At 48.2% G+C, this 1,153,433-nt stretch overlaps 3 protein-coding genes across 7 annotated transcripts; all 3 read right to left on the reverse strand.

Moving 5' to 3' along the window:
• Nucleotides 1–341,235: 341,235 nt before the first annotated feature.
• Nucleotides 341,236–915,456, reverse strand: LOC138468296 (beta-1,3-galactosyltransferase 2-like). Of its 5 annotated transcripts, XM_069608783.1 has the most exons (4): nucleotides 612,873–613,107; nucleotides 599,301–599,413; nucleotides 462,914–463,061; nucleotides 341,236–351,051 (listed from the first exon to the last, which is right to left on the reverse strand). In XM_069608783.1, exon 4 carries the CDS (start codon nucleotides 351,002–351,004, stop codon nucleotides 349,943–349,945), a length of 1,062 nt encoding a protein of 353 aa, XP_069464884.1. In that variant the 5' UTR covers nucleotides 351,005–351,051; nucleotides 462,914–463,061; nucleotides 599,301–599,413; nucleotides 612,873–613,107; the 3' UTR covers nucleotides 341,236–349,942. The 5 variants fall into 5 exon arrangements, with proteins under 5 accessions (XP_069464884.1, XP_069464885.1, XP_069464883.1 ...); XM_069608784.1 differs by lacking the exons at nucleotides 599,301–599,413; nucleotides 612,873–613,107 and adding an exon at nucleotides 915,232–915,456; XM_069608782.1 differs by lacking the exon at nucleotides 599,301–599,413.
• On the reverse strand, nucleotides 457,134–458,786 carry LOC138467352 (caldesmon-like). Its single transcript, XM_069607318.1, has one exon. The coding sequence runs from the start codon at nucleotides 458,784–458,786 to the stop codon at nucleotides 457,134–457,136; it is 1,653 nt and encodes a 550-aa protein (XP_069463419.1).
• LOC138468295 (nuclear apoptosis-inducing factor 1-like) lies at nucleotides 661,840–663,641 on the reverse strand. Its single transcript, XM_069608781.1, has 2 exons — nucleotides 663,040–663,641; nucleotides 661,840–662,725 (listed from the first exon to the last, which is right to left on the reverse strand). Exons 1-2 carry the CDS (start codon nucleotides 663,458–663,460, stop codon nucleotides 661,884–661,886), a joined length of 1,263 nt encoding a protein of 420 aa, XP_069464882.1. The 5' UTR covers nucleotides 663,461–663,641; the 3' UTR covers nucleotides 661,840–661,883.
• Nucleotides 915,457–1,153,433: the final 237,977 nt, after the last annotated feature.

Genomic DNA, 1,153,433 nt, shown 5'->3' on the forward strand with positions numbered 1-1,153,433 from the left:
TAATTGAGAGGTAATAATTAGTGATCAGCCATCCACAAATTCAATTCTCCAAGAAGCACTCAGGCAATTATTTTGCGGGTGCATCAATCATGGCTAAATATTTGGATGCCTCTGTTTGTGTACACGATGCAGTGTTGATGATAATGACTCTGCATACCATATGTAGTCGAGACCACCACATATCCCATAAAAGTATCATTAGGGAATCAGAAAAGCCATGAGGGCCAGGAACTCTCAAATGTTGTGATTGTTATTGATTGCTATTATGCCACTTGATCTGGTTTTGTAACGCCAAGTAGTGTGTCTGTACTATTGTAATTGTAGTTGTCATTTGCTAGCACCTTTTACCATTATTATATTCTCAATGCGCTTGTGGTGGGAACGCCCTTGGGGGCCGCGGTCCAGAGTATGGGAAATTCTCAGAGGTTTAAATGAGTGTGTGCATTTTGGCCAAGGTACGGAATTAGGTGGGCTGGCCGGGTTCCTGTAGGCAGCCCAAAAGGTCAGGCCTGTGGGAGGGTGTGGGGGGTGGTTACGAGTGTGTGCGAGTACAAGAGACTTGTTATGTGTCCAGCTAGACCAAATTTTGTTGCAGGTCGTAGCTGCATTCTAATGTGTGTGAATGGATAGCTGTGCCTGCGGCAGGTGTCCACCGAAGTGGTGCGTTTATACATACCTAAAGCTCAGATGGAGCTTATCATTGATGTTGCTGTGCCATTAGATCATCTGTGGGGGAAAAACAGCTACACTCATAGACTTTGAGGCACTATGGAGAGGCTACCCTCAGGTCTTCTAGGGGCAAAAGTCTGGCTCTGCTAGCACGTCTATAGGCATGAGAGGCACGCTACCAAGATCTAGAATGTTGGTATACTTTAAGCGCGATAGAAGGGCTAGCTTTATAGACCTACAAACTAAGTGTTCAATAAAAACATCCATCTACTATCTGCTATATCAGGATACCTGCATATAGCTTCTGTGTGCTAGAATGGCTAACCTAGGATCCTGAAGTGCAATGAAAGGGTTACCAGCATATATCTTCGAGCATGATGGGCGGGCTAACATTATAAGACAATGCACAAGATGTCCACTCCCAGATCCATCGAAGATCAGTACATTGCCTACTCTCAGACCCGTCTAAATAATACAGTTTCTACGCGCAGAACAAGTGTTTTCACAGTCCTCCAAGTGAAATACGTCTGCTGAGACCAAACCGTTACAAAATCCTTTTGAGTGAGACACCTTCCCTATCCCCAATGGTCCATCTGAGTGTGACGCTATTTCCACCCAACAAATCCATCTCGGTGCAATACGTTTTCTGCCCCCAAACTCCATTTAAGTGAGACTAATTTCCAACCCCCACAAGTCCATCTATGTGTAATAAATTTCAAAACCTTTACCCCCAACAATTAAATTAAGATCTCTGCTTTAATGTCAGTAAGGCTGAGATCCTTCTCATTTGGACCCCAGCTTCCTCCTTCCCTACTACCCTCTGGCTGCCCTCTATGGGTCCCCTCCCATCACCCTCTTGTGAGGCAAAAAATCTTGGTTTCATCTTTGACTCCTCTCTCTCCTCTCCTCACATCGCAGACCTTGCCAAGAAGGCCCACTATCAGCTGCACCTCCTCAGAGGCATTCTCCCTTTCCTCCCCTTCCCCCAGAAACGCAATGTCTCCAGAGCTCTGGTCTTCTCTAGGTTTGCCTGCTGCAACAGCCTCTTCATCAATCTTTCTTTATCCTCCCTCCACCCTCTTCAACTAATCCAGAATAGGATTGCAAGGCTTGCCCTTAGCCTCTAGCTCAGGGACTGCATTTCTCCAGCCCTAAAATCTCTCCACTGGCCCCCAGTTGCTGCAAGGATCAAGGCTAGAATCAAGTTGAATACCTTCTGCATCATCCACAAGGCTTTCTGGGGCCTGGGACCCTGCTACATCCAACTGTCTCTCACAAAATACCTCCCTGCTAGAGACCTTCAGAGAACTCTCTGCAGAGCAGATGCTTCGCTAAGCAGGCCTTGGGGGGTATATCTCTGCAGGAGCCTCCCTCTAGAATGGTCTCCCTGCCCCTCTCAGGCTTGAGCTAGATCTCCTCAGGTTCCAGAAGCTCCTCAAGACCCTCCCTTTCTCTTCTTCCTTCCTTCCTTCCTTCCTTCCTATTCTATTCTATACCATTTTATTATTGCGCCAACTCGCCCATAGTGCTCACAGAGACATACAACAGAAAACAAAGATTAAGAGGAATTAAGAGCGAAACACAGATAGTCAGTCAGCTCCTTTGTCAAAGAGAAATGTTTTTAGACAATTTTTTTATTGTGCCATTGATGGAACAGACCTAAGCAGACACGACAAGACATTCCGAATGCTGGGTGCCCATGAATTGAAACTGGACCCTCCAATTCGCTTTAGAAAGGAACAGGTTTGAGCCAAGAGTGCGTCTTTATTTGAGCCCAAAGTGCGCCTAATCGATGCTCTCCTAATTGGAGGACAGAGATGTGGGGGACCAGCTCGAGTCAAACATTTATATACTAAACAAGCTGCCTTAAATTGAATTCTCTGATTAACAGGGAGCCAGTTCAGATTCCGGCGGGACGTAGAAATATGAGCCTGTCGCTCCAACCCCACAAACTGGGTTTCCCTCTCCCCCTTCCCCTCCCCTGCTGACAACCCATTCTGCCATTGTGACTGGCTGCCTGGGTCCGTCTGAGTTCTACAAGGCACCAGGTCCCCCGCCGACCAGTCCATCCCCCCTCGTTGCACTTAGCATGTGGACCCTCCTCCCCGACACCCTATGCAATCCCTTGCACTTGCCCTCCCCTTAGCACTCGCCTAGTCTCTGGGATCTTTCTCCCCTTTACCCTTCCTTTTCACTTGCACTCTCTCCTCTTACCCTGGACTTCCCTTCCCACCCTAGCACATCGCATTTGCGCAGATTGCCACTCCCTCCCTCTCCTTCGCACTTCTTGTTACTGCAATTGCACAATCTGAATGTCACTAGTCATTAGGCCTAGTAGGACCGTTAAGACGGTTATTGTTATCTTCTCCCTTGCTACCCCACCTCCTTTTTTATCTTGGGACACCTTAAAACATAATTTGTTGTACATGAGCCTTACAAATGTCCAATAAATAATAAATAAAAATGGGGTGCAATACCTTTCCTACCCCCACAGGTCCACCCAAGTGCCTCACATTTCCTACCTCCAACAATTCAACTAAGTGCAATACCTTGCCTACCCCCACAGGTCCATCCAAGTGCGCCACATTTCCTACGCCTAACAATTCAACTAAGTGCAATACCTTTCCTAACCACACAGGTCCATCCAAGAGCGCCCCATTTCCTAGCCCCAACAATTAAACTAAGTGCATTACCTTGCCTACCCCCACAGGTCCATCCAAGTGCGCCACATTTCCTACGCCTAACAATTCAACTAAGTGCAATACCTTTCCTAACCGCACAGGTCCATCCAAGAGCGCCCCATTTCCTAGCCCCAACAATTAAACTAAGTGCAATACCTTGCCTACCCCCACAGGTCCAATCAAGTGCGCCACAATTCCTACGCCCAACAATTAAACTAAGTGCAATACCTTTCCTAACCGCACAGGTCCATCCAAGAGCGCCCCATTTCCTAGCCCCAACAATTGTAATTGCTTATTTATAACACGCTTAATAACCACAGGTTTCTAAGCACAAACCCAGGGATCGAACCTGTGTTGCACTGTGTTGTCTGCTTCCAAGGTTAGCACGTTGCCTCTGAGCTATTCTCCCGAGATGATTCAACTAAGTGCAATACATTTCCTACCCCCAACAATTCAATTAAGTGCAATACCTTTCCTACCCAGAGAGGTCCGTCCAAATGAACCCCATTTCCTAGCCCCAAAAATTCAGCTAAGTGCAATATCTTTCCTACCCCCACAGGTCAACCCAAGTGCATCACATTTCCTACCTCCAACAAGTCAACTAAGTGCAATACCTTTCCTACCCCCACAGGTCCATCCAAGAGCGACACATTTCCTACCCCCAAAAATTCAACTAAGTGCAATACATTTCCTACCCCCAACAATTCAACTAAGCGCAATACCTTTTCTACCCGCACAGGCCAGCCAAGTGTGCCACATTTCCTAGCCCCAAAAATTCAGCTAAGTGCAATATCTTTCCTACCCCCACAGGTCCACCCAAGTGCATCACATTTCCTACCTCCAACAAGTCAACTAAGTGCAATACCTTTCCTACCCCCACAGGTCCATCCAAGAGCGACACATTTCCTACCCCCAACAATTCAACTAAGTGCAATACATTTCCTACACCCAACAATTCAACTAAGTGCAATACCTTTCCTACGAGTACAGGCCAGCCAAGTGCGCCACATTTCCTAGCCCCAACAATTCAACTAAGTGCAATATATTTCCTACCTCCACAAGTTTGCACTTTTAATGTACTGTTTGAGCATAAGGTTTGTGATACTCCTTTGGAGATCAATCACAAGTATTAAGTACAAAAGATGAAAATAATCAATTTGTCGTCTCATAGTTGCCTACATGATACATTCCAATCGGTAGGTGCTTATCCAGTCCAGGATTTTTCTTTGAATTCTTGTAGCCTGAGTTTCATAATGGGAAAATAAGAACTACAAGTCCCAGAATGCTAAGAAAAAATCCAGACTGGATAAGCAGGTACCGATTGGAATGGATCATGTTGGCAACTATGAGACGGGCTTTGTGCCCAACAAAAGTGTGTTCTTAAATCAACTTGAAACAATTTTAGTTATCATTACAGAAAAAAGTCAAAAGGGATACATTTGTGTTAATATTGCCCCTAAAAGGGTTTTTTGTCAACTATCTGCCATCTTTACTAAGGTACATACGAGTCCCCTCCACGTACACATCCGACTTCAAGAGGGAGGTGTAAAGTGAAGGCGACATCGCCGCCATGCCTCCCTTTTGCACTCTGAAGTACAAGCTGAGTAAATGCCGGCTGCATGCAGGCAGCGTTTCCATTGGATGCCTGGCTGCAGGGCAGGTAGCGTTTCCATTGGTGCAAAAAGCCGGGTGGATTAATTTATGCCAGCTGGAAAATGCCATGCTGGCATAAATGCTGGAGCATTTGTATAGTAGCGGGGAAGAGGGAGGGTGAATTGCAAAAGATGATCCGCCCCGTCTGACAAATGAGGGGTAATGGCAAATAAATGGTCAAACGTTTTAACCATGTTTATTATATATTTATTTTAAGTTACTCCCAATTAAACATGAGCACCAGATATCGGCAATGACGTCAACTGGGAAGTGGGAAGTTTGATGTATTTGGACTATGGGGTAGTGATGACGTTGTGCCACGTTTTGTTCATCTTTCCAGACACCCTTGGGGGATACCCCTGTAGAGGAGGTGCCAAGCTGGATTCTGACTCCAACCACCCATTTTGAAGTACCAGGAATGTTCACGCCGAAATATGTGACGTATGATGACCAAATAAACCAGCAGAGGGCTGCAGTTGGGCTCTGTTCAGTACCCATCAGAAGAACAGTACCTGTTGAAGTACTGACACCTAAGAAAACCTGGACAGTAAGGTGTTAGGCAGAAACCTGTGCAGTTCCCTCTGGGACCACTGTAAAAGATTTAAGACTACAGGTGTTTGGCAGTAAACCCACTTGGTAGCAGTCTGTACCACACAGATTCACTTGGTAGCTGTGGCTGAGCAGTCAGACTTCCCTCAAGAAGAGTTAGGCAGTATACAGAGTATTCACAATAGGTCAAAAGAACATAGTAGAACAAGTAAACACTGACCAGAGATTGGTGTAAAAGAGATATAATTATTTATTTAGAACCACATCTAGTAAATCACACAGGCACTAATATTAAGCAGTTCAAAAACACGGTCACTAAAAGATATACACTCCCTTAAAAGAATATTAGACAATTCTGTAGTAAAGCCCCACTTATTTCCAGACAGCGGTGAGCGCTTAACACAGATGGCGCTCTAATAATTCATTTTAAAAAGGGAGAGAATAGCAGACATAAATTGAAACAGATCCCAACACTTTCACAAGAACACAACAAGAGGGGTAGGCAAAGTAAAACCGTGAAGTTAGAGTTCAGAGGGCCGGATCCACTTTAAGAGGATAAGAACGAAATGTGTCCAAGGTCACACGGTTGCAGTGCACAAAAGTCTTGAAAAGGCTCAAAAAGAGTTGGACCAAAGAAAGGGACCAGTTAGAGGGTCAAGGCGGCCAGCCCAGTCCAGAAGGTTAAGGAATTATTATTACCTTGTAGCAATCTTTAGAAAGGGAGGCCTGGCGGACACGATACCTTAAAGTGGTGAGAATACTCCAGCGGGGGCAGTTGTTCCTGGCAGCGGATGCAAGTCGGTGCTTCGTCCGGGGGAAGAGAGGATCTCGTCGGGGAGGAAGACAGGAGTCCGTTGCGCTGCCAGGGAAGAAACCAGCCGCGGAGTTCTCAGGTAAAAGGAGCGGTCCTTTGATTCACGGTCCGGTGGTAAGTGGCTATCCGGTTGCCGGGGTGCTTGGTACGGGCAATTCGACCACAAGAGGTCCTGGGATGCGAGGAAAAGAAGATAAACTGGTTTTACCCACCAGTCAGGGGAAGAATCCTCTCCAGTCGGGAGATCTTCTCTGTCGTCGGGAAGTGGTGAGTCGGTTCCGCAAGGCTCCACCGGTGGTGTCGTCGTAGTAGGTTGGCTCAGCTTCTCCCTCGTCGGATTCTCAGGTCCTGTGGCGACTTCTGAAGTTACAGTCCCCAAAGCCCTGCTTTTATGCAGCACACCCCCATTCACTCAGCCTATCTGTCACTCAAACATGCTAAATGGTGAGCCGGCCGGCTCACCACTTGGGCCAATCACACAAGAGTGCGACTTGAGTTACCAAGGTAACTCAGTCCAGGGTGCCCAAACCCCCTCCCACACCCCCTGTGGTACCAGGACAGCGTGGCACCACTTTTGGAGGCTTCTGTGGAGAAGCCCCCTAAAAAGTGGAACAAAGGGCTTGACTTGGGTTGGAGTCACAGAGGAGAACACAAACGCCATTTTAGAATCGAGTCCTGGCAAAAAATACCAACCGGCGAATTAATATTAAATAAATAAACCGGCGGTATGTTCGAGGCTATGAGAATTAAATAATTAAAGTTGGTAGCCTTGAACAATGGGATATATTCGCGGTTGAATATAAAAAGTAGTATCCACTGCCACCAGCCAAAACTCGATCAGAGGGGACGGAGATGTGCCCCCTCGACTAACAGACCCCGGGGCAATCGAATTGCCCCGACCAGTACGTCCACAATATGATGGTTTGTACCGGTTTCTGTTAATAATTTGGACTAGTAAAGCCAATGGTGACTTTACATGCCCTGGGAGACAGTAGTCAGTCCCAGGGTATGGAGTCTATGGTGGGGTGTCACTATGACACCCCTGTGTCACTGCACGGAGGGGGCTGTGTGACACACATAGTAAAAACACATGAGACCCTATGGGGTAAAGGACCCCATAGCCCATAAAACACATAAACAGTCAAAGGAACACCATAAATCATGTCCAAGAAAAAAAGAGTCTCACTCTTGGCAGGAGAAAAAAACAAACTCCAGAAATCCAGCAAAGCTGCTGGGGGACTCACTAGGTTAGGAAATTCAGCCTAAAGAGAGAATTCTCCCTAACATAAGGTACCCATTGAGAAAACCATATCGACAAATGAGACATAATGAAGATTGGCAGAATGTAATACCCAACGAAGCTAAGAAGATACTGAAGGAAGACGAATGGTGACGTCACAAGAACCCGGACTGACTTGCATATAGAAGATATGAAGACCTATGAATAATGAAAAGAGACGAAACAACATAGAAAAGTGACATCCTGAGCCTAAAGTGAAATAATCGATGTCAAGATAAATGATGTCATATGCACGATGAAGATATTCAGTTAGTTTAAACGTACACATAAGCAAGGTACCGCAAGAGGCAAGAAATCGTGAAGCTTGCTTATGCTTAGTAGTAAAATAGATTGCGGTAAGCGCCACCTATACATATCTACCTCAAAAGGAGCACTGTATATAAGTATACTTCTACTATGTACAAGAGCAGAATCAAGAAAAGGTTACTAAAGGTCTTAAGAGGAGAGCTTTGCAGCAAACAAATCAAGAATTAAAGACAGAGAGAAATTCAGACGAAGGTAAATTGTGCCAAGAAGGCATGGTCGTATCGGCTGAAATAGACCAACAGTGGGTACAATTAATGAGAAGAAGAACAGAGTATCCTGTTCAGAAAGGTCAAGATAAGCCACAGATGGCAGATGGTTGGCAGAATTGAATCAAATACACGAAATTGCATGGAGAATAAGACAATTTCACGGTGTTGAAATAACGTGACCAGACGAGCAAGAAGGGATGAAACTTTCACACCTACGCATGGACCTGTGCCATGCACAGATGCCTTAACTTTTTTAGACCAAGATGCAGTCTCGAGGCCAACCACAAAGTAATAATTGACACATGACCACTGAGGTGATGATTGATTGTAGCAATAATTGGAGGGAAGCTCGGGGTGCAGACAAACTCCCTGCACCTGGCCGGCTATTCTGCACGCTGCTAAGCACGTGGAAAAGTATGAGTGAGGTCGATGCCAACCCAATCATAGAGGACCAAGTAATCTAGGGTCCTATAGTTTGTAGAACCAATGAGACGTTATACTTTTTATGACGTCTACAGTAGCCATTTTGAAGGAAGGGCTTAGATGCCCCACCTGACAGTGTTTATCCAATCCCCACTCCCTGTTACCATATACATATATAATGCCTATATTAAAGTTACCTTCCTAGAACCAATCAAATTGCATGCTAAGATTTGAGAGTTACACGTCAGTGATGATGAGTTTTTGTCATAAATACTATGTTTTTTCCAAAATTAATTGTAGTTGAAGCGAGAAGGAAGATCGAGCGATTGCTGATATTCATGAACTCCCCGTTTTTTGTACGTGTCATTAAACGGACTTCCTTTGCCAAACTATCGAGTTGTCATTATTGATTTGATGCGAAAGTATTAATCTGTATCCCCATCCATCTCAAGGGTGCTGCTGCTCATCTTAAAGTGCTGTTGGGAAACCCCCCGTCCTATGGGCCAGCTGGGGTCCTACTGCACACTTGGTAGCAGAGATTGATGGTTATTGATTAGATAAGACACCCATTGGCCGTCGACATAAGTAACTCTAGGTCCTCAGCAATATCACAAGTCCTTTGCCATCTGGCTAAGTAGACCGAAAGGCTCCCCGTGGATAGTGGTTAGTCTAGGTAAAAACCCTGCAGGTTAAGGTCTGAAGGAACCTTTGCTTTCACCCACAAACTCTTTCCCACTTCTACGAGCAGCTGATCAGACGAACAACAAGGAGAGGCTGTAACGAAGGTGGTGACCCTGAGCATCCAGAGAGGAATAAAATGCAAATGGTGAGTGAAAAAGACTAAATACTTTGGCAAAAAGTTGCATGCCTTAGAACAAGTAAGGGAAGGTAACAGAGGGAGGTGGGACAAAAATAACATCAGAGTAAGAGTATAATGTATAAATAAGGGGAAAGAAATATTGACTTGAGGGTGACCGTGCAATAGAGAAAGATACCGGGAGGATACCGGATCTAGAGAAAGATACCAGGAGGATACCCGAGCTAGAGGATACACCCAGATACCTAGGTTTTAATATAGCGCTAGAAGAAGCCTGCATTTAAAGTCCTGAAAAAATAGGACGCTATAGGAGACCAAAACGATTAAAGACATTTTTGAAAGAAATGGGCTTATATTCCATGTCGGAATAGTGATAGGAGCATGAGATTTATGTAGCCGGCCGGAGTCTGTGTAGTATGTCACAATTGTTTTGTGTTTTTCTTTTTTCTCTGATGTCACGAGGTAAGAACATTTTTGGGGGAAATAGCATGAAAATTGTGCGATTGTATAGCCAGAATGTTGTATGACATGTATTGATGGACGGTTGTTTGAAAAGATACAAAGAACATTTTTTGTGAAAAAAAATGGGATTGGAGCTTGCAACAATTGGTCCTTGCTCATATTGTTGATTTTGTTTGATAAACGTAAAACATAATAAAGTGTTATATGAGTAGAAGATAAATTTAAGCATGGAAGACATTACATCGTTAGTACACTTGTGCAAACAGTTGCCAAAACATGCACCTAAGCTGAAAAAGTACAGTGCAGAATGGGTTAAAGGAACCGCCCACAAAATATTTATGCCATGGCCCCAAGGCGGATCGCTATCTAAAACGGTCCTGCAACACATGACGACATATTTGCACACCACGTACAAAGGCAAAAAGTTAGACAAATGCCTAGCTAGTTTAGAACTTTGGAAGATGTACAAAGAGGAAAAGGAGGAGGAGCCACCGTTAGATTGGATACTTAACATATGCACAGAGGGGGGTGAAACGCCTTCTGCGCCACCCACCCCATCTGATGCAAAAAGTGAAGCCAGTAAAGACGAAGGATTATACCCATTTAGGGAGCTTAAAGCAGCCACGGGATATAGCAACCCAGCATATGAGTCACCTACGCAAAGTAGTGATAAAAACCCAGAGAAGGATAGAGACAGAGATATCACCTCCAACGTCCCGAGGGGCAAGGAGTGATGCAAGAAAGAAAAAGGAGACCAGGCACAGGCAAATACATCTCTAGATACAGATAGAGAAGGAACGAGATGGAAAGGAGATCAGGACAGAACTGATGAGATGACATTCACACAGAACAAATGGATGGGAGGTCAGATTCTATTAAAACTTGATGGTAAAGGCATTGAGAACATGAGACAAAAGGGAGAGCCAGATGATTCAAAAAGGAAAGAGAAGGAAAAAGAAAAAGGATTGAGAGACGAAAGAATCAGAAAAAAGATAGACAGAGACGAGAGCAGTTGTATCGCGAAGAGCAAGAAAGGAAATGCGATCATAAGCAGAGAGCAGCTAATGATCAGGACAGGCAAGAACAAAGGAGAATAGAAGAAGAAGAAGAAGAAGAAGAAGAAGAAGAAGAAGAAGAAGAAGAAGAAGAACAGAAAATACAGGAAAAGAGAATAAAGAGATGAAGGGATGAATAAATACAAAGGGCAAATGAACATAGAGAAGCGAAGAAACAAAAAGAAGATAGGGTCAGAGAGGAAGCGAGGAAGCGTAGAGAGTTCGATGATGACATAGAACATAAGCAAAGACAGAGAGCACGAGATCTTGAATATCTGGAAAGAGAGGTTAAAAAACCTGATCCATTAGAAGGCTGGGAAGACATAGAAGAATTCTTTCATGAGTACAATTCAGTACCAGGCACATCTAGGGCTAATATGGAAGATGACTTTGACACCAGAAGCATCGGAGAGACGATCGATAGAACAAGTACCCCAAGGGAAAAGAGATGACTGGAGAACACTCAGTTGTACGACACTGATGCTGTCTCTGTCATGAACCGTCGTCTACGTCTTTTCTGGACTTCCTGGTCCCTGACTCGCAGGGGATTGCATGCAGTTATCCTTCCAACATGGCCACCCGGAACAGAATGCTCCGGATCAGTTTATGCGTTTCACGCTGCTCATCCTACAAAAGAGACACGTCCCCACATCTCTGCCATCTCAACGCTACTGCTACCTGTAGTCGGACATGCTTAGCCGGAGTTCGATAGGGGCTCTCGCTTGATTCCTTGTTCCCAGTCCCTTGAATTCCCTCCTGCTCCCTTTCCTCCCCAATCTCCTGGAAAACCTTCCGCGCTCGATTCATGGTCCCCCGTGCCTCCGAGCGTACCTTAATTACTTCCTGGAATTACCCTGGATCTTTGGAACGCTCCTGGAAACTGAACCGCTACTCTCACGCTGGACGCCGAAGATCGGCGCTTGGGTCTATACAAATCCCGGACCGTAAAGAAGAAGAAATCCCAGAAGGTCGCAAGTACACAACAGAAACAGGTGAGAAGGGGAGAGGCTTGTGACAGTCTCCCTGTCACAACCGCGGGCGACTGGCGTGTGCGGAGGAGGTGGAAACAAGGACACCATTAGACTGTGCCACCACGTTTCCTTGTCAACGTGGTTGACGGTCTAGTTTTTCTTCCAACATGGCCGCGCCGAGTGTATTTACCATTCGGCACTCGGCGGCTTGGCGCGTTGCAACTGTGATTTTTCTTTGTTGCGTGCGCTCCGTTTTGTACTCCTCCCGGTGGTGTTTTCTTCCGCCCGCTTATTCCAGCTCGCTCTCTCTCTCCCTCTGCTTACTGGCTTCGCCCCCTTCCAACCTTCGCATCAGCTTTCTCTCACTTGCCTGTTGCATTCTTTTTTCTTTCTCTTGCCCCGTTAACATCCCTCCTGGATTTCTCACCTGCCCTTGTTTTTTGGACGACTTATGTGGTCTCTTCCGCCTGACTTCCTCCAGGAGAGATGTTTTCAGTGCCGCTTCATCCTGAGGACCTTCCATCCTGCATTTGGTACTTTCATTCACCAGTTCTACATCTTCAGCCGTGTTTACTCCTGCCATCCCAGCCAATTCATCAACAGCTATTCCGGCTATCTTCAGTTCTCTCCAACGAACTGAGGGTTTTTTTGTGCCCAAAGGCTTTTTCCCCTTGCAACATTACTGGCTGTCACGGAGGGGAGCCACTGTGGATTTCTAGACCTAGAGTCACGGTGGCTTCCTTTCGAGGCAGACCGTATCTGCTCAAGAAAAAGAAGCCCAATGCTCGACATACCCGAAGGAAGAAGTTGGACTATTCAACTTTATCAGGTGAGGAGGAGGAGGGGGAATCGGGAGATCTCCGTTATTTAAGTGAAGAGGAAGGTATTGCTGACCCATTAGCCAATCCTATTGATCAGCCTGATAGTCCTGATAGTTTGCAACGCCAAGGTGAAGATATGGCAACGCCACAACAACTGCAAGAGTTGGTGGCAGCGGTCCAGAACCTCAATGCGGAAGTTCAGGCACTCAAAACCGACAACGTGGCCCTCCAGCAAAGAGTAGCCGCCAGGGAACAACAGGCGTTAGATTTACCCCATTTACCCCTGGTGTTAGGGAAGTTCGACGGCTCAGAAAGGAAGGTGAAGGAATTTTTGGAAGCCTATAATATACACTTCACATTCAGACAAAACGCCTTTTCCACTGATCATGCTAAGGTGGGTTTTATGATAACCCATATGACGGGGTATGCCTTGGCATGGGCAACTCCATTGGTATCCCTGTTCGACCCTGTTCTACAAGACTACACTGCATTTAAGGATCTCCTAAACAAACCTTTCTTCGGACAGAATGCGCACATTTAGCCAGCGAGGACTTAATAAATGTGCACCAAGGAAGCTCTGACCTACTTTCCTACATTTCCACCTTCAAGAAACTGACCGCAGAGTTTGCATACAATAATGCAGTGCATACAACCATTGATATTAGCCCTTTTTATTGTACCTACGGGTTGCATCCTCAATCCATCCTACATACCTTTTGGGGAGAAACAAACATCCCGTCATTAGAGACTACACTCGAGCAGTTCAAGGAAGCCCATGGCACTGCCAGACAGAGTCTACAAGAGGCAAACAGACGCTACAAGGACCAATCAGATAAACATTGGAAACAAGTACCTGCTTGGGATAAGGGCACTAAGGTCATGCTGTCCACAAAGTTTTTGCCTCGTTGGGTCCGTCCATCCAAACTATCTCCCCGGTACATCGGACCTTTTGAAATACTGTCAGGGATCAATCCCATTGCCTATCGTCTAAAAATGCCAAAGACTCTTAGGCGGGTTCATACAGTATTTCATTCCTCACTCCTACGCCCTTTCGTACCAGATACCCGGAAGCAAGTTACTCCCAAACTATGGATCTTGCCCGCTCCGGCCTCTGATGAATATGAAGTCTCCCAAATCCTAGACTCCCTGTACCACAGAGGCCGCCTTGAGTATCTCATTCACTGGAAAGGATACCCTTCATCAGAGGATACCTGGGAACCTCAGACTCACATTTGTGCATCCCGTTTGTTACTCAAGTGCCACAGACTTCTTCCAGGAAAGCCGGGAGGAAAAGGCCTTCGGAGGGGGCATACTGTCACAACCGCGGGCGACTGGCGTGTGTGGAGGAGGTGGCAACAAGGACGCCATTAGACTGTGCCGCCACGTTTCCTTGTCAACGTGGTTGACGGTCTAGTTTTTCTTCCAACATGGCCGCTGCCGAGTGTATTTACCATTCGGCACTCGGCGGCTTGGCGCGTTGCAACTGTGATTTTTCTTCGTTGCGTGCGCTCCATTTTGTACTCCTCCCGGCGGTGTTTTTTTCCGCCCACTTATTCCAGCTCGCTCTCTCTCTCTCCCTCTGCTTACTGGCTTTGCCCCTTCCAACCTTCGCATCAACCTTCTCTCGCTTGCCTGTTGCATTCTTTTTTCTTTCTCTTCCCCCGTTACCATCACTCCTGGATTTCTCATCTGTCCTTGTTTTTTAGATGACTTATGTGGTCTCTTCCGCCCGACTTCCTCCAGGAGAGACATTTTCAGTGCTGCTTCATCCTGAGGACCTTCCATCCTGCATTTGGTACTTTCATCCGCCAGTTCTACATCTTCAGCCGTGTTTACTCCTGCCATCCCAGCCAATTCATCAACAGCTATTCCGGCTATCTTCAGTTCTCTCCAACGAACCGAGGGGTTTTTTGTGCCCAAAGGCTTTTTCCCCTTGCAACATTACTGGCTGTCAGAGAGGGGAGCCACTGTGGATTTCTGGACCTAGAGTCACGGTGGCTTCCTTTCGAGGCAGACCCTATCTGCTCAAGAAAAAGAAGCCCAACGCTCGACACACCCGAAGGAAGAAGTTGGACTATTCAACCTCATCAGGTGAGGAGGGGGAGGGGGAATCGGGAGATCTCCGTTATTTAAGTGAAGAGGAAGATATTGCTGATAGTCCTGATACTCCCTAAGTAGCAGAAATAGAGAGCTGTCCCTGGATAGGTTGATGCTAAATAGGAACGAGGAAGATGAGAGCAGTTGCACGAGTTGGGCACAGACAATATCAGACGCGGAAAGAGAGGAATATGAGGAAAAAGAAGATGAGACAAGACGCGAAAAACGCTTCCCTGGAGGAAAGGGAATATGATGGTCAGATTCTAGCGGATCTGCAGCTAAGGCATCAGAGTGTCACGCTCACCTGGACTCCACGGGGGCGCCAAACGAAGCTGGACTGCTGCAGTCTCCACCAGAGTGACTCGTAGCGAAGTGATGATCGACTGCACTTGCCCACTCAGTTTCGTCTGCCTGGCCCGCAAGAGGATTTTCCTAGAAGCAGTAAAGGGAATTAGCCACCCGTGGTAGAGGGGTTAACACTAACACTATCTTCCCAAAAACTTCTAGTATTCCCCTTTGTAAAGTCTCACCTTATAGTTAGGAAGGATGAACTCTCTATCCTGCGTTTGGAGTGCAGGGGTGCGTAGAACTTCAGTTACTTCACTGATCCGAAGGTATTTGGCAGAGTTCCAGACAAATAATGACTCCGAGGTAAGTTGCGTGTAGACCAAATGTATAGTTCTTTTAGAGTTCAAATGTCTGTTTTTCACTCATGCTCCTTTCATACCTTTCCCCATGCAGCGTGGTCCGAGGAGCGAGTTCGCCTCGATGGATGAAGGTAGCGCCTTGGTAAGAGTCAGTTTGCACCAAGCACTGTTTAGCAAGTAATATTGTCCCAAGTGTGATTAACCAATAGTTCTCTATCTTCGTTGCAGGTGCGGCGCCTTTGCGAAAATGTCGAGCGTAGAATGGTGACCAGCGCTACCTCGAGCGGTAATATGCCAAGTAAGTATCTTGCGGTAAGTAAGTGAATGCCTTTGGCGGAACCCAGCTCACCTTTTGTTTGTTCTGGTTTTTTCAGATGCTGATGTTGCGAGCGGCAATTCAACAGGCACCGCACTGGGTTGTGAAGATGCTCTAATGATAGGTGAGTATGGCGCGGCGCTGCAGCTGGCAATGCGACACGTTTTAAAAAAATGTTTTTTCCCTTTCTCATAGGTGAGGCTGCTCCAGGAGAAGATGATGACCAAATGGGAATCTTCCTGTTCTAACCTTCTCTTCTTCTTTCCTTTTCTCTAGGATCGGCTCCGGACACAAGAAGGGTGTGGCTGTAGACTGGATGCTGGACTGCAGACACGGTGAGCGTTACGCTGCTGAGATGCAGAATAACTCTTCGGTCGTGGTTTAAATAGCATCAAAAAAGTAGTTACCAGGTAAAGAGTTCCAGTACCACACCCAAGTAGTAAAATAGTTCCTAAAGGAAAGTAGTCCCTTCATGGCCTCATGATGGCCTGTATGTGAGTTCTTTGGAGGATGACCTGCACAATTTAAAGATGGCAATATGAGCCTTGCGCCTACGGTGCCAGGACTGAACCCATATAGCCCCTAGACGGGGTTCATAGATGCCTGTTCCCTGGATAGATGGACATGTTCCGGGTGTCTGGGGGCAGGCATCGTGACACAGAGTCAGCCACACAATCAGACCGACACGAAGGAGTATCTTACGGTCAGAGGGGGGTGTCGCCACCACCCTATGTGAGCAGACTAAGGACATTGCCAGGTAGACAGCGATGCAGGAATATTACCCCTGCAGTGGATAGGAAAATTATGAGAGAGGAAAAGGAGTGCCATGTGTTACAGTTCCCGTTGCTTGAAAAAGGAGGAACAAGGCCACAGTACATACCTTGGCCACACATGGATAGAGGATATTTGAAAAATAAGCTTCCAATGTTGACATCGGGAGCCCAAAAATGGATACATGAGCAAGAAAAAATGACGGAGGGAACACGTTAGCTATTGGGGATATTAAGGGTCTTTTAATCGCCATACTTGGTGATAGAGCTGATGATGTGTGGACACGTGCAGGTTACCCTGGCGTGACTACAGTTAATACTGCGCATGATGGAGCGCCGTTTAACAATTGCAGAGTCGCGGTATGGAAAACATTACGATTGCTATACCCGGACACTTCAGACATGGGAGCTATAATGACATGTAAAATGAAGGAGTCAGAGGATGATTTGCTTTACATTCAGAATTTCCAAGACGCATGGGTGCTGGAAACTCACGAATCCTGGGGGAAATCCATACCCGTGTTTTACCATATATTATGCCACGGGCTGCCAGATCAGGTACAGAAGCAGCTCAAGAAATTGGTAGGAATTGAAGCCAAACCGTGGTCTGAAATACAGTTGACCATAGCGCACTATTGCAGGCTGCTGCAAGAGAAAAATCGCAAAAAAGAGGCTGCCCGAAAAGTTGAAGAGGCAAAATGAGTGCAGAAAAAATTGGCAAAATATGCCATTGAAGGGGCAATGATAACTAACACAGACGGATCAAACATGCAGCAGGCCAATAATCAAGGGCAGGGTGATCAAGGCAATAACGGGTTTTACCCAAGGGAGAGAGGCTTTCGAGGAAGAGGATGGCAGAGTAATCAGGGAGGATTCCAGAGTAATCAGGGAGGTTTTCAAAACATGCAAAACGGCCATCAAGATATGTCAAATGGGCAAATAATCATACCACCACCAATATGTTTGACATGTGGGATGACAGGGCATCTAGCATGCACATGCAGAAGTCAAGGCATGGTGGAAAACGACCAAGGAACAAGAGTAGGGATGGTGAATCCACCTGTGTTTTTACAGCAGGGTGGAAACGGAGTTTCACAAAATCACAAGCTGCAACTGCAAGCACCGGGAGCACAACAAAGCTTGCAACCTCAGAATATGACAAATTTATCACAAGGACAGTCAACAGTCGCTGATGAAACTGTCACAGACAACAAGTACAGGACAGGTACTGAATTCTGAAATGAGAAATAACACTGTTGATGGAGGAAGTCCATTCACTCAGCATGGGACAAAGTTATATATGGATTAGGACAGCTCACTGGGAAACCTGATGTGTTCTATCCTATCAGTGACACCAAACCCTCACGAGGAACCAAGGGTGGATGTCGTTATAGGGGCTAAAGAATATTCCTTCTTAGTTGATACAGGTGCAACACGCTCGTGTATACGTGAAGGTAATTTTTCCTTGTCTGGCGATGCCATAAATACTCAGGGCTTCACAGGAGAAACAAGTTGTGTTCCTTTTACAAACAAACTTCAAGGGTCTATAGGAGAATGTGACATGAACGTGCCATTACTGTATTCACGGCAGTCACCAGTAAATATATTGGGGCAAGACCTAATGATGAAGTTAAACATGACAATCTCGTTCACGGAGACGGGCATAATATGTTCAACTCCAGGAATGCATTATTTGAACATATGCAAAATGATTAGAGTATACGCAGGACAAACGGCTATGAGAGCTGTTCCATTGGAACCAGAAATATTCGCATATGGAGCTTGTATACTAATTGCGGGGCTACCAGGCCTGGCAGACAAACCCATGAGAACCCCCGATGAGTTTCTATTCAGACCACAGAGCAGAAACCTCTCTCCCTGCCTTTCGAAGAAACCTCAATACTACTCTTTTTAATTAACCTGCCTCTTCTTCACATGCAAAGTCTACATCAGCTATGCCTGTATGTCTATGATATGTAACTAAGTGATGTTCATTCTCTGTAACAAGCACCACAATGCCTCTGGGCTGCTGTGTGCTCTACAAATAGGAATAAATAAATAAATAAATAAATAAATAAATAAATAAATAAGAATACCTATGCATGAAGAAAAGGGACAAGTGTTTTCCTTGGCAATACACACAGCTATAGTACAAGGAAAAGTAGCTTTGATCGATGGTTGTGATTACAAAGGTAGACGATGGTGTGCAGTGATCGCCATCGAGGAAGGATACAGATTGACTGACATCACTGAAGACGATCTGTTTGAAGAGCAAACAGGTTCAGATGAAACACCAGTTGAAGTTGATCTCATTTATTGGGTGAAAATTATCAAAAGAGAGATGCCCCAGAGAGTGATGCTGGCACAAAAACGTCCTGTATATTTTGGTGACGACATGGCAGAGGTGCCTGTCTCAGTGTGGAGTACAGGCCCTTATGACATAGGCTTGTTGAAAGGAGTCGGAGAAGTAAAGATTAAATTGAAACCAGGAGCAATTTTACCAAAAGCACAACATTATCCCATGTCTAGGGAAGCAGATGAAGGGATTTTCAAGACAATTTCTGTTAAGATGGAGCAGGGCATTTTAGTGACGTTAGAGTCGTCATGCAATACCGCAGTGTACCCTATCAAAAAAATCAAAGGGAGGGTCTTGGCATTTAATCCAAGATCGAAGTCCAATAAATGATATTGTAGAGGCCGAGTTCCCACTAGTCCCTAACCCTTCCACAATCCTATGTAATAGACCCATTGAGGCTAAATATTTCACGGTGATTGACTTGAAAAATGCATTTTTCTCAATCCCATTGCACAAAGACTCACAAGATTTGACATCATTCACGTTCAGGCAAATGCGTCTGAAAAGCACAAGGTTACCTCAGGGGTACTGTGAGTCTTAAGCAATATTGTGTTGTTTTGCAATATGTGGACGACATTTTAATTTGCAGCACGACAGAGGAAACGTGCAGACTCGATTCTATTCAGCTATTGACTATATTGGTTGAGAAAGGATATAAAGTTGACAAAGAGAAGTTACAATATTGTCAACAAGAAGTGCTTTACATAGGACAACTAATCTCACATGAGGGGAAAAGGGTTACCCCCGAAAGGGCTGAAGCCATACTAAACACAGCCAAGCCACACACGATGAAACAGATACAGAGTTTTCTAGGATTATGCAATTATTTCAGGGCATGGTTTTTTGACTACAGCTCTTATACCAAGCCCTTGTTACAAGCCCTAAAAAAAGCACAGATGACGAAAGGAAAAATAGAATGGAACGAGACCATGGAAGAAGGGTTTGTTGAACTCAAAAAGGCTATTTACACAGCACCAGTTCTAGGAATTCCCAATTATGCAGAGGAATTCTACCTCTTTTCACACATGAATGGTAGTGTTATGACGGCAGTACTCACGCACAGAACCACGTTGGGATACAAGCCCCTGGCATACTACAGTGGGAATCTAAATCCAGTGATGAGGGGTCACTTCCCGTGCTTACAAGTTTAGCTGCCGTAGCATTTGCCATAGAAAAGGCTACAACCATTTTGATGGGATGCTCAATGACGTTGTTCGTCGAGCATGCATTATTTGACATTATAGAGAAACTGAATGGCGCAGAGAGCTTCTGCTTATGAAGTGATCTTATCAAATCCATTGATTAAGATAATTCGATGTAAGATAGTGAAGCCAGCTATGTTTATTGTAGAGCCAGTCACTGATGGAGAGCAATCCATGATTGCGCGAACTATGAAGAATTCTATGATGAGATTCCAAGAGTGAAAGAAAATGCATTGGCAGAAGGAGAAATTGTCTTCGTTGACGGTTCTTCGAGAATCGATCAAAATGATGGGCAGAGACATACAGGCACCGCTGTGATGAAGCACAGAGCAAATGGAGAATTTCGAGTACTCATTAGTGCATGAGTACCATCTCATTATTCAGCGCAAGCTGCAGAATTATTGGTGTTGATCCTCGCTATCGAGAATCACGCAGACCAGGAAGTGACTGCGTACAGTGACTCCACCTATGTGACATCGACAGTCCATGCAGGCCTAGCACGCTGGAAAAGTAGGGGCTACCTACAAGCGGACGGCATGCCAATGCAGCATGCAACCTTATTGGATAGGCTCATTAAGGCACTACAACTCCCAGTGTGCATAGCGGTCGAGAAATGTGCCGCCCACACGAAAGGGACAGATTTTATCTCACGTGGAAATCAAGCAGCAGACACGGAAGCCAAGCATGTGGCAACCAAGGACGAAATAATAATGAATGTGGAAATAACTGATGTGCATGAGAGAATGATTGTTGCACGAAGTGAACCTGAAGGTTATAGTAGCATGTGGCAAACCCAGTTAATGGAACTCCAAGGGGAGGCACCACAGGAAGAAAAAACTCTTTGGAAGAGGAGAGGGTGATCTTTAAACCCCTCCGAGAGCTTGTGGTGACAAGATAGCACTGGTAAACCAGTGATGCCAATAGCCCTATTGAAAATAGAATTGAAACAGTTGCATTATCCAGCACATATGACAAAAGAGAATCTAGCAGTGATGATTGCTGAAGACTGGTTTATACCGAACTTCGCAGAGCATGTTGCATTTTTTATGGTGAACTGTATAATCTGCCAACAGTTCACGGCTGGGTATACACTACATTTAATGAGAGGAGTCATCCCAAGGCCCAATGGACCTTTTCAGCACTTGTATATCGATTATGTCGATATGATTCAAGTATGTAACGGGTACAGGTATCTAATTGTTGTGGAGTCCATTCTCTAAATAGATAGAAGCAGGTCCATGTACACACCCAGACTCTAACTGTGCAGCCAAATTTCTGGTGAGGAAGGTATTTCCCAGATGGGGAGTATGTGAGGTCATGAGGTCAGATAATGGTCCTCACTTTGTTAATGCCGTATTTGAACAGATTAGCTTCCTGCTTGGAATAAAGCACAAGTTTTCTTCGGCGTATCATCCTCAAGGTAATGGGATATGCGAGAAGCTCTCCGGCTTGTTAAAGGAAAGGATAGCCAAGTTGAAGCTTACTCTAAAGAAGGGATGGCTGCACTGCCTTCCACTGGCACTGTATGCGCTCAGAAACCAGCCTGGTCTGACCACCATTTTACGCCGCATGAAATCGATACAGGCAGAAGGATGCACACACCATTGACACCCCGAGATAGAGCTAGATGTGATGGTCAGCCGACAGGGGAAGTTTTAGGATCAGAAAGGCAAAATGACTTGAATTGCATGACATCTTGTCTTACTGTAATTTCAGCACAGCTGCTGCGACGACAAAAAAGGTGCAGGACAGCACAGAACACAGAAGGAGATACTTAAACAGACCAAATTCAAGGTTTACGTCTATCACAACTGTTCCCTGGGGACACAGTCCTGGTGAGAAACCACACAAGAAAAAAAGGGGGACAAGCCAAAGTTCAACGGACCATTCAGAGTGGAGGATGGCACTCCCTCTGCAGTCAAGCTACAGGGAAGAAGAGCTTGGATATTCCTGGGTGACATCAAGCCATACAACGGAGAAAGCCCTATGCCCGCACCCCAACATGTAGAGACTACAGACGACGGGGAAGAAGCACATTACGTGCAGACGAGATCCATGACAAGGAAGAAAGACGCATGTCCAGCAAATCAAAGGCAAAGAACTTTTGTGCAAAGTTGTGGCTTCATTTTGGACAGTTACTCTGAGCAGAATAAGGGCATAAGGACACAAACACGGACATTCAGTGCATTGTAGTTGCAGGGTGAAGAAGAAAAATTGCACGTATAAGCCACAACATAGTCTGGTGACTTTGAACTTTGGAATGAGGCACGCTGAAACCGTGATGAGAAAAGGATATGCCAAATTCTGATCCAGGACACATACATTGGAAGAAAATACAGTATCGATATCATACCCATCATTAGTGGGAAGGCTCACTAACATCACTGAATTTCTTCAAGACCCTGAAAACGAAAAGACAATAAAATGGCTGCTCATTTTGATTGCCGAGCAGTTCCTTCTGCTTCTGGAATACAGGGAGGACAAGACAAATGTCCCTGTCATCAGAAGATAGCAGACTGGCAAGCAACATCTTCTTTCGCCTAATTGAGGACTTTCCAGAGCTTGTGGGGAGGTCTGCCGGTGTTGACGTCCTCACTTTCATCAGAGACCCAGCACACTCTACACAGATGAGCATGCTCCTGCATGGTATTGTAATGCAGGTAGAACTTTCTAATCATCATCAGAATTTCCGGAGAAGACTGTAAGACTTTCCGCCGAGAGACAGATCGAGAAAGCATTGCCAGAAGCTTCACTCCTGTTTATGCTGACAAGGACACAACATGTCTTCTGGAGTGGAACAGATAAGAGGCATTGACTGAGAGCTTGTTTATTTTGAACACGCAAACTAGAGACTTGCTGAACTCATGACCTTATTTTTACATTTTCGTATACAGAAAAGAGAAATGTTTCCAGTGACAAGAGACAATCTATTATTCAGGCAAAGAAGGACAATTGTTCCAGTACCTGCAACCTATGAGCAGAGACAGCAGAATCCAGAGATAATATTACCTAGAATGTATTAAAGAGTTAGTTTCCTTTCCTTAAATGATTGAGATGGGCAACCAAAGTAGTAATGTTGTCATCCCTCAGGAGGAGAGATGCTTGTGTTGTCCCGGAACTAAGTGTTGTAGGTTAACCTATAGAGGAATCATGTACCTATGCATGGTATTCATCATTGTTTTACTGTCACTGACGATTCAAACTGCATTTTGTATTGGTGCACAAAGTGTTCCGATTCCAGTGCACCCACCTAATGATGTACGCATGAAATCCACGAAGGCCCCCTGACCTTACATAGTCATTCCAGTCCCTAGAAGGTCTGACAGAGGAGTGGGTGAACTTGAAATGGATGTGATTAGCAATGACACAAACACATTTGGTAACAAGCAAGTTGAAAAGCTGGAGACAGGGTCGGCAGAGTAAGCATGAGAAAAAAAGAATGAAAGACACACACATGCAAACGATAAGTGCACTTATACCAGGTCTAGTGTCAATAACGGCAGAACCACAATCCAAAGAATGGGAGAAGGTTGTACAACCAACGATGCGAAGTTCTGCTATAAGTGAAGTGTAACGCTCACCTGATTCCCACGGAGGCGCGGGTCTTGGCAGGAGGGTGTCTGTGACTCGAAAAGTGATGTGCAGGACTCGATTGGCTTCTGGGGTCGAACCTCTTCGCACTGTGTGTCGAACTCGAAGAGTGAGGTTTCTGCAGGTGAAAGAATATGGGGGTTAATGGCCTGGGTTGTTGAATGTCCCTCTCTCTCTCTCTCTCTCTTCCCAGCTTTTCTGTAGAGCCCCCCCAGGTCAACGTGCTCACCTTAGATAGGTGAATGCTGGGCTCTCCATCTGCGTCTGGTGCAGGGTGCCGTTGCCAGTTCCTTCACTGGTGAAACATTGGCCTCTTGAATTCAGAGGATGGTTACCGTCGTTATCTGCACGAGCGGTGAGTTTCTGGACACCTTTTGTCTTTATAGTCTTTAAATGCGTGGCACGTTAATATTGAAGACTCTGTATAATGGTTGTCCCTTATGTATTGCAGGGCTCTTGGGATGGAAGATGGAGTGAAGCGCCTGGAAATTCGTAAGTATGGCAAGCGCTCTAACTGTCTCTTTCCTTGCAGCTTAGTTCGTGTTAAAGAGACGCCGGAGTATTCGCAGGCGTTTTATTGCGACGAGCGCGATGGGCGTGAGTAAATACCTGCTTAATGTCTTTTTTTTTTGTCTTTCAGATGTTGGATTGCAGCGCCGGAGTCAGCGGAATGCTAACTAAACTTTGTCTTCACAGGCGGCGATGCAGAATGAAGAGATCCGGAATTCACGGCGTGCCGGTAAGTATAACAATGCTTTTGTCTTTGCAGGCGAAGGTGCAGCGTGAAGACACGGCCGCTGCTGATGGATCAGGTGAGAAATCACTGTGTGTAGAGTTCGTCTTGCTAACCTGTTGTTTCTTGTCTTTTGCAGGTGCTGATGTTGACTGGATACAGGAATGGTAAGTATAATTCTTGCAGGTTCAGGATCGAAAGAGGAAAGGCTGGAACAGACTCGGTGAGCGTTCTGCTGCAGATGCAGAATAACGCGAAGCACGTTTCATCTATCGGGTGTGGTTTAAATAGCCTTGGAGTGATGAGGCGTCTTCTTCCACGGCCCCGCCTAGGTAAGAAAAGAGTTCCAGTTTCCAGAAGAGTTCCAGTGCTGTATCCAGGGAGTGGAGCTGCCCCACCCAGGTAAGAAAGTAGTTCCTGTTCACAGAGGGCTTCTAAGTGGCTGGTAAGTAAGCAGCATGGTCTGCCGCAGGTAAGTCCACCCAAGCACTTTCACACCAATTATGAGCCCGGCGCTTCCAGTGCCGGGACCGATGGTTTTGATGAGCCTGGTGCCACCGGCGCCAGGACAGGGTCCAAAAGGTTCCAGTAGGGACCGGCTGGTGCCTAGGATTAGGGTTAGGGGTCTGCTTCCAAGGACGTTGGGCTGGTCCTGGCTCCTTGGAAACAGTGATCATGACAGCACCCCCCCTCAAGGCCCCTCCTAAACGTGTCTTCTCCGGGGGTTTTGGCTTGTTGGGGTGATTCAGATGGAATTTCTTGATCAGACGAGGTGCGTGGACATATTCTGAGGGTTCCCAAGACCTCTCCTGGGGGCCGTATCCTTTCCAATCAACCAGATAATATAACTTAGATTTGGAGATTTTGGAGTCTAGGATGTTCTTCACTTCGAATTCAAGTTCTCCATCTACTAAAACCGGTTCTGGAAGTTCAGTCAAGCGGGTTTCTGGTTGTACTGGTTTTAATAAGGAGACATGGAATACTGGATGTATTTTCATATGCGTAGGTAATTCCAATTTGACAGCCACCGGATTAATTATGGCAGATATGAGATAGGGTCCCAGGTATCTCGGGATGAAGGTGCGGGGTCCTTTTAGAGGCAGGTGCTTAGTGGATAACCAGACCTGATTTCCTACAGCGTAGTGAGGGGCCTCTTTACGGTGTCGATCTGCTCCTTTTTTGAATTGAGCTTTAGCTCTTTGCAGATGGGCAGTGGCTTCCTTAAAAGCACGGGTGATCTCCGAGTGCAAGTGATCCACAGCAGGTGCTTCAAATTCTTGGGGAGGATCCAGGTTGGAGGTTCTAGGATGGTGTCTGTATAATAGGAAAAAAGGAGTCTTCCCGGTTCCAGAATGAGTCGAATTGTTGTAAGCGTATTCAGCGATCCAAAGAATGTCCTTCCAGGGGTTTTCAGTTTGTTGGAGCATGCAACATAGATATTGTTCTAGTGTCTGATTTGTCCTTTCGGTTTGTCCGTCAGTTTGGGGATGGTGACTGGTCGAAAGTCTTACATCAATTTGGGCTAGACGACAGCAACTGCGCCAGAAGTGGGAGAAGAATTGACTTCCCCTATCGGAGACTAAAACCGAGGGAAAACCGTGTAAGCGAACAATGTTTTCCAAGAATTCTCGGGCCAATACTGAGGCTTGGTAGACCCTTCAGGGGAATGAAGTGAGCCATCTTGGAGAACAGATCCACGACTACTAAGATGGTAGTATACCCCGAGCATGGAGGTAAGTCCGTGATAAAATCCATGGACAAGGTATGCCATGGACAGGGAGGGATGTCTAGTGGCTGTAATAGGCCGGCTGGTTTCTGCTTCTGACTTTTATTCTGGGCACACACACCGCAGGAGATTACAAAGTCTCTAATATCCTTTTTCCATGATGGCCACCAGAAATGTCTTTTAATCTTTTCCATGGTTTTGGTAATGCCAGGGTGACCCTCCATTAGAGAGTCGTGATAACAGGAGATTACTTGTTTTTGTATTTTCTCACAGGGCAAGTGCAATCGTCCTCGGAAATATGGTAGGTCTTGATCCACTGAGAATTCTTTTCCCTTTAATTGCCAGTCCTGCAAATCGGCCGGAGTTAGGAGTGATTTAACCGTGGTCTTGATGTCTTCAAAAGATTGAGTGCTGACAAAACCCAAAATCCTTTGTTCTGGGATTATGGGTATCGGTTCTGGAGTGGTCAAATGTTCATCTACTCCCATCCGGGAGAGGGCATCTGCTTTTCCGTTCTTACTGCCTGGTCGATAAGTAATTATAAAGTCAAATTCAGCCAGAAACAGAGCCCAGCGAAGCTGTCTGGAAGACTGAGCTTTGGCCGTCTTTAGATATTGTAAATTGCGGTGATCAGTCATTACGGTGACTGTGTGTCTGGCTCCTAAAAGATAATGCCGCCATGCTTTAAAGGCCGATCTGATAGCTAAAAGTTCCTTGTCTGTAATTGAATAGTTGATCTCGGGAGCCGAAAACTTGCGGGACCAAAAGGCTACAGGGTGTAACTGGTGTGTGACCGGATCTCTTTGTGATAAAACTGCCCCCATAGCAAGACTAGAAGCATCCGTTTCCATGATGTAGGGGAGTTCTGGGCGAGGATGTTTTAGAACAGGTGCAGAAATGAATTTAGCTTTTAAGTCCTGAAAAGCTTGTTCTGCTTCAGAAGACCACTCAAAACGTTTGTTCTTTTTTAACAGAGCGGTGATGGGCTGGACTATCCGAGAAAATTCAGGAATAAATCTGCGGTAAAAGCTAGCGAAGCCTAACATGCTTTGAACTCCTTTTACAGAGGTTGGTGATGGCCACTTGATGATTGCATCGACTTTCTTTGAATCCATATGGACTCCGTTAGGTGACAATATGAATCCCAGGAACTCGACTTCAGTTACGTTGAAAACGCATTTTTCAAGCTTAGCAAAAAGATTATGTTGACGCAATCTCTCGAGAACCTTTTTAACGTGTCTCTGGTGTTCCTCTTCGGATGATGAATAGACAAGGATGTCATCAATGTAGACAACAACACACAAGTCTATGAGTTCTCTAAGGACATCGTTCATAAAATATTGGAAGGCGGCAGGAGCGTTACAAAGTCCAAAGGGCATCACTTGATATTCGAATAGCCCGTACTTGGTGCGGAAGGCCGTTTTCCATTCATCGCCCTCTTTTATCCGTACCAAGTGGTAGGCTCCTCTGAGATCCAATTTTGTATATATACATGCGTCTTTGACTTGGTCCAGGAGTTCAGGGATCAAAGGTAACGGGTATCTGTTTTTAACGGTGATTTGATTCAGGGCGCGATAATCTATGCAAGTCCTAAGGTCTCCTTCCTTTTTCGGAACGAAGAACAAAGCCGATGAAGCTGGAGATTTTGAAGGACGGATAAACCCGTTAGCTAGGTATTGGTCCAAATATTGTCTGAGGTGAAGATTCTCAGGCTCGGTGAGGGCATAAATCCTGCTGCAAGGAGGAGTTGTTCCGGGTATCAAATCTATTTGACAGTCGTAAGACCTATGAGGAGGCAGGGTGTTAGCTTGATCCTTCCGGAAGACGTCTTGGAATTCCTGGTATTCGGGAGGTAATTTGGGAACCTCCTCCGAAGAGATTGCCGCCAGTGAAACATCAGGCCTAGGATAACAAGTGGTAAAACATTCTGGAAACTGAACCGTCTTTGCTCGCCAATCGATCTGAGGATTGTGCTTCTCTAACCAAGGGATTCCCAGAATGATCTGGAACTGAGGAGCCTTGATCACATCAAACACGATTCTCTCCCGGTGTCCATCTTGACTCACTAGCGTCACTTCTTGGGTGGCATGCGTTACTGGTCCGGAGGCTATCTCCGTGCCATCCACAGTAGTAATGACGTCTTTTACAGCCTTAGGGACAAGGGGTAGATTCATCCTTAATACCATTTCACGGTCCACATAATTACCGATTGCTCCACTGTCGATGTAAGCTTCAATTGCATGCAAACGATCCGGACGTTCAGGACTAATGAGGACCATGGGTACCACGAAATGCGAGGTCACGGGACAAATCTTAACGCTCGGCAAGAGGACCTCTATTCTTGTCGGGCTAGGTCGTTTCCCTGCTCAGAATTTGCGGTACAGGTATCCGCGGCTCCTACAGCCTTCTTAGCTGGTTTCACTGGACAGTCCCGAAGAAAGTGTCCTGAGTTTCCGCAATAGAGGCATAATTGCAGCTGCCTTCTTCTTTCCCGCTCTTTCTGGGTTAAAGTTCCTTTCATGCCCCCTATTTGCATGGGTTCCACCGTGTCAGCTCCCCTAGTAGAGGTTTGTGGTTTAGAAAACACTCGGGTATCAAATTTGGAACGATCTGCCTTCCTGTTCTGTAGTCTGTGGTCCAATTGGACAACTAAGTCAATATATTCTGAGCAATCTTGTGGAGGATTCACAACTTGAGCTAACACATCCTTGAGCTCTCCACGCAGGCCTCTGTAGAAAAGTGTTATTCTCTAATCCTCGGGCCATTGAGTTTCCACTATAAGTCTGTTGAATGAGGCTATATAAGTCAAGAGGTCTTGATTACCCTGTCGTAATGAAAGAAGTTCATTGTCCAAGGCCTGCCTTTGTGCATGTCTTGCGAACAGTTTCTCCATGCTGGACTGGAAGGCCTGGAAATCATGTAAAACCGGATAATCCCGGGTGACTAAAGGGATCGACCAATCTGCGGCGCTGCCACTGAGATAAGAAAACACGAAAGCCACCTTGGTCTGGTCTGTTGGGAAAGCAGCTGGTCGACATAAGTAGTGCAAGCGGCACTGGTTGATGAACACCACGAATTTCTTTGGATCACCAGAAAAGCGTTCGGGCGGAGCCAAGGGCACATTACCGGGCAGATTGATTTGCACAGGATTTAAAGATGATGCAGAAGGATAACTTCCTCCTGGAGCGGGCAAAAGTGTCTGTCCTGCCTGCGTTTGTACCAACTGCCTAGCGAGGTCCTCAGTTCGCTCCTTGGAAATTATCAGTTCTCTTCTTAGAGAGTTCGTTTCCTGACGAGCTGCATGTACTTCTGCTCTTAATTCTCCGAGCAACTGGGCTAGTTGATCAGTGTCTGAGGTTTCCATTGCGCCTGGGTAGGAGTTTTGTGGTGGGCTTCGCGTTCTGTAACGCTCACCTGATTCCCACGGAGGCGCGGGTCTTGGCAGGAGGGTGTCTGTGACTGGAAAAGTGATGTGCAGGACTCGATTGGCTTCTGGGGTCGAACCTCTTCGCACTGTGTGTCGAACTCGAAGAGTGAGGTTTCTGCAGGTGAAAGAATATGGGGGTTAATGGCCTGGGTTGTTGAATGTCCCTCTCTCTCTCTCTCTCTCTTCCCAGCTTTTCTGTAGAGCCCCCCCAGGTCAACGTGCTCACCTTAGATAGGTGAATGCTGGGCTCTCCATCTGCGTCTGGTGCAGGGTGCCGTTGCCAGTTCCTTCACTGGTGAAACATTGGCCTCTTGAATTCAGAGGATGGTTACCGTCGTTATCTGCTCGAGCGGTGAGTTTCTGGACACCTTTTGTCTTTATAGTCTTTAAATGCGTGGCACGTTAATATTGAAGACTCTGTATAATGCTTGTCCCTTATGTATTGCAGGGCTCTTGGGATGGAAGATGGAGTGAAGCGCCTGGAAATTCGTAAGTATGGCAAGCGCTCTAACTGTCTCTTTCCTTGCAGCTTAGTTCGTGTTAAAGAGACGCCGGAGTATTCGCAGGCGTTTTATTGCGACGAGCGCGATGGGCGTGAGTAAATACCTGCTTAATGTCTTTTTCTTTTGTCTTTCAGATGTTGGATTGCAGCGCCGGAGTCAGCGGAATGCTAACTAAACTTTGTCTTCACAGGCGGCGATGCAGAATGAAGAAATCCGGAATTCACGGCGTGCCGGTAAGTATAACAATGCTTTTGTCTTTGCAGGCGAAGGTGCAGCGTGAAGACACGGCCGCTGCTGATGGATCAGGTGAGAAAACACTGTGTGTAGAGTTCGTCTTGCTAACCTGTTGTTTCTTGTCTTTTGCAGGTGCTGATGTTGACTGGATACAGGAATGGTAAGTATAATTCTTGCAGGTTCAGGATCGAAAGAGGAAAGGCTGGAACAGACTCGGTGAGCGTTCTGCTGCAGATGCAGAATAACGCGAAGCACGTTTCATCTATCGGGTGTGGTTTAAATAGCCTTGGAGTGATGAGGCGTCTTCTTCCACGGCCCCGCCTAGGTAAGAAAAGAGTTCCAGTTTCCAGAAGAGTTCCAGTGCTGTATCCAGGGAGTGGAGCTGCCCCACCCAGGTAAGAAAGTAGTTCCTGTTCACAGAGGGCTTCTAAGTGGCTGGTAAGTAAGCAGCATGGTCTGCCGCAGGTAAGTCCACCCAAGCACTTTCACACCAATTATGAGCCCGGCGCTTCCAGTGCCGGGACCGATGGTTTTGATGAGCCTGGTGCCACCGGCGCCAGGACAGGGTCCAAAAGGTCCCAGTAGGGACCGGCTGGTGCCTAGGATTAGGGTTAGGGGTCTGCTTCCAAGGACGTTGGGCTGGTCCTGGCTCCTTGGAAACAGTGATCATGACATGAAGTCAAAGGACAAATGGAAAAGGCTGAACTTTTAAAGGGACAAAAGGAGTTGGAGAATAAACCAACACAGACAGTATTGATAAGCACCCCTGATCCAGCGATGAAAGGGGCAAGTGCAAGTCCAGAAAAACTATGACGTGCAGAGATGATAGCAGAATCAATATGGCCGTTTATAGCCAGAGCCAGGAAAAGACAAGAGGACAAGGAAAGAATTACCAGCCTTTCTCCTACTCAAATGGTACAGATGAAAATGCCTGGAACTTGAATGGATATACCTGAGAATCCTCCAGTGAGATGAAGCTGCATGGATGCTATTAAGGATGTGATGATAGCAAACTACATGAAAACCTTGAGGATCAGAAGAAGCACACAAGAAGACAATAACGAACTAAAAGACTACCTTGACAGCACAGCACACTTGGTACCAACATATGAAAGAAGTTGGATGACGAAATTCTGAGGAAGAATGCTTTGTTTGTGCACTCCTACCTTACAGCATGGGGAAGTCAAAGATCTTTGTAGCTGTTGAAATCGATGTGCAGACGGCACACTGTCTATCACACGTACCAATGTGCAAGACCAGAGGCCAGTTCATGGGAAGTCATGCTTCACTGAAATGGGCAACTCAAGCAACAGATCCAAATGAAGACGATTATGTCCAGGACATACAGACAAGAAGCAATGGAAAAACAAAGAACGCTGTGATCAGATATGAGAAGCCTGGAGTTAAAGGAGTAGAGATCAGAAGAGAGACAAACCAAAAACTGAACGTTCAAGGAAAAACTCCAGAAGAAGGTCGGAGTTGGAAGAACAGTGGCCAAATGCAAATCTGGGGAACAGTGTTTTCACTGGACAGATGGGAGAAAGGAGTAGTGATTTCCAGAGCGTGGATTGTCATAGGTCATTGCCAGGGTACCAATGACATAGTACAAAATGGATGCAAGTCATTATGGCCAAAACTTGCTAAACTATTGACATGGGTTGATGACAGAGGAGGACCCTTGCAGATAGTGCCATTGGAGAGTCGGCTTCAGGAATAATGGCACAAGGAAGATGGGAGAGCATCAGAATTGTGGACGAGTTTTTGACGCTCCAGGAATGATACATGGAACAGCAGTAATCATGGATCATTATTGGGCATGTGGATCCAAAGCATACATCAGACTACCGAATAATTGTGGAGGTATATGCACACTGTTGAATGTCCATGTTCCAGCATTGGTGATTATTGAAAAGTAATCTGAATATTGACAGTTTCCCGAAAGCAGATGCTCACCTGAGAAAAAAGAGATCTGTGGAACTGATGAGCCGAATGAAGAGAGAAAATTACTTTTCTGCCAAATCAGAAGAAGCTTTTCATGCGATCCTGTATGAACACAGGCTGTTCAGCCTCACCTCATCAGTGTTTGTTACGCTCACCTGGCTCCCACAGGGGCATCGGTTGGACCAGGGCTGCTGCGGCCTCCACCCACGTGATGCGTAGTGCAGCGATGACTGACTGGATCTGCCCTCCTAATCTTGTCTGCTTGACCCGTAGAAATATTCTCCTACAAGTGGAGAGATGGATTTAGCCACTTGTGGATTCAAGTGATAGCTTCCCCCATTGTCCTCCCCACTAATCACCTCTGTGCCCTCTCAGGAATCTCACCTTATATTCTTGAATAATGAGCCCTTCATCCTGCGAAGCATGCAGGGGTGCATTGATGACCAGTTACTTCACTGGCCTGAAGATATTGGAAGAGTTGTAGACGAATCTTTACTCCAAAAGGTCCTGGTGAAGAGCCGTAAGTGTATAGTTCGTAAGAGTTCAAAATGTCTGGAATTCACTCCTGCCCAATTCCTCTTTTATCTTGCAACTTTGACCCAATAAGAAGATTGACAGCTGAAAGCGCTCCGGTAAAAGTCTTTGTTACCCAACACTATCCGGTTAATAATGCCAAGGGTTAAACTTGCTGCTTTTTCCTTTTCTTACAGGTGCGGCATAAGAAGATGTGGCGTGCTGATGAATAATACCTCCGGCGGTAAAATCAGGTAAGCATATGGCGGCTAAAGAGGTTGTCTCTGTCTGTTCTCTCTGCTCACCTTGTTGTTTCTTGTCCCCCTTAGGTACCGGGATTCGGCGATGTAAAGATGGAGACAGCGCCGGATCGAAGAAATGCTGCGTGGAACGGTGTGTATGGCGCGGCTCTGCTGCTGCGATGCGAAGCATTTAAAACAAGGTCTTTCCTCTGGTTTGAAGATGCAATGAATCTGGAATCAGGTAAGAAATCAGGTAATACTCTTGTTCTAACTTTTGCTTATTTCCTTCTTTTAAGGTGCTCCAGGTTCGAGGCGGGCGTGGCAGAAGGCTGGATGCTGCTGCTGGCACGGTGAACGTTACGCTGCTGGATGCAGAATAACGCGACTTCGGGCGTGGTTTAAATAGCCTCCAAAGTAGTCCCAGGTAGGTATTCCTCCCTGACCACACCCGAGTAACAAAATAGTCCCTAAGGTAAAGTAGTCCCTTCTAGGCCTCACATGGGTTTGGATTTTCTTGCAGCATGGTCTGCATCAGGTAAGTGTGCACCTAAGAGCCTGGCGCCTATGGCGCCAGGACTGATGTCCCATATGAGCCTGGCGCCATAGGCGCCAGGACTGAACCCAGACAGCCCCTAGCAGGGGTTGCTGGGTTTTCTCAAGGCAACATGATGCCTGCTCCCGGGGCTGATGGACGTGGTCTGGATGTCCGGGGGTATGCATCATGACAGTGTTCACGACAATTCTGATGCCAAGAGTTCAGGTTGGAGCAAATACTAAATGGTTGCGGATAACCAGATGGGAGTTACTCCAGACCATCAACACGACAATAAAAGTATTCAATGCAATCAAGTAAGAATTAAGGGTGATTCGACTAATGACTCTCCAGAACAAATATGTCCTTGATCACAGCTACGGAAGGAGGTGTTTGTGCAAAAATCGGATAATCATGTTGGACATTTATACCATCTCACAATGACGAAAATGGAACTTTAACAGTTGAATAAACTACAGAATCAGATGATTGATGAAGATGACGAAGTGGACGACGACAGTTGGTTTGGATCACTATTTTCATGGGTTCCACAGTGGATGGCAGATCCATTCAACTTCCTAGAAGCCCTGCTAGTGATGATATTGCTCGGATTCTGTGTTATCAAGATAATAATCTCTCAGTGCCAAAAAACTGCGAAAAAAGCCATAGGAACGAAGATCATGAGTGATGTCGAGTCAGACTGGAAGCCCAAGGACCTGACTGATGAAGAAAAAAGAAACTTTGTGAAAACCAGCATTTGTGCACCAGAAGGAACAAAGTTTCGATATCCAAGGAAACATAGAAATTATGTTGGAAAATGGATCTATTGTAATCCAAGTGGACAATGTCAACTAATGATTTGGAACAAAGATGAGCATGTGATAACAGCAGGAAGCTTGAAGCGAGTCATAAAGATATGGACCCCACAGATATATTTCTTCAAACCTCTATGTGTGGACCCAGAGGATGAAGTAAAAGTGGCCACCAAGGAAGAAGTGAAAGTGGTTGATGAATCGCCCAGAGGGGGGAGTGTAGACGAAGTGCCAAGCTCGATTCACACTCCAACCGCCCATTTTGAAGTCCCAGGAACGTTCACACCGAAATATGTGACGTATGATGACCAAATAAACCAGCAGACTCAATACATTTTATAGGAAATTGCTAACATTCAGCTCTATGGCTGGCAGAAAAACGAGACACTTCCAGACATACAATTTCCTGCCAAAACACTTTTGGCTGTTATCCCAGACATTGCGGTGAGAAATACAAAGGCTGGATTCCTAAAGGCTATTAATTCATATTACTTATCAGAGTAAGTCATAACATGTGCAGGATGCATATGCGGCCTTGGCCTGCATAAACGTGCAAAACAAGCATCTCATTGATACAGTGGGGAATTTTGCAAAACAATGCATATCTTGCTGAGGCAACGATAATAATTTCCTTTTATGGACTTTTGAACAAAAGCAGGACATACAATTTACAGGGTAACGCACGAGCGTCGGAAAAAACTCCCTCTCACACATATTCCAAGAAATGACAATGCCAAATATAGACAGGTTTATGCTTATGTTTTCGGAAAAGAGCGCGGATGTTGAACAATCATTATTCATGAAGGGGTCTCAAAGGTTGGTGGACACATGCTGACTCGGAGGTCGTATTGTGTGGGAAGGGAGGCAAAGAAACCTAACAGATGTTATTATGCATGCATTTACAGGAAAGTCAAGCAGAGGGACATTCCTAAATCTATGAGTAATATGAGTACTTGTATTTTGTATTTTTTTTATTTGTAGTGCGCACCCTGCCCTGGGGTATCTGGGCACATGTTTAGATAGGCTGTTACAGGTTACAGTAATAGGTATGTTTTACATTTTATACATATTTACAATATGGATAAGAACATTGCAAGGAAGAGCAGATCGGACCTACGTATACAGTATATACAATGTGCAGCCAGTTAGCGGATAACAGTTGCATGGATTACAGTGAGGTGGCCAGGGCATCCTGTTCATGAAGTCACAGTTTGGTTTTATTTTTGAAGGATTGGATGGATGGAACATTTCTGAAAGCATTGGGTAGAGAGTTCCAGAGTTTAGCGGCAAGGACTGGGAAGCTAGAGCCTCTGGCTGTCTGAAGCTTGCAACTGGGAATAGTTAGTGTGTGAGCCTGTGCAGATCTCAAGGGTCTGGTTGCTGTATGTTGTGTGAAGCGTGTGGACAAGTCGGCAGGTGCTGCATTGTTCCGGGCCTTGTGAGTTAGGACAAGTGCTTTGAGGTATATGCGATGTGTGATGGGTAGCCAATGCAAGTTGCATCTGGTGGAGGAGATGTGGGAGCGCCTGGGAACGTTGAGAGCTGCCCTTATGGCATTGTTCTGAGTGACCTGAAGTTTATTAAGATTTCTTTGAATGTGCTCAAGGGTAAACCCTTGGCCTTTTGTGTGGACACAAAAAGGCAATCGGTTTAACACGAAAATAATGCTATGACAATGTTTAGACTTGCTGGGGCAAACCAATATGGAGAAATGCTTTCTGTATTTACAAACAACCTTTTTGCGTCAGCAGGACTATATCAGTAATAAACTTGGTATGTCTAGTATTTATTCATTCTTTTAACAGGTGTTATTTTCCTGATAGGCGCTGGCTGCGGCTCTTTGTCAGGCACTGGACAGAGCCCAACTGCAGCTCTCTGTTGGTTCAGTTGTTCAGTATATGTCAAATATTTTGGCTTGAAAGTTCCACTCTTTTCATTTTCATTGTCTGAAACGTCAATCTTTTGTAACTCTTCTATTGCCTCTTCCAATTTTATCATTTCATTAGTCGCCATCAAATTAGTGGGTTTGGGTGCGAGTGCACCCACCATTTTCCTGCAACAATCTCCTATGACAGATGCACATAAGGGAAAGCACTGAATGCAACAGCAGCAAGCAGCTATCAATCCTCCTATGACAAGTAGAGGGGTAAGAAGCTTCCAGCCCCAGTTCCGTAATAGATCCCAGAACCAGGATGTCCCATCCTCGGGCCCAAATTCAGAATGTAGTTGAGCTGCCATTTTATGCATTTCATCAATCCCTTTAAAGATGTCGGTGCTATAATTAGGTGAGAAGGTACAACAGGAAGTTCCAATAATTTTACAAGCTCCTCCTACCTCTGCCAACATTGTATCCAATACCATGCAATTTTGTAATGCGACCATCCGAACTGCCTGTTCTTCTTTAGTAATATTGGTGAGTACTTCGCTGGTCACATTGAGTTCCTTTTCCACTAATCTAGCCAAATGTCTAATACTCCGGGAATTCATAACTATTCCCATCAGCATCACTATACCCTTTAGGAAATCAAAAAATGTGTCCCAAGTAGTATCTTCATCATCAAAGACACCTCTTTTCCTCCGCCCATAGTTACCCATATTCATCTTTGTTCTCCTCGTTTCTTGTTTTAAGTTTACTGCCTCCAAAGGTTTATAATGCAAACCTAACAATATATAACCAATGGTGCATCTACCTTCCCAATGGTGGGGCAACCAAAGAAAAGTGTTTTGTCCAGAAATAACCATTGCGCCTTTTGGAGGTCTGAAGGGGTTGGGCACATCATTCATATCTATGGTAATCTGACAGTTGTGTAAACCCATACATTTTGCTCTGTCACGCGTTGGTTTAAAAGTCCATTTATGCGTTTTGTTTTGTTGATAACAGAAGGGAGCCTTTTGTTCTATATTATGTACAGGGATTGGGAGGGGCAATTTCTCTCGTGTCACTTTGTCTCCTTGTTGTACTGTAAAAAGGCTAGTGTACCCTATTTCTATGTCTTTGTTTGGGCAAGGAGTGGATTTCTTTAGAAACCGGGTTGCGCTAGGTGTTAGGGCAATGTGGGTTATTTCTCGTTCATTTTGTGCGTTAAGAGGTTGGGTAAAGTTATTGGAGGAACGCAAGATAAAATCTCGTAGGGGCACACATGTATCATTTGTAGCGGGAGTTGCGTACCAGTCGGGTCCACTTTGGTGGCTATGAGGGACATACGTGCAGATGTAACAGTTGGTCTTATTTAGGATCTGGTTTGTATCGTTCATCCATGTCAGTATGCTATTCCTGGGGTGCTTCTTCCGATACTCCTGATCTGTGTGGGGAATAGTTACCAGTTCTGGTGTTGGAGGCTGCGGTGTGGTGGGTAACAGGTTACATGCAACATAAATATCATGGTGTTCAAGGTACCAAAAGAATATAGCGGACCCTACTGCTATAAGAACACAAACTATGGATATAATGAGTTTCTCTTTTGGGGTGCATGCATACCTATCAACTCGTGGACGCCTGTGTCCTGCATCCTCGTTATCCATTGTAACAACCTACTTGGTTCCCTTGCACAGGGCTGATCCCAGACGGCTGAGTTCCGGAACTTGGCTGTCAAATGTCATATGTTACATACAGTATATATTTACACTAAGGGTTTAAAATCCCTAACAATTACCCTAACGGTGCCGTCTGTTTATGCGCTAGATCGCAAGGGTTGCACAGTATAACCCATTCTGCTGTCACCGCTTCTGGCACCTACCTTGACACATCTCGGTGAGGCCACTTCCTTACCCTTGAGGGGCTGGTGAGGCCATTTCATCTGTGTGTCTCGGTGGGGCTATTTCCTTACCCAGGAAGGGCTGTTGAGGCCACTTCGTCTGTGTGTTCAATTGTCCTTGCTTGTTCCAACCCTTTACCAAGTCCTTTTCTCAGCCAGGTGTCAGAGTTCAAACATAGGCAATCAATGCTACTTCCAAGGGCGCAGATTATACCTTGGAGTGTCCTCCGTTGGTTCGGCTGCAAAATGGTCCGTATCCTTAGTTGGGGAGTGAAATATCTGAGGTGGCGCCCTTTTCAGATGGTTGGCGTGGATCCATGTTTTATGGCCAGCAATCTTCACTGCAGTCTGTGTCGCCAATAGGACCAAGTAAGGCCCTTTCCACCGGGCCTGCAAGCAATTGGCCCGATCAAAACCTCTCACAAGGACATACTCCTCAGGTTTGATAGAGTGGCCCTCTCCTTCTAGGGCCGACGGAGCTGCTTCTTTCACCTGTTGATGGATAATAGACAGTTTATGGGTGAGTTCAGCACAGTATTCCCTCAACAATGGTTGCTCCATATCACCAATAGCTTTGTGTTTAGGGATGGACCAGTCACTTGGAGGACGGCCCAATAACGATTTCAAACGGGGACAATTTGTGTGCCCCCTTTAGAGTGGTACGCATGCTAAGCAATGCCAAAGGAAGGGCATCTGGCCACTTTAGATTTGTGGAGTTACAGATCTTTTCCAGCTTATTCTTCACCGCGGAATCGGCACGTTCAATAATTCCGGCTGACTTTGGGTGATATATTGAATGGAATCTCTGATCGATTCCTAAAGCAGTACAGACATACTTCACAACTTGGCCAGTAAAATGCACTCCATTGTCAGAATACAAAAGGCTGGGCACCGTGTACTGAGGCATCCAGTATTTCAAAATACACTTTGCTGTGGAAATAGCAGTGTTATCTCTCAGGGGGTAGGCATCTGTCCAGCCGAAAAACCCACACCTCATCACAAGACAATATTTCAATTTAGCAACTGGTTCCATTTGTATAAAGTCCATATACACCACCTCGAAGAGTTGCGTTGGGAGCCTGCTATGACCTGCTGGCACTTTCACAGATTTACCCACATTATGCTGGAGGCAGATGGCACACTGTGCTGCCCACCTCCTGCAATATGATCCAATTTTCCGGTTCTTCCATACCTTGCTCAGAATGTCCTCCATTACGCTTGCATTAACATGGGCATTCCCATGTGCCATGTCAACTACCATGGGTAAATAACTGTCAGGGAGCGGCCACCTCATTTTAATTTTATCCAACCACACACCCTTGGAGGTTTGTTCATTGTTACTGTCCTTAGTCCATGCTTTAACTTCACAATCTGCTGCTTCTCTTTGAATGTCTCTTACTACTTCCCTTTGTATCATGTTACACTCTGGAAGGGGTAATTCACAGTGTTCTGCGGCACATTTAGCCACCTGGTCTGCCAAATCATTTCCCTGACCCACAAAATCTACTATCTTTCTATGGGCGGAGCACTTCACTGTAGCCACCTGAGCGGGTTAAGCCAATGCTGCTAATAATTTGCTTATCAAATTACCATGTTTTATTTTGGTTCCATGTGAGGTGAGAAACCCTCTTTCTTTCCATAGCAGGCCAAAATTAAAGGCAACACCATGTGCATAGGCTGAATCCGTATAGATGGTTACAGCTAAGTCTTTTCTTAGTTCCAGAGCCTTTGTTAATGCCCTTAATTCTGCAGCTTGCGCTGATAACTCGGGTATGCATTCCATATGGACAAATTCATTTTCAGTTGTTATCGCATACCCAGCCACTGTCTCCCCACTTTCCAATTTGTAACATGAGCCATCACAAAATAGAACCCCATCACCTCCCTCCAAGGGAAGGACACTCAGATCGACCCTAGCTCGGGTCTGTTCATCAGTGCGTATTAGAAAATCATGCATGTCTTGATCTCCCTCCTCACTCGGCAAGGGCAAAAGGAAAGCTGGGTTCAAAGTGTTGCACCTAATGATGGTTATATTTGGTGCAAACAATGTCAGTTCATACTGGGTTCGGCGGGCTGCCATTAGATGCTCAGTCTGAGTTCTTTTGAGCAACACATCCATGGCATGGGGGACTCTTACAATTATGGTAGTTCCCAACACTAAACCAGCGCTTTGTTTAAGAGCTACCGCTGGTGCAGCAACTGATCGCATACATGGGGGAAGTGCTGCAGCCACACTGTCCAAAGTGCCAGAGAAATAAGCACAAGGCCTTTGCCTTCCATTTTGTTCCTGCATTAATACAGATAGGGCACAGCCTTTCTGTTCATGTACAAAAAGGGTAAATGGTTTGCCGTAATTGGGTGTCCCGAGCCCTAGGGCACTGCACAAGGCGCTTTCCAGAGCATTGCAGGCCTCTCTCATTTCTTGTGTGCAAATGAAGGGTATTTGATCCTTTTCCGTTTTTGTCATGACCCTTGCCCAAAACCCCCTCTGGCAAACCCATTGGCTAGGTGGAGTCAGGACTTGGGCCTCTAGAGTCTGGCATCTTCTTCAAAAGCCCTCATGGGGCCAGTCCTGGTGCCTATGGCGCCAGGCTCATACACCATGAACAACAATGTGCTTGGGAACTACTTTATTGTATTGTCAGCCAACATGGAGGCATCCACATAGCTTGGTTCCTAAGAACCAAGCTATGCGGTCTAGTGTTTTGGGTTTTGGCAGGCCTGGAACTACTTTCCCTGGTACTACTTTACCTGGGCTATATAAACCACACTCTGACTGCAGAACATGCTTCGTGTTAATTTGCAGCTTGCAACGTGACGCTCACCGTGTCCAGCTATTCCCACGAACATCGGAGAAGCAGAACCTGCAAGGAGACAAAAGGAATATCATTAGCAGCAGCATCTTACCTGCAGTCTTCATCTTTAGACACTCACAGCTACTGAGAACAGCTTCCTCGAATCTGCACGCCTCCCGGACAGAGCGACCTGAAAGAGGAAGATAGAGGCAAGAGACATTTACAAATCACGAACTGCTCAAAAGGCTTACCTGGCTGGTTGCCTCTCGGCTGGCACCACTCCGGACATTCCACTCGCGCTGAAGAACACCGCAACCTACAAAGAAGGAAAACACAGGTTAGCAAAGGCAAGACTTCGCAGCGCTGCACATTGCGCTTACTTACCGTATCATAGTGCTCTTAATGCGCCATCATTTACCAGCAGGGCTCAACCAAGCTAGTTCGCCACGCTGAAGCTCTGCATACCTAAGGGAGAAAAAAGAGACGTTTTAAACAAAGAAAGGCATGCAGGATAGCAACAAAACTAAAGAACAGCAATAAGACCTACCTGAACAATATCAAACGGGCCGGTGTCAGTGAAGTAACTGGACCGCACTCGCCCATGAAAGACAACGCACCCCTGCAAAGAAGGCAGGACGGAGAGCACGCCTAATTCTACCACAAGGTGAGGAGAGGGCACCAGAGGGACTGAAAGCATACGGGGGTGGAGGGAGGATACTTACCCCAGTCGGTCAGTCTTGAACACAGTCCTCCTGTATTTTCAGGCAGAACCTTCTGTTAGGGAGAATTCTCTGTTTAGGCTGAATTTCCTAACCTAGTGAGTCCCCCAGCAGCTTTGCTGGATTTCTGGAGTTTTTTTTTCCATCCTGCCAAGAGTGTGACCCTTTTCCTCTCACTCTTGGACATGTATGTGTGTAATTCCTTTGAGATGTCAATGTGTTCGATGGGCTATGGGGTCTTTTACTCCATAGGGTCTCATAAGTTTTTCTATGTGTGTCACTCTGCACCCTACGTGTCGTGACACGGGGGCGCCCTAGCAGGTCCCCCCACCATAGACTCCATACCCGGGGACTGACTACTGTCTCCCCGGGCATGTAAAGTCACCATTGGCTTTACTAGACCTAAATTTGCTAACAGAACTAGTACCAACCATCTTATTGTGGACGTGCTAGTAGGGGTAATACGATTACTCCTGGATCTGTTACTCGAGGGGGCACTGTCCCGTCCCTCCTCGTCGAGTTTTGGCTGGTGGCAGTGGAAACTACTTGTTATGTTCGGCCCCGAGCATAACCCTATGGGATCCGTCCCATTGTTGAAGATTGATACTGTTTTTCGTTAATCTCCAACGTACCACCGATCTACTTATCTTAAATAGGTTTATCGAGTGGTATTTTCTGCCAGAACTCGGGTTGTAAAATGGCGTCTGTGTTTTTCTCTGTGACTCCTAAACCAAAGGTTGAGCCCTTTGTTCCACTTTTGGCGGGCCTCTGGACAGAGACCCTCGAGGGTGGCGCCATTCTGTCTGGGTTACCTCAGGGGTGTGGGAGGGGGTTTAGACACCCTGGACCGAGTTGCCTTGCCAACTCAGGTCGCACTCTGAAGTGATTGGCCCAGGTGGTGAGCCTTCCCGCTCACCACTTAGCATGTGTTGATTGACAAGCTAGGCTGAATGAATGGGGGACGTCTGCATAAAAGCAGGGCCTTTGGGACTGGATCTTCAGGAAGTCGCCACTGGACCTAAAGAATCCGACGAGGGTAACGCTGAGTCGACCTGCACGACGACACCTCCGGTGGAGCCCTGCGGAATCGTCTCACAATCTCCCGACGACAGAAGAGATCTCCCTGCCGGAGAGGCTCTTTCCCTGGCTGGTGGGAACAACCAGTCTTCTTCTTCTTTGTGCTTTTTGGTCGCCCAGGACGCAGTGGTCGAATTGCCCGTGCAGAGCACCCGGCAACCGGATAGCCACTACTCCTGCACCGTGATCGAAAGGTGGTGCCTTGTGACGGAGCACTCCGCGGCTGGTTTCTTCCCTGGTGGTGCACCGGACATCTTCTCTTCGACGACGAGAGAATCTCTTCTCTTGGCCAAGACCCGTCGTGCATCCACCACCAGGAACAACTGCCCCGGTCGGAGCTGTCTTCCACAACAAGGTACCGTAACCGCCTGGCTTCCCTTTTCGATCGGTTCGTGTGAGGTATCTGATTCCTCTCCGTTCCGTTGGGTTGCCTCCAAGCTTTATTCACTCTTTGTTCTGAACTGGTTCAACCTGACGCTAACCAATTTGCTAAACAAGACTTGAATGCATCATCCGTAGAGACTTTCCAGGACATCGTGCCTTGCCTCTCACCGAGTGGGCCTGGCCGCCGAACTGTATGATCTAGTGTGATTAATGCCTTCTTGCCTTGCATTTTTACCCGCTTCAGTACGAACCGTGTTGACTTCATTACCTGCCTTTCTCTTCTCTCCCTTCCTCACTAAATATTCGAGTGTCATCTGGGTTGAGGTATACACCTCTGTCTGAAAATAAGTGGTGCCGTAGAACCTAGAGTTGTCGATATTGTGTTTCGGGGGATTGAGCTTTATTCCATTCTGCAGAGTAATTGTATTTTGAGTTGTTTACCGTGATTCGCTTTAGTATTTTTCATAGACGTTCTGTTATCAATAAATAACTTACTATCTTTATACTAAAGCCTGGTTGCGTGTTTACTCGTTTTGCTGCGAAGAATTACCCTATATTGTATACTCCCTATACTGACCAACTTTTCTTGAGAGAAGTCTGACTGCTCAGCCACAGCTAACAATTGAATCTGTGTGGTACAGACTGCTACCAAGTGGGTTCATCGCAACACCTGTAGTCCTAAATCTTTTGCAGTGGTCCCAGAGGGAACTGCACAGGTTTCCGCCTAACACTGGTGTACAGCGGTGGGATTAGTATCGAGTATACAGTTTAGAGTGTTTTTCGACGCTGTAGGACGACTAACCACAAAACGTTACAAAAGCAACTTTCAAAAAACATGTCTACAATGGAAATTTACAGCCAAGAGTCTTTGTCGGATAAAAATACTGAGAGTCTGCGAGCTCTCTGTAGACAAGAGAATCTTCCTGTAAAAGGCAAGAAGTTAGAACTGATAGAGAGATTGCTGGCGAACCAAAGTCTGGGTACTGGTTCAGAGGAACCAAACTCTCCAGCAACTGTAGATAACAGTAATGGTGTTGATCTGAATCGTAATTCTGATGATAGCGATGAAGAGGCTGACGAGGACGGCGAGGCTAGCGAAACTGTCTCCCCCGCTCCTCTACCTGCCTTACCAACTGTGCCTACGGGGCCCATACCAGGTCCCACAAGTAACCCTGCTTATTTTGAACTTGAAAAAATGAAGCTCGAATTAGAATATAAACGGTTCTTGGCTCAATCTGCACGAAACCAAGAGCTCGAGTTCAGACGAATGAATGCCCAGGCTGAGCAGAAACAAGCTGAGTTAAGACTCAGGGAAATAGAGCTTAATCATGAGTTACAAATGAAAAAGTTGTCTATGGAAAATGCTTCTCTCTCCTCTGGTTCCTCTAGGAGCTCCAGTCCCAAAAGACCCCGGATGCCGAAGGAATTAGTGGGTATGTACGAACCGAGATTGGATGTGTTGGATTGGTTGAAACTGTTTGAATACAATCATGGGCTCCAGGACATCACCGGGAACGCGTTGCTTCCCTGGTTGTTCTCTAGGCTTCCTCCTGTTGCGACTGATGTGGTAATGGAATTGGGGGAGGTGGATAAGACGGATTACGAAAGTGTGAAACTAGCTTTGATAGCTAGATTCGGGAAGACCCCTTCCCAGTATCTTAAGAGGTTTAGAACCCTCAAAAAGCATGATGGTACCCCTTGGGCTACCTGGGTGAGTGAAGGGTTGAAAAACTTAGAGGGATGGATTAAGGGTTACAAAGTTGACACTTACGAGGGTATGCGAAATCTTTTTATGTTGGAGTCGATTTATGATGCGTGTTCTCCTGAGCTCAGACAGCACTTGGCTGATTCCAAGGAATTAGATTCCAGGGCTCTAGCTAAGGCTGCTGACTTGTGGGTTGCCAACAGGGCTACTCACAAGGATTCTGGGGCAACTCAGAAAAAGGACGAGGGAAAACAGCCTAAAAAAGACTCAAAGGAGAATTCGAATAACTCACATTCCAAAGAGGGCCCCAAACAAAACCAGAAGGGTAAGCCACCGGGAAAACCACAGCAGAATAGTGTGTCTTCTGGTGCCAAACCGGAAGGAGGTCAGAACAAGCCACCATTCCAGAAAGCATTCGGGAAATGCTTTGTTTGTGGCTCGACTGATCAAGTGAAAGGAGATCCCAGATGTAAGGGTAAACCTTCAGGGGTCCAGCTTGTCTCCTTAGCCTTCGCTCCAGAGGAGGAAGTCCAAATGGCAAGTGGAAACTTTCTACTGCTCGCTGACGAACCCATTGGAGTCTCAGCCAGCGTTTCTTTAGTATCTCTGGGGTTGTGGGAACAACAGAATTTAGATGTCTATAATTCTATCCCCGATAATACTAAAGAGTATTATAAGGACAGTGTCCAGGTGAATGGTCAGGAGACGCCTGCCATTAGGGACACTGGGGCCAGCATAACTGTGGTGGATAAATCGTTTTTTCAGGCTGAGGATGTTGCTAAGGCACCCAAACGCCTCACCAAGTTAGCTGGAGGGCCTGTGCAGATGCTTCCCCAATTACCAGTTCTCATCCAGTGTAACGACATGACTGTAAAGATACCTGTCAGCATACAGAGTGAGGTACCAGGACGCGTACTGTTGGGTAACGATTTGAAAACTCTCGGAGTTGTATCGCATACTCCCAGACCTCCTAGTAAACGGTTACAAGAGCTAACCAGACCTGCAAGAGAGAGGACCCTGCGCGGTACTCTCGGGGAGATGATGAAGAAAGAAATCACTCCTACTCCATTGGAAATGGCGGCCGCTGTCTCTAGGAACACAGAAGTAAAAGGGAAACCTAAAACTTCTAAACCGAAATCAACAGCCCACATTCCGATGCAGCCGACACGGACTTCCCCGCGGTTGTCCAACGTCACACCCGTAACTCCACCTCCAGCTGAGGCTGAGGGGGAAGTACAACCCTGTATGGTAGAATTAGACTCTGAAGAAGAGCTAATGGAAGGCCAGGAACTCATTGGAGATCTGGATCCTGTTGACCATCCTGAGCTGCAGTCGTTACTGGCAGAAGGTGGACCCAGCAGGGCAGACTTCAGTAAGGGACAGAGAGAATGTCCAACTCTGGAAGGTCTTCGCCGTCAGGCAGAAACTCAGGCTGAAGGGCAAGAGCCTGGGAAACATAGGTTGCACTGGGAAGATGGCCTCTTCTATAGTGAACCGACCGAGTCTGCACCTGGAGACTACAAACGCCTTGTAGTACCCCAAGAGAACAGACCACAGTTCTTGCAGTTAGCCCACGAGATTCCTTTGGCTGGTCACTTGAGTTTCAAAAAGACTAAGGAAAGGCTCTCACTCTACTTCTATTGGCCAAAAATGGGGGCCGAAGTAGAAAAACACTGCAGAAGCTGCCATACCTGCCAGATCTCTGGTAAGGTTGGGTCCAAGAATGTGGCACCATTAGTGCCTCTTCCCGTTGTGGGAGTCCCATTTGAGAGAGTAGGGATTGATATCGTTGGTCCCCTTGATCCTCCAACCTCCTCAGGCAACAGGTTTATACTTGTTGTAGTAGACCATGCTACTAGGTATCCTGAGGCAATTCCTATGAGGACTGTTACAGCTCCGGCTGTGGCTAAGGCCCTCCTTGGTATTTTTACTAGGGTCGGATTTCCTAAGGAAGTTATCTCTGACAGGGGGTCAAATTTTATGTCCCACTACATGAAAGCCATGTGGAAAACCTGCGGGGTAACTTACAAGTTCTCAACGGCCTACCACCCACAAACAAATGGGTTGGTAGAATGGTTCAACCGAACCATGAAGAGCATGATAGGTGCTCTAGAAGAACCCCTTAAGCGTAAGTGGGACCTTCTATTGCCATGCCTTCTTTTTGCTTATAGAGAAGTCCCTCAGGAGGGAGTAGGCTACTCTCCCTTCGAACTGCTCTATGGTCATCCCGTCAGAGGTCCATTGGCCCTGATTAAGGAGGGGTTGGAGAGTGCTCCTTCCCCCAAGCCAGTCAGAGTGACTGACTACGTGATAGGTCTCCGGAGGAGAATGTCGCACCTGATGACAGAAGCAAGCGATAACTTGAAAGCTGGACAAGCATTGGTCAAGCACTGGCACGATCAAAAGGCTAACATGGTTGAGTTCGCTCAAAACCAGCTTGTTCTTGTTATGATCCCCACAAGGCAGAGGGCCTTGCAAGATAAATGGATGGGACCCTATCGTGTAGTGGGTAAGCTCGGTGAGGTTAACTATCTGGTGGACTTGGGCAACCCCAAGGAGGCTCCGACAGTCTTTCACACCAACCGACTTAAAGCGTATGTCTCACGACCGGATGTAGGAGCGTTGCTTCTAGCATCGGCCGAGGAAGAAGAAGAGAGTGAAGCTCTTCCGGATCTCCTCAGAGGCTTACCTTTAGATGAAAACATTGAAGGAGTAAATCTCTCCTCCAATCTGACACCCGAGCAACAAGAAGAGTGCAAGTCTATGTTGAATCAGTTTGCCTCTCTGTTCTCGCTCTCACCAGGCTTGACCCCTTGGGGCCAGCACGAGATACTCACTGGTGACTGTCTGCCTGTCAAAAGCAGAGGATATCGCATGTCAGAAAACGTAAGAACCCACATCAAAGGTGAGGTCAGCAAGATGCTTGATCTCGGGGTAATAGAGCCCTCTACTAGTCCATGGTCTAGCCCAGTTGTGTTAGTACCAAAGGCCGGATCTAAAGAACTTAGATTCTGCGTGGATTATAGAGCTCTTTACGCAGTCACCACGACTGATGCCCACCCTTTGCCAAGAACAGATGAGTTGGTGGATAAACTTGGCGCCGCCAAGTTCCTCAGCACATTTGACTTGACGTCAGGCTATTGGCAAATAGCCCTGACCGACCATGCCAAGGAGAAAACTGCATTTTCTACCCCCGTTGGTTTATACCAGTTTACGGTAATGCCTTTTGGACTAAAAAATGCACCTGCTACGTTTCAACGGATGGTAAACCAGGTTCTAACCGGGATGGAGGACTTCTGCATGGCATACTTGGATGACATAGCAGTGTTCAGCAATTCCTGGGACGAACATGTAACCCACCTGAGAGATGTTTTGCAGGCTCTTGGACGAGCCAATCTGACCATAAAGGCGAGTAAATGCCAACTTGGACAGAGTAAGGTAGTCTACCTTGGGCATGAGGTAGGCGGTGGAGAAATAAGGCCTTTGCTCAGTAAGATTGAAGCTGTGCAAAATTGGACAACACCGACTACTCAGACTCAGGTGAGAGCCTTCCTAGGCCTCACCGGGTATTACAGGAATTTCATAGAGAACTATGGGACCATAGCTTCTCCACTGAATGTCATCTCCTCGCCCAAATTCCCTAAAAAGGTTAAATGGAACGAGGAGTGCAATCAGGCTTTTGAAAACCTGAAAAAGGCTCTTTGCCAAGCCCCAGTACTCAGAGCTCCTGATTACCGCCAACACTTCATTGTGCAGACAGACGCTTCCAATGTAGGGATAGGTGCCGTACTCAGTCAACTGGATGAGAAAGGTAGGGAGCACCCCGTTTGCTACATCAGCCGCAAGCTGAAGGATCCTGAAACAAGGTGGGCAACAATCGAAAGAGAATGCTTTGCTATCGTGTGGGCTCTGAAGAAGTTTAGACCGTACTTGTATGGTTCTACTTTTATTATTCAGACTGACCACCAACCCTTGAGATGGTTAATGCAAATGAAAGGGGAAAACCCAAAACTACTGAGATGGTCGATCTGCCTGCAAGGGTTCGATTTCACCATTGAGCACAGGTCAGGGTGTCACCACCAAAATGCTGATGGTCTCTCTAGGATGTATATCATCGACTAGAGGTATGAGATTCATCCAGGAGTGGATTAAATCCTCCTGTCCCTTAGTCTGGGGGGGGGCGAGTGTTAGGGAGAATTCTCTGTTTAGGCTGAATTTCCTAACCTAGTGAGTCCCCCAGCAGCTTTGCTGGATTTCTGGAGTTTGTTTTTTCCATCCTGCCAAGAGTGTGACCCTTTTCCTCTCACTCTTGGACATGTATGTGTGTAATTCCTTTGAGATGTCAATGTGTTCGATGGGCTATGGGGTCTTTTACTCCATAGGGTCTCATAAGTTTTTCTATGTGTGTCACTCTGCACCCTACGTGTCGTGACACGGGGGCGCCCTAGCAGGTCCCCCCACCATAGACTCCATACCCGGGGACTGACTACTGTCTCCCCGGGCATGTAAAGTCACCATTGGCTTTACTAGACCTAAATTTGCTAACAGAACTAGTACCAACCATCTTATTGTGGACGTGCTAGTAGGGGTAATACGATTACTCCTGGATCTGTTACTCGAGGGCGCACTGTCCGTCCCTCCTCGTCGAGTTTTGGCTGGTGGCAGTGGAAACTACTTGTTATGTTCGGCCCCGAGCATAACCCTATGGGATCCGTCCCATTGTTGAAGATTGATACTGTTTTTCGTTAATCTCCAATGTACCACCGATCTACTTATCTTAAATAGGTTTATCGAGTGGTATTTTCTGCCAGAACTCGGGTTGTAAAATGGCGTCTGTGGTTTTCTCTGTGACTCCTAAACCAAAGGTTGAGCCCTTTGTTCCACTTTTGGCGGGCCTCTGGACAGAGACCCTCGAGGGTGGCGCCATTCTGTCTGGGATACCTCAGGGGTGTGGGAGGGGGTTTAGACACCCTGGACCGAGTTGCCTTGCCAACTCAGGTCGCACTCTGAAGTGATTGGCCCAGGTGGTGAGCCTTCCCGCTCACCACTTAGCATGTGTTGATTGACCAGCTAGGCTGAATGAATGGGGGACGTCTGCATAAAAGCAGGGCCTTTGGGACTGGATCTTCAGGAAGTCGCCACTGGACCTAAAGAATCCGACGAGGGTAACGCTGAGTCGACCTGCACGACGACACCTCCGGTGGAGCCCTGCGGAATCGTCTCACAATCTCCCGACGACAGAAGAGATCTCCCTGCCGGAGAGGCTCTTTCCCTGGCTGGTGGGAACAACCAGTCTTCTTCTTCTTTGTGCTTTTTGGTCGCCCAGGACGCAGTGGTCGAATTGCCCGTGCAGAGCACCCGGCAACCGGATAGCCACTACTCCTGCACCGTGATCGAAAGGTGGTGCCTTGTGACGGAGCACTCCGCGGCTGGTTTCTTCCCTGGTGGTGCACCGGACATCTTCTCTTCGACGACGAGAGCATCTCTTCTCTTGGCCAAGACCCGTCGTGCATCCACCACCAGGAACAACTGCCCCCGTCGGAGCTGTCTTCCACAACAAGGTACCGTAACCGCCTGGATTCCCTTTTCGATCGGTTCGTGTGAGGTATCTGATTCCTCTCCGTTCCGTTGGGTTGCCTCCAAGCTTTATTCACTCTTTGTTCTGAACTGGTTCAACCTGACGCTAACCAATTTGCTAAACAAGACTTGAATGCATCATCCGTAGAGACTTTCCAGGACATCGTGCCTTGCCTCTCACCGAGTGGGCCTGGCCGCCGAACTGTATGATCTAGTGTGATTAATGCCTTCTTGCCTTGCATTTTTACCCGCTTCAGTACGAACCGTGTTGACTTCATTACCTGCCTTTCTCTTCTCTCCCTTCCTCACTAAATATTCGAGTGTCATCTGGGTTGAGGTATACACCTCTGTCTGAAAATAAGTGGTGCCGTAGAACCTAGAGTTGTCGATATTGTGTTTCGGAGGATTGAGCTTTATTCCATTCTGCAGAGTAATTGTATTTTGAGTTGTTTGCCGTGATTCGCTTTAGTATTTTTCATAGACATTCTGTTATCAATAAATAACTTACTATCTTTATACTAAAGCCTGGTTGCGTGTTTACTCGTTTTGCTGCGAAGAATTACCCTATATTGTATACTCCCTATACTGACCAACTTTTCTTGAGAGAAGTCTGACTGCTCAGCCACAGCTACCAATTGAATCTGTGTGGTACAGACTGCTACCAAGTGGGTTCATCGCAACACCTGTAGTCCTAAATCTTTTGCAGTGGTCCCAGAGGGAACTGCACAGGTTTCCGCCTAACACTGGTGTACAGCGGTGGGATTAGTATCGAGTATACAGTTTAGAGTGTTTTTCGACGCTGTAGGACGACTAACCACAAAACGTTACAAAAGCAACTTTCAAAAAACATGTCTACAATGGAAATTTACAGCCAAGAGTCTTTGTCGGATAAAAATACTGAGAGTCTGCGAGCTCTCTGTAGACAAGAGAATCTTCCTGTAAAAGGCAAGAAGTTAGAACTGATAGAGAGATTGCTGGCGAACCAAAGTCTGGGTACTGGTTCAGAGGAACCAAACTCTCCAGCAACTGTAGATAACAGTAATGGTGTTGATCTGAATCGTAATTCTGATGATAGCGATGAAGAGGCTGACGAGGACGGCGAGGCTAGCGAAACTGTCTCCCCCGCTCCTCTACCTGCCTTACCAACTGTGCCTACGGGGCCCATACCAGGTCCCACAAGTAACCCTGCTTATTTTGAACTTGAAAAAATGAAGCTCGAATTAGAATATAAACGGTTCTTGGCTCAATCTGAACGAAACCAAGAGCTCGAGTTCAGACGAATGAATGCCCAGGCTGAGCAGAAACAAGCTGAGTTAAGACTCAGGGAAATAGAGCTTAATCATGAGTTACAAATGAAAAAGTTGTCTATGGAAAATGCTTCTCTCTCCTCTGGTTCCTCTAGGAGCTCCAGTCCCAAAAGACCCCGGATGCCGAAGGAATTAGTGGGTATGTACGAACCGAGATTGGATGTGTTGGATTGGTTGAAACTGTTTGAATACAATCATGGGCTCCAGGACATCACCGGGAACGCGTTGCTTCCCTGGTTGTTCTCTAGGCTTCCTCCTGTTGCGACTGATGTGGTAATGGAATTGGGGGAGGTGGATAAGACGGATTACGAAAGTGTGAAACTAGCTTTGATAGCTAGATTCGGGAAGACCCCTTCCCAGTATCTTAAGAGGTTTAGAACCCTCAAAAAGCATGATGGTACCCCTTGGGCTACCTGGGTGAGTGAAGGGTTGAAAAACTTAGAGGGATGGATTAAGGGTTACAAAGTTGACACTTACGAGGGTATGCGAAATCTTTTTATGTTGGAGTCGATTTATGATGCGTGTTCTCCTGAGCTCAGACAGCACTTGGCTGATTCCAAGGAATTAGATTCCAGGGCTCTAGCTAAGGCTGCTGACTTGTGGGTTGCCAACAGGGCTACTCACAAGGATTCTGGGGCAACTCAGAAAAAGGACGAGGGAAAACAGCCTAAAAAAGACTCAAAGGAGAATTCGAATAACTCACATTCCAAAGAGGGCCCCAAACAAAACCAGAAGGGTAAGCCACCGGGAAAACCACAGCAGAATAGTGTGTCTTCTGGTGCCAAACCGGAAGGAGGTCAGAACAAGCCACCATTCCAGAAAGCATTCGGGAAATGCTTTGTTTGTGGCTCGACTGATCACGTGAAAGGAGATCCCAGATGTAAGGGTAAACCTTCAGGGGTCCAGCTTGTCTCCTTAGCCTTCGCTCCAGAGGAGGAAGTCCAAATGGCAAGTGGAAACTTTCTACTGCTCGCTGACGAACCCATTGGAGTCTCAGCCAGCGTTTCTTTAGTATCTCTGGGGTTGTGGGAACAACAGAATTTAGATGTCTATAATTCTATCCCCGATAATACTAAAGAGTATTATAAGGACAGTGTCCAGGTGAATGGTCAGGAGACGCCTGCCATTAGGGACACTGGGGCCAGCATAACTGTGGTGGATAAATCGTTTTTTCAGGCTGAGGATGTTGCTAAGGCACCCAAACGCCTCACCAAGTTAGCTGGAGGGCCTGTGCAGATGCTTCCCCAATTACCAGTTCTCATCCAGTGTAACGACATGACTGTAAAGATACCTGTCAGCATACAGAGTGAGGTACCAGGACGCGTACTGTTGGGTAACGATTTGAAAACTCTCGGAGTTGTATCGCATACTCCCAGACCTCCTAGTAAACGGTTACAAGAGCTAACCAGACCTGCAAGAGAGAGGACCCTGCGCGGTACTCTCGGGGAGATGATGAAGAAAGAAATCACTCCTACTCCATTGGAAATGGCGGCCGCTGTCTCTAGGAACACAGAAGTAAAAGGGAAACCTAAAACTTCTAAACCGAAATCAACAGCCCACATTCCGATGCAGCCGACACGGACTTCCCCGCGGTTGTCCAACGTCACACCCGTAACTCCACCTCCAGCTGAGGCTGAGGGGGAAGTACAACCCTGTATGGTAGAATTAGACTCTGAAGAAGAGCTAATGGAAGGCCAGGAACTCATTGGAGATCTGGATCCTGTTGACCATCCTGAGCTGCAGTCGTTACTGGCAGAAGGTGGACCCAGCAGGGCAGACTTCAGTAAGGGACAGAGAGAATGTCCAACTCTGGAAGGTCTTCGCCGTCAGGCAGAAACTCAGGCTGAAGGGCAAGAGCCTGGGAAACATAGGTTGCACTGGGAAGATGGCCTCTTCTATAGTGAACCGACCGAGTCTGCATCTGGAGACTACCAACGCCTTGTAGTACCCCAAGAGAACAGACCACAGTTCTTGCAGTTAGCCCACGAGATTCCTTTGGCTGGTCACTTGAGTTTCAAAAAGACTAAGGAAAGGCTCTCACTCTACTTCTATTGGCCAAAAATGGGGGCCGAAGTAGAAAAACACTGCAGAAGCTGCCATACCTGCCAGATCTCTGGTAAGGTTGGGTCCAAGAATGTGGCACCATTAGTGCCTCTTCCCGTTGTGGGAGTCCCATTTGAGAGAGTAGGGATTGATATCGTTGGTCCCCTTGATCCTCCAACCTCCTCAGGCAACAGGTTTATACTTGTTGTAGTAGACCATGCTACTAGGTATCCTGAGGCAATTCCTATGAGGACTGTTACAGCTCCGGCTGTGGCTAAGGCCCTCCTTGGTATTTTTACTAGAGTCGGATTTCCTAAGGAAGTTATCTCTGACAGGGGGTCAAATTTTATGTCCCACTACATGAAAGCCATGTGGAAAACCTGCGGGGTAACTTACAAGTTCTCAACGGCCTACCACCCACAAACAAATGGGTTGGTAGAACGGTTCAACCGAACCATGAAGAGCATGATAGGTGCTCTAGAAGAACCCCTTAAGCGTAAGTGTGACCTTCTATTGCCATGCCTTCTTTTTGCTTATAGAGAAGTCCCTCAGGAGGGAGTAGGCTACTCTCCCTTCGAACTGCTCTATGGTCATCCCGTCAGAGGTCCATTGGCCCTGATTAAGGAGGGGTTGGAGAGTGCTCCTTCCCCCAAGCCAGTCAGAGTGACTGACTACATGATAGGTCTCCGGAGGAGAATGTCGCACCTGATGACAGAAGCAAGCGATAACTTGAAAGCTGGACAAGCATTGGTCAAGCACTGGCACGATCAAAAGGCTAACATGGTTGAGTTCGCTCAAAACCAGCTTGTTCTTGTTATGATCCCCACAAGGCAGAGGGCCTTGCAAGATAAATGGATGGGACCCTACCGAGTAGTGGGTAAGCTCGGTGAGGTTAACTATCTGGTGGACTTGGGCAACCCCAAGGAGGCTCTGACAGTCTTTCACACCAACCGACTTAAAGCGTATGTCTCACGACCGGATGTAGGAGCGTTGCTTCTAGCATCGGCCGAGGAAGAAGAAGAGAGTGAAGCTCTTCCGGATCTCCTCAGAGGCTTACCTTTAGATGAAAACATTGAAGGAGTAAATCTCTCCTCCAATCTGACACCCGAGCAACAAGAAGAGTGCAAGTCTATGTTGAATCAGTTTGCCTCTCTGTTCTCGCTCTCACCAGGCTTGACCCCTTGGGGCCAGCACGAGATACTCACTGGTGACTGTCTGCCTGTCAAAAGCAGAGGATATCGCATGTCAGAAAACGTAAGAACCCACATCAAAGGTGAGGTCAGCAAGATGCTTGATCTCGGGGTAATAGAGCCCTCTACTAGTCCATGGTCTAGCCCAGTTGTGTTAGTACCAAAGGCCGGATCTAAAGAACTTAGATTCTGCGTGGATTATAGAGCTCTTAACGCAGTCACCACGACTGATGCCCACCCTTTGCCAAGAACAGATGAGTTGGTGGATAAACTTGGCGCCGCCAAGTTCCTCAGCACATTTGACTTGACGTCAGGCTATTGGCAAATAGCCCTGACCGACCATGCCAAGTAGAAAACTGCATTTTCTACCCCCGTTGGTTTATACCAGTTTACGGTAATGCCTTTTGGACTAAAAAATGCACCTGCTACGTTTCAACGGATGGTAAACCAGGTTCTAACCGGGATGGAGGACTTCTGCATGGCATACTTGGATGACATAGCAGTGTTCAGCAATTCCTGGGACGAACATGTAACCCACCTGAGAGATGTTTTGCAGGCTCTTGGACGAGCCAATCTGACCATAAAGGCGAGTAAATGCCAACTTGGACAGAGTAAGGTAGTCTACCTTGGGCATGAGGTAGGCGGTGGAGAAATAAGGCCTTTGCTCAGTAAGATTGAAGCTGTGCAAAATTGGACAACACCGACTACTCAGACTCAGGTGAGAGCCTTCCTAGGCCTCACCGGGTATTACAGGAATTTCATAGAGAACTATGGGACCATAGCTTCTCCACTGAATGTCATCTCCTCGCCCAAATTCCCTAAAAAGGTTAAATGGAACGAGGAGTGCAATCAGGCTTTTGAAAACCTGAAAAAGGCTCTTTGCCAAGCCCCAGTACTCAGAGCTCCTGATTACCGCCAACACTTCATTGTGCAGACAGATGCTTCCAATGTAGGGATAGGTGCCGTACTCAGTCAACTGGATGAGAAAGGTAGGGAGCACCCCGTTTGCTACATCAGCCGCAAGCTGAAGGATCCTGAAACAAGGTGGGCAACAATCGAAAGAGAATGCTTTGCTATCGTGTGGGCTCTGAAGAAGTTTAGACCGTACTTGTATGGTTCTACTTTTATTATTCAGACTGACCACCAACCCTTGAGATGGTTAATGCAAATGAAAGGGGAAAACCCAAAACTACTGAGATGGTCGATCTGCCTGCAAGGGTTCGATTTCACCATTGAGCACAGGTCAGGGTGTCACCACCAAAATGGTGATGGTCTCTCTAGGATGTATATCATCGACTAGAGGTATGAGATTCATCCAGGAGTGGATTAAATCCTCCTGTCCCTTAGTCTGGGGGGGGCGAGTGTTAGGGAGAATTCTCTGTTTAGGCTGAATTTCCTAACCTAGTGAGTCCCCCAGCAGCTTTGCTGGATTTCTGTAGTTTGTTTTTTCCATCCTGCCAAGAGTGTGACCCTTTTCCTCTCACTCTTGGACATGTATGTGTGTAATTCCTTTGAGATGTCAATGTGTTCGATGGGCTATGGGGTCTTTTACTCCATAGGGTCTCATAAGTTTTTCTATGTGTGTCACTCTGCACCCTACGTGTCGTGACACGGGGGCGCCCTAGCAGGTCCCCCCACCATAGACTCCATACCCGGGGACTGACTACTGTCTCCCCGGGCATGTAAAGTCACCATTGGCTTTACTAGACCTAAATTTGCTAACAGAACTAGTACCAACCATCTTATTGTGGACGTGCTAGTAGGGGTAATACGATTACTCCTGGATCTGTTACTCGAGGGGGCACTGTCCGTCCTTCCTCGTCGAGTTTTGGCTGGTGGCAGTGGAAACTACTTGTTATGTTCGGCCCCGAGCATAACCCTATGGGATCCGTCCCATTGTTGAAGATTGATACTGTTTTTCGTTAATCTCCAACGTACCACCGATCTACTTATCTTAAATAGGTTTATCGAGTGGTATTTTCTGCCAGAACTCGGGTTGTAAAATGGCGTCTGTGTTTTTCTCTGTGACTCCTAAACCAAAGGTTGAGCCCTTTGTTCCACTTTTGGCGGGCCTCTGGACAGAGACCCTCGAGGGTGGCGCCATTCTGTCTGGGTTACCTCAGGGGTGTGGGAGGGGGTTTAGACACCCTGGACCGAGTTGCCTTGCCAACTCAGGTCGCACTCTGAAGTGATTGGCCCAGGTGGTGAGCCTTCCCGCTCACCACTTAGCATGTGTTGATTGACAAGCTAGGCTGAATGAATGGGGGACGTCTGCATAAAAGCAGGGCCTTTGGGACTGGATCTTCAGGAAGTCGCCACTGGACCTAAAGAATCCGACGAGGGTAACGCTGAGTCGACCTGCACGACGACACCTCCGGTGGAGCCCTGCGGAATCGTCTCACAATCTCCCGACGACAGAAGAGATCTCCCTGCCGGAGAGGCTCTTTCCCTGGCTGGTGGGAACAACCAGTCTTCTTCTTCTTTGTGCTTTTTGGTCGCCCAGGACGCAGTGGTCGAATTGCCCGTGCAGAGCACCCGGCAACCGGATAGCCACTACTCCTGCACCGTGATCGAAAGGTGGTGCCTTGTGACGGAGCACTCCGCGGCTGGTTTCTTCCCTGGTGGTGCACCGGACATCTTCTCTTCGACGACGAGAGCATCTCTTCTCTTGGCCAAGACCCGTCGTGCATCCACCACCAGGAACAACTGCCCCCGTCGGAGCTGTCTTCCACAACAAGGTACCGTAACCGCCTGGCTTCCCTTTTCGATCGGTTCGTGTGAGGTATCTGATTCCTCTCCGTTCCGTTGGGTTGCCTCCAAGCTTTATTCACTCTTTGTTCTGAACTGGTTCAACCTGACACTAACCAATTTGCTAAACAAGACTTGAATGCATCATCCGTAGAGACTTTCCAGGACATTGTGCCTTGCCTCTCACTGAGTGGGCCTGGCCGCCGAACTGTATGATCTAGTGTGATTAATGCCTTCTTGCCTTGCATTTTTACCCGCTTCAGTACGAACCGTGTTGACTTCATTACCTGCCTTTCTCTTCTCTCCCTTCCTCACTAAATATTCGAGTGTCATCTGGGTTGAGGTATACACCTCTGTCTGAAAATAAGTGGTGCCGTAGAACCTAGAGTTGTCGATATTGTGTTTCGGGGGATTGAGCTTTATTCCATTCTGCAGAGTAATTGTATTTTGAGTTGTTTGCCGTGATTCGCTTTAGTATTTTTCATAGACGTTCTGTTATCAATAAATAACTTACTATCTTTATACTAAAGCCTGGTTGCGTGTTTACTCGTTTTGCTGCGAAGAATTACCCTATATTGTATACTCCCTATACTGACCAACTTTTCTTGAGAGAAGTCTGACTGCTCAGCCACAGCTACCAATTGAATCTGTGTGGTACAGACTGCTACCAAGTGGGTTCATCGCAACACCTGTAGTCCTAAATCTTTTGCAGTGGTCCCAGAGGGAACTGCACAGGTTTCCGCCTAACACCTTCCCTGCAGACCACATCAGGGCAAAGCTGAGAAGCATACCAGCGAGTAACCCAGCTGGGTGGTGTCCCTGTGGATACCAGGTGAGTGTAACAGAACACGAAGCCTACCATAACAAATCCACCTGGGTGCCATGGAGACATCAGAAATGGGCGAATTGTCCCAATTACTAGGAGGGCTTCGTGCTGAGGTTCATTCTGCCCGACAAGAGACTAATGCCCTCTGGAGAGACCTAATAGTGACCAAAGAACGCACTGAAGAGATTAGCAGGCAATACTTGCAATCACAGGCAGGACAGACGCCTCTACCTGGAAGCAATCCAACGATGCAAAACCCCGCCATACCACCGTCTCCGGTACAGATCACGTTACCTGGAACAGTGCCCCTGGCACCACCAGAAAGTTTCTCAGGTGACCCACGGAAGTATGCAGCATTCATCAATCAGTGCCGCCTTCATTTTCTTTGTAGGCCTGGCGCATTTCCAAACGACCAAGCTCGGGTAGCTTTTGCCTTATCATACCTGAGTGGTAGTGCAGCAGATTGGTCGGTGCCGTTGGTAACCCATGACGTTCCTCTATTACATGACTTTGGGGGGTTCCAGAGAGAAATGGAAAAACAATTTGCTCGCCATACCCAGGAACAAGCAGTAGACAATGAACTCTTGTCCCTCCGAAAGGGGAATCAGGACTTGTTAACGTACATTGCTACTTTCAACAGACTGGTTGCCGAAGCTAGGTGGCCAGAAAACAAAAGAACCACGTTATTCCATCAAGGTTTACGAGGCAAATTAAAGGACATCTTAGCCCAGGTGGTTGATCCACCCAGAGACTGTGCAGAATTCATAAATCTGGTCATGCAGCTAGACCACCGGTTGCAGGACCGAAAGGCAGATCGGTCTAAGACGGACCCTCGGACCGTGTATGTTCGACCAAGGGAAAACACACCCTGTGTACCTGAAAATGCCGTAGAACCCATGCAGATTGGAGGGATACAGCCTCCATTAACAAAACAAGAGCAGGACAAAAGAAGACAACAACAGCTTCGTTTGTATTGTGGGAAACCAGGACATTTCCTGTAGGACTGTCCAGTAAAACCCCCAAGAAGAACAGTTAAGGCCACAGAGAAGGATGAAGCTAAGGAATCGGGAAACTACCAAGCTCGACAAACGTAGAGGTCAGTTTGTCGAGTCAGAAGAAAGAGTTGCTGACCTCGCATTTTGCAATACCAGTGATCTTAATTAACCACCAACAGTCGTCAAGAATGCATGCCGTTGAAGCATACATCGATAGCGGAGCAGTTGGAAATTATATTGATCATGAACTGGCAGCAGAGATGGGGCTTCCTTTGTGTTCTAAGCCAACTATGGACAAGGTAACCACCGTGGATGGGACAGAAATTGCTTCCGGACCAGTAACCCAGTACACAGCCAGGGTAACCTTGCTGTGTCAGGACGGACATCGGGAGTCTATTTCATTCGATCTCATCAAGGCACTTCAGTTCAGGCTAATACTAGGGATGCCATGGTTGGTTGCTCATAACCCTTTGATAGACTGGCAGGCACAAAAACTAACCTTCCCCAGTGACGGCTCCCCTGCCTGCTATTATCAAGAGGAGAAACCCGACGTCTGTATCCCCATGACTCCCGGAGCGACAGTATCAACCCTGGGAGCAACTAATACCTTGCCAAGTGAATACCATGATTTCCAGGATGTTTTCCGAAAGGACCAAGCCAATACATTGCCGCCGCACAGGCCCTATGACTGTCAGATCGACCTTGTTCCTGGTGAAGAAATCCCTTGCGGCAGGATCTACGCTCTCACAGAACCAGAAAACCTTCATTTGAAATCCTATTTATACCAGTACCTTGCAAATGGATTTATCCGTCCTTCGAGGTCCCCCGCAGCCAGTCCTTTGTTCTTCGTACCGAAAAAGGAAGGAGACTTGAGAACCTGTATTGACTACCACGCATTGAACCAGATCACTGTGAAGAACCGCTACCCCTTGCCACTTATCCCTGAGATGCTAGACCAAGTTAAAGATGCCCAGATTTATACCAAATTGGACCTTCGAGGAGCGCACCACCTGGTCCGAGTCAGAAAAGGAGATGAATGGAAAACCGCCTTCCGTACTAAGTACGGCTTGTTTGAATATCAAGTCATGTCCTTCGGGTTATGCAACGCTCCTGCGGCATTCCAATATTTCATGAATTACGTCTTAAGGGAGTTAATTGATGTGTGCGCCTTAGTGTACATAGACGACATCTTAGTATACTCAGCCTCGGAACAAGATCATGTCAGGCACATTCGTTCAGTCCTCACCAAGCTTCGTCAACATCACTTGTTTGCAAAGCTTGAAAAATGCTTTTTTCACATCACCAAAGTAGAATTTCTTGGTTTTATCCTTACTCCAGGAGGCATCAGAATGGACGTGCACAAGGTAGATGCCATGCCATTCTGAAATGGCCTTCACCAACATCTCTGAAAGGGGTACAAAGCATGCTGGGCTTTGCGAACTTCTACCGCCGGTTCATCCCAGACTTCTCTCAGATTGTGCACCCAATCACAGTACTATTTACGGAAAAACAATAAAAAGTTTGCTTGGAACGAAGAAGCAGAAGAAGCCTTTCAGGAACTGAAACAAAGGTTTACCTCCACTCCAATCCTGTGACATCCTCGTCCAGACCTCCCTTATGTCTTTGAAACTGATGCGTCCAGTCTCGCAATGGGGGCTGTTCTTTCACGGAGAGACCCGGAAACCGGCCAGCTACATCCTGTGGCCTTCTGGTCGAAAAAGTTCTCACCTCAAGAGATTAATTATGCCATCACGGACAAGGAACTCCTGGCTATCAAATCCGCCTTTAAAGTCTGGAGGCACTACCTTCTGGGGGCCAGACACACCATTACAGTCATCACAGACCACCGAAACCTGCAATATCTCAAAACAGCCAATGCCCAGTCCTCGCGCCAATTACGGTGGGCCCTTTTCTTCAGCGAATATGATTATGTAATCACATTTCGACCAGGAGTCAGAAACAGAAAGGTGGATCCCTTATCTCGCATGGGCATAGATGAAATAGTATATACAACTCCAGACCCAGTACCTATTACACCTGAAGACAACCTCTTGGGTATCATAACAGCCTTAACACAAGCAAAACTACGAAAAGAAATCCAACGGACAATGAATCCTGATGCCTACCTCGCATGGCAAACTCAAGGAGAACAATATACCATCAAGGACCACCTACCCTTTTTTAGGGATCGCCTATATGTACCCAAGAAGGAATTACAACAGCATATTATTTCAAACTATCACGATTCACTGATCGAAGGGCATTCTGGGATCGCCAAAACCATAGCTAAGGTGAAAGAGAACTTTTGGTGGCCTACCTGGCGACATCATTCAGTATATTCAGTCCTGCGGTGTCTGCGCACAAAATAAATCACAGAAACAAAAACCATCTGGTCTCCTACCACCATTGGACATTCCTCCCATTCCATGACACACTCTTTCCCTTGACTTCATCACTGATCTACCTCCAAGCCAAGGGTTCAACATCATCCTTGTAGTTGTGGACTTATTCTCGAAGATGGCCCATTTTATTCCTCTCAAAGGCCTCCCAGACGCAGCCACTTTAGCAAAAGTGTTCCTGAAGGGCGTGTTAAGCTACATGGCTTCCCTTTGGTTCTGGTCTCTGATCGAGGCAGCCAGTTTGTTTCAAACATCTGGAAAAAATGCTGTGCAATGGCGCAGATCGACGTTCGGCTATCTACCAGTCACCATCCCCAAACGGACAGCCAAACCGACAGAACCAATAAGACACTCGAGCAATATTTACGGTGCATGCTGCACCACGAACAAAGGAATTGGAAAGACCTACTATGGATAGCCGAAAATGCATATAACAATTCTTTGCATTCAAGCACGGGACAAACGCCCTTCTATACCCTTCATGGCAGACATCCACGTACCTCTGAACTAGACCTTCCAGCCAGCTTGGAAATGCCAGCGGTAAAGACTCAACACACAACCATTACTCAGGCTTTCAAAAGGGCAAAGGAACACCTCCTTCATGCCAAAGAAAAACAAAAGAGATTCGCCTACCAACACCGGAAAAGGGCCCCTGATTATCAAGTAGGAGACAAAGTTTGGTTAGCCGCTAAATTCGTACCCATCAAGGGAACCCGGACTTTTCATCCCAGATTCTTAGGACCTTATACCATTAAGGCCATTACCAACCCAGCAGCCGTGAAACTTGATTTACCACCTAATCTAAACATCCACCCGGTATTCCATGTGTCCCTCCTGAAACCAATGCAACCCGGCAGACGGATTGGGACACCACCTAAACCCATACTTGTTGACGGAGAACCAGAATTCGAAGTCAAAGATATCTTGGACTCTAAATACTCTAGGACCAAGCTATATTATCTCGTCAATTAGAAAGGATTTGGACCACAAGATAGATCCTGGGAGCCCAGTGAGAATATACGCACACCACGTCTAATCGGGAAATTCCATCGGAACTTCCCAACCAAACCTGGGCCAGACAGAAGGAATACCATGGGAGGGGCCTTAGGGGGGAGTGCTATCATGACCCTCGCCCAAAACCCCCTCTGGCAAACCCTTTGGCCAGGTGGAGTCAGGACTCGGGCCTCTAGAGCCTGGCATCCTCTTCAAAAGCCCTCATGGGGCCAGGCTCATACACCATGAACAAAAACGTGCTTGGGAACTACTTTATTGTATTGTCAGCCAACATGGAGGAATCCACATTGCTTGGTTAATAAGAACCAAGCTATGCGGTATAGTGTTTTGGGTGTGGCAGGCCTGGAACTACTTTCCCTGGTACTACTTTACCTGGGCTATAGAAACCACTCCCTGACTGCAGAACATGCTTTGTGTTACTTTGCAGCTTGCAACATGACGCTCACCATGTCCAGCTATTCCCTCGAACCTCGGAGAAGCAGAACCTGCAAGGAGACAAAAGGAACATCATTAGCAGCAGCATCTTACCTGCAGTCTTCATCTTTAAACACTCGTAGCTACTGAGAACAGCTTCCTCGAATCTGCATGCCTCCCGGACAGAACGACCTGAAAGAGGAAGATAGAGGCAAGAGACATTTACAAATTACGAACTGCTCAAAAGGCTTACCTGGCTGGTCGCCTCTCGGCTGGCACAACTTTGGACATTCCACTCGTGCTGAAGAACACTGCAACCTACAAGGAAAGAAAACACAGGTTAGCAAAGGCAAGACTTCGCAGCGCTGCGCATAGCGCTTACTTACCGCATCATAGCGCACTTAATGCGCCATCATTAACCAGCGGGGCTCAACCAAGCCAGTTCACCGCGCTGAAGCTCTGCATACCTAAGGGACGAAAAAGAGACATTTTAAACAAAGAAAGGCATGCAGGATAGCAACAAAACTAAAGAACAGCAATAAGACCTACCTGAACAATATCAAACGGGCCGGTGTCAGTGAAGTAACTGGACCGCACTCGCCCATGAAAGACAACGCGCCCCCGCAAAGAAGGCAGGACGGAGAGCACGCCTAATTCTACTACAAGGTGAGGAGAGGGCGCCAGAGGGACTGAAAGCATACGGGGGTGGAGGGAGGATCCTCCTGTATTTTCAGGCAGAACCTTCCCCGCAGATCACATCAGGGCAAAGCTGAGAAGCATACCAGCGAGTAACCCAGCTGGGTGGCGTCCCTGTGAATGCCAGGTGAGCGCAACAGTTTTTACACATTGTAGCAGGGGCTCAGCTAGCAGGGAGAACTCAGGGACCCAATGACGGCAATATGAGGTGATACCTTACAGGCGTCTCAATTCTTGGATTACCCGTACTCTTTCAGGTGACAGTGATAGACCCTCTGCAGTGAGAACATATCCCAAATAATCAACCTTTAGTTGTACATATTGCATTTTCTTACGTGACACTTTGTGACCATGGTATGCCAAATGCTGTAACACAATCAAGGTACCTTCCTTACAACTCAATTCAGTATCCCCACAAATGAGGATGTCATCCACGTACTGGATGAGCATTACTCCAGGGGGTAACAAAATCTCATCCAACTGTTGCTTTAGTGCTTGACTAAAAATGGCCGGGCTTTCTGTGTAACCTTGGGTTGCTCAACAAAATCTGTATTCTCACTAAAATAAGTGGCCGTGGGGGGGGGGCCATAGTGAGAATACTGGTCACACTGGGGACAACTGGATACCTGATGTCCACAACCTTGTTAATCCTTCTAAGGTTAATAATAATTCTGTACAGGGTCACTTCATCTCCTTTCTTATGAACAGGGAGCACCGGAGAATTACATGGGATGTCATCAAACTCCTCAACATCCCCAAGCCGTATCAAGTCTCTGGGACACCGGAGTACATCTGGACTCCCCACCAAACCCTACAGAAACCTTATTTTCACCCGATAGTGGAACTGAGGGGATGGTTTTGACATCAACCGAGCTGTTACCTGCTGCGGTGTCAATCAAGCATTTAACGGTGTGGTGCTGTCCTATTTGCAATTTAACATAAGGTCCTTTCTGGCCTATAGGAACAGACACTGCCTCCCCAGGTTCACTAGGGGTGTTTCAACTAATTGCTGCTGTATTATCAAAAAACATCATTCCACTCAATTCATCTTCCATAAGCCCATTGCCATTCACTCCAACCATTTGTCGCTGCACAGCGCCAGCTGAGAATACATTCTTCAGGGTTTATAAACCTTCCTCGTCCTTGGGGTGGCCCCGCAGGGGGTCCACCTCGACCACTTCCTCTCCCACCTGCCGGTTGACTGCCCTGTGCTATTAATGTGGGACAATTGTTTTTCCAATGTCCCGTCTGCCTACAAAATTAGCACTGATCTATTCTTGGGGGGGTCCATTGTGGAGCGTTACCTGTGAGATTTCTTACCTGGGGTCTCTGGTCCTTTGGTTTATTATAAGGTGCCTGTACCAATTGTTGCATTAAAACTTTGTGCTTAAGAGCCTTTTCAGTTTGTTTCTTTCCCTCCACTCCTTCTGCCTCCTGTCTCTCATAATATTTCGCCATTTCCAGAATTTGGTGAGGAGTACAAGCCTGCCATGTACTCTCCCCCAACTTCAAGGGGCCTTTAATTCCTTTCCTTTACCCTTTCACAAGCCCCATAGTGAAGTATCTCTGGTCTGTAACGTTACTGGTTGTTTGCCAACTGTGTGCTTGAAAGGCTCCTTCGAATCTCAGAAAATATTCCCCTACACCTTCACTGGGCCCTTGTACTATAGAATCTAGTTTCTCAACATTGACATCTGTTTCAGGTAAGACTGTGGTAAGAGTTGTCAAAATGCGCAAACCTAGGTTTTTTTTATATCTTTGGGGAGAGGTTCGGTTGGGAGACGCGCGTCACTGGCTGTCTGTAATGGAGCCCAATTCAGAGTGTCATGGTCTCTGCCTCTAAAAGGGTCCCAAATTTCACTAGGGGTTACCATAGCCATAACGGTGTTCACATCTTCAAAGGTCCCTGCTTTAAACACGGTTCTTAATTCTTTGTAAAAACCCTGCTGCATTTGTTCTGGGGTCAGGGGTGCTTTTGGCAATTCTCATTAATTCAGATTGGGTCAGAGGGACATACACATAGATTTTGGTGAGTACTAGATCACCCAGGTTATTATTTATCATTGTTGGGGCGCATTCCCAAAGGGGCATGGAAATGATTGCTAGAATCATGGACTCTATAAAGTCCTGGAATAGCTTACATATTCTCTTTCTTCTTCTTTCCCAATCTTGACCTATCCTCTCCATCTCTCTTTCACATTCTCGTGCTGTTCTACAGATCCCTTTGTCACTTGTCTCATCACATCATATTTCTACCAAGTTTATTAAACTCATCAACCATCTGACCTGTATCGCCGCATCCTGGCTCTCGTATATACCCATCTATTCTCTTGCTGCCCTCCCTTTGTCTTTGTCCATCACTTGTTTGGCAAACTGTTCCCCTTTTTCCCTGGCCTGGTTCAACAGCGCCTCCTTTCTCTCTTGGTCCCTCCGTTCCCCCTCTAGTACTTCGTCATAACTCTCTCTCAATTTCTCTACCTGCATGTGGATCTGTGTATATTGATCCCATAAATGTAGTCGCTCAGTCTCGGTAGTGAGGCGGTCATAAAGATAAGTCAATGAACGAGGCTATTTATATGGGGTTTTTCTTTCAACCATTCATTAACTAAACCGCCATGCAATCCTATCACCTGCCTAAATTCCCCTTTTGTGCATCCCTTGATTTCTGCCAATAACTCGGGGTCATTAACCTCTTTGTCAAAAATGTGTTGTGCTATGTGTTTTGATTCCTGCAATCTCTGTGGGGTGAATCTCTCATTCCTACTTACTCGTATTTCCTTCTATTCTAGACTGTCCGCATCCATCGTCCCTTTTTCTACTGCCCCTTAATAAGGTGGCGGGGCTGTTGCCGGGGTCACTAATCCCAGAACGATCTCATTCATTTTCTTGTTCTCTTGATCACTGCTATTACCCACCCTATGGTCTTTTTTTGTTTGATCTGGCAGGAGGGGTACATCCCTTTGCTGTTTTTTATTAACGCAGCCCTATCCTCCACATCTAATTGGTGCTCAAACTCTTTGTTATCTAATTCACTGGCCTTCTCCTGTATGGTTTGTTTTTGTTTCTTCCTATCCTCTTTGTTTTGGGCCATTTTCTGTTTTATCACTTCTGTTCGCCACTGGCGAACAGCATCATGTTGAGCGGGGTGAACCTTTTTTCTTAGCAATACCAATTCTAAGTGTTCAATCATTTTCACATCAAAAGTGTCTGCTTTAGGCCATTTGAACTGAATGGACTATTTGGTATAATCCTCCCAATTTTTACAAAACTGCAGGGCCCCCAGCCCATAATTTGTTAACATGGTATAACACGGGATGCCTTCAGCAGGTGCATACATAGATTCCTCATTCTTATTTCTGTCACACAAATTTCCCATTATTAATAATATTTCCTTACCAATATTAAATAATACGTACCATAAAACTGATACCAATTGTGGCTTACCATACACCAATACAAATTCTGCAGATCCAATTCACTCACCGCACCAAGGAGACCTCCTTCCTCTGTCTCATTTCTATAGTCCTCGGCAGAGCAGCCTTCTATCCTTCTTCCAGATCCCCGTTTTAAGACAAGGACAGCGGTATTTGTGCATCAAAGGTGCGATAGATGTTGGGCCCAGATGTCATTGTCGGAAGACGGAGTTCCCTGGAAGGCATCAAAGCGAAGGGCTGCAAGCTGTGAGGCCCACAAGGCAGAGACGCGGATTTTGTAAATGCTAATTTACCAGGCGGAGGTCTCCGTCAAATAAACGCACCAGTAAGTGAGTTTAACAATCATTTATTGCAAAGTAGACAAAAAGCTTCCGTGGAAGGGCCGACTGCAGGACCTCATCATAGGGATGCTGTCTTGAGTGAGCTGTTAACATTACAGAGTCGATACATTTTATAGGAAATTGCTAACATTCAGCTCTATGGCTGGCAGAAAAACGAGACCCTTCCAGACATACAATTTCCTGCCAAAACACTTTTGGCTGTTATCCCAGACATTGCGGTGAGAAATACAAAGGCCGGATTCCTAAAGGCTATTAATTCATATTACTTATCAGAGTAAGTCATAACATGTGCAGGATGCAGATGCGGCCTTGGCCTGCATAAACGTGCGAAACAAGCGTCTCATTAAACTTGATACAGTGGGGAATTTTGCAAAACAACACATATCTTGCTGAGGCAACGATAATAATTTCCTTTTATGGACTTTTGAACAAAAGCAGGACATACATTTTACAGGGTGACACACGAGCGTCCGAAAAACCTCCCTCTCACACATATTCCAAGAAATGACAGTGCCAAATATAGACGGGTTTATTCTTATGTTTACGGAAAAGAGCGCGGATGTTGAGCAATCATTATTCATGAAAGGGTCTCAAAGGTCGATGGATATATGCTCACTTGGAGGTCGTATTCTGTGGGAAGGGAGGCAAAGAAACCTGACAGATGTTGTTATGCATGCATTTACAGGAAAGGCAAGCAGAGGGATATTCCTAAATCTATGAGTAGTATGTGCTCAAGGCAAAACCCTGGGCCTCGTGTGTAGACACAAAAAGGCAATCGGTTTAACACGAACATAATGCTATGACAATGTTTAGTCTTGCTGGGGCAAACCAATATGGAGAAATGCTTTCTGTATTTACACTATCACATGGCTCACCTAAATACATCCTCTCCCTACTCCCCAAGGACCCTCCACCCAGGTGATCCTCCCTCGCATCTCAACCCCCAGGGTCAAGATCCAAAAGCAATGGCCTTTCCCTGGCCACCTGAGAAGGGGAGCCAAGGGGAGTAGGTGTGAAGATGTATTCATGATTTTCACATCACCAACAACACTGAACACCCAGACATACATACCTGGCTACCAACCATTAACTCTGAGGGCTTCACACCCGAGCTCACATCCTGCGCCAATACCCTCAGGTTCCACATCGACAACCACCTTACCTTCAAGACACACATAGCTAAGAAAACTCAGACAGCTTGGTATCAGCTCTCCCTCCTGCAGAAAGTGAAGCCCTTCCTCTCTCTGGATAGCTTTAGATCCACCGTTCAAGCACTGGTCCTATCCCACCTGGATGTGGGCAATGAACTCCTCGAAGGCCTCCCGTCGTCCTCCCTTGCGCCCCTGAGAAGTCTCCTATACGGTGTTGCATACCTCATCAAGGGTCTACACAGACACGATCACATCAGCCCGTCCCACATTGACCATTTACTGGCTCCCACTGCATGCACGAATCACCTTCAAGTCTTGCGGCCTCATCTATAAGACAGTCTCGCTGAAGTCCCCCAGCTACCTCGCAGAGAAACGCAGCATCTCCGGCGCACAGCGCACCACCAGAAGCCAGGACACGTGTAGACTTGAAATCCGCTGCTGCAAAAAGGAAAGGACCAGAAAACAAGCCTTCTGTGCCTATGCCGCAAGACTATGGAACCCCCTCCCGGTCAGCATCGACTCGCCCCCACGCTCCTACAATTCAGAAAATAACTGAAGACTCACCTCTTCAAGGAGTTACTCCTCCTCAACACCAAGACCATCATGTTGCCCCTCGAGCCACCTGATTTGCTAGACGCCGCTAGCCCCTCTTCTCCCCGCCACCTGGTATAGCTGTACCCCTCCTCTGTGCCCCTCTGTATCCTACCCCCGCTGTATATCTGTTCTGTTGTTACCTCTGCTGAATAATGCTGCATTGTGCATCAGTACTGTTGTATACCTCTGTAAGTGCTCTGTTATGTATCTGTATTGTTGTATACCTCTGTAAAGCGCTCTGTTGCTTCTCGAAACTCAATACATACCATAATAATAATAGGTTGCTTACTGGATATGCAGACTGTTCTGTAGCCCTGTTGAAGGTAAACTGAATGCCAGTCTGATTGACACCTTGCTGTGCAGGGTGATCCAAGGCCCTGTTGATGGTAAATTGAATATTTTGTGCCACGTAAAGTGCTGAGATTGCTGCTTTTATGTGCTCTGGAGCAGGACTAGCTCTGGTGAAAACCCTGATAAGCCTCCTACTGTGGAAAAAGCATTCTCCATGTATGGATCCCTGACAGCCTTCACTTTTTTCTCCCATGTATGTCACATGTTGTTTACTGTGGGCTTTCTGTATTTTTCATTTTTCTTTTTTTAATTTAAAAATGTTTATAGTACACAAAGTACTTTTATGTTATAGTTCAACGAAATCAAATCAAATTGTCCAACATTACAAGAAAGCAAATTGCAATATACAACATAAAACTCTGATTGTTCTAACATTAATACAGTAGTCGACAGGCCCCCTCAGATTAATATAGAGTTTAATTTCCAAAGCCCGCTCTTGCTCTCAAAGTTGTAAAGAAAGAAAAAAAATAGAGCAGAAGCATGCAAATACTAAGATATTCATATGTTCAATGTGTCAGGTAAGAACCAAATTAAACTTGCATTGGTACCAAACATAAATAAAAGTAGATTCTGCCAGCTTAACAACATTTGTCGATCATTGCTTACGCAGAGCTTGCCTATAAAAGCGGTGACCTCTAGAGTATTGCCCTTCTCAAGTTCCGTCTGAGCCTCCATCATCAGTTCTACGTGTCACAAGTCTCTCCCCTTCTCACCTGTTTCTCTTTACTTGCGACCTTCTTGGATGTGACTTCCTTCGTTCACACGATCTGGGATTTATAGAGGCCCGTGTGCAGGTCTTTGGATTCCAGTGTGAGGATTGCAAGTCCTACGCCAAGTAGCGTTCAAATATCCAGGACCGGGAACCAGGAAGGGAACAGCATCCTGACTCGGAGGTATGGAACGCTGTGGAACCGAGCGTAGGAGAAATCCTGGAAGATGAGCACGGAAGTAGGTAGGACAAGGAAAGGGGACGGAAAGGGAGTATAATCAGGAAAATGGGAAACGGGACTCAGAAGGAAGGACCGAGCGAACTCTGGCAACACACGTCTAACTACTCCAACCGGTAGCGTTGAGACGCGCAGAGCCGCGGGGGCGTGACTGTTTTGCAGGAAGTTGAACATGGCGCGTAAAGGCTGGTACACTGCGTTTCATATTCAATGGCCATGTTGGAAGGATCATGGAATTCAGTCCTCTATGGGCCAGGGACCACAAAGTCCAGAATGGACGTAATCGGCGGTTCATGACAGTATGCTTCCTCCGAAGCCCCGCACCTCCGGGTTTGCCTGGGTGGATAAGATGATATTTTTGTATCAGCCGGGGCCATTCATGTTTGAGACGGGTTCCAAGGTGCGGTCACTGGGAGGATATCCCTTCCATTTGACCAAATACTGTAGTTGACCTCGTCGGTACCTGGAGTCACAAATCCTAGAGCCCTCGTATTCAAGTTGGTTATCGACAATCACTAGAGTAGATCTTGGAGCAGTTCGAGTGGACTGTACATATGGTTTTAACAGAGAAGTGTGGAAGACTGGATGAATCTTTTTCCATGACTCTGGAACTCGGAGTCGAAAGGCCACTGGATTAACAATTTCCTTTATGGAAAAAGGTCCGTAATACCTGGGAGCCAAATTATTTGGTCGTAGGTGACGAGGAAGGAGTTTTGAAGACAGCCAAACCTTATCTCCTATTGTATAAGAAGGACTAGGCCTGCTTTTGGTGTCTGCATATTGTTTAACATCTTTTCGGGCCTTTTCCAGGTGTTCCTTTGCTTCTTTGTGTACATTGATCAGTGTTTCAATCCAGGAATTGACCGCAGGAACTGGGGTAGGATGTGGGAGAACGGATGGTAGAACTGAAGGGTGAAATCCTTGGCTACAAAAGAAAGGGCTGGTCTTGATAGCTGAATGATCTGAATTGTTGTAAGCGAATTCGGCCACAGGAATCAAGAGTGACCAATCATCTTGGACTTTGGTGGCGAAGCAGCGAAGACACTGTTCCAAGGTTTGGTTTACTCGTTCTGTTGCTCCATTGGTCTGTGGGGGATAGCCCGAGGACAAGGCACGCTGGATCCCCAATATCCGACAGAGTTGTTTCCAAAACTGGGATATGTACTGGGGCCCTCTGTAGGAAATGATTTTGGAAGGTAGTCCATGAAGCCAGAATATGTGTTCCAGAAAAATCCCAGCTAGTTCAGATGAGGATGGTAGTTTGTATAAAGGTGTAAAATGAGCCATATGTGTGAACAAATCAATGGGAACCATTATGGTCGTGTATCCTCTGGAAGAAGGTAATTCCACGATAAAATCTGTGGCAATGATTTCCCAGGGTTTTGTTGGTATTGCTGGTAGGTGTAGGAGACCTGCTGGTTTTCTGTTATCATGCTTATTCTGATTACACACTGCACAGGTTTGGACATAGGTTCTTATGTCATCTTTCATCCTTGGCCACCAAAACTGTCTCTGTAAAAGATGGAGGGTGTTGGAGATTCCACAGTGTCCTGAATGGAGGTTATCGTGGCATAGGTTTGTGATCTTATGTCTCAGCCCTGGTGTGGGAATGGCTAGCCGTGTATCCTTGAATAGGTATCCGTCCTTTATCTTGAGATTCCATCGATTGTCTCCTTTAAACTCCTTCCAAAGTTTGGAAGACTGTGTTTTGGCTCGAATATCCTCCAGGAGACTAACGGCTTGAGCTACAAATACTGCGTTGGGAAACATCTTGGGAAAGGTCTGGTCCTCAAGGGGTTCATAATCAGGACGTCTGGATAAGGTATCGGCTATGATATTATGTGCTCCAGGAAAATGATGGATTTGAAATTGATATTGGGCAAAAAAGAAGGCCCATTGGGCCTGACGGCTGTTTCTGCACTCCAGGGATTGTAAGACTTGTAGATTCCGATGGTCCGTACAGACTTGTATTGGTTGTTTGGCTCCCAGAAGGTGATGGCCCAAGTCAGTGAAGGCTTGTCGGATGGCTAGCAACTCCTTCTCCAGGACGGAATAATGGGTTTCACTGGGAGTCAAGGTACGGGAGAGATAGGCAATGGGGTGTTCCATCTTGTCATGAAGTTCTTGTTTCAGAACTGCTCCGATGGCGTAGTCGGATGCATCAGTCTCACCAAGGAAGGGACAGTCTGTGTCGGGTTGAGCCAGGATGGGGGCTTGTGTGAACTCCGACTTCAACCTTTGAAACGCTAAGTCTTGAGCTGAGGACCACTGATAGGGGGTGTCTTTCTTTAATAGTTTGACAATAGGGTGTACAATATCAGAAAATGCAGGTATGAGTTTCCTGTAAAAGTTAGCGAGCCCTAGGAAGGATTGAATTTGTTTCCCAGTGGTTGGAACAGGCCAAGATAAGATGAAATCAACCTTGGAAGAATCCATTCCAATACCCTTGGGGCTAAGAACGAATCCAAGATAGTGAACAGTTGATACATGGAAAAGGCATTTTTCAGGTTTGGCCAGGAGCTTATGTTCTCGTAAATGTTGTAAGACTGCCTTAACGTGTTCTTCGTGTTTCCGAGGTTCCTTGGAGTAAATCATTATGTCGTCTAGGTATAGAATAATGAAAAGGAACAACATGTCAGAAAAAACCTGATCCATGAAATGTTGGAATATTGCGGGGGCATTAGCAAGTCCAAAGGGCATAACCAGATACTCAAAGTGGCCCAAGGGTGTTCCGAAGGCTATTTTCCACTCATCACCTTCTTTTATACGAATGAGATGGTAGGCACCCCTGAGATCCAGTTTTGTGAAGATGACTGCACCCCTCACAACTTCCAGGATGTCTGAAATCAGAAGTAATGGGTAACGGCCTTTGAGGGTGCATTGGTTAAGGCAATAGTAATCCAAACTTGGTCTGAGCTCCTTGGAATCTTTCTTAGCAACGAAGAAGAGGGAGGCTCCCGCTGGGGACTTGGAATCACTGCTGAAGGTTCGGTATCTAAGGCACGATCCTCAGGTCTGTGGGGTGGGAGAGATTGAACAATTGCTGTTGAGAACACATCTGAGTATGTCTGGTAAGCTTGGGGAATCTGGATAATGTTGGAGACAGTTACTGGGAATTGCTGGGTTTCTTGGATGTCTTCTGAGGCGCTTGGCAAGGTGGTAGGAGATAAACAATGGGACATACAATGTTCTGAACCAAGAAACAAGGAGCCTGCTGCCCAATTGATGTAGGGATTGTGTTCCTGCAGCCAGGGCATGCCTAAAACCATGGGATAGTGGGCAGATCTTATGATATCAAATCTAATCCTCTCTTGGTGGTTGTTTATCGAAAGAAGAATCTCTTTGGTTTGGTGGGTTATGGGTCCAGAAGACAAGGGTCTCCCATCAATGGCTTCAACAGGTTGCATTGTCTCTTTTGGTTCGCGGGGAACGTGATGGCTGACGGCCCAATCATGATCTATGAATATGCACATGGCTCCGCAATCCACTAAAGCCAGGATGGGGTAGGATTCCTTCTTGGAAGGTGACAAGAGTGCCTGTAGAGTCACAAGATTGTTCTGTCCTGGGGAGTTCAAGGAAGGAATTGATGAGGAGCAGACATCTTTCTTCCGAAACTGTGCTCCACTTAGGATTGGGAGCTGGCGTTTCCCGAACGCCGAGGTGGCGCAATAGGGCACTCTCTTACAAGATGTTTATCAGAGGCACAATACCTGCACAGTCCGGTATTAATCCGATGCATCCTTTCTTGAGGGGTAATGGGTCCTTGGAAGGCACCTAGTTGCATGGGTTCTGGGTCCGAGACTAGTGATGCAGCGGTTACTTTTTTGTATGGGCAGTCAGTAGCTGCCTTTGGAGATGTTGGCTTAGATTTCCTTTTCTCTGCCTTTCTTTCCTGGATCCGGAAATCAATCTGTAGGGAGAGGTCCATGAGAGCTTGGAAGGAGCTTGGGCGGGCTACAATGGCTAATTCAACCTTTATCTCATCATTTAGGCCTCTTCGAAAGAGGGTGAAGCTGTTTTCTTGGGACCAATCAGCCTCTTTTACTAATTGTTTAAAGCGGGTCACATACGTGAGCATATCCTGGGACCCTTGTTGGAATTCAAGCAGTCTTTCTTGAGCACAGTAAACGAGTTCTGGGCGATCAAACATGGCTTTAAGGGCTTCGACAAACCCATTGTAATCATCCAGGAGTATGTCGCCCGCATTGACTAGGGGGGTTGCCCGGGTCAGGGCTTTGTTCGTGAGGTGTGATATCATAAATCCCACCTTTGCTCTTGGGGTGGAAAAGTAGTATGGCTTGAAGGTAAAATGTACCAAACAGGTATCAAGGAAGGCACAGAGGGTTTTTGGGAGCCATCATATTTGTCCACTACTCCTTCCAACAAGACACTTTCTTTGGCTGCAGAGTCCCAAGAGAAGACTAACTGCTTTAATGCAGCGTTCTCTGCCTTAAGGTTCTGGACTTCAGTGGTTAACTCGCGCATACCTCGCATGAGGTCTTTAACCGCAGCTTCCATCTTTGTCTTTGTATCAGGTTTAAGGCGCATCTCAATCTGTCACAAGTCTCTCCCCTTCTCACCTGTTTCTCTTTACTTGCGACCTTCTTGGATGTAACTTCCTTCTTTCGCACTGTCCGTGCTTTATACAGGCCCGTGTGCAGGTCTTCGGATTCCAGCGTGAGGATTGCAAGTCCTACGCCAAGTAATGTTCAAATATCCAGGACCGGGAACCAGGAAGGGAACAGTATCCTGACTCGGAGGTACGGAACGCTGTGGAACCGAGCGCAGGAGAAATCCAGGAAGATGAGCACGGAAGTAGGTAGGACAAGGAAAGGGGACAGAAAGGGAGTATAATAAGGAAAATGGGAAACGGGACTCAGAAGGAAGCACCGAGCGAACTCCGGCAACACACGTCTGACTACTCCAAGCGGTAGCATTGAGACGTGCAGAGCCGCGGGGGCGTGACTGTTTTATAGGAAGTTGAACGTAGCGCGTAAAGGTTGGTACGCTGCGTTTCGTATTCAACGGCTATGTTGGAAGGGTCATGGAATTCAGTCCTCTATGGGTCAGGGACCACGAAGTCCAGAATGGACGTAATCGGCGGTTCATGACACTACGAGGATGTCAAAAATAGTCGGCACCAATTTCACAGGGGCCAGTGTCAATGACAATTGGGCAGTCGTCATAAGGCGATGTCAGAAATCGCCAGACATGACGGCACTCAATAAATTGATGAAGGGTTTGAAAGAAGCAATCCTACAGTTCATCCACCTATGGCAAAAGAGGACCAGATGCCTCAACGTCTCTGTTTCTACTCCACAGAATCTGCAGAGATGCAGCTCTGCGGGTCTTAGGGAGAATTCTCAGAAATGTGCCAATTCCTCTCTAGTTTACAGTCCTCCAGCACTTTTGCTGGACTCTAGGACTTTTTCATTTTTAACCTGGAGAAGGTAAGACCTTTTTCCTAGTCTCTCGTATATTTTACTGTGATCTAAACTCTGTGTTTCTTTTGGTTTTTGGAGTCTGACATACTCCATAAGCATCATCTTTTTACGTTGTGACACATAGCACCTTCAGTGCAGTGACACAGGGAACTCTTTCAGATTTCCCAAAGGATTAACTACCTTCTCTTGGATAAACTACTGTTTCCAAGAGCAGTGAAGTGAAATTGACTTTACTTAAATTAGTAACTTTCCAGACCCAGCACACACTATCTTACAACAGGGTGCTGGAGGAGTAACTTAATATCCCCTCTGTCTAGTTTCTCATGTAACAATTTTATGTTACACTTTCTACAATAAATGGCTGGTGGCAGTGGTTTACCTTTAATAACCATTGGGAGTTTTTACAGAGGGCTGCGTCCGCAGCTTCAGTAAAGCACCCAGGGGTGCCCATTTTGTCAAAATGGCCCTGGTCTTTTTTTTTCACCATTTCTTGCGGGGAAGGTCCTTCTTGAGATTTACTCTGTGTGCCAAACCAGGTTTGGCCCCTTTGTTCATTCATTTTGTCTTTGGCGGGATTCACAAGTGAAGCCCGCCTCTGGCTCCAGTATGTCTGGCACAGGCAGGAAGTGAGGGAGGTGCTCGAAACTGATTGGCCGGCAAGGACAGCCATCCTGCTGTGTGATTGACAGCTAGGCTGGAATAAATGGGAGAAACCTGCATAAAAGGTGAGGCTTTTTGGCTTGGAAGGCAGAGTCGACCACCGGACGAAGGAATCCGAAGAAGAACTTGGAAGAGACGCTTGCTGCAAATCCTGGACCGTTGGTTTGCCCGGTGAAGCCCTGCTACTGTGCTGAAGCTCCTAATTTGCCTTGACTAGAGAAGCCCTGCAAGGACGACTCCTCCCCTTGAGTTGGTATTATATGATATGATATGATATGGCATTTATAAAGTGCCTATACACAAGTGTTTCAATGCGCAATTAGGCAAGGGAGGGGGAACAGAGGGAATACAGAGACAACGATCTTACTAGGCCAAGTGACATTTAGATCGCGCAAATGCAGGGGAAGGGCAAAGGGGAAAAGTGTTGGGGGGAAGGGAGAGGGGTCAGTGCAGTAAATGAGATCAACAGCAAGCAGAAAATATTGAATAAATAGAAAGCCATTAGTAAAAGGTGCGGCCAGCTGGTGGCAAGTGCAAGGGTGAGTGCAGACATCAGGTGTCAAGTGCAGATAGTGGACTGTAGGGATAAAGAAACAGTCCACAAGTGTGGGGGATGCCAGGGAGGCAGTGCAGGTGTGCAACTGGCGAAGGATGGGACCTGGGTTCGAGATCAGAGTGTGGCCAGATGACCAGTGCAGTTTCAGTTTCAGCCAGGAGTTCAGCAGGGGAGAGGAGGAGAGAAAGCAGAATCAAAGAGGAAGGTTTTGAGGTGCTTTCGGAACTGGAGATGGTTCTCCTCAAGTTTCAGGGGGCAGGGAGGCTGTTCCAGAGGGAGGCCCCAGCTGAAGATAGAGATCTACACCAACTCGTTGCTTGGAGAAGCGACTGACCCTGAGGGAGTTGGAGGCGGATGAGCGAAGAGCTCGAGAAGGAAGATATTTTGGAAGAGAGAGTTGAAGGCATTGAGGCCCCAGACCCCAGTAGGCCTTGTGTACAATGCTCAGGTCTTGAACTTAATCTTCACAGCCACTGGGAGGCAATGCAGAGATTTCAGTCCCGGAGAGATACGTTCCCTGGGCTTGAGGCCAAGGACAAGTCTCGTAGTCCTGTTCTGGTGGCACCAATCAACTCCAATGTGTACTCATTTGGACATCCTCTCAAAGCTGGCTGTACGTCCACTGCTGCTGCTGCTGGAACCGAAGTACCAGGGAGAGGAACACTAAACAGAGTGCATCACTTTTAAGCCGGCCCGAGCGCTAGGAAGATCCTGCGGACGTCCCTGATGCAGGACTGACCAAGCCTGGGCCACCTCAACAGAGTGCTGGAACCCAGAAGCAAGGAAAGTCTGAAGTGGTATCCAAGAACTGCAGTGTTGCTATTTTCTGTCAGACGCGAGGAGCTGAAACGCTGAAGTGCCACTGAATTGAGCTTTGCCCATTGCTACCGCTGACCATCCCATTGCAGTGCAGGAGTCCCCAGACGTCCTCCCTCTTGTCCCCACGACTGAGACAAAGGAACAACAGGATCTGCAGAGCTGCACAGGAACAGAAGACAGCTAGAACGATATCTTCTTACCAAAGGTACTGTACAGTCTAAGAGAATTTACCTTCTGTCTTGGAACCTTACTTGTTCTCAGTTGAGACTGGTCTTGGTTGCTCCTGTAGAGTTGCTTGCACCTTCTACTTTTCACAAGCCTCCCAGCTTGTGGCCCTACATTGATTCTACTTTTTCTACAAAGACTTCTAAAACATTGTGCAAGACTTTTACTTACCTGCAAGAAGCACTTCAGTTCACCTAGACGTTTGTCCAATTGACATTGGCTGGCCTGGCTCCCTGAATGACTCTCCTCTCCTCTGATTGTGTGTCTTTACCTTCCTTCCAGGAAAGGGTTAACTAACTTTGCATTGGGGGTTCAAAAGTACATACCTGCTTCAGAATATTTGTGTAATCTCTTGTCTTATTCTGAAATCTCTTTTTTCTTTGACACCAACTTTAGTATTGCTCTAAATGTACCAGTGATGTATTAATGTACACAGTGTCCTAGCTATTTGAGTCAACTGGGGTGTAGAAAGTGTCTGTGTGCCATCCCAAATGGGTACTTGCTGATTTAGAGAAACTAAGAGTGTGTATTTGCGTGTTACTATTATATTGCCCCTTCTGAAGAAGGCTTATTCTAACTGACTGTTAAATAAATTAATAATTGTTTAACCAAGAAACCTTGTGTGTAAGTGTTTATTTGGATACTTGTCACTGTGAATCTCTGTGTAACTCCCCTATTGCTCACATTGACCTCTCTTGAGATAAGCCTGGCTGCTCAGCCACACTACCAACCTGTTTAGTACATACTTATACCAAAGGTTAGGTTCCTATTGCCAGGAGATCAAAGGGTACTGCTCCAAATCTTGCCTAACAGCTGGAATCCCCAATTTGGGCCCGATGATGTCTCAAGTAGGCATGCAGTTAAGTCTAATCCTGAGATATAAATCTCTCAGTTTAACCGATGGGAATTTTTTAAGATACAATCTGGTTTCCCTCATAGGTAGATACAGGAGTTCTTGTCTGCTATATCTTTTTAGTTGCCCTAGGTCTTGCTGGTCTGCTGAGTTATCCCAACTTTTAACCTTGATTTTTATAATTGCCTCTGATACGGGGTCCTGCAGGCCCAATTGGTCCATATGTTATATTCTAATAACTCTACCAAAGTGAGACTTAATACCATGGGAGATTTGTCCAGACTTAGCCAGGTTACAAGAGGGGTCCGGCAGGGCTGCGTGGTCGCGCCCACTCTTTTAAACCTGTACATGGCAGACCTTTGATAGAAGGCCAAGAAATGGGGGTGGTTTTACCTCTAGATGGTTGGACTTGCAAGTGGGATGCATCACATACGCTGACGATGTTATCCTGGTGGATTACACTCCGGCAGGGTTGCAGCGATGTTTGACAGGGTTAACAAACTATCTGGCTGAGAACCATCTTACAGTAAATCCGGCCAAATCATGCCATGTCGTGTACCAAGAGAAAAGAATTAAAGAGCTACACTTGGGAAATTAATCACACCTTCATTCAGAAAGTTGAATGTATCTGATATTTGAGGAGAGATGGCGTTTGACCAGGTGGCAGTGTCTTTTAAATTGCCATTTCCCAATAAGTTGGATTGGCTAAATCCCCATCTTGACAAAAAAAGCGACCATTCTCTCCCAATGTTGGCCCTTTTCGTAGAAATGGCACTCACACAATTTGTTCCCCTCCCTCCAACTGTGCAAATTGCCCTGGTGTAACCAAACACTTGCAGTTAAAGCCCTCCCACCCCCAAAAAAATGATGCCCCTATCTTATTCCCAATCATAGAGGGCATTTTCGATTTCACATATAAAGCCCTCAAGCAGTGCCTCATTGAGGGGATTATAATATATGTTTATCAGAAGTGTCTGGACCTTTGTGCCATTGATATCTAACACCTTTGTCATCTACAGGCCACCGATGTTTACTTTGGAAGAAAATAGGGCCTTCTGGGTCCTGTTTTTGCCCGCCAACAATAGCACACCCGTTGGACGCCCTGTCTCACCCTTCTTTGCAAGAGTGCTGAGAGAAATATACCCATCAAAGGTTGGGGGATTCTCTTAGCCAAGTTTGATGTAGGAAAATAAATTTGGCTCCTCTGAACATATCGTTAAACTCCACATTAAGAAGTTAGTTATAGCCTATGGAGATTCAGGAGCCAATTATGTAGTTAGATATATTAGAAGCCTGGGCACATTCTTGTGGAAAATGGGAGGGAGCTGGAGAGCAATTCCCAACTTGAAGAGGCACTGTCTTGACTGACAAGCCTCGGTTGATCTTCTTCGAAAAAAAGGACTTGATGGTAAAGTTCTCCCACACTCTGTCTTGATCCCGTTACCCCCTACCTTTGGGGTAATAAGTCTCAGAGCAGCTCAGGAGGAGATCTTCCTGGCAGACGCTACCTAATAGTTCAATCAGCCTCGAATGGAAATGTACCGCACATTCCCCCAGATGGTGTCCATCAAAGAAGTGGACACATTTTATGTCCGCAGATGAAATAGCCTTTACGGCAGGAATCGAGGCCAACTCAACTAATATCCTTCACTGATTGAGTGGCATACTCCTCTCTTACCTGAAGACCGATTCAAAGATAATAGGCCTCTGGTGGTCCAGATCCTGCCAAGTGTCGACTCTTGGCTTTTGTCGACCAGCGTCTCAAGCTTCTGATTTGTTTGATGCTAATTGCTCTTGAGCTGCAGTTTTCTCTACACAACTGTGAGCCTGAGCTTAGGGCTTCGGCCCCACTTGCTTATGTTTCGCAGCATGGGAGACATCCGGGATAATGAGCTGCTGTGGCAGCTGGCGCACACCTCCCCTCTTCTGCTCCATACCTGTCCGTGGATTGGACTGCGGCATCTTAGGTGTCCATGGAATGGACTTCGGCATCTTAGCTAATATCTTAGCGGCTTTTAAGTTTTATTCTGCTGGCCAGGTGCTTTTTCCTCATTGTTGGAGGCTGTGAACTGATCCCCAGACGGGTGATCGTCCGTTTCAGCCTCTGAACTTCCTTTGGCAAATGAAACACGTAAGTTAGAGTTTTTCATCAATGTATTGTGTGACTTTTCATTTTCCCAAATGTATTTTCCATCTTGCACTGTATGTGACGGTATATTGTGAGGGTTTTGGAACTTCAGCCATGCTCCAGCCCAGGAAGAGGGACTCCATTTCCTCAGTGTAATCTGTAGCCTGGGGCTGGCCCTTTCATAATGTCATTCCCTCCCCAGAAACTGCATCTGTTGTCTCTGCCTATGTTTGCCCACTTTTATTACACCCTGTGATTTCTCACTCCCCTTCTGTCACCTAGCCTCCTTGTACCAAGGGAGCTGGAGTGTTCAGCATGGGGATGGGCTCGGAAGGAGAGTAAGCAACAGCTGTGGAGAGAGGACCTGTCCCTTTCTATGTTTTTCCACTTGGCCTACGCCCTGGGATTTCCCTTTCCCTTCCTGTCACCAATCCTCCTTGTGCCCTGGTGTCAGCGTTAACACACTCTCCTTTGGTTTGCAATAGATTCCCCTCCTCCTCACCTGGATCAGGGTCTTCCTGTAGAGGTCTTTGTAGTCTCCTTTCCCATAAACTCTTTTTTTTGTAAGTGAATATGGCCTGCCATGAAATGAAGCCACCGTGGAAGCTGAACTCAACCACCAGGTGACCCCTTTCCAGAACAGCCGGTACAGGGGAAAAAGCCAGAAGGCATAAAAAACCCCTTGGAAGATTTAGATGTGAAGTGTGGTGTGACTCATTGAACAGTAGTCGTTTTGATAAGATAGTTGGTTGCAGGAGAAACTGGAACCCAAGGTGCCGCGTAAGGAGTGACGGCGGTGAGTATACTGAAAGGAGGCAGGAGGGAGGAGTTGGACAAAAAAGGCAAAGGTAAGTATACAGGAGGGGAGTAGAGGGTTGTACCGAAAGGAAGACACAGAAAAAAAAGCCAGGAAGAGAGGGAAGCGAAAACACGAAGGAGGCAACTCTGCTCGAACGGATACAGGCAGAAAGCAGAAGAAAAGGAAAGCCGCCGAAGCGGAGGAACAAAAAGGCAAAGCAGCGTACCGTATGTACGAGTAGCGGAAAACTCCAGCAAAGCAGCCCGACAGTGGAAAAGTGAAAAGGCCAAGCCAGGGGTTGCAACGCACTGTCCGCCGGGAGGAGGGGACACAAGTACTTTCCGGCAGACAGTCCCGCAACAACTAGACCGCTGCAGCGCGCTGTCAGAATACGTGACGGTGTGAGCAATGGCCGCTTAGCCACCAACGATCCCACATGCGTCTGCCCATATGAGGCATGACAGTATGCCCCCTGCCAGTACGGGCTCCCCCGGCTTACCCGGGTGAGCATGATGAAACATACGGACAAGTCGTGGGGCATGGACATACGACCAAGGTTCCCAGGAATCCTCTGACGAGGGGAAACCCTTCCAACACACCAGGTATTCTAACCGTCCTATTCTATTCCGGGAATCACAAATAGAAGATACCTTGTATTCCTCAGGATCAGCAATAGGGGGGATTGTGTAGTGTGCTATGTCGCTGGAATCTGGCACATGGTTCCACCGTACGTAGAAGAGATGAGTGGAACACCGGATGTATATGTGACAGGCTCTTGGTCAATCTAAGGCGATAAGCAACCGGATTAATCTTGGCTACAATTTCAAAGAGACCAATATACCTTGGAGAGAGCTTGGTAGGGTGTACCCAATGTGGAAGGTAATTCGTGGAAAGCCAGACTTTGTATCCCACGTCCCAATCAGGACAAGGGGCTCAATGTTGGTCGGCTTGTTGTTTATGACGGTTCTCAGCGTCGAGTAAGCTTTGTCTTGCAGTTCTGTGGGCAATGGCGATGTCAGCTAATGTGTATTCAATGGTAGGGTTATTGCTTGTTGGTAAAATGGTGGGAAACAAACCATGGGGATGCAGTCTATACGTATGAAAAAAGGACTTAAACTGGTAGAAGAATGAACCGTGTTATTATAGGCAAACTCTGCGGTAGGGAGAAGAGAGACCTAGTTGTCCTGATGCTGATTGATACAACATCGTATGTATTGTTCGAGCAAATCATTAAACCGCTCTGTTTGTCCATTTGTTTGAGGGTGAAAGCCCGAGGACAAAGCTCTTTCAATTCCAAGGGAGTGCCTAAATAGATTTGGCGGGGCATCAGCAGAGAAGGTAGTAGCTTCTTTGATGTCCTTGAGAAACGTAGACACGTTTCCAATAATACAGTCTTGCCGGAACATAAGTTTAGTGGATGGTTCTTGTGTAGGATCGCGAGAGAATCTACGGGAGAGTGTGTCCGCCAAAATATTTTGACTTCCGGGTATGTAGGTTATGGTGAAATCGTAATGGCTGTAGAAATGGGCCCACCTGGCCTGATGACAGTTGACGCATTCCATTCCAAATTCCATAAAACCTGTAAATGTTTGTGATCAGTATGGATAGTAAATGGAAAGGCCCCACCCTGAAGAAGGTGTCTCCATTCTTCACAGGCGGTTTTGATGGCAAGCAATACTTTTTCAATCAAAGAATAATTTTGTTGACTACAGGTAAGTGTCTTGGACATGTAGGCAATTGGGTGTTCCTTTCCGTCTTCTTCTTGAAGTAGTGCGGCTCCTACGGCCCCCGTCGAGGCATCAGCCTCTACTATGAACGGTTTCAACTGGTTGGGTTGCCTGAGAATGGGTGGCGAGCAAAATAGAGCTTTAAGGTGTATGAAGGCCTCTTCTGCTTGGTAGGTCCACATAAACGGCATTGCCTCCTTTTTAAGAAGCGCAGTTATAGGGAGTACCACCTTGGAAAAACTTGCAATGAATTTGCGGTAAAAATTGGCTGGTCCCAGAAACATCTGTACTTCTTTAATGTTTGTAGGAGAGGGCCAGGCTGATATGGCATTCACTTTACCTGGGTCGATCTTGACTCCCTGTTCAGAAAGGATGAAACCCAAATAAAGGTACAGTGGAAACGGCAAACAAACACTTGTCTGGTTTTATCAGGAGTTTGTTATCCCTAAATTGTTGAAAAACTGACTGCAGATGTCTGGTATGTTCCTGTAGGTTGCTAGAAAAAACAAGAATATCATCCAAGTAGACAATGGTATAGATGTATAGACAATCGGAGAATACCCGGTCCATAAACCGCTGAAAGACGACCGGTGCGTTCACTAAACCAAAAGGCATGACCTTATATTCATAAAGGACGTAGGGTAAACGGAAAGCTGTTTTCCACTCGTCCCCTCTGCGGATGCAGAGCAGGTGATAGGCACTACGTAGATCTAACTTGGTAAAGACAGAGCACCCCTGAACAGCCTCTAATATGTTCGAAATTAATGGCATTGGGTACCTATCCCTGATTGTGACCTTTTTCAGTCCCCTGAAATCTATACATGGTCTGAGTTCATTGGAATCCCATTTGGAAACAAAAAATAGTGGGGCACCTGCTGGAGACTTAGATGGTTGAATAAGTCCATTTTCTAGGTGGGCGTCCAGGTATTTCCTTAGGGCCTTCTTCTCAGTCAAGGACAGGGCAAACATGCGTCCAAAGGGTACCAGGGCATTGGGAACAAGGTCTATGGCACAATCCTCGGGACGGTGAGTAGGTAAGTCCAAGACTTCTTTGTGTATAAAGACATCTTTATACTGACGGAGTTCGGGTGGGACAAAACAAAGTTTGCTGATGGTAGTAGGTTCAGGAGGGAGTATTTGCATGGTTTTCTGTGGTATACCTGAAAGACAATTATGACGACAGTAGGAAGAATGGAAAGCCAGGGTATTCTTGACCCAATCAATGGTGGGATTATGTTTCCTTAACCAGGTAATGCCTAAAATAACAGGAAAATGGGCTGCTCGGATTATGTCAAAGGAGAGTTCTTCGGTGTGACATAATACTTGGACCTGAAGGAGTTCCGTAGAGTGGGTGATTAGGCCGGAACTGAGGGGTGAGCCTTCCACTCCTTCCACCTTCTGATCTTCTCCTCGGCGAAGACGGTGCAATCCTGTCTTCTCAGCCCATAGAGTGTCAATGAAATTTCCAGCTGCGCTTCCATCAATAAGCACCAAGGTGTCAAACACCTGTTTTTTCGCTGTTATTCGTATGGACACTACCATAAGGCGAGAATCTTCTTCGCTCTGTGAAGGAGTAACAGAGAGGGAAACGTAGGGACCCTTTGAAGACCCTCGGATACCTGTCCCTAGTAGGTCTGAGGGTAGTCGTTTCCCAAACGCCGAGGTGGTACATCCGGACAGGCCCTGAGGAGATGTCCATCAGAGCCACAATACATGCACAGACTGGAGTCTCTTCGGTGTTTCCTCTCTTCTGGAGTCAGTGGGGCTCTTGCAGCTCCAATTTGCATAGGCTCATCTTTGAGTGGTCTCGCGATAGGAGGTAAAGGTGAGGAGGTGGCAGGAATGGAAGGTTGTGGCAGTCTGACCTTCCTTCGTCCTGTTTGGGCAAACCGGCTTCGACTGCAAGATGTTTAAATGTGGATATATATGATAACAAATCAGAGGATCCTTGGCGTACATCCAACAAGTCTTCACAAGCTATGAATGTAATTTCAGGGTGTTCGAAGGCTTCTTTTAATCTTTGAAGAAACCGTCATAGTTCTGCAGGACGGGATCATTGTTGGTAACTAGTGGAGTTACCCAGGACAAAGCATTACCCACCATGTTAGAAACCATGAATCCCACACGGGAGAGGACAGACTCATAATTGTGGGGTTGAAACGTAAAGTACAACTGACAGGCATCAATAAACTCCTTTAACTTTTTGGGTGTACCATCGTATTTTCCTGAAGAAAGCGCCATGGGAGGTAGGTTCGTTGTCTGAGCCTCCCGTGCCGTAACCACTTGTTTCAAGACCGTATTTTCAGTCTTTAGATTCGGGACCTCTATGTTGAGGCTCTGTACAGCTGCTACTAGCTCCTGTATCTGTTCGGAAGTTGCCATTTGTGGGATTGGGCGTTGCAAACTGTCAGCGTTAACACACTCTCCTTTGGTTTGCAATAGATTCCCCTCCTCCTCACCTGGATCAGGGTCTTCCTGTAGAGGTCTTTGTAGTCTCCTTTCCCATAAATTCTTTTTTTTTTGTAAGTGAATATGGCCTGCCACGAAATGAAGCCACCGTGGAAGCTGTACTCAACCACCAGGTGGCCCCTTGTGTGGGGTGACTCGGTGAACAGTAGTCATTTATATAAGATAGTTGGTTGCAGGAGAAACTGGAGCCCAAGGTGCCGCATAAGGAGTGACGGCGGTGAGTATACTGGAAGGAGGCAGAAGGGAGGAGTCAGCCAAAAAAAAGAAAGGTAAGTATACAGGAGGGGAGTAGAGGGTTGTACCGAAAGGAAGACACGGAAAAGAAACCAGGAAGAGAGGGAAGCGAAAACACAGAGGAGGTAGCTCTGCTCGAACAGAGACAGGCAGAAAGCAGAAGAAAAGGAAACCCGCCAAAGTGGAGGAAGAAAAAGGCAAAGCGGCGTACCGTATGTACGAGTAGCGGAAAACTCCAGCGAAGTAGCCCGACAGAGGAAAAGCGAAAACGCCAAGCCAGGGGTTGCAACGCACTGTCCGCCGGGAGGAGGGGACACGAGTACCTTCCGGGGGACAGTCCCGCAACAACTAGACCGCTGCAGCGCGCTGTCAGAATACGGGACGGTGCGAGCAATGGCCGCTTAGCCGCCAACGATCCCACAGGCGTCTGCCCATATGAGGCATGACACCTGGGAATAGTCAAAACCAGTTCCACCTGTTTTGTTCATCATGGGGGTGGGTGGAATTGGGAGGGGGTGACAGCCTTATAGGTGTGTGGAGAGAGGACCTGGGTCTCTTTTCTAGGTTGCCTGCCGTGGTGTGCTGAATGTGTGGGTGAGGGCAGAGAAGCTGAGGAGGCCCTTTAACAGGTACCCTTTTCCCTGTCTTTTCTGCACCCTCACCTCCTTTCCCTCCTCTTGTTCCTTTCTTTCTCCCCCAACCGGCTCTATTTTCTACCAGTCATCCTCATAACTGTCTCTTCCCCTTCTCTTCTCTTCTCTCTCTCTCTCTCTCTCTCTCTCTCTCTCTCTCTCTCTCTCTCTCTTATGCTGTCTCCCTTTCCCTCTTCCCTCTCTCTCTCCACCTTCTTCTTCTTACCCTTTCCTATTCGTTCTTTGTCTCTCTTTCTCTGCCTCTCTCTTTTTTCTCCCTCCCTTTCTCTTTCTCTCTCCATTTATCTTTCTCCATTCTTCTCTCTCTTTCTCCCCTTGTCTCCTCCACCCTCTTTCTCGCTTTCTCTCTTTCTTCCTTTCTCTCCCTTTCTCCATCTGCTTCTCTTGCTCTCTCTTTCTCTCTCTGTCTCTCTTTATCTCCCTCTCCCTTCTCTCTGTCTCTTTCTCTCTCTTAATTTCTTTCTTTTTCTCTTACTTTCCCCTTCTCCCATCCCTGATCCCTCACTACTAGCCCCTTCACATCCCTCCCCCACGACCTCCCCACCCACTACCTCTTTCCTTCTTGCTCCCCACTCTCTCTCATCGTTCCTCAGCTGCCCATCCTTTCTTCTCTCTATCCCCTCTCCAGTCTCTCTCTTGCCCTCACTCCTCCTCAGTAGCATCCCCACTTGGCTTTACCCTCTGCAACCCTTCCCTTCCCTTCTTCCCTTGGTGTCCCTCCCACCCCCAACATCCAAGGGCACTCCACAGGCCCGGGTCCCATGAACGTGTGCCTAGCCTGTATGCTTGCCGTGGATTCTCCGCCTCGTGCCCACAGCAGTGTGCCTAAGGTATTCTGCCGGCAATAAGTTGGCTTCTCTGCCAGTAATACATCTGTTCCTGATTTCTGCCCTGAACAAAGACTTTGGTGTAGTCATTTGGTGTTCACACTCTTCGGTGTAGCCTGCCTGTTATGGCCAGAGGGAGGACCCAGTCCGCCTGCAAACACAACGCACCTTCACCAGGTCTGTTATCCCTGGCTCAAAACTGTGATTCTGCCTGGGGTCTCACCATGTGGTCTTCACATTTTGGCCTGCCTCCCAAGTCTCAGTTTTCTGGTGATGTGACTCCGCTCTAGAACCAAGTCTAGGTCCCTGATCAATTGAAGAGCACCTCAATGTCTTCACCTTCTCTGACTGAACTCACCCCTGTTCTGCGGCCTGCACTCCCCTCCTCTGTCCATGTTCTGACTTCAGCAACAGCTATTTCTATTCACGTAGATTCTAACTTTCCCCCTTTTCAGAATCTATGTACCAGAACCTACCTAACACTACCAGTCCCAAAGAAGCGGTGTACCTGCCCTCCAAGCTGCCTGCTGTCTGTATGTTGGATCAAGTAGTAAGGTAAGAACTAGTCACACATACACTGACATTGCCATGCTTGTAGCTAGTGCAAAGGGCTCTTATTATCTGAGAGGATGGTAACACTGAGGGTAGATCAGTGTACCCATCCTGTCAAACCAGGTCCCACTCCCATAGTGGTGAGGTGCTAGTGCATTGACACTGTCAGAGGAGGACCTGCACACTCATACAACCTCACACAATTTTACGGGCAAATTGTAGGGTGTACCCATCCGGATAATCTACCTACATAGTCATAGCCTTCAGATCTCAACCCCTAATTTTATCCGGTGTTCAGTTTTGACCCTGAGTGTTCCTCAGGAGAGCGAAGTCACCTACACTGTAACCAATTCACCTTCTAGGCCCATACAGAAGGGTGAACAAGGGGAGCCGTGGCTCATTGCTCAACTTAAGGACCAGTCCGCCTGGAGTCTCCTTTTAGAGCACACTAATTGGCGTTTAATTCAGTTTACTAGTATGAGGGCCACCTAATCTGTACCAACTTTGTCTCTTAGACACTCACTAGGAGTGAACAAGGTTTGTAGAGGGCCCAACCTCACTCACTTACCCAGTTTGATTTTGTCCATATCCTGGTTGATTGAGCAGTATATTTCTTTAGGGACACAAGAGTGGGCCTCTAGAGATCGTCTTTGCCTGGAACTCTCTTGTGCTTGAGTGCCTGACTTGCCTTCCTGAATTGGAATAGTTTTCCGGGGACGCCTAGGAATTGTACCAGCACTGTTTTCAGAAGTTGACAAGTATCTTGGCAATTACTGCACCACCTGTCCTGCAACAGTTTATCCCCCAACCCCTTCACTAGTTGACCGCCTATGAGAGTACATCTTTGAGTGTCTGTGAGCGATTTTGAGTCCACTAGATCCACCCTAGTTTAAAGACTATAATAGTAGGGACTCAGTGGTGCCGACCTGCGACCTGTAGTGATCTAGTATTTATCCTGAGAAACTTGTCAGAGAAATGTTTATTGGTGTACAACATCTTTTTGTCTGTCTGTAGAGGAAATTCTGCAAGCCAGGGAGTGAGCCATTCCCCTGATCCCCTGTGGCCCTCATGGCCACAGTGCATTGGCAGGATATTGTCAGATGGATGCCAGTAAGAGGTAAACAGTCCAAGCACTGAAGCCAACTGGTCTGGCCCCTAGAAGACTCCTTTGATGAGACTCACCTATGTATGAGGCTCTTAAAAAGGAGAACGGGAGCTCAGCAGTTAGACAGGGGGGGTTCATTATACATTTTGTGGTTCCAGCAAAGGGTGCCCGTGGCGAGGAAGAAGTGGCTGAAAAAAACAAGTGACCCTAGAGAAAAAGGTACAACAGCATAATCCAGGTGTGACCCCGTCTGTTCGCAGTGTTAGCCCCATTAACCCCTTCTGCTGCAGAGCATGTCCTAGATTTCTTTTCCCTTGCTCCTATACCCAGTTATTCTGCTCCCTTCCCAGTCCCGGCCCCTTGTGCATATGTCCTTGCTGCATCAGCTCCTGTCTGACCCTGCTGCACCTGCACCCCCTGTAGTATCCTCCACTCATGAAGCCCTTGCACTGGCCAGCCAGACCATGGCTTCCAGGTCTACTGACCAGATCCCTGCTTCCACGGTCCCTGCGTTACCCCTAGTGCCAACCTCTAAACAGGCGCTAGCCCATCAGCGCTTACAGGCGCATATGTCAGAACCCTTTCTCCCTTGCGTAGAGACTAGGAGGTTCAGAGCAACAGTCAAAAATTATGGGGTGGAATACCATGCCATTAAGCACTACCCCAAGAGGGCAGGGGATCTAAGGTTAGCCAAGGATTTCCTGGCTCAATCCCTGTCTTGCCCCAAAGTAAGGGAGACCAATGTAATTAATTACCTGTTTGACAAGGTCAGGGATTCTGACTCTGACTCTTCATCCTCTTCAGAAGAGGAGGAGGAGGAGTAGAGGGGGGTGATAGCACTCATGAGGACTGTGGCTGCCCCTCAGGCATTCACCTTAGCCACGGTCCACAAGCCCTGGTCCCCAGTGGAGATGCTTAGCTAAAGGGACAGTTCACCAACTGTCATGATTCCTGCCCCTCATGTCCCCAGCCCTGCAAGATGTCAGGCTGGAGCCAGGCCATGATCACCTACATGGCCCTCAAGGGCCTCTCCATCCCTCCAAAAACCTGCTTGGAGTCAGACTTGGCGCTTGTGGCATCAGACTCACTCACTCCCATAGGGTAACATTGGGGATTGGACTTGTAGTGATGGGGACAAGATGGATGCCCCCACATATTTCGGTTCCCAGAACTGCATGTGCAGTCTAGTCTTTTTGGTGTGGTTCATCCCAGAGACACCTGGGATATCCAGAGACTATTTAAGCCACGCCCAGGCTGAGAAACATGCTTTGTGTTTTCTGCACCTGCAGCATGACACTCACCGTGTTTGGATCGGTCTCCAGTAGGCCTGCATCTTTCTTCTGTGCTCAGCTCCTGCAAGAACAAGAACGTCGTTAGGAACAGCCTTACCTTGCGGCGCTTCTGCCCATCTTCATCGCTTCTTCTGTTCTGCGGTCATCTTCGGCGGTGTCATTCCCATTCTGGCACGCCGCTTCCTAAGGAAAAGTGAAAAGAACAGAAAAAAGGCATTAGTAAGCATTCAGCAAATCTTCGCTTATTTTTAAAGACTGTACGAGCTTCAAACGCTTACCTGAATCCCAGCCGCTCTGGGGGAACTCTGTCTCCGGAACTTCTTATCCATCTGCAAGAAGGAAAAGACACTCCAGGTTAGCGTGGAAATATCTAGAGGTGCCGCATACCGCGCTTACTTACCACATTTCTTCTTCATAACTGGCATCCACGCTGAAAACGTTGCAGCACCTAAAAGACACAGAAAAAGAACTCAGTTCAATACAAATACGAAAGGGTCGCATTGCGCATCGCGCTCTCACTCACCTTCAGCGCTACTCATCTCAGCAGCACGTCACCATCCCCGGACACCGGCCATCATCTAAAGAAGATAAGGAACAAAGTTAGAGAACTGTTCAAAAGACTCATAATTACCTGTTGGACTCTTGCCAGTGAAGTAACTAGGCAGCAACAAGCCTGCATCAATCAACGCGCCCCTGCGCTGAAAGCAGGACGGAGAGCACACTTTCCAAGAAAACAAGGTGAGGTGTGGATCAAAGTGAAGGGTTGGACCCCGGGAAAGAAGGGGTTCAAGCACACAGAGACAATAGGGAGTTAAACTCTACCAATCCTGTGTTTCAGGCCCAGTTTCCAGTCGAGTAGACTCCAGGGAAGGGTTGAGGTCATAAGAGGTCAGAACAGGCTGAGTGACGTCACTGTGGATATATGTGAGCGTTACAGAACACAAAGCCTCACATCAAAATCCACCTGGGCGTCATGGAAACGTCAGAAACCGACCAGTTAGCCCACATGTTGGGGCAGCTATGTTCCGAAGTACATGCAGCCAGGCAGGAGACCAAAACCCTGAGGAGAGAGCTGATAGTAGCCAAAGAACGCACTGATTATTTAAGCCGGCAACTTCTCCAGTCACAAGCAGGGCATGCACCATTGCCGGGAAGCGTGCCCTCGATGCAAGCACCATCAGCCAATCCCGTTCAGATAACCCTTCCTGGGGCACTTCCCTTGGCCCCGCCCGAACGATTTACGGGGGATCCCAAGAGGTTTGCAACGTTCATGAACCAGTGCCTCCAGGGAAGGGTTTGAGGTCATAAGAGGTCAGAACAGGCTGAATGACGTCCCCGTCGATACCAGGTGAGCGTTACACCAACATTAGGAAGAGCTCTCGGGAATGTGTGGTGTTCCTAAGGGATGTGATAGCAACCTATGTCATTCTCTGACTGACATGCACTCTCCTGTCTTCAGACCAGTCAGCCACCATTATGACCAAGGCTAACAGGACCATAGAAATTGACCTTCAAAATCTGCCCAAGAAGACAGAAGGAGACAGAGTGTTTCCAGCTAATCCTGCCCTGTCCTTGTGCCTTGTTAAAACAGGACATCCTGGCTGTGGCATGGTCCCCTGCTAATACTACCATCATGGCAGTGCAGAAGCACAATTCTAAACCTAACACCAGGACCTAACCCATCAACCTTATTGTGGAACCCCTGACGGCGATTACCCCAAATCCTGCCACACTCTGAACTGCCATCCCTGTAACTGCTTCCCACTTCAGTATCATCCATCTTTGCAGTGCCTTCTTCAGTGTTTCTCTGCATCCTAACTCCTGACTTCTGTTCGCCTTTTCCTTTAAGGAAATGCAGATGATTTGAAAATAATGGCAATGGGATATTTCCATGCCCCTACGGTGTCCCCCAAATTCTGGATGATCTGCTTAGGACAAAGGAACTGTGTACTCTTGACATGGTTCATCTGCTCACTGAGCTGACTAGCAGGGGCCATAAGGTCTCAAGGTGAAGCTGCAGTTCTGCAAAACTGAGGTGAAGTATTTGGGGTATATCATCAGCAAGGGTTGTAGGTCCCCGAATCCAGAGAGAGTGAAGTCTTTTCAGCCATACTTCCCCGAGTGACTCAGGGCGACCTTCACTCCTTCCTAGGACTGGTAGAATACTGCCGTCAGTGGATCTGTGATTATGCCATCTTAATCAGATCACTGTAGGAGGACATTGTGTCGGGTCAGTTAGACCCTGTTCCTTAGACTCCTGAACAGAGGAAAGCTTTGAACAAGTAAAAGCAGTCCTGTGCAGTGCACCTGCATTGGGCATGTATCACTATGACAAATGCGTCATCCTCTACTGTCATGAGAATAAAGGAATAGCTTTGGGGGTACTGCTTGAAGATCATTGTGGTGTGCAGTGTCCTGTGGTCTACTACAGCCCTCCGCTGTCACTACTGCCCCACTCCCTGGTCTGAATGCTGTTACGAGCTCTGTGTCCCTGGTTCTGAAGAGTATGAATATTGTCCTGGATAGTGAGCTTCTCGTTAGGGTACCCCACTCAGTGCATGCTCTCTTGATGCATAGCAGGACCCAACATCTCTCTCCAGCCCACAAACTGAGAAATGAAGAGGCACTTTTCAACAGTAACAAAATCATTGCAGAGAGGGATCCTGATTTCAACATCACCTCTCTAGTGCCAGCATGTGATGAGTACCTGGAAGGTTACAGTCTGCTCTGACCTGTCCGACACTCCAATCCCTGGGGTCCATACACTATTTGCGGATTCGTCCACCGAATGTTGAATATCTGATGGGGCTCTCATATCCGGTTATCCCATTGTGACCTGGGAGGAAGTGAACAACACCTTCACTGTCCTAGAAGCAGAGCACATATCTCCCCCTTGGTCTGCCCAAGTCGCAGAGCCCTCCCCAGAGCCTGCAAACTGTTGTCAGAGAAGCAGTTTAATATCTTGACAGACAGGAGGTATGCACTAGGCGTGTGCCTAGACTTTGGTATGATCTGGCGGGAAAGGGGACATCTCACTTTGGCTGGGACCCAAATCAGGAATGATTTCCATGTAGCTGCTCTTTTAGATGCTTTGCTCCTACCTGACAAGATCTCAATCATGCACTGTAAAGTGCACTAGACCTGAAAATCCTGGCAGGCAACAGATGACAACTTGGCAGATCAGACAGCTAAACAGGCTGCCCAACGCACTCCTGAGGAGACACAAGACACAGCTCTCATACTCCCCAATTTACCAGTATAAGATCCTGTAGCAGAACTGACAACATTGCTACACACACTAAAGGCTACCCTAGGGACACTAGAGCCAGAGGAATGTAGGAGGCTAGGGTGCACCCTGGATGAATCAGGTGTCTGGAGCTGTTTGGAAGTGAAACCAGTTGCTCCAACATTTGCCCAGGAATACCTGATTCGCCTGGCAGACAACACTGCACATGTGGGTAGCAATGCCATCACTAGCAATATAAGGAGTACCTGGTACGCCCTGGGGTGGGAGAGAGAGCATAATGCTTTGTCCAGCAGTGTCACATATGCCAACTTCATAACATTGGTAAGTCAGTGATGGTTGCCCCTGGCGCTAGTCAACAGCCCCCTGTTGGGCCATGGTATGAGATCCAAATGGATTTCATAACACTGCCACCAGTGGGTAAGTACTGGTATGTTCAGTTCTATGTTAATTTTCCAACTGATAGCGTCTTTTGTATACATGGAAAGGTCTCCATGAATCTACTAAACATTTCAACAAGGACCAGAACATAAGTATTGTGTGCATTTTCCGACAGAATTCTTTTTAAAATACTTTCCGATGTCAACATTACTTAGAAAAAAAACACTGGGCCTCATTACACGGTAGGCGGTAACCATGGCGCTATCAGCGCCATGGCTATCCCCTTACTGCATTCCGGGTCAGTATTCCCGGGATAGGTACTTACCGGGTCATTCCCCAGTAAGGCTTAATAGGAATGGGGATGGAGCTAATAACGGTATCGCAAATTGCAGTACCATTATTAGCTCTGAAGTCCCTTAGCGGGTCCCGTCCTTAGCACCTGGTAAAAACAGGCATTAAGGAAGGGACGCGCTAAGGGATCTCGTAGTAGGGCGGTAAGCGATTACCGGCTCCGGTGCCCTTACCGGTGCCGGTAATCCCTTATCGTCTACCGTGTAATGAGGCCCATTGATATTTTTACAGGGCTCCCCCTCAAGCCCCACTTTCTCTGTTGTTTGACTCCCTTCCCCAAGCCCCTCGCCACCCAGTATCCCTCGCCCTCTGCCCCATATATTTTGATGCGTTTTTTTCAAAGTAATGCTGATGTCGGAAAGTACTTCGAAAAAAAGTCAGTCAGAAAATACACACAATACTTGTGTTCTGGTCCTTGTTGACATGTTTAGTGGATTTAGGAAGACCTTCCCATGTATACATAATGACGCTATCACAGTGGCCTGAAGATTACTTAGGGAAATATGTCCAAAGTGGGGAGTGGCCTCTGACAGAGGCCCACATTTTTGCCAACCAGGTGATGACTTACTTGTGTGAAGCCCTGAGGATCTACCAGAAGTTGCATGTACCATACAGACTACAAAGTTCAGGGAAAACAGAAAGGAAGAATGGGGAGTACAAGAACAAGCTTGCAAAAGTGTACTCAGGATTAGGTTGGTTGCCCCTTGCCCTCATGTACATGAAAGGGATGCCCAGCCACTTTGCTGGATTCTCTCCATTTGAGATCCTCACGGCAAGACCAATGCCCCTGCAGCTCCTCCCTCTTTGAACAGGTTGCCTTTGGCACTGACTGATGATTCAGTTCTGGCATATTTCACACACCTTACTTTAGTCATGAGACAAATATACTGCCAGATCAGTGAGACACAACCTGTGCAGCAAAACGACATTCAGTGCAGGATGTAGACTTAGTGATGCTCAAGGACTTTGCCCGTGAAAATAGTCTACAGCCTAGGTGGAAGGGAGAATATAGTGTCCTTATGACCACGGATACAGCTCTGAAGCTGCAAGCTGTAATGACCTGGGTTCTTTGAGGAATCTGAGGGTGTCCTCATTCTTTCCCCAACATATTCTCCTCCCAGTTGGATAGGGAAAGGCCATCGCTACAGGATCCTGACCCTGGGGGTGGATATGCGAGGGAGGATCACCTGAGCAGAGGAGACTTAGGGAGTGTGGATGAGACACCTGTGAGAAACCTGGCTGCATTCTCCCATTCACTCCCTTGGGATCTTCCATTCAGGTGGCCAGGGAAGGGCTATCACTTTTGGATACCGACCCTGGGGGTGGACAAGCAAGGGAGGATCACCTCAGTGGAGGGTCACAAGGGATTGGGAGGAGGTATTCCACCAGTCCCAAAAATACCTCAACCTACTCTCCCTCAGCCTTTATGGGGTATCTTCAATCTCACCCCATATCCACCTCCACATTTTCAACAAATACTAAGACGAGATCAGAAAAGATTACCCATAAGAATAACATGGGGAAAATAAGGGCAACCTACCCTAGAAATGAATCAAGTTGTCCCACTAATAGAGTCAGGCAGGGTCAGGCATTTAATAGTAACCATTCATACCTTTCTCCACTTGAGTGGTCTTTTCACTATAAAAGTTGTGGTTTTACACAAATGGATGAGCGACTAGTAGAGCAATCAGAAGTGCGAGATGGGAGGAGAACTAAGGTGCCCAGGACCAGAGGCCAGAGACAGGGATGCAGAGACGCTGAGAAGCGGCAGTTTGAAAGAGCCAAAGCATGGTGAGGGTGACGTGTCTCCAGGGAGCCAAGAAGGGTCTGTGTATGGTAGCCGAGAGGCATGCTGGTCCTCTGCAGAACCTGTGATGCGAATGCTCATTCCCCTGGGCTGGTGAGAGAGCCCAGGAATGTCCGAGCGGCAGGTGGTGAGACCCTGACCTCGGAACAAAGAGCCATTGTGGAGCTGAAGCGCAGAATCAGTCCATTGAGTCTGAAAGCATTGCAGAGTTGGGTTGCGAAGAGCGTGATACAAAGTAACACTAGAAATGCATGAGAAAGAGGACTGCATTTGTGTGAATGTTCGATTGAAGCTAACGGGAAGATTAAACAAGGCAACGATGCAAGTAATAATGTAAGCTCGAAACTAGGGAAATGCGCATGAATTAAATAATAAATGGAAGGAAGTCAGATAAAGGAAAAAGTGCAAGAGGCACAAAAGGAAACGACAGTGTAAAATGGCTGCGAGTGGCCCGGAAAGAAAGAAGCAAGTGCAGGAGTGCACAACAATGGGAAAAGTAAGAAACAAAGCGAAGGGCAAACAGGGTCAGAGAGATCGTGCTGAGGAAAAGCAGAGAGACTGGCATTTTAGAAAGCCTCTTATTCTACCCCATGAGAGGATGGCATGTAAGACAGAAGACATATAAGGAAAAGGTACATCCTGACTAGATGAATTGATGCTTACAACTCGAGTGGCCTAAGCTTGAGGAAGGGTGCCCTGAGAAACTAAAAAGGAACTGTGACATATTTTGTTTCTGTGGTTTGACAGCTGGAAGAGGCCTGAGCTTTGGGAAGGGAAGCCTGAGAGGCCAGGTGAGAAAAGCAGACTTTGTGTTGAAAGTGGGAAGAGGCCTGAGCTTGGGGAAGAGAACCCTGAAGGGCCTATTGAGGAAAGAAAAGTGAACACGTTGAAGCTTGGGGAAGGAAACCCCAAGGAACTCACGATACTGAAGGCATTTGAAATCACAGTAAAGGCCCTGTGAAGAAGGTATTACGACAAGCCCCGTTGAGTGATCTCGTCTCTGTGACACTGACCATATTACACCTAGTGAGACGACCACTTGAAACCAACTTTGGTTTTGACATTTTTGTTGAATCACTATTTTTCCTTTTCAAAAGACTTCCTATCACATTTTTGTAAAGCATGAGGGCAAGCATAGGTTTAGACACAGACAGACTTTTATTTTGGACTATTAGACAATGATGGCCATTAGAAACATCAGTTAAGGGAGGCATTCCTTCAACCCAGGAACTTTAGTAAATAAAGGTTTTAGAATGAATACCTTTGAATCTGTGTCTCTCTTCATACCATGCCTGTCTCACATATGTCAGATGTTGGATGCAACCCAAATGAAACAAGTTGAAGGACCCTGTACTATGAAAAGTTACGTGATAGAGCTTCCAACCCCACAGTGGCCACTAAAAGATCTGTTGGGTTTGATATTTGTAGTAGCTGAGCAGAACCATCCCTACTGATCTTGTTCTTATTGCACCTCCCGGAATATATATCAGGTTGGCACCCAAGTCAAGACTTTCATGGAAGTTTGACATCAATGTCCTGGCCAGGGTAACTGACCCTGATTTTAGAGGGGATGTGTAGGTACTACACCAAATCCATGGGGAGGCCTTAAAGATCCAGGCAGGAGACCAAATAGCCCAGGGAATACTTGAAAGAGTGGTGTTGCCTATCCCTAGACAAGGGACCGAAAAAGATGTTACTGAAAGAGTGGCTTTAGCTTTTGGGAAGCTGATGCTCAACCTAGTTTTACCCAAACCCCAGCCATCCATGGTGAAAACTCTGACATGCTTGCCGACTTGGCCTTTGCTCAGTGGAACAATCCTTTACTTGCTGAAGCCTTCCTATAGGTTGTATCCGAGTCTGAAGGTCGGAAGCGAGGAGGGATATTTTTATTTTTAAAGAAAGGACTCCTGTATAGAGCAGATGTTACTTCTGAAGGAATGCCAAGAGTACAACTAGTGGTTCCCCAAAATCACAAACACATAGTGCTAGAGATTGTACAGTCACATCTCACAGGAGGGCATTTAGGTCAAGCCTAGACAGGCGCACTTGGCCAACAAGTTCTATTGACAAGGGTACATGTCGATACCAAATGTTTAATTCAAACGTGTGAAATATGTCAGCATACCAGTACTCATTTAACACCACAACCCCCCCTTAAATCCTTTACCCATCATCGAAGTGACATTCTCGAGGATTAGAATGGACATCATTGGCCCCCTCATAAAATCTAAAATTTAGGGACAAATATGTGTTGGTGTTACTTGACTATGCCACCAGATATCCGGAGGTGTTTCCCCTGCATAATAACCCCACCCAGCAGATACTCAAGCATTTACTTCCCTTCTTTTCTCGAGTGCGCTTCCCTAAGGACATTTTAACAGACCAAGGTACCACCTTCATGAGTAAGCTCATGGGGGAAGTAAAAGAGCTACTTCATATAACTACCTTGAGGACATCTGTTTACCACCCCCAAACGGACGGGTTAGTTAAATAGTTTAATAAGTCCCTTAAGACTATTCTTAAAAGGCTAGTTGACAAGGATGGAACCTATTGCGACCGGATGATTCTGTGGACTCTGTTTGCCAAAAGAAAAAACACTGCAAGCCTCCACTGGTTTCTCACCCTTTGAATTATTGTATGAGCAAGAAGCTAGGGATGATTTAGATATACTTCGAGAAACATGGAGGAAAGGGAAGAAGCTCCAATTCAACTGTCCCAGACAGCCGCCTTGTTAAAAGAACATATGCCCACAGTACAATCGCTGGTTCAAGACCATCTTGGCAAAGCCCAAAGTCAGCACAAAGCGTCTTGTGATAAGACAGCGTCACTTAGGTCTTTTTCCATCAGGAAAAAAGTCCTTGTGCTTCTCCTTACCTCAGATAACAATCTTATTTCTAAATGGCATGGGCCATATGAAGTATTGGACAAGACATGACTTTGTAAATATAAGATCGCCCAACCAGACCGTTGCCAACAGACACAAATCTACCATCTAAACTTTTTTTTATAACTCTGTTTATTGAATTTAAACAGCACAACATAAAAATAAAAACAAACATGAATCATAGGCATACAGCAGATGAAGTCAACAAGGCAGTATCAAAGGCGAAAGGGGACCCGCGGGGCCAAGGGCCGTAAGACAGTTGTAAGACAAGGCAGGTAAATAATGTTAACAGTGGTACTGGCCTACTTCCACCGGCAGATTTCAGTGAGCATCGAGCCATTTGCCCCATATTTTTTCGAATTTGCGGGGGCAACCCGTGCGTTATAGATCCGGCGTTCTGAAGCAGCGCATCTGTCCAGCTCATTACTCCAGCGGTTCAGGCAAGTGGGTCAGCAGAGCCCCATTTAGCCACAATTAGTCTTTTGCCAGCCCCCAACGCAATCGCCAGAAACATTTTTTTGTATTTTGACAGGTCTACTTGTCCCCAGATGCCTAAAAGTACCATTTTGGGATCCCTAGGAATTGGTGCCGCCAGGGCAGGAGAGCTTGTGTTATTACAATTCTCCCAGAAGACTTGTAACACCTGGCAGTCCCATATCATATGGAAGAAGGTGGCAGGCTCAGTTTTGCATCTAATGCATGTCCCGTCTTCTAATCCCCCCTTCTGGCCATTGCAGTACGTGAATGATATGAGCGGTGAATGATTCTTAATTGTATTAGTCTGAGTTTAGATTCCATCCCAATTTCCCTGGGGGACATTAATGCATCAACCCAGTCTTTTGATTCCAGTTGACCTACATCTCTTTCCCACTTTGTTTTGAGCCCGTCAAGCTGTGTAGCCCTGAAGGAGTTGAGGGCCTGAAAGAGAGTGGAGGTGACCTTAGAGGAGATGCGTTGCGAGAGGATATTGGTCTCAATGGGAGAGCAGGAGGGTATGTTTGTCGTGTCAGGGAATTGGGTGTGGATGGCGTGGGCCAGCTGCGCATGTCGAAACTGGTCCATGGGTATCAGGTTAAATTGCTCTTAGATGGTCTCGAAGTCCAGGAGGTAACCCCCTTGTATCACATGTGCTAGTGTGTGTATCTCCTTTGCGCGCCAGTGACCGAAAGAGCCCATTTTCACTATTTTCGGGTGGAACGCATCATGCCATATGGGTTGGGATAGTGTTGGTTTTCCTTTCCAGCTGATTAGTTTGTGTGCATCCCGCCAGGCACGGCGGATGTGGTGCGTCGTTTTGTTGGGCAACGTCGGGAGCTGGTGTGGGTGGCATAAAGGATCTGCAGCGGGGTTAAAGGGGCCATGGTCTCTAGTTCAATACGGATGTGTTGTAGTGTGGGGTCTGCTTGTATCCAGTCGTTTACTACCCCGATCTGTGTCACAAGGTAATATGTGCATATACAGGGTAAGCCGATGCCTCCCTCCCATACTGATCTCTGGAGCGTGTCAAGGGCGATTCTGGATTGTTTCCCTCCCCATAACAGCGTGCAAAGGTTTCTGTCAATAAGTGTAAAGGTTTCTCAGGGGATGATGAATGGGGCGTTTTGAAGAACGTACAAAAGTCTGGGGAGGGTCATCATATTGAATAGCGTGGCTCTACCCATTAGCGACAGGGGGAGTGATTGTTAGTGGGAGGTATCTCTGTTAAACCGCTCTATCACTGGTTGTAGGTTAAGTTGGAGGAACCCTTCAAGTGTCGGATCAAGCCGCATGCCCAGATATTTAAATTCCCTAATAGAGATATGGTATGGGCAGGTCTCAGGGATCGCGGACTCGCCACCCTGGATCGGGAAGTAAATGGTTTTGGTTTCATTCACCTTTAGGCCCGCAACGTTCTGATACTCCCTAAGGATGAGGGAGACAGTCAGGCTTGAAGTGCTCGGGTTACTAAGGTATATGAGGAGGTCATCCGCGTAGAGCGAGAGGTGATCTTCTCCCCCTCCCGGCCAAACGAATCTGGTCCAGTTGTGTTAGCGCTGAGCTCAATTGCCAGTGGTTCGATGGCCAGGAGGAAGAGAAGCGGGGACAGCGGGCATCCCTGCCTCGTACCTCGACCCAAGGGAAATGGTTTAGAGGACCTGCCGTTCACCCTTACCGTGGCCTCCAGGGATGCATAGAGAAGCTTAACCCATGATATAAATGATTGCTCCGGGATCAGCCGAGCCATGATTGCCCACAAAGCATCCCACCCCACAGAGTCAAATGCCTTTTTAAAGTTCACCACCAGGAGGGCTAGTGGGGTCGGTATTTCTTTGGCTCTGCTCAATGCCAGTTGGATTCTCCGTAGGTTTATGCAAGTGGATTTATTGGGCATGAATCCACATTGGTCTGGGTTGACGAGGGTCTCAATCACCTGCAGTAGTCTGTTAGCCAGTGTTCTGGCGAGGACCTTGGCCTCGCCATTGATCAGGGATATGGGGCGATAGGAGGCACATTCCTCTGGGGGTTTCCCTGGTTTATGTATGACTACTATGCATGCCTTCCTGAGGTCCAGGGGAAGTGACCCTAGCTCTTTGCTGCGTAGGAACATTTGGTGCATATGGGTGGATATTGTGCCACCGAGGCATTTCCATGTTTCTGTAGGGAAACCGTTGGGACCTGAAGTTTTCCCGGGTTGGAGCTGTGCAAGCGCCTCTTGTACCTCGGCCTCTGTGATTTCAACGTTCAGGAGATCTGATTGGTGCTGTGGGAGTTTCGGGATCTCAATCCAATCAAGGTAGCATGAGGGTCCGAATGGCGAGCTCCCGGTGGGTGGGGTATAAAGATTCTTATAGTAGGCGGCGAATGCCTCAACAATGTCGGAGTCATCTGTCAGCAAGGTTCCATCTGGGATTTAATGGCACGTACATGTCCCCTGCTTTGTTCATGTCTCTCCAACCAGGCCAGGGGCTTATTTGCTTTGTCGCCTCGTTCATAAATTTGGCTCCGGACTAGCTGATGGGCTGTTCGTGCATTGTCTAGAGCCACGTTGCTGAGGGTATCTTGTGCCGTGAACAAAGCCTCTTTTGCCTCTTGGTTGCTGTGTTCTAGGATTTGCCGTTCACACTCCAAGACCTGTGCTTCTGCTTCTCTGATCATTTGGGCTTGGCGCTTTTTGTGGGCGGAAACCGCCGAGATAGCTTCCCCGCGGAGGACAGTCTTGTACGCCTCCCAGATCGAGATTGTGCAGTCCACTGAGCCGTCGTTGATTTCAAAGTATTCCGTTGTCTTTTTTTCCAGTTCTTCCGCAATTTCTGTGAGTCGTAGGTGGTATGTGTTCAAGCGCCAGTTACGATCCGAACATCGGCAGGAATTCTTCATAGTTAGAAGGAGCAGAGAGTGGTCCTAAATCCCCCTTGCGAGGAATTCAGCATCTAGGAGTCTGTGAGTTATGCTGCGGGGGATGAAGGCATAATCAATCCTGGAAAGTGACTTGTGGACGCCGGAAAGAAAGGAAAAGCCAGCCTCGTCGTTGTGGAGTGAATGCCATGTGTCTGACAACCCCAGGGCTTCGGCGAACATGGCGAGTGGTGTGGGAGCGGGGCAGCTTCCGGATCTCCTATGAGATCTATCGGCTGTGGTGGCCATCACTTTGTTGAAGTTCCCAGCTATCACCCATAAATCGGCCTCTTCTTCCAGGAGCAAGTTCCGTAGTTCGGAGAGCAGTTCTTTCGTAAGCATGGGGGAGGGGGCATAAATTGCTGCAAGGCCCCATTTCTCGCCCCAGATGTCAGCAAGTATCATTACTTAGCATCCCCGGGGGTCAGTTCTGACCTTCCTTACCTGTAGGGGGACTCGCTTGTGGACGAGTATCATCGTGTCTCTGGTGCCTTTCGTGAATGGTAGGTATGCGATTAGTTGGATCTTTTGAAAAGGTTGGAGCTCGTACCGATCAAATGTGTTTCATTTAGGAGAGCTATGTCCGGCGAGTAACGGTTGAGGTACTGGAGCACTAATCTCGGCTTTATCCTGGAGCCGAGGCCGTTAACGTTCCAGGACAGTAAGGATACCTTGTTGGAGTTCATTCTATCTGCGTGGGTCTCTTGTCGGGGCATCTGGAAGGATCAATGGTGTTTGCATATTTTCGGGAGGTATGTAGAGATGTTCCTTCGGGGGAGACGTCTGGGGGTCACCCCGTAGTGGTGTGCCTGATGACTGGATGATTTTAGTGTCAACGGTCTTGCCCATAGACAGTGCTTGATTGTCTTGCCAGCGTTTGTCGGTATCATGTCTTCTCGTCCCGTGATTCTGTTTCCTTACATTCCTAAAACTCCCCCTACCCTGTACTACCCCCCAACTGGGAGAACCTGTCGCCCAAACATTAAACTTATAACTTGGTAAACTTCCTCGGGATAACCCAGACTGCGAAAGTGCCCGCGCCGGACTAGGAGCGGCAGCCGCTAAATGAGCGTTCCCATGTTATTGTGTTGCAGATTAGTCCCCATATTGCATGGGCCTTATCCCTTTTCCGTAGGGGTCCCAGCCGTGTCGGCGTCTGCATTGGTCAGAGATCGAGGGGGCGAGGACCGCCCAGACCAGGGCCTCTGCGTCGGCGGGCCCGGCAGTGTGCGTCTCACTCTGGAATCCGTGAGAACTTGGGTTTCAAGCCAGTCCCATGCATCTTTGGAGTTGTAAAACAAATGAGTAGTGCCCACATAGTGGACTTTAAGCAATGCCGGGAAGAATAGGGCATATTTGATAGACAGCGACTGGAGTTTCTTCTTGACAGAGTGAAATGACTGGCAGGCTTTTTGGACTTCTTTAGTGTAATCGGGATAGAAACCGACCCTGTAGCCGTTGTATGTGATCGGGCCAGAGGCCCTTGCCATTTGTAAGATCGCATCCCGGTCCCGATAGTTCAGCAAGCGTGCAAATATTGTTCTAGGCGGGGCTCCCGGGGTAAGTTGGCCCTTGGGGACTCTGTGTGCCCTCTCTATGGAAAAGAATTTGGATAGTTTTTTAGGGGCAAAGACATGGGCGAGGCAATCTTCTAGGAAAAGTTCCGCGCTACGGCCTTCCTTTTTCTCTGGTATTCCGAGGGTCCTGAGATTATTGCGCCGCGTCCTCCCCTCACTGTCTTCAGCACGATATTCCAGTTGGGCCACTTTTTGGGTGATCACGGTGAGTTACTGCTCCAGCCGGTGGACCGTGTCTTCTGTGGCAGAGACTCTCTGTTCTGCCTCTCCAACCCTGGACAACAGGTTGCGAAGGTCCTGGCATATGAGGGACACCTCAGAGGATAGGCCGCCTATTTTGAGTTCCAATGACGTCCTTGAGTCCCCAATCGCCTTCATGAGGTCTGACAAAGAGACAGGGGGGTCATGGGGCTCTTCGGAGGCCCCTTCCTCATCTGGAGGCTGAGACCCGCGGTGGAGAGGAGCCCCCACAGGGTAGAGGTCCATTTTACTTTGTAGAGTTTGCCGCTTGGATTTTTCTTTACCCATGTCGTGGTAAAGCGGTCCTGCGTGGCCAGGATCCGGGTGCCTCTCGTTGTCACACTAGGGGTGAATGTGGGATTGGTAGAGGTCCTGTATGAATCAGGCGACCATTTTAAGGCTGCCCAAGGTGCTCACCGCAAATCCATGCAAGAGCTGCATCAGGGACAGCAAAACGCGGTCGCTGCAAGTATTAATCTCTCCTCCAGAGTTGCAGGGCACAAGTGAGGGGCGCAGCCTGCGGGGGGAAATTCGTCACACTGGTAGTAGTAGGGTCGTTCTGGTGTGTTTCCACTGGGTTGCGGTCGCTGCTTAGCAGGGGGGGTGAGAATCCGGGGGTCCCACGTAGACCAGGAGTGTCCCAATTAGTTTCGGGGAGAGGTACTTTCCGCCCCCCCCCGCTCGTAGTTCCGGTCCACCACACAGAAGCCTCGTGGGGAGGGCCGTGTCCTCGCTCCACACACTGGTATGGTGCTGGCCAGGGTCTATCTCCGACGCACAAAGTGGCCCAGGTGGTTCCCATGGTCTTTACAGTAGGTTAAAATTATACAGGAGGCCTTGGGGGGGAGATAGGGCAATCCTCCACTACACACACACTCATACCTTGTCATGGATGTGTTCATTTGCTGCGTATCATGCATCAGCAGGGGAGCACAGCACACGGCTCTCCTTGTCGTACTGCAGCTCGACCCTGGGCGTTGTAGTCTCGCTGATGGGGGGAGGGAGGGTTCCCCAGGGGGAGAGGCTGATAGTGTTGGCCCGAGCCGCAGGCGAATAGGCTTCGGGGTTCCGCGTATTCTTGGCGCCGTCGATGTCAAGAGGGGTGCCGCTTGTATGTCACCGGCTGCGGCCGTTTCTTGTCCCGCTCTCCTTGCGATCTTCGGGGCAAGCCGATGAGGGAGACTGCAGTCGGGTCGCCGGCAGCATGGGCAGGGTGCCGCCGGGGTTTACAGGCAGCACGGCGGTGAGATCCGGCGTGTCCCCCCGCGTAGGATCCTCTGCGTTCGCTGCGCCTTGGAGGGGAATGGGGTGGGCAGCGGCCACGCCAGCGTCACAATGGCCACGGCCCGCCAGGTGGAAGATTCAGCTGAATCTCGCGTCCCCCACTCCGATTTCGTCTGGGGCTGCAGCCAGTGTTTCCCCAGCACATCCACCACCTCCCGTGTGCCGCTGGGGTGGGAGTATGTGGTGAGAAGGGATTTTTTTGCAGGATAATTGTAGCGGCTGCCGCGAGCCGTTACGCCTAGCTCCGCATCCGCCGCGCGCGCATGGCAGTCCTATAAACTTCTTAAAAGAAGGGAAGGAGAGCACCTCTGAGTCTAATGTCACTGTGTTAGCTTGTCTAATACCAGAAGAGGTGACCAACAATACTCTAATTGTCTCTGATATCACTGAAAGACAACAAAAATATCTTATTGAATTGCTAGAGCAATATCCCAATGTGTTCAGTGAAGAGCCGGCAGGGTCAAAGGAATATACCATTACATCTGCACCCCTGCAGGCAAGGTAGTGCATCTCAAACCGTATCGACTACCTGAGGCCTGTACAAATATTGTCATCTGTGAAAAACCAGAGAGAGTTTCACAACCTAGTCCCCTGGGATCCTGTACTCATGTGGCCAGGAAAAGGCCATCGCTTTTGGACCCCAACCCTGGTAGTGGACAAGCGAGGAAGCATCACAAGGGTAGTGGGTGTTTGGGGAGTGAGGGAGAAGCACCTGATGGTAAGTCATGGTATCTCCCTTTTCCCACAACCCATATAACCCCTGTCCCTACCTATTTTATGGGGAACTACAGCTCCAATAATTCCTCCTCACTTCGCACTGACTACACTAGTAAGCAGAGGAAGATGAGGAATTAGGCCACGAAGATTACCTTTAACGACTTGCAATGGATTTGTCCCTTTAATCAGATCAGGCAGAGTCAGGCACGTAATCCTAACTATACACACCTGCCACTTGTTAACACTCCCTGTCAGGAGAAAAGGTGGTGCACACAGGCACACTCTGAGCGAGGCAGGTTACAAGCAGTAGCAGCTCTTCTGGGGCTGATGCGAACCAGGGAATCAAAGTTGAAAGGCCAAGGGGCTGATCGGCACTTGTGGAGAACAAGAGAGAGCTAGGCGAGAATTCCATACTTTCGGAAAGCCGTAAGCATTCCAAGAGTGAAACCGATTGAGAAGGTAGGATATACCTTCAAAGTGTTTTGAGGCGGCCCGCTCCACTCACGGGTTAGCAACTAAGTCGTGGAGGAGCAGAGGAGGTATTGGTAACGGCCTTGACTGCTACATGAAGGTGTTGAAGAAAGAAACCCAATTAACACGACCAGTGAGTTATCGAAGGCAACAAAGGCCTGGTTTGTGTTAAAGGCAAATGAAACTGTAACAAGAGGTGAAGGTTGCGAGTGTGCCAATAAATGCATAATAGAAAAGACAATTGCTGAACTGTGATAAGAGTACACAGAGTAACAGAGTGGTCTAGCAAGGTGGTATCGCACATTCAAAAGTCTCTGTAAAGTGTTTGTAGTTGTGATAAAGCAGGAAACGAAGGCGAGAAAGTAACCACGATTCTGAATGAAAGTTGATTGAGTGGAAAACCGAAGTATATGAACATTACGGAAAGAGGGCAAAGTATGAACTTAAAGCATCCCACGGGGGCAAAGTAAAGAAATTATAATTCTAAGGAATTACAAGAACCAAGAACCACTGGTGTTGAGAGTTGATGAAGATTGTAAAATTGTTTAAAGAGAGGTCAAAGTGGTCATACAGAGGTTTACGTAAAATCCTTCGACAGTAAAAGTAAAGTAAGAGAAAGTTATATGGAACAAAACTTTGGGAATGTAACCCCACAAAGAGAAAAGAGGGTTTGAGCCCGGCAGAAGGAGACCCATGTAAAAAGTAAAATTACAAAAGTGTGAAAAGGAAGACAGGCTCAAGCCGGGCGGAGGGAAGTCTGTGTTGAACTGTGGTACATTAAAATTCAAGTGTGAAAAGAAAGGCAGGCTCGAGCCCGGCAGAGAGAAGCCTGTGCTGAATTGTGGAAAAGTACAAGTTAAGAGTTGAACTGTGCATTTGCGGCAAGGTGGACGAAGAAGAACCTGTTGAACTGTCAAAAGCTTGTAGCCCAAGCCTGAATTGTTGAATTGTACCAGGAAGCCAAAGTGTGCCCGAATGATAGAATTGTGCTAACCACCTATATCCCTGAGACCCAGTGCTTCTAAAAAGGGGGAAGGTAGTTGTTACCCAAGACATTCTGCCATTTCTTTTGAGACACTATTTTCCCTTTTTATATCCCCTTTCCACATTTGTCCTTTGAGAACGAGGGCAAGGTTACCTTTGTTTAGTATAGGCCTTTTTATTTTTACTAGACTGTCTTGGACCTGTTTGTTTTTTGTTTAATGGTCGAGGCTACTCCCATTCTAGAGTTAGGGCCATTTAGGAATTCTCCCAACCTTAATTACAAAATAAAGGTTTTTGAAACTTGCATCTATTGCGTCTGTGTCTGCTGTTGATACCATGCTATCCTTACACATCAATGAAGTAGAAGAAATGCTCCAGGCCAACACAATTAAGCCATCTACCAGTGCCTGGTCCTCCTCCATTGTGTTAGTGGAGAAGCCAGACAAAAATTGGAGGTTCTGTATAGGCTTCCAAAAGTTGAATAACATTTCAGCCTTCAACGCCTACCCAATGCCTCATATTGAGGATCTTATTGACAAATTGGGTAGTGCTGTCTCTTTGTCCACCCTTGACTTAACCAAAGAGTACTGGCAAGTTCCCCTTCATGGGCCAGGTATAGGAAAGACTGCTTTTGCCACCCCGCTAGGTCTATATCAGTTTAAAGTCTTACCCTTTTGGTCGCATGTTGCCCCAGGAACTTTCCAACTGCTGATGGACAAGATTCTCCAAACTTATTCGGAATTTTGCGGGGCATACATCAATAACATTGTAATCCACAGTCCAACATGGGAGGACCACTTATACCACCAATACACTGTAATAAGAGCCTTACGAAAAGCTGGGTTAACAGCCAACCTGAGGAAATGCAAGCTAGCTCTACCTGCCATAACATATCTAGGGTTCTTGTCAGAAATGGCATTATACAACCTCAAGAGGAAAAAGTTAAAGCCTTTTTAGAATCACCAACGCCCAAGACTAAAAAGGATTAAAGATCTTTCCTAGGGTTGATTGGGTAATACCAAAGGTTCATACCAAATTTTTCCAACAAAACAGCCGGGTTGACAGACAAACTACAAAACGCAGAACCCCAGAAACTTACATGGGATAAGGAGGATGAAATATGTTATCAGGTCCTCAAACAAACCTTGTGTCAATGCCCTATTTTCAAGGTAGCAGACTTTCCTAAGGACATGTAATTACAAACTGATGCTTCTTTGACTGGTTTAGGTGCAGTATCGTCCCAGATCCATGACGGGCTAGAACATCTTATTCTATACATGTTACGCTCACCTGGTATCCACGGGGACGCCACCCAGCCAGTTGGGCTTTGGTGCCCTTTTCAATGATTCTCTGGTGCGGTTCTTGGTGGAATTCCACCTGGAAATGAAGACTATGTTTAGGACTGGACAGCCAAGTTAAGCCTTCCCACCTCCCTGTAATCTCAGCCCCTCCGGGTTCTCTTCTCACCTTGTTATTGAAGTTGGTGGGCTCTCTGTCCTGCTTTCTGGGCAGGGGCGTGTTGTCTTTTGTGGGCACGTGCAGTCCAGTTACTTCACTGATAGTGGCCCAACTAATGTCTTTCAGGTAGATTTATGGAGTTTTTATTCTTTCATGCCTTTTCTCTGTTTGATAATGTCTCTTTTTATCTCCCTTAGGTGCGCGGGGCATCCGCTTGGCGAACTGGGTAGGCTGGTTCTCGCCGGTAAATGATGGCGCACAATAGCGCTGTGATGCAGTAAGTAGGCGCTTTGGGCAGCGTGGCGAAGTCTTGTCTTCACTGACCTGTGTTTTCTCTTTTTCGTAGGTCTTGGTGTGCTCCCAGCGCGGATGGAGTTCCGGAGCTATACCGGTCGAACAGCCACCAGCCAGGTAAATCTCTAAGCAATTTGTGGTTGAAATGTCTCTACTACCTTCTGTAATGATGTCTTTCTTCTTTTCTCAGGTCCTCCGATCTGGTTGGCGAACCATCCACACGAAGCTGCCCAGGAGCTGTGAACAGTGAAGGATGGAGATTGCAGGTAAGATACTACTGCTAACGATGTTCTTTATTGTTTTCTGCAGGTCCGGATCTTGCCAGGCTTTTGAGAATCTGGGCACGGTGAGCGTCACGTTGCTAGAAGAAAAGTAACGCAAAGCGTGTTGTCTTGTTGTCTTGTTCGGGTGTGGTTTAAATAGTGGTTTAAATAGTCTCTGGAAAGTAGTCCAGGTAAAGTAGTCCAGGTAAAGTAGTCCCTAGGCCACCACACCCAAAACACTATACTGCAAAGCTTGATTCTAGGAATCAAGCTATGTGGATGCCTCCATGTTGACTGAAAGCCTGAATAAATTAGTTCCCTTAACTGATGTCTTTCCCTATTTATGAACCTGGTGTCAAAGGCACCAGGACTGGCCCCAAGAGGGCCTGTGAAGCGGATGCCAGGGCTTATTTGCGATCCGATGTCTGATTCCAACTGGCCAATGGGCGTGCCAGTAGGGATCAGGGCTGAGGGTCGTGACAATACACTACCCGAAAACCAGTCCCCAGGGAAAATAACTATTCAGTGATTGAACTTGAAGCCTCAGCAATTAAGTGGGCCATTGTACATCTTAAATATTACTTATTGGGCAGAAAGTTTAGAATGATCACTGATCACTCCCCCCTAATATGGCTCAATCAAAGGAAAGAGTCCAACCCAAGGATTATATGTGGTTCTTGGACTTACAACCTTATTGTTTCTCAGTGGAACATCGAAAGGATAAAGAACAAGGCAATGTAGATTTCCTTTCGAAGTTCCCCTGTGAAGCAATTCAATCCAAACCGCATAGGATAAGGGTATGTGAGAAACCTGATGGTATTCTCCCACCCACTCCCTCCGGATCTTCCATTTAGGTTGCCAGGGAAGGGCCATCACTTTTGGACCCCGAAGTGAGGGAGGATTGCCTCAGATGAATGGGCCTTGTTCCCCAGCTCCAGGTCACATGTTTAGGGACCGTAAAAAGTGATTTTCTCTGCCTGCATTTATCAGGTATTTCGGCCTGTTCTTGTAGGTGCTGTATCTTTTCTGCTGACTGGAACTCTCTCCCTCAGGGACTTGGCAAGGTTGGACATGATGACTGGTCTGCCAGATCTGCTTTGCATTTCTCAAGAGAACCAGTGTGTCAGGCCTCAGCCCTGTGTTTTAAGCCTTCCCAACTCATTTCAATGCAGCTTTGGCTTCCATTTTGTCTTCATGGCTGTCCATGGCAATTACTTTTCGGTGTAAGAAAGCAGTTCATGTTATTTTCTTTTTTAAAAAAAAAAATATTTTAAACAAACAGCACACCAAACATTACAACCTTTTTTTTAGGACGTTCGTAATCAATATAAAAACATCATATTATACAGTGTTATTCTCTGTTTACCCCCTCCCTCCCCACAAACTCGAGCCGTCTTATCCGTGCCATCTGCATTAGCATTTTCCGGAATCTCAGTGCTTGTCGACTCATCTGAGTCTTCTGTTTCGTGATTGACCTGGTGGGGATTCCCCATTGAGGTCACCAGTTGCCTCCAGGCTATCAGAGGGCCACTTCCGCCTCTGCCCTCCTAGTGACAGCTTCAAACCATACCGCAGTTTCTGCTTCTGCCCATCTCAAGAGGTCCACCCACCATATCTCCACTCTAGGCCTATGCGCCGCTTTCCAACACATTGCAATTCTACGCTTGGCTTATAGGCCAGGTCCTTCATCTTGCTGATATACTTTGAATTACATGGCCTGGGAAAAATCCCAAGCATGCATGCCCAAGCAGACCTCACGTTAAGCAGCACTCCCCCGCTAGCAATCCTCATCTTTATTTCTTCCCAGAATCTCTGCACCTCAGGCAGGCACAGAACATGTGCAGCAACCCTGCCTCTTCCCCCCGCACCTGGGGCATTTCTGAATAGCCGAGCCTCCAAACCTGGCTATTCTTCTGGGGGTCAAGTAGGCTCTGTGGGTGACATACAACTGGATCTGCTGGAGTCTCGCATTCCGGGACACCTTTTTGTGGTACCTTTGAGCTCTATCCCACTGTCCTTCTGTCATGGGTACTCCTACCTCCTCCTCCCAGTCATTCCTCAGTTGGAGCAGCTCCTTCCCTGCCTTCACCCTCAGGAGCTCATATATCCTGGATATTTCGTGCCCACCCTCCGAGACATCATACATCGTTTCCAGGGCGGCATCAGGTTCTTCCGCTAGTACCGTCTCAGGCCACGTCTCCCTCACCCGTTTCATGAGCCTGGTATAAGTAATGTATTGGCCTCTATGCAGCCCAGTCTCCTCCTGCAGCCTCTGGAATTCCAGTGCCTCCCCTTCCTGCCAAATATCTCCGAGGTTAGCTAGGCCCACCGGTTCCCAGTGTCTGCGGACCCCTTTGAACAGTTGGGAGTCTTCCCCGCATAACACTACCAGCGGGACCTGTTGAGAAAGCGGATCTGGGTCGGCCACGGTTCTCCACAGCTCTGTGCCAAATTTCCCAGCCCACCTCCAATAGTCTCCCCATCCCCGCCATTTTAGTTTTATGCAGCCACACTGTCTCTCTCAGAAAATATGGGGCTGTATCACCTTGCAAAAGCCTAGCTTCTGCCGAGTCCTCTGCGGACAACCACCTAGCCACATACAACAGCTGTCCCGCCAAGTAATACAATTAAAAATTCGGCAGGTTTATGCCCCCCTTATCACATGTGTTCTGTAGTTTCCACAGGGCTACCCTATTCCTGGGGTTGCCCCATATGAAGCCCCTGCACACGCCTTGAAGTCTCACAAAAAAGCGTCTGGGTATCAGATACGGGACATTCACAAAAAAATGCAAGAGTCTGGTCAGAACCACCATTTTGACCAAAGCTGCTCTTCCCATCATGGCTAGGGGTAATCTAGACCAGAACACCATGCTATTCTAAATTCCCTCAATCGCTTTCTCTGTATTGTTTTTGTGCTCTGTCTCTATCCTATGGTAAATGTTTACGCCCAGGTACCTGAATGTCACGGGCTGCCAGGGTATTTTCAGGATGGGTAGTCTCTCCAATGGGGTGCTCTTATACCTTCCCAAGGGGAACAAGCTGGACTTCCCGGGGTTCACCGATATGCCCGAGAGGGTGGCATAACGATCCATCACCTCCAGCACATATTGCAGGTTCTCCTCCGGGTACCACAAATAGAGGAGTATATCATCTGCATACAGTGATATCAGGTGTGTGCCTCCTGTCGTACGGATCCCCACCTCCCCGTATTGTTGCCGGAGGCAAATTGCCAGCGGCTCTAATGCCAAGATATATAACATGGGCGACCAGGGACATCCCTGTCTGGTCCCCCTGCTGAGCTGCCATTTATCTGAAATTATGGTTCCCATTTTAACTCTCGCAATCGGGGAGCTATATAACATCTTTACCCATCTGATATATCCAGGCCCCACCCCGTATCCCTTCAGGGTCGCCTTCAACCATGGCCACCGCACTGAATCAAAGGCTTTAACCGCGTCCAACGACACAATAGTTAGCTCGCCCGAGTCTACCTCGACTTGGTCAATGATATGGTACAGCCTCCTATGGTTGTCTGTAATATTTCTACCGGGGACATAGCCTGTTTGATCCGGGTGAATCAACTTGCCGATTACCCTCTTTGGTCTGTTGGCCAGCACTGCCGTGAGTATTTTGCTGCCTGATTAAGCATAGACAAGGGCCTATAAGACCCACACTCCATGTCTGGCTTGCCTGGTTTCAGGAGCGGGATGATCACCGCCTCACGAAGAGACGCCGGCAGTTCCCCCTGCTCATAAGCTTCATTATACATGGCAAGCAGTGACTGGAGTAGCTCCTGCTTATACGTTTTATAAAACTCACTGGGTAACCCATCCGACCCCGGCGCTTTACATGTGGGTAGGTGTTGGATCACCACCTCCAGTTCATCCGCGGTGATGGGGGCGTCTAGATCTGCGCATTCTAGGTCATCTAGGGTGGGCAGCCCTATGTCCTCTATTGTTTCCTGAATTTCATGACTCATTTCTTCTCTTGTGTCCTCATATAGTCGTCTGTAATACTTGAGGAACTCCTCGTTTACCCCCTCCTGGGTGTTATAGATTTGACCTTCCGCGTCCCGGACCTCTCTCATCACCGGGCGAGGGGTCTCATTTTTGTATAACCAGGCCAGTAATCTACCCGTCTTATCCCCCCCTGCATGTAGCCTCTCTGTGTGTTTCTTATAATTTAGTCTGCATAATCTGTCCCAGAGTTCCCCACAAGCCATCTGTAAGTCCTTTATCTTGTATTGTATTGTATTGTATTTTGTTTTTGTATAGCGCCGGTAGCCCGAGGGCATCAGGGCGCTTGTACATAAAACACCGGTACTACAAGACGAACAGAACATATGAGACAGACGATGGGAACAAGTACTAACCAAGATCTCATGTAAAAAGGTGTGTCTTCAACATCTTCCTAAAAGCAAAGTGATTAACTTTGGACCTAAGGATTTCGGGGACGCTGTTCCACAGTTTAGGAGCTAGCACAAGAAAGGATCTGCCCAGCCCTGTTTTTAGCTTGAACCTGGGCACATACAGGAGGCATTTGCCGCCCAAGCGTAGGTTTCTGCTGGGGTTGTAGGGCACTATGTGTGTTTTCAAGTAAGCAGGCGCTGTGCCATAAAGGCACTTGTGTACCAGGCAGAGAGTTTTGAACTTGATACGTTCTTCTACTCTAAGCCAGTGCAGAGCACGCCACTCTTCGGTAACATGGTCTTTTCTTTTCAAATGTTTTACTAATCTAACCGCGTTGTTCTGGATCACTTGACAACTGGATAGATCCCTAGTTGCGGCCCCCAGCAACAGGGCGTTACCATAGTCGAGCCGTGAAAGAATGATGGCTCTGGCTATCGTTGCCCTGTTTACTTCATTAAGTAGTGGTGTGATTGCTTTCATAAGCCTGAGATAGTAAGCTGAGTTTTTTTGGAGAAAGTTAGTCTGGGCGTGAGAGTCAACAACTGAATCGACCATCTTCACCTTGGGAACCACCTGGATAATGGCGTTTTTTATTTGAAAAGAGCTGTACTCTGCCCCTAGATTTTCCAACTGACGACTGGAGACAAACAACATCAATTCGGTTTTCGAGTCGTTCAGGCACATGCAATTTGCCTGCATCCAGTCGTCTATTAACTTGTAAACCTTGGAGAGCACTTCACTATCCGTGGCATGATCCCTACCCCCCAACTCCAATATGAGTTGGGTGTCATCTGCATAATTGGTAAATGACACTCCGGCTTTCACCAGAAGGCTGCACAAAGTGCACATATAAATATTGAAAAGCATTGGGGATAAGCTGGCCCCTTGAGGCACTCCGAATATGATGTCACATGGGACGGAGAAACTGCTACCCCAATGTACTCTTGCTTGACGGTTGGAGAGAAAGGATAGGAGCCAATCGATGGCTCTCTCCGAGCAGCCAACATTCTCCCCTAACACCTTGATGAGAAGGTGGTGATCCACCAAGTCAAACGCTGCACTAAGGTCTAAGAGCATAAGCATCCCCAATTTGTTATCGTCCAGCATAGTCAGCATCTGATTCTGCAAGTCTAGCATAGCGGTTTCAGTGCTGTGGGATGCTCTAAAGCTGGATTGTTGCTGGTGCAGAAGCCCCTGGTTCTCAACAAAGTGTTGGAGTTGCTGTGTGGCTACCTTGTCCAACAATTTGAGAACAAAATTCGAGTTAGTTATGGGACGAAGGTTAGCGGGATCCTTGGGATCTAGTCCCGCTTTTTTAACAAGTGGGGTGATGGTGACTCTCTTCAGGTCTTTAGGCACCGAGCCCTTGTGAAATGAGGCGTTCACTATTCTCCGGAGGATGGGGGCAAATATATCCTTGTGTTTAAGAATGATGCCAGGGGGCAGAATATTTTCTGCGCAAGTAGAGGGTTTCATATTGTTCATCACCTCAAGCATATCTGCTTCGGAAATAGGGTCAAATTTAAAGAGTTGTTCTCTGACAGGTGTGTTTCCTTCGGTGAGGCAGATCTCCTGATTAGAAGAAGTTCTGGCCTTAATAATATTTTCTCTCGCCTTTTCCGTTTTGGCTTGGAATGCGTTAAGCACCATATTACAGTCCTCCTCAGATGGCGTAAACGGGGGAGTTAGAGATGTAGGTTTTTCTATACTCTTCAAAATATTGAAGAGTTTGCTTGTATTGTTATCGGCATACTCAATTTCCTTGTTGAAGAAATTGGCCTTGGCTGACTTAATTTTCTCTTTATATATCCTATCCTTCCTTTTCCAACTCTCTTTACTATCCGCCGATTTATCTATGATCTTGGCGCTGTCCTCTCGGGTGGTCCCCTCACTTTGTATCAAGCCCTCTAGCTCTCTCTCTGTTTCCTGCAGTTCCCGTTCAGTACCCCCTTGGAGCCCCTTGGATTTTGATATAGCTACCCCACGCACCACCACCTTAAATGCCTCCCATACTGTTCCCACGGAGTGTACACTGCCTGTGTTGATTTCAAAATATTCCTCAATGACCTCAATGATTCCTCAAATATTCCTCAATGACCTCACTAAAATCCTCCCGAAATCCTGCATCCTGCATCCTGTAGAGCCTCAGTTCTGAGCCTCCATGTCGGGATTCACGCTCTGGGGGGTTGATGTCGTCACTCTACGACCAAAGGCGAATGGTTGGATAGCACCCGGGCCTTGTATTCCACGCCCACCATTTCTCCCACTATCTCGGCAGCAGCAAACACATAATCCAGCCTCGTATGCAGGTCATGTGGCGCCGCGTAATGCGAGTATTGCCTATCCACTGGGTGCAATCGTCTCCACACACCCTCTAGACTGAGGTCTGTCAGCAGTGTCCTCAGCGCTTTGGCTGCTGGCGCCGGCTTTTCTGATTCGTCACCTGACCTGTCTATCCTGGTGTTCAGGGTGCAATTGAAGTCCCCTCCCCACACCATTGCTCCACCCACCAGGGGGCTAATTTTACTATATAAGGACCTAAAATATGTCACTGTATCATGGTTAGGGGTGTACAAATTTATGATGCTCACTTCTCTGTTCTCCAGGAGTCCCGCCACCACCACCACCACCATTCTACCTTCTGGGTCTGTCGTCGAATTGAGCATCTGAAATGGCACATGCGGTGCCACCCATGTAATCACCCCCCTTGCTTATGCCAAGAATGTGGCCCCTATGACATTACCCCTCCATTTTCTCCTGACCACCTCCAACTTCTCCTTGGTGAGATGGGTCTCCTGTAGCAGAGCTATGTCAATCCGCATCCTCTTTAGGTACATCATCACCTTATTACGTTTTAGATAATTATTGAGGCCCCGCACATTCCAGGTCACAACTCTGAGATTACCCGATGCCATTGACTTGATGTTCTCCCCCTCTCCACTCCCTCTGATGTCTGCCTCGATGGCCCGTTTTACGACTCTTAACCTTCCCAACCTCAACAACACCTTCCTCTTCCCAACCTTACCCCACTGCACACAACCCCCCCTCCCAACCCCTCTACCCAACCCCAACAAATGCCCAGTTTAGCAGTTCATGTTAGTTCTTTTGCACCTGACTCATGTCTCTGCGGGTGTGTTCAGTTATATCGCCTCTTCATGATTACTTTGGCGATGTCATCCGGTTGGATCTATGTGATTTTTCTGTCGCGAAAAAGTCTGCGACGGAAATGTTTGCATGGGAAACGTACGTACTACAAATGTTCTTACATTTCCCATGTGAACATCCAACAGAAAACCATCCATAAATACACCCCCACCCAAAACACACCCACAACACCCCCCCACCCACACCCCCAACATACCCCCACCACCCTACTGACCTTTCCTTCCTTCACACTGTCACTGTTCTCCTTCTAGGGCTAATTTCCCTCACCTAGTGAGTCCCCCAGCTGCTTTGCTGGATTTCTGGAGTTTATTTTTTTCCACCAGGTAAGAGTGTACATCCTTTTTTCACTCTTACGTGTGTTTTGGCCTATGTGTTGTTACTCATTGTGTGATCTTGGGCACTGGAGCCCACCACTCCAATTGCCCCTGTTCTTGTATGGGTTACACAGCACCTTTAGTGTAGTAACCCAGGGTTGTCTTTTAGACTTCCCTCTGACTCCATTTTGCTGGGGCTGACTCTTGTCCCCCAGATAAAGGTAAAGTTGCCATTTACTTTACATAGTCATTTTACCACAGACCAAGTACACCCCATCTTACATGGAGTACTGGAAAGGGCTAATCTGTACCTCTTTTCTGTCTGTACCTCCCTGAGCATTGTTTTGCTCTTTTAACATTTAGACTTGGCTGGTGGCAGTGGTATCTACCCTAACATTTCTACCGCAATTATATTAGATAAACGTGGTACTGTTCTTGGCTATTATATTAGCCTCGAAATCGTCTTTCTTTTGGCTCCGGTTGGGGTTTATTCGCAATTTCTTTTTGTTAAAGTCCTTCTGGTGTTTTACTTTGTGCGTCAAACTAGGTTCGCCTTCTTTGTTCACCGTCTTTTGGCAGGCTTCTGCAGAGAAGCCCTCCTCTTGGCGCCTGGGTGTCTAGGTAGACTGAATGTGTGGAAGGGGTGTAGTCACCCCCTGCACAAGGTATCCTAGGAAACCCAAGTCGCACTTTGCCATGATTGGCTGAGGTGGTGGTCCCGGTTGGACAGCCCCCCTGCTGCGTGATTGACAGCCAGGCTGTGTGAATGGGGGTTTTTGTGCATAAAAGGCAGGTCTCTTGGGCTAGAAGTCAGAGTCGCCTCTGGAACTACAAGGAACCAAAGAGAAGTGACGAGAACGACGGCTGCTGCAACTACCCCATCCCGGTGAAGCCCTGCTGCAGTCCTGAGCTATCTTCCCTTCGAAGGCTAAGAGAAGATCCAGCCCGGAGTCTTCTTCCCTTGAGCCTGGTGGGGATAACCAGCTCATCTTCTTCAGCCAGAGATCTTCGCCGTGGTCGAAATCGCTGCACACTGCTGTAGTGGTCCGGGTAGCCACCTGCTGAGCCTCTCCTGTTTTTAAGGAGCACACCTTTGCGTTGTTGCTGCTGTCGGCTTCATCCCTGTGTGGTGCAGACCCCCTTCAGACGTCCTCCTTCACAACGAAGCTCCAAGAATCGTTGGTCTGCGGGAAACCAACAGACACAACTGCCAGGGCACCTGCTGCATCGTGGGAATAAGGTACTGTGTTCTACTCGAGGAAACTGGGTGAATCCCTTTTCTTCATCCTCAAGGCTCGTCCTTATCTTCCCTCCTTCTTATAACTTTTGCTTTCGAACATTGACAATATTCAAGTACTTTTTGGCTACACGGAATCGTGAACTGTCTAACGGTGTGATCTTCGACACAGGCCTCCGGTGTCACCTAAACCTGGCTCCGACCCTTTGATCTTTGAACTCCTGTTTCTGAGTGTTTCTCGATACTGTCTGCCTAACCTAAATATTGCCTGTGTTTTTTGCCCCCAACTCCCTCTGGGTATCTCAGGTGCTAAGTGTGTTTTTGCCCCGGTAGCATTTCATGTCACGGATACGCGTTTATTTAGTACACCGAACTGTCAAAAAGTGATTGCAACCGTATCCCCGGTATCGTGTTTTGTTCATAACACTGGTTCATTCAAACACAGGGTATTTACCTTGAGACTTACTGTACAAAGTGAATTGGTTAGTTGTAGTATATTTAACATGTGGTTTTGTTTGAAGTTCAATAGAGGTGTTGTGTTTATAACTGATGGTTTAAAAATAAATGTACTTATATTTTTTACCTGAAACCTTGAGTCAGTGTTTGCTTGGGTCAAAGTAATTGTGGCCCCTTTGTGTAATCTCTGCTACTGCTCATATACTCTTGAGATAAGCCTGGCTGCTCTGCTACTGCTACCACTCTGACATAGTAGTACAGGCTTGTACCAAAGGTAAAACATGTATTGCCACCTGTGGTCTTAATTAGGTGTAGTGGTCCCTAAGGGCACTGCACAGGATTCTGCCTAACACACGCTGTGTCCCTGCAGCGCTGGTTCCCTTTTACTTCTGTGATCGGGAACCATCACCGCAGGGTCCTTTTCTTTTTTTTTGGGCAGCTGCAGGGGTGTCCCCTGCAACCCCTGCTAACTATACTGTACAGTATAGTGAGCGGGGTGTTGCGAGGGACACCCCCACAGCCTCCGGCATTTTTTATTTTTCTTTTGCCGGGGTGGTCGGGGTGGCCTCCACAACCCCCTTATCCCCCGCTTACTGTAGTGAGCGGGGTGTTGCAGGGGACACCCCACAGCCTCATACAGACCCCACCGAAACACCTAAACACATACCACGAAAAGTTCGAACTTTTGGTAGTTCAAACTTTTTGTGATGTGTGTTTTAGGTCTTTTTGTGGGGTCGGTAATTTGTATTCAGGCATTTTGTCCGAAACCCATCTGGTTATGGTCTGTGGGGCTGCTTCAGTGTGTGGCATCCGTCATCTTGAGGGTAATCTGGGGGGTTTGAGACCCCCTCAACAGACCCCCCATCTGGTCCAGCCCACCAGCCTGGACCACAGACTCAAAGCCCCTCCCTACCGATGGGTTTCTTGTTTATTCACACCTTCACCACCCTCCTCTGGTCGCTTGAGCCTCTTCTAGGTTGGTTCGTGTTTCAGGTGATTTCCTCCTCTTCACCCTGCTCAGCTTCAGCAACCTCTTCTTCCTCTGCTCTGCATCCAGTTCGGTGCATCCATTCACTTCTGGGTCTTTCTGGAGGTATGACGTCCTTTCGTTGCGGGATGTTTTTTCGCTGGGTTTTTTACAGCAAATTTTTTTTCAAAAAAACCCATCTAATTTTTTCGAAAATGGGAGGGGGCTTGGGGGAGGAGAACTCCCCCCTCAAACAAAAAATTCGATGGTTTTTTGCGGGAAAAGAAATTGCGGTAAAAAACCCAGCGAAAAAACATCCCGCGATGAAATGACATGGAACCTTTCTGAGGCACCATCAATGGTGGAGTGCTCAATGGCACCATGGTACATGTTCTTCTCCATTTGGGTGGCACCTGCATGTGAGCTTCAGGCCCAGTGTTGGTCTGCGAATATTGTTGCCTTCTCTCATGCCATATACCCTCGAAATACATCTGCAGTCTCTTTTTTCTTCACTCTTTACTGAATCTTCATTCTGGCAACATGATGTTGTTATTCTTGTTGGTATTCTGGACAGAGGCCTGCCTTGTATTCTACCTAGCTAAGTAGCTTGAACTTCTTGCCACTACTTGATGTACTCATCCTTTTCTCTCTGCACCATCTCCACTGGAATTGCCAGGAGCACTTGTGCTATGCCTCCCTGCAGCCTTCAACATTTTCTTCTCTTGTAAACTCTTGTCCAAATACATGTGGCTGGTGTTTCTTGCACATTCAGGGAGTCCTCCCACTTCTCTTCTTCTGCTCTTGAGGCATTTCAGCTCCCCTTGTGTTATATTTCCTTTGTCTGTGCCTTTCAGTATGTATGTTCATATGTTCACCTTCATTCGAGCAATCCTCTATCATTGTCCTTGTTTTCATGTAACTGTCCACATGGGGTAAATTCTCCTGAGTCTTTCATCGTTATGTAGCCTGATTTCTCTGGAACTGCCATAGAAATCTTGTAATTGCTCATGTCCTGGGAAGGGGGACAGTTTGGGGGGCAGCCCTTCCATGACGCCTCCCTCCCCACATTGGTCACGTGCTGGTACTATATATCGTTCGTGTGTGGGCCAAATTGGTCACACAAGCGCTCACATATATATAATAATAATTTCCTGTTACAGTCCTAAGAGGGCACATAAGTAGAGACTGTAGAGTACAAAACAATCAGAGCCACAATTTTCCCAGCGGTGCAATTCCACAGTTTGCAAATGTGTAATTTCCTAGATACCCATAACTGTACCTACCCCATGCACACGGGTGACCCTTGCCACCACAAGCAGGGGAGGTCACTTAAGTGACGCTCCAGTATTCCTAGTGGGTCCCCAAATGTACCTTATTTCCCCCAGGACTTCTTTCTCTTGTTGTGTACGACAACCTGCTTCATTTTCAGAAACCTTCCGTTCCAATACCAGGTAGTGAGACAGTCACTCCATGGGGACCAAGTTAAGATTAAGAAGGAACTCAGTGGTTGGGGAGCACACAATCAGAGGGCTTTTCGTATGCCCCAGCTTGTGACATCTAGGCATTACGCTGGGTCCCACAGGCCCTCCAGGCTATAGGCCTTCTTTCTCTGCTCATGGGCTCGGGTGCTTTGGTCATCCGTTGTGCACTCCTTGTACCTGAAACACAGAGAAAGCCGAGTGAGTTTATTACATCCTGTCACTGCCTAATTCCTCACAACTACTTCCTTTTAATTATGTAATCCTTTCATCTCTTACACCCTTTACATGCTTGCTACGTGCCCTACTTTTACTACAAATGTCATTTATAATATTGGTGCTCTCCTAATTTCTCTGAAGCATTTACTATCGCATTTTTTCCGTCTTGACCACAAGAGAGGGAGAGACAAAACGCAAAACAAAAAGATAATAACGTAGTCCTTTTCCACCCATTGGCACTTCTGTTCTTCTTCTTTTAGGCACATCTTTGAGTTCAATTAAACTGTCCTGTAGAAACCAAATGAGGACAAAAAGACATAGGGCCTCATCACGAGTCTGGAGGTAACCCTTAAATGCAGTGGTAGCGCTATTACCGCCGCATTTAATGGTCTGCTAGATCATGGTCTTGGAGGATTTGCCCCCAGCTCTGAGCTGGGGCGCAAATCTGCTGCAAATTTGCCGATTTTTGGTGCTATTACCACCGGCAGGAAAGCCGCTGGCGGTAATAGCGCAGAAATTCCCCATTGAGCCCAATGGGGAATGGGGAATTCCCGAATGGGCTAAATGGGGAATGGGAACCAACCGTTCCACCAAACCTGTGATCTGGCGCTAATAGCGCTGGGAGTTTGGCAGTAGCGCTAATAGCCCCAGTGCTAATAGCGCCGGGGTTACCGCCCAACTCGTGATGAGGCCCATAATAAAGTAATGTACAGAACAGTACTCCCCTTTTGATAAACTCTCCCTTTTCTCCTTCGTGTGGTGCTTTGACCTTGCTGCTGTGTGATTCCTTCATGTGATTAGTTGCCAATTTCTCTGCGTTGGGCCAATGTGATGGTGATTTCCTTCCCGCAATGTCCAAGATGCTTTCCTGTTTCCATTAACGCTGGGCCTGTCTTTGGGATTGCTGTTTGTTGGCAGGCCTGCATGAGCTGTCTCTTTCTTGGCATTTTTCCCCTTGACCATCTTCTTTGTGCTGTGGAGTTCCTGAAAACCCTTGCTGCTATCTCCCTAACCTTTCTTGACGCTGAAACAAGCACGGGTGATGGGTGAGTGTATGCGGGTGTAAGGTATGTGTGCACAAGTTTGCCTACCATCTCTTGCACATGCATTTATGCTTCCTTTCAATATAAGGTTACACATCTCATATGAACATTACATTTCAAATCATAAAGAACAGGCCATATAAACATTACATTTAAAATTATAGAAAACATTGGGCCTCATTCCGAGTATGGCGGTAAGGGATAGCGGCCACCGGTAACGAGACCGGTGGCGGTAATCCCTTACCCCCATACTCCGAGTTCCCTTTGCGCCCTCGCCCTTAACGCCTGCTTTGAGCAGGTGTTAAAGTCGAGGGTGCAAAGGGGCCCCCAAGCCAATAACGGTGACCGTAATGAACGGTCACCGTTATTTGCATCTTCCCCATTCCCATTGAGCCCTATGGGGGCTCATTTGGGAATGGGGAAGAGCCTTGGTGAATGGGGAATTACCGCCCCGCCAACCTTGGAATGGGGCGGTAATTCCGCCATCCACCAAGGCGCTGCCGGTCCGGGTACGGCGTCAACCAAGGCGTTAATAGCGCCATTGGTTAGCGCCGTACTCGGAATGAGGCCCATTATCCCTTATACACCTTTATTCATTTACATTGTGTACACCTCATACAAAGTTTACTTTTCTTCTTGTTGAAGGCCACATTCCAAGTGCCATGCTTCACCTGTGCCTTTTGCTTTTTACAAAAAGATGATTTCCACTGAAAACCTTTCTACATCTCCCTCACCTTATACCTGTTACTTGCCTGTGCCTCCTTCTCCTCCACTAGAGATTAATATGGGACCTCTCACATTCCTTTCACCTCCCCAGTACTTACCTGCAATCTCTATCTACTTACTCTTCCCTTTCTCAAGTACCTACCTCAAGCATTGCTTCTTCTCTTTACATTGCTACTTTGCCCCAATCATTTCATCCCTAAACCCATTAAAGCATGGAAAATTCATGAATAATATACACAATGTGGTACTTACCGTAATACGGTCATCCCTTGCTTGCTGGGCATTCCTAATTTGCACATTGCGCTTCCCTTTGTATCCCTTCCTTCCTGGCCTTTATCTTGTGTCCAGTTAAACACATTTTTTCCTTTACTTGATCTGTTGTTATGCTCTTGTTGCACTAATATTGTCTGACATGGTCGCCCCCTTTACCTCTCTGCCAAAAAGAAAACTTGGCAGGGAAAATAAATAAAACATGAAACGCTGCGTTAGTCTCTTTTAACAGTGCACTATGCCTCCAAACTGGTTCCCTTTAATGTGTAACTATCGTGGTCGCTGTCAGCTCGGAACGTAATTCATTTGAATGTCAAATCCTCCCCTTGTCTAGTTTTGTTTTTATATTAATACTCATTTCCCTGGTATAAACATGCCACCAGCTATCTCATTGGTTCCCCTGCCCCTTCATCAAGAGCTGTCTCTGTTCTCCACTTCACCCCCTCATCCTTATCTTGTGTGAGTGAAGTCACTCTGCCCCCCCTCATCATCGCACCTCTGAAGCTCGCTTGTAGCTGTTTGTCTATTTCTCCCTCTCTGTATTCGCCCTTCCTTTGAACAAAACTGCTGTTAGTATCGTGCCAATGTGCCCTTTATTTCTGCCAATCATATTTGCTGTGTGTGTGCTTCGCGTGGAGCCACTTCCCATTGTAATGGCGTGCTTGTGTTTATTTTAGCTATACAAGGCTTACATAAATAATGTAAATAAAAATGACCATGCTCCCCTATAATGCCCCCCCTCAACGTGATATGCCCCCCTGTTCTATGTGTGTGTATCTGCATTGCCTTTAGCCCGCAATGGCCGTATTTGTCTGCAGTGTGTGAAATTTACGGTGCATGCGCAGGACACTGTGATCTTGGGCCTACTGTTCATGTGGTTATGCACTGTACTGTGAAGGGTGTGCCCCCCATCCCAAGCCTTGCCAACCTCCCTTTGTCTTTTGTGTTTTTTTCTTTCTTGCATGCCTGACAAATGTGTCATAATCGTCCTCCCACATTTCCCTCCTGTGCGCAGCTAAAGTAGGTCCCTTTTATATCTGTGGCTTCCTAGTTCCCATAATTATGCCTGTCTGTGTCATCGCAGCCTTATCTTGCCCCTTGAAAGATCTTGCCTCGCTACGTGTGTGTGGAACCTTACCTTTGTCAGCCCATGGACGCGAAATGCATTTGAAACTTCCAGTATTATCCCTCCCTATAAACAGTGCTTTAAGTGGGGTAAGAAATTGAGGGGGGGCCCTCGTTTGGAGGCGTGGCCTCCATTGTGGGCGTGGCCTAAACGTGCACAAATCATAGTAAGGTGCGCAAACAAATATATAAATGTATTTGAGCATTTATATATTTGTTTGCGTACTACTATGGTTTGTGTATTTTTCAAGCCTTCTTTTATATTCATAGCAATGTTACATATTTCTATGTTTATAAAAGGTGGCTTGAAAGTGCACACACCATAGTAAGTTACGCACACTTGTGTGCTTACCTTACTATGGTTTGTGTACTATTCAAGCTGCCTTTTATAAACATAGACATTTGTAACATATGTCTATGTTTATAAAAGACGTCTTGAAACGTAGGCATCTTTTATAAAGCGTTGAGGACGGACAAAACCCAAGGTGGCTTTGTCCGTCGACAAAGCTTTATAAAAGTTGCTTTGAATTGTGTACGATTCAAGCCATCTGTTATAAACATAGAAATATTTCTACGTGTATAAAAGATGGCTTAAACGTACACAGTTGAAGGCATCTTTTATAAAGCCTTGCCAAAGGAAAAAGGCGCCTCGGGCTCAGTGATCTCTGCTCAGAGCACTGACCCCGAGGCGTCTTTCACTCTCTGCGAACCCGTGGGCTCCGTGATCTAATCTACATATTAGATCATGGAGCCCGCGGGTTCGCTGAGGGTCAGTGACCTGGCGAGGGGAACTAAGGGACTGTAGCTTCCTCTGATGGCCCCTCAGATGAGGGGTCATCAGAGAAAGTTACAGAGACTGACGGAAGTGCCAGCCAGTCACAGCGACGCTGTGGCTGGCTGGCACTTCTGTCAGCTTGCCTGACGTTTAACTGGCGGGCGCATCTCCCGTTGCGGCTGCGGCCGCGGCGGGATAATGCGTCCTGCCATGGCGTGGTGGGGCTGGGGGGCCCCGGCAGGGCCCCGGCTCAGCCTCACTTTTTGGAGACTGCCGGGGCCCGGCCCCGGCAGGCCCCGGCCCACTTAAAGCACTGCCTATAAATCACAAAGCTTTATTCCATTTCACTTTGTGTGCCTGCTTTATATACCTTAAAGTATTCTACTTATTGCTAATTAAAAGCACCTGCAAGAAGTAAATAATGTATACACAAAATATCCCCCTACCGTGTTTCTATGCAGTGCCTGAAAAAATGCTTTAAAACCTCAGGGACAGCGTCAACCTTAGAGCCGCAGAGTTGCTCAGGTTACCAAAATAAATTGTTTGTTAAACCCCAATAAATAACTAAATAAATAAATAAGTCTTTGCACCCATGCACATCAGTTTACACTAGCCCCTTAACACATTGTACCTTCACTCCTCCCTCATTAAAAGCCTCACTGTTAAATTCCTTCTAGTAAAATATCCACGCTTATCTCTCTCAAGAAACCACTCCCAATGTCAAAACTACATTCTCACCCACATTTTAGAGCACTTTTTTGGGTGGTTTATAACTTCGCTCTCCCTGGACGAATCCTCACCAAACTTTACAAAAAAAAGTATATGGCGCACTCTGAATTATATTGCAAAGTTTGGTGATGTTTGGTCCAGGGGGCGGCAAAGTTATAGGGGTGGTCCCAAAACGTCTTTTTTTCCCATAGACTGAATGGGGGAAAAACTTTGCCCACGGCTACAGGCCAAACCGCTGGACGGATTTTCACCAAACTTGCGGCAGGGGCTTGGTCCCGAAAGCGTGCTTTTGCAAATTTGGTGACAATCCGTGCAGTACTTTTCTTTAAAATGACTAAAAAGTAGGTCTAAAAAAATTAGTGATATCTATGTCCACTTCGCGGTCACACTTCCCTGTTCGCTCCGCAGACAAGATACCGATTGGCTAAGGGGCTGGCGTCATGACTGCGGACACACAACGTCTCTGCCAATTGGCTGTAGTGAGCCGTGTTCTGCGTCAGATTGTTTGGATGCGCCCGCCATCTTGGATCCGCCGACAGCGCAGCGGCAACCAGTAGCAAAATGCTATTTCAAAAACTGTTTTGCTGTGTCAGAGTGCCTGGGGAGGTTCAGACAGTAAGAGATGGGTGAAAAACTGTATTTGTTCAGGTGGTAGGTGTTAATGTATTCCCTATGCCCGCCTTGTTCAGGATGTTTATAAGTACAGAAAATGAGGGGTCTCATAAGGGTAGTATTTCAGTCCGTGCAGGCAACTTGAAACTGTTCTAAGGACACGCGTGGTGTTAGCGAACATTGAAATTGAGTATATGCCGAAATTAAATAATTTTCTTCTATGGGTGTGCTATTGATTTGTACGCCGCCATGGGTGTGACATGCTACGGTGGTTGTGGCTAGGGCCTAGAGTCTTGGATGCATGGCCGTACAAACTTATAAGCTCTAAAGTTATAAGCCAACATGGGTTTTATATAGTGCGGTGGTTGTGGGCAGGATGTAGACTTTTGGGTGCATGGCTGCAGGCTGTATGCCATACACCCAAGCGTGTAGACCCTGCCCACAACCACTGCAGCATATCACATTCATACATCACACCCATACAATCGATTATGTATCTGGTAGGTGTGGGTAGGGCCTAGAGTCCTCGGTACAAATTGAGTACATGCTACAGTTACAATGTTTCATTCTATGGGTGTGCTACTGATTTATAAGCGACCATGGGTGTAATATGCTGCGGTGGTTGTGGCAAGGGCCTAGAGTCTTGAGTGCATGGTCGTAGGCCGTAGGCCATAAGCCATACTTCCAAAACTGTAGGCCCTGGCCACAACCACCGCAGCATGTCACAGCAATGGATACACCTGTAGTATTCATTATCGATCAGATGGTTGTGGGGAGTGTGTAGAGTCTTGGCTGCATGGCCGAAGGCCATGCACCCAAGAAAAAAGTTATAAGCACTGGAGTTATAAGCCACTTCACACCCATATATTGAAATATGTACGGACATACACCTAAGACTTTAGGCTCTGGCCACAACCACTGCAGAATATCACAGCTATAGATACACCCATAATATTGAACATCACTTAGGTGGCTGTGGGGAGGGCCTGCAGTCATGGGTGCATGGCTGAAGGCCATGCACCCAACAGCACATTTATACGTAGTGTAGTTACAAGTCACAATGGGTGTGATATGGTGTGGTAGTTGTGGCCAGGACGTAGAGTCTTTGGTGCATTGCCGAAGACCAAGCACCCAAGAACAAAGTTATAAGCACTGCAGTCATAAGCCAGTCATAAGCCACTATGGATTTGATATACTGCATAACCATACATTGAAAAATATATGGCCTTACACCCAAGACTGTAGCCTGTGCCCACAACTACTGCAGCATATTACAGGTATAGGTACACTCGTACTATCAAACATCATTCAGGTGGTTGTGGGGAGGGCGTGTCGTTTTGGGGGCATGGCCAAAGGCCATGCTCCCAAAACCATCTTTATATGTACTGAAATTAGAAGCCACAATGGGTGCGATACGCTGTGGTGGTTCTGGCCAGGACCCAGAGTCTTAGCCTTTGGCCATGCACCCAAGACAGAAGTCATAAGCAGTGAGGTTATAAGTGAACATGGGTGTTCTGTGGTGCGGTGGTTGTGTGCACGACCTAGCGTCTTGGGTGCATGGCTGCAGATCATGCACCCAAGAGTAAACTTATAAGTAGTGAAATTACAAGCCCCATGGTTTTGATATGCTGCGATGATTGTGGGTAGGACCTAGAGTCTTGGTTGCTTGGCTGTAGGGTGTAGGTGGTAGGTTACATATCGAAGATGCTAGGCCCGCCACTGCACCATATTACTGCCATAGATTAGACGTGTAGATTCGAATATGTATGACATGATTGTAATTATACTTACTTTTTATTTTGTTCAGAATCCATTTATGTCTTGCATGACTTTAGTACTTTGCGGAAATATCCTTTTTTAATTTCTGTGATAAAAGAAAAAAGCATGTTAGTGTTTGCATTTTATGAAGACTTATTACATTGTATAATAGACAGTTTAGCTTTTTTTTTGGCCCTCATATTTAGTTTACAAACCAGTGTACTGTGCATTTTGCTCAGTTTCTGTGTTTGTTTCTCAAATCCTTGGGTCTGGGGGAACAAAAATCCTTGTCGGATTAAAAAAACCTTTATTTGCTATGTGTAACGCGCACCTGGTATCCACGGGGACGTCACTCAGCCAGTCCTGGCCTCTTACGACCTTGAACCCTTCCCTGGAGGCTATTCGACTGGCGACTGGGCCTGAAACACAGGATTGGTAGAGTTTAACTCCCTATTGTCTCTGTGTGCTTGAACCCCTTCCTCCCCGGGGTCCAACCCTTCCCTTTGATCCATAGCTCACCTTGTTTTCTTGGATGGTGTGCTCTCCATCCTGCTTTCAGCGCAGGGGCGCGTTGATTGAAGCGGGCTCGTTGGTGCCTAGTTACTTCACTGGCGAGAGTCCGACTGGTAAGTATAATGAGTCTTTCAACAGTTCTCTAACTTCGTTCCTTTCCTTCTTAGATGATGGCCAGCGTCCGGGGAGGGCGGTGTGCTGCTGAGATGAGTGGCACTGAAGGTGAGTGAGAGCGCGATGCGTGATGCACCCTTTTCGTATTTGAATTGAACTGAGTTATTTTTCTGTGTCTTTTAGGTGGCGCGACGTTGTCAGCGTGGATGGCGGTTATGAAGAACAAATGCGGTGAGTAAGCGCGGTATGCAGCGCCTCTAGATGTTTCCACGCTAACCTGGAGTGTCTTTTACCCCTCGCAGATGGATGAGAAGTTCCGGAGACACAGTTCCCCCAGAGTGGCATGGGATTCCGATAAGCGTTTGAAGCTCGTACTGTATTTAAAAAATAATAAGCGAAGAGCTGTAGAATGCTTACTAATGCCTTTTCTCTGTTCTTTTCCTCTTCTTTAGGAAGCGGCGTGCCGGGATGGGAATGACACCGCCGAAGATGCCCGCAGAACAGAAGGAGCGTTGAATGATGGGCAGAAGGGCTGCAAGGTAAGGCTGTTCCTAACGGTGTTCTTGTTCTTACAGGAGCTGAGCTCAGAAGAAAGATGCAGACCCACTGGAGGCCGATCCGAACACGGTGAGTGTCACGCTGCAGGTGCAGAAAACGCAAAGCATGCTTCTCAGCCTGGGTGTGGCTTAAATAGTCTCTGGGTACCCCAGGTGCCTCTGGGCGGAACCACACCCAAAAGACTAGACCGCACATGCAGTTCTGGGAACCGAAAATATGTGGGGGCATCCATCTTGTCCCCATCAATGCATTACAAGTCCAATCCCCAATGTTATCCTTTGGGAGTGAATGAGTCTGGTGCCACAAGCGCCAAGTCTGACTCCAAGTGAGTCTTTGGAGGGATGGAGAGGCCCTTGAGGGCCATGTAGGTGATCGTGGCCTGGCTCCAGCCTGACATCTTGGAGGGCTGGGGACTAGAGGGGCAGGAATCATGACACTATGCTACAAACTATTTCTTTATTTTCTTTGAGTGTTTCCTTGTTCTTTCTGATTAATGTTATGTCTGTTGCGTTGTTGCAGATTTTTAACAACAGTTAGATACCTGTTAGCGTATTCTAACTGTGTATTTGTTGTTATGGATCTGTGGTATTCATTTATCTGTGTCGTTGTTATACACTCTTGGGCAGTTAGATACCTGTTGGAGTATTCTAACTGTTTATAGTCTTTTACTTGATTTTTTGGTAATGTTGAAGTACACACTAGTTATTACATTTTGGCTTTAAGAAGATTAAATACGCATTTGTAAGATTAGGTGGCAATCTCTGCTTTAGAGTAATGGTGCTATCATTACATTCCAACCATACGCATTTCTTTTTAATGTATGCAGTGTAGTGACCTGCATTGGTTGTAGCTCCTGCGTGGTAGATTATACCTATTGTTGTAAAGGTTTTCTTTCCAAGTGACACTTGACCGTGTGTGAATCCAGTCAGCTTGCAGTTGTTTTTGGTACCATCTGCATTGTAACGTAGAAGCATAAGTATTATGTAGTTATTATGTGTTTGTATCAGTAAGGTGGAGCGATTGTCTGAATTGCACACAGTACATAATCTGCCATGGTTTGCATTCTGTACAAGTTGCTGAAATGGAATGGATTCACAATTAGGTATGGATAGATACACACATTGCTCATTTGGGATTTGTTCCTGTATCACATTGTTACAGAGAGTGCATGTATGTTTCCACATGTATGAAATCTGGAAGATTTCATTTATAGGTATGCTTTTGTTTTCCAGTACTTGTAGTAAGTACTTTAGAAATTATTGTGGATCTTCTTGTGAGTTTATAGTGAATCTCACCATTCCAGCACAGTAGTCCAATTCTTGTCTTATTCCGTGAACACTGTACGTGTTGTCAGGATTGTTTGTTGCTTTTCTATGAAAGACTAACATTTGCAAACACAATTGGTCTGTACTGTGTAAGTAAATATTGTTAACAATTGGTGGCAATTGAAATAGAATATTCATTGGTACATTTGCATAGCAACTTACACCAGTTTCATTAGAAAATTTGAATGGACCAGCTAGTTCTGTATCTGAGTGCTTTTTTCAGAGTTTCTGTTCCTTCCTTGAAGAAGGACCTGGTTTACTTTCCCTAATAGGTTCTTCTTTGCTTGTGGTAATTGATGAAGTTTTAGCTTCTATTGTTTTCTTTGAAGGATTTGCTGTCAGATTCTGTTGCATTTCTGTTTGAATTAGTTTTCTCTTACCACTTTTTCTGGAACAGGATATTGTTTCAGATGGGGGGTGTACAGTGAACGCAGTCTATTATATTCGAAAATGCAAAGAATATCAGTGTTCAGTTTACTTGCATCAGACCGTCAAGTGTACATAAGCGTGATAGTGCTACGTAGCTCATGCCTTCTTTAAAGACTGTATTTCTTATATCTATCAATGCTTTGTCTAGGGTAAGACCTTGGAATTTATGAATGGTGACTGCATATGCAAGAGTTAGAGAAAATTGTTCTCTACATACATACATGTCTTTGAAGAGAAGGAATCGAACAGTTGAGCGCCCTATCCTTTTCGCTTCTGAAAGTTTGTCATAGCGAATATTGTTGTTACGTGGGTATGTTTGAAAGCCAACAACTGTACCCAGTGTCCTATTAACTAGCCCTTGCTCCACGTCAAGGTTACGTTTAAGCATTACTCTACAATTTAAGGATAATTTTAATATTTTTTCCGACCCAGCTGTGTTGGAGATTGAATTTTCTAAGCTATTTAGTCTTGTTGTGGCTTGCTCACACATGGGTAGTGTCATACCATGTACCTCTAGTTTGTCTGTGGCGCAAATTTCCATTATTGGTTGCATTTCTTTATTTAACATTGTTTCATTGAATTTGAAACAGCTTGCAAGAGTTGGCATTTAGGCCATACAATTGACATTTGTGTGCGCTAATTGTTCCATAACATCAGTAGCACATGCATTATCGCCATAACGTGCATGAATGTGCCGGGTTTTCAATATTGCTTGTGCTTCTTGAGATAGTACACCAACTTTAATACATTTTAATATGTTGGCATAAGTGAGATCTGCAGATTGCCGCATGTTTTCTGTTAATTAATTCTCTGTATTGGAAATGTTGCCAAAGGTTGACATTTCCTATGCTGGCAACAGTTTTATGGCAGAGTTTGTATCCTAAGGTTTTAAAAATAGGTTCACCTTTCACTGGTGTCAATTTTAGAAGATCTCTGAAAACGATAATGTGTTTCCCTGCAAATAGTTCTTCGTAGTTTGTTTTAAGTACTTCTTGCAATCTGAGGTGAATCAAAGCCAACATTAGGTTGGAGACCATGCTCACTTCATCTATTCGTGGCATTTTCATTTGTTTTAATACTCTGCGTAGTTCCATTGCAGCTTCTGCAGAAAGTTTGTAATAGTCTAATTTGTTTTGGTGTTCTACTGGAAGGAGTAGTAATCAGTGTAAAGTGACACAGCCTATGTTGTGGAGGCAGTTACAACAGCTGACAGTTTGTTGTTTGTCAATTGTTGAAGGAACTTGCTGATGATTTTGATTAAGAATGTTTTTCCTGACCCAGCTTCACCACTGACGTACAGCAGTATAGGTTTATAATTTTGGCAGGTACATTCTTTATTTTCGTGTTGTACACCATGTGCAATTTGTTTTGTAACGTCTTCAAAAATGGTGCACTGATCTTTGTTAAGTTTTACTTGTTGTACAGTTAAGTCTTCTATATCTTCTTGATACTGACACATGGTGTTTTTCACTTCTGTCTTAGCTAATTCTGCCTCATTTGCTATTAGTGGCTGTCCTAGTGGTTCTTGGCTTCCTGTTACAGAAGGTTAACTACTATCAAGAAGAGTCCTTATCTAGATGGGCCTGAAGTTCTTCTTCGTGTTGTTGTTCATTGTGCAACATTGTTTTGTACTGGATAGCGCTTTCATTTGCTTTGAAAGCATCTTCATAGTAGTCATAGTTATCTAGTAGCTCTTCCTCTTTTCTCCATGGTTTAAAAAGTTATACCAGAGACATGTAATATAGTTCTTTCTTTTGAGGAGTTTTTAGTGACAGTTTGACATGATTAATTAAGCTTTGTTTGGTAAGTTTCACTAAGCTGCCTTCACAATCTGTCACTCTATATCTACCTTTGCTTTCATCGGGTTTTATATTATTTTTGTATGCAATGTTTTGAGCTATGTGGTATAGACACATGCTTTCCAAAGTGCTACTCCTGTTTGGATACTATGTGTCCAGTAAATTGTTTTTTAAAATGTCCTGGCTGTTGGGATCATTTCTGGCAATTGTTTCTATGTCCTCATATGATTTCAGAACTCTTTTTCTAGATTTAGCAGGACTAAGACTTAGCCATACTATGTTGTCTGATTTTCCATACAAAGCAGTACCGGTTAAACGATCTGCCACTTCATAGGCACCACATTCTCTATGAGAGAGCATTTTTATGCCTAGGCTGTACAATTTCTGAGATAGTTTTTTGTCTGATGATAGGTCATCTCAGAGGTCTTGAAGCTCTGTTTTTTCTGCTATTGTTAAGTAGGCTGTAACATATCGTGCAACATCAGTGGAATTGTCTGCAATGTACTGCACATCTATGTTGCATTCCATGAGAGGGCAATGATTGCATTGTAAACATTGACATATTTTGATTCTTCTGTTCTTTTTATGTAATACGTGTTCTTAGGTGATTTACCTTTAACACTATGTCGAACTGAAGACATGAAGTTGTTCACTTCACCTGTTTCTGTAACTGGTCTAGGGAAACCAAAGCAGCATTTAGTGTAGTATTTCCCTTTTGTTTTTGTATTTGCAACGACAATATTTGCCACAGTTGTGTCTTTGAAATTGTAAAATCTGCCCATGCAGGTCACTATGTGTCCGTTGTGAAGGGATTTCACAAGTGACATATTTTTGGATGAATTGCAAAACAGTGGCATCACTGTCGAGACAAAATTTAGGTGCACCTTTGATCCATAAAAGCATGTGAATATGTGGTGCTCCTCTCGCTTGGTATTCTTTTCTCCAAAAGAAGTGTTGCACTTCTCCAAGGGCAGGAACAGTTTTATTGCAAATAAAGTGTAGCATAACAATGAAACAATGATGGAAACATCTTGACACATTAACTGGATCTAGAGAGCAAAGTTCTCCAGGTGTTAATATATCTATGTTGGTTTTGTTGTTGTTTGATATGCGTAGGAACTCATGTAAATCTTCCGATGCATATTCTGCACAACTTAGTGTAACAAACCAAGTCGGTGGTCCAAGGTTTCTGATCATACAACGTATGTCTCTGTGCTGTCGGAACCAGTATTCTTTTGTACCACGCATGTTTGCAAACAGATTTGTTATACTTGATTGTGAAACCTCATCTTTTTCTTGTACTTTTTGTATTAATTGCATAGCTGACATATTTTGAAAGTGGGTTCCAGATTTCAAAATGTGTGCAACTCCGTAACATAGGGTTGCTAGTTCACTTTCAAAGAGTAGGTGGAATATGTATTCCACATTTTGTCTAAATCTGGGATCTTGCGAATACATTCGTAATGAGCGGTATTCTGATGCTGTAATCTGAGTGGGTCTATCATCGTATATTCCACCTTTGCCAGTAGGAAATAGCAGTGGAAAAGCATGTGCTTCTATACTTTTTTTCCATATGCTCATTGGGGATCCTTTGGTTTGTTGCATTTGGTAAGTTTCTAGTGCATCATCTATGCCTTCATTGAAATGCAATGGATGCATTGGATAATGGTCCAAAAGAGTGGATAGTGCAGCAGGATCCAGAAGTTCAAATTGTCCACTCTCTGATGACTCTTGAATTATTTCAGTTGTTTCCCTTAAGATTTCTTCAATATTTATTTCCTTGTAGTATTCGTTATTGTCTTTTAGATATTGCAAGGCTTGTCTAACTTTATGTAAGTCCACCAGTTGTTGCCAAATTGTTTTGTCTTTTGTTGGTACACCATTTACCAAGACAATTAATGAATGCTCTATTGAAAGTTGCACTCCTAGAGTGTGTACATTTTCTGTTAGATCTAATGGCAAATAAACTACTTTGCCATGAATGCCTTTCACCAATTCAGAGAGAGGAAATTTTGCTGTTTCTGGTTCAAGGCGTATAATTGCTTGAAATGGGTGAACTGTTTGAATTATGATGCTCTCATACAAATTGAGTTGTTGCAGGGTGTTTGGTAGTGGGAACAATTCCAAATTATTTGTGATAGCACGTGAAGGAGTTTGGTTGTTGTCCAGTTTTGTAGTGCAGTAACTGCAACATATTAGGGGTTCACTTATTTGGTATTTGTTTTCTGCTAAAAGGTAGAGAGCTAATTCAAACCATTTGGAATCTTCATTGTCTTCTATTTTGTATGCTATGTCTATATTTTTTGTGTATCTTTTGTAAAACGTTCTGCGGCAACACACACACACATGGTTTGGTACATCAGCCGATGCACTATTCAATTTTAGTATTTCTTTTTTTGCATGTGTGCAATAGAAGGTTGCTATGCGCACAATTGTTGCTAGTCTGTTCTAAAACTATTGCATTTTGTAAGTGGCTTTCACTTCCAATATATTTTCTCTGGATACGGTCGATTTCTTCTTGTAGGTATTTGGGTGTACCATGCAGAAGAGTGTTATTTAAATTGGCTAATTCTGAAGCTGGACTTTTAGCATAGTATATTTTATACACTAGATTTCTTACATTTGAATGATGTATTGATATCCTTTTGATATCATGGAAGGTGCTTTTGCAAATAGGTCCTGAAATACTGGCTAATGAATGTCCTTGTAGTCCTGTGTATTTGCACACTGGACAGATATCCATATTTTGCAGCACTTTCATTTTAATTTTGTCTTTACCTTTCACATACTGATTGAGGAACTGACATAAAGATTTGAAAGGTTTGTTAGGAATGGCACACATTGACGTGCACGGCATTTGTATACTGGACGGTCTGGTTCAGTCGAATCGAGAGGTAATTCAGGGGATACTTTTCTAAGCAGTGTTTCTTGTTCCATGATGGTATTATTGATTTTTTCATACCCTCATCCACTGCTATGGATGGCAATTATGTTTGTTTAATTTTGTTTGTATGCTTCTTCATTAAAATATGGTTTTGTGGTTGTTGTGTGACTCCATTTAACTCCACAAATATGTAAAAAGTTTTTTTTGTTGACATTCCGTGTATTGATAACTTTCTTTTGTACTTTGGTACTTAGTTTTGTTAGTGGTTTCATCCTATTTAACACTAATATAAACAACTTCCTTTTGAGAAGGATTGCACTGTTAACGAGAGCTTGTAGGATTAATTTTCTATGGTAGGTTTTAAGGGTTGAGGATGATTTCGGTCCTCTTCTTATTAGATTGTGAAGGACTCTGTGGTGAAACATTTTTGCTAAAATACTTTTTTTACTATGGGTTCTTGTTTTACTATGGGTTCTTGTTACTATATCAGGACTAATAGGAGCATTGTTAGCAGTACTGGTAGCCGATTTTTTGTGAAGAGTTTTGTGTTTCATGCCACATTTTGATGGAGGAGGTAAAGTTTCGGTTGAAGCTTCCTTTGTTTCGCTAAACGACTGTATTAGCTGTTTTGTTCCAACGTTCTCTACAAACTCTGCTACAGATGGATGCTTAGTTTGGACACTTTTATTTTGATTTGCTCTATTTCCGCGTTCCTTTCTACGAACTTGATTTTTGATAGGCATTCTTTGGGGTCTGTTGAAAAAAAAGGCATGGTTTGGTCTGTTGTACAATGTATTTGTACTGTGTGCATGCGTGCATGAGTTTGATGGGGAAGCTCTTTGTGGTGGTGTGTGAATGTGCATTAGTCTGTTACAATGGGCCTCATTATGAGGTTGGAGGTAGCCATGGTGCTATTAGCACCAGGGCTGCCTCCAAACTCTTTCCGAATCTGCCCTGGTGAATGGAGCAATTACCAGTCCATTCCAAGTTTGGCGGGACCAGTAATTCCTCATTCACCAGGGCCATTCCCCATTCCCATTTCAGCCCCCATAGGATACCGTTATTAGCTCCAGAGTCCCTTTGTGGTTCCCATCCTGAACGGCCTGGAAATCCCTTACCGCCCACCTCGTAATGAGGCCCAATGATTTGGGAAGGCTATTTTTCTGTTTGTATACTACTTCAATGTGCTTCAGATGAGAATACAAAGTGAGCTAGTGGTGAGGAGAAGCATTAATAGTAAACGTAATGGTATAAAATTGAAACAGCTATTTGTTTTCTAGTACTAACATTCTGAGGTTTCTGTATGTTATTTGAGTTCCAAAAACATAGGGATTTGTGAGCCATTCTGCCTGTTATTCTTTGTTTAATAAATGGGAATTTGTGGGTAGAATGGTTCAGAAATCAATGTTTGTTTTGGTGCGCAAATTAAATAATTAACCCACACAGTCTCTTTGAGGAATAGTTAGAATATAAAGGTAGTACTGTACTTACTTTTTTTTGCAGAATGACCAGGTTTCTTCGGATATGTTGTTTGCAGTGTAGATGCTGTTGATTTTCAGGAGAGTAGTCTTCACTGTGATTGTAAAAAGAAGTTAGTAACTTTGTGTGTTTAAAGCAGTGGTGTTACTGTACACGTTAATTTTGCATCTTTCGTCGGAGTATTCTCCTTTGATATCTTAACACAGTGCATGTGTGCATTTCACTTCACTATGTGCTGCCTTTGTATGTTATTTGCAGTATGTTAGTTGCACATGATTCAGAAATGAGTACAATTTTTAGGTCATGAAAATGTCTTGTTTTTTTAAGCTGTCTGATCCATAGCAGAGAGGTTTGTAAGTGATAGGTCATTATAATAGATGGAAAACATTTCACTACTTTCATATTATAAGTACCAATCCGAAAAATCGGGAGAACCTCAGAGGGAGATGTCAGCACGCTAATCGGGGGCGTTTATTTTTCTCATACGATCGCATTGGAAGTAGCATTAATGTAGGCGGTACACAGTAAAAAATTGTGTCATTTTTTAATGGAAAATCGAGTTTTGCGCTAAATGAACAAGTTACTTTCTTACCTGGTAACTTTCTTTCGATGGGATGGTCCGACGACATATTCCATATCTATGACAGGTAATGTCCACAGCTGTGCTGCTTTGGAAAATCTTTGGCGTCTGCGTCCTGCTTCGATGATGTCGATGCGCCGTCCCCGAGGACCTCCTCCGACGGCCGACGTCACCCGATGTGATAAGTAGGACGCACGACGCCCACGGCCTCAGTTATAGTTTTTTCCCAGAACGTGTGCCACCAGTTTTCTGCCAGTCAGACACACAAGGCCTTGCGGAACGCAAGCTGCAATCGCAAAAGAAATTCTGCAGCGGGGAAGGCAGGGAGGGAGCGATAGGAATACGTCGTCGGACCATCCCATCGAAAAACCGTTACCAGGTAAGAAAGTAACTTGTTCTTCGAGGGGATTGGGTCCTCCAACGTATTCCATATCTATGACAGACTCCCAAAGCAGTACCAAGCAAGGAGGTGGGAAAGAATTTAGAATACAAATTTAGCATGCCCAATCAAATTGCGGAATAGAGAACTGCCTTTCCAAAGGCCAGATCTTGCCCTCTGATGGAATCGATGGAATAGTGACGTACAAAAGTATGTACTGAAGCCCAGGTGGCTGCATCACAGATGTGACAAATAGGAACTCCCCTCTGCAGGGCAGTAGACGCAGCCACTCCTCTGGTAGAATGGGCCCGCAAGCCAGTCGGAGGGTCCTTACCCGCCAAGCGGTAACACTCGGAGATAGCTAAAATAATCCAAGGAGACAAAGTCTGTTTCGTCACAGCTTGTCCAAAACGCTTTCCAGCGTAACCAATGAAAAGTTGATCATCCACTCTGACCCGGGACACGCGCGAAATATAAAAGCTCAACGCTCTCCGAGGATCAAGCCTATGGAGCCTCTCCTCTTCCTTACCAGGATGTGGTGGAGGATAGAAAGCCGGAAGAACAACCTTCTGGCTCAAATGAAATTCCGAAACCACCTTCGGAAGAAAAGAAGGACGAACTCTAAGGACAACCCTGTCCTTGTGAAACACAGTGAAGGGTGGCTTAACTGAAAGTGCCGGCAACTCACTCACTCTGCGAGCGGAAGTAACCGCAACCAAAAACACAGTTTTCAGAGTTAAGAGCCTCAAAGGGCAAGAATGTAAAGGCTCAAACGGAGCACCCATAAGAAACTTAAGAACAAGGTTCAAATCCCAACCTGGCACCAGAAAAGCTGACAGAGGGAACACATTAGTGAGCCTTTTCAAAAACTGCTAAATTAAAGGAATTTTAAAATAGGAACACTCTTCAGACAAGCGCTTAAATATGGACAGCGCCACCAGGTAACCTTTAATGGTCCCCACTTGCAAGCCCCTGTGGGCCAAAGAAAGCAAAAAAGACAGAACCCTGGGAATGTCACATTCAAAAAGATCCACATTCTGAACTCTGCACCAGTCGCAGAACTTTCTCCAACGGCAACGGTACAGAGACTTAGTTGCCGGCTGCCTGGCCGAGAGCAACACCTCCATCACGTCTTCAGGGAGGTCCCAATCCTTATACCTCAACCTTTCAGATTCCAAGCGTGAAGATTGAGGGATCTGACCTCTGGTTGGAGAACCTGACCCCCCTCCCGTGAGAGCAGATCGTCTCGGTAGGGAAGACGACGTGGAGGGCAGATGGACAAGTCTAGAAGGTCCGGGTACCACGTCCTCCGGGCCCACGCCGGAGCAATGAGGATCATCCGGGAACCGAACCTCCGTAACCTCCGCAGCACTTGCGGAAGACGGGGACTGGAGGAAACGCGTACAGCAGTGGGAATGACCACTCCACCACGAACGCGTCTCCTAAGGCTCCTTTTGGAGGAAATTCCCGCGAGCAAAACCTTTCGCACTTCCGGGTTTGCACTCGAGGCAAAGAGATCCACTTGAGGGGTCCCCCAAAGGGAGAAGATCTCCAGGAGAATCTCCTGAGCTAGCTCCCACTCGTGAGAGATCGAACTCCGCCTGCTCAGAGCGTCCGCCGTCTCGTTGTCATCTCCGGCCAGATGAACAGCCGAGATCGAAACTTCCTGCTGGATGGCCCAGAATTCGAGCTGCATCGCCTCCCTACACTGCGGAAGTGAGCCTGCCCCCACCCCCTTTTTGTTGAGGTAGTGCATGGCCACCGTGTTGTCCGTTAGAATCAGGACACTCTTTCCGCACACAGTCGGCAGAAAAGCCTTCAGGGCTAGCCTGACGGCCCTCAGCTCCAACAGATTGATATGGAGTCTGGACTCCGACGGAGACCAACGACCGCTGACTGTCAACTCGTTGGCATGAGCTCCCCAACCCGTGAGGGAGGCGTCCGCCACGATCATCACCTCCGGCCAGGGCAGCCAAAATGGGGCCCCCTTCATCAGATTGCCCTCGACGGCCCACCACAGAAGGTCCCGGGCCACCGAGGGCGGCACCTGAACAGGGTCCGACAGCCTGCCGGAGGACTGAGACCACTGGAGCTTGAGTGCCCACTGCAAAGATCTCATCCGCAGACGAGCCTCTGGCACCAGAAGAATGCAGGATGCCATGAGGCCGAGCAGTCTCAAGAACTCGGACGCTGGGAGATGCTGGGCAAACTGAAACTTGTGCACCATCTGCTGAATGTGAAGAGCCCTCACCTGAGGAGGAAAACACTGCCCCAGGGACGTGTCGAGCACTGCTCCGATGTACTGGAGCCGCTGCGTTGGTGTCAAATGGGACTTCTTTAAATTGAGGGAGAAGCCCAGCCTGTGAAGGGAGTGGCAGGTGACGGACAGATGATCCAGGACTTGCTCGGGAGAGCTCCCCCTGATCAACCAATCGTCCAGGTAGGGGTAGACGTGAATCCCCCCTTTCCTGAGATGCGCTGCCACCACCACCATGAGCTTGGTGAAAACCCTCGGGGCGGAGGTCAATCCGAACGGCAGGACCCTAAACTGAAAGTGCGAGTCGCCAACCGCGAACCTCAGGTACTTCTTGTGCTTGGGATGGATCGGCACATGGAAGTAAGCATCCTTGAGGTCGAGAGACACCAGCCAGTCCTGAAGTTGAAGGGCCTGGAGGACTTGAGAAAGAGTCACCATCTTGAACTTGTCCTTCCTGAGGAGTTTGTTCAAACCGTGCAAGTCCATGATGGGTCTCAATCCCCCGTCTTTCTTCGATATCAAAAAATAAGGGGAATACCTTCCCTTGTTCCTCTCCGCTACAGGCACCAGTTCTATGGCACCTTTCTCCAGCAGGGCTTGAATTTCCTGCGCAAGGAGCGGATCCGGGCTCTTCAAAGAGAGGCTCCCTGGTGGATTGTCGTGAGGCCTCTGCCGAAAAGGAAGACAGTAGCCGTGGGTTATGATCTCCAGAACCCACACATCTGAAGTAATGGCTTGCCACTCTACAAGATGCTGCGCCAGCCTTCCCCCAACCGGCGAACCATGGGACTTGGCCTCATGACTGAGTGGTAGCGGCTGCGGCGTTGCCTGAGGGCAAAGAGGCAACTGCCCGAGCGGCCTTGGCACCTCGAGTACCTTTGTTTCCACCTCTGGCACTCTTACGATGGCCTCTTTGACTGCTAGCTCCCCTCGCTTTACTGAAGGACGAGTAATAGCTAAAGGAACCTCCCCTCCATTGCTGTCCCCTAGGACGAAAAGGCGGAGGTTGGCGAACTGCAACGCCCAACGACTTTGCTGCAGCTTTGGAGGTCTGCAACCTCTCAAGGCTCTCGTCAGCCTTGCTGCCAAAAAGGTGTTCACCGTCAAAAGGCATGTTGAGGAGCCGGGACTGCACATCAGGAGCGAACTCAGACTTCCGCAACCACCAAACCTGCGCATTACGGTGCTTGCCGCCATGGACCGGCTGACACAATCCGCCAAGTCCAAACCCGACTGAACGGCCTCACACATAGCCTCCTTGCCATCCTGAACCATAGCAAGGAAACCATCCTGTTCGTCCCCTTCGGGAATATGATCAGCCGCTAATGCAACAGTTCCACAGAGTGTGTGTGAAACGAGACAAGGCACATATGGAGTTGGCCGCCTGAAGCGCCATACCCCCCGAAGAAAACACTTTCTTCGCCCAGCCGTCAAAACATTTGTCGTCCCTATCCGGAGGGATGGTAGGATACGACGCCTGCTTTGCCGGGGCCGTAGCCGCCTGCACCACCAAACTCTCCGGGGTGGGGTGCCTAGACAAGTAGCAGGGGTCGCTACTGGCTGGACGGTATTTTCGCGGCAAAGACTTGCCCACTGCCGGGAGACTCTCTGGAGCAGTCCAAGCCGCCGCCACCCTTCTCTGCAGAGCCATATGAAAAGGTCAGTGGGTGGACCAAGATCAAGGATGTCCGTGAGATCATCCTGAACGAACTCCCCTGGGGGAGCTGACCAACCCAAGTACTCGGTAACCCGAGACATAAGGCGCCGATATGAAGAATCGGCATGAGAGCCAGGCTCTGGCCGACAAAACTCCACCTCCGGAGAGGTGTCCAGTCCACTGGCATCATGCAGTGACTGCCTCAGGTCATCAAACTGGCTATGGCCCGAGATAAGGTCATCTGGAACCGTAACCGGAACCAGGCCGCCATCAGAGCCTTCATCACCCTCCGAAATGTACTCCAGGCGGGGAGAGGAAGACCTCTGTGGACCAAAGCAGTGCTGGACCTTAGCCATAGCCTTTCTAGGGGCAAACCCTGTGCCACGGGGCCCCTCCGACACCACCGTCTCGAAAGGCGTCGAGGGCGCCGAATGAGTCGGCGCCGGTGTGGACAGAAAAGGCGTTGAGGGCACCGAAAGAGTCGGCGCCAGCGTGGACAGAAAAGGCATCGAAGTCAAGCGAATTGGCGTCGACGTCAGCTGCAGTGCCGCCAGCATCGGCGGCGTCGACACAGTCCTCGAAGCTGGAGCTCCGAGCGTGTCTCTCGACAACCTAGGTGCCGACGGCGTCGACGACCCCCTCGGAGGCAGAGCCTCGAGAGAAATCGTCGACGACCTCGGCGCCACAGACGGCACAGGATCACACGGTCTCGAGCGTGTCGAGGGCCGGGATCTGGCACGGGCATGGCGAGAACAGCTACCCTTGTCCGAGCGGGACCTCTCCCGCGAGCCGTGCCGACCACCCGAGACTGAAGGCGTACGAGCGGTGTCTCTCGACCGGTGCCGACCGTCCCCACTCGAAGGCGCGGACGGACCGGTGCCCTGCGATTCAAGAATCGCTAGCATCTGCTTCCCGAAGAAAGCCCATTCCTCCGGTGTCGCTTGCATGGTGGGATAAGCGACCTGCTGACGTGTGGAGTCCTCGGAAGAGGACGGGGAAGGCGACCTATGCCGGCACTTCCGGGAATGCCTCGAAGAGGCGTAGGAGTGGCGAGACCGACTCTTGGAAGGAGACCCACTGGACTTCCGACGATGACGCGGAGAGTCGCCCCTCGAGTTATCCGTCGAAAGCCCCGCAGACCTCGACTTCCGGGGCTTAGACACCCGGCCTACCGTCAGCTTCTTCTTGCGTTCCCGCAAGGCCTTTGCCGTGAGCGACTGGCAGTCGACACAGTCGTCCGTATCGTGGGCCTCCCCGAGGCACCAGAGGCAGGCGTCGTGCGAGTCCGTGACCAACATCTTGGACCCACAGTCCCCGCAGTTCTTGAAGCCCGGACGCGGGGTTGAAGATGAGAAAGACATCACCACGAGCAGGTCTTCACAACAAACCGAACAGGTTCAACGAACCAAGAATAGAAAACAGCAAACTCCAACGAGTCGAGGCGTACCGAGATTCACGAAGCGAACACGTTCGCGGAAAAAACGGAACTGAGGCTATGGGCGTCGTGCATCCTACTTATCACATCGGGTGACGTCGGCCGTCGGAGGAGGTCCTCGGGGACGGCGCATCGACGTCATCGACGCAGGACGCAGACGCCAAAGATTTTCCGAAGCAGCACAGCTGTGGACATTACCTGTCATAGATATGGAATACGTCGGAGGACCCAATCCCCTCGAAAGTGAGGGTTGTAACGTATGTATAGGTTATGCGGGAGACAGTAAGAAGTAGTGTGGTTTGTCAATGAAAAATCAGACATCTTGCACTTAAAGGGGGAGCGTTGGTATGTATTGGCTATGCAGATTTAGTGGCATTAATTTGTTTAAATGAAAACATAAGGGTTGCATTTGTTCTCTGATTAAAATATGCATACCTGTACTTAGACAAAGCTTGTCCGCAGGTAGGGCGTGCCACATACGGGGTTCTACAGCAAATCCAGCATGGAAAGGGGACTGTAAGCATCAGCCAATCAGATGTTCACATTGCTCTTTTGTGTCGAAAGACGGTGAGTATAGTGAAGATGGCAGAGGTGGAGAGGGTCAGGGTTTTGGTCCTTGGGGATATTTTTGTCCATGGTATACAGCACTATGCCAAAAGTAGGCATGTGGCACACAATTTCGATGTGAGAGGAGTGGAGGTGGTGTGGAGCGCTGAGACTGATCGCAATGTTGCGGCAATTCTCCAAGTTTGCAGAGACATGCGCAGGATGACCCCGCCTCATGTGGTACTTTCATGTGGTGGAGGGGGCATGTGCGTGGAGGGGACGAGTGCGTGGAGGGTACGAGTGGGTGGAGGGGACGAGTGTGTGGAGGGGATGAGTGCGTAGAGGGGGTGAGTACGTAAAAGAGCGGACCGGAGTGTATGGAGCAGACCGGGGTGCATGGAATGGATAGGAGTGCATGGAACGGACCGGAGCGCATAGAATTGCGTGACGTGTATAATATGGTTTGGAATGCAGAGAACGTTGAAAGAGCATATAACCCATCATACCCCACCACCCTGCTTACTCTCTCCTGTACATCACCACTCAACTAGAACACAGAGATACTATGAGCCCATTCGGTATAACTGTTCTCATACCAACATCTGCCGCTCACTCCACATCACTCTAAGTAAACACTGCTGGTTACACCCTCCCCAGCCAGGCGTCCTCCTCCGGCCTAACGCAGCCACATCCGGTCTGGATAATTCCTGTCAGAAGGAACACATACTCCTGATCTCTCAACCACCACACCTACCGCTAAGAAGCAGTTACTACACGAATACCGCACGAGCTGCACACATACCCGGTGCTCACACGCACCTTTTGACTCCCTCTACTCTCTCTACTGATCTGAACTTCGGTTCCCAAGGGCGTTCAACCTACCAGCGTCTTCAGACCATACCAATGGTATATAAGGCGCTATATAAATGCAAAATAACATAACTAAACATAACTAAGGTGCTTGCCATTTGAGCTACGTAAGTTCACATACTTTGTTGGAAGATTTGGAACAGTTGGTTCAAGCTGTCATGAACATCTTTCCAACTGCGAAATTAATTTTTTCTGGGTTACTCGCTAGAGGAAAATGGGACAACAGTTCTGTTTTCTGTCCTGATGAAAGTATTGGGAGGTGTAACATCAATCGCGGCATGCGTGTTTTCATGTTACGAGCTGGTATGTTTTTCTGCAGTCATGAGAACATTGTTCCCATTAATGCGGCTTATTTTGAAGCAGATGGTGTTGCATTATCTCATTTGGGAAATGCCATGTTCTTTTGGAATGTAAGGCTTGCTTTGGAGAAGGTTCTGTAATGGGTGTAAGAGTAAAGTAAGAAGAAAAAATATTTTAAAAAAACAAAATAACAGGTGTCTGTAAGGCATCTGCCCAAAAAAAAATAAAACGGCTCTTTTCAAAGCCCACATTAAAGGGGAAAAGGGGAATAATATTTAAATGTACAGTCGTCACGCTCTGATCCTCTACGTGTCCGCGGAAATGGCAGTAGTTCGCAGGCAGCGCGTATTACCAACGGGGATTCTGGGGTGGAGACGCATGCAAATGAGAATGTGCGAAGGTAGGGATTGGTCAGTAAAGTTCAGTGGGTGTGTTCGGAACAGAGAAATTTAGTGAGGAGGTCTTTTCCCTGACAGGAGACCAGACAGCCATGGCTCTGGGTGCTCAAAAACAGATTATCTGGATTTTGGGAGACTCATGGATACATTGGTTGACGGTGCATGCAGAAAGTTGCGGTCTATGTGCAGATCTTGGATTTCCTCATGTGGAAGTGCACTGGCATGGCGTGCGTGGAATGAGGTGGCTGGACTTGGTACCGCTCTGTGCTACTTTACAGACAGAGCGTCATCCTGATATACTTCTCATTCATTGCGGAGGAAACAGTTTAGGCCATGTCTCTGGAATTTCTTTGCAATTTGCAATGAAGGAAGGGCTTGCGAAGGTCATGGACATGTTTCCAAATTGCCAAATAGTTTTTTCCCGTATTGCACAAAGACAAATATGGCTGCGTTCTTCTGCATTTGGTCCACAAATGGAGAAAGCGAGGCACAATGTCAATAAGGCTGTTTGTCCCTTTCTACGAGATGTTGGCATGTCCTCATTCCACAATGAAAACATTTTGTTTCGCAGCACTTTCATTTTTCGCAGAGATGGAGTCCATCTCACATATGCTGGCAATCAGATTTTTATTCGCAATGTACAAAATGCATTTCAACCTTTTTTGGATTCATAGTCACCTATTTGGCAATCTGTTTTTTCCAATCTACAGTTTTTGAAACACACAAAACATCACCAAAAGGCTCTTTTCAGAGACACCACTTACTCCCAGCAAAAATTGCATTGGTTTTGCTCCACTTGCACCCTCCATTTTTGTGCGTCCTACGACTGTCCGTGGACTTTTTGAAAAATGCACGGGGGCCTCCAATGGTCACTTGATAGTTCCATTGTTAAACTGAGAAAGGCGGCTCTGAAAGAGCCTTTTTTGTCATTTTTGTTGTTTTCTAGTTTACTGCTTTTGAGCACACGACACACTAGGAGAGGAGGGCAAAGGAGGGTAAGGAAGGGACACCAACCATAGGGATAAGAAAGGGCAGGTGGAGAGAGAAAGATGTAGGGTGGGCCTTACTTAGGTAGGGAGCAGTTCTTCTGGTGTTCGTGACCGTAGCCTCAAAAGCACTTCAAAGACTCTCACCCTGTAGAGTACTGAGTCGCAGTACATGCACAATATTGTGACCCTCGAAAGGTAAGGATCAACAGTATCGCAAATGGCTTGTGAGGCAGATGGAGGGATGTGCTCCCCCACAGGAGTGTCTCTTGTGGTGAGAGGATCTGACACGGAGGATGCTGTGGAGGAACTCATTCTACTACATTCTTCACATGGCACCACCTTGCGAATGTCTGCACTGTGGAACGAAGTTAGGTGTCACTTCATGGTTGTCATACCAAAGCTGTACGCACCAGGTCTCCCCTGACTCAGCACCAACTGGCACTGGTTATACCTGACCAGGTTTGCACGTGCTTTTGGTACGTTCCCAAAAATGGAAAACAACGGCCACACCCATGACTCCCGGTGAGTGCTTGTAGTGCGGAGTTCCTCCACCTCATTCTCTTCTTCCTCTTCTTCCTCGATCTCTACATCCTCACCCGTATTTCCCTCTGCAGGCCCTTGGGGAGGTGGAGGTGGAGGGTTTGGGGGTGGTGCTGAGGCTAATGAAGCAACAGTAGCCATGGATGACACAAGGATTAGTTGGCTAATGGTTGCTATAGCAGTAAAGGCAGCACAACACAATCTGCTATAGCCAGAAGCACAATGAAGATGAGCTCGCGGGTGTGGCCATTTATTGGGGTGGAGGGGTGCGGCTTGTGACCATATTGATCACTCAAAAGCGTTGCAAAAATTCTAAAGAATACGTTCAAAGGTAGAGCCATTGTATGGGACATGTGAAATGGTGATTTTATATTGTAAAATAATTTCCCATGTTTGTATAAGTTCTTTTGCAATGTTTCGGAAGCAGACAAACGGTACGGACAGGTATAGTGTCCTTAGGACACTCCCATTTTGCTCATTCACAGACATCCCAGACACCTGGTGTGTTCTAAGAACATGTTTCATCTCGTTTGTGAGTGGTACGGAGAGGAATCATGTCCTTAGGACGCCCCATTCTGTTCATTTACGCACAACATGAACAGATGGTGCGTTCTAAGATCAGTTCCATCTTGTTTGCCATTGGTACGTGTAGGTGTATTGCCGTTAGAACATCCATATTCTATTGATTACGGCTAGCTCAAACAGGCGCCCTGTATGCAGAGATTTTAACTCTTTTTTAAAAAAAATGTTTGCCTCAAACCCTAACAACTAACATAAAAAAACTTTCAATACACACACAAACATCAATCAACAGAAATACTGGGGGAAGCAGATATTGAAACGAATATAGGGGAATTATTGTTTAACACGGGCTGGTTGTGAGGGGATGATTTGTGAGGGGATGAAGGGTTGGATGTTTTATCAAGACGTTTATTTTCTTCAAGGTTTGGGGATGGTTCACTAGCAAATGGAGAAGGGGGGGCAGGTACAGGTGGGACAGTAATATCGTATTTTTCCTCTCACAAATTCCTCTACAAATTGCATTAAACTGTTAAAATTGCCATTTAGTGTGTCCATTTTCACTTCTATCCTTTTCAGCCTGTCTTCCTCTGTGTCGTTTGTTGGCCTTTCTTCTTTTTTTACCTGGTCTGTTAAAAATAAATATATATATGTTAAATGCCCATAAAATACTAACCATTACTTTGCTTATGCAGAGAAGTGTGTGCCATTATTATCGCTATCTTCAGACATTTCGCCATGCGGAAATTTCTCCTCCAGGCACTCCAAAGTACTGCACATTTCTGTGTCAAAACAACAGAAATACATTACTTTTTCTGCTCCTCATACAAAAAAAGTACACACACATATAAGAAAAATGAAGTTCACTTACTATTTTGTTGTAATTTATCTTGGTTGTACTGTGTGCGTCTACTGTCGCTCCTGGCTGCACAGTTTCTGTGAAGTAATTACGTTGGAGGCATACTTTTTTTTGTTATGGTATAATCCATTTCATTCTACATGGTCATTAAATGCATGGTTATTGTTTCAGACGTTTAGGTTTACCTATTTTTTTATTAGTACTTATAATGTCTTTATGTGTCCTTTTTCAAAGTTGTGCATTTTTCCTATAACACAATAATACAATTTCAGATACCCCCTGACTGTTTGGGTACTGTTGACCTCCTCCGCGCCCGTCCGCAGACAGGCGCTGAGTCGGTGCCTTTCAAATATCAATAGCGAGGGGGTTCAGTATGTTCTATGTTACATGTATATAAAGTAAGGAAATGATACTACATATCTCCCAAAATCACATGATGAAAGTGTATATTCAGCAAAAAAACTTTATTAACGGGACGTTATGGTTAAGTTACCCTACTAAAAACCCATAAAATTAACTAAAAAAAAACTTTGTTAAGGGGATGTCATCTTTGATGTCCTGGGTGTTAGTCTTAGCAATGCATGTAGGTGGCGCGAGTTATGGTTGCTTATCTTACCATAATTAGCGAATGTCAAGTGTTTTTTGGTTTTACTGTGAACCATAACGTCCCTTTAACAAAGTTTTTTTTACTGAATATACATATATATATATATATTTAAAAAAAGAAGAAGTTATCGCACTTCTTCCAGAGTGAGACTGCACTCGTCAAGTTACAGCCATATGCCAGTTCGTAGAATTCCTTCAAATCAGCCCATCACACAACAACATGTGTATTTCTTATGTCCAGTTTTATTTAGGCATCAGTAGAAACAGATTTGCCTCGTACAACGCGGTTCGCAACAGTCACGTATATATATATATAGCAGTGAACAAAAACAAAGGGGCTACCCATGTGATATCATCAGTGATGTCATCAATGACATTTGAGATGCCATCTTTCATGTCCTGGGTGTTAGTGTTATCAGTGCACAGTGGTGGGGGCCGGTATGGTTGCTTAGCCTACCATAACTGGCGAATTTCAGGGGTTTTATTTGGTTTTACTTTGAACCATAATGGCACGTTTGTAACGTTTTTTTAGTGAATTGCATAGGTTTTTATTAGGACAACTTAACCATAACGTCCCCTTAACAACGTTTTTTTAGTGATATATATATATATTTATGTATATTTGTGTATATATATATATATATATATTCAATGAAAAACTTTGTTAAAGGGACGTTATGGTTAAGTTGCCCTAATAAAAACCTATGAAATTCAATGAAAAAACATTGTTAAAGGGACGTTATGGTTAAAAGTGAAACCGAAAAATGTCTGTGCATTCTGTGAGGGTGCAGAAGTATGATGCAAAAGGGGCATGTTGTTAGGCAAGACTTTTATTCAAGTGCACAAAGGAAAAAGAAACCTATCTTACCCTGGTTCTAAGAGGGGTGTCCCTGCCTCAACTAAAATACTAGAGTCAGGATATCCAAAATAAAGAGTCACCATCCTGAATCAGAAACCTGCTTCCTTCCCTTACACTTACAACTAAACTAGAGTTGTGGTAAATCTCTTTGGTCCGGAAGAATTATTCCCTCCTTCTGGATAGCGGATGAGAGTTCCAAAGTGAGATTGCACACTGAGAACATTTCTCTCTTCCCCAGACCACAATCTCATTCACAGGCTAAACCCAAAGTTCCAGGTTTTAAAAGTTCCCTTAATTATCTTCACTATTGGGCTCTTCTTTGGCTAATGTTGAGGGAGATTGGCTTCTCTCCCGTTTAATACACCATTCACAATGTTTGTTCCTCCCCTAACCTTTCTCATGTTATCACAACACTTGCGGCAGGATTTGCCTCCCTTCTCCTAGCCTTTTTCTGGCCTCTTCAACAACAGACAGTTCAACAAATGATGGGGGAATTTCTCACTGCCCCTGGCCTTTCTCAGGCTTCTTAGATAGTTGAGGGTGGGTTGTGGGTCCCTGATCCGATGTTCTCTCTTTTACTTTTACTTCCTTCTGTTACCCGGTTTGCTGTCTGCCCAGGTAAGGATTAAGGGTGGTCGGGCCCATGCTCCTTTTAACAACAATATATTTTAACCCTTCAAGACCCTGACAGCCCTGGTACCTTCTTGGCTCTCGCAGGTGCTTCTCTGCCAATCTCTGGGCTCTAGAGGGCTCTGTAGCTTCCCAGCACCACTCCTTGTCTTCCACTGTCATGCTGCGGCTCCGCAATGTTCTCCCCAGAGATTCCGGTACTACCCCTTCACAGCCTGTGGCTTGCGGTTTTGTCGCTGTTGCTTCTGCTTCTCCTGCTCGGTTCTGTCTGCATTGCCATGACAGACCGGACACGGAAGCCTGAACCTTCCTGTTCGCGTCCCAGCTACAGTGTTTTCCCTCTGCACGGCTCGAGTCTCCACTTCCTCACGGTGCCTCCAGGGAGGGTTTCTTCTCTTTCTGGGTAGTCCTTCAGTCTTTATACCTAGACGATCACATTGGCTAGTACGCTGACTGTGACTTTCTAGATTACTTCTCAGAGTTCTGTACATCCTTCTTGTCACAGTACATTCAGACGTTACTTTTTTAACTCATCCCTGCTCTTCCTCGTCACTGTACAATGTGTAGGGGTGGCCCTGCCAAAATATATAACAGATGAAAGGAAGGAGGGCGGGATGGATATGAAGGTAAGGTGGAGGTGTGGTGTACCATAGGTGTGGGTGGCAGAGAGGTAATTGGGAGGGGGTCATACCACATTCTCCCTAAATGTCTGTCCCTGCTTCCAGAGGTGGAGTGTCTCCCCATGAGATCCTCCCACTGTGTATCACCCCCAGGTGGACTATCAGGTAGTGACCTCACCTCCCTGGCCTCATGGGAAGGGGAGCTACGGATTCATCACAATTCTCATGGTGGAGTAATGGATAGGAGCGACCCTAAACATTCATGGGTGGGAAACAACAACATTCCTTGTAGCTGCGCTGTGCAGGAAGCTTTAACAACAAATTAAATATTACATACACTTTACATCATGGCTGTTTGTGCCATTGTCTAAAATACTGTGACAGGGCCAGCAATGAGAGCCCTGACCCCAACCTGACCCCAGTGCCCGAGTGCGGGAAAGCCACCTACCCACCCCACCTTACCTACATTAATGATGGCAGCGCCACAAGGAGACACTGCTACAGCACATTGTGTGGAGCAGCGATCCACAAAAACCAGGGGGTGCCATGTGCCATGAACGTGGGAATGCCAGCTGTTGGAGGACGCAGCATAGTTGTACGCGGCACCTAGGGGTGCTGCGACAACTACAGCACCTTCACAGCTCCAGCAGACCGTGTCTGCTGCAGCCTGTGCAAATAGGAAGACCACTAGCCCACCAGGGCCTTATTAACTATTAAATAAAGGCCTCCTGACAGGCCTTACTACCCTAAACCACCAGGGATATAGTTGTTGTATTGGGATGGCCCATGGAGGCCTTCCATCCGGCATCGCTAGACCCCAACAGGGTGCATGTTGGAAAGGCGCCGGGCTTACAAGCCCTCTTAAGCCCTCTCATGGCCTTCCTATGAGACACCCCTGGAGACAGGTAAGTCTATTTTATAGGGTTAGTATCCAATGCTGAGAGGGAGTGGGCTATTTAAGTAGATGTATGTGAATTAGTTGGGTGAGGACAGGAGGTGCAGGAGGATGTCTGACAGACCAGAGGAGGCAAGAGCGAAAGGAGGCTGTTATGAGGAGTGGGTCTGTGGAGGGTTTGTGTGTGAGAGTGGAGAGTGTGAGGGGTAGAGGAAGAGTAAGAGTAGCGGAGTGGTAGTGGTAGTAGGTGCAGAGGTAATAGTAGTAGTTGGGACTAGAGATGGATAGTAGGAGCAGCAGAGTAGCGAGTGAGAGAAACCAGGCAGGAAAGTGGTAGTTGGTAGTAAGGGCGATAGTGTGCACTAGTGAGTAGAAAGATAATAGATTGGCAGTAGTAGTAGGAGGAGGTAAAGGAAGTAAAGGAATAGTGTTAGTAACATAGTAAGAATAGCAGTAGGGGAAGAGTAGTATGAGTGACAGTGAGTGTGAGAACAAGAGTAGCTATTGGTAAGAGTAGAGAGAGTGAGAGAGAGAAAATATCAGAAGAATACAAAGCAAGGAAGTAGAGTGGGGGGAAATGAGCAGCAGTGGTAGCAGGAGCTAGCAACAGTAAAACGTGATAGAATTGGGAAGTGAAAGAAGTATTGTGTTTTATTGTATTGTATCATTTGTATAGCGCCTTTCCCCATTGGTATGGGCCTAACGCGCTGGACAGAAATCCATGTACGGAAAAATTCAAGAAGTGCAAGTATGCGTGTGTGCATAACGGCCAGTATGAAGATATGAAGGTGCAAGGAAGGCATGGTATCAAACAGTAAGACAGACACAAGTGATCACAGTTCAATGGTCTTTATTAAACCTCAATTGCGTTTGAAAAATGCCTATCTAAGCCTAAATCTAAAGATGGGAGCAAGCTACCACCATCAAATAATAATAAAGCAGTCCTAATCGTGACTGTCAACATAAAAGGGCTGATACTAATAAACCTATTGCCAATCCTTACTTCTAGGTACAAATAGTGTTATGCAAAAGAAATGTGTTCAAGAAATGATATTCAAGCCGTTGGCTTCCCTTCCCCATGTTTTTAGCAAGGGACAAGGGGGCACATTCGAGCTTAGCACACCCACTGTCTTTTCTAGCACGAGAATTCAGTTCAAAACTTCCACTTCAAGGCCTTCTGTGCCAAAGTCTCTTTGCCATTCAAAGGGCCTCATTACATGGATGGCGGAGAACCATGGCGGTATTAGCGCCATGGTTCATGCCGGTAAAATACCGGCATCGCCTTGGCGGAAAGGGGAATTACTGCCCCATTCCAAGCTTGGCAGGGCGGTAATTCCCCCTTCCACCATTGCCCTTCCCCATTCCCATTTTTGCCCCATAGGGCTCAATGGGAATGGGGAAGGCGCTAATTACGGTACCGCAAATTGCGGTACCGTAATTAGCTCCCTGGGTCCCTTTGCGGGTTGGTTTTTAACACCTGAAAAAAGCAGGCGTTAAATCCCCCAACCCGCAAAGGGACCTCGTAGTAAGGTGGTAAGGATTTGCCGGTACCAGTATTTTACCGGTACCGGTAAATCCTTACCACCATCCGTGTAATGAGGCCCAAAGTCTCTTATTTCAGAGGGCCTGATACAACACGACAAACATTAAAGTTCCTTTCTTCTTACGATTCCACACATACAACTTCTCAGTTTTTTTACTGACTGTTCACCCCGGGTCCCCCTCCAACGGGCTCAGACCACTTTGACACAAAATCTTCAATTGGTCTCCCTCTGCCGGGCTCGGACCAAACTTCTCTACTTCATCAAAATCGAAGACTTTTGACTGTGCGCATGGTTTTGCTTGACCACTTCAATTCACAATTACTAATTCTCTTCTTGATATAACCTTTTTCCACTTCTCAGCTGGACACCTTACAGAGACCTTCGATTGAGCACCCACGTGGCACCGGACTACTCTGTCAAAGGTATTGTATCTTGCTTTTAAAGTTCAGCCACTCATCAGCAGTTCAACTTTACTTGTGTCTCTTATCACATACGTTTTAACATTGTTCATTCCAGCGCTCACCGACAAAGTTGCTGCTTGCAACCTTGGCTTCAACACAAACCAGTCTTGTATCGGTCCCCCCAGCTCACCAGCTCTGTTGATTTCACTGATGCTGGTTTGTTCTTGGAGCCAACAATGGTACCACATGGCTGGTGATTCTCCCCGCCTTGATTAGTGACGCAGGAGGACTCCGGGTATCTCCGAGTCACAATGCAGGATTCTTCAGCATGGTTTCCTGGTCTTATACTTTCTATCCTCGAGGTTTCTGGAAAATAATGGTTCCTTGTTGAAAAAACGTAAAGGGAACTTCCCTCCTTGTGATCCCTTCTGTTTTGCTGTCTTTTCTCTCTCGTTCAGCTACCGTCTCAAAACTGCTGTTTACTCGTGTGCTTTGCCTCGCCCAGAGCGTGCTCTCGTGCTCTGCCTTTTATCCGTGTGGGGAAGCTTAACGGAAGTCAGGTGTGTGTGATGGTCAGTAATTGCCTGACCTCACCTGACCAATCTATTGGCACACATCAGGTTTTCTGCTCGGGTGTTAGTCTGGTTTCTCTCATAGCGGCCTGTCCATGAGAAAGTGTTTGTGTTGTAAAAGGGGGATGGGTTTGGAGTTCCTAAATATCCTACCTGGTAAGATGGGGAAAAGGTGTCAAAGGGAAAGGAATATCGCGTCTCACCATCCGGTTTGCCCCACTCCCACTCCCTGAAGACCCCGCACCCAGGTGATCCTCTCGCACTGGTCCACCCTCAGGAACTGGATCCAAAAGCAATGGCCGTGTCCTGACTACCGGGATGACAGCTCTGCGGGAACTAGTGGGTGAGACACCTTCTGGTTTCTCACAGAAGGGGAGGACAAGTCCCTGCTAGCTACCCATGTCGACTCAGCATGTTGATGGGTGATGAGCGGCAGTCTAGAGGGTGTGTGCGAGAGCGGGATAGTTATTATGTGTGCAGCTATATATTCAATTTGTGTCGTGAACAATAGCTGCATTCTTATGGCAGTGGTGTTGTGCAAAGTGTTTTTGAGTGGTGTAGGAAGGCAAATGTGTACAGGTCTGTGGCCGTGCCTTCGGCTAAAGTTCCATAAACATGGAGTGCGGCAGGTTTAAAACATTGGCTGTGATCTCTAGCTACAATCAACGTTAACCTAGAATCTTTGATCTAGCTAATTATACCTTCACCTAGATACCATGCACTGGATAGATTGTATATTCATCAAAATACATCTAAGTGCAACACAATGGGCCTCATTACGAGGCTTGCGCTCCCGTAATGAAGGGTGCCGGTACGGGACCGGCACCGTTCTTTACGGGATGCATGATTACGAGGTCCCCTAGCGGGACCTGGAACAGACGTCTGGTAAAAGGGACCAAGGAGCTAATAACGGCCTTGTTATTAATGAGCCCGTTATTAGCTCCATTCCTATTCCCATTGAGCCCTATAGGGGCTCAAATGGGAATGGGGAATGGTTTTGTGCATGAGGAATTACCGGGTCCTCCAAGGTCCGAATGACCCGGTAATTCCTCATTCACAGAACCCGGTACTGGAACTCAGTATGGAGGCAGCCATGCCCTCATTAAGGGCATGGCTGCCTCCATACTTGTAATGAGGCCCAATGCCTGCTCCCAAAATACATCTAAGTGAAACATATTGCCCGCCTCCAAAATACTCCTAAGTCCAACACACTGCTTGCCCACAAAAATACATCTAAGTGCAACACATTGCCTGCTCCCAAAATACACCTAAGTGCAACACATTACACAGAAGTCATAATAAAAGGTAGAGGTGGAAAGGCGGAGTGAGAGATTGGAGGGATAGTAGTACGGTGTGAGGAGAGTATTTTGGGACATAGTGCAGGAAGGGTCAGGCAAGATCGTGTGTGCAACACGAGAAAGTGGATGTTGGTGGAAGGAAGCACCATCCCATAACACCCCTAGAATACTAAGCAGGACTACGAGAGGGAGAGTTAGAAGATTCCTAGGGTGTCACATAGCCAACCTCTTAGGGAAGCCACACTTAGGGCCTCATCATGAGTTTGGTGGTAACCCTTAAATGCAGTGGTAACGGTATTACCACCGCATTTAAGGGTCTGCCAAATTACAGGCTTGGCGGATTTATCCCCAGCTCTCAGCTGGGGGTAAATCTGCTCCGATTTTGGCGAGTTTCATTTCTGTTACTGCCGGCGGTAATAGCGCCGGCAGTAATAGCGCCGAACAATCTCCATTGGGCCCAATGGGGAATGGGAAATTCCCGAATGGGCCCCATGGGGAATGGGGATTTACCATTCCGCCAAACCCGTGAACCGGCGCTAATAGCACCGGGGGGTTTGGCAGTAGGGCTAATAGCCCCGGTGGTAATACCGCTGGGGTTAGCTCCCAACTCGTGATGAGGCCCTTAGTCTCAAAAAGAACAAGAGACAGCAGGGGCCACTGGGCGCTAGCTACTAACATCTCATTATGGACGGCTGGGTTAGGGAGGTGAAGCAGATCGGAGAAGCAAAGAGAGAGAGGGACGGCCGTATCGACAAACTTCCCCGAAACCTGGTAGGCCCAGAAAGATCCCAAAGCCCTTCTGACTACCTATAATTTTAATAAACACCCTTGGAACATGTTCAGTCTCCAGAGTGGTTATTTGGCAGGCTGCCCCGTCACAATACACAACACTCCATGAGTAAAACTGAGTGATGGGTCAGGGGTTCCAGCACAACATTACCTTTGTAGGTGTGTTTTAGGCTCTGGGTCTTGATAGGTTTCGTTTATGGTAATTTAAAATGTTTGTTAACTCCTTAGAGTTGTTTGGCCTGTAAATTATATGGGATTTGTGGGTTATAGATATACATTTCATACTGTCGTTTGGGGTACAGTTTCACACTAAAAGTCCAACTGCCCTATCTTGAATTACCCAGATTGTTTGTGGATCATCCCTCAGCCATTCCCTGAGCACCCTCAACTGTGCAGCGTGGAAATATTTTTGGAAGTGGGGGAGAGACATCCCCCCCATTCGTGTAGGTGCTGTGAGAACCGCTCTGGCGACCCTCGGGGATTTCTTTTTCCAAATAAAGGCTGATATAGCCTTCGCAAGTGCCCTGAAGAATGAACTGGGGACCCCAATTGGGAGCGCTTGAAAGTAGTATAATAGCCTCGGGAGGATGTTAATTTTTACCGATTGAATTCTGCCCCACTATGAAACCGTTAGGGGATTCCATCTCTCCAGATCCCTTCTTATATGAGCAAGGAGAGGGGGGTAGTGCCGCTCATACAGGAGCTCGACCCTCGGTGTTAGGGTTACTCCCAGATACTTAATCCCTTTGTCTGCAATTTTAAGGCCGAGTGCGGTTTCTTCCCGTTCCACCTCCCCCCTCTCTCCGGCCAGGATCATAATTTCAGATTTGTTCTTGTTGATTTTAAGGCCGGAAATTCCCCCAAATTCCCCCAAACATATCTAGTTCCTTAACTATGGCCCCTTAAGTCTTACACAGATCTGCTAGAGCAATCATCATGTCATCAGCATACGCTATCACTTTTTGCTGTCTGCCTGCCATCTCAATTCCCTTATAGTTACAGATTCTCTAATTTTCCAGAAAAATGGCATATCGTATGGGGGAAAGTGGCCAACCCTGTTTCGTGCCCCTGGAAATCTCAACCCTATCAGAAACCTCCCCGTTAATGGCTATCCTAATTGTTGGGCTGTTATAGTTGGCCCTAATCATGTCAATGAAGCATTCACCGAACCCCATGCACTTTAAAGTTTTGAATAACAACGACCACTCCACCCGGTCAAATGCCTTCTCGGCATCTAATGAGAGAAGAATAGCCGTGGTGAGTGTGATGCCCGTCTTTTCAATAAAATGAGCGATATGTCTAAGGTTGTTTTGTGTTTGTGGGCCCCAAATAAAGCCTGATTGGTCTGGGTTAATCAGCTTTGGAAAAAAAGGGGACAGTCTAGCTGCCAATATTTTGGTGTATATTTTCGAGTCCAGATTGATCAGGGCGATGGGGCGGCACGAGCCGGGAAGTGCGGGATCTTTGCCTGATTTATGAAAAACAAGGACCTTGGCTTCATTCATTGTTGGGGTCACATTCCCGCTCTCCTTGAAGCTATTTAAGAGTTTGGTTAGGAATGGTCTTATAACAGCGGCGTATTTTTTATAGAATGGGGCAATGAACCCATCTGGGCCTGGAGCCCTATTATTTGGGAGGTCTGATATGGTTTTTTTCACCTCTTCCTCCCTTATCGGGCCCTCTAATGCTAGTCTATCTTCTTCTCCAATTCGGGGGACGGGGAGGGTCTGCAAATATGCGTCTTGGGCACTGTTACTCAGATATTCCGTGGTGTACAATTTTTGATAGAATTCTCTGAATTCCCTTGCTATATCGTGGGTGCGTGTCACGGCCTCCCCGTGTGTGTTTCTGATGATCTTTATTGTCATTGCCTTCTGTTTATCATGGAGTTGTCTGGCCAAATATCTATCCGCCTTGTTAGCTTTGATGTAATAACGTTGTTTGAGGTATAGGAGTGTTTTCTCCACTTTTTTGGTGCAAAGTATCTCCAATTGGCCCTGGGAATGTCTCAGAGCTTTCTGCAGGCTACGGGATGGGTGGGTTAGAAGTTTATTTTGTATGTCTGCAATTTCATGTTCCAGATCCCTTTCCCACATGTGCCTCTGTCTATCCCTGGAGGTCTTCAATTCTATGAGCTTGCCGCGCATCACCGCCTTGAATGCCTCCCAGACCGTCCCCAGAGGGACATCCCCTGTATCGTCCTGGGCAAAGTACTCTATCACCATATCTTTTATCGAGTCACCCATTACGGGATCTTGAAGCAGCTCCTGTGGGAACCGCCAACGCCAGAGCCTGCGTCTTTTCCCCAGGATGTTCACCTCCAGCCAAAGCGGGGCATGGTCTGACAGTGAGATTGACCCAATGTTTATACCCTGGACTTTCTCCAGCAGACCTACTGATACCCAGAAATAATCCATTCAGGACATATAGTTGTGCACATGTGAGAACTACGTATATCCCCTCTGATCGCCCTTGAGCTCCCGCCATACATCACACATCTCCAGGTGTTCCATCTTTTGTCTGAGGCGCTTAGATGGAGCCACCTGCCCCTGCGTACCCCCCAAGCTCCTATCCGTTTGTGGACACCATGCCAGATTTAAGTCTCCCCCCAAAATCACCTCCCCTTTAGCAAAGGCCTTTAGCTTGCCCAATGTGTCCCTCAGGAAACCATCCTGCCCCGAGTTGGGAGCATAAATTGATGCCAGGCAAAGACTTAGTCCATCAATCATGAGATTTACAAAAGCAAACCTTCCACTGTTATCTATTAGCTTGTCTACAATTGAGGAGTCACCATTTTTTTCCCCGCAATCACCACCGCCGCTCTTTTATCAGGTGCATTGGACTGGGCCCAAATCTTATATCCCCTAAGGCGTGTTTTCAGTTTATCCTGGGCTTTTATGTGTGTTTCTTGGAGAAGAAGAATGTCCGCCTTCTCCCTCTTTAGCAAGCTCTCCAACTTTTTCCTTTTCACCAGAGAATTCAGGCCCCTCACTTTATATGTTAGAATTTTAAGTTTCCCCATGGTGACTTAGCCCACTTGCAATGACACCCGCTCTTCCTTGCAGCATTACCTTCCGTCTTCTGGACCACTCCTCCCTCCCCCCAACCGCCCTTAACTCCCCCCCAACATTAACCTTTAAGTCAAACTTTGTCCCGAGTGGGGGCCGGGAAGGCGTTATGCTGGCCGCCCCCTGCCCTCCATAAACTCAGGATAACCTTTGCAGGGAGTCCTACACCCTGCATCGTCTATTGTCCTTACTGGCTTCCTATACCGGGGGCATATCCCAGGCCGCCCTTGCCACTTTTCTCTGGATGCTCCTTAGTGTTCCCACCTCACGTTCCACCTGCTGTGGTAGACCTGCCGCCCATGCCTGAACATGCCTTTCATTTCCCTTTTTACTCGTCCGGGGCTGATCCTTGAGCCCTTTGCCCCCTGGACGTCTTCCTTTGTCGAACCATTTCCCATCCCATAGGTTTTCTCTGCTGCTCTGCCCTTGGATCTCGGCACCTTTCGGCCTCTTCGTCTGCTTGTAATCCCATCGTGCTGAGTCCTTCTTCCCAGGTGGTCACTCTCCGCTGCCTGCCCTCCCACATGAACAACAGTCCAAAAGGGAACAATCACTTGTAGCAAATATGTCTTGCCATTAGTTCCTTGACCAGCGGGGCCATCGCTCTTCTTTTTTGCAGAGTCACTTGAGCTAGATCCTGAAACAGTTGGATGTCCTGGCAGTTCATTCTAATATGATCCACCCCCCTGGCCCTCCTCAGAATGTGCTCTTTTTGGGGGTATGAGGAGAGGGCAAGTATTACATCTCGTGGTCTCTCCCCCGGCGCCCCCACACTCCTCGGGCCCACCCTGTGAACCCTGTCAATGCCGATCAAATCTGCCTCTTGAGCCTCCAGAATGTCTCCGAACACCTCTTGTACCGCCAATTTGAGGTCCTTGTTGAGCACCGATTCCGCCATATTTTTGATACGAATGTTGGCTCTTCGTGAGCAGTTTTCAAGATCCTCGAATTGCAACTCCAGGTTATGTGTCAATCTCACCAACTGTTCCTGTGTCTCACTGCTCTGCTGTGCTTCTTCTTCCACATTTTGGAGGATCCTCTCAAGCGTGTCAGTGCGTTTCTCCAGTTTGGCCATGTCCTGCTTTAGATCATGCACTACCTGCTTTATGTCGTCCCTAATCGAGGCAAACTGCTCCTGTACTGTTGACATGAATTTCTCCTGCAGCTCCATGAACCACATATGCATGTCGTCTCTAGTAGGCAGATTATGTAGTGGGAAGGGAGGATTACCATTCCCCAAGGGGTCCTCCTGGGTCCTGACTCGGGTTTGCACTGGAGTGTCCGTATTCCACAGTTGCAGTATGCTGGCGTCCTGCTTGGTGGCCGTTTGGGAGGTCGTTAGAGCCGTGGCCCCCTTCCCCTTTGCTTTTGACATATTCTCTTCGAGAAGCGGGGTGCCTTTAGGAGAGCCGATGGAGTCTTATTGCGTTAAGATCCACCATTTGTTACGCACCAATTGAGGGACTGAGGGAAGTTGAGGGGGGGAGGCTCCAGGAGCGGGGGCGGAGTGAAATGTGCGTGTCCCCCCTTCAGCAGGGGGACCGAATAGTCCACTGAGTTAGCCTCCGCTCTTGTGTGGGCGAGCGCAATGCTATGTCCCCCGTTGAGGTGTCCCAATGCTAAGTGGAGGGCGAGACCGTGCCCCCCAGATGTCCCACCGGCAGGGGGAGAGAGATTGTATGCACGAGGGAAGTGCTTGTACCTTTTTAGCGGAGGGGGTGCGCGGTCCTCTCCCTCCACACCTCCCCGCGTCCTGATCGCTGGCTGGATTGCACCCCGGCTAGGCAGTTACATATGGCACAGAGTCTGCTGAATTGCGGAGCATGACTTCCGGAGTTGCCCCGATCTTCTCCGCCCATCCGCCCGGGCTCCCCTCTCCTCCTTCACGGCCGCGCTCACCACCGCTCTCCGGTGGGGGAGGGTAGACCCGCCGGACTCCTCTGCCGTGCCGAGCTGTAAACTGATGCTTCGCCCGGAAGGTCCGACACGTCCTGCAGTCCCGGCCAGGGATCTCAAGGGCGGGGTGGGTCTTGGATCCTAATTTGCTGTATCTAGATGCTTAATTAAGTTCTTCTCTGTGGCGGCCCGGGAGGAGAGCGCCTCACCTGTGTCTCACAGCCCCGGCAGCCATCTTGGGAGTCTCCTCTTCACCATTTTAACTTCTGTACAATCTCTTATTCTTGCACCATTTTGGGTGGTGTGAAAAACCTGAGGGTGTTTCACTACTCAATCCCCAGGGAGCCCTTAGTCATGTGGCCAGGGAAGGGCCATCGCTATTGGATCCCGAGCCTGGGGGTGGACAAGCGAGGGAGGATCACCTGGCTAGGGGGTTCTTGGGGAGTGGGGAAGAAACACTGGAAGGTGAGACATGGTATCCCCCATTTCCTGACATTTGTTTACCCCACATTCCCTCTACCTTTATGGGATACTAAAACTCCCATAATTCCCCTTCTGTGTACTCGGCCCAACTACTTAGACAAGGAAGAGGGAGACTGAGACTAGGAAAATTACCACAAGTGATATGCAATGGCCCTGTCCCACTAATGATGCCAGGCAGTGTCAGGCACTTAGTCACAATTACAGACACCTGAAACTCATTGACAGCTACCCAAAGTGTAAGAGGTGGAGCGGTGAAAGACAAAGTGAGCAAGATGGGTACGAGAAGGAGCAGCCGAGCAAGGGCTGTTGAGCACCAGGCTGCGGAGAATGGAAGACCGAGACGCTGACATGTTGCAAGCAAGAGAAAGCAAGGCGAGTGAGTCATATCTCCAAGAAGCCAAAGAGGTGTAGAAAGGAAAGCCGAGCAGCTGGAGAAATCCTTTCTCTAATGTGCCTGAGGGTTACTTGTTTTTCCCAGAGCACAAGAGTGACTGGAAGGTCTGAGAAGGAAAGGGGAGAGACCCTGACCTCAGACGCGATAGCAGAGAAGAGCCAGTTACAGTGTATACAGTCTATCACAGCCGTTGAGTAGTTGAATGAAGGGAGAGCTCATTTTGTGAAGACACAAAAGTTAACAATGTTGCGGGCAAACCAACACGTCTGATAGCAGGCGAGAAAGAGAAAGATACGATTGTTGATTTTGGAAATACTAAGTAGCAGAGTAGTCCTGCTGAGAAAGAAAGATGCATTATCGAAAGTCTCTTTGAACTGTAATCACCCTCAGAAAAGAGAACGGAAAACTGTTAAAAATTGATGTTTGAAGCAAGTTGAACAGGGAGGGTGACAAGAAAATAAGCTTTGATCCCAAAATGGCTTGTTGATGAATAAAGTGAATGTTTACAGTATGAAGGAATCGAGACTTCCAGAAAGTGCCAAGAGGACGAACGACTATGAAAATAAGGCACTAAGAAGAGCATTTACATGTGATTTCTGCGAATAAAAAACAACGAATGAAATTTCAACTAATAAGAAACAACTAAAATCAAAATAACAAATTTCTTTTTCATTGTTTTTGGGGGGGTTCACTCTCAAAGAACCCACCCCCTGTTTTTTTTATTAATACTTTTCCCCCACCCCCAAAACCAATATTCTCACTCCCAACCCCATTTTTAGTTTTTCCAAAATTAGTTGTGACTGTTTTCGTTGTTTTTTTCATTCGTTAAAATGTAATTTGTTGTTTTCTATTCAATATAACCACTGCATACCCGAGGGATGCATGAGAAGAAATGTGTTTTGTGAAACAGGCGAGGGAAGCCTGATGAGAACTGTGATACATATTGAACTAATGTTGAGTCAGGCGAGGGACGCTTGAAAGACTTATGTGAATTCTTTGAACTGTGCCTACTACCTACCTTGAAGGAACTCTTAAAGCGTGCCATTGACTACCTGGGGAAGGGAGTTGTGAACCAACTCTGTTGCCATTCTGACTTTCTTTTGATACACTTTTATTTTTCATACATTTTCCCACACTTAGTTATTGTAAAGCGTGAGGACAAGGATAGGTTTCTGACACAGACTTTTTCTTTGTTTGACTGACTGATATGGACTACGTTATCCTACTTTGATGGTCGAGACTACTCCCATTATAGAATTAGGGCCAGCTAGGAAGTCTCCAACTTTCGTTCAAAACTTAATAAAGGTGTTCAAACTTGTATCTTTGTATCTGTGTCTAACTTGTGATACCATGCCTACCTCACAGTGGCCACACACCTCCGAAATGTGGGGCAGAGGAGGGAAAGTAGTACTTGCTTTTGGAACATCATTTTAGTACCCACCTTTGGAAAACCTGTGCTTGACTTAAACATAGGAATGCATTTAATATTGTACAATGATGCATCATTTTTAACTTTTTTACTTTTCTGGAGGGAAACCCCTAATTTTTGCAATTGTTTATAAAAAAAATGCATGCGATGGGTATTTGAACATAAAAGTGATTTCCTAACACAGTGTATATGTGTGTCTTGATTTGAAAGAACGCCAATGATAATGGGGATTTGCACCAATAAATCCAATGAGGTTCTGGCTGTTTTGCATATTAAAGAGCATCCTGGGAACATAAGCATGAGAAAAAAGCTGTATATCTGTGGGGGAAAATTTGAAATTGAAAATGTTATTTATTCCCCTATGTAAGGAACACATGGTGGCACCAGTAAAGACAGACACAAGTGATCACAGTTCAAGGGTGTTTATTAAACTGTAAATCCAGGGTGGAAAAACGCCTAACCTACACCTAAATCTAAGATGGGAGCAAGCGTTGACCATCAAATGAAAATAAAGCAGTCCTTGTGGCGTTGTGTCAAAATATAAGGTCCTAAGAAAAACCTATTGCCAATCCCTACTCTAAATACAAAAAGAAGTGTGGGATAATGTTTCAATAAAGAAAGAAGTGTTCCAAATAATAAGTCAGGATGTGATTGCCAGGGGTCTCCCTTCCCCATGTTTTGAGCACAGGAGAAGGTGGATTTCCTGAGCACAGCGCACATGCTAGCCTTCTCAGCACGAGTCGACAGTTCCATATCAACTATCAGGTTCTTCGATGGTTAAGTCTCTTTTCAATAAAAGTCTCTTGCCTTCAAGGGCCTGATGCATTCAACAAACAAACACAAAGTTTTCTTCCATATATACTTTGGATGACGACTTCACCCCTGGGTCCCCCTCTTCCAGGCACAGACCCCTCAACAGTCGTTGGTTCAACAAAACAACTAAACAGTTCCTTTCCTCAATGAACGTTGGGTGATGACTTTTCACCACTGGATCTCCCTCGGCCGGGCTCAGGGCCCAACTGATAAGGGGGAACATTCACTTCCCCTGGTCTTCTCATACTTCTTACATTCACAATTCTTAATGTCTTGTTAAACAGTTCTTCAGGAATTGTCCCTGGTTGTCTGCTTCTCTCTGCCGATTTTACTCTCACCAACTTTTACAGACAGTTCACGGAGGACACCCCTTGATCGGGTTTACTTTGATCCACACACTATTCCGGTTGTCAGCTTCCCTCTGCTGGGTTCACTATCGCCAACTTTTCAACACACTGTTCATGTACTCATTTTCACCATGTGAGATTCATTTCCCTTAGCTTTCACAATCATCAGTCGGTCAAAGACTTTCAATGGTACAGCAGATTTTACAAGACCCCTGTATGACCACTTTTACCTCTCTTTGCCTCGTCCCATGGCCTTCTCATTACAGTAGTCTCTACCATCGGGTAATCACCCAGAGTTTCCTACGTGAGCACCCATGTGGTGCCGGAAGCCTCTGTTGCTGGTTTTCCCCCTCTTTTATCAACAGTTCCTTTAAGCCTTTCTAAATTCAAATGAGCTGCTTGCTGCTTTTTGTTCAACACAGTTTGGTTTCTTATCGACTCTCCCCTCGACTCACCGACTGCAATGACCACTTTCTTCTCCTTCGAGTCAAGGTTGGTACCACGGAAACCACCATCCTTCCCCGGCTTGGTTATCAGCGTAGGAGGGTCTTGTGTACCGTAGACATCTGTTGTAATACACACTGGCCTTTGTTTGCAGTCTTATGTTTCCATCTGCAGAGGTTTCACAGGCCTTAATTGGAAAGGGCAAGGTCACATCCCTCCTTGTCACCCTCTCTGTATTCGTCGTCTTTTGCCTTCTCTTGAACTGCCATGTTGAGCTAGCTCTCATGTCGTGCGGTCTGCCTTGCTCACCCTGTGCTCTCGTACTCCACCTTTTATCCCTCTGAGGAAGGGAAAGGGCCATCAGGTTTGCGTGATTCTGGTCAATTGCCTGACCATGCTTGACCCTTGGTTTGGGACATGTCAGTTAAACAGTTTTATCATTAGTCCATTGTCTTTCAGGGAGTACAAAAGTGTTTGTGTCAAAAGGAGGGGTTTTATCCTGAGAAATGATATTCTTCGTTCTAGAGGAGTTGGTAAATTCAGAAAGGTGAGATGGGTAGGGTGTGTGAAGCAAACGGGAATGACCGGGAATATTATCATGAAATAAGCAAGGGTGATTGTGGGGACAGTAGTGTTTTATCTGAACAGGTCGGGAATGCTGTAAATAATAATCAGAGGGACAGGAAAAGGAATGACCGGGAGTATTCGGGTAGGTAACAGAAACCAAGGATTCTGTGAATTGTGGTTTTTGATGGTAACAGGGTTTTGGCTCCTAATTGGTTTACCAGAGCTGTAGGGGTGGTTGGATATTATTAATGGAGCTTCTTCAGTTGGAAGGGAGGCAGATGTGGAATACCCAAAGAAAATCTCAGGGACTTCGCCCACCTCTCCTTCTTCCGCGATGTCGTACTGTGCCTTGCATTTCCACGAGCACCGGGTTCCGCTACCCAGGTAATCCTCCCCCGCTCGACAACCCCAAGGGTTGGGATCTGAGGGTGCCAGCCCTCCACTGGCCACCTGAATAAGGGATACCCGAGGTTTACTTGGGAGAATACCCTCAGGTTTCTCACACCTAGCATACTGCTGCATTATAATATTGAATAGATATCGCTACTGCCATGTTAAAATAACTGTTACTTGCTTGTGCAAGGTGCGGCTTTAGGCTTTACTGCACACGTCCTTGAAATGAAGACTCTTCACCTAGTGTACAGCTATGCTCACCTTCACACCTCTCACTTATGACATGTTTCCCCATTGGCATATGTAAGCATATTTTAGGCTCCCGCTTTCTTAGGAAAAGCGGTTATAGCAGACAGACGTCATCATACTGTAAGTGTACTGGCCTTCCTCAGACCGTGTGTGAACCTTTGAGGAGTATATTCGGCTTTACTAAATGTATCACTTTATGCCGTCCTTCCTGATAACACAATGTAAGAACGCAGCTGGTATCAAAGACTTGGATAAAGGGGCTTTGTTCCCTGCTTGAAACATTGTTTCAGTATGATTCCTTGTCCTATCTGGACCTCCGCTTCCATTGAAATGCATGTGTTCCTTTGGGTGTAAAATAAAGGTGCTTGGAGGGAGCGGGGCTCTCAATTGTGTCGAAGTATCCTATTGTTGGTTTGTTTTTGTCCTGTTGCTGGCTTTTTACTAATATATTGTTCACTAAACCAATGGAATAGTCATTGGTCATTTTCTATGACAAGTTTGGTGCCAGAGACTTCGGATTCCTCCTGCCCTGCAGCCAAGCCCAAAGGTTACCATGTGCACCTCCCGGTGATCCCCGTGGACCCAGGAGAGACGATTTCACTGCTGGGGAAAACTGGCCAGAGCGCTCAGAGACTCAGGAGCTGATGCAGACAAAAAGACGACTGAAAATCGGGGTTTGCTCAACACAGGTAATTGCATCAGTATATTGTCATGGCTTGGATAGTATTGTTTGAAATGGGTTGGGATAAATGTTTGTCTCTGGCTAAAGAAATCTGAAAACTCTTATGAATATCCAGGGATGCAGGAGGGAAAGTACCCTGCCTACAGAACTGTTTATCTGAATAAGAAAAAGTAAAAGTGGTGCCACTGCAGATTAGAATAAACAATGTAAAAAGTGGCGCATCTATTCCCCCTACTGATTTAATTGGCCATGAGACTGCTGGACTGGTCAGAGTAGTGTAGTATGGATCAGGGATTAGGATGGATGTGGTCTGTGGGAAAACGTTATTTGGATGATATCCCTGTGATTGTCTTGTCTAAACTCATACCTTGACACTTGAAACTCTTAGAGGGTAATTCATAGAATTTAGCGCACTAGGGGCGCACGCTGCTGGCGCACAGTGTGCGCGTGCAAATATCTGCGCCAGCCGCGTGCGCTAAAACCATTTCCGCACACAGCGTATTCATGGATTTTAGTTACCAAAACCAGCTGTGGCACACAGTGGCGCAGCGACCCTGCAGCAGTGTGATTCGGGGGTGCGCAGGAAGTTTCACACGCGATAGGCCCTGTGCGAGTGGGGTACGTGTATTCCTGGGGTGCGCAGGAGGTTTCACACGCAATCGGAGCGGGGTACGTGTAAATCGGGGGTGCGCGGGAAGTTTCACATGCGATTGGCCCTGTGCGAGTGGGGTACGTGTATTCCTGGGGTGCGCAGGAGGTTTCACATGCAATCAAAGCGGGGTAAGTGTAAATCGGGGGTGCGCGGGAAGTTTCACATGCGATTGGCCCTGTGCGAGTGGGGTACGTGTATAACTGGGGTGTGCGGGAAGTTACACACGCAATTGGCTCTGTGCGAGTGGGGTACGTGTATTCCAGGGGTGCGCGGGAAGTTTCACACGCGATTGGCCCTGTGCGAGTGGGGTACGTGTATTACTGGGGTTCGCGGGAAGTTTCACACGCGATTGGCCCTGTGCGAGTGGGGTACATGTATTCCTGGGGTGTGCGGAAAGTTTCACACGCAATTGGCCCTGTGCGAGTGGGGTACGTGTATTCCTGGGGTGTGCAGGAGGTTTCACACGCGATCGGAGCGGGGTACGTGTAATTCGGAGGAGCACGGGAAGTTTCACACGAGATAGGCCCTGTGCGAGTGGAGTCCGTGTATAACTGGGGTTCGCAGGAAGATTCACATGCGATAGGCCCTGTGCGAGTGGGGTACATGTATTCCTGGGGTTTGCAGGAAGTTTCACACACGATTGGAGCAGGGTACGTGTATTTCAGGGGTGCATGAGAAGTTTCACACGTGATAGGCCCTGTGCGAGTGGGGTCCATGTATTCCTGGGGGTCGCGGGAAGTTTCACACGTGATTGTCCCTGTGCGAGTGGGGTACGTGTATAACTGGGGTTCACGGGAAGTTTCACACGCGATTGTCCCTGTGCGAGTGGAGTATGGGTATTCCTGGTGTGTGCGGGAAGTTTCACACACAATTTTGCTGTCAGAGCGGGGTACGTGAATTTCGGGGGTGCGCGGGGAGTCCTACACGTGAATTGGCAGTGTGGGTCCTCCCAGGTGTTCCCTCTACACCCTCCACGGCCCCTGCAGGCAGCCCACACCACAGGGGACTACCCTGCACCCCTGGTCATGTCCCACAGGCAGCCCATCCACCATGGGCATGCCCCCCAGCCAAGCCACATGTCACCTTGCACTACTGATCACCAACTCATGTCCCACAGCACTGAGGGGCACCTGCCAGCAGGCCCCCACTCATGTCCCACACATGTCCCCCAGCACCCCCAACCCCCAGCAGTCAGGGGCACCTGCCAGCAGGCCCCCATTCATGTCCCACACACGTCCCCCAGCACCCCCAACCCCCAGCAGTCAGGGGCACCTGCCAGCAGGCCCCCATTCATGTCCCACACACGTCCCCCAGCATCCCCACCCCCCAGCAGTCAGGGGCACCTGCCATCAGGCCCCCACCCATGTCCCACACATGTCCCTCAGCACCCCCACCCCCCAGCAGTCAGGGGCACCTGCCAGCAGGCACCCACTCATGTCCCACTCATGTCCCCAGCACCCCCATCCCCCAGCAGTCAGGGGCACCTGCCAGCAGGCCCCCACTCATGTCCCCCAGCACCCCCACACCACAGCAGTCAGGGGCACCTGCCAGCAGGCCCCCACACATGTCCCCCAGCACCCCCATCCCCCATCAGTCAGGGGCACCTGCCAGCAGGCCCCACTCATGTCCCCCTGCCCCCACGTCATGACGCTCCTCAATCATGGGCCTAATGGCCAGCCACATCACACCCCATGCCACCCCAGCCCAAAGACCCAACCAAGTATTGCATCCACCCACATAGAAATGCCCATTACATGATACAACCTGAATGACAAGTATGTAAATGAACACATATCCGTCACACACACACAATGGGTGCAAGTGAATGTGAAAACCCACATCATGACATGCATGAAATCAATGAGAGAATACCACACATTGAAGTATGAAACAAAAATGTATTGAATCCAAAATGAATGTAATGAAAAGAAAACACACAATAATGTGAAGAAGAAATAAAACGCAGCATGTCCAGAAAATAAACAAAAATATGAAATCAGAATCCAAAGAAATCCAAATGAAAATGTGTCCAAAGTCTCAGTCCAACAAAGCAAATCCAAGGGAAAAAAATAAGTGAAATCCATTGCTCCATGGTGAAATGAAAAAAAAAAAATCTACTGTTCAACTATATACAAATCACCAATTCAAGGTCCATGAGCCCAACAAATGAAATGAAACCTACAAAAAAGACTACATAATAAAGAACTATATACAAAAACGTGGTGCATTGTCCAATCGCCCCAAAATAAACAAAAACAGAAAGGAAACCTAACACTATCTAACTATTTACAATGGCAGCGGGCTAGTCCGACGGCTCACTTATTGATGTCCCGGGCCAGGACATCATCGAACTCCCGCTCAATGTCCTGGAGGCGGTCCTCTTCCATGGTCCCGAGGGTTCGCAGGGACGACGACATGTTCACCTCCAACTCGCTGCGAATTGCCTCGAGGCACTAGGCCCGCCTCAGGGCCCTCTGCATGGAGTTCTCCGCCCTGACCATTGTGAGCCGTGCCTCTTCCGCCCGCTGCAGGTCCGCATCTATGGCGTGGCCAACCCGCTGCCACACGGAAGACACTTGAAATCCAGGGTCCTCCTGCCCTAATGCTGATGCCTGCCCCTCCGATGTTGAAGGCCCCGAGCCATCATTGCTCCCACCATGTTGCTGCTGCTGTGCCTGTGCCTGCGCCCTAGCTCTTGCTGCCTGCACGTCCTCCTCCGGCTGGGGTGCAGTTGTCGTGGTGACCACCCCTGCTGGACGTCCGACTCCCGACTGTGGCAGGGATGTGTCCTCCACCAGCCTGGCCGCTGGGTCAGGGGCAGCTCCACAGGGTACCCAGGTAACACATGGGTGGGAAGATGGCATGGAGGACGACTGGCGCGTAGAGGGTTCAGGTGAGGACACCAACACACGGAGGAATCCAGAACAGGTGACCCGTCCCAGTAGGTCAACGTGGTCAAAGAGGCATGCAAGACGACGTGCAGTCTCTCCACAAAAAGACTGCAGGTCACCTCGCATGCGCCGTTGATGCAACGCTATCCCACTCAGGACAGGCTCAACACGGTCCCGGATAGCCACGTCTGCAGGGAGAGGAAGGCCAGTTGTTGTGCGCTCATCCCCTCCCTGAAAACGGGTCTGGACGTAGGCATCCCTGCTGGTGCCAGATGATGCAGTGACAGGATCAGGGACAGGATTACACACAGGCACCTCCGTGGCGGCCTGTGCTGCCTCCTGTCCCTGCCCCTGCACTGCACCACTAGCACCAGTGGAATCCCTACCTCCAGACCCCGTGTGTGTCCCTTCCGCAGCCTCCTCCTCCACCAAACCCCCCACCAACCTGGATGACTCAGTGCCATCTTCCTCCGTTGGACCCTGTGGGGTCTCAGCTGCCCCTTCTGCTGCCGAGGAGTCCACCTCCGACCTCTGCCTCTTGGTCCTACCCTCGGCAGCTGCGGCCTGGGACGTGGCACCAGACTCCTCACTCCCCGACGAGATGACAATCTGGGAGGGGAGCCAGGCCTTGCGTCTCCGGCTGGTGGTGCGATCCCTGCCGCTGTGCTCCACAGCAACCTCTACGCCCTCTTCATCAGTTGACGCTGCAGACAGGGAGAGATAAAACACAGACATCAGGGCACTGTACAATGGACTGATACACACATGACAGTTGCACATGAGTGGCAGTGTCAAACTTCAGACATGGCATCACACTCCGCGACACACATGTAATTTCAACTCACACACATGAGCATTTCCACAGCAATATTGCACCAGGCAGCAACATCCATACACATACAACAGCATGAACAGCCGAAGGTGAGCCTGACATCACATGAAACACAGGGAGTGCACTAGACACGCACACACGCCACCACACTTACATGCATGCCTACATCTCATCCAACTGTCGCAGTGATGCGATCGCCATACATGTCACATATGGCATTCAGCCTTCTACATATCAGTGTCACGTGCATCCATGTAGCATCACAGTTGCACACTTGTCAAATACACACACATGCACATGTACACAGTGCCGATACATGCAGCAGGAACCACCATCCATGTGTGACACCACAACCATGCCAACGTACATACACAGTAATTCAAACATGTGTGCTACCACACCTGCATTTGCACAGCATGCTTACCAACACATACACCATCGATGTGTCTCACACCGAAGAGGACTCACATGTGGCAGCCTCACGCCCCTGTTCATACACATCCCAACATGGCCCTACGAAAACACATGTGCAACCTGCACACTACTGGCACACCACCACACACACAGCGTCCAATCAGTATACATGTACACTTACCGCTCGACCCAGACGGGTCTGCCTCTCAAGGACCTGGACGTGGAGTGCTGGGCATATGTGTTCTAGGACCCTCATCTGGTGGTCGGACAAGGGGCCCCGGCGCCCCTTGGCATCCGCAGCCTTCAAGAGGCGCCGGGCCTTGTTGAGGGTCCTGGACCTGAAGTCCTCCCAGCGCTTCTTGACATGGTGTAAGTCGCAGACTGCCACCCCCTCCGCGTTGATGGCAGTCTCGATGTCCATCCAGATCCTGGTCCGTCCTTCATTGTCGGCGCGCGAACTTCCAAAGAGGGCATCATACTGCCCCAGGACTTGCTCCACCAGGACACCAACTTCCCTGGCACTGAAGCTGGTGGCCCTCTGCCTCTCTGGCTGGGGGCTGCCAGTGGTGCCAGATGGTGTTGTGCCCAAAATGGCAACACCAGAGGCAGGAGTGGGTGGGCAACTGGGTCCTGGGGCTGGGCTGTGGAGCGATGGTATCCCAGTCGGGAGTCTTCGGTTCCAGCAGGGGTGGTCACAGCAACTGCACCCCTGGCTGACGTGCAGGCAGCAAATAGCAGGGCACGTGGGCAGCAGGCAGTCAGGAAGCAGCAGATGGCAGGTGGGAGCATGCTCGGGGCTCTGGGGGGCAGTAATTCGGCCTTTGGGGCAGGAGTGTGGTCTTCCGTGTGTTGTTGCGTGGCCAGCTTGATACAGAGTGATTTGGCACGTGAAAATCTTGCACGTCAGCGTGTAATTCGAGGAAAGGCCCTTTGCGCGTAAGCACGTCAGCACACGTACGCGGTTTCATTGGACCAAAGGCCCTTAGCGCGTAAGCGCTTCTGTGATGTGACTCGCGCGGGCATTGTGGCAGCGCACGTGGAAAAACTGCACGTTCGCGTGTGGATGCGTGTAATCCGAGGAAAGGGCCTACGCTCGTAAGTGACATGATGCGCGCGGGCGTTTCCATCAACACGCGTGCATGTTCATCGTACATGTCCAAAAACTGCACGTCCAAGTGTTAGCTCGTGTAATTGGAGGAAAGGGCCTTAGCGTGTACACAAGTAAGTGACGCTGTACGTGTGGGCCGCTTTAAAAGGTATGTATAGGACCCCATTCCTTTGTACGTGCTTTTCGTGGAGAGCGAGTGGGTGAATTCTGTACTTCTTGTCGGTTCACACGCGATTACTTTACAGCATTTCAAGTTCGTACTCCCTGTTACTTCTGACAGCGTTCTTTATTCTTTTTGGGCCTGTTTCCTCAAACAGCGTTCACTTCTTCTTTTGTCCTGTCTCCTCAGACAGCGTACAATTCTTCTTTTGGCGGGGGTGTTGCGAACGCGCACACGCACGTCTTTTTCACGTTCTTTTTCCAGGCAGATGGTGAGTCACGCACGTATTTATAAACTGTGCTTGCCCCGTGTGTCGCGTACCCCTTCAGAGGTCATTGCAGGCTGTGTGTATTACGCGTACACTTATTTTTGTGTTTCTGGGTGCCACAGCGTAGTGTGGGTTAATTTTTTCATGCACGTGGTCTACGAGGGGTTGCGTGCACGTTATTTTTTGATTTTGGGCTGCCTGTGCGTTGCGTGACCTGTCATCTTCCCCCAGGGGTCACAGATAGCCTTGTTAGAGCACTAGGTTAGGAATTCCATCTAGTACCCTACCCCTTTCACCCCCAATTGCTCAGGACAATAGTTTACTGCTACTCCCATACGCACAACAACATCAGTGCCATGGTTGGGAGGCGACCAAGTGGTAAGGGAGGCAAAGGTGGCCGACCTTCAAAAGGTAGGCGTGGTGGGCACGGTAGAGGACGTGGCCGGGATTTGCAGGGTCCCCCTAGATCCCCATGTGTGGAGGACCAATCAGGGACACCCATGCCCCCCCGTGGTTGAGGGAAACGTGGCTGACACCATCCCAGATCAGCCCTTGTTGGACCAGCCCATTGTGGCACCTGACCTGGCACAGGATGACGCCCAGGCTGACTTCCAGGTCAGCAAGTCTAGGCCACGTGTGGCGGTGCAAGTTGGTGTCACCAAGTCATGTGGATCTGGGGCAGCTATGTCATCTGCTGCCCTAAGTAGGCAGGGTGGGGAGGCTGCAGGGGCAGCTGCAGCTCCATCCACCCCAGCTCTGAGTCTCCCAGCCAGGACAGTGTCGGTCCAGGTCCATCAAAGTGACGTTCCCCCCTGCCAACATCACACTTCTGCCAATGCCTGCACCAAGGCCCATGGTCATTGTGCATTCGCACACTCCTACTACCCAGTCCACCGGTGCTTCTGCCCCTACTGACCAGAGCGGCGTAAGCCACTCAGGCTCCGCTCCACCTTTGAAAAAGAGGAAGAAGGGTGCTCTGGCACAACAGGCTGAGACCCCAGACACGGCTACACACTCCGGCACGTCAAGGAAGCCCAGCTTTAATGACCCGGAACTTGATGCACTTGTGAGCTATGTGTCGGCACATAGCCATGAAATGTTGGTGACTGCAGGGTGCAAGACCACACCTGGTCAACGTAGGGCACACTGGCAGACCATCGCGGACTGCATAAGTGCCCTTGGATTTGTGAGGCGCACAGCTGATGATTGCTACAAGCGGTGGAATGATCTGAAACGCAGAGCAAAGAACAAGCTGGCCTCAAATCATGCCGCTACTCTGGTGACTGGCGGTGGGTCTCCACAAGAGGACACCAAACTCACTGAACATGAGTCTGTTGCTGGGACCTTCATCACAGAGGAACAGATCCAAGGTGTGGGAGAACTACCTGATTACGACGCATTGTCTGGTGAGTGCCCATGCGTGTGTGTGTAATCCATGTGTATGTTGTTTGGGTGACGGGTTCTGATTGAGTGCCAGGTGAGGGTGTGTACTCCTGAGTGTTATGGGTCACCCATTTGCTTCCTCCCATTCATTCACGTGCCTTGGATTTGGGTATGAATGTATCCCTTCTGCCCACAGTTGCCAATTACGCCCAGATTAGTGCACTTTACCTTGAACTGTCATCTTGCAACTACATTGGTCAGATTTTGTAAGTGTTCATTCAGGCTGATTGTTTCCACTCTCCCATTTTTAGTATGCATTATTCTGCCCTATTGCAACATATGTGATATGCTTTGGTCATTGTTTACAGCCCACACTGGGCCACTACTTTTACCTGGTTATGTTAATGATTACACCACTCAGGCCGATGGAGTATTGGGCTGCAGAAATTTTTTATTAGGGCCTGTTTGCATGTGGAAGATGACAGATGTTTCCTGTAATGTTAAAGTGACCAACCATTGATCATCCCACAATGACTGTGTTAATGGACACTGGATGTGTTTCAGTGTGTGGCACATGATTATTTTGCAACACTATTCAGCATCAATCTTCGCATCATGTCGATGTGACATGGATGTGTGACAGTACTCATTCACTGACATATTGCTGTAGTTTTGTAATTTACCGTGGCTATGCTACATGACATCTGTGTGGTGTCATGTGTCATGTATGTGTATTGGACATGCCACTCACAGCCTGATGTGTGATGCCAGTGCTATCCAACATGCTGCAAATGTGTTGCATTTCCATCTTGCTCTCCCCAGTGTCTGCCTTTTTGAATCCACTTCCAACTCTTTGACAGTGCATGCATGGCAGGGTTATAGTCATGTGGGACATGTGTAAATCATGTACTGGATCTCTGGCTTGTCACTACCTACGTGTGTGCTATGGTGCTCATGCCTGTTTCCATTTGTGCTCTTTCATGTTTTTGCAGGTGATGACGCACTTGGTGCTGTTGAGGTTGAGGAGATGGTGCAGACCCAGGAGGAATCTCAGGCATGACCGGGCACCAGTGGGGGAAGTGGTGTGGTGGTGGGTGAAAACCCAATGCTACTGCAGACCATACTGTCCAGGGGTGCCTCTGGGTGCACCTACCCAGACCTCTATTCAGGTGCTGAGTCGGATGATGAGACATATGTGCCGTCGAAGGTAAGTGTTTCTTGCAGGGAGTCTGTTCTGTCCAACCCACCTGCACCAGGGGTAGAACCCTCTATGGGGATGTCAGTGTTGGTAAGTCCGCCTTTGGCGGTTACGGATGCAGGGTCACACTCCACAGCATCTGATCTTGTTCCTGGGCCAGCAGATCAGAGGGGGAATGCAGTCCTGCAGCCTCAGGCCGTGCCAGCACAGCAAGGTGCAGATCGCCTTGCCACAAACAGGTTGTGGTGCCCGTCGACGCGGTGGCCGTGCGTCACCAGGCAATACTGTATGGGAAAACTCCATGTACGGTATGGCAACCCAACAGGCAGCATCAGTAGAAATGATGGCTCAGGCAATGGAGAGGGTGGCCACTTCCATTATCCCCCCTGAAAGGCAGATGGAGCAACAACAGCAGGCAACAGACTCCATTTGCCAATCACACAGGGAAGACATGTTGGTGTCCAACAGGGACAGACGGGCGGCACTGGAGACTCTGCTCGAATCCATATCAATAGAGTCCCAGGGCCACAGGGAAGCCCTGAGGGTAAAACTCCATAACCTCAGGCAGAGTCTGCTTGAACTTGAGGCTTCCCGAAATGTTAGGGCAGAACACCAGCTGGAGCAGCTCACACGTTCGCTCTCAGCTGAGCTGCATGCAACACGTGAGGAGATCCAGGCATCACACGAGGCCATGCGTGCAGAAATGCAGGCAACCCGTGATGTGCTGCATGGGGATCTCCGCACTTGAATCCTCCAGAATCAGACCTTCCAGACCTGCATGCTTGCTGCCATGGAGGACCATACCAGGGCTTTGCGTGGGCTGCCTCCCATAGTGCCACCACCTCTTGATGCAGCAGCAGAGGATGAGCAGAGCGACAGCAGTTCTCCCACAATGGCATAGCCGTGCAGGCCATGAGCCCAAGGATGGGTTAGATGCTTGGGTTCGTGAGACACACACCCCTCCTGCTTCCCGTTTCCATGGGCTTGCAAAGGGTGTGACCAAGTGACAGTGAATTACACAGTGACGTTGGGCTCCCATGAGCTTCGTGGGCAGTCTGTAGTCAATACTGTGTAGACATCCCTAGTGGATATTGTTGTTGTATTGTACACTGCATGGTGTATTGATATGTGCTTGTGCATCCATGTCTTCCTCCTAATCTGCAGTTTCCTTCTTCATGTCTTCACAAGGCCGTCTACTTTGCAGATGCAGTTCATGTTGTATGCAGTACACTGAGACATTTGCTGGAGTATTCAGGTTGTAAGACTACCACTACTTGAACTTAGTACTGTCATGTTTTTGCATTATTCCATGGTGCGTTGCAGCATTGTGTTGGTGGTAAGTATTTGGTAATGTGTGATGTTATTTATACATTACTGGGAGCATATTGTGTGTGGGCAGTTTCCATTAGGGACAGTGTACTTTGTGACACTTGTGTCAGGTCTTGTGCATTGCTTTGTTTGCTTTCACATTGCATGACATGCCATGGTGTGTTTGGTGGTGGAGCTGGGGAGGGGTTGGGTGTCATGGCGCTGTTCTCATGTTGTATTTAGCAAGGGGGTAATGAATTTCGCAGCATAGATGTATGTCTTTTGATGACACAGCATTGGTGGTGTTTGGGTAGGTAGGGATGCACACAATGTAACACTTCCAGGTGACCAATCTCAGGATGGTATGGTTGTGACAGTTGAGTGTCCCTTATGTCATCATCATTGATTGTCAGCTGGTATGTGCCAGGGCTGTGTGCACTCCACAGGGGTGTGATTTTAGGTGAAGTAATTAGCCACCAGCTGCGTACGGGCTGCCTCACCACGTGCCCTTTCCCCTCCCATGCGCAGCAGGCGTGCATGTGGTTGGGGATGTGGGGGCACCACCATGTCCACCGGCAGGCCCCGGCGTGTTGCAACGTTGTGCAGGACACATGCTGCCACTATGATCCTGCACACTACTGGGGGAGCATATAACAGCTGCCCACCAGAGCGGTCAAGGGAGCGAAAGCGTGACTTGAGCACTCCGAATGTGCGCTCCACTAAGCCCCGGGTTGCAATATGGGCTGGGTTGTATCTTACCTCGGGGGGCGTGGTGGGGTTCCGAATTGGCGTCATCATGTGGGTGCTCAGAGGGTAGGCACTGTCCCCTGGGGAGGTGGTGATGGGTATCATTAGTGGGGTTGTGACATTACTCAGTATCTGACATGCATGCATGTGCAGTGGGATTTATACTCACCAAGCAGCCATGTATCGCCATGCCGCCCAGCTTCTAGGTCCCGGTTTAGGGTTGAAATTCTGTAAATGAAACTGTCGTGGGTGGACCCTGGATAGTTGGCATATACTGAGGTGATGATTCCCTTGGCATCACATACTACCTGCACGTTGATGGAATGCCAGTGCTTGCAGTTTCTATAGATGTGCTCAGATGCCCTGGGGGGACGTAGAGCCACATGGGTGCAATCAATGGCACATAGCACTTTGGGGAATTGTGCCACCCCATAGAAATCCTGGACGGCAGCCTGCCTTTCTGCAGGTGTTCTGGGCAGGTATATGTGCTTGCGGACTGATGGGCTTGCAGTCATGATGGCCAACACCTGGTGTAGGCAGCGTGATTGCGTGGCCTGTGACATCTCTCCCACTCCTTCTCCAGGGGGCTGAGTGCTTAGGAGCAGAGGGTGGGTGATGTGAGGTCATCCTCCCACTCACTCACCAGGTCGAGTATTATATGAGGTGGAAACCTGTACCTCCCATACACCTGGTCATCAGGCATCCCAAAAAGGCTGGTTCTGGGTGTAAAAATTCTGTGCCTGACTATCCTCCTCCTCCTGCGTTATCCCACGACCACTGCTGCTAGGAATGGTATATTCATCTTGGCGTCTGAGCTTGTATGTTGTTTGCGTGCACTTTTATGCTGCGCGGGTCCACGTACGCCTGCTGGCGTACGTGTTTCCGGATTAGCGCGTCTTTTTTGGCGCACGCATTAGCCCCGTTGGATTCCATGAATACGTGTTGTAGACGCGCATGTGGGCGTTCCGCGCATTTGCCTCCTGTACTTCCCCCGTGACGCCCACATTTTCATGCGTTGTTCACCATTCTGCGTGTTACGCCCCCTGTTCCGCCTACTTTTGTTGTGTGCGCTGCGCTATGTGCGCTTTCGCTGTGCGCTTAGCGCACACTGTATGGAGTCATGTGCGCCAACGTGCGCCACGCAGAAGTTTAGTGCACATCCAGGGATTTACACGCACACAGACTTCCATGAATCGCTGTGCGCGGGTTTCGCTGCGATTTTCGCACTTGCACTGCGATTCGCACGCTTTCGCACACTTGCGCCGAAAATTTCAGCGCACATTAATTCCATGAATCGGCCTCTAAATGTGCAACTACATTGCAACCCTGCTTTATTTCACAATCTCCTCTATCCTAGTATGGGAGCTGTAACAGGCTTTGTTCCTACCGATTATGTGTCTTGTTTTTGACTCTCACCTACTAAAACAAGCTGAATTATATCTCTGCAATGTGGGTAGCATAACCAGGGATATAGGTTGTGAACCAGCAGTCCTCTGAAATCTGACCCACACTGGCAGGTATCACTGAAATTTCTGTACAGGGGGAGGAACAGAAATCAGCTAGTGATAACAGAGCCTCCGAATAGATGTGAGAGAGCGGTCAGCTATGAACCGTACCAACTCTTCCAGCCACAGGACACAGTAGTAGCTTGATACAGACGAGGCTAGGAACAGACCTGGATCTGTAATAAGTCATACCTTGTCTTACCCCTTTGAGAATGGGTTCAGGGCAGTCTAGCCAAGTGCCACAACCTCCTAAAGGAAGTCCAGCACACTTCATGTTTATTTACTACTTGCCCAAAGCATGTAAGTACCTGGATAAATGGCAGGAATATACACAGAGTGAGTAGGGACGTCATTTCACCAAAATGCCTGGGGTAGCGGTAGGGACATCACACGACCCAGAGGAAGTGATGTCATTTGACCCCACCCCAAAGTGCTATCGTGGGAAGCAATGGAACACGACATTTCACCTGTTGACAAAACAGAAATTGGCATCACATAGCATTGTACACTTACAAAAATATAGTTACGATATCACTATAATGTGATGGACATTCCATACAAGAATGGATCGTCATATGTATCGTTAAGATCAGTGTGTATAGGACCATATTACCAAATTACTGTGAATGCAAGCAGACGTCCATGACCAAATGCTAATGATGTGTTATTATATAGCACTTACGCTTAAGCGCTTTATATAGAAAAAATATACACCCAATATCACCCACATGTGTTGGTACTCATTTATCAACCTCAGAAGGATGAAAGATGAAAGATGAAAAAAAAAGGCTGAGTTGAGGCGTTTAAGAAAAGACTAAATCAGTGACTACCCCCTGAAGTATGCCTGAAATAAACCTTTAATGATTCTAGCAATTATCGTATAGAATTCCAGAAAGACACATTATTTGGTATTCCTATTCTTTCTTATTTAGGGCCAGTGCTGAAAGTGTTAGACTTGTAGCACTCCTGTTCTTTTTTTTCTTCTTTTTTTTAAGGTGCCTGAACAAGAAAGCCAGTCACTCTAGAAGGAAAGAGCCACATGTTGCTGGCCACAGCCCAGGAGCTTGTATTACAAAAAAGAAAAAGAAAAAAACTTGTTTTTCTTTAGAGGTCGCAAGGGAGACCTCAAAGGTCACATGGGAAACCTCAGAGGTGGCAGTTGCGACCTCTGGCGACCCCTTAATGACATCCCCGAGAGTGAGTCACCTAGACACTTCTGCCAGGAAGGCACATTTGAGTTAAACAGGATAATGATTCTATGGAAGGTGTTAGAAAAGAAAGGCGCATGTGTACCCCAACGGAACTGGGATAGCTATCTAGACGGGTATACTAAAGCTACTAACAGACAGACTGAGTCAAAGACCCTGAAAGACGCTCAAGAAAAGCTCCAGGAGCAAGTAAAATCACAAAAAACAGTACTCTATACTGCAGGTATGGCCCATAAAGCCGGGTACAAATATTTATATCCTGTAATCCAAGGGGAGGCCCTGCCAAAGGAAACTAACGAAGATATTCTGGACACTTACAACTCTGCCATTTTGAATGTTGAACCCGACCATCAACCAGCTAGCCCAGACTCCACCCAACTGCCAACCTATTATCAGTACGCCCCAATAAACTCTATGGTTGGCTGGTTCACCCCTGAAATACGAGCTCTGATTTCTAAAACATTTTTTCCTTCCTTCGCCACATTTGAAGGGTTTGATTGCTAATACCAGTACTGGTGCATTCCCGTTCAGACAACTCCTGGGAGGAAGCAATACTTTAGTCACTGTAAATGCCCCGTGCTACTGATTTGTCTAATATTGTTCAGAGGTTTCCAAAGATATTAATAGATATTAAGTTCCCAGAAGAACTTCAGGTTATAGTAGACTGCTATCACCCCACGTGTGTCGATTTGATTCAGTTGTTGCAGACACTGCTGCCCACAGATACATTTACCCAGCTGAAAGTGCATGCCAATTGGCCAGCTGAAGAACCTGCCAATGCTGGGGACATGAACACTTTTACTGATAGGCTGGTACAAACTATCACTGAAATTTGTCTGAAAGACAGATTAGTCTAAAGTGAATCCATTCAAGGAAGCCAAGGGTGAAAATCCTGTGGAATATCTTGAACGTTTGAAATTATGTTTTGAACAATACTCTGGGATCGTCAGTTTGCATGGGCTTGCAACCAAAGGTATCGAAATTAATTAAGGCAGTGCTAATAGGGTGGGAAGGAAAAGGTTTGGGAGATGTTTTATTAGCCGCACAACGCTTCCATGAAAAGGTTGAAAGACAGAAAGAAACTACTGAAGCCAAACTTACGGCGTTGCAGGTACAGAGTTTAAAACCTCCACACAGAAGTGGAGGGCCCTGCTTGCTGCCTGCCAGGTGGGCAAGGACGAGAATAGGGAAGAGGGAAGAGGAGCACCCCAATCATATGAACCAGGGCAAACTGGTGAGAGGTATTACACAAACACGTACAGTGATCAATGCCATATGACGATCTAGGTGGACAGCCAACCACGCCGAGTGGGATGAATAGGTCCCCGCCTCCAATGCCATCACTTCAGACTGATGGTTAGGATTGCCAAGGGATCTCTGAACTTGTTGCACCACTCATATCAATTGATCTTGCTGCCCCGTATGTTCATTGTGTTATTGCTGGTCAAAAGATTTCATGTTTGGTTGACACTGGAGCATCACTCTCCACACTAAAAGCCTCTGAGTTTCCACAAGAGATGAATTCAGATGATGTTGTACATTCTGGAGGTATAGGGGGTACTCCAATAACTCATCCTGTGTCTACTCCGCATATGGTCGTGATAGGTTCAATTTCGGAACAACGTGCATTCTTACTGAGTCAGAGTCCCTGTTCTCCTGTGAACTTGTTTGGATTAGATTTATGGTGTAAGCTAAGTTGTTCTGTTTGCTGTTCCCCTGATGGTGTACACCTTGACATCCCTGCTCACAGAGAGCATGAGGTACTGGCAGAATTACAGGAAAATACCCATTTGAACCCTGGAGACCGGGCAGGCACGCTGTACTCGCGACCGGAACTGTAGGACCAGTTCCAGTCAAATGATACCCATGCAAATGACGCAGGTTCTATGGTCAATGCCGAGCAGGTTAAAATTACTTTAAATCCTGCCAAGCCCTGGCCATGGGTACCTCAGTATCCTATTTCCTGTCAGGCTGTAGAAGGCATTTTGCCTGTAATAGAATCCCTTCTTCAGCAAGGTGTTATGGTTCCAACTCATAGCCCTTGCAATACTCTGATTTTGCAAACAAAGAAGCCAGGTAAAAAGGTTTATCATTTTATTCAGGACCTGCTTGCAGTTAATGTAGCCTTGCTACCAGCTTTTCCTGTTGTACCTAGTCCAGCGACCATTCTGTCATGCATTCCCTATTCAGCCAAGTACTTTACTCTTGTAGCTCTGTGTTCAGCATTTTTCTCCATACCTTTACATCCTGACAGTCAGAATATGTTCACATTTAGCCTTAAATCCACACAATATACGTTCATTCAGCTTCCAATGGGATATGTAGAAAGCCCTACCCGGTTCTCACACATTTTAAAGAAAGATCTTGACTCAGTTCGGATCTCAGGAGGGTCGACGCTGGTGCATTTCGTCGATGTACTGCTCCTAGCCTACCCCTATCAGGAAGCATATGAGGAAGATTCTCTCATTCTGACAGTGCGTGATAAAAAGTGTCACAAGGCATCTAAAGACAAGTTACAGTTGTGTCTACCTAGTGTGCGATACCTGGGGTATGGGATTTCAGCTGGGGAAAGGCATTTGTTCCAAGATCGGATTACAGTGATCCAGAAAGTCCCAAAGCCCTGGACCAGAAAGCAGATAAGAGGGTTTCTCGGGATGGTCAGTTACTGTACAAAGTAGGACCCGGAATATGTATCCATAGTTAAGCCCCTTCAAAACCTCACTCATTATTCAACCCCCGAGCTACTACCCTGGCCTCAGGAAGCTGAAGATGCCTTTGTCACCATTAAGCAAGCACTCAAAAGGGCACTGGCATTAGGATTTCTGGATTATAGTAAGCCTTTTGTTCTACTCTGCGATGAGCACAATTGGTTTTCTCAAGGTGAGTTGACTCATGGTGATAAGCATCGGCCAGTATCCTACCACTGTATACCTTTAGATTCAGTAGCCGTGGGACTCCCAGCTTGTCTACGAGCAGTTGGGCTGCCACTCTGTTGACAAAAAACCTTGATTCACTAGTGCAAGGTCATCCTGTCACGATTGTAGTTCCCTGTGCGTCTCATTCCCATCTCACCCAATATGAAAAGTCACTTATTTCGTCCACTAATGTAACTTTGAATCAATGTTGAGCTCTGAACCCTGCTTCTTTGCTACCAACCCTGGACGATGGAGAACCGCATGACTTTCAGGTTGTCTTGGAAACACTCATGTCTCCCCATGTCTAATTCAGCTGCGTGTGTTCTTGTGTTGCTGTGTCACCTGCTCCCATTCCGCTTCTTCCCCCTCCTTTCCCGCCCGCCTCCCGGCCCTCCCACCCACCTGATTGGCTTCCTTCCTCCGTGCCTGTGTGGATCAAGCCGCTGGTCACCACGCTCGCCATTAATTCCATCTACGCTGCGCGGGTGACTGCAGCGCCGGTAACTTCGCTGGTGAGAGCCCTCTTGGGCATTTTACATTTAATTCTGTTGCATGTGTTCTTCTGTTGTCCATGTCCCCTGTTCCCTGCTCCCCTTCTGCTTCTTCCCCCTCCATTCCGCCCGCCTCCCGGCCCTCCCACCCCCCTGATTGACTTCTGTCCTCCGTGCCTGTGCGGATCAAGCCACTGGTTACCACGCTCGCCATTAATTCCATCTATGCTGAGCGGGTGATTGCAGCGCCGGTAACTTCGTTGGTGAGAGCCCTCTTGGGAATTTTACATTTTTAATTCTGCTGCGTGTGTTCTTCTGTTGCCCGTGTCCCCTGTTCCCTGCTCCCCTTCTGCTTCTTCCCCCTCCTTTCCTGCCCGCCTCCCGGCCCTTCTACCCCCCTGATTGGCGTTTCCTTCTTTTTCACTGACTTCCCTGGGCAGCCCCTGCCCAGCAGCCCCCATGGCTAAGGGCCCCTAGGCAAAGGGCGGCCTCCTTTTAGGCGTCTCCTGGTTGTGTCTGCAGGTGTCCGCAGGGGACGCCAGTTGCCAGTCAACATCCTGGTTAGTCCCGCGGGCTTCCCTGCTTACCCCTGTCCACCTTGCAGACTTCTAACCTTGGTGTTTTCCTTCCTGTTTTAAAAAATGTGCATTGTTTCATTACCCAGAATTGCATTGTGAAACCTAGGCCTTTCTCCCACTATTCAGGATTCTCCAATTTAGGTGTGTTTTTGTCCTCCTTTTTTCAAAATGTGCATTGTTTCATTACCCAAAATTGCATTATGAAACCTTGGCCTTTCTCCCACCATTCAGGATTCTCAAACTTAGGTGTGTTTTGTCCTCCTGTTTTCAAAATTTCAATTGTTTCATTACCCAAAATTGCATTGTGAAGCCTAGGCCTTTCTCCCACTATTCAGGATTCTCAAACTTAGGTGTGTTTTGTCCTCCTACTTTTGAAATTTGCATTGTGATAGTTCTTGAACAAGGAGTGTCTTCGTCTTGTCCAGCTGCTCAACCATCTCGCTTCTCGCTGTCTTGTCTGCCTGAAGCCTGATCTGTGTCCTTCCCTAGTGCTCTCCCCTTCCCTCTCCCTTTCCCCCGTCTCCTCTCCCCTTCTACTCTATGATGCTCTCTGTCTCTCCTATTTTTTCCAACTGCTTCTCTATCGACTATCCTGCCCTCCTCAATAAATCTGGAAGGAAGAAGTTTAAAAAGGACATCCTGGTTTCCAACCCAGGCCTCCATATCGCTGACACCTATACCAGTGCCTCCTCCAGGCAAACATTCACCTACATCCTCTTTTTCGTTCCCTCGCCAGACTTATGGACCCTACTTATGGTCTCTGTGCTCTCTCCTTTCTCTTCTTCTCCCATTAATGGTGGCACCCGGTGGGATGCCCTCCTGGCCTCCTTCCAGTCCTCTATGGTCATCATTAATGTTTATGTGAATGGCACCGTCCTGGTCCAAAGCCCTCAGGCCAACCTTCTCCTCTTCGATAGAAACTACCCGTGCCTCATCAATTTCCTTTCTTCTTCTGATGTCACCCTTCTTCCCCCCACAGCTTCATTGCCTCCCCCTGCTGCCTCCTCCTCGGCTACCTTGCCCTCTCCTTCCCTCTCTGCCCCCCCCTCGGGCTCCTTCTACACCACCGCAGGGCATACCTCTGATTTGTACCCCTCCCCGGAAGTCCTTCAAGGACGGCAACCTTCTCCATATTGCCACTCTTAACTCTCGCTCAGCTGTCAAACATTCCTCCGACATCTGCCGCCTCCTGGAGGAACTTGACCTCAATGTCCTCGGTCTAACCGAGACATGGTTCACAGCCAGCTCTGTCACAAGCGTTGACACTCTTCTCCCTGACGGCTACAAGATCCTCTCTGCACCCAGGTCCAACCGCTCCAGAGGGGATGTAGCCCTGATCTTCCCAGAGTGGATTCCTGCCTCTGTCATTCCTACCAGGCCTACTTCTCTTTCAAATGCCTTGTCTGCAGGCTCTCTCTCTCCCCTAGCCATTCCCTTATTGTGACTACTATCTATCGCCCACCTGGTCAGATCTCCTCCTTCCTCTCTGAGTGGGCTGACCTCTCCTCTTCACTGCTGGTCTCAACCACTCAACTCCTCCTTCTTGGAGACTTCAGCATCCACTTAGATGCCACTTGTTCTCCCTCTCGACTCTTTTGCAACCTCTGCGACTCTCTCTCACTCTCCATTCTCCTCTCTGGCCCGACTCACTTTGCAGGGCACACTGTGGATGTTTCGATCTCCTCAGACCTTCCCCTTTCTGTCCCTCTCACCACTCCTCTCTCCTGGAGTGATCACTTTCTCCTTTCCTCCCATCTCACCCTCTCTAACCCCCAGTCCAAGCCACCTCCATCACTGCCACCCACCTTCTCGGTCATCCGAACCATGAAGCGCGTGTCAGTCGAGGCTTTTGCCGCCACTTTCTCTTCCCCTCCTCCCCCTTTGGCTGACTCTCACCTTTACACAACCCTTTGCATGCGCCACTCTGCTATATCTGATACGCTTGATGTTCTTGCCCCTTTCATGAGAATCTGTATGAAGCCGAAAGCCAAGTGCAACTCCTGGTACGACTCAGACCTCGTCACCCTTAAATGCAAGTGCAGGGTGGCCGAGAGGAAATGGCGCGCTTCCTGTACGACAAACTGCCCTGTCGCCTGCCCCAAAGACAATACCGGATCTCTGTCCTCACCAAGAAGAGAGCACATATCCAAGCCTGCATCTCTGCGGCATCTAACAGCTCGGCTGAACTTTTTAAAATCTGCAAGGAACTGGCCAATCCTGCCGCAGCCTCTACCTCTCCTGTCCCTTCCCCGTCCCTCTGCACGGCACTGGCTTCTCACTGCATCTCTAAAACTCAGGACATCCCATCCTCACTCTCCTCCTCTCCCCTCCCTCCCTCTACTCCCTGCTCTTTCTCTGGCCCTGCTGCAGCTACCTCTCATCCGTCCATCTTTGCCTTTCCCCTGTTCTCCGCTGACAAGGTTTCTAGACAAGTCTGATCTATGAAAGTCTCATCCAAACAGGTTCACCCCTGTTCCTCCAAACCATCACGGACCACATCGACTCCCTGGCTCCTGCCCTGGCTGACTTCTGCAACCACTCATTCACCATTGGCGTCTTCCCATCCCCCCTGAAGCACTCCCTTGTGCACCCTCTTTTTAAGAAACCCTCTGCCGACCCCTCCTGCATCGCTATCTATCATCCAATCTCCACCACTACCTTTCTGGGCAAACTCCTAGAAAAGCTGGCCATCTCCCAGATCAATCTCCACACTGAATCTGTTGGTTGCCTTCATGAAGACGTGCTCTCCAACCTTGATTCTAACACCTCCTGTTTCCTTATCTTGCTTGATCCCTCTTCCGCCTTTGACGCCGTCAACCATGCCATCCTACTCAAATGTCTCTGTGATAACCTGGGTATCACCGGTCAGGCCCTGGCGTGGCTGACTTCTTTCCTCTCTGTCCGACCCTCCGAGGTCCAACTTGGGTCCTTCCTCTCCGCTATCTTTTTCTATACCTGTGGTGTCCCCAGGGGTCTAACCTCTCTTCCTGGCTGTTCAACCAATACCTGGCACTTCTTGCACACTGCATTGCTGCTCTCTGCCCCAACTTTGAGTGCTATGCGGATGACACTGAGCTCATTTTTCAGGCTACCCTCGGCCACCTCCTCTCCGTCTCTCATCACTGACTGTCTGTCCGCTATCCAGGAGTGGTGTGCCGCCAATGACTTCTGCCTTAATGCCAGTAAGACTGAGATTCCTGTCTCTCTCTGGCTGGCCTCTCTTGGCCCTCTTCCTGCTCCCACCTGTGAGGCTAAAAACCTTGGGGTAATCTTCGACTCCACTCTCTCCTTCTCTCCTCACATCTCTGATGTCTCTTAAGAAGTCACACTACCAGCTGCACTTCCTCAGAGGTATTCCTCCTTTCCTCTCCTTCCCCCAGAAGCTCACTGTCTCCAGAGCTCTGGTTCTCTCTAGGCTGGACTACTGCAACAGCCTCTTTCTAAATCTGCCTGCTTCTACACTCCGCCCTCTGCAGCTCATCCAGAACAGGACTGAGAGACTTGTCCTTGGCCTCAAGCCCAGGGATCGTATTGTGAGACTGTGATACAAATCAGACAAAATCAACCATTGGCCTACCCCTAATTGGGCGACCATACATCAGTCTTAGACAATCTCCTAGCGGGGTGTGGATCACTATGCCCCCCCTGCTCTTGTATCTCAGGGCCTTTGTGCACTGTGTTACTCCTAGGTTACTCCTATCTTACTCCAATGGACACATTAACATAAGAAACCAAGAAAACACATGAATCGATTCAACAATAGAAACACTTTTATTCATACATACCAATGCATGATGCAAAAACTACTATAATGCAAATATCGAATTCACACCTTTTATGCTTTTGGTGCAAATCTACCATGCAATGTGATCTAATAACCCCACCATTCCTCACCATTTCACACCATACTTCACATTCTCGCTCTAAGACATACCCTGTCTTATTACTCCATCTATAGCTCTGTGTGAGTGTCTGTTCTCATTCCCAAGCACGTGTCTCATACAGCAATACTCCTCTTTTCTCTATGTTTTGCTCTGTCTCTACTCTCCCGCTAACTTCTGCAACCTGTCAGTCAGTGTCAGGGCCAGGTCTTTCTCTGCCAGATCTCATCAGCTTTGCTCAGAATGCTTCCCCAATGCTCCCTCGATCTCAGCTCAATCTCTCAGAGAGCAGCTCCCTCCAAAACTCCATCTCCAACAAATAGAAACTTCCAAAAGCCTCACCTCTCATTATACTGTTCAATGACGTACACATATTCATGGTTACACTCATTCTCTCTAAACTAAAATGCCTCTCTTTCTGTCTGTCAGCAATTCTAAATATGAGCAGTGCCTAAATGTCTGTGATCCATGTACTTGTACTTTTTCCAATCACTGCGTGTTCTGTCATTGTGAAATTTGCCATCATATCTATGGCTTATTGTAACGCTCACCTGATTCCCGCAGAGGCGCCGGTCTTGACTGTGTGAATGCTGTATCTTCAAAGGTGATGTGTAACACACGGTTGGCTCTTTGGGCTGGACCTCTGTGCACTGTATGTCTGACTCGAAGAGTAAGATGTCTGCAGATAGAAAATATGGGATTAATGAACTGGGGTTATTGGGTGCCTCTCTCCTCTTCCCTTTCTCTTCTCCTGTAGAACCCCAAAGGTTAACGCCCTCACCTTAGGTAAGTGAACGCCAAGCTCTCCATCTGCCTCGGGGCAGGGTGCCGTAACCAGTTTCTTCACTGGATAAGGGTGCAGGCCTCTTGACCTCAGAGGACTGCTGTCCATCGTTAACTGCACGAACGGTAAGTTCTGGGCACTTCAAATGTCTTAAAAGTCTTTTGTAATGATATCTCTTGTTTTGCAGGGTTCCGGCGATGGCGGATGGTGGGCTGATGAGAGTTGAGGATCGAACCCGCGTGAGGAATAGAAGCGCCTGGAAGCACGTAAGTAAGCGCTTGTAGCCTGCTTCACGATGCGCACTAACTGTCCCTTTTATCTTGCAGGTACAAGTTCGGAGCTTTAGAGAAGCTGAAGGGTGCTGGAATACCCACTGGATTCGGCGTGGGAAGGAGTAATGGCACGTGAGTAATAAAGTTGCCCAATGTCTTTAAACGCACCTTCTTTTGTCTTTCAGATGCGGGATGCAGCGCCGAAGGCCTCCGGAGCGTGCGAAGAGCTGGTAAGCTTTTGTCTTTCAGATGCCGGAATGCAGTGCGAAGACCTCCGGAGCATGCGAAGAGTAGGTAAGCCTTTGTCTTTCAGATGCCGGAATGCAGCGCGAGGCGTTGGTGACAGCCGATGGACCAGGTAAGAGATGCGCTGCCACTGAAGACCGTAGTGCTAACCTGTTCTTTCTTTGTCTTTACAGGTGCTGCTGAAGACTGGATTCCAGGATGGTAAGCCTTTGTTCCCTTAGGCCCAGGATCAGAAGCAGAAGACACGATGAGCGTTCTGCTGCAGAGAATGCAGAATAACGCAAAGCAAGATTCATCCATCGGGTGTGGTTTAAATAGCCTCCTGTAGTGCTTAGGTGTCTCCTTCCACAGCCACGCCTAGGTAAGAAAAGAATTCCTGCTTTCCAGAAGAGTTCCAGTGTTCTGAACCTAGGGAGTGGCTCCTGCCCCACCCAACAGGAAAAGTAGTCCCAAACAGAAGAGGATCAGGGGTTCAACTGGCAGGTAAGTAAGCAGCATGGTCTGCTGCAGGTAAGTCCACCCAAGCATTATGAGCCCGGCGCTTCCAACGCTGGGACTGGGCATCTTTATGAGCCTGGTGCCACTGGCGCCAGGACAGGGTCCAAAAGGTCCCAATTGGGACTGGCTGGCACTCGGAACCGGGGTTATGGGTCTGCTTCCAAGGGAGTCGGGCAAGTCCTGATCTTTTGGAAGCAGAGATCATGACAGCACCCCTCCTCAAGGCCCCTCCCAAACCGGGCTTCTCCGGGGGTTTGGGCTTGTTAGGAAATGTTCGATTAAATCTTTTGATTAGACGAGGCGCATGGACATATTCTGCAGGTTCCCAGGATCTTTCTTGGGGACCGTAGCCTTTCCAGGATGCTTTTGACTTCAAACTCGAGTTCTCCATCAACTAGAATAGGTTTTGGAGATGTAGTTAGTCGGGTTTGAGGTTGTACGGGTTTTAATAGAGAGACGTGGAAGACCGGATGTATCTTCATGTGAGGGGGCAAGTCCAACTTGACCGCTACTGGATTTACTATGGTAGTGATGGAATAGGGACCAAGGTATCTTGGGTTGAATGTGCGTGGTCCTTTTAGAGGTAGATATTTGGTGGATAACCAGACTTGATCTCCTGCTTGATATTGGGGGGCTTCCTTCCGATGTTGGTCTGCTCCTTTCTTGTATTGTTCTTTAGCCCTTTGAAGGTGAGAAACGGCTTCCTTAAAGGCTTGGGTGATTGTAGAATACAGGTGGTCTACTGCTAGTGTTCCAAGATCTTGGAGTGGATCCAACTCCGAGGTTCGAGGGTGACTACCGTATAAAAGAAAAAACGGGGTCTTCCCAGTTCCCGAGTGGACAGAGTTATTGTAGGCATATTCGGCTATCCAAAGGATATCTTTCCAAGTTTTTTCAGTTTGTTGTAGCATGCAGCGCAAATACTGTTCCAGAGTTTGATTGGTCCTCTCAGTTTGTCCGTCGGTTTGAGGGTGGTGGCTGGTCGAAAGTCTCACATCAATTTGAGCCGACCGACAGCAACTTCGCCAAAAATGAGAAATAAATTGACTACCTCGATCCAAAATTAGAACTTAAGGAAAACCGTGCAGTCGGACGATGTTTTCGAGAAATTCTCGGGCCAGAGTTGCTGCTGTTGGTAAGCCTTTGAGTGGAATGAAATGCGCCATCTTGGAGAATAGGTCCACGATTACTAGGATCGTATTGTATCCGGAGCATGGAGGTAGATCGGTGATGAAGTCCATAGAAAGCGTATGCCAAGGGCGAGGCGGGATGTCAATAGGGCGTAAGAGGCCGGCTGGTTTTTCCTTTTGACTCTTGTTTTGGGCGCATACTCCACAGGACATTATAAAGTCTCTGATATCTTTTTTCCAAGACGGCCACCAGAAGTAGCGCTTGATCTTTTCCGAGGTCTTGGTCATACCGGGATGTCCTTCCATTAAAGAATCGTGATAACAAGAGATTACCGTTTTCTGTAAATCTGTGCTGGGCAGGTATAACCGTTCTTGGAAATATAATAGGTTGTCCTTCACCGTAAAGTCCTTTCCCTGCAGATGCCAATTCTGTATGTCTGCTGGAGTTACCAGTAGCCTGGCTTTATCCTTAACTTCCTCTATGGATTGTGTGGCGATAACACCTAGAATTCTTTGTTCGGGAATGATAGGTACAGGTTTAGGATTGATCAAATGTTCTTCCACTCCCATCCGAGAAAGGGCATCAGCTTTACCGTTTTTTGTACCAGGTCGATAGGTCATTATGAAGTCAAACTCGGCAAAGAATATTACCCAACGGAGTTGCCTAGAGGATTGAGCTTTTGCGGTTTTCAAATATTGCAGGTTTCGGTGATCTGTAATCACAGTAACGGTGTGTCGGGCCCCCAGAAGATAATGCCGCCAAGCCTTAAAGGCGGACTTGATAGCTAGAGGTTCCTTATCAGTAATAGTGTAATTGATTTCAGGAGGCGAGAATTTGCAGGACCAAAATGCCACGGGATGCAACTGATTGGTTACTGGGTCCTTTTGTGATAGAACTGCCCCCATGGCAAGGCTCGAAGCATCAGTTTCAACGATGTAGGGGAGTTCTGGGCGAGGATGTTTTAAGATCGGTGCAGAGATAAATCTAGTCTTCAAATTCTGGAAAGCTTGTTCCGCCTCGGTAGACCATTCAAAATGTTTGTTTTTCTTTAACAAGGCGGTGATGGGCTGGACTATTCGAGAGAATTTGGGGATAAACCTGCGGTAATAGTTAGCGAAGCCTAACATGCTTTGAACACCTTTTACGGAGGATGGCGATGGCCATTTGAGAATTGCATCGACCTTCTTTGAATCCATACGCACTCCGCTAGGTGATAATATGAATCCCAAGAATTCAACTTCAGTCACGTTGAAAACACATTTTTCCAACTTAGCGAAAAGTTTGTGTTGACGCAATCTCTCGAGGACCATTTTCACGTGTTTCGAATGTTCAGTTTCCGATGAAGAATAAACGAGGATGTCGTCAATGTAAACAACAACACACACATCTATGAGCTCTCTGAGGACATCGTTCATAAAATATTGAAAGGCGGCCGGGGCATTGCAAAGTCCGAAGGGCATGACCTGATATTCAAATTGCCCATACTTGGTGCGGAAGGCCGTCTTCCATTCATCGCCCTCTTTTACTCGTACCAAGTGGTAGGCTCCTCTAAGATCCAGCTTTGTATATATGCATGCTTTTCTGACTTGGTCCAGGAGTTCAGGGATCAAAGGTAACGGATATCTATTCTTAACAGTGATCTGGTTCAGGGCGCGATAATCTATACAAGTTCTAAGGTCCCCTTCTTTTTTTGGAACGAAGAACAAAGCTGAGGAAGCAGGGGACTTGGAAGGACGAATAAACCCATTCGCTAGGTATTGATCCAGGTATTGTCGGAGGTGAAGATTCTCAGGCTCGGTGAGGGCATAAATTCTACTACAAGGAGGAGTAGATCCAGGTATCAGGTCTATCTGGCAGTCATAAGACCTATGAGGAGGTAGAGAGTTAGCCTGATCCTTCCGGAAAACATCTTGGAATTCTAGGTATTCAGGAGGTAACTGGGGAGCCTCCGAGGAAATTGCTGCCAGTGCAACTCCAGGCCGAGGGTGACAAGTAGAGACACATTTTGGAAACTGAACCGCTCTTGCTCGCCAATCGATCTGAGGATTGTGCTTCTCTAACCAAGGAATTCCTAGAATAATCTGGAACTGAGGGGCCTTGATCACATCGAACACGATCTTCTCATGGTGTCCATCTTGACTTACTAGCGTCACTTCTTGGGTGGTATGCGTTACTGGTCCGGAGGCTATCTCCGTACCATCCACCGTAGTAATGACGTCCTTTACAGCCTTTGGACAAAGAGTCAGATTCATCCTCAAAACCATTTCATGATCCACATAATTGCCGATGGCACCGCTGTCGACGTAAGCTTCAATCGCATGTAATCGATCCGGATGTTCAGGGCTAATGAGGACCATAGGTATCACGAAATGCGAGGTCACGGAACTGGTTTTAACGCTCGGCAAGAGGACCTCTATTCTTGTCGGGCGAGGTCGTTTCCCTGCTCAGAGTTTGTGACCCTGGTAACTGCAGCTCCTACTGCCTTCTTGGCTGGTTTCACCGGACAGTCTCGTGAAAGTGCCCCGAGTTTCCGCAATAGAGGCATAATTGCAGCTGTTTTCTCCTTTCCCGCTCCTTTTGTGTTAGTGGTCCTTTCAGGCCCCCTATTTGCATGGGTTCCCCGGAGTCTACTCCTTTGGTAGGAGTTGGTGGTTTGGAAAATACTCGAGCATCAAACTTGGAACGATCAGCCTTCCTGTTCTGCAGTCTGTGGTCAATTTGAACGACTAAGTCAATATAGTCCGAACAGTCTTGCGGGGGATTCACTACTTGGGCTAACACATCTTTGAGCTCTCCACGTAGACCTCTATAAAACAGCGTAATCCTTTTGTCCTCAGGCCATCGAGTTTCCACTATCAGTCTGTTGAAAGACGCAATATAAGCCAAAAGGTCTTGATTACCCTGTCGCAATGAAAGGAGCTCATTGTCCAAGGCCTGCCCCTGTGAATGTCTTGCAAACAGTTTTTCCATACTGAGCTGAAAAGCTTGAAAATCATGGAGAACCGGATCATCTTGATTAACTAGAGGGATCGACCAGTCTGCCGCATTGCCACTAAGGTACGAAAGCACGAAAGCTACCTTAGCTTGATCAGTTGGAAAGGCTGCTGGCCGGCATAAGAAGTGCAACCGGCACTGATTAATAAATACTGCAAACCTCTTTGGGTCACCAGAAAATCGTTCGGGCGGAGCCAGAGGTACATTTCCAGGTAGGTTGATCTGCACTGGGTTCGTAGAGGATGTTGAAGGAAGATTTGCCCCTGATGCGGGTAACGGAGTTTGTCCGGCTTGTGACTGTAGCAATTGTCTAGCGAGATCGTCTGTTCGCTCCTGGGAAATAATCAGTTCCCTTCTTAGAGCATTCGTTTCCTGACGGGCTGCATGCACTTCTGCTCTTAGTTCCCCAAGTAACTGGGCTAGCTGGTCGGTATCCGAGGTTTCCATAGCGCCTGGGTGGGAGTTTTGCGGTAGGCTTTGCGTTCTGTAACGCTCACCTGATTCCCACAGAGGCGCCGGTCTTGACTGGGTGAATGCTGTATCGTCAAAGGTGATGTGTAACACACGGTTGGCTCTTTGGGCTGGACCTCTGTGCACTGTATGTCTGACTCGAAGAGTAAGATGTCTGCAGATAGAAAATATGGGATTAATGAACTGGGGTTATTGGGTGCCTCTCTCCTCTTCCCTTTCTCTTCTCCTGTAGAACCCCAAAGGTTAACGCCCTCACCTTAGGTAAGTGAACGCCGAGATCTCCATCTGCCTCGGGGCAGGGTGCCGTATCCAGTTTCTTCACTGGATAAGGGTGCAGGCCTCTTGACCTCAGAGGACTGCTGTCCGTCGTTAACTGCACGAACGGTAAGTTCTGGGCACTTCAAATGTCTTAAAAGTCTTTTGTAATGATATCTCTTGTTTTGCAGGGTTCCGGCGATGGCGGATGGCGGGCTGATGAGAGTTGAGGATCGAACCCGCGTGAGGAATAGAAGCGCCTGGAAGCACGTAAGTAAGCGCTTGTAGCCTGCTTCACGATGCGCACTAACTGTCCCTTTTATCTTGCAGGTACAAGTTCGGAGCTTTAGAGAAGCTGAAGGGTGCTGGAATACCCACTGGATTCAGCGTGGGAAGGAGTAATGGCACGTGAGTAATAAAGTTGCCCAATGTCTTTAAACGCACCTTCTTTTGTCTTTCAGATGCGGGATGCAGCGCCGAAGGCCTCCGGAGCGTGCGAAGAGCTGGTAAGCTTTTGTCTTTCAGATGCCGGAATGCAGTGCGAAGACCTCCGGAGCATGCGAAGAGTAGGTAAGCCTTTGTCTTTCAGATGCCGGAATGCAGCGCGAGGCGTTGGTGACAGCCGATGGACCAGGTAAGAGATGCGCTGCCACTGAAGACCGTAGTGCTAACCTGTTCTTTCTTTGTCTTTACAGGTGCTGCTGAAGATTGGATTCCAGGATGGTAAGCCTTTGTTCCCTTAGGCCCAGGATCAGAAGCAGAAGACACGATGAGCGTTCTGCTGCAGAGAATGCAGAATAACGCAAAGCAAGATTCATCCATCGGGTGTGGTTTAAATAGCCTCCTGTAGTGCTTAGGTGTCTCCTTCCACAGCCACGCCTAGGTAAGAAAAGAGTTCCTGCTTTCCAGAAGAGTTCCAGTGTTCTGAACCTAGGGAGTGGCTCCTGCCCCACCCAACAGAAAAAGTAGTCCCAAACAGAAGAGGATCAGGGGTTCAACTGGCAGGTAAGTAAGCAGCATGGTCTGCTGCAGGTAAGTCCACCCAAGCATTATGAGCCCGGCGCTTCCAGCGCTGGGACTGGGCATCTTTATGAGCCTGGTGCCACTGGCGCCAGGACAGGGTCCAAAAGGTCCCAATTGGGACTGGTTGGCACTCGGAACCGGGGTTATGGGTCTGCTTCCAAGGGAGTCGGGCAAGTCCTGATCTTTTGGAAGCAGAGATCATGACACTTATCTCCTTCTGTCTGCCTGCACCATCTCCTCATATTTATCCATTCAAATCCCTCTATCCTCCTTCTGCATGTCTCTACCTACACAGCTCTCCTCCCTCTCCATGGCGCTGCTTACCCCCACCTTCTCTCTCTGCGAGGCACCAGCCATGCTGATAAGGGCAGCATCCCTCTCCTCTCGGACAAAGCCATGTTATCTCTGTCTGCCAAGCAAACTGTTTACGAATACTTTGCACACTGTAACTCATAACAATCTCTCTGCGCTCCGCGGAACGAACAGCTTCTGTTTGTCTCAATGGAATGGCTTCATAATGCCAGCTAAATGCTGTGTCTAGCCTTTATTCTTTCTCTCGCAAACCCAAGCACTATCTATTATGCAAACCTCATGTATATTCTAAGTGCACACTCAATGCGTGTCTCTCTACATGCATATATAATACATAACAACATTTCTCTACATGTGCACAACGTGTCTCTACATGGCACTTCAAATATAACAGGTTTCATTCTATATTCAATTGCAAAAGCATACAAAGTGTCAGAATAATGTGGATAGTCTAATGTTACTATTTCATGTCACTACTAATCAGTACTAATCAGAATGTATGATGGATAACTAAACAGGATGCAATGATGGATAACTGATCCCTAAATGGGTAATGATTCTCTGTTGATAACAAACCAGGTTTCTCCATACTATCAGGTTTCACAGTATCTCTCCAGGACTGAAATCTCTGCACTGGCTCCCAATGGCTGGAAGGATTAAGTTCAAAACCCTCCGCATTGTCCACAAGGCCTTCTGGGGTCTGGGGCCTCAAGACCCTCAACTCTCTCTTCCTAAATATCTTCCTTCTCGAGCTCTGCGCTCATCCGCCTCCAACTCCCTCATGGTCAGTCGCTTCTCCAAGCAACGAGTTGGTGGTAGATCTCTTTCCTCGGCTGGGGCCTCCCTCTGGAACAGCCTCCCTGAAACTTGAGGAGAACCATCTCCGGTTCCGGAAGCACCTCAAAACCTTTCTCTTTGCTTCTGCTTTTCTCCGCCTCTCTCCTGCTGACCTCCTGGCTGAAACTTGACTGGTTACCTGGCCACCCTCTGATCTCGGGTCCAGGTCCCTTCCCCGCCAGTCACACACACCTGCACTGCCTGCCTGGCAACCCCCACACTTGGGACTGTTCTTGTATCCCTACAGTCCCACCACCAGCACTTGACACCTGATTTCTGCAATTACCTTTGCCCTTGCCACCTGCTGGCCGTTACTTACTTTTGGGTTACTTATTCCCTTGTACTGCGCTGTCCCTTCCCCTCCCCCCTGCACTTTTCTCTTCCCCATCCCATGCACTTGTGTGATCTGAATGACACCTGGCCTAGTAGGATCATTGTCTGTCCTCCCTTTGTTCCCCCCGTGCCTCGTCGCGCCTTGAAACACTAGTGTATAGGCACGTTATAAATGCCATATCATATCATATCATGCTGATTTATCAGATGCGTCTTGCTTGAATATTGACCTGATTCTCTTGTTGATGGGACTTGTATCAGTTTCCCAGAAACGGAGGACTTGGTCTCTGGTAATTCTGTATACACCCCACATGTTGTCCTAGAAGCATATCGATTACCTTTGGCAAAATAAGAACAGGTTGCAGAACTCGTGTCTCTCATCGTGCCATTGCCTTGGCACAGGATAAATCAGGTACAATATACACTGACTACAGGTATGCCTCCAGGGTGGTCCACGACTTCAGGGTTCTTTGGAAGCAGCGTGGGCATTTAACATCCACGGCACCCCAATACTGAATAGAAAATATGTGTCAGCCTTATTTAATGCATTGTTACTTCCTGCAACTGTAGCTATTGTTAAATGTAAAGGACAAGATCCCTCTCAGTCATTCACAGCCCAAGGAAATACACTAGCAGATGGTGCAGCTCACTCAGTGGCCTTGTATTGCCCCCTGGCTCCTATTGAATTTCTTATTTGTGTTGGAGTTCTACGGTCACCAATCATTTCCCTTTCCAGTCTGGCAATCTTCCAAGATCAAGCCCCAGAAGCTGAGAAGCTGACCTGGAAACTACACAATTGCAAACTGGGAGTGGATTCCCTCTGGCGTTCCCCTGATGGGTGCCTGGTGGCACCCGAGGTACTCTTCCCCAACTTGGTCTGTAAAAATGCTGTGATCAGTTAATTTCATCGAGACTGGATGGCTCCTGGTTTAGCCTCTGTGGCTCAAGGTTATTGTAAGAATTGTGTTATGTGTTTGAGAAAATAATGTTGGGAGAGCGGTACCCACAAGTCTGTCTGCACGTCCTGTATCGGAAGGTCTATTCCTGTATGCGCAGACAGACTTCCTGCAAGTGCAGATGCAGCTCCCCACCTGTATGAATTTTGCATATTGGTTGGTTATGGTTGACATATTCTCTGGGTGGATAGAAAATCAGACACTGTCACTGTCCCCAGGATAGGGATCGACCAGGCAATAGGGGTACCCTGGCTATAGTGAATCAGCCCTGCTGTACTGCCTGTTGGAGTAGAGAGACTGGGGTAGGGAGGTGGTAGCCCCTTCAAATGATGAGGGAAAGCTGCACAGGAACCCCACACACCACCTTCCTGTGTTTGCAACACCAGTTTTGTAATAAACCTCTAGATTTATTGGTTTTGCCTTATAACCGCTACACTTGAAAGGTCAAGATCATGGTAACGTGGCAAAAGAAACAGTAGCTTTAGTTCCCAGTAGAATGAACAGGCAAACATTTATTCACAGCGCTTTCCTGCAAGAAAACGGACAGCATCCCATCCTAACCCCGACATCCAACTAACCTGCTCCACCCCCAAGCTCTGCTCCCATTATACCTCTTAAGAGGCTCAACCCCATATCTTCAAAATGGCCCGCTTAGGCCTTCTGTCATGCAATTCCCGCCTCCTAGATAACAAAATATTTAATTGGGCCAGATTTTCAAAAATGAGCATAAATGATGCCTTTTGTGAATTGGGCTGTTGCTTTTTTGTGTGCAAGCGAGGCGATGCGCCAAAAAGATTTTGAGAATCAGGCCCATTGTATTGTCACAAAAGTCTGTCCTCTTTTTCCATGGCTCTCCAGTAGTGGCAATCTATTTTCAGGCCATGACGACAACAAATTGGATGCTTTACTGTTTTATCCTCCTCAGGCAATGGGCATAGGTCCTCCGCTCCTTAGGCACAATGTAGAAGTCCTATCCCCAATGTAGGAGTCATTTGGGGTCATTACGAGGTTGGAGGTAATGGAAAAACGATGCCGGTAAAGGATTACCAGCACTGCATACCGCTCTGGGCTATTCTGACCCAAGAACCCGGTATTAGAGGCGCCGCAAATAACGTTGCCGCTAATAGCGACATGGGCACGGGCAAGCGGGCCTTCAGGCCAGCAATTCCCAGGATGCCGCTAACAGGAGAACATCACAAGTCAGGCGGACATGCAAATACCGGCATCATGAAGGCGCTAATAAGGGATACCGGCATGCCGGCAATACCCGCATCGCGAAGCACCGTAAACTGCTATGTGCAGTGTTCCCAACTCCCACAGGTGCACACAATCAGAACAGGTGGAGGCAATGGAGTCTGGGCCAGCACAAAAGGAGCACACCCACATACCACACCCCTTCCCACACCAAAATGATTCCACTAGTAGGAGCAATACTAGGGCTGGAGGACATGCTTGCATTGCTACACCAGCCACAACAACAACAACAACAACAGCAGGCACCACAGAGGAGACGCAGGAGGAGAAGGAGGGTGAGACAGGCCCAGCATGCCCCACCTGTACAGCCAGTGGTACCACGCAGGCAGCCCCCAATCCCTCACATCAGAGCCAGTCCATTCAACCTAACCCCTGTGCAGATCCACACCCTGTACCGGATGGACCGGGACACCATCACCACCATAGTGGACATGATACACAACGACATCGTCAGCTTCATTGAAATACCCACCGCCATCCCACCTCTACTGAAGGTAGTGTCGGTGCTCCACATCCTTGCCACAGACACCTACCAGCACACAGTGGGGCACATGCATGGCATATCACAACCCTTATTTTCTTGCATACTGAACCAAGTGCTGGATGCCCTCCTGAAGCACACAAGGGACTACATATCCCTACCACGGACTCCCCAGGTGATTTTTAATACAAAAGTTGGCTTCCATGCATGGCAGGCATGCCAAATTGTATTGGGGCCCTCGACTGCACCTACGTGTAGTTGGTGGTCCCGCATGCCATGGAGGTGGTGTACCACAATCGCAAGCAATACCACTCCATCAATGTGCAGATGGTATGTGACGCTAGCAAGATCATCACACATTGTTGTGCCCGATTTCCCGGATCAACTCATGACTCAATGGTCCTGCGGAACTCCACGCTACCACGCTACATGGAGCAACATGCAGAACGGCGTGCCTGGCTGCTTGGTAAGTTGCATGACGGGCACATGGCAGTGAAATGGGGGGTTAGATGCACACATCCACCATGGTGTCATTGTTGTTGTGACAGTACGATGTGCACATCACAAAACACTGTGCCCCAATGCATCCAAAAGTGAACATGACAACCAAATCCCATAGCAATGAAGTAAGCTGCACACCTATCACAACATGCAAAACTGAAAACCACCTCACATCCCACAACACGTGCACCACCCATCATCGTACCTCACCCTCCGTAACACAATCCAGCAACATGCTGTGAATATTCACTATGTAAATGCCTGCAGCAAATCACCACACAGGACAAACATCCATGGGAGTGCACTGAACAAAACCACCAAAGGAATCCACTGCAGGACGGCCACCACCACAGAAGTGCAGCATGTCACCATGGGAATACTCAGCGCTGAATGGCAAATAATGCAGAGACTACTGCCAATGCTGCCAGTTAGAAAATCATACAGAACACTACACATCACATATTTAACACAAACACACCATCCACAATGCATGAGCAATATCAAGGCAGTGTACAATGTGTATCATCTTGAAGATGCAACCCACACCATAGGTCCATGGCACAGAACACATTGAGGGCATGAGAAATGTGTGCATACAACCAGGGACATGTGCATGTGACCAACAATTATCTGCAGGCATCTGTGACAAGTACAGCTGTCCATCATGAATCGACTAACATATACCTTTTATTTCCTCTCATGCAGGTGATAATGTCTATCCCTTGAAGCCATGGCTCCTCACCCCTGTCCAAAACCCGCAGAACAGGCACAAGGAGGACTACAATCATTCCCATACCCGTACCCGTGTGGTCATTGAGCAGACCTTTGGCCTGTTGAAGGCACAGTTTCGCTGCCTTAGCCGGTCGGGTGGGGAACTCCTCTACAGGCATGAAAAGGTGGCCAAGATCATCATGGCATGTGTGCTGCTGCACAACATGTGTATCCGACGGAACGTGCCCCTGCCCCCTGACATTGAACTGCAACCCCCTGGTGATGACGAAGGGGATGAAGAACATGTGGGCGCACATCATCGCAGTGCTTATGCACAGGAGGGACGTGCTGAGCGTCAGTCAGTGATTGCACAATATCTCTAACACACATGGGTGCAAAGGGTGACATGAAAGTGGGATAGAGGGCACTGGGTGTGTAAGTACATGTACACTATGCACTGTATATCAATAAATGACACATATGCAATAAGGAATGTCCACTCAAGATTTTCTTTTTACACAGCGGGTGTATTAAACTGTCCAATGGAATTAAGTGCTCAAACCCTACACCTCACTCACCCTCTCCCCCTCCCCCACAAACCCCCCACAAACCCTCTCCCCCTCCCCCAACAACTCCCCCACCCACCCTCTCCCCCTCCCCCCACAACTCCCCCACACATGGTGTCCAAGCAAATGCTTCATGTGTCTGCGTCTATTGCATTAATCAGGCTGCCCCATCTACATTCTTCTACATCCTGCACCTGGTGGCGGCATGTCCGATCGGCGCAAGGTGCGCGCTGACCTGCGTAGGGGGCTGGTTTGTGTGGAGCTGGAAGAAGAAGGGGTGGTCGCTTGCTCCAGTCTGGGGGCCGGACACTCAGCCTCCAAGGAATCCGCTATGCGGGAGAGGACCTTCCTCAGAGCAGACACCTCCTCGCATATTCTTGTAGTGCTTGCCTCAATGGCCTGCCTCAGGGACGCAGTGTTGTCATTCCCCTCCTGCCTTGCCTTGGCACCCTCTGCAACAAACCGCCTCACTAGGGCTATGAGCTCCTCCTGGCGCTGCACTGCATGTCCTATCTGCTGCACCCCGCCTGTACACCAGTGGAGGTGGAGGGTGCATGCGTAACATCCCCAAATCCATGTGGGTCCTCTTTGGGACTCATGCTTCCTTGTACGGCCTCCCCTCCAGACTGCTCCGGTGTGGTGCCATGGTCTGAGTACACAGGTGTGACCTAGGGTGATGGTGCGGGACTGGGTATTGTAGGAAGATCCAAGGAGTCGTCCTCGACAGGAACACACAGCTTTCCCTGCGCATCATTGTCTGTGTCGGTGCCGTAGCTGCCGCCTCCCCAACAGAGCTGTTCTCTGCTGAATGTGCCCCATCACCCACTGTCTCCTGTGCAGGTGACACAGGTTTTGTGGGGACTGTAGCAATGGGCCTTTGCGGCACCAGTGTCGTGGCATCCTGTGCTGTTTGCCCCTTCAGTGGCTGTCGTGGCTTGGCTGGGCCTTTCGATGTGGAAGGCCTGTTGCCTTCTTCCCTGGCCCTCGTCCGGGGAGTTGTTGCCTGTGGGGGTGAGTCCCGGGCCTCGTTGTCAGGATCTGAGCCTGTCGGGGACCAAGAGAGGGACGGCATAAGTAATGGTTTGACTAGCATCATGCATACATTGGTATTATTGCTCTTCTACACATTAGAGGGGATTAGACAGTGGAGTTTTGATGATCACGTTGCTTGCTATATGGGTGGAGCATGCAGGCATCCGTCAGGGTCACTCATGTTGGAGCTGGCGTATGCTATGTGAAATGCATTTCTGTTGTGGACTGGGTGCAGTGTGACTTATGCCATTTTCATATTTGTGTGGTGTGTGTCAGTTATGGCATTGCCATGCTGCATGCATGTGCATTTGTCTGTGCTGCGGACGGCTTCTAGGCAGGGATGTGTCAATGTGTATGTATTGGGCCATGCATTGCCTCTTTGGATGGACAAATTGGTGGACTAACATCATACTTAGCATTACAGTGTTTTCTTAGGACACTCACCTCCATCTACCGATGAGGTGGCGCCACTTTCCATCTCGCCCACACCTTCTATGGCCTCAATGCCAATTGTGCTGGCGCAGATCTCCTCCCAGTGGCTTAACTTGATGGGTGAGCTAGGACCACTGCCAGTAGCCATGGCCTGGCTCTGGTTTGCAGACAGAATGTTCCTGACTCTCAGGCGCAGGTCGTCCCATCGATTGCGAACCTCCTTGATTGTGCGGGGGGTGTTGCCTACGGCATTGACTTTTTGGGCAACAAGTTGTCAGATTTCTTTCTTCTTTATCTGTGCCTCTCTCTTGAGGCTGTTGGCAAAAACAACCTCTGCATTGTCTGCCAGTGTCTCTGCCAGCATAGTCAGTTCGTCCTCATTGAAGCGCTCGTTGTACAGCCGGGATGCGCCTTTTTTTACAGCCTTGGGCATGATGCTGATGGTGAAGGTTGATATCTGTAGTCAGAAATATACTTCAGGTCCTGTGTGGTGAGGATGGCAATGGATTGTTTTTTTCAAGATGGCCGCCGTGCACTTTTCCATTCCTGTGCGATGACGCTTCTTCCGGATCCGCTTATTAGTGGACACCGCTAAAAGCGGTGCCCGCTAATGCCGTATCCATTGATGCCGGTAGTGCTGTCTGTGCTTTCCATGATGCCGCTAAGGGCCATTTTTGTTACTTTATGGGCATCCCGGTAATGTCGTTACCGGCATGGCGCTAAACTTGTGCACACAAACTCGTAATAGCCCTCTACTAGCGGGATCTTTACTGTACGGACACGGTATTTGCTCCATGCCGGTAAGGACTGTTACTTACCTCCAACCTCGTTACGACCCCCATTGTCTTTCCTAGTTTAAACTGGTTCAGTCCACAAAATGCAGGCCAATGGCCTTCACCCACTAACTATAAGCCCGTCAAAAAGCCCTGAGCTCAGCAGCTCCGATGGCACACATGCCTAGTACTTGTTACCACTTTCGAGCATTGCCTTTAGTAAATGGGATGGGAAAACCCTCAACAAAAATTGCTGTGATTTAAAGAAAAATAACAAACACTCGAGCTAGTGGCATGTTGGTGTGGCAAAGACATCAAAAAGGGTGGAGAAAGTTTTATATGAGGAAAACCTTTGTATGCCATTCCCATTATTTTCATTACCTGCCCCACAGCCGATCGTTTCCTGCCCTGATGTCACGCTACCCTTGTTATAACTTCTACAGTGGGGGTACACACTTTCTCAGACCCTTTTGTGTGCCTCTTGCACAACTAACAAAGTATAGCAAAAGAATCATCATTTTCATCTCCTTTTTATTTTATACAGGGAATCGTATATCCTTCTGAAAGGGCCATTAACTTTTCAGCCTTTATTTTCTACTTCTACACTGCAATAGAATGCAATCTTAATTAATAACCACTACTTTTCTTTCTAACAGGCTAATGCTGAGACAATTGCGAGAGCGATTGTGGGAGCTAAGATTGATTACTGCTCTAGCCTACTTGTGGGCATTAATAAATCCACATGCAATAGATTGCAGGTCACCCAGAACGGAACTGTGAGGGGGGTTATGGGTCTCTCTCGTAGAGACCACGTCTCTTCCGCTACACGGGCTCTTCAGTCAAGAGCATCAAGAGGGCACCGAGAGGCAGGGGCTGGGACAGGCGGTAGTTTGCCTCGCTACAGACCGCCAGCTCGATCCCAAGATCCAACTATGGGTTTTTTAACTGCAGCAACTTTAATATACGCTATTGGAGCTGGAATTACTACGGTTGCTGACACCAGAATTGCCCTCCGATGGATCCTGCTTAAAGGATTTGAAGTGTACTCATTCCAATTACAGGACCTAGAAAGAGTCCTGTATTGTTATTTTTTGTCACTACCTCCATGAGTCTGGAGTGGGGACAGGGCCAACTGCTGCCTTCCTTGGTTGTGGTAGCTGTTTCTTAGGCTCCATCTCCGGAATCAAACCCTGATTCCCTCTTACCTGTGTTCACCATGGTAGGCACAGAAAGTTGATAGGGCAGATATCCATATGTATTGTCGCTGTCGGAGAGACGTGCAATCTGTCTGAGGTTATCTAGAGTCACTAAAGCGGCCAGTCGAGTCTGGTTTGTTCTTGGTCTGATAAATGCATGCCTCCCAGGAGGTCAGCGCTCCGCTGCATATGTTATCTTCATATTGACCACAGTTAACCAAGTAATAGATGGAGCATTCAAAGTAACCATAACTGATTTTCTGAGCCATTCGCAGTATCATTCTACCAGCCGTGTGGACATCAATGTGCATGGCTTAATCTTTCAGACAAGCATTTGCTAATGGCAGGACCAACCAGGTAGCCGCTACTGCTGGAGGGTGGCAATGGGTTGAGTTGCGTGCCTGTCGCAGGCCAGCCTTCACAAACTCGGTGCTCTGCGCGAACCATGAATGAGAGCGTGCCCCAACACTTGGGAGGTGGGTGGACAGGTCAACCACATGGGCACTTGTGGCCAAGTTTTCTTTTCCACAGCGGCAGGGTGGAAGGGGAGAGGCTGGGCCCAGGTACAGCTTCAAGCGGGTGGGGATTTGCCACACGCCACCACCGGTTTGGTGACAGGGGGGTTGGCACCCCACGGAATGGTTGTTCCAAACTGATGGAAAAGGTGCTCGGTGGAGAAGTGGAAACAGTATGACTTACAGTGCTCATCGGGGCTAGCACCACCAGACCCTGTACACTCTGATCTGTCTAACAGGGAGCTACCGGGCTGCTCGGCCTTCACTCTGCTTGAGGGGAGGGACACCCACATAACAAAGTCCTCCCTGAGGTGGCATACCCATGAGTCGACACCGTCCAAAGGCGGGTGGAAGCTAATTGCTTGAAACCAAGGCCCAAGCCGGCTAATGTGAGAAACCTGAGAGTATTCCCACTCCTACTCCCTTGGGATCCTCTGCACAGGTGGCCATGAAAAGGCCATCACTCTTAGATTTCGACCCTGGAGGTGGAGAAGCGAGGGAGGATCACCTGATTTGATGGTCCTTGGGGATTGGGAGCGGGATATACTCAGGCGAGATGCAGATTTTCCATTTCAAGTCCAAGAAGAACCCTCCATTCCAAGAGCAGTAATGGGATATTGTTATCCATGTCCCATTGGCCAAGAAAAGGGTATGAGATATCATCAGTCCAGATGTACCAGAAGGAGGGCAAAAAGGGTTAAATGTAAAATGGAGCCAGACATTGTATCCCCATTTTCTTATTGACAACCAACCTAACCCTCCCCCAACCTTTATGGGCTATTATTAGCCAACTCCCTTCATTTTTCCACATGTGACACTTGACAGGACTGTGGCGAAGAAGAGGCAACTGAGAGTGATGAAGATCACCCCTTTTCACCATTTTGGTACTGGGACAAGGAAGATGCCTGCAAGGATCTGTCCCTTTAATTATGGTCAGGCAGGGCTAATGAAGCATGCACACGTGCAGCTTGTCAAGGGGCTGTATGTGTATAAAAAGAGACCAGCTCAGCAAGTGAGAGAAAGGCAGGGGAAGCAACAGGGTCACCTCTGTCTGGGAGAGCAGTGGGAGATACCTTTGAGGAGGCATCTGTGGTGGGACCGAAGACAGAGCCAGGATGCCGTCAATCATCCCGGAGGACGTGTGGAATCCAAAACGAGTGGGCTATATGTTTTCCCCAGGTCTGGGAGCCTCCATCTCCAAGTATGAGCAGCAGGAGCTGCTGAGGAGAAGCCTGGTGCAGAGAAGATGCTGTCTGCGTCAAGGAAGCAGCCTTGGAGCCGGCGTGCAGAGAGAGAAGCACATGGCAGTGGAGCAAGGCTCACAGTGGATTTCCCAACTTCAGGAGTCAAGAGGAAGTCGCGGGAACTGCCAGGAAGACGCCTAAAAGGCTGGTGAGTGTCGGGAGAGTATTTAAGCACCAGGGCACTCCTAGAGGGCCGCAAGTGAACAGCGGTACATGTATTGAATACCAAACAAAAGAGAAACTCAACTTTAAAGCTAATACATGCATATCGAATACTGAGCTAAATGGAAAATGAACCTTGAAGCAAATAAGTGCATATTAAATACCAAACTGACTGAGATCTTACACTTAAGCAACACAAGTGCACATTGAACACAGAATGGAAATTAAAGCTTACTAAATGTATGTTGCACAAGGATTTAACCTAAACACGGAAGTTAAGTACATCAAAGGCTAAAGGAAACCCAACAGTGAACCTTGATGAGTAACTGCAGTGCGGCAAGGCCACAGATTGGCAAGTGGTGTGTGACACATGGTGGCGGAGCCACACGGCTAATAAAGAGAAGCCAGCAAAGTGCAAGACTACACATACAACCAAGAGGCCGACCAAAAGGACTAAGTGAAGGTGACTTGGTGCACACAAACAAGTGCCAAGGAATCTGTATGGGCTGAGGAGTACAGGGATCCTGGTTGTGTGACCTGTGAAGGGTGGACTGTGCAGTCTAAAAACTGTGCCTAGACCAGTGAGCCCTGAATGGTGGAAAATAAAGACACTGTGAAGCAGCCCACTGAGACCACTGCAAATTAACTGGCGAGGAAAGCCAGAAGGAGGGTCAGGTTGACCTGGAGTTTTGTTAAGATGTTTATTTGGAGAAGATTAAAACACATATAAGTGGCAAAGTTGAAGTCTTGGGGAAGGAGACCCTGAGACTTAAAGGGACCACACGTGTTGTCTTGAGAATAGAGCTTCAAGATCCCTTTTGTTTTGGATTGTGTTACTTGAAACTTGGGAAAGGGAACCCCAAGGATTGGTTCTGAACTATATCACCTTGAACTGGAAAAAGGTCAACTTTGAGACTTTTTCTTGTGGCACTTTCTTATACTTGTGGAAGGGGAGCTGAAAGAAAGCTGCGCGCTGGAAGAAGGCCAGAACTTTGAGTTGAACACTGTTTATTTGACCTTTGACATCCCCACACATGTGTTAGCTTTAATTATGAGGGCCAGGATAGGCTTTGGACACAGACAGACTTTTAAGTTGAACTCTTTGACTCAAACTCTCCTAAGTTTCATTCTGGCAGGGAAATCCTACCTTAGCATAGGGAAAGTTAGGCCTTCAACCATCCTGTTCAGTCGGGGTTCCCAAACAACCACAACGCCCGAGCACAAATCCAAGGGGGAAAAGAAGAAGAGAAAGTCTCAGGCCTAGACGTGCACTGAGACCATCTGGGGGGGTGACATGCTATTAGCCCAAATCACTGTACAAATGTACATAATATTAATTGGCTGCCTAACCAAATAGCAAAGCTGGCCCAAGTACTACTTTGGGCAACGTACAACCATTCACAGCAGCTAGAAAGACATGCTATAGATTACTATGGAAGAGCTGCTGCAAATTAAAACTTGCTGCAATTACCTAATAGCAATCAACAGCTATCCACTAGAGACACAGTGGTCCCAGTTTCTGGGATCCCATGGCCAACTACTCGACCATGGCTTAGACATGGGAAACAAAAGCTGATGTAAACCGAAAAATCACAGGTTAGCATGGATTTTTATCCCATAGATTGTGAATGTCAGCCCCTCACTGGCTACCAGTAGTGTCTATCCGGGATGACCGCTTACTGTATTGTGCGTGCGTCTCCTGCACAGGCTTCTCATCGGGCACGGCAGCAATGGAGCCTCTCGTTAAACGTAACCAAGAGGTTTGGCCATCTAATGTCAATACGACGTGCATTTCCGTGAGCTCCGTTGTGTCCTTTCCTTTATTTTATGGCGGCCAATCCAGTCGCACGTCGGCCCGTCCCACAGGCAAAGAAGTCACCTGATGTCATACGTCTGGGATCGTGGAACGCACTATTACACTGCCCCCTAGCTTCCAAACTAGTCACATGATGCTGTACGAAAAATCTCGGATTATTAACTCTCCGTGGATCCGACCTTTCACAGTGGCCACGGCTTTGTGGTGCATCCACATGCAGTCACGACCGCAGACACCACGGACCAGGCTAGAAAAGCCGCAACCCAAAGGTAGCAACAATTGGGAAACCAATATTTTCAATTGATTTTGAATTAATTAAACTTATGTCACTCCCTGTTGGTAATGGAAGCTAAAGAAAGTTTATGGTATGTATAAGGCCAGAGAACTCCAATATTTTACAGTATTTTCAAAAATGAAAGTCCACAGGGGGCTTATTATTGGACATGAAAAATGTATTTGTTTTGAAAAATTAAGTTTAAATTTAAGCCAGAGCAACATATGCTGTGCCCAAACTCTTAACATATGCCTAATAGGCACCGTCAAAAGTAGAAAGTGAACTGGGCTGGATGTGATAAGATCATAGTATGACCAGGCATGGAGAACACCCCTAAAAATGTTGGTTCCAAGGTTCTAATGTATTGAGACCCTTAGTGAGTGTTTTGAGGTTAAAGGTCCATAACTGTTCCTTATAGGCCAGTTTATTTACCATTTTTACGGCATTGGGGGCCCTTACTTTTTCTATGCAAAACCATTCTAGTTGGTCTGCACTGGAGCCCTTCTCTACAAAATGAATCACCATAGGGGCATTCAGATTGCGTGTTCTTATTTTTAAGCGATGTTCGTTAATGCGTAAATTAACTTCTCTTGTAGTCTTCCCAATGTACATTTTACATGGACATTGGATTGCATAGATTACATTTTTACTATTACATGTAAAAGTCCGTAGGTCCAAGATTTTTCCTTCTGCAACAAAAGAAGTAGTCTTTTTGGAATACTTACATGCCATACATGAAGTACATGGGTAGTGTCCCACTACCGGATCAAAGTTAGTATCCCTAATAGTTGTAAATTCTTGAGGGGTTCTACTAGCTCTGGTCATTTTCTGCTTGAGATTTTAGCTCTTCTTAAATGCAAACAATGGTTTTTGCATTTTGGTCTCAGATGAATTTAGGATCCTCCAGTTCCTGAGGATAATGGCTTTAATAGCATTGCCATGTTGGGAAAATGTCGACACACATACCAACTGTTCCTGTTTGTCATTTGTTTTTGGAGATAATAATGACTTGCGGTTTGCATACCGCGCCCTTTTCCTAGAGTGTTTAATAGGTTTTTTTGGGTAATACCGCTCCAGGAGTCTGGTTTCCATAATGTCTACATGTTTATTGTAGTTGGTAATATTGGTACAATTACGGCGAAGCCGTAAAAGCACGGCAAAAGGTAAATTGCGGAGCAGACTAGTGGGGTGTTGGCTGTGAAATTTAAGTGTGGTATTTCTTTTGGTCGGCTTCCTGTATAGCTCAGTTTGAAGAAGGCCAGAATGGTTAAAAATGGACAAGTCTAGAAATGAAATTCTTGAAGTTGAGTAGTCAAATGTGAAATGTATATTAGAATCAACTTAATTCAGCCATTCGACAAACAATAGTAGAGATACAACATTGCCTTCCCATATTAAAAGAATGTCGTCAATGTATCAACGGTAAAAATTAATCTGCTCTATGAACGGATTAGTGTCTACCAAAATGTTCAATTCCTCCAGCAGAGCCTTAAAAATGATAGCCAAATTAGGGGCAAAAGTACAGCCCATCGCAGTGCCCTTACTTTGTAGGAAATATTCTTCTTTGAATTTGAAGAAACTATTGGCTAGGACTAGTTCAGCACATTTACATAGGAAATCCGTGGGGACATTGTGTGGAAAGAGGCCGTCAATCGAATATAGTTCTTAGACTATTGACTGCTCTATCCTGCGGTATATTAGTATAGAGGGCCTCAATATCAAATGTCACTAGAAGTTGTTTGTTGGGGTCATAGACTCGGCCTTCTATGAGATTAATGACATCTCTAGAATCCAAGAGAAAAGTGGGTGTAGCCATGGATAGTGGTTTGATGAAGAAGTCAATATACTTCGACAGGGGTTCGAGTATTGACCCACACCCAGATACAATTGGGCGACCTGGAGGGCTTCTAATATCTTTATGCACTTTGGGCATCATATAAAGGAGAGGAATACGCTCTTCTGAATAGTTGATAAATTCAGATTCTTTACTTGAAAGAAATCCTCCTTGGCTGGCTTCTTCTGTAAGCTGGAATATCTTTTGCTTAATGTCACTAGATGGATCATTGGCTATTTTTGGTATAGTGACCTGGGATGTGTAAGAGTGTTAGTACTTTTTGATTGTAATTATTCGCATCCCATACCACTGTCCTCCCCCTTTATCGGCAGCCTTAATAATTATAGATGGATCTTGAGCAAGAGTTTATGGCTTGAAATTCTGATAATTTCAGATTGGGCCCAGACAAATTTCTAGGGTGTTGAATCAAATCTTCTATTTCTTTAAGCACCAGTTTTTAAAAATCACAACCTCTGGGGGAATGGTAGCCGAATAGGGGGTAAAGGAAGATGGTTTAGAGAAACCAGAGATGTTCAGTTCAGTAGACGTGGAGTGATCCAAAAAATAGAATCGCAACCTAAGTTTTCTCAAGAAGCCTTTCATTTAGCTTATCAGAGACATCACATTTGGATTTTGAGACGGGACGAATGAAAGACCCCATTTTAGGACCGATGTTTCAATAGTAGACAGAACTCTGGAAGAGAGATTAAAGATGGGCAATGTTGCATCTACCATCTGTAGGCCCGATTGCGAGTCTGGAAGTCCCAATGCATCAGCCCCTGTGGAGGGGCATTCTGCATGGACATATTTCGAGCTTCTCGACCTTGGGGAGCATTTCTGCAGCCTCTGCGGCCGCCCCTTCCTCAAAAAGGGTCTCCCAATTTTTGGTTAGTCGGGTCTTCATTTCCTGAATTGCTAGATGATGTATCAGAGAATGTGACCCATCTTTTTCTGTTCATCCCTATATTGGGGCCCCCATTATTCTTCCAAACTGCTTGAAGGCTAAAATCTTCTGCAAGGTAAGGGTAAACTTGCTCTTTTTTGAAGAAAGAGATATCTTTTTTAAGTTTATTGGTCTTTTTTTCAATCATTATACTTTTAAATTCTTGAAAGGATTTCTCTATTTGTTCCAGTTTCTGTTTTGCCTCCGAAATAACTGCATTAGTCAAAAATGCTTTTCCTTGTTCTGAAACGGCTTCCATAATTTTACCACTCACCCGTTGAGCCGTAGTTATAGTTAGCACTAAGCGGTCACGGCTGCATTTGGTAGAAACAAACATGGGATGATCTTTACTTGTAACCCCTGTGTAATAATACTAGATTTCAAATATTCTTTAAGCACAGGTCTGTGCATTTCTGTGCGGAATTGTTTCTTTTTTAACCTTAGTAAGGCTTCGCCTGAGGTGCCTTGAGCTTGTGTGGGTAATTGCAAGTTCTCAAAAAATGAGGGGCCTTCAATGAAGTCTGCTATTTGAGCCTCCGTAAAGGAAATGGTATCTGATTCGGTCATGGTCCTATAACACTCCACCCATCGTAGGTACACCAGTAGACACATAAAGAAACAACAAATGTAAAAATAATGTTCCTCAATAGGATAAAAACAAAGTTAACAATAAAATTAACCTGCACAGCCAAGGTCTGAATTCTATGTATTTCTGAAAGACGCAGGAAACTCCCCACTCTGGGCTAGGGTATTAGTGTAACTAATTTGCTCAGAATAAAGAGTCCAGAGGAGTTTAATTTATAAATAAAGTATCAAAAGGATTTATTGTGCCTGATACATTATTTACACAAACTGATTATTCATGATTTAATCAGCACTTTAGCATGTTATTTAAATTGCAGGAAAGTTAAGAAGACAGTAATCCATACAGTTCATATAATCGACAGTAAATCATTTGCTCATTCGTCCACATACAGCCATCATGCATCCACATTCCATACAATTTAGATACCCAACAACAATAAATATATGGTAAAGCCTATTAAAAAATCATGGCTAGCAGCTTCATGATACCTACACACTAAGCAGTCCAACCATAGATGGACCAAGTGCACCAAATCGATCCCATGGATAGCGTGGAGGCACATGGACAGGCCACCCTGCCGTCCATGTGCAAATCAGCCAAGTGTCTCTTGTCAGACAGGTGGCCTGCCGCCTGGAAAAAAGTTGGCCTCACGGAGGAGCACCTAAGGTGCTTTTTTTTCCCCGCCGAGCGCCGGAAAGGTGCTCCCAGATTGCAAAGCTCTCCTGGGACATCACGTGCGGCACAGTCCTTGGGCGGCATTGGGAGTGCGTGGAGGTTCCACCACAGTGCTCGGGTGGAGCAGCGAGGACCAAGTGGGGCGCAGACAGGACCCATACACATTGTCCATAATCCAGGGGAAGGAGAACTACGCTTTCTTGTAATCTGTGTACCCTGGGTCACAGAGGTGGAGGTCTGGGCAAAAGTGTCCAGGACAGCTGGGGGTGCTGCCCCTCCCTTGGGCGCCTGCCTCGCATGTGGTTTGACCATGCCCCTGCCCAGTGGAAGTCACTGCGCTTCCTGGGGGGCTGCCATTCCTTTGCCAAGGTGCCAGGGGCCCTTCCAGCCCAGGCCCATTGAAATGCATTGCACTAGCAGATGGCCATGCTCCGACCCCTGTCATCTGATAGTTGGCCATAGGAATGAATGGCAGGACCAGATGGCCGGCTTGCTTTGGAGGTCTGAATGGGCACCAATTTCACAGTTTTCTCCAGTTTGGTCTATAAGGAGGCTGGACGCTTCAGGGAGGTACAGGGACCCTGACGGGGTGTCCTGGGACCACCACTGGCCAGTGGGGCATTGAACCACGTGCAAGGCCAGTGCCCAAGGGAGGGGTAGCATTCCTGGCTGTCCTGGAGCTCCGGCTGGGGTGCGTTTGAGCTTTTCCCTCCAGGGAGGGACAGGGACCCAGTGGGCCATGGCCCTTCGCCAGCTTGAGGGGTAGGGTTTGGTAGTTTCCCCACAGAGTCCAGGTTGGGCAGCAAGAACAGTTCCATGTAATTGTCATGCCTGCGCCATGAGCGCACACATTGGCAACCATCATGGACTATTTGTTATTCATTTATCTTCAGAATACTCTTGGAACAACCCCTATTCCCACTTTGGTACTTAATTCCCATTTGTGCGACTTTGGTGCCTTCTTATATAACTCAACTAACTACATGTACCACAATGCACCTTGCTACAGCTATCAATTCCTGGCCATTCCCATTCATCAGCATTGGAACTATAATCCTCAGAAGCCCTAGGGATCAGTGTTGCTTCCACCATCTCAGGACCAGAGAGGGAGGAGGCAGATTGTATTCAGGTGTGCTGCTCCAGGTGCTGCCAATTAGCCTGCCTCAGTACAGGGCAGGGCAGTATTTAAGCAGCTGCCTGCAGGAGCTCAGTCTCTTGCATCAAGAGTCCTCCCAGCCCCTTTTTGCCTTTTGTCTCGAAATTGTATGCTGTTCCTGCTGCTGCATTTTCCTGCTTTTGTTCCAGTGCTCTTTCTGGGCTTCCTGCCTTGCAGCCTGCCACACCCTGCTGCCTACAGCCCTAGCCTTTTGGGCTTCCTGCCTCACAGCCCTGCTCCTCTGGGCTTCCTGCCTTGCAGCCTGCTACACCGTGCTGCCTACAGCCCTAGTCTTGTGGTCTCCCTGCCTCACAGCCCTGCTCCTCTGGGCTTCCTGCCTTGCAGCCTGCTACACCCTGCTGCCTACAGCCCTAGTCTTGTGGGCTCCCTGCCTCACAGCCCTGCTCCACTGGGCTTCCTGCCTTGCAGCCTGCTATACCCTGCTGCCTACAGCCCTAGCCTTTTGGGCTCCCTGCCTCACAGCCCTGCTCCTCTGGGCTACCTGCCTTGCAGCCTGTTACACTCCGCTGCCTACAGCCATAGCCTTCCGGGCTCCCTGCCTCGCTGCTCTGCTCCTCTGAGCTTGCCCCTCTCTACTCTGCTCCGCTGGGCTCCCTGCCTTGCAGCCTGCTACTCTCTTCTGCTTTCAGCCCTGACCCTCTGGTCTCTCTGCCTCTTAGCCCTGTTCCTTTGGGTTTGCTCCTTGCTGCCCTACTCCTCTGGGCTCTCTGTCTGCCGCCTACTACAGCTCTCAGTCCTGCTCCTCTGGACTCTCTGCCTTGCAGCCTACTACAGTCCTCTGCAATCCACTACAGTTTTTCTGTACCTCGTACCATTCGGTACTGCAGCCCTGCTTCCTTGTTTGCAGCCCCCCTCTTTCCTGGCTGCTGCTCCCTTGCTCTCTTCCTTATTTGCAACCCCTTGTTCTTGATCCCTGTCCTTCTTGTCCTTGACTCCTCTGTCCTACCCTTTAGTTTACCCATTTCTATCGGATTGTTTCTTCCTTCATTCCTTCTGCTAGATTTCTCTTAGACTGTTACGCTCACCTGACTCCCACGGAGGCGCAGGCCTGGTTTGGAGTGCTGTTGCCTCTTCTATGGTGAAGCGCAGGACTCGGAAGATGGACAGGACCGGACCCTCAAATCTGGCTTGTCTGGCTCGCAGAATTATCCTTCTGTGTGTGAAAAGGGAGTATTAACAATCTGCGGGATAATGTGTAAGCCTCCCACTTCCTTCTCACCCTCCACGAAACCCTTCTGCGATTCCCCGTGAAGTCTCACCTTAGGGTCTGAAAGGACAAGCTCTCCATCCTGCTTCTGATGCAGGGGCGCGTTGTAATCCAGTTACTTCACTGGATCTTGGATTGTGGAGAGTTCAAGTTTGCTTGACCTTCCTGGTAAAATACTGTGAGAATTCTGTTTATAAGTATGTGCCCGAAATAATAATTGTCCGTTGTCTCTATTTCAGGTGCAGAACAAAGATTCCGAGATGAGCAATGGAACCGACGAAGGAAACTCAGGTGAGTTGTTTGATGAGAGGTTCCTTTAGTGTCCTTGCATTAATGCACTAATCCTTGTGTCTTTTTTCCCCATAGGGGCCGGGGTTCGGAAATGCCGGAGATATGGCACCGACCCGAAGTGAGAGGTGCAGTTCCAGTAGATATCAGGTAAGTCTTTAATGAGCGTTCAGGTAATGTCTCAGCATTCGCTCACTAACGCTGATGTCTCTTTTTTCCCCTTAAGGGCCGGGGTCCGGAAATGCCAGGATGCGGCACCGACCCGAAATGAAGTGGGAATGACCCAACAGGTAAGTCTTATGATGGAAAATTAAGGTTTTCTTATTCTCTTCCCTAGCTCACCTTTGTTCTTGTCTTTTTCTCCCTAGGCGCTGAAATGTGGCTGCTTATCCAAATGGTCGCTGATGAACATGGAGGCGCCCAGTAAAGGTAAGTGGAATGCGGTGTTGCAGCGATCGATGCAATGTGCTTTTAAAATGAATGTCTTCCTTTTCAGGATCGTCGGTGAAATGTCTCCGGGATGCGGTTTTTAGCAGGTAAGGACTCTTCTTTCTTCTATTCTCTTCTCTTCTCCCTTTGCAGGTGTTCCAGGATGCTGGCGGGCGTGGCAGAAGTCAGGATGCAGGAGCAGACACGGTGAGCGTCCAGCTGCTAGATGCAGAACAACGCGAAGCGTGAGTTGCTGCTTGGCGTGGCTTAAATAGCCTTCAAAGTAGTTCCAGGTATGTATCCTTCCTCTCAGGTATGTATTCTTCCTCCGGCCACACCCGTGTGGTTAAGTAGTCCCCAAAGATAAAGTAGTCCCATCAGGCCTCTAGATGGCCTGGATGTTGCAGCATGGTCTGCATCAGGTAAGTTTACACCAAGAACCTTTCTACACAAAGTCATCTTTTATGAGCCTGGCGCCTATGGCGCCAGAACTGTTGTCCAATATGAGCCTGGCGCCAAAGGCGCCAGGACTGAGTCCAAAGGTTACTGGTGACTGGTGGATAGTCGTACATCAAGTTGTGCCAGTTGACAACATTTCCTCAAAAAATGGGAAATAAACTGGCTTCCTCGATCTGAGACTAATATGGATGGAAAACCATGCATACGAACTATGTTCTCCAGAAATTCCTTGGCCAAGATGGAGGCTGAGGGTAGCCCTTTTAAAGGGATAAAATGGGCCATTTTGGAGAAGAGATCCACAATCACCAAGATAGTGTTGTTTCCATAGCAAGGAGGCAGGTCGGTAATAAAGTCCATCGACAAGGTGTGCCAAGGTGCCGGTGGAATATCCAAAGGTTGTAGAAGACCGGCTGGTCTTTTCTTTTGACCTTTATTTTGGGCGCAAATTCCGCAAGACATCACAAAAGATTTTATGTCTTTTCTCCAGGATGGCCACCAGAATTGTCGTTTGATCTTTTCCTCAGTTTTAGCGATACCAGGATGTCCTTCCATTAATGTATCATGATGATGGGCAATAACAAGTTCTTGCAGTTCTTTGTTAGGCAGAAATAATCGCCCCTGGAAGTACAGTAAATCGTTATTAACGGAAAAGTGTGACCCCTTTTGGCTCCATTCTTGTAAGGCTGTGGAGACTAATAGTTGTTTAACTCGAGTTTGAACGTCCTCAATAGTTTGTAAAGAGGTCAAACCCAAAATTCTCTGTTCAGGTATAATTGGTACTGGTTCTAAGCTCAAATTTGTTTCTTCCATCCCAATCCGAGATAAAGCGTCCGCTTTGCCATTCTTGCAACCAGGGCGATATGTGATTACAAAATCAAATTCCGCATAGAATAAGGCCCACCGGAGTTGACGTGATGATTGGGCTTTGGCTGTCTTTAAATATCGCAAATTTCTGTGATCTGTAATCACTGTGATGGTGTGTCTTGCGCCGAGGAGGTAATGACGCCAAGCTTTGAAGGTGGACTTAATAGCTAGTAGCTCCTTGTCCGTGATTGCGTAATTCATTTCAGGAGTCGAGAATTTTCTGGACCAAAAGGCTACAGGGTGTAGTTGGTTAGTTATTGGATCCCTTTGAGACAGGACAGCTCCCATGGCTAAGCTGGATGCGTCGGTTTCAACAATGTAAGGGAGATCTGGGCGTGGATGCTTCAACAAAGGCGCGGAGGTGAATTTAGTCTTTAGGTCTTGAAAGGCCTGTTCTGCCTCATGAGTCCATTCGAAGCGTTTATTCTTCCGTAAGAGAGCTGTGGTGGGTTGGACCACTCGAGAAAATTCCGGGATGAATCTTCGATAAAAATTGGCAAAACCAAGCATGCTCTGAACCCCCTTCACAGAGCTAGGAGATGGCCATTTGAGGATGGCGTCCACCTTTCGCGAGTCCATTCGGACTCCTTTAGGTGTCAGGATGAATCCGAGAAACTCAACTTCTGTGGTATGAAAAACGCATTTTTCGAGATTTGCAAACAGTTTGTGCTGGCGCAATTTTTCAAGAACTGCCCTGACATGTTTTCTTTGATCGGATTCCGAAGAGGAGTACACCAGAATGTCGTCGATATATACGATGACACAAACATCGATAAGTTCCCGAAGAACATCATTCATAAAGTATTGAAAGGCGGCAGGTGCGTTGCACAATCCGAAGGGCATCACCTGATATTCAAAGAGCCCATATTTGGTGCGGAATGCAGTCTTCCATTCATTGCCTTCTTTTATACGCACCAGGTGATAAGCTCCCCGGAGATCTAACTTGGTGTACATACAAGCATCTTTTACCTGGTCGAGAAGTTCAGGGATCAGAGGTAGAGGATAACGATTCTTAATCGTTATTTGATTTAGGGCGCAGTAGTCAATACATGTTCTAAGGTCGCCTTCTTTTTTCAGCACGAAGAACAGAGCTGAGGAAACAGGAGACTTTGACGGGCGAATAAAACTATTGGCAAGGTACTGATCTAAATACTGACGCAAGTGAAGGTTCTCAGGTTCAGTAAGAGCATAAATCCTACTACAAGGCGGTTGAGCATTGGATACCAGATCGATTTGACAATCGTACGACCGGTGGGGAGGTAACGTGTTGGCCTGTTCTTTTTGGAAAACGTCTTGGAATTCTTGGTACTCAGCCGGTAGTTGTATAGTGGCGGAAGTTACTGAGGCCAGGCCCATATTTGGATTTCTTGGATAACAAGTTTGTTCACAATCAGGAAAGGTTATTCTCTTTGCTCGCCAGTCTATTCGAGGATTATGTGTTTCTAACCAAGGAATTCCTATAATTACTTGAAACTGCGGGGCCTTGATTACGTCAAACACAAGGGCTTCCCGATGTCCATCCTGACCCACGAGTGTCACTTCTGTAGTGGAATGAGTTACCGGCCCTGAGGCTATTTCGGTTCCATCAACTGTAGTAATGACATCCTTGTTAGTTTTCGGACGGAGAGGGAGATTAATCCTGGAGGCCAATTCACGATCTACATAGTTTCCAATAGCTCCACTGTCGATGTATGCATTTACAGCATGCAACCGCCGAGGCTGTTTCGGATCCACGAGGACCATTGGCATGATGAAATGCGCCCCTATTTGGGGCTGCTGAGACTTCCCTCGGGGACATGATGTCTGCCTCTGGGGTAGCTGGGCCTGGTCTGGCTCCTTGGAGGTAGGCATCATGACATAGACTTCCTTGTCCCTGGTTATTTCTGTTCTTGTCTCTCTTGTGTTTTATGTTGATCCTTTGTACAGAGCTTGACTGTTGGTTTCCGGCAGGCAACCTCTGACCTTTCCCTTGTCGTGTTTTCTGTTTAACAGACACCCACAGCTGTTGTTCCCAGACATGAGCAGACAGAGTGGGCCTCTGTAATAGTAATCCGTGCAGAAGGCTGAAGTTTCCAAAGGTCCGTGGAACACTCTTTTTCCATATCTGCATACACCCCAAGAGGGAATCCAGTTTGCTTGTATCTTTGTATTTCCTGCCCCTTTCTGTTCACAACTACAGTTACCTACTTTTCTTTCTTGTTGAGTTTCCTGCTGTGTGTGTTCTTATCTGTCACCTTACATCAGCACAGCCACCCAAACCCTACCTGGGAGCCCTGTGCCACTCTTGACAGAGTGCCATCCTTGACAGTAATAATGTCCCCGCAAAAATGTCTCCTGACAAAAAGTCGACATTTTCTGTGGAGACATTATTACATTGAACGTGCGGGAGACACCCCATCAATCCCTGAATTTCTTTTCTTTTTATTACAAGAGAAGCAGGGGGCATCTCTGCAACCCGTCCCCGTGAATAATGTCACCATACATAATGTTGTCAATGGCTTTTTCTGGCGACATTATGTATGGGGACATTATTACCGGATACCGCAAGAACCAAGCAGAGCTCAGGCAGGACCCATAAACATTGTCTACAGTAATCCAGGTGAAGGTGACTAAGCTTTCTTGTAATCAGTCTACCCTGGGTGACAGAGGGAGAGGCCTGGGCAAAAGTGTCCAGCCTCCTTATAGACCCAACTGGAGAAACATTTGAAGTTGGAGCCCATCTGGACTTCAAGAGCAGGCCAGCCATCTGATTCTTCTATTCACTCCTATGGCCAACTACCAGATGGCCGGGCTCAGGGCACGACCATTTGGTAGTGCAATACATTCCAAGGGGCCCAGGCGGGAAGGGCTCATGGCAAAGGAAGGGCAGGCCCCCAGGGACTTCAGATGGGCAGGGGGACAGTCAACCCACATGAAAGGCAGGCGCACAAGGGAGGCGGCTGCACCCCCAGCCGGGCAAGCTGGGGTGGCTGCTGGGCAGGGCCATACATGCTGCCATGTTTCCCAGTTCAAATGCAGAATCTTTGAGCTAGTCATGATTTATTTTTGAGTATTCGTACACACTCAGAATTCAAGAAATGCGCCAGATTTTTAAGACATTGAATTTTAATGCTTTGCCCTTAGTGATGACACGTGTTTCGGCCAATGAAGGCCTTTCTCAATCAGGGCTGTTTGTGCTTCGCAGTATTGTGACATTTATAATCCTTGTTGCTTTGTTTGAGTTCATTTTTATAGGTTCCAATCCCTCAGCTTCCAGCCCTCTGGCGTTCCTCGCGTTGGCACTGCTGACCAAATGTCATAATACTGCGAAGCACAACAGCCCAACACGTGCCATCACTAAGGGCAAAGCATTAAAATTCAAGTCTATGTCTTAAAAATCTGGGGCATTTCTTGAATTCTGAGTGTGTACGAATACTCTATTAATTCTAAGGTGGTTCTATAGACCTCTTACCACCTAACTCAGATAAGACGCGACAGACTAACAACATTAATATTTCCAAATATTAAAAAAATCTTCAAATCATGAAAAGTGTCGCCTTACAGAATAGTCTCTCAAAAGAGTCTAACCACGTATATATGATTTATTTTTGCACTGCATTCTTGGACTTATATGCCCACCCTTAAAATGGGAAAAACGAAACCACACATTCCAGCATTCAATTGGCAGCTAAAAGCAGGAAAGGCTTGAGGTGTAACACATGGAACTGGGAAACTTGGCAGGGAGGCACAGTCCAGACGGAGGGCAGTAGAGCCATTTTTCAACCTCTCTAAGAGCTTATAATGTTCTGCTCCATTTATTGCAGTGAAAGCCTGCTGTTAAATGTCAGGGATCTGGTGTCCAAGGACACCACAACAGAAGACCCTGAGGCAGAGCACTCGCAGAGAAAACCTGAAGACCATCATCTTCCCATGGCAACAAGGCCAAATAAAAATGGAGGGGGTCATTCACTACATCGCCCCTAAAGTATTATGCGGACAAGGAAGGTCCAGGAGGGCAGACTGTAAGTAGATCTACCTCAAATCAAAAACATTCCAACAAGGAAGTCGCGCCTGTACTCATGAGTGACCCCCAGGATAAAGGATTGGTCGCCCGCCATAATTCCATACGAGCTCTGACCTCTAATCCCTTAGAGGGAAAACAGTCTCCCCTTCAGGGCCGTCCGCAGAAAAGAAGATGGGATGAGATTCACCCTTCATAGGACCACACACCGGCCCAGATTAAAACAGTTGCTCTGACCCCGGATAAGATTCAACAATGCCCTTCCATTACCAACTCTAATTTAGATTCCACCAAGCAGGACCTAACGGGGGACGATGTATCGAGGGAAAGCGCAAACATGCAGAAAAATCAAGAACTAAGCCTCTCAGACAAAGACATTTTGATAGATTTGGCAGCTGCCCAAATTGAGGACGGGCCGAATGCTCAACAGGGGATTGACCTTGGCCTAATTGCATCCCTCACACTGACCCTTGCGCCATACATGAAGCTACATGAATCTATGAGTGAGCAAATCAGAGACCAGACCACGGTAATGGGCATGGTCCATACCAAACTTCTATTTGTAGAGGGCTTCGTAACAGCTATACAAGGAAATCTAGTAAAAAATAGGGAGGCGTTCTGATGCAAGTTTAGGTATAAACAGATTTGAAATAAACGAAGAATTTACACTGTCATCTGGCAATAGGCCAATGGAAGAGGCGGAGACCGACAATTTGGCAAAGGCACTAAGTGCTGTAAAAAGGCCTCTTGTAGCGACCCTAGCTCAGAAACCTGAGGCAGGGGAAGTGTATCAAGACTTTATGCAGCTACCCCATCAGGGCCGGCCAGACTGTCAGCAATCTAAAGGTCTCCCCACAAAGTCGGGGCAAATGTACCCAGAGTCATTGTCGGATAAAGAAATCGCTCAGGCTGCTGAAATTGGGGCCCTGAAGGGACAGCTGTCCAAGAAGAAATTCGAAATATTTGACAAAGTGATGGACGGTAAAAGGGGTATTGGCAATAAATCCCCCCAAAGTTTAAGAGCTGCCCTAAAGAAGAAATTCACAGAGGAAAAGGGGGTAGTTTCAATTAGAAAAAAATGTCCGGAGAAGTCCATTCTACCCCAGCCTAAATCACGGGGGAGAGAGAAACCTGCATTAAGAAATTTAATTCCACCGAAAACTAGAGAGGACATTGCTGGCAGCAGGCTTCCCTCTGGATCTTTGGATCGAAATCGAGCGGCACCCTGCAGTAGGAGTGAGAGCTTCTAATTAATCAATTAATCAAATTGATGATTTAATGAGCAAAGAAGTCACCCTTAGGACCGGGGCTCCAAAGAGCCAGGTTAACGTGATGAGGGACGAGATCACAGCCATTTTGCTATCCCAGGCCCCGGCTACCAGGGAGGAAGAGGATCTTATTGATCTGATTAACCTCTCCACTTACTCCTCTCTGGGTGAAGAAGAATCTGAGGCTTACACCGAGCAGGGTGACAAAGAGGACCTTTCGTGTATGTAGCCTCATGAAACCTCCAGAGAAAGCTTCAATAAAACCATTGAGGATGAAGAGGACAAATTTGTGTCACAAGACCAGTACGAACACAGGCCATTGAGAGATTCCCAGACCCCCTTTGTTTTGCATAAACTAACTTTGGGTCTCACCCTAAGTTACCAGGGTGGACCAGACGTGGACCCCTTGATCACTGTTCTTAGAGAGGCACAGCTTCACCTCACTGATGATGCCCAACAAGGCTGAAACATGTGTATGGGGTTGCTGTTGGTACTCTTGTTCAGAGGAGAATTGTCTAGCAATTCGGTGGCTGGACTGCCCCTGGGCAGGACAAAGACTGATATGCGGGGAAATCTCTTCTTTGTGAAAGGGACAGTGAGCTAAAGACTTAGTAGAGTCTCTCCCAGGGGTTATTCACCCAAGAACAGGTCATTGGGCTGTGTACGTGCTGGCAGAGAGATTCCCAGACCCCACCTTTGTTTTGCATAAATTAACTTTGGGTCTCACCCTAAGTTACCAGGGCGATCCAGACGTGGACCACTTGCTCACTGTTCTTAGAGAGGCACAGCTTCACCTCACTGATGATGCCCAACAAGGCTGAAACACGTGTATGTGGTTGCTGTTGGTATTCTTGTTCAGAGGAGAATTGTCTAGCATTTCAGTGCTGGACTGCTCCTGGGCAGGACATAGACTAATATGCGGGGAAATCTCTTCTCTGTGAAAGGGACAGTGAGCTAAAGACTTACTAGAGTCTCTCCCAGGGGTTATTCACCTAAGAACAGGTCACTGGGCTGTGTTTGTGCTGGTAGAGAGATTCCCAGACCTCCCTTTGTTTAACATCTACAAAGACCCAAAAGGTGACAGACACACAAGGAGACAAACTCTGAAGACGGAAGACTGGGGATGGCTGGTCAGGGCCCTGGCTGCTGGTGAGGATCAATTATAGCGCCCTAACCGACCCGAGGTCCCAAAGATGAATCAGGACCTTGGTGGGATCAGACTTGGCAGTTGGAACACGCAAGGCTTTGTCCACTTGTTTGAGGACGGGGCCTTAAAATACCAGGACTATGATATCATTTGTCTGCAGGAGACATGGCTCGAAGCCTCCCACATGTTGGAAGGATTTACCATCTATTTGAATGTGGCTGAGAGTGGGTCTCAAGGCAGACTAACATCAGGACTGCTAATAGCTCTGAATAACAACAGGACCTTAGATGTAATCTATGAAATACAAAATCACCCCTAATACAGGCTTTAGTATTGATTTCAAGAATATATCCTGCAAAGCACTCCAATATACTTTTGCTGATCAACCTGTACTGGAATATGGCCACTGTATTGGCTCTCATAGATGAGGCCCAAGGAATATGGCCGAGCCTGGAAATTCTACTATGCGGAGATCTAAACATCCACTGCTTTGATGAAAACTTTCAATTGATTAAAGATCGCCTGCCGTCAGCAACATCGCAAGTCCTGCGGGGTCTTCAATGAAGAGAGGAGCCCGCCTTGAGAAACTTCTTCATGGCAATTGGCTCCACTAAGAGGGATGTTCTGCCTAACCTAACATGGAAAAGAGGAAAGGAAAAAAAGATCCTGGACTATGTCTTCACTTCTGCCAATATGCTTTTTCACATATCAGGCTTATTGGTCCAACATACGAACTTAAGTGACCACAATATGCTGGCAATAACTATTAGTGAGTGGAACACAGATAGGGCCGAGTTATTTTCCTCAAACCTAGAGGTAGAGCCGGGCCGAAATAGGATTAGGCTGGAACAGGTCCCGCTGTCTGTAGTACCCGTTCATGAAGGAGTGATCTCAGCAAAACTGCACTCTCATTTGAAAGTTTTCAACACAACCCAAATGACAAGCAATCTGGTTTCATATTGCTCCATACTTTTGATGTGGAAGTCTCCCAGAGGAAAAAAACGTTTAAATAAGGCCGTTAGAGCAAACCGATTAATAAACACACAGCACTCAGGGGAATCCTCAAGAAAATTGAAACAGGCGTTTTAAAACAGGTTAAAAATCCACAAATACTGGATGCTCCAACAAGATGCCGAGAAAAAGCTATAGAGTATTGCTTCAAAGAATACGGCGGAAGTATGGAGACTGATGAACAATGCTTATGCGACTCAGGCAGCGCTGACCTTGAACCCGGTGCCTGCTGTGTCCTGGGAAATCCATTTTGGTCTAATGTATTCCCTACCTGAAAATAGTGCAATTTTCGATGAGGAGATGATCGACTGCTCGTGGAATTTCTCAACAGAAAAGAGCAAGATCTTAGATTGCATTAAGAAAGCGAGCAATTCCAGGGCCGCGGGTCCCGATGGTGTAACAAACCTAACTCTCAAGAAAGATCCTGAGAAATGGGCATCAAAGGGAAAAAAGAATACCGGAATCTTGGACAGCCTCCATAATTGTCTCGATCTTCAAGAGGGGCGATAGGTCCACTCCAAGTAATTATAGGCCTATTGCCAGTGGAGTAACTTTGCTGAATATTTTGGGGGGACATGACATCTGAAGAAAAGGTGCCCAAGCTAAATGAATCAGGACAAAATGGTGTGCCATGAAAGTTGGGGGTGGGGGGACAAACACCCCTGCCCCCCCTAAAATTACGGCAATGCCGATCGTTCACTTGGATGTGATGGTAAACATCTTTGGATCCCTGCTCTTGAAGGCCCTAAACACCTGGGTGAGAGCCTCACATCATTACGACCGTGGCAAGCAGGCTTCGTGAAGGGCACAGGAACGGCCCTTTACCATCCTGAAGTCAAGAGCAAAGAGGAAAAATGGGTCTGAGTTATATCTTGCCTCAATTGACCTGGTCAAGGCATTCGACACAATAGATAGACGACTGCTCTGGGCCAAGCTGAAACAATGGAAATGCCCGGACGATATAAGGGTGGCATTGAGGAATTTGAGTAATCGAATTGAAACATCCAACGGCCTAAAGCAGGGTTCCCCACTGGCACCAGCAGTTTTCAATTTATTCATCTCCGATGTGGGCTCTGTTCGGGAGCCAGTGAGGTGCTTTCCTCCCTGCTTAGCAGGGGTGGCGATTGGTTGTTTACTGTATGCAGATGGCTTGATCCCCGTTGATCAAACTAAAATAGGCCTCCAAAGGCAATTGAAAGCACTGCAAGACTATGTCAACGCTAACTCACTCAAAATCAACATACAGAAATCAAGAATTCTTATATTTGGACAGAAGAAGAGAGCTGCAGCAAATAAAGCAAGAGGATGGTTCTTGAAAGGAGAAGAAATCTTGGCGGTTACATCGTCAACGTATCTGGGCATGGGCTTGAACGATAGTGCAGTGGATGCACAATGTGAGCTTGTGCTCCGAAGTAAGACGAAGAACCTAGCCGCACAAGCCAGAGTAGTATGGCCCAGTAAATTCTCTTTAACACCAGTTATTGAGTTTTACTGTCTGAAAGTGTCATCCATTCTAGCTCACGGAGCGGAAGCATCCTTTACTCTATCCATTGAAATCTGGAGGAAAATGGAAGGGCTCTTCTGGAGAAAAGTGCTGGCATTGCCATCTTGTGTTGCTGCTGAAATCATAAGGGCCGAATTAGGCCTGACCTCACTCTATGCATGTACAGTTTGGAAGTCTTTATCACTATTCCGAAAATGTTGCGAGTAAAACTTTGAAGGTGCTTGGTCTTGTATAGGAAAAGCTATGATCGAAGAAACAGACGCCATTCTGGATGCCATGAATGAGATGGAAAAGACACTCCTCAATAATCAGCTGAAGGTCAAGCGAAAACTCTATGACCTAGATTGGATTCAGACCATAGAGGCACACGGAGCTCTAAACTTTATGGTAGTCAATTTCCGGACATTAGAGCAAGCGGCTCGGTGCCTAAGTACTTGAGCATAGCGGCGTAGCCAATTTATGCGCTTTAGGCTCAATTTGTTCCTCACAGAAGAACTTACAGAAGTAAGAAAATCTAAACCGGAGAGGAATTTTCAATGCCGGCTTTGTGAATGCAAAAGAGAGACTTTGCTCCATCTAACTCTGCTATGGCCCGGCACCAAAACCCTAAGAGAAAAATGGTTGGAAGACTCCTTCTCACAATTCACAACATTGACAGTTGAAGATTGGTGGACCAAACCGATGTTGGGAGAACGTCTCTCTATAAATTTGCCACTCTTAGCCTTCCTGAAAAATCTCTTCGCTGTATTACAGAAGTGATACAGTTAGGACGGTTAAGCCAATAGAATAAACAATCTCATTCTGATGTATTAAATTAAATCCTGTGATTCTAAGTAAACTAAGGCCGTGAACGACCTGTTAGCCTAACGCACTAATGTTTTCCTTCTCTTACTTTTCAAGACGCACAAGAAAAGCTAATAACCTTCCCTTGCAAAGTTTTGTATTTCAATGTCAGTTTGTGATAATTGGTTTTAGCAATAACATATTTTAATTAGCGTGATTTCTTTTTGTTTGTTTAGTTTCTGTTTCTATTGACAGTAATGTGATTGGGCAAAAAGGAGTTTTATTAAAAACAAAACAAAATGCCAATAAAAAATAAAAAAAAGATTTAAACCAAACACAAATGAAACATGCTTGGAGTGGATTCAAAATTTTCCAACATTTTCCAGGGGGGCCTACACCATCATGGAAGCCCCTTTCCCCACAGGAGATATATAAGAAAGGGATCCACACACCTCTCCCTAATGCCACAGCACCACCTGCAGTAGGGTTCTGTATGCTGAGCCCCCTGAAATACAAACAATGTTGGCAGGGCCCTTGCTGTGATTCTCTATTAAAAGCAGTCACCCTCCTTCCTTTTCAAAGAGCCTTGGTCCCTGTGGTGCTGGCCCTTTAAGGGTTCAGCATCGGCAGAGTGACTTTGCACTACGCAAAATAAACGGGGCGTTCCCGGCTGCGATAGTGGGACCAGGGAGCCCGAACTATACAGACGTGTCCGTGTGCATGTCTGTAACGGGAGGGAGATCACGGGTAATGGTGGGGCCTGGAGACTGCCCCACAACAGTCCCCACCTGGACACCCTCGGGGCATCCCCATTTGAAGAAAACTGACCAATAGTGAGGTGTACATGTGTACCCACTTTCCCAAACAGAAAAGTGTGGGTAAAAACATCTCTCCATTCAGCAGCAGGCCTTTCTCCTGTAAAACAGCCATCTGCCTGGGAACGCTGATTGGGAACAACATTTTTTAAATTCCCCAGGGAGAGGAACACGAGCAGTCCACATCCTGTTAATACTCCTGAGGTCAAAAGGGTATTGCGTCAAAAATGTCAAAACGAGGACTAAAACGCCACATTTTTGTAATGATTATTTTGGTATTTTTTTTAAATACTAACAGGGTAATTCATAGAATTTCGCAGAAAAGTGTCGCAAGCGGCTGGCGCAGAGTGTCCGCGTGCGATTGTCTGCGCCAGGCACGTGCGCTAAAACCGATTTCCGTGCACAGCGTATTCATGGATTTTAGGCTCCCAAACCAGCCGTGGCGCAGAGTATCGCAGCGACCCTGCAGCAGCGCCAGTAACGCCCCCAAGAACGCCCTCGCGCAAGGAAAAGCCATCAAAATCGCTAAATCATCGCAAAGGGCTGCGCTAACCCTGGACCAGTTTACAGGGCTGCCAAACAAGGAACGCAAAGCGGGTAACCTGCATATCAGGGGTACGCGTGAAGTTATACACGTGATTAGCCAGGCTGCCAGGGTACGTGTATTTCAGGGGTGCGCGGGAAGTTCAACACGCGATAGTCCAGGGAACGTGTATTACAGGGGTACGCGGGAAGTTCAACACGCGATTGTCCAGGGAACGTGTATTACAGGGGTACGCGGTAAGTTCAACACGCGATTGTCCAGGGAACGTGTATTACAGGGGTACGCGGGAAGTCTTACATGCGATTAGCCAGGGCACGTGTAATACAGGGGTACGCGTGAAGTTATACACGCGATTAGCCAGGGTACGTGTATTACAGGGGTACGTGGGAATTATCACACGCGATTTGGCTGGGTACGTGTATTACAGGGGTACACGGGAAGTTCTACACGCGAATCGGCTGGGTACGTGTATTACAGGGGTGCGCGGGAATGATCACACGCGATTTGGCTTGGTACGTGTATTACAGGGGTGCGTGGTAATGATCAGACGCGATTTGGCTTGGTACGTGTATTACAGGGGTGCGTGGGAAGTTCTACACGCGATTGGCCAGGGTACGTGTATTACAGGGGTACGTGGGAATTATCACACGCAATTTGGCTGGGTACGTGTATTACAGGGGTACACGGGAAGTTCTACACGCGATTCGGCTGGGTACGTGTATTACAGGGGTGCGCGGGAATTCTCACATGCGATTTGGCCAGGTACGTGTATTACAGGGGTGTGCGGGAATTATCACACGCAATTAGGCTGGGTGGGTCCTCACAGGTGTTCCCTGTACACCCTCCACGGCCCCAGCAGGCAGCCCACAAAACAGGGGACTACCCTGCACACCTGCTCATGTCCCCCTGCACCCCCAGCCCCCAGCAGTGCAGGGTCACCCTCCACCAGGCCCCCACGCATGTCTCCCACCACCCCCACCCCCCTGCCACCATGGGCAGCCCCCGCCAGGCCCCCACTCATGTCTCCCACCACCCCCACCCCCCTGCCACCATGGGCAGCCCCCACCAGGCCCCCACTCATGTCTCCCACCACCCCCACCCCCCAGCAGTGCAGGGTCAACCTCCACCAGGCCCCCACTCATGTCCCCCTGCACCCCCACCCCCCAGCAGTGCAGGGTCACCCTCCACCAGGCCCCCACTCATGTCTCCCACCACCCCCACCTCCCAGCAGTGCAGGGGCACCCTCCACCAGGCCCCCACTCATGTCTCCCACCACCCCCACCCCCCAGCAGTGCAGGGTCAACCACCACCAGGCCCCCACTCATGTCCCCCTGCACCCCCACCCCCCAGCAGTGCAGGGTCACCCTCCACCAGGCCCCCACTCATGTCTCCCACCACCCCCACCCCCCAGCAGTGCAGGGTCAACCTCCACCAGGCCCCCACTCATGTCCCCCTGCACCCCCACCCCCCAGCAGTGCAGGGTCACCCTCCACCAGGCCCCCACTCATGTCCCCCTGCACCCCCACCCCCCAGCAGTGCAGGGTCACCCTCCACCAGGCCCCCACTCATGTCTCCCACCACCCCCACCCCCCTGCCACCATGGGCAGCCCCCACCAGGCCCCCACTCATGTCTCCCACCACCCCCACCCCCCTGCCACCATGTGCAGCCCCCACCAGGTCCTCACAATCCCCAATCATGTGCGTAATGGTCAGCCTCCACAGCCAAAAAGCCCTACCAAGTAACCCATTCACCCACATGGAAATGAAAACACATGTTACGCCCCCAATGTTCATGAAGCAAATGAACCCATGTCCGTCACACACAGATTTTCAAATTGAATGGGAAAACACACAACATGACATGCATGAAACCAATGAGATGAAACCACACAGTGAACAATGGAAAAAAGAAATGTATTGGACAAAAATACGAATGGTAAAGAAAGAAAAATAACTACAATGTAAATGTGAAAAAATAAGCTGCATGTCCGCATAAAAACACAAAAGTAGAAAATCAAATCCATAAAATTTTGTCCAAAGTGAAATATAAAAACTCTCTATGCAACAAAGAACTATGTACAAAAATAACAAGGGTCCATCATCACAACTGAACTAAGGAAACCTCCTAAAAAACCTACCTAAATATCAACTATATACAAAAAGTGGAGCAGTGTCCGTCGACTCCAAATCATAAGAAAAAACAAAGGAAACCTAAAACTAAAGAACTATATACAAAGGCGGCGGGCAAGTCCAGCGGCTCACTCCGTGGTGTTCCGGGCCAGGGCATCATCGAACTCCTGTTCGATGTCCCGGAGGCGGTCCAGTTCCATGGCCCCGAGGGTCCGCAGGGACGACGCTGTGTCCTCCTCCAACCCCCTGCGGATTGCCTCAAGGCACTCGGCCCGCCTCAGGGCCCTCCGCATGGAGTTCTCCGCCCTGACCATTGTGAGCCGCGCCTCTTCCGCCCGCCGCCGCTCCGCACCTATGGCGTGGCCCAACCGCTGCCACACGGAAGACACTCTCTGTCCTGGGTCCTCCTGCCCTCCGGCCGATGCCTGCCCCTCCGATGTCGAAGGCCCCGAGCCTTCATGGCTCCCACCATGTTGCTGCTGCTGCTCTGCCTCTGCCCGTGCACTGCCTCCTGCTGCCTGCACATCCTCCGCCGGCTGGGGTGCAGTTGTTGATGTGGCCACCCCTGCTGGACGTCCGACTCCCGACTGTGGCAGGGATGCCTCCTCCACCAGCCTGGCCGCACTGTCAGAGGCAGCTCCACAGGGCACCCAGGTGACTGATGGGTGGGAAGATGGCACAGAGGACGACTGGCGCGTAGGGGGTCCAGTTGAGGAGGGGGTCGGAACAAGCCCCATCAGACGGAGGAATCCGGTCTGGGTGACCTGTCCCAGCAGGCTGACGTGGTCAACGAGCCATTCGAGATGACGTGCAGTCTCTCCATGAAAAGACTGCAGGTCACCTCGCATGGCCCGTTGACGCAACGCCACACCAGCCAGGACAGGCTCAACCCGGACCTGGATAGCCACGTCCGCAGGCAGAGGAAGGCCAGTTGACGTCAGCTGATCCCCTGCCTGGAAACGGGTCTGGACGTAGGCATCCCTGCTGGTGCAAGATGATGCAGGGACAGGATCGGGGACAGGATTGCACACAGGCACCTCCGCGGCGGCCTGTGCTGCCTCCTGTCCCTGGTCCTGGACTGCACCACTAGCACCAGTGGGATCCCCACCTCCAGACCCCGTCTCTGGTGCTTGCACGGCCTCCTCCTCCACCAGACCCCCCACCAACCTGGATGACTCCGTGCCATCTTCCCCTGTTGGGCCCTTTGGGGTCCCAGCTGCCCCTTCTGCTGCCGAGGAGTCCAACTCCAACCTCCGCCTCTTGGACCTCCCCCCGGCAGCTGCGGCCTGGGACGCGGCACCGGACTCCTCACTCCCCGACGAGATGACAACACGGGAGGGGAGCCGGGCCTTGCGTCTCCGGCTGGCGGTCGGATCCCCGCCGCTGTGCTCCACAGCACCTTCTCCGCCCTCTTCATCAGTTGACGCTGCAGACAGGGAGAAACAAAACACAGGCATCAGGGCACTGTACAATGGACACATACACACATGACAGTTGCACATGAGTGGCATTGGCAAACCTCAGACATGTCATCACAATCCCCAACACACATGTCATTGCAACTCGCACACATGAGCCATACCACAGCCATATCGCAACTGCCACCACCATCCATACACATACAACAGCATGAGCAGCCAAAGGTGACCCAGACATCACATGCAACACAGGAAGTGCACCACACATGTACACACACCACCACACTTGCATGCATGTGTACACCTCTGCCAAGTGTCGCACTGTTCAGACGGGCATCCATGTCACATCTGCCAATCAGGCTTACACATACCGCAGTCAAATGCATCCATGTTGCATCACTGTTGCACCCTTGTCAAATACACACACATGCACATGTACACAGTGCTCATACATGCAGCCCAAAACAACATACATGCGTGACATCACGGACATGTCTACTTACATACACATACATACAAACATGTGTGCACGCACAACTGCATTTGCCATGCAAGCCTACACACACAAGCACCATCCATGTCTCACACATAACAGCCCTCGCATGTGTCAGCCCCACGGCCATGTACACCCCCACCCATACTCGACCCCATACAAACAGATGTGCAACCTGCACAATACCGAATAATCACCACAGGCACTGCTCACAATCAGGATGCATGTACACTCACCGCTCGACTCCAGACGGGTCTGCTTCTCCAGGACCTGGACGTGGAGCGCTGGGGATATGCGTTCCAGGACCCCCATCTGTTGTTCCAACAAGTGGCCCCGGCGCCCCTTGGCATCCGCTTCCTTCAAGAGGCGCCGGGCCTTGTTCAGGGTCCTGGACCTGAAGTCCTCCCAGCGCTTCCTGACATGTTGTAAGTCCCGGACTGCCACCCCCTCCGCGTTGATGGCAGTCACGATGTCAGTCCAGATCCGAGTCCGTCCTTCCTTGTCGGCGCGGGAACTTCCGAAGAGGGCATCATACTGCCCCAGGACTTGCTCCACCAGGACACCAACTTCGGTGGCACTGAAGCTGGTGCCCCTCTGCCTCTCTGGCCGGGGGTTGTCAGTGGTCACAGATGGTGTTTGCCCCGACATGACAACCCCAGAGGCAGGAGTGGGTGGGCAACTGGGTCCTGGGGCTGGGCTGTGGAGCGATGGAATTCCAGTCGGGAGTCTTCGGTTCCAGCAGGGGTGGTCACAGCAACAGCACCCCTGGCTGATGTGCAGGCAGCAAATGGCAGTGCACGTGGGCAGCAGGCAGTCAGGCAGCAGCAGATGGTAGGTGGGAGCGTGCTCGGGGCTCTGGGGGGCAGTAGTTTGGCTTTTTGGGCAGGAGCGTGGTCTTCCGTGTGCTTACGCGTGGCCAGCTTGGTACGGAGTGATTTGGCACGTGAAAATCCTGCACGTCAGCGTGAAAATCGAGGAAAGGCCCTTAGCGCGTAAGCGCGTCAGCACGCATACGCCATTCTATTGGACCAAAGGCCCTCAGCGCGTAAGCGCGTCTGTGACGTGACCCGCACGGGTGTTTCCCACACAGCACGTGATGACAGAGCACAAGTGGAAAGACTGCACGTCAGAGTCTCATCGCGTGTGATTGGTGGAAATGGCCCTACACGCAGAAGTGACAAAGCGTGTAATTGGTGGAAATGGTCCTACATGCAGAAGTGACAAAGCGTGTAATTGGAGGAAATGTCCCTACACGCAGAAGTGACAAAGCGTGTAATTGGTGGAAATGGCCCTAGCGCGTACACGCCGCGTAAGTGACGCTGGACGTGTGGGCCTGTATAAAAGGTACGTGTAGAACACCACTTCCTTGTACGTGCTTTTCGTGGAGAGCGAGTGGGTGAATTCTGTACTTCTTGTCGTTTCACACGCGATTTACTTCACGGCGTTTCAAGTTCGTATTCCCTGTTACCTCTGACAGCTTTTTCTCTTCTTTCGCTTTTACTGGTTTACCTGGGCCTGTTCCCTCAAACAGTGTTCCCTTCTACTGTTGTCCTGTCTCCTCAGACAGCGTACAAATCTTCTTTTGGCGGGGGTGTTGCCAACCAAACGTGCTCCTTTTACACGCTCGTTTACCAGGCAGACGGTGAGTCACGCACGTATCTAACATCTGTGCTTGCCCCGTGTGTAGCCTACCCCTTCAGAGGTCATTCTAGGCTGAGTGTGACACGCATACGTTCATTCTTGTGTTTCTGGGTGCCACAGCGTAGTGCAGGTTTTTCTTTCTGCACACGTGGTCTAGGAGGGGTTGCGTGCACGTCATCTCCCTTTTTTGGGCCTCCTGTGCGTTGCGTGACCCGTCATCTTTCCCCAGGGGTTACATTCAGCCTTGCTAGAGCACTAGGGTACAATTACCATCTGGTACCCAACCCCTTTGACCCCCAATTGCCCAGGACAATAGTCTACATCCACTCCCATACGCACATTAACATCAGTGCCATGGCTGGGAGGCGAGGATTCCGTAAGTGTGGCAAAGGTGGAAGAGCCACAAGTGGTGGCTGTGGTGGATCCGGTAGGGGACGTGGTCGTAACTTGCAGGGTGAGCCTGTCCCCCCATGTGTGGAGGACCAGTTACGGGCACCCATAATCCCCCCCCCCTCCCATTGAGGCTGATGTGGCTGACACCATCCATGCTCAGCCCTTGTTGGACCAGCCCATTGTGGCACCAGACCTGGCTGACTCCATGGCTGACTTCCAGGTCAGCAGGGCTACGACACGTGCGCTGGTGCACGTTGATGCCATCATGCCACGTGGATCTGGGGCAGCAAGGTCATCTGCTGCACCAAGGAGGCAGGGCGGAGAGGCTGCAGGGGCAGCTGCGGCTCCATCCACCCCAGCCCTCACACACCCAGCCAGGACAGTGTCGGTCCTAGTCCATGCTGCTGACATTCCCCCTGACACCATCACACTAGAGCCAATGCCTGCACCAACTCCCATGCTGAGTGTGCAATCCAACACTCCTGATACAGAGTCCACCAGGGCTCCTGCCCCTAGTGTCCAGAGCGGCGCAGGACACTCAGGATCACCACCACCTTCCAAGCGGAAGAGGAAGAGTGCTCGTCCGGCACAGGCTGATGCCCCAGACACGGCTACACAGTCCGGCCCGTCCAGGAAGCCCAGCTTCACGGATGACGAACTGAATGCACTTGTCGAGTATGTGTCCGGACACGACAACGAGATGGTCATTGTTGCAGGATCCAAGACCACACCTGCACAACGCCAGTCACACTGGCAGACCGTTGCGGACATCGTAAGTGCCCTTGGAATCGTGAGGCGCACAGCCAATGATTGCTACAAGCGCTGGAATGACCTAAAGCGCAGGGCAAAGAGTAAGCTGGCCTCAAGTCATGCCGCAACTCTAGTGACTGGAGGTGGGTCTCCAGTAGTAGACATGGAACTCACTCCACATGAGTCAGTCGCTGGGACCTACGTCACGGAGGAACAGATCCAAGGCGTGGGAGATCTGGCTGATTACGAGGCATTGTCCGGTGAGTGCACATGCATGTGTGTGTCATACATGTGCATGGTGTGTGTGTGAGGGCTTCTGTTTGTGTGCCAGGTGAGAGTGTGTGCGCCTGAGTCGTATGGGTCAGCCATGTGCTTCATGCAATACTTCCTGCGCAGCTGCATTTGGCCATAGCAGTATCCCTTCTGCCAACAGTAGACATCTAGCCCAACTGCACGCCAGTTGCCCTTGAAGTGTCACCTTGCCACAACATATTTGCTTATTTTTCACTGTTCATTCAGTCAGTTTGTTTGCATTCCACCACTTTCACTAGGCATGTCGCTGTCCACTAGTCACATGTCTGACATGGGTATGGTAAAGTGGAGTGACTTTGTTACCTGGATATCATTTGTACACACATGTCCCTGTGCAATTGGACCATTTCAGACTGGCAGCTCCAGGTGAAAAATCTGACCTGTTAGAATTAGAAAAGCAATTACATGCGGGAACTGGACTGAATGAATAGGTGCTGCCCTCCTCTCCATCTTCACTCAATAGCAATGGTACATGCCATCTGTGTGATGGCATGTGTGTTTCACCTGGCAATCACAGGTCAATGTGTGATGCCACTGCCAGGCAGCATGCAGAAAATGTGTTCATCTTCCATCTTGGTGTCATCAGTGTGTGCCATTTGCCTGCACTTCATATGCAGTGAGGGTGCATGCATGGGAGGGTTTTAGTCATGTGGGACATGTGTCAATCAAGTACTGGTTCTCTTGCTTCTCAGCCCTCATTGTGTGCCATGGTGCTAATGCCTGTTTCCATTTCTTTGTTTTCATGTCTTTGCAGGGGAAGACGCACCTGATACTGCTGGGGTTGTGGAGATGGTGCAGACCCAGGAGGGGTCCGAGGGCCGACCAACCACCAGTGAGGGACGTGGTGTGGTGGTGGGGGAGAACCCACAAGTGCTGCAGTTCGTGCTCTCAAGGGGTGTCTCTGGCTGCACCTCCCCCGAGCTGTACTCAGGTGTTGATTCGGATGAGACCTACGTGCCGTCGCAGGTGAGTGTTCCAGGGAGGGATTCTGTTCTGTCTCACCCACCTGCACCAGGGTCAGAACCCTCCATGGGGATGTCAGTGTTGGCAGCTACGCCTTCGGTGGTTACGGATGCAGGGTCACACTCCGCGACATCTGATCCTGTTCCTGGGCCAGCAGATCAGAGGGGGAATGCAGTCCTGCAGCCTCAGGCAGTGCTGGCACAGCAAGGCGCAGTTCGCCTTGCCCCAGACAGGTGTGGTGCCCGCCGACGTGGTGGCCATACGCCACCCGGCAATACCGCATGGGAGCAATCCATTTACGGTATGGCAACCCAACAGGCTGCATCATCCGAGATGATGGCTCAGGCCATGGATAGGGTGGCCACTTCCATTGTCCCCCCAGAAAGGCTGATGGAGCGACTAGAGCAGGCAACCGACTCCATCTGCCAGTCACACAGGGAGGACATGTTGGGGTCCAACAGGGACAGGCGGGCGGCACTGGCGACTCTGCAGGAGGCCATCTCCATTGAGTCCCAGGGCCACAGGGAAGCCCTGAGGCAGGAGCTCCTTCACCTCAGGACGACTCTTGTTGAGCTTGAGGCTTCAACACACCAAAGGACAGAACAGCAGCTGGAGCGTCTCACCCGTACCCTCTCAGCTGAGATGCAGGCAACGAGGGCGGAGGTCCGGGCATCCCGTGAGTTGTTGCATGGGGACCTCCGCACACTCATCCTCCAGAACCAGACCTACCACACCCGCATGCTTGCAGCCATGGAGGAGCAGACTAGGGCCTTGCGTGGGCTGCCTCCCATAGTGCAACCACCTCCGGATGCAGCTGCACAGGGTGATAATAGCGACAGCAGTGATACTCCCACAATAGGGTAGCCGTGTGGGCCATGAGCCCATGGAGGTGTTTTATCTTCCCAGGATCCACGCAGGTGGGTTCTGGTGTGCATCCTGTCCTCGGACCTCCTGGGTGGCCTCCCCAACCCCCCCGGGCCCATCAATGGCCATTTTTGATTGTTTCTTATTTTTATTTTTATTTTGATTTCTTTTATTCCCAATTTTTTTGGGACGATCTGTTGGCTTCCGTGGTTCCTGTGGGCATACGCTGCATTGTGGCTGGGCACATGCAGGCTTGTAATGTATTTGGTTCAGATGCTTGGGTTTGAGTCACACACACCCCTCCTGCTTCCCGTTTCCATGGGCTTGCAAAGGGTGTGCCCAAGTGACAGTGAATTACACAGTGACGTTGGACTCCCATGAGCTGTGTGGGCAGTCTGTAGTCAATACTGTGTATACATTCCTAGTGCATATTGCTGTTGTGTTGTACACTGCATGTTGCATTGATGTGTAACTCTTCTTCTGTGTCTACCTCCCAATTTGCAGGTCCCTTCCTCATGTCCACACAAGGACCTCTAGTCTGGAGATGGGGTCCATGTTGGCAGCAGTGCACCTACAACTCTACATGGCGACAACACTGCACTGTTGGTAGTGGTGGGAGTGCAGGCATTTCCAGGTGGTGAGACTACTAATATGTAACATTTGTGATGTCATGTTAATGGTAGTACGTGCTCAAGTATGTTGTTGGTCCGGCATTGCTGTGAGCATTTCAGGTGTTGCAGGTTTCTAATAGTGCCACTGTACATAGTGAGACTGATGTCATGTTGTGGGGATTACTTTGTTTACCTGCAATTAGCATGACATGGCACGGTGTGTCGTGTGGCGGTGCTGGGGTTGGGTTGGCTGACATGGCACTGTCCTCTTGTTGCATTTTGCAAGTGGGTATTCATTTTAGCTGCTTCAATGTGTAACTTCACAAAACTGCATTGGTGGTGTCTGTGTGGGTAGGGATGCACACATTGTGACACTTCCAGGTGAACAATCTCAGGCTGACATGGTATTCCCGGTTCATTCTCCAGACATTCAGGATCAGTGTCAGGTTGAGTCATCATTGATTGTCAGATGGAATGTGCCAGGGCAGTGTGCACTCCACAGGGGTGTGATTTCTATGTGAAGTAATTAGCCACTAGCTGTGTGCGGGCTGCCTCCCCCCGTGCCCTTTCCCCTCCCATGCGCAGCGGCTGTGCATGTGGTTGGGGATGTGGGGCCACCACCATGTCCACGGCCAGGCCCCGGCGTGTTGCAACGTTGTGCAGGACACATGCTGCCACTATGATCCTGCACACTACTGGGGGAGAGTATAACAGCTGCCCGCCAGAACGGTCAAGGGAGCGAAAGCGTGACTTTAGCACTCCGAATGTGCGCTCCACTATGCCCCTGGTTGTAATGTGGGCTGTGTTATATCTTACCTGGGGTGGCGTGGTGGGGTTCCGAATTGGCGTCATCATGTGTGGGCTGAGAGGGTAGGCACTGTCCCCTGTGGAGGTGGTGATTGGTATCATTGGTGGGGTTGTGACCTTGCTCAGTATCCAACATGCATGCATGTGCAGTGGCATACATACTCACCAAGCAGCCATGTATCGCCATGCCGCCCAGCTTCCAGGTCCCGGCTTAGGGTGGACATTCGGTAAATGAAGCTGTCGTGGGTGGAGCCGGGATAGTTGGCATATACTGAGGTGATGATTCCCTTGGCATTACATGCTACCTGCACGTTGATGGAATGCCAGTGCTTGCGGTTCCTATAGATGTGCTCAGATGCCCTGGGGGGACGTAGAGCCACATGGGTGCAGTCGATGGCACCTAGCACTTTGGGGAATCGTGCCACAGCGTAAAAATCCAGGGCGGCAGCATGCCTTTCTGCAGGTGTTCTGGGCAGGTATATGTGCCTGCGGACTGATGGGCGTGCAGTGATGATGTTCAAGACCTGGTGTAGGCAGCGTGACTGGGTGGCCTGTGACACCCCACCCACTATGGCACTTGTCCGCTGAAATGATCCAGTGGCTAAGAAGTGCAGTACATTGAGGACCTTCTCCAGGGGGCTGAGTGCTTGGGAGCACAGGGTGGGTGATGTGAGGTCATCCTCCCACTCACTCACCAGGTCCAGTATAATGTGTGGTGGAAACCTGTACCTCCCATACACCTGGTCATCAGGCATCCCGAAAAGGCTGGTTCTGGGTGTGAATATTCTGGCCCTGACTATCCTCCTCCTCCTCCTTTGGTAGCCCACTGCCACTGCTGCTAGGAACGGTATGTTCATCCTGACGTCTGAGCTTGTTATTGTTAAAGTCCGCAAATTTATGCTTTGCGCGTGTTCTAGGCGAGCGTGTGACCCGCGCACCCCTGGAATCCAGTTCCCAGTCCAATAGCGTGTGGAAATTCACACGCACCACGGGATACAGCGTGTGACCCGCGCACCCCTGGAATCCAGTTCCCAGTCCAATAGCGTGTGGAAATTCACACGCACCACGGGATACAGCGTGTGACCCGCGCACCCCTGGAATCCAGTTCCCAGTCCAATAGCGTGTGGAAATTCACACGCACCACGGGATACAGCGTGTGACCCGCGCACCCCTGGAATCCAGTTCCCAGTCCAATAGCATGTGGAAATTCACACGCACCACGGGATACAGGTTCGCTGACGTACTTGCGTGTGTAAGTGCCCGCGCACCCATTAAATACACGTACATAGGCCAATCGCGTGTACGCGCACTTTTGTCCAATTACACGCGATGACACTCTGACGTGCAGTATTTCCACGTGTGCCCCGTCATCACGTGCTGAGTGGGGAACACCCGTGCGGGTCACATCACAGACGCGCTTACGCGCTGAGGGACTCTGGTCCAATAGAATCGCGTATGCGTGCTGACGCGCTTACGCGCTAAGGGCCTTTCCTCGGATTTCACGCTGACGTGCAGGATTTTCACGTGCCAAATCACTCCGTATCAAGCTGGCCACGCGAAAACACACGGAAGACCACGCTCCTGCCCAGAAGGCCGAGTTACTGCCCCCCAGTTCCCCGAGCAGCCTCCCACGTGCCATCTGCTGCTGCCTGCCTGCCTGCCTGCCTGCCTGCCTGCTGCCACCGTGCCCTGCCATTTGGTGCCTGCACATCAGCCATCTGCAGGGGTCCAGTTGCTGTGTCCACCCCTGCTGGAACTGAAGACTCCCGACTGGGATTACATCGCTCCACAGCCCAGCCCCAGGACCCAGTTGCCCACCCACACCTGCCTCTGGGGTTGCCATGTCGGGCACTTCCACATCTGGCACCAGTGGCAACCCCAGGCCAGAGGGGCAGAGGGGCACCAGCTTCACTGTCACCGAAGTTGGTGTCCTGGTGGAGCATGTCCTGGGGCAGTATGATGCCCTCTTTGGATCGTCCCGCGCCAGCAAGGAAGGACGGCAGAGGATCTGGGCCGACTGTGTGGTTGCCATCAACGCGGAGGGGGTGGCAACCCGCGACGTCCTGAAGATCAAGAAGCGCTGGGAGGACTTGAGGTCCAGGACCCTTGTGAAGGCCCGGCGCCTCGTGGAGGGGGGCCGGGGCCGCATGAGTTCCATCCAGATGAGGGTCCTGGAACGCGTACGCCCAGCGCTCCACGCCCAGATCCTTGAGAGGGAGGCCCGTCTGGAGTTGAGCGGTAAGTGTCCAAGCATTACTGTGTGAGACAGGGCATGTTGCGGTGTGCTGGTTCTATGATACTTGCCTGTATGTGTGCCATAGGCCATGTATGCATGTATGTGTGCAGGGACATCATGGTAATGCATGTGCGACCAGTGATGTGTGATCCACATGGTTGTTGCATGTGTTGAAATGCCGCATGGGGAGCCCTATGCAGATTTTGAACATGAGAGCATGCCAGTCTCTGTACCTGGACATGGGTGGGGGTGAGGGATGGGTGCTGATGCCAGGTACATATATGGTAGCCATGTCTGTGTGCCTGACCTGCGTGTCTGTGACTTGTGCATGCCATGGATGCATGACACATGTGTGTGACAATGCACAGATTCAGTGAAGCAGCCAAATTACCCTTGTATCCGCTGTGTTTGGTGTGTTTGGGGCCAGATGGATGTGACTGAGGTGAAGTGTGTGCATGTGATAGGCATGAGCCATGATGCATGTGAGTTACATATCATTGAATGTTTCAAGAGTCCATTGGACATGCATGGAAATGTCCATGGCATGCACCATGCCTGTTACTGTGTGTGTTTTGCCTGGACTGACCCATGTGTTGTGGAGGGACATGATGGAAGTGTACTTTGACAGTGGTGCTCATCTGCTATTGCTTCCTGTCTAGGGGACCATTGTACAGTGCCCTGATGCTTGTGTTCTTTGTCTCCCTCTACGCAGCGGCTAGTGAAGAAGAGGGCGGAGACGGCGCTGTGGAGCAAGGCGGCGGGGATGCCCCCACGGCTGCAGCGGAAGGGGTGGGTGAGCCCCCACAGGGGCCTGCTACGGTGGGAGACGGTGAGGAGCCATCCAGGTTGGTGGTTTGCACAGAGGAGGAGGAGGCCGCCACTGGGGCACACATGGGGCCTGGTGGGGGCATCCCTGCTGGTGCAAGTGGTGCAGTCCAGGGCCAGGGGCAGGAGGCAGCACAGGTCACCGTGGAGGGGCCTGTGCATGTCGCTGTCCCTGACCCTGTGAGTGCACCACCATGCACCAGCAGGGATGCCCCATCCCAGGCCTGTCCGCAGGTAGCGGGGATGTCCATGTCACATGACTCCCCTCCACCTGCGGACGTGGGAACCCCTGGCCGTGCGGAGAAGGTCCTGATTGGGGTCGCGATGCGCACGGCTGTGATTCGTGATGCCGTGCGTGCTTCCCGGGAGGAGCACGCACGTCATCACGAAGTGCACCGTGCCGACGTGACCCAATTGGGATCGGCCATGTTCCGGGGTTTCCTGCATGTGTTGGCCAATGTGGCGGCCCTCTCCTCCTCTGTGCAGGCTATCCACCAGTCGTTCTCCTTGCCGTCTTCCAGTCCAGATGCCACCAGGGCCCCCTGTGGACCTGCCCCGACCAATGCAGCCAGCTCGGTGGGGATCCCATCCCTGCCACAGTTGGGAGTCGGAGGTCCAGCAGGGGTGGACAACACAGCAACTGGACCCCAGCAGAGGGAAGATGTGACAGCATCATCAGGCAGGGCACGTGCACGACGGCGTCGGTGGTTTCCATCAGCCTGGATGCCGTCGTGCTGGCAGAGGCAGTGGCGTCGGAGGCAGCAGCGGGCTCGACGTGGGAGGCATCATGGCTCGGGGCCATCAAGATCAGAGGGGCAGGCATCGGCCGGAGGGCAGGGCAACCCTGGGATGGTGGTGTCTTCCTTGTGGGAGCAGTTGGTCCAGCGGATAGGTGCGGAGCGGCAGCGGGCGGAAGAGGAGCGGCTCGCCATGGTCAGGGCGGAGTTCTCCATGCGTCGGGCGTTGAGGCGGGCTGAGTGCCTCGAGGAAGCTCGCAGGGAGTTTGAGCTGAACATGGGGTTATCCCTGCGAGACCTCGGGGCCAGGACAGAGTCCCGCCTCCAGGACATCGACATGGAGTTCGATGATGCCCTGGCCAGCAACATCAACAAGTGAGCCGCAGGACTTGCCCGCTGCCTTTGTATATAGTTATATAGTTAGTTAGTGTTAGGTTTCCTTTATTTGTTTTTATTATTTTGGACCGCTCGGACAATGGCCACTTTTTTGTATATATTTTTTTCATTAGGTAGTAGTAGGTTTCCTTTATGGTGTTGGGCTCATGGACCCTGGTACATTCCTGTATTTAGTTTGTTTTTTGAAGTAACATTTTCTTTTTTTCATTATTGTGTTCACCATGTGGAAATGGTTTTTCATTCTTTTGCTTCTACTTGATATTGCTTTGGTCAACATTTGTTTTTGTATTCCTTTTTCGTTTTTTGATTTTTACTTTTGTTCTCCAACATGGACCATTTATTTTATTATCCACATAGTTGTATGTTTGATTTGTTTACTTATTTTTAATCTTTAATACATTTTTTATTTTTACTTCCACTTGTCTTATTTTGTCTTTGGTTTCATACATGTCATGATATGGGTTTTGACATTCACTTGCAGCCATTGTGTATGTGTGTGTGACGGACATGTGTTCATTTACATACTTGCCATTGGGGTTGTGTCATGTAATTGCATTCACTATGTGGGTGGATGCAATCCTTGCCTGGGTGTTTGTGCTGGGTATGCTGCCCATTACTGCCATGATTGTGTATCGTCAGGACCTGGGGGCAGGGGGACATGGGTGGGGGCCTGGTGGAGGGTGACCCTGCACTGCTGGGGTGTGGGGGTGGTGGGAGACATGAGTGGGGGCCTGGTGGAGGGTGACCCTGCACTGCTGGGGTGTGGGGGTGGTGGGTGACATGAGTGGGGGCCTGGTGGAGGGTGACCCTGCACTGCTGGGGTGTGGGGGTGGTGGGTGACATGAGTGGGGGCCTGGTGGAGGCTGCCCCTGCACTGCTGGGGTGTGGGGGTGGTGGGAGACATGAGTGGGGGCCTGGTGGAGGGTGACCCTGCACTGCTGGGGTGTGGGGGTGGTGGGAGACATGAGTGGGGGCCTGGTGGACGGTGCCCCTGCACTGCTGGGGTGTGGGGGTGGTGGGAGACATGAGTGGGGGCCTGGTGGAGGGTGCCCCTGGTGGCTGGGGTGTGGGGGTGGTGGGAGACATGAGTGGGGGCCTGGTGGACGGTGCCCCTGCACTGCTGGGGTGTGGGGGTGGTGGGAGACATGAGTGGGGGCCTGGTGGAGGGTGCCCCTGGTGGCTGGGGGGTGGGGGTGGTGGGTGACATGAGTGGGGGCCTGGTGGAGGCTGCCCCTGCACTGCTGGGCTGTGGGGGTGGTGGGAGACATGAGTGGGGGCCTGGTGGAGGGTGACCCTGCACTGCTGGGGTGTGGGGGTGGTGGGAGACATGAGTGGGGGCCTGGTGGAGGGTGCCCCTGGTGGCTGGGGGGTGGGGGTGGTGGGTGACATGAGTGGGGGCCTGGTGGAGGCTGCCCCTGCACTGCTGGGGTGTGGGGGTGGTGGGAGACATGAGTGGGGGCCTGGTGGACGGTGCCCCTGCACTGCTGGGGTGTGGGCGTGGTGGGAGACATGAGTGGGGGCCTGGTGGAGGGTGCCCCTGGTGGCTGGGGTGTGGGGGTGGTGGGAGACATGAGTGGGGGCCTGGTGGTGGGTGCCCCTGGTGGCTGGGGGGTGGGGGTGGTGGGTGACATGAGTGGGGACCTGGTGGAGGCTGCCCCTGCACTGCTGGGGTGTGGGGGTGGTGGGAGACATGAGTGGGGGCCTGGTGGACGGTGCCCCTGCACTGCTGGGGTGTGGGGGTGGTGGGAGACATGAGTGGGGGCCTGGTGGAGGGTGCCCCTGGTGGCTGGGGTGTGTGGGTGGTGGGAGACATGAGTGGGGGCCTGGTGGACGGTGCCCCTGCACTGCTGGGGTGTGGGGGTGGTGGGAGACATGAGTGGGGGCCTGGTGGAGGGTGCCCCTGGTGGCTGGGGGGTGGGGGTGGTGGGTGACATGAGTGGGGGCCTGGTGGAGGCTGCCCCTGCACTGCTGGGGTGTGGGGGTGGTGGGAGACATGAGTGGGGGCCTGGTGGAGGCCGCCCCTGCACTGCTGGGGTGTGGGGGTGGTGGGAGACATGAGTGGGGGCCTGGTGGAGAATGACCCTGCACTGCTGGGGTGTGGGGGTGGTGGGAGACATGAGTGGGGGCCTGGTGGACGGTGCCCCTGCACTGCTGGGGTGTGGGGGTGGTGGGAGACATGAGTGGGGGCCTGGTGGAGGGTGCCCCTGGTGGCTGGGGTGTGGGGGTGGTGGGAGACATGAGTGGGGGCCTGGTGGAGGGTGCCCCTGGTGGCTGGGGGGTGGGGGTGGTGGGTGACATGAGTGGGGGCCTGGTGGAGGCTGCCCCTGCACTGCTGGGGTGTGGGGGTGGTGGGAGACATGAGTGGGGGCCTGGTGGACGGTGCCCCTGCACTGCTGGGGGGTGGGGGTGGTGGGAGACATGAGTGGGGGCCTGGTGGAGGGTGCCCCTGGTGGCTGGGGTGTGGGGGTGGTGGGAGACATGAGTGGGGGCCTGGTGGAGGGTGCCCCTGGTGGCTGGGGGGTGGGGGTAGTGGGTGACATGAGTGGGGGCCTGGTGGAGGCTGCCCCTGCACTGCTGGGGTGTGGGGGTGGTGGGAGACATGAGTGGGGGCCTGGTGGAGGGTGACCCTGCACTGCTGGGGTGTGGGGGTGGTGGGAGACATGAGTGGGGGCCTGGTGGAGGGTGCCCCTGGTGGCTGGGGGGTGGGGGTGGTGGGTGACATGAGTGGGGGCCTGGTGGAGGGTGCCCCTGCACTGCTGGGGTGTGGGGGTGGTGGGAGACATGAGTGGGGGCCTGGTGGAGGGTGCCCCTGGTGGCTGGGGTGTGGGGGTGGTGGGAGACATGAGTTGGACATGGGTGGGGGCCTGCTGGCAGGTGCCCCACAGTGCTGGGGGGTGGGGGTGCAAGGGGACATGAGTTGGTGTTCATTAGTTCAAGGAGACATGTGCCTTTGCTGGGGGGCATGCCCATGTTGGGTGGGCTGCCTGCGGGACATGACCAGGGATGCAGGGTAGTCCCCTGTGGTGTGGGCTGCCTGCAGGGGCCGTGGAGGGTGTACAGGGTACACCTGGGAGGACCCACACTGTCAAATCACATGTGGAACTTCCCGCGCACCCCTGAAATACACGCGCCCAGGCTATTCGCGTGTGGAACTTCCCGCGCACCCCTGAAATACACGCGCCCAGGCTATTCGCGTGTGGAACTTCCCACGCACCCCTGAAATACACGCACCCAGGCTATTCGCGTGTGGAACTCCCCGCGCACCCCTGAAATACACGCGCACCCAGGCTATTCGCGTGTGGAACTTCCCGCGCACCCCTGAAATACACGCGCCCAGGCTATTTGCGTGTGGAACTTCCCGCGCACCCCTGAAATACACGCGCACAGGCTATTCGCGTGTGGAACTTCCCGCGCACCCCTGAAATACATGCACCCAGGCTATTCGCGTGTGGAACTCCCCGCGCACCCCTGAAATACACGCGCCCCCAGGCTATTCGCGTGTGGAACTTCCCGCGCACCCCTGAAATACACGCGCCCAGGCTATTCGCGTGTGGAACTTCCCGCGCACCCCTGAAATACACGCGCCCAGGCTATTCGCGTGTGGAACTTCCGACGCACCCCTGAAATACACGCACCCAGGCTATTCGCGTGTGGAACTCCCCGCGCACCCCTGAAATACACGCGCCCCCAGGCTATTCGCGTGTGGAACTTCCCGCGCACCCCTGAAATACACGCGCCCAGGCTATTCGCGTGTGGAACTTCCCGCGCACCCCTGAAATACACGCGCCCAGGCTATTCGCCTGTGGAACTTCCCGCGCACCCCTGAAATACACGCGCCCAGGCTATTCGCGTGTGGAACTTCCCACGCACCCCTGAAATACACGCACCCAGGCTATTCGCGTGTGGAACTCACCGCGCACCCCTGAAATACACGCGCCCCCAGGCTATTCGCGTGTGGAACTTCCCGCGCACCCCTGAAATACACGCGCCCAGGCTATTCGCGTGTGGAACTTCCCGCGCACCCCTGAAATACACGCGCCCAGGCTATTCGCGTGTGGAACTTCCCGTGCACCCCTGTAATACACGCGCCCAGGCTATTCGCGTGTGGAACTTCCCGCGCACCCCTGAAATACACGCACCCAGGCTATTCGCGTGTGGAACTCCCCGCGCACCCCTGAAATACACGCGCCCCCAAGCTATTCGCGTGTGGAACTTCCCGCGCACCCCTGAAATACACGCGCCCAGGCTATTCGCGTGTGGAACTTCCCGCGCACCCCTGAAATACACGCGCCCAGGAAATTCGCGTGTGGAACTTCCCGCGCACCCCTCAAATACACGCGCCCAGGCTATTCGCGTGTGGAACTTCCCGCGCACCCCTCAAATACACGCGCCCAGGCTATTCGCGTGTGGAACTTCCCGCGCACCCCTGCAATACACGTAGCCCGCTACCCCAGGCCCGATCGCGTGAGGAACTTCACGCGAACCCCTGTAATACACGCTCCCCCAGGCCCGATCGCGTGAGGGACTTCACGCGAACCCCTGTAATACACGTAGCCCGCTCCCCCAGACCCGATCGCGTGTGAAACTTCACGCGAACCCCTCAAATACACGTAGCACGCTCCCCCAGGCCCGATCGCGTGAGAAACTTCACGCGAACCCCTGAAATACACGTAGCCCGCTCCCCCAGGCCCGATCGCGTGAATAACTTCACGCGAACCCCTGTGATGCACGTACCCTGCTGAAATCGCGTGTTAGACTTCCCGCGCACCCCGGTATACACGCACACGTATTTTTTGTCAGCGGGTGTCCGTGTTTGTGGGTACCCCTTTGCACGTCATTTTTCCTGGAGGGCCACAGTATGGGACATTCATCATGGCAGTATATAGGTGCTATTTGTTGGCGCACCTTTTGGCGCACATTTCTTACAGCCGCAGAGACGCTACCGCCTGCTTTCTTGTGGCAGTCGTGTTTGTGCCTGTGCGCTGGTTTGAGCGTGCGCTTTTTTCACCTTTTCTATTCCATGAATACGTGTTGTAGGCGAGCGTGTGGGCGTTCCGCGCACTTGTGCCCTGTACTTCCCCCGTGACGCCCACGTTTTGGCAAGTTGTTCCCCATTCCGAGTGTTACGCCCGTGTTCCGCCTACTTTTCTTGCCTGCGCCGCGCTATGTGCGAATTTCGCTGTGGCCTGTGCGATTTTCGCTGTGACCTGGCGCACGCTGTTAGATGGCCTGTGCGCCAACGTGCGCCGCGCACTTTTTTATCGCACATCCGCTGGTTTTCTCGCGCACGGCCTTCCATGAATCGACATGCGCTGCTTTTCGTGCGATTTTGATTTTCGCTATTCCACTGCGATTCGCACGTTTTTGCCCACTTGCGCCGCGCTAATTATTCCATGAATCGGCCTGATAGTTGGGAGGTTGGGTTAGGGAATGAAAAAGGGACGCGGTGTGGGAGTGCTCGGGGGCTGGGGGTCTCCCCCCCCCATTAAAAAGGAAAAGTTATTTGTTTCGGGCCTTGTTTTCTTTTTGTTATTTTAACGTAGATTCGGTTAAAAGCATCTTGCCTATATAAAAGTTGGTATACTGGGGAGAGTTGGGACTCTCCCCTCCAACAAACACCCTTCCTAGCAGCATGGCATGGATTCAAGATGACCGCTGCTCTTGTAAAGCATCTAACCCCAACCCCCCCAACCTGAGTTTTCAACTATAAATCCTCAAATAAATCACATCACTACAGGGCACCGCCTGATTGCTCCAGCCAATCAGGGAGCAAGCAACTGCTCTGAGGGCTTTATGAGAAGCTCCACTTCCTCGGTTAGTTTGAGGGTTTGTTGGAGTGCAGGTGACTCTGCAGGAGCTGCAGCAGAGGAAGGAAGTGTGTGAACGCTTGGTAAGGGAGAGGTTTTAGCGTAGTGGAGAGGAAAACAATGTGTGATTGGGGTGAGGGTGGAGCAAACAGGGATGTTTGCTGCCATAGGAGGGAAAGAGCACGGAGGATGAAACAAGTGTAACCTGGCAGAGGGAGGAGGTGAAGGAGTCAAGAGTGGAAAAGATGGGCCAGGCCGTGTCAGGGAGAAGAGGAACGAAGACCCAAGAGAAGTCGCGATGCAGGGAGAAATAACCTGAGCAACGAAAGCAGGAGGAGGAGCAGGAGGGGCAGAGTTAAGTGGAGGGGCAGAGTGAAGTGGGATTTGCATGCAGTGATACAATCGCTACCTGACTGAGGAAGGGAGGAAGAGAGAAAAGGGTTAGCTTTGAAAGAGGCAAAATGCAGAGGGCCTCATCACGAGTTGGGCGCTAAATGTGCTGTGTTACTTCCAGCTGTTTGCTGGAGGTGAAAATCCCATTTAGCGCCCAGTTTCCACGTAATTACGGCTGGCTAAATTAGCGTGCAGTATTTGCGCCGAAAATGCCCCATTGGGTCCAATGGGGGATGGGGATTTACCATTAACGCCCAACCTGTGAACCGGCTGGTGCTAACGCTATTACAGTCGTCGGGTATTACAGCCGGTATACCGCCCAACTGGTGATATGGCCCAGAGACTGAAAGGGAGGTATAGGAAACCCTCAGGGCTGGGGTAGGAGATCCAGAGTGAGGTGGCAGGAGACCCTTTGCACTCTTTCGTCTGTAGGCCTTGTTGGGGAGAGAGATGCCCTAATCCCATGAGTGCCAAATGTTAGCAAACCCAGGAGAGCCAACCTGCATGTGAGCACCGGATATGTGTGCAGTAGGTGTGGTATTCGTATGATAGCTGCTTCTTAGCGGTAGGTGTGGTGGTTGGGAGATCATGAGTATGTGTTCGTACTGGCAGGGTGTTATCCAGACCGCTTCTGGCTGTGTTAGGCCTGAGGAGAACGCCTAGGCTGGCGGGTGTGCAGCCAGCAGTGTTTAATTAGGATGATGGGGAGTATGAAGCAGGTGTCGGTATGAGAACAGCTATACCGAATGTATCATAGTATCGCTGTGTTCTAGTTGAGTGGTGGTGTATAGAAAAGAGTAAGCGTGGAGATGTGATATGGTGGTTTACATTAGGTGGTTGTGATCGAACGCACTCCAACCGGTCCATGCACACCAACCATTCCATGCACTCCAACCGTTCCATGCACTCCAACCGTTCTATGCACTCCAGCCATTTTTGTACAGTGTCAATTCCAGGCCCTCTATCTGCTCCATGCTTTCCATCCGTTGCATGTACTCCCTCAGTTCTATGCACTCTATCTGTTCAGTCAGTTCCATGTATTCCTTCTCATGCACTTCGTCCGATCTATGCATGTTACGCCCTCATCATCCGGTCCACCCACGTCATCCGTTCCAACCATTTCATCCGTTCTAACCACCTTATCTGTTCTACAAGCATCATCTGTTTCACCCACTTCATCCATTCCATCCTCTTCATCCGTCCCGCCCACTTCAGGCGTCCCGCCCACTTCATCAGTTCCATCTACTTCGTCATGCCCACTTACTTCATCCACTCCACACACTTACTTCATCCGCTGCACACACTGACTTAATCCGCTCCACACACTGACTTCATCCGCTCCACACACTGACTTCATCCGCTCCACACACTTACTTCATCCGCTCCACACACTTACTACATCCGCTCCACACACTCTACATCCGCTCCCCACACTCTACATCCGCCCCACCCTCTACATCCGCCCCACCCTCTACATCCGCCCCTCGCTCTACATCTGCCCCGTGCTCTACATCCGCCCGCGCTCCACATCCACCCCACACTCTACATCCGCCCCACACTCTACATCCGCCCCACACTCTTCATCGCTCTGCACTCTATATCCGCTCCACACTCTACATTCGCTCCTCACTCTGCATCTGCTCCACACTCTTTGTCCGCTCCATTCACTTCATCCGTTCAACCCGCATTATCCAGTCAACCCACATCATTTGTCGCACGCACTCGATCTGCCCACTGCACTACATCCATCTCATGCACTTGATTTGTCTATTCCATTTGTTCCGTTTATTCGATGCACTTGCTGCACTCATCTGTAACATGTATTCATCTTTTCCATCCTCTCGTCCACTTTATTCCCCTCGTCAACTTCGTTCCTCTCGTCAATTTCATTTATTTCATTTATTTCATCCGTATCATTAATATCATTCATTTCAACCACTTTACTGTTTTCATACAATTTGTTCCTTTCATCCACTTCTGTTTTATTTTACATTAGTGGTTATTAGTTTTCGATTTCTCGTTCGGATCATGATGCTGGATTGTTATTTATGATATAGCAGTTTTGGGCTAAGGGCATTGAATTGCTGTTATCAAGTTTGAGTTAAGAGTCGATTTTAGGGGAGGAGCCATGTTTTGAGAAAGAAAATTTGTGGAAAGACATGAGGTCCCTTGTCAGTCGGATGTGGGGTGGGAGTGCGTTCCACAGAGTGGGGGCCAGGGCTGAGAATATGATCCAACAAACCTGACTGAGTTAGTTTTTGGTATGACTAGGAGGCCGGCACGCTTGATCTTACAGTACTTGCAGGATAATAGGGTTTTAGTTTGTCTTGAAGGTACTGAGGTCCGGTTTTATTCATTGCTCGGTGAGAGATGCATAAGGTTTTGAAGGTCATCCTTCGGGCAACCAGAAGCCAGTGCAGAGTTTTGAGGGCTGGGGAGATGTGATCTCTTGGGCCAAGCACTAGTAGCAGTTTGGCTGCAGCGTTTTGTGCTCTTTGTAGTTTAGTCAGTTGGTACGCGTGGACACCTAGGTAGAGGGGGTTAGCATAGTCCAGTCTTGACATAACAATTGATTGGACCGCAGAGAGTCTGTTGGGAAAGGAGAGGTATGGAAAAATGCGCCTAAGGGTTTTAAGGTGGTAGTGGCAGGACTTTGAGACGTTGTTGACTTGGTGCGGGAGGGTTAGGTCTGAGTCTAGGGTGCATCCAAGGTTTTTACTGAATTAGAGGGTGTCGGCGAGATGCCCATGGCAGATGGCCAGGGTAGCAGGTGTGGAAGAAGTTCAGTGTTGCCACATACCATGATTTCAGTTTTGGAGGGGTTTAGCAGGAGGTGGTTTGTGGTCATCCAGTGATCTATGTCGAGGAGGCAGGAGGCAAGGTCGGGTTGGCAGTTGGGTTTTGAATTCAGGAGTTTTAGAATTAGTTGGGTGTCATTGGCGTAGTTGTAGCACAGGATATTGTGCGAACAGATTATTCGTGGGAGGGTGGCCATATAGAGGTTAAACAGGAGGGCTGATAGGCATGCTCCTTGTGGAACTCCAGTGTTGACTGGTCGGGCTTGGGAAGAATAGGCGGAGAGTACGGTTATTTGGTTCCTATTATTGAGGAAGGATGCTATCCATTTGAGAGCGTTTCCACGGATTCCCAGGGAGTGGAGGCGGTCAAGGAGGATTGAGTGGTTGATTGTGTCAAAGGCGGCAGATAGGTCAAGAAGGATTAGTGCGGCGCATCCCGCAGAGTCTGCAGTGTTTTTAAGGTCAACCCAGATTGAGGTTAGGGTGGTTTTGGTTCTGTGTTGGGCTCTGAAGCCTACATGAGCGGGGTCTAGGAGGTTGTTGGCTTCGACAAAGGCATTTAGTTGGGAGTAGGTGGTTCGGTCAATGAGTTTGGTAAGGTACCTGGTGTTTGAGATGGGGCGGTAGTTTTTGGGCTCCAGAGGGTTGAGTGAAGGTTTTTTTATAAGAGGTTTGACATGAACCATTTTGAATGCGTCGGGAAACATTCCCGAGGAAAGGGAGTCATTTATGATGGTTCTTGTGTGTTCTCCTGCGCAGGTAGATGCAAAAGATTCTTTGAGGGTTGTGGCTGGGCAAGGGTCCAGAGGAGAGCCGGATGGTTTGCTGGCAGAGAGAAGTTTGAGAAATTAGTCGGTTGATATTGGACTGAAGGAGTCAAACGTTGGTTGGGTAGTGGTCGCAGGTGGTGGGATGGCTGGTATGGTGGGTGGATTGCCTGGTGGGTGTAAGAGAGCTAGTTTGTTGGTTTGAGCATTTGTTCTTTCGAGAGCAGTGGCGTAAAAGTGGAGAGAGAGTGAGTCGCACAGTGATTGTGAGGGGGTTGGAAGGGTGGTGGTACATGATGGTTTGGTGAATTTGGCGATGATTTTGTGGAGTTCTTTGCTGGTGTTTTTACAGTTTAGGATTCAGTGTTGTAATGGGCTTTTTTTGCTTTCCGGATTTCAGCCTTGTACAGGCGATGGTGCTGGGCCAAGGTGGATCTGTTCAGGGGTGTTTTGTCTTTCCGCCATTTGCGTTCTAGGGATTTATATAGTTGTTTAGTGGTCTTCAGTTCAGGGGTGAACCATCTAGGAAAAAGGCTGTGGCGAGCTGATGGTTTGCAAGAGGGGGTGAGCGGTATTAGTGAGGTGATGAGCCATGAGTCAAAAGCGTCGGAGGTTAGGTGTTCATTGGGCAGGCGGGTAGGGGGAGGAGACTGAAGGAGTGCGTCAGCTAGGTCAGGAAGGATTTTTAGTTTCTTCCAGCATTTGCGTAGATTCGGAGGTTCTGGTTCGGGTAAGGGGAGCGGGTTGGGTGAGCAAATGGCGAAAGAAACAATGAAGTGATCGGACCAGATGATAGGGGAAGGGGGGGTTTAGATGTATCAGGTTGTGGGAGCTGAAGATGGCATCAAGTGTGCCCCCTTTATAGTGAGTCGGGCCTTTTATTCGGGTTTGGAAGTTAATTGCGTCTAGGCTGTCAACCAGAGAGTGGGTCATAGGGTTGGTGGGAATGTCAAGCCATATGTTAAAATCTCCTAGAAGGATGAGCTTGGGATGGTTTAGTTGGAGGGTGGCAATAGAGTCGCAGAGGTTGTTTGAGAATTGTCTATCGTAGCCAGGTGGTCTGTAGATGATTAGGAAGCTGTGGGAGAACGAAGGGGGGAGGGATAGTTTTACGAGGAGTGATTCGCAGGAAGGAATGGATGGTTGGTTGTCGATGATTGAGGCGTGGAAGTGAGACTTGAAGACGATTGCTATTCCTCCTCCTCTAGAGGGACGGTTCAGTGGGATGGCGAGTAGTCAGGGGGGAATGCTTCATTGGCGATAGGGGCGAAGTCATCAGAGAACCAGGTTTCCATGATAAAGACCAGGTCCGGTTTGTCAGAGGGGAGGAGGTCAAAGATGCTGTGTCTGTTTTTCGCTACAGATCGGGCATTAAAAAGGATGCAATTTACTTTGGTAGAGGAGGATGATGTGGGAGTGGCAGAGATGGGGGGTGGGAGGGGAGAGGGTGGAAATTGGAGAGTGAGAGGGGTGGGGTGGTTGGTGGTCGATGGGAAGAGTAGGCGAGCAAATGAGTTGGTGGGTTTGGGGGGAGGGGTTGGATAAGTGTGGTGGGATGATTGGGTTTGGCATGGGTGATTTGAAGGTGGGGAGTGGGGGGTTAGGAGTTTCAGTTGTGGACGGTGAGAATTCGAGGGAGAGGGGTTTCAGACAGGGTGAGGTAGGGGGGAGGGTGGTGATGATCGTGATTGGGAGGATGAGGTAGTGGGATGAGATGGGAAGGGCAATGAGTACTGAGAGATTGAGGGAGACCAGGTACGTTTTCTCTTCAGTGTCTTTGTTGCGAATGGTGTGTGAGAGAGGGTAGGGGGTGAGAGGGGGAAAGGGTTGTGGCTACTGTTCTTGCTAGGGCGAGGCGTGCAGTTTTTAGGGAGAGGAAGGAGTGAGGTCGGAGGGGGATGATGGTGGGAGAAGATGAGGGAAGCGGGGGGTGGATGGTTGTAGGGCTGGGTGAGCTTGGGAGGCTAGCGAGGGGAGCGGGTATGATCATAGTAGGTTGACGGGTGGAGGGGATGGGAGGAGCAGTTGTTTTAGGGTGGTTGGCTCGTCATTGTGCCCCTCTGGCTTGGTGTTTGGAAAGGAGATGGATAGGGGATGTGGTGGAGGGTGGGATGGTTTGGGGAGGGGAGATGGGAGGTAGGGTGGCGGGAGGATGGGGGGGCACGGGGGTCATTTTCGGCAGACCTTGGTGGTAGGGTGCACTCATGGTTTGGATTAGTTTAATCTGTGAAATAGATGGGGATGGATGATTTCGTTCACACCTTCCCACTTTAGCTATATCACTGGATGCTAGTTGTTCACACCCTCTATGATTAACAGTACTACAGCTGTACCTAGCGATTATTCGCACTTTCTAAATTCAACTATACCACCGGGTGAGATTATTCACAGTTTCTAGGTTTAACTAAACAGGGTGATATTATTCACATATTCTAGGTTTTACTGTAGTACAGATTATTCAGTTTCTAGGTTCAACTAAACAGGGTGATATTATTTACATATTCTAAATTTTACTGTAATACAGATTATTCAAAGTTTCTAGGTTCAACTAAACAGGGTGATATTATTCACATATTCTAAATTTTACTGTTCACAGGTTGACATTATTCACCCTTTCTAAATTCAATTATACCATATGGTGAGATTAACCACAGTTTTAATATTCCACTATACCATAGAGTGATGAAGATATATATGTATAAATATAACCCAGGTCAGATTATTCCCAGTTTCTAAATTCAACTATGACACAGGCTGAGATTATTCACATTTCCTAAATTCAGTTAAATCCCGTGGCTGTATTATTCACAGTTTCTAAGTACAACTATATCACAGGGTGAGGTTATTCACCGTTTTTCAAGGGTGTGATTATTCACGGTTTCTAAGTTCAACTATATTACAGTTTCTATTTAGATTTTCAGAATGCATATAGACCATGGGCCTCATTACGACCTTGGCGGAGGTCCATGGCGCTATTGGCACCATGGACCATGGCGCTAAATTGCCAACTCCGCCATGGTGGTTGGCGGACTTACCGCCCCATTCCGACCTTGGCGGGGCGGTAAGTCCCCAATCCCCATTTACCCTTCCCCATTCCCATTTTTGCCCCATAGGGCATAATGGGAGTGGGGAAAGCGTTAATTACGCCACCGTAAATTACGGTGGCGTAATTAACATCAAGGTCCCTTAGCGCCATGGATTTTTACTCCTGCTAAAAGCAGGTGTTAGATCAGCCATGGCGCTAAGGGATCTCGTACTCAGGCGGTAAGGGTCGGCGATGTTTACGCTGGCGTAAACCCCTTACCGCCAGGGTCGTAATGAGGGCCCATGAGTGTGCTAATAGGGCGGTTTTCCAAGTGCAACTAAAGCATGGATATGCTATTGGGCAGGCTTTCTGAATGCAGGTAAATAACAGATATGCTATTTAGGCAGACTTTCTAAATGCAACTAGACTACGGATATGCTATAGGGCGATTTACTAACTGCAACTAAGCCATTGATGTGCTTTTAGGCAGGCTTTCTAGATGCAACTAGACCACTGATATGCAATTAGGTAGACTTTCTAAATGTATCTAAAACACTGATGTGCTATTGGGTGGAGTTTCTGAATTCTACTAGGCGACAGTTATGTAATAGGTGGACTTTCAAGGTTCAACTACATCATAGATATGCTATTAGGCAGACTTACTAAATGCAACTAGCCCAATGATATGCTTTTAGGTGGACCTTCTAATTGCAACAGTTGTGTATAGGGCAGACTTTCAAATGCAACTGTGTCACAGATATACTATTAGGCTTTCTGAATTCTACTAGGCGACAGTTATGTAATAGGCAGACTTTCAAGGTGCAGCTACATCATAGATATGCTATTAGGCAGACTTACTAAATGCAACTAGCACAATGATATGCTTTTAGGTGGGGTTTATAGTGATAATTTCGAAAACAATAATGTCAAAAGTCATTATTTTGAAAAAAAAAATTCGAAAAAAACATTTCTAATTTTTTTTTCAATAGGTTTTTTTTTCGAAATGGGGGGATTCCGCCCCCCAATCCCCCTTTTTTGATTTTTTTTTTCACCCCTTTTTTTACTCCCGGACCCCAAAATAAATATATAATTAAAAAACGTAATTCGACATTTTTTTTTTCGACATTTTTTTTTCGACATTTTTGTCATTCGACATTTATTTTTCGAAATTATGACTGACCACCATTAGGTGGACCTTCTAATTGTAACAGTTATGAATAGGGCAGACTTTCAAATGCAACTACAGCACAGATGCGCTATTAGATAGACTTTCTTCTAGCAAGCTAGGTTACAGGGATGCTGTAAGGCAGACTTTCAAATGTAACAACACCTTAGCTATGCTTTTAGGTGGACTTTCAAGTGCAACTAGCCCACAGATATGCTAAATGCTAGATGTTAGGTGGACTTTCTAAATGCAAACTAGACCACAGATATGCTATTGGTTGGCTTTCAAATGCAAAACTAGACCACAGATATGCTAATAGGTAGACTTTCAAATGCAACTAGACCTCGGATAGGCTAATAGGCAGATTTTCAAATACAAGTAGGCCACAGGTATGCTATTCGGTACACTTTCTAAATGCAACTACACCATAGATATGCTATTAGGCGGACTTTCTAAATGCAATTACACAATAGATATGTTATTAGGCACACTCTCAAATGCAATTACACCACTGATATGATATTAGGTGTACTTTCTAAATGAAACAAGACCACAGATATGTTATTAGGCAGATTTTCAAGTGCAACTCTAACAAAGATATGCTAATAGGCAGACTTCCTAAATGCAATTACACCACAGATATGCTATTGGGTGGATTTCCTAAATGCAACAAGACCACAGATATGCTAATAGGCAGACTTTCTAAATGCAATTACACAATAGATATGTTATTAGGCATACTCTCTCTCAAAATGCAGTTCAACCACAGATATGCTATTAGGTGGACTCTCAAATGCAATTATACCACAGCTAAGCTTTTAGGTGGACTCTCTAAATGCAATTAAACCACAGATATGCTATTAGGTGGACTCTCAAAATGCAATTAAACCACAGATATGCTATTAGGTGGACTCTCAAAATGCAGTTAAACCACAGATATGCTATTGGGGGACTCTCTTAATGCAATTATACCACAGATATGCTTTTAGGTGGACCCTCAAAATGCAGTTAAACCACAGATATGCTATTAGGGGGACTCTCTAAATGACCAGCTCATCTTGAGAAGTTTTTCTGTCCCTCTCATACCTGCATGCCATTATTTAAAAGTCATCTTATAAACTAATTTACAGGTAATCGCAACAGTTTTGAACACCTAGCAAATGTCCAGTCCGTCGGCTGTGCAATCATTGATGCTGATCCTGAAGCAATGATATTTCAAGCTATTTGAAGGCAGGCAACCAGATCCATCCTGACGGTGTGATTGGATTCACTTAGGCCTACTCATGCTACCTTCTGCAAACCAACTTGTTGAAGGTAATTCTCAAATACAAGTACTTGGACAATGGAAATGTGTCAATGATGTCCAGTCATATCGCAGTAGCTTACTTTTGGGTTTTTAGACATTACAACACACATCAAGGGCACTTCCTTACCAAGTATCTGGCATCTAAGTCAGTAGATGTATTTTTTTTCTAGAAATGTCCTTCACTTCAGAAATCTGCAACCTGTGGTTCGCAAGGTGCTTTGGTCTGGCACTCCCATGATCCCTCATGAATGACTATGCTGGCTAGGGCTGATGGGATTTGTAGTCTAAAACACCTGGAGAACCAGATTACATGTTTTGTTCCTTGAATACCGGAGCTCCTGCCCTTTTCTATATTATTTTGCTTTTAGTTATTCACCATATACAATAATACAATCAAAGGTATGTTATTGGCATGACAAGTTAGACACACAGGGCCTAATTACAAGTTTGCGGGTAAGTAATCGGAATTACGGGCATGCCGGTGCTACCGAATCCGTGTTGCTCTGCTACAAGAATCAATGATTGATTCCTAGTCAGCGGGAACGCGCATTCCAGCATGCTGGAAACGGTAGCACCGGCATGCTGGTAACACCATCAAAAGGCCCCAAAACCCCCCATACGGGCATCATCGCTGACGCTGACTCCGATCCCGGCACTACCTACACCGACCTACCGGCAACGCTGTTACCCGTACCAGTATTACCATGACTGGAAATAACGTGCTTGCCAGAACAGGAAATGTACCGGGGGCCATTAAAAAAACACAATCCATTGCACTCCTTAGTGCACAGGAGTCAGAGGCAAATTCTGAGCACTGAAGGACATACACAGACATGTCCTCAAGACCACCTGCCGCACGGAGGCGCAAGCCAAGATTCAGTGAAGCCGAACTGAACATGTTGTAGGACACGCTGTTCGAGAATTGTGCAGAAGTCTTCTGCAATGACCTACTGCGCCAAACCCAAATGAGGAAGAAGGCCATCTGGGAGGAGGTTGCCCGGAAGGTGTCAGCGGTAGGGACAACCCCCAGAACAGTTGGGACTGCCGCAAGAGGTGGGACGATCTACATCTCCGGGTGCCGAACCTCCGTGCTGCAGAGCGCGCCCAGGACCGGGCCACAGTCGGGGGACCACCATCACTAATAAAACTGCAGGCCTCGGAGGAAAGCTGCAGCAGCATAATGCACCTGGAGGCATCGAGGGAGTTGGAGATGCAGAGGCTGGAGATGTCACATCCAATGAGGCTGGTGAGACCCCGTAAGCCCAATGTCATATCACACACCTTGTAGCCCCAATGCTAATGGGTAGGCCAACTTGTCATGTATGTTATACCCAAGGCTAGTATAGACCTGCTGGCAGTCCACCCACTCTTAACCTCGTTGCACACATCTGCAATTAACCTGCCTGCAACCCACACCCATACACGACTCACACATCACACAGGTCCCCTGTATTGCCCCCACAAGTTGCACCTGCAGGCACTCAGGCACACATCCCCCTGACACTGCACAACTGATGTCGTCACTGCCGTGCTACCACATGCCCAAAGTCACGTCAGTGTCACGTACCCCCACCACCAGCAGATGACAAGATGCACACATCAATGATACATGTGGCACACTTGTCCCACCCACCATGTCCCATCATGCTGAATCAATCTCAATGCAGCAAATGCCATAGGCAGCAGACACATGTGTAACATATCCGTGTGACAATCTAACAACCCCATGTCATACAGCTTGTGTGGCACACGTATACCACCCAAAATGGAAAACACCAATACCCCTGGCAACAGGCACTGCAAACACCATGTACACACACCGCACATGCACCCACACAGCATTCCCCGACACATGCATCTGTGCACCATGCGATGGCCATCCGCATATCCATGACAACACACATAAATCTGAAATCACTAGTACTTATGTCTGTCTGATGAATCCACACCCATCACTGATGCCCTGCCTTTCTGACCCACACAGGCACATCATCTGGCAATGAGGCTGAACAGCCGACCCATCACGGAACACCAGGGCACACTGCCGCGGGCCACCCACCACCTCCACCCAGGAATCCAGTGCATCCGGCAGCAGACGGGAACGGCCTACTACTGCAGCCGCTCACCCACCACCCAAACAGGAGCCACCTGTTGTATAGCCACCCCCCCCGACAGGAGCCACCTGTTGTACAGCCACCCCCCGACAGGAGCCACCTGTTGTACAGCCCCCCCCCCCCTGACAGGAGAAACCTGCACCCCTTATGCAAGGCAGTTTACCCGATGACATTGGTGAAGACGGTGGGCCTGATAATATATCCAGCGACCACAGCTATGCCGGTGCTGAGGGATTCAGTCCCATGGGCCCAATGAGCCCCCAACCCAGACAACCACCACCCCTACACAATGTACGTGACATTGAGGGCCACCTGTCCAGGATGGAGGCACAACAAACATCTATGCACACAATGGTGCAACAATACCTGGAGGAGGCCCGGCTCATGCGGGAGACACTCAGGACACCTCCAGGAGGACCGCACGGATGCTGGGCCAAGCTACACAAGGCATATACCATCTGGCACGGTGTGTGAGGGAGGGGAATGGGTCAATCTCAACCCTGGTTGAGTCCATCGCTGTGTTGGTGCAGTCACTTGCTGAACAATGGCACATGTCCTTGCCACTGGCACCATCCTCATGAAACACTCCCACAAGTTCACAACAAAGCAGCCCAAGGCATAGATCGCTGTGGCTGACTCGCCTTGCAGAAGTGTGCACCCCTCCACATAAATGTGGGCGAAAATAGGACACAGACTCGGTGTGTGTGGGGAGGGACAGTTGGGGAGGGGTTGTGGGGAGGGATAGTTGGGGAGGGGGTCTGGGGAGGGATAGTTGGGTCGGGGTCTGGGGAGGGATAGTTGGGGAGGGGCTGTGAGGAGGGATAGTTGGGGAGGAGAAGTGGGGAGGGTTAGTTGGGGAGGGGGTGTGGAAGGGGATAGTTGTGTGGGATTGTAGGGGTAGTTAAGGCCTATCACAAATATAAATAGTAATGTTCTCACAATATATATATTGTGTTCAAAACAAAATCATGACTGGACATTGATCTTTCAGTGTGAGTGCATTTATTCATGTACAGTGTCCAGTGCCCAGTGTGCTCAATGTCAAGTGTTGTGTGTGTAGAAGGTGCTCAGAAGTAGTGGTTTATTAGGTCTGCACATGTGGCACGTCCATCATTGCCATCGCGGCTCTGGGCCTAATCCTCCTCCTCATCAGTCTCGTCCTCAGCCTTTGGTGGTAGCATGTCCATGTTGGGGGAAAGAGGGACATTGCGTCTGATGCACTTGTTGTGAAAAATGGCACATGCCAGCACAATTTTGCCCACCTTCTCAGGGCTAAATATGAGGGCTCCCCCCGATCTGCTGAGGCAGCGGAACCTGGCCTTCAACAGGTCAAAAGTGTGTTCAATGGTGCAGCGAGTGCGTACATGGGCACAGTTGTACACCTGTTCATGCCTGTTGTGGGGTTGCGTGACGGGGGTCATAAGCCATGGCATCAGGGGATACCCAGCATCACCTGCACGGGATCAACAGAAATCGTACATGTCAATTTCCTGGTCATTCCATGTTGGCAAAGGCTGTATAGTGTTAAATTGAGAAGACTAACATGCACAGGCAGAATAGAGTGTAGATAACATCATGAGACTGGAAGAATTCGGAATCACTGACAACGCCTTACTTTGGGTCAGATCCTTCCTAACAAACAGAACAGAAACAATATGGATGAAACCCTATAAATCGAGCACATGAGAATCATCATGCGGAGTCCCACAGGGATCATCCTTCTCGCCACTACTATTCAACATTTACCCATCACAACTAAATCATCAAAAGACATGGCCTCACCTGTTACAATTACACTAACGACACACAAATAATCTAAAAAATACAAGACTCACAAGAAGACAACGCAACACTAGAGAACTGCCTTTGTGAAATATACAACTGGATGGACTTAAACTACCTTAAACTCAACCCAGGCAAAACAGAAATAATGATCAAAACAAAAAATGGAGATGACAACCTCACCATTCCATGGCCAACCGAACTTGGCGAAACCCCAGCCCCATCATCGACTGTAAAAAACCTGGGAGTCCTGAGGGAGAACAAACTCACTCTAGAGCCACAGGTAAACGCACTAATCAAGAAATCTTTCTTTTGCGATCAGTTAAAAGAATCCACCATTCCTCTCATTCACCAATAAAACTACTGCCATCATCGCCCTCATCATGTCCAGACTAGACTACGCCAACAGCCTATATCTAGGCTTGCCTGAACGACTCCTAAATAAACTCCAACACATACAAAATGCAGCGACCAGACTTCTCCCAGGAGTGGACTGGGAACCAAAAGAGGCCCTGGAAATAATGTTCAAAGTGGCTGTCATGCACCCGAACCCAGTCGCATGTACCTCACTGCGGCAGCACGCTGGTGAGCTGACCCAGCACCGGCAGGGGCAGCGCCTGCCTTCAGTTGTGGGCACTCCTAGCCACGGGCTCCGATTGCCCTCGGCGGCTCGGCGCCCTGCTGGTCACCTGGCGTTGCGGCATCCGTGTTGCTGTTGGTCCCAATACAGTTGGAGGCGGCCATGGCGCTTATGGTCACATTGGATCTCCTCGCTTCCCGGCCGCTCATGTGACTGTACATGTAACACTTTTCCCAATCAGTGTTCACGCGTCAGTCATGTGACGCGAGCCCATCACGTGATCACGTGATACAATCCCAGCAATCAGGGGCAGTTCAAGAAGAGTCATGTGACCAGGAAGTCACGCATAAAGGAGACTCGTTTCTGCATTCAAATTTGTGTTCTGGACTTCTGTACCCGTTTTTTGGACCTTCTGGACTGTTTTTGGATTGCTCTTGGATTGCCATTGTGGATCTTTGCAACTTAGGACTGCTTACCTGAACTGCTACTATTCTCTGGACCTGGTACCTTGGATTGGTTTTGGTTTGCACTTGCTGGATTTGACAACTTGGAACTATTTACCCAAATTGTTGCTACCCTCTGATCAATCCTACAGATTCTATTTTTTCTTTGTTATTTTTTAATCACGATCCAAGAAACCTGCCTTACACCACATACTTCAAGTGTGCTCTTCAGAGGGACCCTGTTAGTGGTAGTACCACCTCCTTTCACTCTCAGGGGGAACAAATAGGTGTAGAGTCATCCCCAGTCTTCCCACGGGTAGGTGCTTTTCGCTTTGTTATTATATGTTGCCATTCATCACTGTATAGTGCTTTTCTAACCCAGTGCTTTTCTTGCAGCCACTTGGGATCCGGTGTTTCCTGTTCATACCACCTGTGGCCTCAATAACCGGTCAGCGAGTTGATTTTACTTCTCTGACTAGTGCTTGGGGACGGAGGTATACTAATCTACGTGGACCTCAGAGCTTGACAGTGGCCCCATATTACACATTTCCAGCAAGCCCAACCTCTTTTCCTATGGGGAAATTTAGAAATACTACACAAAAGAGGCCCGGAGTTCAGAGGCCTACCGGGAAATCTCCAGAGTTCCCTATTGGCCAGTCCAGGCCTGACTGCTCCTTAAACTACCTATAAGAGAACACATCACACCAGCCCTGAAAATGCTACACTGGTTACCCATTAAACAGCAGATCAAGTTCAAATCAATGTGCATAACCCACAGAGCAATCCACAACCAAGGTGCAGAGTTCCTCAGAAGAAAACTAAACGTACATCACACTACAAGGCCACACAAATCCAGCAGCGACATCCGCTTGGAACCCAAATTATACAACAAGAGGAAACTCGGAGGATCCTCCTTTTCTCCCCTTGCCCCAAAAACCTGGACCGAACTACCAAAGAACATACGAAACACAAGAGATCACCTACAATTCAGGAAACTCCTCAAATAATGGCTCTTCACCCCATAACCAGAAAGAATGCCGACAAGGACATACACAGAGGAACTAGGCAGAGTGCAGAACCTACCCTGACCCCCTAAACCATCAACCCTTAGAAATAAGGACATACAGATCTGTAACATATCCACTTATCAATTATAAAACAAACCACATCAATCATACCATGAAACACCCCAGATCAATCGGGAGAGCAGGATATGACCCAGCGGTTGTACCTGGCATCCCTCGTAGGCAAAGGCAGCAATGGACCACCAACGGTAATAGATGGAAGGAACAGGGATTGATAATATAACTCCACTACCTAAGCAGGGATTATGCTCGCCCCCCTGGGTCTATGAAGGTCAAACTTAGATAGAGGACAGCCTCAACCCTGAAACTAGACACTCAGGAAAGGGAAGAGAAGATTATACCACCAAGGGAACACTTACAGTAAATAGATAGCAAGGAGCTGGTTAGGGATAATATAACACCACTATCAGACTAGGGGACAATGCTCACCGAACCCGGGGTACTTAGCCAATTTAATCTGTTGGAACCAGCCACGGTATCACCACAGAAACTAGACAATCAGTAAACAAGAGAAAGAATATAGCAACCAATATGGCAACCTGATACATAAACTAAACTACAGGGATTATGAGACATACAACCCACTAAACAAAACTTCAAATTTCTGCATACTTAATTCACACAAAAACCCACACAACCACCTCTCTCACAGCAAACCGCATGGACTTCACCACACCACAACGCAACAACAATCAACACATAGATCGCAACAACAGCAAGCGAGGACCCACTTCGATCCTATATGCACACCCAAGCTCAGCGCACGGTGAAAACCGAACTGAAGCTGCCAACAGTACACCACCTCTCACTTTCCTATGCCCTCTTCACCCACTAACCCACCCTATCCACCTTTTGTTTGCAGATCCGCCTGAGCGCCTGGAGACCAACTCCATTGGTGACAGTGCACTATATAAATACCTTTAACATTAACATTAACATGTACCAGAAGGGAACTTTGTCAGGATGCGTGTGGGGTGTGTCTTGTGAAAGTTGCATTCACATGGACCATTCACATTTATTTATTACATTTATATAGCGCGCAGGCAGCCCAGGGGCATTATGGCGCTGTTACTTGTAAGGGAACTTAGTTACAGGTACAGGCACAGGTTGTGCCATGGGTTACAGTAAGGCAGGATCCTGTGTTAAGCGATCAGGAGTATCATACACCATAATACATCATACACCATAGTACATCATACATGTTAGTCATGGGAGTTTAAACATGTGTGGGTTGGTTAGGTGAACAAGGTAGTTTTCATGGCTTTGCGGAAAGCAATTAATGAGGGTTCAGCTCGCAGAGAGGTGGGAAGGGTGTTCCAGTATAAAGCAGCAAGGTAGGGGAAGCTGGCACCACCTGCTCTGGCTCTTTTTACCCTGGGTACGGAGAGCATATTGGCATAGGGTGTTCTGGTGGGTCTTGTGGAGGCGGCAGGGTGGATTCTCTGGGATAGGTACGCTGGGGCTGAGAGGTGGATGCATTTGTGGGTGATGCTTAACGCTTTGAATAAGATCCTTTCCTTTATGGGGAGCCAGTGGGACGCTTTTCTGGCAGCAGTGATGTGCTCTCTCTTGGCAATGCCTTGAGCAGCACCCAGGGCGCTGTTCTGGATTACCTGCAGCTTCTCGAGGTTTTTGTTAGAGGTCCCTAGGAAGAGAACATTACAGTAGTCTAGCCGCAAACCAGTTATGGCTCTTGCTATGTTGGTGCAAGTGTCTTTTGACAGAAAAGGCCTGATCGCGTTGAGGAGTTTTGCATGGTAAGCCGCAGAGGAGGCGATTGCGTTTACTTGTCTGGTCATGGACAAGTTGGAGTCTTGATAGACCCCTAGTGTCTTTACCGTGTCCAGTACTGGGATTCTGATTGAGTCAATGGTAAAGTGGGTAAACTGGATGTCAAGTTTCTTGAGGGTGTCAGGGGAACCTACGAGTAGGAGCTCAGTTTTGTCGGAGTTAAGGCCGTTGATGACCATCCACATTTGGTTTGTGTTATATATGTTGTTGAGAGTTGTGCAGTCAGTGTCATAGTCACCTGTTAATGTGAGAAGGATCTGAGTGTCGTCAGCGTAGTTATTGTAAGAGATGCCCATGGCGTCGAGGATAAGGAAGAGGGGGCGGGAAAAAGATGTTGTATAGGGTAGGGGAAAGGCAGGAGCCTTGGGGCACACCACATAGCATGATGGTGGGTGACGCACTGGCTAGGTCAGAGAAGACCTGCATGGTCCTACCTTGGAGGAAGGAGGTGATCCATGTGGTGGCTTCTTGGGAGAAGTTGGCTGTGGAGGTGAGGTGATGGCAAAGGATGTCGTGATCTACAAGATCGAAAGCTGCAGAGAGGTCGAGGAGGAGGAGCAGGATAGGTTTGCCTTGGTCCCTTGCGTCATCCATTTGGTTTTTGAGGTCAAGTAGGGTGGTCTCTGTCCCGTGCCTAGGCCGAAAGCCGGATTGTCTCAGTCCTAGGAGGTTATGCTCTTCGAGGAAGTGTTGGACCTGCAGGTAGGCTTCCTTGTCTAGAATCTTGAGGAGGAATGGGACTGTGGTGATGGGGCGGTAGTTGTTAGGGGAGGTGGGGTCAAGTGTAGGCTTTTTTATGAGAGGTCGGACCCATGCTTCCTTGAGGCATGAGGGGACTTTCCCTGTGGTGAAGGAGGCATTGTCGAAGGCTCTTAGGAAAGGGGCAAGGGTGTCTGCGCAGTCTCTGATGATGGAGGCGAGGCAGGGGTCTCCTTTGCAATTGGAGGGTTTGATGTTTTTCATGATGTTGATCATGTCTTTCTCCTAAATGGTTTTGAATCAGAAGGTAGGGGGGGTCTCTGTGGCTGAGGGAAGGGGGAAATTGGGGGGGTGGGAAGCGCTAGTTTGGTGTTCAGAATTTTGGCTTGGAGAGAGCTGATCTTGTTTCGCATGGCTGTTTGGATGTCATCACACCATGCTTTATCTTTGGTGAAGTTTTGGGGGGTGGGTGTAGGGGTCTCAAGTACCCTGAATATGGCGAACATTTCCTTGGTGTTTGATTTGGCCTCGGATATTCTATCTTCAAATGATTTGGATTTGGCTTTGATGATGGCTTTCTTATATTCATTTGCGAGGGATTTGAAGTTAAGTTTGTCTTTATCATCACAGGATGATTGCCATCGGGCTAGTGCTGCTCTTTTGTCTGTGCGCAATTTGAGAAGGTCTTGGGTGAACCAAGCATTGGTGTGGCTAGTAGGTTTTGTTTTGCGCGGTTTAAGTAGGGCGATAACATTGATTGCTGCCGTGATAGCAGAATCGTAGTTCTTGGCAAGGGTTTCTGGGTCGTTGGAGAAGGGGGGCTAAAGGCAGGTCCCTGTAGGAAGGGTAACAGTCTTTCTTTGGTCAGTTGGCGGGCAATTCTTGTGAGGGCTGGTGGTAAGGGTTGGGAGGGAGGGGATGGGGTGGAGGTGGGGATGTTGAAGGTGATGGTGTGGTGGTCGGACCACATGGTGGGGGTATTACCTGTGACTGTGAGGGGGCAGTTGTGATGGGCTATCCAGTCTAATGATCTACCTAGGGCATGAGTGGGGTCTGTGATGGTATTGGCGAATCCTAGAGTGGCTAAAGCTGCGTCAAGTGATTTGGCAGCAGGGTCTTTGGTGTAATTTAGGCCTAGGTTGATGTCACCGAGGAGAATGACAGACAAGATTACCTCTAACAATTTCCCAGAAACTGACATTATTGGATGTAAATGTCATTGATGTGTCACATATGAAAATCAACTATATGTCCTAGTACAACGGTACTTTTAGCATTTGAATGGCATGCATTTTTGATTTAATGGTAGTACCGGTATGGAGTCTTTATTTCAAATCCTTTATGTAGACGCGCTTTGATATCGTGACCCATATGACGACAGACATATTGATGTTATATGTGTGTGTGGGGTAACAGGTTAAATATTTGCTATAAGGGGGAGTATTTAGGGGGTGTGAAACGGTGGATCGGGTGACGCCACCACCTTTAAATCATATATTAGTGGTAGTGAAGTATGTTTTGGTCTAAAAGCAGTCCATTTAAAGGTGTTACATTTTGGAAGACATGACACGGGTACTAACAGCCAGTGTACCTGTCAAATGAGTGTGCATCCACAAGTTTTTCAGGGGTGGCAGCTTGCAGATTCTCTGGTTGGCATCATGTGTTGTGTTTTTCCTTGACTGTGTATTTGCCTATCATTGTCAATATAGTGTGGAGTATTCTGGTACATGTGGTTATTGTTCATTGCTGGACCGAATAGATGGAGTTACGTATGCACTGTATATTTTACCTACATAGAGACACAGCTGTCAAGGCCTTGTGCTCTGGCATGCTACTACTGTGTTGCACCTTCAGTTGCATCTACACACTTGCACATTTCATGCCCTCACAACGTTGCGTAGGGTCATGTCCCCTTCAATGTGTGAGTTTTAATATTGTTACAATTGTGGGTAATGATGTTCCTTGCTCTCATTCCTCATCTACCTTTGCCTTTCAATGCCCTATACGGCCTCTGCTCACTTTCACAGGGATTTGGTAATTGGATATGGAATTTGCAGTAGGTGTTTTTTTGGATTAATGCATGCACTGTGCACACTGGTCATGGGTGTCATACTTGGACATGTTCTCTACACTCCACATGGCCTTGTAGTTGGACTCACCCAGCAGCCGGGTATGCTATGCTGTTCACTGCCCTCCTCCCAATTCAACACTCCACATGGCCTTGTAGTTAGACACACCCAGCAGCCAGGTATGATGTCCAGCGTGCCATGCCATGTACCGGGGCTAGCGTGGAGTTCCGCAGCACCATGGAGTCCTGTGTAGAGCCAGGAATCTTGCACAACAATGTGTGATGAGGTGCCGGGCATCACACACCATCTGTACGTTGAGGGAATGGTGGTACACTACTTCCACAGCATGCCTGACCACCAGCTCCACGTGTGCAGTCCTCCGCACCAATTACATTAGGCATGCCTGCAAGTGCATGAAATGCTATGTTTGTGGCATTCACCTCCTCAGCAGTCTCTGGTAAGCTGATGTGGTCCTGTACGTGGGACAGGAGTGCATCGAGCACCTGGAAGAGCACATAGGAGAAATAGGGTTGGGCGATACCATGCAGCTGTCCCACTGTGTGCTGGTATGTGCCTGTGGCAATAAATTGTAGCACCAACACTACCTTAAGCAAGGGGGGGGTGGCTGTCCGGATATTAATGAGGCTGACCAGGTCATCATGTATGAGGTCCACTATGGTGGTGATGGTGTCCCTGTCTAGCCGGTACAGGGTATGGATCTGAGCAGGGGTGCGGTTGAATGGGGTGGCCCTTAGATGAGGGATTGGTGGCTGCCTGTCGTGACAACCAGCTACGCATTGGGGATTTGCTGGGCCATGATAGCCCTCCTTCTCCTCATGCGCCTCTGCTGCATCCTCAGCCTCACAGCCTCTTCAATCAGTAGCTCTGAAGGCATGTCCTCCAGCTCCAGTACTATCACAGCTAATGCTAGCATTGTGGTTCTGAAAGGGATGTGGGATGTGGGAGTGGTCCTTTTGTGCTGTGGAACTGCCCATTGTGTCCACCTGTGCTGATTTTGAGCACCTGTGGCCTGTTTCTACGCACCAGTATACACTTAACGCTTGGTCCGCGATGACGGTGTTTCCGGCATCGTTTTCACATTGTTACCGGCATGTCCATGCCACTGGTTGCGTGTCTGTGCACCTTGGAATGTGCACTTACTTAGGCCATGCCAGTATCACAGGCATGGCTGCCGCTCTAATATTGTTCTCCTGCCGGTGGGCCGGCGAGGGAGAGGACATGCGGGTCCCGCAGGCCAAGGCCTGGCTGTGGAGAGAGTTGAAAAGAGGCACACACACACTGGGCTCGTATCATGCCCAGAACTGTCTCCCCATGGCGGGGGCGGGGCTTTTATTGAAGGCGCCTTATGTCACCACGTCGCGGGACCTAAGGCATACACAGCATACACAGCATTCCTCCTTTTTTCCAACAACTTGAAACACAACTCACCAACACTGTCACACATTAAATGGATATACACAAAATGAACAATGTCCAGCCATTGAATTTTTTTCAACACAACAGGTGTTTTTGTTCTAGCAGACATAATGTTACCGCTCCCTCCCAACCCCCAGTGAACTCCCTAACCCACCCTACAAACCCCAAAACTCCCCAGTGAACTCCCTAACCCACCCTACAAACCCCAAAAGTTCCCAAATGTACTCCATGATATGGTTCCCTTCACCCACAACCATGTGTACCATTCCCATTGTCTGGGCACTCTACTTCCTGGACTTTTTGTTGTCCGGGGGTGGCATCTCCAAGTGCCGTCCACTCCTCCGGGTCATCCGCACAGGGCTTGCGTGGACTGAGGATGCAGGTGTTGTTTCAGTGGATGTGCCCGAGGCAGGTTCCACGCCTGCTCCAAGGCGTGGCCGCTGCATATGGAGCAGGATGGAAATTGGGACTTGGGTTACTGCCCCCAGACAGTCCCGCATCAGCAAGCAGACGCATTCACGTCAGCTGTGTTCGCTGCGATGGCCACTGTGGTCCCCGCAATGGCAGTTGCAATGCCCCTCCTTGTCTTCTCTCCATCGGCAATATACTGCCGCAGGAGTTCCAGCTTGACTCCTGTCGTGCCTCCACCCTTGACAGGCGTGACTCCTGTGTTGGTGGGAGCTGGAGTGGTGGGAGTTGGAGCTGGAGTGGTGGATGGTTCATGCACGGGGCCTGCATTCTGCATGAAGGCCAACTCGGAGGGGGTCAGGTCTGAGTCATGGAGGCAGGGATCGTCACTGCTGTAGGGCTCCATATGGGGGAGGGGGGTGGGCAGGGGTATTGGGGGGGCCACATTGGCATCCACAACATCCGCGGTGGTTGGTGGGTCCGGAAGGGACACCCCTCCATCTGTTGTGGGTGTGTGCTGCTGGTCCTGATGTGTGTGGGCCACACTGGCAGCAGGTGTTGTTTGCTGGCTTTCCACCCGGTCAGGCACACTGCCTGTGGGTCTGGCCTGTTCATCTGGCTGGGGAGTGGCGGTGGCAGTGGCCCTTGTCCTATGGCGTGATGTAGATGCCCTTGCACTCGGCTCCTGACTGGCATCTTCCTCATCAGTGCCTGGGGGTTAGAAGAGATGCAGGTCATCAGTGATGGTGTCACATGCCAGCAACATACTATAGTGCTGTTCACTATTCATACATTCATGCATCCATGTCTTACAGGTGTGTGGCACTTGGTGTTCTGAGGGGGCATATTGACAACCAATGCATGGAAGGAGGCATGCCGTTGATATGGGGTTTGTGTGTTGGGTTACATGGGCACGGTCCTGGTTTGTTGGCCGTGTGTTGGTTATGGGATTGGCACTCAGCATGCATTTCTGTGTAGCAGGGTTTGGGCCGCAATCTTGACTTGGATATGTTGATGTGGGTGTAGGGACATGCATTGCCTTGCCTAGTCTCACTTCCACGTCACTTGTGCTAAGTCATGGTTTCCCCTATAGGGATGTGCAGGGTCACTCACCTCTTTCTGGGGATGATGCCGCAGCCATCTCCATCTCTCCAAATCCCTCTATTGACTCAGGGTCAATAAATGTGCTGGCAGTCTCCTCCCAGGGCATCAGCTTAGCAGGTGAGTGTGGACCCCCACCTTTCGTCATGGCCGCCCTCCTGTTGCTTGACAGGATGTTTCTCACCCTCAAGCGGAGGTCGTCCCACCTCTTGCGGCAGTCACGCACAGTACGTGGGGTGGTCCCCACGGCCGACACCTTCCGGGCTACCTCCTGCCAGATTTCCTTTCTCCTCATCTGGGCTTCACGCTTCATGTCGTTGCCTTTCATTATGTCCGCATGTGCAGCCAGAGTGTCCGCAAGCATAATGAGCTCTGCGTCAGAGAAACGCTGTTTCCGCTGCCTGGGGGTCGTCTTCTGGGTGGCCTTGGACATCCTCAGGGTTTCCAACACAGCACAACACGAAAAGACTGGTGGTTAGGAAGGATGGCAATGTATTGTGTTTTTAAAGATGGCCGCCGACCCATTTCCCGTTCCTGCGCAATGATGTTATTTCCGGGTCCGGTTTTGGGAACCTGGCATTAGCATGGTGGTATTACCGGACCGGTATTTAGGGGTTGCTCTGAGGCAGTGCCGGTATCGGCGGGTCCCATGATGCCGCTATCGGGGGGTTGGAGGGCCTTTAGCAGCATGCCGGTATTGCCATTACCGGTATTGGGGTTCGCGCATGCTCGCGCACTCGTAGTCACCCGCTATTAGCAGATTCATACGAGCACAGACCCGGTCTTACCGGCATGCCGGTAATTAACCCATATTTACCAGGCTACTCGTAATGAGGCCCATAGTCTCTTAAATTGTCTGGGGCTCTCGGTCCTTAGGGTATAGCGCCCAAATCTAGGGGCTGTCCCCGAACTTATGTCCTGTTGCGGCTCACCTGCCTTATTTGGAGACGCCTCCCTCGTTTCCTCCATCAGTCCGTCTGTCCTGTGCTCCTTGATCGACTCCTCCTCAGGGTGTTGGTACTCATCTTCCAGCGGCAATCTTGCTTCCTCCGAGGGATGCTGCTCCTCGTCAGTCCACATTTGTTGTGGCACTCCTTTGAACCGTTCCTGGTGATCTGTCGCTGCACTCGAGTGGCTGTTATCACGGTTCCTCGCCGTCGAGTTATAGTCCAGGTAACCACATCGTACTCAGTGTCCAGCTTTGTTTTCGATGGGTTCCGCTTCACCAGTACTTGATCACCGACTTGGTGTCTGGATTCCTTTGCATGTCTCTTGATGCTCATGCGCTCATTTGCTGTGATCCTTCTTTGATTTGTGTGTTAGCTGTCGTAGGCATCAGTGCCCCTGGTTGGATGGTGTGGAATGGAAGAGTTTATGACTGTCCCATACATGATGTCTGCCGGTGGTATTCCTGTAGTGCTGTGGGGAGTCACTTTGTAGTTCCTTAGGAATCGGTACAGGTCTACCCTCCATGGGCTGGAGTGCGCTCGGGATAGGCATAGCACCTTGTTGAGGGTACGCATGAACCTCTCCATGTCTCCATTGGCTTGGTGCCATCTCGGCGTGATGTGGTGGAATGTAAGAGGATTCAATTCAGCACTACAGCCAAGTCAACGCCTAGTCTAGAATACTGAATGAAAACCCTTATTGATATATCTTTATGTCCAGTTCATGCGTTCTGGATGACTACCCCTATATAACACCCCTCTCTCAGAATCCCCCTGACCCCACTGAGCCAAGAAGTAGTTCTGTTTTGCAAGTTAAAAGGTTTAATTGATAGTTTAAACAATAGATATATATCACACTTTAGAATAAATTAATAATTGAATAGCACACTTAATCTGATATGATAAAGATTAACAACAGAGAATCTGGCACTAGCACACTTCTTGATAATCACTAAGGAGTTGACATGAAATGGATAAGATAGCAACAATACTTTTATGGTTTCAAATGGATGCAATGTGGAATGAAATGCAGTACAGAAAATAACTTGATAGGATTTCAGCAAAAGACAATGTAATCACTTTCTTGGACAATTCACCCCCCCCTTTTATGCAATGCAAGGAAATGGAAGGAAGGCACACAGTTCTCAGAAATGCAATTAAATGTGATTCAGTTAACCCCAGCAAGCTTAGACTACAGATCAGAGTTTTAAACACAGGCAAAATGCTTTTATATGTGCTGGCAATGGAGTGAAAATATGCTAAAATGCTTTTAATTCCCTCTAGAGGTTCAGGGTGAGTGGTATCAAGTTAATATTAGTCCAGGCTCACTCTTGCAATGGTTCAGGGATAATTAGCAGGTTAAACAAATTTTTGGCAAATGAAAGCAAGAAGCTTCTGTTTTCACACGTGGAGAAATTTGCAAATCGTGGCAAAATTCGCGAATGCGTCTGGTGCGATTACAGAGGAACTACAAGGACTATCACTATCGTTTTGGGGTCCTAAAACAGCCTAGGATCTCAGCTTTCAGATGAAAGTTACTGCAAGTCTCTAGCACAAACAGTCACGGAGATATGAGCGATTAAATAAAGGTCGTCTTTCAGATTTGAAATTTTAAAGTTCAAAAAGACAAGTGCAGCTTGCAACTAGCAAATCACAAGTGACAGCTTTACAAATGACAGGTGACAGTTAGGAGGCAGTTCTACTTAGATTAAAATAGCTTGGACTATATTATTTTAACTAAAAGATTGGTTCTGCACAGTTTGCTAGGTACTCACACTATATTTAGAAATATGCCCTCCCACGGATCTGGTCAGGTTTTGGACTGGACTCCGGTTCAGCTCTCTCTGGTTTTGGATACTTGATAGATTTGAAGTCTCTATGTCTGCTCTCTGAAGGTTGATGGAGGTAAAGTATGGATTTTCCCGGCAGAGCTTCCAGCTGCAAATGGATTTGAAGGTCTCTACCTAAGTTTCAGTGGTCCATTTATATGTTCTGCAAGTGGGTGTGTGTGTTGGTCATAACTAAACTTGCCCCTCTCACTTGTCATTGGTCCAGCTTTCATTTCTCCCCTGATTGGGGGAGCTAAGTTGTGTCAGAGTGATGTCAGCCATTTATGATCTCTTGAAAAAACTCCCCTGTCATCTGTGCTCCCAAATCTATATATGATCAAAATACATATTTCACAGTTACACAGTTGTTTGAAATTACATACCCATGTCACATATCACATGAGGTATACTCCGTCCCAAATCTGCTGTTTCTAAGAGCTTGCATTCAAAAATGGCAACTTTTAGCACTTTTTAATGTGCTAAACAACATTGGATCTTCATTAAATTTTATACAACTGTTCCTCACATATCTACCCACATACCAATGCATTTTCGTTTGTCTAGCTGAAACAGGGAGTCTGTAATATTAATAAACAGCAGGGTTTTGTCCCAGAATATCACACAATTTGGAATTTGGGCTTGAATTAAAGGTACATTTTTTAAATTAAGTCTCTCAAAGTTATACATTTCTGTCATTTGATTACAAAGAGTTATCAGTGTTTTTGTAAAATATATATTTTACTTTCAAGTCAGTCCTCAGAGTGTTGGAGTCCGCCTCCAAGACTTGGGTGGGTCAGTCACGTGTCCTCTGGCAGGCAGGCCTTTGTTGACATTAAACAGTCAAAATCAACATATTCCTTTCAGAGGAGAGGGGCCATTGTGTGGTCTCTGGGAAGCTGAGATCAGGAGGCCAGGGAGCCACTTTGCATTTAATTAACAAAACCCTGTGATTTCCTGGCTTCTTGTGTTGAGTTCTGAAGTGTCAAGAGTTCTCAGGACAGGCAACCCCTTTGAAATTTTGATGAAATGAGACCCCTTTCTTTGCACTAGACAGTTTTGCAAGACAGCTCTCCTGTCAGAGTTTAGACCGCTAGCGCCACCCTCAGGATTTTGCGGTTACTGCATCCCTCCTTGGGATTTTTCTTGGATTAAAGCATTCTAAACAGGAATGGTTCTTACATGGTAGTAAATCCTTGCTTAACGTTGTTTTGATGGGGCTCCTTACAGTAAGATGGTTATGTGGAACCCCACAAAAGGGTTGAATCTTTAAAGTGGTCCAATGAGTCACGATTTCAGCAACTTTTTGACATCAGTAACAGTGGATTTTGTGAACAAAGACCTTTCTTTACACTGGTGGGTGGCAAGTTAGGCAACCATTTTGGTGTGCGCACAACTGCGCAGCTCTCCTGGATTCTGGGATGAAATGATGGGCGGCGACAGCGCATCCCCATCTTTACCCACTCCAATGATTTATTTTTGTTCTGGGGTAAAATGATGGGCAGCGACAGCTTAATCCCCACATTTACCCCGTCTAATGATTCCACATGGGTAAAAACCCTCCACAAACCCCCCCGCCCGACTGCGCTTTGACTTGAGTCGAGGGGGAGTCGGTTGCAAGGGAGGTTTTGAACCCTGGCGCTGGTATGTCCACATTATCTTCTTCCAATTCTGTAGATGGCACAGTTCAGCATCTTCCTCTCCATCCGGTCAGATCGATCAGTTTTCCTCGCCGGTCCTGATGGGAATATTGGGTGGTACACTGGTCCCGTTGCGTCTCCGCTACCGGTCTCCGGATCGTCCTCCTTGTCCCGTCTCCAGGTTTTCTTTCTCCTAGGACGACAAAGGAAGAGCGGCAATACCTATTCATAGACGTTTTCTTCCACCACTGTTGAGATAGTGGGGCAGCATATGCATTTCATCATAATGAAACATTACATTCTTATTTTGAAAAAAAAACAGTGTAACTAAGAGACAGTTTCATGCAAATCACAATATTTTAGAGACTAGATGTGGTATGTTTTATGGTTGGAACTGAATTAGTCTGAGACAGTACCCGCTAGGATTCCAGAGGATTCCTCCAGTTGTTGCAGAGTGTGCCTGGGATGGCAACATTTCAACTGGTTTATGTGGACCCACTTGTCTTCCCCCTCTGCCAAAGGACCTTTGGGGATGTGGATTTTGTAGGCCACAGGGGAGATTTTGTCGATGATCTCAAAGGGTCCCTTCCACGTAGGCAAAAATTTCCGCTGTTTTGCCTGGTTTCTTTGGAAGTTGTATAGATAGACCCGGTCCCCCACCTGATATTCCTTCCTGGAAGTTTTCAGGTCATAATGGGTCTTCATGCTATCAGCCGATCTTTCTAGATTCCGCTGAGCATAAGCAAAAGCATGTTGGAGGTGTTTCCTTAAATTCTCCACATACTCATGAGTTGTGGAGGCATTTATCAGTGTCTGCTCTTGGGTCCTGTAGAGCAAATGCTGAGGAAGCACCATCTTGCGCCCAGTCATCAACTCAAATGGTGACATTTTGGTTGCAGATGAAGGGGTAGATCTGATGGCCATTAGGACCAGAGGTAATCGGATATCCCAACTTGGCCCAGAATCTGCCACAAACTTCTTTAATATGCTCACAATTGTCCGGTTATATCTCTCTACTGCCCCAGAAGAAGCTGGCCTGTAAGCAATATGCAACTTCCTTTTGACCCCCAGTATCTCCCACATCTTTGTCATTACTTCACTGGTGAAGTGGCTACCTCTGTCTGACTCAATCCTTTGAGGTAGACCAAAACGGGAAAAGATGTGGTTAATCATCAAGGCAGCTGCCGTTTCTGCCTTGCAGTTTGGGGCTGGGAGACATTCCACCCACTTGGTAAACAAGCATGTCACAGTCAACATGTACTTATTCCCCCTAGCCGAGCGAATCACGGGGCCTACGAAGTCGATTTGTAAATCTGACCATGGCAGGGTCATCCCCCTCTTTTGGAGAGGCGCACGGTGCGTGAGGGATGATGGCTGAAATTGTGCACACACAAGACACCCCTTCAAGTATTGGTCGAGGTCCTGCCCCATATGTGGCCAGTATGCAACCTCTCTTAAGATTTCCAATGTGGTGTGAAACCCCCTATGACCGGCGGTGGCCGCATCATGGGCGTGACTTAACATCAGGCTTCGGAATGAGGTAGGAACCACCCACTGATCGTGGCCAGCTTTGGATTTCCTTACCAGCAAACCGTCTTGGATTCGGAACGTTTTTGGACATTTCATCAACACTCTTAGGTCCTCTTTCCCAATGTAATCGGTATCCGTCAGGGGAAAGTTCTCAGGGTCCTCAAGGTGTTGGTAAAACTTACCAATAATTGGATCCCCCTTCTGAGCTGTAATCAAATCAGCATCAGGGGTCTCCTTACTCCATTGTGCAATTGAAAGGTCGTTGTGAGCATTTGTCTGGGACCTAGTGATAGCAGTGACCTGGATTTCCCCCAACAGGGACTCAATCTCAATTAGATCCCCTTGGATGGCCCCGGTTTTGGCCAGCTGATCAGCTAAGTCATTTCCAGTTTTGTCTGGTCCCTCTACTTTGGAATGACCCTTGATCTTTTTCCAATAGATGGCCATCTCATTCGAGGTGACCAGATCATCAATGTTTTGGATCAACTTCCCATGTTTCAAGGGTTTGTTATTAGCACATAACATGCCTCTGGTTTTCCAATTAACCAGGTGCTCCACGAACCCGTTCCGTACATAATCCGAATCTGTGATTATGACCAGTTCGTGGAGTTGATGCTGGACAGCAGTGAGGATGGCCTGATGCACAGCCATCAATTCTGCCACCTGACTACTTCGGGGACCAATTTTGTATCCAGCGGAGGGTTCTGGGGACTCATTCACCCATGCAGTCCCTACGCCGGCCACCAGTTCTTTCTCCCCGTTGTTGTCAACATGGTAAGAGCATCCATCCACATACACAGTGGGCATTCCCTCACACTTGTCTTCTTCAAAGACTTTGTGTGGGGAATTAAGGTATGCCTCCGTGTTGTCCTTGACTTTTAGACTTTCGTCCTCGAGACAGTTTTCTCTGGCACAATCATGCAAGTCAGCCAGACCTTGCGCGAGGTGACTCTTCTTGTTTTGGCCATATCTGACCTCCACAGGAAAGCCTTGCATTGACAGAATCCAGGAAGTAATTCGGGAATTACTCACATTTCCGGCCCGGATTCTGTCACTTTGGAGATATTGCAGAGGCTGGTGTGGAGTCTCCACTATGATGTGTTCCCCCTGGATAAACGGGCGGTAATTCTTCAATGCCCACACCGTTGCCAGGAGTGCCTTCTCACAATCGTTGAATTTTTCCTCCACAGAGGATAAAGTTTTGCTCGCATAGGAGATTACTTTATTGACCTTGTCATGCTTTTGGTATAATACTGCCGTCAAGCACGTATTAGAGAACCCCGTCTCCAGGAAGAACTCCTTGTTTCTGACAGGGTAAGCTAGGCAAGGCGCTTGTGAGAGGCTTCTTTTGAGTTGTCTTACTGCCTCGGATTGTTCTGGACCCCATTCCCACTTGACCCCCCCTTCAGGAGATGAATCAGGGGTCTGGTAATCTCTGCGTAACCCTCAATGAACTTTCTGCTGTAATTAGTCAGTCCAAGGAGGCTCCTTAGTTCTCGCAGAGTTGTGGGGTCTTTCAGTTTCTGAAGTGCTTCCACTTTCTTTTCCTGGGGACAGAGACCCTGAGGAGTAATCTCATGCCCCAAGAAGTTAACACGGGTTCTACACCACTGTGCTTTCTGAAAGGAAAGTTTTGCTCCGGCGGCCCTCAACTGGGTCAGAACATAACGGATCTCCGCTATGTGTTCCTCCACAGATGAACTTTTGATGAGGACATCATCTACATAAGCCAGGTTACCCCTCGCACCCAGGTCGGGCATGGCCTTATGTAGGAAAATATTGAACTCATTACCGGAGTTAAGGTATCCGAAGGGAGTCCGGGTCCATGTATACTGCTGGCCCCCAAAGGTAAAAGCCAGCTTGTATTGGTCCTCCCTACTGACCGGCACGGTCCAGTATCCATTGGTCAGGTCTATTGCAGTGAATACCTGTGACCCCTGGATCTGGGCCAGCCCTTGGTCTATGTAGGGCAGAGGCCATCGGGAAGTATGGACCCGTTTGTTGAGCTCCCTGAGGTCGGCACAGAGTCTCCACTGGCCGCTTGGCTTTAATATTCCCAGCACCGGATTATTGAAGGTGCTGTGGACTGGACGGATTATTCCCCGGGACTCAAGGTTCTTAATTATTTCAGTAAGGGACTCCATTGATGCGAGAGGCAAGCGATATTGCTTCACAAACACAGGAGTCATGCCAGGGTCCGTGGGGATTGTTGTTGTGTGGATGTCAGTGCGACCACAGTCATATGAGTCTACCGCAAAGAGATCTTGGAAATCCAAGAAAACTTGTTTCAACTTTTGCTTTTGTTCCAGAGTCACACAGGCATCAGCTAGGTTGACTCTCTCTTCCACCATCTGCCTGAAGCCTGGAAAGACTTCTGGTTTGGCTATCTCAGCGGCCTCCTCCAGCTGGGTGGAGAAGTCCCTGGTCAGAGTGCTGATTTGGACCGGAGGCTTCAGGTGGGAAAGGCAGCCCTCATGGACCTGGAAAATCACCTCATCCCTCCTGAAGTCACAAGTCACATCTTCCTTACCATAGGGGCAGGAAGTGTACACCAGGAAGTTCCCCCCATGCCGGGTAAAAATCCTGTCTGGTGTTGTATTGTCCTCACTGTCACTGTCAAAACAGTCCTTGGGGATTGGTCCTAACAGTTCATTTACTAAGTCGATGGAAAAATGTCGGTCATCAACCGCCATTCCAATAATGGTGCCTGCGGCTAGAGTAATACTCTTTAAGTCGCTGTTATCCACCTCTATTAGAATGGTGTCATGTTCTATGTTGACTAATGGAATTGGGTTTACCCCCAACCCTTGCTGTTGGAGAGAAGCATTTAGATGTATATAAGCATCAGGGTTTTGCAAATATTGTCCTCTTTTAACTTTCACTTCCAGGGAGAATTGTCGGGTCCTTTCTGGGATGGTGACTTCCTCTTTAATCTGAATTTCAACTGCATAAGGTAGCAATTGAGCTGACCTAAATGCTTTTTCTGGATCATCAAAGCCCATGGGATTATCCGCTGATCGGGACCAAGCTTTGAAGTTTATTAGGTCCAAACTAATGGCAAAGCGATTGAGAATGTCACTGCCTAAGTAAAAGGCGGCAGTGACGTCTCGCACGACCCAACAATTGTGGACTATGCTCTTGTTGCCAATGGAGATTTTGAGCATACACCTGCTTGGCAGGAGATGTTTGGAATTAGGTGCTTCCAGGTCCATTTCCCATTTGTCTATCAGTTTGAATGTGGGAATGGCTGGATCTTTTGGGAGTTGGCGGAACATGGCTTCGCTGATGAAGCTCTTACCGTTGTTCACACACACTCGAGCGAGAACAGAGTCCTTCCCATCATTTAATTGGACAGGGATGAACAACTGCTCTCCAATTTGCTGAATATCAGCCAGGCTCTGAGCTGATTTCACATCTTTCTGGACTATAGGAGTGGGAGTTTCTGATTGTGGATTAGTATAGAATCTCAGAGTGTTTCCTTCCAGCGTGGAGTACCACTTTAGACTGGAAGGAAGGTTGATTTTCAGAAATAGAGAGGACCCCCCATCACCAGTCTGTTGTCCTACTGCTATTACTGTCACGTCTGGAATTTGGTTGTTCTGGAAGTGAAATTCTACTTGGTCAGATTTTTGTTCAACCATGTGGCAGGTGCCGTTTAAACTAATATGGTTGACACTCTGTTTTAATTTTATTGGTCGGCTAGTCTGGATCCAGAGAACCTTGTTTACACAATCTATTAGGGGTGACAACCTTCTCAGGAGGTCATTCCCTAGTAAACAAGGGGTGCCCTCTGGGGTCACAACTATGACCGGGTGTTTCAACTTGTGTCGCCCAATTTTAATGTCCAAATCTGCAGTCCCCTCAACGGGAATTTCCTTCCCGTCAAAGTTCTAGAGTTGTCCAGGAAGTGAGGTGAGAGGAATTTGGTAATTCTCTCCCCTTCCTGCATTCAATTCGTCAAAGGCCCTTCTGGACAGAAGGGTGGCTTGAGATCCAGTGTCCACCAGTGCCAAAATTGTACCCTGCCCCTGTACTTGTACCGGGGCATAGTATCTTCCCTCCTTCTCCTCAAGGGGGCACAGATAATGTACATTTTTGGACAACTGGTGGGCTAATTTTCTGGTTTTGGACATCGCTAGCGAAGAGATTTGGGCAGAATTCTGTGGAGAGCCTTGGGAATCGGAAAGAAAAAGTTGGCAACTGGAGATCAGAGCCATTGTGGGTTCCCCTGGCTCCAGTTCTGGGCCGCCCCCCCCTTTTTGGAGGCAGTCACCAGGATGGGTTTGAACCAGGGGATTTTCTTGCTGTTGGTTCTGGGATGAGATGGTGGGCGGCGGTAGCTCAGTCTCCACATCTCCCCAGTCTGGATTTGCATCCCTAGGGACCCATTTTTCTTTGGGAGGAGTTCCCCCCTCTCTGAAGGAGAAGATCCTTTTCCCAGGACCCTCTGAGGATCCCTCTCCCTCAAATTGGAAGATCTGTACCTCCTCCTCAAACTGAGTCTGTTTGGGTCTTTTGTTTCTCCTACCCCCCTCTGCTCCTTAGGAGGCAGACTTTCAGGGGCAAGAGATTTTGTTTCCGGTTCCTGGGTTTCCAGGGGCTGTTTACAAGTGAGGAAGGAAGCTTCCTCCAAGGCTTTACACCCCCCTTCCCTTTGTGCCTCCACCCTGGGAACCGGTGAGTTATCGGGGTGCTGCCCCCGTCATTGTTCTGGAGCACCAGGTCCAGAGTTGGGTGCGTTCTGCGCCGGCACGCCCATCTGAGGGTTCTGCTGAGCCCTCAGTATGTGACCCAGATCCCGCGCCATGTTTTGAACCTGGCGCTCTAACTGGGAAACCCGCTCAGGCTGATACGGGGCCCTGTTTTCTCCCCTGGGCTGATCCCGGGAAGGGTAGCTGTCCCTTCTCTGGTAATATCCCGGATTGGGAAGATTTGGGTACCCCTCCACCCTTGGCCTCCCCTCTCCCGGATTAGGTTGTCTGGGCTCAGGGAATTGGGGAAAGAAGGATGGATGATTTTGGGGTTGGAAATTGGGTGGATACCTGGGGAAAAAGTTCTGCCCAGGATTTGGAGAATTTCTGCCCTCCTGTGGGAAGTTGGGAGGGAAGTTCCCTGGGTTAGGTGCTTGGCTGGATCCCCCCCCTTGGGCTGGAGGAGTCCACACATAACCCAGGATGGGTCGATTTCCCTTGTAACGGGGACTTACATAATCAGGAGAGCGAGGGACCCCATTTGTGGGGCTGCCTCCCTGGCTCCCTGTCTGTGACTGGCCCGAGGACCTTCTGGGCCTAGCATTATTAGGTGCAGGTAGGTTTTTAGGCCCCCCCATCTCCAAATCCAAAACGGGGGTGACCTTTACCTCTGCCACCTTGGCAGCAGCAGGGGTGCTGTTGGCTTTGGGGTTTTTCTGGGCATTACTTTTGCTATCTACCGGTTTCTGCACCTCATAGATCCGGGTAGCCTGTTCAATGACCCAGTCTAAAGATCTTTTCTCGTGAAAATCCCTCACAAGCTGGGTCATTATGTATTTGGGCAAGGCATGAAAAAATGTATTAATGAATTCTCTACTGTCTGTGCGCACCCTTCTGGTGGTCTGCGCAAAAGCACGTTTCAGTTCTTGCACAAATTCTTGTGGGGCCTGATCCTCCCCACATTGCAAATTGTAGGCTGCCTTGCGAGCCTCTTGAGGATTTCTATGAATGGAAAAATGTTTCAAGATGGCCGCCTTATAGGTGGACCATCTTAAATGATTTTGGTCCTCCAGCCCCGCAAAGAAACTGGAGTATTCCGGGGGGAAGGTCCACTTTACATATTGAATACAGCTTTGGCTGTCCTTCAAATGGAAAGTCTCCATCATTTGCTCAAACAACTCTAAGTGCTCCCAAACAGAATACTTAGCGTTCTTATGGTAAGGCGTGATGACGCTCCTGATCGCCTTAATCTGCTTTAAGGGGTCCTTAAGCAAGGCCCTTTTTGCCTTATTGGCCTTTTTGGTTCGGGTAACCCTTGTCCATTCATCCTCTGACTCAGAGGCACTGCTCCCAGAGGTTCCTGTCTGCTCTTCCAGGTTTTCCCGGATTCTGTGAGCCTGGGAATGGCTGGCAGAATGTGGGGACCTGGTCTCCTATGTCCTGCGCAGTTCAGAGGAGTCTTCAGATTCCTCCTTGCTGCCAGGATTTGATGGGTACCCCCCCCCACTGACCTAACTGGGCAGAGGTTTTCAGGATGCCCTTAATGGGCCTACTCTCCTGGGGTTCCCCACTAAATTGCACTGTGCTGGGGTGCCCATACCCGGATGCCCGCCCCTCCATACCTGGGTGGTACTGGCCTATGAGCCCCATACTTTTGTCTGGATAGTAGTCTGCCATCCCTGTGGCCCGGTGCTCATGTGCGCCAGGGAATATGGGGGTGGCAGAGTCCAGTGACTGAGAGGTATGAGGGCCTCTGGTACTAGGGCTCCTGAGGTTATGCTCCGGAGCTTCCCTTTCCCAGCGAACCTCATCTCTATCCGCCCCTGCTCCCTGTTTCAATGCAAGAGCCTGCATTTGTGCCTTCAGTTCCTCAGTTAAGGCCTTACTAGACTCTATCAGTCTCTCCTGCATCGCTACCTGTTGTTGGAGCCTATCATTGTGTTGACAGAGGGCCTCATTTTCCCTCTGTGCTTCCTGGTTGGTCCTGGAGAACTGGGCCAGTATTTGCTGCAGGAGGGTTACCTCCTGGGCTGTGTCCCTATTGGCCTGCTCCTTTCTTGCTAGAGCATCCTCCACCCTCCTGGTGTGCTCTAACAAGTTCTGGCGTTCTTTTTGGAGGTCACCCAGCCCCTGGAGGGCCAAGTGATTTTCTTCTGTTTTTCTTTTTAAATGGCAGACTTCCTGGCCTAAGGCGTCTCTTTCCTGACTAAGAGCCTGCATTTGTGCCGCCAGGTCGTCCCTCTGCCTTTGAAAGGCACCAGCTTTCTGGCGTTCTTCATCAAACTCTGCCTGGGTATCCAGGTCTTTCAAAATCAGTTTGTTGCTCTCTACCTTCACTCTATCTAGATGACTTTGCAGGGTGGCTACCTGCTCCGTGCATGCCCTGTTAAAGTCTAATTGTTGCTCCAGCTTTTTCTGGCTCTGCAGTAAGGAGTCCAAACTGTCTTGGTGCTCCTTCTGCAGGGCCAGAAATCTAGTATCCTGGTCAGCCTTTTCCTGTTGCAGTATATCCATGTCCTCTTTTATTTTAATGATATATTGCCTACTATCATTTTCTGACTCCTGGCTCCTCTGCAGCCTCTGCTCAGAAGAGGCCAGATCAGATCGGGCCTTTTCTAATGCCATCTGTTGCCTATTTGCCAGATCTTGGCTTTCAGTGCATTTATCCTGCATGTCTCCCATATATAGGTACAGGTATGCTGCTATCCTGGCAATCTTATTGTGTTCATCTTTGGCTTTAGGAGCCATATATAGTTCACTCAGGGCCACATGTAATGGACCCTGATCTCTCCATAGGTCTGACCCTGTTTCAGTGACCTGTCGCGTGATGGCCTGCAACCAGGCATCCTGGCCCTGTTCAGTCCATTCACCTCTCACAAATAGTTTATGTAAGAGGTGCTCTCTGGCTATTTTCATGTCTACTAAGGTCGTCATTCTAGAGATTGGTCTCTGTCCTGACTTACAGAAGTTTGTATTTTATTTTTGCAAAACAGACCTTTTCCTAAGAGCTTTCCTATGAGGAGTGCTTTACAGCGTAACACAGCGTGGTGATCCGACCGGATATGTGTATCTGGTCAGCTGGCACGCTGTATTAATCTACACAAGTGATAGATCTAATCCAAACGTCCGGCACGAGCCCCCAATTTGTAAGAGGATTCAATTCAGCACTACAGCCAAGTCAACGCCTAGTCTAGAATACTGAATGAAAACCCTTATTGATATATCTTTATGTCCAGTTCATGCGTTCTGGATGACTACCCCTATATAACACCCCTCTCTCAGAATCCCACTGACCCCACTGAGCCAAGAAGTAGTTCTGTTTTGCAAGTTAAAAGGTTTAATTGATAGTTTAAACAATAGATATATATCACACTTTAGAATAAATTAATAATTGAATAGCACACTTAATCTGATATGATAAAGATTAACAACAGAGAATCTGGCACTAGCACACTTCTTGATAATCACTAAGGAGTTGACATGAAATGGATAAGATAGCAACAATACTTTTATGGTTTCAAATGGATGCAATGTGGAATGAAATGCAGTACAGAAAATAACTTGATAGGATTTCAGCAAAAGACAATGTAATCACTTTCTTGGACAATTCACCCCCCCCTTTTATGCAATGCAAGGAAATGGAAGGAAGGCACACAGTTCTCAGAAATGCAATTAAATGTGATTCAGTTAACCCCAGCAAGCTTAGACTACAGATCGGAGTTTTAAACACAGGCAAAATGCTTTTATATGTGCTGGCAATGGAGTGAAAATATGCTAAAATGCTTTTAATTTTTTAATTCCCTCTAGAGGTTCAGGGTGAGTGGTATCAAGTTAATATTAGTCCAGGCTCACTCTTGCAATGATTCAGGGATAATTAGCAGGTTAAACGAATTTTTGGCAAATGAAAGCAAGAAGCTTCTGTTTTCACACGTGGAGAAATTTGCAAATCGCGGCAAAATTTGCGAATGCGTCTGGTGCGATTACAGAGGAACTACAAGGACTATCACTATCGTTTGGGGTCCTAAGACAGCCTAGGATCTCAGCTTTCAGATGAAACTTACTGCAAGTCTCTAGCACAAACAGTCACGGAGATATGAGCGATTAAATAAAGGTCGTCTTTCAGATTTGAAATTTTAAAGTTCAAAAAGACAAGTGCAGCTTGCAACTTTCAAATCACAAGTGACAGCTTTACAAATGACAGGTGACAGTTAGGAGGCAGTTCTACTTATATTGAAATAGCTTGGATTATATTATTTTAACTAAAAGATTGGTTCTGCACAGTTTGCTAGGTACTCACACTATATTTAGAAATATGCCCTCCCACGGATCTGGTCAGGTTTTGGACTGGACTCCGGTTCAGCTCTCTCTGGTTTTGGATACTTGATAGATTTGAAGTCTCTATGTCTGCTCTCTGAAGGTTGATGGAGGTAAAGTATGGATTTTCCCGGCAGAGCTTCCAGCTGCAAATGGATTTGAAGGTCTCTACCTAAGTTTCAGTGGTCCATTTATATGTTCTGCAAGTGGGTGTGTGTGTTGGTCATAACTAAACTTGCCCCTCTCACTTGTCATTGGTCCAGCTTTCATTTCTCCCCTGATTGGGGGAGCTAAGTTGTGTCAGAGTGATGTCAGCCATTTATGATCTCTTGAAAAAACTCCCCTGTCATCTGTGCTCCCAAATCTATATATGATCAAAATACATATTTCACAGTTACACAGTTGTTTGAAATTACATACCCATGTCACATATCACATGAGGTATACTCTGTCCCAAATCTGCTGTTTCTAAGAGCTTGCATTCAAAAATGGCAACTTTTAGCACTTTTTAATGTGCAAAACAACATTGGATCTTCATTAAATTTTATACAACTGTTCCTCACATATCTACCCACATACCAATGCATTTTCGTTTGTCTAGCTGAAACAGGGAGTCTGTAATATTAATAAACAGCAGGGTTTTGTCCCAGAATATCCCACAATTTGGAGTTTGGGCTTGAATTAAAGGTACATTTTTTAAATTAAGTCTCTCAAAGTTATACATTGCTGTCATTTGATTACAAAGAGTTATCAGTGTTTTTGTAAAATATATATTTTACTTTCAATTCAGTCCTCAGAGTGTTGGAGTCCGCCTCCAAGACTTGGGTGGGTCAGTCACGTGTCCTCTGGCAGGCAGGCCTTTGTTGACATTAAACAGTCAAAATAAACATATTCCTTTCAGAGGAGAGGGGCCATTGTGTGGTCTCTGGGAAGCTGAGATCAGGAGGCCAGGGAGCCACTTTGCATTTAATTAACAAAACCCTGTGATTTCCTGGCTTCTTGTGTTGAGTTCTGAAGTGTCAAGAGTTCTCAGGACAGGCAACCCCTTTGAACTTTTGATGAAATGAGACCCCTTTCTTTGCACTAGACAGTTTTGCAAGACAGCTCTCCTGTCAGAGTTTAGACCGCTAGCGCCACCCTCAGGATTTTGCGGTTACTGCATCCCTCCTTGGGATTTTTCTTGGATTAATGCATTCTAAACAGGAATGGTTCTTACATGGTAGTAAATCCTTGCTCCATTGTTTTGATGGGGCTCCTTACAGTAAGATGGTTATGTGGAACCCCACAAAAGGGTTGAATCTTTAAAGTGGTCCAATGAGTCACGATTTCAGCAACTTTTTGACATCAGTAACAGTGGATTTTGTGAACAAAGACCTTTCTTTACACTGGTGGGTGGCAAGTTAGGCAACCATTTTGGTGTGCGCACAACTGCGCAGCTCTCCTGGATTCTGGGATGAAATGATGGGCGGCGACAGCGCATCCCCATCTTTACCCACTCCAATGATTTACTTTTGTTCTGGGGTAAAATGATGGGCAGCGACAGCTTAATCCCCACATTTACCCCGTCTAATGATTCCACATGGGTCAAAACCCTCCACAGGAATTTGATGTTCAGATCATCCAGGTATTTTTTTATTTCCGCCCCTTGAAAAGGTGGCCTGTTGTCGCTCTGGATGCGGCAAGGTAGGCCATGGGTGGCGAAGATCTTCTCCAGAGCCGGCATCACCATGTCTGCGGAGGTTGATGACACGTTTTCGACCTTGGGATATCTTGAGTGGTCATCAATGGCCACTAACAGATACGTGCCTTCTTGGACCGTGCAGAAGTCAACGCTGATCGCGTCCCATCTTGAGGACCCCTGCTCTGCCGCTTGTATGGGTTCGGTGGTGCGCTTGTGATCTGACACGGGAGGCATGCTGTTATGAGTTGTTCTACCTTGGTGTCGATGTGCGGGAACCATGCTCGGTGCCTGATCATGTCTTTGGTCCTGAACATGTCTTGGTGCGCTTCGTGCGCCAGCGCAATGACTCTGCCTTGCAAACTTGCAGGTATGACAATCCAAGCTCCTCTTAGTATGAGTCCTTCCTTAGTGACTGACAGATCTTGTCGTACTGGGAATATGCCCGTGAGGAAGTCTCTGGCTTCGGGTGTGCGATTGTATACATTTCGCAGAAAGGATCTCCATTTGCCCCTCACGGCTGCTGCATCCCTAGCGGGGGTCTGCTGGATAAAACACGGAATGGCAGAAGCACAAACCTTCAGCTACTCACTCGAACAGACCGCAGAAATCATTAGAGGCCCATCAATATTTGATCAAGCAGGATCCAATGCTGGTGTGGCCCACTCTACATGTTGTGATGATCTGTTGAAACTCAAAAAGAAACACTTTAGGACAGAATTGCATGGACATTTTCTCTGTGAATACCTCAGAGCAGACACCATCCCCGCAGGCTTAATTGTTCGTAATGAACCCTGTCTTTTTCTAACTGACAAATAATATACTACTACTTTCAGTCATATTGCCATTAAATGCAGTAGGGACCTGATGGTCCTTACCATTACAACTGCTCAGAGACAGAAGGAACTAGAAAAGGAAGAAAAACTTTTCTTAGAAAACACAGCCATTTCCAATGCTCGTGATCAGCATTAAAAACCAACAAAACGTTTGAAGACTTCAAGTCAACCACCATAAGCATAAAGACTAAGAAGCTACAGTTCGACATTCAGGAATTTAAATTGAAAATAATTTTCCCTTACACCACTGACGAATTTATTGACGCCGCTAAAAAACAGGCTACATCCCAACCTAGGAATAAAGGAAGACACCGTTGGGTATCTTTCTCAAATTCAAGCAGCAGTAGCTCAGACGATCAAGACAGGCAAAATTGGCAACGACAACTAGCTTTCGGAAACTTTTTATCGCCCCAACCTTTTTTGGGCAGAGGAGGGCCAGGAGGCCCATTTTGGGGACAACAATGATTTCCCCCATACCAAACGCCACGCCGCCAATTCCGGTGACGGCGCCGCCCGAACAAATAATTGACCATCAGAAAGATATACCGATTTTCAATCTAGCCAAAATCGAATTAATGTCTCCTCAGATTAAAGTTCTTTCAAAAGAGCTTTCATTTGTACCCTCGCAACCAACAGATTGGTTTGAAACTGAACTAGAGATCCGCTGGTTCTTGAGAACAGTGCGGTTAAACGTTTTTTTCAATGAGCTCTCTGAGAATGAGCCAGAGTTGGATACCGGGTTACGTGTCCCTTCAACCTTTAAATCATCAGATAATGAAATTCCGAAAGAAATCCTAACATTTCAAAAATGTATCCTTCGAGACCTTGATAAACTCAAAGCCAAGCACAAGCCCATTAGACATAACCTTTCCTTGTCAGAAAATCAAGCTCTAATTGAATTATCTAAGAATTCTTCCATCATTATTAAACCAGCCGATAAGGGTGGCGGGATTGTTGTGATGTCCAAAACACAGTATTTAGTCATGATGAATGATCTATTACTAGATCAAGCAAGTTATAAAAAACTTTAAAAAGATCCCACAGGCGACATCAGAACTGAAATTGAGAGTGCAGTACAATTTGCTCATGACTGCAAATGGATCACAGATAAGGAATCCAAATTTTTAATAACAAGTCAAAATCGCATACCGACCATGTATGCCCTCCCTAAGATACATAAAAATTTGGAAAAACCTCCTGGGAGACCTATCGTGTCCGATTGCGGGTCAATATTGGAACCCTTGTGCAAATTCATTGATATGTTTTTGAAACCGATTAGTGTAAAAACAGAAACTTACCTGAGGGACACCACTCACACTATCACAATCTTTGAGAATCTTGACTTTGACCGATCCACTCAGATACTGGTTACAATGGACATTCAATCGCTATATACCAGTATACCACAAGACCAAGCCATTGACTGTATGCGAGAACTCCTCCTGGAGTATGACACTCAGGATCGGGTTCCGCATAATTTTATTCTGGAATTGATGACTATAGCACTCAACAGAAACTATTTTGAATTCAATGGTCAATTCTATTTACAGACGAAAGGCACGGCTATGGGGGCTGCATTTGCACCCAGGCTAGCGATACTTTTCATGTTCAAATTTGAATCACTACACATTCTATCTCATGCCAATCCTTTCCGTTACTATATAACGAAATGGAAAAGGTACATTGATGACATCATCTTTATCTGGACTGGATCTAAACCTGACCTGGTACTTTTTCTGAACTGGTTGAACAATGTGGATACAAATATCAAATTCACAATGGAATTTAGCACCACACAAATTGCAATTTTAGACTTGGTCATCAAAGAGGAATCAGGCAAATTGATGTGCTCTCTATATCGAAAAACCACTGCCCGTAATACTTTGTTACATTACTCTAGTAATCACCCTCGCCATCTTTGTGATAACCTACCGTATGGACAGTTTCTCCGTATACGGAGGAACTGCTCTAATTTGAATGATTTCTATGAACAATCTGAGAATTTGAGCACTCGCTTGATTGAGAGAGGCTATCCCAAGAGACTGATCAACAAGGCCTTAAAAAGGACATGCTTTACAGACAGGGGCATACTGCTTGCCCCGAAACCCGACCTTCATTCCCAACCTAGTACTGACATCACTAAAATGACGTGCGTCATAACCCATGGGCCACAAACCTTTGCGATCAAAAAATGATTTCCAAATATTGGCCAATTGTTAAACTTAGTCTGCCCACCGCACCCTTACCATGGTTTGCGTTGAAAAGGGCCAAAAATATCTGTTCACTCCAATTTCAAAAAGGACCCCCCGAGATTAGGCCTTTGGGACCTCAGAACTACCACTGGCCATTTCCCGTGTGGATCCTGTTCGGTCTGCCAATTCACTAAAAAACTTAAGGAATTCAAAATTGGGCCAAAAACCTGGACCCTTTCCTCCATGACGAACTGCAAAACCAAACAAGTAGTGTACTGCATCCAATGTCCTTGTGGGCTTCGCTATGTCGGACAAACATCTCGACTAGTTCACATCAGGATTTCGGAGCATCGCTCAAGAATCCGGTGCCGGACAGATTCCGCACCCTTTGTTAGTCACTACATTGAACTACAGCACTCTGCCAATGATATTTTCTGGTGGATTCTAGATGTAGTGAAAAATACTCCTAATGTGACCCGTTGTCTTCTTCAGAAGGAGGCACGTTGGATTTATCGCTTATCTACTCATATCAACGGTTTGAATGAGGATTTTAACCTTTTCCTGCTGTTCATCCTAACCTTTTCCTTCTTCCTGCTTTGGTTTTCTGAGTCTCTCTGCGGTTTCCATCACCCATATTATCTATTATCTATCATCATTAGACTGAGATTGCAGTTTCTATATTGTTCCTGCAATAAAAAACCACCGTCAGCCCGCTGCCTTTTTAAATTGTGCTATTCGCATTCATGTGCACGTGCCCGTTGCTGCATATTGCTCGCCTACCTTTAGCATCCCTTTTTTCATCTTTTTTCGTCCGTGATTCACATCATTTCACATTTTTTTGGGATTGTTTCCCGCTTTGTGGTTGGCCTAACTATCGCCAGTGTCATTCAGTGCAGCTGGTCTAGTCGCCGACCTTCCCTGTGGTTTGGCGTCCTCACCTCCTTTTCATTTTGCTGCTTCCGTGAACGAGGAGCCAAGGTTGAGATGCCTTCCAGGGGCTGGACGGCCCATTTACCAATTAAATCCATTGAATTAGGAGGCACGTCAGCCTCCAACCAATCAGCCTCTCCTAGATGCTGGGCTGCCCATTAACCAATGAGATTCGTTGTATTAGGAGGCACGTCAGCATCCAACCAATCCAGTTCCTCCTAGATGCAACCCAACAGGAAGAGACCTTTCAAATCAACGCCCCTTCCTTAGTTTCGCTCGCTCGTTCGCTCTCTCCGCCACTTGCAAGCAGACGCTTTTTGTGCGTCTTGCATTGTTGGACGAAGTAAAGTCACCAGCTAGCCGGCAGCCCGAAGTAAACTCAAGGTAAGGAGTACCTGTCTCCGCGTAACTGCGACTAGACCCGCACGTAATCCTGTTTATCTCTGCATCTATTTGTTTCGATATGGTCCCAGGAAGTACTATTTATGCCTCCATTTGCCTTCTTTTCTCCCTCTCTGTTCAGAGGCAGCACATTTCGCTTTCCCCTCTGCAGGCAAGAGGCTATCTGCCCTCCGCAGGAGGCAACACAGCTAACCGCTAGATGGATGCATCCCTTTTCCCTTTAAGGTAGGCATATGCCATTTTTTCACTGAGACACGTAGCACTTAAAAGGGGTTCTCTAATACCATGCATATTCACATGCACTTTTAATTTTTAGGACAATTAATTTGATGTCAACTGACGGAACTTAGGAGTCATCCCAGGTACTCCGCGGAACGCAACATTAGGAATTCATTTACTCCAGCGTTCCCTATTAAGCACTTTTGTGAAAGGTAGTCACCCACTTTTCAACAATATATTACCCGTGTAGCATTATTTATGCACCCTTGTTTCTGAAACTTCTTTTATTTAATTGCCAGAGAGCGTGTTTTCTCCGATGTGGCCCCTTGTCTGTTGATGCAGCCCTGCCGTGTGTCACCCTGCTTCCACCCATCCAGACGCTCTGCACTGGGATTACTGGCTCACTTCGCGCCTGGCTATCTCCACTCACCCACAGCGAATTGACTTGGTAATTTTTATGCCTTTGTGCGTTTTACTTTCTCTTTAAGCAATATGGGTAGTTGAATAGAAAGGGTTCATCTCTTTCATATTATTTACTTTGTTTATGTCTGCTTCCCCACAGGGTCCAGTTGTTGTATGGTATTTCGCCCTGAGGAAGCCAACTTTAACTATATTGGCCAGACAGGTGGCACTTTTGCCGAAACGTGGCCTAATGATGTCAATTTAAATTTACTGTTTATGTCACTAACTTTTGACACGCCCACGTAAGCAGACCTGTCAGCAAATCGTAGGACATAGAACAAATTTTACTCCTGCCAACTCTTTTGAGAACAACTTGTGCAGTGGCCCAATACAAGCCATAAATAAGAATATTGGTTGGGATCTAGGCCACCATACAGTTGGCAGTTTGTTGTCCAGTTTCTTTTAGAATTCTCTTTTGTCTACTTTGTTCAAAAGTTTGAAGAAAAAACCCACATTTAAGCTTTTGTGTTTGGTGTCTCTTGACTATTAACCTTCTAACCATCGAACAAATGCATTTATATGTTTGTTATATTGCTTTATGTGTAGTTGTTTATATATTATTTACATAACTATTTATTTGTTAAATACATTTTTTAATGGTTTTTCAATCATCAGACTACCCTCTTTGCTTTCAGATTCTGTTACAGCCTAAACATTTGAGTGATACCTTTGTAGTACACCCTGACAAATAACTTGTTACTCAAACTAATTATTAATTAAACCCACAGCAGTGCGGACCCTCTTGTTTTAGTCTTGATAAGATCACAGCAGGGGTCAGCTTGTGTGGCTTGTGCAATGTACTCAATGCCGATTGCTCTTGGTTTCATCATGTGCACGACCTGGCAGATGTGTTCCTCATTTTCTTCTGCTACATTCCCTTCTCTTGGCGTGGCTGCTCTCGGGTGTCTGTATAGGAAGCCTGCGGGGTTGCTGGTACCCGGTTGGTATGTTAGTTCAAATTCATATTGTTGCAAGTGTAGCAGCCATTTCCCTATCCTTGCCGGGGGGTGTGAAAATGGGGATGAGAGGCTTGTGGTCCGTGTATGCCTTGGATTTTCGTCCAAATAGGTATATGTGAAAGTGGCGTCAGCCCCACAGTACCGCAATGGCCTCTTTCTCAATGTGAGAGTACTTTTGTTCAATGCGCAGGATGCGTAGGCAATCAGCTTTGTTTCTCCTGTCTGGGCAACTTGGACCAGGATCGCCCTGAGGCCGACGGGGCTGGCGTCAACATATAGTTCCGTCGACAGTGTGGGGTCATAGTATCCCATTGTGGTATCGGCTGACATGGACGTCTTGATCTGCTCGAAAGCCTCCTGGCAGTTAGGACTCCAGACCCATTTTGTGTTGGATTTTGTGAGTTCCCTGAGTGGCTCGGACATCGTTGATAGGTTGGGGATGAATCTCCCGCAGTAGGTCGCCATCCCCAAGAAGCTGCGTACTTCTGTGGGTGTTGTAGGGGGTGAGGCGTCTTTGATGGCTGCAACTTTCTGTGGGTCGGCTGAGACTCCTGCGACGTTGAAAACATAACCAAAAAAAGTGATCTCTTTGTTCATGAACTCGCACTTCTCGCAGTGAATGGTTAGCCCTGCGGTCTCCAGCCTGCTAAGTACCATCGCAAGGCGACGGATGTGTTCTTGCCTGTCGCTGGCGTGGATGAGAATGTCACCACTGACATTGAGTACTCCCGGGATGCCCTGTATCACTTCCTGGATGGCCTGCTGGAAGACTTCGGCCGCTGAAGATACACCGAAGCTCAGTCTTTTGTATCGGCGTAGGCCCAGGTGTGTGGAGAAGGTTGTGATATACCTCGAGACCCGATGCAGTTTTAGCTGATGGTATCCAGCGTTGAGGTCAACCTTGGAGAACACCTTTGATCCCGTGAGGTCTATGATAATTTCGTCAAGCGTGGGGGTGATGTGTCGTTCCCTCTTGATGGCTGCGTTGGGGAGGCGCATGTCGATGCAGCTCCTCACCTTCCCTGGTTGTTTTGGCTTTTTAGTCACCACCATGGGTGAGACCCACGGTGTCGGCCCAGTCACTTCCTCTTTAATGCCGGCTTTCTCAAGTTCTCGCAGCTCCTTTTTGATTGGTCTCTCATGTGAGAAGGTGTCTTTCTGTGCCGCACTGCTCGGGTCTGTACTGATTCATCGATATGGAGTTTGATGAGCTTGCCTTTCAGCCATCCGATGCCTTTGAGGAGGCCTGGGTGCTTGTCTAGGAGGTGTCATGATCTCTGCTTCCAAAAGATCAGGACTTGCCCGACTCCCTTGGAAGCAGACCCATAACCCCGGTTCCGAGTGCCAGCCAGTCCCAATTGGGACCTTTTGGACCCTGTCCTGGCGCCAGTGGCACCAGGCTCATAAAGATGCCCAGTCCCAGCGCTGGAAGCGCCGGGCTCATAATGCTTGGGTGGACTTACCTGCAGCAGACCATGCTGCTTACTTACCTGCCAGTTGAACCCCTGATCCTCTTCTGTTTGGGACTACTTTTCCTGTTGGGTGGGGCAGGAGCCACTCCCTAGGTTCAGAACACTGGAACTCTTCTGGAAAGCAGGAACTCTTTTCTCACCTAGGCGAGGCTGTGGAAGGAGACACCTAAGCACTACAGGAGGCTATTTAAACCACACCCGATGGATGAATCTTGCTTTGCGTTATTCTGCATTCTCTGCAGCAGAACGCTCATCGTGTCTTCTGCTTCTGATCCTGGGCCTAAGGGAACAAAGGCTTACCATCCTGGAATCCAGTCTTCAGCAGCACCTGTAAAGACAAAGAAAGAACAGGTTAGCACTACGGTCTTCAGTGGCAGCGCATCTCTTACCTGGTCCATCGGCTGTCACCAACGCCTCGCGCTGCATTCCGGCATCTGAAAGACAAAGGCTTACCTACTCTTCGCATGCTCCGGAGGTCTTCGCACTGCATTCCGGCATCTGAAAGACAAAAGCTTACCAGCTCTTTGCACGCTCCGGAGGCCTTCGGCGCTGCATCCCGCATCTGAAAGACAAAAGAAGGTGCGTTTAAAGACATTGGGCAACTTTATTACTCACGTGCCATTACTCCTTCCCACGCCGAATCCAGTGGGTATTCCAGCACCCTTCAGCTTCTCTAAAGCTCCGAACTTGTACCTGCAAGATAAAAGGGACAGTTAGCGCGCATCGTGAAGCAGGCTACAAGCGCTTACTTACGTGCTTCCAGGCGCTTCTATTCCTCACGCGGGTTCGATCCTCAACTCTCATCAGCCCGCCATCCGCCATCGCCGGAACCCTGCAAAACAAGAGATATCATTACAAAAGACTTTTAAGACATTTGAAGTGCCCAGAACCTACCGTTCGTGCAGTTAACGACGGACAGCAGTCCTCTGAGGTCAAGAGGCCTGCACCCTTATCCAGTGAAGAAACTGGTTACGGCACCCTGCCCCGAGGCAGATGGAGAGCTCGGCGTTCACTTACCTAAGGTGAGGGCGTTAACCTTTGGGGTTCTACAGGAGAAGAGAAAGGGAGGAGGAGAGAGGCACCCAATAACCCCAGTTCATTAATCCCATATTTTCTATCTGCAGACATCTTACTCTTCGAGTCACACATACAGTGCACAGAGGTCCAGCCCAAAGAGCCAACCGTGTGTTACACATCACCTTTTAAGATACGGCATTCACCCAGTCAAGACGGGCGCCTCTGCGGGAATCAGGTGAGCGTTACAGAACGCAAAGCCGACCGCAAAACTCCCACCCAGGCGCTATGGAAACCTCGGATACCGACCAGCTAGCCCAGTTACTTGGGGAACTAAGAGCAGAAGTGCATGCAGCCCGTCAGGAAACGAATGCTCTAAGAAGGGAACTGATTATTTCCAAGGAGCGAACAGACGATCTTGCTAGACAATTGCTACAGTCACAAGCCGCACAAACTCCGTTACCCGCATCAGGGGCAAATCTTCCTTCAACATCCTCTACGAACCCAATGCAGATCAACCTACCTGGGAATGTACCTCTGGCTCCGCCCGAACGATTTTCTGGTGACCCAAAGAGGTTTGCAGTATTTATTAATCAGTGCCGGGTGCACTTCTTATGCCGGCCAGCAGCCTTTCCAACTGATCAAGCTAAGGTAGCTTTCGTGCTTTCGTACCTTAGTGGCAATGCGGCAGACTGGTCGATCCCTCTAGTTAATCAAGATGATCCGGTTCTCCATGATTTTCAAGCTTTTCAGCTCAGTATGGAAAAACTGTTTGCAAGACATTCACAGGGGCAGGCCTTGGACAATGAGCTCCTTTCATTGCGACAGGGTAATCAAGACCTTTTGGCTTATATTGCGTCTTTCAACAGACTGATAGTGCAAACTCGATGGCCTGAGGACAAAAGGATTACGCTGTTTTATAGAGGTCTACGTGGAGAGCTCAAAGATGTGTTAGCCCAAGTAGTGAATCCCCCGCAAGACTGTTCGGACTATATTGACTTAGTCGTTCAAATTGACCACAGACTGCAGAACAGGAAGGCCGATCGTTCCAAGTTTGATGCTCGAGTATTTTCCAAACCACCAACTCCTACCAAAGGAGTAGACTCCGGGGAACCCATGCAAATAGGGGGCCTGAAAGGACCACTAACACAAAAGGAGCGGGAAAGGAGAAAACAGCTGCAATTATGCCTCTATTGCGGAAACTCGGGGCACTTTCTTCGAGACTGTCCGGTGAAACCAGCCAAGAAGGCAGTAGGAGCTGCAGTTACCAGGGTCACAAACTCTGAGCAGGGAAACGACCTCGCCCGACAAGAATAGAGGTCCTCTTGCCGAGCGTTAAAACCAGTTCCGTGACCTCGCATTTCGTGATACCTATGGTCCTCATTAGCACTGAACATCCGGATCGATTACATGCGATTGAAGCTTACGTCGACAGCGGTGCCATCGGCAATTATGTGGATCATGAAATGGTTTTGAGGATGAATCTGACTCTTTGTCCAAAGGCTGTAAAGGACGTCATTACTAAGGTGGATGGTACGGAGATAGCCTCCGGACCAGTAACGCATACCACCCAAGAAGTGACGCTAGTAAGTCAAGATGGACACCATGAGAAGATCGTGTTCGATGTGATCAAGGCCCCTCAGTTCCAGATTATTCTAGGAATTCCTTGGTTAGAGAAGCACAATCCTCAGATCGATTGGCGGGCAAGAACGGTTCAGTTTCCAGAATGTGTCTCTACTTGTCACCCTCGACCTGGTGTTGCACTGGCAGCAATTTCCTCGGAGGCTCCCCAGTTACCTCCTGAATACCTAGAATTCCAAGATGTTTTCCGGAAGGATCAGGCTAACTCTCTACCTCCTCATAGGTTTTATGACTGCCAGATAGACCTGATACCTGGATCTACTCCTCCTTGTAGTAGAATTTATGCCCTCACCGAGCCTGAGAATCTTCACCTCCGACAATACCTGGATCAATACCTAGCGAATGGGTTTATTCGTCCTTCCAAGTCCCCTGCTTCCTCAGCTTTGTTCTTCGTTCCAAAAAAAGAAGGGGACCTTAGAACTTGTATAGATTATCGCGCCCTGAACCAGATCACCGTTAAGAATAGATATCCGTTACCTTTGATCCCTGAACTCCTGGACCAAGTCAGAAAAGCATGCATATATACAAAGCTGGATCTTAGAGGAGCCTACCACTTGGTACGAGTAAAAGAGGGCGATGAATGGAAGACGGCCTTCCGCACCAAGTATGGGCTATTTGAATATCAGGTCATGCCCTTCGGACTTTGCAATGCCCCGGCCGCCTTTCAATATTTTATGAACGATGTCCTCAGAGAGCTCATAGATGTGTGTGTTGTTGTTTACATTGACGACATCCTCGTTTATTCTTCATCGGAAACTGAACATCGAAAACATGTGAAAATGGTCCTCGAGAGATTGCGTCAACACAAACTTTTCGCTAAGTTGGAAAAATGTGTTTTCAACGTGACTGAAGTTGAATTCTTGGGATTCATATTATCACCTAGCGGAGTGCGTATGGATTCAAAGAAGGTCGATGCAATTCTCAAATCACCATCCTCCGTAAAAGGTGTTCAAAGCATGTTAGGCTTCGCTAACTTTTACCGCAGGTTTATCCCCGAATTCTCTCGAATAGTCCAGCCCATCACCGCCTTGTTAAAGAAAAACAAACGTTTTGAATGGTCTACCGAGGCGGAACAAGCTTTCCAGAATTTGAAGACTAGATTTATCTCTGCACCGATCTTAAAACATCCCCGCCCAGAACTCCCCTACATCGTTGAAACTGATGCTTGCCATGGGGGCAGTTCTATCACAAAAGGACCCAGTAACCAATCAGTTGCATCCCGTGGCATTTTGGTCCCGCAAATTCTCGCCTCCTGAAATCAATTACACTATTACTGATAAGAAACTTCTAGCTATCAAGTCCGCCTTTAAGGCTTGGCGGCATTATCTTCTGGGGGCCCGACACACCGTTACTGTGATTACAGATCACCGAAACCTGCAATATTTGAAAACCGCAAAAGCTCAATCCTCTAGGCAACTCCGTTGGGCACTATTCTTTGCCGAGTTTGACTTCATAATTACCTATCGACCTGGTGCAAAAAACGGTAAAGCTGATGCCCTTTCTCGGATGGGAGTGGAAGAACATTTGATCAATCCTAAACCTGTACCTATCATTCCCGAACAAAGAATTCTAGGTGTAATCGCCACACAATCCATAGAGGAAGTTAAGGATAAAGCCAGGCTACTGGTAACTCCAGCAGACATACAGAATTGGCTTCTGCAGGGAAAGGACTTTATGGTGAAGGACAACCTATTATATTTCCAAGAACGGTTATACCTGCCCAGCACAGATTTACAGAAAAAGGTAATCTCTTGTTATCACGATTCTTTAATGGAAGGACATCCCGGTATGACCAAGACCTCGGAAAAGATCAAGCGCTACTTCTGGTGGCCATCTTGGAAAAAAGATATCAGAGACTTTATAATGTCCTGTGGAGTATGCGCCCAAAACAAGAGTCAAAAGGAAAAACCAGCCGGCCCCTTACGCCCTATTGACATCCCACCTCGCCCTTGGCTTTCTATGGACTTCATCACCGATCTACCTCCATGCTCCGGATACAATACGATCCTAGTAATCGTGGACCTATTCTCCAAGATGGCGCATTTCATTCCACTCAAAGGCTTACCAACAGCAGCAACTCTGGCCCGAGAATTTCTCGAAAACATCGTCCGACTGCACGGTTTTCCTTCAGTTCTCATTTCGGATCGAGGTAGTCAATTTATTTCTCATTTTTGGCGAAGTTGCTGTCGGTCGGCTCAAATTGATGTGAGACTTTCGACCAGCCACCACCCTCAAACCGACGGACAAACCAAGAGGACCAATCAAACTCTGGAACAGTATTTGCGCTGCATGCTACAACAAACTGAAAAAACTTGGAAAGATATCCTTTGGATAGCCGAATATGCCTACAATAACTCTGTCCACTCGGGAACTGGGAAGACCCCGTTTTTTCTTTTATACGGTAGTCACCCTCGAACCTCGGAGTTGAATCCACTCCAAGATCTTGGAACACCAGCAGTAGACCACCTGCATTCTACAATCACCCAAGCCTTTAAGGAATCCGTTTCTCACCTTCAAAGGGCTAAAGAACAATACAAGAAAAGAGCAGACCAACATCGGAAGGAAGCCCCCCAATATCAAGTAGGAGATCAAGTCTGGTTATCCACCAAATATCTACCTCTAAAAGGACCACGCACATTCAACCCAAGATACCTTGGTCCCTATTCCATCACTACCATAGTAAATCCAGTAGCGGTCAAGTTGGACTTGCCCCCTCACATGAAGATACATCCGGTCTTCCACGTCTCTCTATTAAAACCCGTGCAACCTCAAACCCGACTAACTAAATCTCCAAAACCTATTCTAGTTGATGGAGAACTCGAGTTTGAAGTCAAAAGCATCCTGGATTCCAAGATCTCCAAATCTAAACTATTTTACCTGATTGACTGGAAAGGCTACGGTCCCCAAGAAAGATCCTGGGAACCTGCAGAATATGTCCACGCCCCTCGTCTAATCAAATGATTTCATCAAACATTTCCTAACAAGCCCAAACCCCCGGAGAAGCCCGGTTTGGGAGGGGCCTTGAGGGGGGGTGATGTAATGATCTCTGCTTCCAAAAGATCAGGACTTGCCCGACTCCCTTGGAAGCAGACCCATAACCCCGGTTCTGAGTGCCAGCCAGTCCCAATTGGGACCTTTTGGACCCTGTCCTGGCGCCAGTGGCACCAGGCTCATAAAAATGCCCAGTCCCAGCGCTGGAAGCGCCGGGCTCATAATGCTTGGGTGGACTTACCTGCAGCAGACCATGCTGCTTACTTACCTGCCAGTTGAGCCCCTGACCCTCTTCTGTTTGGGACTACTTTTCCTGTTGGGTGGGGCAGGAGCCACTCCCTAGGTTCAGAACACTGGAACTCTTCTGGAAAGCAGGAACTCTTTTCTCACCTAGGCGAGGCTGTGGAAGGAGACACCTAAGCACTACAGGAGGCTATTTAAACCACACCCGATGGATGAATCTTGCTTTGCGTTATTCTGCATTCTCTGCAGCAGAACGCTCATCGTGTCTTCTGCTTATGATCCTGGGCCTAAGGGAACAAAGGCTTACCATCCTGGAATCCAGTCTTCAGCAGCACCTGTAAAGACAAAGAAAGAACAGGTTAGCACTACGGTCTTCAGTGGCAGCGCATCTCTCACCTGGTCCATCGGCTGTCACCAACGCCTCGTGCTGCATTCCGGCATCTGAAAGACAAAAGCTTACCAGCTCTTCGCACGCTCCGGAGGCCTTCGGCGCTGCATCCCGCATCTGAAAGACAAAAGAAGGTGCGTTTAAAAACATTGGGCAACTTTATTACTCACGTGCCATTACTCCTTCCCACGCCGAATCCAGTGGGTATTCCAGCACCCTTCAGCTTCTCTAAAGCTCCGAACTTGTACCTGCAAGATAAAAGGGACAGTTAGTGCGCATCGTGAAGCAGGCTACAAGCGCTTACTTACGTGCTTCCAGGCGCTTCTATTCCTCACGCGGGTTCGATCCTCAACTCTCATCAGCCCGCCATCCGCCATCGCCGGAACCCTGCAAAACAAGAGATATCATTACAAAAGACTTTTAAGACATTTGAAGTGCCCAGAACCTACCGTTCGTGCAGTTAACGACGGACAGCAGTCCTCTGAGGTCAAGAGGCCTGCACCCTTATCCAGTGAAGAAACTGGTTACAGCACCCTGCCCCGAGGCAGATGGAGAGCTCGGCGTTCACTTACCTAAGGTGAGGGCGTTAACCTTTGGGGTTCTACAGGAGAAGAGAAAGGGAGGAGGAGAGAGGCACCCAATAACCCCAGTTCATTAATCCCATATTTTCTATCTGCAGACATCTTACTCTTCGAGTCAGACATACAGTTCACAGAGGTCCAGCCCAAAGAGCCAACCGTGTTTTACACATCACCTTTGAAGATACGGCATTCACCCAGTCAAGACCGGCGCCTCTGCGGGAATCAGGTGAGCGTTACAGGAGGCTGGCAATGTTCGCCGGGGCAGTTATGTTACAGACGAAGCATATTCATTCTAGATCTTCTGCTGCATCCCCACTCAGCAGGCATTCGATGGCCGCGTCAACGACATACACCTTGCATTGAAGTGATCGGTCGCCTATGCTGAGAGTTGTCCAAAAGCGCCCTACCACTGGTAGTGGAGTTTCGCACCCGTAGGCAAATAGAAGCATGTCTGGCTGCTTTAGGACTGGGGGGACGTAGTTTGCGGAACATGGTCGCTGGCATAACGTTCACTGATGCCCCTGTTTCGGTTGTCATTTGTGTCTCTTGGCCTTGTATGGCCACTATGCATTTCGTTCTTCTTTGCCTTTTTGTCGACCCTGTGCTTCTGTGATCGAGTGCAGAGACTAGGTACACTTTCCTCACTCTTCTCAGTTGTCTACTTTCTGCCTTTTTTGTTATGTCGCCATTGCCATCGCCTTCTTCGTCGGTGGATGAGTTGGCTGTTTCCACGCGGCGGGCATTAGCCTGTTTTTTTTCCTCTGTACCCCTTTCTCTTGTTGAGGCTGGGGGCGTTGTGCGGGCCCTGACGATCTGCAGATTTACGCGCAGTGATCTTTCCGGCCACATGCTCCGCACGTGGTTCCTTGTGCCAGGCAATTTCGCCTTCCATGACATGCGTCACCGCACCACCCACATTCAGTGGGCCCTGGAATCCTTGATTGCCACCGAGGTGGAGTGTTTGTGTCGTTGGGGTCTTCTCTTGCTTGTTGGCGGCTGGCAATTTGCATTATTGTCGCTGTCGTCGGTGTTAGCTGCAGCTTCTGCAGGGTGGTGCTCATGTGTGCCGCCCTTGTCTGTGATAGTTCCCTCTGACGTCCGTATTCAAAGATTCTGGCTAGTGAGATGCCCTTGTCGCTCAACACCATCCTGCATAGCTTTTCCGAGTTCATGCCATTGATGACTTGGCATCTGATCTCTTTTTTGACGTTGGCGAAACTCACATGAGAGCGCAAGTTTTCTGAGTCTCGTGTGATATGCGTCAAGCGTTTCCTCTTCTAGCTGGATGGTGGTGCAGAAAATGAAAGTCTTGTAGTCTGGATTTAGTTGTGCCATAAAATGGGCTGTGAGAGCGTCCTTTGCTAGCTGGTAGACATCTAAGCCATCTCCGATGACAAGCGAGTTGGAGATACGTAGGACTTCGTCACTCACATTGAGTAGGAGGTGTGATCTAATTTTCCTGGGTGTTGTGACGTCCTTGCAGTCCATAGCCATTTCAAATTTCTGGACCCACAACAGCCATCGGAGGCCCACGGATGAGGGGTCTGTGTATGGGCCAAAAGGTCCGAATGCCATCATGGTACCCCCTTGCGTTGTGGGGACGGTGTTGCGGGTGTTAGGTTGGCTGCAATCCTTGATGGCGTGCCAGGCCTGGGTGTTGATAGGCCTGTTGCCATGATGTGCTGAAGTGTGGGATGTTGTGGAGAGTGTGAGTCGGAATTTTCTCACCTCAGGGGAATTGATACTGGCAGTGCTGTGTTGCCTGGTCTGCCTGGAGGTCTGTTGGGTGGCTCCAATCATGCATTGGCCTCAAGCGTGTATCAATTGTGTGGTTCTTGTGAGAGGAAAAAAAAACAACCTTTTTTTGTGGGTTTGATGCAGAGTGGCCAGATGGGAGCAGTGGGAGAAAAAAAAAGTGAGATTTATTTTCCCCCAGTGGGGGATGGGCCCCTCACAGTGTTTCCAAAAATGTGCCTGTGTCGAGGGCTTATTGGTGTTTTAGCTGCTTCCGCACGTGGTGTGTTCGCATCCGTTCCCTCGTCGCCAGTGTAATATTGTTCTCCCGCCGGTGGCCTGGCTGCGGAGCGAGATGAAAAGAGACACACACACAGGGCTCGTATCATGCCCAGAACTGCCTCCCCGTGGCGGGGGTGGAGCTTTTATTGAAGGCGCCTTACGTCACTGCATCGCGGGACGTAAGGCGTACACAACAGCCCCGTGTCTCTGGAGATACCGGCAACGGTGTTGCTGGACACAGTGAGTCCCTTGCGATGTCGGTGTTACCGGCGTCGCAACTTAGACTTCACCGGTCCAGGAAAGGGTGCCGGTAGGGATATACCAGCACTGCTATTTCCGGACCGGAAAGCTTGTAATGAGGCCCATAGTCCCAAAGTAAATATGTGGAATACATACATGTTACATCCTTTTAAGTAGTGATCGTTTTGTTTTTCATCTTTCTTTCTAAACATCCACATCGCTCTATACACATTGTCTATCTCTGGTGGCACGCAGGAATATATTTTCACTTCTCCTCTCTGATCATTCTGGTTGCTGTCCAAGGATGAAGCACAGTTGTTCTTGTCCTCTTTTACTTGCACAGACTTCCTTATTCGCACAGAATGTCGGCAAAAACATGGGAACGGTGTAAAACCCGGAACAGGCCGGAACAGGTAGGAACGGTACCCTAATATAGAAAACGGCAGCAAAACTCACCTGAAAACGTTTTGGAAGTGGGGAAGGTTGAACAATGTGCTGTCAGTAACCCATTACTGGCCAAAATCTACATTTTCACACCAAAAAGTACCCGGAACGGGCCGGAACGCTACCCTAATATATAAAACGGCAGCAAAACTCACCTGAAAATGATGCAAACACACATGAAGAACATTTTGGAAATGGGGAAGGTTGAACAATGTGCTGTGATTAACCCATTACTGCTCAGAATCTACATTTTCACATGAAAAAGTACCCGGAACGGGCCAGAATTCTACCCTGATATATAAAGCGGGAGGAAAACTCACCTGAAAATGATGCAAACACACATGAAGAACATTTTGGAAATGGGGAAGGTTAAACAATGTGCTGTCATTATCCCATTACTGCCCAAAATCTACATTTTCACACGAAAAAGTACCCAGAACGGGCCGGAACGCTACCCTAATATATAAAACGGCAGCAAAACTCACCTGAAAATGATGCAAACACACATGGAGAACATTTTGGAAATGGGGATGGTTGAACAATGTGCTGTCATTAACCCATTACTGCCCAAAATCTACATTTTCACACGAAAAAGTACCTCTGGGAAGCAGGAATTGACTGTTCGCTGGGAAGAGCTGTGGGGTTTTTGCCTTGGTTGTGGGATTGACCTGGTTGATCCAAGAAGTCAATATATGGCAGTTTTCCATGAGCTAGATCAGGGCTTTAAGTCATTTTCAGGGAGCTGTCCACGCTGAACCGTGAATATTGATCGACAGTGTTATGTGAAGCGAAGCCGGTTTGGATGTAAGTTGTCCATTGGTACGTTGTGGATTGTGGTGGATCAGGTACTTCTCTGGTGTATTTTGGTAAAGACGTTGCCTCTGTTAGTTGAAGGAAGTTGAAATTTGATTTGTTCTTGCCTGTTAATTTAACTTTTGCCTCCACGGGTGTGTCAGAATATGAACGTGAGAATAGGGCATTGACTTACGGGGGCTTACTTGTGTATGTGGTGTGTGTTGTGCTCACTGGGTGGCCTAGCAAACCACCTTCTGGGGTTAGACAGTTTTGTTTTTATTTTGTGTGGCAGGGTAGTGCCAGCCACCTGGGCTGCTAGCTGCCAGCACATGGCACACCACAGCACTTTTGGGAGGTTATTATGTGCCGTGCCATTTGCATTCATGGTTGTGACTGGAGAAATGTTGTTGAGTGTAGTTTACCTCATTAGTTTGTTTCTGTGGAGGTGGACCCCGCAATCACATGTTTTTCTTGCCATTTGCTCAAGTGTGCTTTGCCATTGTGTGTTGGGGGGACCCCAGTACCCTTTGTGGGGGTGTCACTCCCACACCTTGGATGTGGTGGTCTCAACCTATGTGTTGTTCTTGTGGTTGGGGTGCTCCTTTTTGGGGCACTGGTGGTGCATTTTAGTGTGCCATCTATTTGCAGTGGTGTAGTGTTGCTTGTCTGTCGAGCAACCTCAATGTTGGTTTGGTTAGGTGATAAAGTGGTTTTGTTTGGTTGAGGTGGATAGTCGGCAGTCGTTCCGGGGGGTGTGGGGCCGGTCCCCTGTGTGAGTTCCTGCTGTTTGAACAACAGTGAGGATGGTGACATGTTTTGGGTTGTGATGTTTTTCTAGCATTTCATTGGTAGGACGGCTGAGGGGATTTTATTTATTTTAATTGTATTTATTTATTTAAATATGGTGCTGAAGGCCCGCAGGCATTGATTGGGGCTCCAGGTAACATCAACACCAAAAGACATACAGAAAGACGGGACAGAAGTCAGGAAAGTTGGGTCATTTCAAAGGGAGCATTACTGAAAAAGAAAGGTTTGTAGTTGTTGTCGGAATCTTGTATTGTTTTGTTCTTGTCTTAAGGTCAGGGGGAGAGAATTCCAAAGTTTGGCTGAGAGGACTGGGAAGGATTTTCCCACTGTGTTAGCCTGCCTGATGCTTGAGATGGTTTGAGTGGCAGGTTCTGAGCAAGTTTTATAGTGACTGAATATTGGACCTGTCATGGGTCACTTGGAGATAGTTGGTTTTTTGGGATTGTTCTTTTGTCTCTGTGTTCCGTTTCCTTACTCTTGTTGGTTTTACGGCGGGTGATGTGTTATGTCTTGCTTTCTCCCCTGTTCCTGTGCTGTGACCCTTGGTGCCGTGGAATGCTTGTAGAAAGCTTGCCTGTGGAATGTTGAGAGAGTGTTTGTGTTCCTTGGGAGGCAGTTGGAAGTGGGCTGCTGGATTGAGTGGGTGCCGGTGGATGTCTCCTATGTCTTTCTGTACTTGAAGATCCTTTTGTACTTACCTGCTACCAAATATCCTAGAAACTTGTATGTAAGTAAAGAAGATACCTACCCCTGCCTGGCCTCCCTGTGTCATCACTGAAGTACCCAATTAACATAATGCAAAAGAAGTGAAACATTTCACTTCTTATATCAAATACTACTGGAACAGTGGTAATAGTGCAGAAGTAGTTTATGTATGTTGTGCCAAATCTCAAGCTATTTCCCATGAGGCCAGGGAGGTGAGGCCTCTACCCGATAGTCACCCTGGGGTGGTACTCAGCAGGTGGATTGCATGGGGAGGGAAACACCTCATGGGACCAGTGACAATCCACTTGGGGGAATGCGGTATTCCCCTCCTTCACTTCTGTCCTCTACTTCCCTTCACCCAACTCAGTCCCCACTTTCCTTATCTTCTATTCAGACCATTCTGGTCCCCATACATTTGTATGTTACAGTGGAGTGAAATGTATAATTCATACGAAAAGGAGATTCGCCCTAGCTTAATGCAAAGGATTACTGAGATGAAGGAGGCAAAATCCCACCGTGGAACCAACACACATGGTACAGTTGTCAGGAAGCAATCCCAATCATAAAAAGGGAAGAAGGACTCAATGGTCGGTGGAATCCGCCCTGGAGGAGCAAGGAACAAGATGCCTGTTCTATGCCATAGAATACAAAGCCTAAGAGCTGAGAAGCAGAGGCATGTAGCAAGGAGAGAGGGGTCCAAGCACGGCGGATCTGGCCAGAGACCGGGAGAAACGAAGCCAAACCGCCGAAAGCAGACCGAGAACGAAGACACAGGCAGCAGGAGACACAAGTAAGAATCCGGAGCTGTGGAACCGCAGGAAAGAGAATGCCAAACGCAGCTTCAGCAGACAAACTCTGCTCTGCCACCTGATGAGACTGGAGACCACCCAGACGATTCCCAAAGGTAGGGAAAGGGTTGGGCTGGTGGCCATTAAGGGAGCTAGAGCAGCTGAAAACCCATGCAGGCATATCCCAAAGAGCACACAGGGATGCAAGTGGTACTATATTTGATACAAACTTTGTAAATCATGCAAAGATATTCCGAAGAGCACAAAGGGATACCAGTGGCATTATACGTGATACAGATTTGATAAATCACGCAAATACATCCTGGAGAGTACAAAGGGTTGAAAGAACTATGAGAATGTGGTAAAGCATGGATGTCATCGTAAAGATTTCAAAAGGATAAAAGAGAGGATACTCAGACAAATACCAACCTCAAGAAAATACCTATTTGGGATAGTACCTGGCAGGAGAGTATACCAGGTCTGTCCGAGTGGTCGGTATGGTTTTTATGGTTGTAGGGCTCAGACATATGGGTATTTAAGAGGGGTATGACAGTGGTCATCTAATGAAAAGAACATGATAAAAAAGGGGATAGGGAGGTGCAGTTTAGCAATGTCATTCTGGGGTACGAAGGGGTCTGTGGGCATACAGGAAGGGTTGGCAGAGCAGAGGATGGGAAGTGTGGAGAAAATCTGAGTGAATGGGGGATGTGAATGTGGGATAGTGAAGAGAAGGTCCCGAGGGGTGGGAGGGAAAGGAGACTAGTGAGATCAGGGATTTTTAAGCCTTTCGCAGTGGGAGACGAAAGAATGAAGTGTGGTCGAGGGAGAAGGGTAAGAACTGATGGTCCTGGATAGTTTGAGACAGTAAAAATGGAGAGAGGAGATGAGGTTGGTGCAGGATGTAACAGTGTATGGGGAGTGATTCCTTGTAGGCGACAAGAAGAACCTGGAAAAGGATTTTACAGCAGCAATGGATGTCCATATAGTATGATGAATCAGTAGTGATTCCCCCTAGAATCCTGACCTGGGACCCTTCTCGTGTGGCCAGGGGAAGGCAGATGCTTCCTGATCCCAACCCTGGGGGTGGTGTTCTGCGGGAGGATTACATGGAATGTGAACAGGCCAGGAGGAAGGAGAAACTACCTTGTATTATTTTCCCTGAAAGCCCAATCTTGGAATGGCTTATTGTAACGTAGAAGAAGTTAGGAAAACTAACTTGGTTGGCAGGGACTTCAAGTCCATAATTCCTTCAGTACTGGGGCGAGGAAGAGGGATGCAGAGGAATATTGCCGTGGGAGCAGTCAGCTAATTAGTGTAAATGACTTACACCTGAGGGAGACTGAGAGGCATAAAAAGCCCCCTCAGGTGCAGGAAGAGGGAGAACATGAACAGCAGGAGCAGCAGGAGAGGAGAAAGCAGTGCGGGCTGCAGAGGAAAGTGAAGCTGGCGTGAGAGAAAACACTGGGACCATTGCGCAGCCAAGAGTGGTGTCAAGTCCTGAGAGGGTCTTTGCCTCAAGCTATTCCTGTTGCAGAGGTTGCACAGTGGGAAGCATAATAACGGGACGTTTGCCCATTAAAGGCTTGTTGTGCAGAGGTTGCGCAGCAGGAAGAGGAAGTAGTGAGGGAAGTGTATCCCCGTTAAAGGCCTTAGGTGGCTGGGTTGCACCTGAGCCTCTGTTGAGCGGAGGAAGCTCTAATTTCGAGTGGCGTGAGCGGAGGCGAACCAGACAAGGCTGTTTGCCTGACTGCGAGGAGGCACAATGACAGAAGACCTGCAAACACCAAGCGGAGCTAGATCGAGCGACTTACCTTGTGAGTTCACAGCTTGCAAGTGACTCCGGAGCACTCTGACATTATCCACGGCAGGCAGTTTCACTCGTGTGTGACTGAGAGAAGCAGTGACTACGAAACCGTACGAAACCAACAAATGTTTTACTTTTTAAAGCAAAGTGACTGTGCAAGAAAGCATGTGAGTTGGTGGAAGGGCCAAAAACCCTGAAACCCTGTGGCAAAGCTTTAGTCCAAACAAAAGCGTACAAACAATACCAAGCCAAGAGTATTTAAAAACCCAGCAATACCAATACAACAACCATTGCTCAGTGTCTCGGGAGGATAGCTCAGGGGCAACGTGCTCGCCTTACAAGCAAGACGACATGGAGCACCACAGGTTTGATCCACGGGTCCGCGCTTAGAAACCTCTGGGTATTAAGCATGTTATAAATAACCTATCATATCAAATAACCTATCAAGGCAAGAGGGGAATAATGGGAACCCCAAGAGTTGTAATACAGATCACTACATGATATAAACACACATTGACAAGGCCAAGACAGAAATAGTGTAAGACCACTTTCTGGTCACTATTTGATTGTTGGTGTAGAGGGGAAAGAAAGGTGGCAACAAGCCTGCCCTTCTGAAGAAGATTATCCAGAGGGAGAGAAGCATAATTATAGAGGAATCCTAAAGAGCACTAATGTGATTCATTGTTTCACTGAAAATGGTTTAAAGGGTGATGCTAACTAAACCTTGTGAAGTTGTTGTTCTTAGTTGGAAGTTACCACTGAAGCACACTTTGTTCTTTTGTGGAGTATTAGACGGGCAGGCGAGTAAACCTGTGTGGCAAGTTGCTGAAGTAGAAGGCCTGGCATGACTGAAAACCAGGTAGTAGTTGATGAGAGTGCTAAACTGTGGTTCTAACAAAGAACTCTTTAAATCTGTTCTGCATCCGGCAGGAGTTGGTACACACTATTTCTTTTAAAATCAAAGGTATGGAATGGAATGGAATAGATGGAATGGAATAGATTTTGTAAAGCGCAGCATTTGCCTGAGGGCATCTTGGTGCTCCCTACAGAGCAGTGAAAGAGATAGCCTAGAAAAGAAACATTTTCAGAGCTTTGCAAAAAGCCAGAGGAATCGGGGTAGCTATGACAGAAAGAGGTAGAGAATTCCAGAGAACAGCCGCAGCCACTAAGAAAGCGCAGCCACCAATGCAGCTATACCTGACCGATGGAACAGTCAGCAAGCAAGCTTTAGCTGACCGCAGAGCATGGCTCGGGATATAGGGCGAGAAGTTTGCCATGAGGTATTCCACCCTCTCACCATAGAAAGCTCAGTGGACCAGGCAAAAGGTCTCGAATTGAATATGTTTGGCCACCGGCAGCTAATGGAGTTTGCGGAAAACAGGGGAGATGTGACAGCCACGAGGAGTAGAAGTCACCAATTGGGCAGCAGCATTCTGGAGGACTTGCAGGTTATAAGCAGGATGGCCAAAGTATAGAGTGTTGCAATAGTACAATGAGGATGTAACCAGAGCAGAAATTACAAAGACACAGAGATGCTCCGGGACATAGGGGATGACTCAACACACGAGCCTCCGCTGAAAATGGCCCCACTGGCACACAGAGCTGACTTGTGACTCCATGGACAAGGACGCAGTGAGTTTAACCACAAGGTCCTTGACCATTGAGACTGGCTGAGGAACGGCGCCCAGGGAGGTAGGCCAGAAAGCTGGTGTCCAAAGAGTATTAGCTGTGGGGGGGGGGCGGGTACCACCAAAACCTCGGTTTTATCACAGTTCAGTTTAAGCCAGTTGGAATTCATCCATTCTCCCAAGGCCTCCAGACAGGCACGAAATCTGGCAGCTGACTCAGGGCTGGAGAGATCCAGACAAACCAGTATCTGCGTATCGTCCGTGTAGGAATAACAGAGGAAGCTGTGAGAGGATATCAGTTTGGTCAAAGGCTGGACGTAGACGTTAAATATGACTGAGGAGACGGCAGACCCTTGAGGAACCCTACATGATCTAGCCATAGCCGCAGGAAAAAAAGGAGGGAGTGATAGAATTTGACAGTCGGAGGGGAAGTAAGTGAACCAATCAAGGACGGTGCCCGAGAGGCTGGCACCTGCCAGGCGGCCTAGCAGGACTTCATGATCGATGATGTCAAAGGCGGGTGACGGGTCCGATAGAATCAGAGCACTGATGCTGCCCCCGTCATGAGTCTGCGCCAAGCCGTTCATGACAGAGACCAGGACACTCTCGATCCCACGTCCTGGGCGAAACCCCGATTGTGAGGGGTGAAAGAAGGAGTATTCCTCAAGAAAAGTGGAGAGTAGTGGACAGACCAGGGATTCTTCAGGAATGGTAAAAGAGAGATAGGATGGAGGTTAGAAGGGATCAGTGGATCCAACAAAGGTTTCTTTAACAGTGGGATAACAGTGGCCAGTTTAAGGGAGGCTAGGATCACTCCTGCAGAGAGGGATGTATTGACTGCTTCTGTCAACAAATGAGCAATGTGAGGAAGGACGAATAAGATGAAGAGGAATAGGATCAAGAGGGGATGATGACCTGAGCTTAGTAGCAGCAGTAGTCACCTCCAGAACAGATAAAGTAGGAAACACAGACCAAGAAGCGGCTGGCGGAGGCTCAGATGGCTCAGTATCATTTGCTGCTATTTACGTTCGCTGTTAGTACCATTTGCTGCTATTTTCAAGTTACCTATTAGTAATAGTTGCTGCTTTTTGACCTTGGCTTCACCCAGTGGCTACCCTGTGCTACCCCCATCCTGCCTTTCCACCATCCTGTCGTCGCCCCAGCCTCCCTCCGCTACTCTCTCTTTTCTTCCCCCTCCTCCACAACACCTATGGCACTCTCTGTCTCTCCTATTTTTCCAAACGGTTTCTCCATTGACTATTCTACCCTTCTCACTAAGTCTGGTAGGAAGAAGTTCAAAAAGGATATTTTGGCCTCTAAACCTGGTCTCCCTATCGCTGACACCGACACCAGCGCTTCCTCCAGACAGACCCTCACCGACATCCTCTTTGTCGTTCCTTTGCCAGACCTTTGGCCTACCCATATGGTCTCTGTGCTCTCTCCCTTCTCTTCCTCACCTATTAATGGTGGCACCCAGTGGGAGGCACTCCTGGACCCCTTCCACTCCTCTAAGGTCATCATTAATTTCTACTTTAATGGCACGGTCATGGTCCAAGGCCCTCAGGCCAACCTTCTCCTCTTTGATAGACGCTTCCTATGCCTCATCAATTTCCTTTATTTTCCGGCTGTCCCGTCTCTCCCTTCTTCAGCTTCCTTGCTCTCCCTCTGCCTCCTCCTTGGATACCTTGCCCTCTTCTCCTTCCTCTTTTTTCCCGCCTCAATCTCCTTCTACACCTCCGCAGGGCATACCTCTGTTTTGTACCCCTCCCCGGAAGTCCTTCAAGGATGGCAACCTTCTCCATATTGCTACTCTCAACTCTCGCACAGCTGTCAAACACTCCTTTGACATCTGCAATCTCCTGGAAGAACTTGACCTAGATGACCACGGTCTCACCAAGACAAGGTTCACGGCTAGCTCTGTCACAACCCTTGACACTCTCCTCCCCGATAGCTACCGGTCCTCTCCGGTGCCCAGATCCAACCGTTCCGGAGGGGGTGTAGACTTAATCTTCCAGGAGTAGATTCCTGCCTCTGTCATTCATATGCAGGCCTACTCCTCTTTCAAATGCCTTGTCTGCAGGCTTTCTCTCTCTCCTGGCTACTCTCTTACCGTGGCTACTATCTATCGGCCACTTGGTCAAATCACCTCCTTCCTCTCTGAGTGGGTGGACCTCACCTCCTCCCTCCTGGCATCGACCACTCAACTCCTCCTTCTTGGAGAATTCAACGTCCATCTGGATGCTTCCTGTCCCTCCTCTGGACTCTTCCGCAACCTCTGTGACTCTCTCTCTCTCTTTCTATTCTCCCCTCTTGCCAGACTCACTCTGCTGGGCACACTCTGGATGCTGTGTCCTCTACAGACCTTCCCCTCTCTATCCCTCTGACCACTCATCTCTCCTATAGTGATCACTCTCTCCTTTCCTCCCATCTCTCCCTCTCTACCCTGAGGCCAGGTCAACTCCAACACTGCCACCTACCTTCTTGGTCATCCGACCCATGAAGCGTGTGTCAGTTCAGGCTTTCACTACCACTTTCTCTCCCCCTCCTCCTCCTCTGGCTGACTGACATCCTGACACAGCCCTTTCCATGCTGTACTCTTCTATCTCTGATACTCTTGATGTTCTTGCCCCTATCTTGAAGATCCGCTTGAAGCCCAAAGCCAAGTTCAACTATTGGCTTGACTTTGACATAGTTACCCTTAAACGCAAGTCTAGGGTAGTTGAGAGGAAATGGCGGGATTCTTGTGCATCCTCTGACAAACTTGCCTGCTCCAAAGGCAATACCGGCTCTTTGTCCGCACTAAGAAGAGAGTCCATATCCAATCCTGCGTCTTTGTGGCATCTAACAACTCGACCAAACTCTTTAAAATCTGCAAGGAGCTGGCCAACCCTGCGGCAGTCTCTACCTCTCCTGTCGCCTCCCAGGCCATCTGCTTGGCCCTTTCCTTTCATTTCATCTAAAAAATCCAGGACATCCTATCCACCCTCTCGTCCTCTCCTCCTCCTCCCAGAGCTGCCAGAAGCACAGAAAGTGCTCTCCTGAGCATCTGTGAAAACCTGCTCTCCAACCTTCATTTAAATATCCCATCTGTCCTCATCCTACTTGATCTTTCTTCTGCCTTTGACATGGTCAACCATGTCATCCTGCTCAATTGCCTCTATGATAACCTTGGTATCACTGATCAGGCCCTGGCCTGGCTGACCACCTTCTTTTCCAACCGACCCTTCGAGGTCCAACTTTGGTCCTTCCTTTCCTCTATCTCACTTTCTACCTGTGTTGTTCCCCAGGGGTCCAACCTCTCTCCTTGGCACTTCAACCAATACCTGGCACCACTTGCCCACTGCATTGCTGCTCTCTGCTCAGACTTTCAGTGCTATGCGGGTTGACACCCAACTTGTTTTCAGGCTCCCCTCTGCCACCTCTTCTCCCTCTCTCATCGCCTGTCTGTCTGCAATTCAGGTGTGGTGCACCGCAAACGACCTCTGCCTTAATGCCAGTGAGACAGAGATACTCCTCATCGCCACACCGGCACTTTCCTTTCCTGTCACTCTCTGGCGGGCCTCCCTTGTCCTTCTCCCTGCTCCCACTTGCGAGGCTAAGAACCTGTGGGTCATCTTTGACTCCACGCTTTCCTTTTCCCCACACATCTCTGACATCTCAAAAAAGTCTAACTACCACCTGCACCTCCTCAGAGGTATTCGTATTCTTCTTTTCCTCTCCTTCCCCAGAAGCTCACTGTCTCCAGAGCTCTGGTTCTCTCTAGGGTGGGCTATTGCAACAGCCTCTTTCTAAATCTGCCTGCAACCACTCCCCACCCTCTGCAGCTCATCCAGAACAAGACTGCAAGACTTGTCCTTGGCCTCAAACCCTGAGATCGTATCTCTCCAGCCCTGAAATCTATTCATTGGCTCCCAGTGGCTGCAAGGATTAAATTCAAGACCCTTTCAATTGTCCTCAAGGCTTTCTGGGGCCTGGGTCCACAATACTTTGAAATCTCCCTCTGTAAATACCTTCCTACTTGAGCTCTTCACTCCTTCACCTCCAACTACCACAGGGTCAGTCGCTTCTCCAGGCAACGAGTTGGTGGTAGATCCCTTTCCTCGGCTGGGTCCTCCATCTGGAACAGCCTCCCTGCCTCTGTGAAACTTGAGGAGAACCATCTTCATTTCCGGAAGCACCTCACGACCTTCCTCTTTGCTTCTGCCTTCGCTCTTGCTCTCCCCTGCTAATCTGGCTGCTTTGGCACCGGGCACCTGGTTACCCTCTGATATTTGGCCCTCTGATATTGGGCCCAGATACGTGCCCTCCCAGCCACACACCCGCACTGCCTCCTGGCAATCCTTGCACTTGGGTCTGTATCTGCTACTCTACAGTCCCCTTCTAGCACTTATCATACACTGTTGTCTACACCTTATTTTCACACTTACACCTGCTGGCCGCACTACCTGTTGTTGTTCTATCACGTGTTCAGCACTTTCCACTCCTCCCCTGCCCCTCGCACCTCCCCCTTCCCTCTCCCCTGCACTTGCACATTCTCAATGTAACTGGGCCTAGTAAGATCATTGTTTTGTCCTCCATTGTTTCCCATCCCTTGCCTCGTCACGCTCTGAAACACTTGTGTATGGGCACGATACAAATAAAATATCATATCATTTCAATATCAGCTTCAGAAGGAAGGTGAGTAACAGCAATATTCGATTGAATAGAAATTATTTTATCCATAAAACACCTGAACAAGGAATTACAGAGGGCCTGAGAGGAGGGAACAGGAACCGGTAAGCCAGTAGAGAGATTACAAACCACTTTGAGCAACTCCCTGCAGTGATTCACAGAAGTTTCAATAAGAGATGCGACGTAACAGATGGTATTTAATGGCATATGAAATGGCAAGGTGATACTGCAAGGTGCCCAGAGACCAGGCAAGCTTGCCCTGTGGGTATAAGAGCGCCTCCACTTTCGCTCAATCTGCCTGCGTTGTAGGCAAAGGGCATGCAGCTCGTCCATGAACCACTGCTGAGAGGGGATAGCCTCGATGTCTTGAGCAGAGCAAGGCTGTCTGCAACTGCGGTCAGAGTCCTACTTAAAGAATTCATGTCTACAGGGGACAGCCGTGAAAGTCGGACAAGTATAAAAGAGGTCTTATCAGATTTAGATACTGAGCGCTATCCACACCGCTGGAATAATTTGGTTGGTGGAGCCAATGGCGGGCCCTTAATGCCCCAGGTGAAGGGAACAACAAAATGATCAGACCACAGTATTTGAAAGGTCGCAAAAAGAGTGATCTCAGCATCTTCTGAGAAAATCAGGTCCAAGGTGTAGCCTAAGGAATGGGTCTGTTCATGAACCTGCTGGGTGAGGGAGAGTTCTTTCATAGAGGACAGAAAGCTTTGAACCTTAAAGTTCTCCACCTCAATGACCTTAAGATTAAAGTCACCCTCAATTGTAATTGGTTATTTATAAGGCGCTTAATACCCAGAGGTTTAGAAGCGCGGACCCAGGGATCAAACCTGAATTGCTCCGCATTGTCTTGCTACCAAGGCAAGCACTTTGCCCAAGAGCTACCCTCCCGACACAATGGCATATCATCCTGACAAAGACAGTTGTTGTTTACTTGAAGGAGACAAATGTAAAACCTGTTCTTACTCCAGGAGGAGTTGGAACCTATCACTTCTTTTTGTACATTGTTGATACAACTGAACTTTTTATTATCAAGTTTTTAATCCACAAGAACTGTGTGGAACTTTGTGTCCAAACAGAATTTCCTGATTTCTTATGAACTGTGGAGAAAAACCTTGCTCAAACCTGGGGAAGGGTAATTAACCCAGGTTATGAGAAGAGGCAGTGGCCATATTGTGAATGTGGTTTTATGTTATATTGTTATATATAATTGTTGGATTGAACTGCCATACATTTCCTTATTGATTTATTGAATGTACAAGTGTGAGAGACAAATATCCTTTAGAGTGTTTTCTTTAGTTTATTTTAACTGGGGAAATCCGTGTCACGGTGGGGATAGAGTGGCGTTTATCCTACCTTTTTATTTAATAAAATGGCTAAAGTTGAAACCTCTTTACAAAGTTGTCCGCCTCACATTTCTTACCACTCACAATAGGTTCTGAGATGTTGGATGGTTGGGGAAATCCAAGATTCAGGACACGGGCAAGAGGGATAATGGTACTCAACGAGAGCACTAGTGCTAGGTTACAATCTTGGAAGGCCTTCACACTGGAGTTGGTAACAGATGGAAAGAGCACCTTAAGGAAGGGCCTGACTTTATTCAGATGAGGAGTTATTTAGTCCAGTGAGTTTCAGAAAAATTGGATCGACTGATTGGGGGAGGGTCACCAGAAAATTGTCAGATTATGAGGAGTGAAGGTGAAGACAGTGGCCATAGTCATGTTCAGGAGGTTGAATTGCCAGGAGTTCAGTGGCAGAGATTTGATTAAGAGGTCCAAGTCATTGGAAAAGAGAGATTGAAGACTCAAGGAGATCAATAGATGAGAATTATGCAAGAGGAGGTGGAGCAAGGAGCTGAATACAAATGTACTCAAAAGAAAATAAGATTAAGTCATTGGGGAGAGAGGTGGATGTCGTGAGCTCCAGGGCAGCCTTGCCTGAACAGCCATTGGCTAAGGACCAGAGTCAAATGAAAGCGCCCTCCAGAGCAGCTCCATTCCCTTTTTGCCCTTGTTAGCCCATGGACGCCTGACATAGACAACCTACAGTGACTGACAAGGTAAAAGTGGTGTGGGCGGGGAGTACAGCCATTACTGTACTCCAATAAAACACCACTACTCTTATTGCCTAATATCATATATCTATACCTGCAGTCCATATTTTGCATTTAGCCTAAATGTGTAAATTAGACATGGGTTTCTTCTAAATAACGTTGCTAAAAATGATCAAATTCTGCATACTCAACTGCAAACTCTGAACTGGACACAACCATACCTCTACCGCACCACAACCCAGATGCACTTCACAACACCCAACCCAGCATAAAACCAAACCATGCACAATCATACCTCAACACCACATGCCGGCTACCAACCGAAAATGCACCAATGCCCAGTGACTGGTTTCTCCGAACTGAAGCTGCCAACAGTACCTCAAAGCACTCTTGCTCTTTTCTCTCTCAATCCCACTAACAACCCCTCCGCCCCAATACTCCTTACATTGAAGATCTGCCAGTGTGTCAAGAGACTACACCAGTGGCAACAGTGTGCGGTACAAGATCTCATAACATTAACATCATTTGCCAGTTTTGGCATCAAATGCCCAGTTCTTCCACCATATGCTCAAGCATTTCTGTGATACGACTGTGCTCTTCTACCATACAGCATACACTCATACCTTTAACTGACAAGTTCTACTTCATATAGTCAGGTATTGGCAGAGACATCTCTATAGACCATATTCGTGAGTAATGGGTTAATGACAGGCATCGTTTAACCTTTCTAATTTCCAAATGTTCTTCATGTGTGTTTGTATCATTTTCAGGTGAGTTTCTCTGCCATTTTATATAATGGGGACCGTTCCGGGTACTTTTTTGGGATAAAATGTAGATTTTGGGCAGTAATGGGTTCATGACAGCATATTGGTGCCCCTTTTTCATTTCAAAATGTTCTTCATGTGTGTTTGCATCATTTTCAGGTGAGTTTCGCTGTCATTTTATATATTAGGGTAGCGTTCCGGCCCGTTCCGGGTACTTTTTCGTGATAAAATGTAGATTTTGGGCAGTAATGGGTTAATGACAGCATATTGGTGCACCTTTCTTATTTCAATTTTTTTTTCATGTGTGTTTGCATCATTTTCAGTTGAGTTTCGCTGCCGTTTGATATGTTAGGGTAGCCTTCCGGCCCGTTCCGGGTACTTTTGCATTATAAAATGTAGATTTTGGGCAGTAATGGGTGAATGACACCATATTAGTGGAGCTTTCTCATTTCAAAATGTTCTTCATGTGTGCTTGCATCATTTTCAGGTGAGTTTTGCTGCCATTTTATATGTTAGGGTAGCGTTCCGGCCCGTTCCGAGAACTTTTTTGTGATAAAATGTAGATTTTGGGCAGTAATGGGTGAATGACAGCATATTGGTGGAGCTTGCTCATTTCAAAATGTTCTTCATGTGTGCTTGCATTATTTTCAGGTGAGTTTCGCTGTCATTTTATATATTAGGGTAGCGTTCCGTGCCCGTTCGGTGTACTTTTTTGTGATAAAATGTAGATTTTGGGCAGTAATGGGTGAATGACAGCATATTTGTGGAGCTTTCTCATTTCAAAATGTTCTTCATGTTTGTTTGCATCATTTTCCGGTGAGTTTCGCTGCCGTTTTATATATTAGGGTAGCATTCCGGCCCGTTCCGGGTACTTTTTTTCGTAATAAAATGTAGATTTTGGGCAGTAATGGGTTCATGACAGCATATTGGTGCCCCTTTTTCATTTCAAAATGTTCTTCATGTGTGCTTGCATCATTTTCAGGTGAGTTTCGCTGCCAATTTATATATTAGGGTAGCGTTCCAGCCCGTTCCGGGTACTTTTTTTCGTGATAAAATTTAGATTTTGGGCAGTAATGGGTGAATGACAGCATATTGGTGGAGCTTTCTCATTTCAAAATGTTCTTCATGTTTGCTTGCATCATTTTCAGGTGGGTTTTGCTGCCATTTTATATGTTAGGGTAGCATTCCGGCCCGTTCCGGGTACTTTTTTCGTGATAAAATGTAGATTTTGGGCAGTAATGGGTTCATGACAGTATATTGGTGCCCCTTTTTCATTTCAAAATGTTCTTCATGTGTGCTTGCATCATTTTCAGGTGAGTTTCGCTGCCAATTTATATATTAGGGTAGCGTTCTGGCCCGTTCTGGGTACTTTTTCGTGATAAAATTTAGATTTTGGGCAGTAATGGGTTCATGACAGTATATTGGTGCCCCTTTTTCATTTCAAAATGTTCTTCATGTGTGCTTGCATCATTTTCAGGTGAGTTTCGATGCCAATTTATATATTAGGGTAGCGTTCTGGCCCGTTCTGGGTACTTTTTCGTGATAAAATTTAGATTTTGGGCAGTAATGGGTGAATGACAGCATATTGGTGCACCTTTCTTATTTCAAAATGTTTTTCATGTGTGTTTGTATCATTTTCAGTTGTGTTTTGGTGCCATTTTATATATTAAGTTAGCGTTCCGGCCCGTTCCGGGTACTTTTTCATGATAAAATGTAGATTTTGGGCAGTAATGGGTGAATGACAGCATATTGGTGGAGCTTTCTCATTTCAAAATGTTCTTCATGTGTGCTTGCATCATTTTCAGGTGAGTTTTGCTGCCATTTTATATGTTAGGGTAGCGTTCCGGCCCGTTCCGGGTACTTTTTTGTGATAAAATTTAGATTTTGGGCAGTAATGGGTGAATGACAGCATATTGGTGCACCTTTCTCATTTCAAAATGTTCATCATGTGTGTTTGCATCATTTTCAGTTGGGTTTTGCTGCCGTTTTGTATGTTAGAGTAGTGTTCCGGACCGTTCCAGGTACTTTTCCGTGATAAAATGCAGTTTTTGGGCAGTAATGGGTTAATGACAGCATATTGGTGCACCTTTCTTATTTCAAAATGTTTTTCATGTGTGTTTGTATCATTTTCAGGTGAGTTTCACTGTCATTTTATATATTAGGGTAGCGTTCCGGCCCGTTCCGGGTACTTTTTCATGATAAAATGTAGATTTTGGGCAGTAATGGGTGAATGACAGCATATTGGTGGAGCTTTCCCATTTCAAAATGTTCTTCATGTGTGCTTGCATCATTTTCAGGTGAGTTTTGCTGCCATTTTATATGTTAGGGGAGCGTTCCGGCCCGTTCCGGGTACTTTTTCGTGATCAAATTTAGATTTTGGGCAGTAATGGGTGAATGACAGCATATTGGTGCACCTTTCTCATTTCAAAATGTTTTTCATGTGTGTTTGTATCATTTTCAGGTGAGTTTCGCTGTCATTTTATATATTAGGGTAGCGTTCTGGCCCGTTCCGGGTACTTTTTCATGATAAAATGTAGATTTTGGGCAGTAATGGGTGAATGACAGCATATTGGTGGAGCTTTCTCATTTCAAAATGTTCTTCATGTGTGCTTGCATCATTTTCAGGTGAGTTTTGGTGCCGTTTTATATATTAAGGTAGCGCTCCGGCCCGTTCCGGGTACTTTTTCATGATAAAATGTAGATTTTGGGCAGTAATGGATGAATGACAGCATATTGGTGGAGCTTTCTCATTTCAAAATGTTCTTCATGTGTGCTTGCATCATTTTCAGGTGAGTTTTGCTGCCATTTTATATGTTAGGGTAGCGTTCCGGCCAGTTCCGGGTACTTTTTCGTGATAAAATTTAGATTTTGGGCAGTAATGGGTGAATGACAGCATATTGGTGCACCTTTCTCATTTCAAAATGTTCTTCATGTGTGTTTGCATCATTTTCAGTTGAGTTTCGCTGCCGTTTTGTATGTTAGAGTAGTGTTCCGGCCCGTTCCGGGTACTTTTCCGTGATAAAATGTAGTTTTTGGGCAGTAATGGGTTAATGACAGCATATTGGTGCACCTTTCTTATTTCAAAATGTTTTTCATGTGTGTTTGTATCATTTTCAGGTGAGTTTTGCTGTCATTTGATATATTAGGGTAGTGTTCCGGCCCGTTCCGGGTACTTTTCCGTGATAAAATGTAGTTTTTGGGCAGTAATGGGTTAATGACAGCATATTGGTGCACCTTTCTTATTTCAAAATATTTTTCATGTGTGTTTGTATCATTTTCAGTTGAGTTTTGGTGCCGTTTTATATATTAAGGTAGCATTCCGGCCCGTTCTGGGTACTTTTTCATGATAAAATATAGATTTTGGGCAGTAATGGGTTAATGACAGCATATTGGTGGAGCTTTCTCATTTCAAAATGTTCTTCATGTGTGTTTGCATCATTTTCAGGTAAGTTTTGCTGCCATTTTATATGTTAGGGTACTGTTCCGGCCTGTTCCAGCGCATTCCAGGTTTTACACACACCCAAATGGGAAGTATCAGGTAATATTCTCCCCATATATATGGTCGCCGTATATAATATCGCCAGGAAAAGGTTGTGGCGATATTATATGGGTGACCATATATATGGGGACAGGGGCAGCGGGGGTGTTCCCCGCTCCACATTAAGAAAAAAAAGGGTTTGGGGGTTGCAGGGGTGTCCCCCGCATGTTCCGTGTAATAATGTCCCCACAAAAAAAGGCAATTTTTCAGCGATTTTTTTGCATGGCGATATTTTTGCGGGGACATTATTACATGGAACCACCCAAATACATGTGGCGCATATCTTCCGTGCAGGGCAGCGTCTCTCATTTTCTGTTTTTCCCAAGGCGCTCTGTTGACAGGTTCTGTCCTCCCTAAGCTGCGTCACGTCTTTGAGATGTGTGGGCCAGTCTCTTGTTTCCAGTCTGTATTTGGCCAGTGTTTGCATGTGCTTGTTTTTTCTTACCAATATTAGAGGTTATTTCTCTTGCTGTGGGATTAGAATATAAACCTGTGCTTTTGGATGTTGTGCAGCAGAGGCATCATCTTTTGGGTCGGTTCTATACACATGAACTTTGCAGAGCTGGAGGTGATATTTTCCCATTCAGCGTACTCATATTTTCCAGTGTTGACGCCTAAAGGAGGATAGTGTCAATGGTGCTGTATAAAAGCGTAGAATTGATTTACTGGTCGACTGAAGTGTGATATTTGCTTCTCGGTGGCGTAGAATGAACAGAAGCCTTTTTTTCCTGAAGTGTATTTATTGCCAGACTACAACTACCAGATGCACGTATTCTGAGACCTGCGTTGGTGAAGTCTGTGACGTGCTGAACCTGTATTTCTAAGCTATGCAGCACCTCTAGTACCACTTTAAGATGGCTGCTCCAGCATGACTTCCAATCATGACATCAGATCTCTGCTGATTGGCCACATTACAGAAGTTACGCTTCCTGCTCCTCCACATGCCTGCAGCAGATGTGTCTGTACAGCACAGGAGCCACTGGTGTGCTAGAGCACATCTCTGCATGTGCATGCTAAAACTGGATGTATGATGTGCTGTTCTCAACTTCAACCTACTTTTTTTTTTCATAACAGGTTTTATTAGGTTTTTTTCACGCGTATATTAACAGTCTATGTTGTATGTGAGTGGAAAGGGACATAGCCCCTTTAAGAACAGAGACACACTGGGAGGCGGAAGGGGAGGGGTCAAGGGGAGAAACAATTAGTTATGTTGTAGGAAGAATAAAAGAAGGTTGGCAAGAATGATGGCTCCGTGTTTCCATGGAATGTGTGAGTGCTGTTGAGTGCTGAGGCCCCCCCGCCATCCTCTCAACAACTGGCGATGAAGGGCCGACGAGAACTCATGCCTCGTAAACAACGTACTGGCGGATCAACAACTTAGGTAGCCCAGTACGCCCAACGAGAACGGTGGGCCTGCGTGCCCTGCAGACGGACGGTGAGCCGATGACAGTGGTGGGCCTCTGCGCCCTTCAGTGAGCTTGATGACAGAGGTGGGCCTGTGTGCCCTGCAGTACCGGTGGGCCCATGTGACCGGCAGCAGCATTGGGCCTGCGTGCCCTGCAGTAGCAGAGGGCCCGTGCGCCCTGAAGAGGGCCTGTGTGCCCAGTGCCGATGGAGGGCTAGAGCGCCCAAATACAGTAGCGGTGGGCCCGTACGCCCTGAAGCGGGCCCATACGCCCTGAAGCGGGCCCGTGTGCCCAGTAGTGGTGGGCGTGTGCGCCCTGAAGCAGTCCTGTGAGCCCGGTACCAGCAGTGGCCCAGAGTGCCCAACACATAGAAGTGGGCCCGTGAGCTCTGCAGCGGGCCTGCATGCTCAGCATCAACAGGCCCATGTGCCCTGTGACTGCAGTGGGCCTCTGTGTCCTGAAGGCCTGCACACCCACTACGGATGACAGACTGGAGTGCCCGACAGCAGCGGAGAAGCCTGCGTGCCCGCAGGTGCATGAATCCAGCACCCGCACCGAGACGGCATACCACTGTGCTGCTACGAGCAAGGAACTCGCACGTCCTACAGCTCCATCGGATCAGGCAACGTTAGCCTGAGGAGGGCCCGTGTGCCCTGGAGTGAGCAGTCCACGTACGACGGATACGCCAGCAAACCAAGTAAGACAGCTGCCGTCCGCATCCAAGCGCATGACCAGAGTTTTAAACACTCGTTAGATTCCAAATCGCCTGTCAACATCCCGGCTGCCCCCAGCCAACGCAATTACAACTGGGGAAAGAACTTGAAGTTTAAGACACTCATTAGACACCAAATTGCCTGTCAATGCCCCAACTGCCCCAGCCAATGCAACTACCACTGGGGTAAGAACCTGACCAGGCCCATCCCACTAAAGAGGGCGCAGCGTCTCGTGCGATCACGCTTTGAAACACCCCAGTAATACCCGATTGCCTGCCGTGACAAAAAAGGGGGAAATAACCCCATCCAAACCCTGCTCACAAAGGAGCACCCAGCATCCTGCCACCGCAAAACGTTACCCCGACCAGCACAAAACAGCACGTGAGGGTAACGGCAGTGCCTAGGTGCAGCACTCCAATAGGCATTGAAGGTGACCGCCCACCACCCCTAACTGACATACCAAGACTCAGTGGCTCTCGCGACCAACCGCGCCAACGCCACTAACACTCCTCACAGAAGGAGGGACTCCTCACCCCTATTTATACCACCGACAAATAAAACAGGGGCCACCTGGAAGACTCAAACCCGCAGCAAAACGACCTGAACAGCACCAGCCCGCCCCCTAACAACCACGCGCCATCATGACTGACCAGGCGCAGGCAGCCCCAGATGGCGGGCCACCACCAGTTACCAACGCCAACCTCACCTCGCATGCCAGTCTCATGAGGAGACCAAGCCCATTCGCACTCAATCCTCACCTTGTAGGTGCTATCGGCACACAACAACCCTCCAACATACTCAGCATTTTCGCCAACGTCGCAGGGAGAGAAATTAAAAACATCATATGCACGATTCCCCTCCAAGACTGCACCACGTATGCAAAACTCCTACAAGCCATCAATGAGAAAACTGTCATCTCACCCAATCGGGACTATGAGTGGTACACTGTCAATCAATGTGGCCAACTCCCTCATGAATCTATAGGAGAATTCGTCATCCGTCTTCAGAGGAAAATAACGAAATGTGATTTCGCCAACTTTAACGATGATAAGGCTATCCGGCTCTGCATAATAGAAGCGTGCATATCCTCCATGTTCAGGAAACACCTCCTAAAAAAGCCCCTCTCCCTAAAGGAAGTACTAGATTTGGCCAGAGTTAAGAACGAGTGGATATCCAGGCCGCAGCCATTGAGAATCCAAAAAAAGGCGACATCATCGCTGCCGTAAAGCCCCTATGCCTGACACCCAGCCTCATAAAACAGAATCACTCCCAGATACTCCACTCAACGGACCCAGGGTGACCGTCACAGCTATCGCTGTGGGTTCGAGTACCCACACAGGGGACCGTGCCCTGCCATTGGCCAGCGCTGCCTAAAATGCAGAATGGAAAACCACTTTCAAGTGATGTGCAAGGAACAGCTCCCCGAGGGAAGCTCAACACGCCAATGAACTACCAGCCGTGCAGCAGAGACACACATAGAACAACAACGCCCCGTTGAAAGAAATCCGACATACCCCATGAACTCCTATCAACGCCCGGACACCGTAAGAGCACTGGAGATTGAGCCAGACAGGAGAGATCATGAACTGTACGACCTCTGCCAACGAGAACCTATGCTAACGCCAGAACAAGGAGCAACATTCTTGGGGGACCCCCTGCGACCCCATGCACAGGACATAGACTTAAACACCAACTCCCCGCCGAGACATCAGCTAGGGGATGAAGAACAAACTTACTACTTACAAGATGGCTACGATAGGGAGTACGTCCGACTCCTCAGCGTCAACGTTGAAGACGCCTCGGCTCCCAAAGTGACAGTCCAAATGGGGAACACCATGAACAAGTTTGTGGTTGACACGGGAGCGACGGTAAACGTCATGAATGAGGACCTATACCGTGACATCGCCTCTCTGTACCCCCTTCGAGAATCCAGAACACACATCTTCCAATGGGGAGCGGCCCTACCTATGACATCAAGGGGACAATTTCAATGCGACCTCATGCACCGCAATCTTACAGTGACATCCACGATCCATGTCATTAAGAGCCCATCCATAGGGCGCTGCCTTCTCAGCTACCGGACCGCCAGTGCCCTGGCGCTGATTGACCTACACTATGACCGATCAGAAGTAATAAAGGGTCAACCCTCAATGCAAGAAACCATCATGGCAGTATCAAGACGACCCCTCAGGAAAGGAGACCTCAAACATCAATTGCCCAAGCTATTTGAGGGAGTAGGGATGCTTAAGAACTCACCCATCAAATTACACATCAACTACAACACCACGCCGGTGCCACAGCACCCCCGCAAAGTGGGTTTTCATCTGCAAAAACAAGTATCAAAGGAGATCCAGCTCCTCCTCCTCAATGATATCATAGAGAAAGCAGAAGGACCAACGCCATGGGTGTCCCCAATAGTGATAGTGCTCAAAGAGAACGGACGCCTACGCATATGTGTCGATATGCGCATCCCAAATACCGCCAACCAGAGGGAGAGACACCCAGGACCAAGCCTGGAAGACATACTGATCAGGTTAAATCAGGCGAGGCACTTCTCAAAACTGGACCTCAATCAGGGCTACCATCAGCTCATCCTGGATCCAGACTCAAGATCCATCACCACGTTCGCAACCCATGACGGACTCTTTAGATACAAGAGACTAAATTTTGGCATATCATCCGCGGCAGAGATTTTTCAAGAAACGATCAGACGCCTGACATCATCTGAAATGAACACCCTAAATTACAGTGATGATATCCTGATCTTTGGGAAAGACCAAGAACAACACGACAGTGCCCTAATGACCATCTGCAAAACCCTCCAAGAAGCAGGATTGGCACTAAATGAACCCAAATGCGATATCAACAAGACCAGCCTCAAATTCTTCGGGCACATATTTTCTGACACAGAGATTACAGCCGACCCGGATAAGATCAAGGCCATTACCGATCTCCAAGCCCCCACGACAACGGCAGAACTGCGCTCTTTCTTGGGCATGGCAGGATATTGTGCACGCTACCTCCCAAACTATGTCACAATCACTGACCCGCTCCACTCCCTCCTGAAGAAGGACCAGCTCTTTGTCTGGGACGCACCCTGCCAAGCGGCATTCATGACCATAAAGGAAAGCCTCACCAACAACTGTCAGCTGGCATACTTCTACCCAGAGTGGCACACCATCATTACGGTGGACGCCAGCCCAGTAGGGCTCGGAGCTATCCTTGCCCAGACCGACGCCGAAGATAGCACCCGGCATACAGTGGTAGCATACGCTACCCGCTCTCTATCACACACAGAAAGAGCCTACTCACAAGCGGAGAGGGAATGCTTGGCCGCGGTATGGGCCTGTGAGAAGTATCACCACTTCATCATCGGTCGGAAGTTCACCCTCGTAACAGACCATCAGGCACTCCTCTCAATATTTGGCAACCCCAAAACCAAAATGCCACCCCGAATAGAACGCTGGGGAATAAGATTACAGGAATACGACTACATGATCATCCACAAGCCGGGGGGGGGAAGCCAACCCAGCGGACTACCTGTCCAGGCACCCCTCGATGTACAAGGGCAACACTCTAGCCCATGAGGCTGCCAACTACATCTTCTATCTGTCCTCGAACGCCATGCCGCCGACAATCTCAATTGCAACGTTTGAGGAAAGAAGCAAGGCCGACCCCACAATCAAAACCGCGGTCGCACTCACCCGCTCCAACAAATGGAGAGAGCGCCAAAACACAGGAAATGGAGGGGAGGGGGCGGACAAGAAGGAACTCGAGCGGATAGCCAAGGTGCATGAGGAACTAATAGCCACAGACCAAGGAATATTGCTACGCGGGGACAGACTAGTAGCCCCGAGAGACCTAAGGAAGACCCTGGTAACACTAGGACATGAGGGTCACAGGGGAATTGACAACACAAAACGAATTCTCAGAAACTATGTCTGGTTTCCTTACATGGACGTGATAGTCGAGGACATGTTGATGGACTGTAGACCCTGCCAACTGGCAGCAAAGGGGCCAAACCCAAACCCCCTTCAACTAAACACACTTCCGACAAGGCCCTAGCAGAAAGTTGCGATTGACTTTTACGGACCCCTGGAAGAAGGGGGATACCTGCTAGTGATAATAGACGAATACTCCAGGTTCCCATTCATTAAGCAGACACCGTCGACGTCATTCATGGAAACAGAACCCATCATAGATGAACTATTCAGTGAGTGGGGCATCCCAAACACCGTCAAGACAGATAATGGGTCCCTGTTCCAAGGACAAGAGTTTGCGAGGCTCGCAGACCACCTAGGGTTCCACCACCAGAAGATTACACCACTCTGGCCGCAAGCCAACGGGATGGTGGAACGATTCATGGCCACCATCAAGCTGAACAGACAGAAGGCCATAGCAGAGCAAACACCCCACACGCAGGCCATCTGCAGTATGTTCAGAAGCTACCGAAACACTCAACATAATGCGATGGGAAAGCCACCTGCCGAACTCATGGTGCGATACCAACCCCGAACACGTATTCCCCGCTGGGAAGATTATACACCAGAAGAAAATGCGACCATCAGAGAACGAGATGCCAAAAAGAAGAGAAAAGCCAAACAGTGGGCTGACAAAAATAGGAGAGCGAAGGAACACCAACTAGAAGTAGGACAAACCGTCCTAGTCCGGCAAACTCAACGGAAAAAGACAGACACGCGCTACAGCCCAGAGCCTCGGGTCATCACAGCCATCAAGGGACCCATGATCACGGCGACTGGAGAATCAGGGGACATTACTCGAAACTCCTCATTCTTTAAGAGACTATATCTCGAAGAACCCGAGACACAGGAGACAGCAGCCGAAGATTCAGGTGGAGGATACGAAATAGAACCCCCACTGGAAGCAACTGGTGAAAGTAGAGAATCTCCAGGGAGACCACTCCGAACAATAAAGAAGCCAGTGAGACTCATCGAACAGATGTAACTGGACTTCCATGTTAAGCAGGGGGGAGGTGTTGTACGTGAGTGGAAAGGGACATAGCCCCTTTAAGAACAGAGACACACTGGGAGGCGGGAGGAGGGCGGAAGGGGAGGGGACAAGGGGAGAAACAGTTAGTTATGTTGTAGGAAGAATAAAAGAAGGGTGGCAAGAATGATGGCTCCGTGTTTCCATGGAATGTTTGGGTGCTGTTGAGTGGTGAGGCCCCCCGCCACCCCTTCAACAGTCTATATTGTACAATCGTATGCTTATTGATGTACAGTTACATTTTGAAATTTTTGTAATTGCAGTTTATTTATTCTTAGTTCCCAACTTGTCCCCCCCACCCTCAGTGCACTCCCCCCAGTTGCCTATGGGCAGGTATCTGCATCTAATCCATGCCCTTAATCGTTTTCAAGGATGGAGCTGTTTGTAGTGTCTATGTGGGCGTATCCTGTCTCCGCTACCGGTATGGTTGGTGCAAACAGATCCTGTGTCAGTGTGTTCCATGCTGTTATTTCATCGTTCGTGTACGAGAGGCTTAAGTGTGCTGCATGCCGCCAAACAGCTGTTTCGGTAAGTGGCAATTTTTCGAGATATCGCCACCAGTCTTCTATATTGGGGCCTTTCGGGATTTCCATGTCATCGCTATCCTGTGTTTAGCTAATATAAACACTAAGTCTTTCGTCTTGGAAACGTGGCGTGTATGTTTAGGGCATGTGAAATGTTCGAGCATGCAGGCTGCGGGTGACAGTGGGTTCATGTTAAGGCCTCCTTTATTCATTTTACCCGCCAGTACTTCTGTATGGTAGGACATGACCAAAACATATGTAACATTCCTGCCTCTGAGGTTGCGCATCTAGGACAGTATTGTTGAGCAGCGCCTGGCAATATGGATATTATCAGAGGAGTCAAATATGCTCTATGCGACACAAACAGTTGGATCAATTGCAATCTCGCATTGCGGGACACCTTTTTATGGTATTGTAATATCTCTGTTCAGTGTGTGTCTTGGAGCGGTGCTCCCACGTCCTCCTCCCATTTGGCCCTTAAGGTTACATCTATGTGGGGTCCACCGGTTAGGAGGAATCCATATAGCCTAGAAATGAGGAATGCATATAGCCTAGAAATTGTTTGTGCGCATTCTGCGATATTGTATAGGGTGTCGACTATAGAGTGCGACTCCATCATTTCCTTATATATCGACCATCTGCGTACAATTGCATTTTTTATAGTGCAATACAACAGGTATTGGCCTTGGTGGAAGCCTGTGTTATCCGCTAACTCTTGAAAGGGTATGAAGGCGGTGACTTGGAGCAAGTCCCCTATAATGGCGATGCCTTTTGGTTCCCAAAATGTCCAAATCCCCCGTTGTGCCTGGGCTGCTGTTGGGACCAGTGAGGTCAAGGAGATTTGTGTAGAAAGTGGGTCCCTTAGTTTTATTAATGCTAACGCCCTATCCCATAATTGAATTCCCAATGATATTAAGTATGGGTGTTGTCCGGTTTGTGGTCTTTTGCACCATAACAGTCCTTTCAGAAACAAGTATGGTTCCGCCAGTTGGAGTAGCGTAGTGTCTAACTTAGGTTCATCCGCTATCCAGCCCATTAAATACTGTAGCTTCCCTGCTATGTAGTACCGTTCAAAACAGATTACTCTAATGCCGTCTTCCACATATGGTCTTCTCAATGAGGTTAACGCAACTCTGCATCTTCCGTTCCTCCACAAGAATTCCCTACATAAGGAGTCAATCATTTTGAAGAAGGATTTAGGTATGCTGTTTGGCACATTTGCAAAATAATGTAGTAGCCACGGGAGGGCAACCATTTTTAGCAGCGCCGCTCTGTCCATTAATGAAAGGGGTAGTTTTGTCCAGAACTTCATTAAGTTATGTATATAGTCTAAGGCTTTTAGCGAGTTGTTGTTATGTTCCTTAACGGAGTCATGGTATATATTGTCGCCTAGTTATCAGAAGGTAGGAGTTCTCCATTGTTGGCCGAGTACTGGGAGTTTGTTCTGTTGCATTGTAGCTAGCCCCGCTAATGGAAACAGGTATTCCCTTTCCCGAATAATTGTGATGCCTGAGAGCTGGGAGAAATGCACAAGGGCTTCATGTATCAATTAATTCTAAGTTGTCTTCAGGATTTTGCACATATACAAGCATATCGTCAGTGTACATGGATATCAGATGATGTGTCCCTTGAAGTAGTATACCTGCATCCATGTATTCCAGCTTTAAGTACGTTGCCACCGGCACCATAGCCAAAATGTACAGCAGCAAGGATAATGGGCAGCCTTGTCTAGTGCCCTTTTCTAGTACCCAGGGCTTTGAGAAGTATTTACCTGTCCTGACTCTTGCTACAGGGTCAGTGTATATTAGCTTCATCCATTTTAGATAGTTTGGACCAAAACCAAACCTGAGTAAAGTGGCGTATAGCCAGTCCCATTTAATGGAATCAAATGCTTTTATACCGTCCAGTGCTACAATTGTGCACAGCACTTCACAGGAAGTGGTACTGTACAAAATAGGATGCAACCATCTTAAGTTCCAGGACATGTTCCTGCCTGGCACGTAACCTGTTTGGTCGAGATGCACAAGTGTTTGTATGACATTTTCCAATCTATTGGCTAGTGTCGCTGTAAGGATTTTGCTATCCTGGTTAAGCATGGACAGGGATCTGTAGGAGCCAATTTCCAGTGGTGGTTTTCTGGGTTTCAAAAGGGGTATACATGTTGATTCCCTTAAACTGAGTGGGAGGAGGCCGGAATCGTGCGCTTTTGTCAATGTGTTCAGAAGATGTGGGGCAGGTTCTGTGGCAAACTCTTTATAGAACTCACTAGGCAGGCCATCCAAAACAGGGTTTTTTCCTGTAGGCAGTGATCTTATCATGGTCATTAGTTCTTCAGCCGTGATAGGGGAATCTAGGTCGCTTATTGCCACATCATCAAGTCTAGGAAGGTGTATCTCGCTTAACACTTCTTCTATTCCTGCATGCTTCTTTATGGACTTGTATGGATATAGGGTGTGGTAGAAATTATGAAAGACTGCATTAATACCCTCCTGGGTATTGCATTTGGTGGCTTGTCATGTATATATTGAGTAGATGGGCTCACGTTGTTCTTCTCTCTCATTCTAGCAGTCTGCCTGGTTTGTCCTCCTCTACGTGTTGCCGCTCTATGTATTTGTTGTAATTATACTTGCCCAGTCTTCCCAGCAGTTCAAGCATTGTTGACGCAGAGCCATTTCCTTTGCCTCTTATCTTCTTGGTGTGTGTGTGGAATTGTGTCCGTTTTTGCAGTGCCTCTTCCGCAGATGTAAGTTCATTACAAATAGTGGCTTGGATGCTCCCTGATTTGGCTATTGCAGTGCCTCTAACAACCACTTTTAAGGCTTCCCAAAGAGTTCCCACTCTGGAAACACTGCCCTTATTTTGCAGGAAATATTCTGTAATACTATCTTTAATTTGCTCTCGGAAAGTGATGTCTTGTAGGGCCTCACTCCTCAGTTTCCACGTTGGGATCGGGACCCTCTGGAGTGTATATTGCCATGCCAATAATAGGGGGGCATTATCCGATAAGACAGTACTTTTGTATTCCGTTATCATTAGTTCGTCCAGCAGGTCGTTACCCACGAAGAAATTATCAAGCCTGGTTTGGACAGCATGTGGAGCAGAGGTATGTGAGCAGTGTCTAGAGTGTGGGTGAAGTGTTCTCCAAATATCTACTAGGTCAAATGCGGTCAGGAGTGTTTGCACGGACCTGGCTGGTGGGGTGGGTTTCTGGAATTTTGTGTCTGATCTGTCCATACTTGGGGTCGTAACACAATTGAAGTCCCCTCCCCATATGATGTTGCCATTTCTGTATGGACCGAGTCTTGGGTATAGCGTTTCGAAGAAGGCCACTGTGCCATGGTTGGGAGCGTATGCATTTACTAGGCAGGTATCCACATTTTCTAAGTACCATTCTGCCCTCTTTGTCTGTTTTAAACTTGGTCACTTGAAAGGGTACTGTGGGTGCGATCCTAGTCATAACTCCGCGAGCCTATGCCAAGTACGTGGAGCCTATGACTCGTCCCCTCCATTTTCTGGCAATTAGCACTCGTTTTTCCTCAGTGAGGTAGGTCTCTTATAGCAAAGCAATGTCAATTTTATGCCTACGAAGATACGTGTAGACTCTATTTCTTTTTACATAATCGTTCATGCCCAGGACATTCCAGGTAAGCAATTGTATGTAATTAGCCATTTGTATCCGTACTCAGTGATTGGGGCTTGTATTTAGTTTCGACAGACAACCCCCCATCTCTATCTCTACTTTTTACAGAATTGGCGAACGTTATCAAGTTAGTTTGTGATTCAGTGACTGATACAGGCAAAACAAATTCCATTATAACTTCCCCAACTAATAAAAGTCAACCAGCATCGTTGCCTGTGCTGAGGCATGGGCACTTATCGCTTTGGCCCATGGGGTCTGATCCTGGGGCGTGTGCGCAGTGGGTGGACACAGAAATAAGCCTCCAATGAAGAAAACGTCTGTGGGCGGGTTGGTAGCAGCCGTGTGACAGCCTTACTTCCTCGGGAAAGATGTTTGAATCTATAAAGTGGGTCCTGCCACTCGAGCAAACTTGGATAACAACTATGATCATTAGAGGCGGACCATTGCATCAGTGACCCACTTGCCGTGGGGTCTCTGACTGCTTCCCGGTGGTATTTTCATTGTTGTCAGCTATTACGTGCCTGAGCCAGCATCGGAGGAGTCTTTGTGTTTGGATGGGATGGTGTACATCTCTGCAAGAGGGACAGTCTCTTCTCTATACATCCATGCTTGTGCCTCTTCTCTTCTGGGAGATCGAAGAATAAGGCGCGGTTCTTATAGAGGACTTTTAGACAAGCTGGATACATCAACATGTATTTCTAGCCTGCGTTGCAAAGTCTGTCTTTGGCCGGTGTGAAGTGTGCTCTGTTTTTTTAGACCTGGAAAGTGTAGTTCCGGGTACACTGCTAAGTTTGCTGATGCTCTCTGTATTGTTCCTCCTTGCCTTGAGAAGGATAAAATCTTCTCCCTGTCCTTATAGTTAAGAACTTTTGCTATTATAGGGCTTGGAGGGGCACCAGGTGGCAGCCTTTTGGTGAGGTCCCTATGTGCTTTTTCTATTGTGAACCCTTGTGAAAGGTTCCCAGGTCCAATATCATGTAGAAACATATTCTCGATATACGATGTTGGGTCAGTCCCTTCTTCTCCTTCAGGTAGGCCGACAATGCAGACGTTATTTCTACAGGCTCTTTCTTCGGCATGATCAACCCTGTTTTCCACAAGACTAACTTTTTGCTGCAAGATGTAGACTTGGGTGTGATTTTCCTGGGTCATTGCAGTGTTTTCTGTCAGCTTCTTTTCCAAGTCTGTAGTCCTTTCAGACAGCATTCTGACATCTTGGTGCAACAATCCAACATTGACGATAACAGCGTCTATTTTTGAGCCTAGCAAAGCTTTCAATTCTGCGATAGCCAGCAGGATTTGGTTGCCCACGCTGTCGGCTTCATTTATTTTGTCCTGTATCGCCGCCATGTTGTCTGTAGACCCTTGTGGCAGAGTTGTCGCATAGCTGTCTATCGTTGTTTGATTACCCATTGATTTTGCTGTTTTGGGAGGCATTTAGCTTGTTCTATGCCCAGCAAATGTGTGCCTTACCTCAATAGTGTTGCTGACTGATGGTAGGGGCGTTTGCTGGGTAGTTGTGTTGTGCCTCTAGGCTCCTGTTGTGGCTCCTTTTCTGTTAATTTTTCTTAATTGGGGAGGTGTAGGGGGAGACCTCTGGTGCATGGATTCCGGAGTATTGTTTCCTTATTGCGTCCCTCAGGCCCCAGTCGTGATCTCAACTCCCCCGTGAGCAGGTGGCGCATGTCACTGGAGCGTTTTCTAGTTTTTCTACAGCTAGGTATATAGTACCTGTGTTCTCCGGTGTTACTAGTGTTGTTTGCCTATCTAGGCAGCAGAAGGAGGCTCTGCCCGGTCTGCGGGCTGTGTCCTGCACAGTGTGCTGGCGCGCATGATTTTCGTTTTTCCACCTCTTGGCTATCCTCCGCGGGTTTGCGGACTCAGCGATGCTATGCTTTTAGTGTTTGGGCACCTGTAGCAGGGATGTCCCATTTGCCTCCCCCTGACCACCAGTGGATGCTCAGCGGGAGTAAGATAAGCCCAAGCCTGGCCACGTGTGAACGTTCCAAGGCACGTCTCCGTGCCAAGCCTAACTCGCGGCACGCCACTGGTACAATGCGGTTCGCACACCTTGGATGCAGGGGGTCTGTCTGCTTGCTGCCTGTCTCGCTTTCATGGAGCATTCGCAACCACAGTGGAACTGGCTGTTCCCTCTTGAGAGGATGCAGTTACCCTCTCTCGGATGCCATCTTGGGCTCCTTTCGGCGGTCTCCATCCGAAACTGGCAAGGCTTTTCCACATTGTTCCGTTGAGGTGTGCCATCTCTTATAGGAGGAGTTTGTTCCGCTATTGCTTATCTAAATCTCCTTCCATTTTTAGATTATTCTGATGCAGCAGATCTGTCTGTATTATACGGATGATGACTGATCGGGCAGGAGCTCACAAGAAAGCAGCCTCACTCCATGGCCGCTAGCCACACCCCCTGGACTTCTACCTACTTATGACATTTCTGTTGTCTCCAGTGTTATACATTAAAATACACTTGCTGGTGTGAAACAAGTGTGTTTATTTGTAGAGAGGAGACCCCTGCAGCGCACATACATGCCTAGCTGTCCCTGGTCCAGTTCTTAACAGCTTTTTCAAGTGTGCTGGAATCGAGGTTCCAAACACTTGACATCACATCATATCAACATAACATCTTCCCCCCCATAACAGTGAAAAAAACTAAACAGTGGAAGAAGACGGAGGTTATACAGAGGTTACTCTATTCTAGCAACTAATGTGCTGTATGTGCCTCCAATTACACTTCCCTTAAAGGATTGGCATGCATGTGTAGTTGCTGCTGTTACTCCTCAATCTCCGCTGCTGTTGACTGCAGCACACTTTAATACCGCAACACAGTTCTGAAATCTCCTTTCATATAACCATTATGATCCAGGCTTCATTACCAAACCCTCAGTCCCTTTTATTGAAGAAGCCTGCTGCAATCTGGCTGGGGAGATCCTGCTAGAAAGAAGGCTGCGACAGCAAGAACCCGGTAAGTCCATTTATCAAGGTAAGTCCACAGGTAGCAAGGTAAGTGTCATAGGAGAGACCATAGGAGTCCGATGGGAGACCCACCAGCGACCATAACCCAGGCTAACTCCAACTAAACCAACGGAACACTCAGGCACAAGATTCCATAGTTTACATCACTCACGCATAGCATAAAAGACAGAGCCAAAGACCAGATCTCCACACAGCCATCCTACCGGTGGTACTAATTCTGCACTTCAACAGAACCCAACCTTCTGGAGCTGGGTAGTGATTTCCTTGCAGGACTCATTGAATATCTTTTCTACTTTATTTCCTTCTATTCCTAATGCTAAAATCATGGCTGCTGAACTTTCCCTTTCCCCCTCTTATTTTTTCTTTGGTTCTGGTGTATCACCACCTTCATCCGGAACCTTCTTTTTCTGCTTTTACATAAATGCTCTCATCTTCCTCTCTCGTTCCAATACCGTTGTGTTTGGAGACCTTAACTGCAGGCTTGAGTGCCCCTCCTGTCTCAGATGGCTTTAATAATACAAGGAATCGTAGGTGCAGTTTAGATGTAGAATGCACAGATTCAAAGGATTGGTGGATGAATGACAGCAGGAGGGGCCAGACTAAGGGAGATTCCTGGGCTTGCCTTCACTCTCCCATGTGCTCCCGCCACACTGGGTCAGGCACCTGTATGCCCCAGCAGGGTGGTTTGACAACTAGAGATAGGAAACTCCTACTCTCTAGCTATGTCCTGGTCTGCTCGGGATGGCCTAAAGGCTGCAGCCTTATCTACCTTACGCCCTCTGGGGCTTTTTAAGGACCTCCAATTCAAGGCGATTTCAAGGGGGTAAGGGACTAGGTTCCCCAAAACGCCTAATCCCATCTCTGGGGTAGAATCAGCTCCTACATATTCCCTGGCAGGCCACCCACCCCAGGTTGGCAGGAGTCCCTGTTCCCCTTTGACAAGGTCCAGCCCCGGGCCATGCAGGTCGAATGGATCACCAGGAGCAGTTTGATGATCAAGCCTGGTTCCAAATGATGAGTACCACTGATTCGGTTTGACGAGTGATGGAACGGTCTATTGTTAGGTAGAAAGTTTATTTCGGGAATACATAAAGTACCCATAAAACCAACAGCAATTGAGAACGTAATTACACATCCTTACACATCCCACAATACAAGAATAAACAACATTCCACCCTCATAAAACAAAGCAATTCAATTCAAATCATTTTCAGTAAAAATGTCTTCAACTTTAGCACATTCTTACAAAATGATAATAAACCCCAGCCCACACAGACTGAGTCCACCCATATCAGGTAGCACAGTGCAGGTTCATAATGTTCATACCGCCACCGCTACTCTTAGATGGATACATTGGTACATTGGTCCGTTAGTTGAAGTAGTTCTTCAACGCAAAGCCCTGGAGGTTTCATGCTTGGTTCAAAGTCGTCTACATTTTGTCAGACAGGGGACGAGGCTCTGCTGGGGCGATGCGGCTTCAAGCTATTTCGCTGATGCTAGCACGCTGGTTCAAAGTTCGAGTGTGTGACAAAGGCAGCACTGGTAGGCCTTGTTGGTTCTAATGTGGCGAATTGGTGGCTTGAGTTGGTTTGAACGGCGAAAACAGGGATTCTGACTGTTCTAGCTTTGAAGATGTTGTGGGACCCACTGCAGGGGGCTTTAGGACAAGGTTAGACATGTTCAGTCTCTGCTCTATCAGTCTAGGGTGGTTTACAAGCAGAGTGGCAGGCTTTGGTTTGGTGTCAAGAGTCCACCAGAGTGTGCTCTAGGATTAGTTAATGTGCATAGCCTGCCTCTGCCTTGCAGCATTCCTACTTCACCTCAATGGCTGAGGGCTTTGGACAAATCAACTCTCTCAAAGGAAGTCCAAATGAATCCCTCCTTAAGTACTGGAGATTCCAAAGGTTAATCAAAGAAAGAGTGGGAGACCTCCTCTTTCATAGGGAAAAGACTACAGTGTATTGGCTAATACCAAGCTTGCTTTAAGGAGTCAAAACCCTGTCCTTGTGACAAGTGACCCTTGCCTTCTCATGTCATACTCAGAGTGCATTGTTCCACAGGAAGTGGAGGGGACAGGAAGGAGAGACAATCCCACAGAGAATCCTTCCTCAAAACCCATGTGTGATCTCTGACTGCCCATTTTCTAGCCTGCAGCTTCAAAGGCTCTCTGATGTGCACTCCCCATAGTGTGGGGCATCCCTTTGTTATGGAATTGGTTCTTTGAAGCCAGGTTTAAAGGGCATCTCCACCTGGGAGATCCTCGGCCTGGCTAGAGAGGAGGTACCTTTCCTCCCAGAGAGTCAACTGGAGCATGTATCCTGCCTTTTGTCCCTTTCACTGGAATGCAGTCAGGCAGGTGCTTCAAATCCACATAGCCTCCCATGGCTCTCTGTGCTCACAGATTTGACAATGGTATGCTACCAATATAGGTATGGCTTATATTTTCAGATTACCCTGCCACCAGGTGGGTAATTTATCCACATTAGATTGGATATGGAACTGAGGTGTAGTTTTAAATCTTTTGGCTGTCACCGCAGCTGTCAGACAGGACACCTCTGACCTCTGAATCGTCTCTGTGCACAGGAGAGCAGGAACTGCCGATCAGGTTACTAATGCATCAGGCCACAGGTGTACATTATGCTTTTGGCATAGAGTTTAATGAAGGGGTTCTGGTTATCAGACCACCCTTTCCGAGATGGATTACCTGCAGCCTTTTACATTTAATAAAAATGGCAAAAGTTAGGACATGTAGATCCTTGTCCGATCTCAATCCTTCACACCCATACATCGACATTTATTTTCTGGTTTCTCCATCCATTTTTATCCAGAACATTTAACTATTGAATCGAATATGTGTTGATATTCTGTCTGGTCCTCTTATTCATTGTTAGCCATAGTGATGTCTGATTATTTGTGTGAGTTTTAGGTTACATGAGACGACAAACCTAAGCATCTCGATGTATCTAGAACTCTTGAAAATCAGTTTTTGATCAACACAGAATTCAAGTCTGTATTGTTGAAAATAATATGTCTAGAATTGCACCCAAGTTTTTTTTTTTAATTCTACTTGAGATTAGTCCCATAACTTTAAAGTGAGCAAATTACTGATTACTCCCTTAAAGAACTTGATCACACTTGTCTGACATGCCCTCCCTCCCACAAGGGTCACAAATAGAGGTATTTGTGCATTGCAACCTGTGCAAGATGAATTGCACCTGAATTATAATAAGGATGGATGCCCCCATTACCAATAGCCCAATGCAACATAACAGATGGAAGTGTGAGTGCTCCCAAGCGTAACGCAACCTATAATGTATGATTACAGGAGGTTCCATAACTTAGAAATAAGATTCAATTAAGCAAGTAAATTTCGCCTGCAGGTACAAATCAAACAGTGCGGTCTGCAATCCACAATCACATTTCTAAGCAAGTGGGGGTTATAGGGCGCTTTTATTGCACCGCTTACATTGATCGTAATCTCAACCAGGTTTTCCTACAAATGCATACAGTGCTGAGTTCAGAACAAGTCCTTCACATGTTTAAACCATGGAATGGATTTAGCCCTTGGCGATGATAAAGTATCCACAGTTGCTCCTCTATAAAGTGATGGCCACAGGTGCAGCTACCTGGTTGAGCCTGCTTATAGCATATGCTTGTGTCAAATACAAAGCCAAGCACATGTAAGTGCACACGGCTGGTACAGTGAAGCGGGGAATGGCTCATTAAATCAGTTAAGTGGTAAATTGCGCACCTGCTGCCTTGCCTGGATGAGACTTATGTTTGATGTAATATCTAGTACGCACAGAACAAAGCTCTAAGTAGAGACAAGCAACAGGTGTGCTTCTGGGAAGGCCTTCAAGTTTCCCCACATGTGTTTTCGAGGTGAACTCTGTCTCATCGGCAAACACCAATATTCAATTTTTTTCCACAACAAACAATTGTGCATCGGCCTTCAAAGCTGAACCATCCATAGCAATGACATGCTTATAGAAAGGAAAAGACAATGGGCGGCAAAGACACATCGCTGTTTAACCCCATTTGCTACTGGGAATGCTTCAGTCAATTCACTGCGCATGACCTATAGTACCACAGCATAGTTGTCGGTGGATAGACTCATCATTGTTGGCAGTAGCGTAGTAGGGACGGATAGGTTGGCCAATACCTCTCACAACTTGGGCCATGGAAGTGTATCGAAAGTGGTCTTCAAATCAATGAAGACCATATAAAGTGTCTGTTTACCCAATATAACCACATTTTGAAGCACTAAATGGAGACACAAACCTGCTCGACAGTGATGTTGTTCCTTCTTGGTCTGGCTTGGAAAAGAGAGGATGTTTTTCTCACTATTCCAGTATTTAAGGTGCGTCCGCAAGATCTTACTATAGACCTCGAGCAGAGGCTCTAACAGGGAAATTACCCTGCAACTTCCAGGTCCCCCATCATCACCCCTTTTTTAGGTGGAGCAGAGAAAATCCCCCTTACAGCTACGCAGAAAAAGATGGGAGTGGTTAATGATGTAGAACAATTTATGCACAATAGGGCTCTATAACAAACGTTCTGATTTAAACAAATTAATAGGAAGAACATTCAGGCCAGGTGTGTTCTCATCATTTTTGACTTGCAGCACCGAGGCGAGCCGAATCCCACCCCCTGGTTTTTGGAGGACCTGTGAGCAGTTTTGCCCGAATAGTGTACTTTTCCTACACCATTTTATTTTCCTTTCTCAGCACCCTTACCAAAGGGTGCATGGCACTTCCTTTAGAGTCTGTGTTTTCATTGGCTGCCAAAAGGCTATTCTTGGCATTTTTACAGTTGGTATCAAACTAACTATTGGTCTTCATAGACATAGTCCCAATTACTCTACTTGACATTGCTAGTTAGGGTTTGGTGCATTGCACTAACTTTTTGGACAAACCAATGACTGAGTCCACCGGGATTTGACTAAGATGAAAGTCGCCCAGCAATGGGCAAGCCACTTCATAATACAATGGACTTGCTCTTTCCTGGTGTAGTAGCTGCCAGGGTGCCCTCCTTGGATTTTCTGCCATATGTGCCGTTTCCACAAACTTCCTCGCCCCGCGTGAGTATGAGGGATAACTACAGTGGGGTTATGGTCACTCCATTGTAAAGCAGGAGTGCCGTGCAAGTTCCTCCTCCAGACCTTCGCTCAATGGAGCGTTAGCAACAGGAAGGTGGCAGCGTTGAAAGCATTGCTGTCACTTCCTGTCTGAGCTCCTTTGATATCTTAGGGTACTTTCCTCAGCCTCTCAAGTTTTGCTAACCCAAACCAGCCTCCTTCTTTCACAGTATGGTGGTTATTCATCTTTTCTCCTTTTCCTCGTCTGTATCTCATAAGAAGAATACCCCACCCCTGCATCGTTGTTTACTGAACAAAAGCATCGCTTCGACAATGGCTTTTCTTCTTGGTCTTTTTCCAAATGCTTTCACGCTACTCTATTGCGCCCTAAAGCAACATCCAGGGTGCATCTAGAACGTCTAAAAACACGTAAATTAATTAATAAATAACTGAATAAATAAAAGATTTCTGCGTTGCACTGCTGTTCCACCTTAACCCTTTCTCTTTTCAATAACATGTCTCAGAAGGATAACTCAGGCTTGCCTTGGATGCAATATGACGCACTGTAACACAGGTTCGATCCCCGGGTCCACGCTTAGAAACCTCTGGGTATTAAGTGTGTTACAAATAACAGAATATATATATATATATATATACGTATATATATATACATATATATATATATGTATATATATATACGTATATATATATATATATTAAAATCCCTGATTTTGACAATTTTCTCCTGGGTTTGTTCCTCTTCCCTCCTGGCCACCTTCCCTGCTTCTCTTGCCTTTTTCAGATGCACCACCCTCTATCTCTTGTTTAAACATCTTGCTATAATTCCCTTGACCTTTGAAAAACAGACAGGTTTGCTTTTGGCATTTAACTCATCCTCTGACAAACTGGCCTGCCACCTACTCCAAAGGCAATATCGTCTTTCCATCTACTCCAAGAAGAGGGCTCATGTCCAAGCTTGCATCTCTGGAGCCACCAATAACACGACTGAACTTGCCAATCCGACCGCAGTCTACTCCTCTCCTCCTACCTCCCAGGCCCTCTGCTCTGCACTGGCCGCCCATTTCTCCAAAACTCTGGGCATTCTGTCCTCTTTGTCATCTGCTCCCCCTACCCTACTCCTTCTCTCGCCTCCCTTGGCCCCCATCTCCACCCCTCCCCCATACTCTACTCCTTCTCTCCCATTGCACCAGATGAGATCTCTAGAGTTACCGCTCTGTGAAAGTCTCCTTTAAACAGGTCCTCCCTTGCTTCTCCTGGACCATCAAGGACATCGCCTCTCTCACCCCAGCCTTGGCTGACCTCTGCAACCACTTATTTGCCACTGGCTCCTTCCCTCAACCCCTTAAGCACGCTCTTGTGCCCCCTCTCCTAAAAAAAGCCATCTCCTGACCCCTCTTGCCCACCTTATCTATATCACCCCTTCTCTGGGCACACTCACAGATAAGCTGGTCATCCCCCAACTGACCCTCCACACCGAAGTGGCTGGTTGCCATCATGACCACCAATACGGTTTCATGGCAACCAGAGGCATGGACTCTGCTCTCCTGAACCCTGTGATGTCCTGCTCTCTAATCTGGACTCAAACACTCCCACTGTTCTGATCCTCCTCAATCTTTCTTCTCCCTAGACACTGTCGACCACTCCATCTCCATAAACCATCTCTATGATACCCTAGTCATCAAGGACATGGCACTGGTGTGGCTTACCTCCTTCCTTTCAAACAGACCCTCCCAAGTCCAAATGGGTCATTTTCTCACCTCCACCTGACTCTCGACCTGTGACGTCCCTCAGGGCTCTATCCTATCACCATGGTTCTTCAGCATCTACCTGGCCGCTCTGGCCCACCTGATCTCCACCTTCTCCTCTCATTTCCAGTGTTATGCAGACGACACACAGCTCCATCCTCTACCACCTCCTCCTCCTGCCTTATACCAACGGCCTGACTGCTATTCTGCCATGGTGCTCTGCCAATGATCTCTACCTTAATGCCAGTAAGTCAGAGATCCTTCTCAATGGGATGCCTGCTCCTTGTCCCCCCCGCTCTCTGGCCAGACTCAGTGGGCCCCCTCCCCTCACCCACTTGTGAGGCAAACATTCTTGGGATCATCTTTGACTCCTCTCTCTCCTTCTCTGCACGCATCATGGACCTTGCCAAGAAGTCAACATTTTAGCTGCACCTCCTCTAGGGCATTCTACCTTTCCTCACCTTCCCACAGAAGCTCATGGTCTCCAGAGTTCTGGTTCTCTCTAGGCTAGACTGCTGCAACAGCCTCTTCCTCAATCTGCGTCTTTCCTCCCTTTGCCCCCTTCAACTAATCCAGAGTAGGACTGCAAGATTTATCCTTGGCCTCAAGCACAGGGACCACATCTCTCCAGTCGTAAAATCTCTCCACTGGCTTCTGGTGACCGCAAGGATCACATTCAAGATCCTTTAAATCATCCACAAGACTGCCTGAGGCCTGGGACCTCTCTACATCCAGCTTTCCCTCCCTAAATATCTCCCGGCCAGAGTCCTTCGGTCCTCTGGCTCAAACTCTCGTCAGGTCAAATGTTTCTCCAAGGAGAGAGTGGGAGGTAGATCACTTTTCTTGGCTGGCTCCTCCCTCTGGAAACCCCCCACTTCAGACTTGAGCCGAATCTTCTTAAGTTCTGAAAACTTCTCAAGACTTTCCTTTTCTTCTCTTTCCTCCCTCTCCCCCTCCCGTGCTAACTCTCCCTCTGCCATTGCGACTTGGGCCTGATCCCTACAGAGTCTTACAGGGGCCAGACCACCCTCCACCAGTCCTCCCAGCATCCCTTGTCAGCACTTGCCCTCAGGACCCCTTTCCCGGACTAGCCCAACCTGGTCCTCCCTGTCCACTGCACTTATCCTCCCTTCCCTCCTCTTGCCCCCTGGCACTTCCCGCCTTGGCCCGACCAGTACTTGCCCACGCTCTCCTTTAGGGGAACACCACTCCTGCACTTCTCGCTCTACCTCCTCCAGCCCTGCACTTACCACATTGTTCATGCACTTCGCCACTAAGCCAATATAACCGTTTTTGTTCTAGGTTTGTGATTCCCATGTCCCCACCTCTCCCCACCACCTTGTCTTGTGGCCCCTGGAAATACTTTGTATAGGCGCAATACAAACGTCCAATAAATAAAATAAAAAAATTCCACCAAGCTAGACTACCATAGGTTGCACATCCACCTAAGGATCTAACACTGACGGAGAGCTTGGATTAACAAAACCGGAGAAATAGGGCGTATATCAGCGCAGTGAGTGTGTTTGTAACTTTAAAGTGTACAGCTTATTAAACTCAATGCACACAGGTGTAAAAAGGCCTAGAGACAACAACGGAGCCTGCGGCCCTCTCTGGAACAGGAGCAGGAGCAGGCTCAAGGCGATAGGTCAATCCGGGCCGTCCTGTTCGTAAACTCTCTGAACCATTTTACTCTCCTTGAAGGCATAGGCTTAGTTCACGTTCCGTTTTTCTTTTGTTTTATTACCTAAAAAAGATTGGTCCTTATTACGAGCCCGGTGGTAATCCTGGCGGGGCTTCCCGCGGTTGCCTCCGGACTCGTGTAACATTTTACCGGCACCTGACCGGGACATTATAAGTCATGGCGGCCTGGGATATCAGGTGCCGAGAAATGTTGGGCCCCATTCCCCTGGAGTCCCAGAGGACTCCAGGGGAATGGGTGCCACGGAAGCACTGGCATCATTGTCAGCAGTGCCTCCATGGCAACCTAGCTTACCGGGCCGAGGCACTTGACAGGTCAGACTGCCGGGCGCATGGTCCCTGGCAGGCAGAGTTCTATGCTGCTGGTCCGGAAGGGTGTCGTGCGTTGCTACTGGCACCCTTATTTCCAGACCGGCAGACTCGTAATGAGGCCCAATGACTCATAAATGATACAGTTAGTGCAATTTCATTTAAGTGATTGTCTGCAACCTGTGGCTCTCCAGATGTTTCGGACTACAACTCCCATGATCTCCTGACATTGACTATGCTGTACAGGCCGGATGGGAATGGTAGTCCAAACACATCTGGGAGCCAAAGGTTGCAGACCCCTGGATCATCAACATAGTTTACTTTCTTAGAATGCCATCTAAATCAAGGGGTTCTTAAAAGTGCGGGAATACAGTACTATTGAAATCCACAAGGCGCAAAGGTTGTTGGGCTCAGTTAAGTCAGTGGTCGGACAAAAGTATAGCCCCTTGAGACCCCTACAGTTGTGATTTGGTGTGTTATAAAAGCTTGATAATGAATTAATAATCTCTGATCTGCTTACTTTGATTTTCAATGTGTATACATTATTAAAAAAACAACACTATTTGTAGAGACACATTGTCAAAATACAAAAAGAGGTAACATTTTCACATTGGTAATTGGGTGCTCTGAAGACATTAAATTTGATTAAATTGCCATTTTTCAACCTGTAGCCACTAACCAGCTGTGCTTCAATGTGTTCCCTATTTGAGACTTTCTAAAGAAAAATGGGATTTCGAGTTAGGGTTCATAATGTCCCTTAGACCTTTGCATTTTTCCTGAACCTGCACACATGAGGCCTTAGCATTACTCCATGGGTAACTGCCTATTAGTCTAGTGCCTCAGCTTGATTTCGCAGGAATGTTCTTGCTGAAACCGGCAGTCAACCATCTTTAAAAATCGAAGCAATCCTCATCATGACGTTCCGCACTCAGAGACGTTTCTGGACTGAAAGTCAGGCCATATTTCCATTAGGCGCTGAGGGCTGTAGTGGTGCACGGTTATGAGAGACGAGAACCGACACCGGTCGTACTTAATGTTGTGCCCATTGAACACGCCTTGGGGGGGAATTGTGAGGTTGAGCTTCAGAGCTTCCATGCAGAGTCCAATGAAAGAGTCCTCCATGTTAATTAGCTGCATGGTCTGAGCCACGTCATAGATTTTTTTGGCCAGGTCCCCAGAAAGTACGTAGCCTGGTCCAGAACAATACGGCGGGTACTTGCTTCTTGGGTAGACCTCTTTAGGGACATACCATTTGTATGCTCTGTTCCTAAGAGGCCCTGTATTTCTGACAATATAGCAAGACATGTAGTTTCTTTTCACCTGGATCCCAGGTATCAGGAGATTGTGGACCAAAAAGTCCACATTCAAGAACATGTCGTTGTCGATTTTCATGACGTAGCTGGCGTTCAGACAATGTTTGGCTACCCACTCCATCCCCATTAAGGTCTTCAGGGTCAGGTTATTGTAAGTGTCTAGGAAGTCCTGTTGAATGATATCATGGAAGGTGGCGCTCTCCTCTTCAAGCATCTTCTGGACCCGGTCGGTGACTCGGGGGGCAATCCCGGTCAGGAAGAGCCTGATGACGGACACCCCAGGGACAGTGCTTTCATTGCCCCAGGTGCTTCGGACGGCGTGTCTCGCTTGATAGTCATTAGCGTTTCCAATGACCAAAATGACCAGAAATGGCGCTTCGGGCTTGCACTTGTCTGGTTCATTGAGAATGAACTTGTAGTCATGGGGATAGGGTGGTATCAGAGGGTGCCGGGTGGTTGGTTTCGTCTGATGGGTTGGAAGGCCAGTGTAATTCATTGTGATGCTGGGACCGGTCGTCGGCCTGGGAGTGACATACACCCACAGAGTTTTGGGGATGTCAGTACTCCTGTGTATAAACAAAGAAAGCATAAATGTGCCTAGGACGAGGAGCAGGCAAGTGTATTGGTCACCTCGTATTCCTCTCAGTAACATTTGCTTCATGCTGCAAGGCGTGCTGGGTAAAATCCAAGATGGCAGTCCAAGGTGACCTTAAAAATCAAACACAAAAAATGAGAAGGTTTTTAGTATACACAGCATGAGGAGATCAGATGCTTCTACGTAATATCTTGGGAGTAATAAACCGATCTGAAAACGAGGCAGTGAACACAAAAAGGTAAACATGACTTATTTTGCAACCAGAAAATATATAGAAATCTCCCCGTGGAAAAAAGTAAAACGTAGCTAATTTTAAATTTTGCTTGTTATATTTCTGAAAACACAATGCAATTTTTTTTTTAAACCTTTATTTGGCATTAGAAGCAGAGTACAGTGGGGTACACAATGCTCAATGCAGAGAGATGACACACAGAGGATTACAACAAGCGGAATCAGGGGTTAAGTCAGAGCGTGCAATCAAATCAGTTATGCCTAACTCATCAGGGGAACAGCAATGAATCAGGTATCAATCAGTGGCAGGTAGGGCTGTTAGATAAAATGTGAACTCTGACCATATATCTTTCGGGCGGGATGTGTGGGGTAATGATTCCATATACAATTCCTCGTTATTCTGGGCCCATGTGAGCGCTATTAGTCAAGCTTTTGTAACAGGCGGGTGTTTGCTCTTCCATCCTATGAGTATACATCTTTTCGCCAGCATGCACAACAAATGAATAAATAAATAAATAAACTAAACTAAATAAAAATACAAATACAAATGAGCTGAGTTAACTAAGCATTAACAAATGAACTAAGTCTTTTATTGGGAACATTTTCCCACAGACCAAATAATGCGCCAAGAGGAGCACAAGGCAGGGGGGCATCAACAATTTCCGATAGGGTCTTTAAAACAGAGTCCCAGAATGTATCCAATCGTACACATGACCAAAACATATGCATATGACCTGCCTGAGGTCAGATTTGGCCTAGTTTCCTGGCGGTGTAGTACAGTTCATTCAGAAGCTTAAATTGTATACCTCTAAATCTAAACTTGGGAGATACATTTTTAGTATGTGCGCACATGCCCTTTCACTGATTATCTGACAGTTCTGCTCCAAGATTCTCGGACCATTTGGCCTTTGCCCTAGGGGGCTAGGGTGCCCTCTTGTGAAGTCGCATTTTGTACAGTGTCAAGAGTATCTTACGCCCCCCACTGGAGTTGGCTATATAAGCTAGTTCCTCCTTTTCCGGAGGCTCTGATGGGAACATCGGCCATCGCGCCGAGACCGCTGCTTGCAGCCTGTAGTATTGCATGAACTAGATCGCATTGTTGGTATGTCCCTGACGTCAGGTTGATGGAATGATAAATGTCCCGTCAGGGAACAGGTCATCTGTCGCCATGTACTCTAACCGTTGCCACTGTGCTTCCAGCGTGGCGTCACATGTGGGTCCTAACCCTGGGTATCTCTATAACGGGAGCCATTTGTAGTATGGGTATGGTGTTCCCAGTGTGTCTGTAATGAAGCGCCAAGCGTGCAACGTGGTTGCCACTGGGGCAAATGGGCACGCGTCTTCATACCTACTGTCCATGATTAGCGTCCTGAGGTTGGATCTACTGGCAGCGAGGAGTTCCAGCTCGACATGCGGGGGTTGCTGCGTTGTGTCATACCAGTGGGTGGCGAACTGGGCTTGTGCTGCCACCCAATAGAGTTCAAGATGTGGGGCATTAAATCCTCCCTCATCGTAGGGAAGCGTCATGTCGGAACACTTTTTCTGGACAGCCCCGGAGTGCCATAATAAATGTGCGCCCATGCAGCCTAGTGAAGAAGTGACCCGTGCTTATAGAGCCCTACCCTCCCCTGGCCACCCCTGGGGAGAGCTGAGAACTATATCACAGTTTTAGGGTAGCTTGCTCATTAGAAATCTCTGTTTGGAACTGCGCCCACTATTCGTCCCAGAGCCTGCATAAGTTAGCTGGACATGTTATTATTAATTGTGAGCACTTAGGTTCAAAGTACAATATGATTACATCTCTCACGCATAGATCCACTCAGGAGTTTGGTTTTTATAGATTATTTACAGAAATAAGCCAAAATGGTTAATATTAGAATTATAGTTGTGTATAGAACCAGCATATCTCTTGTTGCATTATTTCCTTTCTAAATGATATGATAGCATAATCCAACAAGCCTCATTTTGTATTATTTCATTTCTTCTCATCAATCACAGTGCATAGCATCATTGCATAAGGTAAAATATCTCCAACATAATCACTCACATCTCAGCGCTATGCGTTATGCTTAGACTCTGTCCTAGTTCATTGCGCTGCGGGGAAGCACCTGCTCGCTGCCTGTCACCCCCAGCCCTGCGTCTCCGAATGGCTCCGCGCTTGCGGTTTTTTTATAGAAACCGCAGAGATCGCTAGATGACTCACTTGCTGGGGCGGCAGTCAATTTGTCCTGGTTGGGTTCAAGCCAACACTTTGTGTCCTGGCAGGAAGCCATCCATTTTCTGCCAAGCTCTTTTGTCCTGGCCGCTATCCAACCAGCTCCACAGAAATGCTCTCGATTAACCCTTTCTCATTCCTCATGTTAAAATTAAGGCACACTAGAGTTACCTTCGTACGGCAGTGCTCGCCAGTAACCTTTGTCCAGCCAAGTATAGAAAATGTTGGGTGTCCATATATGGTTCTAACCATTTATGGCTATCCGGGTGCTTAAGACGTCATTTTAAGTAGCCAGCCTAAACGCCGGAACCTCTGCCCATATTAATAGCCATTAATCTGACATTTTGTGTCCGGAATCGGATTCCATATTTAGAACTGCTTAATAGCAAAAAGCCAAGCTGTGCGAAGCTGAACATACATACGCTTTCTTGACAGCACTTTTCTCATATTTCTGTTGCATACATGTTTCAAGGCATGATAAAGCATAACAACCTTAATACTGTTAGTATTGCTTTAGAAGTGCATGTTGCTTAATATTGCTAACGCTGTTTTAAAAGTGCTGAAATGCTTCAGAATACTTGACACGCCCCCAATGGTCAGTTGAGACACAAGACGAGGCTAAAATCATACAGTAATTTAAATGCATTCAAGAATCTGAGTTAGCATTAGCCAAATCAGCAATTTGTAAAGCACGCGTTCTTGTTCCTTTGAGACTGATCACTTGAACTGCCAGACGGTAGTATGGACCCAATGATGTTCTGTCATGGATTTTCTCCAACACCCAGTCTCCTTTCTTCAGGGTCGGTTCTTCAAGTGGCTCTGAAGTAGTCTCCTGGAGAGAATCTCTCGACAACGTTGTTAGCAGCAGCTGATCTGGCCTGGTTGAGGGACTGGAGGGATTATTTAAGTCAGGCATATACATTGGGTCGCCAAACAAGAGTTCATAAGGAGATTTACCATTGCACTGTGATTGACGAGGCAAGTTATATATGCTTCTCATTATCAAGGGTACATGTTCTAACCAGTTACCTCCTCCAGCCAAAATGCATTTAGTCAGTGCTTGTTTAATAATCCCTTTGGCCCTTTCCACAACTCCATGCCCTTCCGGGTGAAACGGGGTTGAAAAAGACAGTTTTGCCCCCATACTTGTCACAGCCTCCTGTACGGCTTTGCCAGTAAAGGCTGGGCCATTCTCAGCATAGAGGGTTTGTACTGATGTCATAGCAAATAAGAATCGCAAGTCCTTTATGACTGTCCTGGAATCAGCATTTTGTTGAGGGTATATCCAGGTGTACCTGGTACATGAATCAACTATGATGAGTAGATATTTGAATTTATTCACTGGTGGTAATGGACCAATGTGGTCCATAAACATGCACTCAAAAGGTACCTGTGCCCTTGGTAATGGAGTTTCTTTAGGTTTCTTAGTATGATCCACTGTTGTCTGTAGACAAGTGGTACAATTAGCAATGTAGTGTTTTACTTGCTTTCTCAATTCCGGCCACCAGTATCTAGCTTGTAGCAACTGAGTGGTCGCATTTATACCAAAATGTGTAGATGACAGCACTGCATGTGCTGCTGTTACCATTTTCTCTCTTTGAGATTGGTTCGGTAGAACCCTCTTGATGGGATCGCCTTTCTTCATTGGAATTGTTACTCGCACTACATGATCTTTTTCACTGTAACCATAAGTGTTTGGATAACCTTTAGGGTATGGACCACCTTTTAGGCATGCCTGTATATCCTCATCTATGCGTGTAGCTGAGTGGGTTAGTGCCGCTACCACAAATTTTGTTGGCCTCTCCCTTGCGGATAAGTCATCCAGCGCATTGCCGGTACTGTGCACATGATCAGTTTTATGTGCTTTAGTATGTGTTACCCATAAAAGAGAGTTTCCCTCTTTTACTTTCCACACCTGTTGCCACAGTTGCTTCGCTGAGATGGGCTTTCCTTTTGAATCTTTAAAATCATTTTTTACCCACCATTGTAGGTCAGTATTGAATGCTCTAACCACATAGTCTGAATCAGATACTAATAATGTTGGTTGGTTCGGTACAACTTGTCAGAGTGCCAAAAGTAAACCTTGCAATTCTGCTACTTATGCTGAAGTTTCCCCTAGATGTTTAGCCTGGGTGTCTAATGGTTCAAATTCATTGTGATGATTGAATCTTCCTTTCACTACTGAACAAGATGCTGAGTATTTTGACCTAGTTCCTATAGCCGGTATCACTGACCCATCGGTGTATAAAACATGAGCATACATCCATAATGGAATGTCTGGTTCTCCAACACCATCTTCATTTTGTAGTGTCCCTTCAAGATTACACATTGGTAATAATTCTTCCTTGTAATGGAACTGTACATCTGGTGCTGCCCTAGTCGACATCCATTGTACCCATCTGGTATGTTGTGCTTTTGAATTAGGTATACTAGCACGATTTGTAGCTTCTAGTTGTACAATTGGTGTTATTATATGTATGGTCTTTCTGGCTTCTATAGAACGCTCTTTCTTGAGTATTATCTGAACTGCTGCCAGAATCCGCTCCTCAGGTGCAAACTTCTGCTCTGGTATAGTGTATATGTGTGACCTGTAGGCTATTGGCCTATTATCCCCTCTGTTACACATAGTGTACGCAAAAGCATTTTTACCTGGCATTAGCAAAACCTCTAAATCCTTTTCTGGGTTTCTGTCCTGCAGTGGACCTGTCTGAGTCATTAGTGTATAAACATGATTCAAAATATTTGCATGTTCTGATTTCCAGTCTGATGGACGGATATTGGGTTTCAGTAGTGCATATAGTGGTTTGATTAATTCTGCATAGTTTGGTACATATGTTCTCCCATAATTTAACAATCCTAGCATAGCCTGTAGTTGCTTCAAGCTACGAGGACTCTGCAGATTTGCACATTTCTCTAGGAAATTGGGTGAAAGCCCTCTTCCTTGATCAGTAAGTGTAAAACCTAAAACTGTAACCTCTCTCTGTGCTTTTAAAGATTTTTTAAAATTAAATATGTATCCCTTGGATGCTAGAGTACGCACTATCTGGTCTACTCTCTCATGGTGCTCTTCTAGATCATCATCTGTACAGTATATGTCATCAACATGTTGCCAGCAGTTTGCTATATCTGCTAAAAGAGTTTGTATCCTACTGGAAAATATTCCTGGACTATTTTAATATCCTTGCATTAACCGTGTCATCTGAAAGTGCTTTTCACGGTTCGTGAACGCTGTGTACCTGTAACTCTCAGGTGCCAATGGTTGTGCAAAGAAACCATTCCCTAAATCAAGCACAGTTTTATACTTGTTTCTCAGGATATTGTTTAAGAGTCCAGAACTGTGAAGGTTCTGTACTGCATCAGTGCGTGCATGTGCATTCAATTCTCTATAGTCTAAAACCAGACGGTATGTGTGATCTGGTTTAATCACTGGAAGCACTGGAGTGTTATAAGGACTTGTTTGTTCAATTATAACTCCCTGGTCCACAAGCTGAGTTATAGTTTTCTGAATATGTGGTACATCAGGCAGTGGAGGTGGGTATTGTCTCTGAGGCGTGGGCTCTGAATGTATGGGAATTGTATGGGGTGGACACGCAATGTCATACCCTACATGGTTCTTATTCAGTTGTGCCGCCCTCAACACTGCCCATGCAACTGCATATTGCTTTGCTACTTCCTTATCTACTTCTTCTGAAAAGGCTTGTTCAACTACTTCTTCACCTCTACGAGCCTCCCTAACATAGGACGGTGGTCAATCCTTTGGTGCCAAAAGACCCCCTTGTCTTATATGTAGATGGTCCCAAAACAATGCTTCAATTTCTTTAGGTTGTTCCCCTTCCAATTGGATTGTCACTAAATAGACATCATTGTCCTCTAGTACTTGTCATGTTGGTGTAGTTATTTCAATTCGCTTATCAATTTCAATGTAAGTCAATACATCTCTATGGATAGTCTTTATGATGGAAATCTCTGAGCCGGAGTCCAATAGGACTTCAATCCAGTCAGTTACCCTCTTTGTTTCTGGTATTATCCTGTGCGTGTCTGTGTGGTTTTTCCATCACTGATTCTTTTCTTTCTTGTCTGCTCTCTGGTCTTTCTTGGGTTGCAAGGCTTGCAATTTCTCTGTCTGTGGATGAGATGAACTAGCATCACTAACCCCATGCCTTTGAAGTGGCTTTAGCTTTGTCCTATCTCTGAAGTCATAGCTATCCTGGCGATTACTGTAATACTTATTTTTCCCCAGGGTGCTTGATACCTGGGTGTCTCCTGATGGGATCGATTAACATCACCATCCAAAGATCTTCTCCTATTATCTCCCCTTTCCTCTTCTACTGGGCTTAGGTCAGACCTATATTTGCCTTTCTTTTGAGGAAGTGAGTTCCTTCTACGCCCGCCATCAGATCTACCTCTGGGAGCATTCCCTTTCTCAGGCTGCACATCTTTAGATTCCTTTCTTACATTTTCCCCTGGTTCCCTTCCCAGGTGGTCTCTGCCTATTGATCTGTATACAGCAGTCACTATTTCCCCAAATTGTTCCTGTTTCTGCTGAAGGGTGAGTGGGTTGAGCCTATTATTAATCTCTAACCTGGCAGACTCTCCTCTAAGTAAAGGCATTGTTATTCCTTCTGCTAATTTCCTGATATTGCCAGTCCTAGGCTCATGGCTGCTGCCGCTCCTTGTGAGTTTATTATGTCCTTCAGTATCGTATCCAGGGCCGTTATGGACGGAGTGCCTATCAGTTGTATCTATAGCCAGCTGTAGACTGACATCCAGCTTTCACAACTTTCTAATGGTGGAGTACAGCCTGCTGGAAGTACCATCGCTAGTGCTCTCTACCTCTGTCGAAATGCAGCTTGTAGTTGCCCTATCTTTTCTGAATACCATTTGGGTAAATCCCCCACTTCTCTTAGGCACCTGTCCTAGCAAGGGTTTCAGTGTCTGAAATTGTATTCCTCCCCCATCTGGTGGCGGAACCCCTGGTGGTTGTGTACCCATTGGTATTTGCATGGCATACTCTAAAGCATGATTTCTTGCATTTTCAAAATGTGTAGCCAACAGTCTGTACTGCTCCCTGTCATATGGTCTCTCTATGTTTGGGTGAAACTTAGCCAGTTGCTGGATTGACAATCCTGCATGTATGAACGGACCATGTCTGGCTAAGGTGTCAGGATACTGCAATCTGCCTCCAAACCAATTCAGATGGGCTATGTGTTGCAGAGCTAACTCTGAAAATACATAAGGTCTATACTCTACTGTGTTCAAAAAAAAATTTTATTCACAATTTATCAAACACTCCCGCTGCTCTAGCACCGGGTGTTTTCATGTAGGTAAAAAGGGTTTCCCCTGGCAATCCTCCTGCTTGTCCTACTACTACCGTAACATTTTGATTAATTGGCCTTACTCCTCCATCATCAAGCCAGCGATTCACAGATGCTCGGCAAACAGCAGGTATGTCCACATCTACATAGGCAGCCAAAGCTGCAGTAGTTAAATCCTTTTAATGTTTTTTTAGAAGGTTTCCTTTTACTGTTAAGCTTAACAACCCTTTTGTAGCCTCTTCAGCCTCCAAAAGGGAGGTATGTTATTCATGTATTATCCCTTGAGCTCTAAGGATTAACTTTTACCTTTAACCTTTGACCTAAGGCCCCATGTTGGGTGCCACTTGTCACGTTTTCACACTCGTAGGGCCGTGCTTATAGAGCCCCACCCTCCTCTGGCCACCCCTGGGGAGAGCTGAGAACTATATCACAGTTTTAGGATAATCTGCTCATTGGAAATCTCTGTTTGGAACTGCACCCACTGTTCGCCCCAGAGCCAGCAGCTAGACATGTTATTATTAATTGTGAGCACTTAGGTTCAAAGTACAATATAATTACATCTCTCACGCATAGATCCACTCAGGAGTTTGGTTTTTATAGATTATTTATTTTTCTATATATAAAGCTAAGTATCATCAAAATAGCGATGTTACAGAAATAAGCCAAAATGGTTAATATTAGAATTATAGTTGCGTATAGAACCAGCATATCTCTTGTTGTATTATTTCCTTTCTAAATTATATGATATCATAATCCAACAAGCCTCGTTTTGTATTACTTAATTTCTTTTCAGCAATCACAGTGCATAGCATCATTGCATAAGGTAAAATATCTCCAGCATAATTACTCACATCTAAGCGCTATGCGTTATGCTTTGGCTTGGACTCTGTCCTAGTTCATTGCGCTGCGGCGAAGCACCTGCTCGCTGCCTGTCACCTCCAGCCCTGCATCTCCGAATGTCTCTGCGCTTGCAGTTTATTTATAGTCACCGCAGAGATCGCTAGATGACTCACTTGCTGGGACGGAAGCCAATTTGTCCTGGCTGGGTTCAAGCCAACACTTTGTGTCCTGGCAGGAAGCCATCCTTTTTCTGCCAAGCTCTTTTGTCCTGGCCGCTATCCAACCAGCTCCACAGAAATGCTCTCGAATAACCCTTTCTCATTCCTCGTGTTAAAATAAAGGCACACTAGAGTGCCCACCAGTAACCAAGTATAGGAAATGTTGGGTGTCCATATATGGTTCTAACCATTTATGGCTATCCGGGTGCTTAAGACGTCATTTTAAGTAGCCAGCCTAAACGCCTGAACTTCTGCCCATATTAATAGCCATTAATCTGACATTTTGTGTCCGGAATCGGATTCCATATTTGGAACTGCTTAAGAGCAAAAAGCCAAGCTGTGCGATGCTGCACATACATACGCTTTCTTGACAGCACTTTTCTCATATTTCTGTCGCATACATGTTTCAAGGCATGATAAAGCATAACAAACTTAATACTGTTAATATTGCTTTAGAAGTGCATGTTGCTTAATATTGCTAACGCTGTTTTAAAAGTGCTGAAACGCTTCAGAATACTTGACAGAAGGTCTTGTCTGGCCAGATTGGTATATTGGCAAAGATATATACAAGGTTTGCCACTAGCGCCATCTTCATCAGGGACAGCCTTCCCGCCATTGTGAGTGGAAGTGAAGCCCATCTACCCAGTTTGCTAGTGATGTATTTTTTCGCAGCCAGGTGATTGTCTTTCAAAAGGGAATTTTTCGTCCCAAAGACCACCACGCCCAAATACTTGATCCCATCCGGAGACCATCGTAGCAGGTATGTGCAATGTTTTTTTTTGTTGTATTACTAGTCAGGGGGAACACTTTGGATTTTGTGTAATTTATTGTGAAGCCTAAAAAGCCGCCCAAGTGTATTAGGTCCCGAAGGATTGGGTCGAGGTTTATATGCAGATCTCTCACATATAACAACACATCTTCGGCGTAAAGTTAAAATATTTCGGGTGGACCACTAAGGCGAGTTCTTCGCTGTCCGTGGCAGGCATGGATCATGTCCGCCATTGGTTCAGTGGCTAGTGCGAACAGGATCAGGGAAAAGGGGCAGCCCTGCCTAGTGCCCCTGTCCAGTGGGAAGGGTTCAGAGACCAAGGAGTTAATCAGGACCCTGCCCGAAGGGGGTGAGTACAGCAGCTTGATGAAGCATAGCATATTGTGACCAACACCCATCTTTTCGAGCACCACCCATAGGAATTCCCAAGATACCATGTCAAATGCTTTTTGAGCATCTATTGTTACGGTCCCTGCCTCTGCACCAGGGTCTATTCTAGCCATTATGTTGAACAGACGTCTGATGTTCAGCGATGTGGACCTGCCGGGGACAACGCCCGTTTGGTCCGCATTGGACCATGCAGGGCATCAGTGGAAGCAGTCTGTTTGTAAGGGCTTTGGTGTATATTTTTGCATCAATGTTTATCAGCGATAGAGGCCTGTAGGAGCCGCACTCATCGCTTGGTTTGCCCGGCTTGAGTAAAATAGTGATGGTGGCTTCCTGCAGCGATGCCGGTAACCTGGATTTGCGGAGTGCCTCTTCCCACACCTCCAGGAGGCGTGGAGCCAGCAGTGCCGCATGTTCCTGGTAGAACTCGGATGTGAGTCCATCGGATCCCGGGTCCTTGCATCTAGGCAGGCCATTAATCACTGCCATAATCTCATCTATAGATAAGGGGACTTCCATGGTGGTAAGGGTACGACCCAGGCGGTAACTTACCGCCTGGGTCGTAATGAGGCCCATTGTAGATATTGTTCAAGTGTTTGGTTGACTCGTTCTGTAATCCCATTGGTCTGAGGATGATATCCTGAAGACAAGGCGCGTTGGATGCCCAACATTTTGCACTGATATTTCCAGAACTGGGAGATGTACTGGGGGCCCCGATCCGAGATGATTTTGGAAGGAAGGCCATGAACTCTAAAGATGTGGTTTATAAATATTCCTGCCATTTCTTGTGCTGAATGTAACTTTTCCAAGGGAGTGAAGTGGGCCATATGGGAGAACAGGTCGATGGTCACCATTATGGTCGTAAAGTCCTTGGAAGGAGGCAGCTCCACGATGAAATCAGTAGCAATAGTCATCCAGGGTCGGTCAGGTAAGGCAGGCTGGTATAGGAGTCCTGCTGGTTTCTTATTGTCATGCTTATTCTGACTGCAGACTGCACAAGCTTGGATGTCGTTTTTTATATCTTTGGCCATTCTGGGCCACCAAAAGTTCCTCTGAATGAGTCTGAGAGCTGCTGATATGCCTTGATGCCCTGAATGGAAGGTATCATGGCAGAGTTTTATTATCTTCAACCTCAGTTCTTGTGTGGGTATCACTAGATTATTTTCTTTAAATAGGTATCTGTCATTAGCTGAGAGCTCCCATCTGTTTGTCTTCAAGTATTCCTTCCAGATGTCTGATGAAGGTGTTGCAGAGCGGATACTATCCAATAAGGAATTTGTCTGGAAATAAAGACGGATTCGGAAAACATCTTAGGAAGGGCACATAATCTGGTTCATAATCAGGCCAGCTGGACAAGGCATCAGCAATAATGTTAGTCACTCCTGGAACATGGTTTATCTGGAACTGATATTGAGTTAAAAAAAGGCCCAGCGAGCCTGATGACTGTTTCTGCATTATAAAGACTGAAGAATTTGTAAATTCCGATGATCAGTCCGGATTTGAATTGGATATTTGCCACCCAAGAGCAGATGCTGCCATTCGGTAAAGGCCTGTCGGATGGCAAGCAACTCCTTCTCCAAAACAGAGTAATGTGTTTCACTGAAATTTAGAGTTTGCGATAGATAGGCAATGTGATGTTCTTTTTTGTCTTCCAATTCTTGTTTCAGGACAGCTCCTATGGCGTAATCAGAGGCATCTGTTTCCACCAGGAAGGGTTTGTCTATGTCAGCTTGTGCCAGGATGGGTCCTTGAGTAAATCTTTGTTTTTAACACCTGGAAGGCCGATTCTTGGTTTTCTGTCCTGTTGAACGGAACGTCTTTTTTTTTAATAAGGCGACTATGGGCTGTACAATAGCAGAGAAGGTAGGGATGAATTTCCGATAAAAATTGGCAAGACCCAGGAAAGACTATCTGTTTTACTGATGTGAGCCTGGGCCATGAGAGTATTGAGTCGACCTTGGCAGGATCCATTTCAATTCCTTGATGACCTAGGATAAATCCCAGGTAACGAACAGTAGGAACATGAAAGATACATTTCTCTGGTTTGGCGAGCAGATTATTCTCTCGTAATGTTGTAGGACCATTGACACATGTTCTTGGTGTATTGCTATGTTCTTGGAGTAGATTAGGATGTCGTCCAGATATATGATGACAAAAAGGAACAGCATGTCGGAAAACAATCTATCCATGAACCGTTGAAACACTGCTGGTGCATTGGATAACCGAAAGGGCATCAATACGTACTCGAAATGCCCAAAGGGTGTCCTGAAGGCAGTTTTCAACTCATCACCTTCTCTTATGCGGATCAGATGGTAGGCGGCCCGAAGGTCGAGTTTGGTAAAAAATCACAGCTCCATGGACCGCTTCTAGGATGTCTGAGATGAGTGGTAACGGATAACGGTCCTTTCGTGTACATTGGTTGAGCCCCCTGTAATCCAGGCAGGGTCGGAGTTCCTTAGTATCTTTCTTTGGCACAAAGAATAAGGATGCTCCTGCAGGGGATTTTGATGGGCGAATGGTGCCGTTGGATAAATTAGTGTCCATGTATTCACGTAAGGCTCTCTTCTCTGGTTCTGAAAGTATGAACATCATTCCGAATGGTATGACGGGCACAATCTTCGGGTCTGTGGGGAGGTAACGCTTAAACAATATTTTATGAGAATACATCTGAGAATTGTTGGTAAGGCTCAGGTATCTGGGTGACAGTAGACACACTAATAGGCGAGTTCTTAGCCTCCTGGGATTCCAGGAAATAGGGTTGAGTCCCTTGAAACAGACAATGTGAAAGGCAATACTCTGATCCTAAGAACAAGGAACCCGTGGTCCAGTTAATGTACGGATTGTGTCTTTGAAGCCAGGGAATGTCTAGCACCATCGGATAATGAGCAGCCTTTATAATGTCGAAGTGTAGCATCGCTTGGTCGTTGTTTATAGTCAATAAAAGTTCTGTGGTTTGTTGGGTTATGGGTCCTGAAGATAACGGACTTCCATCAATGCCTTTGACCGCCTGGATGATGTCTTTGGTCTTCCGGGGAATATGATGTTTCAGGGCCCAATCCTGGTCAAGGAATATGCCCATTGCTCCACAGTCTACCAGGGCCAGGACAGGATATGTTTCATCTTTGGTGATTGACAGAAACACTTGAAGAATCACCAGACTGTTTGTGGGTTGACTGGTTTTGCTTGGAAAAGACATGGAGCACGAATCTTTCTCCCGAAGCTGGGCTCCGTCCAAGATCGAGAGCTGGCGTTTCCCGAACACCTGGGAGGAGCTTTTGGGCAATTTCTCACAAGGTGTTTGTCTGATGCACAATACATACATAGTCCTGTATCAATTCTACAAGCTTTCTTGTGGAGAAATGGGGCCCTGTAAGGAGCCTAGTTGCATTGGTTCAGGATCCGGCTGGGGACTGGAAGTCGCCTCCTTACGACTGGTATAATCCAAGGGGGCCTTTGTTGGCAGGAAACGTGTCTTTTTCTTTTCTGACTTTCTTTCCTGGATGCGGAAATCGAGGCAGATCCAGTAAATGAAATGACAGATCCAGTAAAGCCTGAAACAAGCTTGGTCGGGCTACCCGGGCGAGTTCCACCATTATTTCGTCGTTCAATCCACGACGAACCAGTGTGAAACAGGCTTCCGGAGCCCAGTCAGCCTCTTTGGCCAATGTTTTAAACGGGTGACGTATGACAACATATCCTAAGAACCTTGTTGAAACTCCAGTAGTTTCTCTTGAGCACTGTAAACTTGTTCAGGTCGATCAAACATAGTTTTAAAGGCATCTACAAATCCTTCATAGTTGTCCAGGAGTGGGTCCCCTGCATTAACTAGGGGTGTTGCCCAGGCCAATACGTTTCCTGAAAGGTGGGAAATTATAAACCCAACCTTGGCTCTGGGTGTTGAGAAGTAGTAAGGTTTGACGGTAAAATGTGCCAAACACGAGTCGAGGAAGGAACGCAATGCCTTGGTGGTTCCATCATATTTGTCCACAATAACCCCTACTATGGCACTTTCTTGGAAGGCTGAATCCCTGAAGAGCACGAGTTGTTTCAAAGCTGCATTTTCAGCCTTTAAGTTCTGTACCTCAGTTGTCAGTTCTTGCATACCTCTCATGAGGTCTTGGACGGCTGCTTCCATTGTAGAATCAATATTCAATCCTTGGCGTCTCAAACTGTCACACTTTGCCTGAAATCTCACCTGTTTGTCCTTCGAAGTCTTGGACTGGGACTTCTCCTTCTTCCGGACAGCTCGCGACTTGTAGAGACTCGGCCGCGTATACTCTGTCGCAAGCGTGCAGGCTACTCCGACCGAGATGAGTATGCGTTCAATTTCAGGGAGGAGCACGAGTGAAGAAAGTCCTGGAAGGAAGCAGGCCAGGAAGGAACCAGGATACGAACAAGGTAAGAAGCAAGCGCTACGGGTGGAAGGCCCTAGAAAGGAGAGCGCTGAAGGAAGGCTTAGGGCAGAGGAGAAATATAGAACCTGGGAAGTAAGGTACGAGCACAGGAAAAGTAGGACCACACTTGCCGAAGTTCAGAAGTTAGCATTGAGGCGCAAAGCGCCGCGGGGGGCGTGTCTCTTTTCAAGGAACTGGCGAACTCCTGAAAACGCTAGAGCGGTAATCGCATACTAACGCCGGCCATGTTGAGTGTACCTTGTGGGGAATATAGCAATGTCTTATGGACCACGTAGTCCAGAAGGGGCGGAAACGTCGATTCATGATACAACACTTGAAAAAATACACTGAAAGTACTTATGGAACAGAAATGATTTAATGTAAAATTTAATAAATGGATACTCTTATGCCAAACAAGCAAATTGGATTGCACAAAGAAATGATGACAACAGACCCCTATAAAATGAAGAAAGAATTATGGGCGATTGATTGGCAAACCACAATTGAAGTTGTAAAGAAATATAAACTGTTCTCTCAGATTGTTTCTTATTAAAAAGCTTTAAACACTATTCAAAATTATCTCTCTAACTTCCCTAGTGCTTTGTTGTGGTCTCAATTTTTGAGATTATATTTAAATCTTTTCCCAACAAATGAAATTCTGGGAGCAACAAAGAAAATAGCGCTATACATGAGAACTTTTCCTCATTGCAGCGATTTGAGTCAAATCGAAACATGGCCCCATCTGCTCCTGGAATGCCTCGCGTTACATATATCCCGTCATCATTTCATTGGCGCCATTCTTAAGGACTTTAGGCTCTTAACGATAGAAGAGCCCTGGCATAAAATATTGGTAGATACGTCCAATTCCTGGAGGTTTGTGGCTTTGCAGTTCTTAAAGCAACTTTTTCCTGTGTCATCTGAGTGAGAATTGCACTTAATTCAATATATTTTGTTTATTATTTCATTGCATTTAGACTATTTAGTAACTTTATGCTCTTCATGGTTTTAGAGTTTCTAAAGTATGTATTATCTTTTGTATGCTATTTCGTCTGTGAAAGGTTAACATGTTGAACTATAGCACAATAAAAAATAAATAAATAAAGGACTTTGATGGGATTACAGGAGGTAATTCCGCCAATCTGGCAATGCAGTCCTATCTCTTAGCACTGGTTAGACTCAGCTACCAAGTTAAGTTAATAATCACAATGTGAATTAATAGTGTCCCTCTGTATTCCAAAGTAAAATGACTACATTACTAGTAATCTAACCAAAGACTTTTGGAAAAGTCGACTGTTGAAGTATGCCACACCCCTGTGAAATTGTCCAAAGGCTGCAGTCTTATCTGTAGGAACAGTCAAATGAATAAATGATGGCGCAGGTCCCATCGCCCTACCAAATAGTGAAATCGTGTGGGGTTGTCAGAATGGTGGCAAGGAATTTAAGTGGTGTTTATTTGCAGGATTTGTTTTTTTTTAATTAAAAAAACTAAATTTAACAATTTGACAGATTAATAATCATTATAATTTCTTTGTGATATTTGCTGAAATAAACTTCCAATATTGTTTGAGAAATGTCTCTGTTAATAAATATAATTTTTGGAGAAAGTGAATTCATATAAGTCAGCGATCTGCAATGTTGTGGGCTACAACTCCCATGTTACCCCATCATTGGCTATGGTAGACAGGGCTGATGGGAGCTGTAGTTTAAAAAAAACCTGGAGAGCAGACCCTTGGTATAGGTGTTTGCGCTGACATGTTTTTGGCAATCAGTGCTTCCTCTGGGCTCTAATTAGGGATCAATGGGCATATAATTCTGCCAATGTTTTGCAGGATCAGTGCTTCATCAGGACTCTAATAAGGTATCAATGTTTACATAAATCTGCCAATGTTTTTCATGACCAGTGCTCCCTCAGGGATCTAATTAGGTGTCAATGGTCAGAAAACATCTGTAAATGTTTTGCCTTGACTGGAAATGTCACTCACTTGATTGCAGCCAGTTTCCCACCCTCCAACCCCAAAATAATTTGTTGACTTTTTTGGTATTTTTGACACGTTTAAAATGCAGGCATAGAAATACCTGGCGATGAAAGGACGTCATACCGTAAAGTCATATGTCGACTGAATGACCTAAACTGTATAATTTAGAGCAATACATTATATTGGTATGTAAGGAAGACCAACCAATCACTGTAATCGCTGCAGTGTGTTTGGAACTACCACTGGGATGGGCAGAGACCGTATGTATTTTATGTTATCCACACCCAAGGTGATATCTCGCATAAAGTCATATCTGACAAAAAGCAAAGAAAGACAGGTGCTGCAAAGTCCTTTCCACATTGCGTTTGTGGACAGGAAAATCGATCCTGGTGAGGTAATAATACTATTTACTGAGCCCAGGCAGGCAACATAGAGGGTTGCACATTCATGTGTATGCAGTCAGGACTCCAGGACATGCTTCTTCAGATCGGATCAGCTAAAGTGCCTATAGATGCAGGAGAAATGGCTGGGGTGATATGACTGAAAACATGGACTGTCTCATGTTCTCTGAGATCCCTGCCATGCTGTTTACTTGACAGCCCTCCGCCGCTCTCTTAAATGCCCCATCACCAAAGCTCGTCGCCCCCTGACGATATAAGCCGCACACTCATCCTATCCAGTTAATTCCACTTTTTGGATGGATCAGTGGAAGGACACCCTTGTGGAACAGCTGTGTGAACCGAAGGAGCAGTGGTGAGTAATTGCATGCACCTGGAAAGAGAACTATCAATAATGCATTCAGGAGACCACGCATGCAGACCCAGGCGGCTGCATACAAGTTGTTGCCTTTTTTTTAAAACTTTTCTTTTTTGTGAATTTCAAGTACAAACTACTTCTATGTTGTATAGAGTATGAAATGCTTGAACACGGGTAGCACAGTAATATACTCTTAGTGTAGGCACTCCAGATGTTTTGGACTACCCATCAGCCCTCGCCAGCATAGTCTTTTTTTGTAAACAATTAAGTTTTTGTTTACAACCTGTTTACAACCTGCTAACCAGACTAAAGAACCATACATACTACAGACGGGTGTATCACTCAGCATTAGTTAGCATGTCAAAGCTCATTTAGGGTCTTTTCCGCGTGCACTTCCACATTATCATGTGGGGATGCATGAATGGGTTCCAGGGGCGGGGCGGGCTCCATCGTATTAGTTCTTCTGCCATCGATCGATTAGGATAGGCATTGCGCTCATCTGCAGTGTCCAGGAGTGCCAGTGTTGTTGCCACCGCCCGCTGGGGCTTCCCGGGTCAGGTCACTCCCGAAGTGGAGAACATTGTTTGTACCAGTGCGTTCCAAGCGTCAATCCTCACACTACTTTCATGCATCCCTATGTGCAGTGCTCTATGCCCCACGGCTGACTCAGCAAATGACCAGCGGCTTAGGTCAGCTCACCATGCTTCCATCTTGGGGCCAGGATACACATTAAATCTTTCATTTTAGCCAAGTGTACCGACTGCTTGTTACCTCTCGGGAATAGTCCCAGCAAGCAGAACTCCGGCGGTCAAGCATGCATTTGGATAACACTGGGGGCTGCTCGCGCCATGACCTCCTCCCAGAATTTCCCAATCACTGGAATGTCCAAAACATATGTAGCATGTTTGCATTTACAGTGGCACATCTCGGACATGTCTGCTCTGTCCCACTACCCATTTTGGATAATCCATATGGGGTTAGGTATGCTCTATGTGTCGCATATAGTTGTGTTAATTGAAATCAGGCATTTCTGGAAACCCTTTTATGTACAGTAGGGCCCCCCTAAATTCCTCGTCGGTGAGTGCTTACCCCATTTCGTCCTCCAATTTGCTGCATGCCTGCAATTCTGTAATGTTGTGATTGTGTAGGAGCAACTCATACAGTTCCTGACTTTCAGGCCCAGGTACTTGTTCACCCTGCCACCAACCTGCACTTCCTTCTGGCAATCCCTTGCACTGGGGTCTGTATCTGTAACCCTACAGTCCCCCACTTCTCTGCACTTATCAGACACACCCTGCCTGTTGCCCTAAACCTAGCACTTGCCACTTGCTGGCTGCACTGGTATCCGGTTATATTTTCGAAAACATATTTTAGAAAAACCCTTTTGTCCAAAACATTTTGCTGCAATATTTTTTCTAATGTATTAGTTTTTTATTTTATGTTTTTTTTTGTTTTGTGAGTAAAATAAAGTGTTCATTAAAATAAACAGGGGGGTGGGGAGAACCCCCATTTAAAAAAAATATTTAAAACAACATTCAAAATGTATTTTTTCGCCAATTTTGTGCCGACAAAATGGCATTCGAAAAAGTCACTATGAACCGGCTGCACTACCACTGTTGTTTTTATTTTATTTATTATTATTTATTTACTTATTCCTTTGCTCTGCACTTTCCAAGCCCCCCATGCACTTTCCCCTTTCCCTCTCCCCTGCACTTGCGCATTCTCAATGTCACTGGACCTAGTAAGATTGCTGTTTTGTTCTCCCTTGTTCCCCTCCCTGGCCTCGTCGCGCTCTGAAACAGCTGTGTCCGAGCGTGATACAAATAAAATATCAATATCAATACAGTCTGGACACGGTGCGTCCACCTTCTGCCACATCAAACCAAGTGTCAATTACCTCATTCATTCCCTCTCCCGTTTTGAGTCCTGGCCACCTCTTATTAATCTTCCTTATCATGCTTATATACAACATAAATTGGCCTTTGTGTATATCGTGATCTTTCACTAACTTCTAGAACTCAATCCACTAGCCCTCATGCCATAGGTCGCCCATTTGGGCAATTCTTTTGGCTTCCCAGTGCATCTGGAATGGGCTTATCGCTCCCTTTTGTCTACCAATGAGTCCGACAAAGGGGACGTACAATGACCAAGGATCTGGGGTTTTAAGGATTGTCCACACTCTGCGCCACAGGGCAATACACAATGTAAGGAGGACGTGGAGTCCCTGGTGTGGGGTCGCTCCCATCCATAATATCTCTTTCAAGTAACAGTGGCGCAGTGTTGGTTGTAAGAGTATTGTATCCTGGGAGGGCTCATCTCCTTGCCAATTCGCGACAAACTGTAATTGGCCCACCAAGTAGTATAACTTGAAGTGTGGTAGTTTGATCCCACTCTGGTCATAATCTCTGTGTAGTGTGTCGAAAGCAACTTTGTTTCTGCTCCCTCCCCACAGGAATCCTCGGATGGCCGTGTTCAGTTGTTGAAAGAATGTTCTGGGTATATTATAAGTATGTTAGTGAATTGATATAGTAAGGGGGGAGCACTATAATTTTCAGTAATGCTGCTCTACAAGTATCCCGACAGGCAATGTCTTCCAAAAGATCATGGAAGTTGTGACTTTCCCGAGTGCCACCAGAGTGTTACTTTTGTGCGATGCTGCTAGGTCATGATGCAAATTGATTCCCAGGTAGCGAAAGGTATCTCATGTCCATTCGAGGCCCAGAGCAGGTAGTTGCTCCATTTTCCACTTCCCGAGTGCTGCCAGAGGCAACAAGTAGGACTTATCTTTATTGACTTGTATGCCAGATAGGATTGCAAATTCTCCTATGACATCTAATAGGTGCCGCAAATTCTCTTCCGGTTGGTTATCTGCGTACAGAGAGATTAGGTGAGTTGTGTCATCTATCCTTATTCCTGCATCAACATACTCCTTCCTAAGGAAGACCCCCAAAGCTTGAGGGCCAGTTTATATAGCATTGGTGAAAAATGGCAGCCCTGCTTCGTGCCCCTTTAGATCTCCCATTCCGCCGATATCTGTCTGCCTGTTTTAATCCTAGCTTTAGGTGCTGTGTAACTAAACTTTATCCATCGCAAAAATTGTGGGCCTATCCTGAAGTATGCCAAGGTCTTCAGCAGTCAGTCCCAAAGGACTGAGTCAAAGGTATTCACCGCGTCTAGGGGGGCAACCTTGTTTTCTCTTGACATATGATTAGTTTGGTTGATGACAATGTGGAGTATCCTCAGGTTCCACGTTGTATACATACCCTGTCTGATCTGTGTGCACTAGAGTTCCTATCACCTAAATAAGTCTGTTTGCAAGGGCTGCAGTCAGAATCTTGCTATCTTGGAATCATGGAAAGAGGTCTGTACAACCCACAATCAAGTGGCTGCTTTTCTGGCTTCAGCACTGGTATGATTAGTGATTCTTGCATGGTGTCAGGTAGCATTCCATATTTGTATGTCTCTTCATAAACTTCCAGGAGTTTGGGTGCCCCTATTGCTTTATATTTTTTATAGAATTGCCCCGGGAGTCCGTCTGGGCCCGGTGTATTGGCTGTTGAGAGATCTACGATTACTACTTCAAGCCTGTCTACCGTCAGTGGGCATCAAGCATTTCTGCTTGCTCCGTAACCAGTTTTGGCAATTTAATTTGTGTTAAGGCTTCGGCCATCCCTCTACCTTCTAGACTCTGGACAGGCGAGTACAATCTGTAGTAAAATTTGGAAAATACCTCCTTGATGCCCTTCTAGGTTCTGATGGTCTCTCCGTCCTGATTCCGTATTGCGCTAATCGCATCTCTGTATGCTTCTCACTTTGTCAACCAAGCCAGCAGCCTGCCAGGCTTATCGTCCTCAGCATGCAGCTTTTGTGTGTATTTCATTTAATCCAATTTTCCGAGCTTCTCCCATATAGTTATGCATTTTTGTTGCATTGATACCAGCTCCTTCGGTTCTACCTCGGTCAATCCTGCCGCCCTCTCTTCCCGGGCTATGTCTTCTTCTATGTCTGATAGTTCCCTTGCATGTCTTTTCTAAGGCCCACCCATCTTTCCAATTGCTGCACCCCGCACTACCACTTTAAAGGCGTCTCACAGTGTACTTGTCCTGTCGATGCTCCCCATGTCTACCTGAACATTTTCCTCGATCACTGCTGACAGATGACTATGAAAGTCCTCATCTGACAGGGCTTCTCTGCGCAGTCGCCATATTGGTATCGGGGGTCTTGAGGCAGTGTGCACCCATGTCACCATTGGTGGTGCATGGTCCGAGAGGGTTCTTGCCTTAAACTCAATTTCTGTAAATTCACCTAAGATCTCTGTTCCAGTGAAAACATAATCTATTTGTATGTATCTGCTTTGTGTGGCCGAAAAGTGGGAGTAGCCACGGCCTCGCCATTTTTCTCCCTCCAAATGTCCACCAGGTTGAGGTGGCCTAGGAGGGCATTTAAGGTTTTCGCTGGTGGGGCTGGTCTCCCAAATTTGGCATTTGACCTAAACAATAGCAGGTTAAGTGTACAATAAAAATCACACCCCCCCCCAGATGTATGCCGCTCCTCTATATGGTGATTTCTGGGGGCCTAGTTACTGGAAAAAAACTGTGGCATCTTGTATGAGGCATATGTGTTTGTAAAACACACCTATTCTCCAACAGGCTGTGCACAATCACCAACCTGCCTTCTTTATGCTTGTTGACCTCTAGAAGATGGAAGGGAATGTTGGGATCTACCCATGTCGAGAGCCCTCTGGAGTAGGTAGAATAGGTTGAACCGTATAATCACTTTGATTCTATTTAATCATGCATACACTCTTAGACTTATGAGATAATTATTGAGTCCTCTTACGTTCCTTGTCACTTGTATCACACCAAATAACGTGAGGGCCTGCATTTTCCCATCCCCCCACTTGGTTCCCCTTTATGCAGTCGATCCTTCGTCTCCCTTGTGTCATCATGAGGCTGTGTCCCTTCCACCCAGTATCACTGAACACAGGGTTTACTCTGGCATCCCTTACGATTGAGTGACAAAATTCTCGATAGGTAAATCCCACCTCTTGGTTTGCACTAAAATCACCTTTGACCTTCTTTTGTATACTCTTGACCAACGTGCCCTCCCATGGTCGCCCACCATTAAGCGTGTCGCCACCCATCTCGACTTCAACTTTCAATAAACAAACTTCAACTTAGAACAAACACCCAGCCACCATTCCCATGCTCAGGGTTAGCTGCTTTTCTCGCACACGCCCATTTCCTAGGGAATAGCGTGCAGCAGCACAATGCCTTCCAACTTGCATCTGAACTTTACTTCGAGGTCTGTGAGGGATGTCTTCTGTAACAACAGCCAGGCAGCCAGTTCTTTATACTAAAGGTTTCTTTGCTTGCTACCCGCAACTTGAAAATCTCGGTCTTCCATTTTCGTGTCGATAGCGAGGATCCACTCTGCGGTCGAGGGCTCAGTAGCAAACATTGTCACTTGCTGTCATCCAAGTGCTTTGTAGTCAGGGTCGGATTGCCGCTCGGCCTTTCGGTCCGTGGCCGGGCCGAAATCATCCCTGGGCATTGGGGGCCACTTTCTGGCCATGTCTGGGCCGGTTTTGGAAGAAGAAAAAAAAAAAATGTGTTTTCAAATTTTCTTTTTTTTTCAAAAAGCCGTTCATCCTTCTTAGGTCGATACATGAGCACAACACACAGGTTGGGTGATATTGTATGCATATTTGTTCTATAAAAAAGAGCTTAAGCGTAAGTGCTATACAATAACATGTTATGATTTGGCCTTGGACGTCTGCTTGCATTCACAGTAATTTAGTGTACTTAGGAACAATGCTATTTGATGCCACTTCCTGTTTTGCCAAGGGATGAAAGGTCGTGTTTCTTTGTCACTTTGGGGTGGGGTCAAATGACATCACTTCCGGTGATGTCATCAGAGGTCAAGGGTCATGAGGCTAGGGGTGGGCCACTTTTTTGAGGCGAGGGGTGGGCCATTTTATTTTGGGTGACCGGGCCTATTTCTTGTCCCAGTCCGACCCTGATTGTCGTTGTTATGTCTAGCTGCCAATTGTGGCAGTCCTTGCTCGTCCATCCAGGAGTGGGCTTCTGTGGTAGTCTCAAAAAAGTAGGATCTGTCATTGTGTAACACTTTTGGTTTAGCAGGGTAAAGTAGCATGTACCGCAGGTTTGCCTTCCTGAGGTGCTTTTTTGTTGGGCCAAACATCGGTTTGCGCTTCTGCACCAGTGCAATGTAATTGGGGTAGATTACCACCCTCGAGGAGTTCTTTGTAATTGTGCCGCCTTCTCTGAAAAAAAGTGAGTATCTTTTCCCAGTCTTTAATGTTTTTGGCTATCACCGGTCTCAGCAGGGGGTGGGAGACTTTTAGCCAAGGATCTGTGGGCTCTCTCTACCGTGAATCCATGTGACAGTGAGCCAGAGCCGATTTCTTGTAGTAACAGGTTTTCGATGTAATTAGTGGGGTCTCTGCCCTCCTCTCCCTGTGGTAGGCCCATTATACAGATATTGTTTCTCCGGGCTCCGCCCTCCGCATCCTTGGCTCTGTGTTCTAAGGTTTTTATTCTTCCCAGCATATTCAAGATTTGGATTTGGGCACTAGTGATGTTTTGGTCTTTTCTTGTACCAGTTGTTCTGCAGTGCCCATGCTGTCTGTCAGTGCTCGCACATCTTGGCGCTGCAGGCCCACATCTACTATCACTGCGTCCATTTTGTGTTCCAGCGTGGAGTTTAGTGATATTATCGCCGTCAGGATAAGGCCTTCTTCTTGCCACTGCGCCTGCGGGTTGGGCTGCACTGTGTTGTGGTCTATGGGGGGGTGTGGACCACTTTTACCCTTACGAGCATCGGCTTTCATGATTGTCTGTTTACCTCTGCTGCTGTGCTGTTTATCTGGCATTTCGGGTGACGTCCGTGCTGGCTCGTGCAGTGATGTTGCCAATGGCTGTTTTTTAGTCAGGTAGAATGCGGTCCACGCTCAGGATCACCAGAGACCAGCCCACCGCTTAGTCCGGCATGATGTACAGGTGGTGTGGGACTGTTTTCAATCCCAGTGTGTTCCGGTGACACTTGGCACTGATGAGGCGAGGGTTGCGCGGTTGTCTAATGGTAGCAATGCACCTGTGCCACCACTGCTCAGTTCGTCCTTGAGGTTCTGGGGTCTTTTATAGTTTGCTCACAGTTCCAGTGTGTGATCTGGCGCTGTGTGCCAATGTCGTGTTCCGATGCAGCTCTGTACTGCCCTAGGGGATCTACGTGATCTGACCGCAGCTGATTTTATCGTGGCCGGAAAGTTTGCATGAGAAATGTGCGAACCACCATTTCCCATGCGAACACACCTTGATACCCTTAGATATCCTCACCCCCACCCACGCCCCCAACCTACACAACCCCTACTTACTTTTTTCTTCACACTGAGTCCCTGCAGCACCAGTTCCCTTTCACTTCTATGATCGGGATTTTTTAATTATTATTTTTTTATGAGGGCTGCAGGGGTTTCCCCGGCAACCCCCGCTCACTATACTCTAAATTATAGTGAGCGGGGTGTTGCGAGGGACACCCCTGCAGCCCCTGCAGTCTATGTTAATACTTACCTACAATGCTACCACCAAAGGTTCGACCTCTTGGTGTTCGAATCTTTTGTGGTAGCATTTTTATGACTTTTTGTACATGCCACCGTTTGGATACGGTCAAATCGGACAATACCGCCCTAAGTGCACAGCACCTGGGACCGTCTCTGAACAAGGCCTGCTGCACCTGCTAGCGGCTGTAGTCTAAGGGGCCACCCTCTGTACTCGCCCCATCTCCACAGCTCACACATCGTTGGTTGGTTTCCAGTGCAGGGGGGCAGCCGTGACTGGTAGTGTAGCGCTCTGGCGCCCACCAACTACCCCTCGCGCAGTGGAGCGGATCGATTTCGGCTCTCTGTGGGATCTATGCGCGGATGCCGTTGCGTCCAGGACAGCGGCTATGCTCAGGTCAGCGTGCAGTGTTGGGCTCAGGCCTTGCAGCCACCAAGGGGACTGTTCCTCGGTCGCGGTCTGCGGGTGATGCACCGCTTCGCAACACCTACTTCCAGCAGCATTCCCTGTCGCGCCTGCTTCAGGTTGCAGAACACCTCTTAGAGGACAGACACAAGATATTGGGCTTTTACATCCTAATTAAGCAGGTGTTGCGTAAGAAATACCATAATGCATTGCTTACAAGTAACACAGGGTTATCACGAAAGCTCGAGTTCTGGTACAATTCAAGTGGTTGCCATTGATCGACACAAGAATGGCACAACAAGGATGCGATAAAAAGGCTTTATCGAGGCTGTGAACAAATTAGGGGCTAATAATAAACAGGGGGCATTTAACTATGGCAAAGTTAACAGGATGGTGATTCTCGTGAATGTGGGAAGAGCTTTAGGATTGCTTAAAAGGAAAGAGGCTCTCAGCGAACTTAATGAGTTCCCAAATAAAACGTTCCCCAGTCCCCATAATTCAGGATCCAGGTCATTCCTAGCAGGTTAATGTAGTAAAATCTATACTTGTGAGGCCTCATTACGAGTTCAGAGGTGCAGGAAAAATTGGTGGTAATACGGTGGTAACTCAGTGACCACTGCATTATTGCACTTCTGAATTACAGGTTAGGTAGTGGTTGGAGCAAAAACCTCCAGCAAAATGCTGAAGGTAACTCTGCCAAAATGCACCCATTTCGGCGCTATTACCACCAGTGTAATACTGCTGAAATCCCCATGAACTCCTACGGATGCCATCATGGGGACGAACACAGCTGAACTGCCATATGTAATCCAGCGGTAATACAACCAATGGTACCACCGCTGGACCAAGTGGTGGAAACAATAATACAATTTGATGGTATCTCGGTGGTATTACCACTGAGATAGCACCAAACTCATAAAGAGACTGATGTTCTCTGGCACTCCTCTCCTTGGTTCTCCGTCCCGGACTTAAGGGGTTCCTGTACCCTTCTTCTCTGGTCTTTCACGTGAGGTCTCTATCTGCTTGGTTCTCTATCCCTGGTTTATGGGGTTCCTACACCCTTCTTCTCTGGTCTTTCACATGAGGTCTCTATCTGCTTGGTTCTCTATCCCTGGTTTATGGGGTTCCTGCACCCTTCTTCTCTGGTCATTCACGAGGGGTCTCTATCTGCTTGGTTCTCTGTTCCAGGTTTATGGGGTTCCTGCACCCTTGTTCTCTGGTCTTTCACGAGGGGTCTCTATCTGCTTGGTTCTGTGTCCCAGGTTCATGGGTTTCCTGCACCCTTCTTCTATGGTCTGTCATAAGGGATCTCTATCTGCTTGGTTCTCTGTCCCTGGTTTATGGGTTCCTGCACCCTTCTTCTCAGGTCTTTCACGAGGGGTCTCTTTCTGCTGGGATCTTAGTCTTAGGTCTAAGGGATTGCTTCCCTCTTCTTCTCTGGTCTTTCACAAGGGGTCTCTATCTGCTTGGTTCTTAGTCTTAGGTTTATGGGGTTCCTGCACCCTTCTTCTATGGACTTTCACAAGGGGTCTCTGTCTGCTTGGTTCTTAGTCTTAGGTTTAAAGTATTGCTGCACCCTTCTTCTCTGGTCTTTCACGAGGGGTCTCTATCTGCTTGGTTCTTAGTCTTAGGTTTAAGGGATTGCTGCACCCTTCTTCTCTGGTCTTTCACGAGGGGTCTCTATCTGCTTGGTTCTTAGTCTTAGGTTTAAGGCATTGCTGCACCCTTCTTCTATGGTCTTTCACGAGGGCTCTCTATCTGCTTGGGTCTCTGTCCCAGGTTTATGGGGTTCCTGCACCCTTCTTCTCTGATCTTTCACGAGGGGTCTCTATCTGCTTGGTGCTCAGTCTTAGGTTTAAGGGATTTCTGCACCCCTCTTCTCTGGCCTTTCACGAGGGGTCTCTATCTGCTTGGTTCTTAGTCTTTGGTCTAAGGGATTGCTGCACCCTTCTTCTCTGGTCTTTCACGAGGGGTCTCTATCTGCTTGGTTCTTAGTCTTAGGTTTAAGGGATTGCTGCACCCTTCTTCTCTGGTCTTTCACGAGGGTTCTCTATCTGCTTGGTTCTTAGTCTTAGGTTTAAGGGATTGCTGCACCCTTCTTCTCCGATCTTTCACGAGGGTTCTCTATCTGCTTGGTTCTTAGTCTTCGGTTTAAGGGATTGCTGCACCTTTCTTCTCTGGTTTTTCACGAGGGGTCTCTATCTGCTTGGGTCTCTGTCCCAAGTTTATGGGGTTCCTGCACCCTTCTTCTCTGGTCTTCCTCGATGGGTCTCTCTCTGCTTGGTTCTGAGTGTTAGGTTCTTTGGTATTCAAGGAGGGGGTTCACCTTCCTAGTCTCAGCACTGTACAGAAGCCTGTTGGAAGGCTCTGTAGAGGTATCTAGTAAATCCATCGATGGACTTTCCATCAAATTAATTTGCATTGAGGGATTTGCATCGAAATAATATGCATCGAATGCACGTTTTTAAAGGGTTTTTGGAGGGTTTTAAAGGGTAAAAAAGGGGGTCTTGGGGGGACCCTCCCATTAAAAAAAAGAAAAGAAAAAAATGCATTAGATGCAAATTTGTTTGATGCAAAAAATTTCATGGAAATGTCCCTTGATGCAAGAAATGTGTTGGAAAGACCCTACACCCTCTGTAGATGGTATTAGCATGTAGCAGGCCTTGAAAGAAAGACTGGAGCTACAGAGAGATTGGATGCCACCCTAAAGTCTTCTCAGGGCAGTCATGAGGTCTTGTACAAGTTTCCTACTCTTCAGGGTCCTGGTTCTCCAGCCACCTACTCTCAGCTCCTTTTCATCCTCACATCTTCCTTTAAGTATTTTTCCTACATGGTCCTTCCCTGGACCTTCCTTTTCCTTTCTGCTCGTTCTGAGCTTCTGTGGCCCCTATTGAATGCCTCACCACAAGCTTGTTCTGCAACGCCTCCTAGATATACCCCTTAGTGTATTAGGGTCAAACAACTTCTTCTCCTCTTCTCTACCGCCTCCTCCTTCCAGATGTTTCTCCGCTCCACCTCTTCCCCCATCTCCTTATCTCTGACCCCTTGCCCTTTTGTGTTTTGTTGTCCACCTCTCTTGGTCTGATAATTCTATCGAATCCTCCAGGTCTTTCTCATTCTGGCCCTCCACATCTTTTTCCTTTTGGCCCTTGAGGTCTTCCTTCTCCTGGCCCTCTCGGTCTTTCCCCTTCCAGCCCTCTGGGTGTTTATTCCACTGGCCTTCTGGCTGTGTCTTCTGCCGGCCCTCTGGGTGTTTCTTCTGCCGGCCCTCTGGTTGTTTCTTTTGCCGGCCCTCTGGGTGTTTCTTCTGCCGGCCCGCTGGGTGTTTCATCTGCCGGCCCGCTGGGTGTTTCATCTGCCGGCCCGCTGGGTGTTTCATCTGCCGGCCCGCTGGGTGTTTCATCTGCCGGCCCGCTGGGTGTTTCTTGTGCCGGCCCTCTGGGTGTTTCTTGTGCCGGTCCTCTGGGTGTTTCTTGTGCCGGTCCTCTGGGTGTTTATTCCGCCGGCCGTCTGGGTGTTTCTTCTGCTAGCACACTGGGTGTTTATTCTGCTGGCACGCTGGGTGTTTATTCTGCTGGCACGCTGGGTGTTTATTCTGCCAGCCCTCTTGGTGTTTCTTCTGCCAGCCCTCTGGGTGTTTCATTTGCTGGCTTTCTGCATCTCTCTTCTGCTGGCCAGCTGGGCCTTCCTTCTGCTGGCCCTCTGGGTGTTTCTTCTGCCAGCCCTCTTGGGGTTTCATCTGCCGCCCCTCTGGGGATTTCATTTGCCGACCTTCTGTGTCTTTCTTGTTCTGGCTCGCTGGGTCTTTTTTTGGCAGCCCTCTGAGTGTTTCTTCTGCTGGCCCTCTGGGTGTTTCATCTGCCGGCTCGCTGGGTCTTTCTTCTGCCGGCCCGCTCAGTGTTTCATCTGCTGGTTTTCTGCATCTCTCTTCTGCTGGCCTGCTGGGTCTTTCTTCTGCCCACCCGCTTGGTGTTTCTTCTGTCGGCCCTCTGGGTGTTTCTTCTGTCGGCCCTCTGGGTGTTGCTTCTGCCGGCCTCTGGGTGTTGCTTCTGCCGGCCTCTGGGTGTTTCATCTGCTGGCCTTTTGCATCTCTCTTCCGCTGGCCCACTGGGTGTTCCTTCTGCCGACCCTCTGGGTGTTTCTTCTGCCAGGCCCTCTGGGGGTTTCATCTGCCGGCCCTCTGGGGGTTTCCATTTCCTGGCTATCTGTGTCTTTCATCTTCTGGCTCGCTGGGTCTTTCTTCTGCTGGCCCTCTCAGTGTTTCTTCTGCTGGTCCTCTGGGTGTTTCTTCTGCCAGCCACCTGGGTGCTTCATCTGCCAGCCTTCTGGATGTCTTGTCTCGTCTGCTGGCACACTGGTTCTGGCTTCTGCCGGCCCTCTGGGTGTTTTATCTGCTGGCTTCAGGGTCTTTCTTCTGCTGGTCCGCTAGGTCTTTCTTCTGCGGGCCCTCAGGGTATTTCTTCTGCTGGCCCTCTCAGTGTTTCTTCTCCTGGCCCTCTCAGTGTTTCATCTCCTGGCCCACTGGGTGTTTCATCTGCTGTCCTTCTGGGTCTCTCTTCTGCTGGCCTGCTAGGTCTGCCTTCTGCCAGACCTATGGGTGGCTCTTCTGCCGGCCCTCTGGGGGTTTAATCTGCCGGCCTTCTGAGTGTTTCTTCTGCTGGTCCTCTGGGCGTTTTATCTGCTGGCATCTGGGTCTTTCTTCTGCTGGCCTGCTGGGTCTTTCTTCTCTCAGCCCTCTCTGTGTTTTTTCTGCTGGCCTGCTGGCTCTTTCTTCTGCCGGCCTTCTGGGTCTTTCTTCTGCTGGTCCTCTGGCTTTTTCTCTTCTCAGCCTCTGGTCTTGTTCCTCCTTGACCTCTCCAACTTTTAATTCCCCATCTCCAGAGCCTCAGGTCTACTTATTCCAGTCAGAAGGGCCTATCCTCCAGCCTCCTGTCTCCGGCTCTCCCCTGGCTTGAGGGTCTCTCTTCCAGTCTCCTGTCTCCGGCTCTCCCCTGGCTTGAAGGGCTCTCCAGCCTCCTGTCTCTGACTCTCCCCTGGCTTGAGGGTCTCACGTCCAGTCTCCTGCTCTCCCCTTGCTCGAGGGGCTCTCCTCCAGCCTCCTGTCTCCGGCTCTCCCCTGGCTCGAGGGGCTCTCCTCCAGCCTCCTGTCTCCCCTAGCTCGAGGGGCTCTCCCCCAGCCTCCTGTCTCCGGCTCGCCCCTGGTTTGAGGGGCTGTCCCCCAGTCTCCTGCTGTAGCTCCTTCTCTACACCTCTCCAGCCGGCCCCAAAGAGCTGCTCTTTCACTAACTCGTACAGCCTTCGGCCGCAGGCCCTGCCTTTGAAGGGCATTGGCCTCCCCTTCCAGCCTGTCTCTAGTGTAATCTGGTGTGTCTCCTTTGGTGGTTGGGATGAGGACAGCCTTACAGGCTACGCCCATGGGGGGGCTTACATGTCTAATGTAAGAATCAGGGTTTTCTCACCCTCCCACACCCCACTCTAGGATGGTTCTCTTGATGCCTGCCACACCCTCACGGTGGACTCACGGTCTACGCTGGCCGAGTGCGGATGCCTTGGGTGGTGGCTGATGGACTGCTTGTGTTCTAGCCTCTGGCTCAGGCCCTGCTCTTCCTCCAGAGGTTGTATATCAGATGCCTGTGCCCGCAGGAGGGGAGCAAGAGCTAGACTTTAACAATCAGCAAGGACACCCAGCTGCGTTCCCCCCGTAACAGACTGGGGGCGTTTGAATCGCAGTGCCAGAGATGGGCCTACGGAGAGGACAGTGGGAGGAATGCGTCTCAAATGTGTCTGGCACATTGGGCGCAATTCCAGGGTGTGTGAGAGGCCTGGGGAACAATGATTGGCAGCAAGGAGCTCTGGGGACCTGGGCTAGCAGCGGGAGGAGGTTGAAGCATGCACGATGCCAGAGTGCCCCAGGGGCTTTGGGCATGTTTAGAAGTGTGAGGTTATTAGGAAATACACAGCGGGGATTAGGAAACGTGCAGCGCATATGAAGAGCGTAGGACGCAAGGACAGACAGCACGGAGCTTGGGCACACAGAGAGGCGTGTGTGTGGATGTTTGGGGCGCAGAGAGAGGCGTGTGCGAGGAGTTTGGGAGCACAGAGAGGCATGTGAGAGGAGTTTGGGCACACAGCGAGGCGTGTGAGAGGAGTTTGGGCACACAGAGAGACGTGTGTGAGGAGCTTGGGACACAGAGAGAGGTGTGTGCGAGGAGTTTGGGGCACAGAGAGAGGCATGTGTGAGGAATTTGGGGCAAAGAGAGGCGTGTGTGAGGAGTTTGTGGCAAAGAGAGAGGCGTGTGCGGGGAGTTCGGGCACCCAGAGAGGTGTGTGCGAGGAGTTTGGGGCACACACAGAGGCATGTGTGAGGAGTTTGGGGCACAGAGATAGGCGTGTGCGAAAAAGTTTGGGGCACAGAGAAAGGCTTGTGCGAGGGGTTCGGGGCACAGAGAGGCGTGTGCGAGGAGTTTGGGGCACAGAGAGGCATGTGCGAGGAGTTTGGGACACACAGAGAGGTGTGTGCAAGGAGTTTGGGCACCCAGAGAGGCGTGTGCGAGGAGTTTGGGGCACAGAGATAGGCGTGTGCGAGGAGTTTGAGGCACAGAGAGAGGCGTGTGCTGGGAGTTTGGGGCACAGAGAGGCGTGTGAGAGGAGTTTGGGCACCCAGAGAGGCGTGTGCGAGGAGTTTGGGCCACAAAGATTGGCGTGTGTGAGGAGTCTGGCGGACAGAGAGAGGCATGTGTGAGGAGTTTGGGTGCAGAGAGGCGTGTGAGAGGAGTTTGGGTGCCCAGAGAGGCGTATGCGAGGAGTTTGGGCGCAGGGAGGCGTGTGAGAGGAATTTGGGCACAGAGAGGCGTGTGCATGGATGTTTGGGGCACAGAGAGAGGCGTGTGCATGGATGTTTGGGGCACAAAGAGGCGTGTGCGAGGAGTTTGGGGCACACAGAGAGGCGTGTGCGAGGGGTTTGGACACCCAAAGAGGCGTGTGTGAGGAGTTTGGGACACACAGAGAGGCATGTGCGAGGAGTTTGGGGCACAGAGATTGGCATGTGCAAGGAGTTTAGGGCATAGAGAGAGGCGTGTGCGAGGAGTTTGGGGCACAGAGAGGCGTGTGCGAGGAGTTTGGGCACAGAGAGGTGTGTGAGAGGAGTTTGGGGCACGCAGAGAGGCGTGTGCGAGGAGTTTGGGGCACAGAGATAGGCATGTGCGAGGAGTTTGGGGCACAGAGAGAGGCATGTGCGAGGAGTTTGGGTGCAGAGAGGCATGTGAGAGGAGTTTGGGCACCCAGAGAGGCATGTGCGAGGAGTTTGGGCCACAAAGATAGGCGTGTGTAAGGAGTTTAGGGCACAGAGAGAGGCATGTGTGAGGAGTTTGGGGTACAGAGAGGCGTGTGCGAGGAGTTTGGGGCACACAGAGAGGCGTGTGCGAAGAGTTTGGGCATCCAGAGAGGCGTGAGTGAGGAGTTTGGGGCACAGAGATAGGCGTGTGCGAGGAGTTTGGGGCGCAGAGATAGGTGTTTGCGAGGAGTTTGGGGCACAGAGAGTGGAGTGTGCAAGGAGTTTGGGCGCAGAGAGGCGTGTGAGAGGAGTTTGGGCACAGAGAGGCGTGTGCATGGATGTTTGGGGCACAGAGAGAGGCATGTGCATGGATGTTTGGGGCACAGAGAGGCATGTGCGTGGAGTTTGGGGCACACAGAGAGGCGTGTGCGAGGGGTTTGGACACCCAAAGAGGCGTGTGCAAGGAGTTTGGGGCACACAGAGAGGCATGTGCAAGGAGTTTGGGGCACACAGAGAGGCGTGTGCGAGGAGTTTGGGGCACAGAGATAGGCGTGTGCAAGGAGTTTAGGGCACAGAGAGAGGCGTGTGCAAGGAGTTTGGGGAACAGAGAGGCGTGTGCAAGGAGTTTGGGGCACAGAGAGAGGTGTGTGAGAGGAGTTTGGGGCACAGAGATTGGCGTGTGCAAGGAGTTTAGGGCACAGAGAGAGGCAAGTGCGAGGAGTTTGGGGCACAGAGAGGCGTGTGCGAGGAGTTTGGGCACAGAGAGAGGTGTGTGAGAGGAGTTTGGGGCACGCAGAGAGGCGTGTGCGAGGAGTTTGGGGCACAGAGATAGGCATGTGCGAGGAGTTTGGGGCACAGAGAGGCATGTGCGAGGAGTTTGGGGCACAGAGAGGCATGTGCAAGGAGTTTGGGGCACACAGAGGCGTGTGCGAGGAGTTTGGGCACCCAGAGAGGCGTGTGCGAGGAGTTTTGGGCACAGAGATAGGTGTTTGCGAGGAGTTTGGGGCACAGAGGGAGGCGTGTGCAAGGAGTTTGGGTGCAGAGAGGCGTGTGAGAGTAGTTTGGGCACAGAGAGGCGTGTGCATGGATGTTTGGGGCACAGAGAGGCGTGTGCATGGATGTTTGGGGCACAGAGAGGCGTGTGCGAGGAGTTTGGGGCACACAGAGAGGCGTGTGCAAGGGGTTTGGACACCCAAAGAGGCGTGTGCGAGGAATTTGGGGCACACAGAGAGGCGTGTGCGAGGAGTTTGGGGCACAGAGAGGCATGTGAGAGGAGTTTGGGCACAGAGAGGTGTGTGAGAGGAGTTTGGGGCATGCAGAGAGGCGTGTGCAAGGAGTTTGGGGCACAGAGATAGGCATGTGCGAGGAGTTTGGGGCACAGAGAGAGGCATGTGCGAGGTTTTTGGGTATAGAGAGGCATGTGAGAGGAGTTTGGGCACCCAGAGAGGCATGTGCGAGGAGTTTGGGCCACAAAGATAGGCATGTGCAAGGAGTTTAGGGCACAGAGAGAGGCATGTGTGAGGAGTTTGGGGCACAGAGAGGCGTGTGCGAGGAGTTTGGGGCACACAGAGAGGCGTGTGCGAAGAGTTTGGGCATCCAGAGAGGCGTGTGTGAGGAGTTTGGGGCACAGAGATAGGCGTGTGCGAGGAGTTTGGGGCACAGAGATAGGTGTTTGCGAGGAGTTTGGGGCACAGATAGTGGAGTGTGCAAGGAGATTGGGCGCAGAGAGGCATGTGAGAGGAGTTTGGGCACAGAGAGGCGTGTGCATGGATGTTTGGGGCACAGAGAGAGGCATGTGCATGGATGTTTGGGGCACAGAGAGGCGTGTGCGTGGAGTTTGGGGCACAGAGAAAGGCGTGTGCGAGGGGTTTGGACACCCAAGAGGCGTGTGCAAGGAGTTTGGGGCACACAGAGAGGCGTGTGCAAGGAATTTGGGGCACACAGAGAGGCATGTGCGAGGAGTTTGGGGCACAGAGATAGGCGTGTGCAAGGAGTTTAGGGCACAGAGAGAGGCATGTGCGAGGAGTTTGGGGCACAGAGAGGTGTGTGCGAGGAGTTTGGGGCACAGAGAGAGGTGTGTGAGAGGAGTTTGGGGCACGCAGAGAGGCTTGTGCGAGGAATTTGGGGCACAGAGATAGGCATGTGCAAGGAGTTTGGGGCACAGAGAGAGGCATGTGCGAGGAGTTTGGGCGCAGAGAGGCATTTGCGAGGAGTTTGGGCACCCATAGAGGCATGTGCGAGGAGTTTGGGCCACAAAGATAGGCGTGTGCAAGGAGTTTGGGGCACAGAGAGAGGCGTGTGCGAGGAGTTTGGGCACAGAGAGGCATGTGAGAGGAGTTTGGGCACACAGAGAGACGTGTGCATGGCTTTTTGGGGCACAGAGGGGCGTGTGCGAGGAGTTTGGGCACCCAGAGAGGCGTGTGCGAGGAGTTTGGGGCACAGAGATAGGTGTGTGTGAGGAGTTTGGGGCACAGAGATAGGTGTTTGCGAGGAGTTAGGGGCACAGAGGGAGGCGTGTGCAAGGAGTTTGGGAACAGAGAGGTGTGTGAGAGGAGTTTGGGCACAGAGAGGCGTGTGCGAGGAGTTTGGGGCACACAGAGAGGCATGTGCGAGGAGTTTGGGCACCCAGAGAGGCGTGTGCGAGGAGTTTGGGGCACAGAGATAGGCGTGTGTGAGGAGTTTGGGGCACAGAGATAGGTGTTTGCGAGGAGTTAGGGGCACAGAGGGAGGCGTGTGCAAGGAGTTTGGGAACAGAGAGGTGTGTGAGAGGAGTTTGGGCACAGAGAGGCGTGTGCATGGATGTTTGGGGCACAGAGAGAGGCGTGTGCATGGATGTTTGGGGCACAGAGAGGTGTGTGCGAGGAGTTTGGGGCACACAGAGAGGCGTGTGCGAGGGGTTTGGACACCCAAAGAGGCGTGTGCGAGGAGTTTGGGACACACAGAGAGGCGTGTGCGAGGAATTTGGGGCACACAGAGAGGCGTGTGCAAGGAGTTTGGGCACCCAGAGAGGCGTGTGCGAGGAGTTTGGGGCACAGAGATAGGCGTGTGCGAGGGGTTTGGGGCACAGAGATAGGTGTTTGCAAGGAGTTTGGGGCACAGAGGGAGGCGTGTGCAAGGAGTTTGGGTGCAGAGAGGCGTGTGAGAGGAGTTTGGGCACAGAGAGGCGTGTGCAAGGAGTTTAGGGCACAGAGAGCGGCGTGTGCGAGGAGTTTGGGGCACAGAGAGGCGTGTGCGAGGAGTTTGGGCACAGAGAGAGGTGTGTGAGAGGAGTTTGGGGCACGCAGAGAGGCGTGTGCGAGGAGTTTGGGGCACAGAGATAGGCATGTGCGAGGAGTTTGGGGCACAGAGAGGCATGTGCGAGGAGTTTGGGGCAAACAGAGAGGCGTGTGCGAGGAGTTTGGGCACCAAGAGAGGCGTGTGCGAGGAGTTTGGGGCACAGAGATAGGCGTGTGCGAGGGGTTTGGGGCACAGAGATAGGTGTTTGCGGGGAGTTTGGGGCACAGAGGGAGGCGTGTGCAAGGAGTTTGGGTGCAGAGAGGCGTGTGAGAGGAGTTTGGGCACAGAGAGGCGTGTGCATGGATGTTTGGGGCACAGAGAGAGGCGTGTGCATGGATGTTTGGGGCATAGAGAGGCGTGTGCGAGGAGTTTGGGGCACACAGAGAGGCGTGTGCGAGGGGTTTGGACACCCAAAGAGGTGTGTGCGAGGAGTTTGGGACACACAGAAAGGCGTGTGCGAGGAATTTGGGGCACACAGAGAGGCGTGTGCGAGGAGTTTGGGGCACAGAGATTGGCGTGTGCAAGGAGTTTAGGGCACAGAGAGAGGCGTGTGCGAGGAGTTTGGGGCACAGAGAGGCGTGTTCGAGGAGTTTGGGCACAGAGAGGTGTGTGAGAGGAGTTTGGGGCACGCAGAGAGGCGTGTGCGAGGAGTTTGGGGCACAGAGATAGGCATGTGCGAGGAGTTTGGGGCACAGAGAGAGGCATGTGCGAGGAGTTCGGGGCACAGAGAGGCGTGTGCGAGGAGTTTGGGGCACACCGAGAGGCGTGTACGAGGAGTTTGGGCACCCAGAGAGGCGTGTGCGAGGAGTTTGGGGCACAGAGATACGCGTGTGCGAGGAGTTTAGGGCACAGAGATAGGTGTTTGCAAGGAGTTAGGGGCACAGAGGGAGGCGTGTGCAAGGAGTTTGGGCACAGAGAGGTGTGTGAGAGGAGTTTGGGCACAGAGAGGCGTGTGCATGGATGTTTGGGGCACAGAGAGAGGCGTGTGCATGGATGTTTGGGGCACAGAGAGGTGTGTGCGAGGAGTTTGGGGCACACAGAGAGGCGTGTGCGAGGGGTTTGGACACCCAAAGAAGCGTGTGCGAGGAGTTTGGGACACACAGAGAGGCGTGTGCGAGGAATTTGGGGCACACAGAGAGGCGTGTGCGAGGAGTTTGGGGCACAGAGATTGGCATGTGCAAGGAGTTTAGGGCACAGAGAGCGGCGTGTGCGAGGAGTTTGGGGCACAGAGAGGTGTGTGCGAGGAGTTTGGGGCACAGAGAGAGGTGTGTGAGAGGAGTTTGGGGCACGCAGAGAGGCTTGTGCGAGGAATTTGGGGCACAGAGATAGGCATGTGCAAGAAGTTTGGGGCACAGAGAGAGGCATGTGCGAGGAGTTTGGGCGCAGAGAGGCATTTGCGAGGAGTTTGGGCACCCATAGAGGCATGTGCGAGGAGTTTGGGCCACAAAGATAGGAGTGTGCAAGGAGTTTGGGGCACAGAGAGAGGCGTGTGCGAGGAGTTTGGGCACAGAGAGGCATGTGAGAGGAGTTTGGGCACACAGAGAGACGTGTGCATGGCTTTTTGGGGCACAGAGAGGCGTGTGAGAGGAGTTTGGGCACACAGAGAGGCGTGTGAGAGGAGTTTGGGGCACAAAGAGGCATGTGCGAGGAGTTTGGGGCACAGAGAGGTGTGTGCGAGGAGTTTGGGGCACACAGAGAGGCGTGTGCGAGGAGTTTGGGCACCCAGAGAGGCGTGTGCGAGGAGTTTGGGGCACAGAGATAGGCGTGTGTGAGGAGTTTGGGCACAGAGATAGGTGTTTGCGAGGAGTTAGGGGCACAGAGGGAGGCGTGTGCAAGGAGTTTGGGCACAGAGAGGTGTGTGAGAGGAGTTTGGGCACAGAGAGGCGTGTGCATGGATGTTTGGGGCACAGAGAGAGGCGTGTGCATGGATGTTTGGGGCACAGAGAGGTGTGTGCGAGGAGTTTGGGGCACACAGAGAGGCGTGTGCGAGGTGTTTGGACACCCAAAGAGGCGTGTGCGAGGAGTTTGTGGCAAAGAGAGAGGCGTGTGCGGGGAGTTCGGGCACCCAGAGAGGTGTGTGCGAGGAGTTTGGGGCACACACAGAGGCATGTGTGAGGAGTTTGGGGCACAGATATTGGCGTGTGCGAGAAGTTTGGGGCACAGAGAAAGGCTTGTGCGAGGGGTTCGGGGCACAGAGAGGCGTGTGCGAGGAGTTTGGGGCACAGAGAGGCATGTGCGAGGAGTTTGGGACACACAGAGAGGTGTGTGCGAGGAGTTTGGGCACCCAGAGAGGCGTGTGCGAGGAGTTTGGGGCACAGAGATAGGCGTGTGCGAGGAGTTTGAGGCACAGAGAGAGGCGTGTGCTGGGAGTTTGGGGCACAGAGAGGCGTGTGAGAGGAGTTTGGGCACCCATAGAGGCGTGTGCGAGGAGTTTGGGCCACAAAGATTGGCGTGTGTGAGGAGTCTGGCGGACAGAGAGAGGCATGTGTGAGGAGTTTGGGTGCAGAGAGGCGTGTGAGAGGAGTTTGGGCACACAGAGAGACGTGTGCATGGATGTTTGGGGCCCAGAGAGGTGAGTGAGAGGAGTTTGGACACCCAAAGAGGCGTGTGTGAGGAGTTTGGGACACACAGAGAGGCGTGTGCGAGGAATTTGGGGCACACAGAGAGGCATGTGCGAGGAGTTTGGGGCACAGAGATTGGCATGTGCAAGGAGTTTAGGGCACAGAGAGAGGCGTGTGCGAGGAGTTTGGGGCACAGAGAGGCGTGTGCGAGGAGTTTGGGCACAGAGAGGTGTGTGAGAGGAGTTTGGGGCACGCAGAGAGGCGTGTGCGAGGAGTTTGGGGCACAGAGATAGGCATGTGCGAGGAGTTTGGGGCACAGAGAGAGGCATGTGCGAGGAGTTTGGGTGCAGAGAGGCATGTGAGAGGAGTTTGGGCACCCAGAGAGGCATGTGCGAGGAGTTTGGGCCACAAAGATAGGCGTGTGTAAGGAGTTTAGGGCACAGAGAGAGGCATGTGTGAGGAGTTTGGGGTACAGAGAGGAGTGTGCGAGGAGTTTGGGGCACACAGAGAGGTGTGTGCGAAGAGTTTGGGCATCCAGAGAGGCGTGAGTGAGGAGTTTGGGGCACAGAGATAGGCGTGTGCGAGGAGTTTGGGGCGCAGAGATAGGTGTTTGCGAGGAGTTTGGGGCACAGAGAGTGGAGTGTGCACGGAGTTTGGGAACAGAGAGGCGTGTGAGAGGAGTTTGGGGCACAGAGAGGTGTGTGCGAGGAGTTTGGGGCACAGAGAGAGGTGTGTGAGAGGAGTTTGGGGCACGCAGAGAGGCTTGTGCGAGGAATTTGGGGCACAGAGATAGGCATGTGCAAGAAGTTTGGGGCACAGAGAGAGGCATGTGCGAGGAGTTTGGGCGCAGAGAGGCATTTGCGAGGAGTTTGGGCACCCATAGAGGCATGTGCGAGGAGTTTGGGCCACAAAGATAGGAGTGTGCAAGGAGTTTGGGGCACAGAGAGAGGCGTGTGCGAGGAGTTTGGGCACAGAGAGGCATGTGAGAGGAGTTTGGGCACACAGAGAGACGTGTGCATGGCTTTTTGGGGCACAGAGAGGCGTGTGAGAGGAGTTTGGGCACACAGAGAGGCGTGTGAGAGGAGTTTGGGGCACAAAGAGGCATGTGCGAGGAGTTTGGGGCACAGAGAGGTGTGTGCGAGGAGTTTGGGGCACACAGAGAGGCGTGTGCGAGGAGTTTGGGCACCCAGAGAGGCGTGTGCGAGGAGTTTGGGGCACAGAGATAGGCGTGTGTGAGGAGTTTGGGCACAGAGATAGGTGTTTGCGAGGAGTTAGGGGCACAGAGGGAGGCGTGTGCAAGGAGTTTGGGCACAGAGAGGTGTGTGAGAGGAGTTTGGGCACAGAGAGGCGTGTGCATGGATGTTTGGGGCACAGAGAGAGGCGTGTGCATGGATGTTTGGGGCACAGAGAGGTGTGTGCGAGGAGTTTGGGGCACACAGAGAGGCGTGTGCGAGGTGTTTGGACACCCAAAGAGGCGTGTGCGAGGAGTTTGTGGCAAAGAGAGAGGCGTGTGCGGGGAGTTCGGGCACCCAGAGAGGTGTGTGCGAGGAGTTTGGGGCACACACAGAGGCATGTGTGAGGAGTTTGGGGCACAGATATTGGCGTGTGCGAGAAGTTTGGGGCACAGAGAAAGGCTTGTGCGAGGGGTTCGGGGCACAGAGAGGCGTGTGCGAGGAGTTTGGGGCACAGAGAGGCATGTGCGAGGAGTTTGGGACACACAGAGAGGTGTGTGCGAGGAGTTTGGGCACCCAGAGAGGCGTGTGCGAGGAGTTTGGGGCACAGAGATAGGCGTGTGCGAGGAGTTTGAGGCACAGAGAGAGGCGTGTGCTGGGAGTTTGGGGCACAGAGAGGCGTGTGAGAGGAGTTTGGGCACCCATAGAGGCGTGTGCGAGGAGTTTGGGCCACAAAGATTGGCGTGTGTGAGGAGTCTGGCGGACAGAGAGAGGCATGTGTGAGGAGTTTGGGTGCAGATAGGCGTGTGAGAGGAGTTTGGGCACACAGAGAGACGTGTGCATGGATGTTTGGGGCCCAGAGAGGTGAGTGAGAGGAGTTTGGACACCCAAAGAGGCGTGTGTGAGGAGTTTGGGACACACAGAGAGGCGTGTGCGAGGAATTTGGGGCACACAGAGAGGCATGTGCGAGGAGTTTGGGGCACAGAGATTGGCATGTGCAAGGAGTTTAGGGCACAGAGAGAGGCGTGTGCGAGGAGTTTGGGGCACAGAGAGGCGTGTGCGAGGAGTTTGGGCACAGAGAGGTGTGTGAGAGGAGTTTGGGGCACGCAGAGAGGCGTGTGCGAGGAGTTTGGGGCACAGAGATAGGCATGTGCGAGGAGTTTGGGGCACAGAGAGAGGCATGTGCGAGGAGTTTGGGTGCAGAGAGGCATGTGAGAGGAGTTTGGGCACCCAGAGAGGCATGTGCGAGGAGTTTGGGCCACAAAGATAGGCGTGTGTAAGGAGTTTAGGGCACAGAGAGAGGCATGTGTGAGGAGTTTGGGGTACAGAGAGGAGTGTGCGAGGAGTTTGGGGCACACAGAGAGGTGTGTGCGAAGAGTTTGGGCATCCAGAGAGGCGTGAGTGAGGAGTTTGGGGCACAGAGATAGGCGTGTGCGAGGAGTTTGGGGCGCAGAGATAGGTGTTTGCGAGGAGTTTGGGGCACAGAGAGTGGAGTGTGCAAGGAGTTTGGGAACAGAGAGGCGTGTGAGAGGAGTTTGGGCACAGAGAGGTGTGTGCATGGATGTTTGGGGCACAGAGAGAGGCATGTGCATGGATGTATGGGGCACAGAGAGGCGTGTGCGTGGAGTTTGGGGCACACAGAGAGGCGTGTGCGAGGGGTTTGGACACCCAAAGAGGCGTGTGCAAGGAGTTTGGGGCACACAGAGAGGCGTGTGCAAGGAGTTTGGGGCACACAGAGAGGCGTGTGCAAGGAATTTGGGGCACACAGAGAGGCGTGTGCGAGGAGTTTGGGGCACAGAGATAGGCGTGTGCAAGGAGTTTAGGGCACAGAGAGAGGCGTGTGCGAGGAGTTTGGGGCACAGAGAGGCGTGTGCGAGGAGTTTGGGGCACAGAGAGAGGTGTGTGAGAGGAGTTTGGGGCACAGAGATTGGCGTGTGCAAGGAGTTTAGGGCACAGAGAGAGGCATGTGCGAGGATTTTGGGGCACAGAGAGGCGTGTGTGAGGAGTTTGGGCACAGAGAGAGTTGTGTGAGAGGAGTTTGGGGCACGCAGAGAGGCGTGTGTGAGGAGTTTGGGGCACAGAGATAGGCATGTGCGAGGAGTTTGGCTCACAGAGAGGCATGTGCGAGGAGTTTGGGGCACAGAGAGGCATGTGCGAGGAGTTTGGGGCACACAGAGAGGCGTGTGCGAGGAGTTTGGGCACCCAGAGAGGCGTGTGCGAGGAGTTTTGGGCACAGAGATAGGTGTTTGCGAGGAGTTTGGGGCACAGAGGGAGGCCTGTGCAAGGAGTTTGGGTGCAGAGAGGCGTGTGAGAGTAGTTTGGGCACAGAGAGGTGTGTGCATGGATTTTTGGGGCACAGAGAGGCGTGTGCATGGATGTTTGGGGCACAGAGAGGCGTGTGCAAGGAGTTTGGGGCACACAGAGAGGCGTGTGCGAGGGGTTTGGACACCCAAAGAGGCGTGTGCGAGGAGTTTGGGACACACAGAGAGGCGTGTGCGAGGAATTTGGGGCACACAGAGAGGCGTGTGCGAGGAGTTTGGGGCACACAGATTGGCATGTGCAAGGAGTTTAGGGCACAGAGAGAGGCGTGTGCGAGGAGTTTGGGGCACAGAGAGGCGTGTGCGAGGAGTTTGGGCACAGAGAGGCGTGTCCGAGGAGTTTGGGCACAGAGAGGTGTGTGAGAGGAGTTTGGGGCACGCAGAGAGGCGTGTGCGAGGAGTTTGGGGCACAGAGATAGGCATGTGCGAGGAGTTTGGGGCACAGAGAGAGGCATGTGTGAGGAGTTTGGGTGCAGAGAGGCATGTGAGAGGAGTTTGGGCACCCAGAGAGGCATGTGCGAGGAGTTTGGGCCACAAAGATAGGCGTGTGTAAGGAGTTTAGGGCACAGAGAGAGGCATGTGTGAGCAGTTTGGGGTACAGAGAGGAGTGTGCGAGGAGTTTGGGGCACACAGAGAGGCGTGTGCGAAGAGTTTGGGCATCCAGAGAGGCGTGAGTGAGGAGTTTGGGGCACAGAGATAGGCATGTGCGAGGAGTTTGGGGCGCAGAGATAGGTGTTTGCGAGGAGTTTGGGGCACAGAGAGTGGAGTGTGCAAGGAGTTTGGGAACAGAGAGGCGTGTGAGAGGAGTTTGGGCACAGAGAGGTGTGTGCATGGATGTTTGGGGCACAGAGAGAGGCATGTGCATGGATGTATGGGGCACAGAGAGGCGTGTGCGTGGAGTTTGGGGCACACAGAGAGGCGTGTGCGAGGGGTTTGGACACCCAAAGAGGCGTGTGCAAGGAGTTTGGGGCACACAGAGAGGCGTGTGCAAGGAGTTTGGGGCACACAGAGAGGCGTGTGCAAGGAATTTGGGGCACACAGAGAGGCGTGTGCGAGGAGTTTGGGGCACAGAGATAGGCGTGTGCAAGGAGTTTAGGGCACAGAGAGAGGCGTGTGCGAGGAGTTTGGGGCACAGAGAGGCGTGTGCGAGGAGTTTGGGGCACAGAGAGAGGTGTGTGAGAGGAGTTTGGGGCACAGAGATTGGCGTGTGCAAGGAGTTTAGGGCACAGAGAGAGGCATGTGCGAGGAGTTTGGGGCACAGAGAGGCGTGTGCGAGGAGTTTGGGCACAGAGAGAGTTGTGTGAGAGGAGTTTGGGGCACGCAGAGAGGCGTGTGTGAGGAGTTTGGGGCACAGAGATAGGCATGTGCGAGGAGTTTGGCTCACAGAGAGGCATGTGCGAGGAGTTTGGGGCACAGAGAGGCATGTGCGAGGAGTTTGGGGCACACAGAGAGGCGTGTGCGAGGAGTTTGGGCACCCAGAGAGGCGTGTGCGAGGAGTTTTGGGCACAGAGATAGGTGTTTGCGAGGAGTTTGGGGCACAGAGGGAGGCCTGTGCAAGGAGTTTGGGTGCAGAGAGGCGTGTGAGAGTAGTTTGGGCACAGAGAGGTGTGTGCATGGATGTTTGGGGCACAGAGAGGCGTGTGCATGGATGTTTGGGGCACAGAGAGGCGTGTGCAAGGAGTTTGGGGCACACAGAGAGGCGTGTGCGAGGGGTTTGGACACCCAAAGAGGCGTGTGCGAGGAGTTTGGGACACACAGAGAGGCGTGTGCGAGGAATTTGGGGCACACAGAGAGGCGTGTGCGAGGAGTTTGGGGCACACAGATTGGCATGTGCAAGGAGTTTAGGGCACAGAGAGAGGCGTGTGCGAGGAGTTTGGGGCACAGAGAGGCGTGTGCGAGGAGTTTGGGCACAGAGAGGTGTGTGAGAGGAGTTTGGGGCACGCAGAGAGGCGTGTGCAAGGAGTTTGGGGCACAGAGATAGGCATGTGCGAGGAGTTTGGGGCACAGAGAGAGGCATGTGCAAGGTTTTTGGGTATAGAGAGGCATGTGAGAGGAGTTTGGGCACCCAGAGAGTCATGTGCGAGGAGTTTGGGCCACAAAGATAGGCGTGTGCAAGGAGTTTAGGGCACAAAGAGAGGCATGTGTGAGGAGTTTGGGGCACAGAGAGGCGTGTGCGAGGAGTTTGGGGCACACAGAGAGGCGTGTGCGAAGAGTTTGGGCATCCAGAGAGGCGTGTGTGAGGAGTTTGGGGCACAGAGATAGGCGTGTGCGAGGAGTTTGGGGCACAGAGATAGGTGTTTGCAAGGAGTTTGGGGCACAGAGAGTGGAGTGTGCAAGGAGATTGGGCGCAGAGAGGCGTGTGAGAGGAGTTTGGGCACAGAGAGGCGTGTGCATGGATGTTTGGGGCACAGAGAGAGGCATGTGCATGGATGTTTGGGGCACAGAGAGGCGTGTGCGTGGAGTTTGGGGCACACAGAGAGGCGTGTGCGAGGGGTTTGGACACCCAAGAGGCGTGTGCGAGGAGTTTGGGGCACAGAGATAGGCGTGTGCAAGGAGTTTAGGGCACAGAGAGAGGCATGTGCGAGGAGTTTGGGGCACAGAGAGGTGTGTGCGAGGAGTTTGGGGCACAGAGAGAGGTGTGTGAGAGGAGTTTGGGGCACGCAGAGAGGCTTGTGCGAGGAATTTGGGGCACAGAGATAGGCATGTGCAAGGAGTTTGGGGCACAGAGAGAGGCATGTGCGAGGAGTTTGGGCGCAGAGAGGCATTTGCGAGGAGTTTGGGCACCCATAGAGGCATGTGCGAGGAGTTTGGGCCACAAAGATAGGCGTGTGCAAGGAGTTTGGGGCACAGAGAGAGGCATGTGCGAGGAGTTTGGGCACAGAGAGGCATGTGAGAGGAGTTTGGGCACACAGAGAGACGTGTGCATGGCTTTTTGGGGCACAGAGGGGCGTGTGAGAGGAGTTTGGGCACACAGAGAGGCGTGTGAGAGGAGTTTGGGGCACAAAGAGGCATGTGCGAGGAGTTTGGGGCACAGAGAGGCGTGTGCGAGGAGTTTGGGGCACACAGAGAGGCGTGTGCGAGGAGTTTGGGCACCCAGAGAGGCGTGTGCGAGGAGTTTGGGGCACAGAGATAGGCATGTGTGAGGAGTTTGGGGCACAGAGATAGGTGTTTGCGAGGAGTTAGGGGCACAGAGGGAGGCGTGTGCAAGGAGTTTGGGCACAGAGAGGTGTGTGAGAGGAGTTTGGGCACAGAGAGGCGTGTGCATGGATGTTTGGGGCACAGAGAGATGCGTGTGCATGGATGTTTGGGGCACAGAGAGGTGTGTGCGAGGAGTTTGGGGCACACAGAGAGGCGTGTGCGAGGGGTTTGGACACCCAAAGAGGCGTGTGCGAGGAGTTTGGGACACACAGAGAGGCGTGTGCGAGGAATTAGGGGCACACAGAGAGGCGTGTGCAAGGAGTTTGGGCACCCAGAGAGGCGTGTGCGAGGAGTTTGGGGCACAGAGATAGGCGTGTGCGAGGGGTTTGGGGCACAGAGATAGGTGTTTGCGAGGAGTTTGGGGCACAGAGGGAGGCGTGTGCAAGGAGTTTGGGTGCAGAGAGGCGTGTGAGAGGAGTTTGGGCACAGAGAGGCGTGTGCAAGGAGTTTAGGGCACAGAGAGCGGCGTGTGCGAGGAGTTTGGGGCACAGAGAGGCGTGTGCGAGGAGTTTGGGCACAGAGAGAGGTGTGTGAGAGGAGTTTGGGGCACGCAGAGAGGCGTGTGCAAGGAGTTTGGGGCACAGAGATAGGCATGTGCGAGGAGTTTGGGGCACAGAGAGGCATGTGCGAGGAGTTTGGGGCACACAGAGAGGCGTGTGCGAGGAGTTTGGGCACCAAGAGAGGCGTGTGCGAGGGGTTTGGGGCACAGAGATAGGTGTTTGCGAGGAGTTTGGGGCACAGAGGGAGGCGTGTGCAAGGAGTTTGGGTGCAGAGAGGCGTGTGAGAGGAGTTTGGGCACAGAGAGGCGTGTGCAAGGAGTTTAGGGCACAGAGAGCGGCGTGTGCGAGGAGTTTGGGGCACAGAGAGGCGTGTGCGAGGAGTTTGGGCACAGAGAGAGGTGTGTGAGAGGAGTTTGGGGCACGCAGAGAGGCATGTGCGAGGAGTTTGGGGCACAGAGATAGGCATGTGCGAGGAGTTTGGGGCACAGAGAGGCATGTGCGAGGAGTTTGGGGCACACAGAGACGCGTGTGCGAGGAGTTTGGGCACCAAGAGAGGCGTGTGCGAGGAGTTTGGGGCACAGAGATAGGCGTGTGCGAGGGGTGTGGGGCACAGAGATAGGTGTTTGGGGCACAGAGGGAGGCGTGTGCAAGGAGTTTGGGTGCAGAGAGGCGTGTGAGAGGAGTTTGGGCACAGAGAGTCGTGTGCATGGATGTTTGGGGCACAGAGAGAGGCATGTGCATGGATGTTTGGGGCACAGAGAGGCGTGTGCGAGGAGTTTGGGGCACACAGAGAGGCGTGTGCGAGGGGTTTGGACACCCAAAGAGGTGTGTGCAAGGAGTTTGGGACACACAGAGAGGCGTGTGCGAGGAATTTGGGGCACACAGAGAGGCGTGTGCGAGGAGTTTGGGGCACAGAGATTGGCGTGTGCAAGGAGTTTAGGGCACAGAGAGAGGCGTGTGCGAGGAGTTTGGGGCACAGAGAGGCGTGTTCGAGGAGTTTGGGCACAGAGAGGTGTGTGAGAGGAGTTTGGGGCACACAGAGAGGCGTGTGCGAGGAGTTTGGGGCACAGAGATAGGCATGTGCGAGGAGTTTGGGGCACAGAGAGAGGCATGTGCGAGGAGTTTGGGTGCAGAGAGGCATGTGCAAGAAGTTCGGGGCACAGAGAGGCGTGTGCGAGGAGTTTGGGGCACACAGAGAGGCGTGTACGAGGATTTTGGGCACCCAGAGAGGCATGTGCGAGGAGTTTGGGGCACAGAGATACGCCTGTGCGAGGAGTTTGGGGCACAGAGATAGGTGTTTGCGAGGAGTTATGGGCACAGAGGGAGGCGTGTGAGAGGAGTTTGGGCACAGAGAGGCGTGTGCATGGATGTTTGGGGCACAGAGAGAGGCGTGTGCATGGATGTTTGGGGCACAGAGAGGTGTGTGCGAGGAGTTTTGGGCACACAGAGAGGCGTGTGCGAGGGGTTTGGACACCCAAAGACGCGTGTGCGAGGAGTTTGGGACACACAGAGAGGCATGTGCGAGGAATTTGGGGCACACAGAAAGGCGTGTGCTTGGAGTTTGGGGCACAGAGATTGGCGTGTACAAGGAGTTTAGGGCACAGAGAGCGGTGTGTGCGAGGAGTTTGGGGCCAGAGAGGCGTGTGCGAGGAGTTTGGGCACAGAGAGAGGTGTGTGAGAGGAGTTTGGGGCACGCAGAGAGTCGTGTGCGAGGAGTTTGGGGCACAGAGATAGGCATGTGCAAGGAGTTTGGGGCACATAGAGGCATGTGCGAGGAGTTTGGGGCACACAGAGAGGCGTGTGCGAGGAGTTTGGGCACCCAGAGAGGCGTGTGCGAGGAGTTTGGGGCACAGAGATAGGCGTGTGCGAGGGGTTTGGGGCACAGAGATAGGTGTTTGCGAGGAGTTTGGGGCACAGAGGGAGGCGTGTGCAAGGAGTTTGGGCGCAGAGAGGCGTGTGAGAGGAGTTTGGGCACAGAGAGACGTGTGCATGGATGTTTGGGGCACAGAGAGAGGCGTGTGCATGGATGTTTGGGTCACAGAGAGGCGTGTGCGAGGAGTTTGGGGCACACAGAGAGGCGTGTGCGAGGGGTTTGGACACCCAAAGAGGTGTGTGCGAGGAGTTTGGGACACACAGAGAGGCGTGTGCGAGGAATTTGGGGCACACAGAGAGGTGTGTGCGAGGAGTTTGGGGCACAGAGATTGGCGTGTGCAAGGAGTTTAGGGCACAGAGAGAGGCGTGTGCGAGGAGTTTGGGGCACAGAGAGGCGTGTTCGAGGAGTTTGGGCACAGAGAGGTGTGTGAGAGGAGTTTGGGGCACGCAGAGAGGCGTGTGCGAGGAGTTTGGGGCACAGAGATAGGCATGTGCGAGGAGTTTGGGGCACAGAGAGAGGCATGTGTGAGGAGTTTGGGTGCAGAGAGGCATGTGAGAGGAGTTTGGGCACCCAGAGAGGCATGTGCGGGGAGTTTGGGTCACAAAGATAGGCATGTGCGAGGAGTTTGGGGCACAGAGATAGGTGTTTGCGAGGAGTTTGGGACACAGAGAGTGGAGTGTGCAAGGAGTTTGGGTGCAGAGAGGCGTGTGAGAGGAGTTTGGGCACAGAGAGGCGTGTGCATGGATGTTTGGGGCACAGAGAGGCATGTGCGTGGATTTTGGGGCACACAGAGAGGCGTGTGCGAGGGGTTTGGACACCCAAAGAGGCGTGTGCAAGAAGTTTGGGGCACACAGAGAGGCGTGTGCAAGGAATTTGGGGCACACAGAGAGGCATGTGCGAGGAGTTTGGGGCACAGAGATAGGCGTGTGCAAGGAGTTTAGGGCACAGAGAGAGGCGTGTGCGAGGAGTTTGGGGCACAGAGAGGCGTGTGCGAGGAGTTTGGGCGCAGAGAGGCGTGTGAGAGGAGTTTGGGCACAGAGAGGCGTGTGCATGGATGTTTGAGGCACAGAGAGAGGCATGTGCATGGATGTTTGGGGCACAGAGAGGCGTGTGCGTGGAGTTTGGGGCATACAGAGAGGCGTGTGTGAGGGGTTTGGACACCCAAAGAGGCGTGTGCATGGAGTTTGGGGCACACAGAGAGGTGTGTGCAAGGAATTTGGGGCACACAGAGAGGCGTGTGCGAGGAGTTTGGGGCACAGAGATAGGCGTGTGCAAGGAGTTTAGGGCAAAGAGAGAGGCGTGTGCGAGGAGTTTGGGGCACAGAGAGGCGATTGCGAGGAGTTTGGGGCACAGAGAGAGGTGTGTGAGAGGAGTTTGGGGCACACAGAGAGGCCTGTGTGAGGAATTTGGGGCACAGAGATAGGCATGTGCGAGGAGTTTGGGGCACAGAGAGAGGCATGTGCGAGGAGTTTGGGCACAGAGAGGCATTTGCGAGGAGTTTGGGCACCCATAGAGGCATGTGCGAGGAGTTTGGGCCACAAAGATAGGCATGTGCAAGGAGTTTGGGGCACAGAGAGAGGCGTGTGCGAGGAGTTTGGGCGCAGAGAGGCATGTGAGAGGAGTTTGGGCACACAGAGAGACGTGTGCATGGATTTTTGGGGCACAGAGGGGCGTGTGAGAGGAGTTTGGGCACACAGAGAGGCGTGTGAGAGGAGTTTGGGGCACAGAGAGGCATGTGCGAGGAGTTTGGGGCACACAGAGAGTCGTGTGCGAGGAGTTTTGGCATCCAGAGAGGCGTGTGCGAGGAGTTTGGGGCACAGAGATTGGCGTGTGCAAGGAGTTTGGGGCACAGAGATAGGTGTTTGCGGGGAGTTTGGGGCACAGAGGGAGGCGTGTGCAAGGAGTTTGGGCGCAGAGAGGCGTGTGAGAGGAGTTTGGGCACAGAGAGGCATGTGCATGGATGTTTGGGGCACAGAGAGAGGCGTGTGCATGGATGTTTGGGGCACAGAGAGGCGTGTGCGAGGAGTTTGGGGCACACAGAGAGGCGTGTGCGAGGGGTTTGTACACCCAAAGAGGTGTGTGCAAGGAGTTTGGGACACACAGAGAGGCGTGTGCGAGGAGTTTGGGTGCAGAGAGGCATGTGAGAGGAGTTTGGGCACACAGAGAGGCGTGTGAGAGGAGTTTGGGCGCAGAGAGGCATGTGAGAGGAGTTTGGGTGCAGAGAGGAGCGTGCAAGGAGTTTGGGCGCACAGAGAGGCGTGTGAGAGGAGTTTGGGCACATAGATAGGCGTGTGCGAGGAGTTTGGGGCACAGCGATAGGCGTGTGCGAGGAGTTTGGGGCACAGCGATAGGCGTGTGTGAGGAGTTTGGGGCACAGAGAGAGGCGTGTGCGTGGATGTTAGGGGCACAGAGAGAGGCATGTGCGAGGAGTTTGGGGCACACAGAGAGGCATGTGCGAGGGGTTTGGGCACCCAGAGAGGCATGTGCGAGGAGTTTGGGGCACACAGAGAGGCGTGTGCGAGGAGTTTGGGCCACACAGAGAGGCGTGTGCGAGGAGTTTGGGGCACAGAGATAGGCGTGTGTGAGGAGTTTGGGGCACAGAGAGGCGTGTGCGAGGAGTTTGGGGCACAGAAAGGCATGTGCAAGGAGTTTGCGGCACAGAGAGAGGCGTGTGCAAGGAGTTTGGGCGCAGAGAGGCGTTTGAGAGGAGTTTGGGCACCCAGAGAGGCGTGTGCGAGGAGTTTGGGCCACAAAGATAGGGGTGTGCAAGGAGTTTGGGGCACAGAGAGAGGCGTGTGCGAGGAGTTTGGGCGCAGAGAGGCGTGTGAGAGGAGTTTGGGCACACAGAGAGATGTGTGTGTGGATGCATGGGGCACAGAGAGGCGTGTGAGTGGAGTTTGGGCACACAGAGAGGTGTGTGAGAGGAGTTTGGGCGCAGAGAGGCGTGTGAGAAGAGTTTGGGTGCAGAGAGGAGCGTGCAAGGAGTTTGGGCTCACAGAAGGACGTGTGAGAGGAGTTTGGGCACACAGAGAGGCGTGTGAGAGGAGTTTGGGCACAAAGAGGCGTGTGTGAGGAGTTTGGTGCACAGAGAGAGGCATGTGCAAGGAGTTTGGGGCACAGAGAGAGGCATGTGTGAGGAGTTTGGGGCACAGAGAGAGGCGTGTGAGAAGAGTTTGGGCGCAGAGAGGAGCGTGCAAGGAGTTTGGGCTCACAGAAGGACGTGTGAGAGGAGTTTGGGCACACAGAGAGGCGTGTGAGAGGAGTTTGGGCACAAAGAGGCGTGTGTGAGGAGTTTGGGGCACACAGAGAGGCATGTGCGAGGAGTTTGGGCACCCAGAGAGGCATGTGTGAGGAGTTTGGGGCACAGAGATAGGCGTGTGCGAGGAGTTTGGGGCACAGAGAGAGGCATGTGCAAGGAGTTTGCAGGACAGAGAGGCTTGTGCGAGGAGTTTAGGTCACAGAGAGGTGTGTGCAAGGAGTCTGGGGCAAACAGAGAGGCATGTGTGAAGAGTTTGGGCACCCAGATAGGCGTGTGTGAGGAGTTTGGGCACCCAGAGAGGCGTGTTTGAGGAGTTTGGGGCACAGAGATAGGCGTGTGTGAGGAGGTTGGGGCACAAAGATAGGCATGTGCGAGGAGTTTGGGGCACAGAGAGAGGCGTGTGTGAAGAGTTCGGGTGCAGAGAGGCATGTGAGAGGAGTTTGGGCGCAGAGAGGCGTGTGCGTGGATGTTTGTTGGGGCACAGAGAGAGGCGTGTGCGAGGAGTTTGGGGCACACAGAGAGGCATGTGCGAGGAGTTTGGGGCACACAGAGAGGCATGTGCGAGGAGTTTGGGGCACACAGAGAGGCATGTGCGAGGAGTTTGGGGCACACAGAGAGGCATGTGTGAGGAGTTTGGGGCACAGAGATAGGCGTGTGCGAGGAGTTTGGGGCACAGAGAGAGGTGTGTGCGAGGAGTTTGGGGCACAGCATGCATAGCCCTATGCCTACCTATTATGTCGCCCATACTTAGCCATTGTGTCGCCCATACCTAGCTATTGTGTCGCCCATACTCAGCATGTATAGCCCTATGCCTAGCTACTGTGTCACCCGTACTTAGCTATTGTGTTGACCGTACTTAGATATTGTTCTGCAAGCTATTGTGCCACCCGTACTTAGCTATTGTGTTGACCGTTCTTAGATATTGTGCTGTTAGCTATTGTGTCACCCGTACTTAGCTATTGTGTCACCCGTACTTAGATATTGTGCTGCTAGCTATTGTGCCACCCGTACTTAGCTATTGTGTTGACCGTTCTTAGATATTGTGCTGCTAGCTATTGTGTCACCCGTATTTAGCTATTGTGTTGACCGTACTTAGATTTTGTGCTGCCCATACTTACATCTAGGATGCCTGTACATGCCTGCACATGCAAAACCGTCACCCACCAATTTAGATTGCCTGTCCTAGTAATTGCATTTAGGTTGCAATAGCAATAGCATTTAGGTTACCTACCCTTGTAATTGCATTTAGGCTGCCTGTCGTAGTAATTGCATTTAGGTTGCAATAGCAATAGCATTTAGGTTGCCTACCCTAGTAATTGCATTTAAGCTGCATGTCCTAGTAATTGCATTTAGGTTGCAATAGCAATAGCATTTAGGTTGCCTACCCTAGTAATTGCATTTAAGCTGCCTGTCCAAGTAGTTGCATTTAGGTTGCCTGTCCAAGTAATTGCATTTAGGTTGCCTGTCCAAGTAATTGCATCTAGGTTGCCTGCCCTAGTAATCTGCATTTAGCTGGCCAGTACCCCAAGCCAACTACAATAGCTTACTATGTATCTACCACTACTCTACACAGTTCTATTCAGAACCATCCTCTATTTGACCACCCTTCGAATTGATGAGTCCGAACCATGTTTGAATTTTTTAGACCTGTCTTTACGGTTTTGAATCGAGTCAATAATTGATTGTATTCCAGATCAGCACTTAATTGACAATACTGGATCACCACCACATTGACTTCACTCTCCTCCAATCTTAAGCGAACTCTATTGGATTCAACCTGGAGTTTATGTGGCCACTTTGGTCTTTGCTTGCCTCCAGATGTTGCAAATTTCATGAGTAACATGTCATGGTCACTGTTTGCTTTTTCACAGATCTTCAGCGAATGTATCCTAGGTTGCAAAGCTTCAGACACGAACATGTAATCTATAATGGATGATGAATCCGCACAATGCCATGTGGGCACAGGTGGAATGTCACCACAGGTGCTTCCGTTCAACATCTGAATGTTACATAGACCCATTTCGCTTAACCATGCTTGTGCCAATGAGCCTAGATCTAGATTTTCTTGCTTAAGAAGGTCGATGTTTAAATCACCGCAAAGAATTATCTTGGACCAATCTAATGACTCCACCCGAAGATCAATTAATCCTGTTATCTGAATAATGAAATCCATTTTGCCTGCCCTTAGATGGTTCCAATACAAGTTCAGTATTACAATCTTGTCTTGCGTATCTTCATGAACACCGGCTCTTTCGATGGTCGTCTCTTGAATATAAGGAGAATGGTTGATAGAATTTAAGATACGCCAACCCGATGCTCTTCTCACCATTGTCAACAACCCTGACATAGGACGCCCATGTTTAGATTTTATAGCCGAATTTATTACAATCTCAAATTCTGAGGATACCGGCAGCTCACTTAACCAAGTCTCCTGTAAACACACGATATGTAAATTGTCCAACCAGCTTGTGTTAAACAGATGTATAAATCCTCGTGTGTTCCAGGAGGCTAAACAGTACTCCGTGGGGGCTTCAATATCCTGGCATTATTGGGTATTTTTTGTGTTGAGGGCCCCTGCTAGCCATTGCCATTTATGATTTCCTGGGATGGAAGTTACAGTTTGAGTATCCTCTTTGATGATATCATGGGAGAGTTCGCTTCGTTTGATTGTAATTCTTATTTGTGCATTTTGGCCATCGCCTGCCACTCTATCATCACTCGTTGATATATGAGTTTTCCTTAACGGACATGATGGTTGAATGCATTTCTGATCAAAAACTTGCTTCCTAGTCGAGTGCTCCTATGATTGATTCAACGCCGTGCCGCTTATCGGCACCTTTGTTATAAGAACGCTCGGCGATGCCTCCCTTAGATCTTCCGAGTTTCTATTGGAGGTTGGTCGAGACGCATCAGGCACAGTAAATTTGTAAACGTCGAAACCGAATGAAAACAATGCTACGTTTTCCTCCAAAATTGAAGTAGTAAGTAAATTTGTCATTAGATGGAGCACTACTTTGTCATTCGTGCCTTCAACTGGAAACTCCACGATTTTTATGTCATTTGAAGTTATGGCACGTAAGCTTGGTACAAGGTGAAGTAACTTAAGTACAGTTCCTCGATTCAAGATCAGATTATCAATTGGTTCTAAGCTCTCAATTATCACCTTATGAGGGCAGTTCGTAGTCAAAATTGACTTTGACACACTTTCCTTTGATGTTTGGGGACGTCTGTCAGCCGCAAACCCTTTCACCTTACTTCGATTGTTATCCAAAGACTCAACGGCAATACGTCTATTCAGTGCCCCATGGGAATCATTTTCGTTAACTAATTTGTTGCTACGACTTGAGCTCGACCGAAGCCTCCTCAGTGTATCAGCTTGAGAATTGGCTAAGCATTGTTTTCTCTTCTCATCCATTGTGAGGAACACTGGGCTGAATATAGGAGGAGGCAGAGAATTATTACTATCCCGTTCTTCAATAATTTCACAAGATCTTTCATGTGACCCACGTTTTGTGGCGGGATTTCTGCAATCGTCCTTATCAATGCGAGGTTGAATTTTCGCAGGTTTGTCCAACATTGTTTTGTCCATCAGCTGTGCAGGCTTCTCGTTACATTGAAGAGGTGCCTTGCTTTGGTGCTCGCCCATATTGTGTGGCAAGTCAACACCTGTTGGAGAGGCAGCTTCCGACTCCCCATATTCGGGTTCGTCATAAGTTGACAGGTCCAGTAGTTCCATTGCGTTGTCGATGGTTGTTATAATACTCTTAGTTTGTGGCTGTTTAACAGGTATTTTCAGGGTCCTTCTTTTGATATGTGTAGGATCAGTGATCTTTTGGGAAAATCCTAGTTCCTCGAGGGTGCTGTTAATTTGTAGTGCATTAGGGTCACGAGGGTCATTGAATCCGATGTTGAAGTCGCCTAAGGTAAGACATTGGGTAGAATTCTTTAGATTGTCATATAATAGTTTCATATGGTCTTCCTCAAAGGAACCTAAGGGGCCTGGTGGGTGATATATGAGGTGAATAGTAATAGTTTGGTTGTTGGCAATAGTGAGTTTAGTTGTGAGGGATTCAAAGGAGTTGGTATTATGGGGTGAGGAGAGCCTTAGGGCTAGGTGATTTTTGATAATTATTGCAAGGCCACCGCCTCTAGACGTGGTGCGATCCATGCGTATAAGAGTGTAATTATCTGGGATGGCTAGCATGATGGCTGGACCAGCAGCGGGATGAAGCCAGGATTCTGTGATGGCCAAGAGATCTAGGTTCTCATTTTGGATGATGTCCGCTATTTCAGTGGCATGGGCTACCATAGAACGGGCGTTTATTAAGGTGCCTTTTATTCCAGGTAGGGTGGGTGGGGCAGAGGGCGGCTGGATTTTGTGTTGGCATTTTGGGGGGGAGATGGGATCCCTAAAGATTCGACTGTTGAGTTTTAGTCGGTGTCGGCCAATGTTATCTGTGTGTAGTGGAGTGTTGGTGGTATACAGGGTATGCCTATTGTGATTGGAGGTGGGTTTGGCCTTAGATAGCGGGTCATACATTCTTGGGAGTCTGGCGCAGAGTCTTAAGTTACGCTGTTGGAGGCTAAAAGGATTAGTGGCCATGATGGTTTGCTCCTGGGGTACACTTCTGTGAGGTAGCTGGGTCTGTGGCTGGTGTAAATTCGAAATGATTACATGTTCGTGTCTGAAGCTTTGCATCCTAGGATACATTCGCTGAAGATCTGTGAAAAAGCAAACAGTGACCATGACATGTTACTCATGAAATTTGCAACATCTGGAGGCAAGCAAAGACCAAAGTGGCCACATAAACTCCAGGTTGAATCCAATAGAGTTCGCTTAAGATTGGAAGAGAGTGAAGTCAATGTGGTGATGATCCAGTATTGTCAATTAAGTGCTGATCTGGAATACAATCAATTATTGACTCGATTCAAAACCGTAAAGACAGGTCTAAAAAATTCAAACATGGTTCGGACTCATCATTTCGATCCCGAAATCCTGATCCAAAAACGAAGGATGCGTGCTGCTTAGGAGAACCAAGTCCCTAGATGCTGCTACTCGAAAACTGGAAATAAAGAAGGCGAAACAAAAATATAAGAACTGGTTGAAGATGCATAAATATGCTCTAATGCAAAACGATGCGGAACAGATGCTTGCGACAATAAGGAACAAAAACTCAAGGGATTTCTGGAGGCTCATCAATCACTTTCAAGCTCCTCAATTGGCTCTGCAGTCCTGCATGGTCCCGGAATCCACATGGATAGCCCACTTTGAAACCCTCTACAAGGCAGAGGCACCAGGAATTGTCACATTGGAAACACCTTTGAAACCGTGGGCTTTGACGTTTCCAAGAGAGGATATTGTATCAATAATCAAGAACGCAAAAAATTCACGATCACCGGGCCCTGATGGCCTTACCAATTTTACTATCAAACAACATCCTGAATTATGGGCATCCATATGTGTAGCCCTATTTGATAGAATAAGTAAGTGCCACAGGACCCCCAAATCTTGGAAATCTGCTGTTATTGTCCCCATATTCAAGAAGGGAGACAGAACATGCCCAAAAAACTATCGCCCGGTGGCACTATTGGATGTTTTGGGGAAAATCTACGCAACAATATTGCAGCAAAAACTCGTGGCATGGGCAGTCGAGTCTAATCATGTCGGCAAAAGGCAATCGGGTTTTGTAAAGCAAGTGGGCTGCCCACTAAACCTGCTACTTCTGAATCTGATGAAGATGGAGGCTATAAAGTCTAATACAAAGGTCTATTTGGCCTTCATTGACTTTTCATGTGCATTTGATACTATCGACAGGCCTCTTCTATGGTCAAAACTACAAAGTTGGGGATGTCCAGCTGACTTATTAGCAGCAATCCAAGATCTGCACTCTGAAACCTCCATACAAATCCGTTTGGATAGTTCTGGAACTTTATCAGCACCAATCAAAACCTATAAAGGGGTAAAACAAGGCTGTCCCCTAGCTGCCGCAATATTCAGCTTATTCATATCAGATATAGGTTTTGCGATTGATTCAATAAGCTCTTTTCCACTAAAAGTAGCAAAGTCCCATCTAAGCTGGCTTCTATACGCCGATGATTTGGTCCTGATGGACCTAACTCCTGTCGGCCTTCAGAGGAAGCTGAACGCGGTTGACCAATATGTTGCAACTAACCATCTGGTGATAAACACTAAAAAATGCGAAATCCTGATGTTACACAACCTGAACAGTAAAGGAGGTAAATAATCTAGAAAACAGAGATGGTACCTGGGTCAAGAGACCATTCAGATAGCCAAGAGCGTAAAATACCTCGGCATGCTAATAAACTCGTCAATCAACGACGGTCCATGGGTCATTGAAACCAAAAGGAAATGCAAGCAACTGGCAAGTCAAGCTGTCATCATTCATAAGAAATTTGGAAAATTTTCATTAAAACCGGTGCTTGCTTTCTACCAGCAAAAGGTAATCCCGTTTTTACTATATGGCGCTGAAAACGCCTTGGGATGTAGCCACGACACTTGGGCATCGCTGGAGAATTGTTTCTGGTCTAAGGTATTGTCTTTCCCAAGGGGTATCCTGACATCATGTGTGAGATACGAACTGTCGCTCATTTCGCTCCATGCAAGGGTATGCTGGACTCTGATGAGTCTGTTTCGCAAAACTCGCTGGCGCGAGCAAATACCGCAATTTGACATCTTTCACGATCTGACGCCAACAAATAACAGCATGGTGGCCCTGTGGGTCAGGAGATGCAAAGAGATTCTGAGTGAATTTGGAATCAGTCTGGACATGCTGCATAACGATCCGAACGCCGCCAAATTAAAAATCTGGCGTGCGGATTGGGACCAAACTTGCTCACAACGAGTTGCAGCAAAAATGATGAGCGAGGCGCCGCTCGAAACACGGGCATTTAACTCTTCACAACGTTACATCGAGTTGTTTCCAGATCCTCAGGCTCAAAGAGTGTTTATGTCAATGCGCTTAAACGTATTTAAAACCAAAGAGCGGTTGGCGTCATGGAAAAGTATGAATATCTTCAATCTAACGTGTAGACTATGCACTAAGGACAAGGAAACCCTTAAGCATTTGGTGATATTTTGCACGGCACTTCGATCAGAAAGGACATATCACCTGGGCTCTTGGAGCCTAAATCACCCCTCCCTTTGTGCCGACGATTGGTGGGCCAATATGTTCCAAGGAACGGACATGAAATTGATACTACCATTGACTCGTTTTCTAACGATAATTGAAAATCGTTTGGATGTAGTGTTGGTTGACGAGCAATGAAGATTTTGATTCGACCCTCGGAAGAGAAAATGGGAGGGGTCTTCTTAAAGGACTGGGATACGTTGATGTGTTGCGTTTTGTGTTTGTTTTTTTTTGTAAATATTTTAAAGGTTTGTGTTAAACCGATAAAATTAATAATAAAAAAAAAAAAGAAGGACCCTCGATTGGATTTCCGCACATAATTGCCCAATCACCATCACTTCTATAGGGCCTTTGCCTTGGTCTGACCACCACATGGTATCTTTCACCTTAGATGCCACCACACCCACCAACAACAGCATCCTAGCTCCCACTGCACCCACTAGAAATAAAAAAAACATTACCCCTGAAAACCTCATCCCCCTTATTCTACCCACCTTAAACTCCATCTCAGATCAGTCTGACCCTGCCTCCATGGTAGAAAAGTACAACGAAATGATGCTTGCCTCTCTGGACACTATCGCACCACTGAAAATTAGGTAGAGCAAACCCCGCCAACATTTAAACACCTAGTTCACTCCCCTACTGAAAGACATCAGACAAAAGAAACACCAAAGCGAAAAAACCTGGAGATCAGACCCCTCCGACATCAATAAAAAGAACCTGAAGAAATTAGCCACCCTCTACAAAAAAGAAATCATCCTTGCGAAACAAACATCCTACAACACCCGTATCACTCAAGCCAAATCCAATACCAAAGAATTATTTGCCATCCAAAAAGAAATAGAATCCCCTATCCAAGCTCCCGACTCCTGCCTCAAGGATAAAGACTGGTGCACAGGCATACAAAATGCCCTTGATAATAAGATAACTATGCTTCAGGCGAAGATTCACAACAAAAAAGCTTCCATAACTATCCCTATTACTGTCAACATAGGTACCCCCTCCAAGATTACCACGAATTCATTACCAACTTTGAAATCCACCCCTCCTCCACCCAAACTTGACACCCCGCCCTTCCACTTCCGCAAAGTTTCCACCAAAGAAGTCGAGAAAGTCATCCTCACTCTCAAACCCTCCAACTGTCAGGGCGACCCATGCCCAGCCCAAATCATAAAAGACGCTGCTCGTGAACTCTCACCCTTCATCACTAAACTCATAAACGCCTCCTTCACTTCAGCTACCATACCTAGCAATTTGAAACACTCCTGGGTCCTCCCCCTCCTCAAAAAGCAAACCTTGGACCCCTCCATCCTTACCAATTACCGCCCCATAACCACTTTGCCACTCCTACTGAAAATCCTGGACAAGGTAGCTTACCTACAAATTCAGCACCACTTGGAACTTAACCACCTCCTAGGAGTCCGACAGTCCGGCTTCAGACCACAGCATGGTACTGAGACTGCACTCCTAGACCTTAAGGCACAAATAGACACTCTAAGAGATAAAGGCACGACTTCACTCCTACTACTCCTCGACCTCTCTGTGGCATTTGACCTGGTGGACCACGCAATACTCTGCAACCACCTGGTCACGGCAGCCTGCTTCTCCCATGAAGCAGTCGCATGGATCCAGTCCTTCCTAGACAACAGGACAATGCAAGTTTTCTCCCCTCTAGCAGCAGCAGACCCTGCACCTATCTCATGCGGCGTACCCCAAGGATCATGTGTATCTCCTACCCTCTACAATATTTTCACAAAGCCCCTTTTCGATGATCTAGACGGTCTTGGTATCACCTACACTAACGATGCAGATGATACACAGATCTTCATACCGCTGATGGGAGATTATGACAAGGATTTGGCCTTTGTGAACAGAGTCTACCTCATCATCCAGGCATGGATGGCCTCCCACGGTCTATGCCTGAATGATGACAAAACTGAACTTCTCATTCTAGGCACTTCTTCCAACATTAAAAAACTAGGTCCCAACTATGACGCCTTCACAATCGACAATAACATCATTACTGTTGCCAAGGTAGTTAAAACCCTCGGCTTCTACAAAGACTCTACCCTCACCTTTGGTAAACAAGTGAATGCCATGGCCTCAGCTACTTCCTACACCTGCAAGTTAATCAGAGCAGCCAAACCTTTCCTCTCAGCTAATAACTGCGTCATTCTAGCAAGAGCACTAATCCTATCGAAACTAGATTATTGCAATGCCCTCTACATAGGTAGTAACAAATACATCACCGCCAAAATACAGACACTCCAAAATAATGCTCTGAGAGCCGCCCTAAACTTCCCTAAGAGTGCCCATATATCAGATCTCAGGAGATCTACTAACTGGCTCACAACAAAAGACAAAATCCTCCTCAAAACAGCATCACTTACACACAAATGTCTCAACCATGCAGCCCCGCAATACCTCATAGATAGATTCAGCAGACAAACAGCCTCTCGCCCCCTAAGAAAAGCTAATGCCAACCTTTTGCTAGTACCCAGATACAAACTTACTAAATCCGGCGGGAGCAGCTTCGCTGTCAAAGCAGCACAATTTTGGAACTCCCTTCCCCCTGCTCTAAGGGAAGATCTCCCCTACCGGCAATTCAAATACAACCTGATTCAATGGCTAAAAGATCATGATGTCTAATTTCTCACCCTATTGACTTCCAGGATCTTATGTATATTTGGTATTCTTGTTCTGCCTTATTTATGCCATACCTGCACTATTGTAAACTCACTGCATATACCTTTTTGTGATTCTGTAATAATACCTGCATTCCTAAACCTACTGTATATAGACCTGCGATTCTCTGACAATACATATCCACAGCAATGTAACCGCCGCTGTACCCCCTTGTCTAATCTGTAACCTAAGTTGAACAACCCTCTTTTGCCTTTGCGCCCGAATACCCCGGGGGCTGGTGTGCAATATAAATAAATAAAACAAAAAACAAACAAACAAACAAACAAACAGAGAGAGGCGTGTGCAAGGAGTTTGGGGCACACAGAGAGGCGTGTGCAAGGAGTTTGGGGCACACAGAGAGGCGTGTGCAAGGAATTTGGGGCACAGAGATAGGCGTGTGTGAGGAGTTTGGGGCACAGAGAGAGGCGTGTGCGAGGAGTTTGGGACACAGAGATAGGCATGTGCGAGGACTTTGGGGCACAGAGGCGTGTGCGAGGAGTTTGGGCGCAGAGAGGCGTGTGAGATGAGTTTGGCACCCAGAGAGGCGTGTGCGAGGAGTTTGGGGCACAGAGATAGGCGTGTGCGGGGAGTTTGGGGCACAGAGAGAGGCGTGTGCGAGGAGTTTGGGTGCAGAGAGGCGTGTGAGAGGAGTTTGGGCACACAGAGAGGAGTGTGCGTGGATGTTTGGGGCAGCACAGAGACAGGCGTGTGCGTGGATGTTTGGGGCACACAGAGAGGCGTGTGCGAGGAGTTTGGGGGGCAGTGGAAGACAGGAATGCTGGCCATCTGGTCGGTGAGGTGCTTATTGGGCACATGGAAGTGGAACTGAAGTACACGGGCATGTGTCATGCTGTGTGTCCCTCAAGGGAGGTTTGTGGGGGGTGGGTCGACTGGAGTGAAGTACTTTAGAGCGCTCCAAAAATTAGCGTGACCAGATTTCCAAAACGAAAAACCAGGACGACCAACAACATAAAAGAGGGACTACCCCATCACAGTACACCAATTACTGCCCCTCCCCCAACACGCCCCCACAACCACCACCTAATCATATTTCCAGCACTTCTCCTTTCTATAAACTGTATACGATCTCATTTGTGCAGTTTTGTCTGTGAATCTTGGCATGTTAATTCAAAACAGTTGTTTGCTTTAATTGATATAACATGGCTTGCTGTACACTGCTATCCAAGTCAGTCTCTGTGGCACAGTCAGTAAGTGTTGTGACTTGTTCTTGGTCTTTTTGATCATTTCTACAATCTTGAAATCAATGCAGGATGAGGCTTGAGAAGGCTCTGTATAAACGGAGTCCGTGCTGCTCTTCGAAACTTCCACTAGACGGCAATGGTGGGCCGTTTTAGGTGTGCCGGCGCCACCGTTTCGCCGCGGGCCGGTTCGGCGTGGCCAGTTCACTGCAGCGCGATTTGGCACACCCGTTTTTGTGCAGGAGCCTTTCTGGCGCGGGCGATTCGGCGAGAGGGACGTTTGGACGTGGCTGACACTGCAGCCAGTCTAACGTCCCTCACGCCAAATTCAAAAGCGTAATTCTTTTGAAATGCAGCACGTTGACAGGCTCTGTTAACGTGTTGCATCTGAAAAGAATTGTGGGTCCATTACCAGTACACAGTAAATAAAAGTGAATGCCCTGTTCTCTTCCCCTGCTAGCCCCATGACCTTAGTCTGGGAAAGGTAAAAGGAAATCCCACCACCACTGTTTTCCCAAAACAAATCCGACAGGCACTCCCCTTAGGCCAAGAGCGTTGCTAGGGCGCTAAGGGGGCTATAGCCCCTGATCTTTTGGTTGTAGCCCCGGATAGAATTTCAGGAGCTACAGCCAAAAGGCTAGCTAGCCCCCAGTCCCAACAGTTCCGACATCAGCGTAGCCCCGGGTCTTTTCCAGACCTAGCAACTCCCCTGCCTTAGGCTATCCAACCAATATGAGTTTTAGCTTCCGAAGACTCCAGCTGTCCTAAAAAGACTACGCAGCATTGTCTATTTGCCTCTGCATCCATGTAAAAAATATGTTTTAAAGTAAATCTTCACCAGCTGTGTGGAAGTACCTGAAACTATGGAAACTAAAATGATGACTGGGAGGGCAGCCCGGACGCGCTATATGTGCCATTCTAGTGAGTGAAGATTGGCAGAGCGCTTGGCCAGGCTGAGCCTCATGAAAATGCCGCCTGGTGACGTTTCTATGGCAGACTTGTGTTTAATCAGTTGCCAGTGCACAAATACTAGGAAAACAATCAGGGACGTCATTTCACCAAAATGCCAGGGGTAGCGGAAGTGACATCACACGACCCTTGACCCCGATGACATCATAGGAAGTGATGACATTTGACCCACCCCGAAGTGATATAAGCGATGGAACACAACCTTTCACCCGTTGACACAGGAAGTGGCATCACATAGCATTGTACAATACAAAAAATATGGTAACGATATCACTATAATGTGATGTACATTTCATACAAGAATGGATCGCCAGATGTATCGTTAAGATCAGTGTATAGGCCCATATTACCAAATTACTGTGACTGCAAGCAGACGTCCATGACCAAATGATAATGATGTGTTCTTATATAGCACTTACGCTTAAGCGCTTTATATAGAAAAAATATACATCCAATATCACCCAACCTGTGTTGGTACTTATTTATCAACCTCAGAAGGATGAAAGGCTGAGTTGAGGCGTTAAAGAACAAACTAAATCAGTGACTCACCCCCTGAAGTGTGCCTGAAATAAACCTTTAATGCGATTATTGTATAGAATTCCAGAAAGACATTTTTTGGCATTCCTATTCTTTCTTATTTAGGGTCACTACTCAAAGTGTTACACTTGTGGCACCCCTGTTCTTATGTTTCTTCTTTTTTAAGGGGCCTGAGCAAGAAAGCCAGCCACTCCAGAAGTAAAGAGCCACATGGTGCTGGCCACAGCCCAGGAGATTGCATTACCAAAAAAAAGAAAAATCTTTTTTTGTGTGTTTTTTTAGAGGTCGCAGGGGAGACCACAGAGGCTACAAGGCACTTGCAACCTCTGGCGATCCCTAAATGACGTCCCTGAAAACAATGTGGAATTGCCTACATTTACCAATATCGCCCATAAAACTGCCTGCACTACGATAGAATACTTTTTTTTTACATGTAACGTTTCATAGCGATTCGTCCCGCTTCCGGGCGCTGTATTGATAGCTGTTATTATTGCGCAATTTAATTGCACTCGATCTAGTAAAAAAAACGAAGGCCGTGCCACCTAGGGAACTTGTACAGGAAATGTTAACAAACTCAGACAAAGCAGGTATGTTTATTTGATCATTACAATCATTGTTTCGAATTCAGTGAACAGGGTAAAGTAACCCGCGCCAAAACATCCTGGCGCCAGAACATCCCAGCGGCGAACTGGTCGCGCCGAAATGGCTGTGCCAAAACGGGCTCTGCGGCCATTCAGCCGCGCCAAATCGTCCTGCTCCGCGCTGGCACCTATAGGTCCCTGGTCCAGCTGGCCGCAGCTAACAGGGCACGCCGAATGGGCACCTGCGGCGAAACAGCAGCGCCAGAACGTCAGGTGCCGTACAGCTTGCGGCCAAAGGCGCTGCCCACTGTCCTACATTAGCAAACACGGCTGTTCGTGGGCAGGTCAGATACCAACAGTGCCATTTAGGCAGCTCAGTCAGCGCAGGATCGCGCTGCAGAGAGGAGTTCAATCAGCAGGCCACGAGCACATCCTAGTAAGTAGCTCTTTTGGTGGCTCTACGTGATTTCACTGCATCGCAAAACTGCGAATTCGAAAAAGCCGAATTCAAAATGCGCGCTGCGGTGAAATCACGCATGATTTCGGGTGCATTCTCCTACTCCACCCCCTCCACTCCCCCTACTTAACAGTTGGCGGCACACCTCGTTCTGTGACGCCGACTGCCCCATCTCCCTGCGATGCTGGTTCCCTTAACTTACTTGGTTGGGAGTCCCCTCCTTTTTATTTTACAACTTTATTGAGCATGAAGCGGGGAACACCCCCCACAACCCCTGCTGCCCTTGTTCACTACAATGGTACCATGTGATAAATTTGATCAAAATTTTAAGCTGTACGAAATTTTCATACAGCCTAAATTCAATCAAATCTAGCATATGTTTTTTTTCTCGAGATTTTTGGCTAATACCCTTTAGGTTAGGTGCCTGCTGTAGAGATTTTTGTGTGCAAGTAGCTAGTCACAGATTTCAGTCCCAGCAACATAAATGCCAACATGATCCATTCCATTCTGTAGGTGCTTATCCAGTCCTGTTTTTTTTCTTTTCCTTTTGGGACTTGTAGTTCCACTTTCGCATTATAAAACTCGGACTACAAGTCCCAGAATGCAAAGAAAAAACCAGGACTAGATAAGCAACTACAAATTGGAATGAATCATGTTGGCAACTAGGCAGCAATGAGGTAGCTCACTTGCATTTTTGCTTTTCTGTAGCGATCTGTATATTAGCTGTACACTGCAGTATCCAATTGCCGTAAGATGTCTCAGTGGGTATTGTGGTCGTTGCTGAGATCAATGCACATTCTACATTCCAAATCTACCAAGAGAGCTGAATGGACTGAGCCTTGTAAACTTAAGCTCACAATTTACAATTTCAGTGAAATAGCTCATTGAGTTGAGTGCCTGCTGAAGAGCTATGTATCTCAACTACAGGTCATGTCCCATTCCCAAGTCTGGTAAAATGTAGGTCACAAGCAGTGCTTTAAGTAGCATGGGAAAATGTGCCGAGGCATGCCAAGGCACGTGGCCTAAAGGCGGGGGACAGGGGGTCACATACTGCCTGTTAGACCACCCCCTCAACAAGCCCCAGCTTAATGGCCTTATGGGCTACAGGCGACCCCCAACAGGCAGCCCTTTGCAGCGATCAACTCCCCCACTACTGGGGTGTTAGGGTGATGATCCCTGCATCTCTTTCATAAAGGGATGACTGCCGGGGGGCAACGCCACCTGTTTTCTTCCTTAATGGTGCCTGTTGGGAGCTGGCCTAACCATTAAAGATGAAAAGTTGAGTCCGCTGGACACCAAGGCCTTTTTTCCTAAAGCCTGAGGCTCCCGCGAATGAGCAAGAGCTTCAAGCTTTATAAAAAAAGTATGTGGCTTCTACCGGCCTCGCATTTTCTTCCATAAGGGTGACGCCGGGCCGCGGGTGTTTCATATTCCTCTCAGATGCCACCACCACCATTATTGAGAAAATACCTTTTTTTCTAAAGCCTGAAGCCCTCATACATGAGTGAGAGCTTCAGGCTTTAAGAAGAAAAGGCTTGGCCTCTAACGGCCACATCGGCTGGGACTACCAGAGGACATTAGCGAGCTCTGTCAGGGCCTGTCTACGAACGTAATAATGAAAAAGCCATCAGGCGTAGGCGCGCTATGACCAAGGTTCGAAAGAACAAGTTTGCTAAAAGGAATAGTGTGGCACTGGCAGCCACAGCACCGACAGATATGGAATGTGTGGAAGTAGGAAATAGATCTGAAATTATTGAATGCCCAAAGAAAATGGATGGAGAAAATATCCCCCCAACAAAAGATGAGGGATTGGAGAAGTGGTTAAAGGGAAAAACTCATGAACCTGAAGTGGTAGAATTGGAAGACGCGAATGCTTTGGCTGTTGAGGTAAGATGTTTACATTTTTCCATTAATAAAATAGCTCAGACCTTAACAACCAGGGAAAGAGAGATTTATATAACAGAAATGGAAAGGTTGGCACTGAGCGGTAATACCAGAACTAGCACCCTCAAGGGTATAAGAAATAATGAGGGGCAACATTGTAATCTGGGCAAAAACATTAAGATCACTGAGAAAGTTACCACGGAGGAGAGCCCCTTTATGAACTGGGCATGGCTACTGGACCAACTGCTAAGAATTCCTCAACTATATAACATTAAATCTGCAGATATAGAAACAGTTATATTATCAGAATCCGGTAGCTGGGAAAACTGGGCAATAATACAGTTTAGATCTGCGGTTCTTGTGGACCTGATTCGGGAATATTCAAAAAGGTTATGGGGTAAAGAATTGTAACATGTAATAATATTTCTTAACACTGAACGAAAAGAGAAAAAACCTGAGGGTTTTTAAGAACCAAAGAACGGATTCAGCTATAGCGAGAGAACAAATGGAAATATGGATCCCAGACAGAACCTATTTCCTGAACTACTGAGATGAGAAAAGTGGAATTGAACCCACTTTATTGCCTTGGAACAGTAGGGGATTTAACTCCCTACTACATATAGATGGCATAAAACTATTGATGGCCAGTGATATATTTTCCCTCCAAGAAACTTTGGCGAGTTGAGAAATGTTATTGCAGGGATATAATATATGGAATAAAGCTGCCATTTTTGGGGGAGAAGGGCATCCGGTTGGAGGCTTATGTATAGGGGTTAAAAATCAGTTTATAGTGACTTATTCAAACGTCACGTTTTCGAAATACCATTTTTGCAACACCAAAATGGCAAAAAAAATGTTTGAATGTTTTTTTTTGTATTTTATTTTTTAAATGGGGTGTCTGGGTTCCCCCTAACCCCTATTTTATTGTTTGTTTTATGAACAAAACCAAAAGAAAACATAAAATAAAAAAAAAACATTCTGAATTTTTTTTCCAGCTTTTCTTTCCCGACAAAATGGCATTTAGAAAATGTGTTTTCGAAAATTTGACTGGATACTGAAAAATCATATCACTTATAGGGGATATGATCAGTTTGGGAACTCCCCCTTTGTCATGTGTGCGGTCATAGGTAATGTGAGTCTATTTGGAGAGATGCTGCTCATTAATATATATTCTCACCCCAGGGGACAAAATATGACTGATATAGGAAATATCATTAATAATACTATAGAAGGTTGGCTATTGGAAGCACCTTACTCTGAAATATGTGTAGTAGGAGATTTCAATGCATAGTGTGATGTTGCGAAGATGGAGATGGATAAATGGAAGGAATTATGGGATGATTCCTTGGATATCATGCCTTCTGAGATTGGGAAATGTTGTCTCGATAGGAAACATCAAAAACAAATAGTGAATGGGACCACATGGATGAAATTATTATTTAACAGGGTGTCGGAATATTTGGGGCCGGATCATGGGGCGATAAGGGAGAATACCTGGTCCAATGGAAAGGTAGGCTCTCGCTTTGATTATATGTTTGTTAGTAAAAGACTGAAACACTCCAGGACCTCTTTTAAACATATATCCACACCTCTAAGTAACCACAATGCATTGAAGGGAACATTTGCCAAACTTAACCAACGGAGATGGAATATAGGAAGGGAAATGAATATACAGACCTCTATAGGAGGAAATAGTATTACAGAACTTAGAAACATTCGATAGAATGTTTGATATACTGCCTTTAGATGGACATGAGTCAGCACATAATGGTCTTTAGGTGGTAGGAAACCTTTTGGGTATAATCCAAAAAGAGAACTGCAGGACATATGTTAAACATAAACGGGGGAAAACCCATCTGAATAAATATGATTACCAGACCCACAAAAAGAAAAAAGAGGTGAGAAAGGAAATCGAGAACCTTAAATGTAATCATGAGGTAGAAGAAGAGGAGAAATTGGTTAGAATAGGAAACATCAAGGCCAGATATACAAATTGGCTCAGGGCCCATAAGCATAATATTAATAATGCTAATTGGTGTGTATATATGTGCTCTGTAAAACACATGATTCCAAAAAGTTCTGGTACCTATAGAGACAATATTTGGTGAAAGAAGGTAATAGAGAAAACAACAAAGTGGGACAGGACAACTGAGCACAGTAGATCTCCAAACTTTTCTATATAGATAATAGGATAGAGGATATATGTATAAATAGTTAGGACTATCGGAGACAGAATTTCCACTATGAAATCTCAGATATATTTGGAATTGTAAATAAGATGAAGGCATCTAGAGACCGGGGCCCAAAAGGACTGGCCAATATTGTAATTAAACGTAACCCACGGAAATGGGCATTGCTACTATTGCATCTATTTGCTGAGATATGGGAAAAAGGTACCCTCCCCGATAGCTGGCAAAAAGCTATCGTAGTACCACTTTATTAAAAAAGGGGACAGAAAGATACCTGATAATTATCACCTTCTTGCAATGGCTGACAGTAGCTGTAAAATCTACTGTTCTTTGCTTGTTGATAGTATCAACGAATGGAGTAAAGAAAGGAGACTTCTCCCTATCCAACAAACGGGGTTAAGAAAAGATCACAGCACTCTGGACAATTTGGCCATGTTGAACCACATTATTTCCGACACCATGGATAGAAAAGGCACACGATTATATGTGTTATATTTACTACGCTAAGGCATTTGATAGTGTCGATAGAGACAAACTTTGCAAAAAATTGAGGGATAGAAAACTTATCCCCAGAATCCTACATTCTTTAAAGGAAATGTATAGAGCTATGACTTTTGTCATCAGTCTAGGCAATGGGGATAAAATGTCCCCTGTAATTAAAACTAATATAGGCCTTAAACAAGTCTGTGTGACATCACCAGTGTTATATAACCTTCATGTTTCGGACTTCAGGGATAGATATGCTATGATAAACAGCTTCCCACCTAAAGTAGGAGGTAAGGCTATTAGCGGGTTAATGTATGCGGACGACATGATATTATTGGACAAAACACCGGTGGGATTACAAAGGATGCTGGATGAGTTGTATCTATATTCCAAAGAAAATAACCTAAATTATAAATATTAATAAAAACAAAGATAATGGTGTTTGGATCATTTAAAAGGAAGAAGGGAAAAATTGCTTCTCAATGGCATATTTACTCCGAAATATTGGAAGAGGTGGCTATGTACCCCTATTTGGGTATCCCTATCATGAATATCCCCCTAGGGTTCTGTCATAAAGCACCAAAGTATTGACTGAAAAGGATACGGTACTCAAAAGGATACAGATGGTAGGGTCTTCCGGATCCCTGTTCACACGATTTGATAGTTGTGAAGTCAAGTTTAGACCTTCCAAATGATACGACTCTCTGAATGATTAAACAGGCAGAGAGATGGATCACTGGAAAGGGCGTGGGTAAAGTATAGGAAGTCAGCCTAGAACAAAATAAAGTATCATAAGAAACTGCCCCAAATCGACTCTCTATGATAGAACAGTATTTGGCATTAATTCACACACTGACCTTATGACTGGTGTAGAAGAATCCAGCAGAAGTCTCTTGAGGAAAATCCGGAATTGGAACAAACGACAAGGAAGGGAAGATTAGTAAGGGAGACTTATCCCGAACGGCACGAGGCTCACGCTAGATACCGGGTTGCTGCACCACAGGATAGCGTCCAAAGAACTGTTCACTGTCACCTTCCAACAGTCCTTGAAAAGCTTCCTTCCCACGTAGAGAAAAGTATAGAAATGAATAAATCCACCTGTTAATATCACAGATGCAGGAGTCGGAAATAGCGCCCTTTTGTGGAATAAACAAAGTACACGCGGTTCTGAACAGCCGCGAAGAAAATAGTGTGCGCGTTTGGAATTATACGCGAATAGGATTCACGCAAGCCAGGCCAGCCGCGCTTGAAGACAACGTGTGCGTGTGGAATTACACGCAAACAGGATACACGCAGCCCAGGACAGCCGCGTTTGAAGACAACGTGCGCGTGTGGAATTACACGCGAACAAACAGCTCCAGGAATCAGCTTGTGGAGGAAAACACACTATAGAAGGCCCAAGAAGCAGCTGAGGAAAACTGCAAGGACGCAGATCGGAGGTTCAGCTACACAACGCCAAATGATTCGATAAGAAGCAGCGAGTGAAGTTTCCACGCTACTTATATACGTAATGCCGTAGATCACGTGACGAAGCAGAATTCACGTGAATTTAGCGACGTGAAAAGTGCAGACGTCGCTTTCCCGGCAATTAATCGAACAACCGCCATTTGGAATAGAACGGTCTAGCTGTTCTATGAGCGTAAGAGGTAGAACCACGTCCAGCATGCATGACAGGTTTTTTATTATGAAGTGGTAAAATCTAAAGTGATTAAGAAGTGGAATGTTATACGAAAGTATATGTCAAGTGGGGCGGATATTCTATTGAAGGTTATCTTGAAGTGTATAAAGGTTGTATTATACCTGGCACACTCTATGCATTGGAAACTGTGGAGGGAAGTTACATGGCTAACCTAGGGAATCTTGAAGGAAAGCTGTGGAGACCCCTACTGTGCCCTCTCTGGAGCGACTCCGATAGAGGCCATAAGGTGTGAACTGGGGTTAACATCGCTGGAGACCCTGTGGAAAATACGGTGTTGTAAACTTTCCATAAGGATGGTAATGTGGAAAGGTGAGGAAGAGAGTTTAATGAGACTTATTGGCAAAAACATGACAGAGAAAGAAAAATTTAATACTTATATGTCAAGCTTAAAAGGCATTACACTAGCTTTCATCAAAGAAATAGATTTGAAGGTTCCACTGATAAAGTGGAAGTCAATATGACAAGTCAACACCTTAAAAGGAAAGCCTCAATTTGGGATTTGAATAACAACCTGACATGTCTTTACACAAAGAAACAATATGGAGTATATGCTCTGCAAGGGTTAAAACCTGCAACCCCTAGAGGCTACCTGATAAAAACTGGAAATAGAGAGTTGGTAAGATTTATTATACAACTCTGATTTAACACCCCTCCATGTAAGGAATTTACGGGGATTTGGATGGGGATGCCCTGGGGACGTTTGTGCAGACATTGTAATACAGAGGTAGAAACCATTAGACATTTACTCACTAAATGTGAAAAATTACAAGAATGGTACTATAAAGGATACGGAAAATTGGTGAGTGATTTAAGTATGAAATCATCTGATCAGTTTTGGTCAACCATTTATGAGGCTTAAACAATGGTATATATTGGGGCAGCTATTTATATATGGAAGAGAGCAGTTTTATCTGATTAGCAATCTTTTTAATGAAGTTTGTGAATGTAGGATGTGTATTATGTATCTTTTAAATAATTGGAGGAATAATTTATAGATGTTGTATAAATTGGTAGGTTTGAATATATGAAATGATATGGAGGTATGGACTATGTATTTGATGTAAAGGGATTGGATAGGACCTCCCCCTTTTCTTTTTTTTTAGATCAATATGTGTGTATTGAGCAATATTGTTAAGTAATGTTTTATTGCTTAATTGTTTTATATATGATTATTATATGTTCTAGTGTATAAGGTTTTAATTAAACAATTTGCACGTTAAAAGAATAAAAAAAAATTCTCTCAGACTGCCTGGTCTCTGCCCCGGCCTTAGTCACAAGTTCAAATCCAGACTTCAGCCTTCAGAGTGCAACAAAATGAATGACAGTGATGTGGATAGTAATGGATATTCCTATTTAATGAGTTGGCTTTCACAGTTTTTCTTTCAATTTTGTTGTACAATTTCTCTATGGAATTGTGCTAAAAATGCAACCTTTTTAGCCCAGGGTGTCCAACTCCAGGCCTCTGGCCTCGAGGGCTGGAATCCTGACGGTTTTCAGGATATACCTCATTGATATTCATGAGTAAACATTTGCATACATTTAGAATCATTGTATGCAAATTTATCTCATGAATATCAATGACGGATATCCTGAAAAAACGTCAGGATTCTGGACGTCGAGGCCTGGAGTTGGACAACCCTGGAACTTTAGCCCCATTGTTTTCAATGTCTCTTTTAGGGGCAAGCCTCCCATTTCAATTCAAATATAGTTGCACATATGAGGGGGTAAAGAGGGTTGCCAGGGGCAGGGCATCCATTGGGCAGGGCATGGGCTGTTGGAAATACCTATGGTTTAGGGCGAGAAAATCCTTGCAAGTTTCTCTAGTATTCTTACAATAAATGGAGGCTTGAAAACTTCCATCATGTGAAGGACGAGAGCCTCCCTCCATTCTATTGCTTCCGCTCCTGCCACCAAGATGGCCGCCCTCTTCAGTAATCGACTCACTGATTGGCTGCTCTGCCAAGATGGCCATAGAGACCTTTCAAGGCGAAGGATCACCACTCCCATCCACCAGATCCCTTTGCATGTGGGTGGTCTGGATCACCCCGCAAATGGCTGAAGCCTGAATGAATAAATGAATGATGACACTTGTAGAGTGCCGCTCTGTGAACTCAGTAGCCAAAAAGGCATTCAGCGGCAGGAGGAGGAGTGAATGTCCTTACACTGCAGATCATCTGCCTACGTTTAAGCTGTGGGGCGTTTGCAGGGCCAGCGGAGGGGTTCATCTGGGAAGAGCACAGGAATTCTGGGAGGCAGTGTTGCATTTTGCCATTAAAGTGTTAGATTCCTTCCCAGGCCCGCATTTGGGGGCTAGGCAGAGAGTATTAAAGTGGATGAGGCACTGACAGGAAGCTATGCCAGTGATTTCCATGACTGTGCGATTGTGTCCTGGGACTTCTACCCGGCCACCAGCTTTACCAAAGTGTCTGAATTCACTTGTCAGCAGGACAATTCAAGTGGGCAAGTCAAGTCCCACAGAGTCCATTGGGATATTAGCCCAAGGAAGCTGTTGCATTAGATTCTATGCATTGTTTCATTGTATTGCAATGTATTTCATTGAATTAAATATATATATATATAAAAAATGTGGTTGTATAGATTTTGATGTGATAATTTTATGATGCTTGTACTAAATGTGTAAAGTATTGTCAACCAAATCAGAATGTAAAAAAAAAAATGTATAGTTATTGCCAATTCAATTTTGCGGGAAACTAACCATGGAATTCAGGGGTGGGTTCGATGACCCGAGTATTTTCAAACCTTTTCTGCCGTTTCAGCCTAGAAAGGTAGGTGTTCACCTAGGACAGGGCCCACTGCCATGCCATACGAAACAGGGCCCATCCCCTGACCCCCCCCCCCCCAAAGACCCCTTTCTCACAGCACAGCCCCGCTTATTGCCTTTTTGGCGGCCTCTTGTCCCATAGAGAACGCATTTCTTTCTGGCCCTGCGCCAGTAAGGGAAACAGTACATGTGTGGGGGGGGGGGCTGCCAACCAGCATTCTGCTCTCCGATCAATAGTGTTAGTGGGAAAAGAACAGAGATTTCATGTCCAGCATTTTTTTAAAAATCTCCAGCAGGGGTAGCCGCCCCCCCCCCCAACAGAGAAACTTTCTTTTTGTTAGATGTGGGTCATCAGGCTATAAACACATTTCTCTATACTTGAACGTTCACACTCGTGAGCTATTCCCGAGGCAAAATCCAGCTACTATCATACTCCTATTTCACCAAATGCTTCTTCCACCTGCCCCCTCCCCCCCCACTCCAACCCGGATACGTCTTTATCCTCCAGACTGCGTAGAGGCGACTTTGCTCATGTTTTGTTGCGCATTCGAGCTTCTTTCCGGTGCACTGGCAATTCCATGTCTACACCTGCAGTTCCTGGACCCTCTCTTCATTCTCCTCTGTCTCAGAATTGCAGGTTTCCCAGTTCTTCCTGCTGTAGAGCCTAGGGCGAGTTTCAAGGAGCTGCATGAAGCAGAAGAGGCATTAAAAAAATAATAATAAACTGGGCATAATAAACGGGGCATTAGTGGGCCCAGTGGGCCCGAGAAGGCTTGATGATAATAAATACCCCTTTCTGTGGTCTGGAGACCTGGGGGGCCAGAAGGACATGTTGAACCTTGAACTATTGCTGGTGGCAGCAGGGTAAGCATATTGTACTTTACCAACACCCTGTACCAGAGAAAACCACATTCATATAAACATGCTTATTATACCTGATGTAAGTGGCCTATTATACCTGATGTAAGGCAGACCCCAGAGTAGCCTATTATACCTGATGGAAGGCAGGCCCCAGAGTGGTCTATTATACCTGATGTAAGGCAGATCCCATAGTGGCCTATTATACCTGATGGAAGGCAGACCCCAGAGTGGTTTATTATACCTGATGTAAGACAGATCCCAGAGTGGCCCATTATACACATAGTGGCCTATTATACCTGATGTAAGGCAGACCCCAGAGTTGCCTAATATACCTGATGTAAGACAGACCCCAGCGTGGCCTATTATACCTGATATAAGGTTGATCCCATAGTGGCCTAATATACCTGATGTAAAACAGACCCCACAGTGGCCTATTATACCGGATGTAAGGCAGACCCCACAGTGGCCTATTATACCTGATATAAGGCAGCTATTATACCTTATGTAAGGCAGATCCCAGAGTGGCCTATTATACTTGATGTAAGGCAGATCCCATAGTGGCCTATTATACCCTATGTAATGCAGGTCCCATAGCGGCATATTATACCTGACTTAAGGCAGGCCCCACAGTGGCCTATTATAAGGCAGATCCCATAGTGGCCTATTATACCTGATGTAAGACAGAACCCACAGTGACCTATTATACCTGATGTAAGGCAGATCCCACAGTGGCCTATTATACCTGATATAAGGCAGCTATTATACCTGATGTAAGGCAGATCCCATAGTGGCCTATCATACCAGATGCAAGGCAGACCCCACAGTGGCCTATTATACCTGATGGAAGGCAGATCCCAGAGTGGCCTATTATACCTGATGTAAGGCAGAAGCCAGAGTGGCCTATTATACCCATAGTGGCCTATTATACCTGATGTGAGGCAGATCCCATAGTGGCCTATTATACCTGATGTAAGGCAGAACCCAGAGTGGCCTATTATACCCATAGTGGCGTATTGTACCTGATGTGAGGCAGACCCCACAGTGGTCTATTATAACTGATGTAAGGCAGACCCCATAGTGGATTATTATACCTAATGTAAGGCAGACCCCATAGCGGCCTATTATACCTGATGTGAGGCAGATCCCATAGTGGCCTATTATACCTGATATAAGGCAGCTATTATACCTGATGTGAGGCAGACCTCAGAGAGGCCTACCCTATGTAAGGCAGATCCCACAGTGGCCAGTTATACCTGACTTAAGGCAGCCCCACAGTGGCCTATTATAAGGCAGATCCCAGAGTGGCCTATTATACCTGATGTAAGGCAGACCCCTCAGTGACCTATTGTACCTGATGGATGGCAGACCCCAGAGTGGCCTATTATACCTGATGTAAGACAGACCCCACAGTGGCCTATTATACCTGACGTAATGCAGACTCCTGTAGTATAATTTATTGTATTTTGGAGTGCAGCGCCACTGCATGGGATCACATTATTGCTATAATGTGGCACACATATAGCCAGTCAGATGTTGCCAGTGTGACATATGGATATGCAAATGAAGACAGGTTTCAGATTTAAAAGCATAATAGAATTTTATTTTTCTTTCTTATTTGCAATGCCTCATTCACAGGAGAACACATTAGCTATCTAATTGACTGACTTAATTAACCAATAATAACACTAGCTCTAACTAAATAACATTATAATGTGCTCTCCATGTAGAAAAAGGAGGCAGGAATGACCTGTTCTGAGATTCAGTATAAACGTGCATTTTTCTCTGATTTTCTCTGGTTGCGCTGAAATGTGAAGGACGGAAAGGCAACAGGAAATCAAACAGAAACAGTTACTACAGTATGAAGATCCCATTGTTGGTGAAACAGGGGTGGCAACCTAATACACTTTCTGTTAATATGATTGGAGGGAAGTATATCTAAAGGCAGGCTGCGTAAGCAACAGAGCTTTGCTGTACGAGCTCTGACAGAATTCAGGCAGTTCATTTTTGCGGAGCTGCTGTGAAGAGGTCGCCTTTGCTGGGCTGTTGGGAGGAGTCGTTTCAGCTGCACTGCTGACCTTCAGAGACTGGGTATTCCTGGTCATTTGGCGCAGGTTTGAAAACTGTGCGTTTTCGCCGTGCCCTTCAAGTTGCAAGCTTACGAGGGCAACCCTGGGTCACTTCTCGGAGGTGGCAAGCCAAAGGATTTCGCGTGCCAGAGAGCTACAGATAACTGGTAATTATTATGTAAAATTGAGGGTGTGCCGCATGTATGAAGTGTTTTTTTCAGGCAGGAAAGATAGCAATAGGGAATCCCTGTGTTTAACTGCCACATTATAATGTTGCAATGCAAATGCTGTCCTATGGATGTAACTTTTCTTTTTCTTGTTGCAAATGTAAAGTGAAATTCATTGTATTATTGCATTTGTTTCTCTTCTGTTTATTTCAGAAAGGACTGTCTCACCAGAATGGTAATGTATTATTTTGAAATGAAATTGTTATAACACACAGTCTGTGTAAGGGGGTTTTTGCTTCTGTTTTTATTTGGTGCATCTAAAAAATACCCTGCAAGAAAGGGAAAGATGTTTAAGTAATACATTTGCCAAGTTTCCTATACAGATTAAGCAATGTCATTAGCAATTATAAATAGCTGTGTGCGTGATTCCACTCAGTGTATGTGTGTGTGGCTTCTGAGTGGAATATAATACAATAGTTCTTGCTGAGCGTACATGAATCAGCAAAAAGAGGCCTATGGAAACATAAACTCACTAATGTAAATAAATTAGTGATAATACCACAGGGGATTGAGAATGCTATATGTGAAAATTGTGGTATCTATGAATGCAGATCCGAGGCCTCTAGAGATCACACGAACAGTCTAAGCAAAAGAAGGGGTTTTGTATATTGGGGCTATAAATAAAACAGGAAATTATGCTCACCACTATACCACTATAAAGCCAAACCTAATCTAAATGCAAGTAGTAGTCATTGCCAAATTACCATTATTTTTGGCGGTAGGAAAATACCGCCAGGTCCCAAATCTACACAAAATACCCTACACCCCACAGTGGCCTATTATACCTGATGTAAGGCAGTTATTATACCTGATGTAAGGCAGATCCCATAGTGGCCTATTATACCTGATGTAAGGTAGACCCCAGAGTTGCCTATTATACCTGATGTAAGGCAGATCCCATAGTGGCCTATTATACCTGATGTAAGGCAGATCCCATAGTGGCCTATTATACCTGTTGTAAGGCAGACACCATAGTGGCCTATTATACCTGACATAAGGCATGCCCCACAGTGGCCTATTATAAGGCAGATCTCAGAGTGGCCTATTATAAGGCAGATCCCATAGTGGCCTATTATACCTGATGTAAGGCAGACCCCACAGTGGCCTATTATACCTGATATAAGGCAGCTATTATACCTGATGTAAGGCAGATCCCATAGTGGCCTATTATACCTGATGTAAGGCAGACCCCAGAGTTGCCTAATATACCTGATGTAAGGCAGACCCCAGAGTGGCCTATTATACCTGATGTAAGGCAGACACCAGAGTGGCTATTATACCTGATGTAAGGCAGATCTCAGAGTGGCCTATTATACCTGATGTAAGGCGGATCCGATAGTGGTCTATTATACCTGTTGTAAGGCAGACACCATAGTGGCCTATTATACCTGATGTAAGGCAGACCCCAGGGTGGCCTATTATACCTGATGTGAGGCAGACCTCAGAGAGGCCTATTATACCTGACATAAGGAAGGCCCCACAGTGGCCTATTATAAGGCAGATCCCAGAGTGGCCTATTATAAGGCAGATCCCAGAGTGGCCTATTATACCTGATGTAGGGCAGATCCCACAGTGGCCTATTATACCTGATGTAAGGCAGACCCCGCAGTGGCCTATTATACTTGATGTAAGGCAGACCCCACAGTGGCCTATTATACCTGATATAAGGCAGCTATTATATCTGATGTAAGGCAGATCCCACCATGGCCTATTATAGCTGATGTAAGGCAGACCCCAGAGCTGCCTAATATACCTGATGGAAGGCAGACCCCAGAGTAGCCTATTATACCTGATGTAAGACAGACCCCAGAGTGGCCTATTATACCTGATGTAAGGCAGAACCCGGAGTGACCTATTATACCCATAGTGGCCTATTATACCTGATGTGAGGCAGACCCCAAAGTGGCCTATTATACCTGATGTAAGGCAGAACCCAGAGTGGCCTATTATACCCATTGCGGCCTATTATACCTGATGTAAGGCAGATCCCATTGCGGCCTATTATACCTGATGTGAGGCAGACCCCAGAGTGGCCTATTATACCTGATGTAAGGCAGAACCCAGAGTGGCCTATTATACCCATAGTGGCTTATTATACCTGATGTGAGGCAGACCCCAGAGTGGCCTATTATACCTGATGTGAGGCAGACCCCAGAGTGGCCTATTATACCTGATGTAAGGCAGAACCCAGAGTGGCCTATTATACCCATTGCGGCCTGTTGTACCTGATGTAAGGCAGGTCCCATTGCGGCCAATTATACCTGATGTGAGGCAGACCCCAGAGTGGCCTATTATACCTGATGTAAGGCAGAACCCAGAGTGGCCTATTATACCCATAGTGGCCTATTATACCTGATGTGAGGCAGACCCCAGAGTGGCCTATTATACCCATAGTGGCCTATTATACCTGATGTAAGGCAGAACCCAGAGTGGCCTATTATATCCATAGTGGCCTATTATACCTGATGTAAGGCAGAACCCAGAGTGGCCTATTATACTCATAGTGGCCTATTATACCTGATGTGAGGCAGACCCCAGACTCGCCTATTATACCCATAGTGGCCTATTATACCTGATGTAAGGCAGAACCCAGAGTGGCCTATTATACGCATCGTGGCCTATTATACCTGATGTGAGGCAGACCCCAGAGTGGCCTATTATACCCATAGTGGCCTATTATAGGTGATGTAAGGCAGAACCCAGAGTGGCCTATTATACCTGATGTGAGGCAGACCCCAGAGTGGCCTATTATACCCATAGTGGCCTATTATACCTGATGTGAGGCAGAACCCAGAGTGGCCTATTATACTCATAGTGACCTATTATACCTGATGTGAGGCAGAACCCAGAGTGGCCTATTATACCTGATGTGAGGCAGACCCCAGAATGGCCTATTATACCCATAGTGGCCTATTATAGGTGATGTAAGGCAGAACCCAGAGTGGCCTATTATACCTGATGTGAGGCAGACCCCAGAGTGGCCTATTATACCCACAGTGGCCTATTATACCTAATATAAGGCAGCTATTATACCTGATGTAAGGCAGTCCCTAGAGTTGCCTATTATACCTGATGTAAGGCAGAACCCAGAGTGGCCTATTATACGCATCGTGGCCTATTATACCTGATGTGAGGCAGACCCCAGAGTGGCCTATTATACCCATAGTGGCCTATTATAGGTGATGTAAGGCAGAACCCAGAGTGGCCTATTATACCTGATGTGAGGCAGACCCCAGAGTGGCCTATTATACCCATAGTGGCCTATTATAGCTGATGTGAGGCAGACCCCAGACTGTCCTATTATACCCATAGTGGCCTATTATACCTGATGTAAGGCAGAACCCAGAGTGGCCTATTATAGCCATTGCGGCCTATTATACCTGATGTAAGGCAGACCCCATTGCGGCCTATTATACCTGATGTGAGGCAGACCCCAGAGTGGCCTATTATACCTGATGTAAGGCAGAACCCAGAGTGGCCTATTATACCCATAGTGGCCTATTATACCTGATGTGAGGCAGACCCCAGAGTGGCCTATTATACCTGATGTGAGGCAGACCCCAGAGTGGCCTATTATACCTGATGTGAGGCAGACCCCAGAGTGGCCTATTATACCTGATGTAAGGCAGAACCCAGAGTGGCCTATTATACCCATTGCGGCCTATTATACCTGATGTAAGGCAGGTCCCATTGCGGCCTATTATACCTGATGTGAGGCAGACCCCAGAGTGGCCTATTATACCTGATGTAAGGCAGAACCCAGAGTGGCCTATTATACCCATAGTGGCCTATTATACCTGATGTGAGGCAGACCCCAGAGTGGCCTATTATACCCATAGTGGCCTATTATACCTGATGTAAGGCAGAACCCAGAGTGGCCTATTACATCCATAGTGGCCTATTATACCTGATGTAAGGCAGAACCCAGAGTGGCCTATTATACTCATAGTGGCCTATTATACCTGATGTGAGGCAGACCCCAGACTCGCCTATTATACCCATAGTGGCCTATTATACCTGATGTAAGGCAGAACCCAGAGTGGCCTATTATACGCATAGTGGCCTATCATACCTGATGTGAGGCAGACCCCAGAGTGGCCTAATATACCCATAGGGCCTATTATAGCTGATGTAAGGCAGAACCCAGAGTGGCCTATTATACCTGATGTGAGGCAGACCCCAGAGTGGCCTATTATACCCATAGTGGCCTATTATACCTGATGTGAGGCAGAACCCAGAGTGGCCTATTATACTCATAGTGGCCTATTATACCTGATGTGAGGCAGACCCCAGACTGTCCTATTATACCCATAGTGGCCTATTATACCTGATGTAAGGCAGAACCCAGAGTGGCCTATTATACCCATAGTGGCCTATTATACCTGATGTGAGGCAGACCCCAAACTGTCCTATTATACCCATAGTGGCCTATTATACCTGATGTAAGGCAGAACCCAGATTGGCCTATTATACCCGATGTGAGGCAGACCCCAGAGTGGCCTATTATACCCATTGTGGCCTATTATACCTGATGTGAGGCAGACCCCAAACTGTCCTATTATACCCATAGTGGCCTATTATACCTGATGTAAGGCAGAACCCAGAGTGGCCTATTATACCCATAGTGGCCTATTATACCTGATGTAAGGCAGACCCGACAGTGGCCTATTATTCCTGATATAAGGCAGACCCCACAGTGGCCTATTATACCTGATATAAGGCAGCTATTATACCTGGTGTAAGGCAGATCCCACAGTGGCCTATTTTACCTGATGTAAGGCAGACCCCAGAGTTGCCTAATATACCTGATGTAAGGCAGACCCCAGAGTGGCCTATTATACCTGATGTAAGGCAGATCCTATAGTGGCCTATTATACCTGATTGAAGGCAGACCCCAGAGTAGCCTATTATACCTGATGTAAGGCAGATCCCAGAATGGCCTATTATATGTGATGTAAGGCAGAACCCAGAGTGGCCTATTATACTCATAGTGGCCTATTATACCTGATGTGAGGCAGAAACCAGTGTGGCCTATTATACCTGATGTAAGGCAGAACCCAGAGTGGCCTATTATGCCCATAGTGGCCTATTATACCTGATGTGAGGCAGACCCCATAGTGGCCTATTATACCTGATGTGAGGCAGACCCCAGAGTGGCCTATTATACCCATAGTGGCCTATTATAGCTGATGTGAGGCAGAACCCAGAGTGGCCTATTATACCTGATGTGAGGCAGACCCCAGAGTGGCCTATTATACTCATAGTGGCCTATTATACCTGATGTGAGGCAGACCCCAGACTGTCCTATTATACCCATAGTGGCCTATTATACCTGATGTGAGGCAGACCCCAAACTGTCCTATTATACCCATAGTGGCCTATTATACCTGATGTAAGGCAGAACCCAGAGTGGCCTATTATACCCGATGTGAGGCAGACCCCAGAGTGGTCTATTATACCCATTGTGGCCTATTATACCTGATGTGAGGCAGACCCCAAACTGTCCTATTATACCCATAGTGGCCTATTATACCTGATGTAAGGCAGAACCCAGAGTGGCCTATTATACCCATAGTGGCCTATTATACCTGATGTAAGGCAGACCCGACAGTGGCCTATTATTCCTGATATAAGGCAGACCCCAAAGTGGCCTATTATACCTGATATAAGGCAGCTATTATACCTGGTGTAAGGCAGATCCCACAGTGGCCTATTTTACCTGATGTAAGGCAGACCCCAGAGTTGCCTAATATACCTGATGTAAGGCAGACCCCAGAGTGGCCTATTATACCTGATGTAAGGCAGATCCTATAGTGGCCTATTATACCTGATTGAAGGCAGACCCCAGAGTAGCCTATTATACCTGATGTAAGGCAGATCCCAGAATGGCCTATTATATGTGATGTAAGGCAGAACCCAGAGTGGCCTATTATACTCATAGTGGCCTATTATACCTGATGTGAGGCAGAAACCAGAGTGGCCTATTATACCTGATGTAAGGCAGAACCCAGAGTGGCCTATTATACCCATAGTGGCCTATTATACCTGATGTGAGGCAGACCCCAGAGTGGCCTATTATACCTGATGTAAGGCAGAACCCAGAGTGGACTAATATACCCATAGTGGCCTATTATACCTGATGTGAGGCAGACCCCAGAGTGGCCTACTATACCTGATGTAAGGCAGAACCCACAGTGGCCTATTATACCCATAGTGGCCTATTATACCTGATGTAAGGCAGATCCCACAGTGGCCTATTATACCTGATGTAAGGCAGACCCCACAGTGGCCTATTATACCTGATATAAGGCAGACCCCACAGTGGCCTATTATACCTAATATAAGGCAGCTATTATACCTGATGTAAGGCAGTCCCTAGAGTTGCCTATTATACCTGATGTAAGGCAGAACCCAGAGTGGCCTATTATACGCATCGTGGCCTATTATACCTGATGTGAGGCAGACCCCAGAGTGGCCTATTATACCCATAGTGGCCTATTATAGGTGATGTAAGGCAGAACCCAGAGTGGCCTATTATACCTGATGTGAGGCAGACCCCAGAGAGGCCTATTATACCCATAGTGGCCTATTATAGCTGATGTGAGGCAGACCCCAGACTGTCCTATTATACTCATAGTGACCTATTATACCTGATGTGAGGCAGACCCCAGACTCTCCTATTATACCCATAGTGGCCTATTATACCTGATGTAAGGCAGAACCCAGAGTGGCCTATTATACCCATAGTGGCCTATTATAGCTGATGTGAGGCAGACCCCAGACTGTCCTATTATACCCATAGTGGCCTATTATACCTGATGTAAGGCAGAACCCAGAGTGGCCTATTATAGCCATTGCGGCCTATTATACCTGATGTAAGGCAGACCCCATTGCGGCCTATTATACCTGATGTGAGGCAGACCCCAGAGTGGCCTATTATACCTGATGTAAGGCAGAACCCAGAGTGGCCTATTATACCCATAGTGGCCTATTATACCTGATGTGAGGCAGACCCCAGAGTGGCCTATTATACCTGATGTGAGGCAGACCCCAGAGTGGCCTATTATACCTGATGTGAGGCAGACCCCAGAGTGGCCTATTATACCTGATGTAAGGCAGAACCCAGAGTGGCCTATTATACCCATTGCGGCCTATTATACCTGATGTAAGGCAGGTCCCATTGCGGCCTATTATACCTGATGTGAGGCAGACCCCAGAGTGGCCTATTATACCTGATGTAAGGCAGAACCCAGAGTGGCCTATTATACCCATAGTGGCCTATTATACCTGATGTGAGGCAGACCCCAGAGTGGCCTATTATACCCATAGTGGCCTATTATACCTGATGTAAGGCAGAACCCAGAGTGGCCTATTACATCCATAGTGGCCTATTATACCTGATGTAAGGCAGAACCCAGAGTGGCCTATTATACTCATAGTGGCCTATTACACCTGATGTGAGGCAGACCCCAGACTCGCCTATTATACCCATAGTGGCCTATTATACCTGATGTAAGGCAGAACCCAGAGTGGCCTATTATACGCATAGTGGCCTATCATACCTGATGTGAGGCAGACCCCAGAGTGGCCTAATATACCCATAGGGCCTATTATAGCTGATGTAAGGCAGAACCCAGAGTGGCCTATTATACCTGATGTGAGGCAGACCCCAGAGTGGCCTATTATACCCATAGTGGCCTATTATACCTGATGTGAGGCAGAACCCAGAGTGGCCTATTATACTCATAGTGGCCTATTATACCTGATGTGAGGCAGACCCCAGACTGTCCTATTATACCCATAGTGGCCTATTATACCTGATGTAAGGCAGAACCCAGAGTGGCCTATTATACCCATAGTGGCCTATTATACCTGATGTGAGGCAGACCCCAAACTGTCCTATTATACCCATAGTGGCCTATTATACCTGATGTAAGGCAGAACCCAGAGTGGCCTATTATACCCGATGTGAGGCAGACCCCAGAGTGGCCTATTATACCCATTGTGGCCTATTATACCTGATGTGAGGCAGACCCCAAACTGTCCTATTATACCCATAGTGGCCTATTATACCTGATGTAAGGCAGAACCCAGAGTGGCCTATTATACCCATAGTGGCCTATTATACCTGATGTAAGGCAGACCCGACAGTGGCCTATTATTCCTGATATAAGGCAGACCCCACAGTGGCCTATTATACCTGATATAAGGCAGCTATTATACCTGGTGTAAGGCAGATCCCACAGTGGCCTATTTTACCTGATGTAAGGCAGACCCCAGAGTTGCCTAATATACCTGATGTAAGGCAGACCCCAGAGTGGCCTATTATACCTGATGTAAGGCAGATCCTATAGTGGCCTATTATACCTGATTGAAGGCAGACCCCAGAGTAGCCTATTATACCTGATGTAAGGCAGATCCCAGAATGGCCTATTATATGTGATGTAAGGCAGAACCCAGAGTGGCCTATTATACTCATAGTGGCCTATTATACCTGATGTGAGGCAGAAACCAGTGTGGCCTATTATACCTGATGTAAGGCAGAACCCAGAGTGGCCTATTATACCCATAGTGGCCTATTATACCTGATGTGAGGCAGACCCCAGAGTGGCCTATTATACCTGATGTAAGGCAGAACCCAGAGTGGACTAATATACCCATAGTGGCCTATTATACCTGATGTGAGGCAGACCCCAGAGTGGCCTACTATACCTGATGTAAGGCAGAACCCACAGTGGCCTATTATACCGATAGTGGCCTATTATACCTGATGTAAGGCAGATCCCACAGTGGCCTATTATACCTGATGTAAGGCAGACCCCACAGTGGCCTATTATACCTGATATAAGGCAGACCCCACAGTGGCCTATTATACCTAATATAAGGCAGCTATTATACCTGATGTAAGGCAGTCCCTAGAGTTGCCTAATATACCTGATGTAAGGCAGACCCCAGAGTGGCCTATTATACCCAGAGTGGCCTATTATACCCAGAGTGGCCTATTATGCCCATAGTGGCCTATTATACCTGATGTGAGGCAGACCCCATAGTGGCCTATTATACCTGATGTGAGGCAGACCCCAGAGTGGCCTATTATACCCATAGTGGCCTATTATAGCTGATGTGAGGCAGAACCCAGAGTGGCCTATTATACCTGATGTGAGGCAGACCCCAGAGTGGCCTATTATACTCATAGTGGCCTATTATACCTGATGTGAGGCAGACCCCAGACTGTCCTATTATACCCATAGTGGCCTATTATACCTGATGTGAGGCAGACCCCAAACTGTCCTATTATACCCATAGTGGCCTATTATACCTGATGTAAGGCAGAACCCAGAGTGGCCTATTATACCCGATGTGAGGCAGACCCCAGAGTGGTCTATTATACCCATTGTGGCCTATTATACCTGATGTGAGGCAGACCCCAAACTGTCCTATTATACCCATAGTGGCCTATTATACCTGATGTAAGGCAGAACCCAGAGTGGCCTATTATACCCATAGTGGCCTATTATACCTGATGTAAGGCAGACCCGACAGTGGCCCATTATTCCTGATATAAGGCAGACCCCAAAGTGGCCTATTATACCTGATATAAGGCAGCTATTATACCTGGTGTAAGGCAGATCCCACAGTGGCCTATTTTACCTGATGTAAGGCAGACCCCAGAGTTGCCTAATATACCTGATGTAAGGCAGACCCCAGAGTGGCCTATTATACCTGATGTAAGGCAGATCCTATAGTGGCCTATTATACCTGATTGAAGGCAGACCCCAGAGTAGCCTATTATACCTGATGTAAGGCAGATCCCAGAATGGCCTATTATATGTGATGTAAGGCAGAACCCAGAGTGGCCTATTATACTCATAGTGGCCTATTATACCTGATGTGAGGCAGAAACCAGAGTGGCCTATTATACCTGATGTAAGGCAGAACCCAGAGTGGCCTATTATACCCATAGTGGCCTATTATACCTGATGTGAGGCAGACCCCAGAGTGGCCTATTATACCTGATGTAAGGCAGAACCCAGAGTGGACTAATATACCCATAGTGGCCTATTATACCTGATGTGAGGCAGACCCCAGAGTGGCCTACTATACCTGATGTAAGGCAGAACCCACAGTGGCCTATTATACCCATAGTGGCCTATTATACCTGATGTAAGGCAGATCCCACAGTGGCCTATTATACCTGATGTAAGGCAGACCCCACAGTGGCCTATTATACCTGATATAAGGCAGACCCCACAGTGGCCTATTATACCTAATATAAGGCAGCTATTATACCTGATGTAAGGCAGTCCCTAGAGTTGCCTAATATACCTGATGTAAGGCAGACCCCAGAGTGGCCTATTATACCCAGAGTGGCCTATTATACCCAGAGTGGCCTATTATGCCCATAGTGGCCTATTATACCTGATGTGAGGCAGACCCCATAGTGGCCTATTATACCTGATGTGAGGCAGACCCCAGAGTGGCCTATTATACCCATAGTGGCCTATTATAGCTGATGTGAGGCAGAACCCAGAGTGGCCTATTATACCTGATGTGAGGCAGACCCCAGAGAGGCCTATTATACCCATAGTGGCCTATTATAGCTGATGTGAGGCAGACCCCAGACTGTCCTATTATACTCATAGTGACCTATTATACCTGATGTGAGGCAGACCCCAGACTCTCCTATTATACCCATAGTGGCCTATTATACCTGATGTAAGGCAGAACCCAGAGTGGCCTATTATACCCATAGTGGCCTATTATAGCTGATGTGAGGCAGACCCCAGACTGTCCTATTATACCCATAGTGGCCTATTATATCTGATGTAAGGCAGAACCCAGAGTGGCCTATTATACCCATAGTGGCCTATTATACCTGATGTGAGGAAGACCCCAGACTGTCCTATTATACCCATAGTGGCCTATTATACCTGATGTAAGGCAGAACCCAGAGTGGCCTATTATACCCATAGTGGCCTATTATACCTGATGTAAGGCAGATCCCACAGTGGCCTATTTTACCTGATGTAAGGCAGACCCCATAGTTGCCTAATATACCTGATGTAAGGCAGACCCCAGAGTGGCCTATTATACCTGATGTAAGGCAGATCCTATAGTGGCCTATTATACCTGATTGAAGGCAGACCCCAGAGTGGCCTATTATACCTGATGTAAGGCAGATCCCAGAGTGGCCTATTATATGTGATGTAAGGCAGAACCCAGAGTGGCCTATTATACTCATTGTGGCCTATTATACCTGATGTAAGGCAGATCCCACAGTGGCCTATTTTACCTGATGTAAGGCAGACCCCATAGTTGCCTAATATACCTGATGTAAGGCAGACCCCAGAGTGGCCTATTATACCTGATGTAAGGCAGATCCTATAGTGGCCTATTATACCTGATTGAAGGCAGACCCCAGAGTGGCCTATTATACCTGATGTAAGGCAGATCCCAGAGTGGCCTATTATATGTGATGTAAGGCAGATCCCACAGTGGCCTATTTTACCTGATGTAAGGCAGACCCCATAGTTGCCTAATATACCTGATGTAAGGCAGACCCCAGAGTGGCCTATTATACCTGATGTAAGGCAGATCCTATAGTGGCCTATTATACCTGATTGAAGGCAGACCCCAGAGTGGCCTATTATACCTGATGTAAGGCAGATCCCAGAGTGGCCTATTATATGTGATGTAAGGCAGAACCCAGAGTGGCCTATTATACTCATAGTGGCCTATTATACCTGATGTGAGGCAGAACCCAGAGTGGCCTAATATACCTGGTGTAAGGCAGAACCCAGAGTGGCCTATTATACCCATAGTGGCCTATTATACCTGATGTGAGGCAGACCCCAGAGCGGCCTATTATACCTGATGTAAGGCAGAACCCAGAGTGGACTAATATACCCATAGTGGCCTATTATACCTGATGTGAGGTAGACCCCAGAGTGGCCTACTATACCTGATGTAAGGCAGAACCCAGAGTGGCCTATTATACCAATAGTGGCCTATTATACCAGATGTGAGGCATACCCCAGAGTGGCCTATTATACCTGATGTAAGGCAGAACCCAGAGTGGCCTATTATACCCATAGTGGCCTATTATACCTGATGTAAGGCAGATCCCACAGTGGCCTATTATACCTGATGTAAGGCAGACCCCACAGTGGCTTATTATACCCGATATAAGGCAGACCCCACAGTGGCCTATTATACCTAATATAAGGCAGCTATTATACCTGATGTAAGGCAGTCCCCAGCGTTGCCTAATATACCTGATGTAAGGCAGACCCCAGAGTGGCCTATTATAGCTGATGTAAGGCAGAACCCAGAGTGGCCTATTATACCCAGAGTGGCCTATTATACCCATAGTGGCCAATTATACCTGATGTGAGGCAGACCCCAGAGTGGCCTATTATACCTGATGTAAGGCAGAACCCAGAGTGGTCTATTATACCCATAGTGGCCTATTATACCTGATGTGAGGCAGACCCCAGAGTGGCCTATTATACCCATATTGGCCTATTATACCTGACGTAAGGCAGATCCCACAGTGGCCTATTATACCTGATGTAAGGCAGACCCCACAGAAGCCCATTATACCTGATGTAAAGCAGACCCCACAGTGGCCTATTATACCTGATATAAGGCAGCTTTTATACATGATGTAAGGCAGATCCCATAGTGGCCTATTATACCTGATGTAAGGCAGACCCCAGAGTGGCCTATTATACCTGATGTAAGGCAGAACCCAGATTGGCCTATTATACCCATAGTGGCCTATTATACCTGATGTGAGGCAGACCCCAGAGTGGCCTATTATACCTGATGTGAGGCAGAACCCAGAGTGGCCTATTATACCCATAGTGGCCTATCATACCTGATGTGAGGCAGACCCCAGAGTGGCCTATTATACCTTACGTAAGGCAGACCCCAGAGATGCCTATTATACCTGATGTAAGGCAGACCCCACAGTGGCTATTATACCTGATGTAAGGCAGACCTCAGAGAGGCCTATTATAACTGACGTAAGGCAGACCTCGCAGTGGCCTATTATACCTGATGTAAGGCAGACCTCAGAGATGCCTATTATACCTGATGTAAGGCAGACCCCACAGTGGCCTATTATGGTTGTAGGTCAAATGATCTAATTTTTTTTGTTTTTTTTCACATTTTGTTTTGGGGGGGGGGGGGGTCCCCCCAACCCTCTTTTTTTGCTAAAAACCACTTTTTTCCCTTAAACGAAAACCTAAAATAATATATATAACTAAAAAAAAATTCGATCATTCGACCTGCCGACCAGATTGTGTCGACCTTTTGACTGTCGACCATTTGACTAGACAGCGCCTATTATACCTGATGTAAGGCAGAACCTAGAGTGGCCTATTATACCTGATGTAAGGTAGATATTATACCTGATGTAAGTCAGACCCCACAGTGGCCTATTATACCTAATGTAAGGCAGACCCCAGAGTGGCCTATTATACCTGATGTGAGGCAGACCACAGAGAGGCCTATTATACCTGATGTAAGGCAGAACCTAGAGTGGCCTATTATACCTGATGTAAGGTCGACATTATACCTGATGTAAGGCAGATCCCAGAGTGGCCTATTATACCTGATGTAAGGCAGACCCCACAGTGGCCTATTAAACCTGATGTAAGGCAGATCCCAGAGTGGCCTATTATACCTGATGTAAGGCAGATCTCAGAGTGGCCTATTATACCTGATGTAAGGCAGATCCCAGAGTGGCCTATTATACCTGACGTAAGGCAGACCCCACAGTGGCCTAATATACCCGATGTAAGGCAGATCCCAGAGTGGCCTATCATATCTGATGTAAGGCAGACCCCAGAGTGGCTTATTATACCTGATGTAAGGCAGATCCCAGAGTGGCCTATTATACCCGATGTAAAACAGACCCCATAGTGGCCTATTATACCTGTTGTGAGGAAGATCCCATTGTGGCCTATAATACCCGATGTAAGGCAGATCCCAGAGTGGCCTATTATACCCGATGTACGGCAGACCTCACAGTGGCCTATTATACCTGATGTAAGGCAGCTTTTATGCCTGAGGTAAGGCAGACTCCAGAGAGGACTATTATACCTGACGTAAGGCAGACCCCATAGTGGCCTATTATACTTGATGTAAGGCAGATGCCAGAGTGGCCTTTTATCCCTGACGTAAGGCAGACCCCAATCCCAGAGCAGCCTATCATACCTGATGTAAGTCAGATCCCAGAGTGGTCCATTATACCAACTGTAAGGTTCATATTATACCTGATGTAATGCAGACCCCAGAGTCGCCTATTATAATTGATGTAAGGCAAATCTCAGAGTGGTCTATTATACCTGATGTAAGGCAGATGCCAGAGTGGCCTATTATACCTGATGTAAGGCAGATCCCAGAGTGGCCTATTATAGCTGATGTAAGGCAGATCCCAGAGTGGCCTATTATACCCGATGTAAGGCAGACCCCAGAGTGGCCTATTATACCTGATGTAAGGCAGATCCCAGAGTGGCCTATTATACCCGATGTAAGACAGACCCCATAGTGGCCTATTATACCCGCTGTGAGGAAGATCCCATTGTGGCCTATAATACCTGATGTAAGGCATATCCCAGAGTGGCCTATTATACCCGATGTAAGGCAGACCTCAAAGTGGCCTATTATACCTGATGTAAGGCAGCTATTATGCCTGAGGTAAGGCAGGCTCCAGAGAGGAATATTATACCTGACGTAAGGCAGACCCCGTAGTGGCCTATTATACTTGATGCAAGGCAGATGCCAGAGTGGCCTTTTATCCCTGACATAAGGCAGACCCCGCTCCCAGAGCAGCCTATTATACCTGATGTAAGTCAGATCCCAGAGTGGTCCATTATACCAACTGTAACATTCATATTATACCTGATATAAGGCAGACCCCAAAGTGGCCTATTATACCCATTGCGGCCTATCTTACCTGATGTAAGGCAGACCCCATAGCGGCCTATTATACCTGATGTGAGGCAGACCCCAGAGTGGCCTATTATACCTGATGTAAGGCAGAACCCAGAGTGGCCTATTATACCCATAGTGGCCTATTATACCTGATGTGAGGCAGACCCCAGAGTGGCCTATTATACCTGATGTGAGGCAGACCCCAGAGTGGCCTATTATACCTGATGTAAGGCAGAACCCAGAGTGGCCTATTATACCCATTGCGGCCTATTATACCTGATGTAAGGCAGGTCCCATTGTGGCCTATTATACCTGATGTGAGGCAGACCCCAGAGTGGCCCATTATACATGATGTAAGGCAGAACCCAGAGTGGCCTATTATACCCATAGTGGCCTATTATACCTGATGTGAGGCAGACCCCAGAGTGGCCTATTATACCCATAGTGGCCTATTATACCTGATGTAAGGCAGAACCCAGAGTGGCCTATTATATCCATAGTGGCCTATTATACCTGATGTAAGGCAGAACCCAGAGTGGCCTATTATACTCATAGTGGCCTATTATACCTGATGTGAGGCAGACCCCAGACTCGCCTATTATACCCATAGTGGCCTATTATACCTGATGTAAGGCAGATCCCAGAGTGGCCTATTATACTCATAGTGGCCTATTATACCTGATGTGAGGCAGAACCCAGAGTGGCCTATTATACCCATAGTGGCCTATTATACCTGATGTGAGGCAGACCCCAGAGTGGCCTATTATACCTGATGTAAGGCAGAACCCAGAGTGGACTAATATACCCATAGTGGCCTATTATACCTGATGTGAGGCAGACCCCAGAGTGGCCTACTATACCTGATGTAAGGCAGAACCCAGAGTGGCCTATTATACCCATAGTGGCCTATTATACCTGATGTGAGGCATACCCCAGAGTGGCCTATTATACCTGATGTAAGGCAGAACCCAGAGTGGCCTATTATACCCATAGTGGCCTATTATACCTGATGTAAGGCAGATCCCACAGTGGCCTATCATACCTGATATAAGGCAGGCCCCACAGTGGCCTATTATACCTAATATAAGGCAGCTATTATAACTGATGTAAGGCAGTCCCTAGAGTTGCCTAATATACCTGATGTAAGGCAGACCCCAGAGAGGCCTATTATAGCTGATGTAAGGCAGAACCCAGAGTGGCCTATTATACCCAGAGTGGCCTATTATGCCCATAGTGGCCTATTATACCCGATGTGAGGCAGACCCCATAGTGGCCTATTATACCTGATGTAAGGCAGAACCCAGAGTGGCCTATTATACCCATAGTGGCCTATTATACCTGATGTGAGGCAGGCCCCAGAGTGGCCTATTATACCCATATTGGCCTATTATACCTGACGTAAGGCAGATCCCACAGTGGCCTATTATACCTGATGTAAGGCAGACCCCACAGAGGCCTATTATGCCTGATGTAAGGCAGACCCCACAGTGGCCTATTATACCTGATATAAGGCAGCTTTTATACCTGATGTAAGGCAGATCCCATAGTGGCCTATTATACCTGATGTAAGGCAGACCCCAGAGTTGCCTAACATACCTGATGTAAGGCAGACCCCAGAGTGGCCTATTATACCTGATGTAAGGCAGATCCCATAGTGGCCTATTATACCTGATGGAAGGCAGACCCCATAGTAGCCTATTATACCTGATGTAAGACAGACCCCAGAGTGGCCTATTATACCTGATGTAAGGCAGACCCCAAAGTGGCTTATTATACCTGATGTAAGGCAGAACCCAGAGTGGCCTATTATACCCATTGCGGCCTATCTTACCTGATGTAAGGCAGACCCCATTGCGGCCTATTATACCTGATGTGAGGCAGACCCCAGAGTGGCCTATTATACCTGATGTAAGGCAGATCCCAGAGTGGCCTATTATAGCTGATGTAAGGTAGATCCCAGAGTGGCCTATTATACCCGATGTAAGGCAGACCCCAGAGTGGCCTATTATACCTGATGTAAGGCAGAACCCAGAATGGCCTATTATACCCATTGCGGCCTATTATACCTGATGTAAGGCAGACCCCATTGCGGCCTATTATACCTGATGTGAGGCAGACCCCAGAGTGGCCTATTATACCTGATGTAAGGCAGATCCCAGAGTGGCCTATTATACCCATAGTGGCCTATTATACCTGATGTGAGGCAGACCCCAGAGTGGCCCATTTTATACCTGATGTAAGGCAGAACCCAGAGTGGCCTATTATACCCATAGTGGCCTATTATACCTGATGTGAGGCAGACCCCAGAGTGGCCTATTAAACCTGATGTAAGGCAGAACCCAGAGTGGCCTATTATACCCATTGCGGCCTATTATACCTGATGTAAGGCAGGTCCCATTGCGGCCTATTATACCTGATGTGAGGCAGACCCCAGAGTGGCCTATTATACCTGATGTAAGGCAGAACCAAGAGTGGCCTATTATACCCATAGTGTCCTATTATACCTGATGTGAGGCAGACCCCAGAGTGGCCTATTATACCCATAGTGGCCTATTATACCTGATGTAAGGCAGAACCCAGAGTGGCCTATTATATCCATAGTGGCCTATTATACCTGATGTAAGGCAGAACCCAGAGTGGCCTATTATACTCATAGTGGCCTATTATACCTGATGTGAGGCAGACCCCAGACTCGCCTATTATACCCATAGTGGCCTATTATAGCTGATGTAAGGCAGAACCCAGAGTGGCCTATTATACCCATAGTGGCCTATTATACCTGATGTGAGGCAGAACCCAGAGTGGCCTATTATACTCATAGTGGCCTATTATACCTGATGTGAGGCAGACCCCAGACTGTCCTATTATACCCATAGTGGCCTATTATACCTGATGTAAGGCAGAACCCAGAGTGGCCTATTATACCCATAGTGGCCTATTATACCTGATGTGAGGCAGACCCCAGACTGTCCTATTATACCCATAGTGGCCTATTATACCTGATGTAAGGCAGAACCCAGAGTGGCCTATTATACCCATAGTGGCCTATTATACCTGATGTGAGGCAGACCCCAGAGTGGCCTATTATACCCATTGTGGCCTATTATACCTGATGTAAGGCAGACCCGACAGTGGCCTATTATACCTGATGTAAGGCAGAACCCAGAGTGGCCTATTATACCCATAGTGGCCTATTATACCTGATGTGAGGCAGACCCCAGACTGTCCTATTATACCCATAGTGGCCTATTATACCTGATGTAAGGCAGAACCCAGAGTGCCCTATTATACCCATAGTGGCCTATTATACCTGATGTGAGGCAGACCCCAGAGTGGCCTATTATACCCATAGTGGCCTATTATAGCTGATGTAAGGCAGAACCCAGAGTGGCCTATTATACCTGATGTGAGGCAGACCCCAGAGTGGCCTATTATACCCCTAGTGGCCTATTGTACCTGATGTGAGGCAGAACCCAGGGTGGCCTATTATACTCATAGTGGCCTATTATACCTGATGTGAGGCAGACCCCCGACTGTCCTATTATACCCATAGTGGCCTATTATACCTGATGTAAGGCAGAACCCAGAGTGGCCTATTATACCCATAGTGGCCTATTATACCTGATGTGAGGCAGACCCCAGACTGTCCTATTACACCCATAGTGGCCTATTATACCTGATGTAAGGCAGAACCCAGAGTGGCCTATTATACCCATAGTGGCCTATTATACCTGATGTGAGGCAGACCCCAGGGTGGCCTATTATACCCATTGTGGCCTATTATACCTGATGTAAGGCAGACCCGACAGTGGCCTATTATACCTGATATAAGGCAGACCCCACAGTGGCCTATTATACCTGATATAAGGCAGCTATTATACCTGGTGTAAGGCAGATCCCACAGTGGCCTATGTCACCTGATGTAAGGCAGACCCCAGAGTTGCCTAATATACCTGATGTAAGGCAGACCCCGGAGTGGCCTATTATACCTGATGTAAGGCAGATCCTATAGTGGCCTATTATACCTGATTGAAGGCAGACCCCAGAGTGGCCTATTATACCTGATGTAAGGCAGATCCCAGAGTGGCCTATTATATGTGATGTAAGGCAGAACCCAGAGTGGCCTATTATACTCATAGTGGCCTATTATACCTGATGTGAGGCAGAACCCAGAGTGGCCTATTATACCTGATGTAAGGCAGAACCCAGAGTGGCCTATTATACCCATAGTGGCCTATTATACCTGATGTGAGGCAGACCCCAGGGTGGCCTATTATACCCATTGTGGCCTATTATACCTGATGTAAAGCAGACCCGACAGTGGCCTATTATACCTGATATAAGGCAGACCCCACAGTGGCCTATTATACCTGATATAAGGCAGCTATTATACCTGGTGTAAGGCAGATCCCACAGTGGCCTATTTCACCTGATGTAAGGCAGACCCCAGAGTTGCCTAATATACCTGATGTAAGGCAGACCCCAGAGTGGCCTATTATACCTGATGTAAGGCAGATCCTATAGTGGCCTATTATACCTGATTGAAGGCAGACCCCAGAGTGGCCTATTATACCTGATGTAAGGCAGATCCCAGAGTGGCCTATTATATGTGATGTAAGGCAGAACCCAGAGTGGCCTATTATACTCATAGTGGCCTATTATACCTGATGTGAGGCAGAACCCAGAGTGGCCTATTATACCTGATGTAAGGCAGAACCCAGAGTGGCCTATTATACCCATAGTGGCCTATTATACCTGATGTGAGGTAGACCCCAGGGTGGCCTATTATACCCATTGTGGCCTATTATACCTGATGTAAGGCAGACCCGACAGTGGCCTATTATACCTGATATAAGGCAGACCCCACAGTGGCCTATTATACCTGATATAAGGCAGCTATTATACCTGGTGTAAGGCAGATCCCACAGTGGCCTATTTCACCTGATGTAAGGCAGACCCCAGAGTTGCCTAATATACCTGATGTAAGGCAGACCCCAGAGTGGCCTATTATACCTGATGTAAGGCAGATCCTATAGTGGCCTATTATACCTGATTGAAGGCAGACCCCAGAGTGGCCTATTATACCTGATGTAAGGCAGATCCCAGAGTGGCCTATTATACCTGATGTGAGGCAGAACCCAGAGTGGCCTATTATACCTGATGTAAGGCAGAACCCAGAGTGGCCTATTATACCCATAGTGGCCTATTATACCTGATGTGAGGCAGACCCCAGAGTGGCCTATTATACCTGATGTAAGGCAGAACCCAGAGTGGACTAATATACCCATAGTGGCCTATTATACCTGATGTGAGGTAGACCCCCGAGTGGCCTACTATACCTGATGTAAGGCAGAACCCAGAGTGGCCTATTATACCAATAGTGGCCTATTATACCAGATGTGAGGCATACCCCAAAGTGGCCTATTATACCTGATGTAAGGCAGAACCCAGAGTGGCCTATTATACCCATAGTGGCCTATTATACCTGATGTAAGGCAGATCCCACAGTGGCCTATTATACCTGATGTAAGGCAGACCCCACGGTGGCCTATTATACCTGATATAAGGCAGACCCCACAGTGGCCTATTATACCTAATATAAGGCAGCTATTATACCTGATGTAAGGCAGTCCCCAGAGTTGCCTAATATACCTGATGTAAGGCAGACCCCAGAGTGGCCTATTATAGCTGATGTAAGGCAGAACCCAGAGTGGCCTATTATACCCAGAGTGGCCTATTATACCCATAGTGGCCAATTATACCTGACGTGAGACAGACCCCAGAGTGGCCTATTATACCTGATGTAAGGCAGAACCCAGAGTGGCCTATTCTACCCATAGTGGCCTATTATACCTGATGTGAGGCAGACCCCAGAGTGGCCTATTATACCCATATTGGCCTATTATACCTGACGTAAGGCAGATCCCACAGTGGCCTATTATACCTGATGTAAGGCAGACCCCACAGAGGCCTATTATACCTGATGTAAGGCAGACCCCACAGTGGCCTATTATACCTGATATAAGGCAGCTTTTATACCTGATGTAAGGCAGATCCCATAGTGGCCTATTATACCTGATGTAAGGCAGACCCCAGAGTGGCCTATTATACCTGATGTAAGGCAGATCCCATAGTGGCCTATTATACCTGATGGAAGGCAGACCCCAGAGTAGCCTATTATACCTGATGTAAGGCAGACCCCAGAGTGGCCTATTATACCTGATGTAAGGCAGAACCCAGATTGGCCTATTATACCCATAGTGGCCTATTATACCTGATGTGAGGCAGACCCCAGAGTGGCCTATTATACCTGATGTGAGGCAGAACCCAGAGTGGCCTATTATACCCATAGTGGCCTATCATACCTGATGTGAGGCAGACCCCAGAGTGGCCTATTATACCTTACGTAAGGCAGACCCCAGAGATGCCTATTATACCTGATGTAAGGCAGACCCCACAGTGGCTATTATACCTGATGTAAGGCAGAACTCAGAGAGGCCTATTATAACTGACGTAAGGCAGACCTCGCAGTGGCCTATTATACCTGATGTAAGGCAGACCTCAGAGATGCCTATTATACCTGATGTAAGGCAGACCCCACAGTGGCCTATTATGGTTGTAGGTCAAATGATCTATTTTTTTTTTGTTTTTTTTTCACATTGTTTTTTTGGGGGGGTCCCCCCAACCCTCTTTTTTTTGCTAAAAACCACTTTTTTCCCCTAAACGAAAACCTAAAATAATATATATAACTACAAAAAAATGTGATCATTCGACCTGCCGACCAAATTGTGTCGACCTTTTGACTGTCGACCATTTGACTAGACAGCGCCTATTATACCTGATGTAAGGCAGAACCTAGAGTGGCCGATTATACCTGATGTAAGGTAGATATTATACCTGATGTAAGTCAGACCCCACAGTGGACTATTATACCTAATGTAAGGCAGACCTCAGAGTGGCCTATTATACCTGATGTGAGGCAGACCACAGAGAGGCCTATTATACCTAATGTAAGGCAGAACCTAGAGTGGCCTATTATACCTGATGTAAGGTAGACATTATACCTGATGTAAGGCAGATCCCAGAGTGGCCTATTATACCTGATGTAAGGCAGACCCCACAGTGGCCTATTAAACCTGATGTAAGGCAGATCCCAGAGTGGCCTATTATACCTGATGTAAGGCAGATCTCAGAGTGGCCTATTATACCTGATGTAAGGCAGATCCCAGAGTGGCCTATTATACCTGACGTAAGGCAGACCCCACAGTAGCCTAATATACCCGATGTAAGGCAGATCCCAGAGTGGCCTATCATATCTGATGTAAGGCAGACCCCAGAGTGGCTTATTATACCTGATGTAAGGCAGATCCCAGAGTGGCCTATTATACCCGATGTAAAACAGACCCCATAGTGGCCTATTATACCTGTTGTGAGGAAGATCCCATTGTGGCCTATAATACCCGATGTAAGGCAGATCCCAGAGTGGCCTATTATACCCGATGTACGGCAGACCTCACAGTGGCCTATTATACCTGATGTAAGGCAGCTATTATGCCTGAGGTAAGGCAGACTCCAGAGAGGACTATTATACCTGACGTAAGGCAGACCCCATAGTGGCCTATTATACTTGATGTAAGGCAGATGCCAGAGTGGCCTATTATACCTGATGTAAGGCAGATCCCATAGTGGCCTATTATACCTGTTGTAAGGCAGACACCATAGTGGCCTATTATACCTGACATAAGGCAGGCCCCACAGTGGCCTATTATAAGGCAGATCTCAGAGTGGCCTATTATAAGGCAGATCCCATAGTGGCCTATTATACCTGATGTAAGGCAGACCCCACAGTGGCCTATTATACCTGATATAAGGCAGCTATTATACCTGATGTAAGGCAGATCCCATAGTGGCCTATTATACCTGATGTAAGGCAGATCCCATAGTGGCCTATTATACCTGATGGAAGGCAGACCCCAGAGTAGCCTATTATACCTGATGTAAGGCAGACCCCAGAGTGGCCTATTATACCTGATGTAAGGCAGAACCCAGATTGGCCTATTATACCCATAGTGGCCTATTATACCTGATGTGAGGCAGCCCCCAGAGTGGCCTATTATACCTGATGTGAGGCAGAACCCAGAGTGGCCTATTATACCCATAGTGGCCTATCATACCTGATGTGAGGCAGACCCCAGAGTGGCCTATTATACCTTACGTAAGGCAGACCCCAGAGATGCCTATTATACCTGATGTAAGGCAGACCCCACAGTGGCTATTATACCTGATGTAAGGCAGACCTCAGAGAGGCCTATTATAACTGACGTAAGGCAGACCTCGCAGTGGCCTATTATACCTGATGTAAGGCAGACCTCAGAGATGCCTATTATACCTGATGTAAGGCAGACCCCACAGTGGCCTATTATGGTTGTAGGTCAAATGATCTATTTTTTTTTTGTTTTTTTTTCACATTGTTTTTTTGGGGGGGGTCCCCCCAACCCTCTTTTTTTTGCTAAAAAACACTTTTTTCCCCTAAACGAAAACCTAAAATAATATATATAACTACAAAAAAATGTGATCATTCGACCTGCCGACCAAATTGTGTCGACCTTTTGACTGTCGACCATTTGACTAGACAGCGCCTATTATACCTGATGTAAGGCAGAACCTAGAGTGGCCTATTATACCTGATGTAAGGTAGATATTATACCTGATGTAAGTCAGACACCACAGTGGACTATTGTACCTAATGTAAGGCAGACCTCAGAGTGGCCTATTATACCTGATGTGAGGCAGACCACAGAGAGGCCTATTATACCTAATGTAAGGCAGAACCTAGAGTGGCCTATTATACCTGATGTAAGGTAGACATTATACCTGATGTAAGGCAGATCCCAGAGTGGCCTATTATACCTGATGTAAGGCAGACCCCACAGTGGCCTATTAAACCTGATGTAAGGCAGATCCCAGAGTGGCCTATTATACCTGATGTAAGGCAGATCTCAGAGTGGCCTATTATACCTGATGTAAGGCAGATCCCAGAGTGGCCTATTATACCTGACGTAAGGCAGACCCCACAGTGGCCTAATATACCCGATGTAAGGCAGATCCCAGAGTGGCCTATCATATCTGATGTAAGGCAGACCCCAGAGTGGCTTATTATACCTGATGTAAGGCAGATCCCAGAGTGGCCTATTATACCCGATGTAAAACAGACCCCATAGTGGCCTATTATACCTGTTGTGAGGAAGATCCCATTGTGGCCTATAATACCCGATGTAAGGCAGATCCCAGAGTGGCCTATTATACCCGATGTACGGCAGACCTCACAGTGGCCTATTATACCTGATGTAAGGCAGCTATTATGCCTGAGGTAAGGCAGACTCCAGAGAGGACTATTATACCTGACGTAAGGCAGACCCCATAGTGGCCTATTATACTTGATGTAAGGCAGATGCCAGAGTGGCTTTTTTTTTTTTTTTTTTACTTGCTTTTAATCGGAAAGAAATTTAACGATTTTTACAAGAACCCTTCTTCTTCTACAGATGCGCCAAGGCGCTTTTCACGGTCGTTTTTATGATGACACTTCTGAGGTCGTAGTCTATTTCCGCCTTCTCTCTCGGGAATTACGCTGTTATTTAATTGTTCCTCGTGTTTCGCTTTCAATGGGCGATTTCACTGTCCCGGCCACCTCTGCTGTTTTCATATGGGCCTGTGTGTTGGCAATCTTTTCGAAAGCAAGGTCTATCAATTTTACTGCCGCTATGGTCCATCTCGTTGTTTCTCCTGAGATTAATCTATTCCAGACCGCCTCTTCATCTAGCATCGTCGCCCCTTGCAGACAGGATTGTAGATATCTGTCTCTATTTGTGCTGGTTTTTGGGCATCTTAGGACTAGATGTTGCAATGTTTCCACTTCTTCTTTATTTTTGCATAGGCGGCAACTGTTATCCATTTTTGATGATCTAATGGCTAGGATTTGGTGGGTCATCAGCAGGTTTAATCTTGCCTTCAAAAATGTGCTCCTCATCTTCTTATTCGGAAACTTTTTGCAGTAACTCAGCGGCTCTTTCACCCTATTAAACGTCGGTGGAAGGTGGGTGAGTAGCTTATTTGCTCTCGCTGTGTCTACAGTGTGGATCCAATCCATGAGTTCAATTTTTATCTTTACTCGATCTGGATTTTTTTTTAGCTCTTCTTCTGTGCATGATATTTCGTTTAGTGTTTCTTGTATTGTTGTTGCCCAATTGTTGAGCGCTTTGCAGGTGCCCATTTTCAATTCTTCTGCTATCACCGCACATATTGGTAATGAATCAGCCATTATGATTTTTCTATAAAGTCTCAGCTTGCTTTGCTTTACTGATGTAGCTAACGAGACCAGGCCCAATTCCCTTCTAATTGCGGGCATGGAGGTTGATTTGGGTAGGCCTAATACTGCCTTCCACACGTGACCTTCCAATTTTTTCCATATTGCGTTCGGTAAGTTGAGGGCGGCTTCCATTCCATAGGTGATAGAAGGCACAACCTTTGCCTTGTAAAATTTTATTGCTGGAACAATGGAAAATTTCCCAAATCTTTTGTCAACCAGTCTAGTTTGTGCCGTGAGTCTTTTGACCTTGTCCCATAACTGATCTTGTATTGCGTTGTCGCCTGCTGATCTGTCCAAGGTTACCCCTAGGTATTTGAACTTGTCGACTACTTCCAATTTGGCGTTCTCCAAATGCCAATTTGGCTGCTTTGTATTTTTGTTTGCGATTTTTTCAAAGAACATCACTTTAGTTTTTGTTGTGTTGATTTCCAAATGATTTGTTGACATATAGTTTGCCAGATTGTTCAGTTTTCGTTGCAGCCCAATTGGTGTTTGGTCGATAATGATGGCGTCGTCTGCGTACCATAGTCTTGGTATAATTTCATTTCCAATTTTTGGTGGGAAAGCTCTTATTTTTTTTTCTTCGATCTGGTAGTCCCCCAAGAAAGCAATGAACAGGGCTGGAGCTAATGGGCAGCCCTGTTTTACACCTCGCTGGATTGCAATCTCTTCCGACAAGATGCCTTGTTTATTCAGTTTTACTCTGATTTTTGTGTTTTCATGAAGCGCTTTTATTGGGGCCATGATGGACGTTGGGCATTCCCACTTGCTCAGTTTTAGCCATAGTTTTTCTCGATCAATTTTATCAAAAGCTTTTGATAGATCTACGAATGCCAGGTAGATTTTTGGGGCACCTTCTTTTACTTTCGCTTTCAAGATCTGTATGATCAATATATTTATTGTCGTGCCTCCCTTCTTCTGAAATCCTGTCTGAAAAATGTCGAAGCAGGGTGCAGTCTTTGCCCATGTCCCAAAGTGGGTCAACAGCTGGGTTGCGTAGATTTTGCCCACAATGTCTAACAGTGCTATGGGCCTATAGCTTTCAGGGTCTTCTCTTTCGCCTTTTTTGTACACTGGCACAATTATGGCCTTTAGCCATGTTTCCGGCACCATTTTTGTCTGGGCACAGTGTGAGAAGATTTTACTTATTAGCACTGGCCAAGCGTTCGCCGATTGCTTTAGGTCGATATTTGACAACCCGTCCGGTCCTGGGGCCCTTGATGTTTTTGATGGTTTTTTCAATGTCTGTGGTGTTAGCCTCGTTCACCAAAATGGCTGTCATGTCTGGTAATCCTTTAGTTGTTTGCGTTTTCGGTCGCTCAAATTGTGTCGTTAGATATGATTTCCAACTTGACTCAGGGACTTGATTTGTCAGTTCCGGTGGCTTCGAGGGATTTGTTGCTTTGATTATTCTCCAGAAATCACTTGTTTTCTTTGAACCAAGGCTTTTCAACATTTTTTCCGCATCTTGTTGGTACATCCATAATCTATGTTGCTTTAGTCAATGATTATATTTCTTAGCCTCCCTCTGCCAGTTTTCCCAGTCTTCCTGCTGGTCTCTTTTTATTGCAATTTTTCTTAACCTCCTCACCACTTTTCTTCTTTCAACCACAAGTTTGTCATATGTGTGCAATGCATTAGATGTTTTCTTCTGTTGACTCCTCGCTGGTTTTTTGTATGGTATTAGCAATGGTATGTAGTTCGGTCGAGTTTGTGGTGCTTTTTCTTGGGCTTCCTCTGGGAGTCTATATCTTGCTGTTATCGTTTTTACATCTTCTTCTGTTAGACGAATTCTAGATTGCTGGTTGTTTATTTCAAGGTTGTGTTTGTACATATGATTTTCTGTTTGTGATCCTGTCCATTTGCATGTCAGCAGATTGTGATCACTGTGTGTGGTTCTTTGAACTTTATATTCTTCAATTCTAGGTAGGAATTCTGTCGACACAAAGATGTAATCTAGGGTAGCTTTTGCATTCACACTCTCCCAAGTTGGGATGTTCTTTTGTTTCAGAAATAGAGCTGCGATGTTATGAAAATTTCTTGGTTTGATCAGGGTCTCCCATGCGGCACCTCTCTCGCGGGTCTTGTCTTGACACTTTCCCAACTTTGTTTCTTTGTTCCCCTCCCTGCAATCGGCATTTAGGTCACCACATATGATGATGTCCGCATTCATGTGTACTGTTTTGATTTCGTCTATCACCTCTGCCATTTTTGCGCAGTACGTTTTGTTTGTCATCTTTTGGGGGTTCCAATACGTGTTTATTATGATGACTTGGTTGCCATTTCTCTTGCTATTTGATTTTCCTTCGTCGGTCCATGTCGTCAGTATTACTAGCATCTCATATGATTCATGTAATTTTATCGGTGTTGCCAGGCCTACTCCCATTTTCGTTGCTGTCAACAGACCTGAGGATGGTCGGCCTAACAAGCCCTTGCTTGCAGGTGCTATTTCCACTACGTAGCCGTCTAGGCCGGGTTTTTCTTGTAGCCAAGTTTCTTGTAGACATATGATGTCTAGTGCGCCTAGGTCCACGTCGCCCGGTCTGGTTAAATGCATGTATCCTCTTGTGTTCCATGACCCCAGGATGAAACATTTCTTGCTTTCTTTTTGGTCACCACTACTTTGTTCATCCCCCGTAGGTGCCGGTGACCACGTTAATTGCTAGTTTTCTGTTTTGCCCATTAAGGCTGCTTTTAGCCATGCTAGCGGGCCCGTGTTTATTGACATCTCCTTTGTTTGTCTCGGAGGTGATTTCTTTGCTCTCTCGTTTCTACTGTGGCGGCCAGTTCTCTCTGGGCTAAAATGTCTATGAGCGCGTCTTTGTTCCACTCTCTGGTGTAGGTTATGATGTACTGAGCCCGTGTCCTGGTGCTCCGTCCTTGACTGCGTGTTTTGTTGTTGTTTTTCGTCCTTATGGTATCTTCGGTTCTCTTTTCTGTCTTCCGTTCGTCCATACTCCAATTCCCAATCGATACCCCTTTCTTCTCTATGTTTTCCTAGTCTGTTAGATCGATACCGCTCTTCTGTCCGTGAAGTAAAATGGTATGGCCTTCTTTCTTTTTCATCGTACTTAGGGTCTTTCTTTTCTTTTTGTGTTTCTCTTTTTATTTCTGTCAACCCAAACCCATTTTGGAACATTTCAGTAGCTGCGTTTACTTCCGTTTCTTGCCGGATTGGTTCTTTCACGTGGATGTATGCCTTTGCGATCTTTCCTCTATGATAAGGCTCTACTAACGTAATATCTTCTGTTTTTATCATTTTCAGCGCGTTCATTTTGCTCATTAATTTCAAAATCGTCTTCCTATTTAGGATCATGTATCCGCTTTTTGGGTCTAATTGCTCAAGTTTGAATATACGTTCTTGTTTTTCAGCTTTCGACATGCCAGTTTTTTTGTTATTCTCTGGACTTATTATCACCTGTTTTCGGTGTGTTGTTAACCGCTCACTTATTCTTTGCTCTTTTGAGGGCTTTCGTTCTTCTTCTCTGTTCTTTTTTTATGTCTCCCTTTCTCTCCTCATTTGGGTCTCACTTGCCTCTGGTCTTCTTTTTGGTGTTTGGGGTTTCATGTTTTGTCTAATTTCTATTTCTTTCTCTTCTTCTTTTTGCTTTTGTGTTTGCTGATCTGTGTTCACCTCCATCACAGAGTTGTTGGAGGCGGTCTCTCAATGCTGGGACAAATTCATCAAATCTGTGTCGCTCATCAAATCTTCGACCGAGAAGGGGGAGCTGCTCGTTTTGTCTCTTTTCCTTTCTCTCTGACTTTTTTCTGAACTTTCCTCTCTGATTTTTTCTTTTTTTTTTTCTTTTAGTTTTTCTGCTTCCTGCTGCTCCGCCTTCTCTGTCGTCGGATCTTTGTCAGCCTTGTCATTTTTTTTTAGTTTCAATATCACTGGAACTTTTTTCTGGGGATGATTTTGGAGTCCCGATTTGATTGGGTATGTTTGTGGGGGTTTGGACCTTTCCTCCATCACTTCCTTTATCTCATGGTCTTCTTTGTGTCTATCTGTTACCGCATTTTTACTTTCCCGCTCTGATTTTTTTTTGGTTTTCTGGTCCTTCTCCTTTGTCCCCCTTTTTAAGCACTCAATTTGTTTCTTTAAATCCTCCAATTCTTTTTCCCACCCTTTCTTGTAGGCGTCATTTCTTTGTTCTACAGCTGTGATGTATCCTTCTATATGTGTGATTTTCGTGGACATAGAGGCCAGAATTGATGTGTTATCTTGTATTCCTTCTTTTATTGTTTGATATAGTTTGCAATATGGCGCCAGTGCTATCGTTATTGCAGACATGATTGTTAGTAGGTCCGGTTTTTTACTTGGGGACTCCTTTTGTATCGGCGTGTCTAATTCACTTATCCTTCTGTTTTTCGGCGATTTTGGTGTACTGGCTATTTTCCCTGGCGTTGCCATTTTTTCTGTGAATAGGCTATTGCTTAACCTGGTTCTGTGTGATTTTTCCTCCAACCTTATACACTTAGGTTTTTCTTTCTGTGTTTCTCTTTGTTGGTTCTCTCTATGTAGTTCTCTTACTTTCTACGGGGTACGAAGTAGCTGGTCTGAATTCGGGTGTGCTTTTGCCCCATCTGGGCAGTCCACGTTTTGTCATTGATCTTTTGGTTGGAGCACCCTCTCCCGGGCCAGGGCCTGTCTTTGGTTGTCGTCTTCAAGCGTTACGGTATTTCCCCCTCCTTCAGAGGGCTCCTCCTGATGTTTTTTGAAGGTGCTTTGCTTCCGTCTTTCTTCTCTTTCTTCTATTTGTCGCCGGATTGCTTTTGCCGCATTCTTTTTTTCTTGCAGGAGCTGCGACAGACCTGTAGCTGGCGGTCCTTCTAGCCCCAAGGTGACCCCGGGGGTCTGTTGGCTGTCCCCTCCGGAATTTACCTCGACCGCTTCCAGCAGTTCTGCATCAGATAGATCGTTTTCCAGGTCTAATTTTCGTTTCTGCTGGTTAAAGAAAAATGCTTTCAATGTTCCTGACAAGGATACTGGCAATGTTCCTTTTTGCATTCCCTCAATTTTTTTTTGCGAGTTCTTTTTTATATTTTCTAATGTCGTTTTCGTTTTTCCTAGCTGTTCACATCCTCTTCCTTTAGTGTTCTTTGTTGTTTTCATTTCGTTCGTCTTTTCTTGTTTTTTTCTTTGCGTTGTTGGTTTATTGGTAGTTATCCTTTTTTTCTGTTTTGCTTTTAAGGCTTTTTTCTCCTGTCCTGTTTCCGAGTCTGAGTCTGACATCCCCGTTTCACTTTCACTCCAACTTTCTTCTGTGCTGCTTTCTTTCCCTTCGTTACTGATGGATTTGTTAATTGGCACTTGCGTCCGATTGTCTTCCCTTTGTTTTGTCTCTTCTCCTATTACATTCTCACTTATGCCCAATTCCTCGTCAGTGTCAACAGACCCTGGTTTCCTGTGTACACTTACTTGTACGCCTGTTTTGGGAACCTTCTCTATTGGCCAGTTTAGCCTTCTTCCTTCCTCATTTTCTTGTGGTAAACTGTCCACCTCCACACTTTCCCTTTCTTGAGTGGTGGTCAGCTTATTAGCCTGGCTCTTTGCCAATTCTGCTATCTGCGTCCCTTTAGTGTTTTCGTCTGGGCTGTCTGTTTGACCTCGAACTTTCTCACGGCGTTTCTCTAGACCACTTCTCTCCATGTTTCCCATCCGCGTGGGGTTCCTCCCAGCCCGCCCTGGGTCAGGCGAGGCAGGCAGGGCTGGCTGTCCTGCTCCGCGGTTTGTTGTCTTTTCCGATGATTTCTTCTCCCTTCGTTCCCTCCTGTCCTCGGCGTCACAGCGCTCCTGCTGAGGGTCCGTCAGTGGCTGCCCTCCGGCTGCCATTTCCTGAAACCCACTCGCCTTAAGAGCGGTGTGCAGGGCACTGTGACCCTTGACCGGTAGGTCTTGCTTTCTTTCACCGCTTAGGTTTATTTGCGGGACTTGTGGTTCTGTTGTTACTTGTGCGTCTTTCTCCTCTGGTTCGCAGGCGCACGACGCTGTCGTCTTGCCCACCTCTCTGAGCTCGTTGTTCGTACTGTTGTAACGAGACCTCGGCGTATGTAGCTCTTTTTTTTCTTCGTGGGCGGTTTCTTCACTGGGAAGCGTCTTAGATTTCAGCCGCCTGGCTGGTGATTTCACGCTCCTTAGACGCCGTTTGCTGTTGTCAGTGTCTGAATCAGCTCCCACCTCGTCCGTTTTTTCATTTTTACTATTTTTTCGCCCTTGCTGTAACGGTGGTCTCTCATATTTCTGGGCTGCGGCCATATTGCGTCTGCCTCTGCCCTCGCGGGCTCCCGCGGACTCCAGCAGACTCAACTCTCCTCACCCAACTCCGCTCACCGCTCCGCTCTGGTGCAGGGTTTTTAAGCCCTCCCACACGCTGTAGTCGACAGGGGAGAGAGACTCCAGCAGACTCAACTCTCCTCACCCAACTCCGCCTTTTATCCCTGACGTAAGGCAGACCCCGATCCCAGAGCAGCCTATCATACCTGATGTAAGTCAGATCCCAGAGTGGTCCATTATACCAACTGTAAGGTTCATATTATACCTGATGTAATGCAGACCCCAGAGTCGCCTATTATAATTGATGTAAGGCAAATCTCAGAGTGGTCTATTATACCTGATGTAAGGCAGATGCCAGAGTGGCCTATTATACCTGATGTAAGGCAGATCCCAGAGTGGCCTATTATACCTGATGTAAGGCAGATCCCAGAGTGGCCTATTATACCCGATGTAAGGCAGACCCCAGAGTGGCCTATTATACCTGATGTAAGGCAGATCCCAGAGTGGCCTATTATACCCGATGTAAAACAGACCCCATAGTGGCCTATTATACCCGCTGTGAGGAAGATCCCATTGTGGCCTATAATACCTGATGTAAGGCAGATCCCTGAGTGGCCTATTATACCCGATGTAAGGCAGACCTCACAGTGGCCTATTATACCTGATGTAAGGCAGCTATTATGCCTGAGGTAAGGCAGACTCCAGAGAGGAATATTATACCTGACGTAAGGCAGACCCCGTAGTGGCCTATTATACTTGATGTAAGGCAGATGCCAGAGTGGCCTTTTATCCCTGACATAAGGCAGACCCCGCTCCCAGAGCAGCCTATTATACCTGATGTAAGTCAGATGCCAGAGTGGTCCATTATACCAACTGTAACGTTCATATTATACCTGATGTAAGGCAGACCCCAGAGTCGCCTATTATACCTGATGTAAGGCAAATCTCAGAGTGGTCTATTATAACTGATGTAAGGCAGATGCCAGAGTCGCCTATTATACCTGATGTAAGGCAGATCCCAGAGTGGTCTATTATACCTGATGTAAGGTAATTATTATACCTGATGTAAGGCAGATCCCAGAATGGCCTATTATATCTGATGTAAGGTAGATATTATACCTGATGTAAGGTAGATCCCAGAGCGGTCTATTATACCTGATGTAAGGCAGATATTATACCTGATGTAAGGCAGACCCCAGAGTCGCCTATTATACCCGATGTAAGGCAGATATTATACCTGATGTAAGGCAGATATTATACCGGATGTAAGGCAGATCCCATAGTGGCCTATTATACCTGATGTAAGGCAGATATTATACCTGATGTAAGACAGATCCCATAGTGGCCTATTATACCTGATGTAAGGCAGATATTATACCTGATGTAAGGCAGATATTATACCTGAAGTAAGGCAGACCCCAGAGTTGGCTATTATACCCGAAGTTAGGCAGATATTATACCTGATGTAAGGCAGATATTATACTGATGTAAGGCAGACCTCAGAGTCGCCTATAATACCCGATGTAAGGCAGATATTATACCTGATGTAAGGCAGATGTTATACCTGATGTAAGGCAGACCCCAGAGTCACCTATTATACCCGATGTAAGGCTGATATTATACCTGATATAAGGCAGATATTATACTGATGTAAGGCAGTCACCAGAGTCGCCTATTATACTCGATGTAAGGCAGATATTATACCTGATGTAAGGCAAACCCCAGAGTCGCCTATTATACCCGATGTAAGGCAGATAATATACCTTAGGTAAGGCAGACGCCAGAGTCTACTATTATACGCGATGTAAGGCAGATATTATACTTGATGTAAGGCAGATCCCATAGTGGCCTATTATACCCGATGTAAGGTAGATATTATACCTGATGTAAGGCAAATCCCAGAATGGCCTATTATATCCGATGTAAGGCAGATATTATACCGGATGCAAGGCAGATCCCATAGTGGCCTATTATACCTGATGTTAGGCAGATATTATACCTGATGTAAGGCAGACCCAGAGTCGCCTATTATACCTGATGTAAGGCAGATATTATACCTGATGTAAGGCAGACCCCAGAGTCGCCTATTATACCCGATGTAAGGCAGCTATTATACCTGATGTAAGGCAGATATTATACCTGATGTAATTCCGATGTAAGGCAGATCCCATAGTGGCCTTTTATACCCGATGTAAGGCAGATATACCTGATGTGAGGCAGATCCCAGAGCGGCCTAGTATACCTGAGGTAAGGTAGATATTATACCTGATGTAATTCCGATATAAGGCAGATCCCATAGTGTGAAGGCCTGATGCCCATTCCCAGCTGAGAAGCATCTGAGCAGCTTTCACGCCTCCCCAGTTACCTCAGGGACAATGGGAGCGGCTGCTCTACTCGGTGCTCAATGTCACACTTAATAGCAGAGCTTCCGGTCCATGCCTACCTCAAACCCTCCACGCAGGCGACACCGCCAGGTGAGAAATGTAGAAATACTGCATGTACCTCCCTATTCAGGCTGGGGGCGGTTGTTTCAGCGCAACAGCGTGCAATTCTTGATGACTATTCACTTATTATGCGCTCAGTGTTCACCTCTCTTCAAGCAGCCTGGAATTGCTTCTTTGCCCCTCACGCCCCCCGACTGGCAGTTAGAGGCAGGTGAACCGAGCAAAGGCGAGTGAAAAAGATACAGAGGGTCCTCTGAAGGTGGGGGAGAGGGGTGAAGCAATACAGGGGCGAGAGAGGGAGTGAGAGACTGTGACTGACTGCCAGGCTGTGCCTTAAAGAATGAGAGACTGATTAGAAGGAGAGTGGCGATTGGGGATTAGAACAAGGAAGAGTGACTCGGAGAAGCAGGAGTGGCAAGGACAGGAGGACCAAGAGGGGTTAGGATGAGGAAGCAGGACAAGGAAGAAGGAATACAAAGAGGAAGTGGGATGAGGATGTGAAAGAGAGACTAGAATGAGGAAGAGAGCCTGGGACAAGGAAGAACAGCTACAACGAGGGATTAGGCTGAAGAACAGGGACGAGGAAGAGGGACGAGGACGAGGAAGAGGGATTAAAAATGAGGAACACATAGAGGGAATAGGAAGAGATACAAGGTAGAGGATGATGGAATAAGAAGAGCGGGAGTGACTAGGAAGGGGGAGAGGGCCTGGGACAAGGAAGAGCAACTACAACGAGGGACTAGGCTGGAGAACAGGGATGAGGAAGAGGGACTAGGATGGGGAAGAGGGCCTGGGACAAGGAAGAACAACTATAACGAGGGACTAGGCTGGAGAACAGGGACAAGGAAGAGGGCCTGGGACGATGAAGTGGGCCTGGGACAAGGAAGAGCAACTATAACGAGGGTCTAGGCTTGAGAACAGGGATGAGGAATAGGGACTAGGATGGGGAAGAGGGCATGGGACAAGGAAGAGGACCTGGGACAAGGAAGAGCAACTACAACCAGGGACTAGGCTGGAGAAGAGGGACGAGGAAGAGGGACTAGGATGGGGAAGAGGGCCTGGGACAAGGAAGAGGGCCTGGGACAAGGAAGAGCAACTACAACGAGGGAATAGGCTGGAGAACAGGGACGAGGAAGAGGGACTAGGATGGGAAGAGGGCCTGGGACAAGGAAGAGCAACTACAACGAGGGCCTAGGCTGGAGAACAGGGATGAGGAATAGGGACTAGGATGGGGAAGAGGGCCTGGGACAAGGAAGAGCAACTACAATGAGGGACTAGGCTGGAGAACAGGGTCGAGGAAGAGGCACTAGGATGAGGAAGAGGTACTGAGACTGACTGAGACCAAATTAATTATAGGGCTTTGAAGTTTTCTTTTGTTTATTAATGCCTTCGCTGAGACATGTTGGCATAAGAAGGTTTGATGAGCGTCAGAACACAGCAAGTAACAAGCTGTGATGCTGTCAACACATGCCAATAGCAGTTTCCATGCCAACCAAATAGTCTAACGCCCTTTCCCTTCACTCCCTTCAGGTCTCTGCAGCATTGTGTTGGCCGCAGGGTGGTGCTAATGCGTCACCATATTTGCCAAAACCAAAAACACTTCCATTTGTTATCATTACTAGTGCATACATTATCAGGCACTGGAGACTACGAACACGGACTCACTTTCAGGATGCAATTAGGGAATTCTGTGATATATTTATTTTAAAAAAGTCGTCGAAGGAGTGGATTCTTGGCATCTGGGCTGAGATGTTATCCAATCCATAACCAGGTAACAGACTTCACACCCAATATCCCCAGCCTTCGATGCTGCCTACGAAAAGAACACAAGAAAAGTATATATACATTTTGGAAAAACAGAATTTCTGTCCAGTAAGAAAATGTAACCAGATATTTTGTATTGTCTGTATATGCTTTTGTAATCACATTATGAATGTATTGCAGTACTGCAGAATGTCCGGGTGGTGGCGTCAACCCCGCAGTTTTCTTTTCTCTTTGTTTTTCAAAGATCGAAAGCAATAATCGATCAATTTCGGGGAAACCCTTTTTGGGCTATCACACAATAGTTTACTTTAAGCATTACGACTATTCCTCAGTTCCCTTAAAACGGAGACAGATTGTCCTTTAATAAGAAAAAGAAATCATGCGTGTGTACAGCGAGGCTGAATACAGGAGTCTCTTTCGCCCCCCCCCCACCGCCTCCGCCTTAACGAGTGATGTTTCTGTGCCATTCTTTGTGCTTTGTAAGGATGTGCTGTGACCATGTAAGCACTGTCACAAAACGTATAAGTGCATATTCACCAAAGCAAAAAGGGTTTCAAGTTATTTCAACATCTAACTATTTGCAAAGCAATCTGGAAAAGCACTACCCATCAGAGACACTCAAGGGTCATGCCTCATGACCACCAAGGGCCCGTACCACAAGCATGCACGCCTCGCCCACCCCCAGCCCCCAGAGGGCATGGCCTGCGGCTGATCTCTCTGAGCGCATTACCCATGCCAGGCACACCCACAGGCCATGGAACCCAGGGCACATTAGCCATCTTCACTGCACCCACAGCATATGGCCTGGGGACATGCCCTGTGGGTGCAGCACCCCGGGGGAGGCTCATGTGCAGCACCCCTTTCCACAGCCCCCACAGGGCAGTACCCGGTCCCATGCCTTTGAGTACAAGGCGCTTGGCATGGCCAGGTACAGTACCCCTCTCTCTGCAGCACTCCTGTAGCAGGACCTTGCACCAGTCTCGTGGGACACCACATCAGCGGTGTGGGTAGTGCCCAGAGTGCTGCCCGCCACATTATCCACGGAGTGCGGCCTGCAGCCATAGCCTGCCCATACAGAATGTTACATTTATAGGCGATTTGCCCCATGTGTTTTCTTGGGCATGGCATGCCTAGGCTCACCATGGAGCGAGTGATTTCTAGACATACCCACCTTGTACAGAGAGCGCCTCTTCTCAAGCCCTCTCTCCTCTTGGCGCTGCGCCTCATAGAATCCAGTTGAGTCCCACAATACATTTGGTCCAATTGTACACATAGTTCCGCCGTCGTTTCCTTCTCATGCCTTCCTGAACATCGTATTCATCCCTTGCCCGCCTTTCCTTCTCCCTAACACCACTGAATGTTCTAAGATGCACCACCTTTGCTCTCTGCCAGGCAAAGCGCTTTGAAGCCATAAACTATGGCCGAAGGCGCTATACGAATGCGCGATAACATAACATATCATAACAAACCCGCTGGCACGGGGACAGGGAGGTAGTAGAGCAGAACACAATACAAGGCAACAACGAGGCCAAGAGGCCAGGAGGGAACAGATGCAACTCTGTGGTCAGGGAACAGATAAGTGCAAGACTTTATCAGGCCACACAAGGCGACAAGTGGCTGAGGTAGAGCAGGCTGGAGAACTAAGAGCAAGCAAGGCTTAGGCCGGGGGGCGGAATAGCCTCGGGTTTTTGAGGTTGATAATGGGCACGGTTGCTGTTTCTCAATGTAAAAAAAGAACTACAAAACAAAATGGCCTCCATGGTCATAGAGAGAAGGTAACTCCATGTAGTCCCTTCTTCCTTTCCATGGTGACCATTTCTGTGAAGGGCCGGAACAGCAGGTGTTCCTGGAGTTGGTGAGGGAAGGAGTAGGTTGGGGGGGTAATAGGCGAGGAGCCCGGGGATGGAGGTGCAAGGCAGAGAGGGCTTACCTGCCGGGAGGTAAGACGCAGCCTCCCACTACTGACAATGCTGGGAACGCGGGCCTTCCCATGGGGTGCAGCCGGATTTCCAAGCTTCCTGGTCGCCTGGGAGTCCCCATGACACCCACTCCCAGGTGCGAATTGGGAATACACTGGGATTTTGCAAACTGGGCGTGTGCTTACACTTTGAAACTGGAAGTTTACCAGTGTTGACAAACTGGACTGCAGAACTATTTATAGAGAATAATGAAATTGTGTATTTATTTATTTAAAACCTTTCTAAAAGGCAAACCAGGTATCCCAGCCCTGTACACAGCAGCACACCGGATAAACCATGCTATGATATATTAATAGCCGGGAGAAAGAGCACATGTTTCATATCAGAGAAAAGAAACCCATGAGTCGCTTCCAAAACTAAGCCGGTAGTTTTATCTAAAAGGTGGGCACCCAGTCACGGGTTTAAGGGGCACAGGACGTTCATTCCAATTGCAGATAAACAGGAAATAGGGACAGAACTGAACCTCAAGACAGAGATGGGTTTGGCTCTGCAGGGCTCCGTGGAGGCCAGAAATGGCGAGTTTCCCAGCAGGATAGACTGGGAACTGAGAGAAAGGATTATACAAACCCGCCCCAGTGCCGTACATGTCACGCAGGCCTCCCAGGAGCTCATGGAATTGGGTCACAATCCAACACATGGTCAAACTTCCTGGCTCCAGAGGTTAGTCTTGGACTAATATGGAGGATCGGTCTCTGAGGGTCGAGAGCGGAGCTACAGAGAACTGGCCATGTCAGCATTGCCAGAGTCCAGGTGGGAAATAGCCAAGGATGGTATGTTATGGTATTGTGTATTTATATAGCGCCTATACACAGGCAAGTGTTTCAAAGCACCCAAGGATGGCAAGGGCAACTGAAAAGCGGAGACTGGCCAGAAAGATTGGAGTGAGCAAAGAGAAGCTGTGAACATTGACGGCTTTAACCAATGACTGCACATGAGGCGTACAAGAAAGGCGCAAGCCAACGGTAAAACCCATGGAGTAGAAAAGATTGGGAGGACCCCCATCCACTGGCAAGGAAAGAAGTTCTATTGTCCACACTTAGACAGATTGGTAAATATTAGCATGTCCACACTTAGATAGAATTGTGAACACCAGCCTGCACGGCTCCTAGATAAGATTGTGAATGTTAGCATGTCCACACTCAGATAGAATTGTGAACATTAGCCTGAGTCGCATCTAGATGGAGTTGTAAATATTAGCATGTCCACACTCAGATAGAATTGTGAACATTAGCCTCAGTCGCATCTAGATGGAGTTGTAAATATTTGCATGTCCACACTCAGATAGAATTGTGAACATTAGCCTGAGTCGTATCTAGAATCTAGATGGAATTGTAAATATTAGCATGTCCACACTCAAATAGATTTGTGAACATTGGCCTGAGTCGCATCTGGTTGGAATTGTGAATATTAGCATGTCCACACTCAGATAGAATTTTGAACATTAGCCTGAGTCGCATTTAGATGGAATTGGGAATATTAGCATGTCCACACTTAGGTAGAATTGTAAATATTAGAATGTCGACACTTAGACAGATTGGTAAATATTAGCATGTCCACACTTAAATAGAATTGTAAATATTAGCATGTCCACACTCAGATAGAATTGTGAACATTAGCCTGAGTCGCATCTAGATGGAGTTGTAAATATTAGCATGTCCACACTCAGATAGAATTGTGAACATTGGCCTGAGTCGCATCTAGAATCTAGATGGAATTGTAAATATTAGCATGTCCACACTCAAATAGATTTGTGAACATTGGCCTGAGTCGCATCTGGTTGGAATTGTAAATATTAGCATGTCCACACTTAGACATATTGGTAAATATTAGCATGTCCACACTCAGATAGAATTTTGAACATTAGCCTGAGTCGCATTTAGATGGAATTGGGAATATTAGCATGTCCACACTTAGGTAGAATTGTAAATATTAGAATGTCGACACTTAGACAGATTGGTAAATATTAGCATGTCCACACTTAAATAGAATTGTAAATATTAGCATGTCCACACTCAGATAGAATTGTGAACATTAGCCTGAGTCGCATCTAGATGGAGTTGTAAATATTAGCATGTCCACACTCAGATAGAATTGTGAACATTGGCCTGAGTCGCATCTAGATGGAATTGTAAATATTTGCATGTCCACACTCAGATAGAATTGTGAACATTAGCCTGAGTCGTATCTAGAATCTAGATGGAATTGTAAATATTAGCATGTCCACACTCAGATAGAATTGCCTGAGTCGCATCTAGATGGAATTGTGAATATTAGCATGTCCACACTTAGATAGATTTGTAAATATTAGCATGTCCACACTTAGACAGATTGGTAACTATTAGCATGTCCACACTCAGATAGAATTTTGAACATTAGCCTGAGTCGCATTTAGATGGAATTGGGAATATTAGCATGTCCACACTTAGATAGAATTGTAAATGTTAGCATGTTGACACTTAGACAGATTGGTAAATATTAGAATGTCCACACTTAGATAGAATTGTGAACACCAGCCTGCACTGCTCCTAGATAAGATTGTGAATGTTAGCATGTCCACACTCAGATAGAATTGTGAACATTGGCCTGAGTCGCATCTAGATGGAATTGTAAATATTAGCATGTCCACACTTAGATAGAATTGTAAATATTAGCATGTCCACACTGGCCTGAGTCACATCTAGATGGAATTGTAAATATTAGCATGTCCACACTCAGATAGAATTGTGAACATTGGCCTGAGTCGCATCTAGATGGAATTGTAAATATTAGCATGTCCACACTCAGATAGAATTGTGAACATTGGCCTGAGTCACATCTAGATGGAATTGTAAATATTAGCATGTCCACACTCAGATAGAATTGTGAACATTGGCCTGAGTCGCATCTGGATGGAATTGTGAATATTAGCATGTCCACACTTAGACAGATTGGTAAATATTAGCATGTCCACACTCAGATAGAATTGTGAACACCAGCCTGCGCCGCTCCTAGATAAGATTGTGAATGTTAGCATGTCCACACTTAGATAGAACTCTGAACATTGGCCTGCACCGCTTCTAGATAAGACTGTGAAGGCCAACAAGTGCCACACTTAGAGAAAGCTGTGAATGTTAGCATGCTAAAGGTCAGGTAACCTTAAACCACTAACCAATATAACCTCAAACTCTGCATACTTATCTCACTCAAAAACTCACACAACCATCTCTCGCACCACAAGCCCCACGCACTTCACAACACTGCAACAACACATAAGCCGGAGCAACAGCACACGCGGACTGACACCGATCCAATACCTGCACCAAAGCTCAGTATCTGGTGTATACCGAGCTGAAGCTGCCAACAGAACACCACTCCTCTCACTATCCTACTCCCTCTTCACCTTACTAACCCATCCTACCTTATCGCTTACAGATCCGCCAGAGCGCCTGGGGACCAATTCCGTTGGTGACGGTGCGCAGTAAAAATACCTTTAACATTTAACATTGAACACATTTAACAAATAGAGGAAACCGTGTGTCCTTGGGAAGTAAACTGAAGGCGTCTCATCATCCTCGCACCAATCCTCGGAAGGCAGCCCGCCCTCCTCACCACTGACCCCTGCAGGTAAACTTGGTTATCGCCAGAGCAACCACATGGCCCAGCGGCTCTTTGTAGGTATTCAAAAAGAGTATGGCTGGCAATATGGACCCCTAAGGCACACCAAAGGGGGAAGAACATTCACGCCCCCATTTACGCGCAGGAAAAGTTGCGCTGGGACTCAAATCCGGGATTTCGAAATCGGGTCCCGGCAAAAAACGTGACCGTAGCCAGCCAGGCTTCCAATACCCGGACGGGGTTTGGAAAATGTAAAAACTCCCGGGACACCGGGACGGAGCGTGATTTTCCCTGGTCTGTCCTGGGAAAACCATGACGTCCGGTCACCCTACCAATCTCCCCCTACCTTTATTATTCCCCAAACCCACCCATCCACATACATTTGCAGTAAAATGCGGCAAGACAACAATGCAACCATTTCTGCCTCGATGAAGTCTACTGCGGCCAAACCTTGCGTTACCCTCCATTCATTGCCCCGCCCTGGCAAGAGGTCAGTGGGAGGGCCAGGAGCATTGCTACCAGTCTTTTTGCTGCACCCGGCTCCACCTTTCTTTCATAATTTGCCCTGCTGCTGCCGGCAGCCATTTCACTGGGGTTGAAGCTAGTGGGGGAGGGAGGGGAATTCCCGGGCTTAGAGGTACTCTTTGACGACTTCACCACGGCCAGACCCGGCCCCCTTAAAGCCCTGCTGTCTGGAACCTGAGAATAGACGCCCTTTGCGACTGGTGATTTTCCATTAGCAAAGTAAATACTGGTTTCATTGACGCCCAGCCCAGCGAGTGCAGTGACCGCCATTTCCTGTCATAAACCATGGTTACGATGGCGAGGCTAAAGTATCCGGGTGACGCATCACCCCTCACCCAGAGCCTGAGTGTAGCTGCTCGTGTGCAGCCTTTGCTCATTGCGACTGCGTGATGTCATGCGTGCTGGTGTGATGCGCGGCCCTTCTGAGCAAGCAACAGTTTGCTCAAGGTGTGCTCAGCCACACGATTGCCCGGGGGGGGGGGGGGGTGTTAATGCACCTGTTCCAGGAGAGGCCAGCTCATCCCTCTTACCAGGCCCGATTAAAAGGGTGCAGCAATTTAACACGGTGCATTCAAAGCGCGTTTCTTCTGACCATCAAGCTGGTTCTCTATTAAAAAAATATATATAACAAAGTTAATATGGTTATCATAAGAACACGCCATAACCGGCAAGATTGTGATTAGTATTGGGTCTTAATGCTGCCTCCTTCTATGCAACCTGACCTGAACCTTTGTGTTACTTATCTGAGTCCGTCCTGTTTTATCTCTTTGTGTGCAGGCGTGTGGCGCGGTATATAAAAATTCAAATAAATAAATAAATGAAAAACCGTGGCCAGGTGCTCACTGATTGCTACCCGCGGGCCATCACGGCGAAGACCCTGTGAAACCAGCCTTACGGTGGAGAGTCCGCACAGACCACGAAGAAATCCACCACAGGGCTACAAGCTCATCCCGAGCGGATGGAGTAATGAGGCTCAAGTCTTGGTATCCAATAATCACAGCGGATGGATACAATGCCTCGGCAAGAAGAAGCACTCGCCAGGGGCGTAGCCAGGCTGTCTAACACGTGTGGCCTGAAACTAATGTAGTTGGGCACAATGCAGTGACATTAGCATCTGGAAATGACCACACAGGAGATCAAGAAGCGCATTGCATCTGCATCTTGCATGGCATACTATGACCCCGAACTTGACACTGAAGTGACGGTAGATGCCAGCCCCGTCAGTTTACGGGTGATTCTAGCACAAATGATACCTGGAGTCCCGCCCAACTCAGCAAGACGTATAGTTGCGTGTGCGAATCACAGTCTTTCGGCAACGGAATGCGCATACTCACAGCCAGAAAAAGAGAGTCTTGCTGTTCTATGGGCATGTGAACATTACCATCTGTTCCTATATGGACGTCCGTTTACCATCATCATGTATCATCAAGCCCTTACAACCAATTATGGCAAACCAACAGCCAAGAGGCCTCCACGCATTGCAAGGTGGGGACTCCGGTTGCAAGAATACTCGTTCAACATCATACACCGCCCAGGAAAGGACAACAATCCTGCAGAATTCCTATCTCGATATCCCTTACCAGCCACAGACGAGAGACAATCCATCAAAGCCAAACCAATACATAATCTACCTAGTGAACAGTGCCCTACCCAAGTCTGTTACGAGAGCGCAACTGCTCGAAGGACCAACTACTTGTGTAGAGACAGAAGTGTCTGACATAAGGTCAGTGGCACCTCAAAAACAAACATGACCAGCCACTATCCACAGTTGAAGAGAAACATTTTCAAACATTCCGACTCATAAGACACACGCTATCCGTCTCCCCGGAAGGATTACTGCTGAAAGAAAACCGAATTGTTGTCACTGCGAATCATGAAGATCAAATACTGGCATTTGCACCCACGGGACACAGAGGAATTATGTCCACAAAAAGACAACTCAGAACCAAAGTATGGTTCCCACAGATGAATGGGAGCGTGGAACAGGTACTAGAAAAATGTGTGGCATGCAAGGCAGTCGCTCTGCGCACGTTTCCTGTGCCCCTCAAGATGACAACGATGCCACTGCAGGTATCGGACGCGGTCACTGTTGACATGTTCGGCCCACTCGCCAACAGTAAATATGCACTTGTAATTGTCGACGAGATGTCCATATTCCCGGAAGTGCGCCCGATTCACTCCACCAGTGCTCAGGCAGTAACACCAGCGTTGGACAAAACATTAGCTGACTATGTGATTCCCTCAATAGTGAAGTCGGACAATAGACCCCCTTTTAGTGGTCTTGATTTTGCCATGTTTGCGCAACACTTTGGTGTCCAACATCGCAAGGTCAGCCCTAAGTGGCCACATGCAAACGGAACAGTGGAGAGATTCATGGGCAACATAAAACGCGCCCTGCAAGTCTGTTCAATCACCAAAGGTTCTTTCATGCAGGCCATCTGTACTTTACTGCAGGATTATAGAAACACACCACACATCTCCACGGGGACATGTCCCTCGGCGCTCATGTTTGGGCGCGTGATAAGAACCACTCTGCCTCACAACCCAGGCAGCTCTCTCCCCGGTGAATGTGCAGACATGGCTCGGTCGAAAGATCGTGAGAGCAAATACAAGATGAAGGAAAATGCTGATCACCAACGAAGAGCAAAGCCCAGCAACATCCAGATAGGGGACCAAGTACTGGTGTGTCAGGCACAAGAATCCAAAGAGATCCCTGCTTTCAGGCCAATGACCATGACAGTGACTGACGTCCAATGGTCTAGGATAACCACGGCTAGTCCCACTGGCACTATCACTTGGAGCTCCTCTTTCTTTCGATCTTTTGAAGGCGAAGCACACCAGCAGTCCTTCATGCTTGGGGGTCGCTGGGCGAGGACTGTAGGGTGAAACTGAGGGTGATGAGGCAGTCAGAGCGGCTGTAAGTGGCCTGTATACACACTGATGGAATTTTTTGCAAGGTTCAAGGTGACTTTGCACTGCTGAAAAGTGTCTTTGCGCTGCCGACACAAACCCTGATTCATGGAACTGTGGAAAGTGTATTTTTGCAGTGCAAAGTCATTTCTGCAGTACAAAATGAACTTTGCACTGACTTTGCACTGAAAAAAATACACTTTGCACAGTTCCATGAATCAGGCCCTCAGTCTTCCTAACATGCTCACACAAGCGCAACCCTATGCCTCACATTCTGAGAGAGTGCGTGTGAAAGACCATTGCACCCCGCTCCTGCCATCCAGCCCGGTCCTACCTGTGAGCTGTACAAGTACAAGCGCAGGAGGTGGCAACGCTGCTTCTGGAGTGTCCAGGCCCACTGGTTATGTCAATTGTCCTTGTTCCAAGTCTCTGTGTTTTTCCCTTCCAGCTTGACCCTCTAGCTCTGCAACCCAAAACTCGACACCAAAAGCCGGCCGGCTTGCTCCCCATGCCTTGTGGGAGGGACTGAGGGGTGCCTACACCAGAGAGCAATGTGATTTACTGTAGGGCACCCCCTCTTTCTTGTAGGGCGACCGCCTGATTTTGCTTTAAATTACATATTCTATTATGTCATTAATACAAGAAGAGGTGGAAGCGTTTTGGGAGCCCCCTGCTGGGGACAGTTATATATATATATGCCTCTACCTAAGGACTGACATGCACCCATGATATCACGGACCATTCATCCCTCCCTCCAGGGGTGCTGTTAGGTCTGGAAAAGATCTGGGGCTACGCTAATTTTGGGACTGTCAGGACTGGGGGCTTGCTAGCCTTTTTGGTTGTAACCGCTCCGCTTCTATCTGGGGCTACAACCAAAAGCCCCCAGGCTATAGCCCATCAGACCTCCCCTAGCAACGCCTCTGCCTCTCTCCCCCGCCAGGGGTGGAAGCTGTGACCCCTGTCGTCTCCCTTGCTACCCCTGTTGTCTCCCTTGCAACCTAAACAAACCATTTTTTTTATTATTATGATTCTTTTTTTTAGATGTAAGCTCCTGGCCTTTGGCCAGTGCCATGTGGCTCTTTGTTTCTGGAGTGGCTGGCTTTCTTGTTCAGGTCTCTTAAAAAAGTAAGTGGGGGTTGCACAAGTGTAACCATCTGAAGAATGATCAAAAATAAGAAAGAATAGGAATAAGAAATCATGTGTCTTTCTGGAATTCTATACAATAATTGCTAGACTCATTAAAGGTTTATGTCATGCACACTTCAGGGGGTGAGTCACTTATTAAGTCTGTTCTTAAACCCCTCAACTCAGCCTTCCATCCTTTTGAGGTAGATAAATGAGTACCAACACAGATTTGGTGATATTGTATATATGTGTTTTATTTAAAGCGCTTAAGCATAAGTGCTATAAAATATCATATCATTATCATATGGCCTTGGACCTCTGCTTGCATTCACAGTAATTTGGTAATATGGGCTTATACACACTGGCCCTCATTACGACCCTGGCGGAAATCGAAAAACGATGGCGGAAATGTAATACCGCCATCGAATACCGCTCGGTGCGATTATGACCCGTCACCGTAAAGTACGATGCCATCAGCGACACCGTAGTGAACGCCAACGCTAACTGCACCAAGTACGCGCACGGGCGCCATGCAAAACCGTAATTACCACCATGGCGCAACGGTACGGGAATTCTGACCCTAGCGGACATTTACTTAACGCCATCAAGCATGGCGGAAAGTACCATTCCGCCATGGTGAGAATTACGGCATCGTGAACCAACCGTAAATGGCCCTACTTAGTGCCTGTACACCACTCCCTGCCCACATTGCACAACTCCTCGTAGGTGCAATGAAGTTACACAATGCAACCAGTGAAATGTACAAGTCACCCATGCATGCCAACGAACAAATGAATGTAGGGGCTCCAAGTGCCTTGTGAGTGGCCATCCATATTTGGCATGGCACCATTGCCGTACTGATGCAGCACAGGCATGTGAAGGTTCAAGTACAGCAATATGAACTGAAACATGAGACAAAACAACAACAGGCCCCCATCGCTTGACACCAGTGTAAGGCAACATTCAAAGCAGTATCCTGAGGGAGACTGCACCAGCCCTGTACCCTTGCCAGTAAACAAACCAACCATCAGCATAAGCATGTACCACACAAGTTGGCAGAGTGACTGAGCAGCCAGGCTCATCTCAAGAGGGGCCAATGGGAGCTGCAGGGCACAGATGGCACGAATACAGAAGCTATTCCAATGGACATGACCTCAGTCTCCCTCCAAGAAACGCACGCAAACACAGGCACCTGTGACCAGCCATTTTCTGATAATCACATCATTCCACCAATCCACCTGGCTGACCGGCATCTGTTACACAAAAGCTAATCCCCCGCCCCTGAGCATGACATCATTAAAACAGTCATAATGGCAGCCCCCATCCCTGACCTTACTGGGCTTCGTAGGCAAACGCGGCCAGTACAGTACCACGCAACTATACTCAGAAGCCGGAACCCAATGCAGATCTTCTCACAATACATCGCTCCACAAATAGGAATATGCTACATTACTTGCAAAGAATAATGCTACACGGTTGATATCAGAATCAAATTTTAATGCACATCAAATTCACCAAGCCCATACAGCTATTAGGTCATAAACTCCAAAATATTTTTCATCACTGTGGGCTGCATCCGCAATAAATGACCAGCTTCTTCTTGTGTGACGCCCTGTTCCTTCATGGTACACAGGGGCTACATTCACGTTCAAAAAGGCAACATGGAAGCGCCTAGAACCGCAGGGCCGTCCCATTAGGTAGGCACTAGTCCAGCTGAAAGGTTGATATGTAGCTCCTAGCCACTAGTACTGCGTAAGGGCATGTGGCCCATTGGCGATCGTCCCATAAAATCGTAATGGTGCTCCACTGATTAACACGAAGCAGCAGGTGTCGGGAGTAAAAGCCATCTGCAGGAGTGGCATACAGATGGCAGCGGCAAAAGGGGAGGAGATACCTGTCACCCAAATGAAATGAAAAAGAATAGTATGGGCATCAGAACTTCATTTGTATTACTCACTTCAATGATCACACTAAATATACAGCCATATGCATGCTAGCCCACTCAAAAGGATTATTTCCACCCAAAAATCACTTGCGAATCATAACTATATAAATCGAGGTGAAAACACTATTACAAACGAGTGTTTGTGTGCATGCGTCTGTTAAGACAGAATCCATTAGATGGGATTAGTAACGTGCATAGACACAAGTGTTTGAAGGCGCGTCGAGACAGGGAGGGTTCAACAAGGGCAGATAGACGATGGTCCCACTATGGCAGCTCTGCATCACATAGCGCAGGGGAAGGGGATAGATTCCAAAAAGCCATGTACATGGCAAACTCTCAATTAAATCATCTGTCCATGCATCCATACATCATTCCCTCATCCCGGTATAAAAACGCCTGATCATTTACTCACATCACATTTGAAATTTCCATTGAGTCTGTGCGTAATGCAGTCTGCAAAATCCACTGTGCTCCAGCCCGGAATTCTAGTGTTGTGAAGTAACATGTATTTGGGAACGTCCTGCCTTATCGTCCACTACGCTATTGCGCATCCCATACTTTTCATATCAATCATTGCATTCTCGCCATGGCCCCTGTCCCAAGGACATTAAACAATAGAAAGTTATATTTGCAGTCAGACCTGTGGGCGTCTCCTCGCCGCTAGCTGAAAACCGAAAGCGCTGTCCTTCGAATTCCTCATTTGCAACATCACGTCGAAAAGGCATCTGTGACCGCTTGAAATCACAAATTCATCCATGTAGTGCGGCAGTGTGTGAAAATGGCAACTGGCTTCACTCACAAATGGGACGCCCCGCCCGTCGGTGAACCTCGGTACAGTGCTGCATGAGGGTCCACCGTTAATCGAGTACTACATTCCACTGACCCTTCACAAGTTTGTTCGCGACTGCAAAGATAGTATGTGAAACAATGGGACCATAGCAGAATGAACATATAAACCAATATTTCACTGCCATCGGGATTAAATACATGATTGTAATAGCAAGATGCCATGCGTCACATTGCAGCGTTGTGTGCGGGACGTGCTCGCCCAAAGGGGATTGCAGCTGGCACAGGTGGAATGAATCACCACAGGTGGAGGCTATACAGCCTGAAAACACATAAATTGCACACCCAACCCCCTCCCACAACCACACCCACTCCAAAATGCTACCGGCAGGACTAGCGATGTTGGCCCTGGGAGACCTGATAGCACTGCAAGTACTACAACTTCAAGAAGAAGACGAACACCAACTACTACAACAACCGGCCGCACAGAGGAGACGCAGGAGGAGGAGGAGGGCAAGGCAGGGCCAGCAAGGGCCACCAGCACAGCCACTACCACCACGCAGGCAGCCCGCAATCCCACGCCTCCGAGCTCATCCGTTGAACCTCACTGCTGAGCAGATCCACACCCTCTACCGTTTGGACGGGGACACCATAACCGCCATTGTGAACATGACACACGCTGACCTTGTCAGCATGATAGATAGCCCAACCGCCATCCCACCCCTACTGAAGGTGGTGTCTGTACTCCACTTCCTGGCCACAGGCACCTACCAGCACACAGTCGGACAGTTGCATGGCATTTCACAGCCACTGTTCTCACGGACACTATCGCAAGTGCTCGATGCCCTCCTGAAGCACGCAGACGACTACATCTCTTTACCACGCTCGGAGCAGGAGATTACAAACACAAAAGTGGGATTCCATGCACTGGCCGGCATATCGGGTTGCATTGGTGCCATCGACTGCACCCATGTGGAATTGGTTGTCCCACATGCCATGGAGGCCCAGTACCGCAACCGGAAACAATATCATTCTCTTAATGTACAGATGGTGTGTGACTCCAACAGGATCTTTACACATTGTTGTGCCCGATTTCCTGGATCAACCCATGATTCTATGGTCTTGAGGAACTCTACAATACCACGCTACATGGAGCGACATGCAGGGAACAGATCCTGGCTACTCGGTGAGTCTCATTTCATGCATGATAATGTGGGGTATGTGATGCGGCAATGACCTGGCAGGAAGGGGGGGGGATGCGTACGTAGCAATGTCATTCCACAAACATCCTTTATTGTCCACATACAGGTGATGCCGGGTATCCACTGAAGAGATGCCTCCTTACACCACTCCGGAACCCACAGAACCAGCATGAGGAGGACTACAACCATGCCCACTCACGTTCCCGTGTAGTCATAGAACAGGCATTCGGCCTACTGAAGGCTCGTTTCCGCTGCCTCAGCAGGTCTGGCGGGACACTCCTGTACCGCCATGAGAAGGTTGCAAAGATGGTCATGGCATGTGTCATGCTACACAACATGTGCGTACGTAGAAATGTGCCCATGCCCCCTGACGCAGAACTGCAAGCACCTGAAGATGGTCATGATGAGGGTGGGGATGTGCCAGCACCTCAAGGAGTCCGCGAGGCACAGGAGGCCCGTGAAATTCGTCAGAATATCATAGATTCATGCTTCTAGCACTCACGCCTGGTGGCTGATACATGGACACGGGACTTGTGGCACTGTGTGTGTCTGGAACATGCACAATGTGGACTGTACGCCAATAAAGGCCTCGTACACAAAGATCAATGTCCACACATCTCATTGGATGATTATGTAATGTTTATAGCATATGTGAAATTATATTACACACCCCATCGACCCGCCACCCAAGAAAGCCCAACACCCCCCCTCCACCCTCCTACCTCCCCCCCGAACACCAGTGTCCAAAGATGCTCATTGTCAGTGGGCAGACGCTATTGCAAGCCCCCTCTCCGGGTATCAGGGGCACCCCTGCCTGCGGAGCGCAGGTTCCTCCCAGATCTACGTTGGGGGCTGCCCTGGACGGAACTTGCAACGGATGATGTCTCTGCCTGCTCACGTCCATGCATGTCCCTAAGGGTTTGTGAGAGCTCAGTGAGCACACGGCGCACAGCGGCAAGTTCACCACATACGTCTTTGGACGTCGCATGCAGTTCCCCCCTCAGGCTCTCGGTGCTTCTCTCCATTTGTACCCTTAGTGTCTCTGTACTTCTCTCCATTTGTACCCTTAGTGTCTCTGTACTTCTCTCCATTTGTGCCCTAAGTGTCTCAGTAGATGTTTCTATGACTGCCTTAGAACCCCCACATTCATCAGCATGCTCCTTGAGGAGCGTGGCCAGTTGCTGCTGTTGCACGATCACCTGGTCGAGGGACTGTTGCCTCTGCTGGGCCATGGCCATTTGCGGTGGTGTCACAGAGGGGCTGATGACCTCATGTTGCCTTGCCACAGGGCTTGTGGGGGATGGCCAGTCGTCGTCTTGTGGGTGCCCCTGCGTGGTATCCTCATGGTGTACGGGATGAAACAAACAGGGGGATTGAGACAGGTCATGGATGGGTCCTACATCGACAGCACCGTTTTCTGTGTCGGAGCATGCTGCCATTATTGCAGTGTCACCTATGGTGCTGCTGCCACCAGAAGCAGTGCCTTCTGTGGCATCCATTGGGGGGACCTGTGGTGCTGCTGTTGTGGGCATGCTGGCTGCTGGGGTGCCTGTTGAAGTCCCCTCCTGTGTGCTGCCACTTGATTTGTGCTGCTGCCGTGTCTTGATCCGTGCAGCTGAGGTGGAGGGTCTTTGGCCGTTGGTCTTGGCCCTCTTTGCAGGTGTGCTGGTAGGGGTGTCCTGGAGCTCGTCGTTTGAATCGGACCCTGTGGTGGAGTAAAGGAGGGCGAGCGTTATTTATGGGTCTGTGGAAATTGGAATGGCAATGTATCACATGCATTGGGGTGGTACCTGAGGGTGATTTGGGTCAGGGCCTTGGAGGTGGTTTCATTTTTGTGTGGATTGAGGATGCAGTTGTTTTGCAGCCTGCAGTTAGGGTGTGCATGCTGCACGTGTAGAGGGTGTTTTTAGGATTTTTGATTATTTATGTATTTAATGTGACTTTTAAAGTGCGCTATCAGGCCAATGTATGTGGACGTTCTCCTGGACATGTGTTTCTGTTGCACTATGTGGACACATGGTACTTCACATGATTGGACATTGTGGATTTAGCATTGTTTTATTTGGCCCACCTACCTGATTCTTCGGATGTCTGCACTCCTTTCTCCATCCCTCCGACTTCCTCTATACTCTCCATTCCAATGGTGGAGGCACAGATTTCTTCCCAGGGGGTCAACTTGATGGGTGATTCCGATCCTCCCCCGGTAGCTGTGGCAATGTTACGGTTGGCTGATAGTATGCTCCGTACGCGTATCCGCAAGTCGTCCCATCGCTTTCTGCATTGCTGTGGGTTGCGGGGTGCGGTCCCCACCGCACTTACCCGCTGTGCCACCAGGGCCCATATGGCCTTCTTGTTCGCAAGTGCCGTCCTGGTCATTTGCGTCGAGAAGACGACGGCAGCATTCTCCTGGAGGGTCTCTGTGAGCACGGTGAGTTCCTCATGTGAGAAGTGGACCTGCCGCTTGCGGTCGCACGCTTTTTTAGCAACTTTTCCCATTTTGATTGTTTTAACTAGGGTGGCTAACGGGTTGGGATGTGTCTCAGGGTCGAATTTGTAATGGTTGTGTTGGGATTCTGATTTTGTAGGTGTACGGCGTGCTGTTTCCCGTTCCGGCCCCATGTTTTTACTTCCGTTTCCGTATATTTACGGTCACCGTATTTTGCGATTACCGCTCATTACGGTGACCGCTATGATGGGTGGCGGAATTGCACCTAGGGCGCCGTACGACGGCGGTGAGGGGCGTTTTGGGGACATTTCCGCCATCGCGGACTTTGCACTTCCGCCATGGCGTAATGCTCGTGCCCGATGAGTCAAAATTAGCCGCACTTTACTCCATCGTGCAATGGCGGAAACGCTATTTACGCTATGGCGGTCAGGTCAGTTACTTTCCGCCAGGGTCGTAATGAGGGCCACTGACATTAACGATACACATTGTTATCCAATCTTGTATGAAATGTATGTCACATTATAGTGATATCGTAACCATATTTTTCGTAGTGTACTTAGAAACAATGCTATGTGATGCCACTTCCTGTTTTTCAAGGGGTGAAAGGTTGTGTTCCATCGCGCCCTGTGATATGGCTTCGGGGTGGGGTCACTTTCTGTGATGTCATCAGAGTTCAAGGGTCATGTGATGTCGCTTCCGCTACCCCTGGCATTTTGATGAAAGGACGTCCCTGACTCCCTGTGTTTGTAGCATCTATTTCCCACGTTCTCATCCTCTTACCTTCCACTCGCTCAGCAGACTACGGTCTGGCTACCCCTGGCGAGGACGCAGTACGCCACCCCATGCACAAGCCTAGGTGGACCGATACTACTGAAGTGGTAATTTGGCGCAGCATAAAAGCATATTAAGACAACGCATAAAAGGGCCATACAATCCCAGCTCATACTCAGGCCGTCCGTATCTTACATATAAAAGGGATTTTCAATATCAAAGGTTTTCACTGCTACAGCCATGACCTGGGCTATTGTCCATCTCTGTACCATCATACCATAACTGCTCATTCCTCTTTGCCCCTTTCCTCTCCCACCCAGAAAGGAGCAGAATGCGACATGTCTACTTTTTGGCATAAAAAGAGCGCAGATTTATTTTCACAACATAATAAATTCCAAACACTGCACACAATTTTGTGAAAATAGTTCCAAAGGTGCGGCGACTGCTCCGTGTCCAAACCCTGCTTCCCTCTTTCGCCAACAATGTCCACCGTAGGCAAAACGCACCCAACCCTTCGTGTCCTAGCCCCACCTGCCCATGCAGGTGTTCCTGGGCTAGGAGAGTGCAGTTTATTCGGGGAAAGCTGAGCCCTCCTCGCTACCACCAGACGCTCCTGCCACTTAGGCTCCCAACAGGCACTGATCCCAAGAAGATTGAAGGTGCTTCCGGCTTTCCCATGGCTCATTCAGAGTCTGTCTCTTGTCACTGGTTGCTAAAATACCACCTCGTTGTCCCGCGACGTCAACGGCCAGGCTTTGCCGTACCGCTATTCCTTATGCAGGGTGGGTTGAAAATGAAAATATTGTCCTTAGATGCGGTGGGCGTCCTTCTGCTTGGGGCTGGATGCTCCTGCAGCAGGACGCCCCCGGCTTATATGGGGCTTGTCCCGCCCCCATCCTTTGTTGCCCTTCGCGGGCTTTCCTCGCACTTTGGTGCGCTTGCCACAACCCTCCCCCTTACCTGGGGGGGAGGGAGGAGGAGGACCCTGCAAAGATTATCCGGGTGCCTCCTCCATTGCTCTTCGTCGTCACCTTCATAACCTGGGCATTTGTCCATCTCTGTACCATCATAACATATTTGCCCATTCCTCTTTGCCCCTTTCCTCTCCCACCCAGAAAGGTGCAGAATGAGACATGTCTTCTTTTTGGCATAAAAAGGCTGCAGATTTATTTTCACAACATAATAAATTCCAAACACTGCACACAATTTTGTGAAAATAGTTCCAAAGGTGCGGCGACTGTTCTGCGTCTAAAACCTGCTTCCCCCTTTTCCCAACAATGTCCACAGTAGGCACAACGCCCCCAACCCTTCGTGTCTGAGCCCCACCTGCTCATGCAGGTGTTCCTGGGCTGGGAGAGTGAAGTTTATTCCGGGGAAGCTGAGGCCTCATCGCTACCACCAGACGCCCCTGCCGCTTAGGCTCCCAAGAGGCGCTGATCCTAAGAAGAGCGAAGGCGCTTCCGGCTTTCCCATGGCTCATTCGGAGTCTGTCTCTTGTTACTGGTTGGCAAAACACCACCTCGCCCTCCTGCGACGTCAATGGCCAGGCTTTGCCGTACCGCTATTGCTTATGCAGGGTGGGTGGGTTGAAAACAAAAATATTGTCCTTAGATGAGGCGGGCGTCCTTCTGCTTGGGGCTGGATGCTCCTGCAGCAGGACGCCCCCGGCTTATATGGGGCTTGTCCCACCCCCATCCTTTGTTGCACTTCGTGGGCTTTCCTCACGCTTTGGTGCGCTTGCACCAACCCTCCCCCTTACCCAGGGGGGAGGGAGGAGTAGGACCCTGCATAGATTATCGGGGCACCTCCTACATTGCTCTTCGTCGTCACCTTCATAACCTGGGCATTTGTCCCTCTCTGTACCATCATAACATATTTGCCCATTCCTCTTTGCCCCTTTCCTCTCCCACTCAGAAAGGTGCAGAATGAGACATGTCTTCTTTTTGGCATGAAAAGGCTGCAGATTTATTTTCACAACATAATAAATTCCAAACACTGCACACAATTTTGTGAAAATAGTTCCAAAGGTGCGGTGACTGCTCCATGTCCAAAACCTGCTTCCCCCTTTTCCCAACAACGTCCAAAGTAGGCACAACGCCCCCAACCCTTCGTGTCTGAGCCCCAGCTGCCCATGCAGGTGTTCCTGGGCTGGGAGAGTGCCGTTTATTCCGGGGAACCTGAGCCCTCATTGCTACCACCAGACGCCCCCGCCACTTAGGCTCCCAAGTGGCACTTGTCGCGAGAAGAGCGAAGACCCTTCCGGCTTTCCCATTGCTCATTCGGAGTCTGTCGCTTGTCACTGGTCGTCAAAACACTGCCACGCCAAAGGTGGGTTACTGCCCACCGCGGCTCTCCCCTTTCCTACTTCCTACTTCGAGTGGCTTTGTAGTAGCTTCCAGTGCCCATCCATTCTTGCCATGGAATGAACTCCACCAGGCTCTCGGGTACCCACAAACTGTGAGGTCCACTCGTTTGTCCTACTTCACCCTCGATATGTCCTACTCCACCTCTTATTAGGCTAATGCTCCACCAACCAAATCCTCGTCGCTCTGCCTGCCCCTGCAGGAGTTACCATGCTGGGGGAGCGCCGTTCCTGATAGGTTAAGCTACTTCACCCCATTGCTAGGATATCAAAACCAACCTTGCCTTCCTTCCCCCTTCCATCAGACCTCTCTCTTCTTTATTTAGGCTACACTCGCCCCCCACAAGAATCATTTATGAGTTTGGAAATTACTTATTTTTTCTATGAAAGTGTAAGATGTACATTTGGAATCATTAGTGTGCCCAGCATGTAGGAAGCCGATGATGACCCCCACCCCAGTGATAGTCATGGCCCATTGATTCCCAGGGTGTCCCCTTCAGGGCAGGAGAAAGAAACAGGCTAGGCAAATAGTACCTGCAAACGCGCGAGTGACGCTGGAGAAAGGAGGACAGCGCAGAATAGATCACCCCGCCCCCAGCTTCCCTCGGTCAGGGCTGAGGCAGGCCAGTCCCAGATCCATGGAGAGTCTGCCCATTGACCATCGCCGGTGACCCTTTAATTAGGAAAATGGGAACACAATTTTCCTTTCTAACTTTTGAACTCGCCCATGAAAGTTCATCAAATTTGGAGGAAAAACCACTTTAGCCGCATCAGAAAATACATGCTAAAGTAACACTTTTCATGGAGAAAAGTAAGGCGTGTGCAAAATACATTTCATTGTATGGGGTGTTGTTATACCAAAAGATGTCTTTATGTGAGGGCAAAACGGGCACGCGCCCTGGGCACCCACCTTGGGTGGGGGCACAGTTGGCTGCCTGATGCAAACAAGTCTTATCCCATTTTTAAAAAATCATGAATAACACGTTAGGCTACTTCATGGTGTACTGGTGCAGCTATACACCTGCTGCTGGTGATCAGTACATTCCTATCGGATCAATGAATCTTGTAATGCTTCCGGCGTTCACTGTAGTGCATGCACTTTGTGGGTTTACTATAGTACAGCTCCTGTAGCAGTTTCACATTTTTGTGGACACTATATGGATGACTTGCAAAACCAGGGTTGAAATGCACTTTGATACATTTGAGGGCCACGATGGTTCGCTAGATAGCTCAGTGTGGTAAGCAGGTGTTGCAGAGATAGTTGGCCATATGTCGGATCACAGTACCACGTTCTGGCAGGGGGGCGGATCTGCTTTTCTCTATCTTAGATTGATATATGTATATATGTGCATATAGTTTTGGGGATAGTAGTGCCTACTGTGTTATAAAACAACATACCTGAACTACCTCACATTCGCGATAAAGATGAACACATGGTAAGTATGGGGCACCTCTAGAGCTCTATACCTCCTGAAGAGGGTTATAACAATTGGGTGTCAATTCCCAGAGAAGAGCATAAAGCGGTAAGAGAAGTGATTGGGCAGCCAAATTCAAGAGTGTGGATCCAAAGTCTTGAGGCTCATCCAGCTCTGCCAGCAGACAATACATTGATCCTGGACAAATCATCTTATCTCAGTGTATAACACTGAAAATGTTTGCCCTCTCACAATCTGGTGACATTGTTCTTAACCTGGAAAAAGGACATGGCCCCTTTAAAGGACCAGGGCACACCAAGGCGGGAGGAGGGAGGAAGGGGAGGGACAAGGGGAAGGAGAAGGCAGTTCGAATGTAAGCGAATAAAGAAAGTTGCAACGTTATGAGGCTCCTGTGGTCCTTGATGTTAGAACGTAGTAGAGGCCTATGATGCATGTGATACACCTACAACAACTGGCGACGAGGCCGCCGACCCAGGCATGCTGCAGAGGGACATTCCGAGCCCAACAGTGAGAGGAGACCAGCGAGAGAAACAGAGCGGCCCTCGACTACAGCAGGGTGACCGGCAGTACAGGAAGATGTAGCAGGTGTGCGTGCCCTACCGGAGCAGAAAGGTGGACGTCGCGGGAGCCCATCCCAACAACAGTGAGGACGTCGCGGGAGCCCACCCAGACAGCAGTGAGGACATCGCGGGAGCCCACCCCAGAGACAGCAGAGAAGACCGCAGCCGAGGAACAGCAGGAGGAGGTGCCGACGAGCGTGGCCCAGTGGAGCCCAGCAGAGACACCGGAGCACATCCAGCAACGTGTGAGTAGATCGCCAGACCCAGCCCGGCAGCAGGAGGATGTCGTGGGAACCCACCCCAGCGACAGCAGAGAAGACCCCAACCGAGGAACAGTGGGAGGAGGTGCCGAGGAGCGCAGAGATGCCGGAGCACATCCAGCAATGTGCGACGGCCGAAGAGGAACCGCCGCCAGGAGCAGCCCGACGGCGGGAGCAGAAGGCCACAGGAAGTGCGCAGCCACAGCAGCCACAGCAGGTACTAAACCCCGCGTCTCCCGCGCAGTGACAGTAGAACAAAAATATTACAACTGCCGCAGGCATCACACGCCGTGTCTCCCATACAGTGACATTAAAGCAACAAAAAAAAAAAAACGGACTGCGGCTGCAGCAGATATAAAACCTGCGTCTCCCACGCAGTGACATTAAAGCAAATACAAAAAAAAAAGAAAACACAGATTGCTGCTGCAACAGGTACCAAACCCTGTGTCCTCTCGCAGTGACATCCACAAAAAAAAAGAAAAGGGACCAGACAACATAACGAGGACACCACTCATGCAGCCAGCATTCTCACATGCAACAGAGGCTCCACAAGATCCTCAACTAACGGCAATCCACTAAAAGAAAGGACTGAAACAAGGACTACACCCACCTGCCCCATTCAACAACACCATCCACCAGCCACACCTAACGCGGTGCACTGCCAATTACCTCAACCACGCCTAGACCAACCACCAACCAAAAATGACTGATTCAACCCAGGCAAAGGTAGTGGCTGATGCGGGAGCACTCCACGCCAACCCCAACTCCCATGCCAGCCTCATGAGGAGACCAAGCCCCTTCACCCTGAACCCTCACCATGACCAGGGATAATGCAGGAAAGAGTGGGAAGAAGAATTTGAAGACTTCGTAGGTGCAATCGGCACCCAAGACCCCCCCAACAAGATCAGCATCTTCACAAATGTTGCGGGGCGAGAGATCAAGAATATCATACGTACAATTCCAGCCCAACAAAGAAATACATATGCTCGCCTCCTAGAAGCCATTAATGAAAAGTTGGTCATTACACCCAACAGAGACTATGAACGCTACACATTTAACCAGTGCGTCCAACTAGCCCATGAGTCAATAAGTGAATTTGTCATCCGACTCCAAAGGAAAATCATAAAATGCGACTTCGCCAATTTTAATGACGATGAAGCCATTAGACTGCGAATCATTGAGGGATGCATTTCAACCATGTTCAGGAAACACCTCTTGAAGAAGCCCCTGTGAAAGAAATACTGGACCTGGCAGAGTCTACGAGAGAATAGATGTCCAAGCTGCTGCCATAGAGAACCCCAGGAAAGGGGACACCATAGCAGCCATGACCCCCTACACCCGGTACCCAAACTCACCAAACAGGCAAACCCTCAGAAATACAGCGCAACGACCACAGAGTGACCGGCAATGCTACCGCTGCGGGTTTGAATACCCCCACAAAGGACCATGCCCAGCAATTGGACAACGATGCCTGCGGTGTGGCATGGAAAATCATTTTCAGGCTATGTGTAAGGAACAACTCCCGGAAACTGGGCCTCATCGCCCACAGAACATCAATCGCCCCTGGGAATACCAAAGAGGACAGCAGGATCAACGGCCTGCCGAGAGGGGACTGCCATACTCCACCAACCCTCAACAACGCCCCAACACGGTTATAGCACTCGAAGGACTGCAGATCGAGCCTGACAGGAAGCCTCACGAACTCCATGACCTCCACCTCTATGATCAAACACTCATGACCAGCCCAGAAAAGTCCTACGTGAGAGAGTACACTCCACTCCATGGCCAAGAGAACTACATGAGCCAGCTCCCGGCAGACTACGATCACTACGACAACTCCCCACCGAGCTCCTCCCGGGAGGTGATCTCACAACCACAATACCTACAGGATGGGTATGACCGACAATATGTCAGACTACTCAGTGTCGAGGCTGAAGAAACACCAGCCCCCAAAGTCATCATCCAATTGGGAGCATGAGAAACAACTTTATCGTTGACACCGGGGCAACCGTAAATGTCATGAATGAGGAACTATACCAAGCCATAGCACGTCTCTACCCTCTACGTCAGTCAAGAACACACATATACCAGTGGGGAGCGGAACTTCCACTAATGTCCAAAGGACAGTTCCAATGCAACCTGACACATCGTGATCTTACAACGACAGCAGCAATACATGTCATCCGGAGTCCCTCAATAGGGAGATGCCTCCTCAGCTACAGGACGGCCAGAGCCCTAGCTCTGCTAGACCTTCAATACGAGCCGTCCAAAATAATAAGAGGATGACCATCTGAAAGAGGATAAGTGATGGCCATGACTTGCCGACCTCCATACCAAAGAAGACCTTCAAAAACAATTTCCCAAATTATTCGAAGGAGTAGGGAGGCTCAAAGACTGTCGTCAAGCTGCACATCAATCCCAAAGTGACACCGGTACCCCAACACCCTCGGAAAGTGGGTTTCCACCTCCAGGCACAAGTGTGAAAAGAATTACAACAACTACTACTGCAGAACGACATTATAGAGAAAGCCGAAGGACCAACCCCGTGGGTGTCCGCCATTGTGATTGTTCCCAAAGACAACGGGCGATTGCGCATATGTGTTGACATGCGCATTCCGAACACCACCATCGAAAGGGAGAGACACCCGGGCCCGAGCCTCGAAGACATGCTCATCAGGTTGAACCAAGCAAAACACTTCTCCAAGTTGGACCTCAATCAGGGCTACCACCAGTTGGTCATAGACCCAGATTCCAGATCCATAACTACATTCGCCACACATGAAGGACTCTTTAGATATAAGCGCCTCTACTTCGGCATATCCTCGGCCGTGGAAATCTTCCAAGAAACCATCAGGAGACTAATCTCATCAGAAGTCAACGCACTAAACTATAGTGATGACATCCTCACATTTGGAAAAGACCAGGAGCAACACGACAAAGCACTTCTGGCGGTGTGCAAAACCCTACAGGATGCCGGTCTCACCCTCAATGGCCCCAATTGTGACATTGGTAAATCCAGCCTTAAACTCTTCGGTCACATGTTCTCTGACACAGGCATGACAGTTTACCCAGACAAGATAAAAGCCATCATCGAGCTCCAACCCCCCTCCACAACCGTGGAACTCCGATCATTTCTAGGGATGGCAGCGTATTGTGCAAGGTACCTCAAGAACTATGCCACCATCATCGACCCCCTAAGTACCCTCCTGAAGAGAGACAGCCCTTTTGACTGGGACGCGAGATGTCAAGCGACATTCATGACAATCAAAGACAATCTAGCCAACCATCACCAGCTGGCATACTTCCACCCTGAGTGGAACACCATCGTCACAGTAGAAGCCAGCCCTGTCGGCCTAGGAGCCATCCTAGAACAGACCAACCCAGGAGACACAGAACAACACACAGTGATAGCATATGCCAGCCGAGCACTGTCCCTAGTTGAAAAAGCCTATTCCCAGGCGGAACGGGAGAGCCTCGCAGCCGTCTGGGCATGCAAAAAGTTCCACCACTTTGTAGTGCTCCTGTCCCTATTTGGGAATCCCAGAACAAAGATGCCCCCCAGAATAGAGAGATGGGGAATAAGGCTGCAAGAATACGACTATGATATCACTCACAAACCCGGGGGAGAAGACAACCCAGCCGACTATTTGTCAAGGCACCCAATAGCAGGAGCAGACCACTCCCTAGCCGGCGCAGCAGAAGACTACATCGCATATCTATCATCCAACGCCATGCCACCTACCATATCAACAGCGGTCTTCGCCGCCAGGAGCAAGGCCGACCCCACCATTGCAACAGCCTTAGACCTGACCCGGACAAACACATGGAAAAACGCACACAACAACGGAAACGGAGAAGAGGGGGAAGACAAGAATGACCTTTGCCGCCTAGCCAAAGATCACGCCGAACTCGTAGCCACGGATCAAGGCATACTACTACGAGGCACCCGCCTAGTAGCACCGAAGGACTTGAGGAAAACCCTGGTGGCAATAGCCCACGAAGGCCACAGGGGGATTGAGAACACGAAAAAGATCCTACGAACTCACACATGATTCCCCTACATGGATGTCATAGTAGAGGACACGCTAGCCCACTGTAGACCCTGCCAGCTGTCGGTGAAAAAGACAGACCCCATCCTGTTGCAACCGACAACCATCCCAGAAAGACCCTGGCAACGGGTCGCAATGGACTTTTACGGGCCCCTAGAGGAGGGAGGATACCTGTTGGTGGCCTTCGACGAGTACTCAAGGTTCCCATTCGTCAAGCAGACACCATCCACATCCTTCTACGACAACGCTCCCATCATAGTCAAACTCTTCAGTGAGTGGGGCATACCCAACATCGTTAAAACCGACAACGGATCTCCATTCCAAGGAAGAGATTTTGCCAGACTGGCAGATCACCTTGGATTCCTACACAAAAAGATCACTCTGCTTTGGCCCCAAGCCAACGGAATGGTAGAACGTTTCATGGCAACTATAAAGCTGACTCGGAAAAAAGCCCTGGTCGACCAAGTGGCGCACCCGCAGGCAATCTGCAGCATGCTAAGGAGCTACAGGAATACCCCACACGAGGCGGCACGACGGACACCGGCCGAGCTAATGGTAAAATACAAACCCAGAACCCGCATTCCCCAATGGGAAGACTACACACCAGAAGAAGACGCAGCCATAAGAAGGCGACATACCGAGAAGAAAGCGAAAGCCAAAGAGTGGGCTGACCTGAAGAGGAACGCCAAAGAGTCACAACTCGAAGTAGGTCAGACAGTACTAGTCCGACAAAGACAGTCAAAAAAAGACAGAGACACGCTACAGCCCAGAACCCCGAGTGATCACAGCCGTAAAGGGACCCATGATAACAGCCATAGGGGAGCCCGGCGAGATAACACGAAATGCATCATTCTTCAAGAGGCTGCTCTTGGAAGACGTGGAAGAGCCTGTGGAAACGCCAGCGGACCCTGAGACTGAAAGCCATTCGAGCCCTCCTGTTGAGGCAACATGCGAAACCCGAGAGTCGCCAGGCAGACCACACAGGGCAGTGCGGAGACCTGAGAGGCTCATCGAACAGATGTGACCCCCGCTTTCATGATAAGCAGGGGGGAGGTGTTAACCTGGAAAAAGGACATGGCCCCTTTAAAGGACCAGGGCCCACCAAGGCGGGAGGAGGGCGGAAGGGGAGGGACAAGAGGAAGGAGAAGGCAGTTCGAGAATGTAAGCGAATAAAGAAAGTTGCAACGTTATGAGGCTCCTGTGGTCCTTGAGGTTAGAACGTTGTAGAGGCCTATGATGCGTGTGATACACCTACAACAGTTGTTTAAGCCATTTCCCATTCTTTCCAAAGTGTTGAGGCTCATCCAGCTCTGCCAGCAGACGATACATTGATCCTGGACAAATCATCTTATCTCACTGTATAAAACTGTGCTGTCTTCTGTGGAAATGTTTGCCCTCTCACATTCTGGTGAAGTTGTTTAAGCCATTGCTCACTCTTTCCTTTCATATAGGCCATTTTATGCTAAGAGGTCCTTGAAATAAAAGAGATGACCCAATATTACAGGCCTTTTGTAAGCTTATTTTAAGGCATGCTGGTTTGTTACAAAAACATTTTGCTTTTTTACACAATTTCACATGTTCTCCTGAATACTATGACTAACAATCCACAAGTCTGTGTGGCAGGTGTATTTAACGCTTTAAAATATAATGCAATGAATCCCAGGTGAGATGTTTCAGGCTTGAATCAATTGGTATTTTAGTACTTGTAAACTTGCCTTAATGATGGAGAACATTAAACGAAAATAATTTGCCTTTGTTTTTATAATGTTGAGTTAGTGTGTGATTTGTGTACTTTCCAAGTCAGGTCTTCAAAGCAGGGCACTCTTTTAGCTCATAAAAGTCAACTGTCCTCAAATATTTGCATCTTGCTTTAGGACAAAAACTGGAAGACAGTTTAGTCAAGCGCAGAAATTCAAAAATGGACTGAACTCCTAGCTTCATCTCGTAATTAAGGTGTGTGATCCTTGGCAAATCCATCAACCTGTCACATTTGCTAGTTGTTAAATATTTCAAAATCAAAATGATCAGCCCCTAAGAGAAGTAGTAGTTTGCCATTTATATAGCGCCTTTATCCCATTAGGATGGCCTCAACGCACTTGTGGAGGGCACGCCCTCGGGGGACCGAAGTTCAAGTTATGGGAAATTGTCAGAAGGATTAGAATGTGTGTGTGCATTTGGCCAAAATAGGGAGTTGGGTGGGATGGCCGAGCCCCAGTAAACTACCCATGGTGGTCAGGCATGTGGATGGGTGCTAACAGGGGTCCCGCTTCATTTTCTGTGTACTTATTTGCTCCTTTGTATCACATCACACTTAACCGAGATCCTTTAGAGCGCGGAAGCGTTAGAGGAAGCCTGAGGTCATGGGGTGAATAAGTGTTGCTATCAGAAGTAGGGTAAGGGTTAGGGATAAAGTCAGGGTGCATGTAGAGGGCTGGTGATTGCCTGGTTTTAGAAGGGGTTTGGGTCAGCGTTCGTTTTTCGGCCTTGTAATTTTGTGTATTTAAAGAGATCTTTCTTGGCACCCTCACTCTTCACTTGTGGTATGCTGGTATGGTAGCACAGCGAGTTGAGCGCTCGTTCTGACGTCTGTGCCTAGCCGGCTGACGCAGGTTCGAATCCCGACAGGGCCAACTCATCTTCTGAGGTCTATAAATTGAGCACCACGCAGTGTGATAATAAAAACAACTGTCATTGCAGCACTTAGATTCCTGTGGTTTTGTCGCGCTATAGAAAACTGAGCTATTATTGTTATATGTCCACACTTTACATTGAGTGTGTAGAATGACTACATTTTGAAACCTATTTTTTGTTAGTTTGAAGCTATTTTTTGTTGGCGACTTTTTCATATTTTCCTGGTGACCTTTTCACATAGAACACTTTAATAAAGACCCCTTTTTTTTATATAGTTCTGGGGTAGTGTCTGGCTCCAGTGCTGCTTCCTGCACTTACCTACAGGAAGAATGCTTAAGGTGGCGAGTATTCATGAATCTGATGTGGGGGCGGGGAGGGGTGTTTTGGGGAAGCAGCTGGGCTCTCTCATTTAAAAGAGGGCGGTAAGAAAGGTATTCGCCTCTGTAAAAATGCACCCTTTTATTTGTTTTTAATAACATCGATGACGTGGAACAAAGCAAGCTCAGGGCTAAACAAGGAAGAGGAATTGGATATTGTAAGGGACTTTAAACGGATGGAAAGAAAAGATTAGCCGCTTTCAGGAAACACCGGCCTCCCAGGCAGCCAGGGCTTCATCCGGCTAGACCACATTCCACGCCACTGCTACCCCCACCCCAATCTCCAAGCCCCCACCTATCTCCCCTAGCCCGCAAAACACATATCAACAAATGTACTTCCCCCAAGATGGAACCTTGTCCAAGCAAATTACACCAAAGTAATTTACTTGGGGGAAACCCCGGTATACAAGTCAAACTAAGTGTGGGTGGTGGGGGGCTGTGGGTGGCGGGGAACAGATGTTCCAGGGGTGTACTGGGACCAAAAGTGTCTCTGGGCGTTTTTTCTTTTAAAGTGAACCGATATTACACTGTGCAAGCGAACACAGCCAGCAAGACCAAACCCTTTAATGATGTGAACCACCCCCCTCACCCCAAGAAAATATTGAATACAATGCACCCAGATGGTGCATTGTAAAACAAACTCTTCACATCATGCAGAGAGAGGGGAGGGAAAGGAAGTAATGACAGGGGTGAGGGGGGCTTGACTGGAAGCGAGGGGACGAGGAACACAAAAGCAGGCAGCAGCCATCTTATTTATTTATTTGTATTCATTGGGCATTTGTAAGGCGCCTATACACAAGAGTTTCCAGGAGCCACAAGACAAAGGGGTGGTGGGGACAGAGGAGAACAAGAACAATTACAGTAAATGGTCCTACTAGAACACGTGACATTCGGACCATGCTAGTGCAGTTAGTAAATGCAGGGGAGGGGCGGGTCAGGGCGGAAGGGCTGGGATAAGGGAAGGGGGGATAAGAGCAGGAAGGTAGCGGCCCCAGGGGATGGGTAAGTGCTGAGGGGAGCCCTGGAGAGGCAAGTGCCAGGGGAACCAGGGGTATGGGTCAGCTAGTGCGAGGGCAGGGTGGACCAGATTTCGGCTAGTTAGGGAAGGGTGCCCGAGCGCAAGTGCTGGTTAAGGGGTACTGGGGGAGACTGGACGAGGAGGTCCTGGCCTCTTTAAGGCACATAAGGGACCAGGCTCCAGGAGGGAGGAAAGAGGCAGATTGCGGAAGAGGCTGTAGCAGTAGTCCAGCCTAGAGAGAACCAGAGTTCTGGAGACATTGAGCGTTCCGGCAAAAGGTGAGGAAAGGGAGAATGCCTCTGAAGAGGTAAAGCAGAAAATGGGACTTCTTGGCAAGGTTTGTGATGTAAGGGAAGAAGGAGAGAGAGGAGTCGGAGATGACCCCAAGGTATTTTTGCCTCACAGGAGGGTGCAGGGAGGTGGCCCACGGAGGGAGGCCAGAGAGTGGGAGGGAAACAGGGAACAGGCATCCCAATGGGAAGGATCTCAGTTTTACTGGCATTAAGGCAGAGATCATTGGCACAGCACCATGCCTGAATAGCAGTCAGGTATGAGAGAGGAAGAAGAGGAGGTAGAGGAGGGAAGCTTAAAGGAGAGCTGTGTGTCCTCGGCATAACACTAGAAGTGAGGAGAGAAGGTGGAGGTCAAGTAGGCCAGAGGGGCAGGTAAATATTGAAAAGCCACAGCGATAGGATAGAGCCCTGCGGAACGCTGCATGTAGAGAGAGATGTGGAGGAGAGGAAGGGGCCCAGTTTCACTTGGGAAGGTCGGTTAGAAAGGAAAGAGGTCAGCCAGGCCAGTGCCCGGTTTGTGATGCCTAGGGTATCACAGAGACGATTTATGAGGATGGCATGATTGTGCGCGTCAAAGGCAGAGAAAAGATCAAGAAGAATCAGAATGGAGGGAGAGTTGGAATCAAAATCTGAGAGCAGGCCTTCACAGGTGCCCAGGAGAGCAGTGTCTGTGCCTCTGGATGCTCTGAAGCCAGATTGGTGGTCGTGGAGAAAGCCAGCAGATTCTGTGTGGTGGGTCAGTTGGGGGATGACCAGCTTCTCCAGGAGTTTGCCCAGGAGAGGGGTGATGGAGACAGGGTGATAGTTAGCCAGGCAGGAAGGGTCAGCAGGCGGCTTTTTTAGGAGTGGGTGCACAAGGGAGTGATTGAGGGGCCGTGGGAAAGAGCGAGTGGCAAAGGAATGGTTACAGAAGCCAGCCAAGGCAAGGGCGAGAGAGGAGATGTTGTCCTTCATAGTTCTGGAAGAGCAGGGGAGCACCTGTTTGGAGGAGACTTTCATAGAGCGGACTACTCTAGAGACCTCATCCGGTGCAATGGGAGAGAAGGAGGAGAGTATGGAGGATGGCGAGAGGGCGGCCAAGGGAGGCAGGAGCAGTGGGGGGGGCGGGGGGGATGTTGAGGAAGGGAGTAGCGGAGCGTGAGGACAGGATGTCCTGAGTTTTGGTGGAGAAGTGGGAGGCCAGTGCAGTGCACAGGGCCTGGGAGAGAAGAGGAGAGGAGGAGACTGCAGTAGGACTGACAAGTCCCTTGCAGATTTTGAAAAGTTCATCTGTGTTATTGGTGGCTGTATAAATGCAGGCTTGGACATGAGCCCTCTTCTTAGAGCGGATGGAGAGTCAATATTGCCTTTGGGCAGGCAGCAGGCCAGTTTGTCAGAGGATGTGCTTGCGGCCTGCCACTTCTGCTCAGCAACTCTGCACTTGCTTTTCAGAATGACCATGTCGGAGTCATACCAAGAGTTGCACTTGGAGGCAGGCTTCATGCAGATGCTCATGACGGGGGCAAGGATGTCCAGAGTGTTGGAGATGGAGAGATTGAGGTTAGCCAGTGTTGAGTCGGTATGAGAGTGAAAGGCAGGGGTAGGAGGAGGAAGGAAGGTGGCGGAAAATGCAGCGACTGACACGCTTCATCAGTCGAATGACAGAGAAGGAGACTGGCAGTGTGGGCAGAGGCATCACGGGGGGCCAGGGAGCTCCAGATGGGAGAAGAGGAGAGAGTCGTCAGACCAGGAGAGGGCGGTAGTTAGAGGGTTGGAGAGAGTGACGTCTGCTTAGATGAGAGCACCCAAGGTGTGTCTAGAAGAGTGGATCGGACCGGAGGGAAGAACTGTGAGGGCAAAAGAGTCACAGAGGTCGCAGAAAAGTACAGTGGCTGCAACCGGAGAGTCTAGATGAATATTAAAGTTACCAACGATGAGAAATTTGGGGGAGGAGGTCAGGAGAGAGAAGGAGAGGACAGCTCATTCAGAGAGGAAAAGGGGGGCAGGTCCCGGGGGCCTTTAGATAGTGGCAAATGGGAGAGAGTGGGAGAGACACTGAGCCTACAGATGAGGCATTGAAAGGAAGAACAAGATTGAGTGGGAATGATAGTAGCAGGGATCCACTCAGGGAAGACAAGGGCAACTCCCCCTCCAGAATGGTTATTCCTGAGCTTGGAGTGCATCTTGTAGCCCTCAGGAAGGAGAGTGTCAAAAGCAGTGACAGAGCTGGCATTGAACCACGTCTCAGTGAGTGTGTGGACGTGGATGTCAAAATCTTCAAGGAGGTGACAGATGTCAGAGGAGTGTTTAAACAGCAGAGTGAGAATTGAGGGTAGCTAAGTGAAGCTGGTTGCCACTTTTAAATGTCTTTCGTGGTGGGGGTGCACGGAAGAGGTACATCCTTCGGTCGGGGTGGAGAGGCCTGAGGGGTGGCAGACGGAGGAGTAGCAGGAGAGGGGAGGAAGTTAATGAGAGACAAGAGACGCCTATCCAGAAGGAGGAGGTTGGGCTGAGAGCCCTGGGCTATGATAGGGCCATTTTGGTGGACATTAATGATGCATCTAGATGATGAGAAGTATGCCAAGAGAATTTCCAATCTGGTTCCACCGTTAATGGGTGACAAGGAGATTGGGGATAGGATAGAGACCATATGGGGGGTCCAAAGGCCAGGAGAAGGGACAGTGAAGAGGATGTCAGTAATAGGCTGTCTGAAGGAAGCATGGACGTAGTTATCGGCAATGGGGAGGCCTGGGTAGTCTGTCTGGAGAAAGCATTGACGTAGGTATAGGCAATTGGGAGGCCTGGGTAGTCTGTCTGGAGAAAGCATTGACGTAGGTATAGGCAATGGGGAGGCCTGGGTAGTCTGTCTGTAGAAAGCATAAAAGTAAGTATAGGCAATGGGCGGCCTGGGTAGTCTGTCTGTAGGAAGCATTGACCTAGGTATATGCAATGGGGAGGCCTCGGTAGTCTGTCTTAAGACTGCTCAGAGGCTGCTTCAAAGTGCTAGAGGTGTAGAGAGTGCAGGGGGTGGGGGTTGGAATGTTTGTCTAAGTGCATTCACGATTACTAGACTATGGAGAAAGGGTGCACACAGGTTTTGCTTGTTAACAGGAGTTCATGGGCTGATTCTAAGTGTTGTGTTGGCTAGTCCTCGTGCAGGCCTTCAAAGTGACCTCAGAGAGGCCCCATCTGCTGTAGACTGCTGAAAGTTGCAATAGTGGACCACAGAGAAAGATGATGATTGGTTTCAGTAACCATGACACAGGTGTTAAACAGCCAATCCTTGATAGAAAGTGAACACAGAATGGCAGTTAAGCAGTGGCTGACCTGCTAGCCATGCAAATGTGACGGGCCAGAGTTCCTGCAAAGACTCATGTATCTTTGCAGGCATGGTGTGTGGGTGGGGGGGAGAATCAGAAGTCTTCCTGCTGCAAATGTCCACCACTGCAGGACATGGACATGTTTCAGGACCTGCATCTACCAGCGAGCTAAGTAGCAACCCCTCTTCTGGGCTTGTTATGCTGGTTGGGCCTGTAATGTAAGTGTGTTCGCTAACACATTGCTCCCACTTACAGTTTGACCTTTTATGGCAAGTACCAAGATTTCCCTGAGTCGATCGGACTGCCAATGGAGGATTTTTAGGATGGGTGTAGATGCCCATAATCAGGGATCTGACTGTTCCTCACATGCCTACACATATCCAACCCTTACCCCCATGCCTAGACATATCCCACCCCTCACCCCCATGCCTAGACATAACCCACCCTCACCCCCCCTGCCTAGACATATCCCACCCCTCACCAAAATGCCTTGAAATATCCCACCGCCATGCATAGACATATCCCACCCCTCACCAAAATGCCTTGAAATATCCCACCCCTCAACCCCCATGCCTAGACATATCCTACCCACACCCCCATGCATAGACATATCCCAACCCTCACCCCCATGCCTAGACATATCCCACCCCACACCCCCATGCCTAGACATATCCCACCCTACACCACCATTCCTCGACATATCCAAGCCCTTGCCCCATGCCTAGACATATCACACCCCACACCTCCATGCCTAGACATACCCCACCCTCACCCCATGCCTAGACATATCACACCCCACACTTCCATGCCTAGACATATCCCACCCCTCAACCCATGCCTAGACATATCCCACCCCTCACTCCATGCCTAGACATATCACACCCTACACCTCCATGCCTAGACATATCCCACCCCTCACCCCATGCCTAGACATATCACACCCCACACCTCCATGCCTAGACATATCACAGCCCACACCTCCATGCCTAGACATATCCCACCCCTCACCCCATGCCTAGACATATCACACCCCACACCTCCATGCCTAGACATATCCCACCCCTCACCCCATGCCTAGGCATACCACACCCCACACCTCCATGCCTAGACATATCCCACCCCTCGCCCCATGCCTAGACATATCACACCCCACACCTCCATGCCTAGACATATCCCACCCCTCACCCCATGCCTAGACATATCACACCCCACACCTCCATGCCTAGACATATCCCACCCCTCACCCCATGCCTAGACATATCACACCCCACACCTCCATGCCTAGACATATCCCACCCCACACCCCCATGCCTAGACATATCCCACTCCTCATCCCATGCCCAAACATATCCCACCCCTCACCCCTATGCCTAAATATATCCCACCCCTTACCGCATGCCTAAATATATCTCACCCCTCACCCCGTGCCTAAACATATCCCACCCCGCACCCCCATGCCTAGAGATGTCCCACCCTTCACCCAGCACACCAAAAGGCCTGCATGTTGCTCATTAGTTAATGCACTCTTTATCTGGCAAACCTAAACTCACAAGAGTGGATGCCTAATATTAATATATGTTTGACTTAATCAAGCCGTTTCATGTTATCATTTCTTGTGGATAGCTATTATTGTGTCTAGAGGTTGCCTTATTCTCGTGCTCGATAGCACCAATTAGTGAGGATATGCTGCCGAATTAAGCAATGCATTAATGGATTTCTTAGGGCAGAAGACTTGGCTGTGTGTTTGCACAAGTAAACCAGCTGTGCACTGAAACCGCCTCACACCATGTGATTATCTTCCATGATGGCCCTGCAATTCCCATCGCATCAGGAAACTCTAGATGATAGAGAATCAAAGCGCGTTACCAGCATGCCCCCTAAGCGTCCCTCGCGCGCACGTCATAAGCTGAAACAGAGATCACCCAGCGTATCAAGTCAAAACTTGTGACGTAATAGCTCCCTGTCTCGCAGTGCTGTACCAGTAGAGAGTTTCCAATCGGCTACCCGCCCTCCCACACCATATATCATACCAGTACCTGTGCTTGCACATTGGGTCATTGACCTGTGTGTGATGGGCTGTTCTGCGTTTGTCACCTTGAGATTTCATTATCTCCTTTTTCCTTTGCATTCAGAACACAATGTCGCTCATGTTGATGTCCTCATCCTTTCTGACTTGGTGTAACCACGGTGGTACCATCATGGATGCAGACCTTCTCCCTCTCAACAGTTGAAACAGAGATACTCCTGTGATTGCATTTGGTGTGAGGCAATGAGCTGCAACCGCCTCTTTGACGGTCTTGAGTGGATTCATGCCTGATGCACATGCCAGTTGTAAGGCCCCATTGATGAAGCGGTTTGGTTTGCCCTTTCTACCAGTCCATTGGCTTGTGGTGGGACAAGCTTGCTCTCAATTGACGGATATTGTGGTTCTTAAGGAAACTTTCCATTTCTCTGGAGACTAGCTAAACACCATTGTCCGTCATGATCTCTTTGGGGAAAACAGCACCGAGTACTTCTATAACTGTGCTTGTGGTGATGTCTGGTAGAAATTCGATCTCAACCCACTTTGAAAAATAGTCCACCATGACTACTCCGTACTTGTGATCGGCTGACATGCCATCCAGCGGGCCAATGAAGTCCAGTCCTATTTTTGTGCCAGACGCCATATGGGATTTCTGTGGGTATCATGGGCAACGTTCCCTCTAATTATTTTTCTCTTTGTGCGGAACTGGTTGGCTGCTGTGTGCACATTATTTTGCATGTGCGCAACTGACTAATGAGGTAAGTCACTTTGTGAGCTACCGTCGCAAATGACATCTTGGAAAGGAATGTTCTCTTCCCAGCCACTGCAATTCTTTACAAATCTTACAACAATTTTTCCAAACACAAAGGCTAAAATAAAATATGTCATATGTGATTATACAGAAAACTCGTTAGCCAGTCCAAGACGTCAACATCTGCCACAGTACCTTTCAAACATACTTCTGTGCAGAGAAAAATGTCAGCCTCATTACTAGTTTGGCGGTAAGTAGTAAAGTTGGCAGTAACAAGATTACAATTCCGGGCCTAGAGTGTAGGATTTGCCTCCAGGAAAATCCTAGAGGTAAATAATCCAACTCACTGCCGAAAAATTGGCAGAATCCTCAGAATTATCGCAGCAGAAATTCTGCTGCAGTCATTCTGCCAAAAAAAGCCCCATTGAGTGCAATGGACTCAATATGAATGGGGAATTACAACGCCACCACCACTTGTAATCTAGAGAATATTCTACCAGACCAAGTGGCGATAACGTTAATTCATTTAGGCAGTATTCTGGTGGATGTACCACCGGGATACCGCCCAAGTCGTAATGAGGCCCTGTATGTTTTATGCCACTGGAATATCACTCATGTGTATTACAAAACACAAATATCTCTTGTCATAATAGATGTGGCTGTCAAGAAATTCAGATAGAAAACATTTGCTGATGGATTAATGGCAATTAAAAGAAATGTGTCGAAAACATGCTGATAGGAGTTCAAGTGCCACTTGAATGAAGCAATTCAAGGGCCAGGAGAACATACTTCTAATAATTTGTGTAAGGATGATAATTGCATCAGAATAACTGCACCTCAGAATAGGTTGATCAAAGATTTGTGTGCCTCTGCGTACTATCCACATTACGTTCTCCAGTGGGTAGTGATAACACCAGCGTTACAGTTAAGAGACGTATGCACCATTCATTTTTACTCCCTAAAAAAAGGAAAACGTGCCTAACAAAAATGAGAAACAATGAACATATTGCTTCAACCCACTAAGCTACATAGACATTTTTTTGAATTAGTGACTAGTAGAGCAGTGGCACAGGAAGGAACTCTAATAATATTAATGCCCAATCTCAAGAGGAATTTTAAGGGGAAAGAACATCTTTTATTAAGCAGAAAGTATCCCTATCGGCAAAGCTAATTACTTTTTTACTCCCATAAAAATAATTTGATGCCAATTATTGAGCAACATCTGATAGGAAGTCAAATGACAGCGCACTTAATAAAGCGTATAGTTTTGCCCACCCTACCACACCACAGTCTAGAGAATATTAAACAACAGCCTTACTGAGGTTTATTATGGAGCCCTGTTGAAGAAAATCACACATATATGCCTTTTAAGTTAATAGCATCAATTCTACAGAGATACAACTGATTGAGTGCCTCTTCTATACCTATGGATCCCTCTTCTGTAATTCCTTATGATGAGTTAAATAAGATGCAAGGAGATGCAAGCAAGGAGATGCTAGAGACGATACACACAGGACACATGGTTACATTGGAAAGCCCTCAGTAGCTGAGCATTGAAAGAGAAGGACGGTGCTGTTGTCTAGATGGGTATTAGGATTTCCTATCTTTTAGCAAACAAGCAACGCATTTCCTTCAGTCTACTGCCGAAATGCCTGACTTGGTTTTTGAAATGTGCTGCTTTGTTCACCACCCGCAAGGATTGTTGACCTGTGCTCTTCCTCCCATACCCTTCCCTGGCTCCTGTGCCACCCACCAATACTAGTTGATAGAGCACTGTAAAAAGGGAGGGATTGTAGCAGTAAACAGTCAATGGAATATTTGCAGACCCACAATCCTTTGCAAGCAAGGCATATTTAATGCCCTAACATATGATGTGCATTTTAAGAATGTCATGACTCTGCATGTACATACTTCTTTGAGAGCATACAAGATTGTTTGCAACACATCCCACCCTTATATCATTGTGTAGGATTACACAAGTGCTCAGTGAAACCGTTTTTGTACAGAAGCGAGTTACCATGAATGTGTGAAGGTCTATGCCCAAAGGAACTCTGAACATTTGGAAATTATGTAGTTTGTGTGTAAAGCGCTCTCCTGTCTGAATATCCGGTGCCCTGATACTATGGACGAGTATTCCCAGACATAGTCCATACCATTATCCCTTGTAGGCTAAGTAAATGATATTGCAATGTTGCTCTCCACTTATAGGGTAATGTTAGTGATGATTAACTATGAGATGCTGAGCATCACATTTGTCTTCTCAAAATCAATAGAGGGCAAATTTTCGTGTTCACTTGCAAGGAGGCCGCATCAAAGCACTTGCGGGGCATATGTACAAAGAAGAGTAAGTATGGGATAAGGTTACACATCCAAGTAGCCTGCTTACTTACCGTCAGTATCCAATATTTGAGCTTTGAGTTCAATTATATAGTTTGGGTGATGCTTTTTGTAAGGCACAATGGGCCTCATTACGAGTTTGGATGTAGCCATGCCGTTTGCAGCGACATTTGCGGGCCCGGTAATTCCCATTCGCAGGACCCAGACCCGGTACGTCCCCATTCCCATTTGAGCCCCCATAGGGTTCAATGGGAATGGTGAGGATGCTAACAATGGTCCCGTTAATGATGGGGCCATTGTTAGCATCCTGTTCTGCTAGCGGGTGCCGCTCTGCACGTCTGGTCTGACCAGGTGTACAGGGCGGCGCCGCGAGCAGAACTCGTAATGAGGTGGTGAGGCCCAATGAGTAACAGACATTCTGGTGCGTGAACGTTATTCATGTTCCAACAAACATAAAACGAGAGGGTGTAGGTACATGTCTGCTAACCTTTCGCTGAGCCAAGAGAGGAAGAGTCAAGGTTGTCCGGTAGTATCTTAATGTGATTTGGGGCAGAAGTTAGAGTCATAAGGTAAACGTGTGGTAGAGACAGGTGTAGGAGACATGGGTGTGGAAGGAACATTATTTGGTAAATGTGTGCAGGCATGTCTTGGTTAGATTCCTCTACTCATGGAGCAAGTTTTTCATATTCGTTTTTAACCTCTTGTGTGTGCATTTTGCTATTAGGGATTTTGGGTGTTTTGTACGGTCACCCTTGCATAGTAGTGTAAAGCAAATTAGCAAAATATCAAGACTAGTTTATTTTAAGAGAAAGAACATTTCAGGTAATTGATGTGTCTTGTGCTTTATTACATCTTTTTGACTAAGTGAGAATTGTGCGTGCTGTGAAAAATCCTCTGAGGAAGGAAGCTGGGCAAGCGCACATGCACACAGCTTAGGGGGAACATTGATCATGGGTGCTTGTCTCACTTTCAGTCGTTTGTCATTGTTGGTGCTTTCGTGGCATCTTTCTATCATTTCCCTCACGTCTTGGTCCATGCCGGGCCACCAGTATGCATCGCATACACTGCGTCGCCTCATGTTGCTGCCCAGATGATCTGCATGCGCTCTGCACAATATTACTTTGCGGATGTCTCTTGGGGGAATCACGTGGTCGCCTCTCATTATCAGGCCACCCATTACCGTGATTTCATTGCTGACTTTCCAATATGGTCGCAGACCTTCCGCCACTGCTCTCTCGTTGGGTCACGCTTTGCGGGCCCATTCAGCTACTCGGCCAAAGGCATCATCCTGTTGCTCTGTTTTGGTGCTGCCGGGACTCAGCATGTGCACCAGGGGTTAGGGGTCAGTGACTAAACAGAATTTGATTCCCCAAACGTACAACCTGAAATATTCCACGGCCCAGGCACCTGCCAGCATCTCTTTTTCCACAGTAGAGTATTTCTTTTCTGAGGTGGACAGTGCCTTGGACGCAAAGGCAACTACGTTTTACGTGTCCCCCCTCTTTTAGGTAAGAGTGGCGCCCAAGCCAGATGCGATGGCGTCTGTCGTAATGCACGTTTCCATTCGGGATTAAATGGTTTGAGACAGGGTGCGTGCAGGATCCTTTTTTTGATCTCGGCGAACGCCTCAGCTTTTTGGGGGTTCCATTGTGTATGTTGCGCCTTTTTTTAGGAGATCTATCATGGGCGAAGAGGTTTCGGAGAACCTGGAAACGAATTTCGCGTAATACTCTGCGGGACCCATTTCGTCCTTCGATGTCAGTGCTGGGGCATCACTTATGGCTTGTAGAAGGTTTTTTTTAGGCTCACCCCTTCATTCACGATGCGATATCCAAGGTACTCTACCTCAGCAGCACCGAATATGCACTTCTCGTGGTGCAGGGAGACAGCAGCGCTCTATAGTTTAGTCAGCACTTCGCTCAGTAATTTGTCGTGGGTTCCTGTGTCCTTGGCGTATACCAAGATGTGGTCTTGGAAATACGACACATTTTCGATGCCGTGCAGCAATGAACTCCTCATTCTCTGGAATGCCGATACTGCGGAGGACAGACCGAATGGCATTCATGTGTATTGATAGGTGCCAAAAGGGGTGATCAATTCTGGATCTGCGATTCGAGTGCTGTTCTTTCTGTCGCTGGAACCGGTCTAACCTTGTGCTTTACCGGCACTGCACCAGGTTTGAGGCAGATTTTATGCACATAGTTTCTTATCTTCCCCAGTGTTTCGGAGAACAACTTGGGGGATGCTTCTTTTAGGTTTGGCGCTCCTCCTGAGGATACCAGCAGCACTTGTTCTGGGGTGCTAAGGTCTAGTGGCATGCTCAGCTTATGCTGGTCATCCCAATCCAGTACGACTGGGCCCTGAGAAAAAAAGTAGACTTTCGTGGTAGTACACCTGTCATTGAATTCGATTTTTGCTTTGAAATAGCCCAGTAGACCTACAGTGGCTCCCCCGAAGACCGTTGGCTTTTGCTTGGTGCTTCTGATTTCGACTTCTCGCGTCCCGTCATACTCTTGTATGTCTGAATGGGGAGAATGGTGAGGTCGCACCTGAAGTCGGCCGTGACCCGCGTTTCCATTCCATTCACCCTTACCAGTCAATGGGTTTCTACCTCCTTGCTTGGGGTGTGTTTACCATGATCACCATGGGCTTGTCTAACTGATCGTCGTCACCACTCGACTCGATGTCGCCGTCGACGCGGATGACATTCTTTTCCCGCCACTTGCAAGCTATGGCCACGTGCCCGAAAGGCCTGCACTTGGGGCATTCCTTGTTCCTTGTGGGACATTCTCGATCATTCGCCATGTATTTGGTGCTGGTGCACCTGTAGCACTTGTGTGCGTCTCTGGATTTGGGTCCCTTTTCTCTGATGGTGTCTCAGGGCTGTCTCTCCCTGTGCCCTTTACACTGCACAGCGGCTAATTCGAGAGTAAGTGACGGCCCTCTGACTTCTCTGCGCCTGCTCGAGGTTTCCTCTTCAGCTCTGGCAATTTGTACGGCTTTATCCAGATCCAGTTCTTTCTCCTGTATGAATTTGTCTTGGACCTTGCTGGAATTTGTGTGGACTACTAGCATGTTGCAGATGATTTGTTCGACGTTGTCCCCGAATCTGCACAATGCCGCCAGTTCCCTCATCCTGGTGATGTAATCATCTACAGGTTCATTGCTCTCCTCCTTTCTTGTATGAAACGTGAGTCTGTGGAGGACCACATTTTCCCTGTTGGTGAATCTTTTTACAATGCGGCAAACCGCCTCCATGTAGACATCATCGTCATCATTTGCGATGGGCAAGGCCTTCAATCACGCAAAGATGTGCTGCCCTTCAACCCCCATTGCGTTGAGCAGCATGGCCTTTTTCCTGGCCGGCGAATAGTCTGTGTCGCCTAGTGCCTCCAGGTACGTGGAAAACAACGGCTCCCACTGCTGCTATGGGATGGCCGGCGTGCTGGGGGACGGAAGGAAAGCGGGGGCGGTGTGGCGCCTTGCATGGTTGCTGCGCTGGTGTTTTCAAGTCCTCGTCGGCAATTATGTGGTGGCCTGGACAGAAGACAGGACTTTGCTGGGATTTATCTAGGTGTTTATTGAGACACCTGCAGTAGTGAAACAGTGTGGGCATTTAGTCCAGGACAGGGGTGGTCTCAGTACTCACAGTTCTGGTCATGCAGCTGGTGCAGTTGGCTTCACTGCCCAGCATGGGTCAAGGGTGTTGAGATCCCTTGCCAGCTAGAGCTCCCAGGAGGCTGCCCTCAGCCTTGGTATTACACTCTGCTGGGAAGGGCTTGGGGGTTTCACGCTATCAAATAGCTGAGTCACCTCTAGCAGTAGCAGGAGGAGCAAGGGGTCTGGTGTGTCTCCAAGCCTCCCACCGAGTCCCATGTCCGTCGCGCTCTCCCTCGCGTTTTTCGATGCGAACTCTCGCGAGATCTCATGGGCGGGATCTCGCAAGACAGAGTCTCCACAATCCACTTTCAAGAAACAGAGTTCTGTGTACCCCAACCATCGCAGTGCATGCAAAAGTTAGAATGCTTTTTCACATCTTTTCGCGTCACTTTGTGGTAATGTGAAAAGATGCATAATACAATACAGCATGAGGCCGTGGGGAGGAAGCGCGAGTCACTAACCAGTGTACCTGTTCCTAAGGCCGCGCAATTGGAGCTGCTGACACCACACCCAGAGCATTTAAAGGCCGACGCTACGCGAAGACCGCGAGGCTGTGCAGTGCAAGTTGCTGTTGCGACCTAGTCTTGTTTATACTCAGGTGAACTGGCGAATTCCTCAACTGCACGTTAGTTTATTTCCTGTTTTGACCATCAATAGCCAGCGCCCACGTACCTGACCTCTGGGTTCCTTACTGGAGCCTAGCCATCCCTCATATATCCTAATCTCGGCAGAATGCACACACGCATCTTAAGGTCTACTCTTAGAACGTTTTCCCATACCTGGACTTCAGGCCCGAGGGCGTTCCAACCACAAAGCGCATTGAGGCCATACAAATGGGACAATGGCACTATATTAATGACGACTACAATACAATACAATGAAGCGTTTCCCATAGATGTTTAGGGAAATAGGACCTGTGCACTATCAATTTTAATTTCGCCGGGGTATGCTGCAAAAACAAAAGAGCGAAATACAACCAACGCCTGCAACAGAATCTTTTGCCAATGCTGTAAACTTGAAAGAGTGGATAGTTAGCATTTGCCCCCAGGGCTCTTGTGCTATTGAGTTAAATACCTTTCACATGATTCGGCAGCAAAATGTAAACACAGGCCACCCTCAATGCCAAACTGTTAAAGCAGTTTTTGTACAGCCTTCGGTTGAGGGGTCTACAACCACTGACCTTAGGGAACCAAGATACCTAGCCAAAAGGAAAGTCGAAGCGTGCTTAAAGATAAGTCACGTGGTCCGCATGCTCATCTCTAGAAAATACACCACACTGATATAATCAGTGCTGTCATTGGCCCGGATCTGCTAGAAGATACACCACACTGATATAATCAGTGCTGTCATTGGCCTGAATCTTCCCGGATCTGCAAAAAATGCCTCCCTGGACCGCAGATCTGGCTCCCCAAGCCTGGGGAATCCATGCGCACTTTACATTTATTTTCGAGTGCTGCAGCTGTTCCGTGCATTCATGTCGGGCCAGAATTTGAACCTTGATCACTAGGTTGAGAGGCGACACTCTTCCCCACAAGACTACTTCAGGGTCTGATGGTGTACTCAGGCCATGCCCCCTAGTGAAACCTCATCACCTGAGGGGGGTGTTAAGAGCAGGAGAGCAGTGTGCACTGGGATTATTACCTTTACCTCGTCCAGCCCCTCCTTTTTGTTCCAATTCATAGGCTCAGAGACTGGAATGGAGAGACAAAAGGAGAGGCTGGGCGCACCAAAGGTGTGATACCAGAGCAACCCAGCTTTCCTTCTGTGCCTCCAACACCCAGCTGGCAGCCCTTTTATTCAAGGAGCTGCGTGGTTAAAGGGTAGCCTGCGCGTGTAGCAGAGAGGGTTCATGACTCCCCTGCAGGGAACCCTTTAACCATGGGGCTCCTTGAGCGAAAGGGCTGCCTGCTGCGTGTTGGCTCTCAACTCAGAAACAGGAGGGGCTGGGTTGCCTGGCCCCTTCTTTCGTTTCTGAGTAAAGACCCACCACGCAACAGGAAGCCCTTTACCCAAGCAGCGCTACACGGTTAAAGAGCTGACTGCAGGTGTTTGCACTTTGGATTAGGAAAAAGTAGAGGCAATGCCTTTTCTTTTTCCTAATCCGAAGTGCTGACACCTGCAGGCAGCCCTTTAACCGTGCAGCTCAGCTCGGTTAAACGGGCTGCCTGAGGGGTTGGTGTGGCTGGGGCTAGTGGGGGGGCCCCGGCTCAGGAGCCCTTTTTGGAGACTGCCGGGGCTCGACCCGGCTAACCCCATAAAGCACTGATGGTATGATACGCGGATCAGAAGCTTTGGAAACGCGGAGCAGCAGCGTGCACATGCCGTGATGTCATCACGGTAGCGACGTCAACGACATTTTATATGTATAATGTGCCAAAAAAATAAAGAAATAAAAAGAAATAAAAAAATGGAAATTACATACATACAGTCAAATAATGCTGAGGAACATAACATGCAATTATGTTCAATTACTGTTTCAGTCTTGAAATCCAAGACAAAGTTTGATGTAAACTCTGTCGCAATGGCACACGCATTCTTTGCATAATTTGAATGAGTGAAAAGACAACAGGTGATTGCTTAGGACAGTCAGTCTGAATAGATGGGTGAAAAATACATTAAAAATCCCCGGTCACTAACACAAATCCAGTTCTTGGCCTAGAATTCCCTGAACCCTTTGTGGGTCCAGGAAACATTTCTGGGGGCAGGCAAGTGCCCCCACAGCCACTTTAGGAGAGTTCCAGGACATGGAGAACGTTTCATAGAAGTCACTGGGGCGACCCGCTTATATGGGCTAAGTGAAGTCTCTTTAAATACAGCTGCGGATTCCGTGGCCACCAACCCCAGGGAGGACTAGTAAGGACCCCAATGAAGAGATCCAGAGGTTGATAATGATATGATATGGAATTTATAACGCGCCTATACATAAGTGTTTCAAGGTGCATCAAGGCAAGGGAGGGGGAACAGAGGGAGGACAGACAACGGCCCTACTAGGCCAGGTGACATTGAGATTGTGCGGGGGAAGGGGGAAGGGGAGAAGTGCGGAGTTAAAAGGGGAGGGGGCAGTGCAGTACATAGGAATAACAGTAAAATAAATAAAAAACAATAAAAATAAATAATAATTAAGTACAGCTGGGTGGTGTTAAGTGCTGGGAGGGGGCTTTAGGGATACAGAGAACACCCCCCCAAATGCAGGGGGCAATGCAGGTGTGCAACTGGCGGGAATGGGACCTGGGCCCAAGATCAGATGGTGGCCAGGTAACCAGTGCAGTTTCAGTTTCGGCCAAGACAATCAGCAGGTGAGGGGGGGGGAGAAAGCAGAAGCAAAGAGGAAGGTCTTGAGATGCTTCCGGAACCGGAGATGGTTCTCCTCAAGTTTCAATGAGGCAGGGAGGCTGTTCCAGAGTGAGGCGCCAGCAGAAGAAAGAGATCTACCACCAACTCGTTGCTTGGAGAAGCGACTAACCCTGAGGGAGTTGGAGGCGGATGAGTAAAGGGCTCGAGAAGGAAGATACTTAGGAAGAGAGAGTTGAAGGTATTTCGGCCCCAGGCCCTAGAAGGCCTTGTGAGCAATGCAGAGGGTTTTGAACTTAATCCTCGCCGCCACTGTGAGCCAGTGCAGAGATTTCAGTCCTGAAGAGATACGATCCCTGGGCTTGAGGCCAAGGACAAGTCTCACAGTTCTGTTTTGGATGAGTTGCAGTGGGCGCAGTGTAGATACAGGCAGATTTAGAAAGAGGATGTTGCAGAAGCGCAGCCTAGAGAGAACCAGAGCTCTGGTGACAGTGAGCTTCTGGGGGAAGTAGAGGAAAGTAAAAATACCTCTGAGGAGGTGCAGCTGGTAGTGTGACTTCTTAGAGACGTCAGAGATGGGAGGAGAGAAGGAGAGTGTAGGAGTGGAAGATGACCCCGAGGTTTTTAGCCTCACAGGTGAGGGTAGGAGGGGGGCCAAGAGAGGCCAGCCAGAGAGTAATAGGAAAGGAGGGAGCAGGTGTGCCGATGAGGAGAATCTCAGTCTTACTGGCATTAAGGCAGAGATCGTTGGCGGCACACCACTCCCGGATAGCAGACAGACAGTCAGAGATGAGAGAAGGAGAAGAGGTGGCTGAGGGGAGCCTGAAAATGAGTTGAGTGTCATCCGCATAGCACTGAAAGTTGGGGCAGAGAGCGGCAATGCGGTGGACAAGAAGTGCCAACTATTGGTTGAACAGACACGGAGAGAGGTTAGACCCCTGGGGAACACCACAGGTAGACATAGTGATAGAGGAGAGGAAGGACCCATGTTGGACCTTGGAGGGTCGATCGGAGGGGAAAGAGGTCAGCCACGCCAGGGCCTGATCGTTGATACCCAGGTAATCACGGAGACGGTTGAGCAGGATAGCATGGTTGACCATGTCAAAGGCAGAATAGAGATCAAATAAGGTGAGAACACAGGGGGTGTTGGAATCGAGGTTGGAGAGCAGTTCTTCACGGATGTTCAGGAGAGCAGTTTCAATGCTTCTGGCTGCTCTGAAGCCAGACTGATGATCATGGAGACAACCAACATATTCAGAGTGGAGATTAAGCTGGAAGATGGCCAGCTTTTCCAAGAGTTTGCCAAGGAAAGGAGTTATGGAGATTGGGCGATAGTTAGCTGGGCAGGACGGGTTGGCAGAGGGTTTCTTAAGAAGAGGGTGTACGAGAGAGTGCTTCAGGGGGGAAGGGAAAACTCAGGTGGCAAAGGAGTGGTTGCAGAAGTCAGCCAACGCAGGAGACAGGGTGTCAATGTGGTCCTTGATGGTTTTAGAGGAACAGGGGAGAACCTGTTTTGACAAGACTTTCATAGATCAGACTTGTCTAGAAACCTTGTATGGGGAGAACAGGGGAAAGGCAGAGAAGGGTGGAGGAGGGGAGGCCACAGAAGGGCCAGAGTAAGAGAGGGGAGTAGTGGGGGAGGAGGAAAGGAAGAGTGAGAGGTCAGGAAGTCATGAGTTTTAGAGATGAAATGAGAAGCCAGGGCCGTACAGAGGGCCTGGTAGGGGACAGGGGAGGTGGAGACTGCAGCAGGATTGGCCAGCTCCTTGCAGATTTTAAAGAGTTCAGCCAAGATGTTGGATGTCTTCGAGACGTGGGCTTGGATGTGGGCTCTCTTCCTGGTGCGGACAGAGAGCCGGTATTGCATTTGGAAAAGGCGGCAGACCAGTATGTCAGAGGATGTACAGGAAGTGCAGCATTTCCTCTCAGCCACCCTGCACTTGCGTTTCAGGGTGACGAGGTCTGAATCATACCACGAGTTGCACTTGGCTTTGGGCTTCAAGCGGATCCTCATGACATGGGCAAGAACATCAAGAGTATCAGATATAGCAGAGTGGAGCATAGAGAGGGCTGTGTCAGGGTGTGAGTCAGCCGAATGGGGACCTTGGGGAGAGAAAGTGTCGATGAACGGCTCAACTGATACATGCTTCATGGGTCGGATAACCGAGAAGGTAGGTGGCAGTGCTAGAGTAGGCTTGGCTTGAGGGGTGGAGAGAGTAAGCTGGGAGGAAAGGCGAAAGTGATCACTCCGGGAGAGAAGAGTGTTGAGAGGGATAGAAAGTGGAAGGTCTGAAGAGATCAGAACATCCAGAGTGTGCCCTGCAGAGTGAAGCGGGCCAGAGGGAAGAATAGAAAGAGAGAGAGAGTAACAGAGGTCGCGGAAGAGTCCAGGGGAAGGACAGCAAGCATCCAAGTGGATGTTAAAGTCTCCAAGAAGGAGGAGCTGAATGGTCGAGACCAGGAGGGAAGAGGAGAGGTCTACCCACTCAGAGAGGAAGGAGAAGATCTGACCAGGTGGCTGATAGATGGTAGCCACAGTAAGAGAGTGGCTAGGAGAGAGAGGGAGAGCCTGCAGACGAGGCATTCGAAAGAGGAGTAGGCCTGCGTGGGAATGACAGCAGCAGGAATCCACTCAGGGAATATCAGGGCTACAACCCCTCTGGAACGATTAGACCTGGGCGCAGAGATGATCTTGTAGCCATCAGGAAGGAGAGTGTCAAAGCTCGAGACAGAACTGGCACTGTACCATGTCTCGGTGAGACCGAGGACATCGAGGTCAAGTTCCTGAAGGAGGCGGCAGATATCAGAGGAGTGTTTGACAGCAGAGCGAGAGTTGCGAGTGGCAATATGGAGACAGTTACTGTCCTTGAAAGACTTCCGGGGAGGTGTACAGATCAGAGGTACGCCCTGCGGAGGTGTAGAAGAAGCCTGAGGGGGGGCAGAAGAGGAAGGAAGAGAGGGAAGGGTAGTCCAGGAGGAGACAGCAGGGGGGGGCAAGGGACCTGTGGAGGGAAAAGAGCGGACAGCAGGTGAAGAAAGGAAATTGGTGATAGCAGAACCACCAAAGTAAAGCAGGAGAAACCCCATGCAAGTCAATGGGAAATGCGGTTGAATCTCCGACCCCGGTCCAGAGGGTGAGTATCTTGAATAATTTTCTACCACAGGATCCAGTGGTTAGTTCTCCCCAAAATGACTCCAGCATTGCGAAGCACCCCAGTTAAGTACAGGCTTCCTTCCGAGGTGGGGTTTATAGAAACCGTGGCCTCGGGCTTGAGCCCTGAGCCAAGAGCAACCCCCATGATGGACAAGAAGAATAAATGGCCTTCCCATGATGACAACTTTCAAGCCGGGAGTGAAGAGTCCTGCAAGGAAGACTCTGGGAAAATCAGGCTACCTGTGTAGATGGATACCGGTGGCTCTGTGGACAAGAAAGGGTGGCGGCCCACAAGGACACGATCCGAACACAGGAATAATCGCTAGAGCTGCTTGTGGACATCCCAAGCAGCAGATGAGGTGGTGTGTTGGTGCCCCAACACCCTTCCAGGTGGCGGCAGTGTGCTGTAGCCCTCGAAGCATTTTATGTGCTAGATGGAATTACCAATAATAATCTCGGAACCAAATAACCCGACAGACTCAAAGCATATGGCAAAATACTACTCTATTTGCAGCATAAGGCAATCTGGCAAATAAGAGGCAGTAAATCACGCACTCACACCCAAGTGTAATTATACAAAGGTTTTATACCTCGATAAGCGTCATCTATGACATCATCCTACGTGGCAAACTAAAACCTATTGAAGGGTGGAATTGGTTAAGGGAACATATGTACCTATAGTATATTTAAGTGTTAATAAGTTAATTGGCTGCCCTTTATCTGGTGGGTACACCTTGAACCAACTCCTAATAGGTATAATACTGATTATAGTGGGAAAAAGGGCAGCAGGTTGGTCTTTGTAACATTGTATAACACATTGCTACATAGTCCCTTTCCTAACCTTGGACCTCCGTCACATTTCCAGCACCTAAGCAAAATGAAACTCAAGTGCCACAAGCAACGTCAGACTACTCCTCACTTTCCCAATTAGTCCATCGTCTCTCATTGGTGAGGCCCCAAGCCAAGGCTTCTCCTTTGTAGTTGACCTTGAAGCCTGTTTTCTGTTCTGGGACACTCAAGGGAGTGTAGGCATACTATTATCTTCTTTTGGGCTTAATGAATAGCCCTTGTTTTTTGACTTCTGTATGACATGTGAGGAGACCACAAATGTGTCCATCTCGACCTTCTGTTTACTGCTATTTGATTTAATTGTGCTGGGTGCCATTACCCTTCTTGGCCCCTGGAGAATTGCTCACTCTATCTTACATGGGTTTATCTGCATCTTTAATCATTTAATACTTGAATCTTGCAGATGGTCGCATAATCTGAAAGAAATATGTCTTACATACATGGCCTATCCTTTTGACTCCCCTTATAACTTGCAATTATTCCTTGAAGTAGCATCCTTGATCCTAAGCCAATAGACTCCTTTTTGTACCTTACACAAATCTGTTTTTCCAGTGTCATCTGACTCTGCAGCCCTGGTCTGTCTCTGAGGTAGCTTGATTAGTTTCAACATGAGTCCGACGTCCATCTTTCCATCAAGGCCGCTATAGCCATGCTATGTTTTCCTCTGCAGCAAGCTTCTATATGTCTCATCTACGTTGCGTTTCTGCATACACACATTTATTAGGCAGCAGGTTACTTTATCTTCTTTTCATACACAATTTCTTCATATTCGATTCATTACATGATTCTCTTGTTACTTCAGTTAAATCTTTATTCTTTGAGTATTTGCATATCATTTCAGTGAGTCTCAGTATCTCTCCTCTATGACGTCATTCTGTTCTTGTCAGATTTCACTTATAGCTCTATGATGTCCAATGGTGTGTGCAGAAATCCTTCCACATCTCAGTGCGAGAGTACATTCAATATGGTTGTCTGAGTGCATAGGGTCTCTCATACACTCAATGCAGTATTGGGATGATACCTGGAGTCCCACATAGGGCCCTTCTCCTACTGTTCCAGTATGACAGAGGTGAGGGGACGGGAGCTAGGGATGACATGTCCACCTACTCCTCTACATTGCCCCCTCTGGTCCAGTACTTTACCATCTCCTCGTCTTAAATTTTCTTCATCCTATCTTCACATCTAGGTTTCTTTGGGATTCATATTTTTGTCACCGCCCTCAGGTGACCTGCATTATTAATATGTTCATCCACACTCCAGTCATATGGCAGCACGCACCAGATAGTGAACGGTATATCCAATGTCCTACATACTTCTTGTGATCCTTGGGATAGTAGGATTTTGGTCCTGGGGTTACCAAGGAGATTTTCTTCATATTCTCATGGGTACTTTCCTCATTTTGCATTTGTTCACCAGTACCAGCATCTAAATCAATCATTATCTTCATCCCAAAACCTTTTTTGGCTGTCTTCAGGCATTCTGAACGCTGAATGTCGGAGGCGGCTGCAACGCTGCAGTGCGGCCTGATGGTCCTTGGGCTTGTTAGTGGGACCTTCTAGGCTGCTGGGACTGGTCGTAGATGGGCTGGCTGCCGGTCACCAGCTCTCCTATTGCGGTAGCAGTGCTTGCAGCATTTTTATTGTTCTGCCGCCAGGACGAGCAGGCTTCCAGGCTGCGGGCTGCTTTTTACCATTATCGTACCCTGAGGTAGCTACCTGCACCCCCTACGGTCCTTGTGGCTGATGGCTTGCGGCTGACGGCTGAAGGGGGTAAGCCTTTATCAGGTACCTTTGTGATACCAAGTGATACACGTTTGTGTGTTTGTCATTGTGACCAGTGGCTGTTGCTTCTGCACACTTAACGTTCACTATGTCTGACCCTTCTTCACACAAGCCCACAAACCCAGGGACTCAGGCCTCAAATGTTCTGAGGTCGTCTAAACTGGGAGCCGCGACTTCAAAATCTGTGGAAATGTCACTGGCGCCCACCAAAAACCGCATATTCAAAGTACAGGTTGTAATGACCCCCATTGTCCCAAAATGATCCTTATCAGACAGAATCCTAGCAATACCAATACTAGTACTGCTCCAAGTAGCTTGAAGGCCAGCCAGGTTGGAATCCATGAAAACAGACATGAAAAACAGTCATCTCCTGCTGTCTCATCAACATCATCCTCCATCTTCATATGCAGGGTCGTCTGCATTGTTATTGCTTCTGTCAGTGCCCCATTTTCTCCATCGTGCCTTGAAAAACTTGTGTATAGGCAAGTTATAAATGCCATATCATAACATAGCATATCATATCATCATGGGAAGGTGTGAAGGTCCAGCAAGAAGGCCTGACCTTGGCGCATACACCTCCTTCCATTGCTGTAATTAAGTCCCATACATACCTGTTTTGGAGTGTCAGAAGTCTAATGGCCCTCAGTTCTTTTCTGACTCCATTACATTGTTTAATTGTTTCATTGATCATTTGCAGCAGCTGCCATCTGGTAATCTGCAGCCACTTGGCATTCACTGCAGTCTGGAGTCCTGGCATTAATATAGATGTCATTATCATTGCCGTCTTGCTGAATAATGTATGCTCATCTGGTATGTCATCACAGGCTTCTATTGATTTTGATGAGAAATAGTTCTTCCTCTTCAGTCGGTGAAGGTTGAGCGACCTCTTCCTTCTCTGGTGTTCATCCATTTTTGGAAATTCATCAATATTGAGATCACTTTGGGGAATCACTAATACAGGAATATGTATGATCACAATGGAGCACACTCCTGTCCCAATTTCTGGGCAGCTGCATATAAGCTCTGGATCCACAAGCCCAATATCAATCCATCAGCACAGCAGTTCCTGCATTTGTTCTTGGTACTTCGAGCACCTGCTCACATCCTTTATTTTCTCCACCCTGAATCAGGACTTCATTCTTGAAGCATATGGTTGCATTTTCTAGTGGTATTATAGATACTGGTCCTGCTTCATTGTCAACCCATGTTAGTAGCTTAGAATACTTGGTCCATGATTCTAAGAACATGTAATTTACTACTTGTACTACACATACTGGTTCCTTCTTCAATAAGTGTGCAGGGCAGGATAACAATCCTTCTTCCGATCCTGTACTGGTGGCATCTCGTCCATACACCAGTAGCTGCGGTCTCTCCCAGCATCCTGGTACTCCTGATCTTTGCACTATGTCTGAACATTCCATCTTCCTTATTTCGACAACCTTTGTTCGTTCTCCAATCAGGGATGGATGCATATGTTCTTTGCTTGGCCAACCCATCCCTTTATCCATCTTTTGTGTTTTCCTATAAGCATCTTCATATGGAAATGTCTTCATTGATAGCCATTGTAGGGTTGCCCATTTTCCTTCGAATTGTCCTCTGGTTGTGCATGCTGCCAAATCAGATGACTGAGGCACTTCGCATCATGTGCAGTCATCTCTTTTGCAATACATGTTCTGACTGCGTTCATGGCGTAGGGAATGAGAGAACACACGTAGCAGCTTTCATCTGAGTTTGCATGATATTTTCACCAGACTTATTTTTTGTTGATGCTCAGAATCATGTTAGGCTTTGGGCCAGAATGTTTTTATGATTTTCCATCTATCATCAACAAAATTGCTTTTGGGGCGCAAGCATTGCATATGATGCTCTCTGACCACTCAATATCCTTTTCCAAACAAAGTGAGGTCCAAATAAATGGGGGTGTCCCTATTTTTTTTTTAAACAGCTTTTTTTCTGAGCTTGTGTCTAAGGTCAGGCTTTTTGGGAGTGACCTTTTGTTTCTGAGTGATGTGTGTGCATCGCACGTGCCGCTTTCCTGTAACAGGCAGTCTCACATACGATCCGGCCCGGCTGAAGATGTGGAGGGCTCATTTCAACATAATGGTTGGGGGGACCCTCCTTGGAGCCGATAACAGTATGAGGCACCCTGCGGGTGCATACATCATAACAGAGACAAAGAAATACACCCAGCGGTTAATAGCCACTGATTATCACAGACTGCCAGCCAGCACAGAACTGAAACACCATTTCCTCCTCAGCGGTCCTTTGCTGTCAAAGAAGGTTTTATAGCTTTTCAGGGGGCATTTAGTGTTTCAGCTCCCTGCTGGCTGGCCGTCTAGTGAAAATCGGCCGAAATTAACCCACGGGCACATCTCTTTGTTTTAAATGTGTTAAAAGCGTCATTTGCTGTGGCCTTCCAGGTTGCCACTTCCAAATGATGGCCTGAAGTGCTCCAGCAAATGAAGCTTGTAAGAGGGCACTGCAAAGCACATGTGATGACCTGAAAGTCTCCAGCAAATGAAGTAACCTATTGCCTTATTATAAAGATGCAAATTGGCAACATGGGAGCAGTTGCAGGGGACCAGAGTAGCCCTAGGTCAGAAGAAGTGAAAACAAATTAAAAAAGGCTATCTACCTATGCAGGACACTCCATCTACACCACTGGTGGGTTCTGAGATGTACTAACACCATCAGAAACACGAAAACTATATTTGGCTCTGACAACGGTGCCAAATGACACTGTTAAAAGGGGTTGGCATAGGGTAGAGAGAGCAGCAGCTACCCGACCATGCAGGACGCCTCCTGTGGATCTTGACTGAAAACCTCAGCTGGACTGGACGCTGCCGACCGGGGATGCCACGCAGCGCTCCTTTGCCAAGTTACCATCCCACCCGCCCTTTTGGCAGAAGGAGTAGATAGGTAGGGGTCATAGGAGGACCATGTGGTCAGAGAATTGCCCCTCTCGGGGGGACCTTGAGGTCAGTTGGGTGCAGTGGTGAGGGCACGGTCTGCCTCTCATCGAGATGGCTTTGTCCCGGTAGGAGGGTCCAATGGAAAGGTGGCCGGAAAAAGGGGGTGGGGCCAGGAGGCAGAAGCTGTCGGTCAAGAGAAGGGTGCCTCCTGGGATCACCCCCCAAGATAGGCTATGGCGGGAAGTCCTCAACTGCGTAGGGAGGACCTCACCACTGTACAAACGCAGAGAAGGGGCAGAGTAGGAGGTTCCACCGGGAACCGCCTGTCACAAGGAAAACTAAATGTTCATATGATTTATGATTAATGTTGAAATGTACCAATTAAGATTGAGAGTTTGAGTCATGTTTAATGATTGTAATGCAGCGATGATGTTTAGTAATGTTAAAGGATTAAACATGGCCAGTTATAATTCCAAACAAATTGGTTTGTGTCTTTTCTCCGGTCTGGTCGGCTATGCCTCCCTGCCGAGCCCACATGGGACAATGCTTACCTGTCGGCTCTCTTCACCAACCAACGCAGGATGTGCCCTATGAAGCAGCTTTTGTACACGGGCTCATTGGCTGCTCCTGCTGTGCCTTCTTTGCCCTGGAGGACTTGATGGATCTGTGAGGTGAGTGGCCCGCTTGTGTTACCACAGCTGATTACACGCTCGGCTGACTGGGACACTTTGCCCTTGCTTTGACAGCTCTCCTGTCAAACAGTGTTTCATTTTCTCTCAGAGCTCATCAGTGCTGAACAAAGCGCTCAGATTTTCAGTGCCAAATCACTCACCCCGGCTGTATGAAACGTCTTGCTTTCAGTATTTATATTTGCAGGTGGAGCTTTGAGATCACAGAATGATGAAGCGCTTCAAAAATTACTTTTAGCTCTATGACAATCGTCTGCTATTCTGAAACTATTGTTCAGTGGCTTATTGCAAAAGTCCTTGCTTCATGTGTACTTATGTCAGAGCGTAATCAATTTAAATAATCAATTGGATGTTCTGCCTCAAACAATGTTCCTGACAATTGCGCAACAATTCAACTGGGTATCACATGTGTGATCTGAAAGACTGACCGAATAACGCCTAGATCTGTCCACAAAGTGTGAGGTATTATTGTCTGTGTGATGAACCTGACTTATTGCCCTGCCCTATTTCGTAATGGTTGTTTGGGAGATATTATACTACTAACTGCCATCACAAGGTGTTGATGTATTGCTTTTTTTGCAAAGCACATAATATTTTCATAGATGGTATTTAGATTCTGTATTTATAATGTATGGTAAATGCCGATAGGTTTAATAGGATCAACTCATACTTTTACTAATCTGGTGTAGGCATGCTCATCAAACAGGCCTTGCCTTCGATGGAGCTTTTGTTCGACTATTTGAGCAGCATTTTTCATGTTCACAATGATATATCTACAGCACCCAGGTTGTGCCTTTAATTTGGTTCTCTTTTAATTACTGCATTTCTAGTACATCGCGTAACACAGACTTTTATATTTTGGCTGCCTGCTGTTGACCGCCAGTGGGCACGTGTCTCTGAATACAAACTTAATTTGTTGTGCTTTTTTACTTCATTTCTTTCCTCTTGTCCAAATATGAATATGCCTGGTCCTACCCAGCTGGAAATAAACTTATATAAAATGCTTATGGAGCTCACCAATATACGTACATCAATGCTCTTGATAAGCCTTCCCTTGCTTTTATAGAAGACTTTCAAACATTTAAAAATGAAATCAAGGGATTGTCCGGCAGGCTTGAAGAAGTGAAGGAGCGTGTTTCATTGGCAGACGACAGACTTGAGGGCATGGAGCAAATGCAATCGAGATTACACCAGCTGGAGGAAAACTACAGAGATTTGGAAGATCGCCACAGGAGGAATAATATTAGAATTGATGGTATTCCAGACAAAGAAGAAGGCAACGACCCAATTCAATTCTTAGTGGTCTGGATTCCCAAAATCCTCTGCATATCTTTGTCCCCACCTCTTGAGCTGCAGAGGGCTCATCGAGTCAAGCCACGATTTGCATCATCAAGCCAGGGCCCAAGACATTTCATTACATGCCTACTACGACACCAACAAGTTAGACAAATCTTATCTCAAGCTAAACAATATTTTTTGCTGGTAATAAAATTGACGTTGCTACTGATTTATCCAGAGAGACACAAGTGAAAAGGAAACAGTTTCTAAACATTCATCCATTGCTTAAAATGGGCATTAGATATAGATTATTGCAACCTGCCAAAATGATTATTACTATTCCAAATGGACCTATTAAGGAATTTATGGATCCTGACACTCTTTGCTCTTTTCTAGATGAACTTGACTTTAACCATATGGATATTTCCAATCCTCCATCTATGTCATCTGCGGATTAAGAATCTGCCAATGCTCAATTGTCTCCGTATTCTCAATGAAAAGGCAAATCCAATAAACATCCTACCTTTCGTGGCTACTTTGATGGCCCTTCCTCTTCTGAAAACAAGTCGATATTGGGCATATCCAGAGACCGATCACGAGATAAATCTTGCTTGCCAATTGCATGTTCTGAAACTACCTGGAATCATCTAGCTGAATGAAATAACTTTTACTGCCCTACATATCCTTACTTTTGAATGCTGTTATAGCATAAGGTATATGTATTTTATGATGACAGATCTCACAATGTTATCTACCTGCATCTGCCCATTTACTGTTATTGTCATTTCTTCCTATTAGTGGGTTTGGGATCCCAATAGATAGATGGCTCTTGTGCTTGCTGGCCTTTCCGGTTTTGGGTTTTGATTCATTCATGTTTCTTATGTATCTCTTTTATTCATTTGTCGCTTCTGTTTCTTTTTATGTTTGTCTTATCCTCCCCTTGCGTAGTCTGTTCTATGTTTTGATAATCATTTTCTTATGGAACTTCTTGGAACTGAAGATTTATGAGGCACATGTCACAATTAATATTCCTTGCATGGCGTTTCTTTGCTTGTATTGTTGCTTTTTGTTAATCAAATATGAAAATGTGTACATGGAATGAGAAGGGTATAAACCACCCCATCAAAAGACAGGAAATATTTACTCACTTAGCCAAGTTAAAAACAGATATTGCTTGAATTCAAGAGACACATTTGAATACCATTAAGGAAAATAATAAATTAGCTAAACAGCGGTTTGGTCGTGTTTGTTTCTCCCCAGCTACTACCAATAAAGCAGGTGTGGCGATACTTATCTCTAAAAAATGGAAATGGCAAGTCTGAAATGAAGAAAAAGATATGGATGGCAGATTGATTATGATTGATCTACTGGTTAATAATATGCATGTGACTATTTTGAATCTCTATGGTCCAACCAACTAAGACTCAACTTTGTTGTTATCACTCAAGTCTAGACTGCTCTCTTAGGACTATGATTTATTTATTTTAAAATTTGTTTATTGGCATTTATCAATGTTATTGCAGTAGCTTGACATAGAAATTATACACTGTTAATGGATGGTGTGGATTCCGTGAGAGAACATTAACATTAACAAATTAACAAATCAACAATTCAACAGTAACTGTCTCCAAGTGTTCCGTTCATTACGGTGGCCCAGATTGCCAGTTCCGAGGGGATCAGGTCAGCCGGTGTTAGGGGGGGAGGGGGGGTTGGAGCTTGTAGGATCCTAGTAAGGTGAAGGTCGGCTGCTCTTGGGGTTCAATGACATTAATCGTAGGGCCATGTGCCATGGGCTCATTTCCTTCATGGGGGCTTGTCGTCCGAGGGATGAGACAGGGATCCTATAAGTTATTTCCAGGCCGCTAGGGTCATGCTCGAGGCATCCGTCGATCTAGCTACGCTGTCTTCCCATGCCCTTGTTTCAGCCTGTGTCCAGCGTTCCAATTCCCTGTGCCATAATTTTTGTTGGGGTCCTGCAGGTTTTTTCCAGGACATTGCGATGGTTCCTTTAGCCAGTATGCACACCATATCCATTAATTTGACTAGGTGCTTAAGTTTGGCTGGCCTGGGGTACGTTCCTAGGAGGCATTCATCTGGAGTCCATTTGTACACAGCAGGCCCAGCTTTCTCGCATGTCTGCTGTACAGCGGTCCATAGGGCTTGTGCTTTGGTACACGACCAAAACAGATGGATCAGGTCCGCGTTGTTCGCCCCACACCAGGTGCAGTGAGATTGTGGTGATTTGGTGAGCTTCGCCAGCCTGGATGGGGTTAAGTATGTTCGATGTAGGAGGTTCAGTTGAATTTGTCTAAATCTGTGATTCCTGGAGACTGTTTTAGGATGCGCTAGGGCCCTCTCCCACTCTCCACTCGTTATCTCCCGGCCCAAGTCCACTTCCCATCTGCTTTTCAGACCGGCACTGCACGGGTTAGGGATGTCGCTCAGTTGGGCGTAAATCTGGGACACCGGCTTCCCCCCCTCGCCCAGGTTATACAATAATGTAATTAGGGGGTTTGATTCTGGTTCCTCTGGCCATGTTGCCCACTTATTTCGTGCTGTAGTTCGTATCCTATGATACCAAAGAAACTGGCCTGTGGGCACTCCAGCCTCTTCGCGTAGTCTTTCAAATTCCTTAAAGGTACCGTCAGCGTATAGGTCCCCCCATGTGTATATCCCTTTCCTTTCCCAGTATCTGAGGTGTTGTAGGTCCAAGTCGGATCTGCATAGGTCCGAAATTAACGGTATGTCCGGAGAGTACTGGTGTCGTGCGTGGGCGAGTGTCTCTGCTCTGCGCCAAACTTTACGCCCTAGAGCTGCTATAAGGGGGGCATTTTGCATCAGGTGGCCGGGGGCCCAGATAAGTTCCCTCAAATGGATTGGGGAGATCAAGGACTGGAGCAGAGGAGTTTCAGATGTGACGTCATCAGCCAACCACTTGGACACGAAGGTAAGTTGTGCTGCCAAATAATATTTTTCAAAGTTTGGGAGTTGGATCTCCCCCTGGCTGTACGGGAGGACTAAGGTGGTGAGCGCTATCTTGCGCGTCCCTTTCCCCCATAGGAAATCTCGAAGTATCCCTTCTAGGAGGCGAAAGAAGGAAGCGTTGATATAGTAGTGAATGTTTTGAAACTTGTACAGAAATCTGGGAAGGACGATCATTTTAATTATTGAGGCTCCCATCATGGACAGGGGGAGTTTTGCCCAAAAGTTCATGGATTTTCTCAAGGCAGGGATTGCTGCTTTTGTATTGCGTTCGTGCGTCAATGCCGGGGAGTGCGTTACATGTATACCCAGGTATTTGAAAGTGGTGATCTCCCATTGTACCCCTAGGGAAGGGAGTTCCGGTGTGTTCTTGTTCCTGAGGCCCGCCAGAGGAAAGAGGCAGGACTTTGCCTTGTTAAATTGTATACCTGAGTATTTTGCAAAATTGTCTAAGACGTCCAGCATTGTGGGTACGTTGTTGTGTGGGTCCCTGACGTATAGTAGTACGTCGTCTGCATAAAGTGAGATGATGTGATCCTCTCCCCCTAAGCGTATCCCGGCGTCAAAAAATTGTTTCCGAAAATAGATGGCAATAGGCTCTAGTCCTAATACATAGAGCATGGGGGATAGTGGGCATCCCTGTCTAGTACCCCTGCATATGTCCCAGGCGTCAGATATGTATTTTCCGGTTTTCACTCTAGCCTAGGGTTCCATGTAGAGAATCCTGACCCACCTAACGAACCCCGGGCCAAAGCCAAAAGTTTCTAGAACCGCTACGAGCCATTCCCAATATATCGAATCAAATGCCTTGATGGCATCCAGGGATAGCAGCGCACACGGATCCGTGAGGTCCTGTGTTTGGTTTATAGCCTATTGTAGTCTACGTAAGTTCATGGCCGTGTTGCGGCTTGGTATAAAGCCGCACTGATCCATGTGCACGACCTCCCCTATGATTCTGGCCAGCCTCTTTGCTAGTATTGTCGTCAGAATTTTTACATCGTAGTTAAGCATGGCTATTGGGCGGTAAGAGCCACAATCGTCGGCGGGTTTGTTGGGTTTGAGGATCGGGATCAGGAGGGTCTCTCTCATACTGTCAGGGAGCCGCCCTCTCTCGTATGCTTCTCGGAAAACCTCATGTAATAACGGTGTAAGGGACCTTTCATATGCTTTATAAAATTCGGCGGGTAGCCCATCGTTCCCAGGGGTTTTGCCGGCGGCCAGTGCTTTGATCGCCTCAGTTATATCGTCAGTGGTAATGTCTGCCTCTAGGGCCTCAGTTTGTTCTGGGGTCAATCTGGGGAGGCCTATTTCCTCTAGGGTATCTGTAATCTGTTCTCGGGGAACTTGGTCCGTGTGGGAGTATAAGTGTTCGTAGTAGCGCCTGAAGGCGTTATTTATGTCCTGTTGTGTATGGAATGTGTTGCCGTCTTCATCTCGTATCATGGTGATGTTGTGTCGTGGGTGTTCTTTTTTGCACAGCCAGGCCAGCAGCCTGCTCGGCCTGTCAGCCTCTGTGTGTGCCCTATTAGTCTTAGTGGTATAATCAAATTTGGCTAGTCTGTCCCATGCCAGCGAGCATTTGGCTCTAAGTGTTTTGAGGGTGTCCTCTCTTTGGTGCGTGTTCACCGGGGCTGCCTCCGATTGTTCAATCTCTTGTTCCCAGTGGTCTAGTTCCGCCCGGAGCTGTTTTCTGATGCCGCCCGCTTTAGCTGTGATTTCCCCCCTGGCTGTTACCTTTAGGGCGTCCCACATTGTGCTCAAGTATTTGACGCTTCCGGTGTTCACTTCTATGAAGTTATCTATAAAGTCATGTAGTTCTTCCCTGACCACTAGATCTCCCAGGGCGTCTGTCGGCATCCTCCACATGGGTATGGGGGGTCTAGGGCCAGTGTGATTCCACTCTATTAAGAGTGGTGGGTGGTCCGAGATGGTTCTCCCTAGGAATTTTGCGCCGTCTATTTGTGATAGGTGCTCTTTGCTTACAAAGAGATAATCCAATCTCGTATGGAGATCATGTGGGGAGGAGAAGAACGAGTATCCCCGGGCGTCTGGGTGTTGTTCCCTCCACGTGTCGGCCAGGTCTAATCCGTCTATTAATGAGGACAGGGCCGCTGTTGCTGTTGAGGGACCCTTCGGGTGGGGCTGGGACCTATCGAGTGTGGGGTCTCGTACACAATTGAAGTCCCCCCCCCAAAGAAAGATACCGTGCCTGTATGGTGCAAGTTTAGGGTACATCGAATTCAAATATGCCGGAATGTTGGTGTTGGGAAGGTAGGAGTTCACTATACATACCTCTTCTTGTTCTAGTCGGCCCCATGTTATCACAAACCTGCCCTCCGGGTCAATTTCCGACTTAATTAAATGGAATGGGAGTTGAGGGTGAATCCAGGTGTATACTCCTCTCGAAAATTTGGAGTAAGTGGTTCCAATTCCTTGTCCTCCCCAATGCTCGCATAGTCTGGCCAGCGAGTCAGCCGTGCAGTGTGTTTCTTGTAACAGTGCTATTTGCACTCCTTTTCTGTTCAAGTAGGACTTAATTCTGTTTCGGCGTGGATAAGTTCCTAGGCCCCTTACATTCCAAGATATTATCTTTATTTTAGTCGACATAGTGTGTTGATAGGGTATCCATTGGTCCTGTCGTGCAATCACCTACTTCTTCCGTTCGTTCGTCCAAATTCGGCTCTTCCCCTCCCAGCTCGTCCTCTCCGGCATCTTCCGTTGTTACTCTTGGAGACTTTTTAACTTGGGTAACTCCCATTATATGCATGGGGAAAACAAACCAAACAACTCTAACTGTCCCTAGCAGTTGCTTCAACGTGCAGCGCTCAGGGGGTCCCGAGCCTTCCAGGCCAATCCTGGCCTTCCGGATCAGGCAGTGTGTAGGCAGATTGCCTGCACAGTTTTTGGTGGGGTGGGTCGCTTTCCTTTCTTCCGTGTGTTCCTTCGAGCTCCTGTCCGATCTGGCTTAGATCTCAGTAGGACTCAAAGTATGGTGCAGTTGTCTGTTTTATGCATTCTTGTGGGGTGGTCTCTGTTTTCTCCTTGCCGCAACAGGTATGTGATCAGCCTAGATTCGGTTGTGGTGGTTCATCTTTACCCTCAGCCAGGTTGTTATGTTCTAGCCACATGTTTGCTGTGGCTGGGGTCTCAAGGAATATCGCTCTCCCTTTATATAAAACTTTGAGGCGCGACGGGTATAGCAACATATATTTTAGGTTGAGCTTCCGTAATCGTGCTTTTATTGGGATGAAGGAGTTCCTTGCTCGTTGCACTGTGGGGGTGTAGTCCGGGTACATGACTATTGCCGCATCGTTCCTCCTGATCTCTCCGCCTTCTCTAGAGTACCGCAGTATGATTTCTCGGTCTCGGAAGTTCAGAATTTTAGCGATGATTGGGCGTGGATGCGAGCCGGGTGGGGGGCGCCTCTGGAGGGATCTGTGGGCTCTTTCTACGGAGAACCCTTGGGAGAGGTTGTAACGCTCACCTGATTCTCGCAGAGGCGCCGGTCTTGACTGGGCGACTACCGTATCTTCAAAGGTGATGTGCAGCACCCGGTTGGCTCTTTGGGCTGGACCTCTGTGCCCTGTATGCCTGACGTGCAGAGTAAGATGTCTGCAGATAGAAAATACGGGGTTAATGAACTGGGGTTATTGGGGTGTCCCTATCTCTTTCCTCTTCTCCTCTCCTGTAGACCCCCACAGGTTAACGCTCTCACCTTAGGTAAGTGAATGCCGAGCTCTCCATCTGCCTCGGGGCAGGGTGCTGTAACCAGTTTCTTCACCGGATAGGTAGCGCAGGCCTCTTGACTTCAGAGGACTGCTGTCTGTCGTTTACTGCACGAACGGTAAGTTTCGAGTAACTCAAATGTCTTTAAAGTCTTTAATAATGATGTCTCTTGTTTTGCAGGGTTCCGGCGATGGCGGATGACGGGCTGAAGTGCCTTGAAGATGGAGCCGTGTGATGAATAGAAGCGCCTGGAAGCACGTAAGTAAGCGCTTGTTGCCAGCTTCACAATGCGCTCTAACTGTCTTTTTATTTTGCAGGTACAAGTTCGGAGCGGCTGCAGGGTGCCGGGATACCCACTGGGTTAGATGTGGAAAGGAGTAATGGCACGTGAGTATTAAAGTTCCCCAATGTCTTTAAACGCACCTTGTTTTGTCTTTCAGATGCGGGATGCAGCGCCGACGGCCTCCGGAGCGTGCAAAGAGTTGGTAAGCTTTTGTCTTTCAGATGCCGGAATGCAGTGTGAAGACCTCCGGAGCGCACGAAGAGTAGGTAAGCCTTTGCCTTTCAGATGCCGGAATGCTAACCTGTTCTTTCTTGTCTTTATAGGTGTTGCTGAAGACTGGATTCAGGATGGTAAGCCTTTTTCCTTAGGCCCAGGATCAGATGCAGAAGACACGATGAGCGTTCTGCTGCAGAGGATGCAGAATAACGCAAAGCAAGATTCATCCACCGGGTGTGGTTTAAATAGCCTCCTGTAGTGCTTAGGTGTCTCCTTCCACAGCCACGCCTAAGTAAGAAAAGAGTTCCTGGTAAGAAAAGAGTTCCTGCCTTCCAGAAGAGTTCCAGTGTTCTGAATCTAGGGAGTGGCTCCAGCCCCACCCAACAGGAAAAGTAGTTCCAAACAGAAGAGGATCAGAGGCTCAACTGGCAGGCAAGTAAGCAGCATGGTCTGCTGCAGGTAAGTCCACCCAAGCATTATGAGCCCGGCGCTTCCAGCGCTGGGACTGGGCATATTTATGAGCCTGGTGCCACTGGCGCCAGGACTGGGTCCAAAAGGTCCCCATTGGGACTGGTTGGCACTCGGAACCTGGGTTATGGATCTGCTTCCAAGGGAGTTGGGAAAACCCTGACCTTTTGGAAGCAGAGATCATGACAGTACCCCCCCTCAAGGCCCCTCCCAAACCGGGCTTCTCCGGGGGTTTTGGCTTGTCAGGAAATGTTCGGTGAAATCTTTTGATTAGGCGAGGAGCGTGGACATATTCAGCAGGTTCCCAGGATCTCTCTTGGGGGCCGTAGCCTTTCCAGTCAATTAGGTAGAATAGTTTAGATTTGGAGATCTTGGAGTCCAGAATGCTTTTGACTTCAAACTCGAGTTCTCCATCAACTAGGATAGGTTTTGGAGATTTGGTTAGTCGGGTTTGAGGTTGCACGGGTTTTAATAGAGAGACGTGAAAGACCGGATGTATCTTCATGTGCGGGGGCAAGTCCAACTTGACCGCTACTGGGTTTACTATGGTAGTGATGGAATAGGGACCAAGGTATCTTGGGTTGAATGTGCGTGGCCCCTTTAGAGATAGATATTTGGTGGATAACCAGACTTGATCCCCTACTTGATAGTGAGGGGCTTCCTTCCGATGTTGATCTGCTCCTTTCTTGTATTGTTCTTTAGCCCTTTGAAGGTGAGAAACAGCTTCCTTAAAGGCTTGGGTGATTGTAGAATGCAGGTAGTCTACTGCTGGTGTTTCAAGATCTTGGAGGGGATCCAACTCCGAGGTTCGAGGGTGACTGCCGTACAAAAGAAAAAACGGGGTTTTCCCAGTTCCCGAATGGACAGAGTTATTGTAGGCATACTCGGCTATCCAAAGGATATCTTTCCAAGTTTTTTCAGTTTGTTGCAGCATGCAGCGTAAATACTGTTCCAGAGTTTGATTGGTCCTCTCGGTTTGTCCGTCGGTCTGAGGGTGGTGACTGGTCGATAGTCTCACATCAATTTGAGCCGACCGACAGCAACTTCGCCAAAAATGAGAAATAAATTGACTACCTCGATCCGAAATTAGAACCGAAGGAAAACCGTGCAGTCGGACGATGTTTTCGAGAAATTCTCGGGCCAGAGTTGCTGCTGTTGGCAAGCCTTTGAGCGGAATGAAATGCGCCATCTTGGAGAATAAGTCCACGATTACTAGAATCATATTGTATCCAGAGCATGGAGGTAGATCGGTGATGAAGTCCATAGAAAGCGTATGCCAAGGGCGAGGTGGGATGTCAATAGGGCGTAAGAGGCCTGCTGGTCTTTCCTTTTGACTCTTGTTTTGGGCGCATACTCCACAGGACATTATAAAGTCTCTGATATCTTTTTTCCAAGACGGCCACCAGAAGTAGCGCTTGATCTTTTCTGAGGTCTTGGCTATACCGGGATGACCTTCCATTAAAGAGTCGTGATAACAAGAGATTACTTTTTTCTGTAAATCTGTGCTGGGTAGGTATAATCGTTCTTGGAAATACAATAAGTTGTCCTTTACTGCAAAGTCCTTTCCCTGCAGATGCCAATTCTGTATGTCTGCTGGAGTTACAAGTTGCCTGGCTTTATCCTTAACTTCCTCTATGGATTCTGTGGCGATTACACCCAGAATTCTTTGTTCGGGAATGATTGGTACAGGTTTAGGGTTGATCAAGTGTTCTTCCACTCCCATCCGAGAAAGGGCATCGGCTTTACCGTTCTTTGTACCAGGTCGATAGGTAATTATGAAGTCAAACTCGGCAAAGAATAATGCCCAACGGAGTTGTCTAGAGGATTGGGCTTTTGCGGTTTTCAAATATTGCAGGTTTCGGTGATCCGTAATCACAGTAACGGTGTGTCGGGCCCCCAGCAGATAATGCCGCCAAGCCTTAAAGGCAGACTTGATAGCCAGGAGTTCCTTGTCAGTAATCGTGTAATTGACTTCAGGAGGCGAGAATTTGCGGGACCAAAATGCCACGGGATGCAACTGATTGGTTACCGGGTCCTTTTGTGATAGAACTGCCCCCATGGCAAGGCTTGAAGCATCAGTTTCCACGATGTAGGGGAGTTCGGGGCGAGGGTGTTTTAAGATTGGTGCAGAGATAAATTTAGTCTTCAAATCCTGGAAAGCTTGTTCCGCCTCGGTAGACCATTCAAAACGTTTGTTTTTCTTTAACAAGGCAGTGATGGGCTGGACTATTCGAGAGAACTCGGGGATAAACCTGCGGTAAAAGTTAGCGAAGCCTAACATGCTTTGCACACCTTTTACGGAAGATGGTGATGGCCATTTGAGAACTGCATCGACCTTCTTTGAATCCATACGCACTCCGCCAGGCGATAATATGAATCCCAAGAATTCAACTTCAGTCACGTTGAAAACACATTTTTCCAACTTAGCGAAAAGTTTGTGTTGACGCAATCTTTCGAGGACCATTTTCACGTGTTTCCGATGTTCAGATTCCGATGAAGAAAAAACGAGAATGTCGTCGATGTAAACAACAACACACACATCTATGAGCTCTCTGAGGACATCGTTCATAAAATATTGAAAGGCGGCCGGGGCATTGCAAAGTCCGAAGGGCATGACCTGATATTCAAATAGCCCATACTTGGTGCGGAAGGCCGTCTTCCATTCATCGCCCTCTTTTACTAGTACCAAGTGGTAAGCTCCTCTAAGATCCAGCTTTGTATATATGCATGCTTTTCTGACTTGGTCCAGGAGTTCAGGGATCAAAGGTAACGGATATCTATTCTTAACGGTGATCTGGTTCAGGGAGCGATAATCGATACAAATTCTAAGGTCTCCTTCCTTTTTTGGAACGAAGAACAAAGCTGAAGAGGCAGGGGACTTGGAAGGACGAATAAACCCATTTGCCAGGTATTGATCCAGGTATTGTCGAAGGTGAAGGTTCTCAGGCTCGGTGAGGGCATAAATTCTACTACAAGGAGGAGTAGATCCAGGTATTAGGTCTATCTGGCAGTCATAAGACCTATGAGGAGGTAGAGAGTTAGCCTGCTCCTTCCGGAAAACATCTTGGTATTCTAGGTATTCGGGAGGTAACTGGGGAGTCTCTGAAGAAATTGCTGCCAGTGCAACACCAGGTGGAGGGTGACAAGTAGAGACACATTCTGGAAACTGGACCGTTCTTGCTCGCCAATCGATCAGAGGATTGTGTTTCTCTAACCAAGGTATTCCTAGAATAATCTGGACCTGAGGGTCCTTGATCACATCGAACACGATCTTCTCATGGTGTCCATCTTGACTTACTAGCGTCACCTCTTGAGTGGTATGCGTTACTGGCCCGGAGGCTATCTCCGTACCATCCACCGTAGTAATGACGTCCTTTACAGCCTTGGGACAAAGAGTTAGATTCATCCTCAAAACCATTTCATGATCCACATAATTGCCGATGGCACCGCTGTCAACGTAAGCTTCAATTGCATGTAATCGATCCGGATTATCAGGGCTAATGAGGACCATAGGTATCACGAAATGCGAGGTCACGGAACTGGTTTTCACGCTCGGCAAGAGGACCTCTATTCTTGTCGGGCGAGGTCGTTTCCCTGCTCAGAGTTTGTAACTGTGGTAACTGCAGCTCCTACTGCCTTCTTGGCAGGTTTCACCGGACAGTCTCGAAGAAAGTGCCCTGAATTTCCGCAATATAGGCATAATTGCAACTGTTTTCTCCTTTCCCGCTCCCTTTGTGTTAAAGGACCTTTCAGACCCCCTATTTGCATGGGTTCCCCGGAGTCTACTCCTTTGGAAGGAGTTGGCGGTTTGGAAAATACTCGAGCATCAAACTTGGAACGATCGGCCTTCCTGTTCTGCAGTCTGTGATCTATTTGAACGACCAAGTCTATATAATCCGAACAGTCTTGTGGGGGATTCACTACTTGGGCTAAAACGTCTTTGAGCTCTCCACGTAGACCTCTATAAAACAGCGTAATCCTTTTGTCCTCAGGCCATTGAGTTTCCACTATTAGTCTATTGAAAGATGCAATATAAGCCAAAAGGTCTTGATTACCCTGTCGCAACGAAAGAAGCTCATTGTCCAAGGCCTGACCCTGTGCATGTCTTGCGAACAGTTTTTCCATACTAAGCTGAAAGGCTTGAAAATCATGGAGAACCGGATCATCTTGATTAACTAGAGGGATCGACCAGTCTGCCGCATTGCCACTAAGGTACGAAAGTACAAAAGCTACTTTAGCTTGATCAGTTGGAAAGGCTGCTGGCCGGCATAAGAAGTGCAACCGGCACTGATTGATAAATACCGCAAACCTCTTTGGGTCACCAGAAAATCGTTCGGGCGGAGCCAGAGGTACATTCCCAGGTAGGTTGATCTGCACTGGATTCATAGAGGATGTTGAAGGAAGATTTGCCCCTGATGCGGGTAGCGGGGTCTGTCCGGCTTGTGACTGTAGCAATTGTCTAGCAAGATCATCTGTTCTCTCCTTGGAAATAATTAGTTCCCTTCTTAGAGCGTTTGTTTCCTGACGAGCTGCATGCACTTCTGCCCTTAGTTCCCCAAGTAACCGGGCTAGGTGGTCAGTATCCGAGGTTTCCATAGCGCCTGGGCGAGAGTTTTGCGGTAGGCTTTGCGTTCTGTAACGCTCACCTGATTCTCGCAGAGGCGCCGGTCTTGACTGGGCGACTACCGTATCTTCAAAGGTGATGTGCAGCACCCGGTTGGCTCTTTGGGCTGGACCTCTGTGCCCTGTATGCCTGACGTGCAGAGTAAGATGTCTGCAGATAGAAAATACGGGGTTAATGAACTGGGGTTATTGGGGTGTCCCTATCTCTTTCCTCTTCTCCTCTCCTGTAGACCCCCACAGGTTAACGCTCTCACCTTAGGTAAGTGAATGCCGAGCTCTCCATCTGTCTCGGGGCAGGGTGCTGTAACCAGTTTCTTCACCGGATAGGTAGCGCAGGCCTCTTGACTTCAGAGGACTGCTGTCCGTCGTTTACTGCACGAACGGTAAGTTTCGAGTAACTCAAATGTCTTTAAAGTCTTTAATAATGATGTCTCTTGTTTTGCAGGGTTCCGGCGATGGCGGATGACGGGCTGAAGTGCCTTGAAGATGGAGCCGTGTGATGAATAGAAGCGCCTGGAAGCACGTAAGTAAGCGCTTGTTGCCAGCTTCACAATGCGCTCTAACTGTCTTTTTATTTTGCAGGTACAAGTTCGGAGCGGCTGCAGGGTGCCGGGATACCCACTGGGTTAGATGTGGAAAGGAGTAATGGCACGTGAGTATTAAAGTTCCCCAATGTCTTTAAACGCACCTTGTTTTGTCTTTCAGATGCGGGATGCAGCGCCGACGGCCTCCGGAGCGTGCGAAGAGTTGGTAAGCTTTTGTCTTTCAGATGCCGGAATGCAGTGTGAAGACATCCGGAGCGCACGAAGAGTAGGTAAGTCTTTGCCTTTCAGATGCCGGAATGCTAACCTGTTCTTTCTTGTCTTTATAGGTGTTGCTGAAGACTGGATTCAGGATGGTAAGCCTTTTTCCTTAGGCCCAGGATCAGATGCAGAAGACACGATGAGCGTTCTGCTGCAGAGGATGCAGAATAACGCAAAGCAAGATTCATCCACCGGGTGTGGTTTAAATAGCCTCCTGTAGTGCTTAGGTGTCTCCTTCCACAGCCACGCCTAAGTAAGAAAAGAGTTCCTGGTAAGAAAAGAGTTCCTGCCTTCCAGAAGAGTTCCAGTGTTCTGAATCTAGGGAGTGGCTCCAGCCCCACCCAACAGGAAAAGTAGTTCCAAACAGAAGAGGATCAGAGGCTCAACTGGCAGGCAAGTAAGCAGCATGGTCTGCTGCAGGTAAGTCCACCCAAGCATTATGAGCCCGGCGCTTCCAGCGCTGGGACTGGGCATATTTATGAGCCTGGTGCCACTGGCGCCAGGACTGGGTCCAAAAGGTCCCCATTGGGACTGGTTGGCACTCGGAACCTGGGTTATGGATCTGCTTCCAAGGGAGTTGGGAAAACCCTGACCTTTTGGAAGCAGAGATCATGACAGAGGTTCCCTGGACCAATTTCCTGTAGCAGCAGTGTTTCGATAAACTCCGTCGGGTCCGAGCCCTCCATGTCTTCAGGGACCCCCAATATGCGTATATTATTGCGGCGGGCTCGACCCTCGGCATCCTCGGAGCGCGCCTCCAGCCTGGCCACCTTCTGTTCTAGATCCTGAACTTTTGTTTTTAGGTCTTGGGTGTTCTCCACGTTGTCCTGTAGGGTAGTTTCTGCCGCCGTGACCCTTTCCGTTAGGTTTCGGGCATCTTGACGCATAAGCTGTATGTCCGATTTCACTTCTTCGATCTTTCCTTCGACCGACGTGCGGAGGGCCGCTATTGCTTGTAGGACTTGTGTGTGTTTGAGATCATCCTCTTGATGGGGCGGCTCTTCTGGTGGCTCCCGATCTGGTTGTGCTTGTCTTTGGGGTCTGACTGTTGTGAAGGAGTCCATCGTGACCAATTTGGGTTTGCCTCTGGGGGGGTCATCCCCCGTTTCCAGGCTCGCCGCCTCGCGTGTCCAGTCTGGTTCTGAAGGGTATATCGGCTTCTCCTCCGGTCCCTGGCTTGTGGTGCAGTACGTGTGCCACCGGGTGTGATCTGCTGGGTGAGATCTCCTACCAGTCAATGCCAGACGGCCCAGATCTGTTGCTGCCCTGGCGACCCACTTTCGATCTGAGCTATTCAGGGTGGTCCTTCTGTTGGTTTCGGCCGGATCTAGCCGCCTTTAGTTCTCCGATCTCGATGGTTTCACCCCGCCGTTGATTTTGTTTGCTGCGATAACTGCCCTGGGGGGCGACAGTCAGGCACTGTGTTGCCACGGCCTTGCAACCGTATGTTGCTCTTTGGTAAGATGGCGTTGTGTGGGATTAGGTTTCGGAGCTTGCGGTGTTCAGCTGAGATTCGGAGGGTCTCAGGGAGAGTGCCCCTCACCCCGAGAGCAAGCGGTGTGTTGGGGCTCCACGGCTATAGTGGGGCGGACTTCTGTCCGCTGCTGGGTCCCGTCGGAGCTGTGTTCCAAATGGGTGTCCTTAATTTTCTAGAGCGCGGGCAACCCGGGGCCTAATATTTGGAGCGAGATGCGTCGGGTGGCCCTTCAGCGCTCCGATGTCGTCTCTTGGGGATCCCTCTGGAGTCGGCGGGCCCCTTCCTAGGTCGCCCCTAGTTAAGGTCGTTTGGGTTTCGGCGCCGATTCGTAGGCCACGCCTGTTGCCCTCGTCGCGTGGGTCTCCTGATGGGACCCTGGTACCTGGCTGGGTCTTTTCGCTGGCCACTGCCAGTACGCCTCCGATTCGTCTCGCCGCCAACGATGCTCCCCTCTCCGCGGCCCGCTCCGACCTTCCAGGCGGCTGGTTCCTCTACGGCCGCTCGGGGTTTCCAGTCGCGCTTCCCGGCGGATCTCTTCTTGCGACGTGGTCTCCGCAGCCTTTCGGCACTAACAAGTGAGTGGGCCGGGCCGCGGCCAGACGAAGCACCACGGTTCTGCGGATATCACTTCCCCTCGCATCCGTCACAGCGTGTGTGCCGCCATCTTGCGGGACACAGGGGCTTGTCTTCGCGTCCCACGTTATTGTGCTTCCCAGCTCCGATTTTCCACGGGAGCGGGGTCGAGTGTTGGAGACCGGTTCCCCTTCGTGGATTTATATTTGCCACCGTCGTGCAGACAATTTTAAGGCGAAAATTCAAATGTTGACAGGATCACGGACCGGAGCTCCACGGAAGCCCGACTTTACTGCATGCGTGCTGGCCACGCCCCTCTTAGGACTATGATAGATTAAAATGTTGATGTGATTTTAATAAATTAAGGACATTACTTTAGACTGTCGATCCAAATCTAAAACTCATAAAATGTTGCATACAATTCATACAAGACACTAATTTACAAGATTCATGGCATTTGGCTAACCCCAATCCGATGACTTTTACTTTCTACTCTCACCCACACCACTCTTTTTCTAGATTGGATTATATTTTTCTTAACCCGGCACTCACCTCTTCCATTTTAACTTCTTGTATTGGATCATTTATTATTTCAGACCATGCTCCAGTACTTACCACTTTAGAATGGTTTGCTAGTCTTAACAAACCATGTAGATGGAAATGTATCTCTTTACTCCTTAAAGATGACAAATGTATAGGAAAAATGACTCCTTTTATCTCTGAGTTCTTTCAATTCAATCGTTGTGTAGATATTTCTATATGAACAACTGGGATTCCTACAAAGCATCTCTTAGGGGTGTCATTATTAGCTTTGTAGCCCATAAAATATTTTTTTGACCAACACACAGAAAATGCATTAGAAGAAATTAAAAAACTTGAGTTCGCATACTTGAATAATCAGACTGATTCTATATTAGGAGAATTAACCGACAAACGCATTCAATATAATAGATTATGCACAGAAAAAGCATGCAATACCATGCATTGTCTAAAATGTAAATATAATGGAGGGACTAATAAAGCTGGTAAGGTGATAGCCTCTTATCTAAAACATGAGAGAAAAGAATTCTATAACACATTAAATTAGATAATGGATCAATGATAACTAACCCCCCCCAAAAATCTGATGCATTTCTACCTTTTAAAATACAAATCTTTATAATGCACAGTCCTCAGATAACCTTGATAACATTGATAATTTCTTATCTACTATACCTAATCCTAGAATTCATTTGACTACTCTATCTGATTTGGACGCCCACATTGATATTTCTGGAATTCAAAAAGCTATTAAAGATTTGAAATAAGGTATAAACCTAGGCCCGGTTGGTCTGCCGATTGAATTCTATGATGCCTTCTCAGATATTCTCACCCCTTATCTCCTTCAGTTGTTTTCACACTTTTTGGAATTAGGTGTCAGCAAAAGCTCATTTGCCGAAGCTACAATTGTTTTATTTCCAAAACCTAACAAGGACCCATCCTTAATTAAAAATTATCGCCCTATCTCATGAATTAACAATGAAGCTAAAATCTTTGCTAAAATGTTATCCAATAGACTCGACAAATGTATGCAACATTTGTTTACTGTAGATCAAACAGGTTTTAATAAAGGTCGATATAGTACTTCCAACACCCACCTTCTCTTTAATAGTCTAGCATCTCAACATTCTCTCCTTGATCACCATGCACTCATTACTCTTGATGCAGGGTAAGCTTTTGATTGTGTGGATTGGCAATACATGTTGAAGTCACTTGTTTGGCATGGGATCCCCACTAATTTTTATTAAATTACGATCCTGTATACCTTACCATCTTCCAATATTTTCATTAATGCCCACTCTTTCCACTTTTATTTGTTTTATAACTAGAATCCTTCCTTGAAAGTATAAGAATCAATAATAACATTTTAGGTACTGGTATTAATTCTACTACTGTTAAACTGTCTGCTTATGCTAATTACATCCTGCTTTATGTTTCTAAACCTCAATCGTCTATACCTAATTTGCTCACATCTATTCATGCATTTTCAGAAATATCAGGGTATAAATTGAATCTTGACAAATCTGAAATCCTACCTCTTGATAGCTCCTTGATTTCAGACAGCATGGATACTTGTGGGATGTCGTTATGCACCACAAGCATCAAATACCTTGCAATTATCGTAGCTGCAAATATTCCACGCATGTTGAAACTTAATGCATATTCCATGATATTAACTATTGAAAGTATGGTTACTAAATGGTCTTCCTTGTTCCTAATCTGGTGGGGCAGGCTTGATACTATTACATTTATGATTGTCCCTATAATTTTATACGTGTTGCCTATGATTCCCATTTCCCTCCCCAAAGCCTTTTATAAAAAGATCAATTCTATTCTCATCAAATTCATATGGAACAATAAAAACTGCTCTAAAAAAAAAACTTAAGCTCCAGAAGGAATTAGGAGGTGTTGTTAAATTCTTGACTGTGAATCCTACCACAAAGCTTTCTTTTTTTAAAACAGTTTATTTCATGTTTACACAATGTAGAATTATCTAATATCTCTTCAACTTGGTGTAAGATTGAATTAAACTTGTTATGTCCTTTCAAACCTCTAGAAATTCTGAACATGACCGTATGGCCCATTTTATGGACTTTCCCTACCTTGCGCTTTCTTAAGAATGCCTCGTTAAGCAGACTTTCCATTTCATCTGACATTTTGGCCCATGACAGGGTTGGCCTATGGTTTAACTAGACCCTGCCTTTCAAAGTGGATATTAAACCCATTTGCAGATGGTATTGTAGAGGAGGTCCCAAATAAAGTCTGCACTCCAGTCGCCCAATTTGAAGTACCAGGAACGTTCACACCAAAATATGTGGCGTATGATGAGCAGATAATCCAGCAGAGAGCTGCAGTAGGGCTCTGACCAGTACCTATCAGAAGAACAACGCCTATTGAAGTACTAATACCCAGAAAACCATGGACCGTAAGGTATCCATTAAGAAAACCCTACCAGCATATGAGACGAAACAAATATTGCCTATGTACCGTCCCGGAAGAAACCAAAAAGGTATTAATGGAAGACGAATGGTGACGTCACGAGAACTCAGACAGACTCACAGATAGAACAAATGACGAACCAAGAACGACACAAAGGCGAAACACCCTGAGAAAAGAGATTGTGAGCTTAAAGTGATAGAAAGCTATCAAAACGTAAGAGAGTTAAGCTGTAAGCAAAATGAATACAATCGATCAGTTTACACATGTACATATGCTTGGAATCGCAAGAAGGCTAAGAATACAGTGCGGCTTGCTATGCTAAGTAGAAGAATAGCGCATCAAGCGCCATTATACATAATCTACCACAAACGAAGCACAGTTTTATAAGTGCAATTCCACTTTGCACGAAAAGCAAAATCGACTCAGGTTATAAGAAGCCAAACAAGAAAAGATTCATATTCCAGCAAAACGAGAAGAGGCAGCTGAATCGAAACTCGGCAGATGCAACTAGTGCCAGGAAAGCCAAGGTCATACCAATAGAAGGAACAAACAGTAGCTACATCTAATTGAAGCGTAAGAACAGAATATCCCGTCTCTGAAAGGTCGAGATAAGGAAGTGTAGGCAGATGGCTGAGCTAAATAAGAATCAAATACACAAATTGAGAGAAACAAGACAAATTCACGGTGTGGGTATCACGTGACCAGCCGAGCGAGAAGGAGCACAGGTTCACACCTATGCTTGGCATCCGCCCAGGCAGAGATATCAGAACTTTTCTAGACAGAAGATGCAGTTGAGAGGTCAACCACAGTAAAATAATTGACACATAGTTGCTGAAGCGATGATTGATTGTAACCTTAATTGGAGGAAGGCTGGGTAGCTGAGGGGCACCCTGCACCTGGCTGACCGTTCTGAGTGCTGCTAAGCAAAGTGGAAATTTATGCATGGGGTTGGTGCCAACCCAATCACAATGAACCAAATAATCTAGGGTCCTATAGTTAGTAGAACCAATGGGACGTCGTACTTTTAGTGATGTCTACAGTAGTCATATTTGAAGGAAGGGCTTAGACGCCCACCTGACATTGTTTACCTAATCCCCTCACTCTGTTACCATATACAGATGTAGAACCTATATTAAAGTTACCTTTTCCTAACCAATAGAATTGCATGCTAACTTTTGAATGTTACACGTCGATAATGACGAGTTTTGAGTATAAATGTTACTACTTGTATGAAGTTCATTGGAGTTGAAGTGAGAAGGACAATCCCATCACTCCTGATTTCTATGACTCCCCGTTTTTTGTACTTGTCATTAAACTGACTCCCTTTGCCAAACCATTGAGTTGTCCTTATTGATTGGTGTTGGAGTAATAAATCTGCACCCCCATCCATCTCAAGGGTGCAGCTATCTCGTCTTAAAGTACTTCGGAGCAAACCTTGGCTAAGTGGGCCGGCCGGGGGTCTCCGGAGTACACTTGGTAGCAGAGGATGGTTTATCGATTATCGACTATTGATTAGAATAAGACACCCATTGACCGTCGACATAAAGTAACTCTAGGTCTTCGGCAATATCACGAGTCCTTTGCCATTCGGCTGAGTAGACCGTGAAGCTCCCCGTAGACAGTGGTAGTATAAAAAAGACTGCAGACCAGGGTCTGAAGGGACCCGTGCTCCCCACACATCCCTTCCCATTCCTACAGGCAGCTGAGCGGGTGAAAAACCAAAGAAGGCGGTAACGAAGGCAGTGATCCCGAGGGTCCAGTGAGGAACCATGTAAACGGTGAGTGAAAAAGACTAAATGTTCTTGCAAAAGTGCATGCTTTAGAACAAGTAAAGGAAAAAGGTAACGGAGGGAAGTGGGAAAACTAAATATAGTTAGAAGTAGAGAAGACTGTATACATATAAGGAGATAATGACTCGAGAATAATTAAGTAAATAAAGGTTACAGGTGAGGACACCCGAGAAGTGAGAGGCTACCGTGGAAGACACCTGAGAAATGAGAGGATTCGCCTTATTCCTACGCTTTTAATACAAGTGGCTATAAGAAACTTGTACCCAGAGTCCCAGCTAAAGGGGGACGATTAGACTACCACGACGGTTAACGATGTTGTGAAAGGGGTACGTTTAGACTCCATGAAGGGGTAATGATTAGAGGCAGAGATAACTGTGACCAGCTGATGTTCGTCTAGTCTGTCAAGCGTCTGTCTTACATGTTTTTTGTTGTGATGTAATATCAAAAATTTTCTTTGAGAAAACTGATTTTAAATTAGAAGATATAAAATTTTGTGAAAAATTTGGATTGGAGCTTGCAGTGTTTGGTGCTTGCTCATATTGTTGGAACTGTTAAAGCCACACAAAAGTGTTGACAAGTGTTATATAAGAGGAAAAGGAACAGATTTGAGCATGGAGGACATAACTCCATTGACACACTTATGCAAACAGTTGCCGAAACACACACCCAAACTGAAGAAATACAGTACAGAGTGGGTTAATGGGACTGCCCACAAAATGTTTATGCCATGGCCACAAGGTGGGTCCTTATCTAAATCCGTCTTGCAACATATGACAACATATTTGCATGCCACCTCCACGGGCAAAAAGCTAGAAAAAGGCCTCGCTGTTCTGGACCTTTGGAAAATGTATGAACAGGGAAAGGAAGAGGAGCCACCAATAGATTGGATACTCTCTTTTCCCTTTCTCTGTGCCCCATCCAAAACAAAAGTTGAAGAAAGTAAGGACGAGGGATTATACCCGCTGAGAGAACTTAAAGCAGCCACGGGGTACAGCAAACCAGTATATGAGTCACCTACGCAAAGTAGTGATGAAAATCAAGGGAAAGATAAGGATAAGAATATTACCTCCACAGTCCCACAGGACAAGGGGAAACACGATGACGAAGGAAGAGATCAAGCACAGACAAGTGCATCTTTCGACAAGGAGAGAGAGGGGAAGAGATGGAAGGGAAACAAAGACAGAACTGATGAGAGAGCATCCGCAAAAACGATTGGATGGGAGGGCAAATTTTACTGAAACTTGATGGCAAGGGCATTGATGACATGAAGCAAAAAGAGAGGTTAGATGAGGCACAGAGAAAGGGAAAAGAGAAGGAATTGAGAGACAAAAGAATAAGAAAGAAAGACAGACAAAGGCGAGAACAGCTATATCGCTAAGAGCAAGAGAGACAACTCGATCGCCAACCAAGAGCAGCCAATAATCAAGACAGGCAGGAACAGCAAGGGTTAGAGGAAGAGCAAAGGATACGTGAGAAAAAAATAAAGAGACGAAGAGATGAGGAAATTCGAAGGGCAGATGAATGCAGAAATTAAAAGAAAAAGGAAGAAGAAAGAGTAAGAGAAGAGGCGAGGAAGTGCAGAGAATTTGATGATGACATTGAAAGTAAGCAGAGACAGAGAGCATGCAATCTTGAATATCTGGGGAGAGAGGTTAAAAAACCTGATCCAGTAGTAGACTGGGAAGATACAGAAGAATTCTTTCCTGCATACGATTTAGTACCAGGCATGTCTAGGGCAAATATGGAAGATGACTTCGACACCAGAAGCATCGGAGAAATGATCCATAGAATATATGATGAAATGGGTTTAGAACACACACCCCAAGGGGAGGGGGAAGACGAGCGCCTAGAGAGCACTCAGCTTTACGACACTGAGGATGTCTCCCGAAGTAGTGGGAATAGGGAAGTATCCCTCGATAGATTAGAAATCAGTAGGAACAATGAAGATACAAGAAGTTGCACGAATTGGGGACAGACAATGTCCAACTTGGAAAGGGAGTAGTGCGAGGAAAATGAGGAAGAGAGACGGAGCGAAAGACCACTCCCCAGGGAAAAAGGAATAAGATGGTCAGACACTAGCGAGTTTGCACCGAGGGCATCAGAGTCAGCCACGCAGTCTGACCGACATGGAAAAGTATCTCATGGTCAGAGGGGGGTGTCTTCACCGCCCTATGTAGACAGGCTCAGGACATTGCCAGGAGGACGGCGATGCGGGAATATTACCCCTACAATAGACAGAAGAACAATGAGAGAAGAGAGAGAGTGCTATGCATCCCAATTTACGTTGCTTGAGAAAGGAGGGGCGAGACCACAGTATATTCCATGACCACACATGGATCGAGAAAACTTGAAAAACAAGCTTCCAATGCTGACATGGGAGCCGTAAAGTGGATACATGAGTTAGAAAAAATGACAGGGGGAACATGTTAGCCATAGGGGACATCAAAGGTCTCCTAATCGCTATACTTGGTGAGAGAGCAGACGATGTGTGGGCACGAGCAGGCTACCCTGGTGTAACCACAATTAATACCGCGCATGACAGAGCTCCATTTAACAATTGTAGAGCCGCAGTATGGAAAGCGCTACAAGTGCTATACCCAGATACTTCCAATATGGGAGCTATAATGACATGAAAAAAGGAGTCTGAGGATCCGTTAATTTACATACAGAATTTTCAAGATGCTTGGGTGCTTGAGACTCATGAATCTTGGACAAAATCTATACCTGTGTTTTACCATATATTATTGTGCCAAGGGCTGCCAGAGCCGGTTCAGAAACCAACTCAAGAAATTGGTGGGAATTGAGGCTAAGCCTTGGGCTGAAATACAGTTGACCATCGCGCATTATTGCAGACTGCTGCAAGAAAAGAATCGCAAAAAAGAAGCTGCACGAAAGGGTGAGGAAACGGAATTGGTGCAAAAGAAACTGTCAAAATATGCTCTTGAAGGAGCCATGATAACTAGTGCAGCTGAATTAAGCATGCAGCAGGTGACTAATCCACAGCAGAATAATCAGGGCAATACAGGGTTCTACCCCAGGGGAAGAGGATTCAGGGAAAGAGAATGGCAGAGCAATCAGGGAGGTTTCCAAAATAATCAAGGAGGTTTACAAAATATGCAAAATGGTAACCAAGATATGTCAAACGGACAAATGATCCGACCACCGCCAGTATGTTGGCTGTGTGGAATGACAGGACACTTGGCACGCACATGCAGAAACCAAGGCATGATGCAGAACGGCCAAGGGACAGGAGCAGGTATGACGAATCCACCTACAGTTTTACAGCAGGGTATTGCACTGAATCACACAGTGCAGCAACAAGCCCAAGGAGCGCAACAAGGCGTGCAACCTCAGAGCATAGGGAATTTTCCACAAGGACAATCCCAACGGGCGCTGTTGCAATTATCACAGATGATGAGCACAGGGCAGACACCGAACCTTGGAATGGGAGGTAACAATCGGAATGGGGGAAATCCATCGACACGCAGTGGGCCAAATTTATATATGGACTAGGACAGCTCAGTGGGAACCCTGATGTGTTCTATCCTATCAGTGACACCAGACCCTCAAAGGGAACCTAGGGTGAATGTCGTTACAGGGGATAAAGAATATTTCTTCTTAGTTGACACAGGTGCAACACACTTGTGGATACGTGAAGGCAAGTTTTCCTTGTCCGGCGAGGCCATAAATACTCAGAGTTTTACAGGAGATCTGATGGAGAAATTAATGAACTTGAAATGGATGTGATTAGCAATGACACATAAACACTTGTGGTCACAAACAAACAGAAAAGCCGGAGACAGGGTTGGCACGAAATGAATGAAGAAAGGTTTCGGATAACCACACACATGCAAACACTGAATGCACACGAAACAGGCCTGGTGTCAATGACTGCAGAACCACAAACCAAAGCAGTAGAGAAGAAGAGACTGCCTGCCATAAGAAACTCCACAGAAGATGTTGTGAGAAACGAGAAGAAAACAAGAGCCAACTGGGAGAAACTCTCTGCACGGACACAACTGATAGTAGACTCGTTATTTCCGCACATAGCCAAAGCGGGGAAACTGCAAGAGGAACTGAAGAACAAAACCGCAGAGACTGTATTACCAAGCACATATGTTCCAACTCAAGGGACAAGTACCAATTCTACAATACAACCATACACCAGACCAGTGTCGGGGTGGTTGGTATGGGCATTTGTAACCAGCAGGAGAAAGATGTATGAGGAGAGGGAAAGAGCTGCCAGACTATTGTCCACTCAAATGAGGCGGATGAGGAGGCCTGTACCATGGACCGGGATACCTGAGAATCCTCCAGCAAGAAAGAGCCACATAGATGCATTCAGGGATATAGTCATAGCCAACTACAGGAAAACACTAAGAATCAAGAGAAGCATGCATGGAGATGACAACGAACTCAACGAATACCTGGACAGCACAGCACATCCGGGAAACAACATTTGGTACCAGCACATGAAAGAAGTTGGAAGACAAAGTCAGAAGGGGAATGCTTTGTTTGTGCACTCCTACCATACAGCATGGGGAAATCCAAGATCTTCATAGCTGTAGAAATCGATGTCCATACAGCACACTGTCTCTCACATGTAGCAATGTGCAAGACCAGAGGCCAGTTCATGGGTAGTGATGCCTCACTGAAGTGGGCAACTGAAGCAACTGATCCAAATGAAGACGATTATGTCCAGGACATAAAGACAAGAAACAATGGAAAGACATTGTGATCAGATATGAGAAGCCTGGAGTTAAAGGAGCTGAGCAGAAGAGAAGCAAACCATAAGCTAAATGTCCAAGGAAAAACTCCAGAAGAAGCGCGGAAATTGAACAATCGAGGCCAAATGCAAATTTGGGGAACAGTGCTTTCACCAGACGATTGGGAGAAAGGAGAAGTGATATGCCAAGCATGGATGGTCTTCGGTCACTATGAGCCCACCATCAACATAGTGCGAAACGGATGAAAACCATTATGGCCGAAGCTTGCAAAACTGCTGACATGGGTCAGAGACAGAGGAGGACCCTTACAGATAGTGCCACTGGAAAGCCCAAAATTCTGCTTCAGGAATAATGGCACTAGAAAGATGGGAGAGAATAAGAACTGTGGACGAGTTTTTGATGCTCCAGGAATGGTGCAAGGGACTGCAGTAATTATGGATCATTAGTGGGCGTGTGGATCCAAAGCATACATCCGACTGCCAAGAGACTGGGGAGGCATATGCACAATAGTGAACGTCCACGTTCCAGCATTTGTGATCCTGAAAAGTGACCTGAATAATGACAGTTTCCCGAAAGCAGATGCTCACCTGAGGAAGAAGAGATCTGTGGAACTGATAACTCGAATGAAGAGAGAAAATTATTTCTCTGCTAAATTGGAAGAAGACTTTCATACAATCCCATATGAACACAGGCTGTTCAGCCTCACCTCATCAGTGTTCATAACGATTTTCATGCCGAGAATCCAAGTTGGAATAAATACTAAATGGTTGCAGATAACCAGATGGGAGTTACTGCAGACCATCAACACGACCAAAAAAGGATCCAATGCAATCAAGGAAGAGTTAAGAGCCATCTGACTGATGACTCTTCAGAAAAGATATGTCCTTGACATGATCACAGCCATGGATGGAGGAGTTTGTGCAAAAATTGGAGAATCATTTTGCACATTTATACCTTCTCATGACGAGGAAAATTGAACTTTAACAGAAGCCATAGTGCTGACGAAGCTACAGAACCAGATGATCCACGAAACTGACGAAGTTGATGATGACAGCTGGTTTGGATCACTATTCTCTTGGGTCCCACAATGGATGGCAGACATATTCAAGTTCCTGGGAGCCCTGCTACTGATGATATTACTAGGATTTTTTGTTATCAAGATAATAATCTTACAATGCCAGAAAGCTGCGAAGAAAGCCATAGGGATGAAGGTCATGATTGATATCAAGCCAGGATGGAAGCCGAAAGACTTGACTGATGAAGAAATAAGAGACTTTGTGAAGGCCAGCATTCACGCAGCAGAAGGAACAAAGTTTCTCTATCCCAGGAAGCACAGAATTTATGTGGGAAGATGGGTTTACTGTAGCCCAAATGGACAATGTCAACAAATGGCATGGAATAAAGACGAACATGTAAGGACGGCAGGAAGCCTGAAAGGAGTGATAAAGATATGGACTCCAAAGAGACACTTCTTCAAACCATCATGTATAGACCCAGAAGATGAAGAAGGAATGAACCCAGGCGATGGAGTGAAGACAAATATAGAAGAATTGAGTGAATTGCATCCAAAGAAGGAGGTGAAAGTGGTCGATGAATCGCCCAGAGGGGAGAGGGTAGAGGAGGTCCCAAATAAAGCCTGCACTCCAGTCGTCCATTTTGAAGTACCAGGAACGTTCACACCAAAATATGTGATGTATGATGAGCAGATAAACCAGCAGAGAGCCGCAGTAGGGCTCTGCCCAGTACCTATCAGAAGAACAACACCTATTGAAGTACCAATACCCAGAAAACCATGGACAGTAAGGTATCCATTAAGAAAACCCTAACAGCATATGAGACTAAACGAATATTGCCTAATACCACCCGGAAGAAATGTTAGAGAGAATTCTCTGTTAAGGCTAATTTCCCAAACCTAGTGAGTTCCCCAGCAGCTTTTCTGGATTTTTGGGGTTTATTTTTTTCTCCTGCTAAGAGTGAGACTCTTTTTCTCCCACTCTTAGACATGATTTGAGATATCTGTTACGCTCACCTGGCTCCCACAGGGGCGTCGGTCGGACCCGGACTGCTGCGGCCTCCACCCACATGATGCATAGTGCAGCGATGACTGACTGGATCTGCCCTCCTAATCTTGTCAGCATGACCCGTAGAAATATTCTCCTACAAGTGGAGAGATGGATTTAGCCACTTGTGGATTCAAGTGATAGCACCCCCACTGTCCTCCCAACTAATCACCTCTGAAGCGCCCTCTCAGCAATCTCACCTTATATTCTTGAAGGATGAGCCCTCCATCCTGCGAAGCACACAGGGGCACGTTGATGACCAATTACTTTACTGGCCTGAAGATATTGGAAGAGTTGTAGACGAATCCTGATTCCAAAAGGTCCTGGCGAAGAGCCGTAAGTATATAGTTCGTAAGAGTTCAAAATGTCCAGAATTCACTCCTGTCCAATTCCTCTTTTATCTTGCAGCTTTGACCCAATAAGAAGATTGACAGCTGAAAGCGCTCCGGTAAAAGTCTGTGTTACCCAACACTGTCCGGTAAATAATGCCAAGGGTTAAACTTGCTGCTTTCTCCTTATCTTACAGGTGCGGCATAAGAAGATGTGGCGTGCTGATGAATTATACCTCCGGTGGTAAAATCAGGTAAGCATATGATGGCTAAAGAAATTGTCTCTGTCTGTTCTCTCTGCTCAGCTTGTTGTTTCTTGTCCCCCTTAGGTGCCGGGACTCGGCGATGTAAAGATGGAGACAGCGCCGGATCGAAGAGATGCTGCGTGGAACGGTGAGTATGGTGCGGCGCTGCTTCTGGCAATGCGACACGTTTAAAACAAAGTCTTTCCTCTGGTTTGAAGATGCGATGAATCCGGAATCAGGTAAGATATCAGGTAATACTCTTGTTCTAACCTTTGCTTCTTTCCTTCTTTCTAGGTGCTCCAGGTTCGAGGCGGGCATGGCAGAAGGCTGGATGCTGGTGCTGGCATGGTGAACGTTACGCCGCTGGATGCAGAATAACGCGAAGCGTGTGCTGCTCTTCGGGTGGGTTTAAATAGCCTCCAAAGTAGTCCCAGGTAGGTATTCCTCCCCGACCACACCCGAGTAACAAAATAGTCCCTAAGGTAAAGTAGTCCCTTCCAGGCCTCACATGGGCTTGGATCTTCTTGCAGCATGGTCTGCATCAGGTAAGTGTGCACCTATGAGCCTGGCGCCAGGACTGATGTCCCATATGAGCCTGGCGCCATAGGCGCCAGGACTGACCCCAGACAGCCCCTAGAAGGGATTGCTGGGTTTTCTCAAGGCGACATGATGCCTGCTCCCGGGGCTGATGGACGTGGTCTGGATGCCCGGGGGTGTGCATCATGACAATATCCTTTGACTTTGTAATGTGTTTAATGGGCTATGGGGTCTTTTACTCCATAGGGTTTCATGTATTTTTGGTAAGTGTGTTACACAGCATCCTCAGTGCAATAACACAGGGGTGTCATAGTGACCCCCAAAAACATAGACTCCATACCCTGGAACTGACTACTGTCTCCCAGGGCATGTAAAGTCACCATTGACTTTACTAGTCTTAAATTGGGAACAGAACCAGTACAAACCATCAAATTGTGGAAGTACTGCTAGGGGTAATTAGATTGCCAATGGGTCTGTTTTTCGAGGGGGCACTGTGCAGTCCCCCCTCATCGAGTTTCTGGCTGGTGGCAGTGGTTACCACGCGAAATATTACACTGGAATATTTCCTATGGGATTTTCCCATTCATTTTAAACGCACCACTTTTTGGTGCAATGTTAAAGATACCTCCGGGTTATTTATTTAATATTTATTTCCCAGTTGGGTCTTTTTGCCAGGACTCAGTTTTAAAATGGCGTTTGTGTTCGTCTCGGTAACTCCAACCCAAGTCGAGCCCTTTGTTCCACTTTTTGGCGGGCTTCTCCACAGAAGCCTCCAAAAGTGGTGCCACTCTGTCTGGGTCTACAGGATGTGTGGGAGGGGAGTTTAGGCACCTTGGACTAAGTTGCCTCGGCAACTCAAGTCGCACTCTTGTGTGATTGGCCCAGTGGTGAGCCGCCCGGCTCACCACTTAACATGTTTGAGTGACAGCTAGGACTGATGAATGGGGGTTTTCTGCATAAAAGCAGGGCTTTGGGGACTGGAACTTCAGAAGTCGCCACAGGACCAAAGAATCCGAAGAGGGAGAAGCTGAGCCGACCTGCAACGACGACACCACCGGTGGAGCCCTGCTGAACCGTCTCACCACTTCCCAACGACAGAGAAGATCTTCATCCCGGAGAGTCTTCTTCCTCTGAGCTGGTGGGGATAACCAGTTTGCCCTCTTTTTCGCCTTCCTGGATCGTCCCGTGGTCGAATCACCCGTGCCAAGCACCCCGGTGGCCGGATAGCCACGCTTCACCACTACCGCAAATAAAAGGGTAGTACCTTTTAACCGGGAAACTCCACGGCTGGTTTCTTTCCTGGCAGTTGTTAAGACGGATTTCTGAACTCTGTCCTGGTGGCGCAGAAGTTCAGAAGGCCAACCTAATTACTTGGAACAGGGTAACCTCTGGACAAGCCAGACCAATCAAGGTAGCGATCGCGGCGGTCAAGACTAGGTCTCAAGAGGGGTGAGGGTGACTGAAAGCCCGCAATGAGCACACAAAGCAAGAGCGCTTACAAACTACTCCAAACAGTTGTTATATCAAAAATATATACACATTTATTTTAAGGCCTTTAAAACAATGACCGTAGCGAGAAAATCACAATATCACAATATTAAACCAACACATACCATATCAACACAATATATATACAAATACAACAGTCGCTAGCGTTATAAGCACGAAATGTGTAGTCCACCTGAAAGGGAAGGGAAACAGGCAGTGCGATAACGCTTTAGACTCAGTTCGCCTTCAGAGGCACCTAACTAGATGGAAGTCCGAGCCCTGCGAAGAGTGGAGCCTTGTGCTCAAAGTACCTGCCACGCCGGTGCCAACGGGCAAAAGGAGAAGCTCTTCGGAGGAAGTCAGGCAGTTCGGGTTAGTGCACAACAGAAGGAGAACAGGTTCCGCGACTCAAGCGCAGCCTCCACAGCGAGCAGAAGCAGAGCGCGAGTACGGACAAAAGGGGGCTGTTTTTACACAGCGGGGAAAAGCAATGGGCTACTGCAGGAGGGCGACCAGATCCTAGCTAAACTACTCACCGGTCCCCGAAGCAAGCAGACCCAGGCTTCTCCTCGTTAGTTTCAGCAGCTGGCAGGTTCAGAAGAGCAGAGAACGCCTCGTAGTCGTGTAGAGCAAAAAGACGTCCCAATCGACGAAACCAGCACAGTTTGTTGCCGCAGCAGGACAACGGAGCGGCCGTGTGTATTCGAGCCAAATGAACACTCCTCCCTTCAGACTTGGGAACGCCAAGTGTACGAAGCATGGGAGAGTGACAAGGACTCGAAATACAACACAACCTGGCGGCGGTTACAGAGCAGGACTCCCTTGTAAGCTGGTCAGTCAACTGGATGGCCCAGAGACACTTCCGAAGGCTTACTTGGCAGGAGTTGATGGAGTCGCCGGGAATAGCTGTTCCTGCTATTCCAAAGGTCGAAGCACCAGTACAGGCCTTCTGGTTCGATCCAAGGAGGAAAGGGTTTCACAGGACGACAGCAGTGCAAAGGAGGATTCCTTCAGCGGGTCACCAGCGATTCCTCGGTCCAGCCTCGTGGTTGCAGGATACTTGGCTCCTGTATTCCTTCGTTTGTGAGAACTCAGGAGATCGACATGGTAGTGGTGTTTCCAGCTCCCTCTTATCCACGGTTCCCTTCGCGCCAAAACGGAGGGGAGCCAATGGGAGATCCGCTCATCAACACACATACCATACGCTGACCAATCACGGACCACGGTGGTCCCAGGCATTCACACCACCCTAGACTCTCTGGCACCCAGGATGTGTATTGGGACCAGACATCCCAGCCCACACCCTGGAGGCACACAAACGACATGTAGAAGACCGCAAAAGCAACCACGTTTCGCGGGAAAGTACATGCCCAAATAAGGAAGGCCCCGGGTCGCTCGACCTGGGGAAGGTGAAGGGAGCAAGACGGTCAGTGGACAAGACAAAGGAGCCTCGTGGTCTGGCCATTTTGGGAGCCAGGCCACCATTTTGGGTTCAGTGCGAAAAACGTGCTCAGAACGCCAAAAGGAGCTCAAAATAAACAAAACGATCGCGGCCACCATTCGAGTCCCTGAATGACTTGCACCGATCAAAATACCATCCTAAAAGAGTATCTAGGGCCTGTAGAAGGCTAGAGACCCAAGAGAGCTGTAACTTAGCTTACAGTGCCCTCTTGTGTCATGTTGCACTAAAGCCGCAACACGATAAAAGAAACTACGGGAAACAGCGTTCCCCGGTACTGACTGTCTTAAGGGCATGTCAGTTTCCCCGTAAGAAAAGGAGCGAAAGCCCAGAGGAGTGCGGCAGAAGGCTGCACTTCTCTGGCAAAGTCAAGAACAAGGTGAAAAACAACAGCAAAAAGGTTAGGGGTTGCCACATGGAAGGAAAATGACTTACAATTACGAAATCTTTCCTAACACTCGCCCCTCCCAGACTATGGACAGGGGGAACTAATCCACCCCTGGATGAGTCTCTTGTTCAGGTCGGTAAAACATTCTGGACAACCCATCAGCATTGCTATGTTGGACACCTGGCCTATGCTCAATGGTGAAGTCGAAGCCTTGTAGACTTATGGACCACCTAAGCAACTTTGGATTCTCCCCCTTCATGTTCATTAGCCACTTTAACGGCTTATGGTCAGTTTGCACAGTGAAGTGGGTCCCATAGAGGTAGGGCCTCAGCTTCCTTAGGGCCCACACAACAGAGAAACATTCTTTCTCTACCGTGGACCATCTGAGCTCTCTGTCCTTAAGCTGGCGACTAATAAAACCGATAGGGTGTTCCTTACCCTTCCCATCTACTTGTGATAGTACAGCTCCTATCCCAGTGTCAGAGGCATCCGTCTGCACGATAAAAGGTCTTTGATAATCCGGGGCCCTTAGGACAGGGGCCTGGCACAAGGAGTTTTTTAAGCCATTGAAGGCCTTCTCACACTCGTCGGTCCAAGTTACCTTCTTGGGTTTCTTCGGAGTTGTGAGGGCAGTCAGAGGAGCAGCTATGGTGCCATAGTCTGCCACAAAAGTGCGGTAATACCCCGTGAGTCCTAAAAAGGCTCTCACTTGGGTTTGCGTAGTGGGGGTAGGCCAGTCTTGTACTGCTTGTACCTTACTGGATAGAGGCTGTCTCCTCCCTCCACCTACTTCATGTCCAAGGTAAACCACTGAGCCTTGTCCATTTTGGTGAGGGGCCACTCGGACACCCTCAAAAGAGCTAACTGAAGGACTGCTTGGGAACAGGTCGGGGAGAGGTTCAGACTCCTCTTCCTCAACGTCTGAAGCCAATAGCAGTGCTGCGATTTCGACGCTTGGGACGAAAGCCTTCAGCCTATTCACGTGAAACACTTTTAGAGCCTGTCCAGGCCTTCCAAGGTCTACTGAATAGTTAACCTCACCCAGGGGCTCCACCACTGGGTAAGGGCCTGACCATTTGTCCTGTAAAGCTCGAGCCCTTATGGGATTCATGATCAGGACTTGCTGACCAAGTGTAAAGTGGATGAGGGAAGCTTTCTGGTCGTACCAATGTTTCACCAGCGCTTGCCCTGCCTTCAATTTATCACTAGCCAAGCCCACCAGAAGTACCATCCGTTTTCTGAGCCCTAGCACATAATCAACTACATTGGTAGTAACAGGGGGAGTGGGCATCTCCCATCCCTCTTTGACGATGGCTAAGGGTCCCCGTACGGGATGACCGAACAGAAGTTCGAAGGGGCTGAAGCCAACACCCTCCTGTGGTACCTCTCGGTAGGCAAACAGTAAGCATGAAACAAGAAGATCCCATTTTCTTCTCTGAGGCTCCTCCAGAGCCCCAATCATGCTCGTTAACGTCCTGTTGAAACGCCCCCCCAGACCATTGGTCTGGGGGCGGTATGCAGAAGAGAACCTGTAGGTGACCCCACATTCTTTCCACATAGCCTGCCTATACTTCGACATAAAGTTGCTGCCATGATCCGACACAACTTCTTTAGGAAGCCAACCCTAGTAAATATGCCGAGTAAAGCTTCTGCAACTGACTTGGCAGTTACAGTTTTCAATGGGATGGCCTCAGGATACCTGGTTGCATGGTCGACCAGCACCAGGATAAACCTATTGCCCGAGGATGTTTGCGGGTCAAGGGGACCAACCATGTCGATCCCTACCCTTTCAAATGGTACCCCCACAACTGGGAGCGGTACCAACGGAGCTTGGATTGTCGCGCCAACCTTACCAGACAACTGGCAGGAGGCACAACTCCTGCAGTGACTTTCTACTTGCACCCCCATCTTGGGCCAGTAGAAGTGCATGGATAACCTTTGCTTGGTCCTCTTCATACCAAGGTGACCAGCAAGGGGAACTTCATGCGCCAACTGCAGGAGGAAGGGCCTAACAGCAAGGGGAACCACCAACCTCCTATGGTCTCCTTCTGTAGACTCTGTGGGCTCACTATACAGGAGTCCACCTTCCTGGTAAATCCTATGCATCCCAGGAGGTTCACCCTCAAGCTGGGAGCAGGCCTGTCTCCTTAGGCCTTCCAGAGATGGGCACTGACGTTGGCCTTTACTGAATTCGTCCCTATCAGGACCTCCTTCAACTAACAAGTCTTTTAGTTCAGGATGATCGTTGGGGTCGAATACTTCAGGCATCGCCACCTCCTCGTCAGGCCCGGGCGATTGACCAACTTCCTCCACCGCAGTGGTAGGCGAGCTCGGGGGAATATTCTCTTTCCCTCGTTTTGACTTGTAGACTCCTTTCGCCTTGGGTTTCCCCTTTGGCTGGGGCGGCGTATTGGACTTGGCCAATGCTGCCCGTGCTTGAGACCGTGTGTAGGGTCTTTCGGCAGTGTCTCCTACGAGCCCTAAAGCTCTGAGATCATTACCCAACAAGACCTTTCCCGGGACGTTTCTCTGAATGCTCACTGGAATCCTGACTGCTGTACCATTTAAAGTAAGATTTACAGGTATTACTGGAAACATACGGAGGGGGCCGTCAGCCAACTTAGTGGGCATCAGAGTAGCTCTGGCAACTTCCTCTGAGTCTACCAAGGTAGAATCCACTACAATGCGACTGCACCCACTATCCCTAAGAGCTGGAGTATCTACTCCATTGATCAGCACACTGTCTTTAAAGTAGTGCTTGGTATTATCCGGAATCCTAGCATAAGCCTCTGCGACTTTAGGCTCCCAGGAACCCAGGGACACTAAAACTACCTCAGCCTCTATCCCACTGGGAAATGAGTCTGAGGAGAAGGATGCTCCTGTAATCTCTTCTTCCTCGTAGGAGGAGAAGGCCAGATTAGCGGAGTGGACCCCCAAAGGTCTAACCTTACACCGGGGATCCCCCTTCACATGGTCAGTTGCTCCACAAGAAAAACAAGCCCCAGTGGGTCTGTTTACGTAGGGAGGCTTATTGTAACCAGAGTTCTGTTTTGGAGGCGGACCTCCACTACCCTGCGAGTTCTCTTGTGTCTTACCATTATTTTTCTTTTTGTGGCCCTTATGAGACGAAGATTTAGCAGATTCTCCACCCTCCATATCTTTGGACTTTTTCCCTTCCTCCTGCTTACCAGGATGAGTTTTGTCCTTATGGGACACTCGATGTGACACCCATAAGTCTGCTGCAATGGCCAGCTTCTTAGGATCTATCTCCTTCGAATCGGCCAAATGCTGCTTAAGCTCCGGGGAAGAAGAAGCAAAAATATGTTCCAGCATGACAAGATTTATCATGCCTTCGAAGGTAGAAACCTTATAACCTTCGACCCAGCCAGTTAAGTTTTTCAAAGATTCAGCGACATAAGATACCCAAGTACCACCTTCCTTTTTCTTATACTCTCGAAAACGCTTTAAATATTGGGCCGGAGTCTTCCCAAACTTTAAAATGAGAGTTTGCTTTAACATTGCGAAATCAGCTCGCTCAGCCTTCGACATTTCCATGATGGCACTACAGCCAGAATGGGGCAGTCTACTGAGCAACCACGCAATCTTATCAGCATTGTCAACTTCTTGAACTTCGCATGCATACTCAAACGCATTCAGCCAGTCCATAATGTCATTCCTTTCTTCATACACACTGAGCAGATCTTTCGGAAACCGTGGATGAGAGGAAGCCCCAGACCCATGTCCAAGATCCTTGGACCCATTTGCAACCTGAAGCTTGACCAGTTCCAACTGGTGATCCCTGTCTTTCTGTTTTTCTGCCTGTTCGATTTTTAGTTTGGCTATGCTGAATTCAAGCTCCTGCTGCCTAAACCGCAGCTCTTGCTTCTTGAATTCAAGCATAGCCTCCCCATCAGCACTGGCAGAGGAAACATTAGACATCTCGTCCTCCCTGTCCTCGTGGTCGTGATGGATCAGTGCAGGGGCAGAACCGTCGGTTCTACCAGTGAGAGCAGCCCCACCACCTTCTGCACTGTCCTCGGAAGTTATAGCGTCAAGCTGCGCTTCTTGCCACGCCACGATTCTCTGGATCATTTCCAATTTTGTGCCTTGAGAGGAAACACATCTCTCCGCACACATCTTTTTCAGCGTTTCTGATTTGGAAGCATTTAAAGTTAACAAGGTATTTGTTTCCATACTGTTTGATAGGACTATGGCCTTTTTAAAGTTATACTACAACAATTCACTACGTGTACTGGTTGGAATAACCTGAAATGCCTTAGTTCGTGCGCAACACTGGATACCTTCAGTCGTATCCCACCACTGTACACCAATTTGTTAAGACGGATTTCTGAACTCTGTCCTGGTGGCGCAGAAGTTCAGAAGGCCAACCTAATTACTTGGAACAGGGTAACCTCTGGACAAGCCAGACCAATCAAGGTAGCGATCGCGGCGGTCAAGACTAGGTCTCAAGAGGGGTGAGGGTGACTGAAAGCCCGCAATGAGCACACAAAGCAAGAGCGCTTACAAACTACTCCAAACAGTTGTTATATCAAAAATATATACACATTTATTTTAAGGCCTTTAAAACAATGACCGTAGCGAGAAAATCACAATATCACAATATTAAACCAACACATACCATATCAACACAATATATATACAAATACAACAGTCGCTAGCGTTATAAGCACGAAATGTGTAGTCCACCTGAAAGGGAAGGAAAACAGGCAGTGCGATAATGCTTTAGACTCAGTTCGCCTTCAGAGGCACCTAACTAGATGGAAGTCCGAGCCCTGCGAAGAGTGGAGCCTTGTGCTCAAAGTACCTGCCACGCCGGTGCCAACGGGCAAAAGGAGAAGCTCTTCGGAGGAAGTCAGGCAGTTCGGGTTAGTGCACAACAGAAGGAGAACAGGTTCCGCGACTCAAGCGCAGCCTCCACAGCGAGCAGAAGCAGAGCGCGAGTACGGACAAAAGGGGGCTGTTTTTACACAGCGGGGAAAAGCAATGGGCTACTGCAGGAGGGCGACCAGATCCTAGCTAAACTACTCACCGGTCCCCGAAGCAAGCAGACCCAGGCTTCTCCACGTTAGTTTCAGCAGCTGGCAGGTTCAGAAGAGCAGGGAACGCCTCGTAGTCGTGTAGAGCAAAAAGACGTCCCAATCGACGAAACCAGCACAGTTTGTTGCCGCAGCAGGACAACGGAGCGGCCGTGTGTATTCGAGCCAAATGAACACTCCTCCCTTCAGACTTGGGAACGCCAAGTGTACGAAGCGTGGGAGAGTGACAAGGACTCGAAATACAACACAACCTGGCGGCGGTTACAGAGCAGGACTCCCTTGTAAGCTGGTCAGTCAACTGGATGGCCCAGAGACACTTCCGAAGGCTTACTTGGCAGGAGTTGATGAAGTCGCCGGGAATAGCTGTTCCTGCTATTCCAAAGGTCGAAGCACCAGTACAGGCCTTCTGGTTCGATCCAAGGAGGAAAGGGTTTCACAGGACGACAGCGGTGCAAAGGAGGATTCCTTCAGCGGGTCACCAGCGATTCCTCGGTCCAGCCTCGTGGTTGCAGGATACTTGGCTCCTGTATTCCTTCGTTCGTGAGAACTCAGGAGATCGACATGGTAGTGGTGTTTCCAGCTCCCTCTTATCCACGGTTCCCTTCGCGCCAAAACGGAGGGGAGCCAATGGGAGATCCGCTCATCAACACACATACCATACGCGGACCAATCACGGACCACGGTGGTCCCAGGCATTCACACCACCCTAGACTCTCTGGCACCCAGGATGTGTATTGGGACCAGACATCCCAGCCCACACCCTGGAGGCACACAAACGACATGTAGAAGCCCGCAAAAGCAACCACGTTTCGCGGGAAAGTACATGCCCAAATAAGGAAGGCCCCGGGTCGCTCGACCTGGGGAAGGTGAAGGGAGCAAGACGGTCAGTGGACAAGACAAAGGAGCCTCGTGGTCTGGCCATTTTGGGAGCCAGGCCACCATTTTGGGTTCAGTGCGAAAAACGTGCTCAGAACGCCAAAAGGAGCTCAAAATAAACAAAACGATCGCGGCCACCATTCGAGTCCCTGAATGACTTGCACCGATCAAAATACCATCCTAAAAGAGTACCTAGGGCCTGTAGAAGGCTAGAGACCCAAGAGAGCTGTAACTTAGCTTACAGTGCCCTCTTGTGTCATGTTGCACTAAAGCCGCAACACGATAAAAGAAACTACGGGAAACAGCGTTCCCCGGTACTGACTGTCTTAAGGGCATGTCAGTTTCCCCGTAAGAAAAGGAGCGAAAGCCCAGAGGAGTGCGGCAGAAGGCTGCACTTCTCTGGCAAAGTCAAGAACAAGGTGAAAAACAACAGCAAAAAGGTTAGGGGTTGCCACATGGAAGGAAAATTACTTACAATTACGAAATCTTTCCTAACACTCGCCCCTCCCAGACTATGGACAGGGGGAACTAATCCACCCCTGGATGAGTCTCTTGTTCAGGTCGGTAAAACCTTCTGGACAACCCATCTGTCAGGGCTGGAGCAATTGGCAGTGTTTTGGGGGTTTTGGGGGGAGTTAAGAGGGCTCTGGGGAGTTCAACCACCTTGTCCAGGCGCGTTCTCCTTCCATTTTGCAGAACAAAGGCCCAAGGAAGGAGAACCGCCCAGAGACTACATTGCCCAGCAGGCCATGCGCTTCACGGGCCTGCTGGGAGGAAAAGGACCACACGCGCGCTACTGCGCATGCGCGAGCCGCGCCCAGAGAGGAGCGCTCGTAATCCTGACCATCGGCCAGAGAGGACGTGTTCGCCTCGAGCTCCTGCAGGCACGCCTACGCGGGGCACCGCCCGCCATCTCAACCCCCGGCCCCGCGTACATGCAAAGATAAGTACACGTCTTATTCATAGTCAGCTGATTTATCCCGTGAGGGGGAAAAGTGTTACGCACTGAGGAATACTTCTGTTGACATTGTCGGCAGCACGAAAAGTCGAGTTAAACGTTTTGCATGCAGAGCATGATACTAACCCGGAGTTGGAGTTAGCTTGGCGGTGAAGTAACCGCACCCTTAACTAATCGTTAACCCGTTAGGGAACGCTCTTTTGGAACGGCAATTTCGCATGCACGTGCACTGACTTTGTTTTGGCTATTTTCAGCTTATTTGTTTGAACGGTCCGGTGAGACTTATCACGCCCATCAACACGAAAAGGCCGAAGGACCTAGAACTCCGCAGAACACTGAGCTAAGTGTCTCAGCACCTCGTGTGCATGTTATTGTTTGTTGTTACTATTGCACAGGGTAAGGTGGGAACATGTATCTGCATTTTGGTGGGGAGTTACCATAACATGAAGTGATGTTGGGAGGGTTTGCCTTCATGAAGAAATGAGGGCGGAGCTCTTGTTTGAGAAGGCAGTGTGAAAACCAAGGCAGCCCTAGAGAATACTGATCTAGGGATAAGTTGGTTAGAGGCTCCAATACAAAGGCCTCCAAGGAGAATTTCTGTGAGAGTGGATGGTAGTGAGAAAGTGTGTGTGAGCCAAGTTATCGCCAACAACCATCAGCAAGAGGAGAACCGGAGCCGAGGAGCATGTTTCCCCTAATCCCCCTTTCCCATCCATTGTGAATCCCTAAACCTCTTTCCGGTGATCCTGAACTCCCTCTACCCATCCATTCAACGAACCCTAACCCTCTTTCCCCAGAGGGTTGCGGTGGCCTGTGGTTTCCGTTTCCCAGGTGCCAAGACCCAATGGGGAGGGAGGAGTTTGTGCTGCCTCTGCGCCTGTCAAGAGGAGTGAGGATCTGACAGAATTACGAGCCCACGTATTCTTTCAGCGCCTAGGCAGCACAATCATGGTGGACGTAGTAGCCCTTCTCCAGGACCTCAAGGCTGAATTGGCAGCAACCAGGCAGGATTATCAGAACTTAGCAGGTCAAGTCCATACCTTGACTATCCAGACTCAGGCCAAAGCAACGCCCTTGCCCAGACCACCCCCGCCAGTGCCAGTACAAGTGCAGGTAGCCACGGAACCAACTCTACCTCTTGCTGCACCCGAAAGATACCATGGGGACCCACAGAATTTTAACCAGTTTATCATGCAGTGTCAGTTGCACTTTTTGACCAAACCAGGAGTTTTTAGAACCGCACAAGCCCGCACAGCGTTCGTAATATCCTATCTCACGGGGGATGCAGCTTCTTGGGCTAAACCATTGGTTCGCAAGGACGATGCGTTATTGTACAACTGGGATACTTTTTTGGAAGAATTCGGTAAGATATTTAACCGTAGGGCAGCAACGTTGATTAAGGATCGAGAATTGCTGACACTGAGGCAAGGAAGCAGAGACTTGGTTTCGTATGTCACAGCTTTCAACCGATTGGCAGTAGAAACTGATTGGCCCCAGGAAAAGAGAATGGCCCTATTCTATCAGGGTTTAAGGGAAGACCTGAAAGATTTAGTTGCGCAAGTAGACCCCCAACCAGAAGACTGTTCCACCATGATCGATCTGGCGTTACGATTAGATCAGAGACAAAGTGAACGTCGCCTAGACCGTCGTAAATGGGACAATAGGCCTATGGTTCGGCTGGATCAACAGAAAAACACCAAGTCATTTGAGAAGGGAACCGAGGAACCGATGCAGATTGGAACCATACGAGGCCCCTTAACTAAAGAGGAGAAAGAGAGAAGAAGGAGAGAAAAGTTATGTCTTTATTGCGGAAAGTCGGGCCACTTTGTCCGGGAATGCACCAATAAACCATCCACCAAAGGAACCCAGTCGGGAAACGCCCCAGCTCGTCCATGAGGGGGGTGAGGGCGAGCGAATCTGAAGACACCCCAAAGATGCTAGCAAATGTTCACCACACTCCGTCAGCTCACATTATGCTGGCTGGTCATCTGGAAGTACAAGGAAGGCACATACCAGTGTCGCTTATGGTCGACTCGGGGGCCACTGGTAATTTCGTAGACGATCAAGTAGCTAAAAGTCTAGGACTTTCACTGGCAACTAAAGAACAGCCAGAACAAGTGAAATCAGTGGATGGATCACCGTTGGTTTCAGGCCCGATCACTCAGCATACACAGCCCATGCAGTTAAAGTGTGGGAAGGGACATCGAGAAATTATAGAGTTTGATGTGATTTCAGCACCACAATTCGGATTCATTTTGGGCCTAACCTGGCTAAGACTCCACAACCCAGCCGTGGATTGGGCCGCAGGAACGCTGCAATTCTTATCAACGCATTGCCAGGCTAAGTGTAGTGTGGTGAAGTGTTGTCCCCACTTCATAGGAGGCAGTACAGATGTAGTTTTACCTGAAGAGTCTGAGGAGTATCGGGATGTCTTCAGTAAGGTGGCCGCCGAGACCTTACCACAACACAGACCATTCGACTGTTGCATCGACCTAGAAGCGGGCGCTGTGCTACCCTGTAGCAGAATATACGCACTCACTGAAGCCGAGAATGAACACCTGAAGGAATACATCGAAACCAATTTGGCAAACGGCTTCATACGACATTCTACGTCCCCGGTATCCTCCCCTTTGTTTTTCATACCAAATAAAACGGGAGACCTGAGGACGTGCATCGATTACAGAGCGATCAATCGCATTACCATTAAGAATCGTTACCCGTTGCCCTTAATCCCAGTGTTGTTGGACCAAGTACGAGGATCCACCGTATACACAAAGTTAGATCTGCGAGGCGCGTATCATCTGGTACGCGTCAGAGAAGGTGACGAATGGAAAACGGCCTTTCGGACCAAGTTTGGCCTGTACGAATATCAGGTCATGCCTTTCGGGCTATGTAACGCCCCAGCAGCATTCCAGCACTTTTTAGATGAGGTGTTACGGGGTTACCTAGATGTCTTTGCCATCGTATACATCGATGACATCTTAATCTATTCTCGCAATGCTGCAGAACATCAGGGTCATGTGAAGGCTGTTTTACAGAGGCTACGGGAACATAAGTTGTATGCCAAGCTTGAGAAGTGCCAATTTCATCAAACCACAGTTGAATTCCTAGGGTTTTTCTTGTCACCTCAAGGCATCACAATGGATCAAAAGAAAGTGCAGGCCATTGCCAACTGGCCCTCTCCGAGCTCAGTGAAGGACATTCAAACAGTGTTGGGATTTGCCAATTTCTACCGCCGGTTTATTGACGGTTTTGCCAAGAAGGTCCGACCCATTACTCAACTACTACGAAAAGGAGTTCCTTTTCAGTGGAACGAAAAGGCTGAAGCTAGTTTTCGAACTTTAAAAGAAGCGTTCGTGACAGCACCAGTGCTGCAGCATCCAGACCCTTCTAAGCCTTACATCATAGAAACCGATGCGTCTAGTTATGCGGTGGGTGCTATTTTGTCGCAGCGGGACAACAATGGGCAATTACACCCAGTCGCTTACTACTCGCGAACATTGTTACCGGCAGAACAAAATTATGTTATAGCAGACAAGGAATTGTTGGCTATTAAGGTGGCCTTCGATGAGTGGCGTCATCACCTCATGGGAGCCCATCATCCTATTACCGTCTATACCGACCATCGTAACTTACAATTCTTGAAATCCGCCAGGGCACTCAGTCCGAGACAACTCAGGTGGGCCATGCAGTTCTCAGAATACGACTTTGTCGTCACATATCGACCTGGAGTGGAAAATCGAAAGGCAGACATACTCTCTAGGTATCCGGAGGCAAATACGGCTCTGTCAAAGACCATCGACGAACCCAAACCGATTGTGGATCCGGCACGAATAATCGGAAGGGTGGTGGTAGATGCCATATTTGAAAAAATCCGAAAAGCCATGTCTGCGCAAGACCTGGTGCAATGGGCTAGCAAAAGTCAAGAGCAAACCATCAAGGAGGGGTTGCCCTTTTTCAAATCAGCACTATACTTACCTACTACACCGCTTCGACAACAAGCCATCAGGTGGTGCCACGACTCCCCTTTCGTGGGTCATCCGGGAACACTGAAAACCAAGGAGCTAATCATGCGTCATTTCTGGTGGCCTAGTGTACAAAAAGACGTGAAGCAATATATATCAAGATGTGAAACCTGTTTGAGAAACAAAACTGAGCACAGAAAACCTGCAGGTCTGTTGCAACCCCTTCCGACTCCTTCGGCACCATGGCACACGGTATCGTTGGACTTAATTGTCGAATTGCCACCAAGTCGGGGGTTTTCAGCTATACTGGTTGTTGTGGACTACTTAACCAAAATGGCTCATTTCATACCGTGCAAAGGCACACCAACAGCCAGCATGTTAGCAAACTTGTTTTTACAGAACGTGGTACGGCTTCATGGTATACCGTATGGGATAGTTTCAGATCGTGGACCTCAGTTTACTTCGCGATTCTGGCAGGCTTTTTGCAAAACAGCAGGGATTGAGATTCGGTTGTCCACCAGTTACCACCCAGCAACAGATGGTCAAACCGAGAGACTTAATCAGACATTGGAACAATATTTGCGTTGTCTAACTCAAGGAAAAGAACACGAATGGGCAGAAGTAATTTGGTTGGCCGAACTGACTTACAACAACGCCGTACATGCATCAACTAAGGTCACCCCATTTTATTGTGCTTATGGCTACCACCCACGATTTCAGCCTGTGCCACATGAACCAGTGCCTGAAGTTCCGGCAGTCAGGGAGAGACAGAAACATTTGGAAAGCATCTGGCAAGCTGCGCAACACAGTCTAAATCTCGCTAAAGCCACTTACAAACATCATGCTGACAAGAAGAGGAGACCAAGTCCACCATACCAGGTGGGGGATCAAGTGTGGCTTTCGACACGCAATCTTCATCTACAGGGCTCCCGCAAATTTAGCCCTCGTTTCATTGGCCCATTTCCGATTAAAGCTCTGGTTGGCCCTGTAGCAGCGAAGTTAATCTTACCCCCATCCATGAATATACACCCGGTGTTTCACATCTCATTACTCAAACCAGCCCCAGCTTCTATAACATCCAAGAAACCTCCTCCTGTCTTGAGAGATGGTATTCCAGAATATGAAGTCCACAACATCCTAGACTCACACCGTAAACAGGGATCACTCTGGTATTTGGTGGACTGGAAGGGGTATGGCCCGGAAGATCGCTCATGGGAGCCCGCTGGTAATATTCATGCTCCTCGGCTCCTCCGCCAATTTCATGTGTTACACCCCACTAAACCAGGACCTGCTGGAGGGAGGGGGAGTACTGTCAGGGCTGGAGCAATTGGCAGTGTTTTGGGGGTTTTGGGGGGAGTTAAGAGGGCTCTGGGGAGTTCAACCACCTTGTCCAGGCGCGTTCTCCTTCCATTTTGCAGAACAAAGGCCCAAGGAAGGAGAACCGCCCAGAGACTACATTGCCCAGCAGGCCATGCGCTTCACGGGCCTGCTGGGAGGAAAAGGACCACACGCGCGCTACTGCGCATGCGCGAGCCGCGCCCAGAGAGGAGCGCTCGTAATCCTGACCATCGGCCAGAGAGGACGTGTTCGCCTCGAGCTCCTGCAGGCACGCCTACGCGGGGCACCGCCCGCCAGCTCAACCCCCGGCCCCGCGTACATGCAAAGATAAGTACACGTCTTATTCATAGTCAGCTGATTTATCCCGTGAGGGGGAAAAGTGTTACGCACTGAGGAATACTTCTGTTGACATTGTCGGCAGCACGAAAAGTCGAGTTAAACGTTTTGCATGCAGAGCATGATACTAACCCGGAGTTGGAGTTAGCTTGGCGGTGAAGTAACCGCACCCTTAACTAATCGTTAACCCGTTAGGGAACGCTCTTTTGGAACGGCAATTTCGCACGCACGTGCACTGACTTTGTTTTGGCTATTTTCAGCTTATTTGTTTGAACGGTCCGGTGAGACTTATCACGCCCATCAACACGAAAAGGCCGAAGGACCTAGAACTCCGCAGAACACTGAGCTAAGTGTCTCAGCACCTCGTGTGCATGTTATTGTTTGTTGTTACTATTGCACAGGGTAAGGTGGGAACGTGTATCTACATTTTGGTGGGGAGTTACCATAACATGAAGTGATGTTGGGAGGGTTTGCCTTCATGAAGTAATGAGGGCGGAGCTCTTGTTTGAGAAGGCAGTGTGAAAACCAAGGCAGCCCTAGAGAATACTGATCTAGGGATAAGTTGGTTAGAGGCTCCAATACAAAGGCCTCCAAGGAGAATTTCTGTGAGAGTGGATGGTAGTGAGAAAGTGTGTGTGAGCCAAGTTATCGCCAACAACCATCAGCAAGAGGAGAACCGGAGCCGAGGGGCATGTTTCCCCTAATCCCCCTTTCCCATCCATTGTGAATCCCTAAACCTCTTTCCGGTGATCCTGAACTCCCTCTACCCATCCATTCAACGAACCCTAACCCTCTTTCCCCAGAGGGTTGCGGTGGCCTGTGGTTTCCGTTTCCCAGGTGCCAAGACCCAATGGGGAGGGAGGAGTTTGTGCTGCCTCTGCGCCTGTCAAGAGGAGTGAGGATCTGACACCATCAGCATTGCTATGTTGGACACCTGGCCTATGCTCAATGGTGAAGTCGAAGCCTTGTAGACTTATGGACCACCTAAGCAACTTTGGATTCTCCCCCTTCATGTTCATTAGCCACTTTAACGGCTTATGGTCAGTTTGCACAGTGAAGTGGGTCCCATAGAGGTAGGGCCTCAGCTTCCTTAGGGCCCACACAACAGAGAAACATTCTTTCTCTACCGTGGACCATCTGAGCTCTCTGTCCATAAGCTGGCGACTAATAAAACCGATAGGGTGTTCCTTACCCTTCCCATCTACTTGTGATAGTACAGCTCCTATCCCAGTGTCAGAGGCATCCGTCTGCACGATAAAAGGTCTTTGATAATCCGGGGCCCTTAGGAAAGGGGCCTGGCACAAGGAGTTTTTTAAGCCATTGAAGGCCTTCTCACACTCGTCGGTCCAAGTTACCTTCTTGGGTTTCTTCGGAGTTGTGAGGGCAGTCAGAGGAGCAGCTATGGTGCCATAGTCTGCCACAAAAGTGCGGTAATACCCCGTGAGTCCTAAAAAGGCTCTCACTTGGGTTTGCGTAGTGGGGGTAAGCCAGTCTTGTACTGCTTGTACCTTACTGGATAGAGGCTGTCTCCTCCCTCCACCTACTTCATGTCCAAGGTAAACCACTGAGCCTTGTCCATTTTGGTGAGGGGCCACTCGGACACCCTCAAAAGAGCTAACTGAAGGACTGCTTGGGAACAGGTCGGGGAGAGGTTCAGACTCCTCTTCCTCAACGTCTGAAGCCAATAGCAGTGCTGCGATTTCGACGCTTGGGACGAAAGCCTTCAGCCTATTCACGTGAAACACTTTTAGAGCCTGTCCAGGCCTTCCAAGGTCTACTGAATAGTTAACCTCACCCAGGGGCTCCACCACTGGGTAAGGGCCTGACCATTTGTCCTGTAAAGCTCGAGGCCTTATGGGATTCATGATCAGGACTTGCTGACCAAGTGTAAAGTGGATGAGGGAAGCTTTCATGTCGTACCAATGTTTCACCAGCGCTTGCCCTGCCTTCAATTTATCACTAGCCAAGCCCACCAGAAGTACCATCCGTTTTCTGAGCCCTAGCACATAATCAACTACATTGGTAGTAACAGGGGGAGTGGGCATCTCCCATCCCTCTTTGACGATGGCTAAGGGTCCCCGTACGGGATGACCGAACAGAAGTTCGAAGGGGCTGAAGCCAACACCCTCCTGTGGTACCTCTCGGTAGGCAAACAGTAAGCATGAAACAAGAAGATCCCATTTTCTTCTCTGAGGCTCCTCCAGAGCCCCAATCATGCTCGTTAATGTCCTGTTGAAACGCCCCCCCAGACCATCGGTCTGGGGGCGGTATGCAGAAGAGAACCTGTAGGTGACCCCACATTCTTTCCACATAGCCTGCCTATACTTCGACATAAAGTTGCTGCAATGATCCGACACAACTTCTTTAGGGAAGCCAACCCTAGTAAATATGCCGAGTAAAGCTTCTGCAACTGACTTGGCAGTTACAGTTTTCAATGGGATGGCCTCAGGATACCTGGTTGCATGGTCGACCAGCACCAGGATAAACCTATTGCCCGAGGATGTTTGCGGGTCAAGGGGACCAACCATGTCGATCCCTACCCTTTCAAATGGTACCCCCACAACTGGGAGCGGTACCAACGGAGCTTGGATTGTCGCACCAACCTTACCAGACAACTGGCAGGAGGCACAACTCCTGCAGTGACTTTCTACTTGCACCCCCATCTTGGGCCAGTAGAAGTGCATGGATAACCTTTGCTTGGTCCTCTTCATACCAAGGTGACCAGCAAGGGGAACTTCATGCGCCAACTGCAGGAGGAAGGGCCTAACAGCAAGGGGAACCACCAACCTCCTATGGTCTCCTTCTGTAGACTCTGTGGGCTCACTATACAGGAGTCCACCTTCCTGGTAAATCCTATGCATCCCAGGAGGTTCACCCTCAAGCTGGGAGCAGGCCTGTCTCCTTAGGCCTTCCAGAGATGGGCACTCACGTTGGCCTTTACTGAATTCGTCCCTATCAGGACCTCCTTCAACTAACAAGTCTTTTAGTTCAGGATGATCGTTGGGGTCGAATACTTCAGGCATCGCCACCTCCTCGTCAGGCCCGGGCGATTGACCAACTTCCTCCACCGCAGTGGTAGGCGAGCTCCGGGGAATATTCTCTTTCCCTCGTTTTGACTTGTAGACTCCTTTCGCCTTGGGTTTCCCCTTTGGCTGGTGCGGCGTATTGGACTTGGCCAATGCTGCCCGTGCTTGAGAGCGTGTGTAGGGTCTTTCGGCAGTGTCTCCTACGAGCCCTAAAGCTCTGAGATCATTACCCAACAAGACCTTTCCCGGGACGTTTCTCTGAATGCTCACTGGAATCCTGACTGCTGTACCATTTAAAGTAAGATTTACAGGTATTACTGGAAACATACGGAGGGGGCCGTCAGCCAACTTAGTGGGCATCAGAGTAGCTCTGGCAACTTCCTCTGAGTCTACCAAGGTAGAATCCACTACAATGCGACTGCACCCACTATCCCTAAGAGCTGGAGTATCTACTCCATTGATCAGCACACTGTCTTTAAAGTAGTGCTTGGTATTATCCGGAATCCTAGCATAAGCCTCTGCGACTTTAGGCTCCCAGGAACCCAGGGACACTAAAACTACCTCAGCCTCTATCCCACTGGGAAATGAGTCTGAGGAGAAGGATGCTCCTGTAATCTCTTCTTCCTCGTAGGAGGAGAAGGCCAGATTAGCGGAGTGGACCCCCAAAGGTCTAACCTTACACCGGGGATCCCCCTTCACATGGTCAGTTGCTCCACAAGAAAAACAAGCCCCAGTGGGTCTGTTTACGTAGGGAGGCTTATTGTAACCAGAGTTCTGTTTCGGAGGCGAACCTCCACTACCCTGTGAGTTCTCTTGTGTCGTACCCTTGTTTTTCTTTTTGTGGCCCTTATGGGAAGAAGATTTAGCAGATTCCCCACCCTCCATATCTTTGGATTTTTTTCCTTCCTCCTGCTTACCAGGTTGAGTTTTGTCCTTATGGGACACTCGATGTGACACCCATAAGTCTGCTGCAATGGCCAGCTTCTTAGGATCTATCTCCTTCGAATCGGCCAAATGCTGCTTAAGCTCCGGGGAAGAAGAAGCAAAAATATGTTCCAGCATGACAAGATTTATCATGCCTTCGAAGGTAGAAACCTTATAACCTTCGACCCAGCCAGTTAAGTTTTTCAAAGATTCAGCGACATAAGATACCCAAGTACCACCTTCCTTTTTCTTATACTCTCGAAAACGCTTTAAATATTGGGCCGGAGTCTTCCCAAACTTTAAAATGAGAGTTTGCTTTAACATTGCGAAATCAGCTCGCTCAGCCTTCGACATTTCCATGATGGCACTACAGCCAGAATGGGGCAGTCTACTGAGCAACCACGCAATCTTATCAGCATTGTCAACTTCTTGAACTTCGCATGCATACTCAAACGCATTCAGCCAGTCCATAATGTCATTCCTTTCTTCATACACACTGAGCAGATCTTTCGGAAACCGTGGATGAGAGGAAGCCCCAGACCCATGTCCAGGACCCTTGGACCCATTTGCAACATGAAGCTTGGCCAGTTCCAACTGGTGATCCCTGTCTTTCTGTTTTTCTGCCTGTTCGATTTTTAGTTTGGCTATGCTGAATTCAAGCTCCTGCTGCCTAAACCGCAGCTCTTGCTTCTTGAATTCAAGCATAGCCTCCCCATCAGCACTGGCAGAGGAAACATTAGACATCTCGTCCTCCCTGTCCTCGTGGTCGTGATGGATCAGTGCAGCGGCAGAACCGTCGGTTCTACCAGTGAGAGCAGCCCCACCACCTTCTGCACTGTCCTCGGAAGTCATAGCGTCAAGCTGCGCTTCTTGCCACGCCACGATTCTCTGGATCATTTCCAATTTTGTGCCTTGAGAGGAAACACCTCTCTCCGCACACATCTTTTTCAGCGTTTCTGATTTGGAAGCATTTAAAGTTAACAAGGTATTTGTTTCCATACTGTTTGATAGGACTATGGCCTTTTTAAAGTTATACTACAACAATTCACTACGTGTACTGGTTGGAATAACCTGAAATGCCTTAGTTCGTGCGCAACACTGGATACCTTCAGTCGTATCCCACCGCTGTACACCAATTTGTTAAGACGGATTTCTGAACTCTGTCCTGGTGGCGCAGAAGTTCAGAAGGCCAACCTAATTACTTGGAACAGGGTAACCTCTGGACAAGCCAGACCAATCAAGGTAGCGATCGCGGCGGTCAAGACTAGGTCTCAAGAGGGGTGAGGGTGACTGAAAGCCCGCAATGAGCACACAAAGCAAGAGCGCTTACAAACTACTCCAAACAGTTGTTATATCAAAAATATATACACATTTATTTTAAGGCCTTTAAAACAATGACCGTAGCGAGAAAATCACTATATCACAATATTAAACCAACACATACCATATCAACACAATATATATACAAATACAACAGTCGCTAGCGTTATAAGCACGAAATGTGTAGTCCACCTGAAAGGGAAGGAAAACAGGCAGTGCGATAACGCTTTAGACTCAGTTCGCCTTCAGAGGCACCTAACTAGATGGAAGTCCGAGCCCTGCGAAGAGTGGAGCCTTGTGCTCAAAGTACCTGCCACGCCGGTGCCAACGGGCAAAAGGAGAAGCTCTTCGGAGGAAGTCAGGCAGTTCGGGTTAGTGCACAACAGAAGGAGAACAGGTTCCGCGACTCAAGCGCAGCCTCCACAGCGAGCAGAAGCAGAGCGCGAGTACGGACAAAAGGGGGCTGTTTTTACACAGCGGGGAAAAGCAATGGGCTACTGCAGGAGGGCGACCAGATCCTAGCTAAACTACTCACCGGTCCCCGAAGCAAGCAGACCCAGGCTTCTCCACGTTAGTTTCAGCAGCTGGCAGGTTCAGAAGAGCAGGGAACGCCTCGTAGTCGTGTAGAGCAAAAAGACGTCCCAATCGACGAAACCAGCACAGTTTGTTGCCGCAGCAGGACAACGGAGCGGCCGTGTGTATTCAAGCCAAATGAACACTCCTCCCTTCAGACTTGGGAACGCCAAGTGTACGAAGCGTGGGAGAGTGACAAGGACTCGAAATACAACACAACCTGGCGGCGGTTACAGAGCAGGACTCCCTTGTAAGCTGGTCAGTCAACTGGATGGCCCAGAGACACTTCCGAAGGCTTACTTGGCAGGAGTTGATGAAGTCGCCGGGAATAGCTGTTCCTGCTATTCCAAAGGTCGAAGCACCAGTACAGGCCTTCTGGTTCGATCCAAGGAGGAAAGGGTTTCACAGGACGACAGCAGTGCAAAGGAGGATTCCTTCAGCGGGTCACCAGTGATTCCTCGGTCCAGCCTCGTGGTTGCAGGATACTTGGCTCCTGTATTCCTTCGTTCGTGAGAACTCAGGAGATCGACATGGTAGTGGTGTTTCCAGCTCCCTCTTATCCACGGTTCCCTTCGCGCCAAAACGGAGGGGAGCCCATGGGAGATCCGCTCATCAACACACATACCATACGTGGACCAATCACGGACCACGGTGGTCCCAGGCATTCACACCACCCTAGACTCTCTGGCACCCAGGATGTGTATTGGGACCAGACATCCCAGCCCACACCCTGGAGGCACACAAACGACATGTAGAAGCCCGCGAAAGCAACCACGTTTCGCGGGAAAGTACATGCCCAAATAAGGAAGGCCCCGGGTCGCTCGACCTGGGGAAGGTGAAGGGAGCAAGACGGTCAGTGGACAAGACAAAGGAGCCTCGTGGTCTGGCCATTTTGGGAGCCAGGCCACCATTTTGGGCTCAGTGCGAAAAACGTGCTCAGAACGCCAAAAGGAGCTCAAAATAAACAAAACGATCGCGGCCACCATTCGAGTCCCTGAATGACTTGCACCGATCAAAATACCATCCTAAAAGAGTATCTAGGGCCTGTAGAAGGCTAGAGACCCAAGAGAGCTGTAACTTAGCTTACAGTGCCCTCTTGTGTCATGTTGCACTAAAGCCGCAACACGATAAAAGAAACTACGGGAAACAGCGTTCCCCGGTACTGACTGTCTTAAGGGCATGTCAGTTTCCCCGTAAGAAAAGGAGCGAAAGCCCAGAGGAGTGCGGCAGAAGGCTGCACTTCTCTGGCAAAGTCAAGAACAAGGTGAAAAACAACAGCAAAAAGGTTAGGGGTTGCCACATGGAAGGAAAATTACTTACAATTACGAAATCTTTCCTAACAGCAGTGCAACGACCTCCAGCTTTCCTCCACGTCGAGATCTCCTCTTCCCCTGGACGATGCACTGACTTGCACCCGCTGCCAGGAACAACTGCCCCCGCTGGAGCTTTCTCACCATTTCAGGTACTGAGTCCCGCCTGGTCTCCCTTGCAACAGACTGTTCAAGGTGTCCCGTAAATCCTTGACTTTCTATCCTGGGGTGACTTGGGACCTACTAACTAACTTTTCCTACCTTGAGCCAACCCTTTTTGAACTCTTTGCAACGACTCTTTAAAAGTACTATTCAGCTGTGTGATCTTGGACACATTCCGCCTTGCTCTCTTCAAGAGTGGGCCTGGCCTATGACTTTCTTGCTCCTCAGTAGATTCTGCCTTTTCTGACTTGCTCTGGTTCTCCTAAATGTTGGTATTGTGTATGTTCCTAATTCTGCCTTTTTCCCTCCCTTTTTAATTAATTTATTGGAGTGCCATCTTAGGCTAAGCGCTCACCTCTGTCTGAAAATAAGTGGTGTTTTAACTAAGACTTGTTCAATAAGTGATCATGGATGTGTATATATTAAGAGTGACTGTGTTTGAACTTGCTTGCCATATTAGTGTTAGTGTATTTTACAAAGTGTGTTTTAAAATAAATAATTATATACTTTTATACCCAAGCTCTGGTCAGTGTTTGCTTGTGCTACTGTATTTTGGGTACCTATCTTGTAAACTCTATATACTGTCTAACTCTTCTTGAGAGAAGTCTGGCTGCTCTGCCACAGCTACCAGGTAAATCTGGGTTTTACAGACTGCTACCAATTGCATTTACTGCCAACACCTATAGTCTTAAGCCTTTTGCAGTGGTCCCTAAAGGAACTGCACAGGTTTCTGCCTAACACTGGTGTACAGCGGTGGGATTTGTATTGAGTATACATTTTAGTGTGCTTATAGATACCTTAGTGCAACTAACCACAAAGCTTAGCACTAAAAAGTTTATTTTCTAACCTGTCAACTATGGAAAGTTATAGTCAAGAGCCCCTTGCTACAAAAACTGCTGATTGTTTAAGTGTTCTCTGTAAGCATAAGAATCTCCTGACTAAAGGCAAGAAAATGGAGCTAATAGAAAGGTTGTTAGCAAACCAAAGTCTGGATGGTGGTTCAGAGGAACCTACCCCTCCAGCAAATGTAGATAACAGTAATGATATTGATATTTATCCTAGTATTGATAATCTTGAGTCAGAACCAGAAGAGGAGGGTGAGGATGATGTAGTTGTCCCCCCTAGGCCTCTACCTGCTCTGCCAGCTGTACCTACTGGACCTTTGCCAGGTCCCACATTTAGTCCCCAATATCTGGAACTAGAGAAAATGAAACTGGAATTGGAGTTTAAGAAACTTAATACTCAAGCAGAACAAAGACACCAAGAACTGAATCAAGAACTAAGGCTCAGGGAAATGGAGCTAAAGCATGAGTTAGAAATGAAGAAATTGTCTGTTGAAAATGCTTCTCTCTCCGGATCCTCTAGGAGTTCCAGTCCCAAAAGACCCCGGATGCCTAAAGAGCTTGTGGGTATGTATGAGCCTAAATTGGATGTGTTGGATTGGTTGAGTTTGTTTGAGTATAATCATGGGCTCCAGAACATTACAGGAAATGAGTTACTTTCCTGGTTGTTCTCTAGGCTCCCCCCTGTTGCAACTGATGTGGTAATGGAGTTGGGGGAGGAGGATAAGAAGGATTATGAATGTGTTAAACTAGCTTTGATAGCTAGATTTGGGAAGACCCCTTCCCAGTACCTTAAGAGGTTTAGGACCCTCAAAAAGCATGATGGTACCCCTTGGGCTACCTGGCTGAGTGAAAGTTTGAAGAACTTAGAGGGATAGATTAAGGGTTACAAGGTGAACACTTATGAGGGAATGTAGAATCTTGTGATGATGGAGTCAATTTATGATGCCTGCTCTCCTGAGCTCAGACAGCACGTGGCTGATTCAAAGGAATTACATTCCAGAAAACTAGCTAAGGCTGCTGACTTTTGGGTTGCCAACAGGGCTACTCACAAGGACTCTGGGGTAACTCAGAAAAAGGATGAGGGAAACAGCCAATAAAGGACTCCGAAGAGAATTCTAATAATTCCAATCCCAAAGAGGGCCCCAAACAAAACAATAAGGGTAAGCCACAAGGGAAACCGAATCAGGCTAGTGTACCTTCTGGTGCCAAACCAGAATGAGGTCAGAGCAAGCCACCATTCCAGAAAGCATTTGGAAAATGCTATGTTTGTAGCTCGCCTGACCATGTGAAAGGGGATCCCAGATGCAAGGGTAAACCTTCAGGTGTCTGCACTGTCTCCTTAGCCTTCGCTCCAGAGGAGGAAGTACAGATGGCCAGTGGAAACTTTCTGTTACTAGCTGATGAACCCATTGTAGTCTCAGCTAGTGTTTCTTTAGTGTCGCTGGGGTTGTGGAAGCAACAGAATTTAGATGTATATAATTCTATCCCAGTTAATACTAAAGAGTATTATAAGGACAGTGTCCAGGTGAATGGTCAGGAGACTCCTGCCATTAGGGACACTGGGGCCAGTATAACTGTGGTGGATAAATCATTTTTTCAGGCAGAGGATGTTGCTAAGGCACCCAAATGCCTCACCAAATTAGCTGGAGGGCCTGTGCAGATGCTTCCCCAGTTACCAGTTCTCATCCAGTGTAATGACATGACTGTGAAGATACCTGTCAGCATACAAAGTCAGGTACCAGGAAGGGTTCTGTTGGGTAATGACCTGAAGACTCTTGGAGTAGTGTCACATACCCCAGACCTCCGAGTAAAAGGTTACAGGAGCTCACCAGACGTGCAAGGGAGAGAACCATGAGAGGTACTCCCAAGGAGATGATGAAGAAGGATATCACTCCTACTCCACTGGAGTTACAACTTGCTATCTCAGAACAACAAGAAGCAAAGGGGAAACCCAAGACTTCTAGGAAACAGCCAGCAGCAAGCACTCCAGTACTTCCAACAAAGACTTCCCCTAGGTTGTCCAAAGTTAGACCTGTAACTCCACCTCCAGCTGAGGCTGAGAGGGGGGTAAAGCCCTGTGTGGTAGAGCTAGACTCTGAAGAGGAGCTAGTGGAAGGCCAAGAACTCATTGGAGATCTGGATCCTGTTGACCATCCTGAGCTGCAGTCTTTACTGGCAGAAGGTGGACCCAACAGGGCAGACTTCTGTAAGGGACAGAGGGAATGTCCAACTCTGGAAGGTCTTCACCAATAGGCAACTTCTCAGGCTGTTGGGCAAGAGCCTGGGAAGTATAGGTTGCACTGGGAAGATGGCCTCTTCTACAGTGAACCAACTGAGTCTGCACCTGGAGACTACAAGCGGCTTGTAGTACCTCAAGAAAACAGACAACAGTTCTTGCAACTGGCCCATGAGATTCCTTTGGCTGGTCACTTGAGTTTCAAGAAGACCAAGGAAAGGCTCTCACTCTACTTTTATTGGCCAAAAATGGGGGCTGAGGTAGATAGGTTTTGTAAGAGCACATCTGCCAAACTTCTGGTAAGGTTGGTTCCAAGAATGTGGCACCTTTAGTGCCTCTCCCAGTTGTGGGAGACCCATTTGAGAGGGTAGGGATTGACATTGTTGGTCCCCTTGATCCCTCCCACCTCCTCAGGCAACAGGTTTATCCTTGTTGTAGTAGACCATGCTACTAGGTACCCCGAGGCAATTCCTATGAGGACTGTTACAGCTCAGGCTGTGGCTAAGGCCCTCCTTGGTATTTTTTTTACCAGGGTTGGGTTTCCTGAGGAAGTAATCTCTGACAGGGGGTCAAATTCTATGTCCCACTACATGAAAGCCATGTGGAAAACCTGTGGAGTTACTTACAAGTTTTCTACCGCCTACCACCCTCAGGCAAACGGTTTGGTAGAAAGGTTCAACAGAACCATGAAGAGCATGATATGTGCTTTAGAAGACCCCCTTAAAAGAAAGTGGGACATCCTATTGCCATGCCTTCTCTTTGCTTATAGAGAAGTCCCTCAGGAGGGAGTAGGTTATTCTCCCTTTGAACTTCTTTATGGCCATCCAGTCACAGGTCCATTGGCCCTGATTAAGGAGGGGTTGGAGAGTGCTCTTTCCCCCAAGCCAGTCAGAGTGACTGACTATGTGATAGGTCTCCGGAGGAGAATGTCACACATGATGGCAGAAGCTAGTGATAACCTGAAAGCTGGGCAAGCTTTGGTCAAGCATTGGCATGACCAAAAGGCTAACATGGTTGAGTTTACTCAAGACCAGCTAGTTCTAGTTATGATCCCCACAAGGCAGAGGACCTTGCAAGATAAATGGATGGGACCCTTCAAGGTTGTGGGTAAACTTGGAGAGGTGAACTATCTGGTGGACTTGGGCAATCCCAAGGAGGCTCCCAGAGTCTTCCACACCAACCGACTAAAGGCGCATGTCTCCTGGCCTGAAGTAGGAGCCTTGCTCCTGGCTTCAACAGAAGAGGAAGAAGAGAGTGAAGCTCTCCCTGATCTCCTCAGAGGCTTACCCTTGGATGAAAAGATTGAAGGAGTAGATCTCTCTTCAAATCTGACACCTGAGCAACAAGAAGAGTCCAAATCTATGTTAAATCAGTTTGCCTCCTTGTTCTCACTTTCACCAGGCTTGACCCCCTGGGGCCAGCATGATATACTCACTGGTGACTGTCTGCCAGTCAAAAGCAGAGGATATAGAATGTCAGAATATGTAAGGACCCACATCAAAGGAGAGGTCAAGAAGATGCTTGATCTCGGGGTGATAGAGCCCTCTACTAGTCCATGGTCTAGCCCAGTTGTGTTAGTACCAAAGGCAGGATCCAAAGAATTGAGATTCTGTGTGGATTATAGAGCTCTTAATGCAGTCACCAAGACTGATGCCCACCCTTTGCCAAGGACAGATGAGTTGGTGGATAGACTTGGTTCAGACAAGTTCCTCAGCACATTTGACCTTACGTCAGGCTATTGGCAAATAGCCCTGACAGACCATGCCAAGGAGAAAACTGCATTTGCTATCCAAGTTGGCTTATACCAATTTAAGGTTATGCCTTTTGGACTGAAAAATGCACCTGCAACATTCCAAAGGATGGTAAATCAGGTTCTGGCTGGGATGGAGGACTTCTGCATAGCATACTTGGATGACATTGCAGTATTCAGCCAATCCTGGGAAGAGCATGTTAACCACCTAGGACATGTTTTGCAGGCTCTTGGATAGGCCAATCTGACCATAAAGGCAAGTACATGCCAGATTGGTCAGAGTAAGGTGGTCTACCTTGGGCATGAGGTAGGAGGTGGAGAAATAAGGCCTTTGCTCAGTGAGATTGAAGCTGTGCAAAATTGGACAACACCTACTACTCAAACCCAGGTGAGAGCCTTTGTAGGCCTCACTGGGTATTACAGGAATTTCATAGAGAACTCTGGGACCATAGCTTCTCCACTGAATGTAATCTCCTCCCCAAAATTCCCTAAGAAGGTCAAATGGAATGAGGAGTGCAATCAGGCCTTTGAAAACCTGAAGAAAGCTCTGTGCCAAGCACCAGTATTGAGAGCTCCTGACTATCACCAAACTTTCACTGTGCAGACAGATGCTTCTAATGTAGGTATAGGTGCAGTCCTTAGCCAACTGGATGAGAAAGGTACGGAGCACCCCATTTGCGTCATCAGCAGAAAGCCGAAGGATCCTGAGACAAGGTGGGGAACAATTGAAAGAGAATGTTTTGCTATTGTGTGGGCACTGAAGAAGTTTAGGCCATACTTTTATGGTTCTACTTTTGTCATTCAGACTGACCACCAACCCTTGAGATGGTTGATGCAAATGAAGGGGGAAAACCCAAAACTATTGAGATGGACAATCTGCCTGCAAGGGTTTGATTTCACCATTGAGCACAGGTCAGGGTGTCACCACCAAAATGCTGATGGTCTCTCTAGGATGTATGTCATCGACTAGAGGTATGAGATTAATCCAGGAGTGGATTAAATCCTCCTATCCCTTAGTCTGGGGGGTCGAGTGTTAGGGAGAATTCTCTGTTAAGGCTAATTTCCCAAACCTAGTGAGTCCCCCGCCAGCTTTGCTGTATTTTTGGGGTTTATTTTTTTCTCCTGCTAAGAGTGAGGCTCTTTTTCTCCCACTCTTAGACATGATTTGAGATATCCTTTGACTTTGTAATGTGTTTAATGGGCTATGGGGTCTTTTACTCCATAGGGTTTCATGTATTTATGGTAAGTGTGTTACACAGCACCCTCAGTGCAATAACACAGAGGTGTCATAGTGACCCCCAAAAACATAGACTCCATACTCTGGGACTGACTACTGTCTCCCAGGGCATGTAAAGTCACCATTGACTTTACTAGTCAAGAACAGAACCAGTACAAACCATCATATTGTGGAAGTACTGGTAGGGGTAATTAGATTGCCCCTGGGTCTGTTTTTCGAGGGGGCACTGTGCAGTCCCCCCACGTCGAGTTTCTGGCTGGTGGCAGTGGTTACCATGCAAAATATTCCACCAGAATATTTCCTATGGGATTTTCCCATTCATTTTAAACGCACCAATTTTTGGTGCAATGTTAAAGATACCGCTGGGTTATTTATTTAATATTTATTCCCCAGTTGGGTCTTTTTGCCAGGACTCTGTTTTAAAATGGCGTTTGTGTTCGCCTCAGTAACTCCAACCCAAGTCGAGCCCTTTATTCCACTTTTTGGCAGGCTTCTCTACAGAAGCCTCCAAAAGTGGTGCCATTCTGTCTGGGTCTACAGAATGTGTGGGAGGGGGGTTTAGGCACCCTGGACTGAGTTGCCTCGGCAACTCAAGTCACACTCTTGTGTGATTGGCCCAGTGGTGAGCCGCCCGGCTCACCACTTAGCATGTTTGAGTGACAGCTAGGACTGATGAATGGGGGTTTTCTGCATAAAAGCAGGGCTTTGGGGACTGGAACTTCAGAAGTCGCCACAGGACCAAAGAATCCGAAGAGGGAGAAGCTGAGCCGACCTGCAATGACGACACCACTGGTGGAGCACTGCTGAACTGTCTCACCACTTCCCAACGACAGAGAAGATCTTCATCCCGGAGAGTCTTCTTCCTCTGAGCTGGTGGGGATAACCAGTTTGCCCTCTTTTTCACCTTCCTGGATCGTCCCGTGGTCGAAATCGCGCGTGCCAAGCACCCCGGTGGCCTGATAGCCACGCTTCACCACTGCCGTGAATAAAAGGGTAGTACCTTTTAACCGGGAAACTCTGTGGCTGGTTTCTTCCCTGGCAGTGCAACGACCTCCAGATTTCTTCCAAGTCGAGATCTCCTCTTCCCCTGGACGATGCACCGACTTGCACCCGCTGCCAGGAACAACTGCCCCCGCTGGAGCTTTCTCACCATTTCAGGTACTGAGTCCCACCTGGTCTCCCTTGCAACAGACTGTTCAAGGTGTCCCGTAAATCCTTGACTTTCTATCCTGGGGTGACTTGGGACCTACTAACTAACTTTTCCTAACTTGAGCCAACCCTTTTTGAACTCTTTGCAACGACTCTTTAAAAGTACTGTTCAACTGTGTGATCTTGGACACATTCCGCCTTGCTCTCTTCAAGAGTGGGCCTGGCCTATGACTTTCTTGCTCCTCAGTAGATTCTGCCTTTTCTGACTTGCTCTGGTTCTCCTAAAGTGTTGGTATTGTGTATGTTCCTAATTCTGCCTTTTCCCCTCCCTTTTTAATTAACTTATTGGAGTGCTATCTTAGGTTAAGCGCTCACCTCTGTCTGAAAATAAGTGGTGTTTTAACTAAGACTTGGTCAATAAGTGATCAGTGATGTATATATATTAATAGTGACTGTGTTTGAACTTGCTTGCCCTATTAGTGTTAGTGTATTTTACAAAGTGTGTTTTAAAATAAATAATTATATACTTTTATACCCAAGCTCTGGTCAGTGTTTGCTTGTGCTACTGTATTTTGGGTACCTATCTTGTAAACTCTATATACTGTCTAACTCTTCTTGAGAGAAGTCTGGCTGCTCAGCCACAGCTACCAGGTAAATCTGGGTGGTACAGACTGCTACCAATTGGGTTTACTGCCAACACCTGTAGTCTTAAGCCTTTTGCAGTGAAAAGAGATTGTGCGTTTAAAGTGATAGAAAGCTATCAAAACATAAGAAAGTTAAGCTGTAAGCAAAATGAATACAGTCAATCAGTTTACACCTGTACATATGCTTGGAACCGCAAGAAGGCTAAGAAAACAGTGCGACTTGCTATGATAAGTAGAAGAATAGCAAGGCAAGCACCATTATACATAATCTACCTCAAACGAAGCACAGTGTTATAAGTGCGATTCTAGAAGAATAGCAAGGCAAGCACCATTATACATAATCTACCTCAAACGAAGCACAGTGTTATAAGTGCGATTCCACTTTGCACAAAAAGCAGAATCAACTCAGGTTCCTAGAGGCCAAACAAGACAAGATTCATATTCTGGCAAAACGAGAAGAGACGCCTGAATCGGAACTCGGCAGATGCAACTCGTGCCAGGACAGCCAAGGTCAAACCAATAGAAGGAATGAACAGTAGCTACATCTAATTAAAACGTAAAAACAGAATATCCTGTCTCTGAAAGGTTGAGATAAGGAAGCGTAGACAGGTGGTAGAGCTAAATAAGAATCAAATACACAAATTGAGAGAAACAAGACAAATTCACGGTGTGGGTATCACGTGACCAGCCGAGCGAGAAGGAGCACGGGTTCACACCTACGCTTGGCATCCGCTCAGGCAGAGATATCAGAACTTTTCCAGACAGAAGTTGCAGTTTCGAGGCCAACCACAGTAAAATAATTGACATAGTTGCTGAAGCGATGATTGATTGTATCCTTAATTAGAGGAAGGCCGGGTAGCTGAGGGGCACCCTGCACCTGGCTGACCATTGTGCGTGCTGCTAAGCAAAGTGGAAATGTATGCATGGACCAAATAATATAGGGTCCTATAGTTAGTAGAACCAATGGGACATCGTACATTTAGTGACGTCTACAGTAGTCATATTTGAAGGAAGGGCTTAGACGCCCACCTGACCAACTACCAATCCCCTCACTCTGTTACCATATACAGATATAGTACCTATATTAAAGTTACCTTTTCCTAACCAATAGAATTGCATGTTAACTTTTGAGTGTTATACTTTGATAATGATGAGTTTTGAGTATAAATGTTACTACTTATATGAAGTTCATTGGAGTTGAATTGAGAAGGACAATCGCATCACTGCTGATTTCTATGACTCCACATGTTTTGTACTTGTCATTAAACGGACTCCCTTTGCCAAACCATTGAGTTGTCCTTATTGATTGGTGTTGGAGTAGTACATCTGCACCCCCATCCATCTCAAGGGTGCAGCTATCTCGTCTTAAAGTACTTCGGAGCAAGCCTCGGCTCAATGGGCTAGCCGGGGGTCTCCGGAGTACACTATAGTAAAGGCATTGCTTGTATTCATCATTTATTATATCACGATACTCTAATCCCTTTTCATACTCTAGCCTCTAGCCTATATCTTCGACCTGTATGATTCAGACTGTGCTGCGTATACAGAAGTTGGTAAAGTAATTACCTTGTCATTACCAAATCTTTCACAACGGACCCCTTCCATCCAATTTCAGAATCTTCTTGCAAATGTGGGTTCAATAAAACTACAACAATTTATAAATTCTTTATTTCTTATTCCAACGCGTCAATTACTAATCAACACGTTGAAAATGGATGGATCAATTATCTTTCTAGCAAATATCCTGCTGCCATATGGGAAAAGGTATGACTGCAAATCTTTAACATATCTAAAGCCACAAATCTAACTCAGACTGCCTTTTTTAGTTTGAGTAGAGCCTACCTGACTTCGTAATGCATTTCTAGATTTGCTTCCAACTTGACAACCTTATTCTGGTCTTGTAAAGAATGTACGGATGATTTTAAACACTGTAAATTTGTTTTTTCATACTGGGAAAGAATTTGGATAATGCTACAATTTCTATTAATTTTCCAGCGCAAGTCAATCTTTACAATCTAATTGTCGGATCACATGTTCACTCTGATTTAGCTGATATTTCCTCTCCAATGTTCTTTCACCTGCTTGTCTTCCTTGGTTTTCATTGAATATCTTCTAGCTGGAAATGTTTTGATCGCTTATATTATACTACTTGGTGGAATTATATATGCTACATTCACAGAATAGAAAAGGCTTGTGCCACTTCTCTAAATGACGTACATAAATGTAATCAAAAGTGGAGACCACTGATCGAATATCTTATGCCTCCGTAGCAGGGTCTTTTTAATTTGTTGCTTCAGTTTTAGTTGTGTTTGTTCTTCTTCCTCCTCTTGTGTCTTGTATTGTCCTGTCTGTTTTGTTCTTTTGTGTTCCTGTAGTTCTTTTAGGTTTATATTTCTCATATATTGCTTCAATGAATTCTGATGTTAGAGTTTGGAACTTTGAGTGAATTTTGGCATTTATTGTAACCTTGATACTCTACGTTGCGCTTTTATTTGTTAACTCAGCTTACATTTTTATCTTGGATTATTGGTTAGCAAGTCTTATAAAGGTTAACTGTTGATGATTATATGCTGTATTTATCCATTACAAAGCTTAATAAAAATTGCTTAACAAAACGAAAATACATTCACAGGGGCTCTTAATATTTAAGCAATAAACACTGATGAGCAGGGGATTTACCGGGTCAGTTAATGCCCTGAGGTCCAGTTACAGGCCTGACAAAGCCACCTCTTGCGGAGCAAGTATCACATATGAAAGTCTATGAAAATATGCACCCACCAATATGTCTTCCAAAGAAAGTTGAGTTCAAATAAATGGGTGTCCTAAACATTTTTTTAAAAACTGTTTTTTTGAGCTTCGAAGGTCGGATTACAACAACAAAAAAAAGATTCAAACCACATTTACTTAAAACCCATCTCTGTTAAACAAATCCAGTGCCCATTTTCTCATCAACCTGTTGTGCAATTTGTGATTTAAGAATTGAGATTTCGTGTAGGGAAATGATTGTGTATATCATTTCAGCTCTGTGGAAAGGATCCTTGTGGTGTACCGCACACACCAATGCCGTAATGGAACATTTTGTGGCACTGAAGTTATAGACGACTATGAAACATATCACTTTTTTACAAAAGGATTTAACAATGTGACAGCAACTCATTTTGATATCTTTGCTCCTGGGTGGTCCGAGCTGGGCTCCCACCCACCGCCCCCACCCCCCGGAAGGGAATATAGTTGCGGGCTAGAAGGTTGTCAGAGTTTGCTGTATTAATGGTTAGCCCGGTGCTAGGTGGCGGTGGTTAGCGAAGGAGCACCAGTGACGCAGAGGCTAGAAGGTAGGCCTATCGACGACAAGGCTGATGGTTGAAGTCCAATTAATGGTGTTAACAATACTGGGTGCGTAGCGTACTATATGTGTTGAGAAATAAAACGTTTTCCCTCGTCGCTGAGTACAATACAGAGTACTCCTCTAGCCCCTGCGGCTCAGGGTGATGCATCTATGTCGATCATCTGCGAGGTGGCTGGGAAATAATCACCCTTGTCCTGGTCAAGATGGGCCTGGAGAATAAGTCATTCTTTAGCTTTCCCATTGTGAAATCTTTCATGGGTATATTTGTTATATCACAGCGTGTACTGCAAACGGTAATACAAAGAATTCGCACCAGTGCAGGGCAACTACCACTAGGACAAGAATTTAAATTGTTTTCCTGTGTGGGACATTTTATTATGGTTGAGGTTGGTTTATTATGGGATTTGTCTGATTCAAATGCAGCCCAATTGGTCCCGAAGTTCTTGGGCTCCGTTCTTCCGGATCCGGTTTCTCGGTGGGTAACCGTGGTTTGTGGGTCCTGGGAGGAGGCCTGGCTGGCCCTCCCCTGGCTGGCCCTCCCCAGGGGCCTCTCCGGATATCGACTGACAGGGAGTATATGTGGCCGGAAGCGTGCCCGCGAGATTCGAGTAATGGGGCCCGGTCGCACCTCACAATACTCTGCGGAGCAGCTATGGTCACTGGGGCCCTTATTCATTTATTTGCATTAATAAAGCGCACAAAACAGCCCAGAGGCATCGTGGCGCTGTTACATGGAACCGGCTTAGTTACATTTGCTTGTGGGTGTACTTAATTGTACATGATGTGTTACATGGAGGGCGATATGGCTGCACAGGGTCACATAGTGTGCAGCATACCGTTACATAGCACATGACACATAGCTGTTATAGTTTGATGTTATAGTTATGTTATCCCCCGTCCTCATATCAACCTTTCCGGGTTATTGCCCAAAGACTACTGACACATTGTGATTAGTGTTGACAATAAAAGGCTGTGGTGTTTATTGCACAGTTACATATATCACAATAAATGAATTCTATTCATAACACTCTGGCCCATGCCACCTTCTTATCTGTCTGGTTCTTCTTTTGTGCCTGTCTCTCGTTCCTCTTTCTTCTTTTCCGGGTGGGTGCTGGGTGGGTTGGGTGTCCGGGTGGGTGGGTTGGGTGAAAAAACAAGAGTCTTCTGCTTCAGCAGAAAGGCTCCTTTGCGCTCCGTTCCGCGTGCTGTGCGAACTGGGGGCCCCTTGCTGGCAGGGTCTCCTCTTATTCGCTTTCTGGGGCCTCAGGCCATTCGTTTGGGGGCGCTGACAAATTCTGCAAATGTGTGTGTGTGTCCCCTCTTCCCCTGGAATCGCCCACTTCCTTTTCTTTCTTGTTCCTGGCTGCTGACCCCCAAGACCCTTTTGGCACCATGGTGTGAGATCCTACCTTGCCCTTTGGATGCCCAAGGTGTCCGTGCAGCCTCCGCTTATGCCCCTGCGCCCTTGAGTTCCAAATAGTGCCCTTATTTCGCTGTGCTGCTGGCCCTGGCTAGTAAGGGGGTCAGTGATGTGTTCTGTTTGGGGAAGAGGGGGTAACGGTCTCCAAGACTGAAGAAAGCGAGTGTGTGTTCCTACGTGTCGAGGGGCTCCGGTGGCCTAAGGGATGAGAAGCTGGCCCCCCCCTGCCCCCAAGCCAGGGATGGCGGGATTCATGCCCCATCTGGAGTGGTAGCTGGCATTAGAGTAACAAGGGCTTTAGGGGCCAGGGAGGGGTCAGGTGGGCTGGACTCACATGGTCAATTCTGGATTTCTGCCGAAAGGCATTCGGGTATTGGTAGAGGCCCATCCAAGGTAGTGTCTTGCTACTTTTCAGAGTTTGGTGATGTTGGGGGGCGTTGATTATTAGGGAAGGGTCCTGTATCATGGGACCAGGGTCTGTTCCCAGGCCTTTCAGGTATCGCCACCAAGAGGGTGAGGGCAGTGGAAGGTTCCCTTTCTGTTGGGAGCGGTAGAGCGGATGTTGTTTTCCATGGAGTCCTGTTTTTAATCAATTGCCCCCAGGCGGCAGTCCCGGAACAAACAAAAGGATGTGTGTTACAGGATGGGGGCCTTATGGGACCCTGGTTGTTGTTCCCAGGGGGTGTGGCAGCAGAGGGACCCTTCATACATATACTGGGTTGCCCCTTCTGCGGGGATTTTGCCCATGGTAAGACAGGTTTCAGTTGGGGTTTGGGGGGCTTTGCTTGTGATAGGTGCTTGCCCTTTGGTCCAGAGCTGTTGGTGTGTGAGGTCCCAGTTTGGCGTCCGCAGCCATTCCCATGTGAAATCCTTGCTGGGACAGAGACTTCAGGCAGGTAGGGACTGCAAGGGGTGGAAGATCGTGGGGGGGGTCTGCTATTCAGGCCAGGGAGCTGGGGGCTCCTCGGGTATCATTTCTCAAGGGACATGGCGGGTGAGGAGCTACACCCTTCGGGTGGGCAGGTGCCCATGCTGAGAAACAAGTCTTGGATTTAGTGTCTTTTGGGGGTATGCAGTAACAAAATTGTGGCAAAAATGCCGCCTGTACAAAAATTGTGGCAAAAATGCAGTGGTTTGACCCGTTAAAGGTGTACCCGATTACACAATTTAAGGAGAGCGGGGGTTGCAGGGATGTCCCTCGCTCCCCTTAAATGGTATAATGGTCTGGGGGTCGCGGGGCTGTCCCCCGCATCCTTCGCATGGATTGCGGCGGCAAATCCACAGCCTTTTTGCCATGATATTTTGTGTCCACGGCCATTTTTGCCACGATTTTAACACATGAACCGTTTTGGGGGGCTTTGTGTTTAGATGCTTGCGCCCTGGTTCCTGGCGTCTGGAGCCTTGTTGGTGTGAAGTCCCTGATGTAGTGGGGTTATGGGCTGCGGGCAGCAGGGTCTGCGAGGGCCGGGAGATCAGGATCTGGGGTGGCACTGGTCAGCTGGGCAACTGCCGGTCCGGGGTCTCAATGGGTATCGTTTCTCAAAGGGTATGGCGGGTGAGGGTTCACCTCCTTTGCAGGGCAGTGCCCATATTGTATGAGAGGTTGTCAGTTGTGGTTTCTTGAGGCTTGTGGGATAGATGCTTGCCCCCTGGCGGCGGCCCTAGTTTCCAGAGCCATTGGCATGGTTGGCCCCACTTTGAGTGGGGCGGGTGCCGCTTCAGGGCAGGGAGGGTCTGCGGGGTCCAGGAGATCGAGATCTGGGAGTGCTGAATGCAAGCCTTGGTTCGCTGGGCTCCCAGGGTATCGTTTCACAGGGCCTGGCAGACTGGTGGCTGGAGTACCGGTGTCGAGGATACCATTGGATGACGGGTGGGCTTCTGGTTTACCTCTGAGGTGCGCAGAAGCCTGCAGTGTTTTCTGTCATGGGGTGCCTGGCACACCAGAGGTTGTTGTGGGGTTAGTGTGGTCGACATTGGTTGGTTGTGGTTTCTGGGACATTTGGTTGTCACAGTCTGGGTATAGGTGCCAGTGAGGTCGCCATATGATGTGTGGGGTGTTCCCCTGAGGGGAAGGTAGTCGACGGGACACCCTCCCCTGGTGGTGCCAGACAATGTTGGTCTTGGTTCCTGTGTTATGTGGTGGAGGATTATGGGGCTAGTAAGAGATGGTGGCAGGAGTGGGCTATATGGCCGTGGGCTGAGGGCTCCAAGTACCATGGTTGGATAGGTTGTTGTGCGGAGGGTCTAGAAACTGATATGTATTCATGTCCTGTTTTGTATCTCTAGACAGGGCTGGACTGAGCCGTCGGCCAATCGGCCCGTGGCCGATACAAAATCATGGAGGAGACCTGGGGGCCGGTTCCTGAAGCCCACGCTGGGCAGGTCTCCGGCTCAGTCATGGGCTTCAAGTCTGTGCCTTCACACTTTAGGAACCAGCCCCCAGGGCCTCCCCCTCGCCGCCGCCGGACGGACGCAAGTTGCAAAGGATCTGTAAGTAAGTATCTTACAGATCCTTTGCAATTGCAGCCCCGCCGCCGCCAGCCCGCCGCAGAGGCAGAGAAAGGTAACACCTAAGTGTTACCTTCCTTTGATAAATGCTGCAGGCCGCGACACCATGGACTGGTTTTTTATGAAGCCACCCCAGGGCCGGTTTTAAAAAAATAAATAAAATGTTTGTTTATTATTACATTTGACTCGCTGCCGGCACAGCGCTGCAGCAGCCAGCCAGTGACACACAGTCACAGTGTGCTGTACAGCGCTGTGGGCGCAGGCCAAGCTGGGCCATTTCCATTTGAAACATTTTTTTTATTTGTTGCCTGCAGTGTTTGTACAATTATGGATTGGCTTGGCTGCTGCCGACAGTGGCCACGCCAGCAGCTCGCCTTGCTAGCAGCAGGCAGCGCCAGTGATGGAAACTGGCACTCTGCAGGAGGGGCTGGGGCTGTGCGCATAATTATTCATCAAAGCAAGGTAACAACAAACAAGTTGTTATCTTGCTTTGGTGATTTGCATGCATCATAATTATGATGCATGCATATTATTAATGCCTGATCAAGTAGCCTGGACCCTGGGGTAGGGCCGCTGACATGGTGCAGCCACTCCAGGGGGAGCCGCGGCGTGCAGTGCTAGTCGCCGCTCGGGCCCGCCCCGGCTCCTCTGAAATGCTAATTCGGCTACAACTACAACACCTACTGCAGCCAGGCTCAGCCTCAGGCTGGCTGGCTTGCTCGCCTCCTGCCTGCATGGCCGCTGGCCTGGGGCTGGGCTGACCTGGGCCCGGCACTGGGGCCACGGGGGCACCAACCAAGTGCAGTCTCATAACAAGTTGCTTTAAACTTTGCAGGAAGTAACAACAACGAATTTGTTGCACTTTGCAAAGTTGAAAGCAACTTGTGCCTGGGGCTGGGGATGAGGCTGATCCGGCACAGACTCTGTGCCGCCATTGGACGTGTGACATGTGACCCTCTCTCCCTGGAGAGAAAGGATATTAGTTGAGCCTCTCCTCCCTGCCCTGCATGATGATTTTTGCCACGGGCCACTGTCAGCCAGCCACAACACGACACCACCACGGGCTGCGTGCAGCACAGCAGAGGCCAGCCAGCAGACCGAGACAGTGGACCGTTACTCCACACCGGCTGCAGGCAGCACCCGGTCCGAAGTTCTTGCTGATCCGGCTGCTTGCCAGGGACCGGCTTGCAGTGGCACTGCCAACTCAGTCTGCAGCACTGGTGGTACTAGCAGGCAGGCAGCACTGTACACTGTCTGCTGGTGACTGCCGCCCCGGCCTGGCACCTCGTACCTGCGCCACCACCTCACTCGGTGGCTCAGCAGTGCTCAGCCCAGGTCTGCCAGCCCCCGCGGCAGCCAGCAGCAGCCAGCCCAGCAGACAACATCCAAGAGGAGACAGAGAGAGACTCTGCAGCTAGGAGCCGGCCCGTAAGGTAAGAATAAAGTCCAGGCACTGACTGCACTGGCCTGGCAGTTCTTCTCCTCCTTTCACCTACTGACAGCCAGCCCGTCAGCCGCCCACGAGTCCTCCCTCCCTGAACGTGAGTCCCTCAGTGGGCCGGCGGTGATGTGTGTATCGTGTCGCCCTGCTGTGACTGGGCACGGGCATGGCACTGGCTGGCACGGCACCAGAGGTCTATTTGGCCTATTTATTTATTTCATTTTACGTATCGTGCATTTGTGTGCACACATAGAAAGAGATGCATGCTAGACTGGAGTACAGAAATAGGTGCATTCTCAATCGTACAGTACAGATAGGAGTTCAAAACTGCCTTATCGTGCATTGTCCAAACTGTGTAAAGTAACTTGCCTTATGTATGGGATTATTAGTAGATATTGATTGGCAACCGCAAAATGACCTCAAGTAAGCACCAGGACTGGATGAAGTGATTACACTTGCTCCCATGGATACGGCAGTGGAAAGGGGTGTTCAATGCACTGTATTATATTTAAAGCGAGTCACACATAGCCTGGGCTCATCATGACTTCCATAAGCAACACGTTACAGACCATGTGACATTTAATACTTTTCTACAGTTGTTAAATGGGATAGGCAATTAAACCACATTAAGTAAAGTCTACCAACTTTACTTTGTATAAAAGGGCACAGTCAACTTTTAAAAATGCAGGTGTCTGTTTCACTCGGACTAGACAGACGGCCTGCATCCCTAACTGTGTTATCTCTCCGTTTTTTTGTTTCACTGGTTTTCCCCAAAGCTACATGCCAATGCAGACCTGGACTTGCCATCTCGAGTGCCAGCATGCGTCACTTCCTCCTGACAGGGTAACATTGGAATTAAACTATAAGTTGGGATCACATTGGCACTATTAGAGCTCATCCCCTTTGACCTCCAGGGAGTAGCATGTCCCCTCAAGGTGCTAATACATCAAGTACATTGGCCCTCATTACGACCCTGGCGGAAATCGAAAAACGATGGCGGAAATGCAATACCGCCATCGAATAGCGCTCGGTGCGATCATGACCCATCACCGCAAAGTACGATGCCATTAGCGACACCGTAGTGAACGCCAACGCTAACTGCACCAAGTACGCGCGCGCGCGCCATGCCAAACCGTAATTACCACCATGGCGCAACGGTACGCGAATTCTGACCCTAGCGGACATGCACCTAACGCCATCAAGCACGGCGGAAAGTACCATTCCGCCATGGTGAGAAGTACGGCATCGCGAACCAACCGTAAACGGCCCTACTGAGTGCCTGTACACCGCTCCCTGGCCACATTGTACAACCCCCCGTAGGTGCAATGAAGTCACACAATGCAACCAGTGAAATGTACTAGTCATCCATGCCTGCCAACGAACAAATGAATCTCAAGAGGGCCCAATGGGAGCTGCAGGGCACAGATGGCACGAATACAGAAGCTATACAAATGGACATGACCTCAGTCTCCCACCAAGAAACGCACGCAAACACAGGCACCTGTGACCAGCAATATTCCGATAATCACATCATTCCACCAATCCAACTGGCTGACCGGCATCTGTTACACAAAAGCTAATCCCCCGCCCCTGAGCATGACATCATCAAAACAGTCATAATGGCAGCCCTTATCCCTGACCTCACTGGGCTTCGTAGGCAAACGCGCCCAGCACAGTACCACGCAACTATACCCCGAAGCTGGAACCCAATGCAGATCTCCTCACAATACATCGCTCCCCAAATAGTAATATGCCACATCACTTGCAAAGAAGAACGCTACACGGTTCATATCAGAATAGAAATTTAATGCACAACAAATTCTCCAAGCCCATACAGCCATTAGGCCATGAACTCCAAAATACATTTCACCATTGTGGGCTGCATCCGCAATAAATGACCAGCTACTTCTTGTGTGACACCCTGTTCCTTCATGGTACACAGGGGCTACATTCTCGTACGAAAAGGCAACATGGAAGCGCCTAGAACCGCAGGGCCGTCCCAATAGGGAGGCACTAGTCCAGCTGAAAGGCCGAAATGTTGCTCCTAGCCACTAGTACTGCGTAAGGGCATGTGGCCCATTGGCGATCGTCCCATAAGATCGTAATGCTGCTCCACTGATTAACACGAAGCAGCAGGTGTCGGGAGTAAAATCCATCTGCAGGAGTGGCATACAGATGGCAGTGGCAAAAGGGGAGGAGATACCTGTCACCCAAATGAAATGAAAAAGAATAGTATGGCCATCAGAACTTCATTTGAATTACTCACTTCAATGATCACACCAAATCCACAGCCATATGCATGCTAGCCCACTCCAAAGGATCATCACCACCCAAAAACCACTTGCGAATCATAACTATCCATATCGAGGTGAAAACACTATCACAAACGAGTGTACCTGTGCATGCGTCTGTTAAAACAGAATCCATCAGATGGGATTGGTAACGTGCATAGACACAAGTGTCTGAAGGCGCGTCGAGACAGGGAGGGCTCAACAAGGCCAGATAGACGATGGTCCCACTATGGCAGCACTGCATCACATAGCGCAGGGGAGGCGGATAGATTCCAAGAAGCCCTGTACATGGCAAACTCTGTATCAAATCATCTGTCCATGCATCCATACATCATTCCCTCATCCCGTAATGAAAACACCTGTTTCCATACTCACATAACATGTGAAATTTCCATTGAGTCTGTGCGTTATGCAGCCTGCAAAATCCACTGTGCCCCAGCCCGTAATTCCAGTGTTGTGAAGTAACATGTATTTGGGAACGTCCGGCCTCATCGCCCACGTCGCTATTGCGCATCCCAAACTATTCATATCAATCATTGCATCCTCGCCATGGCCCCTGTCCCAAGGACATTGAACAATAGAACGTTATATTTGCAGTCAGACCTGTGGGCATCTCCTCGCCGCTAGCTGAAAACCGAAAGCGCCGCCCTTCGAATTCCTCATTTGCAACATCACGTCGAAAAGGCATCTGTGGCCGCTTGAATTCACAAATTAATCCATCTAGTGCGGCTGTGAGTGAAAATGGCAACTGCCTTCACTCACAAATGGGACGCCCCGACCGTCGGTGAACCTCGGTACAGTGTTGCATGAGGGTCCACCGTTACTCGAGTACTACGATCCACTGACCCTTCACAAGTCTGTTCGCGACTGCAAAGATAGTATGTGAAACAATGGGACCATAGCCGAATGAACATATCAACCAATGTTACACTGCCATCGGGTACAAATACATGATTGTAATAGCAAGATGCCATTCGTCGAATTGCAACGTTGTGTGCGGGACGTGCTCGCCCAAAGGGGAGAGCAGCTTGCACAGGTGGAATGAATCACCACAGGTGGAGGCCATACAGCCTGAAAACACATAAATTGCACACCCAGTCTCCTCCCACAACCACACCCACTCCGAAATGCTACCGGCAGGACTAGCTATGTTGGCCCTGGGGGACCTGATAGCACTGCAAGTACTCCAACTTCAAGAAGAAGACGTACACCAACTACAACCGGCCGCACGGCGGAGACGCAGGAGGAGGAGGAGGGCAAGGCAGGGCCAGCAAGGGCCGCCAGCACAGCCACTACCACCACGCAGGCAGCCCGCAATCCCACGCCTCCGAGCACATCCGTTCAACCTCACTGATGAGCAGATCCACACCCTCTACCGTTTGGACCGGGACACCATAACCGCCATTGTGGACATGACACAGGCTGACCTTGTCAGCATGATAGATAGCCCAACCGCCATCCCACCCCTACTGAAGGTGGTGTCTGTACTCCACTTCCTGGCCACAGGCACCTACCAGCACACAGTCGGACAGTTGCATGGCATATCACAGCCACTGTTCTCACGGACACTATTGCAAGTGCTCGATGCCCTCCTGAAGCACGCAGACGACTACATCTCTCTACCACGCTTGGAGCAGGAAATTACCAACACAAAAGTGGGATTCCATGCACTTGCCGGCATACCGGATTGCATTGGTGCCATCGACTGCACCCATGTGGAATTGGTCGTCCCACATGCCATGGAGGCCCAGTACCGCAACCGAAAACAATTTCATTCTCTGAATGTACAAATGGTGTGTGACTCCAACAGGATCATTACACATTTTTGTGCCCGATTCCCTGGATCAACCCATGATTCTATGGTCTTGAGGAACTCTACAATACCACGCTACATGGAGCGACACGCAGGGAACAGATCCTGGCTACTCGGTGAGTCTCATTTCATGCATGATGATGTGGGGTATGTGATGCGGCAATGACCTGGCAGGAAGGGGGGGGTGCGTACGTAGCAATGGCATTCCTCAAAATTCCTTTATTGTCCACATTTAGGTGATGCCGGGTATCCACTGAAGAGATGGCTCCTCACACCAGTCCGGAACCCACGGGACCAGCATGAGGAGGACTACAACCATGCCCACTCACGTACCCGTGTAGTCATAGAACAGGCATTCGGCCTACTGAAGACTCGTTTCCGCTGCCTCAGCAGGTCTGGCGGGGCACTCCTGTACCGCCATGTGAAGGTTGCAAAGATGGTCATGGCATGTGTCATGCTCCACAACATGTGCGTACGTAGAAATGTGCCCATGCCCCCTGACGCAGAACTGCAAGCACCTGATGATGGTCATGATGAGGGTGGGGATGTGGCAGCACCTCAAGGAGTCTGCGAGGCACAGGAGGGCCGTGACATTCGTCAGCATCTCATAGATGCATGCTTCTAGCACTCACGCCTGGTGGCTGATACATGGACACGGGACTCGTGGCACTGTGTGTGTCTGGAACATGCACAATATGGACTGTACGCCTATAATGGCCTCGTACACAAAGATCAATGTCCACACATCTCTTGATCGTGCATTGTTTATGGCATATGTGATATCATGTTAAACACCCTATCGACCCGCCACCCAAGTGAGCCCAACACACCCCCTCCACCCTCCTACCTCCCCCCGAACACCAGTGTCCAAAGATGCTCATTGTCAGTGGGCAGTCGCTATTGCAAGCCCCCTCTGCGGGTATCAGGGGCACCCCTGCCTGTGGAGCGCAGGTTCCTCCCAGATCTACGTTGGGGGCTGCCCTGGACGGAACTTGCAACGGATGATGTCTCTGCCTGCTCACGTCCATGCATGTCCCTAAGGGTTTGTGAGAGCTCAGTGAGCACACGGCGCACTGCGGCAAGTTCGGCACATACGTCTTTGGACGTCGCATGCAGTTCCCCCCTCAGGCTCTCGGTGCTTCTCCATTTGTACTCTCAGGCTCTCGGTGCTTCTCTCCATTTCTACTCTCAGGCTCTCGGTGCTACTCTCCATTTGTGCCCTTAGTGTCTCTGTACTTCTCTCCATTTCTGCCCTAAGTGTCTCAGTTGATGTTTCTATGTCTGCCTTAGTGCCCCCACATTCATCGGCATGGTCCTTGAGGAGCGTGGCCAGTTGCTGCTGTTGCACGATTACCTGGTCGAGGGACTGTTGCCTCTGCTGGGCCATGGCCATTTGCGGTGGTGTCACAGAGTGGCTGATCACCTCATGTTGCCTTGCCACAGGGCTTGTGGGGGATGGCCAGTCGTCGTCTTGTGGGTGCCCCTGCGTGGTATCCTCATGGTTTACGGGATGGAACAGACAGGGGGATTGAGACAGGTCATGGATGGATGTAACTTCGACATCCCAGTTTTCTGTGTCGGAGCCTGCTGCCATTAATGCTGTGTCACCTATGGTGCTGCTGCCACCAGAAGCAGTGCCTACTGTGGCATCCATTGGGGGGACCTGTGGTGGTGTTGTTGTGGGCATGCTGGCTGCTGGGGTGCCTGTTGGAGTTCCCTCCTCTGTGCTGCCACTTGATTTGTGCTGCTGCCGTGTCTTGATGCGTGCAGCTGAGGTGGAGGGTCTTTGGCCGTTGGTCTTGGCCCTCTTTGCAGGTGTGCTGGTAGGGGTGTCCTGGAGCTCGTCGTTTGGATCGGACCCTGTGGTGGAGTAAAGGAGGGCGAGCGTTATTAATGGGTCTGTGGGAATTGGAATGGCAATGTATCACATGCATTGGGGTGGTACCTGAGGGTGATTTGGGTCGGGGCCTTGGAGGTGGTTTCATTTGTGTGTGGAGTGAGGGTGCAGTTGTTTGGCAGCCTGCAGTTAGGGTGTGCCTGCTACACGTGTAGAGGGTGTTTTTAGGATTTTTAATTATTTATGTATTTGATGTGAGTTTTAAAGTGTGCTATCAGGCCTATGTATGTGGACGTTCTCCTGGACATGTGTTCCTGTTGCACTATGTGGGCACGTGGTACTTCACATGATTGGACATTGTGGTTTTGGCATTGTTTTATTTGGGACACCTACCTGAATCTTCGGATGTCTGCACTCCTTTCTCCATCCCTCCGACTCCCTCTATGCTCTCCATTCCAATGGTGGAGGCACAGATTTCTTCCCAGGGGGTCAACTTGATGGGTGATTCCGATCCTCCCCCGGTAGCTGTGGCAATGTTGCGGTTGGCAGAAAGTATGCTACGGACGCGTATCCGCAGGTCGTCCCATCGCTTTCTGCATTGCTGTGGGTTGCGGGGTGCGGTCCCCACCGCACTTACCCGCTGTGCCACCAGGGCCCATATGGCCTTCTTGTTCGCAAGTGCCGTCCTGGTCATTTGCGTGGAGAAGACGGCGGCAGCATTCTCCTGGAGGGTCTCTGTGAGCACGGTGAGTTCCTCACGGGAGAAGTGGACCTGCCGCTTGCGGTCGCACGCTTTCTTCGCTACTTTTCCCATTTTTCTTGGTTTCACTAGGGTGGATGACGGGTTGGGATGTGTCTCAGGGTAGTATTTTTAATGGTTGTGTGGAATTTGTGGTTTTATAGGTGTACGGCGGGATGTTTCCCGTTCCGGGACCATGCTTTTACTTCCGTTTCCGTATATTTACGGTCACCGTACTTTCCGGTTGGCGCTCACTGCGGTGTCCGCTGAGATGGGTGGCGGTATTGCACCTAGGGCGCCGTACGGCGGCGGTGTGGGCCGTTTTAGGGTCATTTCCGCCATCGCGGACTTTGCACTTCCGCCATGGCGTGGTGCTCGTGCCCGATGGGTCGGAATGAGCCGCACTTTGCTCCATCCTGCAATGGCGGAAACGCTATTTACGCTATGGCGGTCCGGTCGGTTGATTTCCACAAGGGTCGTAATGAGGGCCATTGTGTTTAAGCTCTCCTCTTATCAGTTCAGAAAAGAAGCATCGGGAGCAACTGGTGCCTGGTACCCAGCCATGCAGCCGTCATCTGCCCTTCAACGTCTGCAGTCACGTTGCTGCCATCACATCTTGCTGCCTGGCATGAAGGGAGTCGGGACCGGTGGTGGACCACCACCAGGATCTGGCCCCCTATGAAACAGTACCTAGTCTCACCTGCTGACAGACAGCCCGTCAGCCGTCCACGAGTCCACCCTCCCAGAGTGTGACTCCCTCAGTGGGCCGGCGGTGGTGTGTGGCTGGCCCCAGGCCTGTGGTTGTTCACCCCCACCCCAGGTGCCCGACTGGCCGCCCCTGCTAATATTATTTGACCAGGATGGCAGGCCCTACATTGCATTGCCCTTCACTTCTGGTGTTCTTTTGTTATTACCAAGACGTTTATTGTCTGCTATCGTTTTTTACACGTTTAGTGAAGGACACATTTTTTGTAATGATGCTGATGATGATTTAGATGTATGATTGTTTTTTGTATTTAGACTAGGTTCATTATTTCGTTTTTCCTATTTCTATTGTTGCCCACTTTCTTTGCTTCCTTTTCTCTTCTATGTCTTGTTCTGTGCTCTGTTGTATGTCTCTCGCGCTGGTGTTTCTTTTTCGTTCTCTATGTTTTCTTCTGGTGGTCAGTGAGATCATCAAGGTAGGGCCACACAGTGTGCTAGCTTGCTTTTCGGACGCACTAACATCATTACTTCATTTACTTACCCATGTCTTTTATCTGTCTCATTATGCAATTCCGCATAGGTGTCACCATCTCACGACATTGAATCACACATCAAACTCGTAAGCTTCTCCCATATGTCACAGCTTTGAATAGTCCTTTCACGCTTTGGATCCCTTTATAGTGCATCACCGTAGTGCAGATTTCCAAGCTGTGAGGCTCCTCAGAAAGAAATGTGATCTCAGGAAAGAGGGGCAAAGGGTTACTTCTTTCACTTTCGTGGACGCGTGACCTGTGGTGGGAGCTTATTGTGGGGGTAGCTGGGAGGGGATGCGGCTGAATGAGGTGAGGGAATGGAGGAAGGGTCAATGTATAGCGAGGTGGTGGGTGACATCCTGCCCAGAAACTCCTGAATGTGGCAAAGGGACTCTGCCAGGCAGGTCATGGCATAGTGAAGGTGAGCTGTGACTGGGCATGGCACTGGCTGGCACCAGAGGCCTATTTGGCCTATTTATTTCATTTTATGTATCGTTCATTTGTAAGGTGCTTATACATCAAGTAAATTGTGTTTCAAAGCACCCCCCTCTCTTATCAGTTCAGAAAGGAGGCATCGGGAGCAGCTGGTACCCAGCCGTGCAGTCTTCATCTGCCTTATCACTTTCTCAAGCGTTTACACAAAACATAACATGCAACAGACACATGAACCCTCCATAAGTAGCATTTTCTGTAAAGTCGTGAACTGACGCGAATCACGGATGATCGTTTGAGGGCCACTTTTTTTGAGGTGAGGGGTGGGCCACTTTTTGAGGCGAGGGGTGGGCCTTTTTTTTTTGGCCTATTTCTTGTCCCAGTCCGACCCTGTCTCTAGATGACACCCAACGACCGGGAGAATGACACCAGGCATCCTGGCCGGTGAATTGCCATCAGTGCAAACAAGGGTACTGTTTTGGGTGGTGGTAATGTCTGGGGGCCGCACAAAAGTTGAAGAGGAGTGCGGGGGTGGGCCCAGTCCAAAGGGAGCATCCAAGAATTCCCGGGTGGCTCCTGCCACAAGCAAGTTTTGCATATGTATGTACGATTGAAGGGCTGCATATCAAGGGAGGGGGGCAATGCAGGGGGAGTCCCGTAGGAGGGGGTGCATCAGGGAAGAGACAAAGTGGTTCTGATGGTGTCCAGGGTTCAATGGGTCGGTCTGACTGTATTAGGTCTCAAGTGAAAAGCATAAGTACTGTTCTAGAAGGGGTGGGGAGTGCCCGGCCAGTAGGCCAGAGGCCCTGTGGCGGTAGGTTGGAGCACATTGCATTGAATCGAGCAAGGGGCTCAACCATCTGGGTCACTGGAAGGGAGATGTAATGCTGATTTACGTTAGGGTCCTAGGTTCTGCACGGAACAGTGGGGTGTCATGCCGGGGGCTCATAGAGCGGCCCTCACTGGTCCCTGCACGGGGAGAGTGGGTTTGGGGGTCTGGTCGGTTTAGGGGGTCACATATTTCCCTAAGGCCCATCCCGAGTGTGGGGGGCGATGACCATTGACACTCACCCCCTGCTCAAGTACGTAGTGATGACATCATTGATGATGTAATGATGACATCATTGATGACGCAACCGATGACGTAACCATCAGAGGATGCTATTCCTGCATGGCTTTGTCGCATTTTGGTGAAGATATATTTATTTTATTTATTTATTTCATTTGTAAAGCGCGCAGAAGCCCTTAAGCATCAGGGCGCTGTAGAACCAGTTACACGGGGCCCGAAGGAGAGAAGGCATAGTTGCAGAGGACATATGAGAAATGCGGCCTAATCCCTTCCAAAAAGAACATTGGTGTTTGGTGTCCCTCATTGGTCATGCTACCTGCGCCGGCCGACTCCTGCACCACAGATACCTATGAGAGCACCTAACACCCACACCACAGATGCCTTGGAAAGCGCTTATCTCGTGAACCACAGGTACCACCGAGCGATTAACACCCACACCATGGATACAGGTGAGAGCGCCTAACACTGAACAGTGGATACTTAAAAGAGTGTCTAACAGCCGCACCACGGATAGCTAGGTAAGCGCTTATCGCCCGCACCACGGATACCAGAAAGGGCGCTGATCACTCACTCCTTGGATACCTGTGAGAGCACCTAACACACGCACTGCAGATACCTGGGAGGGTGCCTAACACCTGCACCACAGATACCTGCAAGAGCGCATACTATCACCACCCGAGATACCGGAAAGAGTGCTTTCTATGCACACCATGGGCACCAGAAATAACGCTCCTCACCCGCACCACAGATACCTATGAAAGGACATAACACCCACACCACAGATACCTGGGAGAGCGCTTAACACATGCAATGGGCATCAAAGAGACGGCTTATCACGCGTACCATGGACACCATAGAGAGCGATTATCACCCGCACCACAGATACCTGGGAGTGCAGGGTGCGGGGAGTCCTGCTCCATAGACTTGAGTCTGTGGCTCAGAATATTAATGCCTCCACTACAAGGGCCTGTGTTTGACCTCATGGTCACAGATTCGAATCCTGGCAGGTCCACTCAGCCTTTCATCCTTCAGAGGTCGGTCGATAAAATGGGTACCATTAAGTTGGGTAACAATAAACGTCTGTTATGTGTCAATAGTGCCACGATGCCCCTTTGGCGGTGAACATGCGCTCTACAAATACACCTGTTATGTTATAGATACCTAGGAGAGCGCACAATTAACAGCTGCACTGCAGATAATGACATGAGTGCCAGAGAAAGTGATTAACACCTGCACCACGGATCCCTATGAAAGCACCGAACATCCTGGGGCGCAACATAAGCTACATTTGGGGGCGGGGCTAAGTGTTGATGGGAGTGGCCACTTAAGAAAATAGGACGGGCAAACGTTGAGGCTCCGCCCCCACTGTTCTACCCCCCCCATGGTCTGCTGTGGGGACCAACTATCAAATAGTATATTTTAAAGCGCAATATAAAGACAGGCGATGGAAGTCTTTCTAGAAAGTAGCAGCTTTTAGTTTTACTGCGTTTGTTCAAGTATGTTTTTCTGCACAAACACACTAAAACCTTCACACTACCAGTTTAGTGGAAGGGTTCCCTCACCTCTCTGCCTAACAAAGTGCAAGTGCACACATCCAGGGGTGCACCTAGGCTAAAATTCTGGAGTGGGCTAACCTTTCAAATGTTGGGAGAGGCGCTAACTTCAGAGACGGTGGGGGAGTGGCAAAGGTACTTGTGTGGGGGCATCTAACTTCTTTACGCATTGCAATGAGACTATTCTAGTGCAGCTTCAATGTTACAAGCAGTTAACTCTCTCCTTTAAGTCTGAAAGCACCCACTTAAGGACTGCTGGGAGAATGTGTGGTCTCCTGTCCCCTCTCGACCCTTCCAATCACTCCCCTGGAATGCAAGTACTAACCCCACATCACGATTTCAGTTGCCTAAAATGCAGGTGCTAACAATGAAATGCTTTACGTAACTAAGGTTTCCTTCAAGGGATCAGACCTCAGGTTCTCCGCATTTAATAACATATGCACAAACCCATTGAAGAGGATCATCACTCAAGACTCGGGTGCTTCTGACCTGCACCCGCCTGTCAGCACCGTCACTCCTGATGCACGTCACAGTGCCTTTACATTCCATACAAAGCATACATTAGATTGCAAAACCACGCCTTCTTCTAATAAAAACAGTTTGCAAGTGAGGAGGTAAGTCGGCGCTGCATCCTGTGGCAAGAAAGTGGTTTATTCGTGTTAAATGTGTGGAATTCAGAACTGTGGTGGAAGTGGAAAAAAGGAACTAGTGGTACTCTGCATCCAAAAAGGAAGAAGTGGGATGGTGGGAGATGGGGGAAGGGTAGAACTGTGCCAGATGGGGTTTGACCTTTGGTTTGCCATCTACAATGTCTCTTGGTGCTTTGTGGCTAGACTAGACATTGCCTGGAATAATAAACTAGCACTGGCAAAGCCAACAGTTTGGGCTTTTGTGCAAGGATGGGATAGGCACTGACATTATGTTAGTGCCTTGCCATAAAATGGCGACGGCTGAAAGATTTAGTGATTACCTAGGCATATGATGGCATTAATGGGCAAATTCCTTTCTGATACCACAACCCAAAACATTTGGCTTTGTGATTGCTGGTTTTTAATAGCAGTTCAGTGCATGGAACCTGAAGTCACACTTGGTTGAGACTTTTTTTTTTATTACACCAGAAGATCTTTACAACTGTAATGAAGCCATTAACTCTCAGCAGACTGCTTAGAAATAACCTTGGAAGGCTAATGGTTGATGTTAATGCTTGATAAAGCTAACTCAAAGAGATCTCATGAGGATGTGTTTTGGGAGCGGCGGGTAGTGAGTGGGATTGGCCATAGGAATTAGCATGGCCATGGGCAGTCAGTGGGCTGGTAAATAACAAAATACCCTCAAGCTGTGGATCCCTCCTCACAAGTCAGCTCCCTCCAAATTGTACTCCAGTTCAATAGTTTTGGCTTAAAGCCAACATTAAAAATAGGATGAAGTTAAACTAAGGTAAAAGTGAACCTCTCTGGTCAGTTGTCCCTCTGGTCCTTGGTTGCTCGGATGAACTCTCTTCTGGTCCTTGGTTCCCTTGAGAGTTGGACCTTTGGTCCATCCCTCCTTTGGTCTTTGGCTCTCTGGTGAGACGGTGGCAAAAACAAGAAGCAAAATGCTTACATTTTCTGTCAATCACACAAGTTAGTACCTTAGCTACCTGAAACGCACATAATCACTGCGCCACACAGCTGACAAAATATCTAAAACGTTCACTGTACAGAGCCCTATCTTTTAAGATCTGCACATATCTATGTTGTAACAAAGCAATCTTGGCCTGATCCCTCTGCTACTGCATTAGCCCCTTGTCCCACTTCTTGTAGATCCTGAAGCTCCCAGAAAGTGTGAAAATGGCAGATGGTGTGCAATGAAAGACACAATATCATAGCATAAGGAAATGGCAGAGTGCGGGGCAGTACTCTGGACGGCCCACGCAACTTCAGTGGCTGGGAGCAACAGGGGAGAAAATTTTATGTTGGTTCTACCACAGTCCGCTAGAAACTCTGGTACACTGACTGGCTGGTGAGACTATGGGCCTCATTACATCTGTGGCGGTAGGGCAACAACGGCACCTGCAATGCAACCGACGCCGTTGTTGCCTTACTGCCACATTAGGAGTTCTGCTCGCGGGTGCCGCTCTGCACGCTTGGTCAAACCAGGCGTGCAGAGCGGCACCCGCAAGCAGAACAGGGTGGTAGCAAGGGTACAGTTATGAACGGTACTGCTGCTACCATCCTCCCCATTCCCATTGAGCCCTACAGGAGCTCAAATGGGAATGGGGACGTACCGGCTCCGGGTCCTGCGAAAGGGAAATTACCGGGCCCGCAAAAGTCAGAATGGCCCGGTTATTCCCCTTTCGCAGGACCCCGTGCCCGACCCGAGTTGGGGGGTAGCCATGCCATTATTAAGGGCATGGCTGCCTCCAAACTCGTAATGAGGCCCAATGTCTGCCTATCAAATCAAGTGTTACGAGACTGGGGGAGGGCCAGTGCAGCAATAATGCAATTCTATGTGACAGTATTGGAGCCACTGGCAGAGGGGCACCAGAGTACACCAATGTGTCCCTAAACTTATTCAAACTGTTCGCTTGTAAGGGTGTAAACGTAATCACTTGTAAGCACTCCAATTTGTGTGCTTGAAGTCAGCGTGAGATTACATTATTTGGCCAGGATCACACACTTAGGCCAAAGGATTTTAGCCCACCTTCTTCCACACTTTACTTGGAACACATATTTAAGTTTTGGGTATCAAGGCGTACAATAATACTGTCCTATAAAGTTTATTTGCAAAGTACACAAATTGCAAAGTAAAGCAACACAGCAACATGTAAATCCTTATAGCAGTTGAGCAGTGTACCTTTATTTTGCACATCCTGAATTGAAAACTATAGGATGTATTTTCAGCACTTTAAGACACACAATAAAAATAAAAACGTTCTTAGTTTTGGAGATGCGTCATAAACCTCCAGCATATTACGATGTATGGTTATAAGAACATTCAACTAAGGACATCAAAGCAAACTTTACTTTTTAGCATTTCAAGCTATTAGACGTTATGGGTATGAACACATCTTTCAAAGGGTGCCTTATTATGTTGCTCACTTTAACTGTGACAGATTTGCAAGGTGACTGGTGGTGGTCTATCAGTTGGAATTTCACCATCATGCATAAGAAAGGCTGTGCTGCTGATGACAAGGTTCATTATGGCACTGGCTGCAGAGCCTGGGGTGCAGCCTGTGTGTCTCAGGGGGGCTGTGGCTGGGGAAACGGGCAGTGCTTGATTTGCCCAGCGACGTCATTTCACCAAAATACCAGGGGTAGTGGAAGTGACAATTCATGACCCTTGACATCTGATGACATCACAGGAAGTGATGTCATTTGACCCCACCCCAAAGTGATATCACAGGAAGCAATGGAACATGACCGTTTACCCCTTGACTAAACAGGAAGTGACATCACATAGCATTGTTTCTAAGTACACTATGAAAAATATGGTTACAATATTACTGTAACGTGATATACATTTCATACAGGAATGGATCACCATATGTATCCGCAGAAAAAAACATGCTATAACTGCAACGTGCGAAAAGCAAAATGCATAGTCCGAAATGGATGCTTATTCGACTCTAAATGCTTTTTGGAGGATTTTGTTGGCATTGTGAATTTGAAATGTTTAAGAACAGACTCAATCAGTGACTCACCCCCTGAAGTGTGCCTGAAATAAACCTTTAATGAGTCTAGCAATTATTGTATAGGATTCCAGAAAGACAAATAGGTCATATAGCATTGGCACATTGGCATTGGCCACAGCCCAGGAGCTTCAATTTGTAAAAATGTTTTTTTTTAAATAATTTTTTGGGGTAGTGAGCGAGACCTCAGGGGTCGCAAGTGCAACCCCTGGCGACCCCTAAATTACATCCCTGGATTTGCGCCAAAGAAATAAAATGCGTTTAGGACCATGTTCCTGATCCTTTGAACTGTTAAAGGCTCAGCACGGAAGTTCCGCCCCTCAGCTCACATTTGAGGGTGGGGGTACAGGGGGAAGGGGGCTGGAGCCTGATTAGCTCAATGACGTTGCGTGCCTGTTAACACCCACACCACAGATACCTGGGAGAGCACTTATCTCGCAAACCACGGGTACCAGCGACAGTGATTTCACCTGCTCCAAGATACAGGGGAGAGCTCCTAACACTGCACCACGGATACATGTGAGAGCGCCTAACACTGCACCATGGTTATTGAAAAGAGCGCCTAACACCCCACCAAGGGTACCTGTGAAAGCACCTAACACCTAACACGAATATCTGTGGGATCACCTAACACCCCACCATGGATACCTGTGAGAGCACCTAACACCCCACAATGGATACCTATGAGAGAACCTAACACCCCACCATGGATACCTGTGGGATCACCTAACACCCCACCATGGATACCTGTGAGAGCACCTAACACCCCACCATGGATACCTGTGAGAGAACCTAACACCCCACCATGGATACCTGTGGGAGCACCTAACACCCCACCATGGATACCTATGAGAGAACCTAACACCCCACCATGGATACCTGTGGGAGCACCTAACACCCCACCATGGATACCTGTGAGAGCACCTAACACCCCACCATGGATACCTGTGAGAGCACCTAACACCCCACCATGGATATCTGTGGGAGCACCTAACACCTAACACGAATATCTGTGGGATCACCTAACACCCCACCATGGATACCTGTGAGAGCACCTAACACCCCACCATGGATATCTGTGGGAGCACCTAACACCTAACACGAATATCTGTGGGATCACCTAACACCCCACCATGGATACCTGTGAGAGCACCTAACACCCCACCATGGATATCTGTGGGAGCACCTAATACCCCACCATGGATACCTGTGAGATCACCTAATACCCCACCATGGATACCTATGAGAGCACCTAACACCACACCATGGATACCTGTGAGAGCACCTAACACCCCACCATGGATACCTATGAGAGCACCTAACACCCCACCATGGATACCTGTGAGAGCACCTAACACCCCACCATGGATACCTATGAGAGCACCTAACACCCCACCATGGATACCTGTGAGAGCACCTAACACCCGCACCATGGATACCTGTGAGAGCACCTAACACCCCACCATGGATACCTGTGAGAGCACCTAACACCCCACCATGGATACCTGTGAGAGCACCTAACACCCCACCATGGATACCTATGAGAGCACCTAACACCCCACCATGGATATCTGTGGGAGCACCTAACACCCCACCATGGATACCTGTGAGAGCACCTAACACCCCACCATGGATACCTATGAGTGCACCTAACACCCCCACAATAAACTTAAGAGAGACTAGAGGTAATATTTCCTATGACCGATAGTGAACAGCCCTCTATAAACAGAACTCTTAAACAATACACAATGTTCACTCGGTCCCTTGCTTCCCCAAGTCCATATTTGGTTGAACCTTACTGCATGAGGTTAATAGCCATTAGATTCTCATACTACACCACATTGTATCAAAAAATAGTATTTTATTTTTCATATTTCAACAGTAAAAAACTTTTTTTCTTTTATCTTTTCTTCTTCACAGTTCCAATTTTTTAATCTTTTTTAAAAAGGAGTATTTCTGATAGTATGCAAATCACAATATCTGCACCATTACCATGCAATATCGTTGTATACATTTAATCTCATGTAACAGTTGACCATTTAATAATTAGCAAAAATTCATCTCTTAACCTGGATCTACAAGTTGCTCACCCCTATCGTCGAGACAAGCAACCCAGTCCGTAACAACCTTTCACTTATTCTTCCTAAAAATCATGCTTACTTTCATACCACATCCATACCATACCCGACATGTTTCATTCCTTACACACTTACACACTATTGACAAGGAAATTCTTCAGGGGTAAAATTTACACAACATTCAATTAAATGCACAATCGTATCAGTCTTCTTGTAGACTTAATTTCTTGCGGGGTCAGCTTTCAATGAGATCCCATTGCACTTTTCTTTAGGGTCCAACCTTCAAAAACGTATACACTTCTACAGGCTGATTTCTTCTTATGTGTCTTCTTGGGGGGTCCCCCTCGATTTACAATCCTCTTCCTAGTTAAAGTCTGTCTGATGTTGGGGTGTGCTTGGCTCTCAACTGGATACCACTATCTGCGATCACTGGGAGGCATTCCTTAATAGATGCTAGACTATTTCTTTCAATTTGATATGAATTACTGGATTCTAAACCAAAGCGAATTTTTAGAATTCAGTCTGAGTACCCTTTTGAGCCTGAAGAAGTGATATGCTGTTATCAAGATAATTGTGTCCAATTTGAAGTAGGTAAATCTGATAAGTCTAAAGAATGACAAGTTACAACAGGAAATGTATTGGACATTATGCAGAGATTACCCAGCCTTTGACCAAACTGCTGAAACAGGATGTACCCTTGGCACTATAGAAATACCAACAAACACATAAAGAGGCCCAGGGTCTTTTGTCCATCATAGTTCCATTTTCCAAGCTAATGTAGTTCAGCTTCCAACGTCACAGTTTGATAGCCGGGAAGATAAGGACATTTGCAAGCAAGCAGCCCGCAGCACGGCGGCAAAGTGGACAAGCAGGACTTCCAGGGACTTGCTTGGATATGCTTGGATAACACCCCACCATGGATACCTATGAGAGCACCTAACACCCCACCATGGATATCTGTGGGAGCACCTAACACCCCACCATGGATACCTGTGAGAGCACCTAACACCCGACCACGGATACCTGCGAGAGCACCTAACGTCTGCACCACGGATAGCTGTGGGAGCACCTAACACCCGCACCGCGGATGCCTGCGAGAGTACTTAACGTCCGCACCACGGATACCTGCGAGAGCACCTAACACCCGCACCACAGATACCTGTGAGAGCACCTAACACTGTACCGCGGATACCTGTGAGAGCACCGAACACCCGCACCACGGATACCTGTGAGAGCACCTAAGCCTGCACCATGGATACCTGTGAGAGCACCTAACACGGCACCACGGATACCTCTGAGAGCACCTAACACAGCACCATGGATACCTGTGAGAGCACCAAACGTCTGCACCATGGATACCTGTGAGAGCACCTAACACAGCACCACGGATACCTGTGAGAGCACCAAACACCCACACCATGGATACCTGTGAGAGCACCTAACACCCCACCATGGATTCCTGTGAGAGCACCTAATGCCCGCACCACGGATACCTGTGAGAGCACCTAACACCCAGACCACGGATACCTGTGAGAGCACATAACGCCTGCACCACGGATAGCTGGGTGAGCGCTTATCACCCACACCACGGATACCGGAGGGAGCTCTTAACATGTGCACTACAGATTATGGTGAGAGCGCCTCACACCTGCTCCATGGATACCTGGTGGAGAGCGCATAACACCTGCAGCACAGGTACTGAAATGAGCACCTAACACCCACACCACGGATACCTGGTCGCGATCGCCTAACATCCGCACCACCGATATCTGGTGGAGAGCGCCTAACACCTACTCCACGTATATCTTGTGGAGAGCACCTAACACCCACACCACAGATACTTGGGAGGACACTTATCATCTACACCACAGATACCGGAGCAGGCGCTTATCAAGCACACCACGTCCACGGGTACCAAAGAGAGTGCTTATCACTGGCACCGCGGATACCTGTGAGAGCACATAACACATGCACCACGGATACCTGTGAGAGCACCTAACACTGCACCGCGGATACCTGTGAGAGCACCTAACACCCCACCACGGATACCTGTGAGAGCACCTAACACCCCACCACGGATACCTGTGAGAGCACCTAACACCCCACCACGGATAACTGTGAGAGCACCTAATAATGCACCACGGATACCTGTGAGAGCACCTAACACCCCACCACGGATACCTGTGAGAGCACCTAATACTGCACCACGGATACCTGTGAGAGCACCTAACACCCCACCACGGATACCTGTGAGAGCACCTAGGACCCCACCACGGATACCTGTGAGAGCACCTAAGACCCCACCACGGATACCTGTGAGAGCACCTAATACTGCACCACGGATACCTGTGAGAGCACCTAACACTGCACCACGGATACCTGTGAGAGCACTTAACACCCCAACACGAATACCTGTGAGAGCACCTAACACCCCACCACGGATACTTGTGAGAGCACCTAATACCCCACCACAGATACCTTTGAGAGCACCTAATACCGCACCACGGATACCTGTGAGAGCACCTAACACCCCACCATGGATACTTGTTACAGCACCTAACACCCCACCACGGATACCTGTGAGAGCACCTAATACTGCACCACGGATACCTGTGAGAGCACCTAACACCCCACCACGGATACTTGTGAGAGCACCTAATGCTGCACCACGGATACCTGTGAGAACACCTAATACTGCACCATGGATACCTGTGAGAGCACCTAACACCTGGACCACGGATACCTGTGAGAGCACCTAACACTGCACCACGGATACCTGTGAGAGCACCTAACACCCCACCACGGATACCTGTGAGAGCACCTAATAATGCACCACGGATACCTGTGAGAGCACCTAACACCCCACCATGGATACCTGTGAGAGCACCCAATACTGCACCACGGATACCTGTGAGAGCACCTAACACCCCACCACGGATACCTGTGAGAGCACCTAGCACCCCACCACGGATACCTGTGAGAGCACCTAGGACCCCACCACGGATACCTGTGAGAGCACCTAAGACCCCACCACGGATACCTGTGAGAGCACCTAATACTGCACCACGGATACCTGTGAGAGCACCTAACACTGCACCACGGATACCTGTGAGAGCACTTAACACCCCACCACGAATACCTGTGAGAGCACCTAACACCGCACCACAAATACCTGTGAGAGCACCTAATACTGCACCACGGATACCTTTGAGAGCACCTAATACTGCACCACGGATACCTGTGAGAGCACCTAACACCGCACCACGGATACCAGTGAGAGCACCTAACACCCCACCACGGATACTTGTGAGAGCACCTATTACCCCACCACAGATACCTTTGAGAGCACCTAATACCACACCATGGATACCTGTGAGAGCACCTAACACCCCACCATGGAACACCCCACCATGGATACCTGTGAGAGCACCTAATACCCCACCACGGATACCTGTGAGAGCACCTAACACCCCACCATGGATACCTGTGACAGCACCTAACACCCCACCGCGGATACCTGTGAGAGCACCTAATACTGCACCATGGATACCTGTGAGAGCACCTAACACCAGGACCACGGATACCTGTGAGAGCACCTAACACTGCACCACGGATACCTGTGAGAGCACCTAACACCCCACCACGGATACCTGTGAGAGCACCTAACGCCTGCACCACGGATACCTGTGAGAACACCTAATACTGCACCATGGATACCTGTGAGAGCACATAACACCCCACCACGGATATGTGAGAGCACCTAATGCTGCACCACGGATACCTGTGAGAGCACCTAGCACCCAACCACGGATACTTGTGAGAGCACCTAACACCCCACCACGGATACCTGTGAGAGCACCTAGGACCCCACCACGGATACCTGTGAGAGCACCTAAGACCCCACCACGGATACCTGTGAGAGCACCTAATACTGCACCACGGATACCTGTGAGAGCACCTAACACTGCACCACGGATACCTGTGAGAGCACTTAACACCCCAACACGAATACCTGTGAGAGCACCTAACACCCCACCACGGATACTTGTGAGAGCACCTAATACCCCACCACAGATACCAGTGAGAGCACCTAACACCCCACCACGGATACTTGTGAGAGCACCTATTACCCCACCACAGATACCTTTGAGAGCACCTAATACCACACCATGGATACCTGTGAGAGCACCTAACACCCCACCATGGAACACCCCACCATGGATACCTGTGAGAGCACCTAATACCCCACCACGGATACCTGTGAGAGCACCTAACACCCCACCATGGATACCTGTGACAGCACCTAACACCCCACCGCGGATACCTGTGAGAGCACCTAATACTGCACCATGGATACCTGTGAGAGCACCTAACACCAGGACCACGGATACCTGTGAGAGCACCTAACACTGCACCACGGATACCTGTGAGAGCACCTAACACCCCACCACGGATACCTGTGAGAGCACCTAACGCCTGCACCACGGATACCTGTGAGAACACCTAATACTGCACCATGGATACCTGTGAGAGCACATAACACCCCACCACGGATATGTGAGAGCACCTAATGCTGCACCACGGATACCTGTGAGAGCACCTAGCACCCAACCACGGATACTTGTGAGAGCACCTAACACCCCACCACGGATACCTGTGAGAGCACCTAATACTGCACCAGGGATAGCTGGGGAAGCACTTATCACGTGCACCTGGAAGAACGCCTAACACGCGCACCGCGAAAACTGGAGGAGGGGGATCCCGCACCAGAGATACCTAGGATAGCGCATAATTAGCACCCGCACCGCAGAGACTGAAACGAGCGCTTAACACTCGCAGCACGAATACCGGAGAGAGCGCTGATCACACGGAAGCTAAACCCCAAGAGAGACCTCCCTGCCGCGGGAGAGGTAGGCAAGGGAGACGGCGCATATAAGCACCGAGGAAACAAATACTCCAAGGACAGAGAGTAACACGGGGGGGGGGGGAGTCACGCATTCCGCGGGGGAAAGAGAGAGGCGGTCATAACTGGCACAGTGAGTGAGGTGTGGGGGCGGTCATTGGGGGGGGGGGGGCGGAGGTGGGGAGACTTGGACACCGAAGAAGAGACTGCCCGCGAAGAGACGGAAAGCTAAACTGACAGAGACAGGCAGCAGGGAGAGAGACACGAGAGACAGGCAGCAGGGAGAGACAGACAAGAGAGACAGGCAGTAAGTCAGGGAGGCGGGTAGCAGGCAGGAACACAAGCTGGGAAGGAGACAGGCAGGGACACAGGCTGGGAAGGAGACAGGCAAGGACACAGGCTGGGAAGGAGACAGGCACAGGCTGGGAAGCAGACAGGCAGGGACACAGGCAGGAACACAGGCTGGGAAGGAGACAGGCGGGGACACAGGCTGGGAAGGAGACAGTCAGAGACACAGGCTGGGAAGGAGACAGGCAGGGACACGGTCTGGGAAGGGGACAGGCTCGGACAAGGGTTGGCAAGGAGACAGGCAGGGACACAGGATGGGAAGGAGAAAGGCAGGGACACAGGCTGGGAAGGAGACAGTCAGAGACACAGGCTGGGAAGGAGACGGGCAGGGACACGGTCTGGGAAGGAGACAGGCAGGGAGACAGGATGGGAAGGAGACAGGCAGGGATACAGGCTGGGAAGGAGTTAGTCAGAGACACAGGCTGGGAAGGAGACAGGCAGGGATACGGGCTGGGAAGGAGACAGGCAGGGACACAGGATGGGAAGGAGACAGGCAGGGACACAGGCTGGGAAGGAGACAGTCAGAGACACAGGCTGGGAAGGAGACAGGCAGGGACACGGTCTGGGAAGGAGGCAGGCAGGGACACAGGCAGGGAGACAGGATGGGAAGGAGACAGGCAGGGACACAGGCTGGGAAGGAGACAGGCATGGACACAGGCTGGCAGGAGACAGGCACGGGCACAGGCTGGGAAGGAGACAGGCACGGGCACAGCCTGGGAAGGAGACAGGCAGGGACACAGGCTGGGAAGGAGACAGGCACAGGCTGGGAAGGAGACAGGCGGGGACACAGGCTGGGAAGGAGACAGGCGGGGACACAGGCTGGGAAGGAGACAGGCATGGACGCAGGCTGGGAAGGAGACAGGCAGGGACACAGGCTGGGAAGTAGAGCGGCGCGGACACAGGCTGGGAAGGAGACAGGGACACAGGCTGGGAAGGAGACAGGCACAGGCTGGGAAGGAGACAGGCAGGGACACAGGCTGCGAAGGAGACAGGCAGGGACACAGGCTGCGAAGGAGACAGGCTGGGCCACAGGCCGGGAAGGAGACCGGCGTGGACACAGGCTGGGTCGGAGACACGCAGGGACACAGGCTGGGAAGGAGACAGGCTGGAAGGAGACAGGCACGGACACAGACTGGGAAGGAGACAGGCACTGGCACGGCCTGGGAAGGAGACAGGCAGGGACACGGGCTGGGAATGAAACAGGCACAGGCTGGGAAGGAGACAGGCACGGACGCAGGCTGGGAAGGACACAGGCTGGGAAGGAGACAGGCATGGGCACAGCCTGGGAAGGAGACAGGCAGGGACACAGGCTGGGAAGGGGAAGGAGACAGGCACGGATATAGACTGGGAAGGAGACAGGAACACAGGCTGGGAAGGAGACAGGCACAGGCTGGGAAGGAGACAGGCAGGGACACAGGCTGCGAAGGAGACAAGCAGGGACACAGGCTGGGAAGGAGACAGGCTGGGCCACAGGCCGGGAAGGAGACCGGCGTGGACACAGGCTGGGTCGGAGACAGGCAGGGACACAGGCTGGGAAGGAGACAGGCTGGAAGGAGACAGGCACGGACACAGACTGGGAAGGAGACAGGCACTGGCACAGCCTGGGAAGGAGACAGGCAGGGACACGGGCTGGGAATGAAACAGGCACAGGCTGGGAAGGAGACAGGCACGGACACAGGCTGGGAAGGACACAGGCTGGTAAGGAGACAGGCATGGGCACAGCCTGGGAAGGAGACAGGCAGGGCACAGGCTGGGAAGGGGAAGGAGACAGGCACGGGCACAGACTGGGAAGGAGACAGGAACACAGGCTGGGAAGGAGACAGGAACACAGGCTGGGAAGGAGACGGGCAGGGACACAGGCTGGGAAGGAGACAGGCAGGGACACAGGCTGGGAAGGAGACAGGCAGGGACACAGGCTGGGAAGGAGACCGGCGTGGACACAGGCTGGGAAGGAGACAGGCAGGGACACAGGCTGGGAAGGAGACAGGCTGGAAGGAGACAGGCACGGGCACAGACTGGGAAGGAGACAGGCACGGGCACAGCCTGGGAAGGAGACAGGCAGGGACACAGGCTGGGAAGGAGTCTGGCAGGGACTCAGGCTGGGAAGGAGACAGGCACAGGCTGGGAAGGAGACAGGCACGGACACAGGCTGGGAAGGACACAGGCTGGGAAGGAGACAGGCACGGGCACAGCCTGGGAAGGAGACAGGCAGGGACACAGGCTGGGAAGGGGAAGGAGACAGGCACGGACACAGACTGGGAATGAGACAGGCACGGACACGGGCTGGGATTGAGACAGGCAGGGACACAGGCTGGAAGGAGACAGGCACGGACACAGACTGGGAAGGAGACAGGCACGGGCACAGGCTGGGAAGGAGACATGCAGGCGGGTAGCAGGCTGAGAAGGAGACAGGCACATGCTGGGAAGGAGACAGGCACGGACACAGGCTGGGAAGGAGACAGGCTGGGCCACAGGCCGGGAAGGAGACCGGCGTGGACACAGGCTGGGTCGGAGACACGCAGGGACACAGGCTGCGAAGGAGACAGGCACGGACACAGACTGGGAAGGAGACAGGCACTGGCACAGCCTGGGAAGGAGACAAGGAGGGACACAGGCTGGGAATGAAACAGGCACAGGCTGGGAAGGAGACAGGCACGGACACAGGCTGGGAAGGACACAGGCTGGGAAGGAGACAGGCATGGGCACAGCCTGGGAAGGAGACAGGCAGGGACACAGGCTGGGAAGGGGAAGGAGACAGGCACGGACACAGACTGGGAAGGAGACAGGAACACAGGCTGGGAAGGAGACAGGCACAGGCTGGGAGGAGACAGGCAGGGACACAGGCTGGGAAGGAGACAGGCAGGGACACAGGCTGGGAAGAGACAGGCTGGGACACAGGCTGGGAAGGAGACCGGCGTGGACAAAGGCTTGGAAGGAGACAGGCAGGGACACAGGCTGGGAAGGAGACAGGCTGGAAGGAGACAGGCACGGACACATACTGGGAAGGAGACATGCACGGGCACAGCCTGGGAAGGAGACAGGCAGGGACACAGGCTGGGAAGGAGTCTGGCAGGGACACAGGCTGGGAAGGAGACAGGCACAGACTGGGAAGGAGACAGGCACGGACACAGGCTGGGAAGGACACAGGCTGGGAAGGAGACAGGCACGGGCACAGCCTGGGAAGGAGACAGGCAGGGACACAGGCTGGGAAGGGGAAGGAGGCAGGCACGGACACAGACTGGGAATGAGACAGGCAGAGACACGGGCTGGGATTGAGACAGGCAGGGACACAGGCTGGAAGGAGACAGGCACAGGCTGGGAAGGAGACAGGCACGGACACAGGCTGGGAAGGACACAGGCTGGGAAGGAGACAGGCACGGGCACAGCCTGGGAAGGAGACAGGCAGGGACACAGGCTGGGAAGGGGAAGGAGGCAGGCACGGACACAGACTGGGAATGAGACAGGCAGGGACACGGGCTGGGATTGAGACAGGCAGGGACACAGGCTGGAAGGAGACAGGCACGGACACAGACTGGGAAGGAGACAGGCACGGGCACAGGCTGGGAAGGAGACATGCAGGCGGGTAGCAGGCTGGGAAGGAGACAGGCACATGCTGGGAAGGAGACAGGCGCGGACACAGGCTGGGAAGGACACAGGCTGGGAAGGAGACGGGCACGGACACAGGCTGGGAAGCAGACAGGCACGGGCACAGGCTGGGAAAGAGCCAGGCATGGACACAGGCTGGGAAGGAGCCAGGCACTGACACAGGCTGGGAAGGACACAGGCACGGACACAGGCTGTAAGTAGACAGGCACGCTGAAGAAAACGGGTAGCAGGCTTAGGACAGGAGGGCTGACAAAAGCAGGCGCTGAAGCGGGAAAACAGGCAGAAGGGCGAGCGGGGATAAGCAAGGATAGGCAGGGCCATCCAAGTGCCCCAGACTGCCAGCTTCATCATCTAAACAAGAATACGAGGCGTGCCCGCTAACTCCCCAGTGCCAGGCGCTTCATCTCTCACCTCACCTTCAAGAGGGTGCCACCGTCGCCCTGCCAGCCAGCCTCATGCCAGGGGGTGGGACCCGCTGCCCTCGGAGTGATGTGCCTCGGGGGCCCCTGCTGCTGGACTGGACCCGCGCGGGGCTGGCCTCATGCCAGGCCAGTGCTGTGATCACGGACCGAGGGGTCTGCCTGAGGCCTCGATGGGGACAGCACAGCAGCGATGCGCGCTCGCAGGTGTGTGTGGCTCTCCTCTCCTCCCGGGGCATCTCCTCCCAGTGCACCTCCTTCCCCTTGGCACCTCCTCCCAGGGAACCTCCTCGCCCCCTGGACATCTCCTCCCAGGGCACCTCCTCCCCATGGGCATCTCCTACCCCTGGGCACCACCTCCCAGGGCACCTAGCCTCGCCCCTGGGCATCTCCTCCCCGGCCCTCTCCGCACCCGTGGCGCACCCTGCCACGCCCAGTGCCTCGAGTGCCCGAGACTGTCCAAGACCGGATAAAACAGTGTATTTTTGCCAGAAAGAAACGACCTTGAAGAAGCGAGTCCTGGGTCCCGGCTCCGCCCCAGGGCAGCTGAGCTGGCCCTGAGGGTGGGACAGGCTGCGATGGCCTGATAGCGACCGCACTTCCGTTCCAGCAAAGCCTCTGCCGACCTTTCCTGACCAAGGCCATGTTCTGGGGTCTTGGGGGCCAGGCCAGGGCACAGGCAACTTTGCTTCTCTGGACCAAAGCCATGAAGGCAGGGTTCGAAGTGTCCAAAAAGAAGTCGTGGAACTATGTTCCCTGCTGGCCTGTCCCCGCCCCCACAAACCCCATCGCCACGCACCATACACACCCCTAAACAAATGCACCTGCTGTTTAAGGGAATGTTCAGTGTGGTGCACTGAAGTGCAAGTTTCAACTTCTTCCTGCACTTTTATTTGAAAAGAAAACCACTCCGGAACGATTTCTTTTTTTAAATGTATTTATTTATTTACTTGTTTATAAACAAAACGATTTTTTACAAGGACCCTTTCAATTTGTACATGGACTTTGTGAGATGTATAAAACATGCGCAAAAGATGGCGTCGGGTAAGAAGAAGAAGAGCGTAAGACGTCTTTATGTCTAAGAAAGTAGTTTTTTTTACTGATTCCCTTAGAGTGCTACTACAGAAGCCGAGTGCGGAGGGGGGGGGGGGGCTGGGCGCTTAGTCAGCCTTTTTAGATCGTCCTCACTTGAGCTGTGATCATTTTGAATGCCGCTTCTAAAAATTCATTTTGACTGCCGCTATGGTGTATCTAACTGTCTCACCCGCTATCAAGCGACACCACCAGGTTTCTGCTTCTCTGATTTCAGAGTCACCAAAAGGCGGAGTCAAGTATGAGATCCCGCGATGGCGGGTCTCTTCACAGGTCATTAGCAGGTGTTTTATTGTTTCTGATTTTGATTCGTCTTTAGGGAGGAGCCCGGCACGGGATAAGGGCGGAAAACAAGGACTGTTAGGAGACTGTTTGGAGCTGTGAGGAGCAGTCTAGCCGGCATCCTGTGTGGAGTGAAGACCCCGACAGTTGAAGTGCATCGGGAGATTGTCTTGTCGGCATCTGTTAAGGTATCTTACATAATCTACTGTGCATATTGGCTACTGGTATTGGGGGAGTCAGGCAACAGCAACCTAGAAGTAAGTGGTACGCGTGAACGCACTAATTCTGGTTGACACTTTAAATTAATCATAAACAGACAATTACAAAAAAATGAAGTTGCGCAGTAATGCCCTCTTAGATGATCGTAAATGCCCGGAATGGGACGGGTCTTATTTAGAGGAAATGACATCACAAGACGTACACTCTACTCCATGTAGAGTGTAACCATCACCCTCAATGTCAAACGTTACAGCGATTGCGCAGGTACATTCAGCACAATCAGTGAATAGCAATGCAGCAACAAACGTTGCTCAACAATGGAAACGTGGTTTGTAATATACCACTACAACCGAAAAAAAAATACAAAAAAAAATAGAAGACCATTTTTGTGAGGGAAAACACTTGAAAAGCACGACTACTGCCCAAAATAAGAACTGGCGCATCTCGTATGCTGGGGAACAGGAGACATCTCCCAACCAAGACCCTTTACCCCAATTGGTACAGGAAAAAGATGTCTCGATCGAAACTCCTATGGAGGGTATAAACCAGGAGGATGATCTCGAAAAGGTGACACCGATTCAAGCAAGCAATGGTGGGAGGCAATCGACTGAGGAAACTATAGACTCAACTCAGGGGCCCCAACAAATACCGGAGGAAGAGGTCTTAAAACAAGCAAGTACGGAAACCCTCGCAGCACTAAATTTTGTCCTGAACTCCCTGGTTACAGTTTTTGATCAGCTAAAAACTGAAGTTCAATTGCAAGGTGGCACCTTGTTAGAGTTGACTCGCGAAACATCCTGCATAGAACCAGCAATAGTGGGACTAACATCGACAATGAACACAGTCCTTATACCCTCCATCAATGACTTGAGGGTGGAGCTAACTAAACAAGGCTTGGATCTTTCAGCAGTAAAAAGATCTCTTAAGGAGAAGACAGAAGAAAAAGAGAAGCAAGAAGGTCTGCTATCGGAAATCCTTTCATTACTTAAAAACCATAGAGCAGAAAGAGGTGGAGCCACAGAACCTCCCTTAGAAGAAGAGGCTGAAATCATCTGCTTTGACGACACACCGCTTTCGGAGTCCGTCTTGGAGGAGTTCAGAAGACTGGCACATGTGGTAGAAGAATGAGAGGCTGAAGAAGTGGAGGTCAGACCAAGTGAACTTCAAAACAGCACACACACTGCCCCTAAAAAAAACCAGCCAGAGACCTCTCCGGAATGGACAGAAGCAGGCAACCATCGGTCAAACGGTAGAAGGAAGGCAAGGAAAAAGGAAGCCAGAAAGAAATGTACTATCACATTTCCAATTGCTTTAAGGAAAAATAAAAAAATAAACCCAAGAGACCCGCAAAGGGACAAAATCCTGAACAGTAAGGAACAATCAAATAACAAAAATGATGATACAAGCAAGCCCAAAGAGACACAAAAAGAAAGAACTAAAAACCGCTAAGGATAAGAAAAATAAAGGTGCCACAAATGAGGTGGAGAAAAGTATTGTGGTACAAAGGAAAGAAAAAAAAACTGGGAGCATCACAGCAGATACATCACAAAATCGGGTAACCCCGATTAAAGAGAAAAAAAAGAAGGTCAGTGTGGGGTTGCAAATTGATCCACCACAGGTCAGATCAGGAGCAGGACACGAGGCAACTTTGTAGTCCAACAATTGGACGAACTCACCGGGTCTCGAAGTAGTAACCTCAAGGAAGACTACCATAAAGATGTGCCCCCCTGTAAAGGGCCCTCCATGGGCCCCAATGTTTCTACTGAAGGGGGCCAAATGCATGTCAAAAAAAATTATTGTACCAGCAGTTGAGCCAACCAGGAAAATTGCACCCATTTTTTTTGCAACATCCCCGGCAAAGCGGGTCACAACTCTGCCCACTCAGATGGTCAGCAAAAATGGTCAAGGGAAAACAAAGGAATTGGGAGCAGTACCCAAACAACAAGAGCAGAAGACTCCACAAGAGCCCTGTCAGGGGAAACTCCTCAGCACCAGGCACAATCATTGGCGGAAACTGCTGTCAATTACGAATATGCAGTTCCAAGATTATGGTTTAAGGTGACAAATAAAATCCCGCAACACAAGTCACTCTGCAGAAGTGCAATTTTGGGCTACTTGAACAAGATTTCTAATCTCTTCCTTTTTGGGACAGGAGATATGGAATACGTCAAATTTCCAAATAGCAGTAATCAAAAATGTGCAGAGGTGGGATTCACATCACTGAAAGCATGGAAGGCAATAAAAGCTAATAGAAAAGAATTAGAGAAAATTCACCTGGTGGTCTTGGAAAATCTACCGGAGAAAGAGGCTAAAGAAAAAGGCTACGGGAATAGTAACCGCTATGAAGTAAATACAAGAACAACGGGTGCATTGAAGGATCATACCTCCTCCGGTCCTAATAAAAATTATATCAATCCTAAGGACTTCACACTGGCTGCACTTCCTGAAATCCTTACACAGGTACTCCAGAAGCTAGGTCTGGGGCCTTCGCATCTTTAGGCAAGACGAAATAAAAATTACAAGCTGTAATACCCGTGGTCCAAATACTTTCATTACAAGTAAAATGAAAAACGCCCTCTTTCATAACATCGACATAGTACTACTCCAAGAGACCTGGCACACAGATTCACTGCAAATAGAAGGATACACGGTCATCACAGTGCCAGCAATACAGAAAGCACTGGGCCGGCCATCAGGCGGGCTGCTGATTGGGATCAATAATTCACTAAGCAGAGATGTTACAATACTACATAGTGACCAAGAGGGCGTCCTCACATGCAAAGTCGGGCTCAATACTACGGGGGGGGGGGGGTAGGTACAACTAGTAATAGTGCATGTATATTGGAACCCGGCACAATTGGACCTCCAAAGCTTCCAGGCCTTGTTGACTATAGTATTGGAAAAGATACTATTAACCCATACTGATGTAAATGTGATCCTAGGAGGCGATTTAAATGCCCAATGTATAACAACACAGACTACGGGAAACAACTCGAAATGGGTTAAAAAAACAAAGACAGGAGCCCAATGGGTAGAATATCTAAACTCATGGGGTCTTTGTATGTTAAATGGATCGTTTACAGGTGACAGGCCAGCAAAACCAACCTGGTCGCGGGGCAACTCCTCCTCAACACTAGACTATTTCTTTGCATCGGAAGCTCTTCAGGCGAAGGACATTTCTATGGAAACTATATGGGGAGAAGGGAGTGATCACGCCCGCATAAAAATTAACATACTGGGCATTAATAAAACACAACCAGCGATGTACATACACAACCTCTCTGTCAAAAAAGGGAAAGCAATGATGGTAAAGTATAAGAGAGAGGGGAAGAAACTAAATGACACATTGTCATGCCTCACTTCCACGGACCCAAAGGAAAATTGCAATCCCGAAGGCTTTAAGAAATTTATTTGGGCTTTGCATCCCCCGAGTACAAGCGGTCCTGGAAAATAACTCACCATCAACACTTATTTGATGAAGAAACCTGGGAGTGCAAAAAAGGTTTTAGAAGAGAAAGTAGACGTCTGAAAACGCTTATAACAAATCCATCAATACTACACAGAGAGTTAAAAAATCTAGCTATAAACTATAAACAGTGGTCTCGTGCAAGAAACCTCCAGCGGCATGAACAAGACAATGAACAGATGCTCAAAGGTCTCTGTGAAGATACTAGCCGCAATTTTTGGTCCCTTATAAACAACTTGGGCAAGAAACCTGATGATAACACTACCCAATGTAACTTAGTCCTGGAAAATAACAGGGTGGTCTATCTTACAAACAACTTAAAAATACATCTAAGTTCCCAAGAGGAGAAGAGGTTAAGACAAAATGGGAGCTTAAGTTTGATGTCCAACTAATAGAGGACTTAATTCTAAAAGATTCATCCTCAAAGGCAGCAGGCCCTAATGGGTTAACTTACCAGGTATTAAAAAATAACGCTAAAACCTGGGCGAACCTCCTATTCATCCTATACACAGAAATATTAAAAAATCGCAAGTTCCCTTCATCCTGGAAACAAGCAGTGATTATACCATTCTTCAAGGGGGGAGATCGGTCGCTGCCAGAAAACTACAGGCAAATTGCCCTCCTCGATATCGAAAGTAAAATATTCATGAGATTGGTCATGATAGAGTTAGAGGGTCGGCTAAGCATGCAAAAACAGTTTCTAAATTTCAAACTGGATTCAGAAAGGGAATGTCCACTACACTAAATTGGCTAACATTGTCCCTGTTGTCAGAATACTCTAAAGCTTCGGGAAAAGGTCCCATATATGGAGCATGGATAGACCTCTCCAGGGCCTTTGACCTCGTGAGTAGAGAACGCTTGTGGGAGAAGATGAGAAACTGAGGAGCACCGAAGGGATTGCTGGCCATTCTTTCTGAATTACATAAGGACCCCTCACTGATGGTATGCTTGGATGAGGCAGGGCACCTAAGTAGCACTATAAAGACAGAGCAAGGAGTGAGACAAGGCTGCTTGGGAGCACCTTTCTTTTTCAACCAGTACCTATCAGATTTACGGCCTTTCTTAGAATCATGGGTAATGGCAAGCCCGAAACTACGTACAGCCAAGGTTCTGTGGCTCGCTTATGCGGATGACATTGTCCTGATCGATACAACTGCGGTAGGACTACAACACCTCCTGAATGGCCTAAGTAAGTACATCAGAGCGAATGGCCTGCGAGTAAACCTTAAGAAATGAAAAATCTTGATAATGAAGCACCCAAACAAGCGCATAAAGTACACAAGCTGGTTCTTTGAAGGCGAGGTGATCCAGAGAACGGAAGAGCTAGTGTACCTGGGGTATGTGATATACGCCTCTCCCTCAACTTATAAAATCAAAGCTGAAATAAGAACAAACGTGGAAAGAGCAATACCACAGATGAAAAAAGTCTTATGGGAGCTTTGTAAATTCTCTATTATGCCGCTGGTAAAGTTCTACATCGCAAAAATAACCCCAGTGTCATTATTTGGCTTGGAGGCGAACCCAATTCTTTGGGAGATAGACTGGCAAAAAGTTGAAGGTCAGGTTTGGAAAAGATCATTAGGCCTACCAAACTGCTTGCCTATGTCGGCCCTAAGGTTTGAACTTGGGTTGAAATCCCTGGAACAACAAGTAAATTGGAGACTGTTATCACTCTATAGGTTGATAAAAGAGCCACAAGATAACTCGCTATATGAGGATATAAGACTCCAGATGCAAGCGAAGAAGTCAAACTCGCTTAAATACTTAGAAGCAAAAGTTTCTGAAACTCTGTTGGCAGTGGACACTTTGACAGAAGTCTTGATGGCCAATCCCTTGAAAGTAAAAAAAGAAACAGAAACACAGGACTGGATTAGAACAGGGTCTAAAATGAGGCAAATTAAACCTAAAAATAGTTTCCTCACAGTGGACAATAGGCTGGGGCAATTGCCGAAATACCTACCAAAACATCCGAGTGCTGACTCACGAAACAGATTCCTGAGGGCTCGCCTAAATTTAATCCATACAGGAGAAATCTTGAGCATTCGGGGCGAGCACTCTAAAGCCACTGCTCTGTGTGACAGCTGTACAGATCCAGCTAAGCAAAGTCTACACCATCTGCTTCGAGAGTGCAACGGGATATAGGATGTAAGAGTTAGCTATCTCTATAAATTTGTGGACAAAATAGAATGCCTGACGTCAGAAAACTTCTGGAACCTAAAGATTTCAGGATATAATACTGCCATAACTATAGCAGTTAATCAGGTTCTAGCAAAAATTGTTCTGTTCCAACAAGAGATAGACCTAGAGTAAGCATAAATCGAAAGTTAAAGTAAAGGAACTTTGGGGGTGGGTGGTTCGGTTGTAAATTAACTCCGGGTTAACATTGTGGCAGGACTGTCATCACAGACTGGGAATAGCAAAGCTATGGCAACCGTAGATACTAAGGCTGGTTGGCCGCTTAGATACAACTTGGCTATCCTCCCCTGTCCTTTTTCCCCCATTCCCATTTTCATGCTTCCATGATCTTTTCATGTTTTCATAATCTTTTGGCCTCCTTTTTCTTCGTTTTCCTTTTACTGTATTTTATTGTTTATCTGTTTTGATGAAACTAAGTGATATAGAATGCTAAACACTTATTTTAGCTGTAATATGTTTGATGGTTTTGTAAAAGTTAGAGTTGATAAAAACAAATAAAAAATAAAAATAAAAAAAAGATTCGTCTTTACAGAGTCTGCATTTGTCCGATGTTGTCAGTGCGCGGATCACACAGATTTCTTGTATAGGATATAAGTTTAGGCGTATTCTCATAAAAGATTTCTGTAGTGCTTTGTTTGGAAATTTCAAACAGTATGCTATTGGCATTTTTAATTTGTTTGTCGATGGTGGGAGTTGTATCAGCAAGCAGTTTGCAGTTGCTTTCTCACACGTTTCATCCAATCACCAAGCCCCATTTTTGTCTTTATTCTTTCGGGGTTAGTGATCAGATCTTCTTGGGAGCATGCCAGTTCTTCCAGTCTACTGATCAGGTTTTGTTTCCAAAAGTTTAATGATTTGCATCGCCCACTTTGAAGTTCTCTTTGAATGATCTTGTAAATAGCCAAGTTGTCTGGGATTATAATTTTTCGCAGCAATTGCATTTGACTTTGTTCCACTGATGCTGCCAAAGACAGAAGGCCAAGCTCCTACCTAATAGCTGGTGTTGAGGTTGATTTAGGCAGTCCCAGTACGGATTTCCACACGTAGCCTTCTATCTTCAACCAGAATGACGATGGGATGTTAAAAGATGCGTCCATTCTGTATATCAGCGTGGGGACCACTTTAGATTTATAAAAGTTTATTGCTGGAATTAGCGAACATTTTCCAAATCTTCTATCCACCAGCCTGATTTGGCTGGTCAAGGTTTTAGTTTTGTGCCAGAGTAGTTCTTTCATTGATTTTTCGTTATTAGTTGAGTGCACCATTATGCCTAAATATTTGAAGTACGTGACTACTTCTATTTTTTTGTTGTTTAATGACCAGTGACTTTTCTTCTTTTTCTCGTTTGTTGTTTTTTTTTTTTGTCAAGAATTAAGATTTTTGTTTTGGCTATGTTGATTTCCAAGTTCTTCTCTCCGGTATATTTGGCCAAGTTAGATATTTGACGTAGGAGACCAATTTGAGTTCGGTCTAAAAGAATTAAATCATCTGCGTAGAGAATACGAGATATTGGTTGGTCACTTATTTTGGGTGGAAATTATCTCACAGATTCTTCAGAGAATTGAAAGTCACTGATGTATGCGATGAAGAGAGCGGGAGCCAAAGGGCAGCCCTGCTTCACTTCTCGCTCCAATTTAATTTCCTCTGAGAGTTGTCCTTGTTGGCTCAATCATACTCGAATTTTGGTGTTGGTATGGAGTGCAATTACTGGTTCGAGAATTTCTCTGGGACAGTTCCATTTGCTGAGTTTGGACCAGAGTTTCTGTTGATCAATTTTGTCAAACCCCTGCGACATGTTGATAAATGCTAAAAATACTCTTTGTGTTCCCGTCTTGATGTTATTTTTTATTTTGTTCAGTAGGAGAATGTTGATGCTGGTACTTGCGTTTTTCAAGAAGCCGGTTTGAAAGACATCGGCGCTTGGTGATTTTTCCGATTATGTCATCGCCATCAGCGCGATTGGTCTATAATTTAGAGGATCGTCTCTTTTTCCCCTTTTTAAAAATTGGTACCACTACGGCTTCTGTCTAGGATGCTGGAATCTGTTTTGCTGCTCTACAATGATGGAACACCTTTCTTATAAAAGTCGCCCACTCGTCCGGGTTCTGTTTGAGATCGATATTAGTAAGACCGTCTGGTCCCGGGGCTCTTGATCTTTTAAGTTTCAAAATTGATGTTCTGATGTCATCGATGTCTGTAAGGTCGCTCCATTTATTTTCCGCTGGAAAGGATGGCGTCTTTGGATTTTGAGTTAGTGGGGCGAAGAGGTTGGTGAAGTGGGCTATCCACTCCGATTCTGGGACCGCGTTAATTAGCGGGTTGTTAGCTTGTTGATCTTTACTCTTTATCAGTGTCCAGAAGTCTCTCAAGTTTTTGTTAGTTAAGATTTTCAACATGTTCTCGGCATCATGTTGATATAATGTTGCTCTGTAGCCTCTTAGCCAGATTTTATAACTCCTTGTTGCTGCTTCAGTGATCTTTGTACCTTCCTCCGCATCGTGGAAGCGAGCAGATCGTTTTAATTTTCTTAACTCTCTTCTTTTCACTACTAGTATCTTGTGATATTCATGATTACCTTTCTTTTTTTCTGTACCTTTGCTAGGGACTTGCTTGTAAGTCATCAAAAGCGGAATATAATTGGGTCTCGATGTTTCTGCGCCAAGGGGGCCGTCTTTCAGTTCAACATTATATTTGTTCGTTATGTATCTTGTGTCTGCCGCTGTGAGTCTGAGGCGCATTTGGCGTGCGTTTTGCTCCACGTTTGGGCTATAAACTTGTTTGAGTGGACAGGTGGTGGTCAGGGTCATACGTAGTAAGTTATGATCACTTTCTTTTGTACGATTTACTTCGAAAAGATCAACATGATGTAGTAAGTTATGTGTCACGAAGACGTAATCTAAAGTTGCGGCTGAATTTTCTCTTTCCCAAGTAGGAAGACATAGATGAATTCCACATGTTGTTGCTACGTTGTGCAGATTTCTTGACTTCATAAGATTCATCCATGTCTTTCCTCGTTCGACTGTTGGTAAACTAAGTTGTTTCTGAGAGTTGGAGTTGGAGGGTAGATCACAATTCGCGTTTAAGTCCCCACAGATGATAATGTGACTTATTTCAAGTTCGATTTGTAGTTTGTTGAGTGTGTCCGATACTTCTGTGCAAAAGGCAGCGTTGGTGGTTCGCTGCGGGTTCCAATACAGGTGTATTATTCCCAGTTTCGTGGAAGTTTTACTCGCCATTTTTGTGGATGTATGGTACCGTGAGGCTGAAATTGCTAAAATTCCGTAGCTCTCACCTACTTTTTTTTCAATCGAGATTACTGAACCTGATTGTACTGCCGTCAGGAGGCCTGAAGATGGCCACCCTAGTAGGCCTTTCTTGGCTGCCGATAGCTCGATTTCGTAGCCGTCCAGGGCTGGTTTTTCTTGTAACCAAGTTTCTTGAAGGCAAATTATGTCCAGAGTTTCCAGGTCTTGTGCTTCGGGATTTGCTAGATGTTCATGTCCCCGTGTGTTCCATGAGCCCATGGTTACTGGTTTTGTTGCTGTCAAAGCACTGCAATGGACGGTACCTGTTTCGTCTTTGCTCTTGCTGTTTGTTGGTTGCTATTTTGCAGATTTCGATTTTAGAGCATCTTTCAGCCGGTTCCAAGGTCCAGTTGAACCCCGAGCATTGTTAGGATCCTTGTCTGCTTTGTTCCAGTGCTGGGCAGAATTTTGGTAAATTGGATTTGTGCCGTACATCAGGTCTTTCCCGGTATGTCTTCTGTCTGACCTCAAACTACCTCTTCTGTCGCTTTCATAGTTGCTGCTCGGTAGTTGTGTAGTCTGTTATGACCAGACCATTCATAGGTGGTCCGGCTTTGGTGTGGCCAATTTCGTGCGCCGTGGAGGTCTTTGCTTTTTCTATTTTTGTGGTAGTCCTCCGTCTTTGACCTGTAGTGAATTTTCGATGCATAACTATTATGTTTTGCACCCAGTTGGTTAATGGCAGAAGATGATGGACCTAGTAGTTCTGATATTTTGAAGCCTAAATGTTCAAAGTCAGAATATACTTCACGATTGATTTCATGAAGAGCTGACGTCTTTATGTGCAGGTAGGTTTTTGCTTTTTTATCCTTATGATAGGGTTCAATCAGAACGAAATCTTCTGTTTTTAATGTATGTAGCTTTTGGACTTTTCCCATTATTTCCAGCACCGATTTTCTGTTTAGCACCATGTAGAATCTGCCGGGCGCTAACTGCTCCATTTTGAAGATACGTGTGGGGCTGGTCTGCGGGTGAGTCCTTGTAAGGTTGTGATGAGTTTGTACTTTAGATGGATCTGTTCCTCCAGATGCTCTTCTTTGTTTGTTTGGTGTCTTTTGGGTGCTGGTGGTTCCTTGTTTTATCTGATTTTTATTAGATGACGATTTGTTTCTTTCAGGGTGGTCTACAACATCTTGCTCTGGGTGTTTTCGTGTTGTAGTTAATGGTCTTGCTGGTAGTGGATTCGGCATTGTTCTATTTTCAAGTGTCAGATCAGGGAGGGAATGTTCGTGATTTTCTGGTGTGTCGACTGCTTCGGTTTGCTCACGAAAGACTTCCACTTCTTCCACTTGATCCAGGTGGAATGTTAAGTTCATTAATAAGGAGTTATCTATAAATTCCTTTGGTGTTAATGGCGACTTGTCGAGTTCAATCACTTCATGGTCATCCTGCTGGTGGTCTTTCGGAGTACTTGTTGGCTTTGTTGATTTTGTTTTCGGTGTATTAGTTTGCGGTTGTGCAGGAGGTCTGGCTAATTAAAATATGGCTGGTGTTTTGGGCACAAGATTCTTTTGCTGCTCCTGCACACTGCATTTCTCCGAGTTGTTTTCCGGTGACTCTGATACCATAGTTTTAGTGGACTCTTTGGCGATTCGTCGAAATGATGAGTTTTTTGTTATAGACTTTGTCTGTGGTGGAAGGTTTCCCTCAACGGTTGGTTGTCCTTCTTTTTCTAAGTTGATTTGTTCTGAGTTGGTTGGACATTGATCCAATTGATGTTTAAATTTATCTTCCAGAGTCGTGAGTCTTTGGTCCCACCTCCTTTCGCGTTCCGCGGTTTTTTGTTCTAAGGCTGTTATGAAACCTTCAACAAAAATTAATTTGGTGTGCATCATTGCTGTGACTGTGAGTGAGTCCATCATGGAGTCATTTATAGACTTGTATAGTTTTCTGAAGGGTGCAAGAGCAATGGTAATGGCGGACATTATTGACAACATGTCTGTTTTTTTTGTTGGCGAGTCTTTATGTATGTTTGTGAGTATTTCACTTGATCTTCTGTTTTTGATAGGAGTGTGGCCCTCTTTGTGATGTTCCTGGCGAAGTCACGGTGAGTCTTGTACAGCCACGTGATCTTTAGTGGTTTTTGGACCTGGTGTAGGTAATAGCTGCTCGGGAGTGGGTCGTACTTCCCCGGGCTGTTCACTTGCCCCTTGGTGGTTTGTATTTGTTGTGTCACTTGGCTTGGGCTTCGACACATGTAATTGGTAGTCCTGGGCTTGGTCATATGGTGTTTGTTTTTCTGATGCTGGGTATGGTTTGGGGTGCCTATTTTGCCCCTCCTCCAGGTTAGTTGTTTGAGCTTCAATTTTCTCATTTGGGGTCGTTACAGGGACAGAGATCCTAGGTTTGGTGCTAGTGTTTCTTTTTTATTTTGACTTCGGGTCGATAATTGTTTCCAATAGCTGGGCTTGTCCGTTCCTAGCTGTTGAATCCTTTACAGGAGTAAGGTCTGTACTGATGGTGTAAGATAGCTGGGAAGCGTCTCTAACTTCTTCTTCATTATGGATGTTATTTGGTGTTTCTGCTCCCGTTTTTTGTTGATTAGATGCGGGCGGGATGTCGTAGACTACATCTAATATCTCTGCGTCAGAAAGTTCAGTCTTAGCCTCCAATTTTCTTTTAAATTGTTTGGTAAAGAAGTCCTTCAGAGCGGTTGATATTAAAGGATTTTGGAAGGAGGCTTTCCCTGTTTCTGTTTTTTTACTTAGGCTGGACTGTTTTTTCTGTTGGCCTTTTGTGTTTGCAGGTTCTGACGTGTCTCTGCCTCTTTTTTTGTGTAGGACCTTCTTTTTGTACATTACTAATGCTTTTTCTCTCTTATGTAAATAGAGGTCCGAATGATCAGTGGTGGGACAGACCCACGGAGGAGGTGGCCCCTTCGTGGCAACCCCCTCGCCACATGCCCCAGCAAGGTCAGCGACCAGAGACGGCAGTTCCTCAGTGGAGGGTCCAGGTAAAGTGTCGGGACTAGCGGTTCCATCTTTGGCATACCAGCTTTTGCCAGGACTTTGGTCGTGTATCATGGGTTCGTCATGCACCAGAGCCTGTATGGTTAACTGGGCTGGACCAGGTTCCAACTCCGTATTTTTTGATGACAGCAACAACGGCACAGTTTTTAATGGCACGTCCTTATACTGTGGATTAGGTTCTTGCGGCAGAGGGAACGTCGCTATTGTTGTTGATGGCTCCGAGGATTCGTTTGCCCTGGCCGGCAGACGGGTGGCCCGCCGGAGGCGCCCTATGACGCCTTCGTCTAGGTCACCACTCGCCGTGGCAGAAGCCTGCCGGCCGGGGGACGTCTCCTCAGAGTCTTCCTGATTTGCTTCAAAGTGCTCCTGTCCTAGAAATCGATCCAGGTGGTTGGGGCCCCCATCTGAGGTGGACCGTTGATCTTCAGTGATATCCTCCTGAGTACTAGACGTAGTAGGCAGGGGGACCCGAGCAGTGGATTGAGGGTGCTGTGGTGAGGTTGTCTCGACCGCACTATTTGCTAAGGACAGACTTGTATCCGGATCTGCGTCTGTGTCCGATGCCGAATAAGAGTTCCCTCGACGTATCCGAAACGCTGTGAGAGGTATGGAGTTCAGGGTGAGTCGGTGGAATGGAAGAAACCGACGGCTGATTGATTTTCGCAGAAGCTGGTTTTCCGCGTCCCTTGTTTGGTCACACCTGGCGGGCAAACTGGCTGCGAAGAACCCGCCCAGAAGGACTATTAGACGAGTCCGTAGGCATAAGTGTTTCAGCTCCTTTGTCCCTTGATTTGGACTGCTTTGTCATATGAGCTGGAGGGGTCTGCCCCAAGGGCTCCATGGATTCCGTGGACTGCCGTAGACTGCTCAAAACTCAGCGGTACAAACTCCATGTACCGCTTCACGTTGGACCCTAGGCTCTTCAGAGCCATCCTCCAGCCAGCAACAGTGTTAAAATGGATTTCTGAACTCTGACCTGGAGGGGCAGAGGTTCAGAAGGCCAGCCTAGTTTCTTGGAACAGGGTAACCTCTGGACATGCCAGACCAATCAGGGTAGCGATGGCGGCAGTCAAGACTAACTCTCAAGAGGGGTGAGGGTGATGGAAAGACCTCAATGAGCACACAAAGCAAGGATACTTACAAATTACTCCAGACAGGTGTTATATAAAAAATATGGACCCATTTATTACAAGGCCTTTGTAACATCGACCATAGCAAAGAATCACAATAATGCAAAAGTAAACCAACACATCCCAATCAATACAATATATATACAAGACCAAGGGGTCTAAGGAGTTAGGAGCACGTAATATGTAGACCACCTAGATGGGGAGGAAAACAGGCAGTACAAGTAATCATTAGACCCAGTTCGACATCTGAAATACACCTAACTAGGAAGAAGTCCGAGCCCTACAAAGAGAGGAGCCTTATGCTCAAAAGTACCTGCATGCGCTGGTGCCAATGGACAAAAGAGGGCCTCTTCAAGGATATCAGGCAGCTCAGAAAGGTGAATGAAGCGATGCAGAACAAGTCCCCCACTACTACAGCAAGGCCTCCACTTGTGGGCAGAGGCAGGGTGAGAGTGCGGGATAGAGATGCTATTTCTCAACAGCGGTAGAAAAGAAACGGGCTCCTGCGCGAGGGGCCACCGGTTGGGGTATGGACTACTCACCGGTCCCCGACGCAGGCAGACCCAGATTCTCCAGTTCAGTTCTCGTTGCTGACAGGTTCAGCTGCGATCATCAGGACGTCTCGACACCGTGTAGATTCTGTGTAGCAGGATGCAGGGTTGAGGGTGTCCCAAATGTAGCGGACGTGCACAGGTTGTTACCGCAGCAGGGCAACACGGCAACCGCATTTACTCTGGTCCAGGCGCACTCGTCTCACTTCAGACCTGGGAATGCCAAGTGTACGAAATTCGGTGTGAGGGTGCCGTGGACGCAGAGCAAGCAGTAGACCAAGTTTCGAGGGCTTCCCCGAAACGGCGGCGGTGACAGAGCAAAGCATCCTGCGTAAACTGGTCAGCCCACTGGTTGGCGCAGGGACACTTCCGAAGAGGCTTACTTGCAGGCTTTGATGAAGGTGCTGGGAATAGTTGATCCCACTATTCCAATGGGTCGAAGCGCCTTCGCAGACCTTCTAGGACGATCAGATGCAGAGGGGTAACGCAGGACGACAGCGGCTCAGGGTGCCAAACCTTCAGCGGGTCACCAGCGGTTCCTCGACTCAGCTTCTTGTTGCAGGATACTTGGCCCCTTATCCCTTGTTTGGTGTGAACTCAGGAGATCGACATGGTAGTGGTGTTTTCAGCCTCCTCTTATCCAAAGTTCCCTTTGCGCCAAAACGGAGAGGACCCAATGGGAGATCTGCTCACAAACACTCACACCATACGTGGACCTATCACGGACCACGGTGGTCCCAGGCATTCCGGACATTCTAGACTCTCTGGCACTCAGGATGTGTATTGGGAACAGACATCCCAGCCCACATCCTGAAGGCACACACAAGGCATGCAGAAGCCCGCGAAAGCTTTGGGGTTTCGCGGGAAAGTGCATGACCAAATAAGGAAGTCCCAGGGTCTGCTCGACCTGGGTGAAGGTGAAGGGGCAAGACGGTCAGCGGGCATGACAAAGAACCTCGTGGCATGGCCATTTTGGGAGCCAGGCCACCTATTCATGCCAAACGCAGCAAGCACGGATAATGTGGCAAAAAAGGGTTTAAAACACAAGAGAAACGATAGCTGCCACCAGTCCTGTCTGTGACACATTTGCACAGTTCATAATAAGTCCAGCGAGAGTGGCTAGGGCCTTTGGAATGACTAGAGACCCAAGAGCACGGTAAAGTAAGTTACAGTGCACTCTTGTTTCATGTTGCACAAAAGCTGCAACATGAGGAAAGGACTAAGGGAAACAAAGTCTCCCAGTACTGACTGTCTTAAGGGCATGTCAGTTTCCCCATATGAATTGAGTGAAAGCCCAGAGGAGTGCGGCGGAAGGCTGCGATTCTCTGGCAAAGTCTAGATCAGGGTGTAAAACAACAGCAGAAAGTTTGGGGGTTCCCACATGGAGGGAAAATTACATACAATTATGAAATCTTTCCTAACACTCGCCCCTCCCAGACTAAGGACAGGGGGAACTTATCCACCCCTGGATGAGTTTCTTGTTCAGGTCGGTTAAACATTCTGGACAACCCATCAGCTTTGCTATGTTGGACACCTGGCCTTTGCTCAATAGTGAAGTCAAAGCCTTGGAGACTTATGGACCACCTAAGCAACTTTGGATTCTCTCCCTTCATGTTCATTAGCCACTTTAAGGGCTTATGGTCAGTTTGCACAGTGAAGTGGGTCCCATAGAGGTAGGGCCTCAGCTTCCGTAGGGCCCACACAACAGAGAAACATTCTTTCTCTACTGTGAACCATCTGAGCTCTCTGTCCTTAAACTGGCGACTAATGAAACCAATATGGTGTTCCTTATCCTTCTCATCTACTTGCGATAGTACAGCTCCTATCCCAGTGTCGGAGGCATCTGCCTGTACAATAAAAGGTTTTTGGTAATCAGGGGCCCTGAGGACAGGGGCCTGGTACAAGGAGTCTTCTAAGCCATTGAAGGTCTTCTCACACTCTTCAGTCCAAAATTACCTTCTCGGGTTTCTTCGGAGTGGTGAGAGCAGTCAGAGGGGCAGCTATGTTGCCATAGTCTGCCATGAAATTTCTGTAATACCCCGTGAGTCCTAAGAAGGCTCTCACTTGGGTCTGTGTAGTGGGGGAAGGCCAGTCTTGTACTGCTTGTACTTTACTGGGTAGAGGCTGTATCCTCCATCCACCTACTTCATGTCCAAGGTAAACCACTGAGCCTTGTCCAATCTGGCATTTACTGGCCTTTATGGTCAAGTGGGCTTTCTGAAGAGCTTGTAACACAATCCCAAGGTGTTTCACATGGTCTTCCCAGGTGGCACTGAAAACTGCTATATCATCCAGATATGCAAGACAGAATTCATCCAACCCATTCAAAACATGATTCACAAGCCTCAGGAAAGTGGCAGGTGCATTCTTCAATCCAAAAGGCATTACCCGGAACTGGTAAAGACCTTCCGGAGTTGAGAATGCTGTCTTCTCCTTGGCATGTTCTGCAAGGGCTATTTGCCAATAGCCTGCAGTGAGGTCAAACATGCTGAGGTACTTGGAGGCACTCAAGGTATCCACCAGCTCATCTGTTCAAGGCAAGGGGTGGGCATCTGTCTTGATGACACCATTCAGAGCCCTGTAATCCAAGCAGAACCTCAATTCGGAAGTACCTGCTTTTGCAACCAAAACCACAGGGCTGGACTAAGGACTACTAGAGGGTTCAATCACCCCAAGATCTAACATTTTGTTGACCTCCGTCTTAATGTAAGATCGTACTTTGTCTGACATCCTGTATCCCCTACTTTTGGTAGGTACACTGTCTCCTGTGTCTATGTTATGTTTGCACCAAGGTGTCAAACCAGGGGACTGTGAAAACAGGGGGGAAAATTGCCTAAGCAAACTTTTCACCTCAGCCTGCTGATCAGAAGTCAGGTGAGGGGCCACTCGGACACCCTCAAAGGAGCTATCTGAAGGACTGCTTTGAAACAGGTCAGGGAGAGGTTCAGACTCCTCTTCCTCAACATCTGAAGCCAATAGCAGTGCTGCGATTTCAACTCTTGGGATGAAAGCCTTTAGCCTATTTACATGGAACACTTTTGGAGCCTGTCCAGGCCTTCCAAGGTCCACTAAATAGTTGACCTCACCCAGGGGCTCCACCACTGTGTAAGGGCCTAACCACGTATCCTGTAAAGCTCTAGGCCTTATGGGATTCATGATCAGGACTTGCTGACCAGGTGTGAAGTTGATGAGGGAAGCTTTCTGGTCATACCAATGTTTCACCAGGGCTTGTCCGGCCTTCAACTTATCACTAGCCAGACCCATCAGGAGTACCATCCTTTTTCTGAGTCCTAACACATAGTCTACTACGCAGGTAGTAATAGGGGGAGTGGGCATCTCCCATCCCTACTTGACTATGGCTAAGGGTCCCCGCACAGGGTGTCCAAACAGAAGTTCGGAGGGGCTGAAGCCAACACCCTCCAGTGGTACCTCTCTGTAGGAAAACAGTAAGCATGGTAAAAGAAGATCCCATTTTCTTCTTTGAGGTTCTTCCAGAGCCCCAATCATACTTTTTAAGGTCCTGTTAAACCGTTCCACCAGACCATTGGTCTGGGGGTGGTATGCGGAAGAAAACTTGTAGGTGACCCCACATTCTTTCCACATAGCCTGCATATACTTCGACATAAAGTTGCTGCCTCTGTCAGACACAACTTCTTTAGAGAAGCCAACCCTAGTAATGATGCCGAGTAAAGCTTTTGCGACTGACTTGGCAGTCACAGTCTTCAATGGGATGGGCTCAGGATATCTGATAGCATGGTCGACCAATACCAGGATAAACCTATTGCCTGAGGATGTTTGGGGGTCAAGGGAACCAACTATGTCAATCCCTACCCTCTCGAATGGTACTCCCACAACTGGGAGTGATACCAATGGAGCTTGGATTGTTCAACCACTCTTACCAGATAACTGGCAGGAGGCACAACTCCTGCAGTGACTTTCTACTTGCACCCCCAACGTTGGCCAGTAGAAGTGCATGGATAACCTTTGCTTGGTCCTCTTAATGCCAAGGGGACCAGCAAGGGGCACTTCATGTGCCAGCTGCAGGAGGAAGGGTCTTACAGCAAGGGGAACCACCAACCTCCTATGGTCTCCTTCTGTAGACTCTGTGGGCTCAAGATACAGGAGTCCACCTTCCCAATAAATCTGATGCTTCCCAGGAGGTTCACCCTCAAGCTGGGAGCAGGCCTGTCTCCTTAGGCCTTCCAGAGATGGGCACTCACGTTGGCCTTTACTGAATTCTTCCCTGTCAGGACCACCTTCTACTAACAAATCGTTTAGTTCAGGATGGTCATTGGGGTCAAATACTTCAGGCATCACCACCTCCTCGTCAGGTCCGGGTGATTGACCAACTATCTCCAACGCAGCGGTAGGCGAGTTAGGGGGAATATTCTCTTTCCCTCTTCTTGGATTCTTAACTCCTTTAGCCTTGGGTTTCCCCTTTGGCTGGGGCAGGGCATTGGTCTTGGCCAATGCTGCCCTCGTTTGAGACCCTGTGCAGGGTCTGTCAGCAGTATCTCCCACAAGCCCTAAAGCTCTGAGATCATTGCCCAACAAGACCTTTCTTGGGACACTCCTCTGAATGCTCACTGGAATCCTGACTCCTGTACCATTGATAGTAAGATTTACAGGTATTACTGGGAACAACATGAGAGGTGGGCCGTCAGCCAACTTAGTGGGCATCAGAGTAGCTCTGGCAACTTCCTCTGAGCCTACCAAGGTAGAATCCACTACAGTGCGACTGCACCCACTATCCCTAAGAGCTGTAGTATCTACTCCATTGATCAGCACACTTTCTTTAAAGTAGTGCTTGGTGTTATCTGGAATCCTAGCATAAGCCTCTGTGACTTTAGGCTCCCAGGAACCCAGGGAAACTAAAACTACCTCAGCTTCTATCCCACTGGGGAAGGAGTCTGAGGAGAAGGATGCTCCGGTAATCTCTTCTTCCTTCTAGGAGGAGAAGGCCAGATTAGCAGAGTGGACCCCCAAGGTTTTGACCTTACATCTGGGATCCCCCTTCACGTGGTCAGTTGCTCCACAAGCAAAACAATATCCATTGGTCTGTTTACATAGGGGAGGTTTATTATAACCAGAGTTCTGTTTTGGAGGCTGGCCTCCACTACCCTGTGAGTTTTCTTGTGTCTTAGCCTTATTTTTCTCTTTGGTGCCCTTTTGGGAAGAAGATTTATCAGTTTCCCACCCTCCTTATCTTTGGACTTTTCCCCTTCCTCCTGCTTACCAGGATGAGTCTTGTCCTTATGGGACACTTGATGTGACACCCATACATCTTCTGCAATGGCAAGCTTCTTAGGATCTATCTCCTTTGAATCTGACAAATGCTGCTTAAGCTCAGGGGAAGAAGATGCAAAAATATGTTCCAGCATGACAAGACTTATCATACCTTCAAAGGTAGAAACCTTATAACCTTCGACCCAGCCAGTCAAGTTTTTTAAGGATTCATTTACATAAGATACCCAAGTACAACCTTCTTTTTTCTTATACTCTCTGAATCTTTTTAAGTATTGGGCAGGAGTCTTTCCAAACTTTAAAATGAGAGTCTGCTTCAACATTGCAAAATCTGCTCTCTCAGCTTTCGACATTTCCATAATGGCACTGCAGCCAGAATGGGGCAGTCTGCTAAGTAACCAGGCAATTTTATCAGCATTGTCAACTTGTTGAACTTCACATGCATACTCAATGTATTCAGCCAGTCCATAATGTCATTCTTTTCCTCATACACACTGAGCAGATCTTTTGGAAATCTTGGATGAGAGGAGGCCCCAGACCCATGTCCAGGTCCCTTGGATCCATTGGCAACTTGAAGCTTGGCCAGTTCCAACTGGTGATCCCTGTCTTTCTGTTTTCCTGCCTGTTCTATCTTTAGTTTGGCCATATTGAACTCAAGCTCCTTCTGCCTAAACAGCAGCTCTTGCTTCTTGAATTCAAGCATGACCTCCCCATCAGCACTGGCAGAGGAAACATTGGACATTTCATCCTCCCTGTCTTCATGGTCGCTGTGGATCAGTGCAGCGGCAGAACTGTCAGTTCTACCAGTGAGAGCAGCCCCACCTCCTTCCGCACTGTCCTCCGAAGCTATAGCGCTAAGAGGAGCTTCTTGCCACGCCATGATTCTTTGGATCATTTCCATTTCGGTGCCTTGAGAGGAGACACCTCTATCAGCACACATCTTTTCAATGTTTCGGATTTAGAAGCATTTAAAGTTAACAAGGTACTTGTTTCCATATTGTTAGATAGGACTATAGCCTTTAAAAAGTTATACTACGAAAATTCACTATGTGTCCTGGTAGGAATAACTTGAAATGCCTTTGCTCGTGCGCAACACTGGATACCTTCAGTCGTATCCCACCGCTGTACACCAATTTGTTAAGATGGATTTCTGAACTCTGAACTGGAGGGGCAGAGGTTCAGAAGGCCAGCCTAGTTTCTTGGAACAGGGTAACCTCTCGACAAGCCAGACCAATCAGGAAAGCGATGGAGGCAGTCAAGACTAAGGGCCTCATTACACGGTAGGCGGTAAGATACTACCCTTACCGTCATGGCGCTATTAACGTGTCTGCCTTGGCAAGAGAACGCTAATTGCGTGCCATTACGAGTACGCGGACACGTGCATAGCGCCATGCTGGTAATGACCCTACCGCCATGCCACTAAAGACCCCGTAAAGACCCTTAGCGGCACTGATGAAAGCGCTGATAGCACTTCCGACCTCCAGCGTCACGCAAATATGGTGACCGCCATTAGCGGTCACCATAAAATTGCGGAAACAGAAATAGCGTCATAGCACAGGAACGGGAAAGAGCACGGCGGCCATCTTTAAAAACACAATCCATTGCCATCCTCTGCCCCCAGGACCTGCATCCACACCTGTGCCATACCAAACCGTCCAGGATCCCCTGACAATGCCCAAGGCAATTAAAAAAGGAGCGGATCGGCAGTGGAAGGAGAAATTCACTAACGAGGAGCTCATCATGCTCACGGAGACGCTTGCTGCAAACGCGAATGTTGTCTTCGCGAATGACATGCGGTGTGAGACCTTGATACAAAAAAAGGCCATCTGGGAAGAGGTGGCCCAGAAAGTCAGTGCGGTGGGCACCACCACCCGCACCGTGAAAGACTGCAGGAAGCGGTGGGACGATCTCCGCCTCTTTGTCCGCAACATACTGGCTGCCAATCGTAACCTGGCCATGGCCACAGGAGGTGGTGGAGATTCACCCATCAAACCTAGGGAGTGGGAGGAGACCTGCTCGAGCACCATTGGTGTTGAATCTATAGAGGGAGTCGGCGACATGGAGCTTGGTGCGCCCACAACATCAGATGGAGGTGAGTGTCCACATAAAACAATGCACTGTGAAAGGTGAGGTACCCCCCAAATCTGAGCCCTGAATCAGCTCATGGATGCAGCCACAAACATACATGCACACAACCCTGCCCATGTGAGTGACACACCCCAACACACACACATGCACGCATCACCACAGACACGTGCCACCCAGACCCATACATGAATGACCCACCCGAAAGTCGCATGACCTGAATACCCACTGATGAAGTCACAATGCATAGAACAGCATGATGAACAACATCTGCATGAAGCACGTTGACCCATCACCAATGCCATCTCCCTCTTTGTCCCCCACAGGCTCACAGACCGACAGCGATGAGCAGGACACTGCAACACAGGCTCCCCCTGCCAAGAAACAAGCCAGAGCAAAGGAGCCAGGGAACAGAACACCGCCAGCACATCAAGGGGCACAGGGAGGAGTGCGCTCCTGCCACGGGGCAAACACAGCAAGCCACCAACGTCACCAAGACGTGAAGCTACGGCAGCAACAATCGCTGCACCCACTGCAGTGATCCCCCCAACACAGGAACCACCCACGGAGGGCACACTGTCTGCTGCCAACAGTTCAATTGGCGAGGCAGCAGCCACCGCACCACTGTCCGATGTGGAGGACACCTGTGACTTGGGCATGCAAGAGCACACCCCCAGCCCTCCCCAATCCAGAGAAGCAAGCCCACGGCTGCCATCGCTAGCCAGCAGCCATGCCCAGTCTGGCGATGAAACCATGGCAGGGTGCTGGAGCCCACAGGTGCCCTCACCCGATAGCCTACCCATATATCAAGGTGTGGCACCTACCCCACGAGCAGTTCACAGTGGCCATGACCTGGCCACCATCAGACAGCGGCAGGAGGAGATCACAGCGCTGGTTGGCCAGCATGTCGATGAGGCAGCCCGTCTGAGGGAGGAGTACAGGGAGAATGCAAGGGAGACGAGACAGGGCATGGAAGCCTGCACCAACAGGCTCTGTGAGGAGATGGCACAACTGAGGCAGGTCCTCACCCGCATAGCGGACGATATGGACAGATAGTACCCCCCCCACCACAAGAACAACCAGGCACATCCTCCTCTGCCAGCTCAAGGCATACGAGCCCCCTGCGCTGCTCCTTGCGCACCATGATGCGCACACCCTCCCAACCCCCTAATGGTGGTGGTCGGGATGGGAAGTAGGGCCAGCCCGATGTAGCTGGCACATGTACAGCAAGACTGCAACGTTGTACCAGCCACACATGGGGGTATAGTGGGGGGAGGAGGGAAAGGGTGTTTTGGGAGTGTTGTGGGGGGTGGGGGAAAGGGTGTTTTGGGAGTGTTGTGGGGGTGGGGGGAAAGGGTGTTTTGGGAGTGTTGTAGGGGTTGGGGGGAAAGGGTGTTTTGGGAGTGTTGTGGGGGGAGGGGGGAAAGGGTGTTTTGGGAGTGTTGTGGGGGAGAGAGGGGAAAGGGTGGTTGCATAGTTGGGGCCGTGCACTTCTTCTTCTCAAAACATATTAAACACACTAGTGACAAGTTAAAACACAGGCTTGGACTCCATCATTGTGTATGTGAGATTTATTGGGGGACAGGGCCCATTGTGCGCTTCACCACAAAACCCAGTGCACAAATACCCACACCTATCCTACAGAGTTGAACCATGTGATTCAGAATATTTGGTTGATCAGATGCTGACGCACATCGCGTCCCTCCTGGGCATCGCCTCTTGCATGACCTGCAGGCCGTCTCCTCCCTCCTCATCCCCATCATCATCCTCATCAGGTGATAGCATTTCAACGTCAGGGGCATTGGCACATTCCGTCTGATACACATATTGTGCAGCATGACACATGCCATGGTGATCTTGGCCACCTTCTCATGGCCGTACAGGAGAGCTCCACCCGACCTGCTGAGGCACCGGAACCGTGTCTTCAAAAGGCCAATTATCTGCTCAATTATGACACGGGTACGGGTATGTGCACGATTGTATTCCTCTTTGTGCCTGTTCTGTGGGTTCCGTACAGGGGTAAGGAGCCACCTCTTCAGGGGATAGCCGGCATCACCTGCATGGGTGGAACAATGGGGACTTGTTACTGTTCACATCAAGTGCAACCTGTACATATCACACAAATCAACTTTGCATTGTGATTGGCATCCACGGATCCCAGCATGCATGGAGACGATATGTGTAACTGCAATGAGTGAGGGTGAGCTAGTCCCTACAAGTGGACATGCACCATGCATGCCTCCGGCAGTTATTGCCATGTCCTGGGTGAGGACAGGTCTTAGGTGTTCCTGGGCCAGGCAAATTTGGTACCACACTGCTATTGCACTGCCATTCTGAAATTGATGTCGCCATGCTGTGAAGCCTCACTTCAGTAGTGGTCTACGGGTGTGGGTCAGTACAATGGCTACAGGTGATCCCTTTGCATGCACTCAAGGGTGCATAGCTGTAGTGATGTTGGTCAGCGCACATTTTCATTCGGCATATTGGCGCCATGTTGCTGATTTGTGTCATATGGGGTATGGTATGATGTGCAATGTGCATGTGGATAGATTGGTCATGTTTGCCATCTCGGATTGTTTTCAATGTTGTGCAGTTTCAAAATTGCATGTGGTTTTGTTTCTGGTCCATTATGGCCTGCCTTGGTGGACATTGGCGTACATCTGTATGTCCATTTGTTCTACGGACGACAGTCCACACCCAGTTGGAGTATGCATCTCTTCCCCCAATCTCACCCCACATCACACTGCCATGTGCTTGCCCTGCTACTCACCAAGTAGCCACGAACGTTGTCCGGCATGTCGCTCCATGTAGCATGGTATTGTTGAGTTCCGCAGGACCATTGAATCATGGGTTGATCCTGGGTATCGGGCACAACAATGTGTGATTATCTTGTTTGATTCACATACCATTTGGACATTGATGGAGCGGAATTGCTTTCTGTTTCGGTAGACTGCTTCATTATGATGTGGGACCACCAATTCCACATGGGTACAGTCGATGGCCCGGATGCAACTTGGGATGCCTGCCAGTGAATAGAAGCCAACTTTGGTGTTGGAGATCTCCTGGGCAGTCCGTGGCAGGGATATGGGTTCACTTGTGTGCTTCAGGAGGGCATCGAGCACCTGGGTCAGCGTGCGTGAGAATACTGGTTGTGAGATGCCATGCATCTGCCCTACTGTATGCTGGTAGGTGCCTGTGGCCAGGAAGTGGAGCACAGTTGCCACCTTCAGTAGAGGGGGGATGGCAGTACGGATGTCTATGAGGCCCACAATGTCATCATGTATCATGTCCATGATGCTGGTGATGGTATCCCGGTCCAGACAGTACAGGGTGTGTATCTGCTCAGGTTGAATGGAGTGGCTCGAATCCTGGGGATTGCTGGCTGCCTCTGTGGTGTTACTAGGTGCCCTGGTGGGGCTTGCTGTGCCTGTCTCACCCTCCTCCTCCTCCTGCGTCTCCTCTGTGCTGCCTGTTGTTGTTGGTGCTGCAATGCAATCATGTCCTCCAGGCCATGTAATGCTGCTAGTATTGAAACCATCTTTGTGTGGGAAGGGGTGTGGGAAGGGGTGTGGTGTGCTCCTTTTGTGCTGCCCCAGTCTCCATTGCCTCCACCTCTGCTGATTGTGTCCACCTGTGGCAGGTGGGAACACTGCTCATTTCTCTTAACGGGTGGTTCGCGATGCCGGTATTTGCGCCATGCCGGTTTTGGCTTTTTGCGGCTATTCCATGCCGCTATTGGCATGTCCGCATGGCTTGTGATGGTGTGCTATTACCGCCATGCCGCTATTTACGAGTTGAAGGGTCGCGTGCCCGCGGACTAGCCGCTATTAGTGACACCGTTCATAGCGGTGCCGCTAATAGCGGTTATCCGGGTCGTAATTTGCATGGGTATTCCCTTACCGGTATCGTTAATCCCTTACCGCAATCCGTGTAATGAGGCCCTAGGTCTCAAGAGGGGTGAGGGTGATGGAAAGACCTCAATGAGCACACAAAGCAAGGACACTTACAAATTACTCCAGACAGGTGTTATATTAAAAATATAGACACATTTATTGCAAGGCCTTTGTAACATCAACCATAGCAAAGAATCACAATAATACGAAAGTAAACCAACACATCACAATCAATACAATATATATACAAGACCGAGGGGTCTAAGGAGATAGGAGCACGAAATATGTAGACCACCTATATGGGGAGGAAAACAGGCAGTGCAAGTAATTATTAGACCCAGTTCGACATCTGAAATACACCTAACTAGGAGGAAGTCCGAGCCCTATGAAGAGAGGAGCCTTATGCTCAAAAGCATCTGCACACGCTGGTGCCAATGGACAAAACAGGGCCTCTTCAAGGATATCAGGCAGTTCAGGAAGGTGAATGAAGCGATGCAGAACAAGTCCCCCACTACTCCAGCAAGGCCTCCACTTGTGGGCAGAGGCAGGGTGAGAGTGCGGGATAGAGACGCTATTTCGCAACAGTGGTAGAAAAGAAACAGGCTCCTGCGCGAGGGGCCACTGGTTGGGGTATGGACTACTCACCGGTCCCCGACGCAGGCAGACCCAGTCTTCTCCAGTTCAGTTCTCGTTGCTGGCAGGTTCAGCTGCGATCATCAGGACGTCTCGACACTGTGTAGATTCTGTGTAGCAGGATGCATGGTCGAGGGTGTCCCAAATGCAGCGGATGTGCACAGGTTGTTACCGCAGCAGGGCAACACGGCAACTGCGTTTACTCTGGTCCGGGCGCACTCGTCTCACTTCTGACCTGGAAATGCCAAGTGTACGAAATTTGGTGTGAGGGTGCCGTGGACGCAGAGCAAGCAGTAGACCAAGTTTCAAGGGCTTCCCCGAAACGGTGGCGGTGACAGAGCAAAGCGTCCTGCGTAAACTGGTCAGCCACTGGTTGGCCCAGGGACACTTCCGAAGAGGCTTACTTGCAGGGTTTGATGAAGGTGCCGGGAACAGTTGATCCCACAATTCCAATGGGTCGAAGCGCCTTCGCAGACCTTCTAGGACGATCAGATGCAGAGGGGTAACGCAGGACGACAGCGGCTCAGGGTGCCAAACCTTCAGCGGGTCACCAGCGGTTCCTCGACTCAGCTTCTTGTTGCAGGATACTTGGCCCCTTATCCCTTGTTCGGTGTGAACTCAGGAGATCAACATGGTAGTGGTGTTTTCAGCTTATCCAAAGTTCCCTTCGCGCCAAAACGGAGAGGACCCAATGGGAGATCTGCTCACAAACACTCACACTATACGTGGACTTATCACGGACCACGGTGGTCCTAGGCATTCCGGCCATTCTAGACTCTCTGGCACCCAGGATGTGTATTGGGAACAGACATCCCAGCCCACATCCTGGAGGCACACACAAGGCATGCAGAAGCCCGCGAAAGCTTTGGGCTTTCGCGGGAAAGTGCATGACTACATAAGGACGGCCCGGGTCGGCTAGACCTGGGACAAGGTGAAGGGGCACGATGGTCAGCGGACAGGACAAAGAACCTCGTGGCATGGCCATTTTGGGAGCCAGGCCACCTATTTGTGCCAAACGCGGTAAGCGCGGATAACATGGCAAAAAAGGGTTCAAAACACAAGAGAAATGATAGCTGCCACCAGTCCTGTCTGTGACACATTTGCACAGTTCATAATAAGTCCAGCGAGAGTGGCTAGGGCCTTTGGAATGACTAGAGACCCAAGAGCGCGGTAAAGTAAGTTACAGTGCACTCTTGTTTCATGTTGCACAAAAGCTGCAACATGAGGAAAGGACTAAGTGAAACAAAGTCTCCCAGTACTGACTGTTTTAAGGGCATGTCAGTTTCCCCATATGAATTGAGTGAAAGCCCAGAGGAGTGCGGCGGAAGGTTGCGATCCTCTGGCAAAGTCTAGATCAGGGTGTAAAACAACAGCAAAAAGTTTGGGGGTTCCCACATGGAGGGAAAATTTCATACAATTATGAAATCTTTCCCAACAGACAGTGAAGACAGACTTCATGGGAAAATAGCAGCGTAGACTACCGTAGACTGCTCAAAACTAAGTGGTACAAACTCCACGTACCGCTTCGCGTTGGACCCTGAGCTCTTCAGGGCCAGCCTCCAGCCAGCGACAGTGAAGACAGACTTCATGGGAAAATAGCAGCGTAGACTGCCGTAGACTGCTCAAAACTCAGTGGTACAAACTCTGCGTACCGCTTCGCGTTGGACCCTGAGCTCTTCAGGGCCAGCCTCCAGCCAGCGACAGTGAAGACAGACTTCACTGGAAAATAGCACATACCTTATGCAAAAGGTGAAGGACCTTAAAATAAAAGTATAGGAACAGTAAAATTTAATTTTAGAAAAGTAGAGGAGCACCGCTCCCAACCGCTCCCGTCCACTTCGACCACTGCATGAAGGCATCCAAGAATCTCTGATCGTGCCCTACCACTCCACCCCCGCCTTCCTGCGTTATCACAACCCATGGCTTGATATTGTGCCCTGGCAGCGATAAAAATGAAACATGTGTATAACTGCACATTTTCCATGTTCCTGTAGTGACACCTTGAGACCATCCGTTTTTTTCCCGTTGCATGATGGGACGTGTACCGCTCGCAATTGTATGTTTGCATATCACTCTGTCTTGCTTCCTAAAATGCTGGCAATTTTATGTGTGCTTGAACTTTAACTTGGGGCTTTTTATAATCTGTTGCCACACGGATTTGCTTGCTTTCCAGGGCTCCTATAAAAACTTAAATATAGTTGTTTTTCTAAAACTGCTCCAGATTGGATTGCTTGCCTTTCAGGGCTGCTTTTGAAACTAATTTCTAGGTGTTTTTCTAAACCTGAGCTGCCTGCATGTTGTGCTGTCTGAATTACAAACCTAAGTACCTCAATTGCCTGTTGCCCTGCTTTCATGAAATTCCACATTTGGTTATATGTAAAATGTGTTGTCCTCCTCATGTATGCTTGAACTTCCTTGTCTGGGCAGCATTTGTAATTCCTTTGTCCTCACTTCATTCTTATCTAAAGTACCAGTTTCATCTGCTCCTTTGTGGCTGCTAGGCCGCCTGGTGATTTTTGCTGTGCACTGTGCAGTTCACTGTCTCTCTCCTTCCCTGTAATACTATTTCAGCCTCCCTCTCCTATGGTGCTATCCATATCCCCCATCTATTCTAAGTGCTTCTCTATCACCTATTCCCCCAATCTCTCATCGCCTGGAAGGAAAAAATTTAAGAAGGCTCTCCTGGTCTCTAACCCTGGTCTGCTTGTTGCTGACACCTATGTCAATGCTTCCTCCAGGCAGACTATCACTGACATTCTCTTTGTTGTTCCCTCTCTGGACCTATGGACTTCCCATATGGTCTCTGTCCTCACCCTTTTCTCTTCCTCACCCATTAATGGTGGAACTGGATGGGAAGTGCTCTTTGCATACTTCTCATCATCCAGGTGTTTCATCAATGTCTACCAGACCAGCACTATGATGGCCCAGGGATCTCAGCCCAACATCCTACTTCCTGACAGGCGCCTTCTGACTTTCTTCAACTTCCTCCCCTCTCCTGCCATTCCCCTGCACCACCACACCCTGGAAATCCTTTAAAGGGGGCAACCAGCTTGACTCAGCTACCCTCAATTCTCGCTTTGCTGTCAAACACTCCTTTGACATCTGTCACCTCCTTGAAGAATTTGACCTTAACATCCTCAGGCTCACAGAGACGTGGTTCAATGCCAGCTCTGTCACTGTTTTTTACACTCTTCTTCCTGAGGGCTATAATATCCTCTCCAAGTCCAGACCTAACCGGCCTGGAGGGAGCAAGGCCCTTGTCTTCCCGAATTGGATCCCTGCTTCTATCATTCCTATTAAATCCTACTCTTGTTTGCAAGGTTAGCATCTCTCATACTCTATCACTCTCGCTACAATCTGAAGGCCCCCTGGACTGGTCTCCATCTTCCTATCCGAGTGGGCCGACTTCATCTCCTCTCTCTTTACTTCTACCTCTAAGCTTCTCCTCCTTGGAGACTTCAATGTTCACCTTGATTCCCCCAGTTCAGATGAAGGCACGCCTCTGCACGCTCACACCAGAAAAAATACTGCCCGCTAGGCCCAAGACATTCTTGCAAGGATACCAAGTATTTATTTCTACAAAAATAATGCATCAGCAAAGAACTCTGCTGCCACGGCACGTTCAGTTTGCATGTGCGGTACATTATAAGCACAAACAGCGTCATTAATGACGTCATCATATATAGTACAATTTGACAATATTTTGTTCATGTGGGGGCTGCTGGGCTCATCATCCGCGATGAGCTGACCCACAGATAATTAGCTACTCTGACACACAAGGTTATTCTTACAATTGTAACAATGCACCTATCAGATACAGGGATGGGTTCAGGGGAGAGCTGAGATCACCCTAACTCACACACACTTCACTCATTTGCAGAAAGATCAGCAACCTCTAAGGTCCACCACCTTAGTTTTAGGCTATAATTCTGATGCCACCCTGTACCTCACTGCACAAATCACATGACTCATTCCTGAAGGCATGATAGCCTTGCCGTAGTGATCGATCGAGGGGTGTAAACATTTTACGGTCATTGGTCTGGGTTTGGATGGTGCTGTGGCATGCGGGGTTCCTGGGATGAAAGCATGGCAAAGTTGTATTTGTCATGTAGGGATTGTTGGGGGCTGGAAGACCTTGCTATCTGTTCTGTGGGATGGTACTGCCAAGAGGTGCTCTGATCCCTTCTCATGACCTTGCAGGGCACATTCTTCTCAGAGCGTGAGGGCCCATCACTTTCTGAACAACGAAAGAGGTTCCAGATCTCTCAGACCTGGCCATGGTGGAGGTGCTGTTTGCGCTCATGCAAGGAGCCTAATGCTAACAAAATACTGTTCGCTGCACTTTGGCTTAACTTCTATGATGGTTGCTGCTTGCCACGATGGCGTTTGCACCTGCATCTACCATATAGCATGCATTGCATGCACTAAGTTGATCACACACCCCCCTTCCCTCGGCTCCCTGGATGTGGTCTATTGTTTGGTATCATCTAGAGGGGTAGTAAGACCCTCTCTCCTTCCCAAATTTACCCTGTTCATTAATCCTAAATTAACAAACTCCCCTGTGGTGTCACTGGCAACTAACTTCCAATATATGTTCTCTTCCCTCCGCTTCACCCTATCTAATCTTTCTGCTTCCAGGTATGGTGTTGACCCATCCTTTGGTAACCATGCTCTGCAAAGATCTCCTATACTTGCTCCAGACTGGGTATATTTTTCTGTGTTACATGTCATATAAATACAACCCCATCCCCAGCTAAATCTTTCCAGTGTTCTGTGTAATTCTCTGGGTCTGGTGGATGTGTGGGAATGGTGCCACAGAGGTACAAGGGGTGGTAAATTTCTACCATGTGGGGTTTGTTGGGGTGGTCTGTCTGGGTACCGTTCTCTATGGTACTTATTGGAAAGTGCTTTGGTTATCCCCCAATTGAGACCATCATCATTGTGCTACTGGGCACTGTTTTGGCACAACACCGGAGTCCCATTTGGCATGCGCAAAAAATCACCAAAATAAAGACGATGATGGGTACCCGCATCTTCACGATCCACCCATCCATGATGAAGCTCAAGAAAAAGTTAGATTGAACCGGTCTTCATATTGTATTCCTGCTTCTTTCTTCATGCACACTCTCGGGTTGTGCACAGCTTCCATTATATGTGACAGGGAACCATTCTCAGCATCTCCGGGAGGCACGAATGTGGAGCATGAGTCCCCAATTCTTTTGCACACTCCTCCCTCCATGGCAGTTAGCATATCGAGGACATAGCGGTTCTGCATTGTCATCAGCCTCAGGGTGCAGAGTTCCCCCTTTCTGAAGTTGAACCCTTGTTCGGTGTCGTAAACCAGCTGTATTATTAGTTCCCAGCAGACAATCGGCAGCCATTTAGGGTTGGCCACAGCTTGCACACCAGGTAATAGCAGTGAGGCAAAAAAAGTCTCTGCTTTGGTGAAGAGGCGGTATTCAACTTTCCTCGAGCAAGTTTGAAGAGTCCTTGGACAGATAGTGTCATGATCTTCCAAAAGATCAGGACTTGCCCGACTCCCTTGGAAGCAGACCCATAACCCCAGTTCCGAGTGCCAGCAAGTCCCAATTGGGACCTTTTGGACCCTGTCCTGGCGCCAGTGGCACCAGGCTCATAAAGATGCCCAGTCCCAGCGCTGGAAGCGCCGGGCTCATAATGCTTGGGTGGACTTATCTGCAGCAGACCATGCTGCTTACTTACCTGCCAGTTGAACCCCTGATCCTCTTCTGTTTGGGACTACTTTTCCTGTTGGGTGGGGCAGGAGCCACTCCCTAGGTTCAGAACACTGGAACTCTTCTGGAAAGCAGGAACTCTTTTCTTACCTAGGCGTGGCTGTGGAAGGAGACACCTAAGCACTACAGGAGGCTATTTAAACCACACCCGATGGATGAATCTTGCTTTGTGTTATTCTGCATTCTCTGCAGCAGAACGCTCATCGTGTCTTATGCTTCTGATCCTGGGCCTAAGGGAACAAAGGCTTACCATCCTGGAATCCAGTCTTCAGCAGCACCTGTAAAGACAAAGAAAGAACAGGTTAGCACTACGGTCTTCAGTGGCAGCGCATCTCTTACCTGGTCCATCGGCTGTCACCAACGCCTTGCGCTGCATTCCGGCATCTGAAAGACAAAGGCTTACCTACTCTTCGCATGCTCCGGAGGTCTTCGCACTGCATTCCGGCATCTGAAAGACAAAAGCTTACCAGCTCTTCGCACGCTCCAGAGGCCTTCGGCGCTGCATCCCGCATCTGAAAGACAAAAGAAGGTGCGTTTAAAGACATTGGGCAACTTTATTACTCACGTGCCATTACTCCTTCCCACGCCGAATCCAGTGGGTATTCCAGCACCCTTCAGCTTCTCTAAAGCTCCGAACTTGTACCTGCAAGATAAAAGGGACAGTTAGTGCGCATCGTGAAGCAGGCTACAAGCGCTTACTTACGTGCTTCCAGGCGCTTCTATTCCTCACGCGGGTTCGATCCTCAACTCTCATCAGCCCGCCATCCGCCATCGCCAGAACCCTGCAAAACAAGAGATATCATTACAAAAGACTTTTAAGACATTTGAAGTGCCCAGAACTTACCGTTCGTGCAGTTAACGACGGACAGCAGTCCTCTGAGGTCAAGAGGCCTGCACCCTTATCCAGTGAAGAAACTGGTTACGGCACCCTGCCCCGAGGCAGATGGAGAGCTCGGCGTTCACTTACCTAAGGTGAGGGCGTTAACCTTTGGGGTTCTACAGGAGAAGAGAAAGGGAAGAGGAGAGAGGCACCCAATAACCCCAGTTCATTAATCCCATATTTTCTATCTGCAGACATCTTACTCTTCGAGTCAGACATACAGTGCACAGAGGTCCAGCCCAAAGAGCCAACCGTGTGTTACACATCACCTTTGAAGATGCGGCATTCACCCAGTCAAGACCGGCCCCTCTGCGGGAATCAGGTGAGCGTTACAGAACACAAAGCCTACCGCAAAAACTCCCACCCAGGCGCTATGGAAACCTCGGATACCGACCAGGTAGCCCAGTTACTTGGGGAACTAAGAGCAGAAGTGCATGCAGCCCGTCAGGAAACGAATGCTCTAAGAAGGGAACTGATTATTTCCAAGGAGCGAACAGACGATCTCGCTAGACAATTGCTACAGTCACAAGCCGGACAAACTCCGTTACCCGCATCAGGGGCAAATCTTCCTTCAACATCCTCTACGAACCCAGTGCAGATCAACCTACCTGGGAATGTACCTCTGGCTCCGCCCGAACGATTTTCTGGTGACCCAAAGAGGTTTGCAGTATTTATTAATCAGTGCCGGTTGCACTTCTTATGCCGGCCAGCAGCCTTTCCAACTGATCAAGCTAAGGTAGCTTTCGTGCTTTCGTACCTTAGTGGCAATGCGGCAGACTGGTCGATCCCTCTAGTTAATCAAGATGATCCGGTTCTCCATGATTTTCAAGCTTTTCAGCTCAGTATGGAAAAACTGTTTGCAAGACATTCACAGGGGCAGGCCTTGGACAATGAGCTCCTTTCATTGCGACAGGGTAATCAAGACCTTTTGGCTTATATTGCGTCTTTCAACAGACTGATAGTGGAAACTCGATGGCCTGAGGACAAAAGGATTACGCTGTTTTATAGAGGTCTACGTGGAGAGCTCAAAGATGTGTTAGCCCAAGTAGTGAATCCCCCGCAAGACTGTTCGGACTATATTGACTTAGTCGTTCAAATTGACCACAGACTGCAGAACAGGAAGGCCGATCGTTCCAAGTTTGATGCTCGAGTATTTTCCAAACCACCAACTCCTACCAAAGGAGTAGACTCCGGGGAACCCATGCAAATAGGGGGCCTGAAAGGACCACTAACACAAAAGGAGCGGGAAAGGAGAAAACAGCTGCAATTATGCCTCTATTGCGGAAACCCGGGGCACTTTCTTCGAGACTGTCCGGTGAAACCAGCCAAGAAGGCAGTAGGAGCTGCAGTTACCAGGGTCACAAACTCTGAGCAGGGAAACGACCTCGCCCGACAAGAATAGAGGTCCTCTTGCCGAGCGTTAAAACCAGTTCAGTGACCTCGCATTTCGTGATACCTATGGTCCTCATTAGCCCTGTACATCCGGATCGATTACATGCGATTGAAGCTTACGTCGACAGCGGTGCCATCGGCAATTATGTGGATCATGAAATGGTTTTGAGGATGAATCTGACTCTTTGTCCAAAGGCTGTAAAGGACGTCATTACTACGGTGGATGGTACGGAGATAGCCTCCGGACCAGTAACGCATACCACCCAAGAAGTGACGCTAGTAAGTCAAGATGGACACCATGAGAAGATCGTGTTCGATGTGATAAAGGCCCCTCAGTTCCAGATTATTCTAGGAATTCCTTGGTTAGAGAAGCACAATCCTCAGATCGATTGGCGAGCAAGAACGGTTCAGTTTCCAGAATGTGTCTCTACTTGTCACCCTCGACCTGGTGTTGCACTGGCAGCAATTTCCTCGGAGGCTCCCCAGTTACCTCCTGAATACCTAGAATTCCAAGATGTTTTCCGGAAGGATCAGGCTAACTCTCTACCTCCTCATAGGTCTTATGACTGCCAGATAGACCTGATACCTGGATCTACTCCTCCTTGTAGTAGAATTTATGCCCTCACCGAGCCTGAGATTCTTCACCTCCGACAATACCTGGATCAATACCTAGCAAATGGGTTTATTCGTCCTTCCAAGTCCCCTGCTTCCTCAGCTTTGTTCTTCGTTCCAAAAAAAGAAGGGGACCTTAGAACTTGTATAGATTATCGCGCCCTGAACCAGATCACCGTTAAGAATAGATATCCGTTACCTTTGATCCCTGAACTCCTGGACCAAGTCAGAAAAGCATGCATATATACAAAGCTGGATCTTAGAGGAGCCTACCACTTGGTACGAGTAAAAGAGGGCGATGAATATCAGGTCATGCCCTTCGGACTTTGCAATGCCCCGGCCGCCTTTCAATATTTTATGAACGATGTCCTCAGAGAGCTCATAGATGTGTGTGTTGTTGTTTACATTGACGACATCCTCGTTTATTCTTCATCGGAAACTGAACATCGGAAACACGTGAAAATGGTCCTCGAGAGATTGCGTCAACACAAACTTTTCGCTAAATTGGAAAAATGTGTTTTCAACGTGACTGAAGTTGAATTCTTGGGATTCATATTATCACCTAGCGGAGTGCGTATGGATTCAAAGAAGGTCGATGCAATTCTCAAATGGCCATCGCCATCCTCCGTAAAAGGTGTTCAAAGCATGTTAGGCTTCGCTAACTTTTACCGCAGGTTTATCCCCGAATTCTCTCGAATAGTCCAGCCCATCACCACCTTGTTAAAGAAAAACAAACGTTTTGAATGGTCTACCGAGGCGGAACAAGCTTTCCAGAATTTGAAGACTAGATTTATCTCTGCACCGATCTTAAAACATCCTCGCCCAGAACTCCCCTACATCGTTGAAACTGATGCTTCGAGCCTTGCCATGGGGGCAGTTCTATCACAAAAGGACCCAGTAACCAATCAGTTGCATCCCGTGGCATTTTGGTCCCGCAAATTCTCGCCTCCTGAAATCAATTACACTATTACTGATAAGGAACTTCTAGCTATCAAGTCCGCCTTTAAGGCTTGGCGGCATTATCTTCTGGGGGCCCGACACACCGTAACTGTGATTACAGATCACCGAAACCTGCATTCTACAATCACCCAAGCCTTTAAGGAAGCCGTTTCTCACCTTCAAAGGGCTAAAGAACAATACAAGAAAGGAGCAAACCAACATCGGAAGGAAGCCCCCCAATATCAAGTAGGAGATCAAGTCTGGTTATCCACCAAATATCTACCTCTAAAAGGACCACGCACATTCAACCCAAGATACCTTGGTCCCTATTCCATCACTACCATAGTAAATCCAGTAGCGGTCAAGTTGGACTTGCCCCCTCACATGAAGATACATCCGGTCTTCCACGTCTCTCTATTAAAACCCGTGCAACCTCAAACCCGACTAACTACATCTCCAAAACCTATTCTAGTTGATGGAGAACTCGAGTTTGAAGTCAAAAGCATCCTGGATTCCAAGATCTCCAAATCTAAACTATTTTACCTGATTGACTGGAAAGGCTACGGTCCCCAAGAAAGATCCTGGGAACCTGCAGAATATGTCCACGCGCCTCATCTAATCAAAAGATTTCATCGAACATTTCCTAACAAGCCCAAACCCCCGGAGAAGCCCGGTTTGGGAGGGGCCTTGAGGGGGGGTGCTGTCATGATCTCTGCTTCCAAAAGATCAGGACTTGCCCGACTCCCTTGGAAGCAGACCCATAACCCCGGTTCCGAGTGCCAGCCAGTCCCAATTGGGACCTTTTGGACCCTGTCCTGGCGCCAGTGGCACCAGGCTCATAAAGATGCCCAGTCCCAGCGCTGGAAGCGCCGGGCTTATAATGCTTGGGTGGACTTACCTGCAGCAGACCATGCTGCTTACTTACCTGCCAGTTGAACCCCTGATCCTCTTCTGTTTGGGACTACTTTTCCTGTTGTGTGGGGCAGGAGCCACTCCCTAGGTTCAGAACACTGGAACTCTTCTGGAAAGCAGGAACTCTTTTCTTACCTAGGCGTGGCTGTGGAAGGAGACACCTAAGCACTACAGGAGGCTATTTAAACCACACCCGATGGATGAATCTTGCTTTGTGTTATTCTGCATTCTCTGCAGCAGAACGCTCATCGTGTCTTCTGCTTCTGATCCTGGGCCTAAGGGAACAAAGGCTTACCATCCTGGAATCCAGTCTTCAGCAGCACCTGTAAAGACAAAGAAAGAACAGGTTAGCACTACGGTCTTCAGTGGCAGCGCATCTCTTACCTGGTCCATCGGCTGTCACCAACGCCTTGCGCTGCATTCCGGCATCTGAAAGACAAAGGCTTACCTACTCTTCGCATGCTCCGGAGGTCTTCGCACTGCATTCCGGCATCTGAAAGACAAAAGCTTACCAGCTCTTCGCACGCTCCAGAGGCCTTCGGCGCTGCATCCCGCATCTGAAAGACAAAAGAAGGTGCGTTTAAAGACATTGGGCAACTTTATTACTCACGTGCCATTACTCCTTCCCACGCCGAATCCAGTGGGCATTCCAGCACCCTTCAGCTTCTCTAAAGCTCCGAACTTGTCCCTGCAAGATAAAAGGGACAGTTAGTGCGCATCGTGAAGCAGGCTACAAGCGCTTACTTACGTGCTTCCAGGCGCTTCTATTCCTCACGCGGGTTCGATCCTCAACTCTCATCAGCCCGCCATCCGCCATCGCCAGAACCCTGCAAAACAAGAGATATCATTACAAAAGACTTTTAAGACATTTGAAGTGCCCAGAACTTACCGTTCGTGCAGTTAACGACGGACAGCAGTCCTCTGAGGTCAAGAGGCCTGCACCCTTATCCAGTGAAGAAACTGGTTACGGCACCCTGCCCCGAGGCAGATGGAGAGCTCGGCGTTCACTCACCTAAGGTGAGGGCGTTAACCTTTGGGGTTCTACAGGAGAAGAGAAAGGGAAGAGGAGAGAGGCACCCAATAACCCCAGTTCATTAATCCCATATTTTCTATCTGCAGACATCTTACTCTTCGAGTCAGACATACAGTGCACAGAGGTCCAGCCCAAAGAGCCAACCGTGTGTTACACATCACCTTTGAAGATACGGCATTCACCCAGTCAAGACCGGCGCCTCTGCGGGAATCAGGTGAGCGTTACAGATAGTTTGCTCTTTTTTTCGTTTGCCTACTCTCAACTAAATGCCCTTGTCGAAGCCAACAATCTCCTAGACCCCGCCCAATCAGGTTTCAGATCATGTCACGGAACCGAAACCACCCTAACCGCGATCTGGGATGACCTTAAAATGACAGCAGACTCCGCGGGATGCGCCGCACTAATCCTTCTCGACCTATCGGCCGCCTTTGACACGATCAATCAGTGAATCCTCCTAGAGCACCTCCACTCCCTAGGAATTCGTGGAACCGCTCTTACATGTATAGCTTCATTCCTCAAAGACAGGCACCAAATAACGACACTCTCCAGCTTCACCTCCCAAGCCCGACCAGTTGACACGGGAGTCCCACAAGGAGCATGTCTATCCGCCCTCCTGTTCAATCTCTACCTGATCACCCTCCCACCAATAATTCGTTCACACATCCTGTGTTACAACTACGCTGACGACACTCAACTAATTATAAAATTCCTGAACTCAAAACCCAACTCCCGACCTGACCTGGCATCCTGCCTCCTTAACATAGAACTCTGGATGACCCAAAGCCACCTCTTGTTAAACCCCTCCAAAACAGAAATCGTGGTTTGCGGCAACTCCGTTCTTCTTCCACACCCACTTCCCTGGCCACCTGCCATGGGCAACTCACTGACACCCTCCAACACAGTGAAAAATCTTGGATGCACCCTGGACTCTGACCTAACACTCTCCCGCCAAGTCAACAATCTCTCAAAGTGCTGCCACCACCACCTTAAAACCCTTAGGCGCATCTTTCCATATCTCTCATTTCCCAACAGACTCTCCGCGGTCCAATCAATCGTTATATCAAGACTGGACTACGCAAACCCCCTATACCTCGGAATCCATGCCTACCAACTGAATTAACTCCAAAGGGCACTAAACGCGGCGGCTACATTGCTACTTGCGCTCGGTCCAAGACACCACGTATCCCCAGCCCTTAAGACACTGCACTGGCTTGCAGTAGCCCGTAGGGTGGCTTTCAAAACCTTATGCCTCTCCCATCGAGCACTGCATAAAACTGGACCTCAATATCTTCAAGACAAGCTAATACCTTATCATTCCACTCGCACCCTAAGATCAAGCTCAGCCGGCCTCCTAGTAATTCCTAAGACAAACTCAGCCAGGTTAGGCGGATCATCATTCTCAGCCCTGGCCCCAACCCTGTGGAACTCGCTCCCACCCCACATCCGCCTAACTGAGGATTTAACGCCCTTCCGCAAACTACTGAAAACCTGGCTCTTCCCCTAAAACCAACCGGTTTTCCAAACTAACATCATCTCAATAACACCGTCCCAACAAACTACCTGAAGCGAGAAATTGACAGCTAATAAACTTGAATGTAAATGTCATGCATGCTGGACGCTACGCTCGTAGGACAGCTAGACCGTTCTACTCCAAATGGAGGCTATTCGATACGTTACCGGGAAAACGACGTTTGCACTTTTCACGTCGCTAACTTCACGTGACTTTTGCTTCGTCACGTGAACTACGGTATTACGTATTTAAGCAGCGTAGTAACTTCACTCGCTGCTTCTGATCGTCTCTATTGGCGTTGTGTAGCTGAACCTCTGATCTACATCCTGGCTGAATCCTACAGCTACTTTTGGGCCTTCGATAGCGTGTGTTCCGCCACACGCTGATTCCTGGAGCTATCCCTTCGCGTGTAAAATCCACACGCGCTCTTTGTCTTCAAGTGCGGCTGGCCAAGGCTGCGTGAATCCTGCCCGCGTGTAAAGTCCACACGCGCTCTTTGTCTTCACACGCGGCTGGCCAAGGCTGCGTGAATCCTGCCCGCATGTAAAATCCACACGCGCTCTTTGTCTTCAAGTGCGGCTGGCCAAGGCTGCGTGAATCCTGCCCGCGTGTAAAATCCACACGCGCTCTTCGTCTACACACGCGGCTGGCCAAGGCTGCGTGAATCCTGCCCGCGTGTAATATCCACACGCGCTCTTTATCTTCACACGCGGCTGGCCAAGGCTGCGTGAATCCTGCCCGCGTGTAAAGTCCACACGCGCTCTTTGTCTTCAAGTGCGGCTGGCCAAGGCTGCGTGAATCCTGCCCGCGTGTAAAATCCACACGCGCTCTTCGTCTACACACGCGGCTGGCCAAGGCTGCGTGAATCCTGCCCGCGTGTAAAATCCACACGCGCTCTTTATCTTCACACGCGGCTGGCCAAGGCTGCGTGAATCCTGCCCGCGTGTAAAGTCCACACGCGCTCTTTGTCTTCACACGCGGCTGGCCAAGGCTGCGTGAATCCTGCCCGCGTGTACAATCCACACGCGCACGTTGTCTTCAAACGCTATTTTCTTCTAACTCCTGCATCTGTGGAATTAACAGAAGGATTGATCCCTAAAGTGGGAAGGAAGCCTTTCAAGGATTATTGGAAGTGACTTTGAACTGAACTTTGGACGCTATCCTGTGGTGAATTCAACCCGTATCTAGCGTGAGCCTCGTTCCGTTCGGGATAAGTCTCCCTTACTAATTTTCCCTTCCCTGTCGTTTGTTCATTTCAAATCCATCAAGAGACTTCTGGATTATTCTACCCAGAGATACAGGTCAGTGTGATCATTCCTGTCATTATCTAATTCATCATACTCAGGTTGGAACAGTTATTCATGATACTTTAACTTGTCCTAGGCTGGATTACTGTACCTTACCCACGCCCTTTCCAGTGATCCATCGCTCTGCCTGTTTTATCAGCCAGAGGGTTGTATCATTTGGAAGGTCTTTGTTGACTTCACGACTATCAAATCGGGTGAACAGGGATCCGGAAGACCCTACCTCCTGTATCCTTTTGAGTATTGTATCCTTTTCAGTTGATACTTTGGTACATTCTGACAGAATCAGAAGCCATGGAGGGTACGGATCCTTTAACTGTTTTGACACAGTTGATCAACGATTTGAGAAATGAAATGGTTACTGCACAGGACATGTTACGGCACCGTATGGACGTTATGCAAGACGCCCTACATGGTAGTCCTCAGGGAGCACAGGCGCCGATGGCTACTGCATCAGGATCGGGGAGTACGGCACCCCCACAGGAAACTATTAATGTGGTTATGCCCACTCAGTTTCCCTTGGCCCCTCCGGAAAGGTTCACGGGTGATCCCAAAACCTACAGAACCTTTGTAAATCAGTGCCGGCTCCATTTTCTTTGCCGTCCTACGTCTTTTCCTGATCTAACCACAAAAGCAGCCTTCGTGCTTTCCCATTTAGGGGGCACAGCTGCTGCTTGGGCTAACCCTTTGTTGGAAACTAATAGCCCTTTGTTGTACGATTGTGACGATCTCTTGACTGCTATGAGTAAAGTCTTTGACATGCGTTACTCTACTCAAGCCACCGATTTAGAGTTGCTTAACCTACAACAGGGCAGCCAACCCCTTATGTCTTACGTTGCCCGGTTCAATCAACTGACGGCGGAAACCCAATGGCCTGACAGCAAGAAAACGGCTGTCTTTTACAAGGGTCTTTCTGAAGAACTGAAAGACGCCTTATCTACAGTTCCTGTGGTTCCTACGGGTTTCCCAGAGCTGCTCGATTTGGTTCTACAAATCGACGCCCGAAGGAATGCTCGAAAGGGAGAGAAAAAGCCCTTCATGCCGGTCTCGGGGCGGTCAGAGACACCAGCAGTCATCTCTAACGACCCTGAACCCATGCAGATAGGCGCCGTGAGAGGCCGATTGTCCAATGCAGAACGGGAGAAACGAAGAAAAAACCACTTATGTATGTACTGTGGGTCTTCCGAGCATTTATTGGCAACATGTCCTAAAAAACCCATCAAGCATGCGGGAAACGCCAAAACTCGACATTAGCAGGAGTCCCTATGTCGAGTGTTTCATCGGACTCCGGTACCATTCCTAAACATGCGCCTGTAGTAGTTCAGGTGACGTTGCATTGTGAGGAGCGAGAAGTGGTTTCCAAGGCCATGGTTGATTCTGGAGCCACCAGCAATTATATAGACATCACTTATGCCAAGAACTGTTCCTTACCCCTTGTAAACAAAAAAAGACCTGAAACGGTGAACACCGTGGACGGATCTGTTCTGATTTCTGGTATGGTAACCCAGGAGACGGTACCTGTTCAGATGACGTTATCAAATAACCATTCAGAAGAAATCATCTTCGATGTTATTGCTGCTCCGCAGTACGAGATCATACTTGGTCTTGCATGGTTAACCCTTCACAATCCTGCTGTTGACTGGGTTTCGGGATCGCTCCAATATCCTTCGACTCATTGCAATGAACATTGCTTTACCAGTCAGGAGGTGTCGAATAAACAACACATATTGGCCTCTATGGTGGAGGAATCTGTTATCAGCGTTGTACATCAATGCGACAATATCATACCTTGCGAATACGCTGATTATGCTGATGTCTTTGATAAAGGCCAGGCAGAACAATTACCTCCTCATCGACAGTACGACTGTCCTATCGAATTGATTCCTGGTGCCAAAATTCCTACAGGCCGTGTTTATTCTTTAACACCTAAAGAAGATGTCGTGTTAAAAGAATACATTGACAAAGCGCTAGCAACGGGCTTTATACGGCCCTCGCAATCTCCTGCTGCATCTCCTCTATTCTTTGTTCCTAAGAAAGAGGGAGACCTCAGACCATGCATTGATTACAGGGCACTTAATGACATCACCATCAAAAACCAATACCCCTTACCACTAATAAACGTTCTGTTGGATCAGTTAGGCACTTCCAGTTATTTCACCAAATTGGACTTGCGAGGTGCATACAATTTGGTTCGCATTCGTGAAGGCGACGAATGGAAGACCGCTTTTAAGACACGGTATGGTCTTTACGAATATTTGGTGATGCCTTTTGGTCTGTGCAATGCTCCCGCCACATTTCAATTCTTCATGAATGATATATTCAGAGACATAATGGACCAATTTGTGGTGGTCTATCTGGACGACATTTTGATCTACTCATCGTCTTTATCGGAACACGTCGGACATGTTTCTACAGTCCTACAAAGACTCAGGGAGAACCATCTTTATGTGAAAGCTGAAAAATGTGTCTTTCATTCACAGGAAGTGGAATTCCTTGGTTACGACATTACCAATCTAGGTGCTCGAATGAGTCGTTCCAAGGTAAAGGCCGTCTTGAATTGGCCGATTCCATATAACGTCAAGTCACTACAGTCTTTCTTGGGCTTTGCGAATTTCTATCGCAGATTTATCCATTCCTTTTCCAAAACAGTAGCTCCTTTGACGGCTTTAACTAGTTCCAAAACACCTTTCTGTTGGAACCAACATGCCCAAGCAGCATTTGAAAAGCTGAAGGAAGCATTTACCACTGCACCCGTGCTTCAACATCCGGATCCTGATCGCCAGTTTATCGTTGAAGCGGATGCATCCAGTGTCGCTATTGGCGCAGTGCTCTCACAAGTTTGCACAGAAACCAAGGAGGAACACCCAGTGGCTTTCTTCTCTCGTAAACTCACCTCATATGAACGAAACTACACCGTTACTGAGCGGGAACTACTGGCTATCAAAGACGCTTTCCGAGAATGGCGTCATCATCTTCTTGGAGCCAAACAACAGGTGTTAGTGTACTCTGACCATAGAAATCTCCAAGCATTCAAATCCATGAAATGCCTTACGGCCCGTCAGGCCAGATGGCATGTCTTTTTTGCCCAATACGATTTCCGGGTCACCTATCGTCCTGCCCGAGAACATGTTAAGTCGGACGCTTTGTCCCGTATGAGTAAAGAGGCGCAGGAAGAAAAACAAGTACAGATCCAGCTGTTGGCAGATCATGTGATTTGTAGTTGTTCGGTTCAACCATCCCTAAAAACCGAAATACAAGAGTGGGTAAAAAATAATCCACAAGTAGTCCAGGATATGAATCTGGACGTGCATAACGGTTTACCTTTCACACAAGGAGTACTTTATCTACCAACTCCTTCAATGCGGAATAAAGCCCTCAAATGGAATCATGATTCCTTGATTGCAGCCCATCCTGGACGGAAGAAAACACTGGACCTGCTCAAAAGGTGGTGCTGGTGGCCATCCATGGCAAAAGACGTTATAAACTATGTATCTTCTTGTTCTGTATGTATCCAATGTAAGAATACTCCTGGTAAACCAGTGGGCTTACTCCAATCCCTGCCTGTCCCTAACAAACCATGGGACATGATATCTATGGACTTTGTGGTAGAACTCCCCCCAAATCAGGGATATGATACCCTATGGGTCGTAGTGGATTATTTCACTAAATTGGCTCTGTTTATTCCCTGTATTGGTTTACCAACTGCTACTGTTCTGGCTGAACTATTCATCCAACATATATTTCGTTTCTTTGGTCTACCATCAATAATCATTACTGACAGGGGCTCGCAGTTTGCGTCACGCTTTTGGAGAGCTTTAACATCTGCATTACTAATTGATGATAGAATGTCCAGCGCTTATCATCCTCAAACCGACGGACAGACTGAAAGGGTCAATTGTACTATGGAACAATATCTGCGGTGTCTGTGTTTGCAATACCAATCGGATTGGCTCACGGTACTGCCGGCGGCTGAATTCGCCTATAACAACTCTTATCATAGTGCCATAGGCACTTCACCGTTCTATGCTCTCTATGGACAACACCCCCGATCAATACCTCTGGATTCCGGTCTATCCCTGGACACGCCTGCCGCAGGCCGTACTCTTCGTGATCTGAAGAGACTACAAAGAAAGGTGAAGCAGCAATTGGAGCAGGCTAAACGACGTGACAAGTTCTATGCCGATGCTCATCGGGTATCCGCACCTGTCTATAAGGCTGGGATGAAAGTCTGGCTATCCACTAAGAACTTAAGAATTCCAGGCAAAAAGAAATTGTTGCCTAGATACATCGGTCCGTATGTAGTGCTCCATGTTCTTAATCCTGCTGCTGTACGTCTGGCTTTGCCACAACGATGGCGGGTGCATCCTGTATTCCACGTCTCGCTCATTAAGCCATTCTCTGACACTACTAGACTGCCTGTACGGCCTGTTGCTATTTCTGTGCGGGGTTCTGATGAATACGAGGTACAAGACATTCTAGATATGAAACTCCGTTCTGGTAGACCATATTATCTGGTGGACTGGAAGGGCTATGGTCCCGAAGATAGGTCCTGGGAACCTCTTTCCAACATTCATGCTCCTGCTTTATTGAAGCGCTTTCACACAAGGAGGGGAGAGGTTGTCCCTTTGGGGGATGGCACTGTCATGCATGCTGGACGCTACGCTCGTAGGACAGCTAGACCGTTCTACTCCAAATGGAGGCTATTCGATACGTTACCGGGAAAACGACGTTTGCACTTTTCACGTCGCTAACTTCACGTGACTTTTGCTTCGTCACGTGAACTACGGTATTACGTATTTAAGCAGCGTAGTAACTTCACTCGCTGCTTCTGATCGTCTCTATTGGCGTTGTGTAGCTGAACCTCTGATCTACATCCTGGCTGAATCCTACAGCTACTTTTGGGCCTTCGATAGCTTGTGTTCCGCCACACGCTGATTCCTGGAGCTATCCCTTCGCGTGTAAAATCCACACGCGCTCTTTGTCTTCAAGTGCGGCTGGCCAAGGCTGCGTGAATCCTGCCCGCGTGTAAAGTCCACACGCGCTCTGTGGGCCTCATTACGACCCTGGCGCTAAGCGAAAAACGATGGCGGTAAATGCTTACCGCCATCGTTTTCCGCCAGGTCCGATCATGACCCGTGACCGTTAACTACGATGCCAATAGCGGCATCGTAGTTAACGCTGCCGCAAACTGCGCTAAGGGTGCGCGCACGCGACCGCCCACACCGTACTTAGCGCCATGGCGGAAAGGCACGCAAATGCCGACCCAAGCGGACATGCACCTAACGCCATCATTGAGGCCGCTAAGTACCTTACCGCCATGGTGCAAATAACGCCATCGCGAACCAACCGTAAAGGGCCAATTCAAGTGAATGCAGCTGCCACAGGTGCACAGAAACAGCACAGGTGAAGGCAATACAGACTCAGGGGAGTATAAAAAGAGCACACCCCACCCCTACCCACACCCAGTCACACTCCACAATGATGCCAATACGACTAGCAATGTTGGGGCTGGAGGACCTGATAGCAATGCATGTGCTACTACAACAGCAACAGCAACAACAACAACAACAGGCAGCACAGAGGAGACGCAGGAGGAGAAGGAGGGCAAGGCAGGCCCAGCAAGCCCCACCAGCACAGCCAGTGCCACCACGCAGGCAGCCCCCAATCCCACGCATCAGAGCCAATCCAAACAACCTCACTGCTGAGCAGATCCACACCCTGTACCGTTTGGACAGGGACACCATCACCGCCATCGTAGACATGACACACAACGACATCGTCAGCATGATAGAAAGTCCAACCGCCATCCCCCCCCTACTGAAGGTAGTGGCTGTACTCCACTTCCTGGCCACAGGCACCTACCAGCACACAGTGGGGCACCTGCATGGCATTTCACAACCATTATTCTCACGAACACTCATCCAAGTGCTTGATGCCCTCCTCAAGCACACAGACGACCACATCTCATTACCACGGACTGCCCAGGAGATTGCAAACACCAAAGTGGGTTTCCATGCACTAGCCAGCATACCCGGTTGCATTGGTGCCATCGACTGCACCCATGTGGAATTGGTGGTTCCACGTGCCATGGAGGTACCGTACCGCAACCGGAAACAGTTCCACTCTATCAACGTGCAAATGGTCTGTGACTCCAACAAGATCATCACACATTGTTGTGCCCGATTCCCCGGATCAACCCATGATTCCATGATCCTGAGGAACTCCACAATACCACGCTACATGGAGCGACATGCAGGCCCAAGATCCTGGCTACTCGGTGAGTGCTATGTCATGGAAGTGGGCATGGGAATGACGTACCAGTGCATACTCCACCTGGCAGAAAGGGGGGGGGGGATGATGCATACTCCACCTGGCTGAAAGGGGGGGGGGGATGATGCATACTCCACCTGGCTGAAAGGGGGGGGGGGATGATGCATACTCCACCTGGCTGAAAGGGGGGGGGGGATGATGCATACTCCACCTGGCTGTGAGTAACACAGAGAACGGATACAGAGGAAGGCCACTCACAATGCACTAAACCCCTCTGCATACATAGGGTGATGGCATGCTAAACAGGCCATGGCAGCAATGGGCATATACTGGTTGCATAGTGTGAATCAATTAGTGCATGTAGAAGTGAGCCAAGGTAACAGTTCCATGCCAGCCATGGTGGGACATCATGTTCCTGGACAGACAACATGACTGACACATACATTCTCGCCTACATACAGGTGATGCAGCCTACCCCCTGAAGAGGTGGCTCCTCACGCCAGTCCGGAACCCGCAGAACCAGCACGAGGAGGACTACAACCGTGCACATACACGTACTCGTGTGGTCATAGAGCAGACATTCGGCCTCCTGAAGGCACGGTTCCGAAGCCTCAGCAGGTCTGGTGGGGCACTCCTGTATGGCCATGAGAAGGTGGCAAAGATCGTCATGGCATGTGTCATGCTGCACAATATGTGCGTCAGACGGAATGTGCCCCTGCCCCCTGACGCAGAACTGCAACCACCTGACGATGAGGATGAGGATGAGGAGGGTGCAGAAGGGGCGCCACCACATGGAGGAGGCGATGCACAGGAGGGGCGTGCCATGCGCCAAAGTATCATCAACCACTGCTTCTAGCACACACGGCTGGTGTTCATCGCATGGAGACAGCACTTGGGGCACTGTGTGACTCTGGGGCATGCACACTGAGGACTGGACACCAATAAAGCACACATACGCAATGAAAATGTCCACACGTTTCCTTTTGTGAAACGAATAAACTGTATTTGAACTATGTACTGTCGTGTCACACCCCCTCCCACCTCCCACCTCCCCCCTGCACACCCCCCCCCCCCAAACTCCCCCCTTAACTCCCCAACACACCACCCCGCCACCCCCCTGCACACCCCAACACACCCCCTCCCACCTCCCACCTCCCCCCTGCACACACCCCCCCCAAACTCCCCCCTTAACTCCCCAACACACCACCCCGCCACCCCCCTGCACACCCCAACACACCCACTCCCCCCTCCACCCTCCCCCCCCCCTGGAATCCCAACAAAGGTGTGAGTTGGTCTGTGCAGCAGTGTCAGTAGTAGGATTCCTACACTGTCCGGCCACTATTGGCAGCCCCCTCCACTGGCCCCCGGGGCACCCCTGCCTGTGCTGCGGAGGTTCCTCCCCGATCGGCGGATGGGGCTGCTCGGTGTCGAGCTGGCAACCGAGGAGGATCCTGCCTGCTCATTTGGACGCATGGCCCGTATTGTCTGCACAAGGTCAGTGATGGCGTGCCGCACAGCAGCTAGTTCCGCGCAGATGTCCTTTGTGGACGACTCTATAGCTGCCTTCACAGTCTCAGCACATTTATCCATTGCTGCACTTGACCCCCCACATTCAGCAACATGTTCTTCGAGCAGCGAGGAAAGTTGCTGCTGCCGGGTGGCAATCGCCTCCAGAGAATGGTTGGGATTCTGGGCCATGGCTAATGGCAGTGGCATTCCCATTGGGCTGATCTGCCCCTGCAGCGGGGATGGAGTGGCTGGCCAATCGTCATCCTCTGGCTGACCCTGTGTGGCATCCACATGCGGGCTGCTTAGGGACAGGTAGGGGGAATGAGGGTGGCCTGTGGGGCTCCTGACATCACTCTCCTCAAAGGTCCCTGCTTCACTATCGGAGGAGGCAGCAATGGCAGCAGTCTCCCCAAGTGTGCTGCTTGCAGCAGAGGCTGTGGCTTCTGTGGGCATGATTGGTGTGATGTCTGCTGCTGCTGCTGCTGCTGCTGTACTGCCTGCTGGGGTGGCTGTCTGTGCCCTGTCCTGTTTCCCTTGCATGGATTTTGCCTGCTGTGGTGTTTTCCTCGGGACGACAGAGGTGGAGGGTTGTGGCGTTGGCACAGTTGGCCTGGCCCTCTTGGTGGGTGTGGAGGCTGTGGTGTCCTCTTCCTCAAGGTCGGAATTTGAGCCTGTGGTGGGACAGAGGAGGGAGAGTGTTATTGATGGGTCTGCGGACATTGGCCGGGCATTGTTGCGACTGGCATCTCATCAGTTAGTACATGTGGCACATTTCATGCAGGGGAAAAAAGTTGACTCCCTTTTGTGTGGAAGTAGCATGGAGGTATGTGGGTGCCTGCAGTTAGGGTGTGCATGCTGCATGTGTACAGGGTGCAGATCGGATGTATCTGTGGGCAGTCTCCTGCTGATGTGTTGCATTCACACTATGGGCCAACATTGTACTTCACATGAATGGACTTTGCATGCCTTGATTTGAGCCACCTACCTGCATCGCCCGATGTCGGGGCTCCTCTCTCCATTCCTCCTACTCCTTCAATGCTCTGCATTCCGATTGTGGAGGCACAGATTTCCTCCCATGGCTGCAATTTTATAGGGGACTCCGATCCTCCCCCAGTTGCCATTGCCAGGTTCATGTTGGCTGATAGTATGCTCCTGACTCTGAGCCGGAGATCGTCCCACCGCTTGCGGCACTGTTTGACATTGCGGGGTGTCGTTCCCACGGCACTGACCCGCTGAGCTACCAGTGCCCATATGGCCTTCTTCTTGGTTATGGCCGGTCTTGTCAGTTGGTTGGAGAATACCACTGCAGCGTTCTCCTGTAGGGTCTCCGCTAGAATGGTGAGCTCCTCTCTGGAGAAGCGGTCTTGCCGCTGGCGGTCACAGGCTTTTTTCAAAACTTTCGGCATCTTCCTGCAGGTAGAAGGTTGAAGCCGGTATTGGCGGGGTCTCAGGCTCGGATGTCCAGTGGTTTCGGAGGATGGCAATGGATTGTGTTTTTAAAGATGGCCGCCGTGCTCTTTCCCGTTCCGCCGCGGTGACGCTACTTCCGGTTCCGCTTATCTACGGTCAACGCTAATTGCGGTGACCGCTAACTACAGTCACCGCTATGTACGGCGGTGGCGGTGGTGCACCTTGCGCCGCATACGATGCCGGTAGGTGCCGTTTTGGGGGCATTACCGCCATGGCGCTGTTTACATTACCGCCATGGCGTAATGCTCGTGCGCGATGGGTCGTAATGTGGCGCACTTTACACCATCGTCCCACGGCGTTAACGTTCATTACGCCATGGCGGTAATGACGGCGGATTACCGCCAGGGTCGTAATGAGGCCCTTTGTCTTCACACGCGGCTGGCCAAGGCTGCGTGAATCCTGCCCGCGTGTAAAATCCACACGCGCTCTTTGTCTTCAAATGCGGCTGGCCAAGGCTGCGTGAATCCTGCCCGCGTGTAAAATCCACACGCGCTCTTCGTCTACACACGCGGCTGGCCAAGGCTGCGTGAATCCTGCCCGCGTGTAATATCCACACGCGCTCTTTATCTTCACACGCGGCTGGCCAAGGCTGCATGAATCCTGCCCGCGTGTAAAGTCCACACGCACTCTTTGTCTTCAAGTGCGGCTGGCCAAGGCTGCGTGAATCCTGCCCGCGTGTAAAATCCACACGCGCTCTTCGTCTACACACGCGGCTGGCCAAGGCTGCGTGAATCCTGCCCGCGTGTAAAATCCACACGCGCTCTTTATCTTCACACGCGGCTGGCCAAGGCTGCGTGAATCCTGCCCGCGTGTAAAGTCCACACGCGCTCTTTGTCTTCACACGCGGCTGGCCAAGGCTGCGTGAATCCTGCCCGCGTGTACAATCCACACGCGCACGTTGTCTTCAAACGCTATTTTCTTCTAACTCCTGCATCTGTGGAATTAACAGAAGGATTGATCCCTAAAGTGGGAAGGAAGCCTTTCAAGGATTATTGGAAGTGACTTTGAACTGAACTTTGGACGCTATCCTGTGGTGAATTCAACCCGTATCTAGCGTGAGCCTCGTTCCGTTCGGGATAAGTCTCCCTTACTAATTTTCCCTTCCCTGTCGTTTGTTCATTTCAAATCCATCAAGAGACTTCTGGATTATTCTACCCAGAGATACAGGTCAGTGTGATCATTCCTGTCATTATCTAATTCATCATACTCAGGTTGGAACAGTTATTCATGATACTTTAACTTGTCCTAGGCTGGATTACTGTACCTTACCCACGCCCTTTCCAGTGATCCATCGCTCTGCCTGTTTTATCAGCCAGAGGGTTGTATCATTTGGAAGGTCTTTGTTGACTTCACGACTATCAAATCGGGTGAACAGGGATCCGGAAGACCCTACCTCCTGTATCCTTTTGAGTATTGTATCCTTTTCAGTTGATACTTTGGTACATTCTGACAGTAAACTAGAAAGACAAACAGAACTAAATGAGTAATGTAGATCAAAACAGTAAAGTGGATAATAGGAATAAATCATTGGGAAAGTAAGGAGATCTAAACTGATGAAATGGACATAATGAATGAGGAGGGAACGTAGTGAATGACATAGATGAAATAGTTAGAATGGATGAAGCGTATAGAACAGATAATTGCACTAAGTGGAAGAGTGCAGGAGTGGAAGAACAGACGACTAGAAAGATCAAATGAGTATGGAGATCAAATGGAATAGATGAACATACTAAAGCCAATGAGTGTGTAGAGTGGTTGGGTGTGTAGAGCGGACGAGCTTGTAGAGTTGATGAGTTTGTGTAGAGTTGATGAGTACGTAGATACAGAGTAGCGAATAGAACGCAGGAGGGCGTAGAACTGATGACTATACAGAACGGACGAACGTATAGACTGGATGAACGCTTAGACCAGATGAACGTGTAAGAGCGAACGAGCATGTAGAGAGGATGAGCATGGAGAGCGAATGAGCGTGGAGAGCGGATGAATGTGGAGAGCAAATGAGCGTGGAGAGCGGATGAATGTGGAGAGCGGATGAATGTGGAGAGCGGATGAATGTGCAGAGCGGATGAGTGTGGCGAGCGGATGAGTGTGGAGAGCGGATGAGTGTGGCGAGCGGATGAGTGTGGAGAGCGGATGAGTGTGGAGAGCGGATGAGTGTGGAGAGCGGATGGGTGTGGAGAGCAGATGAGTGTGGAGAGCGGATGTGTGTGGAAAGCGAATGAGTGTGGGGAGCGGATGAGTGTGGAGAGCGGATGAGCGTAGGGAACGGATGACTGTGGGGAGCACATGAGTGCGGAGAGCGGATGAAGGTGTAAAACAGATGACTCTGGAGAGCGGATGGGTGTGTGGAGCGACTGAGTATGAAGAGTGGGTGAGTGTGGGGAGCAGCTGAGTGTGGAGAGCGGCTGAGTGTGGAGAGCGGCTGAGTGTGGAGAGCGGCTGAGTGTAGGGAGCAGATGAGCATGGAGAGTGGACGACTGTGGAGAGCGGATGAGCGCAGGGAGCGGATAAGTGTAGTGTGTGGAGAGTGGGTGAGTGTAGGGAGCAACTGAGTGTGGGGAGCAGCTGAGTGTGGAGAACGACTGAGTGTGGAGAGCGGCTGAGTGGGGGGAACGCATGAATGGGGGAGCGGATGAGTGTAGAGAGTGGATGAGCGTAGGGAGCGGATAAGTGTGGAGAGCGGATGGTTGTGGGGAGCGGATGACTGTGGGGAGCGGATGAGTGTAGGGAGCGTATGAGTGTAGGGAGCGGATAAGTGTGGAGAGTGGGTGAGTGTGGGGAGCAGCTGAGTGTGGAGAGCGACTGAGTGTGGAGAGCGACTGAGTGTGGAGAGCGGCTGAGTTGTGGAGAGCGGCTGAGTGGGGGGAACAGAAGAGTGTGGAGAGTGGATGAGTGTCGAGAGTGAATGAGTGTGGAGAGCGGATGAGTGCAGGGAGCGGATAAGTGTGGAGAGCGGATGGCAGTGGAGAGTGGATGAGTGTGGGGAGCGGATGAGTGTGTGGAGCAGATAAGTATGTGGAGCGGATAAATACGTAGAGCGGATGAGTCTGTGGAACGGACGAGTACATAGAACGGACGAGTATGTAGAGCGGACAAGTACGTTGAGCAGACGAGTACGTAGAGCGGACGAGTGTGCGGTGCGGATGAGTGTGTGGAACAGATGAGTGTGTGGAGCAGATAAATACATAGAGCGGATGAGTGTGTGGAACGGATGAGTACGAAGAGCGGACAAGTACGTAGAGCCGATGAATGTGTGGAGCGGATGAATGTATGGAAAGGATGAGTGTGTGGAGCGGATGAATGTGTGGAGCTGATGAGTGTGTGTTGCCGATAAGTGCAGGGAACATTTGAAAGGGCATATATCATACCACACCCCACGCTTACTCTCTTCTTTACACCACCACTCAACTAGAACACAGAGATACTATGACACCATTCGGTATAACTGTTCTCATATCAACATTTACCGCTCACTCCCCATCACTCTAAGTAACCACTGCTGGTTTCACCCCCCCCAGCCAGGCGTTCTCCTCAGGCCTAACGCAGCCACACTCGGTCTGGATAAATCCTGCCAGAGCGAACACATACTCCTGATCTCTCAACCACCACACCTACCGCTAAGAAGCAGCTACCACATGAACTCTGCACCAGCTGCACACATACCTGGAGTGCACACACACCTTTGAACTCTCTCTACTGACCCGAACTTCGGTTGCCAAGGGCGTTCAACCTACCAGCGCCTTCAGACCATACCAATGGTATATAAGGCGCTATATAAATACAAAATAACATAACATAACATAACAGCATTATGCCTTTTTCTGTACCAGGGAGGGTGTGGACCTCTGGCACTGGCAACAGGTTTCTTGTTTCTTCTTTAGGGGCTGGGAGGGTGGTAAGGGAAAAAGTCTCTGTTAGCCCCCCTTGCAAATGTAATTCTGGGATTACAAGCAGGGCTGAGTTCAGCGTGGCCATCGAACAATAACCCCTCCATGGAAACTGCTCTCCTGAACATCCGTGAAGACCTGCTCTCCAACCTTGTGTCCTCATCTTGCTTGATCTCTTTTCTGCCTTTGAGAAAGTCAACCATGCCATCCTGCTCAACCGTCTCCGTGATAACCTGGGTATTACTGGTCAGGCCCTGAAGTGGCTGGCTTCTTTCCTCTATGATCGACCCTCCCAGGTCCAACTTGGGTCCTTCCTCTCCTCTATCTCTACCTGTGGTGTTCCCCAGGGGTCTAACCTCTCTTCCTGGCCAATATCTGGCACTTCATGCCCACAGCATTGCCGCTCTCTGCCCCAACTTTCAGTGCTATGCGGATGACACTCAGCTCATTTTCATGCTACTTTCAGCCACCTCTTCTCCTTCACTCATCTCTGACTGTCTGTCTTCTATCCAGGAGTTGTGTGCCGCCATTGATCTCTGCCTTAATGCCAGTAAGACTGAGATTCTCCTCATCGGCACACCCGCTCACTCCTTTCCTGCCACTCTCTGGCCGGCCTCTCTTAGCCCTCTTCCTGCTCCCACCTGCAAGGCTAAAAACGTTGGAGTCATCTTCAACTCCACACTCTCCTTCTCTCCTCATATCTCCGACGTCTCTAAGAAGTCACACTACCAGCTGAACCTCCTCAGAGGTATTCTTCCTTTCCTCTCCTTCCCCCAGAAGCTCACTGTCTCAAGAGCTCTGGTTCTCTCTAGGCTGGACTATTGCAACAGCATCTTTCTAAATCTACCTGCTTCTACTCTCTGCACTCTGCAACTCATCCAGAACAGGACTGCAAGACTTGTCCTTGGCCTCAAGCCCAGGGATCGTATCTCTCCAGGACTGAAATCTCTGCACTGGCTCCCAGTGGCTGCGAGGATTAAGTGCAAAACCCTCTGCATTGTCCACAAGGCCTTGTGGGACCTCAATACCTTCAACTCTCTCTTCCTAAATATCTTCCTTCTCGAGCTCTTTGCTCATCTGCCTCCAACTTCCTCAGTCGCATCTCCAAGCAACGAGTTGGTGGTAGATTTTTTTCTTCGGCTGGGCCTTCCTCTGGAACTGCCTCCCTGCCGCCCTGAAACTTGAGGAGAACCATCTCCGGTTCCGGAAGCACCTTAACCTTAAAACCTTATTCTTTGCTTCTGCTTTCTCTCCCCTCTTTCCTGCTGAATTCCTGGCTGAAACTGAAGCTGCACTGGTTACCTGGCCACCTTTCTGATCTCGGGCGCAGGCCCCGCCAGTTGCACACCTGTGCTGCCTCCCTGGCAACCCCCTGGGGACTGTTTTCTGTATCTGTACAGTCCCCCTACCAGCACTTATGTCTGCACTTACCTTGCACTTGTCACCAGCTGGCCGTATTTTTTATTTATCTTATTTATTCTATTATCCCATGTACTGCACTTTCCCCCCTTCCCCCACGCACTTTTCCCCTTCCCCCTTCCCATGCACTTGCACAATCGGAATTACAGCTGGCCTAGTAACATTATCTATCTTCCCTCTGTTCCTCCTCCTTTGCCTCGTCGCGCCTTGAAACACTTGTGTAGGTGCGTTATAAATGCCATATCATATCATATCTTATCATTGCGGGTAGTGCAGGTACGCTTGTTGACCACACACCCAATAGTAATCCATTGCTACCGCTGTGCCTTTCTTGAGATCAGGAGGAATGATAAATGTTTTATTGCAATGTTCATTGGCCCCTACAGATACTGTTCCGGCACTGTAACAAGCAAAGTTCATGTGATGCTTCTCTGTGTACTTTCACTGGTTTCTCCATTGCTTCAATCCATGTTAACTTTGTGATATGTTCAGTCCAGAATGGTGCGCACACTGCTTCGACCCATGCCAAAACCCCTTCTTCGTACCCCACCAGACCCTCTGCCATTGAGCTTACTTTTGTTTCTTGCCATTTGTTATATGTGTATTTTAGTCCTTGTTTCACCAGGCAGAGTCTCTTCAGGCATTGGCCACCTTTTTGGGTATTTTTCGCATTGCAGGCAATTCAGATCAACAAGTTCGAGCCTTACATTGTGTGCCTGAAAAGTGCCCCATAGCCTACATAATGCAAGATGTACTGGCATTGCACCTCTATAATTGATACTTCCTGTGGCACTAGGACCTTGGGTGCCCTGACGCCCCTGACGCCTGTGGTATCAACAAACACACATAACAGCTGCCGTTCACTTTATTTCTCCCCACTGAGCTCTGTATACCAACTGTTAGACATTTCTGTGTGACACACATCTTCTATGGCGTCAAGACCAAGCCCATGATAAGCATTGTACTTTGCCCTTCGTGCTGGTCTCTTTGTGCGTTTAGGTGCACCTATATATCCATTAATAACATCAGTATTATTATTCACATCGGTGGGAGTCGCGTTGTAAAAGGCAGTGCAGAGTTTCGGAAACAATAGGGACCTAGCAATATATTCTAACAATCCAGTACCAGGAGGTGGGTTCTTATTATATGCAGAATGATTGACCTGTTGATGCATAAGGTTGGGCCTTGTCGGCAATACATAGTCAGTTCCATTTAAGTGGTGTTTAGTTTTGTATAAGTGGACATGTGGCCTGTTGTTGAAAGTGAGATTAAAATGTTGTTTGCTACCCACACGCCCCCTCTTTTATATGTCCCTATAATATAAAAGACGCCCCTAAAAAATCCCTACACCAAACATAGGCATAGCAAATAAACCCGCTATAAAATGCATTGCACACATATACGAGTACAAAAACCTGGGCATAATGCTATAATTACATTTTTTTCTAACATATATGAGTGATTTGAGAGTGCTGGTTCAATCTTCTTGATAACCTGAAAAGTAAAAGTTATGCACACAAAAAGGAATAGAAAAAGGGGGAAAGAGAGAGTGAGAGAGAGAGAGAGAAGGCAATGTAGCGCTCCCATGTGTAAACGTAAAGATTTTTAGTAGCTGTGCATGTGTACAGGTTTTGTGCGGGAGTGAAGTTTGTCAAACTGGAATGATGTCAGTTAGAAGGAAAATGAAGTAGATTCCCACTGCCAGTATTTGAAAGTGCTGGTGCAGCATCCAAAGGTGCTTTTCGAATGTCGGAGAGGTGAATCCAATAACGGAGTCCCTTTACATTAACTGCAAGGGGAGTTGAAAAAATCACCTTGAAAGGTCCCTTGAATCTGGGGCTATTCCACCTGCACCCAAAGGGCTGCATGTAGACAAATTCTCCTAGCAGCAGTGGTTGAGTGCGTGAGGAATCGTTCAGGGAGTCAGTTGTGGTGCCTGACATGTCTTCTGGTTGGGGTGGTGCACAGGGACGTCATTTCACCAAAATGCCAGGGGTAGCGGAAGTGACATCACAGTGCCACGCCCCAAGAGTGACATCAGAGGAAGTGATGGCATTTAACCCCACCCTGAAGTGACATCACAGGAAGTGATGCAACATCACAGGAAGTGATGGAACACAACCTTTCACCCCTTGAAAAAACAGGAAAGAGCATCACATAACATTGTTCCTAAGTACACTACTAAATATATGGTTACGATACTGTAATGTGATACACATTTCATACAAGAATGGATTACCAAGTGTAGCATTAATATCAGTGTGTACAGGCCCATATTACCAAATGACTATGAATGCAAGCAGACGTCCAACGCCAAATTATATTGATGTGTTATTATATAGCACTTACGCTCAAGCGCTTTATATAGAGCAAATATACATACTACATCATCAAACCTGTGTTGGTACTCATTTATCAACGTCTGAAGGATGTAAAGCTGAGCTGGCCTTGCTGGGATTTGAACCTATAACCTGCAGATCACACCCACATTGCAGCAGTAAGTGCTCAACCCACTGAGCTAGCTTACGAGCTATAGTAACAAGAGCAATTACATGTCTGAATGTTCTCAAAGTCAGAAAGCAAATTACACACTTTAGTGGACATCATTACACTGGTAACTGAGATTTAACACATGCCAGTTCATCTGCAGGTCTGGAGCAAAGTTGGCCACATGTCAAACTTGCTCAAGCTTGCGTGGATCTACTTTTCAGGCTTCAGATGTTACAAAATACATACCATTGGGAGGGTTCATAACTGTGTATTAAAGAATTTAGAGTAGCCTGGGGAAAGCAGCACACTCATACAGCATCCCGTACTCTGGGCACCCATTACCTCCTACATGCAAACAAACATCCTGAACAGCATGCCAGCTCTGACTGTTCCCCTGGGTGATGCCACGATCACCCTGTGTCCGCCTTGAGCACACACACAGAGCAGCCTATCATGCCAGGCCAATGCTTATCTTGGCGCCTGAGCAATGCCACTGTTGACCTGTGTCTGCCTTGCACACACACAGAGCCACCCAGCAATCCAGGCCAATGAAGAGTGCGGACAGGCTCCTGAGCGAATCCATGATCGGTCTCTGCCTAGTTGGCACAGACCTGACCTCTCCGCATACCAATCCAATGCCGAGGTCTGCATTCCTGGGTGATACCACGATTGGCCTTTGTTTGCCAATGTTCAGATCTCTACTCCTGGCCGATGGCAATGCCATGGCTGGGCAGGTCTGCACAGACCCATGCGCAGGTTATGCAGCGCGTGTGCATTGCCTAAAGATATTCTCGCAAATGGTCAACATTTACAATGAAAAATGCACATTGGCACTCTTCGAGATTTTAGCAAAGGGTGTTAAATGGAAATGTTTAAAACCATGAGTAAGCACAATAAAACGTAATACAAAGTCTGGGTATTTCTGGGAATGCACCCCCCATAATTCTGTAAAAGAACATGTGGTGACATTGCTGTAATAAACAGCATGGCTATTCTGTAACAGCTGCGTGCAAAGTCCTGTAAAGAGAAAGGGGAAGGAACGCTTCGAAACGTGCACAAACATTTCTGTGAACATGTTGCCTTTTTATTATAAGTGCACAAGCGAATCACACTACACACAGGAACTTGTAAACTGTTCGCCCAACTCTGGAACAAGTAGGTATGGATTTGAAAACAAGGATAAATGTTTCTAAAACGTGCCCATAATCTTTTGCGAAAAGCACATAATTCGGTAAGCAGGAGTAGACATCAGCCAAAGCACCACATATTGGCAGGAAATGAGTCAATGCAGCTGTATTAACAGTGCTTGTGGGCAATGGTAAACAGTGCACACCCAGGTTTCAGTAATTCCACAGACTTGTGTAAAAAGTGCACCAACAATTTCTGTAATCTGGGTTCCAGGGATGGCACCACTTTGCACATTACAAGAGGAGCTTGCTAGGGGCATGCAGTTTTTCTCAGAGAGGAAATAACTAGTTATTTGCAAAACAGTTCTGTGCATGGGCCCGCTCTCAAGCATACAAGAGTACAGATCGACAACAGAGCCCTTCACAAAAAATAAACACAAAATCAACATTGAGAAGGACCTGCCCCTCCTGGGTGCATGCCACTCTACACGTTAGCCTACACCATTTCAGATTCTCATACTCTGAAGCAAAGGCCAACCAAGCACATAGGACCAACTGAAATGGTTCTGTGCCATGCGGATCGATGGACACCACTAAGGATATAGCTGTCAAGCAACTAGTTCTTCTCTCCTGCAAGATGCTCTCCACAGAGCCAGACTGTTGAGCAGAATGCCAAGCAGCACCCAAATGGAGAGGAGATTGTTAGGTAAGCGATTCATTGGTCAAGGAGGGTCAACAACACAACGTAAGCGCCATAGGTTGCTGAATCTTTTTGCAAAACGAAAACCCTACCTTGCTGTGATTTAACAGTCTCCGTCCCCTGCACGCACCTGAGCTTCTGCTGCTGTCTGCTCTCAGAGCTCTGTCCCTCAGCCCCGCCCGATCTCCGGATGAGCTCAGCTCAAGATTAAGAAAGATACATTTACGATCACAGACACTGTGACGCCGTCGCTGCTCCCGCTGCAGCCCAGGCATGGCAGCAGGCAATCTGGAGCATGTTCAACAAACAATTTTTAAAAGCACAACCTCCAGTCCAGGACCACTACAACAAACTATTTTTAAAAGCCCAACCTCCAGTCCAGGACCAATGGAAATACAGAGGTTGCAAAAATCTTTCAGAGGTCGCTCGGGAGATAGCAGCGGTCACTCTTGCGACCTCTGGCGACCCCCAAATGACATCCCTGGTGGTGCAATCTGTTTGGAAGTAGATGTGAGTGCACGTGTTAGTTTTGTTAAATAGTCTCAGAATTATTCTCTTAAACCAGCTGCTTCTCTATGTGATGCCCTCCTAATGGGAGATATCTGTGTGTGAATGTGATGACCAGTCACCACCTCCTGGTGGTCCTTGCTGGCCTGCATGTGCAGGCTGACCAGTGCCAGGGGTAAGCAATGCACCCAGTTTTTCTTCAAAGTGGTGCAACACTTAGACAGCTTACCTTTGAGGAGTCTGCTGATCCTCTCCACAACCTTGTTGGCCTGGGGGTGATCAATCGTACACATCCGGTATTTAATGCCAAGCAGTGCAGTAATCTCTTTAAACAACTCATTGAAAAAGTGTGTGCCTTTATCTGACCATAACACATCACATACCACATATCGTGGGGAACATTTTGTGGACCAGAAATTTGGCCGCGCATTTGACATCCGGATGTGCACTAGGACCTGCCTCCACCCAACGTGAGAAAGGGCAGACAACAACAATCAGACAGCAGGACCTGCTGCACTTCCCGCTCATATCCGCGGAGTCGATATGCAACTTGTGGAATGGTCCAGTAGGGCGGGGCAAAGTGCCCCTCAGTGTTCTTTTTGTCATGCCTTTGCTGAAGCTCTGACATGCGGTGCATCTAATAACCATGCTTGTTAATTGATCCTGGATGTTTGGAATGAACCAGTCCTCTAGTATGTCGGCAGCAATGTGTTGTCTGGAGATGTGGGAGGGGTGATGGAGCTGGTTGAATGCTATTATCAACAATTTGTGTGGCATTACTGCTTTATCTATACATTCCTGCCTCCACAACAAGTCAGTAGGGGACAGCGTGCATCCTCTTTTTACCCACAGTTGTTTTTCTTCTTCTGGGGCACTTCCCTCTAACTCGATTATTTGCTCTCTGGGCAGGGCACTGAATTGGACTTGGGGCTGGTCAACAGCGGGATTTGTGACGATATATTCTGTCATGGTTGGCACTGGGAGATATACTGCTATTTTGTCCCCTGTGTCTGCGGCGGCATTCCCGAGTGACACTTCATCAGTGTTTTTAGTGTGGATGGCATATTTAATGACCACCATTACCAAAGGCTGTGAAAGGTCAAACATTTGCTTGTGTAATAATGCTGCGTGCTGTACTGGGGACCCATCCGCCCTACTGAAGCCCCTCCTTTTCCATCGGGAAAGAACAGCATGCACTGTTGTAGTGACATATGCCGTGTCTGAATATATGGTCACGTGGCACCCCTGAGATGATTGCAGTGCTTCAATGGGTGCAATGAATTCTACTCCCCCTCATATGTTACACAGTCGTGTCTGGCCAAATCCTCTTCAGTGCACATTTCTGAAATTAATGTCGCAGGGTTCACTGTTTTGCATCATATAATGTGTATGTTTGGACTGGCCAGAATTATTTCGTATGCAGATGCTCTTTGAGTAGTCAGGGTAGATTTTGACCTTTCTAAAATGGCAAAGACAGCATGTTCACGCAGAGCGTGTTTGAACAGCACATTCCAATTGTAGAACTTATTTCAATGGCAAATGCTGCAGGTGCAAGAGCCTGCTCACAAGTGAACTGCCCGTGCATTACTGAATCTAACATGGCCTTGTAATAGGCAGTGGTTTGTGGCCCATTGTGCCTTTCTGTGTCAGCACAGCAGTCATGAGCTGGCCGTTAGAATGTGAGAACAAGTAGAATTCTTGTGTAGAGTCTGGGGTCGCCAACATGGGTGCAGTTGAGATCATCTTTTTAAGTTCATCAACATTTTGTAACATGTCTTCAGCCAATGCAATTTTGTTGTCAGTATTTTCTGCTTATTTGAGGCCCTGTAAGAGTGGCCTCATATATGCTCCGTAATCAAAAATCCATGCCCTGCAGTAATTGAACAACCCTACAAACATCTGCATTTCTTTTTCTGTCGTGGGCTGGGGGTGGCGCTCACAGAGGCAGCGCAGTCCAGTATTATGCATTTGTCATGTGCTGAAATCAACTGCCCTAGATATGAAACCTCTTATAGACAGTATTGCAGGTTTATCTTGTCAACCTTGTAATCTTTGAGAGCCAGACGTTGTAAGAGTGCGATTGAGTCTTGTCTGCATTGATGCTCAGAGTCGTAACATACCAGCAGATCGTCACTTACTGGATGATGCTGCTGTACACTTCAATAGCAGACCTGTTATTCAACATTCACTGTTTGTTCTTTCAATATTTTTGCACTGTCAAACTTGTTTATTTGACATTCACTGTCTACCTGCTTGTGGTTTTTTTCATGTATGGAGATATACTTTTTTATCTCTATGGCAATGTACATTTTCTTTATTGTTCCAGATTGGTAAATTGTTTCACAAAGCATTCATGAACTTATGAATCATTTATCACTGTACATTTTATATGTTTCTTGTTGTGAGGTTTCTTTTGTTGTTAAAAAACTTGTTTCATTGTGAAAATACAAACAAGAGTATACATACTTTTGTTGTCTAAATGAATGTTTGTCAATTACCATTGAAATACAGCACTATTTTGCATACATCAGCCTTTCTGTTTGCTATTCGCTCTCTCTTATAATTAAGTTTCCTTCAAAAGGGCAATCTAATTAGGATATCTTTTGATACAAGCCTAGAATAAGTATGAGGATTCACTTCTGATTCATTTTACAGCTTTTTGGAATCTTAGTTTTTTATTACATTAGTCCCCCACCACAGCTGTACCACTATAAAAGGGGCAACCCACATTTGTAGTCTGTACACTTCAATGTTGCCTAGATCTGCATGCAGCATTCTGTTAAAAATACTGGGGCTCTCACAGTCCCCCTGAGGTAATCTTCTATGTTCAAACCTCACCCCCCCATAAATAAAGGCGGTGAGATACTGTGAATCTGGGTGCAATGGTATGAAAAAGAATGTATTCTTGAGGTCAACCACTGAAAAATGTTTTGCCTCCTTGGGAATGCTACACAGGATCGTGGCTGGGTGGGAACTATATGAAATTCTTGCTTTACAATATCATTTAGGGGGCACAAATCCTGAATCATTCTCAATTTCCCGCATTGCCTTTTTTAAAGGGTATATGGCTGTGTTGCATGGGGAGGTAGATGGTACAATTATCCTTTGGTTGAGGAGTGCACTGATGGTGTCCTTAATTCCCTCCCCAGCCTCCCTAGAAAGTGGATATTGCTTAACTAGGGGCAGTAATGCTCCTGGTTCAGTGTGATGTGTACTGAGGTCCTTTCCATGGGGCTTTGTTGTCCATAGTCTCTTAAGCACTTGCTCCAAATCTATTTTGATGAACTGGGGTGGGGCTATAAAGGCCATCATGGGGCACGGAACTCTTCTGTATTGTACCATTATTTCACAGGGTATACACATCGCTAGCACAATCTCTCCATCATCTGGCCAGTCTTCGAACAATTCTGCGACAGTCACCTCCTTCAGGGGTACTTTAGGGTCAATGCAAAGTACTGTGCGCCACTCGCACGCGTGCTGGTCAGTCCCTATTCCAACAACCCTTTTTGCTGAAACCACCAATCCTTGCAAATCTAGTCATTTCAGGGGACACAACAGGATGGAAAATAAAAGGTGGGAGCTCGCCAATACCCTTTGCCATTCTGAGGCACCGCCTCCACAAGGATCGTGATTCCATACACAAACATGTCCGGCTCTATGGGAATACCACGAACCACCACCTCTCCTTCCATTGCATGAATAATCAACATTGCTCTAATGGCTCACATCCTTGTCATTGCGCAAACTATGCCATAGTCTGTGAATGATATTGTCATGTTGAGCTTGCTGAGCAGGTCCCTGCCCAGCAAGTTCACTGGCGAACTTTCTGAACATAGTAAGGGGGCGGGCCGCAACACCTGCCCCCTATTTTGATGTCAACCTCTTTAGTGTATGGAACCATGGAGCCAGTCCAAGAGAAGGCGTGCATGCCAAGAGTGTGGCCCGATAGCGGGAAGTCTCCCTCACGGATGCATGATTTTGTGCCACCCATGTCGACCATAAAAAGGTAGTGTATGTTTCCTATCTCTGCGCTCACCAAGGGTTCCTCATCTAGGTGAACTGTCAGATATAGGACTGGGCATGCAAGCGCCCTCTGTGGGCTGTCCTCATCTGAGTATGTGTTTGACTCTGGGAACGTGAAAGGGTTGTTTCCTATTACGCTCACCCCTCGGTATGGCACTATGGTGCCATTGGGCACTTCGTTGCGTGTTTGCATGTTTTCATTCCCATGCTGGGGCATCGCTCATTGTGGTTACTGTTGCTGTGGGGGCTGCTGCTGCTGTTTGTACTGTTGCAATGGTAGCTGTTGCTGAGGGTACACTCCCGGTGGCTGGGGTGGGAGCTTGTGTGTACGCTTGGTGTATTTCATAGCGTATGGAGGTCATTCTTGGTGTCGGCATCTGCTGTGGGTTCTGGGGTGGCAGGTGGTATGTGTTGTATGTGTTATATCCAGGCACTGGCCTGCTTCTGCATTCTCTTGAAAAATATCCCCACTTCCCCCAATTCCAGCACTTTGAGGACTGCATGCTCCCATACATACAAAGCCCCCTCTTCTGCCCTTAATCTGTCCCTCCCGCGCTGCTGACCTCCTTGCTGCCACTCCTGGGTGAGATACTGCTGTCTGCCTCCCCACTGCCATTGTTCTCCTTCTGGCCAACATGCCGTTATTTGGAAATCTGCGGATCCCTGCATGCTCCCTGTTCCTTCTGCTTGTGCTGTGTGGACACCATCCCATCCACAGTTATCTCTGCTAGCTTCCTCTGCACCAACCTTACCTCATTTTCCTGCAACTGCTGTGTCGTTTCCCTTTCCCATTCCCTATTTGCTTACAGTGGTGTATTATTATACTCTGAATTTCCACCCATCCCTTTGCTTCAATGCCCATGATTTTGTTTAGTGCCTCCTGCATCTCTTTTGGTAAGCCCCTTTTGATAACAAAATAAAAAAGAGGAACTGATCGGTCCCACTGGTCCCCGTCTCTGCTCTCCACATCTCCTGAACCTTAATTATGAACTGCACGGGGTCTTCGTCATCACCCATAGTGTTTTGCATAATTGACTGCAAGTATGGAGTGTAAGGGTATGTGCCCGAAGCGCGATCCACACCTGCGCTCTGATGTTATTGAACGGTGCGCCATTTCAACCTTACTCTGGGGTACCATGCTTTAATCCACACGTCTCCAGCCTGCTTCCCCACTATCATCACTAATAAACTTTTTATATCACCCACAGCAAGGGGTATGCCCATGGTCTGTTTTTCAAACGTGTATATTCATTTCCCTGTCCCCAGCGTTAATGGCGGGAGTGGTATGATCAAATGGTTCTTGTCCATCTGCACCCCAGGTACATTGTGCTCTACCCATGCCCTTGTAAATCAAAGGCAGCTGGAAGCCCAATTGTGTCCCATCTTTTCTCCCGGAACTTCCCTTTTTCCTTGCCACTGCCATTCGTCCAAACCTCCTTACCCTTTCATCCCACAAACCTTCCACTCGAGGTGTTATTTGTGGTGCCTGTTGAGCTTTATTCTAACTGTCATCCTCAAACTCATCCACTGTACTCCACTCATCCTCCCCCTGATCTCCACCTAAGCCTCTGTCCTCCCCCTGATCTCCACCTAAGACAAGTTTTTTTGGAAAAATTTATTTATTTTTCTTTATTTAATTAGAAACATTAAAATGATTATTAAATAGATCAGAGCTCATATAAGAGTAAGTATAAATATAGGACATACAGTTATACAACATGAATAAAGTGCAAAAAAACTTGTCTATGTATTACGTGTAGTGATCTGAGGGGTTGATTGAGGGACCACCCCGAATACTGGTGGGATTGTGTTATTTATAGTGGACTTGTTTATATCCACTGGCTTGATTTCTGTGCCTTGTAGATGGAACAGTTAGTCATATAGAAACCTTAGTGCAATTAAATCCACAAATGGAAGAAGAATTTTTTTATTTAAAAAGATGTGCCTTTAGCCCTGCTCGGAAGGACTGGAGGGAATTTGCCCTCCTTAGTTCAACGAGAGGCTGTTCCACAGCCTGGGCCCTGCAACAGAGAATCTGCAATCTCCTTGTGAAGCACAGTTTGTCCTTTGGATGATAAACAGATGTTTGTCTTGCGACCTCAAGGCCCGAGCAGGGTAGCACGAATTTAGTTTATTCAATAGGTAGCTTGGTGTCAGACCGTTAACGCATTTGTAGACCAGACAACCAATCTTACATTTTATGCGGTCTTCTACCGCTAACCAATGAAGGGAGCGGCGGAAGCCTGTGGTTGGTTGGTTTTGGACACACCAAAAACTAGTCTTACTCCTGCATTTTGTGCTTTTTGAAGGTGATGGACCTGTTTGGCCGTGAATCCAACTAGGAGTCCATTACAGTAGTCTAGTTTAGAGTGGACTATGGCTCCCACAACCAAAGCATGGTCAGTGTCAGGTAAATATGTGTCCCATGCATCTCTGCTTGCTTGACCCCCCATAGGTGTTCCGTGCCCCTCCCTTATCAGAGTCCTGCACACCCTCAATCATCTTCCATAAGTCTAGAATTTCCTTTGTGATCTGAAACTGTTAACCCTTGTATTTCGCTGCTATAAATGTAGTGATGTGCTCCAGTATTCCTTTATTATGGGTGTCTTGCTCTGGCGAGGAGTGTGGCATCCCCCTTCGTGTTTCTCACACCCACTGTTTGTAATACTTCTCAATCTTCCCTTGGTAGAAGGGCAAGGACTTGTGCATGTACTCTAAAGGCGTCTCCCCTCCCATTGCAGCGATGTATGCGCAGTAATGTGTCCCTATGCTTCTAATCGCACGCTGCACACCCTGCAACAATCACAACCAAAAAAACTGTTTATCATCCCCCCTGCCTGTCAGCTCATGTTGCTTCCCCTACCCCTCACACACACCCACTCTGGCTCTCCATGCACTGAAAACGCACTGCTATGTACACTGTACCCTGCACAATAAAAACACAAAAACAATAAGCTAAAATAACAAGGTAAAATATCAACCACTACTATTCCTGAGCCCACTAATTATGCAGGGCTCCTATTTAATTCCTTTTTCTCTGTTACAGAATAAAAGTGGTACCGCTATCTCTTCTCACTTAGGGAGGCTCCTGACAGTCCTGTTTTATTTTCCGTAATATACTCCTTAAAACTTCAATAATAATAATAGACAATCCATATGGCCTCTGTCCTCTACCCTTTCTCTTCCTCGCCCATTAATGGTGGAACCAGAAGGGACGTGCTCTTGGCACACTTCTGATCATCCAGGTGCATCATCAATGTCTACCAGAACGGCACTATCATGGCCCAGGGATCTCAGCCCAACTTCCTACTTCCTAACAGGCGTCTTCCGCATCTCTTCAATTTCCTCCCCTCTCCTGCCGTTACTCCATCTTCTACCACCCCTCCATTGATCCCCCTCCGGTGGTGGTACCACGCCCCTGTACACCCCCAGAAATCCTTTAAAGGGGGCAATCAGCTTCAATCAGCTACCCTCAATTCGCGCTCTGCTGTCAAACACTTCTCTGACATCTGTCACCTCCTTGAATAATTTGACCATGACGTCCTTGCACTCTCTGAGACATGGTTCAATGCCAGCTCTGTCACTGCTTTTGACACTCTTCTTCCTGAGGGCTATAAGATCCTCTCCAAGTTCAGGCCTAACTCGACTTGAGGCAGCATGGCCCTTTTCTTCACAGAATGGATCCCTGCTTCTATCATCCCCATTCAATCCTACTCTTTCTTTGAATGCCTTGTCTGCAATCTTTGCATCTCTTCTACTCTTTCTATCACTCTCGCTACATCTGCAGGTCCCCTGGACCAGTCTCCCTCTTCCTATCTGAGTGGGCTGACCTCACCTCCTCTCTCCTTACTTCTACCTGTAAGCTTCTCCTCCTTGGAGACTTCAATATTCATCTAGATTCCTTTGATGCAGCAGAAGGCACGCCTCTGCAGGCTCAGATCACAAAAGGTCCAACCCGCTAGGGGAAACGTCCCAAGACACTCTTTCAAGGATAACACATATTTATTTCTACAAAGATAAGAATGCATCAGCAAAGAACTCTGCTGCTACGGAACGTTCTGAGGTCCGTTAGCATGTGCAGTACTTTATAAGCACGAACAGCATCACTAATGACGTTATTGTATATTGTACAATTCTTCAATACGGATTGGCAAAGGCCTATAGATGTAGAGCCTGCTCCATATGGGATGCCAGGCCATTGGTCCATCTTCATCTGTTCATCTTTGTTGACGTGGGTGCTGCTGGGCTCGTCATAAGTGTTGAGCTGACCTAACAATTAATTAACTACTCTGACACACAATGTTCTTCTTACAATTGTAACAATGCACCTGGCAGATACAGGGATGGGTTTGGGGGAGAGACGAGGTCACCCTAACTCACACACACTTCACTCATTCCCAAGCAGATCAGCAACCCCCAAGGTCCTCCACCTTAGTTTTGAGCTATAATTCTGATGCCACCCTGCACCTCGCTGCACAAATCATGTGACCCATTCCTGAAAGCGCCATAGACTTGCCTTCTGATCTTAGTGATCAATCAAGGGGTGTAAATATTTTATGGTCAGTGGTCTTGGTTTGGATGGTGCTGTGGCTTGCAGGGGTCATGGGATGAAAGCATGGCAAAGCTGTATTTCTCATGTAGGGGTCATTGGGGGCAGGAAGGCCTTGCTATCTGTACCGTGGGATGGTACTACCAAGAGCCCCTCTGCTCCCTTCTCATGATCTTGCAGGGCGCATTCTTCCCAGGGCCTGAGGGCCTGTAACTTTCTGAACAATGGAGGTGATTTTCGATCTCTCAAGACCTGGCCAAGGTGGGGATACTGTTCGCGCTCATGCAAGGGGCCTAATGTTAACATGCAAAAAACTATTAGCCGCGCTTGGGCCTAACTTCTAAGATGGCATGCCGCTTTCCAAGATGGCATTTGCACCCGCATCTACCATATAGCATGCACTAAGGTGATTGCACACCCCCTTTATGTGCACCCACTCCACCCTGCTCCCTGGATTTGCTCTTTTAGCGTCTAGTTCTTGTTTGGTATTACTTAAGGGGCTGAGAAGAACCTCTCTCCTTCCCAACACAGCCCTCCCCTTCCGCAGCCTCTGTGACTCTTAATCCCTCACCATAATTCCCTCCGGGCCAACCCAATCAGCCGGGCACACTTTCGATGCGCTCATCTCAGCTGACCTTTCTCTCTTTAACCCTCTAAGTTCACCTCTCTCTTGGACAGACCACTCTCTCCTCTGCGCTCACATGGAGCTCCCAGGCTCCCTGGCTAAGCCTTTGCCCGCACTGCCAGCCTCCTTCTCCGTCATCCGACCTATGACGCCAGCGTCAGTAGCTGTCTTTGTTGCCTCTTTTATCCCTCCCTCTACTCCTGAACTCGATTCTCATTTTAACTCAGCCCTTGCTAACCTTCACCTTTCCATCTTCAATACCCTGGATATGCTTGCCCCTGCCATGAGGATCCGCATGAAGCTGCCTCTAAATGCAACAGTTGGTACGAAATTGACCTAGCCTTGCTGAAAAGCATGTGCAGTGTTGCAGATGGGAAATGGCTTGCTTTGCACACATCCTCTGACAAACTGGCCTGCCGCCTGCTCCAAAGGCATTATAGACTCTACATCTGCCCCGAGAAGCGGGCCCACATCCAAGCATGCATCTCGGGCCACCAACAAGACAGCTGAACTTTTCAACATCTGCAAGGAATTTGCCAATCCTACTGCAGTCTCTACTTCTCCTCTTCCTTCCCAGGCCCTCTGCACGGCCGTCTCCTCCCACTTTGCAACCAAAACCCAGGACATCCTGTTCTCACTCCCCTCATCGCTCCCTCCTCCACTTGCTCTCAGGCCTCCCTTGGCCTCTCTCCCACCCTCTTACTCTCCTCCTTCTTGCTCATTGCACCGGATGAGGTCACCAAGACTGTTTGCTCTATGAAAGTCTCCTCCTAACAGGTGCTTCCCTGCTATTCTAGAACTTTCAAGGACAACATTGTTGCCCTCGCTTGCTCTTTGGCTGAGTTCTGCAACCATTCTTTTGCCACAGGCACATTCCTGCAAGCACTCCCTTGTGCACCCTCTCTTAAAAAAGCCATCTGTGGACCCTTCCTGCCTTGCTAACTACTGCCCTATTTCTACTACCCCCTTTGTGGGTAAACTATTGGAGAAGTTGGCCCTCTTCCAACTTTCCCACCACACTGAAGCTGTTGGCTGCCTCCGTGACCAACATTCTGGCTTCAGAATAGCCAGAGGCATCGAAAATGCTCTCTTTAACACCTGTGATGATTTGCTCTCTGCTCTCCTTCTGTTCTCATCCTCCTGGATCTGTCTTCCGTCTTCGATACTGCCAATCATGTCACGGTATTAAATCGATTACAAGCCCATAGAATGTACACGTACTCAAGCATGGAACCAGGATACAGATTGGTAGATGCATGGAAGGTACACATACCATAGCATAGACCAAGGGTACAGATTAGGAGTTACTAGGAAAGTGAACATATCCTAACATAGATGCACAGCATGACATTTAGCAGCCCGTAGAATGTATAGGTGCTCAAGCATGGATCTAGGAGACAGATTGGCAGCAGCAAGGAAGGAGCACATACCTTAGCATAGACCAAGGGTACAGATTAGGTGTTACCAGGAAAGTGAACATATCCTAACATAGATGCACAACATGACGATTAGCAGCCCGTACAATTTACAGGTGCTCAAGCTTGGATCCAGGAGACAAATTGGCAGCAGCAAGGAAGGTACACATACCATAGCATAGACCAGGAGTACAATTTAGGAGGTACCAGGAAAGCGCACAGATCCTAACAATGATGCACAAGGGGGAAGGGAGATCCTTCCATCAGTCCTGAGGGAAAAGCCCAGACAGGAAGACAATGTAAGGAGATGATAAAAGCATGGATGGATTAAGGGAGGACAGAGGGGAAAGACTGCAGCTTTCTAGGGATATATCGTGCAGCGCAGACAACGTTACCCCATACACACACAGACTTAGACATCTTCCAGCAAACGAGGGGAGAATTTGCAAGGGTGTTTACCGCCACTAAGGATACGGGGAGACAAAATGGAAAGGTAGGACTGATGCAGTGCCCACTATTAGAGAAGGGAGGCGGGCGACCTAAATATATACCATAGCAACAGATCGACAAGGATCATTTGAGGTATAAGTTACCTTTGTTGACTGTGGGAGCTCGGAAATGGATATATGAGATAGAAATGTTGACAGCAGGGACGACATTGCCGGTGGGTGACATGAAAAGCGTACTTTCTGCTATTCTCTGGGAGGTTATGGATGATGTGTGGAAAAGGACTGGCTGCCAAGGAGTAACCGCACAGAATATGGCACATGATGGTTTGCTATTTAACAGCTGCCGAGCAGCCATGTGGCACGCTCTAAGGGTACAGAATGCAGACACTTTGGACATCAGCTTAATTATGACACTGAAAATCGGGAAGACGAAGACCCCCTTCAGTATATTCAGGCTATTCAAGAGAAATTGAATCTTGAGACAGGGGAACCGTGGGATAAAACAGTGGGATTGGTCTATTTTATATTGTGTCAAGGGTTACCTGAGCAGGTGGGTGCAAAGACAGCTCAAGAAGCTAGTGGGGATGGAGGCTAAACTGTGGTCTGAAATTCAACTCACTATAGTACACTATTGTACATTAATACAAGAAAAACGAGGAAAGAAAGAAGGAAGAGGCACAGTTGCCGCAGAAGAAATTGTCAAAATACACTATGGAAGGGGCGATGTTAACAAGCACAGAAGGAACAGGTTTGCCCCATGTGCATTACAGACTGCCACCCGCGGGAAGATCTTTCATGGGGCGGGGCGACATGCACCACAGGTTTAGAGGGAGAGGAGGACCACCTAGGGCAATGGGCTATGAATATCAGATGCAGCAGGGCCAAGAGGGGTTTTCAGGGGGCCATCAGAGACCAATAGGAGGACCACCGCAGTGATGGGTGTGTGGACAGATAGGTTATATTTCTCATGTGTGTAGAAGCAGGGGAGGGATGCAACAGAATGGGGGAATACAATACCAGCCAAAATCTCTGGGAGAACAGACTGACTGTTATAACCAAGACCAAACACAGCAACAGGTACAGACCCCAGATGCACACGCACAGGCATACCAGTCTATGGCGCAGACAACCCAGATGTGAGGGAGCACTCGTGGCCTAAGATGAGAGGAAGCGCTCACGACCTACGGTGTGAGGGAGTGCAGTGAGCAGTGGGTGAAGGGGAGGCAGAAGGACAGGTGTTGGGAGCGAAAACAATGTGTGTGCAAGAGTGAGAAGGGGAACCAGGACAGGGGGGGTTATGTGGAATGAAACAAGCTAACCCTTCACACAACTTCTTATCTGGCGGGCCCAGACATGAGGGTGAGTCGTCTGCACTCACTGTCTACGCCGCAACACCTGCGTCGCTCAACACAGCGGCCTTGTCCTGCGAGGGCTTTGCCGCAGAGGGTCCCTATCTCAGTTCTTATAGGCACGGATGCATGGATGTAGCAAAGTGTGCTATGTATCATCAGGCAGTGTCTCCTGTGCACCTGCGTCGCTCTTCACTGCGGCCTTGTCATGCGAGGGCTATGCCACAGAGGGTCCGTACCTTGGTTATTATAGGCACAGATGCGTGGACGTAGCGAAGCATGCTACGTATCATTAGGCAGCATCTCCTGTGCACCTGCGTCGCTTAACACTATAACCTTGTCCTGCGAGGGCTTTGCCGCAGACGATCCGTACCTCGGTTCTTATAGGCATAGATGAGTGGACATAGCGAAGCGTGCTACACATCGCCGGGCAGCGTCTCCTGTGTACCTGCATCGCTCAACAACACGGCCTTGTCCTGCGAGGGCTTATGGTACTGAAGGAAGGGTGCAATGCATTACCAGTGACACAAATAATGGAGTTGCAAGGGAATGCACCAAAGGAAGAAAAGCAGTTATGGGTGAAAAGGGGGTTTTCTATATCCCCCTCACCCTCCTTATAGTGACAGCAAAGCACAGATAAACTAGTGCTACCATTATCATTATTATACAAGGCACTGATGCAACTACACCACCCTACCCACATGGGGAAGAATGTACTTGCTGCTCACATTGGAGAAGACTGGTTTTGTCCAAATTTGGAGGAACATGTGGCAGAGTTTATGACGAATTGCATTGTCTGCAAGAGTTGCACAGCAGGCCATACATTGAGGATAGTGAGAGGAGCCATACCTCGCCCACTGGGCCCATTCCAACACCTTCATGTTTACTATGTTGACATGCTCCAAGTATGCCAGGGCTACAGCTACATGATAGTGGTTGTGTGCCCATTTTCCCAATGGATAGAAGCCGGTCCCTGGTCCCATCCTAATGCCCTTAGAGTGCAAAATTCCTGGTTAGAAAGATTCTCCCAAGCTGGGGCATGTGTGAGGTCCAGCGGTCTGACAACGGCCCTCACTTCGCCAATGAAATATTCCAACATATTGCAACCTTGCTAGGGATTCAACACAAATTCTGCGTACCACCCAGTTGGCGTTGTGCAAGAAACCATGGACTGACCACCACTTAACCCCACACGAGGTGGTAACCGGACAGCACATGCAATGTCCCCTGGCACCTCCCACTAGAGCATTAACTGATACAGAGTCTGTGTTTAATCTATTGGGGAAGGATATGTATGACTTATCAGTGAAGATCGTCTTAAGCCACCATAGCTCTACCCAGGAGACTCTGTGCTACTATGGAACTTCATCCGGACCAGGTACAAACCCAGGTTCATGGGGCCTCAGACTGTAGAGGAAGTAACTGATAGGGCAGTCAAAATCCGTGAAAAGAAGGCTTGGAATTTCCTTGGGGTCGTGAAACCCTGTCGGCCTCTCCTAGCAGCGATGAGGAGGAGGCCAACATTGTGCAAGAAGAAGAACAAGGCGCTCAGCAAAGACTATCACAGCCCATCAAAGGTTAACCAATGATCACACCCTCTAGAGCATGGGTGCACAACATACGGCCCGCGGGCCAGTTGCGGCCCGCCATGCCCTTTTGACCGGCCCGCGAGGCACAAAGACTTTCCTAATGGAGGGCGGCCCGCGGCCGCCCCCCATTAGGAAAGTCTTTGTTGTCTTCCGGGCCGGTGAAAACACTGGCCCTCATTGGCTCAGCACACACACGCATTACGTCGCTCATACGAGCCACGTAATGCGTGTGTGCTGCACCAATGGAGGGCCAGCACTACGGCTGGCATGGTCCATAAGGCTTGATGCCGGAAGGCATTTCAGCCTTGGACCACGCCAGTCGTAGTGCGATTCCAGCGTTCCAGCTTACCTGCCTGCCTTCCAGCACGTCTCCGGTAAGTGGTCTGTTTGTGTTTGTGTGTCGGGTTTGTTTTGCTTTATGTTTGTGTGTGTATGTTGCGGGGGGGTGTGTGTCGGATGTGTATGAATGTTTGTATTTGAATGTATTTTGTGTGTATATTGAGATGCGGGGGTGGGGGGGTGTGTCGGATGTGTATGAATGTTTGTATTTGAATGTATTTTGTGTGTATGTTGAGATGCGGGGGTGGGGGGGTGTGTCGGATGTGTATGAATGTTTGTGTTTGAATGTATTTTGTGTGTATGTTGAGATGCGGGGGTGGGGGGGTGTTTCGGATGTGTATGAATGTTTGTGTTTGAATGTATTTTGTGTGTATGTTGAGATGCGGGGGTGGCGGGGTGCGTCGGATGTGTATGAATGTTTGTGTTTGAATGTATTTTGTGTGTAAGTTGAGATGCGGGGGTGGTGGGGTGTGTCGGATGTGTATGAATGTTTGTGTTTGATTGTATTTTGTGTGTATGTTGAGATGCGGGGGTGGGGGGGTGTCGGATGTGTATGAATGTTTGTGTTTGAATGTATTTTGTGTGTATGTTGAGATGCAGGGGTGGGGGGGTGTGTCGGATGTGTATGAATGTTTGTATTTGAATGTATTTTGTGTGTATGTTGAGATGCGGGGGTGGGGTGGTGTGTCGGATGTGTATGAATGTTTGTATTTGAATGTATTTTGTGTGTATGTTGAGATGCGGGGGTGGGGTGGTGTGTCGGATGTGTATGAATGTTTGTGTTTGAATGTATTTTGTGTGTATGTTGAGATGCAGGCGTGGGGGTGTGTGTCGTATGTGTATGAATGTATTTGAATGTATTTTGTGTGTATGTTGAGATGTGGGGGGGTGTGTGAATGTTTGTATTTGAATGTATTTTGTGTGTATGTTGAGATGTGGGGGGTGTGTGAATGTTTGTATTTGAATGTATTTTGTGTGTATGTTGAGATGCAGGGGTGGGGGGTGTCGGATGTGTGTCGGATGTGTATGAATGTTTTGATTTGAATGTTTTTTGTGTGCTGAGTTGGGGGGTGGGGGTTCGGGTCTGTATGGGTGCTTGTTTGAGAGTTTGCTGATTTGTGGGGGTGGGGGGGTTCGGGTCTGTATGGGTGCATGTTTGTGTGTGTGCTGAGTTGGGGGGGTGGGGGGTTCGGGTCTGTATGGGTGCATGCTTGAGTGTGTGTGTGCTGAGTTGGGGGGTGGGGGGTTCGGGTCTGTATGGGTGCATGTTTGTGTGTGTGCTGATTTGGGGGGTGGGGGGTTCGGGTCTGTATGGGTGCATGTTTGTGTGTGTGCTGATTTGGGGGGTGGGGGGTTCGGGTCTGTATGGGTGCATGTTTGTGTGTGTGCTGAGTTGGGGGGTGGGGGGTTCGGGTCTGTATGGGTGCATGTTTGTGTGCTGGGGTGGGGGGTTTGGGTCTGTATGGGTACATGTTTGTGTGTGTGTGCTGAGTTGGGGGGTGGGGGTTCGGGTCTGTATTGGTGCATGTTTGTGTGTGTGCTGAGTTGGGGGGTTTGGTTGGGGGTGAAGGGGCCATGGGGCATAGTGTTTGGTTGGGGGTGAGGAGGCCATGGGGCATAGTGTTTGGTTGGGGGTGAGGGGGCCATGGGGCATAGTGTTTGGTTGGGGGTGAGGGACATGGGGCATAGTGTTTGGTTGGGGGTGAGGGACATGGGGCATAGTGTTTGGTTGGGGGTGAGGGACATGGGGCATAGTGTTTGGTTGGGGGTGAGGGGGCCATGGGGCATAGTGTTTGGTTGGGGGTGAGGGGGCAATGGGGCATAGTGTTTGGTTGGGGGTGAGGGGGCCATGGGGCATAGTGTTTGGTTGGGGGCGAGGGACATGGGGCATAGTGTTTGGTTGGGGGTGAGGGGGCCATGGGGCATAGTGTTTGGTTGGGGGTGAGGGGGCCATGGGGCATAGTGTTTGGTTGGGGTGAGGGGGCCATGGGGCATAGTGTTTGGTTGGGGGTGAGGGGGCCATGGGGCATAGTGTTTGGTTGGGGGTGAGGGACATGGGGCATAGTGTTTGGTTGGGGGTGAGGGACATGGGGCATAGTGTTTGGTTGGGGGTGAGGGGGACATGGGGCATAGTGTTTGGTTGGGGGTGAGGGGGCCATGGGGCATAGTGTTTGGTTGGGGGTGAGGGGGCCATGGGGCATAATGTTTGGTTGGGGGTGAGGGGGCCATGGGGCATAGTGTTTGGTTGGGGGTGAGGGGGCCATGGGACATAGTGTTTGGTTGGGGGTGAGGGACATGTGGCATAGTGTTTGGTTGGGGTGAGGGGCCATGGGGCATAGTGTATCTAGGGTCAATAAAATATATATAAGTTAATTAAACAGGCGAGATACAATAACTAAATAGAAATAAATTATAACAATGGAAAATGTGTAGTACACAATGTAAGTTTGAAATGCAAATAAAAATTGTTACCCCTCAAAAACATTCTTTTTCCATGTGTTTAGTACAAATTGGGGGTTTAAAAAGCCTCCTGCCACGCCCCGCCTACCGCCCCGCCCACATTTACTTTTCGGCCCACTATAGCCCTCATGTAAGGTACTTTCGACCCTCTGTCAAAATCAGTTGTGCACCCCTGCTCTAGAGCAATAGAGATAGGAAAAGAACTTCCTACACATCCAAAGTAAGGGCAAACTGTCCGTTTTTTACACATAGTTATGCATCGTAAAAGTAGCGACTGTGATTTCTTTCGTGTCCTATGATTCCCCAGGACCCTCATCCCACGACCTATCAGGGCCAATTTGTCCATTTTGCTAGAAGGTCCGAACGAGAAAGAAGACCATCTTCCAGTTTATTCTTTCACGCTTTTCTGATCCACTTGGCCCAAGCATACCCACGACTTTGCTGAGGAAGTCCCTCAATTATTGAAATCTTCCATAACCCTAAAATACACATTGTGTGGGAACGATAATTTTTTATCATACTCGCACAATAATATGCCCATGGAGCTTGAGCTAATATGTACTAACCACATAATCGTGCATTTCTAGTGAATTCCAGGTGGTTCATCATTGCATTTGGAGCTACACAAGATTCCGGAGCGGAGTAAGTTATGGGTACCATTATTAAAAGTGTAAAGATTAACAATAACCTTAGAGAAATACCGATAGAAATCCAATGGGAAGCTCTAAAGGTAGTCACGAGGGGACACTTAATCGCATTAAAGGCCCACAGGGAGAAACTTAACCTTCCAATGGGAAAGAGAGTTAGAGGCAAATATTAGCAAAATCCAAGCAGACATACTGCAGAACCCGACATTGAAGCTACAAAAAGCCCTGAGACATGTACAAGGCCAGCTAGACTCCATCCACACAAAAAAATCAGAAAGACAACTAATCAGGCTGAAACATTGATACTACATAAAGGCTAATAGAGCGGATAAGCTACTGGCCAGACAGCTGAAAGGGAAAAACCAAGATAGAACAGTGATGGCGTTGCTCGACAGTAAAGGGAACAGAAAGACTCAAACGACAGAAATAGGGGACATATTTGAGCAATTCTATCGGCGACTATACTCGTCGGATCAACCAGATGAGAACCTCCAAGAGACATACCTAGAAGGGGTGAAACTCCCAGTACTATTGGATACAGAGAGGCACACACTAGACAAAGATATTACTCAAGAAGAGGTAATTAAAGCAAATAGAGATTTCCCCAGAAATAAGGCCCGGGCCCATCGGTTATATTGCGCAATTCGATAAAACGTATAGCGATAGATTAGCCCCGGTCCTAATGGAATTATTTTACTCCTTCAAAGAAAAAGCTAATATCACCCCATTGATGAATGAGGCAAAGATGCTGGGAATACATAAACAGGGAAAAGATCCAGATCTTCCATCATCTTACCACCCGATAGCGCTGATAAATCAGGACGCAAAGTTGTACACTAAAATCCTAGCCACCAGGTTCATGTGAGTACTCCCGAAGTTGATCCATCAGGATCAGTTGGGATTTGTCCAACAAACGCACGATAACATCAGGAGGGTCCTCCACATTGTGGAAAAAATAGGTATAACACAACTCCCAGCGATAATATTAGCCTTGGACGCAGAAAAGGCGTTCGATCGAGTAGAATGATCGCTTCTGTTCCACACACTGAGGAGAATGGGGGTTGGGGAATTCTTCATTAAAATGATAAAAGACAACTACATCTCGCCTAACATTAGAGTAGCAGTGAATGGAGGCCTATCCAACAAAATTCAAATCGAGAGAGGGACGAAACAGGGTCGGTCCCTATCCCCCTTATTATACGCAATCTTCCTGGAGCCACTACTGACGCAGATAAGAAGCAAAAACGAAATAAAGGGCATAGAAATGGGAGGCATCAACCATAAAATAGCAGCATACACAGACGATATGCTGGTGATGGTGGGGGACTCTGAAAACTCCCTCCCAATCCTCATGCAAGAGATAGAAACATTCGGCTCCCTGTCAGGGCTAAAGATTAATAGACAGAAATCAGAAATTCTGGTATTGGCTGGAAACAACTCGCAGATTCGATCAGTCGCAGACGATCTCCAACTAAAAGTCGCAAAGATGGTGGTCAAATATCTGGGAATCACTCTGACACATAAGATACAACACCTATACTCTCAAAACGACCCTTCTCGACTAAGACAAATTAAACGAGAACTGGAGAGGTGGAACCCACTATCAATATCATGGTGGGGGCGGATAACGGTGATCAAGATGACCGACCTACCTAAACCCATGTACCTATTTTAAGCGCTGCCAATAAGACTCCCACCGCCCTTCTTTAAATCTCTAACGAAAGCAGTCACGGAATACATATAGCAGGGAAAAACCCTGAGGATATCAAACACGGTTCTTACCACCTCAAGGAAGGAAGGGGGATGTGCACTTCCGCAATTTAAAAGATATTATGAGGCCGCTCAATTATGGGTCTTGAAGGAATGGATACCAGTTAACTCCCAGAAGCTGTGGGCAGCCCAAGATAGAGCAGTGGCAACTACACCTACGAGACACATGCTATGGGCGGGGAGGAAACATAGACACCCCAATTTACAAATAAGCAAAATTATGTATGCAGCACTAGAAATATGGGTTAGGGCAACACAGAAAGGCACATTAACAAAACAAAAACAGCCCCCTTATGCCCCTATTTAAAAATCCAGAATTCCCGCCTGGACTCGAGAAAAAGGTGTTTCAAAAGTGGGAGGAAGCATGATGCAAAATGGTCGGGACATGTTTAAGGGACAACAAATAGGATTGTTAGGAGAATGTACTCGTCTAATGAATCTGAACGCTAAGGATAGATATAAATATGATCAACTATACCATTGGTTAGACTCGCCTAGAATAAGAGAAGCGGTCTCGAGAGAGCTAACCCCTTTTGAAAAATAGATTATGACACACGATGGAACAAAAAAGTTTGTCTCAAACACATATAGATGCTTAAACACCATTGAGGAGGAAGTAAAATGGGAATACATTAAGAGATGGGAAAAGACCCTAAGAAGAACGATCCCCAGGGAACGGTGGGAATACACGTGGGAGTTGATACCCAAACTCACGAAAGCGATACACTCAAAAGAAATGTGGATGAAAATCCTCCTGCAATGGAATTACACCCCAGAAAGACTACACGCGATGGTCCGGGGAGCCCCCAACGAATACTGGAGGGCATGTGGAGGGGAATGAACTGGCGACACATATGGTGGGATTGCCCAAACCTACAGTATTATTGGGGAGACGCTAAGGCGCTCATGAAGTTAATGTTCCCAGACAAGGGGGACCTGGGGGAGGAAGTAAGGGTATGTGGGTTATATGATCCTAAAGACGAAAATCTAACCAAAACGCAGAAAATAAACTTCATGGGGCTACTGATCGGAGTATGGTTGGAAATAGCACAAAAATGGAAGCAGAAACTTCCGCCCATGGCAATCGACTGGATAAGAAGAGTTTGGTCCCATATAACAATGGAGCACATCACTTACAATCTGCAGGGGAATCATCAAAAATGTAGAGACGATTGGGCTGTTACCCTGGAATACCTTCAAAGTTACTTTACGGAACAGTGGTGCCCACACAAAATAAAGATACTGGACATGTTCAGTGAAGCAGATGTAGAGACATTCCGGAATTCTGAGTCGACAGGTGGAATATCCTGGTGGGGGGGAGGGGAAAAGGAATGGGGAGGATTACAAGTTCATTGTTGTAAAATCAATAAAAATACTATTAAAAGAAAAGTGTAAAGATGATGATTTGTGTTCTCTTTTCTCTCTCCATCCTTATACTCATTTCTTGGTGAATATTTTTTGATGTAGAAGGACAAGCTGTGACCCCTACTAACCTGACTGCAGTTCTGGCAGGTATGGCTACCATGTCAGGTCAGGTGATAAGCATTGCCAAAACAGTAAAGCGAGGTACACAGAGTGCTGATGTAGATGTAGGAGGAGTTGATTCTTGTGTAACTGATGCAGCCTGAGTATATAATAACATGTGGTGCAAGCACAAGACCAAAGTAGGTAAACAAACCACTGGAGAGAGCCGCTATGTCTGCTCTCTCATGCTCTATGCCATGAGTACCTCAAGAATGTTTGTGGCAACTGAAATTCCAGCAGCGATAGCAGGTTGCCTCATGTACCTATCAATGTGTACCACCAGCGGAGGATTCCAAGGGAAGACAGCAACCTTAAGATGGATGTCCAAGACGACTTTCCCCTATGACGACTGCTATATAAAGACCCTAGACATAATGGACAATTAATGGGAAAAGATCAGGCTATAGAATACATAACTGAAGGCCCAGAAAAGTGAGAGACAAGAGCCATAACATTAAAGGAGTTACTCTGTCCCAAGAGGGGACCAGAAGAAATAGGGGGAGAACCAGGATGCTGAGAAAGACCACTGATGCTGGTGCATGGTAAAGTATACACAGCTGAAGGATGGAAAGAAAGAGTGCTAGGGTGCAGAGCACATACACTCCTCACAGCTCCAGTTCGTATAGTACAAGAAGAGAACGACACATGCTTAAATGAATAGGAAGCGAGTGCAAAGCTACTAACATGGGTAGACAATGAGGCTGGGCCCATGCCTATAGTAATATTCAAATGAGGAGCCTTATAGGACGACGGTCCAATGAAAGTTGGAGAAAACAAAAAGAATGCAAGCAGACAACAAAAGTTCCAGGCATGAAAGTTGGAACAGCAGTATTAATGGATCATTGTTGGGCCTGCAGATCAAAGGCATATGAGAAGTTACCATCCAACTGGGGAGGAGTGTGCTTGTTAAACTGTATTCAGATAATACCGCCTTGTTCTGAATATTGGCCTAAGCCCATTCGTGTTGAACAGAACACAGCGTTTGAAATGCTCCGATATCTGATCAACTTTGCTGCCATTTTAAGAACTATCCGCCATTTTGATTTTAACTCTTCCTTTGTGTCCTACAATGGTGGACTGTGTTTTCAACTACAGACGAGCCAAACGACCTTTGAGTTATGTCAACATTTAGGCTGACCGAGAGCCGACTGTTCGTTCTATGCAAAGAAACCTTGTGACTCGTATGAACTGCAATCTAAGTGTTGTCTGGGCTCACAAGCCTCATCCTCATTTAAACAGCAGAACAATGTAGAGCAAACTAAAAACCATCTGCCTTGGTTGTAATATATTGGGCCTCATTACGAGTACAGCGTTAGGGGGTTAACGGCACCGGTAAGGATGCAAGTGCCATTAACCCCCTACCGCTGCATTCCGAGGTAACTTAGCGGGTCCCGCTAAGGCCGGCTGGTTTTACCCGGCTGAGACCCGGTAAGGGACCAGGGAGCTAATAACGGGCCCGCTATTTGCGGGCCCGTTATTAGCTCCTTCCCCATTCCCATTGAGCCCTATGGAGGCTCGAATGGGAGTGGGGAATGGTTTTCAGATTGGGGATTAACCAGGTCCTCTAAGGTTGGAATAACCCGGTAAGTCCCCATTCCCACTACCCGGACCCGAACACGGGTTTGGAGGCAGCCATGGCGCTAACAGTGCCATGGCTGCCTCCAAACTCGTAATGACCCCCATTGTGTTCTTTCTTGAAACTAGGCTTACTATGAGCTAGAAACCCAATACTGCCATTGTAACTTCATGGACATGCAAACTTGTTAAATCCGTTGAACAATATTGTAATATTTGTCATGTGGACTGGGCACGAACCCTAGCGTGTAAATTATTATGTTTCACAGTTTGTTCATGTCCCATTTTCTAGACAGGAAGTGAATACCATTAGACAGACGATTCCAGATATCAGGAAAAATCCAACAGGATTTTATAAAGAAATTGAATCTGTCTTGCATTTGTCAGTTTTCATGCTGGCTGATATTAACTTGTTGTTCCCTGTGATCCTACCTGCTGATTTATGGAAACAGATTAGAACTATAGATGATCAGGCAGGGCTGGGTGACACATGGGTTAACTTGGTACGGATAGAGGGAGAAAGGAATGTTGGTGAGAAACCGCCACAAGTGATATTGACACTGCCAGACAGAATAGTAACTAAATTGAAAACTTTTGTTCCAGAGAGAAGAATAGTTTGGGACAAACTTACAGCTTGCATCCAGGGGAAATCTGAGGGCGCTACCAAATTTTTTAATCGCTTTGTTTTCAGATTTCAGCGGTCAGGACTTAATACTGAGTCAGGAAAAAGGATGTTTGTAAACAAATGTGTGCGTGGTTTGTTGCCTGATAGCCAATCACAAATTATGACTTCTGAAAGTGCCTGGCAAGCTAAATCACAGTCTGAAGTATTGCATATGGCTCATTATTATGAAAATAGAGTCAACACTGAAAAAGAAAAGATAGAAAAGAAGAAGGGAGACTTAAAGACAAACGTATTGTTGCAACAAATAGTAAGAGGAACCAGAGGTGGGAATACACAGTTTAGAGGTCAGTTTGCACCACAGGGTAATGCGCAAATGGGTCCTGCACACATGAAGAAATGTGCTTATTGCAGACAAGAAGGTCATTGGCGAGCCCAATGCCTGATCCTTCAGCGGCGATCGAATAACACGTATGGTACCATGGGTAGACGATCCAGAGGCTGTCCTGGGATAGGGGGTCCTGGTAGAAGTCAGTTCGCTCAGAATCAACAGTCATTTTCACAAGATAGTCAGCAACATAGTGTTAATAATGGGAATATTTTTGATAATCCTTTGACTCTCTATTTTTCTGAGGATCTTGCATTTAATGATGTACTGTTCCGTTAGGACAACCCGAAGCAGAGTCTGGAACCAGTACCTATTCCCGTAGATCAGAAAGGGCCCTACGTTGAGATGAAGGTGGGGAATAGGAAGCATCTATTTTTGTTAGATACAGGAGCACAGAAGTGTTCTGTTGATCATTCATGGGTTCCAGATATTCCACTGTCAGGGCAGAACAACATTTCTGTAGGGTTCTCTGGTATGCCAGTGGTTAGTCTGGTCTCTCAGCTGGTACCGATTTCACTGGGGCCATTCACTGAATCATGTCCATTTCTTTTGACGACAAATTGTGGCGCAAATTTGGTGGGGTTGAATCTGTTGAAAGAATTGAATGCTGTAATTTACTGTTCTGCGGATGGAGTGCATTTGACGATTATACCTCAACGAACTTCTGTTTCACAATTCTTGACTATGGGCCTCATTACACGGTAGGCGGTGAGGGTTTACCGGTACCGGTAAGGGCACCGGTACCGGTAAACCCTTACCGCCTTACTACGAGTTCCCTTTGCGGGACCCGACCTTAACAGCTGGTTTACCAGCCGTTAAAGTAGGGTGCCGCAAAGTGACCTTGGTGCTAATTACGGTACCACAATTTGCGGTACTGTAATTAGCGCCTTCCCCATTCCCATTATGCCCTATGGGGGCAAAAATGGGAATGGAGAAGTGACTTGGTGAATGGGGAATTACCGCCCCCGCTCACCTTGGAGAAGGGCGGTAATTCTGCCATCCAACAAGGCGGCCACGGTATAATACCGACGGCAACCATGGCGCTAATAGCGCCATGGTGTTACGCTCACCTGGCTCCCACAGAGGCGTCGATCTGGACTGGACAGCTGCTGTCTCCACCAACGTGACGCGTAGGGCCGAGATGACGGACTGGACTGGCCCACCTAGCTTCGTTTTCTTGGCCCTTAGGAATATTCTTCTGTAAATGGAGAAAGGGAATTAACCACCCGTGGAGTTGAGCGTAAATCCCCCCACCCCCGCTGTTCTCCGCACAGATCACCTTTGATGTCCCCTCTTATAGTCTCACCTGATGGTTTGAAAAGATGAGCTCTCCGTCCTGCATTGAGCGCAGGGGCGCATTGATAACCAGTTGCTTCACTGGCTCGAAGGAATTGGTGAATTCCAGAACAATATTGACTCTGAAAAGTATGTAGTTCGTAAGAGTTCACATGTCTGACTTTCACTCTTGTCCAATTTCTTGCAGTTTGCAGCTTGACCCCAGCGAAGAGTTCCTCGTGGTAGCTGACGAAGTTAAGGTAAGGATTTGGCTTATCCTACACAGTTCAATAAAATAAGGCCAGAATGTAACCTGTTGCTTGCTCCCTTTTTCAGGTGTGGAGAGAAAATATGAAGTTCGGGGAATAATGCCTCCGGCAGTAAAATTAGGTAAGTCTATTGCGGTGAGAAGAGTTCCCCTTGTTTGTCCCTTTGTTTCACCTTGTTGTCCTTTTGTTCCCCTTGGGGGCCGGGGTACGGCGAGGATGGAATGGAGACTGCGCCGACCTGTGAAGAGGAATAGTACCCCCGGCGATAATCAGGTATGTCTATGGGGGTAGTTACTATTGCCTCTCTTTATTCTCTTGGCTCACCTTTGCTGTTCTTGTGTTCCCCTTAGGTGCCAGAGTGCGGTGGGAACGTGCAGAAGGATGTGGTGGATCGTGAGGATGCTGCGAAGGTCAGTGAGTTCAGCGCGGCGCTACAGCAGGCGAGGCGGTGCGCGTGAAATGCTTCTTTCTTCCAGCTCAAAGGCGCGGTGGATCCGGAATTCAGGTAAGGATAGAAGGTTTTGCTCTTATTCTAACCTTTTCTCCTTCTGTTCCTTCCTTTTTCTAGGAGCTGCAGACTCGAGGCGGGAGTGGCAGAAGACTGGATGCAGGCTTGCAGACACGGTGAGCGTTATGCTGCTGGATGCAGAATAGCGCAAAGCGTGTGCTGCTCTTCGAGCGTGGTTTAAATAGCCTCCAAAGTAGTCCCAGGTAAGTATTCCTCCCCAGCCCCACCCGAGTAAAAAATAGTCCCTAGGTAAAATAGTCCTTTCCAAGCCTCATTTGGCTTGGAGCTCTGCAGCATGGTCTGCATCAGGTAAGCTTGCAGCATGGTCTGCATCAGGTAAGTTCCACTCTATGAGCCTGGCACCTATGGCGCCAGGACTGACTCTCCATATGAGCGTGGCGCCATAGGCGCCAGGACCGCACCCAAACAGCCCCTAGCAGGGGTTTTTGGGCTTGTTCAAAATAACGTGATGCCTGCTTCCGGGGTTGCTGGACCTGGTCTGGTTCCCCGGGGGTAGGCATCATGACACATGGTTACCGCCTACCGTGTAATGAGGCCCTATGCCTTTACTGACTGAATTGGATAAGGTTGCGGCATGTTTATGGGCAGTTGATGATAACGACGTTAGTATTTTGCAAATTGAGCCTGTTAAAATTGTGTTGAAACCAGGTGTTAAACTACCACGTATTCCACAGTATAAGATTTCAGTTGACGGTGAACAGGCTTTAAAGAGTATAGTTTCTGATTTTGTACATCGAGGAGTGATTGAGGAAATTGCAGGAAGTTTGTGTAATAGTCCGATTCTACCGGTGTATAAGAAAGGGGATAATGTGTTCCCTTTCCGTTTTATTATTGATTTACGCGCTATCAATATGATTGTTGCTCCACAATTTCCGATTGTGCCTGATGTGACTAGTATATTGACAATGATTCCAACTTCAGCTACTCATTTCAATGTTGTGGATCGAAAGAATGCTTTCTTTAGTATTCCTGTACATGTTGACAGTAGATATTTGTTTGCGTTCACCCTAGGGGGATGCTCGTTTACATTTACTCTCGTGCCATAAGGGTACACTGAGAGTCCAAGCATTTATAGTAGGGTTTAGAAGGAACAGCTTGATACACTTGAGTTGCCTTCCACTTGTACGTTATTGCAGTATGTTGACGATCTTCTTTTAGCTGCAGATTCAGAAGTTGCTTGCAAGGAGGGCACCATGTTGCTGCCTACTCATCTAGCAGAACATGGGCATAAGGCTTCATTAAAAAAGTTTCAATATTGTCGACAGGAGGTCGTCTATTCAGGCTATCTCCTGTCAAAGGAGGGGAGAAGACTGACACCTGAATGGATACAAAGCATCTCTAGCATTTCTGTCCCAAATAAACAGAAAGAGGTCAGAGCCTTGATAGGCATTGAGTCATACTGTAGACAGTGGATCCTTAACTTTTCATTAATGATAAAACCAATGTTGGCATTGACAAAGAAGGGCATTTCTTTGCCTTTACCATGAAACATGGATTGCCAGAAAGCTTTTGATCTGTTCAAGACTGCGTTGTGTTCAGCACCAGTTTTGGGCACACCAAACTACGACAAGGCCTTTGTTTTATATGTGCATGAATGTGATGGATGCGCTTTGGCTGTGTTAACGCAGGAACATGGAGGAAAGAATAGACAGTGCAGTATTTTTCCTCCCCGATTGACCCTGTTGCATGCGCTTTGCCGAGATTTTTGAGAGCTGTTGCTGCTGCCGCTGCATCTGTAAAACAAAGTGAGGGTATGGTTTTGGGTCACTCCTTAACCGTGATGGTACCTCACTCTGTAGATGTTCTATTAAATATAACACAAACACACCATCTCACATCAGCACGATTAAGAAGATACAAGCTGTTTCTATTTGCACTGCATATCCAAATTAAGAGATGTTGCACATTAAATCCGGCTGAACTATTGCCTCTTCCACAAGGAATTGCTTGCAGTGACAAAATGTCACATGACTGCCTCTGTACCACAGAACAAGAGACCAAAGGCAGAATTGATTTAAGTGATACACTGTTAAAAGATCCACAAGGGGAGCTGTTTTGTGATGGCTCCTGCTTCAAACTTCCGAATGGTACATCCACCGCTGCTTACACAATCACTACATTAAGCACTATTATGGAAGCCAAAAGAATTCCGCATAACTTCGTGCAGGCCGCAGAGATTATTGTATTGACTCAGGCTTGTGAACTTTCCGAAGGGCTTAGCGTGAATATATTCACAGACAGTCAGTATTCCTTTGGGGTGTTTCACAACTTCGGTCAATTATGGGCAGAGAGAGGTTTCTTGACCTTGCATGGAACTACGATACAACATGGTACCCTGATAGTGTGGCTACTTTCAGCACTTGCGCTTCCTACCCAGTTAGCAATAATGAAGTGCGCAGCACACCAGAAAGAAACAGATGATGTGGGGAGAGGAAACGCTTTTGCTGACAGAATATCCAAACAGACTGCCACCGATTTGTATTCCAAAATGTATATAACAAAAGAGGTCGCTAACACTTGTGTAATAGACGTAGGAATTGGTTGTATAAAAGACATTCAGGCTGATGCCACTCCAGATGAACTTAAACAGTGGGCTGATGGTTCAGCAAGTTTAGACGATGAAGGTTGTTGGGTAGACAATGGAAAATAAAAATGGATGCTGCCCGATGCTTATGTTACCGCTGTGGTTACGATGGCTCATGGTCCAACTCACATTTGTGCTAAAAAGATTTGTAAATTGTTAGAACCTGTCTGGGGTAATGTAAATATTTCGAAAACTGCTGAGAGTTTTGTTCAAAATTGCATTGTATGCTTTCAGCATAATGTTGGGAAAGGTACATCGACACCGAGGGGTAGTTTTGCTCCCCCCTCTATGCCTTTTAAGGTTATACACTTCGTTTTCATTGAAATGGAGCGTTGTCAGAATTACAAATATGTTCTAGTAGTTATTTGCGCTTTTAGTAAATGGGTCAAAGCTTTTCTTCTAAAAGATGCTACAGCACTGACGATGGCGAAAACCATGCTGAAGGAATATTTTCCTAGGCTTGGTTTGCCGAGAGTCATTTGGTCGGACAACGGTCCACATTTTATCGCTGCTGTTATCCTGCAAGTATGCGCAGGATTGCAGATCGATAAACGGTTCCATTCGGCCAGACACGCTCAGAGTGCCGGACTTGTAGAATGCCACAATGGTACATTAAAGAATAAGATGGCAAAGATCTGTGCGAATAGCAATTTGAAGTGGCCAGATGCCTTACCTATAGCTCTATTGTCCATGCGGATGACTGCACAGTCTAGGACAGGGCTCGCTCCCTATGAGGTAATCATGGGGAGACCAGCCAATATTTGGAATGTACCTAAACCCAAGCAGCTAAAGGATGTATAGCATTTGCTCCTTTCTGAATACTGTGACCAGTTAACTCAAAACTTGTATTTGATTTATCAACAGGTGCAAGAAGCCCTCCCAGTAAAATACGAGTGTCCAGGTCATCGACTCCGACCTGGCAACTGGGTGCTTGTTAAATCATTTGAAAGAGCCTCCTGTCTCGCACCTCGCTGGAGAGGACCGTACCAATTCCTCTTGACCACACAGACCGCTGTACGAGTGGAAGGGAAATGACACTGGATCCACACAACGCACATCAAGAAGATACCTTTTCCTCTGACCCACGAGAAAGGGGAAGAGAAAGAAATTGTTCACTTTGATACTGTTCACAAGCCTGTTTTGTCTACGGAAATCCTTCCTGAGCCTGTGGGTCATGGTGAGACTGCTGCTTTGCCTTTAAATTCTTTTTTGGATATTTCTTCACCGTTGAGCAATCGTGCTTCTGCTTCATTACTTCTTTCAGGGAGCAATGACACTCTGTTCGCAGATCACACCGTACCTGGAGTCTTGAGGTACGATCTGCGTCCAAGACACCGGACATACAGCACAGCATTGGCTGTGCCCACAAGGAATCATCAATGAGCCAGACCCTTGTCACTCTTTTGCTGAAAAATAAATAAGAGGCAGAGACCGGCAAAGTTACCTTCAAGCAAGATAGGCCATGTGGTCAGGAGCCACTGACGGATGAACTACAGAGCCTAACGGAGAGGCTTCTAAACTGACTTTGAGAAACAATGTCCCTTCCTACATCCACTCGTGGCTGATAAAGACTCTGTTCATCAAAGATCATGGTCTTTGAGGACCCACAGTTTTGTAATTATAGTACTGGTCTGTGTAGTAATCATATTTGCGCTTGGGTTCTGGTACATAGAAAGAATGCATCCGCTTGAGAGTTTGTTACCCACTGAAATAATCTCCACTGTGTCTCCACCTTTTGTGCATCTGCACACTCTTCCTTCTCAAGACTCCCAACATAGACAGGGTTATCATAATAACACTCTCTTAATGATCATGAATGCAACCCATGCAATTCTGAACAGAACGAATTGCTGGGTGTGTTCACACTTGCCACAACACAGGGAAAAGGGACTGGGCTGGTATATTCATCCTCTTCCTTTAACTACTGCATGCTATGCCTCGCTCAGGGCACTATTCTTTGGTCCTTGGAATGATTGTATTTCTGAGAACTTCGATGGGACTAATCTGAATGAATTTGAAAAACGAGTCTTAACACCTCTAGGATGTTCTCTCTTTGCAAATAGAAGCAAACTCAATGTTGCTTCTATTAGGCCTTCTGACAGACTCTTTAGACCTTTCAATCACTGATTTCCTTCAAGATGGCTCCCGTAGGCAACCAGGATGCCATGCCTCCTTCCTATACTATTAATCATAGCCCCAACTCTGTTTCCTTCTGTATACAAAGGGAAGGTTCTCAGTCAAATGGTACATTCGAGGGTTGTACTAACATTGCAAATCTAACCAGTGAGGACAGACGTTTGTATGTAGGAGATCCTGTTTACTTTGTTTGTGGCAATGAAGCTTATCCTTGATTACCCAGTGATTGGCAGGGTACTTTTTATTTGGGTACCAGGGGTATATGTGGCTACCACCACTGAAGCTTCTAGAGCTCGTCCAAGGGGGGATGAGAATGGTGACACCGCTTCACAAGTCATAGGTGATGTAGCAAAATCCTTTGTGCCATTTTGGGGACAGATAATTAATTCCGAGGATATCATAAGACTAGCAAGGGTACTGGAAAATAACCATCAATAGGACCACTGATATTCTGTACAACATTACATTGGAGCAAAAGGCAATTAGATTAGTGGCCCTCTAAAATAGGGTGGTGTTAGATGTCATCCTAGCTGAGTGTGGTGGGGTATGTAAATTGGTGGGATTCGCGTGCTGTGTTTTTGTACCTGACTCCTCCCCTACCATATTCAAGGCAATACAAAATCTACATACCTTGAGTACTGAAGTACATGTCCCTGAGGGAAACTGGAATTTTAGTGCTTGGTTCTGGGACTTACTACGATCATGGGGTTGGAAACTCTTCACAGTCCTAATGATAGTTCTTGGTGTTCTACTGTTTTGTTTTTGTTGTGTACAATGTCTCCCTATGTTCGTTGTTAGGAGGATGTTGTGCACAAACGATAGGTACACTAGGACCAAAGGTACATGCGCCCAAGGAAACTACTAATGTTTTAGTAATGAAGGATATTACTAACAAGGAACCTATGACAATTGAGATTTCTGAAGAATGTGATTCAGGATGTACGGACATTGAGATGTAGGGTTTTGAATAAAGCGAAGGTTTGGGTAATGCTCTTGGCTTAGGCCAAAAGGAGGGTTTGTTAAACTGTATTCAGATAATACTGCCTTGTTATGAATATTGGCCTAAGCTCATTCGTGTTGCACAGAAAACCGCGTTTGAAATGCTGCGATTTCTGATCAACTTTGCTGCCATTTTAAGAACTATCCACCATTTTGATTTTAACTCTTCCTTTGTGTCCTAAAATGGTGGACTGTGTTTTCCCCTACAACCGAGCCAAACAACCTTTGAGTTATGTCAACATTTACGCTGACCGAGAGCAGACTGTTTGTTCTATGCAAAGAAACCTTGTGACTCGTATGAACTGCAATCTAAGTTTTGTCTGGGCTCACAAGCCTCATCCTCATATAAACAGCCGAACAATGTAGAGAAAACTCAAACCGTGTGCCTCTTGGTTATAATATATTGTGTTCTTTCTTGAAACTAGACTTACTATGAGCCGGAGACCCAATACTGCCATTGTAACTTCATGGACATGCAAACTTGTTAAATCCGTTCAACAATATTGTAACATTTGTCATGTGAACTGGGCACGAACCCTAGCATGTAAATTATTGGTTTGGAGAGGGGCTGGACAATTATTGGAATAACGTATAAAAGAGCCAGCATTAAGATGTCTAGCACTCTCACCCCCTCACTGTGTCTGCTGGTACACACTGAAAGGTGTTGGGAGCCAGATAGCTATCTGTTTTGCTTTGAATTCTGTACAGAAATAAAGAGAATTGTATCTTTCAACCCGTGATTGGCGTATTTCATTTTGTGGTACTAAGCCTCGATATTTCTTTGGTCTTTCATGCTCACTGATGCACATCAACACACCAGCACTGGTAGTACCACACAAGGACATCAAGATGGACAATTTTCCTAAAATGGATTCTAACAGAAGGAAGATGAGATCTGTGGAGCTAACAAGCGTGAAAAGAGGAAACTATATATCATCAAAAATGGAGGACTCTCTAGATGAGATACCACCTGAGCATAGACTGTTCAGCAGAACCAAAATGTTTTTAATATCCATTGTTCCTGCAGTGGCTCCAGACCACAAGGTGGGAGCTGATTCAGACAATAAATATCACCGTCAAGGGATTCAATGCGATAAAAGAAGAGCTCTAAGGTGAATGGCGCTCCAGAATAGATATGTTCTGGATCTCCTGACAGTCATGGAGGAAGGAGTTTGCGACAAGATCGGGTCTTCTTGCTGTACAGTAATTCCAGCAAATGACGAAGACAACAGGACACTCACTGAAGCAGTTACCAGATTATCACAAATGCATGCCAAAATGGAAGCAGAAACGGATGCTGCAGGAAAAGATGAAGGCTGGCTATCATACATCTTCTCATGGATACCAACATGGATGGCCAATGGACTCAAAGTATTACTTGCAGCATTAGTACTAGTGTTGCGGATTTCTCTGTGTCATCAGAATTTGGATCAAACAATGCCGAAATACAACCGAAAAGACTGTAGGCATGAAACTACTGGTAGAACGACTTCTGAAGATGACAAGATAATCTTGAGACACTCTGAGAGCATAGATAACAGATTGTCCTCTGTTCCCGATTGAAGTAGTATTCGATGACCCTGATGACTCCAGAGACTATTGAGGAAAATGGATTTGGTGCAACCCTGGAGAAGATTGCTGTCACATGACCATGCAAGATTCTATGGACACTTAGGGGGGAGTGTCAGAGATTTGGCTCCCGAAGTTGAAGGTGAATAGGTATGGAGAAATGGTTGCAGGTTGACTTGAATGACCTTTATTGCCCCATATGTGAATGTCAATCAGTAGAATGAAGAACAAAAGATTTAGCTCACTGTTTGGCCAATCACCAGGTGCACCAATGTATCCTAGATGTGCAAAGAGATATTCTGTCATGCGACCCATCAAACCATATCAAATTGACGGCTTCTAAGAGACAGGTGCCGCATCGATGACCAAATTGACTGATGGCAAAGTTCAGCCATGATGACATCACTAGTAACAACACAACATAGCAGCATTAGCCATGAAACAAATGTGCATTCCTGCATGAAGATACACAGACACACACAAGCATACATGAAGAACATGCTTACACCTTGTGTATATAGAGTACAGATACATTTACATACTGCCAAAACTTTTTCTTTTCTTTAGCTAAATGCACAAATGCAAGAAAGCCAAACCCATGGACTAAGCTTGCAACCGCTTCATCCCAAATATTCATAAGGAGCTACGAGGACATATAAGGAACCTATAGTGCTCTATTGTGACTACACTCTAAGGAGATATTAGAACGCATAGGGAAACCATAGAATGACTGTAGTGAATACACGTGAAACCACAGGCCACAATACAAGGAAGGAGAGGTGCAGGCCTTACAGCACGAAGCACAGAGAAAGTGTTTGCAGCCAAGGACAACAGCAGGTAGAAAAGTCTTGATTTCCAAGGCAGTGAGCCACCTGCGAAATTCAGAATAAAATCCTCATAATTGCAGACAAGAAGGCATCATTTTGTGGTCTCCATAAACGTGACCCAGCAGAGCCGAACAATGGTTATTTACTCATGGTGAGAAGAGGAGCTGTTCCCAGCGAAGCAGACAAGATTGATACGTTCATTGTCCACCAAAAATGCAATCTGCAGGCACTCTCTCAGTCTATGTGATCAGGCCAGTGGCAACAATGGGAATGCATAGTCTTTCTCATTACCTTGAAAAGGTGCACCGAGCGCTGTGAACAGAACAGGGTCCCAGGCCTTGAGGGACCCGCTTTAGCCAATCCAGACGCTCTGATCATGGGGTGGTGTAGAATGTTGCACGTGCCAATGGTTTTCGTCCCACCCTGCAGCAAAGTGATAGATAGTTTTTAGGGAAGTCTCAGGCAAAGCCACCTGACATGGGAAGACCAGTGGGAATCCAGATGTATATGGGTTCCATAGCTAGTAGCCCCAAGCTAACCAATTTGGGGTTCCCGTAGGTTTTTAGGGATGCTGTTGATGTTTGTGACGTCACCGAGATACAAAACTGGGTGACACAGGCTCAGAAGCTGAGATTTGTGGTTTCCTGAATGATCCCTGTCTATTGGAGAATAAAAGACAGTAAACCTTACCCCATGGCTGAGTCTTCCGTTATTGCTTCTAGAGGGTCTGATGGGCCTTTGATACTGAACTGGAGTCTTCCAGCCCTTTTGAGATGAGGTAGAAATACCCTTGAGATGGATGGGGATGCAGAAATTACTCAAACATCAATAATCAAAACGACTCAGGTAGTTGGCAAAAGGATAACTGTTTTAATATCAATTATCTAAAACAGGGAGTACAAAGGACATCATCGGACGTCTCAGCATAAGAACTCTCAATGCATCTTGAAAAAAAGCATTCTTTTATAGCAAAAAATAGTCATAGTTGAAGTCAACCTACGTATTACCAACGTCATGCTACGTGGCAAACTACAAAAACCTATTGAAGAAAGGTATAGGGTCTAAGGGAATATCTAAGTATACGATCCATACTCGTCTAAGGCAGTGAAGAAATGTGATAGGTTTCTTAAGATCAGGTGGGACAACTAAGCCCTCCCCTAAAACAAGTCACTACGAACGTCACTAAATACACTACGTCTAATTGGCTACACAAACTATAGGACCCTTAATCATGCGGTCCTCTACATTGGTTGGCACTCTAACCTCCGTCAGTACTTTTCCAGTACTTTTCCACCTACGTTAGCAGCATGCAGACTAGGCTTCCAGGTGGGCTTCCAGGTGCTGGTGAGCTAGTCTCCAACCATAGCTTCCCACCAATTAGCATATTCATGCATTCATCCATCATCACCTAAGTGGTCTGCTGTCAATTAGGGCTTTGAACTTGTCCTTGGGAGTGTTCTTTGCTCTGGAGAATTCAGGGGAGTGAAGGCATGCTCTGCCCTCATGCGTAGGTGTGACCATCATGTTCGTCCAACTTCATCCCCCCACATGACTGAAGACTACAAAATTAAGCCTCTTGTGTATTAAAAATACTATTTTCTACTAGACCTCTGACGTCTTTTTTGTTTTGTTCATGCCTCCTGAACTGAAGCTCTGCTCTTTCACGATTTGTATCCAATATCTGCTCACTCCAGCCTCATAAGACCTTGGCTTCTTGGCTCATCTAGTCTCGCCTTTCTGAGAACCACTTTGTAATTCACTTGTTTTGTAACTGCGATACACTGGAAACGTGGCCTTTCTTCTTTAGCCCAGCTCTGCTATAACACGTAGTGGAAACATCCATTCTTTACTCACTTCAATATATATATCAGTAAAAAAACATTGTTAAAGGGGACGTTATGGTTAAGTTGCGCTACTAAAATCTTATGAAATTCAGTAAAAAAAAACTTTGTTTAAGGGACGTTATGGTTCCAAGTAAAACCGAAAAACCCCTGAAATTCACCAGTTATGGTAAGCTAAGCAACCATAACTCGCACCACCACTGTGCACTGCTAAGACTAACACCCAGGACATCCCTCCAGCTGCTTCACAGGCCATTCACGATGCTGTTGACCCTTACCTTTCGAGGGTCACAATATTGTGTATGTACTGCAACGCAGTACTCTGCAGGGGGGAGAGTCTTCGAAGTGCTTTCGAGACTACGGTCACGGAGCACCAGAAGAGCTGCTACCTACATAAATAAGGCCCACCCTACATCTTTATTTCTCCACCTGCCCTTTCTTATCCCCGTGGTTGGTGTTCCTTCCTTACCCTCCTTTCCACTCCTCTCCTAGTGTGTCATGTATAAGAAATCCCAAAAAATATAAAACAACAATTCTTTTTTAAAAAGGCTCTTTTCAGAGCCGCCTTTCTCAGTTTATAAACGGAACTATCAAGTAAATGGTGTAGGCCCCCACACATTTTTCAAAAAGTCAGCGGACAGTCCTAGGACAGAGAAAATTTTAGGGTGCAACCGTAGCAAAACCAATGCACTTTTCTCTGGGAGTAAGTGGTGGCTCTGAAAAGAGCCTTTTGGTGGTGTTTTGTGTGTTTGAAAAACTTGGATTCGTCAACATGCAATGCAAAATAGGTGACTATAATTCCAAAAAAGGTTGCAATGCATTTTGTACATTTCGAAGAAAAATCTGATTGCCAGCATATGTATGAATATGGATCTCTGAGAAAAATGAATGTGCTACGAAACATAATATTTTCATTGTGGAAAGAGGACATGCCAACATCTCTTAGAAAGGCACAAACAGCCTTATTGACATTGCTTCTCGCTTTCTCCATTTGTGGACCAAATAAAGAAGAACGGAGCCACATTTGTCTTTATGCAATACGAGAAAAAATTATTTGCCAATTTGGAAACATGTCCATGACCTTCTCAAGTCCTTCCTTCATTGCAAATTGCAAAGAAATTCCGGACACATGCCCTAAACTGTTTCCTCCACAGTTGATGATAATTATATCAGGATGACGCTCTGTCTGTAAAGTAGCACAGAGAGGTAGCAAGTCCAGCCACTTCATTCCACGCACTCCTTGCCAGTGCACTTCCACATGAGGGAATCCAAGATCTGCAGATATACCGCAACGTTCTGCATGCACCTTCAACCAATGTATCCATGAGCCTCCCAAAATCCAGATAATCTGTTTTCAAGCACACACAGCCATAGCTGTCTGTTCTCCTCTCAGGAAAAAGACGTTTTCACTAAATCTCTCCATTCACAACACACCCACTGAACTTTACTGACGAATCCCTAGCTTCACTCATTCTCATTTGCATGCCTCTCCACCCCAGAATACCTGTATGTAATACACCCTGCCTGCAGACTACCGCCATGTCGCGGACATGTAGAGGATCTAAGCATGATGACTGTACATTTAAATAGTGTTCCCCATTTCCCCTTTAAGGTGGGCTCTGAAAAGAGCTGTTTTTTTTGGGTTTTTTGCAGATGCCTGACAGACACATGTTATTTTGTATTTTTTGGGGTTTTATTTCTTCTTACTTTACTCCTACAATCATCACATAACCTGCTCCAAAGCAAGCCTTACATTACAAAAGAACATGGCATTTCACAAAAAAGATAAAGAAACACCGTCTGCTTCAAAATAAGCCGCATTACTGGAAACAATGTTCTTGTGGCTACAGAAAAACATACCAGCTCTTAACATGAAAGTACGCATGCCACGATTTATTGCATGCCTACCAATACTTTGATCAGGACAAAAAACGGAACTGTTGTTCCATTTTGCTCTAGGAAGTAATCCAGAAAAAATTACTTTCGCAGTCGGAAAGATGTTGATGACTGCTTGAACCAACTGTTCCAAATCTTCCAACAAAGTAGGTGAACTCACGTAGCCCAAATGGAAAGCACCATAGTGCAAAACTACCACATGGGGACTGTTCATCCTAAGCACATTTCTGCAAACTTGGAGAATTGCCTCTATATTGCAGTCAGTCGCAGCGCTCCACACCACCTCCACTCCTCTTACATCTAAATTGTTTGCCACATGCCTACATTGAGAATAGTGCTGTAAACCATGGACAAAAATATCTTTGAGCACCAACACCCTGACTGTCTCCACCTCTGCCATCTTCACTACACACACTCTCTTTCTACAAAAATCAACAATGTCAACATCTGATTGGCTTATCCCTACAGTCCACTTTCCATGCTGGATTTGCTGTAAAACCCCATATGTGGCATGCCCTACCCGCGGACAGGCTCTGTGTCCGCACGGCATGTAACTCTTAGCCAGTCCTTCTACCCTTTCCACATCACTCGCAAATCCATTCCCTCATTGGATACAGCTAAGCAGTCACACAACCACCCCTCAATCACATCCAAGACCTCTACATCTAACTCCATCCTCAGAGTTCCGCACTTCAAATGTACTGTTGATCACTCTGAATACAAGTCTCATATCATTGCACAGCACCTACTACAAAAACTACTGTGCAAGTCTCGAGGATTTCTACTTACAGCTCCATGCATACCCACATGCATGATTACAAAGTACAGGTATGCATATTTTAGTCAGAGTACATGTACAACTCTTATGATTCCATATAAACAAATGAATGCCACTAAATCTGCATAGCCAAAACATACATATGACCGCTCCTGCTTTAAACGCGAGACTCTCGATTTGTCATTGAAAAATCGCACTACTTCTTATTATCTCCCGCATAACCTATACATACGTGCCAACCCTCCCGACTTACACACGCAACTTTGTCACCATTTTTTACTGCCTTCCGCCTAAATTAATGCTACTCCCAATGCGATCGTATGAGAAAAATAAACGTTCCCGATTGCTGTGGTGACATCTCCCTCTCAGGTGCTCCCGATTTTTCACATGCCTACTTATAATATGAAGGTATTCAAATTTTTCCCATCTACTATAATGACCTATCACTTCCAAACCTCTCTGCTATCTACAACACAGCTGCAAAAAAACAAGGGAATTTCATGAACTTAAAATTGTACTCATTTGCGAAGCAGGTTGAACTAACATACTGCAAATAACATATAAAGGCTGCACATAGTCAAATGAAATGCACGCATACACTGTGTTGAGATATCAAAAGGGATTACTTCCACGAAAGCATAAAAATGAACGTGTACATTAACATCACTGCTATAAACACACAACATTACTAACTTCTTCCTTTTACAATTGCAGTGAAGACCACTCTCCTGAAAATCAACAGCACCTACACTATAAACAACATATCCGAAGAAACCTGCTCATTCCACAAAAAAAAGTAAGTACAAAACTACTTTAATATTCTTACTTTTCCTCAAAGACACTGTGTGGGTCATTCATGTAATTTGCGTACCAAAAAAAAACATCGATTTCTGAACCATTCTGCCCACAAATCGCCATTTATTAAACAAAGATTAACAGGCAGAATGGCACACAAATCCCTGTTTTTTTGGAACAAAAATAACATGCACAAGCCTTAGAATGTTAGTACTAAAAAATAAATACCTGTTTTAATTTTATACCATTACGTTTACTATTAATGCTTCTCCTCACCACTAGCTCACTTTCTTCTCTCAGCTGAAGCATAATTATTCCAAAAGAACATGAGTAATTTGTACTAACATACAAACAAAAAAATAGCCTTCCCAACTCATTGTAACTGCCCAATGCACATTCACACACCACCACAAACATCTTCTCCATCAAACTCATACACGCATGCACACAGCACACATACATTGTAAAACAGACCAACACATACCTTCTTTTTTTCAACAGACCCCAAAGAATGCCTACCAAAAAGCAAGTCTGTAGAAAGGAACGCAGAAATAGAGCAAATGAAAATAAAATTGTCCAAAATAAGCATCCATCTCTACCAGACATTGTACAAAACATTGAAACAAAACAGCTAATGCAGTCATTTAGCGAAACAAAAGAAGCTTCAACTACAGAAACTTTCCCTCCTCTTTCAAAATGTGGCATGAAACAGAAAATGCTTAACAAGAATTTGGCTACCACTGCTGCTAACATTGCTCCTATAAATCCTCATATACTAGCAAGAAACTAGAGTAAAAAAAGTATTTTAGCAGAAATGTTCCACCACAGAGTCCTTCAGAATCTAATAAGAAGAGGAGCGAAATCATCCACAACCCTTAAAACCTACTGTAGAAAATTAATTCTAGAAGCTCTTGTAGACAGTGCAATCCTTCTCACAAGGAAGTTATTTACTTTAGTTTTAAACAGGATGAAACCTCTAACAAAACTAAGTACTAAATTACAAAAGAAACTTCTCAATAAACGGAATGTCAACAAAAATTACTTCTTAAATATTTGTAGAGGTGAATGGAGTCAAACGACGACCACAGAACCATATTTTAATGAAGAAGCATACAAACAAAATCAAACAAACACAATGGCCATCCATAGCAGTGGACGAGGATATGAAAAAATCAATAATACCATCATGGAACAAGAAACACTGCTTACAAAAGTATCCCCAGAATTACCTCTCCATTCGACTGAACCAGAACGTCCAGTATACAAATGGCCATGCACCTCAATGTGTAACATTCCCAACAAATCTTTACGCCAGTTCCTCAATCAGTATGTGAAAAACAAAATCAAAATGAAAGTGCTGCAAAATATGGATACCCGTCCAGTGCGCAAATACACAGGACTACCAGGACATTCATTAGCCTGCATTTCAGGATCTATTTGCAAAAGCACCTTCCATGATATCAAAATGATATCAACACATCATTCAAATGTAAGAAATCTAGTGTATAAACTGTACTATGCTAAAAGTCCAGCTTTAGAACTTGCCAATTTAAATAAGACTCTTCTGCATGGTACACCCAAATACCTACAAGAAGAAATCGACTGTATCCAGACAAAATATTTTGGAAGTGAAAGTCACTTACAAAATGCAATAGCTTTAGAACAGACTAGCAACAATTCTGTACATGGCAACCTTCTATTACACACATACAAAGAAGAAATATTAAAATTTAAAAGTACAGCCACTGAAGTACCAAACCACGTGTGTGTGTGTTGCCGCAAAACTTTTTACAAAAGTAACACAAAAACTATAGACGTAACATACAAAATAGAAGACAATGAAGATTCCAAATGGTTTGAATTAGCTCTCTACATTTTAGCAGAAAACAAATACGAAATAAGTGAACCCTTAATATGTTGCAGTTACTGCACTACAAAACTTGACAACAACCAAACTCCTTCACGTGCTATCACAAATAACTTGGAATTATTCCCACTACCCAAACCCCTGCAACAGCTCAATTTGTATGAGAGCATCATAATTCAAACAGTACACCCATTTCAAGCAACAATACGCCTTCAACCAAAAACAGCAAAATTACCTCCCTCTGAATTGGTGAAAGGCATTTGTGGCAAAGTAGTTTATTAGATCTGGCAGAAAATGTGCACACTCTAGGAGTGCAACGTCCAATAGAGCATTCTTTAATTTTCTTAGTAAATGGTGTACCAACAAAAGACAAACAAATTTGGCAACAACTCGTGGACTTACATAAAGTTAGCCAAGCCTTGCAATATCTGAAAGACAATACTGAATACTACAAAGAAATAAATATTGAAGAAAGCTTAAGGGAAACAACTGAAATAATACAAGAGTCATCAGAAACTGGTAAATTTGAACTTCTGCATCCTGCTGCAGTATCCACTCTTTTGGACCATTATACAATTCATCCATTGCACTCTAATGAGAGCATAGATGATGCACTAGAAACTTACCAAATGCGACAAACCAAAGGGTCACCAATGAGCATATGGGAAAAAAGTATAGAAGCACGTGCTTTTCCACTACTATTTCCTACTGGCAAAGGAGGAAGATACGATGATAGACCCACTCAGATAACAGCATCAGAATACCGCTCATTACAAATGTATTCTGAAGATCCCAGATTTAGACAAAATGTGGAATACATATTCCACCTACTCTTTGAAAGTGAACTAGCAACCCTATGTTACGGAGTTGCACACATATTGAAATCTGGAACCCACTTTCAAAATATGTCAGCTACGCAATTAATATAAAAAGTGCAAGAAAAAGATGACGTTTTACAATCAGGCATAACTAATCTGTTTGCAAACATGCGTGGTACGAAAGAACACTGGTTTCTGACATCACGGAGATGTACGTTGTATGATCAGAAACCTTGGACCACCCACTTAGTTTGTTACATTAAGTTGTGCAGAATATGCATGGGAAGATTTACATGAGTTCCTACGCATATCAAACAACAACAAAACTAACATACATATACTAACACCTGGAGAACTTTGCTCTCTAGATCCTGTTAATGTTTCAACATATTTCCACCATTGTTTCATTGCTATGCTACACTTTATTTGTAATAAAACTGTTCCTCCTCTCGGAGAAGTGCAACACTTCTTTTGGAGAAAAGAATACCAAGCAAGAGGAGCACCACATATCCACATGCTTTTATGGATTAAAGGTGCACCTAAATATGGTCAGGACAGCGATGCCACTGTTTTGCAGTTCATCCAAAAATATGTCACTTTTGAAATCCCTTCACAAACGACACATAGTGACCTTAATGGACAAATTGTACAATTTCAAAGACACAAATGTGGCAAATATTGTGGCAAATATTGTTGTTGCAAATACAAAAACAAAGCGAAATACTACACCAAATGCCGCTTTGGTTTCCCTAGACCAGTTACAGAAACAGGTGAAGTGAACAACTTCATGTCTTCAGTTCAACATAGTGTTAAAGGTAAATTACCTAAGAACACATATAACATAAAAAGAACAGAAGAATCAAAATATATCAATGATTACAATGCAATCATTGCCCTCTTATGGAATGCAAACATAGATGTGCAGTACATTGCAGACAATTCCACTGCAGTTGCACGATATGTTAGAGCCTACTTAACAAAATCAGAAAAAAAAGAGCTTCAAGACCTCTGGAATGACCTATCATCAGACAAAACACTATCTCAGAAATTGTACAGGCTAGGCATAAAAATGTTCTCTCATGGAGAATGTGGCACCTACGAAGCTGCAGATCGTTTAACCGGTACTGCTTTGTGTGGAAAATCTGAAAATATAGTATGGCTAAGTCTTGGTCCTGCTAAATCTAGAAAAAGAGTTCTCAAATCATATGAGGACATAGAAACAATAGCCACAAATGATCCCAACAGTCAAGACATTTTGAAAAACCATTTACTAGACACATACTACCCGAACAGGAGTACCACTTTGGAAACCATGTGTCTATACCACATAGCCCAAAACCTTGCATTCAAAAATAATATAAAACCCGATGAAAGCAAAGGTAGATATAGAGTGACAAATTGTGAAGGCCACTTAGTGAAACTTACCAAACGAAGCTTAATGAATCATGTCAAATTGTCATTAAAAACTCCTCAACAGAAAGAAATATATTACATGTCCCTGCTACAACTTTTTAAACCATGGAGAAAAGAAGAAGAGATACTAGATAACTATGACTGCTATGAAGACACTTTCAAAGCAAATGAAAGCACTATCACTGATGTGAACTTTACGTAGTACAAAACAATGTTGCACAATGAACAGCAACACGAAGAAGAACTCCAGGCCCAACTAGATAGGGACACTCCTGACAGTAGTCAACCTTCTCTAACAGGAAGCCAAGAACCACTGGCACAGCCACTAATACCAAATGAGGCAGAATTAGCTATGACTGAAGTAGAAAACACTATGGGCCTCATTACGAGTTTGGCGGTAGCCATGGCTGCCACCAAACCGGGCTCCTTTACCGGGTTCCCAGAATGGGGAATTACCGGGCCATTCTGAATTCGGAGGGCCCGGTAATTCCTCCCTCTGGGAACCCGGGTCCGGACCTTCCCCATTCCCATCTGAGCCCCCATAGGGCTCAATGGGAATGGGAGAGGGAGCTAACAACGGGCCGATTACGACCGGCCCGTTGTTAGCTCCCTCTTCCCCTTGCGGGACCCGTAATTTTGCGGAATGGGTTTAACAGGTCCGCCTCCATTAGCGGAGCCAGTTAACCCGTACCGTGAAGGTCGTAATGAGGTCCCATGTGTCACTATGAATAAGATACAGAAGACTTAAATGTACTACAATCAAAACTTAAAGACCAGCGCACCATTTTTGAAGAAGTAACAAATGAAATTGCACGTGGTATACAACAGGAAAATAAAGAATGTACCTGCCAAAATTACAAACCTATACTGCTGTACGTCAGTGGTGAAGCTGGCTACAATCAAAACTTGACAAAGACCAGCGCACCATTTTTGAAGAAGTAACAAAGAAATTGCACATGGTACACAACACGTCAGTGGTGAAGCTGGTTCAGGCAAAACATTCTTAATCAAATCATCAGCAAGTTCCTTCAACAATTGACAAACAACAAACTGTCAGCTGTTGTAACTGCCCCACAGGTTTAGCTGCCTACAACATAGGCAGTGTCACTTTACACCGATTACTACTCCTTCCAGTAGAACACCAAAACAAATTAGACTATTACAAACTTTCTACAGAAGCTGAAATGGAACTACGCAGAGTATTAAAACAAATGAAAATGCTACTAATAGATGAAGTGAGCATGGTCTCCAACCTAATGTTGGCTTTGATTCACCTCAGATTGCAAGAAGTACTTAAAACAAACTACGAAGAACTCTTTGCCGGAAAACACATTATTGTTTTCGGAGATCTTCTACAATTGACACCAGTGAAAGGTGAACCTATTTTTAAAACCTTAGGACACAAACTCTGCCGTAAAACTGTTGGCAGCATAGGAAATGTCAACCTTTGGCAACATTTCCAATACAGAAAATTAACAGGAAACATGCGTCAATCTGCAGACCTCCCTTACGCCAACATTTTAAAAAGTATTAGAGTTGGTGTACTATCTCAAGAAGCACAAGCAATATTGAAAACCCGGCACATCCATGCGCTTTATGGCGATAACGCATGTGCTACTGATGTTATGGAACAATTAGCGCACAAAAATGTCATTTGTATGGCCTTAATGCCAACTCTTGCAAGCTGTTTCAAATTCAATGAAATAATGTTAAAAAAGAAATGCAAACAATAATAGAAATTTGCTCCACAGACAAACTGGACGTACATGGTATGACACTACCCATGTGTCAGCAAGCCACAACAAGACTAAATACCTTAGAAAATTCAATCTCCAACACAGCTGGGTTGGAAAAAATATTAAAATTATCCTTAAATTGTAGAGTAATGCTTAAACGTAACATTGACGTAGAGCAAGGACTAGTTAATGGGGCACTGGGTACAGTTGTTGGCTTTCAAACAGACCCACGTGACAACAACATTCAGTTTGTCAATATTCTCTTTGACAAACTTTCAGAAGTAAAAAGGATAGGGCGCTCAACAGCCTGATTCCTTCTCTTCAAAGACATGTATGTACGTAGAGAACATTTTTCTCTAACTCTTGCATATGCAGTCACCATTCATAAATCCCAAGGTCTTACCCTAGACAAAGCATTGATAGATATTGGAAACACAGTCTTTAAAGAAGGCATGAGCTACGTAGCACTATCACGCTTTCGTACACTTGACGGTCTATTTCTAATCAACTTTGATGCAAGTAAAGTGAACGCTGATATTCCTTGCATTTTAGAATACAATAGACTACGTTCACTGTACACCCCCCATCTGAAATCATATCCTGTTCCACAAAAAGGAAAACGTTGTAAAAGAAAACTAATTCAAACAGAAATGCAACAGGATCTGACTGCAAATTCTTCAAAGGGAGTAAAAGAAGCTAATACTTCATCAATGACCACAACCAAGGAAGAACCTATCAGTGAAAGTAAATCAGGTACTTCTTCAAAGAAGGAACACAAACTTCGAAAAAATCACTCGGACACAGAACTATCTGGTCCATTCAAAATTTCAAATGTAACTGGTGTAAGTTGCTATGCAAATGTAGCAATGAATATTCTATTTCAATTGCCACAGTTAACAACATTTACCTACACAGTTCAGACCAATTGTGTTTGCAAATGTTAGTCCTTCATAGAAACGCAACAAACAATCCTGACAACACGTATAGTGTTCAGGGAATAAGACAAGAATTGGACTACTGTGCTGGAATGGTGAGGTTCACTATAAACTCACAAGAAGATCCACAAGAATTTCTAATGTACTTACTACAAGTACTTGAAAACAAAAACATACCTACAAATGAAATCTTCCAGATTTCATACATGTGGAAACATACATGCACTCTCTGCAACAATGTGACACAGGAACAAATCCCTAATGAGCGATTTGTGTATGTATCCATACCTAATTGTGAATCCATTCCATTTGAGCAACTTGTACAAAATGCAAACCATGGCAGATTGTGTACTATCTGCAATTCAGATAATCGCTCCACCTTAATGATACAAACACATAGTAACTACATAATATTAATGCTTCTACGTTACAATGCAGATGGTACCAAAAACAACTGCAAGCTGACTGGATTCACACACGGTCAAGTGTCAGTTGGTAAGAAAACCTTCACAACAATAGGTATAATCTACCATGCAGGAGCCACAACCAATGCAGGTCTCTACACTGCATATATTAAAAAGAAATGTGGATGGTTCGAATGTAATGATAGTAGCATTACTCTAATGCAGAGATTACCAGCAAATCTTACAAACACTTATTTCATCTTCTTAAAGCCAACATTTAATAACTAATCTGTACTTCAACATTAACAAAAATGCAATTAAAAGACTATAAACAGTTAGAATACGCCAACAGTTATCTAACTGGCCCAACATTGTATAACAACCACACAGATAAATGAATGGCACTGAAGTGTAACAAAAATAGTTAGAATACGCCAACAGGTATCTAACTGCTTAAAAAATGTGCAACAAGCCAAACAGATAGAACATTAACCAGAAACAACAAGTGACCACTCAAAGGAAACAAACAAATAGTGTGTAGCATAACAAAAAAAGTTTTTTTTTAATCCGCCAATGATTTTTTTTTTCCCCCAGACCCAATGATTTGAAAAACAAACACAGAAACTGAGCAAAATGCACAGTACACTGGTTTGTAAACTAAATATGAGGGTCGAAAAAAAGCTAAAATGTCTATTATGCAATGTAATAAGGCTTTATAAAATACATACACTAACATGCTCTTTTCTTTTATCACAGAAATTGAAAAAGAATATTTCCTCCAAGTACTAAAGTCATGTAAAAAAAAATATCGAATCTCAACAAATGAAACAGTAAGTATATTTTCAAACATTTCATACATATTCAAATCTATACGTGTGATCTATGGCTGTAATAATGTGCGGTGGTTGTGGCCAGGGCCTAGAGTCCTGGATGTATAGCCTACGGCCTACGGCCTTCAGCCATGCACCCAAGACTCTAGGTCCTAGCCACAACCACCACAGCATATCACACCCATTGTGGCTTATAACTTCAGTACTTACAACTTTCGTCTTGGGTGCATGGCCTTTGGCCATGCACCCAAGACGCTACATCCTGGCCACAAGCACCACAATATATAAAACCCATGCTGGCTTATAACTTCAGTACTTACAACATTGGTCTTGGGTGCATGGCCTTCGGCCATGCTCCCAAGACTCGGCCATGCACCCCTAGATCCTGGACACAACCACTAAAGTTTATGAAATCCATGATAGCTTATAACTTCAGGGCTTATAACGTATGCACCCAAGACTCTAGATCCTGGATACAACCACTACAGTTTATGAAATCGATGATAGCTTATAACTACAGGGCTTATAACTTTGCTCTTGTGTGCATGGCCTTCAGCCATGTATCCAAGACTGTAGGTCCTCGTCAAAACCACCGCAACATATCACACCCATTGTGGCTTATAACTTTAGTACTTATAATTTTGGTGTTGTGTGCATGGCCTTTGGCCATGCGCCCAAGACTCTAGGTCCTGAACACAACCACCACAGTATATGAAACCCGTGGTGGCTTATAACTTCAGTGCTTATAACTTCAGTCTTGGGTGAATGGCCTTCGACCATGCACCCAAGACTCTAGGCCCTGCACACAACCACCTCATAGATATTCGATTCTATGGGTGTGATGTATGGGTGTGATATGCTGCAGTGGTTGTGGCCAGGGCCTAGAGTCTTGGGTGTATGGCTTACGGCCTACGGCCTGCGGCCATGCATCCAAGACTCTAGGCCCTGGCCACAACCACCGCAGCATATCACACCCATGATGGCTTATAAGTCATTCTATTCTCAATGCGGCCTCAAACCACAGTAGGGGATTCACAAACTTCTTACTCCGTGGAGCAATGCCTGTTTTCTACAAAAAGAAGTTCAATACCTAAAAGGTGCCACAACTCACATGGGTATCCTATCTAACAGGTAAGTAGCACTGTGAAGTTCAACAATACAAATTTTATTAGTTATACACAATTCATTGCTAAAAAAGTCATCATAAAAAATGGTCATATTAAATAAAACAAACAACCAATTATAAAACCACACAAGTAAATCAGCTTTAGTTGATTCAATTTGATCTCTGGTCGGACCCGTGTGACCTAATCACACTAAGTCCCCTAGCCTAAAATGTTGTTTTGGCTATTTCGTATTTTAGTTTTTCAAATTCCCAACTTGTACAAGTTTCTGTCCCATTGTCACAAAAATGTGGGACATTCTTCAGGGGTGTGTAGTGTCTTGTGTAGATCTTATCCAAGCTGAAATCAAGTATTCAAATTTCTGTCTTCTTGTAAAGACGATGTACCCAGTTAATATAAAGGAGACACTATATTACTCTCTCTTATGACAGTACTAGTCCATCAATTAGACTGACTGCATGACCCTTATCCCCATAAAGGTGAAAAGTATGTGGTTAGTTACATACCTCTCTGACTCTAGAGTTCTCTATCCCGGAGTCTTCTTTAACCTTAAATGGTTAATTCAAAGGCAGAATTTCCAATTATTCTAGAGTTTACTGCCTGGATTCCTCTGTCTTCTGTCCTAGTATATAACACATATTGTCATTAGAATAATGTAGGCCCTGGATGGTAAATTATCATCTCTTGCTTATATAACAGAGGCATCTTACCATGTTCTTATAAACGTATGGCCCCAACGTTACTTCATCCGCTCATAATGTATTTCCAAAGCTTTCTTAAGCCCCCAGGACTGTCTGTTCCCTGAAAGATACAATAACAGGAACAAAAAACCTGTAAGGTTTGTCCGCTTCTTATACTCTAACTGCATATAATAATCAAGTTAAAAAACTTTTCCACTTACTCATATACCAATATAGGTGATGAGTATCTCCAAGGTATCCAGCCCAAATGTTCAATTTAGGCTTAGGAAAAGGGGGATTAGCCTCTTCTCTGTGGTGGCTATAGGGTAACAAAGACTCATGAAGATCCACAGTTCTTAAGCCATGTGTAAGAGGCTGAGATTCCAAAAGTTACTCACTTGGGTAATCTCAAGAGGAGCCGGTAACGGGGGCCACGGTAGCCCCTCAGAAGGATCCAGTATATGATTCTACCATCCGCGATCGCCCTCGCGGGAGGCGTGATGACGTCATCACGCCAGACGTCAACGGAACCATGACGCCGCGCGATGACGTCATCACGCCATGCACGTATGGCCATAGACGACCGTTACTGAAGGGAAATGTAGTCCCTACGCTCCCTATGCCACCCCGCATCAGCCACCAAATGGGCTAGACATGCAAATGTTAGGAATCAGACCCCTATTGTTTCTCCATCCGCCAGCAATAGAACAACACTAGTTCCACCTGACCAAATGTGTGTGTTAGCGCCAATCAGGATGGTCACATCATTATCTAGTCATAATAACTACAAATTCGAGCTGGCCACATTAGATCGCATTATAACAAAGTCCAGTGTATACAAACAGAGTCACACACCAGTATTCAGTGAGGGAGCTGCAAAGAGTTAGCAAATAAATTGGTGTTTTTCACGTACCCCAAACATATGCTTCCATATATTTGTTTATAGAGAAGTTTTTGTCACACTGCTGTGTACTGGTCTTTCCCACCACGTATCTCTGATCTAGCAATATGTACATTGTTGACAAATCAATGGCAATTTTGGCAATAACATGATTACATCTATCCAAAATCCATTTCGAACAATGATGATCGAGTCAGAACAAGTTTCCTAGGCATTGTGCCATTCCACACCTTCGTTTAACCCGTGGAGATGGCTTTTTGACAGAAACATCAATTTCTGTTCTAATTGAAGCAACTTTTTATTAATCAACTCCTGTGACTCTCCTTTGATTTGCTTAAGAATAACCCATTCAAATTCATTACTGGTATGTTTCTTTTCCATAAAATGTTTCACCATGGGTGCCTGTTCAATTCTATTCCTAATGCAGCTTCTATGCTCGATCATCCTCGTTTTACACTTTCTGTTCGTTTTCCCTATATAAATCAATTGACAGGGACATGACATTACTCGTTTCACAATTGGTGTGTTCTGCCATTTTCCACATTTTTCCAAAGCCCAAATCCACAGTCATAGTTTTCTTGGTTTGTATACACATTGTACAATTACCACATGGATGATGTCCCAGTTCTGGCTGGAGTCACCACAGGTTAGTCTGTTGACATACTCTCTTTCTATTCTTTACATCATTCCTTATGACTAAGTCACGTACAGTAGTGCTCTTTTTGAAGGCAATAATTGGATTCCCCATTTCCTTTGTCATAATTTTCTTCCAATTTTTGTGAATAATACTCTTAATCTTATACGAGAGATTACTAAAGGTGTTTACAAAAACTAGTGGCGTCTCTTTGGTTTCTCCATCTCTACGTATTTGTTGGTCCAAGAGTGCTTCTAGATTGTTATTAAAGGCTCTCTTAGCAGCTTTTTTCACTAAAGAGGTGGGATATCCTCTATGTACCAATTTGTCAATAAGAACATTAGCCCCATTCTCGTAGGAAACATTGGTACTGCTGTTCTTCTTCAACCGGAGAAATTGCCCAAAAGGCAGATTATTTTTAACATGTTGTGCATGGTGGCTGTTATAGTGCAATAATGCATTCCTGTCAGTCTCCTTGGTAAATGGTTTGACCAGCAACAAGCCTTGATCATGGTAGATGCAAATATCTAAATAATGTATTTGTTCATTACTGATATTGCTGGTAAACTTAAGGTATCTGTTCTGTAAATTCAACCATTGTACAAACTGCTTAAATTCCTCATCACTCCCTTTCCAAATGACAAAAACGTCATCTATGTAGCGTAACCAACATAGGATGTTCTCTTGGAATGGATTACGGTTGGTATACACCACTGTTTCTTCGAACATATTCACGTACAAATTGGCTAACTACAGGGCTTATAACTTTGCTCTTGTGTGCATGGCCTTCAGCCATGTATCCAAGACTGTAGGTCCTCGTCAAAACCACCGCAACATATCACACCCATTGTGGCTTATAACTTTAGTACCTATAATTTTGGTGTTGTGTGCATGGCCTTTGGCCATGCGCCCAAGACTCTAGGTCCTGAACACAACCACCACAGTATATGAAACCTGTGGTGGCTTATAACTTCAGTGCTTATAACTTCAGTCTTGGGTGCATGGCCTTCGACCACGCACCCAAGACTCTAGGCCCTGCACACAACCACCTCATAGATATTCGATTCTATGGGTGTGATGTATGGGTGTGATATGCTGCAGTGGTTGTGGCCAGGGCCTAGAGTCTTGGGTGTATGGCTTACGGCCTACGGCCTGCGGCCATGCATCCAAGACTCTAGGCCCTGGCCACAACCACTGCAGCATATCACACCCATGGTGGCTTATAAGTCATTACCACACCCGTAGAATGAAACATTTTAACTGCAGCATATACTCAATTTGCACCCAGGACTGTACGCCCTGCCCACACCTACCAGATAGATATTCCAATGTATGGGTGTGATGTATGGGTGTGTTATGGTGCGGTGGTTGTGCCTAGGGACTACAGTCTTGGGTGTATGGCCTTTGGCCTCCGGCCATGTACCCAAGACTCTAGGCCCTGGCCACAACCACCGCAGCATATCACACCCATGGTGGCTTATCACTCAGTACCACACCCATAGAATCAAAAATTTTAACTGCAGCATGTACTCAATTTCAATGGCTGCTGACACCACGCGTGTCCTTAGAACAGTTTCAACTTGCCTGCGCATAGCACGGACGGAAATACTATCCTTATGAGAACCCTCATTTTCAGTAATTACAAACATCCCGGACAGCACGGCCATGCCAAATACATTATTAGCACCTGCCGCCTAAACAAATATAGTATTTCACCCATCTCTTACTCTCTAAACCTCCCCAAGCACTCTGACACACCAAAACACTCTCCAAAACCGCTGGCCACAACCACCGCAGCATATCACACCCATGGTGGCTTATAAGTCAGTACCACACCCATAAAATCAAAAATTAACTGTGGCATGTACTCAATTTTAATGACCGCTGATACCACGCGTGTCCTAAGAACAGTTTCAACTTGACTGCGCATAGCACGGACGGAAATACTATCCTTATGAGAACCCTCATTTTCAGTAATTACAAACATCCCGGACAGCACGGCCGTGCCGAATACATCATTAGCACCTGCTGCCAAACACATACAGTATTTCACCCATCTCTTACTCTCTAAACCTCCCCAAGCACTCTGACTCACCAAAACACTCCCCAAAACTGCATTCCCCTCTGTTCGCCGCCGCGCTGTCGGCAGATCCAAGATGTCGGGCGCATCCGAACAATCTGACGCAGATCACGCCTCACTCCAGCCAATCGGCGGACAAGTCGCGTGTCCGCGGTCATGACGCGAGCCCATTAGCCAATCGTTATCTTGTCCGCGAAGCGAACAGGGAAGTGTGACCGCGGAGCGAACATAGATATCACTAATTTTTTGAGACATACTTTTTGGTCATTTTAAAGAGAACTACAGAACGGATTGGCACCAAATTTACAAAATCAAGCTTTTGGGACCAAGCACCTGCCGCAAATTTGGTGAAAATCTGTCCTGCGGTTTGGGCTGTAGGCATGCGCAAAGTCTTTCCCCCATTCAGTCTCTGGGGAAAAAGACGTTTTGGGACCCTCCCCTATAACCTTTCCGCCCCTGGACCAAACCTCACCAAACTTTGCAAAAAAATTCAGAGTGACCCATATACTTTTTTTGCAAAGTGAGTGAGGATTCGTCCAGGGGGAGCGGAGTTGTAAGCCGCCCAAAAAGTGCTCTTCCTATGGAAACAGCAACTTAACCATAACTACACAGCCACTACCGTGGCTGTGTAATATATATATATATATATTTCAGAAAAAGGAAAAAGGATGTCGATGCACTTCTCTGCGCATATATATATATATGTGAGTTGGCACATGCCGCAATCTATTAACTACTTAGCTAGCCTCAAGAATACTTTGTCTGCTTGTGTTTCTTTGCATCTGTACACGTGTAAAACAGCTTGACATCTTCACCAATTCTGTAGCATAATTTTCTTCATCTTGATCCCAAGATGTCATTTATCTTTGATACTTTCTTGATGTCTTATAGAAATTCTTTAGTCTCTACATCTCTTCCATATGTGTCAGCTCGACTCTGTATGACGTCACCACTCATCTTCGTCATTCATTGGTCCGGTTTCTTCCGGAATTTCATTCAAACGGCCATCGTACTGTCTCGTATGCAAGTATGGTTTTCTCAATGGGAACCTTGCTTCCAGGATTCTCCTGGGTATCTGTATTTTCACTGTTACCGCACGTGTCTCACACTCTGGTTCATGGCATATAGGCAAGATGGGCGAGGTGATTGAGGTGGGTGTACTTAGCTCCTTCTCTATGCACTACTCTTCTAACTTTTGATATCATTGATTCAAACCCTCCCCCCGTTCTCTGGCATACTATTACATTTGTAAATACATTTTGAAAACCTTTATTTCTTAAAGATTCAGGGTTGGTGTAATACCTAACTGGCCCTAACTCTAAAGGAATGGTTCCCTCAAATGATGTTTCCAAGGGCCGTCGATGTCTGAAAGTCCAAAATAATAGTGTGTCTGTGTCTAAACCTAGGCTTGCCCTCACTCTATACAAAAATGTGTTAAGGTCTCCTGTTAAAATTGAAAAGTAGTGGTTCAACAGAAAAATAGGAAACCAGGTTTGGTTTCCAGTGGCCTTCTTGCCAGGCATGGGTTTAAGCTCACAAAAATGAGTTCAATCAAATAGGGCTGGTTGCAAGACCTTCACCAGAGGGTCATTCAATGTCTTTGAGTTCCTTGGGGTTCCCTTCCCCAAGCTTCAACTTATTCAAGTTCCAAACACCACAAAAGAAATGTAACGCAGTTCCTTTTGAAGCTTCACTGGGTTCCCTTCCCCACGCTTCCATCCTTTCAACACCATAAAGGAAACTAATAAGACTCCAACTTGGTTGGGCTTCTTAGGGTTCCCTTCGCCAAGCTCAGTCCCCTTCCAGCTTCCAAACACTAAGTCTGTTTTATCAGGATGTACTTTGATTTATTTCTTAAGTAGGCCCCACTGGGTTCCCTTGCCCAAGCTCAGGCCTCTTCCAGTTTTCAACGCGAAAGCAAAATATAATACAATTCCTTTTAGGCTTCTCAGGGTGCCCTTCCTCAAGCTCAGGCCCCTATAGTTTTCTACACAAATTCAGCTGGTCAGGATATGCCTTTCCTTATTTACAGCTTGTCTTACATACAATACTCTCATGGAGTAGAATCAGTGGCTTTTGAAAACGCCAAGCTCTTTACTTTTCCTAAGGGCGATCACTCTGATCCTTTGCCCCTCTTTATTTCTTACTTGCGCTTTCCTTTGTTCTTTGTTTCTTCAGGTGCTTGTCGTGCCCACTTGCACTGTCTTTTATTCCTTTCACTTTGTTGTGCACACATGCACTGTTCTTCTCCACTCTATACTTCTTCTGTGCTTCTTGCACCCTTCTGTTTCACTCACTTCTGTCTTTGGCCGTGCACACTTGCACTTGCTTTCCTTTCGCATGTGCCCTTGCACCTTTAAACTGTCACGTTCCTTTTCCGTGCCTACTCACACCTTTTCCTTGCTTTACTTTCAGGCTGCTTGCCCTCTCTTGACGTTATTGTGCAATCTCGCACTTTCCTCTTGCTTTACTTCTGTCCGCTTTAACTTTGCATTCGGACCGCTTGCCCTTTCTTTCAAATTGATTTGCTTTACTTTGGGCCTCATTACACGGTAGGCGGTAAGGGTTTACCGGTACCGGTATTTTACCGGTACCGGTAAATCCTTACCGCCTTACTACGAGGTCCCTTTGCGGGTTGGGGAATTTAACGCCTGCTTTTTGCAGGCGTTAAAAACCAACCCGCAAAGGGACCAGTGGAGCTAATTACGGTACCGCAATTTGCGGTACCGTAATTAGTGCCTTCCCCATTCCCATAGGGCCCTATTGGGCAAAAATCGGAATGGGGAAGGGCAATGGTGGAAGGGGGAATTACCGCCCCGCCAACCTTGGAATGGGGCGGTAATTCCCCTTTCCTCCAAGGCGGTACCGGTAAATTACCAGCATGAACCATGGCGCTAATAGCGCCATGGTTTACTGCCTACCGTGTAATGAGGCCCTTTGTCTTTTTTTTCTGTGCTACTCGCGTGCACCGTTTCTCTTCTGTTACATTCTTTCACTCGCTCTCTTTTTACTTTCTGTTTCTTAAACTGTCCTTCTTGCTTTCCGCTTTGTACCGTTTTATCAGTCTTGCTTTTTCCTCCCTTTCCCGCTACAGCCACCCGCACACTCCTGAGTTTCTCTCTCTCATGCAAAACTCACCGTGAGAGGTCGTAGATGCTCGACCCGATGATTAGCAGCCTGTATAATGTAAAGGTGCTTAAGCATGCATCCAGCAGATTGATTGTCAGTAGCATGAAAGGTGCACATACAATAGCATAGACCAAGGGTACAGATTAGGAGTTTCCAGGAAAGTTCAAATATCCTATCATAGACGCACAACACAATGATTAGAAGCCCATGGAATGTGCAGGTGCTCAAATCAAGCATGGATCTAGAAGACAGATTGGTAGCAGCAAGGAAGGTACACATACCATAGCATAGACCAAGGGTACAGATTAGGAGTTACCAGGAAAATGCACATATCCTAACATAGATGCACAACACGATGATTAGCAATCTGTACAATGTAAAAGTGCTCAAACCTGGATCCAGGAGACAGATTGGCAGCAGCGAGGAAGGTACACATACCATAGCATAGACCAAGGGTACAGATTAGGAGTTACGAGGAAAGTGCACATAGCCCAACATAGGCGCACAACACAACGATTAGCAGACCATAGAATGTACAGGGGATCAAGAATGGACCCAGGAGACAGATTGGCTGCAGCGAGGAAGGTACACATACCATAGCATAGACCAAGGGTACAGAGTAGGAGTTAGCAGGAAAGCCCACATATACGAAAATAGATGCACGGCTCAACAGTGACCAGCCCATCAAATGTTCAGGAGCTCATGCAGGAGACAGATTGACAGCAGCAAGGAAGGTACTGTGAGGAATCTGAGGGCATCCTCACTTCTCCCCCACCCCCATATCCTCCTTCCAGGTGGCCAGGGAAAGGCCAAAGCTACCGGATCCTGACCCTGGGGTGGATATGCAATGGAGGACTACCTGGAGAGAAGTGACCGGGCGGAGGGAAGTGGAGGAGCCCAAGGATGAGACACAATATAATTATAATTGTTCTTTTATAACACACTAAATACCAGAGATTGGTTTCTATGCGCAGGATCAGGATTCAAACCTGTGTTGCACTGCATTGTCTTGCTTCCAAGCCCCTGAGCTATCCTCCCCCTCCAGCTATCCCCCATTTCCCATGGAAGAAATCCATTCATCCCCTCCAGCCTTTATAGGCTACTGTCCTTCATACCCCTATTTCCCCATTGACAAACATTATACCACCTACCACTGTGGTACTGAGATGAGGTAGAAGCAACTGAAATTGAAAACAGACTATGTGAACGACCATCAGCGGTCTAGTTGTTGGAGGACTAATCAGCAGAGCGTCCCGTTTAAATACCGGTCCTGCAGAAGGACAAATGTCATAGGTGGCAGCCAGGAAAGTGAAAAGCCTTTCAGACAGAGACACTGGGACAGAGAAACCCACTGCAGAGGATGCGCCGCAGCGAGTATGGCTGAGGGTTGGCAAAACCCTGTACAGGACTGTAGTGAAAGAAGCATGCAGAGAGAAAGTTGGTGGCATGCACAGCATTCGGAGAGGAACTTCGAAGCAGTCTAGGCAGAGTCAGCATTGCAGAGCCGTGTTTGGAGATACGGTCCCAAAAAGCAGTATCCGACCAAGAGGTGGAGGTGAGGAGAATTGACACGCGGACACAACCAGATGCTGGAGGCAAGAAGGTACCATTAGAGGCTCTTGCGAAAGCGGTGGAAAGAACCAGTGAGTCCGCCTTGCAGCACAGAGGGTTCTGAGTATGGCGAACATTTGGGAAACATGAAAGCATAGCATTTGTGAATACCGATTCAGATGAATAGGATAAACGTATACCAACTAGAAGTTGGGGAATGTTGGGAGCTAGCATTGCCCATGCCAGGAGACATTGATGAAGGAAAGTGACATTGATGAAAGCTATGGGAAACCAGCAGCACCCGAGCCCGTAGAGACTGCCTAAGTTGTGCGAGAAAGAATCCAAAGTGACCAAGCATTGGAAGGACCTACTTGCAGGATAGTGTACCAGGAAGGTTGCAAGGCCCCAAGCGGCTATAGTGAACTGTTGTGAAAGTGGATTGTTGAATGTTACACAAGCAAATTGGATAGTCGTCCGGGAAATCTCGAGAGATCCTCTTCACAAACAAAGCATCGTGAATCACAGTGAGGCAGCCTGGCAAGGGAGTATAACAGGTGAAGTGTGAAAGATAGGAAAGTCTTACGGGAGAATACACCAGACTTTCCCGTACAAGAAGGAATAGACTTTGTGTTAACTTTTGCTTGAAGAAATGATCTTGGAGAAATGTTACAAGAACTATCGGAGACAAGAGGAGCCGGGACGCACCCCCTACTTGTCATTGTGAAGTACCAGGAATGTGGGGAAGGGGATTCCCTTCTCGAATTACAGGCGGTGGAGAGTCTGTTGTTAAACACTTATCATTTGGAGCTGAGACCCCTGCACATCCCTCTCTATCCTACCCTGTGTCTCCACGCACACTGTGGGCCACACCTTGGATGCTCTCATCTCTTCTGACATCCCTTTCTCTATCCCTCTCACTACCTCTCTCTCTTGGACTGACCACTCTCTTCTCTCAACACACCTGAATCTCACCTCTCCTCTTGCAGCGGCACACCCGGCATGACCACTCAGCTTCAAGGTCACCAGACCCATGAAAAGAGTGACAGTGGCTGCCTTTGCCTCCACCTACTCTGCGCCTCCCATACCTGCGGCTGACTCCCACCCTGACACAGCCCTTGCTAACCTCAATCTCCAACATCCAACACCCTGGATACTCTTGCCCCTGTCATGAGGGTCTGACTGAAGCCTTCCAAAAAGTGCAACTCTTGGTATGACTCCGATCTGGCTGCTGTTAAACGCAAGTGTAGGGCAGCTGAGCGGAAATGGAATTCATCGGGCGGACCATCTGACAACTGGACTGCCAATTCCGTCAAGGGCAATACCGACTCTGCATCCGCTCAAAGAAAAGAGTCTTTTTTCAAGCCTGCATCTCAGCGGCATCAAACTACACGGCCGACCTTTTCAAAGTCTGCAAGGAACTGGCCAATGCTGCAGCCTCTTCTTCTGTCAGACCCACCCGGGACCCTTGCTCGGCCCTGGCTGCACATTTCATTACAAAAACCCAAGATATCCTTTCCTCCCTCTCTTCCACAGCACAGCATACACCAACACTGAAGCCTCCCCTGCCCCCCTCCACTTCCCCTCTCTTCTGTCTCACTCCTCAAACCCGATGAGGTCACCAGACAAGTCCGGTCTATGAAGGCTTCATCCAAACAGGTGGATCCCTGCCCCTCCAAAACCATTAAGGACAATATTGACTCCTTTGCCCCAGCCTTGGCAGATCTCTGCAATCTCTCCTTTTCCAATGGAGTTTTCCCACATGTGCTTAAGAACTCCCTTGTACACCCTCTGCTCGAGAAACCCCCTGCCGAACCCCTCTCCATCACTTATTTCCTGTGCAAACTCCTGGAGAAGTTGGCTATCTCTCAGCTGAGCCTCCACACTGAATCTATTGGTTGCTTCCATGACCAGCAGTCTGGCTTTAGAGCATCCAGAGGCACGGAAACTGCTCTCCTGAACACCCATGAAGACCTGCTCTCAAATCTTGACACTAACACTCCCTCTGTCCTCATTTTCCTTGACCTCTCCTCTGCCTTTGACACGGTTAACCACAACATCCTGATCGCACGTCTCATTGACACCCTGGGATATCACAGATCAGGCTCTGGCGTGGTTAACCTCCTTTCTCTCCGACCCCGCATCCCAAGTGGAATTTAAAGCCTTTCTCCCAACTATCCCTCTCTCAACCTGTTGCGTTCCGCAGAGATCTAATCTATCCCCTTGGTTCTTCAACGTCTATATGGCTGCCTTGACACGTGTGATTGCCATTTTCACCTCTAACTTCCAGTGTTACACGGATGACATGCAACTATCTTTCAGGCTACCCTCAGCCGCCTCCTCCTCGCTCATATCTGACTGTCTGTCCACTATTCAGTCATGGTGTGCTGCAAACAACCTCTGCCTCAACACCAGTAAGATTGAGATTGTTTGCATTGGGACCTCTGCTCCCGCTTTCCCACTTTCACTCTGGCCGGCCTCCCTTGGCCCGGCGCCTGCACCCACCGGTGAGGGTAAAAACCTTAGGGTCATCTTCGACTCCACTCTCTCCTTCTCTAAAAGGTCTATCAGCTACACCTCCTCAGAGGCACTCTACCTTTTTTCACTTAACCCCAGCGGTTCATTGTCTCCAGAGCACTGTTTCTCTCTAGGCTGGTCTATTGCAACAGCCTTTTCTTTAACCTCCCTGCTTCTGCCCTGCACCCTTTGCAACTCATCCAGAACAGAACTACAATACTTATCCTTGGCCTCAAGCCCAGGGACCACATCTCTCTGGTGCTAAAATCCCTTCACTGGCTCCCTGTGGCTGCAAGGATCAAGTTCAAGACCCTCTGCATTGTCCACAAGGCTTTCTGGTGCCTGGGACTTACCTACCTGCAACGTTGCCTACCTAAATACTGTCCCTCACAAGCCCTCTGCTCATCTACCTCCAACTTTCTGCGAGTGAGCCGGTTCGCAAAGCAGAGATTTGGAGGGAGATCCTTATCCTCAGCAGGTGCCTCCTTATGGAATAGCCTCCCTGCCGCCCCCGTCTTGAGCCTGATCTTCTTAAGTTCCGGAAATTCCTCAAGACCTTCCTCTTTTCCTCTTCCTTCTCTCTCCATCTACCCTGCTAACCTAGCTCTTTGCTCTTTCCCTCTCTCCCTCCTCTTCCTTACTGCTCAGTGACTTTCCACCTGGTGTACCTCAGAGCCTCATAGGTCCCGGGCACCCCCGCCAGTCCCCCCTTGCACTTGCCTCAGGGCCCTGCACACCACCCTCTCTCACAGAACTTGAAAAATAACCCAAGAGAGTGGCTCTCTCTGCACTTACCCCAGTCTCCACCGACTGGGAGCACTTGGACCTCCCCCTCCCTGTGACCGTCTGTGCACTTGCACGATTCGAATGCACCATTCTGGAAGATCGTCTGTCTGTTCTCCCTTGTCCTCAACCCTAATTGAACTTGGTAAAACTGCAGGATCGTCGTCAGGTCTATTTGCTGCGTCTCAACTGTTAAATGTATTATATGCACTTACTCTGCCTTTGCACACTATTATCGTCTCAGAATTTCAAGGGCTCTGAGCGACTGTTGTTTTTCCCCATGTTCCCAACCTCCTTGAGCGCTTTGAAACACTTGCCTGTGTATAGGCGCTTTATTAATAAACATTAACATTACCAACACAGGTAGACGTGAGGGCAAGTATAGGTTTTGGACACAGACAGATGTATACTTTGGATTAGCTGACACACACCATCCTTAGTTTTATTTACATAGGGAAATCCGACCTTAGAATAGGGAAAGTTAGGTTTTTTTCCAACCCCATCTTAAGTTCAATAAAAGTCTATAGTCAAAACTTGAATCACTTTGTCTGTGTCTACTTCATGATGCCTTCACAAATGGTGTCATTGTTGGATGGACTCAACTGATACGGATTGGGGAATCCTTACAGTAAGAAGCAAAACCACCCCATATGCTTCTTGTAGTCCAACATCTCTCAGGAAAGGTAACAATAGTAAAAGTCCAACCCCAGGAGGGATTCTCAAAAATGAAATCACCAATTTCCACCCAGTGTCTACAGACTATTAAGTGTCAGGATCTAGTATATGACTCACGAATCCTACTAGACACTCTTACCTCCTCTACCCACTGTTAAAAAACAGGGGGACAGAATGTTCTTGAATATTGGAAATCAAAAAGGGTTTTTCCGCCCAGGAGCATTGAGCTTATTCCTCCACAAACAAGAATTCTCCTGTGATGCTGGAAATGCATCGGAGGGACAGGGCCTCCGTATCCTTGTCCTTTACTGCTTTTTATTGTGTGTTCTGTCGTGTTTTCCATGCAGGTGTTCATGTGGGACTCCTGGCGGTGCAGTTCTCTCTCTTTTGGTTTGGTGAACGGACCCGTAGGATACCCTTATGGCCCCCATGGGTGGGGGTACAACCCTGTGCCCCTAGTGTATGTTTTTGGGCACCTGTGGGTGGCCCGCAGAGCAGGTTATGGGCTGGTGGCAGCTCCTTGCTGAATTTGACAGGCGCGCAGAGTATTCTCCATTTTGGGATACCCCGGCCCTGCCATTGGGATCAGTTGATTCCTGATGGAAAACAAGATGGCCCCTGTGGCCTCTTGCTTTCTATTACACATTACCTAGTTTTCCCAGAGTCCTGGGAAGCCATGACTCTGTCCCTTCCCCCTGACTGGCTGTGGGGTGGAAATGCCATATATGGTGTTGTTGTGAAGGCCCGGCCAGACTAGCTGGAGCCTTCCCGGTGATGTATGTTGTGGGTACCTCCTGTGGATGGGACCTGGGTGAATAGAGTGTGTGATGAATATGCATTCTGTGTTGTGGGTGTCTAGTATCTGGTGGTTGACACAATGACTGAGACAACCCTGCCCGAAACCGGTATGAATGCAGTTTGGAGTGTTGAATGGCTCGGTACTTGTCCCAATACACATAACTTGTTGTGAGTGTCTGGAGAGAAGTGAATGGCCTGAATACCTCGTGTGCCTGATTGGCTGCCTGCCTGCATGGATGCCCGTAGTCATGATTGAATGCTTGAGTGTGACCCAGCGGAATGAATGGGAGATCAACAGTATATCTGGGGACCTCTCACTGCTAGGAATCGTGTTCAGAAGCTGAAGTGCACTACGACGAGTAACTGGAGTAACTGACGCTTGACCTTGAAGCCCTGCTGGACGAGAAGAATTGCTGTTGCTCTCCTTCGCAATCTGAAAGCTGCTGTGTTTCCAAGGACTGACCCAGAGAGGACCTGGTAAGGCGCCCTCTTCCCGAGCTACGAGGGACCATCGTGCACAGCTGATCTTTGCCAACACTCCCTGGTAGACAGACCTTCGACAGGCTGCCGACCCGATACGAGGACTGCTGCGGAACCCCAAGGAGAAGCACTCGGACTGTTGTCCGCCACTGTCGACGACCGTCGTTGCTGACCGGAGCCGCCGTGCTCCCGTTTGCCTAAGAACTTCCATTGATCATCGGACGCTCTCGCCTGCATCGTCATCTGCTTGTCTCCCGCTGGAGAAGGCCCGACCGTCGACGTGCCAAGGAGCAGCCACAGGTGGGTTTCCCGCCACCTAAAGACCACAGAGACGCCGACGACTCGACGCCCTTGCTGGGCCACAGTTCTTCATCATCTCTTTGCGGTCCAGAACTATCGTCACCGAGGTGCCCCGCACGCCTCTTCCTTGCAGGACGCCAACGCTCTGTCGTCGACGAGCACCGATAGGAACGAAGCTGCCACTTCCCTGCCGTAGTTCACCCTGTTCACCGTCAGACGTTCGACGACCCGTGACTCCTGCCTTAAAGGGAGGGCAATCAAGAAGGGCCGTCGATTCCCCGACACCGAACGCCAAGTTCCCTGACACCTCTCGACGATCCGTAGCTCCCGCCTGAAAGGGAGGCACTCAAGAAGGATCGGTCGACGCATTGTCGGAGAACTCTACTCCACCAGGTAAATTGGGGGGGGGTAAAATCTTAATAGGAAGAAGTGAGACTATTGAACATACGGACTGGACTTGTGCGATATATCTTACTTTACAGGTTGCCCAGGTGTGGGGATCTCCACACAGAACTGTGTCTAGGTAACGGGGCCAGCATTCTGCCTATTGTTTCAACCATCTTACGTTCCTGCCTATCTCTATTGCTGGTTTCCTCGTTATTAATCTGTGTGACATTTTAACCGTACAGTTGATGCACTTTAATGAGATTCGATAACATTAGTGGTACCACTTTAGAATTGTATATATTCATCATTATTGACTTCCAAGTACAAAGTGCGTTATTGTGATCGTGTACATACCTTTGAATATTGATTATATAAAGACTGTGTTTTCAGTAATACAGTGTGTGGACATTCCTTTGTGGGGGTTCGGGACTACACTGTACTTAAGAACCAGCCCGCATCACCTCTTGAGAAGCTAGGCCTTGATTGCTCGTCCATTGCTACCTTATAGAGAATCTTGGCTGGGGTCTTCTGTGCCTCTACTCTACCATATAGAGAGCAGAAGTACAGACACCCCCTACCAGTCTTTACACTGGTGGCAGCGGTGGGATGCTTATGGTTTTAAGAATCAGTGTATAACCGTGCCACTTACAAAATATCTGCACTTTATTAGATTAAGGTTTGGGTGTGTACAAAATAATTGCATTACAAGCAATGGAGTCTATTGCGAATGGTAAATTGACTCGGATGAGCTTAGAGGCTCTCCAGAGTGCTTGTGAAGCCAGGGAGTTAGACTTTGTGGATAAGTCTAGGGCTGAGATGATAGCTGCCCTGGTGGTCTACCAGACCGATGGTGAAACTCTTGATGAGGGGGGGAATGCAACCAATGAGGACTCTGTTCCGAACCCCAGCAAAACCTTGGAACTTGAGTTATTAAGGATGAAATTGGCCTTTGAATATCGCAAGTTGGAAATAGATGCTGAACTTAAGAAAGAGGAGTTGTCATGATGCCTACTCCCAGGCATACGGACCAAGCCCATCAGCCCCGGGAGCAGGCATCTAGACATTTAGTAAAACCTCAGCAGCTCCGGCTAGGGGCTATCTGGGTTCAGTCCTGGCGCCTTAGGCGCCAGGCTCATAGTAGGAATCAGTGCTGGCGCCTAAGGCGCCAGGCTCATAGTCATTACTTACCTCAGGCAGACCATGCTGCAAATGACTCCAATCCAACATGAAGCCTGAAAGGGACTATTTTTCTACAGGGACTATTTTTTACTCGGGTGTGGTTCTAGGGACTTCTTACCTGGGACTACTTTTGAGGCTATTTAAACCACGCCCGACCAGCAACACACGCTTAGCGTTATTCTGCATCCAGCACCGTAACACTCATCGTGCCTGCAGCCTGCATCCAGTCTTCTGCCACGCCCGCCTCGAATCCGGAGCTCCTAAAACAAGGAGGAAAGAAAGGGACAAGGTTAGAAAACGAACTTATTTCTATTCCACACCTGATTCTGGATGCATCTTGTCTCCGGACCTGTAAAGAACATCATTTCTGCACGTGCCGCACCTCCAGCTGCAGCGCCGCACCATACTCACCAGTCTTCACAGCATCCTTCGGGTCGGTGCTGCCTCCATCATTTCTTCACCGAACTTCGGCACCTAGGAGACAAAAGAAAACCACAAGGTGAGCCGAGGGAACCAACAAATATAATTCTTACCACCATAGACTTAGCTGATTTACCACCGGAGGCATCCTTTTGTGACTCTCCATATTTTCACGTGCCGCATCTGTAAAGAGAGACAAAACAACACGTTTTCCTCGTGCAACATTTACCGGACAGCGCCGGGTAATGCAGACTCTTACATGAGCGCCACCAGCTGCCACAAGAGCATCTTTTCACGAGCCAGCTGCAAGACAAGAAAGTAAGAGGGGAATAAGAGTGAACATCGGACATATTGAACTATATGAACTTAATACTTACTGGTCCTCACCAGGAACCTCAGAGTCAATACTCTCTGGAACTCTCCAGAGCTTTCAAACCAGTGAAGTAACTGGAATCGACGCGCCCCTGCAAATCCACGCAGGATGGAGAGCTCATCTTTCAAGAATATAAGGTGAGATTGCTTTGGGGGCATTTCGGAGGTGATTAGTTGGGGAGGACTGTGGGGGTGCCATCACTTGAATCCACAAGTGGCTAAATCCATCTCTCCACTTGCAGGAGAATATTTCTATGGGTTAAGCAGACAGGATTAGGAGGGCAGATCCAGTCAGTCATCGCTGCACTACGCATCACGTGGGTGGAGACTGCAGCTGTCCGGGTCCGACCGACACCCCTGTGGGAGCCAGGTGAGCGTAACAGGAGTTGGCTCAACAAGTTGAACTCAAGAATAGGGATCTTGAACCCAAAGACAAGGACACTGAATGTCAGAGAATCCAGCTAGAGAAAGCTCGAGTGGAGACTTCAGCGAAACCCAGTGAGAGTGTCAGGTCCCCAGCAACTAAGTTTATGAAGGATTTGGTTGGTGTGTGTATTTTATGAGGGTTCTGATATCCTCCAATGGATTGAAGCGTTTGAAATAGCTTGTGCAATTCATGATGTTGACAAAAGAGATTGGGCAAAGTGTTTGCTAATCAGAGTGCCTCAAACTGGATATGACTGTATTCTGAAGCTGAGTGTGGAAGAAAGGGGTCAGTATGAGTGTATGAAATTTGCTTTGATTGCCAAGTTTGGCAAGACGCCTACCCAATACCTTAAAATGTTCAGGGATTTTAAGAAAAGAGAGAATGTGTCTTGGGTTGACTGGGTGAGTGCTGCACACATGAATATGATGGGGTGGATTGATGGTTACAAGGTGAACACTTTTGTTGAGTTGTCCCACCTGTTGTTTTTTGAGCATTTTTCTGAAGCCTGTTCACCGGAGCTGCGTCAGTATGTTGCTGACCAGAACATTTTGGATCCCTTTAAGCTGGCTAGGTTGGCTGACAAGTGGGTCTCCCACCGGGTGTCCCCTAAGGACTCCAGTGGGAAGGACAAGGACAAAGAAAAGGGGGCCTCTCAGAAAGCTGAGGAGTCCCAAAAGCAGTCACAGTCGAATAAACCTAAACCCTCCTCTCCTAAGACCCAAAAATCTAGTGGGGATAAGTCATCTGTGGGTGGGAATAAGAGTAGTGGTCCACCTGCTGCAAAGCAGGCTTCCGGTGGTTCCAGTACCGTACCCAGCACTCCCGGCACTTGTTGGGACTGTGGGGCTCTGGATCACAAAAGGGGTGACTCCAAGTGTAAAGGTAAGGCACTCAGAGTACAAGCTGTCAGCCTGACCTACCCTTACCCCATGTCTGAGGTGGAGGCCACTGTCCTCCCCTCCTCTACAGGAATCACTTTTGGTGCTCCCGTAGAGATTTCCTTAGTGTCCCTTGGGGCCTGGGACCAGTATGCGGAAGTACTGGCGACTATCCCACAGAACACCCATAGATTTTTGAGAAGTGTCCTTCTGAATGGCCAGCCTTCTACTGGTTTGAGAGACACTGGGGCAAGCATGACAGTGGTGAACAGGACCCTGCTCAAGCCAGAGGACTATGTAGATGCTCCTCTGAGAACCACCAGGTTAGCTGGTGGGCCTCCCAAATTATCGCCTGTAGCCCGAGTCACACTCGTAATTGGAGACAAGACAGCAAAGCTTCCTGTCCTGGTTCAGGACAACTTCCCTGCTAACATTCTGTTAGGTAACGATCTAGTCGAGTTGGGATTGCTTGCGGATGGTCTTCCCATGACTGCTGCTGTGGTCACTAGGTCACAGGTGACACCGGGTCTGGCTGTGAGTCAGGTACCCGAGCCGAAGGCGCGGCCTAAGGTACGACGAAGCGAGAGCAAGAAGGCCACCTCTGTGGAGGGAGCTCCTTCTCTTCCTGCTGTTCCTACAGCACCCATTGGGATCCATGCTCCGGACGGGCTGGGTCCAGTGGTAAACCCCGTCTCAACTCCTGTGGGAGAAGAGCCAGAAGACTCTCCTGTGGGAGAGGTTCTCAACCCGGAGGATCATCCCGATCTTCAATGCTTGTTAGCTGAAGGGGGACCCTCCCGGGCAGACTTCTGTAAAGGACAGAGAGAGTGCCCCTCTCTCGAGGGTCTGAGGAAACAGGCCCTGTTCCAGGCACGAGGAGAAGTGCCTAGGACTTTCCGGATTTATTGGGAGGGTTAGCTCCTTGTTAGTGAGCCCACTAAGCCTGAACCTGGTGCCCTCAAGAGGTCGGTGGTACCCCAGGTTTACAGGCCCTTCCTACTGCAGTTGGCGCATGAGGTGCCCTTGGCTGGTCATCTTGGTACCAAGAAGACTAAGCAGAGGCTCTCTGCCCATTTCTACTGGCCTCGGATGGCAGTAGAAGTGGAGTCCCACTGCAGGACCTGCCCAACTTGTCAGTTGTCTGGCAAAACTGGAGGCAGTGTCATCGCCCCACTGCAGCCATTGCCAGTGGTTGGCACACCGTTTGAGAGGGTGGGAATCGACATCGTTGGTCCCCTTGACCCTCCCACCTCAGGTGGACATCGATTCATCCTGGTTTTGGAAGATCATGCCACCAGGTACCCTGAGGCTATACCCCTTTGGACTGTTACTGCCAAGGTGGTTGCCGGGGCCCTCCTAGGCATTTTCACCCATGTTGGATTCCCCAAGGAGGTTGTCTCTGACTGAGGATCCAACTTCATGTCTGGTTACATGAAAACCATGTGGAAAGAGTGCGGGGTAACCTACAAGTTCTCCACTTCTTACCACCCCCAGACCAATGTTCTGGTTGAGAGATTTAATAAAACTCTCAAGGGCATGCTAGGTGCTTTGGAAGAGCCCCTAAGGAGGAAATGGGATCTCCTCCTGCCATGCCTGCTGTTTGCTTATAGAGAGGTACCTCAAGAGGGTGTTGGTTTCAGCCCCTTTGAGTTACTCTTTGGCCATCCTGTGAGGGGGCCCCTCGCCTTGATCAGAGAAGGTTTGGAAGCCACCCCTCCAGGTCCCGCCAAGCAAGTGGGGGACTATGTGTTAGGCCTCAGACGGAGGATGACACTGATGATGGGTCAAGCAACAGCGAATCTCAAGGCCAGCCAGGAATTGAACAAATACTGGCATGACCTTAAAGCATCGCAAGTGGATTAGACTCCAGGACAGGTGGTCCTCGTGATGGAGCCTACCAAGCCTCGGGCATTGGCAGATAAATGGACTGGACCCTTCCGGATAATCTCCAAGATGGGCGAGGTCAATTATCTGGTCGACATGGGAATCCCAGGGGTAGCCCCTCAGGTATTCCATGTTAATAAGCTCAAGCCTTTCCACAGGCGAGCAGAAGTCTCATGTCTCTTGCTGGCTTCAGAGTAAGAAGAAGATGAGAGTGAGACCCTTCCTGATTTGCTGCATAGCAACCCTCAGGATGGCTCAGTGGAGGGAGTGCAGCTCTCTCCAGATTTGACAACCGAGCAGCAGAGGGCCTGCAGGACTTTGCTCCAGCAGTATGCCTCTCTGTTTTTGCTGACGCCAGGCCTTACACCGTGGTGTAAGCACGAGATCGACACTGGTGACAGCGTGCCTGTCAAGAGCAGGAGCTACCGAATGTCAGATACGGTTAAGAACCACATCCAGGCTGAGGTCGCCAAGATGTTGGATCTGGGTGTTATTGAACCCTCAACCAGTCCCTGGTCCAGTCCAGTGGTCCTTGTCCCCAAGGCAAGTTCCCAGGCAGATACCAAGGATTGGAGGTTCTGTGTGGACTACCGAGGAGTCAATGCCGTCACCAAAACTGACGCGCACCCATTGCCCAGGGCTGATGAGCTCATGGACACCATAGGTGCTGCCAAATTTGTGAGCACCTTTGACCTCACCTCAGGCTATTGGCAAATAGCTCTGACGGACCATGCCAAAGAAAAGACGGCGTTCTCAACACCCGAGGGACCAGTTTAGGGTCATGCCTTTTGGGTTGAAGAATGTCCCTGCCACCTTCCAGAGATTGGTCAATCATGCTCTCAGTGGGCTGGAAGCCTTTTGTGTGGCTTATTTAGACGACACTGCCGTCTACAGTTCCACTTGGGTAGAGCACTTGACACATCTGGGTAGAGTGTTGCAGGCCTTAAAAAGGGCTAACCTCACTATCAAGGCCACCAAGTGCCAGATAGCTCAGGGGAAAGTCACGTATCTTGGTCATGAGGTAGGAGGGGGTCAAATCCAACCTCTCCCCAGTAAGGTACAGGATGTACAGGACTGGGAGACTCCCACTACTCAAACCCAGGTGAGAGCCTTTTTGGGCCTCACCGGGTATTATCGCAATTTCATGGCGGACTATGGAACCATAGCTGCACCACTGACAGCTCTGACTTCACCCAAAAAGCCAAGGAAGGTTAATTGGACTGAAGACTGTCAAAGGGCCTTTGATGGCTTGAAAGAAAGTCTGTGTCGAGCACCCGTGTTGTGTGCGCCTGACTACAGCCGACCCTTTATCGTCCAGACGGATGCCTGCGACACCGGAATTGGAGCTGTCTTGTCCCAGTTAGATGACAAAGGGAGAGAACATCCTATCATATTCATCAGTAGACAACTCAAGGGTAGAGAACTTAGGTGGGCTACTGTTGAAAAGGAATGTTTTAGTATAGTTTGGAGCCTTAGGCGTTTTAGGCCCTACCTTACGGGGTCTACCTTCAAGGTCCAAACAGATCATAAGCCCCTGAAGTGGCTTATGCAGATGAAGGGTGAGAACCCGAAACTGCTCAGGTGGTCCATTAGCCTGCAAGGGCTAGACTTCACCATAGAGCACAGACCAGGGAAGAGTCACGATAATGCAGATGGCCTTTCCAGAAGGTATGTTGACCGTCTGGATGAGGATGTCTATCCCGTGGGAGATTAGGCACCCTCCACTTCAGTCTGGGGGGGCGACTGTGATGCTGGAAATGCATCGGAGGGACAGGGCCTCCGTATGCTTGTCCTTTACTGCTTTTTATCGTGTGTTCTGTCGTGTTTTCCGCGCAGGAGTTCATGTGGGACTCTTGGCGGTGCAGCTCTCTCTCTTTTGGTTTGGTGAACGGACCCGTGGGATACCCTTATGGCACCCATGGGTGGGGGTACAACCCTGTGCCCCTAGTGTATGTTTTTGGGCACCTTTGGGTGGCCCGCAGAGCAGGGTATGGGCTGGTGGCAGCTCCATGCTGAATTTGACAGGTGCGCGGAGTATCCTCCATTTTGGGATACCCCGGCCCTGCCATTGGGATCAGTTGATTCCTGATGGAAAACAAGATGGCCCCTGTGGCCTCTTGCTTTCTATTACCCATACCTTGCTTTCCCAAAGTCCTGGGAAGCCCTGACTCTGTCCCTTCCCCCTGACTGGCTGTGGGGTGGAAATGCCATATATGGTGTTGTTGTGAAGGCCCGGCCAGACTAGCTGGAGCCTTCCCGGTGATGTATGTTGTGGTTACCTCTTGTGGGTGGGACCTGGGTGAATAGAGTGTGTGACAAATATGCATTCTGTGTTGTGGGTGTCTAGTATCTGGTGGTTGACACAGTGACTGAGACAACCCTGCCCGAAACCGGTATGAATGCAGCTTAGAGTGTTGAATGGCTCGGTACTTGTCCCAATACACATAACTTGTTGTGAGTGTCTGGAGAGAAGTGAATGGCCGAATACCTTGTGTGCCTGATTGGCTGCCTGTCTGCATGGATGCCCGTAGTCGTGATTGGATGCTTGAGTGTGACCCAGCGGAATGAATGGGAGATCAACAGTATATCTGGGGACCTCTCACTGCTAGGAATCGTGTTCAGAAGCTGAAGTCCACTACGACGAGTAACTGGAGTAACTGACGCTTGACCTTGAAGCCCTGCTGGACGAGAAGAATTGCTGTTGCTCTCCTTCGCAATCTGAAAGCTGCTGTGTTTCCAAGGACTGACCCAGAGAGGACCTGGTAAGGCGCCCTCTTCCCGAGCTACGAGGGACCATCGTGCACAGCTGATCTTTGCCAACGCTCCCTGGTAGACAGACCTTCGACAGGCTGCCGACCCGATACGGGGACTGCTGTGGAACTCCAAGGAGAAGCACTCAGACTGTTGTCCGCCACTGTCGACGACCGCCGTCGCCGACCGGAGCCGCCGTGCTCCCGTTTGCCTAAGAACTTCCATTGATCATCGGACGCTCTCGCCTGCATCGTCATCCGCTTGTCTCCCGCTGGAGAAGGCCCGACCGTCGACGCACCGAGGAGCATCCACAGGTGGGTTTCCCGGCACCTAAAGACCACAGAGACGCCGACGACTCGATGCCCTTGCTGGGCCACAGTTCTTCATCATCTAGCCAGAACTATCGTCACAGAGGTGCCCCGCACGCCTCTTCCTTGCAGGACACCAACGCTCTGTCGTCGACGAGCACCGCTAGGAACGAAGCTGCCACTTCCCTGCCGTAGTTCACCCTGTTCACCGTCGGACGTTTGACGACCCGTGACTCCTGCCTTAAAGGGATGGCACTCAAGAAGGGCCGTCGATTCCCTGACACCGAACGCCAAGTTCCCCGACACCTCTCGATGATCCGTGGCTCCCGCCTGAAAGGGAGGCACTCAAGAAGGATCTGTCAACGCATCGTCGGAGAACTCTACTCCACCAGGTACATTGGGGGGTTAAAACCTTAATAGGAAGAAGTGAGACTATTGAACATACGGACTGGGCTTGTGCGATATATCTTACTTTACAGGTTGCCCAGGTGGGGGTATCTCCACACAGAACTGTGTCTAGGTAACGGGGCCAGCATTCTGCCTATTGTTTCAACCATCTTACGTTCCTGCCTATCTCTATTACTGGTTTCCTCGTTATTAATCTGTGTGACATTTTAACCGTACAGTTGATGCACTTTAATGAGATTCGATAACATTAGTGGTACCACTTTAGAATTGTATATATTTATCATTATTGACTTCCGAGTACAAAGTGCGTTATCGTGATCGTCTACATACCTTTGAATATTGATTATATAAAGACTGTGTTTTCAGTAATACAGTGTGTGGACATTCCTTTGTGGGGGTGTGGGGACTACACTGTACTTAAGAACCAGCCCGCATCACCTCTTGAGAAGCTAGGCCTTGATTGCTCGTCCATTGCTACCTTATAGAGAATCTTGGCTGGGGTCTTCTGTGCCTCTACTCTACCATATAGAGAGCAGAAGTACAGACACCCCCTACCAGTCTTTACATCTCCCCTCCAGTGTCTCCTACCCACTCTAGAGATCAAGCCGGAGCGGACGAGGGTGAAAATACTTCTACCCTAACGGAGACCACAGAAACTGACTCTAGTCAAGAAATATGGGAGGAGTTAGATCTTCTTTCTCTCTCTGATTCTGAAGCCATCCAGACTAGAGTCCCAGTCCCACAAACAGACGTGGCCACTTTAGAAAATCTACTGGCCCAGTTGGGGGCACACCAAATACAGGCCGAAGAGCGTTTCCAATATACCTCAGGGGGTTCTTCAGCCATATAAAGAAGGAGATGCCCATGGGAACTTCTTTTTAAACTTTGAGAGATTTGAACGTATGCTATCTGGGTCCTTTACTGAAGGGGGAGTGACACACCTCCTATTAGCTATTGAATTTACTGGGAGCTGCTACCTTCACTGAAATCAAGAAAGGTCTATTACAACGAGTAGGACAGACTATCAATTTCTATAGACAACGACTCAGAAGCATTAAACTAGGCCCCCGGGAGACACCAGTGGAACTGGGCGAGCAAATCAACAACACCATGTCCTTTTGATTAGGAAGGAAAATTCTACATAAGGTATTAGAGGCTCTAAATATAGAGCGGTTTATTAATTCCTGACCCCCCTCTTCCTCCAGAAGGCCGTTCTTTAACTTAATAAACCCACATTAGCGTTGGCCATTGAAACTGGCCAAAACTTTGCAGATGTCAATGAACATTTTTATTTATTACATTGAGCTGAAGAGAAAAGGGAGAATGGAGGACTCCCTCGCCCTAATTTGCAGCCAAGAGAAAGTATGATTGCACCCAATAAGACCTGGAAATTTGCTAGTGGGGAAAATGAGAGGGGGAAAGGAAAACCAGATCCCCGAATTAGAGAAGAAATAAAACAAAAAGAGGGTATACCCATCAAATCTATGATCCCCATTTGTTTCTCGTGTAATTATTATAATTATAATTGGTTTCTTATAACGTGGTTAATACCGAAGAGGTTCATAAGCGCGGATCCAGGATTGAAATCTGTGTTGCTCTGTGTCGTCTTGTTTCCAAGCTGAGCGCTTTGCCACTGAGCTATACTACCCATGTAGAGAATCAGGTCATCTGGCAAGAAGCTGTCCACAAACTTAAAGTGAAGAATCCATGGAAGTTGGGTGTATGATGGGGGAACAATGGGGAGATCCCTATTCAGATAACTATAGTGAGACTCAAAGTCATTCTTTTTGCAGAATACTAACGGAATCCACTTATGAACCAGCCTTACTAAATGGCAGCCCAGTACAAGCTCTGGTAGACTCTGGCAGTAAACAAAGTGCTGTATGGGCTGACCTGATTCCCTCTGAGAAATTAAGAATCACCCCATGGTGAGAATCACATGTTGTTAAACGGGAAATCATATCGTGCCTCCTTTCCAATATATATATATTGGCCTAAGTCCAGTTGCTCTGCGAAGAAAACAGCGTTGCAAAGTTCCGATTTTAGATCGACTTTGCCGCCATTTTGGGATTGTCCGCCATTTTGATTTCTGTTCATATGTAATTCTGTGTTCTAAAATGGTGGACTATGTTTCAAACTTGTAACCGAGCCTTCCTGACATTTGTACCCAAGTTAATGGTTAGACTGTCCGCGGGCCGAATGTTAAGACTAGGTAATGAGGCCTTGTCCCATACCTGACTTGTGGTTTTAGGATTGTCTGCACCAATAAGCCTCATCCACGAACATACATCGAAAACAATGTAATGCAAATATCGAACGTGGACACTGGCTGATCTGCATTGTGAAGGGATATGTGCTAAGGCTTACTGCTAAATCCTGGAATACACTGTTGCCATTGTAACTTGTTTGAATGTAAACCAAAGATAATCCGTGTGCATATTGTTGTATAAGCCATAAGTGAACTCGGCACCAACTCTAGACCACTGATTATTAACTTGCAGAGGGGCTGGTCATTAATACTGAAATTGTATAAATGTACGAATGTCCAGATGTCCAGTACCTCTCACTTCTCACACCGAAGGGCTGGTATTCGCTGTGATGTACTGAGGACCAGATAGCTATCTGATATTGTCCTTTGTAAACTGCGTAGTTTTAAAGATCTGTGAATCTTTATAAGCCCGTGTTTGGTGTATTTCCTTTTGTGGTACTCAGCCTCGATATTTCCGCTTGCTTTTACATATGGCGCCCGAATAGGGACCCTCATCTCGTTGAAGGTTGACGCGGCTATCGGACCGGGATCGGACGATGATAAAGGGGGCCCCTTTCTTGGATGAGAAGCAATACCTCAACAGTACTGCATGACCCGATCCTTGGACGGTGAGCCCGTGGTCCGAGACGACATCTTGACGAGGGTCCATATATCGAGGCGGACAGTTTTGCCGAAATCACCAACCACGTGGGTCCTTTCTTGTCCTTTGAAATCCGATTGGATCTCCTTTGTCCTTTGATCAGGTGAGTCGTGACCCGATTCTTAAGTATCTTGATAATTTGTTTTGGGGCATTGCACTTCGAGTACAAGTATTGACCAGGTAACACCAGTAATCTGATATGCCTGAGAAATTGCCTGCCTGCTTCAGGGCTTAATTCCGCAGTGACAGACAATCTTTGTAATTTAGCCGACCGGCGCCAATGGAGGGGTCTCCGGCATGTACTATGTACTGTAAGCACGGCATTGATAGTATAGTGTTTAATGATATTTGGCACAGACAAACTAGACATGCTTCCGAACTTCAGTGGCCAACCAATGGTAGTTTTGAAATTCCTCGTATAGAATATTTAGAGTCTATATTATTAAAGAAAAAGGCTAGACCTGCAGCATTTGATGTATTACAGAATTGGAAGAAAGAAGCTATGCAGCAACTTAAAAGTAGAGAAAAACATGTGCACCGTCACATGTCCAACGCCGAAAAAGCGTTGTTGTATGATCAAAATAAACAGTCTGAGTCCGTTAGGAGTATGGATAGGGCTTTTGCACTTGGTATCCAGAAAATCTATCCGTCTAAAGACTTTCATGTATCTGATGAGTTGATTGACAAACTTCTAAATGAACAAAGACCTGGTGCCACTGCGCCACCTCTGTATGTACCTATTCCTGCTGCTCTACCTTTTCCTGCTGTCATTCCTCCTCTCGTATTAATTCCTGCTCCTCCTATCGTTCCTCCTAATGTTCCTCTTCCTCCGGTTGTTGTTCCTCCTTCTATCATTGCTCCTCCACTTGCTCCTCCACCTTTGCCTATTGTTACAGGTTTGGTAGATTTGTCTTCTGCACCAGTGTTAGCACCTTTTTTACTGAATGTACAAGATTTGTCTACTCTTCCCTTTCCGAGTGGTTCTGTTCCGCTTGTAGTTGACAAGGGAGCAGAATCAAAGATTGTAACTCATAATACTGTGTTTAAAGAGAGAAAGTGCGATTTGACTGCATGGGCTAGACAATGCATGGAGAGGGGTGAACAATCTGATGTTGTTGCCACACTCTCTAATCTAGACAGTTTTGCTGAGAAAAATGTTTTCATCGAAGGGTTGGGAATTTATTTATGTGTAATGTGGAACAGATTGGATGATATAGATCTCCCAGAAGGGTTGAGCGATCTGAATGTTTTAGCAAATTCAAGAGATACTGCGGAGAAAGTACATAGGTTACGGAATGAAGAAATTGATGATGAAAGTTTGGGCGCTATGTTTGTACAGAAACGGTTCCTTTCTTGTTGTAAATCGATAAATGAGGAAACACGAATTTGCACAAAGGATGCGATTAGATGGATTTCAGACATGTCGATAACTCCTGTAGAAGTATATGACACGTATAGTCAGTATACACCAGAAATGCAGAGGAAGGTGATACAGGTTATGGTAGAATACCTGCTGGATAAATGCATAAAAAGAAAGATTTGTTGTCCCACAGAATTATTGAATAGCTATAAGAGAGCTTTTTCGTCTGACACTCCTTTAGCTGCTTTAGTGCTCGATTTAGCTCTGTTGTTCAGTAAGCGTTCGGAGTTTCCTATCTCTCAGTTGCCTATGAGAGAGGTTCCGCCGACATTTGTCCCAAAAGTTGAAGTTCCAGCTGATGCCGGAACAGGTACAGCTGCCTATGACATTCCTGCACATTATGGGGGTAATTCATAGATTTCAGCGCAGAGGCAGCGCACGCGAGCAGCGCAGACAGGGAGCGTGCGCCAGCCGAGTGCGCTAAACAGCATTCTGGCGCACTGCGTACTCATGGAATTCCCAAGCCATAATGAGCGCTGGCACAGAGAACATCCCGCAGCGCCAGTTACGCCCCCAAGAACGCCCCTTGCGCAAGGAAAAGCCATTGAAATCCCCAATGCAGCGCAAAGGGCCGCACTAACCCTGGACCAGCTCACAGGGCCGCTACACTGCAATCGCCGAGCGGGAACGTGTATTCCCGGCGTGCGCTGGAATTATCACACGCGATAGGGCTTCGGCGAGCGGGGTACATGTATTACTGGGGTTCACGGGGAGTTTCACACGCGATAGGCCCTATGCGAGCAGGGTACGTGTATTACTGGGGTTTGCGGGGAGTTTCACAAGTGATAGGCCCTGTGCGTGCATGGTACGTGTATTACTGGGGTGCGTGGGGAGTTTCACACGCAATAGGCCCTGTGCGAGCGGGGTACGTGTATTACTGGGGTTCGCGGGAAGTTTCCCATGCAACAGGCCTTGTGCGAGCAGGGTAAGTGTATTTCGGGGGTGCACGTGGACAATCAAACGCGATAGGCCCTGTGCGAGTGGGTTATGTGTATTTCGGGGGTGCACGTGGAGAATCACACGCGACAGGCCTTGTGCGAGTGTGGCACGTGTATTTCGGAGTGCGCGTGGAGAATCACACGCGACAGGCCCTGTGCGAGCAGGGTACGTGTATTTCGGGGGTGCGCGTGGAGTTTCACACGCGACAGGCCCTGTGCGAGCGGTGTACGTGTATTTCGGGGGTGCGCATGGAGAATCACATGCGACAGGCCTTGTCGAGCGGGGTACGTGTATTTCGGGGTTGCGCGTGGAGAATCAGACGCGACAGGCCTTGTGCGAGTGGGGTATGTGTATTTCGGGGGTGCGTGTGGAGAATGACACGCGACAGGCTTTGTGCGAGCGGGGTACGTGTATTACTGTGGTTCGCGTGGAGTTTCACATGTGATAGGCCCTGTGCGAGCGGGGTACGTGTATTTTGGGGGTGCACGGGGAGTTTCACACGCGATAGGCCCTGTGTGAGCGGGGTACGTGTATTTCTGGTGTGCGCGCGAAGTTTCACTCGCGATAGGGCTTGGGCGAGCGGGGTACGTGTATTTCTGGGGTAAGCAGGAAGTTTCACACGCGATAGGCCTTGTGCGAGCAGGGTACGTGTATTTCGGGGGTGCGCATGGAGAATCACACATGACAGGCCCTGTGCGAGCGGGGTACGTGTATTTCAGGGGTGTGCGTGGAGAATCACACGCGACAGGCCTTGTGCGAGCGGGGTATGTGTATTTCGGGGGTGCGCGTGGAGAATCACACGCGACAGGCCCTGTGCGAGCGGGGTACGTGTATTTCGGGGGTGCGCGTGGAGAATCACATGCAATAGGCCTTGTGCGAGCGGGGTACATGTATTTCGGGTGTGCGCGTGGAGAATCACACACGACAGGCCCTGTGCGAGCGGGGTACGTGTATTACTGGGGTTCGCGTGGAGTTTCACATGCGATAGGCCCTGTGCGAGCGGGGTACGTGTATTACTGGGGTTCGTGGGGAGTTTCACATGCGATAGACCCTGTGCGAGCGGGGTACTTGTATTACTGGGGTTCGCAGGAAGTTTCACACGCGATAGGGCTTGGGCGAGCAGGGTACGTTTATTTCTGGTGTGCGCTGGAAGTTTCACACGCGATAGGGCTTGGGCGAGCGGGGTACGTGTATTTCTGGGGTGCGCAGGAAGTTTCACACGCGATAGGCCTTGTGCGAGTGGGGTACATGTATTTCGGGGGTGTACATGGAGAATGACACGCGACAGGCCTTGTGCGAGCGGGGTACGTGTATTTCGGGGGTGCACGGGGAGTTTCACACGCGATAGGCCCTGTGTGAGCGGGGTACGTGTATTTCTGGTGTGCGTGGGAAGTTTCACATGCGATAGGGCTTGGGCGAGCGGGGTACGTGGATTTCTGGGGTGCGCAGGAAGTTTCACACGCGATAGGCCTTGTGCGAGCGGGGTATTTGTATTTCGGGGGTGCGCATGGAGAATCACACACGACAGGCCCTGTGCTAGCGGGGTATGTGTATTTCAGGGGTGTGCGTGGAGAGTCACACGCGACAGGCCTTGTGCGAGCAGGGTATGTGTATTTCGGGGGTGCGCGTGGAGAATCACACGCGACAGGCCCTGTGCTAGCGGGGTACGTGTATTTCGGGGGTGCGCGTGGAGAATCACATGCAACGGGCCTTGTGCAAGCGGGGTACATGTATTTCGGGTGTGCGCGTGGAGAATCACACGCGACAGGCTTTCTGCGAGCAGGGTACGTGTATTTCAGGGGGGTGTGTGGAGAATCACACGCGACAGGCCCTGTGCGAGCGGGGTATGTGTATTTCGGGGGTGCGCATGGAGAATCACACGCGACGGGCCTTGTGCGAGCGGAGTACGTGTATTTCGGGGGTGCGCGTGGAGAATCACATGCGACAGGCCCTGTGCGAGCGGGGTAAGTGTATTACTGGGGTTCGCGTGGAGTTTCACATGCGATAGGCCCTGTGCGAGCGGGGTACGTGTATTACTGGGGTTTGCGGGGAGTTTCACATGCGATAGACCCTGTGCGAACGGGGTACTTGTATTAATGGGGTTCGTGGGAAGTTTCACACGCGATAGTCCTTGTGTGAGTGGGGTACGTGTATTTCGGGGGTGTACATGGAGAATCACACGCAACAGGCCCTGTGCGAGCGGGGTACGTGCATTTCGGAGGTGCGCATGGAGAATCACACGCGACAGGCCTTGTGCGAGCGGAGTACATGTGCGAGCGGGCTACGTGTATTCTGAGGGGTGCACAGGGAGTTCCAAACGTGATTTTGCAGAGTCTGTCCTCCCAGGTGTGCCCTGTACCCCCTCCCCAGCCCCTGCAGCCAGCCCATACCACAGGAGACTACCCTGCACCCCAGGTCATGTCCCATAGGCAGCCCATCCACCCTGGCCATGTCCCCCAGCCAGCTCACATGTCACCACGCACCAGTGAGCACTGAGTCATGTCCCCCTGCATCCCCACCCACCCTGCATTGACGAGCACTTGCCAGCAGGCCCTGACACATGTCCCCACCCAACATGTCATAAAGATGCACATTCATGTGCCTCATGTCCACCAAAATCCCACTGCACGCCACCCCAGTCCTGAGACACTATCAAGTTTCCCATCCACCCCACACTGAAAGGCCTATTTCTTGTCACAAACCAAAAGTCAACTATGCACATCAACACATGTCCGTCACACACACACACTGGGTGCCAGTGATTTTGTAAACCCACATTGTGACATGCAGTAAAACAATGAGCAAATACCACACATGGAAGTAAGAAATCAAAATGTATTGTACACACAATTAAGCAAATGAAATCAAAGCATGAAAATAATATTAATAAAAAAAGAAGAATGCATGTCCAAAAAATAAAACAAAAATAATGAAGTCACAATCCAAAGTCATCCAAAATAAAGTCAGTGAAAACTCCTTGTCCACCAAAGCAAATCCAAAGGAAACAGAAATTTCTAAATCCATTGATCCATGGCAAAGTAAAATAAAATGTTTGCAGAAATCCACAGTCAAACCTGCCTAACTAAGAACTATATACAAAAACGTGGGGCATTGTCCCAAGCGTCCCAAAAGAAAAAAAGAAGAGAAAGGAAACCTAACACTAACTAACTATATACAATGGCAAGTCCTACGGCTCACTCTGTGATGTTGTGGGCCAGGGCATCATCGAACTCCATGTCTATCTCCTGGAGGCGGGCCTCTGCCCTTCCCCTGAGGTCTCGCAGGGATGCACCATGGCCTGTTCCAACTCCCTGCGAGTTGCCTCGAGGCATACAGCCCGTCTCAACGCCCGACGCATGGAGAACTCCGCCCTGACCATGGTGAGCCCCGCCTCTTCCGCCCGCCGCCGCTCCGCATCTATACGCTGGCCCAACCGCAGCCACACAGAAGACACACCCATTCCAGGGTCCTCCTGCCCTTTGGCCGATGCCTGCCCCTCTGCTGTTGATGGCCCCGAGCCATCATTGCTCCCACCTAGAGCCTGCTGCTGCTGCTGTCCATGTGCCCTGTCCGATGATGCCTGCACATCCTCCATCTGCAGGTCTCCAGTTGTTGGGGTGTCCACTCCTGCTGGACCGCCGACTACCGACTGTGGCAGGGATGGGATCTCCACCAAGCTGGCTGTGTTGGTCAGGCCAGGTCCACAGGGGGCCCTGGTGGAATCTGGGCCGGAAGACGGCAGGGAGAATGACTGGCGCATAGTCTCCACAGAGGCGGAGAGGTCCGCCAGAGTGCGCGACACATGTAGGAACTCACCGACCATGGCCCCTCCCAACTGTGCCAGGTTGCCACGCAGCTCTTCATGATGGCGTGCGTGCTCCCCCCAGGAATATCACGAATGATAGGCGTGTGCAACGCGACACCAATCAGGACGGAGCCCATATGGTCATGGGACTCCTCATCCGCAGGTAGTGGAGAGCCAGATGACGTGGGCCTCCCCCCAACCTGTGGACGGGCCTGGGACAGGGCATCCCTGCTGGTGCATGGTGGTGCAGTCACAGGGTCAGGGACAGTGACATGCACAGGCCCCTCTGTGGTGACCTGTGCTGCTTCCTGACCCTGGACTGCACCACTTGCACCAGTGGAACTACCCCCACCAGGCCCCATGTGCGGCTCAGTAGCGGCCTCCTCCTCCTCTGTGGAGACCACCAACCTGGATGTCTCTGCACCGTCTTCCGCCATTGCAAGCCCCTGTGGGGGCTCACCCGGCCCTTCCGCTACAGCCGTAGTAGCAGACGCGGCACCAGTCCCCTCGCTCCCGGATGATGGCAATTCCTGGGAGGGTGGCTGGGCCTTGCGTTGCCGCCCGGTGGAGGCATCCCCGCCGCTTAGCTCCACAGCGCTGTCTCCGCCCTCTTCTTCACTTGACGCTGCGTAGAGGGAGACATACAACACAAGCATCAGGGTACTGTACAATAGTCCCCTAGACAGGAAGCAATAACACATGTATGGCACTGTCAAACGTCACTTCCATCCTGTCCTTCCACAACACATGGGTCAATGCAGGCAACACACATGCAGAAACAGGCACGGTGCATGCAATCAACATCAGCATCCATTTACAAGGGCCTCTATGGCCATAAATGTTGCCTTTAAACTCACATGCATCATGGCTCATACTGATCCCATGCACACACATCACCGGAGGGTCATGCATAATGGCTCTTACACCACAGACACAGTGGATACAAGGGTGACCAGACTGCATAAGTGAATCTACACATCGTCACGGACATGTGTCATGCATCCATGGCGTTTCAAAGTCACACACGCGCTTCTCGGACACACAGATATGTACACCAGACATGTACATGAGAGCAGCACCCATCTCTCACCCCCCATCCATGTCCAAAAACAGGGACAGGCATGCATTCATGTGTGCTTTCCGCATGCTGCTGCTCCCCATGTTGCATTGGAACACATGCACCATCCATGTGGTTCACGCATTACTGGTCTCACATGCATTACCATGATGTCCCTGCACATGCACATCCATACATGGCCTATGTCACACATACAGCCAAGTAGCTGACTACCAGCACACTGCAACATGCCCTGTTTCACACAGCAATGCATGGCCACTTACCGCTCAACTCCAGACGGGTCTTCCTCCGAAGGATCTGGGCATGGAGCACTGGGCTTATGCGTTCCAGGACCCTCATCTGGATGTTGGTCAGGCTGACCCGGCACCCCTCTGCATCCTCTGCCATCGTGAGGCGCCGGGCCTTGTTGAGGGTCCTGGACCTGAAGTCCTCCCAGCGCTTCCGGACGTGCTTGATGTCGCGGGTTGCCACCCCCTCTGCATTGATGGCAACTACTACGTCCTCCCAGATCCTCTCCCGTCCTTCTTTGTTGACGCGCAATGGTGTGAAGAGGGCATCATAATGCCCCAGAACTTGCTCCACCAGGACACAAACTTCCTTCTCACCGAAGCTGGTGGCCCTCTGCCTCTCTGGCTGGGGGTCGCCAGTGGTCTTGGATGGTGTTTGCCCCGACATGGCGACCCCCGAGGCAGGTGTGGGTGGGCAACTGGGTCCTGGGGCTGGGCTGTGGAGCGATGGTATCCCAGTCGGGAGTCTTCTGTTCCAGCAGGGGTGGACACAGCAACTGGACCCCTGCAGATGGCTGACGTGCAGGCACCAAATAGCAGGGCACGTGGGCAGCAGGCAGGCAGCAGATGGCAGGGTGGAGCGTGCTCGGGGCTCCGGGGGGCAGGTAAATGGCCTTCTGGGCAGGAGCGTGGTCTTCTGTGTGTTGTTGCGTGGCCAGCTTGATACAGAGTGATTTGGCACGTGAAAAATGTGCACGTCAGCGTGAAATTTGAGGAAGGGCCCTTAGCGTGTAAGCGCGTCTGACGTTACATGCGTGGGTGTTTCCCACAACACGGGTGCATGTTTATTGTACACATGAAAAAACTGCACGTCCGAGTGTCACTGCGTGTGATTGGAGGGAAGGCCCTTAGCGCGCAGGCGCCTAAGTGACGTTGCACGTGTGAGCTGGCTTAAAACTTACGCGTAGGATGCCATTTTCTTGTACGTGCTTTTTGTGGAGAGCGAGCAGGTGATTATTGTACTTCTTGTCGGTTCACACGCGATTACTTGACAACGGTTCCAGTTCGTATTCCCTGTTTCCTCAGACAGCGTTCAATTCTTCTTTTGGCTGGGGTGTTCCCAACGCGCACATGCGCGTCTTTTTCACGTTCTTTTTCCAGGCAGACGGTGAGTCGCGCACGTATTTACCTGCTGTGGTAGCCCCCGTGTGTCGCGTTCCCCTTCATAGGTCATTGTAGGCTGCGTGTATCACGGGTACGCTTATTTTTGTGTTTCTGGGTGCCACAGCATAGTGCGGGTTAATTTTTCCACGCACGTGGTCTACCAGGGGTTGAGTGCACGTTTGATATTGTTTTCGGGGTGCCTGTGCATTGCGTGACCCGTCATCTTCCGGCAGGGGTCACAGACAGCCTTGCTAGAGCACTAGGGTACGAATACCATCTAGTACCCTACCCCTTGAACCCCAATTGCCCAGGACAATTGTTTACTGCAACTCCCATACGCACAACAACATCAGTGCCATGGTTGGGAGGGGACCAAGCAGTAAGGGAGGCAAAGGTGGCCGAGTTCAAAGAGGTGGGCGAGGTGGGCGCGGTAGGGGACATGGCCAGGATGTTCAGGGTGGCCCAAGAGGCCAGTGTGTGGAGGACCAATCGGGGACACCTATGCCCCCACCCCAATGGGTCGGGGAGATGCAGCAGACACCATCCAACCTCAGGCCTTGTTAAATGCCCCCATATTGTCAACTGGACCGGCACAGGATGACTCCCAGGCTGACTTCCGTGTCACCAAGTCTAAGCCGCGTGTGGTGGTGAAAGTTGCTGTCATCAGGCCACGTGGATCTGGGGCAGCAATGTCATCTGCTGCCCCCAGTAGCAGAGTAGGGGCAGCTGCAGCTCAATCGACCCCAGCTCCAAGTCTCCCAGCCAGGATAGTGTCGGTCCAAGTCCATCACACCAAGGTTGGTCCTGCCAGCATCACCCTGCAGCCAATGCCTGCAGTGAGACCTTTGGTCATTGTGCCTTTGGAAAATCCTAGTACCCAGTCCACCTGCGCTTCTGCCCCTACCAACCAGAGCGGCGTAAACCACTCAGGATCTGCACCACCTTCCAAGAAGAAGAAGGGTGCTCTTGCACTAAAGGCTGGGATCCCAGACACGGCTACACAGTCCGGCATGTCAAGGAAGCCTAGCTTCAATGACGCCGAACTAGATGCACTTGTGGGCTATGTGTTGGCCCATAGCCACAAAATGGTGGTGACTGCAGGGTGCAAGACTATGCCTGCTCAACGTAGGGCCCACTGGCAGACCATCGCGGACCACATTAGTGCCCTTGGATTTGTGAGGCGCACAGCTGATGATTGCTACAAGCGGTGGAATGACCTGAAATGCAGAGCAAAGAACAAGCTGGCTTCCAATCATGCCTCTACTCTGGTGACTGGCGGTGGGTCTCCGCCAGAGGACAACCAACTCACTGAACATGAGTCTGTCGCTGGAACCTTCGTCACAGAGGAACAGATCGGAGGCGTGGGAGACCTACCAGATCTTGAAGCATTGTCCTGTGAGTGCCCATGCATATGTGTGCAATCCATGTGTGTGTTGTTTGGGTGATGTGTTCTGATTGACTGCCAGGTGAGGCTGTGTAGTCATGACTGGTATGGGTCACCCATGTGGTTCCTCCAAACCATTCCCCAGCCTTGGGTTTGGGTATGACAGTATCCCTTCGGACCACAGTAGCCAATTTGCACCAGACTACTGCAGTTGCCCTTCAACCGTCATCTTGCAACAACATTGTTCACAATGTTTTCCTGTTCATTCAGCCTGATTGTTTCAATCCTTGCCATTTTTACGACGCATTTTTCTGCCCTACTGCCACAAATGTGACATACTTCTGTCATAGATTACACCCCACAATGGGCCACATTTATTACCTTGTTATGGGAATGATTTAACCATTCAGGCTGATTGAGTAATTGCCTGCACACAATAATTTAAGGGCCCTGTTTGAATGTTGAACATGACTGTTGTCTTCTGTAATGTTCCATCTGCCTGCCATCACTGCATCAGTGAACACTGGATCAGTTGCAGCGTGTAGCACATGCCTATTTTGTAACACTATTTTGCATGTTGTATCGCATGATGTCCATCTCACATGGATGGGTGACAGCAGAGGCGTTGCTAGGTTTGTAAAAGATCCGGGGCTAGAGCCCATTGCAAGTTTGGACGTCAGTTAACTACATGGTATCAAAACGATCGTGGACGCAGGAGCTGTCCGTTGGAATGTGTTCTGTGATCCCAGTTCCATTGCAGCCTGGGCCACAACCATAACTTGCACAATCACCAACACACTACATGCACCCTTGCACCCCACAGAGGCATTCACTCTGCATATATGCTGCACATACATCCACCCAATGCACATATATCCACCACTGGCCACACCCATTACTTGCACGCACACACTCCACTCGCTCTCTCACACTTCAAATATCATCCACACACTCCATAGACACATACTGTAAATATACTGCACATACACCCACCTACTGAGCTTATAATATATCCACACACTACACTCTACCCACACCAATAACATACACCCTCACACTACGTGCATCCTCGCACTCCACAGACGCATTCACTCTGCACGTATACTGCAACATACACGCATCTACCCACTGCACATATAGACATACACTGGCCACAGATATAAGCTGTGCCCATACACTACACACGCACCCTCACGCTTCACATGCATCCCCATAGCGGGCTTTAAGTGAGATTAAAAAAATTGAGGGTAGGGGGGCTAACCAGTCATGGGACATGACCTGAGAAGTGTAAGTTCTGTGAACCTCAGGCATCTACAGGACCCTTATAAGATGTGGGACCAATGAATATAAAGGAAGGGTCTAAGAGACGTGGTCGATTGTTCATAACCCATAAGTCTGATTCTTATCCAAACGACCTCTAGCCATCTCCTTAAAGGATTCAACTTTAGGACGGTTACTTTCTACAATGCCTGCTTATTTCTGACGGCGATCCCGCCCCATAAATTACTCCATGTTTAAAAGGGTGGCAGACAGACCGTCCTTCACAATTCGACATCAGAGGTGAATGATTATTGCAGTGGGGCTTCTACGGCTCAAATTAACATGTTATTGTTTCTGACCTTGCAGCGCCTATATTCTGACCTTGCAGGCAGCCTGCTCTTGCAACACTGGGACTGCAGACTCTGCTCTGCTGATGCGCCTCTTTTCTGACCTTGCGGGCAGCCTGCTCTTGCAACACTGGGACTGCAGACCCTGCTCTGCTGATGCGCCTCTATTCTGACCTGTTCCAGCACTTGGCCTGCAGAGTCTGCTCTTCTGGTGCACCTCTACTTTCTGACCCTGCACACAGCCTGCTGTTCCAGCACTCCCAGAGATTGGCCTGCACAGCCCCTTGGCCCGCAGCATCAGTGCACCTATGCCCCATAGGTGCTATTTCCGCCCCCTGATTAGATTAAAAACAATCAACACTGGGCAGCGACACCAGTGCCTTGTCTCACTTTCAGAAGGGTTTGGCAATGAGGGAACCTGTTTCTTGTGGAATATTCTAGCTCATTCCCGGTGGATCACGGGGAGGCATGCAGGTGCTCAGTCATGGGGTGTAGAAAGGGGAGATTGCTATGTCCTCTAATGACACAGCAAGAGGCGCTTGATTTTCCTGGGACACTCTGTCTGGGAGAGGGGTAGTGGGAAGTACTCATCTCTTGCCGCCCAGTGGGAAAAGATATGTACACATTACGTAGTCCGGGTGGTTATTCTAAAAAAGGACTGTGTATTGACTTCAGGAACACTCGGGGTTGAACTCTAACATTTCATTACATAATACAACCTCTCGTGCACACAGCTTATCTCAAACACACTACACACACAGGGCGAGAGAGAATTTCACTCTGTGGTATTTACCCAAAACAGCAGAAAGATCTGCCTACAGAAGCACACATCAGCGAGCAACGTGCACCGTTTCTCTTTGTGCAGAAAGACACATCACTGAAAACATTGCACCATTTCTTCTTCTGTACAAAGACATAGCACTGTGCATCTAGCATCATTTGTCATTCTGCACAGGCACACAATACCGAACACCTAGCACAATGCTGCCTTGTGTACAATCACATAGCACAATTTCTCCATCTGCACACAACACCTAGCACCATTTCTCCTTCTGGAGAACCAAACATCACTGAACACATCACATCATTTCTTCATCTGCACAAGAACACAGCACTGATCACCTGGCATCATTTCTCCATCTGAACAAAGACATGGCACTGGGCATCTAGCATCATTTCTCATTCTGCACAAGCACACAACACTGAGCACCTAGCACAATTTTCCCTTCTGTACTTTCACACAGCACAGAGCACCTGACATTTTTTTTTCTCCTTCTGCACAAGCACACAAAACTAAGCATGTACCACCATTTTGTCTTCTGTAAACGCACGCAGCACTGAACACCTAGTACCATTTTGCCTTCTGTACAAGCACACAGCACTGAGCACCTAGCACCATTTTGCCTTCTGTACAAGCACACAGCACAGAGCACCTAACATTTTGTTTTTCACCTTCTGTACAAGCACACAGCACTGAGCACCTAGCACCATTTCTCACAATCACTCTGTGAAAGAAGACAGCCAGTGCCTCTTTGCTGGATTTCTGTAGGGGCCATCGTGAAGTTACACCTCATTTGTTAGAAGATAGTAAAAGGCAAGCATTTAAACATGACTTACGCACTTCCATGTATTGCAAGATGGCAGACGCTTTGTGTGCACCAATGCTATTTCTACACCACACTGTTATATCTCCGAGCGTCAGCTGTACTGCAAAGGTGCCATAGATGCCAGATAGAGCATGGCATGAAAGTCGCCATAAACTAGTACTGGATCTTTAGACAACCAAACCCTTTTGAATTCTGGAATTTGAGTTTCACATTCAAAACAGAACTGTCTGATGCTGACCCTCACGGCATGGGCCATATGGCAGCTTTGCCCTGTTACTCATCACATTTGTGAAATGGAGTTCGTGATTTTTGTTTCACTCTATCTTGACTGTCACTATGGGTAACATTCCTTTTGCATTTTACACAGAACTGTGTGCACCAGCACCTTTCACAATCCAAGAGGGGCACAGTCGCTTTGCTGGAGCTCTGCAGGGGCTTTGTGACATTACACTTTGCTTGAAACAAGAAAGTAAAAGACAGACATGCATTATAACATCACCCGAATGCTGAGGGAGCGCTTGACATTCTCTTTTGAAAGGTCTATGCAAATGGCCGTCAGAGTGCTTCGAAGCAATACCTACCAATGACAATTACACGCTTTGCGAATTCCTCATAACGTACATGAGACTCAAAAATGTGTGGCAAGTGGTGCATGGTTCTACATTTTATCATCATTCTGGTGACTGGTTTTATTTATATTTGTCACCCAATCAGCCAAGGACTTGCGTTCCACGGTTATCAATCTGTAAAAAATCAACTTTTAAAAACAACGTTGGACTCGGATCAAATTCCAAATGTAGGCCTTGCAATTGCATATATTACCTACCTTACCAAGGTGCGCATGTCATGGGGCCCAGCCTGGCGGGCGGCGGCTCTTAAATTCTTCACAGAGAGGCTGGTTGGGAAGGGTAGATGACGGCCGGGGTCAGGTCACACAGAGGGGGGCTGGCAGCTCGAGCTCTGAGCAGAGAGCACCACTGTCTGCAGGCACGGTGGCGTCTTTCACACTTGCTTCTGCGCAGAGGGAGAGACTCTCAGGGCACGTGACGTGCATTTGGGCCTGGGCTCGGCTCCCTATGCGCAAGCGCAGCCTGTGGAAAGTCAGCATCAGCAGCACGAGTAGATGCAGGCTGGCAGCCCAGGAGGCAGCGATATTCGTGTGTGTTTTGGATTCTCAAATCTAACGAACGTTGCTGCCTCCTGGCCTGCATCTACCCATGCCGTCAATGCCGTGTGATGACAGGCATCATGTTCGGGGCTAGCCTTTGGTTGTAGCCCCCTGATCTTCATCCGGGGCTACAAGCGAAGGATCCGGGGCTATAGCCCCTCTAGCCCCCCCTAGCGACGCCCCTGGGTGACAGTACTTATTTCCTACCATATGGCTGTACTTCTGAAAAGTACCATGGCTATGCTACATGCCATCTGTGTGCTGGCATGTGTCATGTATGTGTATTGAACATGCCACTCACAGGCTAATGTGTGATGCCAGTGCTATCCAGCATGCAGAAAATGTGTTGCTTTTCCATCTTGGAGTCCTCAGTGTCTGCTTTTTGCCTCCCATTCCAACTCATTGACAGTGCATGCATGCCAGGGTTATAGTCATGTGGGACATGTGTAATTTATGTACTGGATCTCTGGCTTGTCAGGCCTATGTGTGTGCTATGGTGCTCATGCCTGTTTCCATTTGTTATCTTTCATGCTTTTGCAGGTGATGAGGCACTTGATGCTGTTGAGGGGGAGGAGATGGTGCAGACCCAGGAGGAATCACAGCCACAACCGGGCACCACTGGAGGACGTGGGGTAGTGGTGGGTAAAAACCCATTTGTCCTACAGACCATGCTGTCCATGGGTGTCTCTGGGTACACCTCTGCAGAACTCTATGAATCTGGTGCTGAATCGGACAGTGAGACATATGTGACATCGCAGGTGAGTGTTTCTGGCAGAGATGCTGTTCTGTCCAACCCACCTGCACCGGGGGTAGACCCCTCTATGGGGATGTCAGTGTTGGTAACTCCGCCTTTGGCGGATACGGATGCAGGGTCACACTCCACAACATTTGCTCGGTTCCTGGGCCAGCAGATCAAAGGGGGAATGCAGTCCTGCAGCCTCAGGCAGTGCCAGAACAGCAAGGTGCAGATCGCCTTCCCCCAAACAGGTGTGGTGCCCGCCAACACGGTGGCCGTGGCAATACTGTCTGGGAGAACTTCATGTACAGTATAGCAGCACAACAGGGAGCATTGTGTGAAATGATGGCTCAGGCAATGGAAGGGTGACCACTTCCATTCTCCCCCCTGAAAGGCAGATGGAGCTCCAGCAGCAGGCAACAGACTCTGTTTGCCACTCACACAGGGAGGACATGTTGGCGTCCAACAGGGACTGACAGGCCGGACTGGAGACTGCGCAAAGCCATATCTGTAGAGTCACAGGCCCACAGGGAAGCCCTGAGATTAGAACACCAGTTCCTCAGGGATACTCTGGGTGAACTTGAGGCTTCCCAAAATTTTAGGTCAGAACAGCAGCTGGAGCAGCTCACACGTTCACTCTCAGCAGAGCTCCAGGCAACCCGTGCGGAGATCTGGGCATCACGCAAGGCCATGCAGGTAGAAATGCGGGCTACCCGTGAGGTGCTGAATGGGGATCTCCGTACCATCATCCTGCAGAACGAAACCTTCCACACCCGCATGCTTGCTGCCATGGAGGACAATACCAGGGCTTTGCGTGGGCTGCCTCCCATATCACGGCCACCTCCTGATGTAGCAGCAGAGGGTGAAGAGAGCGACGGCAGTTCTCCCACTGTAGCGTAGCTGTGCAGGCCATGAGCCCATGGAGCTATTTTCTTTTCTCAACATCCACGCATGTGGGTGTTGGTGTGCACCCTGTCCTCGAACCTCCTGGGTGCCCCCCTCTCCCCCTGGTCCACACATGGCCATTTCTTTTTTTATATATTTCTTTTTTTACAGTGTGTTGCTTTGTGTAGCTCCCCTGGGCATCAACTGTGTATTCCATCTGGGCACATGCAGGCTTGTCCTGTCTTTGGGTTAGATGCTTGGGTTCCTGACACACACACCCCTCCTGCTTCCCCTTTCCATGGGCTTGCAAAGGGTGTGGCCAAGTGACAGTAGCTTACACAGTGACATTGGGCTCCCATGAGCTGTGTGGGCAGTCTGTAGTCAAAACTGTGTGTACATCCCTAGTGGGGATTGTTGTTGGATTCTACACTGCATGGTGTATTGATATGTGCTTGTGCATCCATGTCTTTCTCCTTATTCACATGTACCTTCTTCATGTCTTCACATGGCCGTCTCCTTTGCAGATGCAGTTCATGTTGTATGCAGTACACTCACACATTTGCCTGACAGCAACAATCTGCAGTTGGAAGGGGTTGATGTGCTGGCTTAGTCAGGTTGTGAGACTTGCACTACTTTAATTTTAGACTGTCATATATTGCCACTGTTTCATCCTATGTTGCTGTTTTGTTTTGCTGGTAAGTATTTGTTCATGTGTGCTATTTCTTATTGATTACTGGGAGCATATTGTATGTGGCCTGTTTACATTAGAGACAGTGCACTTTGTGACACTTGTGTCATGTGTTATGCATTCATTTGGTTGCTTTCACATTGCATGCCATGCCATGGTGTGTTGGGTAGCTGAGATGGGGAGGGGTTGGGTGACATGGCACTATTTTCATATGGTATTTTGCAAGGGGGTAGTCATTCATGCTGCATGAATGTGTGTCTTTTTGTTACACAGCATTGGTTGTCTTTAAGTAGGTAGGGATGCACACAATGTAACACTTCCAGGTGACCAATATCAGGCTGGTATGGTTGTGACAGTTCACTGTCCCTTATGTCATCATCATTGATTGTCAGCTGGTATGTGCCAGGGCTGTGTGCACTCCAGAGGGGTAGGATTTTAGGTGAAGTAATTAGCCACCAGCTGGGTACGGGCTGCCTCACCATGTGCCCTTTCACCTCCCATGCGCAGCGGCCGTGCATGTGGTTGGGGATGTGGGGGCACCACCATGTCCACCGGCAGGCCCCGGCGGGTTGCAACATTGTGCAGGACACATGCTGCCACTATGATCCTGCACACTACTGGGGGCGCATATAGCAACTGCCCACCAGAGCGGTCAAGGGACCGAAAGCGTGACTTGAGCACTCCAAATGTGGGCTCCACTATGCCCCGGGTTGCAATATGGGCTGTGTTGTATCTTACCTCGGGTGGTATGGTGGGGTTCCGAATTGGCGTCATCATGTAGGTGCTCAGAGGGAAGGCACTGTCCCCTGGGGAGGTGATGATGGGTATCATTAGTGGGGTTGCCACATTACTCAGTATCTGACATGCATGCATGTGCAGAGGCATTTATACTCACCAATCAGCCATGTGTCGCCATGCCGCCCAGCTTCAAGGTCCCGGTTTAGGGGTGACATTCTGAAAATAAACATATCATGGGTGGACCCTGGATAGTTTGCATATACTGAGGTGACGATTCCCTCGGCATCACATACTACCTGCACGTTGATGGAATGCCAGTGCTTGCGGTTTCGATAGATGTGCTCAGTTGCCCTGGGAGGACGTAGAGCCACATGGGTGCAATCAATGGCACCTAGCACTTTGGGGAAGTGTGCCCCCCCGTAAAAGTCCTGGACGGCAGCCTGCCTTTCTGCAGGTGTTCTGGGCATGTATATTTGCCTGCGGACTGAGGGGCGTGCAGTCATGATGGCCAAACCTGGTGTAGGCAGCATTACTGCGTGGCCTGTGACACCCCCCCCCCACTATGGCACTTGTCTGCTGAAATGAACCAGTAGCCAAGAAGTGCAGTACATTGAGCACCTTTTCCAAGGGGCTCAGTGCTTGGGAGCACAGGGTGGGTGATATGAGGTCATCCTCCCACTCACTCACCAGGTCGAGTATTATGTGTGGTCGAAACCTGTACCTCCCATACACCTGATCATCAGGCATCCCAAAAAGGCTGGTTCTGGGTAAAAAAAGGCAGGGCCTGGCTATCCTCCTCCTCCTGCGGTGTCCCACGACCACTGCTGCGAGGAACGGTATATTCATCATAGCGTCTGAGCTTGTTTGTTGTTTGCGCGCACTGTATGCTGCGCGGGGCCGCTTACGCCTGCTTCCTGCTGGCGCACGTGTTTCCGGATTAGCGCGTCTTTTTTGGCGCACGCCTTTCCCTTGTTCGATTCCATGAATACGTGTTGTTGGAGCGCGTGTGGGCATTGTACCCCATTTCGCGTGTTACGCCCTGTGTTCTGCCCACTTTTGTTGTCTGCGCTCTGCGCTATGTGCGTTTTCGCTGTGCGCATAGCGCACGCCATTTAATGACGTGTGCGCCCGCGTGCGCCACCCACGATTTTAGCACACATCCCAGGATTTTCACGCGCACTGAATTCCATGAATCGATGTGCGCGGCTTTGGCATGCGCGTGCTGCGATTTTCACGCTTGCGCTGCGATTTTCACACTTGCGCTGCGATTTTCGGCGCACATTAATTCCATGAATCGGCCTGCATGTGTCACAGTTTATTCACGTCCCGTTCTCAAGACAGGAAGTGAACACCATTACACAATCCATTCCAGATATTAGAAAGAATCCGACAGGGTTCTATAAAGAGATAGAATCTGTTTTGTAGTCATCAGTATTTACTTTGAGCGATATAGATTTGTTATTTCCCATGCTCCTACCTGTTGATTTGTGGAAACAGATTAGGACTGTAGACGATGTACCAGGGTTAGAAGACACATGGGTTAATGTAGTTCGATTAGATAGAGAAAGGCCAGCTGGCGAGAGACCGCCACAGGTAATACTGACTTTGCCTGATAGAATAGTCACGAAACTAAAAGCTATAATTCCTGAAAGAAGGATTAATTGGGACAAACTTACTGCTTGTGTCCAAGGGAAGTCTGATGGAGCTACCGAATTCTTTCTTCGGTTCGAACAAGTGTTTTCAGATTTCAGTGGACAAGATTTGAGCACAGAGTCTGGGAAAAGATTATGGTCCTCATTAGGACCCTGGCGTTAAGGGGTTAATGGCGCCGTAAAAGGTGTCGCCGCCGTTTAACCCTTAAGGCCTGATTATGAGGCCCCTTTGCGGGACCCGACCTTAACGGCTGGTCTAGACCAGCCGTTAAAGTAGGGGCCCGCAAAGGGACTCTCGAGGTAAGGACGGTACCGTATTTACCGCCTTCCCCATTCCCATTATGCCCTATGGGGCAAAAATGGGAATGGGGAAGGGCCATGGTGGCATGGGGAATTACCGCCCGCCAACCTTGGAATGGGGTGTTAATTCCCCATACCGCCATGGCGGACTCCGGCATCGACCATGGTGCTAATAGCACAATGGTTATCCGCCGGAGTCCTAATGAGGGCCTATTTGTAGATACATTTGTGTGTGGATTGTTGCCTGACATCCAATCGCAAATTATGTCTTCTGAGAGCGCTTGGCAAGCTAAGTCTCAGTCTGAAGTGTTGCATATGGCTCAATACTATTAGAACCAAGTCAATAACGAAAAAGAGAGAATTGAAAAGAGAAAGGGAGACTTGAAAACAAACGTTTTATTACAACAAATTGTTAGAGGCCCTAGAGGGAGTACTTCACAATTTAGGGGACAATATGCTCCACAGGGTAATGTGTTGATGGGTCCTGTGCATGTGAACCAATGTGCTTATTTCAGACAAGAGGGTCATTGGCGAGCACAATGTCCGATCCTCCACCATAGGTCGAATAACGCATTTCGTAACATGGGTAGATGATCCAAAGGCCGCCCTGGGGCAGGGGGTCCTGGTAGAAGTCAGTTTTCTCAAAATTTGCAACCTTTTTCACAGGATAATCAGTCACCAAGTGTGGATAATAGAACCATTTTTGATCATCCTTCTGCTGCATATCTCTCTGAAGACCTTCCTTTTGATGATATTCTGTTTCACTAGGATTGCCCGAAGCAGGGTTTGTAACCGACGCCTATTTCCGTTAATCCGAAAGGTCCCTACGTAGAAATGATAGTGGGAAATAGGAAACATCTATTCTTGATAGATACAGGAGCACAGAAGTGTTCCATTGACCATTCAGGGGTTCCAAACATTCCACTGTCAGGGCAAACCAATGTTTCTGTAGGGTTTTCTGGTACGCCAGTAGTCTGTCCAGTTTCTTCGCCGGTACCGATTACATTGGGTCCATTCACAGACCACTGTCCATTTCTTTTGACTACGAACTGTGGAGAGAATTTGTTGGGGTTGAATCTGTTCAAAGAATTAAATGCAGTAATTCATTGTTCTTCGGATGGAGTGCGTTTGACAAATTCACCACAGCAATTTTCTGTCTCTCAGTTCTTGACTAGACCTTTGCCACCAGAACTTAGTGATGTTCCTGAGTGTTTATGGGCAATTGATGACAATGGTGTCGGTGTTCTACAAATTGAGCCTGTTAAGATCATTTTGAAACATGGAGTAAAGTTGCCACGTATTCCTCAGTATAAGATTTCGGTTGATGGTGAGCAAGCTTTGAAATGCATAGTCTCTGATTTTGTGCATCGTGGGGTAATTGAGGAAATTGCAGGTAGTTTTTGCAATAGTCCGATTTTGCCTGTGTACAAGAAAGGCAATAATGCAATTCCTTTTTGTTTCATCATTGATTTACGTGCCATCAATAAAATTGTTGCTCCACAATTTCCTATTGTGCCTGATGTGACGACAATAATAACCATGATTCCAGCTCGTGCTACTCACTTTAGTGTTGTAGATTTTAAGAATGCTTTCTTTAGCATTCCTATAAACAAGGACAGCATATATCTGTTTGCGTTCACCTTATGGGGACGCACGTTTACATTTACCCGTGCGCCGCAAGGATACACGGAAAGTCAGAGCATTTATAGTAGGGCTTTGAAAGAGCAGCTTGATACATTCGAGTTGCCCACCACTTGTACACTGCTTCAATATGTAGACAATCTACTTTTAGCTGCTGATTCAGAAAGTGCCTGTAAGGAGGGCACCGTGTTGTTGCTTAATCACCTAGCAAAACATGGACACAAACCTTCACTCAAAATGTTTCAGTATTGTCAACAGGAGGTAGCCTATTTAGGCTATCACCTGTCAAAGAAGGGAAGAAGGTTGACGCCTGAGCGGATAAAAAATAATTTCTAGCATCTCTGTCCCAAATACACAGAAGGAAGTCAGAGCCTTGATAGGAGTGGCTTCTTACTGTAGGCAGTGGATCCCGAACTTCTCGTTAACGATTAAACCAATGTTGGCTTTGACGAAGAAGGGCATTTCTTCGCCATTGCTGTGGAACTTAGAACACAAGCAAGCGTTTGATCTGCTCAAGACTGCACTGTGTTCAGCACCAGTTTTGGGCACACCAAATTATGAAAAGACCTTCCTGTTGTATGTGGATGAATGTGATGGATGTGCTTTGGCTGTATTAACGCAGGAACATGGAGGGAAGAATAGGCCATGCGGCTACTTTTCTTCCGCCCTTGATCCTGTTGCATGCGCTTTGCCAAGATGCTTGAGAGTTGTCGCTGCTGCTGCTGCGTCTATAAAACAGAGCAAGGGTATGGTAGTAGGCCATGCTTTAACCCTGATGGTACCTCACTCTGTAGATGTTCTATTAAACTGAACACAAACTCAACACCTCACCTCCGCATGATTAATAAGATACGAATTGATCTTGTTTGCACTGCACATTAAAATTCAGAGGTGTTGCGTACTGAATCTAGCTGAACTTTAACCTTTCCCGCAAGGTACTGCTTGCAGTGACGAAGCGTCACATGACTGCCTCCGCACCACAGAGCAAGAGACTAAAGGCAGAATCGATTTAAAAGATACTCCTTTGAATAACCCACAACGGGAGCTGTTTTATCCACGGCTGCTTATGCAATCACCACATTGAGCACGATTGTGGAATCCAAAAGAATCATGCATAATTCCGCACAGGCCGCAGCGATTATAACATTGACTCGAGCTTGTGAACTTTCCGAAGGGCTTAGAGTAAATATATATACTGATAGTCAGTATGATTTTGGGGTGGTTCACAACTTCGGTAGACTTTGGGCAGAACAAGGTTTCTTGACCTCACATGGAACTAAGATCCAATATGGCTCCTTGATAGTACGGTTGCTCTCAGCGCTTGCACTCCCCACTCAGTTAGCAATCATGAAATGCGCAGCGCATCGGAAAATCATAGATGATGTGGGAAAAGGGAACGCTTTCGCTGACCAGATAGCCAAACAGACTGCCACTGATCTCTTTTCAGAAATGTATACTTCAAGGGAAGCCACAAATGTTTGTACTTTGGATGAGGGTATTGAATCTGTAAAGAATATTCAAGCTGATGCCACACTAGAAGAATCTAAACAATGGGCTGAGGGTTTGGCAAGATTGGATGATGACGGGTGTTGGGTGGACAAGTTAGAAGGAAAATGGTTGCTGCCAGATGCGTACATTACAATGATGGTCGTAATGGCTCATGGTCCCACCCACATTTGTGCAAGGAAGGTTTCCAAAATGTTACAAAGTGTCTGGGTGCATGATAAAATATCCAAAATAGCTGAACGTTTTGTTCAGATTTGTATGATCTGTCTACAGCATAATATGGGAAAGGGCACATCGACTCCTAGGGGTAGTTTTGGTCCACCTTCTGTCCCCCTTGAGGTTATACACTTTGATTTCATTGCAACGGAGCGCTGTAAAAATGACAAGTATGTCTTAGTTGTTATCTGCGCCTTTAGTAAATGGGTTGAAGCCTTTCCTGTTAAAGATGCCACAGCAATGACAACGGCGAAAACCATGCTTAAGGAATATTTTCCTAGGTTTGGTTTGCTAAGGGTCATCTGGTCGGACGATGGTCCACATTTTATCGCTGCTGTAATCCTGCAGATATGCGCGGGATTACAGATCGATAAAGGGTTCCATTCGGCTAGACATGCTCAGAGTGCTGGTTTGGTAGAAAGACACAACGGCATAATAAAAAACAAACTTGCTAAGACGTGTGCCAGCACCAAACTGAAATGGCCGGACGCCTTACCGATCGTGTTGTTATTAATGAGAACAACCCCACAGACTAAGACTGGGCTCTCCCCATTTGAGGTGCTTATGGGTAGGCCAGCTAACATTTGGAACCTACCTAAGCTGAGATATTTGCGGGACATTGAACATGTACTTCTTTCCGATTACTGTGGCCGGTTAACTAAAAATCTGTATTTGATTTATCAACAGGTGCGAGAAGCCCTCCCAGTAAAATATGCGGGTCCAGGTCACAGCATACAGCCTGGAAGCTGGGTGCTGATCAAATCATTTAAAAGAGCATCCTGTCTTGCACCGCGTTGGAGGGGCCCACATCAGGTCCTATTGGCTACACAGACAGCTGTACGAGTGAGTGGATGAAAGCATTGGATCCACGCGTCACATGTCAAGAGGATTCCCTTCCCTTTGCCACACGATACAGAAGACACAGAAATCCCTACCTGTACTGCTCCCAGCGATCATGTAGCATCGAGCAGCATCGAGAGTGCTTCGGAGACTCTCCATGAGCCCGTGGGGCCTGGGGAAACAGCCGCTTTATCTCCTCACTCTCCTACAGATTCCTTTTCACCATTATCTGTCACAAATCCACCACTTCCATCAAGAAGCACCGACACGTTGTTCGCATATCACACAGTACCAGGAGTCATGAGGTACGATATGCGTCCACGGAGCTAGACTTACTGCACGGTTCGGCTGTGCCACCAGGAAAAATCATCGCAGGGCTTGTCTTTTGGCCCCGTTCTTTTGCACGTAAGGAATTCTGTTGGCTGGGTTTAGGGAAGGACTAAGAAAACGCGCGATCAGGAGATCACCAGCAAATAAACTCTGGAGTTTTTTCGTTTAAAGAAACAATGCCTGCAACCGCTCCCACTCGTACAGAACAAATAAGTGACTGTGTAACTGATTGTAACAATGGACAATCGAATGCGTGGTCCCCGAAAACGTATTGTTGTCTTGTGATTATGTTAACCGGCTTCACAATAGTAATTGCCTTCGGATTCTGGTATTTGGAAGAAGTACATCCGCTTGAAATTCCTTTGCCTACTGAAAATGTACCTACTGCTTCTACACCTTTCGTGCATCTGCACACTCTATCTTCTAGAGACTCCCAGCATAGACAGAGTTACCACAACACTTTATTACTCATAATGAATGCCACACATGCCATTTTTAATAGGTCTAATTGTTGGGTCTGCTTGCATTTACGGCAACACGGAGACAAGGGGTTGGGCTGGTATATTCATCCTTTACCTTTGACTACTGCATGCTATGTTTCTTTAAGGGCACTATTCTTTGGCCGGTGGAACGATAGCATCTCAGGGAACTTTGATGGAACGAATTTGAATGATTTCGAGAAACGAGTTCTAATGCCCCTGGGATGCTCACTTTTTGCAAATAGGAGCAAGCTTAATTTTGCTTCTATGAGGCCTTCTGATTGACTGTCTCGTCCTTTTCAATCTTTGATCTCTTTCAAGATGGCTCCTATAGGCAATAGGGATGCCATACCACTTTCCTACACTGTTAACCACAGCCCCGATTCAGTCTCTTTCTGCATACAGAGGAATGGTACTCAGTCAATGGGTGATTTCAAGGGCTGCGCCAAGGTTGCGAACTTGACTAGTGAGGACAGACCTTTGTCTGTAGGCGAACCTGTGTACTTTGTTTGCGGTAATGAAGCTTTCCCATGGCTACCTAGGAATTGGCAGGGAACCTGTTATTTAGGGATTCTGTTACCGGGGTATTCATAGCAAGCACCATAGAAATCTCTAAGGCTCGTCCAAGGCGGGACGAGAATGGCGATACTTCAGCACAACTTCTGGGTGATTTAGCTAAACCCTTTGTACCTTTTTGGGGGCAAATATAGAATTCAGAGGATATCAGAAGACTAGCGAGAGTACTGGAGAGGACAATCAACCGGACCACTGACATACTCTATAACATGACTTTAGAACAGAAAGCGATAAGGTTAGTGGCACTTCAGAACCGGATGGCATTAGACGTCATCCTGGCTGAGCATGGTGGAGTATGTAAATTAGTGGGGTCTGCTTGTTGCGTTTTTGTGCCAGATTCCTCCCCAACCATCTTTAAGGCAATACAAAATCTGCACGTCCTTAGTTCAGAAGTGCATGTTCCCGAGGGAAACTGGGATCTTAGCGCTTGGTTCTGGGACTTCTTACGATCTTGGGGATGGAAGCTACTCTCAGTCTTGCTGATTATTTTAGGTATTTTGTTGTTTTTCTGTTGCTGTATACAGTGTCTTTCTGGCATATGTTGGGTGTTAGGAGGATGTTGTGCACAGACGATGGGAACATTAGGACACAAGGTACGCGCCCCGGAGAGAATGACAAATTAATTTGTGTTGAAAGAAATTTTGGTTTTAGACCTATGGCGATCGATATCTCTGATGATTGTGATTCAGGGTGTATGGACCTTGAGACGTGGAGTTACTCGTAAAGTGACTAGAACTAGTTTAGCGCTTGGCTTAGGCCAAAAGGAGGGTTTGTTAAACGGGAAATCATATTGCGCCTCCTTTCGTATATATATATATTGGCCTAAGCCCAGTCGCTCTGCGAAGAAAACCGCGTTGCAAAGTTCCGATTTTAGATCGACTTTACCGCCATTTTGGGATCGTCCGCCATTTTGATTTCTGTTCATATGTAATTCTGTGTTGTAAAATGGTGGACTATGTTTCCAACTTGTAACCGAGCTTTCCTGACCTTTGTACCCAAGTTAATGGTTAGACTGTCTGCAAGCCAAATGTTTAGACTAGGTAATGAGGCCTTGTCCCATACCTGACTTGTGGTTTTAGGATTGTCTGCATAATAAGCCTCATCCACGAACATACATCAACAACAATGTAATGCAAATATCGAACGTGGACACTGGCTGAACTGCATTGCGAAGGGATATGTGCCAAGGCTTACGGCTAAATCCTGGAATACACTGTTGCCATTGTAACTTGTTTGAATGTAAACCAAAGATAATCTGTGTACATATTGTTGTATAAGCCATAAGTGAACTCAGCACAAACTCTAGACCACTGATTATTAACTTGCAGAGGGTCTGGACATTATTACTGAAATTGTATAAATGTACGAATGTCCAGATGTCCAATACCTCTCACTTCTCACACCGAAGGGCTGGTATTCGCTGTGATGTACTGAGGGCCAGATAGCTATCTGATATTGTTCTTTGTAAACTCTTTATAAGCCTGTGTTTGGTGTATTTCCTTTTGTGGTACTCAGCCTCAATATTTCCGCTTGCTTTTACGATGTGTCCACAGGGATCAAGAAATCTACCCCAGTGTCTCCATTCCCATACATGTACAAGGCAAAACAACTGTATTCCACGCAGCCGTTATTCCGCGTCTGCCTGAAGAAACCACCACTGGCACAGACTTCCCTAGTTTCCCCTCATTAATACAAGAAGTTAGTCCCTGTCGACAAAATTCTCTCCCTTCAGACACTGGCAGGAAGAAACCTATACTCCCACACATTTGGTTGGGGATTGGTCATCTAATAATATCACACCCCAACAGCATCCTGAGAACCCACCGGAATATGTCCCTTGTTCGGAAATCACAATTGTTAGGGGGAGGGTATGTGAAGAATCTGAGGGAATCCTCACTTCTCCCCCCCTCCAATATACCTTCCCAGGTAGCAAGGAAAAGGCTGAAGCTGCCAGGTCCTGACCTTGAGGATGGATATGCAAAGGAGGACTAACTACAGAGAAAGGACCTGGAGAGGGAAGTGGAGGAAACCATGGATGAGACATGGCATCCCCCATTTCCCTTTGAAGAAATCCATGTATCCCCTTCATCCATTAAAAGCTAAAGCCATTCACCCCCCTAATTGCCCATTGACAGACATTATATCTCCTGGCACGGAGGTACTGAGACAAGGAAGAAGCAACTGAAACAGACTATGCGAATGACCATCAGCGGTCTAGTTGTTGGAAGACTAATCAGGAGAGCGGCCCGTTTAAATACCGGCCCTTCAGAAGGAGAAATGTCATAGGCGACAATCAGGGGAGTGAGAACCCTTGCAGACGGAGAGACTGGGACATAGAAGCCTGCTGCAGAGGACATGCAACGGCAAGCGTGGCTGAGGGCTGGCAAAACCCTGTACAGGACTGCAGTGAAAGAAGCACGCCGAGAGAAAGTTGGTGGTGAGAGCGGCATTCAGAAAGGAACACCAAAGCAGTCCAGGCAGAGCAAGTATCGCGGAGCTGTGTTTGGAGATGCGGTCCCCGAAAGCAGTTTCTGACCAAGAGGTGGAGTTGAGGAGAGCCGACAGGCGGACACACCGGGACTCTGGAAGCAAGCAGGACCCGTGAGAGGCTCTTGTGAAAGCCATGGAAAGAACCGGTGAGTCCGCCTTTCAGCATAGGGGGCCCTGGGTACGGTGAACATTTGGGAAACAGGAAGCTCAGTGTTTTTTAATAACGATTCAGATGAATAGGATAAAAGTATAACAACTAGAAGTTGGGAAAGCCTGGAAGCTAGCATTACCCAAGCCAGGAGACATTTGGCCTCACAAGTTTGGCGGTAACCCTTAAAAGCGCTGCCAATACCGCTCTGCCGGAGCATGAGCCGGTGCAAATAATGCTGACTGTAACATCAGCCGGTGCTGTTACAGCCGGCGCTATTACAGCTAGCCACAAACGGTGCGAACACAGCCGCATCACAAGTCCATGTTTGGAGGCATTAGCGCCGAAAACCGCCGCTAATACCACCGAAAACACAGTGCAGTTACATCCAGCTTCCAGCTGGAGGTAAATTAACACAGGTGCCTGAAATGAAGCCACAGGGGAGCCCAATCCACCCCAGCGTGCTACATAAGGCACACCCCTACCCCAAACACTGTTTCGCACACCTTGCTTCCATTAGCCACTGTGAGCTGGGATAGGCAGCTGCTCATGCTGCGGCTGGAAGTAGAGAGGCATGACAACCAGACCCGGGCACAGGGAGTACAAGGGGGTTTGATGGGAGGAGGAGAAGGAGAAGACCCTCACTGTAATGCCTCAACAGGGAGACCATAACAGAGCTGCTGACCACAATACAGCTAGTGAAGATAGTGTCTGTCCTACAATTCCTCGGAACTGGCACCTTCCAGCACTCAGTGGCCACGATGCATGGCATGGCACAGCCCACATTCTGCGCAGTGTGGGCCCAGATGCCTGAAGCCCTCCTGCGGCAATTGCAGCGCCACATCTCACTGCCTACCACCCCAGCCCGGGTCAATGCCGTGAAGGCACAGTTCTATGCCATTGCCCAAATGGCAAATGTGATTGCTGCCCTGGGCTGTACCCATGTTGCACTGGTGGTCCTCCAGGCCCATGAAGCAATGTACCGTGACCGCAAGCACCAACACTCCCTGAATGTGCAAGTGACCTGCGACCCCAACCTGATATCACCCACTGCTGTGCCTGCTACCCTGGTTCCACCCATGATGCCATGATCCTATGGAACAGCACATTGCCAGGATACATGGAGAGGCACAGAGGACAATGGACCTGGATAGTGGGTGAATATAAAATCCAGCTGACATGCGCTGTGAAGCACATTCCGAAATTGGGGCGGGGGGTGCAAATAACTACGCAAAGGATGGCATGACAAGCGAATGAGAAATAAGTATTTGAACACCTCATGCACCAACATCACAGTACAGTCCAGGGAGCATGCACATGTCGGATTTACCTGCATGGAGATGCTGATGGACACATACAGTAGCAACTACAAACACAACAATGACTACAGGTACCACAATGCAACATGCACTCACCAAAGCAATGGTGACAAATGGCCAGATTACCTCAACCAACAACAACCTTGCTAGTACCACAGCCATGCATGCATGTGCGCCCAACCCACAATGGCAACCCGGCGGACCCATATGCTCAGGGAGGGCCCATGGGAAACCCAGAATGCCACATGCACAGTGGAAATACACTGCCACATGACAGCAACCAAGTCAATTTAAGGAGATCAGGCTGAAGGCAGAGTGTGGCATGGAGGCTATTCCAGAGGGAGGCACCTGCTGAGGATAAAGAACTCAGTCCAAATCTCTGCTTAGAGAACCGGCTCACTCGCAGAAGGTTGGAGGTAGATGAGCAGAGGGCTCGGGAAGGACAGCATTTAGGTAAGCATCATAGCAGGTAGGTAGGTCCCAGGCCCCAGAAAGCCTTGTGGATGATGCAGAGGGTCTTGAACTTGATCCTTGCAGCCACGGGAGCCAGTGGAGAGATTACAGTGCCGTAGAGATGCGGTCCCTGGGCTTGAGGCCAAGAATAAGTCTTGCTGTTCTGGATGTGTTTCAGAGGCTGCAACGCTGAGGTAGGGAGGTTGAGAAAGAGGCTGTTGCAGTAGTCCAGCCTTGAGAGAACCAGGGCTCTGGAGACAGTGAGCCACTGGGGGAAGGTGAGAAAAGGAAGAGTACCTCTGAGGAGGTGCAGGTGGTAGTTGGACTTTTTAGAAATGTTAGAAATGTGAGTGGAGAAGGAGAGAGTGGAGTCGAAGATTAACTCAGGGTTTCTTGCCTCGCAGGTGGGTGCTGGCGCAGGGCCAAGGGAGGCCGGCCAGAGTGAGAGTGGGAAAGCAGGAGCAGGAGTCCCATTGCAAACCATCTCCGTCTTACTGGAGTTGAGGCAGAGGTAGTTTGCAGCACACCTTGACTGAATTGCGGACAGTCATATATGAGCGAGGTAGAGGAGGTGGCTGAGGGTAGTCTGAAGGAGAGTTCTGTGTCATCTGCATAACACTGGAAATTAGAGATGAAATTGGCAATCAGAGTCTCACAGGTGCCTGGCACCCTCACCAGTCCTCTCGCACTTGCCTCCAGGCCTGCACTTGCCTCATCGGTACTGCACTTGGTCAATGACCCATGAGAGTGTTATCTCTATCCACTTACCCCAGTTTTCCTGACTGAATGGGCGCACTTGGATTCCCCCGCCTCCCCTCTCCTGTACCGTCTGTGCACATGCACAATCTGAACGTACCATGCCTTGAAGATCGTCTGCAGAGGAGGTCCCAGACATGGACTGCACCCCTACCCCTCATTTCGCGGTACCAGGAGAGTACTCACCAAGGTATGTGACGTATGAGGAACAAATGAACCAACTAAGAGCTGCACTGGGGCTCTGCCCAGTGTACATCAGAAGATCCATACCTGTTGAAGCGCCCATAACCAGACAACCCTGGGCAGCACGGTACCGTATCAGACAGCCGTTCCAGCCTCTGATACGAAATGAAGAGTACCTACAGACGGTCCATGAAGAGACCCAAAGAGCCCTAATGGAAGGCCAGTGGAAATGACACAAGGGCCTGAACAGACTCGTGAATGAACAAAAGCGGCTATCGAAGAAAGCACGCCAGTGCGAGTAGCTACGAAAATAAGTGTAATGGATACAGAGAAGAGACAATGTTAAAACGTAAGGAAACGTTGCTACATGTCAAGATAGAATCAACCAACCAGTTAAATGTGTGTAAATAGACTTGGAACGCAAGAGGCTAAAGAAAACAATACTGCTTGCAATGCTTAGTAGAAGATTAGAGCCCCACGCCAACCATATATCTACCTCAATAAGACACATTATACAAGTGCGACTCCATTTTGTAAAAGAAGAAATGTACTCAGGCTGGCAGAGGCCTGACAGGCCAAGTTTCGTAACCCAGCCATAGGCAAGAGAAGGAGCGGAATCGAAACTCAACAAAGAGCGGCTCATGCCTAGGAAATTGAGGTCATCCAGAGAAAGGGAGGAGAGCGTCAGCTAACAAGACTCAAACTTCCGAGCGTACCAGCCTGCCCCATGAAGGTCAAGATCAGAGGGGCCCATGCAGGTGGCGAGGCCAAAACAGAATTAAATACACTAAAAGCTGGAAACTGAAGCAGATTCATGGTGAACTAGCATGTGATCAGCCAGGCGCGAAGATGTACCACCGCCTGATGTCACTCAGAACCCGAGGATGCCATTACTTTTCCTGATAAGAGGCTACAGTTTCGAGGACATACCTAGCCAACTAATTGACACATAGCCCAAGATACTGATTGATGGAAGGGAGGCAGGGTGAAACTTGGGATACCAGGCACCTTGGTGTCCATTCTGCATGCTGCTAATTAAAAGTGGAAATTTATGTCAAGGGGTGTAACCTGCCCAATCACAATGGACCAAGTTATCTGGGGTCCTATATATCATAGAAACAATGAGACGTTGTACTTGCAGTGACGTCTATCACGAGTGTTGTAGAGGGAGGGGTGTAGACGCCCACCCGATAAGAGTTATCCAATCCGCATGTTCCGTTATCATATACAGATATGGCACCTATACTTAAGTTACCTTTCCTAACCAATTATATTGCATGACGAGTTTTATAGAATTAGACATCAATGATGATGAATATTGCCTATAATAACTGCTGTTCAACTGAAGTTTGTGGAAGTTGGAGCGAGACAGAAGATCGCAACGATGCTGATTTCCATTTGTTTCCCTGTTTGATGTACTTGTCATTAAACAGACGTCCCTTTGCCAAACTACTGAGTCCTTATTATTGAGTCGTGTTGGAGTAAGTGAATCCTGCACCCCCATCCCTCACATGGTGCAGCTATCCTGTTTTACAAGTACTAGAGGGTGAGCACTGATCTATGAGCCCGTCGGTGAATTGCCCGCCCTCCTGTACACTTGGTAGCAGAAGATGGTTATGGCCATTGATTATCGATTATGGATTATTGATTGATTGATTGATATTTTATTTCTATCGCGCTCGTACACAAGTGTTTCAGAGCGCGACAAGGCAAGGTAGGGGAACAGGGAAGAACAAAACAGCGATCTTACTAGGCCCAGTGACATTGAGAACGCGCAAGTGCATGGGAGAGGGGGTAGGGGAAAAGTGCATGGAAGGGGAGAGGTGGAAAGTGCGAAGCAGAGGAGAAACAGATAAATAACAATAAATAAATAATAAAGGCAACAAACAGTGGTAATGCAGCCAGCAATTGCTAGGTTTAAGGCAGCAGACAGGGTAGGTCCGATAAGTGCAGGAAGAAAAAGGGGGGGCTGTATGGGTGCAGATACAGACCCCAGTGCAAGGGGTGGCCCGGAGGCAGTGCGGGAGGGTGGCAGGATGAGCAGGTACCTGGGCCCAAAAGACAGAGGGTGGCCAGGTGCACGGTGCCAAGAGAGAACAGATCAGCAGGGGAGAGGGGGAGCGAATGCAGAAGAAAAGAGGAAAGTCTTGAGGTGCTTCCGGAACAGGAGATGGTTCTCCTCAAGCTTTAGAGTGGCAGGGAGGCTGTTCCAGAGGGAGGCCCCAGCCGAAGACAGAGATCTACCCCCAGCTCGTTTCTTAGAAAAACGACTGACCCTGAGTGAGTTGGAGGTAGAGGAGCGAAGAGCTCGAGAGGGGAGGTATTTGCGGAGGGATAGCTGAAGGTATTTTGGACCCAGGCCCCAGAAAGCCTTGTGGACAATGCAGAGGGTTTTGAATTTAATCCTTGCATCCACTGGGAGCCAGTAGAGATATTTCAGATATATTGATTAATATAGTCATAAGACACCTATAGACCGACAGCACAAAGTAACTGTAGGCCTTCGGCAATATCACAAGTCCTTTCGCCATTCCGGCTGAGTAGGCTGAGTAGCTTCCCGTGGACAATGATAGTGTAAGTCCATAAAGAATCTGCAGTGGGTCTGAAGGAACCTGCCTTTCCAAGCATAACCCTTCTCATTCCCACAAGCAGCCAATTGGACGAAAAAAACGTAAGAGGCTGAAGAGGAAGGGGCGGTGATCCCGAAGCTCCAGAGAGGAAAAAAGATGCGATCGGTGAGTGAAACAATGAACTTGTTACTTTGGCAAATGTCTTGTAGGCATTAGAACAAGGAAGGGAAAGGTAACGGAGGGTGGCGGAGAAAAAATTTCAATAGTCAGAAGCAGAGAAGACTGTATATATATAGGGGGTAATGACTCGAGCATAAGAGATAAAGAGTGGATAATGGGGGGACACCTGAGAGAAAAACAAGGGATACCAGGGGGATACCTGAGATAAAAAACGAAGGATTACCAGGGGGGCACCTGAGATAAAAACGTAAGGATTTGCCTTGTTCCTGCGCTTTAATACAGCGGTCAGAAGAAACGTGAACTCATAGCCCATATACTAACGGACAATTAGACTACGATGACGTTTAAAGACGCATCAAAGGATTTTGTTTAAACTCCATGACAGGGTATTGATTAGAAGGCAGGTATGTGTATGACCAGCTGGTGTCTATCTAGTCTGTCAAGTGTCTGTCATATGTGTTCTGTTGCACGTCAAATGTAATAGAACTGTATCGTTGATTGTCCGAAATGAAATTTGGTTTTACGCGATTCTGTGACTGAGAGGGAATCGCCAATGAATTGACGGTTTTGAGTTAATTGATGGTATAAAAAATGTTGGCGGGAAAAGATTGGATTGGAGCTTGCGTATCTGGTGCTCGCTCATACTAGTAGAAGGATAACAAACTGTATAAATATTGTTGGTAATGGAATTGAAAATGGAGGAGGTTACCCCACTTGTGCATCTGTGCATGCAACTACCTAAAAAAGTATAGCACAGAGTGGGATAAGGGTACTGCCCACAAGATGTTTATGCCATGGCCACAGAATGGGTCCCTATCTAAAGCCGTCTTACAACATATGACGACTTTTCTACATGCCACATATACAGGCAAGAAGCTAGAGAAACGGCTTGCTGTTCTAGAATTGTGGAGGATGTTTGAAGAGACGAGGGTGGAAGAACCACCCACAGACTGGATACTAAATGTATGTACGGAGGGGGGTGAGACGCCTACTGTGCCACCAGCCCCGCCTGAGCCTGTCATTGAAGGGAGTAAGACAGAGGGGCTTTACCCGCTAAGAGAACTTAAGGCAGCCACGGGGTATAGCAATCCCGCATTTGAGTCGCCTACTTACAGCAGTGAAGACAATAAGGGAAAGGAACAGGAAAACAATATTGCCTCCGCGGTCCCGAGGGACAAGGAGAGACGCGAAGATGAAGGAAAAGATTGGGCACAGAGTTGTGCACCTCCTGATAAGGAGAGAGAGGGAAAGAAATGAAAGGGAAATTAAGGTAGAGTTGATGAGATAGCAGTCGCGAAAGACGAATGGATGGGAGGTCAGATATTGCTGAAGTTGGATGGAAAAGGAAGTGATGATATAAGGCCTAGAGAGAGGTCTGATGAGATGCAAAGGAGAGAGAGAGAAAAAGAGATGGAAGTAAGGGACGAAAGGACAAGAAGGAAGGATAGGCTAAAGCGAGAACAACTATACTGCAAAGAGCAAGAGAAACAGCTCAATCGCAACCAGAAGGCAGCCTACGACCAGTACAAACATAATAAGCAAAGGTCGGAAGAAGAGCAAAGAGCACGAGAGAAGAAAATGAAGAGAAGAGAAGATGAGGAAATTAGAAGGGCAAAGGAACGTAGAAATGAAAGGATGAGGGACGTAGACTATGCTAGAGAAGAAGTGAAGAAGCACAAGGGAATAGATGAGGAAGCAGAACGTAAGTGCAGACAGAGGGCGCGAGATCTAGAATATTTGGGCAGGAAGTTAAAAAACCCAATCCTGTTGTAGAATGGGAAGACATAGAAGAATTATTTCCTGCACACGACTCGGTGCAAGGAATAAATGTGACAAATATTGAAGATGACTTCGACACTCAAAGTATCGGGGAAACGATTGATAAAATATATGATGAGAGGGGGCTGGAGCAAATATCCCAGGGGGGAAGGGAAGACGAGCGCCTGGAGAGCACTCAACTATATGACACAGAGGATGTCACCCGAAGTAGTGGGAACAGGGGACTGTCCCTAGACAGACTTGAGATTGGGCAAGACGAAGAAGATGCAAGGAGTTGTGTAAACTGGCAGTATTCAGAATCTGACTCCGGTGGGGAAACGGAGTATGAGGCACACGAGGAAGGGAGACGGTGCGAAAAATGGCTCCCAGTGGACCGAGGGGTACGATGGTCAGACTCTAGCGAGTCCGCAAGTGGGACACCGAAGTCTGCCGCGCAGTCCGGCCGACATGAAGGAACACCCAACGATAAGAGGGGGGTGTCAGCACCTGTCCATGCAGATAGATTAAGGGCATTGCCAGGGAGATGGCAAGGCGGAAATGCCAACCCAGTGATAGATAAGAGAGCTATGGGGAAAGAAAAGGAAGACTGCGCATTCCAATTCCCGCTGCTAGAAAAGGGGGGAGCAAGACCACAATATATTCCATGGCCACACATGGACCGAGAGAACCTTAAAAATATGCTTCCAATGCTGGCATCGGGAGCCGGAAAGTGGATACATGAGTTAGAGAAAATGACGGGGGGTGTAACCTTAGCTATAGGGGACATTAAGGGCCTCCTAATCGCCATACTTGGTGAAAGAGCAGACGATGTATGGTAACGGTCAGGCTACCCTAGGGTAACCATAATCAACACCTCCCATGACAGAGCACCATTTAATAATTGTAGATCAGCAGTGTGGAAAGTGCTGCGAACGCTCTATCCAGACACTTCAGATATGGGAGCTATAATGACTCGGAAAATGTAAGAGTCAAAGGATCCGTTGATTTATATCCAGAATTTTCAAGGCACGGGGGTGCTCGAAATGCCTGAGTCTTGGACGAAATCTATCACTGTATTCTACCACATATTATGCCAGGGGTTGCCTGAACCGGTGCAGAAGCAGCTAAAAAAATTGGTAGGAGTAGAAGCAAAACCATGGGCCGAAATACAGTTGACAATTGCACACTACTGCAGATTGTTGCAAGAAAAGAACTGGAAGAAGGAGGCAACTCGTAAGGGTGAGGAAGCAAAGCTGGTGCAAAAGAAACTCTCAAAGTATGCTCTCGAGGGAGCTATGCTGACAAGCCCAGCTGAACCAAGAGCGCAATCAGTAGCTAACCCATCCCAGAATAACCAAGGTAGCGTGGGAATTTACCCGAGGAGAAGGGGTTTTGGAGGAAGAGGATGGCAGAGTAATCAGGGTGGGTTTCGAGGTAACCAGGGGGGCTTTCAGAATAATCAAAGTGGCTTTCAGAATTCCCAGATGGGCATTCCAGCTTCGTCAGATGGACAGATGGCCCGACCACCGCCAGTGTGTTGGCTGTGTGGAATGACAGGACATGTGGCGCGCGTGTGCAGAAGCCAAGGCATGTGGCAAAATAGCCAAGGGATGGGGGCAGGCATGGTGAATCAGCCAGCCGTCCCACAACAGGGCGGTGCACAAAATCACACAGTGCAGCAGCAGGCGCCAGGCTTGCAGCAGTGTGCACAGCAAGCGGTTCCACCCCCCCACATGGGGAACGTACCTCAGGGACAATCCCAGCAGGCACCACTGCAAATGTCACAGGGCACTAGCTCCGGAGGGGGAGTCAACCCTGGGAATGGGGGAAATCAGCAAGTATGCAGCGGGCCAAACTTATATATGGACAGCTCACGGGGGACTCTGATGTGTTCTATCCTATCAGTGACACCAGACCCGAATAGGGAACCTATGGTGAATGTCGTTATAGGGGGTAAAGAATATTCCTTTTTAGTTGACACGGGTGCGACGCGCTCGTGCATATGAGAAGGCAAGTTTTCCTTGTCCGGCGAAGCCATAGATACTCAGAGTTTCACGGGAGCTCACAGTAGAGTTCCCTTTACAGACGCGCTCCTAGTCTCCGTGGGAGAGCGCAAAATGAATGTACCCTTATTATATTCACGTCAGACCCCAGTAAACATCCTGGGTCGGGACTTAATGACTAAATTGAATATGACAATCTCGTTTACCGAGAATGGTATAGTATGCTCCACTCCAGGAATGCATTATTCAAACGTGTGCAAAACGATCAGAGCATACATCGAACGTATAGCCATGAGAGCTATACCATTGGAGCCAGAAGTCTTCGCATATGGCGCGTGGCTGCTCATGGCAGGATTGCCAGGCCTCGCATATAGAACTATGAGGACACCTGATGAGTTTCTATTCAGACCCAGAATACCTATGCAAGAAGAGGAGGGACACGTATTTCCCTTAATGATACAATCTGCCGCAGTACGAGGGAAAGTGGTATTGGTCGAAGGATATGACGACGAAGGCAGACAATGGTGTGAGATTATCGCCATCGAAGAAGGGTATCGAGTGACTAACGTCACCGATGACGATCTGTTCAAAGAACACCCTGACCTAGAAGAGACAAGGGTAGAAGTGAGTCTCATATTTTGGGCCAAAATGATCAAACGGGAGGTGCCACAGAGAATGATGTTGGTGCTAATATGTCCAGAATACTTTGATGATGACATGGCCCAAGTGCCTGTCGCGGTATGGACTACAGGGCTCTATGATGTAGGCCTCCTGACGGGGGCAGGTGAAGTGAAAATTAAACTGAAACCAGGAGCAATTTTACCAAGAGCACGACAATATCCTATGTCCAGAGAGGCAGATGAAGGGATTGCGAAGACAATTTCCGCCATGATGGAGCAGGGCATCCTAGTGACGTCGGAATCACCTTGCAACACAGTGATTTACCCTGTCAAGAAATCAAAGGGAGGGTCTTGGCGTTTAATCCAAGATTTAAGAGCATTAAACGATATAGTTGAAGCTGAGTTCCCTCTAGTTCCTAATCCATCCACAATTCTATGCAACATACCCATTGAGGCAAAATATTTCACAGGGATTGACTTGAAAAATGTGTTTTTCTCAATCCCGTTGCACCGTGACTCACAAGACCTGACATCATTCACTTTCAGGCAAATGTGCCTGAAAAGAACGAGGCTGCCACAGGGTTAATGTGAGTCTCCATCCATTTTCAACAGAGTCCTGCAGATGGACCTAAGCAATATTGCAGTAAACAGTGTTGTTTTGCAGTATGTGGATGACATTCTAATCTGCAGCGTCACTGGGGAACAATGCAAGCGCGACTCTGTCCGGCTATTGACTATCTTGGCTGAGAAAGGGTATAAAGTTGATAAGGAAAAGTTATAATACTGTCAACGAGAAGTGCTGTACATAGGCCAGCTAATCTCACACGAAGGGAAAAAGGTAACCCCAGAAAGGGCTAAAGCTATCATGAACACGGCTAAGCCACTCACGATAAAACAAATGCAAAGCTTCTTAGGCTTGTGCAATTATGTCAGAGCATGGGCCTTCGATTACAGCTCGTATACCAAGCCCTTGCTTCAGGCTTTGAAGAAAGCCCAGGCAACAAAGGGAGAAATTGAATGGACAGAGGCAATGGAGAAGGGGTTTGCAGAACTTAAGGGGGCAATTTGTAAGGCCCTGGTTCTAGGGATCCCAAATTATGCAGAGGAATTCTACCTGTTCTCACATACCAATTACATCTTTATGACGGCAGTGCTCGCTCAGCGAACCTCCCTGGGGTACAAGCCCCTAGCATATTACAGCGGGAGTCTGGACCCGGTTATGAGGGGCCACTTCCCATGCGAACAAAATCTATCTGCTGCCGCATTTGCCATTGAAAAGGCATCATCCATTGTGATGGGGTGCTCCATGACATTGTACGTTGAGCACTCGCTATTTGCCATACTAGAGAATCCAAAGGGTACACTGACATCTCAGAGAGCATCTGCATATGAGGTGGTTATCTCTAACCCATCAAGCAAAATAGTTCGATGTAAAACAGTGAATCCAGCTACGTTCATAGCAGAACCAGTTACAGAGGGAGAACCCATACACGATTGTGCAAATTATGAGGAATTCTATGATGAAATCCCTAGGGTAAAGGAAAATGCCCTGGCAAGTGGTGAAATCCTGTTCATTGACGGTTCCTCAAGAATCGATCAAGAATATGGACAAAGATATACAGGCGTGGCCATGGTAAAACACCTAGCGAATGGAGAGTTTCGAGTACTCGTTAGTGCACGAATACCATCTCATTATTCGGCACAGGCTGCAGAACTATTGGCGCTGATACTCGCCATTGAGAACCATGCAGACCAGGAAGTAACGGTGTACAGTGACTCTGCCTATGTGACGTCCACAGTGCATGCAGGTCTAGCACGCTGGAAAAGGAGGGGCTACCTCGGAGCAGACGGCACGCCAGTGCAACATGCAGCCTTATTGGACAGGTTGATAAAAGCACTACAGCTCCCAGTGGGTATAGCGGTCGTGAAATGCGCCGCTCATACCAAGGGGACGGATTTCGTGTCACGTGGAAATCATGAAGCGGACACGGAAGCCAAGCGTATGGCATCCAAAAACGAAACAATCATGGACGTGGAGGTGGCACGTACACATGAGCGTATGATGGTAGCACGAGCCACACCGGAAGCCTATAGTAACATGAGGCAGACTCAGCTAATGGAGCTACAAGGAGAGGCACCTCAGGAAGAAAAAAATGTGTGGAAGCATCAAGGGTGGTCCTTAAATCCCTCTGACGGGTTGTGGAGGCAAGACAGCACTTGTAAACCAGTAATACCTGTCGCCCTACTGAAGGTAGCATCGGAGCAGTTACACTACCCTATACATATGACAAAAGAAAATCTCACTGCAATGCTCACAGAAGACTGGTTTACACCGAATTTAGCAGAGCATGTTGCATTTTTCATGGTGAACTGCATTATCTGCCAACAGTTCACCGCTTGCATACATTAAAAGTAGTGAGAGGAGTTATCCCCCGGCCAAATGGATCACTCCAGCACTTGCCTATCGACTATGTCCACATGATTCAAGTGTCCAACGGGTACAGGTATTTAATTGTGGTGGTGTGTTCATTCTCTAAATGGATAGAAGCAGGTCCCTGTGCACACCCAGACTCTACCTGTGCTGCCAAATTTCTAGTGAGGGAAGTGTTCCCAAGATGGGGGGTGTGTGAGGTAATGAGGTCAGACAACGGGGCTCACTTTGTTAATGCAGTTTTTGAGCAAATCAGCTTGATGCTTGGTATCAAGCACAAGTTCTTGTCGGCGTATCATCCAGCGGGCAATGGCATATGTGAGTGACTCAACGGCCTGTTAAAAGAGAGGATAGCCAAGCTGAAGCTCACATTGAAAAAGAGATGGTTGCACTGTCTACCACTGGCATTCTATGCACTTCGGAACCAACCCGGTTCCAACCATCATATTACGCTGCACGAGATAGTCACTGGCAGAAGGATGAGGACCCCTCTTACCCCCTGAGATAGAGCTAGATGTGATGCCCAGCCTACAACAGAGGTCTTGGGAACAGAGATGCAGGAGTACCTGAACTATATGACATCCAGCATCTCTGTCATTTCAGGCCAGCTGCAGTGACAAAGAAGAGGGTGCAGCACAGCACAAAATACAATAGGAAGTGCTGAAACAGACTCTGAGCAAAGTCTATGTGCACCACCGTCTTCCGAGGTGATACCGTTCTTATAAGGAACTTTACAAGGAATAAGTGGGATGAGCCACGATTCAATGGCCCTTTCATCGTAGAGGACTGCACTCCTTCAGCCGTCAAGGTCCAGGGAAGAAGGGCATGACTCTTCCTGAATGACAACGGGGAAGAACCTCAGTACGTGCAGACGAGATCCATGGCGAGGAAGAAGGACGCATGAGCAGCAAAATGAAGGCAAAAAGAACTCTGATTTAAAGTGGGGCTTTTAAACAAGACATTTTCTCAAACCAGTGAAAGATGATAAAGGACATAGAATGAACACTCTGTACATCCTAGTTGCAGGGTAAAGATAAGCACATCCAAAGCCACAACAGCATTGATAAAAAGAACTTTTGAAGGCACGTCATGCCCAAGTAGCACAAAGAATCAAGACACTGATAGACTGCAAATAAAATATTTTCTGAGAGCATAACACAGTATCCTGAAGCGACCACTATCAAGACTTTGTTTACAGAACTCATGGTATCTCCTAGCAGAAGCCTCAAGTGGGATGTGCTTACGTACTTTCAATTGGTGGTGCTATCATATCTGTCACTCATAGGGAGAGAGACCAGTGTCACAGACTTTATTCAAGACCCTGCGAACAAGAAAATAATCTGGCAACTACTGACTGTCATAGCGGTCAAGCTACCCGAGCACAGCGAAGAGGACACAAATGCTTCCACCGCCAGTAGACATTGATGAACTCCCATTTACCTTGTTCTTTCAAATAATCGAGAAATGCCCAGGACTCATCGGGAGAACAAATGACACACATACTTTCATCAGAGACCCAAGAAACCTAGCTCAGCTGAACCAACTGTGGACTAAGCTAAATCACCTTGTGGTAGTCCACGCAACAGGAAGGTGCAGAGACTGTGCAAATCAAAAGAAAAGCTCATGACCAGGAACCGGCCAAACAGGATAAATGTCCGTATCACCTGAAGACACCCGGCTGGCGCACAACGTCCTGCTTAGACTAGTCACAGACTATCCGGAAATGGTGGGGAGGCCTGCAGATGTTGACGTCATCACCTTCCTTAGAGATCGGGCCAACGCTCCACACATGGGTACACTCCTCCACGGCATAATGCTCCAGGTGGAGCTATCTAACTTCCAGCGAGAATACCTTAGGAGGTTCCAGTAAGACTTTCCGCCGTGGGACAGATCGCGGAGACAGAGAGACAGAGCTTTATCTTTTGCCTTGGAACAAACCGAGGACAGAGACACAGTTCTTCAATTTTCCGCCACAGGACAGATCGAGGAGAGCAGAGACAAGAACTACACCATCCTATTTTTTCTTTTTACCTTTTACTCTATTTTTCCTTATTTTTATTTTTATTTTTCATGTTCACTTTCATTTTTATTTTTATTTTTACAACATTTTATTTTGTGTGATTTTTCGCAGTTCCATCTTTTCATTCCTTCGCAGTGAACAGGTTCCAGCATGTCCTCGGGACAAAGGCAAAGTCAAGGAATGCACTGGGTTTTTACCTACTGTAAATATGCATTATGAATGTGATATACCAAAGTTGCTAGCCTAACCCTTTTTCCATAGTCTAGCACAGGAACTGTACTGCATACCCAGAGATTACCGACAGCACCCGCAAGAGGGGGGACACATGAAAAAGCACTCGTCACTTTAGTAGTAATGAACTCTTGAACTACGAGATCAGAGCAAGAAGAGGAATAAATAACTGACTATGGACTTGTTTGAAATGGGGGCACAGAACAATAACTTGGTTTTACCACCAACACAGGGTGCCCCCACTTCCCTGGAAGGAAATGCTGCCAGATGTCCTACAAGTCTATTATGTGTATATGCGTAGTAATTTTCATTGTCTTTCTATTTTTGACTATCAGAACTGCTTTCTTTATTGGTGCACAAAGTGTCCCAATCTCAGTGCACCCACCAGATAATGAACGTCTGGGGCCTACAAAAGCACCCAGACCCTATATAGTCATCCTAGTCCCAAGAAAACCTGATAGTAAAGTTAACGAACTAAAGTTAAATATAATTAGCGGTGATTCAGACACACTTGAGGTAACTAATGACGAGAAAAGCTGGAGACAGGGTCAGCACGGAATGAATGAAAACACGGCACTGACCACTGCACGTACCCACACACAGGATGCACACAGACAAGGGCAAGTGGCAATGGTTACAGGGCCTCCAACGAAGGCAGCGGAGAAGGGGAGACTGCCTGCCGAACAATCAGTTCCAGAAAATAGTGAAAGTAACCAAGGAGAACCAAGTAAGCAACCAATGAAAGAGGGCATAGCACAATCCCTCAAAAGAACAGAAGTAGCCGCAAAGGAACTCACAGAGAAAACACAAATACTGATAGATTATTTGTTCCCATTTATAGTCAGAGCAAAGAAACTGCACGAGGAGCTGAAAAATAGAACTACAGAGACTATAACGGCAAGCACGTCAGCTCGAACACTGCTAACAAGCACCAGACCTAGGACACAGCCACGCGTTGGGGAGTTAGTGAGCCAACAGCGGTTAGAGAACCTCTATGGAAGATTACAAGAGGGAAGGAAAAGAAACGAAAAACCTTCTCCTACCACTGAGATACTGTTACACTCACCTGGTCCCCACAGGGGTGTCGATCGGACCCAGACAGCTGCGGTCTCCGTCAACGTGATGCGTAGTGCAGAGATGACTGTCTGGACTGGCCCCTTAGTAACCTCACCTTATGTTTGTAAAAGATGAGCTCTCCATCCTGCGTGTCTTGCAGGGGCGCGTAGATACCAGTTACTTCACTGGGTTGAAGGCGTTGGGAGAGTTCCAGTAAGCATTGACTCTGAAGTCCCAGGCGGGATTGGTAAGTATCAAGTTCAAAGAGTTCAATGTGCCCAATGTTCACTCTTGTCCCCTTCCTTCCTTAAGTTGCAACTGAGTTCGTGAGAAGAATGTCTCGTAGCTGCTGCTGGCGTTCAGGTAAGAGTCTGTGTTACCCAATGCTGTCCGGTAACTATTGCATGCGTTAACGTTTTGTTTTTCTCCCTCTTTACAGATGCGGCATATGAAGATATGGAGAATAATACCGCCGGTGGTAAATCAGGTAAGTCAATGGTGGTAAGAGGTATTTGTTGATTCCCTTGGCTCACCTTGTTGTTTTTGTGCCCCTAGGTGCCGGAGTACGGCGAAGAAATGATGGAGACAGTGGCGGATCGAAAGATGCTGTGAGAACTGGTGAATATGGCGCCGTGCTGGAGCTGGCGAAGCGACGCGTGCAGGACTGATGTACTTTCCAGGTCGGGAGATGAAATGGATCTGGAATCAGGTGAGGAATTTGAAATAAGTTTGTTTTCTAACCTTGTCCTTTTCTTCCTCTTTATTCTAGGAGCTCCGGATTCGAGGCAGGCGTGGCAGAAGACTGGATGCTGGCTGCAGGCACGCGGGCGTGGCAGAAGACTGGATGCTGGCTGCAGGCACGGTGAGAGTCACGCTGCTGGATGCAGAATAACACAAAGCATGTGCTGCTGTTCGGGCGTGGTTTAAATAGCCTCCAAAGTAGTCCCAAGAAAGAAGTTCCCCAGGACCACACCCAAGTAAAAAATAGTCCCTGCAGTAAAATAGTCCCATTCAGGCCTCACGTTGGCTTGGATTTATTTGCAGCATGGTCTGCATGAGGTAAGTAATGTCTATGAGCCTGGCGCCTAGGGCGCCAGGACTGAACCCAGACAGCCCCTAGCTGGGGCTGCTGGGGTTTTTGTAAATGTCTGGATGCCTGCTCCCGGGGCTGATGGGCTTGATCCGGATGCCCGGGGGTAGGCATCATGACAGATACAGCCAAGGCAGCCCGCCCTACCAAGACGCAGAGAGTGGAAAAGCAGTACAGATGCTTTTAAAGACATAGTAATAGCAAACTACAGAAGAATGCTGAGAATCAAAAGAAGCCCGCATGAAGATAACAATGAGCTCAACGATTACCTGGACAGCACAGCACACCTCGGAAACAACATATGGTACCAGCACATGAAGGAAGTAGGAGGAAGAGAGTCAGAAGGAGAGTTAGAAGGAGAATGCTTCGTCTGTGCACTCCTACCATATAGTATGGGATAATCCAAGATCTTCGTGGCTGTAGAAATTGATGTACTCGCAGCACACTGTATATCACATGTAGCAATGTGCAACACCAGAGGACAATTTATGGGAAGAGACGTCTCGTTGATATGGGCCAACGAAAAGGATTACCGGATGAAGATGGCTACATCCAGGACATTAAAACAAGTAACAGGGCGCACACAAGGAATCACGTGATCAGATACAATAATCTAGGCGTCAACGGATCAGGAACACGATGGGTAATAAACCCAGGATTGAACGTTCAGGGAAAAACTGCAGAAGAGGCGCAGACCGGGAAGAACAGAGGCCAAATGCAGATTTGGGGAACAGTGGTCTCCTCAGATGGATGGGAAGAAGGAGTAGTAATCTGCCGAGCTTGGATGGTCTTTGGAGCCTGACGAGAAGCAATAGAGAATTCACAAAAATTATGCAAACCTCTATGGCCAAAACTGGTAAAGCTGCTAACATGGGTCGAAGAGAGAGGAGGACCCCTGCAGATAGTACCAGTGGAAAGCCCAAAACTATGCTTCAGAAGTAATGGCACGAGGAAGATGGGAGAGAATGTAAACTGCGGACGAATCTTTGAAGCCCCAGGAATGGCACAAGGAACCGCAGTTATTATGGACCATTACTGGGCGTGTGGATCCAAGGCATACATAAGACTACCGAAAAACTGGGGAGGCATATGTACACTGGTGAACGTCCACGTTCCCGCGCTAGTGATCCCTAAGAATGACCTGAAGTTGGACAGTTTCCCGAAAGCAGATGCTTATCTAAGAAGAAGAACTGTGGAATTGGTATCCAGAATGAAGAGAGAAAATTACTTTTCTACCAAATCAGAAGAGGCATTCCATACAATCCCATACGAACACAGGCTGTTCAGCCTCACCTCAACAGTATTCACAATGATGCTCTTGCCACACATCCAAATTGGAGTGAATGCTAAATGGCTGCAGATAACCAGATGGGAGTTATTGCAGGCCATCAATATTACTATAAAAGGATTTAACACGATCAAAGAAGAGCTGACCGCAATCAGACTGATGACCCTCCAGAACAGATATGTGCTTGACATGATCACAGAAATAGATGGAGGTGTTTAAAAAAATCAGAGAATCATGTTGCACATTTGTACCATCACACGATGAAGAAAACGGATCCCTAACAAAGGCCATAAGTATGTTGACAAACTTGAAAAACCAGATGATCGATGAAAGTGATGAAGTGGACGATGACAGCTGGTTTGGAGCCCTGTTCTCATGGGTCCCACAATGGATGGCAGATATATTCAAGTTTCTGGGAGCTTTACTAGCAATGGTATTGCTAGGATTCTGTGTTATCAAGATAATCATTACACAGTGCCAGAAAACTGCAACGAAAGCCATAGGGATGAAAATAATGGTTGATGTTGAACCAGGATGGAAACCCAGAGACCTGACTGATGAAGAAATAAGAGACTTTGTGAAGGCCAGCAAATTTGCGCCAGAAGGAACAAAGTTCACATATCCTAAGAAACGAAGAAGGTATGAAGGAAAATGGATCTACTGCAGCCCAAATGGACAATGTCAGCTAATGACATGGAACAAAGACGAACATGCGACAACAGCAGGGAGTTTGAAAGGGGTGATAAAAATATGGACCCTGAAGACTCACACATTCACACCATCATGTACAAACCCTGAAGACGATGAACCTAACACCGAAGAATCAAAGGAAATAAATGCAAAGGAGATCGCAGAAGTGGTCGATGAACCGACCAGAGGGGGGGAGTGTAAAGGAGGTCCCAGACATGGCCTGCACCGCTACCCCTCATTTCGAGGTACCAGGAGAGTACTCACCAAGGTATGTGATGTATGAGGAACAAATGAACCAACAAAGAGCGGCACTGGGGCTCTGCCCAGTGTACATCAGAAGATCCATACCTGTTGAAGCGCCCATAGCCAGACAACCCTGGGCAGCACGGTACTCTATCAGACAGCCGTACCAGCCGCTGATACGAAACGAAGAGTACCTACAGACGGTCCATGAAGAGACCCAAAGAGCCCTAATGGAAGGCCAGTGGAAATGACACAAGGGCCTGAACAGACTCGTGAATGAACAAAAGCAGCTATCGAAGATAAGCACGCCAGTGCGAGTAGCTACGAAAATAAGTGTAATGGACACAGAGAAGAGACAATGTTAAAATGTAAGGAAACGTTGCTACGAGACAGGATGGAAGCAACCAACCAGTTAAACGTGTGTAAATAGGCTTGGAACGCAAGAGGCTAAAGAAAACGATACTGCTTGCAATGCTTAGTAGAAGATTAGAGCGGCAAGCGCCAACCATATATCTACCTCAATAAGACAAATTATACAAGTGCGACTCCATTTTGTAAAAGCAGAAATGTACCCAGGCTGCCAGAGGCCTGACAGGCCAAGTTTCGTAACCCAGCCAGAGGCAAGAGAAGGAGCGGAATCAAAACTCAATAAAGAGTGGCTCATGCCTAGGAAATCGAGGTCATCCAGAGAAAGGGAGGAGAGCGTCATCTAACAAGACTCAAACTTCAGAGCGTACCAGCCTGCCCCATGAAGGTCAAGATAAGGTGGGCCCATGCAGGTGGCGAGGCTGAAACAGAATTAAATACACTAAAAGCTGGAAACTGAAGCAGATTCATGGTGAACTAGCACGTGATCAGCCAGGCGTGAAGAGGTACCACCGCCTGATGTCACCCAGAACCCGAGGATGCCATAACTGTTCCTGATAAGAGGCTACAGTTTCGAGGACATACCCAGCCAACTAATTGACACATAGCCCAAGATACTGATTGATGGAAGGGAGGCAGGGTGAAACTTGGGACACCAGGCACCTGGGTGTCCATTCTGCATGCTACTAATTAAAATTGGAAATTTATGTCTGGGGGTGTAACCTGCCGAATCACAATGGACCAAGTTATCTGGGGTCCTATATATCGTAGAACCAATGAGACGTCGTACTTGCGGTGATGTCTATCACGTGTGATGTAGAGGGAGGGGTGTAGACGCCCACCCGATAAGAGTTATCCAATCCGCATGTTCCGTTATCATATACAGATATGGCACCTATACTTAAGTTACCTTTCCTAACCAATTATATTGCATGACAAGTTTTACCTTAGAAATTGAGAAGAAGACAGTGCTGCATTATTTGCACCCAGAGGTACAGATACTAACCCTTTCAAAACAAGACCAAATGTTGCTGAAACATTAGTACACAAATTCATTAAACTAGAACGCTTATGCAAAAAAGAGATAAACAAATACTGGGAACAAGTCTCCCTCAAAAACTACATTGACCAGAATATCATACCCAGAGGACTGAGAATATTAATCTTTCCATATTTCACAAACAAGGACGACCAAGATCTGGCAGCCGATTGGGAGGCCAATATTACCACAAGTTCAGAAAACATGATGAAAATATTGGTCATACATGCAGAGTAACTTTGGAAATCAAAAAGATGAAGACAGAAATCGCAGCAATGACAAATGCTGACGGCACAAAAGAGAAAAACTTTACCATAAAGAATCAGATATTAGTGGAATACCAAGATGAAATCAAATTACGCACATTTAGAAGGTTTTATAGAGATGAGAAAGATTACTTAAACGATAGAGTATACACATACCAACCCAAATTTGATGGAGACCTATCACAAACTTTAACTCCTACTATATCACCAGTTACCTCTGATGCAGATTCCAAATCAGAAATCCCTGAGGGGACTGAAAACCCAGAATTAGCCACAACCGCTGAACCTATGCAATTCAAAAGGAGAGGTTTCCTTGCAGAAATTAAAAGATATAAGAAAGGGAACCAAACCTTGAATAATACTCAGAACAAACAAGTACGGTTCCAAAAGAATGTCCCTTTAGGACCCAAAAACCCAACTACTCCAACATCATCAGAGGAGGAAGAGGGAGAGGAGCAAACAGGCGAGGAAGGGAGAAATACAGGAAAAAGATTCACCAGATCAAGTCTCAAGAATGTCAGACCCAAACCCATATTGAAGGTCTAGTTATCAACTTATCTGATAAACACCTCTCTCACCAACAATTAACAGTGCTGAACTATGGCCTCTCATTTGCACCAAGTACAGAATCAGACATGACAGAAGTTTAAATTGACTTATATAAATTTAGTAGGAAGCTCAAATTAAAGACATTTTTTCATAACAGACCCACAACATGGACACAGCCAGAAACAATGTTACCTATCAGCAAAAGAAGTATTCAAGAAATAGAGAATATACTGTTACTTTCTTATCTAACTGAAGAAGATCCTAAAACCATGTGTGATGTACAGAAAGAACTAGGTATACACCCTCGAAATTTGGACATGAAAGAACATAAAAAGAAATCTAAATTCATGCTACCCTGTGGAGGTGAGAATGTGATTGATATCTTCTACAAATCAGTCACTAAGGACATTCTTATGTATGATTTATTGATTACCAAAACGTGGTTCTTCACCCTTTTTCTTTGTATGCAAACAATACTTTTGCCTTTATGTTGAATTGAAATACAGGAATCTTACTCTCTAAACACTTATCAGGAGTCTCTCATATTTACTTATTTCTAAACTTCAAGGATGACCGCAAATGCATTCCAGTTTCAGAGGTGGAGCAAGACATGAGAGCAGGCAGTGTGTGACTGCACATGCTGGTGGGCATGTGCGCATGACATGGGTTTGACACAGCAATGACAAACAAATGTGCAAGTCACATGACTAGGGCACCCCTCCACAGTGAGCCCACCACCCTCCACCCCAACCATACTGATGCCAAACACACAGTGATGCTGCACATGTAAATGCAAATGAAAACATACAATGCAGACCAAGTCTTCTGTTGGACCCACTCCCACATGTCAGGCACATGTGCATCCTTCCAGCCGCAACAATTACATCAACAACAACACACACACACAGGCACGCCACAAGACACATGACTTGCAATGGAGAGATGCACTGGCTGAAAAGTGAACTATCAAAGTTTAAGACACACAAATGAACTGCATGAAGCGTGGAATGGAACATAATGAAAGATGTATTAAACAAAACTATGTACAAGAAAAACGGGGAATGAAGGTCCAGCAGTCTGGGGGAAAAGATGAAATTACAAAACAACCCTACACCTAAATAACTATATACAGGAAAAACAGGGAAGGAAAGTCTTTAATGTCCGAGGCACATAACAAATAAAAAAGGAAGCCTACACCTAAATAACGATATACAAAGGCAGTGGGCTAGTCCTCCTCGCCAATCTCACTCAAGCGTTCTACCAGGGCTGAGTTGCACGCCGCATCCTCCTCCATCAGGTGAGCCTCCGTTGTTTCCTGGAGGGCTTGCAAGGTGGACATCATCTGTGCTTTGGCCTCCCGCACTGCCCTGCCAGTATCCTCCAGGATGGCAGCTCGCCTCCATGCCCGACGCAGCGCAACCTCAACTCTGGCCACCATCACTCTAGCTTCCCGTGCCCGCTGCCTCTCTGCCAACAGCTGCCATTCATAGCTCCTGAGCACAGACGACATTGGCCCTCATTACGAGGTTGGAGGTAACCATGCCGCATTTAAAGGCATGGTTGCCTCCTTACCGCATACCGGGACCGGGTTCCTCAAATGAGGACTTACTGGGCCATCCCAACCTTGGCGGACCCGGTAATTCCTTGTCCGAGGAACCTGGACCCGGTCCATCCCCATTCCCATTCGAGCCCCCATAGACACAGCGAGTAGAGCGCTCGCTTTGACACCCGTGCAGAGCCTGTTAACGCAGGTTCGAATCCCGGCGGGGCCAAACTCAGCCTTTCATCCTTCCGAGGTCGATAAATGAGCACCACACACCGTGGGTAATAATAAGCAGCGCTCGGATACCTGAGGGTTTGTAGCGCTATATAAAAGCCTAATTATTATTATTTATTATTATTATAGGGCTCAATGGGAATGGGGATGGAGCTAACAACGGGCCTGTTAGATCCCTGGTCTCCTCGCAGGACCCGGTATGGATGCCTGGTTTTACCAAGCGCCAATTGCGTGTCCCGCGAGGAGACCTTGTGATAGGGCGAAATGGGTTTACCGGCACCGGCACCATTACCGGTGCCAGTAAACCCATTCCGCCAACCTTGTAATAAGGGCCATTGAGTGCAACAATCCCACTTGATCCTTCTGCCTCAAACTTTCCTCCTGCGTCCTTGGGCTGGTCTGCCCTGCAACATAATGCTTCCTCCTCGATGCCACCTGCTGCCGATGTGCCCAGTGCATGCTCCCTGGGTACACCCTCTGACCTGATGATGATCATCGAGGGCATACGGCACCTGCAATGCTCTGTAGTGTCTGCTGTCCCTCCATTGCCAGTGTCATTGACTGGGTAAGCACGGTGACCACCTCATTTGCCGTACATGTGACTCCCACCTCGGGCAGGGATGTAAGCTCCACCAGATGGGGCGTTGTAGGTGGGACTAGTGCACAGGGGGCCCTGCTGGTATGTGGTCCAGAAGGCACCCCAGAGGGTGACTGGTGCACAGAGGAGGAAGCCGAAGAGGTGGTTGCAGCAGTGAACAGCCCACAGAGCCCCGCGCAGATTAGGCTTGCTGGCAGCAAGGCCACAAGGCGGTACAGCTCATTCTGATGATGGGCAAGCAGACAATATGTAGCCTGCCCATCATCACGAATGACTGCAGTCCACCTTGTAAACCCGCCAGCAGGGGCAGCCCCTGATCCCGGATGGACACATCAATCGGCAACGGGATGCTGGTCTGGGTGGAGGCATCCTAGCAGGCGCAAAGTCCTGCATCCGATGTCCCAGGGACCGGATTTTGCACAGGCGCCTCCATGGTCACCTGCACAGCCTCATTCCCCTGGGACAGGATGGCAGCACACACTCCCAACTCGACACCCCCACCTGACCCCATGGGCTGGACTGCAACGGCCTCCTCCTCCGCCTCCCCTCTGTCAACCTGGATGACTCCAGGGTGTCTTCCATCATGGATTGCCCCTGTGATGCATCACCCAGTCCCACCGCTGCTGAGGAGTCCACTGCCACCTCCACCTCCTTGGACTTACCCCCAGCAGCCACACCCGATGGTACAGACGCTATCTCAGCCACATCGCTCCCCGAAGATGAGCTGTCACAGGGGAGTGGCCGGATGGAGTGATTCCTTCCTTCCATGCTCCACAGCACTGCTTTGGCCCTCTTCATCAGCTGCAGCAACTGCGGTAAAGGAGAAGCAGAACAGCAGCATCAGTGTACTGCAACTATGCCGGTGTGGCATCAACAACATTAGCAGGAACATGACATGTCCATGGAACAATCAGCAACATTCACAGCCACACACATGGACATGCACTCCACATCCAAACAGACACAACAACCCAGGCACAGTGAGAAACGCATCCACATGTAAACACAGCACAATGTGTCCAGTGTACAGACACATACCAGATGAATCGCATGACCCTCGGGGAAGGTCACGTTTCCCAATTGCAACCGGATGCATATCCATGGGAGACATGCCACATTGGCATAGGGGTGGGCAGGGAGAAAATGATGTCGTACACACATGTAAACCATGTGAACACAGATGTGGCAGCCCAACGCCGTGGACACATTGTGGCTTGGTAACCCTTTCGCAGACCCTGACATTCATGCCCGACAAACTGACCCTCGCAAATGTTGTCCTATTAGGACTAGACGTTTTGAGCCTTGGTTCTCTGCAGAGTTGAAAGTTCTTAATCTCCAGAAGAGACGAGCTGAAAGGACTTGGAGACACGCGTATTTAGATGAGCATCATCTCATCTACCGGTGTGCGACTCGTCATTATCACAAAGCCATTAGGGCTGCAAAACAGCTCTATTTTGGTAATAGTATTGAACAGGCCTTAAATCAGCCTAGGGCCTTATTTGAGGTTGTTAAGTCCCTTGCGGTGCAGGCTGCTGCTCAGACGGGTATTCCTGCGTCCCAGGAACTCTGTGACTCGCTTTTTCTTTTTTGATAAAAATTGCTGACATACGTGACGGTTTTGCTGCCTCTTGTCTGACTATTGCACAATACCCTTCTGCAAGCATGAGCGACTGTATCATGCCGTCATCTCAGTGGTCCTCCTTCCCTGTGGTTACAGAGGATGAAGTACTTGGGGCGCTTGGGTGCCTTAAATCAGCTTCCTCTGAGGACCCGATCCCTCTCTCTGTCTTGAAAAATATCTCCCGGGATATTGTTACCCAACTTACTGAGGCAATTAATTACTCTTTTAACTCAGGTACTATCCCAGATAGCCTTAAACATGCGTTGGTTATTCCACTGTTGACAAAGCCGGGGCTTGATCCCACGGTTATGTCACATTTTCGGCTTATCTCCTTGCTTCCTTTTCTGATGAAGCTCATGGTATCACTGGTGTCTCCCTTGCTGAGCACCTTTCTTGAATCCTCTAATTATTTTGATCCTTTTAAATCTGGGTTTCGCCCTGCCAGAGGAACTGAGTCAGTACTGGTCTCAGTATTAGACGATCTGACTCGCCTGGCTGAACAGGGTGGGGTTGGTTCTCTAATTCTGCTTGATTAATCAGCAGCATTTGATACCATCGACCACCCCACCTTGTTCTCCGGGCTCTCCACCGCGGGTATCTCCGGCCAGGTACTGGCATGGTTCTCCTCCTTTCTGTCAGGGCGCACTCAGTCTGTTTCTCTGCACCCCGTCTGCTCTCGAGCTATGTCCCTACTTTGTGGTGTTCCCCAGGGTTCCTCTTTTTCTCCCATTTTGTTTAATCTTTACATCCGCTCTCTTCTGGCTATAATTCATGCTTTTGGTTTCTTTTATTAGTCTTACGCTGTTGATACCCAGATTTTTGTACGGCTTGAAGAAGCAAACTCTGAATCGGCTGACCAATTGAAAAACTGTCTGCTAGCGATTGGCGAGTGGATGGCAAGTAACTGGCTTAAACTCAACGGTGTCAAAATTGAGGTTTTGGTGGTGGGCTCTACCTCGCCATCTCTGTATTGGACCCCCGAATTCTGGCCAGTGAGTCTTGGCCCTTTCCCCCAGCCTGTTTCCTCTGTAAGAAAATCTGGGTGTCAAGTTGTCGGCGTCTCTGTCTATGGCCGATCAAATATCTTCTGTGGTTCAAAGGGCCCATTTCAAGCTACGCACGTTACGTAAGGTTATTCCGTATATTCTGGTTAAGCTTCGTGCACCAGTTGTGTCAGCCTTAGTTATCAGTAATAAGGGTTTGACTTCACTATTGAGCATAGGCCAGGTGTCCAACATAGCAATGCTGATGGGTTGTCCAGAATGTTTAACCGACATGAATTTGAGGTAGATTAATTCCCCCTGTCCTTGGTCTCGGAGGGGCAAGTGTTTAGAAAGATTTCCATTCCATGTGTAATTTTCACTCCAGTTGTGTTACCCCCCCCCCAACTTTTTGCTTTGTTACCAGAGGAGCAGAGCCTTCTGCTGCACTCCCCTGGGCTTTTCACTCACTTTGTTATGGGGAAACTGACATGCCCTTAACCACAGTCAGTACTGGGAGACTTTGTTTCCCTTAGTCCTTGTCGATGTTGCAACTTTTCTGCAACATGTTGCAAGTGCACAAAGTACCTTACAGTACAGTGCGCTTGGGTCTTCCTGTCATTTCTAAAGGCCCTAGTTACTCTCAAAGGATTTTTTAGAAGTGCAGATGTGCCTTGGACAGAGCTAGTGGCAGCTTATCTTTTCCTGTATTGTTAACCCTTTCCTGCCAGGTAAACCGCGGTTACTGCGTTTGGCACGGTTAGGTGGCCTGGCTCTAAAATGGCCACGCCACAAGGTTCTTTGTCCTTTCCTTTGGCCATCTTGCCCCTTCACCTTCCCCAGGTCGAGCCGACATGGGTCAGTCCTTATTTAGGCATGCATTTTCCCACATAGCGCCAAGCTTTCGCAGGCAACTGCATACCTTGAGTGTGTGCCCCCAGGATGTGAGTTGGACTGTTTAGTTCCAATACACATCCTGGGTGCCAGGGAGTCTGGTGTGCTGTGAATGCGTGGGACCACTGTGGTCCATGATTGGTCCACGTATGGTATGCCTGTATGTGAGCAGATCTCCCATTGGGTCCTCGTCTTTTTGTCACAAAGGAGATTTTGGATAAGAGAGGGCTCCAAACACCCATACAAGGTAGATCTCTGGATTTCTCACTGAATGAAGGATAGGATCCAAGTATCCTGAAACTACGAAGCCGAGTCGAGGAACCACTGGTGACCCTCTGGAAGTTTTGGCACCCTGAGCCCGCTGTCGTCATGTGGGACCCCTCTGCGTCTGATCATCCTAGAAGGTCTGCAAAGATGCTTCGACCCATTGCTATAGTGGGACAAACTATTCTCGGTACCTTCATCAAAACCTGCAAGTAAGCCTTTTCAGAAGCATCCCTGGGCCAACCAGTAGGTTGACCAGCTTGCGCAGGACCTTTGCCCTGATACTGCCGCCGTTTTAAGGAGGCCCTTGAAACTTGGTACATCGCATGCTCAGTGTTCACGGCACTCTCACACTGAATTTTGTACACTTGGCGTTCCCAGGTCTGGAGTAAAGTGAGTGCGCCCGAACCGGAGTATACGCGGTTGCCATGTCGCCCAGCCATGGTGACGAACTTTGCAAGTTCATTGCCCCTGTGGTCTTCTGTGCCCTGATGCCTTCTACATCAGAACTGGCCTGATCCATCCACCAGGAGCGGAGAAATCGCCACTGTCCCGTTTGGGAATCAACGCTGTATCTTCGTCGCTGAAAGCCGCAGGGCTGCGAGATTGCAGCATTTGAACCTTCAACCGAAGTGGATTCAACTGCCGAAGTTTGGTCTGGAGTGCACCAGGGGGACGGGGGACGGTGAGTAATGGCAACCCTAACTGGTGGCCGCTAGCGCATCCATCCATTTTCTTTACGCACAAGTGGCCCCTGAGTACCCCTTTCCTTTCCACTGCTAGTGCAAACTAGCGAACTATTCCCAAACTCTGGAAACTGCACTGCTCTGTTGGGGAGACCCTCCACGAATAGTGGGAACTTATTCTGCACCACGTCACCCACCTTCCTGAGCGGCTACAGACCCCTGAAGAGACCCCGTTTTGCCCATCTGCATTACCGCGTGTGCCAGCATCGGATTTACATTTGAGCCGTAAGATCCACTCTTCAGTTAGGATTGTGTTTGATACAGAAGGGACTAAAAACTATTTGCACTGCCTAGTTCCTTCCCCTTGGCCTTGTATATATGTTTATTGATAGCATTGTGTTAGCTTTAGAAGTATTACTTTGATTTTATGTGTGTGTTGAAACTCAAAGGCCTTGAAATAAATGTATTATAACGCTCACCTGGTATCCACGGGGACGTCACTCAGCCTGTTCTGGCCTTTTACGACCTCAAACCCTTCCCTGGAGTCCACTCGACTGGAGACTGGGCCTGAAACACAGGATTGGTAGAGTTTAACTCCCTATTGTCTCTGTGTGCTTGAACCCCTTCTTCCCCGGGGTCCAAACCTTCCCTTTGATCCACAGCTCACCTTGTTTTCTTGGAAAGTGTGCTCTCTGTCCTGCTTTCAGCGCAGGGGCACGTTGATTGATGCGGGCTCGTTGCTGCCTAGTTACTTCACTGGCAAGAGTCTGACAGGTAAGTATAATGAGTCTTTTGAACAGTTCTCTAACTTCATTCCTTTCCTTCCTTAGATGATGTCCGGGGTCCCGGGATGGCGACGTGCTGCTGAGATGAGTAGCGCTGAAGGTGAGTGAGAGCGCGATGCGTGATGCAACCCTTTCGTATTTGTATTGAACTGAGTTCTTTTTCAGTGTCTTTTAGGTGCCGCAACATTTTCAGCGTGTATGCCGGTTATGAAGAAGAAATGCGGCGCCTCTAGATGTTTCCACGCTAACCTGGAGTGTCTTTTCCCTCTTGCAGATGGATGAGAAGTTCCGGAGACATAGTTCCCCCAGAGCAGCTGGGATTCAGGTAAGCGTTTGAAGCTCGTACAGTCTTTAAAAATAAGCGAAGATTTGCTGAATGCTTACTAATGCCTTTATTCTGTTCTTTTCCCTTTTCCTTAGGAAGCGGCGTGCCGGGATGGGAATGACTCCGCCGAAGATGCCCACAGAACAGAAGGAGCGATGAATGATGGGCAGAAGCACTGCAAGGTAAGGCTGTTCCTAACGGTGTTCTTGTTCTTGCAGGAGCTGAGCGCAGAAGAAAGATGCAGGCCCACTGGAGACCGATCCGAACACAGTGAGTGTCACGCTGCAGGTGCAGAAAACGCAAAGCATGTTTCTCAGCCCGGGCGTGGCTTAAATAGTCTCTGGGTATCCTAGGTGTCTCTGGGCTGAACCACACCCAAAAGATTAGACTGCACATGCAGTTCTGGGAACCAAAATATGTGGGGGCATCCATCTTATCCCCATCAATGCACTACAAGTCCAATCCCCAATGTTATCCTATGGGAGTGAGTGAGTCTGGTGCCACAAGCGCCAAGTCTGACTCCAAGTGGGTCTTTGGAGGGATGGAGAGGCCCTTGAGGGCCATGTAGGTGATTGTGGTCTGGCTCCAGCCTGACATCTTGGAGGGCTGGCGACATGAGGTGCAGGAATCATGGCATGTATCTGTATTTTTAATATATATATACACTTGACTGGGAATGATTTGTAAGTGTCCTTTACTCTGTGTGGTCATAGAGGTCCTTCAGTCACCCTCATCCCTCCTGAGAACTAGTCTTGACCGCCGCCAATGCTACCTTGATTGGTCTGGCTTGTCCAGAAGGTTACCCTGTTCCAAGAAACTAGGCTGGCCCACCAGGTCAGATTTCAGAAATCCATCTTAACATGCATCACCCACATCAATTGTGTATTGGGACATCTGGCAGAATTTTTATGACAGCCCTGAGTAAAGCATGTCCTGTGATGTACAGCATAGCTCTCAACCTTTTTCGATGCAAAGGCGGGTGAAATCACCCGATTTTGTGTTTGGCGGGTGAGAGGCCCATTGAAATGAATGGGCGTGCACGAGGCTTGGCGGGTGACTCACCTGTTTACAAGGCGGGTAACACCCGCCAAAAGCGGGTGAGTTGAGAGCTATGTGTACAGACTCATACCAATTGGCCATCATACTGGGTGTATGTAGCCCGTGTGGCTGCCATTCGTGGCACATGTCTGTGGGACAGGACACATTCCCCACAGGGTACTCCCCCAGTACTTGGGAAACATGTGACACTGACAAGTAGTGTTCATTGCTGCATTCTTTTTGCATTCTTCTCTGCACTGCTAGACCGGCGCATGCACAAAGTATCACTTACACACAATGTCATGCAGAGATGCAAGTTCCTTTTTTCACCTGCTCCTATGGGTTTCCCTGTCACAATGCATATCTGAGCTGCCTGTCAAAGCACATTGTCGTGTTTACACAGTGTAGTTGCATGGGTGTCCACATTCACTCAATTCCAGTGCCACAGAGACCCTACTCATTGTGGTGCATGCTCCCTCTTATTCTCCCACACTGTGCGCCCACTCCATGTGGCCACTTCTCTCACCCTCTTGTGGATTGAAGGACCTTGTTTCCATCGCCCAATCCACTCTCCATCTCACTGCACTTCAGGGACCTTGACCAGAAGTCCCACTTTCGGGTGTACCCACTCATGGCTTCTTCCCTTTCCACTGCCTCCTGCAGGCCCTCATGGTCACTTGTTCCCGGTTCCATACCTTGTTAGTGTGCCATGTGTCAACCGTGGTGTTGTTTGTGAATATGGATGTCTGGCCGTTCCCACGTGAAGTCATTGTACATTAAAATGTCACATGTGCATGACTTTTCCCCTGGTATGTGTGGCAACTTGACAGTTGAATGTCCCCTTATTGTGAATTTACAACTCTGTTGAATGTCAGTGTGCCCAGTGCTGGCATGTATATGATGGGGGTGGAGGGGGCGGTAAGGGGAACTTGCCAGCAAATGCCATGCATCAGTTTCTTACTGGACCAAGTGTGTGAATGCCCAATGCTGATGGGTGCATGTCATGTCATTTCTTGTCAGAGTACTCATTGGAGCATATGTACATGGTTGTCTCTTTTGACATGTCTCAATGTGTCTTTCTCTGTCCATGTGCAATTGAGGATGCACCAGATGCAGGGGTGGAGGAGGAGGAAGTGTCAGTTGTGCGGCAGACCACCAGTGGGGACGTGGTGTGGTAGGCCGTGAGAACCCACTCGTGCTGCAGACCATCCTGAGTCATGCTGCAAACTCTTCAGACTCTTTAGACTCAGATGCCTCCAATGCTGAACCAGATTTGAATGCCTCAAAGACACCAGAGGTGAGTGCTGCAATGTGTGGAACAGTCGAGACCCGTGAGTTTGTGGCGGGACGGCTGGCTTCACAAGGCCAGTCAGTGGTGGCACCCCATCTGTGGTGGTTACGGCTGCAAGGCCACCCTCCCCGGATTTGGTATCGGGTCCTGGGCCTGATGTCCAAGCGAGGGCTACAGACCTGCAGCCAATGACAGTGGCACCACAACAAAGGACATGGTCCCTTGCAACAGGACGCCGTGGGACCCGCACACGTTGGGGATGAGTGCAGGCTGGGGAGACAGAGTGGGAGCAGCAGATGTTGCATGCCGCCATCTGACATGGATATGTGTTGGATAAGATATCTGAGGGCATTGATAAGATGGCCAAATCCATAATCCCGCCAGCAGCCCAAGTAGAGTAACAGCTGGAGGTCATGCAATACTCATGCCGCTCCCACAGACTGCACATAGAGGCCAACATCAAGGGCGACAGGCTGATCTGGGGTGTCTGCAGGCTTCCTTGCATGCAGACGCTCGGGCACACAGAAAGGCCTTGAGGGTTGAGATGGAGGCCCAGAGAACTGCACTGTGTGCAGAACTAACAGCCACAAGAAGACTGATCCACGATGAGGTGGGTGCCTTCAGGCAATCACTCTTGGAGGAACTCTGTGCATCACCAGCCTAACTGTGCTGGTGCATTCATCAGTGCGATACATGGCTGCCACCTCTGAAGACCAGTCCTTGGCACTGCGTGGTCTGCCTCCAGCACCACGCCCACCTGCAGATCAATCTCAGGATGGGGGTCCCAGCACAGACATGCCTCCTGGTCCACCATTGCCGTAAACTCTATGAACCCTTTGAGATTTCTTTCCTCTTTTTAATAGTCAACTTTTTTGTGCACTCATGGGAACATTGGCATGCACTCTACCCCTCCCCCCTCCAGGGTGCACCCCCCGTCCATGATGGACAATTTTTCTGTTATTTTAAATCTTTTATGGCCATGGCCTTTCTTTTTTTTCTTTTGGTGTCCCTTTCCTTGCCTTGGCAACTCTTTTATTTGATTAGGAGACCTCTGGCCCAGATGTTGGCATGTTTTTTTGTTCATCCATTTCCAAGGTGGAATCTTTTTCTGCTTTCTTTTTGATTTTTACGATTTCCCTTGAGTTGTGCAGTTGCCCTATCAAGGCCATGATGTATGCAATGGTGGACATGCAGCCATGCTCAGTGACGTCAACTGCAACTGTTGCATTGTGGTGGACAGGATGGCATGTGTAGGTAACATTGGGTTGAGTGAATATTGACATGTGTATAGCGTGTATGGTACTGTACTATGGCTGTTATAATGCCTTGTCCCATGTTGTTACAGTGCTGCTGAATGAGGCGGTGACTGCACTTCCGGGGGAGACACCTTGCACCCTTTGACGTCCCAATTGCCCATGCCCTCTGCCAGACACTGGACCTCCTGTCACACATTTGGAGGCACAGTTCCCCTTGGAAGTGATGTGGCAATACATCACACTGGCTCTGTCAGCGGATAAGCACGTGCACTGTCTTGCATGTTCTGCCAGTGTAATTGTTCCCCATGGTTCCTGCATGCAGTACACATCTTGATGAGCTGGTGGTGTTCACCTTGTGTCACAGTGAATGTCTATGCTGATGTGTGTCTGTACACATGAATGTGTGGATATGTGCATTTGCACTTCTACTCCAGTGGCTTGTTTCTGTGGATGCACTAATGATGTTGACAGCATGTTTGTAAGCGATTGTGCAGCACTATTGTCACATTACTCATGATAAGTGTTTCGTTCTGTGTGGGCGCACATACTGCTTGGCCACATGCATTGTCGGTGCTTCTGCAATCTGGTGGTTAATGCTCTTGGACACTTGGCACACTGACCGTGGTGTTGTCTCCTTCCTGCCACCCTTCTGCTCCCACAGTTGCATACCGTGCCCTGCAGGTGTTCTCCCTCTGCACACTACTCTTTGATGCTTATTAATCTTAAATCCACTTCCTTCTCTGCTTACATGTCGTGCCCATCCAGGCCACTGGTCACCATGTCCCATTTACATTGATAGGCATGTATGCACATCCTACACTGCAGCACTTCTTGACATTGGCTCTGGTGACTCTGTTGTGGACATGTGTGTGCATTGACTCCACAGGACGTTTCTGTAGCACTTGATGCATGTTGGTTTTGGCAGATATGCACATGTGTACCTCTGACTGCTTCTGTGTTACCCAGTATGGTGACTTTTTTAACATGTTTTTGTACTGTTGGCCATCATCACTGTTGTTTATCACATGTTTTCTGGTTTTAATTTCTACTTCATGTTTACTGCCACAGTCTGTAGGTGTACATTGCATCGACCCAATGCAGTTGCATGCACGTCTGGCATTCTCCTCTTCCCACTGCTTGGCTTTATCTCATGTCCCTGTGTCAGGTTCAAGTGAGGTCTGGTATCCATGCACACTTACTGTCTCACTGAGGGGTGTGGTGTGTTGGGGGTGAAAGTACAGCTGCATGTACATTGGCTGTATTTTCCACCAGGGGTATATGTTGGCTGATGTAGGGTATGGGTATATGCTTTCAGTGCCTTAGTTGCGTGGAAGTGGGGTACATGTGTCTTGTTGTGTAATGCATGTCATGGTTTGTGTGAGATATCGTTACTGATTGACCCCACACATGTGCTATTATTTGCCAGTATGTGCTTCACTGCCCACCAGTTTTGCACTTCATGGCCTCTACATGTGGATATTTTCCTTCTATGTGCCTTCCGTGATCTCATGACATGATGGTACGTCTGGAGGTATTGCTATCACTATCTTCCTCCCTAGGACTTCTTCTATGTGCCCTCACCCACAGTGATGTTGGGCATGCCCATCCCCGCCTCCAGTCCAGACAATGCACTCCTTGCTATGGTTTTCACGTGTCCCTCCCTGCCTCTCTCTCTCTCTCTCTCTCTCTCTCTCTCTCTTGCTCTCTCTCTCTCTCTCTCTCTCTCTCTCGTTCTCTCTCTCTCTCTCTCTCCTCCTACAGGAGCAATACTATAGTAAACCCACAAAGTGCATGCACTGCAGTGAACGCCGGAAGCATTTCAAGAGTCATTGATCTGATAGGAATGTACTGACCAACAACAGCTGGGCAGCAGGTCTATAGCCTCACCAGTACACTATGAAGTATCTTGATGTGTTATTTCTGATTTGTTTATATTGGGAAAAGACTTCTTTGCATCAGGCAGCCAATTGTGCCCCCATCCAAGGTGGGTGCCCTTTTTGCCCTCACATAAAGACGTTATTTTTCTCCATGAAAAGTGTTACTTACTTTCGAGCTGAGCTGCCTGGTCCTGTTATTTTGTGTCATTTGTTGTTACTAACAACAACAAGCCAGTGCCGCGACCGTCACCAATTAATCCCACCTGCCCCCCCACCCAGCAGTGAATCTTTCATTTTCATTTTCTCTCTCTCTCTCTCTCTCTCTCTCTCTCTCTCTCTCTCTCTCTCTCTCTCTCGCTCTCTGTCTTGTGCTACTCTCCACTCCTAGGCAATTCTCAATCTGTGTCCTGTCTCCCTCTTGCACCCTGTGGTCCTTCTGCACTGGGTGGTTTATGCCTCTTTTTTGATTCCCTAAATGGTTGTCATGCATCTCCACTGTCTTTAAGTTGTTGCAATGCATGTCTTTACAATTTGACGATGTATTTCTCGGTGGGATGCAGTGTATGCAGGCCAGGTGGGTTCTCTGTGCAGGTAAGCGAAGGGCATTCAGGGTATCACTTGTGGTGTGGTGTTTAGCAGGGAGTCTGGCGCTGTGTGCATTCACTTTTGTTTAACTTGTTTTGTGGGCACGGGTTCAAGTTCGTGGGTGCATGTCCCACATGGTGTTCTTATGTTCATTTGTCTGTGCATGCTGTTTTCGCACATGTTGCGGGTGGGTGATCTCTGTAGGGCCTTTCTTGTTGAATTGCCAGGAGGGTGGCAGGGCCAGATGTTTGTGAGCTGTGACGCGTGTTGGTGGTGTGTGTTACATTGCACTTTTAACATGTGTATTGCCTGACATACAATGATTCACTAATATTGATTCATGTACATGGAAGACACTATTTAGCCTTTCTTCGACAGGGTTGACCATTCTTGTTGTGCAGTCCTAAGAATAATCCACACACATGACACCACTGATGCACATGTTTGAGATGCTATGTTAGCAGCAGACACCAGGCACACTACATTGAGCAGGGTTTGTTATATGCCATGCATGGTGCACCATCGGGATTACAGCTGCTGGGTGCATGTCAATGCTACCTTTGATTCAATGCACATGTGATCCAATGTAATTGAGTTGCAGTGATGTCTGCATTACCTTGCACTTTCCAGTTGCCTGCTCCCTTTTGTATGCATTTTTCCTTTGTCTGTTCCTTATTGCTTTGTCATGTCTGCGTGTGTGTTCATGCCAGTTACCTCGGTGCCCAGTCTTCCGGTATGACATCTGCCTCTGTGAAGTGCTGCCTTCTGCAAGATCCTGTCTTAAGTGCAATTGGCGAGTATTTGGGTTCCCACGTTCTTGTGCTTCGCATCATCGGCTCCCATGCCAGTGTTCAGTGCATTGCCCCAGTGCTACGCTGATGATGGCATGCCATGTCATGGCATGGGAAGTGCTGCCAGGGTGATCCAGTCTTGTATTGATCTCAGTGATGTGCCTTTTTGTGGGTCCGATCACTGTCATGCTGACTGTTGCCAGATGTGTGTGTTGAGTATGTGCTATAAGATTGATAATGGGGTAGGTGTGACATAGCCATTCACTTCATGGCAATTGGGGATTCAGGCAGTGTGTGGGTTATGTATGGGTGTTTGTCAGTGTGTGCGTTTTGTGTGTTGGATTTGCATGCAGTGTGCAGATCTGGCTGTACATCTGCCAGGAAACACGTTGAGAGTCAACATGTGAGTTGTTTGCATTTTTTGCATGCCACTCAGGAGGGCACATATTGCTGTGTGTATGGGTGCATGGCTGTGTTGGATGCACTCTCATTGATTTGTCTTTCTCTGTAGATCCATTCTTCATGATATGATGGTGAAGGGATTGGGGGGATACTTGCAGTCATAAGCATGCACAGGAAACAGGTAAGAAGTGCATTTCTCTTGCAGTGCACTTTTGTTGCTCTTTGGTTGTTAATATTCAAAATGACTTCTTTGATGTCACAGAGTATTGTTTGCATTGTTGAGGTCAGCGAATGGGTTGGTCAGTGCATGTGTTTCTTGTTGTGTAACACGCACTGTGGGTCCAGGGCTTTCCTTGCATGGGTTAATTGGCTTCAAGATAGTACTGTGCCTTACTACTTGTGGTCTCATGTGTGAGGTTTGGTGTCTACATGCAGTACAGTAGTCCATATGGCAGTCGTCAGGTAGTTCATCTAATGTGATGTGTTGTTTTTGGTTATTTGCAATGGCTGTGACTATGTTGGTGATTGGTGCAATGCCATGCTGCATATGGCCATGACTCACTGTTGATTTTGCTATGAAATGGCTATGTTACCTGCTGCATCTGTGACTGTGTCCATGTGAGTGTGTCAATCACTTTGTCTCACTTGTCAATTGTGTCCTGTTCAGCGCGTTTTTTGATATGGGGTGTATTGTATCCATATCGGCAGCATGTACGTCACATGTGGATCCTGAACCCACTGCTTGTGCCTGTCATGCACATTCTCACACACATTGGCCTTATGGGGATTGGTGGAACTGATTCTGTTGGAGTCCATGAATGCTATGCTGCTCACAAGTGATAGTTGGCAAGTTGATGAATCTATCTGTGGCAGCACATATTCTGGGTGATAATGTCTTGGACATTAGTGAGGTTGTTGTGCCTCAGGAGTGATTTCACCCCATGATTACTGTGGTGGTGGTGGTATACTCCCACTTACGTGTCTTTCATTTGGCCACACTTTGTGCATGTTGTTTTATGTCTAATGGATGCACACAATTTTGCCCTCCCATGGGCACATTCTCAGTGTGTTTTCGTGTGAACTGAGGATTGGTCCATGGTCATCATTAAATGGCACCTGGGATGTGGCTTGATCATGTGCACTTCACAGGGGCAGGATTTTTCATAAAGTAGGATTGCACCAGCTGGGTACGTGCAGCCTCTCCACGTGCCCTTTGGTCAGCCTTGCGCAAGGGTCGTGCCTGTGGGTGGTGGCCCACCAGCATGTCCACTGGGGCACCACGCCATGTGGCAACATTGTGCAGGACATATGCTGCCACAATGATCCTGCACACAACTGGTGGTGCATATAGCAACACACCACCAGAGTGGTCAAGGGAGCGGAAAACGTGACTTAAGCGCTCTGAATGTGCGCTCCACGATGCCCCTAGTCACTACATGGGCATTATTGTACCATACCTGAGCTGGTGTGGTGGGATTCCGTATGGGCGTCATCATGAATTTGCTCAGCGGGTAGGCACTGTCCCCTGTAAATGTATACATGGTTTTCATTATCATTTGTTGCCAGTGTCTATTGGTAAGTGTGCAACGGGCATGCATGTGCGTGTCCGTTCATATGCACCAATGAGCCATGCGCTCCCATGCTTGCCAGCTAGTAGGTTCCGGTGAAGCGGTGGCATCGGGAATATATAACTTTCGTGTGTGCTTCCTGGATAGTTTGCATACACTTCAGTTATGATTCCCTTGACATTGCATACAACATGAACATTGATTGAGTGCCATTGTTTGCGGTTGCAGTATTTGTGCTCTGTCAATCTGAGGGGACGTAGCATAACATGGGTGCAATGTATTGCACCAAGCACTTGTGGGAAGCGCGTCACTTCGTAGAAGTCCTGCATTACTATTTGCCTTTCTGCTGGTGTTCATGGCATATAGATGTGGCAGTCGCACAGAAGGTCGTGCAGTTATGACAGCCAGCACCTGGTGTAGGCAGCGTGACTGTGTGGCCTGGGAGATGCTGCCTATTATGGCAGAGGTCTGCTGGAAGGATTCAATTGCCATGAAATGTAAGGCAGTGAGCACTTTTTTTGGGGGGCTAAGGGCCAGGGAGCACATGGTGGGTGATGTTAGCCCATCTTCCCACTCCTTGACCAGGTCTAGGATGATATTGGGGGGAGGGCCTGTTCCTGTCATAGGATTGTTCATCCGGCATCCCTAAGAGGATGGTATGAGGGTTGAAGATCCGTGCCCTCGCCATCCTCCTCCTCCTGCAGTGACTGTGCACGATCGCTCTGACAAATGCTGGATTCATCGTGAGTGCATATGTTTTGTTTGGTGTGTATTGCGTGCTTCATAGGCACGCATGAACTTTTTTGTGACCCGATGTTCAGAGTAAGAATCCATGAATACGTGTTTATTTGCGCTGGTATGGGCGTGCAATTGCTTGACCGTGGACCGTCCCTCAACACACCCACATTTTCACGTGTTATTCCTCATTCTGCATGTTCTCCGTCCTATTTTGCTTGCTGCGTAGGCCCGGCCCACACTCTGCTTGGAGTCTCGTGCATGGTGTTCCTCCGCTCGCAGCAATGTGCCAGAACAGCACGAAATCCTTGCAAGTCCAGGAAAAGTACTGCGCATTTGATTCCATGAATCGAGGAAGGCGGATTTGAGCGCAGTTGCCCACGCAAGAAACCCTATTTTCCGCGCAGATAATTCTATGAATCAGGCCCCAAGCATTTGCCAAGAATGTTGACATATTTGAGCGCACGCTAATTAGTCTGCAACATAGTTTGCAAGTGTTACATGATGACGCAACATCCGATGGTCTTGAGATTAATGTAAACAAGACAAAGGTGAAGTGTTTCAATGCTAAGAGATCTCCTGCACACTTTATTGAAACATAAACAGTGGATGAATATCGTCATCTAAGGTTCTTGATAAGCAACCTCTCGTGATCGAAGAAGCAATGACACAACAAATAAAAAAACACGTTTGGCTTTTGTGCATGATATAGGCATTTGCCAGACACTTCCATAATGGTACTACCTGACCATTAATGGTAGCAGCTACAAAACGGTGTGCGTACCTAGGCAGCAGTGCCCGGCAAATGCCCATGTAATTCCAATACATAAGCCAAAACTGTTGACTTTGCCAGTGCTTGCTTTTAACAGGACATAAATATGGAGGACACACATAGTGCTTATAAATCGAGTGGCTGAAGGCAGACTTGGTTAAGACAGTTTTAGTATACCATTAGTGCATTTAAAACAGCAATTATGGCATTATCTCTCAGAAGACTGCTTTGAAATAACACTGATAGGCAACAAAAGCACAAAGTTTGATGTTAGCGCATGACATGTGATTTCCATGGACAGGGTCATGAAATGGGCGAGAATGGCTATAGGGAGTATAATGACCCCCATGGGCAATCAATTGATGGGAAAATAGACAAACACCCACGAGATTCAATCTACGTTTTAGCAGTACTAATAAAACAATAGTTTTCACTCATGGGTGGCACTTTAGAACCACTTAATAGCCAGAATTGACAAATAGCTCCAGTAATCCCTTGTCTGTGTTAATTTGAAGTGCAACATGGGGCTTTTTTCGCCTTTCCCAATGAGGCTAGTTTATTGCCAAAAAGTGGAACTGGAGACATTATAGGGGTTGGGGTTTAAAGAGAAATCGGTTTCCCTTTGTCTGCTAGCCTTGGAAGGGCGAATACGAAAAGCCACCCTTCAGTTACCTAGGACTACATCAACGGCGGCCATCTTGGTTGAGTCAATCTGATCTTTGCACGTGCTTGTGTCACTAAAGACAGTGGGACTCATTCCGAGGTTGGAGGTAAGGTACAAACCATGCCGGTAATGATTTACCGGCATGGATTTCCGCTCCATGCCATTCCGACCCTTCAGACCGTAAATTACGGCGCCGTAAACAACAATGCCGTAATTCACGGTCTTGGGTCGCGCGCGCACACCACCATGGCGTAATTAACGCCATGGCGTAAACCGGAGCTGATCGCAAGTAAGGAGCACACGTAAATAACGGTCTCCTTAAGGCCGTAAAGTACCTTACCGGCATGGAGTACATACAGGCATCTCAGAGAAGGAGTTAAGAACACAGAGCAGTGGTTTCCACAGCCACAGGTGCACACAATCAGCACAGGTGTAGCCAATGGAGTCTGGCACAGCACAAAATGAGCATACCCACACACCACACCCTCTCCCACACCAAGATGATACCAATAGTAGTGGCACAACTGGAGCAGGAGGCCTTGCTTGCAAGGCAGTAACAACAACAACCACAGCCCCAACCACAGAGGACACACAGGAGGAGACGGAGGGTGAGACAGGCCCAGCATGCACCACCAGTGCATCCACCGTTACCACGCCGGCAGCCCCCAATCCCTCGCATCTGAGCCACCTCCTTCAACCTAACACCACATCAGATCCACACCCTGTACCGGCTTGACCATCACACCATCACCACCATAGTGGACCTGATACATGACGACATAGTGAGTTTCATTGAATAAAGCTCTGCCATCCCCCATCCACTGAAGGTAGTGACTGTGCTCCACTTCCTTGCCACAGGCACCTACCGGCACACAGTGGGGCACATGCATGGTATATCACAACCCTTATTTACCCGGATACTGAACCAAGAGCTGGATGCCCTCCTCAAGCACACAAGGGACTACATATACCTACCACGGACTCCCCAGGATGCAAATGTTGCCTTCCATGCACTGTGAGACATCAAATGACACCTGCGCAATGATCAATGTCCACTCCGTTTTACATTATGAACAACCAGTGTATTGAATAATTGACATGAAACGTGTACAACAAAACCTCCACCACCCTCCCCCACCCCCCAACTCCCAAACACACCCTCACTCCCCTCCCCCTAACTCCCAAACACACCCTCACTCCCCTCCCCCTCCCCCCAACTCCCAAACACACCCTCACTCCCCTCCCCCTCCCCCCAACTCCCAAACACACCCTCACTCCCCTCCCCCTCCCCCCAACTCCCAAACACACCCTCACTCCCCACCCCCTCCCCCCAACTCCCAAACACACCCTCACTCCCCTCCCCCTCACCCACAACAACCCCAGAATAGTGCCATAAGGCCAACATAGGCCACATGTGTGTGCCAGCATGTTCAAGGCGTGCCCCCAGAGCCAGGGGGATCCATGTTGGGCCGGCGCAATGTACGCAATGAGCGTCGGAGCGGGCTGGTCTGGGTGGAGGAGCACTGTGACGGTGTGTCCTCCCGCTGGGGCTGTCGTTTGGGAGGTGCAGCCTCCAGGGCATCCGCGATGCGTCCCAGGACCGCACACAACCTATTGCTGCTGTCAGTGACCGCCTGACGCATCTGCCTTAGCTCATCCACCCACACCACCCTGCCCTGGCGGGTGTCCTCCATGAACGCATTGATGAGGTCCGTCAGCTGATGTGCATGTGGTTCATCAATGTATGTAGGTACATTCCTGGCGGGTCTTGGGCCTACCTGCCCTGGCATGGCCTCAACTTGTGGAATAGGTCCAGGATCTGCCGGAGCACTACGTCCAGGTGTTTCCTGCTCCACAGAGTCACTGCTTGATGGCAGGGGGACATTGGTGGGCTCCGGGGTGTGGACTGTGGGGTAAAAGTCCTCCTCAGTGGCACCACAGATCGATAAGGGGCTGTCCACATTCTCCTGGGTGGCCGTAGCTGCCAACTCCCCAGCAATGCTTGATTCTGCCGACCTTGGGGTGTCTAATGTGGCAGGTGCCGAGGCAGGGAGGGATTGTGGTGGTGCATCCTCCACTGGCGTTTGTGGTGCCTGGGTGGTTTTCTTATTCCGTGCGGGAATGCTCCGGGACCGGCCTCTGCACGTGGAGGTGGATGGACGGGTCGTCTGGGTATCCCCGCTGTCATGATCGGTGCCGGTGGGGGTAGAGGAGAGGGACAACATGAGTGATTGTATGATGCGCTAATTGCATAGATCTCTGCATTCACATTTCTGTAATTTGGGGTTTGTGGCCCTATGGGCGTTGCAACAGTACTAGTACATATGATTGTGCATTGAATGTACGCATGTGTACGCATGTGTCGGAGTGACTCATCCTGCCATAGTAATGTGCAGTCTGGCACACACACTGCCGAACCTGATGCCCAATGTGCATGATGGAATGTGCAAGTTACTGCAATATGGCTGATGTGTGTTATGTACTTGCAGTTGGCCCTTGATTGCGTTGCAGTTGACTCTGCATTAGTTGGATGGGGGGTGGCTACATGACAAGGTGCCTTTGGGGGAGTCTACATCATGCAATTGCCATTGGCAGTGTTGACTTTGGACACTCACCTCCATCGGCAGACGACGTTGCCCCGCAGTCCATTTCACCGATGCCCTCTATGCATTCCGTGCCAATCATTGCGGCGCATGTCTCCTCCCATGCCTCAAGTCGCACAGGGGAACTTGGGCCCCCTCCAGTCTGCATGGCCTGACTCCTGTTGGCAGTGAGGAGTCCCCGCACCCGCAAGTCATCCCACCGCTTGCGGCAGTCCTTGGGGGTGCGAGGGGTGGAGCCTACAGCGCTCACCCTTTGGGCGGTTTCTGCCCAGATGTTCTTTTTGCGGATAGTGGAGTCCCTCCGCATGTCTGGGCTGAACACCACGTCAGCGTGTTCTGCCAGGTGGTCCACCATGACCTGGCGCTCATCAGGGCAGAATCGCTTCTTGCGGAGCTGATCCGCAGACTTCTTAGGTGCTTTAGGCATAGTTCCTGGGTTCCTGATGCTTTCCCCAACTTCGGATTGCTCCCGAGGGTGCTGCCTGATGAGGATGGCTATGGATTGTGTTTTTATAGATGGCCGCCGCGCTCCTTCCCGTTCCTGTGCGATGACATAATTTCCGGTTCCGTTGTTTTGCGGTGACCGTAATTTACGGGATCCGTAAATTACGGTCCCCGTTATTTACTGTCGCTGCTGCTTCCATGGCGGTGTTGTAATGTACGTGTCGCAGCAGGCCGGTAGGGGTACTTTTCCGGCATGGCGAAAAGCGCGTTTCCGCGAGGTCGGAATGGGACGCAATTAGTGGTCTGGAACCTTGCCGGAGTCGTACTTTACGTCATGCCGGAAACGACCGGTACTTACCTCCAACCTCGGAATGAGGCCCAGTGTGATGTTCCAGATTTTGGCTGCAGATCCGGAGAATATTGACTATGCTAAGTGAAGATTTGGAATTAGGAAGGTGTTTATTTATTAGAGAATGTGTACGCCAATATAGGGACTTCTTGGTGAAAATGTAATATAATGACCCTTCTCTTCCGGAGCTAGGAGGCAAGTCAGGTTTTTTTTGAAGAGTTAACCATGAGAAGAAAATCAGTCCTAGAGAGGGACAATTAAAAAAAAATATTTAGGGAAAAATATTTAGGGATTTGGCACTTTAAATAAAAATGTTATGAGTTTTCCAAGATGACACTCGTTGGTTAAGTGGTGAAGCTGTGATTTGAGCCCAGCCTGCAAATTCTTCACTTAACAACAATGGATCCCAGTCCTTGTTGTACATAAAGCTGCATTTACTTGTGAATGTATGACTTTTCAAGAGCTAAAATAATACCTTGTTTTGAAGACCTGACTTAGAAAGTATACAAAACACACGATAAACCAACTTGACAACATTAAAAATGTATTTCATACAGAAACATGTTATGCAAAAGGAGTTTGATTGTTATGTTATTGGGCCTCATTACGACCCAGGCGTTAAGGGTTAACGCCGTCGTTAACCCTTAACGCCTATTCTGATTTTAACGGCTGCTTTTAGCAGCCGTTAAAATCCATGGCACTAACCTGCCATGATGCTAATTACGCCACCGTAATTTACGGTGGCGTAATTAGCGCCTTCCCCACTCCCATTATGCCCTATGGGGCAAAAATGGGAATGGGGAAGGGAAAATGGGAAATGGGGATTTACCGCCCCACTCACCTTGGAACTGGGCAGTAAATCCGCCATCCACCATGGTGTAAACGTAGCTATCCGGTTGCCGGGGTGCTTGGCACGGGCAATTCGAGCACAGACCGGTCTGGGGTGCGAAGAGAAGAAGGTAAACTGGTTGTGCCCACCACTCAGGGGAAGAAGCCTCTCCAGCTGGGAGATCTTCTCTGTCGTCGGGAAGTGGTGAGTCGGTTCCGCAGGGCTCCACCGGTGGTGTCGTCGTGGCAGGTCGGCTCAGCTTCTCCCTCATCGGATTCTCAGGTCCTGTGGCGACTTCTGAAGTTCCAGTCCCCAAAGCCCTGCTTTTATGCAGCATACCCCCATTCACTCAGCCTAGCTGTCAATCAAACATGCTAACTGGTGAGGCGGCCGGTTCACCACTTGGGCCAATCACACAAGAGTGCGACTTGAGTTACCAAGGTAACTCAGTCCAGGGTGCCTAAACCCCCTCCCCCACACCCTGTGGTACCTAGACAGAGTGGCACCACTTTTGGAGGCTTCTGTGGAGAAGCCAGCCAAAAAGTGGAACAAAGGGCACGCCTTGGGTTGGAGTCACAGAAGAGAACACAAACGCCATTTTAGGATTGAGTCCTGGCAAAAAATACCAACAGGCAAATTAATATTAAATAAATAAACCGGCGGTATGTTCGAGGCTATGAGAATTAAATAATTAAAGTTGGTAGCCTCGAACAATGGGAAAATCCCATAGGGATATATTTGCGGTCGAATATAAAAAGTAGTATCCACTGCCGCCAGCCAAAACTCGATCAGGGGGGCTGGAGACGTGCCCCCTCGACTAACAGACCCCGGGGCAATCGAATTGCCCCGACCAGTACATCCACAATATGATGGTTTGTACTGGTGTCTGTTCATAATTTGGGACTAGTAAAGCCAATGGTGATTTAACATGCCCTGGGGGACAGTAGTCAGTCCCAGGGTATGGAGTCTATGGTGGGGTGTCACTATGACACCCCTGTGTCACTGCACGGAGGGTGCTGTGTAACACACATAGTAAAAACACATGAGACCCTATGGAGTAAAGGACACCAGAACGCATAAAACACATTAAAAGTCAAAGGAACACCACAAATCATGTCCAAGAGTGGGAGAAAAAGAGTCTCACTCTTGGCAGGAGAAAAAAACAAACTCCAGAAATCCAGCAAAGCTGCTGGGGGACTCACTAGGTTAGGAAATTCAGCCTAAACAGAGAATTCTCCCTAACACTCGCCCCCCCAGACTAAGGGACAGGAGGATTTAATCCACTCCTGGATGAATCTCATACCTCTAGTCGATGACATACATCCTAGAGAGACCATCAGCATTTTGGTGGTGACACCTTGACCTATGTTCTATGGTCAAATCAAAGGTTTTCCTTTGTAAGCTATATGACCTACAAACCCTTTGAGGAACATCAGTCTTTTTAAAGTTATAGGGGATCTGGTTGACCAGTCCCTCAGAAGTTGTTACAACCTCTGAATCTGTGTTAGGCTTTTCCAAGGGGTCCTTATAAAGGATTCCCTTAGATCTAGAGGGGCCTCCAGAGGTCCTCACCACCTCTCTGTTGGGAGAAGGTTGGGTTTTAGGCCTCTTGGTTGGAGGGGATGGAGATAAGCAAGGTACATGCTTCTCCTTCCTCTTAGATCTACCTTTACCTACTTTAGGAGTTTCCCCCTTAAGTCTAGGAATTGGGTTGGAGTCTTCTGTGGAAGGTCCAACAGTCTGAAGGTTTTTGGCCTTAGACTTTTCTTTTCTGGTTTTCCACCAGCACTGAGAATTACCAGTTCTCTTAGGCCTACTTCGGGTTCCAGTAGGTCTATCCACCTCTTCCTCAGAAGCAGGGGGAGTCACAGCCTCTATTTTTTATTTTTAAAATTTGTTTATTGGCATTTATAGTTATAAACATCTTACAATATTACCGGTCAGGTTCTTTGTTCAGAATATCCGACTTATTTACTGCAATTGTGCCTTTTCCAAAGTAAAACAACAACACTTGGGGGAACAATGATGGAGCTTGGTTGGGGCTCCCATTTCCCTAATATTTTAGCCTGAAATTTGCCTGGGTTAGAGGTCAATTTACCAACACAGGGCTTGTAGTGGGGATCTCAGTAGAGGTTCCCACAGGCTTAGAGTGGTTCCTTAAGGTGGCCTCTCTAGCCAATTTGGTTTGTTTCTCGGTCTCCATACTGGAGGCCTCGGGGTACTGGATACTACTCCTAGAGTTCTTAGATCATTCCCCAACAGGACTCTCCGAGGCACCTCAGTCTGAACACTGACAGGAATCAACACTGTCATGTCATTACACTGAATGAGGGCTGGTAGAATTGGAACCATTTGGACAGGACCTCCAGACATCTTAGTGGGACCTTTGGGTGCCTTAGCAACATCATCTGGCCTGAAAAGCTTTCATCCACTACTGTTCTGCTGGCCCCAGAGTCTCACCTGGCAGGGGTATCCTGACCATTGACAAGAACACTGTCCATATAATAAACGTTAGAGTTTTCTGGTATGGAGTTATAAACACTCCTATTCTGATCACTAACCAGACCCATGGACTCTACTGTTACACTTGCTTGAAGACCCAAAGGTTCTTCAGCAAAGACTTCAAAGTGAGCACTAGCCATTTGGACTTCCTCCTCAGGAGTGAAGGCTAAAGAGACTGTGCTGATCCCTGTAGGTTTAACCTTACATCTGGGATCTCCTTTGATGTGGTCAGTAGCCCCACAGAGATAGCATGTTAGAAATGCTCTCTGGAAGGGTGGCTTGGCCTGACCTCCTTCTGGTTTGTGACCAGAAGGTACACTAGCCTGTTGTGGTTTACCCTGGGGCTTACCCTGGTTATTTTGTTGTTTTGGGCCCTCTTTGGGTTGGGAGGTATTAGAAATCTCTTGATTCCCTTTTGGTGGCTGCTTTCCCTCATCCTTTTTCTGAGTGACCCCTGAATCCTTTTGAGTAGCCCTGTTGGCAACCCACAAGTCAGCAGCCTTAGCTAGTCTTCTAGGATCTAATTCCTTTGAATCAGCCAAGTGCTGTCTGAGCTCCAGAGAGCAGGCATCATAAATTGACTCCAACATTACAAGATTTCTCATTCCCTCATAAGTGTTCACCTTGTAACCCTTAATCCATCCCTCTAAGTTTTTCAAACACTCACTTACCCAGGTAGCCCAAGGGGTACCACCATTCTTTTTGAGGGTCCTAAACCTCTTAAGGTACTGGGAAGGGGTCTTCCCAAATCTAACTATCAAAGCTAGTTTCACATATTCATAATCCTTCTTCTCCACCTCCCCCAACTCCATTACCACATCAGTTGCAACAGGGGGAAGCCTAGAGAACAACCAGGGAAGTAACTCATTCCCTGTGATGTCCTGGAGCCCATGATTATACTCCAACATTTTCAACCAATCCAACACATCCAACTTAGGTTCATACATACCCACTAATTCCTTAGGCATCCGGGGTCTTTTGGGACTGGAACTCCTAGAGGAACCAGAGGAGAGAGAAGCATTTTCCACAGACAACTTCTTCATTTCTAGTTCATGATTAAGCTCTATTTCTCTGAGTCTTAACTCAGCTTGCTTCTGCTCAGCCTGGGCATTCATTCTTCTGAACTCTAGCTCTTGGTTTCTTTCAGATTGAGCAATAAAACGTTTGTACTCTAATTCAAGCTTCATTTTTTCAAGTTCAAAATAAGCAGGGTTACATGTAGGACCTGGTATAGGCCCAGTAGGTACAGTAGGTAAGGCAGACAGAGGCTCAGAGTGGCTAACTTCATTAGGTTCACTTTCCTCTTCTGACTCATTATCAAGACTTTGATTCAGATCAATACCATCACTGTTTTCTACATTTGCTGGGGGGAGGGGGGGTAGATTCCTCTGTACCACCCAGACTTTGGTTTTCTAACAATCCTTCTATAAGTTCCATTTTCTTGCCCTTCTCAGAGAGATTCGTATGTCTACACAATACTTTTAAGCAATTAGCAGTTTTGGCAGACAATGATTCTAGGGTATAACTCTCCATAGCAGACATAGTTAGAAAATCAGCTTTTTAGTGCTAAGCTCTGTGGTTAGTTGTCCTAAAGTGTTCAAAAAGCACTCTAAAGTGTATACTCAATACAAATCCCACCGCTGTACACCAGTGTTAGGCAGAAACCTGTGCAGTTCCCTCTGGGACCACTGCAAAAGATTTAAGACTACAGGTGTTTGGCAGTAAACCCACTTGGTAGCAGTCTGTACCACACAGATTCACTTGGTAGCTGTGGCTGAGTAGTCAGACTTCCCTCAAGAAGAGTTAGGCAGTATACAGAGTATTCACAATGGGTCAAAAAAGAACACAGTAGAACAAGTAAACACTGACCAGGGCTTGGTGTAAAAGAGATATAATTATTTATTTAAAACCACATCTAGAAAAACACACAGGCACTAATAGTAAGCAATTCAAAAACACGGTCAATAAAAGATATACACTCCCTTAGAAGGATATTAGACAAGTCTTAAGTAAAGCCCCACTTATTTTCAGACTGCGGTGAGCGCTTAACGCAGATGGCACCCTAATAATTCGTTTTAAAAGGGAGAGAAAAGCAGAGAATAAATTGAAACAGGTCCCACCACTTTTACAAGAACACAACAAGAGAGGAAGGCAAAGTAAAACTGTGAAGTTAGAGTTCAGTAGGCTGGATCCACTTTAAGAGGATCAAACAAAATGTGTCCAAGGTCACACGGTTGCAGTGTACAAAAGTCTTGAAAAGGTTCAAAAAGAGTTGGACCAAAGAAAGGGACCAGTTAGAAGGTCAAGGCGGCCAGCCCACTCCAGAAGGTTAAGGGGTTATTATTACCTTGTAGCAATCTTTAGAACGGGAGGCCTGGTGGACACGGTACCTTAAAGTGGTGAGAATACTCCAGCGGGGGCAGTTGTTCCTGGCAGCGGATGCAAGTCGGTGCTTCGTCCGGGGGAAGAGAGGATCTCATCGGGGAGGAAGACAGGAGTCTGTTGCACTGCCAGGGAAGAAACCAGCCGCGGAGTTTCTCAGGTAAAAGGAGCGGTCCTTTGATTCCCGGTCCAGTGGTAAGTGGCTATCCGGTTGCCGGGGTGCTTGGCACGGGCAATTTGACCACAAGCCGGTCTGGGGTGCGAAGAGAAGAAGGTAAACTGGTTGTGCCCACCAGTCAGGGGAAGAAGCCTCTCCAGCCGGGAGATCTTCTCTGTCGTCGGGAAGTGGTGAGTCGGTTCCGCAGGGCTCCACCGGTGGTGTCATCGTGGTAGGTCGGCTCAGCTTCTCCCTCGTCGGATTCTCAGGTCCTGTGGCGACTTCTGAAGTTCCAGTCCCCAAAGCCCTGCTTTTATGCAGCACACCCCATTCACTCAGCCTAGCTGTCAATCAAACATGCTAAGTGGTGAGCCGGCCGGCTCACCACTTGGGCCAATCACACAAGAGTGCGACTTGAGTTACCCAGGTAACTCAGTTCAGGGTGCCTAAACCCCCTCCCACACCCCCTGTGGTACCCAGAGTGGCACCACTTTTGGAGGCTTCTGTGGAGAAGCCCGCCAAAAAGTGGAACAAAGGGCTCGACTTGGGTTGGAGTCACAGAGGAGAACACAAACGCCATTTTAGAATCGAGTCCTGGCAGAAAATACCAACCGGCGAATTAATATTAAATAAATAAACCGGCAGTATGTTCGAGGCTATGAGAATTAAATAATTAAAGTTGGTAGCCTCGAACAATGGGAAAATCCTATAGGGATATATTCGCAGTCGAATATAAAAAGTAGTATCCACTGCCACCAGCCAAAACTCGATCAGGGGGGACGGAGACGTGCTCCCTCGACTAACAGACCCCGGGGCAATCGAATTCCCCTGACCAGTATGTCCACAATATGATGGTTTGTACTGGTTTCTGTTCATAATTCGGAGTCAATGGTGACTTTACATGCCCTGGGGGACAGTAGTCAGTCCCAGGGTATGGAGTCTATGGTGGGGTGTCACTATGACACCCCTGTGTCACTGCACGGAGGGTGCTGTATAACACACATAGTAAAACACATGAGACCCTATGGAGTAAAGGACTCCATAGCCCATAAAACACATTAACAGTCAAAGGAACACCACAAATCATGTCCAAGAGTGGGAGAAAAAGAGTCTCACTCTTGGCAGGAGAAAAAAACAAACTCCAGAAATCCAGCAAAGCTGCTGGGGGACTCACTAGGTTAGGAAATTCAGCCTAAACAGAGAATTCTCCCTAACAACCTGCCCATCATGTGCCTTAGGAATTATGTATTCAGAGGTAGCAAGGGGAGAACAGCCCCTTTGGGCTCTGTTTTGTAAAATAAAATACCAGTAGGAAACATGAAAACTTGTTTAAAATCGTCTTTCCACATTTTCATTGTATTTATTTACTTATCAAGGGTCGAGACCCACAGGCGTGGCAAGCAAGATAAGCAAACACATGCAAATCAGCTGGGGCAGGTGTGTGCCAGCACAGCTGGAATAAGGCGGTGTGCATTTAAATGGAACTGGACACGTGCGTGGGCCCTTGAATCTGCAGCACCTGGACCCCTGGCAAGTTCTGTGCCCCTGCTCTCCAGTCGGAAACTCAATCTGTTACAATCCTAATCTTTTAGAAAGCAGAGCGTGGAATGAAATGAAAGAGATCTGTTGAGACTGCCTGGGAAAAACCCAAAATTACACAAAGGATCAGGAGCCAGAAAAACCAGACTCAATAACGGAAATAGACAAAGACCAAGGCAAACACAGCGTCATTATCATCCAAATAAGGCATAAAGGCTGCCGCTCTTAGCGCGCTTATGAAAAACAACAACTTGTATACTCCGAGTGGGTCATCAACATCATCATACACTCAGAGTTACCAAAACCTATGGGAGGAGTGGATTGGTTAAGAGGAGTGACTACATATACATATACATTCTGTAAGGGTTCAACCTCTGATTGGGTAACAACAATCTGATGGCTCTTCCTGAGACCACCTCTAAATTCATAACTATTTAAAGACCTCAGTTCTACAATACATTATTGGTTAGTCTAATATGTACTGGGCAGCCTAACATTGGGGGTTTTGATTGGTTGGCTCTGTACTGACTAACCTTGTACAACTGACAGGTCGTCAAGGCATGAGCCAGACAGGAGTAGGGGAAGAGAGATCCATGGACTGCTTTTCTTTCAATTAAAAAAGATACCATCCCTGTAACCCCTACAGCCCCCCGGACCCTGCACTTACCTAGATCTGTGCTGCCCTGGCTGCACTTACTCAGAGCCATGCTGCCCTGTTGGCACTCCCCCTTTCCTCTCCCTTGCACTTCCCCCTCTCCTTCCCCTTGACCTTCTTGTTGCACTTGCACGGTCCAAGGCCTAGTAGGATCGTTTGTCTTGTCCTTCCTATGTCTTCCCCCTTGCCTTATGGCACCTAGAAACACTTGAGTACAGGCATGTTATAAATACCATATGATATCATATCATTATTCCTAGGCCATGAGCCAGGGTGATTCCTTTGGCCTTGTACAGTGTCTCATGTCTGGGAATATGCGTGAGCAGTGAGGTAGGTATCCTATCAGTGTTTGTGGCTAATGAATAGACAGTGTTCTTCAATTATGGATCACGTGTGATGAGATTGCGTTTTGAATTATTTCACTCTGCATTTATTCATATTTTAGCTAATATTAGTGCAAGTGTTTTGGTTCCTTTTCAACCGGGTACACTCTTGAGTTGTTCATTGTGGGCTCTTCTTAGGTTCATGATTCGCTTGCACCTGGCTCACAATGGTCAGTCGTGCTTGTCTAAACTTTAATTCGAGTATTCTTCTTGTCCTGGGAATCATTATCTTGTGACTTTGCTACAGCGTTCGGGCCCTCCCTAATTTCTCAGTAACCTTGGCTCTGATTAGCAGCTACTGGCTGAGCTCTGTACGGATCTGTATTTCTGTGATTTAAGCATTTTAAATTCTCATGAAGTTTTGAGCCCTTTTATTAATTTAAAGGAATGGTTCGGTAAAAATGTTTTATTGCCCCTACGGGTCGGCCATGTGTTTTTAAGCCTAAATCGCTCGATTTTAGAAAAATTTCCTATGGACCTTACCCGAGTTTTCGTCCATTAAACACACGCGAAAACAGGTATCAGGGAGCTGCCATTTTGTGATAATCCTATCATTTCCCCCATCGCCCTGGCTGACCTGCTTTTGCGGCACTAAATCATATCGCCTCTGAGCCTGTCATCAGCAGACGCATACCGCCCATTTCATACCAAAGCACGTCTCATGTCAACATTCGCTGTGCTTCAGCTAATGACGTGTCGCCATGGAAATGGCAGGACGCCTCTTTCCTCAAAAAGTATTAACAGACCGTTTCACAACACACAGCAGCAGATTTTCGGTTCCATTCCTCTCTCTGTGTTACTTTGAGTATTCTGTGACTCGTTTCTGTGCTCTGGTCAGCTATCTTCGTTGCTTGTAGCCGTTTGAACAGATACCAGTACCACCGCTATAAATTATTTTAGTTTGTTTAACACACAATGGCTACAATAATGCCCTACATGTACGAGCCCGAGTATACTGAGGAGGAACTACTAGAAAGAGAAACACGCGAAGACGATGGGGCTTCGGACGGCAGTTGGGAGGACGATTCAACAGCTGAAGAGCCTGGACCTAGTCGCATGGACGGTGTTTCCACCTGGTGCACATGCAATCGGTGCAAGCTAATGCCAACCGAGGAGGAGAACTGCTGCTGCTGTGAACACTCGGGATGCGTGGCCTACATTTCGGAAGGCGAGCCATGACCGCAATGCATCACTGAGCTGCCAGACTTCAGGGCAGCCTGCCTCACACGGTCCGTGATGAGGATAATGATGGTGCTTATGCACGAACTTCGCGCAACTGTTCGTCCTCGTAATCCGAGTAACGAGTAAGTATACACTGCTTGTCATGCCACTCCTATTTCATGGTCTTCTACTATATCCAAAATGACATATACATATCATTGTAAACGCATGAAAGTCGTTCAATAGTGTGCAGTGTCTAGATAGCATTTGTCCGAGCAGAATTCCATTAGTTACAAGAATTGTCATTGACAACAAACGTTTATTAAACTTATCTTGTTCATTTAAAAACAGTTTGTATCATTCTTTTTCACAAGTGGTACCGGCTGGTGGCCTATCATTCCTTTACATGGTGGCTACACGGGAGTCTTGGACACTACGTTCGAAGAGTAATACCCGCCTGTGCCGTTCGTGCCATAAGAGAAACATTCCCGAGTGACAGCGGTCAGTACAGGGGATTTTCTCTCGCTGTGCTGCAACCTGACCTGTACAATGTGTAAAGTCTTGTATTTTTGTGCCATCAAAATAAGATACAAAATAAAACACCACATATATTTTAACAACGGTTGTTTCGATTTTTTAAATGAATCAAGTGTGTCTCCATTCAAGGATGGACGTCAGACATCTGTGCTCCGAATGGGTGAAGGTCAGGTCGCTGTGAAGCAGGGTGGTCACCATCTAAGCTAACATAATATATTCTCAATAATGCATGCACTAAATAACACTTGTTCAAAGTCTTTCAGTCGGTTATGTCTCTATAAAAGTCACAAATATATCTATACTATCAATCAACATTGGATTATACAGGCCTTAGGTCAAGGGTCTTGACCACTATAATACACTGTTTGAAGTGTGGGTCTGCGCTCACAAGAATCTCCGGTATGTGGCATTTGTTATTGATAGGCAACGATATACTGCAGTAGGGGTCTAATGTTAGTTGGGGATCTGCTAGGGGGGCATCATGGCGTGGTCAGTGGTCTGGCACATGAAGAGAATACCTTGCAGGGACACAGGGTCAGAATGGCAGTAAGTTTCCACTGGTGAGGGTGCGTTGACATGGACACGTTTGTGGAGATGAACGAGCTATGTGCTTAGTTCAGGCTGGTTCACATGCAGGGCAGTGATCTCAGAGGAAGAGTGATGTGTTACGTTTATTAGCTGTTGCAAATATCTCTGGAGTTTTCCAGTCGGAGTGGGAACGAGGGTGGGGGCCATGTGCTCTGCGCAGTGAGGCCTGGTCACCAAGATGGAGTGGAAAGGGTGTACAAAAATGGATGCCCCGTGTCCTGCTCAGTGGTCCCATCTACGCGAATGTCAACCAAAGTTAACATCACATAAGGGCAAGGGGTGAACCCTCTACTGGTGGCACTTGGTACGAGTTTCTACTGAGAAGTAAAGGATGAGAGGGGCCTGATGGCCCCTCGCTCCCACATACTTGCCTGCATGCCCACCGGCCCATCCATCCCACCCCTCTCTATCAAAGGTGGTTCGCACCCGGGGATGAGCGCTGGCATGGGGGGCTGTCACGGGCGCAAATGGCCAAGGTGCCAAACAGCATGTACACTTCAAAAGGTATCCCATGCCCAGGGGCCATCGCTCACATGGCCTCCTCAGACCCCGTGTCTCCAGGCAGACCTCCCCTGAGGCAGGCCGCCCCCCTGCAATCCACATAAGTGTGTCTCCATTCAGCAGTCTTCCTGTGCCTTATCTGCACGCCTCAGGCCCATCCATCCCACCCCCCTCTATCAAAGGCGGTTCGCACCCGGGGATGAGCGCTGGCATGGGGGGCTGTGACGGGCGCAAACGGCCAAGGTACCAAACAGCATGTACACTTCAAAAGGTATCCCACGCCCAGGGGCCAACGCTCACATGGCCTCCTCAGAATCCTGTGTCTCCAGGTAGACCTCCCCTGAGGCAGGCCGCCCCCCTGCAATCCACATACGTGTGTCTCCATTCAGCAGTCTTCCTGTGCCGTATCTGCATGCCCCAGGCCCATCCATCCCACCCCCCACTATCAAAGGCGGTTCGCACCCGGGGATGAGCGCTGGCATGGGGGGCTGTCACGGGCACAAACGGCCAAGTTGCCAAACAGCATGTACACTTCAAAAGGTATCCCACGCCCAGGGGCCATCGCTCACATGGCCTCCTCAGACCCCGTGTCTCCAGGCAGGCCTCCCCTGAGGCAGGCCGCCCCCCTGCAAACCACGTAATACCACGACATACACACGTCATTCATTCACAAACACACCCCTGTTTCTAATACTTTATAAACCACTTGATATGTCTCATGAGAACATCTTTGTGCTTTGCAAGTCAACTCCTGAACCTTCTACCTGAGAAGCACTGAGATCTATGCTAATCTGCTCGTCATCGTGCTATCTGTGACCGCTTCGAGCAAACTCGTCAGTGTGCTACCTGTGGCCATCTACCTGTTCTCCTGCAACATACTGCTCGGCCTGCTGAATCCAACTGTTTGTTGGTCAAGGTAAGGCCATGTATCCTAGTCATATTTCGGTCATTTTTACATTTCTATCTATTTGCGATTACAGTACCCAATAGTGCTATGGTCATTGGTCTCATTGCTATTGACTTGAGTTTCAATTGTTATGCTATCAATAGATCTATTTATTTTCATCTGTGTCAATTGTCATCGAATTGCATCCTTCGGGGGTCCAGTCTATAATGTAAGCATGTTTCCTTCTCGTGCAAGACAGAACATTCAAGGGATGAGTCACATGTTCAGAGTTTAGTCACACCATTTAAAACATTTCTGTAACTTATGCAAATGCTAAGCCGCACATGATGAACTGGTATAGTTCCGGTGACCAAAACAAACCTTGCATTGAACATGGTATGGTTCATTTTCTTTTTTATGACATTTTTATTCATCAAGGTTTTATAATAATCTTGATATTTACTTTTCAGAATTTTCAATAATGCCTGCCTGTTCGATTAGCGGTTGCCCTTCGAAGACCCATGCTAAATCTGAAGGCACTACAATGCATGTATTCCCGGAAACTGTTGATCGAATAAGAGAATGGGTCAGACATTGCGGATATCTACTGGATGAGCTGGAAAGTAGAGTCCAACAAGTCTTAAAGGACAAGAGGGGTAATCGATACTGCATCTGCAGCCGGCACTTTTCCTCGAACATGTACGCCACATCTTGGGTAACAAAGAAGAATAAACGGCGATCGACACGAAAATTGCTCGCAAACGCTATTCCAACTCTATTCGTCCACATTCCGCCACTGGTGAGTCAAGTGTCCGGATTTAGCTTTAGGCCTTGCGGTAGTGTGTAGGTAGCCGAATGGATTAATTGATATTTTAGGTGTTGTGTCCCTTGTAATACTCCCTTGTAATACTTTCGATATTGATATGAGTGTATAGCTTTTTGAATAATGACATTTATCAATAAATTATTTTTCGATTTTATAACCCCCAAAGGAAATCTATTTATGGGCACAGGGACCTGTACTATATTGCGCATTTTCAATAGCATTATTCTCAAGTATTCTGTCGGTTTACATGGCAATTTTTTTATATTTGCATTTCATTATCAAACAATAATTTACCTTTACAACTGCTTGACTATCCACTGAATCTGACGCAAGAACATTCTACATCCGTGACGTGCCCGCAGTTATCAACCACTTCTAGCGCGTATCAGGTAATCATACCTGGCTATTCCGGTACAGACTTGTTTTATGCATGTCAAGTAATAGTTTTTATGTATCATGTGATTATTTTACCAATTGTTTGGTTAGTGCTTTCCAATTGATATACACCTTAGTTGTCGTCCCCCGGTGTTTGTTTTCAGTTATAATTAGTGTTATCCATACTAATGCAAGTACTGTCTTTCAGGGAGATGCTGAAGCGTCCACCACATTGACAACAGCCCTAGATGTTCTTCAGCAGCAGGAGGTATGGATACTGACAGCTCCATCGTCCGTGATCATCAGGACTGGAACACTTGTCGTTTGATTGTTCTACACCATGTTTCATTCTTGGTTAGCCATTGATATGTACCTGTGCGGTCGACCACAAGTGTGTGTTGTGTTTTCAATATTGTAATCCTTACTCATGCAAATACTATGTTTCAGGCAGCTGTTGAAGCGTCAACCAACGCACTTGATGCGGAGCCTGACATTCAAGTAATTCCAGGGGAAGCGGGACCATGCGGATACGAATCGGCGCAACAGCTTTCGGAACTGCGCACCACATTTACAACATCCATAGATATTCTTCAGCAGCACGAGGTATGGATACTGACAGCTCTATCGAGCGTGATCATATAACGTGATTCCATTTGCTATACTTTCTTCCCTATTAACGCAAGTACTGTGTTTCAGGGAGACGATGGAGCTTCCACTACAATCACAAGATCCCATTTAGATGATGCAGATGTAAAGAAATCGGAGAAATAAGTCGATTAAATCTGATCATATTTAAATATTCCTTGATTCTTTTAGACAATGCAACATTTGTGGTTATCTCTTTGTATGTACCTGTGCCGTCGACCCCAAGTGTGTGTTATGTTTACAATATTGAAAACCATACTAATGCAAGTACTGTGTTTCAGGGAGTTGCTGATGCCTCCTCTTCAATACAATCATTCGTGGCAGTCCATGCAGAGCCAGAGGTATGGATACTGACAGCTCCATCGAACTAGGTCATCAGAGCTCGAATACTTGTTGTTCGATTGTTCCACACAATGTTTAAATCGTGTTTGGCTATTGAGATGTACCTGTGTGTTCATCCTCACGTGTGTTTTATGCTAACAATATTTTGATACACGGTAATGAAAATACTATGTTTCAGGGAGTCGATGGAGCCTCATTCCGTGCTGTCTATGCGGATACAGAAAATATAGTCGTTGCAGCGCAAGAGGAAGGGGAGACATGAGGATACGAATTGGAGCAACAGCGTGCAGATGTTGAAGGTCGAGTCAAAAAAGTTGCAAAGAAAAAAAACTAAAATAAGGTTAGTTACAAACAGTTCATAACTTTAGAATTTTTTTTGTGCTGGGGACTATTTCATGTTTTTTTTCGTGTCAATTGTACTATACTTAATCTTGTGTTTAAACTGAACATCCCTTTTCCAATCTGTCCTCTAGTTACCCGTGGGTGTCTGAACTATACATACACAGACAGTGAAGCGAATGAGAGATCTCGCTTGCCAGACCATTTACACTATGGAGGAACTATTAATTCAGACGCTGCGTGTTGAGACTCGAGATGCTCATGTCCAATGGCCAGAACATGAAATGAATGTGTCTGGAGAATCCAGCAAAGTTGTATTGGACCATTGCTACAGTGCGACCGCACCACCACAAAAACATGATACTGGATGTATTGAAGATAGCTCTGAAGTAGTCGCAGATCAATTCACACAATCTACACCCGCCAAAAAATTGCCACCAAAAAAGCTGTCACCATTGTTGTGTTCTCCCATCAATGTTGAAGTAGCAGATGTTGAAATGACAGAGAATGAACCAGCAGCAGCATTCACCGACGCATCAGAACTTGATAGCAGCGATATTTCTTTCAAATGCAGTGATATGTCCTCAACGTCACAGGCCGAAACAACTTTGACGCCGGATGACAGTGTAATGAAAGAGGGCAAATACATAGTATTCAACAGTTGTTTGATGAATATTATAAGTATGCTGAAATGTGGGCATTCCGTTAGAGGGAAAGTATGTGGGAAGCCATTGATTCATGTCACTCGTCAAAAAAAAAGGTAGTAACGTCAAAATAAATGCCGCCTGTAGATTAAATGATACGTTCTCATGGTCTGCACAACCGATGCTGGGGAAACTGCCAGCAGGCAATCTACTGTGTGCAGCTGCATCACTTTTTAGTGGGCACAGTTTTAGAAAGTTAGAGTCTTTCTTTCAGTTTGTGGGACTCCATTTCATTTAAAAAACGCAGTACTACAAATACCAACATGATTATCTGTTTCCGGCCATTAATGATGCTTGGAAAATTGAACAATTGTCTCTAGCAAGTACATTCAAAGGCAAACGATTCAAGCTAGCCGGCTATGGACAGTGCGACAGCCCTGGATTTTCTGCCAAGTACTGCACCTACCACTTTCAGGAGATGGATAGTAAGAAAATTGTGAGTTTGGTGGTCGTGCAGGTAACACAATGTACATCCTCAGTGGCCATGGAGAAACTAGGATTTATAAAATCAGTGGAATATCTACAATCGAGGGGAATGCACATCGACCTCATAGCCATGGACAGACACGTTTCAATTGCCAAGACAATGAGAGAGCAGTTCCCACATATTAAACATCAATTTGACGTATGGCATCTTGCTAAATCAATCAATAAGAAAATCTCGGCTGCAGGGAAAAAAAAGGTTTTGAAAGTATTTCAGAGTGGTCCCAGTCTATCAGCAACCATCTTTGGTGGACCTCCAAAACTTGTGAAGGGTCAGTGGAAAAACTACTTGAAAAATGGCGGTCACTGATGCACCACTGTACCAACGTGCACCGCTGGTCAGAAAACTTACATTTCCACCAATGTGAACATGGCCCTTTGTCCCCAGTGGAGGCACGGAAGAAGAAGTGGTTAATTCCATCTTCACCGACACACAAAGCCATTGAGAAGATTGTTTTCGATAAAACTCGATCAAGAGATTTGAGTGGACTGACAGAATTCTGTCACACAGGAGGTTTGGGGGTGTTCCACAATATGTGACTAAAGTACAGGCCAAAGCGCTTGAATTTCAGCATACAGGGCATGAGACATAGGACTCTACTTGCCGTCTTGGCCCATAACGAGAATCTCGGCCGTGAACAATCTAGGACTACGGGTAATGTAAGGATGCCTCGCTACACTAAGGCCTTTTCAAAAAGAAGTAAGCAATGGGTGATCAAACCAGTCTATGAGGAAATGGAGTTCAACTTTGTCAAAAGCCTTATTGTTGCTGTATTAGAGAAGCACAGATATGGAATTTTGAACATTTCTGTGCAGAGCACTGATCCATTGCCACCAAACATTGCCACTGTGCCATGTCCACCCAAAGGAGAGCTGGTTGTGAAGTACAAATCCCGGTTTAAATAATTGTAATACGATTGTCTTTTTGTAAATAAATGTTATTGTACAGTATGCATACAAAGTATGCTAACCCTAACCCCTACCTTCACCATCCAGGGTGGCGAACAACCTGGGTGTCATCTTGGAATTCTCTCTCTATCCACCTCATATTGCTGACCTAGTCTATGGGCCTCATTACACGGAATGCGGTAATGGTTAACGGCCACCGTTAATGGTAACGGTGACCGATAACCATTACCGCCTTACTACGAGGTCCCTTAGCGGGTTGGTGCTTTAACGCCTGCTTTTTGCAGGCGTTAAAAACCAACCCGCTAAGGGACCTCGGAGCTAATTACGGCACCGCAAAATTGCGGTGCTGTAATTAGCGCCTTCCCCATTCCCATAGAGCCCTATGGGGCAGAAATGGGAATGGGGAAGGGCAATGGCGGAAGGGGGATTTACCGCCCCACAAACCTTGGAATGGGGCAGTAAATCCCCTTTCCGCCAAGGCGGTGCCGGTATTTTACCGGCATGAGCCATGGCGCTAATAGCGCCATGGCTCACCGCCTTCCGTGTAATGAGGCCCTATATGTGTATGTATATATTTTTGTTGATGTAACTAATTTTTGCAATCTCATGTAAATGCTGCGCACTGTTAGGGGAGGCTTGCGTATTGCAAATAATAAAACAAACAAACAATAAATCTCACTTTCAACTCAACTCCTCAGGTACCTTATATTTTCCCTGACCTTCCCCCAAAAATTAAATGTCTCCAAAGTTATGGTTCTTTGGGGCTGTAAAGCTCGCAGACAATGAGGACAAAATTGGGGGCCTTGGAACGCGCCAAGCGAGCCGTTGCAGATGGGAGAGAAGCCAGTTTGCATTTGCACATTGAGGCGCAGTACATAGATGGATTCGAAACTTCAAGTTCTCACAGATGGCTTTACACGGGATGTTGCAAAGTAAGAATGTATGCTCATTTCTAGTGAAGGTCAGCGGCTTTGATTTTCAGCTCGCGGCCTGAAGAGGCCCACAACTCGCACTGGCAGTATAAGGTTGTATTGTTTTTTGACCTTGAGAGACAGGGACCATGCAGAAAGAACTTCATTTGAAAGGGGGATTGGGGGGAGCAATAACGTTTGAGACGATAAGGCACAAAATTCTGAAACTAGACCGAGTTTCATGTTAGTTCAGTATACGAAAAATCGTTGTCAAGAGCACAGTGGGATTTACGGACTGCATTACGCAGAGACACAATGGAAATAGCAAATATAATGTAAGTAACTCTTTAGACGCTTTTATACCGGAATGAAGAATTAATGAATGGATGCATGAATAAATGAATGAATGAAGAGCTAGGAAAACGTTTGTGGGATTGTCCTTGTAGCAGGCACATGGGCATGCAGGTCCACATTCTACACGCATGTAGACAAACAGTTGTTTCTCAATGTGTGCTAACCTCGATTTATTTCGTTACTTTTCGCATTGATTTTAGAGCCGAACATACTCCATTGCACTATCCTTGCAAGCAAATAGTTTCAGATCGGCCGTAATAAATAAAATGAATAATATTAATAAAGATCGGCTGGCGAGACTAATTATAATTTTTATGTTTTCAAAACAGGTATATCCTACCCTACTGCTACTGCCACCAGTTTTAGACCCCGGCAGACGGCTTCTTCAACCGCCAGCTGCAGCTTCTTGTCAACAACTGCACCACTTTGATGATCTTATGGGACGATCGCCAAGGGCCAAAATGCCCTTACGCGGTACTAGCGGCTAGAAGCAACATATCAATGTTTACACTGGCCTAGTGCCTAGTTGATGGAACAGCTTTGTGGTTCACCGTGCGGCCAAAGTGCTTCTTTTAACGAAAATCAACACCCTGTGTACCATAAAGGAACAGCGCGTGACTCACGATAAAACGGAACAGTTTTTGCGGATAGAGATAAAAGAAAATAAATGGCATTCCGAGTTAATATGGCAATTGCTGAATATTCTATAAACATTTAATGTCAAATAAATGTACTTTACCAAATGTACCGTGTTGCTGTTTGATTTTAAAGTACAGTTTCATATTCCGAATTGTGGCGCGCTGGGTTGTGAGTTGATCTGTGTTGGTTTCCGGGTTCTGTGTGAAGTCGCGTAGAAGAGGACTGGGCGCGTTTGCCTACGCAGCACAGTAACGTCACGGAGAGAGGCGGGGAATATGAATGTTTTGATAATGTCAGGTTCAGGGGCGGGGGATATGATTTAGTGCCGCAAAAGCAGGTCAGCCAGGGCGATGTGGCAAGTGATAGGATTATCACAAAATGGCAGCTCCCTGATGCCTGTTTTCGCGTGCGTTTAATGGACGAAAACTCGGGTAAGGTCCATAGGAAATTTTTCTAAAATCGAGCGACTTAGGCTTAAAAACACATGGCCGACCCGTAGGGGCAATACAAATTTTTGCCGAACCATTCCTTTAAAAGCGTGCAGTGGCTTCCATTTTGAAAAGGATGGCTGCCCGTTACTCTCGCGTTTCTATGCTAGTGAGCTATATTTGCATGTCGTTCATGTTGCATTCAGTTTATACACTGCTCATGTTAGTGTTCTTCATGTCTTTATGGATGCCATGTTAATATTCTACATGCATAAATTAATATTTGACCTGGCATGCAGATTCTTCATGGTGAGTGCATATCTGCTTTGTGTCTCATGCATGCACATGTAATGTCACAACATTAGCTTGGTTTTACTTGTGCCATCTTTAGCTTATTTTGTGTCCATTTCCTGCTGTAGCTGCCAGGGATACGGGCAGTATGGTTTCTTAGTGAGTAACGTTTCTCACCTGTGTGATATTGGGCCGGGGGAGGTGCGGTAAGTATGGATGACGTGTTCCTCTGCCTCGCAACAGATCTCTCATGGAAAGGGAAATACAAATTAAAAAACAGAGTCTAAGAATTTGCATGTTTTCACTCTGGAATGCAGGAACCAGGGAAGCTGCTTCCCAAACATGGCACTGATGACATCCACTGATCAGTGACCCAGGAAGAGAGACATTGAATGCAAATAGTATCTTAAAATCCTTATCTTTGTTCCTTCTTCTTATGTGAGTGACAACTCCCATTTGCCCGCGCAGACTCCTCATATGGCTGATGGCATCGGAGACTCATCGACTTAGTTTCCTATGCAAATAGCACAATATGGGCTTGGAGGAAAGCGCAGGGGTGTTGCAGAGCGACACAGGTTCCAGTCCCCGTCCCCCCTTAGAGACTGGTCTCCAGTATTAAGCGCGTTATAAAAGATTAATTCATCTATAAATCCCTGTATGCAATGACTACGCGTAGAGATGCCTTTGCCACGACTCATCCGCCTGCACTTTTTGTAACCAGTTGTAAAATAAGAAGAACAAAGCGCAATCTGGCCTGCTTTCAAAAGATCCCTCTTAATGTAGGTTACACACATGTGTAGTTGGCGTGCAAATGAAATCTAGGTGTGCGACAGCCCCTATAAGAAACGCATTTGGCTCTTATTGGTCGCTTGGGGCCCTCTTCACAAGGGACATTATCATGGGTCTCATCACGAGTTGGGCGGTAACGCCGGCGCTATTAGTGCCGGCGCTAATAGCCCTACCGCCGAACCCCCCGGCGCTATTAGCGCCGGATCACGGGTTTGCCGGAACGGTTATTGCCCATTCACCACTGGGCCCATTCAGGAATTCCTCATTCCCCATTGGGCCCAACAGGGAAAATTTGCGCTATTACCGCCGGCGGATTTCCCGCCGGCGGTAAACGCACAGAAAATCAGCAAATTTGCAGTGGATTTCCCCCCAGCTCAGAGCTGGGAGGAAATCCACCAAGGTCATGATCTGGCGGACCCTTAAATGCGGCTGTAATAGCGCTACCGCCACATTTAAAGGTTACCGCCAAACTCGTGATGAGGCCCATGTCTGCTATGAAAAAAAAGCGCTTTGCAGATGTGTGGGCAGCGTCGCATGACTCACACAGACAGGACTAACATGCTCACGCATGACCCCAGGATGCTCTGTCAGGGGGTCTGGAGGGCACGAAGGCTCCTGGGAAGGGGGCATAGTAGAAGACCCCTGGACAGTCATGCATGGAGACTCCCTGGGAGTATCTGAGGAACTACAAGCAGGTCCAAGATGCTGTATGGGAGTAATGGAAAGGGCTTTTTATAGCGCACCTCTGGTGTTTTTGTGGCCCCTTGGCGCATGGTTTCTGGAAGAGGTGATGATTAGTGGTGGCGTAGAGGGAGAGGCAGGCGGGAGGCCTGAGGTGGTGTTGAGAGCAGGCAAGAATACCCTGGCCCTGTGTGCTGCTATGAGTCTGTTTGTGTGTGGGAGTTACACGTGGGTGAAACCAAGACCTATACGCTGGCAGTGCTGGGACACATGGAGGCTGCTGGGCCGGTGGGGAGGAAGGGTTTTTGTGATGGGGCTGAAGCGGATGCAGGCCATGGCGTGAGCTCCAAGTGGCGTCACACTGTAGTTGTGGTGGTGGGGGAAACAGGCGCAGGATGGCAGCGTGCGTGGCTCATATATGGTGCATGTACTCCAGACAGGATGGAAGAGTGAAAGGTGAATAGGCTAGTTGGGGAGGGGCAGTTTTTAGGGAAGCTCTTGAAGAGTCCAGTTGTTTAGAATTGAGGGCTTTGCAGAACCGGTTTGGGTTCGGCTGTCGTGCTGAAAGCAGAGGTCCTGTAGTGTTGCTATCAGTCAGAATGGGGGGAGGGGTTCTGCTGCTCTTGTTTACCTTTTATGATGATTGATAGCGTGGTGTTGATGCCTTGTGTCTGATGGTAACTCGCTGTATAGTAGTTCCATGCGACTGTTACATTTGAAATTAAAACCCCCTCAGTATCCATATTGTTGCACAAATATGACATCCTCAATTTATATTGACAAATATATGGGGCAGTGACCACAATATAATATGAGGCACTGCCTATCAATGTAAGGCACAGTGAGCAGCAGAGACGAGCACCATGAATGCGAGTGAGTGGCGAGATATGAAGCAGAATCCCCAGCAATGCCTGGCACATTAGATGCTGGGTAATCAGGCACTATGTAGAGTGCTGCAACTCCATTCCCTTAGGTGAAGACATCCATTCCTATGCTGGGTGTTTGGGACTGGCTAAGGGGGTGGAATAGCTCTCTGGGAGTGCCAGCAGCATGATTATGGTTATCCTCAAGGGGTGTGTACCCCGTCACCCTGGTGGTCATTGGTGGATGTGGGAGTGCTACTGCGACAGCCCCTCATTTTAGTGCAGGGACTTCAGTGGGGGTGCTCTGGGGATCTCCATACATCCCTTCTACGGCCAGGATCAAGTGGCTCAAGGCAAACCCCAGTCTCTCTGACCACTCACTGTCAGGCATAGTGTATATATATATATATATATATATATATATATATATATATATATATATATATATATATATATATATATATATATATATATATATATATGTCCCTTTGAATGCTCGATATCATTTTGCTTTATGTTATTGTGATTCATCAAGATTCAATACAGTGGCTATACTCAAAATGCAGCTAACTTCAGTACAGTGGCTATACTCAAAATGCAGCTAACTTCAGTACAGTGGCTATACTCAAAATGCAGCTAACTTCAGTACAGTGGCTATACTCAAAATGCAGCTAACTTCAATACAGTGGCTATACTCAAAATGCAGCTAACTTCAGTACAGTGGCTATACTCAAAATGCAGCTAACTTCAGTACAGTGGCTATACTCAAAATGCAGCTAACTTCAGTACAGTGGCTATACTCAAAATGCAGCTAACTTCAGTACAGTGGCTATACTCAAAAATTTAGCTAGATTCAACAAAGTAGTATACTCAAAATGCAGCTAACTTCAGTACAGTGGCTATACTCAAAATTCAGCTAACTTCAATACAGAGGCTATACCAAAAAAATCAGCTAACTTCAATACAGTGGCTAAACTCTGCCTCATTACAAGTGTGGCGGTCTGGAATTATGGGTGCCAGTCGCATTGTAGCGGCACCCATTTCCAGACCGCCACACTACAATTCTGCGATGGGGGCTGTTGCGCCTGGCAGGTTTGACTTGCCGGGCGTAAAGGCACCCACCTGCAGAGTTTTCACAGAAGCACGGGCACCGTTCACAATGGTGCCAGTGCTTCTGTGTCCCCATTCCCATGGAGTCCTGTGGGGCTCCATAGGTATGGGGACTAACATTTTCCGGTGCCTGACTTCCAAATCCGCCGGGATTTATAATGTCTTGGTGGCAGTGGGAAGTCAGGCGCCGGAAAAGTGTTACGAGTCCAGCGGCAACCCACTGGTAGCACCGGCAGGGTTACTGACAGACTCGTAATTAGGCCCAAAACACAGCTAATGTCAGTACAGTGGCTGTACTCAAAAACTCAGTTAACTTCAATACAGTGGCTATACTCAAACATTAAACTAGATTCAACAAAGTGGCTATACTCAAAATTCAGCTAACTTCAATACCGTGGCTATACTGAATAAATCAGCTAGATTCAATACAGAGGCTATGGTAAAAAAAATCAGCAACTTCAGTACAGTCGCTATACTCAAAAATTCAGCTAGATTCAATACAGCGGCTATACTTGAAATTCATCTAACTTCAATAAAGTGGCTATACTCAAGAATTCAGCTAGATTCATACAGAGGCTTTACTCAAAACTCAGCCAACTTCAATACCACGGCTATACTCAAATATTCAGCTTAAAGCTGGCAAAAATAATGCTGTGTGCGAAGTTTCTGCATTCATGGAAGCATTCAGTGATATGGCTCGCTATTCCCTTTCTGTTGAGGATTCATGTACTCGCTGTTGCCTGACCTCATTAAGGCATGAACGTGATGATTAGGGTGTAGTGTAACTATAAATCCTGGATTTGGAGTCACCTGGATACAATTCCTGTATATACATTGCTGGAAACAACTTTCCCTTTGCAATATTCCCAGTTCATGATAAATTTAATAATTAGCTGATGGTGGTCACTGTGGTTAATAAAGGAGAATAGTAGAGAAATCGATCGGGCAGACCGCTCGCGCCCACCCTGATTACGCAGGAAGGAATGTTGTCTGTTCCTAGTATGGATGTACTTGGCTTCAGAGGCGTGATGAGTTCTCATGCAATGAAATGGCGTTCAGCTAGGAGGACACAGATGCGTGACGTGCACGGTGATACCTCTTAGTTGCGCAACGAATTAGCACTCTATTACCACCCAAGCGAGACGAAGCAGCTGAATGTGAAGGATTCTTGTGCATGTCGAATAACGAGTACATAGTAAGTAACGGAACCCTGGATATAGGGGTAACCACTAAATATGGGTTATTGGGACTTAGATGGGGGGACAAGGATCGTGCCCCTTTGTGAAGGTAGAGCCGCTGTGGTGTTTGAGAGCAAGAAATAGCCAGTTTCATTCATGGGATCCCGCCTTCGAGAGAATTACACAGGTAGTGTGGTGGTAAAGGTTGTTATATGAGTTATGCATTTTGTGAGGGTGCAGAAGTAAGGCTCAGCCACAATGGTGGCATGTTTTTGCGTAGAAATGTTTATTAGATGCAAAAGGTTTGGAAAAATGCCTCCCTGTCCCTGAAACTAAGAGGTGTTTCCCTGCCTCTAAGAAAACCAAGGAAATGGTCAGAATGTGCAAATTATAAAGTCTGTCACTGTCCTGCCTGGATAGCCTACCTCTGTCCCTAACACTAATAGCCTAAACCAACTGTGCAAGGATGATCTCTTCCCAGAGTAAAGTGTTCTGTGTAGATCCAATCAACAGAAGAGTTCCCAGTCTCTTGAGTAATCGAAACTGGGGAAAATAAAGAAATGTTCATAAATATAGGACTCCAAGGCTTGGGCCATAATTCTTTCCCCTAGATTCCTTGGTATAGTGTTTCTCTCCTTTTGGGGCCTCTCAGGCCTGCACTTTCCTTTTGGGGCCTCTCAGGTCTCTACTTGCTTATATAAAGGTCTATAGGCAGTTCACAAGAATATGCTCCTTATGCTCTCCTGCTTATCCCACCAACTCGGCACACTCCTTTTGCCAAGCGTGGAATCTGTTTGCACAATGTATTCTCCACTTATTTTGGGTGCTGGTCCCAGACTTGCAGTATTTCGAATGTCTTGGTTTCTTCCTTGCCAAGCAAATGTCCTCTCATGGACTGTCCCTCTTTTTGGTGCAAGTTCCAGTCTCGCAATATAACCAAATCGTCCACTGGCCTGCCAAGCAATTATCTTTTTGTCAACTTCTTTAATTGGATGAGGGTCCCAGGTTCGCAATATTCAAACCGGCTTTGTATTCTCTCCTGCCAAGCGTTCGTCCTCTCAGGGACTGTCCCTCTTTGGGTGTGAGTCTCAGACTGATCACATTCACAGTTGCTTGGTTTACTCTCCTGCCAGGAAACCGATATATCAAGTCTTATCATAACAGTCCCCATGTGGACTATCTCTTTTTGGGTGCGGGTCCCAAACTCGCAATATTCTGTTTGGCTTTGTTTCAGTTTTTCATATGGGTGCAAGTCCCAGACCCTCACTTCATTCCCAGAGTCCCAGACCCTCCTCATCTGTCTTCCGCCTTCACCCCCTTTGTCCCTTGTACCTCCAGCACCACTCGGGTAACCCGGAAACCTGTTTTCATCCCTCTGGGAGCCACCAGAGTTTCCCTAGCAGATGCTGTGTCGCTTGAGGCCCTGGTAACGTTTGGGGCTTCCTCGCGGTCTGCCGCGCCTCTCCTGGTGCCTGCTTCCCCCCAGCCATGCGTCTTCTCTCATGGATGCTTCCCTGGTGCTCTGGATGCCCAGAGGTTTTACACAGCAACACCCCTACCCACCGCCCCAACCTCAATTATCCTCCAACCGTTGAAACCTCTAGTGTCATTGACATCGCCCTTTGGAATGCACAATCTCTCTGTGATAAAACTGCTGCTGTTCTGGACATGTTTCTACGGCTAAACCTGCATTTCTTGTGCATAACCGAAACCTGTATCCCCCCTTTAATTCAACTGTACCTGCTTCACTCACTTCCTCGTCCTCTACCTTTACTCACGTTCCCCGCTTTTCTGGCCGCGGCAGTGGCATTGGTCTACTCTTTCACCCCAAATGCCTATCGACACCCTGTCCAACACCTCTCCCAGTCTTCCCCATTTTTGTATATTTATATAAAATCTTCTCCCCCACCCCGCTCCCAATAGTACAATAGTACTTGGCGACTTTAACCTCCATCTCTCCTCCTCCCACCAATCCTCCCCCTCTTATCAATTCTCAACTCCTACCTTCTTACCCCCCTCCCTACCTTACCTACCCACTCTTCTGGCTCCACTCTTGACCTCATCTTCTTCTCTTCTTTCTCCCCCTCCTCACTCTCCATCCTTCCTACCTATCTGTCTGATGATGCTCTACTCTCCCTCTCCCTCCTTCCACCCCTCTCTCTGCCTTCTCCCCCCTCTTCCTCCATTTCTTTCTCTCGACGCGACCTCCGTAACTTCAACCCCTCTCACTTCTACGACACCTGCGCCTCCTCCCTCTCTCCCACTTCTCATCTCCCTCAGCAGACGATGCTCTATCTACTCTATCCTCTTCCCTCTCTTCCAGTCTTGACTTACTACACCCTCTTACCCCCTTCCGCCTCTACTGTAAACCCTCCCAACCTTGGCTCTCCTCACATCTTCTATCCATGCGCCGCCTTCTCCGATGCCTTGAAAGACTCTGGCTCAAACACTGGCTCAAACACTGTTCACCAGCCAACCAATCCTCCTACTTCTCTTACCACTCCCTCTACGATGCTTGCATCAACTCAGCTAAACAATCCTACTTCTCTAATCTCCTCCACTCTAACTCCTTACATCCCGCCACATCTTCTAAACCTTATCTTGCCTTCTCTCTCCTCCCACCCTTGACCACTCCATTGTGTTTCCTCTCTCACCCTCTGACTTTGTTGACTTCTTCTCCTCTAAAATACTCACCTTACGTCAGAACATTCTAAGCTCCCCCCCTTTCTCTCCCCCTTCCCCATCACCCACTTCCCCTCCCTCCTACTTGTCTAACTTCACTCCTGTTTCTCACTCTGATGTCTCCCTCCTCCTATCCCAAACTCACCCTACTGTTGCACCCTCTGATCCCATCCCCACCCTCTTGATTCCAAAGTTTACCCCCTCCTCATTCTCTGATCTGTCTCACAACCGCTACCTTTCCTTCAGTCTTCAAACACGCTACAATTATCCCTATCCTGAAAAAACCCTCCGCTAACCCCCTCTTGGCTTCCAACTTTTGTCCAATCTCCCTTTTACCCTTCCTCTCTAAACTCCTGGAACGCCTTGTCTACTCCCAACTCTCCACATGTATCTCCAATCTCTCTCACCCCCCAACCCAGTCTGGGTTTCGTCCCAAACACTCAACTGAAACTGCCCTCACTTCCATTCTTAACTCACTCCTCACAGCTCGCTACTCCAAACACTCCTCTGTTCTCATCCTCTTAGACCTCTCAGCCGCCTTTGACACCGTTGATCACCCCTACTCCTAGACACTCTTTCCTCCTTTGGTCTCAAAGGCTTTGTCCTTAATTGGTTCTCCTCCTACCTAGCCAATCTCTCCTTCACTGTCTCAGGGGGCGGCCACACAATCCTCTACCCACTCACTTGACTTCGGTGTTCCCCAAGGTTCTGTACTTGGCCCTTTTCTCTTCTCACTATACACCTCCTTCCTAGCCCCCATCATCTATTCCTTCGGTATCTCCCACTACTTCTACGCCGATGGCACCCAACTCTTCCTCTCCTTCTCTTCCTTCACCCAAGACATCCACTTCCAATTTTCCACCTGTCTCACTGCTCTCAAAAGCCTGGATTTACTCCCACTTTCTCACCCTGAATGCTGACAAAACTGAAGTTCTATTCCTTCCTGCCAACACACTGCCTCCCCCTCACCCTCTCCTTTCATCCTCTTTCCCCCTGCACAACTCCCCATCTCTGCCTCTACCTGCAACCTTGGCCTCCACTTTGACTCGAACCTCTCCTTTTCTCACCACATCTTTCTCACCTCCCGTGCTGTCACTTCCATCTCTATAATGTTCACAAAATTCGATCTTCCCTCACCTTTCACGCCACCAAACTCCTAATTTCCTACCTCACCTTTTCTCGTCTCTTCTGTTGCTCAGCTCTCCTTTTAGGCCATCCCGCCTCACAACTTGCCCCCCTTAAATCCCCTTAAATCCCTCAACCATTCTGCTATCCGTACACTCTGTCCTCTTGACTCCATCTCCCCCTCTCTCTCCTCTTTGGCTGGCTCTCCTTTCACTCCCAACTCAAATTCAACTTCCTCTGTCTCGTCTTCAAATCTCTTCATGACCTAGCCCTTCCTTACCTATCATCCCTCCTCTCCTTCTGCTCCCCCTCTTGTCCTTTCCGCTCTGCTGATCACTTCCTACTCACTGTCCCGCCTGCACCATGCACCACTTTCTGGTCAGTTACCTTCGGGCACTCTTAGGAGTGCACTTAGCAGTACGTAAATAATAATATGGTATGTGGGCTGTGAAATGTTGGAAGACCGTATGGCCATTGTGGGTTAAGTTGTGAATGTTGTAGTGAAACATATTGGGGGGATGCAGGGGAGTAGTGATGGGTTGAAATAAGCTTTTAAAGAGGGCTAAATATTAGAATCAAAATGCTGTAATTGGGGTTGGTAGAGATAACGTATTTTCCCTTTGATTTCTTTTAGGGACTTAAAATATTAATGGGTGATGGAGCAGTGATTTATGGATCCTGAAGAAGACTGGAAGGAGCTAATGAGAGTACTTTGATGAACTGTTGAAACATGTTGCTAAACAATGGTTCTGATATTAAGAACGAGGCCCCTACAAATCACATACCCAATACATATATATTGTTCCTTATTCAAACAGCAAAAAAAGTGAATCCCATTAGGACCAAAATAATGATAGTTAATACCATAGATAATAGCTGATACTCATCGAAACTCAAATTTCAGATAGTCCATTTTAGACGCCTGGAAAATATTTGGAGAAGGGATTGTAATAGTGAGAACTGCATGCAGTTGAAATCAGTGAATTAACATGAAAAATGAATTCAAATCCATTTGGACTATCAGGGGTCTCTCTCGAATCCAATCCACACACATCGAGGATTGCGGTAGGGTTGCCTTTAGGCATACATGCCAACATTCTGAGGCACTTAGGAGGGAGATTTCAAGAGAGAATTCGGGAGACATTAATTTCCCCATAGGCATACATTGGGGCTAGAATTATTTCAGGCGGGAGAACGTGAAAAATAGCAATATTTTTCAGTTCAAAATCGGGAGTCTCCCGCCTAAATCGGGAGGGTTGGCATGTCTGTTTAGGGCGCACTGCCTTTTCAATCTCTATGGGCCTCATTACGACTTTGGAGCTAGCCATGGCGCTATTAGCTCCATGGCTGCCTCAAAAATCGTGTCTGGGTCCGGGTTCCATGAATGGGGAATTACCGGGCCATTCCGACTTTGGAAGTCCCAGTATTTCCTCCTTTAGGGAACCCGGACCCGGTCCTTCCCTATTCCCATTCGAGTCCCTATAGGGCTCGAATGGGAATGGTGAGGGAGCTAACAACGGGCCCGTCAATTATGGGCCCGTTGTTAGCTCCCTGGATCCCCCGCTGGACCCGCTATGGACGTTTGGAAAAACCAGACGTCCACAGCGTGTCCCGCTAGAGGACCTCGTAATAGTGCGGAGTGGGTTAAACGGCGACGGCACCATTACCGGCGCCGTTAAACCCATTCTGCACTACTCGTAATGAGGCCCTGTATCTCGGATACTGCAGATTTCCTGGAAAAAGCCTCCTTTGTGAGGCCCAATGTTGCCACGCTCAGAGTAGCATGGATGGCCTACGCGGATGATGTGGTCCTGTTGGTCCACACTCCCCTTGGGCGACAGCGCCTTTTAGATGCAATTGCTGAATATGCTAAGATAAATTATCTTATCATTAATCCAAGACACTCTAACATTATTCGCTTCAGTAAATGTTTAACTAAGCCACATGACTTCTCTTGGAAACTAGGGACATCCGCTCTAATGCATAGAGACAGGTTACCTATCGTGCCTTCATGTTTATGCCGCACAGAGCACAAGTCAGATGGTCCTTAGGCTCCTTAGCAAGGCAGACCAGCTCTCATTGCAAATGTGGACAATCGGAAGTAATTATTGCAGATTTGCAGTTAAACCTCTCGTTGAGTTCTATAAAATAAAGGTAGTCCCCTCGCTTCCCTATGGCCTGGAGATTGAATCACAGGCATATGATATTAATTGGGACCAACTTGAAGGCCGTATTTGGAAGCAGATTTTTCAAGAGCTTTCCAATTCCAGCTGCAAGATATGAACTTGGATTAGTCTCTCTCCAAGGTTGGCTGCATTGTAAGGCTCTGATTCTATAAACAAAGCTTGTTGCTCCTCCAGTCAATTCTGTGTTTGTAGATCTCAATGTAGCAATGACTGGAGGCAGCAACACCACTTTCTTAGCACTGAAAATTGGCTGATTCTATTTTGAGGGATAGCAATCAATCAATTGATAATCTGTTAACTAATCCAGGCACTGTCAAAAAAGCTTCCATTGAGATGTTTTGGATTATGACAATTAAGAAAATGACGAGTTATACAAATAATTCTTCCTTCTCGCTACTTGATAAGCCTTTGGGTACTATTCTCCCTTACTTATGTAAATTCCCAAATGCATACTGCCGTGGGCAATTCTTAAAATTTAGGCTAAACCGCCTGGAAACTAAGGAGGTGTTGGCTGTTCGATCAAAAAATATGGGGCTCTTGGCACACTGCGATATACGTGCTGATGGGGCGACAATAGAAACATTAAAACACAATATGATCTCCTGCCCGGCTCATCAAGAAAACAGGAAACAATGTTCTTCTGGTTTTGTTGATTATACTGAATGGCTGAATACAGAGGAATTTTGGGCTAGACTGAATTCTGGTATGGAAACTGATCTAATGATTGCAGTTCTCAAATTCTTAACTAAAATGTATCTTATTCAAATTAATTGGATTAATTGGTGAGGTCTGCATGTAGTTATATGTGCATTGATGCAATAACTGTTTCAAATGATATCATTTATGTTCCCGAGGTGTTTTAATATTTTAATTTTAAGTGATACTATATGTTTTCATATGATTGTGATATTATTTTATATTATGATTGGTATATATTGTATTTTGATAATCATGTATTTTGTTATTTTTGTTTCATGAGATTTATGTGAACGGTTGACTCTGTTAACCGTGACACATTAAAATAAAAACATTATTTTAAAAATGAGTGAGCAGGTATATGCCCCATAGGTTTAGTGTAAGTTGTATTAGTATTATGTTCTCTCTCTGTGAGAGTCTAACCTGGAGGACCATGAAATAAATGAATATGTTTAGAGTTTTTAAAAAAAAGGATTGTTGATCTAAGTACAACGTAGTGCACCGTTATCGTTGTCTGGGGGTTGACCCATTTTGTTGCTACTTTCTTCCTACAGTTGCACACACTCCTTTTAATATAATTACAATGTGAATTATCTCCATTTAATAGAGAGTAGTGGAAGATACGGGGATATCTGACATAGGATGTCATTTTCGAAAATTGAATCGCTGATCAGTAATAGAGCAGAAATATTGGGCTTCTCAGAGGAAGAAGCTAAACGTATCCTCAATTTGATTGCTACAACAGAAAAAGAAAATACACACACTACTAAAAATCCAGAAGAATTAATTAAGCAGTTAGAAAGGGTGATTAAGCGAGAAATTAATCAGAAATTGCATGCTAGTACTTTAGCACAGTATTACAAATCACAGAGAATACCTAGGGGTTTACGGGTAGATCTGGAACCAACATTGGGTAGAGAAAGTCTGGGATTTGTTAAAAAGTGGAGACAAATATTAAATAGATGTTCATTAGATCTCATAATTTTAACTATAGAAGAACTATCGAATCATTAACATCATTGAAAGAGGAAATTGATCTACTAAAGTCAAGTTTGTCATCGTTAATGACCAAAGAACAACTTTGTTCAACATTGGAAGATATTAATAATAAATTGGATCAGTTTAAATCGGAAATTGAAACGAAGAAAATCAGAAAACCCCTTTTGTTAAATTGAAACTTACCTTAGAAATTACAAATTCGGCAAATTTGCTGAACAAAATATTGCTTGTGGTTAAGAATTTTCTGCTCTTGTTTGATGAAATATCTTTGTATTTGATGAAATCGTGAAATTCAGATGAGCAAGAATATTGTAGGAATGATGAATACAATTACCTACTAAAAGACATTTACGGAGTATGTGTTTTTTATGTTTTCTGAAAGTTTGATTGAAAAGAGGCTATATTTTCTGAATTGCTTGAAACGTTTTAAAGAGATTCCTTCTCAATTATAGTGACCAGGTATGTGCCCCATAGGTTTAGTGTGGCATAAAGCTGTATTAGAAAAATGATAAATTAACCATAAGAGCAGCCAAATGAGATTTGTATGCCAAACAAATTAATGTTTCAGCAAACTCTACAAACACACTTTTCAGAAAACTGGTGGGGCTTAAGAACCCTTTTAAATTACCACTTTTGTAGAACCGTCCGATGAATGGTTTATTGAAATTCCATCTACATTTGCTTAGATCTCGGGATGATAGCTCGGGGGCAACGTGCTCGCCTTGGAAGCAAGGCAACACGGTGCACCTCTGGGTATTAAGCGCATTATAAATAACCTATCTTATCTTATCTTATCTAGATGATCAATAATATTAGAGTATTACTGCATCCTCCAACAATAATACATCTTTCTCTGCTTTAAATTGAGAAGTAGACATAATACCTCAGTGTCATGCATTACCTCAAAGAAAACCGCATATCATGCAAATGTTTGAGTTTAGGTCTATATTTACCCAAGAGATGAAAGAGGTTCTTACATCTCACAGACTCAGTGCACTCACCAAGTCCCATCACTGCGCAGTTTCGATATATCACTTCAGACACTGCTCCATTCCAAATGAGCTAAAACAAGCCTGGATTACACCACTTCACACAAAACCATATTTAGGCCTCGGTGTATTCCAATTATCGCTCCATTACAAACCCCAGTTTCTTTTGTAAGTCATATATAACATTTCTACTTTGCAATCTTTCTTGGAGAATCATCAATTGCGGGGAGACCATCATTACGTCTTCACAGAGGCCCCGGTGTTGCCTTTGTGGATGCGAAGGAGCCTCTCCCTAAGATCCATTCATTCATATTAGGTTCATTTTGAACAGATGTCATAAAAGCTACAAAATAAGATACACTAACAATTAAAGTGTAAAAAAGTACTAAAATAAGATTAATTTATGTTAATATGATCAAATTAATTCCTATTACAGTAATGTTTATATACATTTGAACAAGAAGACACAGATAAAAAGAAACAAAGCGATAAAACAAGTTCCCATGTGGCGATGCTAAAACAGCACTAACGCTTTGGCCTCAACGAAGCCATGCTTAATATATATAGCTGGAGGCCGATAACAAATCCTGATCCTCATGTTGTTGAATTTACCGGTTACCTTCGATACGCTTGACCAGTCGAAACTGCTACATCTCTTTATTTCTCTGGTAGGGAAATTGATCAACATATGACAATCCTGTTCCAGGAAAAACCTGCCCATATTCTGCAATAGGTGTGTTTTGCTCTAAATAGTCATCGTTATTCTTGTGATCATATTCCGTTAAGTTCCCTAAAATACACGGGGACAATAGAACGACAATAAAAGAAACAAGTAACTGCAGCATTCCTTCATGCAAAATATTGTTCCTTAATTTGAATCCCTGAAAAGCAAGTCACTGTTACTAAGTGCATCCCGGTTTGCTGATTGCATTCTTAATTCCAATATCCCCTTTGATTTTGCCATAGTCCAATATCTACTTAGGCACTAGACCAAAATGGTTCAGAAGCATAAGACAATTACAGGCAAACACACCTTTATTCTTTTTGGGGTGAGGGGCCCTAATATAGGTCAAAATGGACATGTTTAATTCTTTAATTAGAAATTAATAGAGTGCCTTAGTTAGTCATCACAACTCTCCCCTTAAAGTGCAATTGCGGCTTTGTGATTGGAGTGGCCTGAGCCTGTACCAGCGCAGATATGTTCCATGGGAAATCCCTTAGGGAGACCAAATGGATTGTTCCAGCATCGGCCACCAAGCTTTATCATCTGACCGTGTTTCTTTAAAGCTCATGCTCTGATACACATAGGATTCCAGGAGTATATATGAGCCTGTGCACTCCCATAACAGGTTTCACACTATGTACCTTGTGGGACGTAAAAAAAGGGATGCATGGCTGACATTTGCTAAAGCACTTTATCTGTGATATATATCGCGGGGTTGTTAGAACAGTTTTTCTGAAGTCCAACAAAGGGCTTAGTAAAACCATTCCACTGAGGCAATGCAAAACTCCACTCTTAGTATAAGGGTGTACCACCTGAGTATATGGTAGCATAGACAGAGCAGCCTGGCTTATTTTAGGAGGGAGAGAGGGTTGTAGGAAAGTACACTGAGCCTGTAGTATACCAAGGATTCAATAGAAACACTTACAACCAGAAGTATTGTAACAATAAAGGTTTATTATGTATACAAGCAGGCCATGTTAAGTCTTGGGGTAAGTACTAGTCATTGAGTCATAAACACATTATAAAAACCTACCACAATGCTTGGCAGTACAGAGACCAAAGCATAAACCTTCTTCGGAATACTAATAGTATTTCTAGGGAAGTCACACATTATGAAACACATTTAGTATAGGACACACAAATTCATGGGAAAGAAAACCACAAGTTACTTTTAGATTACTTTACAGTAAGTCAAGGGTAGAGCATGTAATTTATGCAGTGACACCCAGATAAGGAATCCAGTTAAGGAAATGTAAAGGAGTACATTTATGATAATACACAGTTATACTAGGTGAGTATGACCATCTGGTGTAATATACAATTACAGTAGCTTTTTGGCTCAGTGGAACACAGTCTAAGATAAGCAGTAACTCTTCACACTAATTTAGGATGTACCAGACAGGCCAAGGTCAGCTACACCTACAGAACACTTTTTACGAATGGCACACATCTATTCTAAGCAGGTAAAACCTAAGGATGTAATATACTTTTACAGTTGCTTTTTAGTTCAGTGGAACACAGACTAAGGTAAGCAATAACGTTCTAACTTATTTTAGGATGGCACACAGTTATTCAAGGTAAGTAATACCATATACTTTTTAAAGGAGCTACCTGCAATTTAAAGGTAAGTATAACCCAAGGCAGACTTAATCTAGACAGGCTAACAGCAAGTCAGGGGAAGCAAGACCCAATTGGGACACTCATAAATGTATATCCTAACAGGAAAACTAAAGTGAAGCCAACAGCATTACATTTGGGAAAGAGGCCCAACCAATTCACAGGTGAGTAGAATAACCTTACATACACTTTTCAAAATGGCACCACACACATTCAAGGTTAGTAATAACTTTTGTAACTGTTCACTCTCAAAGTTACCGTTACCAACTAACTCCTTCACAAGTAAGTACTTGATTAAACACTTGTTATACTTTTCAAGACAGAATCCTTTTCTTATCCAGTCCTTCCCTTATTCTATTGCATGAGTTCTCTCAAGAGGGAGCCTAGTGGCCTAGAAGCCAGCTGGGGGCAGGTGAAAGAGGGTTCGGTGGCAGCAAATGTCAGACTTCCTGTGGAACACTGTTCACTCAAGTAAGCCATTTAGAGTTAGTTAGGGTCCAGGGACTTCTAAAAAGACACTCTATGAGGATTCCAGCAGTGGGCCTGGGTGAACTGGATGAGAGGCCTCCCAATCACAGGAACCACTCCAAAGCTACACAGGAATCACAAAGGCTTTAGGTAAATAAATACCCCAGCCAACACAGCACCTTAGCACGGCAGAAGAGTTTCAGCAAGAACATTTCAGGAGCTGCAGCCAAAAGCCTGGTCGCTGAATTCCTTTATCATGGAGACTGAAGACAGGACACTGGAAGGGGTTTGCAGCAGTGATCGGGGCAAGGCTCTAGGCAAGAGGTTCTTCGTGGTGGAATGTGGCTCTGTGGTTTTGGCACCCTTTTAGGAGCCAGAAGAAGATTGAGCATTGCTGATTGGTTTCGCGTCGCTAATCTAGGCCAGCACTCCGGTGAGGGGATTTCAAGGACTGGAATCATGTCTCTGGAGGTCCAGCAGGATGACAACAAAGTTTCAGCTTGATTCGGAATTAGGAAGACCGTGCACCGTACGATGGGCCAAGGTCCCAGTGTATTAGGCTAATGCAGCCCTGCAAGGCCCCAGCATGACATGGGCTGTTGTTTTCGGAGTCCCCAGGCTGCTTGGAAGGAAGGGCTACAGCAGGCTTCGGTTAAACAGCTGGCTCTCTGGTCGACTGGAAATTGTCTCAGCCGTGTTTTCTTCATCTTTCTCTTCAAATTCAGGTTCAGTGGTCGACTACCTCTTCAGCTTCCAGGATCGGACTTTGATGCAGGAACATAACCAATCAAACTGATGTGCTACATTCAAACTTGGGGGGTTGGCAGTCCTTTCAGGACAGCCAGCCTCCCAGTTTGAACTGAATTCACACAGGCAGGCTGGAAGACAAAGGGCTGCAGAGTATTTGACTCCTCCCTCGCTTCCTGCCTTCAAATACACTCTGTAGCCTGGAAGACTTAACCGAGTTCTCCCTCCGCAGATAAAAATCACACGAAGGAATTTCCCACCCTGGAGGGCAGGGTAAAGACCAAGAAGGGACAAGAAGCAAGAAAATGGCAAAAAAGAAGACAGGGGCTATTTTGGTAAAATGGCCACCCATGGGTACCTTTACCGCAGCTGTGAAAACAGCCTGCAGTAAAGTGCACTGAATTTGTAAAAAGGTTCACTGCCACCAGCCATTTAAGGTAAGCTTGTCCCTGTAACAGAATTGTTATAGTGCTAGTGATAAAGGGGATACACTGTATCTCCCCAGCACTCAACAGAAGGTGGGGCGTTCTGGTTTCACCTAACAAAATGTAGAAGAGATAGAAATATCCTTTCTAGCCTTCGGAACTGTAGTTCTCACCAGGTTGGCCAGAGAAAGTAAAAGGGGAGGCCCACAGGACAATCCTGTAACAATAATAAGGTATATACCAAATGTTGTCAAAGAGGATGAAATAAAAAGGACACTGTGGAGAGTGTTACAAATGACACCCACCAAAAGAGTAAAAGAATCTATGAGTGTGGGAAAAGGTTTCCACTCACTGAGGTATAGGGAAAAATAATCTACCAGTCCAGCAAACAGTTCTGGCGGTCTCACAAGTGAGGAAGATTTAGCAATAAACTTAAAATCTTACCTAACAGGGTGTGCCTGTCCATGAAATATGTTACTGGTATATATTCCAAGATATTTATTAAGATTTTACTTCTTGAATGGGATCACCTGCAAGAAACCACTTTTCTGTCCTTCCGATGGACATTGAAGGACATACGCTTAGTCGTGCTGGTGTTAATGACGAGTTCAAGATTAGCGGAAAGCTCTAGAAGACGAGTAAGAGCTCATTTTAACCTATCAGAGACTCGTTGCGGAGATCAATATCATCCATGTATGTCAAGCTGGTTTATGCAGATAAGATCCTCTCTGAGAAAGGAATACACATAAGTCTTCAACATAGAAATTAGATAGTATTTTAGATTTGGTGTGAATGAGGGTCTGTATTGTGCTCCAGATATATTGCGAACAATGGATCTTAAATCCAATTGATTTTATATCACTGAGCAGCATGGAGGACACTATAAATACTTGACCTTAAAGTGATATGTCTGTAATATCTCATAACATCCACTATTACCACCTTTCTCCCTTATATACATCAACAGAAACTCCAGTTTACTCAAGACAAGTCTGTACCAGTACAAAATGTCTTGCTTTTAAACATAACATTGTTCAATGAATTGTGTATTCGTCACACAAAAACTAAAAATTTGGCCATGGTGTCATTCAATGAATGTTATATATTTCAAACAGAAACTCCAATTAGCCCGCTCTGTACCTATGCATTTAAAGTTACAAAATGTCTTGCTTTTAATCACAACATCATTAAATTAATTTTATGTACTTCACACGAAAGATTAAATTTAGCCATACTATCATTCAACAAATTATATGTTTTCAAACAGAATTTCCAGTGGGCCAACACATGTTTCACATAGTGGACTATACTGAGCTTCTTCAGGGCCCTATCCCTTTTCTAATTCAAATTTTTTAAAAGCTTTCACAGTTTTTTAATTTTCTTTTTCCCCTTAACAGTCAGTTCTTTAGATTTGGAAATTCCCCTTAAATCAATTTAAACACTGGATAAATACTTAATTTGACCTGGATAAAGGCATTGTCATTGTTTGGTAAATGCACTTTCTTCTTAATCTGAAATTGTATTGTCACTGTCTTCTTTATGTGGTCGGATACATCTCCTTCATGCAACTCTTCTTAAGAGTGTAGCCAGGCGGCACAATAACCGCTTAACCAATGCAAATTCCCTGCTTGTTTTTGGCTGCGATTGGTCTTTACTGACTCAGACTTCCATTACTGTCTAGTCACACTTGTCACATGGTGCAATCATTCAACGCAGCAACCATTTTTCTTAAACTGAGCGATATGCCTAATTTCCTTTGTTTCAACCAAGTTTTGAATAATTTCCATAATCAAAACCAACCGAATACTCAATAATCAATAAACGCAAGATAACTCGTCTGCTTATGATAGGAATCATGTTCAATTATCACGGTTGAAACCCTAATGTCTATAGCAGCTGAAAAGCTTGGTCCAAATCCTGTCTAATTGAGAGGTAATAATTAGTGATCAGCCATCCACAAATGCAATTCTCCAAGAAGCACTCAGGCAATTATTTTGCGGGTGCATCAATCATGGCTAAATATTTGGATGCCTCTGTTTGTGTACATGATGCAGTGTTTGCAGAATTTGCGAGATATTTCCAGATGATAATGACTCTGCATACCATATGTAGTCGAGACCACCACATATCCCATAAAAGTATCATTAGGGAATCAGAAAAGCCATGAGGGCCAGAAACTCTCAAATGTTGTGATTGTTATTGATTGCTATTATACCACTTGATCTGGTTTTGTAACGCCAAGTAGTGTGTCTGTACTATTGTAATTGTAGTTGTCGTTTGCTAGCACCTTTTACCATTATTATATTCTCAATGCGCTTGTGGTGGGAACGCCCTTGGGGGCTGCGGTCCAGAGTATGGGAAATTCTCAGAGGTTTAATGAGTGTGTGCATTTTGGCCAAGGTACGGAATTAGGTGGGCTGGCCGGGTTCCTGTAGGCAGCCCAAAAGGTCAGGCCTGTGGGAGGGTGTGGGGGGTGGTTACGAGTGTGTGCGAGTACAAGAGACTTGTTATGTGTCCAGCTAGCCCACATTTTGTTGTAGGGTGTCACTGAGGCGTTGAGACAGGTTTGATGTAAGTAGGCTTAAAAACACTAAGTGTCCAGCTAGACCAAATTTTGTTGCAGGTCGTGGCTGCATTCTAATGTGTGTGAATGGATAGCTGTGCCTGCGGCAGGTGTCCACCGAAGTGGTGCGTTTATACATACCTAAAGCTCAGATGGAGCTTATCATTGATGTTGCTGTGCCATTAGATCATCTGTGGGGGAAAAACAGCTACACTCATAGACTTTGAGGCACTATGGAGAGGCTACCCTCAGGTCTTCTAGGGGCAAAAGTCTGGCTCTGCTAGCACGTCTATAGGCATGAGAGGCACGCTACCAAGATCTAGAATGTTGGTATACTTTAAGCGCGATAGAAGGGCTAGCTTTATAGACCTACAAACTAAGTGTTCAATAAAAACATCCATCTACTATCTGCTATATCAGGATACCTGCATATAGCTTCTGTGTGCTAGAATGGCTAACCTAGGATCCTGAAGTGCAATGAAAGGGTTACCAGCATATATCTTCGAGCATGATGGGCGGGCTAACATTATAAGACAATGCACAAGATGTCCACTCCCAGATCCATCGAAGATCAGTACATTGCCTACTCTCAGACCCGTCTAAATAATACAGTTTCTACGCGCAGAACAAGTGTTTTCACAGTCCTCCAAGTGAAATACGTCTGCTGAGACCAAACCGTTACAAAATCCTTTTGAGTGAGACACCTTCCCTATCCCCAATGGTCCATCTGAGTGTGACGCTATTTCCACCCAACAAATCCATCTCGGTGCAATACGTTTTCTGCCCCCAAACTCCATTTAAGAGAGACTAATTTCCAACCCCCACAAGTCCATCTATGTGTAATAAATTTCAAAACCTTTACCCCCAACAATTAAATTAAGATCTCTACTTTAATGTCAGTAAGGCTGAGATCCTTCTCATTTGGACCCCAGCTTCCTCCTTCCCTACTACCCTCTGGCTGCCCTCTATGGGTCCCCTCCCATCACCCTCTTGTGAGGCAAAAAATCTTGGTTTCATCTTTGACTCCTCTCTCTCCTCTCCTCACATCGCAGACCTTGCCAAGAAGGCCCACTATCAGCTGCACCTCCTCAGAGGCATTCTCCCTTTCCTCCCCTTCCCCCAGAAACGCAATGTCTCCAGAGCTCTGGTCTTCTCTAGGTTTGCCTGCTGCAACAGCCTCTTCATCAATCTTTCTTTATCCTCCCTCCACCCTCTTCAACTAATCCAGAATAGGATTGCAAGGCTTGCCCTTAGCCTCTAGCTCAGGGACTGCATTTCTCCAGCCCTAAAATCTCTCCACTGGCCCCCAGTTGCTGCAAGGATCAAGGCTAGAATCAAGTTGAATACCTTCTGCCTCATCCACAAGGCTTTCTGGGGCCTGGGACCCTGCTACATCCAACTGTCTCTCACAAAATACCTCCCTGCTAGAGACCTTCAGAGAACTCTCTGCAGAGCAGATGCTTCGCTAAGCAGGCTTTGGGGGGTATATCTCTGCAGGAGCCTCCCTCTAGAATGGTCTCCCTGCCCCTCTCAGGCTTGAGCTAGATCTCCTCAGGTTCCAGAAGCTCCTCAAGACCCTCCCTTTCTCTTCTTCCTTCCTTCCTTCCTTCCTATTCTATTCTATACCATTTTATTATTGCGCCAACTCGCCCATAGTGCTCACAGAGACATACAACAGAAAACAAAGATTAAGAGGAATTAAGAGCGAAACACAGATAGTCAGTCAGCTCCTTTGTCAAAGAGAAATGTTTTTAGACAATTTTTTTATTGTGCCATTGATGGAACAGACCTAAGCAGACACGACAAGACATTCCGAATGCTGGGTGCCCATGAATTGAAACTGGACCCTCCAATTCGCTTTAGAAAGGAACAGGTTTGAGCCAAGAGTGCGTCTTTATTTGAGCCCAAAGTGCGCCTAATCGATGCTCTCCTAATTGGAGGACAGAGATGTGGGGGACCAGCTCGAGTCAAACATTTATATACTAAACAAGCTGCCTTAAATTGAATTCTCTGATTAACAGGGAGCCAGTTCAGATTCCGGCGGGCCGTAGAAATATGAGCCTGTCGCTCCAACCCCACAAACTGGGTTTCCCTCTCCCCCTTCCCCTCCCCTGCTGACAACCCATTCTGCCATTGTGACTGGCTGCCTGGGTCCGTCTGAGTTCTACAAGGCACCAGGTCCCCCGCCGACCAGTCCATCCCCCCTCGTTGCACTTAGCATGTGGACCCTCCTCCCCGACACCCTATGCAATCCCTTGCACTTGCCCTCCCCTTAGCACTCGCCTAGTCTCTGGGATCTTTCCCCCCTTTACCCTTCCTTTTCACTTGCACTCTCTCCTCTTACCCTGGACTTCCCTTCCCACCCTAGCACATCGCATTTGCGCAGATTGCCACTCCCTCCCTCTCCTTCGCACTTCTTGTTACTGCAATTGCACAATCTGAATGTCACTAGTCATTAGGCCTAGTAGGACCGTTAAGACGGTTATTGTTATCTTCTCCCTTGCTACCCCACCTCCTTTTTTATCTTGGGACACCTTAAAACATAATTTGTTGTACATGAGCCTTACAAATGTCCAATAAATAATAAATAAAAATGGGGTGCAATACCTTTCCTACCCCCACAGGTCCACCCAAGTGCCTCACATTTCCTACCTCCAACAATTCAACTAAGTGCAATACCTTGCCTACCCCCACAGGTCCATCCAAGTGCGCCACATTTCCTACGCCTAACAATTCAACTAAGTGCAATACCTTTCCTAACCGCACAGGTCCATCCAAGAGCGCCCCATTTCCTAGCCCCAACAATTAAACTAAGTGCAATACCTTGCCTACCCCCACAGGTCCAATCAAGTGCGCCACAATTCCTACGCCCAACAATTAAACTAAGTGCAATACCTTTCCTAACCGCACAGGTCCATCCAAGAGCGCCCCATTTCCTAGCCCCAACAATTGTAATTGCTTATTTATAACACGCTTAATAACCACAGGTTTCTAAGCACAGACCCAGGGATCGAACCTGTGTTGCACTGTGTTGTCTGCTTCCAAGGTTAGCACGTTGCCTCTGAGCTATTCTCCCGAGATGATTCAACTAAGTGCAATACATTTCCTACCCCCAACAATTCAATTAAGTGCAATACCTTTCCTACCCAGAGAGGTCCGTCCAAATGAACCCCATTTCCTAGCCCCAAAAATTCAGCTAAGTGCAATATCTTTCCTACCCCCACAGGTCAACCCAAGTGCATCACATTTCCTACCTCCAACAAGTCAACTAAGTGCAATACCTTTCCTACCCCCACAGGTCCATCCAAGAGCGACACATTTCCTACCCCCAAAAATTCAACTAAGTGCAATACATTTCCTACCCCCAACAATTCAACTAAGCGCAATACCTTTCCTACGCGCACAGGCCAGCCAAGTGTGCCACATTTCCTAGCCCCAAAAATTCAGCTAAGTGCAATATCTTTCCTACCCCCACAGGTCCACCCAAGGGCATCACATTTCCTACCTCCAAAAAGTCAACTAAGTGCAATACCTTTCCTACCCCCACAGGTCCATCCAAGAGCGACACATTTCCTACCCCCAACAATTCAACTAAGTGCAATACATTTCCTACCCCCAACAATTCAACTAAGTGCAATACCTTTCCTACGAGTACAGGCCAGCCAAGTGCGCCACATTTCCTAGCCCCAACAATTCAACTAAGTGCAATATATTTCCTACCTCCACAAGTTTGCACTTTTAATGTACTGTTTGAGCATAGGGTTTGTGATACTCCTTTGGAGATCAATCACAAGTATTAAGTACAAAAGATGAAAATAATCAATTTGTCGTCTCATAGTTGCCTACATGATACATTCCAATCGGTAGGTGCTTATCCAGTCCAGGATTTTTCTTTGAATTCTTGTAGTCTGAGTTTCATAATGGGAAAATAAGAACTACAAGTCCCAGAATGCTAAGAAAAAATCCAGACTGGATAAGCAGGTACCGATTGGAATGGATCATGTTGGCAACTATGAGACGGGCTTTGTGCCCAACAAAAGTGTGTTCTTAAATCAACTTGAAACAATTTTAGTTATCATTACAGAAAAAAGTCAAAAGGGATACATTTGTGTTAATATTGCCCCTAAAAGGGTTTTTTGTCAACTATCTGCCATCTTTACTAAGGTACATACGAGTCCCCTCCACGTACACATCCGACTTCAAGAGGGAGGTGTAAAGTGAAGGCGACATCGCCGCCATGCCTCCCTTTTGCACTCTGAAGTACAAGCTGAGTAAATGCCGGCTGCATGCAGGCAGCGTTCCCATTGGATGCCTGGCTGCAGGGCAGGTAGCGTTTCCATTGGTGCAAAAAGCCGGGTGGATTAATTTATGCCAGCTGGAAAATGCCATGCTGGCATAAATGCTGGAGCATTTGTATAGTAGCGGGGAAGAGGGAGGGTGAATTGCAAAAGATGATCCGCCCCGTCTGACAAATGAGGGGTAATGGCAAATAAATGGTCAAAAGTTTTAACCATGTTTATTATATATTTATTTTAAGTTACTCCCAATTAAACATGAGCACCAGATATCGGCAATGACGTCAACTGGGAAGTGGGAAGTTTGATGTATTTGGACTATGGGGTAGTGATGACGTTGTGCCACGTCTTGTTCATCTTTCCAGACACCCTTGGGGGATACCCCTGTAGAGGAGGTGCCAAGCTGGATTCTGACTCCAACCACCCATTTTGAAGTACCAGGAATGTTCACGCCGAAATATGTGACGTATGATGACCAAATAAACCAGCAGAGGGCTGCAGTTGGGCTCTGTTCAGTACCCATCAGAAGAACAGTACCTGTTGAAGTACTGACACCTAGGAAAACCTGGACAGTAAGGTGTTAGGCAGAAACCTGTGCAGTTCCCTCTGGGACCACTGCAAAAGATTTAAGACTACAGGTGTTTGGCAGTAAACCCACTTGGTAGCAGTCTGTACCACACAGATTCACTTGGTAGCTGTGGCTGAGCAGTCAGACTTCCCTCAAGAAGAGTTAGGCAGTATACAGAGTATTCACAATAGGTCAAAAGAACATAGTAGAACAAGTAAACACTGACCAGAGATTGGTGTAAAAGAGATATAATTATTTATTTAGAACCACATCTAGTAAATCACACAGGCACTAATATTAAGCAGTTCAAAAACACGGTCACTAAAAGATATACACTCCCTTAAAAGAATATTAGACAATTCTGTAGTAAAGCCCCACTTATTTCCAGACAGCGGTGAGCGCTTAACACAGATGGCGCTCTAATAATTCATTTTAAAAAGGGAGAGAATAGCAGACATAAATTGAAACAGATCCCAACACTTTCACAAGAACACAACAAGAGGGGTAGGCAAAGTAAAACCGTGAAGTTAGAGTTCAGAGGGCCGGATCCACTTTAAGAGGATAAGAACGAAATGTGTCCAAGGTCACACGGTTGCAGTGCACAAAAGTCTTGAAAAGGCTCAAAAAGAGTTGGACCAAAGAAAGGGACAAGTTAGAGGGTCAAGGCGGCCAGCCCAGTCCAGAAGGTTAAGGGATTATTATTACCTTGTAGCAATCTGTAGAAAGGGAGGCCTGGCGGACACGATACCTTAAAGTGGTGAGAATACTCCAGCGGGGGCAGTTGTTCCTGGCAGCGGATGCAAGTCGGTGCTTCGTCCGGGGGAAGAGAGGATCTCGTCGGGGAGGAAGACAGGAGTCCGTTGCGCTGCCAGGGAAGAAACCAGCCGCAGAGTTCTCAGGTAAAAGGAGCGGTCCTTTGATTCACGGTCCGGTGGTAAGTGGCTATCCGGTTGCCGGGGTGCTTGGTACGAGCAATTCGACCACAAGAGGTCCTGGGATGCGAGGAAAAGAAGATAAACTGGTTTTGCCCACCAGTCAGGGGAAGAATCCTCTCCAGTCGGGAGATCTTCTCTGTCGTCAGGAAGTGGTGAGTCGGTTCCGCAGGGCTCCACCGGTGGTGTCGTCGTAGTAAGTTGGCTCAGCTTCTCCCTCGTCGGATTCTCAGGTCCTGTGGCGACTTCTGAAGTTACAGTCCCCAAAGCCCTGCTTTTATGCAGCACACCCCCATTCACTCAGCCTATCTGTCACTCAAACATGCTAAATGGTGAGCCGGCCGGCTCACCACTTGGGCCAATCACACAAGAGTGCGACTTGAGTTACCAAGGTAACTCAGTCCAGGGTGCCCAAACCCCCTCCCACACCCCCTGTGGTACCAAGACAGTATGGCACCACTTTTGGAGGCTTCTGTGGAGAAGCCCCCCAAAAAGTGGAACAAAGGGCTTGACTTGGGTTGGAGTCACAGAGGAGAACACAAACGCCATTTTAGAATCGAGTCCTGGCAAAAAATACCAACCGGCGAATTAATATTAAATAAATAAACCGGCGGTATGTTCGAGGCTATGAGAATTAAATAATTAAAGTTGGTAGCCTTGAACAATGGGATATATTCGCGGTTGAATATAAAAAGTAGTATCCACTGCCACCAGCCAAAACTCGATCAGAGGGGACGGAGATGTGCCCCCTCGACTAACAGACCCCCGGGCAATCGAATTGCCCCGACCAGTATGTCCACAATATGATGGTTTGTACCGGTTTCTGTTAATAATTTGGACTAGTAAAGCCAATGGTGACTTTACATGCCCTGGGAGACAGTAGTCAGTCCCAGGGTATGGAGTCTATGGTGGGGTGTCACTATGACACCCCTGTGTCACTGCACGGAGGGGGCTGTGTGACACACATAGTAAAAACACATGAGACCCTATGGGGTAAAGGACCCCATAGCCCATAAAACACATAAACAGTCAAAGGAACACCCTAAATCATGTCCAAGAAAAAAAGAGTCTCACTCCTGGCAGGAGAAAAAAACAAACTCCAGAAATCCAGCAAAGCTGCTGGGGGACTCACTAGGTTAGGAAATTCAGCCTAAAGAGAGAATTCTCCCTAACATAAGGTACCCATTGAGAAAACCATATCGACAAATGAGACAGAATGAAGATTGGCAGAATGTAATACCCAACGAAGCTAAGAAGATACTGAAGGAAGACGAATGGTGACGTCACAAGAACCCGGACTGACTTGCATATAGAAGATTTGAAGACCTGTGAATAATGAAAAGAGACGAAACAACATAGAAAAGTGACATCCTGAGCCTAAAGTGAAATAATCGATGTCAGGATAAATGATGTCATATGCACGATGAAGATATTCAGTTAGTTTAAACGTACACATAAGCAAGGTACCGCAAGAGGCAAGAAATCGTGAAGCTTGCTTATGCTTAGTAGTAAAATAGATTGCGGTAAGCGCCACCTATACATATCTACCTCAAAAGGAGCACTGTATATAAGTATACTTCTACTATGTACAAGAGCAGAATCAAGAAAAGGTTACTAAAGGTCTTAAGAGGAGAGCTTTGCAGCAAACAAATCAAGAATTAAAGACAGAGAGAAATTCAGACGAAGGTAAATTGTGCCAAGAAGGCATGGTCGTATCGGCTGAAATAGACCAACAGTGGGTACAATTAATGAGAAGAAGAACAGAGTATCCTGTTCAGAAAGGTCAAGATAAGCCACAGATGGCAGATGGTTGGCAGACTTGAATCAAATACACGAAATTGCATAGAGAATAAGACAATTTCACAGTGTTGAAATAACGTGACCAGACGAGCAAGAAGGGATGAAACTTTCACACCTACGCATGGACCTGTGCCATGCACAGATGCCTTAACTTTTTTAGACCAAGATGCAGTCTCGAGGCCAACCACAAAGTAATAATTGACACATGACCACTGAGGTGATGATTGATTGTAGCAATAATTGGAGGGAAGCTCGGGGTGCAGACAAACTCCCTGCACCTGGCCGGCTATTCTGCACGCTGCTAAGCACGTGGAAAAGTATGAGTGAGGTCGATGCCAACCCAATCATAGAGGACCAAGTAATCTAGGGTCCTATAGTTTGTAGAACCAATGAGACGTTATACTTTTTATGACGTCTACAGTAGCCATTTTGAAGGAAGGGCTTAGATGCCCCACCTGACAGTGTTTATCCAATCCCCACTCCCTGTTACCATATACAGATATAGTGCCTATATTAAAGTTACCTTCCTAGAACCAATCAAATTGCATGCTAAGATTTGAGAGTTACACGTCAGTGATGATGAGTTTTTGTCATAAATACTATGTTTTTTCCAAAATTAATTGTAGTTGAAGCGAGAAGGAAGATCGAGCGATTGCTGATATTCATGAACTCCCCGTTTTTTGTACGTGTCATTAAACGGACTTCCTTTGCCAAACTATCGAGTTGTCATTATTGATTTGATGCGAAAGTATTAATCTGTATCCCCATCCATCTCAAGGGTGCTGCTGCTCATCTAAAAGTGCTGTTGGGAAACCCCCCGTCCTATGGGCCAGCTGGGGTCCTACTGCACACTTGGTAGCAGAGATTGATGGTTATTGATTAGATAAGACACCCATTGGCCGTCGACATAAGTAACTCTAGGTCCTCAGCAATATCACACGTCCTTTGCCATCTGGCTAAGTAGACCAAAATGCTCCCCGTGGATAGTGGTTAGTCTAGGTAAAAACCCTGCAGGTTAAGGTCTGAAGGAACCTTTGCTTTCACCGACAAACTCTTTCCCAATTCTACGAGCAGCTGATCGGACGAACAACAAGGAGAGGCTGTAACGAAGGTGGTGATCCTGAGCATCCAGAGAGGAATAAAATGCAAATGGTGAGTGAAAAAGACTAAATACTTTGGCAAAAAGTTGCATGCCTTAGAACAAGTAAGGGAAGGTAACAGAGGGAGGTGGGACAAAAATAACATCAGAGTAAGAGTATAATGTATAAATAAGGGGAAAGAAATATTGACTTGAGGGTGACCGTGCAATAGAGAAAGATACCGGGAGGATACCTGATCTAGAGAAAGATACCAGGAGGATACCCGAGCTAGAGGATACACCCAGATACCTAGGTTTTAATATAGCGCTAGAAGAAGCCTGCATTTAAAGTCCTGAAAAAATAGGACGCTATAGGAGACCAAAACGATTAAAGACATTTTTGAAAGAAATGGGCTTATATTCCATGTCGGAATAGTGATAGGAGCATGAGATTTATGTAGCCGGCCGGAGTCTGTGTAGTATGTCACAATTGTTTTGTGTTTTTCTTTTTTCTCTGATGTCACGAGGTAAGAACATTTTTGGGGGAAATAGCATGAAAATTGTGCGATTGTATAGCCAGAATGTTGTATGACATGTATTGATGGACGGTTGTTTGAAAAGATACAAAGAACATTTTTTGTGAAAAAAAATGGGATTGGAGCTTGCAACAATTGGTGCTTGCTCATATTGTTGATTTTGTTTGATAAACGTAAAACATAATAAAGTGTTATATGAGTAGAAGATAAATTTAAGCATGGAAGACATTACATCGTTAGTACACTTGTGCAAACAGTTGCCAAAACATGCACCTAAGCTGAAAAAGTACAGTGCAGAATGGGTTAAAGGAACCGCCCACAAAATATTTATGCCATGGCCCCAAGGCGGATCGCTATCTAAAACGGTCCTGCAACACATGACGACATATTTGCACACCACGTACAAAGGCAAAAAGTTAGACAAATGCCTAGCTAGTTTAGAACTTTGGAAGATGTACAAAGAGGAAAAGGAGGAGGAGCCACCGTTAGATTGGATACTTAACATATGCACAGAGGGGGGTGAAACGCCTTCTGCGCCACCCACCCCATCTGATGCAAAAAGTGAAGCCAGTAAAGACGAAGGATTATACCCATTGAGGGAGCTTAAAGCAGCCACGGGATATAGCAACCCAGCATATGAGTCACCTACGCAAAGTAGTGATAAAAACCCAGAGAAGGATAGAGACAGAGATATCACCTCCAACGTCCCGAGGGGCAAGGAGTGATGCAAGAAAGAAAAAGGAGACCAGGCACAGGCAAATACATCTCTAGATACAGATAGAGAAGGAACGAGATGGAAAGGAGATTAGGACAGAACTGATGAGATGACATTCACACAGAACAAATGGATGGGAGGTCAGATTCTATTAAAACTTGATGGTAAAGGCATTGAGAACATGAGACAAAAGGGAGAGCCAGATGATTCAAAAAGGAAAGAGAAGGAAAAAGAAAAAGGATTGAGAGACGAAAGAATCAGAAAAAAGATAGACAGAGACGAGAGCAGTTGTATCGCGAAGAGCAAGAAAGGAAATGCGATCATAAGCAGAGAGCAGCTAATGATCAGGACAGGCAAGAACAAAGGAGAATAGAAGAAGAAGAAGAAGAAGAAGAAGAAGAAGAAGAAGAAGAAGAAGAAGAAGAAGAAGAAGAAGAACAGAAAATACAGGAAAAGAGAATAAAGAGACGAAGGGATGAATAAATACAAAGGGCAAATGAACATAGAGAAGCGAAGAAACAAAAAGAAGATAGGGTCAGAGAGGAAGCGAGGAAGCGTAGAGAGTTCGATGATGACATAGAACATAAGCAAAGACAGAGAGCACGAGATCTTGAATATCTGGAAAGAGAGGTTAAAAAACCTGATCCATTAGAAGGCTGGGAAGACATAGAAGAATTCTTTCGTGAGTACAATTCAGTACCAGGCACGTCTAGGGCTAATATGGAAGATGACTTCGACACCAGAAGCATCGGAGAGACGATCGATAGAACAAGTACCCCAAGGGAAAAGAGATGACTGGAGAACACTCAGTTGTACGACACTGATGCTGTCTCTGTCATGAACCGTCGTCTACGTCTTTTCTGGACTTCCTGGTCCCTGACTCGCAGGGGATTGCATGCAGTTATCCTTCCAACATGGCCACCCGGAACAGAATGCTCCGGATCAGTCTATGCGTTTCACGCTGCTCATCCTACAAAAGAGACACGCCCCCACATCTCTGCCATCTCAACGCTACTGCTACCTGTAGTCGGACATGCTTAGCCGGAGTTCGATAGGGGCTCTCGCTTGATTCCTTGTTCCCAGTCCCTTGAATTCCCTCCTGCTCCCTTTCCTCCCCAATCTCCTGGAAAACCTTCCGCGCTCGATTCATGGTCCCCCGTGCCTCCGAGCGTACCTTAATTACTTCCTGGAATTACCCTGGATCTTTGAAACGCTCCTGGAAACTGAACCGCTACTCTCACGCTGGACGCCGAAGATCGGCACTTGGGTCTATACAAATCCCGGACCGTAAAGAAGAAGAAATCCCAGAAGGTCGCAAGTACACAACAGAAACAGGTGAGAAGGGGAAAGACTTGTGACAGATTGAGACGCCTTAAAAACGATACAGATTCAGAGATGGAATCCGCCGTTCAAGACCTCATGCGAGGCATGCAGGAATTAACAACGGAGGTACAGAACCTCAAGGCAGAGAACGCAGCATTAAACCAGCTAGTTCTATCACGTGATTCCACAACCAAAGAAAATGTAATATTGGGTGGAATAGTGGACAAGTATGACGGTTCTTCCAAGAGTCTCCGCGCCTTCCTTAATTCGTGTTTAGTTCACTTCACTTTCAAGCCCTTCTACTTCTCCACTGCTAGAGCAAAGGTGGGTTTTATGATCTCACACCTCACTAGAAATGCATTGACTTGGGCAACCCCCCTAGTCAATACAAGCAACGCTCTCCTGGATGACTATAATGGCTTTGTGAGAGCCCTTAAGGAAATGTTTGATCGCCCAGAGCAGGTGTATAGTGCTCAAGAGAGACTACTCGAGTTTCAACAAGGGTCCCAGGATATGCTCACCTATGTTACTCGTTTCAAACAACTTGTGAAAGAAGCAGACTGGTCTCCAGAAGCTAGTTTTACACTCTTCCGAAGGGGGCTGAACGAAGAAATAACAGATGAGCTCGCTAGGGTGGCCCGCCCAAGCTCCTTCCAGGCTCTTATGGATCTATCCTTACAGATAGATTTCCGAATCCAAGAAAGAAGAGCAGAGAAGAGGAAGTCTAAGGCAAGTATCCAAAAGACCATCACGGAACATGCCCCTAGAGCAGAGTCTACTGTTCCTTCTATACCGGACCCAGAACCTATGCAACTAGGAGCCTTTCGTGGACCCATTACCCCTCAGGAAAGGATGCGACGAATCCATACTGGTCTATGCATGTATTGCGCCTCCGATAAACATCTTGTGAGAGAATGTCCCATTGCTCCTCCACAGCGTTCGGGAAACGCCAGCTCCCAATTCTAGATGGAGCACAGTGTCGGGAGAGAGATGTTTGCTCCACATCAATTCCATCCTTGAACTCTCCTGGACAAAATAACCTTGTGGTTCTTCAGGCCCTACTATCGCCTTCCAAGACAGAATCCTACCCCATCCTGGCATTAGTTGACTGCGGAGCTATGGGCGTATTTCTAGATCAAGATTGGTTCACTGCTCATAACATTCCACATGAAAGCCGAGTTACAATGCAACCAGTAGAGGCAATTGATGGAAGGCCTCTTTCCTCAGGAACCATAACCCTTCAGACTAAAGAGATTCTACTTTCTATTAATCACCATGAAGAGAGAATCAAATTTGACCTCATTAAATCAGCCCATTATCCGATGGTTCTTGGAATGCCCTGGCTGCAGAGGCACAATCCTTACATCAACTGGACAGTCGGCTCACTGTTTCTTGGATCTGAATATTGTATGGCTCACTGCCTATCCCTGGATACCTTACCAAAGCCTTCTAGAGACTTTCAAGAGAACCAACAAAGTCCAGTCACCGTTTCTAACATCATCCAGATTCCCAGGGCCTACCAAGCCTTTTCTGATGTTTTTCCGACCGCGATAGTCCAAGCTCTCCAACCTCACAGGCCAGAGGATTGTGCCATCGATACCGAACCCACAGCTGTGATTCCTTAAGGCAGAATGTTCATATTATCTGAACCTGAAAAGAAGGCTCTCCGAGAATACCTGGATGCTAACCTGGAAAATGGCACCATACGCCCATCCAAATCTCCAGCGGGTGCTTCATTGTTCTTCATTCCAAAGAAAGATACTAAATAACTCAGACCATGTCTGGACTACCATGGTCTAAATCAGTGCACTCTCAAGGACCGTTATCCTCTACCCCTCATCTCGGATATCCTGGAAGCAGTCAGAGGTGCAGTAATCTTCACAAAATTAGACCTAAGGGGTGCTTACCATCTCATTCGTATAAAGGAAGGTGACGAATGGAAAACAGTCTTTAGAACTCTATTTGGCCATTTTGAATATCTGGTCATGCCCTTTGGACTTGCTAATGCCCCAGCAGTTTTTCAACATTTCATGGATAGGGTGTTCTCGGACATGCTGTTCCTCTTCGTTATCGTCTACCTGGATGACATCTTGATCTACTCCAAGGACCTTCTAAAGCATGAAGAGCATGTTAAGGCAGTCTTACAACGATTACGTGAACACAAACTCCTAGCTAAACCCGAGAAATGCCTGTTTCACGTCCCTTCTGTTCATTACCTAGGATTTGTCCTTAGTCCAGAAGGAATTGGAATGGATCCTTCAAAGGTAAAGGCAATACTATCTTGGCCGGCTTCCACATCCGTGAAACAGATTCAATCTTTCCTGGGACTTGCCAATTTTTACCGAACGTTCATACCGTCCTTCTCTGAAATTGTTCAACCGATCATTGCTCTCTTGAAGAAAGAGGCTCCATTTCTCTGGTCTACAGATCAAGACAAGGCATTCCAACGATTAAAGACAGAGTTTACTCAAGCCTCCATCCTGGCTCACCTGATATTAACCGCCCATTCCTAGTGGAGAAGGATGCATCCAATTACGCCATAGGAGCAGTACTAAAACAGGAATTTGAGGACAAATTGGAGCGCCCCATTGCTTACCTTTCACGAACCCTGACGCCCAGTGAGACTCATTATTCCGTCTTGGAAAAGGAACTGCTAGCCATCGCCAAGCCTTCACAGTATGGCAACATCTACTCCTGGGAGCTAGGTATCCAGTCCAGGTCCGTACGGACCATCGAAATCTTCAAGTTCTACAATCTTTGGAGTGTAGGAACAGTCGTCAGACCCGTTGGGCATTCTTCTTTGCCCAGTACCAGTTCCACATCCATCATGTCCCTGCATCACAAAACATAATTGCTGATGCCCTTTCCAGATGTCCTGACTATGAAAACTCTGAGGATCGGAACTTTCCAAAGATGTTTCCTCACACGATCTTTGTTGCCCAAGCACTCACCCTCCTGGAGAATATCCAAGGCCAAACTCGACTTTTGGACCTCTGGAAGGAGCACAAGAGATATAACAGATGGAATCTCACAGCTAAGGACGGGTATCTATTCAAAGATAATCGCTTAGTCATTCCCACCCCTGGACTGAGACAAAGGATCACAAGTCTATGTCATGAATACCTTACATTCGGGACATCGTGGGATAACCAACACTCTCCATCTAGGACAAAGACAGTTTTGGTGGCCCAAGATGAAGGATGATATTAGGATCCATGTCCAAACATGCGCAGTTTGCAATCAGAACAAACACGATAATAAGAAGCCAGCCGGACTCCTGCTCCAACCAGCAATACCAGCAAGACCCTGGGAATTCATCGCCACTGATTTTATCGTGGAATTACCACCCTCTAGAGGCTACACAACAATCATGGTCACTATTGATTTGTTTACTCATATGGCTCATTTTACATCCTTATCCAAACTACCTTCCTCATCAGACCTTGCCGGAATTTTCCTGGAACACATATTCCGACTTCATGGGTTGCCTTCCAAGATCATTTCAGACCAAAGACCTCAGTACATATCTCAGTTTTGGAAGCAAGTAGGTCGTATTCTGGGAATCCAACGTGCCTTATCCTCTGGCTACCATCCACAAACCAATGGAGCCACGGACCGTGTGAACCAGACTCTCAAACAATATCTACGATGTTTCGCCACCAAAGTTCAGGACGATTGGTCACTCCTAATACATATGGCTGAATTCACCTATAACAATTCAAATCATTCAGCTATCACGACCAGTCCCTTCTTCTGTAGCCAAAGATTCCATCCATCTGTCCTACCCTCCGTTATCCCACATCCTACTCCAGTACGTGCAGTAGACTCCTGGATCGAAAACCTCATCACAGTACATAAGGAGGTTAAGGAATACCTAGGACGGGCCCGAGAAGATGTCAAATGTTATGCTGACTCTAGAAGAAGACCTGGAACTTTCATAATCAGTAAGAGATAAGGTTTGGTTAATCTCGAAGTTCCTTCCTCGACACCTGCGCCCCAATAAACTGGCTCCCAGATACTACGGTCCCTTTTCCATACAAGAAATCATCAACCCAGTGGCCTTTTGACTTCGGTTACCTGAATCTTGGAAAAGAATCCATCCAGTCTTTCACACTTCTCTGTTAAAACTATACATTCAGTCATCCCGAACAGCTCCTGTTCTACCTCTGTTATTGTAAATGATCAACTGGAATACGAGGTTTCCAGGATTTGGGACTCAAGATATCGATGTGGTCAACTACAATATCTGGTTGAGTGGAAAGGGTACCCTTCCAGTGAGCGTACCTGGGAACCCGTGTCAAACATGAATGCTCCCAGATAGGTTCGACGATTTCATCTGATCCATCCGGGCAAACCCGGAGGAGCTGGTTTCCAGAGGAGGCATACTGTCATGAACCGTCGTCTACGTCCTTTCATGGACCTCCTGGTCCCTGACTCGCAGGGGATTGCATGCAGTTATCCTTCCAACATGGCCGCCCGGAACAGAATGCTCCGGATCAGTCTATGCGTTCCACGCTGCTCATCCTACAAAAGAGACACGCCACTGCGGCTCTGCGCGTCTCAGCGCTACCGCTACCTGTAGTCGGACGTGCTTAGCCGGAGTTCGATTGGGGCTCTCGCTTGATTCCTTGTTCCCAGTCCCTTGAATTCCCTCCTGTTCCCTTTCCTCCCCAATCTCCTTGAAAACCTTCTGCGCTCGATTCACGGTCCTCCGTGCCTCCGAGCGTACCTTAATTACTTCCTGGAATTACCCTGGACTTTTGGAACGCTCCTGGAAACTGAACCGCTACTCTCACGCTGGACGCCGAAGATCGGCGTTCGGGTCTATACCAATCCCGGACAGTAAAGAAGAAGACATCCCAGAAGGTTGCAAGTACACAACAGAAACAGGTGAGAAGGGGAGAGGCTTGTGACAGTCTCCCTGTCACAACCGCGGGCGACTGGCGTGTGCGGAGGAGGTGGAAACAAGGACACCATTAGACTGTGCCACCACGTTTCCTTGTCAACGTGGTTGACGGTCTAGTTTTTCTTCCAACATGGCCGCGCCGAGTGTATTTACCATTCGGCACTCGGCGGCTTGGCGCGTTGCAACTGTGATTTTTCTTTGTTGCGTGCGCTCCGTTTTGTACTCCTCCCGGTGGTGTTTTCTTCCGCCCGCTTATTCCAGCTCGCTCTCTCTCTCCCTCTGCTTACTGGCTTCGCCCCCTTCCAACCTTCGCATCAGCTTTCTCTCACTTGCCTGTTGCATTCTTTTTTCTTTCTCTTGCCCCGTTAACATCCCTCCTGGATTTCTCACCTGCCCTTGTTTTTTGGACGACTTATGTGGTCTCTTCCGCCTGACTTCCTCCAGGAGAGATGTTTTCAGTGCCGCTTCATCCTGAGGACCTTCCATCCTGCATTTGGTACTTTCATTCGCCAGTTCTACATCTTCAGCCGTGTTTACTCCTGCCATCCCAGCCAATTTATCAACAGCTATTCCGGCTATCTTCAGTTCTCTCCAACGAACTGAGGGTTTTTTTGTGCCCAAAGGCTTTTTCCCCTTGCAACATTACTGGCTGTCACGGAGGGGAGCCACTGTGGATTTCTAGACCTAGAGTCACGGTGGCTTCCTTTCGAGGCAGACCGTATCTGCTCAAGAAAAAGAAGCCCAATGCTCGACATACCCGAAGGAAGAAGTTGGACTATTCAACTTCATCAGGTGAGGAGGAGGAGGGGGAATCGGGAGATCTCCGTTATTTAAGTGAAGAGGAAGGTATTGCTGACCCATTAGCCAATCCTATTGATCAGCCTGATAGTCCTGATAGTTTGCAACGCCAAGGTGAAGATATGGCAACGCCACAACAACTGCAAGAGTTGGTGGCAGCGGTCCAGAACCTCAATGCGGAAGTTCAGGCACTCAAAACCGACAACGTGGCCCTCCAGCAAAGAGTAGCCGCCAGGGAACAACAGGCGTTAGATTTACCCCATTTACCCCTGGTGTTAGGGAAGTTCGACGGCTCAGAAAGGAAGGTGAAGGAATTTTTGGAAGCCTATAATATACACTTCACATTCAGACAAAACGCCTTTTCCACTGATCATGCTAAGGTGGGTTTTATGATAACCCATATGACGGGGTATGCCTTGGCATGGGCAACTCCATTGGTATCCCTGTCCGACCCTGTTCTACAAGACTACACTGCATTTAAGGATCTCCTAAACAAACCTTTCTTCGGACAGAATGCGCACATTTAGCCAGCGAGGACTTAATAAATGTGCACCAAGGAAGCTCTGACCTACTTTCCTACATTTCCACCTTCAAGAAACTGACCGCAGAGTTTGCATACAATAATGCAGTGCATACACCCATTGATATTAGCCCTTTTTATTGTACCTACAGGTTGCATCCTCAATCCATCCTACATACCTTTTGGGGAGAAACAAACATCCCGTCATTAGAGACTCCACTCGAGCAGCTCAAGGAAGCCCATGGCACTGCCAGACAGAGTCTACAAGAGGCAAACAGACGCTACAAGGACCAATCAGATAAACATTGGAAACAAGTACCTGCTTGGGATAAGGGCACTAAGGTCATGCTGTCCACAAAGTTTTTGCCTCGTTGGGTCCGTCCATCCAAACTATCTCCCCGGTACATCGGACCTTTTGAAATACTGTCAGGGATCAATCCCATTGCCTATCGTCTAAAAATGCCAAAGACTCTTAGGCGGGTTCATACAGTATTTCATTCCTCACTCCTACGCCCTTTCGTACCAGATACCCGGAAGCAAGTTACTCCCAAACTATGGATCTTGCCCGCTCCGGCCTCTGATGAATATGAAGTCTCCCAAATCCGAGACTCCCTGTACCACAGAGGCCGCCTTGAGTATCTCATTCACTGGAAAGGATACCCTTCATCAGAGGATACCTGGGAACCTCAGACTCACATTTGTGCATCCCGTTTGTTACTCAAGTTCCACAGACTTCTTCCAGGAAAGCCGGGAGGAAAAGGCCTTCGGAGGGGGCATACTGTCACAACCGCGGGCGACTGGCGTGTGTGGAGGAGGTGGCAACAAGGACACCATTAGACTGTGCCGCCAGGTTTCCTTGTCAACGTGGTTGACGGTCTAGTTTTTCTTCCAACATGGCCGCTGCCGAGTGTATTTACCATTCGGCACTCGGCGGCTTGGCGCGTTGCAACTGTGATTTTTCTTCGTTGCGTGCGCTCCATTTTGTACTCCTCCCGGCGGTGTTTTTTTCCGCCCACTTATTCCAGCTCGCTCTCTCTCTCTCCCTCTGCTTACTGGCTTTGCCCCTTCCAACCTTCGCATCAACCTTCTCTCGCTTGCCTGTTGCATTCTTTTTTCTTTCTCTTCCCCCGTTACCATCACTCCTGGATTTCTCATCTGTCCTTGTTTTTTAGATGACTTACGTGGTCTCTTCCGCCCGACTTCCTCCAGGAGAGACATTTTCAGTGCTGCTTCATCCTGAGGACCTTCCATCCTGCATTTGGTACTTTCATCCGCCAGTTCTACATCTTCAGCCGTGTTTACCCCTGCCATCCCAGCCAATTCATCAACAGCTATTCCGGCTATCTTCAGTTCTCTCCAACGAACCGAGGGGTTTTTTGTGCCCAAAGGCTTTTTCCCCTTGCAACATTACTGGCTGTCAGAGAGGGGAGCCACTGTGGATTTCTGGACCTAGAGTCACGGTGGCTTCCTTTCGAGGCAGACCCTATCTGCTCAAGAAAAAGAAGCCCAACGCTCGACACACCCGAAGGAAGAAGTTGGACTATTCAACCTCATCAGGTGAGGAGGGGGAGGGGGAATCGGGAGATCTCCGTTATTTAAGTGAAGAGGAAGATATTGCTGATAGTCCTGATACTCCCTAAGTAGCAGAAATAGAGAGCTGTCCCTGGATAGGTTGATGCTAAATAGGAACGAGGAAGATGAGAGCAGTTGCACGAGTTGGGCACAGACAATATCAGACGCGGAAAGAGAGGAATATGAGGAAAAAGAAGAGGAGACAAGACGCGAAAAACGCTTCCCTGGAGGAAAGGGAATATGATGGTCAGATTCTAGCGGATCTGCAGCTAAGGCATCAGAGTGTCACGCTCACCTGGACTCCACGGGGGCGCCAAACGAAGCTGGACTGCTGCAGTCTCCACCAGAGTGACTCGTAGCGAAGTGATGATCGACTGCACTTGCCCACTCAGTTTCGTCTGCCTGGCCCGCAAGAGGATTTTCCTAGAAGCAGTAAAGGGAATTAGCCACCCGTGGTAGAGGGGTTAACACTAACACTATCTTCCCAAAAACTTCTAGTATTCCCCTTTGTAAAGTCTCACCTTATAGTTAGGAAGGATGAACTCTCTATCCTGCGTTTGGAGTGCAGGGGTGCGTAGAACTTCAGTTACTTCACTGATCCGAAGGTATTTGGCAGAGTTCCAGACAAATAATGACTCCGAGGTAAGTTGCGTGTAGACCAAATGTATAGTTCTTTTAGAGTTCAAATGTCTGTTTTTCACTCATGCTCCTTTCATACCTTTCCCCATGCAGCGTGGTCCGAGGAGCGAGTTCGCCTCGATGGATGAAGGTAGCGCCTTGGTAAGAGTCAGTTTGCACCAAGCACTGTTTAGCAAGTAATATTGTCCCAAGTGTGATTAACCAATAGTTCTCTATCTTCGTTGCAGGTGCGGCGCCTTTGCGAAAATGTCGAGCGTAGAATGGTGACCAGCGCTGCCTCGAGCGGTAATATGCCAAGTAAGTATCTTGCGGTAAGTAAGTGAATGCCTTTGGCGGAACCCAGCTCACCTTTTGTTTGTTCTGGTTTTTTCAGATGCTGATGTTACGAGCGGCGATTCAACAGGCACCGCACTGGGTTGTGAAGATGCTCTAATGATAGGTGAGTATGGCGCGGCGCTGCAGCTGGCAATGCGACACGTTTTTTAAAAATGTTTTTTCCCTTTCTCATAGGTGCGGCTGCTCCAGGAGAAGATGATGACCAAATGGGAATCTTCCTGTTCTAACCTTCTCTTCTTCTTTCCTTTTCTCTAGGATCGGCTCCGGACACAAGAAGGGTGTGGCTGTAGACTGGATGCTGGACTGCAGACACGGTGAGCGTTACGCTGCTGAGATGCAGAATAACTCTTCGGTCGTGGTTTAAATAGCATCAAAAAAGTAGTTACCAGGTAAAGAGTTCCAGTACCACACCCAAGTAGTAAAATAGTTCCTAAAGGAAAGTAGTCCCTTCATGGCCTCATGATGGCCTGTATGTGAGTTCTTTGGAGGATGACCTGCACAATTTAAAGATGGCAATATGAGCCTTGCGCCTACGGTGCCAGGACTGAACCCATATAGCCCCTAGACGGGGTTCATAGATGCCTGTTCCCTGGATAGATGGACATGTTCCGGGTGTCTGGGGGCAGGCATCGTGACACAGAGTCAGCCACACAATCAGACCGACACGAAGGAGTATCTTATGGTCAGAGGGGGGTGTCGCCACCACCCTATGTGAGCAGACTAAGGACATTGCCAGGTAGACAGCGATGCAGGAATATTACCCCTGCAGTGGATAGGAAAATTATGAGAGAGGAAAAGGAGTGCCATGTGTTACAGTTCCCGTTGCTTGAAAAAGGAGGAACAAGGCCACAGTACATACCTTGGCCACACATGGATAGAGGACATTTGAAAAATAAGCTTCCAATGTTGACATCGGGAGCCCGAAAATGGATACATGAGCTAGAAAAAATGACGGAGGGAACACGTTAGCTATTGGGGATATTAAGGGTCTTTTAATCGCCATACTTGGTGATAGAGCTGATGATGTGTGGACACGTGCAGGTTACCCTGGCGTGACTACAGTTAATACTGCGCATGATGGAGCGCCGTTTAACAATTGCAGAGTCGCGGTATGGAAAACATTACGATTGCTATACCCGGACACTTCAGACATGGGAGCTATAATGACATGTAAAATGAAGGAGTCAGAGGATGATTTGCTTTACATTCAGAATTTCCAAGACGCATGGGTGCTGGAAACTCACGAATCCTGGGGGAAATCCATACCCGTGTTTTACCATATATTATGCCACGGGCTGCCAGATCAGGTACAGAAGCAGCTCAAGAAATTGGTAGGAATTGAAGCCAAACCGTGGTCTGAAATACAGTTGACCATAGCGCACTATTGCAGGCTGCTGCAAGAGAGAAATCGCAAAAAAGAGGCTGCCCGAAAAGTTGAAGAGGCAAAATGAGTGCAGAAAAAATTGGCAAAATATGCCATTGAAGGGGCAATGATAACTAACACAGACGGATCAAACATGCAGCAGGCCAATAATCAAGGGAGGGCAGGGTGATCAAGGCAATAACGGGTTTTACCCAAGGGAGAGAGGCTTTCGAGGAAGAGGATGGCAGAGTAATCAGGGAGGATTCCAGAGTAATCAGGGAGGTTTTCAAAACATGCAAAACGGCCATCAAGATATGTCAAATGGGCAAATAATCAGACCACCACCAATATGTTTGACATGTGGGATGACAGGGCATCTAGCATGCACATGCAGAAGTCAAGGCATGGTGGAAAACGACCAAGGAACAAGAGTAGGGATGGTGAATCCACCTGTGTTTTTACAGCAGGGTGGAAACGGAGTTTCACAAAATCACACGCTGCAACTGCAAGCACCGGGAGCACAACAAAGCTTGCAACCTCAGAATATGACAAATTTATCACAAGGACAGTCAACAGTCGCTGATGAAACTGTCACAGACAACAAGTACAGGACAGGTACTGAATTCTGAAATGAGAAATAACACTGTTGATGGAGGAAGTCCATTCACTCAGCATGGGACAAAGTTATATATGGATTAGGACAGCTCACTGGGAAACCTGATGTGTTCTATCCTATCAGTGACACCAAACCCTCACGAGGAACCAAGGGTGGATGTCGTTATAGGGGCTAAAGAATATTCCTTCTTAGTTGATACAGGTGCAACACGCTCGTGTATACGTGAAGGTAATTTTTCCTTGTCTGGCGATGCCATAAATACTCAGGGCTTCACAGGAGAAACAAGTTGTGTTCCTTTTACAAACAAACTTCAAGGGTCTATAGGAGAATGTGACATGAACGTGCCATTACTGTATTCACGGCAGTCACCAGTAAATATATTGGGGCAAGACCTAATGATGAAGTTAAACATGACAATCTCGTTCACGGAGACGGGCATAATATGTTCAACTCCAGGAATGCATTATTTGAACATATGCAAAATGATTAGAGTATACGCAGGACAAACGGCTATGAGAGCTGTTCCATTGGAACCAGAAATATTCGCATATGGAGCTTGTATACTAATTGCGGGGCTACCAGGCCTGGCAGACAAACCCATGAGAACCCCCGATGAGTTTCTATTCAGACCACAGAGCAGAAACCTCTCTCCCTGCCTTTCAAAGAAACCTCAATACTACTCTTTTTAATTAACCTGCCTCTTCTTCACATGCAAAGTCTACATCAGCTATGCCTGTATGTCTATGATATGTAACTAAGTGATGTTCATTCTCTGTAACAAGCACCACAATGCCTCTGGGCTGCTGTGTGCTCTACAAATAGGAATAAATAAATAAATAAATAAATAAGAATACCTATGCATGAAGAAAAGGGACAAGTGTTTTCCTTGGCAATACACACAGCTATAGTACAAGGAAAAGTAGCTTTGATCGATGGTTGTGATTACAAAGGTAGACGATGGTGCGCAGTGATCGCCATCGAGGAAGGATACAGATTGACTGACATCACTGAAGACGATCTGTTTGAAGAGCAAACAGGTTCAGATGAAACACCAGTTGAAGTTGATCTCATTTATTGGGTGAAAATTATCAAAAGAGAGATGCCCAAGAGAGTGATGCTGGCACAAAAACGTCCTGTATATTTTGGTGACGACATGGCAGAGGTGCCTGTCTCAGTGTGGAGTACAGGCCCTTATGACATAGGCTTGTTGAAAGGAGTCGGAGAAGTAAAGATTAAATTGAAACCAGGAGCAATTTTACCAAAAGCACAACATTATCCCATGTCTAGGGAAGCAGATGAAGGGATTTTCAAGACAATTTCTGTTAAGATGGAGCAGGGCATTTTAGTGACGTTAGAGTCGTCATGCAATACCGCAGTGTACCCTATCAAAAAAATCAAAGGGAGGATCTTGGCATTTAATCCAAGATCGAAGTCCAATAAATGATATTGTAGAGGCTGAGTTCCCACTAGTCCCTAACCCGTCCACAATCCTATGTAACAGACCCATTGAGGCTAAATATTTCACGGTGATTGACTTGAAAAATGCATTTTTCTCAATCCCATTGCACAAAGACTCACAAGATTTGACATCATTCACGTTCAGGCAAATGCGTCTGAAAAGCACAAGGTTACCTCAGGGGTACTGTGAGTCTTAAGCAATATTGTGTTGTTTTGCAATATGTGGACGACATTTTAATTTGCAGCACGACAGAGGAAACGTGCAGACTCGATTCTATTCAGCTATTGACTATATTGGTTGAGAAAGGATATAAAGTTGACAAAGAGAAGTTACAATATTGTCAACAAGAAGTGCTTTACATAGGACAACTAATCTCACATGAGGGGAAAAGGGTTACCCCCGAAAGGGCTGAAGCCATACTAAACACAGCCAAGCCACACACGATGAAACAGATACAGAGTTTTCTAGGATTATGCAATTATTTCAGGGCATGGTTTTTTGACTACAGCTCTTATACCAAGCCCTTGTTACAAGCCCTAAAAAAAGCACAGATGACGAAAGGAAAAATAGAATGGAACGAGACCATGGAAGAAGGGTTTGTTGAACTCAAAAAGGCTATTTACACAGCACCAGTTCTAGGAATTCCCAATTATGCAGAGGAATTCTACCTCTTTTCACACATGAATGGTAGTGTTATGACGGCAGTACTCACGCACAGAACCACGTTGGGGTACAAGCCCCTGGCATACTACAGTGGGAATCTAAATCCAGTGATGAGGGGTCACTTCCCGTGCTTACAAGTTTAGCTGCCGTAGCATTCGCCATAGAAAAGGCTACAACCATTTTGATGGGATGCTCAATGACGTTGTTCGTTGAGCATGCATTATTTGCCATTATAGAGAAACCGAATGGCGCAGAGAGCTTCTGCTTATGAAGTGATCTTATCAAATCCATTGATTAAGATAATTCGATGTAAGATAGTGAAGCCAGCTATGTTTATTGTAGAGCCAGTCACTGATGGAGAGCAATCCATGATTGCGCGAACTATGAAGAATTCTATGATGAGATTCCGAGAGTGAAAGAAAATGCATTGGCAGAAGGAGAAATTGTCTTCGTTGACGGTTCTTCGAGAATCGATCAAAATGATGGGCAGAGACATACAGGCACCGCTGTGATGAAGCACAGAGCAAATGGAGAATTTCGAGTACTCATTAGTGCATGAGTACCATCTCATTATTCAGCGCAAGCTGCAGAATTATTGGTGTTGATCCTCGCTATCGAGAATCACGCAGACCAGGAAGTGACTGCGTACAGTGACTCCACCTATGTGACATCGACAGTGCATGCAGGCCTAGCACGCTGGAAAAGTAGGGGCTACCTACAAGCGGACGGCATGCCAGTGCAGCATGCAACCTTATTGGATAGGCTCATTAAGGCACTACAACTCCCAGTGTGCATAGCGGTCGTGAAATGTGCCGCCCACACGAAAGGGACAGATTTTATCTCACGTGGAAATCAAGCAGCAGACACGGAAGCCAAGCATGTGGCAACCAAGGACGAAATAATAATGAATGTGGAAATAACTGATGTGCATGAGAGAATGATTGTTGCACGAAGTGAACCTGAAGGTTATAGTAGCATGTGGCAAACCCAGTTAATGGAACTCCAAGGGGAGGCACCAAAGGAAGAAAAAACTCTTTGGAAGAGGAGAGGGTGATCTTTAAACCCCTCCGAGAGCTTGTGGTGACAAGATAGCACTGGTAAACCAGTGATGCCAATAGCCCTATTGAAAATAGAATTGAAACAGTTGCATTATCCAGCACATATGACAAAAGAGAATCTAGCAGTGATGATTGCTGAAGACTGGTTTATACCGAACTTCGCAGAGCATGTTGCATTTTTTATGGTGAACTGTATAATCTGCCAACAGTTCACGGCTGGGTATACACTACATTTAATGAGAGGAGTCATCCCAAGGCCCAATGGACCTTTTCAGCACTTGTATATCGATTATGTCGATATGATTCAAGTATGTAACGGGTACAGGTATCTAATTGTTGTGGAGTCCATTCTCTAAATAGATAGAAGCAGGTCCATGTACACACCCAGACTCTAACTGTGCAGCCAAATTTCTGGTGAGGAAGGTATTTCCCAGATGGAGAGTATGTGAGGTCATGAGGTCAGATAATGGTCCTCACTTTGTTAATGCAGTATTTGAACAGATTAGCTTCCTGCTTGGAATAAAGCACAAGTTTTCTTCGGCGTATCATCCTCAAGGTAATGGGATATGCGAGAAGCTCTCCGGCTTGTTAAAGGAAAGGATAGCCAAGTTGAAGCTTACTCTAAAGAAGGGATGGCTGCACTGCCTTCCACTGGCACTGTATGCGCTCAGAAACCAGCCTGGTCTGACCACCATTTTACGCCGCATGAAATCGATACAGGCAGAAGGATGCACACACCATTGACACCCCGAGATAGAGCTAGATGTGATGGTCAGCCGACAGGGGAAGTTTTAGGATCAGAAAGGCAAAATGACTTGAATTGCATGACATCTTGTCTTACTGTAATTTCAGCACAGCTGCTGCGACGACAAAAAAGGTGCAGGACAGCACAGAACACAGAAGGAGATACTTAAACAGACCAAATTCAAGGTTTACGTCTATCACAACTGTTCCCTGGGGACACAGTCCTGGTGAGAAACCACACAAGAAAAAAAGTGGGACAAGCCAAAGTTCAACGGACCATTCAGAGTGGAGGACGGCACTCCCTCTGCAGTCAAGCTACAGGGAAGAAGAGCTTGGATATTCCTGGGTGACATCAAGCCATACAACGGAGAAAGCCCTATGCCCGCACCCCAACATGTAGAGACTACAGACGACGGGGAAGAACCACATTACGTGCAGACGAGATCCATGACAAGGAAGAAAGACGCATGTCCAGCAAATCAAAGGCAAAGAACTTTTGTGCAAAGTTGTGGCTTCATTTTGGACAGTTACTCTGAGCAGAATAAGGGCATAAGGACACAAACACGGACATTCAGTGCATTGTAGTTGCAGGGTGAAGAAGAAAAATTGCACGTATAAGCCACAACATAGTCTGGTGACTTTGAACTTTGGAATGAGGCACGCTGAAACCGTGATGAGAAAAGGATATGCCAAATTTTGATCCAGGACACATACATTGGAAGAAAATACAGTATCGATATCATACCCATCATTAGTGGGAAGGCTCACTAACATCACTGAATTTCTTCAAGACCCTGAAAACGAAAAGACAATAAAATGGCTGCTCATTTTGATTGCCGAGCAGTTCCTTCTGCTTCTGGAATACAGGGAGGACAAGACAAATGTCCCTGTCATCAGAAGATAGCAGACTGGCAAGCGACATCTTCTTTCACCTAATTGAGGACTTTCCAGAGCTTGTGGGGAGGTCTGCCGGTGTTGACGTCCTCACTTTTATCAGAGACCCAGCACACTCTACACAGATGAGCATGCTCCTGCATGGTATTGTAATGCAGGTAGAACTTTCTAATCATCATCAGAATTTCCGGAGAAGACTGTAAGACTTTCCGCCGAGAGACAGATCGAGAAAGCATTGCCAGAAGCTTCACTCCTGTTTATGCTGACAAGGACACAACATGTCTTCTGGAGTGGAACAGATAAGAGGCATTGACTGAGAGCATGTTTATTTTGAACACGCAAACTAGAGACTTGCTGAACTCATTACCTTATTTTGACATTTTCGTATACAGAAAAGAGTAATGTTTCCAGTGACAAGAGACAATCTATTATTCAGGCAAAGAAGGACAATTGTTCCAGTACCTGCAACCTATGAGCAGAGACAGCAGAATCCAGAGATAATATTACCTAGAATGTATTAAAGAGTTAGTTTCCTTTCCTTAAATGATTGAGATGGGCAACCAAAGTAGTAATGTTGTCATCCCTCAGGAGGAGAGATGCTTGTGTTGTCCCGGAACTAAGTGTTGTAGGTTAACCTATAGAGGAATCAAGTACCTATGCATGGTATTCATCATTGTTTTACTGTCACTGACGATTCAAACTGCATTTTGTATTGGTGCACAAAGTGTTCCGATTCCAGAGCACCCACCGAATGATGTACGCATGAAACCCACGAAGGCCCCCTGACCTTACATAGTATTTCCAGTCCCTAGAAGGTCTGACAGAGGAGTGGGTGAACTTGAAATGGATGTGATTAGCAATGACACAAACACATTTGGTAACAAGCAAGTTGAAAAGCTGGAGACAGGGTCGGCAGAGTAAGCATGAGAAAAAAAGAATGAAAGACACACACACGCAAACGATGAGTGCACTTGTCTGGAACTTGAATGGATATACCTGAGAATCCTCCAGTGAGATGAAGCTGCATGGATGCTATTAAGGATGTGATGATAGCAAACTACATGAAAACCTTGAGGATCAGAAGAAGCACACAAGAAGACAATAACGAACTAAAAGACTACCTTGACAGCACAGCACACTTGGTACCAACATATGAAAGAAGTTGGATGATGAAATTCTGAGGAAGAATGCTTTGTTTGTGCACTCCTACCTTACAGCATGGGGAAGTCAAAGATCTTTGTAGCTGTTGAAATCGATGTGCAGACGGCACACTGTCTATCACACGTACCAATGTGCAAGACCAGAGGCCAGTTCATGGGAAGTCATGCTTCACTGAAATGGGCAACTCAAGCAACAGATCCAAATGAAGACGATTATGTCCAGGACATACAGACAAGAAGCAATGGAAAAACAAAGAACGCTGTGATCAGATATGAGAAGCCTGGAGTTAAAGGAGTAGAGATCAGAAGAGAGACAAACCAAAAACTGAACGTTCAAGGAAAAACTCCAGAAGAAGGTCGGAGTAGGAAGAACAGTGGCCAAATGCAAATCTGGGGAACAGTGCTTTCACTGGACAGATGGGAGAAAGGAGTAGTGATTTCCAGAGCGTGGATTGTCATAGGTCATTGCCAGGGTACCAATGACATAGTACAAAAGGGATGCAAGTCATTATGGCCAAAACTTGCTAAACTATTGACATGGGTTGAGGACAGAGGAGGACCCTTGCAGATAGTGCCATTGGAGAGTCGGCTTCAGGAATAATGGCACAAGGAAGATGGGAGAGCATCAGAATTGTGGACGAGTTTTTGACGCTCCAGGAATGATACATGGAACAGCAGTAATCATGGATCATTATTGGGCATGTAGATCCAAAGCATACATCAGACTACCGAATAATTGTGGAGGTATATGCACACTGTTGAATGTCCATGTTCCAGCATTGGTGATTATTGAAAAGTAATCTGAATATTGACAGTTTCCCGAAAGCAGATGCTCACCTGAGAAAAAAGAGATCTGTGGAACTGATGAGCCGAATGAAGAGAGAAAATTACTTTTCTGCCAAATCAGAAGAAGCTTTTCATGCGATCCTGTATGAACACAGGCTGTTCAGCCTCACCTCATCAGTGTTTGTTACGCTCACCTGGCTCCCACAGGGGCGTCGGTTGGACCAGGACTGCTGCGGCCTCCACCCACGTGATGCGTAGTGCAGCGATGACTGACTGGATCTGCCCTCCTAATCTTGTCTGCTTGACCCGTAGAAATATTCTCCTACAAGTGGAGAGATGGATTTAGCCACTTGTGGATTCAAGTGATAGCTTCCCCCACTGTCCTCCCCACTAATCACCTCTGTGCCCTCTCAGCAATCTCACCTTATATTCTTGAAGGATGAGCCCTTCATCCTGCGAAGCATGCAGGGGTGCATTGATGACCAGTTACTTCACTGGCCTGAAGATATTGGAAGAGTTGTAGACGAATCTTTACTCCAAAAGGTCCTGGTGAAGAGCCGTAAGTGTATAGTTCGTAAGTGTTCAAAATGTCTGAAATTCACTCCTGCCCAATTCCTCTTTTATCTTGCAACTTTGACCCAATAAGAAGTTTGACAGCTGAAAGCGCTCCGGTAAAAGTCTGTGTTACCCAACACTGTCCGGTTAATAATGCCAAGGGTTAAACTTGCTGCTTTTTCCTTTTCTTACAGGTGCGGCATAAGAAGATGTGGCGTGCTGATGAATAATACCTCCGGCGGTAAAATCAGGTAAGCATATGGCGGCTAAAGAGGTTGTCTCTGTCTGTTCTCTCTGCTCACCTTGTTGTTTCTTGTCCCCCTTAGGTATCGGGATTCGGCGATGTAAAGATGGAGACAGCGCCGGATCGAAGAAATGCTGCGTGGAATGGTGAGTATGGCGCGGCTCTGCTGCTGCGATGCGAAGCGTTTAAAACAAAGTCTTTCCTCTGGTTTGAAGATGCGATGAATCCGGAATCAGGTAAGAAATCAGGTAATACTCTTGTTCTAACTTTTGCTTCTTTCCTTCTTTCAAGGTGCTCCAGGTTCGAGGCGGGCGTGGCAGAAGGCTGGATGCTGCTGCTGACATGGTGAACGTTACGCTGCTGGATGCAGAATAACGCGAAGCGTGTGCTGCTCTTCGGGCGTGGTTTAAATAGCCTCCAAAGTAGTCCCAGGTAGGTATTCCTCCCTGACCACACCCGAGTAACAAAATAGTCCCTAAGGTAAAGTAGTCCCTTCTAGGCCTCACATGGGTTTGGATTTTCTTGCAGCATGGTCTGCATCAGGTAAGTGTGCACCTAAGAGCCTGGCGCCTATGGCGCCAGGACTGATGTCCCATATGAGCCTGGCGCCATAGGCGCCAGGACTGAACCCAGACAGCCCCTAGCAGGGGTTGCTGGGTTTTCTCAAGGCAACATGATGCCTGCTCCCGGGGCTGATGGACGTGGTCTGGATGCCCAGGGGTATGCATCATGACAGTGTTCACGACAATTCTGATGCCAAGAGTTCAGGTTGGAGCAAATACTAAATGGTTGCGGATAACCAGATGGGAGTTACTCCAGACCATCAACACGACAATAAAAGTATTCAATGCAATCAAGTAAGAATTAAGGGTGATTCGACTAATGACTCTCCAGAACAAATATGTCCTTGATCACAGCTACGGAAGGAGGTGTTTGTGCAAAAATCGGATAATCATGTTGGACATTTATACCATCTCACAATGACAAAAATGGAACTTTAACAGTTGAATAAACTACAGAATCAGATGATTGATGAAGCTGACGAAGTGGACGACGACAGTTGGTTTGGATCACTATTTTCATGGGTTCCACAGTGGATGGCAGATCCATTCAAATTCCTAGGAGCCCCGCTAGTGATGATATTGCTCGGATTCTGTGTTATCAAGATAATAATCTCTCAGTGCCAAAAAACTGCGAAAAAAGCCATAGGAACGAAGATCATGAGTGATGTTGAGTCAGACTGGAAGCCCAAGGACCTGACTGATGAAGTAAAAAGAAACTTTGTGAAAACCAGCATTTGTGCACCAGAAGGAACAAAGTTTCGATATCCAAGGAAACATAGAAATTATGTTGGAAAATGGATCTATTGTAGTCCAAGTGGACAATGTCAACTAATGATTTGGAACAAAGATGAGCATGTGATAACAGCAGGAAGCTTGAAGCGAGTCATAAAGATATGGACCCCAAAGATATATTTCTTCAAACCTCTATGTGTGGACCCAGAGGATGAAGTAAAAGTGGCCACCGAGGAAGAAGTGAAAGTGTTTGATGAATCGCCCAGAGGGGGGAGTGTAGACGAAGTGCCAAGCTCGATTCACACTCCAACCGCCCATTTTGAAGTCCCAGGAACGTTCACACCGAAATATGTGACGTATGATGACCAAATAAACCAGCAGAGAGCTGCAGTTTGGCTCTGTCCAGTACCTACCAGAAGAACAGCCCCTGTTGAAGTACCGACACCTAGGAAAACCTAGACAGTAAGGTACCCATTGGGAAAACCATATCGACAAATGAGACAGAAGGAAGATTGCCAGAATGTAATACCCAACAAAGCTAAGAAGATACTGAAGGAAGACGAATGGTTACGTTACAAGAACCCTGACTGACTCACATATAGATGATATGACGATCTGTGAAAAATGAAAAGAGACAAAACACCATAGACAAGTGACATCCTGAGCCTAAAGTGAAATAATCGATATCAAGATGTCAGAAATTATGCCACATACATGATGAAGATATTCAGTTAGTTTAAACGTGTACATAGGCAAGGAACCGCAAGAAGCTAGAAATCGTGAGGCTTGCTTATGCTTAGTAGTAAAATAGATTGCGGCAAGCGCCACCCATACATATCTACCTCAAAAGGAGCACTTTATATAAGTATACTTCCACTATGCACAAGAGCAGAATCAACCAAAGGTTACTAATGGTCTCAAGAGGAGAGCTTTGCAGCAAACAAATCGAGAATGAAAGATGGGGAGAAACTCAGACGAAGGTAAATCGTGCCAAGAAGCCAAGGTCATATCGGCTGACATAGACCAACAGTGGATACAATTAATGAGAAGAAGAACAGAGTATCCTGTTCAGAAAGGTCAAGATAAGCCACAGATGGCAGGTGGCTGGCTGAATTAAATCAAATACATGAAATTGCACGGAGAATAAGATGATTTCACGGTGCTAAAATCATGTGACAAGATGAGCAAGAAGGGATGAAACTTTCACACCTACGCATGAACCTGTGCCATGCACAGAGGCCTTAACTTTTCCAGACCAAGTAGCAGTCACCACAAATAAATAATTGACACATGACCACTGAGGTGATGATTGATTGTAACAATAATTGGAGGGAAGCTGGGGGTGCAGATGAACTCCTGCACATGGCCGGCTATTCTGCACGCTGCTAAGCAAGTGTAAAAGTATGAGTGGGGTCGATGCCAACCCAATCATAGTGGAGCAAGTAATCTAGGGTCCTATAGTTAGTAGAACCAATGAGATGTTGTACTTTTTATGACGTCTACAGTAGCAATTTTGAAGGAAAGGCTTAGATGCCCCTCCTGACAGTGTTTATCCAATCCAGAGTCCCCCTTACCATATACAGATATAGTGCCTATATTAAATTTACCTTCCAAGAACCAAAAAAATTGCATGCTAAGTTTGCAGAGTTACACGTCAGTGATGACGAGTTTCTGTTATAAATACTATGTTTTTTCTGAAATTAATTGGAGTTGAAGTGAGAAGGAAGATCGAGCGATTGCTGATATTCATGAACTCACCGTTTTTTGTACTTGTCATTAAACGGACTCCCTTTGCCAAACTATCGAGTTGTCATTATCGATTTGATGCAAGAGTATTAATCTGCATCCCCATCCATCTCAAGGGTGCTGCTTCTCATCTTAAAGTGCTGTTGGGAATCCACCCGTCCTATGGGCCGGCTGGGGTCCTATTGCACACCCCTCTTTTTATACCCCGCCCCAACCCCTATCAACACCCCACCTGCCTCCGTCACTGATGTTAATCACGTCCTCTGACCTTGTATTTCGCATCCACAAACTCACATCACAATTGCTACACAAATAGTACTTATGTTGCCAAATACATTCGAGAGGCCAAGGATTGAATGGGCCTGTAGCCTGCAATAGCTTCATAGCTTCTCGCTTGCTGGCTAGCTCGGTGCACGATGGTGGAGGGGGTACATGCTAGGCACCGAAGACCCCACTCTACCACCCTACACACTCACCAAGGCAACACTGTAAAGAGTCTGAAGTGCACACAGACAATTCAAAATGGCCGTTTCACCCGCAAAGGTGCACATAAACACTAACGCAGCTGTGGAGGTGTAAAAAAGTAGTGTGAAGCTGGGAGGGGTGGGGGTCTGGGGGTGTGCACATGAAAGTAGCCAAGCTCGATTGTGTTTCATTGTCTTTAATCGCCGATGCTATATGGGTTGTGGGAGGTATTTCTGTTGCAGCTTCTGAAGGGGGAGGAGGGTATTAATATTTTTCTTTCATTGTCCAGGCTGATATGACATCTTCGATAATAAGTTTATTCAGTTCAAATCCATAAAAAAGTAAATAGATATACAGAAAATAAATTATAAAATTGAACATATAAAATTCCAAAATATCAAATACAAAAGCCATAAAGGGCCCGATTTATGGAAAAGTGTGCATTGATCCCGCAAAGTCTCTGTGCCGCAAATGACTTTGCGTGTCCCTGCGTGCAGAGTTTAATATGCGCGCTAAGGTGTATTCATCTAATTGTGACTGCAAAGTAACTCTATGCGCAAGTAGCCGCCGGAACGCCCACGACACGCCCCCACGCAAAGTAAAACCAGCCACTAAAACCAACCACCGCGCCCTCCTCGTCTGCAAAGTCATGCACCCCGGCAATACTGTGTGCCATCCGCCGAAACCAAGGTAGTAACCCGGCTACACTGTGTAGGGTCTCGCGTAACCCTTCCCAGCACCCCAACCAAATACATACACATTTCCGTTACACAAGGCAGACTCCAGTAAATCTGCATGCATACCCACTAAATCAAGCCTGCATCCCTTTAATCTGCGTACACGCGTTCCTAACAGTGATTGGCACCCTAAATGTGTGCACGCACCACTAAATTCCTGATCGCGCCTTACCTTTGCACGTTGATTCCTATGTGATTGGTACTTTGTGGGTGCTTTCATGTGGCGGTGTGATCCAGGGTTTTGCATGCAGTTTTCACCAACGAGACGTTGTGTGGTCAGATCCATGAGTGTGCTTGGTAGCACGCGGTGTCGGGCGTGGGATTTCCTCACGCAGCCCCTCCATCGACACGCACACGTAATGCCTTGTTCTTCCTCATTCAGTGAGGAGTATGGTGTAAATGCATGTTCCACGCCCTATTTATTTCCTTTTCGTAGGCCCGTCCTGCACCTTGCATGAAGCCTCGCGCAAGTCACTCGACTGCTCGCAGAGATGTGACAGACCTGCGCAAAGTGCCTACAAGGTCCGGAAAAGGCCTGCAAAGTCGATTCCATGAATCGACAAAGGGGGTTTTGTGAGCTGAATGGCGCGCAAAGTCACTATTCAGCACGCAAAACATTCCATAAATCAGGTCCTAAGACTTTTGTATACTTGAGCGTGCACCTAAAATGCATTTGCATAGTTTCTTTATTGAAGGTGGATACACCCCTGGCTGGTTGGACTATGCTAATGTATTTTAGACGAGCCCTGCCTTCCCTGGAGTCACACTGCCAAGTGCACATGTGCGTTTGCTAGAGCCACCCCAGCTGTTGCTGTTAGTAGTATGATTAGAGGGGAAAACACAGTTATCCTGAATGGGAAGGAGTGGGTGCTGTGCTTGAGAAGACCACAATCTAATCAATCCCTGCAATGCCACCGATAATTGTCTCCTTATAGCGTCCTTTCATACAAGGTCTGAATTAAGCTAATGTCTGAATAGCCTAGAAACACGAAAAGTTAGAAGCATGACATGCTGTGGGTTCCTGGCGCGACCCTTTTAGACTCGAAGTATCCATTTGACTGCTAATCTGTTTAACATGGTTTGAATGTCATCCATTTGTATTTGTTGCCTATTCGGTTGAGGGTTCTAATTAAGAAATAAATAAATAATAAAGTAGACTAAGAGCAGTAGCAACAGACCGCCTAGTATTTGGAGACATATACTGACTCCCACGTATCGTTCCGCAAAGCCATCAAAACAACGCTATTTGTCTAAACTGCTACTTGTCTGTAACCTGCCAATATGCTGTAACTAAGTAACCACTGCCTCCTATGCAATCTTGTTTACGTACACCTTCTTGTAACAAGCGGCTCAATGCCTTTGGGCTGCAGTGCGCTATACAAATGTAAATAAATAAATAAATCACATATGTGCCACAGGGAAGTCACCACCACTTAGGGTGCATTGCCTGCACTGGGGGAGATGAGGGTGGCATGGATAGGCTCTAAGGTGGGGCACTGTGGTTCTGAAAGACCTTGTAAGGGACCAGAGGGCCAGGCAGCAGCCTCTACAATTGTGGTCTTTTATCCCTATAATTTCTATCAATTAATGGTGTTTCTGAAGAATGTAACTGTGATATGGTGCTCACAGAAGGAGCAGATCATTGCTTTGAAGCTTAGCACAACTCTTTCCAAGAAAGAAGGACTTTCTGAGGGACACCATGATGTGTAATGTTGGAAACAGAAGCTTTAAAAAAGCAAATTATACTATAATTGTACTAACATTGTATGCGGACTGTTTTGAAAACTGTACAATGTTCATTTTCCATGAGCACTTCCATTGTACACTGTAGTCATAATAAGAATCTTACACCTGTCTTACTGAGAAAAGCAAATTATGAAAAAAATTATGACAAAATCTAGAATAACCATATACATTATTTTTTGACACACGTTTAGCATTCCAAGATGGACAGTCTGGTGCATTCCTCCTGTACTATTTTTAAGTACCCCTATCAGAAAAGGGGACAAATAGAACCTATGAGGGTTCTTGACTGCTTGGCATACACAGGTCCTTTTCGGGAGCAAAATAATGACCACACCTATCTTTCTATCTCACACAAATGAATATGATAAAGGGCATGTATGCTCGACTCTGGTAGCAACCTTTCCTTTGTGGCACATTTGAGTCGAGAGGAGTTGATTGGTTTGTTTATTAATGTGAGTTGGATCTCCCGAAGATCCTTGGTTGTTGCCTTCATCTTCAAACACATTGAACAGGTTCGCTGTGGGATCAGGCAGGTCACCATGACTTCTGTAAGTGATTACAAAGGGGGCTTGTTTTGTGATCATTGTTGACGTCTGGAGTGGCATACTCTGTGTTTGGTGGTGTAAGTCTAGTGGTTGGCTTGGAAGCTTTCTAAGGTCGGTTTCTGTTGTTACCAGTTACTTCTCGGTGCACTGAGTTGCTGACAAGAGGCAGGACCTGGTTGTTTGATGCCGCTGCAGAGAGTTCTTTGAAGAGGTACCTGAGAGATGAAGGCCGTCGGGGTCTTTTGGGGGAGATGATGGGGTTGCCTCCAATACCTCTTTAGATTGTTTTGTGGGTGTTGTGCATGTGGACTCCTTTGATTTCCTGCTTCTTCCTTCTGTTGGGATACTGCCATCTTTCTGTGTTCTAGGCACAATGTGGTCTTGCAGTGTGGCAGTCATTGGGGGATACAAGGGTTCTGTAAGGCAAGCTGTTGTGAGGGTCCCTGAATGGGGATACTGCACTCAGGTTTTAGCTCCTGGGCATACGGTGCATCACAAAGCAGCTGGCTGCACAACAGTTAATTAGATTATGTAGAAAATAGGCTGACTGTGCAACAGATTCAACTAGCTGAACATCACATGAACCTACCTGTGCAGAAATTATGTTTGGCCATGCAAAAATGCGTCCGGCTATGTAACAATTATTATGGCTATGCAAAGATGAGTCTGGCTGTGCAGCAATTAATATGACTATACAAAGACGAGTCTGGCTATGCAACAATTATCATGGCTGCAAAGATGAGTCTGGCAATGCAACAATTAATATGACTATACAAAGACGAGTCTGGCTATGCAACAATTATCATGGCTGCAAAGATGAGTCTGGCAATGCAACAATTATTATTGCTATGAAAAGATGAGTCTGGATGTGCAGCATTTGATCAGAGAAAGCAAAACTTGGAACCGGATATTGTGAGAAACCTGGGGGCGAGACATGGTATCCCCCCTTTTCTGGTGAAAACCAACCTTACCCTCCCCCTGCCCTTATAGGCTGTTACCAATCACTTCCCCTCATTTCACCAGATTCATATCACCATAGTACTGGGATGAAGAAGAGGTGGCTAGGAGTAGTGCACACTAACTTGTCATTTCACCACTCTGGTACTGAGAAGAGGAAGAGGCCTGAGACTGTTGTGAGGGTCAGGCATGTCCCAATAATTATAGTCAGGCAATTTGAGTTAAGTTCTCACCACTGCAACCTGTTGCAGGTGTATAAAAGGAGAAAGGAGCAGCAAAGGAGAGAACCAGCTGGGCAGTAGAGCGTGGCAATCCAAGGGAGAGCAGGAAGAATATGGGCCGGTGAAAAGGATGCTGACTACTGTAGAGAAGTCAGGAAGACACCAAGGCTGGAGCGGGCAACAAGAAGGTTTGAAGCTGTGCAGTGCCCAATGCTGTGTGCTCCCCGTTGGGAGTGGGGAACACAGAGACTTCCCCGCCGACTGGTGCAGGAGAGTGTGAAGGAAGCGAGCGCTGCTCGCTGGAGCTCTCGTGGAGTGAAAGGGGATGCAGCAAGAACATGAGAGGGAAACCAGAGCACTCAGAGGAGCGCCGCACACCAGTGAATGACAGGGAAGAACCACTCAGGCCAGGCGCTCCAGAGGCATGGTGTGTGTAACGGCGGATGCCGGTCAAGCAAGAATACATGATAAATGGTTCTGGAGACCAGATATGAGCTATTGAATACTGAACACGTTGTTAAAGAAGTAATGATTTTTGAATGCTTACCTGAGGAAAAGACACAAGAATATCGCAGGAATGAAGCAGAAAGTGATGTGAATTTGCAAACGAGATGAATCCAAAGAGACCGCATTTGCGAACAAAGTGAAACGAGTGAAAAGCAAGACACTATTGGATAGTGGGAAAGCACCGTGGTAGCCAGGAGAAATACCACAAAGGAAAGTGTGTGGGAGTCACATGTTGGTAAAGGCAAGAAGCTTTTAAAGTGAACCAGAAGCATATGTGGATTTATGACACAGAGGCAGAAAGGAAACCTGTGTTGTCAAGGAAGTCCTGTGAGAGTGTATGAACTGTTGTAAAGTGCCAAGGGTTATCGGTTGCGCGACCTGTGACGGGTGGACCGTGTGGTCCGACAACTGCTCCTAGACAGAGGAACCCTTCCTTGGAGTAAACCAAAGGAAGTCAATAGGCCGTAGCTGCATCCCTGCACATTGTTTAGCTTTAGGTGTGACGGGAAGCATATGTTTTTTTGACACAGATAGACTTTTAAATTGCACTTACTGACTTGGACTATCCTTTGTTTATTTAGGTAGGGAAATACCACTTTAGTACAGGGCAAGTTAGGCCTTACACCATCCTTACATTTGAGTTAATAAACATCTTTTGTTTGAACTTTGAATCTGTTGTCTGTGTCTTGCTTCATGAGGCCACCACAATATTTTAACATTTATTCTGCATGTGCAAATGCAAGGACCAGCTATGCAGCAAATAATTTTGACTGACTTCCCTCTGAACTAAGAAGTGACAAAGGAACAGTTGTAACAGATGTGACAAATGTACTCCTGCTATGCAGGAATGCAAGGATGGGGAAAGGCTAAGATGCTGGGAGGAATCTGAGGGCATCCTCAATTGTCCTAAATGAATACATTGTAACTGACAGCACGCGACTAATCTTTCTTCCCATTATTTTACTCTCGAAGTGAATCGAGTCAATGTGAATATTGGAAAGGTAACTTCCCATTGTTAAAGTAAAGGATTCTGACACCGGCGTGGCATTTAGGAAGGTGTTGAATCATTGTTGAACCAATCAAGACTCCCGGGAAGTGAAAACAGCAAACAAAGAACTTTTGTTTTCCCTCAGAACTATTTTTTTATCGTTATTAAGCCTGAAAGAACTCATGTAACATTGCAAGCAGATTGCGAGACTGAACCAGCATTGTATAAGTTAAACCCCAGTAAGAATGAAAGGGAAGCCATTTTTGTCAGAAACAAATAAAGGGAAAATACTTAAAAATCCAATGAAGATGTTATATGAATGAACAGTCAGTCATAAGTGAAGGAAAAGATATGCAAAGTATATGAAAATATTGCACGAGTGAAAAGAAAGTGATGTGCATTGATGAACGCAGTGAAAACAAGTAATAAGAATTGATGGACAATGTGAAAGTATGAACAAAGTATAAACACTATTGGATAGTGTGAACGCAAGGTGGTGAAAAGGAATAAACACCACAAAGGGAGTTGTGTGAAGGTCACGTTGTGGCAGAGTCAAAAGGCTGCCAAGGTGAAGCAGAATTGAATGGGGACAAATGACACAGGTTCAGAGGGAGAGCCTGTGTTGGCAAGGATGTCCATTGAGAACATATGAATATAACAAAGTGCCTGGGGTTACTGGTTGCCTGACCTGTAATGGGTGGACCGTGTGGTCAGACAACTGCGCCTAGATCGAGTAACCTCTAGTTGGAAAGAACCAAGGAAAGTCGAGATACAGAATCAGATTTGAATAATAAGTGCTGGAGTGATTGAAGAAACGAGCAGCTAGTTACATGAACTGTTGAAAGGCCTGAGGGGTTACACCACTGATTTGGAATCATTATTGAAAGCTGAGATATTAGAACTGACTGTGGTTTTGAAGCTGGAAGAGCTGCCTTCTTGGGGAAGGGAACCCCAAGAATTTGTGAACTGCATTGACCTTGGGGAAGGGAACCCAGAGGCCCTTTCGAACTTTGTTGACCTTTAGGGACGGGAACCCTGAGGCCTTTTGGAACTGTGTTGAACTACTTGGGGAAGGGAACCCTGAGGCCTTTTGGAACTGTTTTGAATTTGAGGAACAGAAGGATGAAAGGAAAGCCAGGAGCTGGAGTAAGCTTGGACTTCTATGTTAGGACACTGTTTCTTTTGATTGCAGACTTCCCTACACATTGCATATCTTTATTTGTGAGATCAGGCATAGGTTTTGAACACAGACTGTCATTAGTTTCTTTAGGTAGTGACATCCCACCTTAGCATCGGGCAAGTGAGGCCTTACTCTACCCTGACAGATGAAAATAAACCATTTTATTTTAGAAAAGTAAATCTGTTGTCTGTGTCTTACTTCATGATGCCTTCACAATGCCCACTCAGTCCTTACACTTCTACAAACCAAGGGCCGACATGATCATAAAGGTATAACAGGCACACGGAGTAGATGCAGAGTAGCAGTCTCTGCGTTACTCTACAGTGTTGATTCAGACTTTGCAGCTCGGAAAGTCTTTCTACTGCTTCTACTGCTGAGGGGGTTGGACTACACCTTAAAACCCCTTTGAGCCCGCGGAGCGGCCGCGGAGCAGCTGCAGAGTAGCAGTCTCTGCGTTACTCTACAGTGTTGATTCAGACTTTGCAGCTCGGAAAGTCTTTCTACTGCTTCTACTGCTGAGGGGGCTGGACTACACCTTAAAACCCCTTTGAGCCCGCGGAGCGGCCGCGGAGCGGCCGCGGAGCAGCTGCAGAGTAGCAGTCTCTGCGTTACTCTACAGTGTTGATTCAGACTTTGCAGCTCGGAAAGTCTTTCTACTGCTTCTACTGCTGAGGGGGTTGGACTACACCTTAAAACCCCTTTGAGCCCGCGGAGCGGCCGCGGAGCGGCCGCGGAGCAGCCGCAGAGTAGCAGTCTCTGCAGTCTACGGCAGTGCCGGCCGCCCGAGGCGCGATGGGCTCTGCTGTATCCTTGACTTTCCCTTGTCCTGCTTCAGAGGAAGAAGGCTGCCATTTGAGGAGTGCGCACAGTCAGCGCAAGGAGAAAATGGATTCTGGTTCCATTGGCAGGCCCCCGCACCATCCCAGTAAGGGGGCGGCGTGTGTTTCTACCCTGGTGACGGGTGCAGCGCTCTCTGCTTTGGAAAGGGCTGAAATGACGGAAGCGCAAGCACCGCCTGGAGAAGGGACGCCTATCCAGCAAGTGCAAAATGTTGTTGTGAAAGTAACTGAACCTCGGCCGGGGCGGCCAGCCCTTGCAACAAGCCCTAATCGCACGACCAAGCCTGGAATTTCATCCGCCTCACCTGGTGCCTCTGCCTCCGCACCTGCTCCTGTACCCGACTCCTCTCCCGCCCCCTCGCCAAATGTAGGAGGTTGCGAGGGGTTTAAGGCAGGCTTGGCGTCAATAAGTATTGTAAAAGGACATTATGTGGAACAAGAGGAGGCCGATACGATCGCCTCACCCAAAGGGTTTGTGAGACCAGATCACGGAGCCTCTTTACCACGGGGTAACGACCCGAGGAAGGAGGAGGCTTTAGGGAGAAGCTTCAGCCCTTGGAAGTTCACTTACTGGGAAAAAAACAGCTTGTGGTGCCCATCCAAATACACGCAAGTGAGCAGGAAGGTTGCCTGCTCAGCCCCACAAACTGCGAGACCGGGACCCCTGAACCAGACGATCCTTCGAGTGACGTCATTATTAGCCCAAAACTAAGTTTTGGGGGGAGTCCCCCCTGAAGAGCCACAGGGTGACAGCAATGAACCTTCCACTCTGAAAACGCTCTTGCACTAATCTGTAAAACAACGGCTGCACAAATTAAAAGAAGCTCCTTCTCGGCGTAAGAGAATCGCCCACCTAAGGCAAAAGACAGGCAAAACTTCTGTGTCATGTACAACTTCAAGGAGACCTGGCTTGTTCGCCAAACAGAAGAAAGAAAAAAGGGAAGCCCCAAAGAAAGGGGAAGCCCCAAGCCCCTGCTGGCACCGACTTTGGTGGACTTTTTACTAAACAAGCAAAAAGGAAGTTTGAAACGATTGGCGAGCTCTCAGACGCTGAAATTCTGAATGCAGTTCAGGAACACCAGACCTCACCTAAGCAACGCAAAATAGATGAGGTCCTCCGGATTGAAGACGAAATGCCTCATATCGCCCAAAAGAAACTGCTCCCTGACATACAGTCTCCATCGATCAGGTGGCATTTTGGGTCAGCTCAAGTGACTCCTAAAGCCTTCAATCGGAACTACAAAGATCACTCACTCGCTTGTGATGAAATTGAAGGTGCAACCAAGCCTTGGGGGGGGTGATGAAGAGCCAAAACCCGGTCGGGGTATCGCAGGCTGCTCTGTCTCCAAGTCAAATGCCAACTTTGCCTGCTCCCCGGTCAGCCACTGCGCTGGCTTTATCCAGCCGCGTGCATGGTCAAGAAGCTCAGCCTGCCGGGAGCGGGTTTGAGTATAGCGAACATAGAATCTTGCTAACCCCGGAGTCCCTCGCTACAGGAGTTTTGAATGAAAACATGGAGCACCAGGCGCTTATGCCTAGGCAAATCGAAAATGAAAGCAGTGGCCGATCGACTCTTGAACTGCCAGTTTTTGACAACTCGTTGGTGCAGCGTCTCGCACCTACGCCGAGGGATTCCAGACCATCGCTGCCGTCCTCTTCTCCAAGAAATAGAAGACTGAGCAAACTGCCTCTTAATATAGCAAAAGTTTCGCCAATAAAGAAATCTGACCTTCTTCCAGTGATGTCAGCGGTAATTGCATTGGCCCCCTTCTGCAAGCTATATGAGTAACTTAATGCTACTTTTGAAAGACCATACGACCCTCTCAGCTATGATGCATAGCAAATTAATCTATCTGGAAGAGTATATAACTGCTATGGAGAAACGCTTAGAAGCCCAAGGGAGTTGCAGCCAAACCAACACCAGAGACAAAGTGCAGGAAGAAGTTTTGATTATTTCCAGTTCACCTGCTATGAGTAAAATCAAAACTCTTGAGGCAAGTACCCAGACTACTTTTGATCAAGGGGACTCGATCCATAGGGAATGAAAACTTATTGGGAGGTCCTAAAAATGGCACTATAAATGAAGATACCATTCTCATTTCGCCACCATTGGCCAACATTAATAGTGCGGACACAGCTCCTAAAGAACTCACTAACAGAGACTTTGCCATCTTTGATCACATGAAAGCTAAAGAAATGGCAGTAACCGGCCAACCAATCTTGCGAGATGGTGGGGGTTCCAATGTTGATTGTGCAATTAAAATCGGGCTGCTGCCGTTTGCCTCAAGATTAAGAGCACAAGGGCCAGGCCATTTTTCAGAAAAGGGGGCAATCGATAATCCATCTAAACATCTAGGCAGAAAGAACTGTCCCCCACAATCCCCAAAAACTGCTGACGACTTTATGGATGTCGATGACCTGATAAATCTAAGCGAACATCTACACTCAGAGGATGATGTTCAAACAGTCCAAAAGGAGGTCGAAAATTGTGGGAAAACTGATCAGGACCGGGAGTTGCCAAAACTCTCTAAAATTAAATCTATTGACAGGCACATAGTTGAACCTGAGGCCTCAGTCCATTTTCAAACCCTGGAGGACCATTGTAAGAAATTTATTTTTAGACCCATTTGGGGTCCGGTGGTTGAAAAACGGATGCCTTGGGGAGACACGAGGAGGCGAAGGTCTAAAGATGTGAAATCGCCTATAACGAACTTCCGGCACGCATAAGAGACTCACCTTGACCGCGCACGCCTCCAAGAGTGCAAAATATCCCCGAAGTTCCAAATCTGGCTCTCGGCGCACACAGTTGAATTATCCCCAAACTAGGATGCATCGGCCTGAAACCAGTACCCATCATCTAAGGGATAAGGCAAATAGCGGGAAAACAGTAGGGATGATCGGGCAAAAACAAAACGTACCTTTAAGCTGGAACAGTTGCTTTATAACCGAGAGTATCTTGTCTTGAATAGGAGAACAGTTCTAAATTTTTTCAATGTATCCCGAACTTGCGCTTGTTAAGAACTGTGACCGTTCCACAAGGGGGATAAACCGATTGCATATTTGCATATATCCTCCCTTGTTGTGAAAACCATGATAGGCGATGCAGTGGAAAACTTCCTGAGATTGGGGTTTGATTTGTTAGAAGTAGTAGGCAGATCAGCCTCACCTATCACAGTAGATGGTCTGAAGGGGGCAAGCCAAGCCACCAAAGAGAGCCTCCCAAAATCCAATTGGCTTTTCCAATTCAGAGGACCGCCTCTACAAAACGACGTCCAGGAAAGAAGATAAGATCTGTTCCCATCAGGAACCAATTAAAAGGGGCGATTGTGCCACTATCAGCTTAACAGAAAGTGGTTGACAACCAGGATCCTTGACAACGGGTAAACAACCCTTAGTTGGTCGAAGGCCAGTGGATAGCACAAACTACAAAGACCCTCTTGGAGTTGGAAGATTTCCATTGGGATCTCTGGAGAAGATTCATAGGACAGTGGTTCAAGTCCCCCCAAGAGAACTGCCATCGAACCACAAAAATGTGAAGTCTGCACCTCTTCAACAGCTATGGTCTTGGATCCCGGAAGCATTAACTTCTAACCTTATAAAGTAGCAACGCGATCTGCCTCCAAACCCGGTCCAAAAGGATGAACTTATAGATCTAGAAAAACCACTAGAATGGGTGCCGAGGTTAGGATCCTGGAACACGCGTGCCTTTCGACATCTGATGGTAGAGGGCAGAATTAATTTGGGCTCCTTTGACATACTGTGTCTACAAGAGTCTTGGATAACTGAAAAACCTACTATGGACGGCTATGATTTAGCCTTTGCTCATGCTCAAAAAGGAGTCCAAGGTTGTCCTTCCTCAGGAATAATTTCAGTGATACGTTCGGGTAGTGGCCTGCATCTACAAGAAACACTGATCGTCAACCTTTTTTTGTTGGTTATCCTTGTAAGATGGGAACGATAAATGGGCTTGACAGGCAAGTCACTTTCTATTCCAATGATCATCATGAATACTTATTGCAACCCGCAAGTTATGGAAAACAAGAGGTTTTTGTCAATTATTGAAAAAGAAATTGACGAGGCTTACTCTGAACATCCGGTTTCCCATATAATTATCTGTGGGGATTTAAATGCAATCTGTAGTAGCCAGGAGGATAGGGAGAAGCTGAAGGAGCCCAAAACTCGAGGTGAAGAGCGAGGGGCTATGTGGACCGACCTCATGACCTTGAGAGATCTCATCGATGTTGGCACTTTATTTACACAAGCGGAACGTGCAAGATCTTGGGAAAGAGATCAATCACACGCAACTATTGATTACATCTTTGCAACAAGGGCTTTAGTACCTCTAATAGCCTTGTTCAAGGTTATTAAGACAAAACCAAGCGACCACAACCTATTGTCTTTCTCATGGAAAACTTGCTCAGTGCAGAAACCCCAAATGAAGATACAAACGGAATGTCATTCCCAAAGAACACGACTTAAACTGACCGCTAGAAACATCTTGGAACTTACAAAGAATTACAACAATGGGAACAGTGATAGCCAGTCAACTGGAAATATAACGGCCTTGGATTATCAAGCACTTCTTGTAACATATAAGACAAAGGCAAATAAACTAAGGATCCCACTGTATCCTAGAAACCACATCTACAGTAAAACTCTTGTAGAAAAAAGACGAGAACTTCAAAAAATCAAATGCTTGGTCCAGCGACAAAACACTAAAACAAACAGAGACCTATTGCTTGTAGCCACAAAGACGTAAAAGTCCTGGGTCAAAAACCATTGCTTATTATTATACCAACGGGACTCAGAGGAGATGCTTAGGAAGGTGAGCGGCCATAACCCGCGAGAACGTTGGTCTCTAATTAGATCTGTAGACTCTCCAGTGGAAGAGGGCCTGCTGAACAGTATAGGCGAAGCAACATGGGTGAGGTTCATCAAGACATGATTCCATATTGTGCAATCTAGTAGCATCCCAGAGCTAGGTGACAGAAACGAACAATGGGCTGACTTGGGAGACAGAGATGCAATCATAGAGGTCATTCGAAAGCTGAAACCATCGAGAGCTCCCGGACCCGATGGTATTACAAATATTGACCTCAAAAACCACCCGGTGGAATGGGCCTTCTTCATCAGCTCCGTTTTCGTGAGATGTATGGAGTCTAAATCTATACCAACATCATGGACTTCATCTATTGTGGTCCCCATTTTCAAAAATGGAGACAAGGAGGACCCGAGAAATTACCGCCTCATCACGTTACTTGACGTGATTGGCAAAGTCTTTGGCTCTTTGCTACTGAAGCGCTTCCAACTCTGGGCTAGTACTGCGCCTTGCGCTGACCCCTTCCAAACGGGCTTCATGAAAAATATTGGGACTAGTGCCAATATAATGTTCATGAGCATTCTCAATAGCAAGATCCAGGAGGGAGGCCCGAGAGTCTTTGTCTCGTTCATTGACCTGCCTCAAGCTTTTGACCAGGTCAATCGAGAAAGGCTATGGGTAAAATGAACATCGTGGCAATGTCGCCTGAAATTTTACACCCCATTTGTGCATTGCACAATAATACTAAAATGAGGGTGGCATCGACTAGCGGCGTCAAACAAGGGTGCTCCTTGGCTCCTGCTCTTTTTCTTGCATACTTGGTCACATGACACTAATTAGACCACACACCAATTGGCCTTCAGCGCCAGCTTGATAACTTGGCTCACTACATACGCTCTAATAATTTAGAGATTAACATAGGGAAGAGCAAGACCATGTCTCTGGAAAAGTTTCAAAAGAAAGAAGCTCCAATGGTTTTTAGAAGGTACTCAAATAGAAACGGTCAACAAATTCAAGTATCTGGCAGTGACCCTGGATGCCTCTAAATCGGAAACCGTCATGCAACAAGTCCTTCAAGAAAAAATAAGGAAGCTCACCGCGCAAGCCAGAGTGATGGACAAGAAATGTGGTTGCTTCTCTTTAGTTCCAGCTATCAGCTTTTATAGAGCGAAGGTGATCCCGTCAATTTCATATGTTGTGGAAGCAATGCCACAAATACCAAAATATACATGGCTGCTACTGAAAGGGTAGTTTTGGAGATCTGTTCTAAATTTGCCGAAATCATCTTCTATGGTCCTAATTAGACGAGAACTAAGCCTTCTCTCGCTCCAAGCTACAATTGAGCGGAACAGCATGATGCTGAAAACCCTGCTGGAAAACTGCCCTTGCATGCTGAACGTGATAAGACTGGAAACGACAGGAGAACGCTGCAGTATGCTTAAGGTGTGGGACCAAGACTGCAAAAAGAAGCTGGCAGAAATCCAAAGCTGTGAAGACGAGCTGATCCAAAATCCCACAAGGGAAAAAAAAAGGGGCGAATTAGATTGGATCAGTTCTTTAGAAACTGCTGCTAAACTCAAATCGACAGTGCATTTACCGGCTCAAGCAAGGAAATTAAACTGTACACAGAACTACTTGAAAAGGTTTCCAAATAAATCACTAGGGAACATTTTTCTTAGAGCACACCTCAATCTTTTAGAAACAAATGAAATTTTAGCTGTTAGAGGCCTTTAAAGTTCGGACAAGTGCTGTTTCTGTGAGGGGGACAACCAGACTGAAACAATAAGACACTTGCTCTTGGTTTGTCCTGGAACTCTAACCATAGGAGCAAGTTATTGGAAGACCCTCTTGGCCTCCGCGCACATCTTTGAAGAAACTTTGTTTATGTTTATGTTTAATTATTTCTATTGCGCACCGGGTACCCAAAGGCTTATGGGTGCATACAACAAAGAAACAGACAATACAGACAATTCTTAGCACAAAAACAAAAATGAACAGCTAAATAGTGTGACCACAATATATGCAGAGCTAACAACAGCACAAGGCATGGCGTAAGAAAGACCACCTAAAACTGAGTATAAGGTCAGATAATCAGATTACAGCAGATGAGTCCCCTCTGCATGTATCTGCATAGTTCTAGAAAGGCAGGTAGGGAACTAGACCCACACCCCAGCAGAACGCAGTCCTTATTGCCATGTGTACTCCAGTCTCTCAGGTCCATCCTACGGAGGATTTTAAGATCTGATAACTTGACCACACCCGGCCCTGTTCCTTGTCTGAACCATGCTAGAACTTTAAATCGCAGGGCTTCTTTGGGTTCATGCCCATTAACCTTGCTGATATTAGTGATAATAAAGTTTCTTGGGTCTAAAACAAAATCCTGAATGCTCGTGTCTTCTATTTTGGGCATCCGACATTTTCTAATACACAGGTTCTGGGAGGAGCCCAACTTCGGAAGGGCATTCATCTGTGTGGAGGGTTTGTAGGCTTCTTGACCCGGTTTCTGGTGGGAAAGATTCATTGGCGGAGAAAAGACTGCATAGGTAATAGCGACGGCACAGATGCTGAAACAAAATTTGAGAAGCGGAGGGTACCCTGGTTCATGAAACACACTGCTAATTGGAAAATGGAGAGGACAATGGCTGTTGCTTCAGTTACGTAAAGCTTTACGTCGTCTCTTTCTTTGTGTTTTTTGTTTCCTTCAACAGTTACACTTTGTCTTGTAAAAATCACTAATCCGATTAAATCAAGTAATCAGAAAAATAAAAATAAATAACAGGCACATTTAAGAGCTATAACTCCTTTGTCTTTTGCAGTGACGTGAGCCAAGGGAAGGCTATACTCTCAAGAGGTGTGTAAATGTGGTTCAATAGCAACCCAAATAGTGAAGTATAGCAGTCCAAAATAAAGGAATGTCCAATAAAGGTTCTATACAAATATATACTTTAATCAAACACACCATGTACAATAATAACTAACTACAAACCACTCTATAAACCCACCCCTGTAGAAAGAACACAGAATATGCAAATAGAGAATAGATGCAGCACTTTGGGTAATGAGATGGGGAGAAAAGGGAATTTAAATACCATAGTATTTTAGTGTATTGTCTTGGCCATTCATATAGCACCCTTTCCCCATTTGTATGGCGTCAATGCGCTTTGTAGTTGGAACACCCTTTGTGACCGTAGTCCATGTGTGGGAGATGGTAGGAGTTAATTCAAAGATGTGTGAGTGCATTTGGCCAGGTTAGGCCTTAGGTGGGCTAGATAGGCTCCAGTAAGTAGCCTGGAGGTCAGGCGCGTGGGCGGGTGCTGTTGGTAGTTTAGGATAGAGCGCTAGTGCTGGAAACTCTATGTGTGCCCAGCTAGACCGAAACTTTTTCCTAGGTTGCTGCTGTATACTAATGGCAGAGGTGTTTATATATTTATTTCATTTGTTTAGCGCACATACAACACTGAGGCATTGAGGCACTGAACACCCTGAGGTACGTCAGGGGTTTCAGTATGGACGGCTATGCGAGCTGCTAGAACGGAATTGCACAGCCATAGCTGCATTCTATGGTGCATGGATGGGTGGGCGTGCTTGCGGCCAGTGTCCACAGACGTGGTGCAAGGTATACATACCTTAAACCCCGATAGAGTTCTTCTTCGATGTCTGTTCCTAGGTTCAATGCAATTGGCCAGTCTCCAGAGTTGTGGTCTCCCTAGATTGAGAGTCTGAGCAATAGGAGAGGGGGCTGGAGGGACGGGGGAGTGCTGTACGGTCGTCTGGGTGTGAGTGGTATGCCGGCATCTGTGGAGATAGAATCACCTAGATTTGAGATAGCTCAGTAGAGGGAAAACCTCTAAAACGGGGGCACAACAGTTAATGCAGTAACACCATGATTTGGGAAACCTGGATAGAGGGAGAAACGCCTGAAATGGGGGCACAACAATAAATTTAGAAATACCTACATTTGTAAAAATAAGTATTTATTATAAATACATGTAGGCCAAGATAAATATTGGGAAAGGTAAGCACTATCACATATAATATAAACACAATTATTAAAAAAAAGTGGGAAAGGCCCCTGCATATCCCGTACCTGGCAGCCGTGTGCAGAGGAGATAATGATAATAATTAAACAGTTCTGCACTCAAACGACTCACTACTCCTGCAGTATCTCCTCATGAACAGGTCGGTGGACAGTCTCTGTGGGATACCGACGTGGGGTGTGGTGAGTTTTCAGTAGACACTGGGTGAAAGGGTGCTGGAGGCGTGAGACAGATTTGCACCTTTGCTCTGGTGGTTGTCAGAGTGGGCACCAGGGGGGTGCGGCTCCCAGTGAGTGCTCGTGCGCCCTTTGTGTCAAAGTTAATTCTGGGTTACAGTGGCACACCTGCTGGCACGTGCGCAGATCACACCAACATCTACTACCCGCCATGGGGGATGAAGAGGGAGGCACCCAGGCGGCTGGTGGGACGTACTGGCAACACGCTCAGCTAGCGCCACTGTATGCTTTTGATGTGGTGGGAGCACCGGCCAGTCTAGGGCCCCGATGGACAGCATGGGTGGAAAACCTCAAACTTTATTTTGAGGCGGTGGAGATTAACGAAAGGGCAAAATGGCCAATTTTGCTATACTCAGCAGGCCACGCTGTTCAAAGGTTGTTCAAAACGTGCGGCCCAGGGATCAAATATATGCCTCCGCCATTGCCACACTGAATGAATACTTCATGCCCATGATCAACCGTGATTATGAACGGTTCCGGATGAGATGTGTGAGGCAAGAAGAAGGGGAGAGCTGAGACGCATTTAATGGCAAACTTCGAAACACTGCGCTCTCCTGCGCTTTGAGCTTTTAAGATGAGATTAGTGCTCAAATAATCTGTGGCTGCAGCTCGGTCAAGTTGAGGAAGCAGGTCCTCAGGGAGCCAGGGTTAACCTTGGAGAGGATCCTGGAATTGGGACGATCCCAGGAGCTAGCAGGGGTATGGATGTTTGCCATGGACATCTCCAGGCAGCAGTTCAAGCTGGAAGCCCCCATGCAGCGGGTGAAAATGGAGGAGGTGTGGGTCATGGACAAGTGGCAAGGAAGTTAGCCGGCAAGAAAAGGGGAGTGGCCACGGAAGGAGACGGGCGCTATGCCTGCAGCGTCGATGGAGCCTGCCGCACACACATGAGTGCCCGGCCAAAGGATACACGTGCGGGAGGTGCACGAAGGAAGATCATTGCGCAAGTGTCTACCCAGCTCCTTCACCAGCCAGCCCAGTTGCCTCAAAGGAAGACACTAGACAAGCAACGGGGAAGAGACCGCCCAGACCAGCCGTGGGCCAGCTGGCAGAGAGAGGGCACTCGGGCTACATAGAGGATGATGATGAGGAGCAGGTGTTCTTCCTATCCTGCACCCCTGCTATTGCCTAGGAGCGTCTCCAGCAAATGCGGGAGGACCGGAGCATGGTTCCCCGAGACGAACAGTTTGATCGAGGAATATAGGATCGCCAGGTAACGAGTGGATTGTTGTGGTTAGTTACAATGTTAATAGTATTGGTGTGCGGAAATGAATGCACCACAGTTGGGGGCTCAGTTACAGGGCCAGTGTTACTGTTCTGATTATCATTTGGTTACAGAAAAGGAGGAGTGTGGTGTAGCCCCTTTAACTGCATTGTGTTGCCCGTTTAAGAGAATGAGTCCTGACTTTGTCATGACTGAGGTTAATAAAAAGGGGCTCTGTGAGCACGTCCAGGCAGTCTAGCCAGAGACCCAGAGAGTGTATACTTTGTGTCTGTGTTTCACTGTGTGGTGGGTGAATCGTGTGATCATGGCTGTTGGCTAAGCCTTGGCCTGTGTGCCCACAGTGCAAATGGTTGAACGCGCTGGGTGCTCCCGGCAGTGCCTGGACCCGGTCTGGTGCTCCCGACCGATGTAGGGTGCTCTACCACCCTGATGGGAGCTGCGTGATTGCAGTGAACCTGACCCTGCTGGGTGCCTCCCAGTAGTTGGCTGTCCGGCCCGGATGCCCCAATACGGGGGAACCACAGGCTGGACCTTAAAATGTACTTGGTCTTTGCAGAGCAATGTTACATCATTACAGCTTAGGTCCAGAAAGTCAACCCGGCTACTCGTTCCCTCCTGCGGGAGATGCTGTAAATCGTCTGTTAATCCAGATCTGCTGATGCTCCTCTGAACAGAAAGGGGGCGGTTCTTCCTGTTTGTTTCTTGTTCTTGAAGCCAGGACGTTCCTTCCTTGCTTTGGATGCCAGGGCGGGACTGCCAGTGCTAGGCGTGTAGGGCATGCGTCTTGTGTATGCTTGCCGGCTGCAGCGGATCCTCCACACACAGAGCCTGGAGATCAGATGTCTCCCGAGCGCTGGCACATTTTATTGAGGCATAAAGATATGGCAGCGGCGTGACTCAGATTGCCACCAGATAAGGGGAGATTGGAGATCCGGGACAATAGCGCGGGTTGATAAAATGGCGGAATACGCTACTCCTTGTCTTGCGTCACTTGCCCTCCCTGGTATAATACTGTCCAACAATTTAGGGTCGGAAACTGAGACAAAACACGAGTGTTCAGGCAGACAAAAGCTCTACGACCGACCGACGTTAACATGTAATCCCGGCCAGTGCAAGTAATCCTCAGTGGGTGGGCCTGGCCTTTAAAGTGGTGGGACATAAATGTTTTCTTCGAAATGGTTAGAATGTTCAGATGTCTCGGGAGGATAGCTCAGGGGCAGCACGCTCGCCTGGCAAAAAGACTACGTGGAGCAACACAGGTTCGATTCCCGAGTGTCCGCTTGAAACTGCGTTAAAACTAACCAATTACAATTACTACAGTGAGCAACCCTGAACAAAGCCGAAACGGATCAAGTGTGTACGGTTCAACCTGGTTGAGGCTCTCCCATGAGTATTTACAGAATTGGTTGAAGTTTTATTTACAGTGAGTTTCATAGAATATGCACATCAGTTCACTGGGGAACACGTGACACACTCCAGTGGACGCCAGGTCTCATCTGCACAAAGGGTCATTTTGCAACACAGTTTAATGCTGGCTGTCTCAAAGAGAAATCACGAGGCCTGTCTCAACAGGAGAAGCCAGCTTTGCGACTGTAAACACGTTTTCATCCTGCCTCCGCCCAACAATAATTTGTGGCCTGTTTTCAAAAACATATGCCAGCATTTCAACTGTTAAACACATTTCCATGCTGCCTGTGCTGAGCAACAATCACGAAGCCTGCCTCAACAATATACGCTGGCAATGACACCATGAGCACACCTTCATGCTGCCTGTGCTGAGCAACAATCACGAGGCCTGCCTCAACAATATATGCTGGCAATGACACCATGGGCAAACTTCCATGCTGCCTGTGCTGAGCAACAATCACGAGGCCTGCTTCAACAATATATGCTAGCCATAACACCATGAACACACCTTCATGCAGCCTGTGCTGAGCAACAATCACGAGGCCTGCCTCAACAAGTCATGAGGCCTGCTTCAACAATGTATGCTAGCCATGACACCATGAACACACTTTCATGCTGCCTGTGCTGAGCAACAATCACGAGGCCTGCCTCAACAATATATGCTGGCAATGACACCATGAGCACACTTCCATGCTGCCTGTGCTGAGCAACAATCACGAGGCCTGCTTCAACAATATATGCTAGCCATAACACCATGAACACAGTTTCATGCAGCCTGTGCTGAGCAAGAATCACGAGGCCTGCCTCAACAAGTCATGAGGCCTGCTTCAACAATGTATGCTAGCCATGACACCATGAACACAGTTTCATGCAGCCTGTGCTGAGCAACAATCATGAGGCCTGCCTCAACTAAACATGAGGCCTGCTTCAACAATGTATGCTAGCCATGACACCATGAACACACTTTCATGCAGCCTGCTGAGCAACAATCATGAGGCCTGCCTCAACAAGATATGCTGCTTTTGTGCTTGCTGCTGTCGCTCCTTCCATACTGATAATCAGAGGCGTAGCCAGGATTGCCTAACAAGTGGGGCTTGAAGCTGATGTAGAAGGGCCCACCGCAGTGACATGAACATCTGCAAATGCCCACGCAGCTCTGCTGAGTGGGCATTTACAGATTTTGGGTGGGTCTTTCCCACTCAGGCCCTACCCTCTCTACGCCTCCTCTGATCATAGGGACAGAAAACATGAGACCTTTCTAAACATGATTTGCCTGCGCTGCCTTCCCCCTCTCAAGACTATTGTGCCGAAAAAAAACATGAACACAGTCTAAAGAATATGCATAGTTCAGTAGTCTAAGCACTTACCGCTGTGATCTGTGTGTAATATGCCGGTCACAGGGTCGAATCCCGGCAAGGTCTACGCAACCTTTCATCCGTCTGAGTTTGATAAAATGAGTACCAATTTCGATTGGGTAATTATAATTGTATATACACATGTTCTATGTAAAGCGTTTTTGAAAAAAACACTATGTAAACGACAAGCTATTATTTTAAACTTGGATGCGCACAAACCCATTCTTCATGCACTTATCTTTTTGTACACAGGTCTGGAATTATTTGGAAACTGGAAACAGGGAGGGAAGTCGATTGTTCTCCCCCTCCCTGAGTGCTGCTTTAGAAGGTTTCACTTTAAGGGCTTTTAAAATGGACCCCCTAAATGCCCTCTTCTGGATATGTTTGGGCTCCAAACCCAAAACCCTCATGGCATCATATGTCCAGGGCAAATCGGAGCCACCTTGTACCTGTGCAGTGCTGAACATGACAACCATTTACTGTGGAAACCCACCGCCTGTGTGTGGTGGGGGTGTTGTGGGGGTGTTGTCTAGTGATCTGTGCAGAACTAAAGGTTAAGTTCAAGCAAGCAGGCCTGGAAAATGTGTTTGTAAAATGCCTCAAGTAACACTCTATTTTATAGAGATGACTTGAAATGTGCACACATCACATAGCAAACCAATGTGACAATACATGACAATATGTAGCTATTATTGTAGCATGTTGATCTGTGTAGGTACTATAAAACTACTACACTGGTGATTTAGTACAGTTTAAAAGCTTATTAACATAGCAAAAGGAGAATCATTTTAACTTTATATTCCTGATCCTCAATGAAAGCCTATTTTTACGAGCATCTGAACCCAAAACAATCGCCTCAAGGTTTTACAACTGCACTATCAAGGCTGAAAGAAAAACTGTGAATGAAAATGCACGATTCAATCACCTGCTTGTAGTCATTCTTTCGCATAACATGCAGCTTTATGCAACCCTATTTGCAATGACCGTACATTCACACCACATAAGGGACATGTCACAGCCACATCCAATTACCCACTCACTGCTGTGTCTGCACCCATCTAATGTTAATCACTCTTTAATGAGCCTAAAAGCAAAACTAAAAACAAGGAGCAGGGTCCTCCTGAGCACAGAAGTTAGTCTCCCAGCACTGAGAACATAGGCTTTGGTTTCCCCTGGTCCGAGATCTGGAGAGCAATTTTTGCTGGTTTACGGATCAGGGAAAATCTGTCAGAATTCAACACTGTGTCTGCAGGGGCGCTTGCCCCTGCAGACATAGGGTGACTCTGTCATGCAGGGATCCCCTGGTTATGTTTACTGACAGGGGATGCTGTGTAGAAGGACAGTGGCGGCGTGTGCAGAATGCTGGGGCACCGCACCGACCCCCATTATAAAGAGGCAGCCATGGTGCCAGTGTATAACTGGGGGTGTGGTAGCCGCCGATTTAGAATTGGAACATATCTTGAGTGCAGTATGTTGTAATATTCTGATGTAGCTAAATTGGTGTTAGTAACAATCGCCAAGAACCCAACATGCACGTTTTTTGAATAGTGCTCACATGCAGAGAGATTATAAGGCTGGGTTTGCAATGAATCACAAATCTGTTTCCGGTCTCCTAAGTCTCAAAAAAGGTTCATGTGTTTATTTACACAACTAAGGTAGTACATATCATTTTAAGTATGCAAACAAAAAATAAGGACAGTATGCATATACATAAGGACCCACAACAAAACGACACAATGGTCTTAGAGTTATGTGGCGCACATTGTTTACATAGAAAGGACATTACCCTTGCCATGAGAGGAGCCAATCCTTACATTCAAACAAATCAGGAGAACATGCATTGCAGTACAATTCTTGCGGTGCATTGATGGACTTCAATGAAAACAATATTACAAAAGTAAATAAGAAGAAGGTAGAGCGAACAAAGCAACACATAGAAATGTGTAAGTTAGAGAGTGAACAGTTGCTGTCTAGTAGTGATTCCAGAGCATGTCAAAGTACTGAATATAGGAGGTAGTTAAAGTCCACTGTACAGAATAAACATCACTTAATTGATGGCTAAAAGGAGAAAGAACCTTATTATTATGAAAGGTGGACAGGCGGAGTTGAAGAAAGATGTTGCACGCTAGTTTGGTAATGGCCTTGCAGTGCCAGGAGGGCCAAAAGGCGACACACCACTTCAGCTCCCACAGTCTCAGGAAGTGTGTAGCAGCCCAGACCAGACCCAGGGCACGACCGAAAGATGGGAATCTGCACCCATCAGCAATGCAACAAACTGTCCCCCGGAAAAAAACTCCTCACTCATAAAGTTTCTAGTATGAAAGTGACACAACCTTAGTCACAGCGCTCTGCCGCCCCTTCCGGAGTGCCCCCTACAATTCCGGAAGTGCTCTTACATTTACGGTCTGTGTGTTCCTTGTTACTATTAATCCTGAGCTGTCTTGCTTCCCCTGGATGCAACCTGTATTTATTCATTGCCAGGAAATTCAACCAGGAAAAGCCAGACTCGTGACCCAGAGACACGCCAAGAACAAGAGACCCTCGACTGCAACGAAGCCCGACCGCACGCAGGGGCGGCAATGACCAGTGCTGCGGAGGGGGCACCCTGCAGCTAGAAAGCACGAGAGAGTAATCCGAGGGGCAAGGGGGACAGCGGGACAGAACACATGCTGCCACACGCAGCATGAACAACCTGAGGCCACAAAAACACCAAGCCCACCCCCCCCCCCGTCACTTGCTCTTAGCACATGCAGGAGGCTCAGGGCTACACACCAGGGTGCCAAGGCACTGTGCGGTGCCCTCAGAAAGGAAAAGGCAGGAAGAAGGCAAGTGGCAAACAAAGGTGCACAACAAGGTGCAAATGGCCGTCGGTGCCAGCGGGCCGGGGGGACAACAAAAGCCCACACAAACACATGCATGGCCTAAGGAAAAGCTACAAGGATAAAAGGAGGCACCAGGGAGCGAGAAATCAGTTCATTGGTACTCCGGACGGAGCAACATAGTTATTCTGTGTACGCAGAAGACTTTCTTTTTTCGAGCATTGGCCTGCTCAGCTGCCCCCACTTACCACAAACTTGATCCTGCTTTGATATAGCGGGCACAGCAGTGCCGTTTACGGGTTGACACGGCCCATCTGCTTAGGGGTTTGCAATCTCCATTCGAGAACAAGCAGGGAAGGAGCGGCTTCGTGGCAGCATTCAGAAGAGCCAGGCAAGCCCCGTGGTACCGCCAAGCACGAAGACGAGGTTACAACAGATGCAGCGAGGCCGCACTGCTACAAGAACCGCGAGTAAGAGACGACCCGACAAGCGTTGCTCAGCAACGTCTCGCAGCTGCTACACGACGGAGAGCTGCAGTTGCAACATAGTCGCTGCATTTCGCTCGGAGACACGAGTGAAGCAAACAAGGTTTAAAGTAACAGCGTACTGACAAGGGCAAGAAAATATAGGTACGCTGTTGAAAATGAATGGAACGTTCATTTAACATACGCCGGCAGAGGGAGTGAGCAAAGCAAAATACTTTGGTTGAAACTTACGGCGGCAACGTTTCAGCAGCAATAAAACCTGCACGGGTTTTAGAAAGGCAGTACACACTCTGTTTTTTCTCCTGGTGCACCTTTGGAGTAAAAGGAGAACTTATAGTGACAGTTTGCCCTTATTGATTCCTGTCAAACCTTCTAGGAATGATCCATCTAGTAGATTAGAAAATAGGACCTATGGACGTCTCATGGGCTACATGAAGCAGGCCTGCAAACTAGGAGAGACCAACTTTCTGAGGTATAACTCCTTATGGACTACTGGTGAGAGACCCCTGGACAAATGCATTGCTGGGGGCATTACTGTGGCCTCCAATGGCAGTATTCTCCCCCCTTGGTCCCACATACTCATCAATTTGACCCTAGAATTAGGGAGTCCAAGAGACACAAGAGACAGGCGTTAAAGCATTTGAGGGGCTTGGGACTTTCTGACTGTGAATATCACAGACGTAGGACCAAGGAGGCCACTAGACATAAGAATATGGTCAAAGTACTCAAATATGATCTTTATCGTCAAGATAAACAGCTTATGATGAAGACACTTCTTCATTCCGAGAATAGACAATTCTGGACTTGCATAGATAAAGTACAGGATTCCGCCTACGAATCTAGTGTGGAACCTATAGAAGAAAGCATATGGGTCTCGTTCTATGTTGACACATTTGAAACTCGTCCCCGTATGGCTGTCCGCTATCCCAGTGTCTTTTAACAAAATATCTGTGATGAGCCCTGCCCTTGGGCAATGGAGGATATAGCATGGGCCATAAATAAGCTTAAATCATCCAGGGCTCCCGGACCAGATGGCCTTCCACCATTTCTTTTAAAACGGGACCGGGAATTCTGGGATTGATTCCTTAATCCCTATTTTGACAACATATATGCTATTAACAGGGTCCCCTTGTCTTATAATGAGTCTATTGTTATTCCTATATACAAAAAAGGAAATGTCACAGACCCTGGCCCATTGCTCTTACTGACCCCACCAGTAAAGTGTTTTCCATACTACGTTTAAGGGATCTTAACATCTCCCTGAATCAAAATACCACCCTTTCACGCTTTCAGAAATAAGTACATCCCTCAATGCCACACTGTAAAAACATCTACTACAGAAAGCAAAAGCTACTCAGGGTATGGAAATATACATGGCCTCCCTGGACTTGTCCGCAGCTTTTGACTGCGTAGCCCGTGAGTGTTTGTGGGCTAAATCACTCAGATACAAGGTTCCTATGAACAGTGTTCAGTTGATTGCCTCGCTCCAATGTGGCTCAAAACTTCGAGTTCGCCTGAGCAAGGATGGTGCAGTCACTAGACACATATTGGTTAAGGTGGGATTTAAGCAGAGTTGAACCCTGGCTCCAACCCTCTTCAATGCATATCTTAATGATATTGTGGAGAGTTGGCGTGCTAAGGGTCTGATTCCTGTCAGGCCGGCCCATCTTGACATTCATTGGTTGGCTTTTGCTGAGGACATTGTCATCTTCGACAGAACTGCGCAAGGCCTCCACCGCAAACTGAATATTGTTTAGGACTACGCCCAGTCCAATAAGCTAGTGGAAAATGGTGATAAGTGCAACGTGGTTGTTTTTTCCAGTGGCAAGAAGTCTGTGGTCAAGCGCTGGTCATTGGGCATTGGACTAGTGTAGAAGGTGGCCTCTAGCCGCTATCTGGGGTGTGCTTTGACCTATGCACCCTCAGTTAAGATGTGGAAAGAGTCACCAATGGCCACATTGAATCCTTTGAGGTCCCAAATGAAACACATATTTAGGAGAGTCTGTGGCTTCTCACTTCTACCAGCAGTCAAATACTATCGGGGAAAAGGTAAAACCGGGACTGCCATATGGGCTTGACATGGCATCTGTCGATGTGTGCCATGTTCTTGATGCCCTGCAAGGACTGATGTGGAAGAATGTAGGGACTTAGCCTCATCGATCCCTAACGCAGTAATGAACCCACAAATGAAATCTTATTTCACTCCATGATCGATATCAATGGGAACCACTCTTGGTATACTCCAAGTTTTTGAGACCTGCGGCCAACTCATTATGTGTGGATTACCAATGTATGGCAGAATGTGGAGCAGTTCCCGCTGTGAATGAGTTCAGGACTTGTATGAGGGAATTGCAGGAAGAAATTGGCTTCTAAGACATGGAACTCAATTTGAATCCAGATAAAGTAAAATTCAAACTATTCCAGGATGACTGCAGGTTGACCATTGAGGCTTTGTCCAATTATTGACTTTTCAGAGAAAATTTCCCCAGAAGAAAGGGGGGATTTAGCAATATATCTGAAGTGTTTTCATTGTCAAAAGACACACCAGGTTTTTGTACGTTTTAAACTTAATCAATAATAATAATCATTTTGCATTTACATAGCACTACGAACCCTCAGGCATCTGAGCGCTGTTTATTATAATCCACGGTGTGTGGTGCTCATTTATCAACCTAAAAAGGATGAAAGGCTGTGTTTGGCCCTGCTGGGGCTTGAACCTGCATCAGCAGACTCTGCACTGATTTCAAAGCGAGTGCTCTACTGGCTGTGCTATTGGACCGGAAGAGTTGTGCAATCTTTGCAATTCCTTAGAGGAGTTATAAGGTGTTAGTGACTGATGCTTGATTGGGGTGGCTAAGCTGAATGTGAACAGAATTTGAGGATGGGGAGGGAAGAACAAAGTTATGGGAAAATTAAGGTGGGTGCCAATTGTAATATATAAATAATATGAGGTGCAGACCAAGGTGGGAATATAGTTCAGAACTGCTGTTATAATGTTAATATTGGGTCTCAAAATCACTCTGTGATGATACAGAGAGTTGGGATAATGCTATTTTTGTTTTGTTTTATGTGTATATGGTGGGTGTCTTTTGTTTTATTTTGTCGTTTAAATATAGTTGGTCTAGGATGCAGATCACTATCACGTCAAAAGTGGATGGCCGAATGGACACAGATGGCCCTGACCTTACTCGGATTCGAGGTATGTACATGTGTGACTTGAAATGTGTGTTATAGGGAGGTGGTGTGATATGCTTTGCTGTTCATATCTAGCTCAGGATTGGGAATAAGCATGAATAACTGATTACCAGATGAATGTATTGACATTTTGTTCATGGAATGTGATGGGACTAAATAGCCCTAGGAAAAGAAAGGAAGTATTAATGAGATTGAAGAGAGAAAGGAGCGGATGTTGTTTTCTTTCAAGAGACTCATTTGTAGGATGAATATAAAAATGTATTAAATAATCCATTGTATAGTAAGATATTGCTAAACTGCTATATCCTTTCAAAATCAGTATAGGTTTGAATGGGAATCAAATCCTGCTTGTGGCTACAGCCCGAAGTGCAGGACAGGATTGCAGCAAACATTCTGGAGGAGCATCAGCAAGGACTTCAAAGCATGGTTTTGCAAATCTGTCCTGTGTTTTATTTTTTCGAAAGGGTCAAAATGTAAGTACAAAAATTGTGATATAACTTTGGTGCCTGGGCAATGGGCCTGCCCCAAGTAAGGACAGATGGGTATTCTGATTTTCTTATTGGGGAAGGCAGCCTTGCCAAAGCCCCATGCAAGCCATGAGCACTTGCCATTGGTCACATTTTGAGGGTATAGTGGACACTGAACTAGGATGCAGGGTAGGTGCCGTGGATAACGGGGTGGTTTGGTGGGACTCGGGTCATGGTCGAACCTCATGCCCACGACAATTCAACCATGACTTGCATCCCCAGCATGCGAAGCTGATAACGACACACATCAGTATTCATCGCAAAAAATATGTTTGTTAAAATAGATTTACAGTTCTTTCATATATATTAAAAGAGGAATTATTAATAACTTATATACAGTAATATAACGTCATGAAACGGTTTCACTAATAAAACCTATGAAATTCACAGAAAAACTTTGTTAAAGGGATGTTATGGTTAAGTTGCACTAATGAAAGCCTATGGAATTCACTGAAAAACATTCGTAATGGGTGATGTCATCAATGTTATTTGTGATGTCATCTTTCATGTCATGGGTGTTAGTCTTAGCAGTGCACGGTGGTGGCGCAAGTTATGGTTGCTTAGCTTACCATAACTGGCAAATTTCAAGAGTTTTTTGGTTTTACTTGTAACATTAACGTCTCTTTAACAACGTTTTGTCATTGAATTTCATGGGTTTTTTGTTAGGGAAACTTAACCATAATGTTCCTTTAACAAAGTTTGCTCAGTGAATATATATATATATACATATATATATAGGCCGGTGGTCGCCGCCCTATAGTTAAGGTGAGTCGGACCCCCATAGGAAACCCAAAAATATGAATTGCTATTAACATTTGACTCATGCAATGGATGTGGCTGAAATTCAGGAGTCAATTAGGGAAACATGGGCCCCTCCTGACTGCAACATTTGGGAAAGTCTGATTAAGAAAACAAAAAAATAATTCGGCCTAGTCCACATTAATTTTCCCCTAAGCCAAAAAGGTCAATTTGTGGTCCATTGCAGAGCCCAAACCGCTGGACGGATTTTGACCAGGTCTGGAACAACTTGGGCACGAAGAGTTAACTCGCGATCCATGCTTGGTTTGGGGTTATTCCGTTCAGGAGTTTTAAAAATATTTGATGGAAACAAAGGTGTCCTCTTCTCCAAAATAGATAACTATATCTTGGGTAAATTGCCAAGAATCAAGGTGTTTATAAATGAAACAGATGCCATCTTTTATTTTTCTTGATGCTAGAGATAGCCGCGGCTGTAGCCGAGAGTATCGGAAAATGAAACACAAAAGGAATGCTTTTGCAGATCAAAAAACAAGCAAATGCCATCAGGCTAGAGGTGGGGGGTGGCAAACGGACACCAAGTGAAAGGTCGAAGTTGGAGGGGGCCTAAGGACTGAGTTTGCAACACAAAGCTTTTCTGTAACCATGGCTATCGGACAGAATAGCCGCGAATAGCCAACATCTCAAAGCAAACTGCGTCACGGAAACAATGTGTGTTGTGGGGGGAATGAGAGTGGGAAGGGGAGGTGAGGCGGCCATTATAGGTGTGTGGGGAACAGGCATTTAGGAGGGGGGCACTTGGTGAGGACCTGGTGGGGCAAGGAAGCATTTTCATCTGCCATTTTTCCAAAATGTGCTGCTTTAATGACTACAGATAGCCAAGGGTATCTGTAGTTCTGTACCCGTGGCTTTTAAAAATGGATCATTTTAGAGCACAATGACAAGGGGGTAAAAAATCACTGCCCATGTCTCCCATTCATGCAGTAACCGGGACCGATGCTGTTTAGCTTCAAAGCAAGGAAGCGGCCTGCCCCCTCAGGCCATGTTGCCTAATAGAGTAACACAAGTTACAAGAGCACTTAGAGCAACATGGCCTGAGGTGGGCCGGCCCCTTCCCTGCTTTGAAGCTAAGCAGTGTCCGTCCTGGGATGGGAGCAGTCCACAGATACGGATCCTGTGTGTTTTGTTAGTTTTAAATATCTAATAACACACTAAGAAAACACACGGCATCCGCATCATTTTTTTAAAACCATGCTATTGTCAGACCTTGCAAGTATTGCACTCTAAAATTCAAGCTGTCATGAGGCCCACATTAAAAAAGAGCAGGTATCTCTGGTTGTCGAATATTGTTTAAAGATCTTCTATGTTTCCCGAGCTCTCTGAGAGCTCTCCTCTCAGAGACCATTTGTTTGCCATTTGCTAAATGACATCTTGGTATTTGCAGTCTCCTAGTCAAGGTGGAGGGAATAATGCCACAATTGTACACTATTTTGCCTAACATAGTTCTATAAGGATTTATATAGTTGAGTGACACTACGGTATGTGCACTTTTCAAGTTATCGTTATAAAGTAGAGTATGGGGATGAGAAGGGGAAATGATGGGAGGGTAAGTAAGTCATGAGTATTTGCCCAGGATATGGCAAGAATGTTTGCAATCCTGGACACTGGTGCAGTCATGTTCCCCTGAATGTGGCTGCTTTTCAGGGAAACAGGTAAAGGACACATATGGGTGGCCAGCGTAACTTCTTTTCAGAGGTCGGACGCAACCCCTTGTTGTTTTTGAGTTTGGCAAGCTTGCTCAAATATTTGGCTACCAGGATTTTACACAGGTTGTCATGTTCCCTGTGCAGACACTTAACCACAAGACCACTAGCACATGTCTCGTATTGGGATTTTGTTTTCCAGGGAATATTTCACTACAGATTGCTGGGTTTAAAAGGTGAGCACCTTTTATACTTTGCCAGCATATTTATTGGAAGATTTCCTCTCTCAGGTTATTTTCTGGTGGGCATTACTTTTTTTAAAGTCCAAAGCCTTGCACACTTTCTTCGAAGGGGAAGGTCAATTGAACTACATTTGTATATTTCACTTTAGAATATATGTTCACTTACTGTGCATATATTCATAGGTGCCAGCTTTTGATTTTCGCTAACGGTGCAAGAGTACCTGGGCATTTGTTATTCTTACAGCCGGCCATTTTTTTCCATTTACCGTGTTGTTTAAATGTGGTTAGTTGGGGTTATGCAATGTATCACAACAGTCACCAAGAGACCGGCCATAAAACAAGGAGCTTGTAGCCTGCTGCTTAACGAAATTGTGAGTTCTCAAAGCCTGCTATCTTTGATACATAACAATATAACTGTCATAACCGGTCAAAATCAGTCTGTGATTGATGAACATCTTTGAGTGATGGGGCAAGTGTTTTGAAATATCGAGTGACCGTGGCCGAAGGCTGTGCCCACTGGCCATGGACAAAGGGCAATGCTAGCAGTCTGGTCGTGTTTTAAAAAAGGACAGTCGGCCACTCCCACCGGCCATGGTCTGATAGTGTTTTAGAATTGACAGTTCTCAAAGCCTGCTTTGGCCAGTCTTTGGCCTTGCCACATGGTATTTGTACATAAAGTTCACTTGACTTTGCCGATTCGCTTTCTGGTGGTTTTATTTATTCCCCACCTTTCTGTCAGGCTCTTTCACACTTGCACTCTTACTTTCCATTAGACTTTCATCATCTCGTAGATTTGCCTCAAAGTTCATTCAGTTCGGTATTCAATATTTGCCTAATATTTCCTTTTCAAGTGTTTATTACTTGCTTGGGATTGCAAAATGTTCAATTTGCTATTCAGGACTACGCCCAATCACTTTCAGATCATTTGGCATTCATACTTTACTTGTTTCAGCCAACCTGATCAACACCTTGCTCTCTATCTTTCAGTGTTATGCAGATGACACTCAGCTCTCTTTCAGGCTCCCCTCAGCCTTTTCTTCTCTCTCGGTCATCCCTGACTGTCTATCCATGATTCAGGATTGGTGCGCCTCCAACGATCTCTGCCCTAATGGCAGTAAGACTGAGATTCTTCTCATTGGGACCCCTGCTCCCACTTTCACTCTCTCACTCAGGGCTCCCTTCTTGGGCTCTCTTCCTTTGTGAGGTGAAAACCTTGGCGTCATCTATGACTTCACTCTCTCCTTCTCTCCATACATCACGGACCTTGCCAAGAAGGACCACTACCAGCTGCACCTCCTCAGAGGCATTCTTCCTTTTCTCACTTTCCCCCAGAAGCTCACTGTCTCCAGAGCCCTGGTTCTCTCTAGGCTGGACTACTGCAACCGCCTCTTTCTCAATCTGCCTTCCTCTACTCTCCGACTCTCTGCAACTTATCCAGAACAGGTCTGCAAGACTTGCCCTTGGCCGCAAGCCCAGCGACTGTATCTCTCCAGCCTGAAATCTCTCCACTGGCTCCCGGCGGCTGCAAGGATCAGGTTCAAGACCCTCTGCATCATCCAAAAGGCTTTCTGGGTCTGGGACCAACACTACATCCCACTCTTTCTTCCAAAACACCTTCTTTCTTGGGCCCTTCGCTCAGCCACCTCTAACCATTCGATAGTCAGATGCTTCTCCAGGCAGAGAGGAGGGATAGATCTCTCTCCTTTGCAGGTGCCTTCCTCTGCATTGGTCTCCCTGACCCTCTCAAACTTGAGCCGGATCACCTGAAGCTCTGGAAGCAGCTCAAGACCTTCCTTTTCGATGCTGTTTCTCTCTCACTCTCCCCTGCTGACCTACCTGTCTGCTGCGCTGAATGGTTGCCTGGCTACCCTCAGATTCTCACTGGGTTCCAGGCTCTTCGACGACCAGTCGCACCTGCACTGCCTCTGGGACTACAGCGCATTTGGGGCTGTAACTGTAACCCTGCAGTCCCCTACCTTCTTGCACTTACCCAGAGCCATGCTGCCCTGACTGCACTTCCCCCATCCCTCTCCCTGGCACCCCCACCTTTCTCCTCCCCCACTGCACTTTGCATTATTTCACTTGCATGATCTGAATGACACAAGGCCTAGTAAGATCGTTTGTTTTGTCCTCCATCTATCTTCCCTCCCTTGTCTTGTCTCACTTAGGAACCCTTGTGTACAGGCTTCATATTAATTACTTATATCATATCATGTCAGCATTAACGGGGCGCTCCGGACAGAGTGTTCCCTAGACTGCACTCGCCGATTATGCGCAACCACTCTCTGCATCCTCGCCAGTTCTTCTTGTACGATCCTCCTGGATCTACAAGCTTCGTCTCCCTTGTGGTGTCCACCGAGAGCTTCCCTCGCTCTTCCGCTTGCCCCATCGGCTGTGGGCTTCGGGCAGAGAACAGCTTTCTATTGTTGCTAGCGGCAAATGAAGCTCAGCCGGATATTTAGACCCTCTCATGGCACGCACTCGGCCTAGGCATCTCTCTCCTTCTCCGGACTCACACAGCTCACAATCCTGGCTCTGACATGCTTCTCTGCAGGCCTGTTCCATCCCCTGCTCTCCCTGCTCGCACTCTGGACTCCCTCCAAGGTGTGCAGCCCTACCTCTCATTCTGCCACGGAGTATTAAGGGTTCACAGGTGTGGATGAGTAGGTTCAATTGCCTGACCCCTAATCAACCTTTTTGTGGAACATGCCTGACTTCCCCAATGTTATTCAATCACATTCTTCTTCTTCGTCTCAGTACCAGAGTGGTGAAAATACCTATGGGTGTTTACTACTCCTAGTCGCCTCTCCCTCGTCTCAGTACTGTAACAAGTCAAATGAGGGTAAATGAGGGGAGATGCCTTACAGTAGCCCATAAAGGCCGGGCAGAGTTAGGGTGGTTTTCAGAGGGAAAAGGGGAATACCATGTCTCACCTGTGGGTACTCCATTCCCAATCTCCAAGGACCCTCCACCCAAGTGATCCTCCCTTGCTTGTCAGGATCCAAAAGCAATGGCCTTTCCCTGGCCACCTGAGAAGAGGATCCAGGGGGTCTATGAGTGAGGATACACTCAGGCTTCTCAGAGATATCAATATAAGTGTAAATTAGGGGTGCTGCAGATCTTTTGTTAGACAGGTCTTTGCAAGACCTAAAACCGGAACTGCGCGTGACGCAGTGTTGCCCCGGGTGATATGCTTTCCTTATCCGCTGCATTCCTCATGGCCACCTGCGCAGTGTTGGCTCGGATTATATGCTTTCCATATCCCCTGCACTCCTCAAGGCCACCTACGCAGTGTTAGCCCTGGGTGATATGCTTTCCATATCCCGTGCACTCCTCGGGGCCACCTGCGCAGTGTTCGACTCGGGTGATATGCTTTCCATATCCCCTGCATTCCTCATGGCCACCTGCACAGTGTTAGCCCTGGGTGATATGCTTTCCATATTGCCTGCACTCCTCGTCGCCACCTGTGCAGTGTTGGACCGGGTGATATGCTTTCCATATCCCCTGCACTCCTCGTGGCCACCTGCACAGTGTTGGCCCCGGGTGATATGCTTTCCATGTCGCATGCACTCCTCGTCGCCACCTGCGCAGTGTTGGCCCCGGATGATATGCTTTCCATGTCCCCTGCCCCCCTCGTGGCTTCCTATGCAGTGTTGGCCCCTTGATTATATGCTTTGCATATCCCCTGCCCTCCTCGAGGCCACCTGCGCAGTGTTGGCCCCAGATGATATGCTTTCCATATCCCCTGCACTCCTCTGGGCCACCTGCGCAGTGTTGGCCCCGGGTGATATGCTTTCCATATGCCCTGCACTCCTCATCGCCACCTGCGCAGTGTTGGCCCCGGGTGATATGCTTTCCATATCCCTGCACTCCTCTTGGCCACCTGCGCAGTGTTGGTCCGGATGATATACTTTCCATATCCACTCACACTCGTGGCCACCTGCCCAGTGTTTGCCCGGATGATATGTTTTACATATCCCCTGCACTCCTCTTGGCCACCTGCGCAGTGTTGGCCCCGGATGATATGCTTTCCATATCCCCTGCACTCCTTGTGACCACCTGTGCAGTGTTGGCCCTGGATGATATGCTTTCCATATCGCCTTCACGCCTCGTGGCCACTTGCCCGAACCCCGGACCTAGGAAAGCACACAGGAGCACCCAGGTCTGAACAAAGGTACATCATGTTATCACACCTCCGCCCGCTTCCACCCAATGCCAGTGGAACCTTGTAAAGCACTCAAGCTTAAACAAACAGGACTTGTTATCACACCCTCTCATCTTCCAAAGGGACCCAGCAGGACAGTGTGCAGAAGCGCCCTGGAGCACCCAAGTCTAAACAAACTTAGATTGCCTTTAACACCCTTTGCCACCGTTCACCCATATATAGCACAGAAAACTTAAGCAATGAGGACAAAACCAGCAGGCTGTTATCTCAATACCCCTCCCCGAACAACCAGGCCCATCACAGCATCCGGGAGCACCAACGCCTCCCCAAGCAAGCAGGCCCATCACAGCATCTGGGAGCACCAATGCCTCCCCAAGCAAGCAGGCCCATCACAGCATCCGGGAGCACCACCGCCTCCCCAAGCAAGCAGGCCCATCACAGCATCCGGGAGCACCAACGCCTCCCCAAGCAAGTAGGCCCATCACAGCATCCGGGAGCACCACCGCCTCCCCAAGCAAGCAGGCCCATCACAGCGTCCGGGAGCACCAACACCCCCCAAGCAAGCAGGCCCCTGCCCATCACTGCATCCGGGACCACCAACGCCTCCCCAAGCAAGCAAGCCCATCACAGCAACCAGGAGCACAAACGCCCCCCAAGCAACCAGGCCCATCACAGCATCCGGGAGCACAAACGCTCCCCAAGCAAACAGGCCCATCACAGCATCCGGGAGCACAAACACCCCCCAAGCAAGCAGGCCCATCACAGCATCCGGGAGCACAAACGCCCCCCAAGCAACCAGGCCCATCACAGCATCCGGGAGCACCAACGCCTCCCCAAGCAAGCAGGCCCATCAAAGCATCAGGAAGCACCACCGCCTCCCCAAGCAAGCAGGCCCATCACAGCATCCGGGAGCACCAACACCCCCCAAGCAAGCAGGCCGCTGCCCATCACTGCATCCGGGAGCAACAACGCCTCCCCAAGCAAGCAGCACCATCACAGCATCCGGGAGCACAAACACCCCCCAAGCAACCAGGCCCATCACAGCATCCCGGAGCGCAAACGCCCCCCAAGCAAGCAGGCCCATCACATCATCTGGGAGCACCAACGCCCCCTAAGCAAGCAGGCCCATCACAGCATCCGGGAGCACAAATGCCCCCCAAGCAAGCAGGCCCATAACAGCATCCGGGAGCACAAACGCCCCCCAAGCAAGCAGGCCCATCACAGCATCCGGGAGCACCAACGCCTCCCCGAGCAAGCAGGCCCATCACAGCATTCGGGAGCACCAACGCCTCCCCAAGCAAGCAGGCCCATCACAGCATTCCGGGAGCACCAACTCCTCCCCAAGCAAGCAGGTCCATCACAGCATCCAGGAGCACCAACGCCCCCCAACCAAGCGGGCCCATCATAGCATCCGGGAGCACCAACGCCTCCCCAAGCAAGCAGGCCCATCAAAGCACCTGGGAGCACCAAAGCCCCCCAAGCAAGCAGGCCGCTGCCCATCACAGCATCCGGGAGCACCAACGCCTCCCCAAGCAAGCAGGCCGCTGCCCATCACAGCATCCGGCAGCACCAACGCCTCCCCAAGCAAGCAGGCCCATCACAGCACCCGGGAGCACCAACGCCCCCCAAGCAAGCAGGCCGCTGCCCAACACAGCATCCGGCAGCACCAACGCCCCCCCCCCTCCCAGCAAGAGCCAGCAGGTAATTCCTGGCCAACCAGGACTATAACAAAAAACGAGTTATCCCCCTTCTGCTGCCTTCCACTATGACTCAGCAGGCAGGGCCATCTTAAGCACTTTTGGGGCCCTGGTCACGGACTTCTTTGGGGCCCCTCCACCAAACCAAAGGAATTAAATGATCAAGAATATCTGATCCGCCCCCCCGCCGCAATCACATCCCATAGGTTAATATGCTGCCTCACAGCATTAAAAATAAGGATATTTACTCCCTTTAAGTCCCCTTACCCTTTTCATTCTTGCTCTAATCCGACTGATAATGTTGGGCTTCAAATGCTTCCTGTTTATGAATCTACGAAGAGGTTACTTCTGTTCTAGCATAGATACAGGAGACTTTATATCAGTAGAATCCAGGAAGGTAAGCAGCCTGTAGTATTAATGCAGGACTGTATGTAAAAGGTACATGTAATCCAGAATAGACAGAGATCTCACATTTGCTGCCTCACAGAATGCAACGTGCTGAAGCATGGATAGAGCAGACCAATTGGTAGGAAGGAGAAAGCTACACGTACAATAGCATGGATAGTGAATGCAGATTAGAAGCTACCAGGAAGGTGTCTGTATCCAGACAGACTGAGATTATAAGTGGGATCATGGTTTTCAAATAGTATTGCCATTAGAGATCAAAGGAACACGTGCCTGTGGTGTGCAATATATCAATGCTCACTATTATAGTGGAAGCAACACTATAGCCAGTGAAACCATGAATGAGGCTTTTTTGAAGATCAGACCCTGAGAAGGAAATCCCTTCTGTCTACCAGCCCTTCCACTTAAATGGCCTACATAAGAAGAAAGATCAAGTAAAGGGCCAAACGATGCCACCAGCATGCGAGGAGTCAAACTTCACAGAAGACAGCACAGTAATGTACGAGACATAAGATGATTGATAGGATCACGGTATTGTCTGCTGGCAAAGCCAGGATACAAGCATGAATGCTTTGCTTCCAAATTCTGATACTTATTCATCTCTTGGACTAACAGTTTATGCTCAACGTTGGAGGCGATTGCCTAGGTTTTACAACACCCCATCTGAGGACACCAATTTCTAGACCTTCACCATAAGGATGACAGGTTCGTTTTTATGGCAACCCCTATCTGGTGCAGGTATATTGCTGATTTTAGCACCTGTTGTGCTGCAAGACCAAGTACATATGCAGGCAGGTTTATAAACTTCAGACACAGGAAAGGCTCAGCCAGCCTTACAGGAATGTTCTACTCTAATCTTGCATAGGAACACATATCACTGCAATGAATGGTTAACACACTGAGCTAACTTCTGAGCCATTGTGGCACTCAATTTACTAGTATGCATTTCAAATGCGGATATTGAACATGATCAACATAATGCCCACAGAAAGGAAAGAATGCTACAGGAGTTGTGCTGCAAGGAACACACAAACTATATATACCATAGTGAACACAGAAAGCATTACATGATGAATTAATTGAGGCACAATGCACTTTACCAAACAGACAGGCAATAGGTTTAGAGCCTCAGCACCATGCCATACAATATCCTTGTGTGTGCTATTTAAGTCTGGTGAACAAAGGAATCTTACTTCTTTAGATCAGGCAGACTTGCGGGGGCACCTCCAAGGTGGGGGCCCTGGGCAAGTGCCCCTTTTGCCCTCCCATAAAAACGTCCCTGCCAGCAGGGCATCCTGGAACACTCAGAAGTAAAGCACAGACTGCTATCACACTCCCTCCCACCTGAAGCCAGTCCCAGCAAGGCATCCTGGAGCACTGAGAAGTAAAGCACAGACTGCTATCACACTCCCTCCCACCTGAAGCCAGTCCCAGCAAGGCATCCTGGAGCACTCAGAAATAAAGCACAGACAGCTATCACACTCCCATCCACCTGAACCCAGACCCACCAGGGCATCCTCGAGCACTCAGACGTAAAGCACAGACTGCCATAACACTCCCGCCCACCTGGACCCAGAACCACCAAGGCATCCTGGAGCTCTCAGAAGTAAAGCACAGACTGCTATCACTCTCCCGCCCACCTGAACCCAGACCCAGCAGTGCATCCTGGCACACTCAGAAGTAAAGCACAGACTGCTATCACACTCCAGTCCACCTGAACCCAGACCCACCAGGGCATCCTGATGCACTCAGAAGTAAAGTACAGTCTTCTATCACACTCCCTCCCACCTGAACCCAGTCCCAGAAAGCCATCCTGGAGCACTCAGAAGTAAAGCAGAGACTGCTATCACACTCCCGCCCACCTGAACTCAGACCCACCAGGGCATCCTGGAGCACTCAGAAGTAAAGCACAGACTGATATCACACTCCCTTCCACCTGAACCCAGACCAACCAGGGCATACTGGAGCACTCAGAAGTAAAGCAGAGACTGCCATCACACTGCCACCGACCTGAACCCAGTCCCAGCAAGGCATCCTGGAGCACTCAGAAGTAAAGCACAGACGGCTATCACACTTCCGCCCACCTGAACCCAGACTCCCCAGGGCATCCTGGAGCACTCAGAAGTAAAGCAGAGACTGCTATCACACTCCCGCCCACCTGAACCCAGTCCCAGCAACACATCCTGGAGCACCCAGAGGTAAAGCACAGACTGCCATCACACTCCTGCCAGACCCACCAGGGTATCCTGGAGCACTCAGAAGTAAACCAGAGACTGCTATCACACTCCCGCTGACCTGAACCCAGTCCCAGCAAGGCATCCTGGAGCACTCAGAAGTAAAGCGCAGACTGCTATCACACTTCCGCCCACCTGAACCCAGACCCACCAGGGCATCCTGGAGCACTCAGAAGTAAAACACAGACTGCTATCACACTCCCGTCCACCTGAACCCAGTCCCAGCAAGGCATCCTGGAACACTCAGAAGTAAAGCAGAGACTGCTATCACACTCCCTCCCACCTGAACCCAGTCTCAGCAAGGCATCCTGGAGCACTCAGAAGTAAAGCACAGACTGCTATCACACTACCCCCCACCTGAACCCAGACTCACAAGGGCATCCTGAAGTACTCAGAAGTAAAACAGGGATTGCTATCGCACTCCCACCCACCTGAACCCAGTCACAGCAAGGCATCCTGGAGCACTCAGAAGTAAAGCAGAGACTGCTATCACACTCCCTCCCACCTGAACCCAGTCCCAGCAGGAGATCCTGGAGCACTCAGAAGTAAAGCAGAGACTGCTATCACACTCCCGCCCGCCTGAACCCAGACCCACTAGGGCATCCCGGAGCACTCAGCAGGAAAGCACAGACTGCTATCACACTCCCTCCCACCTGAACCCAGTCCCAGCAAGGCATCCTGGAGCACTCAGAAGTAAAGCAGAGACTGCCATCACACTCCCTCCCACCTGAACCCAGACTCACCAGGGCGCCCTGGAGCATTCATAAGTAAAGCAGAGGCTGCTATCACACTTCCGCCCACCTGAACCCAGACCCACCAGGGCATCCTGGAGCACTCAGAAGTAAAGCAGAGATTGTTATCACACTCCCACCCACCTGAACCCAGTCCCAGCAAGGCATCCTGGAACACTCAGAAGTAAAGCAGAGACTGCTATCACACTCCCCCACACCTGAATCCAGTCCCAGCAACGCATCCTGGAACACTCAGAAGTAAAGCAGAGACTGCTATCACACTCCCTCCCACCTGAACCCAGTCCCAGCAAGGCATCCTGTAGCACTCAGAAGTAAAGCAGAGGCTGCTATCACACTCCCTCCGACCTGAACCCAGACTCACCAGGGCGCCCTGGAGCACTCAGAAGTAAAGCAGAGACTTCTATCACACTCCCTCACACCTGAAGCCAGTCCCAGCAATGCATCCTGGAACACTCAGAAGTAAAGCAGAGACTCCTATAACACTCCCGCCCACCTGAACCCAGACTCACGAGGGCATCCTGGAGCACCCAGAGGTAAAGCAGAGACTGCTATCACACTCCCGCCCACTTGAACCCAGTCTCAGCAAGGCATCCTGGAACACTCAGAAGTAAAGCAGAGATTGCTATCATACTCCCGCCCACCTGAACCCAGTCCCAGCAAGGCATCCTGGAGCATTCAGAAGTAAAGCAGAGACTGCTATCACACTCCTGCCCACCTGAACCCAGTCCCAGCAAGGCATCCTGGAGCACTCAGAGGTAAAGCACAGACGGCTATCACACTCCCGCCCACCTGAACCCAGACCCACTAGGGCATCCTGGAGCACTCAGAGGTAAAGCAGAGACTGCCATCACACTCCCGCCCACCTGAACCCAGTCCCAGCAAGGCATCCTGGAACACTCAGAAGTAAAGCACAGACTGCCATCACACTCCCGTCCATCTGAACACAGACCCACCAGGGCATTCTGGAGCACTCAGAAGTAAAGCACAGACTGATATCACACTCCCTCCCACCTGAACCCAGACCCACCAGGGCATCCTGGAACACTCAGAAGTAAAGCAGAGATTGCTATCATACTCCCGCCCACCTGAACCCAGTCCCAGCAAGGCATCCTGGAGCATTCAGAAGTAAAGCAGAGACTGCTATCACACTCCTGCCCACCTGAACCCAGTCCCAGCAAGGCATCCTGGAGCACTCAGAAGTAAAGCACAGATGGCTATCACACTCCCGCCCACCTGAACCCAGACCCACCAGGGCATCCTAGAGCACTCAGAAGTAAAGCAGAGACTGCCATCACACTCCCGCACACCTGAACCCAGTCCCAGCAAGGCATCCTGGAACACTCAGAAGTAAAGCACAGACTGCCTTCACACTCCGGTCCATCTGAACCCAGACCCACCAGGGCATTCTGGAGCACTCAGAAGTAAAGCACAGACTGATATCACATTCCCTCCCACCTAATCCCAGACCCACCAGGGCATCCTGGAGCACTCAGAAGTAAAGCAGAGACTGCCATCACACTCCCGCCCACCTGAACCCAGTCCCAGCAAGGCATCCTGGAACACTCAGAAGTAAAGCACAGACTGCCATCACACTCCCGTCCATCTGAACACAGACCCACCAGGGCATTCTGGAGCACTCAGAAGTAAAGCACAGACTGATATCACACTCCCTCCCACCTGAACCCAGACCCACCAGGGCATCCTGGAACACTCAGAAGTAAAGCAGAGATTGCTATCATACTCCCGCCCACCTGAACCCAGTCCCAGCAAGGCATCCTGGAGCATTCAGAAGTAAAGCAGAGACTGCTATCACACTCCTGCCCACCTGAACCCAGTCCCAGCAAGGCATCCTGGAGCACTCAGAAGTAAAGCACAGACGGCTATCACACTCCCGCCCACCTGAACTCAGACCCACCAGGGCTTCCTGGGGCACTCAGAAGTAAAGCAGAGACTGCCATCACACTCCCGCACACCTGAACCCAGTCCCAGCAAGGCATCCTGGAACACTCAGAAGTAAAGCACAGACTGCCTTCACACTCCCGTCCATCTGAACCCAGACCCACCAGGGCAACCCTGGAGCACTCAGAAGTAAAGCACAGACTGCTATCACACTCCCGTCCACCTGGACCCAGACCCACCAGGGCATCCTGGAGCACTCATTAGTAAAGCACAGACTGCTATCACACTTCTGCCCACCGGTACCCAGACCCACCAGGGCATTCAGTAAAGCACAGACTGCCATCACAGTCCCGTCCACCTGAACCCAGCCCCAGCAGGGCATCCTGGAGCATTCAGAAGTAAAGCACAGACTGCTATCACACTCCTGCCCACCTGAACATAGACTCAGCAGGACATCCTGGAGCACTCAGAAGTAAGGCACAGACTGCCATCATACTCCCGCCCACCTGAACCCAGACCCACCAGGGCATCCTGGAGCACTCAGAAGTAAAGCACAGACTGCAATCACACTCCAGCCCAAATGAACCCAGTCCCAGCAAGGCATCCTGGAGCACTCAGAAATAAAGCACAGACTGCTATTGCACTCCCTCCCACCTGAACCCAGACCCACCGGGGCATCCTGGAGCACTCAGAAGTAAAGCAGAGGCTGCTATCACACTCCTGCCCGCCTGAACCCAGACCCACCAGGACATCCTGGAGCACTCATAAGTAAAGCACAGACTGATATCACACTCCCTCCCACCTGAACCCAGACCCACCAGGGCATCCTGGAGCACTCAGAAATAAAGCACAGACTGCTATCAAACTCCCGCCCACCTGAACCCAGTCCCAGCAGGGCATCCTGGAGAACTCAGAAGTAAAGCACATACTGCTATCACACTCCCGCCCACGTGAACCCAGTCCCAGCAACGCATCCTGGAGCACTCAGAAGTAAAGCACAGACTGCCATCACACTCCTGCCCACCTGAACATAGACTCAGCAGGACATCCTGGAGCACTCAGAAGTAAAGCACAGACTGCCATCACACTCCTGCCCACCTGAACCCAGACCCACCAGGGTATCCTGGAGCACTCAGAGGTAAAGCACAGCATGCTATCACACGCCCGGCCACCTGAACCCAGACCCACCAGGACTTCCTGTAGCACTCAGAAGTAAAGCACAGACTGCTATCACACTCCCGTCCATCTGAACCCAGACCCACCAGGGCATCCTGGAGCACTCAGAAGTAAAGCACAGACTGCTATCACACTCCCATCCACTTGAACCCAGACCCATCAGGTCATCCTGGAGCACTCAGAAGTAAATCACAGACTGCTATCACACTCCCTCCCACCTAAATCCAGTCCCAGCAAGGCTTCCTGGAGCACTCTGAAGTAAAGCAGAGACTGCTATCACACTCCCGCCCTCCTGAACCAGCTCCAGCAAGGCATCCTGGAGCACTCAGAAGTAAAGCAGAGATTTCTATCACACTCCCGCCCACCTGAACCCCAAACCAGTAGGGCATCCTGGAGCACTCAGAAGTAAAACAGAGATTTCTATCACACTCCAACCCACCTGAACCCAGTCCCAGCAAGGAATCCTGGAACACTCAGAAGTAAAGCACAGACTGCTATCACACTCCTGCCAACCTGAACCCAGACCCACCAGGACCTCCTGGAGCACTCAGAAGTAAAGAACAGACTGCTATAACACTCCCGCCTACCCGAACCCAGTCCCAGCAGGGCATCCTGGAGCACTCAGACGTAAAGCACAGACTGCTATCACACTCCCTCCCACCTGAACCCAGTCCCACCAAGGCATCCTGAAGCACTCATTAGTAAAGCACAGACTGCTATCACACTACTGCCCACCGGTACCCAGACCCACCAGGGCATCCAGTAAAGCACAGACTGCCATCACAGTCCCGTCCACCTGAACCCAGACCCACCCGGTAATCCTGGAGCACTCAGAAGTAAAGCACAGAATGCTATCACACTCCCGCCCACCTGATCCCAGTCCCAGCAATGCATCCTGGAGCACTCAGAAGTAAAGCACAGACTGACATCACACTGCCGCCTAACTGAACCCAGTGCCAGAAAGGCATCCTGGAGCACTCAGAAGTAAAGCAGAGTCTGCCATCAGATTCCAGCCCACCTGAACCCAGACTCACCAGGGCGACCTGGAGCATTCAGAAGTAAAGCACAGACTGCCATCAGACTGCCGCCCACCTGAACCCAGGCTCACCAGGGCGTCCTGGAGCACTCAGAAGTAAAGCACAGACTGCCATCACACTCCCACACACCTGAACCGAGTCCCAGCAAGGCATCCTGGAGCACTCAGAAGTAAAGCACAGACTGATATCACACTGCCGCATACCTGAACCCAGTGCCAGAAAGGCATCCTGGAGCACTCAGAAGTAAGGCAGTCTGCCATCAGACTCCTGCCCACCTGAACCCAGACTCACCAGGGCGTCCTGGAGCACTCAAAAGTAAAGCACAGACTGCCATCAGACTCCCACCCACCTGAACCCATACTCACCAGGGCGTCCTGGAGCACTCAGAAGTAAAGCACAGACTGCCTTCACACTCCCGCCCAAATGAACCCAGTCCCAGCAAGGCATCCTGGAGCACTCAGAAATAAAGCACAGACTGCTATTACACTCCCGCCTACCTTAACCCAGACCCACCAGGATTTCCTGTAGCACTCAGAAGTAAAGCACAGACTGCTATCACACTCACATCCACTTGAACCCAGACCCACCAGGTCATCCTGGAGCACTCGGAAGTAAAGCACAGACTGCTATCACACTCCCTCCCACCTAAATCCAGTCCCAGCAAGGCTTCCTGGAGCACTCTGAAGTAAAGCTGAGACTGCTAACACACTCCCGCCTTCCTGAACCCAGTCCAAGCAAGGCATCCTGGAGCACTCAGAAGTAAAGCAGAGATTTCTATCACACTCCCGCCCACCAGAACCCAGAACCAGTATGGCATCCTGGAGCACTCAGAAGTAAAACAGAGATTGCTATCACACTCCAACCGACCTGAACTCAGTCCCAGCAAGGAATCCTGGAGCACTCAGAAGTAAAGCACAGACTGCTATCACACTCCCTCCCACCTAAATCCAGTCCCAGCGAGGCATCCTGGATCACTCAGAAGTAAAGCAGAGACTGACATCAGACTCCCGCCCACCTAAACCCAGACTCACCAGGGCGTCCTGGAGCACTCAGAAGTAAAGCACAGACTGCCATCAGACTCCCACCCACATCAACCCAGACTCATCAGGGCGTCCTGGAGCACTCAGAAGCAAAGCACAGACTGCCGTCTCACTCCCGCCCACCTGAACCCAGTCCCAGCAAGGCATCCTGGAGCACTCAGAAGTAAAGCACAGACTGCTATCACACTCCCGCCCACCTGAACCCAGTCCCAGCAGGGCATCCTGGAGAACTCAGAAGAAAAGCACATACTGCTATCACACTCCCGACCACGTGAACCCAGTCCCAGCAACACATCCTGGAGCACTCAGAAGTAAAGCACAGACTGCCATCAGACTCCCGCCCACCTGAACCCAGACTCCCCAGGGCGTCCTGGAGCACTCAGAAGTAAAGCACAGACTGCAATCAGACTCCCGCCCACCTGAACCCAGACTCACCAGGGCGTCCTGGAGCACTCAGAAGTAAAGCACAGACTGCCATCACACTCCCGCCCACCTGAACCCAGTCCCAGCAAGGCATCCTGGAGCACTCAGACGTAAAGCACAGACTAATATCACACTGCCGCCTACCTGAACCCAGTGCCAGAAAGGCTTCCTGGATCACTGAGAAGTAAAGCAGAGACTGACATCAGACTCCCGCCCACCTGAACCCAGACTCACCAGGGCGCCCTGGAGCACTCGGAAGTAAAGCACAGACTGCCATCAGAAACCCACCCACCTGAACCCAGACTCACCAGGGCGTCCTGGAGCACTCAGAAGCAAAGCACAGACTGCCATCTCACTCCCGCCCACCTGCACCCAGTCCTAGCAAGGCATCCTGGAGCACTCAGAAATAAAGCACAGACTGATATCACACTCCCTCCCACCTGAACCCAGACCCACTAGGGCTTCCTGGAGCACTCAGAAATAAAGCACAGACTGCTATCACACTCCCGCCCACCTGAACCCAGACCACCAGGACATCCTGGAGCACTCATAAGTCAAGCACAGACAGATATCACACTCCCTCCCACCTGAACCCAGACCCACCAGGGCATCCTGGAGCACTCAGAAATAAAGCACAGACTGCTATCACACTCCCGCCCACCTGAACCCAGTCCCAGCAGGGCATCCTGGAGACCTCAGAAGTAAAGCACATACTGCTATCACACTCCTGCCCACGTGAACCCAGTCCCAGCAACGCATCCTGGAGCACTCAGAAGTAAAGCACAGACTGCCATCACACTCCTGCCCACCTGAACATAGACTCAGCAGGACATCCTGGAGCACTCAGAAGTAAAGCACAGACTGCCATCACACTCCCACACACCTGAACCGAGTCCCAGCAAGGCATCCTGGAGCACTCAGAAGTAAAGCACAGACTGATATCACACTGCCGCATACCTGAACCCAGTGCCAGAAAGGCAACCTGGAGCACTCAGAAGTAAAGCAGAGACTGCCATCAGACTCCTGCCCACCTGAACCCAGACTCACCAGGGCGTCCTGGAGCACTCAAAAGTAAAGCACAGACTGCCATCAGACTCCCACCCACCTGAACCCAGACTCACCAGGGCGTCCTGGAGCACTCAGAAGTAAAGCACAGACTGCCATCACACTCCCGCCCAAATGAACCCAGTCCTAGCAAGGCATCCTGGAGCACTCAGAAATAAAGCACAGACTGCTATTACACTCCCGCCTACCTTAACCAAGACCCACCAGGATTTCCTGTAGCACTCAGAAGTAAAGCACAGACTGCTATCACACTCCCATCCACTTGAACCCAGACCCACCAGGTCATCCTGGAGCACTCGGAAGTAAAGCACAGACTGCTATCACACTCCCTCCCACCTAAATCCAGTCCCAGCAAGGCTTCCTGGAGCACTCTGAAGTAAAGCTGAGACTGCTAACACACTCCCGCCCTCCTGAACCCAGTCCAAGCAAGGCATCCTGGAGCACTCAGAAGTAAAGCAGAGATTTCTATCACACTCCCGCCCACCTGAACCCAGAACCAGTAGGGCATCCTGGAGCACTCAGAAGTAAAACAGAGATTGCTATCACACTCCAACCCACCTGAACTCAGTCCCAGCAAGGAATCCTGGAGCACTCAGAAGTAAAGCACATACTGCTATCACACTCCTGCCAACCTGAACCCAGACCCACCAGGACCTCCTGGAGCACTCGGAAGTAAAGCACAGACTGCTATCACACTCCCTCCCACCTAAATCCAGTCCCAGCAAGGCATCCTGGATCACTCAGAAGTAAAGCAGAGACTGACATCAGACTCCCGCCCACCTGAACCCAGACTCACCAGGGCGTCCTGGAGCACTCAGAAGTAAAGCACAGACTGCCATCAGACTCCCACCCACATGAACCCAGACTCATCAGGGAGTCCTGGAGCACTCAGAAGCAAAGCACAGACTGCCGTCTCACTCCCGCCCACCTGAACCCAGTCCCAGCAAGGCATCCTGGAGCACTCAGAAGTAAAGCACAGACTGCTATCACACTCCCGCCCACCTGAACCCAGTCCCAGCAGGGCATCCTGGAGAACTCAGAAGAAAAGCACATACTGCTATCACACTCCCGACCACGTGAACCCAGTCCCAGCAACACATCCTGGAGCACTCAGAAGTAAAGCACAGACTGCCATCAGACTCCCGCCCACCTGAACCCAGACTCCCCAGGGCGTCCTGGAGCACTCAGAAGTAAAGCACAGACTGCCATCAGACTCCCGCCCACCTGAACCCAGACTCACCAGGGCGTCCTGGAGCACTCAGAAGTAAAGCACAGACTGCCATCACACTCCCGCCCACCTGAACCCAGTCCCAGCAAGGCATCCTGGAGCAGTTAGACGTAAACCACAGACTAATATCACACTGCCGCCTACCTGAACCCAGTGCCAGAAAGGCATCCTGGATCACTGAGAAGTAAAGCAGAGACTGACATCAGACTCCCGCCCACCTGAACCCAGACTCACCAGGGCGTCCTGGAGCACTCGGAAGTAAAGCACAGACTGCCATCAGCCTCCCACCCACCTGAACCCAGACACACCAGGGCGTCCTGGAGCACTCAGAAGCAAAGCACAGACTGCCATCTCACTCCCACCCACCTGCACCCAGTCCTAGCAAGGCATCCTGGAGCACTCAGAAATAAAGCACAGACTGATATCACACTCCCTCCCACCTGAACCCAGACCCACCAGGGCTTCCTGGAGCACTCAGAAATAAAGCACAGACTGCTATCACACTCCCGCCCACCTGAACCCAGACCACCAGGACATCCTGGAGCACTCATAAGTCAAGCACAGACAGATATCACACTCCCTCCCACCTGAACCCAGACCCACCAGGGCATCCTGGAGCACTCAGAAATAAAGCACAGACTGCTATCACACTCCCCCCCACCTGAACCCAGTCCCAGCAGGGCATCCTGGAGACCTCAGAAGTAAAGCACATACTGTTATCACACTCCCGCCCACGTGAACCCAGTCCCGGCAACTCATCCTGGAGCACTCAGATGTAAAGCACAGACTGCCATCACACTCCTGCCCACCTGAACATAGACTCAGCAGGACATCCTGGAGCACTCAGAAGTAAAGCACAGACTGCCATCACACTCCTGCCCACCTGAACCCAGACCCACCAGGGTATGCTGGAGCACTCAGAAGTAAAGCACAGCCTGCTATGACACGCCCCCCACCTGAACCCAGACCCACCAGGACTTCCTCTAGCACTCAGAAGTAAAGCACAGACTGCTATCACACTCCCGTCCATCTGAACCCAGACACACCAGGGCATCCTGGAGCACTCAGAAGTAAAGCACAGACTGCTATCACACTCCCATCCACTTGAACCCAGACCCACCAGGTCATCCTGGAGCACTCAGAAGTAAAGCACAGACTGCTATCACACTCCCTCCCACCTAAATCCAGTCCCAGCAAGGCTTCCTGGAGCACTCTGAAGTAAAGCAGAGACTGCTATCACACTCCCGCCCTCCTGAACCCAGTCCCAGCAAGGCATCCTGGAGCACTCAGAAGTAAAGCAGAGATTTTTATCACACTCCCGCCCACCTTAACCCAGAACCAGTAGGGCATCCTGGAGCACTCAGAAGTAAAACAGAGATTGCTATCACACTCCAACCCACCTGAACCCAGTCCCAGCAAGGAATCCTCGAGCACTCAGAAGTAAAGCACAGACTGCTATCACACTCCTGCCAACCTGAACCCAGACCCACCAGGACTTCCTGGAGCACTCAGAAGTAAAGAACAGACTGCTCTCACACTCCCGCCCACCCGAACCCATTCCCAGCAGGGCATCCGGGAGCACTCAGAGGTAAAGCACAGACTGCTATCACACTCCCTCCCACCTGAACCCAGTCCCACCAAGGCATCCTGAAGCACTCATAAGTAAAGCACAGACTGCTATCACACTACTGTCCACCGGTACCCAGGCCCACCAGGGCATCCAGTAAAGCACAGACTGCCATCAAAGTCCCGTCTACCTGAACCCAGCCCCAGCAGGGCATCCTGGAGCACTCAGAAGTAAAGCACAGACTGCTATCACACTACTGCCCACCGGTACCCAGGCCCACCAGGGCATCCAGTAAAGCACAGACTGCCATCAGACTCCCACCCACATGAACCCAGACTCACCAGGGCGTCCTGTAGCTCTCAGAAGCAAAGCACAGACTGCCATCTCACTCCCGCCCACCTGAACCCAGTCCCAGCAAGGCATCCTGGAGCACTCAGAAGTAAAGCACAGACTGCTATCACACTCCCGCCCACCTGAACCCAGTTCCAGCAGGGCATCCTGGAGAACTCAGAAGAAAAGCACATACTGCTATCACACTCCTGACCACGTGAACCCAGTCCCAGCAACGCATCCTGGAGCACTCAGAAGTAAAGCACAGACTGCCATCAGAATCCCGCCCACCTGAACCCAGACTCACCAGGGCGTCCTGGAGACCTCAGAAGTAAAGCACAGACTGGCATCAGACTCCCGCCCACCTGAACCCAGACTCAATAGGGCGTCCTGGAGCACTCAGAAGTAAAGCACAGACTGCCATCACACTCCCGCCCACCTGAACCCAGTCCCAGCAAGGCATCCTGGAGCACTCAGACGTAAAGCACAGACTGATATCACACTGCCGCCTACCTGAACCCAGTGCCAGAAAGGCATCCTGGATCACTCAGAAGTAAAGCAGAGACTGACATCAGACTCCCGCCCACCTGACCCCAGACTCACCAGGGCGTCCTGGAGCACTCAGAAGTAAAGCACAGACTGCCATCAGACTCCCACCCACCTGAACCCAGACTCACCAGGGCGTCCTGGAGCACTCAGAAGCAAAGCACAGACTGCCATCTCACTCCCGCCCACCTGAACCCAGTCCCAGCAAGGCATCCTGGAGCACTCAGAAATAAAGCACAGACTGCTATTACACTCCCTCCCACCTGAACCCAGACCCACCAGGGCATCCTGGAGCACTCTTAAGTAAAGCACAGACTGATATCAAACTCCCTCCCACCTGAACCCAGACACACCAGGGCATCCTGGAGCACTCAGAAATAAATAAAGCACAGACTGCTATCACACTCCCGCCCACCTGCACACAGACCACCAGGACATCCTGGAGCACTCATAAGTGAAGCACAGACTGATATCACACTCCCTCCCACATGAACCCAGTCCCAGCAAGGCATCCTGGAGCACTCAGAAGTAAAGCACAGACTGCCATCACACTCCCGCCTACCTGAACCCAGTCCCAGCAAGGCATCCTGGAGCACTCAGAAGTAAAGCACAGACAGACATCAGACTCCTGGCCACCTGAACCCAGACCCACCAGGGCATCCTGGAGCACTCAGAAATAAAGCACAGACTGCTATCACACTCCCGGCCACCTGAACCCAGACCCACCAGGGCATCCTGGAGCATTCAGAAGTAAAGCACAGACAGCCATCAGACTCCCGCCCACCTGAACCCAGACTCACGGGGGCGTCCTGGAGCACTCAGAAGTAAAGCACAGACTGCCATCACACTCCCGCCTACCTGAACCCAGTCCCAGCAAGGCATCCTGGAGCACTCAGAAGTAAAGCACAGAGTGCCATCAGACTCCTGCCCACCTGAACCCAGACTCACCAGGGCGTCCTGGAGCACTTAGAAGTAAAGCACAGACTGCCATCAGACTCCCACCCACCTGAACCCAGACTCACCAGGGCGTCCGGGAGCACTCAGAAGGAAAGCACAGACTCCCATCACACTCCCGCCCAAATGAACCCAGTCCCAGCAAGGCATCCTGGAGCACTCAGAAATAAAGCACAGACTGCTATTACACTCCCTCCCACCTGAACCCAGACCCACCAGGGCATCCTGGAGCACTCAGAAGTAAAGCAGAGGCTGCTATCACACTCCCTCCCACCTGAACCCAGACCCACCAGGACTTCCTGTAGCACTCAGAAATAAAGCACAGACTGCTATCACACTCCCGTCCCTCTGAACCCCGACCCACCAAGGCATCCTGGAGCACTCAGAAGTAAAGCACAGACTGCTATCACACTCCCATCCACTTGAACCCAGACCCACCAGGTCATCCTGGAGCACTCAGAAGTAAAGCACAGACTGCTAGCACACTCCCTCCCACCTAAATCCAGTCCCAGCAAGGCTTCCTGGAGCACTCTGAAGTAAAGCTGAGACTGCTATCACACTCCCGCCCTCCTGAACCCAGTCCCAGCAAGTTATCCTGGAGCACTCAGAAGTAAAGCAGAGATTTCTATCACACTCCCGTCCACCTGAACCCAGAACCAGTAGTGCATCCTGGAGAACTCAGAAGTAAAACAGAGATTGCTATCACACTCCAACCCACCTGAACCCAGTCCCAGCAAGGAATCCTGGAGCACTCGGAAGTAAAGCACAGACTGCTATCACACTCATGCCAACCTGAACCCAGACCCACCAGGACCTCCTGGAGCACTCAGAAGTAAAGAACAGACTGCTATCACACTCCCGCCCACCCGACCCCAGTCCCAGCGGGGCATCCTGGAGCACTCAGAAGTAAAGCACAGACTGCTATCACACTACTGCCCACCGGTACCCAGACCCACCAGGGCATCCAGTAAAGCACAGACTGCCATCACAGTCCCGTCCACCTGAACCCAGCCCCAGCAGGGCATCCTGGAGCACTCAAAAGTAAAGCAGAGACTGCCATCAGACTCCTGCCCACCTGAACCCAGACTCACCAAGGCGTCCTGGAGCACTCAGAAGTAAAGCACAGACTGCCATCACACTCCCGCCCAAATGAACCCAGTCCCAGCAAGGCATCCTGGAGCACTCAGAAATAAAGCACAGACTGCTATTACACTCCCTCCCACCTGAACCCAGACCCACCAGGGCATCCTGGTGCACTCAGAAGTAAAGCAGAGGCTGCTATCACACTCCCGCCCACCTGAACCCAGACCCACCAGGACTTCCTGTAGCACTTAGAAGTAAAGCACAGACTGCTATCACACTCCCGTCCATCTGAACCCAGACCCACCAGGGCATCCTGGAGCACTCAGAAGTAAAGCACAGACTGCTATCACACTCCCATCCACTTGAACCCAGACCCACCAGGTCATCCTGGAGCACTCAGAAGTAAAGAACAGACTGCTATCACACTCCCTCCCACCTAAATCCAGTCCCAGCAAGGATTCCTGGAGCACTCTGAAGTTAAGCTGAGACTGCTATCACACTCCCGCCCTCCTGAACCCAGTCCCAGCAAGGCATCCTGGAGCACTCAGAAGTAAAGCAGAGATTACTATCACACTCCTGCCCACCTGAACCCAGAACCAGTAGGGCATCCTGTAGCACTCAGAAGTAAAACAGAGATTGCTATCACACTCCAACCCACCTGAATCCAGTCCTAGCAAGGAATCCTGGAGCACTCAGAAGTAAAGAACAGACTGCTATCACACTCCCGCCCACCCGAACCCAGTCCCAGCAGGGCATCCTGGAGCACTCAGAAGTAAAGCACAGACTGCTATCACACTCCCTCCCACCCGAACCCAGTCCCAGCAAGGCATCCTGAAGCACTCATAAGTAAAGCACAGACTGCTATCACACTACTGCCCACCGGTACCCAGACCCACCAGGGCATCCAGTAAAGCACAGACTGCCATCACAGTCCCGTCCACCTGAACCCAGCCCCAGCAGGGCATCCTGGAGCACTCAGAAGTAAAGCACAGACTGCTATCACACTCTCGGCCACCTGAAACCAGACCCACCCGGTAATCTTGGAGCACTCAGAAGTAAAGCACAGAATGCTATCACACTCCCGCCCACCTGATCCCAGTCCCAGCAATGCATCCTGGAGAACTCAGAAGTAAAGCACAGACTGATATCACACTGCCGCCTAACTGAACCCAGTGCCAGAAAGGCATCCTGGAGCACTCAGAAGTAAAGCAGAGACTGGCATCAGATTCCCGCCCACCTGAACCCAGATTCACCAGGGCGTCCTGGAGCATTCAGAAGTAAAGCACAGACTGCCATCAGACTCCCGCCCACCTGAACTCAGACTCACCAGAACGCCCTGGAGCACTCAGAAGTAAAGCACAGACTGCCATCACACTCCCGCCCACCTGAACCCAGACTCAGCAGGACATCCTGGAGCACTCAGAAGTAAAGCACAGACTGCCATCACACTCCCGCCCCCCTGAACCCAGACCCACCAGGGCTTCCTGTAGCACTCAGAAGTAAAGCATAGACTGCTATCACACTCCCGTCCATCTGAACCCAGACCCACCAGGGCATCCTGGAGCACTCAGAAGTAAAGCACAGACTGCTATCACACTCCCGTCCACCTGAACCCAGACCCAGCAGTTCATCCTGGAGCACTCAGAAGTAAAGTACAGACTGCTATCACACTCCCGTCCACCTGAAACCAGACCCAGCAGTTCACCCTGGAGCACTCAGAAGTAAAGTACAGACTGCTATCACACTCCCGTCCACCTGAACCCAGACCCACCAGGGCATCCTGGAGCACTCAGAAGTAAAGCACAGACTGCCATCACACTCCCGCCTACCTGAACCCAGTCCCAGCAAGGCATCCTGGAGCACTCAGAAGTAAAGCACAGACTGCCATCAGACTCCTGCCCACCTGAACCCAGACCCACCAGGGCATCCTGGAGCACTCAGAAATAAAGCACAGACTGCTATCACACTCCCGGCCACCTGAACCCAGACCCACCAGGGCATCCTGGAGCATTCAGAAGTAAAGCACAGACAGCCATCAGACTCCCGCCCACCTGAACCCAGACTCACGGGGGCGTCCTGGAGCACTCAGAAGTAAAGCACAGACTGCCATCACACTCCCGCCTACCTGAACCCAGTCCCAGCAAGGCATCCTGGAGCACTCAGAAGTAAAGCACAGACTGCCATCAGACTCCTGCCCACCTGAACCCAGACTCACCAGGGCGTCCTGGAGCACTTAGAAGTAAAGCACAGACTGCCATCAGACTCCCACCCACCTGAACCCAGACTCACCAGGGCGTCCGGGAGCACTCAGAAGTAAAGCACAGACTCCCATCACACTCCCGCCCAAATGAACCCAGTCCCAGCAAGGCATCCTGGAGCACTCAGAAATAAAGCACAGACTGCTATTACACTCCCTCCCACCTGAACCCAGACCCACCAGGGCATCCTGGAGCACTCAGAAGTAAAGCAGAGGCTGCTATCACACTCCCTCCCACCTGAACCCAGACCCACCAGGACTTCCTGTAGCACTCAGAAATAAAGCACAGACTGCCATCAGACTCCCACCCACCTGAACCCAGACTCACCAGGGCGTCCGGGAGCACTCAGAAGTAAAGCACAGACTCCCATCACACTCCCGCCCAAATGAACCCAGTCCCAGCAAGGCACCCTGGAGCACTCAGAAGTAAAGCACAGACTGCTATCACACTCCCATCCACTTGAACCCAGACCCACCAGGTCATCCTGGAGCACTCAGAAGTAAAGCACAGACTGCTAGCACACTCCCTCCCACCTAAATCCAGTCCCAGCAAGGCTTCCTGGAGCACTCTGAAGTAAAGCTGAGACTGCTATCACACTCCCGCCCTCCTGAACCCAGTCCCAGCAAGGCATCCTAGAGCACTCAGAAGTAAAGCAGGGATTTCTATCACACTTCCGTCCACCTGAACCCAGAACCAGTAGTGCATCCTGGAGAACTCAGAAGTAAAACAGAGATTGCTATCACACTCCACCCACCTGAACCCAGTCCCAGCAAGGAATCCTGGAGCACTCGGAAGTAAAGCACAGACTGCTATCACACTCATGCCAACCTGAACCCAGACCCACCAGGACCTCCTGGAGCACTCAGAAGTAAAGAACAGACTGCTATCACACTCCCGCCCACCCGACCCCAGTCCCAGCAGGGCATCCTGGAGCACTCAGAAGTAAAGCACAGACTGCTATCACACTACTGCCCACCGGTACCCAGACCCACCAGGGCATCCAGTAAAGCACAGACTGCCATCACAGTCCCGTCCACCTGAACCCAGCCCCAGCAGGGCATCCTGGAGCACTCAGAAGTAAAGCAGAGACTGCCATCAGACTCCTGCCCACCTGAACCCAGACTCACCAAGGCGTCCTGGAGCACTCAGAAGTAAAGCACAGACTGCCATCACACTCCCGCCCAAATGAACCCAGTCCCAGCAAGGCATCCTGGAGCACTCAGAAATAAAGCACAGACTGCTATTACACTCCCTCCCACCTGAACCCAGACCCACCAGGGCATCCTGGTGCACTCAGAAGTAAAGCAGAGGCTGCTATCACACTCCCGCCCACCTGAACCCAGACCCACCAGGACTTCCTGTAGCACTCAGAAGTAAAGCACAGACTGCTATCACACTCCCGTCCATCTGAACCCAGACCCACCAGGGCATCCTGGAGCACTCAGAAGTAAAGCACAGACTGCTATCACACTCCCATCCACTTGAACCCAGACCCACCAGGTCATCCTGGAGCACTCAGAAGTAAAGAACAGACTGCTATCACACTCCCTCCCACCTAAATCCAGTCCCAGCAAGGATTCCTGGAGCACTCTGAAGTAAAGCTGAGACTGCTATCACACTCCCGCCCTCCTGAACCCAGTCCCAGCAAGGCATCCTGGAGCACTCAGAAGTAAAGCAGAGATTTCTATCACACTCCCGCCCACCTGAACCCAGAACCAGTAGGGCATCCTGTAGCACTCAGAAGTAAAACAGAGATTGCTATCACACTCCAACCCACCTGAATCCAGTCCTAGCAAGGAATCCTGGAGCACTCAGAAGTAAAGCACAGACTGCTATCACACTCCTGCCAACCTAAACCCAGACCCACCAGGACCTCCTGGAGCACTCAGAAGTAAAGAACAGACTGCTATCACACTCCCGCCCACCCGAACCCAGTCCCAGCAGGGCATCCTGGAGCACTCAGAAGTAAAGCACAGACTGCTATCACACTCCCTCCCACCCGAACCCAGTCCCAGCAAGGCATCCTGAAGCACTCATAAGTAAAGCACATACTGCTATCACACTATTGCCCACCAGTACCCAGACCCACCAGGGCATCCAGTAAAGCACAGACTGCCATCACAGTCCCGTCCACCTGAACCCAGCCCCAGCAGGGCATCCTGGAGCACTCAGAAGTAAAGCACAGACTGCTATCACACTCTCGGCCACCTGAAACCAGACCCACCCGGTAATCTTGGAGCACTCAGAAGTAAAGCACAGACTGCCATCAGACTCCCACCCACCTGAACCCAGACTCACCAGGGCGTCCGGGAGCACTCAGAAGTAAAGCACAGACTCCCATCACACTCCCGCCCAAATGAACCCAGTCCCAGCAAGGCATCCTGGAGCACTCAGAAATAAAGCACAGACTGCTATTACACTCCCTCCCACCTGAACCCAGACCCACCAGGGCATCCTGGAGCACTCAGAAGTAAAGCAGAGGCTGCTATCACACTCCCTCCCACCTGAACCCAGACCCACCAGGACTTCCTGTAGCACTCAGAAATAAAGCACAGACTGCCATCAGACTCCCACCCACCTGAACCCAGACTCACCAGGGCGTCCGGGAGCACTCAGAAGTAAAGCACAGACTCCCATCACACTCCCGCCCAAATGAACCCAGTCCCAGCAAGGCATCCTGGAGCACTCAGAAGTAAAGCACAGACTGCTATCACACTCCCATCCACTTGAACCCAGACCCACCAGGTCATCCTGGAGCACTCAGAAGTAAAGCACAGACTGCTAGCACACTCCCTCCCACCTAAATCCAGTCCCAGCAAGGCTTCCTGGAGCACTCTGAAGTAAAGCTGAGACTGCTATCACACTCCCGCCCTCCTGAACCCAGTCCCAGCAAGGCATCCTAGAGCACTCAGAAGTAAAGCAGGGATTTCTATCACACTTCCGTCCACCTGAACCCAGAACCAGTAGTGCATCCTGGAGAACTCAGAAGTAAAACAGAGATTGCTATCACACTCCACCCACCTGAACCCAGTCCCAGCAAGGAATCCTGGAGCACTCGGAAGTAAAGCACAGACTGCTATCACACTCATGCCAACCTGAACCCAGACCCACCAGGACCTCCTGGAGCACTCAGAAGTAAAGAACAGACTGCTATCACACTCCCGCCCACCCGACCCCAGTCCCAGCAGGGCATCCTGGAGCACTCAGAAGTAAAGCACAGACTGCTATCACACTACTGCCCACCGGTACCCAGACCCACCAGGGCATCCAGTAAAGCACAGACTGCCATCACAGTCCCGTCCACCTGAACCCAGCCCCAGCAGGGCATCCTGGAGCACTCAGAAGTAAAGCAGAGACTGCCATCAGACTCCTGCCCACCTGAACCCAGACTCACCAAGGCGTCCTGGAGCACTCAGAAGTAAAGCACAGACTGCCATCACACTCCCGCCCAAATGAACCCAGTCCCAGCAAGGCATCCTGGAGCACTCAGAAATAAAGCACAGACTGCTATTACACTCCCTCCCACCTGAACCCAGACCCACCAGGGCATCCTGGTGCACTCAGAAGTAAAGCAGAGGCTGCTATCACACTCCCGCCCACCTGAACCCAGACCCACCAGGACTTCCTGTAGCACTCAGAAGTAAAGCACAGACTGCTATCACACTCCCGTCCATCTGAACCCAGACCCACCAGGGCATCCTGGAGCACTCAGAAGTAAAGCACAGACTGCTATCACACTCCCATCCACTTGAACCCAGACCCACCAGGTCATCCTGGAGCACTCAGAAGTAAAGAACAGACTGCTATCACACTCCCTCCCACCTAAATCCAGTCCCAGCAAGGATTCCTGGAGCACTCTGAAGTAAAGCTGAGACTGCTATCACACTCCCGCCCTCCTGAACCCAGTCCCAGCAAGGCATCCTGGAGCACTCAGAAGTAAAGCAGAGATTTCTATCACACTCCCGCCCACCTGAACCCAGAACCAGTAGGGCATCCTGTAGCACTCAGAAGTAAAACAGAGATTGCTATCACACTCCAACCCACCTGAATCCAGTCCTAGCAAGGAATCCTGGAGCACTCAGAAGTAAAGCACAGACTGCTATCACACTCCTGCCAACCTAAACCCAGACCCACCAGGACCTCCTGGAGCACTCAGAAGTAAAGAACAGACTGCTATCACACTCCCGCCCACCCGAACCCAGTCCCAGCAGGGCATCCTGGAGCACTCAGAAGTAAAGCACAGACTGCTATCACACTCCCTCCCACCCGAACCCAGTCCCAGCAAGGCATCCTGAAGCACTCATAAGTAAAGCACATACTGCTATCACACTATTGCCCACCAGTACCCAGACCCACCAGGGCATCCAGTAAAGCACAGACTGCCATCACAGTCCCGTCCACCTGAACCCAGCCCCAGCAGGGCATCCTGGAGCACTCAGAAGTAAAGCACAGACTGCTATCACACTCTCGGCCACCTGAAACCAGACCCACCCGGTAATCTTGGAGCACTCAGAAGTAAAGCACAGAATGCTATCACACTCCCGCCCACCTGAACCCAGTGCCAGAAAGGCATCCTGGAGCACTCAGAAGTAAAGCAGAGACTGGCATCAGATTCCCGCCCACCTGAACCCAGATTCACCAGGGCGTCCTGGAGCATTCAGAAGTAAAGCACAGACTGCCATCAGACTCCGGCCCACCTGAACTCAGACTCACCAGAACGCCCTGGAGCACTCAGAAGTAAAGCACAGACTGCCATCACACTCCCGCCCACCTGAACCCAGTGCCAGCAATGCATCCTGGAGCACTCAGAAGTAAAGCACAGACTGATATCACACTGCCGCCTACCTGAACCCAGTTCCAGAAAGGCATCCTGGAGCACTCAGAAGTAAAGCAGAGACTGCCATCAGACTCCTGCCCACCTGAACCCAGACTCACCAGGGAGTCCTGTAGCACTCAGAAGTAAAGCACAGACTGCCATCACACTCCCGCCCAAATGAACCCAGACCCACCAGGGCATCCTGGAGCACTCAGAAGTAAAGCAGAGGCTGCTATCACACTCCTGCCCACCTGAACCCAGACCCACCAGGGCATCCTGGAGCACTCATAAGTAAAGCGCAGACTGATATCACACTCCCTCCCACATGAACCCAGACCAACCAGGGCATCCTGGAGCACTCAGAAATAAAGCACAGACTGCTATCAAACTCCCGCCCACCTGAACCCAGTCCCAGCAGGGCATCCTGGAGAACTCAGAAGTAAAGAACAGACTGCTATCACACTCCCTCCCACCTAAATCCAGTCCCAGCAAGGATTCCTGGAGCACTCTGAAGTAAAGCTGAGACTGCTATCACACTCCCGCCCTCCTGAACCCAGTCCCAGCAAGGCATCCTGGAGCACTCAGAAGTAAAGCAGAGATTTCTATCACACTCCCGCCCACCTGAACCCAGAACCAGTAGGGCATCCTGTAGCACTCAGAAGTAAAACAGAGATTGCTATCACACTCCAACCCACCTGAATCCAGTCCTAGCAAGGAATCCTGGAGCACTCAGAAGTAAAGCACAGACTGCTATCACACTCCTGCCAACCTAAACCCAGACCCACCAGGACCTCCTGGAGCACTCATAAGTAAAGCACAGACTGCCATCACACTCCCGCCCACCTGAACCCAGTGCCAGCAATGCATCCTGGAGCACTCAGAAGTAAAGCACAGACTGATATCACACTGCCGCCTACCTGAACCCAGTTCCAGAAAGGCATCCTGGAGCACTCAGAAGTAAAGCAGAGACTGCCATCAGACTCCTGCCCACCTGAACCCAGACTCACCAGGGAGTCCTGGAGCACTCAGAAGTAAAGCACAGACTGCCATCACACTCCCGCCCAAATGAACCCAGAACCACCAGGGCATCCTGGAGCACTCAGAAGTAAAGCAGAGGCTGCTATCACACTCCTGCCCACCTGAACCCAGAACCAGTAGGGCATCCTGTAGCACTCAGAAGTAAAACAGAGATTGCTTTCACACTCAAACCCACCTGAATCCAGTTCTAGCTAGGAATCCTGGAGCATTCAGAAGTAAAGCACAGACTGCTATCACACTCCTGCCAACCTAAACCCAGACCCACCAGGACCTCCTGGAGCACTCAGAAGTAAAGAACAGACTGCTATCACACTCCCGTCCCCCTGAACCCAGACCCACCAGGGCTTCCTGTAGCACTCTGAAGTAAAGCATAGACTGCTATCACACTCCCGTCCATCTGAACCCAGACCCACCAGGGCATCCTGGAGCACTCAGAAGTAAAGCACAGACTGCTATCACACTCCCGTCCACCTGAACCCAGACCCAGCAGTTCATCCTGGAGCACTCAGAAGTAAAGTACAGACTGCTATCACACTCCCGTCCACCTGAACCCAGACCCACCAGGGCATCCTGGAGCACTCAGAAATAAAGCACAGACTGCCATCACACTCCCGCCCACCTGAACCCAGAACCACCAGCGCCTCCTGGAGCACTCAGAAGTAAATCACAGACTGCTATCACACTCCCTCCCACCTGAACCCAGTCCCAGCAGGGCATCCTGGAGAACTCAGAAGTAAAGCACAGACTGCTAACACACTCCCGCCCACCTGAACCCATACTTACCAGGGCGTCCTGGGGCCCTCAGAAGTAAAGCAGAGGCTGCTATCACACTCGCTCCCACCCGAACTCAGACCCACCAGGGCATCCTGGAGCACTCAGAAGTAAAGCAGAGTCTGCTATCACACTCCCTGCCACCTGAACCCAGTCCCAGCAAGGCATCCTGGAACACTCAGAAGTAAAGAAAAGACTGCTATCACACTCCTGCCACCTGAATCCAGACCGAGCAGGGCATCCTGGAGCACTCAGAAGTAAAGCGGAGACTGCTATCACACTCCCTCCCACCTGAACCCAGTCCCAGCAGGGCATCCTGGAGAACTCAGATGTAAAGCACAGACTGCTATCACACTCCCGTCCACCTGAACCCAGACCCAGTAGGGCATCCTAGAGCACTCAGAACTAAAGCATAGACTGCTATCACACTCCCACCCACTTAAACCCAGTCCTAACAACACATCCTGGAGCACTCCGAAGTAAAGCAGAGACTGCAATCACACTCCCGCCCACCTGAATCCAGACCCACCAGGGCTTCCTGGAGCACTCAGAAGTAAAGCACAGAATGCCATCACACTCCCGCCCACCTGAACCCAGTGCCAGCAATGCATCATAGAGCACTCAGAAATAAAGCACAGACTGATATCACACTGCCGCCTACCTGAACCCAGTTCCAGAAAGGCATCCTGGAGCACTCAGAAGTAAAGCAGAGACTGCCATCAGACTCCTGCCCACCTGAACCCAGACTCACCAAGGCGTCCTGGAGCACTCAGAAGTAAAGCACAGACTGCCATCACACTCCCGCCCAAATGAACCCAGTCCCAGCAAGGCATCCTGGAGCACTCAGAAATAAAGCACAGACTGCTATTACACTCCCTCCCACCTGAACCCAGACCCACCAGGGCATCCTGGTGCACTCAGAAGTAAAGCAGAGGCTGCTATCACACTCCCGCCCACCTGAACCCAGACCCAACAGGACTTCCTATAGCACTCAGAAGTAAAGCACAGACTGCTATCACACTCCCGTCCATCTGAACCCAGACCCACCAGGGCATCCTGGAGCACTCAGAAGTAAAGCACAGACTGCTATCACACTCCCATCCACTTGAACCCAGACCCACCAGGTCATCCTGGAGCACTCAGAAGTAAAGAACAGACTGCTATCACACTCCCTCCCACCTAAATCCAGTCCCAGCAAGGATTCCTGGAGCACTCTGAAGTAAAGCTGAGACTGCTATCACACTCCCGCCCTCCTGAACCCAGTCCCAGCAAGGCATCCTGGAGCACTCAGAAGTAAAGCAGAGATTTCTATCACACTCCCGCCCACCTGAACCCAGAACCAGTAGGGCATCCTGTAGCACTCAGAAGTAAAACAGAGATTGCTATCACACTCCAACCCACCTGAATCCAGTCCTAGCAAGGAATCCTGGAGTACTCAGAAGTAAAACACAGACTGCTATCACACTCCTGCCAACCTAAACCCAGACCCACCAGGACCTCCTGGAGCACTCAGAAGTAAAGAACAGACTGCTATCACACTCCCGCCCACCCGAACCCAGTCCCAGCAGGGCATCCTGGAGCACTCAGAAGTAAAGCACAGACTGCTATCACACTCCCTCCCACCCGAACCCAGTCCCAGCAAGGCATCCTGAAGCACTCATAAGTAAAGCACAGACTGCTATCACACTACTGCCCACCAGTACCCAGACCCACCAGGGCATCCAGTAAAGCACAGACTGCCATCACAGTCCCGTCCACCTGAACCCAGCCCCAGCAGGGCATCCTGGAGCACTCAGAAGTAAAGCACAGACTGCTATCACACTCTCGGCCACCTGAAACCAGACCCACCCGGTAATCTTGGAGCACTCAGAAGTAAAGCACAGAATGCTATCACACTCCCGCCCACCTGATCCCTGTCCCAGCAATGCATCCTGGAGCACTCAGAAGTAAAGCACAGACTGATATCACACTGCCGCCTAACTGAACCCAGTGCCAGAAAGGCATCCTGGAGCACTCAGAAGTAAAGCACAGACTGATATCACACTCCCTTCCACCTGAACCCAGACCAACCAGGGCATACTGGAGCACTCAGAAGTAAAGCAGAGACTGCCATCACACTGCCACCGACCTGAACCCAGTCCCAGCAAGGCATCCTGGAGCACTCAGAAGTAAAGCACAGACGGCTATCACACTCCCATCCACCTGAACCCAGACCCACCAGGGCATCCTCGAGCACTCAGACGTAAAGCACAGACTGCCATAACACTCCCGCCCACCTGGACCCAGAACCACCAAGGCATCCTGGAGCTCTCAGAAGTAAAGCACAGACTGCTATCACTCTCCCGCCCACCTGAACCCAGACCCAGCAGTGCATCCTGGCACACTCAGAAGTAAAGCACAGACTGCTATCACACTCCAGTCCACCTGAACCCAGACCCACCAGGGCATCCTGATGCACTCAGAAGTAAAGTACAGTCTTCTATCACACTCCCTCCCACCTGAACCCAGTCCCAGAAAGCCATCCTGGAGCACTCAGAAGTAAAGCAGAGACTGCTATCACACTCCCGCCCACCTGAACTCAGACCCACCAGGGCATCCTGGAGCACTCAGAAGTAAAGCACAGACTGATATCACACTCCCTTCCACCTGAACCCAGACCAACCAGGGCATACTGGAGCACTCAGAAGTAAAGCAGAGACTGCCATCACACTGCCACCGACCTGAACCCAGTCCCAGCAAGGCATCCTGGAGCACTCAGAAGTAAAGCACAGACGGCTATCACACTTCCGCCCACCTGAACCCAGACTCCCCAGGGCATCCTGGAGCACTCAGAAGTAAAGCAGAGACTGCTATCACACTCCCGCCCACCTGAACCCAGTCCCAGCAACACATCCTGGAGCACCCAGAGGTAAAGCACAGACTGCCATCACACTCCTGCCAGACCCACCAGGGTATCCTGGAGCACTCAGAAGTAAACCAGAGACTGCTATCACACTCCCGCTGACCTGAACCCAGTCCCAGCAAGGCATCCTGGAGCACTCAGAAGTAAAGCGCAGACTGCTATCACACTTCCGCCCACCTGAACCCAGACCCACCAGGGCATCCTGGAGCACTCAGAAGTAAAACACAGACTGCTATCACACTCCCGTCCACCTGAACCCAGTCCCAGCAAGGCATCCTGGAACACTCAGAAGTAAAGCAGAGACTGCTATCACACTCCCTCCCACCTGAACCCAGTCTCAGCAAGGCATCCTGGAGCACTCAGAAGTAAAGCACAGACTGCTATCACACTACCCCCCACCTGAACCCAGACTCACAAGGGCATCCTGAAGTACTCAGAAGTAAAACAGGGATTGCTATCGCACTCCCACCCACCTGAACCCAGTCACAGCAAGGCATCCTGGAGCACTCAGAAGTAAAGCAGAGACTGCTATCACACTCCCTCCCACCTGAACCCAGTCCCAGCAGGAGATCCTGGAGCACTCAGAAGTAAAGCAGAGACTGCTATCACACTCCCACCCGCCTGAACCCAGACCCACTAGGGCATCCCGGAGCACTCAGCAGGAAAGCACAGACTGCTATCACACTCCCTCCCACCTGAACCCAGTCCCAGCAAGGCATCCTGGAGCACTCAGAAGTAAAGCAGAGACTGCCATCACACTCCCTCCCACCTGAACCCAGACTCACCAGGGCGCCCTGGAGCATTCATAAGTAAAGCAGAGGCTGCTATCACACTTCCGCCCACCTGAACCCAGACCCACCAGGGCATCCTGGAGCACTCAGAAGTAAAGCAGAGATTGTTATCACACTCCCACCCACCTGAACCCAGTCCCAGCAAGGCATCCTGGAACACTCAGAAGTAAAGCAGAGACTGCTATCACACTCCCCCACACCTGAATCCAGTCCCAGCAACGCATCCTGGAACACTCAGAAGTAAAGCAGAGACTGCTATCACACTCCCTCCCACCTGAACCCAGTCCCAGCAAGGCATCCTGTAGCACTCAGAAGTAAAGCAGAGGCTGCTATCACACTCCCTCCGACCTGAACCCAGACTCACCAGGGCGCCCTGGAGCACTCAGAAGTAAAGCAGAGACTTCTATCACACTCCCTCACACCTGAAGCCAGTCCCAGCAATGCATCCTGGAACACTCAGAAGTAAAGCAGAGACTCCTATAACACTCCCGCCCACCTGAACCCAGACTCACGAGGGCATCCTGGAGCACCCAGAGGTAAAGCAGAGACTGCTATCACACTCCCGCCCACTTGAACCCAGTCTCAGCAAGGCATCCTGGAACACTCAGAAGTAAAGCAGAGATTGCTATCATACTCCCGCCCACCTGAACCCAGTCCCAGCAAGGCATCCTGGAGCATTCAGAAGTAAAGCAGAGACTGCTATCACACTCCTGCCCACCTGAACCCAGTCCCAGCAAGGCATCCTGGAGCACTCAGAGGTAAAGCACAGACGGCTATCACACTCCCGCCCACCTGAACCCAGACCCACTAGGGCATCCTGGAGCACTCAGAGGTAAAGCAGAGACTGCCATCACACTCCCGCCCACCTGAACCCAGTCCCAGCAAGGCATCCTGGAACACTCAGAAGTAAAGCACAGACTGCCATCACACTCCCGTCCATCTGAACACAGACCCACCAGGGCATTCTGGAGCACTCAGAAGTAAAGCACAGACTGATATCACACTCCCTCCCACCTGAACCCAGACCCACCAGGGCATCCTGGAACACTCAGAAGTAAAGCAGAGATTGCTATCATACTCCCGCCCACCTGAACCCAGTCCCAGCAAGGCATCCTGGAGCATTCAGAAGTAAAGCAGAGACTGCTATCACACTCCTGCCCACCTGAACCCAGTCCCAGCAAGGCATCCTGGAGCACTCAGAAGTAAAGCACAGATGGCTATCACACTCCCGCCCACCTGAACCCAGACCCACCAGGGCATCCTAGAGCACTCAGAAGTAAAGCAGAGACTGCCATCACACTCCCGCACACCTGAACCCAGTCCCAGCAAGGCATCCTGGAACACTCAGAAGTAAAGCACAGACTGCCTTCACACTCCGGTCCATCTGAACCCAGACCCACCAGGGCATTCTGGAGCACTCAGAAGTAAAGCACAGACTGATATCACATTCCCTCCCACCTAATCCCAGACCCACCAGGGCATCCTGGAGCACTCAGAAGTAAAGCAGAGACTGCCATCACACTCCCGCCCACCTGAACCCAGTCCCAGCAAGGCATCCTGGAACACTCAGAAGTAAAGCACAGACTGCCATCACACTCCCGTCCATCTGAACACAGACCCACCAGGGCATTCTGGAGCACTCAGAAGTAAAGCACAGACTGATATCACACTCCCTCCCACCTGAACCCAGACCCACCAGGGCATCCTGGAACACTCAGAAGTAAAGCAGAGATTGCTATCATACTCCCGCCCACCTGAACCCAGTCCCAGCAAGGCATCCTGGAGCATTCAGAAGTAAAGCAGAGACTGCTATCACACTCCTGCCCACCTGAACCCAGTCCCAGCAAGGCATCCTGGAGCACTCAGAAGTAAAGCACAGACGGCTATCACACTCCCGCCCACCTGAACTCAGACCCACCAGGGCTTCCTGGGGCACTCAGAAGTAAAGCAGAGACTGCCATCACACTCCCGCACACCTGAACCCAGTCCCAGCAAGGCATCCTGGAACACTCAGAAGTAAAGCACAGACTGCCTTCACACTCCCGTCCATCTGAACCCAGACCCACCAGGGCAACCCTGGAGCACTCAGAAGTAAAGCACAGACTGCTATCACACTCCCGTCCACCTGGACCCAGACCCACCAGGGCATCCTGGAGCACTCATTAGTAAAGCACAGACTGCTATCACACTTCTGCCCACCGGTACCCAGACCCACCAGGGCATTCAGTAAAGCACAGACTGCCATCACAGTCCCGTCCACCTGAACCCAGCCCCAGCAGGGCATCCTGGAGCATTCAGAAGTAAAGCACAGACTGCTATCACACTCCTGCCCACCTGAACATAGACTCAGCAGGACATCCTGGAGCACTCAGAAGTAAGGCACAGACTGCCATCATACTCCCGCCCACCTGAACCCAGACCCACCAGGGCATCCTGGAGCACTCAGAAGTAAAGCACAGACTGCAATCACACTCCAGCCCAAATGAACCCAGTCCCAGCAAGGCATCCTGGAGCACTCAGAAATAAAGCACAGACTGCTATTGCACTCCCTCCCACCTGAACCCAGACCCACCGGGGCATCCTGGAGCACTCAGAAGTAAAGCAGAGGCTGCTATCACACTCCTGCCCGCCTGAACCCAGACCCACCAGGACATCCTGGAGCACTCATAAGTAAAGCACAGACTGATATCACACTCCCTCCCACCTGAACCCAGACCCACCAGGGCATCCTGGAGCACTCAGAAATAAAGCACAGACTGCTATCAAACTCCCGCCCACCTGAACCCAGTCCCAGCAGGGCATCCTGGAGAACTCAGAAGTAAAGCACATACTGCTATCACACTCCCGCCCACGTGAACCCAGTCCCAGCAACGCATCCTGGAGCACTCAGAAGTAAAGCACAGACTGCCATCACACTCCTGCCCACCTGAACATAGACTCAGCAGGACATCCTGGAGCACTCAGAAGTAAAGCACAGACTGCCATCACACTCCTGCCCACCTGAACCCAGACCCACCAGGGTATCCTGGAGCACTCAGAGGTAAAGCACAGCATGCTATCACACGCCCGGCCACCTGAACCCAGACCCACCAGGACTTCCTGTAGCACTCAGAAGTAAAGCACAGACTGCTATCACACTCCCGTCCATCTGAACCCAGACCCACCAGGGCATCCTGGAGCACTCAGAAGTAAAGCACAGACTGCTATCACACTCCCATCCACTTGAACCCAGACCCATCAGGTCATCCTGGAGCACTCAGAAGTAAATCACAGACTGCTATCACACTCCCTCCCACCTAAATCCAGTCCCAGCAAGGCTTCCTGGAGCACTCTGAAGTAAAGCAGAGACTGCTATCACACTCCCGCCCTCCTGAACCAGCTCCAGCAAGGCATCCTGGAGCACTCAGAAGTAAAGCAGAGATTTCTATCACACTCCCGCCCACCTGAACCCCAAACCAGTAGGGCATCCTGGAGCACTCAGAAGTAAAACAGAGATTTCTATCACACTCCAACCCACCTGAACCCAGTCCCAGCAAGGAATCCTGGAACACTCAGAAGTAAAGCACAGACTGCTATCACACTCCTGCCAACCTGAACCCAGACCCACCAGGACCTCCTGGAGCACTCAGAAGTAAAGAACAGACTGCTATAACACTCCCGCCTACCCGAACCCAGTCCCAGCAGGGCATCCTGGAGCACTCAGACGTAAAGCACAGACTGCTATCACACTCCCTCCCACCTGAACCCAGTCCCACCAAGGCATCCTGAAGCACTCATTAGTAAAGCACAGACTGCTATCACACTACTGCCCACCGGTACCCAGACCCACCAGGGCATCCAGTAAAGCACAGACTGCCATCACAGTCCCGTCCACCTGAACCCAGACCCACCCGGTAATCCTGGAGCACTCAGAAGTAAAGCACAGAATGCTATCACACTCCCGCCCACCTGATCCCAGTCCCAGCAATGCATCCTGGAGCACTCAGAAGTAAAGCACAGACTGACATCACTCTGCCGCCTAACTGAACCCAGTGCCAGAAAGGCATCCTGGAGCACTCAGAAGTAAAGCAGAGTCTGCCATCAGATTCCAGCCCACCTGAACCCAGACTCACCAGGGCGACCTGGAGCATTCAGAAGTAAAGCACAGACTGCCATCAGACTGCCGCCCACCTGAACCCAGGCTCACCAGGGCGTCCTGGAGCACTCAGAAGTAAAGCACAGACTGCCATCACACTCCCACACACCTGAACCGAGTCCCAGCAAGGCATCCTGGAGCACTCAGAAGTAAAGCACAGACTGATATCACACTGTCGCATACCTGAACCCAGTGCCAGAAAGGCATCCTGGAGCACTCAGAAGTAAGGCAGTCTGCCATCAGACTCCTGCCCACCTGAACCCAGACTCACCAGGGCGTCCTGGAGCACTCAAAAGTAAAGCACAGACTGCCATCAGACTCCCACCCACCTGAACCCATACTCACCAGGGCGTCCTGGAGCACTCAGAAGTAAAGCACAGACTGCCTTCACACTCCCGCCCAAATGAACCCAGTCCCAGCAAGGCATCCTGGAGCACTCAGAAATAAAGCACAGACTGCTATTACACTCCCGCCTACCTTAACCCAGACCCACCAGGATTTCCTGTAGCACTCAGAAGTAAAGCACAGACTGCTATCACACTCACATCCACTTGAACCCAGACCCACCAGGTCATCCTGGAGCACTCGGAAGTAAAGCACAGACTGCTATCACACTCCCTCCCACCTAAATCCAGTCCCAGCAAGGCTTCCTGGAGCACTCTGAAGTAAAGCTGAGACTGCTAACACACTCCCGCCTTCCTGAACCCAGTCCAAGCAAGGCATCCTGGAGCACTCAGAAGTAAAGCAGAGATTTCTATCACACTCCCGCCCACCAGAACCCAGAACCAGTATGGCATCCTGGAGCACTCAGAAGTAAAACAGAGATTGCTATCACACTCCAACCGACCTGAACTCAGTCCCAGCAAGGAATCCTGGAGCACTCAGAAGTAAAGCACAGACTGCTATCACACTCCCTCCCACCTAAATCCAGTCCCAGCGAGGCATCCTGGATCACTCAGAAGTAAAGCAGAGACTGACATCAGACTCCCGCCCACCTAAACCCAGACTCACCAGGGCGTCCTGGAGCACTCAGAAGTAAAGCACAGACTGCCATCAGACTCCCACCCACATCAACCCAGACTCATCAGGGCGTCCTGGAGCACTCAGAAGCAAAGCACAGACTGCCGTCTCACTCCCGCCCACCTGAACCCAGTCCCAGCAAGGCATCCTGGAGCACTCAGAAGTAAAGCACAGACTGCTATCACACTCCCGCCCACCTGAACCCAGTCCCAGCAGGGCATCCTGGAGAACTCAGAAGAAAAGCACATACTGCTATCACACTCCCGACCACGTGAACCCAGTCCCAGCAACACATCCTGGAGCACTCAGAAGTAAAGCACAGACTGCCATCAGACTCCCGCCCACCTGAACCCAGACTCCCCAGGGCGTCCTGGAGCACTCAGAAGTAAAGCACAGACTGCCATCAGACTCCCGCCCACCTGAACCCAGACTCACCAGGGCGTCCTGGAGCACTCAGAAGTAAAGCACAGACTGCCATCACACTCCCGCCCACCTGAACCCAGTCCCAGCAAGGCATCCTGGAGCACTCAGACGTAAAGCACAGACTAATATCACACTGCCGCCTACCTGAACCCAGTGCCAGAAAGGCTTCCTGGATCACTGAGAAGTAAAGCAGAGACTGACATCAGACTCCCGCCCACCTGAACCCAGACTCACCAGGGCGCCCTGGAGCACTCGGAAGTAAAGCACAGACTGCCATCAGAAACCCACCCACCTGAACCCAGACTCACCAGGGCGTCCTGGAGCACTCAGAAGCAAAGCACAGACTGCCATCTCACTCCCGCCCACCTGCACCCAGTCCTAGCAAGGCATCCTGGAGCACTCAGAAATAAAGCACAGACTGATATCACACTCCCTCCCACCTGAACCCAGACCCACCAGGGCTTCCTGGAGCACTCAGAAATAAAGCACAGACTGCTATCACACTCCCGCCCACCTGAACCCAGACCACCAGGACATCCTGGAGCACTCATAAGTCAAGCACAGACAGATATCACACTCCCTCCCACCTGAACCCAGACCCACCAGGGCATCCTGGAGCACTCAGAAATAAAGCACAGACTGCTATCACACTCCCGCCCACCTGAACCCAGTCCCAGCAGGGCATCCTGGAGACCTCAGAAGTAAAGCACATACTGCTATCACACTCCTGCCCACGTGAACCCAGTCCCAGCAACGCATCCTGGAGCACTCAGAAGTAAAGCACAGACTGCCATCACACTCCTGCCCACCTGAACATAGACTCAGCAGGACATCCTGGAGCACTCAGAAGTAAAGCACAGACTGCCATCACACTCCCACACACCTGAACCGAGTCCCAGCAAGGCATCCTGGAGCACTCAGAAGTAAAGCACAGACTGATATCACACTGCCGCATACCTGAACCCAGTGCCAGAAAGGCAACCTGGAGCACTCAGAAGTAAAGCAGAGACTGCCATCAGACTCCTGCCCACCTGAACCCAGACTCACCAGGGCGTCCTGGAGCACTCAAAAGTAAAGCACAGACTGCCATCAGACTCCCACCCACCTGAACCCAGACTCACCAGGGCGTCCTGGAGCACTCAGAAGTAAAGCACAGACTGCCATCACACTCCCGCCCAAATGAACCCAGTCCTAGCAAGGCATCCTGGAGCACTCAGAAATAAAGCACAGACTGCTATTACACTCCCGCCTACCTTAACCAAGACCCACCAGGATTTCCTGTAGCACTCAGAAGTAAAGCACAGACTGCTATCACACTCCCATCCACTTGAACCCAGACCCACCAGGTCATCCTGGAGCACTCGGAAGTAAAGCACAGACTGCTATCACACTCCCTCCCACCTAAATCCAGTCCCAGCAAGGCTTCCTGGAGCACTCTGAAGTAAAGCTGAGACTGCTAACACACTCCCGCCCTCCTGAACCCAGTCCAAGCAAGGCATCCTGGAGCACTCAGAAGTAAAGCAGAGATTTCTATCACACTCCCGCCCACCTGAACCCAGAACCAGTAGGGCATCCTGGAGCACTCAGAAGTAAAACAGAGATTGCTATCACACTCCAACCCACCTGAACTCAGTCCCAGCAAGGAATCCTGGAGCACTCAGAAGTAAAGCACATACTGCTATCACACTCCTGCCAACCTGAACCCAGACCCACCAGGACCTCCTGGAGCACTCGGAAGTAAAGCACAGACTGCTATCACACTCCCTCCCACCTAAATCCAGTCCCAGCAAGGCATCCTGGATCACTCAGAAGTAAAGCAGAGACTGACATCAGACTCCCGCCCACCTGAACCCAGACTCACCAGGGCGTCCTGGAGCACTCAGAAGTAAAGCACAGACTGCCATCAGACTCCCACCCACATGAACCCAGACTCATCAGGGAGTCCTGGAGCACTCAGAAGCAAAGCACAGACTGCCGTCTCACTCCCGCCCACCTGAACCCAGTCCCAGCAAGGCATCCTGGAGCACTCAGAAGTAAAGCACAGACTGCTATCACACTCCCGCCCACCTGAACCCAGTCCCAGCAGGGCATCCTGGAGAACTCAGAAGAAAAGCACATACTGCTATCACACTCCCGACCACGTGAACCCAGTCCCAGCAACACATCCTGGAGCACTCAGAAGTAAAGCACAGACTGCCATCAGACTCCCGCCCACCTGAACCCAGACTCCCCAGGGCGTCCTGGAGCACTCAGAAGTAAAGCACAGACTGCCATCAGACTCCCGCCCACCTGAACCCAGACTCACCAGGGCGTCCTGGAGCACTCAGAAGTAAAGCACAGACTGCCATCACACTCCCGCCCACCTGAACCCAGTCCCAGCAAGGCATCCTGGAGCAGTTAGACGTAAACCACAGACTAATATCACACTGCCGCCTACCTGAACCCAGTGCCAGAAAGGCATCCTGGATCACTGAGAAGTAAAGCAGAGACTGACATCAGACTCCCGCCCACCTGAACCCAGACTCACCAGGGCGTCCTGGAGCACTCGGAAGTAAAGCACAGACTGCCATCAGCCTCCCACCCACCTGAACCCAGACACACCAGGGCGTCCTGGAGCACTCAGAAGCAAAGCACAGACTGCCATCTCACTCCCACCCACCTGCACCCAGTCCTAGCAAGGCATCCTGGAGCACTCAGAAATAAAGCACAGACTGATATCACACTCCCTCCCACCTGAACCCAGACCCACCAGGGCTTCCTGGAGCACTCAGAAATAAAGCACAGACTGCTATCACACTCCCGCCCACCTGAACCCAGACCACCAGGACATCCTGGAGCACTCATAAGTCAAGCACAGACAGATATCACACTCCCTCCCACCTGAACCCAGACCCACCAGGGCATCCTGGAGCACTCAGAAATAAAGCACAGACTGCTATCACACTCCCCCCCACCTGAACCCAGTCCCAGCAGGGCATCCTGGAGACCTCAGAAGTAAAGCACATACTGTTATCACACTCCCGCCCACGTGAACCCAGTCCCGGCAACGCATCCTGGAGCACTCAGATGTAAAGCACAGACTGCCATCACACTCCTGCCCACCTGAACATAGACTCAGCAGGACATCCTGGAGCACTCAGAAGTAAAGCACAGACTGCCATCACACTCCTGCCCACCTGAACCCAGACCCACCAGGGTATGCTGGAGCACTCAGAAGTAAAGCACAGCCTGCTATGACACGCCCCCCACCTGAACCCAGACCCACCAGGACTTCCTCTAGCACTCAGAAGTAAAGCACAGACTGCTATCACACTCCCGTCCATCTGAACCCAGACACACCAGGGCATCCTGGAGCACTCAGAAGTAAAGCACAGACTGCTATCACACTCCCATCCACTTGAACCCAGACCCACCAGGTCATCCTGGAGCACTCAGAAGTAAAGCACAGACTGCTATCACACTCCCTCCCACCTAAATCCAGTCCCAGCAAGGCTTCCTGGAGCACTCTGAAGTAAAGCAGAGACTGCTATCACACTCCCGCCCTCCTGAACCCAGTCCCAGCAAGGCATCCTGGAGCACTCAGAAGTAAAGCAGAGATTTTTATCACACTCCCGCCCACCTTAACCCAGAACCAGTAGGGCATCCTGGAGCACTCAGAAGTAAAACAGAGATTGCTATCACACTCCAACCCACCTGAACCCAGTCCCAGCAAGGAATCCTCGAGCACTCAGAAGTAAAGCACAGACTGCTATCACACTCCTGCCAACCTGAACCCAGACCCACCAGGACTTCCTGGAGCACTCAGAAGTAAAGAACAGACTGCTCTCACACTCCCGCCCACCCGAACCCATTCCCAGCAGGGCATCCGGGAGCACTCAGAGGTAAAGCACAGACTGCTATCACACTCCCTCCCACCTGAACCCAGTCCCACCAAGGCATCCTGAAGCACTCATAAGTAAAGCACAGACTGCTATCACACTACTGTCCACCGGTACCCAGGCCCACCAGGGCATCCAGTAAAGCACAGACTGCCATCAAAGTCCCGTCTACCTGAACCCAGCCCCAGCAGGGCATCCTGGAGCACTCAGAAGTAAAGCACAGACTGCTATCACACTACTGCCCACCGGTACCCAGGCCCACCAGGGCATCCAGTAAAGCACAGACTGCCATCAGACTCCCACCCACATGAACCCAGACTCACCAGGGCGTCCTGTAGCTCTCAGAAGCAAAGCACAGACTGCCATCTCACTCCCGCCCACCTGAACCCAGTCCCAGCAAGGCATCCTGGAGCACTCAGAAGTAAAGCACAGACTGCTATCACACTCCCGCCCACCTGAACCCAGTTCCAGCAGGGCATCCTGGAGAACTCAGAAGAAAAGCACATACTGCTATCACACTCCTGACCACGTGAACCCAGTCCCAGCAACGCATCCTGGAGCACTCAGAAGTAAAGCACAGACTGCCATCAGAATCCCGCCCACCTGAACCCAGACTCACCAGGGCGTCCTGGAGACCTCAGAAGTAAAGCACAGACTGGCATCAGACTCCCGCCCACCTGAACCCAGACTCAATAGGGCGTCCTGGAGCACTCAGAAGTAAAGCACAGACTGCCATCACACTCCCGCCCACCTGAACCCAGTCCCAGCAAGGCATCCTGGAGCACTCAGACGTAAAGCACAGACTGATATCACACTGCCGCCTACCTGAACCCAGTGCCAGAAAGGCATCCTGGATCACTCAGAAGTAAAGCAGAGACTGACATCAGACTCCCGCCCACCTGACCCCAGACTCACCAGGGCGTCCTGGAGCACTCAGAAGTAAAGCACAGACTGCCATCAGACTCCCACCCACCTGAACCCAGACTCACCAGGGCGTCCTGGAGCACTCAGAAGCAAAGCACAGACTGCCATCTCACTCCCGCCCACCTGAACCCAGTCCCAGCAAGGCATCCTGGAGCACTCAGAAATAAAGCACAGACTGCTATTACACTCCCTCCCACCTGAACCCAGACCCACCAGGGCATCCTGGAGCACTCTTAAGTAAAGCACAGACTGATATCAAACTCCCTCCCACCTGAACCCAGACACACCAGGGCATCCTGGAGCACTCAGAAATAAATAAAGCACAGACTGCTATCACACTCCCGCCCACCTGCACACAGACCACCAGGACATCCTGGAGCACTCATAAGTGAAGCACAGACTGATATCACACTCCCTCCCACATGAACCCAGTCCCAGCAAGGCATCCTGGAGCACTCAGAAGTAAAGCACAGACTGCCATCACACTCCCGCCTACCTGAACCCAGTCCCAGCAAGGCATCCTGGAGCACTCAGAAGTAAAGCACAGACAGACATCAGACTCCTGCCCACCTGAACCCAGACCCACCAGGGCATCCTGGAGCACTCAGAAATAAAGCACAGACTGCTATCACACTCCCGGCCACCTGAACCCAGACCCACCAGGGCATCCTGGAGCATTCAGAAGTAAAGCACAGACAGCCATCAGACTCCCGCCCACCTGAACCCAGACTCACGGGGGCGTCCTGGAGCACTCAGAAGTAAAGCACAGACTGCCATCACACTCCCGCCTACCTGAACCCAGTCCCAGCAAGGCATCCTGGAGCACTCAGAAGTAAAGCACAGAGTGCCATCAGACTCCTGCCCACCTGAACCCAGACTCACCAGGGCGTCCTGGAGCACTTAGAAGTAAAGCACAGACTGCCATCAGACTCCCACCCACCTGAACCCAGACTCACCAGGGCGTCCGGGAGCACTCAGAAGGAAAGCACAGACTCCCATCACACTCCCGCCCAAATGAACCCAGTCCCAGCAAGGCATCCTGGAGCACTCAGAAATAAAGCACAGACTGCTATTACACTCCCTCCCACCTGAACCCAGACCCACCAGGGCATCCTGGAGCACTCAGAAGTAAAGCAGAGGCTGCTATCACACTCCCTCCCACCTGAACCCAGACCCACCAGGACTTCCTGTAGCACTCAGAAATAAAGCACAGACTGCTATCACACTCCCGTCCCTCTGAACCCCGACCCACCAAGGCATCCTGGAGCACTCAGAAGTAAAGCACAGACTGCTATCACACTCCCATCCACTTGAACCCAGACCCACCAGGTCATCCTGGAGCACTCAGAAGTAAAGCACAGACTGCTAGCACACTCCCTCCCACCTAAATCCAGTCCCAGCAAGGCTTCCTGGAGCACTCTGAAGTAAAGCTGAGACTGCTATCACACTCCCGCCCTCCTGAACCCAGTCCCAGCAAGTTATCCTGGAGCACTCAGAAGTAAAGCAGAGATTTCTATCACACTCCCGTCCACCTGAACCCAGAACCAGTAGTGCATCCTGGAGAACTCAGAAGTAAAACAGAGATTGCTATCACACTCCAACCCACCTGAACCCAGTCCCAGCAAGGAATCCTGGAGCACTCGGAAGTAAAGCACAGACTGCTATCACACTCATGCCAACCTGAACCCAGACCCACCAGGACCTCCTGGAGCACTCAGAAGTAAAGAACAGACTGCTATCACACTCCCGCCCACCCGACCCCAGTCCCAGCGGGGCATCCTGGAGCACTCAGAAGTAAAGCACAGACTGCTATCACACTACTGCCCACCGGTACCCAGACCCACCAGGGCATCCAGTAAAGCACAGACTGCCATCACAGTCCCGTCCACCTGAACCCAGCCCCAGCAGGGCATCCTGGAGCACTCAAAAGTAAAGCAGAGACTGCCATCAGACTCCTGCCCACCTGAACCCAGACTCACCAAGGCGTCCTGGAGCACTCAGAAGTAAAGCACAGACTGCCATCACACTCCCGCCCAAATGAACCCAGTCCCAGCAAGGCATCCTGGAGCACTCAGAAATAAAGCACAGACTGCTATTACACTCCCTCCCACCTGAACCCAGACCCACCAGGGCATCCTGGTGCACTCAGAAGTAAAGCAGAGGCTGCTATCACACTCCCGCCCACCTGAACCCAGACCCACCAGGACTTCCTGTAGCACTTAGAAGTAAAGCACAGACTGCTATCACACTCCCGTCCATCTGAACCCAGACCCACCAGGGCATCCTGGAGCACTCAGAAGTAAAGCACAGACTGCTATCACACTCCCATCCACTTGAACCCAGACCCACCAGGTCATCCTGGAGCACTCAGAAGTAAAGAACAGACTGCTATCACACTCCCTCCCACCTAAATCCAGTCCCAGCAAGGATTCCTGGAGCACTCTGAAGTTAAGCTGAGACTGCTATCACACTCCCGCCCTCCTGAACCCAGTCCCAGCAAGGCATCCTGGAGCACTCAGAAGTAAAGCAGAGATTACTATCACACTCCTGCCCACCTGAACCCAGAACCAGTAGGGCATCCTGTAGCACTCAGAAGTAAAACAGAGATTGCTATCACACTCCAACCCACCTGAATCCAGTCCTAGCAAGGAATCCTGGAGCACTCAGAAGTAAAGAACAGACTGCTATCACACTCCCGCCCACCCGAACCCAGTCCCAGCAGGGCATCCTGGAGCACTCAGAAGTAAAGCACAGACTGCTATCACACTCCCTCCCACCCGAACCCAGTCCCAGCAAGGCATCCTGAAGCACTCATAAGTAAAGCACAGACTGCTATCACACTACTGCCCACCGGTACCCAGACCCACCAGGGCATCCAGTAAAGCACAGACTGCCATCACAGTCCCGTCCACCTGAACCCAGCCCCAGCAGGGCATCCTGGAGCACTCAGAAGTAAAGCACAGACTGCTATCACACTCTCGGCCACCTGAAACCAGACCCACCCGGTAATCTTGGAGCACTCAGAAGTAAAGCACAGAATGCTATCACACTCCCGCCCACCTGATCCCAGTCCCAGCAATGCATCCTGGAGAACTCAGAAGTAAAGCACAGACTGATATCACACTGCCGCCTAACTGAACCCAGTGCCAGAAAGGCATCCTGGAGCACTCAGAAGTAAAGCAGAGACTGGCATCAGATTCCCGCCCACCTGAACCCAGATTCACCAGGGCGTCCTGGAGCATTCAGAAGTAAAGCACAGACTGCCATCAGACTCCCGCCCACCTGAACTCAGACTCACCAGAACGCCCTGGAGCACTCAGAAGTAAAGCACAGACTGCCATCACACTCCCGCCCACCTGAACCCAGACTCAGCAGGACATCCTGGAGCACTCAGAAGTAAAGCACAGACTGCCATCACACTCCCGCCCCCCTGAACCCAGACCCACCAGGGCTTCCTGTAGCACTCAGAAGTAAAGCATAGACTGCTATCACACTCCCGTCCATCTGAACCCAGACCCACCAGGGCATCCTGGAGCACTCAGAAGTAAAGCACAGACTGCTATCACACTCCCGTCCACCTGAACCCAGACCCAGCAGTTCATCCTGGAGCACTCAGAAGTAAAGTACAGACTGCTATCACACTCCCGTCCACCTGAAACCAGACCCAGCAGTTCACCCTGGAGCACTCAGAAGTAAAGTACAGACTGCTATCACACTCCCGTCCACCTGAACCCAGACCCACCAGGGCATCCTGGAGCACTCAGAAGTAAAGCACAGACTGCCATCACACTCCCGCCTACCTGAACCCAGTCCCAGCAAGGCATCCTGGAGCACTCAGAAGTAAAGCACAGACTGCCATCAGACTCCTGCCCACCTGAACCCAGACCCACCAGGGCATCCTGGAGCACTCAGAAATAAAGCACAGACTGCTATCACACTCCCGGCCACCTGAACCCAGACCCACCAGGGCATCCTGGAGCATTCAGAAGTAAAGCACAGACAGCCATCAGACTCCCGCCCACCTGAACCCAGACTCACGGGGGCGTCCTGGAGCACTCAGAAGTAAAGCACAGACTGCCATCACACTCCCGCCTACCTGAACCCAGTCCCAGCAAGGCATCCTGGAGCACTCAGAAGTAAAGCACAGACTGCCATCAGACTCCTGCCCACCTGAACCCAGACTCACCAGGGCGTCCTGGAGCACTTAGAAGTAAAGCACAGACTGCCATCAGACTCCCACCCACCTGAACCCAGACTCACCAGGGCGTCCGGGAGCACTCAGAAGTAAAGCACAGACTCCCATCACACTCCCGCCCAAATGAACCCAGTCCCAGCAAGGCATCCTGGAGCACTCAGAAATAAAGCACAGACTGCTATTACACTCCCTCCCACCTGAACCCAGACCCACCAGGGCATCCTGGAGCACTCAGAAGTAAAGCAGAGGCTGCTATCACACTCCCTCCCACCTGAACCCAGACCCACCAGGACTTCCTGTAGCACTCAGAAATAAAGCACAGACTGCCATCAGACTCCCACCCACCTGAACCCAGACTCACCAGGGCGTCCGGGAGCACTCAGAAGTAAAGCACAGACTCCCATCACACTCCCGCCCAAATGAACCCAGTCCCAGCAAGGCACCCTGGAGCACTCAGAAGTAAAGCACAGACTGCTATCACACTCCCATCCACTTGAACCCAGACCCACCAGGTCATCCTGGAGCACTCAGAAGTAAAGCACAGACTGCTAGCACACTCCCTCCCACCTAAATCCAGTCCCAGCAAGGCTTCCTGGAGCACTCTGAAGTAAAGCTGAGACTGCTATCACACTCCCGCCCTCCTGAACCCAGTCCCAGCAAGGCATCCTAGAGCACTCAGAAGTAAAGCAGGGATTTCTATCACACTTCCGTCCACCTGAACCCAGAACCAGTAGTGCATCCTGGAGAACTCAGAAGTAAAACAGAGATTGCTATCACACTCCACCCACCTGAACCCAGTCCCAGCAAGGAATCCTGGAGCACTCGGAAGTAAAGCACAGACTGCTATCACACTCATGCCAACCTGAACCCAGACCCACCAGGACCTCCTGGAGCACTCAGAAGTAAAGAACAGACTGCTATCACACTCCCGCCCACCCGACCCCAGTCCCAGCAGGGCATCCTGGAGCACTCAGAAGTAAAGCACAGACTGCTATCACACTACTGCCCACCGGTACCCAGACCCACCAGGGCATCCAGTAAAGCACAGACTGCCATCACAGTCCCGTCCACCTGAACCCAGCCCCAGCAGGGCATCCTAGAGCACTCAGAAGTAAAGCAGAGACTGCCATCAGACTCCTGCCCACCTGAACCCAGACTCACCAAGGCGTCCTGGAGCACTCAGAAGTAAAGCACAGACTGCCATCACACTCCCGCCCAAATGAACCCAGTCCCAGCAAGGCATCCTGGAGCACTCAGAAATAAAGCACAGACTGCTATTACACTCCCTCCCACCTGAACCCAGACCCACCAGGGCATCCTGGTGCACTCAGAAGTAAAGCAGAGGCTGCTATCACACTCCCGCCCACCTGAACCCAGACCCACCAGGACTTCCTGTAGCACTCAGAAGTAAAGCACAGACTGCTATCACACTCCCGTCCATCTGAACCCAGACCCACCAGGGCATCCTGGAGCACTCAGAAGTAAAGCACAGACTGCTATCACACTCCCATCCACTTGAACCCAGACCCACCAGGTCATCCTGGAGCACTCAGAAGTAAAGAACAGACTGCTATCACACTCCCTCCCACCTAAATCCAGTCCCAGCAAGGATTCCTGGAGCACTCTGAAGTAAAGCTGAGACTGCTATCACACTCCCGCCCTCCTGAACCCAGTCCCAGCAAGGCATCCTGGAGCACTCAGAAGTAAAGCAGAGATTTCTATCACACTCCCGCCCACCTGAACCCAGAACCAGTAGGGCATCCTGTAGCACTCAGAAGTAAAACAGAGATTGCTATCACACTCCAACCCACCTGAATCCAGTCCTAGCAAGGAATCCTGGAGCACTCAGAAGTAAAGCACAGACTGCTATCACACTCCTGCCAACCTAAACCCAGACCCACCAGGACCTCCTGGAGCACTCAGAAGTAAAGAACAGACTGCTATCACACTCCCGCCCACCCGAACCCAGTCCCAGCAGGGCATCCTGGAGCACTCAGAAGTAAAGCACAGACTGCTATCACACTCCCTCCCACCCGAACCCAGTCCCAGCAAGGCATCCTGAAGCACTCATAAGTAAAGCACATACTGCTATCACACTATTGCCCACCAGTACCCAGACCCACCAGGGCATCCAGTAAAGCACAGACTGCCATCACAGTCCCGTCCACCTGAACCCAGCCCCAGCAGGGCATCCTGGAGCACTCAGAAGTAAAGCACAGACTGCTATCACACTCTCGGCCACCTGAAACCAGACCCACCCGGTAATCTTGGAGCACTCAGAAGTAAAGCACAGACTGCCATCAGACTCCCACCCACCTGAACCCAGACTCACCAGGGCGTCCGGGAGCACTCAGAAGTAAAGCACAGACTCCCATCACACTCCCGCCCAAATGAACCCAGTCCCAGCAAGGCATCCTGGAGCACTCAGAAATAAAGCACAGACTGCTATTACACTCCCTCCCACCTGAACCCAGACCCACCAGGGCATCCTGGAGCACTCAGAAGTAAAGCAGAGGCTGCTATCACACTCCCTCCCACCTGAACCCAGACCCACCAGGACTTCCTGTAGCACTCAGAAATAAAGCACAGACTGCCATCAGACTCCCACCCACCTGAACCCAGACTCACCAGGGCGTCCGGGAGCACTCAGAAGTAAAGCACAGACTCCCATCACACTCCCGCCCAAATGAACCCAGTCCCAGCAAGGCATCCTGGAGCACTCAGAAGTAAAGCACAGACTGCTATCACACTCCCATCCACTTGAACCCAGACCCACCAGGTCATCCTGGAGCACTCAGAAGTAAAGCACAGACTGCTAGCACACTCCCTCCCACCTAAATCCAGTCCCAGCAAGGCTTCCTGGAGCACTCTGAAGTAAAGCTGAGACTGCTATCACACTCCCGCCCTCCTGAACCCAGTCCCAGCAAGGCATCCTAGAGCACTCAGAAGTAAAGCAGGGATTTCTATCACACTTCCGTCCACCTGAACCCAGAACCAGTAGTGCATCCTGGAGAACTCAGAAGTAAAACAGAGATTGCTATCACACTCCACCCACCTGAACCCAGTCCCAGCAAGGAATCCTGGAGCACTCGGAAGTAAAGCACAGACTGCTATCACACTCATGCCAACCTGAACCCAGACCCACCAGGACCTCCTGGAGCACTCAGAAGTAAAGAACAGACTGCTATCACACTCCCGCCCACCCGACCCCAGTCCCAGCAGGGCATCCTGGAGCACTCAGAAGTAAAGCACAGACTGCTATCACACTACTGCCCACCGGTACCCAGACCCACCAGGGCATCCAGTAAAGCACAGACTGCCATCACAGTCCCGTCCACCTGAACCCAGCCCCAGCAGGGCATCCTGGAGCACTCAGAAGTAAAGCAGAGACTGCCATCAGACTCCTGCCCACCTGAACCCAGACTCACCAAGGCGTCCTGGAGCACTCAGAAGTAAAGCACAGACTGCCATCACACTCCCGCCCAAATGAACCCAGTCCCAGCAAGGCATCCTGGAGCACTCAGAAATAAAGCACAGACTGCTATTACACTCCCTCCCACCTGAACCCAGACCCACCAGGGCATCCTGGTGCACTCAGAAGTAAAGCAGAGGCTGCTATCACACTCCCGCCCACCTGAACCCAGACCCACCAGGACTTCCTGTAGCACTCAGAAGTAAAGCACAGACTGCTATCACACTCCCGTCCATCTGAACCCAGACCCACCAGGGCATCCTGGAGCACTCAGAAGTAAAGCACAGACTGCTATCACACTCCCATCCACTTGAACCCAGACCCACCAGGTCATCCTGGAGCACTCAGAAGTAAAGAACAGACTGCTATCACACTCCCTCCCACCTAAATCCAGTCCCAGCAAGGATTCCTGGAGCACTCTGAAGTAAAGCTGAGACTGCTATCACACTCCCGCCCTCCTGAACCCAGTCCCAGCAAGGCATCCTGGAGCACTCAGAAGTAAAGCAGAGATTTCTATCACACTCCCGCCCACCTGAACCCAGAACCAGTAGGGCATCCTGTAGCACTCAGAAGTAAAACAGAGATTGCTATCACACTCCAACCCACCTGAATCCAGTCCTAGCAAGGAATCCTGGAGCACTCAGAAGTAAAGCACAGACTGCTATCACACTCCTGCCAACCTAAACCCAGACCCACCAGGACCTCCTGGAGCACTCAGAAGTAAAGAACAGACTGCTATCACACTCCCGCCCACCCGAACCCAGTCCCAGCAGGGCATCCTGGAGCACTCAGAAGTAAAGCACAGACTGCTATCACACTCCCTCCCACCCGAACCCAGTCCCAGCAAGGCATCCTGAAGCACTCATAAGTAAAGCAAATACTGCTATCACACTATTGCCCACCAGTACCCAGACCCACCAGGGCATCCAGTAAAGCACAGACTGCCATCACAGTCCCGTCCACCTGAACCCAGCCCCAGCAGGGCATCCTGGAGCACTCAGAAGTAAAGCACAGACTGCTATCACACTCTCGGCCACCTGAAACCAGACCCACCCGGTAATCTTGGAGCACTCAGAAGTAAAGCACAGAATGCTATCACACTCCCGCCCACCTGAACCCAGTGCCAGAAAGGCATCCTGGAGCACTCAGAAGTAAAGCAGAGACTGGCATCAGATTCCCGCCCACCTGAACCCAGATTCACCAGGGCGTCCTGGAGCATTCAGAAGTAAAGCACAGACTGCCATCAGACTCCGGCCCACCTGAACTCAGACTCACCAGAACGCCCTGGAGCACTCAGAAGTAAAGCACAGACTGCCATCACACTCCCGCCCACCTGAACCCAGTGCCAGCAATGCATCCTGGAGCACTCAGAAGTAAAGCACAGACTGATATCACACTGCCGCCTACCTGAACCCAGTTCCAGAAAGGCATCCTGGAGCACTCAGAAGTAAAGCAGAGACTGCCATCAGACTCCTGCCCACCTGAACCCAGACTCACCAGGGAGTCCTGTAGCACTCAGAAGTAAAGCACAGACTGCCATCACACTCCCGCCCAAATGAACCCAGACCCACCAGGGCATCCTGGAGCACTCAGAAGTAAAGCAGAGGCTGCTATCACACTCCTGCCCACCTGAACCCAGACCCACCAGGGCATCCTGGAGCACTCATAAGTAAAGCGCAGACTGATATCACACTCCCTCCCACATGAACCCAGACCAACCAGGGCATCCTGGAGCACTCAGAAATAAAGCACAGACTGCTATCAAACTCCCGCCCACCTGAACCCAGTCCCAGCAGGGCATCCTGGAGAACTCAGAAGTAAAGAACAGACTGCTATCACACTCCCTCCCACCTAAATCCAGTCCCAGCAAGGATTCCTGGAGCACTCTGAAGTAAAGCTGAGACTGCTATCACACTCCCGCCCTCCTGAACCCAGTCCCAGCAAGGCATCCTGGAGCACTCAGAAGTAAAGCAGAGATTTCTATCACACTCCCGCCCACCTGAACCCAGAACCAGTAGGGCATCCTGTAGCACTCAGAAGTAAAACAGAGATTGCTATCACACTCCAACCCACCTGAATCCAGTCCTAGCAAGGAATCCTGGAGCACTCAGAAGTAAAGCACAGACTGCTATCACACTCCTGCCAACCTAAACCCAGACCCACCAGGACCTCCTGGAGCACTCATAAGTAAAGCACAGACTGCCATCACACTCCCGCCCACCTGAACCCAGTGCCAGCAATGCATCCTGGAGCACTCAGAAGTAAAGCACAGACTGATATCACACTGCCGCCTACCTGAACCCAGTTCCAGAAAGGCATCCTGGAGCACTCAGAAGTAAAGCAGAGACTGCCATCAGACTCCTGCCCACCTGAACCCAGACTCACCAGGGAGTCCTGGAGCACTCAGAAGTAAAGCACAGACTGCCATCACACTCCCGCCCAAATGAACCCAGAACCACCAGGGCATCCTGGAGCACTCAGAAGTAAAGCAGAGGCTGCTATCACACTCCTGCCCACCTGAACCCAGAACCAGTAGGGCATCCTGTAGCACTCAGAAGTAAAACAGAGATTGCTTTCACACTCAAACCCACCTGAATCCAGTTCTAGCTAGGAATCCTGGAGCATTCAGAAGTAAAGCACAGACTGCTATCACACTCCTGCCAACCTAAACCCAGACCCACCAGGACCTCCTGGAGCACTCAGAAGTAAAGAACAGACTGCTATCACACTCCCGCCCCCCTGAACCCAGACCCACCAGGGCTTCCTGTAGCACTCTGAAGTAAAGCATAGACTGCTATCACACTCCCGTCCATCTGAACCCAGACCCACCAGGGCATCCTGGAGCACTCAGAAGTAAAGCACAGACTGCTATCACACTCCCGTCCACCTGAACCCAGACCCAGCAGTTCATCCTGGAGCACTCAGAAGTAAAGTACAGACTGCTATCACACTCCCGTCCACCTGAACCCAGACCCACCAGGGCATCCTGGAGCACTCAGAAATAAAGCACAGACTGCCATCACACTCCCGCCCACCTGAACCCAGAACCACCAGCGCCTCCTGGAGCACTCAGAAGTAAATCACAGACTGCTATCACACTCCCTCCCACCTGAACCCAGTCCCAGCAGGGCATCCTGGAGAACTCAGAAGTAAAGCACAGACTGCTAACACACTCCCGCCCACCTGAACCCATACTTACCAGGGCGTCCTGGGGCCCTCAGAAGTAAAGCAGAGGCTGCTATCACACTCGCTCCCACCCGAACTCAGACCCACCAGGGCATCCTGGAGCACTCAGAAGTAAAGCAGAGTCTGCTATCACACTCCCTGCCACCTGAACCCAGTCCCAGCAAGGCATCCTGGAACACTCAGAAGTAAAGAAAAGACTGCTATCACACTCCTGCCACCTGAATCCAGACCGAGCAGGGCATCCTGGAGCACTCAGAAGTAAAGCGGAGACTGCTATCACACTCCCTCCCACCTGAACCCAGTCCCAGCAGGGCATCCTGGAGAACTCAGATGTAAAGCACAGACTGCTATCACACTCCCGTCCACCTGAACCCAGACCCAGTAGGGCATCCTAGAGCACTCAGAACTAAAGCATAGACTGCTATCACACTCCCACCCACTTAAACCCAGTCCTAACAACACATCCTGGAGCACTCCGAAGTAAAGCAGAGACTGCAATCACACTCCCGCCCACCTGAATCCAGACCCACCAGGGCTTCCTGGAGCACTCAGAAGTAAAGCACAGAATGCCATCACACTCCCGCCCACCTGAACCCAGTGCCAGCAATGCATCATAGAGCACTCAGAAATAAAGCACAGACTGATATCACACTGCCGCCTACCTGAACCCAGTTCCAGAAAGGCATCCTGGAGCACTCAGAAGTAAAGCAGAGACTGCCATCAGACTCCTGCCCACCTGAACCCAGACTCACCAAGGCGTCCTGGAGCACTCAGAAGTAAAGCACAGACTGCCATCACACTCCCGCCCAAATGAACCCAGTCCCAGCAAGGCATCCTGGAGCACTCAGAAATAAAGCACAGACTGCTATTACACTCCCTCCCACCTGAACCCAGACCCACCAGGGCATCCTGGTGCACTCAGAAGTAAAGCAGAGGCTGCTATCACACTCCCGCCCACCTGAACCCAGACCCAACAGGACTTCCTATAGCACTCAGAAGTAAAGCACAGACTGCTATCACACTCCCGTCCATCTGAACCCAGACCCACCAGGGCATCCTGGAGCACTCAGAAGTAAAGCACAGACTGCTATCACACTCCCATCCACTTGAACCCAGACCCACCAGGTCATCCTGGAGCACTCAGAAGTAAAGAACAGACTGCTATCACACTCCCTCCCACCTAAATCCAGTCCCAGCAAGGATTCCTGGAGCACTCTGAAGTAAAGCTGAGACTGCTATCACACTCCCGCCCTCCTGAACCCAGTCCCAGCAAGGCATCCTGGAGCACTCAGAAGTAAAGCAGAGATTTCTATCACACTCCCGCCCACCTGAACCCAGAACCAGTAGGGCATCCTGTAGCACTCAGAAGTAAAACAGAGATTGCTATCACACTCCAACCCACCTGAATCCAGTCCTAGCAAGGAATCCTGGAGTACTCAGAAGTAAAACACAGACTGCTATCACACTCCTGCCAACCTAAACCCAGACCCACCAGGACCTCCTGGAGCACTCAGAAGTAAAGAACAGACTGCTATCACACTCCCGCCCACCCGAACCCAGTCCCAGCAGGGCATCCTGGAGCACTCAGAAGTAAAGCACAGACTGCTATCACACTCCCTCCCACCCGAACCCAGTCCCAGCAAGGCATCCTGAAGCACTCATAAGTAAAGCACAGACTGCTATCACACTACTGCCCACCAGTACCCAGACCCACCAGGGCATCCAGTAAAGCACAGACTGCCATCACAGTCCCGTCCACCTGAACCCAGCCCCAGCAGGGCATCCTGGAGCACTCAGAAGTAAAGCACAGACTGCTATCACACTCTCGGCCACCTGAAACCAGACCCACCCGGTAATCTTGGAGCACTCAGAAGTAAAGCACAGAATGCTATCACACTCCCGCCCACCTGATCCCTGTCCCAGCAATGCATCCTGGATCACTCAGAAGTAAAGCACAGACTGATATCACACTGCCGCCTAACTGAACCCAGTGCCAGAAAGGCATCCTGGAGCACTCAGAAGTAAAGCACAGACTGATATCACACTCCCTTCCACCTGAACCCAGACCAACCAGGGCATACTGGAGCACTCAGAAGTAAAGCAGAGACTGCCATCACACTGCCACCGACCTGAACCCAGTCCCAGCAAGGCATCCTGGAGCACTCAGAAGTAAAGCACAGACGGCTATCACACTCCCATCCACCTGAACCCAGACCCACCAGGGCATCCTCGAGCACTCAGACGTAAAGCACAGACTGCCATAACACTCCCGCCCACCTGGACCCAGAACCACCAAGGCATCCTGGAGCTCTCAGAAGTAAAGCACAGACTGCTATCACTCTCCCGCCCACCTGAACCCAGACCCAGCAGTGCATCCTGGCACACTCAGAAGTAAAGCACAGACTGCTATCACACTCCAGTCCACCTGAACCCAGACCCACCAGGGCATCCTGATGCACTCAGAAGTAAAGTACAGTCTTCTATCACACTCCCTCCCACCTGAACCCAGTCCCAGAAAGCCATCCTGGAGCACTCAGAAGTAAAGCAGAGACTGCTATCACACTCCCGCCCACCTGAACTCAGACCCACCAGGGCATCCTGGAGCACTCAGAAGTAAAGCACAGACTGATATCACACTCCCTTCCACCTGAACCCAGACCAACCAGGGCATACTGGAGCACTCAGAAGTAAAGCAGAGACTGCCATCACACTGCCACCGACCTGAACCCAGTCCCAGCAAGGCATCCTGGAGCACTCAGAAGTAAAGCACAGACGGCTATCACACTTCCGCCCACCTGAACCCAGACTCCCCAGGGCATCCTGGAGCACTCAGAAGTAAAGCAGAGACTGCTATCACACTCCCGCCCACCTGAACCCAGTCCCAGCAACACATCCTGGAGCACCCAGAGGTAAAGCACAGACTGCCATCACACTCCTGCCAGACCCACCAGGGTATCCTGGAGCACTCAGAAGTAAACCAGAGACTGCTATCACACTCCCGCTGACCTGAACCCAGTCCCAGCAAGGCATCCTGGAGCACTCAGAAGTAAAGCGCAGACTGCTATCACACTTCCGCCCACCTGAACCCAGACCCACCAGGGCATCCTGGAGCACTCAGAAGTAAAACACAGACTGCTATCACACTCCCGTCCACCTGAACCCAGTCCCAGCAAGGCATCCTGGAACACTCAGAAGTAAAGCAGAGACTGCTATCACACTCCCTCCCACCTGAACCCAGTCTCAGCAAGGCATCCTGGAGCACTCAGAAGTAAAGCACAGACTGCTATCACACTACCCCCCACCTGAACCCAGACTCACAAGGGCATCCTGAAGTACTCAGAAGTAAAACAGGGATTGCTATCGCACTCCCACCCACCTGAACCCAGTCACAGCAAGGCATCCTGGAGCACTCAGAAGTAAAGCAGAGACTGCTATCACACTCCCTCCTACCTGAACCCAGTCCCAGCAGGAGATCCTGGAGCACTCAGAAGTAAAGCAGAGACTGCTATCACACTCCCGCCCGCCTGAACCCAGACCCACTAGGGCATCCCGGAGCACTCAGCAGGAAAGCACAGACTGCTATCACACTCCCTCCCACCTGAACCCAGTCCCAGCAAGGCATCCTGGAGCACTCAGAAGTAAAGCAGAGACTGCCATCACACTCCCTCCCACCTGAACCCAGACTCACCAGGGCGCCCTGGAGCATTCATAAGTAAAGCAGAGGCTGCTATCACACTTCCGCCCACCTGAACCCAGACCCACCAGGGCATCCTGGAGCACTCAGAAGTAAAGCAGAGATTGTTATCACACTCCCACCCACCTGAACCCAGTCCCAGCAAGGCATCCTGGAACACTCAGAAGTAAAGCAGAGACTGCTATCACACTCCCCCACACCTGAATCCAGTCCCAGCAACGCATCCTGGAACACTCAGAAGTAAAGCAGAGACTGCTATCACACTCCCTCCCACCTGAACCCAGTCCCAGCAAGGCATCCTGTAGCACTCAGAAGTAAAGCAGAGGCTGCTATCACACTCCCTCCGACCTGAACCCAGACTCACCAGGGCGCCCTGGAGCACTCAGAAGTAAAGCAGAGACTTCTATCACACTCCCTCACACCTGAAGCCAGTCCCAGCAATGCATCCTGGAACACTCAGAAGTAAAGCAGAGACTCCTATAACACTCCCGCCCACCTGAACCCAGACTCACGAGGGCATCCTGGAGCACCCAGAGGTAAAGCAGAGACTGCTATCACACTCCCGCCCACTTGAACCCAGTCTCAGCAAGGCATCCTGGAACACTCAGAAGTAAAGCAGAGATTGCTATCATACTCCCGCCCACCTGAACCCAGTCCCAGCAAGGCATCCTGGAGCATTCAGAAGTAAAGCAGAGACTGCTATCACACTCCTGCCCACCTGAACCCAGTCCCAGCAAGGCATCCTGGAGCACTCAGAGGTAAAGCACAGACGGCTATCACACTCCCGCCCACCTGAACCCAGACCCACTAGGGCATCCTGGAGCACTCAGAGGTAAAGCAGAGACTGCCATCACACTCCCGCCCACCTGAACCCAGTCCCAGCAAGGCATCCTGGAACACTCAGAAGTAAAGCACAGACTGCCATCACACTCCCGTCCATCTGAACACAGACCCACCAGGGCATTCTGGAGCACTCAGAAGTAAAGCACAGACTGATATCACACTCCCTCCCACCTGAACCCAGACCCACCAGGGCATCCTGGAACACTCAGAAGTAAAGCAGAGATTGCTATCATACTCCCGCCCACCTGAACCCAGTCCCAGCAAGGCATCCTGGAGCATTCAGAAGTAAAGCAGAGACTGCTATCACACTCCTGCCCACCTGAACCCAGTCCCAGCAAGGCATCCTGGAGCACTCAGAAGTAAAGCACAGATGGCTATCACACTCCCGCCCACCTGAACCCAGACCCACCAGGGCATCCTAGAGCACTCAGAAGTAAAGCAGAGACTGCCATCACACTCCCGCACACCTGAACCCAGTCCCAGCAAGGCATCCTGGAACACTCAGAAGTAAAGCACAGACTGCCTTCACACTCCGGTCCATCTGAACCCAGACCCACCAGGGCATTCTGGAGCACTCAGAAGTAAAGCACAGACTGATATCACATTCCCTCCCACCTAATCCCAGACCCACCAGGGCATCCTGGAGCACTCAGAAGTAAAGCAGAGACTGCCATCACACTCCCGCCCACCTGAACCCAGTCCCAGCAAGGCATCCTGGAACACTCAGAAGTAAAGCACAGACTGCCATCACACTCCCGTCCATCTGAACACAGACCCACCAGGGCATTCTGGAGCACTCAGAAGTAAAGCACAGACTGATATCACACTCCCTCCCACCTGAACCCAGACCCACCAGGGCATCCTGGAACACTCAGAAGTAAAGCAGAGATTGCTATCATACTCCCGCCCACCTGAACCCAGTCCCAGCAAGGCATCCTGGAGCATTCAGAAGTAAAGCAGAGACTGCTATCACACTCCTGCCCACCTGAACCCAGTCCCAGCAAGGCATCCTGGAGCACTCAGAAGTAAAGCACAGACGGCTATCACACTCCCGCCCACCTGAACTCAGACCCACCAGGGCTTCCTGGGGCACTCAGAAGTAAAGCAGAGACTGCCATCACACTCCCGCACACCTGAACCCAGTCCCAGCAAGGCATCCTGGAACACTCAGAAGTAAAGCACAGACTGCCTTCACACTCCCGTCCATCTGAACCCAGACCCACCAGGGCAACCCTGGAGCACTCAGAAGTAAAGCACAGACTGCTATCACACTCCCGTCCACCTGGACCCAGACCCACCAGGGCATCCTGGAGCACTCATTAGTAAAGCACAGACTGCTATCACACTTCTGCCCACCGGTACCCAGACCCACCAGGGCATTCAGTAAAGCACAGACTGCCATCACAGTCCCGTCCACCTGAACCCAGCCCCAGCAGGGCATCCTGGAGCATTCAGAAGTAAAGCACAGACTGCTATCACACTCCTGCCCACCTGAACATAGACTCAGCAGGACATCCTGGAGCACTCAGAAGTAAGGCACAGACTGCCATCATACTCCCGCCCACCTGAACCCAGACCCACCAGGGCATCCTGGAGCACTCAGAAGTAAAGCACAGACTGCAATCACACTCCAGCCCAAATGAACCCAGTCCCAGCAAGGCATCCTGGAGCACTCAGAAATAAAGCACAGACTGCTATTGCACTCCCTCCCACCTGAACCCAGACCCACCGGGGCATCCTGGAGCACTCAGAAGTAAAGCAGAGGCTGCTATCACACTCCTGCCCGCCTGAACCCAGACCCACCAGGACATCCTGGAGCACTCATAAGTAAAGCACAGACTGATATCACACTCCCTCCCACCTGAACCCAGACCCACCAGGGCATCCTGGAGCACTCAGAAATAAAGCACAGACTGCTATCAAACTCCCGCCCACCTGAACCCAGTCCCAGCAGGGCATCCTGGAGAACTCAGAAGTAAAGCACATACTGCTATCACACTCCCGCCCACGTGAACCCAGTCCCAGCAACGCATCCTGGAGCACTCAGAAGTAAAGCACAGACTGCCATCACACTCCTGCCCACCTGAACATAGACTCAGCAGGACATCCTGGAGCACTCAGAAGTAAAGCACAGACTGCCATCACACTCCTGCCCACCTGAACCCAGACCCACCAGGGTATCCTGGAGCACTCAGAGGTAAAGCACAGCATGCTATCACACGCCCGGCCACCTGAACCCAGACCCACCAGGACTTCCTGTAGCACTCAGAAGTAAAGCACAGACTGCTATCACACTCCCGTCCATCTGAACCCAGACCCACCAGGGCATCCTGGAGCACTCAGAAGTAAAGCACAGACTGCTATCACACTCCCATCCACTTGAACCCAGACCCATCAGGTCATCCTGGAGCACTCAGAAGTAAATCACAGACTGCTATCACACTCCCTCCCACCTAAATCCAGTCCCAGCAAGGCTTCCTGGAGCACTCTGAAGTAAAGCAGAGACTGCTATCACACTCCCGCCCTCCTGAACCAGCTCCAGCAAGGCATCCTGGAGCACTCAGAAGTAAAGCAGAGATTTCTATCACACTCCCGCCCACCTGAACCCCAAACCAGTAGGGCATCCTGGAGCACTCAGAAGTAAAACAGAGATTTCTATCACACTCCAACCCACCTGAACCCAGTCCCAGCAAGGAATCCTGGAACACTCAGAAGTAAAGCACAGACTGCTATCACACTCCTGCCAACCTGAACCCAGACCCACCAGGACCTCCTGGAGCACTCAGAAGTAAAGAACAGACTGCTATAACACTCCCGCCTACCCGAACCCAGTCCCAGCAGGGCATCCTGGAGCACTCAGACGTAAAGCACAGACTGCTATCACACTCCCTCCCACCTGAACCCAGTCCCACCAAGGCATCCTGAAGCACTCATTAGTAAAGCACAGACTGCTATCACACTACTGCCCACCGGTACCCAGACCCACCAGGGCATCCAGTAAAGCACAGACTGCCATCACAGTCCCGTCCACCTGAACCCAGACCCACCCGGTAATCCTGGAGCACTCAGAAGTAAAGCACAGAATGCTATCACACTCCCGCCCACCTGATCCCAGCCCCAGCAATGCATCCTGGAGCACTCAGAAGTAAAGCACAGACTGACATCACACTGCCGCCTAACTGAACCCAGTGCCAGAAAGGCATCCTGGAGCACTCAGAAGTAAAGCAGAGTCTGCCATCAGATTCCAGCCCACCTGAACCCAGACTCACCAGGGCGACCTGGAGCATTCAGAAGTAAAGCACAGACTGCCATCAGACTGCCGCCCACCTGAACCCAGGCTCACCAGGGCGTCCTGGAGCACTCAGAAGTAAAGCACAGACTGCCATCACACTCCCACACACCTGAACCGAGTCCCAGCAAGGCATCCTGGAGCACTCAGAAGTAAAGCACAGACTGATATCACACTGCCGCATACCTGAACCCAGTGCCAGAAAGGCATCCTGGAGCACTCAGAAGTAAGGCAGTCTGCCATCAGACTCCTGCCCACCTGAACCCAGACTCACCAGGGCGTCCTGGAGCACTCAAAAGTAAAGCACAGACTGCCATCAGACTCCCACCCACCTGAACCCATACTCACCAGGGCGTCCTGGAGCACTCAGAAGTAAAGCACAGACTGCCTTCACACTCCCGCCCAAATGAACCCAGTCCCAGCAAGGCATCCTGGAGCACTCAGAAATAAAGCACAGACTGCTATTACACTCCCGCCTACCTTAACCCAGACCCACCAGGATTTCCTGTAGCACTCAGAAGTAAAGCACAGACTGCTATCACACTCACATCCACTTGAACCCAGACCCACCAGGTCATCCTGGAGCACTCGGAAGTAAAGCACAGACTGCTATCACACTCCCTCCCACCTAAATCCAGTCCCAGCAAGGCTTCCTGGAGCACTCTGAAGTAAAGCTGAGACTGCTAACACACTCCCGCCTTCCTGAACCCAGTCCAAGCAAGGCATCCTGGAGCACTCAGAAGTAAAGCAGAGATTTCTATCACACTCCCGCCCACCAGAACCCAGAACCAGTATGGCATCCTGGAGCACTCAGAAGTAAAACAGAGATTGCTATCACACTCCAACCGACCTGAACTCAGTCCCAGCAAGGAATCCTGGAGCACTCAGAAGTAAAGCACAGACTGCTATCACACTCCCTCCCACCTAAATCCAGTCCCAGCGAGGCATCCTGGATCACTCAGAAGTAAAGCAGAGACTGACATCAGACTCCCGCCCACCTAAACCCAGACTCACCAGGGCGTCCTGGAGCACTCAGAAGTAAAGCACAGACTGCCATCAGACTCCCACCCACATCAACCCAGACTCATCAGGGCGTCCTGGAGCACTCAGAAGCAAAGCACAGACTGCCGTCTCACTCCCGCCCACCTGAACCCAGTCCCAGCAAGGCATCCTGGAGCACTCAGAAGTAAAGCACAGACTGCTATCACACTCCCGCCCACCTGAACCCAGTCCCAGCAGGGCATCCTGGAGAACTCAGAAGAAAAGCACATACTGCTATCACACTCCCGACCACGTGAACCCAGTCCCAGCAACACATCCTGGAGCACTCAGAAGTAAAGCACAGACTGCCATCAGACTCCCGCCCACCTGAACCCAGACTCCCCAGGGCGTCCTGGAGCACTCAGAAGTAAAGCACAGACTGCCATCAGACTCCCGCCCACCTGAACCCAGACTCACCAGGGCGTCCTGGAGCACTCAGAAGTAAAGCACAGACTGCCATCACACTCCCGCCCACCTGAACCCAGTCCCAGCAAGGCATCCTGGAGCACTCAGACGTAAAGCACAGACTAATATCACACTGCCGCCTACCTGAACCCAGTGCCAGAAAGGCTTCCTGGATCACTGAGAAGTAAAGCAGAGACTGACATCAGACTCCCGCCCACCTGAACCCAGACTCACCAGGGCGCCCTGGAGCACTCGGAAGTAAAGCACAGACTGCCATCAGAAACCCACCCACCTGAACCCAGACTCACCAGGGCGTCCTGGAGCACTCAGAAGCAAAGCACAGACTGCCATCTCACTCCCGCCCACCTGCACCCAGTCCTAGCAAGGCATCCTGGAGCACTCAGAAATAAAGCACAGACTGATATCACACTCCCTCCCACCTGAACCCAGACCCACCAGGGCTTCCTGGAGCACTCAGAAATAAAGCACAGACTGCTATCACACTCCCGCCCACCTGAACCCAGACCACCAGGACATCCTGGAGCACTCATAAGTCAAGCACAGACAGATATCACACTCCCTCCCACCTGAACCCAGACCCACCAGGGCATCCTGGAGCACTCAGAAATAAAGCACAGACTGCTATCACACTCCCGCCCACCTGAACCCAGTCCCAGCAGGGCATCCTGGAGACCTCAGAAGTAAAGCACATACTGCTATCACACTCCTGCCCACGTGAACCCAGTCCCAGCAACGCATCCTGGAGCACTCAGAAGTAAAGCACAGACTGCCATCACACTCCTGCCCACCTGAACATAGACTCAGCAGGACATCCTGGAGCACTCAGAAGTAAAGCACAGACTGCCATCACACTCCCACACACCTGAACCGAGTCCCAGCAAGGCATCCTGGAGCACTCAGAAGTAAAGCACAGACTGATATCACACTGCCGCATACCTGAACCCAGTGCCAGAAAGGCAACCTGGAGCACTCAGAAGTAAAGCAGAGACTGCCATCAGACTCCTGCCCACCTGAACCCAGACTCACCAGGGCGTCCTGGAGCACTCAAAAGTAAAGCACAGACTGCCATCAGACTCCCACCCACCTGAACCCAGACTCACCAGGGCGTCCTGGAGCACTCAGAAGTAAAGCACAGACTGCCATCACACTCCCGCCCAAATGAACCCAGTCCTAGCAAGGCATCCTGGAGCACTCAGAAATAAAGCACAGACTGCTATTACACTCCCGCCTACCTTAACCAAGACCCACCAGGATTTCCTGTAGCACTCAGAAGTAAAGCACAGACTGCTATCACACTCCCATCCACTTGAACCCAGACCCACCAGGTCATCCTGGAGCACTCGGAAGTAAAGCACAGACTGCTATCACACTCCCTCCCACCTAAATCCAGTCCCAGCAAGGCTTCCTGGAGCACTCTGAAGTAAAGCTGAGACTGCTAACACACTCCCGCCCTCCTGAACCCAGTCCAAGCAAGGCATCCTGGAGCACTCAGAAGTAAAGCAGAGATTTCTATCACACTCCCGCCCACCTGAACCCAGAACCAGTAGGGCATCCTGGAGCACTCAGAAGTAAAACAGAGATTGCTATCACACTCCAACCCACCTGAACTCAGTCCCAGCAAGGAATCCTGGAGCACTCAGAAGTAAAGCACATACTGCTATCACACTCCTGCCAACCTGAACCCAGACCCACCAGGACCTCCTGGAGCACTCGGAAGTAAAGCACAGACTGCTATCACACTCCCTCCCACCTAAATCCAGTCCCAGCAAGGCATCCTGGATCACTCAGAAGTAAAGCAGAGACTGACATCAGACTCCCGCCCACCTGAACCCAGACTCACCAGGGCGTCCTGGAGCACTCAGAAGTAAAGCACAGACTGCCATCAGACTCCCACCCACATGAACCCAGACTCATCAGGGAGTCCTGGAGCACTCAGAAGCAAAGCACAGACTGCCGTCTCACTCCCGCCCACCTGAACCCAGTCCCAGCAAGGCATCCTGGAGCACTCAGAAGTAAAGCACAGACTGCTATCACACTCCCGCCCACCTGAACCCAGTCCCAGCAGGGCATCCTGGAGAACTCAGAAGAAAAGCACATACTGCTATCACACTCCCGACCACGTGAACCCAGTCCCAGCAACACATCCTGGACACTCAGAAGTAAAGCACAGACTGCCATCAGACTCCCGCCCACCTGAACCCAGACTCCCCAGGGCGTCCTGGAGCACTCAGAAGTAAAGCACAGACTGCCATCAGACTCCCGCCCACCTGAACCCAGACTCACCAGGGCGTCCTGGAGCACTCAGAAGTAAAGCACAGACTGCCATCACACTCCCGCCCACCTGAACCCAGTCCCAGCAAGGCATCCTGGAGCAGTTAGACGTAAACCACAGACTAATATCACACTGCCGCCTACCTGAACCCAGTGCCAGAAAGGCATCCTGGATCACTGAGAAGTAAAGCAGAGACTGACATCAGACTCCCGCCCACCTGAACCCAGACTCACCAGGGCGTCCTGGAGCACTCGGAAGTAAAGCACAGACTGCCATCAGCCTCCCACCCACCTGAACCCAGACACACCAGGGCGTCCTGGAGCACTCAGAAGCAAAGCACAGACTGCCATCTCACTCCCACCCACCTGCACCCAGTCCTAGCAAGGCATCCTGGAGCACTCAGAAATAAAGCACAGACTGATATCACACTCCCTCCCACCTGAACCCAGACCCACCAGGGCTTCCTGGAGCACTCAGAAATAAAGCACAGACTGCTATCACACTCCCGCCCACCTGAACCCAGACCACCAGGACATCCTGGAGCACTCATAAGTCAAGCACAGACAGATATCACACTCCCTCCCACCTGAACCCAGACCCACCAGGGCATCCTGGAGCACTCAGAAATAAAGCACAGACTGCTATCACACTCCCCCCCACCTGAACCCAGTCCCAGCAGGGCATCCTGGAGACCTCAGAAGTAAAGCACATACTGTTATCACACTCCCGCCCACGTGAACCCAGTCCCGGCAACGCATCCTGGAGCACTCAGATGTAAAGCACAGACTGCCATCACACTCCTGCCCACCTGAACATAGACTCAGCAGGACATCCTGGAGCACTCAGAAGTAAAGCACAGACTGCCATCACACTCCTGCCCACCTGAACCCAGACCCACCAGGGTATGCTGGAGCACTCAGAAGTAAAGCACAGCCTGCTATGACACGCCCCCCACCTGAACCCAGACCCACCAGGACTTCCTCTAGCACTCAGAAGTAAAGCACAGACTGCTATCACACTCCCGTCCATCTGAACCCAGACACACCAGGGCATCCTGGAGCACTCAGAAGTAAAGCACAGACTGCTATCACACTCCCATCCACTTGAACCCAGACCCACCAGGTCATCCTGGAGCACTCAGAAGTAAAGCACAGACTGCTATCACACTCCCTCCCACCTAAATCCAGTCCCAGCAAGGCTTCCTGGAGCACTCTGAAGTAAAGCAGAGACTGCTATCACACTCCCGCCCTCCTGAACCCAGTCCCAGCAAGGCATCCTGGAGCACTCAGAAGTAAAGCAGAGATTTTTATCACACTCCCGCCCACCTTAACCCAGAACCAGTAGGGCATCCTGGAGCACTCAGAAGTAAAACAGAGATTGCTATCACACTCCAACCCACCTGAACCCAGTCCCAGCAAGGAATCCTCGAGCACTCAGAAGTAAAGCACAGACTGCTATCACACTCCTGCCAACCTGAACCCAGACCCACCAGGACTTCCTGGAGCACTCAGAAGTAAAGAACAGACTGCTCTCACACTCCCGCCCACCCGAACCCATTCCCAGCAGGGCATCCGGGAGCACTCAGAGGTAAAGCACAGACTGCTATCACACTCCCTCCCACCTGAACCCAGTCCCACCAAGGCATCCTGAAGCACTCATAAGTAAAGCACAGACTGCTATCACACTACTGTCCACCGGTACCCAGGCCCACCAGGGCATCCAGTAAAGCACAGACTGCCATCAAAGTCCCGTCTACCTGAACCCAGCCCCAGCAGGGCATCCTGGAGCACTCAGAAGTAAAGCACAGACTGCTATCACACTACTGCCCACCGGTACCCAGGCCCACCAGGGCATCCAGTAAAGCACAGACTGCCATCAGACTCCCACCCACATGAACCCAGACTCACCAGGGCGTCCTGTAGCTCTCAGAAGCAAAGCACAGACTGCCATCTCACTCCCGCCCACCTGAACCCAGTCCCAGCAAGGCATCCTGGAGCACTCAGAAGTAAAGCACAGACTGCTATCACACTCCCGCCCACCTGAACCCAGTTCCAGCAGGGCATCCTGGAGAACTCAGAAGAAAAGCACATACTGCTATCACACTCCTGACCACGTGAACCCAGTCCCAGCAACGCATCCTGGAGCACTCAGAAGTAAAGCACAGACTGCCATCAGAATCCCGCCCACCTGAACCCAGACTCACCAGGGCGTCCTGGAGACCTCAGAAGTAAAGCACAGACTGGCATCAGACTCCCGCCCACCTGAACCCAGACTCAATAGGGCGTCCTGGAGCACTCAGAAGTAAAGCACAGACTGCCATCACACTCCCGCCCACCTGAACCCAGTCCCAGCAAGGCATCCTGGAGCACTCAGACGTAAAGCACAGACTGATATCACACTGCCGCCTACCTGAACCCAGTGCCAGAAAGGCATCCTGGATCACTCAGAAGTAAAGCAGAGACTGACATCAGACTCCCGCCCACCTGACCCCAGACTCACCAGGGCGTCCTGGAGCACTCAGAAGTAAAGCACAGACTGCCATCAGACTCCCACCCACCTGAACCCAGACTCACCAGGGCGTCCTGGAGCACTCAGAAGCAAAGCACAGACTGCCATCTCACTCCCGCCCACCTGAACCCAGTCCCAGCAAGGCATCCTGGAGCACTCAGAAATAAAGCACAGACTGCTATTACACTCCCTCCCACCTGAACCCAGACCCACCAGGGCATCCTGGAGCACTCTTAAGTAAAGCACAGACTGATATCAAACTCCCTCCCACCTGAACCCAGACACACCAGGGCATCCTGGAGCACTCAGAAATAAATAAAGCACAGACTGCTATCACACTCCCGCCCACCTGCACACAGACCACCAGGACATCCTGGAGCACTCATAAGTGAAGCACAGACTGATATCACACTCCCTCCCACATGAACCCAGTCCCAGCAAGGCATCCTGGAGCACTCAGAAGTAAAGCACAGACTGCCATCACACTCCCGCCTACCTGAACCCAGTCCCAGCAAGGCATCCTGGAGCACTCAGAAGTAAAGCACAGACAGACATCAGACTCCTGCCCACCTGAACCCAGACCCACCAGGGCATCCTGGAGCACTCAGAAATAAAGCACAGACTGCTATCACACTCCCGGCCACCTGAACCCAGACCCACCAGGGCATCCTGGAGCATTCAGAAGTAAAGCACAGACAGCCATCAGACTCCCGCCCACCTGAACCCAGACTCACGGGGGCGTCCTGGAGCACTCAGAAGTAAAGCACAGACTGCCATCACACTCCCGCCTACCTGAACCCAGTCCCAGCAAGGCATCCTGGAGCACTCAGAAGTAAAGCACAGAGTGCCATCAGACTCCTGCCCACCTGAACCCAGACTCACCAGGGCGTCCTGGAGCACTTAGAAGTAAAGCACAGACTGCCATCAGACTCCCACCCACCTGAACCCAGACTCACCAGGGCGTCCGGGAGCACTCAGAAGGAAAGCACAGACTCCCATCACACTCCCGCCCAAATGAACCCAGTCCCAGCAAGGCATCCTGGAGCACTCAGAAATAAAGCACAGACTGCTATTACACTCCCTCCCACCTGAACCCAGACCCACCAGGGCATCCTGGAGCACTCAGAAGTAAAGCAGAGGCTGCTATCACACTCCCTCCCACCTGAACCCAGACCCACCAGGACTTCCTGTAGCACTCAGAAATAAAGCACAGACTGCTATCACACTCCCGTCCCTCTGAACCCCGACCCACCAAGGCATCCTGGAGCACTCAGAAGTAAAGCACAGACTGCTATCACACTCCCATCCACTTGAACCCAGACCCACCAGGTCATCCTGGAGCACTCAGAAGTAAAGCACAGACTGCTAGCACACTCCCTCCCACCTAAATCCAGTCCCAGCAAGGCTTCCTGGAGCACTCTGAAGTAAAGCTGAGACTGCTATCACACTCCCGCCCTCCTGAACCCAGTCCCAGCAAGTTATCCTGGAGCACTCAGAAGTAAAGCAGAGATTTCTATCACACTCCCGTCCACCTGAACCCAGAACCAGTAGTGCATCCTGGAGAACTCAGAAGTAAAACAGAGATTGCTATCACACTCCAACCCACCTGAACCCAGTCCCAGCAAGGAATCCTGGAGCACTCGGAAGTAAAGCACAGACTGCTATCACACTCATGCCAACCTGAACCCAGACCCACCAGGACCTCCTGGAGCACTCAGAAGTAAAGAACAGACTGCTATCACACTCCCGCCCACCCGACCCCAGTCCCAGCGGGGCATCCTGGAGCACTCAGAAGTAAAGCACAGACTGCTATCACACTACTGCCCACCGGTACCCAGACCCACCAGGGCATCCAGTAAAGCACAGACTGCCATCACAGTCCCGTCCACCTGAACCCAGCCCCAGCAGGGCATCCTGGAGCACTCAAAAGTAAAGCAGAGACTGCCATCAGACTCCTGCCCACCTGAACCCAGACTCACCAAGGCGTCCTGGAGCACTCAGAAGTAAAGCACAGACTGCCATCACACTCCCGCCCAAATGAACCCAGTCCCAGCAAGGCATCCTGGAGCACTCAGAAATAAAGCACAGACTGCTATTACACTCCCTCCCACCTGAACCCAGACCCACCAGGGCATCCTGGTGCACTCAGAAGTAAAGCAGAGGCTGCTATCACACTCCCGCCCACCTGAACCCAGACCCACCAGGACTTCCTGTAGCACTTAGAAGTAAAGCACAGACTGCTATCACACTCCCGTCCATCTGAACCCAGACCCACCAGGGCATCCTGGAGCACTCAGAAGTAAAGCACAGACTGCTATCACACTCCCATCCACTTGAACCCAGACCCACCAGGTCATCCTGGAGCACTCAGAAGTAAAGAACAGACTGCTATCACACTCCCTCCCACCTAAATCCAGTCCCAGCAAGGATTCCTGGAGCACTCTGAAGTTAAGCTGAGACTGCTATCACACTCCCGCCCTCCTGAACCCAGTCCCAGCAAGGCATCCTGGAGCACTCAGAAGTAAAGCAGAGATTACTATCACACTCCTGCCCACCTGAACCCAGAACCAGTAGGGCATCCTGTAGCACTCAGAAGTAAAACAGAGATTGCTATCACACTCCAACCCACCTGAATCCAGTCCTAGCAAGGAATCCTGGAGCACTCAGAAGTAAAGAACAGACTGCTATCACACTCCCGCCCACCCGAACCCAGTCCCAGCAGGGCATCCTGGAGCACTCAGAAGTAAAGCACAGACTGCTATCACACTCCCTCCCACCCGAACCCAGTCCCAGCAAGGCATCCTGAAGCACTCATAAGTAAAGCACAGACTGCTATCACACTACTGCCCACCGGTACCCAGACCCACCAGGGCATCCAGTAAAGCACAGACTGCCATCACAGTCCCGTCCACCTGAACCCAGCCCCAGCAGGGCATCCTGGAGCACTCAGAAGTAAAGCACAGACTGCTATCACACTCTCGGCCACCTGAAACCAGACCCACCCGGTAATCTTGGAGCACTCAGAAGTAAAGCACAGAATGCTATCACACTCCCGCCCACCTGATCCCAGTCCCAGCAATGCATCCTGGAGAACTCAGAAGTAAAGCACAGACTGATATCACACTGCCGCCTAACTGAACCCAGTGCCAGAAAGGCATCCTGGAGCACTCAGAAGTAAAGCAGAGACTGGCATCAGATTCCCGCCCACCTGAACCCAGATTCACCAGGGCGTCCTGGAGCATTCAGAAGTAAAGCACAGACTGCCATCAGACTCCCGCCCACCTGAACTCAGACTCACCAGAACGCCCTGGAGCACTCAGAAGTAAAGCACAGACTGCCATCACACTCCCGCCCACCTGAACCCAGACTCAGCAGGACATCCTGGAGCACTCAGAAGTAAAGCACAGACTGCCATCACACTCCCGCCCCCCTGAACCCAGACCCACCAGGGCTTCCTGTAGCACTCAGAAGTAAAGCATAGACTGCTATCACACTCCCGTCCATCTGAACCCAGACCCACCAGGGCATCCTGGAGCACTCAGAAGTAAAGCACAGACTGCTATCACACTCCCGTCCACCTGAACCCAGACCCAGCAGTTCATCCTGGAGCACTCAGAAGTAAAGTACAGACTGCTATCACACTCCCGTCCACCTGAAACCAGACCCAGCAGTTCACCCTGGAGCACTCAGAAGTAAAGTACAGACTGCTATCACACTCCCGTCCACCTGAACCCAGACCCACCAGGGCATCCTGGAGCACTCAGAAGTAAAGCACAGACTGCCATCACACTCCCGCCTACCTGAACCCAGTCCCAGCAAGGCATCCTGGAGCACTCAGAAGTAAAGCACAGACTGCCATCAGACTCCTGCCCACCTGAACCCAGACCCACCAGGGCATCCTGGAGCACTCAGAAATAAAGCACAGACTGCTATCACACTCCCGGCCACCTGAACCCAGACCCACCAGGGCATCCTGGAGCATTCAGAAGTAAAGCACAGACAGCCATCAGACTCCCGCCCACCTGAACCCAGACTCACGGGGGCGTCCTGGAGCACTCAGAAGTAAAGCACAGACTGCCATCACACTCCCGCCTACCTGAACCCAGTCCCAGCAAGGCATCCTGGAGCACTCAGAAGTAAAGCACAGACTGCCATCAGACTCCTGCCCACCTGAACCCAGACTCACCAGGGCGTCCTGGAGCACTTAGAAGTAAAGCACAGACTGCCATCAGACTCCCACCCACCTGAACCCAGACTCACCAGGGCGTCCGGGAGCACTCAGAAGTAAAGCACAGACTCCCATCACACTCCCGCCCAAATGAACCCAGTCCCAGCAAGGCATCCTGGAGCACTCAGAAATAAAGCACAGACTGCTATTACACTCCCTCCCACCTGAACCCAGACCCACCAGGGCATCCTGGAGCACTCAGAAGTAAAGCAGAGGCTGCTATCACACTCCCTCCCACCTGAACCCAGACCCACCAGGACTTCCTGTAGCACTCAGAAATAAAGCACAGACTGCCATCAGACTCCCACCCACCTGAACCCAGACTCACCAGGGCGTCCGGGAGCACTCAGAAGTAAAGCACAGACTCCCATCACACTCCCGCCCAAATGAACCCAGTCCCAGCAAGGCACCCTGGAGCACTCAGAAGTAAAGCACAGACTGCTATCACACTCCCATCCACTTGAACCCAGACCCACCAGGTCATCCTGGAGCACTCAGAAGTAAAGCACAGACTGCTAGCACACTCCCTCCCACCTAAATCCAGTCCCAGCAAGGCTTCCTGGAGCACTCTGAAGTAAAGCTGAGACTGCTATCACACTCCCGCCCTCCTGAACCCAGTCCCAGCAAGGCATCCTAGAGCACTCAGAAGTAAAGCAGGGATTTCTATCACACTTCCGTCCACCTGAACCCAGAACCAGTAGTGCATCCTGGAGAACTCAGAAGTAAAACAGAGATTGCTATCACACTCCACCCACCTGAACCCAGTCCCAGCAAGGAATCCTGGAGCACTCGGAAGTAAAGCACAGACTGCTATCACACTCATGCCAACCTGAACCCAGACCCACCAGGACCTCCTGGAGCACTCAGAAGTAAAGAACAGACTGCTATCACACTCCCGCCCACCCGACCCCAGTCCCAGCAGGGCATCCTGGAGCACTCAGAAGTAAAGCACAGACTGCTATCACACTACTGCCCACCGGTACCCAGACCCACCAGGGCATCCAGTAAAGCACAGACTGCCATCACAGTCCCGTCCACCTGAACCCAGCCCCAGCAGGGCATCCTGGAGCACTCAGAAGTAAAGCAGAGACTGCCATCAGACTCCTGCCCACCTGAACCCAGACTCACCAAGGCGTCCTGGAGCACTCAGAAGTAAAGCACAGACTGCCATCACACTCCCGCCCAAATGAACCCAGTCCCAGCAAGGCATCCTGGAGCACTCAGAAATAAAGCACAGACTGCTATTACACTCCCTCCCACCTGAACCCAGACCCACCAGGGCATCCTGGTGCACTCAGAAGTAAAGCAGAGGCTGCTATCACACTCCCGCCCACCTGAACCCAGACCCACCAGGACTTCCTGTAGCACTCAGAAGTAAAGCACAGACTGCTATCACACTCCCGTCCATCTGAACCCAGACCCACCAGGGCATCCTGGAGCACTCAGAAGTAAAGCACAGACTGCTATCACACTCCCATCCACTTGAACCCAGACCCACCAGGTCATCCTGGAGCACTCAGAAGTAAAGAACAGACTGCTATCACACTCCCTCCCACCTAAATCCAGTCCCAGCAAGGATTCCTGGAGCACTCTGAAGTAAAGCTGAGACTGCTATCACACTCCCGCCCTCCTGAACCCAGTCCCAGCAAGGCATCCTGGAGCACTCAGAAGTAAAGCAGAGATTTCTATCACACTCCCGCCCACCTGAACCCAGAACCAGTAGGGCATCCTGTAGCACTCAGAAGTAAAACAGAGATTGCTATCACACTCCAACCCACCTGAATCCAGTCCTAGCAAGGAATCCTGGAGCACTCAGAAGTAAAGCACAGACTGCTATCACACTCCTGCCAACCTAAACCCAGACCCACCAGGACCTCCTGGAGCACTCAGAAGTAAAGAACAGACTGCTATCACACTCCCGCCCACCCGAACCCAGTCCCAGCAGGGCATCCTGGAGCACTCAGAAGTAAAGCACAGACTGCTATCACACTCCCTCCCACCCGAACCCAGTCCCAGCAAGGCATCCTGAAGCACTCATAAGTAAAGCACATACTGCTATCACACTATTGCCCACCAGTACCCAGACCCACCAGGGCATCCAGTAAAGCACAGACTGCCATCACAGTCCCGTCCACCTGAACCCAGCCCCAGCAGGGCATCCTGGAGCACTCAGAAGTAAAGCACAGACTGCTATCACACTCTCGGCCACCTGAAACCAGACCCACCCGGTAATCTTGGAGCACTCAGAAGTAAAGCACAGACTGCCATCAGACTCCCACCCACCTGAACCCAGACTCACCAGGGCGTCCGGGAGCACTCAGAAGTAAAGCACAGACTCCCATCACACTCCCGCCCAAATGAACCCAGTCCCAGCAAGGCATCCTGGAGCACTCAGAAATAAAGCACAGACTGCTATTACACTCCCTCCCACCTGAACCCAGACCCACCAGGGCATCCTGGAGCACTCAGAAGTAAAGCAGAGGCTGCTATCACACTCCCTCCCACCTGAACCCAGACCCACCAGGACTTCCTGTAGCACTCAGAAATAAAGCACAGACTGCCATCAGACTCCCACCCACCTGAACCCAGACTCACCAGGGCGTCCGGGAGCACTCAGAAGTAAAGCACAGACTCCCATCACACTCCCGCCCAAATGAACCCAGTCCCAGCAAGGCATCCTGGAGCACTCAGAAGTAAAGCACAGACTGCTATCACACTCCCATCCACTTGAACCCAGACCCACCAGGTCATCCTGGAGCACTCAGAAGTAAAGCACAGACTGCTAGCACACTCCCTCCCACCTAAATCCAGTCCCAGCAAGGCTTCCTGGAGCACTCTGAAGTAAAGCTGAGACTGCTATCACACTCCCGCCCTCCTGAACCCAGTCCCAGCAAGGCATCCTAGAGCACTCAGAAGTAAAGCAGGGATTTCTATCACACTTCCGTCCACCTGAACCCAGAACCAGTAGTGCATCCTGGAGAACTCAGAAGTAAAACAGAGATTGCTATCACACTCCACCCACCTGAACCCAGTCCCAGCAAGGAATCCTGGAGCACTCGGAAGTAAAGCACAGACTGCTATCACACTCATGCCAACCTGAACCCAGACCCACCAGGACCTCCTGGAGCACTCAGAAGTAAAGAACAGACTGCTATCACACTCCCGCCCACCCGACCCCAGTCCCAGCAGGGCATCCTGGAGCACTCAGAAGTAAAGCACAGACTGCTATCACACTACTGCCCACCGGTACCCAGACCCACCAGGGCATCCAGTAAAGCACAGACTGCCATCACAGTCCCGTCCACCTGAACCCAGCCCCAGCAGGGCATCCTGGAGCACTCAGAAGTAAAGCAGAGACTGCCATCAGACTCCTGCCCACCTGAACCCAGACTCACCAAGGCGTCCTGGAGCACTCAGAAGTAAAGCACAGACTGCCATCACACTCCCGCCCAAATGAACCCAGTCCCAGCAAGGCATCCTGGAGCACTCAGAAATAAAGCACAGACTGCTATTACACTCCCTCCCACCTGAACCCAGACCCACCAGGGCATCCTGGTGCACTCAGAAGTAAAGCAGAGGCTGCTATCACACTCCCGCCCACCTGAACCCAGACCCACCAGGACTTCCTGTAGCACTCAGAAGTAAAGCACAGACTGCTATCACACTCCCGTCCATCTGAACCCAGACCCACCAGGGCATCCTGGAGCACTCAGAAGTAAAGCACAGACTGCTATCACACTCCCATCCACTTGAACCCAGACCCACCAGGTCATCCTGGAGCACTCAGAAGTAAAGAACAGACTGCTATCACACTCCCTCCCACCTAAATCCAGTCCCAGCAAGGATTCCTGGAGCACTCTGAAGTAAAGCTGAGACTGCTATCACACTCCCGCCCTCCTGAACCCAGTCCCAGCAAGGCATCCTGGAGCACTCAGAAGTAAAGCAGAGATTTCTATCACACTCCCGCCCACCTGAACCCAGAACCAGTAGGGCATCCTGTAGCACTCAGAAGTAAAACAGAGATTGCTATCACACTCCAACCCACCTGAATCCAGTCCTAGCAAGGAATCCTGGAGCACTCAGAAGTAAAGCACAGACTGCTATCACACTCCTGCCAACCTAAACCCAGACCCACCAGGACCTCCTGGAGCACTCAGAAGTAAAGAACAGACTGCTATCACACTCCCGCCCACCCGAACCCAGTCCCAGCAGGGCATCCTGGAGCACTCAGAAGTAAAGCACAGACTGCTATCACACTCCCTCCCACCCGAACCCAGTCCCAGCAAGGCATCCTGAAGCACTCATAAGTAAAGCACATACTGCTATCACACTATTGCCCACCAGTACCCAGACCCACCAGGGCATCCAGTAAAGCACAGACTGCCATCACAGTCCCGTCCACCTGAACCCAGCCCCAGCAGGGCATCCTGGAGCACTCAGAAGTAAAGCACAGACTGCTATCACACTCTCGGCCACCTGAAACCAGACCCACCCGGTAATCTTGGAGCACTCAGAAGTAAAGCACAGAATGCTATCACACTCCCGCCCACCTGAACCCAGTGCCAGAAAGGCATCCTGGAGCACTCAGAAGTAAAGCAGAGACTGGCATCAGATTCCCGCCCACCTGAACCCAGATTCACCAGGGCGTCCTGGAGCATTCAGAAGTAAAGCACAGACTGCCATCAGACTCCGGCCCACCTGAACTCAGACTCACCAGAACGCCCTGGAGCACTCAGAAGTAAAGCACAGACTGCCATCACACTCCCGCCCACCTGAACCCAGTGCCAGCAATGCATCCTGGAGCACTCAGAAGTAAAGCACAGACTGATATCACACTGCCGCCTACCTGAACCCAGTTCCAGAAAGGCATCCTGGAGCACTCAGAAGTAAAGCAGAGACTGCCATCAGACTCCTGCCCACCTGAACCCAGACTCACCAGGGAGTCCTGTAGCACTCAGAAGTAAAGCACAGACTGCCATCACACTCCCGCCCAAATGAACCCAGACCCACCAGGGCATCCTGGAGCACTCAGAAGTAAAGCAGAGGCTGCTATCACACTCCTGCCCACCTGAACCCAGACCCACCAGGGCATCCTGGAGCACTCATAAGTAAAGCGCAGACTGATATCACACTCCCTCCCACATGAACCCAGACCAACCAGGGCATCCTGGAGCACTCAGAAATAAAGCACAGACTGCTATCAAACTCCCGCCCACCTGAACCCAGTCCCAGCAGGGCATCCTGGAGAACTCAGAAGTAAAGAACAGACTGCTATCACACTCCCTCCCACCTAAATCCAGTCCCAGCAAGGATTCCTGGAGCACTCTGAAGTAAAGCTGAGACTGCTATCACACTCCCGCCCTCCTGAACCCAGTCCCAGCAAGGCATCCTGGAGCACTCAGAAGTAAAGCAGAGATTTCTATCACACTCCCGCCCACCTGAACCCAGAACCAGTAGGGCATCCTGTAGCACTCAGAAGTAAAACAGAGATTGCTATCACACTCCAACCCACCTGAATCCAGTCCTAGCAAGGAATCCTGGAGCACTCAGAAGTAAAGCACAGACTGCTATCACACTCCTGCCAACCTAAACCCAGACCCACCAGGACCTCCTGGAGCACTCATAAGTAAAGCACAGACTGCCATCACACTCCCGCCCACCTGAACCCAGTGCCAGCAATGCATCCTGGAGCACTCAGAAGTAAAGCACAGACTGATATCACACTGCCGCCTACCTGAACCCAGTTCCAGAAAGGCATCCTGGAGCACTCAGAAGTAAAGCAGAGACTGCCATCAGACTCCTGCCCACCTGAACCCAGACTCACCAGGGAGTCCTGGAGCACTCAGAAGTAAAGCACAGACTGCCATCACACTCCCGCCCAAATGAACCCAGAACCACCAGGGCATCCTGGAGCACTCAGAAGTAAAGCAGAGGCTGCTATCACACTCCTGCCCACCTGAACCCAGAACCAGTAGGGCATCCTGTAGCACTCAGAAGTAAAACAGAGATTGCTTTCACACTCAAACCCACCTGAATCCAGTTCTAGCTAGGAATCCTGGAGCATTCAGAAGTAAAGCACAGACTGCTATCACACTCCTGCCAACCTAAACCCAGACCCACCAGGACCTCCTGGAGCACTCAGAAGTAAAGAACAGACTGCTATCACACTCCCGCCCCCCTGAACCCAGACCCACCAGGGCTTCCTGTAGCACTCTGAAGTAAAGCATAGACTGCTATCACACTCCCGTCCATCTGAACCCAGACCCACCAGGGCATCCTGGAGCACTCAGAAGTAAAGCACAGACTGCTATCACACTCCCGTCCACCTGAACCCAGACCCAGCAGTTCATCCTGGAGCACTCAGAAGTAAAGTACAGACTGCTATCACACTCCCGTCCACCTGAACCCAGACCCACCAGGGCATCCTGGAGCACTCAGAAATAAAGCACAGACTGCCATCACACTCCCGCCCACCTGAACCCAGAACCACCAGCGCCTCCTGGAGCACTCAGAAGTAAATCACAGACTGCTATCACACTCCCTCCCACCTGAACCCAGTCCCAGCAGGGCATCCTGGAGAACTCAGAAGTAAAGCACAGACTGCTAACACACTCCCGCCCACCTGAACCCATACTTACCAGGGCGTCCTGGGGCCCTCAGAAGTAAAGCAGAGGCTGCTATCACACTCGCTCCCACCCGAACTCAGACCCACCAGGGCATCCTGGAGCACTCAGAAGTAAAGCAGAGTCTGCTATCACACTCCCTGCCACCTGAACCCAGTCCCAGCAAGGCATCCTGGAACACTCAGAAGTAAAGAAAAGACTGCTATCACACTCCTGCCACCTGAATCCAGACCGAGCAGGGCATCCTGGAGCACTCAGAAGTAAAGCGGAGACTGCTATCACACTCCCTCCCACCTGAACCCAGTCCCAGCAGGGCATCCTGGAGAACTCAGATGTAAAGCACAGACTGCTATCACACTCCCGTCCACCTGAACCCAGACCCAGTAGGGCATCCTAGAGCACTCAGAACTAAAGCATAGACTGCTATCACACTCCCACCCACTTAAACCCAGTCCTAACAACACATCCTGGAGCACTCCGAAGTAAAGCAGAGACTGCAATCACACTCCCGCCCACCTGAATCCAGACCCACCAGGGCTTCCTGGAGCACTCAGAAGTAAAGCACAGAATGCCATCACACTCCCGCCCACCTGAACCCAGTGCCAGCAATGCATCATAGAGCACTCAGAAATAAAGCACAGACTGATATCACACTGCCGCCTACCTGAACCCAGTTCCAGAAAGGCATCCTGGAGCACTCAGAAGTAAAGCAGAGACTGCCATCAGACTCCTGCCCACCTGAACCCAGACTCACCAAGGCGTCCTGGAGCACTCAGAAGTAAAGCACAGACTGCCATCACACTCCCGCCCAAATGAACCCAGTCCCAGCAAGGCATCCTGGAGCACTCAGAAATAAAGCACAGACTGCTATTACACTCCCTCCCACCTGAACCCAGACCCACCAGGGCATCCTGGTGCACTCAGAAGTAAAGCAGAGGCTGCTATCACACTCCCGCCCACCTGAACCCAGACCCAACAGGACTTCCTATAGCACTCAGAAGTAAAGCACAGACTGCTATCACACTCCCGTCCATCTGAACCCAGACCCACCAGGGCATCCTGGAGCACTCAGAAGTAAAGCACAGACTGCTATCACACTCCCATCCACTTGAACCCAGACCCACCAGGTCATCCTGGAGCACTCAGAAGTAAAGAACAGACTGCTATCACACTCCCTCCCACCTAAATCCAGTCCCAGCAAGGATTCCTGGAGCACTCTGAAGTAAAGCTGAGACTGCTATCACACTCCCGCCCTCCTGAACCCAGTCCCAGCAAGGCATCCTGGAGCACTCAGAAGTAAAGCAGAGATTTCTATCACACTCCCGCCCACCTGAACCCAGAACCAGTAGGGCATCCTGTAGCACTCAGAAGTAAAACAGAGATTGCTATCACACTCCAACCCACCTGAATCCAGTCCTAGCAAGGAATCCTGGAGTACTCAGAAGTAAAACACAGACTGCTATCACACTCCTGCCAACCTAAACCCAGACCCACCAGGACCTCCTGGAGCACTCAGAAGTAAAGAACAGACTGCTATCACACTCCCGCCCACCCGAACCCAGTCCCAGCAGGGCATCCTGGAGCACTCAGAAGTAAAGCACAGACTGCTATCACACTCCCTCCCACCCGAACCCAGTCCCAGCAAGGCATCCTGAAGCACTCATAAGTAAAGCACAGACTGCTATCACACTACTGCCCACCAGTACCCAGACCCACCAGGGCATCCAGTAAAGCACAGACTGCCATCACAGTCCCGTCCACCTGAACCCAGCCCCAGCAGGGCATCCTGGAGCACTCAGAAGTAAAGCACAGACTGCTATCACACTCTCGGCCACCTGAAACCAGACCCACCCGGTAATCTTGGAGCACTCAGAAGTAAAGCACAGAATGCTATCACACTCCCGCCCACCTGATCCCTGTCCCAGCAATGCATCCTGGAGCACTCAGAAGTAAAGCACAGACTGATATCACACTGCCGCCTAACTGAACCCAGTGCCAGAAAGGCATCCTGGAGCACTCAGAAGTAAAGCAGAGACTGGCATCAGATTCCCGCCCACCTGAACCCAGATTCACCAGGGCGTCCTGGAGCATTCAGAAGTAAAGCACAGACTGCCATCAGACTCCCGCCCACCTGAACTCAGACTCACCAGAACGCCCTGGAGCACTCAGAAGTAAAGCACAGACTGCCATCACACTCCCGCCCACCTGAACCCAGTGCCAGCAATGCATCCTGGAGCACTCAGAAGTAAAGCACAGACTGATATCACACTGCCGCCTACCTGAACCCAGTTCCAGAAAGGCATCCTGGAGCACTCAGAAGTAAAGCAGAGACTGCCATCAGACTCCTGCCCACCTGAACCCAGACTCACCAGGGAGTCCTGGAGCACTCAGAAGTAAAGCACAGACTGCCATCACACTCCCGCCCAAATGAACCCAGACCCACCAGGGCATCCTGGAGCACTCAGAAGTAAAGCAGAGGCTGCTATCACACTCCTGCCCACCTGAACCCAGACCCACCAGGGCATCCTGGAGCACTCATAAGTAAAGCGCAGACTGATATCACACTCCCTCCCACCTGAACCCAGACCCACCAGGGCATCCTGGAGCACTCAGAAATAAAGCACAGACTGCTATCAAACTCCCGCCCACCTGAACCCAGTCCCAGCAGGGCATCCTGGAGAACTCAGAAGTAAAGCACATACTGCTATCACACTCCCGCCCACGTGAACCCAGTCCCAGCAATGCATCCTGGAGCACTCAGAAGTAAAGCACAGACTGCCATCACACTCCTGCCCACCTGAACCCAGACTCAGCAGGACATCCTGGAGCACTCATAAGTAAAGCACAGACTGCCATCACACTCCCGCCCCCCTGAACCCAGACCCACCAGGGCTTCCTGTAGCACTCAGAAGTAAAGCATAGACTGCTATCACACTCCCGTCCATCTGAACCCAGACCCACCAGGGCATCCTGGAGCACTCAGAAGTAAAGCACAGACTGCTATCACACTCCCGTCCACCTGAACCTAGACCCAGCAGTTCATCCTGGAGCACTCAGAAGTAAAGTACAGACTGCTATCACACTCCCGTCCACCTGAACCCAGACCCACCAGGGCATCCTGGAGCACTCAGAAATAAAGCACAGACTGCCATCACACTCCCGCCCACCTGAACCCAGAACCACCAGCGCCTCCTGGAGCACTCAGAAGTAAATCACAGACTGCTATCACACTCCCTCCCACCTGAACCCAGTCCCAGCAGGGCATCCTGGAGAACTCAGAAGTAAAGCACAGACTGCTAACACACTCCCGCCCACCTGAACCCATACTTACCAGGGCGTCCTGGGGCCCTCAGAAGTAAAGCAGAGGCTGCTATCACACTCGCTCCCACCCGAACTCAGACCCACCAGGGCATCCTGGAGCACTCAGAAGTAAAGCAGAGTCTGCTATCACACTCCCTCCCACCTGAACCCAGTCCCAGCAAGGCATCCTGGAACACTCAGAAGTAAAGAAAAGACTGCTATCACACTCCTGCCACCTGAATCCAGACCTAGCAGGGCATCCTGGAGCACTCAGAAGTAAAGCGGAGACTGCTATCACACTCCCTCCCACCTGAACCCAGTCCCAGCAGGGCATCCTGGAGAACTCAGAAGTAAAGCACAGACTGCTATCACACTCCCGTCCACCTGAACCCAGACCCAGTAGGGCATCCTAGAGCACTCAGAACTAAAGCACAGACTGCTATCACACTCCCGCCCACTTAAACCCAGTCCTAACAACACATCCTGGAGCACTCCGAAGTAAAGCAGAGACTGCAATCACACTCCCGCCCACCTGAATCCAGACCCACCAGGGCATCCTGGAGCACTCAGAAGTAAAGCACAGAATGCTATCACACTCCCGCCTACCTGATCCCAGTCCCAGCAAGGCATCCTGGAGCACTCAGAAGTAAAGCACAGACTGATATCACACTGCCGCCTACCTGCACCCAGTGCCGGAAAGGCATCCTGGAGTTCTCAGAAGTAAAGCAGAGACTGCCATCAGACTCCTGCCCACCTGAATCCATACTCACCAGGGCGTCCTGGGGCACTCAGAAGTAAAGCAGAGGCTGCTATCACACTCGCTCCCACCTAAACCCAGACCCACCAGGGCATCCTGGAGCACTCATAAGTAAAGCACAGACTGATATCACATTCCCTCCCACCTGAACCCAGACCCACCAGGGCATCCTGGAGCACTCAGAAATAAAGCACAGACTGCTATAACACCCCCGCCCACCTGAACCCAGTCCCAGCAGGGCATCCTGGAGAACTCAGAAGAAAAGCACATACTGCTATCATACTCCTGCCCACGGGAACCCAGTCCCAGCAACGCATCCTGGAGCACTCAGAAGTAAAGCACAGACTGCCATCAGACTCCCGCCCACCTGAACCCAGACTCACCAGGGCGTCCTGGAGCACTCAGAAGTAAAGCACAGACTGCCAACAGACTCCCGCCCACCTGAACCCAGACTCACCAGGGCGTCCTGGAGCACTCAGAAGTAAAGCACAGACTGCTATCACACTCCCGCCCACTGGAACCCAGTCACACCAACGCATCCTGGAGCACTCAGAAGTAAAGCACATACTGCTATCACACTCCCGTCCACCCGAACCCAGTCCCAGCAGGGCATCCTGGAGCACTCAGAAGTAAAGCACAGACTGCCATCACACTCCTGAACCCAGACCCACCAGGGCATCCTGGAGCACTCAGAAGTAAAGTACAGACTGCTATCACACTCCCGCCCACCTGAACCCAGAACCACCAGGGCATTCTGGAGCACTCAGAAGCAAAGCACAGACTGCTATCACACTCCCGTCCACCTGGACCCAGACCCACCAGGGCATCCTGGAGCACTCATAAGTAAAGCACAGACTGCTATCACACTACTGCCCACCGGTACCCAGACCCACCAGGGCATCCAGTAAAGCACAGACTGCCATCACAGTCCCGTCCACCTGAACCCAGCCCCAGCAGGGCATCCTGGAGCATTCAGAAGTAAAGCACAGAATGCTATCACACTCTCGGCCACCTGCAACCAGACTCACCAGGTAATCCTGGAGCACTCAGAAGTAAAGCAGAGACTGCCATCACAATCCCGTACACCTGAACCCAGACCCACCAGGGCATCCTGGAGCACTCAGAAGTAAAGCACAGAATGCTATCACACTCCCGCTCACCTGATCCCAGTCCCAGCAATGCATCCTGGAGCACTCAGAAGTAAAGCACAGACTGCTATCACACTGCCGCCTACCTGAACCCAGTGCCAGAAAGGCATCCTGGAGCACTCAGAAGTAAAGCAGAGACTGCCATCAGATTCCCTCCCACCTGAACCCAGACTCACCAGGGCGTCCTGGAGCCATCACACTCCCACCCACCTTTACCCAATCCCAGCAAGGCATCCTGGAGCACTCAGAAGTAAAGCACAGACTGATATCACACTGCCACCTACCTGAACCCAGTGCCAGAAAGGCATCCTGGAGCACTCAGAAGTAAAGCAGAGACTGCCATCAGACTCCTGCCCACCTGAACCCAGACTCACCAGGGCATCCTGGAGCACTCAGAAGTAAAGCACAGACTGCCATCAGACTCCCACCCACCTGAACCCAGACTCACCAGGGCATCCTGGAGCACTCAGAAGTAAAGCACAGACTGCAATCACACTCCAGCCCAAATGAACCCAGTCCCAGCACGGCATCCTGGAGCACTCAGAAATAAAGCACAGACTGCTATTGGACTCCCTCCCACCTAAACCCAGACCCACCAGGGCATCCTGGAGCACTCAGAAGTAAAGCAGAGGCTGCTATCACACTCCTGCCCGCCTGAACCCAGACCCACCAGGACATCCTGGAGCACTCCTAAGTAAAGCACAGACTGATATCACACTCCCTCCCACCTGAAACCTGAACCCCGACCCACCAGGGCATCCTGGAGCACTCAGAAATAAAGCACAGACTGCTATCACACTCCCGCCCACGTGAACCCAGTCCCAGCAACGCATCCTGGAGCACTCAGAAGTAAAGCACAGACTGCCATCACACTCCTGCCCACCTGAACCCAGGCTCAGCAGGACATCCTGGAGCACTCAGAAGTAAAGCACAGACTGCCATCACATTCCCACCCCCCTGAACCCAGTCCCACCAGGGTATCCTGGAGCACTCAGAAGTAAAGCACAGCCTGCTATCACACGCCCGCCCACCTGAACCCAGACCCACCAGGGCTTCCTGTAGCACTCAGAAGTAAAGCATAGACTGCTATCACACTCCTGTCCATCTGAACCCACACCCACCAGGGCATGCTGGAGCACTCAGAAGTAAAGCACAGACTGCTGTCACGCTCCCGTCCACCTGAGCCCAGTGCCAGAAAGGCATCCTGGATCACTCAGAAGTAAAGCAGAGACTGACATCAGACTCCCGCCCACCTGAACCCAGACTCACCAGGGCATCCTGGAGCACTCAGAAGTAAAGCACAGACTGCCATCAGACTCCCACCCACCTGAACCCAGACTCACCAGGGCATCCTGGAGCACTCAGAAGTAAAGCACAGACTGCAATCACACTCCAGCCCAAATGAACCCAGTCCCAGCAAGGCATCCTGGAGCACTCAGAAATAAAGCACAGACTGCTATTGGACTCCCTCCCACCTGAACCCGGACCCACCAGGGCATCCTGGAGCACTCAGAAGTAAAGCAGAGGCTGCTATCACACTCCTGCCCGCCTGAACCCAGACCCACCAGGACATCCTGGAGCACTCATAAGTAAAGCACAGACTGCTATCACACTCCCTCCTAACTGAAACCTGAAGCCAGACCCACCAGGGCATCCTGGAGCACTCAGAAATAAAGCACAGACTGCTATCAAACTCCCACCCACCTGAACCCAGTCCCAAAAGGGCATCCTAGAGAACTCAGAAGTAAAGCACATACTGCTATCACACTCCCCCCCACGTGAACCCAGTCCCAGCAACGCATCCTGGAGCACTCAGAAGTAAAGCACAGACTGCCATCACACTCCTGCCCACCTGATCCCAGACTCAGCAGGACATCCTGGAGCACTCAGAAGTAAAGCACAGACTGCCATCACATTCCCACCCCCCTGAACCCAGACCCACCAGGGTATCCTGGAGCACTCAGAAGTAAAGCACAGCATGCTATCACACGCCCGCCCACCTGAACCCAGACCCACCAGGGCTTCCTGTAGCACTCAGAAGTAAAGCATAGACTGCTATCACACTCCTGTCCATCTGAACCCAGACCCACCAGGGCATCCTGGAGCACTCAGAAGTAAAGCACAGACTGCTATCACGCTCCCGTCCACCTGAACACAGACCCACCAGTTCATCCTGGAGCAATCAGAAGTAAAGCACAGACTGCCATCACACTCCCGTCCATCTGAACCCAGACCCACCAGGGCATTCTGGCACACTCAGAAGTAAAGTACAGACTGCTATCACACTCCCGTCCACCTGAACCCAGACCCACCAGGGCATCCTGGAGCACTCAGAAATAAAGCACAGACTGCCATCACACTCCCGCCGACCTGAATCCAGACCCACCAGCACCTCCTGGAGCACTCAGAAGTAAAGCACAGACTGCTATCACACTCCCACCTAAATCCAGTCCCAGCAAGGCATCCTGGAGCACTCAGACGTAAAGCACAGACTGCCATCACACTCCCATCCACCTGAACCCAGACCCACCAGTGCATCCTGGATCACTCAGAAGTAAATAACAGACTGCTATCACACTCCCTCCCCCCTGAACCCAGTCCCAGCAGGGCAAGTAAAGCACAGACTGCTATCACACTCCCGCCCACCTGAACCCATACTCACCAGGGCATCCTGGGGCACTCAGAAGTAAAGCAGAGGCTGCTATCACACTCGCTCCCACCTGAACCCAGACCCACCAGGGCATCCTGGAGCACTCATAAGTAAAGCACAGATTGATATCACACTCCCTCCCACCTGAACCCAGACCCAGCAAGGCATCCTGGAGCACTCAGAAGTAAAGCACAGACTGATATCACACTACCGCCTACCTGAACCCAGTGCCAGAAAGGCATCCTGGATCACTCAGAAGTAAAGCAGAGACTGACATCAGACTCCCGCCCACCTGAACCCAGACTCACCAGGGCGTCCTGGAGCACTCAGAAGTAAAGCACAGACTGCCATTAGACTCCCACCCACCTGAACCCAGACTCATCAGGGCCTCCTGGAGCACTCAGAAGCAAAGCACATACTGCCATCTCACTCCCGCCCACCTGAACCCAGTCCCAGCAAGGCATCCTGGAGAACTCAGAAGAAAAGCACATACTGCTATCACACTCCCGACCACGTGAACCCAGTCCCAGCAACGCATCCTGGAGCACTCAGACGTAAAGCACAGACTGCCATCAGACTCCCGCCCACCTGAACCCAGACTCACCAGGGCGTCCTGGAGCACTCAGAAGTAAAGCACAGACTGCCATCAGACTCCTGCCCACCTGAACCCAGACTCACCAGGGCGTCGTGGAGCACTCAGAAGTAAAGCACAGACTGCCATCACACTCTCGCTCACCTGAACCCAGTCCCAGCAAGGCATCCTGGAGCACTCAGACGTAAAGCACAGACTGATATCACACTGCCGCCTACCTGAACATAGTGCCAGAAAGGCATCCTGGATCACTCAGAAGTAAAGCAGAGACTGACATCAGACTCCCGCCCACCTGAACCCAGACTCACCAGAGCGTCCTGGAGCACTCAGAAGTAAAGCACAGACTGCCATCAGACTCCCACCCACCTGAACCCAGACCCACCAGGGCATCCTGGAGCAGTCAGAAGCAAAGCACAGACTGCTACCACCATTCAAAATCCTGATGGGAAGTGAGACAGGAAAAAGAATATCAGCCCTAAGAGACTGGAAATATCAATGTAGTCAGATCTTAAAACAACTGGGGACAGATGAGCCAACGCTATGGAAATACCCGGAGTATGTTAAGAGAAAATTGCTCGATCTAGACTGGATTGAAATCGGGGAAAAAAGAGCCTCACAAAAATCCATGCTAAATCAACCAGAAGAAGCAAAAAAACGAAACACACCCCAGAAATATCTGGTTCTATTTCCATGTAAGCTCCTTAGAAGATACTATTTGAAGTTCCGGCTGAACATCTTAGAAACAAAAGAAATTCTGAGAAACAGGCGTGTCATTCCGAGGGGCGACGTCCTATGCCGATTTTGTGGGAAGGACGAAGAAAACTTAAAACATCTCATCCTAAATTGCTCTGAACTAAATGGTCAACGGGAAATCTGCCTGGGAGAGATGATGACAAACTATCGGACGCTTTCTGCAGAGGAATGGTGGAAACAACTGCACTTGACAGAAAGTAACTCAGTATGGATTGCGTTGACGAAATTCTTTGAGTACATACAGAACTACTTAGAATCGAGTCCAGTGGTCTCGAAACTAAAGGTCTATACGGAGTCAAGTGAAGAGAACAAATCTGCTGATGAGATCCAGATTTAAGAATAAAGGAACGAGTGCCATCTTCGAGATCTACCACAAGACAGTATTTAAGGAGCCGACCGAAATAAGGCCAGAAAAGAGGTCATGTAAAAACGAAAGATGTAATGTTTTGTATGTGTTTTAAGTAAAAAAAAAGATTTTCAAAAGTTTGTATAAACTAAATGGAAATTAAAAAAAAAAAACCATTGCATGTCTGGCGGGTTTGGTTTCTTAAATGTCCTCTTTCTCTCCTCTGTTTCCTCAGCCTGGTGGGTGCCCTCTCTCATGGTGCTTTCAAATCTGGGGAAGAAGTGAGAGCATTTAACAGTTGTCCCCATCCAAATACTGTGCCCCCCTCTGATTCCAGCTCCACATTATTACTCAGGAGCTCTCTCCGTCCCCCGTTGTTAGGCAGAAACCTGTGCAGTTCCCTCTGTGACCACTGCAAAAGATTTAAGACTACGGGTGTTGCGGTAAACCCACTTGGTAGCAGTCTGTACCACACAGATTCACTTGGTAGCTGTGGCTGAGCAGTCAGACATCCCTCAAGAAGAGTTAGGCAGTATACAGAGTATTCACAATAGGTCAAAAGAACACAGTAGAACAAGCAAACACTGACCAGAGCTTGGTGTAAAAGAGGTATAATTATTTATTTAAAACAGATCTAATAAAACACACTGGCACTAATATCAAGCAATTCAAAAACACTGTCACTAAAAGATATACACTCCCTTCAACGATTGGTTAGACAAGTCTTAAGTAAAGCAATACTTATTTTCAGACAGCGGTGAGCACTTAACGAAGATGGCACTCTAATCAATCGGTTTAAAAGGGAGAGAAAGGCAGAGCAAAGATAGAAACAGATCCCAACACTTTCGGAAGAACACAGTAGGAGAAGAAGGCAGGTTAAAACCGTAAAGTCAAAGTTAACAAGGCCGGACCTACTTTAAGAGGCTCCGGTTGAAATGTGTCCAAAAGTCTCGCAATAAGTTCAGAAAGAGTTGGACCAAAAAGAAAGGGACCAGTTAGATGGTCAAGGCGGCTAGCCCAGTCCAGAAGGTTAAGGGATTATTATTACCTTGTAGCAATCTTTAGAAAGGGAGGCCTGGCCGACACGGTACCTTAAAATGGTGAGAATACTCCAGCGGGGGCAGTTGTTCCTGGCAGCGGGTGCAAGTCAGTGCTTCGTCCGGTGGAAGAGAGGATATAGTCGGGGAGGAAAGCAGGAGTCTGTTGCACTGCCAGGGAAGAAACCAGCCGCGGAGTTCTCAACTAAAAGGAGCAGTCCTTTTATTTGCGGTCCAGTGGTAAGTGGCTATCCGGTTGCCGGGGTGCTTGGCACGGACAATTCGACCACAAGACGTCCTGGGATGCGAGAAAAAGAAGGTAAACTGGTTGTGCCCACCAGTCAGGGGAAGAAGACTCGTCAGTCGGGAGATCTTCTCTGTCGTTGGGAAGTGGTGAGTCGGTTCAGCAGGGCTCCACCGGTGGTGCCACCAGCCAAAACTCGATCAGGGGGGACGGAGACGTGCCCCCTCGAACAACAGACCCCGGGGCAATCGAATTGCCCCGACCAGTACGTCCATAATATGATGGTTTGTACTGGTTTCTGTTCATAATTTGGGACTAGCAAAGCCAATGGTGACTTTACATGCCCTGGGAGACAGTAGTCAGTCCCAGGGTATGGAGTCTATGTTGGGGGGTCACTATGACACCCCTGTGTTACTGCACGGAGGATGCTGTGTAACACACATAAGAAAAACATATGAGACAATATGGAGTAAAAGACCCCATAGCCCATGAAACACATTAACACCATAAATCATGTCCAAGAGTGAGAGAAAAAGAGTCTCATTCTTGGAAGGAGAAAAAAAACAAACTCCAGAAATCCAGCAAAGCTGCTGGGGGACTCACAAGGTTAGGAAATTCTGCCTAAACAGAGAATTCTCTCTAACACCCGTCAGTCCCCACCTCCTAGGGTTTGTCACCCACTGTTGGAGACGAGGCCCCTAGAACTTTTCCACGATGTCGCAATCCTCCTTTTTTGCCAGAAGTAATAGGAACTGTGTTATTTTCTTTCTATGTTTAGTCTTCTTACCCCCCACACCTCCTTTCCAGAACAGGTATACGGTAGGTCAGTGGTCTTCAAACTTTTTTGGCCAGGGCCCCCCTGAGCAAAATTTGGGCAGGTCGGGACCCCCCAGAAATGCCAAATGGACAGTATATATTGCGCGCCGTCACCTGCTCCCATCAAAGTCGCTGGGCTCCCTCATCCCACTCCTACCCAGTCGCTGGTCTCTCCCCACCCCATCACACACCCAGGGCTCTCCCCACTCTGCTCCCATCACTATCCCATGGTTCCCGCCCATTGTGCTCCCACCATAGTCCCTCGGTTCCCCCATCCCGTTCCCAACACAGTCTGAGGGCCAGTGGCGGCTGGTGAATCTTTTTTAAGTGGAGGGGCATTAAGGGGAGGTTCGGGGGGGGGTTTCCCCCTGTGAATTTTTTTTTAAATAATAGGTTAAAATGTTGCATTGTAGAGCATACTTTTAACAAAAAATGGGTAAATAGCCAAACAGTTTGCAATTGTTGCTGGGAGTCCAGGGGGCAGGCATTGATATTTTATTTCTATCGCGCTCGTACACAAGTGTTTCAGAGCGTGACAAGGCAAGGGAGGGGAACAGAGGAGAATAAAACAGCGATGTTACTAGGCCCAGTGACATTGAGAACGCGCAAGTGTGAGGGGAAAAGTGCATGGAAGGGGGGAGAAGTGGAAAGTGCGAAGCAGAGGAGAAACAGATAAATAACAATAAATAAATAATAAAGGCAACAAACAGTGGTAGTGCAGCCAGCAATTTGCAAGTGCTACGTTTAAGGCAGCAGACAGGGTAGGTCTGATAAGTTCAGGAAGAAAGATGGTTCTCCTCAAGTTTTAGAGTGGCAGGGCGCTGTTCCAGAGGGAGGCCCCAGCCGAAGACGGAGATCTACCCCCCAGCTCGTTTCTTTGATAAACGACTGACCCTGAGGGAGTTGGAGGTAGAGGAGTGAAGAGCTCGAGAGGGGAGGTATTTGCGGAGGAATAGCTGAAGGTATTTTGGACCGAGGCCCCAGAAAGCCTTGTGGACAAGGCAGAGGGTTTTGAATGATAGATGTCTGGTAAAAAGATACCATCCCTGTCCCCTGGGCCCCACTGGTCCTAACACAATGAACATGATTATGTGTATATGCAAGGCGCTGCACATTCATACAGCAATCACTCTATCATTCACATGAGCATCCATCACCATACACTCACTCATAACACATCCATACACATGTTTAAATAAAAACAATGAACATAAACGTACCTTCTGCATTGGCCTGTGTGTGGGTGCTGCTCCAGCTGCTCTGTCCGTATGTGCGAGGAGGCGCAGGAGCTCCCCCTCGGACATACAGACATGCAGTGCCCCAGCCAGCATTTCCAATGAGCTATGCAATGCTGGCGAAGCAAAACGCCCCAGCACTTGCATGGCTCAGTGAGCATGTGCGGCTGGGGAACTAAACTGAACTGTCAAAGGGAAACAGTGTTTCCCTTTGACAGTTCAGCCAGCCCAGGAGCACTCCATTAGCTGGATAAAGCAGCTGAGGGAGTGCTCACTGTTTCACTGGGCTGGCTCCTTAGCTCCTCCATAATGGGTGAGGGGCCACTATGCAGTTAGTAATGTTGACCATTGTTGCTGAATATATCACAATTTACTTACATTTTAACACAAAGCACCCCTTTGGGTACTATTGAAACAGTGGGCTTCATAACTACTCTGGCGGTAGCTGTGCCGGTAAAACCGGCACGGCTGCCACTGGAGTTGCATCCGGGTCTGGCACCCGCGAATGGGCAATTACTAGGTCATGCCGAGTTAGGCGGACATGATAATTGCCCTTTCGAAGGTGCCGGTAGATCCCCATTCCCATTTGAGCCCCATATGGCTCAAATGGGAAGGGGGAGCTCGGATGCACCGGCACCGTTAATAACGGTGCTGGTGCATCCGACGAGCTGAGGTCAGACCTGGCGGGGGCTGTCAAGCACCCACGAGCACAACTCTTACTATGGCGGAACGGTAGCAACGGTGCCGGTAGCTTACCAGCACCGTTGTTACTGGTCCGCCATAGTAGTAATGAGGCCCAGTCTGTGACTAAAGGAATGAATATCCATTTACAACTGTGGGCCACTTTTTCATTGTTGCCTGAGACAGTTTCATGCTTCAGCCCGCCCATGTGGGCCACCCCTGCCCATTTCTTCCAATCTAAAAAAAAAAAAAAAAAAATCTTTTTTCATGCTGAGCTCTCAGGGCCCCCCTGGGATGCACCCGCGGACCCCTAGGGGGTCGCGACCCACAGTTTGAATACCACTGCGGTAGGTGAACATTCCAGGGAACTTCAAAGTGGAGAGTTTATTTGTATTTATTACATTTATAAAGTGCCTTTCTCCAAAGGCGCTGAACAATAAAAAAGCAAAAGAATAAACAGTACAATCCAAATTTCCAACAGCTAAGAGAGACTTTTAAGAGGCTAAAGACGAAAGAAGATACAGTTTGAGATTAGTCTGAAAAATACGAAGAGATGAAGAGGAGCAAAGCGAAAGAGGGAGAGTGTCCCAATGTGTGGGAGCCAAAAGAGAAAAGAAACGGAAAGGAGACGAAGCACAGGGGGGCTCAGGAATACTTTCTGGATATATTTCCTCGCTCTAATAATACTGAATAGGGTCACGCTCCCAAACCACATGCCGAATACCTTCCGAGTCCTGTGCTCATCTCGGACAGCCGTGAGACAGTTGTGCATTGAGAGGATGCAATTTCCACTGACTTTAACTAAGTATGCAAAAACCAAATCGACCGTCTGTAGTTAAGTGCTCACTGCTTGTTTCTGTTTGACTGTTATGATCTCTGTAACCAGACATGTACATGGTAACAGCGCCACGATGCCTCTGGGCTGCTATGCGCTATATAAATGCTGATAGATAAATAAATACATTTCGCCGGGGTCAAACACGCCCTGTGTTACAACTTGTGTTACAACTTGTATTGAATCAACTTAAAGCGAGCATTTCGAGGTACCTTCTTCACATGTTGTCATATTCCTGTCCATTCCTGATCCAAGAGAGGGCAACCCGTATCCCTTTCCATTGTATCTTTTAATTTCAAAGATGAGGAGAGCCCCCGCCCCCGTGCACCAATGTCCCATCACTTGGAGAAACCTTACCTTTTCCATTCCCCACCGTGACAAGAGCTTGCAACAATGCATTTGTTCCGGGATATCCTCCCATATCTACACCATGTTCCGACCCACCCTAGCATACAACAGGAAGTGTCCGCTTGGCATTCTAAACGTTTGTGACCATTGTTCAAATGTAACTAAAACCCCATCCACAAAGTACTCCCTCATCGATATACACCCTCTGGCCTTGATAGGTATATTTCGGGATATGGGTCTCTCGACTTTATAGTCAGGAGACCCATATCCCGAAATATACCAAAAATAGTTGAATCAAAACTCAGTGATGAAAATCTGGACAAGAATATGAATGCCTATATATATATATATATATTACACAGCCATGGTAGCCTTGAGGAGTGTGTTGGTGTGCAGAAGTGCTTGGGGAGGGTTGAGGAGCTGCCCCTGATGTGTTCACCATGTCTGCGGTCGTAGCGGCTGTTCGCGGATATAGTCAATGCACTACTGGCTATTTCACTTTAGTATGATGTTGGTTTTGGGTTGTTAGTAGAGGATTGATTGTAATTAATATCCCCTATAAGGAGTTCACATACCATAGTCAAAATGTTTGGTATTATAGGTGTGTTATGCAACACACACACATGGTTTGGTACTAAAGCGGAGGTACTTTTAAACTTTAGGATTTCTTTTTTGTATGTGTTTAATAGAAGGTTGCTATTTGTACAGTAGTTGGTAGTTTGTGGTAAAGCTAATGTTTTTTGTAAGTGGCTTTCACTTCCAAAATATTTTCTCTGGATATGCTCTATTTCTTCGAGTAGTTGCTTGACTGTACCATGTAGAAGATTGTTATTTAAATTGACTAGTGCTAAAGCAGGACTTTTAGCATAGTAGAGTTTCTGGACCAGACATTTATAGTTGCATGTTGCGTTGATATCATTTTAATATGATGGAAGGTGGTTTTGCAAAAAGGTCCTGAAATGCAGGCTAATGATGTGCTTGTAGTCCTGTGTATTTGCGCACTGGACAGGTATCCATATTGTGTAGTAGTTTCATTTTGATTTTGTCTTTGCTTTTTACATACTAATTGAGGAAGTGGCGTAAAGATTTGAAAGATTTTTTGGCAATGGTCACATTGATGTGCATATTTGCGCACCGGACAGGTATCCATATTCTGTAGTAGTTTCATTTTGATTTTGTCTTTGCTTTTTACATACTAATTGAGGAAGTGGGGTAAAGATTTAAAAGATTTTTTGATGTTACACATTGATGTGCACAGCCATTTGTAAACTGGACGTTTTGGTTTATTGGAATGGAGAGGTGATACTGAGTTTTTTGGGGATATTTGTGTAAGCAGAATTTCTTGTTTCATAATGGTGTTATTATGTTTTTCATACCCTTGTCCACTGCTATGGATGGCAATTGGGTTTGTTTGCTTTTGTTTATATGCTTCTTCATGAAAATATGGTTCTGTGGTCGTGGTGTGACTCTATTCACCTTCATAGATGTTTAGGGAGTTATTTTTGTTTATATTCAGTTTACTGGGAAGTGTTTTTTTGTAATTTAGTAGTTAGTTTTGTGAGTGGTTTCATTCTGTTTAAAATAAAATAAATAACTTCCTTTTCAGAAGGATTGCACTGTTTATGAGAGCTTTTAGGATTACTTTTCTATGGTAGGTTTTAATGGTTGTCCATGATTCCTCTCCTGTTTTTATAAGGTTTTGAAGCCGCCTGTGACAGGACATGTTTTGTAAAATATTTTTTTTGGTATAGTTAGTTGCTATTATATCAAGATTTATAGGTGCACAGCATTAGTAATCGTGGTACGTGAAGTCTTGTTAATCACTTTTTGTTTCGTTTTACATTTTGACAGAGGAGGGAAAGTTTCTGTAGTGGAAGCTTGTTTTGTTTCGCGTAATGACTGTATTAGCTGTTTTGTTTGAACTTTTTGTACAAAATCTGGTAGAGATGGATGATTATTTTGGACACTTTTATTTTCATTTGCTCTACTTCTGCGTTGCTTTCCACGGAGTTGCTTTTTGGTAGGCATTCTTTGGGGTCGGTTGGATAAAAAAAAAGTGTGGGTTGGGTTGTTGAGTATGATGGTAAGAACGATTGTGGAGGTGTGTGATTGTGCAATGGGCAGCTATATAAAGTTGGGAAGGTTATTCTTGCATTTGTGTGTTAGTATACTGGGCTTGAGATGACATTATAAAGTATGCAACTGGTAAGGGGAAGCGGTAATAATACATCTAATGGGAAAGGGTTAATATACTTCTTTGTTCTACAACAGTAAAAGGCTAGTGTTTTTGAGTAATAGTTTGAAAATTATGTAAGTATTGTACTTACTTTTTTGTATGGAAAGAGTAGGTTTCTTAAAAGTTGTTGTTCGTACTTTAGACGCTGCTGCTTTTCAGGAGAATGGTCTTCACTGCAATTGTAAAAGAAAGAAGTTAGTGAACATGCGTGTTTATAGCACTTTTGTTAATGTAGACATTGTTTTTTTTTGTAGTAGTAGTGTTTTCTTACAAGTGAGCATAGTATGCATATGCACTTTCCTTTCTCTATGTGCATTTTGTATATTGTATTTAGAATCTGTATGATGAATATGTTTTACAAATGAGTATAATAGTAAACGTATAGAGCACACTAGTTTTTTTAATGCTATGTTATTGGATGACAAGAGGTGGAAGAAATAATCACATGCATGTTTTACTATGTTTACAGGGTAAATGGCAGAGATTGTACAGAGAAGCAATCAATGTATGCATTTGTGAAGGTGTGGGAATAAAAGGAGTAGGATTTCATATAGAGGCAGTGGTGTTGTTTGAGCTGGGAGCCTCTGTAATGATATTGTCTGTGTGTGTGCTTGAATGAACATGCATGTACTCATCATGGCTGTGTGTAATTTTATAACACACTGGACAGTCTTTTTCATAATTATTCTGTTATTTATCCCATCTTTTAATATGAAATACAATTGTTTTAAATAGTTCTGTGAGTAAACAAAAATTTGGAGAGGAGACAGGTTTGCAATTGATAGCTCATTATACCAGATGGGATAAATGAGGTAAGGTAATTTTACAGTTTATTCAGGGTAAGTGGAAGTTACTCTGTTTATATGTATTCTTAGAAGAGCAGTACATGTACTATGTTGAAAATATTCATGCCTGTAGTCTGTGTTCATGCATGTGGATGTGCATGAATCTGCAAGTAGAAATATTGGCCAGTTTTATAGTAGTTGTTGCTGTAGGTCTGTTGCAGTGACAGCCGAATTGTACTGAGAGAGATCAATAGTACATCTAAAGTGCTGATGTGTGATGGTAGAGTTAAATGTAGAGTTCTTGGATGTGACTGGTGGATGATGATTGTGTGATTGTTTAACAGTAACCAATGAGGAAATGGTGCAGAGAGTGAAGTGGAAAGGGTAGAAGTGTTGCCCCAGTGTTACGCGCTCCTCGAACATCGTGGGTATCCGCGGGCAGAGTGTGCTACACCTGGGGTCTCTCAGCAAATGCAGCATGTAAAGGGGACTGTAGGGATGAGCCAATCAGGTATTGAGGTTGTGGTTTGTGTTGAAAGAGGCTGTGCATAGTGAAGATGGTAGAGGTTGGAGAAAAGCAGGGTTTTGGTGGTTGGAGATATGTTTGTGCATGATTTGGAGTGGTATGTTAAATGTAGGAATGTGGCAAAAAAATGTGATGTTAAAGGAATGGAGGTGGTGTGGAGCACTATACCTGGTTTTAATGTGCAGGGAATCGGTCAAGTTTGTGGAGATATGGGCAGGGTAAACATTGCACATGTAGTTGTTTTGCACTGTGGTGCTTTGTATTTGGGGTATATCAGTGCCCCTACTTTGTTGGCAGATTTTGAATATTTGGTTCAGGCAGTAAAGAAAATATTTCCAAATGTCAAGGTTATTTTTCCTGGTTTAGTACTTAGGACAAAATGGGACAATAGTTTTGTTTTTTGTGCTCAGCTGGTGGAAAGAAGATGTAGGGTGCGGTTTATTGAGGTAGGTGGCAGAACATCTTATTCTCTGTTTTACAGTAATGATGGTATCATTATATTTGACCCATCTACAATTCTTTTCTATATATGCAGTGTAGTGACATGCAGTGGTTGTGGGTGGTGTGTGGTAGAATATACCTAATGATGTGAAGGTTTTCTTTTACGAAGTGATAGTTTACTATTTGTAAATCCAGTTAGCTTGCAGTTCTTTTTGGTACCATTTGCATTCTAACGTGAAAGCATTACTATTATGTATTTACTAAGTGTCTGTATTTGTAAGGTGGTAAGACGTCCACACCGTTCATTTCGCTAGTGACCGAAAGTGGGATAGTACAAACACACATGTGCAAATTATAAGACATTAATATATAAGTGCGGTCATTGGGGTCAGGGTCGGCGGCATGGACGGAGGGGATTGTAGCAGGGTTTGTTCGGACATTCTCATAGGACCACCTTTTGTCAGGGCTTGAGACTTGCTTCTTTTAAAAATGTTTACGTGAGTTGCCGTGTGAAGAGGAGATGCGATGAGGTGACAGGTGGTGTGGTCTGACTACATGGGCGTAATTTTAGGGGGACGGGGGTGTTTGTCCCCCCCAACTTTCGTGGCACACCATTTTGTCCCCATTCATTTGGCAGGGGCGCCTTTTACTTTATATGTCATGTCCCCCCAACATTTTTAGTAAAGTTACTCCACTGCCTGACTGTGGGAGTCGCTGGGAGAGTGTGAAGTTCTCCAGAGGAACAAAATAAACCCGTACAAATGTTGTCCGCATTGGTGAATGGTAGCAAACAATCCATATGTTTTTCAAAAATATTTGTAATGCCACTGTGGTGTAAAGGGCTATCGGTTCCCATTCTGAGTGAAGGTCAGCGCTGTTGAATTTTAGTTTTCTAGCTGAGCAAACCCACGCATGGTACACAGTATAAGGTTCAATTGTTTTTTTACCTTGAAACAAAGGGAGGATTGCGAACAGAATGCATGAAGGGAGGGATGTAAGACTTTCAAATATGATAATGTTGACCATTCAAAAATTGGACAAAGGAACATGTAATTTCATTTTACGAAAATCTGTTGAAGTGAACAGAGTGTGTGTTTTACACCAATACAATAGAAATGCCAAATATTATGTAAGTTTTACTTTGGGCGATTTTATACACGAACTAGTCAAATTATCATTCAGTGACATTATTGGTGGGGTAAATTGTATTTTTTGTTGTGTGTGGTATATTACAATGGCACGCAATTACAGGATGTGTGTGTAGTTTGTTTTGTTGTGGGGACATGGACAGTGCAGCATTGAGATGGGTGTAGTTCAGAAGTGGGTTCCCCCAGGTTTATAAACGTGTAATTGAACGCTAATATTAATATAAATTTCATGTATGTGTTGTTCTTGGTTTTATTTAGCTCTCTGATTGCAGCGTCAGCTTTAGCATTCCATTTCGAGCTGACCATACTCCGTAGCAATAACTTGTACAGCAAACTGAAGAGTACTTTGCACGTTTTTTTGCTTTATCATTGTTTGACGTCCGTGTTTATCAATAGTTGTAACAGGGGCCCAAATTAATGGTTAAAATGATAAACTGTAATAAGATCGGTTACAGAGACACATTTCCATTATCTAAACAGCTACATCTTGACTTTCTGCGATTGTCATGGATTCCAGATACCAACTGATGCTTTTTTTAACCCTCAGCTACAGATTAACATCAGTGGGTGGATCACAGTGACTCTTTTTTGGGATGATCGACACGCGCCCATATGCCTGTATGCCATACTAGCGATAAGGAGCAACTTGATATCGCTTATGGTGGCATAGCGCGAAGATCATGGCAAAGTCTTGTGATTCACAGTGTGTACAATGCGTTCTTATATCAAGGAGGAACACTGCGTGACTCACGATAAACATTTGTGGATCGAGAACAAAGAAAACAATTACCTATTTGCTTGCGTATGTAAGTCTCCGGATGTTCTCGGAGCGTTTATTGTGAAATAAAAGTAGTTTATAAATTGTAGTTTTGCTATTTCATTTAAAAGTATGGTTTCATATTCAAAATTGGGACGTTCTATGTGGTGAGATGATGTGTGTTGATATTCTGAGTTCTGCGTCAAGTAGCGTTATGACGTAGGTGATGATTGGGTGTGCGTTTTACTACGCCGTATAGTAATGTTCTGGAGATAGGTGGAGCATATCACTAGGTTTGGTGATTGTAGCCTCAGGGGCGGGGCATATGAATTAGTGCCACCAGGGTAGTCCACCTTGGGTGATGCGGGAACGGATAACTGTTTTAGCGGTGTCCCCACTGTCATCCTCATTTTGTTGTTGCCCAACCCCCTCACATTCCAAATGACTATTTTAGTGTTGTTCACACTCATCCCAGTCATCGGTCTGCATGATCATCGCCCCAGGGAACATTCCCAGCAACGTTATCTCCTAGCCCGTAAACAATTTATTTCTTGGGCATTTGTAAGGCGCTTATACAGCAAGTAAATTGTATTTCAAAGCGCCCACAGGGCAACAGGGAGGGAACGTGGGAGTGAAAGGCAAATAAAATAATGAAAGAGAGAGACGGACTTAGTAGGTCTTGTGAGCATCTTTGCATCTTATTATAATCAACAACTTTGCCCCAACATTCTACCCTTTCCCGCCTCCCAATTTCCCTACGGACAATCCACATCGTTCTTCAGATGTCTCATACCAAGCCAGCGACACATAATAGCCCAAACTAAAAATGAAAGAGTAAAAGTGAGTTGGCCTCGATCTACTCTTCCCTATAATTGCATACAGGGCCCCCCACAACATGTGATTTGGGGGTCACCTAGATGCTATTAACATTCCATATGAAATAAAGCTACGATTGTTATCATACACCGTCTCGCCGTTACAACTAGACGCAGAAATGCATGCAGGGTCAATTAAAGGACACGGTGCCCTCTTACCTCTGAAGAAGCCCCCACTGTTTACGCTGGAACACGCAACCCCCAATGGAGTTGGAAGCCTAATCAAACAAGCAGTGCTGAAGCTAATAGGACTCGGCTGCCATATGTCAAGAGCAGACTCAAATGCCCCAAAAGACTTCATGTCACAGAGAAATGACAGAAGTAAATGTTGCATCATAACAAGTGAAATGAATCATTAAAGTGCTTTACTCAGAACAAGCACACATTAAAAAAAGTACAGGAAAACAAATGCCATTCTGTCATACCACGGACATCTGGGGCTTTTTGAATTAAATTTTAAACAAAGCCACAGGGCAAATATTTGCATTTCAGCAAATCATGTAAACATCACTAATGAAGATGTGTATTCATACACATTTGCCATCTACAACTATATTTACCAACAGTTTTTATTTCTTGGGTTTACGCGACACATATGAGCCAAATCTTCAGGAAATGACCTGCTTTTGAATTGTGGGTGTGCTTTTCCAGTGGGACGTACTACATGGAATGACAGGGAGACTAGCAGAACAGGATGCCAATGGCTGATTTCTAGAATAAAAATGAATAGTGACGCACTGAGGAAACCCTAGAACATAGCACTCCCACATTTGTTGGCCGAGGGGCTCTTCAATAACTGTGCTATTCTCAAAAATTGAGATTATGTGAGATGAACGCGGCGATCAACAGAAGCAACTCCATTTTCAAAATACAAAGCCACGCAAAATATGTAGTGTCTAGTGAGGACATGAACGCAGAAATATATATAACGTGTAACTATTTATTGACTTATTTAAGTAATGACTGTAGGGAATGCGAGCTCTGTCTCTGCAGCTCTTCTCTTCAAACCGCCACCGTTCCTTTTCTCCGCCACGCACCTCGTTCTCTTCCTTTTCCCTTCCACACTGTGTCATTCAGTTCCATGACACGGTGTGCGACATAGGTTACACATCCCCTTTCTTTCACAAGAGTACTCCTTCCACTCTATTGAGTATATTCATTCAGGTAGCTTGGTCTTCGATACCTTCCCCCATACCTTGATGCAGGAGTAGCCATATCTGTTGTATCAGACAAGGAATCTCCACCATAGAAAACTCTCTCCTTCCTCTCGTCAGATCTTACCCTCATAACTCTTTCCAAGTTCCACACTCTCCCCTCTTTCGTCCTTACAGCATGCCTGAATACCTCTACTACCTCGATGGGTTTGACCATTGACAACCATAACCTCTCAACACTGATTGTACTCTGATCCTGACCCAACTCCCTACTTTCACAGGAGAATGCCTCACAAAACTCCTGTTATCATACAAAGCTTTGTTCTTCATTTGTTTACATCTTGTGTTTTCTTTCACGCCATCCAAACTTACATCCATGCCGGCTCCCTCACTCATCCAACCTGGAAATAGCTTTGTAACTCCCTTCCTTCCTCTGCTATGTTCAAGCAGTGAGATGGCGGTGGTGCTGTGTGGAGTAAACTTATGAGCAACCATCATCTTTCTTACTACTGTCTTCCAATCTCTCCCATTTGACCATGACCACCTAATAGCTTCTTTGTTTACCCTGTTACACCTTTCCACAATTTCATTGGTTTGTGGATGTAATAGGGCACTACTGGTTTTGTGTAGAATGGCTCTTTCCTCACAACACTTCTTCATCTCTCTTCACTTAAATTGTGGCACATTGTCTGTGAGAATCACTCCTGGATAACCTTCACGTTCACACAGATCTTCCAAAAACTCAACTATTCTTCTGGTAGTCACATGTGGTGTCATGATTACTTCTGCCCATCTCGTTGAAACATCCACTACAACTACACAATATGTTTGACGTCCTTCACTCCACACCGGCCCAATCACATCACTAGCTATTTTCTCCCATGGTCTCCCTGGAATGTCTCTGAGAGCCACAGGACACTTCTCCCCCACACATACTTTATCACTGTTTATGCAAAGGATACAGTCTCTGACAATCTTCTCTATCTGATTGTCACATACCGGGCACCGGTAGCTGTTCCTTATTCTTCGCTTGCTCTTTACTATTCCTTGATGTCCATCTTGTCCTAGTCGGACAAACTTTTCTCTCAGTTCCTCAGGTGGAACCAGTTTGTCTCCTCCCACAATGATGGCATCTAAAGCACATAGTTCTTCCTTGACATTCCAAAATTCTTCCACTCCTGCTTTCTGCGCGGATTCTTTGTCTAGTCTTCCTTCCATCAATTCATTAATTACGATTTTCATCTTGACATCTCTTTCATCTGCCTCGAGCCACTCTTGTTTTGATATCGAAGGTTCCATTATTTCACATATTTAATCTTGTTCTTCTCCCTCCTTCTCATGTTCTACTCTGGGAGTCATCCGCGATACACAATCTGCGACATCATTTCTTACTCCCGGAATGTATTGAACTGTAAAATCAAACTCCTGCCGCCTGGATACCTAGCTTCTTATCCACCCGGATACTTTGTCCATGCCTTTTAGTGGAAAGCACCTCAACCAAACGTGTGTGATCTGTATGCTCTTCAAAAGTGGCACCCCATACAAAGCTTCTAAATGTGTTCATAGCCCACCTTATGGCCAAGCCTCTTTTTTTATAGTTGCATAACCCTTCTCTGGTCCCTTTAACAGTGGGGAGGCAAATGCTATTACAATCTCTTCCCCTTCTTTGATTTGTGTGAGACCAGCACCTAATCTAACATTGCTTGCATCTGTGGTAATTATCGTGTGTCGTCTTCTTTGACAGTTGTGTAGCACCATTGCTGTTGCTAGAGCTTTCTTTATGTATCGAAACTCATTTTCACATTGATCATTCCATTCAAATTTTACATTTGTCTTTAATATACTTCCCATAGCGCTTGTATGATCAGCAAATCCACTAACAAATTTGGAATAATATTCTGCCATTCCTAAAGATTTCCTAACATGTTCTTTACAATTTGGGGTACCCATGTGTTCTATTGTGTCAATTAAATCTTTCTTGGGAGAAATTCCTTCTTCAGAAATTATGTGTCCTAAGTATTCAATTTCTTTCCTGTTTATCTTTGACCTTTCTTTGCTGAGAGTCATTCCCACATCACTGAGTTTCTTGAGAACTCCGACTTCCTAAAATGGCCGCCCTACGCGTGACATCATACGGATGTCTGTGGGTCCTGTTTTCTAATGTTCTTTATGCTTTTCCATGGGGCCTGATCAGTCGGTGCCACTTTTTGTTAAAAGTTAGCGCGAGAGTGGCACTGCTGCCACACTCTCATCTGCAGTGATTGATCCTGCGGTCGGGCCCCCATCAATATAGTTTGCCAGGCAGAGCACGCTCTTGTGGGGTGAGTATGATCCTCGTCGCCATTTCTGTAGTGTTTAGGGAGGACACGTGGAAATAAATATAACGTGTAATTATTTTTTGACTTATTTAAGTAATGAATGTAGGTAATGCAAGCTCTGCCTCTCCAGCTCCTCCCTTCCAACCGTCGCTGTTCCTTCTCTCCGCCACATGCCTCGTTCTCTTCGCTCTCCCTTCCACACCATGTCATTGAGTTCCATGACACTGTGTGCGATGTATGCTATACAATACAAGAGAACAGCCAGTGAAATGTATATTTTCTTGACTGATAGGGTTGGCTCTTTCAATCAGAAGTGCTGTACTACACACAGGCAATGTAATGTGTCATTCCCTCTTAAGAGATACCATACGAGCTCTGTCGCTGCTCTCGACACTCTCCTCCCTGTGGGCTACAAAATCCTCTCCAAACCCAGACCATCCTGGAGGGGGAGTGGCCCTAATCTTCCCTGAGTGGGTCCATGCCTACATCATACCTACTCAGTCATGCTCCTCTTTTGAATGCCTTGTCTGTAGGCTGGAGTTTCTGCCACTTTCTCTCTCAACCCCGCCACTATCTACAGACCCTCTGGCCCTATCTCCCTCTTCCTCTCTGAATCGGCCATCTTCGCTTCATCTCTTTCAAACTCCTCTTCCAAACTCCTCCTCCTTGGTGACTTCAACATCCACCACGACTCTCTTGAATCATCCACCTCTCAGTTACGGGTCCTCTGTGACTCCCTCTCTCTCCCTATTCTTCCTTCTGGCCTGACTCACTCTGCCGGCCACACCCTTGATGCCTCCCTCATCTCTGGTCACATCCCTGTCTTTAATCCGGTCACCACCCCCCTCTCCTGACCTGACCACTCTCTCCTTTCCGCCTACCTGGGGCCTCTGAGCCCTCTATCTGAGCCACCCCCTGCACTGCCAGCCTCCATCACCATCATTCGACAGATGAAGCGAGTGTCAGTTGCTGCTTTTGCCCTCACCATCATCCCCCCTCCGACCCCTGCTCCTGACTCTCCCTCTGACTATGTCCTTGCTAACCTGCACCTTGCCATCTCCAACACCCTAGACACCCTTGCCCCTGCCAGGAGGATCCGTCTAAAACCTGCCACCAAGAACAACAGCTGGTACGACTCTGATGTAGCATCTCTGAAATGCAAGTGCAGAGTTGCTGAACGGAAGTGGAGACCTTGGGCTCTTCCACTGACGACCTGGCCTGCCGCCTGTTTAAAATTCAACAGCGCTTCTTTATCCGGTCCAAAGAGCGGGCCCACATCCAAGCCCGCATCACGGGAGCCTCTAACAACATGGCTGAGCTTTTCAAAATCTACAAGGAACTTGCCAATCCACTTGCAATCTCCATCTCTTTCCTTCCTTCCCAGGCCCTCTGCACTGCCTTGGCCTCCCACTTCACATCCACAACTCAGGACATCCTCCTCCATCCCCATCTCCTCTCACACTCCTATTCCCCTGCCTCCCTTGGCCCCCCTCTAACAGCCCCTCACTGTTCTCCCTCCTGCCAATACCACTGGACGACGTCTCTTAAGTGGGCTGCTCTATGAAGGCCTCCTCCAAACCGGTGCTCCCCTGCTCCTCCAGGACCATCAAGGACAACATATCCTCTCTCGTCCCGTCCTTTGCAGACTTTTGTAACCACTCCTTCGCCTCTGGCTCTTTCCCTCTATCCCTCAAGCACAACTGCTATACTTTAAATGGTATATTAATAGCACCTCTCCGCAAGGCTGCAACACGTTCCCTTCTTTTCCCCCCACCCCATCCTCACCCTCACCCCTCCTTGACTCCTCCTCCTGCTACCCTCCCCCCTCTCCCTCCTAGCTCTCCTCCACTTCTCTCGCCCTTCCCTCTGTCAAATTGCTCTACATACTGTTTTGTTGACTGATTCAAAATTGTAATTTGCTTCTTTGTTGCTGTTATTGTTATATTAAATGCATCCTACTGTTGTTAATGTGCAGCGCTTTGGTATAAAGCGCTATATAAGCCTAATAAATAAAATACAAATAAAAATATGTTCAATCGAATAGTGTAAACACTACTGCTAACTTTCAGTTGGATAGTATTATCACTTCTCAGCAAGGCTGCCATACCTTCTACGGGATAGTATCAGCACTTCTCAACAAGGCTACCATACTTTCAATGGGATAGTTTAAGCACTACTTAGCATGGTTGCTATACTTTCAATGGGATAGTAGTAGCACTTCTCAGCTAGGATGCTATACATTCAATGGGATAGTAGTAGCACTTCTCAGAGAGACTGCTATACTTTCAATGGGATAGTATTAGCACAGCTGCTATATTTTTAGTGGGATTGTATCATCACTTCTCAGCAAGGCTGCTATACTTTCAATGGGATAGTATAAGCACTTTTCTGAGCAAGCTGCTATACTTTCAATAGGATAGTAGTAGCACTTCTCAGCAAGGCTGCTATAAATTCAATGGGATAGAAGTAGCACTTCTCAGCAAGGCTGCCATACTTTCAATGGGTTACTATAAGCACTTTTCTGAGCAAGGCAGCTGCACTTTCAATAGCATAGTATCTGCACAGCTTCTATAATTTTAGTGGGATAGTATCATCACTTCTCAGCACAACTGCTATACTTTAAATGGTATATTAGTAGCACGTCTCAGCGAGGCTGCAACACGTTCTATAGAATAGTATAAGCACTACTGCTAACTTTCAGTTGGATAGTATTATCACTTCTCAGCAAGGCTGCTATACTTTCAATGGGTAGGAATCAGCACTTCTCAGCAAGGCTGCCATACCTTCTACAGGATAGTATCAGCACTTCTCAACAAGGCTACCATACTTTCAATGGGATAGTATAAGCACTACTTAGCATGGTTGCTATACTTTCAATGGGATAGTATCCACACTTCTCAGCAAAGCTGCTATACGTTCAATAGGGTATTTGTAGCACTTCTCAGCAAGGCTGCTATACATTCAATGGGATAGTAGTAGCACTTCTCAGCAAGGCTGCTATACTTTCAATGGGATAGTATTAGCACAGCTGCTATATTTTCAGTGGGATAGTATCATCACTTCTCACAAGGCTGCTATACTTTCAATGGGATAGTATAAGCACTTTTCTGGACAGGCTGCTATACTTTCAATAGGATAGTAGTAGCACCTCTCAGCAAGGCTGCTATACTTTCAATGGGATAATATAAGCACTTTTCTGAGCAAGGCTGCTGTACTTTCAATGGGATAGTATTAGCAAAGCTGCTATACTTTTAGTGGGATAGTATTCACACTTCTCAGCAAGGCTAATATATTTTCAATGGGATGGTATCAGCACTTCTCAGCAAGGCTGCCATACTTTCTAGGGGATAGTATCAGCACTTCTCAGCAAGGCTACCATACATTCAATGGGATACTATAAGCACTTCTTAGCAATGTTGCTATACTTTCAATTGGATATTATCCACACTTCTCAGCATGGCTGTTATACGTTCAATGGTGTAGCAGTAGCACTTCTCAGCAAGGCTGCTATACTTTCAATGGGATAGTATAAGTTCTTTTCTGAGCAAGGCTGCTATACTTTCAATAGGATAGTAGTAGCACTTCTCATCAAGGCTGCTATACATTCAATGGGATAGTAGTAGCACTTTTCAGCAGGGCTGCTATACGTTCAAGGGGATAGTAGTAGCTATACTTTCAATAGCATAGTATAGGCGGTTTTCTGAGCAAAGCTGCTGTACTTTCAATGGGGTAGTATCAGCCCATCTGCTATACTTTTAGCGGGATAGTATCATCATTTCTCAGCAAGGCTGCTATACTTTCAATGGGATAGTAGAAGCACTTTTCTGAGCAGGCCTGCTGTACTTTCAATGGGGTAGGATCAGCACAGCTGCTATACTTTCAGTTGGACAGTATCATCACTTCTCAGCAAGGTTAATATACTTTTAATGGGATAATATAAGCACTTTTCTTAGCAAGGCTGCTGTACTTTCAATGGGATAATATTAGCACAGCTGCAATACTTTTAGTGGGATAGTATTCACACTTCTCAGCAAGTTTGCTATACGTTCAATGGTATACTAGTAGCACTTCTCAGCAAGGCCGCTATACATTCAATGGGATAGTAGTAGCACTTCTCAGCAAGGCTGCTGTACTTTTAATGATGCTGTTCGAATCATTAAAAATGTTTCCAAACGGTATCATATAGCTACAGCCAGGAAGGAACTTCACTGGCTGCCGGTTACGTCCAGGATTGCCTTCAAAATCCTCACCCTTACACATAAATGTCTGCATGGTCAGGCAACAGCCTCACCTTACAATTACAAGGGAGATCAACAAGATCCAGTAATACCTATTGGCTTGTTTGCCCGAAGGTAATAAGAACAGGCGGCTTGGGTCGTTCATTCCCGGCCTTTGCCACACTTGCCTGGAATGAACTCCCAGCAGAGCCACGCACAGAGAATCGTCTGCCCATGTTTCCTAAAAAGGCTGAAGACTTTATTATTTTACTAGAACCTCTGTCCCCCTTGCCGATCTCTTAACCATCTGTCTGTCAGTGTTGTGAGTTGTCATGTTCCTCATGTTTCATGTGCGCCCTGATGCCTGCAGCGCGTTACAAGCAATAAATAAATGAATAAATGGAATAGTATCAGCACAGCTGCTATACTTTCAGTGGGATAGTTTCATCACTTCTCAGCAAGGCTGCTATACTTTCAATCGAATTGTAGTAGCATTTCTCAGCACAGCTGCTATACTTTCAGTGGGATAGTATCACTTCTCATTAAGGCTACTATAGTATCAAACGTATAGTAGTAGAATTTCTCAGTACAACTGCTATGCTTTCAGTTGGTTTGTATCATTGCTTCTCATCAAGTTGGCTATACTTTCAGTGGTATAGTAGTAGCATTTCTCAGCAAGTATGCTATACTTTCAATGGAATAGTATAGGCAGTACTGCTATACTTTCAGCTGGATAGTATCATCACTTCTCAGCCAGCCTACTATACTTTCAATGGGATATTATCAGCATTTCTCAGCAAGGCTGCTATACATTCAACGGTATAGTAGTAGGATTTCTCAGCACAGCTGCTATACTTTCAATGGGATAGCATCATCACTTCTCAGCAAGGCTGCTATACTTTCAGTGGTATAGTAGTAGCATTTCTTAGCATAGCTGCTGTACTTTCAGCAGGATAGCATCATCACTTCTCAGCAAGGCTGCTATACGTTTAACGGCATAATAGTAGAATTTCTCAGCACAGCTGCTATACTTTCAATGGGATAGCATCATCACTTCTCAGCAAGGCTGCTATACTTTCAGTGGTATAGTAGTAGCATTTCTTAGCATAGCTGCTGTACTTTCAGCAGGATAGTATCATCAATTCTCAGCAAGGCTGCTATACGTTTAACGGTATAGTAGTAGAATTTCTCAGCACAACTGCTTTACTTTCAATGGGATACTATCTCTTCACAGCAAGGCTTCTATACTTTCAATGGTATAGTAGTAGCACTTCTCAGCAAGCCGGCTATACTTTCAATGGAATAGTAGAAGCACTACTGCTATACTTTCAGCTGGATAGTATCATCGAATCTCAGCATGCCTACTATACTTTCAATGAGATAGTATCAGCACATCTCAGCAAGGCTGCCATACTTTCAATGGGATAGTATCAGCACATCTCAGCAAGGCTGCCATACTTTCAATGGGATAGTATCAGCACTTCTCGGCAAGGTTGCCATGCTTTCAATGGGATAGCATAAACACTTCTTAGCAAGGTTGCTATACTTTCAATAGAATGGTATGAGCACATATGCTATACTTTCAGTTGGATAGTATCAAAACTCCTCAGCAAGGCTGCTATACTTTCAGTGGGATAGTATAAGCACTTCTCAGAAAGGCTGCTATACTTTCAATGGGATAGTATCTGCACAGCTGCTATACTTTCAATGGGATAGTGTCAGCACAGCTGCTATACTTTCAGTGGGATAGTATCATCACTTCTTAGCAAGGCTGCTACATGTTGAATGATACAGTAGTAGCATTTCTCAGCACAGCTGCTATACTTTCAGTTGGATAGTATCATCACTTCTCAGCAAGGTTGCTATACTTTCAATGGGATAGTGTCAGAACTTTTCAGCAAAGCTGCTATACTTTCAATGATATAGTATCTGCACAGCTGCTATACTTTCAGTTGGATAGTATCATCACTTCTCAGCAAGGTTGCTATACTTTCAGTGGGATAGTATAGCTGCGTTTCAGCACGGCTGCTAAAGTCTCAATGATATAGTAGAAGCACTGCTCTGCGAGGCTGCTATACTTTCAATGGAATAGTATAAGCACTACTGCTATACTTTCAGTTGGATAGTATCATTACTTCTCAGCAAGCCTGCTATACTTTCAATGGGATAGTATAAGCTATAAGCACATCTCAGCAAGATTGCTATACTTTCAGTGGGATTGTATCAGCACTTCTCAGCAAGGCCGCCATATTTTCAGTGGTATATTATCGGCACTTCTCAGCAATGCTGCCATACTTTCAATGGGATAGTATATGCACTTTCCAGCAAGCTTGCTATTATTTCAATTGGAAAGCACATGAGAACAGCTGTTCTACTTTCAGTTGGATAGTATAATCACTTCTCTGCAAGGCTGCTATACTTTTAATGGGATAGTATCAGCACTTCTCAACAAGGGTGTGATACTTTCAATGGGATAGTGTCAGCACAGCTGCTATAATTTCAGTGGGATAGTACCATTGCTTCAAGCAAAGCTACTATACGTTCAATGGTATACTAGTAGCACTTCTCAAAAAGGCTGCTATAAATTCAATGGGATAGTAGTAGCACTTCTCAGCAAGGCTGCTATATGCTAAAGGGGATAGTAGTAGAACTTCTCAGCAAGGCTGATGTACTTTTAATGATGCTGTTTGAATCATTAAAAATGTTTCCAAAAGGGAGCATATAACTACAGACAGGAAGGAACTTCACTGGCTGCCTGTTACGTCCAGGATTACCTTCAAAATCCTCACCCTTACACATAAATGTCTGCATGGTCAGGCAACAGCCTCACCTTACAATCACAAGGGAGATCAACAAGATCCAGTACTACCTATTGGCTTGTTTGCCCGAAGGTAAGAAGAACAGGCGGCTTGGGCCGTTCATTCCCAGCCATTGCCACACTTGCCTGGAATGAACTCCCAGCGGAGCCACGCACAGAGAAGAGTCTACCCATGTTTACTAAACGGCTGAAGACTTTATTATTTAACTAGAACCTCTGTCCCCCTTGCCGATCTCTTTACCATCTGTCTGTCAGCGTTGTGAGTTGTCATGTTCATGTTTCACACGCGCCCTGCCTGTGGCGCGTTACCAACAATAAATAAATACATAAATACATGGGATAGTATCAGCAAGGCTGCTATACTTTCAGTGGGATAGTATTGTCACTTCTCAGCACGGCTGCCATACTTAAGATGGTATAGTAGAAGCACTACTGCTATACTTTGATTTGGATAGTATCATCACTTCTCAGCAAGCCTACTATACTTTCAATGGGATAGTATCAGCACTTCTCAGCACGACTGCCTTAGTTTCAGCGGGATAGTATCAGCACTTCTCAGCAATGCTGCCCATACTTTCAATGGGATAGTATAAGCACTTCTCAACAAACTTGCTGTACTTTCAATTGGATAGTATGAGCACAGCTACTATACTTTTAGTTGGATAGTATCACTTCTCTGCAAGGCTGCTATACATTTCATGGGATAGTATCAGCACTTTTGAGCAAGGCTGCTATACTTTCAATGGGATAGTGTCAGCACAGCTGCTATACCTTCACTGGGATAGTATCATCACTTCTTAGCAAGGCTGCTACATGTTGAATGATATAGTAGTAGCATTTCTCAGCACAGTTGCTATACTTTCAATGGGATAGTATCTGCACAACTGCTATACCTTCAGTTGGATAGCATCCTTGCTTCAAGCGAAGCTACTATACTTTAAATGGGATAGTATAACTCAGCAAGGTTGCTATACTTTCATTGGGTTAGCATATGCACTACTCACCAAGGTTGCTATTATTTCAATGGGATAGTATCAGCTCTTCTCAGGAAGGCTGCCATACTTTCAATGGGATAGTATCAGCACTTCTCAGCAAGGCTGCCATACTTTCAATGGGATAGTATAAGCACAGCTGCTATACCTTCAGTGGGATAGTATCATCACTTCTCATCAAGGCTGCTATACATTCAACGGGATAGTAGCAGAGGCGTAGACACGGTAGGGTCTGAGCAGGCAAGGCTGATCGAAAAGCTGTGAATGTCCCCTCAGCAATGCCGTGTGGCCATTTACAGATATTGATGTCACTGCGATGGGCCCAACTAGATTAGCTTCAGGCCCCACTTGTAAGATAATCCTGGATACGCCTTTGGATAGTAGTAGCACTTGTCAGCAAGTCTGTTATACTTTCAACAGGATAGTATGAGCACAGCTGCTATACTTTCAGTGGGATAGTTTCATCACTTCTCGGCAAGGCTGCCATACTTTCAATGGGATAGTATAAGCACTTTTCTGAGCAAGGCTGCTGTACTTTCAATGGGATGGTATGAGCACAGCTGCTATACTTTCAGTGTAATTGTATCATCACTTCTTAGCAAGGCTGACAAACTTTCAATGGGATAGTATCAGCACTTCTGAGCAAGGCTGATATACTTTCAATGGGATTGTAGTAGCACTTCTCAGCAAGGCTATTATACCTTCAATGGGATAGTATCAGCACTTCCCTGCAAAGCTGCTATACTTTCAATGGGATAGTATCATCACTTCTCAGCAGGGCTGCAATACTTTCAATGGGATAGTAGTAGCACTTCTCAGCAAGGCTGCTATACTTTCAATTGGATAGTAGTATCACTTTTCAGCAAGGCTGCTATACTTTTAATGGGATAGTAGTAGCACTTCTACTACTACAGCAAGGCTATTATACTTTCAGTGGGATAGTATCAGCACTTCCCAGCAAGGCTGCTATACTTTCAATGGTATAGTAGTCGCACTTGTCACTCGGTCTGCACATACATATATTGGTTCAGTACCCGCCATTCAACAGGGGTGCTTTCCTTCTCTATCTTGGATGGCTGAGTACCAGCATTTCCTGGTAGGACTCCATACCTTTAATGGGACAAAAGCATCACTTATCGTCAGGACTGCTAAACAGTTAAATTGAGGGTGGCAGCACTTTTCAATAGGACTGCTATACATTGTATGGGGCTGCACTAGCTCCTCTGATTAGGACTGTGTACTTTTAAAGGGACAGTACTGGTGCTTGTTGTCTAGACTCCTGTACCACAGTCTCTGCACTTCTCAATGGAACTGCTGTACTTTTAATGGATGAGTACCAGCATTTCCCAACCCTGCTACCATACTTTTAATAGAACAGTAGTAGGGCCTTCCTGCGGGGCCGCACTCATTTTAACGGGACACTACTATCACCTTTTGACAGGGCAGCCATACCTTTAAAAAGACAGTGGGCCTCATTACGACCCTGGCGGTCCCATAATGAACGGTGCTGGTACGGGACTGGCACCGTTCATTACGGGATGCCTGATTATGGTAAAACCAGACGTCCTTTCCGGGTCCGACGAGGGGACCAAGGAGCTAATAACGGGCCTGGTACTAGCTCCATCCCCATTCCCATTGAGCCCTATGGGGAATGGTTTTGTGCATGAGGAATTACCGGGTCCTCCAAGGTCGGAATGACCCGGTAATTCCTCATTCACAGAACCCGGTATTGGAACCCGGTATGGAGGCCCAGTGCCTGCACTTTGCGGCAGAACTTTATGATCTTGATGGGACATTACTTTACTACATGGCCACCGCTTCTCACCAGGGCTGCTCTACCGAACGGTATAATAACATCGCTTTTTAGTAGGGCTTTGACACCAATAGTGGACAGTGCTGGCTCTTGTCTCTGGGTGTGCTGCACGTTTATTGAAATGGTATTTAGGTTTTCCAGACAAGCCATTACATGACATCTTTCTGCTAGCTATTGTATGTTGTCCATAACCAGTTAAGAAAGGTTCCTCTTTCCGCTGATGCCGCAGGGAAGCAACAATGTGAGTGAGGGTGAAACCAAACTATCTCACTAGGGTATGTTATTTTCTAAGAAATCTAAATCGCATGCAGTGGATGGCTCTGGTGGCTTAGGGATATCCGGACACTGGATTGAGATGGGTAAAGCTTTATTGGCAGTGGTTACACTGAACAGAAGACATTCCTAAATGAGGCATATAAGTCTCTTGGGCAACCACTGCAGTAGGTTCACTGCTGTGGGATTGTGCTCTGAATTAATGTCACTCAAATGGAGGCTGGGTTGTAAAAGTCAGGCTGCGGGCCTAAACGCAGGAGGAGCGCCAGGGAGCGGCTGCTTGTCTCCTGGTCCGCTCTGGGTCTGGCGTGCTTCTCCTGCAGCGCACTCTAAGCACGCGTAGTCTCATGAGATCTCGGCAGGTCGAGATCCCGCGGGATTCCTTCCCCACATACCTCCTTTTGTTAAGCAGCGTGGTCCTACTCCATCACGAAGTCTCTGTACTTGGTTGGTCTTCTCTTCTCTCGCTGTGGTCAGCTGTCGCTGGGTGAGGACCTCGGTCAGGGGGTCCCGACTTCTATTGCTTCTTCCAGGCCTTGTGACAACCGTACCCTCGCCAGGTGTTGTTCATCTTCTCCTTGTGCGAGATACCCTCCGCTGCGTCTCTCCAAACTCTCATCCGACCTGTTCTCAGTCTCAGTAGTCTCCAGTTCTTCGTATGAGTCTTGGTGTTCTGCTGGCGGCTCAACTGGAGCGTATTCTCTCCTCCCGGGGAGACTTCCCTTGAACATAGCCACGCTCTCTAGATTCCATCCCTGGTGCACATGTGATTTGTGCCTTTTTGTGTGACTTCTATCGGCTGGCTATACTTGGAGCCTGTCACTTGATCCTTGTGAGTTAGTTTTATTTTCACTAAATCTCCTTCCTTAACTTCAGTCCGCTGGACTGCTCTGCGCACGTCGCTCTGTGCCTTCATTTGGTCTTTGTTTTTCTGGATCCTCCAGAGTACCTCCTTCATTTCTATGGTGTCGTCCTGCCTCACTTTTTTGCAACCACGGGGGCACCAACGTGGATGCGGCCTTCCTGGCTCTCTACATTTAAAACAGTGACACGGCCGTGACTGCATTGGCAGTTAGGCGGTGAACGGCGACAGCTTCTATGACTGTTCTGTAAGGATCCATTCCTGCCGCTCTGGCTAGTTGCAGGCAGGTATTAGGGAGAATTCTCTCTTTAGGCTGAATTTCCTAACCCAGTGAGTCCCCCAGCAGCTTTGCTGGATTTCTGGAGTTTGTTTTTTTCTCCTGCCAAGAGTGAGACTCTTTTTCTCCCACTCTTGGACATGATTTATGGTGTTCCTTTGACTGTTAATGTGTTTTATGAGCTATGGGGTCCTTTACTCCATAGGGTCTCATGTGTTTTTACTATGTGTGTTACACAGCACCCTCCCTGCAGTAAAACAGGGGTGTCATAGTGACACCCCACCATAGACTCCATACCCTGGGACTGACTACTGTCTCCCAGGGCATGTGAAGTCACCATTGGCTTTACTAGTCCCAAATTATTAACAGAAACCGGTACAAACCATCCTATTGTGGACGTACTGGTCGGGGCAATTCGATTGCCCCAGGGTCTGTTAGTCGAGGGGCACGTCTCCGTCCCCCCTGATCGAGTTTTGGCTGGTGGCAGTGGATACTACTTTTTATATTCGACCGCGAATATATCCCTATGGGATTTTCCCATTGTTCGAGGCTACCAACTTTAATTATTTAATTCTCATAGCCTCGAACATACCGCCGGTTTATTTATTTAATATTAATTCGCCAGTTGGTATTTTATGCCAGGACTCGATTCTAAAATGGCGTTTGTGTTCTCTTCTGCGACTCCAACCCAAGTCGAGCCCTTTGTTCCACTTTTTGGTGGGCTTCTCCACAGAAGCCTCCAAAAGTAGTGCCATTCTGTCTGGGTACCACAGGGGGTGTGGGAGGGGGTTTAGGCACCCTGGACTGAGTTACCTTGGTAACTCAAGTCGCACTCTTGTGTGATTGGCCCAAGTGGTGAGCCGGCCGGCTCACCACTTAGCATGTTTGATTGACAGCTAGGCTGAGTGAATGGGGGTGTGCTGCATAAAAGCAGGGCCTTGAGGACTGGAACTTCAGAAGTCGCAACAGGACCTGAGAATCCGACGAGGGAGAAGCTGAGCCGACCTACCACGACGACACCACCGGTGGAGCCCTGCGGAACCGACTCACCACTTCCCGACGACAGAGAAGATCTCCCGGCTGGAGAGGCTTCTTCCCCTGACTGGTGGGCACAACCAGTTTACCTTCTTCTCTTCGCATCCCAGGCCGTCTTGTGGTCGAATTGCCCGTGCCAAGCACCCCGGCAACCAGATAGCCACTTACCACTGGAGCGCGAATAAAAGGACCGCTCCTTTTACCTGAGAACTCCGCGGCTGGTTTCTTCCCTGGCAGTGCAACGGACTCCTGTCTTCCTCCCCGACAAGATCCTCTCTTCCCCGGACGAAGCACCGACTTGCATCCGCTGCCAGGAACAACTGCCCCCGCTGGAGTATTCTCACCACTTTAAGGTACCATGTCCGCCAGGCCTCCCTTTCAAAAGATTGCTACAAGGTAATAATAACCCCTTAACCTTCTGGACTGGGCTGGCCGCCTTGACCTTCTAACTGGTCCCCTTCTTTTGGTCCAACTCTTTTTGAACCTTTGCAAGACTCTTGTGCACTTCAACCGTGTGACCTTGGACACATTTCGTTCTGATACTCTTAAAGTGGATCCGGCCTACTGAACTCTAACTTCACGGTTGTACTTGCCTTCCTCTCTTGTTTTGATGTTATGAAAGTGTTGGGATCTGTTTCATATTATACTCTGCTTTTCTCTCCCTTTTTAACGAATTATTAGAGTGCCATCTACGTTAAGCGCTCACCGCTGTCTGAAAATAAGCGGGGCTTTACTTAAGAGTTGTCTAATATTCTTTTAAGGGAGTGTATATCTTTTAGTGACCGTGTTTTTGAATTGCTTATTATTAGTGCCTGTGTGTTTTTCTACATGTGGTTTTAAATAAATAATTATATCTCTTCTACACCAAGCTCTGGTCAGTGTTTACTTCTTCTACTGTGTTCTTTTGACCTATTGTGAATACTCTGTATACTGCCTAACTCTTCTTGAGGGAAGTCTGACTGCTCAGCCACAGCTACCAAGTGAATCTGTGTGGTACAGACTGCTACCAAGTGGGTTTACTGCCAAACACTTGTAGTCTTAAATATTTTGCAGTGGTCCCAAAGGGAACTGCACAGGTTTCTGCCTAACAGCAGGGTCGGACAGGGACAAGAATTAGGCCCGGGCACCTAAAAAAGAAGTGGCCCTCAAACCGTCATCCGCGAATCGCGTCAATTTGCGACTTAACAGAAAATGCTACTTATGCATGGTTAATGGTGTTTATTGCATGCAATGTTTTGTGTAAACGCTTGAGAAAACCAGTGATAACATTCCTCTTGTTCTTATCATCACATACCTAAAATCTATAATTATTTTGTAGAACCAGACTCGAGGACATGTAAACTATAACTATTTCACCATTAAATGAGTCTTGATACTGCAGGGTTCCTGCAGGGCAGTGAGAAGACCAACACAGCAGGCAGAATGCATACAGCAGGCCACACCACACAGCTGCATCCAGGCTCCCACTTCCGCCCATTATATCATTTGCATTCTTATATAGTGTGACTTATACTCACACCTGATCACTCCTGCTTGTACGTGCTGTAATGGCCGGTGTTATAATTCCATTGAACAGTGGCCAGTGTATGAGCCGCCTCAGGAAGATGAAAGGCCGGATGGGCTCGTGCAGGATTCGGACTTGTGAAGTGCGGGCTGGCTCCACCGTGAGCGACAACAGCGGGTGAGGACTTCATTTGTGAGCGACCCACCCCGATACTCCAAGCAGTAGCCATGTTCCTGGCATTTGATAATGATTTGCTATTTATATCGCGCGTTTGCCAAAGCACTGTACATAGAACATATTTACATACAATTATTCCCATACGAAGTTGGTACTCATTTATCAACCTCGGATTAATGAAAGGCTGAGTTGGCCTGGCTAGGATTTGAACCTGCAACCTCCAGACCAGGGATGGGCAAAATACGTTCCTCTGGGCTGGCTGGTAGACCGTTACGTGTACCTGGTGCTGTATAAATGCTTGTTAAATCACATGCTATTACCTGGCCTTTGATGAGAGTACCCGCCTTTTGATGCAAATGTGGTATCAGGTACTCAATGACACTAAATGGCATCGTCCCAGGAGGATAGCTCTTAGGCAACGTGCTCGCCTTGGAAGCAAGGCGACAAGGAGCAACACAGCGCTTAGAAACCTCTGGTTGTTAAGCGCGTTATAAATGACCTATCATATTATATGATTTAATTATATGAGATGTGTATCTGAACAACTATTTACTAAAAAGTGTGTGCCAAGAGCACAGACACAATCTCCATCCCATGCAGGCGGCCTGGTTCTCATAATCAAACCTCTGTGTGACTGTGGCTCTGCACGCACAGACTCACTGTTTCAATGAAGAGTTCCCCGAGCATGCAGCTGTGTGCATGCTGGCGGCTGGACTGCTGCACTTGCAAGGGCATGCCTGATTCATAGGGGGATCAAGATGCACTTGCAGTGTGCCACTCCCTGCACTTATGTCACGATGCGTGGCCTTGCCTGTTAGAATCTCGGAGCAGAGGGCATGCTTAATGCTGTCAGGTGCCTCTTTAGTTCTCTAGCAGCAATGGTAGGGCACAATAGAAATGCTCGTGCTTTTCAAGAACATTTGCATTTCTGTGTATTATTTACATTTCCACCTCTCAAACAAAGGTGGAAATGCAAACAATGCAGTTGCTACGACGGGCACTTTAAGGAGGTCAGTGCAAAGGCTCTCCCTGTCTGCCTAACCCACGTTGGCAGGAGACTGACACTGACTAATCGCCTGAGTCAATGATCCAACACATGCTTAATTGTCAGGAAATCCCCCGAAACTTCAATTTGAATGAAGGGGCAGTGTGCATTTTCCTTGCACCTGTAGCCAGCCCATCCCTTTCTTATTTTAGGGACTTGCCATCTTACATGTGGTGCCAGCCAACACCAAATACATAAAGCCTACTGCTCATGTACAATGGCCCATTAAAGCAATTTATTTACTGCATACAATCTGCATTTGCACACGGGTCGGGGAGCTCGCAGGGATGTCATTTCACCAAAATGTCACCCCGAGTGGGACGGGTAAGCCCAGACGTGGTTCCCGAGTCTGTCGGGCCTAGAGACCCAAGCTACTCCTCACTGATGACGCCCAACAAGGCTGAAACATGTCTGGGGATGCTTGTGGTCTCGTGCAGAAGGGATGTGACCTAGCAGTTCGAGCTGGACTGCCCCTTTTGGGGTAGGACCAAGCCTGATTTGCATATGGTTTTTCCCCTTCTGTAATGGCTTGGCAGGCTGAAAAACGATGGTCTGGAGGGTTGCCCAGAGCTTTGCCCGTGGTTATGATTAATTCAAAACCTTCCAGCCATCACCTTTCTGTTTTGCCAGGGGTAGGGGAAGTGACATCACACAGCTCTTGACCACTCATGAGATCACAGGAAGTGATGCCATTTGACCCCACCCCGAAGTAACATGATAGGAAGCAATGGAACACAACCTTTCATCCCTTCACAAAACAGGAAGTGGCATCACATAGCATTATTTCTAAGTACACTCTGAAAAATATGGTTAAGATATCACTGTAAAGTCATATATATTTCATACAAGAATGGATCACCAAATGTGTCATTAATATCAGCGCGTATTGGCCCATATTGCCAAATGACTGTGAATGCAAGCAGACGTTGAAGGCCAAATGATAATGATGTGTTATTATGTAGCACTTACGCATAAGCGCTTCATATAGAACAAATATACATACAATATCACCCAACCTGTGTTGGTACTCATTTATCAACCTCAGCAGGATGAAAAGCTGAGTTGACCTTGCCGGGAATCGAACCTGCAACCTGCAGATCATACACACATAGCAGCAGTGAGCGCTCAATCCACTGAGCTATCTTATCAGCTATAGCTATCCGAAAACCAGCCACTCCAGAAACAAAGAGCCACATGCTGTTGGCCACAGCACAGGAGCCTCAATTAAAAGCAAGGGAGACCACAGGGGTAGCAAGGGAGACCTCAGGCGACCCCTACATGACGTCCATGCGAACTCGAGAAAGAGGTCCCCCGTCCACGGAAAGCCTGGTGCATCAATGAAAGCATCGGTTACATCTGCCGAAGCGGATTAGAAAAGCATGAGCCTCATTCTAAGTCTGGTGGTCCAGAAATAAGGGTGCCGGTAGCAACATGCCAGCACCCTTTGTGGTCTGCCAGACTATAAGTAAGCCTGCCGGGGCCGGTCCGCCCGGCAGGTCAGATCTCCTCAGAAGCACGGCACAGTTGGCAACCGGGCCAGTACTTCTGTGTCCCCATTCCCATGGAGTCCTATAGGACTCCACGGGAAAAGGGACTTACACTTTCCGCCGCCTGACATCCCCAGTGGCACCGGGATATCAGGCGACAGAACAGTGGGCCTCATTCCAGGTCGGGCGGTCCGGTAAAAAAGTGCTGGTATCCATGGATACCAGGACTGTACCGGACCGCCCGACTATGGGTTTGCCAGTGGAGCATCTGGGTTACCTCCAGCAAAATGCTGGAGGTAAGTTAGGCGGGCCTACTGGCCAGCTAAATGCTGGAGGTAAGTCAGGCACCCTACTGGCCAGCTAAATGCTCTAGGTAAGTCAGGTGAGCCTACTGGCCAGCTAAATGCTGGAGGTAAGTCAGGCAAGCCCACTGGCCAGCTAAATGCTGGAGGTAAGTCAGGCACCCTACTGGCCAGCTAAATGTTGGAGGTAAGTCAGGCAAGCCTACTGGCCAAAAAAGAACTCATTAATGGTGGAAAATCCCCTCATGGAGTCCTAGGACTTCATGAATGGGGGTTTACACCTGTCTTGCCGGCACTCGTAATCTGGTGGCAATGCCGCCAGACCGAGTGCCGGTAAAGGTAAGTACCAAATTCCGGTATCCTGGCAGTTCTACTGGCAGGATACCGGCATACTCGGAATGAGGCCCTGTGTTGGTAGTAGCACTGGCGGGTTACTGCCAAACTCGTAATGAGGCCCACGAAAATATCTTTAATAAGGTCAGAGACACAGTAAAACCGGAGGAGTCCTTCGGGTGGGGCGGGGTCGGGTAGGGGTAGGGGATATTCCTGCGGAATGTGTCTCCCTCGTAAACTGGAAGCAGGGGAATTAGCAAAACATGAAATTATCCAGAGCCATCTGATCTGTGGCTGAGTGGGTGGGTGGGGCTGGGGTGCCAGGGGCCTGGGGATCCTAAATGGACTATCTATGCAATAGTGTCATGTGGAAATCAGAGTACACGCACTCCAAGCATTGTCATTAACTTGGTCATGCTAAAAGCCGGTACATGCCTGAAAAGGCCAGAGCAGTACCAAAAAAAAACCACAATGTCGGGAACAGTGTGCTCTATTTTGCACATTGTGGACCAAAATTCACATTTAACATGTACAAAAACAAAAATTTGCCAAAAGTAGCATAATCTTGCACCAATTTGCAATTAAAAACGTACATGTATGAACCCCTCAGAAGAATGTTTTGTGAGACAAAAATATGAAAGAATGTGGTTATTAACCCGTTCCGACAGACCCCTCTAGTTTCCCCATTCCATGTTTGAGTACATCTTGTCCAGTACTTATTTGCATTCTTAAGCATTTCGTTTTATGTTTCCCTCTTTAAGTTCAGGACTACAAATCCCAGAGTTAAAAGAAGAAATAAACACGGCTAATAGGAGTGGGGAATGGGACCTAACTGCACTATTCTGGATGTGCTAAGGAGGCGGAACCGGAATAGCTGGGAACTTCCTTCTCAGCACCCAGTGTAAACAACGGGGGCCCCTGGGAGGCAGACACACAACACAAGTGACCGGAAACTGCAGCAACAGAGCACGGACAGAGCTGCGTCACGAGGAACCACGGGGAATGAGGCCTCAGGCCATGCAGTGCTGTAACCCCCCTGCAGCTCTGCAAAACGTCGGTCCGAACGTGCCCCACAAAGGGACAGATGGGTGTGGACAATGTGGAAAGCAGAGCCACTTCACATGAGTCAACCATCTACCCTGCTAAGAGCAAGAGAAACCATGTCGGGAGTGGGAAGAAAAGTACTCCCCAAACAAAGTGCATTATTAACATTCAAGGGGAAAGGATCCGCTGGTCTGACACTGGTGCTTCCAACGTGATGACGTACTCTCATTTCAAGGCACTTAGAAAATCCCAGTCACTCTCACCGATCAATGTTTCATTATAGCAGGGATCCAAGATCCCATCTTGAAAGGGAAAAGAAATTGCTTGCAGCTTGACGCCAAATGGAAGCATGTAGATTATGCCAAACCGTATCTTCTCCACCATTCCAGAGAAGACGGGGTACATCGGGGTGCATTACCTCCTGGCACTGAGACCCTCAACCACATGCCACACCTATGAGGGAAAAGCGCGCCCTGAGATGGTCCGACCCCTTGTTTTGTTATTTTCTTATTTTACTTACTTCTGTTCTGTGTGTGACTTCACTGAGCACGCCGGCCCGTGTCCACTCCCACTAGTCCTCTTCTTGGCTGGGCCAGGCAAGGCAGGCTGCGCCTCTGGCACTGTGACTGACTGCAGGCAGTGAGAAGCTCCCCCTCAGCGAATAGGCTGCGTTGCATGGCACATGCTTTTCCTTTGGCCAGCCGGTCTTCTCTGTCCTGTCCACAATCTGCTCCTGGGCCCCCTTCCCCAAAGCAAACTTCTACTGAACACAAACAACAACACGAGCCGAGAGAGAGAGAGGCACAAGCTCAGTCCTCTCTCAGCTCACACTACCAGCCCATCGGCCCATCCACCAGAACAATTTGTTCTTGCAAATGCAATGTGTTATAAATCACAACCATAGGAGCGGCTGCCTTCGCCTCCTGATAGGTGCCACGCCGGCTGATGGCTGGGACACTGACCAAGCACGGCCTATCTACTGTGATTAACTCATCAAAGCAAAGGTAACATTTAGGTCTTAACTTTGATGATTCATCTACTGTGCAAGGTGAGCTGGTGCCGGGAGGGGCCGCAGTCTGCAGACAAGCAAAGTGACGTACGTTACTTTAAGTAACAAAAGTTACTCTGTTCCAAAAAAATATTGTAAATATAAAAAAACAGCCTAGGACGGCTTATGAAAATGACCCCAGGGTCTCCAGCCGTTCGGCCACCAATACTTCTGTCCACCCCTGGTTGCAGGGCTCCTTTTATGAATCTGTTTGTTCTTTCGACTAGTCCATTGGCTTGTGGGTGGTAGAGACTGCCTCTTATCTGGCAGATATTGCGTTTCCTTAGAAACACTTCCATTTCCCTTGAAATCAGCTGAACCCCATTGTCCATGACAATTTCTTTGGGCAGGCCTTCCCTCTGAAAAATCGAGTTCAGAACTTCTATTACTGTGGTGATGTCTGGTACAAATTCTACCTCCACCCATTTGGACATGTAGTCCACTATGACTACCCCCTACCATACTTGTGATGCAGCAACATATTGTCCAAAGGGCCAATAAAGTCCAGGCCAACTTTGTGCCATACTCCCATGGGAATTTCGGTGGGGATTATGGGTGTTTTACTGAGTCTTTTGTCAATATTCATACACTCGTGGCACCTTTCTATCATGATTCTGATATCCTGATCCATGTCCGGCCACCAGCATGCTTCCCGCACTCTCCGCCTGGACATGTTGCTGCCAAGATGGCCCGAGTGTGCTCTGCATAGTATTACTGTTCGTATTCCGCTTGGTGGTATCCCCTAGTCGACTCTCATCACCAGGTCGTCAGTCTCAAAAATGTAATTTAGCTTCCAGTACAGCCGCAGTCCTTCTGGAAAGGCCTTTTCATTGGGCCACCCCTTGCAAGCCCAATTTGCCACCTTGCGCAATGACTCATCTTTGTCCAACTCTTCTTTCCAGTGGGCTTCACTCATCTCCAAGAATTCTTGGCTTCTTATATACTTGACGCGATCCAACACCCTTGGCATGCAGTCTGCCTGGGCATTCCTCCACCCAGCTATGTGCATGATTTGGTAAGTGTATACTTGCAGCTTGGCTGCTATCCTTGCCAATCACTGCGTTGATGTTCCTGTGCCACCTGGACTACGCATATGGACTAGGGATTTATGATTGGTGACCAGTCGGACCTTTGTGCCCCATACATATGTCCGGAAATATTCCACAGCCCAGACACATGCAAGCATTTCTTTATCCACCATAAAGTCGTTTTTTTCAGTGTAGAGAGTGCTTTGGATGCAAAAGCGACTATATCTTCAGTATCCGCCCTCTTTTGGGTGAGCGTGGCTCCCAGGCCGTAGGCCCTTGCGTCTGTGGTGATATATGTTTGCCATGTCGGCTTGAACAGTTTTAGGCACGGGGCATTGACAATCCTTGCTTTGACTTAATCGAAAGCGGTCACTTGCGATTGACCCCACTCGTACTTCGCTCCCTTACTCAGCAATTTTCTCAAGGGAGTCATTGTTTCCAGAAACCTTGGCCCTAGAAAGGATTGTAACTTATCTTTTGAAATTGGGGCCAGAGCTTTAGCTATAGCCTGCAAGACATCTTTTTTGGGCTTACCGCTCCTCTCGAGATCTGTTAGGGTAGTCTAAGTACTCTACCTCCTGGGCTCTCAAAAGCATTTTTTGTATCTTAGCCGAACTCCCACCACTTGAAGTTTGTCCAAGACTTTCCTCCGTGCTTTGTCATGCATTTCATGGTCCTCGGCATAAATAAGGATGTCATCTTGGAAGTATGACACATTTACCACACCACGCAACAGGGAGTCCATCATTCTTTTGAATGCCGAAGCGGCTGCAAACAGTCCGAATGGCTTTTGCGTATAGTGATACATGCCGAAAGGTGTTATGAAAGCTGCGAGCAGACGTGACTCCTTGTGTAAGCTTATCTGATGGTATGCATCATGCATATGCAACTTGGAGAAGATCATAGCTTCCTTCATTATAAGTATCAGCTCGTTGATGCTAGGTAGTGCGAAGCTATCCCTTATCACTTCCATATTGAGACTACATAAGTCAATGCACACTCTTATATCATTGGTCTGATGTTTTTTGATCAGAACCACCAGGCTCAACCACTCAGAGGACTCCACGGTTTCGATTGTGCCGTCCTTGACCATCTTTGCAGCTGGAATTCCAATGCGTCTCTTGCCGTTGATGGCACCGGTCTCACCTTATGCTTATCAGGAACCGCATTTGGTGTGAGCCAAATTCTGTGGACATAGTTTTTTATCCTTCCTGGTTCTTCAGACAATAATTCAGAGAATTCTTCTCGCAAGCTTGACGCTCCTCCTGCTTTGACTGAGAGCACTTGAACGTCAGTGCTGGAGTCCAGACGTATGCTTAACTTGTGTTGATCGTCCGACCCCAACATTGCTGGGTCTTCTTCTACTTTAGTCGTGGTTTGTCTGTCCTTAAACTCCACCTTGGCAATAATGTAGCCTAGTAGATCCACTGACACTCCCCCAAAGACTGTCAGTTTGTGCTCGCTTGGATCTTTTGACTTCCCATCCAGGTATATAAAAGTCTGTTGTCCCACCATGCATTTATATACCTGGATGGGAATGATAGTTAGGTCAGAGCCTGAGTCAGCCATTACTCTTTTTTTGAAAATCATATTTTATTAATTTTTGCGTTATAACATTGCAGAGCATAATTAAACATGGGTTAACATAGAACCAATTATAACGCATCCCCCCTGTCGCGACCCCCACCCACCTCCAGTTCGGGTTCTCTTATGCAGCTTGCCTGACGTGTTCTTGAAGAGCATAGCGGTGTTGTTACGATGTGTCACTCAGCACGCCAAAGTCTTGGGCTGAGCATTAAGCAGTTTACAGTTAGATCAGTGGGCGGCGGCCTGTCGCTTCTGGGGGGGGGGCACTCAGTATGGATGTGTCACACTAGGCGGGGCGTCTGTATTTTTCAAAGAAGGGGAGCCATATTTCTTTGGTATTTGACTTGGACTCATCAAGTAGATGTGTAAGGAATTCCATATCATAAATGGCCCGTACTTTGGTGACCCATGTTTTTTCCCCCGGCATTCTGGGGCTCTTCCATTTCTGTGCTAGACAGCACCTGGCCGCCACCAACATAACCTGTAACATGTGGTCCTGGGTGCTCTCCTGACCATCTCCAGTGTCGATTCCAAAGAGGAGGAGCCAGGGGCAAGAAGACCTTTCAACCCCGTCAACCCGCTTGATCCAAGATAATACCTCTCCCCAGTAGGTTTGGACCACTGGACATCCCCACCACATGTGAATGTAATCACCTCTCACCGTCCTGCACTTCCAGCAATGTGGGTCGTAACCTGGCCTCATTCTAGCAATCCTCTGCGGGGGGTAGTGCCATCGGTGTAATACCTTGAGGGCCTGTTGGCGATATTGGAGTGAGGCAGTAGAGCGGTTGGCCCGCCTGCACATTTCTGACCACCTTTCATCATCGATTTCCTCTCCTAGGTCCCTTCCCCATTGTGTGCGTGCCGGTGGTGGATCCCTTGGGATGGAGAACAGAAAGAGTTTGTAGAGGCGGGATATTACCCCTCTAGAGCCCCGGTCAGAATGGAGGAGTTTCTTAAAATCTGTGAGGTCTCTCTTGAGGGTGTGCCCCCAGGATGGCTCAGTGAGGACTCCCTTGAGTTGGAAGTAACGGAAGGGGAACAGGGTACCTATTCCCAGAGCCTCCTCCAAGTCTCTCAGGGGTAGAAATGAGCCCCAAACCCAGAGATGGCCGGTCCTACTGAGGCCGGCCTCAAACCACTTTTGGTATGCAACTGGCTCTTCTATCTTGTCTATGAAGGGGGGGCCCAGATGGAGCTCATTGGAGATGGCCAGGTTGTGAGCCAACAGTAGTAACCTCCCTCTCTCCATCCATAAGGACCACAGCACTTTTAGGACTGGGTGGTACAGGACCCTTCTAGGGATATTTTTTCTTGGGACCCAAAGCCATTAGTCTACTGTGACAGGTGCAAGGACCTTGTTGTCCATGGCCACCCATTGTTTTTCTGTACCTGGGGTGAAGTGGTCGATGAAAACACTCAACTGGGAAGCTCTATGGTATGTTTCCAGGTCAGGGTATCCCACCCCGTCTTCTTTTGGCCTAGTCAATACCTCTTAGGAGATGCTATGTTTTTTTACCTGACCAGAGAAAGGTAAGAAGAGCTCACTTTGTTTCTGTGAAGAATCCTTTGGGGATCTGTACTGGGAGCATTTGGAAAAGAAATAAGAACTTGGGGAGGATTACCATTTTTATAAGATTGAGGTGTGCCATCCAGGAGGGCCGACCTTGCCCATCTCTCTATGTCTCTTCTAATTGCGGACCAAAGGGGGGGAAAGTTGCCTGGGAACAAGCCCTCGGGGTCGTGTGTCACCTGGACCCCCAGGTATCGGAACCCATCCTCCCGTAGCCTAAAGGGGAGCCCACTCACATAGGTTGCCTCTGGGTCCGATAGATCTCCTCCTATGAACGCCACTGATTTCTCAAGATTAACCTTGTACCCCGATAATTCCCCGTAGCGCGACAGACCCTGTAGTATCCTGGGGACCGTCTGGGACGGTCTTGTGATGTAGAGTAGTGCGTCATCCGCGAAGAGGCAGATTTTACAATGTATATCTCCTATTTGTACCCCCTTGATGGCCTCATCGTTGCGGACAGAGATTGCCCATGGTTCCATCACCAGTGCATAAATTAAGGGGGACAGTGGGCATCCCTGTCATGTACCTCGCTCGAGGGGGAATGCTCTCGACTCCATCCCGTTTGCTACCACTCTAGTCGAGGGAGAGGAATAGAGCACCGACATCCAGCCAAGCCACCTCGGACCCATCCCCAGAGTCGAGAATACCTCCCCCGTGAAAGCCCAGCTGACCCTGTCGAAGACCGTCTCTGCGTCAAGGGCCAATAGGAGTGTGCCCTCCTCACGAACCGCCCTAGAAGTGAGCACGGGGAGAGTTTTCCGCATATTATCAGAGCCCTATTTAGGACGAATCCCGCCTGGTCAGGGTGTACTAAGCGGGGGAGGCAGCCTTCCAGTCTGGAGGCCAGGATTCTAGCGAAAATCGTGGCGTCTAAGTTTAAGAGCGAGATAAGTCTGTATGACCCGCATTCTGTCTGATCTTTACCTGGTTTGGGTATTACGGTTATTAGGGCCTGTAGGAACGCCGGTGGGATTGAGTCTCGGTTCCTGATTTGGTTAAACAGTTTGGCCAGCGGCTGCAGCAAGACAGATTGGGTCTGCTTGTAAAAGTCAGCCGTGTAGCCGTCCCCTCCTGGTGCCTTTCCCGCTTTCAATCTCTTGATGGCGCCCTCCACCTACTCCTCTGATATCTCCCCCTCCAGGGCCACTAGCTCCGAGTCAGACAGCCTGGGCAGAGGGTGATCCACCAGGTAAGTTTGGATGTCTTCCAGTGATTCACCCTCCTGTCTGGAATAGAGTTTGCAATAGTAGTGAGCGAAACACTCTGCTATTTCCTCCCAGCCTCCACAGGTCCTGCCCTCCCTGTCCTTGAGGTGAGTGACCCCTCTCTCCACTCTGCAACCTCGAGCTCTTTGCGCCAGAAGGGTCCCCGCCCTATCCCCCCGTTCATAGCACCTTTGCTTGGTGTACCTCATCTTCTTGATGACCTCCCCTATGAGGACCGTGTGGAGCTCTTGTCTTTTGCCCTGCATCTCCACTAAGAGAGCCCCACGGTCTACCCCGGGGAGGCCCAGCCTAGCTCGCAGACCACCCAGTTCTGTTCGGATCTTACTCTCAATGAGTCCCCTTTCCCGCTTGCGCCTCGAGCCCTCTGCTATTAGGAGGCCCCTGAAAGTGTCCTTTGCAGCCTCCCATACCACGGCCATGTCAGTCTCTCCATAGTCGTTCATCTCGAAGTAGGCCAACATTTCTTTCTTCATGAAATCACAAAATATGGGGTCTCTAAGAAATGTGTCGTTACATCATCATCGGGAAGATCTTGGGGAGACACGCAATGACCAATTGGCTATGAGTAGTTCATGATCTGACCATGTTATAGCCTCTACCTTTGGTTGTTCAACCTCCCCATTCCCCTCCTCAGAAACTAACAAGAGATCAATTCTGGTGTAGGTGCAATGTGGGGGTGAGAAAAAAGTGTATCCACCCTGGCCTGGATGTGTTTTGCGCCAGACGTCTACCAAATAGTGTTCCCTCAGGAGGGTCTGCATGGCCAGGTTATCTTTGGAAATTTCCTTGGGTGTGCCCTCCTTCGCGGACCACCAATCCAGACGGGGATCCATTATAAGGTTGAAGTCTCCACCAAGTATCGTGGCCCCCTCGGCCCATTCGTCCATTACATTAAAGATCTGAGTGAGGAAACGAATTTGGCCGGAGTTGGGTGCATATAGGGTGGCCAGGGTGACGCGCTCTCCCTCGCAGGTACCCTTAATACCCAGGAATCGACCCCTGAAACCCCTCTTGGTTTCTATTCCAGTAGGACGTAACGCCCTTCCCAGGAGAATGCCCACCCCTTCCTTCTTGGAACTCCTGTGAGAGGCCCAATAGTTACTGCCAATCTCTTTCCCCTTAATTTTCGAGTCCATTCCTTGTTTGTAGTGTGTTTCCTGTAGGAAAAGAACCATGAGGCGTTGTTTGCAAAACATATTGCTCATTAAGGCCCTTGACATTCAGCGTGCTTATTTTCCCTTCAATCATTATCGTTTTTCATTTTGTGCTCTTTAAACCCCTTTGAGTGTTTGCTATGTAGAACCCGTTGTGGAACAAGTATCCATGGCTCGAGCTGATTTTCCCCTCAACCCCGTCAAGAACTCCACCCCCCTCCTCCCTCCCCTCTTCCGTCTCCCTTACCCATTTTGTAGGGCGTTCGTCGCCGGCTCCCCAAGTGGGGTTCAAGCAAGCAACAAACTGCCAGGGTTGCTACACTGGCCCTGGGAAAACATTTTTTGGGTTTGACGCTTTCCAACATGCCCTTCTCTATTAGGTGTTAGCCCCTCCCTCCTGGAGGTGGGGATCCGGCGATGGCGCCCCCTCCCCACAATTCCCCCCAACCTTGGCATGTGATGAACTCCACTTGTCCCTCGTGGCGCATGTCGTGGCGCGGGGTCACCAACCTCCACCATTTCTTAAAGACGAATTGCCAAGGGTCACTTTATAGAACCATAAAACAGCCTCTGGATGAGCAACATTTCAACTTTGACCTAGGTCGTTTGACCAAAAACCCCCGCCAACCGTGGAAAAAACATGGTGGCCAGTGCAGTCCTCAGGTCGCTGAGGGCCCCTGAGGGACATGAATCGAGCCTCAGCATGGTGATTAAGCCTTGGATGCTGCTTGTGTGATCAAGTAGGGCCTCCCCGGTCCTTTGGGGGGTGTCTGGTCTTCTGGAATTTACGTGAGCCTTTAACTTTTAGCTTCCCTTGAAAGAGGTCTGGGCCCCGAGGGGCACGGCCGTGATCTCTGTCGGCTTCATTCTGTTCTCTTGATGATCCTGCGAGGTCTCCCGTGAGGTCGTCTGTGGCCCTTTGAATGTCCGCTTCCGTGACTAGCTGGTACCTCTGACCCTGCCATTCGAACGCCAAGTAGAATGGATGTCCCCAGCGATAGCGGACCCCCTTCTCTTGTAGCCATCTAGTGATGGATCCGCATTTCTTCCTCATCTGGAGTGTGAGGGCTGAGAGGTCTTGGTATATTGTCACTCTGGAGTTCCCATATTGAATGTCCCGCAAAGTTCTCGCCCTCTCCAACAACCCGGCTTTGTCTCTATAGTAATGGAATCTGGCTAAGACTGACCGCGGGCCCCTGCCTCTACTGCCCGCCCGATGGACCCTGTCAAGCAGGAGGGTCTCACCAGAGTCTGACCCCAGGACGATCCTAATAATGTCTTGAACTTTGCTTTCAAGATCCACCTGGGTCTCTCCTTCCGTCTCCTCCAGGCCGAAAATCCTCAAGTTGTTCCTCCTCTCATGGTTTTCCATGTCATCGACCTTGAGCCGGAGATCTTCCTCACGGCGCTGCAGCTCCTTGAATCTAATTTCCATTTGCATTTCAAGTAGGTCTGTTGATGCCTGGTTGTTCTCAACCCCCTCCATTCGGTCCTCTAGCGTGGAAGCTTTGGCAGTGAGGTCTGCCAGTTTGGCCCCCATGTCTGTTCTCATACCTCTGATCTCCTCAAGGATCATCTGGATATTACTCTGCATGGTGTTCATGTCTGGGGACTGCGTGGCTGTGGGACTGGTCTCCATTTTGAGGTGTTCTGGGGTGAACTGGTACTTCGTAAGAGTTTCTCTCCAGCTCATGGGGTTTCAGTCGCCTTGGGATACGGGGACCTCTCAGGGTGTCTCCTGGTGTTTTCCTAGGGTCCAGAGTCGTTTGCCCCGTTGATTAGCCCAACTCCTTGGGATTATCTTCAGGTAATGGGGCTGTGTGTCAGTCTCTGAGCCCTGTTCCGTGGCCCACCACTTTGGTCTCGCCAAGAGCACGCTCACCCCTGACACGGCCCTGGGTCGGTAGACTTCCCCAATCCTTTTAGGTGTTCCTTTCGGAGGGTCTAGGCAGGCCTTGGTTGGCGACTGAAAGTTTGACACTGGGGGTTCCACCTCCGAAGGTAGGCCCGGCCTGTTTTACTTCCCTGTGCCCCCTTAATATAGTGAGCCCCCAGTTCTGGTTTGTTGGTTGCAGGGGAGTGTTGATTGGGGTGTGGGCTTCCAGCAGGCCCCCTGGGTGGATAGCAGCACAGTTTCTCACCTGGGATGGCTACGTGGGCCTTCTTGCTGCAGGGGGCCTGGGGTGGCTCCGGGGTGTGGTGTGAGGAGTCTGGAGCTCCAACTCTCGTCGAGCAGACACGCCCGTGTGGGACCCGCTCTGGTCACTGAGCAGGATTAGGGATGGGGGGGCCAGGCGCGCTCCCGCGACAGCCTGAGCCTGGCCTGGTGTCGTCGTGGGTTCCCCTGCTCTATGCCGCTGCTGGCCCCTGCTATCCCTTTGATGATGCAAAGATGCGGGGGTGCAGGCCGCGTCGGCCCGGGCTGGATTGTGTCTGTTGTGATGGAGGTGGTGGGGGGCAGGGGAACGCGGCCCCCTGGGTGCCCCGACCTTTGGGTCGTGCGGCAGGACACCGCGGGTGCTCCTCTCTCTGCATCCCTCGTTCTGGCAGCCGTGCGCCGCATGTCTCCAGCGGCGGGGTGGCAAGGGGAGCTGCCGGCAGAGATCTCCTTGCAGCCAGCACCCCCTCGCTACGAAGTGTCGGGCGCAGCTACTGGATCAAGTGAGTGCGGGCAGGGTGTTTGGCTCCTCCTCCCTAAGCGCGGCTGGCCACCACGCGGCGCCCGGCTCAGAGCTTCCACGGAGGTGCTTGGGGGAGGGGGAGGACTGCAGCCCGCCAGCCGCCAGCAAGAGAACGGAGGCACTTCGTGAGACCGCTCGAACTCCCTTGTGTTCCCTAACGGTTCCCCTTCTTGAATTTTGACGGCAATTGGGGCTTGTGGACCTTTATGGCATGTTCTCTGGATTGTTTCCCGGGGCCATGCGGGAAGCTCGAAGTTCAGGCAGCTATCTTGCCTGCACCCCCTGGTGGCCTCCCAGCCATTACTCTTATCTCATTTCCGTCCACTTTTATCACACAATGGGGTTTCTCCCTTCTCACCCAATCAGAGTTTACCATGATGACGTTAGGTCTGTTGTCTCCCTCGTCATCATCGCTTGTGCACCCTTCACCTGCGATGATAGTGACGTTCTTCCCCTTCCATGTGCAGGCAATTGCGATATGACAGAACCTCTTGCAATTGGAACGCTCTTTGTTTCTTGAGGGATAGTCCATGTCGCTCGCTAGATGTTTTGTGCACTGCAGGGGCTCTATCCTTCTCGCTCCTCCATCAATGGGGGCATCTCTCTTGTGCCTGTCACGGCGTCCCTTCCACTGTAGTATCGCCACTTTGGTGGCGGGCACGGATCCCGCCATTTCTTTTTGTCTGCTCAAGGTTTCTTCTTCCTCCCTCACTATCTGGATGGCCTTGTCTAAATCCAGCTCCTTTTCCATGATAAACTTGTCCTGGACTTTCCTGAAAATTGTGTGTACCACCAGCATGTCACAGATGACATTTTCCACATTGTCACCAAAATCACACTGAGCAGCCAGCTCCCTCATGCGGGTGATGTAGTCATCGACCGGCTCACCATTTTCCTGCATCCAGGTGTAAAACTTCAATAAGTGATGGACCACATTTTCTTTGGTGGAGAACCGTTTTATGATGTAGTGTATCGCCTCCTTGAACACGCCATCACCACCTGCTGGCTCTGCTTTGAGGCCTGAAAATATCCACTGCTTCTCAACACCCATTGCGTTTAGCAACATCGCCTTCTTTCTGCTTGCAGAATACCCTATGCCTCCTAATGCCTCCAGGTACGTATTGAACATCGATTCCCATTGAAGCCATGGTATCCAAGGCCTACCTGGGGGCTGGAGGAACGGTGGAGGAGGTGTAGCTCCTTGCATGGCAGCTGCGTGAGTCGTTTTCCCTGGTCCTCGTTGCCAATTATGTTGTGGCTTAGGGATAGGCAGACACTGGATTGAGATGGGTAAAGCTTTATTGGCAGTGGTTACACTGAACAGAAGACATTCCTAAATTAGACATATGAGTCTCTTGAGCAGCTACTGCAGTAGGTTCACTGCTGCGCGAGTGTGCTCTGAATTAACGTCACTGAAATGGAGGCTGGGTTGTAAAAGTCAGGCTGTGGGCCTAAACGCAGGAGGAGCGCCGGGGAGCATCCATTTGTCGGCCTGTCTGCTCGGGGTCTGGCGCGGTTCTCCAGCAGTGTGCTCTACGCTCGCATAGTTTTGCGAGATCTTGGCGGGGCATGATCCCGCAGGACTGCTTCCCCACAATGGTCAACATTGGTCCTTACGTGATGTGGTCTCCCCTGCATGCAATGTTACAGGCCCATGAGATGAGGGGACAAGGAAAGAGTTAAAAGCGAGGTCTTTACCAGGGGCAAAACTATGGCAGTTTCCTTGGAAATCCATTTGTTGTACGCCTGCATTAAAAGTTCATGTAGGTGTACAATGGGGCGCAATGACGAGGTGGAGAAGGACTGCGTAACACAGATCTTATCCCTGATCCATGCCTCTACTCCGTCTCCCCACTGCTGCAAAATTGGGTAGAGTGGCCCTGCTCCACTTAGGGTGGCCAACTGTCCCGTAATTTGTGGGATTGTCCCGTAATTGGGGACTCTGTCCCGCAGTTTGCCGAGTGGCTCTGCGGGACGCCGGTTGTCCCGATTTGCTCTGTTTGGGCACAGTTAGACATGCTGGGGGCTGGCATAGGAGCAGGGAGGGGGTCATATACATGTATTTTCTGTGAATCGGAATAACAGTGGCTGGCGAGTGCCAGATAATCTGTGAATAAGAGTCCTATTGCATTGCAGCTGCTGACATGACGTGACGTGGCAGAATCAATGCATTGCACCCACAGCTGCTGTAGGCCTGTCACGTCAGCAGCTGTGGGTACAATGTATTGATTCTGCCCAGTGAATAACGCCGTGACGTCATCACCGCCTTGTGTCCCGCAAAAGGGTCTCACAAAGTTGGCCATCCTAGCTCCGCTGCGCCACTGCTGCAAAATTGGGTAGAGTGGGAAATGGAGGCCTGCGCGACACATCTTATTTCTGCTCCGTGCCTCTGCTCCGCTGCACCACTACTGCGAAATTGGGTAGAGTGGGAAATGGAGGCCTGCGCGACACATCTTATTTCTGCTCCGTGCCTCTGCTCCGCTGCACCACTGCTGCGAAATTGGGTAGAGTGGGAAATGGAGGCCTGCGCGACACATCTTATTTCTGCTCTGTGCCTCTGCTCCGCTGCACCACTGCTGCGAAATTGGGTAGAGTGGGAAATGGAATCCTGCGCGACACAGATCTTATTTCTGCGCTGTGCCTCTGCTCCGCTGCGTCACTGCTAAAAAATGCGGTAGATTGGGAAATGGAGGCTTGCGCGACAAAGATCTTATCTCTACTCCGTGCCTCTGCTCCGTCGCATCACTGGTTCAAATTGGGGTTGAGTGGGAAATGGAGGCATAGAAGCATAATGCCTGGGTTTTATACTTCGAGTCCCACGTCGCCCATTTAGAACGAGGCTGTAACTGGCCTCGCCAGCATTTTGAGGGTTTTTCTGCAGATCACTTTTAAACTTCGGCCTCATTCTAATCACCTGGCATTCCGGTTTGCATCGGGGCAGTCGAGGTGAAGAGGTGCCAATCTCCTTCCCCGTAGCCTTCTCTTAGAAGCGCCTATACACCAGATATAGCTCTGGAAAGTTCTCGGCTTTTACCTGTTTGCCATTTATAATTGCCCTCCCAATTAGTCTGGTCCTGGCCTGAAGGGCAATAGGGCAGTTCTCAAGGGCCAGGCCAGCATGGGAGCGTGGGCCCGTTTTTTTAAGCAAGCGGGGCCAGTGTGATCATTCACTCTGCTGCACGCCTGGTGATTTTGAGCTATGTTACTGACCAAACGTGCTTTAAAATGTACCATTTGCAAGAAGACTATTATATCAAAAAACGCCCATTCAAACAGTTTGTCACAAAAAGTAGCTATCGGCGACTGTGGGGCACTTTCTTATTGGGGCCTAACCCGCTTTCATGCCCCTGCCTGATCCTACTTGCCATGGTAATAGGGTGGCACTCTATGGTGCTAGCTAGCTGCCCTTGTCCTGGGTCCATGCCCGTTATAGGCCTGCGTCGAGTGGCACATGTGTGCACTGCCGCCAAGGCCATGTTTTGTGTAACCACCCAAGATTGACAGGCAGGTGACCTTTTATCCACTCTCGTAGTGTCTTGGCGCCTGGAGCTGCAGGTGTGTCACGCCACAGCCCTGTTCCTGTTGCCAGAGTCCCTGCTAATTACTGCCTTGGGAGGCTCTCCCAGCTTCCGGTTCGCTTCTGTAAACTGATCTGCGCTGGAGCCGGGCTGTTATGCATGCTTGCTTCCGCTCCTCAAGAGGCGGCAGCTGGCTCCTGGCCCAGGCATGAGTGAGTCAGAAAGGTATTCAGTCACTCACGCAGAGTTCACCTGTGACGGAATGACTACTGCTCTGCTGGAGTGGAGGTTTCGAAACCACTGCTCCACCCTACTCACACGGGCAGTATAGCTCAGTGGCAACGCGCTCGTCTAGAGCAACACAGGTTCAAATCCCGGGTCTGCGCTTAGTATAAAAAAACAATTTTAATTACACTACTACTAAACCAGCATTAAGGTGACTCGGATCCAGAAGGAATGGTACACCTCCTCCCCACCTTTAAGGTAGTGGGGGAGAGAGCCCGCTATACTCTTATGGAGGAGTGTGAGCCAGCATGGAAGCATCCAAACAATAGTACTGTGGGACCAGAAGAAAAGAAACACCCAATCAGGGTTTAGGTTGAAAGGGGAGCTCTGGATTTTGAGACGGGGGCCTCATTACGAGGACGGAGAACCAGCAGGTTGTCGCCGTCCTCGTAACACGAATCCGCCGCCTGATATCCCGGTGCCAGGACATTACTAGTCAGGGCGGCCCGGGGTTTCAGGCAGCGTATTCGGGAAGTCCCCATTCTTGTGGAGTCCATGGGAACCGGCACAGTTACCAACGGTGCCGGTGCTTCCGTGAAAAATCTGCAGGCAGGGGCCGTTGCACCCGGCAGGTCAGACCTATCGGGCGCAATGTCCCCCGCCCGTAGATTTAGAGTGTGGCAGTCAGAAAGGGTGCTGGTACGTTGCGACTGGCATCCAGGAGTTTAGAATTAATGTGTGCAATTAGCCAATACAATGCAGGTGGGGACGGCCAAGTCCCTGAAAGCTACCCATGTTGAGCTGGCATGTGGATGGGTGATGTGAGGTAGTCTTGAATGTATGCAAGTTTAAAGTATATGTTGTTTAAAAAGTTGAGAAGTTGGGACTTGATTGTCACTAAGGCAATTAAACCCAGACAGGGGGTGCAGAACCACTGTAGCTCTTAACACCTTTTTTCTGGAGTTCGAAAGCCTCAAGACAGAATTTAAGGTGCTTTCTGGTGTGCCGAATATGGTTCAAAGGGCTGAGCTTGTGCAATGGGATTCAGCGACTCGGTGCAATGCAACTAGCGGCAACGCCACTAAGCTTGAAGAAGCTTGGGACAGGCAGGCGGAAGTACTCGGAGCGGCTCGAAATTCCAGGGAATAGACAGCACGAGCATCTTTTGTTCCTGTGGTGCTGTGAAGCCCTGCCCAGGATCGTTCAGTAACCGTCACATCTTCGTCTATCCTTCCCAACAAGGGCGGTTGACAGGGGCACTTAGAAAATCTGCCACTTCAGCAGGCAGCGTCTGGTGTACCAGTGTCCAAGCAGCAGGCAGGCTTTCCAGCAGCAGGTCCTGGGTTTACTTTGAGACGTTACACTGCCTCACGGAGAAAAGGCGAGCTTGTTTTCTGTTTGTTCCAGCTTGGAAGGTTTCCAGGGACTCCTGCGGGTCTGCCACTTCAGCAGGCAGAGTCCTGGGGACCAGTATTCAAGCAGCAAGCAGTGTTTATAACATCAAGTCCTTGGTGAGACTTTACACTGAGTCTCTGAGAAAAGGCAAGTCTGTTTTCTGAGCTTTCCAGCTGGGAAGGTTGCCAGAAACACCTGGAAGTTTTCCACTTCTGCGGGCAGAGTAATGGGCACCTTGAAGCATCTGTTGCCCTAGATGGAATTACCAGCAAAATACTTCAGATCCAGTAACCGAACAGACTTAAAGGAGAGAGTAAAATACTACTTTAATCTCAAGAAGTGAAGCAGGGCGAATACACACTCATCAAGTCGACTCATGCAAGATCACACTGTTTTATTATTTATTTGTAGCTTATATGTAAGGCTTCCAGTTTTCAGTTTTTACAGATTTTTACATATAAATACAGATGGAAATCAATCTGCTTAATAAAAATGGAAAAAAACAGAAAGTGAGGTATTTCTGGTTCTCTATGAAGTCAGTCGTAGAAGGCAGGCCAATCACACTGCAGATTGGCAGCATGGAGCATGTAAAAGTTGCATAAAATAGCATTTACGGTCTTTAAATTGATGACAGTATATATCTTAAGGCATCAGCAGTCACAGGAGCAACAGTTTGTTGATATGGATAAAACGGAGTCAGCATTTATTTCCTATATGGCTGCATGTGTGCTTAAATAAATGCATTTTTTAATTAGGATAAATGCAGGAAAATACTAGTTGCAAATTATCTTTTTATATGACAAAAAATAAATGTGGATCAAAACAGAAAAAAAGGACTAAAAATAAATATGGATAAATACAGATGGAAATGGCAGAAAAATAAATACCATAAAACCATCAGCCTTAATTATATGATGCTAGATACGTCATCTATGACATCATCATACGTGGCAAACTTCAAAAACCTATCGAGGGGTGGGATCATATCTTCTTATAGAACATGCGTGTGTTAGTCTCTCATTGGTGGTCTCTTTTCTGTGAGACACACCCTGAGCTACTTCTAACCACATGGTATAGGGTACTCGTCATAGCAGAAAATGTGACAGCAGAGTAATACTTTGCAACATTGTATGTTAAAGTGCATGGCAGGCTATTCTAATTGGTTGGCAACCCAACTCCAACCTTGGACATTCGGCTTGTTAGCAGCAGGTACATAGGAACGAAACCTAGGTGGTTGTTGATAAGTCAGCTCTCCCTTTGTTTCCCAATTAGGCCACCCTCTCTCATCGGTAAGTCTCATGCCAGTGTCTTCGGTTTGAAGACTGACCTTGCAAGTCTGCACTGTCTTGGGGCATTCGATGGAGTGTAGGTACACTGCTATCTTAGTTTGAGGCCTAATGAATAGCCCTTGTTTGCAAGCTCTTCATCACGTGTTACAAGACCGTGAAATTGTCCATATCGACGGTGCTTTTAACATCATTTGGTTCAATTATGCTGAGTGCAGTTTCTCCTCTAGGCCTTTAGAGATTTGATCACTCCATCCCACATTAACTTCATGCCCTCTTAATTGTCCACTTCTTGGCATCAGTACATGTTCTTGTCCCTCCTAACCTTTGGGAAATATGTCCTTGCGCATGATCTGCTCATAGACTCCCTTCGTGCTTTTCTTCATCTCTCGAAATAGCATCCTTGGTTTTAAGCCAATGTACTCACCTATTCTTTCCACGTTAAAACTCGGCTAGTATTTTGAGGTAGTTGGGTTGATTGGCATGAGCCATCGTCCATCTTGTTCTAATGGTCGTCCTAAAGGTTGAGCATATACCTCTCATAAGCAAGCTTCTATGTATTCTTTCTACCTTGCGTTCGGCGTATTTACAGTTATTGAGCAGTGAGTCACTTCATTTTTCTTTGTATTCATGAATACTGCATCGTGGAGTACAGGTTCCCCTTAGTGTTGCAATTGCATCGTTTTTCTTAAGCATTTTCATATCATTTCAACATAGATTCATATATCTTCTTTGGGACATTCTTTTGCTGTTATTAGACTTTGTTTAGCATACATTCATGTCACACACCATTTGATTCATGGCTGCATTCCGGCACCTCGGCAAGGGACATCTTTCTTGGTAGTTTTCTTCCACTGTTTCAACGTGACGGTATCGTCTGAATGGCTGCCTGAGTGCATATCGTCTTTCATATAGTCGACGTGGTATAGGCATATTGCATAAACTTCTGCAGGGGTTCCCAATTGTGGCTCCTCGTCTGTCATTCTAATAGGGTGGGGGCGAGGGGGTGCTGACTAGGGAGAATGCGTCCACTTTCTCCTCTACAGTACCAGTGCACAAGCTGCAGACAGGATTTTCCAATGGCAGGTCACGTCAAATCAGTAGTGGCTGGTGAATATTTAAACTGAGGGGCATAAATATTTCCCCCAAACATGCCTTAGCGCCTGAGTGTAGGGAGGGAGCCTAGGCCTATCAGAGGGGATCATGGGGATCCTCCCCTGAGAACATTTTTAAAATAATGGGTTAAAATGGTTCATTTTACGGAACACTTGCTTAAAAAAATTGGTAAAAAGCCAAACAGTTTGCAATTGGTTTTGTAGGGTAACTCATTAAAATATCCAATAGAAGCAAGTCACCAACAGTGCCCAGGAGCATTTCTCCGACACATTTTCAAGATGCCTTTGCCCACAGTATGTGCCAGTATAAAAACATTTGCAAGCTGGCTTTCCCTTACATTTCCATGCTGCCTGCAACAATATATGCCAGTATTCCCACATGAGAACATACTCATGTTTGCTTTGCGCATAATGTCGGAAACCATGTCCACAGTTGTTCTGCCAATATATGGAAGAATCCCCACATAAGGACATACTCCATTTGGCCATTACCATTAAAAATGCCATGCCACAGTATGAAAACATGTCCAAACTGGCTGCACCAAAATGCCAGTGTAACTAAATAATAACTTATCATGCTTGCTTTATCGAAGATGCCCAATACTAAACATCATGCCATGGTAAGAAATGGCTAGACTAACTGCACCAAAATGCCAGTTAGTCACACAATAACACTTATCATGCTTGATTTATCATAGATGGGCAGTTAAAAAATGACAAGCCCTCCACATGGGCCCCTCAGTGCCTCACACACACAATCAATGTGATTATGTGTGTATGTGAGATGCTGGTGGTTCCAGGGGGCAGACATGGTATTTTCCACTCGGCATCTATCATAGATGTCTAGATGAAATGCCCATCCCTCGCACATACAAACATGTATTTCCTAAGCCTGCAACCCCAATGGGCTATGCAAGGTTGGGGAAGCAAAACACCCCGTCCTTGCCTGACTCATTGAGCATGCGCAACCAGGGAACAGAACTGTCAAAGGGAAACCACGTTTCCCTTTGACGATTCAAACAAGTCCAGGAGCACTCCCAGAGCTGCAAAAAGCAGCTGAGGGAATGCTCAATGTTTACACAGGGCTGGCTCCTGGCTCCTCCATAATGGCAGGGGCGCCAGCGCCCCTAGCCCATTAAGGGTGAGCCGCCACTGCTACACCAATACCCCCTCCAGGGCTGAGCCCCCACATTCATATACACATGCACACAAGCAGTCCTGCACCCATACAGCCTCTCTCAATCATGCACATGACACCCACCAGAACACTTCACTCACACAGATATATGATTGTGTGTATCTGCGTGAGTGAAGTGTTCGAGTGAATGTTGTGTGAATAATTAAGAAAGCTGTATGGATGCGTAACTGCTTCTGTGCATGTGTATATGAACGTGTGTGTGGGCTTGGAAGGGGGAATTGGTGCAGGGCAATACCAAGCAACAAAAACATGTTCTTGCTGGCTATGTCCAGTGCAGGCAGTCAGTAAGAACATGTTTTCTCACCTTGGTATTGCACTGCACGCCTTCAAACCCAAGCACCCACACACTTACACACACAGACACACACACACACACACATTCATATACACATGCAACTGCACAAAAGCATTTACGCACCGTCTCTCATTCATGCACATGACACCCACCAGAACACTTCACGTGCACAGGTACACGCTCATATATACATGCACAGAGTCACGCCCCCATGCAGCTTCTCTCAGTGGGTGTGTCTCTGCTTCTGTGCATGTACACATGAACATGTGCATCTACCTGTGCAAGTGTTCTGCTGGGCGCTGTGTGTATGATTCGTTCGCATGGTGCCAGGCAGAACAGTTTACTCATGCATGCACACACATTCCTAGAGACACATGCCCACAAGCAGTCACGCAATCATACAGCTTCATTAGATCATGCACTCTGCACCCACCAGAACACTTGCTCACACATTCATACACTCGTTCACAGCATCCGCACAAGTAGTCACGCACCCATGCAGCCTCTGTCACCATCAATCATACACAACACAGACACAACACACTCAGGGCCTGATTGTAAGCCCTGTGTAAAATAATAAAAATATCTTTACACACACACACACACGTGCGCATGCACACGCACGCGATTTCTTTTAATTTTAAACACTTCCCTGAGTGGGCCAGGCCTCTGGAAGAGCCCGGCTTTCTCCCTCTTCCTCCAATGTCACCACGTTGGAGGAAGAGCATCAGCCAGGGTCAGGAGACACCCTTCACCCCTCCTCCTGCCTGTTCCTCTATCATGCAGAGGGCAGGTGAGCTGAGTGGGAGGACTTTGCTGAGAGGTGACGGGGTGAGAGGCAGGAGGAGGAGCAGTGTGATGTTGGATTTTGTGAGGCAGAAGGGGCGGTGGGAGGAGTTGTGAGTTTATGTGAGCTAAGTAATGATTGGTGGGTCTGGTGCACATCATCCTTTAGGATGGGGAAGCGCCTGCGTGGGTCCGCCCACGCCTCCGATAAAAGAAAGAAAGAAAGAAAGAAAGAAAGAAAGAAAGAAAGAAAGAAAGAAAGAAAGAAAGAAAGAAAGAAAGAAAGCATTCTAACCCAGCCCCCAGCCTGAGACAGACAGATAAGCCGAGAGAGGGGTCACGAGCCATCCAGGACCCCTCCAGGGCTGTTTGTAACTGCGGCCTCGAGGAATCTTGAAGGCCTGACGTCACCCATGGTCTCCCAATGCCTTTCATAGAGCTCTACATGCGTGAAGGCATGGGTGCTTTATTCACCGGCCTTCCCTCCGCCCATGTATAGTAGGGCATAAGGGACACCACCAGTCTTTGCGTTTGCAAATCATTTCTAAATGTTTTAGATTCTTTGCAAATGCAAATACATTTGCATTATTATGGAGCGTGATAAAATCACTCGTTCCACTTTTACATTTGTTTTTATTTTGTTTATTTGCAGGACCTGGAGGGTCCTGCAAATGTGTGGGTAGTGAGGGGTGGGCACCAGCCTAGTGCCCCCCACGGGTGAGCCTCCACTGCTTCAAATGTTCCCTTGAAGTGGCAGGGGGAGGGCCTTTCGAAGTTGGTTCGGGATGATTCGCCTAAGGGGAGGAGTCTCACTCCCTTGCATAGTCACGCTGCCACAGCGGATTGGTCATTTCAAGCCTTTTGTAAGTGGCCAATCTCAGCTGCGGTCTGATGTCAGCTCTTAGAGTGATTTGCCTGTTGGGAGCGGGCCCAGGAAGGAGTGTGCCCTCACAACTCCCAGGAGAAGGGACCTGTCCTCTGGAGACAGCTCCTTCCATGAGCTCCCCCTCTCATGTCTGCCTGATCACAGAGACGCCAGTCATTTTTCTCCTGTAGTGACTTCACCATTGTGCGGGCAGAGCTTCCTTTGAAGCACTCACTCCCTCCGTTGCCCCAGGGGTTATGTCCTGTTCCTATGGGAAGGAGTCAATCCTTCCCAACAGATGGGAACAAAGAGAGCCCTTTGAGCTAGGCCCAACTATCAGTTTTGAGTGAACTCCGGACAGCAATACACACATGCTCTGACAAGTGTAGGAATCACAGGCAACCAGCTGATAATAAAATGACATCAGATTATTTTATTTCGTCAATGTTTAACTCCGTTTCCCTACAGGCCACCATATCAAATGGTATTTATCTTTATAGTTCTATTTAACCAAGCGGCTTCTAGGCCTTGGTGTATGTACACAGCTACTTATAATGTCAATCAGAGGCGCCCACTGTTAAGGGTAGCCTGTGGCTGTTGGAATCATTTGGATTCCAGCAGCTTTTTCAGGAATGTGCATGTTACTCAGGGACTACCATGTTGTCAAACCATATGGCAGTTTTGCGGATGTCCGTTTACAACCTGGGCCCACCAATGAGAACAGATGTGTACTGTACTTTCCTGCATTAAGCATTTAGAAATGGAGGCCTGATTATAAGAGATCGCTTTCTGAGAGAGAAAAACCAGCATCTTTTTACATAGTAAAAAAATCAAAAAGCTATGGCTTGTACGCATGCGCAGGTGGCATTTATTCACAGGCATAGAGTAGCGCCAAGAGGCGAAAAGCACATACTTCAAGACCACTTTGCAGTGTCCTGGAGGATGTTGCGGCTGACCGGTTTCACAAATAAATAGCTGCCAAATGACTCGGGATTTCTGAGTTTGCTCTGCAACAGCATCCCAAACAGACCAGGCCACCAACGATGTCAGAAAACCCTTGTGACAGCATTACTCAAATGATGACTCTTTCACATTCAGTGTTATTTTAGAGGACCAGTTAAAACTAAAGATAAGCTTTGAAAAATTTGGAAATAAGCTTGCATTGGGGGACAGAGCAGCCAATTGTTTATTTTATTTTATTTATTGGGAATTTGTAGGATGATCATACAGTAAGAATTGTGTTTCAAAGCGCCCATAGGGCAAAAGGGTAGTGAGCAAAACAAGACAATAGAATAAAAAACGACAATGAAAAGCAAATGACAACAGCAGTCCTACAAGGCCTCGTGAACATTCAGAGCGTGCAAGTGCAGAGAGAGAGAGAGAGAGAGGGGGGGGGGACTGGGGTAAGTGCTAGCGGGTCCAGCAGCGGGGGAAACGCCAGAGAGCCAGTTGCAGGCCAACAGGTAAGTGCGAGGCAGTGACCGCCTGGTAAGAGTGGGGTCACCCGCCAACACAAAAAATGCAGACCTAAGAGACAACACAGGCCAGTGTGGGCCCGAAGGCAAGTGCACGGGGAGGGCAGATGCTGTAGGCGATTGGACAGAAGGCCAGGACCCAGTGGGGCTCTTGAGGGGGTTTAGCACAGGAGGTAAAGAGGGAAGGAGGAGGAGAAAAGGAAAGTCTTGAGATGCTTGCGGACCTTGAGGAGAACCGGCTCAAGACGTAGGGAAAGAGGGAGGCTGTTCCAGAAGAGAGAGCCCACCAAGAAAAGAGAACAGCCGCCCACTCTCTGCTTAGAAAAGCGCTTGACAAGCAGAGAGTTGGAGCCGGAGGATGAGAAGGATCTGGAAGGAGAGTATTTGGTGAGAGCGAGTTGCAGTTAGAGAGCTCCCTGGCCCCGGACAGCCTTATGGATGATGCAGAGGGATTTAAATTTGATCCTTGCAGCAACCGGGAGCCAGTGGAGAGATTTTAGGGCTGGAGAGATACGGCCCCTGGGATTGAGGCCAAGGATAAGTCTTGCAGCTGTGGGAAACGTGATGGCTTTGTCACTTATGGAACCTGGGATTCTATGTTCAGGTGGCCAGGGCACGGCCATCGCCTTTGGAACCAGTCCCTGGGGGTGGACCAGTGTGGGAGGATCAACTGAACAGGGTCTCCTTGGGGACAGGTAGAGGAATGCCCTCCAGAGAGTCGCTATATTCCCCCCTTTCTGATAAACCCCTACCCAACACTTCCTCCACCTTTATAGGTTTCTATGAATCCTGCCCCGTTGCCCCCTCCCCAATTCCAACAGGCACTAACATTAAAGGGTGGCGTAGGAGAAGACAAATATCCCTATCCGACATCCCTGCAGTCACTATGGGACATTATCATCTAAAACCCATTCACCTACAATCACACATCTGCCCCTTCACCCTGACAAACACTTACAGAAGTTTCCCTCCATCATTGGGGAAAACTACAACTCCCATACTTCCTCCCCATTGCCTTTTGCCAAAACCACTGGGACGAAGAAGAAGGGGAATAAAGCTATGAAGATTGCCCATAGGAACTAATGTACCATGGATTCCTATGGGCAGTCTCCATCTTGTCCCATTAACAAGGACAAGCATAGTCAGGCCTCCCTTTTCAACCACCCACACCTGACTCTAACTAACACTCCCTGTCAGTATAAAAGGTGGGGCACTGAGACACACTTTGAGTGAGCAGAGCAGAGCAGAGCAGGGCAGGGCAGGGCAGGGCAGGGCAGGGCAGGGCAGGGCAGGGCAGGGCAGGGCAGGGCAGGGCAGGGCAGGGCAGGGCAGGAACCCTGGTGAGTCTGGAAGGGAGCTGAGGGCCAAGATGACAATCCTGTGCCTGTGCTGTTGAAGGGCTGCAGCAGGGCTGAGGAGCTGTGCCTTCCAAGAGCCAGAGAGGGCTGAATCTCCACAGAGATACTTGTTTCCCCTGGGCATATGAAGGGAAGCCCAGGTACCTGAGGGGCAGGTGGGAAGACCCTGACCTCGACCCAGAAAGCTCCAGAGAAGTTGCTTGCCGGAGCTGCGCTAACTTGGTGAGTCTCATGGCAAGAGAGAGGAAATCCCAGTGAGCGTGTGTGGGGCTAGAGTGGGAACCTGCACATTAAATTTGAGAAAGAAAGCAGGAAATAAAAAAGGCCCATGAAAGGCATTATGGGAGTTGAAGTTCCTTTTTGAAATGAAGTGAAATTGAACTGTAAAATAAAGTAAAAGAGTGGTCCGCGGAAAACAAAAGTACGCCCATTCGAAAGACTCCATGTACTGTGTTTAGGCACCAGCCCGACAGAGGGAAGCGTAAAGGAAATGAACTGTGATAATCCTTTGTGAACCAAACAGGCTGAAGCCTGACAGAAGGAGGCCTGCATAAGAATTGTGTTTGTAGAAGTGATATGAAAACTGTTTTTGATTCTGACAAAGTGGAGGGACTTTGCAATCTCTGCAAGGCCCAGACTTGGGTAAGGAAAACCAGAGGGGTCAGGTGTGAAGAAGGATAAAGAAACTATGGATTAAGTATTGAGGCAAAGCAAGGCTGAAGAGAGCCTGAGAAGATTGTGCGAACTGTTGAATCTGGTCAAATATTTGGAACTGTGTGAAAAGCATACAAGTACTATCCCGGGAGGATAGCTCAGCAGCAACGTGCATGCCTTGGAAACATTACAGCATGAAACAGCACAGTTTCGATCCCCGGGTCCGCGCTTAGAAACCTCTAGGTATTAAGCGCGTTATAAATATGCAACTAAGACATATTCTGGTAACAGCGCCTCATTGCCCCCGGGCTGTGTGAGCACTATAAAAATGCAAATAAATAAATAAATAAGGCATAGCAACCGCTAAAGAATAAAGCTGTGGGAAAGGAACCCTGAGAAAGTAAATTGAAACAGTTTGAGCCCAAGAGAGGGGAAACAAGAAAGAAGCTGAAAGTAAGAGGCTGGGGCTTGGTTGAGGGGTCCTATAGAGACTTTAAAATACACTTTTCTTTGGAACTTTTGTGTTTGTGCTGAAAAGCTAGGAACTTTTGTGTTGATGCTGAAAAGCTTGGAACTTTTGTGTTGGTGTTGTAAAACACAGGGGATTGACCTGGAATTGGGGGGGGGGGGAGATCCGAGAGGTCAAAACCCTGACCTTTGAGACAAAGTATGTGACTGCCAAGCAGGCTCTGGAGAGCCACGCCAACTACCCCAGGTGTACTCGCATAGCAGAGTGTGCCCATACATCAGGTGTAACACCCCGCCCACGTGGGCAAGAATCTGATGTGCCATTCTGACATCCTTTTTGTTTCCCACTGTTTTTCCGTTTGCATTATGTTTCCCTATTTCACTTGTATGTTATTAGAGTCAGGGCAGGCAATCGGTTTTTCTGGTTTAGTTGTTATTGTTTTGGGCTTACGACGGACTAGAAGAGTTTTCTTTGTATTTAGATGGCACTTTGTGCTCCCATCTTTAGTGTTGGTGCAAGACAGGAGTTCTTCCAACCACCTTTTGAAGTAAATAAAACTGGTGATTTGTATCTTTTGTGTCCTCGTCCTCCTTGTGATACCATGCCTTCCTCACATATGGTGTCATGTGTGGGATGCAATCCAATTGAAACAAATTGAGAACCCCACCAAAATAGAGACGTAAATCACCTGACAAACCCGAACCAGACAAATGAGCACTTAAGTCATAGGATGGGTATCACCTTTCATCCCTTGACTCCAAGAGCAATCCTCCCGGAGAGGAAATGGGTAGAAGGAAACGTTTATCACCTTATATGTTATGTTATGTTATTTTGCATTTATATAGCTCCTTATATACCATTGGTATGGTCTGAAGGCGCTGGTAGGTTGAACGTCCTTGGGAACCGAAGTTCAGATCAGTAGAGAGAGTAGAGAGAGTCAAAGGTGCGTGTGAGCACCGGATATGTGTGCAGCTGGTGCAGTATTTGTGTATTAGCTGCTTCTTGGCGGTAGGTGTGGTGGTTGAGAGATCAGGAGTATGTGTTTGTTCTGGCAGGATTTATCCAGATCGAGTGTGGCTGCGTTAGGCCTGAGGAGAATGCCTGGCTGGGGGGTGTGTAACCAGCAGTGTTTACTTAGAATGATGTGGAGTGAGCGGCGGATGTTGGTATGAGAAGTTATATCGAATGGTGTCATAGTATCCCTGTGCTCTAGTTGAGTGGTGATGTAAAGGAGAGAGTAAGCATGGTGGTGTGATATGATGGGTTATATGATCTTTCCAAACGTTCTCTGCTTTCCAGACCATACTATATGATACTATATACGTCACGCAATTCTATGCGCTCCAGTCGGTTCCATGCACTCCTATCCACTCCCTGCATCCCAATCTGCTCCACATACTCTGGTTCGCTCGACGCACTCATGGACTTCAGTCCACCCCACGTGCTCCAGTCCGCCCTGCGCGCTCCAGTCAGCCCCATGCATGCACTCTTGTCTGCTCCATACATGCACTCTTGTCTGCTCCTCGCATGCATTCTTGTCTGCCCTATGCATGCACTCCTGTCCGCCACACGCACTCAAATGTGCTCTATTTACATTATATTTTTCATATATTAGGTTGTTTTATGCACTCCATCCACATATTTCCCATATCGTTCCGTGTATTCTAAGTTGTTTTATTCACCCCATCCACATATTTCGCCCGTGACATCTTCATTCTTCATCCTTCCCATCAACCTTTTTCACACGTTTCATCCATTTACGTCATCCGTTTAATCCACATACGGCACGTGATCCATCCCTATAAGGCCTCCATTCTATGCACATATGTTAGCCGTTCCATCCACATATGTTAACTGTTCCATCTACATATGTCACGCCCGGCATTCGTTTGATCCATATATGTGATCAATTCCATTCACATATATCATTTGTCCCATCCATATAGACTCCATCTACATACTTCATTCGTTCTATCCGCTCTACGCATTCAGCAGCTCTGGGTACTCATCCATTTTACGCACTCATCAGTACTGCTTGGAATCTGGGCTCATTCGTTCTACGTACTCATCCGCTCTACACAACTGGTCTATTATACCTGACACGTCCGTTCCACTTTAGGCACTCATTCGCTCCAGGCACTTGTCCTCATTATGCCCTCACACACACTTATGCATTCACCTGTTTTGCTCATTCGTCCCCTCCACGCACTTGGCCCCTCTACGTGCTCCACCCCTCTACGCACTCCGCCCCTCTATGCATCCCATTTTTCATATGCACTCTTTCGCTCATATGCACTCGTCTGCTTTATATACTTGTCGGCCCTAGACACTAGTCTATTCTATGCAGTCCTCCATTCTATACGTTCGTCCGCTCAGCTCATCCATCCCCCTCCGCTCATCCATCAGTTCCCTGCACTCATCCGTTCTACACATTCATCGGCTCTGCATGTATTCCGCATTCATCCGTTTAACATGCTTATCTGTTCTGTGCACTGACCTGGTCTATGTAACTCCTCCACTCTAGGCATTTGTCCGCTTTATCCCATCGTATGCATCATACCTTCATCTGCTCTATGCATTCACCCACCCTACGCAATCACGTGCTCCCCTCACTCCTCCGCTCTCTGAACTCACCAGCTCCTCTCGCGCATCCGCTTTCCATGCGCATCCGCTTTCCATGTGTATCCGCTCTCCACACTTGTCCATTCTCCGCACTCATCCGCTCCCCGCACTCATCTCCCCACACTCACCCGCTCCTGACACTTATCTGCTCCCCGCGCTCATCCGGTCCCTACGCATTTAACAGCAATATGCACTCATCAGCTTTATAAAGTAATTCGCTAATACACAGTAATCCTGTTCTATCTATACGTCTGCTCTCTACACTCATCTGCTCTATACACTCACTCGCTCTGTACACTCGGGCGCTCTGTACACTCGGGCGCTCTATACACTCGGGCGCTCTATACACTCGGCCGCTCTATGCATTCAGCCGCTCTATGCATTCAGCCGCTCTATGCACTCGTCCGCTCTATGCACTCGTCCGCTCTACACACCAAACCGCTCAACCTGATCATCCATTCTATACACTCATCCAATCTACATACTCATTCGATTTACACACTCATTCGAACCTTATAGTCGTCTGTTCTTCCACTCGCGCATTCTTCCACTCAGCGCATTAATCTGGTCCACACGCTTCATCCATTCTAACTATTTCATCCACGCCATTCATTTAGTTCACTCCTCATGCATTATGTCATTTCAGGAGTTTTAGTCTCTTTACTGTTTCCATAAGATTAATTCTTATTAACCACTTCATTGCTTTGATCTATTTTATTTGGTTAATTCTGATTGTCCTTCTAGTTTATATTAGGGGTTATTAACTGTCAATTTCTCACATTTGGTAGTTTGTTGGGTTGGTGTCATTGAGATGCTGTTAGTCTGTCTGGGTTATTTTGGTATGGGTTGGTTTTAGGGGAAGAGCCAGGTTTTCAGCAGTTTGCAGAAAGACGTTAAATCCTCAGTTGGGCGGATGTGAGGTGGGAGATAGAGTTCCATAGCGTGGGGGCCAAGCCTGAGAATGATGATTCGCCTAACCTGACTGATTTTGTCTTAGGTATGACTAGGAGGCCGGCTGAGCTTGATCTTAGGGTGCGTGGGGGATGATAGGGTTTTAGCTTGTCTTGAAGATATTGAGGTCCGGTTTTATGCAGTGCTCGATGGGAGAGGCATAAGGTTTTGAAAGCCACCCTTCGGGCTACAGGAAGCCAGTGCAGCGTCTTAAGGGCTGGGGAGATGTGGTCTCTTGTACCGAGCGCAAGTAGCATTTTGGCCGCCGCGTTTTGTGCCCTTTGGAGTTTATTTAGTTCGTAGGCGTGGATTCCAAGGTATAGGGGGGTTTGCGTAGTCCAGTCTTGATATAACGATTGATTGGACCGCGGAGAGTTTGTTGGGAAATGAGAGATATGGAAAGATGCGCCTAAGGGTTTTAAGGTGGTAGTTGCAGGACTTTGAGACATTGTTGACTTGGCGCGAGAGTAGTTAGGTCAGAGTCAAGGGTGCACCCAAGATTTTTCGCTGAGTTGGAGGGAGTCGGTGAATTGCCCATGGCAGGTGGCCAGGGTAGTGGGTGCGGAAGAAGTTTGGAGTTGCCGCAAACCATGATTTCCGTTTTGGAGGGGTTTAACAAGAGGTGGCTTTGAGTCATCCAGAGTTCCATGTCAAGGAGGCAGGATGCCAGGTCCGGTCAGGAGTTGGGTTTTGAGTTCAGAGGTTTTAGAATTAGTTGAGTGTCATCGGCGTAGTTGTAACACAGGATGTTGTGTGAACGAATTATTGGTGGGAGTGTGATCAAGTAGAGATTGAACAGGAGGGCGGATAGGCATGCTCCTTGTGGGACTCCCGTGTCGACCGGTCGGGCTTGGGAGGTATAGGTGGAGAGTATTGTTTTTTGGTGCCTATCTTTGAGGAATGAAGCTATCCATTTAAGAGCGGTTCCACAAATTCCTAGGGAGTCGAGGCGGTCTAGGAGGATTGAGTGATTGATTGTGTCAAAGGCGGCGGATAGGTCAAGAAGGATTAGTGCGGCACATCCTGCAGAGTCTGCTGTCATCTTAAGGTCATCCCAGATTGAGGTTAGGGTGGTTTCAGTTCCGTGACGGGCTCTGAAACCTGATTGTGCGGGGTCTAGGAGATTGTTGGCTTCGACAAAGGCATTTAGTTGGGAGTAGGCGGTTCGGTCAATGAGTTTGGAAAGGAACCTGGAGTTTGAGATGGGGCGGTAGTTTTTGGGCTCGAGTGGGTCGAGGGAAGGTTTTTTAATTAGAGGTTTGACATGAACCATTTTGAATGCGTCGGGAAAGATACCGGAGAAAAGGGAGGCATTTATGATGGATCTTGCGTGTTCTCCTGCGCAGGTGGAAGCGAAAATTTCTTTCAGGGTTGTGGCTGGGCAAGGGTCTAGCGGAGAGCCAGATGGTTTGCAGGCAGATAGAAGTTGGAGAAATTGCTCTGGTGATATTGGACTAAAGGATTCGAACGTTGGTTGCGTAGTGGCTGCAGCTGGTGGGCAGGTCGGAATGGGGGGAGTATTGCCTGGTGGCTGTAGGAGAGCTACTTTGGTGGCTAGAGTGTTTGTTCTTTCGAGAGCTTTGGTGTAAAAGTGGAGGGAGAGCAAGTCTCACAGTGATTGTGAGGGGGTCGGGACGGTCGTGGTGCAAGCCGGTTTGGTGAATTCAGAGATGATTTTGTGGAGTTCTTTGCTCAGGTTTTTGCAGTTTAGGATTCGGGAGTTGTAGTGGGCTTTTTTTGCTTTCCGGATTTCGGCCTTGTACTGATAAAGGTGTCGGGCCAAGGTGGCCCTGCTCTCCTAGGTTTTGTCTTTCTGCCATTTGCGTTCTAGGTATTTATATAGTTGTTTAGTGGTCTTCAGCTCGGGAGTGAACCATTTGGGGAAGAGGCCACGCCGCTTTGAGGGTTTGCAAGGGAGTGTGAGCCGCATAAGGGATGCGTTGAGCCATGAGTCAAAGGCGTCAGGGGTTAGTTGTTTATTGAGTTGGCAGGAAGGTGGTGGAGATTGGAGGAGCGCGTCGGCTAGGTCCGGGACGATAGTTAGTTTTTTCCAGCATTTGCGTAGATTCGGAGGTTCGGATTCGAGTAGGGGAAGGGGTTCGGGTGAGCGAATGGCGAACGAGAGAATGAAGTGATCGAACCAGATGATGGGGGTGTGGGGATTTAAATGAATCTGGGTGTTGGAGCTGAAGATGGCATCAAGAGTGTGACCTTTATAGTGAGTCGGGCCATTTATGTGGGGTTGGAGGTTAATTGCGTCTAAATCGTCAACCAGAGAGTGTGTCATAAGGTTGGAGGGAATGTCGAGCCATGTGTTGAAGTCTCCAAGAAGTGTGAGGTTGGTATGGTTTAGTTGAAGGGTGGCAATGGAGTCGCAGAGGTTGTTTGCGAATTGTCTATCGTAGCCCGGGGGCCTGTAGATTATTAGTAAGCTGTATGAGAGCGATGGGGAGAGGGATAGTTTAATGAGGAGAGATTTGCAGGAAGGAATGGAAGGTTGGTTGTCGATGATTGAGGCGTGGAAGAGAGACTTGAAGATGAATGCTACTCACCCTCCTCCGGAGGGACGGTTCAGTGGGATGAGGGAGTAGTCAGAAAGACACTTGAAAAAGTCCTTTCTTTGGAGTGGAGAATTCTTTAGATTTGGCGACATCCTTTAACAATTTCAGAATTTTTGTCGATGACGTCAAAGTTCTCGGCGACGTCAACGTCTTTGAAAATAATGGCGAAGATTTAGCCAGTAAGGGAAGTCAAACCCTTTGTTGTCGAAGGTGTCGATTTTGGCTTCGAAGGAGTAGGTTCTCAACTCAAATGAACTTAGAAGGTTTGAGGAGTTCTCATGGACACACGTGCTCGAGGGCGCAGAGGGTTTGTCCTTTGCCTAAGACCCGACAGGGGCATGGCACCTACTCTTCTGCTTCGAGCGGTTCAGGTCGCATTCTCTAAGATCTGGAGCATTTTTTGACAGAATCTCCACCATTCAGCCGGTGAAGATGATTTTGACGGGCATGTTACCCGTTCAGGGGAGGAACTCGAAGAGGACGGCGACCTGCGAGGCCTTTTCTTCATTTGTCGGTAAGACAAAGATGAGTGTTGCGATCCACTCCTGGATCGAGAATGCCTTTTAGCTTCCTTTCCGACGAGGAGACTCCCCCCTCGACCCAGAGGATCGCTTTTTCGACAGTCGTCAAAGGGGATTTATAGGACCTGTCTGCAGCCAACTTCCCTTTACATTATTTCAATGTCATTGAAAAGCAGGATCCACACTCCGATGTTTTATGATCGGATCCTAATGGGGGTTCGCAAGGGTTACATCTTCACTCTAGTCATAGCATTTTTTTTAAACCACGATTTTAAGATGCCGTTATTCACTTTATAAGAAACCAAAGTGCACTGTTCTTCACAAGCGATGGCTCTTGCAGAAAAACAGAACTGACGCCAATGGTCGCTGCGCGCTATTGTTTCTAAATGCGGACCCGGGATCAAACCTGTGTTGCTCTGTGTCGTTTTGCTTCCAAGGCGAGTACGTTGCCCCTGAGCTATCCTCCCGAGGCGACGTCGACATCGGGATGGAGGCCCTCGAAGTACAGAGTCAACCAGCATCGACGCGCAGAGTCCCCGGCTGAAAATCTTCTCAGTGGGAGCTATAGCTGAATAGGGATATATCAAAAGAAGAGGAATAACGTGAGCGGGCACAATCCGTTTGAAGGTTGTTTCTTCTAAGGATGGGAAATATATCATAGGTGAGACCCTCAACACTGGCAAAGGCAGTGCCATAAGGATGGATCTAGTTATGTGGATGGCCTGGCACTGCATCGAACGTACACATATGGTTCCACTCAAAACATTATGCCTACAAGTTTTTAGCCCACTCATGAAGCTCCAATGTACTTGCCAGCAAACCCCTTTGCCCCTTTAACTGCTCAGGTTAGCCAGTGAAACGCACACTGGTTACAGGCACATTTCCCCTGGATTTGCGCATATATCAGATTACTTTTTTTAAATCTTCCCACACGTATGGCAGAAGGGGACGTGATGCAATGTCATGTTTACAGTATCGCTGGTGTGTCGAGGATAAGCGGCTCATGAGTTGGTTATAAATGGCTTACAAACATGGTCAATAATACGCAACTAAAAGTAGTAAGATGCTCGGCTGGGATGGGGTCTGATTCTATGAATGCGTTAGAAGCAGTTTGCCTCTGTATGTCGATATGGAGGCTTCTGCCAACATGGTGAATTTATTCTCAATTGTTAGGCCTTTAGTAAAATGAAAGACAATTTTTTTGTGTGAAGTGGTCTCCAGTTTTCTGCCAATTCAGTGGCCTGATTGGTGCATATACCGTGTTTATATTTCCATTTGGTGGATGAAAAGATAGGACTTGGAAGAATACAAAGTTTAGAAGTGCAGGGTTTTGGGGATGGACAGAGGAAGTCCTAGGAGCAACATTTTCTTAAACCATTCAGTAACATGAAGTGGTTGCAACACTTGCCAAGCGCTACACAAAGCCCCATACTACAGCATGTAGCCAGGATAGTTCATTTCCAAGCTGAACCGAACAGCAACGTTGCTAATGTTTGTAGAGCTAGATGTACACTTATTGGATTCAATTCTGCCACTAGGTTTAGATGTGTGAAGACACACAGGGTACGGGACCCTTACCACCACAAGGTTGAATCGATCTGTAACTTTAATCGCTATACAAACTTTGGTGAATTTGCTTCCCTGAGAATTGTTGGGTACAGTAGGTAGTATAAAGAATCTGACATAAACCCTAGAAAACCATACATTGCCAAATAGGGCTTCCTATAGACAAATGCACGATGCCCTCGAGAAGCAGATGAGGTGGCCTTAATGCAGCGCCCGTAGTCGGACGTGCTATGAACAGCTCTCCCAGACCAGGGTGAACAGCACAACAGCCGCGCTCCAACAGGATCAGCTCATATTAAGTTGCAGTTGACTGAGAACCATCTTACACCTGGACCATTTTGGACTACAACTCTTCATTGGTGATAATGGCAGAAAATCCGTAGTGAAAAAAGTGAGCCAGTTTTAAGCTCCCCTCCTCCCCTTTGTGTGAATATATTTAGTCACCTGTGGACAAAATGCAGATATATTCAAGTTACTGCAATGGATCTCAACTTCCACTTTTATTTCCGATATATAAACTTAATTCAAACACATGGTGTACACAGAATTCACCGAAATCAACAATCGGTAAAACCTCACAAACATTGTACATTGCTGCCGCCAAATACTGTGTAACACCTGCTCATAAAAATGCCTTTTGTGCAATAGACATATTTCAATTAACACATTTTAACAATTCTTCAGTTTTATACATGTGGGTATGGTACTACCAACGGAGTTTGTTTCCAATTGTGCCCAGTAAATATTCTGTCTGCCAACACCCCAACCCTTCCCTACTCTACTCTACAGCACAAGATGGAGCCAACGCGGCAACAAATTGCAAAAACACAAATACATTGCTACCTGGCCAAAGCCCACCAGAAAATACAGATGGCCCACATGACTTGGCCTCTCTGGGCAGACTAGGCAAGGTAGAAACGGAAGCCCTCATCCCAACCATCAAGCAGGATGGGAGTGATGATGTTTGAGGCCTTCATCCCTGGGTTAGAGGAGAATGACCGACCATAAACCTACAATACAATGGCTGCAGAAAGGCCGCCTGCGGAGTGTGGCAACAGGACCGTCCACAGATTGAACATGTAGGAAAGCATTTCTGGCAGACTAGCCCAACAGAAACCGGAAGGACTTCAAGACATTGGTGCTGAAGGGGGTATCGCCAAGTGCTGGAAGTTTGTATGCAATCATTTAAAGCAAGTGTTAAATCAAGTTCTCTTTATGAGTGCTTTCATTGAAACACAAGTTAGGATTGCAATACGTGAAATGTGGGCGCGTTCACAAGTGCACACTGCAAGACTACCGTACTTTAGCCGGCGTTCCCTGCCCTGCCATGGCTGCATTCTGATGGGAACACGGAGCAGACTGCTCGTGCCAGCACAGTCACTACGGGTGGCGCAAAGGTCGGAAGGCATGAGAAACTGGGCAACAGGGATTGGCCAACAAGCGTGAAGAAGTAGCAAATAAATAGCGAGGCACAAACCTGTCCCTCCGATCCTTGCATGAACACTTCTCTACATGTACACAACAAACATTTGATGGCAAGAGTGAATTGTATTTCAATGGCTAAAGTTCAAGTGTCTCACTTCTCAAATAGCACTGTGTGGTCATGTTTATAAAACCAAGGCGTGTGTCCTTCTGCTTATTACATGCACACTGTAATGGGCCATATCTTTGTATATGTGTCTTGTACTCTTGCTTTTGTATGTATACCATGTATGTAACATGCTCTCCAAGTTAAGCGCCTAGCTACCTCAGGGTTCAGTGCGCTATATAAGCAAATAAAACCAAACTAAACGCAATGCCCCTAAACGCATGCAAGGGAAGCAAGCATGCAGAGAATAGGAGAGAGCGGGACGCACCTGTCCAAGCTGCGGCACTGGAAGTGGACGGAGGAGAGCACAGCAGGACGCCAGTGTTGTCGGGCTCCTGCCTCCAGTCTCCGCAGCTTCGAAGTCTCCCGCCTGATACTCGCGATGAGCCAACTCCGCTAAGCCTTGGAAGGAAAGCACACGTTTCGTTGGTTCTGTGCTCAGGGACGTCATTTCACCAAAATGCCAGGGGTAGCGGAAGTGACATCACATGACCATTGTCCCCCCTGATGACATCACAGGAAGTGATGTCATTTGACCCCACCCCTAAGTGATATCGTGGGAAGCGATGGAACACGGCCTTTCACCCATTGACAAAACAGGAAGTGGCATCGCATAGCATTGTACACTACGAAAAATATAGTTTTGATATCACTATAACGTGATTTCATACAAGAATGGATCGCCATATGCATCGTTAAGATCAGTGTGTATAGGCCCATATTACCAAATGACTGTGAATGCAAGCAGACGTCCATGACCAAATGATAATGATGTGTTATAATATAGCACTTACGCTTAAGCGCTTTATATAGAAAAAATATACACCCAATATCACCCAACCTGTGTTGTTACTCATTTATCGACCTCAGAAGGATGAAAGGCTGAGTTGAGGCGTTTAAGAACAGACTAAATCAGTCACTCATCCCCTGAAGTGTGTCTGAAATAATCCTTTAATGAGTCTAGCAATTATTGTATAGAATTCCAGAAAGACACATTTGGTATTCCTATTCTTTCTTATTTAGGGTCAGTGCTAAAAGTTTTAGACTTGTGGCACCCCTGTTCTTATTTTTCTTCTTTTTTTAACGGGCCTGAACACGAAATCTAGCCACTCCAGAAGTAAAGAGCCACATGGTGCTGGCTCTTTACTTCTGGCGTGGCTGGCTTTTTTGTACACTCAAAGCTTCTTGCAATTAAAAAAAAAAAAAAAACTATTATATCTTTTTTTTTAGAGGTCACAAGTGAGACCACAGAGGTTGCAGTTGCGACCTCTGGCGACCCCTAAATGACGTCCCTGTCTGTGCTGTCCCCAAGAGCACTTAGTACCAGGGAGAAATAAAATCCTGATTTTGTTGGAACTACAAATTTGTTTCCCCAGCAGTATGATGGTCTACATCAGCGGTACTCAAACTGTGGGGCGTGCCCTTCTGGTGGCTGCAGCCTCATGCCCGGGGGGCGCACACCCACAGCCTGAAAAGAAAAGAAAAACCAAGATACATTATAAACTGATCTGGCTGTTGCTTCATCAACAAGCAGCAGCCCAATCCACGGCCCAGGTCACACATGCTTAGTGCGACAGGGGCCGGGCCTTTGTGGGGCCTCAGGCTCCATTAGGGGCCTATTCATGAAGACAAAGGAAAAAGCGCACACCTTGTTTTGCAGGGATGACCAGCCCCTCCCATCTGAATGCAAGGCAGGAAATCGCTAATGATGGCTCATTAGTGACGTAATGGTTTCCTGCCCTACTTTCAGATGGGAGTGGGTGGTAGGGTGGGCAGGCCAATCTGTGGCAGCCAGCTTCTCTGAGCTTGCATTTTGCAAGGGTCACAAGCTGTGCTGCCAGCTCAATCTGGCTGATTGACAGCCAATGAGGATGGAAGGCGCCACTACCTCCAACTATAAAAAAAATGCTCACCTGCAGCTTCATTGATCCTGCTTCAGATTGTTTCCATCGACTCCGTGGTTGCATGAGGTTCCTGCTTTTCTATTATTTTACTTTCAAAGGGTAAGTGCCCAGAAACACGAGGAAAAACGATGCGTGGGGGCCTCTGTTGTAGTTGATAGAACAGAGCCCCCCACAGCCCTCTTTTCTCTTGCAGCAGCAGTAGCCAGGGAAGGTACCATGGCATTTCAACCTTTTCAAATGAGAGGTGCCAGGGCATTTCAACCTTTTCACATGAGAGGGGCCTTCACTGAGTCTTGGGGGGGGGGGGGCAACTGGCCCCATGTTGCCAGTCAGAACTCATTTATCTCAGCAATGTATTCAGTTCTCTGTTTTTTATTCTGGCGCTCAACATGTGCACATTGCATTAGAGACTCCGTACAAGTTGATAGAACAGAGACCCCATGTCCTCATTTCTTCTGCAGTAGCAGTGGCCAGGAAAGGTGCCAGGGCATTTAAACCTTTTCAAATTAGAGGCTCCAGGGCATTTCAACCTTTTCATATGAGAGGGACCTTCACTGAGTCTTGGGGGAGGGTAGAGGGGGGACTGTCCCCATGTTGCCAGTCAGAACTCATTTACCTCAGCAATGTATTCAGTTCTCTGTTTTTTGGTTCTGGTGCTTAAAATATGCACTTTGCATTACAGGCTGTGTGTCGCAGACTGGTTCCACTCCAAGTGGGGGAGAAATGTGGACTGTGGGGACTCTGTACAAGTGAATACAACAGAAACCCCATGGTCCTCATTTCTCCTGCAGCAGTAGTGGCCAGGGAAGGCACCAGGGCATTTCAACCTTTTCATATGAGAAGGACATTCACTAAGTCTTGGGGGTGGGATGCATCACCTCCCACAGAATATGGCACAGTATTATCACCTCATTGCTTTCTAATACTGGTTCCTCCACATCAGCCTCTTGCTGACATAGAAGGGTTTATAGCTGTTCAGTGGGCATTTAGTGGTTAAGATCCCTGCTGGCTTGCCAACTTGTGATAAACGGCAGCTATTAACTTTACCTTTGTCACCGTTGCAAGCCTCACTTCTTCCACAGCAACAGCAGAGCCCACTTGCCAGTGCCCGATAACTCCAAAAATTCTCTTTAATTCCATGTAAAGCTGCATTTTATTTTTACAAAGTTATTTTATTAACTGAATGCCGATCAAGTGTTTTAAATGTGGACTTTATTAACTGGGTGCTTGTAATTACAACCCTATTGATAATCTGAACTAGAGGTGTATTTACAATTATGAGTGTTCCGAAATACATCTCCTAGTGTGCTGCTTTGGGTCAAGAGGCCCTTTTTAGGCTGTACAAAATGATACATTGTCTGGTTGACATACTATGTGATTTGTGTATTTTGAAAAGTAAACTATAAGACCATTAAAACTCACCAGCCCAAAAACACCCAACCCCACCTTTGGAGGCATTCATGGGGAAGTGGGGACGCTGAGGGAAGAGCCATAGCTGGGTAGCCTGTTGATTTTCAGTTGTACATTTATTTTGGAGTGCTGTAAATTGAAGGGGTTGCGTTTTCCAAAACGTTACCTGCTTTGTTTTTTGTGAAGTGATGGGTAAAACGGCTTTGGTTGGGTGTGAAAGCTTACTGGAGGCAAAGGTAGAATGTCTTTCTTAGAGGACCACCATGTAATGCCCCAATGGTGTGTGGCCAGCACAAGCAGTTAGCAATGTCCCTTGCCTTTCTTTGGATTCTGGAAACTAACCAGATCTTCAAACCGAGACCCTTAGGACATGAAGAACACCAGCCCCTAATGTTTTCTCAACAGCCTTTTGGTGCATGTGTGATTTTGTCACAGCTACAAAACTGTTTGCATTTTTATTTTCAAATTATCGTTTTCAAATCCTACTGTACCTCATTTGGTAAGTAAATGTAGGATATCAACAAAGCATATGAAAAGGCATTAATATAGGAGTTTACATGTTTTCATAGGTGAGGAACCCATTTTGAAATGGAGCGCTTTCTTTTTGCCCAAAAACGGTAGTGTGAAAAGGAAGGCAGACGCAATCATTGACACAGGAAAAGACCTGCAAAAGCCAGGAAGTATGATGCCACATACGTAGACCTTGGATTTACTTCCATTGTGATGGAGGTGGAACGAGGCCGCAGCGAACTTTAGCGAAAGAGAGCCTAAAACCAACCAAATTAAGACGCCACTTGGAAACAAAACATGGGGATCTCATTGGCAAAAGCAGCAACTTCTTTGCTTGCAAGTTAAGTAATCAGTCAGTAGAAAAGTACAATGCAAAATATTGCTTCTACTCCAGCCAGTGCACTGAAAGCATTTTATGACGTTGCCTACCTCCTTGCCAAAAATAAATAACCTTTCACCGACGCTTAGAAAGTAGCTTTACCAGCAGCCATGGCAATGTGTAGCAGAATGGATTCTGAAAGTGTAGCAGAGAAGCTTAAAATGATTCCTCTGTCAGACACCACCATCTGCCGACGTGTGTCTGAGATGGCAGAAAATGTCACTGCGCAATTAATCACACAGCTGCAAACCAGTCCCTTTGCGTTACAGTTGGATGAGGCAACAGATATATCCAGAGAGACACATTTAATAGCCTATGTCCGGTACTGTGGGGCAACAACAATACTGGAAGACTTTTTGTTTTGTAATTCCATTAAAACCAGGGCACGAGCATCAGAACCGTTTTGACATTTTAAATGATTTTATGAGCAGCCACTGTTTGAGATGGGACTCCTGCGTAGCAATCTGCACAGATAGTGAGCATTCAATGTGTGGAGATAGATCGGGGTCGAAGGCCAAAGTGTTAGCAGTCGCTCCACATGTGGCATGGACACACTGCATAATTCACTGTGAAGCGCTTGCTGCTCGGAATATGGACCATGAACTTTCTGATGTACTCAGTTCATCTGTACAAATAGTTAATGCCATCAAAGCACACCCGACAAGAGCACGTCTCTTTGCAGTTCTTTGTGCAGAAATGGGGGCAGCACATGATGGTTTGCGCTATCACACAGACCTCACATGGCTCTCCAGGGGAAGAGTGCTGCAACGTGTCTTTGAACTCCGAAACAAAGTGCAGCAATTCCTTTTGGATGACATACTATGTGATTAGTGTACGTGGTAGCTGTTTAGCAGCGTTACGAGAGCTGCAGAAGGACATGCCGCACCTGCAGGGATATATATGTATTGCATTCAGACTGTCTCTCTGCATTTGCAAAGTTAACATAAACCAAAGGGCCCACATACTTATTTCCAAGTGGGCTTTTGCAAAATAAACCACATCAGCCTCGAAAAAGACCTGCTGGTCGAAACCTGTGTCGGCTACATTCACTTCTGTTCACTGATCATAAATGGATATCGTAATTGCACAGTGTGTTTGTGCCTCTTTGTGTATCGTTTAACTTTCTGGACACCTCGGGCAAAGGGTCCTCTTATACACAAGCACCCGCAGCAGTTACACACCCGGATACCACCGGTTTCATATTCTCTGCACAAAGTGGCTTTTGCCTTGACAAGCGCACAGGTTCCCAGTCTTCTGCCCTCTTGGTCTGGTCCATTATAAACACCACTGGCTTCCTTCCTTCTTCCTCTTTCTGAAGCTGATCGACAACTGAAAACCTGCGTCCTAACCGGTAAAACGCTTGAACTCCCCAAACTCATTCCGTCATTTTTCATGAGCCCGAAGGTTTCGAGTCTGCACCTGTCAAAACATAAACATTATTACTGAACCAACTATCCCAAGAGGTGTGGGCAATCGCAGAGATATAAATCACACATGAATTGACATGAATAATTCCATAATTAACACTCAATTCTCAGTCATGTCAAACTATCTTCACGATTGACAGGGTGAATTAATCCTTTGCCTCTGTGTCTTTAATAGAAGTATGACTTTCTATTACGAATATATATATTGAAAATCTGTATTCTATGTCAATGCCTTGAGACTCACCCGACCCGCCTGCCGCTTTCATAATGTCTTCTAAGCATGCTCCCATTGTGGACGCCATGTCCCCTCTAGTGGAATGCTCCCCGAAATGATCAACATCAGTGCCTGCCTGGCTCACGCACCATTTCACCCATCTCGCTAATGTAGCTAACGATACTGCCCCGAATTGCTTCTTTACCGCTATTAATAACTGAGATTCGCCTGCTGGCCTATGCTGAGCTGTAAAGTTCTCATAAACCTTAAGACATCTGATCAGACATAACCTGGGTTGGTCTGGAAATGCTGCATACTCTACAGTCTTGATCCCTGTCTCAGTCCTTTTCTCTATATAGAATGTTACTCCCATAGGCGAAAAGGACTTCCTGTCCACTTCCAAAGCTTTGACGTCAGAAACCCTCTTGCAGGAAACATAGCAATGTGGCCTGTTTTTCCCAAAGAGCCTTTCTGGATAACCCTTCGTTATCTGGCCATGACTCAAACATTGTCAGCACTAGACTCACGTCCCAAAGATGAGAATACTTTGGAGCTGGAGGTCTCAGACTCTTAATCCCTTTAATTAATCTGCATATCAAAGGATGTTCACCTACTGTGTTACCCTCGACATATTCGTGCCCAGCTGAGATCATCAACCTATAAGTGTTAATCGTTCTGTAAGCCTTGTTCTGAGCCGCTTCATTAGCTAGAAAGTTCACCACATAAACTATATCTGTTCGAACGGATGTACCTCCCTCTCCATGCACCAATTACACCACTTGTGCCATACACCTCTGTATGCCTTTTTGGTTCTGGGAGCCCAAGATTTCCTGATGAATTCTTGAGCCTCTCCCAAAAGACCCGGCTTGGACCAGGCTCTCCTGAAATCACCCGCGCTACCAGGCTTAGACTCCCTACCTGAACCAGAGGATGTCTTTCCCCTGTTGGGCCCAGCAGGATGTCCTTTATTTGCGGTAGCATAATTGGTGAATCGTACGACATCTGCAACAGATCCGGAAACCAAGACCGACCTCTCGAATCGGGAGTCACCCTTGCTCCCTGTCTTGTGATTTGTGCCAGCGTTTGTGGTATCATGGCGAATGTAGGGAACGCATATTCTGTTGCTGGTCCCCAGACCTGGAGAAAAGCATCCGTCGCTGATGCTTCCGGGTCTGGCCTCCGACTGTAGAACAGAGACAATTTCCTGTTGTGCCTCGAGGCAAACAGATCTGTCTGACAGGGATCCCTCTGTCTCATTTTCTCCTGAAAGACTAATTCATCTAGCGATTGCCAATTGCTGGAGTCCCTCAGGTGTCTCGAATGCTAGTCCACTATCTGGTTCTGTGCACCTGGCAAATGTGCTACCGTTACACTGATTCCTCTCTGGAGACACAAATGCCCAAATGTCCTTCACTAGCTCTACCAGCATCTTGGATCTTGTCCTGCCAAGTCGGTTGATGTACCTGACCGTGGACACATTGTCCATCTTGAGGAAAATGTAGCACTTTGCTCTTTTTTTGTGTCCAGCATTATACTGCGAATGATCCTGCCAACAACTGGAGGCACTTGATGTGGAGGCCTAGCTCCTCCTCTGACCATATTCCCTCCGGTTGTCAAATTCACACATCGGGGCCCCTAGCCCCAGCGGCTGGCATCCGACTCTATAACAGGTCCGGGGAAGAGCCAAATATCGCCCTGCCGTTCCAGGCTTCCATGTGGTGACCACTCTAGTTCCGCCCTCGCCTCTTGTGAGATAGGGACTTTCTGTTCATATGACAGGCCCAGTCTTGTTAAGCAACTACAATTCAGCACTCCAACTGAGTCAATGCCTAGTCTGGGATGCCCAAGGGAAGCCCTTATTTATATATTTTTATGACAAGTTCATAGATCTGGATGATAAACCCTTGTATAACGCCCCTCTCTTTGAATCCCCCTGTCCTCACTGAGCCAAGAAGTAGGTTTGTTTTGCAAATTGAAAGATTTATTGAAAAATTAAACAAGTTATATATCACACTTTTATAAATAAATATTTGATAGCACACTTATGAATATGACAGTGATCAACAATGGATAGTATTATACTAGCACACTTTTTTAAATACTTAGGAGTTGGTATTGAGAGGTTAAAGTAGCTGAGAATGCTTTTATGGGTTCAAGGAAATGCAATGATGGAAAAGAATGCAGCACAGAAATAACTGAGATGGTTTCCACAAGAGATAATACGATCACTTTTTCTTTTGACAATTCACTCCCCCCCATGCAATATAAGGAGATGGAAGGAAAGCACACAATTTTCAGGAATACAATCAAATGCAATACCAATTCAGTTCCCCCCTAGCAAGCTTAGAGCAACCGGTATGCTTTTAAAACACAGGCAAAATACTTTAAATGTGATTTGCAATGAAGTGAAAATATGCTAAAAATGATTTTAATTCCCTATAGGAGATTCAGGGTGGGTGACAGCTACTTTGAATTAGTTCAGGTCAACACTAGCAATGATTCATGAGGGATTATCAGGTTGAAAACGAATTTCAGCAATGGAAGCAAAAGACAGCGATTTTTGACAGGTGAAGAAGTTTGAGTCAAATTGCAATTTGCAGCACTTTTTCCGAGTGCGTCGAGCGCGATTATGGAAAAACTATAAGAAGTAGAAAGCCGAGGATCTAAGCTTTAAAATAAAAGTTAAATCCCGCTCCTAGGACGTGCGGTTCAAAAGATACGGACAATTTAGTGGAGGTAGATTCTCAGAAATAAAGTAAGATTCAAATGACAAATGACACTTTCACAGGTTTGAAATCACAGAATGGACACACGATTTCTATGCAGTTCTAAATAGGTGGAGATGGTTTGAATTAGGTTATTTTAAACTAAGAGATTGGTTTGCACAGCTCTGGCTGGATACTCACTCCTAATTTTGGAAGGAATGGGCCTCGTCACAGATCTGGTCAACAGGTTTAGCTGCGGTTCTCTCTGCTCTGCTGGTCTGGATCTCTGGTTTTGTCAAAAGGTCTGGCACTACAATGCGGTCTGGTCTGGGTCTGGTGTTCTATCGGCACTGCACGGCAGTCTGGATACAGCTCTGCTTTCTGGGTTCTGGTAACAATTCTTGGCACAGGGTTCTAGCCAGAATCACACAGCTTGCCGGCTGTTGAATAGTTTGGTTAGGTTGCTGGATTATGAGGCCTCTGGAAAGGATTCAGCTTGTGGACTACGCCATTCTGCTACAAAGTTTTGGAATCTGTAGTCTGGTTTTCTAAGTTCTGGTCTCTGAATATTGTCTGGATTTGAAGTCGTCCGGCAAAGTGCTTCGCAAGAAAGTGGAAAGAGCCGTCCCTACCTGGGTTTCAGTGGGTCTTTTTATGTCTCTTGAAAGTGGGTGGGAAGGCTGACTTTCTATGCCCAACCCTCTGAGGATCCTGATAGGCTATAGGGTTCTCTGTCGCCTGACTGGGGAACAGAGTTGTGAGTCATCCAGTGCTACCAATTTACAATCTATTGAAGAAACGCCCCTTTGCTTTTATTTAGAAAATGAATTTTTCATAACTAACAGGTTTCCCAGATACACACGTTGTTGAAATTACATGTACACATCACAGATTGCTTAAGGTACAGTTTGGTTCAAGGCACATGTTTCTACGAGCTTGGGTTTAGAAACGACAACATTTTGCGCTTTTTAGTGACTTTCGCCAGATTGGTTTCCCTCAAAATGTACACAGACCTGCACCCTCTCCCTGAGCATATTAATATAAGTTATCATGTCTCCAGCATAAACACCATACCCACAATATTCATAAATCCTGGGGTTCGGAGTTGAGTTAAGTCTCAAATTCTAGGTACATTTTTCATATTAAGAATCTCCAAATTGTACATTTTTGTAAGCTTCATACAATATTTTATAAGCAATTAAATAAAACATACATTTGCCCTTAATGGAATTCACATCTGAGTCTGGGTCCGCCCCCAGGAGCTTGGCTTGACTCAGAGATCAAATGTCTTCCTTCCCCCAGAGCAACTGTTTACAATTACACCTCAAATCAGCATATCCTATTCAGCTGAAGAGTCTATTGTGTTGACTGAGGTTAGCAGAGCAGGGTACCACCCTGCATATGGTTAACAGAAACCTGTGATCTCCGTGTGCTGTTGCTGGTAAGGGCAGGTGTGAATGCTTCCCGTGGACAGAGGCCTCTTGAACTTTTAATTAGATCAGACTGCCTTCTGATGTGGGGCCTGGGAACAGTGGTGTTAAGAATTCTCATTAACCAGCAAGGCTTTGAAGTTTCCAGCTAACTCAGGTTCCTTGTCAGCTCCTGAAAGACAGGCCTCCTGTCAGAGATTAGACCGCTAGCGCCGGTTAGTGTCGAGCGCCGGTACTGCACCCCTTTTTGGGAGCTGTCTTGAATTAACACATTTCAGATTTTGAACAGCACCATATTTCTTTCCACTGGTTTTTGCTCTGTGTGTAGCCAAAGGATAGGGCCTGGCCATGGTCTCTTGTATTAACATTAACAGAGGCAAAAATGGATGGCAACCTATTTTTCATGTTTTCCCTGTGCATTTTCTGGGGAGTTCTTGCCATCATGATGTTTTCAATGCCAGTAATGCACAGTTCTGTGGTAGGGCTTGGATGCATGGGTAAAAACATCCCACAAGCCCCCCTCTTGCGATGGCCATTCTGATCTTTCACTGATGGAACTCGCAAGATCTGGGATGTTCGCCTCATCTTCTTCCGATTCCGCCGATGGCAAAGTTCAGCATCTTTTCCTCCATCAGGGTGGATTGATCAGTTCTCCTTGCCGGCCCTGATGGGAGTATTGGGCGGTACCCCGGACCCCTCGGATCTTTGCCCCCAGTCCCTGGGTCGTCCTCCATGGTCAGTCTTCATGGTTTATCTCTCCTAGGATGACAAAGCAAAGTGGCAGAAACAAATTCGTAGACATTTCCCCACCACTATCAATGGTGGGGCGAACATATACATTTTATACAGCAGGAGACATTTGCATTCAAGAATCATCAGATTTTATAGGCTATATGTGGAATATTTTAGGGTTGGACTTGTCTTACTCTGGAGCGGCCCCCTATGGGATTGCAGAGGACTCCTCCAGTTGCTGCAGAGTGTGCCTGGGATGGCAACACTTTAGCTGATTTATATGGACCCACTTGTCTTCCCTTTCCGCCAAACTACCCTTGGGGATGCGGATCTTGTAGGTGACTGGGGAGATCTTGTCTACAATTTCAAAAGGTCCCTTCCATGTAGGCAGAAATTTCCGCTGTTTGGCCTGGTTCCTTTGGAAATTGTATAGATAAACCTGGTCCCCTACATTGTATTCTTTCCTAGTAGTCTTTAAATCATAGTGAGTCTTCATGCTATCGGCTGATCTTTCTAGGTTTCACTGAGCATAGGCAAAAGCATGTTGGAGGCGTTTCCTTAAATTTTCAACATACTCATGCGTTGTGGAGGCATTGATCAAGGTTTGCTCTTGGGTCCTGTAGAGCAAATGCTGGGGAAGCACCATCCTGCGTCCAGTCATCAGCTCAAACTGTGACATTTTAGTTGCAGATGAAGGGGTAGATCTGATGGCCATTAGGACCAGAGGTAATCGGATATCCCAACTTGGCCCAGAATCTGCCACAAACTTTTTTAATATGCTCACAATGGTTCGGTTGCAACGTTCTACTGCACAAGAAGAGGCTGGCCGGTAAGCAATGTGTAGCTTCCTTTTAACCCCCAGTATCTCCCACATCTTTGTCATTACTTCACTGGTGAAATGGCTACCTCTGTCGGACTCAATCCTTTGGGGTAGTCCAAAACGCGAAAAGATGTGATTGATCATCAGGGCAGCTGCTGTTTCTGCCTTGCAGTTTGGGGCCGGGAGACATTCCACCCATTTAGTAAATAAGCATGTCATTGTCAAGATGTACTTATTTCCCCTAGAGGAGCGAATCACGGGTCCTACAAAGTCGACTTGCAAATCTGACCATGGCAGTGTCATCCCCCTCTTTTGGAGAGGCGCACAGTGTGTGAGGGATGTTGGCTGAAATTGTGCACACACAAGACACCCCTTCAAGTATTGGTCGAGGTCCTGCCCCATGTGTGGCCAGTATGCAACCTCTCTTAAGATCTCAAGTGTTGTATGAAACCCCCTATGACCGGCGGTGGCCGCATCATGGGCGTGACTTAACATCAGGCTTCGGAATGAGGTAGGGACCACCCACTGATCATGGCCAGCTTGGGATTTCCTTACCAACAAACCGTCTTGGATTCGGAACATTTTTGAACATTTCATCAACACTCTAAGGTCCTCTTTCCCAATGTAATCGGTATCCGTCAGGGGAAAGTTCTCAGGTTCCTCAATGTGTTGGTAAAACTTACCAATTATTGGATCCCCCTTCTGAGCTGTGATCAAATCAGCATCTGGGGTCACCTTACTCCATTGTGCAGTTGAAAGATCATTGTGAGCATTTGTCTGGGACCTAGTGATAGCAGTGACCTGGATTTCCCCCAACAGGGACGCAATCTCTATTAGATCCCCTTGGATGGCCCCAGTTTTGGCCAGCTGATCAGCTAAGTAATTTCCAGTTTTGTCTGGTCCCTCTACTTTGGAATGACCCTTGATCTTCTTCCAGTAGATGGTCATCCCATTCACGGTGACCAGATCATCAATGTTTTGAATTAACTTCCCATGTTTCAAGGGTTTGTTATTAGCACATAACATGCCTCTCGTTTTCCAATTAACCAGGTGCTCCACGAAGCCGTTCCGTACATAATCTGAATCTGTGATTATGACCAGTTCGCAGAGTTGATTTTGGACAGCAGTGTGGATGGCCTGATGCACAGCCATCAACTCTGCCACGTGACTACTTCGGGGACCAATTTTGTACCCAGCGGAGGGTTCTGGGGACTCATTCACCCATGCATTCCCTACGCCCGCCACCAGTTCTTTTTGCCCGTTGTTGTCAACATGGTAAGAGCATCCATCCACATATACAGTGGGCATTCCCTCACACTTGTCTTCTTCAAAGACTTTGTGTGGGGAATTAAGGTATGCCTCCATGTTGTCCTTGATCTTTAGACTTTCGCCCTCGAGACAGTTTTCTCTGGCACAATCATGCAAGTCAGCCAGACCTTGCGCGAGGGGACTCTTCTTGTTTTGGCCATATCTGACCTCCACAGGAAAGCCTTGCATTGACAGAATCCAGGAAGTAATTTGGGAATTACTCACATTTCCGGCACGGATTCATTCACTTTGGATATATTGCAGAGGCTGGTGTGGAGTCTCCACTATGATGTGTTCCCCCTGGATAAACTGGCGGTGATTCTTCAATGCCCACACCGTTGCCAGGAGTGCCTTCTCACAATCGTTGAATTTTTCCTCCACAGAGGATAAAGTTTTGCTCGCATAGGAGATTACTTTATTGACCTTGTTATGCTTTTGATATAATACTGCAGTCAAGCATGTATTAGAGAACCCTGTCTCCAAGAAAAACTCCTTATTTCTGACAGGGTAAGCTAGGCAGGGCGCTTGTGAGAGGCTTCTTTTGAGCTGTCTTACTGCGTCGGATTGTTCTGGGCCCCATTCCCACTTGACCCCCCCTTCAAGAGATGAATCAGGGGTCTAATGATCTCTGCGTAGCCCTCAATGAACTTTCTGCTGTAATTAGTCAGTCCAAGGAGGCTCCTTAGTTCCCGCAGAGTTGTGGGGTCTTTCAGTTTCTGAAGGGCTTCCATTTTCTTTTCCTGGGGACAGAGACCCTGAGGAGTAATCTCATGCCCCAAGGAATTAACACAGGTTCTACACCACTGTGCTTTCTGAAAGGAGAGTTTTGCTCCGGCGGCCCTCAACTGTGTCAGAACATAACGGATCTCTGCTATGTGTTCCTCCACAGATGAACTTTTGATGAGAACATCATCTACATAAGCCAGGTTACCCCTCGCACCTAGGTCGGGCATGGCCTTATGTAGGAAAATGTTGAATTCATTGCCGGAGTTGAGGTATCCGAAGGGAGTCCGGGTCCATGTGCACTGCTGACCCCCAAAGGTAAAAGCCAGTTTGTTTTGGTCCTCCCTACTGACAGGCACGGTCCAGTATCCATTGGTCAGGTATATTGCAGTGAATACCTGTGACCCCTGGATCTGGGCCAGCCCTTGGTCAATGTAGGGAAGAGGCCATTGGGAAGTATGGACCCATTTGTTGAGCTCCCTAAGGTCAGCGCAGAGTCTCCACTGGCCGTTTGGCTTCAATATTCCCAGAACCGGATTATTGAAGGTGCTGTGTACTGGACAGATTATTCCTCGGGACTCAAGGTTCTTAATTATTTCAGTAAGGGACTCCATGGATGCGAGAGGGAAGCGATATTGCTTCACAAACACTGGAGTCATGCCAGGGTCCGTGGGAATTGTTGTTGTGTGGATGTCGGAGCGACCACAGTCATATGAGTCTACCGCAAAGAGATCTTGAAAATCAAGAAAACTTGTTTCAACTTTTGCTTCTCTTCCAGAGTCACACAGGCATCAGCTAGGTGGACTCTCTCTTCCACCATCTGCCTGAATCCTGGGAAGACTTCTGGTTTTGCTATCTCAGCGGCCTCCTCCAGCTGGGTGGAGAAGTCCCTGGTCAGAGTGCTGATTTGGACTGGAGGCTTCTGGTGGGAAAGGCAGCCCTCATGGACCTGGAAAATCACCTCACCCCTCCTGAAGTCACTAGTCACATCCTCCTTACGATAAGGGCAGGAAGTGTACACCAGGAAATTCCCCCCATGCCGGGTAAAGATCCTGTCTGGTGTTGTGTTGTCATCACTGTCACTGTCAAAACAGTCCTTGGGGATTGGTCCGAACAGTTCATTTACTAAATCAATGGAAAAAGGTTGGTCATCAACCGCCATTCCAATAATGGTGCCTGCGGCTAGAGTAATACTCTTTAAGTCGCTGTTATCCACCTATATTGGAATGGTGTCATGTTCTATGTTGACTAATGGTGTTGGGTTTACCCCCAACCCTTTCTGTTGGAGAGAAGCATTTAGATGAATATAAGAATCAGGGTTTTTCAATTTTTGTCCTCTTTTAACTTTCACTTCCAGGGAGAATTGTTGGGTCCTTTCTGGGATGGTGACCTCCTCTTTAATCTGAATTTCAACTGCATAAGGTAGCAATTGAGATGACCTAAATGCTTTTTCTGGATCATCAAAGCCCATGGGATTATCTGCTAATCGGGACCAAGCTTTGAAGTTTATTAGGTCCAAACTAATGGCAAAGTGATTGAGAATATCACTGCCTAAGTAAAAGGCGGCAGTGACGTCTCGCACGACCCAACAATTATGGACTGTGCTCTTGTTGCCAATGGAGATTTTGAGCATACACCTGCTTGGCAGGAGATTTTTGGAATTGGGTATTTCCAGATCCATTTCCCATTTGTCTATCAGTTTGAATGTGGGAATGGCTGGATCTTTTGGGAGTTGGCGGAACATGGCTTCGCTGATGAAGCTCTTACCGTTGTTCACACACACTCGGGCGAGAACAGAGTCCTTCCCATCATTTAACTGAACAGGGATGAACAACTGCTCTCCAATTTGCTGAATATCAGCCAGGCTCTGAGCTGATTTCACATCTTTCGGAAATATTGGAGTGGGAATGTCTGATTGTGGATTAGTAAAGAATTTCAGAGTGTTTCCTTCCAGTGTGGAATACCACCTTAAACTGGAAGGAAGGTTGATTTTCAGAAATAGAGAGGACCCCCTCATCACCAGTCTGTTGTCCTACTGCTATTATTGTCACGTCTGGAATTTGGTTGTTCTGGAAGTGAAATTCTGCATGGTCAGATTTTTGTTCAACCATGTGGCATGTGCCGTTTAAACTAACATGGTTGACACTGTTTTAATTTTATTGGTCGGCTAGTCTGGGTCCAGAGGACCTTGTTTACGCAATCTATTAGGGGTGACAACCTTCTCAGGAGGTCATTCCCTAGTAAACAAGGGGTGCCCTCTCGAGTCACTACTATGACCGGGTGTTTCACCTTGTGTCGCCCAATTTCAATGTCCAAATCTGCAGTCCCCTCGACGGGAATTTCCTTCCCGTCAAAGTTCTGAAGTTGTCCAGGAAGAGAGGTGAGAGGAATACGGTAATTCTCCCCCCTTCCTGCATTTGGTTCATCAAAGGCCCTTCTGGACAGAAGAGTAGCTTGGGATCCAGTGTCCACCAGTGCCAAAATTGTACCCTGCACTTGTACCGGGGCATAGTATCTTCCCTCCTTCTCCTCAAGGGTGTACAGATAATGCACATTTTCGGACAACTGGCTAATTCTTTAGTTTTGGACATTGTGAGAGAAGAGATTTGGGCAGAATTCTGTGGAGAGTCATGGGAATCTGCAAGAAAAAGTTGGCAACTGGAAATCAGGGCCATTGTGGGTTCCCCTGGTTCCGGTTCTGGGCCGCCCCCCCTTTTTGGAGGCAGTCACCAGGATGGGTTTGAACCAGGGGATTTTCATGCGGTTGGTTCTGGGATGAGATGATGGGCGGAGCTAGCTCAGTCCCCACATCTCCCCAGTCGGGATGTGAATCCCTTGGGACCCATCTTTCTTTGGGAGGAGTTCCCCCATCTCTGAAGGAGAAGATCCTTTTCCCAGGATCCTCTGAGGATCCCTCTCTCTCAAATTGGAAGATCTGTACCTCCTCCACAAACTGGGTCTGTTTGGGTCCTTTGTTTCTCCTACCTCCTCTCTGCTCCTTGGGTGGCAGACTTTCAGGGGTAGGAGATTTTATTTCCGGTTCCTGGGTTTCCAGGGGCTGTTTGCAAGTGGGGAAGGAAGCTCCCTCCAAGGCTTTACACCCCCCTTCCCCTTGTGCCTCCTCCCTGGGAACCGGTGGGTTATCGGGGTGCTGCCCCCGTCATTGTTCTGGGGCACCAGGCCCAGAGTTTGGGGCATTCTGCGCCGGCATGCTCGTCTGAGGGTTCTGTTGAGCCCTCAGCATGTGACCCAGATCCCGTGCCATATTTTGGACCTGGCGCTCTAACTGTGAAACCCGCTCAGGCTGATACGGGGTTCTGTTTTCTCCCCTGGGCTGATCCCGGGAAGGGTAGCTATCCCTTCTCTGGTATTACCCCGGGTTGGGAAGATTTGGGTACCCCTCCACCCTTGGCCTCGCCTCTCCCGGATTAGGTTGTCTGGGCTCAGGGAATTGGGGAAAGAAGGATGGATGATTTTGGGGCTGGAACTTGGGTGGATACCTGGGGAAAAAAGTTCTGCCCAGGGTTTGGTGAATTTCTGCCCTCCTGGGGGAAGTTAGGAGGGAAGTACCCTGGTTGGGTGCCTGGTTGGGTCCCCCCCCTTGGGCTGGAGGAGTCCACACGTAACCCAGGATGGGTCGGTTTCTCTTGTAGCGGGGACTTACATAGTCAGGGGAGCGAGGGACCCCATTTGTGGGACTACCTCCTTGACTCCCTGTCTGTGACTGGCCCGAGGGCCTTCTGGGCTGAGAATTATTCGGTACAGGCAGGTTTTTAGGCCCCCCCATCTTCAAATCTAAAACGGGGGCAACCTTTACCTCTGCCACCTTGGCAGCAGCAGGGGTGCTAGTCGATTTGGGGCTTTTCTGAGCGTTATTTTTATTTTCTATGGGCTTCTGAACCTCGTAGATCCGGGTAGCCTGTTCAATGACCCAGTCTAGTGACCTTTTCTCATGAAAATCTCTCACTAGCTGGGTCATTATGTATTAATGGGCAAGGCATGGAAAAACGTATTTACAAACTATTTACTGTCCGTGCGCACCCTTTTGGTAGTCTGCACAAAGGCACACTTTAATTCCTGCACAGATTCTTGTGGGGCCTGGTCCTCCCCACATTGCAAATTGTAGGCTGCCTTGCGAGCCTCTTGGGGATTCCGGTGAACAGAAAAATGTTTCAAGATGGCCGCCCTGTATGTGGACCATCTTGAATGGTTTTGGTCCTCCAGCCCCGCAAAGAAACTGGAGTATTCTGGGGAGAATGTCCATTTTACATACTGGATGCAGCTACTGCTGTCCTTCAAATGGAAAGTCTCCATCATTTGCTCGTAAAGCTCCAAGTGTTCCAAACAGAATACTTGATGTTCTTGTGATAAGGGGTGATGACACTCCTTATTGCCTTAATCTGTTTTAAGAGCTCTTTAAGCAAGGCCCTTTTTGCATTATTGGCCTTTTCGGTTCGGGTAACCCTGGTCCATTCATCCTCTGACTCAGAAGCACTTTTCCCAGAGGTGCCCGTCTGATCTTCCAGGTTTTCCCGGATTCTGCGAGCCTGGGAATAGCTGTCAGAATGTGGGGACCTGGTCTCCTGTGTCCTGTGACGCTCAGAGGATTCTTCAGATCCCTCCTTGCTGCCAGGATTTGATGGGTAACCCCCCCACTGACCTAACTGGGCAGAGGTTTTCAGGATGCCCTTAGTGGGCCTACTCTCCTGGGGTTCCCCACTAAATTGCACTGTACTTAGGTGCCCATAATCTGAGAGTGCCCTGCACAGTGTCCAACATAAAATCCCAGAAATCCCATCGACTGGGCTGGGGTCAGCTCTGATTTCTCCCAATTCACTAGAAACCCCAATTGTTGTAACAAACCCATCGAGCTCTTCACCTGCTCTGAAAGCAACTCTCTGTCCTGGCACATAATGCATATATCGTCCAGGTATATGATCATTATGAAACTTTGCTGTCTGAGGTGTCCTACTACTGGCTTCATCAGCTTTGTAAAGCACCATGGTGCTGACGGTAGGCCGGACTGGATGCACGAAAACTTCCATCTCTGACCTTTCCAAAGGGATTGAAGGAACTGACGTTATCTCTGATGTATGAGGAGCTTCAGGTATGCGTATCTGAGGTATATCTGAGACGGCCAGCCTCCTGTCTGGAGTACACGTCCCTCAGTAGATGGATGTCCTCCATCTTGAAAGGCCTGGATACCAGAAACATATTCAGTGCCCTGAGGTTGATCACTGGCCTGACCTTGTGTTGGCCCTTCAACAAGAACATGTTGCTTATGAAACCTTGTTCTCTGATAGCTGGTACGATGGCTTTCTTTAGCCGTAACTTCTCTATTTTGCCATTTAGCAACAATTCGTCTTCCCTGCTGAGCCTGATTGGTCCCGGGAGGTATACTTGTACTGGTTCTTGCCAAAATTCTAAGAGGAAACCCTCTACCATCTGTAAAATCCAGAAGTCTGAAGATATCTCTCTCCACTTTTGTATATGTTGTGACACTTTCCACCCCCCACTGGAGGGATGTGTGTGTTTTGTGCGTTCATTAGTGATAATTGCTCTCTCACTTGTGGGGTTTTGTTGTTGATGCTTGGCGTTACCTCTCCAGCTCCTGCCCCTGCGCCTTCCCCTGGATGGGAAGAAGGGGTTGACTCGCCAGTCGTCCTGTGCTCTCCAGTATGTTCTGTTGCCCGAGGACCTGTAGTGAGAATAACGGCTGGCCGAGCGGCCTCTGCCAGCACTGTCGAAAACCTTCCTACCGAAGATCTTCTTTAGGGTTGCTTGGGCTTTATCTAGTGTGGCGTATGTGCTAACAAACCTTGCCATGTCCTTGATGAATGTCTCACCAAACAATTCACCTTTGGCAGCCGCTGATGCTTCTGAAGGGGCTACTTCCCCTAACTTGGAGTCGATCTTCATGAGGATCGAAAGTCTTCTCTCCTTTGCGATGGAACTAATCGCATTACCCAAAAGGCAATTGTCCTCAGCGCCCAGCTTGAGACGACATCTGGGTCGATAGGTTCCTTTCTCTGCTTGGCCTCCTCCGCCAGCTGCCATATATTTGTGATTGGCCCTACTACACAGAGTAGCTTGTCTCGGCACGTCCTCCAGGACTGGTTGATGCCTTTTTTTATGTCTTTACCCTACCTTACCATGAAGGTCAACATGCGATCCTTAATCTCAGGGGTCTCGGTCACCCCTTCCGGCACACTGGGCTGGGGCATTCCACCCTCATTTTGTTTCTTGACTCTTTCCTCAAAGGTGGCCTCAATCTTCTCTTCAGGTATGCTGTAATATTGTCTGGGGGTTCCCATTCAGAGGACTTCAGATGAATTCAAGCATCTGGGTCAATTACGTCCCTTTGAGGATCCTCGCCCGTAGGTTTGCTCTTTTTACTTCTGGGTTATTCAGCCTCCTCAGAAGTTGAGTCTTCCGACTCATGTGTGCTCTCGTCCTCTGATTCGTCACTGCTTAGGCAGCTCATCTCAGAGGATTCTGCTGACCTATCCCTGCCATGTTAGGCCCATGACCTTGTTCTTCTCTTGTCACCCCTTCTCCTGTGTGGCGAACCAGGGGGGGTCTGGGCGCTATGTACCCTGTGGGTCTTCTTTCTTCCCCCTTTTCCCCTGCGTGCCTTTCTCCTGAACTCTGCCATGCCCTGAGAGGAGGCCACAAGGTCTTCCATAATGCCCCTTCTTTCCCACATCGGGCCTTTACCGGCACTCATAGCTCTCTGGACAGCCTGGCTAATTCTGATGCCACTCATGTGAGTGCCGCCAGAGTCCTATTCAGAGTAATCCCTGCTTATGCTATTTGTGTCAACTTCCGGTGATTCCTTCGCCCCTTCCGATTCACTCCAATCCCCCTCCTCCTCACCTGTGAGTTCCGAATGTAGGGTTCCCCCGAACCTTTCTTCCACAGCTCTTCTTTCCTCTTTCCTTTTTTTTGTGGAAAGGATCTGCCCCAAAGGGAAGCCACCCTGACTTCTAAATAGAAGATCTGGGGGGGGGCCCTCCTCCGGTTCAGACCAGCGGGGAAAAAGCCGTAGGCATAAAAAACCCCTAGGTGACGTTCTGAGATGAGATCGGCAGAAGGTGAGTCCTTGTCTGATAAGCCGGATGGAAGAGGCAGGCAGAGAATACGAGGGCTGGCGTACCTGAGATCAGAACGCAAGAAATTCTGAAGTGAGAAAGGGAGTGAAAATTGGAGGAGAGGGGGGAAAATGCTGCACTCCCTGCTAAACCTGACGCGAGCCTGCGGGAACAAGGGCAGAAGGAAAATTCCAAAGGAAGGGAAAAGCAGAAGGGAGAAAATCCGGCACCGAGAAAAGGCGCCGAGTTACACACAGAGGGAGAGAAAACTTACTAGCGCTTCAACCCGAAAGCCTGACGCGAATAGGTTGCAACGCGCAGACTTCCGGGTAGGAGCGGCTAATAAGCGGTCACCTCCCGGCAGCCGGCCGGAAGACTAGACCGTGACCGTGCGTTGCACGGAGACGTGGCGGAACCGCTAATGGCCGCTCCAACGCCATCGGCTCCATGCACGCCAGTCGTGGCGGATCATGACAGTATGCCCCCCTCCACGGCCCACACCCCCCGGCTTACCCGGGTGGAGTCGGTGAAACCGCCGAGTCAGCCTGGGTGCATGTACATAAGAACCAGGCTCCCAAGAGTCCTCAGAATGGGGGAACCCTTTCCAGGCGACCAAATACTCCAGCCGCCCTCGTCGATACCTGGAATCTAGAATACTTGAAACTTCGTATTCCTCGGGGAGAGGTGGTTGGGCTGCAGGTAAGGTTAGCTTTCGTTTGCAAGGAGTACCAGAATCCACCGGTCGGAGTAAGGAAGAGTGAAATACAGGATGAATCCGGTGCATATTTCTGGGGAGTTGTAGTCTAAAGGCCACCGGATTTATCTGCTTGACGATCTTAAATGGACCCAGGAATCGGGGAGTAAGTTTGTTCGGATGAACCCATCGTGGTAAATATTTGGTGGACAGCCATACTCTGTCTCCTACCTTCCACTCGGGACAAGGAAGGCGAGATCGATCTGACTGCTCCTTATACCTACTGCGGGATTGCAGCAGACTTTGATGAGCAGCCTTGTGTGCGGTGGTTATCTCAGCTAAATGGGATTCAAGCGTAGGTATATTGGAAAAGGATTTGAAAGAGGGAAGCAGTCCTCGTGGGTGTATACCATAAGTGCAAAAGAAAGGACTAAAACCTGTGGCTGAGTGCAAGGAGTTATTATATGCGAATTCCGCAGTAGGTAGGAGGGATACCCAGTTATCTTGTACCCTGTTAACATAACATCTGAGATATTGTTCGAGTGAGGCATTAAGTCTCTCAGTCTGCCCATTTGTCTGCGGATGAAACCCCGAGGAAAGGGCACGTTCGATTCCCAAACGCTGACATAGTGCCGCCCAGAAACGAGAGGTATACTGACTTCCTCTATCACTGGTAATCTTCTCAGGTAACCCATGTAACTTGAAAATATCCCTAAGAAAAACTTCCGCCATGACCGAGGCAGATGGCACTCCGGTTAGAGGGGAGAAATGAGCCATTTTGGTAAAAGAATCTATAGTAACCATCAGACAGGTACAACCCTGAGACGGAGGTAGATCTACAATAAAATCTGTAGAAATATGGGACCACGGTTGTACAGGGGTCTCCGATTGTTCGAGGAGGCCATAAGGTTTATGAGTTGGATTTTTGTTCTTGGCACAGGTCAAACAAGCTCTACAATGTCTCTTGACATCTTGGGCAAGAGTGGGCCAGAAAAAGGATCGGGAAATAAGATCTAGGGTACCCTTGATCCCTCTATGACCTGCAGTCACATGGTCGTGGCCCCAACGTAGGATCCCAGATTGTAGGGTCTTGGTGGGGATGAACACTTTCTGACCCACCAGCAATAGACCATCTGACCATCGGACCTGGTGTTGTTGGTTCCGAGGTATCAGAGTCTCTGTTTCAGACGTAGTAACCGTTCTGACCTCTTGAAGAAAGGCGGAGATCATACCCACGAGACGGTTCCTAGGAAACATAAACTCAGGTGTGGGTTCTGGTAGTAGATCGGGGACGTTGCGCCTAGATAACGCATCTGCCAAACCATTCAAGGTTCCAGGTATGTAGGTAATGATGAAATCGTATTGACTAAAGAAATGAGCCCAACGTGCTTGTCGAGAGTTCACACATTCCATGTTCCTGAGGATCCGTAGGTTTTTATGATCCGTGCGTAAAGTGAAAGGATGCAGACTTCCTTGTAGTAGGTGTCTCCATTCCTCGCAAGCAGCCTTCAATGCCAATAATTCCTTCTCGATCACCGAATAATTCTTCTGACTGATAGTGAGGGTTTTTGAGAGGTAAGCCACAGGATGTTCCTTCCCGTCTTTAGTCTGTAGAAGAACCGCTCCTAGGGCTCTCGCTGATGCGTCTGCTTCTACGATGAAAGGTTTGGTTTGATCTGGCTGACTTAAGATCGGAGCAGTACAGAACCTCTCTTTGAGTGTAATAAAGGCTTGGTCCGCTTGTTCTGTCCAGAGAAAAGGTCGTGATTCCTTCTTGAGAAGGGCGGTGATGGGTAGAACAATTTGTGAGAACTGACCTATGAACTTCCTATAAAAGTTCGCCAAACCTAGGAAGCGCTGAACCTCCTTAAGGGAAGTAGGAGCTGGCCAGTCCAGGATAGCCGACACCTTCCTGGGATCCATCGTGATGCCTTCAGAGGAAAGGATGTACCCTAAATATGGCACGGACGAGACTTTAAAGAGACATTTCTCTGTTTTGACCTTTAAGTGTTGAGAACGAAGACGGTTGAGTACTGTCTTCAAGTGCTGAGTATGTTCTTGATGAGAGGTCGAGAACACTAGGATGTCATCCAGGTAAACGATGGTATTCAGAAAGAGTAAATCCGAGAATAAACGGTCCATAAAGCGCTGGAAAACGGCTGGTGCATTAACGAGTCCGAAGGGCATAACCCTATACTCATACAGACCAAAAGGTGTTCGGAACGCCGTCTTCCATTCATCCCCTTCTTTGATACGGAGGAGATGGTAGGCGCTTCGTAAATCCAATTTGGAGAAGACCGAGGCGTTTTGTACGGCCTCAAGAATGTCTGAAATAAGCGGCATAGGGTAGCGATCCCGGATAGTGACTTTATTAAGGCCACGGTAGTCTATACACGGTCTTAGTTCCTGAGAATCCCGTTTGGGTATGAAAAATAACGAGGCTCCCGCAGGAGACCGTGAAGGTTGAATGAGCCTATTAGTCAAATGGGTGTCCAAATAGGTACGAAGGACCCTCTTCTCTGTCATGGATAACGAAAACATGCGCCCAAAGGGCACTAGAGCATCTGGGATCAGCTCTATGGCGCAATCTTCTGGCCGGTGAGGAGGCAGGTCCAGGACCGGAGTTTCCTTGAACACTTCTTGGTATTCCGACAATTCTGGGGGGATCCGACACACGGTGCAAATGTTCTTATCTTCAGTAGTAATGATTTGCACAATGTCGGCCTGCGGCAGAACGAGACATTTCTGTCTACAAAAGTCTGACTCGAAAGCCATAGTGTTACGGTTCCAGTCTATAGTTGGATTGTGTCTCCTGAACCATGGAATCCCGAGAATAATAGGGAAATGAGCCGCTCTGATGAGATCGAATTGTATCAGTTCGGAATGCTGAAGGATGGTTGCAGTTAGGAATTCCGTGGACTGAGTAATTGGTCCGGAGGAGAGTGGGGTACCATCCACCCCTTCCACCTTCTGAGCGTCTTCACGTTGCAAGAGGATGAGACCTTGCTGGTTGGCCCATACAGTGTCCATGAACACTCCCGCGGCCCCGCAATCAAGCAAAGCCATAGTGGTAAGGTCTACGTTTCTTATCTTCAACTGGATAGCTACTACCATGAGACGCGCATCCATTGCTGGGACTTGGGGTGATACGGTAACAGAAACATAGGGACTAAAGTTTAGACCTCGGACACTGGTCCCCTTTAGGTCCGAGGTTGATCGTTTCCCGCCCGTCTAGGTGGTACAGCTGGGCAATTTCTTAATAGATGGGTATTAGAACCGCAGTACATGCATAGGCCAGATTCTCTCCGTCGCCTTCTTTCCTCTGGTGTCAACGGAGGCCGAGCTGTTCCGATCTGCATTGGTTCTTCCTTATGGCACAAGTATGGGACGGAAGGTAGAGAGGAGGCTCCAGCGGAATGGGTGACTGGGGTCCTTTGCTTCCTTCTTTCAGCCTTTCGTTCAGTGAGTCTATATTCTATCTGCAGAACTATCGACATGAGGTCTGATAAGGTTGTGGGTCGAGCTATGCGAGCCAGCTCATCCTTGAGTTCTTCCCTAAGACCTCGACGAAAGAGGGTATACTGAACCCGTTCTGGCCACCCTGCTTCTGTAGACAACCGTTTAAACGAGGAAATGTAGGAAAGCAGGTCGCTGGATCCCTGCTGTACTTCGAGTAGCTGTTCAGCCGCTACAAGTGTTATGTCGGGCTGTTCGAATGTCTGTTTCAGCACAGTCAAGAAGGCATCATAATTCCGAAGAACTGGGTCGTTGGATGTGACAAGAGGTGTAACCCAAGCCAGGGCATTGCTTGTCATATTAGACACCATAAATCCCACTTTTATGTGGTCTGTGGAATAGGTCTGTGGACGAAAGGCAAAGTGGACAGAGCATGCTTCCAAAAATTCCTTCAAATGTTTAGGGGCTCCATCGAACTTGCCGGAGGACAAGACCATGGGAGGCAAATCAAACTCCTGTGTTTCTCGGTGAGTAAACAATTGCTTCAGGGTGGCATTCTCAGATTTGACGTTCTGTAGTTCTGTGTTCATAGCCTGAACCGCGGCTACCAACTCTTGTAACTGTTCCGGGGTAGCCATCTGAATCTTTTGGCGTTGCAAACTGTCAACTTCCAGTGATTCCTTCGCCCCTTCCGATTCACTCCAATCCCCCTCCTCCTCACCTGTGAGTTCCGAATGTAGGGTTCCCCCGAACCGTTTCTTCCACAGCTCTTCTTTCCTCTTTCCTTTTTTTTGTGGAAAGGATCTGCCCCAAAGGGAAGCCACCCTGACTTCTAAATAGAAGATCTGGGGGGGGCCCCTCCTCCGGTTCAGACCAGCGGGGAAAAAGCCGTAGGCATAAAAAACCCCTAGGTGACGTTCTGAGATGAGATCGGCAGAAGGTGAGTCCTTGTCTGATAAGCCGGATGGAAGAGGCAGGCAGAGAATACGAGGGCTGGCGTACCTGAGATCAGAACGCAAGAAATTCTGAAGTGAGAAAGGGAGTGAAAATTGGAGGAGAGGGGGGAAAATGCTGCACTCCCTGCTAAACCTGACGCGAGCCTGCGGGAACAAGGGCAGAAGGAAAATTCCAAAGGAAGGGAAAAGCAGAAGGGAGAAAATCCGGCACCGAGAAAAGGCGCCGAGTTACACACAGAGGGAGAGAAAACTTACTAGCGCTTCAACCCGAAAGCCTGACGCGAATAGGTTGCAACGCGCAGACTTCCGGGTAGGAGCGGCTAATAAGCGGTCACCTCCCGGCAGCCGGCCGGAAGACTAGACCGTGACCGTGCGTTGCACGGAGACGTGGCGGAACCGCTAATGGCCGCTCCAACGCCATCGGCTCCATGCACGCCAGTCGCGGCGGATCATGACAATTTGTTTCTGCCGTCTTTTGTATTTGCAGAATACTTGGCTGCCCATCACTTTATTTTTCTTTGTAGCTAGGCAGGTGTGGTAGCAAATAATCCCTAGTTTATCTTGGCACTGTGCTCGTCTGTAGGGAGCTACTCCTTGGTCCCTGACCTTTGGAATGATTGCAGTTTCTCCTCGGACTGTGCCCGTCACACGCACCTATTTGTTTGCAGGTTTATAACCTGTGGTGTGCCCATGTCACCAGCAGGTGGTGTGCTGTGAATGAAGCCTCAGCGATAAAACTCTTCCGAGTTTCCTCTCGGAGCGGATGTGTCTGTTGTTCCAATAAGTATATCAATAAATGGTCTCAGTGTGCGGAGTACCCACTGGAGTCTTTCTCCGCAGGCGGTCCTACATGGAAGTAACGCTCCAGCACCGGTACCTCCTGGGGTCCCGTCGCGCTCGGCTCAAACTTCCGTGCTATACCGCCTTCTAGTGCCTGCTGAGCGCGGATGCCAGGGAGTCGTGGGGGGGGGACCCAACCAATTTATATTTTGCTCAGGGCGGCTTTGGCATAACAAGTTCAAAGATCACTGGTCTACATGATGCCCTCCAGCAAGAAAGATTTCAAAATAGGACCACTCCTTGCTAGTGGAAATGACTTGCGATTAGTTCTACTTAATTTTTCCACCACCAATCCCATGAAAATCAATAGGGGTAAACTTCTGGAAATCCTCCTATATGAGAGCCTGGGAGAACCTTTTGTATGAGAAAACTAACGAAGGGGAACAGGTAATTTAACCTGAGAAGGATAAAACCCAGGGAATAACATATTTTCCTGACAATAGGATACCATCTAAACATCCATTCATTTTCTTGGAGCACTGGGAACCTCTAGGGGAAGAATGGAGATTTCCCTTCAGACATTACCCTCTTGAGCTTCGGGAACAGGAATCCTAGTCCCCAGATACATCTCTCAAATTCACACCCCAAACTTTACATCAATTTTCTTTATAGAAATCCCTGCCTGCAATCCAGGGTTGGAGAGAAAGCAAAAAGCAAGCAAGACCCTCCTGTTTAAAATACCTCCCCAGGATTTAGAAAACCCCACTATACCATCTGATGGGATGAACATATTTGTGAGCCCCTGCGATCCTCTATGACATCAAGTTCGGAGAATCCGAGAGATGAGGTACCAGAAGAGACGACCCTGGAAAAAGGTAAGAAAGAGAATGACAGTCCCCCTGAGAATTATTTTTACCATCTGAAAGAAGAACCTCAATATCTGTAGCTCCCACCACGTCTCTAACGGAATGAGAATCTTCCCAAATAAAACAATGATATTTCTGTGGGGACTGGAGACATAACTTCAAATATTGGCCTATAAATGGGGAGGAAGAACTCATGGAGAGGACAGTTAAAAAATGTCATTGTTCGGAAGGCCATGGTGTTAGGGGAAGGTTATGTGAGAAGCCTGAGTACTTTCTCACTTACGGACCCCGGGGATTCTTTGTTCAGGTGGCCAGGGCACATCCATCGCCTTTGGAACCAGACCCTGGGTGTGGACCAGTGTGGGACGATCACCTGCGCAGGGGGTCGTTGGGGACAGGTGGAGGAATACCCTCCAGATGGATGCTGTATTCCCCCCTTTCTGATAAACCCCTACCCAATACTTCCTCCAGCTTTATAGGTTGCTATGAATCCTGCCCCATTGCCCCCTCCCCAATTCCAACAGGCACTAACATTAAAGGGAGGCGTAGGAGAAAAGAAATATCCCTATCCAACATCCCCACAGTCACTATGGGACATTATCATCTAAACCCATTCACCTACAACCACGGATCTGACCCCTTCACCGAGTGGTTGAAGTATATGAAAAGAAGTAGTGGAACTATATTCCCTACTGGCCTGCCAATGCTCCCCAGAACCCCATTGCCACATGCCTTCCCACACAATACAAACCCCCAAACACATGCGCCTGCTGTTAAAGGGAACGTTTATTGCAGTGCACTGAAAGTGTACGTTTCTACCTCTTCCTACACTTTTATTTTAAAATGAAACCATTCGGTTTCTTTTTAAAATAAAAGTGTAGGAACAGTAAAACTTAATTTTAAAAAGTAGAGGAGCACCACTCCCGCTCACTTCGACCACTGCCTTCACCCTGGCAAACACTTACAGAAGTTTCCCTCCATCATTAGGGAAAACTACAACTCCCATACTGTCATGTTGTCACAGGATCAGTTATGTGAGGCAGGGTTTGAGTGGGGGCGAGGGCAGGAAACGGTAGTGACGGGGTGTAAGGGGAGGAAGAGGTTAGTCTAAGAATAAAGGACTTGAGGCCTTGTACTGCCGTATGGGCCTCCTCATTGAGTGAATGACGCATGGGTCCTGACACGGCTACAAACTGTGTATACGCGAGCACCTGGCACGGACCTCCCTAGCCTTCGTTTCCCGCTTGGAGCAGAAGCAGGAGGCCCGGCCCACTTTCACAGCACACGCGGACCCAGGCCACGGTGGTGATTCCACTACTATGGTGCGGCCACAACTATAAGCGGTCAGCACAGCAAGCCCTCAACCCGGGCCACGGCGGTGATTCTAGGTGCAACATGGCCAGTGGCCTCCACCAATGGCCACGCTGGTATAAGCGTGCAGTCACATCACGAGGAGGGGAAGAGCCTGGGCCTGACAGCCCCCCTGGAGAGTATGCATCTCAAGAGCCTGGCAAGCAGGTCCGGAGACGCCCACCTGTTTTGGAACATTGGAGTGAGGCCCGCTCACACGTGCTATCAGCATAAATCAGCACTCCAGACAGCAGGGAGAAGCGCAGTGTAATCAGCAATGTCGGAGGGGGGCATCCCAGATGCTGTGCCTGCAATACTTTCAGAGGCCGTTTCACATTGCCAGGGAGACATTAACCCCGTTGGCAACTACCCCAGGCATTCGCCCTCGGAGATACAGGTAACCTGGGACCCCAGTGGGTCCGATGGATGAAAGATTTCAAGGTGTTTGTGGGGGCGATGGGCCCCATGGATGAAGAAAGCAGCGGGGGCTGCTGTCAGAGACCTCCTCTACCAATTGGTTGACGAGGAAAAGGCAATGTACCTGGAAATTCGAGAGACGGTTTATGCCCACAATGCCCCACACACCAACATGGACTACAAGAGACATATCTTTCATATAACCATGCAGGAGAAAGGGGCACCCATGGACAACTATGTCATGCGGCTGTGTGTCCACATGAAGCACTCTGCCCTCTATCAGTACTCAAATGACGAAGCTCTATGCTACCAAGTCATTGTGGGGTGCGAATCCGCAGACTTCAAACAGAAATTGCTCCAGAAACAGAGGACCCTCGACGAAATCCTAGAAATAGCCCGCACTGACTCAGTAATCACTCAGCAGGTGGTCGGCTTAGGATGAGTAAAGATCTCGTCAGACACCAGGGACCAGGCTGCCATCAAGAAACTAAGGCCAACCATACACAACCATTTTAATAGCATTCATTTTTGCCCAAAGTCCCAGCGTCAAACAGCCCCATTTTGATATGTCCCTCTGGATTTTCTCCAAAATCTCTGAGATGTTATATTCCGCCATCTTTTTCAGGTCACAAACCAAGTAAATTGCCAAATATTTCATTGACCCTGTCTCCCACTGACAATTCCAAGAATCTATATAACTCCTGCATGTCCGACATCCAGAGGGAAGGACACAGTCTTTTCCCAGTTTATCTTATGTCCAGACAATGCTCCCACTTTCTCAAACATTTGTTTGAATTTTACACACCCTTCCAGCGGATTTGTCAAAATAATAGTCATATCATTCGCATAACATAGGATTTTAATTTCACTATCCCCAAATTTAAGTCCACAAAGGCTCTTCTCCTGTTTTATATATGCACTCAATGGTTCAATTGCCAAGTTAAATAGATACGGGGACAACAAACAACCCTGTCTAGAACCTCTTGGCAAGAAAAACGGAGAAGACATAACACTATTGACCCAGACCCTAGCATTAATAGATAAGTTCAGCATTTTGATAACTCTTATGAAGATGTCCCCAAAACTCATTTCCCTGAGTGTACGATTTAAGAAAGCACAATTGACCCTATCAAAGGCCTTATCTGCGTCCATAAAGATTAAAAGCGCAGTACAAACCTTTTCCTTCGGGAGTTCCATAATATCGATTAGTGTCCTTACATGATCATACCCATATCTGTCCCGAATAAAACCAACTTGGGAGTGACTAATCAGGTCTCCAATACAGTTGTCCAGCCAGTTAGCTATTATTTTAGTGAATATTTCAAAATCAACATTGAATAGCGATATAGGCTTATAGTTTTCACATTTTTTATGGTCTTTGCCAGGCTTCGGGATCACCACAATGCAAGCTTCTTTCATCGTAGGACATGCAGTCCCCTCGGACATAAAGCCATTATATAGGGTACACAAAAACGGTGCCAACACGTGACCCAGTACCCGGTAAAACGCAACCGGAACACCGTTCAAACCCACTGATCTACCTGTATTAAGTTGTTTCATGGCCACCATTATTTCTTCGCCCGTAATAGGCCTATCAACAGCTGTATTTGACAAAGTCATTTGACAACTTTGACAGAGTAATCTTATCGAAGAACCTATCTATGTCATCAGACGTAGGGAGCTGATCTTCCCGTAAAGTGATTTATAACATTTCCTAAAACTCTCACATATCTAATATTTCTTAATTTTACAATCCCCCCCATCGTCAACTAATTCCGAACAAAGGAGTTGTCAGTTATACCTTACAGCTTATCTGCTAACAGTTTACCATCCTTGTCCCCCTGTTCCCATTACTTTTAAACCACTGCAGCAATTGCAAAGAACACACAGATAAGAAGTTTGCCGGCGACAGTAACAGGTTACAAATTAAGATAAGGCATGTGAAGGGAAATACAGAATCCCGGCAGAAAATCCAGGATACAATTAGTCTAAAGTCTGGTAACACAGTGTGAGATGAAGTCCATAGAAAGTATGTGAAGGCCAGAATGCATGGGCATAGGAGATGATGCCGTATGAGTGGTGTGGATCCAGGCGAGCGCAATGGGTACTCGTGGGGGGGGGGATATGCGGGCTATGCCGGGGATTCAGCAGTAAAGCAGAGGCTGCATCAAAGGGGGAGCGCATTGCAGAAGAAATCAGGGCAGACGACAAGGGAGGCCCTTAGCGAGCGCTCACTGGTGATGAGGAAGGGAGGACGAAAGGGTTTGAGGAGGGACAGCTCAGTGCGGCATGCAGATTGGAGTCGAGTAGATGACAATGAGATTGTTGAGCAGAACATAGCGCACCTCCAGGCCCGGACAGGTCCAGACAGGGTCAATACAGGCACTTATAGGTGGCCCTCTGAGGGGCCGACATTGTCTGCCAGCCGGGCCAGGATGTAATTTTGTCAGTGCAACAGCCAATCAGACGGCCCTCAAGGAGCTGATGCAGTGGGTCAGCCGGCTGCAGAAACCACGACAGCCATGATGGAAGAGGCTCTGCAGAAATGAAGAAATGCAGCGCCACACAGGCTCACTCCTCTGCTATAGCTGTCCCCACTTCCTGCCCTGACAGAGATTTGTCACTGGCAAGTGCACTCTGGTTGCTCCTTCGAGATCCCTCACCAGCCTTGGACCTGGACCAGGCCTACCCTTAACTGTGAAATCAGGCACTCACTGCTCCTGCAGCACTCAGCCCCTATGTTGTATGCCTCAGACTCTACTCTAGCCGTGTCATACTTGCCTCTCTTTTCTGATACCTTAACAGTCTTCCTTTCTTTGAGTCTTTCCCTTCTTTTAAGCAGAGCTTTCTTTGTAGAGGAAGAGACGTTCCCCCGCTAACCCCCCAGTAGCCACACTTCGTTTACAGTTGTTAAGGGACGGCTTAATCTATATGGGCTCCCTAGTGAATATCTGATGTCCATGCAATCTTTCCTTATTACCCGAGTAGGTTCATCTTTTGTTTTTCTGTCCATTGTTTTAAAACCTAAGGACAAGATTTTTAATACCAATTTTAAGGAAGACAAATTGCTCTACAATAAAAGAAGCTACTTGTGTTATATTATCACTGCCATCGAAAGAGGCACGGGGGCAACGTATGATGTATATGCACCTAGAAGCGCTGGACAGCTGATTGCCGAAAATGTGCCTGAATGATTGCAGTTGTACAAACCCTAACCTTTATATTTATAAATATAACAGAATGTAATGTGTTCATTTCGTTATATATGTATTTTATTTGTATATTTGTATGTTTTCTTTTAGGAAGATTTGTTCTTCGAAATAAAGATTAATTCATTTCAAATACATGAAAAATTGACGCGATCCCTACGACGGCCTGCAGTGGCGTGTACAGACTCTTTTGACTGGGATGGCCCAAGTGGGGCACTGACTTACGTAGAGGTGGCATGGAGTATGTGCGCACACACACATCTGGCTAGGATAATGGGGTGGCACATGGAGTGGCGAATCAGATTCCACGGGCAGCACCCGCCACCTCAGGCCACTTCCTGGACACGCTTATGACGACGGGGGGGGGTGCCCTGAACAGCCCCCTCCTCACATTACAGATTAACCTGTTCATCAGGAGCTCATCTTCAGGGGTGTTGTGTAATACACATCACAGAGGTAGTCAAAGTGGTATGGCCCAGATCTCACCACCCAATGACATCGAAAGATGTAAAATCGTGCAACCTTTGACCCAGATTTGCCTAATCTCCTGGTTTATCCAGGAGACTGTGGGTTTAGTGTGGAGTCTCTGGGAACTCCACCCACGCTTCGACATGATTGGCCACAAATGTCTGTTTGTAGCCAATAACAACGAGGCATGCGGGAAACTGAGTATTGTGTGTAAAGCTCACACGGATGACTTCATTTGACTGCGTTAAAGTGGGTGAGTCGGGTGGGTAGAGTCTTGAAGAAGGGGGCAGGGGATCAGGGACAGGGCATCATGTGACATCAGTCTCTGGGTTTTCTGTTTACAAATGTAGGCAGGTCTGCTTTGACCCCTGTTACCAGACCCGTGCACGTTTTTAGACATCTTAACTTAAAACTCGATGCTTCAGCAGGTCAGTGAGTGTTGATTAATAACCACAGGTAAAAGTCACCGTCCATATAGTTGTTTAAATATGAGGCTGCTGAGCTAATCTATCTCATGATCTCCCAATCACCCGCAGCCTTGCTTCCAGGCACTATCAGCGGTTAGAAGAGACTACTTGTAGCATTGCGAGATGCCACCGTCATCAGGACGGAGTTGTGGAAATCACGGGTCATTCTATCTCCCCGCTTCCTCCTGGTGTCTGGGTATTCAGTGCGCGTGTGCACGGCTGCCGCCATAGCTCCTGCGCGCACCCCACTCCCTCAATAAAAAGACTACACTGGCAACGAGGCATTGACTGGACCGACCCGCTGACATCAAGCGGGTCAACACGTGGAATTTGCGGCATTCAAAGAAGGAAGCGGATGCCGTTCCAAAAGGGAGAAGAGGGACCGGTGAAACCCTGCAGCCCCCACGGGTGCGTGCATAGAGCAGACACAGCACCCCCACAAGGACCAAAATGCCCACAGAAGCCCTAGCGTGAAGGGGGAAGCACCAACAGAAAGGTACAATAGTGCACCTAGTGCACCTATATAACTGGAGGGTAAGCTCATGAATAAGTGGGAGGACTTAGGAGCTAATAACACTTGGAGCAAGAGGGATGGCGTGCTGCCACTTCCTTTAAGTCTCTTTACCTGTATATTTTGATAAAGGCTTGCTTATGTAGCATGCTGGTTATGGCAATAGCTATTTCATTAAGCTGACTGTCAAACGTATTCTAAAAGACGAGCAAAAGAGCCCTTCATAAATACACGATAGCTTTTTTATTTGGCCAGTGTAAAATAAGTGCAAACCAGATTTTAGGCATTTAGATTTGACAAAAAACTTTTTTTGTTTTCAGTGTACATTTGAATCAAAACACATTCATATTATTCTACAAATGCATTGAAAAAAGAGTAACTAACATTGTTTAATAAAAAGTTCACAAATACAAAAAAACATATAGATACACCATCATTAGTGTTTAGTCTCAGTAGGCAATAAATGCAAAGAAACATGGTGTATTCTTTTTGACAACTGCAGCAATCTCCTCGAAGAGGTCTGCAACACCATTTTCAATTCCCTGTCAACAACGACTGGAAGTCAATACGATTCTCGGACTTCCGTCCAGGTTAGTAACCAAGTGCCAGCGAGCTAATGGACAACGCAACAGTTGTACCCATAGATGGTCCCGAATAGATTTTAACGCATGCCAGTACCACAAGTACTAGATTTTATCTCCTTTCAGATGAGTTCCACCATAAACTGAGCCCCACTCTTTCTTTCTTTTCCTTTGTTTCTTACACAGGGGAGACCAAGTCGAGGACCATGAAGAAGGCTTCACGCTGAAACATCACGGGAACACATTATTTTGAGGGCTTTATTTCCACAATCCCGCTCCATAACTTGATCTGTTTCTTGACGTTGACCAACGACTAGGTCTCTTTTTCTTCAAGAGCCAACAAGAAAATAACCCAGTTTCAGAAATAAATAATGCCCTTTTTCTCTTACTCATGGCTCTAGACTTCACACACTACATGTAACTGTTTGTTTTGTGTCAAAGAGAATACACCATGTTTCTTTGCATTTATTGCCTACTGAGACAAAACACTAATGATGGTGTATCTATATGTTTTTTGTATTTGTGAACTTTTTACTAAACAATGTTAGTTACTCTTTTTTCAATGCATTTGTAGAATAATATGAATGTGTTTTGATTCAAATGTATACTGAAAACAAAAAAAGTTTTTTGTCAAATCTAAATGCATAAAATTTGGTTTGCACTTATTTAACACTGGCCAAATAAAAAAGCTATCGTGTATTTATGAAGGGCTCTTTTGCTCGTGTTTTAGAATACGTTTGACAGTCAGCTTAATGAAATAGCTATTGCCATAACTAGCATGCTAAATAAGCTAGTCTTTATCAAAATATACAGGTAAAGAGACTTAAAGGAAGTGGCAGGACGCCATCCCCCTTGTTCCAAGCAGGAAGGGGCACCAGCATACCAGCATCACACAAAGGACCATTTCCACCCAAATCCTCCAGTAACGGATAAAGGCCAGGAGACACCATGTCAGACCAGGACCAGAATCAGGCCCCACCTGCCCGTGCACAGGAGCATAAAGGGAGAGATGCATTCCCTGTACCATCAGTACTGCCTTTTGATAAGGTACATACCACCAGTCTGGGTCCACGTTGGTCCAGGTGGATGAAGGTGTTTGATGCTTACCTCGCCGCAGTAGGCCTTCAAGAGGACAAACCCATCATTGGCTTACTCACCGTCACTGCAGGTCTGGAGGTGCGCAACATTATTTTTGAATTGCCTGTCTGAAGATGGAGATTATAAATATGACGATCTCGAGAAGATATTAAAAGAACATTTTGCCACACACCGAAATGTGGATCTTTCACACTACCACACAATCAAAAGGGGAGAGCGTGGACAAATTTGGCACACGATTAAGGGTCAGACTGAAGCACTGTGAGTTCCACTTAAACAACAACAAGGCAGCCATAAAAACCCAAGTGATCGCAGGGTGCGAGCCTTTGGTGTTAAAGAAGAAATTGCTGCAAGTACTGCATTCTTTGGCGGAAATACTTGTACTGTCGAGGACATCATCAGCTCTAGACCTACAAATATCCACATTGAGCAAGACACACATCACAGCACCTGTCGTAAAAGAGGAGGGGATAAACAAAATGATGTCACAGCCGACAGCATCACACATCAGACAGGAGACACAACAGTGTTTTCGGTGTGAACAAACATGCAGTGCCTGCAGAGAAGATCACTACCATGCAATGTGCCGGAATCTGAAAGTAATGAGGACCTCTTCCACAGATCAGGGCTGCACAGACACACCGATACCAGAGGGAGGATAGGACATGCGACACAAAAAAGGAAATACCACAAGGAGAGACGACACACAAGAGGGAAGCATTCAAAATCCCCAGAAGGTCACCGGAAAGGAAGGACATACACAGGTTATAGACGTCTACAGCTCAGAAGCAAGCCAAGGTTATGCAAGGCTCAAGTGGACATTATGCATATGAAGCCAAAGAGCAACTGCTCTATCTGGGCACTTTCAGAACGTTGTGCCACCACAAGGACGAGAAAGGCAATATAACCATCCACGTCCTGGCAACTGAGGCTGCAAGAGGAAGCATACTAAGGTTCAAATGTGCCTCATCCATATCCTTTACCGACTGATGGCAGGGAAATATATGTCCCAAGCAGCGAAAGTCACAGCAAATTTCCCCAATCTCTTCAAGTGCATTGGAAAAACTTAAAGGTTGAACAATTTCACTACTTTATTGATCCCAAGGTGAAGCTTGCAGTGCAACATTTCAGGGGGATCCCATTCAACATTCAGTACCAAGCTGGGAAGGAGCTACTGTCGCTTTTGGAAGGGGACATCGTAGAACGTACCAGCGGGCCCACACCATGGGTCTCACCAGTTGTCCTGGTGCCGAAGCAAAGTGCAGATGGTCAGATTAGATTGTGTGTAGACATGAGGGCTCCCAATCGAGCAATTCTTTGAGAGCATCACCAAGCACCCTGCATCACTGATATGATTCACCTCCTCAACGGCACCACCGTATTTTCCCGCCTTGATCTAAACAAGGGCTATCACGAGATTGAGCTCAGAGAGGAGTCATGTTATAAAACATTTACTACGCACATGGGACTCTTTAGATATAAGCGCCCGAGTTTCGGAATCTCATCAGCGGCCCAAATATTTCAAGAAAAAATATGCAAAACTCATCAGACACATACCGAATTGTCTGTATGCAGAGTTCTGGAAAGTCATAGTTTCTCACAAAACACACAGCCGAAGATGCCACGCTAGCATTAGTGATGTCCTGATGGAAATCGGGAGAAGAGGCACTTTGGGCAAGTCCGGCGCTGGATGTCGGCTATTCAAAACACTGGAAAAGTCAAAGGAGGTTCTTTCCATATCGCCGTCATCTTTGCTATTTAAAGGGATTAGGGTCATAATACCAGAAACCCTCCATCAGAAGATGATTGAGATAGCACACATGGGTCATTGTGGGATTGCCTCCACCAAACACCTGTTGCAAAGCAAGTTATGTTTCCAAGGAATGGACAGGCTAATAGAAAGAATGCTCAAATCCTGCCACATCAGCCTCAGTTTGCAAACCACAGTAATCCCGGAGCCGCTACACATGTCAGAGGGAGGGAGTATGGCAAAAAGTGGCAATAGACTTCTTTGGACCCTTAAGGTCAGGGGAATGCATGCTAGTGGCAATGGATGAACATTCCCGCTAGCCCGAGACAGAAATGGTGGCATCCACAGCAGCCACTGCACTCATATGTGGCATCCACAGCAGCCACTGCACTCATACCAGTGCTTAATCGCATTTTCTCAGCATTCAGAGTACCAAAGGGAGTAAAATCAGGCAATGGCCCGCCCTTCACCAGCAAGGATTTCCAAAACTTTGCAAACTACCTGGGATTCAGACACAAAGAAATCACACCCCTGTGGCCTCAAGCAAATGAAATGGAAGGCCGACATCAAAAGGGCAGTCCGCATTGCAAATATCACACACATGCCCATTAAACATGCGCTCTACCACTTCTAAGAGACTACCGAAACACAATGCATAATTCCACAGGGAAATGTCCGGCAGAACTCATGTTCGTGCACCCCATCAGATCAAGAATACTATCGGAAGATCTGGAAGTGGAGGTGGATCAGGAAATGACGAGGACAAGGCAAACAGATGACAGAGCAAAACAAAAAATGAAGGACTACACTGACCGGAGGATAAGGCCCCGACCGGCAGATATATCGCCTGGGGAACAAGTGCTAGTAAAGCAAACCCAAGTCCATAAGGACATGCCACCATTCGATCCTAGACCCATGAAAGTATCTAACGTCATAGGAGCCATGATCACCGCAGAATGAGATGGTTGGGTTATAAAGAGAAACAGCTCATTCTTCAGAAAAGCAGGAGGGGACATCATCCAGACACATGGACAAAGGAATGGAGATGAAGAAGAAGATGCAGAAAGACAAAGGGAGTCAGGATATCCGGCGGACGAAGATGAGCCAGTCAGAGAAGAACGCAGCAGCATGGAAGAGCATATGGAAGAGACAGCCACATCCCGTAGACAAGGAAGACTCTGTCGCACCATCTGAAAACCTCAACGCTGGATCGAGGAAATGGGGTAGGACTGTATTCACTTTTGCGGGAGATGTAGCATATCGAGATGCCACCGTCGTCAGGACGGAGTTGTGGAAATCACAGGTCATGTGACCCAGTTGGATGAGCGCGCATCTCGCGCTAATAAAGTCAGTTTACTGCCCCACATCCTGGTGTCCGGGTGCACTGTGCGTGAGCGTGCGGCTGCCACCATAGGCCCTGCGCGCATCCCCTCCCTCAATAAAGACACTACACCCCCCCAGCAGGGTAGGAGCTATACCAAAACTTAAATGAACACAGAATAAATACATTCTAAAGGCAGCAGTTTACCGAGTTTCTTTTCAATGTTTAGGAGTCGGTGCGTGGTTAAGCCACATTTGGTGCCAGCCAATTCACAGGGGGTGTAAACCAAAAACTAGGGAGAGCCACTGCCTTCTCTAGCCCCCTAAGTGATGCTTCAGCAATCTCCCTGACACAAGCAAGGCTTTCTAGCAGTGACATGTCAGGGCCTTCCTCAAGATGTAACACTTCCTGCACCCACTTTACTTTGCCGAACGTATTCCTAGGCCCTCTCTTTCATCAGCCCTGAGCACACCGCTGCAAAGATAGCTCTTTTGGTTGCGCACATGTGTGACTGACATATAAAAAACAAAAATAAATCAACGCTTCCCCCTAGGATTTCAAAGATATGAGTACTGGTAACAGGGCGGGTCTTTTCTCCTCGACCCCTCCTGATCTCGTCTAGCCCACCTGTGCGTGGTTTGCACAATATAAGTACAGTGTACCTATGTACACATTCGTGTACCTGCTGATAGGTTGCAGGGGCCATAGGGTCAGTCACTATAACAAAAGAAAAACACCTTTATTATAGTTCATAGGGATATGGTATGGTGAAGTCCTCGCCATCCTGACCAACCCTATCCCTCAAGTATTCACCCACTCCTACTCAGTGCAGCCTGGCAGCTGTTTCTAATGAAACATATGCACAGCAATCACAACTGAACAGGCCATGAATGCTCACTGCATGTTAATGCCCCATGTGAAGCTGCCCCAGCAGAACCTGAGCACAAAGGGTTAAATCCATAAAGCCCCCCCGAGCCAGGTTCACATGGGCAGTGAAAGTGAAAGTGACCGAGCAGGGCAAACGCCCCCCCGCCCCTCTCCCCAGCCACGTGCTCATGGACTGTGATAGTGGAAGTGACTGAGCAGGGCCAACGCTTCCCAGGCATGTGCACATGGGCTGTGAAAGTGACTGAGCAGTGCCAACATCCCCCAGGCAGGTGCACATAGGCTGTGAATGTGACCGAGGAGGGCCAACGCTTCCCAGGCACGTGCACATAGGCTGTGAAAGTGACCAAGCAGGGCCAACGGCTGCCAGGCATGTGCACATAGGCTGTGAAAGTTACAGAGCAGGGCCATCTCCCCCCCCCCCCCCACACGTGCACATGGGCTGTGAAAGTGACCGAGCAGGGCCAATGTCCCCCTAGGCACGTGCACATAGGCTGTGAAAGTGACCATGCAGTGCAAATACACTTGCACGTGGGCTGTGAAAGTTACAGAGCAGGGCCAACTCCCCCCCCCCCCCACACGTGCACATGGGCTGTAAAAGTGACCGAGCAGGGCCAACACCCCCCAGGCAGGTGCACATAGGCTGTGAATGTGACGGAGGAGGGCCACCGCTTCCCAAGCACGTGCACATGGGTTGTGAAAGTGACCGAGCAGGGCCAATGTCCCCCGAGACATGTGCACATAGGCTGTGAAGGTGACCAAGCAGGGCCAACGCCCCACCTCGAGGCAGGTGCACACTGTCTGTGAAAGTCACAGAGCAGAGCCAACGCTTCCCAGGCATGTGCACATGGGCTGTGAAAGTGACCGAGCAGAGCCAACGTCCCCCGAGGCAGGTGCACATGGGCCTGTGAAATTGACAGAGCAGAGCCAACGCCCCCCAGGCACATGCAAATGGGCTGTGAAAGTGACTGAGCAGTGCCAACATCCCCCAGGCAGGTGCACATAGGCTGTGAAAGTGACCGAGCAGGGCCAACGCTTCCCAGGCATGTGCACATGGGCTGTGAAAGTGACTGAGCAGTGCCAACATCCCCCAGGCAGGTGCACATAGGCTGTGAATGTGACCGAGGAGGGCCAACGCTTCCCAGGCACGTGCATATAGGCTGTGAAAGTGACCAAGCAGGGCCAACATCCCCCAGGCAGGAGCACATAGGCTGTGAATGTGACCGAGGAGGGCCAACGCTTCCCAGGCACGTGCATATAGGCTGTGAAAGTGACCAAGCAGGGCCAACGGCCGCCAGGCATGTGCGCATAGGCTGTGAAAGTTACAGCTCAGGGCCAACGCCCCCAGGCACATGCACATAGGCTGTGAAAGTGACCGAGTAGGGCCAACGCCCCCCAGGCACGTGCACATAGGCTGTAAAAGGGACCGAGCAGGGCCAGCGCCTGCCAGGCATGTGAACATAGGCTGTGAAAGTTACCGAGCAGGGCCAATGCTCCCCAGGCACGTACACATGAGCTGTGAAAGTTGCAGAGCAGGGCCAACATCCTCCCTCCCCTCCCCTCCACTGCACGTGCACATGGGCTGTGAAAGTGACTGAGAGTGCCAACATCCCCCAGGCAGGTGCACATAGGTTGTGAATGTGACCGAGGAGGGCCAACGCTTCCCAGGCACGTGCACATAGGCTGTAAAAGTGACCAAGCAGGGCCAACGGCTGCCAGGCATGTGCACATAGGCTGTGAAAGTTACAGAGCAGGGCCAACTCCCCCCCCCCACATGTGCACATGGGCTGTGAAAGTGACCGAGCAGGGCCAATGTCCCCCTAGGCATGTGCACATAGGCTGTGAAAGTGACCATGCAGTGCAAATACACTTGCACGTGGGCTGTGAAAGTTACAGAGCAGGGCCAACTCCCCCCTCCCCCACACGTGCACATGGGCTGTGAAAGTGACCGAGCAGGGCCAACACCCCCCAGGCAGGTGCACATAGGCTGTGAATGTGACGGAGGAGGGCCACCGCTTCCCAAGCACGTGCACATGGGTTGTGAAAGTGACCGAGCAGGGCCAATGTCCCCCGAGACATGTGTACATAGGCTGTGAAGGTGACCAAGCAGGGCCAACGCCCCACCTCGAGGCAGGTGCACACGGTCTGTGAAAGTCACAGAGCAGAGCCAACGCTTCCCAGGCATGTGCACATGGGCCTGTGAAAGTGACAGAGCAGAGCCAACGCCCCCCAGGCACATGCAAATGGGCTGTGAAAGTGACTGAGCAGTGCCAACATCCCCCAGGCAGGTGCACATAGGCTGTGAAAGTGACCGAGCAGGGCCAACGCTTCCCAGGCATGTGCACATGGGCTGTGAAAGTGACTGAGCAGTGCCAACATCCCCCAGGCAGGTGCACATAGGCTGTGAATGTGACCGAGGAGGGACAACGCTTCCCAGGCACGTGCATATAGGCTGTGAAAGTGACCAAGCAGGGCCAACATCCCCCAGGCAGGTGCACATAGGCTGTGAATGTGACCGAGGAGGGCCAACGATTCCCAGGCAGGTGCATATAGGCTGTGAAAGTGACCAAGCAGGGCCAACGGCCGCCAGGCATGTGCGCATAGGCTGCGAAAGTTACAGCTCAGGGCCAACGCCCCCAGGCACATGCACATAGGCTGTGAAAGTGACCGAGTAGGGCCAACGTCCCCCAGGCACGTGCACATAGGCTGTAAAAGGGACCGAGCAGGGCCAGCGCCTGCCAGGCATGTGCACATAGGCTGTGAAAGTTACCGAGCAGGGCCAATGCTCCCCTGGCACGTGCACATGAGCTGTGAAAGTTGCAGAGCAGGGCCAACATCCTCCCTCCCCTCCCCTGCACGTGCACATGGGTTGTGAAGGTGACCGAGCAGGGCCAATGTCCCCCGAGGCATGTGCACATAGGCTGTGAAGGTGGCCAAGCAGGGCCAACGCCCCACCTCGAGGCAGGTGCACACGGTCTGTGAAAGTCACAGAGCAGAGCCAACGCTTCCCAGGCATGTGCACATGGGCTGTGAAAGTGACCGAGCAGAGCCAACGTCCCCCAGGCAGGTGCACATAGGCTGTGAAAGTGACCGAGCAGGGCCAACGCTTCCCAGGCATGTGCACATGGGCTGTGAAAGTGACTGAGCAGTGCCAACATCCCCCAGGCAGGTGCACATAGGCTGTGAATGTGACCGAGGAGGGCCAACGCTTCCCAGGCACGTGCACATAGGCTGTGAAAGTGACCAAGCAGGGCAAATACACTTGCACGTGGGCTGTGAAAGTTACAGAGCAGGGCCAACATACCCCCCCCAGACGTGCCCATGGGCTGTGAAAGTGACCGAGCAGGGCCAATGTCCCCCTAGGCACGTGCACATAGGCTGTGAAAGTGACCATGCAGGGCAAATCCACTTGCACGTGGGCTGTGAAAGTTACAGAGCAGGGCCAACATACCCCCCCCACACGTGCCCCTGGGCTGTGAAAGTGACCGAGCAGGGCCAACGCCCCCAGGCACGTGCACTTAGGCTGCGAAAGTGACCAAGCAGGGCCAACACCCCCCAGAAACGTGCACATAGGCTGTGAAAGTGACTGAGGTGGGCCAACGCTTCCCAGGCACGTGCACATAGAATGTGAAAGTGACCTAGCAGGGCCAACGCTTCCCAGGAACGTGCACATAGGCTGTGAATGTGACCGAGCAGGGCCAACGCCCCCCCTCGAGGCAGGTGAACACGGTCTGTGAAAGTGACAGAGCAGGGCCAACACCCGCCAGGTATGTGCGCATAGGCTGTGAAAGTTACAGGGCAGGGTCAACGCCCTCAGGCACGTGCACATAGGCTGTGAAAGTGACCGAGCAGGGCCAACTCCCCCCAGGCACATAGGCTGTAAAAGGGACCGAGCAGGGCCCACGCCCGCCAGACATGTGCACATAGGCTGTGAAAGTTACAGAGCTTGGCCAACATCCTCCCTCCCCTCCCCCGCTCGTGCATATGGGCTGTGAAAGTGACCGAGCAGGGCCAATGTCCCCCGAGGCATGTGCACATAGGCTGTGAAGGTGACCAAGCAGGGCAAACGCCCGCCAGGCACGTGTACATGGCCGGTGAAAGTGACTGAACAGTGCCAGCATCCCCCGAGGCAGGTGCACATGGGCTGTGAAAGTGCCCTAGCTGAGCCAACACGCCCCAGGCAGATGCATATGGGCTGTGAAAGTCACTGAGCAGAGCCAACACCCCCCAGGCACATGCACATAGGCTGTGAATGTGATCGAGGAGGGCCAACGCTTCCCAGGCATGTGCACATAGGCTGTGAAAGTTACAGAGCAGGGCCAATGCCCCCAGGCACATGCACATAGGCTGTGAAAGTGAACAAGCAGGACCAACGCCCGCCAGGCATGTGCACATAAACTGTGAAAGTTACAGAGCAGGGCCAACGCCCCCAGGCACATGCACATAGGCTGTGAAAGTGACCGAGCAGGGCCAACGGCCGTCAGGCATGTGCACATAGGCTGTGAAAGTTACAGAGCAGGGCCAACATCCCCCCCACACGTGCACATGGGCTGTGAAAGTGACCGAGCAGGGCCAATGTCCCACTAGGCACATGCACATAGGCTGTGAAAGTGACTAAGCAGGGCAAATGCCCACCAGGCACGTGCACATGGGCTGTGAAACTTACAGAGCAGGGCCAACGACCCCAGGCACGTGCACATAGGCTGTGAAAGTGACCGAGCAGGGCCAACACCCCCAGGCACGTGCACATAGAATGTGAAAGCGACCTAGCAGGGCCAACGCTTTCCAGGAACGTGCACATAGGCTGTGAATGTGACCGAGCAGGGCCAACGCCCCCCCTCGAGGCAGGTGCACACGGTCTGTGAAAGTGACAGAGCAGGGCCAACGCCCGCCAGGTATGAGCGCATAGGCTGTGAAAGTTACAGCGCAGGGCCAACGCATCCAGGCACGTGCACATAGGCTGTGAAAGTGACCGAGCAGGGCCAATGCCCCCCAGGCACGTGCACATAGGCTGTAAAAGGGACCGAGCAGGGCCAACGCCCGCCAGGAATGTGCACATAGGCTGTGAAAGTGACTGAGCAGGGCCAACGCCCAGCAGGCATGTGTGCATAGGCTGTGAAAGTTACAGAGCAGGGCCAACGCCCCCAGGCACGTGCACATAGGCTGTGAAAGTGACCAAGCAGGGCCAACGCCCCCACAAGCACGTGCACATAGGCTGTAAAAGGGACCGAGCAGGGCCAACGCCCACCAGGAATGTGCACATAGGCTGTGAAAGTTACCGAGCAGGGCCAACGCTCTGCAGGCACGTGCACATGGGCTGTGAAAGTGACTGAGCAGGGCCAATGTCCCCCGAGGCATGTGCACATAGGCTGTGAAAGTGACGAAGCAGGGCAAACGCCCGCCAGGCACATGTACATGGCCGGTGAAAGTGACTGAGCAGTCCCAATATCCCCCGAGGCAGGTGCACATGGGTTGTGAAAGTGACCAAGCTGAGCCAACACGCCCCATGCAGATGCATATGGGCTGTGAAAGTCACAGAGCAGAGCCAACGCTTCCCAGGCATGTGAACATGGGCTGTGAAAGTGACCGAGCAGAGCCAACGACCCCCGAGCCACGTGCACATAGAATGTGAAAGGGGCCCAGCAGGGCCAACGCTTCCCAGGAACGTGCACATAGGCTGTGAATGTGACCGAGCAGGGCCAACGCCCCTCCTCGAGGCAGGTGCACACGGTCTGTGAAAGTGACAGAGCAGGGCCAACGCCCTCCAGGTATGAGCGCATAGGCTGTGAAAGTTACAGCGCAGGGCCAACGCATCCAGGCACGTGCACATAGGCTGTGAAAGTGACCGAGCAGGGCCAATGCCCCCCATGCACGTGCACATAGGCTGTAAAAGGGACCGAGCAGGGCCAACGCCCGCCAGGAATGTGCACATAGGCTGTGAAAGTGACTGAGCAGGGTCAACGCCCAGCAGGCATGTGTGCATAGGCTGTGAAAGTTACAGAGCAGGGCCAACGCCCCCAGGCACGTGCACATAGGCTGTGAAAGTGACCAAGCAGGGCCAACGCCCCCACAATCACGTGCACATAGGCTGTAAAAGGGACCGAGCAGGGCCAACGCCCACCAGGAATGTGCACATAGGCTGTGAAAGTTACCTAGCAGGGCCAACGCTCTGCAGGCACGTGCACATGGGCTGTGAAAGTGACTGAGCAGGGCCAATGTCCCCCGAGGCATGTGCACATAGGCTGTGAAAGTGACCAAGCAGGGCAAACGCCCGCCAGGCACATGTACATGGCCGGTGAAAGTGACTGAGCAGTCCCAACATCCCCCGAGGCAGGTGCACATGGGTTGTGAAAGTGACCAAGCTGAGCCAACACGCCCCAGGCAGATGCATATGGGCTGTGAAAGTCACAGAGCAGAGCCAACGCTTCCCAGGCATGTGCACATGGGCTGTGAAAGTGACCGAGCAGAGCCAACGACCCCCGAGGCAGGTGCACATGGGCTGTGAAAGTGACAGAGCAGAGCCAACGCCCCCCAGGCACATGCACATGGGCTGTGAAAGTGACTGAGTAGGGCCTACGTCCCCCAAGGCAGGTGCACATAGTCTGTGAATGTGACCGAGGAGGGCCAACGCTTCCCAGGCATGTGCACATAGGCTGTGAAAGTTACAGAGCAGGGCCAACGCCCCCAGGCACGTGCACATAGGCTGTGAAAGTGACCAAGCAGGGCCAACGCCCCCCAGACACGTGAAGATAGGCTGTGAAAGTGACCGAGCAGGGCCTACGTCCCCCAAGGCATGTGCACATAGGCTGTGAAAGTGACCGAGCAGGGCCAACACCCCCGAGGCAGGTGCACATAGGCTGTGAATGTGACCAAGGAGGGTCAACACTTCCCAGGCATGTGCACATAGGCTGTGTAAGTGACCTAGCAGGGCAAACGCTTCCCAGGAACATGCACATAGGCTGTGAATGTGACCGAGCAGGGCCAACGCCCCCCTCGAGGCAGGTGCACACGGTCTGTGAAAGTGACAGAGCAGGGCCAACGCCCACCAGGCATGTGCACATAGGCTGTGAAAGTTACAGAGCAGGGCCAACGCCCCCAGGCACGTGCACATAGGCTGTGAAAGTGACCGAGCAGGGCCAACTCCCCCCAGGCACGTGCACATAGGCTGTAAAAGGGACCGAGCAGGGCCAACGCTCGACAGGCATGTGCACATGGGCTGTGAAAGTTACAGAGCAGGGCCAACATCTTCCCTCCCCTCCCCCGCACGTGCACATGGACTGAAAGTGACCGAGCGAGCAGGGCCAATGTCCCCCGAGGCATGTGCACATAGGCTGTGAAAGTGACCAAGCAGGGCAAACGCTCACCAGGCACGTGTACATGGCCGGTGAAAGTGACTGAGCAGTGCCAACATTCCCTGAGGCAGGTGCACATGGGCTGTGAAAGTGACAGAGCTGAGCCAAAACGCCCCAGGCAGATGCATATGGGCTGTGAAAGTCACAGAGCAGAGCCAACGCTTCCCAGGCATGTGCACATGGGCTGTGAAAGTGACCCAGCAGAGCCAACGTCCCCCGAGGCAGGTGCACATGGGCTGTGAAAGTGACAGAGCAGAGCCAACACCCCCCAGGCACATGCACATGGGCTGTGAAAGTGACTGAGCAGGGCCTACGTCCCCCAAGGCAGGTGCACATACGCTGTGAAAGTTACAGAGCAGGGCCAACGCCCCCAGGCACATGCACATAGGCTGTGAAAGTTACAGAGCAGGGCCAACGCCCACCAGGCATGTGCACATAGGCTGTGAAAGTTACAGAGCAGGGCCAACGTCCTCCCCAACCCCCTGCACATGCACATGGGCTGTGAAAGTGACCGAGCAGGGCAAATGCCCACCAGGCACGTGCACATGGGCGGTGAAAGTCACAGAGCAGAGCCAACGCCCCCCAGGCATGTGAACATGGGTTGTGAAAGTCACAGAGCAGAGCCAACGGCCCCCAGGCACATGGGCTGTGAAAGTGACCGAGCAGAGCCAACGCCCCCCCAGGCAGGTGCACATGGACTGTGAAAGTGACTGAGCAGGGCCAGCGCCCCCCCGAGGCAGGTGCACATGGACTGTGAAAGTGACTGAGCAGGGCCAGCGCCCCCCGAGGCAGGTGCACATGGACTGTGAAAGTGACTGAGCAGGGCCAGCGCCCCCCGAGGCAGATGCACAGGGACTGTGAAAGTGACTGAGCAGGGCCAGCGCCCCCCGAGGCAGGTGCACATGGACTGTGAAAGTGACTGAGCAGGGCCAGCACCCCCCGAGGCTCGTGCACATGAGCTGTGAAAGCAACCGAGCAGGGGCGGAAGTGGAGAAAAGGGACTAGTGGTGCTCTGGCTGCATCGAAATAGGAAGGAGTGGGGTTGGAGGAGGGATGGGAGGGACTTGACCTTTTTGATTGCAATCCTTATTTCTTATTGTTGCACTGGGGCTTAAGTAGACAATACCTGTGGCGCTGCCCGATGACGGGGCGCGCACGCGGTGGCATGACATTGCACGCCGCCGCGTGCAGCATAAATAAACGGGGCATTTCCCGGCCGCGGCAGAGCGACCGGGAAGCCCGAACCGAGAGGACGTGTGAGTCCTTGGAGGTCCGGGTTTACGGGCAGTGCTGGGGGGGCACCAGTGACCCCCAACAGTGGCGACGAGTGGGGGAGACGATGCCTGGGCCCGGCGGTGAACATTTCTGTAATTTTTTCACCGAAACGAGGTCGGATTAAGACTTTGTTTCAGGCCGCAGGCAGTGCGTCACCCACGCGGCTGGTGGCCATTTTGTCTATCAGGCCGTGGAACTTCACGGAGCTCCGGTTCGAGCTCTGAAGTGCATCCAGACCTAATTTTTGGAATTCCTGTCAGCAGGCAGCAATACCTGCATACACATGTGCCCAATTTGTGATTTTTTCATTTTCTTGGGTCTCCTACATCGAGTGCAAGCAAGGAATAGGGCTAAAATGGCTGGGCCTGCATAGCCCATTATTCTTTCTTGTTTCAATTTTTGGAACAGTGGAGGGCTGGAGCCTTCTTCATCCTCTTCATCATCACAGAGGTGTGTTGCAGTGATCTTACGCTTCTCCATCAGGCTGGAGCATTCTTCATCCTCTTCATCATCACAGAGGTGTATTGCAGTGATCTTCTTCAGTGTGACTGCTGGTGACCCTACTGTTTTTCATCCTCTTCATCATCACAGAGGTGTGTTGCAGTGACTGTTCTCCTGCCTGGAGGTGGTTCTGAGTTTGAGTTGCGGCCCCCATCTCCAACTCTGGGGGTGCCTGTGCGCTCAAGCTCATGAGTGATACTGAGGATCAAGACGGTGCAATTATCCCACAAATGGCCCCAGATTCACCCTCTAAACAAATATCCAAACAATATATTAATAAATGGAAGTCTTTCCTCTAACGGCGACTGCATGTTCCATGACACACTAGTTGACACGCAGATCTCTTTCGAGCATGTGTATTAGTCATTTACACTAAAACACGTCATTACAAACATTGCGTAAACATCTTGTGATTGGCATTAAATGAGAACTGCACAGGGCTCTAAGCTGTGTCAGTAGGCACGCATGTGTTACTGAATGCACACATGATGTCAATGCAGGACAGGTGGCCCTTTAATGGCAATTGTATATCATTACTGTAGCCCTTTTTTTATAAATGACACTCGCTGAGCAAAACAGAAGCTATCTACTGATCCCAGGGCCATACCTTCAACTCAGTGCATTTTGGAGTACTCATCTGGCTGCAGTCACTTCAATTGAATAAAACCAAAGCACCAGCAAAGCCCAGGGTGATCAGACGTTTGAGACTAGTGGGGGAAGGGACCCCACTGATGTGCCAGTGGTCGCCAGTGATAGCTGGAGGCCCTGTACTCTTTGGGACTAGTGGGGGAAACAACCCCGCTGATGTGCCAGTGGTCGCCAGTGATAGCTGGAGGGCCTGTACTCTTTGGGACTAGAAGGGGGGGGGCAGGGACCCCGCTGATGGGCCAGTGGTCGCCAGTGATAGATGGAGGCCCTGTACTCTTTGGGACTAGTGGGGGAAACAACCACGCTGATGTGCCAGTGGTCGCCAGTGATAGCTGGAGGGCCTGTACTCTTTGGGACTAGGGGGGGGGCAGGGACCCCGCTGATGGGCCAGTGGATGCCAGTGATAGCTGGAGGCCCTGTACTCTTTGGGGCTAGTGGGGGAAGGGACCCCGCTGATGTGCAAGTGGTCGCCAGTGATGGCTTGAGGGCATGTACTCTTTGGGACTAGTGGGGGAAGGGACCCCGCTGATGTGCAAGTGGTCGCCAGTAATAGCTGGAGGGCATGTACTCTTTGGGACTAGTGGGGGAAGGGACCCCGCTGATGTGCAAGTGGTCGCCAGTGATAGCTGGAGGCCCTGTACTCTTTGGGGCTAGTGGGGGAAGGGACCCATCTGATGGGCCAGTGGTCACCAGTGATAGCGGGGGGGGCGTACTCTTTGGGACTAGTCGGGGAAGGGACCTTGCGGATGGGCGTGAGGTCGCCAGTGATAGCTGGAGGGCCTGTACTCTTTGGGACTAGAGGGGGGGGGGGTTGGGACTCCGCTGATGCACCAGTGGTCGCCAGTGATAGCTGGAGGGCCTGTACTCTTTGGGACTAGAGGGGAGGGGTAGGGACCCCGCTGATGGGCCAGTGGTCGCCAGTGATAGCTGGAGGGCCTGTACTCTTTGGGACTAAAGGGGGGGTAGGGACCCCGCTGATGCACGAGTGGTCGCCTGTGATAGCTGGAGGGCCTGTACTCTTTGGGACTAGAGGGGGGGTAGGGACCCCGCTGATGGACCAGTGGTCGCCAGTGATAGCTGCAGGGCTGGAGATGTGCCAGTGGTCAGGCAGGACGTTTATCTCAGTTCTGTCCTAAATCTGAACCTGAGGAGCCAACGGGCACTAGCTATATTGGTCCACGTTCCAGCCCCTGAGAAGCTCAGCTGGGGCACGTGGGTGCCTTACCTGGAGGGGGTGAGGAACACCACATCCCTATCCTTTGAATGAGCCACAGCTTACCCCCTGACCCCACTCAGACCTGAGGACTAAAGAGACTTCCATCAGGTCTGCTCTGGTATTTCCTGAGGAGGTTCAAATGGACCACTTAGTCCACCTCAAGTGCGCCCACCAAGACCATGTTAGCTCTTGGGTGAAAAGTCACCAGGCCTGTCATAGACTAGAATCCTGGGAAGTGACCTCCCAGGGTGTGGCCCCTGGCTGAACAGGCCCAAGGCCCCTATGCAGGGAGCCCTGGCGATTCAAATTAAGGGGGATCCCACAGGACCTTGGTTCCAAGATGGGGAATTAGGAAATATCAGAATGGTCCAAACAGTGTTGGGGGATGAGAACCTGTACATCAGGCAATGCCAAGAGGGAACTCAACAGAAGGAATGATCTATGGGATAGGCGGGGTGCAGAGGAAAGTGCAGGCGTATGTGACAGAATCACAGGCTTTGAACTCTGAGGAGGGCTCGAGAGACCACCTGCTAAGTGATGCAAACCAGGGGAGGCATGTGGAGGACACCCCGGGCCACTTCCCAATGTCTGACACCCCAGTTGGTGTTTCATTAGTGACACTGTAAGGGTCATTTTACACGAAAAGGTAAATAGCACAGACAGGGCGGCAGACACTAAATGATGCGTGTATGTTACCATCTCTGATACTGCACTTCCTTTTGGTTTCTTTGAGGCACATCAGGTGCAATGAGACTGGCCTAACAGACTGGCCTACAGATGAAACACCCATGCCAGGCGAGGTTGCAGAGCTGTGGAATGTGTGATTCTGTACGCACGCATCGTGGGGCACTGAGACCCCAACCTGGGTTGGGAATAAATGCATATTTGAACCTTGTGACTGGCTATTTCCATTTCTTTGTAGTAAGCCTCATTTTGTGGTCTTTCAGCGGTTCTCCGAAATGTACCTTTTTGTTATATACGTACTGTTTCATGGGTGGAGAATGGATTTAGCCACTCCGTTTGTACATAAGGATGAGCCAGACCCGGGAGGGGCAGAGCAGAATGCTGCCCTCCCATGCACTGGTGTGTGTTTGCATTACAGCCCATTTGTCTGTACTTCTGGTCTCCTGTGTGTTATTTGTATCCAAGTGCCGAGTGCCTGGAGTGCCTGGGGTGTGGGGGAACAGTGGTATCATGGGGAGCAGGACTGTAACACTAGTGTGGCCAACTGTCCCGGATTTCGCAGGATTGTCCCGCAATTAGGGAGTCTGTCCTGCAGTTTGCATTGTGGCTGTGCGGGACACAGGTTGTCCCGACTTTCGTCAGGACAACCTGCCTCCAGCACAGCCACTCTGTAAACTGAAGTGGCCATGTACACAGCACGGCACTGCCGCCTGCTGCTTTCTTTCTCTGGGCGGCTCTGCAGCCCTGGCTCCTTTTGAGCCTGCAGGTCAGCTGCTAACACTCTGACACCTGCTTCATTCAAATGCTAATGCTTTGTTCCTGGGGTCCTGATGGTCATGGTTGCAGTTAAAAAATGTCACCATCACCTCCCAAGGAAAAACCATTTGCATTTCAATTAAGCCAGGAATTAAGAGCCATTAAAAAAATGTAAATTAAAAAAGGGGCGGGCCAAACGTAAATTATGTTGTGACGTCATCACTGCCTTGTGGGCAAATGTCCCGCGAAAGACTATCAAAGAGTTGGCCACCCTATGTAACCCTGCCCACTGTCCTTTCCATGTTATTCTGATTAGTTTTTGTGAATGAGAATAAATCATGCACAGAATTCGGGGCGGTTGTGTTATGTGTACGCCCGTGCCTCGGGTCGTACCGCACTCACGCTTGCACGCAGTCATGCACACAAGAAGTCACGGGACGCGATGTGTTCCGTTCTGCGTCCCGGCGGCAACTGTCCGCACGGGCGTGATTAATTGAAACACGCATGCGCATAGCCAGAACGAGGCTCGCGCATGCGTCAATCGTGACTGGCACGTCACATCCCTTTTTTTCTTTAACGAAAAACACAATGGCCCTCATTACGACCCTGGCGGAAAGGGTTTTACGCCAGCGTAATGCATGGCGTACCTTTCCGCCTTACTACGAGTTCCCGTAGCGCCATGGTGGTTTTTTCGCCTGCTTTTTCCGGGCGGAAAAATCCATGGCGCTACGGGACCTGTTGTTAATTACGCCACCGTAATTTACGGTGGCGTAATTAACGCCTTCCCCACTCCCATTATACCCTATGGGGCAAAAATGGGAATGGGGAAGGGTAAATGGGGATTGGGGACTTACCGCCCCGCCAAGGTTGGAATGGGGCGGTAAGTCCGCCAACCCCCATGGCGGAGTTGGCAGCTCTGCGCCATGGACCATGGTACAAATTGCACCATGGTCCTCCGCCAGGGTCGTAATGAGGGCCAATATAATATTATATTCCAACAACAGTGCAAACTTCTAACACATAAACATTTTCTCTCGCTAATTGGAAGTCTCCCATGACCTCGGTTCAGTCTCCCGAGTCCAGGACGTTGTCCTTGAGGTGAGCAGGCAGTCTGCGGTCTCTCCACACTGGATACCTCGACGTACTTGGCATGGTTTCGCTGGGACTCTCTCCACATGGGACTGCAGACCTCGGGCCATCTTCAGCCGGACCCTCTGGGATTGCTTGGGAGTCAGGGCTCTCTCCGGGATCACAGGTTTCCGACGAGGTGTCCACCTTCTTGAAGAAAGACCTGTTGCGGGTGACCGTGCCACGTTCACAGGCCGCTGTCAACATGGTCCCTTTCACGTGCGTGACCTTCCATGGGTGTGGCTCATACGGCAAAGACAGTTTGCCCTCTGGGTGACGGTTCCGGACTAGCACTGAATCACATACACGCACTTCTTTGTCTTGTAGACCCCTTCTTTCACTTTCCTTCTGATTGCATGCCTCGGGCTCCTCTCTTACTTTCTCGTTGTCGATGATACCTGGCCCTCGGCCGTCCATTTCCGGTATCATGCCACGAGGGCAGCGTCCAAACAGTGCTCCCGCGAGAGCCACCCCGGTTGACTGGTGCGGGGTGGTCCGGTATTCTCTTAGGAATTCCACGAGCTTCTTCTGAAGGTCATCACCCCCATGAGCGGATATCCTTAGCACCTTGTTCAAAGTACGCATTAGCCTCTCAGCTTCTCCATTGGCACGAGGCCACAGAGGCGATACTCGGCGGTGATGGATGCCTCTATCCTTGAGGTATTGGGCGAACAGACTGCTGGTAAATAGGGGCCCATTGTCAGAGCATATTATTTCTGGGAACCCATGGGTCGCAAACATTTTATCTAAGGCCCTGGTGGTGTACTCCATTGCAGTGGATTCCACGACCTCCACCTCAGGATAACTTGACCATTGGTCTACGGCCACTAAGAAATACATGCCCCGACCTGTCGACCCAAAATCCATGTGGACAGTTCCCCAGGGCTTTTCGCTCCGTTCCATGGAGCTGATCAGTGGGGCCTTGTCCCCTGGAGCCGCTGCTTGACATGGCAAACACCTTTTCACAAAACGCTCGACCATCCCTTCAAGATCAGGGAACCACACAGTGGGTCGGAGACTCGCTTTGGTCTTAACGACCTCTTGATGGCCAATGTGTGCTAACTCCAGGATGCGATTCCTTAGAGCCTGTGGGATCACGATTTGTCTCCCCCTCAGCAGCAATCCGTCATCCGAAATGGACAGCTCATCCCTTACCTTCCAAAGTGCCTGAAGGTCTTTCTGGGCGTTTGCCTGCCGCCTGGAGTTGTTTCTTAGTACCTCTCTCCAGTCTCCACTTCTCACTGCAGCCTTGATGATGTGGAACACCTCATCCTTGGACGACTCCGTCGCTATGGCAAGTCTCGATAGCGCCACGGGTAACGCACCTTCCACCACGTGACAGAGTAGCCCTTGACAGTCAGCCACCTCGTCGTTCTTCTCCACACTCCCAGTGCTGGGGTGACGCGACAGGTAGTCCACCGGGTTATTGGTCCTTGGCCTGTACACAAGTCTAACCCCATACTCCATCAGGGCCAACATCCAACGCTCAATTCTGGGCAGCGGCTTGGATGACGCGCCCGCCAGGATGGGCAGCAACGGCTTGTGGTCTGTCACCACCACAACAGGCTTTCCCAGAATGTAAAGACGAAAATGGCGACAGCCTCATAGGATGGCCAAAGCATCTCTTTCAATCTGCGAGTAGCGCTTCTCCGTGTCCGAAAGCGCTTTGCTCGCATAAGCGATGGGTCGCATGTCCCCTCTTTTGTCTGGCTGCAGCAGCACCGCTCCAACACCCACGGGACTGGCATCAACAACAATCTCGGATTCCACCGACGGGTTAAAGTATGCCATGGTGTCCCCATCAGACAAAGCATTCTTGAGGAGCTGAAAAGCCTCCTGCTCCTTCCTTTCACACGTCCATACGGCGTCGTTCCTGGTCAACGCCCTGAGGGGCTCCGACAAAGAGGCCAAATCTTTGATGAAACGCCTGCAGTAATTTACCATCCCCAAGAAGCTCCTCACCTCGGTGGGGGACTGGGGTGCTGAGGCCTCTCGAATGTCCTTGATCTTAGCCGGATCCGGGGATACACCACTGGCGTGAAAAATGAAACCAAAAAACCCAATCCTGTCTTTGAAAAACTCACATTTTTCACAGTGGAGAGTAAGACCCAAATCATCCAACCTCCTCAGTGTGCACTCCAGCCTTGCCTTTTCAAGTGCTCTGTCTCCGATTCCGCAAACACTAAAATGTCATCACTCATATTCAAAACACCTTTGAAGCCAGCCAGCGCCCCCCTGATGGTATTCTGAAAGACTTCGGCAGCAGATGAAATGCTGAAGCTCAGGCGCTTAAACTGATAGAGACATTCATGAGTCGTGAAGGTCGTGATGAATCTGGAGTCTGGGTGGAGCTCAAGCTGATGATAGCCCGCTCGCAGATCTAATTTTCGAGAAAACTCTTGCGCCCTGCAATTCTCCAATAATATCATCAAGAGTGGGCGTAATGTGTCTCTCCCTCTTGATGGCGGCATTGGGGAGACGCATATCTACACATATGCGCACCGCTCCGGGCTGTTTTGGCTTGGGGGCCACCACGATGGGCGAGACCCAGGGCGTTGGGCCTTCCACCCTCTCGATAATGTCCATCTGCATGAGCGAGCAGAACTCCTCCTCTACTTTCTCTCGGAGGTGAAATGGGATCCTGCGATGCTTGAGAGCCGTAGGTGTGATGGTGTCGTCAATGTGCAGACATACCGGGGGAGCCTTCAACTTCCCCACACCCTTGAAAATTCCTGAGAACTTGCCCAGTACCTGCTCGATGTCCACTTGGTAGACCTCCCATGCAAAATGCACTAGGTCCAGGGCCTCCGATGCCGCACAGCTGAGTAGAGTGTGAGGGCTCACGTCAGTGACGAAAAATCGGGCTTTTATGGTCTTGCCGACTTTGGACACAGGCGCAACGAAAACGCCCTTCATCGGGAGTGGCGTGTCTCCGCCAAACGTGAACATTTTCGCCGTCGAAACATCTAGCGCTGGTGGTCCCGGGATAGACTGGTAGTGATCGGACGCCAGCACACATACTGAGGCCCCCGTGTCAACCAGCACTTGTGTCGGTACGCCCTGAATGTCTACGACACACTTGGGTTGTCTCTTCTTTTTCGCCCCTGTTGCAACGCTCGAAATGAAGAACACTTCATCCTCCTCCTCTTCCTCAGCCATGCTAAGCTTCTGCATTTCCTGTTCTAACGCTGCGATGCTCCTCAGCCCCCTCGAACTCCTGCCAAGTGCCCTGGCCGGGCCCCTCTGCACAGTTATTGGGGCGGGAGCGCGACACATCCGGGCATAGTGTCCAGGTCCATTGCATCTGCCACATGTTCTCGATTTGGCGGGACACTCCTCAGAGTGCTGCAGGTCATATCCGCAATATTGGCAGATGGACATCGCCCCTTGCATCGGACCAGCTTCCTGGCGCTTCTGGCCCCACTTGGCTTTCGACGCCAACTGCCTTCCAACGGCAAATGCTTCTTCCGACCTTCCCGGACGCACCGCTGTGTCCATTTTGGCACCCCTCGATTCTGCCAGTTCATAGGTTCTTCCGCTGTCTAAAATCTGTTGCAGAGACCATCCAGGCTCCCTCAGCACTTGCCTACGTAGCTTGCCTGAGCTACAGCCTTGGATGGCCTGATTCCTGATCATGGACTCATCATTGTCCCATCGACAAGTTGTGGCCATTTGTCACAGGCGAGCGCAGAATTGGTCAAGTGACTCCTCATCCTGCTGTTTTTCACCACAAAACAGAAATATCTCGTAGTCCACGTTGGACAACGGAATGAAGTAGTTTTTTAGAGCAGTTTTAACAGCATCATAGGTGGTTACCTGCAGGTTGAGGGACTCATAAATGCGCAGAACGTCCATGCCCGCTGAGTATAGGAGAGTGGCTATCTTAGCGTCGTCATTGGTTTCCCCAGTTGCCGTAAAGTACATGTCCAATTTTTTTATCCACAACAACCATCTTGGGCCCAATTTGGAGGGGGGACCGGATGTGTCAAATTCTTGCATGGGTAACAAAGCCCCCTGTTGTCTCCTTACAACCACTCTCGCTGTTTCTGCCTCGCTGTCACTATCCGCCATGTTCACAGGTCGCACAGGCACCTCGTGGTTATTCAGAGGCCGCAAACCTGACTTGGGTGAACCGTGGACGTACCTTGGGTCACTGCGTCATCATGGAATGTTCGAGTTGACAAGGGCCTTCCCCTGTGCCTGTGTTCCCCTTCAGTTGCCCCTTGTGTAGTGGCAACTAGTCCAGGTGCAGTCCTCCTGGATGGTGAGGACTGCCAAGTTTCCAAAAATTGTTCAGATGTATTTTCAGGTATAAGCAGCGCACGAGCACCTTTTCAGGCCGCTACTGCCTCCTACCGTGCGTGAAAACACCTCCGCTGTGTTCGCGCCGGGTTCGTAACGCTCAGCGGTGTAGCGTTATGATGATTGACACGCAGCGGCGTGTCAACAAATGCTCCGCTTGCATCCCGCTTCGTTGCCAGATGTTATGTGTACGCCCGTGCCTCGGGTCGTACCACACTCACGCTTGCTTGCAGTCATGCACACAAGAAGACACGGGACACGATGTTTTCCGTTCCGCGTCCCGGCGGCAACTGCCCGCACGGGCGTGATTTATTGACACACGCATGCGTGTAGCCAGAACGAGGCTCGCGCATGCGTCAATCGTGACTGGCACGTCACAGGTTGCTTGTTTCAATGCTGCTTTGCACCATTCCCAAAAACCGTATAAAGGTAAACAGCTGAGAGCTGATGAAGGGCCTGGTAATAAGGGCCAGCTAGCCTGATGCCACAAGGCCTCAGGGCCATTACCGGCCAAGCCCACACCCCAACCGTGTGCTTTATGCCATTAGCACCCCAAGATTCGCTTAGTTTTTTCGCCAAAAGGACTAGGGTGCGCGAGTGCAAGCCTGGTCCCCTTAGAGAAAAAACAAGATGGCTGCTACACAAAGCAGGAAAGGATTTAAGTGCTATGTTGCTGTACGCCATTGTGCCATGCTAGAGCGTGTGGTGAGAGACCAGTGGGGCTTGCTACAGGTAAATGGGGGGAAGGAGGGGCAGGGAAGGTGAGTGGAGAGGTACTGGACATGGGGGAGAGTGGGAACCTGGGTAGGAAAGGGGCAGTGGCGAGGAGGCCGCAATGAATGTCGGCTTACACTGTGTCATCACGTTCCTAGGCCCCTGATTGAACTGGCGCAGGGGTTCATTGTTAATACTGCCTGCCGTGTACCGCAGGTGGTGGAGTGCATTAATAAGGACCCGGATGGAGAATGTCTGGTTTTTGCAAATGACAAGTGAAATCAACCGTTAGTCCGGCAATTTCTACGCACACGAAATTCAAGACCGCAGTGCATGTGGATTCGTTATGCAACGCGGCGTGTCAAATCCACTCCAATCAGTAAATCACGAGATGCGCCTCTCCTCACCTGCATTGAAGTGACCCCAAGACTAACCCACACAGTCATGCACCAGAGCGGGGTGCCCAGGATCACACCCTCTCGCCGCGCATCGCTTTTAACCAAAAGACCTTTGCCGGCGGCGGCATTCGGCCATTTGCTTATAGTGGAAAAGCGAACCAAAGCACCAAATGAAATACCTGGACTGGAGAAAAGGTGACTGCAGGGCCTTGGGGCAGCTGGCCATGTCTGGGGCAAACTCTACATGCAGCCAGGCCACGTGATTTTTTAGGTAGCGAGTATAAAACGTCACCCCGGCTGATTTGCATGGAAGTGCATGCACCCCGGCTGATTTGCATGGAAGTACGTGCCCCCGGTCTGATTTGCATGGAAGTGCATGCACCCCGGCTGATTTGCATGGAAGTGCATGCGCCCCGGCTGATTTGCATGGAAGTACGCGCCCCTGGTTTGATTTGCATGGAATTGTATGCAGGATTCTGATCGCATCTGTAAAAACAGCTCGGGCAGGAACACACAGGTGGTTCAGACATAACCACAGGTGTTCCCGACCATCTGTTGCGAGCTTGGCGAGGGCGTGGGGGCGGGGGCGAATGTTTAGATTCCCTTATGGCAGCAGAACAATTTCCTATAATTACACCTGCACAGCAACGCCTCCCTGAAGAGGAAACGACCCATGGGCGTAATTTTAGTGGGGGACAAGGGTGTTTGTCCCCCCAACTTTCGTGGCATGCCATTCTGTCCCCATTCATTTGGCAGGGGCACCTTTCCTTTAGATGTTATGTCCCCCCCAACATTTTCAGTAAAGTTACTCCACTGAAACGACCCAATGCAGCATTTCATCAAAAGGCAATTACACATACAGAAGTGTCTGCTACTATATACAAGAGTGGGGTGTGAACAAAGAGATATGAGTGCAAATGGCAGGAGGACAGAAATCATCTGCAGTGATAGGAACTGGCAGCTTAAAGGATGGGGGGAGGCGTGCTGACCCTAGGTGGAGCCCAGGGGACCGCTGGGGTGCATGACAGAGACGAGCAGGTGGCAGAGGCTGTATGAATTTACGAGAGAGATTCAATCATTCATTACTCTTAGCATGCACCAAAATGTGGCAGGGAGGCTTCGAATCATGCATTACTCTTTGCATGCACCAAGGCGTGGCAGGGAGGCTTCCAATCATGCATTACTCTTAGCATGCACCAAAATGTGGCAGGGAGGCTTCCAATTATGCATTACTCTTTGCATGCACCATAGCATGGCAGGGAGGCTTCCAATCATGCATTACTCTTTGCATGCGTCAAGGCGTGGCAGGGAGGCTTCCAATCATGCATTACTCTTAGAATGAACCAAGGCTTGGCAGGGAGGCTTCCAATCATGCATTACTCTTTGCATGCATCAAGGCGTGGCAGGGAGGCTTCCAATCATGCATTACTCTTAGCATGCATCAAGGCGTGGCAGGGAGGCTCCCAATCATGCATTACTCTTTGCATGCGACAAGGCATGAAAGGGGGGCTTCCAATTATGCATTACTCTTTGCCTGCATCAAGGCATGGCGGCTTCCAATAATGCATTACTCTTTGCATGCATCAAGGCATGGCAGGGAGACTTCCAATCATGCATTACTCTTAGCATGCGTCAAGGCATGACCAGAAGGCTTCCAATCATTAATCACTCTTTGCATGTGCCAAGGCATGGCAGGGAGACTTCCAATCATACATTACTCTAAACATGCATCAAGGCATGACAAGGATGCTTCCAATCATAAATTACTCTTTTTACACACCAAGGCATGGCAGGGAGGCTTCCAATCGTGCATTACTCTTAGCATACGTCAAGGCTTGGCAGGGAGGCTTCCAGTCTTGCATTTATCTTTGCATGCACCAAAACATGGCATGGAGGCTGCCAATCATGCATTACTCTTTAGACGTGCCAAGGCAAGGTAGGGAGGCTTCCATTTATGCATTGCTCTTTGTATGTGTCAAGGCATGGCAGGGAGGCTTCCAATCATGCATTACTCTTTGCATGCATCAGGGCATGGCAGGGAGGCTGCCAATCATGCATTACTCTTTGCATGCACCATGGCATGGCAGTGAGGCTTCCAATCATGCATTACTCTTTGCATGCATCAAGGCATGGCAGGGAGGCTTCCAATCATGCATTACTCTTTGCATGTGTCAAGGCATGGCAGCGAGGCTTCCAATCATACATTACTCTTTGCATGCGTCAAGGCGTGGCAGGGAGGATTCCAATGATGCATTACTCTTAGCATGCATCAAGGCGTGGCAGGGAGGCTTCCAATCATGCATTACTCTTTGCATGCATCAAGGCGTGGCAGGGAGGCTCCCAATCATGCATTCCTCTTTACACGTGACAAGGCATGGCAGGGAGGCTTCCAATCATGTATTACTCTTTGCATGCATCAAGGCGTGGCAGGGAGGCTCCCAGTCATGCATTACTCTTTGCATGTGTCAAGGCATGGCAGGGAGGCTTCCAATCATGCATTACTCTTTGCATGTGCCAAGGCATGGCAGGGAGGCTTCCAATGATGCATCACTCTTTGCATGCATCAAGGTGTGGAAGGGAGGCTCCCAATCATGCATTACTCTTTGCATGCGCCAAGGCATGGCAGGGATGCTTCCAATCATGCATTCCTCTTTACACGTGACAAGGCATGGCAGGGAGGCTTCCATTCATGCATTACTCTTTGCATGCATCAAGGCGTGGCAGGGAGGCTCCAAATCATGCATTACTCTTTGCATGTGCCAAGGCATGGCAGGGAGGCTTCCAATGATGCATTACTCTTTGCATGCATCAAGGTGTGGAAGGGAGGCTCCCAATCATGCATTACTCTTTGCATGCGCCAAGGCATGGCAGGGATGCTTCCAATCATGCATTCCTCTTTACACGTGACAAGGCATGGCAGGGAGGCTTCCATTCATGCATTACTCTTTGCATGCATCAAGGCGTGGCAGGGAGGCTCCAAATCATGCATTACTCTTTGCATACACCAAGACATGGCAGGGCAGATCAGTCTGCATGAAAAAATACACGTATGAATCAGCAGCAGATTAACATCGTTCTGTGAGGCCAAGGACTGCCAGCACTTTACTGTCGACTGATGACCATAAAGACACCCCTACACTTAGATGTTGTTTTTTCAGAACTCAGCTGTATTCAGGAGGCGTACCACAAGGCCACTTGCACTCTCAACGGCTCCACAGCATCCATAGATGACCCCAGGATCCCAGCACCCCCAGAGGACCAGAGATGCCATCTGATTGCCTGGACTTGCAACCCCTGTTGAGATGACTGCCGCCGGTTTAGCGATGCCCACAATTGCCACACTGAATGTTTTCAAGCCTCCTGATTGGCTTCCACAACATGCAAATGGATTGGCTCATCTGAGCCGAATGGTGCAGCCGGCCGTCCCCGAAGGCCGTACCATAAGGCCACTTGCACTCTCAGCAACTCCGCTGCGACCACAGATGACTCCAGGACCCCAGCGCCCCCAGATGACCAAAAATGTCATCCGAATGCCTGGACCTGCAACCCCTGTTAAGATGACCGCCGCCGGCATAGCGATGCCCGCCTCTGCCGCACCAAATGTTTCCAAGCCTCCTGATGGGCTTCAACAACATGCAAATGGATTTGTGAAAATGCTTCTATTTTGTGGTATTCTGTGTTAGCCTAGGGACACACATTGAAGTGCGCCATTCAGATTCCATTCAGGTTTCTTTGCTCACTTACTGGGTTTTCATCCTGCATGCAGAAAATCATTGCAAACTGAAAGGCTGGCAAAACGTGCCTCTGTGAGGAATGCATAGCTAATGGAATTTACCAGCTCGAGCCTTGAGCAGGCAGACACGGACAGACAAAGATAAAGGGCAGTTTATGTTCTTTCCTGTCTTCTGCTTTCTGAAGCTTTCAGTCTGAAAAAAACAAATCCCTAACCGTCGTCTTGCCCCCCCCCCTCTGCAAGCATGCTCCGGACTCAGACAATCTTTGACAACCTCCTAGGGGGTTATGGATCACTATACCCCCCTTGCTGCATTCATATCTCAGTCCCTATGTGCACTGTGTTACTCCTAGCTTACTGCTAACCACACAATAACAAATAACATAAGACACCACACAAAGAAAACACCAAAAACAATTCAATTATAACAATGGGATACATTTATTTATATACACACAGCAAAGCATAACAATGCAGGCAATCCTAATGCTATGTCTAATTTGCACCTTTTATACTTCTGGTGCAAAGCAAATCTACCATGCAATATTTAAAAGCCTTACAGGTTCCTAATGCATGTGTTTCTAATGCAGTCTAAAATACAAGCCTATCGTGCAAGCGTCAAACATCCAACAATCCTCTCCTTCAGACAGAATCAAATCTCTCTTCAATCCACACCATGCTTCACACTCCCTATCTAAACAATCCCTATCTGGTTTCCACTTCTCCTCTTATGTGAGTGTCTGTTCTGATCAATCAGTCAGTCTAGGTCAAACCCATACTTCCCATTTGCATGTTTTTCCAGCTCTGTCTGTGCCAGCTCTGCACGACTCTGCAATCAGCCAGTCAGTGGCAAGCCTCAAGAACTGCCAACTGCCAAGTTCTCGATCTCATCAGAGCCAACAGATTCTGCTGCACCAAGACACCTCTCTCTCTCTCATCGCATCTCGTCTTGCACCATCCAGCCAACTCTCTGCAATTCTCCCAAACTCCCCTTCAGCAATCAACTTCTCCAGAACTCTCTCTGTGTCTCTCTCCAACTCTAATGGGCTCTCTTCTCCCCCTTCGGTTATAGTATCCCATGATGCACATATCTCTATGGTTACATACATTCTATAAGCCTAAGAATGTCTCTCCCTTTGTGTCAGCATTTAACAATGCCTACCAGTCTGCTTGCGTGTTCCTGTTCTCGTGTCCTGTCACTGCGTGTGCTGTCAGCGTGACATTTGAACATCATATCTTCTTTCATGGCCATCTGTGTCTGTTGCGAAAAACACCATCTATTCCCTATTTCTCCTTTCCTGCACTGCAGGCTTCACGAAATGCTCCCTCTGTCCAGTCTCTCTCTCATGCAAAAGCACTCCCTCCATTTGTCCATGTCACTCCCTGGCGCAGCACCCACCCTCGTGTTATCTCCGCGAAGCTCAGAGCCCAAGACTCGGACAAGGGTTCATGTTATCTGTCTGCCAAGCAAATGTTTACAAATTCCTTCTTTCAGTGTTAATTCAAAACAATCTTCGGACAGAGTGGCGCTTCTGTATCTCCATGTGAAATGGCTTTCATGATCCTTAGGCCTCATGCTAAATGCTTCCTAGCATTTACCGCAAATCCAAGCACTATAATGCAAATCATTCTAAGTGACTCAACATACATACATACATACATGACAGTTTCTTCATGTGTCTCTACAAAGCATACATGTGTGTCATTCTAAATGGCTCTACGTGTGTTTCAAATATGCCTGTGTGTGTCATTCAAACAACAGGTTTCTCTCAGCCTAAGCGCTATTTCTAATGCAAACATAAATGCATAGCAAGTAATTCTCTGTCATGCTACACATATACTGTGTCTCTAAAGCACAATCATGGCACTTCAAATATGGTAATATGGTGCAAGTGTCATTCCATTGCAAATGGCAAAGTGTCTAGCATGTGTCTCTCCTATTGGAACACTATAATACATAACATGTCATTCTAAAAGCATCTCTTTCTGTCATAACATAACTATATAATAAAATAACAAAACATAGCATAGCAATCGTGGTATGCTAATACCAAGCAAATTGCGAAAGGGAAAAAGCATATAGTTCATGATGCAGAAAAAACCCTTCTAAAATGCAAGCATTTCAATCTATCAGTGGCAAGCTAAAATATCAAATGCAAAACTGCAAATGTGTCAGAAATCAGAACAGCATAGCCAAAAGTCAAAGGTCAAGCCAAAAATCAAGTCAAAAGTGCCTACAAGCCAAAGGTGTGAAAGTGTCTCTACAAGCAGGAAACGAAAATGCAATGCATAGAATCAATGCATGAGTACTGTGTATACAGGTGTTTCCAATTCAATGTGTCAAGCACAAAATATGACAATCACTTTTACAGGTGTCAAAGGTCAGTACAGATGTCAGTAGCCAAACAGGCCAAACATTCCATAGATCAATGCATACATATCAGTGTATACATGCAGTCATATTCAGTTATATTCCAGTCCAATGTGTTTCCAAGTTACTCATGAAGTATGTGTGTCCTCACAACCGTGCACAGTTCCATGTCAGTACAAATCAAGTCTAATGCAAAAGGGTCAGCCAAGGAATGTCAACAAAGATTCAATGTCAACAAAGCAAGTGTTCACAAATCGGATAAAGTGTTCACAACAAGCATATCAGTGTTCAGCAAAAGGTCAAAGTTCAGGTTGCAAAGTTCTCCACAGCAACAAAGTATGTAAAACAGCAAAGTGTTCAAGCCAATCAATGTTCAGCCCCATGGGGTGATCAACATATGCCCTTTCACTTCAAAGGTAGCCCCGGGAAAAACTGTGTGTCAGGACTTTCAATTGATGCCAATTGATGCATACGCTCCCTTTTTCCCTAGGCCTTAAGCACAGGTACACTCATTCAGAGTGTTTGCAAGATGGTTACTCTCCAGTGCAATTTCATGCACATTGCAATTTCATGCACATTGCCCCTCTCCATAGGCCCATCTCCCGCTTCAAATCTCTACTTCCTCGCCAGGTCATGCTGTTGCCATGCCATTGCCATGCCAGCCAGTCCCATGCTCTTCAAATGAGAGACAGCCAGCATTGAATACAAGTGCAAATTTCAAAAGCTTCACTGCTTTCAAACGTGGATCAGGCAAGAAATGCTTTCAGAGCGTGTATTCCTGCTCATTGCTGCATTTTTCTCTTTCTCTGCTCAGGCACAAACTTGTCTGGTGCTGGTTCACAAAGTAAGGCATTCCAAATGGATTCTCTTCTCGCTGCAGATTAAAAAAGCTGCTCACAAAGCAATTCGAATTTCTCCCTTCTCTCTGCTGAACAATTTTTCTGCTGCTCTTTCTCTTTCTCTTGGAACAGGATGCTGCAAGGTGTATTCTCTCTGCACAGCCGGTCAAGATCTTCACTCTCCATGGCAATAGGTGTCATGCCACAAAGTCTCTTTAGTCTGGGTAACAAGCAGATTTTCTGGGTAAATTCTCAGAGCACAGGCATTGGGCAAGGCCACACCCTAATGCCTCAAATCTGTCGGTCGGCATTCCCCAAAAGTGCTGCTGCAAAGTGTCAAATGTCAGATGCCAATGTCTCATCATTGCTGCAAACAAACAGCCATGATGCAAAGTCACATTACAAGGTGACAAAAGCCAGTCTCTTTCTGGTACTGCTTCAAAACAGCCATGCAAAGTCACAAGGGCCCTCATTACGACCCTGGCGGAAATCGCGGTGCTAAATGCACCTTGGAGCACGGCGGAAAGCTGCCGATACCGCCATGGGGGTTGGCGGATTCTCCGCCCCATTCCGACCTTGGCGGGGCGGTAAATCCCCAATCCCCATTTTACCCTTCCCCATTCCCATTTTTGCCCCATAGGGTATAATGGGAGTGGGGAAGGCGTTAATTACGCCACCGTAAAGTACGGTGGCGTAATTAACAACAAGGTCCCGTAGCGCCATGGATTTCTCCGCCCGGAAAAACCAGGCGGAGAAAGGCTCCATGGCGCTACGGGAACTCGTAGTAGGGCGGACGGGTCCGCCACGAATACCGCTGGCGTAAACCCACTCCGCCAGGGTCGTAATGAGGGCCAAGGTGTCAGCCATCATCAAAGTCTGGCCATTTGGTCTGGTCATGCCGGTTTCAGGTGTCATGCTGGTGCCTCATGGTCTTGTCATTTCATGCGGCGATGCCATCTGGTCTGGTCATCAATGCGATCTCGGTCTGGTCAAGGTGTCTCTCCAGATTTCATGCAAAGAAACAAAAGTGCAAGTATCAGTCTTACTCATTTTCAGGTGTTTTCAAAACCAAAAAATAAAACAGCATTTCTCATTGTGCGTTGTAGTGCACATCTATTCCTCTACACTTTCTCATGTCTCTCAAAAGACATCAATGCTATCTCCCCCTGTGTCTCATCAATGTGTCAGTGCTTCTAACTACTTTGCCTGTCTCTCCTTGCCTCATAATGCATGCATGCTTAATGCATGACTCCTGCAGTTCCATCCCTATCCTTTTCAAAACAAAACAAAACAATCGATTTCACATACTCCAGATGCAAAAATGTCACAACTGCATTCTCTGTGTCACTTCCATGTCTCCTAACCACAACACTCTCCCCATTTTTCATCATTAAGAATTCACAACGTTGAATGATTCCATGTTGAAAAATCAAATCAGTTTCATTCAAACAACCTCTCTCATCTACAATGCGATTCACATTCACACTACATTCCTGCAATGCACTGCTATCTCGTGCTTCAAATACACAGTCTGCCAGTCCAGCGCAATCTCTAATGTCAACAAACTTTTTTTCCATGCACACATTAAAACTACGAAAATTCCAGGCATGCAAAGTTTCAAAACATCCAAATTTAGCACGATTCCCTTTATCAACGTTCTCTTGCAATGTTGTCAAAATATCTATGTCATTCGACAATATTTCTTTCTCACTCAAAAACGTAGGAATCAAAATACTGGTGCTGCAAAAACTGTCAGTATTTCTATTCAAATCAAAGACCTTCACATAACTACCTTCATGCACATAACTCTTCTCATGCATAAGTGTCTTCAATGATACAATTTCACAATGCCCTTCATAGGCAACCCCTCAATGCATTCCTCTAGCCAATTCTCTAGGCACACTGCACATGTCTGTCAAATCTGTACTATCTCTCCCATCGTTCTGAGGTAACTCTTTCTCCCCACGAACAATATGCATTATTCTAGGAACTGTATTCCTGCCCATCACTGCTGATGAAATTGAATTCAATGGGTCTGATTCTGCTTTGAATGGGACATTTTCCCAGTTACTAATCATATCTCTGAGACGATATATTACTGAGTGCAAATCAATAATATATGGGCTCCCCTCTCTCATAGCTATGTCACTTTTCACTTTCAATACAGTTGATTCCTTGGCTATATCCCAGGCCTCAAGCATATTTTTAAGCTGATTTCTTATTGCCTTCAGGTCACTAAGAAATGAACTCATTCTGCAGTTTCAATTATTCTGAGCGTCTTCAAGAGAAAAAAAACTGTTTTTCTCACTCAGCGAATTAATGTACATTTATTCATAAAACATTGCAAGTCATGAAATACTGCTCTCGGTCAATGTCAACCAAATGTGACTAATGTCAACCAATTCCGGCAATCAAAGGTAAAACAATTACGTTCCCCTTCATACGACGAACGAAATTGCAGGCAGCATGCTCTAAGACAATAACATAACATCCCCAAAACAGACAAAACATGAAACAAAAAAATCTCTTCCCACGACGAACTAACAGAAGAAAAAAAAAAAGTTGCACAAGATGTTCAAACTTTGACCGCTGCAAAACCAATAAGTGTAACAACAGACCAGCTGCAAAACATCTTAATCAGTCTGCATTTAGTGAAGATACGGGTGTCATCTCCATTTGTCAGTCTGAAAAAAACAAATCCCTAACCGTCGTCTTGCCCCCCCTGGGCAAGCATGCTCCGGTCTCAGACAATCTTTGACAACCTCCTAGGGGGCTATGGATCACTATACCCACCCTTGCTGCATTCGTATCTCAGGCCCTATGTGCACTGTGTTACTCCTAGCTTACTGCTAACAACACAATAACAAATAACATAAGACACCACACAAAGAAAACACCAAGAACAATTCAATTATAACAACGGGATACATTTATTTATATACACACAGCAAAGCATAACAATGCAGGCAATCCTAATGCTATGTCTAATTTGCACCTTTTATACTTCTGGTGCAAAGCAAATCTACCATGCAATATTTATAAGACTTACAGGTTCCTAATGCATGTGTTTCTAATGCAGTCTAAAATACAAGCCTATCGTGCAAGCGTCAAACATCCAACAATCCTCTCCTTCAGACAGAATCAAACTTCTCTTCAATCCACGCCATGCTTCACACTCACTATCTAAACAATCCCTGTCTGGTTTCACCTTCTCCCCTTATGTAAGTGTCTGTTCTGATCAATCAGTCAGTCTAGGTCAAACCAATACTTCGCATTTGCATGTGTTTCCAGCTCTGTCTTTGCCAGCTCCGCACGACTTTGCAATCAGCCAGTCAGTGGCAGGCCTCAAGAACTGCCAACTGCCAAGCTCTCGATCTCATCAGAGCCAACGGATTCTGCTGCACCAAGACACCTCCCTCTCTCTCATCGCATCTCATCTTGCACCATCTCCAGCCAACTCTCTGCAACTCTCCCGAACTCCCCTTCAGCAACCAACTTCTCCACAACTCTCTCTGTGTCTCTCTCCAACTCTAATGGGCTCTCCTCTCCCCCTTCGGTTATAGTCTCCCATGACGCACATATCTCTATGGTTACATACATGCTATAAGCCTAAGAATGTCTCTCCCTTTGTGTCAGCCTTTAACAATGCCTGCCAGTCTGCTTGTGTGTTCCTGTTCTCGTGTCCTGTCACTGCGTGTGCTGTCAGCGTGACATTTGAACATCATATCTTCTTTCATGGCCATCTGTGTCTGGTGCGAAAAACACCATCTATTCCCTATTTCTCCTCTCCTGCACTGTAGGCTTCACCAAATGCTCTCTCTGTTTAGTCTCTCTCTCATGCAAAAGCACTCCCTTCATGTGTCCATGTCGCTCCCTGGCACAGCCCCCACCCTCGTGTTGTCTCCGCGAAGCTCAGAGCCCAAGCTGATAAGCTTCGTTCTCGGACAAGGGTTCATTTTATCTGTCTGCCAAGCAAATGTTTACAAAATCCTTCTTTCAGTGTTAATTCAAAACAATCTTCGCACAGAGTGGCGCTTCTGTGTCTCCATGAAAAATGGCTTTCATGATCCTTAGGCCTCGTGCTAAATGCTTCCTAGCGTTTACCGCAAATCCAAGCACTATAATGCAAACTCATTCTAAGTGACTCAACATACATACATACATACATGACAGTCTCTTCACGTGTCTCTACAAAGCATACATGTGTGTCATTCTAAATGGCTCTACGTGCATTTCAAATATGCCTGTGTGTGTCATTCAAACAATAGGTTTCTCTCAGCCTAAGCGCTATTTCTAATGCAAACATAAATGCATAGTAAGTCATTCTCTGTCATGCTACAAATATACTGTGTCTCTAAAGCACAATCATGGCACTTCAAATATGGTGCAAGTGTCATTCCATTGCAAATGGCAAAGTGTCTAGCATGTGTCTCTCCTATTGGAGCACTATAATACATAACATGTAATTCTAAAAGCACCTCTTTCTGTCATAACATAACTAAGCAAACCCTTCATATAACAGGGCAACTCTCTTCAAATGCATAACATGTCAATCTATAAGCAAATTGCAAATGCATACAAAGGTGGTAGTCTAATAATGTGGATAGTGTCTACTTCAGCAATGTACTAATCAGAACTAAACAGAATGCAATAATGGAATGATTCCATAGCAAGGTAATGGTGATTCTAATGATTCTCTAACAGTGAGTCTAATAATGGGTAATGGTTCTCTACAGAGAGTACTGATTCTAATAATGAGTCTTATGATTCTTCTAATGATAACAATCCCAGGCTCCTCAGTTTATCCAATTCCACAAAGCTAATCACACGACTCATGTTTAGAAAACGTGATGCACCATGGTGTACCATGCACATTCTAGAGCGGGAAAGATAATTGAGCTACCGAGCCGAAATGCGAAGTGTCCTTCTCGTCTAAAGACAAACATTGATAATGAGCACAAGGAATGTCTCCTTGTGCTAAGAACGTGATTAACTACCTCGCTCTGTGAACAGTAAATTGTACAGAGATGACGCAGAGCGAGGTACCACGGTTTGCCATGGAAAATGTGCATGTTATGTGTGTCGTACACTATGTATTATTTCAGCAACCAAAGCTGATTTGAAGTGTACTTAAGGTTGCCTGTCCCCCATGTGAATTGCCCAATTTCTCTATGACTGTGCGCATACATAGCTGAACCTGTGCCCGCTTAAGTATAAACACTTGTTATATATTTGTTTCGTGACTGGTGTGTCCTTCATTTCTTTGCAGTAACTCAGATTTGGGACTAAAGATTGGCTCATCTGAGCCAGATGACGCAGCTGGCCGTCCCCGAAGGCCGTACCATAAGGCCACTTGTGCTTGCAGCCGCTCCGCGGCAACCACAGATGACCCCAGGACCCCAGCAGTCCCAGATGACCAGAGATGCAATCCTATCGCCTGGACCTGCAACCCCTGTTAAGATGACCGCTGCAGGCATAGCGATGCCCGCCTCTGCCGCACCAAATGTTTCCTCCTGATAGGATTCCACAACATGCAAATGGATGGGCTCTTCTGAGCCTCATGGTGCAGCCGGCCATCCCCAAAAGGCCATACCATAAGGCCGTTGCACTCTCAGCCGCTCTCTACTGCTCACCGCCGTTGCCAGAAACCCATATCCAGGAAGCTGTAGCAGCCCTCAAACACACACTGAAAGGTAAGCCTTTGAGTTGTATAATGGCCTAGTGTGACTCCCATGCACCCGCCATTACGCTACCCCCTGCCCGAGTCCCTTTCTCCCCCGAATCCCAGCGTTAATTATGCCACAAAACCCACACAATGCGAATCAATCTAAACCCATAGCAGCAGTACCCCAATCCTGGCCAGTGCCCTCCCAAAACGCACAAGCAGATGCAACTCCTACAGCGCAACTCGCTGTAAAAGCCTTGCCAAGGCTGGAGCACAGCGCCCCTGGCAAGTGACATGAATATATGCTGTCCCGCTCCCAGAGAAAAGCTACTAAAAGTGCAGAGACTACAACCAACGAAGTCCCCGGGTACCAGCAACACACATCACACCCTGCACATGACCCTAAACAACGTTACATATTTATGCCTCTGTTGTCCCCACATGGACAGACCCCCCCTGCATTCCTGACAAAAACACACAGCAATCGCCAGACTGCCCCCCTCAAACAACGAGAAACGCCACAAGCCCCTTCATACCCCAACACACACCCTGCCTGGCCAGCTCCCGCACAGCACCCCCGGCATGTCCCACGACCCACTCGCCAATGAATCCATGCTCTCCATCCCAGCTACGTCAACTCACAGAAACAGCAGATTGGGCATGAGGCCTTCGAGAGCTAGCTTTCACACCCGCCCCGCCCCCACCTTCACCAGGCTTCTAAATCTCTGCGCTAGAACTCACATCAGGTTCCAACTACCACAACCTAAAACTAAATGATCTCAGGGCAGCTTGTACGCTCTAGCCTTACAACACAAGGACACAACCTGCGGGACAACCATCACGCAGCAAGAGCGAAACCTGCAGGCACTGGCCACCCACCACATCACTCACAACCCATCTAAAACAACGAAATGCCGTGATAGGCTCAAATCACCTACTAGCTCTAAGACAGTCGCCCCAAACAGCAGGACCCATAGAAAACAAAAAGCTTCCCCCAGACCCGTGTGAACGTGAATGCACCCTTTCTAACTAAGCCGCACCCCCTCGTCCTCAGTGGAGCCCTCATTAATGCAAGCTCCCTCCCTGCTCACGCCCTAGACATCAATGACCTAATCACCACCAATCATCTTGACATACTGGTAATCATGGAAACTTGGCTTCATCAGGCCTCAGGTTCAGCTCTCTCCCTAGTCCTCCTGGAGGGTTTCACCATACTCAGGTGCAACAGAACCAATACAAGAGGCGGAGGTGTTGCCCTCGTCTACAAAAAACCCACATATTAGCCCCATTGTCAGTTCCATGGAAACCAACTGTGATCTACTATCAGCTAAGCTCATTTCCTACCCCACGGACTCCACTACTATACACATCATATACAGGCACCCAGGCCCCCCCACACAGCCATTGAGGAAGATATCACGCATTTGCTCACTAACAACATTAAACCCTCATCCAGATTCATACTCCTAGGTGACCTCAATCTAGGACTCCACGACCCATCTGACCTAACTGCCACTGCTGTAGCTAACGCCCTCATAGATTTAGGATTTATACACTAAGTCACTGACCACACCGACAACAAAGGAAGATCCCTGGACTGGGTGGCGGACCTGAATAGCCAGATCACCATCGCAGCCAACTCCCCATGCCCTTGCTCGGACCATCACACAATCTGCTTCACCATCCGTCTGTAGAAACAACACAGTGCAGACACCCCAACCCTCCCACCTACCTCGCCCGCAGCTCCAAGAATATCACTAAGATCCATCTTCCTTCCCCCCTTAACCGGGAACACCCTAACTCAGTTGACCCCACCACTCTGGCGGACCTCTATTCCAGCACAATTACCGAAGCAATGAACACGGTGGCTCCGCTTAGATAGATAGAAAAGCCAAGCCTATAGCCCACATTGTTCACGGTTTACCGCAGACATCTCAGCTTTACGCTTGAGAAAAAGACAGGCAGAAAACATCTGGAAGAAAGACCTCACTCACCTCACCAAGACCACCTTCATCACATTAGCCAAGGAATACAAACAGGCCATCATAAAAGCAAAAGCAGTGACCTACAATGCCAGTATAGCCATTGCCAACTCAAACTCATTCCAACTATTTAAACCCCTTAGAGAACATGAAAACCCAGCCCCGCCACCAAGCACCATCTCCAAGTACGATACCTGGTGTACTAGCTCCCAAAATGCCATCCGAGCAAAAATAATTTCCCTACAACAGAAAATTGGAAAGAAACAGGCATCT

The sequence above is a fragment of the Ambystoma mexicanum genome, chromosome 4q (genome assembly GCF_040938575.1).
Source record: "Ambystoma mexicanum isolate Mex_15411 chromosome 4q, UKY_AmexF1_1, whole genome shotgun sequence".
NCBI classification, from domain to species: domain Eukaryota; kingdom Metazoa; phylum Chordata; class Amphibia; order Caudata; family Ambystomatidae; genus Ambystoma; species Ambystoma mexicanum.

What these genes read in the sequence shown, in the direction of transcription:
- LOC138468296 (XM_069608784.1), bottom strand. Translation starts at nt 351,004, where the DNA reads ATGAAGCAAATGTTACTGAGAGGAATACGAGGTGACCAATACACTTGC.
- LOC138467352 (XM_069607318.1), bottom strand. Translation starts at nt 458,786, where the DNA reads ATGGCCGCAGCCCAGAAATATGAGAGACCACCGTTACAGCAAGGGCGA.
- LOC138468295 (XM_069608781.1), bottom strand. Translation starts at nt 663,460, where the DNA reads ATGCCGAAAGTTTTGAAAAAAGCCTGTGACCGCCAGCGGCAAGACCGC. An exon ending in CCCGACATCGGGCGATGCAG is followed by an intron (nt 662,726 to 663,039) that starts GTAGGTGGCTCA and finishes GTCCCACCACAG; the next exon opens with GCTCAAATTCCGACCTTGAG.